At 43.0% G+C, this 1117993-nt stretch overlaps 16 protein-coding genes, 2 long non-coding RNA genes, 1 other non-coding gene and 2 pseudogenes across 51 annotated transcripts; 9 read left to right on the top strand and 12 right to left on the bottom strand.

The window, feature by feature from the left end:
- Window positions 1-10338: 10338 nt before the first annotated feature.
- On the bottom strand, window positions 10339-10445 carry LOC116581324. The gene has a single exon (XR_004282009.1). It is a non-coding gene; the product is annotated as a U6 spliceosomal RNA (small nuclear RNA).
- Window positions 10446-15008: 4563 nt separating this feature from the next.
- On the top strand, window positions 15009-16805 carry LOC116600590 (IQ domain-containing protein F1-like). The gene is made up of 4 exons (XM_032360680.1): window positions 15009-15103; window positions 15294-15404; window positions 15541-15612; window positions 16350-16805. The coding sequence occupies exons 1-4, from the start codon at window positions 15101-15103 to the stop codon at window positions 16794-16796; spliced, it is 633 nt and encodes a 210-aa protein (XP_032216571.1). The 5' UTR covers window positions 15009-15100; the 3' UTR covers window positions 16797-16805.
- Window positions 16806-29789: 12984 nt separating this feature from the next.
- On the top strand, window positions 29790-31736 carry LOC116600583 (IQ domain-containing protein F5-like). The gene is made up of 2 exons (XM_032360668.1): window positions 29790-29866; window positions 31291-31736. The coding sequence occupies exons 1-2, from the start codon at window positions 29863-29865 to the stop codon at window positions 31728-31730; spliced, it is 444 nt and encodes a 147-aa protein (XP_032216559.1). The 5' UTR covers window positions 29790-29862; the 3' UTR covers window positions 31731-31736.
- Window positions 31737-45482: 13746 nt separating this feature from the next.
- IQCF2 (IQ motif containing F2) lies at window positions 45483-47020 on the bottom strand. Of its 2 annotated transcripts, none has more exons than XM_032360649.1 (3): window positions 46936-47020; window positions 46674-46757; window positions 45483-45913 (listed from the first exon to the last, which is right to left on the bottom strand). In XM_032360649.1, the coding sequence occupies exons 1-3, from the start codon at window positions 46951-46953 to the stop codon at window positions 45530-45532; spliced, it is 486 nt and encodes a 161-aa protein (XP_032216540.1). In that variant the 5' UTR covers window positions 46954-47020; the 3' UTR covers window positions 45483-45529. The 2 variants fall into 2 exon arrangements, with proteins under 2 accessions (XP_032216540.1, XP_032216547.1); XM_032360656.1 differs by having other exon boundaries at window positions 46674-46729; window positions 46936-46983.
- A 16449-nt stretch (window positions 47021-63469) lies between these two features.
- On the bottom strand, window positions 63470-64950 carry IQCF3 (IQ motif containing F3). The gene is made up of 3 exons (XM_032360637.1): window positions 64845-64950; window positions 64633-64677; window positions 63470-63914 (listed from the first exon to the last, which is right to left on the bottom strand). The coding sequence occupies exons 1-3, from the start codon at window positions 64860-64862 to the stop codon at window positions 63519-63521; spliced, it is 459 nt and encodes a 152-aa protein (XP_032216528.1). The 5' UTR covers window positions 64863-64950; the 3' UTR covers window positions 63470-63518.
- Window positions 64951-75531: 10581 nt separating this feature from the next.
- Window positions 75532-76179, bottom strand: LOC116600563. The gene is made up of 2 exons (XR_004289711.1): window positions 76015-76179; window positions 75532-75627 (listed from the first exon to the last, which is right to left on the bottom strand). It is a non-coding gene; the product is annotated as an uncharacterized LOC116600563 (long non-coding RNA).
- A 21995-nt stretch (window positions 76180-98174) lies between these two features.
- IQCF6 (IQ motif containing F6) lies at window positions 98175-98922 on the top strand. Its single transcript, XM_032360615.1, has 2 exons — window positions 98175-98263; window positions 98475-98922. The coding sequence occupies exons 1-2, from the start codon at window positions 98249-98251 to the stop codon at window positions 98841-98843; spliced, it is 384 nt and encodes a 127-aa protein (XP_032216506.1). The 5' UTR covers window positions 98175-98248; the 3' UTR covers window positions 98844-98922.
- A 23387-nt stretch (window positions 98923-122309) lies between these two features.
- GRM2 (glutamate metabotropic receptor 2) lies at window positions 122310-136539 on the bottom strand. 3 transcript variants are annotated; one of them, XM_032321111.1, is made up of 6 exons: window positions 133781-136539; window positions 131489-132074; window positions 128245-129082; window positions 125299-126374; window positions 123291-123471; window positions 122310-123038 (listed from the first exon to the last, which is right to left on the bottom strand). In XM_032321111.1, the coding sequence occupies exons 2-6, from the start codon at window positions 131936-131938 to the stop codon at window positions 122965-122967; spliced, it is 2619 nt and encodes an 872-aa protein (XP_032177002.1). In that variant the 5' UTR covers window positions 131939-132074; window positions 133781-136539; the 3' UTR covers window positions 122310-122964. The 3 variants fall into 3 exon arrangements, 2 of the variants coding, with proteins under 2 accessions (XP_032177002.1, XP_032176994.1); XM_032321103.1 differs by having other exon boundaries at window positions 131489-136539; XR_004280552.1 differs by lacking the exon at window positions 122310-123038 and adding an exon at window positions 124028-124182 and having other exon boundaries at window positions 123312-123471; window positions 131489-136539.
- Window positions 136540-136652: 113 nt separating this feature from the next.
- TEX264 (testis expressed 264, ER-phagy receptor) lies at window positions 136653-167245 on the bottom strand. 6 transcript variants are annotated; one of them, XM_032321171.1, is made up of 6 exons: window positions 167114-167231; window positions 166077-166152; window positions 163331-163622; window positions 153781-154002; window positions 140583-140751; window positions 136653-137240 (listed from the first exon to the last, which is right to left on the bottom strand). In XM_032321171.1, exons 3-6 carry the CDS (start codon window positions 163586-163588, stop codon window positions 136948-136950), a joined length of 942 nt encoding a protein of 313 aa, XP_032177062.1. In that variant the 5' UTR covers window positions 163589-163622; window positions 166077-166152; window positions 167114-167231; the 3' UTR covers window positions 136653-136947. The 6 variants fall into 6 exon arrangements, with proteins under 6 accessions (XP_032177062.1, XP_032177047.1, XP_032177054.1 ...); XM_032321156.1 differs by lacking the exon at window positions 136653-137240 and adding an exon at window positions 137247-140523 and having other exon boundaries at window positions 140562-140751; window positions 166077-166147; window positions 167063-167245; XM_032321163.1 differs by lacking the exon at window positions 136653-137240 and adding an exon at window positions 137247-140523 and having other exon boundaries at window positions 140562-140751; window positions 166077-166147; window positions 167114-167245.
- A 2281-nt stretch (window positions 167246-169526) lies between these two features.
- On the bottom strand, window positions 169527-286824 carry RAD54L2 (RAD54 like 2). 7 transcript variants are annotated; one of them, XM_032321056.1, is made up of 24 exons: window positions 284207-284432; window positions 281523-281667; window positions 244815-245567; window positions 243893-244085; window positions 200034-200235; window positions 198720-198859; window positions 198016-198132; window positions 197473-197699; window positions 196068-196250; window positions 195794-195927; window positions 193763-193959; window positions 192319-192661; window positions 191453-191630; window positions 189939-190190; window positions 189600-189718; window positions 187921-188039; window positions 186032-186131; window positions 185057-185262; window positions 184264-184436; window positions 183349-183545; window positions 180554-180753; window positions 179378-179467; window positions 176858-176950; window positions 169527-175430 (listed from the first exon to the last, which is right to left on the bottom strand). In XM_032321056.1, exons 4-24 carry the CDS (start codon window positions 244029-244031, stop codon window positions 174436-174438), a joined length of 4404 nt encoding a protein of 1467 aa, XP_032176947.1. In that variant the 5' UTR covers window positions 244032-244085; window positions 244815-245567; window positions 281523-281667; window positions 284207-284432; the 3' UTR covers window positions 169527-174435. The 7 variants fall into 7 exon arrangements, with proteins under 7 accessions (XP_032176947.1, XP_032176939.1, XP_032176929.1 ...); XM_032321048.1 differs by lacking the exons at window positions 244815-245567; window positions 284207-284432 and adding an exon at window positions 286757-286824; XM_032321038.1 differs by lacking the exon at window positions 244815-245567.
- On the top strand, window positions 207177-207470 carry LOC116566900 (annotated as a pseudogene).
- Window positions 286825-305466: 18642 nt separating the features above from the next.
- Window positions 305467-388038, top strand: DCAF1 (DDB1 and CUL4 associated factor 1). 3 transcript variants are annotated; one of them, XM_032321012.1, is made up of 24 exons: window positions 305467-305555; window positions 321553-321670; window positions 326872-326948; window positions 329334-329407; window positions 331687-331800; window positions 340448-340585; window positions 342072-342584; window positions 342900-343001; window positions 347499-347657; window positions 348307-348486; window positions 349566-349775; window positions 350466-350635; window positions 354842-354966; window positions 355907-357167; window positions 357753-357951; window positions 359096-359178; window positions 359758-359842; window positions 362351-362584; window positions 363037-363130; window positions 363689-363793; window positions 364004-364077; window positions 364565-364666; window positions 382692-382944; window positions 387076-388038. In XM_032321012.1, the coding sequence occupies exons 2-24, from the start codon at window positions 321561-321563 to the stop codon at window positions 387132-387134; spliced, it is 4521 nt and encodes a 1506-aa protein (XP_032176903.1). In that variant the 5' UTR covers window positions 305467-305555; window positions 321553-321560; the 3' UTR covers window positions 387135-388038. The 3 variants fall into 3 exon arrangements, with proteins under 3 accessions (XP_032176903.1, XP_032176894.1, XP_032176913.1); XM_032321003.1 differs by lacking the exon at window positions 305467-305555 and adding an exon at window positions 310793-310992; XM_032321022.1 differs by lacking the exons at window positions 305467-305555; window positions 326872-326948 and having other exon boundaries at window positions 321595-321670.
- A 3358-nt stretch (window positions 388039-391396) lies between these two features.
- On the bottom strand, window positions 391397-394605 carry RBM15B (RNA binding motif protein 15B). Its single transcript, XM_032320990.1, has one exon. The coding sequence runs from the start codon at window positions 394433-394435 to the stop codon at window positions 391757-391759; it is 2679 nt and encodes an 892-aa protein (XP_032176881.1). The 5' UTR covers window positions 394436-394605; the 3' UTR covers window positions 391397-391756.
- Window positions 394606-396728: 2123 nt separating this feature from the next.
- On the bottom strand, window positions 396729-401069 carry MANF (mesencephalic astrocyte derived neurotrophic factor). The gene is made up of 5 exons (XM_032340480.1): window positions 400800-401069; window positions 400501-400726; window positions 399643-399770; window positions 398779-398920; window positions 396729-397168 (listed from the first exon to the last, which is right to left on the bottom strand). Exons 1-5 carry the CDS (start codon window positions 401067-401069, stop codon window positions 396984-396986), a joined length of 951 nt encoding a protein of 316 aa, XP_032196371.1. The 3' UTR covers window positions 396729-396983.
- A 1766-nt stretch (window positions 401070-402835) lies between these two features.
- On the bottom strand, window positions 402836-965700 carry DOCK3 (dedicator of cytokinesis 3). Of its 6 annotated transcripts, none has more exons than XM_032320930.1 (54): window positions 965299-965700; window positions 859473-859556; window positions 795469-795509; window positions 742705-742760; window positions 717897-717993; window positions 607999-608147; window positions 588622-588706; window positions 567539-567580; window positions 566744-566898; window positions 529540-529621; window positions 524496-524556; window positions 523088-523235; window positions 512178-512266; window positions 505457-505582; window positions 495344-495468; window positions 493534-493696; window positions 492889-492995; window positions 492144-492315; window positions 491681-491778; window positions 490100-490183; window positions 488892-488992; window positions 485501-485582; window positions 480864-481034; window positions 477549-477741; window positions 474546-474673; window positions 472006-472152; window positions 469945-470043; window positions 458698-458792; window positions 456435-456510; window positions 455798-455898; window positions 455475-455533; window positions 453125-453273; window positions 443543-443628; window positions 441192-441218; window positions 440961-441056; window positions 436660-436720; window positions 436058-436151; window positions 433241-433389; window positions 427959-428045; window positions 426526-426630; window positions 422593-422734; window positions 421415-421581; window positions 421176-421262; window positions 420537-420716; window positions 419862-419945; window positions 419623-419739; window positions 417299-417420; window positions 415942-416080; window positions 415288-415435; window positions 411236-411354; window positions 409993-410080; window positions 406143-406265; window positions 405525-405607; window positions 402836-404772 (listed from the first exon to the last, which is right to left on the bottom strand). In XM_032320930.1, exons 1-54 carry the CDS (start codon window positions 965684-965686, stop codon window positions 404263-404265), a joined length of 6567 nt encoding a protein of 2188 aa, XP_032176821.1. In that variant the 5' UTR covers window positions 965687-965700; the 3' UTR covers window positions 402836-404262. The 6 variants fall into 6 exon arrangements, with proteins under 6 accessions (XP_032176821.1, XP_032176832.1, XP_032176847.1 ...); XM_032320941.1 differs by having other exon boundaries at window positions 411236-411336; XM_032320956.1 differs by having other exon boundaries at window positions 415288-415369.
- On the top strand, window positions 716945-717041 carry LOC116581863 (annotated as a pseudogene).
- A 22823-nt stretch (window positions 965701-988523) lies between the features above and the next one.
- On the bottom strand, window positions 988524-1015774 carry MAPKAPK3 (MAPK activated protein kinase 3). Of its 2 annotated transcripts, none has more exons than XM_032320899.1 (11): window positions 1015553-1015774; window positions 1015006-1015282; window positions 996851-996990; window positions 995783-995847; window positions 995239-995318; window positions 993272-993395; window positions 991993-992068; window positions 991541-991665; window positions 990948-991033; window positions 990597-990677; window positions 988524-989962 (listed from the first exon to the last, which is right to left on the bottom strand). In XM_032320899.1, the coding sequence occupies exons 2-11, from the start codon at window positions 1015228-1015230 to the stop codon at window positions 989810-989812; spliced, it is 1155 nt and encodes a 384-aa protein (XP_032176790.1). In that variant the 5' UTR covers window positions 1015231-1015282; window positions 1015553-1015774; the 3' UTR covers window positions 988524-989809. The 2 variants fall into 2 exon arrangements, with proteins under 2 accessions (XP_032176790.1, XP_032176798.1); XM_032320907.1 differs by having other exon boundaries at window positions 1015583-1015774.
- Window positions 1008736-1014098, top strand: LOC116577552. Its single transcript, XR_004280534.1, has 3 exons — window positions 1008736-1008886; window positions 1012826-1013024; window positions 1013959-1014098. It is a non-coding gene; the product is annotated as an uncharacterized LOC116577552 (long non-coding RNA).
- Window positions 1015775-1020789: 5015 nt separating the features above from the next.
- Window positions 1020790-1026369, top strand: CISH (cytokine inducible SH2 containing protein). The gene is made up of 3 exons (XM_032320885.1): window positions 1020790-1021002; window positions 1024359-1024579; window positions 1024794-1026369. The coding sequence occupies exons 1-3, from the start codon at window positions 1020983-1020985 to the stop codon at window positions 1025324-1025326; spliced, it is 774 nt and encodes a 257-aa protein (XP_032176776.1). The 5' UTR covers window positions 1020790-1020982; the 3' UTR covers window positions 1025327-1026369.
- A 10807-nt stretch (window positions 1026370-1037176) lies between these two features.
- HEMK1 (HemK methyltransferase family member 1) lies at window positions 1037177-1059791 on the bottom strand. 7 transcript variants are annotated; one of them, XM_032320771.1, is made up of 13 exons: window positions 1059614-1059791; window positions 1058722-1058866; window positions 1058214-1058591; window positions 1057833-1057924; window positions 1057434-1057527; window positions 1053034-1053168; window positions 1052640-1052704; window positions 1052319-1052368; window positions 1051281-1051389; window positions 1050362-1050457; window positions 1050101-1050214; window positions 1037615-1037717; window positions 1037178-1037517 (listed from the first exon to the last, which is right to left on the bottom strand). In XM_032320771.1, exons 3-12 carry the CDS (start codon window positions 1058439-1058441, stop codon window positions 1037618-1037620), a joined length of 1083 nt encoding a protein of 360 aa, XP_032176662.1. In that variant the 5' UTR covers window positions 1058442-1058591; window positions 1058722-1058866; window positions 1059614-1059791; the 3' UTR covers window positions 1037178-1037517; window positions 1037615-1037617. The 7 variants fall into 7 exon arrangements, with proteins under 7 accessions (XP_032176714.1, XP_032176662.1, XP_032176669.1 ...); XM_032320778.1 differs by having other exon boundaries at window positions 1059647-1059791; XM_032320788.1 differs by lacking the exon at window positions 1058722-1058866.
- Window positions 1059792-1059932: 141 nt separating this feature from the next.
- On the top strand, window positions 1059933-1069868 carry C1H3orf18 (chromosome 1 C3orf18 homolog). 5 transcript variants are annotated; one of them, XM_032320854.1, is made up of 6 exons: window positions 1059933-1060020; window positions 1062569-1062690; window positions 1063013-1063400; window positions 1066283-1066308; window positions 1066875-1067022; window positions 1068268-1069868. In XM_032320854.1, exons 3-6 carry the CDS (start codon window positions 1063167-1063169, stop codon window positions 1068346-1068348), a joined length of 489 nt encoding a protein of 162 aa, XP_032176745.1. In that variant the 5' UTR covers window positions 1059933-1060020; window positions 1062569-1062690; window positions 1063013-1063166; the 3' UTR covers window positions 1068349-1069868. The 5 variants fall into 5 exon arrangements, with proteins under 5 accessions (XP_032176745.1, XP_032176728.1, XP_032176761.1 ...); XM_032320837.1 differs by lacking the exon at window positions 1059933-1060020 and adding an exon at window positions 1060057-1061442; XM_032320844.1 differs by lacking the exon at window positions 1059933-1060020 and adding an exon at window positions 1061449-1062047.
- The last annotated feature ends 48125 nt before the right edge of the window (window positions 1069869-1117993 follow it).

Genomic DNA, 1117993 nt, shown 5'->3' with positions numbered 1-1117993 from the left:
AACTTGGGGATGGAAACCTCAGCCAGCTCCCAGGCCTTGAGTATCCTCTGTGACCTTATTAGTCCAGCTCCCTGCCCCCGGCTCCGGGCTGCTAGGTGTCAGAAGCTGCTGACCCTCAGCTGGGAAGCCATGGCTGTCCAGTTATGTGTCAGGGCTGGCTGTGGAGTCTGAGAACTGAAATGACAGCTAGGCCTGCAAGTCAGGCTGACCCCAGCCAGGTCAGGAAGCTGGGGTGGGTGGGGTGGGGCACTGTACTGCCTACTGCCTGGGGACAGGTGTCAGAGTTGGGAATAGCTCTGCCCTTGGTCTGAATGTCATTCAGACAGCCAGGCTTGTCAGAAGAATCTTCTTCCTGCTGATTTTACCCACTGGATGATTCACTCCTGCCACTGGCGAAGCCAGAGGAGGCTGACTAGTAGTGTCCAAGTGCAATAAAGTCTCCTTTTAATGGGAAATGAGAATGTTAAGGATTCTGCTCTAAGCTTTTCTTAACCCATTGGGCTCAACCACTGAGTCTGTGGTTCCCAAGGGGGCAGCATGGTCCCCTCAGGGGAGGAAGTCACAGGACTTCTCTCCTGCTCCCCTGCTCAGGAGGTCCACCAACAGACCTGCTCCTGCCTGCCTGCATCCCTCTGGGGCCAGATGGCGTCAGGTTCAGATTGAACCCCCCAAAATCCTGTTCTGGATCAGAAGATGGTAATGGAACTCACTTCCTGTGTTCTGCCTCAAATTGAGCTCAATGATAGCATAAGCACACTTCCTGAGAGACTTGGCAAAGGAACACCGAAACGCACCCCCATACACGAACCCCTTTGCTATGGACACGTTCCTACTGAGAGAAATCCACAGTGTTGAATCATTGCTTCTCTGTAAGTAACGCATCATTTTTCTTCTGGCTGCTTTTATGATGTTTTTATCTTTGATTTTCAGCAGTTTGATTTTGATCTGTCTGGGCAAGGTTTTCTTGAATACATCTTTTTATAATTTTTTTTTCTGATTAAAAGACATAACATAATTTACCACTGTCACCATTTTTCAATGCTGATGTCATAATTTTCTTATCAATTAGCAGAGGCTTTTTTTTTTTTTTTTTCTAAGAGAGCTTGTTTGCGAGCCAGGAGGAGGGGTGTGTTTAAAGTGCTTAAAGAGGGAGAGAACCTGAAGCAGGCTCCATGCTGGGCATGGACACAGGATTTGATCCCTTGACCCTGAAATCATGACCGGAGCCACCCACTGATGTCACCATATTGAAGCGTACCATTCCGGCATTGGGTACATTCACGTTGTGGTGCAGCGGTCACCACCATCCATTCCCCTAATGCTTGCAAATCTGGAACTCTGTACCTGTGAAACTGTAGCTCCCCTGGCCCCCTCCCCCCAACCCCTGGCAACCACCATTTTACTTTCCATGACTTTGACTACTCCAAGTATCTCATAGAAGTGGAATCATACAATATTGCCTTTTGGTGACTGATTTATTTCACTTAGCGTAATGTTAGGGTGTGTTCATGTTCTAGCAGGTGTCAGGATCTCCTTTCTCTTTTTTAAGGCTGAATAATATTCCATGGTGTGCATATACCACATTTTGTCACCCATCCCTAAACTTGGACACTTGGGCTGCTTCTGTGTTTAGCTACCATGAATAATGCTGCTAGGAATGTGGCCACATGAATATCTCTTCAAGACTCTGCTTTCGTTTCTTTGGGGTGTATGCCTAGAAGTGGAATTGCTGGGACATATAGTAATCCCATTGCTCATTTTTTGAGGAACCTTCATATGGTTTTCCAGAATGGCTGCACCATTTTACGTTCCCACCAGCAGTGCACAAGGGTTTCAATTTCTCCACATGCTCGCCAGCACTTGTTTTCTGTTTTATTTTTTGATACGACCATTCTACTGAGTTGGAGATGGTATCACATTGTAGTTTTGATTTGCATTTTCCTAACTGTGATGTAGAGTATCTTCATGCACTTATTAGCCATTCAGATATCTTCTTTGGATAAATGTCTATTCAAGTCCTTTGCCCATTTTTGAATCAGGTCGTTTGCATTTATTTATTTATTTATTTTTCTTTTTGTCATTGATTGAGTATATCCTTTTTGGTGTTTGCTGAGATTCTTGAATTTGTAAATGTATGCCTTTCACAAATTGGGAAAGTTCTTAGCCTTTCTTCAAGTTCTTTCTACATAATTTCTTCCTTCTGGGACTCAATAACGTCAGTGTTAGACCTTCTACTATTGTCCCACAGGTTTCTGAGGCTCTTTTCATTTTTTTTCTCAATATTTTTTTTCTCTCTGGTTGGATTCTCTCATTTTTATTACTTTGTATTCAAGCTTACTGACTGATTTCTCTGTCATCTGCATTCTGCCGATGAGGCTATCAGTGAGTTCTTTATTTCAGATATTGTATTTTACAGTTAGGTTTCCATGTGATTCCTCTTTCTTAAGTTTATTTTTAAGTAATCTCTATACCCAACATGGGGCTTGAATTCACGACCCCAAGATCAAGAGTCGTACAGTCTACCAACTGAGCCAGCCAGGTAGCCCACTTTTGTTTAGTGTTTTTTTTTTTTTAAGATTTTATTTATTTGTCAGAGAGAGAGCACAAGCAAGGAGATTGGCAGGCAGAGGGAGAGGCAGTCTCCCTGCTGAGTAAGGAGCCTGATGCGGGATTCAATCCCAGGACCCTGGGATCATGACCTGAGCTGGAGGCAGACAATTAACTGACTGAGTCCACAGTTTTGTTTTAGTTTTGATGTCTCTTCTAAGAACTATGTTTCCATTCATTTAGAAAGGATTCACCTTTACCATCATGGAAGATGGTTATAACTGTTTCAACATTGTTGTCTGACACTTCTAACATTAAATGATGGTTTTCCTTAAGAATTAGTCAGAGGGGCCTCTCTCTCAGGTTATTTCCCAACCACACTAATGCATTTCTGCATCTTGGGCTGCCTTCAGTTATGACATGGAAACCAGAACTGATTGTTCTTCAAGACTTTCTTCCTCAGTCCATCTGCTACTGTCCACTTTCCAGAGTCCAGTTGCTTTCTGTATTCTATCCAGAATTTTTAGTGGTCATCATTGGGAAAGATTAGCTGTAGTACCCTTGTTCCATCTTGCTGGCACTGGCCTTGATGGCATTTAATTTTAATTTTTATTTTTAAAAAAAGATTTTATTTATTTATTTGACACACAGAGGGAGATCACAAGTAGGCAGAGAGGCAGGCAGAGAGAGAGAGGGAAGCAGGCTCCATGCTGAGCAGAGAGCCTGGTGTAGGCTTAATCCCAGGGCCCTGAGACCATGACCTGAGCCAAAGGCAGAGGCTTTAACCCACTGAGCCACCCAGGCACCCCTGGACTCAATGGTATTTTAAAGAAATTTCAAAAGATGGTCTTTTCTAGACATTCAGATGGCCAACAGACACATGAAAACATGTTCAACGGGGTGAAACTCTCAAAACTATAGAACACTTATGAAGGAAATTGAGGAAGACACAAAGAAATGGAAAAACATTCCATACTCATGGACTGAAAGAAAACATACTGTTAAAATGTCGATTCTACCCAAAACAATCTACATATTCAAAGCAATCCCTATCAAAATATCATCAACATTTTTCACAGAGCTGGAACAAACAATCCTAAAATTTGTATGGAACCAGAAAAGACTCCAATTAGCCAAAGTAATGCTGAAAAAGAAAACCAAAGCTGGAGGCATCACAATTTTGGATTTCAAGCTGTATTACAAAGCTGTAATAATCAAGACAGTATGGCCCTGGCACAAAAACAGACGCATAGATCAAAGAAACAAAATAGAGAACCCTCTATTTTGGATCCTCAACAAAGCAGGAAAGAATATCTGATGGAAAAAAGACAGTCTTTTCAACAAATGGTGTTGGGAAAATTGGACAGCTCCATGCAGAAGAATGAAACTGGACCATTTCCTTACACCACACACAAAAATAAACTCAAAATGGATGGAAGACCTTAATGTGAGACACAGATCCATCAAAATCCTAGAGGAGAACACAGGCAGCAACCTCTTCGACCTTGGCTGCAGTAACTTCTTGCTAGATGTGTTCCAGAGGCAAGGGAAACAAAAGCAAAAATGAACTATTGGAACTTCATCAGACTAAAAAGCTATTGCACAGCAAAGGAAACAATCAACAAAACTAAAAGGCAGGGGCACCTGGGTGGCTCAGTCAGTTAAGTCAGTGAAGTGTCTGTCTTCAGCTCAGGTGGTGATCTTGGGGTCCTGGGATCGAGCCCATATTGGACTCCCTACTCAGTGAGGAATCTGCTTCTCCCTCTCCCTCTGCCCTTCCCCCTTGATGCTTGTGCTCTCTCTCCCTCAAATAAATAAATAAAATCTTAAAAAAAAAAACCCTAAAAGACAACCTATGGAATGGGAGAAGATATTTGCAAATGACATATCAGATAAAGGGCTTGTATCCAAAATCTATAAAGAACTTAACAGACTCAACACTCAAAAGCAAATATCCAGTCAAGAAATGGGCAGAAAACATGAACAGACATTGCTCCAATGAAGACATACAAATGGCTACCAGACACATGAAAAAAGTGCTCAACATCCCTCAGCATACAGGAAAATACAAATCAAAAGCACAATGAGGTATCACCTCATACCAGTCAGAAAGCCCCTCCCCCTGCTTGTGTTTTCTGTCAAATAAATGGGTGAAATCTTTAAAAAAATTAAATTTAAAAAGATGTCTCACACGCACACACACACAATATTACTTAGCCATCAAAAAGAACTAAATCTTGCATTTGTAACAACATGGATGAAACTAAAGAGTATTATGCTAAGCTAAATAAGTCAGTCAGAGAAAAACAAATACCATTGATTTCACTCATATGTGGAATTTAAGAAACAAAAGAGCTGAACATAGGGGAAGGGAAAGAAAAATAAAATAAGATGAAGACAGAGAAGGAGACAAACCATAAGAGGTGCTGAACTCTAGGAAACAAACTGAAGGTTGTTGGAGGGGCGGTGGGTGGGGAGATAAGGTAATTGGGTGGTGGGCAATAAGAAAGGCATTTGATATAATGAGCACTGGGTGTTACATGCAACTAACGAATCACTAAATCCAACCCCTAAAACTGATAATATAGTATATGTTAACTAAATTGAATTTAAGTAAATAATTTTTAATACAAAATTTTTAAATTTTTAAATAAAAAAACATTTTGAAGGATATATGTATGCCTATGTTTATTGCAGCATTATTTGCAATAGCCAAATTATGGAAGCAGCCTAAGTGTCCACCAATAGAGGAATAAATAAGGAAGATGTGGGGTTCTGGGTGGCACAGTTGGTTAAGCACCTGACTCTTGGTTTCAGCATAAGTTGTGATTTCAGTGTCCTGAGATCAAGCCCTGCATGGGGCTCCATGCTCAGCATGCAGTCTGCTTGAGATTTTCTCTCCATCTCCCTCTGACCCTCCCACTCATGCTCTCTCTCATATAAATAAATAAATCTTTAAAAAGAAAAAGATGTCACACACACACACAGGAATATTATTCAGCCTTAAAAGCATGAAATCTTGCCATTCACAACAGCATGGATGGATCTAGAGAGTATAATGCTAAGTGAAATGTCAGAGAAAGAGAATACCACATGATTTCACTCACATGTGAAATATAAGAAACAAAACGAACAAAGGGGGGAAAAAAGAGAAGGAGACAAACCAAGAAATAAACTCTTAACTATGGAGAACAAACTGGTGGTTACCAGAGGGGAGGTGGGTGGAATGATGGGAACATGACGGGGATTAAGGAATGTACTTCTTCTTCTTTTTTTTTTTTAAAATTAATTAATTAATTAATTTATTTTTTATAAACATGTATTTTTATCCCCAGGGGTACAGGTCTGTGAATCGCCAGGTTTACACACTTCACAGCACTCACCAAAGCACATACCCTCCCCAATGTCCATAACCCCACCCCCCCTCTCCCAACCCCCCTCCCCCCAGCAACCCTCAGTTTGTTTTGTAAGATTAAGAGTCACTTATGGTTTGTCTCCCTCCCAATCCCATCTTGTTTCATTGATTCTTCTCCTACCCACTTAAGCCCCCATGTTGCATCACCACTTCCTCATATCAGGGAGATCATATGATAGTTGTCTTTCTCCGCTTGACTTATTTCGCTAAGCATGATACGCTCTAGTTCCATCCATGTTGTCTCAAATGGCAAGATTTCATTTCTTTTGATGGCTGCATGGTATTCCATTGTGTATATATACCATATCTTCTTTATCCATTCATCTGTTGATGGACATCTAGGTTCTTTCCATAGTTTGGCTATTGTGGACATTGCTGCTATAAACATTCGGGTGCACGTGCCCCTTTGGATCACTACGTTTGTATCTTTAGGGTAAATACCCAGTAGTGCAATTGCTGGGTCATAGGGCAGTTCTATTTTCAACATTTTGAGGAACCTCCATGCTGTTTTCCAGAGTGGCTGCACCAGCTTGCATTCCCACCAACAGTGTAGGAGGGTTCCCCTTTCTCCGCATCCTCGCCAGCATCTGTCATTTCCTGACTTGTTGATTTTAGCCATTCTGACTGGTGTGAGGTGATATCTCATTGTGGTTTTGATTTGTATTTCCCTGATGCCGAGTGATATGGAGCACTTTTTCATGTGTCTGTTGGCCATCTGGATGTCTTCTTTGCAGAAATGTCTGTTCATGTCCTCTGCCCATTTCTTGATTGGATTATTTGTTCTTTGGGTGTTGAGTTTGCTAAGTTCTTTATAGATTTTGGACACTAGTCTTTTATCTGATATGTCATTTGCAAATATCTTCTCCCATTCTGTCAGTTGTCTTTTGATTTTGTTAACTGTTTCCTTTGCTGTGCAAAAGCTTTTGATCTTGATGAAATCCCAATAGTTCATTTTTGCCCTTGCTTCCCTTGCCTTTGGCAATGTTCCTAGGAAGATGTTGCTGCGGCTGAGGTCGAAGAGGTTGCTGCCTGTGTTCTCCTCAAGGATTTTGATGGATTCCTTTCGCACGTTGAGGTCCTTCATCCATTTTGAGTCTATTTTTGTGTGTGGTGTAAGGAAATGGTCCAATTTCATTTTTCTGCATGTGGCTGTCCAATTTTCCCAACACCATTTATTGAAGAGGCTGTCTTTTTTCCATTGGACATTCTTTCCTGCTTTGTCGAAGATTAGTTGACCATAGAGTTGAGGGTCTATTTCTGGGCTCTCTATTCTGTTCCATTGATCTATGTGTCTGTTTTTGTGCCAGTACCATGCTGTCTTGATGATGACAGCTTTGTAATAGAGCTTGAAGTCCGGAATTGTGATGCCACCAACTTTGGCTTTCTTAAGGAATGTACTTCTTGTGATGAGCGCTGACCAATGTATAAAATTGTTGAATGACTATATTGTATACCTGAAACTAATATAACACTGTATGTTAACTATACTGGAATTAAAATAAAAAGTGTTTTTTAAAAAAGATGGTCTTTTCTGTTTATCCAACATTACTACTTCTTTTTTTTTTAAGATTTTATTTATTTATTTGACAGAGAGATCACAAGTAGGCAGAGAGACAGGCAGAGAGAGGGGGGGAAGCAGGCTCCCTGCTGAGCAAGACCCTTATTTGGGACCCAATCCCAGGACCCTGAGATCATGACCTGAGCTCAAGGCAGAGTCTCCAACCCACTGAACCACCCAGGCACCCCAACATTACTACTTCTAGACTGTTGTTTCTACCTGCTGATGCAGGCTTCCATTTGGGATCTTTCTTTAGCATTTCTTATAGTGTGAATCTGCTAGCAATTTTGTTCTCTGAACTCTTGTTTTTCTGAAAATGGTTTTATTTTAACTTCATCTAAAAAAATCAAGGTATAATTTATGTATAATGAAATGAAGAAATTTTAAATGTTCAGTTAAATGAGTCTTGAGGGGCACCTGGGTGGCTCAGTGGGTTAAGCCTCTGCCTTCGGCTCAGGTCATGATCTCAGGGTCCTGGGATCGAGCCCCGCACTGGGCTCTCTGCTCAGCAGGGAGCCTGCTTCCCTTCCTCTCTCTCTGCCTGCCTCTCTGCCTACTTGTGATCTCTGTCTGTCAAATAAATAAATAAAATCTTAAAAAAAATGAACCTTGACAAATCCATATATCCCATAAATCCATACCTCAACAAGATAGAAGACACTTCTATCATCCCAGAAAATTTCTTTGTGCTTCCCAGGGGCAACCACAATTCAATTTCTATCACTATGTATTATTAGTTTTGCATGTTAAAAAACTTCATATATGGAATTAAACAATGTATACAAAGGGGGGCCTTCCCCCCCCAACATGATGTCTGTAAGATTTGTCAGTGTCATTGTTTGTATCTATCATTAGTCCTTTGCTTTTTATGGCTTAATAGTATTTTATGAGTAAACTCATAATATTTATTTATCCATGCTTCTGTGTATAGACATTTGACTTGTCTCCAGTATTTAATTGTTATGAATTTAATGCTATGAGCATTCCTGTACAAGTCTTTTTGTGAACATACATCTTTATTTCTCTTAAGTAAATATCTAGGAATGGAATTGCTGAGTCACAGAGTAGGTGTAGGTGTATGCTTAATTTTATCAGGAGCAGCCAAATTAATTTCCAAATTGGTTGTTCCACTTTACCAATGTTTGGTTCTCAATTTCTAAAAAAATTTTTTATTAACATATAATGTATTATTTGCCCCAGGGGTATAGGTCTGTGAATCATCAGGCTTACATACTTCACAGCACTCACCATAGCACATACCCTCCCCAATGTCCATAACCCAACCACACTCTCCCTACCCCCCACCCACCAGCAACCCTCAGTTTTTTTCATGAGATTAAGGGTCTTTTATGTTTTGTCTCCCCCCGATCTCATCTTGTTTCATTTTTTCCCTCTCTACCCTCTCTACACCCCATAACCCCCCACCTTGTCTCTAAAATTCCTCATATCAGGGAGATACACCACCCAGGTGCCTCATGTAGCTCTATTTTAAACTCTTTGAGGAACCTCCATATTGTTTTCCAGAGTGACTGCACCAGCTTGCATTCCCACCAACAGTCTAAAAATTTTTTTTTAATTTAACCGTTTTAATAAGTAGTGATATCCCATTGTGATTTAAGTTTTGCTTTTCCTTAATCAATAATGATGTTGAGAAACTGTTCATGTGTGTGTGTGTGGGTAGGAGTGGGGCAGAGAGAGAGGAGAGAGAATCTTAAGTAGGCTCCATGCCCAGTGTGGAGCCTGATGTGGGGGTTGATCTCACAACCCTGAGATTATAACCCGAGCTGAAATCAAGAGTTGGATGTTCAACTGACTGAGCCACCCAGGTGCCCTGAAAGATTTTTATTTTTAATCTACACCCAATGTGAAGATCAAACTCACAACTCCAAGATCAAGAGTTACATCCTCGGGGCACCTGGGTGGCTCAGTGGGTTAAAGCCTCTGCCTCCAGCTCCGGTCATGATCCCAGCGTCCTGGGATCAAGCCCAGCATCACTCTCTGCTCAGCAGTGAGCCTGCTTCCCCCCCTCTCTCTGCCTGCCTCTCTGCCTACTTGTGATCTCTGTCTGTCAAATAAATAAATAAAATGTTAAAAAAAAAAAAGAGTCACATGCTTTACTGACTGAATCAGCCAGAAGTATATCTTCTTCTATGAAGTTTTGATTTAAGTCTTTTGCCAATTGGGTTGCTTATATCTATTCTCAAGTTGCAGAAGATCTTCTATCCTGGATATGAGATCTTTGTCAAATATATATATATATATATATACACATGTTGTATATACGCATTTGTTTATATATATATATGCACATGCCATTTATATATGCACACAATATATACATTCTCTCTCTCTCCGTGTGTGTGTGTGTGTTCTTTTCCCCAATTTGTGACTTTTTTTTTAGTCTTTGACTTTTTTAAAAATTGAGGTATAATTGACATACAAGATTATATTAGTTACAGGTGTACAACATAATGATTCGATATTTGTATATACTCCAAAATGTTTATCACAATATCTATCATTGCATAGTTATAGCTTTTTTTCTTATTAACATAATTTTTTTTCAAGATTTTATTTATTCTTTTGAGGGAGAACAAATGGGGGAGGGCAGAGGGAGAGGAACAAGCAGACTCCCCACTGAATATGGATCCTGACACCGGGCTCAATTCCAGGGCCCAGAGATCATGACCTGAGCCAGTCAGATGCTTAACCGACTGGGCCACCCAGGGGCCTCTTCTTAAGAGAACTTTTAAGATTTACTCTCTTAGCAACTTTCAAACACGCTGTACAGTATTGTTGACTATGATCACCATGCTGGAAAAATATGGAACATTTCACATATTTGTGTGTCATGCTTGTAAAGGGGCCATGCTAATCTTTTCTGTAATATTCCAATTTTAGTGTATGTGCTGCTAAAGTGAGCACCCCAGCTGACTTTCAAAAATGTTGTCTTTTCATGAACAGTTTTAATTTGGATGAAGTCCATCCTATCAAATTTTTATACTTAGTGTTTTTCTCTGCCCTAAGAAATTTCTGTCAACTTCAAGGTCACAAAATAATTCCCATGGGTTTTCTTCTATAAGCTTTACCGTTTTAGCTTTAGTTTTTGTTTAGGTCTGTGATCCATCCTGTGTGGGTGTGTGTTGTCTATAATTTTAGATAAGTGTCAAGATTCCTACCACCCCCAAACTGAAGATCCATTTCCTTTCTGCACTGAATTATCTTGACATTAAAAAAATCAATACCTGTGTAAATGTTTATCTATTTCTGCCTTCTTTATTCTGTTTCATTGATCTATTGTCTCTTCTTACACTAAAACCACATTGTCTTGATTACTGTAACTTTATAGTCTTTCAAGAGAGAAAGTCTTTTTTTTTCTTCTTTTTAAAGATTTAACCTATTTATTTGACAGAGAGAGAGATTACAAGCAGGCAGAGAGGCAGTCAGAGAGAGAGGCGGGGGAGCAGGCGCCCCACTGAGCAGAAAGCCTGATGCGGGGCTCGATCCGAGGACCCCGAGATCATGACCTGAGTCAAAGATAGAGGCTTTAACCCACTGAGCCACCCAGGTGCCCCAAGACAGTAAGTCTTGAAATCAGATAATGTAAGTCTATTTTGTCTAAGTGTGTACCCCTGCTGTCTTTTGGTTCCATTTGCATGGAATATCTTTTTCCACTCCATCACTTTTAGCTTATGTGTATCCTTAAAGTTGAAGTGAGTCTCTATTAAAGCATATACTTGGGTCATTCTTTTTGTTCATTTAGTCACTCTATGTATTTTGATTGGAGAATTTAATCCATTTACATTTAGAGTACTTACTCATAGGTAAGAATTTACTAATGCCATCTTATTAATTGTATTCTGGCTCTTTTGTAGTTCTTTTATTCCTTTCTTCTCTTGCTGTCTTTCTTTGATATTTTGGATGTTTTTCCATAGTTGGTATGCTTTTTTTTTTTTTTTAAGATTTTTTTTGGGGATGCCTGTGTGGCTCAGTCAGTTAAGCATCTGCCTTTGGCTTGGGTCATGATCCCAGGAATCAAATCCTGTGTTGGGCTCCTTGCTCAGTGGGAACCTGCTTCTCCCTCTGCCTGCTCTTCCTGCCACTCTCCCGGCTTGTACTCTCTTTCTCTGATGAATAAATAAATAAAATCTTTTAAAAATATATATATTTTAAAGTAATCTCTATACTCGGTGTGGTACTCAAACTTACAACCCAAAGAGTCCCACATTCTCCGACTTAGCCAGACAAGCGCCCCTACAGTTGTATGCTTTGATTTCTTTTTTTTTTTTAAGATTTTTATTTAACTTTTTAAATTTATTTGACAGACAGAGATCACAAATAGGCGGAGAGGCAGGCAGAGAGAGAGGAGGAAGCAGGCTCCCTGCCGAGCAGAGAGCCCAATGCAGTGCTTGATCTGAGGACCCTGAGATCATGACCTGAGCTGAAGGCAGAGGCTTTAATCCACTGAGCCACCCAGGCGCCCCTGATTTCTTTTTTTATCCCTTTGTGTATTTACTATAGGTTTCTGCCTTGTGGCTACCATGAGGCTTACATAAAACCTCTTATAGTCTATTTTAAGTTGATAACTTCAATTGCATACACAAACTACCCTTTTACACTTCCTCTCCAATTTTTTTGATGTCATAATTTACATCTCTTTATATTGTGTATCCACTGACAAGTTATTGTGGATATAGTGATTTTTAAAAAATTATCTACTATTTTAGAAAGAGAAAAAGGATGTGCACAAGTGGGGAGAGGGGCAGAAGGAATCTCCAAGAAGGCTCCCTGCTGAGCACAGAGCCCAGTGTGGGGCTCTATCTCACCACAAACGAGATCATGACCTAAGCTGAAACCAAGAGTCTGACGCTCAACAGAGTGAGCAACCCAGGTGCCTCACTATAGTGATTTTTAATACTTTTGTCCTTTAATCTTTGTACTAGAGTTAAGTGATTAACACACCACCAGATTACAATATTAGAGTATTCTGAATTTGATTATATACTTACCTTTACCAGTATGCTTTATATTCTCATATATTTCTATTATTAATTAGCCTCCTTTAACTTCAGCTTGAAGAACTTCTTTTGGAATTTCTTATAAGGCATTTCTAGTGGTGAGAGAGATGAACTCTCAGCTTTTTATCTGGGACAGTCTTTTTCTCATCTTCATTTCTAAAGGACTTCTTTAATCTTGGTTGGCTGTTTTTTCTTTCAGCACTCTGAATATATCATCCCTTTGAATACATCATTTTCTCACAGCCTGTTCTGCTGAGAAATCCACTGATAACCTTATGGGGATTCCCTTGTTTGTAACAAAATTTTGTTCTTGTTTCTTCCAAAAGTCTTTTTTTTTTTTTAAGATTTTATTTATTTATTTGAGAGACAGACAGAAATAGTGACAGAGAGCATGAGTGGGGAGAAGGAGAAACAAGCTCCCTGAGGAGCAGGGAGCCAGTGTGGGGCTTGATCCCAGGGATCATGACCCAAGCTGGAGGCAGGTGCCAACCGACTGAGCCACCCAGGCACCCCTAAAAGTCTTTATCTTTGATTTTAGACAGTTTTACTACAATATGTCTTTGACAAAATTTCTTTGGATTGAATTTGGATTGAATGAACTGGATGGCCATGAACTGGATGGCCAAATGTCTTCCCATGTTTGTCTATATTCTCAGCTATTCTTTCTTCCTTTTTAAAATTATTGAAGTATAGTTGGCATACAATTTACATTCGTTTCAGGTGTTCAGCTACTATTTCTTTAAATAAGCTTTCTACCATTTTCCCTGTCAGCCCTGCTAGGATTTTGAAGCTTTCTTGGAGTTTTTCTATATATACACCTGCTCCACGCTTCTTGTTCCTTCTTGAGGGGATCCTTAAGATCGTATGTCTTCTCTCAATCTTGCAAAGCCAGGCTGGATTCTGATAGCCTCCTGTTTGCTTCCCCCGGGGCAATGCTGAATGCTCAATTTGTGTTCTTTCTCAGTTCCACAGAGTCATCTGGCTTTCTATGCATACTCACTAGCCATCTGCAAAGGTTCCTACTTGCTACCCTCAGGGGCCTACACAGGGAGCTAGCCATAGATAAAGGAGTATATGAGTGATTGACATGGAGTACTAAGGGTGTCCATATGCCAGTTGGGGAATCTACCCGTGAGGTATCCTCAGTGGCTTGTGGGCTAGCTTCCTGATGGAGTCTGGTTAGATGACCCATGTTCCTTTGATACATTTTGAACCCTACCTGCTATTCTCTTAGCCCTTTCCCACTCTTCAGTCATGAGACTTATCTCAGTGTTCTGGAAGGTGTGGCAAATGCACTCTCAGTGACACCTGGGGCTGTGACTCTCAAAGTTGCTACTCACATTACCCAGGTGGGTTTTCAGAAAACAGGAGCATCCTGGAGTAGAGAGGGTCCCACCTAGTGTCTAGGGTCATGTCAAGTGTCTTTTCCATTCAGAAACAAGAATAAAGCTAAGAACTTCTGTAGTGGCTCTTCCTCACCCATAAGATATGGCCTTCAGTCCTTCAGGGACAGAAGATAGGAGAACACTTGAGCCCACTGTAGTCTGAAATGGGGGCCCCAGCTGGTCCTGGGAGCCTCATAGAGTTCCCTGAGCATTGTATGGATGGATCAGCAATTCAACTCTTCCAAGATAATCATTGGTAGCAATTTGGTGTATATACCCTTCTTCCCCTTTATATGCATTTACAATATAGATGTATAATTAAGTATCTTGATGGTTTTATTTACATAAATGGGATCATAATGATCTTCAACTTTTTAACTTATAAATATATCTTAGGTACACTTCATCATCAGTACCTATAGATCAAATTCATTATTCTTTTTTAAATTTACTCGTAAGTAAGTTCTATGCCCAAAATGGAGCTTAAACTCATGATCCTGAGATCAAGAGTTACATGCTCTACTGACAGAGCCAGCCAGGTGCCCCTAAATTAATTATTTTTTTTACAGTTATAATTTGTTAGTATTCTCTGCATATTATTAACCATTAAATCAATCCTCAATTTTAATAATTGGGGATATTATTATGTTTAAATATTTTTTATTTTATTTATTTGACAGAGATCACAAGTAGGCAGAGAGGCAGGCAGAGAGAGAGAGAGGAGGAAGTAGGCTCCCTGCTGAGCAGAGAGCCTGACGCAGGGCTCGATCCCAGGACCCCAGGATCATGACCCAAGCTGAAGGCAGAGGCTTTAACCCACTGAGCCATACAGGTGCCCCAACAATCAGGGATATTATATAAATTAATTCTCAATTTTAACAGTTGGGGATATTACCAATGATTGGTTATGTTTATACACCTTTACATAGATGGGCCTGTATTTCTGGTTCTTGCTTTAATATTAGGGGCTTTGGCCATTTACAGCAGAAAAGAATGCATAGCACTTTTGTCTTTTCCTTGGAGGGAACTCAACTATTGGGAGCCATTCTTGTGCCTGAGTCATAACTGCTCTTATGACATCATAGGTCTCTCTCTCCACTATATCTACCCATCCATGGCTAGAGGAACACAGACCTGAGGGGATTTGAACCATCTAAACCCAATCCAAGTGGAACCAATGGTGAGTAAGTGAGAGACACAGGAACCAGTCTTTTTAGAGATGTTCCCATAGATCTCTTAATTAAGATGAGGGGATCCCCTGGCATATGAACACTCCAGAAAGCCCCAGAAGCTGGGGATGTGTGGGATACTGAACAGACAGGGAGGGAAGGCAACTTCACTCTTGCCTTTTCCCTAACTGCTGATTTCAGGAGGAGGAGAAGCCTGAACAAATTAATGAACAAACTCAAGATGAGCCTCAGAAGAAAGAGGAACCGACCGGTTTATCCCCAGAATCACTGACCTCAGAGAAGAAGGTGGAGGTAGGAGGAAACCTGATTGGATGCCTCTGGTCCTTGTGTCCTAGTGCTTGAGGCTAGTGTTCTTTGCATGATCCAGAGCTAAGAACAGGAATAAACTCATCTTGTTTGTTCTCTTTCCTCATTTTTTTTTTTTCAGGCTGAAGATGTAGATACAAATAAAGACACCAAGACAGAGGAAGAGGATGGTGCTAATAATGGAGATAAACAAGTAAGAGCCCCTCCCCCAAGGCCACACAGGGCTGGGGCTGGGAATATAAGGGCTGTGTTTGTGGAACAGAATGGTCAACATACGGGAAGCTGGGCTTAATCAACAGTGCATGGGTGTATGTGTGTGTTTATTTGAGCTTATGCACATATGTTTGCTTGTTAATGAAGACTTAAAACGTGAAAGTCAAGAGAAATAAGGATGGGAAAGAGATACGAGGTAGAACTTTATGGGGGTGGATTTAATACTATAACATGGTAGAGGAAGAGAGCCGGATGTGATTTGGAGCTGGAATCAAGGATGAAAAGACAGGATTAGCAAAGGATACTACTTCTCTAGCAGGTGGGTGGGGTCGGAAGGGAAGGATCATGGGTCCGGATTAGTTGGTCACATTCAAGTGGAATATGTAACTCTTTGACCCATAGGTCTTGTCCTAGTCTGACCTTAGGCTGGCCAACTTGATCCATATAAAACCGGGTAGACAGGGCAGACATACCCCCATTTTATAGAGCAGGACTTTGAGATTCAGAGATCAACATGTGTCCCATGTCCATTAACCAGAGAGCGGTAGAGATAGGACACCTACCTGGTCTTCTGGTTCCAGCTAGTGCCTGTCCAGTGCTACTGAGCTCCAGAAGAAGGACTTATTGTTGATAGGGAATCAGGGTCCCCTTCTGACATGCCCAAGACTCAAGTGGGTGGGGGACATTCTCTGAATGTCCCTTCTTTTTTCTCACAAGCTCCCAGAACAACAAGATAAGCCCTCTACCAGTAATCTAGAAGTCATAAAGATCCAGGCCTGGTGGCGGGGCACCCTGGTACGCCGGACACTGCTGCATGCAGTACTGAGAGCATTGATCATTCAGCGCTGGTGGAAGCAAATCCTGACAAGTATGATGGAGAAGAGGCGGCGAGCAGCACTAGAGAACTTTACACGGAAGGAGTGGGCAGCGGTCAAGCTGCAGTCCTGGGTTCGCATGTGGCGTATCCGTAGGCGCTATTGCCGGTTGCTCAATGCTGCCCGCATCATCCAGGCCTACTGGAGGTGCCACTCCTGTGCTTCCCGGGGTTTCATCAAGGGCCATTACAGAGTCACGGCCAACCATCTGCATCTCGAGCTAGAGATCTTGCTGGGCTCAGGGCCTTGCATTGTGTCAGAGTGTATTCCCCTCCCAATAAAACAGTGAAGTGGTCTTCCCCCAGCCTTTCTCTTTGACAAGTTCCAGGAGGTCAGGGAAAATGATAGCAGATACTTAGCATCTCATATGCTAGCGTGGAGGAATGGGCAGGAGTTGTCCGAGGATTCTAGGGAAGGATTCTGAAACTCTTTCCAGACTGAGTAGACTGTGATTAATTTGCAAGGTCTGCCATAAGTAGAAGAGTTGGCGGAATAGATCTGCCACGTTGGCCAACTCGAACATCCTTCAGGTAAATGGTGCCCCTCCCCAAAGTTGCATGTAAGGGAGGTCTGGAGGGTAGTGGTTAGTGATGGCAATGGCAGCACATTTGTCAAGAATTCACCCACCTAGGTCTAGTTGTTCGGGGCTTGCTCTCTTACCCCCATGACTGAAAAGAGCCCACCCATCCCAGACTTTGTGATCCTGGCTCCCATCGGTTCATAAACTGGCCCCCATACACAGAGGGCAAGGAGAGACAGATGGAGGAAGCAGGCCATTCTAGATTGGCAGGTAGCAGGTTTAATAAGCAAGTGAACTTGCATATGAAGCTTGTCTTGGGTGGCTGCAAGGTGAGTAGGTCTCACTTGCTAAAATCTTTTTTTTTTTTAAAAGATGTATTCATTTATTTTAGAGAAAGGGAGTGGGGGAGGGGCAGAGGGAGAAACTCTTTAAGCAGACTCCCTGCTGAGCACGGAGCCTAACTTGGGTCTCGATCCCACAACCCACGAAATCATGATCTGAGCTAAAGCCGAGAGTCAGATTCTCAACCGATGGAGTCACCCAGGAACCCACTGCCTGTCCGGATCTTCAAAATTTACATAGAGGCCTTAACAGGTTTCAGTCACATATATTGTCCAGATGTTCTCAAAACCACATGGTTCTCTCAAGATTGTGTCCTTGAAAATGGCTCTCACTGTGGGATGGTGGGAGGCATGCACATTCCAAGGACAGGGAAGGAGGCAGGCACCATCAGTCGCCTGGGTCCAGCTTGCAAGTCAGTGGGCAGCCATGTCGCCTCAATGGCCGCCTTCAACAGCTCCCTGTCTGCCTTAAACAGCTCCCTACCCAACTGGTGACTGTATCCTCATACATAGCCTCCAAGTCAGAATCTGAGACCCAAACTGGACTGTGCATAGCCCCAGTCCCTGTTCCCACTTTAACCTCTGTCCTTTACCCTGAATGGAGGCTAGGATGCATTCCCCTTCAGATCTGGTGAGTGTGGGAGGTTCCATAGGGGTGGAGATAGGAAAGAAGGCACTCCACTGCTAGCCCAACCCTCTAGTGAGTGTCAGGTCACAGATCCAGAGTTGAGAAGGACTGACCATGTCTCCCTCACCCTCTCTCCAGGTCAGTCTAAGCAGAGGTTGCTGGAGCTGGGGCCTCCGACAGTCACTTCCTACAAAATGTTGCCACCTGGGGTGGAATTGGGGCCTAGGTGATGATAAAGGGCCCACTAAAAGAAGCTTAGGCTGTCACTCTGCCCATCTGGGCACTGCTATCCTGTGGTTTCCTATAGACACACAGGGTCCTGGACTCTCAGGTTATTCTCCAACAAGATTACAAGCTCAGAGGCCCTGTGTTTGGTTCTGCTCCATCTACTCTGCCCTGACTAGTCCTTCAGCTCACAGAGGTTCTGAGACACTGCCTGGAGGTCTCAGGTTCCAGCGCGCTCTGTCTTTCACTGGAGCATGAGCTCTGATTTCCTGCTCTGTCCCTCCATGTCCTACTCCTGTGTTTCACACAGGTCCTGGTCCCTCACTCTTTGAAGGATTTCTGTGTTCAGTATCTCAGAGTAAAGAGCAAGGACTTGGGAGTCAAACTAGCATAGGTCTGATAGGTCTGATCCCTTGCTCCATCACTCACTGCTGTGTGGCTGGGGACATGTCATTTTACCTCTCTGTGCCCCACTGTAAAGTGGGGTTGATTCTCATCTTTCAGTTCAAATGTCAAGGGCCATAAAAATCTAGCATCAGCAACAAAAGAAGGAAAGGGGTCACACTCACCTTAAAAACTGGCAGCCAGAGAAAAACACCAAATTTGGAGATACAGTGGAGTGGCCCAGGAGAGCACAGCAAAGTATGCTCATCATTATTGGGGTGCTGCCAACCCCAGGCCTCTCAGTGAACAGAGATAGGGAGTATGTTTGTGCACACACACAACATGCATTGCCATCATCTGTACCATTTATCTATATTGAAACATATGAGCTCACACTGACATCTCTAATCCCAATCTAAAATCAAAGAGTTTGGGGTACCTGGGTGGTTCAGTGGGTTAAGCCTCTGCCTTCAGCGCAGGTCATGATCTCAGGTCCTGGGATTGAGCCCCGCATCAGGTTCTCTGCTCAGCAGGGGGCCTGCTTCCCCCTCTCTCTTTGCATGCAGCTCTGCCTACTTGTGATCTCTCTCTCCCTGTCAAGTAAATAAAATCTTTAAAAAAATCAAATCAAATCAAAGAGTTCATTCTAGTTTCTCCTTTCTATATTTCTACCTCCTGTTTCCAAGATTAATATACCGGGTTCCCATTTTACTTAATACATTTTCTTTTATTTTTACTTTATTTTATGTTTTTAAATTTTTTATTTTAACTCAGTTGACATATAGTAGTACATTATTAGTTTTAGGGGTGGAATTTAGTGATTCATCAGTTGCATATAAAATCCAGTGCTCATTACACCAAGTGTCATCCTTAATGCCCAACACCCAGTTACCCCATCCCCCACCTATCTCCCCTCCAACAACTTTCAAGTTTGTTTCTTAAAGTTCAATATCTCTTATGGTTTGTCTCCTCTGTCTTCACCTTATTGTATTTTTCCTTGCTCTTCCCCTATGTTCATCTGTTTTGTTTCTTAAATTCCATATGTGAATGAAATCATATGGTATTTGTCTTTCTCTGACTTATTTCACTTAGCATAATACCCTTTAGTTCCATTTGCATCATTGCAAATGGCAAGATTTCATTCTTTTTGATGGCTGAGTATTATTGCACTGTGTGTGTGTGTGTGTGTATACCATATCTTCTTTATCCATTCATCTGTCAATGGACATCTGGCTCTTTCCATACTTTGGCTATTGTGGACATTGCTGTTGTAAACATTGGGGTCCATGGGTCTCTTCAAATCACTAGGTTTGTATCCTTTGGGTAAATATCTACTAGTGCAATTCCTGGGTTTTAGAGTAGCTCTATTTTCAACTTTTTGAAGAAACTCCATACTGTTTTCCAGAGTGGCTGTACCAGTTTGCATTCCCACCAATAGTGTAAGAGGGTTCCCTTCTCTCCACATCCTCACCAACATCTGTTTTTTCCTGACTTGTTAATTTTAGCCATAACTGGTGTGAGGTGGTATCTCATTGTGGCTTTCATTTGTATTTCTCTGATGCTGAGGGATGTTGAGCACTTTTTCATGCATCTGGTAGCCATTTGTATGTCTTCCTTGGAGAAATGTCTATTCATGTCTTCTGCCATTTCTTGACTGGATTTTTTGCTTTTGAGTGTTGGGTTTGATAAATTCTCTATATATTTTTGGATACTAGTCCTTTATCTGATATGTCATTTGCAAATATCTTCTCCCATTCCATAGGTTGTTTTTTAGGGATTTTTAAAAAATATTTTATTTATTTATTTGAGGGAGAGAGAGCACAAGCATCAGTGGGGAAGGGCAGAGGGAGAGGGAGAAGCAGACTCCCCACTGAGTAGGGAGTCCAATATGGGCTCGATCCCAGGACCCCAAGATCACCACCTGAGCTGAAGACAGACACTTCACTGACTTAACTGACTGAGCCACCCAGGTGCCCCTGCCTTTTAGTTTTGTTGATTGTTTCCTTTGCTGTGCAATAGCTTTTTAGCCTGATGAAGTTCCAATAGTTCATTTTTGCTTTTGTTTCCCTTGCCTCTGGAACACATCTAGCAAGAAGTTACTGCAGCCAAGGTCGAAGAGGTTGTTGCCTGTGTTCTCCTCTAGGATTTTGATAGATCCCTGTCTCACATTGAAGTCTTCCATCCATTTTGAGTTTATTTTTGTGTGTGGTGTAAGGAAATGGTCCAGTTTCATTCTTCTGCATGGAGCTGTCCAATTTTCCCAACACCATTTGTTAAAGAGGCTGTCTTTTTTCCATCGGATATTCTTTCCTGCTTTGTTGAGAATCCATTTCTGGGTTCTCTATTCTGTTTCTTTGATCTATGTGTCTGTTTTTATGCCAGCACCATACTTAAGAAATTTTTTTCAAAGATTCCATCTATTTATTTGACAGAGGGAGAGCACAAGCAGGGGAAGTGGCAGGCAGAGGGAGGGGGAGAAGCAGGCTTCCCACTGAGCAAGGAGCCTGATGCAGGCTTGAGTCCAGAACCCTGGGATCATGACCTGTGTCAAAGGCAGACACTCAACTGACTGAGCCACCCAGTTGCTCCCTTAATACATTTTCTTATCTGATCTCCCCTGTATATAACCAATCATCTGTGACTGCTGCTGGCTCTGCAGACATTGTCCTCACCCTGCTTGAGCTCTGACACCCTGAGAGGCCATTACCCTCTTCATGTATCCTACATTAGTTGCTGTCCTGTGTGAATGCCCTTCTCACACAACATGGGCTGACATAAAATGTAAGGACACCCTCTGCTGTCATTGCTGTGCTCAAGTTTTGTTGCACTGGTCAGTGCAACATAGGTATAACAGGGCAAGAGATACTGTGACAAAGGACAGGGCATGGATCCCAAGAAGGAGAAGAAGATGTTGGAATCAGAGGGCTTCCCAGTTTGGAACTCGGGCAAGGTGGCGAAGAGTCTGAACATGCGGGTTCAAGGTCATGGCAGTAGTGAGTATTATACCATGGGCAGGATGAGCATTCTTAGTGGTGTAGGAGGATAAAACTTGAGCACAGCAATGAGGAAAACTGTCAGTCAATTACTAAAACCTGCTTGAACATTTTTACCTCAAACCTTAAGGAAACATGACCATAAAGAAAACTGAAAAAAAAAAATGCCCGTGAGAAAATGGATCAAAATGTTTGAACACAGGCTCAGATCTTCTTGGTATAAATTCAAAGGAATAATACAAAAAATATATTTATTTTAAATATATTTTTTAAAAGATTTTATTTATTTATTTGACAGAGAGAAATCACAAGTAGACGGAGAGGCAGGCAGAGAGAGAGGGAAGCAGGCTCCCTGCTGAGCAGAGAGCCCGATGCGGGACTCGATCCCAGGACCCTGAGATCATGACCTGAGCCGAAGGCAGCGGCTTAACCCACTGAGCCACCCAGGCGCCCCTAAATATGTTTTTTTTTAAAAAAAGATTTTATTTATTTTTTTGACAGAGAAAGACACAGTGAGAGAAGAAACATAAGCAGGGAGAGCAGCAGAGGGAGAAGCAGGCTCCCCGCTGAGCAGGGAGCCTAATGCAAGGCTCACTCCCAGGACCCTGGGATCGTGACCTGAGCTGAAGGCAGATGCTTAATGATTGAGCCACCCAGGCGCCCCCAAAATATTTCTAATAGTACCTAAGAATTTAGGAAGGGAACTTCAATGGATAGAAACCATGTGGACTACTTAAAGGACACAAGGTAGATGTGAAAACACTGAAAGAAAATATATCAAAGCTCTAAAAAAAGATCTTCTACGAAAGAAGAGAGTGGCCATGCAGTCCCTCCAAGCTTGGAAGCAGCTGATTCAGGAGGCAGCAGGGACTGTTGGCTACCATGGGGGCTAGTAGAGATATAACCTTAGGAGGAATAGCCAACTCTAGCTGAGCCTGTTTGGCAAGAGAGGGCTATTCTCCATGGAGGAGCTGTGTTGGTCTGAGGAGGTGTGGCGGGGCCTGATGCCATGTGACACCCTTGCACAGCAATACTCCTGCCCAGGAGATCATTCACTATGAGATCCTACCCCATATCTCCCTGTAATCCATGGACATGTCAATCATCAACAGGCAATGAGAAAATTGCAAAAAAAAAGGTGAACATCTGACCAAGAATCACCAAACTTTGGAGTAAACCAACTGCACAAAAAAGCATCCGTACACTCAACAACGAGAAACACAGTGGTCAAGGGAAAAGACTAAGAAGGCAACTTAAATAAGTAAAATTAATATACTCAGTGGATGGAAGGAGACATCTCAGCCATAAAAGAACAAACCATTATTAAAAGGAGCTATTTATGGATCTTAGAAAGGAACAGTGTTAAAATTCTAACTTGATGGGATGAATAGCAGAATGGACAAAACCAAAGTTAATGAGTAGAAACTTTGACAAAAGAGCTCCTCTTGAAGAGTAGCAGAAAAGGGAAAGATGCAGAGAAATGAAAACGTTAAAAAAAGGTAAATTTAAAAATGGAACACCCATCCGGAAGTTCTAGTCATCGTTGAGTTAATGTTTCTGAAAAAAGGAAGCACAGGGATGAAGAGTAGAAATCTTTGGGGCGCCTGGGTGGCTCAGTTGGTTAAGTGTCTGCCTTCGGCTCAGGTCATGATCCCAGGGTCCTGGGCTCGAGTCCTGCATTGGGTTCCCTGCTCAACAGGGAGCCTGCTTCTCCCTCTGCCTGTGACTTCCTCTGCTTGTGCTTGCTCTCTTTCTCTCATTCACCATTTCTCTCTCTCTCTCTGATAAATAAATAAATAATAAATAAAATCTTTAAAAAAAAAAAAAAAGAGTAGGAACCTTCAAGGTATTTGTCAGTTTCCTAGAACTCATTCAAGAGATTCAATTGCCCTAAAAAATGTGAAGGAAAAGAGATGGAGCTCAAAACAAGCCACAGCACAATCTCGTAACTGATGAAGATAATATATGTAAACACTTGAAGAGGAAAACAAAATCCACAAACTACCCACTAAGGAATAAACTTCAGAATGACATCAGCCCAGGGGCGCCTGGGTGGCTCAGTGGGTTAAAGTTTCTGCCTTCCGCTCAGGTCATGATCCCAGGGTCATGGGATCGAGCCCCACATCAGGCTCTCTGCTCAGCGGGGAGCCTGCTCCCCTCTCTCTCTCGCCTGCCTTTCTGCTACTTGTGATTTCTGTCAAATAAATAAATAAAATCTTAAAAAAAATAAAAAGAATGACATCAGCCTTCTCAGCAGCAAGCCTGGGTATGAAAAGAAAGTGGAGTGACATCCTCAAAGCTCTGAAAGAAAAGAAATATAATAAGCATTGAATGATATACCACCAGAACAGCATTCAAGTGTAAGGGCAAAACGGAAGACATTTTTATTAATTCAAAGTTTACATCGGGAGCTCCTGGGTGGCTAAGTTGGTTAAGCGTCTGACTATTTTTTTTTTTTTTTTTTAAATGTTTGCTGCAGTCCTTTTTTTTTTTTTTTTTTTTTTTTTAATTTTATTTATTTATTTGACAGAGAGAGATCACAAGTAGGCAGAGAGGCAGGCAGGCAGAGAGAGAGGAGGAAGCAGGCTCCCCGCCGAGCAGAGAGCCTGACGTGGGACTCGATCCCAGGACCCTGAGATCATGACCCGAGCCGAAGGCAGCGGCTCAACCCACTGAGCCACCCAGGCGCCCCAAGCGTCTGACTATTGACCTTAGGGTCATGAGTTCAAGCCCTGTTTTGGGCTCCATGCTGGACATGGAGCCTACTTTAAAAAAAAAAAAAAGTCTACATTGAAAGTCTCTGAAAGTACTTCTGGGAAATGAGCTCCATGATAAAGAAAAACGAGTCTAGGAGAATGACGTAAGAGGTAGTGATGAGCACAGATATCAGTAAAATTTATTGTTTTTTTTCTTTTCTTTTTAATTTTTTTATTTTAAAGATTTTATTTATTGTTTTATTATTTATTTGATAGAGAGAGATCACAAGCAGGCAGAGAGAGAGGAAGGGAAGCAGGCTCCCCACCGAGGAAAGAGCCTGATGCGGGGCTCGATCCCAGGACCCTGGGATCATGACCTGAGCCGAAGGCAGAGGCTTTAACCCACTGAGGCACCCAGCCACCCCTATTGTTTTTTTCCTAAGATTTTATTTAGTTATTTGTCAGAAAGAGCACAAGCAGGGGGAGTGGCAGAGAGAGGGAGAAGAAGCAGGCTCCCCCCTAAGTAGGGAACCCAATGCTGGGCTCAATCCCAGGACCCTGGTATCATGACCTGAGCTGAAGGCAGATGCTTAACTGACTGAGCCACCTAGGCAACCTTGTTTTTTTGTTTTTGTTTTTGTTTTTGTTTTTCCTTAAGGATTTTATTTATTTATTTGAGAACGACAGAGCACAAGAGCTGGCAGAGAGGAGCAGAGGAAGAGGGAGAAACAGACCCCCACGGAGTAGAGAGCCTGATGCGGGGCTCAATTCCAGGACCCTGAGATCATGACCTGAGCTGAAGGCAACCACTTAAATGACTGAGCCACCCAGGTGTCTCAGTAAAATTTATTGTTACAAACAAGATTTTTCTGTGAGAAATACCCAGATATCAGTGGGAACTGCCGCAGAGATTGCCCCGGGCACTGTGTGTTAGTTTAAATGGTAACCCTTTCAAACGTGAATGGGATCATATATAGGAGGCAGGATATGCACTAGCTGGTGTGACACAGCAGGCGTTTGGAAAGTACGGAGGAACTGGGGCTGCTGGCTGACTCAGGTGATGGAGGGTGTGACTCTTGATCTTGTTGTTGTGAGTCTGAGCTCCACAATGAGTGTACAGATTACTTAAAAAAATAAAATCTTCTAAAATGAATTTAAAAAGAAAAACAAGTATGGAGGAATTAGCTATACAAGATTGATTGGCTATTTCTAGGCTCTGTGAAGCTCCAGAAAAGATAACAGAAGGCTGAAAACAAGTAACAGGCAATTAAAAGGTAAGTGTACAAACCAGGGGGCCTTCTTGATGGCATATAAAGAACCTCTCATCTGTAATGAAAGGACTGAAAAAGCTGAGGGCCAGGCCCAGGATTTAAATATTAGAGTGGTCAACCTCTTAGGAAGATTAAATTCTCCATCAAGATAGGGTGCCAATGGGGCGCCTGGGTGGCTCAGTGGGTTAAGCCGCTGCCTTGGGCTCAGGTCATGATCTCAGGGTCCTGGAATCGAGTCCCACATCGGGCTTTCTGCTCAGCAGGGAGCCTGCTTCCTCCTCTCTCTCTCTCTGCTTGCCTCTCTGCCTACTTGTGATTTCTGTCTGTCAAATAAATAAATAAAATCTTAAAAAATATATATTTAAAAAAAAATAAAATAAAAAAAGATAGGGTGCCAAGATCAGGGCAGGAGAAAGAATAGAACCCCGACACAAGGGATGAGATCATTTGGGTTGATGGCCCCCCAAATCTTGAATTCTCAAATTTCCCTGAACCCTGGAGTCTGAAGACATGGGACATTTCTCCTTAACCTCATAGATAGCAATGATGACAGAAAATGGGAAACTGAAGGAGCAAACTACATGGGCAGCTAGCCCAACCAACCCCTCTCAGCTCATACTCATGTGAGGTTATAAGGAGCCCCTTGGGACCAGCTGAAATAAGGAAAACACCTGAGCCTGATTTATAGCTTGTTAAGCTTAGTATGTATATGTCATCCCAAAATAACAGTTGAGCTACAACCTTATTCGAGGGCAGCCTTGAAAGACAGTAGGTGGTGAGGGAAAGTCCTCTCAGTAGGCAGAGTTTCAGGTTGTACATCCATCTTGTGTGGCAAGAGAAGTGGCCTGAGATAGACTATATATGGACTTTTCAGCACTGGTCAATTTCCTGACAATAGAAAGACTGGAACATTGGAGACAAGGAAGTCTGGGCAGGAAGCAGATAGCTGGACGTATGGGAATGTGCACATAGTGAAAATTTTTGTATGGCTACCAGGGAACATCTGTCATAGAAAAGGCATTAAACAGTGAAGGAGACAAAATGACTGGGCTGGTTGATGTCAGCCAGCTCCAGTCACTCACTCTAGTACTGGAACGATGGGTTCTGGTCATGGAGGCAGAGACGTGGCAATATATGGACCCAACAGACCAAGCTCCAAGTTAGCAAGTGTTATGTAGCTGCTGCTACTGCTGTGTTAATCCATGGGTCTGTTGTGTGCTTGGTAAGTCAGATTACTCCACTCTCGTTTCTGAAGAAAATTTACAGAACTGATGATCGTTAATTCAAGGGCAAGTGAAGCTTAATCATTGACATTACTGCTTCAGCAACACAATAGACTAAAATATTTTCCATAAAGTACCTATTGGTGAATAAAATAATGAGTAACAAAATGCTGTTAAGCCCTTTATATTTTCATAAACTTTGTAAATTTGTCCAACTAAACCTTTTTTTGCTTTCTTCACTCATATTTTCACCACGTTATAGTTTTATCACATCCTAGCAGATTCCACTTCACGTGGTATTGAATTAGTGTTTTTTTTCAACTCCTTCAACAAATATTCTCAACTGTATTTGTTTCATGCAAATACATCATTCATAAAGATGAATTCTTCAGGCCCTTTCCAACCTGGTAGTCACCCCTTCAATGAACAACAGCTGAGCTGTGTTGGTACCATTTGCCAACTCATTAAGGAGCCATGAGCCACTTGATATCATTTACCTTGTCTTAAACTGACTATTGGTTTTGTTCTTAGTGTCTTGAACTCTAGGAGCAGTTAGTCTCATCGAAAGGTTAATAGTGTTAAGTTTATTTTTGTCACATTTTTTTCCAGCTGCTGCAATTAAGTATGATCTACTTAGCTCACCACTAATAAACACCTTTTCTTGTTTGGCTAACAAACAAGCAATCTGCAAACTAATGTTGTTTGCAGCCTTGTTTTCATTTTTTATTTTTGTAAAGAAATTCTGCTGTGATTAGATACTCCATTTAAAATTTCTTAATTTTATGATCATTGTTTTCTTGTGAGTTAGGAGAATTGTGGATTGCTCAGTCTTCCTTTAGCACGGCTGTAATGCTTTGCTATTGTATTAAAGATGTGACATTTACAGTCTACTTTCCCCCTCCTCTCTTGTTTGACATGATGGATATGTATGTATGGTGATTTAAAAAAAGTAAATCAAAGCACAGTGATACGGGTGGCACTAAACTCTGGTTATAACAGCACTACTGCAATTTGTTGTGTGTTGAGGTGCAGTGGGAAGTGATGGAAAGGCCACATACTGTCCCTGTCACAACTACTCAAATCTGTCATTGCAGTGTAAATGTAAAAAGGTATAGACAACATTTAAACAAATAAGCATGGCTGTGTTCCAATATAATTTTATTTATGGACACTGAAATTTGAATTCATGTAATTTCCATGTGTCAGGAGCTTTTTTATTCCTTAATTTTTTCAAACACTGAAAAATGTAAAAACCATTCTTTGCAGGATGTATAAAAACAGGCAGTGGGAGGGGGGCACCTGGGTGGCTCAGTCGGTTAAGCATCTGCCTTCGGCTCAGGTCACAGTCCTGGAATCTCAGGATCAAGTCCCATACTGGGCTCCCTGGTCAGTGGAGTCTGCTTCCGCCTCTGCCCCTCAGTCCACTCATGCTCTCGCTCTCTCACTCTCTCTCAAATACATAAACAAACAAAAACAGGCAGTGGGCTGGATTTAACCTACATGCATGTTTTGCTAACCAAAGCCCTTGATCAGTGCACATTACATAGTGTTGGGTCCCTAATGGGTAGAATGTATATATCTCAGAATCAATGTGGCATTGGTAGTACATCTGTGAGCACCCCTTCCAGTCATACTTGTGGGAATCTGGGCTTTGAGTCTTTGCAGGCTCCATTCGATTGGAGGTTCTAGTTTCTAGGGAGGAAAGCAGTCATCGAGGGTCATAGTAGGAGTCCCATTAAACTTAAAGCTATGGCTGAGACTCAGTCCCTTCAGAATCCTTTGCCAAGAGACAATCAGGTAATGAAAGGAGTCACCATACTGGCAGGGATAATTAACGCTACTCATCAGGAGAAGGCGAGGGGGCTGCTGCCACGCTGTGTAGGCAGGGAAGACTATGGATACTGCTTGGGTGATTCAACTGGAAGATCTGTTGGTGCTTTGCTGCCCTGGTGTGATGGTAGATGAACACAATCATGGCCTGAGAAGTATCGCAAATAGAGAATCAAACACCTCAGGGATGAGGGGCTGGATATTTTCTCCCTCTAGTCAAATTGCCTAGACCAGGAGAAATGCTGTCAAAGGTGAGGGAAATCTAGAAAGGGTGGTAGAGGATGGGGGAAAAGAGTGTGTGTCTTCTCTACATCCCTATAGATCCCACACTGTCTCCCCATATGTACTCTACACATTGCAAGTGTACTTTTCAGTGAACTCTGGGGCTATGACCCTGAGAGGAACGAGGTCCTCACAATGACTACATGGGTCTTCAGAGTCCGGGCGCAGGCAGAAGTGGGGCACTTCTTGTAGAGTGGTTGTCCCTCATGCATCTCCTGGCTGTGACCTTGGGGCTCTCAGGGGAAGAGGAAGACAGAAGAGTACTTGATGCTCCTTGACACTGAGATGAAGACGCTGGTTGGTCCTGGGGACTTCATGAATTTTCTGGTCTGTATGGGTCCTGCTCTCCCAGAGGCCTGATAACTAGATGACCGAGATTTAGGCCAGACATAAGAGGGTTAGCCACAATGAGGGAGTCTATTCTGTTCTCCCAATTCTGGGTTCTCCATCAGAGATGATTATTTCTCATTTTTATCTCTATCTTCCTATCTTCACCCCCTTTTAAAAATAATGCTTTTATGACACATGTGTATAAATATGTATTTATATTGAGTTCATCTTGATTTGATGATTGCTAATCTTTCTATATCTATATAACCTTTCTGTATCAGTACATAGCACACTCATTCTGTTATTTGGACTATCATTGTTTAAATAATCTGAAATCCATGTAATAAATGTCAGCCAGGCTTTAATGAGTATCACTATACACTTTTGTGTCAGTGAGTTAATATTTGGGGTGTTGTTTTTTGTATCCAGAACTCTGACCATTCTGGTAAGAAAGAAAGGGCAGGTCTTCAGGTTATTCTTAGAAAGAGGTTCAACTGCTGGAAACCATCCTGGTGCCTGAGTCATAGTGGCCCTTATGACATCATATCTCTCACTCTTCCTCCACTTCTGCTGCCAGTGTGCGGCTGGAGGAGACCAGACCTGAGAGTGATGGGACCATCTTGCCCCTAACCATGGGTAAATTAATAAAATGAAGACCTGAGTGGGATTTGACCATCCAGCACAAGTCATAGGGATTTAATGTTTTATAAGAGATAGTCAGATGCACCCAAGCTCTGTGGGAGGGCAGTAAATCTCCCATAGATACGTCTGGATGGGACTCCCCCACCTCCTTTTCATGCCTTTTCAGGTCCTCGGAAAGGCCAGGAAGCTGTGTGGTTGACTTGGCACCTAGTGATGGGGAGAGCACCCTTACTTTCTCCAGTGTTTTTCTCTCTAAACTCTGACTACAGGACAGCAAATTTTCCAAGTTATTGTCAAAGATGATGAAGTCACATTGGTAGAACAGAGCTTGAAGGAGCAAAAGGAAGATGGGGGAAGTAACTCTGCCCCCTGACAATCCTGCCTACACCACTGCTACTACCCTCCCCACTCCTCCATGGGTAGATGGTTCCAGGTTCTACTATATTGGGAAGAGCCTTGACTTGTGACATCTCTGACCCTTGGGGTCTGGTGGAATACCCAAAAACTCTGTGACCATGTAAATTAAAGAGAGATGCTTCCGTGAGTGAGAGGGGGCACTTATCAACATTACTCCAGGACAAGCAGACATAAACCCAGTGTGCCAGGCAAACTGAGATGAATAGTCACCATACACAGAGTTAGAATGAACGTGGATTGGCTCCTCCTCGGCTATCCTTTTCCCCCATTACCTCCTTAGGTTGAGATGTGGGTCTGGCCAAGATATATGGATTGTGCCAAGGAGGTGGGCAAAGAGTATGAACTCAGATTACATAAGGTTGGGAGCTACAAGGTGGGGACTTGTTTTGGTGGTTGGGGAATGCAAAGGTAGAGCTACAGGAAGATTGGGTCTACAAGTGTGTGTGTGCATGTGTATCTTTGTACTGATGAATGTGTTAACTGGTGTTTAAGCTCTTAACAAACTGTATAAGTCAGAAGACCCGTTTAACACTTTGGTGAGGTATATGGGAGACAGTAGGTTGTGGGTGTAACCTGAAGTCAGAAGTGAGAGGGCAGGGGGAGAAAAGATGCTGCTTCTCCCGCAGATGGGAGGGGTCTGAGGCAAGAGACATGGATCTTTGGTAAATGGTCAGGTCCAGGTAAAACTTGAATCTCTTTCACCTCCAGATCATGGTGTTCTTGCTCTAGACTGGCCAACCAGGTCCATGCAAAACTGGGTGACATTGCAAGTGCAGATGGAGACCCTTAGATTCAGAGGGTGAAGATGGTGTGTCCATGTCCATCAAGACAGTGGCAGATGCAGGACACCTACTTGGTCTCCTGGGTCCAGCTGTTTCCCAAAATGGCTCTGCTGGATATCAGAGAAAGGGATGGCTGTCCTTAGAAACCAGGGATTCTTCCTGGCACACCCTAGGGCTCAAATGCATGAGTTTCTGAAGTGTCGCATTTTATCTTTCAAGGCCCCCAAAAAAAGATCACCAGGGAAGAGGAAGCAGCCATGTTCATCCAGGCGTGGTGGCGGGGCACCCTGGTACGCCGTACGCTGCTGCACGCGGCACTCAGAGCATGTATCATTCAGCGCTGGTGGAAGCAGATGCTGGTGAAGCTGCTGGAGAAGAAGAGGAAACTGGCCCTAGATTTCTATGTACGCCAAGAATGGGCAGTGGTCAAGCTGCAATCCTGGGTCCGCATGTGGCGCATACGCCTTCGTTACTGCCGTTTGCTCCACGCTGCCCGCATCATCCAACTCTATTGGCGCTGGCATAATTGCCGTTCCCGTGGCTTTATTCAGGGCCATTACATCTTCAAAGAAAGCCAACTGAATCTTCAACTTGAAATCTCTTTAGGCGCACAGGCTTGTAGAGTGCAACAGTGCATACCCCTTCCAATAAAGGAATGATCAGGTCTGCTATACCTGTGTCCCCAGCTTGCTTTGTCAGATTTCAGAGAGGTCATTGATTTCATGATGGCATCTCATAAATCAGTTCTCAGGAAGTGGCAAGGGTTGTTTGGTGCCTAGTGTGTAGAAAGATTCTGAGAGCCTAGTGCTGGATGAATAGGACCTTTGAACAGATTGATTAGCAATGTCTGCCATGGGTAAGAGAGTTAGGGCTTTCCTCTGCCAGGTTGACCAACTCCAGGGAGACTCCTTTATGGTGTGGTCCATATAAATGGCGCCCTCTGTAGTTGTGCAACATGGAGGACTGCGTCATCTTTTAAAAATTGTGGTTAAATATACATAGCATAAAGTTAATCATTTTAACAATGTTTAAATAAAGAGCTCAGTGGCATTAAGTATATTCATAAGTATATCCAGTGGCCATAAGTATATATGCAACTATCACCACCATCCATCTCCAGAACTTTCTTCGAAAATTAAAACTCTGTACCCATTAAACAATTATTCTCCATCCCCCCTTCCCCCAGTCCCAGGCAACCACCATTCTACTTTCTGTCTCCATGAATTTGATCATTGTAAAAACCTAATCTGAGTGGAACAATACAGTATTATGATTATGACTATTATTAATATTAGTGATGGGCTTTTTTCATTTAGTGTGTCTACAAGGTTCACCTATGTTGTAGCATGTGTTAGAATTTTCTTCTTTCCTAAGGCTGAATAACATTCCACTGTATGTATAGACCACATTTTATTTATCTATTCATTCATGGGTGGATACTTTTGTTGCTTCTGCCTTTTGGCTATGGTGAATGATACTGCTGTGAAAAAATGGGTGTACAAAGATCTCTTTGAGGTTCTGCTTTTGATTCTTTTTGATATATACTCAAAAGTGAAATGGCTGGATCATGTAGTAATTTGATTTTAAATTTTTGAGTAATTGCTATGCTATTTTCCTTAGCATCTGTACCATTTTACATTCCCATCAGCAGTGCGCAAGGGTTCTAATTTCCCCACATCCTTGCCAACACTTGTAAATCTCTCTCTTTCCCCCCCGACAATTTTTTTTTTTATAGTAGTCCTCCCATGGATGTGGGGTGATAGCTGATTATAGTTTTAACTTGCATTTCCTTAATTAGTAATGTTGAATATCTTTTCGTATGCTTATTGGTCATTTGTAGATCTTTTTTGAAGAAATATTTATTAAATCCTTTGTCCATTTTTGAATCAGTTTTTTTGCTTGTGGTTGTTGTTTATAGGTGTTCTTTATATATTCTGGATTTTAATACCTGATCAGATATATGATTTACAAAGATTTGATCCTATTTTTATTTATTTTTTTAAAAAAGATTTTATTTATTTATTTATTTATTTATTTGACAGAGAGAGAGAAAGACCACAAGTAGGCAGAGGCAGGCAGGGAGAGAGGGGGATGCAGGCTCCCTGCTGAGCAGAGAGCCTGATGCAGGGCTCGATCCCAGGACCCTGAGATCACGACCTGAGCCAAAGGGAGAGGCTTAACCCACTGAGCCACCCAGGCGTCCCTGATCCTATTTTTTTAAAGGATTTTATTTATTTGAGAGAGAGCACAAGTGGGAGGAGGGGCAGAGGGAGAAGCACACTCCCCACTGAGCAGGGAAGCCTGATGTGGGGCTCCATCCCAGGACCCTGGGATCATGACCTTAGCCAAAGGCAACCATTTAATGGACTGAGCCACTGAGACACCCCAGACTAATAATTTTTTTTTAATGCATTAGTCTCTTAAATTGTGTAGAAAGCAAAAAACTAGAGTTACAAACCAAAGTTACAGTAAGTTTTAAAAATTAAAATATTATTTATTTATTTTTAGAATTCCAGTAGAGTTAACATACAGTTTTATACTAGTTTCAAGCATACAATATAGTGATTCAACAAATCTATACATTACTCAACGCTTATATGGTAAATACACTCTTAATCCTCTTCATCTATTTTACCCATCTCTCTTCCCCTTGACTCCCTCTCTAGTAACCATCAGTTTATTCTCTATATTTAATAGTCTATTTCTTTTAAAAGATTTTATTTATTTATTTGACGGACAGAGATCACAAGTAGGCAGAGAGGCAGGCAGAGCTAGAGGAGGAAGCAGGCTCCTTGCTGAGCAGAGAGCCCGATGTGGGGCTCAATCCCAGGACCCAGAGATCATGACCTGAGCCAAAGGCAGAAGCTTAACCCACTGAGCCACCCAGGCACCCTATTTTTTGGTTTGTCTCTTTTTTTTCTTTGTTCATTTGTTTTATTCCTTAAATTCCACATGAGTGAAATCTTACAGTATTTGATTTGTCGTTTTCTGACTCATTTCACTTTGTATTACATTCTCTAGACCCATCCATGTTGTTGCAAACGCTTACTTGCCATCTATATACTCTCCAGGGAAATATCTGTCAATGTATTTTGCTCATTTTCTAACTGGGTTATTTCTTTTTTTACTGTTTTGTTTTGGGAGTTAAAACAAATATATGTATTCTAGCACAGTGACATCAACAAGATGGTGGAAAAGGAGTTTCCTTGTTCATCTTGCCCTTCAGCAGCAACAACTTGGCAGCCACTCATAGATAAAAATACTTTGTGGGAATCTGGAATCCAGGTAAGAGACTGTGAAACCTCAGTGGAGTCAAGACCAAGGAGGTCCATTTTGAGAATGTTGGTCCATGCCCAGTGGCTGACTCACCAAACATGGTCCTGTCTACACACCTGGAAACAGTTCTGCACCCCCGTTTGGCCTTGATTTTACAATCACACCATACATCAAGGAACCTGAGAGGAGTCATTTGTGCTTATGTCTCAGGCAACAGTCCCACAGACCTTGGCCCTAGTTGTGACCCTGAAGTGGCCTGTGACCCAGCTCTGGCCCCTCTCAGCCACAGCCTGGGAGCCCCTGGAGCAAAGCCTTTAAACTTGTTCTGACACAGATCCTGAAATGGCCCTTAGCTCAAGCTCCTCCCCACAGCAGTCTGTAAGCAATCCCGGCAGCCCAGGGGTCCAGTGGGAAACAAGCCCCTCTGAACCCCAGGACATCCTGAAATGGCCCTGTAGTTTGGTTCTAGTTCCTCCCAACTTCAGTCCCTAGGATATCTTGCCAGCCTAGGGGCCCACTGGGAGAAATGTCTGTAAGTGCCTGGAAACAGGGTAGTCAACTTTCGTATGACAGCAGATCCATGAAATGGCTCTGTGACTTGGTTATAGCCCATCCCAGTCAGAATTCAAGAGCAGTCCTGCCCACCCAGAGACCAACTAGAAGACACAGCCATCTTCCTTCAGAGCCAGGCTTGAAGACCTCAATCTTGGCTATGAACAACTGAAGCAGCCTTGGGAATCAGTTCCAGCCCTCTCAGCCATGGTCTGGGCCTAGTTCTGCCTGTCCAGGGCATACCCAGTATTCTGGCACAAGCCTTCTTAGAGGGACCTGGAGGGAGCCACACTCATCCATATACCTGGTAATCAGGCCTGTGGTCTGCAGACCCAGCTGTGGACCTGAAGTGGACACTTGTCTCAGCAGCATCCCTACTGAACTAGGTCCCAAAGGCAAGCATGTCCATGCAGGGATCAGATAGAATCTATGCCTGTCCAGGTCTCTGACAACAGATCCAACAGTGAACCCTGCTGTGGACCTGGCAAAGGCCACATGACTCAGCTCCAACCCAGCTTGACTGTGATTCTGAAGGTAATCCCACCAGCCTGAGGAACCAACAAAGTCTTTACCTGCCAAAAACAGTCTGTAAAGAGTAGAAGAGGTGTTTGGTCCTTTAAATGCACAGACACCAACACAAGGCTATACACATCAAGAAGAATCAGGCAAACATGATACCAACAAAGGAAACTAATAATGTTCCAATAAGTGAACCCAAAGAAATGGAGGTCTGCAATTGTCTGACAATTCAAAGAAATTACCTTAAAGACACTGAATGAGGGGCGCCTGGGTGACTCAGTCATTAAGCATCTGCCTTCTCCTCAGGTCATGATTTTGGGGTCCTGGGATCTAGCCCTGCATCGGGCTCCCTGCTGGGTGGGAAGCCTGCTTCTCCCTCTCCCGCTCCCTGGCTTGTGTTCCCTCTCTTGCTGTCTCTCTCTCTGTCAAATAAATAAATAAAATCTTAAAAAAAAAAAAAAAAAGGAAGTTGAATGAAACGCAAGAGAACACAAACAACTAACCAAAATCAGGAAAACAATGAACAAAATCAGAAATTTAGGAAATAGAAACCATAAAAAAGAAACAAACAGAAATCCTAGAGCTATGGAATACAATGGAAGACTGAAAATCTATAGAAAACTTCAATGGTAGACTTGATCACATAAAGAAAGAATCGGGGAACTCAAAGACAGTGGAGTTAGCCATTTAGAGAAACAAAGAAAAAAAAGGAATGAAAAAGACTGAAGAACGCCTATATGAAAAATAAAATTCCATTAACTAAACAAATATACACATCATAAAATTCCCAGAAAAAGAGAAGGGGAAGGGGCAAGAAGCTTATTTAAAGAAATAATAGCTGAAAACTCCCTTTATTTTGGGAGAGATATGGACATCAAGGTATCTGAAGCTCAAAAAACCCCAAGCAAGATCAATGCAAAAAATACTACTCTGAGATACATTATAATCAAATTGTTAAAAGTCAAAGACAGTAGCATCTGGGTGGCTCAGTTGGTTAAGCATCTGCCTTTGGCTCAGGTCATGATCTTAGGGTCCTGGGATTGAGCCCCACATCAGGCTTCTGGCTCAGCAGGGAGCCTGCTCCTTTCTTCTTCTTCTCCTCCTCCTCCTTCTTCTTCTTCTTTTTAAAGATTTTATTTATTGATTTGAGAGAGAGAGAGAGATCACAAGTAGGCAGAGAGGCAGGCAGGGGGTGGGTGGAAGCAGGCTCCCTGCTGAGCAGAAAGCCCAATGCTGGGCTTGATCCCAGGACCCCGGGATCATGACCTGAGCCAAAGGAAGAGGCTTTAACCCACTGAGCCACCCAGGCGCCCCCCTCCCTCTCCTTCTGCCTGCCTTCTTGTACTCTCTCTCTCTCCGTGTCAAAAAAATAATAAGAATCTTTTTTTTTAAGTCTAAGACAGAGAAAAATTTGAAAGCAACAGACTAAAAGCAACTTGTCACATAGAAGGGGACACCCCCTCCCCCCAAAAAAAACCACAGACAAAGGTTATCAGTGGATATCTCAGCAAAAATCTTTCAGGTCAGGAAGGAATGGGATGATATAGTCAAAATGCTGCAAGAAAAAACTGCCAACCAAGAATACTACAACAATGATGTCCTTCAGATTAAAGGAGAGATCAAGGTGAGATAAAGAAAAGCTGAAGGACTTCATCACCACTAGATCAGCCTTACAAGAAATGCTAAAGGGAGTCTTCAAGTTGAAATGAAAGAACGCTAAGAAACAACGTGAAAACGTGGGGTGGGAAAACATTGAGACTGGGTGGCTCAATTGTTTGAGCATCTGACTCTTGATTTCAGCTCAGGTCATGATCTCAGGGTTATGAGATCTAACCCTGTGTCAATCTCCATTTTGCTTAAGATTCTCTCTCTTCCTCTCCCCCTGCCCACCGCACCCCCCGCCCCCCGCCTCCAAAACAACATGAGAACATATAAAAGTATACAACTCACTGGTAAAATTAAATACACAGTCAAAGTCAGAATATCCTAATCTTGTAATAGCGGTGTATAAATCAGTTTTAATTAAAAGATGGTTGCCAGAGGGGAGGGTGTGGGGATTAGAGGGATGGGCAAAATGGATGGAGGGGAATGGGAGATACAGGCTTCCAGTTATGGAATGATGAAGTCATGGGAATAAAAGGTACAAAATAGGGAATATAGTCAGGTGGTATTGTAATAGTGTTATACGGTGACAGATGGTAACTACACTTGTGGTGAACATAGCACAATGTAACTGTTGTTGAATAACTGTTGTGTACCTGAAACTAATGTAACATCATGTTTCAACTATATTCAATCTTATAAAAAACAAACAAGGGACTGTGGAAAAAAGACAATAGTGATAAAATATAGCTATAATAATTTGTTAATGGATGCACAATATAAAAAGATGTAAAATGTGATATAAAATGTGGGGGAAAGAAAAGTAGAAGCGTAGAGTTTTTGTATGCAATTGAAGGTAAGTTGTCAATATCCTAAAATAGATTGCTGTAAGTATAAGATGTTTTATGTAAGTCTCATTGTAACCACACAGACACACAAAAACCCTCTAATGGATACACAAAAAATAGAGAAATGAGTTAAAATATGCCATTACAGGGGTGCCTGGGTGGATCAGTGGGTTAAAGCCTCTGCCTTCGGCTCGGGTCATGATCCCAGGGTCCTGGGATTGAGCCCCGCATTGGGCTCTTTGCTCGACAGGGAGCCTGCTTCCCTTCCTCTCTCTGCCTGCCTCTCTGCCTACTTGTGATCTCTGTCTGTCAAATAAATAAAATCTTAAAAAAAAAGATTTAAAATATGTCATTACAAAAAATAAATCATAAAGACAGCAATAAAGAATTAAAGGAACCAAGGACTACAACGCAACAGTCAGAAAACAATTAACATAATGGCAGTAGTAAGTCCTTCTCTATGGACAATTATTTTAAATGTAAATGGACTCAATTCTCACTTCAAAAGGCACTCAGAAAGGATTTTTAAAAAGCAAGATCAAAATAAGCTGCCTACAAGAGATACGCTTAAGCTTTAAGAACACATATAGGCTGAAAGTGAAGAGATGTAAAAAGATAGTCCATGCAAATGATAACCCAAAAAATCTAATGGGGCTATTTATTTTTTAATCAGAGAAAATATACTTTTATTCAAAATCAATCACAAGTGAGATGCCTAGGTGGCTCAGTCAGTTAGGTGTCTGACTCTTTTTCTTTTTTTTAAGATTTTATTTATTTATTTATTTATTTGACAGAGATCACAAGTAGGCAGAGAGGCAGGCAGAGAGAGAAGGAAGCAGGTTCCCTGCTGAGCAGAGAGCCTGATGCGGTACTTGATCCCAGGACCCTGAGATCATGACCTGAGCCGAAGGCAGCAGCTTAACCCACTGAGCCACCCAGGCACCCCAGGTGTCTGACTCTTGATCTCAGCTCAGGTCTTGATCTCAGGATCATGAGTTCAAACCCTACATTGAGGCTCCATGTCTCGTGTTGGGTTCCATGTCTAGTTGTGGACTACTTTATAAAATCAGTCACATGTTAAAGGTCACTATATAGAGGTAAAGGAGTCAATTCATCAAGAGGTTATAACATTTGTAAATTGATATGTGCCAGAGCACCTAAATATTCAGAGCAAAATTTTTTTTTAAGATTTTATTTACTTGAGAGAGACAGACAGTGACAGAGATAGTGAGAGAAAGCACAAGTGGAGAGGAGAAAGAGAAGCAGGCTCCCACTGAGCAAGGAGCCCAATATGGGTCTTGACCCCAGGACCACAGGATCATGACCTGAGCTAAAGGTAGACATCTAACCAACTGAGCCATCCAGGTGCCTCTAGAGCAAATCTTAACAGAGGTGAAAGGAGAATCAGATAGCAACACAATAAAAATAGAGGACTTCAAACCCCATTCTGGACAACATATAGATCATCTAGACAAAAAACCAATAAGGAAATAATGGACTTGAATAACACTGTAGATTAAATGGACTTAATAGATATATCCACAACATTCCATCCAATGACACCAGAAAAACATTCTTCTCAAGCACACATGAGACATTCTCCAAGATAGATCACATGTTAGGTCTCAAAAAAAAGTCTTGGAAATTTTAAGAAGATTGAGGCCATACAAAGTATCTTTTCTGACCACAATGGCATGATGCTAGAAATCAATAAAAAGAAGAAATTAAAAATTTCACAAGTATTGGAAATTAAACAACATGCTACTGAATAATCAATGGGCCAAAGAAATAAAAATGGAAATCAAAGTATCTTGAGACAAATAAAAATGAAAATACAACATACCAAAATTTGTGGGATGCAGCAAAAGCTGTTCTAAGAGGGAAGCTTATAGTGGAATGTCTACATTAAGAAAAAAAGAGAGCTCTCAAATAAACAACCTAACTTTATACCTTAAAAAACAAGAAAAAGAAGAACAAAGGCCAAAGAGAGAAAAAATATTAGAGCAGAAATAAATGAAATAGAGAATAGTATGATAATAGAAAAAAAATCAATTAACCCAGAGTTTTTTTTTTTTTAAGATTTTTATTTATTTGACAGACAGACCACAAGTCGGCAGAGAGGCAGGCAGAAAGAGAGAGAGGAGGAGAGCTGAGCAGAGAGCCCGATGTGAGACTCGATCCCAGGACCCTGGGATCATGACCCGAGACGAAGGCAGAGGCTTTAACCACTGAGCCACCCAGGCGTCCCCAGAGTTATTTTTTTTTTTAAAGATAAACAATTTTGACACACCTTTAGCTAGACTAAACAAGAAAAAGAGAGGCTTCAAATAAATAAAATTATAAAAGTGTATATTACAACTGATACTACAGAAAACCAGAGGATTGTAAGAGATTACTATAAACAGCTGTACATAAACTGATTGGATAGCTTTGAACATGGGTAAGCTCCTAGAAACATACAACCTATTATGACTGAATCATGATGAAATAGAAAATCTCAGCAGATCAATAATGAGTGAGATTGAAGCAGTAATTCAAAAAAATCTCTCCAAATAGAAAAGCCAAAACCATATACTTGATGAAACCATACACTTGAAGGGTGAATTCTTTTTTCTTTTTTTAAAGATTTATTTATTTATTTATTTGACAGACAGAAACCACAAGTAGGCAGAGAGGCAGGCAGAGAGAGGAAGGGGAGCAGGGAGCTGATGCGGATGCCGGGCTCAATCCCAGGACCCTGGGATCATGACCCAAGCTGAAGGCAGAGGCTTTAACCCACTGAGCTACCCAGGCACCCCTTGATGGGTGAATTCCACCAACCATTTAAAGCCAATTCTTTTCAATTGTTTCCAATCATTGCCAATACCAATGTCAAGCAGTTTTTCCCTCCTATGCTTCCTTCTTGAAGTTTACAGTTTCAGGTCTTATGTTTAGGTCTTTAATCCATTTTGAGTTTATTTTTGTATATGGTATAAGATGAAAGTCCAATTTCATTCTTTTGCATGTGGATATCCAGTTTTCCAATTATTTATTGAAGACACCATTCTTTACCTATTGTGTATTCCTGGCTCCCTTGTCAAACATTGACCATACATGTTTGGGTTTATTACTGGGCTCTTTATTCTGTCCCATCAGTCTATGTGTCTGTTTTTATCTCAGTATCATATTTTTCTGAGAACTACTGTTTTGTAATATCAGTTGAAATCAGGAATATGATACCTCCAGTTTTGTTTTGTTTTTTTTCTCAAGATTACATTGGCTATTCAGGATTGTTCGTGGCTAGATACAAATTTTAGATTGTATTTTCTATTTCTGTGAAAAATCCCATTGGAATTATGATAGGGATTGCATTGACTCTATAGATCACTTTGTGTAGTGTGAACATTTTAACAATATTAACTCTTCTTTACCATGAGCAGGACATAGGTTTCCATTTATTTGTCTCTTCTTCAGTTTCTTTCATCAGGAAGGTAAATAAGGCCTGCTTCCAACAGCAGATGATAAATTGGTGGGTTCTGCTGCTACTGCTTCTGAGGACAACTTGGGCACTGCTGCTGGCTAATTTGGGTTGTGGAGAGGGTAGATAAGCCTGGGTTACACTGCTATGGACAGATCATGGGTTACACTGCTATGGACAGATCATGCCTGCTGCTACCAGTGGGTATAGAGCATGGGATTGACCCATCTGGGTACTAGTGTCATTACTGCAGTCAGTTGAGCCTGTCATTGCTATGACATATAGGTCTCCCTGCATAGTTTCTTCTGGGCTACCCTTCCTTTGGCCATAGAGAGCAGGATTTTCTTGTTTTTGTTTTGTTTTCCCTATACCTGTTAGTGGTTCTTGATTGCAGATATTTCTGGTGTCCTGTCTGAGATATATGGTAGACAAAAAGATAACTGAGGGAATTCATCATGGTGTACATTTTAAAATCATGAGGTTTCTAGCTTATCCCCACTTTCTTCTTTCCATATTTGGAGTCCTTTTATGATTGTCTCTTGAATTATTTTCAGACTATTTAGTTTGTATTTAGAGGGGAGGAGAAGGGAAAAGGGAGTTGACACCATCTTGTGCCAGAATGAGAAGCTCTTATATCTAGGTTTTTAACCAAAGAAAGTGCAAAACTTAGATTCACACAAGTATACATAGCAGATTCATTTGTAATCACCAAAAACTGCAAATAACTCCAAGATCCTTCAACTGTCAACCAAGAATACTATACTTAGGCAATGATGTCCTTTTAACATCCATACAGTGGATTGTTACCCAGCAATAAAAAAAAAATGAATACTTACAACACCATATAGAGTTCTCAAACCAGTTTCAAAAGGCAACAAACTATTATTCATTCTATATGAAATTCTGGAAAAGGTAAAATAATAGAGGCAGAGTAGAGATCTGTGGTTGCTAGGGTCTGGTGGTGGAGTAGTGTTTGATTACAATGGGGCACAGGGGAGTTATGCTTTATGTATTTTGAAGCTCAGTTATAGGGTGCATATACATAGTCTACAGTATTAAGGTATTAGTGTGAATGTTGAAAGAAGTAATAGTGAGGTTATTTTTTTTTTACAAAGTTCTTATTTATTAAATATATATTAAAGTATTTATGGAGTAAATTGTAAGATTTTTGTTGTTTGCCTTTTTACAAAAGTATGTATTCTAATAAGGAAGTAGTAGTTAACTTTGTAGCCTGATGTAGAGAGGATGCATAAGGTAAAAACAGAGAAAAAAATCATTGGATTTGGCCAGCTGGAATATTGATAATGTTGATCAGTGCAGTCCCTGTGGAGTGAGAATGATAGAGAAGACTGGCTGGAAATGGTTGAAGAGAAAATGGTAGGAAGAGAAGTGGAAATGGCAACAACATAAAATATTAGGAAGAGAAGTGGAAATAGCAACACGTTTTGCTATGTATGAAGAGAAGCAAAAATCTGAATAGAAATTGACCAAGAGCATATTTATTAAGGATGGAAGAGGTAGACACAGATAATTTAGATTGTGGGGTTTGGATGCAGGGTAAAATACCTTGAGATGGTAACAGGGTAGTGGAGGGGTTGAGCTTTGATGGGATCAAAGACCATTTATTTCAGCTGAAGGGAAGGCAACAATTATGGTCCAGATGGCGCTGGGATGGATAATGTGGTGGTGTGAAGATGGAGGTCCAGTCTGTTCCCGTTTCTTCAGTTAAGTGTGTGGTGACATAATCAAGTTTAAGGGTAGAATAAGTAGAACTGGACATTTGGAAAGGAGGTGATATGGATATTCAACTCAGAAAATGGAAATGCAAGCAGGTCAGAGAAATGTATCAGGAAATTTGTCCAGTAGATATCTGCAGTCATGCATATAAAATGATACCATGCCTCAGGGTTGTTTGTTTTGCTCCAGTCATGCTCACTTTTCTGTAGGCACAGAGCAAGTAGATGGTTGAGTTCACCCCACATGCTGTTTGCACGGAGAGCACTAAGAGGACTCAAGTTGTGCAGGGCAGAGGTTACAATGATTACCCATAGAGTCTGAACTGGGTAAAGAAAGATGCAAGGACATGATGGGGATGATGGCTGTAAAAACTAAAAAAGTAGGGTTAATAGATTAGAAGACATTCTCACCTGAAGAAACATTCTATTGGGTGTATTTAAAAGTTTAACTGGAAGGATAGAATAAAGTAATCAGAAAATGGGACACTAGAAAAAGCAATTTGGGCCAGAGAAGAATTACTCGTACTGGTGAGATCTACAAACACACTGTCCAATGGAATAGCCATTACCCACATGTGCCCATTTAAACTTAGATTAAATTAAAGACTGAATTCTGGGGCACCTGGGTGGCTCAGTGGGTTAAGCCTCTGCCTTCGGCTCAGGTCATGGTCTCAGGGTCCTGGGATCGAGCCCCACATCGGGCTCTCTGCTCAGTGGGGAGCCTGCTTCCCCCCTCTCTCTCTGCCTGCCTTTGCCTACTTGTGATCTCTCTCACTCTGTCAAATAAACAAATAAAATCTTAAAAAAAAATTAAAGATTGAATTCTTTAAAGGTGCACGAGGCACATTTCAAGGGCTTCACAACCATATGTGGCTAGTGACTACCACATTGGGCTGCACGGATACGGCACTTCTATCATCACAGAAAGTTCTATTGAATCGTGTTGCTTTATATGACTTTGGGAGTGAGTGGCTGAGGATGGGAGCAAAAATAATTAGAGGCAAGGAGATTGATAGGACCATCTGGCCACTGGTTAAATCACCAAAAATGGAGATCAGAGTAGGGATGGGATAATATTAGAGGGAGCTCTGTTTGTATCTCAGCCCTTAGAGAAAAGGATTCAGGTAAGGATATTGTGGAGATAGAGTTGTAGTACCATGAACTCCTGTTTTCCATTAACCCCCAGGGTCATACTGTTAGGTTCCGTGATCAAAGGAACAAGACTGATACAAAGCGAAGGTCAAGCAAAGCTTTATTTCGCGCCAAGCATCAAGAATCAAACTGACCGGTCAGGGCTGTCTCTTACGAAAAGGTGACGATGACGACCCCTGCAAGACCACTACCAACGTGGCTACTCTGGACAAGGCCGTTCCCTGACGGGGCTGCTCCAGACGAGGCCTCTCCCCAGATGATGCTGCTCCTGACTGGGCGGCTCACCGAGGCGGCCTCACGTTGAGGAAGCCACTCCTGAAATGAAGCTTCTCCCCGCAATGACACTGCTCCAGCAAGGCTGCTCAGCAAGGCTGCGGCTTGGGTTGGTGGGGCCGCTGGCTGCTCTCAGGGCTCTGACAGAGCTGTCAGCTCTGTGGGCTCTGACAGAGCTCCCGACTCTCCTAGTCCTCCAACGGCTCTCCTACTCCTCCTCCTCAGCCCGGCAAACGAAAATTTATAGGGGTGGTTGAGCCCCGCCCACACACAGGTGGCCAATGGGATTTAAACTCACCTCAGTAAATATATGCACGCCCCACTGATTGGATGTCTTCACCTGGCCTGACCCACCCTTGTATCTAGGCTTTGCAAGTAAGTTCCTCTGGGAGGGGCAGGGCCAATCTAAGTTCACTGCGTAGGGTCAATCTAAGTTCACTGCAACAAAATGGCTCCCTCTGGCCAACCAGGCCCTTACATTACCAGCTCATCAGCCTGCCCAGCCATACCTATCACTAAGACCAGCTTCTTGTCCATCACCTGGAGCTGCTCTGCAGTGTTCCAAAAGAGTCAGGCAAATGTTGGCATTTTCTCTAAGGGCTTGTCAAAAATACCTTGTCTGAGGTATTCCCACCAACCTCAACCCCAGGCAGACAGAGAACACTCTAGGGTCTCTACCACATGCAGAGGTACTCAGAATCTTCAAGAAGAAGCAGCCCAGCTACTTTCAGATTCCCAGGTGAGAAGAAAGGAATGGGGCTGGGAATAGGAACTGAGACTCCTGGCTCTGTCATATATCAGGACAGTCTAGGACCCAGTTTCTGTTTTGACAATTGAATAAATAGCATCTGGTCATCGTGAGTCCAGAATGGGGTCCATGGGCACACAGGGAAAACCTCACTGAAGTTCTTTCCCAGGAAGAAGAGGTGGTAGCATGGCCCAAGACCCAACATTTCCATTATCTGGGGGAGAACATGAGACATAACAGACCCGATTAGATTTTTACTGGGGACAGGAGACCCAGTGCCCCTTCTTGCCAGCCCTTAGGGGTTGATGATCTCAATGTGGAACTGTAGGTGAGTGGCTGTGACTACACAGTGGCCCCGGAGGAGAGCGCAGGTATAACAGTTTTGGCATTCCCAGTGGCATTGGATGACACGGATGGCATTGAGCACCTGACAGTATCGCCAGTGGATACGCCACATACGGACCAAAGACTGGATCTTGACCACCGCTCTCACTGTATTTGCGTAGGTAACCAGGGCTTCCCTTCGTTTCTTCTGCAGCAGGTTCACCAAGGTCTGCCTCCACCAGCGCTGAATGATCCAGGCCCTGAGGGCTGCATGCAGCAATGTCCGGCGTACCAGGGTGCCACGCCACCAGGCCTGAATCTCTGTGGCTGCTTTTGTTTTTTTTTTTAAACTTTTCTAGGTGGAGATAAGACAGACCACTCAGGGAACTTCCTGCCATCAACTTCCAAGATCTTCCTGGAAGGGGCCCAGATTCTCTTAACCATCATCGCTTCTTTGAAGTGTTTAGGGGAGTTAGGACACTGCCTGGGAGCCAGAAGACCTGGGTGGTGATCCCTCCTCTGTCACTATGGGCAGATCACTCTGCTCTCAGAGTCACACCATCCTCCTGATGGTCTCACGGGTGTATGGATAAAGGGAAAACCATTAGTAGCTAGAAGGGTGCATTATGGATATGAGGGACCTTGTTAGTCATGCTCTACCTCTTCAGTGCTTTTTGGGTTTGGGAGGTTTGACCTCATAATGCCTTTGCCTGGTAGTCTTTGCTAATTCTAGTCCCAACCATCATTGATTGATTTCTCACTGCCACAACAATGTACTTCAATACGGTGGTGGGTTTTCAGCACCCTCATCCCATTTTTGACTCCAGCCCATATTTTGAACATTATACTCTTTAATTCAGAGTCCTCACATTCTCATTTCCCAGATCCATTTGTTCCTTGATGGCTTTCATTCTCTCCATTCACTTTTCATGCCATAGTCTAACCAAGATCCAGAGAGTCCATGCAGAGAAGGGAGTGGAGGAAAAAATGAGCCAATATTGAGTTGACACCTGATTGTTTTAGACTCTGGATCCATAAAAAGCACATTTCCACACCCTCATGACACAGACATAAATGTGCTGGATATCTCCTAACTAAATGGCGATTTTACCCACCTCGAGGTTCTGCTTCTTCTTCCTCTTCAATTCAATTACTTCATCAGCATCTTCAACTACAATTAGAACTAAATTGCCATGAGTCTGTCATCAGAATTAAATGGGAAATGAATGGATGAGTTAAGACCGTTGTTGACTCTTTATGGCTCTGTATTCAGATACCCCGTGCTTCAACATCCCTTCTTTTCCCAAGACCGGTGAAGTCCCTGGTGATTTCCACCCCCTTCTAGCTTGCCTAGTAAATCTGGCAACCGTCTCTTACACAAAATTGGATCCCCATGGCTTGTCTTTAGATGGTTCATTAGCCTTGATTTCTCTACTTCCCAAAGTCTGGCATGAGTAAAATGAGGGGGACAGCTGAGTTCACAACTGCATTATGACATAAGGATTAGGATATCTACCACAGAGTTGAGTCTTCTTCAGAATAAGCTCCGTGGGAATTTTTACTCCCTATCTACTTTCCTCTTGTCAGAGATGTACCAGGGCTCAGAGTGGAAAGATATGGCACTGGAGAAACCAGGGCTCTCCTCCAGTGAGGCCCATCCACATCCCTCCTCATTATCAGCCACACAGGAGAGTAGGAGGGACCACTCTCCTGTATCTCCATATAGCTCTCTAGTGTGTTCTCAGACTTAGCATTTCCTGTCTTCCCCTGACTGAAATTTCAGTGCCTCAATATACCATAGGAAACTAGAAAGAAAGAGAACAGATGAATCTAGAAAGTGGTAAAGTAAAAACAAAAATGTAAATTAAATAGAAAACAAAAATAGGTGGTGGAAAGTAAATTTAAAAGGTGGTATTTTTGAAAAGACCAGTATTAAAGATAAATGCTCCATGAACTTAGGTAATGGATAAAGAGAACAAAAATGAAACAAGAAAGGCAAGACAATCACAAGGAGATTTAAATAAATATAAGAATATCATGGTAACAACGGGGCGCCTGGACAGCTCAGTGGGTTAAAGCCTCTGCCTTCAGCTCAGGTCATGATCTCATGATCTCAGGGTCCTGGGATTGAGCCCCACATCAGGCTCTCTGCTCATTAGGGGAGTCTGCTTCCTGATCCCCCTCTCCACCTGCCTCTCTGTCTACTTGTGATCTCTCTCTGTCAAATAAATAAATAAATAAATATAATAATAACAACTTTGACAACTAAGAGGAAATGTTTTCCTAACAAAATGTAAATTAAATTAATTGAAGAAATATGTAAAATTGATAAATTGAGAAGGATATTAAAGATCCACCATAAACAAGTCCCCAAGACCAGGTAGATTCATATCCAAACTCTAAAAAAAAACTTTACATATTCAGGTATTTCCAATGTGACAAATATTCAAGCCTATTGGACTGAGATTTCCAACAAGCATTTCATAGTGTCAGTGTTAGTTCCCTGAAAAGTCCCGCTAGGATTTTTGGTTTGGGGGAGAAAGGCTACCATGTGATACTGAGTTCCTTCTAAGACCACGGATTATTCCTCTCTTTGCTTAAGAATTCTTTTATGTCTTAAAAAAAAGAATTATTTTATGTCTTTCTAGAAGGTTTCACAATTTTTCTCTTTAAAAGTCTTTTTTTAGAAGATTTTATTTTTGACCAATGTGGGGCTCAAACTCACAACCTTGAGATTAAGAGTCACATGCTCCACTGACTGAGCCAGCCAAGCACCCCTGTAAAAGTCTTTTTTTTTAAAGATATAATTTATATTCTATAAAGCTCACTATTTAAAACTATACAATCCAGTAGTTTTTAATATATTCACAGAGTTGTGCAACTATCACTACTATAGGAATTGAGAACACTTTCGTAAGCCCCCAATAAGCCTCATACCCATTAGCAGTCAATCTCCATTCTTCCCTAACCCAATCTCTGAATACCACTGTTCCAATATATGTCCTTATAAATTTGCCTATTTTGTATGTTTCATATGGTTTGAATCACACAATAAGTGGCTTTCTGTGTCTGGTTTCTTTTGCTTAGTATAGTGTTTTCAAGGTCCACTTACATTGTAGCATGGCAGTATTTCTTTCCTTTCTATGGTCATATAATATTCCATTGCATGCATATACTACATTTTTTAATCCATTCATCAGTTAATGGACATTTGAGTCATTTCTACTTTTTGACTATTTTGAAAAATATAGTTATAAATATTGATATATAAGTTTTTGTATGGGCATATGTTTTCAGTTCTCTAGGGTATATACTTAGGAGTGGAATTGTTAGGTCATATGGTAAGTTATTTTTTCCCTAAAAACAAAACAAAACAAAACACATGCATTTCTCCACCTCCCCCCACTGCCTCTTGCAACCATCAATCTGTTCTCTGTGTCTATGAGCTTCTGTTTTGTTTTGGTTTTGGTTTTAGATTCCATATAAGAGAAAGTATGTGGCATTTTTCTTTCTTTGTCTGACTTATTTCACTTAGTATAATGCCCTTGAGGTTCATCCATAGTGTTGCAAATAGCAAGATTTCATTATTTTTTTATGGTTGAGTAACATTCCGTTGAATACACCACAATTTCTTTATCCATTCATCCATCGATGGACATTTAGGTTGTTTATATATCTTGGCTATTGCTGCAATGAATCTGGGGATGCGTGTATCTTTTCAAATTAGTGTGTTTCCTTCAGATAAATATCCAGCAGTGGAATTGCTAGGTAGTATGATAGTTCTATTTTTAATTTTTTTTAGGAAACTCCATTCTGTTTTCCACAGTGACCAGCACCAATTTACATGCCACCAACAGTAAATAAGTGTTCCCTTTTCTCTGCATCCTCATCAACTTATTTCTTGTCTTTTTTTTTTTTTAAATCATAGCCATTCTAACAGGTGTGAAGTTATATCTCACTGTGTGTGTGTGTTTTTAAAACATTTTATTTATTTATTTATTTATTTGAGAGAGGGACAGTGAGAGAGAGCCTGAGAAGGGAGAAGGTCTGAGGAGAGGCAGACCCCCCGCTGAGCAGGGAGCCCAATGCAGGGCTTGGTCCCAGGACTCCAGGATCATGACTTGAGCCAAAGGCAGTTGCTTAACCAACTGAGCCACCCAGGCGCCCTCACTGTGTATTTTTTAAGTGATTTTATTTATTTATTCCAGAAAGAGAGTGAGCAAGCAAGCTGGGAGAGGAGCAGAGGGAGAAGGACAAGCAGACTCTGCATTGTGGAGGACCCTGAGATCAGGACTTGAGCCCAAACCAGAGTCTAGCGTTTAACCAACTGAGCCACCTAGGCCCCACTCTTCTTGTCGTTTTGACTTACATTTTCCTGATGACTAATAATATTGAACATCTTTTCACGTACCTGTTGGCCATCTATATGTGTTCTTTGGAAAAATGTCTGTTAGGTCTTCCACACATTTTTAAGGATTGTTATTTTTGTTTTTGTTTTGCTATTGAGCTGTATGTGTTCTTTATATATTTTGGATATTAACCCCTTATCAGATATATGATTTGCAATTATTTTTTCCCATTCGGTAGGTTGCCTTTTCATTTTATTGATGGTTTCCTTTGCTGTGCAGGCTTTAATTTTTAAGTAATCTCACTTATATATTTTTACTTTTGTTGCTTTTACTTTTGGTGTCATATTTTAAAAATCATCACTAAGGCCTATGTCAATGAGGTTATCCCCTATGTTTTCTTCTAGGAGCTTTATGATTTCCGGTTTTACATTCAGTCTTTACATCTAACTCTTTGAGTTAGTTTTTGTGCATGATATATAGATGGTGGGCCAGTATCATTCTTTTGTATGTGGCTAATTTTCCCAACACCATTTATTGAAGAGATTGTCCTTTCCACATCGTATAACCTTGACTCCTTTGTTGTAAATTGATTGACCATATGTATATGAGTTTATTTCTGAGATTTTTATTCTGGTACTTTGACCTTCGTGTCTCTTTTTATGATGACACCATACTGTTTTAATTACTATAGATTTGTAATATCATTTGAAATCGGCGAGTGTGATGCCTCTAGTTTTGTTCTTCTTTCTCATGACTACTTTGGCTTTTCAGAGTCTTTTGTGATTCTACACAAATTTTATGATGATTATTTTCTACTTCTGTGAAAAATACCATTGGAGTTTTGATAAGGATTGTATTGAAATCTTATATTGTTTTGGGTAGTATGGATGTTTTTAAAATATTAATTCTTCTAATCCATGAACATGAAATATATTTCCATTTATATAAATTTCTTTATATAAAGAAAATTTCCTTCATTAATGTTGTGTAGTTTTCAATTTATAGGTCTTTTACCTCCTTGGTTAAATTTATTCCCAGGTATTTTATTTTTTTTGATACAATTGTAAATGGGATTATTTTCTTAATTTCCCTGATAGCTCATTATAAGTGTAAAGAAATACAACATATTTTTGTATATTTATTTTGTATTCTTTAACTTTACTGAATTTGTTTATTCTAACAGTTTTTGATGGAATCCTTAGGGTTTCCTAATATAATATCATGCTATCTGTAAATAGTGATAGTTTTAGTTCTTCCTTTCCAATTTTTGCCCTTTTTTTCTTTTTCTTACCTAATTTATCTGGCTAGGACTTCAGTATTCACTTTTATGGTGAATAAAAGTGGCAAGATTGGACATCCTTCTCTTGTTCCTGACCTTAGAGGAAATCTTTTAGGTTCTCACTATTAAGTATGATGCTACCTGTATTCTTGGCATATATGGCGTTTATTATGGTTGAGGTGCATTCCCTCTATAACCAATTTGTTGAGAGTTTTTATAATAAATGAACATTTAATTTTGTCATTTTTTTTCTGCATCTGTTGAGATGATGTGATTTTTATCCTACATTTTGTTAATGTGGTGTATCACATTGGCTGATTTTTGGATATTCAATCATCCTTGTATCCCTGGAATAAATCCCACTTGATCATGGTATACTATCCTTTTAATGTATTGTTGAATTCAGTTTGCTAATATTTTGTTGATGACTTCTGCAGTTACGTTAATCAGGAATACTGACTTGTAATTTTCTTTTCTTACAGCATCCTTGTCTAGCTTTGGCATCAAGGTAATGTTGGCTTTATAAAATGAGTTTGAAAGAGTTCCTTCCTCTTCTATTTTTTGAAGTTTGAGAGGGATTTGTATTAATCCTTCTTTGAATGTTTGGTAGAATTCACCAGTGAAGATGTCTGGTCCTAAACTTTTGTTTGTTGAGAGGTGGTTTTTTGTTTTTGTTTTTTTTTTTTAAGATTTATTTATTTATTTGAGAGATAGAGAGTGGGAAAGCAGGGAGAGAGGCAGAGGGAGAGTGAGAGGGGAAGCAGACTCCCTGCTGAGCATGGAGCTGGACACAGAACTTGATCTCCTGATCAGGAGATCATGACCTGAGCCAAAACCAAGAGTCAGTTGTTCAACTGATAGAGCCACCCAGACACCCAAATAGGTTTTTTTTTTAAAAGATTTTATTTATTTATTTGACAGATAGAGATCACAAGTAGGCAGAGAGGCAGGTAGAGAGAGGAGGGGAGGAAGCAGGCTCCCTGCTGAGCAGAGAGCCCGATGCGGGACCCGATCCCAGGACCCTGAGGTCATGACCTGAGCCGAAGGCAGAGGCTTTAACCCACTGAGCCACCCAGGCGCCCCCCAAATAGGTTTTTGACTACTAATTCAATCTCTGCTAACAATCAGTCTGTTCAGATTTTCTATTTCATCATGATCAGTCTCAGTAGGTTATATGTTTCCAGGAATTTATCAATTTCTTTCATTTTTAAGATTATTTATTTATTTATTTGACAGAGAGGGAGATACAGCGAGAGAGGGAACACAAACAGGAGGAGTGGGAGAGGGAGAAGAAGGCTTCCCACAGAGCAGGGAGCCTGATGTGGCACTCGATCCCAGGACCCTGGGATCATGACTTGAGCCAAAGGCAGACACTTAACGACTGAGTTGCCCAAGCACCCTGAATTTACCAATTTCTTCAAGGTTGTATAACTGTTCAAAGTAGTTTCTTATAATCCTTTTTATTTCTGTGGTATCAGTTGTAACATCCCTTTTATTTCTGACTTTGAGTCCTTCTCACTTTTTTCTTCAGTGAATCTGGTTACGCTTATGAATTCTGTTTATTTTTTTCAAAGAACCATCTCTCATTGATATTTTTGTTGTCTTTTTAGTCTCTATTTCATTATTTCTGCTCTTGTCTTTGTTATTTTTTTTTTTTCTTCTACCAGCTCTGGCCTCCGTTGTCCTTCTTTTTCTAGTTCACTGAGGTGCAAAGTTAAGTTCTTTATTTCATACTTTTCTTGTTTCCTGAAGTAGGCATTTATCACTATGAACTTTTTTCTTAGACCTACTGATACTGCATCTCATAAATTCTGGTATGTTATATTATATTTTTTTTCAAGGCATTTTTAAATTTCTTTTTTTATTTCTTTGGCACATTTGTGAATTTTCCAGTTTTCTTCATGTAATTAATTTCTATTAGAGTCAGAAAAGCTGCTTGATATGATATCAGTTCTCTTAAATTTATTAAGACTGGTTTTGTAGCCTAACATATGATCTATCTTGGAAAGTAGTCCATGTGCATTTGAAAAGAACATGTATTCTGTTGCTTTTGGATGGCATGTTTTGTATATTTGTTAATTCCATCTGGTCTAACATGTCATTTAAGGCCAATGTTTTCTCATTGATTTTCTGGCTGAATTATCTGTCCATTGATGTAAGTGGGAGTGTTAAAGTCCCCTAATAGTATTATAAGGCTGTCTATTTTTCCTTTATGTCAGTTAATATTTGCTTTATTTATTTAGGTGCTCCTGTGTTGGGTGCATAAATATTTATAAATTTATATTTTCTTGTTGAATTGAATTTTTATCATTGTGTAACACCTTTCTTTGTATCTTTCTTTTTTAAAAAATATTTTATTTTTTACTTGAGAGAGTGAGAGAGAGAGCATGAGAGCAGAGAGGGTCAGAGGGAGAAGCAGACTCACCACTGAGCAGGGCTTCTGATGAGGGACTCGATCCCAGGACTCCAGGATCATGACCTGAGCCAAAGGCAGTAGCTCAACCAACTGAGTCACCCAAATGTCCCTTTCTTTGTCTCTTATTACAGTTTTTATTTTAAAGTCTATTTTGTCTGATGTAAGTATTTCTACTCAGGCTTTCTTTTGGTTTCCATTTGCACAGAATATCCCTTCACTTCTAGTCTTTGTGTGTCTTTACATCTAAGCATATAGCTGGGTCTCCTTTTTTATTTTTAACCATTCACCCATTCTGTGTCCTTTAATTGGAGAATTTAGTCCAATTACATTTAAAGTAATTATTCAAAGTTACATGTTCATTGCTATTCTGTTTATTGTTTTCTGGCTATTTTTGTAGCTCCTCTCTGTTTTTCTTTTCTTGCTCTCTTCCTTTGTGGTTTGAGGACTTTCTTTAGTGGTATGCTTGTATTATTTTTTATCTTTTGAGTATTTACTGGTTTTTGCTTTGTGGTTACCATGAAGCATACATGTCACAACTTATATCCATAAATCTACTTTAAGTTGATTTAAAAAAAAACCCTTAAGTTTGATCCCATTCTAAAGCTTAGATGCCTGGTACCTGGCTTGGGATGATTAAGACAGAGGAATATGGCCTCCTGTGGGTGTACAGGACAAAGAAAGAGGAGGTATGGCCCTGAATTCATTCCTTTGCAGATGAAAATCTATCTCTAAGGACTGGCTGGCCCTGGGAAGGCCAGTCTCTCCCAACCCCAAAAGGGATTTTTTTAAGGATGACAAAAATGGCTTAATATGTAGAATATGTAGAATAGCTAATATATATGTATATATATGAAATAATATATATATATTATATATGTATATATACATAATATATACATATATATACATATATGTGTGTATATATATATATATATATATATATATATGAGAAATATATATGGGAGAGAGAGGGATAAGAAGAGAGAACTACTGACCTAGGTGCTGGGAACAGCTCTGAACCCAGAGTCTTGCTCTCCTGGAGCTCACCCTCTACTGGGGGCAATAGAAAACAGAAAATGATGTGAGATAAGCTTGGGTAGCAATGGGGACTTTGAAAACAGGAAAGCAGGGTCAGGTACTAGAACATACAGTACAGGGTGGGGAAGTCATTTCAATAAGATGGTTGAAGAAGGTCTCCCTGAGGAGGGAGCATGGGGCAGAAACACACACAAGTGGAGGGATGCTCCACCTGGAAAGTCCACCAAAGGAGAGGAGGCAGCAAGTGCAAAGTGCTGAGATGGGAATGTGGAGGCACGGGGGGTGATCTGAAGAGCAGGTGGCCAGGAGGGACATGGAGAGGGTGACATGGTCAGGCCGGGACCATGCAGGCTTATGGAGACCCCAGGAGGGCTTCTGGACTTGTTCTAAATGTAATGGGAAGACAGTGAAGAATGAAGAACCCTCCGTGGGGCACAGCCACAGGGGGCACCATGTGCATGGACCACACTGTGAAGGAGTCTCCCTGGAGTTGGCTGAGTGGGTGGCCCTGTGACCCCAACTCTCCTCCCCGTGGCAGATGGGGAGGCTCATGGGTTCCAGGCCCCACCCTCTAGCACCAGAGGCTCAGAATCCTTCTCCACCAGGGACCCCAAAGGAACTCGGCCACATCCTTGGAGCAGACTGTGCCAGGCCTAGTCTCTGCTGCCATTTTCAGGGGCCGGCCTGAAAGAGACCCGTTGACGCAGAGTTGGAGCAGACCTGATCAGTTCTTTATGGGAAAAGGATGCAGTCGGTAATCTGACACATCTGTGACCCCAGAGAGATCTCGAGTTCAAGTCCCAGATGGGATGCTGTGAGGTCGTAGGTGCACTGGAAAAAGCCACGGGAATGGCAGTTATGCCAGCATGAGTAGACCTGGTTGATGGAGACAGTATGGAGCAAATTGCAGTAACGAAGGTGTATGCACCACATGTGGACGAAGGACTGCAGCTTGACCACTGCCCTTTCTTGCTGTGTTGAAGACTCTAGGGCTGTTCGTCATTTGTCCTCCAGCAGCTTTGCCAGCATCAGCTTCCACCAGTGCTGAATGACACATGCTCTGAGGGCCGCGTGCAGCAAGGTCCTGCATGCCAGGGTGCCCTGCCACATGCCTGGATCTTTATGGCTTTCTGCTCTCGGTTAGGCTGCTTCCTTTTCTTTGGGGAGAAAGTGGCAAAGATAAACAAAGGATCCTCAGGGAACGTTCCCCACCCACCTCAGCTCCAGGGCAGGCCAAGCAGGGCTTGCTCAGAAGTTCAGGAGCACTGGGCAGGGAGCCAGTAGACCAGATAGGTGTCTGGTCTCTGCGCCTCTCTCTCAATGGACCTCAGATTGCCCCCCGGGGCTCAGGCTCCTGGACTGTAGAATGGAACATTCTGGCACTAGCTATCCTGGCTGGCCTGTCTGGAAGAAGCACGCCATGCACCACCTTCCACCTGGGCCTGGGCCTGGCCACCTACCTGGGCTGCGTATTCCTTCCCCTCCACCCCACCGAGGTGGCTGGAGAAGTGGCAGCCTTTGTTTGCATTCATGCCTGACTCCATCCAGCTCAACCCACAACCTGCTGTGTCTCTCCATCAAGTCACAGTATTACAAGTTTCCCTGCTCCATGCAGTGTGGAGTCCTTCTCATTTATGTCTCACTTTCACTTCGTGGGGTTCTCACATCTTAAACGTCAGTTAGCACACATACGTGCACACGTGTACACGCACACTCCCACACAGTTCTATACTCGGCTTTCCCTGCACATGGCAATGCCTTCTCCAAACACAGCCTCACTGCCCCACTCCCCAGCTTGGCAGGGTCTGAGTCCCACTTGTCAGGGGTTCCCATTCTTACGACCAAGTCTCTGTGCCTCTGTCACCCACCTTTCTCCGACCGAGAGGGAACTCGGAGGAGAGGATAACCAAGGATAAAGTAGAATGTCCCAAGCCAATCAGGATGAATGGTTGCCCTACTCATTCCAGCTCTGGGTAGGGCAACCGTTCATCCCGATTGGCCTGGGACATTCTGGCTTATGCTTATTGTTCTCGAGGAATCCTCAAAGCCCAACCTTGTACTCACACATGGAACCTGGTCCCGGTGACAGATTCCAGGATCATACCATGCTATGGGGCACAGAGAAGACAACCCAACACTCCTTGCAAATAAGAGTCACCCTCAACTTTGAGGGCCTCCATTGACCTGCCTTTGGTGGAGGGGATGGAGTTGGAAGTAGAGACTCTTCTTTCTCTATCTCTTTCTCTTTCTTTTTCTCTTTCCCTTTCCCTTTTTATTTTTCTTTCTCTTTCCCTTTCTCCTTTTCTTTTTCTTTCATCACTGTGGTTTCATCTGGGTCCTTCTTAATGATTTAATTCTTCTGTAATTAGAGTTTACAAGGGAAAAATATCAGTAAATCTTCTCCATACAATTGTGTGGCAAGTCCACCACACACTACTGACTTGCCCAGAGATCCTAGATGTAGGACTTGCATCCTCAGTTAACTGTGGAAGTCCACCTTCCCCTGCTTGCAACTTTGGGTGGCTCTCTCTTATATGACATCCAATTCCCATGCCTTTGATATAGATGATTCATATACCCTCAGGTCAGCAATCCCCTAAATTCCCCATAGTTAGGAGCTCAATTGTCCCATCACTTTTAGGTCTGCACTCTACTTTGAGACCCATACAATTTGTTGCATGTATCAGTAGTCGGTTCCTTTTTACTGCTGAATAGTAGATGTACCACAGTTTGATTAACAATTCACCCATTTGGATTAGGTCCACTTTTTTTGGCTATTACTCTACTATGAAATTTTCATAGTTGTTTTTATTTATGTTTTCAGTTTTCTTGGATATATACTTCAGAGTGGATTTGCTGGGTCTTATGGTAACTCTATATTTAGCTCTTGAGAAACCAAAAAACTCTTTCCACATCAACCACTCCACTTTACATTCCCAAGATCAGTGTGTGTAAGGTCCAGTTTCTCCTACTATCTGCTATATTTCATATATTACCATATTGCTGAGACACAGCCAACTGCATTTGCTGATGTAAATGGGAATGAATAGAGATAAGTAAAAGGGAGGGTTCAGAAAGGAATTTAAATCAAATAGATTTGATGGATGGTCAAGACACAAGGAGAACCAATTTTTGTATAGAATCAAGAAAGTGGGGAATGAGAATCCTGTTTCTGCCACATTATCTTTGAAAGCACTGTATGCTATTTATACACAACTAATGAGTCATTGAACACTACATCAAAAACTGATGATGTGTTTTATATTGGCTAAATGAATTTAAATTAAAAAAACAAAAAGAAAGAAAAAAAAACCCATTAGACATAAAAACAATATGTCAAGTATGAAGCCATACCTTTGGTATAGAATTCAAAGGCCGTATCAGGGATAGCGATACAGATTTGAGTGTCATCAGGATATAACAGATATTTAAGACCATGTGACTGGATGATATTATCCAGGAGTACACATTAAGTGGAACTAAAAGAAGTTTTAAGACTGAACCTCTCATAGTTTAGTGGTTCATCAGCAAAGAAGCCATTGATAAAATTAAGAAGAAGCAGCCAGTGAAGAGCACCAGAAGAGTAAAGTGGAGGGGTGACTTGGGATGGCGCAAGGACAACTCATTTCTTTCTTTCTTTTTCTATTTCTTTAAGATTTTATTTATTTATTTTATTTTAGAGAGCGAGCCTAAGCGAGAGAGGGAGGGGCAGAGAGGGAGGGAGAGAATCTCAAACGGAGTCCATGCTGAGTGTGGAGCCTGACACAGGGCTCAATCTCAAGACCCTGAAATCATGCCCTGAGCTGAAACCAAGAGCCAGACACTTAACCAATTAACCTAGTTGATTAACTAGGTAGGTTAACCAACCAACCTAGGAGTCCCTATTATTCAGCTTTTAAAAGGAGGAAATTCTGACATACACTACAACGTGGATGAACCTTGGCAATATTATGCTCTGTGAAAGAAGCCAGTTACAAAATACTGTATTATGTCTACTTTTATGAGAAACCTAGAGTATCCACTTTCGGAGAGACAGAAAGGAGAAATGTGATTGCCGAGGGTGGTGCGGGGGAGGTTTGGGAAGGTATGGAGAGACTGTTTAATGGGTGCAGTGTGTCAGTTTGGGGAGATGAGAAAGTGCTTGAGACAGATAGTGATGATGGTCGTACAACAATTTGAATAGACTTAGTTACGCCACAGAACCATACACTTAAACTTTAAAACTTAAAATTAAAAACAAATCATTACAATGTAAGTTTCATGTTATGTGTATCTTACTGCAATTTTTCTTGTCCTTTACTTGTTTGTTTTTTAAAGATTTTATTTATTTGTCAGAGAGAGAGTAAGCACAAGCAGGGGGAGAGGCAGGCAGAGGAGGCAGAGGGAGAAGCAGGCTCCCCGCCGAGCAAGGGGCCCCATGCAGGACTTGATCCCAGGACCCTCGGATCATGACCTGAGCTGAAGGCAGTGGCTTAACCGATTGAGCCACCCAGGTGTCCCATCCTTTATTATTATTATTACTAACATATAATGTATTATTTGTTTGAGGGATACAGGTCTGTGATTCATTAGCCTTAGACAATTCACAGCACTCACCACAGCACATACACTCCCCAGGGTCCATCACCCAGCCACCCCATCCCTCCCATGCCCTCAGTTTGTTTCCCGAGATTAAGAGACTCTTATGGTTTATCTCCCTCTCTGGTTTCTTCTTGTTTCATTTTTTCTTCTTTTCCCCTATGATCCTCTGTCTTGTTTCTCAAATTCCACATATCAGTGAGATCATATGATAATTGTCCTTCTCTGATTGACTTACTTTACTTAGCATAATACCCTCTAGTTCCATCTACATTATTGCAAATGGCAAGATTTCATTTTTTGATGGCTGCATAATATTCCATCGTGTATATACATCACATCTTTTTTTTTAAAAAAAGATTTTATTTATTTATTTGAGAGAGAGAGAGAGAGAACATGAGAGGGGAGAAGGTCAGAGGTAGAAGCACACTCCCCATGGAGCTGGGAATCTGATGCGGGACTCGATCCTGAGACTCTGGGCTCATGACCTGAGCTGAAAGCAGTGGCTTAACCAACTGAGACACCCAGGTGCCCCACACATCACATCATTTTTGTGCCCCACACATTACATTTTTATCCATTCAACAAAGACAACTCATTTTAATTCAAGGAGAGTGCGATGTTCTGAAGCCAAAGAGAGAGTGTTTCAAGTAAGATAGAGTGGTCAACTTGTAGTCTGATGCAGAGAGAGGGAAGAGGAAAGAAAACTCACCATTGTCATGCAAGCAAGTTAGCTGGTGATTTTAGATGGTGTAGTTTTTGTTGTTTAACCAACCACCCAAAACATAAAGGCTTAAAACAATAACCATTTACACAGCTCATAGTTCTGTGGAGTGACAATGGGTTAGGCTCATCTGGGTGATTCTTTTTTTTTTTTTTTAAGATTTTATTTATTTATTTGACACAGAGAGAGAGATCACAAGTAGGCAGAGAAGTAGGCGAGAGGGAGGGAGGGAAGCAGCTCCCAGCTGAGCAGAGAGCCCAATGTGGGACCCAATCCCAGGACCCTGAGATCATGACCTGAGCTGAAGGCAGAGGCTTAACCCTCTGAGCCACCAAGGCACCCCTCATCTGGGTGTTTCTTTTCTCAGCTGGGCCCACTCAAAAGTATGTGGTCAGTTGGCAGGTGTGATAGAAGCTAGTGGTGTAAGATTGGCCTTATCAGAGATGGCTCGTTTCTGTCCCATGTGGTGTCTCATGCTACAGCAGTAGTCTCCTTGTTTACATGGTAGATGGTTTTTCAAGACCTCTTGAAGTCTAGGCTTGCAACTGGCACAATATTGCTTTCACTGCATACTAGTGACCAAAGAAAGTCACAGGGAAGCCTAGATACAAAAGGAGGTTTCTTAATTGCTAAACTCTGTTTCTTAATTGATAAAGCTACAAAATCATGCTGCAAAGGGGTATGGATACAAGAAGGGCAGTAACGTTGGTCATTTTTGCAGTCTCTCTCGGTCAACAATTTTGACTGGTGTAGAGTCTGTGGGGGTGGGGGGAAGGGAAGTACAACTGAAGTGAGTTCAGGAGAGAATGGAGGAGTGAAAGGGGAGACAGTGAAAACATGTTTTGCTATGAGGAGATGCAAAGAACCAGAATAGGAGGTAGTCAAGAATGGTGTTTTGTTTTGTTGTTGTTGTTGTTTCTTAAGATTTTATTTATTTATATAGAGAGAGATCACAAGTGGGCAGAGAGGCAGGCAGGAAGAGGGGAAAGCAGGCTCCTCGCTGAGCAGAGAGCCCAATGTGGGGCTTGATCCCAAGACCCTGAGATCATGACCTGAGCCGAAAGCAGAGGCTCAACCCACTGAGCTACCCAGGCGCTCCAAGAATGGTGTTTTTAATGGTGGGGGACACTGTATGCTGATGGAAATGATTTGGTGAAAAGGTAGAAACTGATTTAGAGTAACAAATGAAATTACACAAAGACATCATTGCAAAGGCAAGAGTTGATAGTGGGCAAAAGGAAAAGAAGAGAACCAGAAGAACAGTGTGTTGGGGTGGCTTTGGGTGGTGCAAAGACAACTCATTTCAACTCAAGGAAGGTAACAAGTGTGATAGGAATGGCACGGAGATGGGGGATGAGATGGTAAGGAGATGGGGAGGCCAGTCCACGGTCATTTTCTCAGTTAAGTGTGTAATAACATCATCATTTGAGGTCAGAAGGAAAAGAGGAAGAACTGCCCATTTGGGGAGAAAAGAAAGAGCGTGAAGTCTTCAGGTCAAAAAGCAAATTTACAGAGAATTCTGTCCATCTGTGGTCGTGACTATGAACCCCAACCATGCAATATGGTGATTTGTTCTTCATCAATGAAATTCAGCTCTTCTGGGGCAGGATGAAGTAGGTGAAGAAGGATCGGGTTCATACAGAGCTAGAGAGAGGGCCAACGGCGGTAAAAATTGTAAGAGAATCCTCAACAAAGAACGGCATCCAAGCTGGGCACAAGGGCAGCAAAACGCTGGTAAGGTCAATCTTTGCAAAGTCCTGATTAGAACTGAAGAAACATTTGCAACGATGCAAAAGAATCAATGATTGTAGCACAGAGGTTGACAAATACTCTCTGTAAAGGGCCAGATAGTATTGTAGGATTGATGCCAATACAGTCCCTGTCATGACCACTCAACTTTAGGCCATAGTTTTCTGACTTCTGCCCTAAAGCATCGAAAGCAAAAGTTAGGGACCAAGATGATAAAAATCAGCACTATTGTCACTGTGGTCCGTTATGACAAGAACCATGGCAATGCCACCGGAACTATGGTGAGCATTTATTACCACCAAGATTAGGTACAAAAATTGAGATGAAGCACTTAGAAATTTGTATATCAAGTTGAAATAGCAGTTTGATGTATGTTCAGTCTAACCATTAAAAACAAGCTGTATACTCATATGTACACCTTTTCCATTTATTTTTCTTAGAATTCACTTTTCTTGTTTTACAGAAGAATTGGTCTATGATGGATTGAACATTTTAATAATAATGCTACTTCCTTACAGGCAGTTTGAGAAGCAGTAATCCCTGGTGCAGTTAGGAGAGAGTGATTCAGGTAGGATGGAAGTGAAAATCACTGGAGGTGAGAGGCAGAGGGCTTGGGATGTCATAGACAACGTTCACGTCACTAAGAATGGTAGCCCACAGAAGGTGGCACAGAAGGAAAGCCGTGGGAGCCCTATTTGTGTTTCAGCACCCTGCAGAGGCTGGTCCTGAGGATGGAGGCAGGGCTGAGGTTCCTCATCATCATGATATATGCTATTTTCCAAAGAAAACAGCATCCAGATTAGCACAAAACTTGCAAAACCTTGCACCCAGCCATCAGTAAGGCCAACCAGCTTCCTGTGCATTCTCCGGGCTGTCTGGCTCCCAAGAGAGCCAACCAAAGGTCTGACTTCAGTCTGGGGGCTTGCCAAATAGAGAGCCAATGTCTGGGGTGTCTGGGTGGCTTAGTCGGTTAAGAGGCTGCCTTCGGCTCAGGTCATGATCCTGGGGTCCTCGGATGGAGTCCCACATCAGATCATGTTCCTTGCTGGGTGGAGAGCCTGCTTCTCCCTCTCCCTCTGCCTGCCTACAGCTCTCCCTGCTTGTGTGCGCGCGCTCTCTCTCTCTGTGTCAAATAAATAAAATATTTTTTTAAAAATAGAGGGAGGGGACACCTGGGTGTCTCAGTGGGTTAAGCCTCTGCCTTCCGCTCAGGTCATGATCTCAGGGTCCTGGGATCGAGCCCCGCTTTGTGCTCTCTGCTCAGCAGGGAGTCTGCTTTCCTCTCTCTCTGCCTGCTTCTCTATTTGTGATCTCTCTCTCTCTCTCTCTGTGTCAAATAAATAAATAAATAAAGTCTTTTTAAAAAATGGAGGGAGAGAGAGAGAGAGCCAATGGCTGTGAGCCTCAGCTGGCCCACAATGCCAGGCTGAGAGAGCACAGATCCAGAGGCCAGTCTCATAAGAGGAGGTGTCCAGAGTCTTTGGGATTATAAAGCCGCCCCCCCCCCCCCCAAAGCCAGCTGCAAGTTCAGGAGACAAGGATGGTTCCAGGGTGATGGAACTGGAGACTTGGCTCTGGATGTGTGACAACAGCCTCAGGTGCCAGCTTCAGATGTGGACAGAGTCCTTGGCATTCGGGCACGGTCAGCCCAAAGCAGGGGCCACAGGCACTAAAGGGTGGAGTCGGGGGACAGACAGCTGTCTCCCTCTGCAGAAGAGGGACAGCAGGACCCTTGGGGGCTTCGTGGTGTGCGAGTCACTGAGACACACAAAACCTGGTCAGACATTTATTGGGGTGGTGGAGCCGGTTCTCCACCCTGCAGTACTTTTAGACTGATAGGATTTCGATGTGGAACTCGGGCTGCCCAGGAGGGACGTCGTACTGGTCCTGTAGATGGTCATCGGTCTGTAAGGCGAAGCAGCTTTTTGGGACCTGGAGGATGCAGAGGGCGTGCCATATGTGGCAGTAACGTCGGTGGCACTGCCACATGCGAACCCAGGACTGGAGCCTGACGGCTGCCTCCTCCTGGATGACGTAGATCTTCAGCAGGTCCTGCCGCCGCTGAAGAACCCGCCTGCACAGGACCGCCCTCCACCAGTTCTGGATCACCCAGGCCCAGAGGGCGGCCGCCAGCAGGGTGCGGCGCACCAGGGTGCCACGCCACCAGGCCTGGATTTTCCTGGCCGCCTTGATCCGGGCTCTGCGGCGTTTCTCGCGAAGCCGCTGACCAAGCAAAGCAGAGGACTCTGCGTGAATGCGTTGTGAAAGCCCACTAGGCTGGCGTCTGCCACGGAGGAGCTCTCATCTTCTCTCTTAGCAACCAGGCTTCCCCCAGGTGGTTCTGGGGACCCAGGAGTCCCGGGTGCGGTTTTGCCTCTACTGTCTTGTCTGTGGCCACAGACACATGGGCTCATCCTCTGAGTCTCAGGGTCCTCATCTACACAAGGGGGAGACGCTTCCTCTCTGGTCTTCCCAGGTTCATGGAATCAGTGGAAACAATTTCTGATCCAGAAGCCCTGGCATGGGTGTGAGGGACTGAAAGTTCCTCTGATGATGACCCTTTCTGTGTTTATGGCCTGCAGCTCAGCCCCAATCCCCGCCTGGGATATCGCCTCCTGAGGCTTCCACGCCATGCCATGACCTTTTGAGATCTTGCTCTTACCTCACTTCTCTTAATTTCCATTACTACCTCTCGGTCACCCCCATATCCTTCCAGCTTTCCAGTGCCCTCTGCCGTGCCCCAGCTTCCCCACCTTGCTGCTGTCTCTTCAAGCTTCACACAGCTCACGTACAACAGGGAGGGAATTTATGGGGACAAGAGAGACACACTGAAGTGACTCCTTAGCTGTGGGACCAGAGATGGATCCTCCCCTTTTCCGGGGGCTCTGTGGCCAGATGATCAGTGATCTGTGGTTCTCTCGTACTCCTGGGCGCCACCTACCTTCAGTCTTTCTTCCTCTAGTGCATCCTCATCTGGACCAGACTTCTGCAATCAGAATATAGGGAGAAAGCATGAGTGGGGACCAGCTTCTGGGCGGAGTCCTCAAAGCCCTACCTCCCCATTTTTTCTGAGTCCTTTGAAGTCATCTGGTGTGTCCTTCTGCCATGGGCCGGCTCCCCATCCCCAGGGAGGGGGGTGCCTGACTGTCTTACGCAGCATTTATTGCCCATGTTTTGGGGCAGTCTTCCTGGTGTTCACACCCCCTCTGGTTGCCACTCCATGGGTCCTGTCAGAGGCAGAAAGGGTGGAAGAGGGGGAGATGACCATGATGTCACAAGGGCAACTATGACCCAAGGACCAGGTGGCCTTCTTCAGGCTCAAAGTTGTTGGATAAAGAGGAAACATCTGCCCATTTCCCTCCTGCCAGGGATGGGCTAATGTTCTTTGTGAAACCACAGCCCCCGTGAGTCTGTCCTTTCCCAAGGGTGACTTCTATTCAGCCCACCCACAGGACCTTCCTGTCATCAACCACTGAGGACAGCAGCTCACCCAACGCCGAGAAAGGCATATGGGCTCAGGCTGCTCTCTGCGTCCTGCCTTCTCTGCCACTGTGCCCTTCCTCAATGTGTGGGAATGAGGATCACTGTGAATATGGAGGCTGAACTGAAGGGGCCAAGGAAGGGTTAGGATGGAGGTACCTCAGCCAATTTCTACACCCTCCCAACTGCTGTAACCCTCTGTTCTTTCGCTGTTTGGTGCCTAACAAGCCAATATATGATTCTTTTTCTTTTTTAAAAAAAATATTTTATTTATTTATTTGATAGTGTGAGACACAGGGAGAGATGGAACACCAGCAGGGAGAATGGGAGAGGGAGAAGCAGGCTTCCCACCTAGTAAGGAGCCCAATGCAGGGCTTGATCCCAGGACCCTGGAATCATGACTGAGCCAAAGGCAGATGCCCAGGCAACCCATGTTAGAAGAATCTTTAAACAGTGATGCCACTAATGTGTTCTACTCTGAGAATCCTGTTATATAATTAATCTCTGAGCTAACCATCCCATATCCCTCGTACCCAATAGGTATGTTGTTCTCAGCCTCTCTGAGATCATTGTATGAGGCATGTTAGTTTATAAAATTTGTATGACCCAACTCTGGGAAGCCTTACTGTATTGGTGTCTAAAAAATAATTTCTACCAGGATGCCCAGTTGGCTCAGTCAGTTAAGTGTCTGCCTCCAGTTCAGATCATGATCCCAAGGTTCTGGGTTGGAGCTCCACATGGGCTCCCTGCTCAATGGGGAGCCTGCTTCTCCCTCTCCCTCTGTTGCTTCCCCTGTTTATGCTATCTTGCTCTTCTTCTCTGTCAAATAAATCAATAAAAGTCTTTAAAAAAATAATAAAAGAAATAATTTCTACCTTTTAATTTTCTCAATTTAATACTTATAGAAATCCTACTAGTTCATCATTGATCGATTCTCTTATTTTCCAATATATTCTACACAATTTTATTTATTTATTTATTTATTTATTTATTTATTTATTTTTGAGAGAGAGCATGAGCAGGGGAGGAGCAGAGGGAGAGGGACAAGCAGACTCCATGCTTAGCAGGGATCCTGATGTGGGGCTTGACCCCATGACCCTGAGATCATGACCTGAGCTGAAATCAAGAGTAGCACATTTAACCAACTGTGCCTCCCAGGCACCCCTATGCTATTTTCTAACTCTGTTTTTTTTGTTCTACTTTTTGGAAGATTTTTTCCATTTTTAAAAGAGTCTTAACTTTCAAGAGCTCGTTCTTGTCCTCAGACTATTCTCCTTTTGTAGCATACTATTCTTGTTTCATTGGTTTATCTTTTACTAGGAATATTAGTTTTAATTGTTTGTTTGGTTTTTTAAAACTTTTTCTTCTGTTTCCCATATTGTCCCTATTTAATTTAATTCCCCTTTTTTCTGTTTTTGTTTTTATCTCCGTCTCTCATGTTTATAATCCTTGGTTGTCTCTTCATGTGTATAAGCATGGCACTAGAATGCCAGAGGGAAGCTCAGTGTGCATCGGTGGGGCTTACTAATTGGCACCACTCAGTGTAGGTTAATAAGGCAGAGTTGGGTTTTGTTTCAGTGGGGTGGTGGGCCAAATACCACTATTCACTTGTTTTATTCTTTGGAACTTGTGATAGATTGCTTTAATCATCCTAGGTGCATATATTTTCCTATAGAACTTTGTGCTTTCTTCCCATAAGGGGAAAGAGCTATCGTCCTGTGCCTTGGGTTTAACAGTGCAACATGCTCTGGCCCGAGAGTAAAGTGGAATGATGAAAGGCAAATTTGACTTTGGCTTCAGAAGTCTTTGCCAATTTATGTTTGCCCTCTTGCACTTCTACTATTGCCAACAAGGAAGTGACGGGTAGCCTACTGGTACGAAGAGGAGGATGAGAGACATGTGGAGCAGAGCTTCCCCCACTGAAACACTGCCCAGGGCAACATGCTTACTGTGGTATGCCACTGAGGCTGTGGCAGTTTGCTATGCAGCATTTGTGTGGCAATAATTAACTGATGCCCCAGAGGGGAATCCCGGAACACTGAGAGAGTAGAATGAAGCCTGAGCGCAAGCCTACAGGCAGGTGATCCAGCAGAGAGGGCTGGAGGCCTTGCTGTTTGGCCTGTGAAGTTTCAGTTAATCCCACCATTTTGGTACGGAGCTTCACCTCTGCCTTCAGCCAAGACTGAAATCCCAGAGTCTAGATGCTCTCTGGTTCAGCTTATGCAGAAAATAAAACTTCTCTTCTGCTAGGGTGGAAGAGGGTTATTATCCAGCTATACACATGAAGGAGGAGAATGGGGTGAAGGGGAAATACAACAAATTCTTTTTATTTGTTTATTTAAAAAAAAATTAATTCTAGCGAAATAAGTCAAGCAGAGAAAGACAACTATCATATGATCTCCCTGATATGAGGAAGTGGAGATACAACATGGGGGGTTAAGGGGGTAGGAGAAGAATAAATGAAACAAGATGGGATTGGGAGGGAGACAAACCATAAGTGACTCTTAATCTCACAAAACAAACAGGGTTGCTGGGGGGAGGGGGGTTGGGAGAAGGGGGGGTGGGGTTATGGACATTGGGGAGAGTATGTGCTATGGTGAGTGCTATGAAGTGTGTAAACCTGGCGATTTACATACCTGTACCCCGGGGGTTAAAATATATTATATGTTTATAAAAAAATAAAAAATTTAAAAAAATGTAATTCTATATTTTTCAGTGTTCCAAGATTCATTGTTTATGCACCACAGCCAGAGCTCCATGCAATACGTGCCCTCCTTAATCCCCACCACCAGGCTCTCCCAACTTTGGAAAACAAATTCTTATTTAAATGTTTATTCCTCGGGGTGCCTGGGTGGCTCAGTGGGTTAAGGCTCTGCCTTTGGCTCAGGTCATGGTCTCAGGGTCCTGGGATCGAGCCTCGCATTGGGCTCTCTGTTCAACAGAGAGCCTGCTCCCCCCGCCCCCAACCCCTGCCTGCCTCTCTGCCTACTTGTGATCTCTCTGTCAAATAAATAAATAAAATCTTTAAAAAAAATAAATGTTTATTCCTCATCTCAGATTCTTAGTGGTTGGTGCCTCAATTACATACTGTTGTTATTATATTCTTGTGGTACATTTTAATGTGACTTATGGTATTCCCACATCCTAGTCTCTTTTTTTTTAAATTGTCTTGACTAATTATGGACACTTATTCAATGTGATTTTTTTTTTTTTGTATAGGTTTGTCAAGTTCCCAAAAACTCTTCATGAGATATTTATAGGAATTGAATTTAACTTATAAATTTGGAGATAACTGACAACTTTACAATGGTAACTCATTCTATCAATAACTATATGGTATATTTCTCCTTTTATTTAGTCTTCTTTTGTAGCCTTTGAGTTATGGACAGAAGTGGCATGTGTAAGGGTGATGGGTATTAAGGAGGGTACGTGTTGCAATGGGCACTGCAAACAATGAAACATGGAAGACTGTATCAAAAGGTAACGAAGTACTGTATGGTGACTAACATAAAAAAAAGTATTTGTAAAAAAAAAAAAAAAGAGAGAGAGAGAAGAAGTGGTATGTGTAACTTCAAGGATATGCCCTAAAAGAGAAGGAGTATGACTTTCTCTTCCTCTTATCTCCTTGCTGGCTAGACTGGATGGGAATCTTGAAATTGAAGTAGCTGCGGTGTCTGGGTGGCTCAGTCAGTTAAGCTCTGACTCTTGATCTCAGCGCAGGTCTTGATCTCAAGGTCGTGAGTTTGGGCCCCAGGTTGGGCTCCAATAGTGTGGCATCTCCTTAAAAAACAAAACAACAATAACAAAAAGAGGGGCGCCTGGGTGGCTCAGTGGAGTAAAGCCTCTGCCTTCAGCTCAGGTCATGATCTCATGGTCTCATGATCTCAGGGCCCCCCTCCCTGCCTGCCTCTCTGCCTACCTGTGATCTCTGCCTGTCAAATGAATAAATAGGGGCGCCTGGGTGGCTCAGTGGGTTAAAGCCTCTGCCTTCGGCTCAGGTCATGATCCCAGAGTCCTGGGATCGAGCCCCGCATCGGGCTCTTTGCTCTCAGCAGGGAACCTGCTTCCTCCCCTCTCTCTCTGCCTGCCTCTCTGCCTACTTGTAATCTCTGTCTGTCAAATAAAATAAATAAAATCTTTAAAAAAAAAAAAAAAAAGAATAAATAAAATCTTAAAAAAAAAAAAAAAAACAGTAACCAAAAGAAACCTCAGGAGCCATTCAGGATCATGAAGTGACCTTGGGATAGAGATTATATATAGCCAAGTAGCAAGTTAGAAGGGGCCAGGATTCCTCCCCCTGTGAAGTTCCAACTGGGCCTGGGCACCTATTTCTGAACTTCTTTGGGAAAGAGAAATAAACTTCCAATTTATTTGAAGTTTGTTACTTTGGTTGTGTTGGCATTCACAGTGACCACGTAGTTACGCTCCACCCCAGTGGTGCTCAAAGTGGTCTCTAGAACAGAAGTCATAGCATCACCTGGAAACTTATTAGGGATACCCATTCTTGGGACCCTCTACTGAATCAGAAGTGCTGGGTGGATCCCAGGGATCTTTTTTAATGAGCCCTCTACGTGGTTGTAACATATGCTACTGTTTGAAAAGCATTGGTCTATTTCTCTCCTAGGTCCAACACATATAATAGGATTTCCATGGGACGACGGCCTACTCTTTTTAGGAGGTAGAGCTCAGAGGTTATCCTGGAAGTGAAGGCTGCCACACATATGCTTTGTGTAAGCTGAGTAGAGGGCAAGGGAAGGATGGGACAATTTTATTTATTCCTAATACAGTTGTTTCATAAATGGCTGATGGTTGCCCATGGCTCCCTCCTGCTGACTTGTTGAACTAGGCTAATTAAAGACTCCACATTTGGCTCATAGGTGACCAATCCATGATTAGATTAATATTCTGGCCATTCTGATTCTAGATAATTGGAAGAATTACCCATTAATCCACAACACTTTTCCATTTCACCACGCTACACAGCATTACAAAAATGCTTTGGTCCTTTGGGCACATTAAATGAGAGATAATTCCACACTTACTGTCAAGAATTCCCTAAGCACACCTTCTGCCAAGTTTCTAATTAAAAAACTAATTTTTGAAAACCACTTTCTGAAAACCAGCTCACATAAAATTCAATCTAAGTGTTTATTAATCTATTGAGATCTCCTATTCTTTTGCTATCTATCTCAGCAAACTGACTTAAGTGAAAATGAAGGTTGATTGTCTCACAAAATGAATTCCCATAGTATAGGTAGTGGTAGCTTCAGGCATGGCTGGATCCAGAGGCCCAAAACAATCCTCAGAGCTTCCTTTCTCTCCTGGCACCTGTTGGATCTACTTTCCTCTGTGTCAACTCCATTCTCAGCTATTTCCATGTGGTGTCTGTAGCAGCTCTGGTTTCATAATCTTTATAGTTGGCAATCCTAAGAGTTCCAAAACCATACCAGAATGGAGACTCACTGGCCTGACTGGTGCCACGCGCTCATCCCTGAACCATAGGCATAAAATATTCTGACATTCCTCTAATTACTTGCACATACCCTAGGCTGATCCATGATGAATGATGGATGATGCCTCCATCATCCAGGAGCAACCATGCTGGTGCCCTCCATGAGACCTGTCCCTCTCATCTTTGTGGAGTTCTTAGGGATAAGGAGTAAGCAGGGTCTAGAAGAGCAGAACTGTGTCTGAGGATTGGCACGTTAACTATTAACGATCTCTACCAGAAACATACAGATCCAGAAAATCCAGCGAATTGAAAAGACAGAGACAAGGAGACATGACATTATGAAATGTGTAGAGAGGAAGGCCTGGACCGAAGGAGAAAGATACTGAGGAACATAAACAGATAATTATATAGTGAAAGATGAAATTATGAGGGATAGACAGAGACACACAGGCAGATGAAAAGCAACGGGGAAGGATCTGTAGCTGAAATGAAGAGACAACAGTAGATCCTCCCTCCACCACCTGGTACACACACACACACACACACACACACACATGGTAACGTTATCAGGGAGGGATAAAAACTCAAGAAGCCCTAGAATAATGTGTCTATTGGGCATGACGGTTCGAAGATGATTGTCGAAGCGATTCATTCAGGGATGGTAGGACATGTGTTTCTAGAAAGTAGGGTGTGAACCATAGTGAAACCACAAATTCATGGTCTGGTAGGATCATGTACTCATTCATTACATAAGTATTTACTGAAACCACCAAAGAAAGCCACAACCTAATGAAAAGTCTCTTTTCAAAACTTGAACAGATGTTCCTCCAAAGGTGTGCAAATTGCCAAAAAGCATGAGAAGATACCTAACATCATTCATCACAAGAGAAGTGCAAATAATACTGCAGTGAGGTACCACTTCCCAAGAAGTTGGCAAGAATTTGAAAAAAAGACAATAACAATTGTCAACAAGAGTGTAGGGAAATTGGAGCCTGTACATCGTTGGTGGGAATGTGAAATGGTGTAAATGCTAAGTATTCGTAGTGGCATGATTCACAGCAGCCAAAAGGTGCACCCAATCCAAATGTCTATCAAAAGATGAGTGGATAAACAAAAGATGGGATAGCCAGACAAAACATATCAATCACCCATAAAGAGTAACAAAGAGGGGCACCTGGGTGGCTCAGTGGGTTAAGCCTCTGCCTTCGGCTCAGGTCATGATCCCAGGGTCCTGGGATCAAGCCATGTTGGGCTCCTTGCTCAGCAGGAGCCTGCTTCTCCTTCTCCTTCTGCCTGCCACTTCCTTGTGCTCTTGCTCTGTCAAATAAATAAAATCTTCCAAATAAAAAAGCAACCAAGAACAAGAGGCACCTGGGTTGCTCAGTAAGGTTAAGCATCTGACTCTTGATTTTGGCTCAGATCATGATCTTGTGGTTATGAGATCCAGACCCACACTGGGCTCCATGCTCAGTGGGCCATCTACTTGAGATTCTCTCTCTCCGTCCCTCTAAAATAATAAATCTTTTTTAAAAAGTAATGAAGTACTGATGCATGCTACAGGGTGATGAGCCTCCGAAACATGTTAAGTAAAACCAGACACAAAATATTTTATGATTTCATTTATCCCGAAAGTGTCCCGTAGGGAAATCTCCGGAGACAGGCTGCAGACTGGTGGTTGTCATTGGCTGGAGGAAGGGGTGCTGAAAAGTGATTGTTTCAGGGGCACAAGGTTTTCATTTAGGATGGTGAAAATGTTTTAGAACTTGGTACAGATGATAGTCATTGCTTAACACCATGAAGGTACTAAATGCCACTGAATTGTTAGTCTTACGTTAATGGTTAAGGTTATGTGGTGAATCTAGAAATGGTTATGTGAATTGTACTTAAATTAGATTCATGTTCTGGGTCCTTTTATGTGATGGTCTGTCAGGTGCAACCATAACAGAATAAAAGCACAAAAACACAAAATCCGTTATACTCCAACGTCTGAAAGAGGAGGTCACCCCATGTCATGCAGGGTCACGGGGGAGGCATCAGGTGTGGTCGGGCGGCAGAAGACAGGACTGAGAAAACAGCTTTTCCCATGGCTTTTGTTGGAGTGGGAAAGGCAAGGCAGGATAGGGTGAACAGTGTAGGACTGACTGGTTTGAGTATTTTCTGTGGCCACGAAGTTATACAGATGCTTGGTACACCTGGTTTAGGACGATTAAAGCAGAGGACTATGGCCCCCTGGGGTGTACAGGACAAAGAAAGAGGAGGTATGGCCCTGCACTGGTTCCTTTGCGGATGAAAATCATGCTCTGGGATGAGTCCTTTGCTATCTCTAAGGACTGGCTGGCCCTAGGAAGGGCAGTGTCTCCCAAACCCAAAAGGGATTTTTTTTTAAGGATGAAAAAATGGCTTATTATGTAGAATATGTAGAATAGCATATATGTGTGTGTGTGTGTGTGTATACATATATATATGTTATTTGTCCCATATATATATGTGTGTGTGTGTGTGTGTGTGTGTGTGTGTGTGTGTGTGTGTTTATTTATTTATTTATTTATGGAAGAGAGAGGGAGAAGAAGAGAGAACTACTGACCTAGGTTCCGGGAACAGCACTGAACCGAGAGTCTTGCTCTCCTGGAGCTCAACCTCTACTGGGGGCAATAAAAAACAGAAAATGATGTAAGATAATCTTGGGTAGCAACGAGGACTTTGAAAGCAGGAAAGCAGGGTCAGGTACTAGAACGTACAGTACAGGGTGGGGAAGTCATTTCAATAAGATGGTCGAAGAAGGTCTCCCTGAGGAGGGAGCATGGGGCAGAGCCACACGTGAGTGGAGGGGATGCCCAACCTGGAAAGGCTATCTAAGGAGAGGAAGCAGCAAGTGCAGAGTGCTGAGATGAAAATGTGGAGGTTCAGGGGCGATCTGAAAGGCAGGGGGCCAGGAAGACATGGCCAGGCCGGGACCATGCAGGCTTATGGAGACCCCAGGAGGGTTTTTGGACTTGTTCTAAATGTGATGGGAAGACAGTGAAGAATGAAGAACCCTCCATGGGGCACAGCCACAGGGGGCGCCATGTGCATGGACCACACTGTGAAGGAGTCTCCCTGGAGTTGGCTGAGTGGGTGGCCCTGTGACCCCAAGTCTCCTCCCCCAGTGTCAGACGGGGAGGCTCCTGGGTTTCAGGCCCCACCCTCCAGCACCAGATGCTCAGACTCCGGGGCCCCTCCTTGAGCAGACTGTGCCAGGCCTAGTCTCTGCAGCCATTTTCCCTGACCCTCTGCTGACACATGGACCTCCAGGGGCTGGCCTGAAAGAGACCCGTTGACGCAGAGGTGGAGCAGACCTGATCAGTTCTTTATTGGGAAGGGGATGCAGTCTGTAATCCGACAAATCTGTGAGCCCAAAAAAATCTCAAGTTCAAGACCCAGATGGGATGCCGTGAGGTCGTAGGTGCCCTGGAAAAAGCCACGGGAATGGCAGTTATGCCAGCGCCAGTAGACCTGGATGATGCGGACAGCGTGGAGCAAACGGCAGTAACGCTGGCGGACGCGCCACATGCGGACCAAGGATTGCAGCTGGACCACTGCCCATTCTCGTCGCGAGAAGGACTCGAGGGCTGCTCTCTTTCTCCTCTCCAGCAGCTTTGTCAGCATCAGCTTCCACCAGTGCTGAATGATACATGCTCTGAGGGCTGCGTGCAGCAAGGTCCTGCGCACCAGGGTGCCCCGCCACCACGCCTGGATCTTTATGGCTTTCTGCTCTTGGTCAGGATGCTTCTTTTTTGGGGGGCAAAGAGGTGGCAAAGATAAACAAGGGATCCTCAGGGAACGTTCCCCACCCACCTCAGCTCCAGGGCAGGCCAAGCAGGGCTTGCTCAGAAGTTCAGGAGCACTGGGCAGGGAGCCAGTAGACCAGATAGGTGTCTGGTCTCTGCGCCTCTCTCTCAATGGACCTCGGATTGCCCCCCGGGGCTCAGGCTCCTGGACTGTAGAATGGAACATTCTGGCACTAGCTATCCTGGCTGGCCTGTCTGGAAGAAGCACGCCATGCACCACCTTCCACCTGGGCCTGGGCCTGGCCACCTACCTGGGCTGCGTATTCCTTCCCCTCCACCCCACCGAGGTGGCTGGAGAAGTGGCAGCCTTTGTTTGCATTCATGCCTGACTCCATCCAGCTCAACCCACAACCTGCTGTGTCTCTCCATCAAGTCACAGTATTACAAGTTTCCCTGCTCCATGCAGTGTGGAGTCCTTCTCATTTATGTCTCACTTTCACTTCGTGGGGTTCTCACATCTTAAACGTCAGTTAGCACACATACGTGCACACGTGTACATGCACACTCCCACACAGTTCTATACTCGGCTTTCCCTGCACGTGGCAATGCCTTCTCCAAACACAGCCTCACTGCCCCACTCCCCAGCTTGGCAGGGTCTGAGTCCCACTTGTCAGGGGTTCCCGTCCTTACGACCAAGTCTCTGTGCCTCTGTCACCCACCTTTCTCCGACCGAGAAGGAACTCAGAGGAGAGGATAACCAAGGATAAAGCAGAATGTCCCAAGCCAATCAGGATGAATGGTTGCCCTACTCATTCCAGCTCTGGGTAGGGCAACCGTTCATCCCGATTGGCCTGGGACATTCTGGCTTATGCTTATTGTTCTCGAGGAATCATCAAAGCCCAACCTTGTACTCACACATGGAACCTGGTCCCGGTGACAGATTCCAGGATCATGCCATGCTATGGGGCACAGAGAAGACAACCCAACACTCCTTGCAAATAAGAGTCACTCTCAACTTTGAGGGCCTCCATTGACCTACCTTTGCTGGTGGGGGTGGGGGAGGTGGAGGTGGAGGTGGAGGGGGTGGGGGTGGAGTCTCTTTCTTTTTCTTCTTTTTCTCTTTTTTTTCTTCCTCTTTCTCTTCCACTTTTTCTTCCACTTTCTCTTCCTCTTCCTCTTTCCTCAAAGTGGTTTCCTCAATATCTTCTATCACGATTTCACAAACATTGCCATCCTTCTGTAATCAGAGTTCAGAGGAGAACGCTATCATTAGAACTGTGTACAACTTCATGCTAAGTCCACCACATACTCAACCTCCTGCCTGGCCCAGAGTCCCTCGATGTAGAACTCGCATCCTGAGTTAGTTTTTTTTTTTTTTTAAAGATTTTATTTATTTGACAGACAGAGATCACAAGCAGGCAGAGAGGCAGGCATAGAGAGGGACGCAGGCTCCCTGCTGAGCAGAGAGCCCGATGTGGGGCTCGATCCCAGGACCCCAGGACCACGACCCGAGCCGAAAGCAGAGGCTTTAACCCACTGAGCCACCCAGGTGCCCCCTCGCATCCTGAGTTAACTGTGGAAATCCACCTTCCCCTGCCTGCAACTTTGGGTGGCTCTCTCTTACACAAAACCGAATGCCCATGACTTGGATATGGATGGTTCAAAGTCCCTCAGGTCTATAATCCCCTAAATTCCCCATGATAGGAGCATGATGGTTCCATTGCTCCCAGGTCTGTACTCTCCCCGCCGCAGCCTGGCAGGAAGAGGGGAGGAAGAGACAGAGATGTGATGTCATAAGGGCACCTGTGACTCGGGCTCCAGGATGGTTCCAGACAGTTGAGTTCTTTTTTGGTGAAAATATGGAAGTCCTTGCCCACTCTTTCTTACCATTAAATGCCCAAAAGTTGGCAAAAAAGGCAGCACGCAGAAAATACCGCCCATGGACACAAAAGTTTATAGACACAGTCATTTCAGGCTGGTGGAGAAAACCACAAATTTGAGACAATTTAAATATTAAGAGAGAATTCAACTAGATGCGTTTCATTTCAATCAGACAATGGAACCAAATAATGATTAGAAAGAATGAGTTGGCAACAAAATCTTAAATAAGCAGTTCCCTAAAGATTTATGAATGGCTAGGAAGCACATGAAAAGTTCCCCAACATCATCAGTCATGAGGAAAAGGAAAATCAAAACCACAATAAGATCCCCCCACCGAACACATTAGAGAAAGGCTAGCACAAAAAATACCGACAACACCAAATATTGGCAAAGACATACAACAGCTGAATCCTCATGACACTCCCGGCAGGAAGGTAAGGGACAGTTTCTACTGAAGTTCAGCATCTATCCACCCTAGAACTCAGTGGGTCTGTGCCTAGATATTTACACACAAGGGGCGCCTGGGTGGCTCAGTGGGTTAAGGCCTCTGCCTTCGGCTCAGGACATGGTCCCAGGGTCCTGGGATCGAGCCCCGTGTTGGACAGAGAGCCTCAGTAGGGAGCCTGCTTTCTCCTCTCTCTCTGCCTGCCTGTCTGTCTACTTGTGATCTCTGTCTGTCAAATAAATAAAAAGAAATTTTAAAAAAGAATGAAAACACATGTCTGCAAAAGAGTTGTTCATGCCTGTTCACAGCAAATTTATTCAAAGAGGTCAATGCTGGAAACAATTCAAATGTGCATCAACCGGTGACTAGGCAAAGAAATTGTGGTATATTCATTTAAGGAAATAATAAAAAGTAATAAAAATGGACAAACGTCTGACACCCACAATAACACAGGTGAACCTCGAAAACATGCTAAATGAAAGAAGCCAGACATCCAGGAGCATTTACACAATGATTCCACTTATAAAAAGTTAGAAAACAGGCAAAATGAAACTATTGGTAAGATAATTCCAAATGGACTTTACACCTGGGGTAAGGTATAAGAGGTTTTGCCAGCAAACAGCATAAAAAAAAAAAAAGAGAGAAATTTGCTACATCTTGTTTTGGGTGGTGGCTACCTGGGAAAACAGAATCATGAAAACTCATCAAACACCATAAAGAAGCACTTGATAAAGTCATAGTGAGGGGGAGCAGAGAGGGGGAGGCCATTTAAGGTTGGAGGGTGTTCGTGTAAAGGTAGTGAAGTGAGGGGAAGGGAAGACAACGGTTGGCTAGAAGAGGCAGGAAGAGGTTGGCACACACGGAAGAGGGCAGGCAGGGAAGCATCTGTTCGGAGACGTAGGTGTTGGACCATCCCATATGCAAGGCTTGAGTCTCCCGATCTCTTTCTTAGCTTAGATCTCAGCCCAGAAGTGTTTTTTGTTTGTTTCTTTTTACTATATTGTTACTTTTCAATTCATTCAAGCAGAAATTTATTTTTTTTTTAAAGATTTAATTTACTTATTTATTTGAGAGCGAGACAGAGAGCATGAGTCAGGGGGGCGCAGAGAGAGAGAGGGAGAAGCAGGCTCCCCGATGAGCAGGGAGCCCAATTCGGGGCTTGATCTCAGGACCCTGGGATCATGACCTGAGCCGAAGGCAGATGCTTAACCAACTGAACCACCCAGGAGCCCCATTCAAGCAAAAATTAAAAAAAAATGTTTTGATCAGTTTTTCAGTTATTCTCAGCAAAAGGATTAATTCTAATGATTCGGCACACCATCATCTGAAGTGGAAATGTCTCCAGATTATATGCGCTTCTTTCAAATTGAATCACAGTTAACACACGGGTTACGTTCATTTCGGGTGTACAACACAGCGACTGGACACGTTTAACTCCTGCTCTATATTCATCTACCACCTTATTCTCAACTTCTCATCACGTTTTGTTAACAAAATACAGGTGTCTTCCCCCTCCCCCAGCATTCTTATATTTATTCAAATTAAAAATCAGAATTTGATTCTTATACCGCTAGGGTAAACAGAGCACATACAATCATAGTGTAGAGCAAACTCCCCCCCCCCCCCCCCCCCGCCCACCCTCCCCACCCCCCGCCCTGGGAACCTTCTAGAATAACAATCACCCTGAAAGAACTCTGAAGACCAAGAGCCTCTAATGAAGGAAACTGTTAAAGCCACCCTTCCTCCAGGATGGGGGGCCGGGCTTCAGGTCACTCTCGTCCAGCTCAGCCCGCCAGCCATCTGCGAACTGTCCTGACCGCAACAGCTTCTCGTGCTTTCATACCCTCCTCCCTCTGGACAGTTCTGGGGATCTTGGTTTCTGTGTGTGTGCGCGCGGGAAAAATGACAGCACCACGAGGCACGTGGTACCATCAGCGCAGGAGCACGCCTTCCCCAGGAAAGTGACAAACCCGCGTGGGTTGGGGAGGAGGGGTACAAGCTTGCCAAAAATACCCTTTGGGTAACACCATGTCTCTCTCTCTCTTTTTTTTTTTTTAAACAGTATTAAATTCAATATGCTGGCTAACTGAACATAATAAAAAAAACTATTAAATTCAGATGCACACAGAACTACAAAAATATTAATCCATTATGTTTTATTATGAGCACATCTTGGATCCTTACCTCCTTACCCTGCCCTTTTGCCAAGGGTATTACCATTTTGGAAACATCTAAACAACAGACCTGTCAATCAAAATAATTCTGCAGAACCTTTCCGAAATGACCCAGAGAAGAATATGAAATGATGTTCCCGGGTTCCAGGGTACAGAGTCTCTACATCCTCCTGGAATTCTAGAAATCTCCAGTGTAGCCATATGCTAAGGGGATCAATGCAGAATGTTCAGCAGGTTTCCCCCTGTATCTCAGACAGCTTTCGGCATTTGTGTGAAAGAACTGCTTTCACGTCCCAGAAAAGACCCAATGCAGAGTCAGATCTTGAGGGGGAAAGTTCAGGGCAGCAGACAAAAGCACCGAGCCATCAGTGAGTCCCAGGGAGCAGCATCTGGAAAGAGAAGAACCAGAGCAGGGATGCTGCCGCCTGCTGATGACCCTTCTTCGGATGCCCAGGGTCAGTGCGATCCTGGCCCCTGTGAAAGAATCGCACTGTGATGATTCATCTGGGCCCTCACCGCCTCAGCTGGGGGTCCACCCATCTGCTCCTTGGTCAGCTCAAAGCACCCGCAGGCCACCTGCTGCTGCCTGGCCTCCTCGCTCACCGCTCCCTGGCAGCTCCCAGAGAGGTATATGCCCGTGGCCTGATCGTCCTGGAGGACTCTCTCCACATCTTTGTATGCTTTTGTGCACTTGAACTTAACAATGAGTTCCCACCCGGTGGTGAACCTCTGCCTCCTGCTGGGGGAGGTGGTATGTTGGTCAAATTGAGGCTTTGCAGAGTTGGAGGGGGGCATTTCAGTCTTCTGCTTCAAGAGATGCTCCCTCCAGAAGCAAGACAAGCTGGTCTGGGAGGAGCTTTTCAAACTCTTCAGTCTCCCTTTGTTTCTGTTCTCAGGGTCTCTAGCCACTCGTATTCAGTTCTCCCCCATGTGAGCCTGGTGCTCCCTCTGCAGTAGCTCAGCCCCAGAAGGGGAGGGTGGGAACGGGCGGGCTGGCTCGTGGGAGAGCAGAAGGAGTGCTCCCCGCCCCCCCCCCAACACCTAAGGCACAGCTTGGGAGGTGGGCGGGAGGAGTGACAAAATGCAGGTGTCTATATTTTTGCTAGATGAATGTGACAGATTCACATTTATCATGATTTCTAATATGACTGATGTTACGGTGCTACTGTTTCAAGGCTTCCGTGCCTGGTTTTCCCAGGAAGCAGGCAGCAGAAGAGAGGAACGCTTCGTGTCGTGGACCCTGGGGAGGGAGGCGGCAGGCGGCTGCTCCTCAGCTCCTGGCCTGGCCTTCCCAGCTGGCTTCTCTGTTCTCCTACCCTGAGTGGAGGGGATGCCTGGACAGGAGATGCAGAAGAGTAAAGCCCAAGACCCATACTCCTTGGGGACAGGTGTTAGACCAGGTTCCCTGTCCCTACTGGCATCCCAGTGAGCCTGAACCCTAGGGTCTAGTTTAGAGAGGAGATTTTCCAGCTCTGTCATCAAGAGCAGGGGCAGCAGGTGGCCTTGACCCAGAATCCCCTTTCTATGTCAAGGATTTCCATTAAGTGGCCATCAGGTTGAGTAGGCTGTGGCACCCTATGTCATGGCCTCCTCTATTTCAAGCTCCATCTGGCTTTGCAGACCATACCGAATTAACAGGAATCAAGAAAGGACCTGGTAACACTGTCTGGGGGCCAGCCAGTGGCTCTTGAAAAAAAGAAAAATTGGACTCCAAAAGATAACCATGTCAAATCCCTAGAACCTAGGAAGGTTATCTCCTGCTATGAAAAATGGGATTAAGTGAAGGGTCAGGAGCTTATCCCGGATTATCTAGGTAAGACCTCCACCATCACACACATGCCTCATCAGAGAGAGGCTGAGAGGGTTTTGAGAGAGATACAGAAGGAAAGGCGACGTAAAGATGGAAGCAGAGATCACAGCAGAAGCTGGAAGTGGCAGGGAAGGAATTTTCTAGAACTTCGTGGTGGTGGTGTTTGGTGGGGGGATCTGGCTCTCCTGATGCCTCGATTTCAGGCTCCAGCCTACAGAATTGCAAGAGAACACATTTCTATTGTTTTAAGCTCCCACGTTTGTGGTAATTTGTTCCAGCAGCCACATAAACTAATACACCCCCTACATTTTAAGTAGGGCAATGAAGTCTCTTTTTCACTTAAGCCAAGTCAGTTTTCTATCATTTGCAACTGAAAGAGTCCTAATTCAGAAAGGAGTTTGAGGGAGAGAGGCAAAGGAATAGAGTGTTACCTGAGCATAACAGAGGAGGGGAAGCTGAAGACTGGGGAAAGGGCTGGGGGAAGGAACTCTACCGGTGCGGCTGGATAAGCCAAATTCCAGTACCTAATAAAGCAACACTGGGACGTGTCTGTTTTATGCAAAGACATAAAAATCTTGGCCACATACTAAGAAAGAGTCAAGACAATACGAGGTTGGGTACAGGGGCTAGAAAAACCAGAACTTGCCTGAGGAAGAAGAAAAAAGGAGGGGAGGGGTCCCTTCTCAAATCCGTGATATTGCTAAATGTGCAGACACCCTTTATTGGTACAAGCAAGGGCAGACCGAGCCATGGGAGATGCTCAGCCACGAGGGGGAATGTCTACACCTCCTACTGGTAGCAGGTGCAGCCATAGGGAGATGTCTACACATTGGGAGAATGTCTAGCTATGGTGGGGATGTCTCTAGCCTTAATGTAGATGTTCAGTCATGGTTCGGATGTGTAAGGACCTATTTAGCCAGAGCGCTTCCATCCGGTTAAACAATAACGTTGTTGTTTAAAACTTCAACTGTCCCTGTCCCCGCTTCCCCCTGGTGACTTACTTAAAAACAAGTCCCGGAAACCAGTCCTAGATAACAAAGCCCAAATACAAGGGTGGGTCAGGACTGGTGGAGACATTCGATCAGGACGGGGATGCAGACTGTCTCCCTAGTTACCAAGCAGTATGGGCCCCGCCCTTTGGCCACCTTTAGGGCAACAATTCTAACCAAGGTGATAAGCTGGTTCAAATATCTACTAGGGTAAACTGTAATTCAATTGGTCACTTATGTGTGACCCAACATGACTGTGCAGCTTTCTCTGTGTGTTACAATCTCATTGGCCACCTGTGCGTGGCCAGGCCCAACCACATGGCCTTTACCCTTAAAAGCTAGTCTGTGAAGCAGAACCAAACAGAACGTTCAGTTTGATTCTTGATGCTTGGCACAAAATAAAGCTTTGCTTGACCTTTGCTTTGTATCAGTTTCGCTCCTTTAATCATGGACCCATTATTGGGGGACCTTACAGGATGTCCAGTCATGGTTGGGGTGTCCAGTCATGGTTGGGGTGTCCAGTCATGGAAAGAGGTCCTGCCATGGGTCCACGCTCAGTTGATTAGGAATGTTCAACCAATAAAGATATCTCTCAGAAGCTCAGCTGAACTAGAAAGAGTTCAGAGCTGGCGGTTATTACAGTAGATGTCCTGACCGTGACCTTGAGGCCCTCAGGGGAAAAGAAGGACAGGAGAGTACTTGAGCCTGAGATGGGTGCCCTGGTTGGTCTTTGAGGCTTCATTGTTTTTTTGACCTGTGTCGGACCTGTTTTCAATCCTTTGAGGTATATACCCAGAAGTAGGATTGCTGGATGTTATTTTTAATTTATTTAATTTGTTTGTTCTAGTTTTAATTTTTTGAGGGTCCACCATACTGTTCGCTAGCATGGCTGCACCATTCTACATTCCCAGCAATGACGCATGAAAACTCTGATTTCTCCACATTCTCACCCACATTTGTTATTTGCTGTTTTTTCCCCTTAATTAGTATCCACTTTCATGAGTGTGAAGTGTGTCTCACTGTCGTTTTGATTTGTACTTCCCCCATGACCAGTCATGTTGAGTCCATCTTTACATGGATTGTCTTCTCCAGGTCCTTCGCTCATTTTTTTTTTTTTTAAGATTTTATTTATTTATTTTACAGAGAGAGAGAGATCACAAGTAGGCAGAGAGGCAGGCAGAGAGAGAAGGGGAAGCAGGCTCCCTGCTGAGCAGAGAGTCCAATGCGGGGCTCGATCCCAGGACCCTGAGATCATGACTCGAGCGGAAGGCAGTGGCTTAACCCACTGAGCCACCCAGGCGCCCCCTTCACTCATTTTTAAATTGGATTGTTTCTTGTTGTTGCTGAATTTTAGGAGTTCTCCATATATTCTAGATATTAATCTCTTACTAGATACATGATTTCAAATATTTTCTCACATTCTGGGGGGTGCCTTTTTACCTGATGATAGTATCTTTTGATGCACAAAACCGTAATCGAATTGGTCTATTTTTTTCTTTTGTTTCCTGTGCCTTTGGTGCCATTTCTTGGATATGGCCAAGCCCATGGTACAGCTTTTGCCCTATGTTTTCTCCTGAGAGTTTAAGAGAGTTTTAGGTCTTACATTTAGGTGTTTGATCCACTTTGAATTAATTTTTTATATGGTGCTCAGTAAGGGTTCCAATTCCTTCTTTTCTGCATCTAGAAAAGCAGTTTTCCTGGCCCCATTTTTTTTTTTTTTGAAAGCACCGTCCTTTCCCTATTGTGTGGTCTTGGCATCCTTGTCAAAAACAGTTGACCATACACATGAGGACTGTATATGTGGGCTATCTGTTTTAGTCTGTTGGTCTGTCTTTATGCCAGTACCACAATGCTTTGATTACTTTAAAGAAAAACTTTGGTAGTAATTTTTGAAATCAGGAATCAAGCATGTGTGAGTCCTTCAGCTTTGTTCATTCTCTTCAGAGTTCTTTGAGATCCCATATGAATTTTATGTTTTTATTTATTTATTTATTTATTATTTTTATTTTATTTTTTTTTTAATTTATTTTTCAAACAACAAGTCTCACATATTTGTTACTGAACCAACCCACCAGTGCATAAGCATAGCAACAGAGAAAAATCATTTCCCCAATAAAGCACATCTGTTGTTCAGGCAGTAGTGATGTTTACTCGTGACCTTCATTCAGCATGAATATACGTGTGCCCTCTCAAGTGTGATCCCTTACGGACCTAACTTCATTCTTCTCTAGTACCTCCTCAGTTGTCGCTGAGGAGCCTAATGTAGGCTGTTGTGGACTGGTTTATATTCCACAGCTCTATCTGGGGGTGCAGAGTTGGGCAGAGAGCCCTGCTCCTCATCAGAACCCAGAACCCAAATGTCTCGTAATAGCCTTCCAGGGAAGACAGCAGCTCCTCACAAGCCCCCCATCCTCTCCTGTTCCAGAAGGATCCCAAGGCATCTGGCCAAGACTAGATTCGCTGGGGTTCAAGACTTTGCCTTCGTAACCTATGTGGGTATGTGCAAGCCTGCCATGGCGAGATCATCCCTCTACAGCTCCATCCCTGGAAATTCCTGGGCCCACTAAGATGTCTCAGGGGCCCGGGCCACTCCACTGGATACAGTGGAGTGCAGATTGGGGCCGGAGCCCTATTCATCTTAAGGCAGCATTGGCTGAGCGACCATACTGTGACCCCCAGGCGGGTGATCAGGCCCTCTGAGGGCACTGGACCATAGCCAGGCTCCCCACCTGGAGCCAAGCCAGCTGAAAATGTCATTCATCCAGGGGCAGCAGAGGCCCGAACTCTCCTAGCCAGCAGAGTCCGGAGCAATGGCAATGTCTATCACCAATCTCACTAGGAAGTTTAGCACGATGAGCAGTCTGTGAAAAGGTATTAAAAAAGTCCAACAAAACCAGGATGAAGTTGCAGGGAATCATACCAGGGTCCAGAAAGTCCATTACCTCAAAGGGAGGCCATTCGTTTCTGGAATCAGCAGATGCTGACGGGTTCTGAGCGTTTTCATTTCCAAGTTCTCATTGGTCAGTGAAGGTGGTGGAGGCCACCTGGGTGATGTTGACCAGATGCCCAGCGGACGAGAGCTGAGAGAGAGGGTAATGGTCCCTCCAGCCATGACCTTCGGGGGCTAAGATGTTCTCTTTTTTAAGGGGGGAGGGTCAAAGGTAGAGGGAGAATCTTAAGCAGACCCCACAGGCAGTGAAGAGCCAATGTGGGGCTCGATCTCACTACTGTGAGATCATGATCTGAGCTAAAATCAAGAGTTGGATGTTTAACTGACTGAGCCACCCAGGCGCCCCTAAGGTGCTCTCTTCTTAATTCAGCTTGGTTCAGCAAGAATCTGGTTCTGCGGTCTTCCTTAAGTGCATTGTGCCATCCCAGCATGCCTCCCATCTCCTGACATCTGGGCCACATCACCACCTTAAGAGTGGTCACCTCATGGTCATGATCAGAATTTTTGCAAGGAAAGCATCTGACAAGGCAGCCTGGAAGCCATCTTTGGAAGTAGAGATTCTGTGGGAAAAGCCCAGCCCCACTTCCGCCCTTGACTCACAGGGTCCTTCCTCATTGCTGGAAAATTCTCAACCATCTTCCCTAGGCATTTCACATCTCTGTGGCACGTCTCCTGAATTTATCTTTCTGACTTTGTCCTCCTCCCCATCCCCATCTCTTGCTCCGCTTCTGCCACACCAGCCTCATTGATGTCTCTCAAACATGCCAAGAGAGTGTCTTGACATCTCTCCATCCCCGAGGTATCTACAAAGCTCCTCCTCCCCGCCTCGTTAACCCGGAAGTGACTTCCCCCACTCTCTGACCATCATATAAAAGAGAGACCTCCTTTCCACCCAGCATGTTCTGTCTTCCCCTGCTTGACTTTTCCCCATAATGAACACTACTCTCCAAATACTCTCTCCATAACTGTCCCAGAAGTACAAGAGTCTTGCCTGCTTTTTTTCACTGTTGGAGCCCTGGCCTCAACAACACTCTGTGGCAGAGAGTGGATGCTCAGTAACTAAGAGTTGAGTGAATACATTGGTCTAAACCAGTTAAATAAATCCCACCGCAGGGCAGCTGGGTGGTTCAGTGGGTTAAGCCTCTGCTTTCGGCTCAGGTCATGATCTCAGGGTCCTGGGATAGAGCCCTGCATGGGGCTCTCTGCTCAGTGGGGAACCTGCTTCCCCCTCTCTCTCTGCCTGCCTCTCTGCCTACTTGTGATCTCTGTCTGTCAAATAAACAAATAAAATCTTTAATCAATCAATCAATCAATCCACCCCACCAAACACAGGCCACTCAGCCATGGGTCACCGACAAGTGCCTTCCCTGGGCCTCAGGGCCTAGTCAAGGATTCCCAGCAACACTAAGCAAAGAACTTTTGTTCAAAGATTCACTCATTCATCCACGTAACAATTATTGAGCCCCTACTATGTGCCACGTAATATTATAGGTATTTGTTAAAGCAAAGAGTCAGACAGAGAGGAAGTCCCCACTTGCCTAGAGGTCCATTCCAGGGAGGGAAAGAAAACAACAAATAAATGTGCTTTCAGTGAATTGGGACAAATGGCTATTTGTGACTGGTGTGCCCTAAGGGGTTTAGGGATCATACTGCCTAGTTTTGACAACGCTAACTCTCACCAACAAGGGCAAGTCCGTTAGAAAGTTTTCTGCAAAAACCCCTCACAGAAATGCTAACTCACAAGCACAAGCCACCAAATGAAACTCTGGTGCTGAAATTTTTCTGGCCTCTGGAGGGAGCTCCTCCATTGGCCAAAATAAGATGCCCTGGAAAATGTTTTTGGAAAACGGATGTTTTGAAACATTTCCTTTTATGTGATTTTGTTGCCAAAAAGTTCACTCGCAAAAACTCTTAGAGCTGAACACTTAAGACTTTGAAAATACAATTTCCTCATCTATGTATCACTGACAATCTCCCATCTCCATCCCCCTCAAATTGTCTTAGTTGTCAGTGTTCTGGACAGAAAAATTAACTAACTGTTAGAAGTATGAAAGGCAGGAGAATACGATCATTATTGTAAGTGGTTTCGACATCAGTAGCCAAAACTAAGGGCATGGGGGGAACTGAGTAATAATAACAAACAAAATTCATGAGACTCATGTAGAACTTTAGATTTTTTCAAATGGAGTAACCATTTATTTCATACATCCATAGAATATTTACAAAGGAGTGGCACACACTTGGCCCACTAGAAAAGCTTCATTTACAAGTATAATCAGGGATCATGTCTAGTTATCTCAGAAACAAATCAGTTAAAAATTTTTTGAAGTCTCATCTCATTGAAAATTAAGGAAAATCTTCGATGGAAGGCAAAACCAAAATAGAATTGCAAACTACCAAAAGAGCAAAAAGAAAAAGAAGACGACTTCTTCTTTTTTGCTGAAAAGAGATTACTTCCTAACAAAGCCTGAGTTGGAGGGACTGCCATAGTCTTGAATCCCTCCAATTATCAAGGAAGAAAGACCAAAAACACGGAAACCCAGCACTCATCCCTCAAAAGAAAACAGAAACAAAAAACAGAATTCAAAAGAAATGAGAGGACAAAGAAGATAATAATATGTTTTTTTTTAATTCACATATAACATATTATTTGTTTCAGGGGTGCAGGTCTGTGATTCATCAGTCTTACACAATTCACAGCACTCACCATAGCACATACCCTCCCCAGTGTCCATCACCCAGCCACCCCATCACTCCCACCACCCTCTCCTCCAGCTACCCTCAGTTTGTTTCCTGAGATTAAGAGTCTCTTATGGTTTGTCTCCCTCTCTGGTTTTGTCTTGTTTCATTTTTCCCTCCCTTCCCCTATGATCCTCTCTCTTGTTTCTCAAATTCCTCATATCAGTAAGGTCATATGATAATTATATTTCTTTGATTGACTTATTTTGCTTAACATAATAGCCTCTAGTTCTAACCATGTCATTGCAAATGGCAAGATTTTGGTTTTTTGATGGCTGCATAGTATTCCAGTGTGTGTGTGTGTGTGTGTGTGTGTGTGTGTGTGTGTGTGTGTAGATATAGATATATGTCACATCTTTAAAAAGATAAAAATAAAAAGAAAAGTTCAAATTACTGAAACAGGAACCCTCCCCTTAAAAAAAAAAAAACCGCAGGAAAGATAAATGAGCTTAAAAGCTGTTACTTGAAAAAGACTAATAAAATAGATGAATTTTATGAGCCAGATTTTTTTTAAGAGAGAGGGTATAAATATAGAAGATAGGAAATGAGAGCTGAGGACATGACTACAGGTGTAGGGAAAATTAAAATTATTTGGAGAGAATATTCTGTGCAATTTTATGGCTAACCAAATTTTAAACTATTGAGGAAATGGATGATTTCCTAGCAAAATATAAATTATCAAAATCAACCCAGGAAAAGTTGGAAACTTGAACAGCTCAATTACCACAGAAGATTATATTTATTATGTATTAAATATTGCCTGGGAACCAGATGGTTTCATGGCTGAGTCTTATTTAACATTTACAAAGGCGACAATTTCAGATCTATTTAAATGACTCTACATAACAGAAAAAAAGAGGGAAAAGTCTCCAATTCATTTCATGAAGCCAACTTAGCATTAACACCAAATCTGATAAAGATAGGCCCCATAAAGAAAGCTAGATAGACCAGGGTTGGCAAACTTTCCCTGTAAAGAGCCAAATCGTCTATATTTAAGGTTTGCAGTCCATACGGTGTCTGTGGCAACTACTCAGCTCTGTGTTGGAGCTCAAAGGCAGTCACAGACATTATGTAAATAGATGAGTGCGGTAGTGTTCCAATAAACCTTTATTATGGACACTAAAATTTGAATTTGATATAGTTTTCAAGTGTCACAAAATATTCTTCTTCCGGTTGGGTTTTTTTTTTTCCCCCTCAACCATTTAAAAAACGTGAAAACCATTATTGGGTTGTGGGTTGTACCAAAATGGGCACTGGGCCAGACTTAGCCTGGTCATGGGGCATGGGGTGGGGGAAGCAGTAGTTTTCAGACCCAGGGCCAATGTAATAGCCCAATCTCACTCATCATTATAGATGTAAAAATGTAAAATAAAACATTACTGGGGCACCTGGGTGGCTCAGTCGTTAAGCGTCTGCCTTCGGCTCAGGTCATGATCCCAGAGTCCTGGGATAAAGCCCCACATCTGGCTCTCTGCTTGATGGAGAGCCTGCTTCTCCCTCTCCCTCTGCTGCTTCCCCTGCTTGTGCTTGCTCTCTCTCTCTCTCTCTCTGTCAAATGAATAAATAAAATCTTTTAAAAATTACCAATAGAATCCAGCAATATGTCAAAAGAATACTACAATAAGATGAAACAAAGTTTATTCTAGGAATGTCTCAATCATCAGGAAGAATTAGCATATGTCCTTAGTGAACAATTTAAAGGAAGAAGGAACAGCCTTTTGATCAAATCAGCATATGCTAAAAGGATGCTTATTAAGTTCCGCAGCTGATCTTAATAACACTCTGGGTAAAACTGGAATAGGAAGAAACTACTTAAAATTGATGAAAACTTATTTTGTTTTGTTTGAGGCAAAGAGCATTCCAAATGGTGGGGGGAAAGAAAACCATGACCAATAAAGTCAGGAATCTAACAGGGATGCCTTCTATCATTCCTATTATACATGGTGTTTTGGCATTAGCAAACACATAGATTGGGAAGATCAGTATAAAGTTTGAAAGGGAAATAAAAATTATTTCTTTCTGGTGCCAATACGATCATATACCTAGAAATTCCAAGAAAATCCAATGAGAAAAAGCAATAGATGAGAAGTAATAGAAAATTTGGGGGTGCCTGGGTGGCTCGCTGAGTTGAGCCTCTGCCTTTGGCTTGGGTCATGATCGAGTCCCGATTGGGCTTTCTGCTCAGCGGAGAGTCTGCTTCCTCCTCTCTCTCTCTGCCTGCCTCTCTACCTACTTGTGATTTCTCTCTGTGTGTGTCAAATAAATAAATAAAATCTTTAAAAAAAAAAAAAGAAAATTTGGTATGTGGCCTGATATAAAATAAATATATAGAAATCAGTGATGTTTCTTCATTTTAAGAGTAATCAAATGGAAATTGGGTTGGATAAAACTTTCCATCCACAACAATAACAACAAACTATTAAATATTTAAGAATAAATTAAAGTGTAAATAATGTAAAATTATTTTTACATTACACAAAAAAGTGTAAAATAAAGTTTTTGTCATTAAAGTGACAAAAACAACATAAGATAGGGTGGGGCGATATAGGACCAAAGTTTTTATATACTATTGAAACTAAACTGTATTAATTTGACTAGGTTGCTGTAATTTAAGATGCTCATTGTAATCCTCAGAGTGACACTAATAAAAAATTTAAAAATATATAGTAAAGGAAATAAGAAAGAAATCAAAATGGTAAACTAGAAAATCTAACACAAAAGAGAGCAATAAGGGAGGAATTTAAAAAAAAAAAACAAGGATATGACATATAGAAAACAAACAGCAAAATGGCAGAAGGAAGTTTTCTTATCCATGATTACATTAAAGAGATTAAACTCCCCAATCAGAAAGCAGAGGACAACAGAATAGATTCAAAAGTGAAACAAAAGAGGGTGCCTGGGGGCTCAGTTGGTTAAGTGTCCAAGGTTCAATTTTGGCTCAAATCATGATCTCAGGGTTGTGAGTTCAAGTCCCACATCAGGCTCTGCACTGGGCATGGAGCCTGCTTAAGATTCTCTCCCTCTCCTTCTGTCCCTCCCCCATTCTCCCTCTCTAAAATTAAAAACAAAAAAACACACAGTCTAACTATATTGTGTCTACAAGACATTCTCTTTGCATCCAAGAACACAAGTTGAAAGTGGAAGGATGGAAAAAGATATCCCAGGCAAACCATATCCCAAAAGAGATTTGGGTAGGTATACTAACATCGGACACAGTAGACTTTAAGACAAAAATTGCACAAGAGACAAAAAAGACACTATATAGTGATACAAGGATCAATCTATCAAGAATATGTAATAATTATAAATATATATGCACGTAACAAGAGTCCCAAAATACAGGAAGCAAAAACTGACAGAAACCATGGGAGAAATGGAAAGTTCAACAGTCATAGTTGGAGACTAATCAATAAGTCAATCAGACGAAATGGACAAGGAAATGGAAGATGTAGACATCACTAAATAGCCATCAGACCTGGCAGACCTCTACAGAACACTCCACCGAGCAACAGCAGAACCCACATTCTCCTCGAGGGCACATTAAACATTCTTCAGGAGAGACCATATGTAAGGCCATGAAACAAGTCTCCATAAATTGAGAAAGACTGAAATCACATAGGGTATCTTCTCTGGCCAGAGCAGAATGATAATAGAAATATACAGGAAAGCAGAATATTAATAAAAATTAATCATTCATAATAGAAGGAAATCTGGAAAATTTACCACTTTGTGGAAATCAAAAACACTTTAAGGGTGTCTGGGTGTCTCAGTCAGTTAAGCATCAGACTCTTGATTTTGGCTCAGGTCATGATCTCAGGGTCATGAGATCAAGCCCTGTAAAGGGCTTGGTACTCAGCTCAGAGTCTGCTTGAGTTTCTCTCTCCCTCTGCCCCTCCCTCAGCTCACACACATGCACGCTCTCTCTAAATAAACAAATAAAATCTTTAAAAAAAAATAAACACTCTTCGGGGCGCCTGGGTGGCTCAGCGGGTTAAAGCCTGTGCCTTCAGCTCAGGTCACGATACCAGGGTCCTGGGATGGAGCCCTGCATCAGGCTCTCTGCTCAGCGGGGAGCCTGCTTCCCTTCCTGAGATGAACAAAATAGAAAATAGAAAAACAACAGGGGTGCCAGGGTGGCTCAGCAGGTTAAGCATCTGACTCTTGCTTTTGGCTTGAGTTATAATCTCAGGGTCGTGAGATCAAGCCCGGAGTTGGGCTCCATGTTCGGCATGGAGTCTGCTTGGGATTCTCTCTCCCTCTCAAGAGCCTCTGCCCCTCCCGCTCATGCTCTCTCTTTCTCTTAAATAAGTAAATAAATCTTAAAAAAAAAAAACAGATCAATAAAAAAAGTTGATTCTCTAAAAAGACCAACAGAATTGAAAAACCCTTTGCTAGACTGAACGAGTGAAAAGAGAAAAGACTTGGTTTACTAAGATCAGGAATGAAAATAGGGACCTTATAAAATAAAAAAGATCATAAGAGAATCTTATAAACAACTGTATGCCAGCAAATTAGATAGCCATGGTGAAATAGGCAGATTCCTACACACACACAAAGAACCAAAACTGAAGGAAGAAGAAACAGAAAATCTGAAAAGGCCTATCACAAGGAAAGAGATTAAAGCAGTAATTTAAATATTTCCAATAAAGAGAAGTCCAGGACTAGTCAACTTCATGGGTGAATTTTATCAAACATTAAAGAACTGATACCATTCATTCTTACATGTTTCCCAAAAAGTGAAGAGAAGGGAATGCTTCCTAACTCATTCTTTGAGGCCAGTATTGCCATAAGACACTGCCAGACAAAGAAACCATAAGACCATACCAAAAAACCCCAAAAAACTAAAGACCAATAATAATTACAAGTGCAATGCAAAAAGTTTAGCAAAATACTAGGAATCAAATCCAAGAGCATATTTAAAGGATTATATGCTGTGACCTAAGGGGATTTATCCCAGGAATGCAAGCAAGGTAGATGCAACATGTGAAAATTTATGTAAATAGAATAAAGGGAGAAAATAACATGATCATCTCAACTGATACAGAAAAAGAATTTGACAAAACTGGGCACCTGGGTGGCTCAGTGGGTTAAAGCCTCTGCCTTCGGCTCAGGTCATGATCTCAGGGTCCTGGGATCGAGTCCCGCATCGGGCTCTCTGCTCAGCAGGGAGCCTGCTTCCTCCTCTCTCTCTCTCTGCCTGCCTCTCTGCCTACTTGTGAAGTCTCTCTGTCAAATAAATAAATAAATAATCTTTAAAAAATATATATATATAATAGCCTTTCATGGTTAAAAAAAAAAAAGGGAAGAAAGAAAATTCAATAAGCTAGGAGTAGAAGGAAGTTTCTCAACCTGATAAAGGGCAGCTATGAAAAACCCACAACTGACATCATACTTAATGGTGAAAGACGTTTTTTTCTCTAAGAGGAGGAAGGGACAAAGATATCTGCTTTCATCACTGCTATTCAACACTGTATCAGAAGTTTTAGCCAAGGCAATTGAGAACCAAAATGCATCCCAAATGGAAAAGTAGAAGCAAAATTATCCCTACTTGCAGTTCACATGATCTTACATATAGAAAATGCGAAAGAATCCACAAAAAAATTATTACAGTTAATAAACTAATTCAGCAAAGTTGTGACATACAAAATAAACACACACAAATCATTTGTATTTCTATGCACCAGCAATGGAAAATTCAGAAATGAAATTAAGGAAACAATTGTAGTTATAGTAACATCAAAAGGAATAAAAATCCCTAGGAATAAATTTAACCAAGCAGGTGCAAGACTTGTACACTTAAAACCATAAAATATCGTTTAAAGAAATCAAAGGAGACCTAAATACATGGCAAAATATTCTGTGTTCGTGGGTCAAAAGACTTAATATTCCCTACATTGATTTACGGAGTCAACGCTATGCCTCTCATTCCCACTGCCTTTTTTTTTTTTTTTTTTTTTTTTTTTTTTAATGGAAGTGGAAAGCTAATCTTCAAGTTCATATGGAATTGCAAAGGTCTCGGAATAACCAAAAAAAAACCTTGAAAAAGATAAAGTTGGAGGACACAAACTTCTTAATTTGAAAACTTATTGCTAAGCCACAATAATCAAGATGGTGTGGTACTGGTATAAAGACAGACATGTAGATCAATGGATTATAATTGAAAGACCAGAAATAAACCAACAGCTCTATGTTCAACTGATTTTCAACAAGGCTACCAAGAGTCAGGGGAAATAATAATCTTTTCAAAGAATGGTCCTTGGACAACAGGGTAACCCCCTGCAAAGGAATGACACTGGATTCTTATCTCACAGCATATACGCATATTAACTCACAGCCGAAGTCCTAAAGGTGAGAAATAAAACTATAAAACTCTTAGAAGAAAACATGGAAGTAATCCTCACGACCTTTGGATTTGGCAGTGGATTCTTAGCTGTGACACCAAAGCACAAACAACAGAAGAAAAATAGATAAATTGGACATCATCAAAATTAGAAACTGTCGTGCATCAAAAGACATTAATGAGGGAAGTGAAAAGACAACCTGCAAAATGGGTGAAAATATTTTCAAATCATATATCTGATAAGGTCCCAGTGTCCAGAATATATAAAGAACTCTTACAACGCAACAATGACAAGACAAAGAAGCCAATTAAATAAGTGGTCAACGGACTTGAACAGACATTTCTCCAAAAATATACAAATGCCCATGAAAAGGTGTTCAACTCAGAACACTCAGTTCAGGTCGTGATCTCAGGGCCCTGGGATCGAGCCCCACGTCAGGCTCTCTGCTCAGCAGGAAGTCTGCTTCCCTTCCTCTCTCTGCCTGCCTCTCTGCCTACTTGTGATTTCTGTCTGTCAAATAAATAAATAAAACCTGAAAAAAAGAGAAAAGAAAAGGTGTTCAATGTTATTTATCGTGGGGAAATGCAAACCATAACCCCAAATGAGATGCTATAATTTTTAAAAATGGGCAATAACGAGTCTCCACATATTGGCAAGCATGTGGAGACAGGTGGGAATGCAAAATGGCACGGCTGCTGTCGAAAACAGTCGGGTGGTTCCTCAAAGTGTTAAACACAGAATTCCCACATGGCCCCGCAATTCCGCTCTTGGGAGTATAACTAAAAGCACTGAAAACAGGTGTTCAAACTCATACTCATACACAAGAGGTCACAGCAATGGTATTCACAATCACCAAAGAGGTTAAACCACTCAGTTACCTGCCAGTTGATGAATGGACACACAATGCATGGTCTGTCCACACAGTGGAACAGTATTCAGCCGTAGAAAGGAATGGAGGCCTGACACATGCCATGTATGCCATGATGAACCTGGAACACACGCGAAGTGAAAGAAGCCAGGTGTGTGGTCTAGGATTCGATTTATACGCAACATCTGAAATAGAGTCTAAAAGCAGATTCGCAGTCACCAGGGCTTGGGGTGACAGAAGGGTAATGGGGACTGACTCTGTAATGGCTACATGGTTTCTGTCTGGGGGACAAAATTAGAATTAAAACATGTGGAAGACAGAAACTGGAAGTAGATAGTTGTACGGCACCGTGTGGGTACTAAAAGCCACTCGATTATACACTTTAAAATGGGTAAAATGGTCAATGTTATGTTCTATGATTTTTGTTATCTCAACCAACTTAAAAAGATACTTAAAAACACCCAAAACCAGTCTTACATTTCTTTTAGGTACATGGATGTAATGCATCTATAAATCATCATTCAGGATGCCCTTCAAGCGGGGAGCGGTAATAATGTAAAAAAAGGATTGCTGAGGGAAATTTCAGCTTCAAATGTATGAGTTAAAAATAAATTATTTTGGGGGTGCCTGGGCGGCTCAGTTGGTTAAACCTCTGCCTTTGGCTCAGGTCATGATCCCAGGGTCCTGGGATCGAGCCCCGCATCTGCTTCTCCCTCTCCCTCTGCCTCTCCACCTCCCATGTGCGTTCTCTCTCACGCTCTCTCAAATAAATAAGTAAAATCTTAAGAATAAATAAATAAATATTTTTAAATAGAAAATTTCAGCTCATCTGTGCATGGTATAAATTCCAGAGGACGAGCTTTGGGGACAGATTTCATGGAACATTCGCTTTCCCCCTTATATGTTTCTGCATTATTTGAAATTCAAGCAACAGGTAAACCATACTTATAATCAGAGCAAGAATTCAAGCAGAAGAGAGCCGGCAGCTGGGAAGGAGAGAACTGATGAAACAGAGGCCAAGTCTCGTGCTCTGTGATCTGACCCCTCAGCCCCACCAGCTGCCACTTTGTGAATATCTATCTGCAGAAGCGTGAACATAAAAGCGATGAGCAGGTTCTTCCAGGGACTTCTAAGCAGGAGACAAAGCCAGAATATTCTTGTAACAACCCAACCAGGCCAGAGTTGGAGTAAGGGAGAGATCCACAAGGAATAGTGGGATCTGGCAACCTGGAACAGATGGACTGAGCCTCAGAACACCGGCCTCAGCCCCAACCTGGCGGACTGGGCTGGGAGTGAATGGATGTCTGATGCCATCAGTGCAGCGATGGGGGCCTTTGAGAGACTGATACCAGCGCTCTGCTCACCCAGACTGACGGTCATTAAAGGAAGCAATAGGGTCTTCTGCCTATTTGACTTTTTTTTTTTAATATATACATTTATTTATTTATTTATTTGACAGACAGATCACAAGTGGGCAGAGAGGCAGGCAGAAGAGGGAAGGGGAAGCCGGCTCCCCACTGAGCAGAGAGCCCAAGGCAGGGCTCGATTCAGGGCTCAATGCAGGGCTCGATCCCAGGACCCTGGGATCATGACCTGAGCTAAAGGCAGAGGCTTTAACCCACTGAGCCACCCAGGTGCCCCCTGCCTATTGGACTTTTTTTTTTTTTAAGATTTTATTTATTTATTTGACAGAGAGAGAGAGAGATCAGAAGTAGGCAGAGAGGCAGGCAGAGAGAGAAGGGGAAGCAGGCTCCCGGCTGAGCAGAGAGCCCGATGGGGGGCTCGATTCCAGGACCCTGAGATCATGACCGAGCTGAGGCAGAGCTTAACCTACTGAAACACCCAGGCACCCCTTGCTTATTGGACTTTTAACATGAGGCAAAAGTGGCTGGGTGGTTGACAATAGGGTCAGAACCTGTGAGACACCCCAATAGCCAGTGCCATGGCCATGAGGACAAGTGAGCAGGTGAGGCTTCAAATACACAAAAACAGGAGCTGCAGACAGTGCACAGGCCAACAGCAAACCGTGGGCCCCCAGCAAACCCACATGCAGAAAAATGAATGCTGGGATGCATGCTGAAGCCAGAGCCAGAATGGCCTTCCAAACCCCGAAGGACTCCCAGCATCTCTGCATCACCTGCGTCTGCACTTCCGGTCCTAACTCTGAATCCTAGAAACACAGCTTTCCCTGAGTTCCCAGGAGACCGGGCTGCACAAGGCAGGGCAGAGCCAGGTTTTGTGGGACCTGAAGCTTATATAATTTGGAAGGCCTACTTTAAGAAAAAGAATGCAAAATTACAGGCTTAAAATTAGGCAAGTGAATATGTAGGACAAATAAAGAAATCGCAACCAATCGTAAATTTTCGAAAGTCGGCAAATACCAAAGCACTACACAGCATTTATTATCAAACCACTGTTCCACATCTATCATGGTTTTCCAACATTTTTTTGCAGCATAACCTGTGAGTACTTCTTCATACGACGATTTTGCAATGTCATTTTTGATAAAAGTGTGTTTATTTTGGATGGACCGGATGCGTAAAATGCGATTTCTCATGCTGCCTTCCACACTGTTCATAGCAGCTCCCCTAGCTGATGCCCTGAAATCACAGGAATTATGATCAATTCTCTTTCACCGAATTCACACCAAAATAAGAAAGAAGTATGGTATGCTTTATAATTGTCTCACTGTGTTATCAAGTATATTCCCAACAAGACAGAACTTCAGTTTTAATCAGGCGTCAGTGAGAACAGCATCTTCCATTTATGGTTTTACATATCTGATAACAAGAACTTTCTACAGACTGGCTCTTGTCTCCACACTTTTCAAACCTCCCTTTTCCTCCCCCGCCCAGCTACTTCTGGTGCCAAGCACTGGGGGACACGTTCATATCTGTCCTATCACTGTAGCACCCTGTGTCCCCCCAAATTCATTCCATGGCACGGTAACAGGTAGGAAACCTCTAGGAAGCCATCTCTAATGAAATGGCTAGCAAGGACATGTCTATTCCCAGGGGTGACTGTGAAACCCATAAATCTGCCTCATTAAACCCAAAGTAAGCAGGCATATTCTTGGTCATGTCCCAAAAGAGGCTACAGCCCATTCCACACCACCCAATAGAAGGGTGACAGGAGGCACCAGAGAGGTGGAGACAGAGGCCCTCTCTAGTTGCAGCTAAGGGACCTTGCTTCCCCAAATTTTGCATGAAATCATACTTGCCTGCAAACACAGTGCTTGGAGGCCATCACGGGCTCTGCCACTTGAGCTTCTGGAAATCCAAACCCGCTATGGATTAGAGTTGTGTGCCTCTCTCTTTGCTCCCACCAGTAGGAGCAGAAAGACGTGACCGGAAGGCATAGGAAGATCAGGACTCAGGATGCCACTGGGGTCTGAGAAATATACCACAAGCAAGAGATAAGAGCAGGCGCCCCCAGATGACAGGAACCACCAAATGAGGGGATTGGCCAATCCGCAAGAAGACACGAGCAAGAGGCGAGAGGAGAGAGATGTGGCAAAAATGTGCAGGGTCAGGACCTGATGAGGGGGAACCTTGTGTGTAGGTGGGCGGGGTCTCATGAGGGGCGTGACTAACAGTTGAGGGTGGGGCTAAAGACTCAGGTGTCCTAACTGACAGATGAGTGGACTCTTTAGACCCGGGCCATGGACACACAAAATGTGAGTAAGGCCCACCTGGCAGGGGCCTGCCCCGCGGATGATGAGCCTTGACTTCCAATGAGTGGGAGACTGGAAATCAGACAGATGGGCCTGGAAATGAAGGGGCAGGGCCACTTAGGCCGGGACCCTTTTCTTCCCAGCCCCACAGACAGGGACAGCAAGGGGAGGGCGTCCCACTGAGCATGTCCGTGTTCTTCCCTCCCCCGATCAGTCGGAGAAGGCAGCCATAAAGATTCAGTCATGGTGGCGTGGCAACATGGTGCGCCGGTCGCTACTGCATGCAGCCCTCAGGGCCTGGGTCATCCAGTGCTGGTGGAGGTCGGTGCAGGCCAAGATGCTGGAGCAGAGACGGCGCCTGGCACTAAGACTCTACACCTGCCAGGAGTGGGCCGTGGTGAAGGTGCAGGCGCAGGTCCGAATGTGGCAGGCCCGCAGACGGTTTCTCCAGGCGCGCCAGGCCGCCTGCGTCATCCAGTCTCACTGGCGCTGGCACACCAGCCAAACCCGGGGCCTGATCCGGGGCCGCTATGAGGTCAAAGCCAGCCGGCTGGAGCTTGACATCGAAATCCTCTTGACCTAGGGACATAGCAGAGCCAAGGAGACTGGATCTCTCTTCCAATAAAGAGACTTACTGACCGCAGTCGTGCCCTTTGGAAATCAGACCCATAAAAGAGGGATCCACTCCAAAGTCATGGTCTAGAGCCCGTCCCAGGGCATGCCACCCTAGACCCTGGCACCTACTGCAAACCTGAGTCTTCTTGCACCCCAAAGAGACCCCCACGGCCCAGGATGGGCTCTGACACCTCAGTCAGACTGGCTTAGCCAGGCTCTGCGCTGGGTCTAATTTTTTGGCAGCCCCTCCCCTGGCTTCTCCATTCAGGGTAGAACACCAGAGAGGCTGCAGCCAGAGCCAGCTGGGAAAGCCAGGATTCCACAGTCCTGTGACGAGCAGGGCCCTCGGGGCCAGTGCAGGCTTGGCGGGGAGCCGGGAGGACAGGGCACCCAGCTGAGCAACAGCCCGCCAGGCTCTGTGCCTTCCTGGGGGCTAGTCCGCCAGAGCCATCCCTGGGGGAAGGCCAGGCCAGGACTGAGGAGCAGCAGCTGTGCGGGCTGCTTCGCCCCCAGGGGCTGAGACGAGGCTTCCCTCCCCTCCGCTGGCCATTTCTGGGGAGAACCAGAAGCGGAGGGGGAGGGGAGAGAAAGCCCCAGAAGGTGCGGCTGAGGAAACAGGCAGAGGGAGTCCGGGGTGGGCAGGGGGAAGGACTGTCCCTAGACCACTGGAAGTCATTGGTTTGGGGATCATCCTCTAAGTCTTACCACATCCTCAAAAGCAGCTGTCCTGGAGTCCCCCCAAGATCCCCTGTATTGGCCCCAGTCCTTCCACAGCCTCCGCAAGGTCGGCCTCAAGGGGGTGTCAAGGGGCCTCTGAGGGCGGAGTCTGCTGCGAACAGGCGGCCTCTAGGTTCAGCTCTCCGTGTACCAGTCTCTCACAGCCTCTGCTCTGACACTCAAGGTCCCTCAGATGTTTGTCTTGGAAGCTGCCTCCCAGAAGCCTGAGGCTCGTGACCCTCCCTAGGGGTCCGTGATGGGTGGCCTTGCCCAAGGGGTGGGAGGACCAGCTGGGGAGGTCCTCATGGGCCTGGCCTCGTCTTCAGGGACTGTGTGTGTGTTTGGGGCTCAGGGCAGTGTCTCCGGCACAGCTGTGGCAGGTATGGGGATTCAGAATCAGTCGGACACCGGCCTTCAGTAGCTGTAGGTGGCCATGGCGCAGCCGGGTATCTGCTCTTCCAGAGGAGCCCCTTCAGGAGTTTTGGGCACGGCTCTCACCTGCCCGCCTTGCAGGAGCGAGTGGTAGGAGGCTAGTTAGGTCTGCATCCTAGCAGGACAGAATTCTGCCTGACTGTGCCTGCAGCCACCACCGCTGCGGTGAGAGGTGGTTAAACCCAAGGTTGGCAAGGCTCGAAGTGTCTGATTCTTAACCTGCATTGGATGCTGGAATCCTCTGGGACACAAAACACACCAACGCCTGGGCCCGCCCACAGATTCTGTTTAAGTGGTCTGGGGAGAGGCCTGGGCATGATTTGGAAACTGCTGAGTTTTTGTTGTTTTGTTTTGTTTAAGATTATATTTGTCTATTTGACTGCGAGAGAGAGAGAGAGAGAGAGAGAGAGAGAGAGAGAAAGAACAAGCAGGCAGAGCAGCAGGCAGAGGCAGAGGGAGAAGCAGGCTCCCTGCCGAGCAGGGAGCCTGATGTGGGGCTCGATACCAGGACCCTGGGATCACGACCTGAGCCAAAGGCAGCCTCGTAACCGACTGAGGTCTTCCCAGCCGCAGGCAGAGGAAGTGAACAGGATGTTGGATGGGAGTCCACAGACAGGACCCCCGTTAGCACCCAGGTCCACCAGAGGTGAGGCGGCAGGCAGGGCCTTCAGAGGCAGACACCCTCCCGGAACATCACAGAGCCTCCCTTCTCTTCCCTGCTGCCATTGAGAATTGGGCTGCCAAGAAACTCTCCCTGAGAATATACTGCAACCCCAGAAGTGAGGATGGGGGGGGCAGTGATGCTGGCAGCCTTGGGGCGGCCTGAGGGGACTCTGAGGAATTCTGTACCCCCATTCTTGCTCCTCCCCCAGACGACACTGTGTCCCCAAGAGATAGGTGCCCTAGGCCTGATCAACAAAGAAATTTATTGACCCTCAGACTGGTCTGCATACTGGGCTCCTAAGAAGACAGTTCAGGCAGTGAGGGTTCATCCCCTTCTGGTCCCTTCCAGTCCTGAAATAGGATTCCCAGGTGGCATTTCATCTCCTTACTCCCAGGATGCCTACCTACCCTGTGCTCTCAGGCCCCTCACACGACTGACCTGTCTCCAGCCTCAGCTCTGATCCCACTGTTCAGGTCTCCATCCTGATTTGTGTTTTGCTTCTCTCTGTCCCACATTGCAAACCCAAAATGAGATGGCACTGAGCCATTTCAAGATTTACAGTAGAGCTACAGTAATCAAGACAATACGGTACTGTTGAAAGAACAGACAAGTAGATCAATGGAACCGAAGAGAGAGCCCAGAAATAGGCCCACACAGATACAGTCAACTGAGCTTGGAAAAATGACCAAAGGCAATTCAATGGAGAAAGTTTTTACAACGAATGATGTAAAAAAAAAAAAGTGACTCTAGACATAGACCTTACACCCGTCACAAAAATTAACTCAAAATGGACCACAAAAGTACAATACTCCCAGAGCCACGAAAGAAATAACCAGCAAGCTAGACTTCATTAAAATAAAAACTTCTGTTCTGCAGAAGACACTGGTGAGGGCGCCTGGGTGGCTCAGTTGGTTAAGCGACTGCCTTCGGCTCAGGTCGTAATCCCGGAGTCCTGGGATCAAGTCCCACATCAGGCTCCCAGCTCCATGGGGAGTCTGCCTCTCCCTCTGTCCTCCCCCTCATGCTCTTACTATCTCTCTCTCAAATAAATAAAGTTAAAAAAAAAAAAAAAGAAGATGACACTGGTGAGAGAATGAGATGATAAGCCTCAGACTAGAAGAAAATTCTTGCAAAAGACACATCTGATAAAGACTGGTTATCTTAAAAAGACAAAGGACCCTGAAAACTCAACCCTAAGCAAATGAACAACTCATTAAAAATTAAGAAAATTCTGAGCAGACAATGTAGAGACGGCAAATAGGCCTATGAAAAGATGGGTCACAACATATGTTATTAAAAAATCGAACATTAAAAATTAAATTTAAAAATTTAAAATTAAATTTAAATTAAATTTTAAATTTTAAAAATGAAATCACCCTATACATCTATAAATTAGGAAGTCTAAAGTCCAAAACACTGATAATACCAAAACACTAATAGCACCAAATATGGAGAAACAGGAGCTCTCATTCAGTGCTGGTGGGAAGGCAAAATGCAAAAAAAGAAAAAAAAATACACTCTGGGAGACACTGTAGTTTAATACAAAACTAAAGTAGGCTTCCCCATAGGATCCAGCAACTGAGCTTCTTTGAATTTACTCAAGTGAGTTGAATGTCTACACAAAATCTGCGTATGAATGTTTACAACAGTTGTATTCATGATTGTCAAGTTGAAAGCAACCAAGAAGTCCTTCCCTTGGGTGAACTGAGAGACCTCCTGCTGTGCATCCACACCACAGTGGAATATTTAGTGAGAAAAAGAAATGAGCTCTCAGGGACGCCTGGGTGGCTCAGTTGGTTAAGCAGCTGCCTTCGGCTAGGGTCATGATCCCAGTGTCCTGGGATTGATTCCCACATCGGGCTCCTTGCTCAGCAGGGAGCCTGCTTCTCCCTCTGCCTCTGCCTGCCATTCTGTCTGCTTGTGCTCGCTCTCTCCCCCTCTCTCCCTCTGATAAATAAATAAAATCTTTATGGTGAAGGAAAGTGGTCTGGAAAGGCTACGCATTACATGGTTCCAGCTATATGACATCCCGGAAAAGGCAAACTACAGAGAGAGTAAATAGTTGGGTGGTGTTTGGTGGAGGAAATGAGGGATGAATAGTTGAAGAACAGAAAATTTTATGGTATTAGAACTATTCTGTATGATAGTATAAATGCAGATACATGAAATTATATATTTGACAAAAACCATAGAGCTACATATACAAAGTGAACCCTAAATTATGGATTTCAGTTAATAATAAGGGATAAATATCAGTTTATCAATTATAATAAATGTAGCACACCAATGCATGACGTTAATAAGTTAAACTGTGTGCAGCAGGGAGCCCATAGGAACTCTATTTTTCTGCTCAATTTTTCCATAAACCTAAAACTGCTCTAAAAGGAAAGTCTGTTAATAAAAAATAAAAGGCATAATGATTAGAACTAAAGTACTAAGGCTGTCTGCATTTTTAAGCAGCCTGATTATGTACATAGAAAATCATAAAGAATCTACCTAAAAACCTACTCTAATACATGAGTTTAGAATAGTCATGTCCAAAGTCAATTGTCCAAAGATATACAAATGGCCAACAAGCACATGAAAAGACGTGTAATGCCACTAGTCATTAGGGAAATGCAAATCAAGACCACAATGAGATACCATACCATACCCATTAGGATGAGTTTTATTAAGAAACAAAAACCGGGGCACCTGGGTGGCTCAGTCTTCAGGTGTCTGCCTTCAGCTCGGGTCATGGTCCTGGGGTCCTGGGATCAAACATTACATTGGGCTCTGTGCTCAGTAGGGAGCCTGCTTCCCCCTCTCTCTCTGCCTGCTGCTCTCCTTACTTGTGATCTCTCTCTCCCTGTCAAATAAATAAATAAAATCTCTTTTTTAATCTTAAAAAAAAAAAAGAAACAAAAAGCCAAAATAACAAGTGTTGGCAAGGATGTGGAGAAATCGGAACATTTGTGCATTGCTTGGAGGGGGAATGCAAATGGTAGAGCTGTTGTAGAAAATGGTGTGGAAATTCTCAAAATATTAAAAATAGAATTACCATATGACCCAGCAAGTCCAGTTCTGGGTATATACCCAAAAGAACTGAAAGCAGAAATACAACAGATACTTGTACACACATGGTCATAGCAACATATTTGCAATAGCCAAAAGGTGGAAGCTACCCAAGTGCCCATTGATAGAGGAATGCATAAATAAAATATAGCATATATGGAATGTTACCCCACCTTCAAGACGAATGAAATAATTTTGTCATAATTTTTGACATAATTTACAATATGAATGAGCCCTGAGGACATAATTCTAAAGGAAATAAACCAGTCACAAAAGAATAAGCACTGTATGATTCCACTTATATGAAACTTCTAGTGTAGTCAAATTCATAGAGACAGAAATTAGAATGGTGTTTCCAGGGGGAGGGGCAGGAGGGAATGGGATGTTAGTGTTTATTGTGTACAGAGTCAGGTGGAGAAGATGAAACAGATTTGGAGATGGAGGGTGGAGATGGTTACTTAATGTGAATGTTTAACCCCATAGAAATGTACTCTTAAAAATGGTTAAGATGGAAAATTTTATATCACATATATTTTACGACAGTAAAAAAAAAAAGTTGTATCTAACAAAAAATTCAAACTGAAATTAAACTTAAATAAGCATTTCCAATAACATCACAAAAATCAAATGCAGGTGGCTCAGTCAGTTAAGCATCTGACTTTGACTCAGATCATGATCTCAGAGTTCTGGGATCAGGCCAGCTTCAGGCTCCACACTCATCATGGAGTCTGCTCATCTTTCTTCCTCTCTATCTGCCCTTTCCCCCACTCATGTGCTCTCTCTCTAATAAATACATAAAACCGTTAAAAAAAATAAAATGCCCAAGATACAACATAAATAGAAGACTCCTACACTGAAAATTATACAACATAGCTGAGAGAAATTAAAGACTGAAACAAAGGAAAAGATACACCATATTCATGCACTGAATAACAAAACTGCTTAGTTTCCCATAAACTGATCTATATATTCCATGAAATCCCAAACAAAATTCCAGAAGATTGCTTTTTTAAAACTCAAAAAGGCTGATTCTAAAACCCATGTTGAAATGCAAAGGACCTAGAACAGCCAAGACAATCTCGAAAAAAATAAAATAAAATTGAAGGGCTTATCTGATCTGACCTCATTTACTATAAGCTAAAGTAATTAAGACAGTGTGGTGTTCGTTAGGGTAAAAAACACATCCAATGAGACAAAACAGAATCCAGAAATAGTCCCACTCATTTATGGTCAACTGATTTTTTTTTTCATATGGTCAAGTAATTTTTAAGAAGAGTGTCAATATAATTCAGTGAGGGAAGTAGGGTCTTTTTAACAAATGATGCTGAAGCAACTACTTGGGGGGAAAGATTATAGTTGAAGCATACAATAGAGTGCTAAAGGCCTCAGAGGAAAATCTGGGGATAGTTTCACTCAGAAATTAGGGCATTCAAAGTGCCTGGGTATACTAGGAAATTTAAAAAGCTGTGCTCATGACCAGGGCAAGACTCATGCCCTGAAAACACCTGCAAAGACCTGAAGCTTTCACCTCTCTCTGATCTCCAAGCTAAGAGCAAATAGGAAGGGAAGGCTAAGGGAGAGTTCTACATGGCCCGGCTAAGTGTTGAAGGAGTGTCCCAGTGCAGAAACACTTTGCAAAAACCAGGAGAGTCCCTTTTCTTTCTTTGTTTCTTCTCTCTCCTGGCATTTAAGAAATTTTCCAATAAATCGCTAACTGAACACAGCTAAAGGAAGCTAGACTTCAGAGACCACATACTAAGAACACTGACTTAAAAAAATAATTTAGAAAAGTCAATAACCAAACAACTAGCCCACAGCAAGCCATAAAAAGATAACTTAGGGAGAGAGAAAATTCTAATTTCCAGAGTTACCACATTATAAACAAAATGTTCAGTTTTCAGCAAAAAAGTTACAGAACATGCAAAGAAACAGGAAAGTATGACCCATTCACAGAAAAAAAATGAACATAAATTGTCCCTGAGGAAGCAGAGACACTGAACCAATCAGACAAAGGCTCTAAATCAACTGTCTTAAATATTCTCAAAGAGCAATTGGACACCATGGACAAAGAGCTAACAGAAACTGGGACAATGTATGAACAAATAAAGAATATTAACAAAGAGAAAGAAATTATAGAAAGGAACCAAATAATAATTCTGGAGTTGAAATGTACAGTAACAAAAACAAAAATTACAAGAGGGCTTCAATAGCAGATTTGAGCAGGCAGAAGAAATAATCAGTGAACTTGAATATAGGCCATCTGAAATCATTCAGTCTGAGGAGAAGAGATAAAAAGAGAACAGAAGGAAAATGAATAAAGCTTAAGAGAATGAGATACCATCAAAAGTACTAAAATATGCATAACAGGAATCCCAGATTAAGAGGAGAGAGAAAAATGGGCAAACAGAATATCTGAAGACATGGTAGCCGAAAACTTCCCAAATTTAATAAAATAAAATAATCTAAATCTCCTAGAAGCTTAATAAACTCCAAAAAAGACAAACATGAAGAAATCCACTCTGAGACACTTTAAAATTAAATTGTCTAAGGCCAATGACAAAAAGAGAATCTTGAAATTAGCAAAAGAAAAATTCATCATGCATAAAAGACCCTTAGTAAAATGAACAGATTTCTCATCAGAAACCAGAGAGACCAGAAGGGAGTGGGATGATAGTTTTGTTTTGTTTTTTAAAGGGAAAGCCTTCTCTTTTTCTTTCTTTTTTTATTTTTTTAAGATTTTTATTTATTTATTGAGAGAGAGGCAGTGAGAGAGAGCATGAGTGAGGAGAAAGTCAGAGGGAGAAGCAGACTCCCTGTGGAGCTGGGACCCTGATGCGGCACTCGATCCCTGGACTCTGGGATCATGACCTGAGCCAAAGGCAGTCATCCAACCAACTGAGCCACCCAGGGGTCCCGTGGGATGATAGTTTTAAAGGGCCGAAAGAAAAATCTGTCAACCAAAAATTCCAAATTCAGCAAAACTGTCTTTCAAAAGTGAAGGAGAAATTAAGACATTCCCAGAAAGCTGGACGTGTACACCATAAATAGACTGCCCTTAAAAAATACTAACAGGTCAGGGCACCTGGGTGGCTTAGTTGGTTAAGCATCTGCCTTTGGCTCAGGTCATGACTCTATAGAGTCCTGGGATTGAGCCCAGCATCGGGCTCCCTGCTTAGCGGGAAGCCTGCTTCTCCCTCTCCCTCCACCTCTGCTTGGGTCCCCTCTCTTTCAGCCCCTCTCTCTGTCAAATAAATAACATCTTAAAAAAAAAAAAAAGAATCTGTGGCAATAACAACTTTGGGGGAATTTGCAGAATTTTGTATGTTACTGAAGCTACATTGGTATCAATTCAAATCAGATTGTTATAAATTTAGGATGTTAACAGTAATTCCCTCATAACCACTAAGAAAATGTCTTCTTAAAAATACATAAAAACACTGGGGTACCTGTGTGGCTCAGTCAGCTAAGTATTTGCCTTCAACTTAGGTCATGATCCCAAAGTCCTGGGATATAGTCCCACATTGGGCTCCCTACTTGGCGGGAAATCTGCTTCTCCCTCTCCTGCTCCCCCTGCTTGTGCTCTCTCTTTCTCTCTGTCAAATAAATAAATAAAATATTTAATCAATAATAAAAAAAAGAGCTGCAATGGCCTCACCATTACTACTATAAAATGTCTATATTAAAAAGAAATGTCTCGGGGCGCCTGGGTGGCTCAGTGGGTTAAGCCGCTGCCTTCAGCTCAGGTCATGATCTCAGGGTCCTGGGATCGAGTCCCACATTGGGCTTTCTGCTCAGCAGGGGGCCTGCTTCCCTTCCTCTCTCTCTGTGATCTCTTCCCTTCCTCTCTCCTACTGTGATCTCTCTCTGTCAAATAAATAAATAAAATCTTTAAAAAAAAATAAAAAAAAGAAATGTCTCAAATTAAATAACCTAACTTTACATCTCCTAGGACTAGAAACAGAAGAGCAACTAAACCCAAAGACAGCAGAAGGAAGAAAATAATGAAGATTCAAGTGGGGATAAAAGAAATAGAGAATACAAAAATGATAGAATAAAACAAAAAATTGGTTCTTTGAGATCAAAATTGACAGACTTTTAGTCAGACTTACCAAGAGAAAAAAAGAGATATAAATAACTAAAATTTAAAAAAAGAAAATCATTCCATTACTACTGACTCTAAAATTAAAAGAACTGTACCCCAGTGGTGGGCTTACTGCCACAGACCCAAAGCCATCTAGCCCACCTGTGGTTCTGGCAGGAGCACTGCTCCTCATGCCCCTGTAGTGGACCCACCACAGGCCAATATAATACAGAGGTAGGAGATGTTAATACCCCACTCTTGGTGATGGATAAATCATCCAGACAGAAAACCAATAAGGAAACAGCAGAACTGAACAACCCCATAGACCCAATGGATCTCATAGATGTATGCAAAATATTCCCCCCAATAACAGCAGCATATTCATTCTTGTCAAGTGCACCCAGAATATTCTCCAGGAGAGATAGTACACTAGGTCACAAAACCAATCTTACTGAACTGAAGAAGCATGAACTCATTCCAAGTATCTTTTTCCAATCACAAAGCAATAAAAATAGAAGTCAATAATAGAAAGAAAAGGGGAACATTCACTAATACATAGAAATTAAACAACAAACTCTTAACCATTGGGCCAAAAAAGAAATAAAAAAGGAAATAAAAAAAGAAATAAAAAAGGAAATTAGAAAATATACTGAGAGACAAACAAAAGTGAAAATACCACATACTTTATGAGATGTAGCAAAAGCAGTTATACAAGGAAAATTTATAGGAATAAATGTCTACCTAAAATATTACAATAATTTACAACTGATGCTACAAAAATAAAAAGAATCATAAGGGACTATTATGAATAATTATATGCCAACAAACCGGACAATGAAGAAGAAATGAAAAAATTCCTAGAGACATACACACTATCATGACTGAACCAAGAAATAGAAAGTCCAGACAGACCAATAATCAATAAGGAGACAAAGCAGCAATCAAAATATTCTCACAAATAAAAGTCCAGAACCAGATAGCTTCATGGGTGAGTTCTACCAAATATTTAAAGAAAAAATTAATAACAATCCTTAAACACTCACAAATTTGTTTTAGGAAGTCAACATTTGTTTTAGGAAGTCAACAATGACCAACATTGGTGGTCAAAAACACCACAAGAAAAAGAAACTTCAGGCCAATATTCTGGATTAATATAAATGCAAAACTCCACAACAAACAAACAAATATTAGCAAACAAGTGTGCTTGGGTGGCTCAGTCGGTAAAGTGTCTGACTTTGGCTCCAGTCGTGACCTCAGGATCCTGAAACTGGGCCTTGCACCAGGCACCACGCTCAGTGGGGAGTCTGCTTCTCCCTTGTCCTCTGCTCCTACCCCCCATTTGTGCTCTCTCTTTCCCAAATAAGTAAAATCTTTAAAAAAAATAACAAGCCTTGGGGTGCCTGGGTGGCTCAGTGGGTTAAAGCCTCTGCCTTCAGCTCAGGTCATGATCTCAGGGTCCTGGGATTGAGCCCCGCATCAGGCTCTCTGCTCAGCAGGGAGCGTGCTTCCCCCTCTTTCTCTGCCTGCCTCTCTGCCTACTTGTGATCGCGCTCTCTCTCTGTCAAATAAATAATTTTTTTAAAAAAGCTTTAAAAGAAAAGTAACAAACCTTAAACCAAATTTAGTAGCACATTAAAAGGATCATACACCATGACGGAGGAGGATTTATCTTTGCATCCCTGAAAGGCAAAGACCCTACAATACACAAATCAGTCGTCTGAGATACCACACTAACAGAACGGAGGGTAAAAATCACATGATCACATTTCAAGATGCAGAAAAATATTCGCCAAAATTCAACAGACTTTCATCATTTAAAAAAAAAAAACCACTCAACAAATTAGGTATAAAAGGAACTTACCTCAACACAATAAGGGACGTTTATGAAAAGCCGACAGTTAACATCATAGTCAGTGGTGAAAAGCGGACAGTCTTTCCTCTAAGATTTAGAACAAGGCATGGAAATCTACTCTTCTCTCTTCTATTCAACATAGTACCGGAAGTCCTAGACACATCAATTAGGCAAGAAAAAAATATATAAAAGGACTCTAAATCCAAAAGGAGAAGTAAAATTATCTGTTTTACAGATGACATGATCTCATAAGTTAAAAACCCTAAAGACTACACACACACACACACACACAGAGGCATATATACACGTACAACCTGCTAGACTAATAAACACTTTTAGTAAAGTTGCAGAATATAAAATCAAATAAAAATCAGTTGCATTTCTAAATAAATCTTTTCAAAAGTGGGGACAGTGCCTGGGTGGCTCAGTCATGATCTTGATTTGCTCTGGATTTGAGCTCAGGTCATGGTCTCAGGGTTGTGGAATCCAGCCCTGCCTCCTCCCCCCACACCCTACTCCCCCCAACATGCTCAGCAGGGACTCTGCTTGAGATTCTCTCTCTCCTTCTGCCCCTCCCCCTACTCATGTGCTCTCTCTCTCTCTCAAATAAATAAATGAAAAAATAAATCTTTTTTAAAAATCAGGCCAGTATTTTTACACAAACAATTTTATACACTAAGAATGACCTATCTGAAAAGGAAATTAGGAAAACAGTCCCATTTACAATAGCATCAAAAAGAATAAAATACCTGGGAATAAACTTAGCCAAAGAGGTAAAAGACATGTACATTTAAAAGTACAAAACACTGATGAGAGAAATTAAAGACAGAAATTAATGCAAGAATATCCCATGTTAATGGATTAAAAGAATTAATATTGTCAAAATGTCCATATGACCCAAAGTGATCTACAGATTCAATTTCACCCCTGTCAACATCCTAATGGCATTTTCTACAGAAATAACAAATACGATCCTAAAATTCATTTGGAACCTCAAAAGAACCCAAATAGCCAAAGTACTTTGAGCAAGAAGGACAAAGCTGGAGGTATCATACTCCCTGATTATAGGCCACATGACAAAGCTACAGTCATCAAAACAAAATGGCATTGTCGTAATAACAGACATGTAAGTCAATGGAACTGAATAGGGAGACCAGAAATAAACCCTCACATACATGATCAACTGGTTTTCAACACGGGAGCCAAGAATATGGAATGGGGAGAAAAGACAGTCTCTTCAATAAGTGCTGAGAGGAAAACCGATATCCACATGCAAAAAAATGGTATTAGATATATAGATATATATAAATCAACTGGGGCGCCTGGGTGGCTCAGTGGGTTAAGTCTCTGCCTTCAGCTCAAGTCATGATCTCGGGGTCCTGGGATCAAGCCCCACATCAGGCTCTCTGCTCAGCAGGGAGCCTGCTTCCCCCTCTCTCTGCCTGCCTCTCTGCCTACTTGTGATCTCTGTCAAATAAATAAATAAAATATTTTTTAAAATCAACTTCTATTCTACTCAAAATAGAATAAAGACTAAAAATAGAATAAAGACTAAATAGAATAAATAGAATAAATACTAAATAGATAGAATAATAATACTAAATAAATAATAAATACTAAATAATACTAATTAGTATTAGTATTTAGTAAATAATAATACTAAATAATAAATACTAAATAAATAGAATAGAGACTAAAATGTAAAAGCTGAAACAATAAAACTTTTAGAAGAAAACATAGGGAAAAGTTTCTGGACACTGAATTTGGCAATGATTTCTTTGATACGACACCAAAACCACAGGCATCAAAAGAAAAAAAACCGATAAAACTAAAAGTGTCTTCACAATAAAGGAAACAAGCAACAAACTGAAAAAGCAAACCATGTCAGGGGAGGAGATATTTGTCTTCACCAAAGAAGACATATAAATGGCCAAGAGGTAGATGAAAAGTGCTCAACATCACTCATTGCCAGGGAAATGCAAATCAAAACCACAAGGAGATACCACCTCACCCCTGTCAGAATGGTTAGAATCAAAATGACGAGAATTAACAAGTGCCACCGAGGATGCAAAGAAAAAGGAACCCTCATGCACTGTTGGTAGGAATGCACATTTGTATAGCCACTGTGGAAAACAGTATGGAGGTTCCTAAATAAATTAAAAATAGAATTACCATATGATCTAGTAATACCACTACTGGGTATTTATCCGAAGAATAGGAAAACACTAATTCAAAAAGATATATGCACTTGTATGTTTGTTCCAATATTATTTGCAATAGCCAGGATATGGAAGCAACCCAAGAATTCATCAATGGATGAACGGAAAAAGAAGATGCAGTATGGGGGCACCTGGGTGGCTCAGTGGTTTGGGCTGCTGCCTTCGGCTCGGGTCGTGATCTCAGGGTCCTGTGATCGAGCCCCGCATCGGGCTCTCTGCTCCGCAGGAAGCCTGCTTCCCTCTCTCTCTCTCTCTCTCTCTCTCTGCCTGTCTCTCTGCCTACTTGTGATCTCTGTCTGTGAAATAAATAAATAAAATCTTAAAAAAAAAAAAAAAAAGATGCAGTATGTATGCGCAATGGACATTGCTCAGCCACAGAAAATAACAAGATTCTGCCATTTGCAACATTATGATTGGACCTAGGGGGTATTATGCTAAGTGAGACAAGTCAGTCAGAGAAAGACAATACCATGGGATTTCATTCATATGTGGAATTTAAGAAATAAAACCAACCAAAAAAAAACAAAAAACAAAAAAACAAAGAAAAGGAGACAAACTAAAAACCTGATTCTTTTTTTTTTTTTAAGATCTTATTTATTTATTTGACAGAGAGAGATCACAAGTAGGCAGAGACACAGGCAGAGAGGAGGCAGAGAGGAGGAAGCAGGCCCCCTGCCGAGCAGAGAGCCTGATGTGGGGCTCGATGTGGGGCTCGATCCCAGGTCCCTGGGATCCTGACCTGAGCCGAAGGCAGAGGATTAACCCACTGAGCCACCCAGGTGCCCCTAAAAACCTGATTCTTAAATACAGAGAACAATCTCCTTATTGTGGGGGTGGCGGTGGGTGAGTTAGATAAAGGAGATTAAGAGTAAACTTATGGGGGCACCTGGGTGGCTCAGTCATTAAGGGTCTGCCTCCAGTTCAGGTCATGATCCCAACGTCCTGGAACTAAACGCGGCACTGGGCTCCCTAATCTGCAGGAAAGCCTGCTTCTCCCTCTCCCACTCCCCCTGCTTCTGTTCCCTCTCTCGCTGTGTCTCTCTCTGCAAATAAATATATAAAGTCTTAAAAAAAAAAAAAAAAAAAAGAGGACACTCAATACTGAGCATTGACTAATGTACAGAATTGCTGAGTCATTGTGGGGAAGTGAGAAAAAACAGAATTGCTGCATCATTATATGGCACACCTGAAAGTAATATAACACTGTATGTTAACTATACTTCAGTTAAGAAGAAAAAAGAAAACACGATATATATCATATCACACACTCACACTGGAAGATTATTAGCCATAAAAAGGAAGGAAATCCTGTCATTTGCAACAACATGAGTAAACCTGAAGGGCGTTATGCTAAGTGAAATAAGCCAGATCCAGCAGGACAAACACTGCATGATCCCACTTTTATGAGAAGTCTAAAATAGTCAGACTGAGAGCGAATAGAACAAGGTCACCAGGGCTGGGAGGAGGGGGGAAAGGAAGAGGTCTCAGCCAAAGGGTACAAAGTTTCAGTTATGCAAGATGAGTAAATTCCGGAGATGGACCATAGAACATAGAGCCTGTAATTAACAATACTGTATTGTATACTTGAAAATTAGCTAATAAGATAGATGTTTTTGTCAAGTGCTTTTACCACAAAAGAAAAAAATGTAATTTAATAAATAACTAAAGAGACTGGAAGGGATCTTTTGAAACTGATGGGCAAGTTTATGACCTTGATTTTGGTGACAGTCTTATGGATGTATACTTATCTACAAACTCATCAGATCGTATACATTAAATATGTACAACTTTCTGTATGTCAATAAAGCCTCAATAAAGTGGCTTTAAAAAGACTTATAAAAGAATACTATGAACTATACTCCAACAAATTGGATAACATAGATGAAATGGACCAATTCATAGAAACACGCAAATTATCAAAATTGATCCCAGGAAAAAAATAGAAAATCTGAATAGACTGATAAATCTGAATAGACTGAAAATCTGAATAGACTGAATCAGTAATCAAAAACCTTTGGGACCAGGTGGCTTTACTGGTGAATTCTACCAGAGATTTAAAGATTTAACACCAATTTTTTTCAAACTCTTCCAGAAAATAAGAGAGAACACTTCCTAACTCGTTCTATGAGGCCAATATTACCCTCATACCAAAGCCAGGCAAGTACTGCAAGAACAGAAAACTGTGGATCAATATCCCTTATGAGTACAGATGCAAAAATCCTCAACAAGGGGCGCCTGGGTGGCTCAGTCAGTTGAGTGTCTGCCTTTGGCTCAGGTCATGATCCCAGGGTGCTGGGATGGAGCCCTGCGGCTGGCTCTCCGCTTCTCCCTCTCCCTCTGCTGCCCATGCTCTCTCGCTTCTTCATTCTCTCTCTCAAATGAATTAAAAAAAAAAAAAATCCTCAACAAGATACTAATAAAGTAGATCCAAAAGCTCATTAAAAAGATTGCACATAATGACCAAGTGAGCCCCAGAATTTAAGGGTGGTTCATCATATAAAAACCATTCAAAAAAAAATTCAGTGTAATACAACACATTAACAGAACAAAGGGGAAAAAAATCACACGATCACCTGCACTGATGCAGTGAAAGCTTTTGACTAAATCCAACAACCTTTCATGATAAAAATAATTCAGAAACAGGAATGGAAGATCTTCAGCATGTTACAGTTGATAACACAATGTTACAAAGTTTCAAATAAAAAATCAACCAATGGCATTTTGACAAAATTTCTTTGCTCATTAATAGGGTAAGATAATTAAAAACAAAGCTACAGAGTAAAAGATTCTCATTACATTTACCTGATAAAGAACTCATCCTGAATCCATAAAGCATTCCTACAAAACAACATTAAAAAATAAATCACCCAATAAACTCGGACAAAAGATTTGAAGAAGTACTTCAAAAAAGAAAATACAGGACAGCCTAAAAGAACATGAGAAAATGCTCAGTATAATTACCAGAGAAACACAAATTAAAACCACAATAAGATGCCACTACATATCCACTACAGTTTAAAAGGACTGACAAGAGGCAAAGAGTATCTGGAATTCTCATACATTGCTGTTAAATGGCACAATCACTTAAGAAAACCATTTGGAGGGGCACCTGGGTGGCTCAGTGGGTTAAGCCTCTGCCTTCAGCTTGGGTCATGATCTCAGGGTCCTGGGATAGAACCCTGCATTGGGCTCTCTGCTTGGCGGGGAGCCTGCTTCCCCCTCTCTCTCTGCCTGCCTGCCTGCCTGCCTGTCTGCCTACTTGTGATCTCTCTCTCTCTGTCAAATAAAAAAATAAAATCTTAAAAAAAAAAAGAAAACCATTTGGAAATTTCCAATAGAGATTTTAAAGAACACTGACTCTATGACTCAGCCATTCCACTCTTTGGCATTTACTAGAAAAAAAATGGAAAACCTATGTCCACAGAAATGGTTGCTCAGAAGTGTTCAAAGTAGATGTATTTATAACAGCCTTAAAAATTGGAAAATTCCAATGTTTATCAACAGCAAAGCAGATAAGGGAATTACAGTGCATTGGTACAATGGAATACTATTGAGCGATTAAAAAAAAAAAAAGTACGAAGGTCTGACTCTCACAACAACATAGATGAATCATGTAAACAGACCAAGGAAAAATGTCAGACAGAAGAGTACATACAGTGTGATTCCACTGATCTGCTCTAGGAAGAGGCAAGACTGGACAATGCTGATCAGAATCAAACAACGGTTGTCTCCAGGAGGTGGGGGTGGAGGGGTGCAGGTACCTTCAGGAGTAAGGAGAAGGTTCTACTTCTAGATTTGCGTGAGGCTTACCTGATCAACAGACTGGTACCCCTTAAATCTGTGCCTTTTATACCACGTAAATACCACTTAATATTCATTTTTAAAATCAGACAAGCATCAAACTTCCCTACAGCAACACTCAAGGCTAGAAGACAACGGAGAAAGGGTCCACCGAGTTCTGAGGGAAAGAGTGTGGGTCAGGAGGAAGGTGGTGGAGGGCACAGGCTTCCAGCTGGAAGGTAAGTGCGTGCTAGGATATCACGCACCGCATCTGCTATGGGGCATAGAGGGAAGCTGTTAGGAGAACAGATCCCAGGAGATCTTGTCCCAAGGAAAAAAGGTTTTTACAAGGGGGCGGGAGTTGTTTTTTGTTTAAATAGGCTCAATGCCCAGCGCAGAACCCAATGCAGGGCTTGAGCTCAGAACCCCGAAATCAAGATCTGAACTAAGATCAAGAATCCCACGCTTAACCCACTGTGCCACCCAGGCCCCCGCCTCTTCTTTTCACTGTTCTGTCCACCAGGTAATGGATGCTAACTAAATTCACTGCCCTAATCACTGCGCGGTATTCCTAGCACCACTCCACTCTACCCCTTAGGCTTACACAGTGATCTGGGTCCATTTTATCAGTAAAACTGGGGGAGGGAGGGTATACATATATATTTAAAAAATCACAAATTTTTTAAAAAGATTTTATTTATTTATTTGACAGTGATCACAAGTAGAGAGGCAGGCAGAGAGAGGGGGAAGCAGGCTCCCTGCCAAGCTGAGAGCCCGATGCGGGGCTCGATCCCAGGATGCTGGGATCCTGACCTGAGCCGAAGGCAGAGGCTCAAACCACTGAGCCACCCATGTGCCCCGCCAAAATCACAAATTTAAAAAAATAAAATAAAATAAGAGCCTGTCGGGTGGAAAATTGGTGGCGGACAGGGAGGGCAAGGAGAGAGGGACGGAAGAGCCAGGCCGCTCCAAAGTGGTAGGTGACAAGTTTAAGAAACAAGCACACTTATAGGCTCGTCCAGGCGTGTCCGGGATCTGAAGTCCTAGCCCTCGGTCTCAAACACCCCACCGCCCGACCCCCACTCCCTGGTTCTGGAGATCTTAGGACCACGCGGCTGCTTGTTCCAGGGTTCCTCCTTGAAAATGGCTGGGAAGATGGGACAGTGGGCGGGGCCTGAACCTCTGAGGTCCCCCGCCACCCCCGAAACCCCCCTCCAGCTGCAGCCTCCGCGGTATCCTGGGTGGGATCCTGGAACAGAGGAAGGGTGTTAGCGGAAGACCAGGAAATCTGAATCAACTATGGATTTTTAGTTCATAAGACGGTATCAACATTTGTCCAGTAATTGTAACAGATGTTACTATTTGTTACTAATTTACTCACGTCAGATCTGGGTGTTGGGCATGGAGGAACTATCTGTATTATCGTCACAATCTTCTTATAAATAAAAAACTTTAAAAATAAAAATAAATAATACATACATTAATAAATAAAATAAAAATAAAAGGATATCAAAATGAAATAATATAACATCAACATTTTTTTTAAAAGATTTTATTTATTTATTTGACAGAGAGATCACAAGTAGGCAGAGAGGCAGGCAGAGAGAGAGAGGAGGAAGCAGGCTCTCTGCTCAGCAGGGAGCCCCATGCGAGACTCGATCCCAGGACCCTGAGATCATGACCTGAGCTGAAGGTAGCAGCTTAACCCACTGAGCCACCCAGGTGCCCAACATCAACATTTTTTAAAAAGCACATGTATCCCATGCGCTGAATCCCGTTTTTATTCAAGTAAAAAAGTTAAGAAGAAAATACCCCCATCACTAATCTGGGTTAAAAGATGTGTCCACTTTGTGAAAAAAAAGTCATTGGGATTTACCTCTGTGAAATGGGTGCATTTGTCAAAAAAAAACCCTTTTGTTTCACGACTGTGTAATAGATGTATTAAGAGAGTGCACCTAACATTGGATTAAATGAAACAACATAAGTACAATATGTGCAATAACATATTTCTGCACAGTGTCCAGAACACAGTATATGCTCAATAAATGTTGTGTATTATTTTAATTAAAAGAATAAGATTACACCCAGAATTTTACATTTAACAATCCGGGAGGTGGTGGGAGGAAAAGAATGGACATCTATGTGAAAAATTATTGGCCAGAGATTAATAATTCTAAAAGGTAGCTACAGGGTTCATGGAAGCATTCTATGTTTTTTTTTTTTTAATGTAAATAAAATTTTCATAGCAAAGAGGGGAAGTAATCATTAGAGACGAGGGTATCTTGAATTACATTAAAATTTGGTAAAATAAAAAAATCGGTAAAATAAGCTAACAAGACAAAATCTTTGTAATAACATTCACGGAAAGTTGGGGGAAGGGCCTTGTCAAATATAAAAGAACTCGGAATATGGGGGCCACAAACCTTCCATGAAAAAGAAAAACTGCTTAATAAAATTCCAACAATTAAAAGTAAGTCAGAGGGCGCCTGGGTGGCTCAGTGGGTTAAGCCTCTGCCTTCAGCTCAGGTCATGATCTCAGGGTCCTGGGATCGAGTTCCGCATCCGGCTCTCTGCTCAGCAGGGAGCTTGCTTCCTCCTCTCTCTCTGCCTGCCTCTCTGCCTACTTATGATCTCTCTGTCAAATAAATAAATAAAGCCTTTAAAAAAAAAAAAAGTAAGTCAGAGTTGGATCTCAGGAATGTGGAGGCTGAAATAAGAGGACAGGAAGCGACCTGTGGTACATGCATGGGACAAGGAGTGAGTGCAGTCTAAGTAACCTCCTTTTACCAAACAGAATTTGGACGTGGTCAAACTGGACAGTGTCAAACTACTCGCTAATGTTAATGTTCTCAGTTTCTCAACAAGGAGCCAGTCCATAGGGTCTACAATGAAAATGTGGTTAATAAAAACATCATAATGCTGGAAGGCTGCCAGACTGGGTTTCAGATGTTGTGACCAGGAGGCTGGCCCAGCACCCGATTTATTTTGCCTGGAGAAAGGCTGCACCCCAGGGCCCTTAGACGCCCAGACACGGCCTCTCACGCCACCACACCCAAGGGATGGGAACCGAGGTGAGTGCAGGCAGGTGAAGGCCAGGCCCTCATGGCTGAACTGTGTTAGCCACAGGGCCCCTGTGGGTGTCTGCCTCCGTGCGACTATGCATCATGGCTGTGTAGATGACAGTCCCCCTGGAGAGACGCCTTGTGCTTGGGGAAGGGCCCACCCTCCTTTCCTTCATGGGGCAAGGTCAACGACGAGGTCAAACTCTCCTCAGATTCTCTGAGACTACTGGCATGTTTATCTTTAAATGTCACTCTGTCTCTTCAACTCATGGGGATCCTTCAGGGGAAACATCTCTTACGTGATGAAGAAATGTCTGTGAAGTTCAAGAATTCCTTCAATTTTACTTCAGATTCATTTTCTTCAATTAGAATCAAGTAAAATTAAATTTTCACTAAAAAAAATAGACATATGGCATGATCCCATTTTTATGAAAGTATTTCTATCCCTCCTCCTAGCTGTAAAAATGCATGGAAATATGTCTGGGCTGCTATACCAGAAATGTTAATGATGGTTATATTTGAATGATGGAACTGGAGCTAATACTTTTTTTTTTTTTTTTTACTTTTCTGCAATGCTTAAACTGTTTATAGGGAGTGTATATTGTTTCAACAAAAAAATAAAGTGATTTTTCTTAAACAAACAAACAAACAAACCTGACTTCTTGGCGTGAGCCCTCGGGGTTCAAAGCTTCTGTTTTCCTTTCTTCTCCAGCTGCCACTGGCTCCCCCCACACCTCTTCCATTTCTTGCCCCTCCCTTTGCACCCACCCAGCTTTTCACCCCCCTTTGACAACCACCTTTCTCTCTCTCCCCCCACTGAGGACACCCCATCTTTAGTACTTAATGGCCTCCTGGCCCCTGGGGGGAGGGAGGCCAGACTCCTTTCCTTTTCTGCAAGAGGTTGGGGTGGGGACATTTTCAGAAGCTTTTTTTGAGACCCTCAGTGACCCCTTCTTTTCCCTCTACCTCTCATGAACCCCAACACCAGGGGAGGAGGCGAGAGCAGCCCAGGGGGTTTGGGAGGAATGGAGAGAGAACTCTGGCAGGAATGTAGCTCTGGGGTGAGTTTCCCCACAGGACCCTGGGGATGTGGAAGAGTTTGAACTTTTCATCCTCTTAGCTCTGTTCTTTTGTTTCCAACACCTTTGCTCAATACATCACTAACTTCTTAGATTTCAATATCCTATCTCAAGGGTCTCCTCTGGAGAGGGCTCACTCTCCCTCTGTGCCATGACGGGGGGAGCAGTAAAAGAGTGGCCTCACCCAGGCCTCACCCAGGCCACAGGGCCTCCCAGTTGAGAGACAGAGCCAGCCCCCCTTCCCCAGACAGGACCAGCACAAGGGACATGTGAAGGGGCGGCAGAGGGGCAGAGAGGGGCTGTGAGCCAAGCCATGGGAGAGGCCACAATGCCCCACAGTAAACTCGACTGCCCAAGCGAAGCAGACTCCTGGTTACCTCAAGGACAATCAGTTCATCATGATGGGCGGCTCTGTCTGGGCGGAGAGAACCCCACGTGTTTGACATCCCTGCTGTTAGGCCCCAGAAAGGGCCAGGCTCTCCTTGGAGGACTCCCGAGCCTCACATTACCAGGGCCAAACCAGAAGGGATCCCTGATCCCCCACCAGGTTCCCAGACTGGGAGTCAGGGCTTCGTGGGACATGGACGTGGTACTGAGGAGGAGAATAGACAGAAGCCCAGGCCAGTCAGGACAGGGAGGAGGATGGGGTGGGGGGAGGGGGAGCTGGAAGGGCCTGGTCTGAGCAGCATGTGCTAAGGACTGAGAGTTGAGGAGTGAAGGTCTGGAGATTCTGGGCCGACAGGGCTGTGGGCATGAGCAGGGCAAGGCACAGGGCGGCCGTGGAAGGAAAGAGGTGTGGCAGACAGACGTCAGGACCAGCCTTCAGGAGCTCTGGATCTATCTCCTGCCCGCAAGGGATGGGTGATTCTTCACTGAATATCCCATGTACCTCTTTAGCCGTGAACCATGTTAATCACTACCTTTTGAAAACTACTACTACTATTATTACCATTATTATTATTATTATTATTATTATTATCCCATTTTAAGGTAAATAGCTGAAGTCACAGAAAGGAGAGTTGCTTTCCAGGTGCAAAAGCGTCAGAGCCCACCTTGGCCTGTCCAGGGGCTGGGAAGATGAGGAAATGTTTCCTGGTCCTGTTTGGCAGAAAGACTCAGAAAAGGCCACACTGGAAGCGACACCAGCACCACAGGTCCCATGGGACACTGCCCGGGTGCTCAGCTACTGAGGGCTACCCCCACGCCTGGGCCATGTAAGACAAGAAGTCTGGAAAAGATGCACTCTGAGAGGCTTGCCAAAATTAGCAAAGGGAAATACAGGATGCCCAGTTAAATGTGAATGTCAGATAAATCACAAAAATGTTTGGTATAAGTGTGTCCCAAATATAGCACAAGGCATACTTACACTAAAAAATCATTCGTTGTTTATATGCCACTCAAATTTAACTAGACATTCTGTATGTTCTGTGGCACCCTACACTTCAGGAATCTGTTGGAGAGGAAATGCTGTTCCTACAATTTTCTTTTTCAGTTTTGTTTACATTTTTTAAACTGTTAACCCAAATTTCCACAGCCTTGCTGGCCTGTAAATGCAAATGAGTTAACTTCAAAATAGCCTATGTCCCTGGCCTGCCCATCTCCCAACACAGGCCCTTGTCCCCGACACCGCGGTGTGGGGTTCCCCAGAGGCTGCCAGGATCTGCTCCGGTTGGCATCTGTGCCCACTGCCTCCTACGCCACAGGAGGGCAGTGGTTGCCTGGCTGAGCTTGGGGGGCCGAGGCTGTGCCACTGTGCCCTCTGCTGGTGAGCCCCAGACTGCAACGCGGCGAGGGGGTTGGGTGCTGCTGGAAGGCTCTGGGCTCCACAGCCCTGCCGTTGGGTGAGAGCTCCTCCAAGACCGGAGAAAGCCTCCTTCTCCCACCTCTCATGGAGTCCGACAGTGGATGGCCTCTCCAGCTGCCCAGCCTCTGTTCTTCCTGCTTCATCTCCTCCCTCCTCGTGAGCTCTTTCCGGCTTTGTATGGGCTACCTGAGCAGGCCAGGTTCAGCTCTGTGTCTCCCCTTGGTTCCCTCCATACCAACACTCAGCCTGGTTCTGTGCTTACCGGTGGCTCCTCCAAGTCCAGGTAGGCCAGTGTGGAAAAGCCCACAGTTACCGGTCACCGTCTGCTGCCCTCCTGCCCCACTGCCCTCACCATCCAGGTCTTCCCTTGGACGGTCGGATGAGCCTACGTCCACCAAAGGCCCCTGCCCTCAGTCCACTGGTTCCTGGGCCACTCTGCCGCGATTCCTTTCAGAGGGTGACTTTTTCTTTTTTTTTTCTTTTTTAAAGATTTTATTTATTTATTTGACAGAGAAGGATCACAAGTAGGCAGAGAGGCAGGCAGAGAGAGAGAGGAAGGGAAGCAGTCTCCCCACTGAGCAGAGAGCCCAATGTGGGACTCGATCCCAGGACCCTGAGATCATGACCTGAACCGAAGGCAGCGGCTTAACCCACTGAGCCACCCAGGTGCCCCAGAGGGTGGCTTTTTCATTTTCTATCTCCCCATCAAGTAAGGCTGCATCTGTCTTGCTCGCCCCCGGATCCGAGCATCTGGTACAGAGCAGAGTTAACAAATACTGTCAAAAGGAAGGTCGGGAGGCTCTGGAGGGCACTGAGGGGTCTCCCTGGGCCAAAGGCAATGAATGAATTTTTTTTTTTTTTAAATAAAGACACTTTATTTACAGATAGTACAAAATAAACCACAGGACAAACTATTATGCAGGGGGAGGGATGTTCCCCACAAGAACCCTCCTCCCCATCCCGGAATAACTTATGTAAAAAATTAAAAAGGCCCTAGGAGGAGGGAGGGGCAGGGCTGGAAGCACCTTTGCTGACTGGGAATTGGGGCCAGCAGTCCTCAGCCTTCTTGTTCCAGGGCCTAGTAGACCCTGGCTTGCTCCCTTCCGAGTCTGGGCCTACCAAGGAGGGGACACGCTGCAAGGACAGTTGGTGGCTGTTGCAGAGGCTCCTGGGCCAAGGACCCTGACTTCTGACTCTGAAGGGCTGGAGTCAGTGGGAGAGTGGCTTGGGGGCGGGCACGGGACTGGCCTTATTGCAGTGCTCTAGCTGACTTCCTCCTGGGCCTGGATGCAGATCTGCACCGGGGCCCAGGGAGCAGCTGTGTCGGGACAGGAATGCGGGGTCCTCAAAGCGACGATGTTGTTGAATCTACCACCTCCCGGCCGTTGCAAACGGTGGGGACAAACTGGGAGCCAGACCCTAGGAAAGGAAGCCAGAGATTGGGGCCAATCCAAGGCCCTTTGTCCTTCCCGGAGAACGGGCAGCAGAGGAGGCAGGAGTGTGGAAGGAGGCTTCCTCCCCTGGGACCCCTCCCTCTCCTGGCCAGCCTCATCCTCGGGAGCCCTCCACCTCCAGCCAAAGAATCCCAGCAACCCAAGCAGGTCCCCCCCCCCCCCCCCCCCCCGCGGAAGAGCTGAGGCAGACCAAGGACTGCTCGGGGTGAACGCTGACCTTGGGCAAGGCTGGAGCTGGCCCTGGTGGCGGCGCTGCTGAACCGGCTGGTGGGTGCGCGGTGGCTAACCACGTTCTTCTGCGGCTGGAAAAGGATGATGTGAAGCTTGGGTGCAAAGAGACAGCCGAGCACCACCGAGCCGCTGAGGCTGACTGACACGCACATGGTGGTGGTCTGTACCTGGGATGAGGGAAGTCAAGGATGAGTCTGGCCCCAGGACCCATGCCCAAGCTGGGGGTGGGGGCGGGTGCCAGGAGGCGGGGGTGGGGGGAGGGTAAGCATCCAATGCTGGGCCTTGGTCCATTCACCAAGCCCCAAAGGATTTCTAGGAAGGTGGGCACAGTCCCAGCGTCAGCCTGTGGACCACCTTCCTGGGGAGACAAAAATTCCAGCTGAGGGGGTGAACATGCAGGGGAGCAGGGGCATGTATGTGCATTGGAGTGTGTGTGCTGGTGTGTGTGTAAGTGTGTCTCTCCATGCATATGTGTGCAGGTGTGTGTGTGTGTGTAGGAGTGTGCGTGTAGGAGCCTGTGTGCACGCGTGGGTACTGTGTGCGTGTCCAGGTTGGTCCTTAACCACCTAGGATTGGCATGCAAATGCAAATCATATGCAAATGCAGGCTGAGTCAGAGCAGATTCCCTCCCCAGCGCTGGCCTCCACCAACCAGGCAGGTGGCCCAGCAGGTGCAACAGCAGCCAAGCCCAGCAGCCCTGGCCCCCAGCACTGCCCACCATACCTCTGTCCTGGGGGAAAGGGCCTTTGCAGGGGCTCTTGTCTTGATTTTCCTGCTCCTTTAATTGTTAAGATTGTCAGTTCAGACCCTGCTCTACACTCCCAAGCTGAGTGACCTTAGGCAAGGGATTGAACCTCCCTGAGTCTCCGTTTCTTCGTCTGTAAAATGGGGAGAGCCACGGAGTTTACTCCAGCATCATGAGGACTCACCAAGATGATCCTCCTATTGTTCAGAGCTCAGCTCACCTGTCACCTCCTCCAAGAGGCCCTCCTTGACTACCCCATCTGAAGCAGCCATTGCCCCCTTGAAGCTGGGAGACCTACTGAGACACTCAGTGCCAGCTGGAACTGTGCCTGCAAGCCACCAATTGGGGTAAAGTTTCCGCCTGCTTTCACCTTCCTCAGCCCTCCATCCCAGATCTGCTGCTGCTCTGGGCTTCACCCTCTCTGCCTTCCCCGCTCCAGGGGGCGCCAGGCCACACTGCACAGCTCTGAGGGGGTTCAGAGCCTTGTGCCCTCTGGGGCTGCATGGTCTGATAGCCCCGTTATTCCCATTCCCTCTTTGCTTACCCTCACCTCCGCCCACTTTCCACCATTTGTGCCTCACCTCCTCAACGAGGGGGTCAATGTGCACCCTCTGCTCCAGTCAGCCTCTGTACTGGCTGCCCCCCACTATCTTCCCCATCCAACCTATTCAAACCTCCCTGTCTTGCAGAGACCAGTTCAAGGACTCCTCTTCCAAGAAGCCCTCCAGGATTCTCTCTGCATGCGCATGCGTGTGTGTGTGTGCATGCGTGCGTACACACACACACATGCACACCATATACACACCTTCCTCTTGCCTGCTCTTACTAGGACATTTGTCAACCTAAACAAGTCAGCAACATTTCCTGGCTTAGTTCTTTAGTTGATGCCCTGATTGCCCACCCACTGGACTGGTTCTCCCCTTCTGCAGCCAGCCCCTCAGGGGAGTAGGGAGGCTCATTTAGGCATATATGAGCACACACATCTCCTCGAGCTTAGAGGGTGACATCCAAGTCCCAAAATCTGAGCTCTAACTCCTCCACCTCCTTGGCCATTGCCTAAGGCCCCACTCAACCTTCCCACCTCCCCCTGGGGTCCAGTCCCAACTGGGTCACCATAAGCTGTGTGCCCCTGGGTGAGCATTCAGCCTCTTTGGAGCCTCAGAATGATCAGAAGAGTAAACAAGAGACTGGGAAACAGAAGGTCCAGTGCTGCCCCACCCCCCGCTGCCACTCGTTGCCAATAGCTTACCCGGTAATCACTGGAAGTGACATAGAAGATGGGCAGGAAGGCCAGCCAGATGATGCAAGTGGTGTACATGGTAAAGCCTATGAACTTGGCCTCGTTGAAGTTCTCGGGGCACTTGCGGGTCTTGAAGGCATAGAGCGTGCAGAGTGCGATGAGGAGCACGTTGTAGGCGAGTGAGCCCAGCATGCTGGCGTCCCGATGGTTGCAGCGCAATGTCACCACCTCCCGCCGCTCTGGGGCTGTCTCCTTGCCCGTGCCCGGTGCCTCCACCACCAGCCAGGCGGCCACAATGAGCAGCTGGCCCGAGATAAGCGCCAGGCAGATGGCCACCTGCGAGGCCGGGCTGATGAAGCGTGGCCGCTGGGCTCCCTCCCGGGCCCCGCCGAAGATGCGCGCAATGCGGTTGGTCTTGGTGAGCAGGGCTGAGTAGCAGACAGAGAAGGCGGTGCCCAAACCGAGGCGCCGTAAGGTGCACACCACTGTGGACGGCTTGGCAATGAAGACGAAGGTCATGCAGTAGCAGAGGAAGACACCGCCCAGCAGGATGTAGCAGAGCTCCCGGCCTGAGGCCTTGACCACCGGCGTGGCATTGTGCCGCACAAAGACCCCCAGCACAAAGAGGGTGGCCAGGGCTCCCAGGCAGGCGATGGTGACGGGTCCCACGGCCCAGGCATCGCCCCAGCGGATGTACTCCTGGGGCAGCTCGAAGCAGCCAGTTAGGCTGGCGTTGGGCCAGTAGCCCAGGCCACAGTCAGCGCACGTGAACTCATCCAGCCGGTACTCGTATGGCTGGCACGGGATGCACAGCCAGCAGCAGACCTCTCCCGGCTGCACGCTCTTCACCTCATTCTGGAGACAGGGCTCACTGCAGCGAGAGGCCGGCAGGGGGCCGGCTGAGGGTGAGGCCCACGGGATAAGGCTGGTGTCCAGGGTCAGGCCTTCTGCCCAGTAGCCCACTTTCTGGTAGCGGTAGCGCCCACTGCCTGCCCGCAGATAAGTGAAGATGTTGTAGCGTCCAATGCCATCACCAAAGCGGTCAAAGCGAACCTCACTCTGCGTGTCAGCCGGGCGGAAGGGGGCTGGAGTTGGGGAGGGAAGAGAAGGTGAAATTGGCGGGTAATCTTGATGTGACCTCAACCGTCACCCTACATGGAACCCAAACCCCAGACCTGAGGCCACTCCTCGTTCTTCCAAGCCTCACCCCAACACTAAAGCTGGCTTTCCCCCCAACAGCCATTTTTCTAAATGAGAAACTACCACAAATCTCAACTCTAAACCCCAAATAGAATCCCAACCTCAAAGCCCAGGCATCTCCTCAAAACTAATACCCATACCAATCCCCAACCATGACTCCCCAAAACCTAGCCTTATACATAGTCTCCAATACCTTCTAATCCAGACCCCAACCTTATCACAATACACACCACAGCCCTCTCCCCAGACTTAATATGGACCCTCTCACAGCTGAACTCAGCCTCAGGTCTAGTCCTGGCCCCACTTAATCTTCCCAATAATAAGCCAGCCCCTCTAGTCCTAATACTGACCCCACTGCTAGCTGAACCCCAACATCAGTGATCACCTCTAACCACTGATGTTCACCAGGATGTGCTCAGCGGGCAGCTCAGGAGACTCTTCCATTCCCCATCTCCCCTAGCCCAGGAACCTCACATCTCCCAGCCAAGCTCAGGAGGAAGCAGGATCCATGTCATCCATGTCCCAGTGAGAAGTTGGGGTTCACACTAGCAGATGATGTGCTTAAGGGCCCGTGGTGAATGGTACAGCCTGGAGGCTGGCCTGCTCCTTCCAGCCAGCCTCAAAGTCCTCAGCATCCAACTTGAGCCCTCCCATATATCCCACCCAGCCCAGCAGGCTGAATGGAGCCTTGCTCTAACAGCAACCTGAGGCACCTGACCCAATCCCAACCTCTCCTCCAGTTTCCCACAACTCCGAATGTCAATCTCTTTGGAATTATTGTCTTAACCCTGGGCCACTAGGTTTTGGGAGCCCCGGCCCTCCCCCACTGCACCCACAGTGATGCTTCCCACAGCATAGTGACAATTCTGAGGCATTTATTGTTCATAAAGCTGGAAGGCTGATTAAAATAAGTTTTGGTATGTGGGGCTTCAGGGTGGCTCATCAGCTAAGTGTCTGACTGTTGATTTTGGCTCAGGTCATGATCTCAGGTTGTGAGAGCCAGCCCTGCTGCATCAGGCTCCGTGCTCAGTAGGGAGGCTGCTTTTCTCCCTCTCTCTCTGCCCCCACTCATGTGCACTTTCTCTCTCTAAAATAATAAATATATTTTTAAAAGTCTATAGGGGCACCTGGATGGCTAAGTCGGTTGAGCATCTGTCTTTGGCTCAGGTCGTGGTCCTGGGGTCCTGGGATCATGGCTCCCTGCTCAGTGGGGACCCTGCTTTGCCCTCTTCCCCTCCCCCGACTTGTGTACTCATTCGGTCTCAAATAAATAAATAAAATATTAATAAACAAATGTCTATAAAAACAAACTTTGGTATGAAGAGACTGTGGCCACCTTAAAAATATCAGGTCAAAGAATAGAATTTTCCCAGAAAATGGAGTGTCCCCTGTTGCTCACTCTCAACCCACCCTTATTCGGACTCTCGCTGTTTTCTTGCCCGAGAATCAGCTTGATGGCCCCCAGTCCCTGCTCCCTGCATGATAAAGAGGCAGGAAGAGAAAGAGAACAAGACCCAAGCAGGAACTAGAGACCCTCAAAGTGTAGGACCAGGCCAGAAAGAGGAACCCCAGTCCCGGCTCCGGTGGGAGTGCCCCCTGTCTAGCCATCCTTGTCCTGGCTATGCTGAGCCCCCCCGGGGGGCTCCCTGACTTGCTGTAGGTTACATTCTCTTAGCCAGGTAATGGAACCTGAGGGCCCGTCCCTCTCACCCTCCAAAGGGCAAGAGCCTGGTGGCCATCGGCCAGCCCCATTACCATCAAACTTGACGTTCAGCACAAAGTCCTTGTAGAGGCGGCGCCCGTTGACAGGCCGCATCGCATCGCAGAGCTGGGTGGTGTTGGGGCAGAGGGCTTGGTGCATGTTGTGCAGCGCGTGGGCCATGGCATAAACCGCATTGACCACGAACATGATCTTGGACTCTTGCTCAAAAGGCACCGCCCGCAGCGAGTGGGCGGCGCAATCTCGCTGCCGGAAGCTGCAGTGGAACCTCTGCTCCCAGAACTCCCGGAACCAGGGGTTCCGGCTGTTGTTCCAGGGGTCCAGGCTCTGGAAGTAGGAGGCAAAGTCGCTGATGGGATAAGAGGCCAGCTCGATAGTGATGGCGCCCTCAGCAGCCCCCTCGCTGCCGGCCACCACGCTCTCCAGCGCCCCCCAACCATCGCTGGCCACCCAGGTGAAGCTGGCATTGAGGCGCTGGGTGGCTGCGAGGAGCTCGCGAGCGTCCTCGGAACGGGTGAACAGAACAGCCACGCGGGCGCTGGGCTTCTGCAGCAGGGCTCGCACCACACCCTCAAAGGCTGCGCGGCTCATGGCACGGCCCACCTTCTCCGAGGTGGCCACGCAGATGTTGCGGGCGCGAGCCTCTAGCTCAAAGGCTTCAATGCCTGTCTCGCCATAGTCGCCCTCAGATGCCACAGTGGACACATAGGTCCAGTTGAAGAAGCGGAGGATCTCAGCCATGGCCTTGGCTTGGAAGAAGTCGGGGGGCACTGTGCGGGCAAAGTAGTCATAGCGGGACTTGTCGCTCAGCTTGGCACTGGTGGAGGCATAGCTGATCTGTGGAATCTGAAACAGCCGCAGGAGGTTGGCCACCTGGGGGAGGGGCAGAGCCAGCCAGGATCAGAGATCAGATCAAACTCAGACAGATGTGCTTTTCACAGCTACTCAACCTTGGGATCAAGTGTCTATGTAGTCAGCCTTGCCATCTCCCTCACCCCAAAAACCTCTATCCTGTCTTGATATGTCTTTCCTTGGAGTGGGGGACAGGGAGTTTTCCACCCCTTCCCAAGGGCTGGGAGAGAGAGGACCTAGGGCTGAGACACACCAGGCTACTGAGCCACATGAGGACCGCTCTACTGCGCCCTTCAGATGCCTAGCAGTAGCAAAAGTAGGGAGGCAAGAGAATCCTGAAACTGGGAAGAGGCAGGCACTTGACTGCACAGGGCAGGGGCGGGGGACCCTAGCTGGCATGTGGGATGATCAAGGCTCTTAGGTTCTCTACCTATTTGGAAACGCTATCCCTTCTCCAGAGTCCATCCTCATGGAATGATGGAGAAAGAAGGAAAAGGCTTCCCCAAGAAAGAAGGCCCGGATCTGAGGGCCCTATGGGCCTGAAAGGCCAGGAGTTGGTCTCCTTTGGACGGGTGAGCTCAAAATAAATAAGGCTTCCTGCTTACCACTGTCTGCCTGGGTCCTGCCCCCGAGAGTGGGGTCCAGACAAGGACCTGGTGTGTTGGGTAGGTGAGAGCAGGACAAAGCCCAGTTTCCACGGCAGGGAGTTAGGTCCTGTCTTTGCATCTGGGCACAGTGCCCTCTCCTCTTGTACTTTCTGCCCCTGTGGCCCTGGGAACTTTAGCAAACCTCCCTGAGCCTCAGTTTCTCATTCATGCCTGACAAGGTTGCTGAGCAGATAAAAATGAGAATGCCTCTGAGGCCACAGTGCCTGACATATGGAAGATGAGAAGGATCTGGGCAGGAGGCAGGAATGAGGAGGAATGATGAACAGGCAGGTGCAGCCTAAGGATGAAGGGCTGGGCCTTGTTTTGACTCAGACAAGGAAAAAGCAAGCCGATGTTGAAGTGTGGGCCCTGCTACGGGAGGCAGACAGCTTGGGGTGGGAGGAAGGTAACTGAGCTCCTGGAGATGATGCATGGAGCTCTGTAGAGAACTATGGAGAGGATGGGTGCTAGGAAAGCACCCCCAAGGCCCCTGAAGACATCAGGTGGGAGGTGGCAGATGTAGGAGCTGGCACAGCCACACCTGTCTAAGCTGCTACCGGCCACCTCCGGTTAGCTGGGACTAGCAGAACTGGTAATTGGCTGCCTGCAGTAGGGGGATGAGCAGGCATCCCTGATCCCAAGCCAGAAACTACCTCCATGGTTCAGACTCCTGCCTCATTTCTCCTGAATAAGCATTCCAGGTCAGGGGTCCTGGCCCTGCCTCTGATTGCAGTGCCCTCAGCCAGCCTCCTAAAAGAAGCTAAAGCTCCGGCCAAGGCCCTCCTTGAAAATCCTGACTCTGATCCCAGTTTTGGCCTCATCTGGCAGCCCACTCTGGGCACCAGGCAGGCAAGGGTCCACCTACGAAGTGGGACCTGGTCCAGGACGGGGAGGATCCCACCTGGACTAAAGCAGCCAGGTATGCTCCGGGGTGTCAGCTGGGCCAGTACCCTCCGCTTACCTCTCATGAGAAAGCAGGAAGAGGGAGGGTTCCTCACCTTGCCATCCCTTCAAATCCTGGACACCCTGAAGACCCTAGGGGACCCTCCCCCTGCCACACACATTCGGCTTCTCTTCCTCTGGGGTCCCCACCCCGGTTTCTCTTCCCTGGGCTGCTCCTGGCTTCTATCTTCCACCCCTTTCTAGCCCATGGAGAGATGATATGACAGAGCTGGAGGTCCTTGGGCAAGAGTCCGAGGGGAATGTCTCCACTTTGCCAGCACCTGCCTCTCTTCAAGCCTCAGTTTCCCCATTTATAAAGCAGGGTACTAATAACAGCAGCTAATATTGAGCATGCCTCTGATACATGCTTTGCATGTAAATTTCTACCACAACCCTAAGAGTGGCAAACATTTGGAGTCCTGTTAGTCTCTAAGGAGGAAATGGAGGTACAGAAAGGAGAAATAATGTCCAGTCACATAGTATATAGGAAAGCCAGGGTTCAGACCTGGAGTTCTGACTCAAGAGGCCTGGCTACTAAGCTTCCCAGGGCTGTTTAACCTCAGATGTGTGTGTGTGTGTGTGTGTGTGTGTGTGTGTGTGTGTGTGTGTGTGAGAGAGAGAGAGAGAGAGAGATAGAACCGGGGTGTTTTCCTTACACAATCTCTAAAAATCAAGCCCCATTATGCGACAGTGGCACTTTCTTAGTATTCCACAAAAAGCTACTCAAAGGAAAAGCTCCTAGCCCCTTTTCCAATGCATGGTGCCCCTGCTCAAAGGGAACTCTGGGCCCCGCCTCCAGATTCCCTCCCTAGCCCCTAGGTGGGCAGCCCCCACATACCTGGATGGAGACATCACTATAGGAGCCGCCAATGACACCAGTGATGGCAGTGGGAGCATCACCGTGGGTGGCATAAGAGCCGTCGGGGCAGATGTGGCGTGAGCCGTCGGCACCACGGCTAAGCGACGCACGCACGAAGTCGAGTGCCTGCTCCAGGGCATGTGTGTCCTTGGAGCAGCTGTCGAGTATGTGCGCACCTAGATGCACACCCGGCAGCAGGCGTGGGTCACGGTTGATGCGGTCCAGTGCAAAAAGCATGGCCTCCAGACGCTGGATCCCTCGATGCTCATTGACAGGCCCACACTCCTCTGCTGGGCCACCCTTCTGGTGTACCGGAAACAGCCCACCCAGGACCAGATCCCCCTCCAGGGTCAGCACCTTCTTGGTGGGGCCCTCAGCCACAGCGCCCCAAAGCAGCAGCAGTGCCAGAAGCCCAAGGAGTGATCCCATAGTCCCAAAGGGGATGGATGTGTCCAACAGACCTGGGCCTCCAGGGGATGAGGGTGGAAGCAGCAAAGGCAAAGAAAGGAGGAAACAGGGACCAGGAAAGGACAGGCAGGAAGAGAATTAAGAAGGGGCCCAGCTCCTGCAGAGAAAGAGACAGACAGACAAACAGGGAGAAGTGGAACCCGAAGAGTAGCTACCCTTCTAACTCTGCCTTCCCCAATTCCCTTCCCTTGGAACTTTTTTCTAGGGATCCAGGGATACGTAGTATCACAAACTAGGCTGAGAAGCTCCCAGAAGCCCCTTGGCCTGTTTCTCAGCTTTGCCCTGATCTGGGTCTATAGATAGGCTCTGTGTCCATTGCATACTCAGCATAGAGGGAGGGAGGCAGAGAATAGAGGACTAGACAGAAGTCAGGAGACCCCAACCAACACCAATCCTGTTACGAATGAAAGAGTTCCCAAGACGTTGCACAAACTTCCCAGGACCCCTAAGTCGAGGCCTTTGCAGCAGGGGCCAGGGTAGAGTATAAACTTAGGGGTCTAGTCCCTATCCTGAGCCTTGCATTTCCAGAGATGGGCCACTGTGGCTGAAACCCACCAGGGAAGAGGAAAGGAAAAGTCTCCGAAGGGTAGTTTCCAACTCCTAGAGGGACCCGAGTCCAGGTAAGCACCCAAGGGTCCTAGCCCCTAGTTCTTAAAAATCCATGGAGCCCCCTGTGGAAGTAATAGAGACTCTAGGCCGTGGGAATTTGACAGCGAGGTGGAGAGGTTGGCCCCAGGGAGGGACACTGAAGTGGCCATAGATCTTAGATCATAGATCAATAGGGAAAGCAGATCAGATGTGAGCATACGTGTGTCCAGGGTCAGGGGCAGTTCATACGGTCAGAATTTGAAAAACAGTGCTCAAGGTGAGACTTTTAGACAGCTTAGCTCTGCACAGAATGCTGTTTGAGACGTTATGCCCCTGTGTTTTCTTCAGCTCAGATCCAAGCAGAGAAAGTCACCATCTCTAATCTCCCTATCCTCATCCTCTCCCCATCTTGTCCACCCTGGCCCTAGCCCTCAGGGACTTCTCCTTTCCTCTTCCACTCTCTGCTTCGTTTGTATCTCAGCTACGCTCCCAGATGCCAACCCACATAGGCTCTCACAATCATGTAGGCTTGGGAAGGCTAGGAGAAGGAAACTGAGGCTGAAGAAGGCCTCTTCTGAAGATGGCCATTAGTTCAAGGACCCCGTGTCCTGGCCACAGAGACTGGGATTCCTCACTTTGCCCCTCAGCAACTCAGGGTTAATCTTCCCCCTCATGCCATGGCAGGGAGACTGGGATCCTGCGGGTACCCAGAAAGAAGCAGCTCAACCAGGCAACCAGGAGAGAGAGGCAAGCGTGAAGACCAGGACAGATGGGGAAGGGACCCATGGGGGCTGAGGCCCAAACTGGTCAAGACCACAAGCCTCCCACAGGGGCAGCCAGGACCAAAATCTGGACAGGGACAATACCCTGAAAAGAAACGGAACCCCAGAGGGGCGCAGCCCGGGGGCCTGGGCAATGAAATCTGGGTAGGGAGTGATTGAACCCCGGAGGCTGACACAAAGACAGAGGCACAGAAAGACAGACCAAAGGATGAAAGGAGAGGAGGAACGAAAGAACGTGATGCAGGGTGTGCGTTCTCTGGGGAAGAAAGGCGGGATGCCTGGGGCAGTCTTCCCGCTTCCAGGAGCTCCCGGCAGCACTGTCTGGACGCCCCGGCCCGGGAGTCCCAGAACTCGAGGGCCCCGCGGGTCTCCGGGACATGGGGTCAGGATCGATAAGGTTGGCTACGGCCGCGGCACCACGGGCTTACCCTACCTGGCGTGCCCGACTCCGGCGCGGAGAGAAACGGAGAGGAGCCGGGGGCGCAGGGTTCCAGCTCTCGCTCGCTGGCTTGCTCCCTCGCTCGGCAGCTCTGCGCTCTCCGCCCGCCCGCTCGCCCGGCCGCTTTCAATCGCGGCCCGCCCCGCCCCTGGCCCCGGCCCGCCCCCAGCCCCTCCCCCGTTCCTCCCCACTCCGGATCTCCCGCTCCCAACCGGGCCTCCGCCTCCCTCCAGACTCCTGCACCGCTCCTTGCCCTGTGCCTCCGGCTCCTGGGTCTTCGCGGGGCTTCCGTCCCGGAGCTGTCCACCGCGTGGTGCTGAATCCTCCGGCACTCCCGCTCTGCGCAGGAGCAGGTGCCCATCAGCCCCCTCCACCCCTCGGTCAGAACGCATGCAGCCCACAGAGCAGCGGGCACGGGACATGGGGCTACAAAGGTCACTGAGCCCCAGGAGGTGCACACAGTGTTATGGGCTCCCATCTTTGAGAGCAGAGGGGCTAGCCTTAGGGTTGCAAGGTGCCACTGGGAGATAGGGAAGGGGGCATGTGGGAGATAGGTAGCTTAGCCTGCTGCGACAAGTCTGTCCCTGTCCTCACATCCATTCTCTCAATCCACAGACTGCAGCTCAGTCCACATGCCAGGCTTGGGGTGGGGGCATGTGTCTTTGGCCCCATGTGAGAGCGGGGCCTGAGTCACTAGGAGGAAGAGATGGGGGGTGGGTGGTCAGAGGAGGATGGGGCCTCCTCTTCCTGCAGATGACCTTTAAAGCTGCTACCCATCCCCCCCAACACACACACACCCAGCCCTGACCTCCTCTCCCACCAACCTCACTAATCCCCACCCTCACATACAAAGGGCATTTATGGCAAAGATATATCAACCTGGGGAATATGGGGGATGCTGCAGGGCCAGGGGCTAGGGTCAACCCTAAGGGAACATGCTGGGGCTGGCAGGGGGATCTGGAAGGGCAGGGGAGTGGAGAAGAGGCTCCTGAAACTGGCTGATGCGTAGGAGGGAATGGGAGCTGGAGCCCAAGCAGAGGGAGGACAGCTCTGAGAAGATGCTCTTGACTCTTCTTCCCTCCTGCAGCAGAATGGAGGACACCCCTGGGTAGAAGGTGGTGGATACGCCAGCATCCGCTTGTGCTGAAGGGTCTGGAGAGGGGCCTGTACCTGGGTTTAGCTCCAGAGCCTGCACACACACTAGGTACCAAGGCGCACAACATCCCTGCCTATGCTCCCAGGCACTGCCCTTTCTTCCACAGGTGTCACTAGAGGCAAAGCTAGCGCAGACACATGCTAATGAGCACATCCAAGCCCAGGTCCCTCTGGCACATGCATCTACATATGCGTGTCACAGTTAGGGGGGAAAGGTATCACCAAGGAAGGACAGGCTTTGTCCTTGGACACAGAAACCTAATGCCCCACTGTGCTGGGAAAAGCACAGCTGTGAAACAGACAAATACACCAAAACCAAACAAACCCAAACCCCACTGCTAATGCGAGGTGAGGTGACAGCGGGATGAGGGTTCAGGGTTGTCAGACAAGGCTGGTGACAGATACACTGTCTTCCAGCTCTGGCTAGTTCAAAGCAACTGCTGCCTGGTGTCGGTGAGTGAGGAGCTGGGCCCTTGGAACAGAGAGGCTGGTAGCAGCAGGGTGCTGAGGGAAGAGGAGCCGCACAGCAACCCCAGCCCTCTCACTGAGGTAGCCTCACAGAAGACCTCAGGGCTTTAGACCAGCACCAGTTCCAGAGGCGCACTCTGCAGACCACGGCAGGGGACTAAGCAGCCCTGTTGCAGCACCCCGACCTGCCCCCAGACATGTGGCCACGACTCCCAACTGTGTGCACAAAGACACCCAGCCTTATAGAGCTGTGCGTATGCACACGGCCACACACACAGAAGTACGTGCAACCTCACACATAGCTGTGCACACAGACGCAGCAGTAACACATAAATTTACATGCAGACACACAACTGTATTCATGGACACACAGTCCCGTACACAGAGCCATACATATGGACATGTCTACACACAGATAGCTAAACTCACACACACAGCTGAACTGACCTACAGCTTTACATGTGGACACACAGAAAAGCACACGGCCTTACACATGAACACAGAGTGGTACAACTGTACACAGACACATAGCTACACCCAGATAGCTGCATAGGGACAAAGCCCCCAGAGCAACGCTCTTGGCCAGCCAGTCTCGCAGCCCTGGTAGCAGGGGCCCACACAGTTAGCAGCATTCCCGGCACATCACCACGCAGCCGTCCACACGAACGCAGCCATACCCAGCCCCAACCACATCCTAATGCCTGCTGGGGCACAGCTTGCCAGGGCCACCGCAAGCAGACGCAGCCATGGTTACACACACAGAACCAAAGGCCCGTGTGCATGTATGTGCATGTATACACACAGGTACATAGACATGGGCAGGCACAGTGGGGATGGCCTCACCTGCTGAGCAGACACCAGCATGAGTGCAGACACACTCGAGCTACAGACACTAAGGCATCTCTTGGAAGCAAAGGCAGGCTCTGTGAGCTCCCTACTCCCAAGCCCTGAAGGGCAACCCCCATGCTTGGTTCTCACTTCCCCTGATCTGCTCTGCCTGTTTCCCAGCAGCCTGGGGGAGCCTCTGGGGCTGCTGCAATGAAGGAACAGCTGTTACCCAGGGCCACAAAGCCGGGAGTGGGGGGCCTTCAATACCCCTTTCCTCCTCTCAGCCCAGAGTCCCTTGCCACACTTCCTCCTCTCCTTGGGCTGGGGTGCTCCTGCCCACTCCCAGTCTATCTGCACAGGGCTCCTCAAGGTGAACATACACACACACACAAATGCACAGCCCAGGTCCAGGGGAAACGAGAAAACCATCTGCTTTATTCTGAGTCCTGGAAGCTCTAAAGTGAATCTGAAAAAACACGTCAGAGGGGCAGGAGCCCCGGGGTCTGGGTGCAGAACACAGTCCTTGGCTCCTTTAGCCCTGGGAGCCGAGAGGGCGGTAAGAAGGCTTAGCGAGAGCCTGGGGCAGTGGAAATCAGGTCCCCCCTGGGACCCCTGGCCCCAGCCTGGGCCTGAGAGGTGAAAGAGGAAGAGGGCCGGAGAGTCTGCTCAGTTCCTTAGCAAATGCACCCCAGGAGGATGCAGGCCTAGGGTTACTCCTCACCCTTCTCAGGAGTACTAGGTTCCCGTGGCCACTTGGAAGTCCCCAGGGGCTCAGCCTCAGGGCTCAGCCTTGGCTCTCCCAGGGGTCCCTCGCCTTCCAGGTCCAGCTCCTCAAAGGATGAGCCACTGGCGCCTGACTCGCTATAGCTGTGCTCACTGCGGGTGTCACCGTCGTCCCAGCCACGGCTGCTCACCCCAGGGGACAGTGTGGCAGCTGAAGTCTCCCGGCTGCCAGGACCCACCTCCAGGCTCACAGAACTTGTGTCACTCGTCGTATCAGCTCCTGAGCCAAGAAGAGGGAGCACACGTTAGCTAGGACCCCCATCCCCTCCTCCGGGGAGAGGACAGACAACCTCCACTTGCTCGGGAACCAGCATGCACAGTGTGCTCATGAGTAATAAAGTGGGCCCTACCTCAAGAGGCTCATTCCAGCTGCCCTCTGCCCTCTGCCCTGGCCAGAGCTGCACTGACAGGGCAAAGGGAGGGATGGAGGGAGAGAGGACAGCCTGCTGTGCACTCCTCTCCCTCCCCTTGAATTAGCCTCACAACTCCCTGTGCTCCCACAAAGCCTGCTGCCCCCCCAACCCCCCAAGAGTCCATTAAGGACCACTCAGCCCTGAGGTGGAGAGCTAAGGGTAGAACAAAGAGATTCAAGTAATGTCCCCTCCTCCACATCCCATTTCAGGCTTGGAGAAAGGTCTGTCCAAGGCTAGCGTGCCCATAAGGCATGAGGATGGGAGAATGGACCAGAAGGCCTACTCTCTTGCCCCCTCCCCCATGCAGGGCTCCCCAAGGAACAGCCACATCCAGGAAGGCAGCTGGCCTCAGCCTCTGGCCCCAATGAGCCCTAGTTTGAGGAGGCAACTAGGGCAGAGAGAAGTGGGATAGAGAAGTCCAGAGAAACCAATTGCAAGGAAGGGGGATACCAGGATAAAGCATTTTAAGGGCTTTCGTCCCCTATGGATGGGCCACCCGAGAGGAGCCTTAATTATCCCCAACCATTACTGGTGGTTCCTGAGCCACAAAGCAGCAGAAGGTGACCATGAGAGCACTGTGCTGGCAGCTGGAGAGCCCTGAGACAGGGCTGAGGGTCCATATCCCTCCCAGTATGTTCCTCCCACCCCTAACACATCCTCCAGGCAAGAAGACACTTCATTTGCCCTGTTCAGGAGCAACGCCTCAACTCAAGTCCACAGATCAGAGGTACTAACAACAGTTGGGGTAGGGGGGTAGGGAAAGGAAGGGACAAAGAGCTCAGGCCCCCTGTGTAGGAATCCAGATTGAGAGAAGGCTGATATGCACCCCCTTCTGTGTGAGAGGGAGAGGGGCAGCTGTCAAACATCACAGAGGTGAGGGGTGGGCCAATTTCCCCAGATCCTGTCTCCATGGTGATGCAAGCCTGAGCCAGGAGCAGCTGGGAACTGCTTGGCTTTTGGACTTGACCTGGAACTTCCACTGTGCCTCAGATGGGGACTAAAATAAGGGTGGGGGGATTTGGGGGTCTGCTCCTTCAGTTCCCTTGGCCCTAAGAAGATATCCCTTGGGCCTACTGGCAGAGGTGAGGTAGGCTCTGGAAGTGCTAGCCTACTGGCCCAGGGCCCTCTTCTTGCTGGGGCCCCAGTCATGGTTCCCAGAATAGAGGCAGCTAAGAGTGAGCTTGGGCTATATCCTGAGTTATGGGTGGTTCCTTCTAACTTTAGGGCATGACTCCAGCCCCTTATTCACTCCTTCAGTGGGGATAATCAGTGCTCCAGAGGCTGCAGGCCTGAAAGAAGCAAATGAAATGGGGCTCCCAGGCCCCATTAAACTGTCATGTTCCACCAGCCCACCTACCCAATGGCTCTCGTGGGACCTGGTATGGGAACGTGCCTGCTTGCCAGGAGGCTGACTCCTCCCTGTCCCAGCTCCTGGGCTAGGAACGGTCAGAGGATGGAGTCCAGGGGTGGCCCTTTAGGTTGGGGCCCAGGATGCTCAGATGAGGCCAGCCCCTGGGGGGACATGTGGACACTTCTGGCAAATGAGTCCAAGGCAAGGAAGTGGCATCCCTCCAGCCCCACCATGGTCTGCACCAGAAGAACTTCCAGAGTCTTAGGCCCCTCTCCCAGGACAGAAAAGGCCAGGCAAGGAAGAGCAGAACCTATGTCTCTAGGGCTGCCGGGGCAGAGAATGAAGCTGCCACCTTCACCCCTGTCCCTCCCTCCCCCACTGCCCACAGCCAGTGCAAGGAGATCAAATATTCATTGCCTCTCTGGAGCTAAATAATACATCAATGTAATAACAGGCATAAGGCAGCTAATCACCCCCTTTCACCTCCTAGCCCAAGCGGGGGCCCCAGTGGGGAGGCAGTCAGGGGCAGGCCAAGCCCTGGGCAGCCAGGCACCCCGCACACACTGCTGTGCAAATGGCATGCACCTGGCAGGCACATACTCAGAGTCCGCCCTGGGTGTCAGGGCAGATGCTGTCAGAGGTGGGCAGACTCCACGACCCCCCTGCCCAGCAGGGAGTGGGTGGGCAGGCTAGTGGGGAAGACAGGCCAAGGCACTGGGGGCGTGGGAGCTACGCTGCAGCCAGCTGTAGCGGGTGCCAAGCAGTTCTTCAATACCCCTGGCAGGCAGTGTTTGGGAGAAAGCTGGGGGGGGGTGGCTGAGGACGGGAGTGTAGACAGCAGAGGGAGGTCGAAAGAAGGTCAAGACACTCCCCCTTCCTGCCCTAGAGACTGCCTGGGCCTGCTGACCTTGTGCCATGTCTTGTGCTCACAGTAGGCGCAACTGAAGAATGTCTGCCGGGCATTACCAGGCGGGTGGGAACAGTGCCCCACGGAGGTAATTAAACAGCAGATGAAGTTAACTGTGTTGGACACGGCCTCTAGGGAGTGGTGACTGCCTCTCAGTACCCTTACCCCCCGCCACAACATATGCCTTTCTAGGATGACCTTGGTTATTGAAGATTGGCTGGACAGAGGAAGTCTCCCAAAGAAGGAGGGATAGCCGCTCTCCTCCCAGCTATCCACTGGGGGGGTGTGCCACTCCCACAGGTGATGGGCCTCCATCACCACGGACTAGGGCTGGGCCCCCTGGGATGTTACTAGCAGGCCCTCTTGCTCCTGGGGACAGCCTGGCAGGGAGGTGGGCTGAAAGCCAGCAAATTACCAGCTGGCCTGGACCTGGAGGACGAAGGCTAGCTCTGGTGGAAGGGGCAAGGGGCTGATCTCCTGGCACCCTTCGGCACACTCTCTGGTTGTTCTTCAGCAGGGAGGAAGCAGCTGCCTCTGGGTAGGGCTCTGTACTGGGAACACCCTGTTCTCTCCTCTCTACCTTCCAGATCCAGGGCCAATCTTATTTTCTGATGAGCCCCACCCAAGTGATGCCTTTCCTGAATAGCCCCATCCCCTGGGGTCCCAGGAGCACCTGTTTCCAAAGGTACTTCTCGTTGCATCTGCAGGGTCTTTGTATCGGTACTGCCAGGGCTAACATGTGTGAACCCAATCTGCATGGATCCACGTATCCAGAAATAGGCAATTCTCATGTGGGTTGTGAGGTGGGCAGGTCTCCTTCCTCCACCTCTGCCAGGCTTAGTCTGGACACCCACAGTGGACAGGCTCCACGCAGGGCCCCACCCTCCATACCTGTGCCATCCATCTGGGTGTCACTGGCCTCCGCAGGCCCCCGGCTTTTCCGCTCTGTCTCCTTCACCTCAGGCACATAGAAGTCTCCCTGCCGTGCCAGTGGGCACATGAAATAGATCTGGTCTTGCTGGTAGATCTCCAGCCGAGGGTGGGCACACAGCTTCCGCTCCTTGTCAGAAAGTGGCAGAAGGTGAAATGAACCCTACAGGTCTTCTGACCCACTCACCCCTCAAAGGCCCTAGGAACTATCTATTGTTCACTCCCTCCCAGAGGGCTGGCTCTGCCTCTTGCCTCAATCTTCCCCAAGTACCAAACCCCTGCTGAGGGAGGCACACACAGAGCACCCTAAGGGCAGGGCCCCAAACTCCAGGAGGCAATGATCTAAGAACCCAGAAGTCCTTGGGACAACACCCTGGGACAAGTGCTACTTGAATCCAGGGGCCTGGCACTGCCCATGGCACCACTAAACCAACCTATCCATACGTCTGACCAAAAGGCTGTTCCAGAAAGCACTAGTCTCAAGTAGCCATGATGCTTAGCTTCCGACTAGCCCAGGGACAAGGACTCCAGGGACTATGGCCCCAGGCACCCAAGCCCAGCCAAGCCAAGTTCTGACCTGCTAGACTTCCCATCTCAGCATCCCCTGGCTGTGACCTCCTCCCCACCCTGGACAATGTTGACTGACCCCAATATCTCAGGAAAGGTCAGGGCCCCTGACCCTCAGGCCTCCGGCCCCTGCCCTCACAGACATATTACTGACGGACCATGGACAGGGGCTCCAGGCCAGCGAAACCCTTCTTTCACTCCCATTTTCTCCTAGTTCAAGTCTAAGCCAACCTCCAAGACTATCACATGTGCTTGGTTCCCTGCCCTCTGGCACCTGCCCAGACTTTCGGCCAAGGAGGAAGAGGCAGATCCTAGGCTAGAGGGGTAGGCAGGACAAGCAGAACTAGCACTGGACATTACCCATCTGGCTGAAGTACCAGTTTATAGGGCCCTGAGTCCTGAGACAGGCACTCCCCTCTGCCTGGCCACAGAGCCTGAGGTGTCCCTCTGCCAGTGTGTATGGAATGGCACACAGACACATGCCAGAGCTGCACCAAGGCAGGCAGGAACAATCAGGACAGGGGTCAAGAGCATGCTGCTCCCCGGCCTGCCCCCCTTTCCCGCAATGGAGCTCAATTATCCACTAGGATGACTGTGAGGCCCCTGCCCTGTCGCTGCTCAGCCGCCAACCTTCACAACACAACTATTTATAGCACCCGCCCAGCGCTCACCACGAGCTCGGAAATGAGCCTTCCACTTAGCAGTAATGAAAGACTTAGCACCTGGTAGGGAGAAGCCACTCTAGGACTCCACTTGTCCACCTGCCTGCCCAACATTAGAGCTGAGGACCCCTTCCAATTAAAGCAGAGAAGGGTATAAAATGAACCCCCCAGCAAAGACAAGAAGAAAGGTGAGCCTGAAGGTTTATGAGTCAGGGTGTTCAGCAGCCACTGGGGGACAGGGTATGTCTAGGAGCCCACAAGGGAGGTGGGTGGCCTGCCCAAAGTCTGGTTGCAGCTCAGCTAGCCTGACCACATGGGTAACCCAAGCAAGGCCCTGCACCCAAAGTCTCAATGTGCTCAAACACAGAGAGGGACACCCCAACCCTGACATCCCAGGATCAGTGAAGGAAAGTCATTATTTTTAATACTTTTTAAAAAAAGATTTTATTTACTTATTTGATAGAGAGATCACAAGTAGTCAGAGAGGCGGTGGCGGGGGGGCAGGCTCTCCGCTGAGCAGAGAGCCTGATGCAGGGCTCGATCCCAGGACCCTGAGATCATGACCTGAGCCGAAGGCAGAGGCCCAACCCATTGAGCCACCCAGGTGCCCCTATTTTTAATACTTTGAGGCCAGTTGTGTTTTTTTTGTTGTTTTTGGTTTTTTTTTTTTTTTGCCAACCTGGGTGTTCTTCATCCCACCTCACAAATCCACGTGCCCAGCTCCTCCCATCTCTGCACACATTGACAGCTGTCTCTGCTTCTCCAGCTGCCCACACACTCACCCGTCCCTGGTCCTCGGGAGGCTGAACAAGAACACAATGTCAGGAAGCAGGAGCTACCAGGCTCTGGAGCTTCCCTACTGCCAGCACCTGGGAGTGAGCATCTGCGAAACCTGAGCTCCACTCAGTGAACTGAGCCATGTCACCAAGCCCAGGGTCAGGGGGTTCCCGGGAGAAGGTACATGCCCTTCCCCAGTAGCTAGAGGGTAGAAAAATACCCCCAAACCTAATCAGGGCATGGCTTTCATCAACATGCCCATGCCCTCTCTGGGCATTTAACAGTCCAGAGGAAATTTGCTAAGTGGTCATCAACCTGGTAGCCTGTCTCTCAAGGGCCGTAGACATTTGGCTTTGGGGATGCTCCCAGGAAGCAGAACCTGTGACCACCAAGAAATTCCAGGGATAGTGGAACCCTACCCCAACCCTTATCAACAGTCAAGCCACCTCCCTAAAGCTTCCCTTCTGGAAGTAACAGGGATAATAGGAGGGAGTAGTCCTCTTTTCCCTCTCTCCTCTAGGCTGGGCATCAGGGTGGGCAGGACCAGGCAACCACCCTTACCACCTGCTCTGCCAGCCCCCTCATTGGCAGGCGGGAGGCAGCTCTGTCACTGCTCTGCACAGCTGCCCCCTCCGGAGAGCCCGGCTCTGAAGTTGCCTGGCTGTGGACAGCCCCGTTACCATGGAAACTGCATCCTCCATCCTTGCCGTCGCCTTCATCTCAAAGCCATTGGGGAGAACAGAGGAACAGGGGAGACAGAGGAGAGAGAGAAAACTGGCCTGGCTACACAGCCCTTCCTTCCCTGCCTAGCTCTCCCTCCTTGCAGCATCCCACACAGGGAGTGCCAGCTGCCCAAGCCTGCCCCCAGGCCCCTGCAGAAGCAGCCTCCCACCCAAACCCAGCCTCGTCCTACCCCTACCACCTGGGGGCCCAGGCCCTCCCCAGTGGAGGGAGGCATGGAGCTAATTAAAAATCTCATTGACAGCTTAGCCTCGAATCATTTTAACACATGCCGGGTCCTGTCAAAATTCAGACTCAGGGGCAAAGGAGAGGAGCAGGAAGAAGGCAGAAGTGCAAACCTCCAACTTAGGCCCACAGGCAAGAAAGGGGTTTATAGCTGTCTGTGCAGCCTCTCCTCAAGATCGCCCCCCAACCATCCCTGTTCTGCCCCAGAGCAATAATGAGCCCAGCTGGAACTGGGGCAGGGGCAGAGGGACAAGACTAGCCATAAGCCCTGTCCCTAAGTGACAAGGCATAGGACAAGACCTTTCCCTCCCAGCCAGGTACAGACTCTAAGCGAAGAGAGGGCAACCATGGGCCAGTTCTCAGGTCCTCGGTACACAGCAGGAGCTGTGGCCTGTGCCTCATGTCGATGAGCTGATAAATATTGGAAAATCATTGGAGGAAGGCAAGACCAGCTGCTTCTCCCTCAGCTAGCCCCAGGGAGCCCTTGGAGAACAGACTGCCAAGGGCCAAGGACACCAAGTCAATGCCACGCTGGGCTGGTACTGCTGGGGAAAGGGGTGTGGATGGGCCTGGCATCCTTCCAGCCCCGGGGATATCCCCTCCCACAGGCCAGACAGCCAGACGCTCCAGGAAGCATAACCAGGATGGGGAGCCTGCTCTGGCCACTGAAGCTACTGGCCATCTAATGAAGCCACAACCCAGAGCAACTCACTCTTGCACAGAATCAAGGGGACCACAGGGTCTCTCTCCAAGGAAGGAGAGATGCAGAAATCCACAATGCTCCCCACCTAACAGGAAGAAGTCACCGTGCTACGGTGCCAGCAGTGACTGCTAGAAGTGGGATACAGGAGCTCTAATCCCTCAGACACATCTCCAAGTTTTGCTCTCCACAGCAGAAACAAGATGGGGACTTGGAACACCATCCACAATGCAGGGATTTCCAGGGGACCTCAGTCTGCAGCACCTCCCCCAATACCCCTGCTGCACTGACAGGGGCTTACCCCTCCACTGCCAGGGGTGCGGGCAGACAAGGGAATGAGCGGCACACAAAGGCCACCGTGGTGCCGCTGCCTCAGCTATCTGGGGAACACACCACACATTCTGTTCGCACCTCAGGCTGGACTCATTCCTGGGTGGGGGGCACAGATTTGGCCCACCCAGCTCAGAGCTCCTGCAGAGGCTCAGATGGCTAAGGTTTCCCCACAACACCCACAGTGCTGCCCCGGGGAGTTCATACTACATCAGGGGAAGGGAGGAGGGTGGAGAGAGAAGACCTTAACTACTCCCTTCTGGGAACGAAGCAACCCATGCCCTGGCTTTGGTGAAGGGTGGGGAGGGGCTGTGGAGCAGAAAAGTTCAGGTCCAGGTGGAAAGTATTCCCAGGCTGCCCAGAGGCTGGGTCTGCACGGAGCCAGGTGGCCTCCAATCCCCAAAAGGATGAGGCAATGGGAGCAGGCCAAGGACTGGATCTTACATCCCCCAACTCCACTTAAGCCCCGGAAAAAGAGGAGTTCTTCTCTGTCCTTTCTATGTAATCATGGCCCCTTAACCTCCTGCCTCCTGGCATGAAAGGCCCTGGGCCTCCCTGCTCACCCTGGGCTGCCCGGTCCTAGCCATCCCTCCACTGCAGGCTGGACAGCTGGGCTGCCACACAGCCCGCAAACAGCTGTTGCATCCTACCCGAGGTGGTGGCGTGTCCTCACTGGGTGAAGCGAGGCGTGCTCATTTTTAATTACACACATACCAACGTGCACCCGCCCGCACACAGCGCTCCCTGCAAGTGGGGGCTCGGACCCTGGAGGCCCCTCAGGCAACTGGTCTGCATCGCACGTGCAAAGTGATGGGGGAGGCACAGCAGGCACCACTGCAGCTAGGATGTGGCACACTGTTATTATTCTGCCCAGGAACTTCCGTCAACTTCCCTCTCCCTGGCTGCCTCTCATCCCCACTGGGCCTCCAGACAGCCTCTGGCCCAGAACCTAAACCTGTCTGTGGGGTGGGAGGTGACAGCAGGAGACGGCTCTGGGGGCCTTGCCGTGCCAGCAGGGAGAGCCTGCAGAAGGGCTGGTGAGCACCCTCCTCCTGGTAGGAGGGCCCGGAGCTACGAAAATGATGGGCAAAGAAGACAAGGAGAGAGATGGGGCTGCCGCGGAGGGAAGTGAGGGAGCAGAAGTGGCAGAGAGAGCTCGGGCAGGAGTCCAGAGCCTCGCCGCTGACAAATAGGTAGCTTCTCCTTGGGTTTCAATATTCCCAACTGTAAAATAAAGAGATTGGAACAGATGATCCCAAAAGAAGTGAGAAACTGGAAAAGGTGAATAAAAACACCATCACTGAAAGATAAGATAATTATATACTTGAAAAACCCAAAAGGATTCAATTGGAGAAATTACCACAAGTGTTAAGATCGCAAAATTAACAAACAAGTGCAGCCCAGTTTTCTGTGCACCAGTAAGCCAGTTAGAAAATGTAAGAGAAGCAACAGATGAGGGCCCTCTTGGGGTCAGGTCTATGTGGAGGGCCCCCACTCCATGGCAGGGGAGGGGACGGCAGAGGAGCCAGGCCTGGGCAGGAGGCTGGGGAAGACGGCAAAAAGGGGAAGGTGTGAGGGAGAATGGGCTGGGGAAGCAGGGCGCTGTGCCTGTTGGCACCACTGCCTCAAGACTTTTCATTTTCACCTCAGAGCTGACAGCTTGCCATGCAATTTACACCTCTGCTCGTATTCCTGTGCACCCAGGCCCTGGCTTCCTGGGCAGCTCAAAAGGGGGCCTCAGCAGCCATCAGACCAGGGTGGGCTGGGGCACTGAGGAGCAGGGCGGGGGTGATTCCCTCTAAGCAGACGCAGGGGACCCAGGCCCTTAAGCACCCTAGTATCTATCTGGACCCGGAAGCCCCCGACCTCGCACCAAGCCCAGTCTTTCCCTTCGCTAGGGCCCAACCCTAGCTCAGTCCCACTCTGGATTTCTTGGACCCTTGTGGAGCAGGACCCAGGGACAGGGAGACTGAGGGTGAGTACCCTCTGGGAGACTTGGGGGGCTCAGGCCTGGGATCCCCCACTCTCCCTTCCAGATCTGGGAGGGGAGCCACAGACTCCCAGACGCTGCTGCTACCATGGCAGGCTCCACAGCCCACCCCTCTCCAAGACCCAGCCATTCTCTGCAGCATCTGTGCAGTCAAGGACCTTGAGCCCCGTCCCGTTCACAGGCCGCCGAGAATGCTACTGATTGATTATCCAACAGCAGGAACGCTGCTCAGTGCAGATGGAACCATGAAGCCTAGCACCTGGGAGCCAGAGGCATCAGGAAGTGCCAGAGGGGAAGGACAGGTGGGCAAAGAAGGATGGAGAGGAGAGGGTGAAGGAGAGGAGGTAGATGAGGAGAAGGCGGCCCTGAATTTCTCATCTGCAGCTGGTACCTCTGATTTCTGCCCTCTGCTTTAGCACCCCCCCACCCTACCCCGGGGAAAGCTCAACTCCTGGAGCTTTAGGTGTCCTGTTGGTATAACCCGACAGCTAACCTCTCCTGATCTGACGCCTCTGCTAAAGCGCAGCGTTTTTCTGCTCTGGAGGGAAAGACCCCTCCTCAAAATCTCTCCCCCTTCCCTTGTTCCTGGAATCCCAAGCTTCCCAGAGAAAAGCAACAAAATCCTTCCTCGGAATTCCCATCTGCCTGGGGAAGAAGGCTCCCTCGGGATCCGTGACAGCCCCACCCCACAGTACCATCCAGGCAAGCCTCAGCCCCCAGGGTCCTGCAGGGCTGCCAAGCTACCACATCTGAGCTGGTATTTCAAGAGTGGTGGCTCCCACGCCCGCCCCAGCAAAGGCTGGCTTTGTGTTTTTAGTCCTGAGGTAGGGGAGTGGGGAGAGGTGAAGTCAGAGAGACTGAGGAACAGGTTGCAGGGCCTAGGCTGGCAGTGAGAGACCTGGCCTCCTGTAGGTACTCCCCCACCTCAGCATCCAGGGGCAGCCCCCTAAGGGGAGTAAGGGAAGCCAAGCCCTGATAAGATGGGGGGCTTCTCTTGGCTTGAGAGCATCTGGGAGTAGAGAGTCATTCTGAGCCTCAGCTCCATGGCCTCCAGCTCTCCCTCCCCATCTCCTTATGCTAAAGTCCTATTCCAAAGCCCAGCCTGGAAGCAGTCATTCAATTGCTCAGCCACCATCAGTGGATGTGGTACCACAAGGTACCCAAAAACCACACCCAAATCTGTGACTCTGCCTGACCTGCCTTTTCACCTGGAGAATGCTACCCTTCCTTCAAGGCCGAGCCCAAATGCCACCACCATCTTCCAAAGGTGGCTTTGCTTTCCCTGGTGAATCCATTCCCTCCAACCCCACTCTCCCTGGGCACGGCTAACTTCTGTGGCGGGGGGAAATGGGCGAGGAAAGAATTCTGGAGGCCCATCACTCAGCCCCAGGGCCTGGCACTGCTGAGAGTACTCTCCTCACTAAGCTGGGACAGGCCAATTAGCAGGGGGCAGCACTGGCAAGTGAGCTGGCCCTGGAGTTCCAGTAAGGCACCTGCAACAGCTGCTTCCTGTGCCCAGAGCAACCGCCAAGGTCTCCCTTAATGGGCGCCTGCTGGGCGAACGACAGCCAGGTCCTTCCTGCCCTTCGCTTCTGGCTCCCTAAGCTGACTCCGAGAACAGCAGCTTCAGCCCTGACTACGCCCACCAGGCCTATAGACAGAGGGTCACACTTAGATATTGGTCCACTGTACTACCATCCCAGGCCCAACCTGGGGACCATCACAAGTGTATCCCAAGTTCATGACAGGTCCTGGACCTCTTGGGCCCAGCCCCACTCATGGACCGGCCAAAGTGTCAAAAAGCAAGTAGTGGCCTCAGCCCAGGCCACCCAGTCTGGACTCAGCCACTGCTTCATCCACTGACCTTGGGTAACCTCCCCTCCCCAGACCTCCATCTCCCCATTTGTTACAATGATTGGAACGTAGGCTTTGATTATGACCCCGTGATTGCCTTCTAGCTGCTTCCCCCATCCCCTGAACAATGCTGCATAAAAAAGGGCTCAGTTGGGCGCCTGGGTGGCTCAGTGGGTTAAGCCGCTGCCTTCGGCTCAGGTCATGATCTCAGGGTCCTGGGATCAAGGCCCGCATCGGGCTCTCTGCTCAGCAGGGAGCCTGCTTCCCTCTCTCTCTCTCTGCCTGCCTCTCCATCTACTTGTGATTTCTCTCTGTCAAATAAATAAATAAAATCTTTAAAAATAAAAAAATAAATAAAATAAATTAAAAAAAAAGGGGGGCTCAGTAAGTAACTGTTGGGTCAGCAACTGAGCTGACATCCTGCCAGGGGGGTGCTTCCTTATGAAAAATAAAGTTCTGAACTCTCCCTCTTCGCTCAGCAAGGGTAATGGGCATGGAGGGAGAGATGACCCCAGATTTCACAGCCCACTGGGGCGTCCTCACCTGGATTCCCACTGCGAGGGTCATGTTGCTCCCCACTGGGGTTCTAGCCCCAGAGTGGGCTCAAATCCGCCCCCCACTGACTCCCTCAAAGTTACCCAGGCAGGTTAAGGGGAAGCACATACAGAAGATTCTGAGCCACTGGACAGGACCCCAGGCTCTGACCATGCTGCTGGGAGGAAGCAACAGACTCCCCAGCTCAAGAGGCTGACTCACTCCCGCAGCGCCTTGCTGAGGCCCCTACTCCTTAGTTCCCAGCTGGCTGCCCTGTGACAACACCATCCGGTCACCCACCACTCAAGAGTTCAGTCACCACCAGCCCAGGGAGAACTGCAGGGCTCCCCTCAGGTCCAACTCCCAGTCAGTCATGCTCCCCAGAAACAACGGCTTCTCCTGGGGGCCCTGGCCCTGCCTGCACACGGGATGAGCCCTGCTGCCCCCTGGCTCCGCTCACACTGCAGCTGCCACAGTGTCCTCAAGACCCGCAACAGAAGTGCAGCGGGCCAGGCGTGGAGGGGCGTCTGTCCAGCTGTGTATCTCTGAGGACAGAGATTTCAAACCACTTAAATTCCAGATGTCCTCCTCCAAAAAGCTCACGACCTTGTGAGCCAGAGCTACTCCAGCTGAAGCAAGCACCGGTACAAGTGCAAGCCCTATCACCTGGCAGCCAAGCCACGGAGACCCCTTAGCACAGCCCTAGGCTCCTGCCCCAGAGAGGTCTGAGAACTCTGAGCTAGGACTCTTGCCCATTTTAAACCCCCTAGTGAGACAACCTCACCATCCCAGCTGTCCCAGAACTTTACCATCAAGACTGCCCCAAACCAACCAGCTCACTATATCCACCCAGACCCTACTTCCCCAGCTTCTCTACCATTCTGCGGAGGAAGAGCCAATGTCTTACCCCAACTGCCCGCCCTTCCCAGCTAACCAGCTTCCACATGGGCAATGTCCTGTGTCTCCCTAAACTCAGGAGAAGATATCCAACCACCACAAGGACCCTCCCCTGAGAACTCCTGGAAAGCAGAGACCCTGGGGCAGGGGATTTATGAAGATTAGGGATCCTGTTGAGAGGAAGTCGGGGATGGGGTCTTGGCTGGGCAGGTTAACACTCTCAATGACCTCCCCGCCAACTGCTATAGAGAGCTGTGGGGCAGGAACTGAGCTCGGGGGCCTCTCACGCACAAGGGATCCCCGGACCTCTCTCTCTCCTGGTCTGCTCTAGGTGCCCCAAGTCTTCCCTGGACACTCATTAAGATTGGTTCTACCCTGCAGTAAATTCTGGGGCCTTTGCCTATTGCTCTGGGCTGACACCAGCCTGGGACCCATTTCCTACAATTTCAAGGAAGCTCAGTTCCCTCCTGCAGCTGCCAGCAGACCCCACTTCCTGGGGCTCAGGGGGTGATCTCCTCCTGCCCAAGGACGCCACCTCTTTGGACTCTGGTGGAGCAGCCTGACAAAGCTGGGGCATCTCCCACATAAAATGATAGTCACATGGTACCCAGGCATCCCCTCACACAGACACTGTCCCAGATGGCTCTGCCTGGAGCCCCCCAGTGGTTTATGTGAAGAAAGGCAGAGTTTTAGCCCTTCCAGCTCAGCTGGCCAGGCTGCCAAGCTGGGGAGGGCTGGCCAGAGAGTCAGAGGCTGCAATACAAATTACAAAGCTGGGATCTATATATCATTCTAGAATCCCCACAGAAACCTGACAAATGTTTCTCTTTGGGTTCCTTACAGTGACCCCCAGGACCTTTCTGTCTCATGAGGTCAATTCTGCCCCAGTCTCAGGCATGTCTGCAACTGCCAGGACAGCAGATGCTCTCCACCTCCCCCACCCAAAGCTCTGAGATCATTCACCCCTGCCCCCTGCCAAGCCTGCCAAGCCCTCTCCCATCCTTCTGGTATCGGGGCTACTGGCCTCCCCCTACCCCTCACGCCTCCTGAGACAGAAAGCAGATGGCTGCCGTCATTCCATTTGAAACACCTCCACAGCAGACCCAGTCTCAGATCCAGAGAGAAGACAGAGAGGTGGAGGAAAAAGAAAGGTACGCACACGCGCGCATGCGTACACACTTAAAGGCGGCCAGCTGTCAGAGCTAGGAGAGTCAGAAGAGCCCACGGTCTCATTAGCAGCGTCTTTCCTCTGGTCCCAGGCTAGTGGGGAAGAGGGCAGGTGTGGGAGAGAGCTTTATGTTCTCTTCTCTCTGTTTCCCAGGCTGAGAGAGGCACAGGGCCACCCCCCAGCCACTGCAGGCTCAGCCCCTTTGTTTCACGTGGTAAGCTCCCCAGAACACAAGATCAGGCTAAACACAGGGGCAGAGATGACCTCTGCCTCCAGAAACCATCAGAGCACCTTGGGCCATGCCTCTGCTATGGGCAACCTGGCATCTCTCTCACTCTCCCAGCTGGTGGCCAAGCCCACAGCAGTGTGCCTGACGGACATCTCTGGTGAAGCCCCTTGCTCTCTTGTACCCTGGCTTCCTCATCAAAGGCAGGAAAGAGAATGGTAGCCCTCTGCTCCAGTCCCCACCCCAGGAGAATCAAGCCCAGAGCACAGCTGACAGGCTCCCACGGGAGGAGGAGGAGGAAGGAGGAAGGGCTTTCATCAAAGAGGTGACGTCAAAACCAGGCAACTTGTGAAGCTGTCAGGGGCCGGGAAATTTGGACAAAGGTGTCTAAAAATAAACCCCTGAAGCCAGGAAAAGGCTTTGGTGGCTGAGTTGCTCGCCACCACACCACATGCCACATGTCCTGTTCTGAGGTCTGGAACCCAGCAAGTCTCTTCCCAGGGGGGCTCCTCCAACCCTGAGGTTGAAGACAGCAGCGACAGGACTGGAGACACTGCCCAGTAACCTGTCTTGGGTGAAACAGTTGAGGCCCTTTAGGACGCACGCTGAATGGGCCTCAGGCGCCAATGTCTGCCTTCCTGCCCTTACCACCAGCCAGCGACCCCACCTCCTGCGTCACCCTGCCCTCAGCCTCCAGCCCAACTCACCCCCAGGCAAGCACCTCCTCCCCAACACCCTTCTGGCTGCCACCGTCCAGCTCACAAAGGAACTCCACCTCTATTCTCCCAGTACCTCTGCCCTACCACAGCGACAGCTGTCCTGTTTCTTCTCTTCCTGTCCTTGACCACCAAGGCCACAGCTGGTGACCCATTTATTCATTCCCCAGCCCTGACACCAGATTTTTCGCCTCCTTAACCAAGATCTGTCTGAGCTCCCATTCCATCACCAAGGACCCTCCCCCAGGCTGCTCTGGAGAGCCCTCAGATTCCTTTGAATCCACCAAATTAAAACTCCTCCTTTCTTCTCCTGTTTGCTTCTCAGGCAGCTCCGCACTACACAGTCTCCAGAGCTGGTTACCCTCCCAGCCCCTCCACAGTCCGATCCATTCCAATCCATGCATCAGTCCACCAGTTCTACCTTCAAAATAGATGGTAAATTTCCACTTCTTCAGCATCTCTACAGCCACTGCCCCAGTTCAAGCCACCACCATTCACATGGAAATCCTGACAGCCGTATAAGCACCTCCACTGGCCCCATGGATCCGGGATCCAGGCCCACCCTGGGCAGGATGAGAGCTCCTGTCTTGTACATGTGTGGCTAAGAGGCTCAGATCACGTGTTACTTTCCAGGCTGGAACACTGCAGTGACTTCCCACCATCTTGCTCCCACTCTGCTCTGCCTGGAATCTTCTTACCCCCTTCTCCAAGGGCTCTTTCAGGGTTCCACCTGAGAGATTACGTCCTCTGAGAGGCTGTCCCTGACCACTGTATCCAAGTTGGTGCCCTGCCCTTCCTTACCATTCTTTTCTAGCATGTATCTCATTTTTGTCTGACATTTTAAAAAAAGATTTTATTTTTATATATTTTTATTTTATTTTATTTTTTTATTTTTATATATTTTTAAAAGATTTTATTTTTAAGTTATCTCTACACCCAGTGTGGGGCTCGGACTCACATCAGATCAGCAGTTGCATGTTCCACCAACTGAGGCAGCCAGGTGCCTCTTGTCTGACACTAATTACCTGTCTCTAACCACTTGCTGTAAATGTGTATTTCATACACCAACATTTCACACTGTGTCCATCACAGTACATGGCACATAGACATTCAATAAACTCAAGTTGAATGGATGAATAAACAATTGCTTTCAAGCCCAACTGGGTCATTCCCAAGTACCCAAGTTTACAAAATGTTCTAGAGGAGGAGGGATGTGCAACAGGGAAAATTTTTTAAAAATCTCTGTGGACACAGAGACCACTGACCAGATTAGGAACCAAAGGAGATAGGGGCTGCTGCTGCCCCAGCCCTGTGCTCAGGGAGCAGGTGCACAAGCCTATCCAGCGGCCAGGCCCAGGACCACACATGAAGACCTGGGGCCTGCCACCCACAGGAAGCCTCAGGGCTCTTGCTCTGTGGGCCTCAAGCAGGAAAGGGTCAGGGTGGACCTGTCCATCCATCTGAGCCTGGAGCAGGGGCTGAGACCTAATGTCTCTGGTCCAAGCCAGAGCCGAACTGACCAGGCTACGTTTGTGAACAAGCTCCCTATGCTCCTAGTAGATGCTCTGGCACCCACAAATCTCTGGCATTTGGGATAGATGCCAGCAGCATTTGCCTGTCTTCCTAGATCGACAGGCGCCTGCTCCATGGGGGCTCCGGGGTGCTGCCTTCCCGAAGGCAACTTTTCCTCCCAGACTGAGCAGTCCTCCCTATCTCCCAGCTGAAGGACTGGCTATCCCCCATCACACACATACACTGGGCCTGTCTCTCACCTTGATGTAGGCATCCAGGGCAGGATGGACACGGCGGGTAGCCAGCCAGATGGACAGGCTGGAGGTGTAGGGGAAGGTGGCTGTCACCACATGGCTAGGTGCTGGGAAGGAGAACACATTGAAGCCAAACTTCTGGTAGAGCTGGATGAGCTCAGGGGAGGGAGACTCCTCACCCTCACTCAGAATGCTGCCCACTGCACAGCGGCACTTCTCAGGGGGTACCTGGAGAGGAAGAACAGGGGTGTCAGCATTGGGCAAAGGAAGGAGGCTCTCAGAACTCTTGCTACCTGGGTTTTGTGCCAGCTCAGGCGTGGCAGAACCATGAGCTCCAACATGCCACAGCCCCAGATACCATGATGGAGAACAGTATTTTCCTTCTGGAACTTATCTGTGGCCCCAGCATCTGGCATCCTGCTGCAGAATTCATCCATCCCTTCATTTATGTCTCTACCAAATAAGCCAGACCCTGTGCTATGGAGGGTCACTGGTCCGGAAGCGGAACTACACTGAACTCTGGGTTGCTGACAAAACTGAGATCCTCTTCCCCAGTCCTTCAGGTTGGGCCAGCCACCATCACCAGAGCCCCCAGACCTCCTCTCCAACCCATGCCCCATCCCAAGCCCTGCCACACTTGCCAAGTCTCTTCCTGGCTCAGCCAGAGACTGTTGGTTCCCCTTCAAGTTTCCCTGGGCTCCCAGTACCTGTATGTCACTGCACTCTGCTCCCCTCCCTAGTTGCCCTCCCTCTCCTCTCCCTCCCATAAACCCAAAGAGGGTGGGGTTCCATGTGAGTCTCTAACACTTCCTAGGCCTGGCCCCAGACCTGCAAGGCCCAGCACTCACCTCTCCTCTGGCATCAAGGGGCCCCACTTTGTCTCATCTCCTGCCACCTGAGTCTACAACAGGCCCTGATACCCCCAGGGGTATCTAATACTGAATCTAAGACACTCATCAGAGACCGTGTGCTATCAATCCTGGATTTCCCTCAACTTGAAGGTCCCTTTCTCCCACTATCTGGGGCCCACTGATGCTTAAATTCAAACCCCCTCTACCTCCAGGTGCTTCTTTTGGCCTACCTTCCCAGCACCATGAAGTCATTTTTATGTGTTCTTGCTTCTGCCCTCTCGCCAAGCCCTGTCAACAATACCCTAGGGGTTTCTCAACCCAGCCCAGCTCTGTCCTTGGAGTCTCACTTTGCCTGGGACTTAAGCACCAACTCCAGGTTCTCACCTCCATTCAGTCCCTGGGGGTCACTGCTAGGTCTCCGCAGCTAGGGCCCCCTTGCTGCCCCCTTGAATCCTATGTCATTAAGTCTAGCCCAGGACTTTACTGGCAGGCAATACGGTGCAGTGGTCAGGACCACAACTTCTTGAGACACACAGGACTGGGAGTGAGTAGTGGATCATGTAACTCTAGGTAAGTCCCCTGGTTTCTCGGAGCTCAAGCTCCTTGCAGAATTGACAAATTGAATGAGATACTTCATCTGAGGGCCCGGCCTGGTGCGGTGCTCGGCAAGTACTGGAAGTGCTGTTGTTTATTAGCAGGTACAACAGAGGCCAAATAAGTGACCCCTGGCCCGCAGCCATGCCCTGGCCCATTCACCCAAACCTCCCAACACGTAGTTCCTCCCTGCCCATTCTCCAGGTTCAAGTGCTCTCCTGGGGAGTCTTTCAGGGTAGCTGGGTGCCCCCCACCAAAGACACATGTTTCGCTGTTAACTCTTGCCTCCATCAACTCTACCTGGTAGCAGGCACATCCCTGGCCTGACAGTCCTCCGACCCTACCCTGGCAGAGGCGCTGGAGCCAAATGCAGTACCATCTCTTGTCTATAGATGGTGCAACCGCTCCATTCACACCCAAGGCTTGAGGCAGGAGACCTGCTGCAATGCCAGTCATGGAGATCCTGACCCCGGCGACTTATCATGTACAAAAGAAACACTCAATATAACTTAGATGGAGAAATGGATGGAAAGCCACCTGACTGATCATCTCTGGCCCTCCTGGGATTGAGTCCCTGGGTCTTTTCGGGGATCACTTCAACAGCCTTTATGGATGGACCTCCCAGGCTCAACATCCTCCTTGATCCCCAAGAAGCACAACACCTGTGACCACCCTGCTTATAACTTTTCAATGGCTCCCAATTCTGCTCTAGGATGAAACTTTCGAGCCCAGCATTCAACACTGTTTTAAGTGGTCCATACAATAGTGCCTGGATTTGTCCACACACTCACCTAGCACTCTTTTTGGCATCCCCAAGCCCCAGTAGGGGCCAGAACCCAGGTGAGCAAGTGTCCACTGAGCATCTGAGTGGCAGAGGGAGGGACAAATCCAGACTCTGGCCCAGCCCGCCTTGCCGGCCTCCTCTCCTACCACAACCCCACACACACCCACACGGAACTATTTGCAGCTCCCCAAACATGCCACGTCCTCCCATGCTTCCTGCCTTTGCGCAAACTACTTCCTCTGCCTGGAATGATCTTCTTCACCCTACTCCAGAGTCCCTTCTGCCTGGGAAACTCCCGCCCATCCTTCAAGATTCAGCTCAACCCTCCTCCTCATATCCTCCTTGCCAAGCAGCCCTTCCTCTCAGATCCCAAATGCCCACCCAAAGGAGCAGGTCTTGTGCTGCACAGTAACTGATGGTTCCTCTATCTCTCCCCCATCACTTCAGGCTTCTAGGCAGAAAGGTACAGAATCCTGGGCACACAGTAAGTTTCTTGGGGTATCTCAGCAACACCACACGCACACCTGCACACACACACACACACACACACACACACACACACACACGGGCCCTGCACGTGAGCTAAGCTCTTCTTCCTCAACCTTGAAAGAGGAACTCCCATCACAGGGAAAGGAAGCTAATAAGGGACGGGACTCCTGAGATCCTGGAGGTGTGTCAGCCTCAGGTGCTCCCTTTCTGCATGAGCAACCCCTCAATTCCACAAGTGGGATACCTCCTGCCCCATTCTGCCCTGGCCAGTGGCTAAGGGGCAGCCTAGGAAGTTATTCAGGAAGCCCACCACCTGCAAAGCAGCCCTGTACCAGCTGGAGCTGCTGGAGTTCCGCACCTGAACGAGGCACTGGCAAGGAGATGGAACAGACCCTAATACCAGCTGGGGAGGGGCAAGGCTGGTCAGGACAGGGGAAGGCTTCCCTGGGCTCCCTGGAGAGCCCATGCCCACCTTCAGGAGAAATGGCCCACTGAGGTCAGGGGCCTAGAAGATAAAGGGAGTGTCCTGATAGTTAGAAACCCCACCCACCTTGGTTGATGGCAATGCCTCTATTTGGGCCTGATCCTAGGAAGTCAGCCTGGGCCTCCCAGTTCCATCCGCTTGTTCACTCTCCTCCCTATATCAGTCATTTCTCTAGGTACCTGTGCCTAGAACAAGAGCTGTGAGGCCTCTTCAGTCCTGGCATGTGAGAAGAGGGCAGTCTACTTGGAACCTAAAGCTTCTAGTGAAAAGAGAGTCCCTGCCTGGCTAAGACTTCAGTACGTCTAGAAACTGGACAAGACTAGTATCTTCCAGGATTCAGGAAGGAAAAATGGTGTCAGTCGGTCCAGACCAAACCCAGATGTTGGGTTCAGTCGAAATGGCCAGCCCTGAGGTGCTGGGTGGCTCAGTCAGCTATGCATCTGCCTTCGGCTCCGGTCATGATCCTGGGGTCCTGGGATTGAACCCTGCTCCACTGGGCTCCCTCCTCTGCTCTCCCTCTCCCTGCCGCTCCCCATGCTTGTATGTCCCCTCTGCCCCGTGTCAAATAAATAAATAAAATCTTTAAAAAAGAAATGGCCAGCCCTTGATCCATAACCTGCAACATCTGATGAAGTCCAGCTGTGATGCCTGCAGATCCAGGCTCAGCGAGCTGCTTCAATACCTCCCTGGCCAGCATACCCAGCCCAGAGCTACTTAAGGTAAGGGGACAAGTAGGGACAGTGACCTTCACTGGCCTTCAATGAGGGGGAACAGAGCAGCCACAGCTATTCGTTACTGGAGGGTGGGTTCATTTAACCTTCAGGGTGCTGCAGGTCAATACACCAAGCCCCACAGGTCCAAGTTCCCCAAGCAGGTGGTCTCCAAAGGCAAAAGCTGGTCCACATTAGTCAGGACATGGGTGATACAGACAGTAGGGCCAGAGGACAGGTCCTGTATTTCAGGCTGCAGGGGAGGGGAGTAAGCAGGATGCCAACCTCCAAAGGGGCTTTCTGGGAACTCTCACTTAGAAGTCTTTCAGGGCTTCTTTCTTTTCACCCCCAGGCATAATCCTAACAACAGCTGGCACCTGACAGTGTGCTCACTGACTGCCCCAGTTGCTACCTTCCACCTGTCAGTTCATTCAATCCAAACAGCGCTGTGCAATAGCTACCGTCATCCACTCTGTTTCTGAGACCCAGACAGCAAAGCTATTCAGAAAGAGCCACACGGCAAGGCAGTGTTGAAGTCTGGATTCAAACACAGGCAGACTGGCTCCAGAGCTGCACCACAGGACCCAAAGCCACGTGGGAGCCAGAGAAGCAGGCCCTGGCTAGGCAAAGCCTGCATAATGATGTGTCCCTATGCTGCGCTCCTCTGACGGCCCAGGCGTCCTGCAAGAGGCTAGGCTAGAGGCAGGCAAGCAGGGTTCCCCAAAGTAAAAAGTCCTAGCGCATGAGGCCCAGGGGAGGGGGTGCCAAGAGTGCTAAGCATCTACTGGGGGCCAGGTTTGGGGCCTTATCCTTATTATTTAGTCCTCAGAAAAACAAAACCCCTGAGGTAGGGATTCTCAGAAAGACCAAGTGACTCCCTCAGAATCACACTCTTAACAAGGAGCAGAGCCTTGATTCAAACCCAGAAAGATTCAAAGCCCTCTCCTCCATACCCCAGCCTCCTCCCTACCAAAGCCAGCTCTGCTGGGAAGAAAGGGCTGTGCTTTTCCAGGGCTCCCCCACACAGTTGACCTGCTAAAGAGCAAAATCCCAGACTCAATCTGGATGAAAATCATCAAGGGTGATTGGGATAGGGAATGGCCTGGGCCCCTGGAAACACCAGACAGCCCTCATTCCCACTGCCCTTGTTGAGGGGTCAACCCTGGGCAATCCCAATCCCTCATTCCTTCCCAGGCCCCATATGGTCTCAGTGCCTCTAGGGATCGCAGGGGAGACCCCATCTACACACACACACACACACACACACACACATACACAAAAGAGGAAAGGAAGTGTGGCATAGGCCTAAATCAACACTCTTACCAGCCTAAGCCCATGCAGATGTGGTGGTACCAGGCTGACTCTCAGTGGACTAGGAGAAAAAAGGAGCTTCAATACAGTCTAGTTTACTAAAGGCAGAACCCAGGAACCACCAATTCCCCCATCTGCCCCATACCTGGGGCAAACACCCCTTCCTAGGCCTCTGTCAGGTAAACTGAACTTGCTGCCACACCCCACTTGCCTCAACCAGGCTCCCCACAAGGGCAGCAGACAGGTTGCTTAAGGCCCAAACAGCAGTGGGGGCGGGAGCAGCAGGGGTGGAGAAGAAGGTGGAGGGCCAGGATGGCACAAAGGACAGCTCCATGGGCACAGTGAGGGCAGCTGACCCAGAAAGGGCTATCACAAGCCAGAGCTGGCCAGGATCAAGTTAGCCACTCGGGTCCTCCCAGCTCTTTCCCTCTCCTCCAACACCCCAGGCTCTCAGAGGGATGGGGCCACAGACCCCGCACCCCACATCAGTAGCAGGGCTGAGGGCAGAGCAATTTTGACTCTTTTCCAGTTTTATAAGAACAGAACTGGATGTGTGTGTATGTGTATGCGCACACGTGCACGCACGCGTGTATTCACATGTACACTGGGGTGCTCGCTTCGGCAGCACATATACACATGTACACGGGGGGGTTGCGGTGCAGGCAGAGATCGGTGACTGACTCGAACTCACCCTCTTCCCTTGGTATTTAGAGGAAAAGGCTGCACTCCAAGAACGCTGGGCCCAAGAGGAGAACACCTATAAGCCACTACCAGGGTCAGTCCACTTCCTGTCACATGTTCCCTCATTCCTCCTCCTCCCTCTCCAAAGGCCCTCAGGGATGGAGAATGGAATCCTTTCGCTTGCCCAACAAGAACCAGTTCCAGAAACTTCTTCCATAAGGAACTCCAGGATCTAAAGTTGACTGACACATATATGCTGACGTTCCAGGACACAGAGCTGATGAGGTATGTATGTTTGAATAGCACCTGACGTGAAAGAGCCCACAGTGATTGCCAGGGCCTTGCCTTGGTGGTGCCCACCCTTTCCTGTGTCACTCCTGGGTCCACAGCCAGACCATGTGAGGCCTGGCCTTTCTCAGAAACGAGCCTCTCCCTGTCCAGATGAGGCCGGGTGCTGAGGCCTGGACAGGGAGTGGCTAGAGAGCTGTCAGTCCACACTTCATGGGGGAGGGCAGCATTAATAGCCGGTCTCTCACCTGGTCACTCCCTGCTCCACTCACAGAGCCTGAAATAGCCTCACTGCTCCCTACACTCACACAGAAGCAGGTTCTGGCTCCCACTGTGCTCACTGGGGAGGGAGAAGGTATGGGGATGGGCCACACAACAGCTCAGCCTGCATCCTGTCTGTGAACCAAAATATGCAGGGTCCCATGCTGGACACTGCTTAGGGAAGCAGCCTAGGGAGAAGGCTTGGGTTCTTACGCTTCCCTAGGACTGGATGGGGTCTCTCAGCCAGACCCCCGATACCCCTACACTGAGAGGCCCTGAGGGCTGGGCCCTTTGGTCTTCACAGTGCCCCAGTGCCCAGCAGTGTGGCACAGATTAGGTGCTCAAACGTTCGTTAAATAACAGCAAAAAGTGTGAGTGAACTATGTGAGATCAATACCTCAGCTCTTGCTGTCTGAACCTCAGTGTCCTCTTCTATCACATCAGCAGTGTGGACCCTGGGGCCCCAGGTCCTTACAGACCAGAGAGTCTGGGATAGCCATGAGCACCTGAAGTCTGGGGTCCATGGTTCCCTGAACCCTCTGTGAGGATCCCTGCTAGGCAGAGAATATACTGCCCACCACCCACAGCAGGTGGAGACTAAGCATCCTGAGCTATCCCAGGTGTCAGGGTATGACCTAGCTCTGAATGGGGACACAGCTATCTTCTGGAGTGACCCAGGACCGAGAGGGATAGGACCAGAGGGACCACTCTGAGCTGTACACTCATCCTCTGAGCCAGCCAGATGTCCACAACCAGGCCAAGGGTCTAGCCCTGGGTCATAATGCTCAGCCTAACACCTCAGTGCACCTAATTAGCATGAACATCTTGTCCACCCTTTTTTTGTTTGTGTTGTTAAACAGCTACTGGAGGCCAGGTGGTAGGACAAATGCCTCACCTATATCACCTAATTTAATTCTTGCCAGACAACATATGAAGCAGATATCTTAACAGAGCTCTATAGATGAAGAAAGAGAGGCTCAGAGAGATTATGTGATATGCTCAAGATCACACAGCATTACAGTAATGAAACAGAATCAGAACCCAGGACTGCCAACCTTGAGGCTATATTCTCAGGCTGTGCGTCCCCCACGCCCAGACTGACACCCAAGTCAGGCTGCACCCAACCAACCCTGGACACCCAAGCCCACCCCCCCTAGCCCCCACCCTGCCAAAGACGGCTATATGGTGCGCTGCCTGGAGGCAGTGGCTGGGCCAGGAGGCCATGGGGAGAGCACACCATGCCAAGATTCTTCTGTCTGACTGTTCCTGGGTCAGCCACCAGCGCTGATCCCAAGGTACACTGCTACCTTGGCTCTTTCCTACCTTGGAATTAGCATTTCCAACCCAAGAGCCAATGTGTTGCTTTAGGAACAGGACACGCTGTTGAGGAATGAGGCAACTGCAAGGGCTATTCTCCTTACAGAGGGCTTGAACTGGGCCAGGTGTGGAAGGAGGGGCAGGGACTTACAGAATAGAGTTCTGCAGGAGGCAGTCTAACGTCTGGTGGAGGAGCTTCCCAAAGCCCAGCTCCTGCCCCGTGTCACCTAGGCTCCAGTGCTCTTGACTCCCACTTAGCGCCGTCTCTCAACCGTGTGACCTCAAATCCTCACTGTCTACTCATCCCTCAACCAGGTCAATGTCACCTCTCACCTGGACCTAACTCAATCTCCTCAATGGCCTCCCTGCCTCATCTGCTCCCCTCCTTCACCTGCCATCCAGTTAGATTCCTAAAACAGAGGGGGCAAACTGTGCTGCCTCTTGCCTCCCAGACTGCTCTTCCTCACAATGCCTGGCCCAGCAAACCTTTCTACCACTTTCTTTGCCTACCACATGTCTGCTGGCCACACTTCCCCTGTCATCCTATGTCTGCAAGCCTTTACTGTAGTACTTCCCTAAGTCAGGAGGCCCCTCCCGGCGGAGCAAAGTTCTACTCATGGGAGAAGGCCCAGCTACAGTCCACCTCCTCTGTGAACCTCTCAGGCAAACTTGGGGTATCTTCCCCAAACCCAAAGCTCAAAGCTCTGCAGGCATCAAGTACAGTGCCTATGACAGACCGATATGTATGGTGCTGACTTGCCAATCACATGAACTTCTTCAAGGGCAGGGCCAGGTGTGCTCATCTTTGGAGTGTAGTTGTCAAGCAGAACCCAGCACAGAGAGTCAACCCACCCTTGTTTCTAATGAGGCTTGGTAGCAGACAGTGGGTAGGCTGTAGGCCTTGCCTACTTGAGCTCTACAGGCAAGGAATCCAGAGCTGGGGATTCCAAGGCTCAGAGCTGAAGGCTGTACTCCTGGTAGAGCTGCCAGCCCATGCAGCTGCAGACAGTACCACCCCATGCATGGCAAGAGGCCACATTGGTGAGCCCTGACTCACTACAGTCTGTAAGTACAGCCAGACGCCCACAGGGTACCAGTGATGCTGGGCTCATCTCTGACCCCAGCATCCGAGACATTCGGGGCAGCTCACGTGGCTCCACTTGCCCTCCCACCCCACTTAGGCTCCAGTGCTCTTGACTTCCACTTAAGCCTAAGGGGGAGGGGCCATTCCTCTCCAAACCAGGCAGCTTAACATCCAAAGAAATGCCATATCACTGAGGCAGGGGCCACCAGAATGACTGAAGAGGTAAGATTCTAAGCCCCATGCCCAGGGCCTGCTGTCTCAACCCTTGAGGAGTTGTAGCCACAGCAGGAAAGCTGAAAGAGGGAAGGCACAGAAACAGTAAGGTATGGCTCCAAAGAAAGGGTAGAATCTGAGCAGCCTGGCCTTACAGCACTGGTCTCAAATGGGGATAAAAGAGGGAGGCACAGCAAGAAGAGGCAGGGGACCAAAGCCCCGGCACAAACTAGAGACACGCAGTAGTATGGCCCCATGCAGTCAGAAGTCCATGGGTAGCCATGAGCTGAGAACCAGACCTGGACAAGGAAAAAGGATGTCTGGAGCAGGAGTTCAGGTTAAATCTGGAAGGAGCTTCAAGCTCAGAGAGGAGGTGGTGTGTAGGACCAGCTCACATATTTTCCCACCCCTTCCCTGGAAGCTACAACACCCCTGCCCCATGTCCATCCATGGAGCAGAACCCCAGCCAGGGCATGGGAGGCTCCTTACCATGTAGGGGTTGTCGTAGTAGACGGCGATGGAGCGGAGCTTGGGGGAGACACTGCAGCTCTCGGTGAAAAGCCGCCCAGTCTCGCTGTAGGGCCCCATGTGGAACTTGTAGGCCACAGTGACATTGCGGATGGGAGGTGAGCCGGCACTCACCGCCACCCTGGCCAGCAGCCCTGAGTACCCAGCAAAGGCCAGCAGTGTCAGCAGCAGCAGCAGAGTCAGGCCCCCAATCAGGCCCAGGAGGAGCAGGTCAGACATGGCTCTGTGCCCCCGACACTGTGCCCCAAGAGAGCTGCAAAGGAGACAGGAGGGAGAGAAGGCTGGTAGCCTGCTCTGACCAATGTGCCCACTTGCCCGTCAGCTACTTCTGGCCCAATCTCAGCTGTGTGTTGGGTGCTCTGCCCTGGGCGGGGGAGGGGCCAGGGTGTTTACACGCAGAGTGACCTAGAAGAGAGCTACCAAGGATGACTGTAGCCACAAGCCTCTTTATTTCTTAATCACAATTGTTGAGGCTCTCAGAACAGCTCTGCCTGTCAGCTGGCAGCCTTGGTCACACCTGGGGAAACTGAGTCATAGAGAAGCACAGGAGTGAGTCAGCCAGGGACATACTCCCAGCCCTGACCAACCTCCCCCAAGATGGGTAAGACATCAGCCAGCCTGCCTTTTCCCTACATTACCTCTTCCTTCCCACACACTGCCACACTGCCTTCTTGGCCTCCCCAAGCCTCATGGACCACTGCCATGGGCAAGTGCCAGGGTACGATCACTTATTAACGAATAGGGAATACATGAGGGAAAAAAAAAAAACCCAGGGGGAAAATGTGCCACAGGAAGAGATTCTCACATGAAACTTTCCTTTGCTAAGCACATCTGGCCCTCAGAATCTTGCTATCCAGCAACCTCACCCAACTAGAACCAAGGAAAGATCAGATCAAATCAGCCTGAGCAGCCAGAACAAAGTCCAGCACTGCGCTTCTCAGACTTGAACCATTGGTGCTAACAAGCTACATCCCACTTTGCCAGCCCATAGGTTAGAAACGAGGAAGAAGAAAAGCTTGCTAGAAATGGAAACACATCAAGAAAAACAATTACTCCCTGGCCCAAGCAGTTCATCCCATGGGGAAGGGGGTGCTGGCCTGGGGGGGGGAGTCACAGCTGGGTCCACTTGCTGCACTGTTCCTTCTCTCCACCAGCATCTCCAGGTGTTCAGAATTATTCTTTGTGGTTTTGATCCTGCCACCCCCCCCTCCTCTACTAGGTAGTTCACAGAAAGGCATCCTGGGGTGGCGTGAGGGGGTCTTTTTTTTTCCTTTTTGTGTTCATGTCATTTATCTGACAATTGTCCCTCCTCCCCACTGGCCTTTCCTCATTCCTCCTTTCTGTATGGCATAAGCAATAAAGACACTCATTTCAAGGAAAAAAAAAAAAAAAGGCAGAGAAGCTATCTAAGAGAGGCCCAGGAACACAACAGAGCTGGTGTGTGAGCCACTCAAGGCAGACTGTTCAGCCCTCCATGAAGCATGGGGCCACAAGCCTAACCTTCTTATACAGAGGGCTTGACCTGAGTCACCGGGGGTTGGGGAGAGAGTGGGGGGGAATCCACACAGAGAAGACTGTTTAAAGAGGAAGGGAAACATGTGACCCATTGGAGGGACAGTCTCACCCCAAGTATTTAAAATTAACATGTAGGGGCACCTGGGTGGCTCAGTTAAAGCCTCTGCTTTCGGCTCAGGTCATGATCCCAGAATCCCGGGATCGAGCCCTGCATCTGGCTCTCTGCTCAACAGGAAGCCTGCTCCCCCTACCTCTGCCTACTTGTCATCTTTATCAAATAAATAAATAATCTTAAAATTAACATGTAAAATTTAAAAGATTTGAGAACTGAAGGTCAACATTTCAGCCCTATGGAAAACTTAGCTCTATGGAATAATTTATTCCCTATGGGTTTTGGGTATCAAAATTTTTACTGAAAAGTTGTCTTTGGAGTCAATGTACACACAGTGTTAGCCTCACAAAGAGGCAACTAAACTCCTACATCTCTGATATCATACAATTGAGATATATCACACTAGTCTTCTTACCCAACTGCCTCACAGCTGTGCTTTTTTTTTTTTTTTTTTTTTTTTTTTTGATGCATTCTCTGTCCTACTCATCTTGCCTCCAGTTAGTTTCATTCCTGTTTTCTTTGGTGACGATGATGATAAATCTTTTACCGAGTACTTACTACAGGCCAGGCACTATCTAAATGTTGAAACACAGCTACTTTATTAATTCTCAAGACAAGGTAGGTATGAATCAGGAGGTTAAGAGACTTGCTCAAGATGACACAGGTACTAAATAGAGCCCTAGACCAAAATGCAGGCAATAGGAACCCAAGTAGTCTGACTCCAGGCCCCATTTCTATCTCTTCCTTCCTGGTGACAAAGTTTCTAGAGAAGTTCAAGCATCTAATCCATGCTGGGATATCTCTGAACCCACGGCTCTCAGCTGGAAGCTGTCACTCAGCAGGTAGGTCTCCCCATTGCCTCAAGAGTGACCACCTCTCTCTGACCTACCCTCTCAGGTAGGTCACTCCCCATTCTCCTCAAGGCAACTTAGTTCCCACCTCCCTCTTCCTCTCACCTCCTACACTACCCAGAAGACAGGGAAAATGAACCCCAGAGCTTAGGTCTGCACAGGAGGGAGGCGGGGCAAAGTGAATTTCCCCATACTCAAGAGAAAGGGCAGAAGGGCTGGGGAAGCTCACCTGAAAAGACAGGCTCACTTTTAGCAACTCATGGCATCCAGCGCCGCAGGGACCAAGTGCTCCAAGCGCTCCTGTGCTGGGGGCAGAGAGAAAATCACCACTGAGCTGGGCACCCTGCCTTGACTGTTCCTTTTCAGGGAACTAGAGCCTCTACAATAACTGTCTTCACAAGGTTGCTCCTCTCCCTCGTCCTCACACCCCTTAAGGAAATCAGAAGCCAAACCAGGCCTCATAACGTGAACTCTTACTGGGGCCAGGCCCCTGTTCTTGGAGAGCCCTCTTCCTGGAGGGTTCCAGCCACCGCGCCTGGCTCTGAAACAGCCCCTGCCGCTGACATCTGGGAGGCTGTTCCCTTCTGGCCTCTGTTTCTCCTCGGGTCAGGGGAGTGGTCGCCTCTGGCCGGGTTCCGGCGAGGGGTTGGGTCCTCTGTCCCGCGCCGACTTCCTGGAGCTGCTCACTTGCGCCGCGGAAGCGGGCCGAGCCCTTAAACTTCGGTGCCAGAGGGGAGCGAAAGACCGGGGTTCCGAGGGGCCTGCGCGGGAACGAGGTGCGCCCCCTGCCACTCTGGGCTTCCAGCCCAGCTTACCCGCACCTCGGTTATTTACCCAGCCCTTTTCTTTTCAGTCACAACCTCACCGGGCCTTACACACCTCCGTAACTTATGAGACGCTAAAGTTTGTAGCCACCACTGAGAGGGCGGCCTCCAGGGGCAGGGGTGGAGTTAAAGTACGGTTCTTGCCTCAGTTCCCCACCCCCACCCCCCCGCTCGGGCTTCACTGCCTCGGGAAGTGCCCCGCACCGGAGGCCGAAGCAGGGGCGACCCGGGATGGCAGACTTGTCCAAGGTCGCGTTCGGGCCCCTGGACCGGTCGGGGCCAGCTGCGGGCGAGACAAGATGCAAAGAGCGGCCTGGGCCGCGGGGGTCATGGAGGGGACGCCGGGGCCCCTGAGGTCGCGCCCAGGCGGACGGAGGTTCCAGGCCCTCACCGAGCGTGGGGCCGCCCCGTCGGCACGCCTCTCCTCCGGCCGGGCCCTCACCTCAGCGGCCGCCCGCCGCGGACGCTGATCCGCGAAGGCGGCTCCAGGCTAGGTCGCGAAGCCTGCGCGCGCCCGCCGCGCACGCTCGCTCCGCCCCCTCTCGCGGCGGGACGTGGCCGTGGCCGTGGGCGCGTGCGCGCGGGACCCGGAGGGCGGAGGACTGCCCCGCCCGGTCTCCATGGCAACGAGCGGCGCCCAAGTGACTCCCAGCCACACGCACACCCCCAGCCGTCAGGGGCGGAGCCCACTGAGCACCTTCCTGCCTCTCACAAACTTACCCGGTCCCAGCAGTAGGAGGCGGAGGCAAGTCAACTTGGTCGCCCACAGCGAAAAGCCAGGCTGGGGTCCAAGGAAGCCCTCGCCGGAGTGGAGCGTTTGAAGAGGCTTGGGAAGTTCAGCGCAGCAGTATCAGCCCCTGGCATGTATCTGTCACCACCCTTCGTCTTGCCACTTTCTCTCACTGAAGCTTCTTCCCGAGAGACCTGGGAACTCAGCAAGGCAGGGCCACTTGTCCCCCTTTTACAACTGAGAAAACCGACGCCCAACTTGGACTCAGGGAAGAAGCGAATGGATGGATCCAACCTTTGGAACAGCGCAAATGCCGGTCACGTCTCCAACACTCCACCCCACCCCCAACCAGAGCACAGGAGTGGTCATTCATCCACCCAACATTTACTTATCCCTGCAAGGATAGTTCTAGAGGCTGGGGATACTGAGTAAACAAAACCAAAGCCTCGTCCTCTTGGAGCTCACCAAGAACCTCCCCCCTCCAGGCTCATGGATGAGACTGGACTGCCCATCTAGCTTAAGGTGTATTAGGAAACTTTCCGGTCAAGTGTAAGCCCCTTGAACATAGGTTGAATCTTCAGCTCATATTTCTGAGGACCTACAAAGTACTCTTCCAGAGCCCTAAGGATTTAACTTTGCCCTCCTGAGAGGCCCCGGGGACAGCTGTGCTCCTGAGTTTGGCTGCAAGACCAGCTAGGCCAAGAGCTACCTTGGTGCTCCTGACAGAGAGGACATGTATTTAGAAGGGGAATCGTCTTAGCGTGGACTCCACTACTGCATTAGCAAAGTGCAGATGGGGCACACAGAGGCCCTTGTAATCCTGGCTTCCTTTCCCACTACCTCATACAGTTCCTTCCACAGGCAGGAAATGACGACCCTCATCCATTGGGCCAAGCCTGTCCTCAGCTCTCTGGGCAAACACTGGCAGAAGGAGCAGCTGGCCCCTCACAGGCACTCAGGGCTGGGTTGGCAGGGTCGTGGCAGTTCTTCTGCTTATGAACATCAAATACATGATCAGACCCTTCAGGTGCTCCAGGCAAGTGGGCTATATATGTACTTGGAAACATTTCCTATGAGATAAGGGCCAGTTCGTGGTTCAGAGACCAGACAGCTTCTGCCCACAGTGTTTGGCTGGTCCTTTTTCCTGTTTCTCAGAATCTGAGGAGTTTCTCCCAGGAAACCACTTCCTTCAGGCTGGTTGGGAATTCCAGAGGCCTGCATCAGAATTCAGGGGGTGCCTTAGTAGCTTCACCACCTCTGCTGTGAATGGAGAGTCAGCCTATGACTGAGGCGGCTGGCCATAAGCCACCCTCCCCAACCCTTGGCAGGGATCTCTGCAAGACCTCTGCTAGCCACCAGGAGGCAGCAGCCAAAACAATCTGCCAAAAGAGGCGTTCCTCATCCCTCTTGAATTTAGTAAGACCTGTTCTGCCATCTGCCCAACACGCAGTGCACTCCCAGCCCCAAAGCGCATATATTCTCTTATGAGCCCAGACTTGGCCTTAGTCTCCTCCTTTTTTCTGTCCAAGAAATCCCCAGAGCCTCTTTCTCGCTCAGTAAACTTCCAGAGACTGATTCCCTAGGGCTCCTTGCCTTACAGGGACCAAACTCGGAAAGACAAAGGGTAGACTACCCCCACCTTCCCTTCCTCCTCATATTCCAAAGCCTGGATAGTTCTCTGTGAGGCTGTGGTTAGACCCACTAACTCAGATGACAAAGGGTGGAGGACTATGCATTGTAAGATGGTCTGCAGATCCTGCTACCAGCCATCTCCCACCTGCTGAAAGGCACTGATGCTGCACCCAATTCCCAGTCTGGTTAGGGGTGCCCCAGCAGAACTTGCCATGATTACGGACCATCTAGCCTCAGGCCACTCTGAGTCTGTTTCACTGTTTCCTCTAGAGCCTGGAAATGCGGTCTTCTTCAGGTGAGCAAAGGCAGAAAAAGCCTAGCGAACCCCACCGCAACAAAGCCTGTCAGCAGTTTGCCCTCTATTCCTCCCTCTCTAACCCCACCCTACCCACCCTGTGTCATCTCCATGCCCACTATACTCTAAGTTATATCCTTTTCACCACCCAGCTGAACAGTTGTTCAGACAATTCCTTGATCAAAAAACACTGCCTTCTTGAGTTTAAATTTTATTTTACAAAAAGAGAAATAAAGAAAACTGATAGGCAGTTATACTGACTTAACAATTGTTCTGTTTGCTTTTTTAAAAAAGTGACATGAAACACAAGTAAAAATAAATACGTCATAGAAACAGCCAGTTGCCCAGTCTCTGGGGCAGGAGCACCTGCCCTGCTGAGAGAGGAGGGAAGCCCATGATCACACCAGCAGCTGGAGCACCCAGCCACAGATGCTCCTCAAAGCCAGGCGCAGCAGGTCCCGGGCCTCAGGGGGCGTCCTGAGGAAAGAAGACGGAAAACCAAAGCCAGGTGCCAGGTCCCTGGGGCCATTTCATATCCCCCCACTCCTCCCGGCAGCAGTGTGGCCTTTAGTGGTTATCCACTGCAACCCCCTCAACCCACCTGGACCCTCTTCCCCTGACCCTTCTGGAGAGGGTACAGGAAAAAAAATCAGTCTTGGGCAGGCTGAGGGGGATTTTTCCCGTGAGTCCCCAGCCCACCCTGAGTAACACAACCAGATAACAGTTTACACCCGTGTGCATGAGTGCACACTCTATCTTGCATGTGCACACGCACACACACACATGCACACACACACACAAGTGCACACACACCTGGGCTGAGCTCTCTTCCAGAGGAGGGTCCTGGGTCAGGTCACAGTATGAGGTCCCCTCTTCTGAATATCATCCCAGTAGTGGTAACAGAGTACCCAAATCTCCTCCAGCCCTCTGCACTAGACTCTGCAGCCTACCTGGCTACCTCTTCCCAATGCAATAGATGACTATATCCAACCAACTTGTGAGAGGAAAGGGGCAGACTCAGGTCCCTGAAAAATGAAGAAGTTGGACACTGCCTGCTTGGGAAGTTCATCGTTAAGACTTGGGTATTCATAAAAGGCCTAGGGCCAAGCTAGTGGCACAGAAGAGACATGAAGGGGTCACATCGGAACACAAAGGGCAGAAGAGTCAATAGAAGGGGACAGAGTCTGCAGGTGACTGACAGCGCAGCATTCTCAGGTCTCGAGGTGCAGATTTCCTGGGTAGAAGTCAGAGGAGGGTCAGAAAGTCTGCTGGGGGGGGGGGGGGGTCCGTTGAGGGGCAGAGCTCTTCTTTCAGAGGAGGCTTACTGTGGGGAAAATGACTTAGCTGGGTGCACAGGCCATGGCTCAGAAGGGAGACCAGTTTTCTGAGGAATTACAGGAAACTGGGAAGTGGGAGAAAGGGGGTCATGGCCAGGAACACTAGGAATAAGGAATGTAAACCCCCCTCCCCCCACCAGACATTCCCCATGGGATGAGGACTCAGTTCCAAAGCAATGCCAGGATTGAACCGACTGAGACAGAGGGCCTTGCTCTGTTGACAGCTTTGGGAGCGACAGTCTCACCCAGACTGCTAAAGTATGGTTGAGTGTTTCAACCTATCAGCAAAACTTTACCGAGCAATTTGCTTAACACACTGGAGAAGGGAATTTCATATTTAGTTATGAATCACAAGTATACAGAGAGATACCACACACTAATTCCTAGGGAAGAGAGTTCCAAGGACCAAAAAGAGATGCTCAAGAAGCACAACTTGAAGGGGGTGAGGATTTGGTAGATATCCAATGATCTGATCCAACATGGTTCACTTACTTTCTTACTGAAATGGCTACTTTGTCTCTGGCTCAATTTTTACCCACAACAATACTAAGAAAAAGAAACCGAGTATCATTACAAATGGTAATCCTGAATCATTATGCAGTACTATATTCCCTCCCTAGCATGAGGATTTAGGCTAAACCAGATGGGTGGGGCTTGAGAGCCCCTTGAAAACATCCTATGGAAGACAATGGTGAGGGAAAATGCTGAGGGGCCTAATCTGCTGACCCCTCCTCTTACCCCCCACCCCATATACCACCTTTCCCTCACTCAGGCCTGGATGGTAGGTGGAAGCCACCATCAAGTGTTTCTGCTCAAAGAGGCTGTAAAACATGGTTCTAAGGCTCTGAGACATTTCCTGCTTCCCTCACACACATATTTAGTGTGCATGCACACTTGCCTACCACCAAACATAGAGAGATAGCAGAAAAGTAGAAGTGTTTTTCAGATTAAAAAACAAAAACCTACAGCATGAAACTGGTAGCATTTCAAGTTCCCATGATCCCACCCCATACCCCCTATACAATATAAGCTGCACATATTAAAGAAAGCCTTCTCTAGCCAGCTCAGCCTCCCAAAACTATTGTCTCTTCTGACCTGAAGCAAGACCCAGCCCCTGGAATCAGTGAGTAGAGAACATGTATATACTGCCTCTCAGAATACCCATTCACTTCCTGGTACTTTCAAAGGCCCATCCTTCCAGTAACTGATTTCAATCCCTTGCTGACAGTTTCCAGATTCTCAGAGCCTACTGCTAGGACTTCTTAGAGGTGAACACAGACATACTCCTCCATCCCTACCACACACACACACACACACACACACACACACACACACACACACAGTCTCTGGGCTCCTAGTATACCAGGGCCTTAGAGGCTATCATTTGTAGCCCAGGTTGTGAGTGTGCTCTGCAAATCAGAGATCCAGGCTAGCTCTCTCCTACTGCACCAGTCTCAAACCTGAGAGCTCACTCCAACTGAGTCCCTTCAGCATCCATTCTTGGGATGCATCGGGAAGAAAAAGCACTGGTTGGAACTGCTATTTTAAAATTATTAAAATAATTTGCATAGCTAAATTGTAGATCTAAGGCTTCTATGAGTAGGAGAGTTAAGTGTCTGATAGGGTACCTATGAAAACAGAGAGTGAAAGCTCCATAAGTTCCACTTTTGGTGCAACCAGACAGCACACAAACGTGCACGTGCGTGTGCGCATGCACACACACACACACACACACACACACACACACGCATGCAGCCCCATCAGCCATCTCTTTGTCTCTTCTCTGAGGACAATACCTCAGAATGTGCTAAAGCCCTCCAACAATGGAAACGGGCTGGTCAGAAGGGTTGCAGAAGCAGCTACTATGAGGGACCTGGCTAAGTTGCCCCCGAGGTTGGTAAGAGGCAGGTGCAGCAGCTGCTCAGTGAGGAAGGACCCATGAATAGGTGGCAAAACTCTAAAGCCAGACAGGTTTGTTCATCATAAAGAACTGCCTAGCAAAGTCTTGGTGACAGGAGGGAAAAAAGAGTCAATAGGAAGACAGCCAGTGTTTATGCTTAAAGACTAGATGCCCCCTCCCCTGCCACTGGCAACAAGAAAGAGGAGACCCAGAACGACTGATGTATTTTTTCAGACAAAAGTCAGACTTAAGGCTCCTACAGAGGAAGGGCTGCCCCGTGTTCCTTCAAAGAGGACAGAGATAACAGACACCCATCCCATAATGATCATCTGATAGGCTGGGGAGGCCAAAACATTTCCCAGCAAGAAATCAATAGTCTATTCTTCCAACCCAGCAGTCACCTACGTATGCACAGCTTCACTATTGAGTACAGAGGGCCTGCCTCTAAGGTCATCCCAGGAGGACACAGCTCCAAATCTGGGGTCACTGACTTCCCAGTAGCAAACTCCATGATCCCAAGTTTCAATCTCTGTGGAATGAGTCTCACCCCAACTAACCATCCAGTCACAAGATTCTCTGATCTTCCTGAGAGGCCGTTTCCCGAAAACATAGTCATTTAGTGTAAACTTTGGTCAAGCCTAACTCTCTTTCCTTGGTCAATTCACCATCTACCTGGGATTTATTTACCCCTATGGGGTCTGGGGGATCTTAACACTGCCCTTCCTAGCTCCTACCGTGCCCAAATCCACCCCCCCAAAAAACAAGACACATGGAAAGTCCAAATAATAAATAATTGCCCATAAAAAATAAATTAACATGGAGCTTTCTAGCAGGGAAGCTAAGGAAAGGCAAGGCCACAAGGACAGGCAGGTGGGGGCTCAGTTCTATCCTTGTGAAGGTCTATTCTGGTCACACTCCATGACTTCTTGCTCACACACCGCAGTATGCCCATCCCAGCCTCTGCACACAAATCTCACACCCTGTGAAGGGAGATCTGCTCAGAGACAACCACTGGGGAAAGACACAGAGACTGGTAATGCCCATTTTCTCTCCTAATTTCCCCCAAATTCCAAAATAGATGTGGCTATAAAGACCAGGGACTTGGATTAGCTGGGCCTTCTCCTCACCCAACTAGAAGGAAACTTAAGCGTTCCATGGCTCTTCTCCTGGGCTCAACACGATGTTCATACTAATAGTTGCCATGAACCACCACACACCAATTTCCATTTAAAAAATGATAAATTCATTTTTTAGTTTCCCCCTTCGTCTCTCCCACCCTCCCCTCCCACCGCCACCCCTGCTCTGTTACATACACATATAGACATAAACACATACACACATACGCACACAAACATACATACCTGGTTTGCTTCTTTCCTGTCCCTAAAAGGACTCCATTTCACATGAAATCTCAATCTGCTCTCCCTGCCCACCCTCCTTCACTTAATCCTTCTTCCCTCCCCTTCCCTCTCTAGGCCAAGCTAAGTCACCCAGTAAGGCAGCTCTCTTGGGAGAGAATGTTCCCAAAGACAGAAATGGGATGTGAGCTTCTACACTCAGATGGCAGGCAAGCAAGCAAGCACACAGCATAAGCAAGGCAGGTAGGAAGAGAGGCAGGCTGCCCTGCCCCTCCATTCCTGTTTTGGGTCCCTGATTTCCCGCTATTGCTGCTCTGTTGGCTTTTTTTTTTTTCTTCTCCTCTTATGTTAAATAGCAACAGAGCCCTGCCATTGTGGTCAACCACCTTTCTTTGTCCTCTTCCTTTTCCCTCCTGCCAAGTGCCCTATTCTCAGAAAGCCCAGATTGCTGCCTTTCAGCTTGGTGGGCAACCTGCCGGGGACCCCAAGTGAGGTGGAGAGGGGCTCCCCAGCTATTTCCCAGTGACCTCTATCACATCATCGTCCTTATCCTCATCATCATTGGAGCTGAACCCCACCTCAGCAACCTCGTGAGAGTCAAATGGAGGCACCTGGGACCGGAGGAGGCCGCCAGCTGGGTAGCCTGCATGTGGGGACATGTAGCCTGGGTAGACAGACATGCCCCGTGAAAGGTTGCTGGGTAAGACAGGGGAAGGAAAAGGCGCGAACATCCTCGGCTCGGACAGGAGTGGCTGTGAGAATGGGAGTGAGTAGCTGGGTAGTATCCCTGGAACAGAGGGGTTGAGCATGAAGGTGGGGTTGCTGGCAGTGACTGAGGTAGCCGTGGAAGAGGAACTGACAGGGCCTGCTGGCACCAGAGGGTCAGTAGTCACTGGAAACACCAGGCGGGCATCTGCCAGCAAGTTGGACAGCTGGTAGTAGGAGGGGGTACTGCCCATAAACAAGGAGTTCTCCCCAGCCTGGGAGGTGAAAGGAGCGGTGAGGTTATGATTTAAGGAGACGGGTGGCATGGCAAACCCGCCAGAAACTGGATACCCGTGTTCATACGGCTGCACGGGGGCTGGCAGGTGGCCCTTCCTGGACCGCCGGCGGGCTGACTCCTGGGCAGCAGGTGGTGTGGCCAACTTTCGCTTATGGCCCCTTAAGTCCAACACCGGGTTCCTGTCACCACAGGGCTGGCCGGTCACTAAGAGGGAACTATTGAGGCAATGACCCCCATGTCGAGGCTCAGTCCCGAGAGCTGTCCCAGGAACAGCACTGCTGTCCACAAGTTGGGCCGGGGGGCCAGGCAGGGCAGCATTGGAGCTTGGGGAGCTCTGTTGGGATTCCCTCGCGGCAGCCACATCTGCATACTGCTGGAGCTCACTGATGATCTCCGGGCTGTCTGGAGAGACGGGCCTGGCCAGCCCCTCAGGGTCGGGGGCTTTGGGTGATGAGGCACTGTGTCTGCCATTGCTTGTGGATTCGAGAGAAGGCCCCTGGGAACCTGGGGAGTAAAATGTAGGTAACTGAGAATCAGAATGGCCATGGAGATAAGGAGGGTATAGGAAAGATTCCATAAAAAAAAAACAAAATCAAAACAAACAAAAAATCTTGTCCTTTGATCCCCCAAATTCAAACAATCTGATGTCCAAACAACATCCTCCACTCAACTTTTCCCAGTCACAAAGAAAGAAATCCTTTGATCTAGGAAATAAGATGTGTAACTCTGCACCCCAGTTCCCCAATCTGTGAAACTCAACCAAGGTGAATCTTAGGAGATAACGAATATCAAATGCTAATAGGTCATTCTTATAACGAGCTGGACTCCTTCTGAGAAGGGACAGAGACAACCAGTGACCAGGATGGGAGACAAAAGGAAAATTAAGTTTAAACAGCAGTCCACCCTAGTTTAAAAACAAAACCAAATCCACAGCCCTGGAAGATGACTGGGACAAGCTGCGATATGGCCTGGATACTAGGTAGTACTTTTAGTGTGATAATGATATTTTGGCTAGGAAGAGAATGTCCTTACTCTTAGGAGATGTGTGCTGAAGTACTTAAAGGTAAAATGACATAACATCTTCAACTTCCAAATAGTTCCAGTAAGAGGAAGGGAGAGACAGAAGAAAGTTTATGAGAACAGTGACAGTCACTGGATCTAGATGTGGGGTACATAGGTGCTGCTCTTTCAACTTGTCTGTAGGTGTGGAAATTGCTGTAATAAAAGTCGGAAACAAGAGCAGTGTAGTGCTCATATGACAGGATAGATGAGAGCCACTCCTGTAGAAGGGAACCTGGCTGGACCTCCTTACGTTGTTAATGTGCCACACACACACTTTGACCTGCTCCCTCTCTCTTAAGTAAATAAATAAATCTAAAAAAATATATATAGAGAAAAGTTATGTATATATATTTAACACAGAGACTCAGATACACACAGGTGTGCACACACATTCCTGTATGTGTGTGATGTATCTCTGAAAAAAGCAAATGAGAGCAGCACTGCCAGAAAGGAACACTAGATGACTGGGGGTTTTGGAGGCAGAGAGAGAACATGCCTTTCACTTTACCCCTCTTATGCCTTTTGAATTGTGAACCATGTACACATTATTTAAAAAATAAAGTAATTACAGGGGCACATGGGTGGCTCAGTGGATTAAAGCCTCTGCCTTCAGCTCTGGTCATGTTCTCAGGGTCCTGGGATCGAGCCCCACATCGGGCTCTCTGCTCATAGGGGAGCCTGCTTCCCCCACTCTCTCTGCCTGACTCTCTGCCCACTTGTGATCTCAGTCCGTCAAATACATAAATAAAATCTTAAAAAACATAAAAATAAAAATAAAGTAATTACAAACAAAAATAAAGTAATTACAAACCAAACCAAACCAAACAAAAAGTGCTGTGCAGGTCAACAGAAAGTAGAAGCCACTGTACCTGAGGCAGCCATCCGACCATCTTCTGGGACCTTCGGTTTGCCTGTTGCCCGGACAGCAAAGATCCGCCCGTCACTGGTGCGGATGTACGTCCCTAGAAGAAATAGGAGGAAGACTGCTAGGAGCCAACATGCAATCAACCAACTCTGGGAAAGTCAGAGCTAGGCACCATGGGCTGGGAAACAGCTATAAAATTAGGTCTCACACCCTCTCTCAAGAACCCTGAAATGACAAGTGGAGTGGCTGAGCTGTGGACCCAATATTATTCATTCATTCCACAAACACGGCACAACTACCATGTATGAGGCATTGTCCTAGACGCTGAAGAACACAAGACAGAAAAGGGCCCTGTCTCATGGAGCTCAGCCTCTGGAGGGGACAGACAGAAAATGAAGCCAGAAAATACCACGAAAGGTTAATGACATGGAGGAAATAAAGGGGTATAGCTAGCACAGACAGCAGTTGGCTGCCTTGGTTTTGGGCGAAGTACTCTCTTGATCTGAGAGGTCTTCCTCTTGATCTGAGGGAAAAGAGCCTCATTGCCTCAACACCCTCTTCTCCCTTGGTAGGAATAACTCAAGAAAAGCCTTCTATTCCCACAGGACACTAAACTACCTTCTCCATCTTTTGATCAATCTCCTGGAAGGTCAGGGCTGCCTCCAGGTCAGAAGTCAACAAACATTTTCTTAAAGGCCAATTAGTAAATATTTTTGCCTTGTGGGCCAAAGTGTTACAACCACTCAACTCTGTTACTATAATGAAAATGGGGTGGGGGGGCAGCTGTGCTCGAAAGATCTTTATTTATGGACATTGAAATGTTAATTTCATAAAATTTTCAGGTTCTACAAAATATTATTATTATTATTATTATTTTTAACCAATTAAAAATGTATAACCCATGCTTAGCTCACAGGTAGAGAAACAGGAAGCAGGATTTGGCCCATGGGCCATAGTATGCTGACCCATGCTCTAGGCTAGGAAGAGCCTAGTAAGGGGGCTGGGTATAATCTTCTCTGTGTGTCATGTGCTTCATGGCATCTTTTCCCAGAGCCTGAATGCACCTTTGACCCAAAAGAGGCTAGGGCGAAAGCTCCTTGCTGAACAAAGAACCTCAGGGAGCCTCATACAGTAAAGGATGATATGAATGATAGGCTCAGATTACATCCTGACAATTACAGATGACAATTACATCTGGACCAGATGGTCCATAATTCTCATTCCAGCAATCTCATCTCCCTCTGTAAGGAGGCCAGAGGCAGCAGGCTTTTTAAATTACTACACTCAAGAGCCACCTGGCTGGTACAGTTGGTTAAGCATCCAACTCTTGGTTTTGGCTCAGGTCGTGATCTCCGGGTCGTGGGATTGAGCCCTGCACTGGGCTCCACAGTCAGCAGGCAGTCTGCTTAGGACTCTCCCCATATCCCTCTGCTCCTCCCCTACCCCTCTCTAAAATAAATAAATAAATCTTAAACTACCACACTCAAAATATGTCTTGTAACACACATGTACTAATTCATCTTCCCAATGTACTTCCTAGTTGGGAGATCTCAACCCCACTCTGAGCAAGTGCGTAAGATGACACACTAACATACACATTAGTTCATAATCCATTCCACAGCTCCCTCCCTCCACTTCTGGTGTCCCTGTGTGTAGTTCAAGTGCTAGAAATTAAGCTTTTGATGGTCAAGGTAATCTATCTCGAATAAACAAACCACCTGTATGACACAGCTACTAGCTGAACAACTAGATAAGAAACCAGGCTGTCCCCATCCATGAAGTTCCCCTTTCAGAAATGCCAGAATAATCCAGAAAACTGAACCTCGAGTGACCGTGCTTGTCCCTTCCCATGCCCTAATTCCCACTCTTATGTTTTAAATTCACCAATAGAGAGTAAACCCACATACCTCTAACCACCCCAACTTCTGGACTCTAACATAGACCCAGGTCTTCTCACCCACAATCTCTCTTTACCCATGACCTCACTGTGTGGCCCTGGGGTGCTGTGTACCCTCTAGGATCTGTGATGAGTAATATTAACCCTGTTTTTTCAAAGTTCACCGATAGCTGCTATTGAGGTAACATCTTGCAATCATAGTAAGAACCACATGTGCCAGTCCAGCTATGACAGTGGCTCTGGCAAATGTCTGTGGAGGCTTGCCACAATTGCTAGGTGAGTTGTGAGGGACTTCTAGCTGATAGCACCACTATCAACAGGCTGAGACTGACATAAAACATAGCATCTATCCAAACCCACCTCAAGATTCTCCATAAAAACAATGGTAAAATATGGGAACACAGGGACCCCAACTCTCTCCTTTTAAGTCACTGACAAATCTCTTTTGGGCCCACTCCAACTCTGCTAAGCACCTAGAAATGTCTTCTTCTCATGCTTCTCCCACATGTGACACTTTTATAGGATAACTCCTATCCTTCCTCCAGCTCAAGCCATATGTGTATCTTCCGCTTCCCAGCCCCACACTGAACCAAAGGTAGAGGATGGGCATCTTAGTCAGGCTCTCACCTTTTGTCCCACGGATGATATGGATGCTCTCACCAGCATTAATTCTTGCCTGTACATCTGTGGAACTGTTGAGTCCAGGAATAACAATATCTAGTGAAGACAAAGACCTCAGATTTAGATGACCTGACTGAGAGGGAAAGAAGATGCAAAGTCCACATCCACGCCTGTTCCTCAGTGACTTCCCTAAAGTCTCTCAGGGGAGCGGAGGTCTGAACCAAGGAGGACGAGGCAAGCAAGGCCTCCTCTCACAGTTGTACGGCAAAGAATACTCGGAAAACAAGAAACTCTTTAGAAATCCAATTATCTTTCTGATCAATTTCCTCTGATTTAATTAAAAACTCACATAGTTTTAGTGTGGAGAAAGTTCTAGTTCACATGGTTATTTCTACGTTTGCTTATTTTCCTCCTCCCTAAGCTATCTGCATCCCTTTGCTCCACATCACTTTAGGCTCCTGAAGTAGCCTCATTCTCATCGTTGCTGGCATTGCTTCACACCTAACTAAAGAGTAAAAAGTATGTTCAAGAATCAGCAGAGAAGTCGTCTCTCAAGAGGCTCTCTTTTTGTTTTTTTCCCATTTCACAATGATTTTACAATGGACACACATTATTTTCATATTCAAAAAACAAGATATTTTTATTAAAATTAATAAAATGATAATATGATGAAACAGCTCCACAAAATGCTTTCCTTCCCAATTACCCTGAATCACAGAACCAATCGCAGAGATAGACAGGCTGCCAGTCTCCTACCACAGGCTCACCATGCTCAACCCATATCAAGCTCACCAACAAGGGAGCAAGTGACATTCAGGTCTCCTAGTTAAGTAGGGAGGTTAACAGTCATCCTTTATACACAGCTGACCCTATAGTCAGGCAGGACTCAACACACGCACACCTCTCTCAGACTAACCTATGTCCCAGTGACATTTCCACAATCTCTGCCATGCTCAGAGTCTATCCCACACATCACATTTAAGAAAACCCAGTACTGTGTTATAATTCTTAAGATATTCCATTAGAATGCAAATTCCTCAAGATCAAGGGCTATCTTCTCTGTTTTTACCCACAGTGCTAATGTAGTAAGGCCTAGAATACAAAAGGTGTTTATTAAACACTTCCTGAAAGAAAAAAGTAAAGGGACAGACAGCCCTGGAAGAGAACCTAGGAGTTCCCAACCTGTTGTGGTGACCACCTTCTGCACAAGGACCCCCGCACGCTGCAGGTAGTTGATCGGGAAGTTCATAGCTGGATTTGTGCTGGAGGCAGAGCTTACACTGCCTCCCAGTGGGACATGCCGGGGCATCATGGGGATGGGGGTGGACTGCACAGGGCGAACACTGGCCACAGGCTTCTCATCACTCTTCAGTGTTGGCTGCCTGTGAGAAAAGAACACACATACCTAAGAGAATTTGGCAGAATGGCCCTTACTTACCTTTCTGCAAAGGCTGCAGAACTTCTCCAGATACCCCCATTCTGTAGCCTCACTTGCTCCTGAGAAGGATCAAAGAATCTGCAGAGTATGGCCAATTCAAAAGGAGACTAGGGGCAGGACCAAGACCAAATGGCAGCAAGGGATAAAACCTCTCAGAATCTAATAAGAAAAAGATGTTGGTGGAATAATACCTTTTTAGAGATGTGAGGTGACATTTGCTCCTTTAGAATTTAGACTGTTTATGTACATTAGGAATTAGTCTTTGGAGGGAAGTTAGGAAGAGGTAAAGATGCAATAAGGGAGGAAAAGTTCTTCAAAGCACAGTGTATGCCAAGTTAAGACAAATGGATGGAATTTTCCCACTTTCCCAAGGGAAAGGGCCACGTGATGCCACACATTCAGGTGATCTTGAGGGAGCATCTGCCCAACTTCAACCATCTTTACTCTCTGGAACCTCAAGTTTCAATAAATAATGCAGACAGTTCTCTCTCTCTCTCTCTCCTTTCATGGGCTCCTGTGTCCAAAGTGCCCCTCTAAGTCATGACTACCACAAAAGCAGTGGCCACCAAAAAGCTGTTCACAGATCCAGGCATCTGAATGGTACACGGCCATGTGCATGTCTTATGCCAGCGTGCCAAAATGCTACCCCATGGCCAGTGACGCACTCCTCACTCTCCACCTTCTTTTCAACTGGAAGTTGATACCTTGAGAAAGCTACTCCTGATTTAAGATTTTTTTGATATTAAGACCCTGTCTATAAGCTTTCTGAAGTTTTGTGCCTTTGGTCTTTAGTTTTGGGGGAGAACCTCCTTGAACTGGCATATTCTTCCTTACCTAACTCAAGAATGTTGCTCTGAAGTTGCTACAGGCACCTATGGGCAGCCCTCTGGCCCCTGTCTGAATTCCCACATTCCCAGACAGGCCACACAGCACAGCAAGTTTACCACATCTGGGTCCCAATTCCTCAATGTGCCCAGGGTGGCTTTGCAGGAGCTAGGGGCTCTGGTCCGATGTCAGTGGGACTCTTTCCAGGATCCAAAGTCAAATCAGGGTAAAAGTCAGGATAACAGGAACCTAGCCCAAGCCCCCTACTCTGGAGGAGCTGAAGCAAGGAAAACTGGGAAGGAAACCCTCCTCATATACACCCAGACAGGATGAGGAATCAGCAGGATCATAGTATGGCTCATCAAGCCCTGTGAGAGGCTAGTGCCTCCCACAGGGCCAGAGCTGGGCCAGAAAAGGAGCTGACATTGCCTCATAAGACCAGCCCATTTGTCACATCTTCCCGCAACGTGACGTTTCTCCCACTGGGTTCATGCTTTGTCCATTCCTGCTGTTACATGGGAAAGGCCAGAAAAGAGAATAAAAGGGGTGGAGTACAAGAAAGGAGAACATTCCCAGGCAACAGTATCCTAGAAAATGACACAGAAATAAAGTCGGAAGGTTTTCAAAGAGAGTAACGTTTTCTGGAGAGCACCTTGTACATAAGAAGCAGCAAATTTACTCATCAAATATTGGAGTCTTCCATAAAATTTACATGGTTTCAGTTCCTTTAGAATCTCATTTGTCAAGTTTTTTTTTTTTAAACATGGAATCTTCATAAGAATAAAAGTTTGAGGGCACCTGGGTGGCTCAGTCTGTTGAGCGTCTGCCTTTGGCTCAGGTCATGATTCTAGGGTCCTGGGATCGAGCCCCACCATGGGGCTCCCTGCTTAGCCAGGAGCCTGATTCTTCCTCTCTCTCTGCCCCTCGCCCCCATTCATGTTCTTAACATACTCTGCTCACTCTCTAATAAATAAATAATCTTTTAAAAAAGAAAGAAAGAAAGAAAACAGTTTTAAAACTATTCCCCTCAAATAATATAATCATCTTTAATTCAAGATAATAAAAAAGTTTTTAAACAAACCACTCAATCAAGTGGCTAATCTGGTAAGGCTTACGAGGTACTTTGTCTTGAAATGAAAAAAAAAAAATTAAACATAGATGGTGGTTTTGTAATTTCTTACAAAGAGCTTCTCTCTTCACTCAGCAACTGACTTCCAATGTGTTCATACTCTCAACAGTTCTAAAAGTTGTACTCAAGAAAAAGATTTTTTTCCTCAGGATCGAGGCACAACCACAAAATGAAATCCCATTAAGAGCAGGAGAATTTCTTGACTGCAATCCAAGACTCACAAAAGACCTGCCCTTCACCCTTGAACTTCACTGCTTAAGCAAGATCTATGACCAAAGCAGTATGGATATGAAGGCAGCTGTGTGGGAGGGTTGGGCCTCTGTGTCTTAGGAATCTGCACCTTCTCCAGGAGTCCAGAAAGACTCTTCTGAGTCACAAGGCCAGTGGCTCACTCTTCCAGCCAGAGCCACTACTTAAAACACCAAGGCTGCTGAACTGCTTTGGCACCTCATCCAAGAGCAAAACCTGTCAGTTCACAACAGCCAATGAGCGAGTTGCAGGCTCTCCCTTTGTTTAAAAACAGAACCAGCCAAAAGGTTTGGGTCTGGCCTAGTAGCAGACCTTCCTCCCCTTTCAGGGACTCACCAGTTTCTCTGACTGAAAGCAGGGATGCTGGTCAGGCTCTGGTCACTGGCGGGGTAATACTGAGCGTATGACGGGCGGGTGTAGGGGACGGATGTGCGCTTGTCTTCCTCATAGCTTTTCTTTGCTGCTTTTTTCTCAGCCTTGGTCAGCTTGTGATCCTTTCGGTTAAGGAGCAATGACTCATGCTCAAAAGGCTCCTAGGGACACAGGAGGATGTTGATTTAATTACCAGTCTTTGTGCCAACATGACTGATATATAATGAAGCTTCCTCTGACAACAACAAAGGGCTATCTCTAGCAATTGCCAACAGCCTGCTCACAGACACACAGGCAGGTTTACTGTCTCTTTGTCAAGAGTGTAATTCACAACTCTTGGGGCGCCTGGGTGGCTCAGTGGGTTAAGCCGCTGCCTTCGGCTCAGGTCATGATCTCAGGGTCCTGGGATCGAGTCCCGCATCGGGCTCTCTGCTCAGCAGGGAGCCTGCTTCCCTCTCTCTCTCTCTCTGCCTGCCTCTCCATCTACTTGTGATTTCTCTCTGTCAAATAAATAAATAAAATCTTCAAAAAAAAAAAAAAAAAAAAAAAGAGTGTAATTCACAACTCTAACCCAGCCACACCTTTACAAAACCCAAGTCTGCCTTCTGTATCAAAAGGATGGGAGAGTTCAGAGAATTAACAGAATACATTTCTAGAATTTCACCCCATCTTTCTGCTAGGAAAAACTCACACTGGCCAAATTACTCCACATGGCTGAGCTGAGCACTCCAAGGACAAGACTGGGGTGGGAATAGGTGACTGGGGGACTACATGGGGTAAGGAGAAGAATCAGCTGAGTTCAAGTCCTCTGCATGAAAAAAAAAACCCCTCAGATGAAGGAAACAGGTCTGCCAGATAAGACTCCCTCCGGGTTCTTACCTTGGTGATGAGGTGAGGGTACTTCAGACAGGCAAGTTGCAGGACTGGTTCCTTGATCCCCTTTATGTTCAAGGATGCTTGGGGAGCTGGCTCCTTCTCAACAAAGTGCAGCAGGTTCTCCACCTCCTTCCGGGTAAAGTTCAGCATTGGATTAAGATCATCTACCACTCGATCTGGAAGGGAGAAGACATGGGAAAAGTTACTACATGGCGGAGAAGACCCTAAAAGCACAGCTACAAATACTGGGAGAGAAGAGAGGTTGTGGCTGGCTTAATTGTCACTAGTATCTAAACCATCTCAGGCCATCCCATATTTGAAAAGTCAAAGCCCAGGTCTTAGACCCTGGTCAAATGGAAATATCAGTAAGAAACCTACACACCTAGCTCAGTTCTTTTCATTACACCTGTCCTCAACAAGTTGAGGTCAGTCCACTCTTAAAGCAATTATTTAAACTGCAATGGGATGGGAGGAACCACTGACTTTCTGTGATTCAAAAACTACCTGTGTTCCCACAACCTGTCCCTCTCCTCCCACCACTGATACAATAGGATAGTATCAGAACTCCTGGGCGGCTCAGTTGGTTAAGTGTCTGTCTTCAACTCAGGTCATGATCCCAGGGTCCTGGGATCAAGTTCCACATTAGGTTCCTTGCTCAGTAGGGAGACTGCTTCTCCCTCTGCCTGCCACTCTCCCTGCTTATGCTCTCTCCTTCTCTCTCTCTGATAAATAAATAAAATCTTTTAAAAAATAATTTAAAAAATAAGGATAGTATTGAGCCTAAAAGATGCCCCACCTGACATGCCCTGCTTGGAAATCTGACGGTCATAGATCTTCTTTTCAAGGGTGAAATCAGCCACAAGGCGATAAATGTGACAGGGCTTTTTCTGGCCATAACGGTATACCCGACATACTGCCTGGGCATCATGGCAAGGGTTCCAGGAAGCATCAAATACCACCACTCGGTTGGCACCGATCAGATTCACACCTAAGCAGCCGGCCCTTTAAAACACAAGCCAACAATCACAGAACTTTTAGTTTTAAAGACAGTTTTTAAATTGGTTTCACTCTGTGATTCCTGCCCCAATATTATCTCCTTTGTCCTAAGCACAACATAATGGAAGATTCTACTGTCCTGCTGATGAATAGTACATTCTTTAAGCACTGAACAATACGCCCTGAAAAATCCAACAAAGAAGTGTCTACCAGTTCAGAAAGAAAACCCACTCTCCACTACTCTGTAATGGTTGAGGCTTCTGCATCCTGGCCCCAGAATAATGTCACCTGAAGGGAGACGTCTACAAGCAGATGTTTCTGGTATGTTTAGTCTACCAGCCTTGAAAAGTGACAGTTCATACCCATCAAGGGCATTGTGATGGCAGAATACAGCACAACCTTCAAGCTGCTTGGCATGAGAAAAAGAACGCCATCAGTCTTTTACAGTTACATTACACTGCCTCCCCCCTTTTTTTCACACTTTCCACTTTTTAAAGCACTTTCACATTAATCACATCATCCAAGACTCAGAACACTCCTGAAAGAAAAGTTAATTATGACCATTGTTAGTGAAGGTCTCAAATAACTTCATGACACTATCATAATTACCCTACTAACACAACTTCCTTTTGGGTCTCCTCCCTGACCTCAAAAACAAGTCACATACCTGAGCAGATCTCTTCTGACAGAACTTGGATGAACCTTTGGGTATCTGCCTATGTGGCCAACTACCCTGAACACAATCCTCTGATCTCCCCTCTTAGGATCCACTCACCTTGTAGACAGAAGGAACAACCAGGTGGTGAGGTTGCTGGGATCATTGAACTGATTAATGAGCCGCTCCCTCTCAAAGGCAGGGGTGCTACCATCTAGCCCTAGGAGAGAAGGAAAACCACAAAAAATGGACAGATGAGGGCAGGGGTACATAGCAAAATCATTGGGCAAATGTGTTTTAAAAACAAAAGAAAGAAATAGACTCAATACTCAGATTCCACTCCCTTGGACATTCTATGGGTCTACCGTGAGACCCAGATTCTTAAAATTTAAAAATATGCCCATGTGCAACAAGGATTATAAACTATGTTGTTCCCTTTAGTATCTTAGGTCAATTCTAAGGCCAAGGTTCATAGACTTCAGGGTGCGTAAGAATCACCCTAAATAGGGAAGCTTGGTAAACACTGGCTCAGGGTGACCTCTCTGCCTCAGTCCTATAAATCCTGGTGAGTGCCGAAGGACCAAGAGTTGTGTTTTGATATGGATGCTATCCCTCCATCAGGAATTTGCATTGTTACAAGCTCTTATGATTAAGAACTTGCTCTAAGGAGACATTAAAAGGAATAGATCTGGAGCAGTGGGATGGGGTATATGGTTGAAAAGAGGGAAGCTCAAAGAAAGAAGAAAAAGTAACCTTCAGTGAAGAAGCAGCATGAATAAGAGAGGAGGAGGCTACACTTGTCAGGGAAAAGAGAGAAATGGGCGAAGCTAAGGAGATGGAACATGGAGAACCGGACTGCTACTGTTGAGGAAGTCTTAGTTTAATTGCTTGGTACTAGAAGCTCTTCAAATGGCACCCAACCTACCTTCCCAACCTGAGTTCCCAAAATTTCCGAGCACTGCTCAGCATATCAACTCACTAAGCAAGCCTACAGTCATCACAAGGTTGTGGGATAGACCCTGTGCTGGGGGGTCTTCCTACCAACCCCTGCCCCTCTGTTCTCTAAATACTACCATTAGGCCAGTGCTTCCCAACAAGGGTGATTTCCTTGCCCTCCCACCCCACAGGGGAGATCTGGCAATGTGAGGAGAGGTCTTTGGTTGGTATCACTAGGTGTTATCACTAGAAGCAACTGCCACCTAATGAGTAGAGACCAGGGACGCTGCTAAACATCCTACAGTGAGTGCACAGGACAGCCCCCTGACAAAAAGGAATTATCTGGCCCAAATGTCAATATCTGGACAGTAAATACCTGAGGTTAGTATTTCTCAACTTTTGTTTTTCATTATTGTCCCCTTAAAGAGCCTTTTTATACATTCTTTCCCCAATGAACGTGTCCCTTACGAAATTTTAAATACCACAGATACACTCTATATATTTACTGCATGCCTATTTGTGCTCTATACTTTGGAAAGTTAAAAAATTTTTTTTTGTTCCCTCAGAACTAATTTTCACCTCTTTAGGGGCACCATCTCCACTATAGAGAATGTGTGATCTGAGCTAACTTATACTCACTCTGCTCCTTCTTCCTAGAATCACCTTTGGGCCACACTAACTCAGATTCTCCCCATCTCTGCAAGTCTACTGCAAGTTCCACCTCCTCCAGGAAGCCTTCTCCAACCATCTTCTCCACAATGATTCCCTTCTCCTTAGAACCTTTTAGCTCTCAACCAGTGCTCCTTTGTATTTGTCCTGAAATTGTCAGATGAAGACAAGGTTTATGCCTTCTACTTCTCAGCTCTCCCCCTATCTTGCCCAAACTCTGCAGCCCCTAGTACAGTGCCTCACACACAGCAGCTTGCTCTCAATATCTCCCTGCTCCTTGACTACTTCGGCTACTCCTATGCATTTGATGGAGAACAGAAGAGAAAATAAAAAGGTGGAGAATTAAAGAGAAACCTTAAGCAGACCCTGCCAAGATTCCAGCAACAAAGCAGCAATGAACTCACGGAAGTAGCTGACGTTTCGTACCCACTTCTGTACTCCTTGCCCATCAGCACCAGGTAGACAGGGCACTTCTCGTTTCCCTAGGAACTCTTCAATGAGAGCCAAGGTGGAAAGGCTCTGGCTGGAAGGGACAACATTTGGTTCAGAAGGCTCCCAGACCCAACGGAGTCTTGTTCCCCAATAGGCTCAAAATCATCTGCAGCCTTCAGACAGTGGGAGTTCCCAGAATCTGCACCCCATGAGAGGCAACCCCACAAAGAACCACCAAGGGTATTCTCCCTATCTCAGAAAGGGAGCAGAGTCATCTACACACTTATTGTCACCAGCCCACTAAATCTGCTACCCTGTTACTTCCTCAGTTGAAAAATTCTGGGGTTTACCTCAGTGCATAGTAACAAATAGCATCAACATTAAAAACTAACATAGCATGAATATACATTAGATCTAATTATAAGCCACAATCAATTATTACCAGTCTTACTAAGGAGACAGAAATCACTTGGCTGCTTTCACATTATATAGAGAGGCAGTCTCCTCAGAAGTGATACTTGAAACCAGTGAAACACTAGACTCTCCCCCCACGTAGAATCACTGCTATCCTCTCAAAGTGTGTCACCCATGGAAACCCTCACTCTGCGAGGCTGCCAAGCCAGGCTGCTGCCATTCAGCTCTCATTGGAGTATAATCTAATCAGAACAACAACAAACAATCGACTTGATGTCTGTTTCCCTGAGGAGGCACGCCTTGACGGACATCGAAGTTCTGGCCAGACTGAGAATATGACTCTGGAACAGATCATTTTACTTATCTGACCTTATACACAAAGCATAAAAATACATATATACATACATAAACAAGTAAATAAGTAAATTTTTTTTTTTTTTAAAGTAAGCTACATGCCAAATGTGGAGCTTGAACTCATGATCCTGAAAGTAAGAACTACATGCTCTACTGACTGAGTCAGCCAGGTGCTTCCACAAAAATTTTTAATTAAAAAAAAATAAATCAAGGCTGGGGAAAGACCAAAGCAGATTAGACAAGAAATCAATGTTTTCTATAAAGGGCCAGAGAGTAAATATTTTTAGGCTTCGCAGACCACATAGAGTCTGTCAAATATTCTTCTTCTTCTTCTTTTTAAAAACACTTTAAAAATGTAAAAACTAGGGGTGCTCAGTTGGTTGAATGTCTGACTCTTGATTTTGGCTCAGGTCATTATCTCAGGGTCATGAGATTGAGCCCCACATTGGGCTCCATGCTCAGTGGGGAGGCTGTCTGTCCCTCTCCCTCCCCCTCTGGCTGCCCCCACTCCCACCCAGCTTGCTTACACACACTATCTATCTAAAATAAATAAATAAAATCTTAAAAAATTAAAAAAAAAAAAAAAAAAGTAAAAACTAGCTCTCAGGCAGGCCAAAGGCCAGATCTGACCTGGGACATAATTTGACCTCCAATGTCAGCCTAGTGTTTTAAATTGTTCTCTGCAGAGAAATCAAATTAGACAAAATAAACTCCAAGAAAGAGATGAAATTCAAGAAGGTCCTCATAAGCAGCACTGGGCTGTAGAAGCAGGAAGACAAAAAAGGTGAAGGGGAGCTGTGGTGACCCCAGATGGTCTCACTCTGTAGGGATTATATCACTCTACTATAGATATATGATGTCATAGAAGAATTTCTCTTCCTACCTGAACACAAGAATCTTGTCCCCAAGCTTCACACTTTCCTCAATCAGGTGGAAAAGCAGTACCATCTTGGGAGAGTTCTCTAAGACCCCAGTCTGGTAATTAGTCAAAAGGTCCTTGGCCTGCAAGAGAGAAATGAGGCAGCTTAGAGCATATCCATGCCAGAACATTAGAAATAAAATTCATTCCTCCCAAAGAAGAAGTGTGTGGACAACCTTTATAATTCCCTTCAGAGACCTTGGCAGAATAGTACATTGAGCAACCCCCACCCTTTCCCCACAGAGGATTCATACCATCCCTTCTCAGCAGTGGTTTATGAGCAGACGGATCTGCTTGACTCACCCATTCATACGTGACAATGTTGTTGCCTCGCTCCTGGAAAGGGTTGAAGCCAACCCCCTGTAGGAACTTGCTGTTCGTTGCCTCTCCCACTGAGGAGGCCAAGGTGCTATCCTCCCCCTTGCCTTTTGTTCCCTGTGATGAGCAGCGAGCACTAGTTCCCGCTGAGCCAAGCTCTTCCACATCTAGGTCCTGCTCATTGGCCAGACTCTCCTTCTGAAGGGCTTCATACAGCACATCCGGGTGATTCCAGATCTGAGGTTCAAATTAAAGGAGAAGTGGCACAGGGCAGAGAACAATCTAAGGGTATTCCAAGAGTCTGGAAACGCACACTTGCTCAAATACACACCTCCCACAGCATACACTGTCACACCAAAAATCAAAGTATCTCCAACCCCCTCATAGCCAAAGAGCCTACACATTCATTTTAACTAACCAATCGTGATTGCCATTTAACACGAGTGCAAGAGCTCCTACCAATGGACATGCCCATATATTTGGTACACAATCAGAAAGGTTGTGTCAAAAGCCTTGCTTTCCTTTTTAAATAAGAATAATAATGTTCCTGTTTTGCACAGCTACAGCCAACTACTATACGAAACAAGACTAATCTCTCCCTATGGACAAAGGTATCTGACTTACAGATGACCAACCAGAAGTCATTTCAGGGACTATTCCTGGCAGGAGTTGAGAATTCCTGGGGTGCAGGGGGCCGGAGGGGTGGGGGTGGGGGTGGGGTAATAGGAAGGGCATGTTGGCACTGTAGTATCCTCAAAGACCATGTCTGCTGTAGCTTCCTGGCCCTGGTCTAGGACTGTGGCTACAAAAAAAAAAAAAACATTTTGAAATCCCATCTGTCCCCTGACACACACCTTCAGCTGACTTATTAAAGCAGTGGTCAATCGGGAATAATACCCAACAGGTCGGCTGAGAGCTGTCAAAGAAACAGGTCCCTCATTAGGCAACAGGGAGCACATACTAAAGACAAGTCAGGGTTCATCCACCTGTTCATGGAGCTTTGTGCTAAAGATACCTGGGCCCTTCTGTCCCCAAACCATCTCAAGCATTACTAGGATGAAAGAGATCTCAATCTCATTAAACACAGAATCAAACAGAGGGTACCCCAAAAACTTGTCTAAGCTATATGTATCTTGAATCTTGATTACGTTAGCAGTCAAAATGCCCTACAATGTTCTTCCATTATCCCTTTTTTCCCAAGGGGAAAAAAATCAGTGAGAAAGGATTTCTCAAATTCAGTAAAGCAATTTGTACAAATGAATTGCCCAACTGCAAGGAGCACCATTTACATCCTAGGCTATGGGTGGCCGCCCCCCAGGAACCGAGCAGCACACACCACCAATCTCTCCTTGGGCTCCCCCATGCTCCCATGCAGACAACCAAGGGTGGCCCCTCTCACTTTATTCTTCCTTTATCAAGGACTCCCAGCAGGAATAACTCCCTTGGGACCATGTGCATCCTTCATCTGTATGTCAGCATTCTCTGAGGTCTCAACATACCTTGCAGCACACACAAAAAGCCTTAAGGGGGTTCAGTCCCAGCCAGCCACTGCTACCACAGTCTCGGAAACGGTCCATGAACTGTGTGTACAAATCTCTCTGTATCTTTGAGAGCCGCACCAGGATCACATTTTCTTCCTTGGCAGGGAGATGAATCTTCAGCACAGTGTGGCCTCTCCTACGAAGGCAGGGATCAGACCTGTCAAGCCTCTATGGCCAGGATGGGTCAGTGCAGGGAAACAAAGAGAACTCTGCATTTCTGCCCCACCTCCTCTTGGGGATCTCCACATTCACAGCAGCCTTGCAATAATGAGGATTGGTTTAATGACCATCAGAGGAAACTCATTTTAAGGATAAGAATTAGAGCAAAGAGGACTGGGTGGCAAAGACAGGGAACTTCAGGTTCCTACCCGGATTCAGGGCTATTTCTCTCAGCTTTCTGCACAAATGCCATCTTAATAAGGAAAAACAAGGAGACTGCTTTAGACTACCCTAACTATATCTACCAAGATGCTGAAACTGGTGAGGCCATGCCGCTGAGAAGCAGCACTTCTATGCTTCTGCCAAGTCAGCAGAAGGCTAGCTCTCTTTTGCTTCTCAGCAAGTGAGGCAGGTATCTCTAGAAATTTCAAAGATTAACTTCTAAGTGAAGCACTTCTAGGCCAAACTTTCAGAGGACTGAAACAGCAGATATCCATCATTTATGTGCTATTCAGGAAAAGCTATTCACTAAAAGGAAAGTTTTACTATCACCCACCAGAAAGGGACCCTCTTGCTGTAATAGTCCCCCTTTGGGACAGGTCTATGTTCCCATTACACATGATCTCTCGGAGGATTCAGAAGACAGAGCCCTAGGGATGGCTCACCTCTGCACGAACCCCTCCAGAAGGCTGTGCAAGACGTGGCTCCGGTAGCGCATCAGGCGGACATCCTGAGGCGTGCTGTCAATACACTGTCCGTTTAGGATGGGGCGCTCAAACATGTTGCTGAACTCCTGCCGGGTGCCGAGGAAGTCTGGGCGCACAAAGTCCACCATGCACCAGTACTCAATGAGGTTGTTCTGCAGGGGGTACCCAGTCAGCACCACCCGACGGCGAGATCGAATGTTCTTCAGGGCCTGTGAGGTGCTGGCCTGGCAGTTTTTGATGCGGTGTCCCTCGTCACAAATCACCACATCAGGGCCAGGGCGGCATAAGGCCTTCTCAAACTCTAGGGAGGGAAGAGGATCCGGAGTCAGAGGGTGAGAGGGCCTGCTCTTAGTCAACAATATGAGAAGTAAGGGTGCACCCTGGAGGAGACAGAAGAAATGAAGGAAGCAGGAAAGCAAGAGTCAGCCCCCATCAGTGAAAGGGAGCCAACCATCCAGGCTCCTGCACATCTGGTGTGACTTGTTAACCTGGACTGATGACTCTTGCTGTAAATACCTCTTTTCCCTCTTTCCTTTTCTTATTTTTTTCTTTTTTTCTGTTAGGCTAAAGGTAAAATACCTTGCCTTCCTAGGGCTTATGCCAACTGAGTGGCAGAGAGCGTGACTTTACAGAGTACCAGACTAGGATTACAAATGGGTCTAGGTGAAACTGATGGGAATCATCCAGACACTGCGGTCGGCCCTCACCCTTGTCAGCGTCGTGAAACCATCTGCAGGCTGGCTGGTGGGGAGTTAGCTAAAGGAAAGAATCTTCCTGGAGTTACCTGCCAGTCACTGCTAAATGGCAAATTCATACCAGCTCTACCACAGAAGGAAACCTAGAACAAACATAATCTACAGATGAAGAGACCTGTAAAATGCAACAGCCTCTGAACCTAAAAAAACCCCTTTTGGTCTCAAATGGGCAAAAACCCCTTAGAAGAGAGAATAGAACTACAACTATGAGAATGGCTTTCACTAAAAAAAATGGAGATAAATTCTTTTATAAATTCATAATATTATTAATATTCTGTATGCTAGTGATTTAAATTCTGTATAAATATTTTCTTGATGCTATCTCAGAACACCTTTAGGATGAGGCGAGGGGGACCAGCACTCTCCCAACTACTCTGTCAGAGAAACAGAGCCAAATGGGCAGGAGAGTCTCCCTGAGCCAGCCTGTGCATGGCCCACCCAGAATTCCACAGCAGGCAAGGGAAGCAGCAGCTTCTGAGAGCCAGTGGAGACCACCCCACCTATCTCAGGCACCAGGAATTCTGGCTCATGACAATACAATTCATCGATAATCTTCAAATGTGACTTGGTGCTAATACAAACACTATTTCTTCTTCCTGAAACGCTACCCACTAAGCACTAAGCGCACCCCAGGGACAGGTTCCCACCTCTCCGAAACTCCTGCTGTCGGTCTTCCTCATCCAGATCAATGATGACCGGGTGAGAACGTTTCTTGGTTTTCTTCGATCTACCTGTGGCAAAGGATTTCTTCAGGGTGAGGAGTCTGTACATTTCGTACCCCATCAGCAGCACCCCACCCTCTGACACCCAATCAGCCATCACTTTAGCACGAGCTGCCATTGTCCTGCAAGAGTGAACAGAGAAAAAAATTACTGCTTCCACTGTTCCCCAGAAGAACTGCTCATAATCAGAGCCATGTTGATGTACATGCAGTGGCAGCATCGCAATGGTCAGCCAGTTGCCCAAGGACTTTCCTAGTATCCCAGAGATGTTCATGTCACTGAGGATAGACTGGGTCACCAATGACAGTTAAACAGCAGAAAAACAGAAATGCAATGGCACAAGGCAAGCAAAAGCGACAACTCCTGGGATGCATGGGTGGCTCAGTCGATTAAGAGTCTGACTTGATTTTGGCTCAGGTCATGGTTTCAGGGTTGTGAGAGCAAACCCCGTGTTGGGCTCCGTGCTGGGCATGAAGCCTGCTTAAGATTCATTCTCTCCCTCTCCCTCCACACCCACCCACCCACCCCTTCCTGGTCTTGTTAAAAAAAAAAGAAAAGAAAAGAAGTGACAACTCCCTTGGATATACATGCATGGCTACAATTCTACATTTGAGAGAGAATTTCAAGTTATTCCCATAATAAATACAAGGTAGTAAAAGCAAGGACAATATTCTTCATTTTACCTGCCCGGGCCCTGGTGAGTAAAGAGCCAAACCATAAAGGAGTAAGAGCAGCAGAGCCAACATTCAGCATTCAGTGAGTCCCTTCACTCCTAAACAACTAAACCCGGGCTATAATTCATTAACTGCATGTGGACTAACAGTCCTGAAATCCAAGAAACAAGAGCAAGTGATCAACTACCCAGGGGGCCACTCAGTCTCCTCACTTAGATGTGTGTGAACAAAGATCACAAAAGACAGCCTCTGTAGAAAACAAAGTCTATCTTCTCAATTATCCATGCCAGCAGGGGCGGGGAGAAGACAATATGGATAGTTGGGTTGAACCAAGAAATAGCTTTAGAATCTGGGAAATCAAGTTGAATTTATGAAATGAAAAGATAAATAATTTTATTTTGATCTAAAACAAAAGTTTGTACTTTTCAAAGCTTGGAAGTTGTACCATTAAAGTTCAACTGTAGATCAGGGCTGAAAAGAGACTGCTGATTAGGCTTCTAAGAAAGAGAAATATAAAAGATGGACAGTTCCATTTCATCATGTTGAATTTTATTACTGTCCACATGGGAAAAATAGGATGATGTATGCATTTTTAAGGATATAAAGGCATCTTTAAGCAGAACGTAAGGAATTTCCCAGGCTATCTGACTTTACTAAAAAGTCAGTTAGAGAAAAAAATGAGTAACAAGGGGCAGGGGCACATAAAGAAACCAAAAAGAATCTGGGAAGACAGGGTTCATATGCAAATAGACTGCACTGATATCCAGACCCCGGAAAGAAGTCTAAAAGGCAAGGGCAGGGGCGCCTGAGTGGCTCAGTGGGTTAAGCCTCTGCCTTTGGCTCAGGTCATGATCTCAGGGTCCTGGGATCAAGCCCCACATCGGGCTGTCTCCTCAGCAGGGCACCTGCTTCCCCCTGCCCTTGCCTCTCTGCCTACTTGTGATCTCTGTGTCAAATAAATACAAAAAATCTTTTAAAAAATTGAAAAAAAATGGGCGCCTGGGTGGCTCAGTGGGTTAAGCCGCTGCCTTCGGCTCAGGTCATGATCTCAGAGTCCTGGGATCGAGTCCCACATCGGGCTCCCTGCTCAGCAGAGAGCCTGCTTCCCTCTCTCTCTCTCTGCCTGCCTCTCCATCTACTTGTGATTCTCTCTGTCAAATAAATAAATAAAATCTTTAAAAAAAAAAAAAATTTGAAAAAAAAAAAAAAAACCACCAACAATTTAAAAGGAAAAAAACCCCACAACAATTTAAAACCAAAGAACAGAAGGTAGGCCACCTACTTGTGCTCATCATTCAAGATGTGAACTTTGAAGAAGCGAGGCTGGACTTCTTCAGGCTTATTGTCAGCTGGAAGGGCTTCAGGAGCTGGAAGCCACATGTTGAACTCTGCCAGCCAATTCTGAAGAGTATTAACCTGGTAAAAAGCCAAGTCCAGGAAGAGAGTTTTAAGAAACAAGCTCAAAGCTGAGCTCACTGAGCTTTTCAGTACCTAGCAAGGCATTAACCCAGAGTTCCTCAGAGGGCTGACTACATAATGCCTTCCCCAACTCTTACCGGCACAATGGCAAGAACAGTTTTGGCTGGCGTGTGGCGGAAGAGGACATCGATGAAGGATATCACTTGCAAAGTTTTCCCCAGACCCATGCTGTGGGCCAGGATACAACCAAAGCCACTACTGGTCTTAAACCTCTCCAGGGATTCAACCAGGTTATCATACAGGAACCGGATCCCACCAATCTGACAAGGGACAAACACAGGCAATAGTTAAAGAAGCTGGCAAAGACCAGAGCTTTACGGATGCCTCAGTGGCTCAGTTGGTTAAGCGACTGCCTTTGACTCAGGTCATGATCCTGGAGTCTGGGACTGAGTACCACATCTGGCTCCCTGCTCAGCGGGGAGTGAGCTTCTCCCTCTGACCCTCTCCCCTCTCATGCTCTCTCTCTTTCATTCTCTCAAATAAATAAATAGAATCTTAAAAAAAAAAAAAAAAAGACCATGGCTTTAGTTTCATTCATCCTGGAGTTAGTGAGAATTAAATAAATGAGCAGACACCACACCAGACAGTTGTGGATGGCTACGAAGTTTCCCTGTACCCTGCCTAGTCTATTGGCTGGTGACAGTCTTCCTAGAGAAAACAGAAAATCATTCACCTTGTACAATGACCCATCTAAGGCAAAAATCTGTAGTACCAAATTCTTGACAGGGTCTCTCACGCAGTCCCTGGTTGCTTACCTAGCCCATTCCATGAGGAGCAGTTCTTATTAAGAGTTCTTGTGTTGAGTCAACCTCTGTCTTCAAGGAACTTCCACTCACTGGTCTTGGTTCAGGGCTCTGGGTCAACACAAACTACTCTTCCCTCCTATCAGAAAGTTGCTCAGACTTCTGACTCTTAAATCTCTTCTGGAACTACTTCCAGAATCAAATCAATTCCTAATTAAAGCACTGCCCTCCAGACAGCATCTCAATCAGTCTTGCAGCTCTCACAGAGGAAGCTCAAGATCATTAAACCAAGAGATGTAGCACCTTCTACACAACAGGGCAAATGTAAGGCTTGGCCTTCCCATTCATCAGAAACTGGGGTGCCTGGGTGACTCAGTCGTTAAGTGTCTGCCTTTGGCTCAGGTCATGATCCCAGGGCCCTGGGACTAAACCCCGCATAGGCCTCTCTGCTCAGTGTGAAGCCCGCTTTTCCTTCTCCCACTCCCCCTGCTTATGTTCCCTCTCTCTCTGTCAAATAAACAAGTAAAATATTTTTTTAAAAGAAAGGAAGAAAAAAGAAAAAGAGAAATTTGAAACATCAAATTCTAGGAGGAAGGATCAGGCCTTTCCAATTTTCCAATCGAGGCTCTAGGTACCGTACAAGTACTTCACAGGCTGTGATGCTAAAAACCACCAGCAGGTGATGCTCTCAGCAAGGAAGCTGAAAGGAAACAAAGAGGAGCGTCAAGATTTGTGGTACCTGATGAGGTTTCACTGCCCGTGCCAACTGCGGGGCCAGGAAGACATTCTCCTCCTCTGGAGGGTGGTTCAGGTTGACGAGGACCCGCCCCAGAGCATCACGCTGGTTTAAGATGTCATTCACATGGGTGCCACCCTTCTCCTCTTCCTCATCCTCCTCACTGACAGACTCACTGCTGTCCACAATGTGCAGAGTGTCCTCCTCTCCAGAGCTCAGTTCAATAACTTCTGAGACAGCCAACAAAACAGAACAAAAACCCAGGGAGCGGAGATAATTTACTGCTCATCACTAAAGCATTACAGCATGGCAAAAAAGTTACAACTTGTCATCACTTGTAAAGTTTTGAGTTTTATTATTTCCCTTTTCCAGCTTCGAGTTAAGACAAGGGAAAACCTTGCATTTACAAGGAGACTCAGGGACATTTGTCACAGTCAGACCCCAAACCCAATGGGGAAGGACTGATTTCTATTCAGAGGTACAGCCAATTGCTCAGGGTGGGCACTAAGTCGGGAGGAAGTGGAGGCACCTCTGGCTCAACCTTACCATCTCGACTGCTTTTTTCATCCTCACTGCCACTGCTGCTGTCCAAACAAATGACTTCCTGGGCAAGGACCCGAGGAGGCAGTTGGGGACCATCGCTTGCTCTTAAGACAATTTCCTCTAGGGAAGAAAAGATGGAAAGGAATGTCAAAACCACACTTAGCTCAGACCTAGCTTCCAAATGACTTAACAGCCTTCTTCCTTTGTTGCCCTCAAAAGAACTACCCCCTGAGGAGCAAAGTAGAGAGGTGTCTCAAATATTTCAGTCCCCTTTCAAACTTCCCTTATCTTTACTGGTTCTTATCTCCTAGCACCCACCTGACCACTAAAAAAGATCCTAATCCCTTGGTATGTTAAGATTCAAAGTTATGAGAGTAAAGATTTAAATAATATCTGAGGAGTATATTAAAAACACACACATGCACTTTTTTTTTTTTTTTTTTAAAGTACAGTCCATGCTCAAAGTGGGGCCTGAACTCACAACCTTGAGATTAAGAGTCCCATGCTCTACCCACTAAGCCAGCCAGGACCCCTGAGGGGTACATTTTTACCCATCTTAACCTTTTAGATGTTTCTAATCATGTGCTCCTAAGAAACTAAATGACTAAAAAATATTCTAGACAGGCCACAGTCTCATTTCAGATCCACACTTCTGTGTGTGCCCAAGGCCTCTTCTCCCTACACTTACCGCCACTTCCACTGCTTACCAGGAAGGAACTCCAGGGGAACTGTAGGAATGGGGGCCGCGTAATCCTTCCTCTGTTGCTCCAAGCGTTTCCTTCTTTCCAACTCCTCCTGTTGTGCTGCTTTGGTAACTGGCTCCAACTGATCCTCTCGGAGCAGCTTTCTAAACATTACAAGAGTGAGCACTTGGATTGGCTTGAGATTTGGGTAACGTAATGTCAAGCTAAAGAGTTCACTGCTGACCTCACAGATCTGAGGCATGAGGAAAAGAAGCCCCATCAGTCCCACACATCCATGCAAAAGGTAAGGTTAAAAAAAAAAGTAGGAGGGACTTCCAGGCTCAGGTGATTCTGGGCTAACATTTTTTCATATTATTTAACTTTCTACGACAAGTCCCTGAAAACTCATCTTTGCACACGACAGATCAAGAATAAAGCAGAGTAATCTGTGATTTATCAAGCTGAAAAATAATATTTAAAAATAGAGTTGTTATCTGGGAAAGTAGGATTATAGATGATTCTGCATCTTTATTTCCCAGAGTCTGAGTAAAATTTTTAAGCTATCATTACATTCAAAAACAAAAAAAGAGGGGCGCCTGGGTGGCTCAGTGGGTTAAGCCGCTGCCTTCGGCTCAGGTCATGATCTCAGGGTCCTGGGATCGAGTCCCGCATCGGGCTCTCTGCTCTGCAGGGAGCCTGCTTCCTCCTCTCCTCTCTCTGCCTGCCTCTCTGCCTACTTGTGATCTCTCTCTGTCAAATAAATAAATAAAAAATATTAAAAAAAAAAAAAAAGATGAGGGTAGGAGAAGAAAAAGATCTCATTGATCTCCTTTCAATGGGAAAAGAAGGAAGGGCTATGACAGAAGGAAGGGCTGCGGGGGATTTAGACAGTTAAGGAAGCTCACATCTTCCATTCACTTAGCTCAAGGAAAAAACCCTGCTTTGGACCAGAGAGTTTCCTGCCAACTGAAGTTGAGCTCTAAGAAAATGAGAATTCAACTTCTTTGATCTCCTCCTGTTTAGAAACATAAGGGAACGTAAGGGGAAAATAACGGAAAAAACAAGAGCACTCTCTCATACTTGGGCTGCCCCCAGGGTCTCCAAAGAGTAGGAAACTCCCCAGCATAGCCTGAGCGCCCGCCACATTTGCCCCACAATGTCTGACAGCCTGGGGTGGTCCTGAAATGCATCTCCACTATTAATTGGGGCACACAGCTTACACTTTTCTTCTTCGGAAAGGGGACTCTCCTGCTCAAACCAGTGCTGCTAGTGACAGCCTTCAAATGAAGATAATACCTCTCCTCCTTCCCTTCGCCTCTCACCCTGAGCACAACTCACCGTATGTTTCTCCTCATATGGGAGGGCTTCTGAGCTCTCTTCTTTTTGGGGTCCTCGGAGGCTAGGCTCTTGCCTTGGGGGCGCCTAAGCTGCTCTGAAGGCTCAGACTGAGATGAGGTAGTTGAAGTGCACCGCGGTGGCCGCTGCCCATCTTCCTCCAGCTGGGCACATTCAGTGCCACACATGTCTTCCAGGGATGGGTCTGAAAAGACAAGGAGACAGAGGTACAGGGACTAACCGTTATGGGGAGAAAATTGGGTTTTGACGCAGGCACACCTGGGTTCAAATCTCAATTGAACAACTTATTAACTGGTAAGCTAAAGCAAGTGACTTACGGCTCTTTGAATCTCAGTGGACTGATCTATAAAATGAGAACAGTGATGCCTACATTTCAGAGTTGCTATGAGGACTAAATCATGTCTTCATGTATGTGCATGTGTGCATGTCTAGAACCAAGCCTGCTCCAGGGCAGGCTCACAACAAATATTAGCCATCACTCTTGCTAAATTTAGCACTCTGATCAGAGTGAGGAAGCTTCATGGTCTCAGAATGCTCTGAAAGAGACAAGAGGTTCCAAGTACAGCTCACACTCACTTGTGTCTCATCTGCCAACAAAGGGAATATTCCTCCTTTTGATGTCTTAAAGTGCTCACTCCTTCAATTCACTGGCCAGTCAATGAGGGCTTACAACATGGCAAACACTGTCCAAGATGCTTCAAGGAATGTTTATATGACTTCCTCCTTGCAAAGAGTTTGTTTTCTAGACATAATAAAGCAAGGTGTGCTGAACACCACAGGAAGGGCAGGTTAACTGATCTAAAGAAGTTAAAAATATAAGACATCATTTTTTGAGCCAGAGATAATTAGCTAAATGCAGAATAATTGCCTTAGGGTCACAGGAATATGAAAGACAATACTTTGTGATGTGATCACACAAGGAATTACATGAGAAGTGAAATATGCGTGAAGCCTTGAAAAGTGAGAATGTCTAAAAGGTACTGCGCCTTGAGGGAGGGGAGAAAAGGAGGAAATTTCTGGCAGAGGAATGTCATTTGTGGCATGAAACATTGACAACGACTAGGGCTGGCGTAGGAGGGTCCATGTGCATACCTGTCTTCCTCAGTCTGCTGAGCAACATTCTGTTTACCAGATGGGCAGGCTTTGTCAGTCACATAGATCATAAGCTTGTCTCCAAATCCACCAGAGCTCCCAGATACAAGAAGTATACAACTAAAAAATCTTTCCCAAAGATAAGAGCAATTTAAAGCTAGAACATAAATGCTATAACTGAGATACGCTGATCAATGCCACTTGGATCTCAGGCAGGAAGGACTCAGGAAGTCTGGGGTTTTGGTGGGATAATTTTTTTTGTTTTTAACTAAACTTTAAAGATGTGCTTATTTATTTTAGAAAGAGAAAACATGAGGCAACAAGAAGCATACAACTAAAAAGTCTTTCCCAAAGGTAAGAGCAATTTAAAGCTAGAACATAAATGCTATAACTGAGATGCGCTGATCAATGCCACTTGGATCTCAGGCAGGAAGGACTCAGGAAGTCTGGGGTTTTGGTGGGATAATTTTTGTTTGTTTTTAACTAAACTTTAAAGATGTGCTTATTTATTTTAGAAAGAGAAAACATGAGGCAGGGCGCAGAGGGAGAGGGAGAGAGACTTTCAAGCAGATTCCACTCTGAGCACGGAGCCCGATGTGGGGCTTGATCCTATGACCCAAGATCACGACCTGAGCTGAAGTCAAGAGCTGGATGCTCCACCAAGCAAACCACCCAGGCACCCTATGCTGTTAACTTAACTTTAAACTTTATTTGGGTTTCACCAGTTTTCCACTAATGTCCTTTTTCTGCTACAGGATTCCATCCAGGATATCATAATTGTATCTAGCTCTCATGCCTCAGTCTCTCTGAACTGTGGCAGTTTCTCTTCTTGTCTTTCACGACCTTGACAGTTTTTCTGAAAAGTACTGGTCAGGTGTTTTGCAGACTATCCCCTAATTTGAGCATCAGATGTATTCTCATAATGAGAATGGAGTTATGGTTTGTGGGGGAAGAATACTGTAGAAGTAAAGGAAAGGAAAGAAGAAGATGAGAAGGATACTTATCACATCTTATCAGGATACATGCTATCATGTATCATATTACTGGTGTTATTAACCTTAATCACTTGTTTGAAGTGGTGTCTGCCAGATTTTTCCACTATAAAATCACTATTTTCCCCTTTCCATATTTTAGAAGCAAATCACTAAGCCCAGGCACATTCAAGGGAAAGAGAATTAAGCACTATTTCTTGAGAGGGGGCATCAGAGAATTTCTGGACATACATCAAAATCACATGCAAATATTTGGGGTGGTAGGGGGCTGTGAGGCTTTGAGAATGCAAATATCCAGTTTCTTAAAATTTACCCACTCGTTTTAACATCCATCAGTGGATCTTACCTTGAGAAATTATTACTGTGGTGTTCTAATAGTGGTTTTCTATTTCCCTCTACACGTCAACATTCATTATTTGGAATTCTTCTGTAAGGAAGATCTGTCCCTTCTCCCTCATTTATATATTCAACATTTATTTATAAATAAATCAATATTTATATCAATATATAAATATTTATTTATATCAGTATGGACTCAGGTGCCAATGGGGTAAGAAAAACTGAACACTGTAGGCTTTGGTAAAGGGAGACAGTGTTGCCACAGACTTCAGTGAGTGAACCAGTAAGCCAATGTCCCCAAACAAAAAGACAGACATATCATGAGTCATCATTGTATGCACCTAATCACCAAAAAATAACATATCATCAGCCAGTGGCGAAGTCACAAAATCATAAGTGTTCCCCCCCACCAAAAAAAATCGTAAGTGTTCCAGATACTCCATCACTGCTTATCTTCTGTGGCTTGGTATATAGCCCCTATTGCCATTGTGGGTTCCTTATGGTCTCTTTTACGTGGATGTCAGGTTCTAGAACAGCATGGAGTTGGGAACTAACATTTCCTGAGAGATAACTGAGCATAGGGTTCATTATGGACACTGAAATCAGTCTTCTGGGGTGTGAACACCTGCTGTCTCTTATCTGTTCCTCAATTATAAAAAGGGAGTAACAACTGTCATGCTATTCCTCAGCCTCATGCTATTCCTCAGCCTGATAGTTGAGAAGGTGGTTATGTGAGAGAGCCTAGACGACGTACTGGAACTATGCTCAGCACATAGTAAACACCATATAAAACAGCTGCTGCTTTTCCTAGGACTACTCCCATTCCAGCTACAAGGAATGGGTTTGGTTTCTTATCTGGTTTCTTATCTCCTTTCTTATGATAATGGCAAGGTGAATTTTGCTCCCCTCATTCTAAATTTGAGAAACCAAAGCCCTAAAAAGTTAAAAAAAAAAAAAAGAAAGAAAGAAAGAAAGAGCTTGCCTGTGGGTATATAGGAAACAAGCAGGAAAACAGAAGCAGAGTTAACAGAGTAAGTTTCATGGTCAGGCAATGTCAGCCTAGTGTTGAATCCTGGCTCTGTCACTTACTAGCTCTTTGCTCATGGATTCAACTTTTCTGAGCCACAGTTCCCCACATCTGTAAAATGGGGATGTCAAAAGCTCTTTTAGGGAAAATGTTCTTCTTTAAACCCAGGTCCTGCCACACTCTGTGGAACTTCATACTCCTGACTACACTGAACAGTCCAGGAACAAACAAAGCAACAGGGCTTAGTCAGCCATGCTGGGGAGCAGTATCTACTTATGTGGAAAATTCAAACCTTAACTGTATATCTTACTAAAAGATCAGAAATAAGAAAGCAAAAGGAGATGCAGAAATGATACAACCAGCATTGTTCTCACAAAATGAGTGTTTCTTACAAATACACATTTGCATGTGTGAACACATGTACACACACACACACACACACACACAATCCCAGCCACATGAGACTGTAGACCACATCTTCATTCTACATCTCCACATAAGACTACCACAAACTAGCCACTGCTGCCTCTCCTGCCACTTGCCTTTTAGTTTAGCCCAACACACATAGGAGCATTTAATTACCAGGCCCTGTACCAAGGCACAATGGAATGGTCCAGATGGGGAAACATGTGAGGTAAGCACCTAACAGCAACAACACTTGGGAAAAGGATACCCAATCCAGCCTTACCCAAGGGCTGGGTAAGGGGTGCAGGGTGCTTCCTTGCAATAGGTGAAACCTGGGTTTAATCTAGTATAATAAGTAGGTACCAGGATGCCTGGGTGGCTCAGTTGGTTAAGCAGCTGCCTTCGGCTCAGGTCATGATTCCAAGGTCCTGGGATCGAGTCCCGCATTGGGCTCCTTGCTCGGCAGGGAGCCTGCCTCTCTCGCTGCCTCTGCCTGCCTCTCTGCCTGCTTGTGTGTACTCTCTCTCTCTCTATCTCTGGCAAATAAATAAAATCTTCAAAAAAAATAAAATAAAATAAATAAGTAGGTACCAACTAGTAAAGGGAAAGAAAGAACATTCTAGGCAGATATAGGAACATAAGCAAAAGGAATGGATACTTTAGACAAGGAGGAATAGTTGGGAAAATACAGGAAGTTCAATACTGGCTAAAATTAATTAGGCAAATCAGCAGCAAGAAGGGCCTTCTGACCCAACAACCATTCCCTGTCTCTCCTCAGGAGCCCCTCAACCAAGGCAGATTGAGGTGCAGACTCAAGATCCTTCCTAGATGCTGGCACAGATGTCAACCCCTGTCCCAGGGAGGACTACTTCCAAGGCCCTTTCTTCCTAGCCTTCTACATTCTACTGACAACTGTTTGGGCAGGGAGAGGAAGCTAATGTGGCCAATGTAAAATGTGGGGCTGGAGGGGGATAGTGGGTGTGGACATGTGTGCACAAATGCACACGCACTCACATCTGAGTACCAGGGGTGATTCACTCTCCTGCAGCAGCAGTGGAAGTAGCTTCCTTGGCCCTCACACTGAGAGACCACTGGAAGTTTTTAGGTATCTACCTAAAACCTAAATCTACCTGCTTTTCGAAGAGCAAAGGGGAACTGGCTAAGAGAGGCACCAAACAAGAAATGTTCATAAGGGGACAAGGCAATACCACTAACAGAAGCAAGAGATTAAAACATCACAGCCCCTTCTCTGTCACCACAGGATCCACAGCAGGCCTTTTACAAAGGCCTCTCAAAGACACCAAGCGTTTGGGGTGACAAGAAGCACTGGGAATGCAACATGAGCCTTGGCTTGTGGACATCTTCCACCCACTGAGAACGTAAGGTGCTTACTGCCTGTGTGTCCAGCCAGACATGAGAACTGAAAGAGAAGCTCCAAAAGAGCTGCAAGTCTGACTGGCTACCTTCCCCTCAAACGGTCCTCTCCTATTTCCACCTGAAGCACCGTAAAAGGAAAGGTCAGCAATTCTGTTTTCCTTAAGAACTACCACCACTGCTTCACGGCCCCCACGCCTCCAAAGAACTAAACTTCCATGGCATTGTCACATAATATTACTGGCACCTCTCTCCTAACTCACAGCCTTCAATTCTTCCCTCCTAAAGGGGGAGGCTATTACATTCTTCCTCCCAAAGGAAGATGTGGCTGGAGAGCAGAGTCCCTAAAAGGGGTCATCTCTTGCTAAATGGCTACTTCCACCAAAACTGCAGCTTGCCCTACACAATTACACTTGAGGCTGGGTTGGCACACTTCAGCTTGGTGTTTTGCTAGGTCCTCTGACCTGGTTCTGATAATGAAATTTGATGTTCTCCTGGCCTGAAGGCCTTTTGTTTCTATTTCACAAGCAAATTTATTGAGTAACCACTTGGAGGAACTGTTGGAAGCAAGGTTAGCAAGTAGGCAGAGAGGACAGAGTCAGAGTATACAGGGGAAGATAAAGGGTCTGAACTTGATCTACTGGGTACTGGGAATTTGTTGCAAACTGCTCTACCTCCTTTTTCTGGTTTCTGCCTTGGAGAGTGTGATGTTTCTGGGAGGAGGAAGAAAAGAATCTGATAACCTTTTAGTATTACAGACAAATTCACAATCAAACATTCCAACTTATAAAGTCTAGCCTTGAATTCCTGTCTGACCCAGCGTTGAATGTGGCCACGTACAGTAGCAATTTTTAAATGATTATGGTATATACAATTCTTATGTACACTTAGTTCAGACACAGGTTTCCCCTTTACACAGAGGCTTTAGGTCTAAACCAGCTCCTTACCAACCAGTATTCTTTTAATTAATCTTCAGCTTCTGGATTCAACAACTACTGCTTACTTGTTAAAGGGCTTTAGTTTATAGATGTACTAATATTTCAAGTTTGTTGTCATGTAAGTTAATGTCTTGCAAGTGCTTCATTGCTGCTTCATGATGCTTATTATGAACTTTCTGGTTTTTACATAACATTATAATATAGACCACATCTTAAACTATTCTTAAACTATTACTTCAAAATTTCTATACTAATTCTTCCCCAATTCAAAATGTGACTTTCCACTGCATGCTCTTTTTTATCTTCTGAAAAATGAACCGTATGAATTTACAACCTATTATCAAAATCATTAATTTAACTTTCAAAGACAGTCCTCCCCAAAATTCTAGAATATAATCCACCAAACGCCGCTTAAGAAAAAGAGAAAAGGATCAAAAAGGAGGTAGAGACATGTGGCTTAAAAGTAAATGATTATTACCACCCAAATTCAGGATCATAGAATCATATCTGGTCGCAAATACCTCTGAACTTTCTCCTTCACGTGAGCCAGTTGTGCGCAGCAATCACCAGAGTTATATAAACACCAACAAACACTTACATAAGCTTCTCAGGAATGAGTTATGAACATCATCACGACAAATATGACTAGGCAAACGAGGAACAATGCAAGAAAAATCTCTATGTTTCACTCATTGGGGGTATAAGGTACACTTTCAGGGGCCTCTCTCTTCTTCCCACCCAATCCCAACTATACAAACAAAGCTCAGTGTATTCCAAGTCTTACCACATGGTGCCTGATGTGATGCAAAAGGATGTATACACCACAACTATTATGTGCGTGTGCCAAAACATTACTTGAATCTCAACACACCTTGAGATCTCACTACTGGTTTGCAAAAATACAGGGAAGAAGGACCATGTAGACAGACTGGAGTGGCCAGTCTGGAGATGACTGACACTCTGTTCTGAGGAGCGACCAGCAGTGTGATGGAGCAGGCCAGGGACTGCTTACACCTGTGATACACTACAGGACGGCATGTACCAGAGGTGGAAGTCCAAGTCAAACACAGAAGGACAGCTCCCCTGAGAAGCCAAGAGTGTCAACTGAACCCAAAGCAATTTCAGCAGCAGCCAGTACCTATGGTGGATTTCCAGGCAAACTGAGGCCTTCTTAGCCAAGACACCAAGACGTGGTAAAAGCAGTATTAGAACATCCAGATGGCTGATTTCCAAGCAAAAAACCAGAGGATAATGTATTGATGTATCTGAATCAGCTAACAATGTAATAAAGATAATATACATGATTTTTAGAAAACAAAAGAATTATGTTAAATTTGTTAAGCAAGACCACAAGGATGCAATCGGCAAAATCTAGAAATGTATGAAACCAGAGTAACAAGTGAATTCTTTTCTTCTGCAAATAAATTGCAGGGAAAAAAAACACCAAAAAGAGGAAGGAAAAACTCAGATTAAGAAGATTTGAAAGACAAATGAACTAAATGTGGGATTTATAGGGATTTTAATGAAATAACAGTAAAAATAATCTTTAAAAGATAATCAGGGATTATCCACATATTTCATGATATAAGGAATTATTGATTCAAAATACTGAGGTGTGATAATGGTATTGTGTTTATTTTTGGTTTTGCTTCTAGGACTTTAATGCTAGAAGATAGAGTGAAAACACTCTGAAGTTTACAGATAAAAGGTTACAACTTTAAGGATCTACTTCCAAATAATCCAAGGTGGGGGGGAACAAATGAAACCAGACTAGCCTTGTATTTACAACTATTGAAGAGAATACTGGGAATACAGGGTTCATTTTACTACTCTTTTTCTATTTCTTTTGAGATTTTCCAGAATAAAACTTCACGACTGTTTTAATTTTAGAAGTCTTAACAGAAGATAAAATATAATAAGCATGAATCTCTAAACTATTTAGATCCCAACTTTTCCACATTTGTTAATATATATGCACATATTTTGCACCAGTAACCAATGAATACACATCATTTTGTGTTCTGTTTTGGCCACATGTTACATACATATAAATATTTCTTTGACATAGTGACATAGTCCACATAACTCATCATTTTAATGAAAGGTATCAGTATATCACAGAATGCTTTGTCATTCAGACTATTTCTTAGTTTTTATTTGTATCTATAGTGGCATAAACATCTTTTACAAATTATTTTTCCCTTTAATTTAATTATTTGCGGTACAATCCACTACAGCTGGGGAAATGAGCAAAGAGTTTAAATATTCCAATATTGGTAAACTTTTTCTATAAAAACCCTGATAGTAAATACTTCAGGTTTTGTGGGTCATAGGTCTCTGTTAAAACTACTCAACTTTACCAGAGCAGCTCAAAAGCAGCCATACATAAACATGTAAGTGAACAAGCACAGCTGTGTTCCAGCACAATTCTGTTTGCAAAAACAATTCTGAAAAAGAACAAGGGAGGACACACACTTCCTGATTTCAAAACTTACTATGAAGCTACTATAATCAAAACAATGTGGAACAGGCATAAAGACAGCCATATAGACAACTGAAATGGGACAGAGAGCACAGAAATAAACCCCCACATATATGGTCAAAGGATTTTCAACCAGAGTACCAATACCATTCACAGGAAAAGGACAGTCTTCTCAGTAAGCAGTGCTGGGAAAGTCAAATACCCACATGCAAAGGAATGAAATTGGACCCTTACACTATACCATATACAAAAATTAACTAAAAAATAGATCAAAGAGTTCAGAGTTTCAATATAGGATGATGAAAAAGTTTTGGTGATGGATAGTGGTGACAGTTGCAGAACAATGTAAATTTATTTAAGCCACTAAATTCTACACCTTAATATGGCTAAAATAGGGTGCCTAGGTGGCTTAGTCAGTTGTTCATCCTACTCTTGATCTCAGCACTGGTCTTGATCTCCGGGTCATGAGTTCAAGCCCTGTGTTGGGCTCCACGCTGGGCATAAAGCCTACTTAAAAAATACAAAATTAAAATGGCTAAAATGGTAAATTTTTTTTAATATTTTTATTTATTTATTTGACAGATCACAAGTAGGCAGAGAAGCAAGCGGGGCGGGGTGGTGGGAAGAGCAGGATCCCCGCTGAGCAGAGAGCCCAATGCAGGGCTCGATCCCAGGACCCTGAGATCATGACCTGAGCTGAAGGAAGCAGCTTAACCCACTAAGCCACCCAGGTGCCCCTAAAATGGTAAATTTTATGTTATACATATTTTAGCACAGTTGGCTTAGTCATTATGCTAAGTTAAAGAAGTCTGACACAAAAGGCCTCATATTGTAAAATAATGTATAAATTCCATTTATAGAAATGTCCAGAACAAGTAAATCTCTACAGACAGAAGTAGGCTAGTGGATAAAGGGGTTTTGGGGTAATGAAAAATGTTCTGAAATTAAAGTGGTGATGATTCAACAACCTTGATATATTAAAAATCATTGAATTATACACTTCAAAATGATGATTTATACCTCTATACAAATATATACTTTTTTTTTTTTATTTGACAGACAGAGATCACAAGTAGGCAGAGGGCAGAGAGGCAGGCAAAGAGAGAGGGGGAAGCAGGCTCCCTGCTGAGCAGAGAGCCCGATGTGGGGCTCGATCCCAGGACCCTGGGATCATGACCTGAGCCGAAAGCAGGGCTTTAACCCACTGAGCCACCCAGGCGCCCCTATATACATATTTTTAAATGTTCGCTTGGTGCTTCTCTTTCCAGCAAAGGTGGAATAGCTTGAGGCAAACCAATACTTGCACTATGAACAGCTAGAAATATGTTATCAAATTTAAAAATCACCACCACAACAAAGTCTTTTGAAGGCTGAAGAGATGCTGAAAGGACCAGAAGTAGAAGGGACAAGATTCCAGAGAAAGGGAAATCAAGAAGAGATGAGCCAGTATTCTACTGCCATTCATTCCCCTCTTCCACCAAGTCTGGTTGCCAGAACAAGGTGAGAGTCACCTAAACAGAAGGCTGTTACTAAGAAGCAAAGAAACCAGAAGAACTTTTGACAATTTCATTGGACTAAAATGACAAAACTTGAAGACATGAGGGACCATCAGCCTGGTGAAATGGGAAAGGCAGAACTGAGCCAAAAATTCAGTTTATTTCCATTCAAGTCATTTACTTCATTCTAAAGCTGAGTGAGATGGGAAGTTGAAAAGCTAAGAATAAAACCACTGAAAAGTAGAACTGATGTTTCTGTAATCTTAAGGTGCAGAGAAGATAAGGATTAGAATTTAGGAACCATCAGAGCAGATGGGCCCAGTGAACATCCAGACTCTCAGTTGGAACTTACAGGATGGCCACACTCTAGAAACAGGGGTGTGCAAGAAGTAAACAAAATCTCTTAAACTATGATCAGCATTATTCAGCTTTATCCTGATGGATTAAGGAGAGGAAAAAGAAACCCTCTCTAAAGATACTATCTATAGCCTCTATAAGTTTTTATATATACTGTCCAGCATTCAATGAAAAATTACCAGCTATGCCAGGAGACAAAATCAAATGATCCAAAACTAAGAGGGACAGACAACAGAACCAGAATCACTGGTGATCTAGATACTACAAAATAAGAAACAACTGATAAAACATGTTAAAAAAAAAGAAAAGAAAAGAAAAGAAATGGAGAAAATAAATGAAAGGATAATGTCACCAGATAATTAGATAATGCATATTATCAGATAATCTGGATAATGTCACCAGATAATCAGAATATATATTAATCAATTCTCACTGATATGTGGAATTTAAGGGAAAAAAACAGAGGATCATAGGACAAGAGCAGAAAAAATAGAACAAGATGAAACCAGAGAGGGAGGCAAATCATAAGAGACTCTTAATCACAGGAAACAAACTGAGGGTTGCTGGAGGGGAGGTGGGTGGGAAGATGGGGTTACTGGGCGATAGGTATTAAGGAGGGCACATGATATACTGTGCACTGGGTATTATATAAAACTGATGAATCATGAATCACTGGCCTCTTCCTCTGAAACCAATAATATATGTTAATTAATTGAATTTAAATTTTAAAAAAAGGAAAAAGAATCAAAGACATAGTCTAGAAACAATATATATAGTAAGTGGAATCAAGAAGCTCTGTGGATTATAGGTACGATAAACAGAAAAAAACAAAAACAATAAAAAAGAATTCCTAGGGAGATTATATAGCAAAAGTGTTGAAAACTAATAAAGAAAAAAAATTGTATAAGCAGTCATGAGTGGGAGAGAACACAATACCTTCAAAGGAGCAACAATAACAATGGATTCTTGAGACCTGAAAAGACACTAGAAGATGATGGAAAGTTTCTAAGCTTTTTTAAAAAAAAATAACTGGCAACCTAGAATTTTGTACCAACTAATACATCACTCAAAAACAAGGGCAAAATAAAGAAACTTTCAGACAAACAACACACAGATTAAATTCGTTGCCAAGAAACATACCCCAAAACAAATACCAAAGACAGAAAGAAAATTATCTCAGACAAAAGAGGGAAGGAGGGAATGAAAAACAACAAAAAGGGAAGTGCTCCTAACCATTTCTAATTGGCACTGCTTGATTTGATGTCTGGTCAAATAAACTCCTAAAAATTAAAAAGAACAACGAAAGGTCTATGTGTGGAAAATATAAGTACTGACTAGAGAAAAACATGTTGTGGCACTTAAAATATGTAGAATTAAAATAAGGATATATAACATAAAATGCAGGAAAGAGGTAAACATTTAAAATGTTCTAAGGATGGGCATCTGCATGGCACAGTTGGTCAGTGTCTGACTCTTGGGTTTTGGCTCAGGTTGTGATCTCAGGGTGATGAGACAGAGCCCCAAAACAGGCTCCATAGAGTCTGCTTAAGATTCTGCTTAAGCACAGAGTCCGCTTAAGATTCTCTCTCCCTGGGCGCCTGGGTGGCTCAGTGGGTTAAGCCGCTGCCTTCGGCTCAGGTCATGATCTCAGGGTCCTGGGATCGAGTCCCGCATCGGGCTCTCTGCTCAGCGGGGAGCCTGCTTCCTCCTCTCTCTCTCTGCCTGCCTATGTGCCTACTTGTGATCTCTCTCTGTCAAATAAATAAATAAAATCTTTAAAAAAAAAAAAAAAAAAAAAAGTTTCTCTCTCCCTCTCCCTCTCCCTCCCGGGTGGCTCAGTGGGTTAGGGCCTCTACCTTCGGCTCAGGTCATGGTCTCTGGGTCCTGGGATCAAGCCCCACATCGGGCTCTCTGCTCAGCAGGGAGCCTGCTTCCTCCTTTCTCTTTCTCTGCCTGACTGTCTGCCTGATTGTGATCTCTGTCAAGTAAATAATAAAATCTTTTTTAAATAAATAAATAAATTGGGGCGCCTGGGTGGCTCAGTGGGTTAAAGCCTCTGCCTTCGGCTCCGGTCATGGTCTCAGGGTCCTGGGATCGAGCCCCGCATCGGGCTCTCTGCGCAGCGGGGAGCCTGCTTCCTCCTCTCTGCCTGCCTGTCTGCCTACTTGTGATCTCTATCTGTCAAATAAATAAATAAAAATTAAAAATAAATACATACATACATACATACATACCAAGATGATAAATTTTAACACAACTATATCAATAATTACATTAAATACAAATCAACTAAAGGTTCCAATTAGAAGACTAAAACTGTTAGACTGGATTAAAAAAAGCAAAACCCAACTAAGCGGTGCTATCATGAAAAAATAAATAAATAACAGGAAAAAAGTGGAAAGAGAATAGAAAAAAAAGTTGAAAAAAGATGTTAAGAAATGCTAACCAAAAGCTAACATATCTATACTAATATCAGGTGAAAGAGACATTAGGGTAAGAAGCATAATAGAAATAAAAAGGGATGTTTCATAATGACAAAAGGTCAACATACAAAAAAGACATAGCAGTATCAAATTTATATGTACACAATACCTTAGTCTCAAAATACATCAAAACTGAAAGAAATACAGAAATCTATAATCATGAGAGACTAACATGCCTCTTTCAAGAATAAAATTCAACAGACAAAAATACCAGCAAGGCCATACAAGAACTGAATGAAACAATTAACAAACCTGAATTAACAAACATATTTAGAACACTTCACTGGACAATAACAAAACACACATTCTTTTCAACAGCTTATGTAGGCATCATTTATCAAAACTGCCCTTTACTGCACCATAAAGCAAACATCAACAAATTTCAAACATGTGAAATCATTCAGAGTATGTATATGGCCACAGTGAGAGCAAAACAGAGATACTAGAAGTCTAGCAATGCTAGGGAAACAGCAATGTCAGGGAAACTGGAGAATGCTAGACTTGCCAGAGTTGAAAGTTCTCATTAACATCTTATATAACACCTCTACCATCCAGCTGAGACAAAAGAAAGGCTGTCCCTAGGAGTAAGAACCTCTCTAGAGTGAGACCTATATTACATCCTCCTTAACAAAGCCTAAAACCAAGCCCTGACATGGTCTGCAAGAATTTAGAGATTGAGTCCTACCAAATTAGATTGGTAAACACCTTGGGTTTTTCACAGACTGGTACTGAAATGGCACAAAACAAAGGCTTCACAAGTTCAAGGGAATCAATCAGTAACTGAAATGCCTGCTAAACTTAAAATGAACACTTTTTAGAGGAAGATAACAGAATGCAGAGCCTCTACAATATATTATGTGCAAAGACCATTTTATTTAATCAAAAGTCACCAGATATGCAAAGAAAAGATATGCAAAGGAAAAAATATCCATAGTCAAGAAAAATTCAATCAAAGGATCTGTTAAGATCCTTTGTTATGATCTCAGAAATATTTAAAGTAGTGCTTCATAGACCTGTTCAGACAAAAGGCCTCCTAAAGATTTTGCAGACATGCCTAGCAGATCTTCTTTGTTAAAAAACAAAACTTAGGGGCACCTGGGTGGCTCAGTGGGTTAGGCCTCTGCCTTCAGCTCAGGTCATGACACCAGGGTCCTGGGATCAAGCCCCACATCAGGCTCTCTGCTCAGCGGGGAGCCCGCATCCCTCTCTTTCTCTGCTTGCCTCTCTGCCTACTTGTGATCTCTATCTGTCAAATAAATTTAAAAAATAAAATCTTTAAAAAAAAAAAAAAAACAACTCAGAACAATTTTAGAGTATTACCTTATATCAGCCTCCCAGGAAGGCCAACCAGAAAAGAAATTATCTTGAAGAGATTTGTGAGTATAGCTTTTGTCTAATGAAGTGGGTTTTATACTGATACACAAGTTTATAAAGGAAATGTATGAGCCTGAAATGGAGGAGATATAAGGTAATACAAAATAAAAAAGGGTTTGGACCCTCAAACTTCTAGAGGCAGTCAGCAAGCTGGGGTTCAATTATAATCCATGTTACTTTTTGTAAAATGAAAGGATTATTCAGAAGACAGAACAAAGATTCTAGAGGATAACACCAAAAGCCCTGGAGAAATACTGAGTTCTAATCAAAGAACTAGCAAAATGTGCTCACCTAGGAATTTTAGAACTACTAACGATCAGTGACTGCTGTGTGCCTCATTCCCTTCCCTCTCCCCTACTTTCTCTGCCCCATCTTTTGAATAAGAGTATCTACCTTATCCCCATAACATCTTACATTGGTGGAGACAGAAAACTGGTCTCTTTAGTTCATAAAGTCTTCAGATAAGAGAAACTGTACTTAAGGAGTGAACTCAAGAAAACTACAACTGAAAGGCACATTCACACATAGATCTGAGTTAGAGGACCAGATCTTGGGCTATAAGCTAATGCTGGACTGGGATGAAATTCTGGAGGTCTTGAGGAAAGGGCGCAGTGTATTTTACATGGGGGATGATGTAAATTACTGTGGCCAGAGGGTAGAATGTGGAAGACAGTGTTTTCCAAATATGAATGTACCAGTATCTTTTATTCCAGTGCTTTCCTATAGTTTGACCTTGATCCATCTCCTATTGAGAAGTAGATTCTAATTTTTTTCTTCTGAATCTGGGTGCACTTATGACTTAGTTATAACCAAAGAATAACACAGAAGTGACACTGTAACTTCCAAGGCTAGCATAAAAGGCTAGCCTCCACCCTGTTTGTTATTTAACCCTGGCCACTATCTGCTGCAACTGAGATTGAGGAGTCTAAAAATTTTTTATGAAAATGCAAAGATCCTAGAGTAATCAAAATAACTTTTTAAGACAACAACGAGGGGCGCCTGGGTGGCTCCGTGAAGCTCAGAAAGCCTCTGCCTTCAGCTCGGGTCATGATCCCAGGGGCCTGGGATCAAGCCCCTCGTTGGGCTCTCTGCTCCGCAGGGAGCCTGCTTCCTCCTCTGTCCCTCTGCCTGCCTCTCTGCCTACTTGGGATCTCTGTCAAATAAATAAATAAAATCTTAAAAAAAAAAAAAAAAAAAAAGACAGGGGCGCCTGGGTGGCTCAGTGGGTTAAGCCGCTGCCTTTGGCTCAGGTCATGATCTCAGGGTCCTGGGATCGAGTCCCACATCGGGCTCTCTGCTCAGAAGGGAGCCTGCTTCCCTTCCTCTCTCTCTGCCTGCCTCTCTGCCTACTTGTGATCTCTCTCTGTCAAATAAATAAATAAAAATATTAAAAAAAAAAAAAGGCAACAACGAAGTTGGAATTCTTGTACTACCTGATTCATATGACAATAATGATGATTTTGAGTAAGAATACAGTTATTAATGTAATACAGTCCAGAATTAGACTGCACATTTTATAGTCAACTGATTCTTTACAAAGGTACCAAAGTAATCCAATGGAGAAAATTTTTCCAGCACACCTTCTGCAATGGATACAATTCTCACCCTATTCCATGTCATACAGAAACAAACAATTCAAAATGGATCAAGGCCTAACATAAAGCTTAAACTATAACACTTCTAGTAGAAAATAGATGCAACTTTAGGTTATATAAAGATTTCTTTTTTTTTTTTAAGAGTTTATTTATTTACTTGACAGAGATCACAAGTAGGCAGAGAGGCAGGCATAGAGAGAGGGGGAAGCAGGCTCCTGCCAAACAGAGAGCCCGAATGCGGAGCTAGATCCCAGAACCCCGGGACCATGACCTGAGCTGAAGGCAGAGGCTTTAACCCACTAAGCCACCCAGGTGCCGCAAGTAAAGATTTCTTAAGCAGGACACAAAAAGCTTGAACCACGAGGGAAAACCTGATAAAGTGTGCTTCATCCAAATTACAAACTTCAAAACGTATCCTTAAAAGAAAATGACAAGTCACAGTCTTATAGTCTCATAGAAAACATTAACTCTGTGTGTGTGTATACCTGATAAAAGACTTGTATCTAGAATATATTCTCTAAGGGTGCCTGGGCTGCTCAGTTGTTAAGCAACTGCCTTCAGCTCAGGCCATGATCCCAGGGTCCTGGGATTAAGCCTCACATCAGGGTCCCTGCTCAGCAGAAACCCTGCTTCTCCTTCTCCCACTGCCCCTGCTTGTATTCCCTCTCTTGCTGTGTCTGTCAAGTTAAAAAAAAAAAAAAAAAAAAAATCTTTAGAGAGAGTACATGTGTGTGTTGGGGCTGGAGGGGAAGGGTTTAGAGGGAGAGGGAGAGAGAGCATCTCAAGCAGACTGCACTGAGCAGAGGCCAATACAGTGCTTGATCTCACAACCCTGAGTCATGACCCAAGCTGAAATCAAGAGTCATACACTTAACTAACTGAGCCACCCAGACACCCTAGAAAATACTCCTTAAAAACTCTACAACTCAGTAAGATGACAAACAACCCAGTAAGAAATGCAAAAGAGAACAGATATTCCACAAAAGAGGTGAAATGCACATTTAAATTACAATCAGATGCCACTTGATAATCACTAGAATGGCTAAAATTAATAATACTGGCTGATATGCTTACTTTGGCAGCACATATAATAATAATGACTGAAAGGGGACTTCAACTACTTCCATTTTGACCTCAAAATTTCTAACTGATTAAGTTCTTCTTTCCAGCTTATCTCTTACCTCAGGCAAAAGACCCTGCAGGTAAATGCATTCCATGATGGGAACCAAAACCACCACACTTCAAGCAATAAAGACTATACTGAGCCAGCAAGAGCTCTGGCAGTGATTGACCCCAAGACAATGACTGACTTGACCTTCACTGCCCACCTGCACATACCCACTAACCTTTGTCCCATATTTTCCTTATATAAACCTGGAAGTATTTTCAGCACTTTGGAGACCGCTTTGGGATGCTAGTCTACTATCTACCCCATGTTGGCATGACTAAAATAAATTCCTTTCTTGTTTCACCACAGTTAGTCTCTCTGCCTTTAGATTTTGTCAGCAGCAAGTGGCCAAACCTGCTCTGTTTGGGACCCCGGAGCCAGGTGCTCTTGCACCCCTACCCTTGGTTACATGACCATACAACATGCTTGCAAGGATATGAAGCACCTGGAATTCTCACATACTACTGGCAGGAGTGTGAATTGGTGCAATCACTTTGGAAAAACATTCTGGCATTTTCTAATAAAGTTATACATGCCACAGCAATTCATATCTTAGTATTTTATCCAAGGGAAACTGAAAACTTACCTCTAATTATTAGAAACCAAGTCAGCTTCACAGAATTGTTCAGAACAGGTTTACTCATTAGATTAAACGTCTATCAACAGGTGAATGGATAAACAAGTTGTATTCAACTTTTTGCAGTTGGAATACTACTCAACAATAAAAACGAACAAACTGGGGCGCCTGGGTGGCTCAGTGGGTTAAAGCCTCTGCCTTCGGCTCAGGTCATGATCTCAGGGTCCTGGGATCAAGCCCCGCATCGGCCTCTCTGCTCAGCGGGAAGCCTGCTTCTACCTCTCTCTCTGCCTGCCTCTCTGCCTACTTGTGATCTCCATCTGTCAAATGAATAAATAAAATCTTTAAAAAAAAAAAAAAAAAACGAACAAACTAGGCACATGTGCAACAAGAGATGAATCTCACAGACACCATGCTGAGCAAGAGGCTAAGCACAAAAGAATATGTACTGAATAATTCCATGTATATGAAATTCTATAATAGGCAAAGCCAATCTATAATGATAGAAATGAGTTCAAAGTGGTTGCCCAGAAAACTGACTACAAAAGGGCATGAGAACTTTCTGGGAAAATGGGTATTTTCTATATCTTGATCAGGGCAATCATATTTGTCAACAGTCATCAATCTATACAAAGAAGATATGAATTTTACTATATATAAACTGTATAGTAAAACTGATTTTTTTTTTAAAGATTTTATTTATTTATTTGACAGAGATCACAAGCAGGCAGAGAGGCAGGCAGAGAGAGAGGAGGAAGCAGGCCCCCCCGCTGAGCAGAGAGCCCGATGCGGGGCTCGATCCCAGGACCCTGAAATCATGACCTGAGCCGAAGGCAGCAGCTTAACCCACTGAGCCACCCAGGCGCCCCGTAAAACTGATTTTTTAACAAGATTTTATCTATTTATTGGAGAGAAAGCGTGCGCACATGCGCGCGAGCTAGCATGAGTGGGGGAGGGGCAGCAGGAGACGGAGAACCAAACTCTGTGCTGAGTAGAGAGCCTTATGTGCAGCTGGATCTCAGGGTCCTGGGATCAAGCTGCGGTGAAGGCAGACACTTAACTGAGCCACCCAGGCACACTTAACACTGATTTTTAAAAAATTTGTGATAGGGACGCCTGGGTGGCTAAGTGGGTTAAGCCTCTGCCTTCCGCTCAGGTCATGATCTCAGGGTCCTGGGATCGAGTCCCACCTTAGGCTCTCTGCTTAGCAGGGAGCCTGCTTCCCTCTCTCTCTCTCTCTCTCTGCCTGCCTCTCTGCCTACTTGTGATCTCTGTCTGACAAATAAATAAATAGAAATCTTTAAAAAAAAAAATTGTGAGGGCACCTGGGTGGCTCAGTGGGTTAAGGCCTCTGTCTTTGGCTCAAGTCATGATCCCAGGGTCCTGGGATGGAGCCCCACATGGGGTTCTCTTCTCAGCAGGGAGCCTGCTTCCTCCTCTCTCTCTGCCTGTCTCTCTGCCTACTTGTATCTCTGTCAAATAAATAAATAAAATCTTTTTTAAAAATTGCAATATTGCTAATGTTATACTTAAAGGTAAATCCACAGCCTAAAATCAGTGTCAAAAAATAATAGTGAAAACCAATGTTGTAAATTTTCTTCTCAAAAATTAGAAAAAGAAGAGGAAATTAAACCTAAAGAAAGTAGTAGGAAGAAAACAATAAATATAAGATCAGATGGGGTGCCTGGGTGGCTCAGTCAATTAAGCATCCAACCCTTGATCTCAGCACAGGTCTTGATTTCAAGGTTCTGAGTTCAAGCCCGACACTGGGCTCCGCAATGGGTATGAAGCTGACTTTAAAAACAAAACAAAACAAAACAAAAACAACAACAAAAAACGGTAAGAGCAAATGGATGAAATAGAGAAAAACTACTTTAAGAGAAAAACAAAACCAAAAGTTCATTCTTTGAAAAGACAAGCATAATGCTACACCCTCAGAGAGCCCCACCCCCACTCCACCACCCAGGCTAAAGTAGACCCTTCCTCCCTACCCCTGGGGCTCTTTCCCTCCCTTGGTCTACATGGTTCTTATCAAAATCTGAAGTTATTTTAATAATTTGATTCAACACTTAATATCTGTCTCTCCTTCTGGACTGTAGATCCTTTAGGGCAAGGATTCTGTCCACCTCATTCACCACTGTATCTCTAAAGCCAAACATAAAATGCCTGCTACATAAGAGAGGCTCAAAAAATTGTCTTCAATTTTTTTTTAATGAGTTTGTTTTTTATAAAAGTTGCTATTAGAGGGGCACCTGGGTGGCTCAGGCAACCCCAGTCTGATTTGGGCTCTGGTCATTACCTCAGGGTCGAGGGATCAAGTCCCATGGCGGGCTCCACACAGTGGGGAGAGGTCGGCTTCCACCTTCTCCCTCTCCCTCTGTCCCTCCCTCCATTCACATGCATGCACACAATCTCTCTCTTTAAAATAAATTTTAAAATGAATCTTTAAAAACTTACTAGAGAAAAATATGTATGAATTTAAAAATCTACCAGCAATAAAAAAGAGTATACCAGATCTTATTAAATATGTTTATTTATCATATGTAGGCACACATTGATAGTTCTCTGGGATCAAGAGTTCTCTGTACTGTACAAATGTCATGGTAAGCCAATAGATTTGCCAACAGGCCTAAAAAAGTTTAAAACTCATGCAAGCCAAAATGCGATTCACATTCAAAATAGTCATGGAAGTCAGAATGAGTAAAAAAAATTATCATCATACTTGTTCCTTGGAAGAATAAATCTTCACAGTATTAATACTAAGGAGCATTAGCAAATCCTAAATTAAACACATTTTTAACAAGGGAACCAATACCATTCTGACTAACTCATGAAACAACCTACTACTTAGGAAGAAAAGAAATGGCCAGACTTCCCACTGGGCTCTCACAGGGGAGGAGAACGAATGCAAAACATTTTCAGATACCAGGGCTGCACAAGCTTTCTCAACCTCAGCACTGTCGACATTTTAGACTGGATAATGCTTTGTTGTAGAAGACTGCCCTGTGCATTGTGGGGACCTTCAGCAGCATCCCCAGCCAGGTTCGTTGTCACACCTTCCCAGCTGTGACCACCAAGAATATCTCCAGACATTGCCAAATGTCCCCTTGGGAACAAAACCAATCCCTGATGAGAACCACTGCTTTTAGCACAATCAAGACAAAAACTATAAAAAAACATTCACTTGTAAACACAACTACACATATTTTCAACCAATCTGAAATTCTAGCCCTGTGTTGCAGAACAATTTAATTTTGATTCTACTCAGCATCATGATGATTTCTGGCCACCTCTGCAACCAAAGGTAAGAATTACAGGGCTCTCAGCAAAACAGGAAAGCAGGAACCTCTGAGCAAAGGTGGAAAGACAGACAGACTAAGGCTGTTACCTTGAAAGAGTCTAGCCTAATTTGTAACTAATATTTAAGGAGTTATGAGAAAATGTAAAGCAAATGCCTAGCTCTACTAAAAAGTCTTATAGACAAGGTAATATCTAAAATAATTTCATGAAATAAAAATTTAAAAATCCAAATAAAACAAAAGAGGATGATGAAAACCACATTTCAATCTTTAAAATATGCCTCTCCTATGTCCTCTTTCTTTTTCACCCATGAAAGAAATGACTCTCAAACAATGGAGGGGCACCTGGGTGGCTCAGTCGTTAAGCATCTGCCTTCAGCTCAAGTCATGATCCCAGGGTCCTGGGATAGAGCCCCACATCTGGCTCCCTGCTCTGCGGGAGGCCTGCTTCTCCCTCCTCTACTCCCTCTGCTTATGTTCTCTCTCTCGCTGTGTCTCTGTCAAATAAATAAATAAAATCTTTAAAAAAAAAATGGAAAAGCTTAAACTACAATAAAATTACAGATTTTTTTTTACAACAAAGAACACTATGGGGCGCCTGGGTGGCTCAGTGCGTTAAGCCGCTGCCTTCGGCTCAGGTAATGATCTCAGGGTCCTGGGATCGAGGCCCCCATCGGGCTCTCTGCTCAGCAGGGAGCCTGCTTCCTCCTCTCTCTCTGCCTGCCTGCCTGCCTGCTTGTGATCTCTCTCTGTCAAATAAATAAAATCTTAAAAAAAAAAAAAAAAGAACACTATGAATGATGTTAAGAGATAAACCATAGACTAGATGCTATTTACAATATAAATAACAAAGGTTTAGTATATCCAGAATATAACAAAGAACAGTTATAATTCTGAAAAATTTCAGTACCTCTAGTAGTCAAAACTGAAATCATTACTTCAGAAATTTACGCTGGTTCTTGAAGTATTTCCCCACTTTCTCCAACTTTATTATTCCATCAGCCATGAGAAAACATCCACTAATTCTGTCCCTCCTTAAGTCTTCAAGCTAAACACAAATGCTCAATCACACACTCAGCCTGATTTATACCATCCTGCCATCCCCCAGAATTCTGGAACCAACCCCACACCTAGCCATCAGAACACATTAAGGAAAAGAAACCCCAGTGCCCAGGGTGTGAAGGTGTAGAAAGAGCTGAAGCCTATCTAAAACCAGCTGTAGCCCATCTAAGAGCAAAAGCTGAGCCAAGGCACCTGGTGACTGAAGCACCTAGCCACCTAAGACCAGCTGCCTGGGGTGGGAGATTGGGGGAGAGGGGTTCTTCCTTCCAGACTCTGCTAAAGGCCTCAAGTGACAATAGACTGGCTACTCTTTCCTCAAAATTTTACTTCCAAAGGTCTCTTCATCTCTCCAGTAAAAAGGAACAGGCTAGGGATCTTAACGGGAAGACAAGCAATGGAATGTTTCCTTGCTTGTTTCCCAAAGTATGAGTGATTCAAACAAGGGAGAAATAAAAATAGAATTAAATACTCAAGCTTAAATTATTCCTGGTAACTTCGGAATCACTAAAGGGTCAGTGCTTCCTCCACCAGCCATTCAGCACTACAAAGAATAAAGTGGTTCCGGAAGCTGCAGCTGCTTGATGTTATATAACCAGAAAGAGGTGTCAGAACTGGAGCTGGTTCAAGGGCCATGTCAGTCCATGCTGGGCTTCCTCCTCTTCATCGAGACTCCCAACTGGCAAGACTTTCTCAAGGAGGCTAGAAAGCAATCTCCTGGCATTCCCATTGAGCCTGAGAGCTGAGATTTAGAGGGGCAAACAGGATCTCTGCTTTCCCAAAGTAGGGATTTTAAAAGAAGAATGAAGAGAACAAGCCTAGCTCCTCCGTCTGGAACTCAGCTGGTAAAGCCCCACACCCATTCCCCCACCTGGAAATCCACTTTTAAATGGTGCCAGAAGCACAGAAGAACATATTAATCTTTCCGTAACATGCAAACTCCGCCAGAGCCCCATTAAGGGTGTCCACAACAAGCAAGAGGAAACTAGGATGGCATAAGTGCTGCCTCTTTTTTTTTTTTTAAATATTTTTATTTATTTATATGAGAGAGAGAATGAGAGAGAGAGAGCATGAGAAGGGGGAGGCTCAGAGGGGAAGCAGACTCCCTGCTGAGCAGGGAGCCTGATTTGGGACTCAATCCCGGGACTCCAGGATCATGACCTGAGCGGAAGGCAGTCGCTTAACCAACTGAGCCACCCAGTAGCCCCAAGTGCTGCCTCTTTCAAGAGGGAATGAGCAAAGAGAAATAAATACCAACAGCTCATTTCGTTTCTTTTGAGAGGGCTTGGGTACACCCACTAAGGTGATAATCCTCCAAAATCTGTTCTTGCACCTGTTAACCAAAAATGAAGAAGACAGTAAAACTGGTCCAATGGACAAACAAAAGCATGCTAGTAACCTGTATGGGGAGGCGGGGTAATCAACAGAACTCTTTTTACTATTCCATTCTACTGATGAACACGCTGAAGCACTGAAGCTACAAACCACAAAAAAAAACAAAACCACAAAACTCCCAGAAGGATTCATTAGTTGAGAAGAGGCTGTAAACAAAGACTGGAGCTTCACAAACATAGAGTCCATCAGACTTCACAACAGACATCATGGTGAGAAAGCCACAGGAGAAAAGAAGATACCTTCGTAAAATGGGAACCCAGCTACAGCACATGATTTTCTTACAAAACGCATTCACGTGTAACTGAAACATTTAAATGATCCCTTCAAACTCTTAATGATCAGAATTTCTGATCTGAGAGCTGAGAACAGGGTAGGTTGAGGAGCAGATGCTGTGGAGGGCAGGGCCAATCATCAGTCCCCGCTGCCCAGCCTCAAGAGAACATCACTGAAAGTCACACCTTGGCAAAACAGCAAACTAGTGCACACCACAGACCTTCGTAACAGTCTTGTTGGTTGCAACCTTAAATGTTAACTCCATGAATGCAAAAGGCTAGAGAGTAACTCTGGTCAGAGAAAGACAGGTAAGACCCTTTCTGACCAATCATTTTAAAAAATAAAACAAGAGGGGCGCCTGGGTGGCTGAGTGGGTTGAAGCCTCTGCCTTCGGCTCAGGTCATGATCCCAGGATCCTGGGATCGAGCCCCGCATCGGGCTCTCTGCTCAGTGGGATGCCTGCTTTTCTTCCTCTCTCTCTCTGCCTGCCTCTCTGCCTATTTGTGATCTCTGTCAAATAAATAAATTTTTTTTAAAAAGTTAAAAAAAAAAAGTTTTCTGTGGGGCTGTAGAAAATGCAAAGAAAATGTGTACTTAGCCAGAAGCACACTGCAGCCTTGCTTCCTGATGGGTGAAGGGGACAATTAAAAATAAAAAGAAAGGCTAAGAACGGACGTACAAAGTCTCTATAGTGAAAGAACATTCCACAGTGGCTCTCCCAGCACCTTGCACCCCACAGAGTAGCAACTCTTTAGAGCTCCACCATACCCGGTCACTCTCTCCTCTTCTCTCCTCAAATGTAGTCATGAGTTCTGTGCCTGAAGAAGGTACCTAACTATCCCTCTCCTCTTCTCTCCACACCACTGTACTACCTGGTTGGGTTCCTGCTCTGGCCTCCAGAGTCTCCCTGCCTCCTGACTGCTCCCCGCCAACCTCAACCCACACTGCAGAAAGGAGTGTGTTTTCTGAATCTGCTCCAGTCAGTCTCTAACCACCAGGATCTTCTAAAAACACTTTAAAATTGTTCCCTGTGCCCTTCGGATAAAATCTGAAATCCATCAGGCCTTTCCTGATTGCTGCCTTCTCTCTGACCACCAAGTACCTCCCTCCACCCACAACCCTCCGTTCCATGCTCTTTAGTCTCCAAAGCAGGATGCTGTGTCCCTCCTTTCCCCATCTCCTTATCTAACAAGTACATGTTAGATTCTAACTTACTTCTAACCGATACTCTCTTTCAGGTGTCTGTCTAAAGGTTAGCCTCTTGAAAGCGTTCCTAGATTTCTTCCTTTTTATTTTTACTTCAGTGTGTGCCCAGCACTTCTAGGCTTCAGTGCCTGTCAATACCACCTGTGGAGAAAAGGTTAATAACTGCTGCTTTCTCTCTTGGTACGCTGTTTGGGGAATTTTATGTGAAACTAGCACATCCTGCTTCTATACTCTGAACAGGACCGAAGACTACTTTAAGACTTCAGAAGACAATTCAGGAAATACTTAAAGAACTTCCCTTCAGGAAGGTTGCTGGGAAGTCTGAAGTCAGGACAGACAAAGCAGTTGGTGAATGAATGGCTGTGGGCCGAGCACCAGGTCTGTGGTGAGCCCTGTGAGATATGGACCCAACACACTGTACCCAGTCATGCCCGAGGGCATACAATAACTGCTCTAAGTCACCAGCCCTGCTCCCAGAGCACTGGGGCTCACTCGACCAGTAAGGCTTGTTATCAGTTAGATTTATTCATGTCACAAATACAAGAAACATGGCAGTGCCTGGGTGGCTCAGTCAGTTAAGTGTCAGACTCTTAGTCTCGGCTGAGATCTTGATCTCAGTTGAGTCTGAGCCTGGCATGGACTCCGTGCCAGGCATGGAGTCTCCATACATACATACACATGTACATACCACTAACTTATTCAGTCCTCAAAACAGCCCTTTTAAGTAGATAATGCTAAAATTATTCCCATTTTACAGAAAGAAAACTTGCTCAAAAAGGTCTAAGTAGTAAAGAGAGGGTTTGAACTGAAGTGGCTGATCTGTCTCCAGAGCTCTCATTCTTAGCCACCACTCTGCATAATTTCTCCTCTACTCCCATTTCCCTTCATGGAAATTATGTGGAAGGAAAACAGAGTTTAGAGACAGAGCTACATATGTACTGTGCCTCAGTTTACAATGAAAGGTACAAGAAAATGCAATGCAGCATGCCAGATCAATTAGATAATCATATTTGGGGAAGAGAGGGATGAACCTTGACCCCAACCACATACCATACAAAAATCAGTTCATGATGGATCACTGACCTAAATGTGAAGGTAAAACATTTAAAGCTTCTAGAAAATAGGAGAATATCTTTATGACCTTGGGGTAGCCCTAAAGCACTAAACATAAAGGGAAAAAATAAATTCAATTTCATTATAATTAAAATATCTACTCATCAAAAATACAATTTAAAAAGGAGCATAAAAACTGCCCGAAAAAGAAAACACAAGAGGGTAAAAAATCAAGCAATACAGAAGGGAAAGATGGGTATTTATGTGTACCCAATAAGGTTCATATCCAGATACGAAGAATTTCTATAAATCAATAAGAAATAGATGAAAGGGAAGAAAAGTGCTCCAAAAAATGAGTTCAGACACTTTACAAAAGTGAAAACGGTCATAAGCATATGGAAAAAGGCCAAGAACTTAAGTAATCAGAGAAATGCAAATAAAACCTATAATCAGAAGCTCCCACTCCCTGGATTACTGGGAAGGAGGGCTAAAGGTCCTTCAAAGTCACTCTGAACAACTGCGTCAGTATCTGACATGCTTTCCTGATGCAGATTACAAAACAATCTTCTGCCCCCAGCACACCCAAACTCTGCCCCTTTGTGTCTTTAAGCCTAGCATGCAGAAAAGGAGGACAGGAAATTGAATCAAAATTGACACTACTTCATTTCTAAGAAGAAATCACCCTATCGTTCTCTGACTGACTTATTTCACTCAGCATAATACACTCTAGCTCCATCCACATCACTATAAATGTTAAGTTTCATTCTTTTTGATGGCTAATATTCCATTGTGTGTGCATGTGCGCACATGAACACACACACACCCCTTCTTTATTATCAAATGATGGACATTTGGGCTCTCTCCATAGTTTGGCTATTGTTAACAATGCTGCTATAAACATCAAGGTGCATGTACCCCTTCAAATGTGTATTTCTGTATCCTCTGGGTAAATATATAGTAGTGCAATTGCTGGATCGTAGGGTAGTTCTATTTTTAACTTATTGAGGGATCTCCATACTCTTCTCTAGAGTGGATGTACCAGTTTGCATTCTTAAGGAGGACACATGTTGTGATGAGCACTGGGTGCTATATGTAAGTGATGATTCACTGAATTCTACTCCAAAAACCAATACAGCACTGTGTATTAGCTATGTAAAATTTAAATTAAAAAAAAAAAAGTCAACCTAAAGTCTTTGATTTAGGTTATTCTGAAAAATCAGTCTAACAATATTCAAGTTGTCTCGGGAAAAGGTGATACAACTTTCTGGGGTTGGAGAGGAGGAGGAGAGAACAAATACAGAATAAAAAGATCTGTCCTGGGGCACCTGGGTAGCTCAGCCAGTTAGGCGTATGACTTTTGATCTCAGCTCAGTTCTCGATCTCAGGGTTGTGAATTCAAGCCCTACACTGGATTCTACGCTGAGCATGAAGCCTACTCAAACAAAAAGTTTTTTTTTAATCTTATATCTGTAATTTTTTTTAAAGATTTTATTTATTTACTTGACAGAGATCAGAAGTAAGCAGAGAGGCATGGAGAGACAGTGGGGGGCGAAGCAGGCTCCCTGCTGAGCAGAGAGCCTGATGCGGGACTCAATTCCAGGACCGAGATCATGATCTGACCTAAAGGCAGAGACTTAACCCACTGAACCACCCAGGCTCCCCTTAAATCTGTAATTTTTATAAAATATTTTATCTATTTATTTGAGAGAGAGAGAGCGCGCACACAAGTGAGTGAGCAGGGGGAGGAGCAGAGGGAAAGGGACAAGCAGACTCCACACTGAGTCCTGAGGCTGATGCAGGACTAGATCTCAGCACCCTGGTATCATGACCTGAGCCAAAACCAAGAGTAGGATGCTTAACTGACTGAGCCACCCAAGCACCAATGTCTTAAATCCGTAATTTAAGGAATGGTGCTGGTCATCTAAGTTGAGAAAAAAAATGCTGAAATGCTGTCTGTATTACATTCAGTCACATGGCTAAACTGGCCTTCCATGCTGATTCACAGCCCTTTTCTCTGCTTTGGTGATTCTTCTTTGTTCCTAAAAACATGCACATCCTTCTTTGTCTTCATCCAGAATAAGAAAACAGATCTAGATTCAAATGGCAGAATTTCATCTTGTGGAAGTGAACCTAAAGGCTGAGCAAGGTCTTGCCCAAGATCACAAAAATTTAGATGCAGATGATTACCTTGCCCTGAGGGGCACTCCTCTCTATCAAACACTATGACTGAGGCAAAGGCTTTTTCTGAGGCGTGGCTTGAGCCAGTAGGTACTGCCCCCCAACTCTCCTGCATCATCCATTTCTCCCTCCCTACCTAATAAGCCCCACTGGCAAAAAGTCAACAAAGGATAAGATCTTTTAACTTTTAAAAAAGCCTTTCCTTGATTTCAGATACCCCTTCATTTACAGCTTTTTTCATTTCCTTTTATACCAAAACTCCTCAAAACATTGTTTATACTTGGGGTCTCCAATTTCTCTCCACCTGTTCTTGTTTAAGCCCCTGTCATGGGCACTAAAACTGCTCATCAAAGACACCAAGGACTCCCATGCTGCTAAATCCAACAGCTAATTATTCTTTTTAAATTTTAATTCTAGTGTAGTTAACAGTGTTACATTAATTTCAGGTGTACATTACAGTGATTCGATAGTTTCATATGTTACTCAGTGCTCATCAATAAAAGTCTAGTCTTGGAGCACCTGGGTGGCATTTTCAGTTACGCAGCTGCCTTTAGCTCAGGTCATGATCTCAGGGTCCTGGGATCAAGCCCCACATCAGGCTTCATGCTCAGTGGGGAATCCTCTTCTCCCTCTCCCTTTGCCCCTCCCCTTGCTCATGCACGCTCTCTCTCAAATAAACAAAATCTTAAAAAAAAAAAAATAGATAAGTCTATTCTTGGGGCACCTGGATGGCTCAGTGGATTAAGCGTCTACCTTCAGCTCAGGTCATGATGATACCGGGGTCCTGGGATCAAACCCTGTGTCAGGCTCCCTGCTCATGGGGAGCCTGCTTCTCCTTCTCCCTCTCCCTCTGCTGCTCCACCTTCTTGTACTCTCTCACTCTATCAAATAAATAAATAAAATCTTTTAAAAAATTAGGTAAGTCTATTCTTAATCCCCTTCACCTATTTTACCCATACCTCCACCTACCTTCCCTTTGGTAAGGATCAGTTTGTTCTCTATAGTTAAGAGTCTGGGTTTTTGGTTTGTGACTTTTTTTTTTCCTTTGTTCATTTTTTAAATTTCACATATGAGTGAAATCATATGGTATTTGTCTTTCTCTGACTGGCTTATTTCACTTAGCACTATATTCTCTAGATCCATGCATGTTGTTGCAAATGGCAAGATTTCATTCTTTTTTTGTGGCTGAATAATATTCCTGTGTGTGTGTGTGTGTGTGTGTGTGTGTGTGTGTTCACACATCTTCTTTATCCATTCATCTACTGATGAATACTTGGGCTGCTGCCATAATTTGACTATCATAAATAATGCCTCAATAAACATAGTGGTGCATGTATCTCTCTGAATTCATGTTTCTGTAATTTTGGGGTAAATACCCAGTACTGCAATTCCTGGACTCTAGGGTAGTTCTAATTTTTTGAGGAATCTCCATACTGTCTTCCACTGTGGCTACACCAGTTTACACTCCCACCAACAGTACACGGGGGTTCCTTTTTCTCCACATCCTCGCCAAAACTTGTTTGTTTTTCACTTTAGCATTTCTAACAGGTATAGGTGATATCTCATTATTATTTTGATTTGCATTTCCCTGATGTTGAATGATGTGGAACATCTTTTCATGTGTCTGTTGGCCATCTGGATATGTTCTTTGGAGAAAAGTCTGTTCATCTCTTCTGCCCATTTTTAAATTGGATTATTTGGGGTTTTTTTCAGTGTTGAGTTGTAGGAATTCTTTTTATACTTCGGATACTAACCCTTTATCAAATATGTCATTTGCAAATATCTTCTCCCCTTTAGTTGGCTATCTTTCAATTTTGTTGGTTGTTTCCTTTGTTGTGCAACTTTTTTATTTTGAGGAAGTCTCAGAAGTCTATTTTTGTTTTTGTTTCCGTTGCCTTCAAGAAGACCTATCCAGAAAGATACTGCTATAACCAATGTCAGAGAAATTACTGCCTGTGCTCTCTTCTAAGATTTTTATGGTTGCAGGCTTCATATTTAGGTCCTTAATCTAGAGTTTATTTTTGTGTATGGTGTAAGAAAGTGGTCCACTTTCATTCTTCTGCATGTAGCTGTCCAGTTTTCCTAACACCATTTGTTGAAGAGACCTTTTACCATTGCATATTCTTTCCTCCTTTGTCAAAGATTAATTGACTATATAATTGTGGGTTTATTTCTGGGCTTTCTATTCTGTTCCATTGATCTGTGTGTCTATTTTTTGTGCCAGTACCATACTGGTTTGATTATTACACCTCCGTAATATAACCTGAAGTCTGGAATTGTGATACCTTCAAAAAAATTTTTTTTTCCCAAGATTGCTTTGGTTATTTGGGGTCTTTCTTGGTTCCATACAAATTTTAGGATTATTTTTTCTGGTCCAATAAAAATGCTATTAGTAGTTTGATGGGGACTGCATTAAATCTGTAGATAACTGTGGGTAGTATAGACATTTTAATAATATCTGTTCTTTTTTTAACCCATGAGTATAAGAATGTCTTTCCATTTCTTTGTGTCGTCTTCAATTTCTTTCATCAATATCTTACAGTTTTCAGAATACACTTCTTTCATTTGTTTGATTAAGTTTATTTCCAGGTATTTTACTATTTTTGGTGCAATTGTATATGGGACTCTTTTCTTAATTTTTCCCTCGCTGCTTCTTTATTAGCGTATGGAAATGCAACAGATTTCTGTATGTTGATTTTGTATCCTGTGATCTTACTTAACTCATTTACTAGTTCTTGTAGTTTTCTGGAGGAGTCTGTAGGGTTTTCTATATATAGTATCATGTCATCTGCAGACAGTGGAAATTTTACTCTTTCCTTACTGAAGTGGATGTCTTTTACTTCTTTTTGTTGTCTGACTGCTGTGGCTAGGACTTCCATCCAGTACTATGCTGAACAAAAATGGTGAGAGTGCACATCCTTGTCTTACTCCTGACCTTAAGGGAAAAGCTCCCAGTTGTTCCCCACTGATGATGATATTAGCTGTGGGTTTTTTATATAGAGCCTTTATTATGTTGAGGTATGTTCCCTCTAAACCTACTTTATTGAGTGTTTTTATCATGAATGAATGTACTCTGTCAAATGCTTTTTCTGCATCTATTGAAATGATGACACAGTTTTTATCCTTTCTCTTATTTGATGTGATGTATCACATTGATTGATTTGCAAATATTGCAAATATCCAACAGTCAATTCTTACTCCTCACACTATCCTAGCTATTGTTTATCTTTAAGTAACATGGTTGATCACAGCTGCTGTGAAATACAATGGGGGGTGAGGGCTACCATAGCATTTTTCTCTTTCCTACTGCCTCAGTGGCCATTTCTTCTCAGTCTTCTTTCCTAGACCATCTTCATCCCCCTCCCCACCTTTGAGTGTCCAGCTCTTAGTCACTCAGGCCACTTCTCTTATTTCTGGAATGATCTCATCCTGTCCCATGACATACATTTACATACTGATATAGCCCATGTTTTATCATCAATGTAGAGTTCTCCTCTGAACTTCAACTCCATAATCTAACTGCCTTCTAGACATCTCAACTTGGAGACATAAACCATGTCAAATTTAACATGTTTCCAAAACTAAAGTTTTATCTGTCTCTAATCTATGCCTCTCCCAATCTTCCCAAGCTCAGAAAACGGCACATTCAAGTTGTTCAATCCAAAAGCTTTGGAACCCATCCTTATCTTCTCTCTTTCACACAATCTATATCCACTTCATCAACAAATCCTATTGCTCTATCTTCGAAACATATCCAGAATTCAACTACTAACCACCAAGCCACCATCACCTCTTGCCTGGATTGTGCAGTATCTTCCTAATTAGTCTTTTGACCTTATCTCCGTTAGCCTGCTCCTGACTTATCAGTCACAGTGATCTTTTAAAACCTAGACCAGATCTCATTCCTCTGCTCAAACGGTCTAGCAGCTCCCACATCACATAATAAGGCCCATGCAGTCTGATCCCATGGTCTCTCTTCGATCACCCTCATCCCAGCATACACTGCTTCAGCTACCATGGCTCCCTGTTGTTTCTTCCACACATTAAGAAAGCTCCTGCCTTTAGATCTTTGCTTCTGCTATCCTACCTGTCTTGAATGCTCTTTCCCTAGACAACCACCAGTCTAGCCCCCTAATTTCCTTCATGACTCACTCAAAAGTCCCCTGATCAAGTAAGGTCTCTCATGACCATGCTACATAAAATAGAACCACACCACATTTATAATTTACCTAGTCCCCCTTTCTTCATAGCACTTAAAACCTTCTGACACCCTGTTTATGTATTTATCATCTGTCTCTACCTAATAAATAGAAATCCCCTGTATAGAGGCAATTTTATTCCCTGCTCTATCTCCAACACCCATGACATTGCCTAGCAAAAAGTGCTCAATAAATATTACTGAATGACTAAATGAATGCATTCCTTTCCTCTGTCACTCACACACTGTACTGCTCTCCTGATGTCCTCTGTTCTCTTTTTGGGACCCACCACTCTTTTAGGCACTGAGACTCACTGGACTACACAGCTTTTTAAACAATTTGGCTCCTAAAAGACTCTATTAGGTACCTTTCTCATAAAAACTTCATTCTGGGTGCCTGGGTGGCTCAATCAATTAAGTGTCTGCCTTCAGCTCGGGTCATGATCCCAGGGTCCTAGGACTGAGCCCCATGTCTGGCTCCCTGTTCATCAAACAGCCTGGTTCTCCCTCTGCCCCTCTCCTTCTCTCTCTCTCAAATAAATAAAATCTTAAAAAAACAACAACAACAACAACAACAACAACTTCACTTCAACTAATGCATTTAACAGTCTACTCTGAGAGTCTTGTAAATAGATGTTGGTCTGTGGGCTACAAAACAGTCACCTGGAGCTACAGGCAGATAAATAATCTTATTCACTGAACATTCATGGTTAATCTAAAGGGAAGTCTCTACCAAAATGTCACTATGTTCTATTCTCACTCAGTTCTATCCAATTCCCCGTGACCTGGATAGCTAATAAAGATGACAAAATCCATTATCCAAGTAAAATGAAAGCACATATCCATACAAAGGCTTATATATGAATGTTCAATAGTGGCTTCCTTTATAGTTAACACAGAAAGAAAGAAAGAAAGGAGGAGGAAGGGAAGAAGAGAGGAAGAAAGAACCCACATAGAATGGATAAACAAATTGGGGTGTATCTATACTATCCAATACTACTCAGAAATGAAAAGAAATGAACAAATGATATACACAAAATGGATGAATCTTAATTATGCTGAGTGCAAGAAGCCAGATGCCCCCAAAGAGAATACCCTATGTGGTTTCATTTATACCAAAATATAATCAATAAAGACAGAAAGCAGATCAGTGGTTCACTAGGCACAGGGCAGGAAAAGGAGGGAAGGACTTCAAAAGGGAATAAGGAAACTTTCAGGAGTAAGGCATATGCTCATTATCTTGATTTTGATGATAGTTTTAGGGATATATACATAGCACAATTAAACTTTAATAAGCCTGGGGAAAAAAAACAAAAATCCAACTATATAATACTCTAACTAAATAGCTTAGTGGGATATATTAAAAGAAAAAAACTGCAAAAAAACTCTTGAACTGGGGTGCCTCAGTGGCTCAGTGGGTTGGAGCCTCTGCCTTCGGCTCAGGTCATGATCCCAGGGTGCTGGGATCGAGCCCCACATCAAGCTCTCTGCTCAGCAGGGAGCCTGCTTCCTCCTCTCTCTCTGCTTGCCTTCCTGCCTACTTGTGATCTCTGTCAGCAAATAAATAAAATCTTTAAAAAAAAAAAAAAACTCTTGAACTTTAGATTTATTGTTTGTAGCGAAAACATCTGAAATTATTTGAACCTACTGTAAAACTAAGCAAATTAATAAATACACTGATGCTGAAAACCAAGTTATCACTGTGGGAGGAAGATACAAATAGGAAATAGAAGTTTTAAAGTTTAGAGCGCTGTTTATGAACACAATTTTTTAAATAAATGTATTTCCTGGCTCTACAGACCAAAAGAGCCTATAATCAATAATATTCCAGTAGTAATGAGCATATGTATAGCCCAGATCTTAGCTTCTAAGTACCATTTCCCTCTAAAAGAAACCAACAATCTTTGGAGAAAAAGCCAGTTCCCAGGTTGGAACAGAGAAAATACAAGCAAGGTCTGGAACACTGCTGTGCCAGAAAGAAAAGGAAGTGCTCACAAACTATAGGGAATGCGTCCAAAGGAACAGTGAAATTAGCTGTAAGGTGCTCCCACTAGCCAACTCTGGGACAATTTGAGCATCAAAATGAACAAGAGGTGGGACGCCTGGGTGGCTCAGTTGGTTAAGCAGCTGCCTTCGGCTCGGGTCATGATCCCAGCGTCCTGGGATCGAGTCCCACATCGGGCTCCTTGCTCGGCGGGGAGCCTGCTTCTCCCTCTGCCTCTGCCTGCCATTCTGTCTGCCTGTGCTCGCTCTCCCTCTCTCTCTCTCTCTGATAAATAAATAAAATCTTTAGGGAAAAAAAAAAAATGAACAAGAGGAATGGATTCTATCACACTGAATTTTTCAAGATTTTATTTATTTGAAAGAGGAAGCACGAGCAGGGGGACAGTCGGAGGAAGAGGGAGACCCCCCACTGAGCATGGAGTCCCATGCAGGGCTCAATTCCAGGACCCCTGAGATCATGAACTGAGTGGAAGTCAGATGGTTAACCATGGGTGACTCAGCCACCCAGGTGCCTCTATCACACAGAATTTTTCAAAAAAGGATCTGAGACCATATTGATATTTTTAAAAAATAAATAATAATAATAATGAGGAGGAGGATGAAGAAAAATAAAAGTGGGGAGGGAGAGCTCATCTTTACCAAAAAATACAAATAAATGTAAAAGGAATATAGAATCACAAAAATCACCATTTTGCAGCTACCATATTAGTAAGTGATACAAGCAGGAATCATCAATGGAAACTAAAAACACTGGATAAAAGACTGGAGGCATAGGATATTCCCATAGTTTTAGGTTCACAGAAAAACTGAGAGGAAGGTACAGAGATTTATCAAATACACCCGCCCCAATACATGCATAGCCTCCCCCATTATCAATATCACCCAGCAAAGTGGTCCATCTGTAACACACAGTGGATGAGCCTACATTGCCACATTATTATTACCCAAAACCTATAGTTTACATTAGGGTTCACTCTTGGTGTTATACGCTTCCCTATTTTTTATTTTTTAAAAATAAAAACTTAGGAAAAAAAAAATAAATAAAAATAAAAACTTAGGGGGCGCCTGGGTGGCTCAGTGGGTTAAGCCTCTGCCTAAAAAATAAATAAATAAATAAAAGCTTAGAAGAGTAAAAATAAGTGAAATGCCATGGAATTACAAAGTCACTATAATTATGAAGACTTTTAAATGGCACATGCAAAAAGGGATACACAACAGGATTCTAGTTTTGTAAAAATACACATCTGCATAGCAAAAGGCTGGGAAAACTACAACGAAGTATCTTGCTATCACTGGCTGATGGAATTACATGTGATTTTTGTGTCCTTTATAATACTATGTATTTCCAATATTTATTTAATAAGCATATGTTACTCACAATCACAAAGTTATTAAACAGTAAAGTCAACAAGCCATTTGGCATTATAGATTTTGAAATATTATTCAAATTCCAAACACACTCTCCAAAGACGGATCTAGATCTAGGACATTACGCAATCAGAGGTTTCATAAAGTTTCTTTAAAACTATTCTTAGAAAATAAATCTAGGCTCAAAGTAAGGATGTCTTATGTGACAGAGATGCCATAATAAATGGTGAAAACTATAACTCCATAACTTATGCTGCCTTGTGAAGGCCCATGGGCCCTTGTGAAGGCCCTCTTCCATATGAGGAAGAGAACATTGGGTAGGATTCCCATTAGACTGCTGAACTCACTACTCCCAGGTACAATTCTTTATGAAACAAAACCACCCATTCTGACTTAGTACAAATTTCTAGAAGCTCCCCACACTTCTTTGACTTGCAGCCGCTCAGACAGCATAACTTTTCCTGCAGACTGCTACTATTTACTTATTATGTCGAGAACTCACAGTGAGAATCTGAAAGTGCAACAGTCAGAACTCAAACAAATAAACCCAGGATTCCAGGTATATTTCAAACTGCCACCACTGCCCCTATATGCTCAGGCCCCTTCCTATCTCACCCCAGACCACTCTGGCCTTTCCTCTCTATGCTCCAGCCACCATGGCCTCTACGTTCCTGATTCTTAAACAAGCAAATCTGTTCCCACACCAGGGCTTTGCCCTGGCCCTCTGCCTAGAACACTTTACCCGATTCTTTGCATTGTAAGCAAAGAAGACAAATAGAATGGGGTCAGAGAAAAAGCAAAAAGCAAACTCCCTGCAGAAGAGTCTGAGATCTAGGGGTTGAGAAGATGATCGGCTTTCCCTACCCAGTGATCCAAAGTGAAGGAGGTCAGCCTAAGGCCAAAGTTGACATCCAGGAGGCTGGCTTTCTGTCAACAAGATAGCATGAAGCAGGTTCCAGAAGGAACATATCTAGTTTCAATTCCAGTATCTCAGTATCCTGATTTGTCATGTAAAACAGACAAAAATAAAATAAACAAAAAAGCAGCCTTCACCTTCTAAAAAGATGTACCCATCAAGGCAGTCTGTGCCCAGATCTTGACTAACTTAAACCAGGACTTCTCAAACTTTTCTACTGAAGAGTCCTAAATACCCACAGAAAATGTTCTTATCCCTTTGGGACTCCCAGGGTACCATTCAAAATGCACTCAAACTGGGGTACCTGTGTGGCTCAGTTGGTTAAGCATCTGCCTTCAGCTCAGGTCATGATCCCAGGGTCCTATGATTGAGCCCCAAATTGGGTTCCCTGCTCCACAGGGGCCTATTTCTCCCTCTCCCTCTGCCGGCTGCTCCCCCTGCCTGTGCTCTTGCTCTCTCTCTGTGTCAAATAAATTAATAAAATGTTTAAAAAACAAAAACAAAAGCACTCATACTCTAAAATTTATTTGAAAAAAAAATCCCATTTTACCTTAAAAATGCATATGAATTGTGGTTTCTATGCTTAATTTTCATTACAAAAATATTTTTAATTCCTTACCAGTTAAAGTACAAAAGTCTCAACCCCCAACACCACTCCCCCGATCTCCTGATAAAATTGGCACTCTAACAAGTTTGTCATGTTCATCCTGAAGCTCCATAAACTCCCAATATGTCTACTGCAACCTGGGGAAGCAAGTTTGGAAATAAAACCCTCTGGCAAGCAATCATTCTTAGAATAACCAGTAAGTTCTTTTTTTTTTTTTTTTTAAGAATTTATTTATTTATTTGACAGAGATCACAAGTAGGCAGAGAGGCAGGCAGAGAGAAAGAGAGGAGGAAGCAGGCTCACAGCTAAGCAGAGAGCCCGATGCGGGACTCAATCCCAGGACCCCGGGATCATGACCCGAGCCAAAGGCAGTGGGCCCAACCCACTGAGCCACCCAGGCACCCCAACCAGTAAGTTCTTTAAGGGCTTGGTCTTTTCTCCAGTAAAATTCCTTTAGAAAAACCCTACTCTTGTCTTAGCTTAACAAGGCTATTCATAACATGGGCCAAACAGCTTGGGTGAGTAGAATGCTCTCAGAAGAAGAGTGGTGGTGGTGGCCCCACAACCCTGATGGAGAACCAGGCTAAGACCAAAAAAACTCGCACAAGTAATGAAGTAAAAATACCATATCGTAGGAAAGAATGGGGAATCTGGATTTTCCTTGCAAATATTTCACAAGAATAAAAGTAGCCTACAACAAATACAAGTGGTAGTGGAAGGGGAATCATACTATTAACTAAGATTCATCATACACCTGCAGAATGAGCGAAATCAGGAATTGGATCCATTAATCCAGATGTTAATAAGAAACACATGACGTTCTTGTTTAAAAAATTTTTTTTAATTTTAAGCATGTCCTCTGCCAGTGCAACCTATAAGGGCATATTTAGGCCCAGGTTTCTTGCTACTTTTCTCTTCTGTCTCCCTGCTGCAGGGGTATAAGAAGCTACCTTGGGGAAACAGATGTTAAGATTTTTGCATGTATACAGACAGGAAAACCCTTGGAAATATCTCTTGATCTAAACTTTATCACTTATGGTTGCTAAAGCCATGAAAGGAAGAATCCACTGTAGGATTAGAGCGCAGTAATAATGAGAAAAACAAAAGTGCCAACAAAACACCAAGGCAAAGGAAAATCTCTTTACAAAGCCAAGTACACACAGGACTCTGACATGAACCAGCCATGCCACACTTTCACATTCACTGAAACACATTAAATGGCAACTGAAAACAAACTTTTTTTTTGTAAAAGCTAGATTATTGTAGAAGTTCTCCACATCTAAATATTTCAAAATACCTTATCTAGGGCAAGATATTGGACCTGAAGCTGAGCTAGAAGAAAATACTGGGCCAGAAAAACTACTTTTGCATAAGGAAAGCCAATTCCAGGGGCACCAGGTTTTTTGTTTTATTTTTAAAGATTTTATTTATTTATTCGAGAGAGAGAGAGCACAAGCACAGGGGACATGGGGCAGAGGGAGAGGTATAAGCAGACTCCCCGCTGAGCAGGAACCACCCCCCCCAATGCGGGGTTCAACCCCAGGACTCCGGGATCATGACTTGATCTAAAAGGCAGATGCTTAACCGACTGAGCCACCCTGGCACCACAGGCACCAGGTTTTGAACTTCTGCCTCTGATAATGATAGGTCCCAAAGGTGCTAACACCTAACTTCTCCCACCATTCCAAGAGAATAGAGAAAATCTAATACATGCATTAGAAGAGAAGAAAAACAGGGAAATGAAAAAGCAATCCAGGGGCGCCTGGGTGGCTCAGATGGTTAAGCGTCTGCCTTCGGCTCAGGTCATGATCCCAGGGTCCGGAGATCAAGCCCCTCATAGGGCTCCCTGCTCAGCGGAGAGCCTGCTTTGCCCTCTCCCTCTGCTGCTCCCTCTGCTCGTGATCTCTCGCTTTGTTCTGTCAAATAAATAAAATCTTAAAAAAAAAAAACCCAAAATGTCTTATAACACGCCAAGAGCCCCCCAGTATGCTAGAAATTGGAAAGCACTGTCTTCTCCCCACCTTTTTAAAAACCAAATCATGGTGCTCCCCAAGAGCCAAAGCCTCCATGCTGTCAGACTACTATCCCACAAGTCAACATTCAAAGGTCAATATCAAGGGGGAGACAATGCCCCATATAATGCAGCAAAGCTAAAAATACCTCTAACTCCCCCATCTACTTCCTATCTACCCCATTCTTCCGCCTTTGTAAAGATTTCATCATCCCCCCAGACTTTACCTATTCTGTCTTCAACCTGCCCCACATATGCAACAAGTCACCAAGTCCTATAAATTTTACTGTAACAAATCTGACCATTTACTCCTCCTATACAGGTCAACTGATCCCAACAGTTCAAAAATCTCATTAATCCCTCCCATAAAGTTTTACCACAGACCTATTTGGTCTTCACTATCTACAGGCCATCTCTTCTGTATACTGCTAAATAACATTCTTAAAAATCAAAGGTTTAATGAATGCTCCTTGGTAAAAACTTCCATCAATTCCCATGCTGCCTTTAAAACAAATTCTAAACTCCCCGCTAAACTGATTCCCAGCTATCATTCCAGTCTCACTCTGGTCATTCCCCTAATGTGTCCAGTTCTATAGCAAGTAGGTTATCATTCTCTAGCATATGTCATACCTGCCTTTCTACTATGCCTTTACTCATGCTATTACTTCTCATCTCTGTCAATAGTATTAATCAATTTCTTCCTTCACAGCACAAACTAAGAGAGAAAGCAACCCATTACAGGCAAGGGAATGATATGAACCTATGGTCTCACAAACAGCATGGGTTTGAAAAAGGAGTACCACGTTGGAAACCAAAGGCCCAGCTTTGCCACTTCCTTGCAAAGTCATACTGAGTGGGTCACTTGCCTTTCTAAGCCTCAATTTCCTTATCTCTAAAGTGTATCTTCCCTACCTAACACCTAGGATTATCAAGATAAGTAAGATAAACTGTGTCAAAATGCTTGTGAGGGGATGAACTAAAGCAGTACTTAGAGGGCAATTAATAGTTTTAACTGTTTTTATTAGGGGAACAAATATAAGCACATTCTTTTTTAAAAAGATTTATTTATTTATCTGAGACAGAGAGAAAGAGAGGGAGAGCACGAGTGAGAGGAGCAGAGGGAAAGGCAGAGAAAAATCTCAATCCCTGCTGAACACAAAGCCTGATGTGGAGTTTGATATTATGACCCTAAGATCATGTCGTGAGCCAAAACCAAGAGTTAGTTGTCTGTTAGCGCCACCCAGGCGCCCTGGTAAGCACATTCTTTTTTTTTTTTTTCTTTTTAATATTTTATTTATTTATTTGACAGACAGAGATCACAAGTAGGTGGAAAGGCAGGCGGGGGGGGGGGGGGCAGGCTCCCCGCCGAGCAGAGAGCCCTACTCGGGACTCTATCCCAGAAACCCAAGACAAAGGCAGAGGTTTTAACCCACTGAGCCACCCAGGCACCCCCTGGTAAGCACATTCTTAAGACGTTTGGAAGTAATGGGCGACTGGGTGCCTCAGTGGGTTAAGCCTTTGCCTTCGGCTCAGGTCATGATCTCAGGGTCCTGCAATGAAGCCCCACATCGGGCTCTCTGCTCAGCAGGGAGCCTGCTTCCCCCTCTCTCTCTGCCTGCCTCTCTGCCTACTTGTGATCACTGTCAAATAAATAAAATAAAATCTTTTTTTTTTTAAAGATTTTATTTTATTTATTTGACAGAGAACACAAGTAGGCAGAGAGGCAGGCAGAGAGAGAGGAGGAAGCAGGCTCCCCGCAGAGCAGAGAGCCTGACGTGGGGCTCGATCCCAGGACCCTGGGATCATGACCTGAGCCGAAGGCAGAGGCTTTAATCCGCTGAGCCACCCAGGGGCCCCAATAAATAAAATCTTTTAAAAAAACTAAAGAAAAAGAAATTTGGTAGTACTGCTAAACAAACTCAAAAGAAGTAGGAGGAAGAATATTATAAAGCAGAAATTATAAAGAAAACAAACACAAATAGAGGGAATCACCAAAGAAAATTCTTTGAAAAGGTGAGTATGATAGTTCAGATGTTTGTGTAAATGATGAGGAAGCACTACAAAAGTGAGTTATTGTCATCTAGTAGAAATGAAACTTCAAGTAACAGTTTCCTTTCTGAAAGGGTTTCTCAACCTCTGCACTACTGATACTTGGGGACAATAACTGTGTGTAGGACAGAGCTGTCCTATGCAATGCAGGATGTTTAGCAGCATCCCGGGTCTCTGCCCACAAGATGCCAGCAGCATTCCTCCCTCACCTTATGGAAGTCATGACAGTGTTTTCAGACACTGTCAATTGTCCCCTGGGAGGCAAAATCATCCTACATTGAGAACCACTGCTCTAAGACAATAAAAGGCCACATCACACCATACCAGCTAAAACTATTCATAGCCATTCCTAATTTTAGAATAGCTGGCTGCTCTACCCATTAAGACTGTGGGATGACCAGCAAGCCAAGGCAGGAAGGGTAAGACTGAAGAAATGGACAGGTCTCAGATGGTTCAGCAAAATTGCAGAGTGTGCAAAATAAGAGAACCAGGAAAACTTTAAGCTCTAAAACAGCGGCAGAGTTGCCACAAGTAACAGAAGCATCACTTCCATTTGGGAGTGCTTGGGTGAGTAGAGCTCTAACACTACTGTGAAACATCAAAAGGATCCTTGATCAAAATCCAAGAACATACCCTAGCAGAGCAAGAGAAGAAGAAAGCACCTACAGAGCATTTTTTTCTAACACTCTGAACTTTGTAAGTAATAAAAATAACTCATTTCAAATTTTTAAAAATTATTTCATCTGAGAATGGTATAAATAATCTTTTTTTAAAAACTCCGTTACAGGGGCATCTGGGTGGTTAAGTGTCTGCCTTTGGCTCAGGACATGATCCCAGGGTCCTGGGATCAAGCCCCACACTGGCCTCCCTGCTCAGTGGGGAGCCTGCTTGTCCCTCTCCCCACCACCCTACTCATGCTTTCTCTTGCTATCTCTCTCTCTCAAATAAATAAACAAAATCTAAACAAACAAACAAACAAACAAAAAAACCACTCCAGTTGCATAGCTACACTATTCTGAGACAAATTACAATTCTCACCACTTTTAAATAAATAATAGTGAAGTTCAGAGAAGCATCTGCTTTTCTTTTAATAATTAAGAACCTAGCAAGGAAGGCAGAATTCCAAAAAGCTAAGAGGGAAGACAATGTGTATATATCCACCATACCTACCAGTAGCATCCTAAATCCGATCTAAACCTGATAAGAGTTCTAGAGGGTATCTTAAAATATAATTCTGAGAACCCAAATGATAAAAAGCAAAAACTGATGCAGTACCTGGGGACTCTAATGCCATCTTAAGAACCATGAGAGCCAAGCAAGGCAGTCTGGTGGTATACCCTTCCAGCACTATCTTCCATTACTTCTACTTATTCTACTTTATAGAAAGGAACTGCAGAACCAACTGGGGAGACTCCAACTGAATAAACAAGCAGTGGACAGCAAACAATATCAAGAAAAAATAAAATAAAATAAAATGGTAATTTCCTTGCCAGAGGTGGGGGAAGCAGAAATGGGGCAGAGACTCCTAGATAGTTTAAATGAGGGAAAACTGATCCCCGAACCATATAACATATAACCATGAATGAGAACTGAAGATAGTACTTCAGCAAAGAAAGAGGATCCATGTTCATCCTTCTTGAATCTGGAGAAAAGCAGTAGCACATCTTCCTAGGCTCCTTCAGATGCAAGCAAAGATAACCTAGTATAATGCTGCGTCCTACCAAGGTGGTTTGTTATAAAGAGAGAAAACTTTATTCCTCAGTCAATAGGAATCTTACAAACAACTAAATCCTATGCGATGAAAGCCTGGAATTAACTGAGAAGCCCTGTGGCTGCCCGGATGACCTGACATTAGACTGAAGATGAAAAGAAAAAGTCAATGCCACTGCAATTAAGCTGTGAGAAAAGGAAGGGGTGAGCCAAACAGGAATCCAGAGGGGTGCCTACCAGCTATAGAGGTGCAGGAATAATCTCTCATCAGGAATAATTTACAGTCACTGGAAGTGGCTAGGAGGCAGAGCAGCACTACAGGAGATGCAATAAGCATCTGGAGTTGTGAGCCTATCATCTGAAAATCTCTCCCCACACAATTCTGTCATGTCCATACAAGCAGAACTGTAAATATAATTTCAGGAAACTCACAGCTACCCTCATGCCTACCTGTGGTCACCTCATGAATTCATGACCCCAGACCACAAAGTCTCTCCACAAGGACTCTGCCATTGACTCATCCATGAAGTGAGCAAGAATTCTCTACTCTCAAATCTGCAAATCTGAATCTGCACATCTGTCAAAGACGAGTTAAATGCTAAAGGTCCATCCAGGACTAGAGTGAGGTCTACGCAGAGGGACAACAAGCCATTTCTTGAGAAATAGCATATGAGTTCACTGTTACTGTGTTCCCAGTCTCTACCTTCTCATGACAGATGACCTAAGAAATGCAACCGGAAACACCATGCTCTCCCAGCAAAAAACCCAAGAGAAGAAAAAATAAGGCAACCTATGTCACTCACTAGAGCCACTCACCATCCAGTAGGTCTTCCGCGTCATCCCTGCCGTGCTCCTCCACTGCCACTTCCTCCTCCTCCTCCTCCTCTTCCGCATCCTCCAGCTCCACGTCCGGGTCCAGGTCTGGATCGCTCCCTGAGGCGGATTCGTCTGACATGGCTCCCAGAGGTCCTCAGTGGGCATTACCAACTCATGATCCACTGCAGGGGTCCTGGAAGGAGGACAAGAGGCATCAGGATCACCAAGCACTTCAATTAGGAACACGAGTCTTTCAAAGAGAAAATGCGAAGGATGAATGCCCTGAGGGGCAAACTAACCATACCCAAATTTCAACCTTCCTCACAAGTGCACTGACCCTGATACACATTTTGGTGACTCTCTGCCCAGCTCAAGCTTCTCTTCACTGCTTGGACAAGAAAATGTCTTAAAGTGACCAAACAAACACACTCTATGCATCAGAACTCCCACTTGTTCATTCCTTCAATTTTTTTTGTATCTCTATATATGCATACATATACACATTAAGGTTATACAGTCACAGACACTACCACTAGGCTTTGGGAACAGAGCAGGAAACACAACAAATCATGCTGGGGAGTTGGCACAGCCAGAAGGAGACTGGGGGAGTTCTCACTGAGCAGAGGCCAGAGGGCAGAGGGAGCCACACAGACATTCGGAGGGGAAGTGTTCCAGGCATAATGAGCAGCATGGACAGAGCCCTGGAATGAGAGTAACTAGGAGAGCCAAGGGAAGAGGGAGTGGGTCCTGCCTGGAGCTGCCTCCGAGCACCATCTGGAAGACAGTATACTTTCCAATCACCTGAAAGCAAGGCTTCCAGCAGGCACCACACTAGCACTCCTCCCCAGTATGTGGGGAGCCTCACACTCCCCATGACTCAGAATGTTCCTGTGTCCTTCTCTGTTCTCAGGCTCTGCCTTACCTCTTAGCCCAGTTTCAGCTCCATTTCTTCCAAGAAGTCTCAGTCAACTGCCCCAGTGTTCTGGAGTCATACTTCCTCTTCTGAACTCCAGCAGCAGCCATGCTTGACCATGCTGACCTTCACTGAAGCCTTCATATGAGCTACCTGGCAAAGTGCTTTGCCTTCTGTGGTTTCTCACTTCCAGTCCAGACAGTAAATCCCCAAGGGCAGGGAATTAGGTGGGAATTATATATATCCTGGACCTGGAAGCATGTCCTATTCAGATCATTCACTCATTCACGTTCACTCCCTCATTTGTCAACTTGCTCTATTATGTCTAATATACGCCAGGTACTGCACTTGTCTGTCTGTCTGTCTCTTTCTCTCTTGACTGTTCTACTTTACTATTAGCTATAAAGGTCATTTCTTCTTGACAGGGAAAAAAGACAAAGAGAAAGCTAGACAGACTGCTTTGTGATAAAAGCACTAGCAAAATGTTAACATAAAGATTCACTGACCAATTCTTTCAATTTTTCTATATATTTCAAATTTTTCATAATAAAATGTGGGGAAGGAGCACAAAATAAATAATCTTTTCTAAGACAAACTGCTACACACAACCACATCCACAATCAGGTTATCCTAAAATTCCTCCCATCTCCCAAAATAAAAACCAAAACACAAGTCTCTAATTATTCAACACAAAAACTATTCCAGAACTGAAATCTCTTATTAAGGTCCAGACACAATTTGAAGTAGAACTTTTATGTTCTCCTAAAAAGAAACAGAAACAAAATGAAGTAACTGAATCCTTTAGTTCTGGAAAACTAGAATTTAAGACTGTCTATTTAACAACCATAGGAATTATGAGTGTGTATCCCTATGGGTCATGTACTTAGCCTCTCAAGGCAATGAAAGCAAAAAACAGCTGTAAAATGATTTAGTAATAAAATTTAAATTTTTGCATTAGTAATGCACTTCCAAAACACCTACAAAGGGTGTTAAGGCACAAGGAAGAAAGGTGTTCCACAAATAGAAATTAATATAACTAATGCTGAACTATCATTCACTGAGTAACAAAGCAGATTCCAAATTTCTAAGGGAGTAACAATCCTATGTCTTTAGGTTCATTAGGTTTTAGAAAGGAAGCAATAAATCAATTAGATGTCATCAGCTTTGGAAGTGAAATTTATTCTGAATATGAGTATGATGATAATTCAACAGCAGCTACTCTAAGTGGAAGTCAATATCTGTAATCAGCATAACCCCTCTGGTTCATCCTAGACTGCTTGAGGTAAGTGTTTTGCTTACAGTGTGTTTGGCTGATTATGGAGCAGCTTTTAGAGGACAATTTTTAATTAGCAAGTATCTCTAGGTAATCTGAATGCCTGTCATTTTAGAGAAGAAACTGTGTGGTAGTGGAAGAATGACAATCACTTAAGAGGTAAACAGTAACAAGGAGAAGCCTCCTGTAAACCCTCAGTTAATGAACATCTTCAAAACAGCCCCAAGCTCCTGATAGATAGAAGCAAACATCAATTAAACATCAACAACCACACATATTATTAGAATATGAGACATTGATCGAGGCCCCTACTCAAAAAACACTTTAAAAAGAACTTTAAAATAGTACCCAGGTATCAGATACCCCAAACAGAGAATAAACCGAAAAGTGACAGATTTAAGTCCCACCAATTTAGCTCTCCCCTTCATGAGCCACTAAATTTCATTACAGGGATGACAAAATGAATTCTTTTCTCTACTCTTCAGAATCAAACCACCTAGGTAAAGGGCAGGTTTTGCTGTTACTGATCTCCTTCAAAAAAGCAACAAAAGGAAACTGGCAGGGGAAAAGCTGATCTTAGCAGGCAGCAGTGCAGTCAATTACATTTTGTCTGTATGGGGCTCCACCCACACAAACACTTCCAAGTGGGCACAGCCTTTCAAACACAGGGAAGGTAGCCCTGACTTGAGAAATTAGCTCTCAGAACTGTAAGGCAAACAAGAGGAAAAAAGTTGTTAAGGAAAAAATGCATCTCCCTCATTTGCTCCCCAACCCATGTGAAACTGTCTCAATCTCCAGGGAAGAGGAGCTGTAGGAGAGATTATGGGTGTGCTGTGCCTTAATGAGGATGGGTATTCCTACAAAGCAAATTCCGGGAATCAAATTCTATTTTAATGAAACTGGAGAACTAGCTATTTAAAGAAGCTCTAAAAAGAACCACTTTGAAAAGTAAATACTCAATCCCTAAGTAATATGTTAATGTCTACAGTTTAATATACTGGGTTTCCTAATGGAGGCTATAATTATGAAGAAACCCACAGCCAATCCCACTCCAGTCCTTTACAGCAATCTTGAGAGTGAAGGAAAAGTTTCCTCTGTCCTGCTAAGTTCAAAAACATGGACACCTGTCTATAGAGCAGTGCCTGGCCAAGAATCAGTGAAATTAATCATGCGGGCACAGCCCTAAGACACACCCCTGGGGAGCAGAATACACAGAAGAGAAAAACACAAAGACACACAGGTACTAGCAAAGCCTTTGTTCACAAAGCAGACAATGCTTGGAGAGTCCACACGGAAATCATAAAACTGTGGCACACACTTCCTCACCACGGCATAGCAGCCCATGCAATTTCAGAGATGTCGTTCTGGTCCTGGGCAGCATCCTGATGCTATGTTTGATATTAAAAAAATAATTCCAAACTGACATGTCCTCATTAATTTTGGTGACCTTGAGTTGTATTAAATTTCCCCAAATTATCTCAAAGCAATTCCACAGTGAGTGCCATGCACACTTCCTTTTCCATTAAGAGTATAAACAAAATGGGGCGCCTGGATGGCTCAGTGGGTTATAAGCCTCTGCCTTAGGCTCAGGTCATGATCTGAGGGTCCTGGCATCAAGTCCCACATTGGGCTCTTTGCTCAGCCGGGAGCCTGCTTTCCCCGCCCTCGCCCCCCCCCATCTCTGTCTCTGCCTGCCTCTCTGCCTATTTGTGATCTCTGCCTGTCAAGTAAATAAAATCTTAAGAAAAAAGAAAGAGTTGGGAGGCCTGGGTGGCTCAGCAGCTGCCTTCGGCTCAGGTCATGATCCTAGCGTCCTGGGATCGAGTCCCACATCGGGCTCCTTGCTCAGCAGGAAGCCTGCTTCTCCCTCTGCCTCTGCCTGTCATTCTGTCTGCCTGTGCTCGCTCTCTCCCCCTCTCTCTCTCTGATAAATAAATAAAATCTTAAAAAAAAAAAAAAAGATAAAAAAAAAAAGAAAAAAGAAAGAGTATAAACAAAACCATGCACTTATGCTAATTTACAGGGGGAGGAGCTTTAAGAGCACAAAAACGTTCAGTCTAAAAACTTTAGGCAACACTTCTTCAAAGAACGGCACTAGTCAAGCAATTTATATAATTCAAAGACTAAAGAACAAAACAAGAGTTCAGTCCACTTCTAGCACTCAAAGGGTACTTTGGATTTTTCCAGCCTGCTGAGAGATCCACTATGGATCTCTGAAGTTATTTCAAAACACCTTTCCTTAAAAAACAAAACAAACAAAAAAAAAAACACCTTTCCTAGGCAAGACAAAAACCTGATGCATACACGTAGCCCAAACACCTTTTGATTATCCTTCGTTTACTTAAAAACACATTTAACATACACAAAGCAGCCATAGAGCTAGAAAATGACACAGCTCAAGATATTTTATTCAGAAATCTAAGGAGACTTTTGGCAATATGGAGCTTAATTAAGACAAAATAAGGAAGAGAAGGTGAACAAAACATTCAGGACTCCAAGGAGCAGGGCCACAAGAGACAACTCTCTAAAAGGCAATGCAGTGGAGCTCGGTTCAGGGACTCAGCACCAAGCACAACAGAGGCACTGGAGCCATGTTTACAGAATCCATCAAGAAACCTAAATTCTGGGGCACCTGAGTGGCTCAGTGGGTTAAAGCCTCTGCCTTCGGCTCGGGTCATGATCCCAGGGTCCTGGGATTGAGCCCCATATCGGGCTCTCTGCTCAGTGGGAAGCCTGCTTCCTCCTCTCTCTCTGCCTGCCTCTCTGCCTCCTTGTGATTTCTGTCTGTCAAATAAATAAATAAATATTTTAAAAAAAAATCAGAATTTTTTTTAAATTACTTTAAAAAAAAAAGAAAGAAAGAAAGAAAGAAACCTAAATTCTAGCCACAGCTCTATGGGAAACTGGCTGCATGACCTTGGTCAAATCAGTTCTCCCTCAGCTTCCTTACCCCTCTTAGATGAGGACAAGAGAGAGACAGACCAGAATACCAGAATTCATCTTGAAGATCCCTTCCAGATTCTATGACAGCAGTTCCCAAAGAGTGGTCCAGCGACCCCTGAGATCCTCAAGAAGGGTCAAAGGAGCCACAAAGTCAAAATCATGCATGGGTTAAAGAGCCATTCAAAGTGCAAGATAGACTAATGGATTTTAATATAACAGAATACAAAAAGTTCCTTGATATAGTTTCAAATTCCATATTACAATTAACCTTGAAGAAACTACCACTTGTCAGAGTTTCGGTTACAGTATCAAAGAATACCCACATAATTATCTGAAAAGGCTGCTAAAACACTCCTCCCTTTTCCAATTACATTCTTCATCTACTTTAACAGCACAGTAAGTCAACAAAACAATAAGTCACAACATGCAGAAGCAGATTTGAGACTCGGTCTCTATTCAATCAGACATTTTCAAATTTTCAAATGTGTAAAACAATTCTACTCTTCTAATTTTTTCATTTTGGTGACTATAGTCATTTTTCACTAAAAATTATGTTAATACATTATGAGTTTATTATACTTTAAAGAAATTGGTACTTTTACTTTACTAATACAGTGACTACTGATCATTATAAGCCATATAAACAAAAGCTTTTGGGGATCTTCAATAATTTTTAAAGTATAAAAGGATTTAAGACAAAAAGCTGGAGACCTATTGTCTTAGAGTACCTATTTTTAGGTATCATAAAGAAAAACTAGTATTTAGAAAGAATGTAACAAATAGGACCACATTACATAAACATAAAATTTTTTTTTTTTAAAGATTTTTATTTATTTATTTGACAGAGAGAAATCACAAGTACACTGAGAGGCAGGCAGAGAGAGAGAGAAGGAAGCAGGCTCCCTGCTGAGCAGAGAGCCCGATGCGGGACTCGATCCCAGGACCCTGAGATCATGACCTGAGCCGAAGGCAGCGGCTTAACCCACTGAGCCACCCAGGCGCCCCAAACATAAAATATTTAATTTAATGCTGTATTCAAATAAAAAGTACAAGCTTAATCTACTAATGATATACACAGGTTATTTTACAAATGTAATTAACCATCAAGGCCAAACTTTCTCAGTGACTGAAATTAATATTACATTTGCAAAGTCAAATTTTTACTTTTATTACTGAATCTCTGCTATTCACATGCCCTGTAAAATGGCCAAGGGTTGAGGTTCCCTGTGTTTGCCCCCAAAGCTCCCCGACTTGGGTCTATCACCCAAGAGGTCACTGAGCAGCATATCCCTGCAGGGTCAGTCCCAGGCATTTTGATAAGTAGGAATAAACTCCAGAGGGCCACTGCTGAGGGAAGTAAATTAAAGACTCACTTCATTCTCCATGGAGTCAGCTGGAAAAAAGGGGGGAGGGAGGGTGACAGACAACTGCGTGAGGAAGACAGGAGCTAAAGCAGGGGTGTGCTTTGGCTGTGAGAAGGCTAGGTGACAAAGCCACTACTGCCCAGAGGAACCTGGGCTCTGAAAAATTCTCTTCCTCTCTCTCAATTGACACACATGTGTGCGTGAGCCACATGAACATTTTAAACCATCAGTATAATGTGAGGGTGATTAAAAAAAAGAAGAAGAAGAAAGTAAGGTCCCAGGATCTCTGAATACTGAGGATTAAGCAAGAGCAAAAGCAATTTTGGCTAAATGTGTTACCATTTAACTTGTGAGCCCTGTATCTCTTTCTACCCAGCTCTCAATTCTTAAAGTAGAGGTAAGAGAGAGGTAAGGGTCTACAAGGCAGGAACATGTCTGGCCTACTGAGGCCCAAGCCAGCCCTAAGTCCAGATCAGCCTAAGAGCACATTGGGTTTATCTACTAGATGGTTAAGAAGAGGCTCAGAGAGAAGCCAAACCGTGGCTGGTGTCCCGTCCCTCCAATTTCCACTACAACTACCCCACACCCCTCTCATCAGTCTCTTCCCAAAGCCCAAGCCCTCTGATGCCACTCCCTTCTCCTAGGAGTTCTATCGCTGAGCCACGGAGCTCATGCTGGATGCCTACAAATCCAGACAAACAGAAGCTGAGCAGAGAGGGGATGGTTTGTTCTTCACAGCCCTGCAAACATTCACACAACCTTTAGTGAAGACTTCTCTGTATCTAGTCAACCTATCCACTAGACACAAATCCTGAAAAGTTCTGTGCCAGTAGCATTTTGACAAATCAAAGCTTTTTTTTTTTTAAAGATTTTATTTATTTTTGAGAAAGATGGAGAGTGAAAGGGAGCAGCAGACTCCCCACTGAGCAGGAGCCTGATGTGAGGCTCAATCCCAGGGCTCTGAGATCATGACCTGAGCCAAAGGCAGCTGCTTAACCAACCAAGCAACCCTGGCATCCTAGCTTTTAAAAATAAGACTATAACAGAAACTCTACATAAATCCTTCTACAATACAAATAATAACCACAATTTTCTGAGTTGATATTGATCATTTTAGATTCTCAACTGCCATTCATTTTAAAACAGCTGTAACTATACAGTATACAGATTGCATGCTATCGTTTTTCCTAGACTGGCATCAACTACAAATAAAAGTCTTAATGGGGCGCCTGGGTGGCTCAGTGGTTTAAGCCTCTGCCTTCAGCTCGGGTCATGATCTCAGGGTCCTGGGATCGAGCCCGGCATCGGGCTCTCTGCTCAGCGGGGAGCCTGCTTTCCCCTCTCTCTCTGCCTGCCTCTCTGCCCACTTGTGATCTCTCTCTGTCTATCAAATAAATAAATAAAAATCTTAAAAAAAAAAATAAAAATAAAAAAGAATAAAAGTCTTAATGGATGACTACTATTTTGTGACATATACTCATATTTTCAAAACAGTCTACAGGAAAAATTTAATATACTAACATCATTGTATTTACATGGTTATTCAAGTTTTTCTCTTCGGCTTTGCCAAGTGACTTGGGCAAGCTGTATGGTCAGCTCCTTAAAAACACAGGTTAAAAAAAAAATAGGTAAACTCTTCTTACTATCTTTTTTTTTTTAAGTAGGCTTCACACTCAACACAGACCTCAAACTCACAACCTTGAGATCAAGAGTTGCATGCTCTACCAACTAAGCCAGCCAACTAGTCCAGGTGCCTGGACACAGGTAAACTCTTCTGGCTCTAAAATAAATGGTAATGCTAGTCAGGTACACACACCCCTATGGTAACTGTGATACAAAACAAAAATGTATTTAGTCTTTTCCCCTGGTTCCTGGCAGAGCTCCCCAAATCCTTGGAATTTTCTGAGTGAAGGAATATCTTGTGTTGTTTACACTGAGCCCCCTTTTGATCACACTTAAATTTGTGGCAATGAAGCCACTTAGGGTGGGGTCCCCTGATAGCCTCAGGACATCCTGGGTGGCTCAGTCCGTTAAATCTCTTGATTCCCGCTCAGGTCATGAGCTCAGGTTCCTGAGACCAAGCCCAGTGTCAAGGCTCCCTGTGCAGAGGGGAGCCTGCTTCCCCTCTCTCCCTCTGCCCCTCACCCTACTCTGTGCATGTATGTGCTTGCTCTCTCTCTCTCTAAATAAATCTTTAAAAAATAATGTCTTTAGGAAATACACAATGAAGTATTTAGTGGTAAAAACATATAAAAAACCTCCTAAAAGACATTTTAACAAGAGAATAAAAACATCTATTCCTAGTTCTCCGAAGATTTAAACACTTAACAAGTACGAAATATTTCCAAGTACAGATTCGAAAGATTACCTAGCTGCATATTCTCTATAATTAATTAGTAACAAATTAGTATGAAACTTCCTTTAAGACACAAAAATGTAGGGTTAAAAGGGCTAATTAAGCCTCCCAGCATCCCTATGTGAAAACAGGATGTCCTCTAAGTAGGTGATAGGCCTCTCTCCCTCTTCCCCTGAGCCCAGCAGGAACTGGAACCATCTCTGAGGCAAGTCTCACCTGGGTTCCCTCTGGAAGGCTCTAGCTCTAGTCAATGTCATAAAAAAAATAGCACCCCACAGGCAGGTAGAAATTGGACTCACCATCTCACCCTCCCTTTTTGTGTAGACGTGGCCCAGTTCTGAAGTCTTCTAAGGAGACTTACATAATCTATCTAGATTACATGTTTCACTGTTACTTATGGCCAAGGTTATTCAACCAGTGTCCAGTGCTTAATCTCCTACACACACACACACACACACACACACACACACACGTGCATGTGCACACATAAGCATGTGCACATGCACTTCATCGTTACAGAAAGAAGTAGCTTAAGATTCACACCACTGAACCACTCAGTTAAGTACACTTGCACTACATCTCTCTCTGGTCTAACGTTGGACATGAATATTGACGAAAACAATGACATCTGAAAATCAGCAAAAGTAAGTGGGAAAAAGAGTGTGACTTAACCTAAAGCAATATACTGAAGTAGAAAAAAAGCTGCTTCTTTCAAACTCATACTTGTATATCTTCTTTGGGGAAAAGGATATGATGTCTGGACAAAACTCAGGCTATAGATTTTGCTAGTAAGAAGAAAACCTACAGGAAAACCTCATCTCTGTAAACAGAAAATAATGGATGTTGACCCTTAGGAAGAAGAGCTATCTCTCAAAGACTGAAACATGGCTTGTGTGGATGCACACACCAAATCAGTTATCTCTCATCACTCTTCAGATAAAGATGCTTATTCCGTGGAGGCAAGGCCATAAATCCATTACACCATACAGGCGGTACAGAGACCAAAATAATACACACAAGAATCTTAGGGCCACAATACTCTCTTGGTAGAAGGGACAAAGGGCACAGACTGAGATGAACAAAAAGTCTGAGGAAATAATTTAAAGAAAAAAGTAGCTGATAGCTATTCTGTACAAAGAATGGTCAAAGGAAAAGATAGAAAGGTTAGAAATTAATTAGTTCAAATTATTATGGGCCAATATTATGATATAATAAAGACACTATGCCAGGCACTGTGGGAGTGATACAAATACATGCCTCAAAGAATGATACAGAGCAAGAAGCCATAAGACTACCTGACTCCAAAAGAGAAAGAATCAATAATAATGTCATTTTGGGACACCAAAGAAGTCTATAGCATTTGAATAAATAACAAATACCAAGTCAAATCTAATCATAATTTAAAATGAATACAAAACAATAAAAAAATGAAAAATGACGGGACGCCTGGGTGGCTCAGTTGGTTGGGCAGCTGCCTTCGGCTCAGGTCATGATCCCAGCATCCTGGGATCGAGTCCCACATCGGGCTCCTTGCTCCGCAGGGAGCCTGCTTCTCCCTCTGACTCTGCCTTCCACTCTGTCTGCCTGTGCTCGCTCTCGCTCGCTCTCTCTCTGACAAATAAATAAATAAAATCTTAAAAAAAAAAAAAATTAAAAATGACATTTTTGTGGGCGCCTGGGTGGCTCAGTGGGTTAAGCCGCTGCCTTCGGCTCAGGTCATGATCTCAGGGTCCTGGGATCGAGTCCCGCATCGGGCTCTCTGCTCGGCAGGGAGCCTGCTTCCCTCTCTCTCTCTCTCTGCCTGCCTTTCCATCTACTTGTGATTTCTCTCTGTCAAATAAATAAATAAAATCTTAAAAAAAAAAAAAAAAAGAAATGTGCTATTAAAAAAAAAAAAATGACATTTTTGTCCCACCAAGAAATTTACAATGCATTATAGTGTTGTGGTTATCTTGATCAAGAACTATGAAATACATACCATTCAAATTTCAAGATTAGCAAAAACCAAGATTTAGTGTGTTATTTTATAGCATCCCTACTGATTACACTTTTGCCCCAAAACCTATAAAATAATCTGCAAAAGAAATTATTAACTGAGAGTGAATACTTGAATACTGGGTATACAAAAGTCATGAAGGTAGGCAGGACCAGAAGATGATGCCAGGTTAACAGTTCTAGAGCTTTCCAGTAGAAACCAAAAAGGCAGCACCACAATGACCAAGGTCCATCTAACAATTTGGACAAGGGCTCCCTGCTTGGCACCCTGGCAGACAGGAGATCCTGCAAATTCTCCCACTGCAAAACATCTAGAAATATGAATAAAATTATATATAACACTTATTTTAAATGCACAGCTGTTTTCACAAAACAATAACAACAACAACAAAAACAATAGAACAGACCAAAGGATAAGAATGAAAGGCAAACTGAAAATATAAATATTCTTGCAAGCTGACACTATGTCAATCCTAGAAGAAGAGGGTGCCAATCCTATGGGTGGGTGGAGGTCAGATTAAGAAACAATGCCTTGTGGTTCAAAGAAGCTAAAAAGTAAAGTCTACAACCTCTACATAAAGACTGGAACTTAGGGCGCCTGGGTGGCTCAGTGGGTTAAAGCCTCTGCCTTTGGCTCAGGTCATGATCTCAGGGTCCTGGGATTGAGCCCTATATCGGGCTCTCTGCTCAGCAGGGAGCCTGCATCCCCCTCTCTCTCTGCCTGCCTCTCTGCTTGTGATCTCTGTCTGTAAATAAATAAATAAAATCTTTAAAAAAAAAAAAAAAAAAAGAGGGGGCGCCTGGGTGGCTCAGTGGGTTAGGCCTCTGCCTTCGGCTCAGGTCATGATCCCGGGGACCTGGGATGGAGCCCCGCATCGGGCTCTCTGCTCAGCAGGAAGCCTGCTTCCTCCTCTCTCTCTCTGCCTGCCTCTCTGCCTACTTGTGATCTCTCTCTCTGTCAAATAAATAAAATCTTTAAAAAAAAAAAAAAAAAAGACAGGAACTTAAAGAGTTATACTCTCAGTAAAGAATGGTGTAGAAAAAAATCTAACCACCAATACATAAGACAACATAAAAGCTTATGTCAACCTGGTTTGGAGGAGGGGAAAAGTATCCAATCTACATGGTCCAAGAAATTAATCAAAACTAAAGTGGTCCAGGGGTGCCTGGGTGGCTCAGTCAGTTACGCATCCAACTCTTGCTCTCATCTCAGGCCTTGACCTCAGGGGCAGGAGTTCAAGCCCCTCACTGGGCTCCACACTGTGCACAGAGCCTACTCTAAAAGTGGGGGATGGGAGAGGCACCTGGGTGGCAGAGTCAGTTAAGCATCCAACTCTTGGTTTCAGCTCAGGTGGTGATCTCAGGATTGTAAGATCGAGCCCTGCTCTGCTGAGTGCAGACACTGCTTGGGATTCTCTCTCCTCCTTCAACCCCTCCCCCTCTCAAATAAATAAATAAATGAATCTTAAAAAAAATGAAATAAAATAAAGTGGTCCCAGGCAAGTGATATACACCAGTCACCTAGAAGTAAATGTAAAACATCTCTAGGACATACCTCTACCTGGCCCACATAAGACTCACAGGTAAAGCCTTATTGAAGATGAACTCACAATCCTAAAGGACAAACACATGAGAAACTAACCAAACAAAGGCAAGAGTCAACAGGGTAAGACTAAAACTAGTTTACTAATAAAAACTTCTGATAATAAAACTACCAGATTGAAGGAGATAAACTATATACTATCTGGAAAGAGGTAGAAAAAACTTTCATAAAATTTAAAACCAATTCATGATGACAAAAGCAAACAAACTCTTCACAAACCAGATGAAATTTCTTTCATTGGATAAAAGGAATCTACCAAAGGCCACAACACATTTAGTATGGCTAGGAGCATACACTACAAACTCAGGTGCAAGATATGGATGCATGCTATCAGTATTTTTATCAATATCAAGTTGTCAGAGATTCTTTTTTTTTTAAAAAAAAAAGATTTATTTATTTACTTTAGAGAGAGAATGAATGAGCTCAAGCAGAGGAAGGGGCAGAGGGAGAGAATATCCAAGCAGACTCACACTGAGTGCAGAGCCTGACACAGGGCTCAATCCCTTTACCCAACAGATCAGGACACTCAACCAACTAAGCCACCTAAAAGCCCCCAAGTTGTTAGTTTCTAACAAACAGACAAGACACACACATACACAAAGCATAAAGATAAGTTCAAAGAAAGAAAACTGTCAACAATAGAGGATCCTATTTATTCTACATTAAAAAATCTATAGTTAAACTACTATTAGAAATGCAGGAGAGGGGGCCTGGGTGGCTCAGTGGGTTAAGCCGCTGCCTTCGGCTCAGGTCATGATCTCAGGGTCCTGGGATCGAGTCCCGCATCGGGCTCTCTGCTCAGCAGGGAGCCTGCTTCCTCCTCTCTCTCTGCCTGCCTCTCTGCCTACTTGTGATCTCTCTCTGTCAAATAAATAAATAAAATCTTTAAAAAAAAAAAAAAAAAAAAAAAAAAAAAAAAAGAAATGCAGGAGAGCTTAGTAAGGCAGTTAGATGAAAGAACAATATAGGAAAATCTACCTTCTTTTTTAAGATTTTACTTTCATTTATTTGAGAGAGGGGGCATGCGTGAGCAGGGGAAGGGGGAAAGGGAGAGGGACAAGCAGACTCCATACTAAGGAGGGAGCCCAACAAAGGGCTCTATTCCAAGGCTCCAGGATCATGACCTGAGACAAAGGTATGCACTTAAGCGACTGGGCCACCCAGGCACCCCAAATCTATCTTATTTCTATATGCATTCAACACCCACTTAGACAGAAAGTATAATTTTAAAAATACTACTTGTAATAGCAACAATAACCATGTTATCTGGCAATAAATCTAGGGAAACATATCTAAAACTTTTGCGGTAAAAAGTGTAACAATCTCACTTAAAGAAATCTAAATAATCAGAAAGATGTGATTTGTTCCAAGATGAAGACTCATATGTCAATTTTCCCTATGAACTCAATGCATTTCTAATCAAAATCCCAAGGCACAAAATGCATAAACTATAAAGGGAAAGATCAATACATTTTACTACATCAAAAATGAAAACGTCTGCACAAGAAAATATCATAAACAAAGCAAAGATAATCCATAGTCTGGGGGATATGTGCAGGCACAGAACTAATGGAAGGATCAGTATCCACAATACATGAGGAACTCTTAAAAACCAGCAAGAAGATAAAGAATAAGACTAGGTAACTCTTAGAAAACTCAAATGATCAAAAGACATTTCACACATATTAGATAAAGTTTTTGCCACAGTCTGACAGTACAAAGTGCTGGAGAGTCTACTAAGTAAGGGCCTACAGACAACTGGTGAAAGTATAAATTGATACTTTAAATAACTGGAAATATCTAGCAAGATTAAAGATACCCAGCCCTATGATTCATAATTTTGCTCCTAGGAAAATTCTAGAACAGGTATACAAGTAAATTTTGAAACTATGTTGTATCATTTTAAGGATGGGTGGGGGAAAAAAAAGCAATCTAAATACTCATTAATAAGAAAATGCACAAATCAGGGCACCTGGGTGGCTCAGTCAGTTAGGCATCTGCCTTCAGCCCAGGTCATGATCCCCGAGTCCTGGCACTGAGCCCCGCATCAGGCTTCCTGTTCAGTGGGGAGCCTGCTTCTACCTCTCCTGCTCCCCCTGCTTGTGCTCATCCTCTCTCTGTTAAATAATAAAGTCTTTCAAAAAAAAAAAAAAAAGAAAATGCAAAAATACATTATAGCCCTCTCATCCAATTGAATATTATACAACTTGAAATAAATGAACTAGAACATAACATAAATCCCTATGGATAAACTTCAATGACGTAATATTAAGTGAAAAAGTTATAGAAAGATAAATACAAGATAATAACCACTTATATAAAGTGTTAAAATATACAAAACAACACTCAATGCTGTAAGGAAACATATTCAGTAAAAGAAAGAAAACATGCATGGGAATAACATGTAATTCACAAGAGTGTTACTGCTAGGGTAAGAAAGTAAATGGGACTGGGGCGCCTGGGTGGCTCAGTGGGTTAAGCCGCTGCCTTCAGCTCGGGTCATGATCTCGGAGTCCTGGGATGGAGTCCCACATCCGGCTCTCTGCTCAGCAGGGAGCCTGCTTCCCTCTCTCTCTGCCTGCCTCTCTGTCTACTGTGATCTCTCTCTGTCAAATAAATAAATAAAATCTTTAAAAAAAAAAAAGAAAGAAAGAAAAGAAAGTAAATGGGACTAAGAAGTTAAATATCTTCACTCTGGTTTGTTTTTTTAAGTATGAATATCTGAAGCAGGATTATGATATATTGAGATATGCTAAAGCTGGAGGGTCATAAGCATTTTTGTTATACTATTCTGAATACTCTTCTGTATGTTTGAAATAAATAAACAAAATAAAAAAACAATAACCAACAACCACCCAAAATAATAAATAAAAGTTCTGACAAGCAGCAACCACTAAAAGTCATTTTTCTGGCATTAAAAATTAGTTTAAAAATAAAAAAAATCATTTCCAGGGACGCCTGGCTGGCTCAGTCAGTTGAGCATCTGACTCTTGGTTTTGGCTCAAGTCATGATCTCAGAGCCGTGGGATCAAGCTCCATGCTCAGCATGGGAGTCTGCTTCTAACTCTTCCTCTGTTCCTCCCCCTCCCCTGTTCTCTCTAAAATAAACAATAAAAATAAAATCTTAAAAAAAAAAAAATCAGTTCCAGCTCTTATAAAGGGAGGTTCATCACATCATTCCAGCTGGTGACCCAACCCTAAATCACCTTTATCAATTACTAAGGACACACGCTTGTGGCAATGATCTGCTGAGCTTCCACAGGCATGCTATGCTGCGGAAACTGTTACTTATTAAAATTCTCACATTAAATCTAACTGGATTAATATGTAATGATTTTTTTAAGTAATAAAATCAACATTTGATGGACATAAACACACTGAAGGAAGAACATACTTGCTAATTAAACAGTACAGCAGGCCCGGGGCATCTGGGTGGCTCAGTGGGTTAAAACAGCACAGCAGGGGGCACCTGGGTGGCTCAGTGGGTCATGACTCAGGTCATGATCCCAGGGTGCTAGGATCAAGCCCCGCATCAGGCTCTCTGCTCCGCAGGGAGTCTGCTTCCTCCCCTCCCTCTCTGCCTGTCTCTCTGCCTACTTGTGATCTGTCAAATAAATAAATAAAAACTTAAAAAAAACAACAACAGCACAGCAGGCCCTGCTCTGCCTGTGCTAGTTGGTGTCAGGTTTGGCGAGGGGGGGTGGACACACACTACTCTTGGGGAAGGACAGTCACCTGCCAAGATACTACCTCAAAACCTCCTCTCCTTAAAAAGAAGACAACTGGTGCGCAGGGGGTACTGGTGTTAAGCAACTCTACAGACAAAAGGCCTTAATCTCAATTAGTAAAGAATCAGAAGGACGGAGGAATTCAGTACTTATACATGTTCCTGAAGCTCAATCCTGGCAATTTACGTTGTCTTCCCAGAGCATCTGAGACTGACAATTAGACTAAGTAGCATACAAGGAGTGAAAAGGCCGCCCTGTTCTCACCTCTAGACACTGCCTCAGGGGTTCCATACCTTACACTATCATCAACAAAATGGGAAGAAATAAAGCTTCTCTCATTTGGATTTGTACAAAGGCATCAAACACATGATCCTCAAATGAAAAATGGTTTCTTAACAGCATCTTATTATAAATATATAAATAACAGGCACTACAGGCTTCTGCAAGGCTGTAACTGCCCCATTTTAACTCTCTTTCCCCTATTATAGTATCACATCTGGACTAATTTCTCCAATAGGCTGTCTCTGGTTTAGACAAGAAGCCAATATCCATGCTGTACTAAGCATGGATATTAATTACCCACTTTAGAGGGTTAAAGGAAAGGAAGGCACTGTGTTTATTTATTTGTAAGAGTTTTTTATTTGAGAGGGAGAGAGACAGAGCCCACCCATGTGTGCACACAAGGGGGTAGTGGGGAGAATTTCTGCTGAGCAGGGGGCCAGATGCAGGACTCCATCCCAGGACACAGGGATCATAACCCTAAGCTGAACAGACGCTTAACCAACTGAGCCACCCAAGTGCCCCTTTATGTATTTTTATTTTAAGTAGGCTTCATGCCCAATGTGAGGCCTGAACTCAAGACCCTGAGATCTAAAAACAAAATGCTCATGCTCTACCCACTGAGCCATCCAGGGACCCAGGAAAGGAAAACTCCAAGAGCACCTCTTATACCGCATAGAGGCTATTTCTAACTCCTTGCTCTGTTTACATTTGGTTAGGCATCCTAGATAACAAATCTCTTATCTTCAGTAACATCTATGGAGGACTCCAAGTCTACTGTAATCTGCTAACTGTGGCCCACAGTAGGCATTTGTTTTCCTGCACAAGGCAGAGACAAATTCCTTCATTGCTTTGGAAAAGATACCCCTGGCCTGTAGATTTTCTGAGTCCTTACCAAGGCCTGGCAGCAGCTTCAAACACTTCAAAAGACCTAGCTATACAATGCATTAACACCAGGATAAAGACTCTAGAGCCAGCTGACTCGAAATCCTGAAAAACACATCAGTAGATCAATCAATTATTTAATTTTGCTTTCCAAAAGATGTCTCCTCTAGGCTGCCTCTAAACTTGAGAGGAAGTACAGTGATCCTCCCCTTATCTGTACATGGTCTTCCTTCTGACATATCATCAGGTCAGTAGTAGCCTAACAATACATCACAATGCCTACATCATTCACCACACTGCATCTCATCACATGGGCATTTTATCATCTCACATCATCACACAATACAGTAAAACATTTTGAGAGAAAGAGACCACATTCACATAATTTTTATGACAGTATACTGTTATAATTGTTCTATCATTTTTATTGTTAATCTCTTACTGTGCCTAATTTATAAATTTAAACTTCATTGTACATATGTATGTGTAAGAAAAACACAGTACATATAGGGTTTGGTACTATCTGCAGCTTCAGACATCCACTGGGGCTCTTAGAACATACACCCCACAGGTAAAGAGGGGCTACTGTAATCAATTTTTAAGGAAGATTTGAAAGTAAGCACAGCATATTTAGGGAACTGAGAGGAACAGGAGAGAAAGGAAAGGGATTATGATCTGTAGAGGACAAGCCGATACTCTACCACCTAGTAACTAAACCTTCCACACCTGAGCCTTTTCCAGTGCCAGGGAAAGTCAATACTTTCATTATCTGCAGACTTAATCAGTTAAAACTCACCAAATGTACTACCACATGCTTATACACAGAAAAGAGTTAAAAAGGAATAACCCCTTCTCAGCAAAATGATAAAGTGAATACGACGCTACTACTACATTCTAACTGATGACCCTTGTGGTTTTTAATAAACACACGAGCCAGGGCGGGGTGGTGCGGTGAAGACCGTGACTTTATAAGCCAAGAGGTTTTTGGGGGTTTTTTTGTTGTTGTTTTTTCACAAAAATGCACATGCACATTCTCTGGGGGTGCCTGGGTGGCTTAGTAGGTTAAACATCTGACCCCTGATTTTGGTTCAGGTCATGATCTTGGGGTCACGAGGTCAAGACCCCCCCCCACAGGCTCTGCACTCGTCCCTCCCTCACCCTCTGCTCCTCCCACATATGCATGTGCATGCACGCACACACGTACCCTCTCTCTCAAATAAATAAAATCTTTTTTAAAATAAGAACAGAATAAAATAGGGCCGCCTGGGTGGCTCAGTGGGTTAAGGCCTCTGCCTTCGGCTCGGTTCATGATCCCAGGGTCCTGGGATCGAGCCCCACATCGGGCTCTCCTCTCTGCGGGGAGCCTGCTTCCTCCTCTCTCTCTGCCTGCCTCTTTGCCTACTTGTGGTCTCTGTCTGTCAAATAAATAAAATCTTAAAAAAAAAAAAAAAGAATAGAGTAAAATAAAATGCACATTTTCTGGACCCTGACATAAAGAAGCTCTGAGATCTTGGATGAGGCTGTTCTATAAAGCTTCGGAGAATGAACAGAAGTCATGACTGAGAACCAGTACTTGGAAAGCTCAAACACCCTAAGAAACCAAAGCCATTACTTAAGGATACAGCCTCCTGGGGTACTAGTCAACAAAGAACACTGTGTAGCAGTAGAGGTCCACTAAGCTCAGTTCAAAACATGGCCTGCAAAGAAAATGTGCAGGAAGAAATGTGAAGATGGAGTAAGACAGGAAACAGAACCAGTTAAAAAGGAAAGGCCAGACTTGAGAACCATTCAGGAGGTAAAATGAACCGCTAACGAAGTACTGTTCTTCAAGTCTCAATGAAAGAGTAAAAGACACAGGAGGTTTCTCTTCTAGGTTTCCCTAACCAGTGCCTAGGGTGCTACTGTCACCTCCTCCTTAGACACCAGCCCAGGCTAGAGACCAGATGTCATGTATATCCCAGCTTTTATTATCAGCAATGTTGAAGAGGCAGTAGGTATATCACAGGGCAGTGTCGAGAGACCCAGGTTAAAGGTACCAGTTAACTGAAACAAATTATTTACCTTCTCCTCATCTGGGGTAATGACATCTACACATCAGGTGCAGTAAGGGTTCATACAGCATATGACCCAGCAACACAGTAAGTACCTAATAACCTAGCACAATGCAAACAAATCCTACATAGATGTGAAACTTATTTTACAGTGTCTCTCATGAAAACACAAGTCTTACTGCAGCTCCAACCCATCTGAAAACCCCAGGAGGTGAGGCTGTCCAATATACAGCAGTATGTTGGCTCTCATATAGACAACCACGTTCCACTTAGGGAGAGCCTGTTTTTCTTTCTGTTAAGTGTATAACATCTTCCACCACAGTATGTGCTATCTGGTTTCTAAACAAATAAAACTGCAGTTGGAGAGCTCATCTCTTCAGACAGCAGCTGGGATACTGTACAGTTTTACCCAAAATTTAAGTAAAAAATTGGCCCCAAACCCAGAAAATAGGCATTTCATCCAGACAAAACTGGATAAACCAAGTCTACAAACAATGACTGAATAAAACAGTAGGGGAAAGGGCGCCTGGGTGGCTCAGTGGGTTAAGCCGCTGCCTTCGGCTCAGGTCATGATCTCAGGGTCCTGGGATCGAGTCCCGCATCGGGTTCTCTGCTCCGCGGGGAGCCTGCTTCCTCCTCTCTCTCTCTCTGTCTGCCTCTCTGCCTACTTGTGATCTCTCTGTGTCAAATGAATAAATAAAATCTTTAAAAAAAAAAAAAAACAGTAGGGGAAAGAAGAACACACAGACAGTGAGAATAACCCACACCAAATGTCCCACTCATAGAAGGCAACCAAATGGGCTCTGGAATATATCAGTTCAGATCTGCAGCCATCAGGTGAGGCAAAAGTTGCCAAGTGTAAGACACTGAAGTTACTAAATGAAAAATATCCAGGACAGAGATATTCTCCTTTTAAGCTAGAAATAAGATTTATGTAAGCGGTAAGAACCAAATGTTCTACCTACATGAAGATTCAAGATTCCTCATGAGAAGATAAATAGCTTGAGAGCCATAACCTGGGAAAGGAAGAATATCAGTGGATACAAAATTGTAAAATATTAAATGTGAAAGAGTAACAGTTTCCACTTCAATAGGCTGTTTTATTGGTGCTACTACTGTTTCGCAGATTTGATTTCTCATAAGTAATGCACTGATTTTATACCTCACAAAGGCACTCTTTGCCACTTTCACTTATGGAATAACAGTATGGAAGTGAGTCTTAAAGGGAGAAAAATGAGCCCAAATGCCCTTGACGTGGAATTGTTCTTTAAGATGCTGTCTTAGCACATGATTTTGATTTAATTTTAATTTAAGAAAAAAATCAAGTCTTCCTCTAAGCATCTAAAATGTTTCAAAAAACATTTAATCTGAAATATCCACTTGTCAATAGATGAAAAACAAGCCTAGCAGGGGCCATCTGACAGATGAGACCAGGTCACAGGTCTCTCTAATGGAGGAATTTGGGCTAAGAGCACTGGTTGGGTCAATCGGGTAAATTTCAACTTGCCCTAACCAGAGCTCAAAGACAGACCTGGTAAGGTTCATGAGCAAATAAATCTGCCAATATATGAAACAGATGGTTCTGTCAAAGAGGCTTCTAACCTTTAGAGGAAGAGTCTCTCTGAGAACATACAGAGCAAATTTCAGGGATAGAATTTCAAGACCATTTTTACAATAAATTTTGTCTAAAAACAAACAAACAAACAAAACCTTATTAATATTTAAACCCCCATTTAAAAAAATAACACTCATGCGAGTATTTATATAACACGGGAAACACACAGATATACACATGAAGGAAATGCACCAAAAGGTTAACCATTTTTATCTCTGGGTGGTAGTTTTACCAAAAAAGTTTTCTTTTTTATTCTTTTGTTTTATAATAGATATGACTTTATAACTGTAAAATCAGCATTTCATCTTTATATGTGTATTCTTTCTCTGTAAAGCCAAGCAATCAGCAAACAGATCCTCCCTGGCCTCATCTCCATCCTTTGTAGCACCATATTCTTCAGGCTGTTGATTGCCCCTATTCATATCCACATCCAGTGACCGACCACGCTCTCATATTGCCTCCAAAAATTCTCTGGGTACCTACTGTAAGTGCCTTATCTTAGCTAGGGCTCCCATGAAAGCCTAAAGCGAAAGATCATCAATAAAGTCACCCTTGAAAAGGCTTTTCAACTGCCCACGTAAATACACTATAGTTTCATGTATATATTACCGTAGACATATACACTGAAACAAATTCCAAAAGGTTGTGGTATTCAGAAATTAAACCCTCATGTGTTTTGCTGCTTGGACCAGTCCAGTAATTTTATGAAGATTCCAGCTTGCAGGCCTTCCCTATTCATCCTCTTGCTTATCATTTCCAACACATCTTTTTACATCAACAATTCTCTATGGCTCCCCATTACTATTATTCTCCTTTTCTTTCCTTCTCCTTCTCTTCCTTCTCCTTCTCTTTTGGTAGAATACTTAACTCATCACCACACCACCTAAAAAATTTCTCTTCTGCCAATGGTCAAAAATTCTTGAAATGTACAGATTTTGTCATATTAACTGTAATGACACTACCTGCATACCCTGCCTGTGGGTACTCATTCCCTGAGTAAAATGGTGAGAAGAAATTACCTCACTATTTAAGTCATTATTTCTTGCTCTTTTTTTTTTCCTTTTGCAAAGAATAGTTCGATTTAAGGTAAAATGTTAGATGTAATTCCATTACATAATTAGAGTACTTTTTTACTTGGAGTGCAAAAAAGGATTCAGTGTTGGTGGGCCTACTGTCAATCTAGTTAAGGACAGTGTTGAGATTATATTTATTAAGAGCTAATGAATAATAGAGACCCCAAATGCACCAGAGTTCAGAAAAGGAAGCAACAACATCTGAGGTTTAAATGCTGTTGGAAGGCTTTCTGGAGGAGGCAGACCTTGAAACAACCCTGAAGCACAGCAGAATCAGACAAGTGAGGAGGGAAGGAAAGGACATTCTCTGCACAGGAATCACAGCTTGGATCTGAGTAATGCTGAAACGGCAGAAAGTGTCAGGTTTTCTGGAAAGGAAGATAAAACAAATCATCACTGAATACTGATTAAACATGTACTACTGACCAGTACTGGTAGGCACTGAAGACACACAGAGGGAATCCTCGTCACAGAGTGATGACTAGAAACCTCCAGGATCATCCCATCAACTGACATAGATATGTAAGCATACACTGTGAGCAATCTGGCAAGTACAACATACAACTAAGGTTCCACTGATGAACAGATTAACATATCCATAGAATGAAATATTTTTCAGCAATAAAAGAGAATAAAGTAGTGACACACGCTACGACATGGATTAACCTTGAAAACATCACGCTAAGTTAAACATGCCAGTCACATACGGCCACATACTGTCTGATTCATTTATCGGATATTCCCAGAAGAGGCAAATCCATAGGAACAAAAAGTAGATTAGTGGTTACCAGGAGATAGGGGAAAGGGAGAACAGAAAATGATAACTTAATATATATGGGTTTCTGGTGCCTGGGTGGCTCAGTCATTAAGCGGCTGCCTTCAGTTCGGGTCATAATCTCAGGGTCCTGGGATCAAGCCCTGAATCGGGCTCCCACTCAGCGAGGAGCCTGCTTCTCCCTCTCCCACACCCTCTTGTTTGTGTTCCCTATCTCACTGTGTCTCCCTGTGTCAAATAAATAAATATTTAAACAAACAAACAAATAAATAAGTAAGGGTTTCTGGGGTGCCTGGGTGGCTCAGTGGGTTAAAGCCTCTGCCTTTGGCTCAGGTCATGATCACAGGGTCCTGGGATCAAGCCTCGCATTGGGCTCTCTGCCCAGCAGGGAGCCTGCTTCCCCCCTCTCTGCCTGCCTCTCTGCCTACTTGTGATCTCTGTCTGTCAAATAAATAAATAAAATCTTTAATTAATAAATTAATAAATAAGGGTTCCTTTTCATAGCAATGAAATGCCCTGGAATTAGATAGTGCTAATGGTTGTATAACCTTGTAAATGTACTAAAAGCCTCAGAATTAAAGACTTAAAAATGGTGAAATTGCGGCGCCTGGGTGGGTTAAAGCCTCTGCCTTCGGCTCAAGTCATGATCTCATGGTCCTGGGATCGCGCCCCACATTGCACTCTCTGCTCAATGGGGAGCCTGCTTCCTCCTCTCTCTCTGCCTGCCTCTCTGCCTACTTGTGATCTCTGTCAAATAAATAAATCTTTTTAAAAAAATGGTAGGGGAGCCTGTGTGGCTCAGTGGGTTAAAGCCTCTGCCTTCAGCTCAGGTCATGATCTCAGGGTCCTGGGATCAAGACCCGAGTTGGGCTCTCTGCTCAGTGGGGAGCCTGCTTCCCTTCCTCTCTCTCTGCCAACTTGTGATCTCCATCAAATAAATAAATAAATAAAATCTTTTTTTTTTAATGGTTAAATTTATGATAGGTGAATTAAAAACGAAGTGGGGGGGTACACCTGGATGGGTCAGTCAGTTAAACATCTGCCCCTTGGTTTCTTTCAGCTCAGGTCATGACCTCAGGGTCGTGAGATCGAGCACCTCATCAGGCTTTGCACTGGATATGGAGTCTGCTTAAGATTCTCTCTCTTCCTCTTTCCCTGTGCTCTTTCCCCCCACACTGTGCACACATATTCTATCCCTCTTTCTCAAAAAAAAAAAAAAGGGGGGAAGGAGAAGGAAGGAAGGAAGGACAGACTGACAAACTAAGCCTCTATAGGACACAGAAGGAAATAATTTTACCTGGAAAGACTGGGCAAGGCTTTCCAGAGCAGGCAACAGATCTGAATGTTAAAGGACAGAGTCTGGGCAGCCCAGGCAGTTAAGTGCCTGCCTTTGGCTTGGGTCATGATCCCAGGGCCCTGGGATTAACTCCCTCGTCAGGGTCCTTGCTCAGTGGGGTCTGCTTCTCCCTCTGCCTCCACTCCCCCTGCTTGTGCACAGGTTGGGAGTAAAGAAAGAGACTGAAAGAGATGAGAAGTAGACGGGCCAGATCCTGACCCAACAGTGTCCTGAAGACCTTGCAAAGGAGTCTGAACTTTGTCCTATACAAGAACTGGCAAATATGTGGCACTTGGCAACACTTTCCTGTCTCTATTTCTGGCAGACATAACCATTATACTGTTGAGTGCTTCTCTGCTGAGCTCAGAAGTGGACTCAATAGCTAACTCCATGCAGTCCTCCCCATAGTCTATATGCCCCTATAGAGAGCCACTGAAGGATAAGTGGCATCAACTAAATTCCCAAAAAGAGCACTGTGGGGGCACCTGGACAGACGGTTCAATCAGTTAGGTGTCCAACTCTTGATTTCATATCAGGTCATGATGTCAGGGTTGTGTGATCAAGCCCCAAGTCAGGCTACCCGTAGAGCCTACTTAAGATTCATTCTCTCTCTCTCTCTCTCTTTGCCACTAGCCTCCCTCCCCATGCTTGCACACACCTGTTCTGTCTCCCTAAAAAAATAAATAAGTAAAAATACAAATAAAGGGGCGCCTGGGTGGCTCAGTGGGTTAAAGCCTCTGCCTTCGGCTCAGGTCATGATCCCAGGGTCCTGGGATTGAGCCCCATATTGGGCTCTCTGCTCAGTGGGGAGCCTGCTTCCATCCTCTCTGCCTGCCTCTCTGCCTACTTGCGATCTCTGTCTGTAAATAAATAAATAAAATCTTTATAAATAAATAAATAAATAAAAAGAACACTCTGGTGGCTGCGTGGAGGCAAGGAGATTAGGCAGAAAGCTGCTATAACGTTGGGCAAAAGGTGGGGAGACTCTGAACCACAGAAGGGACAATGAGAAAGGAGAAAAGTAGAAACATTAGAGACTGAGAAGACAAAACTGGTAAGGCTTCAGTAGCCAACAGGAGCCCCAAAAAGAGAGCCTTGGTCATCCTATCTCCCCAGCAGCCAACACCGTCCTTGATACATAGGAAGGGCTCCATAAATATTAACGAAATTGTTAAATGTTTTATTGACATTCTCTCATTATATCGAACAATAATACCATGTGTTAAGTAATGTTATCCCCATTCCACAAAGAGGAAATCTAAGGTTTAGAGACATTAAGTGACCTATCCCAATTATACCCAGCTAGAAGAGTAGTAGAATTTGATTTCAACTTAGACTTCTAACTCCAAACTCTTATCCGTGGCCCAGGTTTCCAGCTTAAACAATGGTGTAGGTAAGTGTTGTTAAATAGTAAAATGCCAGAAACAGCTGGAAAATGAATTGGGATTATAGATACAGACTTAGGTGTTCCTGCCAAACTTAGGTAGCTGAAGCCTCAAATATGCAAGAGCCTCAGGGAATATGTGTAGAGGGGAAAGGGTAGCCAAGAAAAAGCCAAACCACAAGGGAGTAAAGAATAGTGGACGGCAGGGACGCCTGGGTGGCTCAGTTGGTTGGACAACTGCCTTCGGCTCAGGTCATGATCCCGGAGTCCCGGGATCGAGTCCCGCATCAGGCTCCCAGCTCCACGAGGAGTCTGCTTCTCCCTCTGACCTTCTCCTCGCTCATGCTCTCTCTGTCTCTCTCTCAAATAAATAAATAAAATCTTTAAAAAAAAAAAAAAAGAATAGTGGACAGCAGAGAAGAACAAGCCAGGGGAGTATGTTATTCAGGAAAGACATTAGCAAGACGGGCTTAATCAAGAGTCAAATGCTACAGAAATTTCACTTATGGAGGGGTCACAGGAACCAAAAAGACATTTAGGGAAGGAATTCTAAAAGGAGTTGAAGGCTGCCTGGTGTTTCCATTTTAAACCTGGTGTTTCTCAGGGCATCAGAATCTGAAGAACTTACTAAAAATACACAGTTTCCGGGGCGCCTGGGTGGCTCAGTGGGTTAAGCCTCTGCCTTCAGTTCAGGTCATGATCCCAGGGTCCTGGGATCGAGCCCCACATCGGGCTCTCTGCTAGGTGGGGAGCCTGCTTCCTCCTCTCTCTCTGCCTGTCTCTCTGCCTACTTGTGATTTATCTGTCAAATAAATAAATAAAATATTTTTTAAAAAAAATACACAGTTTCCCAGTTCCCACCAATAGTGATCTTATCTAAGTGACTCAGTCTGGTTAAGTCTCCATTTTGTCATCTCTAAAATGCAAGTAATAGCACTGATCTCATAGTTTTACTCTGAAGACTTTACACGCTTTGAAGAAGTCCCACAGCTGATTATGACACTACTTGAAAACTGGCTTTTAGATATCCCAGCTTCAGGAACCACAGAAGGATTCTTAAGTGGAGAAAGACGGGCAAAAGGGAGTCCTTCCAGAACTGCAAAGATGAGAGAATGGAGGAAGGAAAAGCAGCAGTCACAATCCAGGACTAGACCTGAAGGGCTTGGGTTAAGGGAAAAGCAAAGAAACCAGAAGAATGGAGCAGAGGTAAGGCATCCCTTTACCAAAATCAGGAAGAACAGGAGAACTGGTTTAGAAAGGAAAAAATAAAGGAATTCATGCAAGGTATTTGATAAGGGAAGTGAAAAATAAACATCAAAGAGCTAACTGGCAATAAATGTGTTTTGGAGAGGAAAGCAGTAAATCAATTAAGAATATGGGCTCTTGAAAAAATAAAATACAAAATATAGACTCTGAGATGAGATGGCCTAGGTCACAGTCCCAGCATTGCCATTTTGTATCTAAAATGACACTGAAGAAGTTACTTAATTTCTCTAAACCTAGGTTTCATTTATAAAATGAGAATTAAAAAGTGCATATTTCATATAAGATTTTTTAAATTAAGTGAAAAAAAAATTAGTGCATTCCTTTGTATCTAATAAGTTAACTTTCAATAATTGTTGATTACCTTTAGCTACTCCATAATGACGATTACCTTTAGCTACTCCATAATGACAACAATGTTACTGGAGATGTTTTGAAGAAACTAAGTCATATTATCCAAGAGAACAATCCTCGCAACTCTGAGAGAGGACAGGCAAGCGGAGGATTCTTCGAATTGGAATCAAGGAATTAGTACCTAAATTAGTACCATTGGTACCATTTCACAGGCTGGGCCTTCTTCACTAATTACCACATCCTTTGAACAACCAGGTTTAAAAACATTTCTGGGGGCACCTGGGTGACTCAGTGGGTTAAGCCTCTGCCTTTGGCTAAGGTCATGATCTCAGGGTCCTGGGATCGAGCCCCACATCAGGCTCTCTGCTCAGCAGGGACTCTGCTTCCCCCTCTCTCTCTTCCTACTTGTGATCTCTCTGTCAAATAAATAAATAAAACCTTTTAAAAATATATTCTGTAAATGTTCTTACCTTGAAGCAAAGTCCACTTTAATTCACTTATTCAATCAGTATTTATTGCAAAACTATCAGCACAACGAATTGTGCTAGATAGCACATGATGCAAAATTACACACAATGTAAATATGGTACCTGTACTAAAGGGGATTACAAACTAGAAGGTGAAAAATAATAATAAACTAAAACTTGTGCAAATATATGAAACCAGGCATATGGTGAAATGTCACTGATATACTGCCAGTCGTAAGAGTCAAAAGAGGGAGAACTCACTTCCAATGGGGATGAATCTGTCATCTGAACTAAGCTCACAAAGATGGTCATAATTTCAATGGCCATAACACAGGTTCAGGGGAAACATGAATATAACCAAAGGACACAATGTGAATACAGATGTAAAGCTGAAAGCAGCCACCAGTGTGTTCCAGGAAAAGCCAGGAATCAAAATCACCTAAAGATCTAGCCATGAGGTAACCAGTCCTATGTTAAGGACAAATAAAAGGGAAAAGCCACAGGGTAAAGCCTGGATTTCCCCGGAGTAGGCAGGTGGGGGGAGCCAGAAACTTGTCTGGGGAGCAGAATGGTGGCTATGGTTCCACCTATGCTGAGGACATTTCTAAAATCACCTTTTCCTAGCTGATAGACCTTTAAAGGTGGCTAGAACTTCGTTTCGGACTCTTAATTCAGCCCTTCCATCCTTTTACCAAGAGAGAGAGGTGACTCTGACTGCCCAAGCCATGAAGTTAGTGGCTGAGATGGAGTTGCAGCCCTGGTTTGCAGACTCAATTCAGTGCACTTTATACTCATCCCCTTGGTCAGACAGAGATGTCCAAAAGTCAGGAGGAAATGTGGGTTTGCTGCTTTGTAAAGAAACCACAGGTATAGAACTGAGTCACTTGGACACCCAGAAGCGATAGAAGTGAAAGAGCTAGGTCCCTGAGGGACAGGGAAAGAGGAAAACAACAAACCCAGGTTACATCCATATCCAGAGGGACAAAATGAAGGGTTTTTACAAAAGCACATCTGAGAACTAGGCAGAGCATCAAGACAATGTAGAATCCTAGAAGCCAAGGTCAGTGTTTCCTCTTCAGCTAAAACATACATGCTCAAAAAATAATCTGCTGAATCAATGAATGGATAAATAAAGACAGGGTGAGACAAAAAACGTTCGTGCCCCACACAGGTAAAGCACTGTGCTAAGCACTTAATGTGGGAGTACGAGATAATCTCAATCTCACAACAATCCTATGAGATGGAATTATCATAATTATTCTCACTACCATTCAAGAGAAGAAGAAAAGCTCACAAACCACCCAACTTAAACAGCAGATATCATAGAGCCAGGATTAAAAATCAAATCCTGGGAAGAAAAAAAGGAAGGACTGAGAGGAGGAAGGAAGGGAGGGAGGAAGGAAGGAAAAAAAAATCAAGTCCTGTGGCACCTGGGTGGCTCAGTGGATTAAAGCCTCTGCCTTCGGCAAAGCTCATGATCCCAGGGTCCTGGGATTGAGCCCCGCATTGGGCTCTCTGCTCAGTGGGTAGCCTGCTTCCTCCTTTCTCTGCCTGCTTGTGATCTCTGTCTGTCAAATAATAAAATCTTTAAAGTTTTGGTTTTTTTGTTTTTTATTTTAAGATTTTATTTGACAGAGAGAGATCACAAGTCCTGGGGCAGCTGGGTGGCTCAGATGGTTAAATGTCTGAGTTAGTCTCAGGAGCCCTGGGATTGAGGCTGCTTTGGGCTCAGCAGAGAGTCTGTTTCTCCCTCTCTCTGCCCCACCCCACCCCCGGTGCTTTCTCTCTCTCTCTAATAAATAAAATCTTTTAAAAAAATAAAATAAAATAGGGGCGCCTGGGTGGCTCAGTAGGTTAAGCCTCTGCCTTCAGCTCAGGTCATCATCTCAGGGTCCTGGGATCGAGCCCCGCATCAGGTCTCTGCCTGCCTCTCTGCCTACTTGTGATCTTTTTCTCTGTCAAATAAATAAAATCAAATCTAAAAAATAAATAAATAAAATAAAATAAATCAAGTCCTCACTATTCAGGAAATGTTGTTCATTTTTATTAGGGTAGAAAATGGCAACAAAATGATGTTTAAAAAATACAGTGTTCTTGGGGCACCTGGGTGGCCCAGGTCATGATCTCAGGCTCCTGGGATGGAGCCCCACATCAGGCTCTCTGCTCAGTGGGGAGCCTGCGTCTTCCTCTCACTCTGTCCCTCCCCCCTGCTCCTATGTACATGCTCTCTTTCTGGAAAATAAATAAATAAAATCTTAAAAAAAAAATAGAATGTTCTTATCAGTAAGAGATATACACTCAGTGACAACGTCTGAGATTTAGCTTTGAAATATGCCTAGCTTTGAAATATGTCAACAACAACCAAAAAGTGGGGAGGACAACTGAAGGAAAAAATTGGGGGGAATGTTGATAATTGTCAAAATTGACAAAATGGGTACACGGGGTTCATATACTATATTCCCTGTTGTTGTCTATGTTTGAAATTTTCCATAATAGAAAGTCCATTCATGCGTGGCTTCCCTCCCCTGGGGAGTGGGGAGTTGGTCAGAACAAGGGAGAAGAGACATCAAGAAAAAAAAACTGTTGTCCTGGCAATAAGGAATTCACCTCAGAAATAGTGTCCAGGAGAAATGTAAGACCAGAAGCCAGACCACAAAGCATTAAGAGACATAGATAAAACAGGTGGTAAGGAAATGGCAGTAAAATTGCATTTTAGATAAGAAACAGGGATAGGAAGGAGAAGGCTAGGGTGGCATGAGAGACCCAGACCTAAGTTACTATGGTTCTACCTTACATGTAGATTAAAATCAAAAGGGGAGAGGAGGTTAGGAAGAGGCTAGAAAGGAGACACTGATAAATCAACTAATTAATCATTTAATACATACAAAATAAACACATGAAAAGATGTTCTTCCTCCTCGGTAAGAAAATGCTATCCAGGATTTTAAAAAAATGTGTTCAAGGGCGCCTGGGTGGCTCAATGGATTAAGCCTCTGACTTTGGCTCAGGTCACGATCTCAGGGTCCTTGGGATCGAGTCCCGCATCAGGCTCTCTACCAAGAGAGCCTGCTTCCTCCTCTCTCTCTCTCTCTCTGCCTGCCTCTCTGCCTACTTGTGATGATCTCTCTCTCTGTCAAATAAATAAATAAATAAATCTTTAAAAAAAAAAAAAAGTGTTCAAAAATAGCTTCAAACTGGTAAAGATTAAAAATATTTGAGGGGCGCCTGGGTGGCTCAGTTGGTTAAGCAACAGCCTTCGGCTCAGGTCACGGTCCCAGAGTCCCAGGATCGAGTCCCTCATCAGGCTCCCAGCTCCATGGGGAGTCTGCTTCTCCCTCTGACCTTCTCACCTCTCATGCTCTCTCTCACTGTCTCTCTCTCAAATAAATAAATAAAATCTTTTAAAAAAAAAATATATATATATATATTAGATAATTGGGGCACCTGGGTGGCTCAGTGGGTTAAAGTCTCTGCCTTTAGCTCAGGTCATGGTCCTAGGGTCCTGGGAGCCCCACATCTGGCTCTCTGCTCAGCAAGGAGCCTGCTTCCCCCCCATCTCTCTCTGCCTGCCTCTCAGCCTACTTGTGATCTCTGTCAAGTAAATAAATAAAATCTTTTAGGGGCACCTGGGTGGCTCCGTGGGTTGAGCCTCTGCCTTCGGCTTGGGTCACAGTCTCGGGGTCCTGGGATTGAGCCCCACACCGGGCTCTCTGCTTGGTGGGGAGCCTGCTTCCCCATCTTCCTCTGCCTGCCTCTCTGTCTACTTGTGATCTCTCTCTCTGTCAAATAAATAAATAAAATCTTTTTAAAAAAATAGAAAAATAAAATCTTTTAAAAAGAATTTGATAATGTTCAGTGCTAAAGGAGAACTATAAATATAATATTTTCAGTTATTTGGTATTACCTAGAAAAATTTTAAACATGCATATCCTCTGACACAGAAAATCCACTTGTAGGATTTTATCATAAGTATACAAAGTACAGAAAGATGTATACAATGTATACAAAGAAGTATACAAAGATACACACATACAAGGATGCTTGTAGCTGCAAAGACAGAAACAATGTCTATCACCAGGGGACTAGAAAAATTGATACAAATATACAATGTAACACTATGTAACTATTATAATATATGATAGATCTGAGTATTAAACATGAAAAAATGCCCAAGATAAAAGCATTAAATGAAAAAGTTATAGAAGAGTAGATATACTGCAATCCCATTTATGCAAAAAGGAATTACTTTGGGGCACCTGGGTGGCTCAGTGGGTTAAAGCCTCTGGCTTCGGCTCAGGTCATGATCCCAGGGTCCTGGGATCAAGCCCCCCATTGGGCTCTCTGTTCAGCAGGGAGCCTGCATCCCCCTCTCTCTCTGCCTGCCTCTCTGCCTACTTGTGATCTCTCTCTGTCAAATAAATAAATAAAATCTTAAAAAAAAAAATTACTTTACCTATCTCTTTCTCTCACATACACATGCATTCATACACATTAGCAAACCCAGTAGAAGAAAATGTGAATACAGACCAAATTCTTTTTTTTTTTTTAAGATTTATTTATTTGAAAGAAAGAGAGTACACTTGCACACCCACTCAGGGGACAGACAGAGGGAGAGGAAGAGGGAGTCTCAAACAGACTCTGTCCTACACAGGGGTCTATCTTACCACCCGAGATCTCAACCCCAGCAGAAATAGACTGAATTCTCAGTGGTAATTAACACTGAGACATGGATTATGGGTTTCTTTCCTTATTTAAAAATGTCTGAATTTTACTGTGCTAATATATTACTGGTATTACTGGTATAATCATGGGGAAAAAAGTTAAAAAGTCAAGGACTTTCTACAAGCAAGAGATTCTGACCTATGAAACTGTCATGAGAAAGGGGTGCCTAGGTGGCACAGTCAGTTACACCTCTGATTCTTGGTTTCATTCAGCTCCAGTCATGATCTCGGGGTTATGGGATCAAGTCCTGTGTTAGGCTCCACACAACACAGAGTCTGCCTGGGATTCCCTCTCCCTCCGCCCTTCCTCCTCATGCTCTCTCTCTCTAAAATAAATAAACAAATCTTTAAAAATAGAGAGAGAAAAAGAAAAAGGAAAAAGGAAATGTCATGACAGAAAGGTAAGGGGAAAAAACAGGGAGCAGGAGCCTTAAATTAAAGTGAACTCATGGTCAAGAATGAGGGAGATAGGGGCACCTGGGTGGCTCAGGTGCCTGCTGCTCTGCCTACTTGTGATCTCTCTGTCAAATAAACAAATAAAATCTTTAAAAAAGAAAAAAAGAATGAGGGAGATAGGGGTACCTGAGTGGCTCAGTGGGTTGAGCCTCTGCCTTCGGCTCAGGTCATGATCTCAGGGTCCTGGGATCAAGCCCCTCACTGGGTTCTCTGCTCAGCAGGAGCCTGCTTCTCCCTCTCTCTCTGCCTACCTTTCTGCCGACTTGTGTTCTCTGTCAAATAAATAAATAAAATCTTTTAAAAAAGGAATGCAGGAGACAGAAGGCAGATCTAGGGCCTATGGAAAAACTAAGCCTTGGGGTGCCTGGCCGGCTCAGCTGGTAGAACTAAGACTCTTGATCCCAGGGTTGTGGGTTCGAGCCCCACGCTGGGTACAGAGATTACTTAAAAAGAAGAAAAAAAAATTTTTTTTAATTAGCCTTGGGAAACATGCAAGCAGTTGCTGAAGGAAATGGGACCCTGAGAAGGCAGCACAGGAGGACCATGAGTAGCAGTCAGAGCTCAACTTAAGTGGGACAGCAGGAACTGCTGTCAACAAGACATCCGATTTTCCTGATTCCCAGAAACACTGAGCAGCCTAGGGTTAGCAAAAGAACCCAGAGGACAAAGTTTAGGGATGGCAAGAGTACAAGTAAAGGGTTCTCAGACCCAGGAAAGGCAGCACTGAAACTATGGGCCGTGCTAAACTGGCATCCAAGCTCAGTGCAGATGGGTGAAACAGGGAAACCTGGTGTGGAGGAGACAGTAGAAAGCACAATGAAGGCAAAGAGCCTGAGCTCAAGTTAGAATCACACCTAAAAAAATTCTTCCCAAACTTTTTTTTTTTTAAGATTTTATTTATTTATTTGACAGAGAGAGAGATCACAAGTAGGCAGAGAGGCAGAGAGAGAGAGAGAAGGATGCAGGCCCCCTGCTGAGCAGAAAGCCCAATGCAGGACTCGATCCCAGGACCCTGGGATCATGACCTGAGCCGAAGGTAGGGGCTTAACCCACTGAGCCACCCAGGCGCCCTTAACCCAATTTCTATACATCATCACATTAGGAGAAAGATGACTGCTAGTGTCAAGTATTGCAAAAACATCACCTGGTTCTGGGTTTTTGTCTTGAGCACTAAGTGATCTATTGCAGAGGGGGGCGGGCTCCCTTTAGGCTCCTCCCCCATCCAGCCCTTTAGAGTTTCTGGGCTACTGTTAAGAGAGCACTACCTTCTTCGGGTGTACCTTTTACTGGCCAGAAGCCTGGAATTAGGAGTAACCATCCGCCCAAACTGAAGACCTAATAGCATCCTATGAGGACATAAAAGGGATCCTAAACTTAGGATCAGAAAACCTGGAATCAAGTCCCAACTTATTCTTACTGGCTTTGTGCACTTGAAAGCAAGCCACTTCACCTCTTTGTGTTTTCTTCCTTGTCTGTAAAATGGAGCTACCTGCGTCACAGGGTTGTTGGGAGGGTAAAGTAAAAGAAATGTACACGAAAGTGTTTTATGAACTATAGTATGATACGTGTGCAAGGTATACTTATCATAAAGCAAACATTTTCATTTCTGCCTATATACAACTTTCATTAATGGTGTTACAAGACCGTAAGTGGGCACTAGTACTGCCAATATATCTATGTTGGCTGAAATGATCCTTGTTTTTACCGCTTCTAACCTGCATTATGATCAAAATCTCAACATTGCTCACAAACTATCTTCAATTTCATAGTTGCTTGCCATATTTAATGTCTTATACTTTGTCTCAGTTTTCCTTATCTCATATCAGGTTTTCTTGTTTTGTTTTTTTATATTTTGTCTGTTTATTTGACAGACAGATCACAAGTAGGCAGAGAGGCAGGCAGAAAGAGAGGAGGAAGCAGGCTCCCTGCTAAGCCGAGAGCCCGATGCTGGACTCGACCCCAGGACCCTGGGATCATGACCTGAGCTGAAGGCAGAGGCCTTAATCCACTGATCCACCCAGGCACCCCTCTCATATCAGTTTTTATCTTTAATCTAACTACAGTTACTTTTCATGCTTTTCTTTTCTGCAGTCTGCTATGTTTGTCAGCTGCAGGAAAGAAGAACAGCATTATGCAGGTTTTAGTAAGGTTCCTCACACCTGGTCTTCAGTGGGATTCCTATGTGATCGGATCAATCATGAGAATTAAATCAAAGTAATTTAGATAGTACACTCTCAAGTTATTTTACCATGAAGAACCAAAAGGGTGACTTAATGAATCAGCACGATTCCTAAATTACTGGTTTAGTAACTCAAAACACATAGCTTCCTAACAAAGAATTAATTCATCAGTTTCAGTGTTAGTACAGTATTAGGCTGAGCAAAGAACTAGTACAGATAATTTCGTAGTCACTGAGTTCAAATTCCTGAATAAAGTTTGGGCAAATAATCTTGGATCCTGAAAATGGTGATATTAAGCTCAACTCCCAAAAGTCCATCAGCCAGTAAGTCACACACCTGGTGTTAAATCCATTACCCACTCCCACTAGTTGTCTGGAGACCTTGTGACCCAAACTGACTAGCCATTCTTCTTCACACATGAGGACAAAGTGCTCACAGTAGTAAATGGCCAAAGGAAGAGCTAGATAATACCAATGAAAAACTTTTATTTCTTCCAAAGCAAACTTTTGCAAGACCTACAGAAAGCAAGTAATAGCCCCCCAGCCTGAAACCATGAACGTATGGAATTAAGCAACACATTTTCAAACAGAATACTGTTTTTAGCAACCTGGAAGTACAAAGGCAGAAACGCTGTTTCAGCCAGGACCAGATGCAGCCATAAAATCAGAACTCTCATCACCACCAACTCCACAAGGAATGATTTCCTGTCATTTCATATCAAAGGTCATTCATTTGTTCATTCAACAAACATTCACTGAGTAGCCACTCTGTGCTAGAGATGGTTAGGTATTAGAATATAAGGATAACCAAGACAAGGGTCTGCTCTCAAGTAGGTCACAACCTAGCATGGAAAACACACAAATATACCAAAAGTTAAGAGTACAGTGTAATTATGAAAGATACTTGGACAAATTTCAATGGCCACACAAAAGACAGGCATTCAGCTTAATCTAGAAAGAATTGAAGAGTCTCTTAAGAGATGGTAGTGCCTTGATTTCTGGTAAATGCAAGCCTAGGAGTCAGAAAAATCACTAGAATGGAGAGGAAAATTAGCAGGAGGTATATCCTGAGCATGCTGGGGACCCTCAAGGAGTTCACTATAACTAGAGCCTCAAGTGCTGAAGGAATTGTTGCAGAGGAGGGACTAGAAAGGCAGATACAGAAGAGGCTGGGTCATAAAGGTCCTTGTGAGATGTTGAAATAGAGATATACCAGAATCTAGATGTTCACTGTATTTTAAGGTAAAAGAATATTATTTACTTTTAACTGGAGTCAGAGACCTGCAGGAATGGAGAGGAGATCTGACTAGAGCTGGAAGAGATTTAGGGCCAGTTATTTCTAATCACTTCTATCTGGCTCATACTTATTTTTCTCTTGACTTTTTTTCCTCTCATAGGGAAAAAATAAAACTGAACAATTCTGTAACAAAGGCTGTGAACCTTCTGTTCATCAAAAACATTTCTGAACAGAGTGCTATATTCTATCAAAATAGCCCAAATTAGAGAAAGATGACAAATCTCTCCAGCATCTGGAGTCTTCCTAGCAAAAAGACAAAATCAGGTCTCTGATAAGACGAAAGCTAGGGAAACATCCTGACCATGGCCTACAAGAACATCATGCTGCCTGGCATACCCTAGCACTCTGTCAATGGGAATACTTACCGTTCTCAAAACAAGGACATGCCGAACAGTTACCTCCGGGCTTCTCCACAGAAACTGCCAGGAAAAAAACCTACCAGTGCCAGAAATGACCTTGGACTTTATAGTGTGGACTCCTGCCCACCATTACCAGATAAAGACTACCTCGACAATTCTCACCTGTCCAGAGTGCAAGCAGGTGGAGATAGCAGGCTACTTTCTTCACCAAAGAAACTGAGCCCCTCATCTATTCAGAGCACCCAGCTATATTCCTACTACTAATACTACTGAGAGTAGTGTCCCCATTACTACTTCTAACTACACTAACAGCTACTAACATCAATACACTACTACTAACAGCAAGCACTAACCACCCGCCCCCCACAAAGCACTGTACCTCTTCTCCAGTCCTCAATACAATCTGCAGAGGTTATATTAACCCCATTTTACAGATGAAAAAAATAAATAAAATAAAAAACAAGGCTCAGAAAGGTTAACAGCTTGCCCAGGTCAAAAAGCAAGCAAGAGGTAGAAGTGGGATGACTCTAAAGACATGCCCTTCCTATTGTACTAGGCACTTCAGAATTTTCCTAAAGAGAGCAAAAACTCTAAGCCTTCTTTCCAAGAGTTTCTGAACTCTATCCATTTGTCTAACAGGTAGTCAAAAATATTTTTCAACAATCACTTTGTTTTCAAAACAACATATGTAAACTGTTTTTATTTTCCTTGATCAAGTGCATATTTTAGATAGAAAATGAAAGGTATTTCAAAGAATTTATTATGTGAGTGCCTTGATTTTAAATTTCATTTATTTTTAGCAAAAAACATAAATACCGATAGATAATAGAGGAAAGGACAGAATTTCATTCTACTAGATCAGAATGGAGATTAACAATTTAAAAAAATTCAAATACAATTTACATGATATTTTATGCAGTGATTATCAAGAGGCAAGCAATTTCAAATAGACTGAGCCTTACCTCAATCTTATTCCTCCTGTTCTAGGGGACAGCACTCCAAGTGATCAGCAGACACTCCCAGCCTACATACAGTGAACCAGACAAAGGGGGTAAGCAACGCCTTCATGCTCCCAAACCACAGTGGAAAGGAAAGTGTGACGGCTTCCTGGGGAACCCAAGCACATATACAGTATTTATAAATCACTGTTCATCCAGACACACACAGAAACAAAATGTTACCTGTGGTTTGTCTACAGAAATACTTAAAGTTAACAGGTATATTTAAATAAAATGATGCTAAAACAATCCCACACTAATGTGACCACATTATAGCTAAACTTTTTCATGGAAATATATTAAGATAATCAATTATCACCAAAATTAATACTGTATAAAAACTTCATTCAACAGCTTTACTGATTAAAAGCTTGATATACCTGAATCACTTCTTTCTTCACAGACCTACAGCCACTTCTGAACTAAGAACTACTATCAAAATGTCAAAAATATCACCACTGTGGAAATGCCCAACATAGTATCTGGAATATTTCAACAGAAGCAAACAGATAACAAATCTGTTTGGATAAGTTTGTCTAGCATTACAAACAATAGCCACAGTGCTGAAAAGAAAGTATGAGCCACAACCAGTTTATGGAAGAATTAAGGTTTTAAAATAGAAAAATTTAAAAGAAAGAGAAAGAACTGAAGGGAAATACATGATTTTTTTTACAAGGCTAAGGGGGGGGAAACCAATCCCCATAACTACTAGCACAACTACAGACAGAATTACCTCACATTTCACCTGAAAATTTATAGTAGACTCCAGTGCCTCTTAACACTCTAAATAAACTCAAAAGGTGCAACGATTCTGATACTTTTTTCTTTCCATCTAGAATTTAATACCTCATTCAACTTTTGTCTGAACGCTACATACAGACCTCTGGTGAACAGTTGCAGGCCTCAGAGTTGGAGTTTGCACCCTGCCTTTAAATAATACAGATGAGGGGTGCCTGGGTTGCCCAGTGGGTTAAGCCTCTGCATTTGGCTCAGGTCATGATCTCAGGGTCCTGGGATTGAGCCCCACATCGGGCTCTCTGCTCAGAGGGGAGCCTGCTTTCCCCTCTTTCTCTGCCTGCCTCTCTGCCTACTTGTGATCTCTATCAAATAAATAAATAAAATCTTTAAAAAATAATAATAATACAGATGAGACACAGTGTACAGACCAAACTCACTGAAGGTAGATAACACTTCCAGTGAAGAGAATGTCCTGTGAGGGCTCAAATGGCAGTAACTAAGATTTAAAAGATTCAACATAATGACTTCATGGCAGCAGGAGAAAATGCATGTTTCTTGGATTTGGGGATATGAAGAGTATTTAACAACATCAACTGTTAGGGTCTTCACATCCCCCTCTAGAGCTGCACACATTTAACAATAACACACAAATTAGTGAAAACAGGCTCTTAAATTAATTTAGATTTGTAAGAATTGGACTGAAACCCCCTAGAATTTACATATATTAGAGTATCTAAGTTTGTCTAGCATTACAAACAATAGCCACAGTGCTGAAAAGAAAGTATGAGTCACAACTCAAAAACAGGAGGAAAAAAAAAAATGAACAGAAGAAAAGCTTTGGATCCAAATACCACCAACAAAATTCTTTGCCTAAAATATTGTCAATGACAGCTACCATTCTGACTCGGAGTGAGAAGGAATGATTTCACACTATCTTCTACTCAGGAACGAACTCCTTCAGCCCCCCAAAGCCCTTTCCAGCCCCATTTACCTTGGTGCCCAGGCACTAATATAGTCAGTCACATCCACTAGCAAGCACAGGAATTCTAACAGATCTGAGTCACCCACTCCCCCGCAGGAAGAGGTCATTCTCTAACGGGAAGCCCACTCTGCGAAGTTCTCTTGTTCATCTCCCAGGCTGCCACCACCATGGCCCACATACAGCAGCCTACCAAACTCGGCAGCCTACCAACACTCCTCTACACTCCCCAAATCACAACTCCGGCCTCACCCTAACGCCAAGGTAGCCAACACTACTCACCGTGGCACTCTTGTGACACTCAGTTCCCTGCCCAAGAACCCCTCAACGCCAGGATGCATCTGGGCCCTGGAGAATCCAGCTCTTTGCTCAACTCCTCTGTGCCCAGCTGAGCTTCTGTCTTTCCAGGAACTAATCACTGGTTTCCCCCAAGAAGCCAAACTCCTCGTGCCTCTTCTCCCCAGCCAGACCCCAGTCCGCCAAGTTCACAGACCTCGGAAGACTGGGGGTAGGGAGAAGACACATCCCGATGCGCCTGAGGGACCAGGCACACTGAGGCCCCTAGAATTCCAAACGCAACCCCCCCCCACATTCACCCCACTGTGGTCTGCCTCCAGGGCGTCCGCATCAAGCGTCAAGAGCGCACGCCAAAGGAGTTAAAACTCCGTGCCCCTATGATTCCCTTTCCTGGATACCAAGATACAAAATATAAGCCACCGAGGCCCAGGGTCGAAGCCAAGACCCTCTCCAAGGCTCCGGCCACTGGAGTTCCCCAATGGGGATCCAGCGCCCCAAGGCCCGGGCCGCTGGGACAGGCTGGCTGCCCCAGGCCGCTGAGCGCCATGGGCCCGGGCCGCGTCCCCATTCGGCCCCCATTGTTGCGGGTCCCGGCGGCCCAAGTCGGGAGCCGGGGGCCGGCACCGGCACTCACCTCCGGCGCCGCGGCTCAGGGCCGCGCGGGGCCGGGCAGGGCCAAGCGGCTGAGCGTCGCGCGGCTCCTGCCTCCGCGGCGTCTGCGGCGGCGGGGGCGGGGGTGGCGGCTGAGGCGGGAAGCGGCCGGCCAGGCCCGGGCGCCGCGGGCTGGCTCCGGGCAAGCGTCGGTCTTCTCCGGCGGCGGCGCTCGCAGGCTCCGCTCGCGGTCCGCGCCAGAATGCGTCCCCCGCCCGGCCCGCGCGCCCGGCCGCCCGGACGGGAACACGCGCCGCCGACAGTAAAGTTCCGCTGAGAGCCGCCCGGAGGCCGTCCTTCCCCAGTGCCGGGTGGACCATGATTCGTCCCTGGATAGAGCCATCTATGTATGCTACGGATGACCGTCTCAGAAGTGAAGGCGGCACCAAAATCCCAGGCCTGGATCCACCTGGGAACGGTTCCGGGGTGGGTTCGACAGAATGGGTTTGGACCCCGCCACCAGAGACGCATGCTGGCCCCTAAGTGCTTCAACTGAACCTGGGTCCCTCCTCATTCCTCACTTAGGGGAGGCTTGTTAGGATTGAATGAGATGATGCAAGTGCCTGGCACGGAGGTATCGGGTTCAATATTGGGGGCCGATCATCGATGATTGCTGCTATTACTACCGTCTCATACAGAGATGGTGTGCACAGCCCTCAAGGACCCTTGAAATTGATGCGCACCGCGTAACTCTCGGGCTTCCCCTCTCCACCCCCACCTCCTGTCCCGTTTCCTGTTGACCGAATCTTCAGAATCCCCTGAAAGAAAAGCAGGGACAAGAAAGGGCTTTCTTAATCACTGACACGGGGGGTGGGGCCTTAAGGAGGCAGATTCTTCTCCCCCGAGTTGGGAATTGCTACCACGTGGGCTCTAGTTGATGAGAAGAGTGTTTTGTGTCAGCTCTCTGTACTACAGACAGGTTTTCCTCCTCCCCCTCCCTTCTCCCCTTGCCCCCTCCCCCCCTTCTGCCCTTCCATCTCCTCCTCTTCCTCCTCCTCCTCCTCTTCCTCCTCCTCTTCCTCCACCACCTCCACCTCTCAAGCCACAGGTTCTCCTCCCCTTCTCCCCCGCCCCCCCATCTCCGCTCCTCCCCCCTCCCCTTCCTCCTCCTCCTCCTCTTTCTCCTCCTCCTGGACCACCACCTCCACCTCCCCAGCCACAGGTTCTCCTCCACCTCCTCTTCCTCCTCCAAGGAAGTGAACATTGGCAAGATGATGAAAAAAATTCTAAAAACGGATTTTTTTTTTGGAAGGTTTGTTTTCTTTTCTTCATAAAATCAAGAGGATAAAAAAATCTTTTCCCCACTTCCCTTTTCTTCTGGGCCTTCACACCTCTAGATATCAGACATAGTTATTTACAGAACAAATTAGGTTATAAAAATGCAAGTGTGTGTGTTCCAACCTACTGATGGCAATTTAGATCTGCAGAGGTGCTCCAAAAAGTATTATAGCTTTCAAATCTTCTCAAATGCCCCATCCTGTGGCTACTAAAACTGAAAAAATTTTGCCTCTATGCCCCTCTCTCTTGTCTGAAGGGACTTTTCAGGATGGCTCTGATATCAGTCTCTTGCACCTGAGTGAAATTTTGTCATTGTGTCATTGTGTCACACACATATACATATATATTTCCTTTTAGATTATCCTCTGGGAATAAGGAAAAGGGCTCTGCCTGTCTAAAAGGCATTCTGATAACCATCTGGAAACAGCGGGCCTGTGGGTGAGAAAGCAGCTCACTCAAAGCCTCTGCTCCCTCAAGTGAGAGGACTCCATCCTATATTCGTATAGAACAAAGGATCCCTCAAAAGTTCATTCACTTCTCTCAGCATCCTGAGGTCAATTCAACACTCTGCTGTTGCCTTGCTCTGGGTCTTAAGTTTTCCCAATTGGCTTCTTAGTTTGGACTCCCTCTGTGACATATAAAGCATATTTGGCCTCAAGGTGGGGCATACTAGGTGGCTCAATTGGTTAAGCATCTGCCTTGGGCTCAGGTCATGATACCAGTGTCCTGGGATGAAGCCCCATACCCAGCTTCCTGCTCAGCAGGAAGTCTGTCTTTCCCTCTATAGCTGCCTCTTTCTCTGCTCATGCTCTCTCTCTCTAGCTACCTCTCTCTCAAGTAAATAAATAAAATCTTAATAATAAAAAAAAAGATTTGGTCTCAAGGATGGAAACAGGTTTAGATAAGAACCCTAAAGATGACCAGAGAAAGAAGAAAGAGACCGGTGAAGTTGGGCAGAGGCTTGAAAAAGAAATTTCATTGTTTATCTCCCCTTAAAGGACCAAAAACACAACCATCAAAAACACCCATGCTGGGGCACCTGGGTGGCTCAGTGGGTTAAAGCCTCTGCCTTCGGTTCAGGTCATGATCCCAGGGTCCTGGGATCAAGCCCTGCATTGGGCTCTCTGCTCAGCCTGCTTCCTCCTTTCTCTCTTTGCCTGCCTCTTTGCCTACTTGTGATCTATCAAATAAATAAATAAAATCTTAAAAAAAAAAATTCTTTCAGTTAAAAAAAAAAAAAGACACCCATGCTTACCTTCCTCCTTTGTTAATGGTGTTGGAGCAACAAGGGCCAGGTCTTGCTCCCTTGGTGATGGAAGCCCCTTCTATTCCCTCCTCCCGAGATGCCATTGCCCTTCTATGACATCACTGTTTCCTTGCCTTCCAGGAGCTTCCCTGACTAGCTATGCCCTCACAACCACCTTTGTAGAATTATCCTCAATTCACCTGTAGGAAAATGGGTTCTGTTACATGGAGTCCCTAGAGTGAGTTACATGCATACCTTCCTATTGATGGCCCTACGTTCAAGTGAGGTTTAAAAATCTGGAATCTTGGGGTGCCTGAGTGGCTCAGTGGGTTAAAGCCTCTGCCTTCGGCTCAGGTCATGATCTCAGGGTCCTGGGATCGAGCCCCACATCAGGCTCTCTGCTCAGCGGGGAGCCTGCTTCCTCCTCTCTCTCTCTGCCTGCCTCTCTGCCTACTTGTGATCTCTGTCTGTCAAATAAATAAATAAATAAAATCTTTTTTAAAAAAATCTGGAATCTTCCTAGAATTAGACAAAATTCACCAGCAACTTGCTAATTAATCAGAAGATAGAACTAAACCTTCTCCATCGCTTGGACTCACACCTGGGAAAAACACCCTCTTACTTTCCACTGTTTCACCACCTCCACATTCCATAGAAGCCAACTTAATCCTTCCTCCACCAACCAAACTTCCATCCCATCCTCACTTCTGGATGCCAAAGATCCCAGAAGCCATGATCACTCTTAACCAGGTTCCAAACTGGCAGATAATTGTATTTCTTTCTTCAGTAGCCATCTTATTCTTGGGATTTTTTTAAAACTTTCTACTCACACACCACTTCCTTCATACTAGATTATAATCTCTTCCTTCATACTAGATTATAATTTTTTCTATTTTGTAAAAGATTTTATTTATTTGAGATAGAGAACCAGCAAGAGAGCAGGAGCAGAGGAGCAGAGGGAGAGGAAGAAGCAGGGGCTCATTCCTAGGCCCCCATGATCATGACCTGAGCTGGAAGCAGACACTTAACTGACTGAGCCACGCAGGTGCCCCATCTAAAGAAATCCACCCCAGTGGCTACTAAAAGCCAGGCAAAATTGCTATACTATAAAATTCCATGTTTGGCAGTTCTTTATTGAGTACAAGGCACTGTGCTGGGTGCTAAGGAATAGTAATAAGATATGCCAAGCAGAACTATAAGCATTTTACAGGTATTAACTCATTTAATCCTTATATTGACATTGTGAGATATATACAATTAGCATCCCTTCAAAGTTGGAAAAACTGAAACTGAGAAGTAAGAAGAAGGCGGGGCTTTGAGTACAGAACATCCAGGTCCAGAGTCGCCTCTTAGAACCACACACTAAAATGAATGAAGAACTATGCTTAAAATTGAACTTGGAGGGTTCTCATTAGTCAAGTGTTAACTAATAAAATACTGTTCCATGTGGATGTTCATTCAGCAGATATTTATTGTCCCCAAACTGTATTTCAGAGGCTGATCTAGGCCCTGGGGAGCACAGTACTGAACAAGAGAAATCACGTCTCTACCTTGAAGTAGCTTACCTTCTAAACAGGAGAGACAAGCAGTACAAGATGATTTCAAATTCTAACAAGTGCTGAAAAGAACATAAAAGAGACACCTGTATCGAAAAGGCGGTCAGGAATGGGGAGGAATTGGATAAGAACCTAATGAGGTAAGCTGACACCTGAATGCCAACAATGCCAGAGAGAAGCATGTGAAGGTTCAGGGAAGGAGAATTCTAGGCAGAAGGACCAGAACTCAGGGGCAGCATGGTGTGTAGTGAGAACTCCAGATTACTATCTTGGAGAGTAGAAGAGTGGCCTGTAACTCTGCTCCCAGATTGCATGGTGTTGAGGGATCACTTTAAGGGCTGGCCCTGGAAAGGGCGTGAAAGATGCTGTTGATCAACTGTCCTAGGGAAGCTGCCCAGATTACTGTACCTGACAAATGACCATGTACATTTGCTGTCATGAACAGTTGCTTTTAAAAAAGAATAATCCTGGAGCACCTGGGTGGCTCAGGGGGTTAAGCCTCTGCCTTTGGCTCTCAGGTCATGATCCCAGGGTCCTGGGATGGAGCCCCACCTCAGGCTCTCTGCTCAGCAGGAAGTCGGCCCCCCCCCAACTCTCCCTGCCTCTCTGCCTACTTGTGATCTCTGTCTGTCAAATAAATAAATAAAATCTTAAAAAAAAAGAAGAATCCCATTCAGTTCCATCGTCTTCATCAGCTTCCTCAGAGAAGCCCTCCATGACTACATACCCAGTCTAAGTAGTTGCCCTGTCACCATTACACCACCCTATTTTCTCAATCTGCAGAGAATTTACTTATTTATTTATTTATCTATTTAAAAGATTTTATTTACCCATTTGACAGAGAGAGAGAGATCACAAGTGGGCAGAGAGGCAGACAGAGAGAGAGGGGGAAGCAGGCTCCCCGCCGAGCAGAGAGCCTGATGTGGGGCTTGATCCCAGAACCCCGAGATCATGACCTGAGCCAAAGGCAGAGGCTCAACCCACCGAGCCGCCCAGGCGCCCCTCAATCTGCAGAGAATTTAGTGCAGATATTTTTCTTCATTGGTTTATCATCTCTCTCCCCTAATTAGACTGTGAGGTCCATGAAATGAGGAACTTCGTCAATCTTACCAAGATCCCCAAGACCTAGAAGAGGTACAGGAAAGCTCAATAAATATGCTTACCAAATACGAGTATGTGTTGGACCCATCCTTGAAGTAGGTCTGTGAGGCCCTGGAGATGAAAGGGGAGGAATGGAGGGTCCCTTGGAACTTCTGGGTAGAGCTTACCTGAATTATGATACTCTACAGAATAAGGTCATTTCTCCATATTATGGGCCATAGGAAAATAAAGGGGAAGGAAAGACCTCTCTTGCACCAGGTGGGGGTGTAATGCAATGGAAGACTTGCCAAAGAAGAACTTTAAGGGTAAGGCCTTGGATAGCAGAATAGCGTGGGGGAAAATCAGAGCTATAGAAAGATAAGAAAGAAGTCATCCTACCTCGTAACTATAGAGAACGAACTGATGGGTGCCAGAGGGGAGGTTGGTTGGTGGACGGGTGAAAGCAGTGGTAGAGATTAAGGAGTGTACTCATCGGGATTAGCACCAGGTGACTAAAACAGAAACTTTAGGGGTGCCTGGGTGGCTCAGTAGGTTAAGCCTCTGCCTTCGGCTCAGGTCATGATCTCAGGGTTCTGGGATCGAGCCCCGCATCGGGCTCTCTGCTCAGCGGGGAGCCTGCTTCCTCCTCTCTCTCTCTCTGCCTGCCTCTCTGCCTACTTGTGATCTCTTTCTGTCAAATAAATAAATAAAATCTTTAAAAAAATAGAAACTTTAAAAAGTAAAACTAAGAAGGGCGCCTGTGTGGGTCAGTCAGTTGAGTATCAGACTCCTGATTTGGGCTCAGGTCATGATCTCGGGGCCATGGGGTTGAACCCTGCATCAGTCTAAACGGTCATCAGAGAATCTGCTTGAGGTTTTCTCTCTCGCCCTCCCTCTGCCCCTCCCCCTTGCGCTCTCCCTCTCTCTCTAAAATAAATAAATAATGATTTTAAGAAAATAAAAATAAAAGAAGTCATTCTAGCTGGACTTCAGAGTTTGCTCTATAGGTTGCAATGGGTCGTTCCTGGCCTCTCAGTATAACTCCCAATAGTTCTGTCAGTGGTCACTCCCAGATCACTTTAGAGCCAAAGCCTTGGTGGCTGAGGTTCCATGTAAACTGTCCTGGGTTAGGACTGAGTGGACTCTGGATTTCAGTAACTTCACTATCTCTGGATACTCCCAGAGGCAGAGTTCCTTTTCACAATAAAAACACTCAGAAAACTAGGAAAGAAAGGAACTTCCTTAACATGAGAAAGGGCACTTACAACAAAACCACAGCTAGGGGCACCTGGGTGGTGCATTCATTAAGCATCTGCCTTCTGCTCAGGTCTCCTTGGCAGGCTCCTGGGATGGAGACCCAAGCTCCACCCCCCCACCACCACCATTCATTGGGAAGCCTGCTTCTCCCACTCCCACTCCCCCTGCTGTGTTCCCTCTCTAGCTGTGTCTCTCTAAGTAAAATCTTTAAAAAACAAAAAACCAAAAAGCTAATGTCATACTCAAAGATGAAGTACGGAAAACTCTGAATGCTTTCTCCTCCAGACCAGGAACAAGATCAAGATGTCTCTTTCACCACTGCTATTGTACAGGAAGTTCTAACCAGAGCAATTAGGAGAGAAAAAGATGAAAAGCATCCAAATTGGCCCTTTCATGATTTAAAAAAAAAAAAAAAAAAAACATACACACACACCCCGAAAAACCAAAACCTCAACATAGTAAAGGCTTTATTTGGAAAGCCCACAGCTAACATCATATAGTCAATGTTGGAAAAACTAAAACCTTTCCCTCTAAGATCAGGAACAAGACAAGGCTGTCCACTCTCACCACTTCTATTCAACACAGTACTGGCGGCCCTAACCAGGCCCTAAGTGGGCAAGAAAGGGAAATAAAAGGCATCCAAATTAGAAAAGAAGAAGTAAAATTCTCTGTTCACACATGGTATGATCTTATACGTAGAAAATGCTAAAGATTCTGCACCCCCAAAAAAGGACTAATAAATATTCAGCAAAGTTGCAGGATACAGAACCAGCATATGAAAATCAGTAACATTTCTGTACATGAACACTGAACAACCTGGAAAGGAAACTAAGAACACAATTCCATTTACATTAGCATCAAAAAGAATAAAATACTAAGTAATAAACTGAAGACAAAACATTTGCACTCTGAAAACTATAAAACATTAGTATAAGAAATTAAAGAAAAGGGGTGCCTGGGTGGCTCAGTTGGTTAAGTGACTGCCTTAGGCTCGGGTCATGATCCTGGAGTCCCGGGATGGAATCCCACATCGGGCTCCCTATTCTGCAGGGAGTCTGCTTCTCTCTCTGAACTTCTTCCCTCTCATGCTGTCTCTCTCTCTCTCTCTCTCAATTAAATAAATAAATAAAATCTTTAAAAAAAATTAAAGAAGATACAAATAAATGGAGAGAGGCGCCTGGGTGTCTCAGTGGGTTAAAGTCTCTGCCTTCAGTTCCCAGGGTCCTGGGATCAAGCCCTGCCTCGGGCTCCCTGCTGAGCAGGGAGCCTGCTTCCCTTCCTCTCTGCCTGCCTCTCTGCCTAATTGTGATCTCTGCCTGTCAAATAAATAAAAAATCTTAAAAAAAAAAAAAAAAGAAAGAAAAGAAAAGAAATGGAGAGACATTCCGTGTTTGTGAACTGAAGACCTAATAATGTTAAAATGTGAATGCCACCTAAAGCAATCTACACATTTCATGCAATCCCTATCAAATTGCAATGGTTTTGTTTCTGTTTTTGTTTTTCGCAGAAATAGAAAAATCCATCCTAAAATTCATGTGGAGTCTCACAGGACCCCAAAGGGCCAAAACAATCTTGAAAAAGAGCAAAGCTGAAGATCATCCTGAAGACTTACTGCAAAACTACAGGAATCAAAACAGTATGGTACTGGCATAAAGACAGGCATGTAGACCAATGGAATAGCATAGAATCCAGAAATAAACCCTTACATTACATGGTCAAATGATTTTCTAAAAGGATGCCAAAACCATTTAGTGGGGGAAAGGAGAGTCTTTTCAACAAATGGTGCTGGGAAAACTGGATATCTACATGCAAGAGGGAAATTGGACCCTTACCTTACACCGTACGAAAAAGTTAACTCAAAATGATCAAATACCTAAATGTAAAACCTAAAGCTATAAAAACTCTTTAAAAAAAAAAGATTTTATTTATTTATGTGACAGAGAGAGAGAGACAGTGAGAGCAGGAACATAACCTTGAAAAGTCATCTGTTCTTTTTCCATTTCACAGATGAGGACAATATGCTGCTGCAGAGAGCAGGGGAGCAGGCTTCCCACCAAGCAGGGCTTCCGACATGGGCTCAATCCCAGGACCCTGGGATCATGACCTGAGCCGAAGACAGACGCTTAACGACTGAGCCATCCAGATGCCCCTATAAAAACTCTTAAAAATCTATAAAATTATTTTAAAACATAGGACAATAGCTTTATGACATTAAACTTGGCAACTATTTCTTGGATATGACAACAAAGGCATAAGCAACAAAAGAAAAATAGACAAATTTGGCTTCTTGAAAGTCAAATACCAGTATGTATCAAATGACACCATCAATAGAGTGAAAAACACAAACCATGGGGTGGAAGAAACATTTCAAATCATATATCTGATAAAGGATTGATATCCAGAATATAAAAAGAACTCCTACAATTCAACAACAACAAAAGACAAGTAACCAGATTCAAAAAATGGCAAAGGATTGGAACAGACATTTCTCTAAAAAAGATATAAAATTGCTAGTAAGGATATGAAAAGATGCTTAAAATCACTAATCATTAGGGAAATGCAAATAAAAACCACAAAGAGATACCACTTCATACCCATATTATAAAATAATGTAAAAAGAAAACAGAAAATAACAAGTGTTAGTGAGGATGTAGAGAAATTGGAACACTTGTATGTTGGTGATAGCAATGTCAAATGGTGTAATCACTGTGGAAAACTCTTTGGCAGTTCCTTAGAAAGCTAAGCATAGAATTATGATATAACCCAACAATTTCATCACTTGGTACATATCCCAAAGAACTGAGAACAGGGACTTAAACATATACTTGTATGCCACTGTTCCTTGCAATATTATTCACAGTATCCAAAAGGTAGAAACAACCCAACTGTTTATCTGCAGATGAATGGGTAAACAAAAGTAGTATATCCATACAATGGAATATGATTTAGCCACAAGAGGAAAGAGGTTCTGCTACATGCTACAACATATAATATCATATTGAAAATATGCTAAGTAAACTAATCTAGATACCAAAGTTCACATATTGTAAATTTCATTTATATGAAATATCCAGAATAGGTAAATTTGTAGAGACAGAAAACACACTGATAGTTGCTAGGACTTGGGGGTGGGGTGGGGGTTGAAGTGGGGGGCAGTGAGTAGAATGGAGAGTAACTGCTTAATGGGTACAGGGTTTTATTTTGGGGTGATGAAAATATTTCGAAAGTAAATAGAAGTGGTGATTGTATAACGCTGTGAATGTTCTAAATGATATCGAACTGTTCACTTAAAGTGTTTAATTTTATGTTAGGTGAATTTTACCTCCACTTTTAAAAAAGAAAGAAACTGAAGCTCAGAGAGTTTGAATTGTATGAGATCTCACAGCCAGTAACTGGTGGAGTCAGAAATTGAACCCGGTTCCAAGAACTCAAATAAAAATAAACAAATATTTAAAAAACGAGAAAGTAAGAGAATTTATTTGCTTCGAGGTTGGGGGGTAAGTGACTTAGCACTGGTCTTTTTCTGAGAGTAGATTCTTTATTTATAAGGGAGAAGGCATGATGCTTTCAGTACCATGGGTATTCAATAGCTCTTTTTCTGAGAGGGGGAGGAAGCTTAAAGGTCTGGAGAGAACTTGACGTTCTCTGGAAGAAACTGTAACTCCCTCCAAGCTGCAGGAGGTGGAGGGTGGGGCTCTTCCTCAAGGATGGGGCAGGGAGGAACCAATTCTTCCCACAGGGCGTGTGAATTTGGGCAAATCACTTAACCTCTCTGAAATGAGTTCTTCATCTGTAAAATGGGAGTAACATGCTTGCAATGGTGAGAAAGAAACAAGAAAATGGCTAAACAGGGGCGCCTGGGTGGCTCAGTGGGTTAAGCCACTGTCTTCAGCTCAGGTCATGATCTCAGGGTCCTGGAATCGAGCCCCACATCGGGCTCTCTACTCAGCGGGGAGCCTGCTTCCTCCTCTCTCTCTGCCTGCCTCTCTGCCTCCTTGTGATCTCTGTCTGTCAAATAAATAAATAAAATCTAAAAAAAAGAGAAAAGAAAATGGCTATAAACATTCTTTCAAAGTGCTAAATGAATGTGCAGGTTTATTTACGTCAAAAAAAAATTAGGCTAACATCTTCATTATAAAGTCAATCCCACTATCTTTTTCTAGAGAAGATTAGAGGCTCTTACTTACCTCAACAAGAGATTGGCTGGGATTCCCAGACTCAGCTGTATTTTTACAATTATCCTGTAATTCCTATTTCATTCTTATTGGAAATTATATCTGACACCTCCAGATGGGACCAGGTTGGTCCATCCCAGTAGTCCCAAAGCCTAGTACAGTATCAGGTTCCATAAACATGTATTGGACAGAATATTAGGGGTCTCCATTTGCCGTAAGGGGATTCAGTTACATTGAAATAACCCTGGAGATTTGTTATACAGAGATGAAAAACACACAGTTCCTGAGGCTCCTGGGGGAAACAGGCACACAAACATAATTGTAATACAGCCAATTCCTGTGACAGCAAACTTTCAGTGGGGGTTCAGAGGAGGAAGTACTTGGTACAGACACTCTAGGAATCTAATCTCCCCTTTGGCTACTCCTTGCCCCTTTCCAGGCCTTACCCTGCTCCCATAGCAGTCACCCAAAGTGCTGTTAATCATTCAGTGCTCAGTAATGTGTGGCTGGACCAGTTCAGGCCACAGGGCCACCATGCCTCTTGCGAAACCTCTACTCCCAGTTAGTAAACTCACTCTGCTTGAATGCCTGATCCAAATCTCATCTCATCTCATCCTTTCTCTGGGCTTTCTTGTCACCCACAAATATTTATTGGTCCTGTTCTGTTTCAACCCTGAGGACAGTTCTACAACTTGGCCTCTGTCCTAAGGGCTTCTGTCCACTGGAGGAGGGAGACCAGTAGCAGGCAGTTAGACCACTCCGAGAGGGAAGCACATGTTAAATACCATTGGCGTTGCAGGAGACACGTTTGGGGACTACTTAGCCAATACTCCCCTTTCCAAAACTCCCCAGCCCCTCAGGAGTGAGGTCTAAAGATTATGTTTATGTTATGTGTCTCAGTGCTCCAGGAGTAGCTGATTGGCCCAGGGAGAAAACCTAATTACAGATGGGCCAATGGAGCTCTATACTCAGAGTCTGGAGTCAAGTTTCGGTGATACAAACAGCTATGAAGCAGCCAGTCAAAGGGAATTGGGCTGAGGGTCTCAGAAGAGGGGGAGGAAAGGAAGCACTGAGCTCCTGCCTGAGGAGTCCAAAAAATACCCCCTTCTCTTCTTACAATCAGTACCTTTTTTGGCTTGAAGGAGTTTCAGCGTTTTTAAATATCATCACAATGGCCAAATGGGGTGAGAAGGACCAGGCAGACTCCCAACCTAGACTGGGGTAAAAGAAGGGGAGGGGACACAGGGTAGGCCAGGTCAGGAGAAGGAGTGAGAGTTGAGTGAAAGTCAGGGAAGAATTCCCAGCAGAGGAAACAGAAGAGGCAAAGGCTAAGAGGTGGGAACAGCATGAGTAAGATAGAAACAAGACAGGAGTTGTGAACAAGGCTAGGGTCACAAAAGCCCTTGTAAGCCACAACTGAAAGTCCAAGACAACTTTCAATGATCCCCCTGGATCATACCAGGGGGGAGTGAGAACTCTATGGTGGCCTGAGCAGGAGATGTCTCTGGCCTAAACTGGAGGGGAGGGCACAAATGGACAAATGGAGTCAGAGCTGTTTAGGAAACAAGATGGCTAGGTCTTGCTAACTGAAAGTGGGGGTCATGGAAAGGGAGGAGTCAGGGTGATACCTGCCTACCCAGAGATGTCTTTCGTGGAGAGGGGAGCTCACCTGAGAGGCAGAGAAGCAGAGCTAGAAAAGGTATGGTTGTTTTGAGTCTTGTTGCTCAAAGCAGGAACCAGAACAAACAGCTCTGGCCTTCCTTGAGAGCTTGTTAGAAATGCAGTTGCTAAGGACCCAACCCAAACCACCATAATAAAGTTCAAGGCTCTCACTGATTCAGCACTGGAGAGTCATCAGTGTCAGCCCCAGTCCTTTGCCCTTGGCTTGCTCTCTACCCAGTTTAATCTGTCAGGAATCACAGAGAATGTCAAACTCTTTGGCATCAAAATTTGTAAGTGGTGAGCCCTGGATTTCAGGGATCTCTGAAGGCCCTGACTATGTATGTAGATTTTGAGGTATATGGCAGTTTTCTTGGGGAGAGATTCCATAGCAAGATAAGGACCTATAAGACAAGTAAAATAAAGAACAAAAAACTGGAGAAAATTCATGAAACCAAAAGTTGTTCCTTTGAAAAGATCAATGAAGTCAACAAACCTTTAGCTAGACTAGCCAAGAATAAAAGATTACAAAATCTGATTCAAATTGTTAAAATTAAAAAATGGAAGTGGGGACATTACTAATGATCCTCAGAAAAGAAAAAGATTGTGAGAGATTACTGTGAACAATTGTATGCCAACAAGTTAGATAAGCTACATGAAATGGGCAAATTCCTAGAAACACAAAACCTACAGGGACTAAGTCATGAAGAAATAGAAATTTTGAGTAGACCCATAGCTGGTAAAGAGATTGAATTAGTAATCTAAAATCTCCCAACAGGGCGCCTGGGTGGCTCAGTGGGTTAAGCCGCTGCCTTCGGCTCAGGTCATGATCTCAGAGTCCTGGGATTGAGTCCCGCATCGGGCTCTCTGCTCAGCGGGGAGCCTGCTTCCCTCTCTCTCTCTCTGCCTGCCTCTCTACTTGTAATCTCTGTCTGTCAAATAAACAAATAAAAAAAAAAAATTTTTAAAAAAAAAATAAAAAAAAAAAAATAAAATCTCCCAACAAATAAAAGCCCTGAACTTAATAGCATCACTGGTGAATTCTACCCAACATTTGAAGTACAAATACCAATCCTTCTCAAACTTTTCCAAATAAATGGAAAGGAAGGAACCCTTGCTAACTTATCTTATGAGGTGAACATTACCCTGATACCAAAGCCAGATAAAGACAATACTAGGAAATTTTGGACCAATAATCCTTATGAACACTGATGCAAAAATCCTCAACAAAATATTAGCAAACCCAATTCAGCAGCATATTAAAGGAATATACACTACATCCAATTGTGATTTATTCCTGGAATGCAAGAATAGTTCATCGTACTGCAATCAATCAAGGTAATACAGTAATATACTACATTAACAAACTGAAGGGAGGGAAATCCACATAATCTCAACTGATCCAGGAAAAAAATTGACAAAATTCAACACCTTTTCATGTTAAAGTCACTAAAAAAACTAGTAATAGAAGGAAACTACTTCAAAATGTAAGAGACATATATAAAAAGCCCACAGCAAAAAGCAAACAAATAAGCAAACAAACAAACAAAAAAAACCGCAACAGAAATCACGATGAAAATCCAAAAGCTTTTCCTCTAACATCAGGAACAAGGTAACAATGCCCCCTTTTGCTCCTTTTTTTTTTTTTAAGATTTTTATTTACTTATTTGATAGACAGATCACAAGTAGGCAGAGAGGCAGGCAGAGAGAGAGAGAGAGAGAGGAGGAGGAGGAGGCAGACTACCTGCTGAGCAGAGAGCCCGATGCGGGGCTCTATTCCAGGACCCTGAAATCATGACCTGAGCCGAAGGCAGAGGCTTTAACCACTGAGCCACCCAGGTGCCCCCCTTTTGCCACTTCTATTCAACAGAGTACTGGAATTTCTAGATGGAGCAATTAGGCAAGAAAAAGAAATTAGAAGCATCCTTATCAGAAAGGAAGAAGCAAAATAATCCCTGTTGGAAGATAATAGGATTTTACATGCAGAAACCTCTAAAAATTCCACACACAAAAACTGTTAGAATAAATGAATTCAGCAAAGTAGAAGGATACAAGGTATACAAAATCAGTTGCATTTCTATACATCAGCAATGAAATAAACAGAAATAACAAGTATTGGCAAGGACATGGAGAAATTGGAACCCTTCTGCACTTTCTGCACTGTTGGTGGGAATGTAAAATGTTACAGCCACTGTGGAAACTGTACGGTGGTTCTTCAAAAGATTAAAAATAGAATTACCATATAATCTAGCAATTCCACTCCTAAGTATGGACCACCAAAAATTGAAAGCAGAGTCTCAAAAAGATTTATTTATTTATTAAATATATTTATTTATTTATTCGACAGAGAGATACAGAGAGAGCACAAGTAGACAGAGCAGCAGGCTGAGGGAGAGGGAGAAGCAGGGTCCCCATGGGGCAGGGAGCTGATGTGGGGCTCTATCCCAGGACTCTGGGATCATGACCTGAGCTGAAGGCAGCCACTTAACCGACTGAGCCACCCAGGTGCCCTAAGTTTATTTTTAAAGATTTATTTACTGGAGAGAGAGAAAGAGTATGAGCTGGAGGGGGAAAGGGAAAGGGAAAGAGAATCTCAAGCAGACCCCACACTGAGCGCAGAATCTGTTGTAGGGCTCGACCTCACAATCCTGAGATCATGACCTGAGCAGAAACCAAGAGTCAGATGCTTAATGGACTGCGCTACCCAGGAGCCCCTCTAAGATATATTTGTATACCCATATTCCTAGCAGCATTATTTGCAACAGCTAAAATGTGGAAGGAACCTACCTGTCCAGTGATGGATAAATGGATAAATGAAATGTGATATATATACACAATGGAATATTATTTAGCCTCTAAAAGGAAGGAAATCCTGTCACATGCTACAACAGGGAGGTCATTTGGAAGAACAGTCATATGGAAGACTAATATTTTATGATTCCAGTTTTATGAAGTATCTAAAGCAGTCAAATTCATAGAACAGAAAGTAGTATGGTAGTTGCCAGGGACTCGGGAGAACAGAGAATGGGAAGTGAATGTTAATGGGTGTAGAATTTCAGTTAAAAAAAAAATAAGAAGAGTTCTGGAGACTGTGGATGGTGCTTATAGTTGCACATTATCAATACATTTAATGTCACTGAACTGTACACTAAAAAAGATTAAGAAGCGGGGTGCCTGGGTGGCTCAGTGGGTTAAGCCTCTGCCTTCAGCTCAGGTCAAGATCTCAGGGTCCTGGAATTGAGCCCCATGTTGGGCTCTCTGCTCAGCTGGGAGCCTACTGCCCCCCTCTCTCTGCCTGTCTCTCTGCCTACTTGAGATCTCTCTGTCAAATAAATAAAACCTTTAAAAAAAAGTTTAAGAAGATAAACTAAATGTTATATGTACTTTAGTACAATAAGAATAATTTTAAAAACCAGAGAAGAGTTGAGAACTGTTGAGATCCAGAGTAATGTATCCACAGTTGGATGCAGGGTTACAAACACAATGGAATACTCAATATTGTTTGAGAGCAAGGTCAACTTTTGCTTCTACAAATAGCATTTATTTTCTCCGTAAGCATATCAGAGGTTGAGGAGACGCTGATTCCATCCTTAAAGAGCTGTATGTCAACTGTCCTGAACGCTCTGACCCTCTTAAGCAGCCTTTGGGGATCCCAAAACATGCTCACTGCAACCTTTGTCACATCATATGGATGTTTGTGTGGCTCTCAACACTAGGAGCTGTGAACGTGAGGCAGGACCCTGTTTCCTGCCCGCCACATGGTACTCCAAGAATGAATGAAAGAATGAGCAAATGAATGACCATCAGGAGATGTACCTACAGTTCTAAGCAGGAGGAGGGAAATTGCAGTTTGGACTCTTCTCATGGTTCTCTCCACTTGCTTCTTTCCACTCTTTGCAGCCTGCCCCTGCCACTTGCCACTTGCCACTTGCAGGAAGCCTTCCCAGACTATGCCCAGCTACCATGTTGAAGGATAACTCATCTTTGCCATCTCCCTATACCTGGAGAGGAGGTGGGCAAGGGGTTCACACAAGGAGCCACGAACTGCTTTTTTAGGCAGTAAGGTAGGCCTCGGGAGGGAGGATGCGGAACCAGGCTCCCTGCTCCAGACCCCAAAGGAAAGGTGCTGAGATGTTTGCTCATCCTTCCCCAGGGCAGGGGTCCCAATAAACCTGGTAGAGGCCAGGGGGCTACCCAAGCCCCTCAGGGAAGAAGATGATGTCCTCCAAGGTGGCATCTTCAATAGGCTGCTGGATGAGGGGGTATGTACCACAGGCCAAGCAGTCTTGGGTGCTGGCTGAATGGTCACCTCCTGCTCCTCCTTTCCTGATAGAGGAGAGAGCAGGAGCTCTAGACTTCATCCTTATAGCTGAACAGGCTTGGACAAGTTAGTTAACTTCTCTGAGCCACAGCTTACTCATCTGTTAAAATGAAGCAATGTTGGGGCACCTGGGTATCTCAGTGGGTTAAAGCCTCTGCCTTTGACTCAGGTCATGATCCCAGGGTCCCAGGGCATTGGGCTCTTTGCTCAGCAGGGAGCCTGCTTCCCCTCTCTCTCTCTGCCTGCCTCTCTGCCTACTTGTGATCTCTATCAAATAAATAAAAATTTTTATTTTATTTATTTTTTTTGTTTTTTTGTTTTTAAAGATTTTATTTATTTATTTGACAGACAGACATCACAAGTAGGCAGAGAGGCAGGCAGAGAGAGAGGAAGGGAAGCAGGCTCCCCGTTGAGCAGAGAGCCCAATGCGGGGCTCGTTCCCAGGACCCTGGGATCATGACCTGAGCCGAAGGCAGAGGCCCAACCCAATGAGCCACCCAGACGCCCCCAAATAAATAAAATATTTTTAAAAATGAAGCAATGTTGCCTACCTTGTAGGACAGTTTTTTTGTTTTTTTCCCCCCCAAGATTTTATTTATTTGACACAGAGAGAGCGTAAGTAGGCAGAGCAGTACCCAGAGGGACCAGAAGAAGCAGGCTCCCCACTGAGCAGACAGCCTGATTCTGGTCTCCATCTCAGGACCTTGGGATCATGACCTGAGCTGAAGTCAGATGCTTTAATCCACTAAGCCACCCAAGCACCCCTACCTTATAGGACTGTTGAAAGAACACTTTGAGGGTCTGAGCCTAGAACCTTGCTCAAAGGAGGTGCTCAGTGTCTGCCTGGACTTAGCACAGAACTCAAGCTGCACAGAGGTCAGTAACTGCCACCAGAGGCCTGGCTGTAGCATCACCGGTTGAACCCTGTGACTGAGCTAGTCACAAAGCCTCTGGTGCCTCAGCATCCTGAGATAAAGGGTGGGACAGATCTGTTCCTGCCATCTCCCTCCCATGAGTGGCAGCTGAGAGGAAACCACGGGACAGAGACAGCTTTAGAAAAAAACACAAAAGCCAACTCATATTGAGCAATTACCTGGGTCAGGCTAAGTCCTTTATGTCCACTAGCTCATATAATCCTCGCAGACACTGTAGGAAGGGTACTATTCTCTACATCTATCAGTTTTATTTCTGTCCATTTTTAGAGCAGTTTTAGGTTCACAGCAAACCTGAGCAGAAAGTATACAGATCCCCCAAACCCCAATAAATATCAACATCCTCCTCCTAAGTGGCTTTTGTGTAATAACCTTCAAAACAGGCACTATTGCCCCATTTCACAGATGAGGAATTGACACCCAGAAGGGTTGTCAGGGCCACATGGCTAAAGGGGTACAGGGGCAGGATTCTTTTTTTTTTTTTTTTTTTTTAAAGATTTTATTTATTTATTTGACAGACAGAGATCACAGCAGGCAGAGAGAGAGGAGGAAGCAGACTCTCTGCCCAGCAGAGAGCCCGATGCGGGGCTCGATCCCAGGACCCTGAGACCATGACCCGAGCTGAAAGCAGAGGCTTCAACCCACTGAGCCACCCAGGCGCCCCCAGGGGCAGGATTCTAAACCAGGGTGCATGCTCTTCTTCCCCGGGGCTGGATCACTGACTCTTCTGGCTTTCACTGGAATAGGTGCTCTGGCGTGTGTGTGTGTGGCAGGTGAGTGGGTGTGCAGGTAGGTGGAAGACAGGTTCTCATGGCTTCCAATAGCAGCAGAGGCCCGCTTACTCCACCCCCAGGATTTCAGGTCTCTGGGCCCCAGCCCAGGGTGAAGAATATCACATCCACATCCTGTTTGATGCAGGCCTCTCTTCCCAGACCAGTAGTAGTTTGAAGCCTGGGCTGTAGATGAATCAACTGTGGAACTTTGGGAAACAAATGATGCCTATGGCCCATCTTTAGAGATACTGATTTAATTTAGATGCAATTGGGTCTTGGCACTGGGAGGTCATAAAAACCTCACAGGTGATTCCAATGTGCAGCCAGGCTTGACAGCCTTGGACTAGCCTGCTGGCTCCCTGAAGAGCCTTGTTTGTTGCTTCAGCATGCCTGGCCCTAGGGAAAGTCTGCTCTTCTTTGCCCTGCCTCCCTAACCAGAAGGGCACAACAGCCTTTGTTCTCAGGTACAATGTAACTAAATTTCCCTGTAACAAGGTCCACAGTACCATCCCGAGACTTTGCTGTCCTCTGTAGTATAGCCAAGGCCATGATGGTTTTTTATGGATTCTTACAAACAAAAGCCCCTGGAATCTAGTCTTAGCCTGGTCTGGGGGCGAGGAGCTCATCTTGCTTGAGTCCCCTCTGCTTTGCATCTCTGGGGGAAAGAAATGGGGAGGGCAGGGTTTGCTCTCCATCTGGGCTGTCCTGGGTATCTTCAGGCTCCCAGCTAAGGCTTGCAGCCCCTATGGAATCAAATAGGTCCTGCTGTCAAAAAAGTATGAGGACAATTCTGGAGGTTATGAGGATCTCAGAAGAGAGTCAGGCAAATTTGGATGCTACCCAGGGATTGAGAGTCTCTAACCTCCTGCCTACTGAACTCAGGTACAGAAAGGGGCCTGAGGTACTCCTGACCTAGGACGCCTAGGTGGGCTCTGTGATGCTGATTTCAAAATCCTTAAGAGAGAGTCAAAGTTGGGGGCAGATGGCCAGGGGAGAGGTGAATTGGGGATGTATCGGCGGGTTGTAACGAAGCTGAACCAGAACTAGGAACTAGAAGTAGTGGTGGGGGAAGATACTCAGGGCAGGTCTCTGAGGTGGTCCCTACAAGTGGTATCCCTCAGCTTGTTCTCTTTCTTCATAAAGCCTGGGCTTTGAAGTCACGGATTCACAGCAGGTCAAGCCTGGAAGGGTCTGGAAACCACATGAAGGATAGTTTTCAAAGTGAGTTCCTGAGAACCCTAGGGAATTCCTCAGAACTGTTAGGAGCTCTGCCACACTGTGTCCTGCAACTCCCAACATGGCTCCTTTTATCTAATTAATGAACCACTGTACAAGATTTCACAGGGAAAACAAAACAAAACAAAATGATTCTACAGTAAACTAATACTAACAAAATTTGAAAACCACAGATCCAGTAAGTTTCTGAGGGGAAACTTTCCCTGGGTCACCCTCTAGTCTTTTACTTAGGCCAGGCCTGTCCCCACAGCTCACTCACGGGCTCCACAGAGTAGACAGCAGATGGCCCTCTATGGAGGCATGGCTTCCACGCTAGGACAAAAATGGCTGACAGAGGAGCCACGTGAGGGAGGGCCACTCTCCATAGAATGAGCAACCCAAGAACTAGACCTGCAGTTCCTGAGAGGAGAATGAAGCTGCTTTGGCTCTAATGTCAAAAGCCCTCAAGATTCCAGTCTGTTCTTACCCTGAAGGAAATGTAGGGACCTGGCCTCAGAGGCAGGGCTCTGCGGTTCCTGGCTGCTCTATCACCTCCTGGGACGGGAGAATTCTCTTTAAGGGAGACAGTTCAATCCCTAGACTGTGGGCCTTTGAGGCCAGGGACATGTCATCTCTACCTTGTGCTGCATCCTCCTAGGCCCAAGAGACACAGGATATGAGGCTAGGCCTAGAGCTAGAACTCAGGAACCCTGAACTTCACTGAAAATATCTTTTTGTTGATTTGTTCAAACAAAGCTTCAGTGAACTGTCTTTCCCCATCCCCCACATACAAACTGCAACCCTTTCACAACAGTGGTGACTTTTCACCTTAGATGTAGTGAAGCTTTCTTCTCCTTCCTGTCTTCTTTTCTGGGTTGGCTTCTCTGGTGGTGAGTCTCTAGACTCTGGATACAGTAGGCTCTGGGGACTCCCATTTCTTTCTTTTTTTCTTTTTTAAAGATTTTATTTATTTATTTGAGAGAGAATGAGTGAGAGAGAGCATGAGAGAGGAGGTCAGAGGGAGAAGCAGACTCCCCAAGGAGCTGGGAGCCTGATGCGGGACTCGATCCTGGAAGTCCGGGATCATGACCTGAGCCGAAGGCAGTTGCTCAACCAACTGAGCCACCCAGGCGCCCCCGGGACTCCCATTTCTTATCCTAACCTTCTTCTTCCTCAGAGCAGTCCAATGGGTGAGGACATCCGGAGGCTATCAGGGCTGCTTATCGATGCAGCAGAATTTGAGAGCATATGCTTGCCCAGGAAACAGGTGAATATTCAGCCTCAAGTCAATGACCATGACTGTATTGCATTGAGGAGAAGATCAGGTGCCCAGCTTGGAGGTCTTAAGCTTTCTTTGCCATGGAACATCTAGAACATCAGTGATCAGGACTTTTATACATACCGAGTTTGTTTGGGATCCTCTGTTCCCCCTCTTCCCCGGCATCTCAACAGACAGGATGATGGCCAAAGACCACAGACCTAGGCTCCTATTGTTCTCACCTGTTGGCCATGACTAAGATCTGAGAAACGGTCCTCATTCTCAGGTCTTTGCCTGACCCCCTCGTGCTTTTCAGGCTGAACCGCTCCAGACCCCACACCTCCCTCTGGAGTCCAAAGGTCACTTCTGAAGCCCTCTGTACCCCAGGTCATGCCTGCTTGTCCTGGTCCCTGATCCTGTGGGGAGGCAGACAGTTTTGTGACTTCACAAAAAGCTATCCTGTGACAAGTTTGGACCGGATGAAGCAGGAGCTGGGCTGAGGGGCTCCCCCCAGAAACATCATGTGACTTTTCATGGAGAGACATCCCCACCTCTGAGGGAATGAAGAGGAGCTGGCTCATGGTGAGAGCCCGAGACATCTTCTACCTTTAGAAACTCCTTCCCTTGATGACTTCGGCTCCCAGGCCTAACTGGATATTCCCGGCTACACTGGCAATATTTTTCAGAGGTCCAGGCCCACTGCAGCAAGCTTTAGGGAGGGCCAGAAGCTGGTGACTACTTCAGGTGGTAGTGGTGGGCCTCTGGCCTCTGAATTGGAAGTCAGACCAGCCTCCTCTCATTAGACAAAGCCATTCTTCTCCAGGCTTCTCAAAGTGAAAGAACTGATGGAAGCTTTATGTGACCTGTAGCCTTCCTCAGGGTCTGCCCCAGCAGTCTCCAGTGTACCTTCAAACGAGTCAGGACTGAGAGCCCTGAATTCCACAGAAAGGTCTCGTAGCCACAAGCAGGTATTGCCAAAAATCCAAGGTCTTTTCTCTTCAGCGCTGACTCCACCATTCTTTCTCCTGGAAGAATTTATGATTCCAGGAGCCTGAGGCAAAAGAGGTTGGGGGTGTTTTCTTTTTACCTTCCTTGCACCTGTTCCCCAACCTCTACCCTGGAGCATAGCCTCTGGAAAGGGCAGGCCCCAGGAGTCAGCAGGGATGTTGACTGGCAACTGGGCTGAGGCATCCAACAAATCCTGGGGGGAAACTGGTGGGCAGAAGTTGACCCTCTTCGTGCTATAGCCCTTGTTTGTGCTAGGTGGGTTCCTTGTGAAGGTAGCCCAGGGTTTATCATCTCTGGTCACCCCTTCTGCCCTCTACCTTGATTGTGACATCACCATCCTGCAAGAGGATGCAGGGTAAAGAAGCAAGAGTGTTCTGGCCAAGGGTTCCAGATTCAGGCTTTGTCTCAACAGGGAGGCAGTGTGGACAGGCTGGTTTGGGGAGAGTGACATGTCTGGCTTCACATCCAAGGGGCTCCTTGGTCCACTATCTTCACTCACCCTTTATCAGTGGTAGCCCTTGGAGGCATGAAGAGGCCTAGGAGGAGATCTTTTTTTTTTTTTTAAGATTTTATTTATTTATTTGACAGGGAGAGATCTTAAGTAGGCAGAGAGGCAGGCAGAGGGGGAAGCAGACTTCCCGCTGAGCGGAGAGCCTGATGCGGGGCTTGATCCCAGGACCTTGAGATCATGACCTGAGCTGAAGGCAGAGGCTTAACCCACTGAGCCACCCAGGTGCCCCTAGGAGGAGATCTTCTTCTTCTTCTTCTTCTTTTTTTTTTTTTTTTTAAAGATTTTATTTATTTATTTGTCAGAGAGAGAGAGGAGCGAGAGTGAGCACAAGCAGACAGAGTGGCAGGCAGAGGCAGAGGGAGAAGCAGGCTCCCGGCTGAGCAAGGAGCCCGATGCGGGACTCGATCCCAGGACGCTGGGATCATGACCCGAGCCGAAGGCAGCTGCTTAACCAGCTGAGCCACCCAGGCGTCCCTAGGAGGAGATCTTCTTAAGCCACCCTCTGATCCATGCAATTTTCTGTTCTGGGCTGGGACAGAGAGTGGACAGGTAATCTCCCAGGTTGGTTTCTCCTCTACTTCCCAGAGCTTCCGAAAATATTCCTTAGAATTTTTCTGGTGGGGAGCTCATTTCTCATTTACATGAGGAAAACCTAAGCTCTTTCAGCAGGCAGTCCTAGGGGGCAGAGAGAAACCAGTCAAAGAATTGCCAATGGGGACAGCATTAGACCAAGAATAATCGAGATAGGAGTAGTCATCCCTTCCCTAGCATTTACTGTGTGCCGGGCCTCAAGCTAAGCATTTTACATGCATTCTCACATTTACTCCTCAATGTTAGAAAGAAGATCTTATTCCCACCTTCCAGTCAAGGAAAAACTGACATTGAAGAGGTGAAGGTTTAGGCAAGAGTCCCACAGTTGGTAAAGGGCAGCACCAGTATTAGGATTCAGGTCTGTTTTCTTCCAAAGCTGGACCCAACTGCTGACCCATCTCCTTCTGCAAACTCTTTCCAGTAAAGAGGAAAAACTATGTTCTCATTCCTGACCATAGGTGATAGGGTTAAAGAGAGAAGGGTGGAAGGGAAGAATTTGAGCCTGATATCACTCACATCATCAGCTTGTGGCTAAAGGAGCCTTGATTGCTTGGACTGTCTAATCTTTAATGAGACTTACTGGGAGACAGCTGTTCTGATGTCCTATTTTGCAGTTGATTTAAGAGAGGCTCTAGGGGCCACTGGTGGGGAGTCCTTGGGGTTCGTGGCTGAGCAGTGATTCTGCAGGGGGGTTGCCAGATAAAATATAAGATGATCAGTTCTCTTTCAGATAAATTTCAGATAAACTGTATTTAAAAAAAATTCAAGTATGTTCTAAAGATTGCACGGGGCTTTTCTGGAGGTTCCGCAGTCTTGCTGGAACTCTGGTGGAGAGGAGGTGGCGTGGGTCTCTGGGAAGGATTCCTGCTTCACTTTGCATCTGAGCCTCAGGGCCCTCTATGAAGTTGTACTTGTGAGAACAGGAGGCAGGGACTGGGTTCTAGAGATGGCTGCTGCTGTGGCCACCGGACAAGGTGGGTTTGAACTTGTCTTTGTAGAGCCCCAGTTTCTCCCTCTGCAAGGTGAGGGTGGTGGATGTGGATGCTGTCACACAGTGGCTTTTGTGCACACCGCATGGGCAGTGGGGCAGTGTTCCACTTTTCTAGGTGGCTGCCAGGGTTCCCAGGCAAGGGGAGGCCACCAAGTGAATGACTTGGAATTCCCTCTTTGTCCAGCTGGGGGAGGGTCCCCAGAGCGTCATTATAGCCCTAAGCCTCTCCATGCTGGCTCCTGGGACCCTTGGACACTTGCAGGAGCAGTCTTGTTCAGCCAACAGTGAAGCAGGGGTGGATGTGGGATTGCTGGCTTTGTTTTCTGGCTGCAAGAAGTTGTAGGAGGAGGCACAGGAACTGTGTGTCACCAAGGTGGGGGTGGGCTGGTGAGAACACCTGGGTTCAGTGGGCCTGGAAGTAGGTGACTACAGAGAAGGGGTGGTAGACCAGGGTGGAGCATCCTGAGGCCCAGAAGACTTGATGCTATTGATTTTTGTACTCCAGTGCATGGGAATGCTTAGGAGTGAGGGCAGGTGGAGCATATGCAAGTCTGTAGCCCTTAGTGTTGGGACCAGGGATGGGCAGCTCTCTCTCTTTTTCTGCCACCAGGCAGCCCTGTAAGCGTGACTTAGTGCCCTTCAGGATGGTGGCTGCTGCTTTCTGAGGCACACCACAAGGAGGGGCTGGACACAGGCAGAGCAGGGGGAGACAATCCAGAGATATCCCAAAGAGGCGAAGGAATCTCTTTTCAGTGATTCAGGAGCGATGTGTCAGAGCGAGTCAGGTGTGTGGGTTTGTGCTTGTAGGTACTAAGATGTGAAAGTGTTGTCTGTGAGGACTGGTGCCAATGCATAGGTGTGCATGTCTGTGTATCGGGCACATGTTCCTGTCCTGTGGAATGTGTCAGTGCGCATGCTTGGAATGTGTATGGTGCCTGGAAACCAGGGTGCTGTTCCTTACATTTCTCAGAGTGGTAGACTGGATGTGCTAACAGTTGTGTGGCTGTGTGTGTGTGTGTGTGTGTGTGTTGGCAGGGGTAAGGAGGCTGCAGGCATTACAGAGCAAAGATTCTGGAGAGAACAGCTCTAGAGGCCCTGTATAGCTCCTGTTTTGCTTCCCCAGCCTCCCTCTTCTCCAAAGCTCCTCTGTGTTGCTCTTCAATCCCATCACTGACCCAGGGCCGCAGCCTGGGTTTCTGAAGTGTAGCAGTGCCATCTGGTGGCAGAGTGAGGCTGCGCCAGGAGCTGGTGAGCAGGACCCTGGGTTCACACAAGAGCCGTTTCAGGATCCCAGTCAGTAGGGAAATCACTGCTGTGCTAGCTAGACCATGGAAGGAGGGAGGGTATCTGAGGCTTAAATGTTCCAACTTCATGCATTTTGGGTTCATGGCTCAGGAAGGCATTGCAGGAAAGTCAGCTGAAAGAGTGCTGGAGGATAGGTGTAGGACAGTTGTGAGTGCAGTCTCTGGGTCCACAAACCTGGGCCCTGTTCCTTGGGCTCCCTCTCTGAGCTCAGATTTCTCATGTGTAGAGGTGGCTACCCATATCTACCCTGTGGTGGTTGTGAAGGTTGTATGAAAAAGTTTGGGTTAAACTCTTGGCTTAGAGCCGAGCCTGCTGTAAATTCAAAGGAAATGGTAGTACCCATTACTAATACAGGCAAAGTTCCAGAAGCACAGAGAAGTGAGCTGTGTGTCATGGCAGGTGAAGGGGTTGCAGAGAGGTGACAGGTCTGTGGCACTGTCACCTCACATTCTAGAATTTTGTGCCTGAGCAGCTACTCCAAGTTACACACTCAAATGAGGAGAGAGTTCTCTTTTCTGGAAAGAGAGGAATGGAATCAGGAGACCCACATCCAGGCTGTAAGAGCTTCTTACCAGTTGCGGAACCTGAGCACAGCAGCAGGCTTGCTGTGTCCTGTGTTCCCATCCCTGTGAAAATGTTGTTTGTAAGGACTCCATAGCAATGCATAGAAACTTGCTCAGTACTCCCAGAGAAAGAAAGGCTGGGTAGGATCTTGTCAGGTAGAGATTCTGTCGGCTGCAGAGTCACATTTATTTTTCATGTCTGTAAAAAGGGATCCCTGAGTCAGAGTCAGGAGTCGTTCTGGTTCCACTTCTATTTGGTTGTGGGATGTTAGGCAAGTCATTGGTCTTCCTTTTCCCAGCTGCAAAATAAAGGACTTAATTTAGATGACCTCTGAGCCCTGCCTTAATCTATGGTCTTTTAGTTTTTTCCCTTTTCTCTGCCCCACATGAGACCTAGGATAAATATTTATTGATCCTTTAGGTTAGCCCTTGAACATAAAGACAAAGGAAAAGCAGTGTCTTCTTTTTAATGAATGTTGTGATTTCTAATATGCTTGTGGGAGATATTTTCCGAAATACTGGTATACTCTAGGTATAATGGGGCAAATGACAGAATAGAACAGAGGCTCACCCCTGTCACAGAGAGCTGAATAAGGTACTGAGAAGGTGTGAAGTGACTGTAGCGCTGACTTGGATGGATCGGGTCCGCCCCTATTCGCTTCCGCCTGCCGAAGGTGCCAATGAGTACACAGCAGTTCGAGTCTATACGGAAAAACTATAAAGCCCAGAAGTCAATGCGCGGAGAGCTAGTACACAAGCACCAAGACTGGTAGGCCCCTCCCCTACAAGCTGAACTTCATTTCCCAGGAGGCTCCGGGGCTCTTCGATTTCTCCTTCCGCCCACTGCCCCGAGCCTCGCGCCAAGTCGGGGTGCGCGCGCGCTCGCGCGCGGGGCACGTAGCACGCGAATGACGCATAATATGTGGGCCGCTCTGCATCTGTGGTCGCGCTGTGTGTGAGTGAGGGAGAGTGAGTGCGGGACCTGAGGCGGTGTGTGTGAACTGTGGCCGCTGGCGGGGTCAGGGGGGAGCGGCGGAGCCGCCCGGGAAGGTGAGTGGGGGAAGGAGACAGACGGCTCTCTCGGAAGGCCAAGAGAGGACAGGGCGTGTGGCCGGGCGGGAGAGAGAGTGGGCGCCGGACTGGGGGAGGGGCGGCACCTGCCTGGGCCGCCGGCGGGGAGGGGGCGGGCCGGGCCGGTGGGGAGGCTGGGTACGGGGCCTGACAGGACTTTTCCTTCTCCAGATTCTTGGTTCGGGGGCGGGGCCTCCACGGTCTCCCAGTCCGCAAAAGAAGCTTCCCGAGAGTAACTCTTCCGCCCGGATTGGGGGGCACGGGTGTGCTTGCCCCTGCCTGGAGGAGAGATGCTTCTCATTCCCCTCGTCAACCTTTCTCCTTCCACTCTTTCCATTTTCCGTTCCGTACGGGCTGGGGGGCTCCATCTTCTCTGCCGTACGGCGGCCCCCTTCCCGGGCTGTGTCTCCGCCTCCAGCTCCAGTCACCTGGGCGGGCTCTCCCCTCCCTCGGCCTCGTGCCACCTCCCTTTGCACCCGTCCGGCTTTCAGACCGGGCGAGGGGGGCGGAGCTTTCCGGGCACTCCTCCCCCCACCCCCCCGGTGGAGGGGAGGGGTGGAGAGAGAGGTGTGTGGGTCTTGCAGCGTGGAACCAAACCTCAGAGTGCCCGCCAAGCTTCCCGGGAGCCTATTTCCGGGGATTATAGTCGTTTTCATCTGGGGTGACAGGCATTTGCTTAACTCTTCTCTTCGTAGACGGTTTCCGTCTCACTTCCTCTTACACAAGTGTTAGCGCTTGGGTTTCGCATTTGTTGATGAATAATTTTGGAGTGTGTAATGGTTGTTTTTGAGTCCAAAATGAATTGTCTTTGCATACGTCATATTGTCCTCAGTTTTTCTTTACTCTGCCTTTTCTGCGAAGCCTTTTAATTACTATACACGTTTAATTATTAGCATCATCTTCCTGTTATACACGCTTTGTTAATGTACAGAGTGAGGGGTTCATTGGCAGTGTCTTCCTGTAATTTTCTTTTTCCTGTGTACTGGAGTTTACCTTTAAGGTTTATATAAGCTTGTATATGTAGACGCTTTAGGAATTGATTTGGTATATTTTCGCGTGATGCTGTCAAGATTTTGGTATCTAACAGTATTATCTATTTTCGAGTCGTAATGTATTTTGGTTGTTAATAGATACAGAAACTGGAGACTATAAAGGAAGTCCTCGAAATCTCTTGAGTAGTTGAGCACAGTGTTTTACTGTTCTACCTGTTGTACAGTTATTAAACTTAATAGGGGAGGAATCTGGTAGAATGAACCACAACATGGTTTGAAGTGAATGAAATTGGGTTTATACCAGTTTTATTATTATTATTTTGTTATTGTCACGGACACTAATAGAAAATTGTTATATGTGATTTTATATGTCATATTAATTATTGGGTAAGTTTTACTTGAAGTTCCAAAGTTGGATTTCGCACCCCCTCCCCCGCCTTTTTTTTTTTTTTTTTAAATAAAGAAGAATGCTTTCAGACATCTGTTTCATGATTTTAACCTTATGAGGTCTGTCCTTAACGTGGACTTGATTTTAGGCTTTGGCGTAGTTTATGCTGAATAGCCATTAGGTATTATGTATTTGGGGAGTACAGACTTTATGATATAAAGTTACAAAAGTTTACAAAAAATAGCAGAAAAATGATAGTGCTGGGTTAATAACCTGTCCTGGAAAATCTTTATCCTACCATTACCCCTCAGAAAGCTGTTACCTTTGCAAAAGTAATAGGTATTATGTTTCCTGTGTGTTCTTCCAGAGTTATTTTATTCTAGGGACAGGTGCATGCATGTGCCAACACACAGGTTTGGCTTTTCTCATTTGACATATATTTAAGAGCTGGTTCAAATTAGCAAGGAAATGCATCTTAATTTTTTCAGCTTCTTAATTATGGAAGTTTTCAAACAGTTGAAAGAATAGTGAAATGAACACTTGTTCATCCATCCAGATTTGATGATTATTGATACTTTATTATATTTTCTCTATAGGTGTGGTGTGTATTTCTTACTTTGTGGAATCATTGGAAATCACTTGCATACACATCACCCTAACATATTGGCAGGAAACCTTTAGGATAAAGACATTCCACATATTTTTTGTAGGGCTTTATATTATTTCATTGCATTTAACCCTCGCAACCTTCACAATAGCCATTTCCTTTTTACAGATAAGGCAGTTGAGATTTGGAGAAGTTAAATAACTTGACCCCGATCTCACAGTATTACCATTTGCAGAGTTGGCATATGAATGCTTGAAACCCTTTTCTAAAGTACCAGTTGATTGGTCTTTGGGACTTCTCTCAGCCCATTCTGTCATCTGCAAAAAAGGGCATGGTGGTTGTGAAAATTCAGAGTAGCATAAGAAATTAGCCAAAATCTGTCCCATATTAATATTCAGTAATTGGTAACTATTGTGTCATTACTGGATAGGCCATAAATTCTGTGTACCACTTAAAGAGCTCACTTTAAAACATGGTGAATTGAGTAGTGTACTTTCACTGTTCAATGTGCAGGGATGACTGAACCTTTAACATTTTATATAAATTGTCTTTCATTGATAATGAATGAATTATCATCGATATTATTTTAGTCTGAGTTTATAATTTTCCTGGGCAAGTGATCATTCCCAAAGTTATAATTATTAAGTGTAATTCATTGCAGGTTTTGATTTTTTTGTTTTAATTTTTTTTAAGATTTTATTTATTTATTTGAGAGAGAGAGAGAGAGCATGAGAGGGGAGAAGGTCAGAGGCAGAAGCACACTCCCTGTGGAGCTGGGAGCCTGATGCGGGACTCAATCCTGGGACTCCAGGATCATGACCTGAGCTGAAGGCATTTGCCTAACCAACTGAGCCACCCAGGTGCCCTCGTTGCAGGTTTTGAAAATGATGCCAAAAGAATATGTTTCTAAATTGAACTCTAAAATTCTATTATTTAAATGCTCTTGAGTTGACCTTTATTAAACCTAATATTTTCCTTTAACTTCAGTGTTATATGCCCTACTATGTTGATCACTTAAGTTGTCCAAGAGGCATTTCCTCCTGATCTTCCTTTTTTTTTTTTTTTTTAAAGATTATTTATTTACTTATGAGAGAGAGAGAGAAAGCGCGTGCATGTGCGTTCAAGCTGGCAGAGACAGAGAAGCAGGCTCCCTGACGAGCAAGGAGCCTGATGTGGGACTCGATCCCAGGGCCCTGGGATCATGACCTGAGCACAAGGCAGCGGCTTAACTGACTGAGCCACCCAGGCGTCCCATCCTCCTCTTTTTTACACTTTATATTTTTATTTTTTAAAAGATTTTATTTTTTTATTCGACAGAGAAAGAGCAAGCACAAGCAGGGGGAGCAGTAGAGGGAGAAGTAGACTCCCCACTGAGAAGGGAGCCTGATGTGGGGCTCAATCCCAGGACCCTGGGATGGTGACCTGAGCAGAAGGCAGATACCCAACTGAGCCACCCAGGCACCCCTTTATTTTATTATTTTTTTTTATTTTTAGCTTTTTAAAGTAGGCTCTGTGCTGCACATGGACCCCAGTGTGGGGCTTGAACTCACAACCCTGAGATCAAGACCTGAGCTGAGATCAAGAGTTGGATGCTTAGCTGACTGAGCCACCTCCGTGCCCTTGTTTTTCTCCACTTAAAAAAAAAAAAAAATTGTGGTGGGGTGCCTGGGTGGCTCAGTGGTTGGGCGTCTGCCTTCAGCTCAGGTCATGATCCCAGGGTCCTGGGATCGAGCCCCACATTGGGCTCCCTGCTTGGCGGCAGCCTGCTTCTCCCTCTCCTGCTCCTCCTGGTTGTGTTCCCTCTCTCACTGTCTCTCACTCTATGTCAAATAAATAAATAAAATCTTTAAAAAAATTTGTGGTAAAATTCGTATACCATAAATTGACCACTAACCATTTTAAAATGTTCAATTCAGTGGCATTTAGTAGACTAATGATATTGTGCAACTGTTACCTCTTTCAGTTTCAAGACATTTTCATCACCCCATTTCCATCACTCCATATCTTCCCCTTTCCCAAGCCCCGGGCAACCAGGAGCCAGCTTTCTGATGGATTTACTTATTCTGGATGTTTCACATAAGTAGAATCCTACAACATATAACCTTTTGTGCCTGCCTGCTTTCACTTAGCATATTTTAAGTTTTCATTAGTGTTAACATGTATCAGTACTTCATTTCTTACTATGGCTGAATAATAGGGCATTGTATGAATGTAACTGTTTTGTTTATGGCATTCATCTTTTTTTTTTTTTTTTAAAGATTTTATTTATTTATTTGACAGAGAGAGATATCACAAATAGGCAGAGAGACAGACAGAGAGAGAGATGAGGAGAAGCAGGCTCCCCGCTGAGCAGAGAGCCCCATGCGGGACTCGATCCCAGGCCCCTGGGATCATGACCCGAGCCGAAGGCAGAGGCCCAACCCACTGAGCCACCCAGGCGCCCCGGCATTCATCTTTTGATGAATATCTTTTGGTCGTTGTTTCCATCTTTTGGCTATTGCAAATATGCTACTTTGAACATTTGTGTGTAAATATTTCTTTGAATGTCTGTTTTCGTTTTTTTTTTTTTAAAGATTTTATTTATTTGACAGAGAGAGATCACAAGTAGGCAGAGAGGCAGGCAGAGAGAGAGAGAGGAGGAAGCAGGCTCCCTGCTGAGCTTAGAGCCGGATGTGGGACTCGATCCCAGGACTCTGAGATCATGACCTGAGCCGAAGGCAGCGGCTTAACCCACTGAGCCACCCAGGCGCCCTGAATGTCTGTTTTCAATTCTTTTGGATATATATATCTTGGTATGGAATTGCTGGGTTATATGGTAATTCTGTATTTAATTTTTTCTTAAAACTTTTTGAGAAGAGGCCAGACTGTTTCCATAGTTGTGCCATTTTATGTTTCCATCAGTAGTGTGCATTCCAGTTTCTCCTGCCTGTGCTTGTTATTTTCTGTTTTTTTGGTTATAGTCATTCTAGTAGGTGTCAGTGGTATCTCATTGTGGTTTTGATTTTCATTTCTCTGGTGGCTTATGATGTTGAGCATATTTTCATGTACTTGTTAGCCATTCGTGTATCTTTGGAGAAGTGCCCATTCAGGATTTCTGCCCATTTTAGTTAATTGATTGATTGATTAATTATTGCAAGAGAGAGTGCGCACACATGAGTGAGCACTAGCTATAGGGAGGGGCAGAGGGAGAAGCTGATTCTTCTCTGAGTAGGGAACCTGATCCGGGATGCGATCCCTGGGATCATGACCTGAGCCGAAGGCAGAGGCTTAACCCGCTGAGCCACCCAGGTGCCCGTCTTCCTATTCTAAAATGAGATTTGTTGTTGTCGTCGTTGTTGTTATGGAATTGTAGGAGTTCTTTATACATCCTATCCAGAATCCTTATCAGATATATGATTTGCGAATATTTTCTCCCATTTCATGGTTTGTCTTTTCATTTTCTTGATAATGTCGTTTGATACACAAAAGTTTTAAAGGTTGAAGTCCAATTTATCTTGTTTGTTGATTTGTTGCTTATTCTTTTGGTGTCACAAGTAAAAATTCTTTGCCAGTTTCAGGGTCATGAAGATTTACCCCTATGTTTACCTCTAAGAATTTTATAGTTTAAGCGTCTGCATTTAGGTCTTTGATTCATTTTGAACTAATTTCTTTTATGTGGTATGAGTCAAGGATTCAACTTTATTCTTTTGCATGTGTATATCCAGTTTTCTCAGCACAATTTGTTGAAATACCATTAGACTTTCTACTAAGAGTCTACTGGTCTTTCAGTAAATTCTTTCCCTATTGAATGTTCTGGCACACTTACTGAAAATTAGTTGGCCGTAAATGTGAGATTTTTATTTCTTCACTCAAAGAGTTCTTTTGCCGTGGTGTATGTGTCTTCTTTCCTAACACCCATACCATAGTGTTTTACTCACTGTAGCCTTGTACTAAGTTTTGAAATCAGAAGTGTGAATTCTTCAACTTTGTTCTTTTTAAAGAAGATAGTTTTGGTTTTCACTGTTTTCATTTTTGCAAAAAAATGTCATTAAGATTTTGATAGGGATTGGATTGACTATTGACAACTTTAGAGAGTATTGACATTTTAACAATATTAAGTCTTCTAATCCATGAACATAGGATGTCTTTCCATATATTTATTTAGTTTTTCTCTATTTTTTCCCAGCAGTGTATTGTAGTTTTCAGTGTATATAAGTCTTGTGCTTTTGGGGTTAAATTTATTCCTTAATATTTTATTATTTTTGGTGCTATTATAAATGATATTGTTTTCTTTTTAGAATTTATTTTATTATTATTATTATTATTATTTTTTAGTAATCTCTACGTTCAGTGTGGGGTTCAAATTCACAACCCTGAGATCAAGAGTTGCATGCTCTTCTGAGTGAGCCAGCTGCCCCAATAAAATTGTTTCCTTAATTTCACATTTGGAGTGTTCATTGCTGGTATATATTAATATACCTGATTTCTGTGTGTTGATTTGTAGTCTGTAATTTTGCTAAAATTTCTTAATTAGCAGTAATAGTTTTTTTTTTTTTTTGCAGTTTCTCTCTGTTTAGAATCATGCACGTGAGAATAAGGTTAATTTTACTTCTTCTTTTCCAACTTGGATGCCTTTTCTTCCTTTTTCTTGCCTGATTCCTATGGCTAGAACTCTAGTACAATATTTAATACAAGTGTGAAAGCAGGTATCCTTGTCTTTTTTGTGATTTTGGGGGAGAAAGCTTTCAGTCTCACCATTGAGTATAATGTTAGCTGTGGGTTTTTTTTTTTTTTTTTTTTTAATGCCCTCTACCACGTTGAGGAAGTTCTCTTCTATTCCCAGTTTGAGTGTTCCCCCCCTCTCTCTAAAGGGGTAATGGATTTTATCAAATGCTTTATCTATATCAGTCAGATGAACATGTATTTTTTTCCTTCATTCTATTATATTACATTAGTTGATTTTTAAAAAAGATTTTATTTATTTATTTATTTGACAGAGAGAGAGAGAAAGAGATCACAGGTAGGCAGAGCAGCAGGCAGAGAGAGAGGGGAAAGCAGGCTCCCGGCTGAGCAGAAAGCCTGATGGTGCCTGATCCCAGGACCCTGAGATCATGACCTGAGCTGAAGGCAGACACTTAACCCACTGAGCCACCCAGGCACACTCATTAGTTGATTCTTGTATGTCAAACCACCTTTGCATTTCTAGGATAAATCCCACTTGGTCATGATACATATTTCTGTTAATGTGCTGCTGTATTCAGCTTGCTAGCATTTTGTTGAGATTTTTGCATCTGTATTGATAAAGAATATTTGTAGTTTTCTTGTGACGGCTTTATTTGGCTTAGGCATCAGGGTAATGCTGGCTTTGTGGAATAGATTAGGAAGTGTCCTTCTATTTTGTGGAAGAATTTGAGATTGATGTTAGTTTTCTTTAAACATTAGAGTTCACCAGTAAAGCCATCTCTCTTACACTTTTAGGATGTGTCTTTGGAGCTTAATTTTGCTGTTAACTGCTTTGCACGGTTTCTAGATCTTTTTTTTTTTTTTTTCAAAGATTTTATTTATTTATTTGACAGAGAGAGATCACAAGTAGATGGAGAGGCAGGTAGAGAGAGAGAGAGAGAGGGAAGCAGGCTCCCTGCTGAGCAGAGAGCCCGATGCGGGACTCGATCCCAGGACCCTGAGATCATGACCTGAGCCGAAGGCAGCGGCTTAACCCACTGAGCCACCCAGGCGCCCCCGATTTCTAGATCTTTATCATAAAATTCCCCCCCCCATTCCTCAAGATGTGAAGGTCATGAAAAACAAGGAATAACTCAAAAACTCATAGACCAGAGTACGTGAGGGAGACATGACACCTAAATGCAGTGTAGTATCCTCGATGAGATCTTGGAACAGGAAAAGGACGTGAATGGAAAAACTGCTGAAATCTAAATCAAGTTGAGTTTAGTTAATTATTATATCAATGTTGGGATTCTTAATTTTGACATTATTCCACTTTAAAATAATATGGTGGCATTAGGGGAAACTGAACTGGGTGAGGGGTATATGTGAATTCTTTCCAATATCTTTGCAGCTTTTTTTGCAAATCTAAAATTATTCCAAATAAGGTTATTTTAAAAAATGCATAGTCAGTTACAGTAAAAAATACAGCCTGAGTTTTTAAGTTAAAGTCAGAGGTCCGTATTAGTCACGCCTGCAACATTTCCTTTCTGTGACTCTGGCTATAAAGACTGAAAATGTGGATTCTTCTCAGTAGAAAAGAAGGCTTTAGGGGCGCCTGGGTGGCTCAGTGGGTTAAAACCTCTGGGTTTGGCTCAGGTCATGATCCCAGGGTCCTGGGATCGAGCCCTGCATTGGGCTCTCTGCTCCGCAGGGAGCCTGCTTCCCCCTCTCGCTCTCTGCCTGCCTCACTGCTTACTTGTGATCTCTGTCTGTCAAATAAATAAATAAATAAATCTTTAGGGGAAAAAAAAGGCTTTAAATTAAAAAAATTTTTTTTTGAAAAATTTGTTCTCCTTTAGTGACATGGATCACTATTCACTAATTAGTATTGCCTCTACTTTATTAAAACACAAATGTTTACATTTTAGAGAGTTGATGGTATCTTTCACAAGTATTTCCTTTGGTCTTATGGTAGGTATCTTTAGAAGAATCAATAATAATCCTCGATCAGTCAGTAATCTCTTTTTAGTGTTAGACTGTTTTTATAGAATTGTTGCTATTTCTGTGAAAATGCAAATTTTGGGTGGAATGTCTGACATGTTGATCCTAAGACTACTTTGGCAAAGAAGTTGATCTGTAAACCATCTAAACATTTGGGTCTCGTTTACCCCTTTTGGAGCCCCTTATAAATACGCCTCTTTTCTTCATACAGCTTTCTCATGTAGCTCCTGCAAAGCTTGTCTCAGCTCCCTGTTCTGTATCCCTGGGCTGACCACTAAACCCAGCAACTTCTCTGTCTCCAGCCTCTCATGCTCCTAGGAAGTCAGCAATGAGAGATGTTAGGGAGCCTGAGGGACAGATGGACTTATTATAATGCTCCTTCCAAACTTTCATGTTGGTAGTGATATCCACTTTAGTTCTTGGGTTTTTGTTAACAATTGACAGGGACTGGAGCACCTGGGTGGCTCAGTCGGTTAAATGTCTGCTTTTGGCTCAGATCATGATCCCAGGATCCTGGGATGGAGCCCTGCATTAGACTCTCTGCTCAGTGGGGATCCTGCTTCTCCCTCTCCCTCTACCGCGCCCCCTGCTTATGCCCTCTTGTGCTTGCTGTCTCTCTCTCTCTCTTTTAAATAAATAATTAAAATTTTTTAAATTTACTTATTTGACAGAGAGAGACAGAGTGAGAGAGTGAACACTGAGCCGAAAGCAGACACTTAATGACTGAGCCACCCAGGTACTTCTCAAATAAATAAATAAATTCTTTTTTTTTTTTTTAAAGATTTTATTTATTTATTTGACAGACAGAGATCACAAGTAGGCAGAGAGGCAGGCAGAGAGAGGAGGAAGCAGGCTCCCCGCTGAGGAGAGAGCCCGATGCGGGGCTCGATCCCAGGACCCTGAGATCATGACCTGAGCAAAAGGCAGAGGCTTTAACCCACTGAGCCACCCAGGCACCCCCCCTCTTTTTTTTTTTTTTTTTAAGAATTTATTTATTGGGGCGCCTAGGTGGCTCAGTGGGTTAAAGCCTCTGCCTTCGGCTCAGGTCATGATCTCAGGGTCCTGGGATCGAGTCCTGCATTGGGCTCTCTGCTCAACGGGAAGCCTGCTTCCTCCCCTCTCTGCCTGCCTCTCTGCCCACTTGTGATCTCTGTCAAATAAATTAAAAAAAAAAAAAAAAAAGAATCGTCAGGGACACATTATTTATCTTTCATATAATTTTCCCCTGAAGACTTAGAAGAGAAAAATATTTTGAGAGTGATTTTTGCCACCTTTCCTGTTAAAAAACATAGCTTCAAAGTTTTAGACCTCAGAGAGCTAGAGTAGGGATTGGTGTGTGTGTGATATGTAGGTGTATACATTTCTTTAAAAGAGATTTATTTATTTTTAGAGGGAGGGGGAGGGGCAGAGGGGGAAGGAAAGGGAAAGGGAGAGAGACTCTGAAGCCAACTCCTCAGTGAGCCCAATGTGGGGCTTGATCCCATGACCTTGAGACTATGACCTGAGTTGAAACCAAGAGTCAGATGCTTAACCCACTGAGCCACCCAGGTGCCTCAGTTGTATGCGTTTTTGAGGAGATAAAGGGACCCTAGCTTTTTGACTGTTTCTAAGCGGGGTTCCTGGTCCTAGAAGTGGTGAGAATCACAATTTTGATCCAGTTGCTTGTCTCATTTGACACTTGAGCAAACCGAGGTTGGGAGGGGGTGAAAGGACTTGAAGAGTATCCTGGTCCCAATGCTAGGTTTCCCATTGTACCACAAATAAAATTATCTGAATGAAGGGTCTGGGAGTTATGTTTTTGTTGCTTGCTCATCCCTTTTCTCTCCCCTTTTCAATTTTTGTAGGAAGTATGTTAGGTTTATTTGCCTGTGTTCATGTGCTATTTCTGTATATTTTTGATTCCTTAGGCCAAGCCATGACTACAGTAGCGGTGCATGTGGACTCCAAAGCTGAGCTCACTACCCTGCTGGAGCAGTGGGAAAAGGAGCATGGCAGTGGGCAGGACATGGTACCTATTCTTACCAGGTAGGAACAATTATGTTTTTTTATAAATTCGTTTGAAAAAAGGGACAAATTGGAGGCAAGTATGGGAACATTTTCATCTTGACTACGAATTCTGAATCCATTTTTTTCTTTCAGAACTAGTCTTTATCTCACTACTTCTTGACACTCTACGTTTCTTCTCAGGCTGTTGGTCCTTATTCTCCTTTGTAGGTTCTTCTCTTGTCTGTGTTTCATCCTTAGGGTTTTGTTGATGGTTCTTTTTTCTCTTCACCCTAGATAGTCCACCTAGATAGTTTCATTTCTATCCATGATTTAAAACATTATTCTTAGGTTAACTTTCAGATCACTATTTCTATTTCAGATCCCTCTTTTTAAAAATTTCAGACCCTTTTCTTAGCTTCTTGATGTATACATCTTTACCTGGCTGTTTGCAGACACCTATACATACTCTGTCTACAGTAGAGCTTACCATCTTCATCCTGCCTCCTTTCTCATTCACAGTTTGTGCTTTTGTGCTCTCCACTTTGGTGTACAGTGTCTTCCAAAAGTTTAGTCCCCATGCCCTGAGGATTTCTGCTTTCTCTTTTTTCCCCACTCCCCCTTCCCACTTCCTTCATTAGATATTGATCATGTTTTGACTAGCCTCTTAGGCAGTGTAAATTTTCTCTCCATCTCCAGTTTACCCTCCTCTAATACATCCGCCTCTTTGCTGAAAGAGTCTTCTTCCTGACACACAAATCTGATTGTTATACCTTTGATCATACTTCTTCTCTGGCTCTATTTTCCCTACAGAATAAAATGTAAACTTTTTAGAGTGGCTTATGAAGCCATTTATGATTTGGCTTCTACCTCCTTTTTCTGCCTCATAGTATTAGTCTCCTTCAGTAAGGAAAAGTACCATATTTTCTAATGTCTATGTGTCTTTACACTTGGCTGTTCCTTTGGCCTGAAATGCCTTTCTTTGGTGTGTCTGTCTGCCTGGCAAACTCACATCCTTTCAAGAAGCAGTTTGAGGATCATGTCTATAAAACTCTCTGACTTTGACATCCGCAGGTAGGTTTGGGCACTCCTTTTATTTCTTTTTTAATACTCCAGTCATTCTCCTGTGTGTGTGTGTGTGTGTCTACACATGCATATGTATGTGGTATAATTTTAATTCCCCCCATTTTAACTCTTAACCACATTGTGCTATAATTTTTTTTTTTTTTTTTGCATATGTTACTTCACTAAATTGTAAGGCTTTTTTTTCTTTGTTTTGTTTTTTAAATTAAAAGTTTTTAAAAGACATGTACTACACCTTTTTATTATTGTCTCCTCAGACGGTGATTTGTGCATGCCTGGTACATAGTAACTGTATTCAGTAATTTTACTGAATGATGTGTGAAACCGGAGAGTGAAAAATAAAGGCTGAAGAGGGATGCCCATGGTTTTTTTAAGGAGGAGGTCACTGGAACATGAGGATCTTTAATATTTAATCTTTGATATAGCAAAGAAAAAAGCCTTTTGTTTGTGCAATGATGTATTCCACAGAAATAAAGAGAACTATGACCTTATGAAAGTTTAAGTGGGGATAAATGCTTTGTTGCTCTCAGTATATTGGGAGCATGTGAAAAGCACAGTTTTTTTTAGGAACAGTATTATTGCTGACTGGTGGAAAGTGGATTTTAATTTGTAGAGTCATTGGAGATTAAGAACTACTAATCACAAGATACTTGAATGCAGCCACAGTGAATTTAAAGAATCTAAGTATGTGCAGTTAAAATGTGGATTATAGGTATAACTGTGAGAGGAGAGAGTTATAAATGGGGATGATAACATTAATGATAGATTCACTTAATTGGAAAAAATATTTATTGAGTACATACACCAAAGAGTGTTTTATTTTCGAGATTATTTCACATCCATAATCATATTTGACCCTCAGCTTTGTCCCTGTGCTTTGGTTAGTAATGTAAAGCCTAAACTAGAGGGGTTCTGTCTTCAAGGAGATAACCATCTGGGAGGCAACTAACAGATATGAAACAATGCAGAATAGTATAAATTAGTATATAATGAGGTGCTAAATTGGGCAGTATGATTCTGAAATATTGCATGAGTTATGAGAATGAAAAGAACTTCAATGAGTCAGTTTCTTTTATTCACTCAGCAAATATATGAGGACCTTTTGTTTGTGGGAACTGTTATATACTTCCCTGAAACTAATTTCCTCATTTGTCACTACAAGTATCACTGAGAGCTACATTGTTAAATGATAGCTATCCTTGGAGCTATTTGCAAAAAACAACATAGCCAGATAGTGGAAAGCTAAGCTTAGAATATAGGATGTGGTAAAGGTTTTTGGAATAGGGACTTGAAAGATGGTAGAATGTAGCTTTGGTGAAAAACAGAGGGTCAGGGTTTTCTAGGAAAAGTGAAAAATGTGACCGAAAAAAAGCAATGACTGGAGAAGGAACTGGGACATGTTTTTGTGGCAGTGAAGAAATGGACCTCACCAGAGTGGAGGGTGAATATAAGGTAGGAATGGAAAATAAAGTTACATGGAGCAAGATCTTTAAAAGATATTCAAGGTTAGACAGGAAGTGTTAAGAGACAGTAAAATGAATTAAAAGTATAGTTTATTTTAGAAAGGGGCATTTCCTATCATCCACATTGTGGGTGTGTTAGTTCACTGAGTATTTCCTAAAATTCTCTCACATGTCTATAGTCTCTCCCTTACCCACTCCCGCGCTGGCTGCAGGTATAAGTGTTTTGGTATATCCTTTGCAAAGCAGTGAATTTCAGGCTTGCCTCTTCTTTTATTGGCTGCAACTTTCATGATTTTTTGGCAGTTTTCCTAAGAAAAATATGTGTGACTTCTTATAAATTTGACTTTTTATTTATTATTCATATTGTTATTTATTATAATCAAGACTTTGACTTAATTCTGTGAAAAGGAACTGGCTTTGGGCCATGCTATTTGAGCATTACCCAGGTTCTGTGGTTTGTTTTTTTATATTATTGAGATGTATATTGTATAATACTCTGCTTGTTGGATTCTTTACTTGCAAAACTATCAACTACATCAAGTTAAAGAACTTTTGAGTTCTGCCTCCAGAAGGCTTCTTCCTATCCTGTCCCAGTCAAATCTACCTTAAATTGTTTTTCTATTTGTTTTTGATTCTCAGTTTTCATTGTAGCAATACTTATCCAGCTCTTACATGTCAGGTTTTGTTTTAAGCAGAGAACATGTATTACCTTAAACCTCAAGGGAGCTCTATAAGATAGGGACTATTACCCTTATTTTACAGATGAGGCATAGAAAGGTTAAGTAACTTGACCAGAGTTACACATAGAGGAAGAAGTATGATTTGAACCCTGGCCAGCTGGCTCCAGAATCTATTAACTTCCACTGTGGAACATTACTTAGTTTCAACAGAAGATATTGGTAGATCTTATAATGTGTAATTCTAAACATATTTTATGTGATAGCTCTTTGTGGCAAAATGAATTTTCAGAGTTTAAAGGGAAGGATAGAAAAGTAGAAATATTTTTTTAAAAAATATTTTTTATTTATTAATAAATTATTTATTTATTTGATAGAGAAATCAGCAGGCAGAGCAGTAGGCAGAGAGAGGGGGAAGCAGGCTCCCCACTGAGCAGAGAGCCCTATGCAGGGCTCCATTCCAGGACTCTGGGATCATGACCTAAGCCGAAAACAGAGGCTTAGCCCACTGAGCCACCCAGGTGTGCCAAGCAGAAATATTTTTGAGGCTTAATGGGGAAAAATATGCCAGAGTAGGCAAGAGTTTTTGCAGGGAGCTTAGCTTTTAAAACTAGGACGTATCATTTTTTTTTGTTGTTTTAAAGATTTTATTTATTTATTTGCCAGAGAGAGAGAGCGAGCACAGGCAGGCTGAGTGGCAGCAGAGGTAGAGGGAAGAGCAGGCTCCGCGCTTAGCAAGGAGCCCAATGTGGGACTCGATCCCAGGACGCTGGGATCATGACCTGAGCCAAAGGCAGCTGCTTAACCAACTGAGCCACCCAGGCGTCCCTGTTTTTTGTTTTTTAAAGATTTTATTTATTTATTTGAGAGAGGGAGAGCCCAGGGGGAGTATGAGAGGGAGAAGAAGACTCCCTGCTGAGCAGAGAGCCCAATGCGGGGCTCAATCCCAGTACCCTGAGATCATCATTTGAGCTGAAGGCAGATGCTTAACCCACTGAGCCACCATGGGAAGTATGATTTTGTGGACAAAAAACATATAGGAGAGTTTGAGTCAGGACAGAGCATGGTAGATGTTGGAGAGTATAATAGCCTTGCATTTGATTGTCATATAATAGGTTAAGGTGTCATTCTTGCTTAGGGTATTCAAAATGTGATTTTTCTTCTTTCAAAAACGTGAATAAAAAAAGACTTGGTACATGCAACAAACAACATGGATCACTCAAAATATGCTGAACTAAAGAAGCCAGTTATGAAAAGAGCATATATGATTCCATTTGTATGACATTTTAGAATAGGCAAAACTAATCTTTAGTGAGAGAAAGCAGATAATTGGCTGCTTGGGGTAGGGGTAGGAAGTTAGGTGGGGGGAAGACTATTATAGGCTGAAATAATAGTACTTAGGCCCTGAAACAGTTATGAACTTGGACTCTTCGAAGAGCAGAGAAGGCCATATGCCTGAAGCTTTATGAAGGGAGAATGGAGAGAAGTCAGAGATGTAGACAGAAGCTGGGTTAGTGTAAGCCATGGTAGTACTTGGGTATAATTGAAGTTAGTGTGATAAATTTTTGGAAGTTGGATAATGAATTTTGTGTCAAATATTGAAGCAGGAAGTTGGAGAAAAGGCTACTCTGGGTAGTTCAGGCAGTTGATGGTGTTCTGGGCAAGGATAAGAATAGTTAAGATTGAAAGAAATGATTGAAGTCAGGAAATACTTTGTAGGTAGAGCTAACAGGAATTATTGTTGTGGGGGGTGAGGAGAATAGGTTTTAATGAGGACTCCGAGGTTCCTGAGGGGATGGTAGTGCTATCTTTTGGGACAGGAAAGTGGAGAGAAGAATGTATTTGGGAGTGGACACTCTTTAATGAGATGGTTGTTTAGATCTGTGTGTTCATTGGGAAAATAACTTTTCTAACTTTCTGCTTTTATTTTACACCTTGATTGTTGAATTGACTTTTGTAGGTGGTGGTACATATTTTTGTATGCTTGTCTAGAGTTGACCCTGTCTTCCCTTTGTGCTAGGATGTCTGAATTGATTGAAAAAGAAACTGAAGAATATCGTAAGGGAGATCCAGACCCATTTGATGACCGACATCCTGGTGAGACCTGTGTTCTCTTAAGCCTGGCTCTAATATTCTTACAAAAGAAAGTAGCTTATAGGAAAATTTACAATTTAAATAGCATCTTCCCTGCTAAGTTGTAAGATCATCTTACCGTTAAAATATTGCTCAAGGTGGAGGTAGTGAGAAAAAATCCTGGAAAAATGGAAATATTTGTAATATTTACATATCAGAGAGAAGTAACTAACTTCAAGGAGCTAAATTATATAGGTATATCTTACACCATTGGTATGTTACCTAAAAAGGGAAAATGTTCTGCCTTTCTGACTTTTTTTTTAAGATTTTATTTATTTATTTGACAGAGATCACAAGTAGGCAGAGAGGCAGGCAGAGAGAGAGAGGAGGAAGCAGGCTCCCTGCTGAGCAGAGAGCCCGATGCGAGGCTTGATCCCAGGACCCTGGAATCATGACCTGAGCTGAAGGCAGAGGCTTTACTCCCCTGAGCCACCCAGGCACCCCTGCCTTTCTGACTTTTAACCCCAAAGAGATTATCCTTTGTGCCTTCATCTTTCAAACAACAGTTTGAAACCATTACGAACTTGGATTCTTTGAAGGAGAAAAAGGGATAGTTATCCTTTTACTAATGAGGAAATGTAGTTGAAAATGCATTCAGTGCCTTGTTTTTAGTTATGAAATTGATGCTTGGAACCTTGAATAACAAACAGGTTTCTTGATGTCTACTTTAGTATTTCAGCAGCTAAAGTATGCTATCTCATAATAATTTGGCTTTGTTTTAGGCTAATTAGAGCCATGACAATGCAGTCTGCTTTGGCATGGAATTTGGTATGATACAGAGTTATATGAGACTTGAGACTTTGCCATTTTATGTTGTCTCTAAGGTGGAGTACCAGTGGGCAAAGCTTAAATCACATGTGGGCCCATTGCTGCATATAAACTTCCTCCGTGTAAGGTCAGAAGTGGTCCTTTGTGGAAAAAAGAGATACTGTATGTAGAGCGATATGAGAATGAGTGGGACTTACAAAAAAAGAACATTGTATACCCACCTGAATGGTACAGGATTAATTTCTGTCTTAGACTTTTGTTTTCAAGTGTAGATAAGCTAGGCATTTCAGACTGAGTGTGCAATTATTTATGGGATACCTGTTGCTCTTGCTCTAGACATCCCTACTTGTGACGTTAGAGTATTATTCACCTATTTAATTCTTCAGTAAAGCAATCAGAGCATGAAGAAGTACGAATGTGAATGTGAAATAAGAAATTGGGTTAATGTATGGGGTTATGAAAAGAATTAAAAGAGAGATGATCATGCTTAATGACCTTGGAAAAGCCTTGGAAGGGATGCAGTGGTAATGAGGAAAAAGGGAGAAACAGAATGATACATTTTTTTTCAGTAGGAAATTTAAAGACTGTTTTTTCCTCCCTACCTCTTATGTTAAGTGATGTTTGCCATTAGGCATAATTTCTTTAAATAAAAATGAGGGTGTCAGGTTCATCATTTATAAACAGAGAAAGTTAGGTTATCTGTGGTCCTCATCTAGTTTTTATGATAGCATTCTGCAACTTCTCTTTTTGTGATTTACTTTGGAATATTAATTACAGCTTAGTAGAAACTTCAAATCAGTAGCTCACATCTTTCCTTCATCCTAAATTGTATCCTTGACTAAATTTGCCACTCTAATGAACTTACAGGAAGATTAAAGTAGATGGTATCTGTTTTAATAACCAATAATTGTCCCAATCATTAAGTAATTCCTTTACCTGTAGGCTGTGTGTTGAGTAGATTCTAGGTTTCTGGCCTTTCTTTCCCCCAGGAACTTGGAAAGTTAAGATGTCCAAGGGTACTCTATCTTTAGAGTTGGTGATTGATTTTAGTGGAATTCCTTTCCTGAGCCCTGCCCCTACAACCTCAGGTATCATTCCAGGTTTGAGGATGCATCATTGTTGGCTTTATAGTTGAAAGGAAGGTTGGACTTGGAGTCTTACCTCCTCCAGACCACCCATCAAAAGAAGTTTTGCTTCCTACCTTATTCTGGCTTGGAAATCAGAGTTGTTCTTTCTCTTAAGTCTCCTTTATGATTCTTTTTTAGATCTTGTGTACTCTTAGTGATGCTGAGGTGGGTCTAGTGCACATTTATTTAATTTAGCATTGCTGTGTAGGCATTGTGCTGGGTGATGGGGAAGTTAGAGAGCAGTGTCTCGAGTTTTTATATTGTCACTTTTAATTTTAGAGTATGTTTCTTATGAAATCTAATTCATCAAAAGAATCTTTTCTTTGTTTCCATTTATTTTTGTAGCATTTTAATAGTACTTGTAACAACCCAGGTGCCTTTCCAGAGGTTTAACTTGCTTAACTGGGATGACTTACTTATTCCTTGTTTGTTCCTCCCCTCTTCTTTTTGGTAGGTCGAGCTGATCCAGAGTGTATGCTGGGCCACTTGCTGAGAATACTCTTCAAGAATGATGATTTCATGAATGCAGTAGGTTTGCTTCTTACTTTTCTCCAGAGATTATCATTAGCAGATGCTATACCTTTTTTGTATGTAAATAGTTTACTTTCTCCTAAGGTCTTGACAGGATTGGGAATAGATTGCGTAGATTTTTTTTGGTTTGGTATTAGTTCAGTGAGATATGCATCCTGGATTTCTTTCTTACTAAAATCCTAGTTTTGGGCGCCTGGGTGGCTCAGTGGGTTAAGCCGCTGCCTTCGGCTCAGGTCATGATCTCAGGGTCCTGGGATGGAGTCCCGCGTCGGGCTCTCTGCTCAGCAGGGAGCCTGCTTCCCTCTCTCTCTCTGCCTGCCTCTCTGACTACTTGTGATTTCTCTCTGTCAAATAAATAAATAAAAAATCTTTAAAAAAAAAAAAATCCTAGTTTTAGCCAAGGTGTTTTCTTTTTGGTGCCTATTTTGTTCAGTTGAATATTGACTAGGACTCACAAGGCATCTGTGCTCATCCCTGGGCAAGAATAATTTTAAGTTTGGGAATATAGACATTTTCTTGGGTTTCTGAATAGAAAACTAAGAGTGATAAATGAGGCATGATTCTGCATCAACACTGTGGTATGTGCATTGGGTATGTGAAGGGAGAGAAAGATACCTTCCCTAACTCTGGGCTGTTGAGAAGTAAATGAGCGGGGAAAATACACCCAGTGTACACAGTTCCTTTAACACAATAATTATTCAGTAAGTTGTAGCTGTTAGCTTTGTTTTTGGAGGCCGGAGTGCATGATGCTTAAGAGTGTAGGTTTTGGGGTCCATGTTTTGGGTTTAAATGCAGCTCCATTGATCTTGAGGCAACTTAAGCCTCTAACAACCTTCATTTTCTCCAAGCTTTATTTTCTTTATCTATAAAATAGGGATGATAGTTCTTATCTGTAAAATGTTTTTATAATCTTTGAAATTAATTGTGAAAAGTGCTTAACACAGAAAGAACCTGGTAGATGAGGGCTCAGTAAGTATTAGCTATTATTATTGTCTATATTATATTAACTCCTGGATTTATTTCTCAGTTACTGTTGTCTCTTTTGTACCTCAGATCATTTACAACTGCCTTCTAGGTATTTCCACCTGGATATCCTCTACAGTCACCTTGAACTGTCTAATTGTTTGCTCTATTATTTGTTTCTCTTATTCTCTAGCTCAGTAGTGATGTCCTTGTCTTCCTAGCTAGAAGTTATCCTTTATTTTTCCAAGCTCTCTTATTCAGTGAACTTACAGGTCTTATTCCCATTCCATTAACCTTTACAAATCCCTCCACTTCTTTCCGCCCTTTTTACCAGACCTTAGTTTAGCCACTGCCATCTCTCTCGGCTATTATAGTCGCCTCTTAACTGATTTATCATCTTGTCTTGTTCTCCTCCAACTTATTCACTCTATAGCCCAGAAAAAAATTTCTAAAATGCAAAAAGTGTTGGCACCCTTTTGGTTACAGTCCATTAGTGGTTTCCCATTGCTCTCAAGATAAATTTTAAATTCCTAGGTTTGAAGTATAAACCCAATCTCTCTCTGGCCTTTGTCCTCTCAATTTTAAGTTCTTGCCCTTTGGCTCTCCTCTTGTCCCTACTATACCTCGGCTACTTCTACTTGTCATTTACATTCTGGCTTAGAATCCCTTCCCTTCTAAAGTCTTCTCTGATTCTTCTGCAGGAGTTGTGTGGCCTCCTACAGGCTTCTATAGCATCCTTTACTCAAAGATATTTGTTTTTCCAGCTGTCACCTCTGTTGGATTATGAACCCTTTGATGGTGGGACTGCGTCTTATTCACTGATGTATACCCAACACAGAACACAGTGCCACTTAGTTGAGACTGAGTAGTATTTGAATGCTAAAATGAAAGTTTTATTAATATGTTTACTTACAATTTATGTGTAATATTAAATGTATTTATAGTTTAAGTATGAAATTCAAGTTTACATTAACCATTGCTAAGAATCCTGCCTTATCCTTCTGAAAAAGTGTATGTAAGAATAAAGGGTAAAAAAAAAAAATAGGGAGTGATTTCTTCTTGATACTCTTTAAGCTTTAATTCTGTTGTTGCTGATATGTTGTTTTGGGGGGATTTGATTTTAAAGATACAGAAGAAATCATATATGATCCCATCATGGCTCAGAAGGATTGTAACGGTTTATAATAAAGGTTTAGTTAGTAATCATTGGTTCTTAATACCCCTGAGGTGAGTGATGGGAATTTATTAAGGGTTTATTAATTTGACTGGGTTGAATTTCAGATGAATAGAAGTATTCCTCCGTTTTTTTATAGCTGGTGAACGCATATGTGATGACAAGCCGAGAGCCCCCTTTAAACACTGCAGCTTGTAGACTCCTACTTGACATCATGCCAGGGCTGGAAACTGCTGTTGTCTTTCAAGAAAAGGTATTTAATAGAAAGAAAAGTCATCATTTTATTTTTAAATTGAAGGTTGATCTGTTTGATTTGTCTTTGTTAAGGTAATTATAGATTTTTATAATAGTCATATGTTGTAGAAATGTAAGAAATAAGGATAAGCAGTAAGAAAAATTTAAGAATAACTTTTTGTGCTGCTTAGGTGCTATAGTATATCTTAAAATCTTAAGATCATATGTTTTTAGAATGGTTTTATGATCTTACTCAAACTCGTATTCTTGATGAGTTGTCTTCCTTAGTGAGGAAGGAATTTCTGCTCTGAGGAAGCCCATCGTCTTGATGGTATTTATTTTTTATTTTCTTTTCTTCTGGTTGGTATTTTATATTTAGTTAATATTTGAAGACCTGTTTTGTGCTGTGTTTTATGGTAGGTGTTGGTAATATTTTGTTAGCAAGATGGGAGCTTTTGTTAGCAAGATGGGAGCTTACATTCACATATTTGGGAAGGCAGACACAAATAAACTGATAGTTTCAAATAAGGGTAACTACTATGAAGACCAGAAAGTGATAATTTGATAGTGACTGTGTGTGTATATATACTTTAAATGTCAAAGATGAGTTGATCTATTTTTAGAAGTAATATGGGTGTTTTGTTTTCAGCATTAAGAATTTGTACGTGGCTTTCTTTTTTTTCCCAAAGATACTAAAACTTAATTTTCTGAAACAGTCTGGAAGTCTTTTTTTTTTTTTTTTAAAGATTTTATTTATTTACTTGAGAGAGAGACAGTGAGAGAGAGCATGAACGAGGAGAAGGTCAGAGAGAGAAGCAGACTCCCCATGGAGCTGGGAGCCCGATGCGGGACTCGATCCCGGGACTCCAGGATCATGACCTGAGCCGAAGGCAGTCGTCCAACCAACTGAGCCACCCAGGCATCCCTGGAAGTCTTAATATAGTTAAATATATAAGCCAAATGAAAGATCTAGAAATAGATTTTCATTTAACTTTTAAAGTTTTATTACAGAATTGTATCACAAGAAGTCTTTTAGAAAATAACATTATGTAATTAATGCTATAATTTTCAGTATTGTATACAGTATATATAATTTGCAGTATTGTATACAGACTAAATTAAAAAATCTCCAGTTAGTTTATCATTGTGGGAGACCAAAAATATCTATATGCTTGTGAGAAATATTTTAATATGAATTCTTTTGAAAACCGGGATGAAAGTGAAGCATTTGTAGCAGTGTATTTGTTTATACAAGATTTGTAGAAGATTACAGATGATTTTACTCTGCTTTGTGAAAGTTTCCTGGTTGTCATTGTAGGAAAATCAACTCTGGTTCTTTATAGTTTCATCATTATGTATTTAGAATTAAGTGAATACCCTTTGGATGTCAGAAACACTAATGGATGTTTTGAATAAAGCTTTCTGCAGTTTAAGAACAGCTTTGTTTCTTTCTTTTCTTTTTTTTTTTTTTTTCTTAGAGACGGGGAGGAAGAGGAAAGGGGAGGATGGAGAGAAAGAATCTCAGGCAGGCTCTAGGCATGCATCTAGGCATGGAGCCTGATGCAGGGCTTGATCTCACAACCCTGAGATCATTACCTGAGCTGAAATAAAGAGCCCAACCGAATGAGCCACCCAGGCACCCCAACAGTTTTATTAATAACTAATTTCTTTTGGGAGAAGTGAATTATTACGGAAAATTAGATAGGAAATAACCTTGAATCCAGTGTCCTAGAACACAGATTACAATCTTTTTTGACATTTTGAGACTTTCCTGTTGGATTACATGATGATCTTTATCCTTCATAAGTATTCTATGCAAATTTTTGGTGTGAATCAATATTTTACTTCTTTAAAAAACATCTCATTATATAGTGTTTCTCAAACTTTGTGAAACATAATGTTTTTACATGCAACCCATTACATATATGTATGAAAAAGAAGTTTCTCGAGCATTGCTTACTCTTTATGCAGTACATTCTGATATTTTCTATTTCATTTCCTTTTTATATTTTCTGTTTCATTTCCTTTTTATTTTAGAGGTGGTTGCAAGTTATTAAATTGATTTTATTACTTCTAGCCACTTATTTTATTTTATTTTATTTTATTATTTTTTAAAAGATTTTATTTATTTATTTGAGAGAGAATGAGAGGAAGAGCATGAGAAGGGGAGGATCAGAGGGAGAAGGAGACTCCCTGCTGAGCAGTGAGCCTGATGCGGAACTCGATCCCAGGACTCCAGGATCATGACCTGAGCCAAAGGCAGTCGCTTAACCAACTGAGCCACCCAGGCACCCCAGCCACTATTTAAAAAAGTTGATTTTTTAACTTTTTAAAGCAATAGAAATAATCAAATAGCTTTAAATTTTATTTTTGTTTACAATTATTTTTGTAGTTTTCTTCAGAACTGGGTACTTTAATATTGTTTGTGTACTAGGTTTTTCATATTGTTAAGTTTGTCAGTGTATGCTACTAATCCAGTCAGATCAGGACCTTTGGGGTTATTTTTTGAGTATTGCTTTAACATTTTCCTCTTTGAGGTTGTCTTAAAATATTGGTGGTGGGAGGGATAAAATCAGAACGAGGTCTCAGTATCATCTCTAAGTGAGTGTTTCCCAAATTTTAACTCTGCAACATTGATTCCTCTAAAAATTTTTTTAAAGATTTTTTACTTATGTATTTGACAAAGAGAGACACAGAGAGAGAGAGGGAACACAAGCAGGGGGAGTGGGAGAGGAAGAAATAGGCTTCCCACTGAGCAAGGAACCCCATTTGGGCTTCCATCCTAGGTCCCTGGGATTGTGACCTGAGCTGAAGGCAGACGCTTAATGACTGAGCCACCCAGGCACCCTTCTCTAAAATGTTAATAGGTGCTTTATGAAAAAAGTCATTTAGGCGAGTGCCTACCGTTTATTGAGTGTGTGCCCTGTGCTTAAGCATTTGTTTTGTATCGTATACTAATCCTCAAAGAATTCCATGAGAGGTGGGAAGAAAACCGTGAATATAGGTTTTTCAGAGGCAGAGAGAAAAAACTGGTTTCAAGAGAGATGGGAGGAGGAGACCCAGATTTATCTTACTGACCAGCCAGGACAACCTGTCAGCTTTCCTGTGGCATGCACATATGAATTCTGGGTAAATTGAATAAACTTTTAGAAATCCCTGTGTGCCAGAAATGAAGAGGTAATTGTAAAAACAAAGTGATAATTGAGGATAGGATACAAAACCTTGGCTGGAGAGTTGGAACTGGGATCCTTGATCCCTGCATAAGACTGGTATCCCAAAGGACCCTCACTGAAACAGTGCAAAAGAGAAATACCCCCCCTTACCGCCTTGGGGAGATGACAGGTTTCTCAATTTGACCCCACACTAAGGGGTAGGGGTGGATAAATCTCTGAGAAACTGTGGGCATGACTTTTTTTGGGTGCATGTTTGAGATTTCTACCATATGATTAGGAACCCCAAAGCCAAAAAATCAACAGCAAAATACTTTGTGATATTCCTTGAGTGGCAAAAGCAAATGTAAAATCACTCTGGGGGGAAGCTCTCATAATCCAGGTTACCAGGGATTCTCCTAGAAATCGCAATTTCCAGGTGAAATGAGTTCACGAAAACATTACAAAACACACCAGCAGTTAGTTCTCCATGATTAGGAGTTAACAATACAGTAAAGAAGAGAATTAAATAGAATAGCTATCCGAAAGATATTAGAAAGCAACTATTTTTTAAATGATAGGATGTATTTCCTTTTTGGCTTTTTCATCACTAGTGTGTAGGAATGAAACTGATTTTGTATGCTGTAACTTTTTGCTGAATTCATTTATTAGCTCTAACATTGTGGAATCTTAAAGAGTTTTCTATGTATAAGATCATGTTGTCTGTTAACAGATAATTTTATTTCTTCTTTTCCAACATTAATGCCTTTAATTTCTTTTTCTTGGCCTCTTCTGACTAGAACTTACAGTAGTGTGTTGAATAGAAGTGGTGAAAGCAGACATCTTTGTCTTGTTCTTGGTCTTAGGGGAAAAAGCCTGTTAGTCTTTGACTGTTGAGTATGATGATGGGTGTGCATGGGTTTTTCTTACCTTTTATGATGCTTAGAAAGTTTCCTTCTATTCCTAATTTATTAAGTACTTTTTAATGAAAGTGTATTGATTTTTAGTAGATTCTTTTTGTTGTTGTTGTTATAATTTGATATGGTCAGATGGTTTTCTATTCACAGTGATTTCACACTAATTTTATTAGTGTACTATGTTGATTTCTTTATGTTGAACCATATTTCATTCCTGGAAAAATCCATTGGTCATGGTGTATAATCCTTTGACTATGCTGCTGAATTCAGTTTGCTGGTATTTTATGAGGTTTTTTGCATCACTATTCATAGGGGATATTGATCTGTAGTTACCTTGTAGGGTTTTGGTATCAGGATAATATTTTGGCTTTATAGAATGAGTTTGAAGTGTTCCCTTACTAATTTTTTGGAAGAGTTGAGAAAAAATATTAATTCATTTGATACACAAAAATATTTTTTGTGTAGAATTCACCAGTGATTCTATCTGGTCCTGAGTTTTTCTGTCTTGGGAAGTTTTTGATGACTGATTCAATCTCCTTACTACTCATAGGTCTATTCAATTTTTCTATTTCTTTATGAATCAGTTCTGGTTGGTTGTGTTTCTAGGAATTTGTTCATTTTATTATTTTATCTATATTACTAATTTTGTTGGTGTATAGTAGTTAATAGTATTTTATAATCTTTTTTATTTATGCTAAATTGGTAATAATGTCCTCTCTTTGTCTTTTTTTTTTGGTCTAGTTAAAGGTTTGTTAGTTTTTTTGATCTTTTCAAAAAAACAACATTTGGTTTCATTTTCTTTCTTTTCTTTTTTTTTTCCTATTTGCTGTTCTACTTGTCTCCACTCTAATCTTTATTATTGCCTTACTTCTACTAGCTTTGAGTTTCATTTGCTCTTTTTCTTGTTCCTTAAAAACAACACTTTTGCTACATGACATAAATTTTGGTATGTTGTGTTTTTCTTTTCATTTATTGCAAGGAATTTTCTAATTTCTGTGTGATTTCTTCTTTGACCCCTTGGTTGTTTAAAAGTTTGTTAATTTCCACATATGAATTGTCCATTTTCCCTTGGGTTGTAGATTTCTTATTTCATTCCATTATGATTAGAGAAAAAAAATTTTTTTTTTAAGATTTTATTTATTTATTTGACAGAGAGAGAGATCACAAGTAGGCTGAGAGGCAGGCAGAGAGAGAGAGAGGAAAGCAGGTTCCCTGCTGAGCAGAGAGCCTTATGTGGGACTCGATCCCAGACCCTGAGATCATGCCATGAGCCGAAGGCAGCGGCTTAACCCACTGAGCCACCCAGGCGCCCCTGGAGAAAAAAATTTTTAAAGATTTTTTTACTTTATTTATTTGAGAGAAAGAGAGCATGAGTGGGGTGAGGGGCAGAGAGAGAAGCAGGCTCTCTGTTGGCTGGGAGCCCAGTGTGGGGTTTGATCCTGGGACTCTTGAGAGCATGACCTGAGCCAAAGGTAGACGCCCAACTGAGCTACCCAGGTGCCCTGAGAAAATTCTTTATAAGAGTTTATTCTTTTTTAATTTATTAACCATGGTATTGCCTGACATGGTCTATCCTGGAAAATGTTCCATGTTTACTTAAGAATGTGTATTTGGTCTTGTTGGATTGAGGATTCTCAATATTTCTATTTGGTCTAATTGGTTTATAGTGTTTAACTCTTCTGTTTCTGTACTGATCTTTTGTTTGGTTGTTCTGTCCATTATTGAAAGTAGGGGTACAGAGTTTCTGTTTGGGATAATAAGTTGTGGAAATATGTAGTGGTGATGGTTATGTAACATTGTGAATGTACTTAATCCCAATGAATTGTACACTTAAGAATGGTTTGATAAGGTTTAAAATTATTGGATGTAGAAGAATCAGAACTTTTTAAAAAAAGATTTTATTTATTTATTTGAGAGAGAGAGAGAGCAAGCACAAGTTGGGGGCAAGGGGAGAGGGAGAAGCAGGCTCCCTGCTGAGCAGGTTTGATCCCAGGACTTTGGTATCATGACCTTATCTGAAGGCAGATACTTAACAGACTGAGCCACCCAAATGCCCCAAGTATCAGAACTCTTAAAGTCCAAGATTATTGGGAATAATGGCCATTTGGGAAAGGAACCAGAGAAGAACTGGATATAAAAATTAGAGTTCCTGAATTTAAAAACTTAGTAGATGAGTTAGAGTTAAGTTTAGACACAGCTAAAGATAGAATTAGTGAACTGGGAGATTTGATAGGATAGCCAATAATAAAGCCCCTAGAAATAAGAGCTGAAGAATAGGAAAGAAGTTGAAATATAGAGATTAGAATTAGAAAGTTCAAAGTGTATCTAAAAGGAGTTTTAGGAGGAGAGAATAGAAAAGAAAAGGGAAAGGCAGTATTCAGGGAGTTGAGGCTAGAATTTTACAAATTAATGAAACACATGTCCACTCAACATTCAGGAAGGCCAAAAGAAATACCAAAGATGGAGGAGATCTTGAAAGCAACCAGTGTAAAAAAGATTCCTACAAATAATCAAACAGAGCAAACTCTGATACAACAGTAATAGAAGCTGGGTAATAGAAGAAAATGTCTTCAGAGTACCTTTGTAAACATAGAAGTATTGACCAAATAAACAAAAGCGAGGACAAAAATTCTGGGCAACATATAGATAGGAGCTCATTGGAGTTTGTATTTTAAGGTTCTTAGACTGTTTGGGAAGAGGGGAAATAAAAGGCTATTAAATATATTTTAATATATATAATATATAATATATATAAGAATATAGAATATAATGTATAATAATAATATACGTTAAATATATTTTCATGTCAAATATTTTATTAGATCTCAAGTAGGCAGAGAAGCAGGCAGAGAGGAGGGGAAGCAGGCTCCCTGCCGAGCAGAGAGCCTGATGTGGGGCTCGATCCCAGGACCCTGAGATCATGACCCGAGTTGAAGGCAGAGGCTTAACCCACTGAGCCACCCAGGTGCCCTTCATGTCAAATATTTCAAAACAAATTTCTCAAAATGTACTTTTCAGTGTTAATTTTTTTGAAAAGAGATTAAATGTTTAGAAATGTATGGGATAATGACTCCATGACCCTAGAGAAAAGTAAGATACAAAATGCACAAAGTTTAAAAAAAATATATTGTTAAGTCTGATTACATAAAAATTAAGAATTTGTGTTTATCATAAAGCACTGGTAAAAGATGTGTATTTCATAGCAGTGGAAGCCTGAATGGTCAGCAGGCATAAAAAATATGCCTGACCTTCTTAATTAATGAGGAAATTCAAATAAATGCAGTGCTCCCCCCCTTTTTTTAAGAGAGTACATGAGTGGGGATAGGGGTGGATAGGGGGAGGGAGTGAGGGAGAGAGAGAATCTGAAGCAGGCTCCACACCTAGTATGGAGCCCAACATGAGGCTTCATCTCATGACCCTGAGACTGTGGCTTGAGCTGAAATCAAGAGTCAGACACTTCACTGACTGAGCTACCCAAGTACCCCTGCAATGTTATTTTTATACCCATTAGATTATGGAAAATAAAAATTGTGACCGTGGCCAAGTTTTGGTAAAGATGTAGAAAAAAAGAACTATTCACTGTTGGTGGAATTGTGAATTGTTGCAGTTACTTTGGAAAATAGCCTAGCACCCTCTGGTAAAGTTGAGTATGCACATATCTGGTGATTTAGCAGTTCTGATCCTACATGTCCACCCTAGGGACATGCTTGTACAAAAATAGTTGTAGTTGCTTAAACTAACAAAATAGCAGTAAGAACATCTGGAGGTACACTGCCAACAATCAGACCCCAGCTCTGCAACTCATGTTACCTAACCTTACTGTGATTTGGTTTTCTCTTCTGCAAATAGTTACACAATCATATCAGATTGTTATGAGAAATTATAAGTTATGTGTAAAGGCTATTTTATGTTGAATGCTATTTGTGACAGTTACATGTAACTATAGGTGAGTGTAAAAAGCATAATGTTGAGTAATAAGTTGCAAAAAAATACTTATGGTACTATGTGGTTTATACAGTTCCGAGTATGTAACATGTAACAGAAGTTTAACAGGAAAATTGTTAAAATTAAGTAACTGTAGGTACCTTTTGGAGAGGGAGGATACAGGTGGTACAAGGAGGAATGCATGGAAGGTCTCTGTCAAGTTCAGTGGTAGATCGTGGGTGCTTTTCATTTTCTTTGGACTGTACATGTTTGTATGTATTATTTCTCAACTAATTAAAAATAATTTTGGGATATGTGGTGTTAAGTACTTTTTGGTGGATGACTTCTCATTAATAATGTTAATTGTGCATTATGAACTTCAAAGAAGGACATAGAATTTTTAGTGCTCCCTACTTGATTATTGAACATTTTGGGTCTTAAACATCTAAAGTGGGACTATATTATGTGATTATTGATGGCTAACTAGGAATCTTTTTCATGAGTGCACAGCTGTTTTAACTAAACCACTTGGACACTTAGCTTACTTGCATTTTTTAATCTTATGAGCAACACTGAAATATTTTATTAAATTTTTTCATAAGACTGGAATCTGCTTTATCTTTAAATATGAAAATGGTCTTTGTTGAATTGTACTATTTCATTTCCTTTACTATAGGAGGGAATTGTTGAGAATCTTTTCAAATGGGCCCGAGAGGCTGATCAGCCATTGAGGACATATTCTACTGGACTGCTAGGAGGTGCTATGGAGAATCAAGATATTGCTGCCAACTATAGGGATGAGAATTCACAGCTGGTAAGGACTATGTTAGGATTAGTTTCTGTATGAGATGGGAGAGTATTTGCAAGTTCTTTCTTTATACCTGAACTCAAATAGGTAGATCTTATTCATTACCTTGTATTGGAGTATAGCTATAATTTCGACATTTCAAGATTACTTTTTACAAGTTTTGATTTTACTTTTTTTAACTTGAAAATAACCATTTTTCATCTTGTCGAGGATCACGATAGTTTATACTCGGTAAAGAATAAGTACCATTCCCTTTCTTTTCCCAACATTTGGATTATGAAAATTTTCAAACATACAGCAAAACAGAATTTTACAGAGAACAGCTATATACGTACCACTTAAATTATTTGTGGACATTTTACTATACTTACTGTATACCCACCCATCCATCCATCCATCCACTTTTCCTCTTATTCATCCACCATTCCGGTTTTTTTTAATGTAGTTCAAAGTAAATTACAGACAACTTCTCTCTCTCTCTTTTTTTTTTTTTTTAAACTAAGCATAATACTACATATTAAGTACTACATAAGTACTTAAAAAACGAAAAAGCGGTGAATTTGAAAAATAGATTATGTAATTACATAGGTGGCAGTGTCTAACAATACAGTTTACAACAGGTACAAGTTTGAGAAACGTTCATTGTTTTTTTTATTTTTATTTTTTTAGTCACGTTTATTGGGGTATAATTTAAATAAAGTAAAATAAACTCTTTTTTTCCCCCTTCCATAATGTCCCATCACTCAGTTACCCCATTCCCCCATCTCTCTCCCCTCCAGGAACTCTCAGTTTGTTTCCTATGATTAAGGGTCACTTATGGTCTGTTCCCTCTCTGATTTCATCTTGTTTTATTTTTTCCTCTCTTCCCCTATGATTATCTGTTTTGTTTCTTAAATCCCACATACTTCATGTTTTATTTTCAAAGACACTTCAGAGTCACTTTTTTTTTTTTTTTTAATTTATTTATTTGACAGAGAGAGATCACAGTAGGAGAGAGAAAGGGAAGAGATCACAGAGAGAGAGGAAGGGAAGCAGGCCCCCTGCTGAGCAGAGAGCCCGATGCGGGACTCGATCCCAGGACCCTGAGATCATGACCTGAGCCGAAGGCAGCAGCTCAACCCACTGAGCCACCCAGGCGCCCCCAGAGTCACTTTAAAAAAATCATGGATATGTCTGGTGTCTGCCTCTTCAGGTGTTGATGGTCCAGCGTAGCTTGATCCAGATAGATCAGTTGTGAATGATGTGTAATGTGCAAATGTGGTTTGGGTTTTTGGGATATTTTATGAGGAATGAGACTTTTAGCTATTCCTTATTTTACAAAGTTATAGAAATCAGATAAAAATATTGATCAGATCTTTACCATTTCCAGATATTGGGGTAACTGCATGAGGATTTAGTTGTCCTTAAAATGGATGTAAGATTTATTTATTAAGAATCATTTAAATTAAGATGCAGAAGAAATAAAGCCTTTTATTCCAATATCTGTTGATAGGTGGCAATAGTACTTCGCAGACTGAGGGAGCTACAGCTTCAGGAAGTGGCTTTGCGGCAAGAAAGCAAGCGTCCCAGCCCACGAAAACTCTCTTCTGAACCTCTTTTGCCTCTGGATGAAGAAGCTGTGGATATGGACTATGGTGACATGGCTGTAGATGTAGTGGATGGTGAACAAGAGGAGGCCTCTGGAGACATGGAGATCTCCTTTCATCTTGATTCAGGCCACAAGACCAGTAGTAGAGTGAACTCAGCAGCCAAACCCGAAGAAGGAGGATTGAGGAAAAATAAGGCAGCAAAACAGGGTGACAGAGAGAATTTTAGGAAAGCCAAGCAGAAGTTAGGTTTCTCAACATCTGATCCAGATCGCATGTTTGTTGAGCTGTCTAATAGCAGCTGGTCAGAAATGTCACCTTGGGTGATAGGCACCAATTATACCCTTTATCCCATGACTCCTGCTATTGAGCAGCGGCTTATTCTCCAGTATCTGACCCCCCTAGGAGAATATCAGGAGGTGAGCTTATTGGAAAGAATACCGTTCACACTTTGGGACTGTTGTGCTTACTTTTGAGCTATTTTATGGTAGCATTTTATATTTTGATGTGCTTTAACTGTAACATGGAAGAGTCTTTGCCCCAAACTGGTGAAGTCTTATGCCATTGGTAAAGTCTTAGGTCACTTCTGATGCAGGTCTTTTTTGATAAAAGTGTGTATGTTTTCTAAAGGAGGGAGAGATACCTCATTTTTAAAAATATTTTCTCCTCATAATGGAATAGGAAATATGCAAAAATAAAGCCAGTGTTAAGATTTATTTTTGTCTTCATTTCAGTTACTTCCCATATTCATGCAACTTGGATCACGGGAATTGATGATGTTCTATATTGACCTGAAACAGACAAATGATGTCCTGCTTACATTTGAGGCCCTTAAGGTAAAATTCTTTTTTTTTTTAAGATTTTATTTTTACATAATTTCCGCAACTCAGTGTGAGGCTTAAACCCATAGCCCTGAGGTCAGGAGTTGCGTGCTTCACTGACTGAGTCAACCAAGTGGGGTAAAATTCTTAAAAATATTGTGTACTGACTTTTATTGACATGGACTCACCCATGTGTTTCCATATGTAACATCTCTGGGTTTTATTACTCAGGACATTTCTGTTGCCAGATTTGTCAAAATAGTAACAAATGAAAATTTCTTATTTAGGTTAAAAAAAAATGAGGCTTACCAGATTCTTTCATAGAAATTCAGGGGTCAGTCCTAGGGGATTGAATATTAATTGAATATTTAATTAATTGAATAATTGAATATTAATGTAGAACCTGGATCTAAATGTGGGAATCGCTTACTTTATATCCAACTACTTTGTAAATATTCCCCCTCTGAGCCAACATCACTTTTTCTGAATTCTTATTTATATATATATGTACATATGCATATATATATACATATGTATGTGTGTGTGTATATAGATATACACCCTGTGTGATGTTAGATCATCTAGCGTGAACAAAATACAAATCAGAAAATGAGTAAAGAGGGGTTCCTGGGTGGCTCAGTGGGTTAAGCCACTGCCTTCGGCTCAGGTCATGATCTCAGGATCCTGGGATCGAGTCCCACATCGGGCTCTCTGCTCAGCGGGGAGCCTGCTTCCCTTCCTCTCTCTGTCTCTGCCTACTTGTGATCTCTCTGTCAAATAAATAAATAAATAAATCTTAAAAAAAAAAAAAGAAAGAAAATGAGTAAAGAAATAGAGGCAGGGCGCCTGGGTGGCTCGGTGGGTTAAGCCTCTGCTTTCAGCTCAGGGCATGATCCCAAGGTCCTGGGATTGAGCCCCACATGGGTGCGGGCGGGGGGTTCTCTGCTCAGCAGGGAGCCTGCTTCCTCCTCTCTCTCTGCCTGCTTCTCTGCCTACTTGTGATCTTTGTCCATCAAATAAATAAATAAAATCTTAAAAAAGAAAAAAAAAGAAATAGAGGCAGACCCCAGTTCAGTAGAGGTAAGTGATTTCCTCGGTTGTAGAGGCACTGAATGTGGGAGGGCAGTTTAGTCTAGCCCACTATGATAATCAAAGGGAATCTGACTGGAGAGATAGAAGTTGAATGAATAACATTGTGACTGTCATACAGTTCTACCAAGCAGTAACTTCATGAACAGAGTACCTTTCTGTGCTGTTTACAATATTAAGATAAATTAATCAAGTCTCTATCGTTTGGTTAAGAGAGACCGTCTATGATTTCTTTTAGATATTATAGATGTTGTGGAAAAATGTGCAGGGTACAAAGGAAGGGGTGGTTTCTTCTTCCTGAGAAATGTTTCCAGAAAACACCTCTGAAAAAGAAGTGATGCTCCTTCTGGCTCTTTAAAAAGTTACAACTTTAAGGGGGGAAAAAAAGCTACAGCTTTATTCTTGATATTCCAGAGCTGTGCTGTCCAGTAGAAGTTTTAGTAATAGGGTCGCCTGGGTGGCTCAGTGGGTTAAGGCCTCTGCCTTTGGCTCAGGTCGTGATCCCAGGGTCCTGGGATTGAGCCCCGCATCGGGCTCTCTGTTCAGCAGGGAGCCTGCTTCCTTTCCTCTTTCTCTGCCAGCCTCTCTACCTACCTGTGATCTCTGTCAAATAAATAAATAAAATCTTAAAAAAAAAAGTTTTAGTAGTAATGGAAATTTTCTCTGTCTTTGCTGTTTAATACAGTGGCAACTGGTTGTATGAGCACTTACAATGTAGCTAGTGCTACTGAGATATTGAATTTTTATCTTAATTTTAATTTAATTAGCCACAATGTGGCCAGTGGCTGTTGCACTGGACAGACAGCACAGTTCCAGAGTATTTTGAAATGAAATAGAAATGAGAAAAATTGCCTTTCAGATCCTAGAAATTGTAAATTTGGAGGAGGTCCAGTATATAGTGGAGTAACATGTGTTTCTTTGTGTGGATGCAGTGTGTGTGTGGGTGTGTGTGTGTGTGTGTGTGTGAGAGAGAGAGAGTATAAATTCATTTTATATATATCTATTTTTAAAAGATTTTATTTATTTATTTGACAGAGATCATGAGCAGGCAGAGAGGCAGGCGGAGAGAGAGGGTGAAGCAGGCTCCTGGCTGAGCAGAGAGCCCGACTCGGGGATCAATCCCAGGACCCTGGGATCATGACCCGAGCCGAAAGCAGAGGCCTTAACCCACTGAGCCACCCAGGTGCCCCATAAATTCATTATATTTTGAACAGTGAAATGAAGCTGAAGGTCAGAATTCTCTCCAGTCCAAAGGTTTTGCTTTTCAGTGCAACATCCTGTTCTAAATAGGATATAGTGGAAGAAAGGATTTGGACAGTTGCTATATCTATAGGTTATGTGTGAGGAATTATAATGGATGTCATTCATTATTCAACTGTTTCCATGCAGAGTCTTAATAAGGGATTAAAGAAAATGAAATAAGGGTGAACAGGGAAAAATGACAAAAGAGATCTTTCTTATGGGGAAATAATAATGTAGATGGGGCATCTGGGTGGCTGATGATTCTATTTCAGCTCAGGTCGTGATCTCAGGGTTGTGAGATCCAGCCTTATGTTGGTTCTACGCTCAGTGTAGCATCTGTTGGAGATTCTCTCCCCCTGCTCCCACTCCTCTCCCTGCTTGGACTCTCTTTCTTTTTCTCAAATAAGTAAATAAATAAAATCTTAAAAAAAAAACGTAAAAAGATGTGTACTCTTTTATTCAAAAGGAAGACTCAGTTGTATACGAAGAGGGACAGGTGCTGAAGTTAGTAGAAATAAAATGGATTAAAATAGTAATTTGAAGAACCCGCTCTTTTTTTTTTTTTAATAAAGATTTTATTTATATATTTGACAGAGATCACAAGCAGAGAGGCAGGCAGAGTGAGAGAGGGGGAAGCAGGCTCTCTGCTGAGCAAGGAGCCCGATGCAGGGCTTGATCCCAGGACTGAGAACATGACCTGAGCTGAAGGCAGAGGCTTAATCCACTGAGCCACCCAGGCGCCCTGAAGAGCCCGCTCTTAAATGGAGATACAACATAAGGAAAGAAAATAGAATCTTTGCTTACACTAGTGAAGTGATCTAGGTCATAGGCTTTGTATTGGTAAAGGTTGAACCTGCTTACTCTGTTTTCCCACCTGCCTATCCTGGCAGTGGAACTGTCACTTAATGGTAGTGACGTGTGAAAAACTACACACAGTGGCCTAAGGGTTGGAGAGAAACCATATGTGGTTTAGCTACTTCTTGGGGGATTGACTTGTGTAACAGACAAGAGTAAAGAGGGAAGGGATTTGAAATTACATATAAGGATTAGTCTGAGTCTGGGTATTGAGAAAACTTCTGAAGAAGGTACATGCCTTTTGTTTTTGCCATTGACCTTGGCAAGGTTTGTATCAAATTCCATACATGTCTAGTTGTACTTTTCTACAACTTTTGTACTTTTGTACAACTAGACAACTCTGTGTTGTCTATACTTTGTGCTTTTGTCACCACCCAGAAGACACCTTGGTAAGAGAAACAGGAGGGGGAGCTCTAGTTCTTCTTAGGCTCTGTCCACATTAGACTGGTTTCAGAGTCATCAAATGTAGCCTACTGCTCACATTTGTACTTCCTGCCTTTCAAATTGCCCAGAAGATCAGGGCCATCCAGAAGATCAGGTCCACCTGGGGAGGTTAGTGGGACTTAAACAGGAAGTTAACGAAGCTTTAAAGATAACAACCTTTTTTTTTTTTAAGATTTGTTTATTTGAGAGAGAGAAACAACAAGAGTGCAGGAGAGGGCAAGCCGGGGGAGGGGCAGAGAGAGGGCTGAGCAGGGAGCAAGACATGGGGGCTCCATCACATGAGAGCCTGAGATCATGACCTGAGCCAAAATCAAGTGTCGACCCTTAACCTACTGAGCCATCCAGACATCCTTAAAGACAACAAACTTTTAAAGGTCGATTTAAGGTGTCTTCTGATAAAGTTCAAAAATTTACTAGTTTTGGTAATTTGCTGAAGATGGAGTCATACATATTTAGGGGTCAGTATAAAAGAAGGCAAAGTTTGTCATTATATTAGATGATGAGTCAGTGACTTAGCCAAAACTGGAACATAGAGCTGATTATGTTCAAAAGAATTGAAATAGAAAGGTTAAAAATTCTTTAGGGAAGCTATGTACTAATAAAGTGGTAATGGAATTATGTTATTATTTATAGCAGTATTTTTCATTTCTTATTTTTCACCTTTACAAAAACTTTTGGCATTAGAAGGGAATGTTAAGAAATCTTAAGAGTTCTCTGGGTTTTTTGCTTCCCTTAAGCAGTACTAGTTTTACTTCTGTTTTGAGGGAGTGATTGTCTACTTCAGAGGATTCCTTTTATTTAGCAGCTTGATTTAATGTTTTGTGAAGAGATTTTGTGATTATTCTAGATCGTTTCACAATGACATGTGTCCTTTTTGCTTAGCACCTTGCATCTCTCCTGCTCCACAACAAGTTTGCCACAGAATTTGTTGCACATGGTGGAGTACAGAAATTACTGGAAATTCCTCGTCCTTCTATGGCTGCAACTGGTGTATCCATGTGCTTGTATTACCTGTCGTACAACCAAGATGCCATGGAAAGAGTAAGTCCAGTGCATTTAGAGTATGGGAATGGAATTGGGTGGGGAGACACTGTAGCTCATTCACAGAATGACTTTTGGATAAGAAGGAAATGAGTAGCTGGAGTAAATTTTATTTTGTTTTTATTTTTTTAAAGAGTTATCCATTTATATTAGAGAGTATATGTGAGGGGGAGGAGGGACAGAGGTAAAGGGAGAGAGAATCCTCAAGCAGACTTCCTGGTGAGCTTGGAGCCTGCTGCAGGGCTCAGTCCCAGGACCCTGAGATCATGACCTAAGCTGAAATCAAGAGTTGGACGCTTAACTGACTGAGCCACCCAGGTGTTCCTCTTTCTCATCTTTTAAGGGGGAGAACTTAATACCTATGGAACCAAGCACTGAGAGCATTAAAGATGTAAATATTTGCAGAATTTGGCACTCAGTAAATATAGCTCAGATTTGAGTATGTATCTAAGTTTAGGTTTTCAGGTTTGGAATAAATTGTTACAGAATTTCATTTGTTAAAATTTAAGCTTTAAACTCAGAATGACCGAATCAGTAATGATCAATGAATTCTGCAAAGATACCTAGTTATACTGGTGAATATTTTATGCCCTTTGAAGGTTTCTTTGCCTGAAATTTTTAAAAATTATGATTTATTTATATTTTGCAGGTTTGTATGCATCCCCACAATGTTCTGTCTGATGTGGTGAACTATACCCTATGGTTAATGGAATGTTCTCATGCCTCAGGGTGCTGCCACGCTACCATGTTTTTCTCAATTTGCTTCTCCTTCCGGGCTGTGTTGGAGCTCTTTGACCGCTATGATGGTCTTCGTCGTCTGGTGAATTTGGTGAGGTTCTCAGTGGCTTCTGCTTGTGAGGAATAGGGGTCCTGCTTCTCTTTGCTGCCTTTCAGTAGTGTCATGGGGAGGAAGCTTTTTTTCCTTTTCTTTTTTTTTTTTAAAGATTTCATTTGTAAGTAATCTCTGTACACATTGTGGGACTTGATCTATGCTCCACCAACTGAGCCAGCCAGGTACCCTGAGAGGAAGCTTCTGATTGGAGGAATTTTGCTGTCATTGTTTGTTTGTTTTTTAAGATTTTATTTATTTGTCAGAGAGAGAGAGAGCGAGAGTGCAGAAGCAAGGGGAGCAGCAGGCAGAGGGAGAAGCAGGCTTCGTTGCTGAGCAAGGAGCCTGATATGGGACTCGATCCCAGGACCCTGAGATTATGACCTGGGCCGAAGGCAGATGCTTAACCATCTGAGCCACCCAGGCATCCCTGTCATCCTTTGTGAATGAAGTTTTTTTTCCTCCCTGTTTTCACAAGTTTCTCTTCCTCTTAAGTGGCTAGAGAACTCTGTGCCTTTATAGACTTGTTTTGAATATAATAATCTCATAGGGGAGTTGTGTTGATTATCTTGATCTTCCTAAAATCAACGGTTTTGTGACTGAATGTCTTTCAACATGTTTAAAAACTATGTAATCTTTCTTTCTCACGCTCTCTTTCTTTCTTTCAAGATTTATTTATTTATTTATTTTAGAGAGAGAGTGTGTGTGTGCAGTAGCAGGAGGGACAGAGGGAGAGAGAGAGAGAATCCCAACAGGACTCTGCTGAGCACAGAGCCCAACGTGGGGCTCAGTCTCCTGATTCAAGAGATTATGACCTGAGCTGAAACTAAGAGTTAGATGCTTAACCAGCTGAGCGGCCCATGAGTCCCAAGCTGTGTAATATTTCAGTAACTGTTTATTTCCAATAACTGGTTTGCTTTTATATGGCTACTCTTAGCATGTTATATAGACAGATTAGCTTCGATATTGGTCAGTGTTGTTGAGCATAAGCGTTTACTGTAATCCTTTTCTTCCTTTTACTTTTCTCTTTTTGTTTTTGCTTGCTTCCCTTTTGCCCCATTTTATCTCTTTCTTAATAGATCAGTACTTTGGAGATTCTAAATTTGGAAGACCAGGGTGCACTTCTGAGCGATGATGAAATATTTGCCAGCCGCCAAACTGGGAAACACACCTGCATGGCCTTGCGCAAGTACTTTGAGGCCCACTTGGCCATTAAATTGGAACAAGTGAAGCAGTCACTTCAGAGGACTGAGGGTGGCATTCTCGTCCATCCTCAACCCCCATACAAGGTGAGAGGACCTTGTCTTAAAAGGGAAAGTTGTTAGCTTTCCATAGCTAAGTTTCTTAGGCCTGAAACTTGTTCGATCAGTGGTATGTCCAGTTTCCAATGTGGATATCCGATGTTTGATTATACTTGCCCTGTGTGGAGGCAGAATACCTGAAAATGGGTGTACCAGGGACTTGTTTTGCTCCCTGTTTTAAGTTGCTACTTCTCTGGGGTATTAGAACTAAAAGATGAAGAGGAGTGTGTATAAAAGGGTTTTCTTTTATGAAAAGTACTAGATATTTTATTCTCCTTTGTGGAATTTATTTTTCTGAATGGATACTCCACTTCTCTGTTTGAACTTACTTCCTGTGTTTTGGAGTATGGATGAATATCTATACTCCATTGTGATTTTAAAAATCACAAATTGAAAAGAAACCAGTTTTATGTGGTGCTTCTTTCTTTAGCTGTGAAACATGTACACCAACAAATCAAATATTCTGTTACCTATTTTGGGCAAAGTGTATTATAAGTATGATTATAAATAAAAGGTTACATGTATGTTCATTATTTCACATGTGGGTTGTTGACTGAATTGTGGAATTTGAAAGCTATTATTACTCAGCTTTATTAAAACCTGTTGGCCATTGAGCTGTGATGGAGAAGAAGCAGGCAGGTGATAGAGTGCTTTAGTAATATTTATCTCTCCTTATAGGCGTGTTCATATACTCATGAACAGATTGTGGAAATGATGGAATTTTTGATAGAGTATGGCCCAGCGCAACTGTATTGGGAACCAGCTGAAGTCTTCCTCAAGCTTTCTTGTGTTCAACTCTTGTTGCAGCTTATTTCTATTGCCTGTAATTGGAAGACCTATTATGCAAGGTGGGATCAGAGAATGGTTTTTTTTTTTTTTTTAAGATTTTATTTATTTATTTGACAGACAGAGATTACAAGTAGGCAGAGAGGCAGGCAGAGAGAGAGGGGGAAGCAGGCTCCCTGTTGAGCAGAGATCCCAACATGGGGCTCGATCCCAGGACCCTGGGATCATGACCTGAGCCGAAAGCAGAGGCTTTAACCCACTGAGCCACCCAGGCGCCCCTAGAGAACGGTTTTAAATGAAATTAGATTTTGCTTTTTGGTAAAGTTGATGTTGGTTTGTATATAGCATATGCTTAGCAAACATTTGTTGAACTGAATTGAAAGTTTGGACATGAATCTGAGAAACTAGATTAAGAAGGATTTTTTTTTCTTTTTTAAAGATTTCATTTATTTGAGAGAGAGAGCAGCAAACACAAGTGGGGGATGGGGAGAGGGAGTAGGAGGCTCGATCTGGGAGAGCCCAGGATCCTGGGATCATGACCTGAGCAGAAGGCAGACGCTTAACTGACTAAGCCACCCAGGTGCCCCAGGAGCATAATATTTTTAATTTATAGAGTACTTGTTTATGGTTGATGATGAATACTACATAATAGGCAGGGATCAACACTTGTACTCTCAGAAGTTGTATGATTTACATAGCTGCAGAGGTGGGGTTGAAGTCCTCTCTTGAGACTGTAGTCCAGTATTTTTTGGTATTTAGACTTTAAATATCTCTCGACTGCTTAACAGCCACATGTGATGTTTATCTTCCTCTCACATAAAACTGTATTTTGTTCTGTGAATATCCTAAAGACCATCACATCGTACATTTTTTTTTTTTTTAAACAAAATTCACATTTTATTTAAGTTGAAATAAACTATACAAAATTGATCTTTTTCACCAAAAATAACAGTAATATTTTCTGTATTATTCCTAGATAAACCACAAAACACTTATTTCTGTAGGTTTTCCAGGTTTTGTTTATAAATCAAGACGAGGCAGTAGATTTTAAATAGGGGAATTGTGTAGTATGTGAATTATAGCTCAATAAAGCTGTTTTTTTTTTTAAATAGGAAAAAAACCCTATTTTATGCTTTTGTTATGATTTTCATGATTCAGTTAAGAGCTGTTAAGGCAGAGCAGGATGAGGCTCAGAAAAGGACAGTTGATAGAATCAGGAGGTTGGGTGGGTTCTATTTGAGGATGATGGATAAGAATGAAAATTGTATTTTGGGGGCACCGGGGTGGCTCAGTGCGTTAAGCCTCTGCCTTCAGCTCAGGTCATGATCTCAGGGTCCTGGGATCAAGCCCCGCATAAGGCTCTCTGCTCAGCGGGGAGCCTGCTTCCCCCTCGTTCTCTGCCTGCCTCTCTGCCTACTTGTGATCTCTCTCTCTCTCTCTCAGTCAAATAAATTAATAAAATATTAAAAAAAAAAAGAAAATTGTATTTTGGAAATGATGGAATCTGGAGACAGCATAGCAACAAAGTTTACAAAGAGTGGTTCTTTACTTTTTTTTCTCTATCTAGCCATTGCCATTAAAGCCAAGACAGACTTATTTAGGGTACATATGACTTGTTTGAGAAATGTCAGGATATTAAATCTAGGGAGATATTTTAGAGCAGCCATTTTCAAACTTTTTGGTCTCAGGACACCTTTACTGTATTAAAAATTATTGAGAACCTCAAAGAACTTTTTTGTGTTAAATCTATTGATAGTTAACAGAAAATAAGACTGAGAAAATACAAAATTATTTATGAATTTACTTAATAATTTGAACTCATTGCATATTTAGCATTTTTTTATGAATAATTTCCAGAATAAAACCAGATAATTTTGGCAGGGTTTTTAAATGTCTGCTCAATATTTCATATCTGCTTCTGTATTCATTCTTTTGTGACTTCACACATGACCCAGCCTCTAGAAAGCTCCAGTATCTACTCGTGAGAGAATGGAAGTGAGAAAGGAAAATAACATTTTAGTGTTAATATGAAAATAGTTTTTATATCACAGGACCTTCTGAAAGGGCCTCAGAGATCCCTGGGGTCCCCTAAGCACACTTTGTGAACCACTGTTTTTTTAATTTTTTTTTTTGTGAACCACTGTTTTATTAGAGTATTAAAGTAGGTTATTATATTTACTTGAACTTTGCTGAAAATGACAAAAGCTCTAAATAGAGAACTAGGAAAATTATAAATACATTTTTTTGAGTGGTAAATCAAATCTGGATTACTAAGAAAATATAAATATGTTTGGAATATATCCTTCAAAAGTTTTTTTTTTTTTTTAAGATTTTATTTATTTATATGCCAGAGAGAGAGAGGGAGAGAAAAAAACACAACTGGGGGAGCAGGAGGCAAAGGGAGAAGCAGTCTCCCTGCTAAGCAAGAAACCTGATGCAGGACTTGATCCCAGGACCCTGGGATCATGACCTGAGCCGAAGGCAGATGCTTAATTGACTGAGCCATCCAGGCATTCCTAAGTTTGTTTTTAAAAATAAATACTTGTTTCTGTTTAGAATATACAGAACCTTAGAAAAGAAAATTATTCTTAGCCACTGTTAATTTCCCCAGTCTTTTTTTCGATAATGTATGTATATACATAATTGAGATCATAGCATTTAACCAAATGCATCTTTTTTATGAAATAATTCAAAATACAAAAAGGTACAGAGACTACTCAGTACTCAGGGTTGGCACGTGGTGGCATTTCTTCTTTCTCAGTTCCTTTTCCTGCCTCCCCACAGTGACCAAAGTGCATTCTCTTCATGTTTTTATATTACACATATGTGTATATGTAAACAATAATGTACTTCTTTATGTTTTTAACTTATATAAATATTATCCTATATGCATCTTTTGCAACTTGCTTTTTTTCACCCTTATGTTTCTGAGATTTATGTGTGATATTTATTTGAACTCTTGTATTTCTGTACTAGTTTATTATCCTATTGATAGGCGTTTAGTGCTTGTTAATTCTTTTTTTTTTTTTTTTTTGCTATCAAGTGAATGGCACCACAGACCTCTTTTTCAAGTCTCTTTGAGGATATGATGTATATAATCTGGATTGTAGGGCACCTGCATTTCATATTTAGTAGATGTTGCATATCATTTTCAGGAGGGTATGGGAGTTTTCATTCTCTACCTTTTTCCCAATAATTGGTATTGTCCAACATAAAATTATAATCTTATGTTTTGTATTTCATTAATGTTGTATTCTGAGCCTTTCCCTTTGTCCTTTAGAGTTCTTTGAAAACACCTGTCTGTAGCTGCAGAGTAGTTCATCATATGAGTGTATCATAATTTTAACAAATACGTATTTCTATTGTCTTTGTAGATTTTCTAATTCTTTTGTTATTTTAAATGATGCAATAATGGACATCATAGCACATAAATGCTTATTTGTACTTTTATTTATTTATTTTTTAAAGATTTTATTTATTTATTTGACAGAGAGAGATCACAAGTAGGCAGAGAGGCAGGCAGAGAGAGAGAGAGGAAGCAGGCTCCCTGCTGAGCAGAGAGCCCGATGCGGGGCTCAATCCCAGCATTCTGACGTCATGACCTGACCTGAAGGCAGAGGCTTAACCCACTGAGCCACCCAGGCGCCCCTTGTTTGTACTTTTAATTAGGACAGATTCCTTCAGGTGGTGAAATTCCTGGGCTAAAGCTTATGCGTATTTAAAGAATCTTGTTTCCTATTTTTAAGATTATTTTCTCAAAAGAGGGTCCTATTTCTGTTCCCACCAAATGTTTGAGAGCGTTTTTTTTTCTTTTTTTAAAAAGATTTTATTTATTTATTTGACAGACAGATCACAAGTAGGCAGAGAGGCAGGCAGAGAGAGAGAGGAGGAAGCAGGCTTCCTGTTGAGCAGAGAGCCCAATGTGGGGCTCGATCCCAGGGCTCTGGGATAATGACCTGAACCGAAGGCAGGTGCTTTAACCTACTGAGCCACCCAGGTGCCCTGAGAGCGTTTGTTTTTATACGTCCTTACCAGCATTGAGGATTATCCTTTGTTTTTAATCTTAGTAGTTTGTGTGGTGAAAATCCCATTCCAATTGTTTTGGAAGTAATATCATGGTAACTTAAAAATCCTTTCTTGATGTCATGGTGAGGGACAGAGCTACACAGGTAGTTCTGATCCCTTATGTCTCTCTCTCTCTTTTAACTGTTGTTTTTTTTTTTGGCTGTATCCTAGTTTCCATTTGAGTAATTATTTCTCCTGTCCAGGAATGACACTGTGCGCTTTGCCTTGGATGTCCTGGCTATTCTCACTGTTGTGCCAAAAATCCAGCTCCAGTTGGCAGAATCAGTGGATGTGCTAGATGAGGCTGGCTCCACTGTCTCCACTGTAGGTAGGTTGTACCTTTTTGTTTTTGTGATTGCTTTGTCTGGATTTGTTTTTATTTGCTATTCTGGCCAAGTCTCTTTACTTAATTTGCAATATTAGTAGGGATCGAGGGTACCTTGTCCCATCTAAGTTGTGTGCTGCACACTTTTTTATAAGGGAATTTTGTTAGTGAACTCAGATTTTCTGAAAGGTACATGTGCTATGATGGGACATAGTCATTCTTGAAAACCTTGTACTCTGCAGGGTCTTGTGTTAAAATAAAGTTTATGGGAAAAATGGGTTGGGGCAGACAATAAAAAACTTAAAGTAGATTTGTAATCTAAGCCCTAACAAAATCAGTAATTGGCAAGCCACTCAGAATGGACAAAAGCTATCATACACAAGAACAAAAGGAAAGTATGGTTTGTTTGAAAATATACTTTATTAAGAACAGGACTGGTAATGGCTCCTGCTAAGGTGAGCATGCACAGTGGTGTGACTGGCTGTGGGTTTTGGGGTGCACCACCACTTTGGGGGAGAAAGCCCGAGGTGTGCAGCCACTTTTTTTAAACTTTCTTCATATAGCAGAAAGGGTTCCTGATGCCATTGTGGCAATCAGGCTGAGGGCTTTTCCCTTTTCTGCTAAAGGTTTTAATTTATTCCTGCTATTTTTGCTCCCCTTACCAGGAAAAATTGCACATGACCCTTGTGACTTCCACATAATTCTGACATCATTCCCCTATTTAACAACTGCATATGAGGTATTACATCATGAAGATATAGTGTAGTAGAATTGATTATATTTTATTCAAATAATTCCTTGTTCTCTAATAAATAAAAAGGTGTAGTAGTTTTAAGTAGAACAAAATGAATAGAAGTCTGCATTTTGACTCTGGAACAATCATTGAAGTTGGCTGTTAGTTTTATGAGGATAATATAAAATGTTTTGAATTTCTCCCCCATAGGTATCAGCATTATTTTGGGAGTGGCTGAGGGTGAGTTCTTTATCCATGATGCTGAAATTCAGAAGTCAGCACTTCAGATTATCATCAATTGTGTGTGTGGCCCAGATAACAGAATATCCAGTATTGGCAAATTTATCTCTGGAACTCCTCGGAGAAAGCTGCCTCAGACTCCCAAAAGCAGCGAGCACACCCTGGCCAAGATGTGGAATGTGGTCCAGTCCAACAATGGCATCAAGGTGCTCCTGTCCTTACTGTCCATCAAGATGCCCATCACCGATGCAGACCAGATAAGGGCTCTGGCCTGCAAGGCCCTAGTGGGCCTGTCACGCAGTAGCACTGTCCGGCAGATCATCAGCAAACTGCCTCTTTTCAGCAGCTGCCAGATCCAGCAGCTGATGAAGGAGCCTGTCCTGCAGGACAAGCGCAGTGACCATGTCAAGTTCTGCAAGTATGCCGCTGAGCTCATTGAACGAGTGTCAGGAAAGCCACTTCTCATTGGCACTGATGTGTCTCTGGCACGACTGCAAAAAGCAGATGTTGTTGCCCAATCAAGGATTTCCTTCCCTGAGAAAGAGCTGCTTCTGTTGATACGAAACCATCTCATTTCTAAAGGGCTTGGGGAGACAGCAACTGTGCTGACGAAAGAGGCTGACTTGCCCATGACTGCTGCCTCTCATTCATCTGCCTTCACCCCAGTCACTGCTGCTGCTTCTCCTGTCTCTCTTCCCCGAACCCCTCGCATCGCCAATGGCATTGCAACTCGACTGGGCAGCCATGCCACTGTGGGTGCCTCCGCCCCTCCTGCCCCTGCCCATCCTCAGCCACGGCCCCCCCAGGGTTCACTAGCTTTGCCTGGCCCATCTTATGCAGGCAATTCCCCCTTGATTGGTAGGATCAGTTTTATCAGAGAGAGACCATCACCCTGCAATGGCAGGAAAATCCGAGTGTTGCGGCAGAAGTCGGACCATGGCGCCTACAGCCAAAGCCCAGCCATAAAAAAGCAGTTGGACAGACATCTTCCTTCCCCACCTACGCTGGACAGTATCATCACAGAGTATCTTAGAGAGCAGCATGCTCGCTGCAAGAACCCAGTTGCCACCTGCCCACCTTTCTCTCTCTTTACTCCTCATCAGTGTCCTGAGCCAAAACAGAGGCGGCAAGCGCCAATAAACTTTACCTCAAGGCTAAACCGCAGGGCCTCATTTCCAAAGTATGGAGGGGTAGATGGCGGATGCTTTGATAGGCACCTTATCTTTAGCAGGTAAGGAGAGGCCACCTCCCTGGGAACTGCAATGATTCTTCTATTTAAATCAAAGTGTGTGGGTGATACCGGTATAGAGTGATGAATCCAGAAAGCCAGACTGTTGGCCTGAAATACCAATGATTGTCACATTGTGTGAACACGAGTAATGTGGCTGTACCCCCTTTTGCCAACCATGGATGGGGTCCTTGTGTGATTGTTGTATATTGTTAAGACACTCTGTGTTCTTGTTACAACTAGTATTTTTTTTTAGAATCCATGCACCATGCTGTGCCTAACTAGACTCCCAAACTTGTTTTTTTGCTGGTCCAAGTTGTCTCCTATTCTGATTCTTCACAAATCTCATATAAAGATGATGGAAAGCAGGTGTTAAACATGGGGATTTTTGTTACTGTTTAAATTTGGGAGTAGAGGTCCTTTTCTCTTGCTTAAAACGGAAATGAACCACTGAAGGTCACTCTGATACTTTGGAAGAACCCATTTGAAATATAAATGCTTTGGGTTTTTTTCTTTCATCCTTCTAGCAAAGTTTTCTTTTTTTCAGAGTCCTTGTGCATTCTTTGTCTCTGATTCTCTTTTGCTTAGGTTCCGTCCTATTTCAGTGTTCAGGGAAGCCAATGAGGATGAGAGTGGCTTCACTTGTTGTGCATTCTCAGCACGGGAGCGGTTCCTGATGCTTGGCACCTGCACTGGGCAGTTGAAGCTCTATAATGTGTTTAGTGGACAGGAGGAGGCCAGCTATAACTGTCACAACTCGGCTATCACACATCTTGAACCTTCCAGGGTAAGGGTCCCCAGGTTGTTTTCACTTATTCTTCTTAGATGGGTTGGTGAACTATCAGCTTGTGGGTTGGCTGTTTATTTGTATATAAACTTCTACTGGAACATAGCCATGTTCATCCGCATGGTCTGTGGCTGCTTCTGTGCTATAGTGGCAGAGCTGAGTAGTTGTGACACAGACCATATGGGTTATAAAGCCTAATGTATTTACCGTTTGGACCTTCAAGTAAAAGTTTACCAATTCTTTTCTAAGAAGGGGAGGTGTGTGTGGGTGTAATTTTTTTTTTTTTTAATTTGCCTCAGATGGAAACAGAGTCTATCAACTATGATCACAGAAGTTTTCCTTTTGTGTCAGGAATAGATTTCAAAGTACTGTGAGTTTTTAGGAAAAAAGCATTATAGGATTCTAGTGGGTCATGGTTTATTAGTATTATTCTGTGGATGGAATTGATACCTTATTGTTATTTCTAAAAGTCAGGACTATTAAGATGACAAGGATAATTTTTCCGATTTTCAAGTAAAGAAGACTCTGGGTTTTTTTTTAAAAGATTATTTATTTATTTATTTATTTGACAGGCAGAGATTACAAGTAGGCAGAGAGGCAGGCAGAGAGAGAGAGGGAAGCAGGCTCTCCGCTGAGCAGAGAGCCCGATGCGGGGCTCTATCCCAGGAGCCTGGGATCATGACCTGAGCCGAAGGCAGAGGCTTTAACCCACTGAGCCACCCAGGCGCCCCTGTTTTTTTGTTTTTTAATTTTAAGAATTTTAAGCTAAGAAAGTCTAGCAAATGTTTTCAGTTGACTAATATTTCAGGTGAGGGGAGACTGAGGAATATGGCCAAATATTAAGAAAGGAGGAACAACCTTTGATATCTTTCCAAGTTTTTTCTTCCCCTACCCTTGGAACTATTGAATTTTTTGTTACTAGGTCAGGAGAATTTAGTATTTTCTTAAATTCAGGTATTTTTAGGACATTGCCTGTGCACATACTTAAATTCTAGCAGCTTCAACCATTTCTTGGTTCTTTGGAGCTTTTCTATTTTCTATATGATATGACAATATTTTTTAAGCTTGTATTTTAAAATGCTAAGGGCAAATAGCCTTTATATAAATATATGATTACCCACTGTGGGCCTCCTCCTTCTTTTAGGATGGGTCCTTACTCCTGACATCTGCTACTTGGAGCCAGCCTCTGTCTGCACTTTGGGGAATGAAATCAGTATTTGATATGAAGTATGTAACTACTTTTATAACTTTGGTCTTTCTGTTCTGTAATTTACCTAATTTATATTCCCTTCATCCAATTCTTCAACTTGAAGCCTTTTGGAAAAAGATGAATGCTGTGAGTTATTGATAATTTCTCTCTTCCTCATGTGTGCCTTATGTTTAATAAGACTGTATCCTTTTTAGTTCCAGGATATTCTTAACAAGTATTCTTAACTACTCCCTTCACACAACTGCCCCTTCACTAATCCAAAGTGGCACATCTGTGTATTTTCTCATGTTCACATATGATAGTGGCACTTTTTGCTGGGGCATGTTTCAAAGACATGTGTGGCCCATTAGCCATTTTTTTTAAACCAAGTAACTCCTGTTAATTACTTATAATTAATTATTTTGGAGCTTCTTGGTCAAACATGGGGGAAATTTTTTTTTTTTAATCCTAAGTGTACAGTTTTTCCTCTTTGGTTGTTGGGAATACTCAGATGGGTATGGTCAGACAGCAGGGTGAGAATCATGTTTATTTTCGGTCAGTTGAGTGAGTATGTTCTAAGGGTCCATCACTTAGGTACTTCTGTTGTTTGTCCATAGGCATTCCTTCACAGAAGATCACTATGTTGAGTTCAGTAAGCATTCTCAGGATCGGGTCATAGGTACAAAAGGAGACATTGCCCACGTAAGTACTTAAGAATCCACTGCTTTCAAGCTAATTATGCCCCTTTGTTTGTACTCAAAGCTTCTGGACTGAAGGAAAGTCCTAAGGGCAACAACAAATTGCCTAATGATATTCTTTTTAAATAGAATCTAGCAGTGTAATAAAGTAGTTCTAAGCTACATGGGACCAAACATGAACTAATCTGGCAACTTGGGAGAGATGTCATTAGCATAGCAGTTATTTTCAAATACTTAGTTTTAGGTGAAATGTAAGTCCGTGCCTCTATGAAGCCTCACCGGGGAGACAGTTAATAGAGAAGCAAATATATGGTATGTTAGATGTCGGTGCTGCGAAGCAAAAGAAGCAGGGTAAGAGGTAGGAAGTGGCAGTGGTGGTGTGGAGGACTTGTGTGTTTTATCTAGGATAATCAGTATCACTGATTGGGTGATTCGAAGGAAGTGCGGGTGTCATGTAGCAGTCTGGGAGGAAAGTGTTTTAAGATACAGGGAGGTGGGAAAGAGAGGAGGGGAGAACAGGTCAGTGTCGGGAAAGGGGGTGACACATATCATAGTAGCATCTTACAGAGTGTTGTTAGGACCTCTGACTTTTCCTCTGAGATGCAGATACTGGAGGGTAAGCAGAGGACACATGATTAGATGTAAAGTTCCTGAAGTGTGATTCTGGCTTCTGTGAGAGAAGGAAGAGCAGGCCTTCCAGTTAGAATGTCGTGTCAGCATACATGTGAGGGCTGCAGCGGGGCTGGGCCCAGGTGGTCATGGTGATGAGAAGTGATAGAGCTGGGCCCTGGGATTCTGGACACATGCAGTTTGTTCTTCTATTAGACATTCAAGTAGGGAATGTATACAAAATGGGAGTTCAGGAGAGAGGTCTGGGATAGTAGATACAAATACAGGAGTTATCTACATGTCGGTAGTCTTTAGAGCCATGAACCTGGATGAGATCATTAAGGAGGCTAGGGAAGAGAACTGTGGGGACAGTCCTGGCATGTGCCAATATTTCAGATTTGCCACATGAGGAGGGACTTGGGAAGGAGACCAGGGGGAATGGCCAGTAAGGGAGAAGACCTTAGGAAAAAGATGTGCCACAGGAGGTGAGGGAAGATTCTTTTGAGGAATACTTGATCAGCTGAGTCAGAAACTATTGATGGGTATGTAAGATGAGAATTGAGAGGTACTGTTGATTGAATAATATGGAGCTTACTGTTAATTACATGAGGAGCTAGTTCTGTGCACCAGGGTGACAGTCTGATTAGAGTTCATATGAGAACAGGGAAGTGGAGACAGTGAGTAGAGACAAATTTTTTAAGTGTGTTTGTTGAAAAGCAGAATTAGGGTATAGTAGCTTGGAAAGGGGGGTGTGGGGAATATGGAAGTGTGAAGGGAGGGTTTCTCTCAAACTTTTCATTTGAAAATATTGAAATAAAGTTGAAAGAGTTGAAAAATATTGAAATAAATAAAGTTGAAAGAGTATATATTGTGCATATACCTACCACCTAGATTCAGCAGTGTAATGTTTTGCCATTTTCTGTCTAAATACGTATGTTTGTGTTTCTGAATCATTTGGAAGTTGCAGATATCATGACATTTTATCTTTGAGCCTTACAGAATGCATATTCTAGCAATAAGGACATTTTACTGCATAATCACACTCTATTACCAAATATAAGAAAATTATACTAATTCCCAAATATCATCTGATATCCATTTCATACTCAGTTTTCCCCATTGTTCCTGATATGTTCGGTTTCAAATGCTTTTTGTTTTTTTTGAACCAGGATCCAGCCAAGACTCACATATTGCATTTGGTTGTTAATGTCTCACTAATGTTTTAAAGCCAAGAACCATTTCTCCAGTTTTCATGACACTGACTTTTGAAGAGACCAGGCTAGTTGTCTTGTCCCATGATCTCGATTTGTTTGTTTTCTTGTGGTGTCTCCTTATTTGTTCCTACATTAAAGGAGGATTTTATTTTAAAAGATTGGGAATATTATAGCATATGTGTAAACTGATGGGAAAGATCTGGTCTCTGCATGGGTTGCACATTGTAGACTTTGGAACTTCTGGTTTTGCAGGGCTAAAAATATTGGGAGATTTTTAAGGAGAAAAGGTATTTCATTGATGCCTTTTTCCAAAAAGTGGCCCTTTTAATAGTATTCCATGAGTAATTATTGGTCAGTCCCTATGAATTTCTCCATTTCAATCGTAGAAACATTTTCTGTTTATTGAAAGAGGGGTAGGGGTAGAAGAGGGTTTTCGTATCTATTGCATTCTTCTCTTTTCATTTTCTTGTGGGAAAGAGACTTTTCAAACCTTGAATGGGAACCAAAGCACTTAAACTTTGCTTGGATTGGTATAGTCTTCCTGCTTTTCAGATATTTTACAATATTAGGGCTTTCATGATTTTGGTGGAATTTGGAAAGCATGGAGAGATATTTTTACACAACTTCTCGTGAATTGTCAATGGATGGATTGGTCTGATTTTTCTCTTCCCACCCCTTCTTCTCTAAAGATTTATGATATTCAGACTGGCAACAAGCTGTTGACTCTGTTTAACCCAGATCTTGCCAACAACTACAAGAGGAACTGTGCCACCTTTAATCCTACAGATGATCTTGTCTTAAATGATGGCGTCCTCTGGGATGTCCGCTCTGCACAGGCCATCCACAAGTTTGACAAGTTCAACATGAATATCAGTGGCGTTTTCCATCCGAATGGACTGGAGGTCATCATTAATACTGAGATTGTATCCTTTATACCTGTGTCTTACTTTCAATTTGTTAGCTGCTTTTTGATGCAGAAATTATCTTTCTACCAACATCCTGTCAAAGTATCCACACAGGTAATAATTTGGTGCCTCTCCTTTGACGTGTTAGTTAATCTATTAACTAAATAATCAATTGCTAGATATAAGAGCAAGATGAAGTGTTGCTATTGAGAGGATGGGAATTTGTGTTGCTTTCATGTATAAGAGGATACCATAGGAGATTTTCAGGGACATTATTCTGTAATATACATTCTACATGCTTTTGTTTTACTTCGAAAGCATTTTTATTTTAATTCTTTAAAAAAAAAAAACTTACCTTCAAAACATTCATATCTCACACAGAGGGGAAAAAAATAATATTTCAGAATTTCCCATGAGGTTCCTTAAGAAATTTTGTATAAAATAATTTTCCTTGACTGCTCTCCTCCTAGTGGGATCTTCGTACTTTCCATCTTTTACACACAGTTCCTGCTCTGGATCAGTGTCGTGTGGTGTTTAACCACACGGGGACAGTGATGTATGGAGGTAATAAACTTTTTACTTTTCTACATTCTTTTTCTTCCTTTTTTTTCCCCTCATTAATTTGATACTTTTGGTTTGGAAATGTCTCTGAAATGTGAATTGGAAAACATTTGAAGGTTGTAACATAAAAGACAAAATGAGAGCACAAATGGTGACAAAGTTTGTTAATGAAAATAATGTTGATTTAGGGTGAAAGGCCCCCTACTTTGAAGATAGCAAGTAAATCTTGTATAGAAAGAAATTTCTTGCATTAATTTCCCATCTCTGTCATCAGCCTCCCAATATCATTATGAACTTGAAGAATCTTTGCTTTTGTGGTCTTGTGATGTTATAAGCCTGTAGCTGTAACACTTATTGAGAGCTAGAGGAGAGGTTGAGGATACTGTTTGGGGTATGCAAGGAGGATGCACTGAGAGGAACGAACTAGACAGAGTGGATTTACTGCAAAGAAACTGAAGTCTTGATTGTCCATTAATATTTCTGCACTTGTGAAGAGGGGATGTTTCTGATTTCTAATAGTGTTTTGCTCCTTGGCTACCTTTCCCCTTTCCTCCCCATTAGCTATGCTGCAGGCAGATGATGAAGATGACTTAATGGAAGAGAGGATGAAAAGCCCTTTTGGATCATCCTTTCGAACATTTAATGCAACTGACTACAAACCTATAGGTATGCATGAAGGAGCAGACATTGTTCATTTTGTCCTGTTTTGGTTTCCCTTATTTAAGATCCCCCCCTTTTCTGTAATTTTTCACTGAAAGGCTGAGAAGTTATGGAAATATATGTGAACAATCACCTTGAAATTCCTTTAGAGGAAAAGCTGGTTTTAAGGTCATAGCAAGAGTCCAGTCCTGAATCTTGTCACATTCTGTTTTCCAGCAACTATTGATGTGAAACGGAACATCTTTGACCTGTGTACAGACACCAAAGACTGCTATCTTGCTGTCATTGAGGTAAAGGGAGCCGGCAGAAACCCTGCTGTTCTGATCTTTAGGATCATTTTCAAGTTATACAACAGGCATTTTGTCTGATCTAAGTTACGTTCTAAAGTTGATAGCCTACTCATTTGATGGGGAGATATGTATTGTAAGAGAAGTAATAAAATCCCAATATAAAACAATGTGGACAGTCTGTCCCATTTTCTAATTTATCTCGGGTTCACTGTTATCCCTTTCTTAGAGGAGTCTGAATCTTGCCAGAGCAAGATCATTCATTCCAAGGATGGTGGTCTCTCTTTTGCCTGTATCCCTTGCTCTGGGATCAGCCTTCTTATCTTGCTTTCTTTCCCTTTCTGTGTCCCAGGCATAACATTTTCAGAGTTAGTTCAAGAATTTTGGGTATTAGAAGAGTCAAGGTGCATGGGTGCCAGTCCTAACTGAGATGTAGATGTGGGCCTTCTGAAAACTAATTGCTCTTCATGCATTGAGTATTCTCTTTCAGAACCAAGGCAGCATGGATGCTCTGAATATGGACACAGTGTGCAGGCTGTATGAAGTGGGCAGGCAACGTTTGGCAGAGGATGAGGATGAAGAGGAGGATCAGGTCAGTAGTCTTGGAGATATCTTGTTGCTGAACAATGCTTTATAGAACAATATCTTATGCTTTTCTTTTTTTGCTATAAAGATTTTTTAATATCAGCCTTTGTTCCCTATTGGCATATTGTGCAGGTGTATCATCCATAAAATTACTAAAATAACTGAAACTCAGGAGAAGGCAGATATTTGTTGCTATAAACCTTTAACCCTAGTACCTGATGGTCCTGTGAGTTCCATTTGTGGATTAATTAGCAATCACAGAAATTGTTTTGGAGGTTTCCTTGAACTCACTTTTGGGACCAGTGCCCTGTGTGGTTTCAGGATGAGGAGCCCCCATATTCTCAGGGTCAGTACAAAACAGAAAAGTCAGCCTGCTGAGATGGGTCCTAGAAATGGCTTAAGCTTTATAAAGGTCTGGTTTGCATTTTCTCAGTTTTATGGTGTAGTCTCTTTTCATAGTAATGGATTTGTAAGTAAAGATTTTGACACTTTTGGAAATTAAACATTTATTAAATGTGGATAGATAGTATGTCTCACAGAATCTTAGTCTTTTTTTCATAGAGGATTTTAAGTTACGGTCATATTCTAGGTGCTTGCCTATGTGGTGTGTCAGTATCCGTTCTGAGGAGTTTCTTAAACTTCTGACTTTTAGCAGATCTTTCCTGTCAACTGCGGTCACACCACATTCTCTATGCATAAAGCTCCTATAAACATCCATGTATAGGCTTTTCTGTGGACATAAATTTTCACTCCTTTGGGTAAATACTAAGGAGTGCTGTTGTTAGGTTGTATGGGATGAGTTATATTTAATTTCTTAAGAAAATGACAAGCTTTCTGCCAAAGAGGCTATATAACGTTTTGCATTTTTACCATCAGTAAATAAGAATTCTTGTTGTTTCACATCCTTACCAGCATTTGGTGTTGTCAGTGTTTTGGATTTTGGACATTCTAATAGGTATGTAGTAGTATATATCACTATTTAATTAAATTAAAAAATTAATAGACATTCCTTTAGTTGAACAGTCTCTACACATAACCAAAATGTGTCATTTGATTTTTTTGGAGTAGGCAAGAATAAGGTCTTTCAGTTTTATGAGCCTGCTACAAATGTTTTCTGAAAATGATTTAACTGAACCAGTTGACACCCTTGTATCAACTGAACCAGTTGACACCCTTGGTCTTGTATCAGATGGGTGATACAAGACCAAAAGGAAGGAGACTTTCTCCACAGTCCTTCTGGGCTCCTCCCCCATTTCAGGAAGCTTCTTTCTAAGTGGAAGGCAATATTGTTATTTTAATTTGCATCTCCCCACTGGCGTATCTTGTGGAGCATCTTTCCACATGCTTATTTGCCATTTATAGGTCTTCTTTGGTGAAGTGTCAAAGCCATTGGCTTATTTTTAAATTAGGTTGCTTGTGTTTTTGTTGAGCTTTAAGAGTTCTTTGAATACTTTGGCTAATAGTATTTTATATGATAATGTTATTTTCAAATATTTTCTCTTAGTTTGTGGCTTATCTTCTCATTCTCTTGACTGTGTCTTTCACAGAGCAGTTTTTGTCTTCATGAAGTCCAGCTAATCAGTTATTTCTTCCATGATTGTACCTTTGAGGTTGCATCTATAAAGTCTTCAAACTCAGGATCATCTAGATTTTCTCTTGTTATTTAGGAGTTTTGTACTTTCGCATTTCACACTTAGGTCTGTGATTCTTATTGAGTTAATTTTTCTGAAGGGTGTAAGTTCTGTGTCTAGATTTATTTATTCTTTTTTTTTTTTTTCTTATAAATGTCCAGTTTAGGGGCGCCTGGGTGGCTCAGTGGGTTAAAGCCTCTGCCTTTGGCTCAGGTCATGATCCCAAAGTTCTGGGATCGAGCCCCGCATTGGGCTCTCTGCTCAGCGGGGAGCCTGCCTCCCCCTGTCTCTCTGCCTGCCTCTCTGCCTACTTGTGATCTCTTTCTGTCAAATAAATAAATAAAATCTTAAAAAAAAAACTGTCCAGTTTAAATAGCATTTGTTGAAGACTTTTTTTCCATTGTATTGCCCCTGCTCTTTTGTTGAGGATCATTTGACTATTTGGGGTGGTGGAGGAGGGCAAGAGGAGAGGGAGAGAATCTTAAGCAGGCTCCATGCCCCATGTAGAGCCCAACAGAGGGCTCTGTCCCACAACCCTGAGATGACTTGAGCTGAAATCAAGAGTTGGAGGCTTGACTGACTGAGCCACCCAGGTACCGTCAAATGACTATTTTTATGTGGATTTATTTCTAGGCTCTCTACTCTTCTGTTGATCTGTCTGTATTCTAAAATACCTCACTGTTTTGGTTACTGTCCCTTTATAGTAAGTTTTGAAGTTGTGTAATGCCAGTCCTCCAACTTTGTTCTCCTTCAGTATTGTGTTGACTGTTCTGAGTTGTTCTCTTCTGTTTTCTTTATATTTAAAAAAAATAATAAACTTTTTTTTTTTTAAAGATTATTTGTTTATTTATTTGGTAGAAGAGACACAGTGAGAAAGGGAACACAAGCAGGTGGAACGGGAGAGGGAGAAGCAGGCTCCCCACTGAGCAGAGAGCCCGATGCGGGGCTCAATCCCAGGACCCTGGGATCATGACCTGAGCTGAAGGCAGACATCTAAAGACTGAGCCACCCAGGCGCCCCTCCATATAAACTTTTGAATCAGTTTGTTGATATCCGCAACATAGCTGCTGGGATTTTGAATGGGAGTGCCTTATATTTATTTATAGATCAGTTTAGGAAGATCTGACATCTTGACAGTATTGAGTCTTCCTGTCCATGAACATGGACTCTCTTCATTTATTTAGTTCTCTGATTTCTTTCATCAGAGTAATACAGTTTTCCTCCTACAGATCTTTTACATATTTTGTTACATTTATGCCTAAGTATTAAATTTTGAGATGTGGGGCTAATGTAAGTGACACTGTTTTTAATTTTAGTTTCCACTTGTTCATTGCTCGGGTGCAGGAAAGCTGTTATACAGGAAAGATTGTGAATTACTTTTGTGTACTGCAGCACTGCTGTAATTGTTTAATTCAGTTTACAGTATCAGTTCTTTGGGATTTTCTGCATAGTCATATCATCTGCAAGCATTGACAGTTTTATTTCTTCTTTCCTAGTCTGTACTCTTTTCCCTCTTCTTCTTACCTATTGTATTAGCTAGGACTTCCAGTGTGATGTTGAAAAGTAGTGATCTTGATTCTGACCTTAGCAGGGAAGTTCTCAGTTTCTCACCATTAAGTATGGTGTTAGCTGTGGTTTCTTAACAGTCCTTTATCTGGTTGAAGAAAGCTCCCCTCCATTCCTGTTTTACTCAGAGTTTTCAGTTATGGGTGTTGGGTTTTGTTAGTCTTTTTCTGAATCTGTTGATGCGATCTTTTTTCTATAACCTGTTGAAGTAATGAATTAAATTAATTGATTTTAAAATGTGAACCATCCTTGCGTAGTTAAAATACATCCTATTTGGTTGTGGTATATAATTCTTTCTATACAGTGTGCAATATGATTTGCTAATATTTCATTGAGGATTTTTACATCTGTGTTCATGAAAGAGGTTGGACTGTAGTTTTCGTTTCTTATGCAGTAGTCCCCCCCCTCCCTCCCTTCCAGCCCCCCATTTGTAGTTTCACCTTCTGTGGTTTCACTTTCCATTGTTGCAGTTAACTCCAGTTTGGAAACAGGTGATCCTCTTTCTGATGTATGGTCAGAAGGTCAGTAATAGCCTGCATCACAGTGCCTCATTCACCTCACTGCGTCTTACCATGTAGGCATTTTATCATCTTACATCGTCACAAGAATACAATCAGATTTTGAAAGAGAAACCATATTCACATGTTACTGATTTCTTACTGTGCCTAATTTATAAACTAAACTTTATCACAGGCATGCATGTTTAGCAAAAAAACCCTATATGTAGGATTTGGTACTATCCTTATTTTCTGGTATCCACTGGGGGTGGGTGTCTTGGAACATATCCCTGTTGGATAAGGAGCGGGGTACTACTATAATGTCTTTGGGGTTGGTATTAGGATAATGCTGGACTCATATGATGAATCAGAAAGTATTTTATCTGCTTCTGTCTTCTAGAAGAGATTTTAGACAATTGATACACTTTTTTATGTTTAGTAGAATTCATCAGTAAACCCATGTGATCCTGGTGCTTTCTGTTTTGGAAGGTTATTAATTATTGATTAAATTTCTTTAATAGCTAAACACCTATTTAGATCATCTGTGCATTTTGGAAAATGGTGTCTATCTTTCAAGGAGTTGGTCTGTTTCATCTAGGTTATCAAATTTGTGGGCATACAGTTCATAGAATTCTTTTTTTTGTTTGTTTGTTTTAAGATTTTATTTATTTATTTGACAGAGTTCACAAGTAGGCAGAGAGGCAGGCAGAGAGAGAGGAAGGGAAGCAGACTCCCCGCTAAGCAGAGAGCCCAATGTGGGGCTCAATCCCAGGACCCTGGGACCATGACCCGAGCTGAAGGCAGAGGCTTTAACCCACTGAGCCGCCGAGGCACCCCTCATAGAATTCTTTTATCATTTTTTTATTTAAAGATTTAATTAATTAGTTTTTTTTGAGAGAGAGGGAGAGTGCTCATGTGCAAGCAGGGAGAAGAAGCATTGGAATGTGGAGCCCAATGTGGAGCTTGGTTCCATGACCCTGAGATCATGACCTGAGCTGAGCTCAACTGACTGAGCCACCAGGTGCCCCAGAATTCTTTTACCTTTTTATTGTCCATGGGGTGTATACTGATGTGTCCTCTCTTTCATTTCTGATGTTAGTAATTTGTGTCCTCGTTTTTTCTTAGCCTGGTTAGAGGCTTATCAATTTTATCGTCTTTTTTTTTTTTAAACATTTTATTTATTTATTTGAGAGAGAGCAACAGAGAGCTTGAGCAGGGGAGGAGCAGAGGGAGAGGGAGAAGCAGGATCTGCACTGAGCAGGGAGCCTGACACGGGGCTCTATCCCAGGACCTTGGGATCTTGACCTGAGCCCCCGAGTTGCCCCTAATTTTATCAATCTTTTTAAAGAACCAGCTTTGACTGCATTGATTTCTCTATTAGTTTCCTGTTTTCAATTTCATTGATATTTACTCTTGATTTCTCTTCTTCTCTTCTGCTTGCTTTGGATTTGATTTGCTCTTCTATTTCTAGTTTTCTAAGGTGGAAGCTTAGCTTAGACAAGCTATTCTTGTCTAATAATATGCATTCAGTACTGTAATTTTCCCTCTATGCACTAGTTACCCTGCACCCCACAGATTTTGTAAGTGTGTGTTCATTTTCATTTAGTTCAAAGCATTTTTTGAGATTTCTTTGACTCATACTATTCAGAAGTGTGTTTTTTAATCTCCAAGTATTTGGGGTTTGCTAACTATACTTCTGTTACTAATTTTTAGTTTAATGCCATTGTAGTCTGAGAGCAAATATTATATGATTTCTATTTTAAATTTGTTAAGGTGTGCTTCATGGCCCAGAATGTGTCTATCTTGGTGAATATTTCATGTGAGTTTGAGAAGAATGTGTATTGAGTTGTTGGACAAAGTAGTCAATATATGTCCATTATATTCAGTTGATAGGTGGTTTGATCACTTAAGCCATGTCCTTACTGATTTTATGCCTGCTGTATCTTTCCATCTCTCTCTCTCTTTTTAAGATTTTATTTATTTATTTGAGTGAGAGAAAGAGAGCTCAAGTGCCCAAGCTTGGGGGGAGGAGCAGAGGGAGAATGACAAGCAGACACCGTGCTAAGCTTGGAGCCTGATGTGGGGCTCAATCCTAGGACCCCCAAGATCATGACTTGAGCTGAAATCAAGAGTCGGATGCTTAAGCCACTGAGCCACTTAGGCAGTCCCTGTATCTTTTCTTTTCTGATAGAGGGGTATTAAAGTCTCCAGTTACAGTAAATGGATTCATCTGTTCTGTCAGTTTTTGCCTCCTGTTTGTTTTTTTTTCCCTCCTCTATTTTGATGCTCTGTATTAGGCATGTATATGTTAAGGATTGTTATGTTTCCTTGGAAAATTGACTCCTTTATCATCATATAATGCCCTTCTTTATTCCTGATAACTTTCCTTGGTCTGAAGTGTGCTTTGTCTGAAAATAATATAGTTATCTTGGCTTTTTAAATTCATGTTAGCATGGTATCTCTTTCTCCATGCATTTATTTTTGAAATGTATGTGTGTTTTTATTTAAAGTGGGTTTCTAGTGCACAACATGTAGTTGGTTGGGTCTTTCTTGTTTCTTCTTTTTTTTCTTTTTTTTAAACAATTTATTTATTTATTTGACAGAGATCACCAGTAGGCAGAGAGGCAGGCAGAGAGAGAGGAGGAAGCGGGCTCCTTGCTGAGCAGAGAGCCTGATGTGAGGCTCGATCCCAGGACCCTGAGATCATGACCTGAGCCGAAGGCAGAGGCTTTAACCCACTGAGCCACCCAAGCGCCTCTGCGTCTTGCTTCTTGATCCACATGGATAATGTCTTTTAATTGATGTGTTTGGAGTATTGACATTCCCAGTTATTATTGGTATAGTTGGCTTCATTTCCGTACTTGTTACTGATTTCTCTTTGTTGCCCTTGTTTTTTGTTCCTGTTTTTGTCTGCTACTCTTTATAAGTGTTTTGTGGTTTTAATTGAGCATTTTTCTAGGTTTCAGCTCTCTTCTTTGTTAGCATATTAGTTACACTTTTTTTAGTGGTTCTCCTAGAGATTGCTATATATATACCTTTACATGTAATCCAAGTCCACTTTCAGATGACACTACCTCTTTTGGTAGTACAAGTACCTTAAGATAGAATAATCCTAATTTTTCTCTCCTTTCCTTTGTTTTATTGCTGCCCTTCATTATATTTATGTATAAGCATACATAAGCATATGTGTGTGTGTGTGTATATACACACACACACACATATATAATCTTATATAATCACACATTATTGGTGTTATTTTGGATAAACTGTTATTATCTTGTACAAAGATCCATTAAGAAAAATAGGGGCACCTGGGGAGTCAGTTGGTTAAGCATCTGCTGTTGGCTCAGGTCCTGATCTTAGGGTCCTGGGATTGAGCCTGAGTCGTCCGGCTCCCTGCTCAGCAGAGTCTACTTCTCCCTTTCCCTTTTGCCCCTCCCTTCTGCTTACACCCACACTTGCTCTTTCCTCTCTAAATAAATAGATAAACAAATAAATTCTTAAAAAAGAAGAAAAATAAAACGTTTATTCGACCTTTACTTTTTCCTTCTCCACTGCTCTTCTTTTATGTAGATTGGAGTTTCTGACCTTGATCATTATCCTTCCCTCTGAAGAATTTCTTTTAACATTTCTTGCAAGATAGGTCCATTGGCAACAAATGCCCTCAATTTTTGTTTGTCTGAAGAAGAGTTGATTTCTCCACTTTTGAAGGATACTTTCATAGGATAAGATTATGAAATTCTAGGTTGGTGGTTTTTGTCTCTCAACATTTTAAGTATTTCACTTCCCTCTCTCCTTGCTTGCATGGTTTCTGAGGAAATGTGTGGTACCTCTGTAGGTAAGGTCTTTTCCCCCTCTGGCTGCATAAGGATTTTTTTTTTAATCTTTGATTTTCTGTAGTTTGAAAATGATGTACCTATGTGTAGGTTATTTTGGGGGGCATTTGACTTACTCAGTGTTCTTAGAGCTTCCTGGATCTGTGGTGTGGTGTCTGACTTTAATTTTGACAAAATTTTCAGTCATCATTGATTCAAATATTTCTTCTTCTTCTCCTCCTCCTTCTTTTTCTTCTTTTGGGGGAGGGGAAGAGAGAGGGAGAGAGAATCTTTTTTTTTTTTTTTTTAAAGATTTATTTATGGGGTGCCTGGGTGGCTCAGTGGGTTGAAGCCTCTGCCTTCGGCTCAGGTCATGATCCCAGGGTCCTGGGATCGAGCCCCGCATCGGGCTCTCTGCTCAGTGGGGAGCCTGCTTCCTCCTCTTTCTCTCTGCCTGCCTCTCTGCCTACTTGTGATCTCTGTCAAATAAATAAATAAAATCTTTAAAAAAAAAAAAGATTTATTTATTTATTTGACAGAGAGGTCACAAGTAGGCAGAGAGGCAGGCAGAGAGGGGTGGGGGAAGCAGGCTCCCCGCTGAGCAGAGAGCCCGATGTGGGGCTCGATCCCAGGACCCCGAGATCATGACCTGAGCCGAAGACTGAGGCTTAACCCACTGAGCCAACCAGGTGCCCCAGACAGAGAGAATCTTAACCGGGCTCCATGGCCCAGTGTGGAGCTCAACGTGAGGCTTGATCCAACAACCTTGAGATCATGACCTAGCTAGTATCAGGACTCTGAGGCTTAATTGACTGAGCCACCAAGTTGCCCCCAAATATGTCTTCCGTTCTTTTTTTCTCTTCCTTCTAGAATTCCTGTTATGAGTGTGTTACACCTTTTGTACTCATCCCACAGTTCTTGGATATTTGTTCTGTTTTTCAGTCTTTGTTCTCTCTGCTTTTCAGTTCTGGTGGTGTCTTTTGAGATATCCTCACACTCTGAGATTCTTTTCTTAGCTATGTACAATCTACTAATAAAGCCCATCAAAGCCATTCTTCATTTCTGTCACAGTGGGTTTTTTTTTTTTTTTTAAGATTTTATTTATTTATTTGACAGAGATTACAGAGAGGCAGGCAGGGGCAGCAGGTGAGGGGTGGGTGGGAAGCAGGCTCCCTGCTGAGCAGAGAGCCCGATGTGGGGCTCAATCCCAGGACCCTGGGATCATGACCTGAGCTGAAGGCAGAGGCTTTAACCCACTGAGCCACCCAGGTACCCCTGTCGCAGTGTTTTTAGTTGATTGTATTTCTTTTTGGTTCTTTCTTCAGATTTCCATGTCTCTGTTCCTGTTGCCTTTCTCTTCTTGCATGCTGTCCAGTTTTTTCATTAGAGACCTCCCTTAACGTCTTGTTCATGGTTGTCTTAAATTCCTGGTCTAACAACTCTTGCCATATCTAGGGCTGGGTCCATTGCTTACTCTCTTTAGACTGTGCGTTTTTCCCTTTTAGTAGGTCTTGTAATTTTTTTTTCCCTAAGATTTTATTTTTAAGCAATCTCTACACCTAGTGTGTGTATGATGACTGGGGTTCAAACTCACAACCCAGAGATCAAGAGTCATGTACTCCTATGACTAAGCCAGACAGGCGCCTGTAATTTTTTTCTTGAAAGCTGGATATGATTTGCTGGATAAAAAGAACTGTCAGTTGGCCTTTAGTAATATGGTGGCAAGGTGTGGGAGAAGGGAAGTGTTTTAGTGAGTCTGTACCTCTGTACTATGAACTTCACACATGGTTTTGAGTTTTTTCCATCCCCTTTTAGAGGGACAGGGTGGCTAGAGTGGACTGGAGTTGTGTATTTTCCTTCCTGATGACTGGGTCCCCGAGGAGTTTTTCTCTCTCAAGATTTAGCCTCAGAATTGTGTCTAGCAATTTGTGAGTTTATAGTTTAGGTTTCCCAACCTTGGCACTGGTACCTATGGAGGTTTATCCTTTTGGGTTTATGCTCTGACTAGTTACAGTTTTCTGCATTTTCTTGTTGGTGTCTCCAGTTTTGGGAGCACTGGTGTCCCAGTGACCCCACTCTGTCAAATCTAAAAAGAGTTGTTGACTTTTCAGTTTGTTCAGTGTTTTAAGGGTGGTGACTTTCAGCTCACATGCCACACTGGAAACCAGAAGCAGTACCATGGGTTTTTGAATGCTATATTTATTCAAAAGGACAGTTAGGCTCTAGAGTTCAAAACCACTTCACCTGGGATGCCTGGGTGGCTCAGTCAGTTAAGTGTCTGCCTTTGGCTCAGGTTATGATCGCAGTGTCCTGGGATTGAGCCCCACATTAGGCTCCCCACTCCATGGGGACTGTGCTTCTCCCTCTCCCTGCTGCGCCACCTGCTTGTATTCTCTCTGTCAAATAAATAAATAAAATCTTAACACCCCTAACTCCCCCCAAAAAACCCCCAACAAAACACTTCACCCCGTGATTCTAGGCGTTCCCTAGTGTGGAAGGGGGTTGTTGTTAATGCTTTCCAGTGCACGGCTTAGAGGGTCCTCAGTGATCTCTTTGGTTCATGGGTGAGAGGAGCTTGTATTGTTTAAAGCTCATGTGAGTTCTGAGATACGGGTAAAAGGGAGAGTTCTGCAGAAGGATACTTGAGAATTTTTTGTTTTAACTAGGCTCCACACCTAGCGTGGAGCCCAGTGTGGGGCTTGAACTCAAAACCCTGAGTTCAAGTCCTGAGCTGAGATCAAGAGTTGGACACAACCAACTGAGCCATCCAGGTTCTCTTTGAGATCTTTGATTTATTTGTGACATGGATCTTCATATTTTCTTGAGTGCTGTACTGTTCAACTTATACATGTTGGTAGTGTTTCTTGGTAGCAGAGCTTGTAAATGGTATTAGATCCTCCAAATGTCACGTGGTTGCCCTGGTTTGGTTTCTTAATAGTGTCTGTTCTTTTATTCTTGTGGCCTTTCGTTACGTTAGTCACTCCACTCCCTTAATGCACACTCTTTTCCACTATAGCTGTCATGAAACATGATGTACTTTATCCTTGAACAGATATAGGAGATGATGTTGTTGAACTGTTTGTCAGTATATTACAGTGGTACAGACCATCTTGTCCTCTGGCTTCATTCATCGCTACCCTTGTCACTTGTAGATCATTACCACCTATCAGTTGTCTCAGGCTTCTTGGATGTTACATGTTGTACTGTAAATCTGAAACAAGAATTGGGTTTAAGTTAATTATCAGCACCATTATTCCTACCCTCCTATATCCTTGCAGTTTATAAGGGAGTGGAAATAATAGTCTTGAGACTGTGACCTGTGGTCCAGTCCATGTCATACCCATTGTCTTTGAGGAGGAGATCAGAAAAAGAGAATCTGGCATTGCCCTAGACACCTTGGGATCTGGAGGGCTGCTGTTCTTGGGGTCAGCCTCATTCTTCTTGCAGACATGAAGTGATGAGAGGTGAATTTTCTCATGACTGGCTATGGAAGCAGGAGACAACCATAAAGGAACAACTTAAGAGAAAGGACTTCTTGATTCTTCTCCTGTGCTTCTGTTTACCTTGCCTTTTGGAGAGGTTAAACAGAGATTAGAAAGGGGCATGGGTACAGTATTTGTTAGGACTGCTATATTTGTGGTGCAGGAAGGAAAAATAGTGACTTTCTTGTCATGGACAGCCGAAGTCGAGAGGGGCGGGCTCAAGAGAGCCCTAACGAGTGGTCCTAGGAACCAGTCCATGGAAGAACCTAAAAGCTTCTAGCTGGGAGGGAACTAGGTGTCTTTGTAGGCAATGTAGGTAAGTTAGCATTGCTTCTGGATTTTAAGGCTTTTTTCATTACATACTGACACCACTGTACTTAGGGATTATCTGGTGCATTTCATATTTAAAGGATCTCCTTAGAGAACTGGTTTTACTCTTAAGCCCTTGGCATTTTGATTTTGATTTAGAGGTGTTTTAGTGGGATATACCATATCTGTCTAAGCACATTTCCTTTGTATTCTGATTTCTGCTGATTCACACATCCTCCTGGAACCTTGCAGTAGTGTTTGCAATATTTACTATCTCCATTAGATTTCTCTCTTCCCTGTGCCAGCTTGATTTTATTTTTAACTTACTTTCCTTTGTGTGCTTCACCTAATTTTAAAATTAGAGATTTAATTTTCTTACAAGTCATTTGCCATTCAAAGTTTTGTCCTAGTCTAGATATCTGCTCTCAGGTCTTCTCAGATGTCCCAGGTATGACTTATATGGCTCAGGGATGCTAGCACCTGTGACTGACACCTTTGAATTTGCCTTTTCACCTTAGCAAAATAAAATTAGAAGTATGAATGGTCAGCTGCCACCTGATGAAATGGTCCAGTATAAAGTGCCTATATAAATATATATTTATTTAGAAAGCTTTATTGAGATATAATTTACATACCCCAGAAATGGTTGTCTTTTACTCTTATGTTTCAGTAAGTTTGGAGATTAATAAGAAGGGATGAATGGAATCAACATATTGTTGAAATAAGACATATATGATGTATTTGACATCCATAAATATTTGGTTCCTAAGTTTGCTAGTTTTCCAGCCTTCAGGTGTTTGATGAAAGCAGAGATAAGCCAGTCACTTATCAAAGCTCATATTATCCATTGGAATTTTGGTATTTGTAGGAAAATTGTAAAACCAAAGATTAGTTAATTTGATCATTGTTCATAGATTTTGAAAAGGCAGTACATTTCAGTACATTTTTTATTTCAGTACATAATTTGATCATTGTTCATAGATTTTGAAAAGGCAGTACATTTTAGTACATTTCAGCTAATTATAGTTAACCTTAAATTAAAAAAGCAAAAACAAGAGAATAATGCTCTCTTTTCTCCACTCCATTTTGGAATTTGGGACACACTGTCTGCTGTGCTTCCTGTGTGTTCTCCACTGCCTAGAAGTGGATGGTAAGAATCTTTACTGATTACACACCTCCTGTAAGCCTGGACATTGATTCCTGAAAGGTCGTTTTCTCCCCTCTAAATTTTTTTTTTAACTTTTTAAAAAAAAGATTTTATTTATTTATTTGACAGAGGAGAGAGAGAGATCACAAGTAGGCAGAGAGGCAGGCAGAGAGAGAGGAAAAACAGGCTCCCCGCTGAGCAGAGAGCCTGACGCAGGGCTTGATCCCAGGACCCTGAGATCATAAGGCAGAGGCTTAACCCACAGAGCCATCCAGGCGCCCTCCCCCTCCCCCGCTAAATTTTTAAAGTATCTCTGAGTTAGATTCTGTCTGTGAGGAGAAAAATACAAGTGTTTATGACTCTGAAATGAGCCTTTTACTGATTGTTAACACCAGGAACAAGTGTCAGAAGGAGAAGCAGGAGATTACCTTTTATAAAATATGACATGTTGAATGAATTGTCAAGAGAGTATGCTTGGTTTTTATTATTTATTTAAAATATTTATTTACTTGAGAGAGAGAGCACAAATGGGGGGGTAGCAGGCGGAGGAAGAGGGAGAAGCAGGCCCTCCACCAAGCAGGGAACCCTGTGTGGGGCTTGAACTCAGGACCTTGGGATCATGACCTGAGCTGAGGGCAGACGCTCAACTGACTGAGCCATCCAGGTGCCCTTAGACTCAGGTTTTAATTACATTTTTATAAAGCTATCATACTGTTTAGATTAACAGTTCTTAAAGCATGACCAGAGGTTTGTTTTTCTAAGACGTTGGTTGTATTTTTGAAGGTAATATAAGCTAGAAACTATTTCTCTTGAAAATGAGACATATATTCAAGAAGAATTTTGAATGGTCTAGAAACAAATGCACTAATTAAAAATAATCAAATTATTTAAGTCCTAGAGAACAAGACAGTTGGATGTAGCAGAGAAGGTCAGTGGATTACCTGGAATCAGCTTTTTGGTTCTGTCCCTGGGAGTCTGTGGCTAGGGTATATTACAGAAAAGGAGAACTTTAGAACCAGAAGGTACTCAGAGGACATCTTCATTAGGGTTGCCTTCACAGTTCCTGGGCAAACTTTCTGAAATTCACCTGGGTGAGCTTCACTTAGAAAGGCTGGTTCTGTCAACCTGGACCCTGGGTGAGGTTTAGGAATATTTTGGAAAACTTTTTCCCAGGTGCTTCTGATGATCACATCTGAGTAGGAGCCACTGATTGAATTAAATCACCTCTTTAACAAGAAATTGAGTTTCATGGAAGTTGGCATTAGATCAGTAAATAGTGCTTCTGCTGTATTTCTGGAATATGGGCCATATTGATGGAGCTCCTGGGGTTTTGGATCTGGAAATGGATAAGACCATAGAGAGCTGGAGGGACTGGAGACGAGGAAGAGAAAGGGAGAAAGTGCGTGAGGAGGGAGCATTCCGTGAGGGTAACGGGAGTGGACAGGAGGGAGTCCTGGGGACCTTACATTTGTGGGAAACAGTAGTGAACTGGCTGTGAAGCCACTGGAGTAGGAGAAGTGAAAGATATGTGAGATTTTCACCTGGTAACTGGGAGAAGTATAGAAGTTGCTGGCTTTAATGGTGCTTTGAGTTCAGTTTTAGAATTAAGAGATTTTAAGTTTCTGTGGTACAAATGGGTGGAGCCGTCTGAGAGTTCAAAGATTCAGGAATTAGTGGAAATTATGAAGGCAGAAATTAAAGTTGTAGGAACCTCTGTGCAAAGGAGATCCGCAAGAGACCAGGTACAGATGAGCCCCTGTGGAGGCCAGGATTGTTGTCACCAGAGAGAAGCCCCCTGGTTGGCCTCCAGGCCTGCCTGTTCCTTTAGGAAGGTTGCAGTCCTTGTAACAGGAGCAGCAAACTTTTGTTGAACACTTCGTGTATGCTAGCTACTTTCCAAAGAGATTATTTACATACATGCATGCACGTTTTCCCCCCTTTAAATGCTAACAACAACCCTAGGAGGCTAAGGAAATCATCCCTAAGTCAGTTATTGTATCAGTAGAGTTCAGTGGCAGCATCCTGGCTCTGGAGCAAACACTGTTAATTGCTGCCCTGTGGAGTGCTGTGGGCAAAAGCCGGACTGTCCAGTGTTGGGAGAAGAGGGAGTGAGGGATTGAGTAAGCAAGTGGTGGCGAGTCCCTGGAGGTGGGGAATAGGGTTTGGGTGGAAGCAGTGTGGAGCCTGTGTGGATGGGAAGTGCTTAGGTTATGGCAGCCTGGCCCTCCTCAGAGAAGAGGAGAAGCCAGTGGGGAGAAGGGTGAAGGTGGGTGTGTGGGAGGTGTGGTGGGTGGCTGAGGTAATAACATCCGGAGAGGACTGTGGCTCAGAGCATGAGTGGAAGGTTGGCTTCCTACTCAGACCTGGGTTAAGTAAGGTTTAGATGTGGAGATGGGACCAGAGGGCAGCTGTGGGAGCTTGTGCCAGTTGACTTCTCTGTATAGGAGGGGAGTGGGTTGGTTAATCTGCAGGGCTTTGGGGCTTTGGACAACCATGAAATTGGCTTAGCAGTGGAATTGGGAAGAGTTTTGGTATTCTTCCTATAGGAGAATTCATTAGAAGTTCAAAACATCCTGGCCCTGCGTTCCTCTAATTCTGTTTCCAAGGCCTTAAATTCTTAGAGAATTTTTTAAAACCCCATTATATTCCTAGATCTAAAACCTTATTTAAATGTTGTTTGAGAGGATTCTGGATTTTAGCAAGATTTTTTTTTTTCATTAGGTAATCATTTCTAGTTTTTTTTTTAAACCACTGTTTGACCACTTTTTAAATCTTTAGATATGAAAGGAAGGGGTTCATGTTGCCAATCAGGTACTTAAACCAGCAAAGAATCCTCCTAAAATTACTTCCTAGACTCTCTTCTGAGTTCAGCTACAGAATTAGACCCTACAGTATTTTGTTTTCCCTCCCTCCCTCTTTCTCCTTTTTTCTTTCTTTCAAGTTTTTTTTTTTTTTTTTTCTTTAAATCTGAGAGAGAGAGCACTACAGGAGGGAGGGACAGAGAGAGAGGGAGAAGCAGAATCCCCGCTGAGCAGGGAGCCCAACGGGGAGCTTAATCCCAGGACCCTGAGATCATGACCTGAGCTGAAGGCAGATGCCCAACTGACTGAGCCACCCAGGTGCCCCAGATTGTACAGTATTTTGGACAAATCTTGTGAGTGCGTTTCATGATTCAGGTTTCAGATTTAAAATTTAGAAAGTAAGTTTATGGCCGTATCCATGTGTAACAAAATACATGTTAAACCAGTATTGATCATTAACCATAAAGTTTAAATGATGGAATGATTTATTTTACTTGAGATTCAGGTAGAGCCTCCCCTTCCTACTCATTTCCCTTACCTTGTCATGGTCACATAAATTCTCATGGTCTTCTAGGATGAATATATATAAACTATTTCTTCTACTACAAAATTAAGTAAAGGTTTTGAATTCGTAGTCTTCTGGAATAATTTGGAACGTTTTCTGTAGTTCAGAGCTCAGACCCTGATTGACCTATTTTTCTAGGATTTCTTTTGATTTAGGACCTTCTTTGCATTTCTCCTGGATCAGGTAGGCTTTGGTGTTTTTAGAAATGAAAAAGAATGGTTTTCCTAAATCTGTTGGCTAAGAGATGTCTGTTTGGACCACGTAACCTGTTACATACCTACACAACTGAGGACCTTTAAAAGTTATGGGACATTGAAAATTTATGTTAATTGCCCAGGTTCTCATGCCATGTAATTGGCAGAGCTAGGATTCTAACCCAGGTGTGTTTGATCCCAAAGCCTGGGCATTTTCTCCTGTCCCACTCATTAAATAATGCCATATGTGTAATCAGTAACTATGTATTTTAGGATCAAAACTAAAAATAAAAAAGTTATCTTAAATTCGAAATGAATAATTATATTGTCCCATAGAGGCTTAAGAAACACAGGGCTTTGGATACTTTTTTCTTTAATGTACTCGTTTTTAACTGTGGTACTTTATTAATGGATTAGAACTAATTTTGGTCAAGGCCATGAAAATATGCCTGGAAAAAAGAGGCAAAAATTGTAATCTGGTAAGCACTTTGGATTTTTCCCTGAATCTTGACCCTTCTCCCTTTTTCCAATATTTGTGTGAGCTGATAAGCTTGTAGGGGGGTTAAGGAGCTTGTCTGTGTCTCAGTTTGTCATTACTGCCTCTAAGCACTGGTAACGCCTTTCCAATAAGTGAATACTTAGTAGCCATCTGTATGGAGGAGATAATGTGGCCTAAGCTGTAGAACAGTGGTCTCAGGCGTCATATGTATTTTCATATTCAAGCATGTGCAAGCTGTGGTCCAGACACTTCTGTACAAGTCTTAGGTTTACTGAGTAAAGGGGTTAGTCTTTCCCATGTAGCTGCTGGAAATTGTTAAAAGTCTTAAGTCAAACAGCATATCAAAAAGTCTCTAAGGGGTGGTTCCAAAATTATCAAAAGTCCATAAAGGCATGGCTACTCTAATAAATATGAGTGTACTTTATATTATAGCTGATGAACACTAGTGGTCAAATAAGGACAAAATTTTAGGTTTTATTTGATTGGCATGCAGCAACACTTAAAAATGTATTTTACGCTATTTTTTTTTTCTGTATACGTTGGGCTTGTTCTTTCTTAACTTTCATTAGGCTGATGTTTTAAATGAATTTTATATTTTATTATTGCAGGAATTAGAATACTTTTGCTACTCGCAAGGTTGGCACTTGGTGTTCAAGCAGAAGGAAAAGTGAATGATGGTCACATTTACTTGGGAACACCTGTTATCCTTATCAAAACAGGGGTCTTTATTTCCTTTCAACAGGAAAGAACATAATTTGGATTCTAGTGCAAAGTTGAAATTTGTGGCAGAGGCTAGAATGTACCCTTTCAAAGCCCAGGGTACCCAGAGCCAGTAATATATTTCATTAGGTTTTTTTGGAAGTTTTCCTGATTTTGGAAAGATCTCTTAAGAATGGAGGGAAGGACGGTTTCTCTAGCATACTTTGTGTTTTCGCGTGTGTGGCTTGTAATAGAAATTGTAGATACCTGTTATGTTCTGTATTACATAGTCAGTTTTGTTGGACATTTAGATCATTGGATACTTATGATAGGGCTGTTAGAGATTTACTCACTTGCTTGGTTATAAGATGAAGAGCAAGACCTTGAAGGGCTTTGGAGCTGACTCAGCAGCTGTGTGCTTCCTCTGTCTTGTTAAAGCATTGCTTTTTTGTTCCAGTGGCCCAACTGATTTCACTTGGCTTGGTTGATGCAGGAGAAGAGAGAAGAGCTCCCTTGGTTTTATTAGTTATTTAGGAATCTAAAATATTGATGGCTGAGACATCTGTGAATGAATTTTGTGTTTTCTTGGATAAGGACTGTGTGACCAGTAATGCCTTTGTGGAGTGACCAGTAATCCTTGTCTAAGATGTGCTTTGAGTATCTTGAGGAACCTGTGTCTGTCTCGATCTTCATTAGATCACCTAGATTATCACTTTTTACTGACAGTTTCTCCCCAGTCCTTTGGGAAGAAGGGAAAGACTTCCCGTGTGGCCCACATGGGTTAGGTCTCTGTGTTTTTCCTAATGGACCTCATGCTCTCTTACCAGGAAGAGGAAGAACAGGAGGAAGAAGATGATGATGAAGATGATGACGACACTGATGACCTAGATGAGCTTGACACTGACCAGTTGCTGGAGGCGGAGTTGGAGGAGGATGACAACAACGAGAACGCAGGGGAGGATGGGGACAATGACTTTTCTCCCTCTGATGAGGAGCTAGCAAACCTTCTAGAGGAGGGAGAGGATGGGGAGGATGAAGACTCTGATGCAGACGAGGAAGTGGAACTGATCCTGGGGGACAGTAAGTCTAGGGCCGACCCTGAGGCTGAGCCTTGGCACCCAGGGGAAGGTCCCTTCCCTGTACTCTCCCAGCAGGCAAGCCCCACCAGGTTCTGTGCCCATCTGTAGGTTCACCACTCTGGCCCCTTGAGAAAAAGCAGTTTCACATCTCTGATCCTCTGCTCTCTCACCAGACTGTGTTGCTAAAAGGCTGTTATCTCATCTTTAAAATAGAGGTTTGCAAACTTTTTCTGTAAAGGTTGGACAGTTAAATATTTTATGCTTTGTGGGCCATATGTGTCTCTTGTAAGCCTTTAAGTCACAGCTCTGCTGTTATGATGTCAAAGCAGCCAGAGACCAGGTGTAAGTTAGTGATCATGGCTGTGTCTTAGAAGTAAAACTTTACTTACAAGAATGCGTGGTAGGCTTGGTTTGGCCCATGGGCCGCAGTTCGTTGACTCCTGTTTTAGAGGATTAGCCTTAGAATGGAAGGCCAAAGGTAGTTTTTCCTGAGAGGCAGGAGTTTTTCCTGGAATGGGCAGCTGCTTACAGGGTGCTGTGCCTGCTCCTTTCTAAAGTTACAAAGTAAAAGCCCTCTTGTGGAGGAGTCTTTTCCTGTGTTTTTGCCTGAGGCCTCTTAAAGGCCAGGTGACAAACGTTTCTCTTTGGCTTGTTTTGTCATCCTTGCTTCCTCTAAATTATGAAGTACAAGCTCTAATTTTTCTAGTAATTTCCCTTTAGGACAGGTTTCTGAGGTCAGGTTTTCTCCTGACTGTGCTAACGAATCCTGAATAAACCAGCTACTAGTTCTAAGAGTCTTCTATCTCTGCAGTTACATTCTGTCCACTTCAAGAGGATCTGTCTGGCAGCATCACAGATGTATGTCACTGTTGACAGACGTGTGCTTGCTGTGGTCCTGGTTCTTGTGCTGCCCTAACTGGGGAGTAATCCCTGTGATACCCAGCCTTTTTCTTATAGCTAACCAGGCCAGTGTGCTCGTACCTGTGGCAGGTATGATGCCTAACATGGTAGCCAGTAACTGCATGTGGCCATTATTATTTACATTAAAAATTCATGTCCTTATTTCTTGTCCACATATGACATATTTGGTAGCCGTGTGTGGTTACCATATTGAATAGCATATTTGATATAGAACATTGATATAGAACATTTACAGGATTTCTTTGTGCTGGCCTAGGCCCACCTTATGCCAAGCCTCTTCATTGTAGAGCTTGGTTTTTATAATCACTGGTGTTTGGTGGTAGGAGGAGGAGTGTGCGCACACGTGTGTGTGGTATCAGAGGGTGGGCGACAGTACTTCTTTAAGCCTTTGTGTAAAACATTCTGTTCCATAGTGACCCAAATGCATTTTCTTCGGGATAAATCGTGTATGTGCTTGTAGCCCTCAAATTGAAGGCAGGATGTCTTAGGGGAGACTTTTCTTAAATAAGTCCTCTTGCCAAAGTTGTGTACTGAGGAAGCTCTGTGCAGGCTCTGCCTTCTGTCTGTTCATCCGCTGCTTACCAGCTTCCACACTTGGGGGTTGAGGTGATTCAGGGGGGAGGACTTGCCTTGTCCTAGCCGTGGTCAGAGAGCCAGGGCAGAGGGATTAAGGGCAAGGCCACATATGACAGTATCAAGAGTAAAGGGGCAGTTTTTACTGACCCTTTTTGTCATCTGTGAGTAGGGCCACGTGGGGTACAAGTTCTGTTTCCTTCCAAGTAGCAAGGTAGGCCGGGAGAGCTACTGGTGCTGGTTTGCCTGGTATGAGAGTAGCACCAACTTTTTTATTCTTAATTTGAATATCAAGCCACTAAATTTGTATTTGGCCTGTAAAATTACTGCCTCCTTTAACTGTTCAGGAAATTCCTTCTTTAAGGCCTAAGAGGTACTGGAAAAACCATAATTCATTAGCAATGAGGATATGCCTTTATTGTGGTAGGAATATTTATGATGTGAAAATGCCCTAATAGTTGACAACTTGAGGACTTTTCAGCTTGGGCTCTAGAACTGAGGTGGTGATGCAGAGGTGGCACGAATAGCATGTCCTGCACTGGTGTTTGAGAGCAGCCTCCAGGGGCTTACATCAGAGTAGGCAGAGGGAAATTCTCTGTACCCTTGGTTTGCTGATATTTTGCTTCATTAATCATCTAGGCCATTAGCTTTTAACCTTTCTGAGCTTATAGAGCCTATAGGATGTGAGACTGAGACTATAGAAAACCACATCTCTGTGCCACCCCGTAACTGTGCAAGGCCCCGGATCCCAGAGAGACCCAGTGATTGGTTGCAGATGCAGAATGGCAGCTCTAGGAAGAGAAAACACCTTGACCCTGAGGTCTTTTGTGTGTTCTCTGTTCCAGTCAGTTCTACCGTTCCCAAAGCCTGGATGTTACAGAGCAGCAGGTTAAACATTGTAGGGATTGGTTGTTGCCTTTGCCTCAAAGGGCCTTTCAGGAGAGGTCCTGACCAGGGTCAGGGATCCGGTCTCTTCAACACTTGAGGATGCAGAAAGGCTGAGGAAGGTAGAGAGAGAGGAGCCCTGTGACCACCAAGTGGGAGTCTGTGCCCAGGCCCTGAAAGTTTTCTCAAACACTGCACCTGATAGTTGCTTATGTAAAGATTGTGTCCCTGTCCTCTTCCAGCGGCATTTATACTCCGTACATGTGATGCAGAGTTAAGACTCTTAGCAGCTGCACAGCTGGTGGCCAGGTCTCAGGCCAGTGGTGTGCATTGTGAATCTCAGATTGCGGGAGCACTGGGGGAGTCTCTGGAGGTCTGGCATGGCCCAGGACACCGCACCGGGCTCAGCTTTGGGGGGGCCAGACCCTACCTGTTCCTGTTGGCAGTTCCTTCTGGAGGTCTTGCAGCAAGGACGTTGACGACGCTGTTCAGCTCAGCTCGTCAGGTGTTCCTTCTCCCCACTTCTCGCCAGTAGTCAGGCTGTGCTTGCGCCCTTTTACACCCTGAAGCACTTTTTCCAGACCTCTTTTTTGTTTACATTCAAGACTTTCTTGTATCCCAGCCATGCGGTCGTTGATTTTCCTTTATCTACTTCAGTTTTCTTCGTGAAGGGGATATGGGGAGTGCTGTGGAACCACTGGTGTCCCTCTCCGATGGGAGACCCACACACAGCCTGGGGGCTCAGTCTGTCTGCCCACTTCCTTGGAGACCTTATGGTTTCGCAGCTTCCTGAGCTGTCCTCAAAAGGGGGCACCAAGACCTTTCCCTTATCTTCGCTTGGCAAATACCAGCATCCTTAGGAGCTAGGTAACCATGTTTCTCTCCAGTTTTGATCTGCCAGACATAGTGTACCTCATTTTGAAGTTTCCTTTGCCTAGTTTCACTCCTCACTGGATCCTTCCAGAGGTGTTACTTAATGTGGTCTATTCACTGCCTGAGAAGGCAGATGGTCCAGCAGAGGGCTTCTCCTGTGCAGGAGACATGGTGCCACCTTCTAGGATGTCCTGGCTGCTCCCTGCTGGCCTCCGGCCTCAAGTTTCTGGGTACTTGTCCTCTGTTATTGCCACACGCTGGCCTCTTCCTTTTTGGGAACTTGTTCCCCACTGATTATATTCAAAGGCATAAATCCTGGGTTGATAGCCTCTGCCTTTATGAGGTCTTCTGATAAGAGTGTTGTTGAGGAGTTTAAAAGAAATCTCATTCTTACTTGGGCTCAGCCTGCCTTTTTAGTGGCCCTGTGTGTGTGTCTGTGTGTGTGTGTGTGTGTGTGTGTGTGTGTGCGCGCGCGCGTGCGCGCGCGCTTGCATGCATGCAGGGGGCCAGGCAGGCCTGTGCGCCCGCCCCGGAAGAATGTGAAGGGCGTGAGGCCGAAGGGCTGCGGAGGTTCACTCGTTTCTCCCTCAGCCCTGCCCCTTCAGTGCCCCCCGATTAGGAAGAACCTCTAGAAGGAAGAGAGCATTGCATCCAGGCCCTGTGAAAGGTGCAGGAGCAACAGGTCCCAGGCATGGCCACTGTTGCCAACAAGTATATTCTCCAGAGCCAGCTTCAAGGAGTTAATTGGTGTGTTTTCTTTTTCCTGGAAACGGGTGATTAACTTCGCTCAGGTCTAAATGTATATGTATATAGGGGCTTCCTTCCTGAAAGCTTCCTCTAAGCCTGGTGCATAATCTAGTCTCTCCCTCTTACCTTTCAGCGGACAGCTCTGACAACTCTGATTTGGAAGATGACATCATCTTATCTCTGAATGAGTGAGGAGCCATTCACCATGTGGAAGACATTCTTGACAGGCGAGAAACTGAGTCAGATGAATTGAGAACACCTTCCTTTCCCTTTATCTCCCAGGGCTGGCTTTTAAGGAACTGCATGCCCTGCATTCAGAGGATTATGGCTTAGAGAGCCTCACGGGAACCTGAGGGTCCTTCTAAAACAATAACAACCACAAAAAAGACAACAGGGGTTAGGCCCTATTCTGCTTCCCCCTTCTCCTAGGACGGACAGCTCTTTCCTCAAGGGGAAAAAAAAAACATGTCTCTGGGGTTATTTCACAATATATTTTCTTTGTATAAGGTTCTTTACTTAAAGAACAAGAAATAGTTTTTTATAAAATTTGAAAAGAAAAAAAAAAAAACAAACAAAAAAAACACCAGGCATTTATAACTGAGGGTGTGAACTTATATCCACCAGGTCTCTTGTCCCTGCACTTCATTTTCTATGGAAGAAAATGATGTCTAAAGAACAATATAGAGGCATTTTTACATACGTATTTAAATGAAAAGGAAAATCGTGGTTTCTTAAATTGATAAGGATTAAGAATATTTTATTATAAATATAATATATGATTTTTTTAACCTGTTCTGTTGCCTCACATGCTGTCAGGTTAAGTGATTTTCCTTCATGCCAGAGGTGGGGAGGAAGGCAGTGCTTATTTGCTGAGTAAATGCCTAGATTCACCCACCTTCATGGTTTGGGGGCAGCAAGGTCGTTGTGGATATTGGTTTTGTGGAGTTGAGGATATAAGTTCACTCCCTCTCTTTTTCTTTGTGATTCAGTTTTTCAAAAATTTTTTTCTTCCCTTCCTCCCCAATGTGGAAATTACAAATCAAAGGCCTTTTTCTTTAATGTAAAGTGTATTTATTTAAAAAAAATACAAAATAAACTACAAGTCTGTCTTTGTTTGTTTATGGCCTTTCCCTGTTCTCTTTTACCAAGGAGTGGTGGTCCCTTTCCCTGCAGCTCTAGCCAGCTGGTGGAGAAGAGGCCTTCTGAGAGAGGAGTCCAGGATGGTGGGAACTCATTCTGCACAAATAAAGCACTCGGGGGAGAAAAGTAGCTTAGTCACAGTGTCTAACCCTGGTCTGCTGCCCTCCCCCGAGGGAGTATCGGTCAGTGCCTGAGCAGCACGCTGGGGTAGTGGAGGAGGTGTTCGGGCTTGGTCCCCTGTGGACACATCTGTCTGTCCTGGGTTCTGACTTAAGAAGGCAGCTCTGCAGTACAGATTTGGCGGAGCTGGGGAGTTGTGGAGGAACATGCTGGCAAAGCTGAGGAGTGGTCACCGCTATAGTTGGTTGGGTGACCGTCATTACTGTTTCCTCAAGGGAGAGTTAACAGCGCACGAGAGCTGTCCTTCCCGCCGGGCAGTTTGGGGCAGCGGGGGCTCAGGCAGGCTGCGTGTAGAGCCTGGGCTCTGGCCTCCCAAATCAGCCTGTGGTCGTGGAACTGGGGTACTGCCGGGGGAGTGCCACGTGCTCTGACCTTTTCACTTAACCCACCTCGCCCTGCTTTCCTCCCACAATGAAGAGGGGATGACAGTCTCCTCCTTTGAGTTGCCCAAATAACAGCTTCTTGGTTTCTGTTGTGTAGTTATCAAATAGCTAGAGACTTTTCTCCCTTTGGCGAGAGAAGAGGGGACAAATCTTGTTGTGAAGTAAACAAGCAAGACAAGGCAGCTGAAACTCACCAGGGGCTGGCAAAGCCCTGCTGGGCTCGGAGCACCATACAGTTGGTCACACACTGAGGCGGGCTCGTGTCACACAGGTAGCTCTCGGTCCTTTAGAGAGCAGAGGGCTCAGCCCTTAATGCTGCTTCGTGCCTCTGCTTAAATGGGCTGCTGACACCCAGCGTGGAGTAGCCTGGGCTGCTGGTGCTAGATGCATCAAAAGGAAGCCGGTTAAAAGTCATGAAGGGAGAACACTATTCTAGTCGTGAACTCAGCTGAGCCGCTGGCGGACTCCCTCGACTCTTCCAGCAGCTCTTGGGAGTGCGGCAGGTCTCTGGGGTGGAGATGGGGGCCTCTGTCGGGGAAGCTGAGTTCTGGTTGGCTTGACAACACGCCCTGAGAGGCTCAGGAGACATCAGCCCTCTTTCTTACTATACCGGGGCTTAATTAAGAGTGGAGTGACTTAGGAGAAACATGTACAATACCAGCAAACAATGAGGCAAAATTTGCTGTAGATTGTTTTTTTGCCTTTAAGTGACACGTCAGACAGGACCGAACCCCCAGTTGGAAGCTCTGGACGCCTGCAGTGCAACTGCTCGCTCTCTGGGGCAGGCGGAAATCAATCAGAGCCTTGACCACTCGCCCTGTTAGTCTGTCAGAGAGTTCACAGAACCTGCTGTGTCTTAAGAGCCAGAGGAAGGAAGTGGTGGAGAAGAGGGTCCAAGGAAGAGGAGCAGGAGGAAGGACACACAGCGGGCTGTGGTTCTTTACCACAACTAATTCTTCTGGGGGCCAGAGAACACCTATCCCTGAGGAGTAGACAAGGCAAGGTTTGAAGTGTCTTCTCCAACCAGATTTCCCAGCAGGTTTACATCTGGGGATGCTGCCGGGCGGTGTAGAATTCTGGGTTCTGAGCACCCACTCTGACCAGTCCAGAGAAGTCATGGACTGCACAGGCAAGGCGACTCTGGCCTGTGTGGGACCCAGGCATTTCTCGAAGAACACAGGGAGCCCTGCAACGTGCCTTCAAGACAGCCCTGCCTCGTTCCCTTTGAGCGAGGCCCGCCCCAGCCTCTGGCAGTACGGGCTTCCCTGGGATGGCGGAGCTGTGCTTGGCCGAGTCCCCCATGGACTTGCTCACACCCCTAGCAGTTGTGACCACAGCGCAAGCACAAACTCAAATAAACGCGCTTAAGGCACCCTTCGTTCATGGTTTCTCTTGTGAACGTGCCTGTTCTGTCATGAGCACCAGCTGTGGCCCAGTGAGCAGTACTTCCCCAGGCACTTTCCCCTGTTGATTTTAAATCTCCAAGGTCTCAAAAAGCGACCCCTTTCCCTGTGGAGGCAGGTATCCTCCAGGCAGTCCACACAGCTTCAACCTCTACCTCAGGACAGTTTCTCTCAAAGCATCCCAGCTGTCACCCGTGTTCCTTTGCATAGGCTGGGCTGGGCTGGCCACCAGGACCAGAGAGTGGTGTGCGCAGCAGAACCTGGAGTTCCTGGCCAGTTGCCTCATTTCTCTTACTGAGGCAGCTGTTGGCCCCCAGCTCTGACAGCGATCCTCACGAACACTCTGAACAGTGTATCTGGACTCTGTTCTATGTGACAACTGCTTCTGACTGACTGGGTTCCCTCCCTGGTCCCCAGTGGTGCTGGCTTCATTTGCCCTCTGACCTCATTAGGGACCAGGGATGACTGTATTTTACTCTTTCCAGCCATCTTTCCCTCCCAGCTGGAGGATGCCTCCATATTCCTCCCCAGCTTGGCTTGATTGGCGCTGACTAGCACTGCCCCCAACACCTTGGCACCTGTGACTTCACTTCCCCACAGAAACACCTCCCAGTGGTCCCACCTCGGCAGCAGGGCAAGAGGCTAAGGCCCACCTTATGCCTGGGAAACAGGTACGTCAGGTAAGAGCATCTTCCTAACCTACTGTGCTCCCTTACAGTGTTGCAAAAATTCTTCAGTGCAGGGGTTCAGTGTCCCCTAAAAAGCCTAGCCCCCAAACAAGAAAGGAAGAACCAGAATTCACAAACACTGGGTAAATTTAAAAAATTAGCTAAAAGCAGCTTCTTCCCACCCTCTGTTCTTCTGGCCTCCAGTGTCCCTGGGAGTCCGAGGCAGCTCTGCCTCCAGCTGGGTATTCCTGCGCTGCCACAACAGCCATGTTAAGGCTGAACAAGAGGGGGAGACTGTGTCTGATCTGTGTCCCTGTGGCATCAGTACTGTAGTGGTCTTCCCCCTGGCTACAAGACCACACGACTGCTCAACACTACCTGTTTGCAGAAGGCTTCAAGACTGGGCATGGTGGGACAGTCACAGCTCAAAACGAATGAACAGACAGCGCAGGAAACAAAAACTCTGAAACTACCAAAGGCTATAGTGCTTAGGCTCACGGGCTCTGCTCAGGCAGGCAGGGCAGGGTCCAGAGGCAAAGTGAACCTGCTCTTAGCCACCAACACAGCAGGACTCGGGGCTATACCTGGGCTGCAAAGCTGACGTAGGGCATTTGTGTGCATGCAGTGGGGAAAAGTCTTCCATTCACGGAGGAAAAACTTGATTAAACCAGGACTCTGAACAGGATTAAAAATCCATCCTCTGACAAAGGCTTTACTGACAACTTTCCATACAGTTAGTCAAAAAATAAAAAAAATACAGAACACAGCAGACAGTATCTTGTACACTAGAAATCAACGTGACAGGAGTCCCTTTCTCATTGCTGTAAAAAAACAAAACAAAAAAACAAACAAAACCCCCCCCCCGAAAACTAAGAACTTACTTTTGGTGGGGGTCAGGACTCTGGTCCCCCATCCAATGAACCAAAATAACCCAGCAGAGAATTCAAACCAAGGGGATAGGATGTGGGGAGGGAGTGGTGATCAGATTTTTAAAATAACTGCTTTTGTGACACAAATGCGGAGCTGCAAATAGGTCTGGGCTAGGCAGTGTCTCTTACTATAACTATCACCATGTGTTCTTCTTCTAGCTTGCCCAATGTCCTCAGTGCTGACTGGAGGTACTGCTGTGAAAAGTCGCAGGGTGGGAAGGCATAGAGCATGCCTGTGCTGTCTCTGCCCTTGGACCCCCCCACCGGCAGGCTGATCACCCCCGCCGCCTGCTTCTGTTTCAAGTAGGAGACCAGGTTCCTGAGAAGCCGCCTCTGTAGGCCTGGCTCCACCGCGGGCATCCCCTCCGTGCCAGGCCCGCTGGGGGTCGCCTGGGTGGCGAGGAGCACCGCATAGCCGTTGGGGCTCCCCTGCTTGATCCGACGCGTGACCTCATCGAGCTTGGGCTGGTCCAGTCGCAGACGCTGCGCGATCTTCAGCTGGGTCAGCTTGCTCCCGGAAGTGTGGTCTTTGAGGAGGCCAGTGATAACCCCCTGGTCCCCCTCTAGGATGTGCATAGATGTCGGGAAGCAGCTGTTTTTCAACACCAGGAGCCCATTCCAACCCAGCTGCAGGGTCTGGGCATACTCGGAAAGATTCTTGAGCTTTTTGGTCTCATGTTTTGGCTCTTCCAGAGGCTTGGCCTCAGCCTCAGCGGTCCGATGATTGCGCTCGCTCTCTCGTGTCTTCTTCCCATGAGAAGAGTCTGGAGCCTCGTGGTGGTGGTGGTGGCTCCGCTCCTCAGCCCCATGTCTGCTGTTGCTGAGGGAGTTGCTGCTGCACTCCTTGGTCCCGTCACTGGAGTGGTTCTCCTTACGGCTGCGCTCAGGAGTGCGGTCAGAGCCCCGGTCCACCTGCGGCCCACCACCCTTGGTCCTGCTCCGTTCTTCGTAAGGGGAGTGGGTTGTCCTCCCTCGGTCACTGGAAAGGCTCCTCCGCTTCCGCCTCTCCTCCCAGGGCTTGGGCAGGCCCCGGTCCCCATCTCCCCAGCGCTCCCCACTCCGGCTGCGCACCGACCGGCTGTAGCCCTCCAGGCTGTTCCGGCGGTCAGAGCTTTTACTAGGGCTGGTCCAGTCCCCTTCCAAAAAGGTCCGGTCTCGGTCCGAGTACAGGAGGTGTGGGGGGGTCCTATCCCGCACCCGCAGGTCTGCATCCAGATTTCGGTGCCGGGTATATCCATCTGGCAGCAGCTCGTAATGCACAGGGAGGGGTGAGGGCTGGTACTGCTGGGGATACCGAGTCTCCTCTGCTTTGGCAAAATCCACGCGCAGCCTCCGGTCTGGACCACCCAAGGGAAAGCCCCTCATTTTTGCACAGGCGGCCTGAGCTGCATCCAAGCTCTCGTACTGGATGTAAGCAAAGCTATCTCCCTTGACGTGATCAATGGTCCGAATGCTCCCAAAGCGGTCAAACTCCCGGGCCAGAGCGGCCAGTGAGGTGTTAGGTCCCAGGCCGCCCACCCAGAGGCGAGTGGTGGGGTTGGCCTTGCCATAGCCTATCTTAATGGGGTTTCGGCCAATCACCCGGCCCGACATAGCCACCTTAGCCCTGTGGGCCATGTCTAGGTTTTGGAACTTGAGGAAGGCATACGCACCACCTTGGCCACGGGCAGGTCTCTTAATGACCACTTCCTCAATGATGCCGTACTTCTCAAAGGCCCGCCGCAACTCCACCTCAGACACGCTGTGGTCCAGGTTCCCGATGAAGAGGTTGCGCGTGGCCCGCTGGTCATCTTCAGGCATCAGGTCCTCCTCGCACACAGCAGGGTAGCCGTAGGGGCGCCCACGGTCGTCATACAGCCCGTAGTAGTCCAGGGCTCGCTCCCGGGATAGTCCCACTGCGGCGGCAGCGGCAGCATCCAGGGCAAAGGCTGCTGCAGCGTGGCGGGCGCGGGGCTCTCGCAGAGGCGGGGCAGCTACTGGGGACAGCGAGCGCTGCTTGTACTGGTAGCCGCCGTGCAGGGGTAGGTATCCGAGCGGGTCGGCGGGCGTGGGCGGCCCCGGGGGCGGCGTGGAGGCGGCAGCGCTGCTGCTGCTGCTTCGCCGGCTGCTCCCGCCGCCGCCGCCGCCGCCACGCAGGTACACGGGCTCCACCTTGAGCGGCCGGTCGTAGAGCAGCAGCTGGCGGGCCAGGGCGTGCTGGCGGGCCTCGCGTGCGTCCTGCGGGTGCCGGAAGTTCACGTAGGCCACGCGGCCCAGCTCCGGTGTGTGCGACAGGCGCAAGCTGATCTCGCCAAAGCGCTTGAACTGGTGGAAGAGCCGGTCCTCGAGGTGCTCGGCGGGCAGCGCGGGGCTGAGGCTGCTGATGAGCAGCGTCTTGTACTCGGGCGCGGCTGCCGACGAGCCGGGACCCGCGGGCTCGGCCCCGGGAGGTGGCGGAGGTGGTGGCAGTGGAGACGCGCGGGGTGAAGCACCTGAAGCGCCTGGGTCCCCGGAGGCCTTGCCGCCGCGTCCCCCGCCGCCGGCGCCCGAGCCCGAGGAGCGGCCGCTGCTCGCACGGTGATTTGCGTCCCCGGCGCCGCGGCTGTCACGATGCCCACCCCCGCCGCCCCCGCTACCGCGGGGTTTGTCTCGGGCCCTCGTTGGAACGGGATGCTTGGCGCCGCCCGAGGCCTTGTGCGCCGCCCGCCGCCCGCCCGCCTCCGCCTCCCGTTCGCGCTCCCGCGGCCGCTTGGCCGACGATGACGAGCCGCGCCCGCTCGGGCTCGAGTCTCGCTCGCTCTGCCTCTTCATGGCGCCGGCGCGGCGGGCGGGCGGGCGGCCCGCAGGCCCCTCACAGCGGCGGCGGCGGCGGCCGAGGAGGTAGCGCCCCCGGCGCCGCCATCTTGGACAAAAGGACTCGGCGCGGCGGTGGCGGCGGGGCGGGGCGGGAGCGGCGCCCAGGGGCTGGGCGTCGCGTTATCAGGCTGCGCCGGACTGTCACGTGACCCCGCAGCGGGCGGAGCGGAGCTGCGCCGGGCGGGCGTCATCGGAATGCGCTGCCCCCGTGTCACGTGACCCCAGGGGCGTGCAAGCGAGAGCTGCCCGACAGCGAGCTCTGGCGCCACCGCGTGGCTAAGGGCCCGGGCTACGCGGAGATCCGGGACCTCGCGAGAACCCGGCTGGTTCGCCCTGTCTCCGACTCCAGCGGGCTGCAGGCCCTAGGCCTCCCACTTCCGGCTCGGGGGTCCACGCTGCGTGGAATGGGAGTGGCAGCGTCTTCGGGCGCCCGGCTCCCTCGTCTTGACCCAGAGAGGTCTTTTTACGTGGCATCTCCCCAACCCGGCATCTCCACAGCATCTCCCGACTGTGGTTGGGGATAGACAGGCGAGAGGACCTAAGCACGCCGCTTCCTAGGCCCCGTCCAGGACCCACATCCCACAAAGCAGACATCCTCCGCGTTTACATATCACGCAGCAGCCCCCGGAAAGGCCGCAACGACCATGGGCTAGGAGTGCAAAAGGCGAGGCCCGTCTGAGTTCAGACAGAGAAACCCGAGCCAACAAACCTGCCGTTTACCGAATGGGAATAGTCTCCTTGGTGCCACAACGGTCCACCCTCTAATGCGGCCTCCCGAGCGGATAGTGAGCTGTAATACAGGGCAGCGGCAACGGAGCTAAGGGCGAGGAGGCCAAATCCAATAGTTAACCACAGCTTGCACGCTTACCTCTCACTGGCTAGTGCCTCTATCCACCTCCAGGGCCAGGACCTCTTCAGAGGTGAGGTGTAGCGGCGGGGAGAAGCTCGCCCAGTTGCCCAAGCCCCGTTGGGAACGTGTCACCTCCAGAGAGCTGCTGGGCGCATCGCAGAACCTGACCCAACTTCTGCAAGGAAACCTTAGGGGTGGGGAAGAGAGTTTTCTCTCCTCCCACGGTCATAAATAAAGCTGCTCCTGGAGCAGCTGGGGCAGATGCAAGGGGAAAGCTCTTACAAGAAATACCTGTTAACAGTTGCCTGATCTGAACACTTCCAGAATGAGTTAACCCTTTGTAGATTGCCTTGGGGGTCAGTCCTAGAGCAGTACTGGTTGGGTGGTTTTCCCTGTGCCTGTGTTCAGTGTAACCTGTAGGCCACAGCTGTCCGCCTCCTAAGACTTTCGTGTGGATTTTCCCAGTACCTGGCGGGGCCTCAGGGCACTGCACTTGTCAGATCTTAATAGCCCACCTAATTGCCTTGGCCTGAGAAGTAGTTCAACCTTCTTTCCTCCCTCCTAGAAACCTGGTGTTGAAGATATGAAATGTGGGACTGCTGCTGGCTCTCCTTAGTGGACGCCACAGCAGGTGGTAAGAAGGCCTATGGAGGCAGACTGAATTTAGCAGCATAAATGATGTGATCTGAGATCTTCTTGGGAAGGCACTGCTTTAGTCCTTCCCTTCAGGTGGTCTTGGCAGACCCAAGAAGCCGAGGGGTCTCCACCAAGTCAGAGCTCATGCTGGTAACTGAGTTTCCCAAAGCCAGCCCTGGAGAGGAACTGAAAAACCAGACTCTGGGGACAAGACTTCATTGGTTGGACTTCTCTTGATCAACAAGGCAAAAGGCACCTTCTCACTGACTTTGTATAAACCAACCCGTTAAGTCTTGCAAAACCCCAATTAGGCATCAGAAGCTTGGGACACCAGACCACAAACCAAGTAGACAGCCGGATCTGGATAGTGGTGGGCAGAGGTAGCCAGGCCAAGAGCATGTCTAGAAACGTGAGAGTATTGAACACTGGCAGTTACTGAGGTCATTCTCTGAGAAGGCCCCACGAAAGCCCCTCCCTCATACACCAGATTCAATCCCCTGTGCTCTGCACGGAGCCCCACAGCTTCTGACTCCTCTCCTGGAACTCCCACTTGAAGTCACCTCGGGATGGCGCATCAGGCACAGCCTCCCCACCCCACCCCGCCCCCGCCCCTGACACCTCAGCCCCCGTCCTGCCCTGGCGTCTGTAGCCCTGGTTGCTGAGGGATGAATGTGACAATATTGGACAATTCTTTGTGAACTGGAAAGCATAAACTGGTGGGATCTTCGATAGGGTTGAAATCCCATTTCAGATTCACTTTAATTCTCCAAGGACAGCTAGAAATTTTCTTCCTTTAATAAAAAAATTCCCAGACACACTTTGAAGTCCTAGAGTAAACCAGCAACAGAACAAAGTGAATCTTCCCAGGGGGGCGCTGGAGAGCCAGCTTCGTCAGGAAAGCTCCAGGCTTCAGGCCTGACATTGTCAGGAGCCTGCCTAAAAAATAAATTACAAAAAGGCTGTGGGGAAGACGCAGGTGAGCTGCTTTCCCCTCAGGTGCAGCAGGGACCAGGCCAACTACAAATCAGTCCGTGAACTGGCTGCCTTGGGGGCATATTTAGGCATCAGTTCGTTAATCTTCCGGATGTAGTCAGACTTCTCTGCGCAGCCTTTGCACGTCTCCCCCCAGTCGTCCAGGATCTTCTTCAGCTCTTTGACCCGGAGCTTCTTCAGGTCCACCGTGCTCAGGTCGATCTGCTTGTCTGGAGGAGAAAGCAGGGAGAGCTGGTGGGAGTGGCCACAGATACCCCCACCCCACCCCCAGCCCCAGCCCCAGGAAGGGTCACCCCTGCACAGCCCCCAAGCCCTCAAAGCAAGCAGCCCTACTGGTTGGAGGGGGACAGACATTTCAGACACCTTCAGTTGCGTGTCCGTGCTCACCGCCCCAATCTGGGGGAACTGGCCTGAGGCCCTTTCACCAGAAGGCCGGTCTCACCCTGGCAGCGTCCACCCGGACATGCAGTGCTGCCCAGGACTAGGACAGAGGCCACGTGGTCCTTATAGGACGAACCTTACAGAAGAAATGTGTTGTTGCTCCACACCCCCCGCCGCGCCCAAGTGCCTTGACAACTAGTCACAGTAGAGATGAAGTCACTGCAGAGTGACAGCTCCAGGGTGACAGAGTAGACAGATCCCCTAGTTCCAATTTCCCCACACAGGCCCTGGTTAGGAGCTTACTCCCCATGACTTGTGAGCACAGAGAGACTGTGAGCCAACTGCTCCTGCCCCAGGTCCCTCTCAGGAGACTAGGCATCCTTGACACAAGTAGGCAAACACAGGCCCTTGGATACTCGAGTTACAATAAAATATGATGGTTTTATAGAAAAGGATAACTATTCCTGGTCCTGACTCTGAGGACCTGGCCTGCTTTTTTTCACCAGAGATCCGTTCGACAAGAGGGGTGCCGCAGCGCCCGGAATTCTTGGGCCTGCCTGTCTGCACACAGCATTTCTCTTCAAAATAATAAAAATCACTGGGCCGGGTGCCTGGGTGGCTCAGTGGGTTAAGCCGCTGCCTTCGGCTCAGGTCATGATCTCAGGGTCCTGGGATCGAATCCCGCATCCGGCTTTCTGCTCAGCAGGGAGCCTGCTTCCTCCTCTCTCTCTCTGCCTGCCTCTCTGCCTACTTGTGATCTCTCTCTGTCAAATAAATAAATAAAATCTTTAAAAAAAAAAAAAAATCACTGGGCCTTCAGCAGGATGAGCCAATTAAACCCAGGTCAGGCCACATCCCTTCTCCTCTCAAAAACCCGTGTTGCTAGGGCCTGGGTGGCTCAGCTGGTTGAGCGTCCGACTCTCGATTTCAGCTCAGGTCATGGTATCGGGGGTTGTGGGACCAAGCCCCGCACAGGGCTGTATACTCAGTGGGGAGCCAGCTTGAGATTCTCCCCCTGCTCCCCCCTTCTCTAAAATAAATCAGTCCTGGGGAGGAAAAACCTCTCTGTGCCCCTGCAAACCAAAACCAAACAAAACCACGTTCCCAACTTCACTCAGATTAAAGACCTAAAGCCGAATGTTCACCAGCCTGCGAGGCCCTGTGCCCTGCCCACCCGTCCTACACTGTGTCCTCTGCCTGCAACACTCTTCCTCTGGGCTGATCCGCCGCCTTTGAAGTCTGCTGAGTGTCATCTCCTCCATGAGGCCTCTCCTGCCAGATTCGTACCCCCGACCCCTCACTTGGCACCACCGGTCTACAACACAGCTCACTGGCCGCGCTCTTGTCTCTCACCCGCCTCTCCCAGCTAGAAAGCCAGCTCCGTGAAGCCTGAGCGTGAAGGCTCTGTGCTGATTCAGTAAGGACTGGCCACACTCACCATATTTGAGCTCACAGATCTGGCTGTCCTTCTTCTTAAGCTTCTCACAGACCTTCTCCACAGGGATGTGGTGAGCCAGGGGCTTGGACACCTCATTGATGATCTTAGTGGCAGCGTCATCTGTGGCCCCGATGTAGTAGCACTGCAGCAAGAGAGGACAGTGGCCTTCAGGCGGTTCCACCGGAGGGCCTTCTCCTCCACAACACACTGACCGCTCAAAACCTCTCTCTCTGGCAGGGCCTCATGCTCCCATGCCCTGCCTGTACTGGCAGTCAGGTTCGGTCAGTGTAAACCCTGGGCTCTTAATACATGCCCAGTTCCAGAGCTGACAGCCTCCAAATAAGTTTATGCGTCACCAGGATTCAGACCTTTAAACAGAGAGACAAACCAGCGACTGCCAGGGAAATTAAAGCTACAAAAGTCCTTGGTTCATCAGTAAGGCTCTTGTCCTCAAATCAGCACTAGCCGCCCCCCCACCCCCTGCCCAGTTTGTTATCTTCTTGTGTCCTTGCACACGGCCTCTCCTGCTCACAATGGCTCTTCCCTCTGCCAGAGATGCTCTTCCTCAGAGTCTTGACTATTCTACCTGCATCTACATCTACCCTCTCTGCCACAGCACCCTGGTCATTTTCTCCAGTACACTCATCCCATGGCATCATTTGCCGAACTGTCATTTCTCCCCACTGATCCCCCCAGTGCCCGGCACACAGTAGGTACTTAGTCAATACTAACGTGATAAAAAAAATAGCCCAACTCCAGAATGCATGAAAGCACTCAAGTCCCACACCAGCACACTGACACAACTGGCACACCTCCTGAGCACAAGGGGGCAGGGCCAGCCAGGGAGGGGAACCAGCTACTCACCAACCGATTCTCTTTGCCTCTTGCTTCCCGGCAGAATTTTATAAGTTCTTTTTCAATAGAGGACGGTGAGAATGTGACATCTCTGTCTTTGAGGTCCTGATAAAATCTTCCCAGATAGGAGATACAGACTGGAAAAGAGGGGGAAGGGAGATGCTCAGCAATCACCAAGTTGCACCCCAATCCACCAGGAGGGAACACTGTCAGCAATTTTAATAGGAGACACGGAGGTGAGTTTTTCCATCACCGGGGTTTCTCAAGTGCCCACAGGCCGATAGAACCCGGCTCCGGGTTGCTGGGGTCCCCTGGTGCACCCAGGGCACGCGGGGAACGAGCATCACCAAATGACCCACACACGGCTCCTCCCTGCTCCTTCCACAAAGTTTATGCCGAGACTGAACACGTGTCCTTGAGATGGGCTCACTGTGACCTCATAAGAGGCCAAACCGGAGAGCGAAGACAAAAACGATCCAAATGCTTCTCATTTCCAAACACAACACCGAACCCCGAGGTGCGGCTCCGCAAGCCCACCGGACCCGGCGCGGTGCTCAAGGCTGGCCCTAGGAGCTCCGGACCTGAGCCAGGGAGAGCCTCTGCCCCAGTGATGGGGAAGGACACAAACTCCGGCGTTATCGCAATGTCAAGCCAAGTTTTCTGCACGATCTGGTCCCAACTTTTTCTTGTCGGACTAGCTTCCTAGGCCCGGGAGCTGTTTCCTAGGCCGGCGTCTTCTCCTTCTCGGGCGGACCCCGCTGGGACCGGCCGCCGCCCCCTCCCGTTCCAGCCCCGGCCTCTCGGCCGTTCGGTGGTGTTCAGCGCCGCCAAGCCAGCCTTGGCGCGCGAACCCCAAACCCGCCGCACCTTCGCAGTCGCCCGGCCGCAACGTCCGGCCGCCCGGCAACACGCTCAGAGCAAGCGCCACCGCCAGCCCGTGCGTGGCCCACATCCTCCACCTCCACCTCCTCCTCCTCCGCCGCCGCCGCCCGACTGAACCGCGCCCGCCGCGAGGCGCTACCTCCAGGTCCCGGCCGCGCGCCGTAGTTCCCCATTGGCGGGCGGCCCCCGCGCCCTCCCACACGCCGCGCTCCTATTGGTCCACGCGCCTGGGAGCCCAGACCGGCGGCTCCACGCTGCCCTTTCCTATTGGCTGGTAGCGTCACCCGCCCTAGCCCTAGACAGTTGTCGGCCGCTGATTGAACCAGGGCGTCCGGCCGGAAGTGGCCGCGGGGGCGGCGGAAGCGGCCCGGGCCGCCATCTTGAGTAGGGGCAGCGGCGGTCCCTGAAGCCGGAAGGCTCGGGCTGGAGTGGGGTTCGGCGGTAGGTCCGCGCCTCCAGAATTGTCCCCGGTACCCTCTGCTCTGGGCCCTATGCTGGCCCGAGAAGCCCCTAGGACTTCCCCTTTCGGGGTCCCGACTCGTGGCGCAGGCCATCATCTCTTGCATCAATTGCTGCGCAAAGGGCAGGCTTCGGGTGACTGTCCTTGCCATTTTTTAAAACGATCCCGAGTGGGGGACCTAGGCTTCGGGGAGCGCCCGCGATTCCTGCCGACCAGGCCCGAAGGTGCGCATTAGGCTGGAGGCCGCCTTTTTCGGGCTGACCGGACACCAGCTCGGGTTGGAGGATTTCCCATAGGAAGCAACCTCCCTCCCCAAGCTGCCGTCCCAGGCCCAAGGAAAGCGCCTGGCCTGGTTAGGCGCCGTCTGTGTGCGGTCAGAGTTGGCCCGCGTCGGTGGGGAACTAAAGGGCTGGACTGCCGCCGCTGGCGGCGACGCTCCGGGGGATCCCTGGTTGCTGGGAGCGCCTCTTGAGTAGGTGGGGGCCCACCAGTCAGCGGACAGGCACTGGAGAGGGTTTCCTCTTTGACTGTACTCCTTTCAGGTTCTGTCTCAAGGCAGGACTTTGGAAAGGCTGGCTCTGTGCTCTGGGCAGAGAGATTTCTATGAGGCTAAAGGGCTTGGAGTCCGGGGGGTGAGGATTGGAGAGGGGGCACTTGGGCTGCTCCCATTCAGTGAATTCAGTGGGTCAGTATCAGGTATTCATCTTTAATTCACATCACAGCAGTCAAGGGAATGGGGAAAGGGGAAAAAATCAAGTGGCAGATATTTACATCTAAAATTCACATTACTTGTTGGATTTAGAACATGCTACCACAATATATACAGTAAAATACCTCTTGGGACACTAGTACAAATTTTTTTCTTTTAACTTTGCTTTCTGGTACAGGTAAGATCATTTTTAAATCACTTTTAAACATAAATACATAAAAGAAATGGTTAGAAGTCTTATTTTAAATAAGCACAGAATGCTGGAGGTTAAAAACACATTTATAGGGCTGAATACCAATTGGACATCACACTCTATACATTTTTTGCTCAAATTCCTGTACAAATACACAGCATTCAAATAAGTATTTACAAATAAGCTTGAAAGAATGAAAATCAGTGTTTCACAATCTTTTCGGAGGATTCTCATTTCTGGCCTCCCACTTCCCCTCAGACTGGCGTTCTCCAACAAAAGGGATTTGGATTATGTCCTTTTCATCCAGTTGGGGAAAATGGAAAGGGAAAACAAACCTCCTCACCTTGCATGAAAACGCAAGGCCAAACCAACCCAAACTCCCCGCCCTACCATCCTGGGCCACCAGGTGGAGAAGGTCGATGTTCTTATGCAATGACTGCCTTGTCCAGGGATTGATGTTCAGAAGTGCCCTAAACTCTAAAGTTGCCCTCCCACCGAAGTCTCACACCCAGAGCTAGCCCCTGATCCTCTAACACCTGTGAACACCAGATGCTCCAGGCCTGCCCTCTGAGGTTGGGGCTGCGATGACTGATCCACTCTGCCTGGAGCTATCCTTACAGTATCGGGAAGGACCCACACTGGTGAGAAGCACCCCCCAGATACCCTGAGGGTAATGCGCCCCTCCATCTTTCCCAGTAGGTTACTTGCTGGCATTCCTGTTCAGTAAGCTGGCATTTGTGTACAAGAGAAGAACACCCTGGCCGGCCTTGTCTGTTTGGAAAGAGGGACTGTAGGGAAGGGGTGGGGGTCTAGGGCCCGGGGCCTGGCCACGAGTCAGGCCTGCAGAAGAGAACTACAGGAGAACACACCTGCTCAACAAGGAGAAGGCCGCCTTGTGACCATCAAAGTTGTGAACTCAAGCAAATGAAAGAAAAATACTGTAGACTATTTTTTTTTAAAGTAACTTAGAAGCACCCTGGTAAGATACTATCCCCATCCCACCCTATCCCCCCAAATAATGAACCAAGAGGAAAATCAATGCCCTGACCTGAAAGAGTTTCCTATAAAGACACCACTGCCCTCTGCCCAACAGACTGGGGAGGCTGGAGAAAGTAGCCTCATGCCCGCCCCGAACCCTGAGTGGTGGTCCCCGTGGGCCTGGAGTATGTTGGGGGTGGGGGAGGGAGGCACGAGGGACAAGGGGCAGGGGCTGAGAAGACAACTGCACTTGGCCACCTGGAAGAGGATAATTCAACCTGCTTGGCTCTCTGCTTCCAGAAGGGGGAGCTCCCTCCCACCCTCTTTACCCAGGAGCTTGCAGAACCTGACCGCGAGTCCTCAGGGCTGGAAGCCTGGCTGGGCAGCCAGCCCCACTGCTCAGAGGTAGTGCTGAAAATCCCTGATTCAGGAGCTGGACGACAGGCATTCTGGCCACTTCTGAAAGCTCAGAGGATTTCCGGCCCCTGCCACACCCCAGCCTCACTCCCATGCCAGCTCTTCTCTCAACACTTGGCCTCCTGGACCCCGGGGGAGGAAGGTGCCTAGTCCCTCTGGCTCCATACCCCCACTCAAACCCAAGAGGGTGGGAGATAACCTTTGCAGATCCATTCGCCAGGGGGGCTCCTGCAGGGCATGAGGTGTGTTGAGAGTGGAAGTGAGCAAATGGTCAGAAATAAAAGCGATGGAGGGAAAAATCCAAGGTAGAGTGGAAGGCAGGGCTGGCCCACGGAAGCCTGGCAGTGTGCCCTGGGCGTGCCTTAGGCCAGATCACATGCCTGAGCTGGCAGGTTGGCCCAAGCAGCCCCTCAGGTGCACACTCCTGGATGGAAGAGTGGGCGGGTGGGTAGGCTTTTGTGCAAAACGGCTTGTAGCTCCCTTGTCCACCTGTGACATGTAGTCCACGTGGTCCTTGCAATCCCTGAATACAACCATGAGCTCTTCTGTCCATGCAGCAGCGGAAGAAGTCCCTAGTGCAATTTCCATTCTTCTGTGCCTCTCTGCCCTGGAGGGAGGGCCTGGGCTCCGACCCCCGGGCCCTGCAAAGCTGCAAAGCAATTCTGTCTGTGCAATATCTCCGTATAGCTCCACGTGGTCTGGAACTGCAGGAGGAAGAAAGCATCTACTGCACAAAGGAAAGAAAGGAAAACCCATAGAAATGGAAACGTAGAAAATGAACTAAAAAGAGAAGCCACAACCCTTCATGCTGCTGTGGCCTCTGTACATGGCAACACACGAGTTCACGGCAGTAGAACGTAGACTCGGGGTGGCTCTCTCCTGAGTGCCGGGCCTCTCAGCTCCCTGGGGTAGGGGGGACTTGCTTCTCAGACCTGGAGTGGCTGGGCAAGCTGCTCACCGCGGGCGGTGTCCCCGCCGCCTCCCTGCCCCTCACTGTTCCCCGCGGCTGTGCTCCCAGGCCAGGCGGGCCTGCTCTTCCTTGGCGCTCCCAGGGGGCAGAGAGGCCTTGCGGTGCAGGCCCCGGGGCCGGTCAGCGTCTTCGCGAAGCAGCACGCCCTCTTCGTGCTCCAGGGCTGGCAGGCGGCTGTGGTAGGGCTTGGGTGGCAGCGCGGGTGGGTCCATGGGGTCCTGAGGGACGACGCACCCGGGGGCTGAGTGGCTTCGGCATGGCTGGGCCTTGATGGAGTCCAGGACTGCGGACTCGGAGAGGCTGTAGTGGACAGGGAGGTAGGGTGGCTCGAGATCTTCGTCGGCGTTCCAGGCCTGGCTCGGCATGGAGTCCATGGTGTCGGTCCGAGGCGGGGCCTCCGAGGAGTGCCCAAAGTTACTCTCGCTCAGGGAGGACACGCCGCTGCTGGCGCTGCCCGACAGGGTAGAGTTGCTGCCATCCAGACCCGACTGGGGGCTTGTGGGGGAGGCCGGGATAGGGTGGAGAGGAGACTGCAAAGCAAAGGGTGGGCATGTTAGAACTTCTCCTGCAGATGGGCTGGCGGCCTGCTGTGTGGAGAAAGGGCCAGGTGCTCGCACTCACTGGCTGCCCACTGGTCTCTTCGGCAGCCTATTCCCAGCAAGCCAGGGGAGCCCCAGAATCAGCACCATCTCTGTGGGCAGAAATGGCTCTGCCCCGAGCACTAGGCACTTGCACCCCGTGGCTCTGGGGTGCTGACAGAAAGGCTGGGTCAGCAGGCCAGTGGGCAGAGCAGAAAGAACCCCCAGGACCATGGGCTCTGCTGCTAAAACCTGTGACTGAGTCCATCTTTTCCAATGTGCAGAAAAACGAGTGAGTTTTCATGAGACTTTGCTGCCTCTGCCTCTTGCTTTTGACTGGACTCCAGTTTAAAATAATCTACCATCTACCATGGGAGTATTTCTTGCCTTCTTGAATTGTGTGCCGTTACCTGGTGACACCAGCAGGAGCCCCCCAGCCCCTCACTGCCCCTTGCCCGTGCACCCTGGGCACTGTGTGTTGCTGTCCCCCTGACCTCCCTGGCCCCATCACACTGGTTCCAGGACACATCAGTAATCTGCATCGCAAGCGTGGGGCCCTGGGCACCCCTAGCTTCCATCGGCTGGGCGCTCTGGGAGGGAACAGGGAGGGCTGTGGCTCATTTCGTAGAGCTGATTCCAGAGCAGACCAGAAGGTTCCGCTCACCACCCCCATCCCCGCTGGGGCTGTTGCTTCAGTACATTACCTTGCGCAGAGTCCGGGCAGGCAGGGCCGGGGGGGTGTCACCCAGGGGGTGGTGGAAGGCGTCGAAGTGTAGGGAGTAATGACCTGCAAAGGGAATAGAACCAGAGCCTCAGCTGGGACCCCTCTGGGGCTGTGTGGGCACATCTTGCTGGGCCAACTGGGCAGCCGTGGGAAGAGGTTCCTGGGGACCTCTCAGTGTTGAAGGCCACAGGAAAACCTCTCTTTTCACTGGAGTTCTCCAAAACAGGCTGCTGGAGTAAAAGACACCTGTGCCACACAGAAAGTCAAGAAGGTCGAGTACATCAGAGCCCACAGGATGACAGGCCGCCGCCAACTGGCAGCCCTCCGGCAAGCTGGTGGGTAGCAGGCTTGGCACAGTCGGTTCCATTGTCTTCGGCCCCCCTGGCTGGGAAGGCCTGACTGAGCTCACCTGCTGTACTTGGAAACCTCACAGACCCCAAAGCCCAGCAGGATCCTTCCCGTGGTGGGGATGGTTTTTCCTTGGCTGAGTCAGCCCAGGGAATGGCCCATCTTCTTAGTTTGGAGGTCTGCTGTCCTTGCCCCTGAGTAGAGTCTGAAACCAGGGACTATCTGAGGGACCCGCTGGAGGTCTTCTTACCATGCAGCAGGCTTCGGGGAGGCACTGGGGGGGCCAGGATGTGCCCCATGTGGGCAGACAGGAAGGGCTGGGCCTCTTGGGCTCCACTATCCAGGCTCCAGCTGCTGGGGGCTGCTGGCACCGCTGAAGGGTGGAAACAGATGGCAGGAAGGGAGGTTACTTCTTGAGCCATCCTCGGGGAGAAGCCCATTCTATGGCCTCTGGCTTCTCCAGGTGTGCACTATGTACCCAGCACGTGTAGGAGTGACACGCCAGCCCGCCAAAAAGCTGGCCAAGTGAGATGCTGTGGCCCAGAGGAGAGGGACAGAAGCTGCTTACGAGGATGGCACCAGAGGGAGTGGGCATCTGAAGAATACTTAGGGGGAGGCAAGCTGAGAGGCTAGCAAGGAATGAATGTCTGCAGCCTGTGGGACTTGCCAGGAAGAGGATAGAGAACAGAAGAAATGAGCAGAGCAGAGTGGAACGGGCTGAGGAAGGAGACAGAATGTAGAAGAGGGAAGCCACAGAGCTCCTCCCAGAGCCATGTCAGGGCTCTCTGACTGCCCTGGCCCAGTGGGAAAACCAGGGAGCACCGAGGGCAGGAGGCAGACACCGCTTCCTCCTAGAGCTAGTGCCCGGCCGGGGGTGTTGGGCAGGGGCTGGGTCCCAGAGGGCCTGCGGTAGCAAGCAAGCTCTGCCCACTGACTGAGTTTGGAAAGCACAAGGGGTTTTCAGGCAGGGACCGGTGTTCCGTGTGCCTGCTGGAGGAAAGAGTATACAGCCCAAGAGTTGCAGCTCAGGTCTGGCTGGACCGGTGGCTTCCCTAAGAAGGGGAAGGACTGTGGAACCAGTGGTGCTTTGAGGCCTTAGGGAAAGGTCCCGTTCCTGGCACCGACATGCCACAGACACAAGGTAGAGTGGCCTTGGACAAAGGGAAACCAAGAGTGTCCACCTGTGCTAAGGAAGGCATTCGGTGCCAGAATACTTGCTCCCCGTCCCCCAGCCATGGCTGGGATGACTGACTTTGCAGGAAGGAGATGAAACGAGGAATGGCTAGACCTCAGGCTCCGAGGGGCCCTCTGCCAGAGCAGAGCAGCAGAGGACATGTGAATCCTGATAGCCAGCTCCTCCTGGAGACCCGATACCACCACCAAGAAAAGTGCTTTTACTCCAGTGGAGCCGGGAAGCATAATCTCCCTTTTGGGCTGTCAGGGGCAGGGCAGCAGTTCAGAACCTGCGCACCTGGCCGCTGGCTTTGTACTCAGGCAGTTGTAGCTAAACTGGGCCTCAGGAGTCTGGGGTCTGGGCTCTCCTTGCTCCAGGTACTGAGCAGGGAAAGCTAGGGCCCCAGAGGCTCTGGAAGGGAAGAAGCTGGACTCCAGCCTTCAAGAAGGATGTGGTCAGGAGGGGCCTGAGATAAAGTGATGTCCTTCCTCTTCCTCCCCACTGGTCTGGAGCTGGAGTGGGGGCCTGCAGCAGAACACAAGGCAGAACGCCACTGTCTGATCAGACTCAGTTCTCAGGACTGCACAGTCCCGTGGGACGGTGGACGGCTGGTGGCAGGAAGGGCGAGGCAGTGACGGGGTGGACGGGCACTCAGCTGTTGCCTAAAAGAAAGAATTCTGAATCTGATGAACAGCACCAGGTGGATTCTGCCAGAAGTCCTCCTCAGGGAGCCCGGGGCTCCTGAAGAACAGGACAGGCCCATTCTCCCACAGGCTCTCTGCAAGATAGGGCAGGAGCTCCTGGGTCCTCAGCACTGAAAAGAGCCACCGAATCTTAGAAATTAAGAAGCTTGGAGGTGGGTCTGGGCAGCTTCCCCAAAAGGGTGCTGACAGCCCAAGCTCTCCGTACACATCAAGGCCCTAGAAGAACTGCAGGCCTGCAGAAGTTCACCCAAGAGCCCAAAGTAACCTGTGGGCAGGGAGGCTCTGGGGGAAGAAAGCCGGCGAGGCTGCAGGGCTTTACAAAGTGCGCCTGCCTGGGCCCATCCACGCGACCGAGAAGCCATCCAGTTCACCCTGCAGCCTGATGTCGGGGAGATGCAAGGCGCATGGATCTTTGCTGCGTGGCCCAGGTGCACTGGGGCTAGTGGAAAATCGAAGCTGGAGTGACTCAGCCTAGGAGGAGGGGGCAACCCCTGCTGTGGCCTGGCCATTCCTCTCTCTCTCTGTCCTGTTAACAGAGGTCCAGGGCTGGCCTGAGGTCCCTGCTGCACAGTCGATAGCCCTGAGGGCAAGCTTGTCTGGGCTGAAAGTTGCTGGCAAAGAGAGATGACCACGAGTGAGAGAGGTGGTGTCCTTGTGGGACTCAGGATCCTGATGACAAGAGAATGGTGACAAGTGCGTGCCGCTCCTGCCCTGGAGGATCCTGGCAGCGGCTACGGGAGTCATCGCTCTGGCCTCTGTGCTCCTACTAGGTGGATGTCTCAGTTGCTGCCTGGAAGTGCTGGCGCTGTGGTGTGGGCATGCCCGAGGTGGGCTCAGCCCCTTTCCTTCCCACACCAAATGGGGGCGGGCGTGCCCAGCTTCCTGCCGCAGCCTGGTCTGATGCCTGATGCTCTTCTGTGTCCAGCTGGTGTAGGGCCCAGCTCTGCCCCCCGGCACCCACTTGAGTTCTGAGCCCGTCTGTGCTCTCAGCTAGCTCTCAGATGGCTCCACATATCAGGGGAAGAAAAGGCACAGTGGATTTTGGCCCCAGAGGCCTTTGTAACAGGGGCAGGGTCCAAGGGGCTGCATGTTTCGGGGACACGCTGCCTTGAGGCTGGGGAGTCATCTTCAGCCGGAAATCTCCATGGCCTCTGTGGTTGAGCACCTGGTGCTGATGCCCATCAGCCACTGAGGCTGTGGACCCCATGTCTGGTCTCCTTAATGAAGACACAGAGGCTTGTCCTCTGTGGTGAGTGACAGAGGAACAATGACACTGGGGACAGCAGACAGCAGTTGGTGAGGAGGTGCAATGACAACATGATGACGGCTTTGGAGGGACCAGTTCTGATGGGACAGCAGGTTGTACTCCCAGGGACTGAGTGTGCCCTGAAGCCCAACAGAGGGAGGTGAGGGAGGGGACGCTATAGGGAGGAGGGCCAGGATGGGGCCAGGGCTGGGGGGCAGGCGGGGTAGCACAGTCCTCGGATAGGTATTGCTCTGATCCCCATCTGCGGGCCTTTGGGCCAGGGCCTTGTGAGTCTGAGCCTGCTACTTGTAGTGGCTTGCTGTGGCAGAACACTGGGTCGAATCCATGAGCCAAGCAGCCTCTGTTCTAACTGCCTAGTCTCATGCCCACGCTGATGGGCTCACAATGGAGAAGATGGACTCACAGCAGCCGCCAGCCCAAGTGGCTGCAGGAGGACTGGACTCAGAGGACCTGGGGCTCCCCTGGAGAGAACTGTCTCTGGGGAAGTTCACTTTGCCACAGCTGGTTCTTCCCATTTTTCTAGGGGCTTGTTTGGCCGTATGCCTATTCTGAGCAACAAGGAGAGGTTACTGAGGGCCCAAGTTGAGAGTGACCAAAGAGGCCGTAGGGCCTGCTGAATTCTGGGGCTGGTTGGGAGGAGCCCAGGGGAGTGACTGCCCACAGTCTGAACAGCCAAAGTGTCCATAATGGTGGGCTCAGAGCAGGCAGCAGCTGGGGCCTCTCAAAGGGTGGACCCTGGGGAGGAAGAGCCACAGACTAACAGGATCCAAACGTAGCATCATGCCAGGCGTCAGTTTAACAGTGAGCACAGGAGTTGGTAAGACTTTGGACAGACAGACAGGCCTGGGTGTTGAAGTATGGTGCAGCCTCGGCCAGGTGGTACTTGGGGACAAGAGTCAGACGCTCAGGATGGGGACAGACATGGGGGGAGGCCACCTGGGAAGGGGAACAATACCTTTTTCAGCCACAGACAGATTGGGATCACTGCAGGGTTTGCAGGATCCGACCACTTGCTGGAACAGGGCCCGCTGGAAATTTGGCAGCTGAGGGAAGGAGAGAAATATCAAAGAGGGTGAAAACAACCAGTTATACCTTGGGGGGGCAGCACTGTGGGTCCAGGAGCCAGGACATTTGAAGAGAAGACAGGGAAATCAAAGCAGTGGTACCGCTCATGCTGGAGATGTGTTGGGAAGCTCCGGCTGGCCCCAGGAAGACTGGCCCTCACTACCAGGCTCTGAGGGCTGCCATGTCAGCATTGGAGGCCATTCCCTACCATGTCTGGCTGGGCTCCAGACTGTCTCGGGTGTGGCCAAGAGAAAGGACACAGGCACTTGAGGTTATCTAACTGCATCCTTTTGTCCTGCCCCGGAGGCCCACAGGCAGAAAGGATGAGGGACACTTCACCCCTAAGCACTGGCAGACCTAGCCTCCCAGAGGTGCCATCACAGGCCTAAGCCTGCACTGAGGGTAGGGGCAGCATTCAAGCCCGGAAAATCATAGACAGGGCCCACTGATCTGATAGGCAGTTGCAGAGCAGGCCTGCTCCCTCCCCTGGCACGGCCCCCGGAGGTACCACTGAGAAACTGCTCGCATTCTGGACTAGGTGACAGCTGCTTGAAGGTGACTCTCATGGACTCTGATAGAAGGGCAGGTGGACCAGGCAGGGCAAGGAGCTAATCCCTATGGCTTTTGGTTCAAGGCCCCCAGGGAGGGTGTCTGGAGAGCTGTGCAGACGGTGGGGAGCAGTCCCAGCAGGCAGCGAGGGGCTTCGGCTAGATGGAGGGATGGATGCAAGAGGCAGAGTTTGCCTGAGTGAGGGTGCCCTTCACACACACAGGGAGGAAAGCCATCCTCCAGACCTGTGTCCACCATGACCTTCCCAGGACAGGAAAGAACCAGTTCCCTCTGCTAGACTTTTTTGGGCTGAGGAGTCCAGGAGGCAGGCAAGAAGGACAGATAGCTACCGGAGCAATGGTGGCTCCAACCTGCCACCATTCTCCCCACAGCTGCACTCCATCTGGGGTGCTGGTCCTCAGAGCCACCACGGTCCCTGTCCAGGGGCCCAGCAGCCTTCTGAGGGTCTCAAGGCAGAATGAAGGAGGCTGGGATGACAGCACAGAAAGCCTAGCAGATGCAATGAGAGAAGCCCAGGCCGACACACTTGCAGCAGAGGGCAGTCAGGAGTCTGGGTCTACTACCTGTCCGTTCTCCAGGATGGCTGCCGGATACATGGCGCTGCTCGGGCGGTCCCGGTGCGTGGGCAGCAGCAACATCATTTCCCGGGCGTGGCGGTACTTATCTGGCAGAGAGGGAGAGCCTGTAACCAAGTGAGAACAATCACGCACAGATGACAAGCCACAGATGGAGGGCTCAGTGGGCAAGCATCCTGGGGGCCAGGGAACGCAGGTTGGCATCCCCTCGCAGCTGGCGGAAGGATGAGCTCAGCAAGCACAGGAGGAATGAAGCAGAGTCTGCTGGTGAGATGGTGGTGGGGGGTTGCCCCTGCTGCCCTGGCCGTGGCAGGCACACTGCAGATGGCGGGGGCAACGCAGGCCCACTGACGGAGCCCCCTCACCACGCTCAGAGGCAGATGAGGAGAACTGAGGACAGGAGCTAGGACCCAGAGGGCCCCCAGCACCTGGGAGATGGGTGTGGCCCAGGTGTGGGCTCTCTCAGGGGGCCCAGGCATGGGCACAGGCAGGCTGGCAATGGAGCCATCACACAGAGACAGAGACACTAGGGTAACACAATGGCACAGCTCTTATGATGCCCGATGTCTCCATACACTTACTGCCTCTGGACCCCACTGGCCCTACTCTCACCTGGCTCCCTAGCACTTTTGCCCAGAGGCTTCTCCTTCCCAGATTCTGGTCCTCTAGAGCCTGGCCCTGGCTTCCTGGCTATCCTACTGCAGCTCCAGAGCCAGAATGGCAGGGGCTCCAGGGCCCTGTGTTCAGGGGGCTCTCCAGGGATTCTCACTCTGACACTCCCCCTTCAGTGAACTCGGGGGTCATGGAGCTAGTCTAGGACTTGTGGGCCTTGAACCCAGGCTCCTGAGTTGACGTGGTTCATGCTCTTCTCTTGTGAGGCTTCTGTGGTGATCTCTGGCCCAAGGGGCTGTTACAGAGGCCAGATGGCACGAGACACGGTATGACTGGGTCCCCATCCATGCAGCCCATAGCTGCAGGCCCAGGAACCTGTCAACCATGGGCCATGAGAGGGTCTTCCACAGAAACAGACAGAATAACTTGCTAGCTTTCCTTGGGAATGGATAACTTGGAAGGCCCTCCACATGTGCCCCACACATCGTGCCAGATGCCAGCAAGTCCATGAGGAACTAGCCTCCTGGCAGACTATGGCTGGCTCCAGTGGTAGAAGGCCTTCTGTGGTTTGCTCTCAGTGACACCCGTGGGCCCCTGGGCTCCATCTGGGAGGTGAATCTGCAGCTCCAGAGGCTCTGTCCCTGAAGCCCAGGGTCCCTGGGGCCTTCTTTAGAGCTTGTGGTTCTCCCACCTTCAGGGACAACTGACAAAGGTCTCTGCACTCAGCCTGCCCCCAGGCTCCTTGAGCTACCCCTCTTGTGCCCATTTTCGACCCAGAAGATAAGGCTTAAATACTTTGCAGAAGTCAATATAACAAAAATTTGTAGGGGTTGTTTACAGACAAATGGAAAAGAGCTCCTAATTCCACCAATTTCTATAGTGCCTTTCTAGCAAGGAACTGGATGCTCCCTGAGTCCCGGCAGCCACAGCTCTGGACAGGGCTCCCCTCCACTTGTGTGCCCAGAGGAGAACTGCACCCTGACACCACGCAGTTAGAGTTGACTCTAACACGTGTCACACACCAGGCAGGCAGCTGGGACACGGCAGGCAGACTGCCGGCCTCGTACAGCTTGCAGCCTGGCTCACAAGGCCAAACTCAGCTCTGCACACTCGAGGTCCTGCTTTGGGTCCAGGTGCTAGGATGGGCAGACAGCAGCCTGAAGGCCCAAGGTGCTCCGCTGAGGATCTGAACCCACAGGATGGAGGCTCCTCTGGTGCTATAACAAAGGGGTGCTCGGTGTTACTGCTGAGATTTTCAACTCTGCCACCCACTGCTCTTTCAACTGCTCTCAGCCCTGGGCAGCCAATCCCACAGGAGCAGAGACTGACAGCTACTTTTCATGAAAATATTTATTTATTTATTTATTTATTTTAAAAGATTTTATTTATTTATTTGACAGAGAGAGATCAGAAGTAGGCAGAGAGGCAGGCAGAGGGAGAGAGAGGAGGAAGCAGGCTCCCTGCTGAGCAGAGAGCCTGATGTGGGACTTGATCCCAGGACCCTGAGATCATGACCTGAGCTGAAGGCAGCAGCTTAACCCACTGAGCCACCCAGGCGCCCTCATGAAAATATTTAAACACCACAAGGGCTTCTCTGTCACAGGACTTTTGTACTACTTGTGTGGTAGCCTGGCTAAACCAAAGGGAGGCTAAGTCCCAGCACCACAGAGTTACTCAAGGAGGACCAATCAGAATGCCCGTTCCCTAGGCCCAATCAGTCTTTTTACCACTAGAGGGAGCTGCGTACTCAAAAGAGTTGAGAAAGAGGGCAAGCGTTTAGAAAAAGGCCTTGTAGGCCTTTCTTCTGAAGGTTTCCAAATCAACAGGGACTATAGCAGACAGTGTCACCGGGCCTGGTGGGGAAGGCCACTGGTGTCATGACCACTCCTGGGTTGGGGGGAAAGTGCCTCCAATGCAAAGGACCCTCCAGAACCCCTTCTCCATGAAAGCCTTCCCTTCACCCATAACCCCAGAAACAGCGTGGACTGCTCTCTTCCTTCTGTGCCCCTAGGGCATCGTCTACTGCATCTCCCATATTTATCTGAAAATATTAGTCTTTGTCTGTGATGCTGGGTCCAGACCTCTCCATCTTCTCTCACAGGCCTGCTGCTGGTAGGCTCCCTAGGGGGCCCATGGTTTTCTCCAAATACGCCCGCACACAGCTTGCGTGGATGGTGTAGGCCGCCAGGGAATGAATCCATGCTCTTTCTTCATTGCCTCTGCCCTCGTCTATACTTTGGGCCCAGTTCCATTTAGCCCTTTCGTTTACTTTTGTACTTAATGTCTACTCCAGAAAGGGCAGGGGCTTCTGTCAGCCTTTCTCTTTGTGATACCCTGAAGTTTGGCTCCTGCGATAGCTGGCCTCCAGAGATGGCAACCTGCAATGCCTTCCCTCCAAAAACACACACGCCTCTCCTCACACTGTGAGGTGAAGTCTCATTCCGCACCCCGGTATCTAGGTTGGCCTTAGGGACTTGACCAGACAATGGAATGGGACAAAAGGGACATTATGGGATTTCCAAGTCTGGGTGATAAGAAGCCCAGGTTGCAGGGAAAGGCCCTACACAGGGACTCAGGTGGATAGCCCCAGCTGAGCTCCCGGGTGATAGTTGCTACCAGTTGTATGAGTGAGCCAGCCTAGTTGAACCTTTAGATGCCTCCAGCCCCAGACTATGATTATGGGCTCAGACTATGGGCTCACGACAGCAACGGCCAGCCCCAGGCCAGGCCGGCGAGCTCAGACCGCTCCCTCGGTCACTGTCCCGCACAGCCATCCCAGGAAGCACCAGGTCCAAGTTCCCACAGCCAACTGCCCTTCCACCACAACCCTTCTGTCTAAAAGGACAGAGGACCAGATTTCACTGTGAGAACTAGGATCAGATTGTGAAAAAGATGCAGGCTCTCAGAGAACGAGACTTTAGCAGACTGATAAGAAATCAGGCAATAACTGGCAAAGTACATAGCTTTTCACAGAGCCATTTCTCCTGATTAAGCCTTTCTCAACTGAACAAGGTCTTTTTGGTTATTGCTACTTTTTAGAATAACATTTTCCAGGGTTAAGTTCAGCCTTCAAATTTGCAGTCATGCTCAATTCCTCAAGACAAGAATCAGTGGTACCCTAACTTTTTTATTCTTGTAGATATTTCGACGGAAAAGAACTGAGCTTTCTCGTGGACTGTGCGTCCTCTTACTGAGGTGGAGATGCGACAGCCGGCCCCCTCTGTGGCATCCACTGCTCAGAGCAGGGTCTGAAGCCAGCCAGAGAGAGAGCCAGGGCTAAGAACCCTCGAGTCCTTAGTGCTGAAAGGGGGACATTCTCTAAGTCACAGGGCCACTTTCAAAGACAGAGCCACAGATGACATGAGGACTAGTGGGGCTCACGAGGCCTTGTCCTCTCCCTTCTACAAGCAGCGCCCTGCCCTCCTTACCTCGGGCACTGGAAGGGGCAGAGGTAATCATCTGGGATGGTGCTGAGTGAGTGGAACTCAGGCTGGAGGAAGAAGGGCTTGCCTGGGACGAGGACAGAACAGAGACGTTGGTGACTGAGCCCTGGTACCTGGGGTTGGGATACGCGAGCTGCAAAGGGAGAAAAATCAGCAGGATAGAGGTCTGAATGGCCGGGATTGTGGGACTGGCCCAGAGTTGGCTTCTTTGTGCCATGAGGTACCCAGACCCAGTGCTGGATGTGGTAGCCTGGGTCCTGATGGAGGCCAGGCTGGTGGCTGGCACTAAGGGTCACCCACGCCACCCGTGGACCGCGATTGTTGGATCGACTCTAGTGATGATGCCCATAGAGGATGTAGGACTCAACCATCAGGAATGCCAGGAAGGAGGGCAATTTGGAGGAGGGTCTGTCCCACCGAATCTCGAAGAGCAACCAGGAATAAAGCTAGATTTCCTTCTTGGGAAATAAAGCCTGGGAACTGTGACGCAGGATGGTGTGAGGGGAAGGCAGTTTTACTGGCTCGGGGTGTTCTGAGTTCAGAAACCGGAGAACTGATGCCAGCCCTCACACCAGACCAGCCAGCAGAGAGGCGAGTCCTCACGGTGCCTTGGCCATTCTCCTCGGGCAGCTCTGGTACCTGCATATGGTGGTATAGGTCCTCGGGAGCCTCGCCCACGGAGCTGTCCCCCAGCATCACCACATTTCCCGCTTCGCTAGATGCGTGTGAGGAGAGAGAGGATGATGAATGGCGGCCTGTGCCCATCAAGTTCATGGGGCTGTGAACGAGAGTGGGAAATAGGGACCAGTCAGGCTGGGAGCTGAGAAAGCTTGCTAGTTGGAAGAGGTTGGTGTAAAAGGCTGTATGCCAAGCCTCAGCCAACACTGGCTTGGAGGGCTTCGTAGCTAATGCTTATATCCATCGGAGGCCTGGGACGGCTGGGAACCCTCACCTGCTGCTCAGGCTTCCCGTGGTTTGTGAAGGCCAGAGGTAAATGGCAAAATCTCTACTGCGAGTTTGGTGCTTTATGGCCACTCAGTCTGATGACGTCAGCAATTTCTCAGTTAGGATGACTGAGAATGATATGCTAAATCTGGTCAAAGACTCCAGATCCCCTTGCCATGCGGGGTTGGTCTGAACCAGCAGCCACCCCCTGCTGGGATCGGCTCCTAGGCCAGGGGTGTCTCCCCATTAGGGGCAAGCTACCAGATAGCTGACTGGCAACCTCTGTTGGCTTCCCTCCACATCTGGGGTCACAGGTTCGCCAACACTCTCTCAGTCGTAGACAGCCCTCATTCACTCTTTCCTTCTTTGTGGAGGTGCGGTCTGTGCTGACTTACTGCTTCCATCGGAAGACAAACCCGGAGAGGCTCCTCTCCCTCCCTCCTCCTCTGACTGGGCCTTCCTGCCCCGGAGGCTTGGCGCATCTCCCTGTTGAGCTCGGTTAGACCAGCCCTGACCTGGTACGCTTCCACCTCACCATGTGCTTCTCTTCCTTAAGCCAACTGGGGACCCTCATTCCCCTTGGGATGGGGACAGAAGGCCTGAAGGAAGGAGGCCCTTCCAGAGCTGGCACTGGCCCCCTTCCGTGCCCCGAAACCCTGCACTCCAGCCACGAGGCTCTGCTGGTGGGGCTGACCAGGCCGGCCTGGCTGCCTCCTGGGGTGCCTGCACATGGCGGTCCCTTTGCCGGATCCTGCTCCATCGCCCTCCTCACCCCAGCTTGTTTCTGCCTCACAGATGTCTACTTATCATTTAAGACTTACCCCGAATGCTCCCTCCTCTGTGTTCTCACAGTACCATGCACACTCCTCTGTCACCCAGGATGACTGGCTGTGAGCGTGGATCCTGAGGCGGGAGTGTGTGCTGGCCGTGTGCATGTGTGAGAGGGCGTGGAAGCGAGTACACACTCCTACTATCTCAGACTTCCTTGCTCTGACCTTTGCAATCCGGACTGACCTCTGTGGAGGGGACCCTCCCCACCCTAAGGCCGTACCTGTGGCGGTGGGTCATCTTGATGCTCTCAGGGCTCATGGGACTATGAGATGCTAGGACGTTTCCCCGTGGGGTGCTGGTGCCTGAACATGCGGGACTGAGCTTGTCCAAACCCGGAAACTCCTGTTGAGACATGAAGGCCCCTTCATCAGAGGAAAGAAAGCATCATTAAGGGCTGAGAGGGAAGAGTGGGCTGGTGGTAAAAATATCAGAGAGAAAGAACCTGATACTGCTGGCTGAGCCTGCACTGCTGACCTTGCGGGCAACAGCCCCTTCATGACTAAACATCCCTCCAACCGCACCGGAGTCTAGGCCAGAGGCTGAGAGGCCCGTGGATGACCCCACGAAGAGAGCACATTGGAAGAGCCCGATGCTCTGAGTTCATGGGAGTGTGTTACCGCATTCTCAGGGCAGAAGAGGAATAAAAGCGAGGGGAGCCGGAGAGGAAGAGCTGACCATCAGCTGTCAGTCAGTGGGCCCCTCTTCTGTAAGCTGGGCTTCTTGGATTGCTAAACGGTCCAGCTCTTAGTGATCTGGGTTAAGTTCCCTGTGACATGGTCTGTGTGGAGAGATCGGACCCCAGATCCTGACATTAGTCATTGAAAAACACTACAGTTCTATTTTAACATGATTACATTCTTATTAAGTAGATGGATATCTTGGCAGAGATTTTTGAACCCAAACCCTCCTGGGTGATAGTACATTGGTCTGGGTCCTTGTCTGTGGACTCTGGAGAAACAAAGCACAACTGTCCAGGGTTCTTCAATCCTTCACCATCTGTGGGCCCTAAGTCCTACTGGGGATGCTTCTGAGCTTGGCCTGAAGAAACATATGGTTTTCTACCTGCTTCTTCCAAAATGCGTGGAGATGAAAAAGGGTAAACTGCAGAGGACACCTCCATGTGTGCTCTGGAGACACTGATGTATGCGGGTATTTTCTGCTTCTTGCTGCAGTGGCCCAACAGCCTTGCATGGCGGAGGACATCCCTTGCCCCACTGGCCAGGCTCTAGCCTACCTGGGTCACCTGCTGCGACAGGGAAGTTTGCACACAGCAGAGACCAGCCGAGAATGAGAGATAATGGAATACCCACCAGACTTTCACTTTCTCTGCAATGTTTCATCCTGAAATACTGTGGGAGAATCATTAAAGAAAGGGGAGATCTCAGGCTCTGTGGACTTCCCTCTGGAAAATGTGCCCACCTGTCAAACTATGGACAAGTTTCTTTTTTTCTTTTTCTTTTTTTTTTTTTTTTTTTTACATTTCGTGCTATCTATACCTGTGCAGGAATGCTGAGACCTGCACTGGGGGCCTGACATGACCAGAAGCTCCAGCATCAAGAACAAGGCAAGTGAACCCCAACCGGCCAGATCCGCTGAATCTTAGTGGTCCAGCCTCCCTCAGGCCAGTGATCAACCCTGAAGAGGAACCTCTTGTCCTTGACGGCCTTGCCCCACACCAAACAGCCCTGCTTCCCTTGCCGTAGGAACTGGGTTCACACCCCTTGAGATCTGGCAGCCAACCTGTTTAGCAGATAAGTTTCTCCAGAAAACACTTGGAGTCAGCCTCATGGTTGAAAATGGGGTGAGGGCATGTAAACGGGGGCTCAAGACCACTGAACCCTAGTCCTGGAACACAGGCTCTCCTTTTGCTTGCATGCATCAGTCCTTGGGCTGAACCCTGCCGTGGAGGCTAAGAGGCAGGCTAGAGTCCGAGGGAACTTCTGGAGCCTGGGGCAGGCTCAGAGCCTTGCTGACCCCTCTAAGAGCAGCCAGTACAGAAATACTACTCCCTCCAGGCTTTTGTCAGATGTGAGTCTGGGTCACCAGCTGGGTCTGAGGAAGAGGGAGGGAGGGATGGAAAGGAGGTAGAGGGGATGGGTCAAGAGAAGGAAGAGGGATGGGGAGGAGAGGACATAAAATGGGAAGGAAAAGAGGAGAAAGAGGGAGATGGGGAGAAGGAGCTGGCTCAGACTATTTCTTACCTCTGTAGGTTCTCGGGATGGAAAATATCTCCAAAGAGATGTCTACATGTGGGCCATATATTTTAGCTCTTTTCCTCCTCATATGAAAACCTTTCTTCACCAGCGCAGTACCTTGGAAAACATCCTTTGCCCTTGGATCTGACTCCTCCTCAGGGAGGGGAGTGAATGAGGGGATCCTGGGCAACCTTCGCCTGGATACAGCACTCACCTCTGCCTCCTGGCTCTCTGTGGCGGGAGCAGCTTTTCACCCACCCCCCCACCCCCAAAGGCCGGCTGCACTGGCTTGCTCCCTGGGCAAGAAAGGCTGGTTCTGTGCAGCATGGGCCCCTGCAGGGTCGCTTACGTGGTAAAGGCTGGCCCGCATCATCTGGAACTGGTCAATCAGCTTCTTATGCAGAGGACGCATCTCTGGGTGCACAAACTTCTCATGAACGGCCAGCCCAACTCCAAGGACATGGACCTATCAGGGAGACAGACGAGGCCACTCTGCAAGCCAGTGGGTAGCTCTTGAGAACTGCCGTGGTCCTGTGGTGCCTAGCTTTTCCCTCCTGGCCACTGGCCCCAAAGCCCCGCGTGACATACCTGCTCCTGCATGAGCTCCTTGAGCTGGGTGATCTTCTCTGCGTCTCCTGGGTGCTTGGTGATATAATCTTTATCAAAGAAGGCCTGTGAAAGGAAAGGCTAAGTCGGGAGACTCCTTCCAGGACTGCCTCTGAGGTGGAGACTACCACCTGAAAGGCAGGTTCTGCCTCCTCCGTCTCTAGCCTGGCCTGCTCCAACCTTCTGCAGTCACAGGGGTGGTTTTGGTGCCTCAGAAGAACCGAAGGTAGCCAAATAATCTAAGCCTGGATGCTGGTCCCAGCCCCTCAGGGAGCCTGGATGGCCTGGGGAGAGCAGACCAGGCTGGCGGCCAGGGTGCGGCGCCAGGCTCTTAGCCACCCGCAACTCCTTGTGAAGAGCTGGGCTCCAGGGCTCCTCCTGGAGGCCACTTAACACCTTCCATAATCAGACGGATTACCCATCTGTCCGAGCTCAAAGAATAAAAAAGAGAAGGTCCAGTGGGAGAGGCAAGCCACAGAAAGGGGAGTAGGAGGGAGCTTGAAGCCTCACCCCAGGACCATTCTGAGTCAGCTGAGGCACAGCCCGGAGAGGGCAGTTGGGAAGGCTGCCCTGGGAGGCTGGAGTCTCAAGAAGAGAGCTCCAAGAAGCACCTTCCCCGCTGGGCCGCCTGCTGCGGGTGTGGTCTGGGCCGCTCACCTCTTGGTAGCGCGCGATGCCCCCGTTGACAGCCGCATCGATGACGCCGTTCAGGCACATGCTGAGCAGATTGATGTTGCCGTGCACCTGTTTGTGCTGATACTGGCTGATCAGCGCCCGCAGCTCCTGGTTCTTATTCTCAACCACCTGGATGGCATTCTCCAGAGGGCTCACCTCCACCTGTGGGTACACAGCACACGCTGTCATCCCAGGCACAGTGACAACCCCTCCCCCAGCACAGTCCTGAGAGTGCGGGCCTAAGACCAGTGATGCTGATTCCCACTCTTGTTCCCGTGGACCTCAGACTTCCTGACTTCTTTCACATTTTCTCTTCTGATCTGTAGGCACTCAGAAGCTCAGTAAATAGTGAAGAGTACCAGTTCTGAAGTCAGAGAGCTCTGGCTTCCTGAGCTTCAGAGAACAGCTTCCACGTTTGTAAACAGGGAGATTAAAAATCTCTGCCGCCTAGGGGTGCGGTGAGGTTTCAAAGAGAGAGGGTGTACAAAGCCCCTGGCACAGGACTGGCCCGCGGCAGCCACCCCCAGGCAGGCGGCTGAGTCTGGCTTTCTGTCTTCAATCCTTAGCGAAAGATCCCCAAAGCTGGGGCTGGGGATCAGCCCCCTCTGAAACATGTCTCACCAATTCCCTCCTCTCCACTTCGAACCACCGAGAGATGCCAGGCAAGCTGTGGGTGAGGGTCAGTGTGGTGCGCTCGATCCACAGGCTCTGCAAGGAGGGCACAGGTGGTTACAGGCTGGTGAGTGGTTTCTGCCACACCTGCCTGCCTCAAGGATGACACAGTGGTGAGACCCCGAGAAAGTGGGGCCTCCCCTTGGCCTCACTAGAAGCACCGCCCCGGCTTTCCTAGGGTTGTTCACCTTGAATTCGTTCTCCTTGTCCTTGGGGCCTTTGTGAAAAGGCCTGTCATACCGGAACTTCCTCACATTGTTGACACGGTAGAAGCTCTTGACGCGATCCGGGACCCTATCCATCTGCAGGACATCCACGTAATCTGGAATGGGCGTCACCGCGTAGATCTGCAAGTCTGGGCAGGAAGTGAAGGGAAAACCCAGACTTGCCAGAAAGGTGGATCTGAGTACTGACTTCGGTTATCCCCTGAAGGAGAAAAGAGCACCCCAGCCCCTGTTCCCGACTGGCAGCAACGGTTGCATCCCAAGGGCCAGATAAGACCCAAGCACCGTTAGACTGAATTTCCCTGTCTGCCCACTCCCAGCTCTGGCTGGAGAGAGCGCATCTCCTGAGCACTCAGCCAAGGTGAGATGTCGACAGCCAAGAAAGCAGGGAGAGGGGTCAGGAGAAGGCAGATGCCCACCGTGCAGGAGCAAGAAAGTTCTAAGGGCCAGGGTTTGTCCATGTCACTAAACTGTATTTCCTGCAGAACAATCTTTTGATAAAAGTACTTTTTGGGGTTTTTGTGGAGAAATAACATGGGGGTCCACCTGCCCTTCCCTCTCTGGAACAAGCCTGTACAGACATGGTGACAGTTATGAGGCCTCCCAGGAAGCTGTGTGAGGGGGTGAGAGGCAGGCCAGTGTTTGTGCCCGTAGACTCCCAAGTGCCCCTAAAACCACAGGTGTTCCCCATTTCCTCCCCACGCCCTCCACACCCACCCCCTGGGCTGTGCCTCCATCTTTTTGACAAAGAGGAGCGCAGCAGGGCACAGCGTGGTGGTTATCCCTGGGGCGGAAATCCTATGGAACGCCAAATCACCCTGCTGAGTGACTGCTCCTGAATGCCTAGGCAGCTCCTTCGCGGGGCAAGGCAGGGACTAAGGTCACGGTAGCAGCCAGCCTAGGTGTAGAGGTCTCCCCGAAGCCCTGCTTCAGGCCCTCCATGGCTAAAAGCATGCCATGGCTGTCTCCGTGAGGTATGAAGGCCCTGCTGAGTGTGGTCTGATGTGGTGAGGACAACTCCATTCAGGACTGATGGGTAACCTAGCCTGTAAGGCCAACATTACAGCAGAGGGACAGCCGACTGGGTGGGCCTTACCTCCCGGACCCCAGCCCACCTCCCCCAACCAAGCATCAAAAGATACACTGGGCATCACACTGCAGGATGGCGTCGTCGGGGTGGTTTGGGTGCTGCATGGCAACGGCCTGCGGGAACTCGCTGAGCATCCTCTGCTGGAAGGCCTCCAGCCTCTCGTAGTCATGGCCACGGCACACGTATTCTTTGTTCTGCCGCGAACAAGAGAGCCTGCTCTCTGCCTTGCCTTTGGCCCCCACCTCCTCAGTGGTGTCAACAGCTACTCATGTCACAAGCATGTCCTAGGGGCCCTTGCGACAGGCATGGGGCGCACAGCACTCAGTCCCTGCCAAGGGGAAGTGGTGATCCAGAAGGGAGAGGGACAGGAAAAGGGAGACTTGGACTGTGTTGCAGCAGTCTGGAGGCAGGCCACGGGCTGTGGGAAGCTTGGAGGAGGGAGAGCACCTTACCCAGGAAGGGGTGCGAGGTGGGGGGCAGTGGGATTTAGAAAAAGCCATGCCCGAACAGAGGCCTGAAAGGCCGATCCGGGCCAGCTCCAAGAGAGGAGTAGGGAGGGGCGCTCTGGAGGCTGTGGTGTCAACCAGGACAGCAACAGCCTGGACGAGACCAGGTGCCGAGAGAGGAATGGATGTGGGGAGCGCTAGTAGGAGGGTGTGGAAGGTGCCTGCAGTGGTGTGCCAAGGAGTGACGCCTAGTGGTGCCACCACAGAAGGCTTAACGGGGGAGCGGTGACCAGATGGGTGCTTTTGAAGGACCACTTTTATTAGTTGGGAGAAAGAGTCCAAATGTGGCGCAGGATCCAGCAGGTGTTCAGTCATTACTTACTGATGGGCAGTACATCTTTGCCACCGCATAAGCTGGATGAAACGACATCATCTGAACCACACATTTCCTAAAACCTTGTGTTATATCATATATGCTTTGAGTTGGGGCTCAGGTTTTCTCCTAGCGGGCTGAGGGCATGACGAGGAGCCCTCCGCCCTGCTGCTCTGCCCACCTCACAGCTGGTCCTGAGGGAATGGGACACACGTCTAGACCTCTGGTGACATGTGTCTGCCTGCCTGATTGCCTCACTAGGGCCACTCTGACAAAGCAGCATCATCACCAGGGTGTGGCGCCAGGCTCTTAGCCAGCCGCAACTCCTCAGGAAGGAGTTGCACTGGCAGCCCTGCCCAATCCTTGCCCTCCCCCCGCCCCCCCCCGCCCCCCCACCCCGTGTGTCTTCAGAGGAAGAGAGACAGAGAAGTCCAGGGGGCCAGCTGGATACCCACAGGCACAGGGATGATCACAGACCAGGATTCGGAGGACCTTAGATTTTTTGGGGGTAAGAATTTTTGCCCCCCTTCCACTTCTCTTTTTACTATGGGAGAAGTCAGCTAAGGCTTGGTCACATGTCTGGATGGATCTGAATGAGAAACAGTATCAGAAGGGAAGTCAAGGTCAGGAGGAGCAGGCTGGCCTCTCCAGTGGACAGGCCAAGTCAGAGGACAAGAGACACTTCTAAGTCCCTTGCTTGAGAAGCAGAACTGACAAAAAAGATAATTATAAAGAACTGGTCTTTTCATATCAACTCACAAATGTACAGTCCTCACCAGTAGCTGTTTGTGGGTCGAATGAAGAGAAACAGAAATTCCTGCAAGAAGGGAGGGCTGGATGTTTTCCTGTCTCTGTGCAGATTAGTAGATAATCACATTTGTGAAGCGAGGGAGGCAGATGGTCCAGAGAAACCAAGCTGACAGAGCTAAAGTAATAGATGGCCTATGTGTTCAAGGAATGTGGGGGACTAGCCTAGCTTTCTGGGGGAGACCCAGCAGGAAGAAGACACACAGCATTGACCTTGAGGCTGGCTGTCAGTTTCTAGTTTGCTTGTGTGAAAGCCCCAGCATCCTCACGTGAGACAGATCTGGCTGCCACTGCTTTGTTCTTGGTTCTTGCCATGTATAAGACAAACACCTACTTCCACTGGGACTCACTCCATTTGCCAAAGCTGAACTGAGCAGCTGAGGGAAGGGAAGGCAGCATGTGGCTCAGCAAGGCAGATCTGTATGCATGAAACACAGCCCCTAGGGATGGCGCCTTGTGTGGAGATGAGGACGCACTGATGACATTTCCTAACACCCACTGTTATTTTCCCTCCGTTACTGGCACCACTGAAACCCCATTTGAACATTCAGACTGTTGTTTGAAAGCATTGTTTGGATGGGCCAGAGGCAGGTCCCACACTAAGTCCTACTCGCCAGAAGCTGTGGAGTTTCCTGAGACGCTGAGAGGCCCTGTGACATGAGCATGTGGGGTGGAAGCCAGGGCAAACCTTGATGGAGACTTCCTGTTTGGCAGGGACGGAAATCGGACATACCAGGGCCTGATTCTCTAATATCCAAAATAATGATGTTTTAGAGTAAAATCTGGTTTCTGATGTAGAAATTATGGGGCAAAACAAAGAAAATACAATGACAATAAAGCAGCATTTGCAGACAAAATGAGAAAGAAGGAAGTCACAGGCCAGAGCCATTAGTTTGTCCAAGGACTTTCTAGAGATGCTTCTGGTTTCTGATTCTTGTGTGATTCCGTCTTTCCCTTCTGCTGACCTCCACGTCCATGGCTTTTGCATGATCTATGCTGGTGGGGGCAACAAAGATGCCACTTCTGAAATGCTTGAGGGGATGGTCCCTAGGTAGTGAGCAAGTCCCCCCCTCCTGAGGAGACCCTTTTCTCTTTCACATTCTGTTTCTAGAAATGCTACTGTGGAATGGAACCGGAGCCTTCCTGAGGATCACAATTAGGCAGAGTGGGCTTGTTATCCCTGTCAGGATTACTTGTTTCTATAGAAGTCCATTTTCTTTTTAGCACAGAATGGTTACTGCCTAGGAAATGTGCAGGTTGACCTGCCTTACATCTGAAATGTGGTTAGCCTGGACTCTGTTGCTAGCAGACTGGCTTTAAAAAAAAAAATTTTTTTTTTTTAAGGAGTCATTAAGGCCAACTGACCTGTGATGTGATATCAAGCTCATCATTGCTCACTGGCTAAAGCAATTTTTCTGCTAAGACAGGATCCCAAACACATCAAAGAGAGTCTATGAATGTTTGTAGCTGCTTGTTGAGACTTACAGACACGGAACTTTAGTGATACACTGGAACTGGGGACAGTCAGAGCCAGTCTCATGTCTCAACTGCAGCCCAATGCCCTTTCATCAGCACAGCTTCACTGAGGTCCCCTGGCACAGTGAAGCCCTCTGGGCTACAGCCCACAAGCCCAGGCTGACTTCTCCTGGAGCCTCTGGCTTTTGTGAAATAAAGAAGAGAATCCACAGCTATTCAGCTGGTATGTCTGCACATCTGTGCTCAGTCATTCCTTCCGCTTTGTTGGTATCCCAACTTAGCTTTCCAGGAAGCTATGGGGAGAAATCGCTGTCACTATCCTGGGCCAGAGAGTTGGCGGCCTAGAAAAGGTTTTCCACAGCCAGATCCTATTTGGCAGCTCCCACAAATCTCTTTCAAATCCACAGGTTCTCCACCCTGGCTGCAGAGCCTCCAGGGCAGCCAGCGGGAAGAGCCAGTATCTTCCATGACAAACCTCAAGAAGTCAGCCTATGGTTGAGGTCAGGGCTGTACTGGTGTCCTATCTGGTTGAGAATAATCACAATAGAGGATTCCAGGCATTGGAACTTGAAGTTGGAAGGTTTCTAGACATACCTATGGGACATTCTCAGACCCTGGTCATTTCCTGCAGGAATTTGGGTTGGTAAGAAAATCACCCTCATGTACTGCAGACAGCTACAAAATAGTACAGCAGAGGCAAACAAAGTCTAAAGATGGCAGTCAGTCCAGTCAAATAAAGCCAAATGCCTTTTGTTGTCTAGTTAGTCCTTCAAAAAGTAGTATTCAGTAGAATAGGGAAAAAAGTAAAAAAAAACAAACAGGTTATAAATGAATTATGTGTAGAATATGATATAAGTTCTTTTGACTACCTGAATGGACTCACCCGAAGGAAGAAAGGAAACTTCCTGCCATAGAAGCCAACCCGAAAGAACTCAGGCTCCAGGCGTTGCTGCTCCATGATGTTGTCATAGTAACTGGCTTCCATTTTCTGTGAATGAGAAAGGCAGTTGCCTTCAGGTTGGCCTGACTGCTAATGGTGTCCCAAGAAAGTTCTCCCAGGCCCCAGTAGATACCATCTTTTGGAAACAGAACATGGCAACACAGACTGTGTAGAAGTGAGCCCCTGGCCATGATCAGCCTCTCCCCAGGTTGCTGCCTGATGGAAGGGGAAGCCCTCCTAGACAGTGGGTGGACCCAACCCCACACAGATCCAGGATTCTTGGTTTTGGGTCTTTCAGGGGCACATGCTGAGCATGGACTCCTCCCACCCCCACAGATTTCTGGTTTTGGTTGATACTCACTATACCAAGTGACTTTTGGCTAGTGCTAGTTATAGTTGGCTAATAGCTATTCTCAGCACCATTTTCCATCAGTCCAACTGCGCTGCTCTTGTTCATCATCTAACTAAAGAGGCTAATAATCACAGGAAGTCTCAGTTGCCAGCATCACTGGTATTGTTCCAACTTAAGAGATTTTAAACTTTAAAAGTTGAAGTAATATCCATGATATCTAGCATTACTAAGGTCAGTACCTTTCTTAGTATGGGCTGTCCTGGCTTCACATTCAGAAAAACTCACTGAATTTTGACTGGGAAGACAGCTCTAATGCACTCAATCAAGCCAGCTTGCTGGGGAGCAAGGGCCTTCAAAGACCAGTCAGTAAGCTACTTCTAGATAACCACATCTATTACATAGACCCAAATCCCCACCTGGAAGAGGAAACATGGCAGGGAACATTGCCACACTGACTGGGTGGAGGAGAGGAGACCTCTGATTTCTCTTTGCTAATGTAGTCTGCAGCTACCGTGACTCAGAACCCAGCGCCAGCAACCGAGAAAATTTGGTGGAGACCTTCGAAGTCTATGGGACATTTCACTTAATTTTTGAGTATTTTGTATCAAAGAAGGGAGTAAGAACAAGGTGCTTGAAAGTGACCACAAGCCAAAGCATGCAAACATCTTAGAAAGTTTTCAGATCTTACAAAATTTTCCTGAACAAAATCTTTCAGGAAAGGTTTCTTCATGAAGTTGAGCTGCTACCTCCTCCTTGGACCTGCCATCTTATCCTGCAGACGTGCTTCTCCCTTTCTTGAGCACCAGTGGCTCTCGGGGTCTGGATGCTATCTTTTTTTTTAGTTCCCTAGTCAGACTGCCAAGGGTCTTGAGGGCAGGAACCAGGCCTCTGCTTCTCCTGTACTGTCCGCAGCACTTAAACTTAAACAAGGGCTAGGCCCGCAGTGAATGTTCACTCTGAAACTGGTGCCTGAAAGTGGTCACACCTCTGGTCAGGGTTGGGCTGGGGAAGGGGCAAAGCTCACCCGAATCCAGCTGAGGCTCTGATAATCGTAGAGGCTCTCATACTGACACGCCAGCTCCCTGCACAACGGGATCCCGAACTCCCAGCTCTGCGTAAGAGAGAAAGACAAAGCGTCAGCACCTCAGGCCTCCTCAGAACAGCCCCAGCTCACATGGAACACATCAGAAGGCAAAACCGAAGGCCCCCTGCAGCTCATCTGTCATAAAGAACATCCACTCAGGATGAGTCTGTGGACAACACGCGGTGCTGTGCCTTTCTAGCTCAAGGCGTAGCTTTCAGGTTTCTCCTCAAATGTCTCTACCTCCAAGAGGCCTTTTTCTGACTACCTCATTAAGGATGGGAACTTCCTGACCCCTTCTCTTCTGGAGAGTTTCATTAGTCTCCAGTTATCTTAAAAAAGTATTTACTTTTTTGTTGTATTAGTTTCAATTGGATGATAAGCTACATGAAGGCAGGAACCCTGTTTATTTACTTTATCCTCAGAGCCTAGAGCACTGCCAGGCACGAGCAGGTGCTCTATAAAGATGTACTGAGTAAGTTCATGAAGGTAATAATGATTTTTGTTATTTTTTAAGCTTTTATTTAAATCCCCGTTAGTTAACATACAGTGTAATATTAGATTCTGGCATACAATATGGTGATTCAGCCCTCCCACACAACACCCAGTGCTCATCAGAACTAGTGCCCTCCTTCATCTCCAGCCCACATTTCGCCCCTTCCTCCAGCCCCCTCCCCTCTGGCACCTGTCAGTCAGACTCTGAAACTGGGGCCAGGAATGTGCACCAGCGTCTGTTTCTTGGCTTGTCTCTTTTCTTTCCTTTAATCATTTGTTTTGTTTCTTAAATGCTACATACAAGTGAAATCATAAGGTACTTGTCTTTCTCTGACTGATTCACTTCGCTTAGCATGATACCCTCTGGCTCTATCCATGTTGTTGCAAATGGCAAGATTTCATTCTTTTTGATGGCTGAGTAGTGTTTCATTATGTATCTATATACCACCTCGTCTTTATCCATTCATCTGTCAATGGAAACTTGGGTGGAAACAATGACCTTTTAAGAAAAAATGGACAGATCAAAAGTAGGCAGAGAGGCCGGCAGAGAGAGGGGCAGGGAGCTGATGTGGGGCTCAATCCCAGGACTCTGGGATCATGACCTGAGCCAATGGCAGATACTTAGTGACTGAGCCACCCAGGTGCCCCTCAAAGGGAATTTTTTTTTTTTTTAAAGATTTTATTTATTTATTTATTTGTCAGAGACAGAGGGAGAGAGAGCGAGCGAGCACAGACAGACAAAGAGGCAGGCAGAGGCAGAGGGAGAAGCAGGCTCCCTGCCGAGCAAGGAGCCCGATGTGGGACTCGATCCCAGGACCCTGGGATCATGACCTGAGCCGAAGGCAGCTGCTTAACCAACTGAGCCACTCAGGCGTCCCTCAAAGGGAATTTTGAAACTGACTCTGGATCCCTGAGTTAATATGATGCCTCTGCCTTAGTGGGCTAGGAAACCTCTTACACCCCCACAATGCATCTTTCAAGCAGGAAGTGTCAGCCCTCTTTCTGGCTCTGCGTGCCACTTGGGCAGGTCTCAGCCAAGGACCCGCTGCAGGGTCTGCAGGGCAGGCTGCTCCATGGGGGCTGGCTAAGCAGCTGAGCTGTGCACAGATCTCTGGCCAACTTGCCATGAGCCTCCTGTGGGGAACCGCTCATTTGGGTGAAGACGGCCCCATGTGGGCCTAAAGGCACTCGGTCTGCTGACAGCAGCTTCCAGTAAAACAGGTCTTCTCCCCTCCTGGGATCAATGCTCATCTGCCTTGCTGGCATTTCTGCCCTACTTGGTGTAATCTGCCCTTCTGCTCTAACCTCTCCTCCCACCTACCCCTTAGTTATCTTTAGAGCGAGCTAGGACCAAGAGTTTGAAGACTTTTTGTTAGCCTTCAGGGACTGTGCCGGTCTGCCTCTCAACACAGGTAAGGAACATGCTGCAGGTACACCACACCTCCGCTATAGCTTTTCTCTGGTCTCCTTCCTTCGGGCAGGAGGAGACATCTCCTACCCATGTCTGAAATCCAATTATTTCCACCAGCTCTGGCGGATGTGTGCTATGACACATCTTTGTGGCTCCTCTGACAGGGATGGCATGGAAGTTACACTGACTCAGCGCTCACTCTAATCAAACTGGGAAGGCAGGTGCAGGCCCGGGACTCCAGACAGTCTTTGTACTTCTGTTTACACACAGTCTATTAGAAGCAACAGATTCATCATTCCTTCAGAGGAGCACAGGCAACAGTAACCCTCCATCAGGAGAGCCCAAGCCCAGATCCACGGAGAAGGCTGTTCTAGTCCTGATGGTCTGTTTTTCAGATAAGCAAGGGTTGGAGACCTTTGTCCAGCTGCCCCTCCTGTTTGCTCCCTCTGCCCTGTGTTGGAAGACCAGTTCCCACCTTCACACCTCTCCTTCCTTCTTTTAATTCCCACTCTGCCAAGCCCTTTGAGTGTTCCTTTCCTGGTCTGGTCTGGAATGCTGACTCTCTGTGGACTGGAGCCCAGTCCAGCTTGAGGAAGATTTCCAGGCTAACCACTTCACCACTGGTGAGAATGGCCCTGGGTTAGACTACGAGCAGGAATTGAACTTCTGACTCTATCCTTCTGGGTGCTCATGAAATACACATGAGACTACAGAATGCTGGGATGTCTGTACCAGGCAGATGACAGAGGTTGGTGTGTGTGTAAGAAAAGCAGAGAGCCTGCCTTGTGAGGCAGAGCGTGCTGGCAGGGCTGAGGACCAGAATCCCTTTACCTGTCCTTCCCCAGAGTCTTCTTTTCTTCCTTCTTCCTGCTGCCAAGGTAGCTTTTCTCCTGGCACCAAGAACCCTACAGGAACACTTCTTCTGCATCAGCCAGGTTTTGCTTTTTTGAGGTCAATAATAATAAAAAAAACCCCAAACCTGAAGGCTTTCAAAAACTGGTTAGCCTTTTCCACTGGTTCTATCCACTGGTTTCTGTACCGAGGAAGAGAAACACAGAAGTTCGGTCTTCTGTATGAACCCAACAGAATGAATCTGATAAATACCTCTTTGAGGATGATCTTATGAAAGGGCTCACTCAGGGGTCTGCACTCAGCATAGAACCTATTCCCCCAGCAACTCACAGCAAAAAACAGGTTTGCCAGAAGTGGGAGAGCCTCAAGAAGGTGGCCTCCAGAGCCTCTGGTCCTTCCCCCTGTCCTGCTCATCTACAATACTTGGGCAGGTTTTGCATTTTGATTCTTTTGTCTATACTAGGCTGTAAACCTCCTTTTCCAAACACTAGTGTAGTGTGGAGTGAAGACGGGGACGATTGTCCTGCTGGTAAACTCCATCAGATTGGGTTAGCTCTCCACTCCATCCTCTGTGCCAAAGGAAAAAAAAAGAGAACAAATACACTAAAGGTACTCATGTACCGGGCACCTGGGTGGCTCAAAGGGTTAAGCCTCCGCCTTCGGCTCAGGTCATGATCCCGGAGCCCTGCATCACACTCCCAGCTCAACGGAGAGTCTGCTTGTCTCCCTGCCCCTCACCCTGTTCATGCTCGCTCTTTCTTGCTCTCTCTCAAATAAATAAAATCTTAAAAAACAAAACAAAGCCCTCACGCTGCCCTCTCCGAGCTGGCCAGGCTTGCTGTGCATGTGGGTGGATGGCAGCTCCGGGTGGGCTGGGTGCCAGAAGGGCAGGCCTGAAAGTGTGCTGGTGTGGGGCTCTGCATCCTTGCCCTGGACAGGCAAGGAGAGGAGCTTCGGGATGGCACTGGGGCTCAGTCCCAGGGGGCTGCCCAAGCACTGAGCATGGGCCTCCTTACTGGACTAGGCTGAGAGCTCCGGAGGGTTTGGAAAGCTTCCTACATGGGTGAATTCTTTTGACAAAGATTTCTCCTATGTTATATAAAACTGGCCAATGTTTTCTGATTTATGGATTAAAGCCATTAATGTTTAAACCTTTCTTTTTGATGATGAAAAAACTCCTTAAAAAAACTTAATTTCCTTGCAATTCAGGGGTTTAGCCATGACAGTTCCTCGAGTGATTCAAATTCAGCTTTTTACGAATGGATAAGGAAGATATAGTCCATATACTGTGGACTACTATGCCATATATATATATATATATATATATGCCATATAGTCTATATACTATCGAGTATTATGCCTCCATCAGAAAGGATGAATACCCAACTTTTGTAGCAACATGGATGGGACTGGAAGAGATTATGCTGAGTGAAATAAGTCAAGCAGAGAGAGTCAATTATCATATGGTTTTGCTTATTTGTGGAGCATAAGGAATAACACGGAGGACATGGGGAGATGGAGAGGAGAAGGGAGTTGGGGGAAATTGGAAGGGGAGATGAACTATGAGAGACTGTGGACTCTGAAAAACAATCTGAGGGTTTTGGAGGGGCAGGGGGTGGTAAGTTGGGTGAGCCTGGTGGTAGCTGTTATGGAGGGCATGTATTGCATGGAGCACTGGGTGGCGTGGTGCATAAACAATGAATTCTGGAACACTGAAAAGAAATTAAAAAAATAAATAAAAATTTAAAAAAATTCAGCTTCTTAAAGCATACTCAAAGCTGAATGATGAGCAAACAGCATCAACAAGCCACCCAACCAGCCTCTGCAGTACATGGGCCACAGCCTACTGTAGGCAGTCAGAGGGTCCCACGAGGAGCCCTCTGGGGGGTTGGGAGCAGGATGGCAGGGGAGTCCCCAGGAGGCTAAAACCAATGCTGACAGTGCCTGCCAATCCCACAGATCTGAGCTTGATGGGGAAGAACACCAGTGAGACAGTCCAGTCTGTGCTGTGAGGGAGGGAAATAAGATGTGCCACCACTGAGGAGGAGGACAGGCCTCCTTTGACCAAGGTTAAAATCTACTCATTGTTACAACTCATATTTTCTACAGCAGAATAGGAAAACAACATCAGTTCTTGAAGTAAATCTAATACGTGTCAGTGGGGGCCCAGAAGCCCCTGCGGTAGGAGCGTCTGCCTGTGCCAAGCTGCTCAGTGGGGTCGTCTCTCACACCTTGAACCTGGAATTGGCTTCCAAGCCACAGAATTAAACTGTTACATATATATATTTGTTTTTTTTCCCAGAGAAAATTCATGCTGCCTCCAAAGCTAACACACACACATGGGCATCCATGAGCTTAATTCCCTCCCCCTTACCCCCTGGAGCCTCTGCCTGGCCCATCAGTGTTGAGATGGTGGAAGCAACATGGTGGAAGCCTAAGAGCTGAAAGGCTTGGCTAATGATCCTACCTTGCCTTTGTTGAAGTAGTGGATGATTTTGCGGCACAGTCCTTCTTTCCGCTGCCACTCGGTCTGCGACGGGTAGTGCAGAAATTCCCGCAGCGGCCGTTCCTCCCACTGTAGCAGCTCACAGTAGAGGAGCAGAGTGAATGCAGCCTCTGTGGGGACAGACAACATGGAGGTCCAGGGACTTTTCCTCAGGGGCCTGGGAGTCGCCTGGTGCCAGTGGATGGGGCTAAGTACCATGCGAGGGCAGGTCATGTGCAGCCCAGGTCAGGGACACTGGATACCGAAGGTGACATAGAGGGGCTGCCCATAGCATTAAGGGGCCTAGGATCCTGGCAGGCACCTTCCTCCCACAGCTGCTCACTGATGCTGGGCTCCAGGTAAAGCACAGCCTGGTTACCTGAGTTTGTGTACAGGCTGCCTTGCTTTGGGAGATGCTAACATGTCAGACAGTTCTTGGGTTCCTTTCGGGCAACTGACTACAGCTTCCTCTCCAGCCTTCTCAGACTTCCTTTTGTGGGTGGGCACTGACCCAGGTTTCTCTCAGCAACCCCTCCAAGCTAGCCCCAGTGGCTCCAGAACCATTTTCTGATCTTAGCATGGCCCTCATCTCTACTGTTTCTAAAAGGACCAGAGAGGAGTGTAAGTGGTGGTAACTGTGATGGGCCTGTAGCCGAAAGCTCTATTCCTGGAGGAGCCAAAGCTTTGCTGGACCCAGGCCCAAGGACCAGTGGCGCCTTACCCTATATGTGCAACTGTTGGAGAAGCTTATATCAAACAACACCACCAGGGTGCCTGGGTGGCTCAGTGGGTTAAGCCTCTGCCTTTGGCTCAGGTCATGATCTCGGGGTCCTGGGATTGAGCCCCGTGTCAAGGTTTCTGCTCAGTGGGGAGCCTGCTCCCCCCATCCCGCCTACTTGTGATCGCTCTCTTTCTCTGTCAAATAAATAAATAAAATCTTAAAAAAACAAACGAACAATAACACTGAAATACTATGGTTCCCTCAATTCTAAGGCATGTGTCACACTGAATTACAACCACCACTCATTCCTGTTCTATTTGCTCATTTTCAGTGGGCATCTCCTATTGGCAACGTAGGTAGTTCTAGCTTCTGCCTGGCCTTCAAGGCCCTACTCAAGTCTGCTCCCCATGACTGTGAAGAATCTCATCTCCAACTAGTCCAGAACCCACTTCCAGTTTTAGCCAGATACACCTGCCTGCAGCCACTCTCCGGGCTCCTCATCATTGCCTCTGCCTGTGCTCTGGCCACTGGACCTTCCTGCCCAGGGATGCACAGGCCTCCTTATTGGATCGGGTGAGGAGTCCTTTCTTTCTGGGGATTAGACCCTGACGCACTAGAGGCCTCCCTCTGAAACTTAGGAAACTAGGAGAAATCTTCTTCTTTCTGACTATATCCTTTCAGATGCTACTCCTGAGGCCACCAGAGACACAGCTTAGCACCCGTTCTCTGTCCAGATCCCTGACCTGGCCTCTTAGTCATGGCCCAGTCCTCAAGGAGTTAGTAAAAGCCTCTACAGTACATGAAATTTATCAAAGTCTATGACTTCACCCCTTTCTCAGAGGGTTGCTGGAATCATGGGTGGAAGCAGACACTGAGAATGGCAGGTTCAGCCCAGTCATTTCAGATTTTAATTACTGCCAACCTGTGTGTTCAGGAAAGGTGGCATCTATAGCAAACGATCTCTTACATCTTGAGATGAGGAGGGAGGATTCTGAGTTTCTACAGATCCAGCTAATTCTAGTCATGTTTATGGACAAGAATAGCTTGAATTTCCTGGTTTGTCACACAGATTCAAGTCCTGCGGCTCGAGAGGTAGGGTGTGGTGGCTGGTCACCACCATGAGGAAGGTGGCTATCTGGGGGGAACTATGGCACATGATGATCAGAAAGGAGCCCCGTGCACGCATACGCTCTCCTGACCCAGCATCGTGCTCAGTAACTGGTGTGACAGGCAGGTTGACGTGCTGTTCAATTTGTTCCATTAGAAAAGGACTTTGGGTGCCCAGGTGGCTCAGTTAAGCATCTAACCCTTGATTTTGGCTCAGGTAATGATCTCAGGGTCATGAGATGGAGCCCTGTGTTGGGCTCTGTGCTCAGTGGGGAGTCTGCTTAAGATTCTCTTTCTCTCTCCTCCTCTGCCCATCTCCCACAAAAGAAAAAAAAAAAAGAAAAGAAAAGAAAAGAAAAAGAAAAGCACAGGCCTTAGTTTGGATTAAATTGTACACACAGTGAAAGCACCCCCATCTGGCCGGTCAGGAAGCCAGGTGGCCACTCTCCGCACTCGGCATGCTCTCCATCGGGAGCTCGAAGTGGGGCTGCTCTGTGCAGCTGCGGGAGGGAGAGCCTAGGGTGCGAGGCAGTTCTGTCAGTGAGCTCTGGAAGGCCCAGGGTTAGGTGGCTATTTCTGTGTTGTGGCCTCACTTAGCTCGGGCTGTGGAGGTCTTCAGGAAGGCTGTGTTCATGGAGAGTGACACTGAGCTCAGGATGCCTGAACCTAGCATGTCAGAATTTGGAGGTTACCCTTGAGGCCTCAGAGGTGGTGGACTGGAGGCACAGAGAGAGCGGAGCGGCCTCACACAGCAGAGGACAGGCTTGTTGGCACAGAGGAATTTCTGCCTGCTTTCTCTCCACCACATTTTACAAAGTTGCTGAGGGAAAGGAGCCAGGTGAGGGCGCAGCCCAGGTCTCACCATTCTGCTAAGATCTGGCAGGCCCCAGCTCAGAGCCTTCTCCTGCCTGCTGTGCATTCCTGTCCTGTCTGTCCTCAGGGGAAGGCACGGCTGGCCCCCTGCCACGCACCTGTGTAGTTTTCAGCCTGTAAGTGCATGTCACAGAGCTTGTGGATGTAGCGGATATACATCTCTTCTTTGTTGATCTCAGATTTGTAAAAATTCTGTAAAGAGAAGGAAATACACATCAAGATGAGAGAGGCCTCCCCTGTAGCAGCCATACCTGAGCTCCAGGCGGCTGGCCAAAGCCCTGGGTGTGCTGGGCGTGAGGAGGAGGGCAGGCCATGGAGGCCCCCAGCACCAGAAAGAGAAAGAATCAGCTAGAAGACACACCTGCTCCCCAGGTGTGGTACAGCCAGTGGCAGACCTGGGGGAGTCCTAAGTGGTGAGTAAGGGGACGAGGGCCAAGGCAGACTGGGATGTAGGGTATGTCAGGGTTGACTGGACCTTGCCGAGAGGCCAGTGTGGAGTTCTGTCCAAAGAGAAGCTCATGTCGTTCCTTTCCCAAGTGGGAATGTGACTGAGGAGTTGCAGACCTCCAAGATACCAGTGACAGAGCTGATATCCTGACTCAAACCCTTAGGCTTACAGCCACTGTAGAAGGGCCAAGCCCATCACACTGTAGGACAGATTCCACGGGGCAGACAGGAGGAAGGGCCCATGTCCTCTCACCATCAGGTTAACAGTACAGCCGATCTTCTTATTTTCTGTTTCCTCTCCTTTCATGCAGTCCCTGGATGGGAGAACACAAATAAATGTCCCATGACACGAAGTGCTGCCTCTGAGACAATGCCTAGGACTCCAGAGTCACGGAGGCATTAGCATGACTAGACACGAAATTAGGATGCTCTCCAACAGAAAATGCTTCCACAGATGGGGCCTGTACAGGGAACTCCCCTTGAGCTTTGGACCCACTTTCAGGGATCAGAGGTCTCTATTCAACTGAACCCCTCATTCTGGTGGCAGAGTGTAGAGACCAGATAGTACATTAGGGCATAAAGCAGCACCGACCAGTATCCTCAGCACAGAAGAGGGTATCGGTAAAGTAGAATGTTAAATCCCCAAGTCCTCAGAAGGAGAGGCACAGAGCTTTCCTGACAGGGGAAGCTCCCTTTGTAGGACAGTGTTCAACAGAAGCCAAGATACTACGCTTCAAGGGCCTAGCCTCAGGACTCTGTGGCTATAGCGGCCATGGCGTGGTCATCATGGTAGCCGCCTCACTGACTTTTCTCCCTGTGCTGTCCTTCCTGTACACTAAAAAGAAACACATGTTTGAAGTTTCTTTCTGGCGTGAGGGTAGCTTCAGCCAGGGCTGGGCTGCGTTCATGCTAGACTGAGCTGGGCAGGGTTGGATGGAGGAGGGGTCAGGGCTGGCCTGTGAGACACAACGGGAACACTGGGGATGGTGCTCCTTCCCTAGGGAGAGAGGGAAGAGGGAGAGGTCAAAACCAAGCTCCTCTGGAAGGAGCAGAGGCTTGGCACAAGGAGACAGAGGAGAAGGAGAACCAGATTGGTGAATCTGGCAAGAAGCCTCCTGTATGCACAGCCGGTCAGAGTCCCATCTGCCTGTTGCGCCCCGTTCTGTGGCACCCCATGCTGCTCTGGTGTGTAGATGTAGCTCCTCAGGCAGCTGGGCATAGGTGGGTTTGTGGAGCACTAAGATCGGGGGGAGAGAGTATCTTGGCTTTGCTCCACTGACAGGCATGCGGCCTAGGGAGAAACCTCATAGCTGGGAGTCAGGAGCCCTAGTCCAAGTCCCTGAACTTCTGGGTGATTGTTGGACAAACTCAGTTATCCCCACCTTCCCTGCTGCAATCCAGCACCCAGAGGGATGACTTCTTTGAAAGAAAAGAATACTGAACGATCTACACAGCAATCATGGTATTCCATAAAGTCAAATGTCCTTCCTTCTGTGGAGGGCTACTATCAGAGCAGGCAACGATGTGGGATTTGAAACCAAGGTCCTCCTTTCTGGGTTCCCTCTCAGGCATGGGCATTTGGTTCATTTGTAGCTGGACATGGGGTTCCTGCACAGGCCACTGCAGAGCCTGTCTTTTGGAGCTACCAGGGACAGGAAACTACTGTGACTTTTCAAGAGGAGGGCCAGATGGCCAACTTGTTACAAGCAACACTCAAAGTGGCAGGAGGCATCTGTCTCTCCAATAAGTTGGTCCCAGAGAGGGCAGTGACATCTCAACTAGCTACTTTGGCATTAAATGGTTGTTTTTTCTTTTTCTAGAAAGCATCTGAATCACTTACCAGGTATCACCTTCTGTTTGGCCATAACTAGAACCTTACTGTCAAGTCAATTAAACAAAAAAGCACTGGCCTCAACCCTTTGGTAGCAGGGGGCATTCCCCATCCACCTTTGTGCACTATGACTGCCTCTCCCATGCACTGCTAACAACTGACTCTTCTCTTCTGTGTGGTTTTGTATCACTTCCGTGTGGCTACTCCACAGAGAGGACATGTTTTAAAGCCTCTGACTTGGGTGTGTTTGTTGCTCTCCTGCATTTTCTCTGGAGGAGGAATAGGGAAGACTCTCCTAAACAGGCTTCTGAAACACGTGGGTGGGAACATGGTCCTTGTGCTGAGCAAGACCAGGGCCCAGGCAGCCCCGGGGCGGGGCGGGACTGGAAGGCTCCATAACTTCCCGTTTCTCTTCTAGATAGAGTGCTCCAATTAAATCCACAAGGCTTGGCAACTCTAGCTCTGTCCCTCCATGTTCCAGGGGCTCTGCTTCCTTGCCTGGGAAATACCAAAGCCACCAGTGAGCACCTCTGTATCTGACACAGAGTACTGTTCTCACAGAAGATGGAGACATTAGCGCAAACACGGAAGAGGTGCCCAGAGGAGGTTCATGCTAAAATGGAGTCTCACACTCTAGGGTGAGTCATTCTGGAGTATAAATTATTAATTAATTGTGTAATCAGTGTATACATATTTAACAGTCAACAACTATTTTCTTAGTAGGTCCTTGATGAACTGAACTGCACTGGGGTTGAAGAGACTTTCTTGGTTCCTTCATGGTCTTCTAGTCAATCAGTATGTACTGCACACCTGCCTGAGGACCATCAAAACTCCATGCAGGGAACCGGGGGGATAAGGACAAGGTCCCTGTCCTCAAGAAGTCGCTCTCTTCAACTGAATGAGTCAGAAAGGTGACAAATGATTATCCAAAGGGCTTTGGATGCTTTGGAAGAAGTATGTGCAAAGATCCAGGTGAGCTCCTATCTGGGAAAGCCTCCTTGATGGGACTTGGTAGGAAGGGCTCTCTTGGGAGAAGACAGCACATAGAGAAGAAAGATGGGAAAGATGTGAGTGGGGACAACATGGTTGAGGGGAGAGGGCATGGCTCTTGAGTCAGATGTGGGTTCAGATCCTACTAATGGCATTTCCTACCAATGGTGTTTCTTCACTGATGAAAACAAGGATAAATCCTTCAGGGCTGCATATGGGATTAGAGACAGTGTTTGTAAAGCACAGAGCATGTGGTATATTTTTAACAGATAAGAGCCATCATAAGATTGTGGTGTTTCCTTTTGTGTTAGCAAAGAACACCACTAGGAGGTTAGGGTATGCACATGGCTAGTGGGGACTGTCAGGGGACAGGGCTGAATAAGTGGGCAAAGTTTATGAAGGGGCTTTGATGCCACATGAAAGAATATGAACTTTGTTTTTTAGGAACCATTCTTGAGGCAAGAAATGGAAGAGAATGAAATTGGTTTTGGCCATGAGTTTGAATTGTTTGTACAAGGTAGGTACAAAAATCAAACAGACAGCTAGAACTAGGCTAGGAAATTAATTTTGGCTCTTTCTAGTAGGCCGCGGAATAGAGCTGACCTTTAGTAAATGTTTCAGTGAGGGGGAGGTTACAGAATTTTGTCCACCCTTCCCTGTCTGATGGCAGGTACAGAAAAGGCTGGGGAGGTGGCATGAGCAAGGGGGTTCATTATTCTAAAAGAGGTCCCCAAAAGGCCACTTGTGACCTCATAAGGCACAATTGTGCTACAGGAAAAAGAGATGCTTAAGACGTGAGCCCATGTCTCAGGAATTCCTTTTCCAAGCCCAGCTAGTGCACAGGATGGACACCTGAGTCTTCTGCAAAGCAGAAGTCTTGGCATAGCAGTACCCTCTATTCAGCAGCAGCTGGAGGTGGCCTAAACTCCCTAATTTCCTGATACATTGGTTGCAAGTACTCTCCCTTCGTGTTTGCACATCTTGTAGCACAGAGGAGACAACTATTGCTTGGCGATGGGTTTACTCTGTCATTCTTCCTCATTCCCTATCACCTTCCTCTAACCACCACATGAACTCTTCTGAGAGAATAAGCCTGTTTTGGAGTAATTCAAAAGCCATGATATGACAGAAGGCAAGACTTCATCTAAAAACAAATTTTACATGAACTCTCAGACTGAACACAGCATAAAGATCTCTGAGCTCACATCTGCTTCGTCTAATCTATTCATTACCAGGACCAAGGGAGAAATAAGCAGACTTTAGGCAAAGAATAGAGGTATGGAAAAATAGGGTCCCCAGTCCCTGGAAAAACCAACTGGAAGTCCTACAAGGTCCCACTTCCGCACTAGGTGACATCTCCCTGCCCATCTGCCATATGGCTCTCAGGAACATCTGCACAAAGGACCCTGTTTCCTGCATTGTTCTGCTGTGGTCATTTCTCTGAGCCTTGATTTTTGGATGGAAAGCCAGATGCCAGCATGTCCCTGGAATATCCCCTGGGAGCACATATTAGGGAATCCCAGGAAGCCCTGGCCCACCCTTGGGGGAAGGCTCTTTCCCTTTCTCTCCTTGGCCATCAGTAGATGCCTCATGACTGGTGATGGCACCCAAAACCCAGACCAGTCCTCCCCTTGAAGGCCACATGGTCTTAATTTTATAGTTGAGGATGCCCTTGCTGAGGAGAGCATCCTGATCAGAAAAGAGGTCAGGTAGGTCAGTGTCTGAGAAGATACCTGTAGTCAAGAAGGCGTTCCATGAGGCGGGTGACTGAGGTCACAAAGGAAATGCCGGTTTCACGCCATGTTTCCTGTTCGACCTTCTCCAGCAGGCTATTGGTAGGAGGTAGGGGAAACAAACACAATGTACAAATCATGAGCTTTTCCTGGGTACCAGAGTGAGGTCCCAGAGCCCGTGGGGCCTGCAATGGATCTGGAGACGGCAGACTTACCACACTGCAGTCTTACCTGGGGTAGGGCCCAAACAGCTGGGTTCTACTCCATGCAGCAGAAAGCAAAGACAAGGTGATTACTGAACTGGCAGGAACAGATGAGCATATTTTCCATTTTCCTGTCTAAGTTCCTAAGGGTGCCAATGAACTGAGGAAGGGGTTTTGAAGCCCCAGCCCTTTAGGTGTATGCTGTGAGGTTTGTTCTGAAACAGCAGCTGAGTGAGAGCCCCCTGAGGATGGTCTTGCAGTTGGCCGTCTACTTCTATCACTGCTCGAGAGGCATCCTCAGCGAACATACAAACTAACCTTTCTATGTAAACCAAGAAAAATGTTCCAGCTAGTCTGGACAGTCCAGTATGAAGGGCAGTAAGTGAGTCCAGGGGATGCTTCTGTGTGAAACGTACCAAAAGCCAAGAGCTAAATGCCCAGGTCCTTTTCTCATTTGCCAGTCCCTGCTGGTACTTCAGGGCAGCCTCTGGCTTCTCTGCCTTCTCACAGATCTCTCCTAGGGGATGGTGACCTGGACACGCTGCTTGCTCCAGTAATAAGCCCAGGTCTAGATCTCACCCCTGATTCCTTTCCACACTGTCCCTCATTCCCTGAAAGTAGTGAAAGTCAACTGGAATGGCAGGCCCAGCTAGAGGCCCAGCCTGGCTGCCATTCATGCTTCCATGATGGTGACGGTCTTCCCCACACAGTGTATGGCCTGAGCTGAGACTCCTGGGAAAGTGAGGGTTTCCCATGTGACCCATGTTACTAGAGAGTCAGGGCAGCACCACTGCTCTGGGCTCTGAGCTGTGTGGATGAAGCCACTGTGTCAGGATTTCCCACACTATTCTATAGAGCTCTGCTGTCCTGGAGGGCTGAGAAAGGTATTCTGTGAGCAAACAAGCCCGTGAAATGCCGGTCACACTCCTGTTGGAGAGATTTCACAACTTTCTTTGTATGGTAGGCTTTGAGAAGTCCTACAATACAGAAGCCCGTTCAATTTTAATTGAATCTTTTCTGAACTGATTAGCTCATGATCCACTTATTTTCTTCCCCAGCATCTTCCCCAAAACACAAATTGGGAAATGCTGTTTCATGGTCCTCTGCAGCTTTCAGCCCTCAGACATGATTTAGAAGAGTTTATGAAACCCTATTTGGTCAAGTAATTAGTAACCGCAAGTTATTTGTGTGCTTTTTCCTTTGCAGTAAAATCATCTGTTAGTGACTTTGGAAGAGATTTCTCTGTATTATTTCCATAATTAGAAACATCTTCAGCTAAAAGCACCATACTAAAGTATGGATTCATTTTCACAGATAATAGTTATTTACCTTCCAAATAAATTTGTATTTTATCATATGACTCATCAAGGAACAAAGTGGGCAGGATTTATAGTCCAAAGATCACCCCCTCTTGAAACTGAAAGATCTGGGTCTTTCCCCAACAGACCTGCTTCTCACTGATCATTCCACTGAGGGCAGGCTAACACTTTCCTGAGCTCAGTTTTATCACCTCTATTCATCAAGATAACTTCAGCCCTACCCACTTCATAGGTGTGTATACAGTATACATTTTGTATACTGTAAAGTTCTAAGTAAATGTACAGTATTATTATTGGAAAAATATGTTACAGGCTTATCTTCAAAATGGCACTGAAACAAAAAAAGTATTAAAGCTGGAAATAATGAGTAAGATGGGAAGGGACTCTCTACCTGTAAGAGTCTTAAGATTTTGTTTTTTAGGAAGGTAAAGTGTCCACCATCACTATTTATGTAGGAGGACCATGGCATCCTTGAGTCCCTCTTTGGACTTAGCCCTGTGGCAAGTCCTGTAAGGTCTCTTGGCCTCCATCAGTTCAAGACAGAAGCTATGAATGGTGGACCTGGGAGAACCCCCGACCTCATTCAGCACAACCGCCCGGTTTTACAAACAGGGAGACTGGCCTGGAGAGTGGGTACAGCTTGCTAAAGTCACAATACCCACAGTAGTGTTTTTCCCAAGGTGACTGAACCACCTTACAAACCAGGGATTAACTTTTTTCCTCTTAGAAATGCCAGCACTGAGCCCTCACTGAGTCCCCATGGGTTGTTTGCCCAGGATACAGTGCATGCTACGAAGACACATAATTTCCCTTTTCCTATCAGCAAATCTAAGAGCTCAGAGTTATCACCTGTCTCTACCTTTTTAGTCAACTATGGCAATCCCTGAGCAAACTTACTGCCATAAGGCCATCTTCTTGTTGACTAGGAATGATCCAGGTCTCTCCTGATACCTACCCTCCAGATACTGCCTGCCCACCAGCGTGGGTTGCACCCCTACCCTTCATCAGCCCACTTCACCCCCTCCCCCAGCGTGGGGTGCCAGGGGCTGAAACAGCTTACAGCAGGCCGAAGAGCTCCCTGTAGCTCTCGTCGCCTTTTCCTTCTGACACCATGCTGTCCAGCTTGTCAATCAGCTCGGCCTCCACCTAGAGGGAAGCAGAGACTTCGTAAACCTGAGCTGACCTCAGAGGAAGGATGGGAAATTCAGCTCCTGCCATATGTGAGGATGATGCGGAACTGTTTCCTGATTTTTTTCCTTGTAACAAATAAATCCTAGGGAAGGCAGGATCTCATCTATGGCACCAAGAAGCCACACTGACTCCCCTGATTAGGAAGGCCTCTCACTCCAGTGGCTTAAATAAAATTTGGAACTTATATACCTTAGATACTCTTTTCCCAGTCTAGGAACAAAAAGCAAGGATTCCCTGGAAAGAAGAGTATTTTGAATCCAGAAGGGGCCTTTGCCAATTTTTTTTCCTTTTTTTCTTAAAAAAAGCTCATTCAAAAGAAATTGTGAATGACAATTCACAATTCTAACCAAATGTAACAATTCTAACCAAATGTAATTTACATTTGGTTAGAACTTTACTCTCTAGTCAGCCAGTCACAAAGGAAGCCTGCTCCTGGGCTAGTCCTCGCTGTAATGGCTGACATGATTCTGAGTTGAGTAGGAGTCTTTCCTTCAGATTCTCCTTCAGGGTAAAATACTCCACTGTCATCCTCATAGGACCTAAAGCCCTTGGGGCTGCTGCCTCTGCCACTGCCTCATCACTGGGGCCCTTGCATTTGTTATTGGATTCCTAAGAATCCAACAAGATGGTACTTGTTCCCACCCATCTGATCTGTAAGGAACTCAGCAGGGCTCAGCCACTTTTCTAATAAGCTTCCCTGGATTTACTCTGAGGTGAGACATTAGTTGTAAGTGATGTGAGATAAATATCTTTTAAACCCCTAATTAGTCTATAAAAAATGTGGTATTTGGTATTTATACAGATACTTCACGTAAACAAAAACGGCATGGCTGCTTTTAGTGATAAGCTGTAACAGAAGCATTTTCTCATTTTGCATAGGACCAATGAGTCCGAAGGCAATGAAATAATAAAAAAAAAATTGGATTAGGAAATTCATTGAAGGCAATTATGGCTTCTGAAATCCCTTCAGCAGAAAATGAGAACAGATGCATAAATACAGTCCTGTTTATGGTGGTCTGTTATGTGACCGTGATGGACACTGTCATTCATCTATGTTTGGCCTGATGAGTCAGCTGCTTGAATACGCATTTCAGAGAAAAGAGAAAATCTGAGACCAATCTAGGGATCCATGTCATCTGTCTTTCTCTGTGTGGAGAAGAGGCTTCAGCAGGGACTTGCCTGGGGTCCTGTAAAGTCAGGAAGAGCCAAGCCCAGAGGCCAAGGTCTCTTATTCTCAGTTCAGATCTTATCTTGTCTTACTGGGGCAATCAGCTAGCCACACGCCTCCCGGTATAAGAAGAGTCTGTTTATAACAAGGGATCTCTTTTCACACATGCAGATACACATAGATTGTATTTTCCAGAATGGGGCAAAGCTGGGGAGGGGACCTGGAGCAGCAGTGAGTACAACAGTGCATACATGGGTGCAGCAGTTCCTTGGAGTTCTCAAAATGGGTCCCAGGGCCAGCAGTATCAGTCATCAGGGATGTCACTAGAAATGCACATTCTTGGAGCACCTGGGTGGCTTAGCTGGTTACACGTCCAACTCTTGATTTCGGCTCAGGTCATGATCTCAGGGTCATGAGATTGAGCCCTGCTGAGTGATGAGCCTGCTTAAGATTCTCTCCCTCCCAAAATTGGAAGGGGAGTTGAACCATGAGAGACTATGGACTCTGAAAAACAACCTGAGGGTTTTGAAGGGGCGGGGGGTGGGAGGTTGGGGGAACCAGGTGGTGGGTATTAGGGAGGGCACGTATTGCATGGAGCACTGGGTATGGTACAAAAAACAATGAATACTGTTATGCTGAAAAGAAATAATAAAAAAAAAGATTCTCTCCTTCCCTCTGTCCCTCCCCCCACTTGCGTGAGTCCATCCTCTTTCTCTCAAATAAATAAATAAATCTTAAAAAAAATAAATAGATACAAATTCTCAGGCTCTCAATGGATCAGAAACTTGGGAAGGAGAGAAGCAATCTGTTTCAGACACGCCCTCCAGGTAGCTCTGATACCTATTCAAATGTTAGAACTTCTGTGTTAGGCAAAGGAGCTGGTGATGGAAGGCTCTGGGGACATGACTTCATCACTCTCTGCAGTATTGATAAAGGAAGAAGTTATTAGGAGAAACTGAGAAATCCAAAATACGGGAATGCTGAAGATCCATGTATGCAAAACCAATGTCTTTAAGTCAAATGAAATGCTAAGTTCTGCAAATATATCGTATCACAATTGGTAATACTGACAATTTCAGGTTTGCACAGTTACTTTTATCCTATGGAACCAATATTCCTAAAGTGACAAGTGACACCTTGTTACTCATTCATTCAACAAACATCTGTCCTGTGACAACCAGCTGCCTCCTTCAGAACGAGATATTTCCCTCTCTCAGGCTACGTTTTCTTGCTTACAAAGCAGTAAGAGAGGTTAACAGTCCTCTTTGGTATCCCTGTGTGCTAGCTCTTGGGAGCACTCCATGAATGCTGGTTTTGATTTTCATCTCCACGAATCTAGCATGTCTCAGGTACCACGATGGGTTCTAAGGAGTAAAAGCACAAGAAACTGCCCTGGCCCCAAGAGCTAGCTCATCATCTCAAAGAGGAGGCAGGGACAACAGCTGACTCATCTCAGCACACTCAGTGCTTGGGACAGCGCACACAGAGAGGGTGGCCTGCAGTCTAACACATCAGTGGACAGCAGCATTTTGAGAGAAGAGGTGTTGTAAAAACTTAACGAAAGCTTTTGCTCTTTGATCCAGCAATTTTAGGTGAAAAGTTCACCTAAGCAAATAATTAGGAATGGATATATTTTTTGCAATATTAGCAACAAATATCTGGAATGAACCTAAGTTTCTAAAACTAGGAGCCTGACTAAAACCATAGCAGTCTAAGCCATGAATGAAGAGTCTGTGGCCTTCAAACCCACAGTATGGTACTGCGGAGCATGAACTGGCAGGAAGAGACAGGGATGACAAGATGCTACTAAAAATGAAAATTTAAAATCAATACACACAATGGTCCTTGAAACCGCAATATACACAATGACTCCATTTTTTTTTTTAAGTGTAACAGTATTCATTGTTTTTGCACCGCACCCAGTGCTCCATTCAATCCGTGCCCTCTCTAATACCCACCACCTGGTTCCCCCAACCTCCCACCCCCCTGCCCCTTCAAAACCCTCTTTTAACTTAAAAACTTTGATGTATGGAAAAAAAAAGTCTAAAAATGACATACGTCGCCCCCCACCCAAGTTACTAGTTAGGTAGGTTATGGATTAGATTTTTTTATTATAGCTTATTACAATTTTAATTTTTCTACATTAAATAACTACTACTTTTATAATTAGAAGAAATAATTTTAGTAGGTAGGAAGTAGGGGAGTAGTTAACAGGGCCAAAGCTGTGGAAAGCACAATTGGAATCAAGACAAAAAAGTCATTAAATTTTGGTGATTAGAGGGTGATGGATGATTTTGAAGAAAGCAGCTTCAACAGAAGTGGATACATACAGATAGGAGGGTGCGAAGTGGAAAGGGGGGGGTGCAAAGAGTAGATTACTTTTAAAAAATATATGATGGGGCATTTTTCAAAATTCTGGAACAAACAATCCTAAAATCTGTAAGGAACCAGAAAAGACCCTGAATTGCCAAGGAAATGTTGAAAAAGAAAAACAAAGCGGGGAGCATCACGTTGCCTGATTTCAAGCTATATTACAAAGCTGTGATCACCAAGACAGCATAGTACTGGCACAAAAACAGATACACAGACCAATGGAACAGGGTAGAGAGCCCAGACATGGACTCCCAACTCTAAGGTCAAATAATCTTCAAGAAAGAGGAAAAAATATCCAATGGAAAATATCCAATGGAAATGGAAATAAATGGTGCTGGGAAAATTGGACAGCTATATACAGAAGAGTGAAACTCGACCATTCTCTTACACCATACACAAAGATAAACTCAAAATGGATGAATGACCTCAACATGAAACAAAAATCCATCAAAATCCTGGAGGAGAACATAAGCCAGATCAACTTCTCTCAAAATATGCCTCCAAAGACAAAGGACACAAAAGTACAAATGAACTTGTGGGACTCCCATCAAGATAAAAAGCTTCTGCACAGCAAAGGAAACAGTCATCAAACAAAGAGGCAACCCATGGAATGGGAGAAGATATTCACAAGTGACACTACAGACAAAGGGCTGATATCCAAGATCTATAAAGAACTCCTCAAACTCAACACCCAAAAAACAGATTATCACATCAAAAAATGGGCAGAAGACATGAACAGACACTTCTCTAAAGAAGACATACAAATTGCTAACAGACATATGAAAAAGTGTTCATCAGCATTAGCCATCAGGGAAATTCAAATCAAAACCACATCGAGATACCACCTTATACCATTTAGAATGGCAAAAATTAACAAGGCAAGAAACAACAAATGTTGGAGAAGTTGTGGAGAAAGGGGAGCCCTCTTACACTGTTAATGTGAATGCAAGTTGGTGCAGCCACGTTGGAAAACAGTGTGGGGATTTCTCAAAAAATTAAGAATAGAGCTGCCCTATGAGTGGGCAATTGCACTGCTAGGAATTTACCCCAAAGATACAGATGTAGTGAAAAGAAGGGCCATGTGCATCCCAATGTTCATAGCAAGAATGACAATATCCAAACTGTGGAAGGAGCCAAGATGTCCTTCAACAGACAAATGGATAAAGAAGATGGGGTCCATATATACAATGGAATATTAACCAGCCATCAGAAAGAAAGAGAATGAATACCCAACTTTTGTATCAACATGGATGGGGCTAGAAGAGATTAAGCAGAGAAAGTCAATTACCATGTGGTTTCACTTACTTGTGGAACATAAAGAATAGGAGAAGGAAGGGAAAAGTGAAGGGGGGGAAATCAGAGGGGAAACGAATCATGAGAGATTGTGGATTCCAAGAAAGAAGCTGATGGTTTTAGAGGGGAGGGGGGTGGGAGGATGGGTTGGCCCAGTGATGGATATTAAGGAGAACATGTATTGCATGGAGCACTGGGTGTTATACATAAACAATAAATCTTGGAACTCTACATCAAAACTAATGACACACTGTATGGTGACTAATATAACATCATCGTCATCATCATCATCATTATTAATAAATAAATAAAACAAAGAATACCTGATAGGGAGGTAGCAGCAAGATTTTTCTAATCAGGGATAACAAGGTTTACATGGCTTGCTAGATAACAATTATTCACAATAGTCTTTTTGGGGGAAGGGGGATGGGAAGAGGGAGAGGAAGAGAGAAACCCCCCCCTTTTTAAAAAAGGTTTTATTTATTTTTTTGAGGTGGTGGACAGCACTAGTAGGAGAAGGGGCAAACGGAGAGGGAGAAGCAGACCCTCTGCTGAGCAGGGAGCCTCATGTGGAGCTCGATCCCAGGAACCTGAGATCATGACCTGAGCTGAAGGCAGACACTTAACTGACTGAGCCACCCAGGCACCCCTGGAGAGAGAATCTTAAACAGGTTCCATGCCTAGCACATAGCCTGACATGGGGCTCAATCTCACAATCCTGAGATCATGACCTGAGCTGAAATCAAGAGTCAGACTCTTAACCAATTGAACCACTCAGGTGCCCCATGGCAGTCTTAATGGGGGAAAGAACAGAACTTAACAGCTGAGTCTTAAAGTGTGAGACAAATGAGTTCCTAGTTAGTCTTCCACAAAGGTAACCTTCTTTATTCAATAGTAGCAATGGGGGGATGCAGCCTAGCCCCTCTTTTAACAGACTCAGATGACCCATGGTACAGTTCTGCAATGCCATCCATTTCTTGGTAAAAGGTTCTCTCATCAGGCATTGGTGAATTTGGTACAATTAAAAGGCTGTGATGACACAAAAAAGCAGCAGACCTTTTCTGTTTGAAGTTATTATTTCCCAAAGAAATAAAGGCATTAGGACTGCACACTCCAAAATGGATTATTATGTTAAAAACTCTGTTTACCCATGATAAAGAGCATCTATGAAAAACTTAGAGCTAGCTTCATACTTAACTGTGAAAACCAAATGCTCTCTCGGAAGATTAAGAGGAAAGCAAGGAGATGCACTTTCATCACTCTTATTAACACCAGACCAGAGGTCCTAGACAGTGCAATGAGGTAAGGGAAAAAAAAAAACCACAAGGAGTGCCTGGGTGGCTCATTCAATTAAGTGTCTGACTCTTGATTTTGGCTCAGGTGATGATCTCAGAATTGTGAGATCAAGCCTTGCTTTGGACTCTGCACTGGGTGTGGAGCCTGCTTAAGATTTTCTATCCCTCTTCCTCTGCCCCACACCCCAATTCACCTGCACACACACTCTCTCTCTAAAAAAAAAAAAAAAAAAAAAAAAAAAGTAAAGGAAAGGAAAAGAAGGGACATACATACAGATCAGAAAGGAATAAAACTGTCTCTGTTTGAAGGTGATAGGATTATCTAAATAGAAAATTCCAAGGAATCTCCAAAAACCTTCTGGAAGTAATAGTTTAGCAAGGGTGCAGAAAATAATATTACTATACAAAACAATTATATTTCTATGTTCTAGCAACAATTGAAAAGTAAAATTTAAAAGTCAGAGTAATTTATTACAGCACCAAAAAAATAGGAAATGCATATAACTTAACAAAATGTACAAGCTCTGCATACAGAAACTATAAAACATTAATGAAATAAGTAAAAGAATACCTAAAAAAACGGAGAGACACATTGCCTTCATGGACTAGAAGTATTAAGTATTACTAAGATATCAATTCTTTCCAATGTGAGCTACAGAATACAATGCAATCTCAACCAAAATCTCTGCAGGAATTTTTGCAGATATTGACATGCTAATTCTGAGACATAAAAGGAAAAGGGACTAGAATAGCTAAGACAATATTGGAGAGAAAAAGAACAAATTTGGAGATTCACACCAATTGATTTTTAAGACTAACTCTAAAACTACCATAATCAAGACACTCTGGTAATGGTAAAAGATAAGACTTCAATGGAAAGACTAGTGAGTCCAGAAAGAGAACTTAACACATATGGTGAACTGATTTTTGACAAAGAATAGTATTTTTTTCAATAAAAGGTGTTGGACAAAGGAAAAGAAAAAAGAAAAAGAAAAAGAAAAAAAGAAAAAAAAAGACTCTGACCCATACTTCACACCTTATACAAGTGTTACCTCAAAATAGGTAATAGATCTAAATATAGAATTATAAAACCTCTAGAAGAAACACAGAAGAAAAAATTTTGTGATCTTGGGTTAGGCAAAGAGTTCTCAGATATGACCCCAAAAGCACGGTCTATAGAAACTGGACTGCATAAGAATTAAAAATTTTTGTTCTGCAAGAGATACTGTAGTAAACGGAAGAAAGCTAAGAACTAGGAGGAAATATTTGTAAATCATATATTCAACAAAGGACTGACATCTAGAATACATATGGATGTATATATCTATATATCTATATATCTATATCAACAATAAGAAACTCAAAACTCAACAATAAGAAAACATAACACAATTAAAAATGGACACAAATTTTGCATAATCATTTCACAAAAGATGATATAAAGATGGTAAACAAACACATTAAAAGATGCTCATCATCATTAATCATTAAAGAAATGGAAATTAAAACTACCATGATACATAACTATATACCTCTTAGAATGGTTAAAATAGGGGCATCTGGGGGCTCAGTTGGTTAAATGTCTAACTCTTGGTTTCAGCTTGGGTCATGATCTCAGGGTTCTGGGATTGAGCCCTGCATCAGGCTCTGCACTCAACAGGGAATCTGCTTGAGGATTCTCTCTCTCCCCCTCTCCTTCTGCCTTTCTCTTCCCACTTGTACTCTCCCCCCTCTCTCCTTCTCTCTTTCAAAGAAATAAATCTTAAAAAAAAAAAAAAGAATGGCTAAAATAAACACGTAAATAAATGGTATTGAATTCTGGTGAGCATATGGATCAACTATAAGTCTCATACATGCTGTTGGGATTTCAAAGTGGTATTGCCATTTTGTAATAAAATTTGATAGCACGTAATAAAGTTAAACATACATTTACCACAATATCTAGCAACCCTATTCCTAGATCTCTACCTAAAAAAATGGAAGTTTATATTCAAACAAAAACCTGTAAAGAAATGTTAGCAGCTATATTCACAATCAACAAAAAGTGGAAACAATGCAAATATCTTTCAAATGGTGAATAAACTGCCATGGAATACTACTAAGCCATAGAAAAACCAACACGTGCAACTGCGTGGATGAGTCTCTTGATGGCATTACGCTGAGTGAAAGAAGCCAGTCTCCAAACGCTACAGTTTACATGATTCCATTCACATGACATTCTGGAAAAGGCCCACCTACAGTGGTACAGAATAGATCAATGGTTGCCATAGGTTAAAGATAGGGGGAGGGTTTAACTACAAAAAGGAAGCAAGATGGAATTTTTTTTTTTATTGTGTTATGTTAGTCACCAGCAAGATGGAATTTTTAGGAATTTAGAAAATCTTGATTGTGGTGGTGGTTACATGACTATGTGTTTGCCAAAATTTACAGAACTATAAATCACAAAGAATAAATTTTACTCTTAATAAATTAAAAAATAAATAAATAATAATTTAAAAAATTATTGTTTGCCTGGTCTGCTCCTCACTGTTATAGTCACTCACTTTAATTAAGATCACTGGTTCATCCCAAGCCACAGAGTTGGGAGGGAGCTTATTGGAAAGTGGTACAGTCTCCAACCCAGTACGGAAATTTCCTAGAGGCCCCCTGGGACTATCTGCTTGACAATCACCAGCAAAGAGGAACTCCCCATCCCCTAAAGCAGGTCAGCCTACACTAGGCAGTTCCTGTTGTTAGCAAGTTATTTCTTTTATTAGCTAAAATCAGCTTCCCTACCACTGATCCCTACTGATCCTAGTCCTATTCCCTGGAGCTACATATAGAAAGGCAGGGGACATCTCCTCTACCTTAGAGGTAGCAGAAGATTTGCACAAAGGCACAGCCTAAAGCTATTTAGTAAGAAGCTAAGGGCTTATTTATATCTCCTATGCAAGAGTCCATGAAATTCTGGGTTACCCTGAGCCATGAGAAGTCATCTGGTCTCGGTTCTAGTCATAGGAATGCCAGAGAGGGAGGACAACATGCTCCTGGGGCCCTCTCCTGAATGAAGCTGGGAGGTTACAGTCCTAAACCATTCTCTCCTTGAACAGAAAGTTTCTTTCTCAGATGTTCATTTCTTTCCTTTGATTATTTTCTCTAACTTCATAAAGAAAATCCACAAATCAAGTCTGGCTGGCAAGGGAAAACCCTTGAGCAGGATTCAAGATGGTCAAACTACAGTCCATTCCCAGTGGAACCACATTCTGGCCATTTGGGTCACCTGCCTGGGCAGAGGGGTCTATCCAGAGGAGAGTACCCTGAACACGGGCGGGTGTTGTCTTACCTGTTTGAAGTTGCCATTTTTTCTCTGCTCCCAGTCCATCATGTCATGAAAGATGGGAATCATGATATTCCGCACTTCTGGCTGTGGGACCAGTGTCACACCCAGAAAAGGACCAATCATTCCAGGAATAAAGTGGATCTTATGTTCACCTGAACAACAAAACCCAATATATATTAGTTTATGCTTTCTTTGGTCCCTCTATGGAAGCTTCCCATGTGGGGCCACAGTACCTACTTTCAAATGCCCTGGAAGCAACTGAGAATAAAGCAAGTTTTCCCCTATGGCTTTCTGAGATACTCCTTTTCTTGGCTTTTTAGAGTTCATAGATAAAACTGGTCTAGCCCAGCTAAAATAAATGTTCAACAGGCATTTATTAGGAAACTATCTTTCCAAAGAATTAATGGGAGGTTCAGCAAACTACCTGAAAATCATTCTGAGGTCAAGGAACAGAGTTCACTACTTTAGGCAGAAGAGGATTTGTGAGTAACCCTATGATAGTTCCAGATTGTTGTGTTCAGTCTTGATTTAGCAAGGAAAACCCGTATATTTCTTCTTAAATACAATACACTATCCCTGGGGTTTCTACCTCTTGTCCAGAGGATTTTAAGTGGTAAGATGTTCATAGCCCCTGGTCCAGCTGCTAGAGGCCTGAAGTTCATGAGCATTTTCACTGCCTGTGCTCAAGTATGCCCAAGAAGCCTCCTCCTGAGTTAGCAGGAGCCTCCTGCACAACCCTACCCAGACAGAATGGTTTAGAGGCTCTGTCTGTATCCTCCCTGTCCCTGACCCTTGTCTTCTCATGGTACTTCTGATGGCAGTACCGCATCTACTCAGGCCAGCTCAACACAGCTTCCAACGTCCTTATGAGGCCTTTCTACGGCAAGTGGGTGATGCAGGTTTCCCTGAGACTGGCCTGCAATCTGGGCCATGTTCCCAGAAGGCGGGGCAGGTCCTGAGGACTGTGGGACAGAACTTTCCTCTTCCTTGCAGTGGTAAAGCAGAGTGAGCCATCCTCTAGGGCTCTGCTTTTGGTCCTTCAGAGACTATAAAGGAGATGAAGTATGGGCCTGTGTAATGACTGCTAAAGCCAAGTTAAGTCAGTTCTTGAGGACCAGAAAATACCATCTGCACCAGGAAAACAACAACAACAACAAAAAACAAGGCAGGAATGGCTTTATCAGGCAAACCTGGCAACTTTTTTGATTTTTTTCCATTGTGAAAGCCTATCTAAAGAGCAAAGGTAAGCCCTGAGGCTGACTCTATATATTCCCATCTTGGTATTTGGTACAGTTTGTTAGCACCTTGTGTTTCTGGGAATTTCAGAGTCAAGTTTAGGGTTAAAATCTATACCTTGACCATGCTGGATGCAGGGTGTAGGAGTATGGAAGCTGGAAAGCCTGCTTGGTGCAATGTATCCTCACTAACGGAGGGAAGCCCTAGTGTTCACTGGCAGGAATACTTCACACCTTGTCTGCTGCTTCCGGGACTGTAAGATTTTATGATCATCATTCCTAAGGCCTCAGAGCCATGAGTAACAGCCAGGAAGAGTGACTGCTTCTCTAGCATCCCAAGAGGCCACTTAGAAGCCTCTAGTACCAAAGGATGGCTCTTCTCATCACCAGGGCAATCAAAGGACTCCACCAAACACTGACAATTTTCAGGATATTAGAGAAGCTGTTGAAGGAAAGGGAGCTAAAATCAATTTCCCCTAGAGGCTGCGATTCCCTTCTTGCATGCAGTCCTCATGCAGACGGTGGCAGAAACCTGATCTGCAGGGTCTGAATACCAGAGACCCAAAAAGTGTTCCAATATTTATGAAAACGAATTGCTGCCCTTACTCATGTGTGGCGTGTCTGCAAGGTCTCTGCCTCACTTACGAATGATGAACAGTGACGAACGTACAGAACTGCTGGATCCCTATAACTGTACACCTGAAACTGATATGACACTCTGTGGTAACTCGAGTGGAATTAAAATTTAAAAAAAGATCTATGCTTCTGAACTGCAACATCTGCACTGGGACATGGAGAACACAGAAGATTTTACCAGCATGAGTTCTCAAGCTGGGAAAAACTCCCAGAGCCTTTATATTCTTCTTCTTTGACTTTAGTTCTCGAAAAGGGGAGTGTGCATATGTATTCCTGGGGTCTTGCTTCTCAGCCTAACTCTCCCTGCCGAGAGCTCTGTGCACATGTGCTGTACCATCCGGCTGAGGTGTTACGTTGAAGATATGTAAAGGTCTCTTGGGCCTGAATTAACATCCATAAAACCTGGGAGAAGTTATTAGTCTTGTCACTTTTTATTTGGCTATGCAATATGTGCAAGGGAAAAATAGGGAGAAGAGACCTACCCAAATTCTGCCACATGCTGAACAGTTCATAAGCCATCATCACACGCATGTCCCCATACCTGGAAATAGTAACACAGGAGCCAGATTTCAGGGGGAGAAAGTTCAGGAAGGCAGGGCTACAAACCCCATAAGGTCAGCACTTCAGCACTGTTTCTAATGTGTCCCCCAATACTAAGTCATTTGGCTCTCAACCAAACTCTCACAATTGGCTCCTTGGGAAGCTACCCAGTGAGAACCTTGTGGACGTCTGAGGAGCCTCTCAACTGAAACACAACCCCATCTGGGCATGTGGTAGGGAGGTGAAGAAGAGACATATGTCTTACTTATCTAGAATCTTCTTCCTCTTGGCTGAAGTGATGATTTCTAGCTGAAGGCTTGGCTGATTTATGAACAGAACTGCCAGGCTAAAATAAGAATTCCACACCTAGAGAGACAGAGAAAGAGAAAACATGTGACAGCACGAGTCCTTAACCTTACAAAGAGAGATTCTAAATATATGGATGTAGCACAGAATTCATTTCACAATTTTAAGATCTTGATTTTTTTTTCCTTTTTAAGTATCTTTGCAAACGGAACTTTTTTTTTTTTCTTTCTTGACTCCTTGAAACCCATAGTTTTGATTCTGGCCTAGAAAGCCTACTCCTGGAGGTCTGGCTCCCAGCACCTCCCACAGGGGCACTCTAAGGGTATAGCCTACTCACTGTCAAACTTGGAAGTGGTTCAATGCTATGAACATACTAATAAACCAAACCCAGTAAGCTTGCCCCAGCTCCCAGCCACCCATCTGACAGCTAGGTAAGCCCTTCTCAATTTCCTGACCTGAAAAATTGAGAGCAAAATAAAGTTGTTCTTAGTAAGCAAAACCAAACCCAGAAACAAAAACAGTGAGCTTTTTTTTTTTTTTTTTTCTGGCTTTCTAGTGTTATTACAAAGACAGTGATGGATTTCAGGAGCTCCTACCTTAAAATCGAAGTCTGTCTCTGTGAAGTTCTTGTGCAGTGCGGAAGACAGGTACTGGACAGTAGTGACTATAATACTGCAGTAAGGGGACAAGGCATTGGTGGAGTTAAAAGACTAATGATGGCATCCAATAGCTGAGCATCTCTGACCTATGAGCTAAAGCCTTGAGTACAACTTGCTTTCATATAAGATGTGATTACAAAAGAAAGAGATAGATGGCACAAACCTCACAGAAAGCATTTCTTGGAGAAATGCCCCAAAGTTGGCAGCATAGCACAGAACATCGGTGGGTTCTATGCCCGGCTCTGCCATTACCTGGCCTTGGCACCACTGCTGTCTGGGCCTTAGTTTCCCTGCCTATAAGTGTGGATGGGAGGAACTAGTTGGTTCATTAGGATTTCTTCTAGTTCAAAGAGTGATTCTAGTATTTTGAGGACTTCTGGGTAATGAAGGTATATGACTATCAGAGGACTTACAGTGTAATTTTATTATTTTACTTGATAACAAGGGTTTTTAATGATTAAATCCCTACTGTTGTCACATACTATTATTTGTATCTATAAGCTATTTGTTTTCAGCCTTTGGCCTAGAAAATCACTCTCAATTTTAGCCTGGGTATACATAAGGAGCAATGGAAGGCTGCCTTGCTGAAGCCGAAGGCATAGGTTCAAGTAGAGAGGAAATGAAGTGGGACAGGCAGGTAAGGTTCTGACTACAGAGGGCTTTGGGTGCCTGGCAAAGTGCTTACACTGAGCACCTTGGCTTTGGCCCAGGAGGTGACAAATTTGAAAGGCAAAATCCTCAAAAGAAGAGGCGTTACTATAGGATCAGCTGAGGGCCCTGAAGTACTCCGAGGAGAGCTAAGAGAGAACAAGAAGGAAGGGTGCCTGGGTAGCTCAGCTGGTTAAGCATCTGCCTTTGGTTCGGTCATGATCACAGGGTCTTGGGATTGAGCCCCATGTCGGGTTCCCTGCTCAGTGGGGAGCCTGCTTCTCCCTTTCCTCCCCACTTGTGCTCTCTTGCACTATCTCTGTCATTATCTCTGTCTCTCTCTCTCAAATAAATAAATAAAATCTTAAAAAAAAAGAAGAGGGAATCAAATGGAAAATCCATTATTTGAGGAAAAACATGTGCAACTTTGTTTATAACCATTCTTCTGTTCTGTACAAAATGTTTACAGTTTTGAAAAAAAAAGTACCCTATAAAAGGTAAAGTGAAAACGATGCTGATACATTGCTAATATATCTAACATAGATAATATCACTACATTCTGCAAAATGCCAACATAAAAAGCAGATCAGTGTGCCTGGGTGCTTCAGTAAAACATTGGACTCTTGATTTCAGCTCAGGTCATGATCTCAGGGTTGTGAGATTGAGCCCCACATTGGGTTCTGTGCTGGGTGTGGAGTCTGCTTGGGATTCTCTCTCTCTCCCTCTGCCTCTCCTCCCCTACTCTCTCTCTCTCTCCCCCAAAAAGAAAAAGACGAAGACAAAAGAAAAAAGGAAAGCAGATCAGTGGGAGAAGGCAGCAGGTTAGACCGTGGAGGCCAAGTGGAAGGGGTCTTTTCCCAAGTAGAGGGAGACCACATAAGACAGCATCTTACTACCTGCAATCGTCTGGTTTGCCAAGTAGAAGCACAGGCTAGAAATATGAATGGAACAGACTATCTGGGGGCAGACTAAGAGTGAATTCTGTCACCAGAGTCAGAAGTGGTCAGAGCCTTATAGCCAGGTCTTGGGTGGATAATTAGCACTAGCTGTGGGAGGCAGGCAGTTTCTGGCAGACAACAGAAATCAAATCAAGAGGAGGACTTGGGAAAGCTGCCTGAAACTAGAGAGCCAAAGAGGCCAGTGGTGCATGGAACAGGCCTCCCTCAAGGAGGCATTTTCTCTGGGTATTATTATTTCACATCCTTTACATTCCTTTTCTATCCTTACCATGACATCTCTGCCAGTCACTTAAGGCTCCATTTTGGACTATCTTTAACACTTTCTTAATCTTGAACTTATGGTAAATGGTCAAGTCCTGCTGATTGTGCCTCCAAATATTTTTCAAATTTACCCTATCTTCTCTGTCACCATGGCCTTGGCCAGGATCTCTGTCTTGCTTTCTCCCTCTGCCACACACACACACACACACACACACACACACACACACACACTCACACACTCACTCTCTCTCTCTCTCTCTCTCTCCCTGTCTCTCTTTCCTTAGTCTGAGAATAGCTCTGATGATGCTTATGCAGGGCCCGTCCACACTCACTTGCTTGTAAGAAGTCTCATCACCATCCAGTCCCGAGGGAAGACACTCATCTTCATCAGGTTCCGGAACACACAGAAAATCTTCAGCAGGAATTCCTGATCCAGGAGGAAAGTCTGATGTGAGACACCACCACTACCACTACAGCATGCCTTTCCTTAACAGGGTTCTCCTGACCTCTAGACCATGAGAATGGATGGCATTAGTAGGTTAGATTCTGGTTCGTTTTGTGAGTTATTTTCTTTTGGGGGCCTGTATGAAAGTGAGATCTAGGCACTCTCTCAGGTCAGGTGGGAACAGATCCAAACTGGGTAGCCTACAGACAGCTCTGGACCCTGAGCCCAGTGCCCAAAGCGCAAAGCATGAGGAAGGCTGCAGTCCAGCAGAACTGGTATCCAGTTGGGCCTGTGGGTCACATTATTTGGGTCATGGCCCTTGAACACTGGACTATAAGAACCTGCTTTTTGGGGAGTGCTTGGGTGGCTTGGTTTGTTAAGTGTCCAATTCTTGATTTTGGCCTAGATCATGATCTCAGGGTCTTGAGATCAAGCTCCATGCTGTACATGGTTTCTGCTTCTCCCTCTTCCTCTGCCCTGGCTCACATGCTCTCTTTCTCTCTAAAATAAATAAATCAAATCTTAAAAAGAAGCTGCTTTCTTGAATGTAAAGAACACATTGAGAGGAGGGGCGTCTGGGTGGCTCAGTTGGTTAAGCTCTGCCTTCGGCTCAGGTCATGATCCCAGAGTCTTGGGCTCATGGATCCCATGAGCCCCACATTGAGTTCCCTGATCAGCAGGAAGCCTGCCTCTCCCTCTCCTTTGACTTGCTATTCCCCCTGCTTGTGCTCTCTCTCTTTGTCAAATAAATAAATAAGATCTTAAAAAAATGTAACACATTGACAGAAGAAGCATTTTAGGAATGGCAGAGTAAAGACCTCCAAAATGTGCTCGTCTATGAAAATAATGAGAACACTGACAAAGCAGGTTAAGCAAAGACTGGCAACAATCCAAGGAGTGTTATTCAAGAAAAATGGTTGAATCTCAATAGAACAGTGAACTTTGTTGCACTTTGGCTTGTTCCATTCCCATCCCATTCCTCTTTCTACTTTGGTGGTATATCCTCCAAAACAAACTACTGTAGAACCACAGTGGTAATGAATTCCTGGAAAGTGCCACCCACCCACCCCCAACTGCTACTTTTTATCTGTTCTTCAGCAACCTGGGAAATCCCCATTCAGAGGGCTTATCTGATCTGACCCAGAGCTCACTCAATGAGAAGAGCCTTTTACCTAGGGCATATATGGGGAAAAAATGAGCCATAATAATTTAACATCCCAGCTGCTTGAAGCAACCATATCATTAGGACATCAAAAAAATTTCCAAAAGACTGAAAAGAAAAATCTGGGGAATGAAATATCTATAGGGGACTTTGAAAAGCTCTGACATATTCCTGGGAACTTAGAAGTCTACACATGTGTTCAGGGCTGTACATATTCCCAGGAAAGACCTGAGAAGCTTAAACTCTCACTCTGGTTGACTTTGAGGCTCTATGTGAAGCAGGAAGTGAAGGCTAAGGCAGTAATGTAAACTGCTGGAGCACTGAAAATGAGTCCCAACACACACATACGGGTATTTAGCAAAGTATTAAAGACTTACTGACTTAAGGCATTTAAGGAAATTTCTGTCTGGCTATTAGCTGACCACTAAGCTAACTGAATGAAGACCTTAGTGGCTGTACATAACAAAGAACACAGACATTCAAAAATTAGTCCAAGAAAGTCACTAAATAAGTAGCAAACAAATATCAACATCAACAACAAACCAAAAAAAGCAACAACAACCACCCCTGGGATGTGGTGGGGGATCTGATTTTGAGAGTTACCATATTATTTAAATTATCCAGCTTTTAACAAAAAAATTATAATACACAAAATTAAACATGAAAGTATGCCCCATACACAGGAAAAAAAGAAGTGAACAGAAACTTTACCTGAAGTAGCTCAAATGTTGGACTTACTAGGAAAAGCCTTTAAATCAGCTGTTATAAATATATTCACAGAACTAAAGAAAACCATGCTTAAAGAATTAAAGAAAAGTACAAGAACAGTATCTCATCAAATAGAGAATATCAATAAAATAGATAGAACTTATTTTAAAAGCATCAAATAGAAATTTTAGAATTTGAAAGTACCATAACTGAAATATAAATTTTGCTAGATGGGCTCATCAGAAGATTTGAATTGACAGAGGAAGGAATCAGCAAATTTAAAAGGTAAGTCAATTGAGGTTATCCAGAGGAACAGGAAGAAAATGAAGAAAAACAGAGCATGTGGGATACCATTAATTATGAAAACATACAAGTAAGAGGAGTGTCAAGAGAGATGGGAGAAAAAGAGAAAGAGATTTTGAGTAAATATTTGAAGAAATATTTAAAAAATTTCCCAAATTTGATGAAAAATCCCTTTAATCTACACATCCAAATAGCTCAATGAACTCCAAACAGGATATAAATCAAAGAAATTTATATACAGACATATCATAGTCAAAATGTCAAATGCCAAAAACAAAGATAGAATCTTGAAAGCAAGAAGAGAAAAAAATTTTATCATGTACAAATTATTCTCAATAATAACAGGTAACTTACAAGCAGATATGGTGGAGACAAGAATGCAGTGGAATGACAAATTCAAAGTACTGAAATAATAGAGAGTCAACTAAGAGTCTTAAGTCTAGCAAAACTATCATTCAAAAATTAAATGTTCAAAAAACATTTAATTTAATTAAATTTAAAAATTTAATTTTTTAAATTTTAATTTAAAAAATTAAAATTCTCTGATTAAAAAAAAAGCTGTGAGAATTTGTTATTAGTAGAACTGTTATTAGTAGAACTGCCCTAAAAGAAATGCTAAAGGGAGTCTCTCAGACTTAACTAAAAGGACACTAGACAGTAACTTGAATCCATGTGAAGAAATAAAAACCACTAGGAAGATAAAGGTGAATATAAAAGGTAGTATATATGTTAAGTTTGTAGCTCTTTTCCTATTTGATTTACAAAGCAACTGCATAAAGCAATAATTATAAAACTACATTGATGAGATTATAATGCATAAATATGTAATTTATATTATAGTAACAGCAAAAAAAGAAGAAAGGATTGGAGCTTTATTGGAGTGAAGTTTTTGTATACTATTAAAGTGAACTGGTAGAATTGAGATGTTAATTGAAATTCCCAGAGCAACCAATAAGAAAATAGCTTTAAAAATATACCAAAATAGAGGTGCCTGGGTGGCTCAGTGGGTTAAGCCTCTGCCTTTGGCTTATGATCTCAGGGTTCTGGGATCAAGCCCCGCATCAGGCTCTCTGATCAGAGCCCTGCATCAGGCTCTCTGCTCAGCAGGGAGCCTGCTTTCCCCTCTCTTTCTGCCTGCCTCTCTGCCTACTTGTGATCTCTGTCTGTCAAATAAAAAAAATATATACTGAAACAAACAAAAAAGGAATTAAAATTACACAGTAAAAATATTTAACATAAAAGAAGCCAGAAATGGAGGAACAGAGGAACAGAGAAGATATAAGACAGATATAAAACAAATAGCAAAATGTAAATGTAAAATCCTAACTTATTGTAATTATAGTAAATGTAAATGGATTAAATATTCTAATCAAAAGGCAGAGATGGGGAAATGGATAAAAAATAAACATAATCTAATTATACATGGTCTACAAGATATGTACTTTAGATTCAAAGACATAAATACCTCAAAAGTAAAAGGATAGGAAATATATACAATAAAATGGGTATATACACAAAATAGAACTGGTGTGTCTATGTTAATATTAAACCACATAGGCTTTAACAAAAACTGTCATTAGAGACCAAAAAGGGAAATTTTATAATGACAAAAGAGCCAATATGTCTGAAAGAATTACTATAGACCACTCCATCCAACAATAAGCAGAATACACATGGAAGGATATATGCATTTCTTCTCTAGGACAGATCATATGTTAGTCCATAAAGAAAGACTCACTATATTTAAAAGAACTGAAATCATATAAAGCATGTTCTCCAACCTCTATGTGAGTTAGAAATGAATGACACAACAAAATTTGGGAAAGTAGGGGCACCTGGGTGGCTCAGTGATTTAAGCCTCTACCTTCAGCTCAGATCATGATCTCAGGATCCTGGGATCGAGCCCCACATCGGGCTCTCTGCTCAGCGGGGAGCCTGCTTCCCCCTTCTCTCTCTGCCTGCCTCTCTGCCTACTTGTGATTTCTGTCTGTCAAATAAATAAATAAAATCTTTAAAAAAATTTGGGAAAGTAAAAAATATGTGAATTAAACATTACACTCTCAAATAACCAATGGGTCAAAAAAGAAAGCACAAGTGAAACAGGAATAGTTTGAGATGAATAAAAATTAAAACACATCAAATCAAAACCTATGGGATGAAGCTAAAACTTATAGCTCTAGTGCCTATATTAAGAAGATAATGATCTCAAATAATAACTTACCTTGTGCCTTAAACTAGAGAAAGAAGGGCAAACTAAACATAAAGCAAGCAGAAGGAAGGGAATAATAAGTGAAAAAGAGAATAGAAAAATAGAGGAAAAAATGAAACCAAAATTTGGTTCTTTGAAAATATCAACAAAATTGCCACTAAGAAAATAAAAAAGAAAAAAAAAAAGAAGACTCAATTACTAAAATTAAGGATGAAAGAAGCCATTACCAATGTTAGAGAACTAGAAAGGATTATAAGGGACTACTATAAACAAATGTATGCCAGCAAATTATATAACTTAGATGAAATGGACAAACTCTAAGAAAGATACAAACAACCAAAATTCATTTAAAATCAAACAAAATCTGAACAGACTTATCATAAGCAAAGGGATCAAATTAATAATTTAAAACCTTCAAACAAAGAAAAGTGGAGCACCAGATGGCTTCACTAGTGAAGTCCACCAAATATTTTAACTAGAATTAGTACTAATATTTGTCTTTTTTTATTATATCCACTCTCAGTGTGAAGTAGTATCTTTAAAAAAAAAAAATTATTTATTTATTTATTTATTTGACAGACAGAGATCACAAGTAGGCAGAGAGGCAGGCAGGAGAGAGAGAGAGGAGGAAACAGGCTTCCTGTGGAGCAGAGAGCCCAATGTGGGGCTTGATCCCAGGACCCTGGGATCATGACCTGCGCCAGAGTCAGAGGCTTTACCCACTGAGCCGCCCAGGCACCCCAGTGTGAGGTAGTATCTTATTGTGGTTTTCATTTGCATTTTCCTACTGACTAATGACATTGAACATCTTTTCACGTGTGTTTTGGCTATTTATGTACCTTCTTTGGGGAAATGTCTATTAAAATATTTTGCCCATTTTAAAATTGAGTTACCTTTTCAGTCTTGAGTTGTAAGAGTTATTTATGTATTTTACATACAAGCCCTTTTTTTTTTTAAGATTTTATTTATTTATTTATTTGACAGAGAGAAATCACAAGTAGGTGGAGAGGCAGGCAGAGAGAGAGAGAGGGAAGCAGGCTCCCTGCTGAGCAGAGAGCCCGATGCGGGACTCGATCCCAGGAACCTGAGATCATGACCTGAGCCGAAGGCAGCGGCTTAACCCACTGAGCCACCCAGGCGCCCATATACAAGCCCTTTATTAGACATATGATTTGCCAATATTTTCTTCCATTTTGTGGGCTTTCACTTTCTTGTTGGCATCCGTTGAAATATAGAAGTTTTTAAAATTTAAATTATCCAACCTAGAGTACATGATTAGTTTCAGATGTAGTCTTCAGTAATCTATCAGTTGCATGTAACACCCAGCGCTCATCACATCATGTGCCTCCTTAATGCCCATCACCCAATTACCCCATCCCCTACACACCTCTCCTCCAGCACCCTCAGTTTCTTTCCTAAAATTAAGAGTCCCTCACATGTTTTTTCTCCCTCTCTGATGACTTCCCATTCAGTTCAAATACAAAAGTTTTTAATTTTGATGAAGTCTAACATCTATTTTTTCTTCTGTTGCTTGTGCTTTGGTGTCACAACTAAGAAATCACTGCTAAATCAAGGGACATAAAGATATACTCCTGTTTATATCCAAGAGGTTTATAGTTTAGCTCTTACATTTAGGTCTACAATTTTTTTCACTTGGGTTTTTTTATATGGTATGAGGTAGAGGTTAGATATCAAGTTGTCCAGAACCATTTGCTGGAAAGACTTCTTTACTCTCTGTATTGTCTTGACAATGTTATTGAAATTCAGTTGACTGTAAATAGAAAGGTTTATTTCTAGACTCCAAATCCAATTCCATTGGTCTTTATATCTATCTTTACACAAATAACCCATTCTGATTACTGTTATTTTGTTGTAAGTTTTGAAACTGGTGAGTATGAATCCTCCAATTTTCCTTTATTTTCCAAGATTGTTTGGCTATTCTGAGTCATTTTCTTTCCCTTGTGAATTATTGATCAGATTGTCAATATCTGCAAAAAGGCAGCTGAAATTTTGAGAGGTCTTGTATCAAACCTGTAGATCACTTTGTGAAGTACTATCCTCTTAATAATATAAGTGTTCCAATCTATGAACATGGGGTGTCTTTCCACTTATTTTGGTCTGCTTTAATGTCTTCTCCTAATTCTTTTATGTGTTTTTATACTATTATAAATGGAAACATTCTCTTCTTTTTTAAAGATTTTATTTATTTATTTGACAGACAGAGATCTACCAGTAGCCAGAGAGGCAGGCAGAGAGAGAGAGGAGGAAGCAGGCTCCCCGCTGAGCAGAGAGCCCGATGCGGGGCTCAATCCCAGGACACCGGGATCATGACCTGAGCCGAAGGCAGAGGCTTTAACCCACTGAGCCACCCAGGTGCCCTGGAAACATTCTCTTAATTTCATTTTTGAATTGTTCATTGCTAAGACATAGAATTGATTTTTGTGTATTAGTTATGTATCCTGCAACTTTGCTGAACTTATTTATTACTTCTGATAGTGTTTTTATGGATGTCTTGGGATTTTCTGGATACAAAATCATGCCATCTGAGGATTGAGAGAGTTTTACTTCTTTTCCAAACTTGTGCCCAATTGCTCCAGCTAGATCCTCCAATATAATGAATATAAGTGGTAAGAGCAGATGCCTTTCTCTTGTTTCTGACTTAAAGAGGAAAACATTCAGTCTTTTGTTACTAAGTATGATGTTAGTTGTGGGTTTTTCATATTTTGCCCTTTATCAAGTCTGAAGAAATTTCTTTCTATTTCTAGTCTGTTGAATGATTTTATCATGAAAGTTTGGTGGATTCTGTTTTAGTCCTTTATTCTATTTAATGGTGTATTATGTTGATTACCATATGTTAAGGGAACCTTGCATTTCTGGGATCAATCCCATGAGATCATGGTATATACTTCTTTTAGTATGTTCCTGGATTCAGTTTGCTAGTATGCTGTTAAAGACTTCTACACTTTTATTTATAAGGGATGTTGGTCTATGGTTGGCTTTTCTTGTGATGTCTGCCTTTGGTTTTCATGTCAGGGTAATACTGACCTCAAAAAATTAGTTGAGATGTATTCCTGGCTCTTCCATTTTTTATGAGTTTGTGAAGGATTGGTATTAATTCTTCTTTAAAAATTTGGGGTGCCTGGGTGGCTCAGTGGGTTAAGCCTCTGCCTTTGGCTCGGGTTGTGATCTCAGGGTCCTGGGACTGAGCCCTACATCAGGCTCTCTGCTCAATAGGGAGCCTGCTTCCCCCCGCCCCCCCCCCCCCGCCTCTGCCTGCCTCTCTGCCTACTTGTGATCTCTCTCTATCAAATAGATAAATAAAATCTTAAAAATAAATAAATAAAACAAAATAAGGATGGTCTGTATCATGTGTGCAGATCTTTCAGTAACATTTAAAAAAAATTGGTGCAATGCACCAATTAAGCCATCTGGTCTTCAGCTTTTCCTTGTGGGAAGTTATAAATTATTAACTTGATCTTGTTATTTTGTGATATCCTTTAAGATGGATATAATCAGAGACACTGAATTGTACATTTTAAAAGTGTAAATTTTATGGTATGCAAATTACATCTCAATAATGTTGCCATAAAAAAAAGAAAAAATGTGACGAACTCTATATTTGGTGTGGTGGACTGCATATGTTCCCTCAGGTCTGTTTCAGCTCAAATCCTCTAAAATGACAGTCAAGAAATACATATGCCCACAGAGACAAAGGAAACAGGAAATAAGAACACAGTGATCAGAAGAGGTGAATATATTTTGAAAGCTTTTGTGGTAACTGACTTAATATACTTGAAAAAGATGACAGCCAAGAGCCTTTGGAAGGAACAGCAACAGTAAGCAAGAATCTCAGAAACTATAGGCATCACCAGGTACTTCTGTAAAACTGGGATATGAAGGCTAAAAACAGGAAGATTGACTTACAGACTCCCTAAGATCTCTTCTGCCATCTCATGTCCCTAGGTGACCAGGCTTACGCCATCCTGTCAGAAGACTGAGGACTGCTCTCTCAAGCAGTTATTCGCTGAGGATCTGTTTTCAAGAGTCCATAGTCTCTCATGGTTCAACAGCTAAGGGCTGAGATGCCAAAATGAAAACAGGCATTGAGAGAAATTTCACCTGCTGAACTGGGAGGTTCCCAGTTCCTTTTTGCTATTTGGTTCCCAAAATATTGGTGGGCTACTCCATTCCTAGGAAGGGATAAGGATTCTTGTCTCAGGAAATAGACAAATCCTAGAGAGCAGACCAGTAGATACAGGAATTAGAGGATATTCTGACCAAACAGACCCCCTTCAGTCAGCTACAGGGAAGCCTGCTAAAGACAAGCCCTCATTAGCACCAGAGCACCTTACTTTTAGACACAGACTGACATCCAAAAGTCTCTACATATAGGAGAAAAGTCTCTAACATGAAAGTTAGAGACTGAAACAAATAAAAAGAAGACAAGTTCCCAGGAAAAAAAAAAAGTGACCTGACAGTATCTGACAGATTTGACCTTGAAGAAAGCTGGAAGAAGAGGTTTATTACAGAGAGGGAGTAGGTAATCCTAGCCAGATTTGAAAACCAAAAGAAAACAAAAAACAAGTGATTAACAAAAGAGGCAAATAATTCCAGGAACAAACAAAAACTTTTATAAGAAAGGAAGTGTAACAGCATAGCAGTTGGCTCACCATAGTACTTACTTAGCAGTAATAAAGAAGAGTACATTACTGATTTAAACAAAAATGTACGTCTAAGTCAAGCAGAGAGAGTCAGTTATCATATGATTTCACTTATTCACAGCATAACAAATAGCATGGAGGACATGGGGAGTTAGAGAGGAGAAGGGAGTTGGGGGAAATTGCAAGGGGAGGTGAACCATGAGAGACTATGGACTCTGAAAAACAATCTGAGAGGTCTGAAGGGGCGGGGGGTGGGAGGTCGGGGTACCAGGTGGTGGGTATTAGGGCACGGATTGCATGGAGCACTGGGTGTGGTGCAAAAATAATGAATACTGTTATGCTGAAAATAAATAAAAAATAAATTTTAAAAAATAAAAAAAAAGTATGTGAACTATATTGGAAGAATGAGAGGAAAGGTGTGTGTATGTGAGAGGAGAGTCACCACGGGAAGAAGAAAATAGATAATAACTACCAGTTAAAATTTAAAATGGCAATAGAAGCTTAAAGAACAGCAGAAGAGTTCAAAGTGACTGCTTTTGGGGAACAGAAACCAGACATGGGTCAGGTTGAACCAGGGAACCACCATTTTACATTATAAGCTTTGTAATGTGCTTTGGTTCTTAAGATTATGTATATATATACATGGTATATTAACTACACTGAAATTAAAAATTTAAAAGCCCTTAAAGTTCTGGGTATAGTGCTTGCACATAGCAGGCTTTCAATAAGTGAATAAAAATTTAAAATTAGAAAATGTGTACATATTGCTGTTATAAAAATAAAATTTTAATTAAAAAGTAAGAGAATGATGTCAGCCTGGGCTTCTGACTACGAACCAGTTAGTAGGACACACAAAGGATGAAAATTATCTAGAACAGCCAACCCTCGATTTTCAGGCTCTACACCCCAGCTCAAGTACTGCTTTGGTCTCTGGCTAACTTTTGGTTCCCTTCAAGGGCTATCAATCTACCCCCTCGTGCCCCCAAGAAGATAGGCTGACCTTACTGCAACGAGTTAATGACAACAATCTGCAGAGACCCATGCCTGTGGAAAGGCAGGCAAGATCAGATACTAGAAAGTGACACCTAGGGGAACCTGGGTGGCTCAGTTGGTTAAGCAACTGCCTTTGGCTCAGGTCATGATCCTGGAGTCTCAGGATTGAGTCCCACATTGGGCTCCCTGCTCCGTGGGGAGTCTGCTTCTCCTGCTGACCTCTCTCTGTTCTCATGCTCTCTCTATTTCTCTGTCTCTCAAATAAATAAATAAAATCTTAAAAAAAGAGAAAGTGACACCTAATACAAACTGATACAATACGATTAATAAAGGTCATTACAAATAAAAAACAGCATTACCAGGAAATGCAAATGACTTGGTTCTGAATGGAGGCAGAGCATGCAACTAAAATTTGCAATAGTTTGTTTATCCAGGGATGAACTGAGTAGCACATTCTAAGGCAAAGACACATGCCCCAGCAGTTCATCAGCAGCTAATACCACATGGAGCTTGGGAATGCTCTTCTGTCATGTGGCTCATGGGCCCATTTCTCTGCATTATCTGCCCCAGGGGGTCTGGATCCAGAATCTGGTAGCCAATGGGCAGTGCTCACTTCTGCTTTCTATAGGTCACATGCAGAAAATACACTTTAAGGAAGAAAAGTCATCACCATAATTATAATTATAGTTATTAAACAGTGAAGTCTTATTTGCAGTTATTAAACAGAAGTCTGATTGCAGTCTGATTTGCAAAATATAAGGTGGTCATTGAGTTCATCAGAAAGGGAAGAGTTCTTTTTTGTGGACAATTACTATGGCCTAGAGCAGCCTCCCATAGAGGCACATGGTCATAGGGTTGCTATCAGTCAGAGAAAACCTGCCAGTGTTACTGGGGTCTGTCTGTATAAGAACACTGCTGGCTTTCAGCTTCTGGGAGCCATACTCTCATAGCTGTAAAGTGGAGCTGGTGAACCCTTCACCCTAGGCAGAACTGGTCACTTGCACTCAGCCCCTGGTGGGGAAAAGGCCCTGGGCTGTCGCAGCTGCATGCTTCTTGTCCTGGGTGAAAAGTCAGTTTTGAGGTAGGTTTGTTGCCCACCTTGAGTTCATCTTTGCTCTGGAAGTTGTCCAGGAGGTGCTGGTAGTGGGTGTCACACATCTGGCGGAGCAGCGAGAGAAGGCAGGACACGTACTCACCCTAGGGACCAACCAAAAAACAAAACAAAACAAAACAAAACAAACCACAAAACACTCAGCATAGCTAATCACATGGGCTTTGGTTTCCCCAATCCACAGAGGGCAAGGAGAGAAGGAAGGGTCTGAGATGGCCCCAATGATCATGAAAGGGAAGATGAGAACTCTGGCCCTGAGAATGAGTTTTCTTTTCTGCTGAGGGAGGCCGGAAGGGCTTGGGAGTTTTAATGAGACCTTAGCAGCATGGGGTTAATGGAAAACCTTAACCTGTAACAAAGAAGTACTGCAAAGTAAGACAGATAGTCTAGTTTTTTTTCCTAGGAAATTTCTGGCTACACAGTCCTTTGTCACTATAAGTTACCAGGCCACGATACTGAAGTCTAAAGGGGTTCCTCAGAACAGGGTTCTTGGCATTTTCTGGGCAGAATTGGGGCTCTTCCATTGTGCTGGGTTGGAGCAGCTCTTCTGTGAGGATTTCTTGGGCCCTCCCAGAGCTTACATGTGGTTACTGGACAGGAGGATGGAGACTGGTCAACGTAATTTTCTGGAAAGCAAAGAAGTCAAAACTAATCTTTATGAGAAGGTAAGTTATGGGCTTTAAGATACATAAAAATTTAAGGATTAAAAAATGAGTCATTAAAATTTCTTCAAATTCCAGCTGTGGTAACATGGAAGAAAATCTTGTTTTAAGGACTTCAAAAGACTTTTTACCATCTTATGGCAAGTTTTGGCATGGAGCAGCCGGCCAAATGATTTTAAACTCATGGAAATCTGACAATAGTTTTTTTGTCTCTCAGAGCATTTCTAGACACATAAAATCATTATGCACATGTATGCAGAACATATACATGTATATGACCTCAGTTTTATGCAGAAAATGGGCACAATAAGCCATAATATATATATATCTGTTATGAGGATTGAAGGAATGAATCTACATGAGGCTTTTCAGTGGAAAAGTCCAGCTCATAAAGATGTGCTCGGTAAATTATGCAGTTATTACCTTCTTCATTACATCTGTGTGATTTAGCATCGCTAAGTGAGTATTAGTAAAGTGCACAGAGCAGGGTTAGGCGCATGGCAAGCACTGTGTGGTTGTTGGAGAGAGGGTCAGGTTACCAGGACCTAGGAGGGTATGCATGTCTTCACCTGCAGCGAGAGTGCCCTCAGTAGGCACCCCCAAGGGAACAAACATTCCTTCTAAGCCCAGTGCCTCAGAACACATGCCTGTTCTCTGCTCTCCCTGCTCCCCCTAGCTTGATGGAGCTTGGCTTGCTCCCACATAGGATTTACTTCAAAGAAGTCACTGCAGCCTCCCATCTGCCAACTGGAAGATTCCATGCAATCTGCTTATTGAGTTCTAGCATCCGGGTTAGCAAGTCCACTCCGGGGAGAGGAGTGGCGGCTGTCTCTCTGCCCCTCCTGAGAGGCTTCCCCGGGCTGTTTCTCTTCTAATTGTCCAGTAATGCCAGTGCAAGTCTACCTCACCACAGTTTTCCTGATGCTAGACATTTGGAGATAAACACTGTGGACAAAAACACCTAATCTGTAGACCCCATCAAATTATAAGAAAATTATTCTGTTGGGCAGCACATCATTTAGGAGAGCCTGCTCCTTGAAGGAAAAGTCCATTTTTTCACCTTCAATCTCTTACTATGTCTCTGCTTCATTCTACATAATGGAAAATGAATTGGCATAAAGGCAGTGGCCAACAGAGACAGTGTGCAGGAAAAGAGGAGACAAAGCATTCCCTGCAGCTGCCCTAGGGTAGACTTCAGGGACTAGGAACCTAGAGCTTTCTGAGTGGCCATGAGAAGCAGGTGGGAGAGGGGAAGGGAGCAGCATGCCGACAACCATGCAGGAAGGCTGGTGGAGATGAGCGTGGTGAGATGAGGAGGTGGGGGTTGGTGTGGAGGAGCCCCAGGTTAGACAACAAAGCAAGAAAACCTGAATGTTAGTTACTAACAGTGATCTCGGCTGTGCACTGCGGGCACCGCTGCCCTCTTACCGCCTCCTGAGCATGCGATTTGCTCATGATGGTGAGCAGAGTCTGCAAGAGCACATCCAAGAGGCTCTCCACCATCATTTCTACCTCCTCCATGACATCTGCCTCCTAGATCGAGCAGCAAGAGAGCACACCGTTAGCACCAGGCCAGGCTGTCACGCCCCTGGCAGCACTTACTAAGCCAGTGGCGTCAGGAGTGGTCTTCTCACTGGCTTCTTAACACTGAGCTCCGGTCTCACTGGCATGCAGTGTCAGGGAACCTGAGACAAGGGCTCTGAGGGGAGGGGGGTACAGACCTGCCTCTGTTGTCCTGGTATGTGGTGGCTGGGGCCTTCGCCTAACCCAGCACCACCTAACACCCATGGTTCTAACCTCAGGTAGATTCAATACAATGTACAGGGCAGAAGCGAGGGTCCTGAGTTACATGTTTTCTTTGGTTTCCCTAGAAAAGTCAGGAGAAAGCACAATGCTGCTGACGAACACTCTGAGAAAATGGGAAAGTATTCACGCCACAGGGTGTGGTGGTAGCATGTTTACTATCGCTGAGGCACAATGGCTAATGCTCAAACCAGTATCTCAGTCTTTAAGAGGATGGTTCTCTCCTCAGGGCTTTCTCCTTAGGTGAGGTCAAGCTTTGCTGGCCCAGCTGTTGCTCAGCATGGCTGCGTCTCACTTTCAGCTCCTCAAGCATTCTTGCCCATGGTCCCTGGTCCACCTGCAGGACTCTGGTCTCAAATGTCTATCTGGGGTAGCCTCACAAAAACAACAGGGTCTACCTCCTCACTCAGCTCTGTTTTCAGCCACCACACTGTGAATCTAGGAAGTCTGTGCTATCCTTTTACAGACCTCTCACCCTGAATCTCAAATCTTGTAGCCTGATTTATCTCACAGAGAGTCTCATTACCCCTTCTCTAGCCTCTTTATATTATTATTGGTATAAATGTCCATCTGTCCATCCATCCACCAATTCGTTACTCATTAAGCCTTTGCCATGTGCCAGTCGCTGTTTGTGAACCTGAGTATACAGAGGTGAACAAGAAAGATAGTATCTCTACTCTACTCTCATGGAGCTTAAGTTCCACCCCCAACCCATACATTCAAGGTCAACATACTGCGCCCCATTCCACATGAAAAATCTGAGCAGCTCCTGGGGCCAAAGTCCTCCTTTTCATCTGCTGAAGTGATTGTAACACTCTTACCTAGGATGTCTCTCTGACTAGTTGTAAGCAACTAATTGCACCCAACTCTCTAGCTCCACAAAAACAACCAGACCTTCAGGTTTTTAATCTGTTTCCATTCTTCTCCTTCCCTTCATTTTCCTCTTTAATTTCTCTCCTTCCTTTAGCAATAAGCCTCCCACCTCAAGTCTGACCTTGGGTTCCTAATAGACCTTATGTGTCTAGTGTTGCCTCTCTGAGGCCTGGTGGGAAGAGAGCTGCCAAGACTTGCCTGGAGCCAAGAGAAAACAACAGGGTCACTACAACCACCACAAGCACTCTGCCAACTGAGGCCCTTGTTGCCAGATGGTACTTTAAGTCTGGACACCAGAGCACCCTATTGGGTCCCTACATCCTGCTCAAACCAACCATATTTTTTTTTTCCAGGACCTCTCCTGCTCTACATAGATAGCCTAACCTCATACATACTTATCACCTGGCTACTGGCCTTCATTTTAAATGTGGCTGAAATTTTATTCTCCAGAAATTTGATCTCAATTTAATAAGATATTATAATAAAAAACTCATTCTTGATCTCTTTCTTTACACTTTCCTATAGTTTATATATTTTCCCTAATATGCATTTCTTCTATTATATAAAATAAATATCATTAAAATAAATTCCTACCCTTATCCATGCCAGTTACGTGTCTTTCCTTCCTCCCCACTCCCTGCCCCCCACCGCCAACAGATCCCTTTTTAAAAGAAAAAGTAAAGAGGAAAGAAAGTAGGCAAAAGCATTACTAGTTGAAACCTCATCTTTAAAGTATGATTCTCCCATCCCATGAGGCTCAGAGCTCTTGTGGGCAACAATTATCTCTCGTACATCCTGACCTCATCTGGCATGGTATAGGAATGCCATATGGGTGGAATCAAGCTGCCAGGGAGCTGACAGAAAAGTCTGAATGAGCAAGCTGCCTCGCAGCCTGGGCCTGCCTCCCTGTGCTCGTGCCTGAGTATCCTCAGAACACTCCCAAGAACACAGGATTAATACCTTTTGATAGAAATAGAACATGGCACCGGATTGGGCTTTCTGGTGTTAGAGATAAGTACAATTCTAGATGGATTTATGGGAGCACAACTTTTTAAAATAGCAAAACTGTGTTATGTGGAGAAGCCTGCTGGGCATACACAGGCCTCCATTCACTTGGGCACCTTCCTGTCACTGATGAAAGCTTCTGTGACTGAGAAATGTACAAAGTGATCTTTGTTGGCCTGCCTCTGGCTAAAGCAATACAAGAAGGGCAGAGCTGAGGCGGGTTGAAGCGGGCGTGGGGCCACTACCAGAGAGCTGGTCTTGACGATGGAGAAGATGCTGCCAAGAATCCCTGAGCAGATGAGCAGCTCTTTCTGCTGCCTCAGGTGGAGGTGAATATGATGGAGAACCACAGGAAGCAGGATGCGGCGGGACTCTGAGGGAGAAAACACAAAGGTGAAGAAGCCCTTCAGAGGAGTACGAGCTACTCCGGAAGCCAGTGGCACTGTGGGACTTCCCTGGTCTCAAAGCAAGAGGGGCTGAACCCGGTGCCAAACCTGGTGCCTAGCTGGAGGTCATTTCCTTCCCTTATGGGGGAAGGCCGAAAAGCCCACTTCCTAGACATTATAAGACTTCCCACAGCATTATCCTTCCATCTCTCTTTCCTTCTTTCTTATTTTAAGCCTAGTATCTATGGCATTTTGTGCAGGATGAACTTTAGGGCATTAATTCCAAATGAAATGTCTTTAATGACTAGATTCCAAATTAAAAGCATAGCTTCCAGTGAAAATCCCATTTAAATGACACACCTAGTTCTATGAACTACTCTGACTGAACCTGTAGACTTGATGTGGATTATAACTGGCCACTCTTTATGATGCTCTGGCCAGGGACCTGGCACGAGCGTTTACTTGGTGGCAGCCATCAGGCCTACCTCCTTTTCCCCTCAGGCTTAGGGGACAGGCTTGGCCTGTCCGCAGCAGTGAAGGCAACACAGCAGGACTTTGTCTTGTCACAAACCTTTGATAAGTAGCTAATCCTTCTTGCCAGTCCTAACTTTTCTCCTCAATGTTACCTGAACAACATTTTGTTGTTCAAAGTCATCAGGAGATGACTGATGTCTTTGTTTAGAACTCAGTCAGAAAGGCTGAATCCAGGTTCAAATTCCTTAATTAACTCACCCGAAGGGCCCATAGGTAAGTTGATTCCTCCTATGGGCTTGCTTTTCCCCATCTGTACCATGAGATGCTAATGGTCTTTCTGCATTTCCTTCACAGGTGTGATGAGAAGACAAAGTGAACTACAGGTGTGAACACGTTTTTGGTGCTCTGTGCTCCTATGTGGTCAGTGACTGTGTGACTCTGCAGGTACCCTCCTACCTGGCCAGCATGATGTAGTCAGATTACCAGTAGCACAAACAAGCCAGGGCACTTTGGATTTATTTGACCATAGTCAAGTGTTCCAGATGAAATTCAGAAGGGAAATAATTATTTTTTCAGCCAAAGACAAATTACATGACTTATAAGAGATTTGGGGGCTGTCTTGTCAAATATCTAGAATGTATTTAAAGAAAATGGAATGACAGCTGTTCTATGCTTGGACAAAAGAGAAGTTCATAATACAATCGGCAGACCAAAATACCAACAGAGCAGTATTTATAATGTAAATATATAAAATAACTACTGCAGAGAAAATAGTAGTTTGTTACTGGAACCTGATAAAGAAAAGACAAGACTGATGTGCTCTGAGAATGTAAGTGTTGCTTAAAAGACACCGTTGGTAAAAAATTTCACTTCAAGGGAGCTGCTACAACTCAAGCATTCAATGAAGCAGAGATACAAATGAAAATCGGGTGGAGGCTTGTCTTCTCAAAACCCAGCTACATAGCTCCACTGCCACATAAAGTTTAAGAACAGTTTTTCTGGGGCGCCTGGGTGGCTCAGTGGGTTAAGCCTTTGCCTTCAGCTCAGGTCATGATCTCAGGGTCCTGGGATCAAGTTCCCCATTGGGCTCTCTGCTTGGCGGGGATTCTGCTTCCCCCTCTCTCTCTGCTTGCCTCTCCCTACTTGTGATCTCTCTCTCTGTCAAATAAATAAATAAAATCTTTTAAAAAAAGATAAAAAAAACCCCCCAGTTTTTCTTAAGTGATTATGGGAAGCAGCAGGTACATACAAAAACATCGGAAATAAAGGGTGTCAGTGAGGGAAGTCTGCTGTCCCCCTCCCCATATATTTGAAAGCATCTTCTTTAAGCAGTGCACAAAGCCTGCACATACGCAGTAGCCTCAGTGCCAATGCATCCAAACCTGGGATAAAATTCTCCAGCCCAGGAACTGGTGAAGAGAGAAGTGTTTACTATAAAGACTTACTGGTAGAGAAAAGCTGACTTTCTTGGTGGTGGCTTTGCCATGAATCATAACCTACACTGGTAGAGTTAAGTTAAAGGGGACATTTATTCAGCATTGCAATTGTGTGTAGTACTTGGTTGAGAGATCATTCTTATACTTTAAATGTCGAACAAAAAATTTTACTACCCAAAATTCTAATTATAAAAATTCTAATAATTGTTTTGTTAGCATTTCAGATTTATTTCTGTGACCTAGAAATTTATTCTATGATTATGACATTCCATTTAAAGGATACGGCTCATACTGATCTTAACATTTGGCCATTGAGTATCTGGCACCCCTGCCAGGCTGATCATGCTGAATATGGTTTCAGGTATGAATACAGAGTTCTTCCAAAAAGGTAGTTTGGGCTGCTCATTATTTGCTAGGCTGTCCTGACCTCTTGGGGAGTAGGGGGCTCATGGTCCATCTCTTAACTGATGCTTAGAGGCTCTTTCAGAGATAGGCAAGGAGTCTATCTGACTGGTGTGACAAGGAACAAAGTAAACACAGTGGGTCTTCGGGACCCCCTTTCAGGGTCTCTCTTATTTCCTTGACTTATACTTATCATCTTGGGCTACACCCTTCTCTTGTGTTCCCTCTCCTTTCCCTCTGCTTTCCCATCCTGCTGGGGGTGTGGCAGGCCCTGCTCTTGGCCGCTGGTTAGACTTGTGGGCCTGCAAGTTGCTCTGCAGGCCACCGCACGGGCATGGCCCAGGCTGTGGGTTCCTAGGGAGGAATCATGAGTGAGGCAGTAGGCCTCCATCTTGGCTGCATTATCTAACATAGTTTCCCAAACCCTCTGCATTTTTAGGGCTACAGGCTTCTTGCCTGAGCACTGTTAAATGGATCCTTTGATTACCACTTGATAATTATCCCGGAAAAGAAGAAAGGTGAGTTTGACTCTCATCCCAATTTGATTTACCTGAGAAAGAAAACAGGCGGCTATCCACAGTCCTGGCGATCGACTGGAGCTTCACCACATCCATTGACTGCCCAATGTGCACTGTACTGGGCATGCTCCCCAGAGTCCCTCTTACAAACTCTGCCACCTCCTGCACGGTGAACATTTGCAGCAGCTCGTCAAAGATAGTTGGGAAGGAATTAAGGAGTGCAGCCTGCAGAAGCAAGTGAGCCCGTGGTTAGGGTGCAGTTAGGTGTCTATCTCACATGCTCAGACAATCATGTGGAGTCAAGACGCTGAATAGTCACTGCAGCACCCCAGCCTCATAGGGGTTCCTCCTGGGCCTTTGACTCCACTCATCATTGTTGCACTCCTGGGGCATGGAACAGAGTAGCAAAAAGGAAACTAAAACAAGAATATTTGCTGGGGCCCAGGCCACTTGAAGCTTTCATAACTTGCCAATATATTTGCTGGCAAGAGAAGGGAATAAAAAAAAAAAAAGAAATCAGCTCAATATGGCTTAATAGCCGTAGCTGTTTTGCTCATAAAATGGATTTAGATTTTTTGTCTGTCTCTATGATCAAACTCTCAACATTCTAATTTTGGTCTCAAATTCAAGCCAGGGACTGCTCGAATCAAATATAGCGGAGAGAACTAAGCACCACCAAGCAGCATGAGCTGAGCTCCGCTCATAGCTCTGTAGCCAGCAATCAAGCTCTGAGAACGGGACCATTTTCCCAAGATAGAGACATTTATTTGAAACCATGAAATCTGAAGACTTTGTAAATCGTGTCCTTCTGTGATGCTTGGCAGTGTCAAGTGTAAATCCACAAGGATGGAGAAGGTGTGGGTTTAGTCAGCTAGGGGCTCTCGAGAACCGGTGGTTACATTGGCAGAGAATTCAGCAACTGGTGGAAGTGTGTGTTTGGAGACTTCTCTTCATGGATCTCAGCTCTGGTAGACCCATGAAGTGGTTTCTTCAGGACAATCTTATAACAGTTCCAGAGCCTTTCAGAGATGGGGTAGTATAGGAGAAAGAGAATGGGCTGTGGAATTAGACAAACATGAGTACACCTCTCAGCTTTACTAATTGTCTGTCATATAACCTTCAGCGAGTTACTGCCAAATACTCTGTTTTCTCATCTATAAAATGAGGATGATGTTATCACTTGTCTCCTGGTATTGGTATGAAAAAAATTAGATGCATGAAGTTTATTTCCAGCAGAGTGGCCAGCACATCATTGGTCTTCGAGAAATACTGGTCCTCCTTTTCTTGGGTCTACCTGGTAGCAACATGAAGGCGGCTTTCCTCCCTCTCAGTCCTCTTACACAATTAACCCAGAATTCACACAGGGAAATGGAGTGTCACTGTGAGACAAGAAGGTGAGAGTGCATTCCTCCCATGTGGCATGTAGTGAAAAGGGGGTGGGGGAAGTGTGGACTATTTTCCTCGACTGCTTCATTAGGCAGTAGACACTGGCCTAGAGCGAGTAAAAATTTATGCCACGGGAAACAGATCTGTTATCATACTGCAGTCTGTGTTCAGGGCCGGGCAGTCATACTGCAGTCTGCCAGGCCCAAGGACAGAACTTGGATGAATTCTGTCTACAGATTTATAACTCCCTGGAATATCAAGGAGATTTTTTTGGTGCAGAAATTAGAACAGCAAAAGAACATATAATCATAAGCAGTTAGATATAAAAGACAAAGGGGGTGGGTGCCTGGGTGGCTCAGTGGGTTAAGCCGCTGCCTTCGGCTCAGGTCATGATCTCAGGGTCCTGGGATCGAGTCCCGCATCGGGCTCTCTGCTCAGCAGGGAGCCTGCTTCCCTTCCTCTCTCTCTGCCTGCCTCTCTACCTACTTGTGATCTCTCTCTGTCAAATAAATAAATAAAATCTTTAAAAAAAAAAAAAAAATAAAAGACAAAGGGGAAAAAGCAGGTCTTTCATAATACACATCAAAGAGTAAATATTCTCGTAAATGTTGAGATTTCCTACACTTATGCACCAGGACAGAAGGACAACTGCACCTGAACATCTCCTAGTGGTCAGAAGCAAAGACATAAAATCTGACTGAACCATGGACTTGCTGAGAGATCTGAAAATCGTAAAACATGAGCCTGACGCCAAAGAAGCAGGTCTGCTCCTGACTAGATCTGAGCTCTCCTGATGTGACAGGAACATGCCACTGAGTACAAGGCATTGCCAAGTTCTCAGAAAGCATATCTGCCTTGTTCTGCTAGCTATCTCTGAGCCCCTTCATCTCTGTATACTGAGGGGAAGAGTAGGTGTCCTGGGCCTTTGTTGGCAGGAACAGATGGGCAGGAGGAGAGATGGGAGGAGGAAGATGAGCTGTGTGGGGGTACTTCAGAATGGAGACCATGGAATGACCCTTTTTAAAAATAGAGACACTTGGAAACCTTGAGGAATTCCCTCTTTTACAAAGTCTAGCTCACAGTTGTTCACCTGTTCTCTGGACCAAGGGGCTTAAAGCCAGTTGGCATCAAGGGCATCATAGGGTCATGTGGAAAAGAAAAAAATGGAATATCCTAATTTTAAAGGAGATATTTAAACACACATTTGTACTCATGACAGTTCTGGCAGCAACTGAATGAATGGATGGGAGAGTGATCTTTTGAGTAATAACTGGCTTCAAAAAAAATCAAAGAAATACATCTATTAGAGAAAATTCTGACATTTATATGTAAGAGAGAATAACCCCCTTGTGACTGTGGTAATAAACAATATCCTTGATCCTTTCTAGGGTAAGGCTATCTGGAAAAGGTAACAGATTAACTGACTGGACATTTTTAATATAAAGAAACAAATTTCCTTCCCACATTGATATTTCTAATAGAATCTGATCTTAATTATTAACCAAAGATTTCTAGTTGTTTCTGCCCATTTTATTCTTAACTTCTGGAATGGATAAGTATTCATCTAAGGCTTATTTTTTAAGGTTTTTTAAAAATTAACACAGTAACTGGGAAACAAAATTCTCTATACATTCTGAATATCCCCTTTAAATAAGATGCTCATAAATGACAAATAATATGGTTTAGCTAAATAAATTTGGCCTAAAGAGGGCTTCTGAGAATAAAGTTGTGCTTCTTCACCATAAAGCCACTGGGCTGTTTTATATTTGGCAGTTGGGGCAGAGCTGGCTTTGAAGTAAGAGTAGCATTGTGTTCCATTAGTTATTTCCTTGCAAATCACCCCTCCCCCAGCACACAGGAGTTTGGCAGGGCTTCTTCAACTCCAGAAGCCAGAGGACAAAGAAACCACCTGCTAAGGCAGACAAGAATCCAGCAGCAAAACTTCCCTGCGGCTCACAGACCTGAGTGAAAAGGAGTGTTTCTGAGTTTCTGCTGTCCAGACTGAGCACAAACCGGATGGACTGGAAAAGTTCTTGGATGCTGGACCGGAACTGTTCCTCTTCCATCCCGCAGGTGGCTCGGGAATACAGGATCCTGGATTGCACAATAAACTTGAAAAGGTACTCCAAGGCCTGGAGGTGTGGGAGCAAAAGGGATAGAGAGGTGTTGAAGATGGTCAACAACTCACACAGCAGGGAATAAAGGGCTATGTAACCGTAAATTCTACCAAAATCAGGTGATGGGCAAATTTCAACCGTGGAGACAAGCACTTTTTTTTTTTTTTTTTAAGTTTTTCTCAAAGTCCAAATGGTCACTGAGCAGCAGCTGTCTTCTTACTGAGACAATCACCTAATTAATTCACCACTGTTTTTGTGATTCTGGAAATGAGGAACCATAGACTGTTATGGGAGTAGCTGAATTCAAGCATATACAGGATCAAAAGAAAATTTAATATCTTTGCATTTGTTTTTTCAAGTCTGGAAATAAGAGGTTTCAAAAGCAATGATGTAGCTTCTTTTACATTTGTTCCATGAAGGGAAAGTCCTTAAGGAATCTTCTGCACCTTTGAGATACAGCTAGGCCCTGACATGGTGCCAGCCTTCTTGCTGGGGTCAAGTCTGGAGAAAACTTGCCCCAAGTAGCACAGCCTGAGGGGACCTGACACATTCACTCTTCATCTTCTTCAATACATGGCACCTTCCATACATAATTTTTGATGAATGTAGGAGATCAAGCTCCCATAACATGTTTTAGGAGCAGAATCTAATTCTGAGGAGTTCCTGCTGCTTGGCCCATGCTTATGAGCACAGTAATTATCTTTTAAAAGAACAGACTGAAAATCCAAGCCTATGCTTTCCAATCAAAGAAATGCCACAGATTTCCCAGACACTGGAAAGGCAGAGACACTGGGAAGAAACTTATCCAAGGATAAAACAAATGGAGTTCAGCTACTTGAAATTTATAATAGGAAATAATTCTCAAGCTACCTTTCATGACATATGCATGTATCAGAAGATTTGTTTTGTGGCCCATATAGAATTCAGTTGGCATTGTAGAATGGCTAGGTCGGAAAAATGCATCTTTCAAGGTTTGCACCAGTAGAAAAAAATCACAGTGTGTGCCTTCATCAGCATAAATGTTACAGCCTCTGTTCTAATAGCCTTTTAATGCCTGGTCTGAAATCTGCATTACGTACTCTAATTTTAAAAAGGAAAATGTTTTCCTCATGACCAGTTTTTTTTTCAGTTTGATACAGCTAACAGGAGAGATGTACTGAATGGCTTGAAACATCTACTACTTTCACAGTGAAAGGCAGAAGCAGATAGCAAAATTGCTTGCACTTCCTGGTCATGAGTGGTGGAGCCTATGAAATTTGTTCAAAATTCAAGGGTCCTCCCAACACTGTGCAGAGACAATGGAAAACATAACTGTGGGTGAAGCATCTGCTCTGTCCAGTTCTACTTAAGTTCATAAACTTGAAAGGCAGAGATCCTACAAGTTATTACAACCTTTCTATCACTAAGAAGATCCATCGTGCCTGCTCTTTCCTCTTCATGGTTCCTTGGGGGGACCTGAGGTAGCGAAAAGTGTGCTATCTTTTTAGGATACCTTGCCAAATGCCATCCTCAAACCCACCAAAGATACCTTCTACAGGCCATTCACAAGGGAACAAATAAAATAACCAAGTAAGAAAACAAAGGACTCTTTATTTTCATCTTCCTTAGTGGTCAAACTTTCTTTGAAAGGCCATGACTTCAAAAGTGAAAGGAAGAGATGGGATATAGGATGTATAAGATGTATCGAATTAAGAGTAATAAAGAAGAAGGGGGGGTTTCCTGGTCCACACCTTATCACACCAGAATGAGAGCTGCCAGGCCAGGACCATGTGTATCCTGTGAAGGATAAAAAGAAGATTGGATAGTGGTCAAGAGGACTTATCAAATAAAATTTGATGAAGATGGGGAAATGACCTGACAAAACCTTAGTACTGAATGCATTATTATGAGATATCAAGCAAATAAGCCTGAAATGATGAGAATAAGTATAAGAGTACCTCAGAAAAGTGCTCCCTCAAAGGGACCTCTTGCTTCTCTCCACCCAAACCTGATCTTCCTGAAGTACATCTCCCAAAGTAACCAACCCAGCTGATCTAGCCACAGCCTCAGAGCCTCAGTTCTTCCTTTCTGTCATCTCCCATCCAATTCAACAGTTGAAATCCCCTGCTTTGGTCACATCAGCCACTATTTTGGTTGCTTGAAAACTCAAGCTTCCTAGAAATTTTTTTTTTTTTTTAAAGAGGGAGAGAGAGGGAGGGGAAGGGCGGATGGAGAGAGAATCTTAAGCAGGTGCGATGCCTATTGCAGAGCCTGATGTGGGACTCAATCTCATAACCCTGAGGTCATGACCCGAGCTGAAATCAAGAGTTGGAAGTTTAACTGGCTGAGCCACCCGGGCACCCTTCCCCCTGCCATGAGGCTTTTAAACATGCTGTTTCCTCTGTCTGGAGTACTTATCCCTCAGCTCTGAACATTAATTTCAGCTCAGAGGTCACCTCATCAGAGAGGTTTTCCCTAAAATCTTTATCTGAAGTAAAACTTCCTCTCCAGCCAGTCTATCCCATGATCCTGTTGATTTCCTTCATAGTATTCATCAAAGTTTTTTTTTTTTTTTCCACTGACTTTGTATATTTATTCGTGTTATATGTTTGCCTGTCTTTCCAAAGAACTTGTATGGAAGTGTTGTAAAGGCCTAGCCTTTTCTGCTTAGGCCCCTGCTGAGTCCCCAGTGGCTCCTACAGTGTTGGACCCATGGCAGCTATGAAGCAACATCAAGTGACTGACTGAATGAATGATTCTTAGGAGAAAACAACTTCTTCTGTGATGGCTTCTCCAGTATCCTGAGCAATTCATTTTGAGACTCAAAGAGAATCCTTTGAATTTAACTCAACTTTTATCTTCTCAAATATCATATGAGACACCTAACAGGTACTGGGTTAAGAGACGAACAGAATCTAGGCCCTGCCCTCACATCACACTCAGAATCCTACTCTACACCTGTGCTCCTGCGTGCTTCATTGGGGAAGTTTTCTTCAAGAGGAGAGGCCTGTCTTACTCGACTCGTCTTTGTATCCTAGCACCCACAATAGATGCTGACTGCTTTGTTGATATGTATTATATGAAGGAGCACAGAAATAACAACTGTGGGCTTTGATTTTTACAGAATGTACATAGAAGAAGCAGGGGAACACAATCTTGTGATTTGATTTTGCCTTCAGTCTGATGATACTTGGGAAAACAACTGTCTCACCTGTTACCCTGTGGACAAGAACAGCAAAAGCACAGGCCCAGTAGTACTCGCAGCAGATGATGTGAAATTAAAAGGGGACAGAGAAAAAGCAGAACAACTTTGTTGCCATTCTTCTTTTATTGCTAACTGGAAAGGGTAGGAAAGACATGCTTAAGAACAATTTTTAAAAAAAGTAACTCAAGAACACGAAAACGTAGGGGTGGAAAGGGAGAAAGCTTGGACTTGTGAGTTCCAGAGGATATGGCAGCTTTCTTTAAATAGCTATCTGGAGAACTGTCGAGCAAAAGAGGGATCAACACTCTCATAGATGATTCTCTATGGTAGAAGCAGTACCATGAAAAGAAGTTACCAGAAGTGAAGTTAACTCACAATGAGGATGGTTCCCCGAAAACTGGAGCTGCCTAGAAATGCAAAAGGCTGCCTTATTGTGGAACCTGTCCATGCAGGGGTGCTGCCATGGAGGACCCTGGGTTCCTCCAAAGGTCAAGGTTTTAAGATTATCTTCTTCTCAATATATCCATATATAGTGCATTTATACTCAGCTCTTTCCACTTAAAACAGTTCTAAAAGAACACAATGTGTAGTAACCACTGAACAAGGGAAAGTGTTGGAAGATCTTAATTCTTTTTAGAAAATTATTTATTTATTTATTTTTCAATTTCTTTTCAGCGTAACAGTATTCATTGTTTTTGCACCACACCCAGTGCTCCATGCAATGCGTGCCCTCCTTAATACCCACCACCTGGCTCCCCCAACCTCCCACCCCCCACTCCTTCAAAACCCTCAGGTTGTTTTTCAGAGTCCATAGTCTCTCATGGTTCACCTCCCCTTCCAATTTCCCTCAACTCCCTTCTCCTCTCTAACTCCCCATGTCCTCCATGTTATTTCTTATGCTCCGCAAATAAGTGAAACCATATGATAACTGACTCTCTCTGCTTGACTTATTTAATTCTAATCACTGCTGTCACCAACACTAGTTTAGAAGGAGATATGATGCTTTGGCCACTGGAAGCAGAGATGGATGCTGTTGGCAACAACCAGACAGGAAGGATGGCCAGGAGCTCCATGCTCACCATCCATCCTTCTGGCCTTAAGATAACATTATTAGGCATAAAGATCTTCTGGGGCAAAATCAAGGTGAGGAACAGGGACTCACGTGGTCCCAGGTGTTCCTAAAAGCAGGCCAGTGTCCTAGGATGTCTACACTTGTCCTGCATGCTATAAACCCTTGCCATTACTGACAAACAGCTGCAGGGTGGGCCCTTTGTGTACAGTGAGCTCAGTACATTACCCGCATGGCTTCCTGAATGTGGTCCTGTCGAATCAGTTCTGCTGAGCAGTCCATGTACCACTTCAAACAGCGGATGAGCTCCCTGGGAAAGAGAACAGTTCCAGAAACCCCCACTTTAATTCAAAAGAAATGCCACTTGAAATTTCTGCAGCCCAGAATTAGCCACACAGGAATAATATGCTGCTGATGAGTCAGAATGGAGCGATGGGTCCATTACAGCTGTGGGATCTCCAGTTCATCTGAGATCAGACAACATACCTCACTCAGACAACATACCTCATCCACAGAGTTGCTGCATTTTAATGAGCAATTATAATCATTCTTTCTCACTCTCCCTGACACACATTTCTTCTTTAATTATAAGAAAGTTTCCCCAAAGTCCTGGACTTTGCATGCATAATTGTTTTGTCTAAACTTGCTGCATCTCCAGAATAGACCACAGTAACTAGTATCTAGTAGACAGAGATAAAGGTATATAGTCTAGTGTGCCCCTCCTTGCTTCACCTTTATCTCATATATTTTATTTCCTCAGGACCAAGAAACCTGAGTGAAGGGAGATGATAAATCAGAAGGCCTGTTCCTCATGTGGCAACAGGGCACAGAAGTCAAGTACAGGCCTTGGTCAGACAGCAGGGTTTATATCTGGGGCCTACAAATTTCTAGCTCTGCGTCCTTGGGCAAGTAATTTGATGCCTCTGTGCCATTTTCATTTAAGATGCAGAGAAAACAACAGTACACTTCGAAGTTATTGTGACTACTAATGAGATGATGACATGCTTAAACCACAGCATGGTGTCTGCTCCGTGGAGTTATATCAAAGCACCAGAGTTTCAGGGACTCCACAGCCTCATCACCCTTGGGTTTTACTTGTATTTCCAAAAACTGTGCTAATTCCACAGAAGAAAGTGATGACTTTTTAAAATTGCTTTAACAGTTTCAGATAACCTTGGTTTTCCATATTAACTATTTATATCTTTTATCAACTTTTTATTTCTTTGATATTTATTTGTGGGTACTATATTTACCTATTCACATGTTTCTCATGGAAAAAGCAAGCCTAACTTTTAGTAGCTTTGCTGGTATTTCTTACAAGGAAAAGTATGACACCTGTGTAGTAAACTATGGTTTAAAATGAGAGCTCAAAGACCACAGCTAAGACCACATTCAACCATGAAAGATTAGGAAGAAGGCTTGCTTTTGCCACTTCTAGTCAACATAGTACTGGAAGAATAGTTAGGCAAGAAAAAGCAGTAAAAGGCATTCAAACTGGAAGGGGAGAAACAAAATTATTTTCGTTTATAGCTGACATGGTCTTACATGTAGAAAAAACTGAAGATTCCACAAAAAAACCTTTTAGAACCAATAAATGCAAAATTTATCCAGCAAAATTGCAGGATATAAAATTAAGACACAAAAGTCATTTGCATTTCCATACACTTACAATGAGTACTTCAAAAAGGAAATCAAGGAAAAAAAATCCATTTGTAGTAGCATCAAAAAAGAATAAAATATTTAGGACTAACTTAACCAAAGAGGTGAAAGACTTAAGACTTATACTTTGAAAACTATAAAACGTTACTGAGAGAAATTAAAGAAGATATTAGTAAGGGGAAAAACACTCATGTTCGTTGATTGAAAGACTAAAACTATTAAGATGCCAACACTACCCAAAGTGATCTACAGATTCAATGCAATCTCTTATCAAAATCCCAACAACATTTTTTGCAGAAATAGAAAAATTCATTCTGAAGTTCATATGGAATCTCAAGGGTCCCCAAATAGCCAAAGCAATCTCGAAAAAGAAAAAAGTTAGAGGACACACACTTCCTGATTTCAGAACTTACTACAAAACTACAATAACCAAAATAGCATGGTACTGGCATAAAGACAGACATACACATCAATAGAATAACAGAGCCCAGAAATAAATCCTCACAGAGATGGTCAAATGATTTTCAACAAGGGTGCCAAGACCATTCAATGGGGATAGGATAATCTTTTCAACAATTATATTAGGAAAACTAGATATCTATGTGCAAAAGAATGAAGCTGGATTCTTACATTACACAATAAACAAAAATTAACTCAAAATGCATCAAAGACGTAAGTGTAAGAGCTAAAACTATAAATTAAACTTGTAGACAAAAATGAGGGAAAAGCTCTATGACACTGGATTTAGCAATGATTTCTTGGAATGTCATGTCACTGAAAGCACAGGAAACAAAAGAAAAAATAGATATGCTGGACTACATCAAAACTGAAAACTTCTGTACATCAAAAGACACAATCAACAGAAAGAAAGATGATGGGAGAAAATATTTGTAAATTGTGTATCTGACAAGGTGTTAATATCTAGATTATATGAAGAATTCCTACAGCTCAACAATAAAAAATGAAACAACCTGTTTAAAAAATGGGCAAAGGACCTGAATACATTTTTCTCCAAAGAAGATATACAAATGGTCAATAAATACATGAAGAGATGCTCAGCATCATTAATAATTAGGGAAATGCAAATCAAAACCACAATGAGATACCACTTTACACCAATCAAGGATGATTACTATAAAACCCCCACTCCTCCCAGAAAAACACAACAGAAAATAACAAGTCTTGGCTTGAGGACATGAAGAAACTGGAGCCCTTGAACACTGTTGGTGGGAATGTAAAATGGTGCAGCTGCTGTGGAAAACAGTATGGTGGTTCCTCAAAAAATTAAAAAAAATAGAACTACCTTATGAACCAGTAATCCCACTTCTGGGTATATGTCAAGAAGAATAGAAAGCGGGGTCTTAGAGAGATATTTGTATCCCCATGTTCATAGCAGCATTATTCACAATGACTAAAAGGCGAGGGCAACCCACATATTCATCGACCAGTAAACAAAACGTGGTATATATGTATAATGGAACATTATTCAGCCTTTAAAAGGAAGGAAATTCTGACACATGCTACAATGTGGATGAACCCTGAAGACATTATGGTAAGTGAACTAAGCCAGACACAAATAGACAAGTATTACATGATTCAATTGACACAAGAACAAACACACTCAGACAGAAAGTATAACAGTGGTTGCCTAGGGGCAGCGGGAGTGGGAGGGGTGATGGGAGTTAATATTTACTGGATACAGAATTTCAGTTTTGCAAGCTGAAAAAGTTCTGGAGATGAATGGTGGCCATGGCTGTACAACAATGTGAACATACTTAATGCCACTGAGCTCTACACTTAAAAACAGTTATTTTATACTCTATGTATTTTACCACAATTAGAAAAAAAATTAAGTAAAAAAAAAAAGTCAGCTGACTGAATGGTGGTTGTCACTGACATTTTTTAAAGCTTGTCTTTCTATTCAAACCAAGTCCTAATAATGGTGCCAAATGGAACTTACTTGTATGCCAGGGCTCCAGCAAAGTGTTTCTGGATGTATGTGTCCATTACAGGCCGGAAGTGGAAATACTTGATGTCTCTGAGCAGGTTGATGATGAATACCTGGAGAAGATGGAGGGTACCAGGGTTCACTGGAGGCCCTGGACTTAAAACCTCCAGCAGAAAACAGAACTCTTGCTTCTTTAAGGAATGACAAACTGTCAGTGTTTTCTCTAGTGTTCCCCATGGGCAGAGAATGGAAGATTTCTATTCTGGGTCTATTTCTGTCCTGTCTGCTCTATTTCTATAGGCCCCAGCCTCTGAATTCAGACTTGGGGCTCATCTGTCTGTGCCAGTGTTAATCTGAGTTTTCACAGTAATGCTAGGTGGGGTAATACAGATTAGGAGAAAGAAAACAATACCCGTGCATGGTGGCATAAATACAAAGGTGTCTCAGAAAACTTGGAAAACGGAAGAAAAAAAAAAGATTATTCTCTGAGCCAGCTCAGCCTATGAAAGGCTGTGCCCTTCAGAAATGGGGCTGGCTGGCCAGGAGAGCAAGGAAGAAGAAAAGCCAAAGGGGCAAACTATGCATGTGTCATTTTTTTTTTTTTTTTTTGCACGTGTCATTTTAACTCCTGCCTCTGGTCCTCATCTGTTAGGTAGACTTACAGTATGAGGTTCCCCTTGAATGTATGGCACTCCTATGGGACAGGATCTATTAAGCTAAAAGCACTGAATGTTCAAGCCACTGTCCATTCTCACTAAGCGCTTAGCTGTTGGAGATTCCGGTTCCGAAACAACTGCACACAGGGACAGAGTGTGATGCTCAGACCAGCATGGGTGAGGACTCTCTGCTCTTCCTGGTGGTTATATCCTACTGTGCAGGTAAAAGTACAGGCCACCTAGTTTCCTGTATTCATCTCTCAGCATACTGGTGGTGCGTAGGTCTCTATTTCAGGGGCTAGGCAACTTGACTACAGTGATGAGACTGAGTACAGGAACTACAAAGGCCTGGACCTGACCAGGCTGAATTATTCAAATTTGATGTTGGGATCTCTCTGATAAGTTGGTTGGCTGGTCTTCCTTGGGTCACTCCTCAGCCCCTTTTCTTCTGGAAACATCTGTACCTTGTATTGACTCATCCTAATAAACTGCTTCCCCTGGATTTTGGAAAACATGTGACAGAAATAACTAACAAAAAAGGACGTCAGGAAGGGTGAGACTTACCAAGGACTGAAACACCAACAGGCCATATTTCTCTGTATTATCATCCAAAATCACAAAGAGTGTATCTAAGATGTCTTGCAGAAACTGTAACATAAAAATCAGAGGGCTCATGTCTTAGGACCTTGTATACATGGTCAAACTTCCATACACCAGTGATTTTAATTTCCCAATAAACAATCTCAAAAATCTAAGATCTCAAACCTTACTTAAAAATAATTGAATATTCCACCTCCACCCAACTAAGGGATAACTAGGTGGACTCAGGGTATTTGTGTATAGCCCAAAGGTCCTGAGAGAGATTTGGAAAAGCTTTTTCTCTTGGGTGAGTGCTAAACTTCTAAGGAAAGAACAGTGACCTAAAAAACACAGGACACCCATGTTGAATTGCAACTTTGAAGTAATGAAAATCTAAGTGGTTCTGATGCCAAATTTATTTTGAGAAAAAGAATTCACTTTCCCAGAACCCCCCAAAGTGCTGTAGTCCCCTTATTCTCTGCTGTGGCTTAACTATAAAGGACACTTGAATGAGGATATAGCAGGCTAGGCTCTAGCTACAGAAACCATGTTTTGGTCTAGAAATCAGTATGCTGGGAGAAGAGAGAAAGCTGCTGCTGACGGCTATTGGGGAGGGTAAAAGATCTATTAGTACCATTTTGTTTTTGTTTTTTGTTTCTAAGATGCAAAATCTAAGGGAGAAGATGATAAACACTCATGGATACCAGCAGTCTTTAAAAATCAAATCTAACATTCTGTTGGTCAAAAGGCAACTGAATGATACAAAGTTTACAGTTTATTTCCTAGCAATGTCTGAAGTTGCAGGCGTGGATGGGAGTGTTGATGGGCGGTACTGGTCAAAGGCTGAAGATTATTGGTGCTAGGTGATAGGTACTCATAGGGTTCTTTCCGCTATTTTACTTTTGTGTATGTTTGAAATATTCTAATAAAAAGTAAAAAAAAAAATTTAATTCTAGCAGATTCTTTTCACACTCTCCTCTGATGGCTTGAGATCAATTATTGACACCAAAACCAGATATGTTGATAGGATATTTTCTTGTCTGGAATACAACTCAGATTGAAAAAGATTACAGATTTTAAAAATACCTTCCTGTTTACTAATTGATATTTTTAAATACATTTAGAAGAAATAAATGCCCTGAGAATAAACTGATCTTCAGTTTCAAAAACTAGTATTAGCAGGGGTGCCTGAGTGGCTCAGTAGTTAAGTGTCTGCCTTCGGCTTAGGTCATGATCCTGGGGCCCTGGGATCCAGCCCCACATGGGGCTCCCTGCTCAGTGGGAAGCCTGCTTCTTCCTCTCCTACTCCCACTGCTTGTGTTCCCTCTCTCATTGTATGTCTCCCTCTGTCAAATAAATAAAATTCTAAGGATAAAAAAAAAAAAAGAGAGAAGCTAACAAAAAAAAAAGAAAGAGAGAGAGAGAGAAAGAACAACTTTATTTCTACTCATCTAGTTGTATTTCAAGACATGGTCTTAGTGGGGTACCAGTAGAAATCAAGGAGATGTAAGGACTTCTGCCCAGATTCTTGGTCAGGCAGCAAGTATGAATTTCCGGAAGCCATACCTTAACAATTTCTTCCCCACTGACATGCCGCAGCCGCCCTAGGATGTCCATGATCCGGTCTGGAAAAGCCTTCCATTTCAGGAGAGCCAGGAGGTCCACTAAAAAAGCAAGTGCAAAAGATGGTGAACACTGGCTATGCCAAGGACAAGCAAAGCCCAGACCCTCCCTGCCCAGTGGAAACTGGAGGAAGAGAAACAGCCACAATCATTACAACAGCCTTTTTAGTGCCCACAAGACCAAAGACACATCTGTGAAATCCGGAGGCGTACTCTGGAGCTGCTGAAACCATGGCAAACCTTCCAGGCTGCTAGTGCCAAGTGGTTGCTCCAATTTCAGGTGAAAAGAATGCCCTCATTGTGGCATGAAAAAGCAACTAATTCCTGTCTCCCTTAGCATGCATCAGCAACATGAAACCAGCCACTGAGGACAGGGAGGGCAGCCCCCTGCAGACCCTCTTGCCTACCATTCTGGGTGAGTTTGGTGGAGGAGAGCTGTGTGGAGATGAAGAAAGACTCTTTGGTGCTGCGCTGGAAGATGAGGCTGGAGGGGATGTTGGGGCAGCCATTGTAGTCCTCTTTGCAGCAGGGCAAGCCCAGGTACAGAGCATGGTTGTTAAACGTGCTATTCTCATCGCACTGTAGGCAAAGGTAGAGAATACAGAATGTTTCCTGAACCACGCCACGTGTAAAAAGCAGGCCGCAGGAGATTTTTTGATGTTGATGTTTGCTCTCATCTTCCTGAGGCTAGGTATTGGACCTCAGGTTCTCTTAGAAGACTGCTTTCTAACTGGATACTCCCCAGCATGGCTTACATGCCTTTTAAAGAGAACATGTTGGGGCAGGTGGCCTCCACCTGGTGCGCAGACAACCCTGGGGGGCAGCGGCACTGTGACAGCCGACAGAACCATGATCTCATATGGCAGGTGTCTGAATGTACTAGCCAAGCCACCAACAGCACAGAGGAGTTGGTAACAGACATCCATTACTTGTGAAGTGGGAGTTGGGAAGCAAAGGGCCTGCTGGCATCACTTGTGAGAAGAAGGCTCCTATAGGTAGAAGACAAAAGCCTACCCACAGCTATCCTGCTGTCAGCCGCCAGTGCGCTATCCTGGATCCTTCGGCCTGCCCACTGAAAACCACCTGAGAACCATGTGTGAGAGTCGTCTCAGGGGTGTGAGGGTTTAGGTGAGAGACAGACAGGTTCCATACCTTGTACACGTAGAGCTCATGGATGTCATCTGAGAGAGTGGTGCCATCATCCCGCATCAGGGGTGAGAATGCAAAGCCAAAGAGTTTCTTTTCCCCTTTGTCCTTTGCTGCAACCAGAGCTAAGTGTTAGTTGTTTTTGCCCCCCACTTTGCTTTTTAACAGAAATCCCCCTTGTGCTTATCACCTACATTCTTTACTTCTTTGTCCCTTGCTTTCATTAATTAGGTAGTTACCTGACAGCAGGAATGATGAGAAATGTACTGGACCAGGTTTCCATTTATATCCCAAGATACACCGGCTACCTAGACTCAAATAGAAACTAAACTGCTGGTCTTGATAAACCAGAGGCTCTTTAAGAAGCAGTTTAATACGCAGAAAGGAAACACCCAAAGGGGAATGGCACTGGTAATTATCCGATACCTGGGTCAGACCCTAGGAAGGGCCAGCACCAGACCTCACGGTTTGAGTCACTGTCTAAAGAACAGCCTCTAATGACATCCCATCCTTGAGTACCCACTGATTCAGAACTCCTCATTTTTCTTGCCCCAATAACAAGAACCTCCTGAGTTCTCTTTCTGAGGAAAGACTTCTGAGACAATAGGACGTTCATATCCTCCAAGGAATGTGGAGAGAATTCTCACTCACTGGAACAATGTCTGAACTCGAAGCGCAGGTGGGAGCCCCGGAACCGGTCGATGGGGATGGGCAATTTGATAATCTCTCCCCACCGAGGACTATTACTGTGGTAGAGGACAAAGGAGTGGTAGGAGCTCCTGTTTGGCTCTCCTGAACCCAAGCTTATGCAATCCTGAAAGAGAGAAGCATAATAAAGTGTCATCTTCCCGGAGGAAGCCCCCGGACTTCTCTGCGGCACTAGGATATTTTCTCCTTTGTGTGGGTCCTATTTTCCCACCAGACCAAATCTACAAGATGAGAAAATTCATTTGACTAAAATTCAAAACTTTTGGGGACAACTGTGTAGATGGCATAAGGAATCCATAGTAAACAATGCTCCTTCTTTTCCTTGGGGCAGAAGGAACCACACACACTGCTCAATAGACTAGAGGGAAGCTGAACAGTGTATCTGAACCACCAAGATAAGCTCTTCATCCTCATTCAGAAAGGAAAGAGTGAACTCCATTGGAGAAGTCAACTGTACGTGACACTTTACCTGATCAGAAAATTAATTAATTTATAAACTGAAGAGAGCTTGCTTTCTAACCTTCCTTCCAAGGTTGCCCTTGGCTGACTGTCCTAGATAAGGAAGAACCAGATTTACCTTGACCCCATTTCCAAATATTGCCATGAAGTTGTAGTCCCATCTTCCTGGAAGATAGGAAGTTGCAGGTAATACAAGCAGGAGCAGCTCCCTGTCTGCACAAGGGAGCTGTCAGTAGCTGACAGCTCTGCTGACCTTGGTGTTATCCATGCAAACAATGGACATGCCTTAGTCCTTGGGGTAGGTTTTTAAAATTATTTATTTTTTTTAAGTAAAATCTCTACACTTAATGTGAGGCTCCAACTCAAGGCCATGAGATCAACAGTCACATGTTCTTCCAACTGAGCCAGCCAGGTGCCCCCCTCCTTCTTTTTAACGTTAATTTATTTTCTTTAGGTGAGTTTTTAAAATGTAATACAAATCACTGTTTCTACCACCAAATAAACATTCTCCTCTATTTCCTTCTAGCTTTAGGAGATGGTTTTGACTAATTTTACTTTCTTCCTTCCATAAAATGTGGATGATCATTCCTGTTCTGCCTGCCTCACAAGGCTATTGTCAACATACAGGAGCAAGGTCTGTAAAAGAATTATTTGCCTTCTATCAAGTGCTATGCAAATGAGGCCTTGTTATTTGCCAGGGACTTCATCATGACATGACTGGGGAAAATGGACATACCGATGGTGGAAAAACAGCACTCCAGTTCTTCACTTTGAATGAGGAGTGACAGAAGACATACTTCCATCTTTATACTGGCATTGGCTGGAAATAATCGTTTAGAGCCTGACTCTGCTGTTCCTTGTCATATAACTTGGTACCAGCAAGTGAGTGCCTAAGTCCCACCCTTGACCAAAGAGCAAGTGCAGCTTTATTAGCTTAAGGAACAAAAAGAGTGGGACCTAATAACAGTTACCAAAAGTAGGCAGCTTGATGCTAGACAGAATGGCAGAAAAAGTAACATGTAGGACAGAACTAGAGGGAATAGGTCTAAATTGGAGCAGGAAGGATTGAGGTCAGACACTAGGAAGCATTTCTAAACAGGCTGTATGACACTGGAAGTCATCATCAAAGCATACTGCAGGGTTTCCTTGAAGAAAAGAAAAGGCAGAGAAGAATGTACATGCAGTCATTTGAGTGAGGTCTGCCTGAGGAGAATGGATCTCTGGATAAAGTCCATAGAGTCACAAAAATTATTTCAGGATTAGCCTTCATTCCAAACTGACTGGCAAATCTTACCTTCAGTATTTCTCCATCTGCATAAAGCACATACATGGTCACTTCAATATTCTTTTGTACACTCTTTCCCCCTCTCTCGAAATCCCCCTTCTCCAAGGTTAGGTACAGGTCATTGCGGATATCGCCTATGGGGAGAGAAATGCCATGTCTTCATGACCACAGAAGCCACACAGCCCCATTTGTATGGAGGACCAGGCTAGCATTTGGGTCCTCCAGGGTTCAGGTGGGTGCTCGGGGCATCGCAAGCTTGGTTAATAATGGTGGACATCTACCCATATCAGTGCAGCGGTACTAGGTTGGTTAGTCATGTGTCCTCTAAGTCTGAATTCTAAAGCTGTTCACCACACCTTGTCCAGGGTGGGAAAATGTGGGGCAGAGAATCTTCTCTCATATCATAGGTGACTACTCAGTCTCTCTACCCTCCAGGAGAATAGCTGAAATCTGAGCCTTCCAAAGGGCAAAGATTTTTGAATCAACAGGAATAACAGTTTTATCATGTCTATGCCTTAACTACTAATCCCTTCTCCTTTCCCTCCAAAAAAAAAGGTAATTTCCTTTTTCTTTTATAGGTTTTCTTTTTTCAACTCTTAACCCTTCTGAGTCTTTACAGAGGATACACTACTTTCTCCTTCTGGAGCCTTAGCTCCAAATCCCATCCCTTCCTGGAGTGCCAGATGGAGGTCACAGGACTGTCATTTTTTTCTTCTTTGTATGGCATGTGCTCTGGAACAGATGACTCTTCAGAATCACAGGGGCTAAAGCACGGGGTTGAGGGGACAATCTGTGTGCTTCCCTGGGCTCTGACTCCCGCCCACTTTGCCAATAACTGCTGCTTGAGACTGGGCTGAAGAAGCTCAAACTGCAAGCTAAAATGACCTAAGGAATGACCACATCTGCCATTTTTAAGGGAGTGGGGTTGTCTATTCATGTATAAGGGGAGCTCATGATTGGGGCTGCTCTGATTTTGTAACATGGCCAGTTTTATCCATACATTCTAAAGAAGGGATTTTGACCTTCAGAAAAAAAATAGTTAAGTCTCTGGGGAAAAAAATCTTCCAAGGAATGTGGCAAAGGAAAACACGTAAGACCGAAGTGAAGACGTGTTAGCAGCCTGAAGAATTCAATTGAGAGGTGATGGAATGATTAACTTGCAAAACAAGCCAATTCAGAATATTCTTTCTACCTCAGTTCTTAGCAAAACTGGCCCATTTGAAAGTTCCTTTCTTGGAATCACAATAACATAAGCAGGTATTGTTTCTGGTTGGCTAGTGAGCTCTCTAGTTTGGTCAGATACATGATGATTGCTCTTTTTCTGCACAGGCCACCTCTCTGATTGTGGAAGTGTCTTAGTGTCTCTTATGCATGAAACATGGTAGACCAGGACTGGCATATACCTGGGTTTTGAGGTCTTCATGAGCAGACCTTCTATTCTTCAGGTCGTCTTACTATACCAGGAACACAGCCATGGCTATTTGGTTGCACAATGAAGCTCTTAAAATACTTCCACTCAAGTGGGGGGGAAGAGCAGCCTGTAAGAAGCAATTACTTATTCTCTGACAGCCCAGAGAACTTTCTCTAATGTGTGAAAAACATCCTGTTCCCCAAATAGCCCTGAGGCTACCATGAAGGAAAAGGAAAATTCGTTCTGAAAATCACATACAAATGTAACTAACTGCTGGCAAGGAAGGACAGCCTAGGGGGTGTCTATCCCTGCAGTTCACACAGACTTCTCTCCTGGGTGAGGAGAGCCTCTACTTGGAATTTTCGTGAATCTGGCTTGAATCTGCCTCCTTTGGACATCTCTGCGTGGGCCTTCCCAGCATATCGTGAAAATAGCACTCAGAGGTGCAGGTAGGGTAGGAAAGGAGAGCAGAAGGAAAACTCAAATCCACAAGTTTGCTACTATGGGCAGGAGATGAATAAAATCAGTCCCCTGAAGTAAAATTCAAAATTAAATGGGAACTTTCCTATAGATAATTGTTATCATAATGGGATAAATGAGAGGTGGTTACACCTTGAATTTCTAACAATAGAAACAGACTTTGGAGCCTTCTTTTGATAAAAGTCTTTGAGTTACACATTAGCTTTTCTATGGAATTTAAATAGTTATTAAATTTCTAGGCTGATTTGGCATAAAGCAAATAGAGAATTTTAATGTCTAATCTAAAGAACAGCTACTTTTTAAACTACTACTCTGGTTTAAACCAGCGCTCTCTAGAAATCATTTAAGATAATCCACATGATATGTAAAAGCAGATACTGGCTACCAGCAATAATATTCTAGCTTGTACAAACATTTTAAATTTCTGTGACTCCATACAAAAGTTAGCCCTAAATAAATGTGTCCTTCAAATGAAACATTTAAATATTTCCTAGCAATATATGATATAGATACTCATACAAAAGTGGGAGATTGATAATGACAGAATTTGGTCTGTGATGATTTCATAAAGTGAGCCCATGGTTTCTGAGCTGTAACTCCAGGGCATTGTAAATCAAAATGCCAATTTCAAATGGAAGAACTGAGCTGGATATTCCTATAGCTTTCATTCTTTTTAAATTTTCTATTTAAACAGAATGCCTTTAGTGATATCTTGCTGAGAAAATTTATCAAAACAAGTAAACATGCCCTCTGAGTTACAGACTGAAGCAGCTTGATTTCATCAGATCTTTCACTGCTCTTTATTTGGAGAACAGACTTGCCTAAGACCAGGGCTATTCTCAGCAGAATGGATATTAGGCTGCTTTATGGGTTGCAATTTTGCAAATTACGGCCTCAATTTCAAGAACTGTGATAGTTAATGTTACTGGGGCCCTCTTATCAAAAGCTCTCTGGGGGATCATTTAAATAGAGCTCTCTACTAATTCTCCTGGAACTAGGAGAAAACCTAAGAAGCAGCCAATGTGAAAGGCCCCCCCAGGATCTAATGACCCAGGCCTGCCTTACAGATAGCCTCCCAGGTTCCTTGCTCTTCAGTTGTCCCTGTTACATGTTATATGTTCACAAAGCCCATCAGCAGAATCATGCGTTTGGGTTAAGGCACTGTCTCCAGGAGGCTCCTGTAAACTTCAGGACCAAATGCAAGGAAATAGCTCTTAGGAGAGGTTTGAGGATAGGCATACTACAATGAGGATGGGAAAGAGAAGCCCTGAGCAATGGTTTATGAGGTTAGTTTGCAGACCACTGTTTGGCTGGCTATATTCTAATCACCTGGGGAGCTTATTAAAACCAGATTTCTAGCATCTACCCTGTGAGATTGTGGTTGCTCTTGGGCGGGGTTTGAGTACATACATTAAACAAACACTCAACAGATGATTCTGATGCTTTCCAGGGTTTAATGCCAGGGGACCACACCATGGGGTTTGCTGGGAAGATGATGAAATCTGGCTGGGTGTGGGGCTAGGCAGCTCGTAGGCAGCACAGATGAATGCTGAGAGGGTTCTGGAAAGGAGAGGTTTCTCTGTGGGCTGTGGGAGTGGGTATTATTGAGGGTGGCCCTGCTTCCCTTTGTTACATGAACTCAGCTTCCTGAGGTTAGCAGGACACCTCACAGCATCAGCAATGCCTTATATCTCTGAGCGCTTAACGCTCAGCTGACATGCACCAGAGTTTCTGCAGTAGAAAGATGTAATGAATAAGGTTGAACTTGTAGGACGGCCTCCAAATATATTGTCTCTGTCCTTTTCACAGTCTGCCAGAGTAGCCAAGGCCAGCTGTTGGTAGAGCTGTGTGCCCTGAGACTAGGGACTTAAGAGGAAGCAGAGGTCAGCAAACTCTATCTGTGAGAAGCCAGATAGTTCGTATTTTAGGCTCTGTGTTTCACATAGGTCTCTGTTAAATGTCCTTTGTTTTTACAACCCTTTTAAAATGTGAAAAACTATTCTTTGCTGGAAGATGGTACAAAAATAAGCTGCTGGCTAGATCTGGCCCAGGAACTAGAGTTTCTGGATACCTGGCTTGGAGTGGTTAGGTGTCAAGAACAGCTTCACTACACCACGATAACACATCAAAAATCTAAATTCTTGTAAGTCCACATAAGCAACTGCTGGGAAGGAGCAAGGTAATGTACCTGAGACCATCTTATTACCTCAGGGATTGGCTTGAAACACTCTGGGGTCTTTACAGAAAGTGAGAGGTCTTAGAAGGAAACTGTTTTTCAGCTACCAGAAATCTTAGGCGGCTGGGAGCACTGTAACAGAGCTGCAGCCCACAGTGACAGAGAACTGCCTGCCACAGTGGCCAGGTGCGACCCTCTGAAGTCTTGCATCCTAGTATGACACCAGAGAAACACAACTCCTAGAGTGTTTGCACCTCTCTTCTGAGAGCATACTTGGCCGGTTTCAGAAGTTCTGCGGTCTGGCTCAGGCACCAGAGCATCTGTTAGCAAGAGAATCTCCTGCCAGACACGCCAGCCTTCCTAGGAATTTGGGGGCCACGTGGTTCCAGCCTATGTGGAGTTCCATCCCAGGAGAAATGATCCAGGGCAGCCCACACAGCTTTGGGCACTCAAACTTGTCTGGATTCTTTATTATATTCATGTTCCTTCTGTGTACATTAGTCACACCACATATTAGGCTTTGGGTTCAAGGATACTAGTATTTAATAGTGTATTATTTATACCTTGTCTACTATTAGATAGGATTAGGAAGGGTAGTGTTTTCTTTCCCTTAAGACCATGTGAAACTAGAGCTAACCTTCTCTCAGCAGATACAGCGGCCTGCTCAGGATGGCACCAATCGTCTCTCCTGGCAGAATAGGAGTGACATAGACATGACATAACATGGACAGCTCCATGGAGATTTGGAGACTTAACAACCATTCAACTTAGGCAGTTTCAGGCATACAACCTGTTTTGTTGTAGTTCTTATTTTAAGGAAGAGCCCTTCCTCCACCAAAGGAGGAGTCTTGGGAGGTCTTTAGAGTATCCAGGAGAGATATTCTTTATAGAGTATCTCCTGGATACTCTAAACAAGTTCTTTACTTTTAAACCATGTCTTCAGTGTCACACTTCTACTGGTTTCTGCTGTTACAAGCCAATGATGTTCTCTGATCTACCAGGAAGAGAGGAATGGGCATAGTATGACATCATTATATATGGCTATTCCTTTCTTGGGTCAAGCATATGCTGATCTTCCAGCCTGTTGTGGGACCAGATGTGATCATTCCTAAACCATCCCTTAGATATTGCCAAAGCCTCATTTGACATTCAGACTGACCACAGTCCTACAAATCTACTTGTGGTAAATACTTGCATCACTTCTTTTGAGGAGAGCTTTCTTTTAAAAATCGGAGGGGGAGACAAACCATGAGAAACTGTGGACTCTGGGAAACAAACGGAGGGTTTTGAAGGGGCGGGGGGCGGGGATGGGTAAGCCTGGTGGTGGGTATTAAGGAGGATAGTATCGCATGAAGTACTGGGTGCGGTGCATAAACAATGAATTCCGCAACACTAAAAAGAAATAAAACAAAATGAAAAAAAAATCATGTCTCTGTGTTTGCCTTTTGTGTGAGATGTGTCCAATAGCGCTGAAAAGGCAAGCTTTCTTACTTTCTGATTCTGTGTAGCTTGGGATAAGCACCTCTCATTTTCTTTTCAGTGGAAGTAGCTGGTGTGTCTCCTAAAAGTCTTTCCCTGTAGCTATGCACCTAGTTCTTAGGTTTAGTTTCCTCAGATCTTAATGAACACCTAATACACAGTGTTCTAGGCTGGGCTGGTGGTGGCTTCTTCTTCTTCTTTTTTTTTTTTCCAATGTCTTGTCAGTTACCCCCAAAAGGTGAGGCTGATGAAATATTAATAATGTCCATGAAGCCCCACCCCAGTATTGCAACATTCCATGAAACAAATGAAGATGGAAACAAAGCAGGCAAAAAGCAGACAGGACACACAAAAGCAAGAACTTACACCCAACTATCTTCATCTCTGCACCAGAAAGAAAGGGGCGAGAATGAGGGGACAGCACAGAGAGAGACAAGAACAATTAAGACAAACAGGAAAAGAGAGAAAAAAAAACAAAAACAAAACATCACTTGCAGGTCGGTGATGAAGCATGCACTTTTTATCAAGGGTCAAAGCAGAGGACAGAGTGTATTTCTGAGCACAAGGGCAAGAGTCAGAGGGTCCCCTAGAGGGATGTCATGCCTGCAGAGCTGCCTTCTAAGAGCAAGTCGGAGCAACCCAGAGAGGAGCACTCCTTGTGCCAGGGCTGAGTCAGGGAAGGACAAAGCCTCCCTAAGGCAGAGTCCCTCTTAGGACATGGGTCCCCAAACTAGGAGCATTACCATCACCTCAGAGCTTGTGAGGAATGCAAATTGTTGGGTCCCACTCCATTCCTACTGTATCAGAAACCCCTGGGGGTGGACCCAGCAGTCTCCAAGCCCCACAGGTGACTCAAGTCAGAGAACTACTGCTTTGGGGAAAACCTAGTCCTCAGCCAGAGCACATTAAATCAAAGGGCAGGTTTCTTCTGACAAGATGGAAGACCATATCACCCATATGAAACTTGGCCCAGGGGCGCCTGGGTGGCTCAGTTGGTTAGGCAACTGCCTTCGGCTCAGGTCACGGTCCCGGAGTCCCGGGATCGAGTCCCGCATCAGGCTCCCAACTCCATGGGGAGTCTGTTTCTCTCTCTGACGTTCTCGCCTCTCATGCTCTCTCTCACTGTCTCTCTCTCAAATAAATAAATAAATTCCAGAAATAGACCCTTAAAAAAAAAAAAAAGAAAGAAAGAAACTTGGCCCATATTCCACAGAAAATGAAAACCCTTAAAAATTCAAGACTTAGACAATAAGTTAAAACGTAATTCCCACAGAGCCATGACAGAACTCTATTCTCCAGGGCACAGGCTTTATAGGAAAGCTATGAATGACAGAGGGCTGTAGAAGGTGGTGGCAGGGCTCTGCTGGCTCGGGCATGGTCTGCAGGAGGGCACGGCCTCTTACTGAACAAAAGGTTTTAATCATTCCTCTCAGTTTACAGTCTTTGGGCTGGCAATTTTCTTTTGGCTACTTTATTGGGAACAATGTTAACTCCAACTTGTTCACCTGGAACATTTGTCCTGCCCTAGTCCTTCCTGCCCATTCTCTTGAAAAGAAAAATCTAGGAAAGGAGTTACTATCTTTTTTTTTTTTTTAAGATTTTATTTATTTATTTGACAGAGATCACAAGTAGGCAGAGAGGCAGGCAGAGGGGAAGGGAAGCAGGCTCTCAGCTGAGCAGAGAGCCCGATGTGGGGCTCGATCCCAGAACCCTGGGATCATGACCTGAGCCAAAGGCAGAGGCTTTAACCCACTGAGCCACTCAGGCACCCTGGAGTTACTATCTTTTGAACTGAACTAAAATGGGTTTGGAGAGAAGAAGGAAGTACCCATGGGAATATGGTGACCAACCAATAAAAGCACCTTGAGTGCTCAGTTTCAAAATCAGACTTCAATTCCCATATCTATTTGTTCTTCTCTAATCAAGAATGTCATGTCCTGGTTCATGTGTCTTCTCTGGGAACTCCCAGGGCAACGGGAATAGCACTCCTGCCTCTTGCTCACTACCAGGGCTCATGAGCAGAGCTGGATGGCTGTGCCATGAGGATCCAGCTGTGGCAGAGAGTAGCACATCTCTGGTTCACAGCAGTCACGTGGTGTTTGCCCATGGAAAGCAATGGAGACCATCGAAGAGACCTTTTTAAAAATGGTATGTTGGATACTGGTGTGACTAGAGCCTGGCTGAACTCTGTAGCTTAAGTGTTGAAATGATCACAGTAACTGACATAATTCATTGCCTTGTTCATTTCTCGTAAGTATGTCCATGTATCAAGAAGTGACAACTTCTTGTAACTTGGTCACACCAACACTATGTGGGCTGAGGGTGTGCTGCGGCCCAGGTCCAACATTCCCACAGGTGAAGGGCAGATCAGCTGTAGGCAGCCTCACCAAGGGACTTTGGAGCTTATGGTTTCCCAGGATAGGCTGACTGCAATGTAAAACGTTCCTGTACACTCTTCCTATTGCTCCAGAAGCTGCAGGCCAGCCCTATCAGCATGCCTGAGGATGGCAAACTCACTCCAATGATATCTTGGAGTGCATTAAGATGTCTGTCAGTTGTTAGCTCACAATGCTGGGAGTGGCCATCTGCAAAAAAGCTCTCTCCTCAAAGGGAGGAAGAGTAGAGGAGACAGATGATGCACAAAGGACCGTGTCCCGCCTGTGAACCAATCCTTACTTTCAGCTCTAGCACTTAGTACTCAAAGGCAGAAAGGAACAGCTTACTCACAGGCCTAACCTGGACCTTTCAGGATTGCAAAGCATCTGATGATCCCTTCGCTGCCCAGGGGAGGGAAAACTCACTTAACCTTAGCTTGTCTCACCAGTGCCTGATACAGCTCATTTCCTCAGACTCATCTAGCATACCCAGAAGTCCTTTCTGAACCTGAGTGCCTATGACGCAAAGAGATGCGGGGTGCTCCACAAAAAGATTTCTTTCCATAAACGAGGGTTAGAAAACATAACTCTTAAAATCAAGCTTTGCTTAAGAATTGTTTTGACTGAACTTTGTTCCTTTTTAGTCTCTGTTCATTTGGTTTTAATCCTCTGACTGTGAAGGCTAAGATGAAAGGGATGTCTAAATTGCAGGCAAACAACTTCTTAAAAGAAAGGAAGACTTAGGTATATCTCTTAGAATATATTACTTCACCTCATGAACCTGATATGTAACTTAAAAAACAAAATCACCAGATCAATTTTGATAATCACTTCTTTCTTCCATGACATTTTGCCAGGAAGCCAAGACTATGCCTGGGCTCTTCTTGTCCCGACAATCAGGGCTGAGGAATGGTGTCAGGACAGGATGGAAGAAGTGTCCTATGAAGGCTATTCCTCTACAACAGTCAGATGGGGGCCCTTCGGAAGCATGAAGTCTGACTAACATTACAAATGCTATTGATTTCCATCCCGTTACAAATGGAATTGATTGAGTGGCCCAGGTTTCCCATCCAGAAGACCTGTGTGTGTGTGTGTGTGTGTGTGTGTGTGAGCAGAAGATGAGGGCTGATCCCAGCAGCTTATTCTGCATCCACAGTGTCTATGCGGAGGGGAAGCAGGCAAGAGAAAACAAGTCTAGGCATAGTGGGGGAAGTTGGAAGGCAGCTGGAAGCCATCACATGGGCCTTCTCTCTGCTCAGGCCATACTCCCGGCTTGGGTACATGCTGACAAATATTTCCAACAAGGGGATTTAGAGCACCATGAGGAACTTCAAATAGGTGACATATAGAGTGGTTACAAGCAGTGCAGTTTGGCCTGCCCTGGCTCTTCTGAACAGAAGCAAACAAGCTTTTACTGGATCATTAAAACTCAATGAAAAGGGTAGGTAACCCATTCAGAAAACCAGCTATTTGCTTGTTCAGATTTTCCTTTGTTCACATGTCCTCTGCTTATCAGACCACCTGCCCTCCATTTGAGCCATGCCTATATCCTTCCCTCACTCCCTATAGTCCCCTTGGCTCTGTTGACCTGTTTCAATCTACTTTCCTAGCTTTGTCTGCATCGGCCTGACTAGGCAACATGAACCTGGGACTGCCCTAAAACCACATTTGATGGTTGATGCATTCCCACTTTCTGCTCTGGCTTTCCACTGGGCATTAGATGAGAACAGTGAACCTGGCTAGGTAGTACTACTCCTAGCGCCTAAAATACCATTTGCCCGACTTGTTTTCCAATACATTAAAATGGATCTGCTTTTCCTACATGAATTGGATTCATCGATACTACAAGGCATATATTTTGGTGTATTTTTCACCCCCAAAGGAAGTTCTTTTGAGCGGCATCCCCATGAAGAATTCCATGTTAGTTTCTACCATCCAGGCTCTACAGGAGACAACAAAGCCCATCTGCTGGATTGTTATGTTGCATGGGTGAGCATGATGTGGGGGATTCTGGAAAAGAACAGATGCCAAAAAAGGAGCTACTGACTACAGGCTGTAGTTAGCAAGCTGACTTGGATTCAGAGGCTTTTAATGGCTGCAGGGCTCCTCCCCAGCACAGTTCACCATCTGCTCATGAAAGGAGCACCAGACTCCATCCTTCTGACCCCTCTCCCAACCCAGCCCCAAGAAGTGCTCCCTACCTGGCATGATGACATCAGGAAATCCCAATTTTCTTGTAATTGCCAACCCCCTACCAAATATCATGGGGTTTTCTCTCCTAATCTGTTCCATGTCTCCACGAAGAAGCTGCAGAGAAATGATAAGACCTGCAAAAACAAAAGCATTTTCTTACTCAGAACCACATCTCCACCCTGTACTGTAGTACTAAAAAAGACATAAAGAGTCATATATATATATATATATATATATATATATATATGAGGAAAATATGCAAAGTTCAGCACTTTTCTTGAGAAATTTTTTTTTAAATTTATTTTTTATTTTCAGCATAACAGTATTCATTATTTTTGCACCACACCCAGTGCTCCACGGAATCCGTGCCCTCTATAATACCCACCACCTGGTACCCCGACCTCCCATCCCCACCCCTTCAGAATCCTCAGATTGTTTTTCAGAGTCCATAGTCTCTCATGATTCACCTCCCCTTCCAATTTCCCCTAAAAATTTTGATGCAGAAAGTATATGTTATTCTAAGAAAACATTTTAAGAAAGCTCAAGGTTTTTTTTTGTTGTTGTTTTGTTTTTTTGTTATTGTTTCAAATTTTCATTTAAATTGCAGTTAATGTATAGTGTAATACTTGTTTTGGGGTAGAATTTAGTGATTCATCACTTACATATATGCTCAACACAACAACAAGTGTCCTCCTTAATATCCTTAATATCCATCACCCATGTAGCCCATCCCCACCCACCTCCCCTCCAGCAACCCTCAGGTTGTCCCCTACAATTAAGAGTCTCTAGGGGGTGCCTGGGTGGCTTAGTTGGTTAAGCATCCAACTCCTGATCTCAGCTCAGGTCTTGATCTCAGGGCTGTAAGTTCAAGCCCCATACCCAGCAATGGAGCCTACTTAAAGAAAAAAAAAGTCTCTTATGATTTGCTTCCCTCCCTTTTTTCTCCCTGTGTTCATCTATTTTGTTTCCTAAATTCTACATATGAGTGAAATTATATAGTATTTGTCTTTCTCTGACTTACTTTGCTCAGCATAATACTCTCTAGCTCCAACCACATAGCTGGATATGGCAAGATTTCATTATTTTTGATGGCCGAGTAATATTCATGTGTGTGTGTGTGTGTGTGTGTGTGTGTGTGTGTGTGTGCGCGCGCATGCGCATGTGGACATTTGGGCTCTTGCCATAATTTGGCTAGTGTTGACAGTGCTGCTATAAACATCGGCGGGGGGGATGTGTATCCCTTCAAATTAGTATTTTTGTATTCTCTGGGTAAATACCTAGTAGTATAACTGCTGGGTCATTCAGTACTTCTATTTTCAACTTTTTGAGGAAGCTCCATACTGTTTTGAAGAGTGGTTGCACCACTTTGCATTTCCACCAACAGAGTAAGATGGTTCCCCTTCCTCCACGTCCTCGCCAACATTCGTCGTTTCCTGTATTGTTAATTTTAGCCATTCAGACAGGTGTGAGGTGGTATCTCATTGTGATTTTGATTTATATTTCCTTGATGATGAGTGGTATTGAGTATCTTTTCATGTGTCTGCTGACCATCTCGATGTTTTCTTTGGAAAATTTCATGTCTTCTGCTCATTTTTTAACAGGATTATTTATTTTTTAGGTGTTGATTTTGATGACTTCTTTATAGATCCTGGATACTAACCCTTTGTCGGATATGTCATTTACAAATATCTTCTCCCATTCTGTAGGTTGCCTTTCAGTTTTGTGGACTGTTTCCTTCCCTGTGCAGAAGATGTTTTTCGTCTTAATGAAGTCCTGATAGTTCATTTTTGCTTTTGTTTCCCTTGCCTCTGTAGATGTATCTAAGTTAGAAGTTGCTGCAATTGAGGTCAAAGGGGTTGCTGCCTGTGTTTTCCTCTAGGATTTTGATGGTTTCCTGTCTTACATTTAGGTCTTTCATCCGTTTTGAATTTATTTTTATGTGGCCCCTCCCCTCTGTACTCTGCCGGTGCATTTTTTACAAGGGCAAGTATGACTGAAAGCCAGAGGAGCAGTGGGTTCCTCCCCAGTAAGACCAGCACAAACCACCCCCACCTCTGCTCTGCACACACCAGGTCTATGGATCACAGAGCCCTGCAAAGCTTCAGCTCTAGTGGAAATAGGACCATCTCATCTTAGATTAAAGACTGTCCCATAAAAAAGTAATTGCACAAACAGAAATTTGTGGGGAATATTGGAGAGTCAGCAACATGGCCCCAATCTTTCTCCACTCCCATCCCTGTGGAAGAGCTGGAAGAGAATTAATAATATAAATTAACCCCAGCCCAAGATATGTAAATAGAGCTGTGCAACAGTCATTTAAAAATACAGGGGGCATCACGTTACCTGATTTCAAGCTTTACTACAAAGCTGTGATCACCAAGACAGCATGGTACTGGCATAAAAACAGACACATAGACCAGTGGAACAGAGTAGAGAGTCCAGATATGGACCCTCAACTCTATGGGCAAATAATCTTTGACAAAACAGGAAAAAATATACAGTGGAAAAAAGACAGTCTCTTCAATAAATGGTGCTGGGGAAACTGGGCAGCTATATGTAGAAGAATGAAACTCGACCATTCTCTTACACCGTACACAAAGATAAACTCAAAATGGATAAAAGACCTCAATGTGAGACAGGAATCCATCAGAATCCTACAGGAGAACATAGGCAGTAATCTCTTTGATATCAGCCACAACAACTTCTTTCAAGATATGTCTCCAAAGGCAAAGGAAACAAAAGCAAAGATGAACTTTTGGGACTTCATCAAAATCAAAAGCTTCTGCACAGCAAAGGAAACAGTCAAGAAAACAAAGAGGCAACCACGGAATGGGAGAAGATATTTGCAAATGACAGTATAGACAAAAGGTTGATATCCAGGATCTATAATGAACTCCTCAAACTCAACACACACAAAACAGACAATCATATCAATAAATGGGCAGAAGATATGGACAGACACTTCTCCAATGAAGACATACAAATGGCTATCAGACACATGAAAAATGTTCATCATCATTAGCCATCAGGGAGATTCAAATTAAAACTACATTGAGATATCACCTTACACCAGTTAGAATGGCCAAAATTAGCAAGACAGGAAACAACATGTGTTGGAGGGGATGTGGAGAAAGGGGAACCCTCTTACACTGTTGGTGGGAACGCAAGTTGGTGCAGCCTCTTTGGAAAACAGTGTGGAGATTCCTCAAGAAATTAAAAATAGAGCTTCCCTATGACCCTGCAACTGCACTACTGGGTATTTACCCCAAAGATACAGATATCATGAAAAGAAGGGCCATCTGTACCCCAATGTTTATAGCAGCATGGCCACGGTTGCCAAACTGTGGAAAGAACCAAGATGCCCTTCAACGGACGAATGGATAAGGAAGATGTGGTCCATAGACACTATGGAGTATTATGCCTCCATCAGAAAGGATGAATACCCAACTTTTGTAGCAACATGGATGGGACTGGAAGAGATTATGCTGAGTGAAATCAGTCAAGCAGAGAGAGTCAATTATCATATGGTTTCACTTATTTGTGGAGCATGACAAATAGCATGGAGGACATGGGGAGATGGAGAGGAGAAGGGAATTGGGGGAAATTGGAAGGGGAGGTGAACCATGAGAGACTATGGACTCTGAAAAACAATCTGAGGGTTTTGAAGGGGCAGGGGGTGGGAGATTGGGATACCAGGTGGTGGGTATTATAGAGGGCACAGATTGCATGGAGCACTGGGTGTGGTGCAAAAATAATGAATACTGTTATGCTGAAAATAAAAAATAAATTAAAAAAAACAAATGGAACTCACTAAACAAAAATACTTCAGGTCAATATTCTGCATTTTTCAATGTTTTTTTGGAGTGTAATAAGATTTCTAACCTTTTACATCAATATTGATCAATATTTACCCAAATGAATACATACACCTATGCATGCATTGGATATTTTTAGATTTAAAAAAAAAATTCATTCTTCAAAAAAAAAACCATGGAAAACTACTGTGTTAGCTGTTTTATTTGTCTTCATTTGTTTTTAATAACCTTCATGCTGCAAGAATTACTAAAAGTTAGTTCTGTGGCTACATATCTAAAAGGCCAACCTATAGGAGTTAGTACTGAATGATACTTTTAGTCTCAGCACTTAAAACCAGTGCAGCAATTCCTTCTACATTTTCGTATGATTTGACTTGAGGGAGATTACTAGTGATTAATGAATCACTAGAATTGGCAAGGAAATAAATGTCTATGATGTTTAGCAAAGATAGGTGACAGTTTACAGCAAAGTAAATTTTCTATAATGATGTATCTTTAATTAGGAGACTAATAAAGACCAGAGCTATTCCTTGAGTAATCTATAAACTTTTCTGACATGAAGACCCCAGAGTCCTGCACTGAAACCCCATGCTCAGAAGCTTGGCAACAGAGTGAAAAGCCAGTGGCCTAGAGTATGGAAACCTGGGCTTCCTGGTTCAGCCACAAAGTCACTTCATGGAGCTTCGGTTCCCTCATTTATTTAATGAGGGAGTTGAAACAAAAAATTTCCAAGATCTCAACCAGTTTCCAAGTCAAGTCTTGCCTAGAAGATGTCAGACATACTCTTCAAAGAGAAGCAGCCTATTTCTCCACCTGGCTTTTCCATAAGTGCCTAGAGCCCTCCTCTAACTGGACCATCCTAACTGAGGCTCTCTGATGTCTATGGGGCCTTGGCCAGTGTTTATGAGTTCTGGACAAAACCCAGAGGTACTGAAGATGGCATTGTCCCTGCTCTGGGATGTGATACACAATTCAACATCTTAACCTGGGAGGTGATGGTGGAAACTAATCTTTCAGTTGTTTTAAAGTGTATTACTACTACCATCTTTCTTTTAAAATGTTCTCCATTTTTTATCATATCATGTCCCAATAACTTGTAGCCAAGGGCAGCTCTTTACAAATCAATTAAGTAAATAAAGCAAAGAACACCATAAATATGGATGTGAATGGTAGTCTTCCAAATTACCAATAATTTCATATATTAAAAACAAGATTTTAATTGCTTCTTGCTTTAGTCTCGTAGGTGAGAAATATGGGCTCCCTTCCCCTTCAACCACACTGCATGGAGCTCCTTGGCATCCTGGCACATACACGAAAAAACAGTCACTTAAAAGTAGTGAGAGATACCCTGAGGCTCCCCATGCTAGAGTTTTAGAGAAATTAAGTACTCCTAGCCGAAGGTCTCAAACTTTGTGGCCTCTGGTCTGGAGCTGCTCTGAGGACCCTCCTAACTGAGTATCTGCTGACCATGATAAAGAAAAATTAAAATTAAAAAAAAAATTTAAGTAAGTTAACATACAGAGCAGCACTGATTTCAGGATCATAATCCAATGATTCATTACCCACATAAAACACCCAGTGCTCATTCCAAAAAGTGTCTTCTTTAATGCCCATCATGCATTTAGTCCTTTCCCCAACCCTCAGTTGTTCTCTATATCTAAGAGTCTCTTATGGTTTACCTCTTATTTTATTTTTCCTTCCTTTTATTTTATTTTTCCTTCCCTTCCCCTATGTTCATCTGTTTTGTTTCTTAAATTCCACATATGAGTGAAATCATATGGTATTTGTCTTTCTGTAACTTATTTCACTTGACACAATATGCTCCAATTCCATCCACGTCGATGTAAATGGTAAGTACTCATCCTTTCTGATGGCTGAGTAAAGTCCATCATATATACGGACCACATTTTCTTCATTCGTTCATCAGCTGATAGACATTTGGGCTCTTTGCATAATTTGGCTATTGTTGCTTGTACTGCTATGAACACTGGGGGTACATGTGCCTTTTAGAATCAGCATTTTTGTACTTTTTTGGGTATATGCCTAGTAGTGAAAACTTCATTCTTCTTAATAACTTTGGAGACTGCCACACCTTGCAGTGGCTTTACACTGTTAATTAAGGTCACTTTCTATTTACAACAAGGCTATGGAAATTAAACAACAAAGAAAGTTATGTAAAAGAGATTATGAGATAATTGAGAGGTTAAAACTGTCAGAAGAAACATGGTTCTATGTAAATTTGAAAGCCATCTTCAAGTGTACATAAAAGCTCAGATGCTTTCAAATAGTGCTTCTAATTTAATCAAGCAATTAATATTCAATTTAGAAAATACAGTCTTCCTAATGTGTGGAATTGCACCAAGATTTAGACAGAAATTAAACAGTTTTAAAAGAAAAGGAGGAGGGAAAAGGAAAAGAAGTTGAACTAAGATGAAAGCTGCTGTGAACTGAGGATTGACTATTCCAGTTCCTGAACGATTTTGGCAGATTAATCGCTGATTCTCATTAGTGTCAGGCTTCCTTGGTGATGCTAACACTGAACAGGAATAGAAGAAGTGATTATTAATATTTGTCTTTTATTTTTGGCTAGGGTGTGTATTCTTTGTTCAGGAAAACACAGACTTCATAATGTGACAAACCCTACAGCAATTTTGTGCACTCTGGTTTTAAACTGGGACTCAAGTTACCTATCAAAGCACATGGAATCCATTTTAAAAACAACAGAAAATATATTTTGGTTGGAAGTAATTAGGAAAAGTCTCAAATTATCACAAGGAGAAATAGTAGAAAGTGACTGGGGAGAACAAATGTTTGTGGGGAATTGAAATTTACTGGTAGCACAAATTCACTGAGGTCTATATGATCAGCATCGGCAAGAGCAACACAAGGTTTCCTAGCCAGAGAAGTATGTTACCGTGGCTGGCGCTGGGGGCAGAATACTTGGCGCTGGACTTGCGGATGATGTTCTCATGGATCTGGGACCACTCACTCTCGTTGTTGCACCTGCAACAGAAGGACAGGCATTATGGCTTTCAAGGCTCTTTTTTTTTTATTTTTTTTTTATTTTTATTTTTATTATTTATTTGACAGAGAGAAATCACAAGTAGATGGAGAGGCAGGCAGAGAAAGAGAGGGAAGCAGGCTCCCCGCGGAGCAGAGAGCCCGATGCGGGACTCGATCCCAGGACCCTGAGATCATGACCTGAGCCGAAGGCAGCGGCCCAACCCACTGAGCCACCCAGGCGCCCCTAGCTTTCAAGGCTCTTTAACATCTGGTCTGATGTTCCAACTGAAATGCCGACTTTGAAAGGAAACTTCAAACTCACTTTCCTATGTTTTACTAAATTAGACAAGGCTTGTTTTCTGCTAAGGTCCATAGAAGATTCACACTTGGGGGAAGTGTTGAAACTCTAAAATGAATCTCAACAAATATTTTGAGTGAAAAACAGCTTATTCTCTGAAGTAGCACTCTCCCACATGACAAGTTTTACTCTTCTAGTTCCTTACACACACACACACACACACACACACAGTTCCAGAGGCAAGTTCCTGAGAGGGAAAATAACAGTTCCTCTTGACAATGACTACTGTTTAGAAACTGTCATGCCTTGCATTGGCTTGTACCATCCATTCAATAATCATTATACCAGCCGCAGAGGAAAATCCTGCTAAGTTCAGGGCAGTGTGGATATTTGCTTGTGGCTGTTTCAGCCAGACCAAGAAAGGAAGAAAAGTTTAGGAGAGTAGTGAATTTAATCCACTGTGAAATCCTGTGTAGTCAAGGGGAAGGAGAGCTTAGCAGAAAAGTTTGAATGTCTAAACATATAAAGTCCTTCCCTAGGGGCTTCAGTATTTGGATATAAGAGAGAATATCTGTTAATATCTGACATTTCAGAATCTTCCCTCTAAAGGGCAATCCCAAGAGAGCTGCAACCACACAAGTACTTACTATAGTTTAGAAACAGAGACCAGAAATTCCTCATCCTAATGCAAAAACTTCGATGAAACAACTAAAATGAGATTAGAGTCATCTCTTGAAAATTCCACGTGACACCAAGAGTCCCCATAGCCTTGGCCTCACCCCTTCCCTTTTGCATAGGAAGGTATGGGTCCATATCTTCTGACCCTAAAATGGATGACTCAGGCACAAAGGAAAACTCACAGGATCTTCCCTTGGTTACTCACAAGTGTGCAGCGCAGTACAGGCCCTTCAAATAGGAAACTCCAGTAAGAGTTTTATCATGTGAAATCAAACGGTATTGGACTTTCTCAGTCTGACTTTTTCATTTAGTATATAATGCCCTCTAGGTCCATCCATGTTGTCAAAAATGGCAAGAGCTCATCTTTAAAAATTTTTTTTATTTAAATTCAATTTAGTTGGGGCACCTGGGCAGCTCAGTCAGTTATATGTCTGCCTTCAGCTCAGGTCATTGTCCCGAGGTCCTGGGATCGAGTCCTGCATCAGGCTCCTTGCTCAGTGGGGAGCCTGCTTCTCCCTTTCCCTCTGCCTGCCTCCCGCCCCCGCTTGTGCTCTCTGGCTCTATCTCTCTGTCAAATAAGTGAACAAAAACTTAAAAAATAAATTCAATTTTGTTAACATCGTGTTTTATTATTTTCGGGGGTAGAATTTATTGATTCATCCTTTGCATATAACACCCAGTGCTCATTACATCAAGTGCCCTCCTTAACTCCCATCACTCATTTAGCCCATTCCCCCGCTTCCTTCCAGCAACCCTCAGTTTGTTTCTTATAGTTAGGAGTCTCTTATGGTTTGTTTCTCTGTTTTCATCTTATTTTATTTTTCTCCTCCCTTCCCCTATATTCCTCTACTTTGTTTTTTAAATTCTGCATATGAGAGAAATCATACGGTATTTGTCTTTCTCTGACTGACTTATTTCACTTAGCATAATAGCCTCTAGTTCCAACCACATCCTAGCAAAAGGCAAATTTCATTCTTTTGGTAAGATTCCATGGTATGTATATATGTACATGTACGTACGTGTGTATGTATGTGTTGTGTGTATGTATGTGTGTATGTGTGTGTGTATATATATATACACACATACTACATCTTCTTTATCCACTCATCTCTCGATGGACATCTGGCTCTTTCCATATTTTGGCTATTGTGGACATTACTGCTCTAAATATTGGGGTGTATATGCCCCTTTGAGTCTTTTTTTTAAGGCTGCACAATATTTCTGTGTGTATGTATGTGTGTGTGTGTATACCATGGCTTCCTTAACTAATTGTTTATTGATGGACATTTGGATTGCTTCCATATCTTGGCTATTGTAAACAATGCCACAATAAACATAGAGGTTCATATATCTTCTTGAATTAGTGTTTTTGTTTTCTTTGGGTAGATACGCAGTAGTGGAATTATTTGATCAAACGGTGTTTCTGTTTTTGTGGTGAGCGTAGCATAATGTATAGAGAAGATGTATTGTTACGTTGCACACCTGAAACTAAGGTAATGTTGTGTGTCAACTACATTCAAATAATAATAAAAAAGAGATCAAAGAATAAGAAACTGAAAAAACAGTGTAAAGACTTAGGAACAGAAGCAAAGTTGTATCATGCGCCATCCAGCAGTGTGAAGTACAAGCAATGTAAAGAACAATTAAATAAAAGGGTTGGTATGGAAGTCATTCAGAGATAAAGGAAATTAGTCATTAACTTAATTTTGTTACTCAATCAGTGGCTCTTCGGACTCCTTAATCAGTATAAATAAGTCTCACTTACTCAGAGATGCTGCAAAGAACTATCAAAGATGAAGTTCTCATAGCCCAGAGCTATGAGGATAATTTCTACTTACAGAATTCCTTCCAAACAAAGGAAGGGGGAGAGTGTTCACTAAGATGAGCACTTGTGATTTAGCAACTCAGTTGGAAGTCAAAAGTGAGAGGTGCTGGCAACAGCATATCCAGCCCTTCCTGTCTGACATGCACACTGTCTCATTTCTTCCAACCAGTCAGTACATCAAAGAAGTGCCCAGCTGGTGAGGATTCAAAGACTTGTCTTGCTGTCAGTTTTTTTTTTTTTTTTTTGTCACTTTCTAGGTTTATAAGATCAGTAGTTACTTTCTTTAACAGAAATCTGACTACAGTTTGTCATAAATAACATACTCCCCCTTTCATTTCAAAAGAAGAGTCTTGAAAATTAACTCCCTCCCTCCAATAGATGGTATAATTTCAGCATTTCACCAATAAAACACTAATTTTTTTTTTTTTTGGCAGTATAATGGAGACGGTGCTTTGTCAACCACACCCACAGGGACAGTGTGTCTTAATTCATTCACCTCTCCTCTTCATGGCCTTGGTTCAACCATGATCATCTCTCTTCTGGACTAGTGTAATCACCTCCTAACTGATCTTCCAAATATCTCCCTTTCCTGAATGTCAAGCAGCTACTCAAATCATCTGAAAATAAATGGATGTGGTGTCATCAGCATATTTTACCCAATCACTAGGATATTTTGTAAGGACAAATTATAAATGGGAGCATTTATTAAATAATCAAATGACTTGTGATTGTAATGAAGCATGATTATGTTATATCCAATCAAATTAATATTTAGAGCATGATTACTGCTGTTGGTAGTTTGTCCTCAATCACAAGACGCATGAGGGACTGTGATCTAAAAGAGGTCTGTATGCCTCTGTAGCAGGGGAGATAAGCAGAATAGCACTTCAGCTACTACATGTCCAAGGATTTTACTCAAGGAAGAAGACAGAAAGGTGAGAGGGTTTTAGTTTTCTACATGGGATTCCCAAGCATTCAGAAGCACTGGAGCTGGAGCATGGGTTCTTCTCAACAAAATTCGGTAGGCTCTTTCATTTACTCATGTACCAGAGCACATGTTAGCATCTACCACTTTCCTGCAATCTCCTTAACTTCTTAATTTCTGTGTTTCTTCTCTTCACCCAACTTTGTTCTCTTTCTCCAAGGTGAACAACACAAAAACTGTTTAAAATGCTTAAGAAATTTTAAAGGATTGCTTGTAAGACCTTTAAGTTAGTGTTTTTATTTTTATTTATTTATTTTTCTTAAATATAATTATCCAACATATAGTACATTGCTAGTTTTGTTAGGGTCCCCCAATAATGCGTCCGTGATCAAAGGAGCAAGACTGATACAAAGCAAAGGTCAAGCAAAGCTTTATTTCACGCCAAGCATCAAGAATCAAACCCACCGGTTGGGGCCGTCTCTTACAAAGAGGCAATGACCCTTCCCAGCCTCACAGACTAACATTTATAGAGGTGCTTTAGCCTGGCTTATACACAGGTGGCCAATGAGATTGCAATACACAGGGAAAACTGCACAGTCATGCTAGGTCGGCAATATGAGTGGCCAATTGAATTTCAATTTACCATAGTAAATATATGCACGCCTACTGACTGGATGTCTCCAACAGGCCTGGCCCGCCCTTGTATCTAAATCTACCCCATTTAGTCACTTTCCTGGGAGAAAGAGTGACCTCTTTGCCCAGCGCTTCTAGAAGAAGGACCTGGGCATGAACATCTTAATTCTGCCTCTTCCTTCTTTTGGGACCAACCTGTTTGCAGAGAACACACAATCCCTCTGTACCACCAGACTCTATCTGATGATGACTCCATAGTCTTTCTGACTCAGGGTTCATGTTAATCACAAGTTGTGGTAGGTTGAATGGTGGCGCCTAAAAAGATATATCCATATCCTAATCCCTGGAACCTGTGAATGTTACCTTATTTGAAATACGGATCTTTGCAGATGTAATTAAGTTAAGGATTTTGAGATTAGGAGATAATCCTGGATAATCTTGATGAGTCCAACTTCAATGAAAAATGTCCTTAGAGAAAGGTAGAGGAAGACTTAAGACACAGAGAGAAGAAAATGAAGATAGGACAAGAGGAGGGAATGTTGCCACAGAAGCAGAGATTAGAGTGATGAAGCCCCAAGTCAAGGTATGCTGACAGCTCCCAGAAGAGATAAAGAACAGATTTTCCCCTGGAGCCTCCAGAAGGAGTGTGATCCTGCTGGCATCCTGATTTCAGACTTTTGGCCTCCAGATTGTAAGAATAAATTTCTGTGTCATAAATCACCACATTTGCAGTAATTTGTTATAGTAGCCACAGGAAACAAATACAAAAGTCCATGTGGCTCATAGATCCAAACCATGATCTCAAATGAGTTTTCTTGCTAATAAAAGTGAAATGTTTATATGTACTCTTTGCATATATACACACACATACATATATATAGGTACATTATAAATGTCTATCTATGCCACTCTGTATTGTATATCCATTTTTATCTCTACCTGCTTAACATTTTGATCTCAGAACCAATCTACTGCTATCTAGTAACCCTCTCAAACTGCAACAAACAGCGATTTTTTCTGAGTTTATTAAGCTAAAACTGTTAAATAATTGGGAATGAAGATTCACTTTTGTCATGTATCTTTTTTGATATCAGGATGATTTGTTTTTTTCCCCTTTGGATGACTAATATGATGCATTATATGCTAATTGCATCGTGATCAGAGAGTATGGCTTGTGCCTTATGGAATTTATGGAAATTTTTTCTATGAATAACTTTTATAAATGTTCCATAGGCACTGAAAAAGATGTGTTCTGTTTATTGGATAAAAGATTTGTCTAGAGCTGGGAGGACCATATGGGCCGGCGAGCTGGGATACTCCATTTACACCTGCTGTCCTGGCATCAACAGCACTCCTTTTGACTATCAGAATGTCCTAATTTAGATGACAAATTGTGCTCAACCTATCTGGAGGAAGGACAGCAAGAGGTTAAGAGCATAGTCTCTTAATCAGGCTGTTTAGGCACATGCCTCACCTCTCTGTACCTGTTTCCTTGTCTATAAAAGAGGGGTATGACAGCCCATGTCGAGCATTCAAAGATGCTGACTGTTAGTATCTGTCATGTCAACCTTCTTCAGATTCTCTAAGTCAGAGTTATTTACCTGATTTAAATATTTATTTCCATCCTTATTTTTTTCTCCCTGTATGTCAAGAGGCACATTAAAGTCTTTTGCTTTTATTGTAGTTTTATCCTCTCTTTCTATTTCCAGTAAATTGACTATAATAATTTTGAGTCATTATTATATGCATAAGGGTCATGACAATTAGATCTCCACTATAAATTCCATCATGCTCATTTTATCCCTGTGGAGGAAAAGGGGGCTTTTGGGGAAAGTTGGAGGTAGAGATGTTAGCAAGGACACCTGGGCTCTGGCACTGCTTCCTCTCACCAGTTAAGAAGGCTGAATTTGGTCAACTTCCTTTAAACTGAAGTACATGAACTATTGGGCAAATTTTGTGTGATTACCATGGGGTAACGAGGGTAGTATGCATGGAATTTTATAGGATTTGTAATTTAGATGTAAAAGTGGAGCTTACCTGTAGTCAAGAGTCCCAAACAAACAAAAAAACAAAAAACACTCCTGTTTAGATGGCAAGCAGTATGCCCATTATTTGGTTAGACCTCATTTCCTGAACCACTAGTCCTCTTGTTTATTTACCACCTTTTTCCTGTTTGATTCACTAGTTCATGTGGATTTTTTTAAATTTCTTATATTATTTTATCCCTTTTCTTCTTCAATTTTGTAGATGAGGAAACTGAAGTTCAGGGGATTACAGTGATTTTTCCAAATCTCACAGCTTCTGCTTACCAATCACCTCATCTATCTAATCTACCCATTTATCTAATAGAAGAAAGTGTTATCTTAAAAAAAACAAGATGGTATCATACATACCACTGACTATATTTAAATCAGTTAACAAAGTTGTTATATGAAGGCAGCTCTGTGTTTGTCTACTCTTAGAGCCATCATTCTTTCAATGTGACTTTCCTGGAGGAGCAGCACAACAGAAAAGGGAGGGAGAATGCAGGTGTGTTTTCCAAGTTTGAGGCAGAGAATACAAAGGACCTCAATGTGCCACCACTTATATCTGTGTTAGCGTCATAAGCCTTTTGACTGTTACATGAACAGGAGTCATCCTGAGCTGACTTTCTTTACTCTGGCTCATTATTTAGCAAGTTCTGCTTTGCAGCAGCACTAACACACTAACAAATCTAACTGGGCTCCAAGGCTAGAGATGGTGGGCACTGCAAGTCAAAACAGAGTAGTTTCGTGGGCACAGACCTACTGGATTTAGGTCTTTTTTGTAAAGGCCTGAGCAGACATTTGGTGCAGATGCTCATACACTGACAATAGACACAGCAGATGACAGTTCTGAGTGGATCATGATCCATGGAATATTGGGAAGGAAATGATCCATGGAAAACTGGGAAGGCCTTGGCTAGGAAAGAGAGAAGTAAGAGCTACTTCCTTAACTGACTCGCAAGTGAGAAGCATTATTTTCATTTGACGTCGTTGTATGTATAAATACTTGAGCCTTCTTTACTCTGTATTAAAATGAGGACAGCCCAATGGCCCTTTACTCATTTAAGAATGGGCCTCATTTAATAATGGCTCCTAAACAAGTACTCTCAACTTGAGGCAGTTTCATGGATAAGGTGCTCATGAAACAAAGACCCCAAAGTCAGTGTTCAGAGGAAATATGTGTTTACCTCAAATATAAGGAGAGGGTCCCTTCCAGATATTACATAAGAGAAGAGATTGCCACCTTATATTTCCACCCTCACAAATCCTGTCGTGTTATGGGGCATTCTCTGAATCCCTTCATTTTGAATGTCACAGCAGTATTTTGGGTAAGTTACATAAGCCTGAAATTATCTCAATCAATGAAAGCTTTAGATGCTTATAAAACTAATCTGACAGAATTGGTTAAAGACTTCTTTTTTTAAGAGCAAAACTACACCGATTTAGTAATTACCCTTGGGTATGACCTCCAAATTGAACAACTGGGTGTTGCTATAAAACTCACCTTAAAAGCAGCATAGTAAGCACCTGTATTATTAAGGTCACATATATGGGTCTTACAGGACAAATAAAGACAGAGAAACAGCAAGTGTCCAAATATTCAGCAAAAGTGTAATTGAGCCTCAAGACGAACTTCCAGTGAATGCATCACCAAGGATTCAAAGAGTGATGTGTCAAAACCAGCCTGATGGAAGTAGAAGACCATGCCCTGGAAAACTGTGTGAGATGACTTGGGAAGTGGCTCCAATGTTGACAAAGTCCTGATGACATGGTTGCGTATGATGAATTTGAGTAAAATTTTCTCGTAACACATGAGAGTGGGGAAAATGCAATACTTGTCTCAATTTTATATAACATGTGATTGAATATGTAATGGATAATATACATTTTATATAATATGATTTAAAATATAACTAACATAGTAGAGTTAATATTCTAAGTAGTTATCTATTTTGTTAAGGTTGGCCTAAAAATGTTCATTTAGGCGGTATCACACTGTGAATTTGGAAAGCGGTCACTGCATATGCAGAAGCATCTTGGGTTTGGTCACATGCATTATTTATGGCAACTTGACTTCGCCTTAGTGTTGGCTTTAGCTTCCAGCACTCCTCTCCTTTTGTGTCCTAGGCTTTAGGTTCGACCTGCCCTGTGCCTGCCTGTGACCTTAGTGCCTCTGACCAAGAGGAAACAGATAATATCTATATCAGACTGAATTGCATACGGTGATGATTTATTTGTGATTTTTCAGGCTTTCGGCTCCTTGGCAAGCAACCTGGTTTTCATGCCCCAGCTTCCTGTTGAGATTTTCTCAAAATGATGTGGGACCTTCACCACACACGCACACACATATATGATATTGAACAATATCTATTAAGCCAGAGGAATGGCTATGGCAAGAGACATACTGGAGCTTGAATCTTCTCTGGTTGAGGCTGACTGAATAATGAAAGAAATGATGAGAATGTCAACAACTAATGAGATATTTTGCCAATTCATTGATTAAAACTATACAAGGTTTTTTTTTATCCTTGCAAAATCCTGTCCTAACAAAGGCCAAAGCACTATCAATAGCAATTATTGAACCTTTAAAGCATCTAATTCAGTCTAACAAACATAGGCCATGAAACTTATTGGAAAATATTTCTTCTCCTAGGGGCTGGATTCACTGGGCTGATGTGGATTTAAAACACTAATCCTGTGCACAAAATCAATTTCGCAAACATGCAGTTGGAAGTCTCCTGGACAATCTTAGTATTTTCAAGTGGAAAAATTATCCTACACTTTGATTCTAGTAGTCTTTCAAAAAAATTCTTTTATAATGATCTGTTGTTTTAGAAGCAATTAGGCCAATTAAGCCTGACAGCGTGATTTCAAGAGGGATGCTGTGCAAGCCCCAATCCACAATGAGCATCTGCAGTGAAGCAAGGAACAGCTGATGCATGTGAAGAGATGTGATTCCCGAGTGCTACCTATAAACCCCTTGCCCTTGGGAAAGACACAGTGGAGTAAGAGGATAATGATGATGATTTTGGATTCCTGTTTGGTCCTTTTCAAAGGGAGGAAGGTACATCAAAAAGCATTCCCATCAGCCATTAAAGAAGAGATTTGGTATATGGAGAAAGTCTGTGACTGATGCATGAAAGGAAGAGAAAACCCACCAAAATTTCCCTTGGAGGTGAGTATTCCAAAAGAAGATCCTTATCCCATAGATGTACACAACTCTGAACAGAACAGTGCTTAAGGCAAAATAGGTAATATGGGGGTCTGGACTTTTATTTTGAAATTAATAAAATGTCGTTGATATATAAAGGGCCAAATTAAGTGTAATTGTGAATTGAGTTCATTTCCTGCCTGAATCAGAACAGAGAATACAGAAAAATATTCATGCAATATTACGGTGAAGATACATTAACATGGTGATGGACAATGTTAGATTTCATTTCAAAAAATAATATTGGGTTAAAACCAAAAGAGGACATATTTAAAAAAAAATTCTCATAGTTAGAAACACTTACTTTAAAATCTCACTAAACTCACCACAGATCATGTTTTCAGCACTACTATTCATCCTTAAGTCTATATTAGCAAAGACAGATGATGTGCCTGAATTCTGTTCCTTTTCTTCATTTATTTTTTTCTATTGCTTAACAAGAATCAGAAGGAGATGCACTGCTTCTATAAGGCAGATCCGGTGTTTAGTGAACATTTTTTAAAAAAGATTTTATTTATTTATTTGACAGACAGAGATCACAAGTAGGCAGAGAAGCAGGCAGAGAGAGGAAGAAGCAGGCTCCCTGCTGAGCAGAGAGCTTGATGCAGGGCTCCATCCCAGGACCCTGGTATCATGACCTGAGCCGAAAACTGAGGCTTTAACTCACTGAACCACCCAGGCACCCCTGGTTAATGAACATGAAAAACAATGCCATGGCTAGATGGGTGTGACTTATGGATCTGTGGTCACAATAGTGGAGAGTGTAACCACAGCTCCTCAGAAAAATTTACTTTTCTTCAAGTTGACTTGTGATCATTCTTTGAAGCAATTTGCGTCAGTACCTAGCTCAGTTACAATAGTTGGTGGGGGGGAAGTATTGAACAAAGAAGATTCTTTTATATCCAAAACACAGGAGAAATTACATCATTAGTTTTTCTGTAACTAATAATGTTGGCTAGTCCTAGATAGAAGAGGTAGTACAGACATCTATACTACCAGACTTCTAGTTTAGGATAGAGGTTTCTGAATTTCGCTGCTTCAGAATCACCTGGGCAACTTATTAAAACTATAGACCTTAGATCAAAATCTTTGCATTTTTTATAAACTCCCTATCCTACATATTCTGGTGGTTCTGTGTCCCACAAAGCTTGAGCACTGCTGCTCTCAAGGGTAGTACTGGAATGTCTTATGTTGTAATTATTAATATTTCTGATATCTACTACTCACGTGTAAACCTTAAGAACAAAATCCTTTTCTTCCTTTAATTCTGTGAGCGACTGCAGAACATCCAGGATGCTCAGGACAGCGCAACCATATGGTCGCCGGTAGTGTAGGTGAGCAGGGCCCTTCTTCGAGTCATTCAGGAGCATCCGGCCTGAAGCACAGCAGAAAACACCAGTCAGACCAAGAACTCCAGGCTCCTCTCCAGTACCACCTGATTGTCATCCAAGGATGCCAGAGATATAGGCACCTTAGAAATACTCTAAACTGGAAGACTAATTTAGGACTAAAGAGAGCCATGCAGGGATGCAGAATATTTATGTGGAGGAATGCCAGACAGGCCTTGGCCACATTCAATTAATCATCCTTATTATCTACCTTAATACCATTAGTCCATTTATTAATCATATGAGAATAAAACAGTGGTTTTATGAATTTCTTAGAAAAACCACTGTGTTAGATTTAAACCTCTTTGGCATATTGGGGATACAAAGTTTAGTATTTTTGTTGCCAGGTAAAAACTTTGTATGCAAAGGTAAGAACCACGAGTTATTCTTCCAACCAAATTTTGCTGTCACAGCTGCTCTTGAATCTCTGCTGGAGCGAAAGTTGTCTCAGAAAGAATGGGGGCTCGCTTCTCCCGCCTACCAAAGCTGTACCTAATGGTGGCCGCGAGAGGACTTGAAGAAGCAAAACTGGAACGTCAGTAAGTGCTTACGAAGTACAGCAAAACAAAGTACAGTAAAGAGGTGTTTTGTTGGCAAAGAAGTAAAAAATACTCTTTGACAAAAAAGGTACATGATAATGTCAGAATCCAAACTGATGGAGGAAGACTTGGTTAGACCCCAGATTACGCCTTATGCTCGAAATGAGGCTGAGTAAATCAACCACAGAGCAGCAGCAAAAATCACTTTCATCATCTTGGGTGGGGTAAAAGTGAAATACCATACATCAGCTGCAGTAAGGGTAGTAACTCTTATTTTGTGGAAAACTGCACAGATACATACTTTGGATACAAAACACAGCAAAGGCCATTCGCCACATGTTCAAGATGGCAACCTGCAACCTGTTGTAAGATCTCTGAAGTGGAAAAGCTTGTAGAAAGGCAAAGCACTGTGGTGGAGAGAATGTTAAAAGAGCAGACCACTTGAAATAAAGAGTTTGGAGTTTGGGTCTAAAAACAAATTGGGAGCAGAAGATTTCAAGTGAAAAAAAAAAATGCTTTCATTCATGTCAAATTCAGCTACCACAGCAGCTGAGCTTAAGGCAGAGTTCCAATACAAGCTGGACTCCCGTCCTGAGACCTGACATTACGGGTAAGAGCTATGGAGATGAGAAAGCTCAAACATAGTAGTAGATACTTATCCCAAGGTGGGCTGGTCTTAGTCATGTGAACGGATAAGGTCAACAGTACCTATTCGTATCACATGGGCAACTATATATAAATCTCTCTTCATATCTTTGCTGCTCAGATCCTAAGAAAAGAAAAAAAAAAGTAAATTAAGACAATGAATGTACTGAAAATAATTAAAATTTCACTTCAAAACCTCATAATCATCTGTTTTTGTTACTTTTAGCATATGTTATAGGTGGGGAGGGGGACTAAAGCACACAGTGGTTTAGTGGTTTGTAAGATTCCTGTGGCCAAAGTGTGAATATCTTATCTGCCTCTGGAAGTTATTTTATTGATAATACTTTCCCAGCTTTTATTTAGAATAGCCAACAGATATCTACAAGAGTTCTCACATTAGAATTCTTCATAATATTGCCTTATCCATGTTTATTTGAACATCATTTTATAAAAAACATTTTGTAACAAAAGAAATGTTCAATGCAGAACAAAAAATGGAAAACACCAATAAGCTTATTAATGACTGAGATTTTAAAATTTTACTCTTTACTAATTTTATGTTTATTCTGTGATCCACAATGATTATTATGCACTAGATATGTTCCCTTGAGAAGAGACTAATTTGGCCTTAGTGAAACCTCAATAATTTGATCTCCATTTCTCCATCATTTGTACTGAAGTATAAAGCTGAAAATAATCTTATCTGGAAAATTCTAAGGGCTTCCTTTAAGTAAACGATCTGATCCAATCAGTAATTTTTAAAACTAAAGTTATTAAAATAATTTTATACATTAAATTATTTATGTTTAGAACACCTTTCGAAATAAAGCGTTCATTTATGGGTACGTATTTCACTTTAACACGTTGTACTTAAAATAATAAAACGTTAATATATACGCTGTTTCAGACTTCTCACCAGGTCAGCTTGCTGCTCACTGAGACACACTGTTGTGAATTAATGATATTGATGGAATAACCTCTGTCCTTAATGGACAGTTTCTCAAGATTTCCCTTTTGCTTCTAGGAAAAGGTCCCTTACTTAGTTCCCTGTCTTTCCCATCTTTCATCTCTTGACTGGTCCCGATGTTGTCTCTTTTTAAAAAGGCAGGGAAAGGGACAATCAAGTGACAGTTATAGTTTCAAATGAGCTTTGCAATCCAGAGTCCCCATGTTTGCTTTATTTTTATACCTTGTTGCAAGGTTAGGACTTGGGTAAGGCAAGCAAGGCACCCAAGGTGCAAAGTTTAAGGGGGTCTCACTCTCAGGAAGCTGTGCTTTGCTTGCCTTACTATAGACCAGCTCTGCCCTGTAGAGTGGCCCTAGACATATGAAAGGAAAGGAGACATTAAAAAGTAATGTGCAATGGTGAAATTGAAACTTTTAGATTCTAGATGGTTATGACATTTCACCAAATTCTTGATGGAATAACAAAGCGTGCTTATAATGAAATAGGATACAAAATAATTTAAGATAAATGTGTATCTCTGGAATCACAAAGAAATATTTTTACATGAAAGTTGTCGTTTGAAACTGAAAAAGGGTGGTTCAGGCTCCATCTTACCACTTCCTTTAATTTAGAAATGGAATTTAAAATGATACCTTCAAATATCTCTGTATTTTGACACCCATTAAAATGGTTACTAAATAACAAATAAAAATTTAAAAAATCCACATTACCACTTCTTTGCGCTTTTTTAGGGATTGAAACATGTCTACTTACTGAAAAATAAAGAAATTTTTGACACATTTCAAAATGAAATGGTTCCTTCTACATAGCTTGGAATGTGTTAAGCCAAACTATCAAATAACCAGTATGATGATTAATCTCTACATCTACGAATTCAAGTCAGTTACCAAAAATGATCAAACACTAATCAGATCAGTTATACACATGAGCACAGGACCTCTCTCTTGGTTCTAAGTGAATGAAAGGAAGAAAACTGAATTATAATTTATGGTATTTTCCAAGTAGATAGAGTAGGCACCCTTTCTGACCATTTTGTATTTGGTACCCAGAACTCTCTGTGGTATTTATTTTAAGTCAATAATATAAAATGGGAATAATTGGTGCAAAAAATATTTTATGTGAAATTATTATTCATAAGTCCCACATAATTTCAGTGTGAAAGCTATCTTATTAAACATAAGTACGTGGTTAAACACAGTTACCACAGAGTTAGTAAACATTCACTGTTTAAGACTAGGTACCAAGTGTGGCTATCCATGTTAAAATACTCACAAGACCTGTAAAACCAAGATGTGAAGAGGAATTCCCACCATTCATTTGGTGAGCTGAGTTTGAATTTAGATTTACCCTCTGGGGCATACTCTCCAGTCCCACATAATTAAAAGCTGGTTCCCAACTACATGGTAGTTATAGGGGAGTGACTCAGGGCTCAGCATCTTGGACTCAGTTCCTGATGTTCCATTTGAAACATGGAGAAGTCAACTCACTTTCCTGTGCCTAAACTGCCCTTTTTCTGTAGAGAAATGGGATTTGCAAAAACAAAACAAGGCCAATTTATTCATGCTTATGCTACAGAAGAAGCAGAAGCTATAAATAAATGTAGAAAATATAATGCCAATGAATGCAGGGAAAAGAACACAAGTTAATTTTCTGAGTTGGTCACTCAAATATAACAAAAAATAAACATATTCATTTACTTTTATAACAAATCATTACTGGGGCCTTCATATTTGCCAGGGACTGTGTGTGAAGCACTGGATGTCTACTAAAAAAGTAAATTCACAGACATGTTCTCACACGTTCATATACATAGCCATTGTTTACCATGAAAGTTAGGAAATCACTGTATTAGACATTCACATAAATATGAAACACCTCCTTCTGGATAAAATTCTTTCTGGACAGGAAGCTCTGAAATCTGACAAGGTTAGAAAAAACCCCGATTTTACAGAGAACAAGGTTGAGTCATGAATAATGTGCTGGTCTATAATGTGGCTCTGAAGTCTGCTTGAGTAATCTTGCAAAACCACTCAGTTTGTAGGCCTCCCTCTTCTTGATGCTAAAAGGTAAGCTATCAAGTTGGCACTGACCATAGCTGTGGCTGCATTTTCTTGCATTACTCTCAAACTCTGTAGCACCTATGTCAATCTGGAAAACTTCTTTAGCTCACAGGAGGAACTCAAGTCTTAGATGAGAAAATAGGTTCCACCAAAATTAATATTTCTCATTGCTTAAAGTAAAACATGAAAATCCTGGATAAGAAAATCTTGTGAAAAAATTTCATGTGCTTTGTAAAAATTTCTCAAATCATTCTTTAGGATCTTAAAAAGCAATCCAGAGCTGTACTGCAAAGGGAACTACAGAAGTGGTATTTTTAGCAGCCTTGTCTTCCCATTGTGGCAGAATAAGAGCACATGAATGTTATGTGCATCTCTGATTTATAAAGTCACAGCTACAGCTTAGGCCTCTGGGCCCATATAGATAATTAAAATGCTACAAAATGAAAATTTCAATTTACTGTAATTACATTCAAATATCATCATAATTAAGTTCATTTTTCAAGAGACAAGGACCACACTCATCATATTCAAGGACAGCCATACATACAGCTCTATTCACAATGCCAGAGAACAAGGAAGCAGTGATTTCTTTTGGTGCTTTATCAGAGAATCAGGGTCTAGAAAAACCTCCTAAGGTCAGTGAGGCATTCTAGGCAGATGGGTGTCTTTTTTCTTCCTATTTCTATTTCAGAAAGGTGGCCACAGAGGACCACTTCAGTGTTTACACACTCTCACTTCAGAAGCTCTTTCCCAATATCCTAACCTAAATCCCAACTTGTACTCTTTCCCTCGTTCTTTTCCTACTGAAGGAATAGCGCTGCTTTCCCCAGACAAAATCATCTCAACTCCCTTAACTGTCTTCATGGGTCTGCTTTACCTGCTTGGTCTTCCTGCATCGTCTCCTAGAGTTTGAATGCTGAGCTCCAAGATGGGCTAAAAAAATCACTTTAGCTTAACCAGACTTACAAATGTTTCTGTACATCTGGAGAGTTTTCAACAGAAACTGTCCCTGAGAACATGGCTTCTGATTCTGCAGTAATGCTGTTTGAAGCTTTGAAAGATAAAGTTGTAGTAAATGAACAAAAAAGTCATGTACTCGCCACATATATGTGGTATCAGTAAAACAGGTAAACAAATCCAGTTCTATCTTTCAGAGAAAGCTACATATACAATGCCTAGAGAAATCCTATTTGTGTTTAAGGGGTACATTGTAAGCTCTGAGACACCTGACTGTAACCCATCAATCACACACCCCACACCAGGGCAGAGGCACTGTGAGACTATCACACCTCCTGGCGTTAATGGGTCTTAATGTATCTCACTAATACTGAAGCAGATCAAAGACTCCACAAGAGTCAAAACTGGTTTAAAATTATAACACAGTCTTGTTTTCTCCTTCAGCAAATAAACAAAGCTGCACACTAGTTTTCTTTAAATAAAAAACATTTAGTAACTCAAAATCAACTTGAGGAATACACAAGGCAATGTGGTATTATTAGGCTGAGCACTTGCCAGAAGCAGATTACTATGTCTTCTCTGAGCTGATGAGTTTGTGGTCCTGGAGACCATGAATGACTACATCGTTATTCGGAAAAAATGAAAGTATATAGATCACAGTAGGAAAAGACCCTCTATTTGGATGTAAGAGAGAAGAACTACTTAGTTTGTCTCTCTTTATATGCACTCACTAAAAAACTGCAAAGCTGTAAATTTGGTGGATGCCTTTAGAGACATTATACTTCTACATCAGAGAAATTCCAAGTGGCCTTGAATAAGAATAGTAAGAAAGACTTCTTCCAGATTTTGTCTGTTATATTAAATAGCTTCTAAAATCTACATTAGTAAAAGGTATTTGACTATATTTCTTTAATAAAAATTCGATTAAAAACTATAGCTGATTTCAGTTTTCTTTAAATATTTCATTAAAATCTGATAGAAACATAAATCAAGCCCTAATCTCCCCAGTGTGTAAGAATAAAGGGAGGTAAGAATAAATACTTGTTTCCAGGGTGACAATATCCACATAGCCGGCCCCTGGGTAGAATCAACAGCAGAGAAGGGAAAGAGAATTTGCACATACTGTAAAAAGGGCACACATTCGTTCTATCTTCTCTGGATTCCTTGGCCCACCATTCTTGTTCAGTCTCACCAGAAACCGCTCACTGAAATGTAGGAGAGAGAGACAGAAAAATGTAAGGGACCATATGCTCCAGAACAAATAAAAAGGGCATTTATAGAGAAACCCTAAACACTGTCAGAACAGCTCTTAGTGACAGGCAAGGCCAAAAGTACATGTCTAATGTCGGGACACTATTTTTCTTGCCAAGCAGCATGCAACGGACACTACCAACTGCCTAACAGCTGTTGCTGTTTCTCTGCTGGCAGCAGCTCTCCTTTCCCTAAAGGTGTGTGCTCCCTGAGAGGAGCAATGAAGACTGTATCTTCTATTATTTTCCAAATACCCGCACAGCTCCACTCATAACATAGGCCCATAACAAGCATATATATTCTCTGATGTGAACACTCAGATCATAAAAATATCCACCATACTTGAGCCAAAACTATCTATATTACCCAGTTTACATCTTCCTATAGAACTTTTAAGAATCATTTCAGGACTAAGAAAAAAAAATGTTACAGGGACTTAGAAAATTTTGAGCAAAAAGTCAAAGAGAAATAATGTGTTATAACTAGAGCTGCAATCAGAATTTCATAGGGCCATTAAAACATTCTATTTCACAAACAAGACAGGTTAACTCTAAAAGTAAATTACTGGGTTAAAAAACCAGAGATACAGTGTTTGTGACATCCGGAGCAGTGTCTCTTCATTCTCTTACTCCTGCCTGCTCCTGCCCAGGCTCAAATTTTTCTACCTCTTCATCCCAAGGCTCCCCATCAACTGCAACAGGGAAACTGAGCCATGGAAAAGATCACATTTCTAATCAAATTAAAATTCTAAAAGTAATTTACTTGTCCTGTGCTCATAGTCATGTACTCGCCACATATATGTGGTTTCAATAAAGAGGTCAATATTAAAATATTGTCCTAGAATTATAAGATAGAATATCAACTTTCTAGGTTGCTTACTTTGTTCATGTGTTCATCTGTTCATTTAGTCAACCAATAGTTATTAAGTTCTGTGTGCTAAACGTGGGAATACAAATGTGAACAAGATACACACAAGGTACTTTTCTTCATAGAGCTTGTGATCCTGGTAGACAATTAAATATGCAGAAATGAAGCTAAAAAAGATTTTTTTCTGCCAGGGGTTTGGATGGCAATAAGGAGAGAATGCTCATAGAAGGAGCAGGAAAAAGGGCTTTGGTCAGAATCCCGAGGGATGTTGATATTTAGGGGAAAAATAAAAGGTAGAACTAGCCAAGTAGACACATGGGGACAAATAGAAAAGCAGGAAAAATAAGGAGGAGGTGGGATGCTATGTTAGTCAAGGGAAGAAAATGTCTGAAAGCAGGGTGGGGAGGGGAAGAGGGGTTGGTGAGTTCTAAGGTCAGTGAGAATCACAGGAGACAAACACAAGAATGTCTCGGAACACAGACCACTGTGATTCCTGCAATAACAGTTTTAGTGCAATGGTAGAGAAAGAGCCCAGTGTGAGGAGGAAGAAGTGAGAAGGCAGGAATAGTCTAGACTACTTTTTAATAAATGGCTGTGGAAATGTAGAAGTGAACTTATAGTTGAATGGGCATATTGGGTTAAGGGAGGTCTTAATATTTTTAAAGATTTTATTTATTTGAGAGAGAGAAAGAGAGAGAGAGCAAGCACAAGCAAGGGGGAGGGGCAGAGGGGCTCCCTTCTGAGCCAGGGAATCTGATGCGGGACTTGATCCCAGGACCCTGGGATCAAGACCCGAGCTGAATGAAGGCAGACGCTTAACCAACTGAGATACCCAGGCACCCTGAGGGAGATCTTTATTAACATGTGGGATAACCCTTATGTTTATACTTAATTGTCAATAAAGCCACCAAAATTCAGTAATGGAGCACAGTAATTTCAATGGTGTTTCAGAATCCAAATGAAAAAACTAAACTTTAATCCTTGCTTACAAAGGGTTAAGTTGCCTAAATGTAAGAGCTAAAGCTATAAAACTGTAAGAAGAAAACACAGGAGAAAAATGAAGACAAGTATCTTTGTATATTTTATTTACATTTGTATTTCCACATTTAGCATAAAAGAGAAAAATCTTTGTGATTTCAGATTACTAAGTGAATATCATGAATCACAATAAAATGGTAAACTGAACTTTATAAAAATTAAAACCATCTTTTCTTTGGGAGACATTATTAAAGTGAAAAGACAAGCTATGGACTGAGAAAATATTTACAAATACTCATCTAAAAAAGGACTGTATTAAGAACATATGGAGTTCTGAGAGTTCTTTATAAGTAACAACTCAATTTAAAAATGGACAAAAGATCTGAAAAGATCTTTCACCAAAGAACATACAGGGATGGCAAATAAGCTCAAGAAAACATCATTAATCATTAGAGAAATACAAACTAAAATCACAGTGAGATACCACTACACTCCTATTCGAATGGCTAAATTAAAGACTAAATATACCAAGGGTTGGTGAGAATGTAGAGGAACTAGACCTCTTGTAAACTGCTGAGGGAAGTGCAAAATGGTATAGCCAGTTTAGAAAAGAGTCTGACAGTTTCTTATAAAGTTAAACATATACTTATTATATGATCTAATCATTCTGCTCCTAGGAGAAATGAAAAGTTATGTCCACACTGAGACCCGTATGTGAATATTTACTGCAGTTTTATTCATAATAGCCAGAAACTGTAAAGAACACAAATATTCATCATGAGATGAATGGAATATCCATACAATGGAATATCCATACAATGGAATATTACTTCACAATAAAAAGAACTACCGAGATATATAATAACTTGGATGAATCTCAAAAACACATACTAAGTGAAAGAAGCCAATCAATCACAAAAGACCGTATATTGTATGCCTCCATTTACATTATAATCTAGACTAGGCAAAACTGTAAGGAAGGAAACCACATCAGGAGTTGTCAGGGCGAGGGAGGAGGGCAGGGACTGACTGCAAAGGTGCATGAAGGAACTTGCTGGGCTGATGAAAGCTTCTACTTCTTGAATGTGGTGGTGATTCCACAACAATAAATTTGTCAAAACTCACCAAACTATGTTTTAAAAAGAGTGAATTTTTACTACATGTAAATTACAGTGCAACAACCTGACTTCAAAAAAGGACAGGGCACACTAAAGAACATTTATTTCTAATAGGACAATGTTTATAGATGATAAGATACTGAAGGGAGGAAAGAGAAAATAATTGGCAAAGGAAAAAGAAGTTCCCACCTCCTTGGGAAAACAGAGAAATCAAGGAAAGAACGAAGGAGGAAACAACAGGTGTGGATACAAATAAGTCAGCAGTTTTAGAAGTTGGGTGTATCAGAGAAACAGGAAACAAGAGCATCAAAGTAACATTTCTCTGTCTGTTACTGTAGTTATCTATCCTAACTAACATGTATATATGCATTCAACCACCCAGTTAACTCTTTATTTATTTATTTATTTATTTTCAGTATAACAGAATTCATTGTTTATGCACCACACCCAGTGCTCCATGCAATACGTGCCCTTCGTAATAATACCCACCACCTGGCTTCCCCAACCTCCCACCCCCAGTCCCTTCAAAACCCTCAGATTGTTTTTCAGAGTCCATAGTCTCTCATGGTTCAGCTCCCCTTCCAATTTCCCTCAACTCCCTTCTCCTCTTCATCTCCCCATATCCTCCATGTTATTTGTTATGCTCCACAAATAAGTGAAACCATATGATAATTGACTCTCTCTGCTTGACTTATTTCACTCAGCACCCAGTTAACTCTTAACTTGATGTAGGAATAGAAAAACAGTTTTTTTAAGGAAGTTTATGTCTTTTTCAGAGAATTTATCACTACTGATGAAGTCCCAGAACCTAAGTCAGGTTCGGTGGGGTGAGGAGGTTCGGAGCTGACGACTAAAGAAAGAATTCTTAAGACGTCATTGGTGCAAAATGGTGGTTTATTAAAGCACGGGGACAGGGCCCGTGGGCAGGAAGAGCTGCTGCCCCGGGTTGTGAGGAGTGGTTGGTTATATACACAGGAGTTGGGTAGGTGAGGACAAAGGGGTGTTCAGAAGGGCTATTAGGGCAAAGAATACTATCAGGATATTGAAGGCTTAGTTGCTATCAAGTAAAGACAATTGGAAGTCTTTGAAGACAAGTGGAATGTTACATTCCTGCTATCAAGCATCTTGTTAATGAGATTTAAGTTTAGAAGAAATTTAACTTTATTTACTTTTCCTTCTACTTCCACCTCCTTTGGTTTTTATGGAGGGGAGGGTAACATTAGGCTTGAGGAACTGAGTTCTGTGTCTTTGGAAATTGGGCTATTGATAAGGTAACTTCTTTGTTGTAATCTCAAGGAAATTTGCAAACCAAGGGAGACTCCTGTCTTGCAGGATTGTGATCTCAGCAAGTTAACTATTTATCATTTTATGGCAGTCAGGGGTGCCTGAGGAATGCTACACATATGGAGGGGAGCGGATGAAGAGGGGGGTGCAAGGCGCCAGCTTTTGCTTTGTCCTCAGCCAGCCTCCTGCTCCCTCATCAACTACTTCTGCATTCTTTTTTTTTTAATTTTTTCTTTTCAGTGTAACAGTATTCATTGTTTTTGCACCACACCCAGTGCTCCACGCAATCCGTGCCCTCTCCAATACCCACCACCTTGTTCTCCTAACCTCGGAACACCTGCAACTGTTCTCATTGTCATATTACCAATCTCTCAAAGACAGACATCTACCACGCAGGCTGCTGCTGGAGCTGCTAGACCCACAGAAAGGTGTCTGGTTTGGAGGAGCTAAATCAAGATCTGGTCCAAAGATAAAAGGTCCAAAGATAAAACAAATTCCAGAGTGGATAGGTCCAAAGATAAAAGGTCCAAAGATAAAACAAAATCCAGAGTGGATAGGGTTGCTGGCCCTATCAGAACCCAAGAACGTCTCTTTCCCCTCGACAGTGAGAGGAGGCCCCTGAGTTCTCACAGTGCCCACACGACCTTCACATGTCCTAGAGCCTTTCATGCTTCTGTTTTCATCTGACCTTTACAATTTGTGAAACCGAAAATAATTGGTTTTTTTTCCCCTTCATTTTATATGGTTTTGGATACATATCTAGTTATTTTCTGTCGTGCTAGCTTCTCCAATGGGTATGACAAGCAAATGATGTTTTCTTCTAACATTCAAACTATTTGAAAGCAAACATTGGATAGCCAATGTTTCCTGAAGTGGTCGAAAAAAGTGGGAAACACTGTAGTAAACACAGTTAAACAGGTTTTTACCCACTAGGACTTCTCAGAGGTTTAAAATGTTATGATGTGTTTTGATACCAATGGGACAGATGACATTTGACCCCGCAGGGAGCTTTTCTGGCAATAAAGGCAATGGAGTCTGTACAGAGTTTGAGAAATTGGCCAATGAGAGCTACAGCAACCACTCATATTTCCCAAAGGTATGAAAGGAACTGTGGTCAAAAGAGTAAAATTTAAAATTTATTCATGAGATTTTATGAACATCCTCTATAAGAGAGCAACAGGGAAGTTTATCTCTTAAATAATATGGGTGATAAAACTCCAATTCTTTCAAAAGAAAGAAAGAGATAATGTTAAGTTCTTACTTTTCATAAGCAACATTATAAGAGAACTGCTCCATATTTAGTGGTTTTTATGATGAGCTATGCACGAACAGTATATGAAGTTACATTAATTTCAGAATTTCATTATTATTGAGCAAATTGCTACAAATGAATTCCATAATTTGAATCTGTGGCAAGTCTAAGTGTCCCAATTTTAAGATCACTTGATTTTATGAAGGTTCTAATTCACACACTCATATACATTTCCATGGATAGTAATTCATGCATCCCTAGAGCAAATGTTCAGTGGCCATCAATAAGATCCCAGCCTATATTGAGGCAGAGACAGTCTCTGATACTTAGGGAGAGTATTTCCTGAAGACTCTGTTTTGGAAATACAAGCATCCTCCTCAAATAAGTTCAGAGGAATTCTCTCAACTCTTCCATTTTAATCTTCGTGTTTCTCATTTGTTCCTCTGTGGAGATGGACGGCAACTACTTAGCAACTACTATCTCTTCTGTGATAACCTCCCAGGTGCTGAAAAACAGACAAGGAGCCCCAAGGCCATAGTACATAGCACAGTGCGATAGATTAAAAAATCTCTAGTATTTCCTCACAGATTCATTTTCCAATTTAGCTCACGTGGCTTTATTTCTCAAGTTCTTCAAGTTTTCCCACTTTCATTCTGAAGCACAAGAGCAGAAATACATAAAGGGGTTTCATAAAGGCAAATCAGTACTGTGGTTTTCAAATTTATATTTAGTATCTGCTTTTCAACAAAATCTTACACTGTTCAATATATGAAAAATCAATAAAGAGCTACTTAGGTTGAGTAGGGGAACTGGAGGGGCAGGGGGGAAAAATCCTCCCTACTTAGGCTTCTCTCCTAACCACGACCTGTCCCTGAGACACTTCAGGGCTCCAAAGAACACATTTATAACTATTATTACAGTTCAAGGATTTTTTCCAGCCTTCTTTCCTCCTTTTCATTCATTTCAACAAGCGTTCATGAACCTTCACCGTATTCCAGAAACTGAGGTAGATATTGGGAAAAGAGAAATGAAATGGTCCCTCCCTATCCTCAAGGTTTTGAGTCTACTGGGAGAGAGGCACAAATAAACCCCAAATTGCAACATAATGTGAAAATGCTATAATTATACAGAAAGGGGCTACTAACAAGTTCTACTGGGATGAGGATAGGCTGCCCAAATGGGATACAACAAAGGACTCTTGCAGTATTGCGAGGCTTACAGCATTTGGTGAGAGGTAGTTAGAGATGAAGAGAAGAGGATTCTAGGAGAGTGCTCCAAGTGCAGACTCTCAGAGGGCTGAGGTATTTTGATGGTGGGAAGGCTCCGGGCAAGAGTTAGGAGGGCAATGGAGAGCCAGGGAGTGGTCAGAGGTACTATGCAACACAGAGTGGACAAATCCAGAGTGGACTTAGCTGTGAGGGTTCTCCAAACTTGGCTATTATCAGGAATAACTGCCAGCCTATGAAAATACAGATTCCTAGACCCCATCCCAGGTCTTCTGGATCAGAATCTCTAGAGGAATAGACTCAGAGGACTTCTGGGGAGAGTGTAAGAATCTGCCTTTTTAAGCAAGTTTGGAAAACCCCATTATGGGCCTTAGAGAAGCTTGGAAAGTTCAACTAGGAGAAGCACTGTTGACCTCCTAAGTCTTTTGAATGATCACTTGGGCTGCGGTGTTGAAAGCAAGTTGATAACATAGAAAATACTCCAAAGACAATGGGAGTAGCCCCAGCAAGCTATGATTCAGTTTGGAAACAGAAGAGAGGAAAATGGATGTGAGATGTAAGCTGGCCACATATAGCAATTGATTGGATGTGGCAGTCAACCAGAAAGTTCAGATGCAAATGCTGAATTTGAAGTCTCTGTGGGATGTGTAGGTGAACAAAAAACAGGCAGATCAAAGCCCAAGTCTGAAGTTCAGGGAAAAGACATGGGTGGGAGGTGGAGCTCCGGGTACTCATCAATTTGCTATCACAGTAGCAACAGCAGCCACTTAATGAATATCTTTTATGTACTGGGCATTGTTTAAAGTATTTCTTTTCTTGCCTAATTATATTTAATACTCATAACAGATATTTCATCTTCAAAGAAACAGAGTCAGAGGGGCAAAGTTCTTGGCTTGAGATCAGAGGGTAGAGAGAGAACAGTAAAAATGAAATTCTAATCTGAATCTGTTTGACTTGGGTAGAGAGAGAACAGTAAAAATGAAATTCTAATCTGAATCTGTTTGACTTCAAAGCCCTTACTTTATCTATATTTCATCTTATGAACTGAGCACTGGAAAAAGAGTGGTGTGGGAGAGGAGGGGGCTTCCATGGGTAATATCCAAACTACATCTTGCCCTAGAGATACACAGTGTCTGTGTCACATAGGCTCTCAGATGTGCTGCCTGAAGGAAATCCAGCCATAATCCCCATACCTATATGGGACATTTGACCCCTCTGATTAGAAAATTTATGCCAAGCCCTCATCCCGGTTCTGCTAGTGGCCCCCTAGTCTGTTTGAAGTTAACGGCCCTCCCACTCAGTCACACTGAGAAGTGATGGGAACAATGGTTTGCCTGATTTGGAACAAGCAGAGACTTGAATGATAAACAATCCAAGAAAACATATTCTTTTCATTTTCTTTAAAGTAAAAGAGACATAGGAATAAACCTGTTATCACATATCCTTGAATGTTTATAAAAGCATTTTTCTAATTATACAGCCCCTAAAGGGTCTTTGGAAATCATGCAATTCTCATGAAATTGAACTAAATGGTAACTTTATGATCAATTATGTGGGAAGTTACAGTTGTTTTAACTCTAATGATTTATGCTCTCACCCCAGGATCAGACTCCCAAATTTTAACAATAGAAAGCATGTAGATGAATAAATGGGGGTGCAATGAGGGTGAGGTTCTGTTGACAGGAAGGCACAACAGGTCATCTTTGCTGTCTCCAAAATTCAAGTCAAAGTGCTTCTAAGAAAAGTGCACATCCATGTGGGGAAGTTGGGCATGGAGGGAATGACCCTGCCTTCTATGTGTTTTGCTAATTCATCTGTGGGGTCTAAAGAAGTAGCATACTTTTATATTTCTCAGCTGTAGGTCAAGCAGTCTGACGTATGATAAGAAAGTAACCATGCTAGCCCTTGCTGCCAAATAAGCAATGTTTGAATAGTGGTTGCTTCTCTGTATTCAGGAGAAGTTCTTTTGTCTGGTGTAGACAAATGCTCCCTTCATAGGTATGTCCTTTGTAACTTCCCAAGAGTAATACAGACCTAGTAGTTATGAAAGAAATGATAAACACATTAATAAATGAATGCTGAAAAAAAACAATTTAGCTAAGAACACTTTCATTAAGTGTATAGAAAGAATGCTACTTAGTAATTTATCTGACTGCATTATCATAGAAAAATAAAGCATTTAAGAGCAAATCACTGATAACATGACTTAATTTTTTTCCTATTTATTTATTATAATGTTTCCCAATTTATTTATTATGCAAACTGGAAAGACTTAAACAAATGCTAAAGTGTGGTTACTCCCTAAGACTTCATAGAAAAACAGTATCTTGGCAGTAATACAGAAAAATGACTAACTTTTATGAAAAGTTATGCAGCAAGGGCTAGCATGGTTACTTTCTTATCATATGTCAGACTGCTTGACCTACAGCTGAGAAATATAAAAGTATGCTACTTCTTTAGACCCCACAGATGAATTAGCAAAACACATAGAAGGCAGGGTCATTCCCTCCATGCCCAACTTCCCCACATGGATGTGCACTTTTCTTAGAAGCACTTTGACTTGAATTTTGGAGACAGCAAAGATGACCTGTTGTGCTGTCCTGTCAACAGAACCTTACCCTCATAGTGCAATCATGGTATTTCCTAATGGATAGTCTACTAACTAGAAAAAGATAACCTCAAAAATCCATTCTTTCACTGGTAGGATCAAACTGTAAGCAAAACAAACTTTGAGCAAACATCACTCTCTCCTGGAATTCAGTGCATAAAACTTTTCAGTCTTCACAATTATGCTTCTGAATTTCTACACAGCCTAATGGAAATGAAACAAACACACACCAAGGTTTTGATCAGGATGAGAGCAGTTATCAACATGTGTACTATATTTTATAGAGCTTATCACCTTTTTCTCATATGGCACTTCATGTGATATGTGGCAATTTGGCAGGAATACTCCAAATTTTCATTGAAAAGAGTATCTTCTTGACCCTGCTCCCTTCCTCTATCATGACCTACATTTAAACTGATAATCTTTTGTTCTGTGCTTTCTAGCTCTTTGTTTAGAATGTGAACATTTTTGTCTTTTAAATTTCATTCTTTTACTCACTACACATATTCTTCTCTGTTTGGCATGATATAGGGTAAGAAGAATATATATTCACAGATGGAAGAAAAATCATAGCATTTGCCTGAGGTTTTTCATGGTCTGCTTTCACACACACGCCTACAGATTTGGCCTTTTATAACTCCGTAAGTTCCCTAAGGATACCAGAATACACATTATTTATACTTATTAACTTGTTCTTGTCACTATTTCTGCTGCTGTTTCTGTGCTTCAATGAGGCAAAGTTTTGTTGTTTAAAATATTATATGTCTCTTAATTAAGAGGGAACCCTGATGGGAATAGTAGAGCCTATAGAAACCAAAATAAATACACACAGGAGAAACAGAAAAATCTTGATCATTTTCTGAGTGGAAGCTAGAAGACTGAGCCAACTTGAAAGCCAAATGAATATTTAAATCTGTGATGAGCATGTGTTACATGCAAATAATGGATCATTGAACACTACATCAAAAACTAATGATGTACTATGTACATCATGTACTATATGTTGGCTAACTGAATAATAATAATAATAAATAAATCTGTCAGACATTCTATTAGACGTTTTCTAATCTTTTTTTTTTAATTTTTAATTTTTAATAAACATATGTTTTTATCCCCAGGGGTACAGGTCTGTGAATCACCAGGTTTACACACTTCACAGCACTCACCAAAGCACATACCCTCCCCAGTGTCCATAATCCCACCCCCTTCTCCCAAACCCCCTCTCCCCAGCAACCCTCAGTTTGTTTTGTGAGATTAAGAGTCACTTATGGTTTGTCTCCCTCCCAATCCCATCTTGTTTCATTTATTCTTCTCCTACCCACTTAAGCCCCCATGTTGCATCACCACTTCCTCATATCAGGGAGATCATATGATAGTTGTCTTTCTCTGCTTGACTTATTTCGCTAAGCATGATACGCTCTAGTTCCATCCATGTTGTCGCAAATGGCAAGATTTCATTTCTTTTGATGGCTGCATAGTATTCCATTGTGTATATATACCACATCTTCTTGATCCATTCATCTGTTTTCTAATCTTTTAAAGAATAAGACTGAGAAGGGACGCCTTTTCAGTGGCTCAGTCAGTTAAGCCACTGCCTTTGGTTCGGGTCATGATCCCAAGGTCCTAGGATTGAGTCCTGCATTGGGCTCCTTGCTCAGTGGGGAACCTGCTTCTCTGTTTCTGCCTACCACACTGCCTGCTAGTGCTCTCTCTCTGACAAATAAATAAATAAAATCTTTAAAAAAAAAAAAAAAAAAAAAGACCGAGAAGCCCAGGAATAATCTCAAGGAATACCAGCAAATGAAGGTTTCCTAAGTACTAAAACTTTAAAAGTATTTAAAAACTCTAATTTTTTTCAAGAAGTTTAAATTATAGGAACAATGTAACTATGTCAAAATCTTTTTTATTCTCCCTTAATATGGGACAGTTAGTGATATTAATTTTTAAAATATTTATTTATTTGAGCGAGAGAGAGAGAGTGGGCAGGGGGAGGGGGAGAGGGAGAGGGAGAGAGTAAATATCTAGCAGACTCCTCGCTGAATGTGGAGCTAGAAACAGAGTTTGATCTCATGACCCTGAGATCATGACCTGAGCCAAAACCAAGAGTCAGATGCTGAACTGAACCATGCAGGGGCGCCTAGTGATACTATTTTTAAAACAATATTATAGGGGCACAAGTGTAGCTCAGTTGGTTGAGCGTCTGCCTTTTGTTCAAGTCATGATCCCAGGGTCCTGGGATGGAGCCCAGCATTGGGCTTCCTGCTCAACAGACAGTCTGATTCTCCCTCTCCCTCTGCTGCTCCCCTTGCCTGTGCTCACTCAATCTTTCTCTCTCTGTCACAAAAATAAATAAAATCTTAAAAAATCCCAATATTATAGTAACATAGCTAATAAAGTATAAAGACAAGATTTCAACTTAGGTCTGGATTCTCCAAAGCCTATACTCATTCCAACTGTCTTTTTAAATATATACTTAAATAGTGAAAATAAGAACATTGATCAAAAAGAACTAAACCAACTTGAAGGTAGCTACATGTCTCTAAATATTACATATCCACAAATATACATTTGTGTCCACACATCCGAGACTACAAAGGACTCTATTGTTCTTAATATTCCTATTTTGTTTCATGTGTTTCCCTCCTCTCAGTACTCTGTGCACACACACACAGACTCAATCTATCCTTTCTGCCAATGATCTTGCACAACCAGTTCAACAGATCACTCAGTCCATCAGGTTCTATCTTGTGCTATAGAAAATGGTAGCCACTAGCCGCATGTAGTTTATTCATATTAAAGCTTAATTAAAATTAAGTGAAATTGGAAAATCACTTCTCAAACTAGCCGCATTTCAAGAGTTAAATAGCTACATGAAACTAGTGGCTACCAGGTACACCATAATGTTCTGCCATACACAGAGCATTTCTATCATCCTATAAAGTTCAGCATTTTCTGTGAGGGGTCGCTGGAACAGAAGATCCTGTACTACTGCATAGCAGCACTATTCCAAGTTACAAAATTACAATGCTAGAAACACTAGAGCCATCAACAAACCATAAGAGACTCTTAATCTCAGGAAACAAACTAAGGGTGGGAGGGATGGGGTGGCTGGTGATGGACTTTGGGTAGGGTATGTGCTATGGTGAGAAAAATAAATAAATTTTAAAAAAAGAGAGAGGAGAAGGGAGTTGGGGGAAATTGGAGGGGGAGACAAACCATGAGAGACTATGGACTCTGAGAAACAATCTGAGGGTTTCAGAGGGGAGAGGGATGGAAGGCTGGGTGAGCCTGGTGGAGGGTATTATGGAGGGCATGTATTACATGGAGCACTGGGTGTGGTGCATAAACAATGAATTCTGGAACACTGAAAAGAAATTTAAAAAATAATTAAAAAAACAAAAGAAATATCAGTGAGCAGGTCCCATGTGATCTGCCCTTTGGCCCTTTCTGAACTTTTTGCTGGGAGTGAGACAGTCTTGAAAGCCAGATATGTGTCTAGAGTACTTGCAGTTTCATGAAAGAAGGTGTACTAAAGTCAGAGATTTGCTCTATCTGTGCTTACGACTGGGACAAGGGATCTGGCAGTTTCTGAGTACTTTGATCAGTGTAGGCTATGTAGTATTTTTCAGTAAACATAATCTCTTCTCTGCATTTACGATATTGTAGCACAAATTCACCAGACATGTTAAGAGACTTAGCTATCTCTGTCCTGCCAGCCAAAGTACTGTAGGGCACTCTTACAGCACAAACACAGTCAGGGTTTACCTTTCCCAAGTACTGTAATGTATCTGCTATAGAGTGAGGTGGGCCAAAAATGAATGAGCAGATTCTGAAGTCAAGGTCCTCTGAGAACGTGTCCAGGTTATCTTCAGTAGCCTTCCATCTCTAGGCACTCCAACCTCCAGGTCAGCCTGAATTATCTCTCATATATACATCTTCTGCAAATACAGCTTGAACTAGATGACTTCCTTTCTTAAAAAAGAAACTTCAGTGCTGCTTCAGCTCTGTAGATGCTCATAAGCTTCCACCTGGCAGTCCAGACCCTCTAGCATCTGTCCTCTTCCTGTCTCCCTAAATTCTTCTACTTCCATCAACATACCTTGTTCCAGGCCAGATGGATCTGCTTGCCTTTCTTAAAAAGTATTCTTTTTTCACTGCATCCTATCTCCCCACTTCTCTCTTCTGCTCAAGGCCTGCCTATCCTTTGAGGCCCAGCTCATGAAGGCTTCTGTGGCCCTATCAGTCAGAAAGGATCTATTCCTCCACTAACATCTAACCATTTATGGCAGTGCCTCTTACAGCGTTAGAGCTGGTGTGTACATATGTGACAACTTCACTGTGCAGAAAAGAGTTAACACAGCAGGACTGAGACTGCTGTCTTAGAAAGGTATGCTTACAAGATCAGCCTTTGGCTGCCATCTGGGAATTCGGTTCTCAAAGAGTTTCCAACAGTTAAGGGTGGCTCACTGTGCCTAGACTGCTTGTGAGGGGCACTTATCTTACGCTGAACATTTGCTCCCTTCTGGGAACTCTGTATATGGTAAGTAAAGGGTGCCTATGTGACAGCGCCCTATAAACATTGCATGCTGAGTCTCTAAATGGCTTCCTGGGGGGGGGGGGCAGAAACATTGCACAGATATTGCTGTATTTTCACTGCTGAAAGAGTGTGTTCTGGGTGATCCCCTCATGTGAGGGAGAAAGCATAAGTAAGCCTGCACATGGATTCTTTCAAGCTCTGCCTGTGTTCATCTCCCTTATGATCCAGCTCTGTATCCTTACTATGTCACTGTAATAAATCTCAGCTATGAATATAGCTATATGCTGAATCCTCAAAGTCCTAACGAATGGCCCCTAGGGGTTGCGCTGGGGATTTCTAACACATTCTTAAAGTCCAGTGTCCTTGTCTGTAAATTAGCAGGGACAGAATCTCCTGCAGCCCTCAAAGAATCAAGCATAGAGGCTTACAGCTTATAGAGACTTACTAAATAAAAATAAACTTGGCCTAATAATGTCTTCTTGACTTCTAATGACTTTACGTTTATAAGGACAACACAATTAAAATACCAAGATAGCTGAGAGCAAAATGAGAAACAATAAATGGGTAAATTTCCCCACAGAAGTTTCCTATCTTTACATGCACAGCTTTTTCCTGCTTTAAAGGCTCTCAAGAGCTTCACAGCAATAAATGAATATTCTGAATGTGCCTGCTGCTGCATATGGCTCTGATGACATCTTAGTGTCATGGAATCTCTGCTGTCCTGTCACCAGGCAAAGCTGGCAGAAATCCCGCTCCTTAGGTCCCAGGGAAGGCTGCCTGCCAGGTGTCTAGCAAAAGTAGGGCCTCTGTGGTGGGAAGAATCTTTGCAGGGGCAACCGACTTTTATTTGCCCTTCCTGTCTTTCACAAGCCCAGCTAAAGAATATAAAGAACACCAATGTTTAGATTCAAGCACAAAGCTTAAATATGTATAATAAAGATGATAACTGTGAATATTTACTGAGATCTACTATCTTCCAGGACTTTGTTCTAGGGACTGGATTGTCAGTTTAATTAGGGAGACACTACTTCTTTTTCCCCTCAAACAAAAGGTCTCACACATTTATTACTGAACCAACCTACTGGTGCAGCAGCATACTAACAGAGAAAAATAATCTTCTCAACAAAACTTCTCTGTTGTTCAGGAGCAGTGATGTTTACAGAGTGATATGATATGAGCAAGTGACAATGCAGCATAAATATGCATGCCACCTCATGTGTGATTCCTTATAGATCCAGTTTGGTGGCTCTCCAATGTCCCCTCTTGGAGTTGTACTTGATTTTATTACCAGTTTTCATCCAAATCCACTGGGGAATGTGATGAGTCTCCTTTTCTTTCCTGGTCAGGAATCACCTGATCCTGAAAATCTAATGAGAAGATAGAGCAAGGAACGGTCAACCACACACACCAGGATGGTAGGGAAAAGACAAGATACTTCTATTTTAGAGTTGAAGAAATAAAAGCACAGTGGGGTTAAGCAATCTAGCTTATTTGGCAGCACTATCCATGGTAAGGTAGGTAGGCTTGTTCTGGCAGGTGTGTGAGTTCAGAGAGTTTAAGACAAGGGCAAGAACAAACTTTAGAGGTCAAGCCCAGGAATCCTGATAAGTCCTGACTTACAGGGTTGAGGCAGGAGAACCTCAGGCAGAACTAGGATTGGGGATGGACGAGGGTCAGTGGGAGAAAGCCATAGACTTGCCGTGGCTGACGACACCCTGGTCAAAATCAAAGAGCAGGCGGATGGAATGAGGTGGTGGAGGCCAAGGCGTAAGTGCTGAGATAGCACAGGTCTTTTCCCAGAGTGGGCTGCTTTTTTCTTAAAGGGGAGTTCTCAACTTGGGATCAGACAGTTTCAGAAGCTCTGTATACCCTCAGAAGCAGGATGGAAAGGGGTTATGTGTGTTGCCTCTGTGCTCACACACTCTTCTAAGAATACAGTACCAAAGGATTTGGTACTCCTCCTCCCTGGTTTACTTCTGTGTCTTCATTCATCCATAAATCTTCCAAGCCCATGTGAGACACCAGGATGCTCTTCTGGGCAGCAGGCAGCTCACTGCAAGGTGATTCCTCAGTATCCTCTCTAGCCATACTTTTTGACTTTTGGCCCTACACAAATGTCACTAACCAGTTAAGATAAACTGGGTTAACTGTTATTCTGCAGCTATCCATAGAGTCAGCCTTATCAGTTTAAGCCTTAATATATCCCACAAGTTTCTTTTTTTTTTTCAAGATTTATTTATTTAAGAGAGAGAGAGAGATTGCTGGGTGTGGGGGAAAGGCAGAGGAAGAGAGAGTCTTAAGCAAACTCCATGCTGACTGAGGAGGCTGATGTGGGATTTGATCCCACGACCCTGAGATCATGACCTGAGCTGAAACCAAGAGTGGATGCTTAACCAACTGCACCACCCAGGTGCCCCTATCCCACAAATTTCTTAATGGAAGTAAAAAGATGTTTCAGTGCAAAAATTCAAAGCAAACTAAGAAGTAAAACAACTTAGATTTGGGGGTTTCTGGAGTAGATAAATGTTTAATTTTGATGTCAGTGAGTTTTTCCCATTTTTCTCTTACATCTGGGCTCCTGATGTGCTTCCAGTGATATAACATTCAGACATCAAGAACCTGTATCTCAAGGAATTTCTAATGGAGAAATCTGCCCATTGTTTTTGGAAGGTATGCTAGGCAGTCACTAAGTACAGATCCCTTGGTTGCTGGAATCCATGACTATGATTAGGTCTCCTTAAAAGTTTCTGATTTCTATCTTCTGGTGATCCTGCAATTCTGCTTGGCTATTCTCTCATGAACCCCTGTGATAATATGGTATAATGGAAATAAAGTGGGGGGCAGACCAGGACTTGAATCCTGGACTGGACACTAGTAAATTTTTCATACCCACACTAGATGCAGGGACTGAATTAGGTGACATTGTAAAGCTTCTGACATGGGGCTTGACACATCACATGCACTCAAGGAATATTCACTTGTGTCCCTTTCTTTCTCTCCTTTCCTACAGAGACTGATCCAAACTGTCACATTTTTCCTTAAGCCTCACTGGAAAACAAAATTCATTGGACATGGATGTCTTCCAAATTTATCATAGTCTAATCCAACTTTTTGTGATTCTAGGCACGTCCATCCCTCTTCCCCAATCCCTGTGGGACCACGCCTCGTGGCACCATCTCTTCTTCCTATCGTCATGCTCCCTTCTAAAAGCCCCTTCAGCTCTTGTGCTCTTTCCTACCGAACATTTTGAGTATCCTCATCCCTGTCTCTACATTTCTGCACTGTGCATTCACTCCTCAATCAATTGTTTCTTCTTATCCAATGGTTAAAACACATCATTTAAAACCTCCCCTGGCAATCTCCAAATTCAATGGTTTTTGTGTCTCAATGTAATTTAAAATATCCACTGATTCCCAAATCTGCTCTTTGGCTATAAATTCTCATTTTTCCTTGTAGTACTCATAGGTGAGCCCAATCTCTCTCCTCTAAGGCTAAATTCTATTGCAATGGTCCTTACACCCATCACAATGGTCCTGAAAGTCTGCCTTACTGTCTTTAACAAGTGTCTGAGTAATTTTTTTCTTCTTCAACAAAGCCCTTACTGGCTATCAGTGGATATCCCAACCCGGGCTCTGACATCTCTGGCAGATGCTTTCTATTGGTTCTAACAGATTGTGATCTGTAGTAGCTGTACTTGAGAAGACTATAGAAGTTATTTAAATGATCTATTGGATCAGTATGGAACAGTAGATCCTTTGAGAACTGTTTTTTGTTGACTAGCAACTGGTGGGAATGAGCAGGCCAAGGTGCGTAGCCAAGTAGATGCTGGGACAGAAGTGGGAGTGACTAACCTGGCCGAATCACTCTACCTGTGACTTTGGCCTTGAAGCAAGAGTATAAGTGAGGGAAAGGAGAGAATGTCTTTTATCTAAATTCATCTAGATTCTACACAAAGTCACTTTTGCAACTGTAGACTTAATGCTGGAAGGCCATCTTGAGAGTTTATAACAAGTCATTAGTTCTTTTGATAAATGTTGCCAGTTCACTGCAGGCTCTCTAACATTTTTGGTCAGTACATATAATACTTTAAAAAAGAAGTGAGGAAGGGAATAATTTGTGTGTATCATGGCAATTTTCTAGTTTTCAATTGAAGTGGAAAAACTTGTTCAAAAGTTATTGCCACTTTATTCACAAAGGATTTTCCTTCTACCCTAAGTTATGTTTTATTTAGTGTCTTGATGATTTTGACCTCTACAATCTAGCAATTTTCTAAGAAAGACTAATTAAACTTAGCCACACAGGCAACTCTTTACCATTTTGCATGATACCTGAAATCATACTCCCTTAATGTGGAATTAGCTCTTAAGACACCAAGAACACATAATTTAGAATGTGAAAAAACTAAAGACCGAAACAGTTCTAGGAATCTCCCATTATTGGGAATATTTTAGAATTCCATTTAATTTATTTATGGCCTTTTTAGTTATACTTCTTTGCATTATTTTATATATCCTTAACTATTTATGGCAAATTTAGAGTTCATATTTTCCCATATTACATTAAAGGTAGAAAATTTTTAACTTTAGAGGTTAAATTACCACTCCCCACCATACTTTCTGCTATGTACTACATGTACACACATTATAACACCTTTAAAATGTTATTTTTGCCTTATATATTTAATTTTTTTAAAGTTAAGAGGATAAGTAGACTTTTATATTTACTCCCATATTTACCAATTCCATGGCTCTTCAATCATTCCTGAAAATGTGAGTTTCCTTCCAATTCCTTCCTTTAGCCTGAAGAACTTCAGTTAGCATATCTTGAAGTGCAATTCTGCTGGTGACATATTCTCTTAGTTTTCCTTTATCTGAAAATATTTTTATTTTGTCTTCATTCTTGAAGGACACTTTCCATTAGATATATAATTTTGTGTTTGTTCTTCAACACTTTAAAGATGCTTTCCTACTGTATTCTGGTCTCTATAGTTTCTGATAAAAAGCCCATGATCACTTGAATTGTTTCCCTGTATGTAATGTGTCAATGTGTCATTTTTTACCAGTAGCCTTTAAGATTTTCTTTTTCACTGGCGTTAAGTAGTTAGACAATGATGTGTCATTTATCCTGTTTGGTGTTTGATAGGCTTCTTAAATCTGTAAATTTATGTCTTTCACAAAATTTGGTGAAGTTATTTGCCATTATTTCTTCAAATGTTTTTTCTGACCCATTTTTTTTTTCTCTTCTCCTTCTGAAATTCCAGTGTGAGCCTTTTGAACTGATCAACTTAAGGTTTTGTTGTTTGTTTTGTGTCAATATTTTTCTTTCTTCTTTATACTGGACAATTCATATTGGTATTTAATTCACTGATTCTCTCTGCTATGATCTCTTTTCAATTAACGTCATCCAGAGATATTTTTATTCCAGATATTCTTAATATAGATATTTTATTTTTCAGTTCTAAAATTTCCATTTGGTTATTTAAAAAGAATTTTGTATTTTTCTGTTGAGATATTTACTATTTATTCACTCATTGTACATGTTATAACAGCTATTTTAAAAGGCCTGTCTGATAATTCCAACATCTGAGTTATCTGAGGATTGGCTTCTGTTGAATGCCTTTTTGCCCGAGCATGGGTTACACCTTCTTGATTCTTTGTATGTCCCAAAATTTTGGACTGTATCCTGGACATTGCAATTGTTATGCTATAGATGCTTAATTCTTTAATCTTCTTTAGAGGGTTAGTTAGTATTTTTCTTTTTAATAGAAATTAATTGATTAGACTTAATCTGTAATATTTCTCCTGTGATTTGTGGAGGTCAAATCTCAGTTTCTTTTAGCCTTAAATTGCAAGCTACCATGAGTTTGCCTTGCCTATTTGTAATTCAGGGATCATCTGCTGACATGGGCAGAGTTCATATATAGAATTTGGGATTGTCCATCTCCTATTCTCTCCTCTCCAAGACTCCTTGCAGTGGTCATGCTTGCCCCAGGCTCCATCTCTTGGTTCCTCAGGCTAAAAATACAACTCTGTTAGAGTTTTAGCTACCCCATGATGCTTTTTTTTTTTTTAAAGATTTTATTATTTATTTATTTGACAGACAGAGATCATAAGTAGGCAGAGAGGCAGGCAGACAGAGAGAGAGGAGGAAGCAGGCTCCCTGGGGAGCAAAGAGCCCGATGTGGGGCTCAATCCCAGGACCCTGGGATCATGACCTGAACCCAAGGCAGAGGCTTTAACCCACTGAGCTACCCAGGTGCCCCTACCCCATGATGTTCTAAGACTATACTCAGACCAATACCATAAAAGTAGGAAATTCACCATGTGTTGGTTCCTTTCTCTAAGTTTTTACTCCCCTCCAATATCTTCCTGCTTTTGTTCATTCTGTGGAATGTTAAGGTGATTGTTTTTTGGTTTTTAGCCAGTGTTAACAGGAGATTGTGGGAGGGCTAGTCAGTTAGGAACTCACTCCATCATTCCAGAAATGAAACCAGCACAGTTCTACCTTCAAAAGACAACAACCCAAATCCAACCCACCCTCATTTCTTATCTGTCTATCTAGTTTACTTATTTATCCTTAAATGACCAAGGGTGAGGAAGCTAGTTACTATTTCATCCCTTGGCTCCACCTTATTAATCTGGAAGTCTTTTTTTTTTTTTTAATAAGAAAATTTTTTTCCTTAAAGGTTTTATTTATTTATTTGAAAGAGAGAGAGACAACATGAGTGGGGAGGGAGGAGGGAGGCAGAGGGAGAGGTAGAAACAGACTCCCTGCTGAGTAGGGAGCCTGATGTAGGGCTCAATCCTAGAACCCTGAGTTTATGACTTATGCTGAAGGCAGACACTCAACCTACTGAGCCACCAGGTGCCCCTGGATGTCATTTTGAGATTCACTGATGTGAGGATGGTAGACAAGGGGTCTTTCTCCTGGAAGATAGCCCCATGGTATATTTACCTTCTTAGTAAGGTCTATGCTGACTACTTTATTCAAGATAGCAAGTTCTCTCTTATAGTTACTTTTTATATTTGATAACATTTATCCCTCCAAATATACTATGCAATCATACACACACACACACACACACACTCTCTCTCTCTCACTCTCACCACCAGAATGTAAGCTTCATGAGAGCAGGAATTTTTGTGTGTTCTATTTGCTGCCATCTCTCTAGAGACTATAACAATGAGAGTACATAGTCAGTGCAAAATAGATGTCTGATTCATAAATAAATGATTATACCAATCTACTATAACTTCTACCTCTGATACCCCTTAATTCTCCACAAGCAGAGGATTTTTTGTGAACTTAGGTCAGAAAAATTAGTCATTCTTTTCTACATTGCACTGTGCATTATGGTCTAGACAGAGCAGAAGGCAAATTTCTTCTAAACAAAGACCTTCTTAAAGAAATTGACTATTTCTTTTACTGTTTTCACCTAAACTCTAGAGGACCCTGGACTAAAAATTTTCTTTAGCCTGATATCTAGACTCAGAGCATAATAACCTTTGGTAACTTCTGATCTTATTCTCAGATGAAAAGAGATATAGATTATAGACCAAGGTATGTACCTAAAGTGAAAGTTTCACTTTGCCTACCCCTTAGCAGATTTTCACTTTAATGTTTCTGAACAGGACCCGATGCCTTGGGCATATATTTGAAAGCATGTTGGGATGGTTTGGCCACTGGAATGGAATATTTTTGGTTAAAACCATATTTGCATTCATTCTGTATTTTCAGCTTTGTGTTATATAAGAAAATATATTAATGAAAAAACTTACAAGATAATTGAATTATATGTAAATTCACTTAAATATTTGTGGGTAGGTTTCTCCATCCATAGGACACAGATTCCTGGCTTTCTTTGTATGATAGAGAGTGAGCTAATTTTTAATTTCCATAAATCTCTGTAATTTCCAAGGAAGATATGCATATTGACAATGACAGACTAGAGAGCAGAGTAGGAAAGGAAAGTGATGTTGTCAGTCACCTGAGCCAGGGGACTAGATTCTCTTATACCTGCTGGGACACACGGAAAATCTTTGGAGGGAATGTTGCATAGTGAGCTGGAGGCTATGTCCCAGACCAGGTTAAGGCAGACTAGACTATACCATGGGGCCCTAAGTGACAGGACTAAGACTGAACTGCATGTCTCTCACTGGCTGCCTGAGCTCTTGCCAGTAAGATCCAGTTGCATTGTAAAGACAGGACTTTTTTCGCAGAGAGAAGCAAAACTGTTTGATTTAATAAACAAAATTCTCACACATCATTTTAAAAGAAAATTCATCTCCAGAGCATCTGAGATTTTCACAGAGGCAAATTATCTCATTTGGGTAGAATGCTGGACTCTCAAGGAGAGTTCTGTACTTCAACTACAGAAGCAGCTGATTTTCAAGAAAAAGTTAATTCTACGCAAGGGTATTTTGAATGCTGAATAAACTCCACGAGAATAAGAAATGAAGCATTTTAGCTTGCTTTGCACAGCAGCCATGAGAGGATAGCTAACATAAGTGTTTTCATGTGATAATCAAGAAAGATTAAGTTTTTGAGGGCAAGTTTGTGCTCCCAAGGCCTAGCAGAAAGACCTGGCATAAAGAGGACTCTTTAGGGAAAGCCAGTTGAGTGATAAAATCAATCATTGGTACCCTGAGACTTCAGAGCACTTCGCTAAATTGGTAAAGGGCCAGCAAGAGAACCAGGCATATTAACAGGCAAGCAGAGGTACACAGAAAATAAGTTAGTTACACAATAATAACTCCTTGTGTGAAAAAGGAAGTTCATATAATAGAATAAGTGAATCCATACAGAACCAAATACAAATGATAACGCAAATTTTATTCTAAAAGAAAGTTATTTGTAATTTTTTAAAGGAGGTAATTATGTGGTAATTATTAAATAGATTAAGATAATGGTTAACGATCTTAACATGTGTATACAGAAAAAAAATGTAACTACAGCAACACATTCCTTTTATAGGGGAATCCATGATATTAGGGAAAAAAGACAAAGGACATTTTAAATTCTGGCCTCTTAAGGCTTTGTTCTTCTATTACCTCATTATCACTCAACAGCAAAGCAGATGTTTGACACTGAAATCTGAAGCTGGCCATTTGAAGAAGGGGAGAAGCATAAATGAAACATTGTGGTCTATTTATTTACTCATATAGCAAAGCCAATATTTGTTATAACTTGCTACAATTATCTTTCTCTTTTTAAAAGATTTTATTTATTTATTTGACAGAGAGAGAAATCACAAGTAGGCAGAGAGGCAGGCAGAGAGAGAGGGGGAGGCAGGCTCCCTGCTGAGCAGAGAGCCCGATGCAGGGCTCTATCCCAGGACCCTGAGATCATGACCTGAGCCAAAGGCAGAGGCTTAACCCACTGAGCCACCCAGGCGCCCCTGTAATTGTCTCTCTTAAGTTGCCAGCCAGTTTAAGAAAGTGTCACTACCAAAACTTTAAATGTCTGTCTGCTCAATAATTCTTTTTAGAAATTTTAGTCTTTTAACAAATTACTGCCGATTATAATATACACTATATGTATACAGACATATATAGTTTATCTCCACAAATGTCATACTAAACACATACTAAATAACTGTAAACTCGCTGTTTTCACTGAACAATATTTATTTAATTTTTAAAATATATAGAATATGCTTATGTAGACATAATCCCTGCTATAGGCAGATTCTAATATGATCCCCCACATTTCCTCACCAATCCTGGGGTTTCATAATCCCTGTAACTGTAAATATGGTAGCATTTACTCCCATGATTAGGTTATATGCCACAATTGAACATAAGATAGGGAGAGTGTCTGGGTGAGTATGACCCAATGCCATGAACATTTTATAACTGCAGAATTTTCTGCTAGTTACAGAAAACAAAGTCAGAGGTTCAAAGAGTGGAAAGGATTCACTACAATGCTGATAACCTAAAGATGAAGGGGTCTACATAGTAAGGAAAGCAGGTGATCTTTAGCTGCTGAGAGCAGCTCCCAGCTGAAAGCCAGCAAAGAAATGGGAACTTCAATCCTATAACTGTAAGAAACTGAATCCTGCCAACCACATCCAAAGAGCTTGGAAGCATAGTCCCCCTAGAGCTTTCAGACTAGAACGCAGCACAGTTGACACTTTGACTTCAGCTTTGTGGTAACATGAGCGGAGAGCCTAGTCATGTCTTGGCAGACTTCTAACTTACATAACTGTGAACTAAAAAATGGTATATTTTTAATCCATAGAATTTGCTGTAATATGTTGTGCAACAATTGAAAACTAATTCAGTTCCTCTCTCACTTCTTTTTACCTCTATCTTTTCAAAGTTTATACTATTATTTATTTAGTTATCTCTCTACTTTGGACATTTAGACTACTTTAAGATATCTGCTATTACAAAAATTATACTCATATATATGAACACAAGTTTATTGGTATCAAGTTCATAGTATATGTATACAATTTTTAAAATGTATTCTATGACTCCCAAGGCACAAGCAACATGAGAAAAAAAATAGATAAAGTGGACTTCATCAAAACTAAAAACTGTTGTGCATCAAAGGATGTTATCAAGAAAGTGCAGACAATCTACAGAATGGGAGAACATATTTGCAAATCATACATCTGATAAATGTCTAGTATCCAGGAAATCTAAAGAACTCTTACAACTCAACAAAAAGACAAGCAGCAATCTCGAAAAAGAAACACAAAATTAGAGACATCACAATTTCAGATGTTAAATTATATTACAAAGCTGTAGTGATCAAGACAATATGGTACTGGCACAAAAAGAGACACACAGGTCAATGGAACAGAATAGAAAATCCACGAATAAACCCAAAATTATATGGTCAATTAATCTTCAACAAAGAAGGCAAGAATATGCAATGGGGAAAAGACAGTCTCTTTAAACAAACGGTGTCGGGAAAATTAGACAGTTACATGCAAAAGAATCACACTGGACCACTTTCTTACATCATACACAAAAATAAACTCTAAATGAATTAAGGACTTAATCCACTTAAGGACTTTAAGGACTTAAATGTGATGATACCTGAAACCATAAAAATCCTACAAGAGAGCCAAGGCAGTGACTTCTCTGACATCAGCCATAACATCTTTCTAGATATGTCTCTTAAGGTAAGGGAACAAAAGCAGAAATAACTATTGGGACTTTATCAAAATAAAAAGCTTCTGCACTGCAAAATAAATGACCAACAAAACTAAAAGACAACCTATGGAATGGGAGAAGGTATTTGCAAATGACATATCTGATAAAGGATTAGTATTCAAGTTATATAAAGAACTTATACAACTCAACACCCCCAAACCAAATAATCCAATTAAACAATGGGCAGAAGAATGAACAGACATTTCTCCAAAGAAGACATACAGATGGCCAACAGACATATGAAAAGATGTTCAACATCACTCATCATCAGGGATATGCAAATCAAAATGACAATGGGCTATCTCCTCATATCTGTAATAGTGGCTAAAATAAAAAACTCAAGAAATGAGAAGTGCTGGTGAGAATGTGGAGAAAAAGGAACCCTTGTACACTGTTGGTGGGAATGTAAACTGGTGCAGCCACTTGTGGAAGACAATATGGAGGTTCCTCAAAAAGTTAAAACTAGAATTATCCCATGATCCAGTAATTACACTACTGGGTATTTACTCTAAGAATAAGAAAACACTATAAGCCCCCTATGTTTATTGCAGCATTACTTACCAAAGCAAATTATGGAAGTAGCCCTGTATCCATCAATAGGTGAATGGATAAAGAAGATGTGGTACATATACATATAATAGAATATTATTCAGGCATAAAAAAGAATGAAATCTTGCCACTTGCATCAACATAGAGCTAGAGAGTATAATGCTGAGTGAAATAAGTTAGAGAAAGACAAATGTCATGATTCCACTCATATGTGGAATATAAGAAACCAAACAGATGAGCAAAGGGAAAAGAGAGAGGCAAACCAAGAAACACACTCTTAACTATAGAGGTGGGTGGGATAGGTGAAACAGGTGATGGGATTAAAGAGTGCACGTGTCACGATGAGCATATGGAATTGCTGAGTCACTATACTGTACACCTGAAACTAATATAACTCTGTATGCTAACTACACTGGAAAGAAAATTAAAAAAAAAATTCAGTTGTTCATAGTGGCATTATCAACAATAGTCAAATTGCAGAAAGAGCCCAAATATCCATCAATTGATAAATGGATAAAGAAGTGGAAAAAAAAAAGTCGTGATAGATCTATACAATAGAATATTACTCAGCCATCAAAAAGAATGAGATCTTGCCATCTGCAATTACATAGACAGAACTAGAGTGTATTATTCTAAGTGAGTAAGTCAGAGAAAGATAAATATATGATTTCATTCATATGTGGAATTTAAGAAACAAAACAAATGAACATGGGGCGGGGAAAGAGAGGCAAAACATAAAACAGACTCTTTATCATAGAGAACAAACTGAGGGTTGCTGGAGGGGAGGTAGGTGGGGGATGAGCTAAATGGGTAATGGGCATTAAGGAGGGCACTGTTGTATGGAGGGCACGTATGGCATGGAGCACTGGGTGTAGTGCATAAACAATGAATTCTGTTATGCTAAAAAGAAATTAAAAAAAAAAGGAGGGCACTATTGTGATGAGCACTGGGTGGTGTATTTAAGTGACGAATCACTAAATTCTACTCCTCAACTATTATTATACTATGTGTTAACTAACCGGAATTTAAACACTGGAAACAAAACAAAACAACATTTTCAGTTAATGTATATATTTTTTAAATTTCTAAAAAAGGGACAAATAATCTAACTAAAAATAGGCAAAGGACTTGAATATACATTTCTCCAAAGAAGATATACAAATGGTGAATAAACACATGAAAAGATGCTCACATCATGAGTTACCATTAAAATGCAATCAAACCACAATGAGGTACTAATTCACATTCACACTCTGTAGGATAGCTAGAATTTTTTTAAAAAGGAAAATAACAAGTATTGATGTGGATGTGGAGAAATTGGAGCCCTCACACATCGCTGTTGGGAATGTAAAATTGTTAGGTCTCTGTGAGAAACAGTTTGGCAGTTATTCAAAAGCTAAACATAGAAATACTCTCTGACCCAGCAGTTCCACTTCTAGATACATACCTAAAAGAATAGAAGGCAGGCAATCAAACAAATACATATGTACATGGGCATGCAGTAGTACTATTCACTATAGCCAAAAGCTAGAAACAATGCAACTATCCAACAATGAATGAACAAATAAAAAAAAATTTGTGGCATATCCATACAATGGAATATTAATTAACCATATAAAGAAATGAAGTACTGATGATATATGCTACAAAATGAATGAACTTTAAAGACATTATTAAGTGAAGTAAATCAGGTGCAAAAGGTCGCATATTATATATATGATTCTATTTATGTGCAATATCTAGAATATATAAATCTATAAAGATAGAATGCAGATTGGTGGCTGCCAGGGGCTATTAGCAGGAGTAGGCTGGGGAGGGAAATGAAGAACAACTGCTTATTAGATCCAGGGCTTCCTTTTGGGGTATGAAAATGTTTGGAACTAGACAGAGGTGATGGTTGTACAACATTGTGAATGTAGTAAATGCCACATAACTGTTCATTTTAAAATGGTTAATTGTATGCTTTGTCAAACTTACCTAAATTTAAATAAATGAGTTCCATAAAATTTTTAGTATGCATACCTTATCTGTGTCTTTCTCTTAATTACTCTTGGTATTGGTATATCTATTAAAATTTGTTTTAATGAAGATAATTAACATAGTGTTATATTAGTTCCAGTATACCACTGGATGATTCAGTATACCATTGAGTGATTGAACAATTCAGTGCTCATCAAGATGAAGTATACTTTTCATCCCCTTTATCTCTTTATCTATTTTACCCCTCCCCCTACCCACTTCCCTTCTGGCAACCACTAGCCTGTTCTCTGCATTTAGGAGTCTAGTTTTTTTTTTTTTTTCTGTCTCTTTGTTTTGTTTCTTAAATTCCACATATGAGAAAAATTATGTGTTATCTGTCTTTCTCTGTCTGACTTATTTCACTTAGCACTATATCCTCTAGGTCTATTTATGTTTTTGCAAGGGACAAGATCTCATTCTTTTTAATGTCTGAGTAATATTCCATCGAATATACCACATCTTCTTTATCCATTCATCTACTGATGAATGCCTGGGTTGTTTCCATATCTGGACTATGCAAATAATTCTACAATAAACATGAGGATGCATATATCTTTTCAAATTAGTGTTTTCATTTTCTCTGGGTAAATATCCAGTAGTGGAATTACTGGGTTATATGGTAATTGTATTTTTAGTTTTTTGAGGAACCTCCATACTGTTTTCCACAGTGGCTATACCAAACTGCATTCTCATCAACAGCAACATACCAACAAACCATAAAACTCTTAAAAGAAAACATAAACAGTACTTTCTTTGACATCAGCCACAGAAACATTTTTCTAGATATGTCTCCTCAGGCAAGAGAAAACAAACCAAATTAAGCTGCTAGGACTACAGAAAAACAAAAAACATTTGTACAGCAAAGGAAACCATCAACAAAACAAAAAGACAACCTACAGAAGGGGAGAAGATATTTGCAAGTGATGTATCTGACAAGGGATTAGTATCCAAAATATATAAAGAACTAACAGGACTCAACACCACAAAAGGTAATTCAGTTTAAAAATGGGCAGAGGACCTGAAGATGCATTTTTTCAAAGAAGGTATGTCTATTTTTTTAAAAGTTTCTTTTTTCAGATAATCGGTTTTTATTTTATTGACACTTTAAGTTTTATTTTATTATTCTCTTCCTTCTGTTTTCTTTAGGCTTACTTTTTTTTTTTCTTCTTCTAGCACCTCAAACTGAAAATGTAAATAATTTATTTTTCATTATTTGGGGTTTAAGGGTTACTTGCCAATGGCCTGGTTTGTTAACAGTTGGTATGTGAACATGCAGGAGGTACTCAGAAAAACTGAAGGGCATAGGAAGGCAGCCTTATGCTGACAAACGTTTATGTAGTGTTTGGGCAGCTGCCCACAAAGGCCCCACATCAGGCTCTCTGCTCAGCGGGAAGCCTGCTTCCCCCCTCTCTCTCTGCCTGCCTCTCTGCCTACTTGTGATCTCTGTCTGTCAAATAAATAAATAAAATCTTAAAAAAAATACAACTATCGGGACGCCTGGGTGGCTCAGTTGGTTGGACGACTGCCTTCGGCTCAGGTCATGATCCCGGAGTCCTGGGATCGAGTCCCGCATCGGGCTCCCAGCTCCAAGGGGAGTCTGCTTGTCCCTTTGATTTCCCCTCGCTCATGCTCTCTCTCACTACCTCTCTCTCAATAAATAAATAAAAATCTTAAAAAAAAATACAACTATCATATGATCTCCCTGATATGAGGAAGTGGTGATGCAACATGGGGGCTTAAGTGGGTAGGAGAAGAATAAATGAAACAAGATGGGATTGGGAGGGAGACAAACCATAAGTGACTCAATCTCACAAAACAAACTGAGGGTTGCTGGGGGGAGGGGGGTTGGGAGAAGGGGGGTGGGGTTATGGACATTGGGGAGGGTATGTGCTTTGATGAGTGCTGTGAAGTGTGTAAACCTGGTGATTCACAGACCTGTACCCCTGGGGATAAAAATATATTATATGTTTATAAAAAATAAAAAAATAAAAAATTAAAAAAAAATACTTTATCAGATATATGGTCGAAAATACTTTTTCCAATATCATAGTCTGCCTTTTCATTTTGTTGCCTATTTCCTTTGCTGTGCAGAATGAAATTTTCAGTCTGACATAATCTCACTTGTCTATTTTTTGCAACAACGCTTGTGTTTTTGGTGTCATATCCAAAATATCATTGTCAGGGTCAATGTCAATAAGCTGTTGCTCTGTGTTTTCTTATAGAAGTTAAAGATTTAATGTCTCAAATATTAAGTCTTTAATCCATTTTGAGTTAATTTTTGGGAATTGTGTGAAAAATTTCATTCTTTTGCATGTGGATATCCAGTTTTCCCAACACCATTTATTGAGAAGATTATCCTTTCCCTATCATGCATCTTGGTAGATAGATCAGTTGACTATATATGGGTAAGTTTATTTCTGGGCTCTCTGCTCTGTTCCATTGGTCATTATGTCTGTTTTTATGCCAGTGCCATACTGTTTTGATTACTGTGGCTTTGTAATATATTTTTGAATTTAAGTACTATGATGCTACTGGCTGTGTTCAGTTATTTCTTCTGTTTTACTGGCATTTACTTTCCCAGTCTTAAATGAATTTCTAAATTACTTGGCAGTAGTACATTGTGCATGTTACATATACATAAATTGTTTTCTAATGATTGAAATATTCCCTGTCTTTTGCCCTTTGCTCTTCTCATATATTCTCACTTTTCCAGATAGCTTTGTTTCTGCATGCAGAAACTATTCCCAGTAAAATTCTCATCTCCATCTGTGACATCTCACCTGCATCCCAGATGCTCCTACCACATGACCCATCGATTGTTTGGCTATCACTTCAAACTCAACATAGCCCAAACCAAACTCATTATTTTCTTCACTCAGCTAGCTTCAATAATTATAGCACCATTTCTCCTTGTCACCAAGGTAAAAAATAAAAACAAACACAAAAATAAAACAAAACAAAAAAAAACCACTGAGTTATAGGTTTTAGAAATAGAAAGAGAAAGTGTTAAGAGAAATAAATAAGTTTATTGTTACATTTAGTAGACTACTCATCCTTTCAGTAAATAATTATTGAGTACCTTCCATATGCCAATACTCTATTAGGTTCAGGGGATTTGCTGGTGAATAAGATTAAAAAACTCTGTTCTCATAGTGCTTACAGCCCAGTGATGGAACACAGACAAAAAGGTAAATATGTAAACTATTTAGTATGCTAGATGGTGCTAAGTGCTAAGGAAAAATATAAAGCAAGGAAGAGACACTGAGAATATGGATGTGTATGTGGAAGATGGTAGTAATGATGATTTCAATTCTAAACATTTTATTTATTTATTTTGAGAGAGAGAGTGAGAGAGCAAACATGAGTGGGTGAGGGGAGGGAGAGGGAGAAATAGACTCTCCACTGGGCAGGGAGCCCAGTGTGGGAGCCCTATTCCAGGACCTTGAGATCATGACCTCTAGATAAGGTGGCTAGGAAAGGCCCGAGAGTGTGATATTTGAGTAAAAACCCAAGGAAGGTGAGGCTGCAAGCACCATGAGAATATTCAGGAAACAGTAGATGCGAAGAAAGGCCTAAAGTAAAAACATGTTATATTTTCAGGGAATAGCAAGGAGGCCATTGTGAACTAGATTGATCAATGGGGGAAGGATAGGAAATTAGGTTATAAAGGCGATGAAGATGGGTCCAAATCTTATAGGACACGATGTCCTATCTTCTCTAATCTTACTACTAGCGTCCTTATCCTAGGGCTTTACCGCTTCATGTCTGCAAAAGCTTCTAACTTCTCTATTTTCTAGTTTAACCTCTATAATACCACTGTGATAATCTCAAATAATTACCTTCAACATGTCATTCACATCATCCCCCTGCTCAAGGATTCATAAGGGTTATCTAATGCATCAAATCTAAATCAGTGTACAGGGTTTTCTGAGCTACCCTAGACCTACTGAATCTTGTCTTTAATACATTTTCTGATTGGACATTTACTGAGTTCTTTCTTTGTTCAAGGGGTTGTGAGCAAACATGCATAAGAAACAGGTTCAAGACCTGGAGTTTACTGCCAGTACAAACCTCTTCCCAGTTCTAATAACCTCATAATTTCCTGCATACATACATTGATATCTTTGTTGTGTCTGACTCATGCTTTTGCCTTTGCTACTTTTTGTGCTTGAGTATCTTCTTGAACTTCCAATAAAATCCAAAATCCTTTCATGGCTACAAGGCCCTGTAGAATCTGGTCCCTGCCTATCTCTTCAATCTCCTCTTGAGATTTCCTTTCCTTCTCTTGCAACATTCCAGCTACACTGACTGCCATTCAGTTTTCTGAATATACCAAGTTTTTCCCTGCATCTAGGCCTTCTTCTGCCTAGATCACATTATCCACTCTTTCTGTTTGCACATACTTTAAGCCTCAACATGGATGCCCTAAGAGCCTCCCCTCATTCCAATCTACATGAGCTTTCAGAGCACTCTGCATGATGTCCCTTTACAGCACTTATCAGGCTTTTTAAACTACATACTTATTCATGCAATCACGTGTTTGGTGATTTCTCTAGTAGAAAAGAGATGGTCTCTTTTCTAGATCATAAGCTCCAAGAAGACGAGCAGATATTTCTTTTGCTCACCTCAGTATCCCTAGGTTCTATCCCAATAGCTAGTAGATGCTTAATAAATATCTGTTGAACAAATGAATCAGTACCTTATCTGAATCCTGGACACTCTTTAATTCAATTACTTTCATTTTCACCTACAGTCCTTTTTCCAAGAGCCTGGCTCCTCAGTCTTTCAAAGATCCTCTTCTTCTCTGACTTCTTTTTTCTTTTTCTTTTTTTCTTTTTTTGAAAGTCAAAGATCACAAGTAGGCAGAGAGGCAGGCAGAGAGAGAGAGGAGGAAGCAGGCTCCCTGCTAAGCAGAGAACCCGATGTGGAGCTCGATCCCAGGACCCTGGGATCATGACCTGAGCCGAAGGCAGAGGCTTTAACCCACTGAGCCATCCAGGTGCCCCTCTTTTTTCTTTTTAAAAAATAGTTCTTTGAGTATTAAATTCACAACCTTGGTGACAACTGATCTAGCTCACCATAACAGGAAAAGTAATCTCTCTCAGTTTATTACATGGTAAAGCTGACTATATTTCTTTCCTGAACTATATAGTTTAATCCTAAATATAAAGCAAGATCTAAAATGTAATTGATTAGGAAAAAATATAAAACAACCAATGATGTAGACAAGACTGCTCATTTTTTTAAGCTTAAAAAAAAACTCCATAAAAGTTTCTGTCTAACCACAATAGCCAAACTATGGAAAGAACCTAGATGTCCATCAACAGATGAATGGATAAAGAAGATCTGGTATATATACCACATCTTCTTTACACACACACACACACACACACACACACACACACACACACACACAATGGAATACTATGCAGCCATCAAACCCCCAAAATCTTGCCGTTTGCAATGATGTGGATGGAACTAGAGGGTATTAGGCTAAGCAAAATAAGTCAATCAGAGAAAGACAATTATACGATCTCTCTAATATGAGGAATTTGAGAGGTAGGGCAGGGGGTCATTGGGGATAGGGAGGGAAAAAATGAGACAAGAAGTGACAGGGAGGGAGACAAACCATAAGAGACTCTTAATCTCAGGAAACAAACTGAGGGTCAGTGGGGTGTGGGGCAGAGAGGGAGAGGGTGGCTGGGTGATGGACACTGGGGAGGGTATGTGCTATAATGAGTACTGCAAAATGTGTAAGACTGATGATTCACAGACCTGTACCCCTAAAGCAAATAATACATTACATGTTAATAAAAAGTTTCTGTCTAAAGGGTTGTATTTTTTGTTTGTTTTTTCCTGACTGCTTATTGTGCTTAAAGTGTTGCTGCATGTCGGTAAGACATATACCCTAATCTTATTTTTCCATTTAACTGGGGTTCTTAAAATCAGGAAAACATGTTTCACACCTTCTAGAAATCCTGTAATGCCTGTTCAGACCTCCTCAAGGTGAGGGACAGTCCTTTTTAACTTCTAAATCTCAAGCAGTTATTACAGGGGCCCGCAAACTAGAAATTCTTAGTAAATACTTGCTAACGTGCTCAGTTAAATAAAATTTTCTTGATCACACAGGACTGGTTATTTGACCACTTCTTCATTCATTCACTCAATAAATATTTATTTAATGCTCCAATATCCAAAGTTCTGTGCTTAGCACTGGCGGTGGGAGGTGGGGAGGGATGGTACAAAGACACACAAGAAAGCTCCAATTCCAGTGGGGGAAATCTACATGCATGTGTATGATTACAATTTAATATCTAGTAATTGACTAAAGCTAGGTGCAGGGTGTTATCATGGGCACAATGAAGTCTCAGGGCCTGATTATACTCATAAATACTAAGGAAGGTTTCATACAGTTGAGTTTCAATGGACAGGAGTTTACCAAGCCAGCAAGGGTAATGGGGCATGAAAGAGCAAGGCATGTTTAGGGAAAGACAACTGCCTCATCAAGATACAGGAAATAAGGTTCGAGAAATAGAATTGTATCATCCTGGGCCTTTTATGTCACACTGAGTTACAAGGGCTTTAGGTTAAGTGGGAGCTGATGTGAAGAGTTTGCATTTTTAAAAGGTAAGTATGGTGGTGCTGTGGAGAGTAACTCAGGGTAGGAAGGTAGTAGATTCAGGGAGTCTGTATTTGGGGAGAAATGTGAAGGATCTGGGGTGATGACAGGAGTGGTGTAGGGAGAGTGAACTGACTGATATTTGGGAGACAGAAGTTAGTAAGATAGAGTGATTAATTGAGAAGGGAAGGAGATAGAGAGAGAGGAGGCTAAGAGGACATTGAAGTCTATGACATGCATCTCTGGGCAAATGATAATACCTTTCACTTGATTTAAGGAGCATAGAAGGAAGTATATTTGTGAGGAAAAAAAATGAAATGAGTTTAGATATGCTGAGGTAGAAACGTCTGAGGGACATCCAAGGGCACATGTCTGGTAGGAAAAAGGAAACGAGACTCTGAAACTCAGGGGAGAGGTCTTAATCAGAGATTTAGATTTCAAGCCTAAATATTTATGACTCTGTACAGAATGATAAAATGTCACAGAAAGTTACAGCTACCAAGGCCCTCTCAGCTGCCGCTTCTTCCTTCACGCAGATTGTTTAATACTTACTCATCAGTCATCATCTATCAGGTTGTGCTATGTGGGTTTGCAGGCTGTCATTCACTGGAGCCTCTCTAGGTTTGCCTGTGGGATCAGCAATGAGACTCAGAGTGTGGGAACATCTGGTCCTCTCTTTAGCCTGCTCCCTCTGTGCACGCATGTTCTCCGGCATAGAGGTGAGAGCGTCCTGGCAATACTGAACACCAGACTAGCACTGTTTGGTTTGATACAGTGACTGCTCTGTGTCAACAGTCTCTGTATCAACAGTCGGTTAGGGATGTAATACATCCCTAGCCTTTCATGATTTCTGGTAACTACTTCAAGGCAGTAATATATCACCAGTTTAATACCTAATCATTAGGAAAACATAGTTGGTATCATCAGTTCAATGAACTAAAATTTGGGGGGGTGGGCTTATAAAACTACACAATGCTAATGGAAAGAAGAAGGAACACTTATCAATTAAGCCTAGATCTAAAATTCTGTGTATTAGTCCACTCTTAAAACTAAAGAAAGAAATGGTATTTTCAATTAAGGACCCTACAAGTTTATTATATGAATGGGAAGCTGGTATAGTTCTCTAATATCTAGAGATTTTTAAATGACCAAAACATTTCCAGCAACTCTAAGAAAAAAAAATGTTTTTTATGTTTCTTCTTTTAAAAATGTTTTATTGTTTCTTGAGGCTCAATTATACACAAGAAGCCCAAGTGAATAAAAAACTGATGCACTGATGATCCTGCATGGATTACAAACCAAAGCAGGGGTGTTTCTGCTGGGCGTGGATCTTCTCTGTACAGTAAGCCTAACAAAGCATGTACTGGGCACAGGTACTGTGGGAGGTGCTGGGATCATGGAAAGAGAAGACACAGTCACTAGCACTCAAAGATGAGAAAGAAGGGTGCTCTGGTTTTCATATCACAACCCAGGGACTTTCAGTGGTTACACCCAGTACTGGGTGGGGGAAGGCGCATAGTGAGATTCCTATTATTTCCCTTTTCTCTCCAACAGTAAAGTACTTCTATTTTATCTGTTTCATTTACTGAACTGTCTCAAAAAATTCAGCCTTCAGAAAGGATTCTTCCACATACAAAGGTAAGTAATAAAGTTTATGAACCTCGGGCCTAGTGGAAAAATAGCAGCCAGAATCTGCATCCGCACAGCCCAGCACCTGTAGCTAGCATCCCTGCCACAGCTGTCTTTTCCCACAGTCTTTCTAGACCCACATATTGGAAGATGGCAGTGACAAGGAAAACCCACATGACCCCAACAGTGAGGGTATCATTTTAGCTCTACACCAAAGTGAAGCAAGTTGCTTTAATTTTCAGGGCTATGTGGTCAAGATTAGAGGTACTGTGGAGCATGCAAATTAACTCCTTTTCTTTTGCACTGTTATAACTTCCATTTTTAATTTTCCTATGTATACCATGCAACTGGAAAAATGGAACAGCTGTTTTCAAATTTTAAGTAAAAATAAATAAGTAAATAAAAGACCCATAAAGCACTCTGAATAAAGGAAGCTTCTAGGCAATATAAAAGTATCTCCAAATTTATTTTCTCTCTGCCCCAAGTAGAAGAGAACCAGAGAACTCTCTGGACTCCCTAAAATTGGCTATACTATCATCTCACCCCATCAAAGCTCTGCTGGCCTGTAGAGAAAGTGAAGCCCAGAGTGTCTCCTTGACTGCTCCCCACCCCGCAGTTGTTCATGTTTAAAGGCCTCATTGCTCTGCCAAGATACATGGTCTACTACCTCTGAGCCCCATTCTGTGGCCTCTCTTCCAACCCAGGACAAACAGGAATGAAGGCGTCAGACCGACCTTCCTTTCTGTCCAGAAGAAGCTCTCCCCTTTGTAGGGCTGGAAAGGCACTGAGGGCTGAGACTGCTCTCAGACAGGCGGACATCATTAGCCTATTTCCCTGTGAACCCTCTCCTTCACATACAACAAGGCAGGGCCCAGGTTGTCCTGCATTATAAAGCGGGGCCTCTCTGCTGAATTTGCTTTGTTCTGTGTTTCTCCTATGCATTTTCTCTGGCACTGAAAAGATGCATCCTTTTCTTTCCCTGAGGTGGTGACAGCCAAGACTGGAATTTGAACTTCCATGTGGAAATAGGCATAAAAAAGAGGCCACATGTGACTTTAAGGTACACTGGGATTTGAGGCAAAACTCCCAGCTAGGTAAGAAGTTACTTTATCTTGTTTTTCCTTCTCTGTGCATCTATCTTCCCTGAAGGCCAGAGACGCTTAGGACCCAGGTAATATCATCCTTCCACAATCTCCACCTCACCACAATTTCTAGTAACTTTTACCTGATCTGCTTGCCTTCTCTCATATCATATAAGGAAAAGAAGACATCAGTGTCTTCCCCAATAGTATTGTAGGTGAAACTCTTCAGGCTGAGGAAGAAGTGGTGTGGCACTGGCATCCGACAGGTTTCCCCATGACGTGGGCGCATTGTATCTACCTAAAGAGAAAGGTGAAAAAAAAAAACAGTAAATATTTTAGTTACTTACTATACTGACCAGAAATAAAATGAGAACTAAATGACTAACTCTCCTTCTACTATCAAAGGGGATCATGTAAGAGAGACAGAAGGTGTCTTCTCTGCTAGTAGGGGAGTGCTGTGTCAATATGTTTGGTTTGAGACAGGCAAATATGTAGCTGGGAGAAGTAAACTGAGTGAAGGAGCTATGGGAACGGTAATTCCAACTTACGAGTGAACTTAATATCTTCACCAGGTCACGAACTTCTAAATTCTCCATGAACTTTTAAATTCAAAGTTATCACTTGGAGATGTCGCCCTGATGCACTTGATTTACAGTGTTAGATGGTAACAGACACCATTCTAAATGACACTTTTACTTTCTCCCAGACGGATTCATTTCAGTCTCCTAGTCTATGTTATTTCAATTGTGCTTATGTAAATTTGCACAGAGGAATGAGGGAAGACTGGCCAAATCTGCTTGGAGGTCAGGGTTATTTAGATGAAAGGCATCACACAATCAAGATGTCCGTGGTGGTTATCACTGCCTGTTGGCATCCCCATGCTGTGACAACTTCAAGTGCCAAGGGAAAAGACTTGGAGGCCTAGTTAGGTTGCTTACCTGGGATGTGCTTTGCTGGACACTCTGCCGGCTAGATAAGTGCTATGGAAAGAAAGAAAGAAAAATTCACTCACCTGGGAAGGAAACTAACTTTTATGAAGCACCCTCTATATGCGAGGCATTCTGCAGTCTTTTATATATATGTTCTCACTTAAGTCTGATAACATTTTTAGAACAATGCTATTTGTATTTAATGGAAGCAACTAAAGTGGGGTGTAAGGAAGTGATGTGCTGAAGCTCATACAGCAAGAAGGTGGCCAAGCCTAGATTGTAACTCAAGCCTCACCAGCTCAAAGCCCCAGCTAAGTCACAGGTGCTCCCTCTGGATCTGTGCTTTGTCACTGTCCTCTCCACACCCTCTACCACATCCCAAGCCTTGAGATCCAGCTTCTTTAGGCTCTCTACACTGGAGGAGGTATAGTCTTTAAACCCAAACATGCTGTTCCTTTGCTGCTGGCTGATGTTAGAAGAAGCAGATTCCAATCCTAGCTACATGCAAATGAGTCGTGAAATCAGATAAACTGCTTAGTCTGTGCAAAAGACAGTTTCCTCAGCTATAAAACTCGACATAAAGCTTTTATTGTCTTCCTCACAGAGTTATTGTGAGGCTTAAATTACTTAATGGAAAGCAGCATGATACATTAGTTTGGGACCTAAATGCAGAAGTCAGGACACTTGGTTTTAAATCTTGACTCACCTTTGTGTTTGCTCATCTATAAAGTAAGGATAACGTTTTGTACTGAATTTAACCTCACAGGCTTTTGTGCAGATTAACCTGCCATGGAACCTATCATAATTTAAGTGGCTGACCATTCTTATTTTATTGTTATTGATATTCTTCTTTAGAAGTAGTTATTATAGAAAAGTCAGTCATATTTAGAAGAAAACCCTGGCCAAGAAGAATTGTGGGTTCACAACAGTGCAGTCCCTAGTCTTGGTAAACTCAACAATGAGAGTTTCTATCTGCTCCCTTTGGGCTTCAGAAGTGTGAAATAGCACTCATTTGGTGAGTTAGTCTATATCACATGGGTAGGAAGGATGGCTGCTGAGTAGAATGGTTTCATTTCTTTTTTTTCTTGTACCCAATTTTCATAACAGTTTTATTTGTAAAAGCCCCAAAGTAAAAATAACGTAAATGTCCATCAGTAGAAAAATGGGTAAAAATTTTTTTTAATTTAAATTCAATTAGCCAACACATAGTACATCATTAGTTTTCATGATAGGGTTTAATGATTACTAGTTGCATATAACACACAGTGCTCATCACATCACATTCCCTCCTTAATTTTATTTAGGGTTAAATGTGTGTATTTGGAAAACTGAATACAATTAAATATTAATTTAAATGCATCTTACTAGTTGTATTTGCTAATTATTAAATATTCATGTGTATTTTTAGCTATATTAGTTAATTATTATTGACTGTTAATGTTCATTCATAGGACTATTTGTTCCCATGATATATATTAAATATAATAAAATAGGCCTCCACCTGGGCGCCTGGGTGGCTCAGTGGGTTAAGCCGCTGCCTTTGGCTCAGGTCATGGTCTCAGGGTCCTGGGATCGAGTCCCGCATCGGGCTCTCTGCTCAGCAGGGAGCCTGCTTCCTCCTCTCTCTCTCTGCCTGCCTCTCTGCCTACTTGTAATCTCTCTCTGTCAAATAAATAAATAAAATCTTTAAAAAAAAAATAGGCCTCCACCAGCTCAGGAAATCATCACACAGAATGTATACATACAAAAATATCCATCATATACTAAAAAGCTTTTAAAAAAATCAAGCTTTCAAAAAAAATCAAGTTTTCTACAGTTTACCGACCCATATCCTACTGGCCTAAAATGCTTTCCATTGTTTTATTTTTTTAGGGGTTGCATTAAGTCATTCTTCTCAAGCAGATTTGCTGATTAACTCTTAAAAATGAACTACCAATCTTAAACATAAATGTTCAATTATAACTAGATATAGGAGTTTACAGCTAATTTCATTATAAAACATCCCTTTTGACAATAACAAATGTCATTCTAGATTTCAGAAGCATCAAATTTGAGGAGAACTTTCAAGCCAGTTTAAAAGTGCACCGCATGGGTGGCCAAAGAAAGGCACCAAAACTGGTATTCTGGAATGTCTCTTATGGCACTATAAGGAGAAACCACTTCCCTGTTACCAGGCAGCATCAGTTGGCTAGCTGATACGTTCCTCTGTATTATCTCCATGTTTGCTACCCAACTCGAGACTGCCCTCCCAGGGAGCAAAAAACCCTATCTTAATCATCTTTATATCCTAAGTACATCAGGCAATTTACAATGTACATCAAATATAAATTAGTTAAAAATTGCATGGACATTGCTAGTGGGAGTATATATAATCGTTGTGGAAAAAAATATGGCCAAATGTATTAGAGCTGAAGATGTGATTACCTAATCATTCAGTAATTTGTCTCCTGGTTATAAACTTCATAGTATTCAAAGATCTTTGTGAGTATATATAAAATATTTGACAGGCCAGATTTCTGTCTGTCTATCTGTCTGGCCAACCAAATACTAATACTTTTTTTTTCTTAAAGATTCTTTTTATTTGACAGAGAGAGAGCACAGCAGGCAGAGAAGTAGGCAGAGGGAGAGGGAGAAGGAGGCTCCCTGCTAAACAGGGAGCCCGATGTGGGACCTGATCCCAGGACCCTTGGATCATGATCTGGGCAAAAGGCAGATGCCCAACTGACTGAGCCACTCAGGCGCCCCAATATTAACACTTCTTTCTTTTAAATCTGTATTTCTGTTAATACTGGTAACTTATCTTTTTATCCAAGTTTATTTTATCCAAGTTTTCTCATTTATTACCAGATAATTAAACAAAATATTCTGTTACAACTGCTTTTGTGTCCTTTATGTTTGGAATAAATTTGGAATAAATTTTCCTTTCTCATTAAAAAAGTTTTAAAAATGTATACACTGCTTTACTGTAGTAATGCCAAATTTCCCCTACACAGAAAGCATTTTCATACCTTTTAAGTCTCTGGTTCATTTAATCTACATAAGTCTAACAATATGGAAAAAAGAAACCCTACAACTTTAGATATTCTATTCACCTGAATAACACATTTAATTGCCTGCTATATATGTTTAGAATTGTGTTAAGTGTTGTGGGTCTTACAGGGGAATATAAGATATATCTAGTCAGGATCACTAATAAAATGATGCTTCATTGTTAGTAAATAATCCAATCAATTGATTTAAGTCCAGAAATGGAAGTACAAACATTGATCTAATAAAAATATTAATCAGCACTAGAAGATAACAGACTAACACTATTCCCAACACATGCTCATGTAGAAAAATAATAGCATAACAGGAGGTTACAATGTGAGTGCTCTGTTAGATCTTTCCATAAATTAGAAGCTTTTATATAATCTTCAAGTTGTCTATATTCTCCAAAGAGGCATAGCTAATTACAATTAACATAAATGCTATGTTGTTGCCATTCAAAATGCTTTCTAGTTTGGGTAGCACTAATTCTCTGTTGCTGAAAGTGGGTTTGGACATGTTATTAAGCAGAAGCAAGAGTTGAGAAGCAGGTGAACCAGGTGGTGGGTATTAGAGAGGGCACGGATTGCATAGAGCACTGGGTATGGTGCAAAAATAATGAATACTGTTATGCTGAAAATAAATAAATAAATTAAAAAAAAAGAGTTGAGGAGCGTTACAGGCTTCCTCTGATTCTTGTCATATAGAAGAGGAAATCCATTTGTGCATTTAAAGAGTTTTTTTTTTTTTATCAATTATTACCACTCAGTACTTGCACAGGGGATTGGTTGGTGGTTTTTTTTGTTTTTGTTTTTGTTTTGTTTTGTTTTGTTTTTTTAGGAAAAACAACATGCTCTAAATGTAAGCTTGAGGTATAATTCTATTCATTAAGTTTTCATGTAAAATGAGTGACAAAGAGTATTAAAATCATAAAGTTTCACATGGAGTCTTTGTAATCTCCAGTAATAGACTTAAGTGTTAATACAAAAAGGCTCCAAAAGGTTATTCCTCTGAAACTTGTTGATAACTTTAAGAATTAACTCAGACACTTACTGTGCATTTACCATATGCAAATTAACATAAAATAAGTGGTTTTCAATAAATTTGTGGACTTTCAAAAGGTTGGTTTCAAATTGTTTTTTCTTCACCTTATTCAGTTCTTTCTATCTAAAAACAAATATATAGGATAAAAGACAGAAAAATCAGCATGAAATGAAAAAAATAAAAAGGGGCTTGAAACTTTCTTTGGCCTTTTGGATAAGTCAACTTTTTAAAATTAACATTTAAATGTATTAAAAGTAATATAAGCACATAGTATTAAAAGTTAAATAACGCTAAAAGTCTTGCAATAAAATTACTGGTCCTATATTCAACCTGTACTATTTGCTAGAGATAAGTACTTTCAACTCTTTATAATTTTTTCCTAAAATTTATCAAGTATTTCTAAATGTCACATTTATATTGTTCTCTTCTTATGCAGTTTTAGATTTATCTATTTGCTTCTTATAATGGCAGCTGAGGATCTTAACATCTGTTTATATCCATTTCCCTTTCCTAATACCTTCTATTTTCCTAATACCTCACAAGTTTTGGTTAAAACTTATGGAGATGGGTTAACATGGAGGCCATGGGGATATGGAGAGGAGAAGTGAGTTGGGGGAAATCGGAGGGGGAGACGAACCATGAGAGACTGTAGAAACAAACTGAGGATTTTGGAAGGGAGAGGGATGGTAGGTTGGGGGAGCCAGGTGGTGGGTATTATGGAGGGCACGTATTGCATGGAGAACTGGGTGTGGTGCATAAACAATGAATTCTGAACACTGGAAAGAGATAAAAAGAAAAAAAAAAAAGAACAGACCAAAAAAGAAAAAGTTGTGTTTGAATGCAAACAACAACAACAACAACACCTTATTTATAAGATTGTAACTTTTAAATATTGTTTATTGAGGGATAGCTGGCTGGCTCCATCTGTTGAGCGTCTGCCTTCAGCTCAGGTCATGATCTCAGGGTCCTGGGATCAAGCCCCACATCAGGCTCTCTGCTCAACTGGGAGCCTGCTTTTCCCTCTTCTCCCAACATGTGCTCTCTATTGTTATCTCTGTCTTTCTCTCTCAAATAAATAAAATATTTTAAAATAAATATTGTTTACTGATGGACCAAATAGTGTACTTCAATTATATTTCCTTTCTTCTACTACCTTCTGCTTTTGTTTTAGGAATCTTAATTTTATTTAAATTATACTCCTCTTATGTCCTCCAAAGCTCTACAAAATACATTTAAAAAAAAAAAACCTTTCAAAAACATTCTCCATATGGTAAAACTACCACATATTCTCTGAAGTCATTTTTCTCCTGGAGAGGCTTCCTGGCTGCCCTTGTGCTCTCATCAGAACAAGTTACTCTCTAGGCCTATTACCCTCCAACGGAGTCCTAATTCTTTGTGCCTCTCCTTGAGTCACAGTGCCTTTCCTGGATGGCACATATAGCCTCTTTTGGTTTACTCCCTCATTTTAAACAAATAATTTATCCTTCAGTAGTTTCCTGAAAAAAGGTTTAAAGAGGCTTTTTGTTTTGATAATTGGAATGACCAGAATTTTCTTTAGGCTACTTTCCCATTTGATTGAGAATGTGGTTGAATAAAAATAGAAATCTAGGTCAAATTTTATTTTCCCTCAGAATTTTAAAGGCAATATTTCATTATTTTTTAGTTTTCAATGTTGCTATTAAGAAGACAGATGCTATTCTTATGACAAATCCTTAGTAGGTGACCTATTTCTCTTGCTGGAAACGTTCAGCTTTAGTGAGCTGAAGTTTCATAATTAAGTGCTAAATACTTATTGGGCCCTTTCACTCTGGACACTCATATCTATGTTCTGGGAAAGGTTTTTTCCACCCAGCTTCACTGAGATATAATTGACATATAATATTATATAAGTGTAAGGTGCACAACATGATGATTTTTTACACTTAAAATGTTGCAAAATGAGTACCACAATAAGGTTAGTTAACACATCTTTTGTCTGACATAATTACCTTTCTGTTGTTGGCATGGTGAGAATGTTCAAGATCTACTTTTTTTTTTTTAACAACTTTCAAGTACAAAATACACTACTGTTAACTATAGTCACCATGCTTCACATTAGATCCCAGAACGTAAATCCTCTTACAACTAGTATCTCCTCACTTCCCCTACTCCCCTGCCCCTGGCAACTCCCAACTTACTCTGTTTTTAATGAGTTCAGCTTTTTTAGATTTCACATATAAGTGAGATCATAAGTATATGCCATTCTCTGACTTATTTCACTTAGTATAATGCTCTCAAGTTTTATCCATGTTGTCACAAATGGCAGTATTTCTGTCTTTACTATGGATGATTAATATTCCATTGTATATACATCATATTTTATTTATCCATTCATTCATCAATGGACACTTTGGTTGTTTCTATGTCTTGGCTATTATGAATAATACTGCAATGCACAAGGAAGTATAGCTATCTCTTTGAGATCCTGATTTCAATTCCTTTGATATATACCCAGAAGTAGAATTGCTGGATCATATGGTAGTTCTATTTTCTATTCTTTTTTTTTTGAGGAATCTCCATTCTGTTTTTTATAGTGACTGTACAAATTTGTATTTCCAACAAGAGTGCACAAGAGTTCTCTTTTCTTTTTTTAAAGATCAATTTATTTTAGAGAGAGAGTGAGTGAGTTCAAGTTGGGGGAGAGGCAGAGGGAGAGAATCTTAAACAGACTCCTCATTGAGTATGGAGCCTGATGATCTGGGGCTCAACCTCAAGACCCTAAGATCATGACCTGAGCAGAAATCGCAGGTGGGTCGCTCAACTGACTGAGCCACCCAGATACCACAGGAGTTCTCTTTTCTATACATCCTTGCCACTATTTATCTCATCTTTTAAAAACACTTTCTCTTTTATTTTTGATCAGTATAATATAATTGACATACATTGTTATATTAATTTCAGGAGTACAATAATACTATACAATACTGTATGTTATCTAATGTTCACCACAGTTAAGTGTAGACACCATCTGTCACCATTTGATATTATTACAATATTATTGACTATATTCCCTATGCTGTACTTTCCACTCCATGAATTATTTATAACTGGAAGTTTGTACCTCATGTCTTTCTGATGACAGGCACTCTAACAGGTGTGAGGTAATATTTGATTGTGGTTTTGATTTGCACTTCCTAAATGACTGGCGATACTGAATACCTTTTCATGTATTTTTGTGTCTTCTTTAGAAAAATGTCAAATACTCTGACCATTTCAAAAATCAGATTATTTGGTTTCTTACTCTTGAACTTTAGGAGTTCCTTACGTATTTTGGATATTAACTCTTTGTCACCTTTGTGGTTTGTGAATATTTTCTTCTATCCTGTAGGCTGATTTGTCATTTTGTTGATTGTTTCTTTTGCTGTACAGAATCGACTTTGTTTTAATGTTGTCTCACTTGTTGATTTTCGCTTTCACTGATGTGCTCTTGGTGTCATATTCAAAAAAATATCATCAACACCAATGTCAAGCAGCTTTGCTCTGTTTTCTTCTGAGAGATTACAGTTTCAGGTCTAATATTTAATCCATTTATAGTTAATTTTTGTGAGTGGTTGTAAGACAGAGGTACAATTTTATTCTTCTGCATGTGAATATCCAATTTTCCCAACATTTACTGAAGAGACTATCCTTTCCTCATTGAATATTAATAATGTTCCTGTCAAATATTAGTTCACCCTATATGTGTGGGTTTACTACTGGGGTCTCAGTTCTGTTCCATTGGTCTGTGCACCTATTTTAATGCCAGTACCACAATGGTTTTGTTTTGTTTTGCACACTGTTTTGATTACTATACATTTATAATATAGCTTGAAATCAGAAAGTGTGATACCTCCAGCTTTGTTCTTTCTCAAGACTGGTTGGCTATACAAGGTATATTGTAGTTCCATTGAATTTTAGGATTGTTTTTTCTATTTCTGGAAAATCCCACTGGCATTTTGATAAGGATTGTATTGAGTCTATCCATGGCTTTATGCAGTATGGACATTTTAAGAATATTAATTTTTCAGGCGCCTGGGTGGCTCAGTGGGTTAAGCCTCTGTCTTCGGCTCAGGTCATGATCTCAGGGTCCTGGGATTGAGCCCTGCATTGGGCTCTCTGCTCAGCGGGGAGCCTGCTTCGCCTCCTCTCTCTGTCTACTTTTGATCTCTCTCTCTGTCAAATAAATAAATACAATCTTTGAAAAAAAAGAATATTAATTCTTCTAATTCATAAACATGGGATATCTTTCCATTTACTTGTGTCTTCTTTAATGTCTTTCACCAACGTCACAATTTTTAGTGTATAGCTCTTTCATGTCCTTGATTAAATTATTCCTAAGTATTTTATTGTTTTTGATGCTATTGTAAATGGGACTGTTTTCTTTATTTCTTTTTCAGATAGTTCATTGTTAGTATATTCTGACTTTTGCAATTAACTTTTTAAAAAATTTTATTTCTTTTCAATGTTACAGAATTCATTGTTTAGGCACCACACCCAGTGCTCCATGTAATACATGCCCTCCATAATACCCACCATCAGTTTCACCCGACTCCCCACCCAGTTAACTTTTGCATGTTGATTCTGTATTCTGAAACTTTACTGAATTCATTAGTTAGCAGTTTGAGGGGAGAAGCTTCCAGATTTTCTCTATATAAGGTCATGTCATATGCAGATAGAAACAATTTTACTTCTCCCTTACCAATTTGGATGGCTTTTCTTTTTCTTCTTGCCTAATCACTCTGGCTAAAACTTCTAATACTATGTTGAAAAGGAATGGTGAGATTAGGTACCCTTGTCTGGTTTTGATGTTAGAGGAAAAGCTTCCAACATTTCACTGTTGAGCATGATGTCAACTGTGGACTTGTCACAGTCGTCTTTATCATGTTGAGGTATGTAGCTTCTGTGTCCATTTTGTTGAGAGCTTCTGTTTTTTAATATTTATTTTAGAGAGAGAGAGGGAGAGAGATGGGGGTGGTGAGGGGAAGAGGAAGAGGGAAAGAGAGTCCTGAGCAGACTCTGTGTTGAGCACGGAGCCCAATTTGGGGCTTGATCTCATAACACTGATATCACAACATGAACTGAAACCAACAGTTGGGCACTCAACCAACTGCACCACCCATATGCTCATTTTGTTGAGAGTTTTTATCATGAAAGGATGTTGAATTCTGTCAAGTGCTTTTTCTGCATCTATTGAAATGATCATATGGTTTCAATTTATCATTCCATTAATATGATGTATTATCACCTTTATGCTGAACAATCCTTGAAATTCAGAAATAAATCCCACTTGCTCATGGTGTATGATACCTCTAATGAGTTATTGAATTTGATTTGCTAGTATTTTGTTGAGAATTTTGCATCTCTATTCATCAGAAATATTGGTCTGTAGATTTTTTAAAAAAATTATGTTCAGTTAGTCAACGTATAGCAATCATTAGCTTTTGAGTGTTCAGTGATTCATTAATTGTTATAGGCAATTCATTAATTGCCTATAACATCCAGTGCTCATCACAACACATGCCCTCCTTAATAGCAATTATCCAGTTACCCCAACCCCCACCCCTTCCTTCAGTAATCCTCCAGTTTAGTGTCCTTATCTGACTTTTGGTATCAGGAAAATGCTAGCCTTGTAAAATAAGTCTGGGAATATTCCCTCCTCTTCAATTTTTTGGAAGACTCTGAAAAGGACTAGTATTCATTCTTCTTAAATGTTCAACAAATGTCACCCATGAAGCCATTTTATCCTCAGCTTTTCTTTGTTGGGAAGTTTTTGGTTACTGAGTCACCCTACTTACTTGTTAATAGTCTGTTCAGCCTTTCTATTTCTTCTTGATTTAGTCTTGGTAGATTGTATGTTTCATCTAGATTGCCCAATTTGTTGACATATAATTATTCACACTAGTCTCTTATTATCATTTATATTTGTTGTATCAGTTGTAATGTCCTCTTTTATCTATAATTTCATTTACTTGAGTTCTTTTTTCTTGGCAAGTCTAGCTAAAGGTTTGTCAATTCTATCTTTTTAAAAAACCCAATTCTTAGTTTCCTTCCTTAATCTTTTCTATTGCTTTTCTGTTCATTTTCTATATTTTTAGCAGAGCTTTATCTCCTTCCTTCTGCTAAATTTGGACTGAATCACCTCCTTCCTTCTGCTAAATTTGGACTTAGTTTGTTATTTTTCTAGTTCTTTGAGGTACAAAGATCAGTTACTTGAGATTTTTCTTAATGTAAGCATTAATTACTATAAACTTTCCCCTTAGAACTGCTTTATTTTTAAATTTATTTAATGTTTGATAAGTGTTAGTATGTTGTGTTTCCATTTTTTGTTTCAAGATTTTTTTTAAATTTCCCTTTTGATTTCTTCCATGCCCCACTGGTTATTCAGGAGTGTGGTGTTTAATTTTCACATATTTGTGAATTTTCCAGCTTTCTTCCTATTATTGATTTCTAGTTTTGGAAATGTTGAAAAACAAAAATAAAACTGGGGGCATCACGTTATCTGATTTCAAGCTTTATTACAAAGCTGTGATCACCAAGACAGCATGGTACTGGCATAAAAACAGACACACAGACCAGAGGAACAGGGTAGAGAGCCCAGATATGGACCTTAAATTCTAGGGGCAAATAATCTTCGACAAAACAGGAAAAAATATACAGTGGAAAAAAGACAGTCTCTTCAATAAATGGTGCTGGGAAAACTGGGCAGCTATATGCAGAAAAATGAAACTCGACCATTCTCTTACACCGTACACAAAGATAAACTCAAAATGGATAAAAGACCTCAATGTGAGACAGGAATCCATCAGAATCCTAGAGGAGAACATACGCAGTAACCTCTTCTCCTCTTTCAAGACATGTCTCCAAAGGCAAAGGAAACAAAAGCAAAGATGAACTTTAGGGACTTCATCAAGATCAAAAGCTTCTCCACAGCAAAGGAAACAGTCAACAAAACAAAGAGGCAACCCATGGAATGGGAGGATATATTTGCAAATGACAGTACAGACAAAAGGTTGATATCCAGGATCTATAAAGAACTCCTCAAACTCAACACACACAAAACAGACAATCACATAAAAAAAATGGGCAGAAGATATGATTTCTAGTTTTAAATCATTGTCATAAGAAAAAGTATTTCATATTATTTTAATCTTCTTAAATTTGTTTATACTTATCTTGTGGCCTAATGTTGCTCTATCCTGGAGATTGTCCATGTGCAATGTATGTCCTACTCTGCTTTAGGATGGGATATTCTGTATATGTGTCTTAGGTCCATTAGATCCTAAGTATAGGAACCTAAGTCAAGTCTAATGTGGCTTTATTGATTTTCTGTCTGGATTATCTATCCAGTATTGAAAGTGGGCCATTGATGACCCTACTATTATTGTATTGCTGTCTATTTCTCCCTTTAGTTTTGTTAATATTTGCTTTCTATATTTAGGTGCTCTGAAGCTAGGGGCATATACATTTATATCTGTCTTATGCTCTTAATGAGCTGACCGTTTTGTCATTATATAATCACATTATTTGTCTCATTACAGCTTTTGACTGAAAGTCTATTTTTTCTGATAAAGAATATCTACCACTTCCATATACACTATGGAGTATTATGCCTCCATCAGAAAGGATGAATACCCAACTTTTGTAGCAACATGGACAGGACTGGAAGAGATTATGTTGAGTGAAATAAGTCAAGCAGAGAGAGTCAATTATCATATGGTTTCCCTTATTTGTGGAGCATAACAAATAGCATGGAGGACAAGGGGAGTTAGAGAGGAGAAGGGAGTTGAGGGAAATTGGAAGGGGAGGTGAACCATGAGAGACTATGGACTCTGAAAAACAATCTGAGGGGTTTGAAGTGGCAGGGGGGTGGGAGGTTGGGGTACCAGGTGGTGGGTATTAGAGAGGGCACGGATTGCATGGAGCACTGGGTGTGGTGCAAAAATAATGAATACTGTTTTGCTGAAAATAAATAAAAAATAGGGACGCCTGGGTGGCTCAGTTGGTTAAGCAGCTGCCTTCGGCTCGGGTCATCATCCCAGCGTCATGGGATCGAGTCCCACATCGGGCTCCTTGCTCCGCAGGGAGCCTGCTTCTCCCTCTGACTCTGCCTGCCACTCTGTCTGCCTGTGCTCGCTCTCGCTCGCTCTCTCTCTGACAAATAAATAAATAAAAATCTTAAAAAAAAAAAAGTTAAATAAATAAAAAATAAATAAATAAATATTTTTTTAAAAGAGCCAGAAAACCAACTTTTTTCAGAAAACAGTTTTTGTAAGTGGTAATAATGAATCCTTCCCTATCAATAATTACTTTAAAGGTAAATGGATTAAATTTTCAATCAAGGACATAGAGTGGCTAAATAGATTAAGAAATGATCCAAGAATATGTTACTTACAACAGACTTACTTTAGCTTTGAGGACACACATAGGATGAGAGTAAATGGATGAGAAAAAAGATACTCCATTCAAATGGAGTGGATGGCAGTGGTTGGTATTCTTTTTTTTTTTTTTTTTCCAGCATATGACAATTGACTCTCTCTGCTTGACTTATTTCACTCAGCATAATCTCTTCCAGTCCCGTCCATGTTGCTACAAAAGTTGGGTATTCATCCTTTCTGATGGAGGTATAATACTCCATAGTGTATATGGACCACTCGTCTGTTGAAGGGCATCTTGGTTCTTTCCACAGTCTGGCGACCTTGGCCATTGCTGCTATAAACTTTGGGGTACAGATGGCCCTTCTTTTCACTACATCTGTATTTTTGGGGTAAATGCTCAGTAGTGCAATTGCAGGATCATAGAGAATTTCTATTTTTAATTTCTTGAGGAAGCCCCACACTTCTCCAAAGAGGCTTCACCAACTTGCATTCACACCAACAGTGGAAGAGGGTTCCCCTTTCTCCACATCCCCTCCCACACATGGTGTTTCCTGTCTTGCTAATTTTGGCCATTCTAACTGGTGTAAGGTGATATCTCAATGTGGTTTTAATTTGAATCTCCCTGAGGGTTAGTGATGATGAACATTTTTTCACGTGTCTGATAGCCATTTGTATGTCTTCATTGGAGAAGTGTCTGTCCAGATCTTATGCCCATTTTTTGATATGATTGTCTGTTTTGTGTGTGTTGAGTTTGAGGAGTTCATTATAGATCCTGGGTATCAACCTTTTGTCTGTACTGTCATTTGCAAATATCTTCTCCCATTCCGTGGGTTGCCTCTTTGTTTTGTTGACTGTTTCCTTTGCTGTGCAGAAGCTTTTGATTTTGATGAAGTCCCAAAAGTTATTGGCTCTTTTTATAGTTCCTTCATTCCTGTCCTCCTCTCTTGCTGTCTTTCTTTGTGAATTGATGATTTTCCACAGTGGTATGCTTTGATTCCCTTCTCTTTATTTCACATGTATCTAATGTAGGTTTTTGCTTTCTGGTTACATGAGATGTTATAAGATGTTACATAAAACATCTTATAGCTGTAACAATCTATTTTAGGATAATTAGAACTTAACTGCAACCCCATACAAAATCTCTACCCTTTTACTCAACCCTTCCTCCTTTATGTTTTAGATGTTCTAATTTATATGTTTTTATATTGTATATCCATTAGCCAATTATATTAGCAATAGTAACTTTTTTCATGTTTCAAGTTTTTATTTAAATTCTAGTTAGTTAACATAGAGTGTAATATCAGTTTCAGGAGTAAAATTTAATGACTCATTATTTACATATAACACCCAGTGCTCATCACCACAAGTGCCCTCCTTAATATCCATCACCCATTTTGCCCACAACCTACCCCTCTTCTCCAGCAATCCTTAGATTATTCTTTATAGTTAAGAGTCTTATGTTCACCTCCCTCTCTATTTTTTCCCCTTATGTTTATCTGTTTTGTTTTCTTAAATTCCACATATGAATGAAGTCAATCGGTATTTGTCTTCCTCTGATTGACTTACTTAATTTAGCACAACATAGTCTAGCTCCATCCATGTTGTTGCAAATGGCAAGACTTTATTCCTTTTTATGGCTGAATAATATTCCATTGCATATATTTATCCATTCATCAGTCAATGGACATTTAGGTTCTTTCCATAATTTGGCCATTGTTGATCATGCTGCTATAAACATCAGGGTGTATGTGCCCCTCTGAATCAGTATTTTTGTATCCTCTGGGTAAAAACCTAGTAATGCAATTGCTGGGTCATAGGGTAGTTCTATTTTTAACTTTTTGAGGAAATTCCATACTGTTGCAGAGTGGCTGCACAGGTTTGTATTCCCACCAACAGTGTTATGAGTGTTCCTCTTCCTTCACATCTTAGCCAACACCTGTTGTTTCTTGTGTTGCCGATTTTAGCCATTCTGACTGTTTTGAGGTGATATCTCATTTGTAGTTTTTAATTTATATTTCCCTGATGATGAGTGAGGATGTGCATCTTTTCATGTGTCTGTTGACCATCTAGATGTCTTCTTTGGAAAAATGTCTGTTCATGTCTTCTGCCCATTTCTTAATTGGATTATTCATTTTTTGGGTGTTGAGTTTGCTAAGTTCTTTATAGATTTTAGATCCTAACCCTTTATCAGATATGCCATTTTCAAATATCTTTTCCCATTCTGAAGGCTGCCTTTTAGTTTTGTTGATTGTTTCCTTCACTGTGCAGAAGCTTTTTAACTTGATGAAGCCTCAGTACTTCATTTTTGCTTCTGTTCCCCTTGCCTCCAGAGATGTATCTAGTAAGAAACTGCCAAGACTAATATCAAAGAGGTTTCTGCTGGTGTTGTCCTCTAGGATTTTAGTGGTTTCCTATTCAGGTCTATCATCCATTTTGAACTTATATTTGTGTGTGGTGTAAAAAAGTGGTCTAGTTTCATTATTCTGCATGTTGCTGTCCAGTTTTCCTAATACCATTTGTTTAAGAGAATGTCTCTTTTCCACTGGATATCCTGGTTTGTCAAAGATTAGTTAACCATATAGTTGTGGATCCATTCCTGGGTTATCTATTCTGTTCCACTGATCTACGTGTCTGGTTTTTGTGTTAGCTATAGTTATTTTAAAATTTTTCTGCCCTTTAACCTTTACTAGAGTTATAGACCATCATATGATAGTACTAGAATATTCTGAATTTGACTATATACTTATCTTTACCATGTGTTTTATATTTTCCTGCATTTTCATGCCATTAATTAACCTTTTTCTTTTTTCATGTCAGCTTGAAGAACTTGCAGTGCTTCTTGTAGGGCAGGTCTAGTAATTTTGAACTCCCTCAGCTTTTGTCTGGGAAAATCTTTTTATTTCCTTTATTTATTTCTGAAGGACAATTTTCCTGAGCAAAGTATTGTTGGCTGGTAGGTTTTTTTTTTTTCTTTCAGTACTTTGAATATATCATCCCCTTCTCTCCTGGCCTACAAGATTTCTGCTAAGAAATATGCTCATAGCCCTATGAGGGTTACCTTGTAAGTGACAAGCTTCTTTTTTATTGTTGCTTTCAAGATTCTTTGATTTTTTAAAAATATTTTATTTATTTGACACAGAGAGACAGCAGCAGAACACAAGCAGGGGGAATGGGAGGGGAAGAAGCAGGCTTCCTGCCTAGCAGGGAGCCCAGTGTGGGGCTGGATTGCAGGATGCTGGGATCAAGACCTGGGCTGAAGGCAGATGCTTAATGACTGAGCCACCCAGGCACCCAAGATTCTTTCATTTTTACAGTTTTATTGTAAAGCCTTGGAGAAGATCTCATTGAGGATTGAAATTGTTTGGAGAATTACAAATATCATGAATTTGGATGTCCAAACCTCTCCCTGGATTTGGAAAGTTCTCAGCCATTATCACCTTAAAAAAGCTTTCTTCCCCTTCTCCTTCTCTTCTTTGGTACTCTAATAATATGTAGATTAATTCTCTTAACGGTGCCCTAGAAGTCCCACAGAATTTTTTCATTTTTCATTTCCATCATTCAATTTTTTCATTCTCTTTTTGACTGGATAATTTCAATTTATCTGTCTTTGAGTTCACTGATTCTCCTGCTTAGTCCATTTCTGTTAGTTAAGCTCTTTATTGAATTCTTTTTTTTTTTAAAAGATTTTATTTATTTGTTTGACAGACAGAGATCACAAGTAGGCAGGAGGGAGAGAGGAGGAAGCAGGCTCACCGCCGAGCAGAGAGCCTGATGCGGGACTCAATCTCAGGACCCTGAGATCACGACCCGAGCTGAAGGCAGAGGCTTTAAACCACTGAGCCACCCAGGCGCCCCGAATTCTTTTTTTTTTTTTTAATTATGTTCGGTTAACCACTGTATAGTACATAATTAGATTTTGATGTAGTGTTCAATGATTCATTGTTATATATAACACCCAGTGCTCATCATAGCACGTGGTCTCCTCAATGCCATCACCCTCTTATCCCCTCCTCCAACCTCCTCTCCTCTGAAACCCTCAGATTGTTTTTCGGGGTCCATAGTCACTCATGGTTCATCTCCCTCTCTGATTTCTCCCCCTTTGGATTTCCCTCCCTTCCTCTATGGTCCTCCATGCTATTGCTTATGTTCCACATCTGAGTGAAACCATATGATAATTGTCTTTCTCTGCTTGATGACTTCACTTAACATAATCTCCAGTTCCATCCATGTCAATGGAAATGGTAGGTATTCATTGTCTCTGATGGCTGAATAATACTCCATTGTGTGTATGTACCACATCTTCTTTATCCATTCATCTGTTGAAGGGCATCTTGGCTCCTTCCACACTTTGGCTATTGTGGACATTGCTGCTATGAACATTGTGTGCATGTGCCCCTTCTTTTCACTACATCTATATCTTTGGGGTAAATACCTAGTAGTGCAATTGCCAGGTCTTAGGATAGTTCTATTCTTGACACCTTGAGGAAACTTCACACTGTTTTCCCAGAATGGCTGTACCAGCTTGCATTCCCACCAACAGTGTAAGAAAGTTCCCCTTTCTCCACATCCTCGCCAACATTTGTTGTTTCCTGTTTTGTTAATTTTTGTCATTCTAACTGATGTAAGGTGGTATCTCATTGTGGTTTTGATTTGTACTTCCCTGATGGCTAGTGACGTCGAGCATTGTTTCATGTGTCTGTTAGCCATCTGTAGGTCTTTTTTGGAGAAGTGTGTGTTTATACCTTCTGCCCATTTTTGACTGGGTTATTAGTAGTTTTTTGAGTGTTGAATTTGAGAAGCTCTTTGTGTATCTTGGATATCAGCCCTTTATCTGTATTGTCATTTGCAAAAAATCTTCTCCCATTCCATGGGCTACCTCTTAGTTTTTCTCTGTTGAGTTCTTCAGTGTTTGTATTCTTCAGCTCCAAAATTCATTTGGTTATTTTTTATGTTTTCTATTTTTTTGTTGAACTTTTCATTTTTTTTGTATTGTTTACCTGACTTTGTTGAACTGTTTTTCTGTGAGAGCTCTAAGCTCTCTAAGCATCTTTAGACAATTATTTTGAATTATTTATAGACAATTTGTGTATTTCCATTTCTTTAGGGGCACTTAAAGTTTATTGGGTTCCTTTGGTAGTATCATGTTTTCTTGATTTTCACAATTCCTGTACTCTTGAATAGTTGTATGTGCCATGTGAAGAGCAGTCACTTCTTCCAGACTGTATTAACTGAGTTAGATAGAGGGAAGACCTTCACCAGTGGATGGAAGCATGCCAGAGAATGCTGTGACTCTGGGTCTAGTGGTGCAGGTTGCTAAGTGCATGTGGCAGCTCTGGGCCCAGGAATGTATACCTCACTGGTTTAGGCCACATGGGTCCACAACATCACCAACCATGTGATCCTTGTGGAGACCTGCAAGGGTCCATGGTGTCTACAATGGTTGTTGGGGACTTCAGTGGCTCTTCCAGTCCAGCAGCTAGGAATGTGGGCAGATAGCAGTGGTGGCCAGAGCTGGTGGTGTGTGTAACCCCAGCTGCAGATACCTGCAAAATGTCAGGATAAAGTTGCAGACACAGAGGTAATGGTAAGGGCTGCAGAAGAGGCTGATGCCAGTTGCACATAAACTAGCAACTGCAGAGGCCCTGGTTATTGGCATGCATTTGCATAGCTGTAGAGGCAATGGAGACTGGGACAGGAGTTGGGTTGGCAATATGCAGGTGCATAGCTCCAGGGGCTTTAGATGAGCCCAGAAATACAGTAATTTTCTTTGTTCTCTCTTCTGAAACCCCATTATCTGGATATTGGACTTCTTGGATCAAACTTCTAACATTTCTCTCCTGTTGATAACTTTTTGTTGCTGTTGTACTATTTTCTAATCTTTATGTCAAGTTTATCCCTGTTATCTTGTTTGTAATTTTCTAGAGCTCCTTTGATTGCTTCTTAGATTGCTCCACTCTGTCTCCCTGTTGCTTCCTCATTTCTCTTTGCAGGCAGCAACCACCATTTTCTTCTATTGATTTGTCTGTTTCTTCCAAGTTCTTTCACATGTATTTGTTATGGTCTCTAACTTTCATGGGAGATTTCCTCCATACTGATGTTTGGCTGTCTGGAACTTCTGGGTAGAATCTGCTGAACACTGAGTTTCACTGTATGGAGGTCTGGGGAAAGGAGTGGTCATCTCATCCAACAGCTTTAAACACAACATATACTTTGATACTTTGATAACTCTAAAGTTGTTATATCTGAACTTCACTTCTGAGGTACAGACTTTCAACAACCCAGTTTGGGATGTTTAAAAGGCATCTCAAACTTGAAAGGAAAAACCAGACCAATATATTGATCCCCACTGCTGTACTCCCAAACCTGCTTCTCCCACAGTGTTTCCTATTCTACTTTTATAAGGTTAAAGTTGAGAAGATCAAAACATAGAAATCATTCTTCTCTAGTCTTTCCCTTTTTTGTACACACATCTATCTATCTATCAATTTATCAAAACTCCGAGTGAATTTATTTCCAAACACACATTCATAATCCAACAATTTCTTACTACTTTCTTTGCTCCAACTCTAGCCCAAATACTGAAATTACATCATTTGCTTGAATGACTGCTCCCTGATTCCATTATTGCCCTGCTCCAGTCCTTTTGCAACTGGAGGGATCCTTTTAAAATATAAGACAGATCATGTGATTCCCCTGCTTAAACACCTTCACAGGCTTTAGAATAAAATGCAAAATCCTCACCAAAAATAGCATCCTCTAAGCCACCATTGTGAGGGAAATTCTTAGCCTCAATCTCTCAATCACCCTTCACTTTCCACATCTAATTGATCATCAAATTGATTTTTATTTACTAACATCTATATACTCCACTGCATTTCTTCATCATTCCTATTGTTGTCTAGTCACTATTTATTGTCCAAATCACTTCTGTCATCCCCTTCCTCCCTGATTCTGGTCCTCTGTATTTTACATTTCCTATAGACAGAGACAGCATTTAAAACCCATATCTAGGGGTGCCTGAGTGGCTCTCTCAGTTATGTATCTGACTCTGATTTCAGCTCAGGTCATGATCTCAGGATTGTGGGACTGAGCCCTGTATTGGGCTCCGTGTTGGACAGGGAGCCTGCTTGAAATTCTCTCTCTTAGAAAAAAACCAACCAAACAAAACACCCATATTCTTATCCAATCATGTTACTCCTATAATTATGTCAGACTGCTGGAGAGGCCTTTTGGGCCTTTCAAAACTCTTCATGATCTGATACTTGCCTCCTTCTGCACCTTACTATCCCAAACATTAACATATACTTACATGCCAAAGTTACCAAATACCTTATAGTTTCCTGGAACTACCACTTCCCTATGCTATTGTGCCATTTTGGAACATCTCTCCTTCTTGCTTGTCCTCTGGGTGAACCTTGTCCACCCCTCAAGGCTCCCTTGAGTATTACTGCCACTGGAAGCTTCACTGATTTTTTCCAGCCTCAACTAATCCATCACTCTCTCTAACATCAGTGAATATGCAGCACATATATGGCAACGGTTTGCTTGTGGTCTATTTGATCCCACTAGAATAGTTTCTAAACTTGAGGGCCATGTATAGACTTCATGGGCAATCACCAGAAGGAACTGTCAATTCCCTAAAATTCAGTTTAAAACTTTGTATGCAAAACCACATTTGCACTGTCCTGGGAAGAAATTCTATCTGATCTTCATGACCCAGAAAGGGTTAAGAACAAATACCCCAGATGGTGATGTGATATTCTTGAGGGTAGGGATAAGTCTTGCTCATCTTTAATCTCTACATCCCATGCTTATCAAATAGTTAGGATAAATATACACGAATGTTTTTATACACTAGCAAATACACATAAGCAATTGATATGTTACTAGTATATTATTTAGGCAAATTTCAAAGATCCTCACCCAGGCAATATCCTATCTTTGAACTTCCCTATAAAAATTACATTTTTCTTAAAGAGAAACTTGTATTTCTTTCCAAAAACTGTAATTATCACCAATAAATACTTCTCAAATATATAACTCCTCAAAGTGAGGTTTTACCCAGTCTCTTAGTCTAAGCTTAATAGTCACCTGAAGTTTCTGATGTTTGCTTTATCTCAAAAATTTTTTTTACCTTTCTTTTAGTTACTTCTCATTCAGCCTGTAAAATGTAATCTTGGTCATCAATTAATTCAGTACATTTTAATAACAGCCAATAGACAACTAAGGATATATCAGGTCTCTCTTAGAAATACTGGCACATTATTTCCAGGTTTAATCATTACATTAACCAATAAATTGGCTCTTTACAGATTCAACTAGCTTCTTTTTTTTTAAGAGGTGGGAGAGACAGAATTTTGGTAACTGCTGCAGGCCAAGGAGCTTCATTCACCAGTAAAAACAACAGATTAAACGATCCCTGGATATTATGGTACAGCCTTACACAGTAGTTCCATTAGAAAGCAAAATGCGGTATGTGCTGTCAGATTCTAAGGAAGACCCCTTACATACATTGGGGCAAAGACAAAGGAACAACTTCAGCATATTGTTTCGTAATGTTTACTAGGGATAATAAGGAGAAAAAATCAGGCGTGCAGGAACAAGCTTACCCTGTTTTAGATTTCTTACCATTTTATAGAGATCTGAGACACTAATCTGGTCTGAATCCACTACTTCAAAGTCCTTTCGAGGCACCAAGTCCAGGCCCAAATGTCTAGTAAAGAGAAAGAACACACTCAGCATGCTATGTCCTCAGATTACTCATCTCTCCTTATGTGCCTAGAAGCTTGTCACGGCCATGACTTTGTGGCCAGAGACTGAGACATTACCCTGGCAGGGACAAGCTTTTGTCCAGTAACACCTAATTGTTCTCACCTTAAGGCAAATAAATGAAGCTGGAAATTTTAAAACTGACAATTTTAATCACCAAGCAGTTCCCCCTTGTGATGGTAAAAAGAATTCATTCAGCATCATGTCTTTAAGAGTCTACTTGAGTTCCTTACAGATGCATTTTCTTTAGATTATTAATAAGGCATGTTTTATTTTTCTCTTCCTCCCAATCCTACAAGTGTGTTCAAGGCTCAGTCATGCATTACTTTCATTAGGATGAAAAAAATTACTCAGGGTCCAAGTAGATTTGTAATTCAAACACATTAAAAAAATCACCCTCCAAAATATATTGAACTCAAAGAAATGTATGTTTTAAAGATTTTATTTATTTATTTGAAAGATAGAGATCTCAAGTAGGCAGAGAGGCAGGCAGAGAGAGAGAGGAGGAAGCAGGCTCCCTGCTGAGCAGAGAGCCCGATGTGGGGCTCGATCCCAGGACCCTGGGATCATGACTGGAGCTGAAAGCAGAGGCTTTAAGCCCCTGAGCCACCCAGGAGCCCCAAGAAATGTATGTTTTAATCTCATTTTAAATTTAATTAATACTGACACTGGTTATAGTGAAGACCTTACCACACATGAGTCATATCTTTTTTTTTTTTTCAGTTTACCAATGTGTGTTTCTTTGTATAATCAGCACACTCGTGGAGCTGGTTATTATTCCTGATACATTTTAAGTTCCTTGTTTTCTTCCCTCATAAGTGATGATGGAGGGTTTTACTTGTAAGATGAAATCTTAGATACTCTGTCCTTCCTTAAATTCATAGACAAAAGGAAGCTAATAACATTATTTTCTTTTTCTTTTTTTTTAAATTTTAATTTTTATTTTATTTATTTTATTTTTAATTAATTTTTTATTTTTTATAAACATATATTTTTATCCCCAGGGGTACAGGTGAAGTGTATAACATTATTTTCTAACTGGAAACGTCATTTGTGTAAAACACCAAAAGATCTACAACTGTCAACTTTTGAATCTCTGATGATTAACCATTATCTTAAGAAACTTCATATGAAAATTTAATCAAGGAGTACTACTCCTAAGAAATACTCCATTATCTGGAAGATCTGGTATAACTTGTAGAGGGGAGAATAAGAGATGGTGGTTAATGACTGATTAACTATGGCAGGCAGTATGAAGCAGTGTAAATAACGCCAGACAGCCAGAACTCTTGCATTCAAATATGACACATAATTTATGTTCAGTAAATGTTAGCTCTTTTCTCACCCTCTAAACCTGGAGTCAAATGGAGTGAGGGGGTTGTAGACCTTGAAATTGCTTACAACAGTATGTGTGTGTGTGTTCACATATGATTTTTTTTTATGAGGAGAGGGCCTATAACTCCCAACAGGTTTTCAGAGCTGCTTTGTGACCACCCTATACTCTAACACAAGGGTTATAAATTATTGTATCTGGCAAAAGTATTCCATAGGCAATGAAAGGAGAAGTATGTGGTTTTTCCCTCCTCAACTAGGCTGTGAATCACTATTAACAAAACTAATTCTACAGGCTCTTTCTGTGCATAAAACTACACCCATTTAAAATAAAACCATGTGAAAAAAATAAACTAAAAAACCATGTGTATATCCAAAATGCATTTATTTATAATTTATAACCTATTTATAGGAAGAGATATAAAGAGGTTAAAGAAGCTGCAAAAAGATCACTAAAATAAAAATAGAAAATCAAACCTATATGAAAATAGTAGAAGCAAATCGCATAGGCTATTATGATAACCACGATTCAGAATCAAAATTCAGATTGGTACCTTTTAGCAGGCAAGAAAAAAGGAAAAACCTGTTTTTCTACTAAAAGATAAAAACTCAAGTTTTTTCTATTATATAACTTACATCATCCATTAATACATAGCGTGGAGGACATTAGGAGAAGGTAAAATGAAGAGATAAAAATCCTTGTGGGAGACAAACCATGAGAGGCTACAGACTCCAGAAATGAACAGAGGGTTTTAGAGGGGAGGGGTGGGTGATCCTGGTGACTGGTATTAAGGAGGGCACAGATTGCATGAAGCACTGGGTGTTACATGCAAACAATGAAGCATGGAACACTATATCAAAAACTAATGATGTACTGTACGGTGACTAACATAACACAATAAATAAACAAACAAACAAAAAGGCCATGTATTTCTATAGGGTGCCTAGGTGGCTCATTGGTTAAGCATCAGCTTTTGATTTTGGTTCAGGTCATGGTCTCAGGGTTTTGAGATCTAGGTCCATCTTGGGCTTTGTGTTGGATATCAATGAGCCTGGTTAGGATTCTCTCTCCCTCTTCCTCTGCCTCTCCCCGCCATCCAGGTTATGTGCTCGCTCACTCTCTCTCTCTCTCAAAAGAGGACGAGAGAGAGAGAAGTATGAATTTTTAAAGAAGAAATGACTTTTGGAATTAGGTGCAAAAAAAAGTTGGCCTTAACTATGATAGTTTACAGTTTAATGGCAAAACCATGCCATTGAATCTCATTATTGAAGTTAATGTAATTAAATTGATAAGAGAGATAATTTTTCTACCACTGGGATCCTGTCTTCTTATATAAAAACATACTTTAGTGACTTCATATTAGCTATTATTAATTTCTCTGATATAATTTCAGGTCTCTGGCTTCCAACACTGACTGCAGGTAAAGGCAACAGTGTCATGGAAAGCAAGAGAAAGATGAGGCACATCCTTTCTACCTCTCTTGTCATAAAAATCAATTTACATCATAAAGATAATTTTTCAGATATGACTTCAAAGTACTTAAGATACTTTTATATGCATGTAAAAAACAGTGGAAAGATAAAAAATGACATTAGTATTTAGATTAGGGAAATGGAATAATACATTTGATCACTAAAAAATATTTTCCAATTTTCTATAGGCAGCTATTGAAACTTTCTAAAATACAACGATGAAGAATCAAAATTCTATACATATCTTTAACCATTAGTGGTCATAAAATATACGATAGTTTAAATATTACAATTAAGTAACAAAAAGGACTGAGTGAATATTCCAATCAAAATGGATATTTTTTCTTTTTTTTTTTAAATTTAAACTTTGTTTTTTCAGTGTTCCAAGATTCATTATTTATGCATCCCACCCAGTGCTCCAAGCAATATGTGGAGCTTGGAGGCTCACATAACCCCCAACCCCTCCCCTCCAAAACCCTCAGTTTGTTTCTCAGAGTCCAAAGTCTCTCATGCTTTGTCTCCCCCTCCGATTTCCCCCAACCCCCTTCTCCTCTCCATCTCCCAATGTCCTCTGTGTTATTCCTTAATGCTCCACAAGTAAGTGAGACCATATGATAATTGACTCTCTCTGCTTGACTTGTTTCAGTCAGCATAATCTCCTCCAGTGCCCTGAATGTTGATACAGATGTTGGGTATTCATCCTTTCTGATGGAGGCATATATACAGAACACATATTTTCAAGACAACAGCATTAGAAAAAATCCCAAAGGACCTAAGTCAATAGGGCTGGAATTGAGTGTACATGCTTTGTGGTTGTGTGCCACACAGAGCTATGAGCTGTCTAGCCTGCATTTTTGCAAACTCTGTCTTTGCATTATGACACCCTTAGCTTGCTTGTCCATTCATCAATCCATGCATTTACCCATCCACTCACCCCACAGGTACTCTCTGAGGACCTATCATTTCCCATCAGTGGTCCTGGACACAGGGACCACAGCAGTTTTGAGCAAGCAAATGTTCATACTCATGGAGTATGGAAGCAGTGTTTTCTATCTCCTAGAATTCATTGGAGCACAGTACCTTTTAGTTTCTTGATTTCATCATTTTAGGAAATAAGAAAATTATTAGTGGGTGATCTGATAAAATGAAGACTGAGTTCCTTCTACTGAGATAGTCTTCAAAGGAGGGAGAGTAGTTTTCAAAACGTAAATTGGAGGACTGACCTCACTGGACAAAGGCAGAGATGCTATACGGTGAGAAACTACACACATTCATTACAAATTTCATTCTGGAAAAGAGGTTTCTAGCTATTTATCCCTGTGGTTTAAGAATAGTGAACAGCAAGTGCAGAGAGTGGTTAATTTGGTCTTTTCTCTGTTTTCCAGCACAGGGAGGCAGGGCAGCAGAGTACTGAGGGGCATGGGCCCTGATGTCAAACTGCCTGGTTTGCATTCTGGCTCTTCCACCATGCTACACTGTCCTATCTATTCTAACAGGCTGTTGCAAAGATCAATCCATGGAAAGCATTTAGCACACTGTCTGGCATTGTAAACTGCTACTGCTGTTATAATTATCATAATTATATGCTACATCATTAGCCAAAATATGACCTAAGGTACAAGGACTGTGATCAAAGAGATACAATGTCTGGAAAAGAGACTCTTGAACAGATGGACACAAGCTGGAGGTATACATCTATACATATCTATATACAGATGAAGTACAGATCTTCAAAAATTATCTTACTAATTGTTTAGGTGAACAGTCTTCACAAAAACCTTTAGTGTTGTCTCACCACCAGTCACTGATCACTCACTCACTCATTCCAATAATTTAGTAAATATTTATTAACACCTACTCTGTGCTAGGTTCATGCTGAACTTAGTGACACAACATTGAATAAGAGATGCTCCTGGCCCTACATTCGTTCAGGTGCATCTCTTTAAAGGCCCTGGATCTCTATATCAAATTCTTGACTTTTATATTTCTTTAGAATGTTCTATATTCTATTCTATTTTCCTTTGAATCTTTTCCTTCTGTGGTTCCTCATCTGAACCACAGAACATAGAAAATAATATGAAGTTAATTAATTATAAACAATGGATATTTTATATTAGCAGGATTTAGTTCTCCCCCAAAATTGGTTGAATGGCTAGAGATATTAAGATTTCCTTTATGCACCCAATGAATCATTGAACACTACACCAAAAACTAATGCTGTACTATCTGTTGGCTAACTGAATTTAAAAAACAACAACAAAAAGTTTTCCTATATGCACTGGATTTTCCTAATACAGTAAAAAGAGCATATGGATAATAACTATACTAATGAAAACATGGCTTATTTATATTTATACAGTAATGTAATAAGACATAAATAATAATAGCTACACTTTACTGAACATTTAGTTGGGATAGGCATTTTATATATATCATCTTTTTTTTCCTTTTTAAAATTAATTTAATTTCTTTTAAGTGTAACAGAATTCATTGTTTATGCACCACACCCAGTGTACCATGCAATATGTGCCCTCCATAATACCTACCACCAGGCTCCCCCAACCTCCCACCCCCTGCCCATTCAAAACCCTCAGATTGTTTTTCAGAGTCCATAGTCTCTCATAGTTCATCTTCCCCTCCAATTTCCCTCAACTCCCTTCTCCTCTCCATCTCCCCATGCCCTCCATGTTATTCCTTATACTCCACAAACAAGTGAAACCAGATGATACAATGATACAATGATAATTGACTCTCTCTGCTTGACTTATTTCACTCAGCATAATCTCTTCTAGTCCCGTCCATGTTGATACAAAAGTTGGGTATTCATCCTTTCTGATGGAGGTTTAATACTCCATAGTGTATATGGACCACATCTTCCTTATCCATTTGTCCATTGAAGGGCCTCTTGGCTCTTTCCACGGTTTGGCGAATTGTGGCCATTGCTGCTATGAACAGTGGGGTACAGATGGCCCTTCTTTTCACCACATCTGTATCTTTGAGGTAAATACCCAGTAGTGCAATTGCAGGGTCATAGGGAAGTTCTATTTTTAATTTCTTGAGGAATCTCCACACTGTTCTCCAAATTGGCTGCACCAACTTGCATTCCCACCAACAGTGTAAGAGGGTTCCCCTTTCTCCACATCCTCTCCAACACACCTTGTTTCCTGTCTTGCTAATTTTTCCCATTCTAACTGGTTTAAGGTGGCATCTCAATGTGGTTTTAATTTGAATCTCCTTGATGGCTAGTGATGATGAACATTTTTTCATGCGTCTGTTAGCCATTTGTATGTCTTCATTGGAGAAGTGTCTGTTCATGTCTTCTGCCCATTTTTTGACATGATTATCTGGTGTGTGTTGAGTTTGAGAATTTCTTTACAGATCCTGGATATCAGCCTTTTGTCTATACTGTCATTTGCAAATATCTTCTCCCATTCTGTGGGTTGCCTCTTTGTTTTCTTGACTGTTTCCTTTGCTGTGCAGAATATCATCTTTTTTTTTTTAATTTTTTAATTTTTTATAAACATATGTTTTTATCCCCAGAGGTACAGGTCTGTGAATCATCAGGTTTACACACTTCACAGCACTCACCAAAGCACATACCCTCCCCAGTGTCCATAATCCCACCCCCTTCTCCCAAACCCCCTCCCCCCGCAACCCTCAGTTTGTTTTGAATCCATCAAAATCCTTGAGGAGAACACAGGCAGCAACCTCTTCGACCTCAGCCGCAGCAATATCTTCCCAGAATATCATCTTTAAGCAACATGGGAAGTGGGTAGTATTAGATCCATTTTATAATTGAGGAAACTGAGGTCCAGAGAGGTTAATGAAGTGGACTCTATTTTTAATTTCTTAAGGAATTAAAAGGGGGCAGAGGTCGGCTTGTCTTAAACTATGTCTGTCTTACTCTGAGCCTATGGTATTTCCAACGTACTTGCTATCTTTCTACTAATAACCATGAAAGTTAAATACTAATAAGTGACTATAATCAATTAAATAATAATAGTTTGAGGAATGATTTTGTGCAAATATATTAATACAGAAGGAAACATACAGATTGGTGAATGAGTGGCCCCTAGTCATAAGAACAAACCTATTTTATTACTTAGATTCACATTCACGTAGTGCCTGCCAAATGCAGACATTGTGCTAAGAGCAGGATATGATGATGAGCAAAACAGATGCACAAAGAGTGAATGAGTGAGAGAGAAAGAGAGAGAGAAATTTACTCATCTCAACATAACTTCATGGAAGGATTTTGACACATGCACACTTTCAACATTATTACCTCAGACTTCTTGGTATAGCAACGTACTAATTGATGGCCACAAAACCCTCTATCAGAATAACTCTAAGAAGAACTTGTTGGAAAGTTCTGCTAATTTCAGGTGTCCCAAAGCTGGAAAATATCACCACGTTCTTAAAGGGAAAGTACTGATCCATAAGGCCCCTTCTGAGTCCTAGCTAAAAATCTACAGAGGAAACTTGTTGGTGTGAAGGAGGGGGTGGCAGTATTTTCTGCATATTACAACCCAAACTTCTGCCTGTGCTGCTTCCCCAAAAAGCAATTCCCTTGGGGAAGGATATAAACTATGGGGGAATAAAGGGACACGGGTGGGTTAGGATATATGAAAATCTGAGGGAGAGGGTACAAAAGAGAGGGGGAATAAAGAGACTATGATAGAGGGAGAGAAAGACAATATAAGAACTATAATTATATATTAATGATTTGTCTTTAATATTGAAACTTCAGAATAAAAAGATATGAATTATTTCATTTGACCTTTGATCTATAGAAACATCATTCTATTTCAATAAAATCTTGTAAAATGTTCACACTGTATTCAAATCTGTACTTTCTTACTAAAGATGAAATACAAAAATCTTATAAATTATTCTATGAATAAGGCCTTTCTTACTTAGGTATTTTTCTAAAGCAATCTCTTAGTTTCTAAGATCAATTAAGCTGTGTTGGTCCTAGGTTAACACAAGTTTAATTTAGTAGGTATGCTACAGTAGTGATGAGATTAGAATGAGAAGAAACTTTTAGAAACATTTTTATGGAAGGTGTTGAAAATATTAACACACTAAAATTATACTGCTAGACAAATTGCTTTCTTTTTTTACTTTTTTATGTTTTATTTTTATTTTTTGGTTAATAAAATATATTTTTTTAAGAATCTCAGTCTTCCTTCCTTTTGTTACAAAGTTATTGGCATGCTTTTGGTGCCTACTGAAGAATTCGACCACTTCTACCTCCTCAATCTTCCTGAAAGTTATTGTTACCTAAAGTCGTCTGCCATCTTTTTTAAAAACAGTTGGCATCTTTTTGGAGTTTACAGTTCTTTTGGTATTGAGAATCTGTTTCTATGCTGATGACGCCTACTTTCATCCTCTTCTTTCCTTCTGAATTTGTTTCTTTTTGGGAAATTAAATTCTCTAGTGTTTTAAAAGGAGGACCTCTAAAAGCAAAATGGTTCTTCTTTGAACATCTACATTCCTTTTTCTCATTTTGTATGTACTTTAAGTGACCAGAGATTTGGGGGCTGACAGCATTTATCAGTATTTATTGATTGATTGATTAATTGATGTTTAAAGATTTTATGTATATATTTGACAGACAGAGATCCCAAGTAGGCAGAGAGGCACACAGAGAGAGAGGGGAAAACAGGCTCCCTGCTAAGCAAAGAGCCAGATGCAGGGCTGGGTCCGCAGGCTGGTGCCTCCCCACGTCCACCGTGAAGCCCTGCAGCAGCTCCAACAGTCCTGTGGAGATCTCCCTGCACATCCTGCCTGCCCGCCCACAGGCGCCTGGGTGCCGCCCTCGCCACCTCCCTGGACCTGTCTGCCACCACACGGCCCTTAAGCGAGCGTGCTCAGAGGGCGCTGGAGACGCTACTCGCTGCTAGTACCCCACTCTGGGCCTGGCAGCACGGCTGGCATGGACCGCGGGTCCCGGTGCTCGGCTGCTCCCTGAAGCGGCAGCAGAGGCTAGACAAATTGTTTTAAATCTTCGACAAAGTAGGAAAAAATATCCAGTGGAAAAAAGTCTCTTCAATAAATGGTGCTGGGAAAATTGGACAGCTATGTATAGAAGAATGAAACTTGACCAATCTCTTACACCATACACAAATATAAACTCAAAAGGGATAAAAGATCTCAATGTGAGGCAGGAATCTATCAAAATCCTAGAGGAGAACATCGACAGTAACCTCTTTGACATTGGCCACAGCAATTTCTTTCAAGACGTGTCTCTAAAGACAAAGGAAACAAAAGCCAAAATGAAATTTTTGGACTTCTCCAAGATCAAAAGCTTCTGCACAGCAAAGGAAACAGTCAACAAAACAAAGAGGCAACCCACGGGATGGAGAAGATATTTGCAAATGACACTACAGACAAAGGGCTGATATACAAGATCTATAAAGAACTCCTCCAACTCAACCCTCAGAAAACAGATAATATGCCAAAAATGGGCAGAAGACATGAACAGACACTTCTCCAATGAAGACATACAAATGGCTAACAGAGACATGAAAAAATGTTCATCATCACTAGCCATCAGAAAGATTGAAATCAAAACCACATTGAGATGCCACCTTACACCAGTTAGAATGGCAAAAATCAACAAGACAGTAAACAACGTGTGTTGGAGAGGATGTGAAAGAAAGAGGAACGCTTTTACACTGTCGGTGGGAATGCAAGTTGGTGCAACCACTTTGGAAAACAGTGTGAAGAAACCTTAAGAAATTAAAAATAGAACTTCCCTATGACTCTGCAATTGCACTACTGGGTATTTACCCCAAAGATACAGATGTAGTGAAAAGAAGGGCCATCTGTACCCACTGTTCATAGCATCAATGGTCACAACCACCAAACTGTGGAAAGAGCCACGATGCCCTTCAACAGACAAATGGATAAAGAAGATATGGTCTTGGGGCACCTGGGTGGCTCAGTGGGTTAAAGCCTCTGCCTTTGGCTCTGGTCATGATCCCAGGGGACTGTATCAAACCCTGCATCAGGCTCTCTGCTTGGCAGGGAGCCTGCTTCCTCCTCTCTCTCTCTGCCTGCCTCTCTGCCTACTTGTGATCTCTGTCAAATAAATAAATAAAATATTTTTAAAAAGAAGATATGGTCCATATATACAATGGAATATTATACCTCTATCAGAAAGGATGAATACCAAACTTTTGTATCAACATGGACGGGACTGGAAGAGATTATGCTGAGTGAAATAAGTCAAGAAGAGAGTCAATTATGATATGGTTTCACTTACTTGTGGAGCATAAGGAATAACATGGAGGACATTAGGAGAAGGAAAGAAAAAGTGAGTTGGGAGAAATCAGAGTGGGAGATGAACCATGAGAGACTATGGACTCTGAGAAACAAACTGAGGGTTTTGGAGGGGTTTTAGGTGAGCCTGGTGGTGGGTATTAAGGAGGGCACATATTGCATGGAGCACTGGGTATGGTGCATAAACAATGAATCTTGGAACACTAAAAAAATAAAATTAAACTCCATTGGTGAGGATGTAATTAACTGACATAGTCTTTGAATGGGAGACTTATACAGAGATAATGGCTAGTTCATTTGAGTACAACTTCGTTTTATGCCCTTCCCATATTTCAGCTTCTAAAAATATAAGAATACAACATTTTAGGTGCTGATTTTTACATGATATAATTTTTAAATTTTTACTTATGGAATGAATGTGCACATATGTAAACAGGCCAACAAGTATAAGCCATATAAATTTAATTCTGGGCTCTTCAGGTTTTTCTGTCAAATAAATAAGAATTCTTTTTTTAAACAGCTAATGGTAAACATTTAACAGTACAAGTTTAATTAAAGGTCTAATTGAGTACATTGACTTAAAAATGAAGCAAACCTAGTTTGTACTGAACAGATTTTGAGTTATAATTAAAATTCTGCACTAATTCTTTGTTTATAGCATTTAGAAAACTGTGGTAAAATAGGTATAATACAAAAGCTACCTTTTTTGGGGGGGGGCAGGTGATTATTTATTTATTTATTTATTTATTTATTTATTTATTTATGGAAGCCTGTCTGTGTGCTCAGATTCAAGCTCTGGGGCACATTGCTTCTTAAAAAATTTTTTTAAAAATTATTTTTAAATTGCCATTTTAACCATCTTTTCAGTGTACAATTCATTGGTGTTAATTCTATCCAGAATACTGTACAACCTTCATCACTATTTCCAGAACATTTTCATTATTGCAAACAGAAACTCTGTACCTATTGAACAATTACTCCTATTTCTGCACCCTGCCTCATAACCTCTATTCTACTTTCTGTCTCTGTGATTTTGCCTAGGGTAGGTCCCTCATATAAGTGGAACACACCTTTTGTGTCTGGCTCAGAATTATTCCATTGTAGGTATATACCATATTTTATTTATTCATTCATTTGTTCAATCAACACCAGGATTGTGTCCACCTTTTTGGCTATTGTGAATAATGCTATGAACATTGGTGCACATGATTCTGTTTGACTCCAGGCCTTCAGGATTTTATTATTAATTAATTAATTAATTATGAATTCTTAATCTCAGAAAACAAAATAAAATTGTTGTATATAGATGTGGAGAGCGCTGAATTTGATTTAAACTCTAAATAAAAGAGCATAATACCAGTTTACTTTCTATCCTTAGAAAATTAAAGTTCTAGTTCAGTGTTAAATCAGATATATACTATGGGACATACAGTGTTCACACTAGGAGAATAGAACAAAGATCAAATAACCCATAGACTAGAAATACTGGCAATAATTTGCTTGGTTTTAAGACTCACACTTAAAAATAATCAGATAGATGGTGAGGTCCTGCTGAAAGTATACAGACTTTGGAATCAGTCTGGGTATAAAAACCAGTTCTGCCACTCACTATGCAACAATGGAAAAAGTACTTTGGAGGCTCAGTGTCCCCATCAGGTAAAAGAGAACTCTTGTCTTGGAGAAGCACAATAGCATTTCATTATAACAATGCATATGTTAGGGGTACCTGGGTGGCTCAATGCATTAAGCATCTGACTTTTTGCTTCAGCTCAGGTCATGATCATATGGGTTGTGGTACACCCATATCGTGTTCCGTGGGGAATCTGCTTGAAGCTTCTCTCCTCTGGCCCCTCCCTCAACTTGCACATGTGCTCCCTCCCTCTCTTTACTAAATAAATGTTTGGAAAAAATGCATATGTTAGGTCATGCACTTGCCACAATTACACAAGTAGATGTACTCAATAATTAATAACTGTTATTAATAGCTTCTGAAATAGGTTCTGACAGGGCAGAGCTATCATGTCTGTGTAAGGGGTTATTGAAAAGGCATAAAAGTTTAAAATAATATATGATTAATATTTATTTACATCAATTAAAACATAAAAATAATTCCACAAACACTGATTGTTCATCTCCCACATGCCATATGCTAAGCTTCAGTGTTTTATGGCACTTACAGAAGTGTGGTGAGATAAGAAGAATGGAACTCTCAGGGCATAAAACAGAACAATGGATACAGTTATCAGTGCTGGGCTACCGTATGGAACAAGTCTCCTTTACATAACCTAATGTACAAAGTGGCTTTATTTCTACAGTATACCATCTTTTCCTTTAAAGTAAGAAGGAAAATTTTTTAAAGGGTTAGTTCAAGTGAGAACCAGAGGATAGTCCTATCAATTCTGGGGGCAATAGGTCTTTTTTCTTTAATAATGATAGATGTACGAAGTTCTTATACAAGTTTTTATATTTTCCACTGGTAATAGAGGGAAAAATGGAAAGAAAAGAAAGAGTAGGAGAGGAGTGAAGTGGAGTAGAGGAGAGAAAAGAGGGAAAATGATTCAGAGAAGCTACGAGAGGAGGAACAGGGGAGGGGAGATGGAGAAGGGAAAGAAGGGAAGGGAATGGAACTACATCCCTGATTTTTATACTTATTACAATGGACATATAAATACTCCTCCTCCTCAACACACATATACATTTTCCTGAGAAAAAGTTATTAATGAAGGTGTGATAACTGCAATTTACTTGATAAATATTTATTATGGTCTTTGCCTTTTGCAAATATAATTTGAACCATTTCTAAGCCATCAACTTATAAGTTTTCAGATTTGACTGCAAAATCTGATTGGTTTGTTCTCCAAGTTTTATTACAAAGAGATATTGATATTTCTTGAATATTTCTCTTCTTCATTTACAGGTATGCACAACTGCATTGCAACTGCAACATAATGACTTACATACAACTTAGTATCATCATTTCAAGTTTAAAATTTTCTTGGCACATAGTAATGTTATTCTTTCAGTTATTACTATCATTAATTTATTAAACAAATGGGATAATGCCATTTTATAACATGATACTGTGTGTGGCTGAGGAGACAGAATCAGTAGCTATGCTGTGAGCTAACATCCAGTATTTTGCCCGATTTTTATTGCCCAGAGTTAGATTTAGAGAATACTACCTGATCTATGGTACACCTGAAGTCACCTTATATTATACAAGGTGTCTGTGGTGTTTGCCAAGCAATCCTACTGAAAGTCAAGAAAGGGTGTAATTTAATGAAACAAACAAGGATAGGATGCTGTCACTTCAAAAAGGCCACAAATGGCTAATTTAGGGTTGTATTTTTTTTTCTTTTCTAAAGATGAACAGCATCCACTCTGGGTTGGATTGACTTGATAAGATTCTGTGTTTTCTCTGTCCCAATTTGCTCTTCCCCTTTTGCAAGAACACATTCTCAAGTCCCTTTAGAAACAGGCCATCATTTTCGCTTTTGTTTCCTTTGCCTTTGGAGACATGTCTTGAAAAGAAGTTTCTGTGGCTGATATCGAAGAGATTACTGCCTATGTTCTCCTCTAGGACTCTGATGGATTCCTGTCCCACATTGAGGTCTTTTATCCATTTTGAGTTTATCTTTGTGTAGGGTGTAAGAGAATGGTCAAGTTTCATTCTTCTGCATATAGCTGCCCAGTTTTCCAGCACCATTTATTGAAGAGACTGTCTTTTTTCAACTGTATATTTTTTCCTATTTTTTTGAAGATTATTTGCCCATAGAGTTTAAGGTCCATATCTGGTCTCTCTACTCTGTTCCACTGGTCTATGTGTCTGTTTTTATGCCAGTACCATGCTGTCTTGGTGATCACAGCTTTGTAGTAAAGCTTGAAATCAGGTAGCGTGATGCCCCCTGTTTTATTTTTGTTTTTCAACATTTCCTTAGCGATTCGGGGTCTCTTCTGATTCCATACAAATTTTTGGATTATTTGCTCCAGCTCTTTGAAGAATACTGGTGGAATTTTGATCGGAATGGCATTAAAAATATAGATTGCTCTAGGCAGTAGAGCAATGTTTATTCTTCCGACCCAAGAGCATGGAATGGTCTTCCATCTTTTTGTGTTTTCTTCAATTTCTTTCATGAGTGTTCTGTAATCCCTCGAGTACGGATCCTTTACCTCTTTGGTTAGGTTTATTCCCAGGTATCTGATGGTTCTTGGTGCTATAGTAAATGGAATCGATTCTCTAATTTCCTTTTCGGTATTTTCATTGTTAGTGTATAAGAAAGCCACTGATTTATGTACATTGACTTTGTATCCTGCCACGTTGCTGAATTGTTGTATGAGTTCTAGTAGTTTGGGGGTGGAGTCTTTTGGGTTTTCCATATAAAGAATCATGTCATCTGTGAAGAGAGAGAGTTTGACTTCTTCATTACCAATTTGGATACCTTTTATTTCTCTTTGTTGTCTGATTGCTGTTGCTAGGACTTCTAATACTGTGTTGAACAAGAGTGGTGAGAGTGGGCATCCTTGTCGTGTTCCTGATCTCAACGGGAGGCTGCAAGCTTTTTCCCATTGAGGATGATATTTGCTGTGGGTCTTTCATAGATAGATTTGAAGTTCAGGAATGTTCCCTCTATCCCTATACTTTGAAGCATTTTAATCAGGAATGGATGCTGGATTTTGTCAAATGCTTTTTCTGCATCAACTGAGAGGACGATGTGGTTCTTCTCTCTTCTCTTATTAATTTGTTCTATCACATTAATTGATTTGCGAATGTTGAACCATCCTTGTAGCCCAGGGATGAATCCCACCTGGTCATGGTGGATAATCTTTTTAATGTGCTGTTGGATCCTGTTTTCTAGGACCTTGTTGAGAATCTTAGAATCCATATTCATCAGTGATATTGGTCTGAAATTCTCCTTTTTGGTAGGGTCTTTGCCTGGTTTGGGGATCAAGGTAATGCTGGCTTCATAGAAAGAGTCTGGAAGCTTTTCTTCTGCTTCAATGTTCTGAAAAAGCTTCAGGAGAATAGGTGTTATTTCTTCTTTGAAAGTTGGTAGAATTCCCCAGGGAATCCATCAGGTCCTGGGCTCTTGTTTAAATCAAAAGCTTCTGCACAGCAAAGGAAACAGTCAACAAAACAAAGAGGCAACCCATGGAATGGGAGAAGATATTTGCAAATGACAGTACAGACAAAAGGTTGATATCCAGGATCTATAAAGAACCCCTCAAACTCAACACACACAAAACAGACAATCATATCAAAAAGTGGGCAGAAGATATGAACAGACACTTCTCCAATGAAGACATACAAATGGCTATCAGACACATGAAAAAATGTTCATCATGACTAGCCATCAAGGAGATTCAAATTAAAACCACATTGAGATATCACCTTACACCAGTTAGGATGGCCAAAATTAGCAAGACAGGAAACACCATGTGTTGGAGGGGATGTGGAGAAAGGGGAACCCTCTTCCACTGTTGATGGGAATGCAAGTTGGTGCAGCCTCTTTGGAGAACAGTGTGGGGATTCCTCAAGAAATTAAAAATAGAGCTTCCCTATGACCCTGCAATTGTACTACTGGGTATTTACCCCAAAGATACAGATGTTGTGAAAAGAAGGGCCATCTGTACCCCAATGTTTATAGCAGCAACGGCCATGGTCGCCAAACTGTGGAAAGAACCAAGATGCCCTTCAACGGATGAATGGATAAGGAAGATGTGGTCCATATACACTATGGAGTATTATGCCTCCATCAGAAAGGACGAATACCCAACTTTTGTAGCAACATGGATGGGACTGGAAGAGATTATGCTGAGTGAAATAAGTCAAGCAGAGAGAGTCAATTATCATATGGTTTCACTTATTTGTGGAGCATAACAAATAGCATGGAGGACATGGGGAGATAGGAGAGGGAGTTGAGGGAAATTGGAAGGGGAGGTGAACCATGAGAGACTATGGACTCTGAAAAACAATCTGAGGGTTTTCAAGGGGCGGAGGGTGGAGGTCGGGGTACCAAGTGGTGGGTATTAGAGAGGGCACGGATTGCATGGAGCACTGGGTGTGGTGCAAAAGTAATGAATACTGTTATGCTGAAAATAAATAAAAAATAAATTAAAAAAAAAGAAACGAAACAGGCCATCAAAAGTAACTTCCACATCCATGAATACTTTAAAATGGCTTTGGCTGGCCCTTCCACTTGATTAGACAGTTTGGCCTTCATAAAATCCTGGCTGGCAAACCATTTCCCAACAGAATTTTGAATATTTTACTTCACTATATTCTAGTATCCGCTGTGACCGAAAAAACTTTTAAGGTTTGTGTAACTCTTATTCTTTTTTAAGAAGACTTGTTTTCAGGGTCCCTAGGTGGCTCAGTAAGTTAAGCCTCTGCCTTCAGCTCAGGTCATAAGCACAGGTCCTGGGATCAAGCCCTGTGTCAAGCTCTCTGCTCAGCAGGGAGCCGGCTTCTCCTCTCTCTCTGCCTGCCTCTCTGCCTACTTGTGATCTCTCTCTCTGTCAAGTAAATAAATAAAATCTTTTTTTTTTTTTTTTTTTTTTTTTTTTTTTTTTTTTTTTAAGAGACTTTTTTTTTTTTTTTAACAGAAAGAGATCACAAGTAGGCAGAGAGGCAGGCAGAGAGAGAGAGAGAGAGAGAGAGAGAGGAGGAAGCAGGCTCCCTGCTGAGCAGAGAGCCCGATGTGGGACTCGATCCCAGGACCCTGAGATCATGACCTGAGCCGAAGGCAGCAGCTTAACCCACTGAGCCACCCAGGCGCCCAGTAAATAAATAAAATCTTAAAAAAAAAAAAAAAAAAGACTTGTTTTCCTACTGGAAAACCTTTTAGGATCTTTTCTTCATCCCTGAATACTGAAATATCTTAAAGGGCCTTGATGTGGGTTTTGGATTTTTCCCCCTATTCTTCATACTAGGTATTTGGTGGACTTTCAAACTGAGACAGCTGGCGTTTTGGTTCTGGAAAATTCTCTTCTATCATTTCTTTAGAATTTCCTCTTTATTGTCTTTGTTCTTTTCCCAGAAATTATAATATCTGATGTGAGACACCCCCCCCCCCACAATTAAACCTCTGTATTGTTCTTTCTTCAAACTTTCCCATCTTTTTCTTTTATTTTCTCAGAGATAACATAAAATTGTCTTACTGGTCTCATCTTGAATGTTTTATTTTGGAAATCCCATTCTCCATTACCTTTTCGGCGTATATTTTTCTACATAATGGGTCTTAATTCTCTTTGAGGATGCACAGAGGGGTTTTTTTTTTTTAAGAAGTTTTTTTTACTAATCTCTAGGTGTCTTTGGAGCCACGTTATTTCCTGGGGGCAAAGTATTTTTGCTTATCCTGGTCTCTCTTCCCTGTTGAAAGATTTTTTTTTTTTTTAAACACCTGGTGATACTGAATTGTCTATCCCAATTTAAAAGACACAAGAAACATGGGGAGTTCTTGCATATAGTGGGTGAATAGCAAGCTTCTCTTTGCAGTAAGTAGAAGGGATCTGATCATTATACTTTGGAACCCTTAAATGGCAAATATGGAGAGCTTTGCAATAAGGTTCCAGTGCACATTCTTATTGCCCACTTCTCCCCAGACAGTCTGTCTTTGTGTTTGTTTATCTGAAGGGGAAACAAATACCTGGATGCCAGTCTTTCTACTCATGGCAGTGGGTTAGTCCTTTTATATAATTTTAAGCAATACCCCCTTTTTAAGTACCGAGGCACATTCCTATCCTCCATGATTCTGCAAACTGTAGGGCAGAACAGCTCTTTCATTAGCTAAACTTTCTTTCACATATACGGAGCTTCCTCCATCACTAAATACTCTAAATACTTTCCAGCTTCTAGCAATGATTTCATATATCCTATTTATTACTGGGCCCCCTACCATTCTTTTTATTTTTATCATTTCAGTGATGTCTTGAGAGGGGGAGGAGATAAAGACTTGCACTAAAATATATTTAAGGTGTATGTATATCTTAAATAGGAAGTGACCTAGTCACATCAAAGTTCATAGAACTTGACTTTAACATAATGAAACAAAATCACTTCAGAATTATGTCAGTTTTATATCTAGGAAGAAATAAAATTTGAATACTATCTGCTCTAGTTTCCTATGCCAACGTCTTAGAATACTATGAAAACAGCAAAGAATCATACTTACTGCATAAATGCAGGACTGTTTTTTTTTTTTAATTTATTTTCAGCACAACAGTATTCATTGTTTTTTCACCACACCCAGTGCTCCATGCAATCTGTGCCCTCTATAATACCCACCACCTGGTACCCCAACCTCCCACTCCCCCGCCACTTCAAACCCCTCATTGCAGCCTTCCCGTTGAGATCAGGAACAAGACAAGGATGCCCACTTTCAACACTCTTGTTCAACATAGTATTAGAAGTCCTAGCAACAGCAATCAGACAACAAAGAGAAATAAAAGGTATCCAAATTGGCAATGAAGAAGTCAAACTCTCTCTCTTCACAGATGACATGATTCTTTATATGGAAAACCCAAAAGACTCCACCCCCAAACTACTAGAACTCATACAGCAATTCAGCAATGTGGCAGGATACAAAGTCAATGTACAGAAATCAGTGGCTTTCTTATACACTAACAATGAAACTACAGAAAGGGAAATTAGAGAATCAATTCCATTTACTATAGCAGGATTATTTTTAAATGACAAATTAGTTAAGAATATTTTGAAGTACAGATGTAGATAGGTCTCATTTGTAGTGTATGCTTATTCAGATTAATTGTATGGCTATAAAATGTAAAAGACACAGAGTTCACATGAAAAAATAAAGATACAAAAAGATGAAACAGAAGTATACTCTGATTACTGATCTGGAATCAAGGATTTTGAGCTGGAAGAGACCTCAGATGATAATGCAGTCCAATTATTTAATTTTCCAGAAGTGAAAATAAAGACTAAGAGAGTTTCAATGTATAGAGCCAGTGAATGTCCTTTGCTAAACTAAAAGAAACAACTACTAAGTAAAAATGATCAAAGCTTGATGGAGAATATAACAATGTCTTTTCATCACTAAAGAGAAGCTTTGATCAGGTACAAACTCTGTAAGAACTGAGTTAACATAAATGTAACTGAAATGCCCAAATGATATTCATACTTACTCATTACCCCAGTCCAGGCGCACGGTGATATGCCGCTTAACCTCCCGCACCTGATCCTGAGTAAGGTGACCAGACAGTAGCTGCCTTCGAAGGTCAATAAGTTCATTCATCACATGGCGTAGCTTGTAGAAAAGATCTACTTTGTGTTTCTGAAAGGGCATTTTTGGTGTTGGATGAAATGAAAAAGGGATATGGAAAGAGAATGAAAAAAGAAAGAGAAATAGTTAAACTATGAAAAGTGTTCATTTCTCTAAACCTCTAAAAAAGGCAATGTAAAGAGGAGCATATTTAAGAATCTTAAAACAAAGTCCTTAGTTTCTACTGTGTAAAAATCTCTATATAATGACATATAATGAGTAATATAATTGATCTGGATCATGCAAAGTACCATTTATCTCTACTCCATTCTGGACAATTCATTTTCCAGTAAATTGGAGTTACTAAACGTAAACAGAACAGAAAGTTAAACAGGAACCTAGAGCTGTTCCCTCTGTCAGAAGTTCCTATGTATAATATCTCTGATTTCTCTAAGAGGGATACTCAAGTTGGGGAGGGCAGAGAGAGAATCCCTTGCCCTACTTTGAAGGAACAAAGGTTTCAATAAAAAGCCACAGTCTCTGGAGTAACATTCACTCCAGGTTTCCAGGCCTCATCCAGTTTTAATTAGCTTTTGTAAACAATATGTGTCCCTAGTGTCACAGATTTCTACTCTTTTAAGTTTAACAAAAAGTGTCACCTTATAAGAGTTAAGTAGAAACATCTTAATGAATTTAATTATGGCTATCATAGGGGTTTCAAACTTTATAGGTAAAAAAATGTAAAAGCCATGACAGTTGATGCTTGAGGAAAAAGATTTACTTAAGAATATAGATTTTAAAACTAAAGTCTTATTTTCACAAGTGCAATCTTGATTTAGAAATGTTGGGTTTCTGTTTCTGTTATAGAGAAGCATGATTTTATATGATAATTAAAAGTCTTAGGATGTAATTTAATTACAAAGAATACTCTTTGAGGTCAGATCAACCTGTACCATAGGGTTAGGAAAGCCTCTACCTGGAAATTCCCCTAAAAAGACCCTTGCCAAAATAAGCTTAAGTAAAGTAACTATAAATAAAATTAATAATAAAGCAAACCACAAACTTGCAGAATCAGCTAATATACTTAGGTGGCAGTGATCTTATAATTAAAACATTCAGGACATCATGCTACTTAGAAATCATCTAATGGAGCATGAGACCTTTAAAGGCCCAACTCATAGAGAAATTATTTTTAAGTAGAAGACCTTAGGAATCATGCACTCTAATGACATCATTTCAAATAGCATGTGGTCCTTTCTTCACTTGATGATCACACAGAGAAAAGTTAAGTACCTTGATGGCACACAAGGCCTAAGAAAATTATATCATCTGGAAAATTGAGATCTTAAGGTAAGCAATAAAGGCAATGTGGTCTTTGCTTCCAAGACATGCATTTTTGATAAAACAGGGCCACCTATCTAAGTTTAAAATAGAAAGTTATTTTCCCATCAAACCATACACACATTGCATACACACATAAGCATTTATTCATTCACTTGATTTACAAATGCTTATGGAGCACCTGATGGGCGCTATCACTTTGTTGTGATCCAAAGACCCTACTTCGTGGTTTCATTCTAGAGAGCAGAGATGGACCAGAGACAAATACATAATGGTGGTGATAAGTTCCAAAAAGAAAATTAAAGCAGAGTGGAGTCAGAAGGTGGCCAGTGGTGGATTCACTGGGGCATGGGGGCAGGTACTGCTTCAGGTAGGGTGGTCAGGGAAAGACTTCTTTAGAAATAGAACTTTAAGTAGGAAGCTGAATGAAATAAGGGGACAGCATTTCGGAAAACTGGGGAGTTTATTACACTGTTAACTAATTGGAATTCAAATGAAAACTTGAAAAAAAAATGAAATTTTAGAGGCAAAAGAAACAGCAAGAACAAATGCCCTGCTGTGGAAGTGAACTTGGCATGTTCATGGAAAACAGAGAGGTCAGTGCACCTGCAGCAACTTGAACAAGAGGGGAGAGTGGTGGTGATTCAGTCAGAGAGACAACAGGGACCAGATTAGGCAGGACCTTTATGTAAGCCATGTGAAAGAGTTAGGCTTTCATTCCAAGCAAGATAGGAAGCCACTGGAGATAGGGAGCAGAAGACTGATGTGATAGGACTTAAAGCTTGAAAGCATCACTCTGAGTGAAAATAGACCATGAAAAAGCAAAGAGGAAAGCAGGGGATCCAGTCAGAAAGCTATTTATTACAACAATCAACAGGATGACAGTTGATTAGAGAAAGATAAGAATGGTAATGTAAAACTTTGAGGACTTGGAGATTAGACATGTTTTGTACGTAGAGCTATTGGGACCTGCTGATGGATTAGATGTGGGATATGAATGGAGACAAGGATTACTCTTTTTGCCTGGCCTGGGGAGCATGTCTGGAGGAGGGAAACAAGGTTCAATTTGGACATGCTAGGTTTGACATTGAGTTCCGACATTTACAGGCCAGGAAAGCGAGGAGTATCTAGCACAGGAAACTAAGAAGGAAAAAGCAGTGAGATGACAGGAAAAGCAGTAGTGTATTAAATATAATAGGATTTTAAGGGAAGACTGTCAAATGCACTGAGAGGTTAAATAAAATCTCTATTTAATTTAATTTATTTATATTTATTACTAAGAGTTAGCCACTGTATCTGGCATTGTGGTGGCCATCCTTGACTTCTATAAGGGCAGTTTTTAATTCAAGAGTAATGGGAGAGAAGGGAATGGGAATAGAGTACAGACAGCTCTTTTGCAGAATTTTCACTAACTGTAAGCACAGAAATGAGGTAGTAGAACAGTGTTGTGCGATCAGGGAAGCTTTGTTTTTGTTTTTGTTTTTGTTTTTGATTTTTTTTAAATTATTTTTCTTTTTTTTCTTTTTTTTTTTTTTATTTCCAGCATAACAGTATTCATTATTTTTGCACCACACCCGTGCTCCATGCAATTCGTGCCCTCTATGAGACAAAATTTCTGGCTATTTTTATGCTGAAGGGAATGATTTAATAAAGAGAAAAAATTTGATGATACAGGTGTTAAGTCCTTTAGTAGCCAAGAAGAGATGGGTCCCAGGTCAAAAGGAAGGCTCTGTTTAGGCTGACTAGTCTATATATTGTCATAGAGGAGACACAAACAATTCAGATAACGGCACAGGCATTTGGGATATTGGGTGACAGGAGAACTAAATTTTTCCTCTGGGTGCCTTATTCTCAAGAAAATAAGAAGTAAGTTAATCAGTTGAGAGTGAATAGGGTGGGAGGGGTTGTTGGAGATTTGAGAATAGAGAAGATGTAAAACAGTTTCAGAGGGAGTAGTAACACAATCTCAGCAGGAGATAGGTAGTTCAACTGACAGATGATTTTGGGATTTGTGAACACTAATTAAAAGTGTAGTTGTGTGTATTTTTTTAAGCCAAGTATAATGATTATATTGATAACAAAAGATAAATATGTATGTAGATATATGTATGTGTATGCATGTACATCTATGCACAAATACACACATGCACATACACAAAATATTTATGTAACATATACATGCACACATATACAATAATGATGCCAGAATATACTAATATAGTCTTTTAAAGAATTAAACAGTCATTTATTAATGAAGAGTTTTTAACAGATTATACTGTCCAAAGATGACTACAATTCCTCCCACGTACTATTCTGCAAAAATGTGACCCTCACACTCCTCCAGTATGAGATGGAATCTGTTTCTTCACACTTTTGAATCTGGGCAGTCCCTGGGAATGCTCTAACCTATCAAACACAAGCCCAGGGAGCTAAAGGTAGTTCTACAAGCAGCCCTTCACTTGTCTGGCAGCTTCAGCCTCCTAACCCTTGGAATACACACTCCTTCTGGGAGGTTCTCTCTCAGAATCCAGCTATCCTGCTGTGAAAAGCAAATGTTGCATGGAGAGGCCACAAGGAGACACTCACTGGAGGGTAAGCTGTCCCAGCTGTATGAGTGAGCCATCTTAGCTGCTGTGCCTAGCCCAGTAGAACCTTCAGGGGACTGCAGCTCCTACCTAAATCTGACTGCCACAGAATGAGAAACCCTATGTGAAATCTACCCAACTGTGCTCATTCTATCCAAAAAGTATGAAATATAATAAATAATACTAAGGTTTAGGATAGTTTGTCATGTAGATAATCGGAAAAACTGTACAGTATTTTTTCCAAATAGAAAAATCAGATATTATTTCTAATTATATGAAGCCGGGAATGCTAACCCTGCACTAAGAATGAAATGGGTCACATAATGAGAAAGTAGAACAATTATTACAACCAATGCAGTGTTAATTTCTTTCTCCAGTCCAACCTAACAACCTCTTTGACCAGAGGCTTAGCACTCGAGGTTGCTCCACCAGCGCCACTATGACACCACACTGCACTCTTGTATCTGCTACCAGCAGATACAATCTGCTACTCCAATCAAGGGGAGCTATCTGGAGCAACCAGCCGCAGAGCACACAATTTACCTAGGATCACCTGACACCACAGGATAGCTGAATGCCCCCCTCAGGCTGAACAATCCTATTCTATTGGGGATCCTGCTCCTCAGTAGATTAAAATAACAGTACAATTAGGTTGATGGTAAGGTTTAACTTTCCTGCACAATCATTCCTAGTTCCTGTCAAGCTAAAATAAAAGCAGGAAAACTTAAAAAGAAAAAGAACAAAAAGAATAAAGAAATCTATAGTCCATCTTAGCAACATGCTCAGCCTCTCCAAAAGCTCTATAGTCTAATATTTGTCAAGAACAGTCACAGAATGTTTGGGAAGTATATTGAACAGTCAGCAGAAACTATAAATTTAGAATAATTAAACTACTCTGCAACTACATGCCAAGCAGAATTTGCCTCATCACTGTGAAAGAATCTCTGGAACTCTTCAGGAAAAAAAATGTAAGTTTTAGTTTTCCTGATTTTATTTTTTTAAGATTTTATTTTATTATTTTTAAAGATTTTATTCATTCATTTGAGAGGAAGAGAGAGAACATGAGGGGAGGGGAGAAGGAGAAACAGATTTCCCACAGACCATGGAGCTTTACACAATAAGAGGCTCAATCCCAGGACGCTGAGATCATGATCTGAACTGAAGAAAAGATGCTTACCCAACTGAGCCCACCCAGGTGCCCCGTAATAGTCCTGATTTTAGAATTATTTTTACTAAACTGCTTGTAACTCAATGTGGAAAGAAAGGCTGTGCTGCAATGATGCTTCTCAGTTAGTACAGGAGCAAAGCTGTTGAGTGCCCATCACCAAGTATGCTAGGTTTATGTTAAATTTATACCTGTACAAAGACTGGTTAATACATGCTAATGAAAGATTATGAAAATCAAATTTAAAAATTATATCAAAAGTACTACTATCCTGAAAAAGAACAAATGTCCTGCCATGAGTACTAAAAAATTTAGGAAAATTTTGAAAACCAATTTTAAGTTTTTAAAATTTTTTTATTATGTTCAGTTAACCATCATTAGTTGTTTTTTTTTAATTATTTCTTTTCAGCGTAAGAGTATTCATGGTTTTGCACCACACCCAGTGCTCCATGCAATCTGTGCCCTCCCTAATACCCACCACCTGGTTCCCCCAACCTCCCACCCCCCACCCCTTCAAAACCCTCAAGTTGTTTTTCAGAGTCCACAGTCTTTCATGGTTCATCTCCCCTTCCAATCATTAGTTTTTGATGTAGTGTTCAGTGATTCATTAGTTGTGTGCGACACCCAGCGCTTATCACAACACATGCTCTCCTTAATACTCATCACCCAGTTACCCTATCCCATCACCCTCTCCCTTCTGTAACCCTCAGTTTGATTCCTAGAGTCCAGACCAATTTAATGGTAGTTAAACACTGCATCTAAAGCTCAAGTTGTTAAGAGCAGATTCCCCATCTCTTTCCATTTTGTTTTACTTCTTACACATTCTTTTATTTATATATGGGGAGATGGCTTGTTTTCTCACTTTATTGTTTGAAAACAAACAAATTATTAAGAACTTGAGTTTAGGGACACCTGGGTGGCTCAGTTGGTTAAGTGTCTGCCTTCGCCTTAGAACATGAGCCTAGCTAGGGTCCTGGGATTGGAGCTCTGCATGAGGCTCCTTGCTCAGCGGGGAGTCTGCTTCTCCCTCTCCCTCTGCCTCTCTACCCGATCCTGCTCTCTCATTCTCTCTCTCAAATAAATACATTAACAATCTTGAAAAAAAAAAAAAACCTCCAGTATTTTTTAATCCCTGCTAAATAAAGTCTCTTATCATGAAGTAACCTCTAATCCTACTCAAACTGTTTACATTATACATTGGAGCTCTAGAAGTCATCCCAGTGTAATATAAAAATATCTAAAATGTAGTACTTGCAACCCCAATGACTCCTCTGCCAAAAATATCTTTAAGCCCAGGAATTTAGACTGTCATTTTAGGTTGTTCCACAACATAGCTGGGCAAAGCTTGAAATTGAGTTCAAAAGAAATTTCTGTGAAACAAAATAGTATCTAAGTCCAAGCTATTTCACAATGATCTTGAAGTACATATTTGAAAGAAATAAAAATGCAAAGCAGCAATGTGGAACTTCTTTTTAACCTGTTCACAAATATGGGGGTGTACCTAATACAATCTATTTGCCTGGCATATGTGTTTATTCCTCCACCTCTGAGGGGCCAGGATATCTTTCTCAGCCCAATCCGTTCTCAACCCAAACATATCCTCCCTCACAGACTTAAAGATAACCAAAATGACACCCTTTGTAGTGTCAATCTTCTTTCATAACACAAGTATTTGCAGGAGAGCTAAGACTTTAGAAAATTCTTTCTACTTTAGTTTAAATAAGCTGATCATATTCTTTCCCTAGAGCAGGTAAGAATCTTGATAAGAAGGGAACAAAGTCAAGTGAAAGGTAAAGAAATTATTAGTGATACCAAAATCAGAGATGGCAGTTGCTGATGTCAAGGGCACCCATTCACAATGCTGAACAGGGTGAATTTACCTGATAGTGGGCTGGGGACAGCTCAGGCATTCTCAGGCTCATAGGTAGCCATTCTACACAAGACAGAACAAACCTCTGCTTAACAACAGCATTTAATCTTTCCCCTGGAGACACCTTTTCTTACATATAGAGACCAATAATAAACCAGCTCCAGTCTTCCCCATGTACAATTATTCCTTCCTTCAAATGCTGAAGATAAAAGCTGCAAAGTAGCAACTTGGCAGAAAATAAAAGACTGAAAACTGAGGTCTGGGGACAAGGAGGGAGGAATACAGTTGGGGAGGGTGAGAGGGTTGGAGGGAAATCAAGAAGAACCAAGTCTATTATCTATACAGAAAGACTCAGGGATTGGAGATCCCAGGAACCCCTGAAAGTGTGTGTTTGTGTGTGTGTGTGTGTGGGTCTGAAGTGTGTACCTGGGGAATGGAAACAGAACTGGTTATAAGTCTATTGAAAGTCTTTAAGACTCTTAACTATAGAGAACAAACTGATGATTACCAGAGAGGAAGTGGGTGGGGGATGGGTGAAATAAGTGATGGGGATTAAGAAGTGTACTTGCTGTGATAAGCACCTGGTGCTATTATGGAAGTGTTGAATCATTAAATTGTACAAATAAAACTAATATTACACTGTATATTAACTATCTAGAATTTCAATAAAAAATTAAAAACAAAAAGATGAAATAGAGTTTTCTAAAGTAAAAAAATTAAAGAGTCTATTTTTTTCTATTAAAAAATAAAAGTCTGTAAGACCTTCACTTCCTTATCCCTAACTCTATTCTGCCAGGCTTTCTCCTCTGAATACCTTTTTCTTTTTCTTTTTTTTTTTAATTTTTAAAAATTTTAATAAACATATAATGTATTATTAGCCCCAGGGGTACAGGTCTGTGAATCGCCAGATTTACACACTTCATAGCAGTCACCGTATCACATACCCTCCCCAATGTCTATAACCCCACCACCCTCTCCCTACCCCTTCCCCCCAGTCACCCTCAGTTTGTTTTGTGAAAGTAAGAATCTCTTATGGCTTGTCTCCCTCCCAATCCCATCTTGTTTCATTTATTCTTTTCCTACCCCACCAAATCCCCCATGTTGCATCTCCACTTCCTCATATCAGGGAGATCATATGAGACGAGATCGGGCGCGTTCAGGGTGGTATGGCCGTAGACGGGAGATCATATGATAGTTGTCTTTCTCTGATTGACTTATTTTGCTAAGCATAATACCCTCTACTTCCATCCACATCGTCGCAAATGGCAAGATTTCATTTCTTTGGATGGCTGCATAGTATTCCAAATGGCAAGATTTCATTTCTTTGGATGGCTGCATAGTATTCCAGTGTGTGTGTGTGTGTGTGTGTGTGTGTGTGTGTACACACACATACCACATCTTCTTTATCCATTCATCTGTTGATGTACATCTAGGTTCTTTCCATACTTTGGCTATTGTGGACATTGTTGCTATAAACATTCGGGTGCACGTGCCCCTTCAGATCACTATGTTTGTACCTTTAGGGTAAATACCCAGTAGTGCAATTGCTGGGTTGTAAGGTAGCTCTATTTTCAACTTTTTGAGGAAACTCCATGCTGTTTTCCAGAGTGGTTGCACCAGCTTGCATTCCCAACAATAGTGTAGGACAGTTCCCCTTTCTCCGCATCCTCGCCAGCATCTGTCATTTCCTGACTTGTTAATTTTAGCCATTCTGACTGGTGTGAGGAGGTATCTCATTGTGGTTTTGATTTGTTGAATACCTTTTTCCATGTAATAATTTACTCTCTACAGTGGTTGAAGCAATGTCTATACATTGGAGGCACCAAACAGAACTGATGATGTTCAATGTAGGGAAATTAAGTAAAGATTATGTAGTAAACAATGGGACCCCTGGTTCCCTTCCCAAATGAAGTCCCAAAATGCAGACAGCCAGGCTTATACCTTCCTAGGAAGGAATATGCAATATTTCTCACTAGGAAAAAATTTGGCCCAGAGGAAAAGACTCAGAAATACTGATAGTTGCTCTCCTTCTCCCACAAAAATTCAGCTCCTCTTTGATCACCTATAGTAATGTCCACTGGTTAGTCAATACTAGCACCATTCACAGAGCTTTCTGGTAACTCTTTAATGCCTCATTCTTAAATATAAATAGAAAAGAATAGCATATAATGAACTAAATTTACAACATGAAGAGACCAAAACAATCAGAAAAATAGAAACTGGAGAAACAGAAACAATGTGAGAAGTAAAAGAAAATCTCAAAAAAGCAATAATTAGTATTTTCAGAGAGCACAGAGATTACACTACATACATGAAATGAGAAGAGGATTTAATGGGAAAGGAGAAAAAGATCCAGAGCCCAGAAGAACTTTTGGAAGTTAAAGATAAGATTGATGTAATTTAAAGCAAAACTCAGTAAAACTGATAGATTAGAAAGTTGAGGAATTCTGCCAGAAAATAGAACAAAAAAAGCAATACAATGGATAAATTGGGGAGAAAACTAATGAACCATTTCAGGATGTCTAATTCTAATAAAGAATTATAGGAAGCAAAATCTACGGAGACAGATGGGAAGAAACTGTCAAGGAACTAATACAAAACATGTTCCAGGACTAAAGGAAATGAGTTTCTATGATGATAGAACTTACTGAGTAGTCAGCATAATCAAGGGAAAAAGATCTAAGACAAACTGTTGTTTATTTATTTTTTTTTGAGAGAGAGAGACAGTGAGAGAGAGCATGAGCGAGGAGAAGGTCAGAGGGAGAAGCAGACTCCCCATGGAGCTGGGAGCCTGATGCGGGACTCGATCCTGGGACTCCGGGATCGTGACCTGAGCCGAAGGCAGTCGTCCAACCAACTGAGCCACCCAGGCGTCCCTAAGACAAACTGTTGTAAAACTGCAGAAAAATGGGAACAAAGACATGATCCTAGAATCTTTCCTGAAAAACAACTTGGTCAATAAAGGAGTCTGGAACTAGAATGACATTGGACTTGTCAAAAAACAACACTGGAAGCTAAAACATAATGAAAGAACGTTTTTAAAACTTCTGTAGTTTATTTGTAACCAAGAATTTTATATCAAGCCAAACTATCAACCAAACTAAGGGTAAGGGCATTTCAAGTGTGCAAAATTTTAAAAAAATTCTCCATATACTTTTCTCAGGAAGCTACACAGATAATGATTCATCAAATTAGGAAGTTAATAAAGAATTAAGATGACATTGATTTAATCTGGGAGACAGAGGGACCTAGGAAAGAGGCAAAGAAAATTGTAAGGCCAATTTAACACAGGAGGTTGGAAGGTTCCAGACAAGGTATCACTGAGAAAAAAATTAAACTGGTAAATTACCTAAAGTGTTTGAACATACTCAAAGGAGATTTTCATTTCTGCCAGAAGGTTAAGACTTTGAAAACAGAGGAAACAAAACAAATGAAAAGAGAAACAATTATTAACTACAAAAAAAAAAAAAAAAAGTTATACATGAAAGGAAACATCACCGTAGTTCACTGTGTGACTCAGGTGTGAAAGTAGTTATAAAGGCATAGTGGTAATTACATTTTGATTCAGCACCCACAACAAAATGGTAAGGTAACTATTTAGTAAATCTTGGAGGAGGGAAGAGTATATACATATGGAAAAGAACATTGAGAACCTAATTTCTCATCTTATATACTAGGAGATCATGAAATGATACCTAAAATAGAAAAAAATATATATATTAAAAGAATATTGTTTAGAAATATGAACTGTCAGAAGAAATAGCTAAAAGAACTGTATAAAACATGTATGCAGTGGGAATCAGGAATGGGGAGAGATAGGGCCTAGAACTACTATTTTCCATTTAAAGCCCAGTTGTCTTTAATACATGATTTTAAAAACCATATATACATATATCTTTGATATTTTTTAAAAGATGAAATTAAATAACCCGTACCATAAAAGGTCCTCCTATACCCTCTACCCCAAGTGGATTGCTCTGAGTCACAAAATTAAGCTGAGTCTCAATCCAGCCTTCACCAATGTTTATTATTTTATTATTTTAAATATTAACAAATAAAACCAAACATGAAATAATGCAGTGATCCCCTGTCAGAATCAACAAAAAGGCAATACCATTTATATATCTCCTTCCCAGAGTAGATGAGAAAGGAAACACATTCCACAGCGGAATGCCCCAGAGAAAGCTTGTCTCTTGACTACAGCATAGTATCTGTTCATTCACAGCCTTTACACTCTAGTGACAGTACATACAAGGCAGGAATGATAGCAGCTACCCTGCCAACCAAGCCTTCAGGATATGACTCACCCTGCTGCAGCAAGGGAAGAGAAAAGGCAAAAAGTGCACATTTGCATCCAGTTATCTAGAGATGCATCACAAACAGTATTTTCACATCAGGCCATAATCCCAAAGGCATAATGGTATTGTGTTGTGCTAAGTCCTACCCCTGTTTGCTCTAGCCCTTTTAGATGACTCTGTCTTACCTACCAAATAAACAAAACAGTTGGAAACTTTAATCAAAAAACACAAACTATTTATTCCCTACCCCCACCTTTACTATTTACCCCTCAGGTTTATGACCATTAAAACCACTGTGAAATTTATCCATACAATCTTCTGCCTTCCTACTACTGAATCTTGCTCTTGAGTTTCATAATTCTTTAACATAGAGACAATATACCATAGGGGGTAAGGGTATTGGTTCTGGAGTCAGAATGTGTGGCCTTCTGCTTCAACCTTGTCAACTGTGGTGTCTCAGGCAAATTTACTAAACTCCTTGACTTTGGTTACTTCATCATTTTAACAAAAACAACAAAAAGAGAGCATTTCTCTGGGGTTGTTACAGGTATTAACTGTGCCTGGAACTTAGTAAGTGCTCTTAAGTATACAAGCGATTCTTGTCCCCCCTCCAAAAGATACTCTGCCCTGGTCTTGGCTCCCAAACATCACCAAAGCTTCCAAATATGCTTCCAAAATATGACCATGACACCTCTGCTGGGAGACTATGTCTGGCCTTTGCCCTGGAATCTTACCATGTGCATATCCCTAATAATAATCCTTTTCAACCTCCTACAGCTACCCATAGTCCTGTTTGTATCCTTTTGTTTTGTCTTATTTTAGTTACTTATGTATATAGCTTTCAAAAATTATTGTTTACTTTTGCCTGCTTTTAAAAATTTTTATATGAAGAAGTTTTATATCTTCAATGAGATGAACCTTTACTTTTGAAGAATATGCTATTCTGAATAAGGTAGACAGAAGCTATTTACAATTTTTTTCTTCAAAAATATGAGAAACAATTTAAGCATTAAATTAAATTAAATTTAATTTAATTTAATTAAGATAAGTACTAGGTTTGACCCCACTGGGCCACCATCTGACTGTTGCATCACGAAGTATAAAACCAAAAATTTAATAAAAAATAAAGCATTTTCAATTAAGTTATTCTCATTAAAATGTATGTGGTTATATATAACATTTAATACCATAATTCTCTGACTCTGATATATCAATGACATACTACTGATGGTATTTACTGAACAGAATGTTGGTTTTAAACTACATAAAATTATTATTTAATCTTTCTGATGTTTAAAATTTATTTGTACTGATTTTACATGTTTAACATAACAATATAAATGTATATAGTTTACAGGTAAGTATATGTGTGTGTGCACACACGTGCATGTTAAAAGAAAATATTTTCATGGTTTATGGTACACAATAAAAATAAAGTTTGGCTTATTCTTCTCATGAAACAAGATGGGATTGGGAGGGAGACAAACCATAAGTGACTCTTAATCTCACAAAACAAACTGAGGGTTACTGGGGGAGGGGGGGGGGGGGGGTGGGGGGGGGGGGGGGTGGGAGAGGGGGGTGGGGTTATGGACATTGGGGAAGGTATGTGCTTTGGTGAATGCTGTGAAGTGTGTAAACCTGGCGATTCACAGACCTGTACCCCTGGGGATAAAAATATATTATATGTTTATAAAAAATAAAAAATTTAAAAAAAAGTTTAGAAACCAGTACTCTAAATCACACAAACAGGTATACCCAGCCCTCTACATTATTCAAAGCAGCCACCCTGTGCGCCTCCTAATTTTTTGTAATTTCCAGGCTGGTAGAGAGAAGAGAAGAGGTAACTCCACTTCTTTCTATCAGCACAGCTCCATTTCTTTAATAAGGATCAAAAGATTAAGACTCGGAGTAGGAGATGAACTGTAAGAGACTATGGACTCTAGGAAACAAAGTGAGAGTTTTAGAGGGGATGGGGGGGGTTGGGAATGGGTTAGCCCAGTGATGGGCATTATGGAGGGCACATATTGCATGGAGCCCTGGGTGTTATATGCAAACAATGAATCTTGGAACACTACATCAAAAACAAATAACGTACTGTATGGTGACTAACATAACATAATAATAATTTTTAAAAGACTAAGACTCACAAATAGTAATGCAAAGGTGTGTTACCTAGGCAAGGTTATCTGGCTCACTAGAAAGATCCCTCCAAGGGGAGGTGAACCATAAGAGACTATGGACTCTGAAAAACAATCTGAGGGATTTGAAGTGGTGGGGGGTGGGAGGTTGGGGGAACCAGATGGTGGGTATTAGAGAGGGCACAGATTGCATGGAGCACTGCATGTGGTGCAAAAACAAGGAATACTGTTATGCTGAAAAATTAAAAAAAAAAAAAAAGAAAAAAAGAAAGATCCCTCCAAGAAGATAATTATGTGGTAAACTCACAACTATCCATGGTCTGGCTCATAGCACTGATACACTTTTTGACCATGTACTAGAGTTGAATAGACTAAGAATAATGACCAACCCTAATAAAATTTCTTTAGGGACTTATTTATAAAAGCAAAATTACAAGCAAACTGCTAAAAGCAATATATTATGAAAAGTTTGCTGATAAATTTATTTGTAAATTTTTAATTACACTGTAATTAACATACAGTGTTGTATTACTTTCAGGTGTATGATATAATGATTCAACAATCTATACATTTCTCAGTGCTCATCACGATAAAAATACTCTCAATCCTCTACATGTATTTCAACCTTCTCTCTACTCACCTTCCCTTTAGTAAGCACCAGTTTGTTCTCTATATTTAAGAATCTTTTTCTTTGTCTTCTTTTCTTTGTTTGCTTAGTTCCTTAAATTCTACATATAAGTGAAATCATATGTTATCTTTCTCTGACTGACTTATTTCACTTAGTATAATACTTTCTAGATCCATCCATGTTGTTGAAAATGGCAAGATTTCATTCTTTATTATGGCTGAGTAATATTCCATTTTGTGTGTATGTATGTATATATGAATATACATATATAAATATAAATATATACTCATATAAACACACACACACACACACACACCCCACATCTTCTTTATCCATTCATCAGTCAATAAACACTTGGGTTGCTTCCCTCTCTTAGCTATTGTAAATAATGCTGCTATATCAGTGTCATTTGCGAATATTTTCTCCCATTCTGTGGGTTGCCTCTTCGTTTTGTTGACTTTTTCCTTTGCTGTGCAGAAGCTTTTGATCTTGATGAAGTCCCAAAAGTTCATTTTCGCTTTTGTTTCCTTTACCTTTGGAGACATGTCTTGAAAAGAAGTTGCTGTGGCTGATATAGAAGAGGTTACTGCCTATGTTCTCCTCTAGGATTTTGATAGATTCCTGCCTCACACTGAGGTCTTTTATCCATTTCAAGTTTATCTTTGTGTATGGTGTAAGAGAATGGTTGAGTTTCATTCTTCTATACATAGCTCTCCAATTTTCCCAGCACCATTTATTGAAGAGATTGTCTTTTTTCCACTGTATATTCTTTCCTGCTTTGTCAAAGATTATTTGACCATAGAGTTCAGGGTATGTATCTGGGCTCTCTACTCTGTCCCACTGGTCTATGTGTCTGTTTTTGTGCTAGTACCACACTGTCTTGGTGATCACAGCTTGAAATCAGGCAACATGTAGCCCCCAGTTTTGTTTTTCTTTTTGAACATTTCTTTAGCAATTCAGGATCTCTTCTGGTTCCATACACATTTTAGTATTGTTTGTTCCAGCTTTTCGAAAAATGCCAGTAGAATTTTGATTGGGATGGCACTGAAAGTATAGATGGCTCCAGGCAGTATAGAAATTTTAACAATGTTTATTCTTCTGATCCATGAGCATGGAATGTTCTTCCATCTTTTTGTGTCTTCTTTATTTCATGAGTGTTCTGTGGCTGATATCCAAGATCTATAAAGCACTCCTCCAACTTAACCCTCAGAAAACAGATAATCACTTCAAAAAATGGGCAGAAGACATGAACAGACACTTCTCCAATGAAGACATACAAATGGCTAACAGACACATGAAAAAATGTTCATCATCATTAGCCATCAAGGAGATTCAAGTCAAAACCACATTGAGATGCCACCTTACACCAGTTAGAATGGTAAAAGCTAATAAGACAGTAAACACAAGTGTTGGAGAGGATATGGAGAAAGGGAAACCCTCTTACACTGTTGGTGGGAATGCAAGTTGGTGCAGCCAATTTGGAGAACAGTGTGGAGAGTCCTCAAGAAATTAAAAATAGAGCTACTCTATGACCCAGCAATTGCACTACTGGGTATTTACCCCAAAGACACAGATGTAGTGAAAAGAAGGGCCATATGTACACCAGTGTTCATAGCGGCAATGGCCACAGTCACCAAACTGTGGAAAGAACCAAGATGCCCTTCAACAGACAAATGGATAAGGAAGATATGGTCCATATATACAATAGAGTATTATGCCTCCATCAGAAAGGATGAATACCCAACTTTTGTATCAACATGGACGGCACTAGAGATTATGCTGAGTGAAATAAGTCAAGCAGAGAGAGTAAATTATCATATGGTTTCACTTACTTGTGGAGCATAATAACATGGAGGACATTAAGAGATGGAGAAGAGAAGTGAGTTGGGAGAAATCGGAGGGGGAGACAAACCATGAGAGACTGCGGACTCTGAGAAACAATCTGAGGGTTTTGGAGGGGAGAAGGGTGGAGGGTTGGGTGAGCCCGGTGGTGGGTATTATGGAGGGCACGTATTGCATGGAGCACTGAGTGTGGAGCATAAGGAACGAATTTTGGAACACTGAGAAAAAATAAAATAAAAAAAATAATGCTTTCCATAGTTTGGCTATTGTGGACATTGCTGCTATAAACATTCGGGTGCATGTGCCCCTTTGGATCACTACGTTTGTATCTAGATGTCCATCAACAGATGAATGGATCAAGAAGATGTGGTATATATACACAATGGAATACTATGCAGCCATCAAAAGAAATGAAATCTTGCCATTTGCGACAACATGGATGGAACTAGAGCATATCATGCTTAGCGAAATAAGTAAAGCAGAGAAAGACAACTATCATATGATCTCCCTGATATGAGGAAGTGGTGATGCAACATGGGGGCTTAAGTGGGTAGGAGAAGAATAAATGAAACAAGATGGGATTGGGAGGGAGACAAACCATAAGTGACTCTTAATCTCACAAAACAAACTGAGGGTTGCTGGGGGGAGGGGGTTTGGGAGAAGGGGGTGGGATTGTGGACATTGGGGAGGGTGTGTGCTTTGGTGAGTGCTGTGAAGTGTGTAAACCTGGTGATTCACAGACCTGTACCCCTGGGGATAAAAATATATGTTTATAAAAAAAATAAAAAAATTAATTAATAAAAAAAAATAATAATGCTGCTATAAACATAGGGTTGCACATATCTTTTTTGAATGAGTGTTGCCATATTCTTTGGGTAAATACCCAGGAGTGGAATTATTGGTTCATATGGTATTTTAATTTTTAATTTTTTGAGAAACCTCCGTACTGTTTTCCATAATGAGTGCATCAAATTACATTCTCACCAAGAGTACAGGAGGTTTCCCATCCCTCTGTATCCTTGCCAACACTTGTTACTTCTTGTCTTTTTCATTTTAGCCACTCTGACAGGTGTGAGGTGATATCTCATTGTGATTTTGATTTGCATTTCCCTGATAATCAGTGATATTGAGTATCTTTTTTAAAAATTTCTTTTCAGCATAAGAGAATTCATTGTTTTTGCACCACACCCAGTGCTCCATGCAATACTTGCCCTCCATAATACCCACCACCTGGCTCCCCCAACCTCCCACCCCCCCGCCCCTTCAAAACCCTCAGGTTGTTTTTCAGAGTCCATGGTCTCTCATGGTTCATCTCCCCTTCCAATTTCCCTCAACTCCCTTCTCCTCTCCATGGACTGGAAGAGATTATGCTGAGTGAGTCAATTATCACATGGTTTCACTTATTTGTGGAGCATAACAAATAGCATGGAGGAAATGGGGAGTTAGAGAGGAGAAGGGAGTTGGGGTAAATTGGAAGGGGAGGTGAATCATGAGAGACTATGGACTCTGAAAAACAATCTGAGGGGTTTGAAGTGGCGGGGGGGTGGGAGGTTGGGGTACCAGGTGGTGGGTATTGGAGAGGGCACGGATTGCATGGAGCACTGGGTGTGGTGAAAAAATAATGAATACTGTTATGCTGAAAATAAATAAATTTAATTTTAAAAAATAAAATAAAAGGGGAAAAAAGAAAAAAAAAAGCAGAATCAGAGTTGTAAATATGGAGAACAAGCTGATGGCTGTCAGAGGGGTAGGAAAAATGGTTTGAGAGATACAGGCTTCCAGTTATGAAATGAATAAGCTGTGGGAATAAAAAGCATAACTAAAGGAGTATAATCAATGATACTGTAATAGAACTGTTTGGTGGCAAATGGTTAGCTACGGTGGCAGGCATAGCATAAAATATGGAGAAGTTGAATTACTATGTTGTACATCTGAAACTAATGTAACATTGTGCGTCAAGTATAATAAACTTTAAAAAAAATTATCAATTTTCACTTTGTACACTTTAAATACCTTACAGTTTTGTCAATCATACCTCAATGAAGCTGTAAAACAAAACAGAACAAAAAACACTGGGTGTGGTGCATAAACAATGAATTCTGGAACGCTGAAAAGAAATACAATAAAATAAAATGGAAAAAAAGAAGTAAAATATACAACAATAATAGAAAAATTAGAAGGGAATATTAAATGTATTCTGATGTAAGTATCTTATATAGGGTTCTGATACAGTGTGCATAAATTGTATGTCATTACATGCAGCATATTCTAGTGCAAGGTTCTTAAATAAAAGTTCTTACATATTATAGATTCTGGATGCTAGTCCTTTATCAAGTGTCCTTTGCAAATACTTCTCCTATTCCATAGATGGACTTTTAGTATTATTGATTGTTTCCTTCACTGTGCAGAAGTTTTATTTTGATGAGGTCCCAATAATTCATTTTTGCTTTGTTTCCCTTGCCTCCATAGATGTATCTAAGTTGGAAGTTGCTGCAGATGAGGTCAAAGAGGTTGCTGCCTGTGTTTTCCTCTAGAATTTTTTTTTTTTAAGAAAACTATTTCAGCTGCATAAAAATCTTTTTTTATTATTTATTATTTTTTAAAATTTCTTTTCAGCCTAACAGTATTCAATAATTTTGATGGATTCCTGTCTCACATTTAGGTCTTTCATCCATTTAAAATTTATTTTTGTGCTTGGTGTAAGAAAACGGTCCACTTTTTTTTTTTTTTTTACTATTTATTTTTTATTATGTTATGTTAGTCACCATACAGTACATTTTTAGTTTTTGATGTAGTGTTCCATGATTCATTGTTTTCGTATAACAGCCAATGCTCCATGCAGTCTGCATGTGGCCTCCAGTTTTCCCAGCACCATTTGTTGAAGAGACTGTCTTCTTTCCATTGGATATTATTTTTTTTTTTAATTTTTAAAATTTTATTTATTTATTTGACAGACAGAGATTACAAGTAGGCAGAGAGGCAGTCAGAGAGAGGAGGAAGCAGGCTCCCTGCTGAGCAGAGAGCCCGATGCGGGGCTCAATCCCAGGACCCTGGGATCATGACCTGAGCCGAAGGCAAAGGCTTTAACCCACTGAGCCACCCAGGCGCCCCTCCATTGGATATTCTTTTCTGCTTTGTCAAAGATTAGTTGACCATATAGTTATGGGTCTGTTTCTGGGTTCTCTGTTCTGTTTCATCGATCTATGTGCCTGTTTTTATGCCAGTACCATAATGCCCTAATGATTATAACTTTGTAATGCCGCTTGAAGTCTAGCATTGTGATGCCTCTTGCTTTGCTTTTTTAACCTTTCTTTGGCTATTCAGGATCTTTTCTGGTTCCGTATAAATTTTAGGATTATTTGTTCTATCTCTGTGAAAAATGCTGGTGTTATTTTGATAGGGATTGCATTGAATGTGTAGACTGCTTTGGGTAGTATAGATATTTTAACAATATTTGTTCTCCCAATCCATGAGCATTTTTTTGATTTTTCCATTTCTTTGTGTCTTCCTCAATTTCCTTCATAAGTGTTTTTTATTTTTTTTATTTTTTATAAACATATATTTTTATCCCCAGGGGTACAGGTCTGTGAATTGCCAGGTTTACACACTTCACAGCACTCACCAAAGCACATACCCTCCCCAATGTCCATAACCCCACCCCTCTGCTCCCCACCCCCCTTCCCCCAGCAACCCTCAGTTTGTTTTGTGAGATTAAGAGTCACTTATGGTTTGTCTCCCTCCCAATCCCATCTTGTTTCATTTATTCTTCTCCTACCCACTTCATAAGTGTTCTATAGTTTTCAGCATATAGATCTTTCACCTCTTTGGTTAGGTTTATTCTTAGGTATCTTATAGTTTTGGTGCAATTGTAAATGAAATCAGCTTCTTTTTTAAAAAAAATTTATTTATTTTCAGCATAACAGTATCATTATTTTTTCACCACACCCAGTGCTCCATGCACCTCTATAATACCCACCACCTGGTATCCCAACCTCCCCCCGCCCGCCACTTCAAACCCCTCAGATTGTTTTTCAGAGTCCATAGTCTCTCATGATTCACCTCCCCTCCCAATTTCCCTCAACTCCCTTCTCCTCTCTAACTCCCCTTGTCCTCCATGCTATTTGTTATGCTCCACAAATAAGTGAAACCATATGATAATTGACTCTCTCTGCTTGACTTATTTCACTCAGCATAATCTCTTCCAGTCCCGTCCATGTTGCTACAAAAGTTGGGTATTCATCCTTTCTGATGGAGGCATAATACTCCATAGTGTATATGGACCACATCTTCCTTATCCATTCATCCGTTGAAGGGCATCTTGGTTCTTTCCACAGTTTGGCGACTGTGGCTATTGCTGCTGTAAACATTGGGGTACAGATGGCCCTTCTTTTCACGACATCTGTATCTTTGGGGTAAATACCCAGGATTGCAATGGCAGGGTCATAGGGAAGTTCCATTTTTAATTTCTTGAGGAATCTCCACACTGTTCTCCAAAGATGCTGCACCAACTTGCATTCTCACCAATAGTGTAAGAGGGTTCCCCTTTCTCCACATCCTCTCCAACACATGTTGTTTCCTGTCTTGCTAATTTTGGCCATTCTAACTGGTGTAAGGTGATATCTCAATGTAGTTTTAATTTGAATCTCCCTGATGGCTAGTGATGAACATTTTTTCATGTGTCTGATAGCCATTTGTATGTCTTTATTGGAGAAGTGTCTGTCCATATCTCTTTCTGCTGCTTCATTATTGGTGTATAGAAATACAACAAAATTCACTGACTTTATAACCTGTGATTTTACTGAATTCATGTATTAGTTCTAGCAATTTTTTTGATGTTTGATTTTTTAAAATTTCTTTTGTGTTCCAGAATTCATTGTTTATGCACCACACCCAGTGCTCCAAGCAGTACATGCCTTCCATAATCTAGCAATTTTTTAAATGAAGTCTTTCAGGTTTTCTACATAGAGTATCATGTTGTCTGTGAAGAGGGAAAGTTTGATTTCTTCCTTGACAATTAGGCTGCCTTTTATTTCTTTTAGTTCTCTGATTGCTGAAGCTAGGACTTCCAGTACTCTGTTGAACAAGAGTGGTGAGAGTGGACATTCCTGATGTGTTCCTGACCTTAGGGGAAAAGCTCTGTTTTTCCCCCATTGAGGATGATACTAGCTGTGGGTCTTTCGTATGTGGCCTTATAATGTTGAGGTATGTTCTTTCTATCCCTACTTTCTTAAGAGTTTTTTTTTTAATCAAGAAATGATGCTGTATTTTGTCAAATGTTTTTTTCTACATCTATTGAGAGGATCATATGGTTCTTATTCTTTCTCTTATTAATGTGATGCATCCTGTTAATTGTTTGATGGATACTGAACCACTCCTGAAGCCCAGAAATAAACCCACTTGATCATGGTGAATAATCCTTTTAATGCACTGTTGGGTTCAATTAGCTAGTATCTTATTGAGAACTTTTGTATCCATATTCATCAAAATCAACACCCCCCAAAATAAATAATCTAGCTAAGAAATGGGAAGAAGACATGAATAAACATTTCTCCAAAGAAGACATACAAATGGCTAACAGATACATGAAAAAATACTCAACATCATTTGACATCAGCAAAACACAAATTAAAACCACAATGAGATACCACCTCACACCAGTCAGAATAACTAAAATTAACAACTCAGAAAACAACAGGTGTTGACAAAGCTGTAGAGAAAGGAGAACCCTTTCACATTGTTGGTGGGAATACAAACTGGTACAGCCACTCTGGAAAACAATACAGAAGTTCCTCAAAAAGTAAAAAATAGAAGTATCTTATGACCCAACAATTGCACTACTAGTTATTTATCCAAAGGATAAAAAAGTGCTGATGTGAAGGGCCACATGCACCCCAATGTTTATAGCAGTATTATCAACAATAGCCAAATTATGGAAAGAGCTCAAATGTCCACTGACTGATAAATGGATAAAGAAGATGTTATATATACACATGCATATATATATATATATATATATATATATATATATATTTCTCAGCCATCAAAAAGAATGTATTCTTGCCATTTGCAATAATGTAAATGGAACTAGAGTGTATTATGCTAAGCAAAGTAAATAGCCAGAGAAAGACAAATATGTAATTTCTTTCAGATATGGGATTTAAGAAACAAAACAGATGAACACAGTGGAAAGGAAGGAAAAATAGGATAAAAATAGAGAGGTAGGCAAACCAGAAGAGACTCTATAGTTAAGAAAACAAACTGAGGGTTGCTTGAGGGGAGGTGGGTAGGAAGGTGGGCTAACAGGTGATGGGTATTACAGAAGGTACTTTTTGGGATGAGCACTGGGTATTATATGTAAGTGAGCACTGTGTGTTATATGTAAGTGATCAATCATTAAATTCTACTCCTGAAATCAGTAATATACTACATGTTAACTAATTTGAATTTAAATTGAAAATAAAAAAAGAAAGTTCTTATATATTATATTTTAAAAAGTCAATCTCAGAAAAAGAGTTGAATAATTATTGCTTGGTGGAGTGGGTGGGGAACATGGGGAGATGTTGATCACAGGGCCCAAATTTACTTATAAGATGAGTAAGCTCTGGAGATCTAATATACAGCATGATGCCTATAGTTGGTAATACTATATTGTATATTTAAAATTTGCTAAGCCAGCTTTTCCCCTAAGGTCAGGAACATGGCAGGGATGTCCACTATCACCACTGCTATTCTACATAGAACTAGAAGTCCTAGTCTCATCAATCAGACAACAAAAAGAAATAAAAGGCATGTGAATCAGCAAAGAAGAAGTCAAACTCTTACTCTTTGCAGATGATATGATACTTTACCTGGAAAACCCAAAAGACTCCACCCCAAAACTGTGAGAACTCAAACAGGAATTCAGTAAAGTGTCAGACATAAAATTAATGCACGGAAATCTGTTGCATTTCTATACACCAACAACAAGACAGAAGAAAGAGAAATTAAGGAGTCAATCCCATTTACAATTGCACCCCAAACCATAAGATATCTAAGAATAAATGTAACCAAAGAGGCAAAGAATCTGTACTCAGAAAACTATAGAATACTCATGAAAGTAATTGAGGAAGACACAAAGAAATGGAAAAACGTTCCATGCGCATGGATAGGAAGAACAAATATTGTGAAAATGTTCATGCTATCTAGAGAAATCTACACATTTAATGCAATCCCTACCAAAATACCACCAACTTTTTTTCAAAGAAATGGAACAAATAAAACTAAAATTTATATGGAACCAGAAAAGACCCTGAATAGTCAGAGGAATGTTGAAAAAGAAAACCAAAGTTGGTGGCATCACAATTCCGGACTTCAAGCTCTATTATAAAGCTGTAGTCACCAAGACAATATGGTACTGGCACAAAAACATAGATCAGTGAAACAAAGTAGAGAGCCCAGAAATGGACCTTCAACCCTATGGTCAACTAATCTTCGAAAAAGCAGGAAAGAAGTCTAATGGAAAAAAATCTCTTCAACAAATGGTGTTGGGAATATTGGACAGCCACATGAAGAAAACTGAAACTGCACCATTTCCTTACACCACACACAAAAATAGACTCAAAATGCATGAAGGACCTCAATGTGAGAAAGGAATCCATCAAAAGCCTTGAGGAGAACATAGGCAGCAACCTCTCCCCCCTCAGTCACAGCAATTTCTTCCTAGAAACATTGCCTAAGACAAGGGAAGCAAGGACAAAAATGAACTATTGGGACTTCATCAAGATCAAAAGCTTTTGCACAGCAAAGGAAACAGTCAATAAAACCAAAAGAAAGATGACAGAACGGGAGAAGATATTTGCAAATGACATATCAGATAAAGGGCTAGTATCCAAAATCTATAAAGAACTTATCAAACTCAATACCCAAAGAACAAATCATCCTATCAAGAATTGGGCAGAAGACATGAACAGACATTTCTGCAAAGAAGACATCCAGATGGCCAACAGACACATAAAAAATTGCCCCACATCACTCGGCATCAGGGAAATACAAATCAAAATCTCAGTGAGATACCACCTCACACCACGCAAAATGGCTAAAATTAACAAGTCAGGAAATGACAGGTGTTGGCAAGGATGTAAAGGGGAACCTCCGATACTGTTGGTGGGAATGCAAGCTGGTGAAGCCACTCTGGAAAACAGCATGGCGGTTCCTCAAAAAGTTGAAAATAGAGCTACCCTAAGACCCAGAAATTGCACTACTGAGTATTTACCCCAGAGATACAAATGTAGTGATCCAAAGGGGCATATGACTTGAATGTTTATAGCAGCAATGTCCACAATAGCCAAACTATGGAAAGAACCTTGATGTCCATCAACAGATGAATGGATAAAGAAGATGTAGTATACACACAGGAATACTATGTAGCCATGAAAAAACACCCCAAAATCTTGCCATTTGCAATGACATGGATGGGACTAGAGGCTATTATGCTAAGTGAAGTAAGACAGAGGAAGACAATTATCATATGATCTCACTGATATGAGGAATTTGAGAAACAAAATGGAGGATCATAGGGGAAGGGAAAGAAAAATGAAAAACAAGATGAAACCAGAAGGGGAGACAAACCATAAGAGACTCTTAATCTCAGGAAATAAACTGAGGGTTGCTGGAGCGGAGAGGGGTGGAAAGGATGGGGCGATTGGGTGATGGACATTGGGGAGAGTATGTGCTATGGTGAGCACTGTGAATTGTGTAAGACTAATGACTTACAGACCTGTATCCCTGAAATAAATAATACATTATATGTTAATGAAAAAATTTGCTAAACCAGATTAGGGATTCTCACCATACACACAGAAAAAAAATAACTACGTGATGGAATGGATGTGTTAATTAACTTGATCGTGGCAAAACATTTCACAGTATATATTTATATCAAATCATCTTGTATACTTTAAATATATACAATTTTATTTGCCAATTGTACCCCCCCAAATCTGGAAAAGATAGGCATATATACTACAATGCAGCAATTTTACACCCAGTGATACCCCAGAGAAACTCTGATACAGGTCCTTGAGGAAATTATTATTATTTTTTTAAAGATTTTATTTATCCATTGGACAGACAGTAGTAGTAGACACAAGTAGCAGAGAGGCATGCAGAGAGAGAGGAAGGGAAGCAGGCTCCCCGCTGAGCAGAGAGCCCGACGTGGGGCTCGATCCCAGGACCCTGGGTTCATGACCTGAGCCGAAGGCAGAAGCTTTAACCCACTGAGCCACCCAGGCGCCCCCCTGAGGAAATATTTATAAAATATTTATTACAGAACTATCTGTAGCATCAGGAAGTTGGAGGCAAACTAGGAGCAATAGCAAGAAATAATAAACTAAGAGAAGGAAATCTTGCCATTGTGACAACATGGATGAACCTGCAACACATTAATGCTAAGTGAAATAAACCAGACAGAAAGACAAATAATAATAATAATAATAATTTTTTTTTACAAGCAATAGTTACCCTGTTAGAATTAAATGGAGAAATTTAAGAAGCACCTGGGTGACTCAGTCAGTTAAGTGGCTCACTCTTGATTTTGGCTGAGGCCATGATCTCCAGGTCATGAGATCCAGCCTCCTGTCAGAAGCCTCAGGTCAAGCTTTACATGAAGTACACTGAAGATTCTCTCTCCCTCCTCCTCTCCCTGCCCCCATCTTTCTCCCTGCTCATGCACTCTTTCTTTGTCTCTAAAATAAATAAAATCTTCAAAAAACAAAAAAGAAGAAATTTAAACCCCCTAATTATTAACTTAAAATCAATAAATGCAAAAACATTTTAACATATATCACGTGTTTTTTGTAAAAAATAACTGTATTTTTCAAAATTAAAAAAAAAATCAGTGAAAAAAAGAAATAATAATATAAACATCCACAGAGCAACATTATATTGTTTGGGGAAATACAAATTTCAAAAACTTACACAAAATTAAGAACACATAAAATTTGGGGAAAATAACGTATCTGAGAACATACGGTAAATATATTAGAATAATTGCTCATAGTGGTGGTGGTGGGAAAATAGGGAGTAAAGATAGAGAATAATGGGAAAACATATAGAAATAAACAAGGGAGGAGACTTAAGTGGACAGACGACAGTAGTGTGCCATAAACCAGGAAGTCTGAATATCTCAAACCTTACTTGAGGTTCAAAAGAAAATATAATAAACAAAACAATATGTCGAGTTATCACTTGACAATGAAAAACATTAAGAGACCTTGATGTTAGTTAGCACTGGCCTTGGCAAAACGGTACATAAACAGTCAAAACATCCAAAGGTTATATACCTGGAATGTACTCTAACAATGGGAAATGTGTTATTTGGATATTGGAAGGATAGTCCGGTGGTCTCATTCATGCATCTCCACAATGTAATGAAATACGATCTCTCTGCTGTATAAATGCTTATCTGCTTCTGTAGACTAAGCCTCATGAAATTTCCACAGGTACTGATTTTTCTGAACAATTAGTTTCTCCTGCAGTACCTGGATTTTTACTTCTCTCTGGCTCAAATCTAAAATTCTACTTTATTTTATAGCTGACTCCTGAAAAATCAGTTCTCTCTTGCCTGGATTCTGGAACCTTGCCAATCCACAGCATATACACCCCAGCTTACCAGATGAAATGTGCCCCAAGATGGGAAGGGGTAGGGCACCCTAACAGAATTCCCTTTTCCTTATTAAAGTATCTGGAGAGATGCCTGGGTGGCTCAGTTGGTTGGACGACTGCCTTCGGCTCAGGTCATGATCCCGGAGTCCCGGGATCGAATCCCACATCGGGCTCCCAGCTCCATGGGGAGTCTGCTTCTCCCTCTGACCTTCTCCTCGCTCATGCTCTCTCTCACTGTCTCTCTCTCTCAAATAAATAAATAAAAAATCTTTAAAAAAAAAATAAAGTATCTGGATGAGGAGTACTAATATTTGACTCTGTGATACTCCTCCCCCTCCCCCAAGTTTCTATCATTTAAAAATCACTTTTCTGGCTAACAATTTTTCTTTAGATAAATTCATACTAGTTCCTAAAAAGTCTGGTAGGCTACATTATTTTTCTAAGGTAATTCCAAGTATGCTATGAAGAATTATATATTGCTTTTGTCATTTACTCTCAGAGGGAAAACATTTTCTTATTTCAAAAGTTCTTGGGAATGATAACCTCATCCTCATTTTTACCTTCTTTTACTGCCTTTCAGGCCAGATCCAGCATTAAAGTAAGACCTAGCCTTTAAATTGCCTCTTACTGACATTCCCTAGAGTCCTGACTTACTTGATGTAATGGATTCCGCCCCCCCAAGCATTTTCTCTTAATCCTTAGTATACATTTTTTTATGAGACCTTTGACTGTGATTAACATTTGTTAAACTTATGGCAGCTTTATGTCACAGTTCAAGGATCATGAGCAGAAAATCAGAGTTCCCCTTTAGTTGAAAGTTTAAAATAGTTTGGGACCTGAAGAAATGATATTAAAGGACATGAAGTTGTCAACTTAACAACATTGCTATTAGGTAAGGAAAACCACAACAGATAATAATAAGCTTTGAATTACTACCGGTATTGGTCCTTATTTTAACGACAGAATCAATCTACTTGCATCTTAGGAAAAAGAAACCATGTCATGTTATGACTATCTATAAAAAGTAAGTTTGATTGAACAGCAGTATCACTTTCAAATACTAAGGCAAATAAACAAAAGTTTATTTTGGAATTATACCCAGGTAAAACTATTTTCAAGGCTCAAATCCAAGGAAATGACATATGCAAAGAAACAGTACTGGAAATGCTCTTAATTTTCTTAAAAAAAAAAAAATCCTTTTCTTCCTGCATTAAGAGCTATTGTCAAACACTAGGAGAACATGACTAATACTCAAACCTGTTATTACCATACTCTATAATTAACAATGAATCAACATGTGCCCAACTTCTTAGCACCCCTCAGATATTTGTTAAGAGAAACAAAAGTTCAAGAGATTTATGCTAAACTACTCTTCTTTCTCATGTTAAAAAGAACACTATGCTACAAAGATACCACCTCACACTGGTCAGAATGGCTAAAATTATTAACTCAGAAAACAACAGATGTTGGCGAGAATGTGGAGAAGCGGGAACTCTTTTACACCGTTGGTGAGAATGCAAACTCTGGAAGACAGTATGGAGTTTCTTCAAAAAGTTAAAAATAAGGGGAGATGGAGAGGAGAAGGGAGTTGAGGGAAATTGGAAGGGGAGGTGAACCATGAGAGACTATGGACTCTGAAAAACAATCTGAGGGTTTTGAAGGGGCGGGGTGGGGGGGTGGGGGTGGGAGGTTGGGGGGAACCAGGTGGTGGGTATTATAGAGGGCACGGATTGCATGGAGCACTAGGTGTGGTGCAAAAACAATGAATACTGTTACGCTGAAAATAAATTTAAAAATTAAAAAAAATAGAACTACCCTAAAATCCAGCAATTGTACCACTAGGTATTTACCCAAAGGATACAAAAATAGTGATTCAGGGGCGCCTGGGTGGCTCAGTGGGTTAAATCCTCTGCCTTCTGCTCAGGTCATGATCCCGGAGTTCTGGAATGGAGCCCTGCATCAGGCTCTCTGCTCAGCAGGGAGCCTTGCTTCCCCCCCTCTCTCTGCCTCTCTGCCTACTTGTGATCTCTATCTGTCAAATAAAAATAAATAAAATTCATTAAAAAAATTAAAAAATAAAAAATAAATGATAGTTATTTTAGAATGAAGAAGTAAATGAAAAGCTCACAAAATCCTCACATAGAGAAAAAGAAGGAAATGACTATCACAAAAGTCAAGATAATGGTGATTTCAGCAGAAGGGGGGTCACCGGGGCTCTGTAATATTCCTGTGTTTGTGCACATGTAAGCACACATGTGCTCATTTGTGCATGTGTACATATCTTCCTTATCCATCTGTATATCCATGGACACTTGTGTTGCTTCCATATCTTGGCTATTGTAAATAATGCTATAATAAACATAGAATGTATATGTCTTCTTGAATTAGAGGGCACGGATTGCATGGAGCACGGGGTGTGGTGCAAAAATAATGAATACTGTTATGCTGGAAATAAAAATAAATAAAAAAAAATATTTAAAACTGAAAAAAAAAATTAGTGTTTTGTTTTCTAAACAGTAGTGGAATTATTGGATCATATGACATTTCTATTTTTAATTTTTTGAAGAAAGTCCATACTGTTTTCCATGGTGGCTGTGCCAAATTTACTTTCCCACCAACAGTGCACAAGGGTTCCCTTTTTTCACATCCTCCCCAACACTTGTTATTTCTTGTCATTTTGATTTCAGCCATCCTGACAGGTATAAGGTGATATCTCATTGTGATTTAGATTTGCATTTCCCTGATGATTAATGATATTGAGAATCTTTTTACTGTCTGTTCTCTATTTGTATGTCTTCTAGAAAGTATTTAAACAAAAAGTAACCCAAAAGGTGTGCATGACCATGGCAGAGTAACAGGTATGAGACTTTAGCATAAGAGAAACTACCTGAAGGTACAATGTTCATCTACTTATGTTGATTACCTCTCAGATTGCCATGCAAAGAATACTTTTGTCTCTAGACTTAGAAGTGCTTAACAAGAAAGATAATTTTGTGAAATGTTCATTGTATTATAAACATAGGATGCCAAGTTTCAGGGCTTGGCAGATAAAGCTCTAATTCATTCCAGTCTCTCTAGAAGGAATACAGTATTGAAGTTCCATTTCCAAAAGAAAAGAGTGATTATCAAACAAACCAATCCTTCCAGAAACCACAGCTCTCAGCTCTGGGCAAACAAACAAACAAACAACCTAACTATATCTGACAGTTTAGGAGACTGAATGAAGGCAAGCAGATTTTGGGAGGAAGTCAAATGTGAAGCAATTAACATGAAGTAAGCAACATTCTTCCCATACTTTAAAAAAAAAAAAAAGATTTTGCCTTAATGGAAGCTACAGTCTTCAGAGCTCCTAAAACTCTTAATAAAAAGCCAGCCATCTTTATGGCTAAAAGGAAACAGCAAAAGATCGTGGGTAACCAGGGCACTAGAAAGGGAAAAGAAAACACTAATAGGGAGACAGCCTGATAAAGGGTAACCCTGAGTTACGTGTTTAAATACCATACCTGCTTTGGGGCAAACTGAAAGCAGCTTGTACTGAATTCAACCAAATTCTGAGCCACTACTGCCACAGGCATAACAGTATGCAGTTTGCATTTAGCCAAACTGACTGCTAAAACCAAAACCTCAACAGTCTTAGGAACAAAGTAAGAGAATCTGGATTCTCCACAACATAACATTCACCATGTCCAGGACACAATCAAAAGTTGTTATTATTTTTTAAAATCCAGAGTTATGTGATCTGATTCTCATGAGGCTAGAAAATGTTACTTAGTCTCAAGGGAAAAGACAATCATCAGATGCCAAGCCTGAGATGGTCAAGATGTTGGGATTATCAAACACTTGAAAGGAGCTATTATAAACTCAGTGCAATAAAGGAAAATATACTATTAATAAATGACAAAATAAGAAATAGCAGCAGAAAAATGGAAAACATAAAAAAATTTCAGAAATTTTAGAACAGAAGATATGAGAAAACTTAAATTCACTGAATGAGCTTAATGGCAGAATAAAAATGACAGATGAAAGCATCAATGAACTTGAAGACAAAAGAACAGAGTAAATCTAATCTGAAAAGAGAAAATAAATTAGAACAAAAATGTAGAACCTCAAAGTTTAAAAGTGGAACAATTTTAAAATTTCTAACATAATCAGAATCCCAGAAAGAGAGAGAAGAGAGAGAATGAGGCAGAAAAAAATACTTGTAGAAGTGGGCGCCTGGGTGGCTCAGTGGGTTAAGCCGCTGCCTTCGGCTCAGGTCATGATCTCAGGGTCCTGGGATCGAGGCCCGCATCGGGCTCTCTGCTCAGCAGGGAGCCTGCTTCCCTCTCTCTCTCTCTGCCTGCCTCTCCATCTACTTGTGATTTCTCTCTGTCAAATAAATAAATAAAATCTTTAAAAAAAAAATACTTGTAGAAGTAATGGCAAAAAACTTCCCAATACTGGTGAAGAACATAATTTTAGAAGTTCAATAAGTTTAGCAAACTTGCAAACTAATGGAATCCATGTGTAGGTATTAAATAGACAAACTATGAAACACCAAAGATAAAGAAAACATCTTAAATGCAGTCAGAGAAAAAGAGTACATTATATACAATATAATAATGATTCACATTTATACTGATTTTTCATCAGAAACTATAGCCAGATCACAGTGGAACAGTATATTTACTGTACCAGAAAAAGGCAATTCAAAATTCTATCTACAGAAAAATATCATTCAAGGATTGAAGATTAAATATGAGATTTTAAGAAAAAGGAAAATGGGGCATCTCGGTGGCTCAGTTGGTTAAGTGTCTGCCTTCAGCTCAGATCATGATCCCAGAGTCTTGGTATCAAGCCCCACATCAGATCCCCTTTCCTTCTGTCCCTCCCCTTCTTGTGCTCTCTCTCTCTCTCAAATAAATAAATAACTTGAACATTAGATCAAAAACTAATAAAGTACTATAACTTGGCTAATTGAATTTAAATAATAAAGAAGCCCTCTTTCAAAAAAAATTTTAAAAGAAGAAGAAAAATTAAAAGAAGAAAAAGGAAAATTAAAATTTGGTGACAACATTGTCACTAAACTCACAAGACAAGAGATATTAAAGAGAGCTCTTTATACTGAAGGGAAAGGACACCAAAGGGAAACTCCTGGATCTTCATAAATGAGTAACATTGGAAATGGTAAATATATGGGTAACTATTAAAGAATATTTTTGCTCTTAATTTTTTTCATTACATGAATTTGATGTGTAGCATTCTGTACATTTAAAGTACACAGAATATTGTTAATATATTTGTATATTGTAATATGATTGCTGATATAGCAATATTTATCACATTACATAATTATAGTACAATATTATTGTCTATACTCATTATTCTATGCCATTTATTCAATCTCTATGGCCATTTATTACTAATTACAAGTTTTTAGCTTTAAACACCATCACTCTTATCCCTGCCCTTCATCCTGGTAACCACCATTTTACTGTGTTTTTTACAGGTTTAACTCTTAGATTCTCATATCACTGATATTGCACAGCAATTATCTTTCTATCTGACTTATCTTGCTTAGCATAATGTTCTTAAAGTCCATTCACATTGTCACGAATAAGAGGATATCCTCCTTTCTTGTGGCTGAATAGGACTGCATTGTGTATATGTTCCACATATTTTTTATCTACTTATATGTTGATGGGTTTTGGGGTTGTACCTTCGCTATTTGTGAATTGTGCTGCAATAAAATACAGGAGTGCATAGATCTCATTGAAATTCTGTTTTTATTTTCTATGGGTATATACCCATAAGTGCAATTACTGGATGTGATAAATTTTTATTAAATTAAATTTATTTATTTTCAGCGTAACAGTATTCATTATTTTTTCACCACACCCAGTGCTCCATGCAATCCGTGCCCTCTATAATACCCACCACCTGGTATCCCAACCTCCCACGCCCCTGCCACTTCAAACCCCTCAGATTGTTTTTCAGAGTCCATAGTCTCTCATGATTCACCTCCCCTTCCAATTTACCCCAACTCCCTTCTCCTCTCTAACACACCTTGTCCTCCATGATATTTGTTATGCTCCACAAATAAATGAAACCATATGATAATTGACTCTCTCTGCTTGACTTATTTCACTCAGCATAATCTCTTCCAGTCCTGTCCATGTTGTTACAAAAGTTGGGTATTCATCCTTTCTGATGGAGGCATAATACTCCATAGTGTATATGGACCACATCTTCCTTATTCATTCATCCGTTGAAGGGCATCTTGGTTCTTTCCACAGTTTGGCGACCGTGGCCATTGCTGCTATAAACATTGGGGTACAGATGGCCCTTCTTTTCACGACATCTGTTTCTTTGGGGTAAATACCCAGGAGTGCAATGGCAGGGTCATAGGGAAGTTCTATTTTTAATTTCTTGAGGAATCTCCACACTGTTCTCCAAAGAGGCTGCACCAACCTGCATTCCCACCAACAGTGTTAGAGGGTTCCCCTTTCTCCACATCCCCTCTAACACATGTTGTTTCCTGTCTTGTTAATTTTGGCCATTCTAACTGGTGTAAAACTTTTTGAGGAAACTTCGTATTGTTTTCCTTAACGGTTGGACCAGTTTACATTCCTACCAATAAGATATAAAGGCTCCCTTTTCACCATGTCTTCATTAACACCTGTTATTTTTTGTCTTCTTGATAACAGCCATTTTAACAGGTGTGAAGTTATATCTCATTTGGTTTTGATTTTCATTTTACTGGTGATTAGTGATGTTGAGCATCTTTTCATGTATCCATTCGCCATTTTGATATATTCTTTGTAGAAATGTCTATTAAGTTCTTCTGCCCATTTTTAAAATAGATTATTTTATTGAATTAAGTTCTTCATGTATTTTGGATAGTAACCCCTTAATGATACATGGTTTGCAAACATTTTCTCTCATTCTGTACATTGTCTTTATTATTATTATTATGTTATGTTAGTCACCATACAGTACATCATTAGTTTTTTTTAGTTAATTTTTTTATTTTCAGCATAACAGTATTCATTATTTTTTCACCACACCCAGTGCTCCATGCAATCCGTGCCCTCTATAATACCCACCACCTGGTACCCCGACCTCCCACCCCCTGCCCCTTCAAAACCCTCAGATTGTTTTTCAGAGTCCATAGTCTCTCATGGTTCACCTCCCTTTCCAATTTCCCCCTACTCCCTTCTCCTCTCTAACTCCCCATGTCCTCCATGCTATTTGTTATGCTCCACAAATAAGTGAAACCATATGATAATTGACTCTGTCTGCTTGACTTATTTCACTCAGCATAATCTCTTCGAATGTTTGATGTAGGTTCTCTTTTATCAATTGTTTCTCCCACTGAAAAGAAGTTTTTAAGTTTGATGTAGTCCCTTCTGTTGATTTTCTCTTTTGTTGCTTGTACTTTTGGTGATATGCCCCCCAAATTACTGCCAAGACCAAAACTGATGAACTTCTTCCCTAATATTTCTTCTAGAAGTTTAAAGGCATCAGGTCTTATGTTTAAATCTTTGATCCCTTCCAAGTTAGTTTTTGTGAGTGTTGTGAGAGGGATCCAATTTCATTATTTTGCAGGTGTTTTTCTAGTTTTCCCAGCACCATTTGTTGAAGAGACTATTCTTCCCCATTGAATATTCCTGGCTTTGTTGTCAAATATCAGTTAACCATATATGCCAGGAATTAATTCTGGGCTCTCTATTCTGTTCCATTAATCAATATGTCTACTTTTGTGCCAGGATCATAGTATTTTTATTACTATGGCTTTGCAGTATAATTTTAAATATAGAAGCATGAAACTTCTGACTTTGTTCTATTTTTTTTTTCAAGATTACTTAGGCTATTCTTGTGGTTCCACAAGAAATTTTACGATCATTTCTTCTATTTCTGTGAGAAATGCCTTTGTTTTTGGTAGGGGTTACATTGAATCTGTAGGTAACTTTGGGTAATACAGTCATTTTAACAATATTAACTCTTCTGATCCATAAACAGATGTCTTTCCACTTGTTTGTGTCATTTATTTCTTTCAGCAAAGTTTTGTGTTTTTCATTGTATAGAACCTTGGTTAGATTTATTCCTAAGTATTTTATTGTTTTGATGCCACTGTTTTATTTCTTTTTCAGATGCTTGATCATTAGTGTAGAGAAATGCAATTGATTTCTATATGCTGATTTTGTATTCTGCCATTTCACTGAAATCATTGATTAATTCCAATAGTTTTTAAATGGATTCTTTGGGATTTTCTATATACAGGATCATATTATCAGTGAATAATGAAAATTTTACTTTTTTTTTTTCCAATTTGGATGCTTCTATTTCTTTGTCTTGCCTAAGTGCTCCAGATAGGACTTCCAGTACTATATTGAATAAGAATAGTAAGAAGTGGGTATCTTTGCTTTGTTCCTAACCTTAGAGAAAATCCTTTCAATTTCTATTCATTGAGTATAATGTAAGTTATGGGTTTGTCATATATGGCCTTTATTATGCTGAAGTATGCTCCTTCTATACCCAAATCCTTGTAAAGGATTTTTATCATGAAAGGATATTATAGCTCTTAATTTCTTTAAAATCTGATTGAAAAATTACACTTTATAAAATTTTTTTATTTTTTCAGTATTCCAAGATGCATTGTTTATGCACCACAGCCAGTGCTCCATTCAGTACGTGCCTTCCTTAATACCCACCACCAGGCTCACCCATCCCCACACCACCCCCCTTCCAAAACCCTCAGTTTGTTTCTCAGAGTCCATAATCTCTCAGGCTTTATACTCCCCTCCGATTTTCCCCAACTCACTTTTCCTTTCCTACTCCTAATGTCCTCTATGTTATTCCTTATGCCCCACAAGTAAGTAAAACCATATGATAACTGACTCTCTCCTTGAATTATTTCACTCAGCATAATCTCTTCCAGTGCCATCCATGTTAATACAAAAGTTTGGTATTCATCCTTTCTGATGGAGGCATAGTATTCCATTGTATATATAGACCATATTTTCCTTATACATTCATCTGTTAAAGGGCATCCTGGCTCTTTCTATAGTTTGGCAATTGTGGCCATTGCTGCTATGAATATTGGGGTACAGATGGAGATGGCCCTTCTTTTCACTACATCTGTATCTTTGGGGTAAATACCCAATAGTACACTTGCTGGGTCATAGGGTAGCTCTATTTTTAATTTCTTGAGCAATCTCCACACTGTTTTCCAAAGTGGGGGCACTAACTTGCATTCCCACCAACAGTATAAGAGGGTTTCCCTTTCTTCATATCCTCTCCAATACTTGTTTACTGTCTTACTGATTTTAGCTATTCTAGCTGGTGTAAGGTGGTATCTTAATGTGGTTTTGATATGTATCTTCCTGATGGCTAATGATGATGAGCATTTTTTCCATTTGTATGTCTTCTTTGGAGAAGTGTCTGTTCATGTCTTCTGCCAATTTTTGGTGTGATTATCTGTTTTCTGAGGGTTGAGTTTGAGGAGTTCTTTATAGATCTTGGATATCAGCCCTTTGTAGTGTCATTTGCAATATCTTCTCCCATTCCGTGGGTTCCCTCTGCTTTGTTGGCTATTTCTTTTGCTGTGCAGAAACTTTTGATCTTGATGAAGTCCCCAAAGTTTATTTTTTCTTTTGTTTTCTTTGCCTTCGGAGATAAGTCCTGAAAAAAATTGCTGTGGCTGATGTCAAAGAGGTTACTGCCTATGTTCTCCTCTAGGATTTTGATAGATTCCTGCCTCAAGTTGAGGTCTTTCATCCATTTCGAGTTTATCTTTGTGAGTGGTATAAGAGAATGGTATAATACTGTCTTAAGTGAGTCATAATATATAAAGATGTAATACAGATGACAAGTATAACAAAGGATGGCAGTGGGGTGTGTGTTTGTAAATATACATATACAGTTGTAAGGTCTTCGTAAGGTATACCTATAATATATAATATGTATACATATTGTGTGTGTATATATATACATATATGTATACATATATATAATATAAATATAAAGGTATTTACATTTCCTAAGTAAAACAATGTTAACTCTACAAGACTATAAAAATCTATATATGTGTATATAGTGTATATATACACTGTGTATAATTCCTAGAGAGAGAACCAAAACATGCAAAGAAGTAGAGAAACAAGCCAATACATAAATTATAATGGATTTCCTATAACTATTCAAATAATCCCCCAAAAATATGGAAAAGGGAAAAAAACAGATGAGAAAAACAAAAAATAGCAGATGTAAATAAGTATCAATGATTACATTAAATCTACTGGAGTATCAACACTCTAATCAAAAGGCACAGAATATCATAGTGGATAAAATGCAAGACCCAACTAAATGCCACCTACAAGAAATGTATTTTAAATATAAAGACACAAAGAGATTAAAAGTAAATGGAAGAAAAATATTTCATGCAAACAATAAGAATAAAAAGGCTGGACTGACTATATTAACATAAGATAAAATAAACTTCAAGAATATCATTGTCAAAATTAATAAAAATTTACCCCTTAAATGGATGCACTACATTATATGTAAATTATTCTTCAATAAAGAAATTTAATAAATATCATTAATAAGTACTTATGGAAACAGCATCATTTAGGGGTTTGGAATATTAACATGAAACTGTGGCTGAGGGACTAAAACATATTATGGCTAAATGCAATATCCTGTTTTGTTAAAATTACAAAGTAGTTTGGGATGCCAGCTACCTCTCCCAAAATAAACTCTGGAAAAACTATTAAAGTAAGAAGTGAAGATTCCAGGAACTAACACACATAAGGGGAGGGGGAAGAGAAGAGGGAGGGTTAGGAGGATGGAAATAGAGAGACAACTTGAGAAACAATCAGAGACACTGAAGACTATCTTAAACTGATGTGTGTGGAGGGTGGGTAACTTTAGCATATAGCATCATTTTCAATAATGTTTCTATCTTTCCCAAACTTTGAGAACATTATTGTTGGTTCTTTTTTTTTTAAAAAAATTATTTATTTATTTATTTTCAGCACAACAGTATTTTTGCACCACACCCAGTGCTCCATGCAATCCGTGCCCTCTATAATACCCACCACCTGGTTCCCCCAACCTCCCACCCCTTGCTGCTTGAAACCCCTCAGATTGTTTTTCAGAGTCCATAGTCTCTCATGGTTCACCTCCCCTTCCAATTTCCCCCCAACTCTCTTCTCCTTTCTAAGTCCCCTTGTCCTCCATGCTATTTGTTATGCTCCACAAATAAGTGAAAGCACGGTCACCAAACTCTGGAAAGAACCAAGATGCCCTTCAACGGACAAATGGATAAGGAAGATGTGGTCCATATACACTATGGAGTATTATGCCTCCATCAGAAAGGATGAATACCCAACTTTTGTAGCAACATGGATGGGACTGGAAGAGATTATGCAGAGTGAAATAAGTCAAGCAGAGAGAGTAAATTATTGTTGCTTCTTTTACTATAAAAGCAGCAGTAACAATTAGGGTTGTCCTATCAGCAGGATAAAATCAAGGTAAAGAACAAACTTTGGTGGAAAAAAGTACTGCTGAAAATGAGTGATGGCACAAACACCTACTTTCTCTTGTTCCTTCATTCACAGGACCCAAGGCTTGTGAAATAAAACATAAAACAGCTTTGATCCACTGTTGCTCCTCCTTAAGAATTCAAAGATACAATGACCAGAGGTTGCCTGGAAAAGTAATGCAAACTGGAGTGATCAACATGGTTTTGTGGTTCTTGTATTTTCCTTCCTAAGGTTCGTCCCTTAAAACTGACCAGGACAAACAGGCAATAAAGCCTAGATTTCAGCTCTAATTCACAACAAGATATATCACCAACAGTGTACATGATCAAGAAAAAAAGGATGAAAATAAACAAAGCATGAAACCAGAAAAAAAAAAAAAAGATAACTAATTAAAGACATAGCACACTGAAAAGTATGAAAACTTCTGTCTTCTAGTAATGATGGAGTAGCTGGTGGCAGTCCAATGTTCCTGTGACTATAGTTGAAAATGTTAGTAATGTACAAAGTGCATCTTTTTGAAGGTGAAGAGTTTTCAAAACAGCCAGGACTTACAAGGCCAAGATCCAGGAAAGAAGGAAAACAATGAGGTGTGCTCTATATTCTGCATGCCACTTTCTCACTCCGATACTTAATTATTCTTGAGTTGGAAAGAAAATGTAATAAAAGCCAGACAGAATTGCTACTAAGAGGCAAAGAAGCCAATCGAGAGCTTTCCTCAGTCACATAGGACTGAGGAGATAAAAATTGAAGTTTGTGCTGCCAAAGATTCAAGGACTTGAGGGGCTAAGTTCTAAAAAGAAAACAGGAGCTCACTGAAGTGTGTCCACTACTCTTCAAGCTACTTTTCCAATTTATAGCTTTGCTTATTCTTTTTTTTTTTTTAAAGATTTTATTTATTTATTTGACAGAGAAATCACAAGTAGACGGAGAGGCAGGCAGAGAGAGAGAGGAAAGCAGGCTCCCTGCTGAGCAGAGAGCCCGATGCGGGACTCGATCCCAGGACCCTGAGATCATGACCTGAGCCGAAGGCAGCAGCTCAACCCACTGAGCCACCCAGGCGCCCCTAGCTTTGCTTATTCTTAAAATGCTTGTTCTTCAGTGTTAAAAAGACTAATAGAAAGCAATCTAAAAGTAAAGCACAGATTTAGCAGAGTTTTAGACACAAAAATGGGCATTAGGATTTGACAAGAAGGAGAGGCCATAGCAAGCAACCTTGTCTTTCAACAGGATTGACTAGAGGAAATATCCTAGAAGTGCACATGAATCAGAGGTAGACCACACCTTACCAAGACTTTAATACAGCCTCAGCAGATAATCTGCCCCTACTGGAACTGCTTCTAGGGAATAAGATAAATCCTCTCTGGGAGAAGAGGGGAAAGCCTCTAAGATTTTTTTATATACAGTATCTGGCATTCAATAAAAAATTACTAGACTTCCTAAGAGATATGACCATGGGACAGACAATCAAAAGAAACAGATCAGACAACAAAGAGAAATAAAAGGTATCCAATTAGCAATGAAGAAGTCAAACTCTCTCTTTTCGCAGATGACATGATACTTTATATAGAAAAGCCAAAAGTCTCCACCCCAAAACTACTAGAATTCATACAGCAATTCAGTAATGTGGCAGGATACAAAGTCAATGTACAGATCAGTTGCTTTCTTATACACTAACAATGAAAATACAGAAAGGGAAATTAGAGAACTGATTCCATTTACTATAGCACCAAGAACCATAAAATACCTGGGAATAAACCTAAACAAACAGGTAAAGGATCTGTACTTGAGGAACTACAGAACACTCATGAAAGAAATTGAAGAAGACACAAAAATATGGAAGACCATTCCATGGTCTTGGATAGGAAAAATAAACATTGTTAAAATGCCTATACTGCCTAGAGCAATCTATACTTTTAATGCCATTCTGATCAATATTCCACTGGTATTTTTCAAAGAGCTGGAGCAAAAATCCTAAAATTTGTATGGAATCAGAAGAGACCCTGAATTGCTAAGGAAATGTTGAAAAAGAAAAATAAAAACTGGGGACATCACGTTACCTGATATCAAGCTTTACTACAAAGCTGTGATCACCAAGACAGCATGGTACTGGCATAAAAACAGACACAAAGACCAGTGGAACAGAGTAGAGAGCCCAGATGTGGCCTTGACTCTATGGTCAAATAATCTTCGACAAAGCAGGAAAAAATATACAGTGCAAAAAGACAGTCTCTTCAATAAATGGTGCTGGGAAAACTGGACAGCTATATGTAGAAGAATAAAACTCGACCATTCTCTTACACCGAACACAAAGATAAACTCGAAATGGATAAAAGGCCTCAACCTGAGAAAGGGATCCATCAGAATCATAGAGGAGAACCAGTAACCTCTTCGATATCAGCCACAGCAACTTCTTTCAAGATATGTCTCCAAAAGCAAAGGAAACAAAAGTGAAAATGATTTTTTGGGACTTCATAGAGATCAAAAGCTTCTGCACAGCAAAGGAAACAGTCAACAAAACAAAAAGGCAACCCACGGAATGGGAGAAGATATTTGCAAATGACAGTACAGACAAAAGGTTGATATCCAGGATCTATAAAGAACTTCTCAAACTTAACACACACCAAACAGATAATCATGTCAACAAATGGGCAGAAGACATGAACAGACACTTCTCCAACGAAGTCATACAAATGGTTATCAGACACATGAAAAAATGTTCATCATCACTAGCCATCAGGGAGGTTCAAATTAAAACCACACTGAGATACCACCTTAACACCAGTTAGAATGCCCCAAATTAGCAAGACAGGAAACAACATGTGTTGGAGAGGATGTGGAGAAAGGGGAACCCTTTTACACTGTTGGTGGGAATGCAAGTTGGTGCAGCCACTTTGGAGAACAGTGTGGATATTCCTTAAGAAATTAAAAATAAGATACCTGGGAATAAACCTAACCAAAGAGGTAAAGGATCTGTACTCAAGGAACTACAGAACACTCATGAAAGAAATTGAAGAAGACACAAAAAGATGGAAGACCATTCCATGCTCTTGGGATCGGAAGAATAAACATTGTTAAAATGTCTATACCTAGAGCAATCTATACTTTTAATGCTATTCCGATCAAAATTCCACCGGTATTCTTCAAAGAGCTGGAGCAAATAATCCTAAAATTTGTATGGAATCAGAAGAGACCCCGAATCTCTAAGGAAATGTTGAAAAACAAAAATAAAACGGGGGGCATCATGTTACCCGATCTGAAGCTTTACTACAAAGCTGTGATCACCAAGACAGCATGGTACTGGCATAAAAACAGACTCAAAGACCAGTGGAACAGAGTGCAGAGCCCAGATATGGACCCTCAACTCTATGGTCAAATAATCTTTGACAAAACAGGAAAAAATATACAGTGGAAAAAAGACAGTCTCTTCAATAAATGGTGCTGGGAAAACTGGGCAGCTATATGTAGAAGAATGAAACTTGACCATTCTCTTACACCGTGCACAAAGATAAACTCAAAATGGATAAAAGACCTCAATGTGAGACAGGAATCCATCAGAATCCTAGAGGAGAACATAGGCCGTAATCTCTTCGATATCAGCCACAGCAACTTCTTTCAAGATATGTCTCCAAAAGCAAAGGAAACAAAAGCGAAGATGAACTTTTGGGACTTCATCAAAATCAAAAGCTTCTGCACAGCAAAGGAAACAGTCAAGAAAACAAAGAGGCAACCCACGGAATGGGAGAAGATATTTGCAAATGACAGTACAGACAAAAGGTTGATGTCCAGGATCTATAATGAACTCCTCAAACTCAACACACACAAAACAGACAATCATATCAAAAAATGGGCAGAAGATATGGACAGACACTTCTCCAATAAAGACATACAAATGGCTATCAGATCCATGAAAAAATGTTCATCATCACTAGCCATCAGGGAGATTCAAATTAAAACTACCTTGAGATATCTATCACCTTACACCAGTTAGAATGGCCAAAATTAGCAAGACAGGAAACAACACGTGTTGGATAGGATGTGGAGAAAGGGGAACCCTCTTCCGCTGTTGGTGGGAATGCAAGTTGGTGCAGCCTCTTTGGAGAACAGTGTGGAGATTCCTCAAGAAATTAAAAATAGAACTTCCCTATGACCCTGCCATTACACTCCTGGGTATTTACCCCAAACATACAGATGTCGTGAAAAGAAGGGCCATCTGTACCCCAAAGTTTATAGCAGCAATGGCCACGGTCGCCAAACTGTGGAAAGAGCCAAGATGCCCTTCAACGGATGAATGGATAAGGAAGATGTGGTCCTTATACACTATGGAGTATTATGCCTCCATCAGAAAGGATGAATACCCAACTTTTGTAACAACATGGACTGGACTGGAAGAGATTATGCTGAGTGAAATAAGTCAAGCAGAGAGAGTCAATTATCATGTGGTTTCACTTATTTGTGGAGCGTAACAAAAAGCATGGAGGACATGGGGAGTTAGAGAGAAGGGGGTTGGGGTAAATTGGAAGGGGAGGTGAATCATGAGAGACTGTGGACTCTGAAAAACAATCTGAGGGGTTTGAAGTGGCGGGGGGGGGTGGGAGGTCGGGGTACCAGGTGGTGGGTATTATAGAGGGCAAGGATTGCATGGAGCACTGGGTGTGGTGAAAAAATAATGATACTGTTATGCTTAAAATAAAGAAGTAAAAAAAATAAAGCAGAAAAAAATATATTAAAAATAATGTGTTAGTTGTGATCTCTCCCTTTTCATTCATAATTTTATTAATTTGAGCTTTCTCTCTTTTCTTTTGGATTAGTGTGGCCAATGGTTTATCGATCTTATTGATTCTTTCAAAAAACCAGCTTCTAGTTTCATTGATATGTTCTACTGTATCTCTAGTTTCTACTTCACTGATCTCTGCTCTAATCTTGATTATTTCCCTTCTTATGTGTGGAGTTGGTTTGATTTGTTGTTGATTCTCCAGTTCTTTAAGTAGTAGAGACAGCTGGTGTATTCTGGATTTTTCAATTTTTTCGAGGGAGGCTTGGATGGCTATGTATTTCCCCTTAGGACTGCCTTTGCTCTATCCCATAGGGTTTGGACCGAAATGTATTCATTCTCCTTGGTTTCCATGAATTGTTTCAGTTCTTCTTTGATCTCCTGGTTGATCCAAGCATTCTTAAGCAAGGTGGTCTTTAGCTTCCAGGTGTTTGAGTTCCTCCCAAACTTCCTTGTGATTGAGCTCCAGTTTCAAAGCACTGTGATCTGAGAATATGCAGGGAATAATCTCAGTCTTTTGGTATTGGTTGAGCCCTGATTTATGACCCAGTATGTGGTCTATTCTAGAGAAGTTTCCACGTGCACTTGAGAAGAATGAGTATTACACTGTTGGTGGGAATGCAAGTTGGTGCAGCCACTTTGGAGAACAGTGTGGCGATTCCTTAAGAAATTAAAAATAGAGCTTCCCTATGACTCTGCAATTGCACTACTGGGTATTTACCCCAAAGATACAGATGTATTAAAAAGAAGGGCCATCAGTACCCCAATGTTTATAGCAGCAATGGCCACAGTTGCCAAACTGTGGAAAGAACCAAGATGCCCTTCAACGGACAAATGGATAAGGAAGACATGGTCCATATACACTATGGAGTATTATGCCTCCATCAGAAAGGATGAATACCCAACTTTTGTAGTAACATGGACGGGACTGGAAGAGATTATGCTGAGTGAAATAAGTCAAGCAGAGAGAGTCAATTATCATATGGTTTCACTTCTTTGTGGAGCGTAACAAAAAGCATGGAGGACATGGGGAGTTAGAAGGGGGTTGGGGTATATTGGAAGGGGAGGTGAATCATGAGAGACTGTGGACTCTGAAAAACAATCTGAGGGGTTTGAAGTGGCGGGGGGTTGGGAGGTCAGGGTACCAGGTGATGGGCATTGTAGAGGGCACAGATTGCATAGAGCACTGGGTGTGGTGAAAAAATAATGATACTGTTATGCTGAAAATAAATAAATTAAAGAGGGCATGTGAAAAAAAAATGAATGAATGAATGAATAAGTAAGTATATAAATAAATAAATATTCCTTAAATCTTAAGGACTCTGGAGAATTTATACTAGCAGAAATCAAGACTTCTAAGTCCACATTAATTAAAACATGCTATTGGTGGGTTATGGACATTGGGGAGGGTATGTGCTTTGGTGAGTGCTGTGAAGTGGGGAAACCTGGCGATTCACAGACCTATACCCCTGGGGATAAAAATATATGTTTATGGAGCATAACAAATAGCATGGAGGACATGGGGACTTAGAGTGGAGAAGGGAGTTGGGGGAAATTGGAAGGGGAGGTGAATCATGAGAGACTATGGACTCTGAAAAACAATCTGAGGGTTTTGAAGGGACGGGGGGTGGGAGGTTGGGGTACCAGGTGGTGGGTATTATAGAGGGCACGGATTGCATGGAGCACGGGGTGTGGTGCAAAAATAATGAATACTGTTATGCTGGAAATAAAAAAAATAATAATAAAAAAATTTTAAAAAATATATATATATATGTTTATAAAAAATAAAAAATTAAAAAAAAAGACAAAAAAAAAGACATGCTATTGGTACAAGAATAAATAAATAAAGCAATAGGATAAAACAGAATTTATAAACAGACTCAAACGTGTATGGTCTTTTGATTTGTAACAAAAGTAACACTACAATATAGTGAGAAAGTATTTTCTTTTTGATATGCAGTGCTGGGTCAACTGATCAACTGACATCATATTTCTATGACCAAAATTCAATTCCAGATACAAAGATTTAGATGTGAAAAGTAAACAGAAAAGTTCTAGATTATAACACAGTCATGAATTTCTGTTAGACAACAATTTCTTAAACAGTACACAAAAAGTGCTAAGGAAAAGACTAATAAATTAAACGTCGCTGAAGTAAAGAACTTCTGTTCATTAAAAGACACCATTAAGAGATTAAAAATACAGGCTGTTGTGTAGGGTAATATATTTCTTTTTTAAAAATTTTTTTATTTCTTTTCAGCATAACAGTATTCATTGTTTTTGCAACACACCCAGTGCTCCATGCAATCCATGCCCTCAATAATACCCACCACCTGATCCCCCAGCCTCCCACCCCCCGCCTCATCAAACCCCTCAGATTGTTTTTCAGAGTCCATAGTCTCTCATGGTTGACCTCCCCTTCCAATTTCCATCAACTCCCTTCTCTTCTACTACCCTTGTCCTCCATGCTATTTGTATGGTATATATACAACAAAGGATTCCTACGCAGGATAAATTAAAATGTCTACAAATCAATAAAAATGTTTCTATTTTTTTTTTTTTTGAGAGGGAGAAAGAGAGAGATAGAGGAAGCATGAAGGGGAAAGGGGCAGGAGAAAGAATCCCAAGCAAGTGTAGAGCCCAAAAGAGGGCTCGATCCCACAACCCCAAAATCATGACCTGAGCTAAAATCAAGAGCCTAATGCTTAACCAACTGAACCACTCAGGCGCTCCAATAAAAATTTTTAAAATACTTTCTATTGTCTTTTTAATCTCCATTTATTTATTTTTTCTTTTTAAAAAAATTTTTATTTTTAAAATTTCTTTTCAGTGTTCCAGAATTCATTGTTTATGCACCACACCCAGTGCTCCAAGCAATAAGTGCCCTCCACAATACCCACCACCAGGCTCACCCAACCTGCCACCCCTTTCCCCTCCAAATCCCTCAGTTAATTCCACAGAGTTCACAGTCTCTCATGGTTTGTCTCGCCCTCCAATTTCTCCCAACTCCCTTCTCCAATAAAAAATTTTAATTTATCAGAAAATAAAAAAAACATTTATGAAACTGAAATGGCCAGTTATCTGATGAAGAAACATTCAAATTTAGTAGGAAAACAAACAAATAAGCAAACAAAAAATAATAAATAAGTAAAATCACAACAAAATACTGATATATGCTCAACATAATCACTAAAATTAAAAAGACTGACAAAGCTAAGAGTTTTGATGGAAATAAAGGACATGAAACAACTGAAATTGTCATACATCATTGCTAGGAAAGTAACTGCTCTATTTAGAAAGTTGTTTGGCAGTGTCTATTAAAGTTAGACATCTGCTACTTTATAGGTAATAACTCAGCAGTTCCATTCCATCTTGCAATCATTATATTGCCACATTTTTGCAAAAGCCTTTAATACGTTCATGGAAATGTATGACATAATCCTGAAAAACGGGTGTGAATCGACCTATGAACTCATAGTCCACCCAATTTAATTCCAGATCATCATTATCCGGTCTTTCTGGAAAGGCTCTATTCTATTTATATTTCTTTTACTGTCTTGGATAATAAGGGTATTTGGGAAATTAAAGTACTGTCATTTCTTGGGATATATAAGATATTCATGAGAAGGGACTACTGTTTCTCTTCTATTCATACCTCCACCTTCAAAAATTATCTGGGTTTCATAAATTATCAAATCCCTCAAAGGACTAAAGTTACTTAATAATCTCCTTTTACACGAAGAGACTGATAAACAGATGATGCAGGTTAGAGTCTCTTTTAAGTCTTCCCAAGCAGGCCACTTGGAATTCACTCCTGAGCAGCAGGAGGTTGGTGGAAAGGATTAGAAAGTGGTTGGTATGACTGCTAAGGAAACAAGTCCCGTAAAAGAATCAATTGCTGAATTATATATGCCATATGCCCTCTGTTCAAAAGGAGGACAGACTTCCAGTTTAGAGAGAACACAGCGCAGAAGACCAAGCTGACAAAACTAACAATTCTTTCTATTGTGTGTTTATTCCTAGGATACATTTCTGTGTGGCTTAGGTGAAGGTAATTTTATGACTGTAAAGAGTGAATGCAAACTTTTTAAGCATACATTTCAATGATTTTTAAAAGTAAATTTTTAGAATTGGGCAAGCATCATCACAATCCAATTTTCAAACACTTCCATTTTTAGTTTGGAGAATGTAAGCCTTAAAATGGGCCCAGCCTTTAAAAGCACACAAATACTGTAAACCCAGAGAAATGCCCAGAGAAATAACTGTGGTATAGAGTGGTATAAAAGAATCATGAGCTTTATGGGGATAAAGTAAAATATTTCCTTGCCAAAAAAAAAAAAAAAAAAAAAAAAATTTTAAAAAGGGTCTGTAAAAGCTAGAGATGAAGCAGAGATACCTTTCCTGAAAAGAATCTGTAATTTTTTCAAGTACTTACATGGACTGAAAATGAAAGATTTCAGCATTCTCAAGAGCAAATGCCAAAACAGAGAAAGAAAGTAGTAGTTAAATAACACGGAACATGAAGTAAGCAAAATATACAAAGCTACTGAAATTATATTTTGGACATCGCTAAGTTCTTGCAAAACACATCTCTTATCATCTTCACCACAAACCTGGAAGGCATATATTGTTGTACTCTCCTTCACTTGACAGATGAAGAATAAGAGGTTTGGAAGGGCTAAATGACTCACCCAGGGTCACTGCTTAGATGCAGCAGGGGTAAGACCAAGAGCTCAAATGAGTTCCCTAAAGCACAGAACCATTACAGCAGCACTGTGAGAGAATACTAACATCTCCATGTAGTGGTAAGTAAACTGTTCAGGAGAGAGCTCATGACTGACTTCATCAGTTGCTTTTTCATTATGCCTATCCATTAAGTCACACATTTACCAAATGCCTATTTGTGTGCCAAACACCATGGTAAAGTCTGTAGATAAAAAGATGAAAAAAAATCCTTGACTTTAGAAGCTCAAAGTCCAGGGGCACCTGGGTGGCTCAGTGGGTTAAAGCCTTTGCCTTCAGCTCAGGTCATGATCTCAGGGTCCTGGGATAGAGCCCTGCATCGGGCTCTCTGCTCAGCAGGGAGCCTGCCTCCCCCCCCTCTCTCTGCCTGCCTCTCTGCCTACTTGTGATTTCTGTCAAATAAATAAAATCTTTTTTAAAAAATTTATTTGACAGAGAGAGGTACACAGAGAGAGGGAACACAAGCAGGAGGAGTGAGAGAGGGGGAAGGAGGCTCCCCACTGAGCAGAGAGCCCGATTCAGGGCTCAATCCCAGAACCCTAGGATCATGACCTGAGCAAAAGGCAGAAGCTCAATGACTGAGCCACCCACGTGCCCCTAAATAAATAAAATCTTAAAAAAAAAAAAATAGAAGCTTAAAGTCCAGAAGGGTTGGTGAGAAGGCCAGACAAATGGAAAAAAACTTGGGATATACTCAAATGAGTGCTATTTCAGACAAGCAGCTCTGGGAGCTGGGCACTGAACCCTGGGAAGGTTTCTCAGAGTTGGGTATGTTAGAGATTAACTGGATGAAGAAAAAGATACTAGAGGTACGGAAGAACTAGCACCTTCTAAGAACTGGAATCTTCTGGAATGGCTTAGAGCACTGAGTGTTTATGGGGAAATAAGAAAATATTAAGCTAGAGAGGGAAGGAGAGCTAAATCACAAAAGGCCTTGAACACCATGGTACAGAGCCTGGGCTGCATTCTGTACATGACAGCAAGACACTGAAGGCATTTAATCAGAAATAATATGATCATAATTGTGATTTAGGAGGTGACTCTGGAAGTGGTATGAAGAATGTTGGATATAAGTGATGAGGGAGAAGGAAAATGCAAAGGGGAATGAGTTTTGAACAATAAAACTAGGTAGGAAGTCCAGGTAAGAAAGGATGAAGGTTGTGGAGGTACAGCTAGAGAGGAAGTGATAGATTAGGGAAGTACATAGGAAAAATTTGATGAAACGTGATCATTCAAAGCAGGTGAAGAAAAGGGAGGAGGGAATGAGGACTCCCAAGTTTCTTCATGAGGAGTCTGAGGGGAGTGTACTGGGGGGGCACTGGAGGAGCTGTTTCAAACATCTTGAGTTGCTTTAGTAGAGAAGTACAGTGAACACTTGGCTATATGAGTCAGAAATTCATGGCAGAAGTCCAGGATGGAGCAATAGAAATTTAATTTAATACATACCATAGTGGGTATGTATGAGAACACCCAAGGATATTATACAGATGGACAAGAAAACATGGCTAAAGACATTTAAGAGGGGTAGGCAGAAAAAGAGAAACCAATTAAGCAAGACTCTCACATAATTGTATTTTATATACCCAGATATAGAATATTCGGTACTCTTAACTCCTCATATTTTTACACTTTAGTCAGCAAAATGCATATACAATGAGTAGATGAACACTGAAGAATGTGAGACATAGATAAGGCTATCAAATAGCTAGATTTTCTGCAGCATTCCCAATCAGTACTATTTTTGCCAAAGGGTAACAAAATATTCATGCAATTCTACTATTTCTTCCCCTAGACTGTCATCATCTAAAGGCAGCAGAAAAATCCTCTGTCAGACCACGGTCTTCTTCTTCTTCTTCTTTTTTCCTTTTGAAAATACTGAAAGTAAGAAACTGAAATGTATAACAAGACTGCAGGTCCTGGACTGGGTTCCACAGAGATAGCTGTTTGTCTTTTGGGTGATGGCAGTGGAAGTGCAAGGAGCCATCTTTTTGAGTGCTCTGGGCCTGTCATCACAGAAGCCTCTCAAAAAGAGCACCCTGCAGGCCCCCTTCCTCAATACTGAGTGGAAAGGACAGCTTTGCCTTCTGTTAAATTCAATGTACTCTGTGACTGTAGCTGACTCTTGAAAAACATGGGCTTGAACTGCACAGGCCCACTTTTTTTTTTCCTGATAAATACAGTACAGTAAATGTATTTTCTCTTCCTTATGATTTTCTTAATAACATTATATTTTCTGTAGCTTACTTTATTGTGAGAACACAGTATATAGTACATATAACATATAAAATATGAGTTAACCAACTGTTTATGTTATTGGTAAGGCTTCCTTAAGTCAACAATAATAGCCTAATAGTAGTAAAGTTTTTAGGGAATAAAAGTTATACATGCATTTTCCACAGTGCAGGGAGTCAGGATCCCTAGCCCCTACATTGTTCAAGGGTCAAGTGTACTTCTTGAACATTCATTCTTCAACAAGTACCAACAAGGCAGTTAAGATCCAGTCTATTTATCACTCAGAAGTACTCCTGAGATTCAGTTAGCAGCAGTGTCTCTAAGCAGTGACAGTTGAAACGGTAGAATGCACCTGTCACAATTTCAATATATTCCTTATATTGTGTATGGAAGAAATGAGAAAAAATTTTAAGTGACAAAAAAAGCATAAATAGTAAAAGAATCCTATTAATAGTGCTCTTAAAATCTCAAAATCATATTCATGTCAAGAGTGCATCTATATAATACCATCATGTAATTCTGTTATTGACAATAAATAAACTCCATTAATTGTCTTAGAAAAATTCTTATTTAGTGATATTTCATGTGCGTAGCCAAATTACCAGCTATTTTATTAAGTTGAATAAGAAACTGCCATTTTATTAAGTCCAAATCGATCAAATACCAGCAATTTTACATGACTTTTAATTAATAGATTCAAAATAGATGCTTCTCTGAGAAATCTGACTACAAAGGTATTCACCAACTCATTAAATATTCATTAACTCATGACAATGTGCCAGGCACCATTTTAGCTACTGGGGTTATAGCAATGCACAAAATAGTTTAAAAAAAAAAATTCCCTTCTCTCTGTTCCACTGGTCTGTTTTTATGCCAGTACCATGCTGTCTTGGTGATCACAGCTTTGTAGTAAAGCTTGATCAGGTGATGTGATGCCACCAGTTTTATTTTTGTTTTTCAACATTTCCTTAGCAATTCAGGGTCTCTTCTGATACCATGAAAATTTTAGGATTATTTCCTCCAGCTCTTTGAAAAATGCCAGTGGAATTTTGATTGGAATGGCATTAAAAGTATAGACCAGTGGAACAGAGTAGAGAGCCCAGATATGGACCCTCAGCTCTATGGTCAAATAATCTTCGACAAAGCAGGAAAAAATATACAGTGGAAAAAAGACAGTCTCTTCAATAAATGGTGCTGGGAAAACTGGACAGCTATATGTAGAAGAATGAAACTTGACCATTTTCTTACACAACACACAAAGATAAACTCGAAATGGAAAAAAGACCTCAACGTGAGACAGGAATCCATCAGAATCCTAGAGGAGAACATACGCAGTAACCTCTTCGATATCAGCCACAGCAACTTCTTTCAAGATGTGTCTCCAAAAGCAAAGGAAACAAAAGCGAAAATGAACTTTTGGGACTTCATCAAAATCAAAAGCTCCTGCACAGCAAAGGAAATGGTCAACAGAACTAAGAGGCAACCCACGGAATGGAAGAAGATATTTGCAAATGACAGTACAGAAAAAAGGTTGATAACCAGGATCTATAAAGAACTCCTCAAACTCAACATACACAAAACAGATAATCATATCAAAAAATGGGCAGAAGACATGAACAGACACTTCTCCAATCAAGACATACAAAAGACTTTCAGACACATGAAAAAATGTTCATCATCACTAGCCATCAGGGAGATTCAAATTAAAACCACATTGAGATACACCTTACACAAGTTAGAATGGCCAAAATTAGCAAGACAGGAAACTATGTGTGTTGGAGGGGATGTGGAGAAAGGGGAACCCTCTTCCACTGTTGGTGGGAATGCAAGTTGGTGCAGCCACTTTGGAGAACAGTGTGGAGATTCCTTAGGAAATTAAACATAGAGCTTCCCTATGACTCTGCAATTGCACTACTGGGTATTTACCCCAAAGATACAGATGTAGTGAAAAGGGCCATCTGTACCCCAATGTTTATAGCAGCAATAGCCACGGTCGCCAAACTGTGGAGAGAACCAAGATGCCCTTCAACAGACGAATGGATAAGGAAGATGTGGTCCATATACACGGTAGAGTATTATGCCTCCATCAGAAAGGATGAATACCCAACTTTTGTAGCAACATGGACGGGACTGGAAGAGATTATGCTGAGTGAAGTAAGTCAAGCAGAGAGTCAATGATCATATGGTTTCACTTCTTTGTGGAGCATAACAAATAGCATGGAGGACAAGGGGAGTTAGAGAGGAGAAGGGAGTTGGGAGAAATTGGAAGGGGAGGTGAACCATGAGAGACTATGGACTCTGAAAAACAATCTGAGAGTTTTGAAGGGGCGGGGGTGGGAGGTTGGGGGAACCAGGTGTTGGGTATTGGAGAGGGCATGGATTGCATGGAGCACTGGGTGTGGTACAAAAACAATGAATATTGTTACACTGAAAATAAATTTTAAAAAGATTTAAAAAATCCAATGATATCAACCTTTTGTCTGTACTGTCATTTGCAAATATCTTCTCCCATTCTGTGGGTTGCCTCTTTGTTTTTTTGACTGTTTCCTTTGCTGTGCAGAAGCTTTTGATTTTGATGAAGTCCCCTTTTGTTTCCTTTGCTTTTGGAGACATATCTTGAAAGAAGTTGCTGTGGCTGATATCGAAGAGGTTACTGCCTATGTTCTCGTCTAGGATTCTGATGGAATCCTGTCTCACGTTGAGATCTTTTATTCATTTTGAGTTTCTCTTTGTGTACGGTATAAGAGAATGGTCGAGTTTCATTCTTCTATATAGAACTGTTGATATCCAGGATCTATAATGAACTTCTCAAACTCAACACACACAAAACAGATAGTCATATCAAAAAATGGGCAGAAGATATGAACAGACACTTCTCCAATGAAGACATACAAATGGCTATCAGACACATGAAAAAATGTTCATCATCACGAGCCATCAGGTAGATTCAAATTAAAACCACATTGAGATATCACCTTACACCAGTTAGAATGGCCAAAATTAACAAGACAGGAAACAACATGTGTTGGAGGGGATGTGGAGAAAGGGGAACCCTCTTCCACTGTTGGTGGGAATGCAAGTTGGTGCAGCCTCTTTGGAGAACAGTGTGGAGATTCCTCAGGAAATTAAAAATAGAACTTCCCTATGACCCTGCAATTGTACTCCTAGGTATTTACCCCAAAGATACAGATGTTGTGAAAAGAAGGGCCATCTGTACCCCAATGTTTATAGCAGCAATGGCCATGGTCGCCAAACTGTGGAGAGAACCAAGATGCCCTTCAACGGACTAAAGGATAAGGAAGATGTGGTCCATATACATGGTGGAGTATTATGCCTCCATCAGAAAGGATGAATACCCAACTTTTGTAGCAACATGGACGGGACTGGAAGAGATTATGCTGAGTGAAACAAGTCCAGCAGAGAGAGTGAATTATCATATGGTTTCACTTATTTGTGGAGCATAACAAATAGCATGGAGGACATGGGGAGTTAGAGAGGAGAAGGGAGTTGGGGGAAATTGGAAGGGGAGGTGAACCATGAGAGACTATGGACTCTGAAAAACAATCTGAGGGGTTTGAAGTGGTGGGGGGTGGGAGGTTGGGGTACCAGGTGGTGGGTATTATAGAGGGCATGAATTGCATGGACCACTGGTTGTGGTGAAAAAATAATGAATACTGTTTTTCTGGAAAAAAAATATATTGAAAAAATAAAAAAAAAAAGAAAAAAAAGAAAAAAAACAATGAATACTGTTACGCTGAAAAGAAATAAAAAATAAAATTAAATTAAATTTAAAAAGCTTCTGCACAAGCTTCTGCACCAACAAAACCAAAATAAACCTACTAAATAGGATAAGATATTTACAAATGACAGATTCAATAAAGGGTTAGCATCCAAATATAAAAATATGTTACACAACTCAACACCAAAACACCCCAAATAATCCAATTAAAAATGTGCAGAAGGGGCAGCTGGGTGGCTCAGTGGGTTAAAACCACTGCCTTCAGCTCAGGTCATGATCCCAGGGTCCTGGGATGGAACCCCACATGGGGCTCTCTGCTCAGCAGGGAGCCTGCTTCACCCTTTCTCTTTGCCTGACTCTCTGCCTACCTTGATCTCTGTCAAATAAATAAAAATCTTTTTTAAAAATGTGCAGAAGACATGAACAGATATTTTTTCAAAAAAGACATACAGATGGCTGACAGGTACATGGAGAGATGGTCATCTTCACTTATCATCAGGGAAGTATGAATCAAAATGACAATGAAAGATCACTGCACACCTGTCAGAATGGCTAAAATCAACAGGAGAAACGATAAGTGTTTTTGAGGATGTGGAGAAAAAGGAACCCTACTACACTATTGGTAGTAATGCAAAGTGGTGCAGCCACTATGGAAAACAGAGGGAGGTTCCTCAAAGAGATAAAGATATAATTACCACCTTATCTAGTAACTCCACTACTGGGTATTAACCAAAAAAATATGAAAACACTAATTCAAAAACACAAATGCACATCTGTGTTTACTGTAGCATTATTTACAATAGCAAAATTATGGAAGCAACTCAAGTGTCCATAGATAGGTGAATGGATAAAGGAAATATGAGGTGGATATGTATTACTCAACCATAAAAAAGATAAAAGAGTTTTGACATTTGCAATTACATGGATGGATCTAGAGGGTATAATGCTAAGTGAAATAAGAAAGAGAAAGACAAATACCATATGATCTCACACATACATGGAATTTAAGAAACAAAACAAATGAACAACAAAAAAGAGACAAACAAACAAAAAACAGAATCAAATATAGAGAACAAACTGATGGCTACAGAGGAGAGGTCGGGAAGGGGAATAAGTGAAACAGGGGAAGGGGATTAAGAGTACACTTACTTTAACAAGCACTGAGTAAAGTGTAGTTGTTGAATCACTATATTGTATATCTGAAGCTAAAATAACATTGTATGTTAAAAAATAATAATAGAATTTATAAATTAAAAATAAAATAAATAAAAGGGTGACTTGTATATGAATTATATCTCAATAATTTAATTTTTTTAAATTTCTTTTCAGTGTTCCAGAATTCATTGTTTATGCACCGCACCCAGTGCTCCATGCAATACGTGGCCTCCATAATACCCACCACCAGGCTCACCCAACCCCCTACCCCCTCCCCTCCAAAACCCTCAGTTTGTTTCTCAGAGTCTACAGTCTCTCATGGTTTGTCTCCACCTCCAATTTCCCTCAACTCACTTCTCCTCTCCATCTCCCTATGTCCTCCATGTTATTCCTTATGCTCCACAAATAAGTGAAACCATATGATAATTGACTCTCTCTGCTTGACTTATTTCACTCAGCATAATCTCTTCCAATCCTGTCCATATCAATACATTTTTAAATAATTTTTTAAAAGGATACAGGCCTTTGAACCACTCTAGAAATTTCAGATTGAGTTGAACCAAGTTAATCATTATCTGTATTTATATTTAACTGACATTGAACACAGATTTTCAGTTTGGGTTGTCATTTTCTGGAATGCCATTCTGTGGATTTTTTCAGCAGAAAAATTCTTTAGTAATATTTGCTTAATAGATAGCAATAAATGCTATAACACAATACGTTGTAATCTTAACTTCTATTTTTAAATTCTTCTTTTTAATTTCTTTTCAGCGTAACAGTATTCATTGTTTTTGCACCACACCCAGTGCTCCATGCAATACGTGCCCTCCCTAATACCCACCACCTGGTTCCCCCAACCTCCCACCCTCCTGCCCCTTCAAAACCCTCAGGTTGTTTTTCAGAGTCCATAGTCTCTCATGGTTCACCTCCCCTTCCAATTTCCCTCAACTCCCTTCTCCTCTCTATCTCCCCTTGTCCTCCATGCTATTTGTTATGCTCCACAAAGAAGTGAAACCATATGATAATTCACTCTCTCTGCTGGACTTGTTTCACTCAGCATAATCTCTTCCAGTCCCGTCCATGTTGCTGCAAAAGTTGGGTATTCATCCTTTCTGATGGAGGCATAATACTTCATAGTGTATATGGACCACATCTTCCTTATCCATTCGTCCGTTGAAGGGCAATTTGACCAGTCCTTACTATTGGTTATATGAACTTAAAATTCAGTAAAAATTAAATGAGGGGCCTCTGGGTGGCTCCGGCTGTTGAGTGTCACACTTGATTTTGGCTGGGGTCATGATCTCAGGGTCATGAGATAGGGCCCCACATGGGGCTTCATTCTGGGCATGGGCCCTGCTTGACATTCTTTCTTTTACCCTCTCCATATGCCCCTCCCCCCACTCTCTCTCTCTCTCAAAAAAAATGAGATGAACATTACTTAAGTACAAATTGATGATAACATTTCAAGCCAACATTTTGGAATGACTGTTTCAAGGTTTGTAATGAACCAAAACAATGTCCAAAAGAAAAAAAAATTATATAATCTATTTAAACGAACTCCAGGATTAGCATTTAAATCTATTTCTTATCTGAATGATAGTTTTTTGTTTATAAAATAAAGATTTTTAAACTACCTTCTGATTTATTGCTTTCTATATTATATTTGAGTAATCTGTTTACAAAGAAGTCATAATGTTCAGTTTTGTAAGTTCTTTAGATATATTGGATACTGACCCTTTAGTTTACTAATCTTTTAGTTAACCCTAACTAAATAATAATTAACTAAAAATCTAACTATATATCTAAACTGTCTAGGGGTTAGTATCCAAAATATCAGATATATCATTTGCAAATATATTCTCCCATCCAAAATGCTGCCTTTTAGTTTTGTTGATTGTTTCCCTTGCTGTGCAGAAACCTTGTATTTTGATGAGTCCCAACGGTTTATTTTTGCTTTTGTTTTCCTTTCCTCAAGAGAAATATCTAATAGAAGTTGTTACGGACCATGTCAAGGAATTACTGCCTGTGTTCTTCTCTGGGATTTTAATGGTTTCCTGTCTCACATTTAGATCTTTAGTCCATTTAGAGTTTATTTTTGTATACGGTATAAGAAAGTGGTCCAGTTTCATTCTTTTGCATGCTTCTGTTCAGTTTAACCAATACCATTTGTTGAAGGTACTGTCTTTTCCATTGGACATTCTTTCCTACTTTGTCAAAGATTAATTGCCGTTATAGTTGTGGGTTCAATTCTGGGCTTTCTATTCTGTTTGTAAGTGATAAATCACTAAATTCTATACCTGAACTAATATTGTCCTGTACATTAACTAGCTGGAATTTAAATAGAAGCTTGGGAAAAAAATTTTTAAAGTAAAAAAGAAGTCATAATGTTTGTTAAGTTCAGTAGAAATACATTCATTCACTTATTTAATAGCTACTGTGTATTTTTATGTTAGGCCAAATGAATATTTATTATGAAAATGAACAAACATATGTGTACACATAGGTGCACTGTCAGGTGAGACACAAAGATAAAACAAGTGCTTATCTTCAGGGAATTTACAGATTAGTAGGGGAAACAATGAAAGCTTAATTATGAACAGGAAAAGTCACTAAAGGTAATCCACATTGCAGTGTGATAACAAATAGCTAGGGGTTCTACTTCTGTCAACTGCTAGGGAAAGCCTCTCAGAGGAAGCAACATTTAAGTAGAAACCAAAGAATAAGGAAGAGTCAGAAAGCAAAGAGCGTGGGGATGAACATTCCAGGCAGAAGAACAGGCAAAAGCAAGATCCCAGGTGAGAAACCGTTTAGTGCTTTGGAAAATGGGACAAGGAAATAGAGATGCAGGCAGGGATCACAGCCAGGGGTTGGCATTTATTCTAAATGCAATGGGAACCACTGAAAGGCTGACCAGTGAAGGGACACAATGATCCCACATGCATTTTAAAGAGATTATGGTTCCTGTAGTGTGGAGAGAGGAACAAAGGGAAAAGAAAATAAAAATGCCACACACATCCCACTTCCTCCTTTCACTGCTTTAAAAATTTAGGCCATATAAGTAAATTTAAAAATCTTTAAAAAAAAATAAAATTTAGGCCAATGTTATATACGGTTTCCACCCCTCAGAATCAAATCAGTAAGAAAAGAAGCAAAGATGGACAGAAATTGAGAGACTCAAGATAAATTATGAAGACAGAAATAATGGGCAATTGAAAGATTATCTACATCTTAGAGAATGAAGAAGAAAAAGCAATTACAGATTTATTTATTTTTTAAATTTAAATTCAATTAGCCAAGGTATAGTACATCATCGGTTTTTGATATAACTTTCAATGATTCATCAGTTCAGTATAATATTCAGTGTTCATTATGTCATGTGCCCCCCTTAATCGAATTACAGATTGGCAGCGGGGCGGGGAAGACTGGGAGGAAAATTTCCCGAGAGGGCATATGAGATTTTTTAAAAAACTTTATCAAATGAATGAATACACAGTAATTTTTTTTAAAACTAGTTCCTCTTGAAGACTTTTTGGTTATTCCTGTTCTTTTTTTTTTTTTTTAAGATTTTATTTATTTGACAGAGAGAGAGTGAGAGAGAGAGAGAGAAAGAGCATGAGAGCACAAACAGGCAGAGTGGCCGGCAGAGGGAGAGAGAGAAGCAGGCTCTCCACCAAGCAAGGAACCCAATGTGGGAATCGATCCCAGAACCCTGGGCTCATGACCTAAGCCAAAGGCAACCGCTTAACCAACTAAGCCACCCAGGTGTCCCTCCTGTCTTCTACAATTAGCAAAGATGGTGCCACAGATTTTCTTATACTGATATCTTAGTGACCAGGGAAGGCTTATCTGTGCCATAGTCATAGAAGTGGAACTGCTTTGAGGAAGGGTGTGCACATTTTACAGACTGATAGATATTGTCAAACTACACTCTAAAATGGCTACATCTACATCAACATCAAATACTGGGTATTGTCAATGTTTTTAGTTTTGTTAATCTGAAAAGTAAAGTTCATACTTCCTCTTAATTTTTATTTACTTCTATGTATGGTTGGGTATGTTTTCACGTATTTATTCACATATTTATTGGTAGTTTGTACCTCTTTTTATTTTTTTTAAAGATTTTATTTATTTTAGAGAGAGAGCATGAGAGAGAAAGCACAAGCAGTGGGGAGGACAGAGGCAGAGGGAGAAACAGACTCCCTCCTGAGCAGGGAGCTCAATGTGTGACTCTATCCCAGGACCCTGAGATCATGACCTGAGCTGAAGGCAGACACTTAACCACTTTCCTTCCTCCCACCTGATGACTGAGACACCCAGGCACCCTGTACTTCCTTTTTATTGAAATGCCTACATAAACATCTTGCGATTGGCATTTAGAAAAATACCATCAATGGATATTATTTAGTACTGCTTTTGGTTCTGGCCAAAATTTTTCCAGGAACTTTAAAATCATTCTGTTAAACAATCCTTAAGACATGGAGCTGTGTTTGTTTTAGAAAAGATAACTGCTGTGATGCAGAAAAGATAGGCAAATAACTCACTCATTTATAGACCAGGACAATGGCAGAATGTGGAAAAGTTAAGGAAACTAACATTTGTGGGCATAAATGTTTGTGAGTCTGTATATACAAATGTGAACATGGCAAAAACTGGCTGAAGATCCCCTGGGTCTACACAGGCGCCAGCCACACTCTACCTCTTTCAGGATATGTTTGCCAGTTAGTTGCCTGAAAGTTTTAGATTGAGCTCCTGGTCTACTAGCTAACCAGCCTAGTGTCTACTAGAGTCTAGTCATTCTCAAAGAAGAAAAGACATAATGATACCATCACCAAAGGAGAGACAACACAGAGCTCTCTTGAGAATGTAGAAAAGAAGAAATTGTACCTTCAAGTGAAGAAGATATTAAAAGCTACAATAACCCTTCCCCCCAACCTTTTTAAAACCGTTTATACTTGGGGTGGCTATACATGGGTGTTGTCAGCAATGTTAAATCTAAGTTTCAGGCTGATATTATTTATATGCCCACTTCTCAAACCTGACCTATACAAAACTGCCGTCCATGAATTGTATATAAGAAATTTTGATTGCCCTTTACATTTCTGGTAACTATAGGAATGTTATTAAAATAAATTCCTTATAAAGATACCTATATCAGAATTGATATCCAAAACTAACTACCACTGTTAACAGACATTAGGTGTGGTCTCAACATCCTGCATATAATCTTGCAAACAGAAGTTTGACAATACTTAATGAGAGAACAAATAGCTAAATAAATTGGCACACCACATTGGTCTTATTCCTAAGACCAATGCCCGACATCCGGAGACTCTGCTCACTTTCTCTAGGTTGGAACACTTCTTTATGCTCCTACCATCTAGTGATCTTCCTGTCTTTTCAATTTTCTTTTTTTTTCTTGATCATCCATCCTGAACTGTCTTTGTTTATCTCCAAATTTCAAGACCTGTAGTACACACTGCCTTTATTACTCATTAGAGAGTAGGTAGAATTTTTAGTTGCCCTTTATCACCTCTCCTCTGTGAACCTTTTCTTCCTGCAAGGTCTGTAAATATCTGGAAATCTAGGACCATATTTTATACTTAAGTGTATTCCGTATACCCTACACCTTTTCCCCAAATGCAAAACACAGACCTTAGAGGAGGAAGAGCTCATGAAATATTGGCTGACCATAAATTATTTTTTTTGCTGTAGACCTAATGGTTTGTTTCCTGCTGTTGCTTCACAGTCATAGATGGCTCAATGACAGCTCTTTGGTTGTTTCTTAAGTAACCAGGCCTCCACCTTTTCAGCACATGTTAAAATGAACAAAGCTATGTGAATGATGAACAGTACTTCAGAGCACAAGTGACACTTCAGAGTCTTATTGCTAAGAACTGTGCCTCTTAATTAAATATTAATTTAAGTTTTGTAGGTGGCACTGATTAGACTGCTAAAAAAACTTCCATACCTGAATCTGCTTAAGACAAAAACTAGCAGCAGTCACTCCTCTGTCACACAGTTATAATTAGGGTCTTTATTACAGGTGTCAGAGGTTATTTAAGTCACCTGGCTCTTTCAGATTAATTTAATCACCTGAACAAGCATATTTCTTCACTGAGAATGTTTTAACCAGTGACAGTAACAGTTGTGTACATCAATATAGAATGCTATATAAAAAATAATCCTAAAAATAAAAAAATTAAAAAAAAATAATCCTAAAGATGACAATTCATGTTTCAGGAATACAGAGTCACTTATAGCCTATGGAATTCCTTATCTTTAACAATGTACCTAATATACCATCATAATTCAATTTAAGTAAATCATACTGTATGTATTTGATAAAATGTCAAAAATTTTGTTGCTTCTCATCCTTACTTTCTTTTATCTTCTACACAACAATAATAACAAGTAACATTCTTTGACCACTCAATGCTCCAGATACTATGTTAAGCACTCTTCACCTGTGTAATCTTTTTTTTTTTTTTACTTGATTAACACATTCATTTACTTCAGGAAGTAGTGTCAAAAGTATCTGTGTGACCAATATAAGGGGGGTCAGCAAACACAAAGCCCCAATATTTACTTACACTGTCTCAATCACATGTGTAATCTAACTGAATCCTCACACATTTTCCTGAGATAATTTTGGGAACTTCTTTGGTTCTAAACATCAGTAACAATTCTATATAACCTCATCCTCCAATTCCTTTCAATTCTTTTGAAAATCCACACTCACATTTCCAAGTGTTTATAGAGATTTCCTGATGTCCAGAAACAATCTTATCTATTTTCCCACTTTATTCCTCATCTTCAGACATATACACACTTGTTCCTCAAAGTCCACTCCCCTTCTTATGTTTTATATTTAGCTAATACAACTATAGCCCACTGGATTTCTCAGTACAGGTTTAAAAATCACATTGCCGAAGTTTGAAATATCTCAATCACTTGACAGCCATGCCAAATGGGAAAAGTACTTAATCTTTTCATGTCAGAGTTTCCTTTACTGAAAAACTGAAGATATTAATAATTCCTATGTCATAGGGTAGTTGTGAAAAATAAAAGGGAGTATACTAAAATGTTTATAATTGTATCTAATATATAATGATTGATAAATTTACATGTGAAATATTTTACTTTTCTTTGACTTCTCCTTTTCTCTTACCAACCACATACAGGAAGTTGCTAGATCTCACTAATTCCAGTATGAATTTTTTTCTTATATGCAACCTCTGCCATTCTTCTAGCCCAGGCTCACAGTATTTCTCACCTTTACAGATTCCTCAGCCTTGCCACTCCACTCCCCTCCATTATCAATGCTGCAAAAGCAGGTATTATTATACCCTTTCATTGCTTAAAAATCTTTACTACAAAGCTGTGATCACCAAGACAGCATGGTACTGGCATAAAAACAGACACACAGACCAGTGGAACAGAGTGCAGAGCCCAGATATGGACCCTCAACTCTATGGTCAAATAATCTTCGACAAAACAGGAAAAAATATACAGTGGAAAAAAGACAGTCTCTTCAATAAATGGTGCCGGGAAAACTGGGCAGCTATATGCAGAAGAATGAAACTCGACCATTCTCTCACACCGTACACAAAGATAAACTCAAAATGGATAAAAGACCTCAATGTGAGACAGGAATCCATCAGAATCCTAGAGGAGAACATAGGCAGTAATCTCTTCGATATCAGCCACAGCGACTTCTTTCAAGATATGTCTCCAAAGGCAAAGGAAACAAAAGCGAAAATAAACTTTTGGGACTTCATCAAAATCAAAAGCTTCTGCACAGCAAAGGAAACAGTCAAGAAAACAAAGATGCAACCCACGGAATGGGAGAAGATATTTGCAAATGACAGTACAGATAAAAGGTTGATATCCAGGATCTATAAAGAACTCCTCAAACTCAATACACACAAAACAGACAATCATATCAAAAAATGGGCAGAAGACATGAACAGACACTTCTCCAATGAAGACATACAAATGGCGATCAGACACATGAAAAAATGTTCATCATCACTAGCCCTCAGGGAGATTCAAATTAAAATCACATTGAGATATCACCTTACACAAGTTAGAATGGCCAAAATTAGCAAGACAGGAAACAACATGTGTTGAAGGGGATGTGGAGAAAGGGGAACTCTCTTACACTGTTGGTGGGAATGCAAGTTGGTGCAGCCTCTTTGGAGAACAGTGTGGAGATTCCTCAAGAAATTAAAAATAGAGCTCCCCTATGATCCTGCAATTGCACTACTGGTTATTTACCCCAAAGATACAGATGTAGTGAAAAGAAGGGCCATCTGTACCCCAATGTTTATAGCAGCAATGGCCATGGTCGCCAAACTGTGGAAAGAACCAAGATGCCCTTCAACGGACGAATGGATAAGGAAGATGTGGTCCATATACACTAGGGAGTATTATGCCTCCATCAGAAAGGACGAATACCCAACTTTTGTAGCAACATGGACGGGACTGGAAGAGATTATGCTGAGTGAAATCAGTCAAGCAGAGAGAGTCAATTATCATATGGTTTCACTTATTTGTGGAGGATAATAAATAGCACGGAAGACATGGGGAGTTAGAGAGGAGAAGGGAGTTGGGGTAAATTGGAATGGGAGGTGAACCATGAGAGACTATGGACTCTGAAAAACAATCTGAGGGTTTTGAAGGGGCGGGGGGTGGGAGGTCGGGGTACCAGGTGGGGGATATTATTGAGGGCACGGATTGCATGGAGCACTGGGTGTGGTGCAAAAATAATGAATACTGTTATGCTGAAAATAAATTTTAAAAAATGGAATTTAGGATTTGAGGATATTACATAGAACTGTAACGTTCTTGAGCTTGGTTTCCCCACTATATTTGTTCCCTAAATAAAAGCTTTTTTCAGGAGCAATCATCAAAAAAAAAAAAAAAAAAAAAAAAACCTCTCAGATAACACTAAAATTAATCCCATTTATGAAGTTGCTTTTAATCTTCATTCCCAATTAATTATCATTTTTTTCATTGACTAAAATAGGATTGCATAAACATCCAGATCAAATTATATCTACATATCAGTGATATGTATGACTTTATTGTTTAGATTCTAAATATCTGGGATTCTTGTATTTGGTGGCTACACACAGACACAATGAAAACCTTAATTTGTAAAATGTCCAAGAAAAAGAAGTTATGGATAAACTGTCAGTAATTGTCATTATTTTGATGGTCATGAGTATGGATAATGATAATATATTTCACCTAAATACAATTTTCTAGTTAACAAAAGCTTATGAAAAAATTCATTATTTTCTGGTTTCTGAATATGAGAGTTAAGTATATTAAGTGAATGAGGTTACTCCTATTACAGCAAGGTGATAAAAATCACTTTGAGAAAGCTCAATTTTGAAACATTAGAACTTACTCAGAAAAGCAACTGGACAGCACACAATAAATTAGTATATTTCTTCCATTTAACCTTAACCATCATAAAAATTAAATTTAATTGTAAGACTCTAAATATTTTCCTGGTTTTTTCTTGCACAAATAAGCCATAATATAAAGTTATTTTCCCTTTAGCTGGACACAGTGGGTAGAATGGAGGATAAATAAGAACATGGACTTAGAGAGGGCACGGATTGCATGGAGCACTGTGTGTGGTGCAAAAATAATAAATACTGTTATGCTGAAAAAAAAAAAGAACATGGGACTTAGGCAGAGTTGGAAGTGTTGGATTCATAATGTAATCACTATGTGGCCTTGAAGAAAGACTTTTCTGGCAAAGCCATATTCCTTTTACCTGTCAAAGGTTTTTACTATAATTAAGTAATGTAATTAACAGCACTCTGCAAGTCAGTACTCTTTATACTGTGGATTGCACCCTATTAATCAGTCATAAAATCTACCTCGAGGGTTGGTATAAGAAACTACTTTAAAATAAACCAGAAAAATGTAAATAAATAGAAAGAAAAATAAATAAATAACATAAACCAGAAAAAAACATAATAGAGTGCAATGTATAGAATAAGTATTGTTTTATTATTTTATACTTGTTTCAGTATATCTCTGGTTGTGTGTCTGTGTATGTTTTTTAGATATATATGTACATACACATTTTTTAATACATGTGTATTGGGTTACAATGTAAAATATGTTTCTTTTTGAAGATTTACTTATTTGAGAGAGGAGGGGTAGGGGAGAGGGAGAGAGAGAATTTGTGAGTAGACTCCCCAGTGAGCATGGAGCCCAATGTGGGGCTCTATCCCAGGACTCCAAGACCATGACCTGAACCAAAATAAAGATCACCTACTCAATTGACTGAGCCACCCTGGCACCCCATAAAATGTATTTCTAATTTTGGGTTAGATCCAAAAATTTTAAAGTCACTTGATACCACAAAAACAAATAATCTGGTTAAAAATGGGCAGAGGATGGGGCACCTGGGTGGCTCAGTCAGTTAAGCATCTGTCTTCAGCTCAGGTCATGATCCCAGGATGGAGTCCTGCATCTGGCTCCTCGCTCGGTGATGAGCCTGCTTCTCCCTCTGCCACTCCCCTGGCTTCTTCTTTCTCTCACTCTCTCTCTCTCTCAAATAAATAAAATCTTTTTAAAAAATGGGTAGAGAACCTAAATAGACATTTCTCCAAAGAGACATACAAATAGCTAACAAATACACGAAAAAATGCTCAACACTGCTGATCATCAGGGATGTACAAATCAAAACCACAATGAGATACCACATCACACCTGTCAGAATGGCTAAAATTAACAACTAAGGAAACAATAGATGTTGGTGAGGATGTGGAAAAGGGGAATCCTCTTGTTGGTGGGAATGCAAATTGGTGCAGCCACTCTGCAAAAACAGTATGGAGATTCCTCAAAAAGTTAAAAATGGAACCACCCTATGACCCACCCATTTCACTACTAGGTATTTATCCAAAGGATATAAAAACACTGATTCAAAGGGTCACCTGTACCCCAATGTTTATAGCAGCACTATCAACAAGAGCCAAATTATAGAAAGAGCCCAAATGTCCACTGACTGATGAATAAAGATATGGCGTATGTACACACACACACACACACAAACACGGAATGTTACTCAGCCATCAGAAAATGAAACCCTGCCATTTACAATGACATGGATAGAGCTAGCATGCATTGCGCTAAGTGAAATAAGTCAGAGAAAGATAAATATCATATGATTTCACTCATATATAGAATTTAAGAAACAAAACAGATGAACATAGGGCAAGGGAAAGAAAAATAAAATAAGATAAAAACAGAGGGAAGCAAACCATAAAAGACTCTTAACTAGAGAACAAACTAAGGGTTGCTGAAGGGGAGGTTGGTGGGGTATGGGCTAAATGGGTGATGGACATTAAGGAGTACACTTGTTATGATGAGCACTGGCTGTTATATGTAAGTGATGAATCACTAAATTCTACTCCTGAAACCAATACTACATTATACGTCAACTAATTTAAATTTAAACAAACTCTTGGAAGGAAATAATAATAATATGCACTTGTTATGGATTCAATATATCGATCCCACCAATGTGTGTTTAAGAGCAGAAAATCAGTATTGTGATAAAAAGAGTATAAGGAAACAAAAGCGATTAGGAATGGACACATTCTTTGACATATGACCCTTATGGGGTAATCATAAGAAGAAGAAGCAATCTTTGTTCAAACGTTAAAATGTCTATGGCTGAAAAAGATGAAACATCAAGACATTCAAAATGGACTGGTGAATAAACAAATATAGAGAGCAAATCAATTTTGCTTAAAGGAAGGAGGCTGGGGAGAGATGCAAAATGGGTGAAGGGGAGTGGGAGATAAAACAGGCTTCCAGTTATAGAATGATAGATATATAAATATATATGGAAGTATAGATAATATAGATAAACCATGGAAGTAAAAGGCAATGCATAAAGAATATGTGGTATTTTAATAGAGTTACATGGTGACAGTAGCTACACTTGTGGTGAGCATAGCATAAGGTTTATAGTTGTTCAATTACTGTGTTTTACACCTGAAACTAATGCAACATTGTGTACTAAAATTTAAAAAAAAAGATAGACTGGAAATTAGAGAATGTTGCTAGAAAATGGACAAAGTTAGTATGTAGTTGCTTAGCAATGAGTTTCCAGGTTCCAGCACTTTAGGATTGCACAGTGTGTTGTTTCTATAAATGATATTTTCCCCACAAATCAAAGCACTCTGCTTGAACAACTTTAGGATCCTTCCATTACACACTTTCTTGTAAGAAATAAGCCTGAGCATAGAATGATGACATACAGAGTTCAATAAAAAATATATACTGTTTTTATGCTATGTAATTTAATTTGCTCTCATCAAGATTTTTTTTTAAAGATTTTATTTATTTATTTGACAGAGAGAGATCACAGGTAGGCAGAGAGGCTGGCAGAGAGAGAGAAAGAGAGAGAGGGAAGCAGGCTCCCCGCTGAGCAGAGAGCCCGATGTGGGACTCAATCCCAGGACCCCGAGATCATGACCTGAGCCGAAGGCGGCGGCTTAACCCACTGAGCCACCGAGGCGCCCCTCTCATCAAGATTTTTAATGCTATTCTTTTAAAATATAAAACATGCCAGGTGTAAGGCAGAAAGAACAGATCTAGCATAATGTCAAGAGAGAAAACCCAAAAGAATATGATTGTTCAAAACACCCAGAAAGGTAATGCAAACTGTAATAGGCTCATTTTGAAATCCCAAACATATTCTAGTAAGAATGAGAACCAGCCTAAGAAAGATTATACCAAGATCATGTCATTGTGCAATTGGGTGAGGACAGAGTAGCGTGTATGTGTGTGAATTAGTCACATCTGCATACTGAACATGGCATTTATAGTAGTCAAACTCATCTTAACAGTTCAATATGGAATTTGTCGTTCTTGAAGATACATGTCACAGACAAAATCAAAGAGTATTAAAGGTGTTTATGATAAGGAGGAACAATGGACATAATATAATTGGGTTTTGTTTTAGATTGTTACTCCACGCTTGCATAGTTTTTAAAATAAAGACTTTTTAATAAGTTTTAACTTCACAGCAAAATTAAGAGGAAGGTAGAGATTTCCCACTATTTCCTTCCTCCAATTGCACAGCCTTCCCCATTATCAAAGCCCACGCCAGAGTGGTACATTCATTACAACTGATGAACCTACATTTACACATCATTATCTTTCAAAGTCCACAGTTTACATCAGGGTTCACATTTGGTCTTTTATGTTCTATGGGTTTGGGTAAATGCATAATGACATGTATCCATCATTATAGTGTCAGAGTAGTTTCACTGCCTTAAGTCCTCTGTGTTCTGCCTATTCTTCTCTCCCTCCCCCCAATCCACTAACCACCACTGATCTTTTTTCACTGTCTCCATAGTTTTTCTTTTTTTAAAATGTCATATACGTGGAATCAGTCAGTACGTTGTGTTTTCACACTGGCTTTTCTCCCTTAGTAATACAAACTTACGTTTCTTCCTTGTTTTGTCATGGCTTGATAGCTCATTTCTTCTTAGTGGTGGATAATATTCCATTACCTGTACCACACTTTGTTTGTTTAAGATTCTATGTTTTTATTTTGGTCTAGTGGAAGATTTTTCAGTATTAATACATATTATTTTCATTAAAAATTTTTTTAGTATAGTTGACATACAATGTTGATTTAACGTACAATATAGTGATTTGACAAGTCCATACATTATGTTCTGCTTACCACAAGTATACCATAGTTCATTAACCTTTTCAGCTGATGGACATCTTGGTTGCTTACAAGTTATCACAATTATGAATAAAATTTCTATAAACATCTAAGTGCAGGTTTTTGTGTGGACATAGTTTTCAATTTGCGTAGTTTTTTAAGATCAATTTATTCATCTTTTTCTTCTACCACTCTTCAGGAAAAAGATCATAGGTCATTTATCTTTGTATTCTCAGGTCCTAATACAGGGAAAGTCTAGGGTAGAGTCTCAATAAATATTACTTGACAGACTGATTCAGAATGTTATTCAAGTAAATATGCTCAAAGGTTCAGAGTCCAAATATTTGGAAAGTGAGTAGTAACAACATATACCATAGTAGATATTTAGTAAAAGTAAGCACAAGATAAGATTGCGCAGAAGACAAAAACATGCCACACTGGCTCAGGGTAAAAAACATCATCATTTAAAAAAATTAACAAAAAATATTGGAAGAGGAACATATGGGTATGTTACAGAAACAACACATTCCTGGTTTACTAAATGAATTTAAAATAGTCTGCTTCAATGCCTCTAAAAATACATTCATAGTGGGAAAAATGCTAGTTTTTAGTGAGAAAATACTATAAAAAATAAGTATTATAGAGGTTTCCAGGTTCAGTAACCTGTCTTAATCATTTTTGTATGTATGTTCTGGTGCCCAGTACAATGCCTAACACATCGTAGTAGGTACTTAATATATATTTGTTGAACTGACTATAGGCAGAGTTGTCACTTTAAATGACACAGAGTGTCACTTAAAAAGTTGTCACTTTAAATGTCAGTCACTTTAAACTGACAATGTATGTCAGTCCAATAAATAAATACATCATCTCAAAAGTCCACAAATGTGATAAGCTTTACAAACAAAACAAGTTAAAATAAAGTATTTCTATGATGCCCCTGTTCAAATCATTAGAGACCTTTATCATCTATTAAGTGAAAAACAAAAAATAATAATATTTAATATTAGTGAAGATATGGAAAGAAAATCAGATTTATCTAACATATTGTAGAATATGTTTTACAGAAGTAAAAGAAAAAATATTGTTGAAAAGCAAAATTTCCTTTTCAACAAATCTCCTTAAAGAACAACTGAAGACACAGATGAAAATTAGTATATAAAGATGTTTGCTAAGGGCTTTTAATAGTAATTAAAAATTAAGAGCATATGTCCAATATAGTAAAAGTTAATATGTATCTGTATGATGAAACAGAACTGTTCATTCAGTCTGAAACTGTTAGTAATTGAGAAAACACAGGGTCCATATTAAATATTTTTAAAATAATAAGATTAGTAAATATTCTGAAAATTTAGTACAAAAGTGAAAAAAGCAAGTCTCATAAAAAATTAAAACTACATTGAGATATCACCTTACACCAGTTAGAGTGGCCAAAATTAGCAAGACAGGAAACAATATGTGTTGGAGGGGATGTGGAGAAAGGGGAACCCTCTTACACTGTTGGTGGGAATGCAAGCTGGTGCAGCCACTTTGGAGAACAGTGTGGAGATTCCTCAAGAAATTAAAAATAGAGCTTCCCTATGACCCTGCATTGCACTACTGTGTATTTACCCCAAAGAAACAGATGTAGTGAAAAGAAAGGCCATCTGTACCCCAATGTTTATAGCAGCAATGGCCACGGTCGCCAAACTGTGGAAAGAACCAAGATGCCCTTCAATGGACGCATGGATAAGGAAGATGTGGTCCATATACACTATGGAGTATTATGCCTCCATCAGAAAGGATGAATACCCAACTTTTGTAGCAACATGGATGGCCCTGGAAGAGATTATGCTGAGTGAAATAAGTCAAGCAGAGAGAGTCAATTATCATATGGTTTCACTTATTTGTGGAGCATTACAAATAGCATGGAGGACAAGGGGAGTTAGGAGAAGGGAGTTGGGGGAAATTGGAAGGGGAGGTGAACCATGAGAGATTATGGACTCTGAAAAACAATCTGAGGGTTTTGAAGGGGCGGGGGGTGGGGGGTTGGGGGAACCAGGTGGTGGGTATTAGAGAGGGTACGAATTGCATGGAGCACTGGGTGTAGTGCAAAAATAATGAATACTGTTATGCTGAAAATAAATATATATATATACACACACACACACACGTGTGTGTGTGTGTGTGTGTATAGAATGTGATTCGATTTACATGTATATTTAAGACCTGTACATTAATATGTATATGTAGTTACATTTTTGTTTATGTATATGTATATGGATGGATGGATGGATGGATGGATGGATGGAGAGATACAGTTGCTTTGTCTGACACTCAGGGGACCCTTTCAGTCTGAAATTTATAGGACAGGAATTATGCCTCTCTATTATTTCTAGCTATATATTTTCATTTTTATTTCCTACTAAACAGATATTAGATCCCCTGAATATCCTCTGTATTTTCTAATAATTCTCTAATAATTTCTATCTGTATTTTTGTTGTATGTTGTGAGTGATTTTCCTTGATATTAGTTTGCAGATTTCTAATTTATTCTTTGGTTATATCCAATCTGCTATTCAGCTGCTGTGATAAGTTTTTACAAAACAATCATGAAAGAAATTGAAGAAGACACAAAAAGATGGAAAACATTCCAGGCTCATGGATCGGAAGAATAAACATCGTTAAAATGACTATGTTGCCCAACAGATGAATGGATAAAGAAGATGTGGTATATATACACAATGGAATAGTATGCAGCCATCCAAAGGAATGAAATCTTGCCATTTGCGACGACATGGATGGAACCAGAGGGTATTATGCTTAGCGAAATAAGTCAATCAGAGAAAGACAACTATCATATGATCTCCCTGATATGAGGAAGTGGAGATGCAACATGAGGGACTTGGGGGATAGGAAAAGAATAAATGAAACACAAATAAAATTTTAACAGATTTTATTAAGTATTGATTTTACTGTCCACAGTCTCTGATCATAATATAATAGAAAAAGGATTCAAAGTGTTGCAGGATTACAAGGTTCTTGTTTCATGGAGTCAAAGAATGAATCTTGTGGACACAAATGTGGGAAGTGAAATGAAAGTTTATTAAGTGAAGGTGAGAATGGAAAGAAAAATAAAAAAGCTCTCTAGAGTGAGAGGGGGTCCTGAATGGGTTGTCACTGAGGGCTTTTTTGGTTGGTCCTTTATAAGGAACTGGGTAAATATCTATAGTATTTAAGACAAATAAGGTGGATTTGTGACTTTTATGAAAATATCTAATTTATATTTAGAATAAACAAAGTGGATTTGTTGTACAAAAAAAAAAAGAATAAATGAAACAAGATGGGATTGGGAGGGAGACAAACCACAAGAGACTCTTAATGTCACAAAACAAACTGAGAGGGGCTGGGGGGAGGGGGGTAGGGAGAGGGTGGTGGGATTATGGACATTAGGGAGTGTATGTGCTATGGTGAGTGCTGTGAACTGTGTAAACCTAGCGACTCACAGACCTGTACCCATGGGGCTAATAATACATTATGTTTATAAAAAAATTAAAAAATTTTAAAAAATTACTATGCTGCCCAGAGCAATCTATATTTTTAACACCATCCCAATCAAAATACCAACAGCATTTTTCAAAATGCTGGAACAAACAATCCTAAAATTTGTAGGGAAACAGAAAAGACTCTGAATCGCCAAGGAAATGTTGAAAAAGAAAAACGAAGCTGGGGGTATCACGTTGCCTGATTTCAAGCTGTATTACAAAGTTGTGATCACCAAGACAGCATGGTACTGGCATAAAAACAGGCACACAGACCAATGGACAGAGTAAAGAGCCCAGAAATGGACTCCCAACTCTATGGTCAAATAATCTTCAACAAAGCAGGAGAAAATATCCAATGGAAAAAAGATAGTCTCTTCAATTAATGGTGCTGGGAAAAATTAGACAGCTATATACAGAAGAATGAAAATGGACCATTCTCTTACACCATACATAAAAAGAAACTGGAAATGGATGGATGACCTCAATGTGACACAGGAATCCATCAAAATCCTAGAGGAGAACATAGGCAATAACCTCTTCAACATCAGCCACAGCAACTTCTTTCAAGACACATCTCCAAAGGCAAGGGAACAAAAGCAAAAATGAACTTTTGGGACTTCATCAAGATCAAAAGCTTCTGCACAGCAAAGGAAACAGTCAATAAAACAAAGAGACAACCCACAGAATGGGAGAAGATATTTAGAAATGATGTTATAGACAAAGAGCTGATCTCCAAGATCTATAAAGAACTTCTCAAACTCAACAACAACAACAACAACAACAACAAAAGAGATAATCAAGTCAAAAAATGGGCAGAAGTCATGAGCAGACATTTCTCCAAAAGACATACAAATGGCTAACAGACACATGAGAAAACATTCATCATCATTAACCATCAGGGAAATTCAAATCAAAACCACTTGTGATATTACCTTATACCAGTTAGAATGGCAAAAATCAACAAGGCAAGAAACAACAAATGTTGGAGAAGTTGTGGAGAAAGGGAAACCCTCCTGCACTGTTGGTAGGAATGCAAATTGGTGCAGCCGGTTTGGAAGACAGTGTGGAGGTTCCTCAAAAAATTAAAAATAGAGCTACCCTATGACCCAGCAATTGTACTACTGGGTATTTACCCCAAAGATACAGATGTAGTGAAAAGAAAGGCCATGTTCACCCCAATGTTGATAGCAAAGTCCACAATAGACAAAATGTGGAAAGATGCTCCTAAACAGACAAATGGATAAAGAAGATGTGGTCCATGTACACAATGGAATATTACTCAGCCATCAGAAAGGATGAATACCCAATATTTGCATCAACTTGGATGGGACTGGAGGAAATTATGTTAAGTGAAATAAGTCAAACAAAAAAGGTCAATTATCATATGGTTTCACTTATTTGTGGAACATATAAGGAATAGCATAGAGAACATGAGGAGAATAGGAAGGTGAGGGGGGCGGAAATTGGTGTGGAGAAGAACCATGAGACACTATGGACTCCAGGAAACAAATGGAGAGTTTTAGAAGGGAGGGGAGTGGAAGGATGGGTGAGCCTGGTAATGGGTATTAAGGAGGGCATGTATTGCATGAAGTGCTGGGTGTTACACACAATAATCATGGAACACTACATCAAAAAAAAAAAAAGAAAAGAAAAGAAAAACTAACTAATGATGCACTATATGGTGACTAACATAACACAATTTTAAAAAAGATTTAAAAAACCATTTTAGAAATGAAAAAATGTTCCATGCTCATGGATTAGAAGAACAAATATTGTCAAAATGTCTACGCTATCTAAAGCAATCTACACATTTAATGCAATCTCTATCAAAATCCCGTCAATTATCATATGGTTTCACTTATTTGTGGAGCATAACAAATAGCATGGAGGACAAGGGGAGTTAGGAGAAGGGAGTTGAGGGAAATTCGAAGGGGAGATGAACCATGAGAGACTACGGACTCTGAAAACCAATCTGAGGGGTGTGAAGGGGCGGGAGGGTGGGAGGTTGGGGGAATGAGGTGGTGGGTATTAGAGAGGGCATGGATTGCATGGAGCACTGGGTGTGGTGCCAAAACAATGAATACTTTATGCTGAAAATAAATTTAAAAAATTTAAAAAATAAAGTGAAAAAAAAATCCCATCCATTTTTTTCAAAGAAATGGAACAAATAACCTTAAAATTTGTATGGAACCAGAAAAGACCTCAAATAGCCAGAGGAATATTGAAAAAGAAAGCCAAAGTTGGTGGCATCACAATTCTAGACTTCAAGCTCTATTACAAAGCTGTCATCATCAAGACAGTATGGTACTAGCACAAAAACAGACACATAGATCAATGGAACAAAATAGAGAGCCCAGAAATAGACCCTCAACTCTATGGTCAACTAATCTTCAACAAAGAAGGAAAGAATGTCCAATGCAATAAAGACAGTCTCTTCAACAAACTGTGTTGGGAAAATTGGACAGACACATGCAGAAAAATGAAACTGGACCATTTCCTTACACCACACACAAAAATAGACTCAAAATGCATGAAGGACCTCAACATGAGAAAGGAATCCATCAAAATCCTTGAGGAGAACACAGGAAGCAACCTCTTCGACCTCAGCCACAGCAACTTCTTCCTAGGAACATCACCAAAGGCAAGGGAAGCAAGGGAAAAAATGAACTATTGGGACTTCATCAGGATCAAAAGCTTTTGCACAGCAAAGGGAACAGTCAATAAAACCAAAAGACAACTGACAGAATGGGAGAAGATATTTGCAAATGACATATCAGATAAAGGGCTAGTATCTAAAATTTATAAAGAACTTATCAAACTCAACACCCAAAGAACAAATAATCCAATCAAGAAATGGGCAGAGGACAGGAACAGACATTTCTGTGAAGAAGACATCCAGATGGCCAACAGACACATGAAAAAGTGCTCCACATCACTCAGCATCAGGGAAATACAAATCAAAACCACAATGAGACACCACCTCACACCAGTCAGAATGGCTTAAATTAACAAGTCAGGAAATGACAGATGCTGGCGAGGATGTGGAGAAAGGGGGAACCCTCCTACACTGTTGGTGGGAATACAAGCTTGGGCAACCACTCTGGAAAACAGCATGAAGGTTCCTCAAAAAAGTTAAAAATAGAGCTACCCTATGACCAAACAATTGCACTACTGGGTATTTACCCTAAAGATACAAATGTAGTGATCCGAAGGGGCAGGTGCACCCGAATGTTTATAACAGCAATGTCCACAATAGCCAAAGTATGGAAAGAACCTAGATGTCCATCAACACATGAAAGGATAAAGAAGATGTGATATATATATGTATACAATGGAATACTACGCAGCCATCCAAAGAAATGAAATCTTGCCATTTGCGATGATGTGGATGGAACTAGAGGGTATTATGCTTAGTGAAATAAGTCAACCAGAGAAAGACAACTATCATATGATCTCCCTGATATGAGGAAGTGGAGATGCAACATGGGGGGCTTTGAGGATAGGAAAAGAATAAATGAAACAAGATGGGATCGGGAGGGAGACAAAGTAACAAAACAAGTAACAAAACAAACTGAAGGGCCTGGGGGGAGGGGGGGAGGGAGAGGGTGGTAGGGTTATGGACATTGGGGAGGGTATGTGCTATGGTGTCTGTGAACTGTGTAAACCTGGCAATTCACAAACCGGTACCCCTGGGGCTAATAATACATTATATGCTAATTTTTTAAATGGTCAAAAACAAACAAACAAAAACATTTTAATTGTAAACTAAAACACAAATACAGAAAACCACACAAACCAACTGTATGGCTTATAAATCATTATAAGGTTAACACTTCCCAGGAAGAGAAGTAGAACTTTGCCACCATCCGAGACATTCATCCAACCACAGCCCTTGCCCCTCCCACCACCACTATTCATTATTCTAATGTTTATAATAATCAGTTCCTTTAGTTTTAACACCCATGTGTACAGTCTTAAACACTATAGTTTAATCTACCGTGTCTAAAAAAAATTGATGTCTCTCAAGTCTCTCCTAATCCATAGATTCTCACCTCACCATAATCCCTTCATTTCTTTTAAATTTATCTATTTAAAAAGCTTGTTCATCTGGGGCGCCTGGGTGGCTCAGTGGGTTAAGCCTCTGCCTTCGGCTCAGGTCATGATCCCAGGGTCCTGGGATCGAGCCCCACATCAGGCACTCTGCTCAGCAGGGAGCCTGCTTCCTCCTCTCTCTCTGCCTGCCTCTCTGCCTACTTGTGATCTCTGTCTGTCAAATAAATAAATAAAATCTTTAAAAAAAAAAAAAAAAAGCTTGTTCATCTTATTTACAGTTTTCCACAATCTGGATTTTGTTGACTGCATATTATTGGTTCACTTCAACACACCAATATTTATTGCAAATTGGTAGCTGGATTTAGAGGCTGTATCAGATTCAGGTTTAATCCTTTTGGCAAGACTGTGGATACTGTTTGGCAAAATTAGAAGAAACACATTATGTCTGGCTGAATCTTTCATGTGTGTGAGATTTCAGCAGCTGTTTATGTTTAATACCTCAATCTATCAGTGCCAGTTGCAAATGTTGATGTTATAATATTCTGTTCTACTTCTATCATTTCTTAATTTATTAAATTAAAGTAATCTGATGAAGAGACACTTCCCAATTTGGCTATCTACTGATGCAGGTCATAAAAAAGAGACATTATAAATATTTGAGTCTGTCTTCAATTTTCAGAAACATCTGTATAGATTTGGTACGATCTCATCCTTTAATGTTATATAAAACTTACTAGTGAAGCCACCTGGGACTAAAGTTGTCTTTCTGGGAACATGTTCAGATACAAATTAGATTTATTCAATAGATATAGGGTTATTTAGAGTTCTTCTTCAATATTATTGCATTATGTTTGTCACCATGCTATACATAATTAGTTTTTGATAGGTGTCCCAAGATTCATTATTTACATATAACACCCAGTGTTCCATGCAATACGTGCCCTCTTTAATACACACCACCAGGCTCACCCATCTTCCCCTCCCCTCTAACATCCTCAATTTTTTAATCAGAGTCCACAGTCTCTCATGGTTCGTCTCTTCCTCCAATTTCTCCCCTTCACTTTTCCTTTCCTTCTTCTAATATCCTCCATGTTATTCCTTATATTCTACAAGTAAGTGAAACCTTGGTAATGTCTTTCAAGGAATTTGTATATTTTTTTCTAAGTTGTCAAATCACTGACAAGGTTATTCTCAACATCATTTGATTATCCTTTTAATATTGGTAAAATCTGTAATCACCTCTTTCCCCATACAAATTTTTATTTTCTCCTGATCATTCGACTTGAGAGTTCTATCAGTTTTACTGCTCTCCTCAAAGGAAAAGCTTTGATTTTGTGGATTTTCTCTAGTTTTCCATTTTAGTGATTCCTGCTCTGACCTTCATTATTTCCTTTCTTCTATTTACTTTACACCCATATGCTCTTCTTTTTCCATTTTCTTGAAAATTGATTCTGAGATTTCTGAGGTCATTCTTTTTTTCTAAAATAGACATTAATTGAATAAGTTTCCCTCTAAGTACTGGTTTAGCTGCATCCTGCAAATTCTAGTACATTGTGTGGTTTTTTTTTTAAATTCAAGTCATTTATATTCTCATTTCCTTTTTTTATATTTTTTAAAAAAATTTTAGTCAGATGTCCTGTTTATTCAGGTTCATAAATAAGTAATCACAGAACTGTGTCCTAGACAGGTCCTGCATCTCCCTCTTCTGAGACTGTTACCAGCAGCCCCATGCCTTGTTTCCTTTTTTCTTTCTTTTTTGACTCATGGATTATTTAGAAGTATGTGCATTTCTTCAAATATTTTGTGGTTTTTCAGATATGTTTTACCATTAGTTTCTAACTAACCCCACTGTAGTCTAAAGAACATGCTCTGTGTAATGTAAAATCTTTCCATTTCATTAAAACTTGTTTTGTGACCCAAAATATGGCCAACCTTGATAAGTGTTCTGCGTGTACTTGAAAAGAATGAATATCCTGGTGTTGTTGAATAGAGTATTCTATAAATATCATTAGATCAAATTTGGTTAATATAGTTATTCAAGCCTTCCATAATTCTCATTAGTTTTCTGTCTCATTGTATCACTGATTGAAAAAGAGAGAGGTATTGAATTCCGTCATTATGACTGCAGATTTATTTCTCCTTTCAGTTCTCTGATTTCCTTCATGTATTTTGAAGCTCTATTTTTAGGTACAAGAATGGTTGGGTAGGACTCTTACATCATCTTGATGAACTGATCCCTTGATATAATAAAATGACTCTCATTATCCCTGGTAATATTCTTTGCTCTCTAATCTACTTTGTTTGATACTAACATGGCCATTCCAGCTTTATTCTGATTAATGTTTGCACAGAATATCTTTTTCTATCCTTTTGCTTTTAATCTATTTAAAGTGGAACTGTTGGAGTGCCTGTGTGTCTCAGTTGGTTAAACATCTGACTCTTGATTTTTGGCTCAGGTCATGATCTCAGGGGTGTGAGATCAAGCTCCACATTGGGCTCCATGCTGTGCATGGAGCCTGCTTAAGATTCTCTCTCTCCCTCTCTCTTTGCTCCTCCCCCAGCTCATACACATGCTCTCTCTCTCAAAAAAGAAAACAAATAAATAAAAATAAAAAAATAAAGTGGATCTGTTATAGGCATCATACAGTTGGGCTTTTTTACTTTTCTTTCAAGATTTTATTTAAATTCAGGCTGGTCAACATATAGTGTAGTATTAACTTCAGGAATAAAATTCAGTGATTCTTCACTTGCATGTAACACTGAGTGCTCATTGTAACAAGTGTCCTTTTTAATGCCCATCACCACTTACCCCATTTTCCCACCCACTTCCCCTTCAGCAACCCTCAGTCTGTTCCCTATAGTTAAACATCTCTTATGGCTTTTCTCCCTCTCTGTTTTCATCTTGTTTTTTCTTTTTTTTCTTTTTTTCCTAATTCAACATCTTTTAATTGGGGTGTTTAGACCATTTAAACCTCTGCCATTTAAATTGAGTGTTTAGGCCATTTACATTTAGTAGGATTATTAATAGGGTTGTGGTGAAAATTACCATCTTGCTATTTGTTTTTTATTTTTTCCATCTAGTCTCCGATTTGCTTTTCCTCTTCTTTGGCCTAATTTGGATTAATTGGGAAATATTTATGACTTCATTTTATCTCCTTTACTGGCTTATTAGTCATAACTCTTTGTTATTTTATTTTTTTTAAGATTAATTTGTTTTAGAGAGAGAGAGAGAGCAGGGAGGGAGAGGCAGAAGGAGAGGAAAGAAGAAAATCTCAAGCAGACTCCCCAACTCCCCACTAACCCAGGAGCCTAATGCAGGGCTTGATCTCAGGGTCGATGAGTTCTCACGACCTGAACTGAACTGACCTGAACTGAAATCAAGAGTCAGACACTTAAACAACAGAGCCATCAGGTGCCCTGATTTATTATTTTAGTGGTTGCTTTAGGCTTCATAAAGTTGTGTTTGCTTGAGAGAAAGACAGCACTCGAGCACAGATGAGGGAGACAATCTTCAAGCAGACAAGGAGACTCCCTGAAGAGCATGGAGTCCCAGATGGGCCCAAACTCATGACCCATGGGATCACGGTCCATAGGATCACCATCTGAGCCAAAACCAAGTATCAGATGCAAAACTGACTGAGCCACCCAGGTGCCCCTGATTTAGATTTTATAGCACACATCATTAATTTATGACAGCCTACCTTCAAGTGATATTATACCACTTCATGTAAAGTATAAAACCTTATAAAAGTATAGTAGTACACTTCTATTTCTCCCTTCCCAGCCTTTATGCTACTTTTGTTATTCATTTTATTTACACATATATATTATAAACCTCACAATACATTAACAACATTTTTGTTCAAACTATCAGTTATCACTTAAAGACATTTAAGTAATTAAATTGCTGTTTCAAATTCACTAATTTTTTTATCCATCTTGAGTCTGTTAATCCCATCTAGTGTCAATTTTAACCAAACACTAAAGTTTCATTTCTAGAAATTCAATTTAAGTGTTTTATTATATCTTCCACATACCACTACAGTTTTTGAATATACCGAATATAATTATAACAACCAATTTAATGCCCTTGTCTTCAAATCCTAACATCTATGCAAGTTCAGGGTTGATTTAACATGATTAATTATTCTCCTATTTACAGATCATATTTGGAAGCTGAGAATTTCTACATTTCTTTTTTTTTTAATTATTTGAGAGAGAGTACATGGGTGCACCCATGCACGCATGCAGAACTGGGGAGGGGCAGAGGGAAAGAGAAAATCTCAAGCAGACTCCATGCTGAATGCAAAACCCAATACAGGGCTCAATACCACAACCCTGAGATCATAACCTGACCGGAAACCTAGAGTCAGATGCTCAACTGACTGAGCCACCCAGGTGTCCTGGGAATTTTTACATGCCTAAAAATATTCTTGAGTTTTATCATGGGACAGTTAAGCCATTTGGAAATGATCTTTTCAGGTCTTGTTTTTAAGATTTGTTTTGTGATTTCCGAGCTCAACCTACAGACAATAGTTCCCCACACCTGAGGTAAGACCTTCCTGAATGCTCCGTGAATTTTAATTTTTTTTTTTTTTAGTGTGGTTAGTGAAAATAGGCACTATTACCAGTATATTGTGTCAGGTACTGTACTATAATCCATTCTAATGATTTTTTTTTTCTCCAGTCTTGAGTAGTTTTCTTACGTGTATGAACTGATCATCACCTTACTGAATACTCTGACAGCTCTGACGGGACCCTCTGCAGCTCTCTAGGATTTCTTCTCTCCCCTTCCCTTCCCTCTTCTCCTCTCTCTCTGTAGTTCTCTCCTCTTCAGTATTACTACCTGACAGCTTTGGCTGCCTTCTTCTCATCAGAATCTAGTTCTGTCTTCTCAGTTCCTGGAGTCCATGGGCTCCACTTGAATTTCATCAGCCTGTGATGCAGTGTGGAAACTCTTTTAAGGTATGATGCTGAGACAATCTTAGGGCTCACCTTATACCCTGTCTCTCAAAAGTCACAATCCATTGTTGCTTGATGTCCAGTTTCTTTGTATTTTGTGTTGTTGTTCAAGTGAAAGGTTATATACAGTTCCAGTTACTCCATCTTGGGCAGGAGTAGAAGACTACATTGATTTTTATTTATTTATTTTTAATGTTAGTCACCATACAGTACATCATTTTTTAAATTAATTTTTAATTTTTAATTAACATATAATGTATTATTAGTCCCAGGTGTACAGGTCTGTGAATATATCATTAGTTTTTGATGTCATGCTCCATGATTCATTGCGTATAACACCCAGTGCTCCATGCAACACACACCCCTCCTTAATACCCATCACTGGGCTCACCACCTGCCAAAACCCTCAGTTTGATTCCCAGAGTCCATAGTCTCTCATGGGTCACCTCCCCCTCTGACTATCTCCCCCTTCATTTTCCCCTTCCTTCTCTCTATCTCTCTCTCTTTTAAAAGATTTTATTTATTTATTTGTCAGAGAGAGAGAGAGAGAGAGAGAGAGTGAGCACAGGCAGACAGAGTGGCAGAGGGAGAAGCAGGCTCCCTGCGGAGCAAAAAGCCGATGCGGGACTCAATCCCAGGATGCTGGGACCATGACCTGAGCTGAAGGCAGCCACTTAACAAACTGAGCCACCTAGGTGTCCATCCCCTTCCTTCTCTTAATGTCCTCCATGCTGTTCCTTATGTTCCATAAATAAGTGAAATCATATAATTGTCTTTCTCTGTTTGAATTATTTTGCTCAGCATAATCTCCTCCAGTTCCATCCATGTTGATGCAAATATTGGGTATTCATCCTTTCTAATGGCTGAGTGATATTCCATTGTGGACCTGGACCATATCTTCTTTATCCATTCATCTGCTGAAGGGCATCTCAGCTCCTTCCACAGTTTGACTATTGTGGACATTGCTGCTATGAAATTGGGATATATATATGGTCCTTATTTTCAAAAATTCATCTCCAAAGACAAGGGAAACAAAAGTGAAAGTGAACTTCTGGGACTTTATCAAGATAAAAAGCTCCTGCACAGCAAAGGAAACAGTCAACAAAACAAAGAGACAACCCACAGAATGGGAGAAGATATTTGCAAATGACACTACAGATAAAGGACTGGCATCCAAGATCTATAAAGAACTTCTCAAACTTAACACCCAAAAAACAGATAATAAGTCAGAAAATGGACAGAAGAGATGAGCAGACAGTTCTCCAAAGAAGACATATGAATGGCTAACAGACACATGAAAAAATGTTCATCATCATTAGCCATCAGGGAAATTCATATCAAAACCATGTGGTGCATAAACAATGAATCTTGGAACACTGAGAGAATAAAAAATAATAAAATAAAATCACTGAGATACCACCTTACACCAGTTAGAATGGCAAGAATCGACAAGACAAGAAACAACAAATGTTGGAGAAGTTGTGGAGAAAGGGGAACCCTCTTACACTGTTGGTGAGAATGGAAGCTGGTACAGCCACTTTGGAAAACAGTATGGAGATTCCTCAAAAAGTTAAAAATAGAGCTACCCTATGACCTGGCAATTGCACTACTGTTTTTTTTTTTTTAATTTTTTATTCCTTTTCAGCATAAAAGTATTCATTGTTTTTGCACCACACCCAGTGCTCCACGCAATCCGTGCCTCCCTAATACCCACCACCTGGCTCCCCCAACCGCCCACCCTCTGCCCCTTCAAGACCCTCAGGTTGTTTTTCAGAGTCCATAGTCTCTCATAGTTCACCTTCCCTACTGGGTTTTTGCCTATTGAGTTTTAATAAAAATCTGGCTTGGTGGTGGGTATTAATGAGGGCATGTATTGCATGGAACACTGGGTGTGGTGCATAAACAATGAATTCTGGTACACTGAAAAGAAATTTAAAAAATAAAATAAAAATTCAAAAATCTGGCTTAAGTATTGATAGCATATGTGGATTTATGAAAGAAAGGTAGTATAAGCCATTCTTGTTTTAGAGTGAACTGGATATTATCTACATCTATTGAGCTGTTTCTCATGGCTGTTTCTAAGACCCCATGGAAATCAGAAAGTGAGAACTAAAATCTCACAGAAAAGAATGCTACAAGATTCACCCTGGTGTGAAGAGTGGCAAGAGTCACTTCAATATTAAGATCAGGAAACTATATAACAGTCTTTAGATATCAGCTGAGGAACCTTTACTCAAGCACACATCATAAGATTTCACAAAATATACCTTGAAGTCTTTTTTTAACATGCTTCTTGTTATATGAATGATTTCAATGATTTCTAGTAGTTACATACTATGGAATAAGCAAAGTTATGCTTGAGATTTCTCCCCATAAGAAATGAGTCTGGGGAAACATTTCAAAGATCTAGTACCTTTCTATTAAAGTTCTGAGACCATTTCATACAGATTATGCTAAATGGATCAGAGGTGTAATAAGAACCAAGGAATGAGCCAAGATGTTAAGAGGATAAGTTGTATCATGTAATGCTTGTACTTCCTTTGGAAGAATCATATTCACCCAAAAATAAAGGTTAATGGACCCTCATTTCATTTAAGCTTCAGGTAAGTAAGATCTAGTAAAGTCTAGTTAAAGCCATAAAACTATGATTCATCTTTGGTCCCTGGAAAAAACTCAACGTGTCCCTGAGTTGGGAAACTCAGTTTTTGAACTTGTTCTTCCTCTGACAAGCCCACCTTCCAGATATTGACATGGCTCCTTTCCTCACTTCTTCACGTTTCTGTTCAAAAGTTACCTTATCCAGAAGGCCTTCTTTCACCACTGTTTATAAAACAGCAATGCAACATTACCCCCAAACTTCCTATTTCTCTCACTGCATTATTTCTTTCCTTTGCATGTAACATCATTTGATCTTTTGCCATATTTCCTTGAATCTAAGATACGATTCAGTGTAAATAATATCACTATGATAGAAAAAGACTGCACATTTTAAGAGGTCATTAATTTTAAGTTGTTTCTTAGTTTCTTTAAGTTAACCTGAAAATTTATATGGAAATGCAACAGACCCAGAATAGCCAAAACAGTTTTGAAAAAGAACAAAAGTAAAGAACACACACTTCCAAATTGTAAAACTTACTATTAAACTATTGTAACCAAGACAATGTGCTGTTGGAATACAGGCAGGAATATAAAACAATGTAACAGAATTGAGAATCCAAAAGTTTTCCTTTATACCTTTCTTATATTGATTTTTGACTATGGAAGAAATGTCAGTCTTTTCAACAAATGTAACAAATGCATATCTACATAGAAAAATATTAGACTTTTACAACATACCAAACAAAATATTAATTTAAAATGGGTGACTGGTCTAAATATAAGGTCTAAATTTATAAAACTCTTAGAAGAAAACATACAGTGGGAAAAAAACCCCAAATATATAGTAACTCTGGATTAGGTAAAGAGTTCTTAAGTATGACACCAAAGAACAAGCCCCAAACAAACAAATAAACAAACAAAAAAGAATAAATTGAATATTAAAATTAAAAATTTCTCCACTTCATGGGGCACCTGGGTGGCTCAGTCGGTTAAGCATCTGCCTTTGGCTGAGGTCATGATCGCAAGGCCCTGGAATGGAGTCCTGCAACGGGCTCCCTGCTCAGTGGGTAGCCTGCTCCTTCCTCTCCTCTGCTTGTGCTCTCACTCTCTCTCTCAAATAAATAAATAAAATCTTTAAAAAAATTTTTCTCCACTTCAAAGGACATTTTAAGAAAATCAATAGAACCACCACATACTGTGAGAAAATATCTGTAAATCATATATCTGATTTTAAAAAAAACACCTTATATGCAGAATATTTAAAGAACTTTTTTTAAATTGTATTTTTTAAATTGGAGTATCGCTGACATACAATATTACATCAGTTTCAGATGTACAGCATATGGATTTGACAACTCTATACTTTATGCTATTCTCACCACAGTTTAACTACCATCTGTCACCATACAACACTATTACAAAACCATTGACAATATTCTCCATGCTGGACCTTTCATTCCTGTGACTTATTCATCCCATAACCAGAAGCTGGTGCCTGCATTACCCTTCACGCCTTTTCCTCCAGCTCCCCACTCCCCTTGCCTCTGGCAATCGTGTTTGTTCTCTGTATTCATGGGTCTGTTTCAGCTTTGTTTATTTTTTAGATTACACGTGTTAAGTGAAATCATATGACATTTGTCTTTGACTTAGTTCACTTAGCATAATACTCTCAAGGTCCATCCATGTTGTCATAAATGGAAAGATCTCATTGTTTTTTATGGCTGAAGTAATATTCCTGTGTGTGTGCACATATGCATGAGTGTGCATGTGTATACACACACATACACTACCTCTTTACCCACTCATCTATTGATGGACATTTGTGTTGCTTTCATATCTTGGCTATTGTAAATAATGCTACAAAACATATGGGTGCAGGGGCACCTGGCTAGCTCAGTTGGTGGGGTCTCTGACTCTTGGTTTCAGCTCAGGCTGTGGTCTCAGGGTGGTGAGACTGAGCCCCAGGTTGGGCTCAGCACTCAGCATGGCATCAGCTGAGATTCTCTTTCTCCCTCTTGCTTTGTCCCTCTCCTAGCTCTCACACATGTGCACTCTCTCTCTAGTTTTCCCAGAATCTTCTATTGAAGAGACTATCTTCCTCATTGTATATTCTCGCCTCCTTTGTCATAGATTAACTGACCATATAAGCATGAGTTTATTTCTGGACTGTCTGTTCTGTTCTGCTGATCTATTTTTGTGCCAGTACCATGCTGTTTTGATTACTACAGCTTTGTAGTACATCTTAAAATCTGAATTTTTTAAAGATTTATTTATTTGAGAGCAAGAGACAGAGCAGGGGGAGGGGCAGAGGAAGAAGGAGAGAAAGAGTCTCAAGTAGACTCCCCACTGAGCATGGGGTCCCATGAAGGGCTTGATCCAACCATTCTGAGAGATCATGACCTGAACTGAAATCAAGAGTCAAACACTTAATCAGGTGAGCCACCCAGATATGCCAAAATCTGAAATTTTGATACGTTCAGCTTTGTTCTTCTTTCTCAAGACTGTTTTGGCTATTTGGGTGTGTTCTGTGGTACCATACAAATTTCACAATTATTTGCTCTTGTTCTGTGAGAAATGCTATTGGTATATTGAAAGGAACTACAATAAATCTATAGATTGTTGGGGGTAGTACAGACACTTAAAATATTAATTCTCCTAATCTATGAGCATGGAATATCTTTCCATTTGTTTATATATTTTTTAAAAAGATTTTATATTTATTTGACACACACAGAGAGAGAGAGAGAGAGAGAGAGATCACAAGTAGGCAGAGAGGCGGGTAGAGGAGGGGAAGCAGGCCCCGCGTGGAGCAGAGAGCCCGATGCAGGGCTCAATCCCAGGATCCTGAGATCATGACCTGAGCTAAAGGCAGAGGCTTAACCCACTGAGCCACCCAGGTGCCCCTCCTTTTGTTTATATTGTTCTCAATTTCTTTCGTAAGTGTTTTATAGTTTTTGGAGTACAAGTCTTTCATCTCCTTGGTTAAATTTGTCCTTAGGTATTTTACTCTTTTCAAAAGTGCGACTATAAATGAAATTGATTTCTTGATTTTTCTTTCTGCTACTTCATTATTAGTGTATAGAAATGCAACAGATTTCTGGATATTAACTTTGTGTCCTGCCACTTTACTGAATTCCTGGACTAAACTTCTATAAAGTTTTGGTGGAGTCTTTAGGGTTTTCTATGTATAGTATCATATCATCAGCAAATGGTGACAGTTTTTACTTCTTTAACCATGGGGATGCCTTATAAAGAAATTTTTGAAATCAGTAAGATGACAAATAATCCCCCAAAAACTGAGCTAAAGATCTGAATGTACATTTTACCAAAAAAGATACATGAATGGACAATAAGCATTTGAAAAGATGCCAAATAGCATTAGCCATTAGGAAAATGTAAATCAAAACTACAAAATATGCCATTTGCAACACTAGTGGACCTAGAGGGTATTACATTAAGTGAAGTAAGTCAGAGAGAGAAATACAAATAACATATAATTTCATTTATATGTAGAATCTAAAAAACAGGGCTCAGTCTGTTAAGCAGCTGCCTTCAGCTCACATCATGATCTCAGGGTCCTGGGATCAAGCCCTGGTTGGGCTCCCAGCTCAGTGGGGAGTCTACTTCTCCCTCTCCCTCATTCCACCACTCAAGCTTACTCACGCTCTCTCCCTCAAATAAATAAAATATTTTTTAAAAAAATCTAAAAAACAAAAATAAATAATAAACAGCAGAACAAATCTAAATACAGAGAACAAATTGATGGTTGTCAGAGGGGAGAGGGGTGGAGGATGGGCAAAGTAGGGAAAGGAGTGGGAGATAAAGTGTACAGTTATGGAATGAATCACTCACAGGAATAAAAGGTATGGCATAGGGAATACAGTCAATGGTAGTGTAATAGCATTGTATGGTGATAGATGGTAGCTACACTTGTGGTGAGCATAACAAAATGTATAGAGATGTTGAGTCACTACACACCTAAAACTAATGTAACATTATATGTCAACTATACTCAATTTTCTAAAAACAGTAAAAAAAAAAAAAAAAAAAACCCACTACACCAAGATACTATTTTTCAACCACCAGAATGGCTATGATTAAAAAAAAAAAAAAAAAAAAGAGCAGACAATAACAAGTGTTGCTAGAAATATGGAGAAAATGAAACTCTCACACACTGCTGGTAATAATGGAAAATTATACAGATAGTGTGGGAAAGTTTGGCAGTTTCTTAAAAAGTTAAACACAAATTTACCCTGGGACCCAGAAGTTCTACTCTTAGGTATCGACTCCCACCCCAAATGATAAACATTCCACACAGAGACTTGCAAACAAATGTTCACAGCAGTATTATTCATAATAACCAAAAAAATACAAACACTCTAAATGTCCACCAACTACTGAATGGATAACAAAACATATACACATAGAATGGGATGCATTTCAGGCTAAAAGGGAATAAACTATTGATGCATGCCACAACATGGTTAACCCCCCAAAACATTTATACTAAGTAAAAGAAGCCAGATACAAAAGACTATACATCACATCATATCATTTAAATGAAATGTCCAGAAAGGACAAATCTACAGAGAATGATATCAGATAAATGGTCCTTTGGGGCCATGTGGGAGTGTGAACTGATTGCAAATGCACACCAGGGACCTTTTTGAAGTAATGGAAATATTCTAAAGCTGGATATGGTGATGTTTGCACTACTCTGTAAATTTACTGAAAATCATCTAACCGTATATACATAAAATGGATGACCTTTAAGATATATAAATTACAAAACTATTTTAAAAGATGCTTCCCAACTTGATATAAGTCAAAATTATGAAACACCTTGCATCTCAGAACGTATTAAACGTTTGTTTGTCCATTATGTGATTCCCACTCTAGAAAGTGAGCTCTGAAAGGGCAGGGACTTTATATTTTCTATTATCTGCTGAATCCCCAGCAGCAAGGTAGGGCACACTGTAATGTACTGAACATTGAACAATACACTGAAATGTATTGAACATTCAATATTCATTGCATGACTGACTACATGAATTATTGCTTTCCTCTGATGAGAATGTTAAACATGCTGGGGCGCCTGGGTGGCTCAGTGGGTTAAAGCCTCTGCCTTCGGCTCAGGTCATGATCTCAGGGTCCTGGGATCAAGCCCTACTTCGGGCTCTCTGCTTGGCAGGGAGCCTGCTTCCTCCTCTCTCTCTGCCTGCCTCTCTGCCTACTTGTGATCTCTGTCTGTTAAATAAATAAATAACTAATCAAAAAAAAGAAGAATGTCAAACAGGTATGATGCTTAGGACTACCCACCATTAATCACATACCCTTCTACAAGTGTACCCTGAACAATAATTATCTGAGCCTTACACATGTATCATCATAGTTGGTCCTCACAAGAGCCTGAGGACACAAAAAAAGAAGAGAGAGCACAAAGGCTAGAATGGACATGTTGGTCTTGAGCTACCCATAGTACATCTTGCAGATATGACTAGCAAGTCATAGCCAGCTGGAAATAAAGGGATGTTGTTTAGTAAAGTAATCTGGCCCATTACACCTTGAGAATCATCATTTTTGTGAAATCACTAGTCTGACTGAGCAGAGTTAAGTGCATGTAGAAAAAAATAATGTGCCACTGTCTTTCCTGCAGAAAACAACCTAGTCAAGGAGACCTTACGAGTAGAGGAATAACATAGTAAAAGAAGAGTGACATGAATAGTTAGATGAAGAAACAAACTGAATCTTAACAGAGAGGATGAATTTTCAGATGACAGGAGTGGGACTGGGTAGAAAGAGGAGAAACTGAAAGTCATATCAAAGGAAGAATTGCTACAGGTGAGAAAATAAATGATGCTATAGGGTAGGAGAGAAAGAGAAGAACAATCTAAAGAAAAGAAAAAAACCTGAGAGGTCACAAAATAAAAACAAAAAAACAAAACAAAACAAACATTAAGTTGCAAATAAACTTTCAGAGAGACAAAAAGAGAATAAAGTGAGGAAACTATAGAGTGAAGATCTGGTTATGTTAGGTAACAAGTATATTAGAAAAGCTTCCTTCTAAATTGACCTAATGAAGTAAAAGAACAAATGAAAAGACCCAGAATTATTCTCACACATGGCTCAGTTACATGTTTTAATAAAAATATTTAAAATTTAATAAAGATACTTAGTGAATAATACAAACAATCTGTCATGTATCAGAAGGTTTCTGGATGTAAACTTGAAAGTAACCATCTGTTGTATTCTGATATTCTGTCTGGTGTTTAACAATGTAAGCATTCCTTAAAATATTTACCTGAGTGCCACAGATTTGGTAAACAGAAACACTGTTTTAAAAAAATAAAAAATAAAAAATAAACCCTCCCTGAAATACATTGTTCTACTTTAACAATGTGTTGCTATGGAAGTGCTCAAAATGAGGAGATAAAAAGAAGCACGCGCTCTGTTTTTAGTAACACCCAATGGAAAAGTGTCCCAGCATTTGGTTCTGACAGATTAGCAGAGTTATTTTCAGAATAAGGCAGTCCTAAAATCATCCAAGATTTGAAACGCCAACTAGGTAATTTTAGATTACAGAGGCTGAAGGAGTAATTAGAAATGAAACTTAATGCTCATATAATAAATGTCAGTTTTTAAAAGAACATTATTTTATATTAAGTTTTGCCATGAGAGATTCTGGACTCTGGGAAACAAACTGAGGATAACAGAAGGGAGGGAGGCAGGGGGATGGGGTAACTGGGTATTGGGCACATGATGTCATGTGATGATGATAAAGGCACATGATGTGATGAGAACTGGATGTTATACACAACTAATGACTCAGTGAACACTACATCAAAAACTAATGATGTACTAAATGTTGGCTAACTTAATAAAAAGTTTCAATTTGAAGCCAAATTAATTTGAGTGTCAATACCTAGCTACAAATATTTTCTTCCTTATTGGTAGAAAGGTTCTTTTTCCAGATTTAAACAATAGCTATTTATTTGCAATATTATGGATCAAAATTTTCCTAAAATTTTAAACATTTGAGAACTTCAGACAATATCCCTGAGGAGTATGGATGGTAAGATTCTCAACAAGATCCTAGCAAATAGGATCCAATAGCACATTAAAAAGATTATCCACCAGAAAGGGGAACCCTCTTAAACTGTTGGTGGGAATGCAAGTTGGTGCAGCCAACTTTGGAGACCAGTGTGGAGATTCCTCAAGAAATTAAAAATAGAACTTCCCTATAACCCTGCCATTGCACTCCTGGGTATTTACCTCAAAGATACAGATGTCATGAAAAGAAGGGCCATCTGTACCCCCATGTTTATAGCAGCAATGGCCACGGTCGCCAAACTGTGGAAAGAACCAAGATGCCCTTCAACGGATGAATGGATAAGGAAGATGTGTATATGGACCATACACACTATGGAGTATTATGCCTCCATCAGAAAGGATGAATACCCAACTTTTGTAGCAACATGAATGGGACTGGAAGAGATTATGCTGAGTGAAATAAGTCAAGCAGAGAGAGTCAATTATCATATGGTTTCACTTATTTGTGGACCATAACAAATTAACATGGAGGATATGGGGAGATGGAGAGGAGAAGGGAGTTGAGGGAAATTGGAGGGGAGATGAACCATGAGAGACTATGGACTCTGAAAAACAACCTGAGGGTTTTAAAGGGGCGGGGAGGTGGGAGGTTGGGGGAGCCAGATGGTAGGTATTATGGAGGGCATGCATTGCATGGAGCACTGGGTGTGATGCAGAAACAATGAATTAAAAGAAATTTTTAAAAAATTATTTTTATTTTTTTTAAGATTTTATTTATTTATTTGACAGAGATCACAAATAGGCAGAGAAGCAGGCAGAGAGAGAGGAGGAAGAAGGCTCCCTGCCGAGCAGAGAGCCTGATGCAGGGCTCAATCCCAGGACACTGGGATTATGACCAGAGCCGAAGGCAAAGGCTTTAACTCACTGAGCCACCCAGGCACCCCAAATACATTTTATTTCTCTTTGTTGTCTGATTGCTGTTGCTAGGACTTCTAATAATATGTTGAACAAGAGTGGTGAGGCTGCATCAATTGAGGGGACCATGTGGTTTTTCTCTCTTCTCTTATTGATTTGTTCTATCACATTGATTGATTTGCGAATGTTGAACCATCCTTGAAACCCACGGGTGAATCCATGTCAGGCTCCATGCAGAATTTGCTTGGGTTTCTATCTCCCTCTCCCCCTACTCCAAATATATTTTTAAAGATTTTATTTATTTATTTATTTATTTGACAGGGAGCGATCACAAGTAGGCAGAGAGAAAGGCAGAGAGAGAGAGGAGGAAGCAGGCTCCCCGCTGAGCAGAGAGCCCCATGTGGGGCTCGACCCCAGGACCCTGGGATCATGACCTGGGCCGAAGGCAGAGGCTTTAACCCACTGAGCCACCCAGGTGCCCCTTGGTTATGATATATTTAATTCTAATTCTGTTTCCTCATCTATAAAACAAAGGCAAGAGGGAAAAAAGGAATCTTCCTTGCCCAACTTCTTGAAGGTAGTAAAGATAAAATGGAAAGATGGATGTCAAGCACTTAAGCTGCAACATACAACAAAATACATGGCAGTGTAATCATATCAAAATTTAACCTGTATTTCACAAAATCAATGTGAGCTTAGTTGTTTTTATTCAATTTTATATCACAAATAGCCAAAATGAATTAAACCCAACTCTGACTCATAAAGGTAAAGATAAAAAAAATCTAGTTATACAAGAAGTTATACTGAAGACTCAAGGAATCTTACTTTGACAATATGTGATTCTTAAAATATCTGTATGCACCAATACAATCTTGTTACAGCTAGTGTATGGGTACTAAAATTTCTTACTTTTTATTGAAGTTGCTCTCAAGTCATGGACTTTTTCTTATTTTCACATATTTCCCTAAAATATTTTCTGTAAAAGGCAATTTGTTGTTGCTTTCAAATATTAGTGTCTTTGTTACTGGTTTTTAAGAGATCTTTACGACTAAGGATATTAACCATCTGCCATACATTGCAAATGAAATACTATATTTTCTTGACAATATTTTGCAGTCATGTTTTACATTTCCATTGTACAGAAGTTGTATATTGAAATATAATCATGTTCTGCTTTTTTAAAAAAAAATTTAAATTCGGTACAAAAATGCAAATAGAACAGTGGCTGATGAACTGATAAGCTTAAAAAAAAAGTAGTGCATAGGATATACGCAGCTGTCCTCAGTAAAAAGTCAGAATCACAGTCAAGGCAGGCTTAGCTGTGGGTTGGATTAAGTACCACAAATGAGTAAATACTGATTTGAAATGATAATTTGCAGCACAACTGTCATCATCTTCAGAGGGCATGGATAAGCTAAGAGCACACAACATCAGAGTCATCATTTAGAACTGGTAGTAAGGATAACGAGAAAATTTATGCAGCTTCTAAAAGCAGCATTGAAAAAAATGGGTCCTTCTCTAGGAGAGAATTTTGAGAAAAGCAAAAATCTGCTTTCTTAGAAATACTCTTTTCTATGAATAAATAATAACGGAATTTCTTGGTCCCCAATTTAGTCTTTTGAGAAAGAAACAAAGATTTATAACCTTTGAACCAGCTCTAAAACCGCTGTGTTCCTCCAAGTTTTTGATCCTTACTTTAGAACATTTCATATCTGAAATAATCACTTTCAGTTCCTGTTAGGTAAAAACATTTCTCAGGAATTAGGGAAATATTATAATATTTTAAGACTTTAAAATATGCTGCTGTTGCAACTCAAATTTACAAAGCAAGCCTCAGAGAGGGTTATGTCTCATTGAAAGAATGTCCCTGGGTATAACTTGCCTGCCCAATGCTCTGCAAGGAGGACATGCAACACCACTGTGGCTGCCTCTGAGAGAACTCAAGCTTCCCAGCCAATCCATCATTGTTTGCCTGAAATAGTAAATGCATTCCTATTGAAAGCATGCTTTAATGAAGCCTAGTAATTCAGCCCAAACTACACTTAAACAGGCGAATGCCCTTTCTCACAGAAACTTCATTTTTCCAGAATGTTAGGAATGAATGCTGTGATATAACTGCCACAGTTCATAATGGTATCTAAGAATAAGTATGGTGGAATCAAGTGTTAAGGCATCACAGCAGTAATGAGATCCTAGTTTTCATTTTTCTCAGTCTTAATTTTGGAACTGTGTAACCCCCTGTAGTTTTCATACATTGTTCTTTCTCAATATTGTCTTAAACCAGGGCAAAAGTTTAAAACATTATTAAAATTATGGATTATTACTATTAGAGAATTATATAACAACCCAAACAGCCTTAATGATCCTAATACGAATGAAGGAAAAGCTCTAACTGCAGATTAGACAAAATAATACATCTTTATTCTTTTACATCCATTGTTCTACTGACATAGATCAGGACCAAATGCTTACCAGTGGATCAATAGGACACTGTCATTTTTACTCGGATACTGCCCTAAATTGGTTTAAAGTTAAAGTAAAGCCATTACGTACTCCATAAAGAATTCATATTGGAAGAAGATACTAGTTTTTTATTTGTGAACTCACATGAAGTCAAATATGGAGAAGTAATGAAGATTACTTTACAATGTAAAAAATACAGTGAATCTTTCTGGGACTTGGTTAGAGACAAGGTTTGAGGCAAAAAGGACACCTCAAGTTTGTTCACCCATCAATTCCTACCTAGTAAAATCTGGGAGAGGAAGAAGAAAGGGAGGTAGTGTGTTACCAAGTCACCTTAAGTTACTTCCTAGCTGTGGGATTTACCGAAGTATAAAGTGAGAATGTTAATGCCATTTTACAAGGCTGCTATGAGTAGAAAGTGGCTATAAATGTATAATCAGCACTGAGTCCATAGAGACCATCAATAAATGATAGAGAGTTTTTGTTAAGGGAAGAGGACCTCTGGGGAGAGCTGTTTCAAAGAAGAAACAGAAGCTTTCAGAAGCACAGAACACTTACTCTAAAATGTAGGACTATCACAAATCAGATATAGATAACCCTTTTACAGAACTTAAAACCTATAAATAATAAATAACATCAAAATGAAAGTAAAAAATATTTGATATGGCTGAGTGGGTAAGAAAGTAAAGCCAGAAACTACTATAACATCGAAATATGGAGAATCTGTCATTCCATCTGCACTTACCCTGGAGGCACCAGCCAATCTCTGGGTTTTAGCCAAGTATCTTTAGGCCAGAACTAAAGGTAGGAGGTGGGATCAAATCCTGGAGGCTAGGGTTCTACAAGGCAGATACTCTCAGTGAATAAATTAGGAGGAAAAAAATCCCACTGTGTAGAGAGCGATACAGGACAAGGTATGTGTCTCAGCCTTGGCTATGGATGCAATGAGACACAAAAAGGAATAGTAACTGCAAATGAGCACTCCCATGCGTCTGAAGAGGGAAACCACTCTATTGTATAGGTTGAAAGCTCAATATAAATTTTTTTAAAGTTCTAATTTAAAATTCAGCTAGCTAACATACAGTATAATATTAGATTCTGGTATAAAATACAGCGGTTCAGCACTTCCATACAACAACCAGTGATCATCACAGCAAGTGCACTCCTTACTCATTCCCCCACCCAACTCCCTTTTGGTAAACATCAGTGTGTTCTCTATAGTTAACAGTGTTTATGGTTTGCCTCTCTTTTTTCCTCCCTATGTTCATCTGTTTCATTTCTTAAATATGAGTGAAATCATATTTATCTTTCTCTGACAATTTCACTTATCAGAATACACTTTAGCTCCATCAATGTCATTGCAAATAGTAAGATTTCATTCTTTTTAATGGCTGAGTAATATTCCTGTGTGTGTGTGTATGAGTGTGTGTGTGTACCCCACATCTTCTTTATCCATTCATCAGTCACTTGAGCTGTTTCCATAATTTGGCGGTTGTTGATAACGTTGTTATAAACATAGGGGTTCATGTATCTCTTTAAATTAGTATTTTTACATTCTTTGGGTAAACACAGTAGTGCAATTGCTAGGTGATAGGGTAGTTCTATTTTTAACTATTTGAGGAACCTCCATACTGTTTTTCAGAGTGGCCACACCAGCTTGCATTCCTACCAACACTGAAAGAGGGTTCCCCTTTCTCTGCATCCTCACCAACACTTGCTGTTTCTTGTTTTATATTAGCCATTCTGACTGGTGTGAGGTGATATCTCACTGTAGGTTTGATTTTTATTTTCATCAAATCAGCGTGGTTGAGCATCTTTCATATGTCTGTTGGCCATCATTTTTGGAAAAAATGTCTATTCATGTCTTCTGCCCATTTTTTAACTGGATTATTTGCTTTCTAAGTCTTGAGTTTTATAAATTCTTTATATATTTTGGATACTAACCCTTTATCAGGTATGTCATTTTCAAATACATTATTGCATTCCAAGGTTTGCCTTTTAGTTTTGTTGATTTTTTCCTTCTCTCTACAGCTTTTTCTTCTGATGAGTCCCAATAGTTTATTTTGTCTCCTTTAGGATTTTAATGGTTTCCTGTCTCACATTCAGGTCTTTCATTCATTTTGAATTTAGTTTGTGTATGGTGTAAGAAAGTGGTCCACTTTCACTTTGCATGTTGCTGCCCAGTTTTCCCAACACCATTTGTTGAAGAGACTATCTTTTTCCCACGGGATACTTTTCCTGCTTTGCCAAGATTAGTTGATTATATAGTCTGATTCCTTTCTGGGTTTTCTAACTCTGTTCCTTGATCCATGTGTCTATTTTTGTGCCAGTATCATACTGTCTTGATCACTACAGCCAACCAAAAACCATAAGATACCCAGGAATAAACCTAACCAAAGATGTAAAAGTTTATACTCTAAAAACTACAAAACACTGATGAAAGAAATGGAAGAGGACACAAAGAAATAGAAAACATTCCATGCTCATCAACCGTAAGAACAAGTATTGTTAAAATGGCTATACTACCTAAAGCAATCTACACATTTAATGCAATTCCTACCCAAGAAGCCTCAACTTAAATTTTGACATGTTTCCAGATAGTTAATACCCCAAGAATCTGGCAAAAACCATGAGAGACTATGGACTCTGAAAAACAATCTGAGGGTTTTGAAGGGGCAGGGGGTGGGAGATTGGGGGAGCCAGGTGGTGGGTATTATGGAGGGCACGTATTGCATGGAGCACTGGGTGTGGTACATAAACAATGAACTCTGTTTACATTGAAAAAATTAAAAAAAAAAAAACAAATGCAAATTTGCCGAGAAATGTTTTAACCTTAGCTTTAAAGAACTGACCTAGAGTTAGAGTCCCAAAGAACAAGTACTCAAAAACAAACAAACAAACAAACAAACAAAACACCAACCAAAACCAGGATTAAAATAAGCAAATATGAACAAGGGTCAGCAAATAAAAAGACAACTGAATCAGAAAAAAAAAAACCCTGAAGACTGAAATGATCAGATACAGAATATTAAATGGACATCTACAATATGCTTAAAGAAATAAATGGGTACAGTAAATAGCAAGAAGAAAAGGCTATAAAAATTATCCAAGCTTAAAAAATAACCAAAGAATTCCTGATTTGTCTCTCATTATTTTCCCTTTGCTTGTTTTGTTTCTTAAATTCCACATATGAGGGAAATCATGTGGTATTTGTCTTTCTCTGACTGACGACTTATTCTATTTACTACAATACCCTCTAGTCCATCCATGTCATAAATGGCAAGATTTCATCTTTTATGGCTGAATAATATTCCACTGTGTGTGTGTATATATAATGTGTGTATACATATACATACATACATACATACATACCACATCTTCTTTATCCATTCATCAATCAATAGACACTTGGGCTGCTTCCATAACTTGGCTATTGTAAATAATGTTTCTATAAACATCAGGGTGCATGTATCCTTTTTAAATTAGTGTTCTTGTATTCTTTGGGTAATACTTACTATTGCAATTGCTAGATCAAAAGGTAGTTCTATTTTAACTGTCTGAGGAACCTCCACACTGTTTTCGACAATGGCCATACCAATTTCCATTCTCATAAGCAGTGCACAAGTGCTCCTTTTTCTCCATATCCTCACCAACATCTGTTGTTCTGGTGTTGCTGATTTTAGACATCAGACTCTTAATAACAGAGAATGAAATGGTTACCAGAGGGGAAGTGGGTGGCAGTGGGTAGGCCAAATAGGTGATAGGGATTAAGAGTCTTATTTTAGTTATCAGACTCTTAATTATAGAGAATAAAATGGTTACCAGAGGAGAAGTGGGTGGAGTGGATAGGTTAAAATGTAAATGTAAAAATGTAGGACTAAAAAAGATAAAGACTTGCTTTAGGAATAAACTCCTACAGTAGTAAATATCATTCCTACTAAATAACAACAAAAAAGAAATAATGAGTAAACATTTAATCCATCATTTAAAAATATGCCAGGCACCATTCTAAACTTTTATACCATTAAGTGACATGACAACCCTAGGAGGTAGACCCCAGTATTATCTCCTAGAAGGAAAATAAGAGGCACAAAATCATTCAGCTATCAAGCTACCATGTTGCAGCACCAGGATTTGAACTCAGGAATATCCCTCCAGACTCCATGCACTTACATGCACTATACAAAGTCTCTCTGCTGAATTCCTCTCCTATGGACCCCAAATCTATGATGATGTAAGCACATATGTTCTTAATCCTTGGAAAATCAATATTCTTAGGATGACCATAAAAAATGGATTTTATATCTTCTGTTCTGTAAGTGGGCCTCAACATGACATCCCACCTTCAATTTACAGATTTAATCTTCCAAAGATTAGAAAGACACTATACAGCAGAATTTAGAGAGCTCTGCCTTATTTCTAATAAAATCTAGGAACTGCTATAAATATTGGGGTACAGATGGCCCTTCTTTTCACTACATCTGTATCTTTGGGGTAAATACCCCAATGTTTATAGCAGCAATGGCCACGGTTGCCAAACTGTGGAAAGAACCAAGATGCCCTTCAACGGACGAATGGATAAGGAAGATGTGGTCCATATCACTATGAAGTATTATGCCTCCATCAGAAAGGACGAATACCCAACTTTTGCAGCAACATGGACGGGACTGGAAGAGATTATGCTGAGTGAAATAAGTCAAGCAGAGAGAGTCAAGTATCATATGGTTTCACTTATTTGTGGAGTATGATAAATAACATGGAGGATATGGGGAGATGGGAGAGGAGAAGGGAGTTGGGGGAAATTGCAAGGGGAGGTGAACCATGAGGGACTATGGACTCTGAAAAACAACCTGAGGGTTTTGAAGGGGCGGGGCGGGGGGTGGGAGGTTGGGGGAACCAGGTGGTGGGTATTAGGGAGGGCACGGATTGCATGGAGCACTGGGTGTGGTGCAAACACAATGAATACTGTTATGCTGAAAATAAATAAAAAATTATAGAGGGCATGGATTGCAAGGAGCACTGGGTGTGGTGCAAAAATAATGAATACTGTTATGCTGAAAATAAAAAATAAATTAAAAAAAATTTTTAATCATAAAAAAATCTAAGAACTGTTCATTTTTTAGGGATTCCTGAAAAAAATTTCAAAACCTCTTATTCAATACAAAGTAGAATTATTAAAAAGCATATCTTTATGCTCTATGTTCTATTAGAAATGTGAGTAATATCTTCTATAACATGAAAATATTGGTGCATTAAGGTATAGAATTCTATCACAAGGAAAAGTAAACTAGAGGGTAAACTTCATTACAGATACCCACTTAAATAAACATGAGTTTTTAACATGAAATTAAAAATTCTAATATCATGTCATCCTAATATAGTACAAATAAATGGCTCAACAATTTAGCTACAATTATAAAATGCTTCAGTTATACACCTAAGGGAAAATTCATAGTCCAAAATTAATACAAGTACACATCCTTTTATATTTAATTTATAATGTCTTTTTTTTTAAGTAGGTTCTGTGTCCAACATGGGTCGTGAACTCACAACCCAGAGATCAAGAGCCACATGCTCTACTGACGGAGCCAGACAGGCACCCCTATAGCATCATCTTAATAGACAGTATAATTGGTTGTTAAACACACTCATAGAACAAGACAGGGAACAACAAATGTTGGCAAGGATATGGAGAAAGGGGAATCCTCTTACACTGCTGGTGGGAACGCAAGCTGGTAAAGTCACTCTGGAAAACCATATGGAGGCTCCGCAAGATGTTAAAAATAGAGCCACCCTATGACTCAACAATTGCACTACTGGGCATTTACCCCAAAGATGCAGATGTAGTGAAACAAAGGAACAGATATACCCCAATGTTCATAGCAGCAATGTCCACAGTAGTCAAACTGTGGAAAGATTTGAGACATCCTTCAACAGATGTATGGCTAAAGAAGATGTAGTTCGTATATAGAATGGAATATTACCGAGCCATCAGAAAGGATGAATATTTACCATTTACACTGACATGGGTGGAACTGAAGGGATTATGCTAAGTGAAATAACTCAATCAGAGAAACACAATTATCATGTGCTTTCACTCAGATGTGAAACATAAGGGATAGTACAGAGCAAAATAAGGGTGGGGGGAATACTGAATGGGAAGAAATCAGAGAGAGAGATAAACTGTATGAGGCTCTTGACTCTGGGAAACTAATTATGTACTATATGGTAACTAACAAAACATAATAAATAAATAAATTTAAATTTAAAATAATTTTTAAAAAGAAAATGAAAACAACTATATACTTTTTTGATAAAGATTTCTTGTTGTTGGAAAATTTTCCTTTTTCCATTGCTATAATAACTCTAAAAATGAAGAATAAAGATAATTCTGTCTAATAAATTTATTTTCTAGTTTTATTAATAATTGACCTCAATTGCTACGTTGGCAATTGGGGATCTGTGTGTGATTTTTTTTAAAAGATTTTTTTATTGTTTAGACAGAGGGAGAGGAAGAAGCAGACTCCCCACTGAGTGGGGACCCCCCGCTTGTGGGCCTCCATCCCAGGACCCTGGGATCATGACCTGAGCAAATGCTTAACCAACTGAGCCACCCAGGCACCCCTATGTGTGATTTCTAATGTGCTTTCGTTTAAAAAAAAAAAAAATGTACTTGCAGCATAAATATTTAAAAATTCACAATCTTATTTTAGACAGGAATGAGTATGATGTCACCGTTTTCCCATAAATGATGGTTTTTTTTTTTTTTTTTACTTAAATATTAAATTTTTTTCTTTTTTTTTTTTTATTTTTTTTTCTTTTTTTTTAATTTTTTTTTTTTTTATTTCCAGCATAACAGTATTCATTATTTTTGCACCACACCCCGTGCTCCATGCAATCCGTGCCCTCTATAATACCCACCACCTGGTACCCCAACCTCCCACCCCCCGTCCCTTCAAAACCCTCAGATTGTTTTTCAGAGTCCATAGTCTCTCATGGTTCACCTCCCCTTCCAATTTCCCCCAACTCCCTTCTCCACTCTAAGTCCCCATGTCCTCCATGCTATTTGTTATGCTCCACAAATGGACATTGGGGAGGGTATGTGCTTTGGTGAGTGCTGTGAAGTGTGTAAATGATGGTTTTCATATCAGAATAAGGCTACTAGAATGGGAGATTAAGGTTTTAACTGCCTCGGAGGAATGGAGGTTTTTCTATCCTGGCTCAAGTATACATACACTCTTATCTAAGCACTCCATTATTCTTTATACAAATGAAGTCCACTTCATTGAGTCTATTTATTTCTCTACAGAGAGAAGCTTCTTAAGTGATGAAACTGCTGTCATTCTAAATATTACCTATATCAGAAAATAGATGTCAATTCCGTATACCCGAAGAGACATATAATTAATTTCAAAAACAAGATAATACAGTCAACACTGATTTAGTGCTTGAAGCCTTATACGCAATTTTATTTAATCTCTAACAACTCTCTGAAAAAGTTTTTCGTGTATACGTGGTTATTATAAATCTAAGACTTAATTAGAAACCTAACAGAGAAGGTGACACGTTCAAATTTGAGAGCATGTCCAAAGCCCTTTCTCTAGAATTTAATATATACTTGCTGATGCTGTGACAAAAGATAAACATAGCAAATTAACTAGTATAATCTCCTACCTTAATCTCTTGCATATATATCTTATTCAATTAACACTGTTAGAATTATTTCACAGTATCATTCATTATTTATTTAAATGTAAGTTTTACGGGGCGCCTAGGTAGCTCAGTGGGTTAAAGTCTCTGCCTTGGGCTTGGGTCATGATCTCAGGGTCCTGGGATCAAGCCCCACATCCGGCTCTCTGCTCAACAGGGAGCCTGCTTCCTCCTCTCTCTCTGCCTGCTTCTCTGCCTACTTGTGATCTCTGTCTGTCAAATAAATAAATAAAATCTTAAAATTTTTTTTAAAAATGACAGTTTTATTTTTTCCTAAAAATAATATATATTAACCATTCAAAAATTTTAAAATAGATTAAAAAAAGACTAACATTTTGGTCCCTCAATTAATCTTCATTAAAATTATGATGCATTTTCTTCATGTGTTTTCCAAATATATTTTCATAATACAGGTGAGATTATAATTTATACAAAATTTCTACATAAATTCACTTTATTATATAATATACTATTTAAATTTTTCTGTGGCTCTTTAGATGTAAGCACTAACTCATTTATGTCTTAACTGGACCACAGTTAGCACATTTGGAGAAGTAAATTTGTTTTTGCTAGTGCAAATGCTGCTTCTATGTAAGTATTTATGAAATAAAGACTCACTCTTTTCTCATATTGAACATTATTATCTTAAAACAAGTTCCCAGAATTAGAATAACTTTTATTACTTTAAAATCTGAAGAATTTTAAGGCTTTTCCTAAATTATTCTTCAGATGTGCTAACTAAAATTTGGTACCCAGCAGCAAAGAATGAAGAAATTCAATAGTAGAATTCAATAGTAGAAGATGGTTTTCTTTCTTTTCTTTCTCTTTTCCTTTTTTTTTCCCTTCCTTCCTTCCTTCCTTCCTTCCTTCCTTCCTTCCTTCCTTTCTTTCTTTTATGGAACTGGAGGGGATTATGCTAACTGAAATAAGCCAAACACAGAAAGACAATTATCATATGGTTTCACTCATATGTGCTACATAAGGAATAGCACAGAGGACCAAGAAAGGGAGGGAAAACTGAATGGGAAGAAATCAGAGAGGGATACAAACCATGTGAGACTCTGGACTCTGGAAACAAACTGAGGGTTACAGAGGGGAGGTCAGGGAGGGGGAATGGGATAACTGGGTGATGGGTATTAAGGAGGGCATGTGTTGTGATGAGCACTGGGTGTTATATGCAACTAATGAATCATTGAACACCACATCAAAAAGTAACGTTGTGTCATATGTTGGCTAACTGAACATAATAAAAAAATAAAAATAAAAATAAATTTACTTTCTTGCCTGTTAATTTGAAGGAGAATATCTGGGAATGGTTAGGGTTATCTAATCATCTCACTGATTTAATTTACATCTCTTACTAGTGAGACTGAGTATTACCTTAATGTATTGTTTTGTGAATGGCTTGTACCTTTGCTGATTATCTACTGGTATTCTTCCTAGTTTTCCTATTAATTTTTATGTACTCTATACAGAAAGATGTTAATCTTTATAGTTATCTATGTTGAGAATTGTTTCTCAGTTTACTCTTCATCACTTAATTTTCTTTTGTTTTCAGAATCAGATAAACTAGACTTGATTTGTTTGATTATGTTAGTCACCATATACTACATCATTAGGGTTTAAAAATCTTTTTTATTATTTTTATTAACATACAATGTATTATTTGCCCCAAGGGTACAGGTCTGTGAATCGTCAGGCTTACACATTTCACAGCACTCAACCATATCACATATCCTCCCCAATGTCCATAACCCCACCACACTCTCCCTACCCCTTCCCCCTCCCCACCCGCAACCCTCAGTTTGTTTTGTGAGATTAAGAGTCTCTTACAGTTTTTTTGATGTAGTGTTTCAAGACTCATTGTTTTCATGTAACACCCAGTTCGCCATGCAATACGTGCCCTCCTTAATACCCATCACCAGGCTAACCCATTCCCCCACCCCTTCCCTCCAAAACCCTCAGTTTATTTCTCAGAGTCCATTAGACTTTAAAAGTTGTTAACCTAGCTTCATTCTGGTTTAAGTATACTCTTTCTCAGAGGACAGCTAGGTCTCTAGCTACTTGCCTTTTGTAAAAAGTTAGATTAAGAAGAACTATATGGCTTGAAATTAAGTAGGGAAAACAAAGGGAGAATGTTCAGCTCTCTTACTAATTTCAGTAATAAAACAAATTTTTATTCTCTTCCACTAGAAAGAGTCATTTGGAGAAGATGTGTATTCATTTGTTTTGAATTTCACTGGCTACATGACTGGCCTCCTACGTGCATTCAGAATAAGATCAATCATTTGGCAGTTGTCATATTAACAATACTTTTTAAAGAATTAAGCAGAAACACTGCAATTTGTTAAAATGGCAAAGAAAGACAACATTCCAACATTCTACTCATCAGAAGGCAAATTTAAAAATTACCATGGCAATTTCAAACTTTAGGTATAAAATATTTTTAAAAAAAATACTGTTAGCAGTTGTCCTCTTTCCAACACATACTCCCACTTTCAAGTTTTTCCATGTCTCTAGAAAATCAGTGAATATACTGGCCTCAAACCACACCTGAAAGAGTTTTCAAATTTTAAATATTCTAAGCTACTGCATCAAATAGCAACTCTAATTTATTCAGAACATTTCTGATCCTGAATCTTTGATGACTGTAGAGCTGCAATACCAAATCCAGAATGCCTGTGCTCACTTGAAAAAGAAATAAATGTGCATTTTGTTTAAAACACCATTATTTTCCCCCTTTTTTCAAGTTTTTATTTAAATTCAGGTTAGTTAACATATAGTGTAATATACTGGTTTCAGGTGTAGAATTTAGTGATTCAGCACTTTCATACAACACCTGGTGCTCACAATCACCTATTTAACCCATTCCCCCATCCACCTCCCATCCAGTAACCATCAGTTTGTTCTCTATAGTTTTGTTTCTTAAATTACACATATGAGTGACATCATATGGTATTTGTCTTTCTCCAACTTATTTTGCTTAATACTTTTTAGCTCCATCCATGTCATTGCAAATGGCAAAATTTTATTTTTCTGATGGCTGAGTAATATTCCATTGTATATAGTCCCTACATCTCCTTTATCCATCCATCACTCAATGGACATTTGGGCTCTCTCCATAGTTTGGCTATTGTTGATAATGATGCTGTAAACATCAGGGTGCATGTACCCCTCTGAATCAGTATTTTGTAGTACTGCAATTGCTGAATCAGTATTTTTGTGGTAGTGCAACTGCTGGATCATAGGGTACTTCTATTTTTAACTTATTAAGGAAACTCCATACTGTTTTGCAGAGTGGCTACACCAATTTGCATTCCCACCCAACAGTGTAAAAGTGTTCCCCTTTCTAGATATGTCTCCCAAGGCAAGAGAAACAAAAGCAAAAATAAACTATTGATATTTCATCAAAATGAAAATCTTCTGTACAGCAAAGGAAACAATCAACAAAACTGAAAGGCAACCTATGGGATGGGAGAAGATATTTGCAAACTGCATATCTGGTAAAGGATTAGTATTCAAAATGTATAGGAACTTATAAAAATCAACACCCCCAAAATTAATAGCCGAATTAAAAGATGAGCAGAAGACATGAATAGACATTTTTCTAAAGAAGACTTACAGATGGCCAACAGATAAGAAATGTTGCTCAACACCAATCATCAGGAAAATACAAATCAAAACTATAGTAAAGTATCACCTCATGCCAGTTAGAAGGACTAAAATCAATAACACAAAAAACAACAGGTGTTGGCTAGAAAGAAGTAACTATCACCAATGCCAAAGAGGTTACTGCCTGTGTTCTCCTCTAGGATTTTTATGGATTCAGGTCTCATATTTTGTCCTTTAACCAAATAGCATTGTTTTAAAATTTTGGTTTCCAATTTTTCATTGCTAATATATGGCAATAAAATTAGTTAACTGACTGAAAGAAAAAGAGACTTTCTGAGTTGCTTTGCTGGAACTGCAAACTCAATTGTTTTAGGAGTATCTTTGGTACATTCTAGTGGGTTTTGTTGTTTGAAGATTCTTTGAGATTCCCTATGTAGCCAATTCTGATCGGTGCAAGGTGCTATCTCACTGTAGTTTTGATTTGTATTTTCTGCAAATACATCTGGTCTGCAAATAGGACCAGCTTTTTTCTTCATTCTAATCTGTATGTCTCTTCTTCCTTTTCTTTGCCTTTTAATGCCTTTCCGGTATTAAGCTGACAAAATGTTAAAAAGCAGACATCCTCACCTTGCTCCCCAAAGCAGACTTTCACCATTAAGTATGACATTTGCTGTAGGTTTTCATAAATGCCCTTTCTCAGGGTGAAAAAGTCCCCTTTATTCCTAGTTTGCTGAAAGTTTTCATCATGATAGAGTGTTGGATTTTCTCAAATGCCTTCCTGACAATGATATGATCATATGGTTTCACTTACTTGTGGAGCATAAGGAATAACTAGAAGGACATTAGGAGAAGGAAAGGAAAAGTGAATTGGGGGAAAACGGGGGAGGGGGGGAGATGAACCATGAGAGACTGTGGACTCTGAGAAACAAACTGAGGGTTTTGGAGGGGAGAGGGGTAGGGGGTTAGGTGAGCCTGGTGGTAGGTATTCAGGAGGGCACTTATTGCATGAAGCACTGGCTGTGGTGCATAAACAATGAATCTTGGAACACTGAAAAAAATAAAATTAAATTAAAAATAAAAGAAAATACAAATTGAAACCATAATCAGATACCACCTCACACCTCTCAGAATGGCTAAAATTAACAACACAAGAAACAAAGGTGTTGGCAAGGATGCAGAGAAAAGGGAACCTTTTTGCATTGTTGGTGGGAATGCAAACTGGTACAACCACTCTGGAGAACAGTTTGGAGGTTCCTCAAAAAGTTAAAAATAGAAATGCCCTATGATCCAGCATCTGCACTACTAGGTATTTACCCAAAGGATACAAAAATACTGATTCAAAGGGGTACATGTTTATAGCAGCACTATCAATAATATCCAAACTATGGAGAGAGCCCAAATATCCATCAAATGATGAATGGATAAAGAACATATGGTGTACGTGTGTGTACACACACATACACACAATGGAATATTACTCAGCCATCATAAAGAATGAAATCTTGCCATTTGCAATGACATGGATAGAGCTAGAGTGTATTACGGTAAGTGAAATAAATTAGTCAGAGAAAGACAGATACCATATGACCTCACTCATATGTGGAATTTAAGGGGAAAAAAACCCAGAAGAACATATGGGAAGGGGAAAAAGAAAAAAAAGAGGGAGGGAAATAAGCCATAAGAGACCCTTAATGAGAGAGAACAAACTGAGAATTGATGGAGAGACGTGGGTAGGAGATGGGCTAGATAGGTGATGGGTATTAAAGAGGGCAGTCATGCTGATGAGCACTAGGTATTGTATATAAGAGATGAATTCTACTCCAGAAACCAATATTGCACTGTATGTTAGCTGAGTAAAATTTAAACATTTTTTTTTAAAATGTGAAAAAAAGAGTGCACTTATGATAAGCACAGAGTAATGTATAGAGTTGTTGTATCACTATCTTACACATCTGAAACCAATCTAACACTATATATTAATTAAATTGAAATTTAAAAATACGTAAAATTTTACAATACACATATATGTATATACAACATACATATGTATTTTAAATACATAAATACAGCAGTGCATATATATAAAGATTTTTTTCTTTTGTTTTAATTTTCAGAAGTTTAACAACAATGTGACTATGCATGTATTTCTTTAGGTTTATCCTGTTTGGAGTTTACTCAGCTTCTTGAGTCTGTAGACTTAAGTCTTTTGCCAAATTTGGGAAGATTTAAGCTATTCTTCAAAAATTTTTTAGGTCCACATTCTGTCCTTTCTGTCTAGTGCTCTAATGCCTCAAATATTAGATATTTTATTATTGACCCACAGGTCTCAGAGGCTAAGCTTACTTTTCCATTTAGTTTCTCTCCATTATTCAGATTGAATAATTTCTACTGATCCATCTTTTAAGTTCACTAATTCCTTCCTCTGTTTCTTCCATGCTGCTATTGAGCCTATCCAGTAATTTTTAAATTTTGGTTACTGTATTTTTCAGTTCTAAAATTTTCATTGGATTCTTTATGTTTTCTACTTCTATTGCTGCAGTTTACTATGTTTTCATTTGTTTCAAGAGTGTCTCTAGTTGCTTGGTGGAGCAATTTTACAAAAAGCTTTAAGATCCTTGCTGATGATTCCAACATCTGTGTCCTTTCAAAATTGGCAACTGTTGATTATCTTATTTTATTAGAATTGAGATTTTCCTCATTTTTCATATGTGAAATAAATTTGGTCTGTATACTGGACATTTTAAGTATTATGCTATGACATTCTGATTCCTATTTAAATCTTCTACAGGTGGTCAATCTGCTTCAGTTCAGAATGCAATCATAGGCTTACTTTTGTGGGCTGTAATTTAAATGTCAGTTTAGTATATCAAGTCCTTCCAGTGCTCTCCTGGTTTCCCCCATTAGTGTGTTACCTAGATAGCAGAACTCCACTTTACTTATACTCAGCATGGATTTGGGTGGAGAGAAGCACTGCCTCATTTCAGCAGGGCAAGGATGAAAAAGAAGGTACTCTTCACATCGTGTGCTAGAGAGGGATACTGTCTCATTAATGGGGAGGGGGTGAGAGTCAGTCCTGCCTACAGGTTCAGCTGGAGAGGGACCCACTTATTATTACAAGGGAAGTGGAAATCAAGAGTTCTAACCACAGGATCCTCTGTAGAGGGATGCTTCTTCCTTACTTCAGAGCACAGGAGGAAGCCCACAGAACTCTGCAAAATAAGGGCATCACCTTGTTAACACTGGGTAGTTGTAAACTCCAGAGTCCCACCCACAGGCTCTGCTGGGGAAGGTGCCACCTTGCAAGTGCTGGGTGAAGTTGCAGTCAGAATCCTCCTGCAGGTCCCACTGAAGAGAAAGGCACTGCCTCATTACTGAAGTGGGGAGGGATAGAAGTCAAGAGTTTGGCCTAAAGCTCCACTGGAGAGGGACATCTTGTTACTGCAGGTGTGAGGAAAAGTGGGTATGTAAGATGGGAGTTCTGGTCACCAATTCCACTATTGTAATGCCTGTTTGGGTGGGTACAAGGGAGTGCAGCTTCTATTGCAATGTTCTGTAGAGAACAGAAAGGATAACTTAAAGTGTTTCTGTCTTGATCCTTTTGTAGTTCATAAGCATGAAAATAGGGTGTTCACACAGTTGTATGACACGTGCCTCACTCAAACCCTGTTACGTCTGCACCCCGTCTGATGTGGAGGAAAAGGTTTCTGTCTTGCTGCACCAGCCTTTGCCGAAAAAGGGGTTTTTTTGGTGCTTTTTTGTTTGCACCTATTAGTATTTCCAGGTGGTGGGCTTCTCTAGAGCCCGAGCCATAGTATATGGGAGGCAAGAAAAAACAATCTGGGAACTCATTCAGTCCTTGAGTTCAAAGGTCCCTAGTCACTCCACTTTCTTTTCCTTTACTTTCAGAGTTTTCTGGTAGATGACTTATGAGTTTTGTTCAGGATTCTTGTTGTAATTAGTAAAAGGAGTATAACAGAATGTGCCTATTCCATCTTGATGAAATAACAGAACCCAAACCTTGTCACTTATTTCCAGCCCAGATGTTGTGTGTCCTATTGCTCTCTACTCTAAGTTTCCAGAGGACATGAACTACGTTTTTTATTAATTTTTCTATTAATTGCAAACCATGTCCTATATGGCATATCCTTTAAGTTTAGTGACTATAAGAATCTGTTGATAAAACTTCTTGGCCTTTAACCAACTTTATGTTCACAATGAAACTCTTAAGTTTGTTCATTCATTCAGGAAACACCTGTTTTATGAAAGCTTCTCAGGCGACAGCAGTGAGAAAGACAGCTACAATCCCTAATGTTATTCTACTGACTAGGATAGGGTAGAGGTACTGGAGGTGTATGAATAATGTGCTCTCTTCAGACTGAACAACACTCATAACTGAAAATATGTTTCAGTTAATATAAGATCATACTTTGAAAATTGCAAATATTCAGAAGTCTAAAAATTTATAATTAGCATATGTAAGATAATTTTTTTTTACTTTTCTAATGGAACTTTAACGATCTAGTAAGCCAATTATCAATACTTACCACATAGAGTTGTTTCCACAGACTGGCCCATTCTTGTAGAGTTGCTGTAACCTCAGTCACAATAGAATCTTCAAGTGGAACCACAGTTTCATACTGCCTAGAACCAGAGCCACAACAACAGCCACATTATCTTTGATAAAATACCAGAATCCTATCTACTGACCTTTTCAATGTGTGTAACTCAAAGTTAAGTTCATGCAAACATAAAGGAAAGCTATAACCAACTGACTGAAGATTATTTTGCCATAATATAGTGCAATAGTGTAAATGAACTGAATTCATGAAAAACAAGTCCTTAAAAAAATTAAGGACTTGATATATAAGTCCTTAATTTTACTTTTAGAAATACTGTCTTTAAAACAGACTTTTTAAAAGACCATTTTGAGCCTTTTTCTTTAAAGAAAGACCATATATCACCTATGTCTTGCTTAAATTAATTTTTTAAATTATTTGTGTCCTTTAACATTTACTAGTAATGCAAATTAGCTCATAATCTTGACATAAAAGATCTAATGGAAATGGGGGAGGTAGGGAACCCAGACACTGGTTTTTGAAACATTTTATAAACTCTCCCTTATACTAGTATTGTGCTTTCTTAGAAAATTGTGTCAGTAGAGGAATTCTGGATCTGGTAGAGGAATTCTGATCCTCCTAAGGATCAGAAAGTTACGGGGATTCCCTCAGTCTACTGCATAAGCAGCATCTACTATGGTGCCAGTCCCTGTGTTAAACTGCCAAGGATTTATCAGTGAACAAAAGTGGACAGTGTCCCTATCTTCAGAGAGCTCTTGCTCTGGACAGAGAATCAACAAATAATCACAACATACAGATATGAACAGTGATGAATCTAAGAAGGAAATTAATGTGTAAAATCAGTGATTTTAACTGGGGGACATGATTTAAAAAGAAAAGGGATCAGTGAAATCTTCTCTAACAAGTGTTAAGGTCCAAAAGATGCAAAAAGTTCATGACAAGAAATGTGTGTAGGGAGGAAGAGAAACAGATATGGTGCCACCTGCAGAGGAAACAGTATACAAGAAGCCACTGAAATGGGAAATAATTTACATAAACAAGAGCTTTAAAAAGGCTGGACTCTGAGAAAAAAATTGAGGGTTTGGGAGGGGAGGGGTAGGGGGTTAGGTGAGCCTGGTGGTGGGTATTATGGAGGGCACGTATTGCATGGAGCACTGGGTGTGGTACATAAACAATGAATCTTGGAACACTGAAAAAATAAAAATAAATTTAAAAAAAATAAAAAAGGTTGGTAACACTGAATCCAGCTCTCACGGGGCCTTTTCAAATGATACTAAACGTCCCAGATCTTAACTCAAGTAAAATGAATGACAAGGTATTGAAAGGTTGTTCAAAATACGGGCATGACTTGATAATATTTTTACAATGTCTATGCCAATTGTGAGGGATAATGAAATACTCTCTGGACTAAAAATTTATATACTGGTATGCTAAAGTGATTGAAACACAGTAATTCTTATTTGTTAGCCAGAGCCAACAACTTGGAAAGCAAAAGAAGTTTATTTCACAAAATTTGCATTATGTATTGTCTTTGCACAGGAAGAAGCTGACAAACCACCATTGAGAGATGACTCAGTACATTAATATTGACTGTCAATGAATAGTTACTTGATGATCTTTTATAGTGTTATTGTTTTATTTTATCTGCTTTATTCCAGCAGATGAAAACAATCTTCTCGGACTGATTTCAGAGCACTATCCATATTCATCAAATTTATAAGCTGATAAAAATAAAAGTTTTCATCAAGTGCTTGTTAAGAGTAAAGTGTGATACATTTTTTTCCTTGTGCCAAGAGCATCCAAGGTAGTAATTCCTAGATTCAACTTTACCAATTATTTCAAGTACTACTATAATAGTTTTGAAATGAATGGTTTACTTTAATTTTTTAAAAAACAATAAGTCATATTGAATTTCTCAGATGGAGAGTAAGCCAATGGCAAAAGCCAGATCTGAAAAAGAGTAAGTCTTTTTTTAAAACTTTTTTTTATTTTCAGCATAACAGTATTCATTATTTTTGCACCACACACAGTGCTCCATGCAATCCGTGCCCTCTCTAATACCCACCACCTGGTTCCCCCAACCTCCCACCCCCTGCCGCTTCAAACCCTCAGATTGTTTTTCAGAGTCTATAGTCTCTCATGGTTCACCTCCCCTTCCAATTTCCCCCAACTCCCTTCTCCTCTCTAATTCCCCTTGTCCTCCATGCTATTTGTAATGCTCCACAAAGAAGTGAAACCATATGATAATTGACTCTCTCTGCTTGACTTATTTCACTCAGCATAATCTCTTCCAGTCCCATCCATGTTGCTACAAAAGTTGGGTATTCATCCTTTCTGATGGAGGCATAGTACTCCATAGTGTATATGGACCACAACTTCCTTATCCATTCATCCGTTGAAGGGCATCTTGGTTCTTTCCACAGTTTGGCGACCGTGGCCATTGCTGCTATAAACATTGGTGCAGCCACTTTGGAGAACAGTGTGAAAAAGAGTAAGTCTTAATGACTGCCAGACAAAAATGAATGAGAAGATATCCTTTATTTCTTCAAACTACTGGATAACTAGTATAAACATTAATGTCTGAAATTATTTTTATATACTATATATTAAGAGTGCTACAAAGATAATTAGGAGATTTATAGAAACAATCAGGGAGATCATAACCCTAATAACAAAACTTAAATGTAAAGCACAAACAGGTGCTGTGTGACATCAAATGTAAGTTCTAATGCAGTTTGGAAGGAAAAGGTTCCCTTTTACCTGATGATCAGATACAGCTTCATGAAGGAAGTGATGTTCCTAAAGAAAGCTTAGTTTTGAAAGGCAAAGAGATGGATAAAGAGGCTCTAATAAGCTATGAAGAAAGGTACAGAAAAAATAATGAGCAAGAAGTATTAAAGAGGATTCATGTTGAGAACATGGGAAACTGAAAAGACAGAAAGGTGTTGTCAGGGCAGGGCTAAGAGATTTAAATTTGACCCTATGGAAAGAGTCATGGGACATTTATAAGAGTGTTGTGTTTTAGTAGAATTAACACAGAAATGACACATGGTATAAAGTGGAAAGTTTCGTCTATTATATATACAGCTATTTTAAATAGGGAGATCTATGGGAAATTTGCAATGTTCCTATTTTAAAATTGTAAGGCTTTGGACTCACCTCAATTTAACTAATCTAAGTTGAAACTAAAACTGACTTATTTTTCTTAGATCATAATACACAACCAATATCCTAAAAATTTTAAAAATTCAGATATAGTATTATCACAAACATACTGTCCAACAGGCCAAGTTTAAAAACAACAACAACAACAACAACAAACTGCTACTGTACCTCACTGGGAACTATGGCTTTTAGCAAGCTCTAGGGCTAAAGAGATTGGGCCTAAAGCGCCCCTTCCTCCCTTCAGTCTAAGTTCAGGATTTGCCAAAGCCCCAATTTAGCTATGGAGGAGATCTAAAATGCTCTTGTAGCACTTTGTTCTACATGGGGCCTTGGGAGTAGGCAGAGGTAGCTGCATAAGCACAAGACAGATGTGCTCAGAGGGAGAGAAGGAAGGGAACAACAAAATCTCTCACTTCTAAAAATCAAAATTCTAAAACATGAAAATATAATGATCAAGATTTTAAAATAATCTTTAAAAATCTTTTCAGAATTTTAGAAGTCTGACAAACATTTTTATATCTTTAAAATGTTTAAAGAAATGATTAACTTCCATTTAAAAAAGAAAAGTATGAAACACAAGCAAGCACAAATAAAACAAGAGCCAATGAATATGCAAAAGAACTAACTAGAAATTTTCCAAAAGAAAAGTATTATAAACAAAGTGTTCATTGATGACTGAATAGAATAATGAAATGGAACATGCATATATAAGGGAATATTATTCAACATTTAAAGTAAGTGAAATCTTTTTAAAAGATTTTATTTATTCATGAGACAGAGGGGCAGAGGTCAAGAAGCAGGATCTGAGCAGAGCAGGGAGCCTGATGCAGGACTTGATCCCAGGACCCCAGGATCATGACCTGAGCTGAAAGGAGACACTCAACGAACTGAGCCACTCTGGTGCTCCAAAATAAATGAAATTTTGATGCTATGTTACATGCTATAACATGGATGAGCTTTGAAAACACTAAGTAAAATAAAAGCTAAGTAAAATAAGCCAGACACAAAAGGGCAAATATTGCATGATTCCATTACATGAGGTACGTAGAATAGGAAAATTCACAGATAGATAGAAATATTTATCTACAGATAGAGAGCTAGAAAGAAGAACAATTCTCAAGGACTGAGGAAGGGGAAAATGAGGAGTTACCTGTTAAAGAGGTACAGAGTCCCTGTTTGGGATGATGAAAAATTCTGGAATTGAATACTCATGAAGGCTGCATAACATTATGAATATACTTAATTCCACTGGATTATACTCTTAAAAATGGTTAAAATGTTAACTTTTGGGGGAGTCCCTAGGTGGCTCAGTGGGTTAAAGCCTCTGCTTCAGCTCAGGTCATGATCCTGGGGTCCTGGGATCAAGCCCCACATTGCGCTCTTTGCTCAGCGGGGAGCTTGCTTCCTCCTCTATCTGCCTGCCTCTCTGCCTACTTGTGATCTCTCTCTCTCTGTCAAATAAACAAAATATTTTTTAAAAATGTTAACTTCTTTGTTATGAATATTTTACCACTATTTTTAAGATATCCAAAAAATAATAGCAGTGGAAAAAAATAACAAACCTCAACAGAAATGATACATGCTGGACAGAGTTCAAGAGAAAATAAGTAGCAAGGTAATAATGAAAAAAATCACTCTAGAATGTAGGGCAGAACAAAAAAGTAACCCAAAGTATGAAAGAGTACTTAAGAGACATGAGGGAGAAGTGAAAGAATTCCAAACAACTCTTAACAGGATTCCTAGGAGAAAAGAATTGCAGTGTTAGAGAAAATTGTGATTTTCTTTTCCTGAGCTCTCCAGCATAGTAACCCCCTTCATTTGGAAAAAACCCAAATGTAGAGACAGAGTTGCCTTCCACTACATAAGCAGAAAATAACAGATACTTGATTTCTCAGCCTCTCTATGACTATGGTATAGGCTTATAACCTGAGCGCCAATTACCCAATTAGAAAGGAAAACCAATTACCGAAAGCAGCAGAGACTGCAAAGAAACCAACTTGGTGGAAGCCACAGTCATTTCCTGAGGCAGCAGTCCTATGGAAGCATTCAGTTTTAAAATAGTGAGGGACTGGAGGAGGCAGAATTAAATATGGTAGTTAGGATAGGTCTCACTGAGATTTGAGAGAAGACCTGAAGGAAGTGACAGAGTCTTAGCCAGGCATAGTACTCCAAGCATAGGAAACAGCATGGAAAAAAACCTTAAGGCAGGAGTATACCTCATATGTTTGAATAAAAGCAAAGAAGCCAATGTAATTGAAGCCAAATGAGAAATAGGTAGAGTAGAAGGAGTGAAGCCAGGTCATATAAACTGGTAAATCTTTCTAAGAACTTTGATTTTTTACCCTGAGTGAGATAGGAGCCACTGGAAAGTTTTAAACACAGGAGTAACATAATCTAACTTCTATTTTTAATTTTTATTATTTTTATATTTTATTGTGTTATGTTAGTCACCATACAGTACATCAAGAGTTTTTTTTAAATTGCTCTGGCAGCTACGTCAAGAATAAACTGTAAGGGGACATGGGTAGAAGAGGGAGAGCAGTTAGAAGACACTGAAGTAATATAAGAAAGAAAGCATAATCATATAAAAGTCCCTACTTTTTCCATGTCATGCTGTGACAAGTTAGGACATAAACTTGCCCTTCTTCTCTCAGCTGTCTAGTGCTGACAATGCACAACTCCACCCCATAGACCTTGAGATGCTCAAGTCCTTCATATTGTTCTTTGGCAGTTGATTATCAATAATTCTTCCAATATTTCCATCATGAGCATCATTACTGATTCCCTTCCTATTCCCTCTCTCATCTATCTAACCATTTCAAGACCTCAAATCCCCAACCAGCTGTAGTGACAGTAATGACAAGGTTCCTAGAATACATGCAACAGAAATCCATACAACTATAAGCAAAGTCTGAGGTTGAGTTTGAGAGTAGTTTGCTAAACAGACCAACAATGATATCAAAGGCCAAAAAAAAGGGGGGGCATGGATAAAAGGATGTCTTGGCCTACATGATCAAAAGCAAGAAGCCTTCTGGGTACTGCTGACTTACTGATTCTCCCTTTAACTCTATTTTAAACTAAGAGCTAAATAAATCTAGCAGATGAAGAATGGATAGAACAGATGATTTTATTTATTCTGTAGCATCTAATTGGAAGGATCATCTCTAGTCAGAAAACCAGGCCTGCAGAAAGCTAAATGCTCACTTTATTGATGTTCTTCATAAGATTTTAGATAGGGTGGTTGGTAGTTCAGTTGGTTAAGCCTCTGACTCTGGATTTCAGCTCAGGTCATGATCTCAGGGTCATGGGATTGAGCCCCAAATTCGGCTCCATGCTCAGCATGGAGTCTGCTTCTTTCTCTCTTTCCCTCTGCCCATCTCTTCTCTTTCTTTCGCTTGCTCTCACTCTCTCTCAAATAAATAAATAAATTTTTTAAAAAAATAAGCGTTCAGAGTAATCTTTTTTTTTTTCAGTTTTGGCACCCAAAGCCCAAAACCAAACTCTAGTTTTGATCCTAATGATTGCTGAATTGCAATGTCAGTTGAATTTAAGGCTTTTCCATAAATATGAAAATAAAAGGCTGGCTAATGACTTGGAAAGAATAGTAGAGATAAAAGTATAACACGGGACAACTTAAAAGGACATAAATGTCACCTTTACTGAACACTTTGCAGTAGAAAAAGGCCCTCCTTCTCTACTGAAGAGGGTGTCCTTGCCTTCCTTAAAGGCTTATAGATTGGCTCACCTAAATTAGTTATCTTTCAAAGGAAGCCAATTTTCTTTATGCCATTTATTCCCAACCCCAGTGTCCCATGAATTCAATCTGTTTCCTTCCCCAGCTTTCCCACAATTAATGTAGTAAAAGGCACTGCAGCTATCACAGGCTTAACTCCATGGACTTTCCCTCATAAAGACTGACCTGGTTGGGATTCATCCCTGGGCTACAAGGATGGTTCAACATTCGCAAATCAATCAATGTGATACGACAAATTAATATGAGAAGAGAGAAGAACCACATGGTCCTCTCAATTGATGCAGAAAAAGCATTTGACAAAATCCAGCATCCGTTCCTGATTAAAACGCTTCAAAGTATAGGGATAGAGGGAACATTCCTGAACCTCATCAAATCTATCTATGAAAGACCCACAGCAAATATCATCTTCAATGGGAAAAAGCTTGCAGCCTTCCCATTGAGATCAGAAACAAGACAAGGATGCCCACTTTCACCACTCTTGTTCAACATAGTATTAGAAGTCCTAGCAACAGCAATCAGACAACAAAGAGAAATAAAAGGTATCCAAATTGGCAATGAAGAAGTCAAACTCTCTCTCTTTGCAGATGACATGATTCTTTATATGGAAAACCCAAAAGACTCTACCCCCAAACTACTAGAACTCATACAGCAATTCAGCAACGTGGCAGGATATAAAGTCAATGTGCAGAAATCAGTGGCTTTCTTATACACTAACAATGAAAATACAGAAAGGGAAATTAGAGAATCGATTCCATTTACTATAGCACCAAGAACCATAAGATACCTGGGAATAAACCTAACCAAAGAGGTAAAGGATCTGTACTTGAGGAACTACAGAACACTCAGGAAAGAAATAGAAGAAGACACAAAAAGATGGAAGATCATTCCATGCTCCTGGATCGGAAGAATAAACATTGTTAAAATGTCTATACTGCCTAGAGCAATCTATACCTTTAATGCCATTCCTATCAAAATTTCACCGGAATTCTTCAAAGAGCTGGAGCAAATACTCCAAAAATTTGTATGGAATCAGGAGAGACCCCAAATCGCTAAGGAAATGTTGAAAAACAAAAACAAAACTGGCGGCATCATGTTACCTGATTTCAAGCTTTACTACAAAGCTGTGATCACCAAGACAGCATGGTACTGGCATAAAAACAGACACATAGACCAGTGGAACAGAGTAGAGAGTCCAGATATGAACCCTCAACTCTATGGTCAATTAATCTTCGACAAAACAGGAAAAAATATACAGTGGAAAAAAGACAGTCTCTTCAATAAATGGTGCTGGGAACACTGGGCAGCTATATGTAGAAGACTGAAACTCGACCATTCTCTTACACCGTACACAAAGATAAACTCAAAATGGATAAAAGACCTCAACGTGAGACAGGAATCCATCAGAATCCTAGAGGAGAACATAGGCAGTAATCTCTTCAATATCAGCCACAGCAACTTCTTCCAAGATATGCCTCCAAAGGCAAAGGAATCAAAAGCGAAAATAAACTTTTGGGACTTCATCAAAATCAAAAGCTTCTGCACAGCAAAGGAAACAGTCAAAAAAACAAAGAGGCAACCCACTGAATGGGAGAAGATATTTGCAAATGACAGTACAGACAAAAGGTTGATATCCAGGATCTATAAAGAACTCCTCAAACTCAACACACTCAAAACAGACAATCATATCAAAAAATGGGCAGAAGATATGAACAGACACTTCTCCAATGAAGACATACAAATGGCTATCAGACACATGAAAAAATGTTCATCATCACTACCCATCAGGGAGATTCAAATTAAAACCACATTGAGATATCACCTTACACAAGTTAGAATGGCCAAAATTAGCAAGACAGGAAACAACATGTGTTGGAGGGGATGTGGAGAAAGGGGAACCCTCTTACACTGTTGGTGGGTATGCAAGTTGGTGCAGCCTCTTTGGAGAACAGTGTGGAGATTCCTCAAGAAATTAAAAATAGAGCTTCTCTATGACCTTGAGATTGCACTACTGGTTATTTACCCCAAAGATACAGATGTAGTGAAAAGAAGGGCCATCTGTACCCCAATATTTATAGCAGCAATGGCCATGGTCGCCAAACTGTGGAAAGAACCAAGATGCCCTTCAACAGACAAATGGGTAAGGAAAATGTGGTCCATATACACTATGGAGTATTATGCCTCCATCAGAAAGGATGAATACCCAACTTTTGTAGCAACATGGATGGGACTGGAAGAGATTATGCTGAGTGAAATAAGTCAAGCAGAGAGAGTCAATTATCATATGGTTTCACTTCTTTGTGGAGCATAACAGATAGCATGGAGGACATGGGGAGTTATTAGAGAGGAGAAGGGAGTTGGGGGAAATTGGAAGGGGAGGTGAACCATGAGAGACTATGGACTCTGAAAAACAATCTGAGGGTTTTGAAGGGGTGGGGGTTGGGAGGTCGGGGTACCAGGTGGTGGGTATTATAGAGGGCACGGATTGCATGGAGCACTGGGTGTGGTACAAAAACAATGAATACTGTTATGCTGAAAATAAATTTAAAAATTAAAAAAAAAAACAACAACAACAACAAAAAGCTTAGCTGCGGTACTAGCTAAAGCAAAAAGATCATAAAATTAGTAGTAAAAAAAGGAGCTAAGTAATGAAAATTAATACCTATAACCAGGTAGAGAAACATATCTGCATCATCTATTATATATTATTCCTATTATATATATATATATATCATATGTATTTATAAATTTTACTTCATTCTTGTCTTCCATCTTCCTTTCTCACCTATTATTATTTTTTTCATTTTTTTAAAGATTTTATTTATTTATTTGACAGACAGAGATCACAAGTAGGCAGAGAAGCAGGCAGAGACAGAGGAGGAAGCAGGCTCCCCACTGAGCAGAGAGCCCGATGTAGGGCTCAATCCCAGGGCCCTGGGACCATGACCTGAGTTGAAGGCAGAGGCTTTAACCCACTGAGTCATCCAGGCACCCTTCTCACCTATTTTTAAAGGGAGTGGTGTGGTGATGAGGTTTAACCTACACTACAGTCCACAAATTACAGAAAAGCAAAACAAAAACATTATAAAGCTAAAAGAGAATATTCTAGAGATTATCAATTTGGAAACATATACCAACTATAAAACCTTGTATAATATAGCTAAAGTATTACACAGAGGGAATTCCAGAATCTCCAATTCTATAATTATGACAGACCAAATATAAATTCACTGTCAAAACTGACAAAAAGTTTTTTAAATTGTTTAATTTTTTTTAAAAAGAGGTCAACAAAAAATGGAAACTAGAAAATATTATTTATGAAAATTTAAAGCACGTTAATGAAATAGGAAACAATGAGAGACAATAGGGAGACTCTCCCAACATAAATTCCTTGCTAAATCAGAAGAGACAAATTTCAGAAAGAAATAATCATATGAAAATAAATTTTATTTATTTATTTATTTGTTGTTGTTTTATTTATTTTTTTGTTTTTTTATTTTCTTATTTCTTTTCAGCCTAACAGTATTCATTGTTTTTGCACCACACTCAGTGCTCCATGCAATCCGTGCCCTGTCCAATACCCACCACCTGGTTCCCCCAACCTCCCATCCCCTGCCCCTTCAGACTCCTCAGATTGTTTTTCAGAGTCCATAGTCTCTCATGATTCACCTCCCCTTCCAATTTACCCCAACTCCCTTCTCCTCTCTAACTCCCCATGTCCTCCATGCTATTTGTTATGCTCCACAAATAAGTGAAACCATATGATAATTGACTCTCTCTGCTTGACTTATTTCACTCAGCATAATCTCTTCCAGTCCCATCCATGTTGCTACAAAAGTTGGGTATTCATCCTTTCTGATGGAGGCATAATACTCCATAGTGTATATGGACCACATTTTCCTTACCCATTTGTCTGTTGAAGGGCATCTTGGTTCTTTCCACAGTTTGGCGACCGTGGCCATTGCTGCTATAAACATTGGGGTACAGATGGCCCTTCTTTTCACTACATCTGTATCTTTGGGATAAATACCCAGTAGTGCAATCTCAAGGTCATAGAGAAGCTCTATTTTTAATTTCTTGAGGAATCTCCACACTGTTCTCCAAAGAGGCTGCACCAACTTGCATTCCCACCAACAGTGTAAGAGGGTTCCCCTTTCTCCACATCCCCTCCAACATACACAGTTTCCTGTCTTGCTAATTTTGGCCATTCTAACTGGTGTAAGGTGGTATCTCAATGTGGTTTTAATTTGAATCTCCTGGATGGGTAGTGATGATGAACATTTTTTCATGTGTCTGATAGCCATTTGTATGTCTTCATTGGAGAAGTGTCTGTTCATATCTTCTGCCCATTTTTTGATATGATTGTCTGTTTTGTGTGTGTTGAGTTTGAGGAGTTATTTATACATCCTGAATATAAACCTTTTGTCTGTACTGTCATTTGCAAATATCTTCTCCCATTCCGTGGGTTGCCTCTTTGTTTTTTTGACACATTGGACCAGATGGACCTCATACATATATACAGAACATTCCACCCTAAAACAACAGAATACTCATTCTTCTCAAGTGCACATGGAACCTTCTCAAGAATAGACCACATACTAGGTCACAAATCAGGACTCAACCGATACCAAAAGACTGAAATTATTCCCTGCATATTCTCAGATCACAATGCTTTGAAACTGGAGCTCAATCACAAGGGAAAGCGCCAAAGGAACTCAAACACCTGGAAGCTAAAGACCGCCTTGCGTAAGAATGCTTGGATCAACCAGGAGATCAAAGAAGAACTGAAACAATTCATGGAAACCAATGAGAATAAAGACACTTTGGTCCAAAACCTATGGGATACAGCAAAGGCAGTCCTAAGGGGAAATACATAGCCATCCAAGCCTCCCTCAAAAAAACTGAAAAATATGGAATACACCAGCTGTCTCTCTACCTTAAAAAACTGGAGAATCAACCACAAATCAAACCAGCTCCACACATAAGGAGGGAAAAAAATCAAGATTAGAGCTAAGATCAATGAGGTAGAAACCAGAGATACGGTAGAACGTATCAATAAAACTAGAAGCGGGTTTTTTGAAAGAATCAATAAGATCGATAAACCACTGGCCACAATAATCCAAAAGAAAAGAGAGAAAGCCCAAATTAATAAAATTATGAATGAAAAGGGAGAGATCACAACAAACACCAAGGAAGTAGAAACAATCATCAGAAGTTATTATCAACAGTTATATGCCAATAAGCTAAGCAACCTAGATGAAATGGATGCATTCCTGGAAAACTATAAACTCCCAAAATTGAACCAGGAAGAAATCAACAACCTGAATAGACCAATATCTAGTAAGGAGATTGAAGCAGTGATCAAAAACCTCCCAAAAAACAAGAGCCCAGGATCTGATGGATTCCCTGGGGAATTCTACCAAACTTTCAAAGAGGAAATAACACCTATTCTCCTGAAGCTGTTTCAAAAAGTTGAAGCAGAAGAAAAACTTCCAGACTCTCTATGAAGCCAGCATTACCCTGATCCCCAAACCAGGCAAAGACCCTACCAGAAAGGAGAATTTCAGACCAATATCACTGATGAATATGGATGCTAAGATTCTTAGCAAGATCCTAGCAAACAGGATCCAACAGCACATTTAAAAGATTATCCACCATGACCAGGCGGGATTCATTCCTGGGCTACAAGGATGGTTCAACATTTGCAAATCAATCAACGTGATAGAATAAATTAAAGAGAAGAGAGAAGAACCACATGGTCCTCTCAATTGATGCAGAAAAAGCATTTGACAAAATCCAGCATCCGTTCCTGATTAAAACGCTTCAAAGTATAGGGATAGAGGGAACATTCTTGAACCTCATCAAATCTATCTATGAAAGACCCACATCAAATATCATCTTCAATGAGAAAAAGCTTGCAGCCTTCCCATTGAGATCAGGATCACGACAAGGATGCCCACTTTCACCACTCTTGTTCAACATAGTATTAGAAGTCCTAGCAACAGCAATCAGACAACAAAGAGAAATAAAAGGTATCCAAATTGGCAATAAAAAAGTCAAACTCTCTCTCTTTGCAGATGACATGATTCTTTATATGGAAAACCCAAAAGACTCCACCCCCAAACTATCAGAACTCATACAGCAATTCAGCAACGTGGCAGGATACAAAGTCAATGTGCAGAAATCAGTGGCTTTCTTATACACTAACAATGAAAATACAGAAAGGGAAATTAGAGAATCGATTCCATTTACTATAGCACCAAGAACCATAAGATACCTGGGAATAAACCTAACCAAAGAGGTAAACTACAGAACACTCATGAAAGAAATTGAAGAAGACACAAAAAGATGGAAGACCATTCCATGCTCTTGGATTGGAAGAATAAACATTGTTAAAATGAATATACTGCCTAGAGCAATCTATACTTTTAATGCCATTCTGATCAAAATTCCACCGGTATTTTTCAAAGAGCTGGAGCAAATAATCCAAAAATTTGTATGGAATCAGAAGAGACCTGAATCGCTAAGGAAATGTTGAAAAACAAAAATACAACTGGGGGCATCACGTTACCTGATTTCAAGCTTTACTACAAAGCTGTGATCACCAAGACAGCATGGTACTGGCATAAAAACAGACACATAGACCAGTGGAACACAGTAGAGAGCCCATATATGGACCCTCAACTCTATGGTCAAATAATCATTGACAAACCAGGAAAAAATATACAGTGGAAAAAAAGACAGTCTCTTCAATAAATGGTGCTGGGAAAACTGGACAGCTATATAAAAATCACTTTTGAATTTCCTCTCCAATGAAGACAGAAGTTATTTTAGCAAATATACAAATAAAAATAAAAGTGCAGAGAGGGGACACCTGGGTGATATTAGTTAAATATCTGCTTTCGGTACTATTTTCGTCATGATCTCAGGGTCCTGGGACAGAGCCCCACATCTGGCTCCCTGCTCAGCGGGGATTCTGCTTCTCCCCTTCCTCTGCCTGCCGCCCCCCTGCTTGTACTTGTGCTCCCTCTCTCTGAAGTAAATAAATAAAATCTTTGGGAAAGAAAAAACAAACAAACAAACAAAGAAACAAAAGTGCCAGAGAAAAGAAATGTTACACATTAACTAGTACTAAAGTTGATGCTGTTCTCATGGGTTTCTTACAGCGCACATGTATGCTCCTATGTGTATCCTCCCACACACACTCACCCCACTTTGAAACCAGACTTCTTAAACCAGAGCAGAGGCAATATCCCCAAAATAATAAAATGCAAGTAATTCCTGGAACAGAACATACGAGGAGTGTATCACTGACATATCTGTAATACTTGGTGTCACCCTCTTAAAATAAATTTAGTCCATTATAATTTGAACCTAGACACATTTTTCTTTTTTCCTTTCTGTTTTATTGGTTTCAGAGGTAGAATTTAGTAATTCATGAGTTGCATATAACACCCAGTGCTCATTACATCAAGTGCCCTCCTTAATGCCCATCACCCAATTATTTTTCAATTAAACTGAAATTTAGTGACCAGTAAAACTGACAGCTCCTAAAATTACATAAGTTGGCTATTCCTAGTTTAAATCATGACACTAATTTCCCACAATTTAAAAATGAAAAATACTTATAAGTGTTTCATAATGTAATGATGTTATTACATAAATGTGCGGAAGTGACCTCCTATATATTGGGCCTTACGCTATTTACTTCTTCCGAGTAAGGGAGCACCATTAACTCAGAGCCCACCAGTGCCAAAATTTTATACATCCAACTGCTTTTAGTATAACCTAAAGAAGCTTATTTTTAGCCATTTAGAGTTGTCATTTTACATTAATGAAGCTGCACTCAGTACCTGCTATCCACAGGATAGACAAAGCCCAGTACTAAAAAAGACCATAAATTGCTGTTGTACTATAATGCTCTCTGACCCAGAGATTTCTCATCTTTTGAATGAGTGATATAATCTCACTTAGCATAATTATGCTAAGTAAAATAAGTCAAGCAGAGAAAGACAATTATCATACAGTTTTACTCATATGTGGAATAAAAGGAATAGTGCACAGGGACAGGGAAGGAAAACTGAATGGGAAGAAATCACAGAGGGAGAAAAACCATGAGAAACTCAGGACCCTGGGTAAAAAACTAAGGGTTACAGAAGAGAGGGGGGTTGGGGGGATGGGGTAACCAGGTGATGGGTACTAAGGAGGACATGCGTGGTGATGAGCACTGGGTGTTATAAGCAACTAATGAATCGTTGAACACTTCATCAAAAACTAATGATAACTGGCAAACTGAACACAAAAAAAAAAAAATGAGGTCAGATGAGTAACATAATCTAGACACACAAATTCCTTCTATCCCAGGGGTTCCTGTGCCCTCTTCCTGTTATAGGGATGACTCTGCACTGCTATCTCTGGGAGGTCTCCAGCTGTGAGGGACTTACCTTAACCTCTCAAAGCTCTACCCAAATAAATCTCATAATGTGTTCCTTACATTTCATAGTCATGTCTTTTTTCTTAACAGCCCTGAAATCTTCAAATTTATTACAATTGTGTATTTTTTCAGTGAAACTTTACAAAGAGTGATGACTATACTTGAACCATTTTAGGAGAAAACCCAGATGTAAAGAAAAATTTTAAAAGCTAACTGAAAAATATGAAAAATACAAAAGCTCCCTTAAGAAATTTTTCACTGATAGCCTCGTCAAGTAATTTCATGTCCTGTCAACCAAACAAAAAACAAAAAGTACTTCAGCACAAATGTGACAAGTTTTCCAAGAAGCAGATGATATACCTTACGAATCATCAAGAGCACAGGGTCATCTTTCTCACAGGTATGGCAGGATACAATTAAGAAGGCACATGACAGAAGCACAATGCATGTTCTCTGATTGAGAGGCCCTTGCTCCTGCCTAATATTTACTAAGATAGAACCCCAAGTCCCAGTCTTTCTAATCTTATCAAGCCCTGGGACAACATGCAGAAGAAATATGAGTGTTTTAATTCACAACACAACCCATGTAGTATTCCAATCCAAAATCTTGAATCTAACCAGGAGAAAACATTTAGACAAATACAAATTGAGGGACATTTTGCAAAACAAGTACCTGGGCACTTCAACAATGAAAATGTCATAAAAGGAAAAAAGAACAGACTTATCAAAAAGAGAAAGGACCTAAATAAATAAAAATCACATGTGAGAGAGGAGAAATCACAACCAACACCACAGAAATACAATTACAAGAAAATGTTATGAAATATTACATGCCAACAAATCGAACACCCTGGAAGTAATGGATAAATCCCCAGAAACATATAAATCACCAAAACTTGAACAGACCAATAACCAGCAAAGAAATTGAATCAACAATCAAAAATCTCCCAAAAAACAGAAGTCCAGGGCCAGATGGCTTCACAGGGGATTCAATTAAACCTGTGTGTGTGTGTGTGTGTGTGTGTGTGTAAAATGTGTGCTTTATTTATTAACAATCTTATCCTAAGTATCCTCTCCTAAATTGTTCAAGAAACAATTATGTTGGGGGAAATTGGAAGGGGTGATGAACCATGAGAGACTATGGACTCTGAAAAACAATCTGAGGGGTTTGAAGCAGCAGGGGTGTGGGGGGGAGGTTGGGGGATTAGAGGTGGGAGGTGGGTATTAGAGAGGGCATGGTTTGCATGGAGCACTGGGTGTGGTGAAAAAATAATGAATACTGTTATGCTGAAAATTAAAAAAAAAAAACTTAAAAAAAAAAAAAATATGTAACAAAAGTGAACTCTATACCCAGAAGACAATTTCTTTTTTTTTTTTTAGAAGACAATTTCTTAAAGAACCAGCACAACTGTCAATTTCCACTTGGTAACAGAACCCATTTACACTGAAACCTTATAATCACTTACTCTCTTTTTTTTTCTTTTTTTAAATTTAAATTCAATTAGCTAACAGATAATACATCATTAGTTTTTTGTCTGTTTGTTTGTTCATTTGGTGCAAAACAGTGGTTTATTAAAGACGGGGACAGGACCCATGGGCAGAAAGAGCTGCTGCAACAAGGTTGTGACGGGTGGCTGACTATATATTATGAGGAAGTGGGGAAGGTAAGAAAATGGGAGGTTTTCAAAATGATTTTCATGTTAAAGGCTCACAGGATACCAGAGGCCTTCCAATTGACAAATTAAGGTTGTTTTTCCTTCTAGCAAGACATTAACATGAAGATAGTTGGGAGCTTCCTAGAGGAAAATTATACTCTTCCCCCTTCAAGTATCTGTCAATGGGCTATAGGTTATAAGGACATTTAATTGTATCTACATTTCCTTCTGGAAGCTAAATTATTGATAGAAATGCTTTGTTCTTGTAGATTGCTAGGACATTTAGTTTTTGATGTAACATTCAAGGGTTCATTAACTGTGTATAACATTCAGTGCTCATCACATCATATGCCCTCCTTAATGCCCAGCACCCTGCTACCCCTTCCCGCCACCCACCTCCCTTTCCATAACCCTCTGTTTCCAGAAGTCAAGAGTCTCTCATGGTTTGTCCCCCTCTCTGATTTCTTCCCATTCAGTTTTCCCTCCCTGTCCCTATGACCCTCTGTGTTATTCCTTAGAAAGAATTTGTGGAGCATAACAAATAGCATGGAGGACATGGGGACTTAGAGTGGAGAAGGGAGTTGGGGGAAATTGGAAGGGGAGGTGAACCATGAGAGACTATGGACTCTGAAAAACAATCTGAGGGTTTTGAAGGGACGGGGGGTGGGAGGTTGGGGTACCAGGTGGTGGGTATTATAGAGGGCATGGATTGCATGGAGCACGGGGTGTGGTGCAAAAATAATGAATACTGTTATGCTGGAAATAAAAATAAATAAAATAAAAAAAAATAAAAAAAAAAGAATTAATACCTATTCTTCTGAAATTGTTTCAAAAAATAGAAATGGAAGGAAAACTTCCAAACTCATTCCATGAGGCCAGTATTACCCTGATTCCAAAACCAAAGAGCCCACTAAAAAAGACAACTAGAGACCAACATCCCTGATAAACATGGATGTATTCCATGTATTCTCAACAAAATACTAGCAAATAGAGTTCAACAGTACAATAAAGAATCACCATGATCAAGTGGGATTTATTCCTGGGTTGCAAGGTGGTTCAATATTTGCAAATCAATCAAGGTCATACACATTAATAAAAGAAAGGATAAGAACCATATGATCTCAATAGATGCAGAAAAAGCATTTGACAAAGTACAGTGTACATTCATGAAAAAGCCCCTCAACAAAAGAGGTTTAGAGGGGACATACCTCAATATAATGAAGGCCATACATGAAAAACCCACAGCTAATTTCATCCTCAATGGGGAAAAACTGAGAGCTTTTCCCCTAAGGTTGGTAACAGGAAAGTGATGTCCAGTCTCACTACTGTTATTGAACATAGTACCAGAAGTCCTAGCCATCAATCGGACAACAAAAAGAAAAAAAATGCATCCACACTGGCAAGGAAGAAGTCAAACTTTCATTCTTTGCAGATGACTTGACGGAGAGAACCCAAAAGACTCCACCAAAAAAACCTGCTTGAACTGATACAAGAATTCAGTCAAGTTGCAGGACACAAAATCAATGTACAGAAATCTGTTGCATTTCTGTACCAATAATGAATCTTTTCTAAAAATTTCTTTTTTTTTTTAGTATAGTTGACACAGAATGTTACATTACTTTCAGGTGCACAACACAGTGATTCAACATTTCTATACACCATGCTGTGCTCATCAGAAGTTTTGTCACCAAACAAGACTTTTACAGTATCATTGACTACATTCTTTATGCTGTATCTTTATTCCCCACAACTTATCCAATCTGTAACTGGAAGCCTAACAATACGTAATTCTTGACTGGATCCTATACCAGTCATACCCTCACCAAAAAAAAAGCAAACAGACAAAAACAGCTGTAAAGGACATTCTTAGGAAAATTAGGGATATCTAAATATGAATTAGATATTTTGTAAGTACTATTTGTATCATGTTTAATTTCTTGAGTATAATAATTATACTGTGATTATGTTAAAGAATGTCTATTTTTCTTAGAAGACACATACTCAAATATTTAACAGTCAAGTCTCAGAATGTATAAAACTTACTTTCATGTTAAAAGCAGGGCTGAGAGAAAAAAGTGAGCTCAATATGGCAAAATATTGGTAACTGGTAAATCTAGGGGAATGGATATGTGCTACTTACATTATTCTTGTAACCTGTCTATAGATTTGGAATTTTTCAAAATAAAAAACTAGATAAGAAGATGACGATTTTTTTAAAAATTTAAATTCAGGTTAGTTAACATATAGTATAGTATTGGTTTCAGGAGTAGAATTTAGTTATTTGGCACTTAGATATAACACCCAGTGCTCATCACAGAAAGTGCCCTCCTTAATGCCCATCACCCATTTAGCCCATCCCCAAACAATGGGCAACCCTGTTTGTTCTCTAAAGTTAAGTCTCTTATGGTTTTGCTTCCCTCTCTGTTTTTATCTTATTTTTCCTTCCCTTCCCTTATGTTTATCTGTTTTGTTTCATAAATTGTACATGAGTGAAATCATATGGTATTTGTCTTTCTCTAACTAACCTATTTCCAATCAGATGATTTTTTTGAAGATTTATTTAGTTGAGAAAGAGAGAGAGAGCAGTGGGAGGGGCAGAGAGAGTGAGAATCTCAACCACACTGCCCACTCAGTGAAGAGCCCAATGTGGAGCTCCATCTCAGGACCCTGAAATCACGACCTGAGCCAGCCGAAATCAAGAGTGTGACACTTTCCCCCAACTCCCTTCTCCACTCTAAGGGACGGGGGGTGGGAGGTTGGGGTACCAGGTGGTGGGTATTATAGAGGGCACGGATTGCATGGAGCACGGGGTGTGGTGCAAAAATAATGAATACTGTTATGCTGGAAATTAAAAAAAAAAAAATGTTATCAAAAAAAAAAAAAAAAAAAGAGTGTGACACTTAACCAACTGAGCCACCCAAGTGCTCCAGATAATTTTTTAAAGGGACTATACAGAAAAATTATCCCCAAACCAAGTATGTTGCCATCTGCCATTCAGTTACAGTTTAAGGGCCAGAACTTGAGTCTTTACTGTTTTCTATTTCCTCTTTTTTCATTTTCTCTCAAATCTCTTATTCAGGCTTTCACTCTTACCACTCTACACTGTTCCTAACAAGATCTTCAATCTTATTCAACTTCAACAATACCAGATATATTTGATTAGTGTATCCTGTAAATAGTTTATTCGATTGGTTTCCAAGACACTACTGTTTGATTACATACCTCCCTGGCCACAACTTTTCAGATTCTTTTCACTGATTCTCCTCCTCACCTTATCTTTAAACACTACAGTTCCCCAGTATTCTGTCTTCACTTCACTTCTTCATCTATAGTAATTTCTTTTCTGTTCTTATTCAGCCCTGTAGCTTTATATGTCATTTGAATGCTAATGACTTCCAAATCTATGCCTGAAGCTCCAAACTTTCCCCAGAACTCCACATTTATGTAGTCAACTGCTTACGTGACATCTCCACTTGATTAAGAGTCATTTCAAATTTAACATGTTGATCCTAAACATGTTTGATCCTAAAACTGAATCCTTTTATTTCCTCCCCAAAATATATCCCTTCCCAAACTTCCACTTTTCAATGAATGGCAACCATATCCTCATAGTTACTAAAACAAAAAATCCTGCAGTCATCTTAAGTTCCTCTAGTTAGGGCGCCTGGGTGGCTCAGTGGGTTAAAGCCTCTGCCTTCGCTTCAGGTCATGATCTCAGGATCCTGGGATTGAGCCCTGCATCAGGCTCTCTGCTCAGCGGGGAGCCTGCTTCCTCCTCTCTTTCTGCCTGCCTCTCTGCCTACTTGTGATCCCTGTCTGTCAGATAAATAAATAAATCTTTAAATTCCTCTTGTTTCCTCTACATGCTCAGCAAATCCTGTCAGCCCTAACTTCAAAATATATACTACCCCTTACCACTTCTTATCACTCCAGTGGATACATGAATCCAAGTTACCGTTTTGTCTTCCACGGACTACTATAATATTCTACCAAGTCCCCCTGCTTCTGACCTTTCCCCACTGTAGTTCTAGTCTCAACAAAGCAACCTAGAATAACACTTTTTAAATTAACCACATCCCTCCTCTTTCTGAAAGTGGCTTCGTGGCTCATTCAATAAAAGATAACACCCCTGATAAGGCCTACAAGGCCTTGCAATATTTATCACCTGCTGCCACTCTGGACTCCTCTCCTTTTACTGACCTCACTTCCACACACTGTAGTCAAACCATCTGCCTTACTATACCTGAAAAAGACAGGCACACTTTGCACATAAAGGATTAGAGTAGAGATAAAGCTCATGAATTAACAGTATTTAAAGGCTTGGAACAGGAAGAGGACTCTGAGAGGAGTAACAAAGGGGGGCCCAAGAGGAAGAATGGAAACAAGAATAGTCATAGAAATTGAGGAGGAAAAAAGACACTAAAAAGAGATATATCATCAAGGTAATATTTATAAAAGTGGAGGGAAAAAGATAAAGGAGAATTAACTTATAGCAGGGAACAGAGTAAAAATACCATACATAAAGAAATAGGAAATACACTAACCCATTATAGTTGCTATTTCTGGATGGCAGTATCAAGTGTTTTTATTTGTTCCTATAACATCTATTGTGTTTTCAGAAGTTTACACTTCTGCCCACATACATTTGGTTGGGTCCTTTATCCAAAGGCATGGCCCTACATATAAGGTATATTCCTTTAGGGATCTCAACAGAAGGCCCAAACTTTTTACCAAGGTCCCTATAACTTTCCAGTTCTTGAACTCTAATATTTTTCTCACCAATACTAAGTGGCTGGTAAAGTCTACTCATTTTGCTAGTTGTACACTTCCACTAAGATTCCTTGAGTCTTAGCCCAAAAGAAGCTAATTACTTAGGGGGAATTTGTAAGCAGATTAAAGTCTTAATTCTCTGAGGTTCTCTACTCTCTGGGTTTTAACCTCTTACTTCTTATTAGTCTCCCTGAGAGTTCCAAACTTCAACAACCTCTTACTTCTTATTAGTCTCCCTGAGAGTTCCAAACTTCAACATCTATTTCCTCATCCCTGAAAAACTACCACTTTCTGTTTGGGATCTGTTTGCTGCACCACATCAGAGCGAGCTGAAAAATTCTCTGTGGGGGGAAAAAAAAAAAAAGCCAAAGTAAACATGCACTCTTCTTCCCATATGAACTCCCCCCTCCTTCAAGAATCAAAGTTCTTCAAGATCCTCCCTACATTTGATGAAGAGAAAGAGAGAGAGAAAAGCACTAAGAAACAGATTCTTAACTATAGAGAACAAACTGATTACAGAGGATAAGTGGGGTGGGGAGATGGATGAAACAGATCATGGGGATTAAAGAGCGCACTTGTGATGAGCACTGGGTGTTGTATGAAATTGCTGAATCACTAAATTCTGTACCTGAAACTAATATTACACTGTATGTTAACTAACTGGAATTTAAGTAAAAACTTGGGGAAAGAAGATCCTCCTACACTGACTGCTCTTCAATGCCAGAAGGCAGTTTTTTAAAATACTTTCTTCAGACTTTAGAAATATTATTCTGGAAAATCAAAGTGCAGGAGATTTGTATACTGAATTGATCTTATGTAGCTTTCTAAGATGTACATCAAAAAGACAATTTCTCTGCTTCCTTGGAGAAAGAATGCTTCCCACAAATATGGCTCCCTTGTATAACTCTTAAAGCCATATCTCCTTTGCCTATCTGAAACAAACTGAATCTAGGTATGAATTTTTCTGCTAGCAAAGTAGTCCCCATTTCCTTTACAACTATTATAAATAGGAACGTTGCTCCTGGATTTAAGATGAGTCCCTTGTTATCAGAAATATATGATTTTTTTTTTTTTTTACCAGTCTTTTTCTTTTTATTTAGGCATCTGGTAGGATGTGGGGTGTTTTTTTTTTTTTTTCTTTTTTTCAAATTTCTTTTCAGCATAACAGTATTCATTGTTTTTGCACCACACCCGGTGCTCCATGCAATCCATGCCCTCTCTAATACCCACCACCTGGTTACCCCAACCTCCCCCCACCCCCCCACCCCTTCAAAACCCTCAGATTGTTTTTCAGATTCCATAGTCTTTCATGATGGAGAGGAGAAGGGAGTTGAGGGAAATTGGAAGGGGAGGTGAACCATGAGAAATGTATGATTTTGCTGGCATTTTCTGAGGCACTGTTTCTTGATCCCTAAACATTCCATCTCCTTTTCTCATCTCACCTCCATGTAGTTTCTGCCACATTTCAGTTTTCTTTAGTCCCATTATTAAACTAAGTGTTATTAAATTAGGGGTATTATTTTTGTGTTTCAAGGTGAGCCATTCACATTCATGAAGTTATTTTCTTAGTACTTTTAGAAATGCATGCCTTCATGATCCTTGTCTAGACACTCCCTTTTCATTTTTACACAACTTCTATCCAATCTTGATGGTTTTGGCACTCCTTACCTATAAATTTGAGGTAATAGATTATATGCTGCAAAGGTTCACTAAAAGGATTTTCAAGTTTCCTGTCTCTACATTCTCATGTCTGGTATTTTATAAAAGAAGAAGAGGAACAATAAAAAGTATTCTGGTCATGCATTCATATTAGAATCTTCTTAATTATAGTCTTATTATGCTCAATAACAAATTTTATCTTAGAAGGCATACCAGTCATTTACTAATACCTCTCATCTCTAAATCCACCCTTCTAAGCACTGACGCTGAGGCTGGGATTTGCCAACTTTGCCTCACAAGCTTCTTTGTCTGGTGGGGGGCACTAGAAAGATACTGTGGAAAAGGAAATAAAAAGTGTTACTGTGGTTTCTATAAACCATTCCACCAGAGAAAGTTGGTTCCAGCCTCCAGTTGCTTTTGGCATTCCCAGAAACAACTTCACTGCCCTTCGTCATACATATCAGCAGCAGCCATATGATTTCATCTCCTCAGAATTTGAGCTCTAGTGTCTCAAGATCCATCTTCTAAGTTCCTGAGTTCTAGTACCCCCAACCCACTACCTTTTGTTCCCCCAGCCATTAGAGTATAGACTTCTTTCTGCAGTTATTATTTTGGGTTGTATTGACATTTCCTTTTTTTCTTTCATTTTTTCAAACGTGTGTTTGAAACTCCCTACATTAAATTCTAACTTATAAAGTGACTTATAAGTTTCTCTTTCCCTGACTCAAACCTAACTAAACTCTGATGCTTTCTCAACCTCTGTTCAAAAACATTATTTCTAGTACCAAAAGCTATCATATATAATTTCTTAAATTTTATATTTTAAAATGATTAATTTTAAAAATCAAAATTTTATAGTAGCATTTATATTTATTATACACATAAATATATATATTTATTACTTTTAAAATTTGGACATGACAGTAAGGAATTTCTAAAAATCACTCATAATATGAATGTACAAAAATAACAAATGTTAACATTTTGATATATTTACATCTTGTCTCTCTTCTATTGGAGATTGCACTTGTTACCCTATCAGAAACTATTCTCATAATGCAAATAATTGTAAAAGACATGCTGCATGCATAACTGTTTTTATAAAATTCACAACAATTCAGGTTACTTTTCTAGTATACAAGAAAACAGATTAAAGTTGTCAGTATTTAAGAAATAGTGTGGCCTCAGAATTATATGATATATAACAAAGCAACAAAGCAAATTTATTTTTGGCAGGAAAACATCCTAACAACATATTTTATATTACAAACTAAAAAGAAAAAGGCCTTCCTTTGCAACTTCTAAAATTTATAAATAAATTTAGTAAGGCCAGCTACTCACCCCCTATTACTGACAATTGCCTTTTTCAAGTGAATGTAATTTGCAGGAAAGATCCCCTGTAAAAGAGAAAAGATTTCCCATTAGAAAATGAAATTCGTGATTACCATCTCAAATATATTAAAATAGCAGCCGGATTTCAGCACGGAAATACTCTATCAAAAATACAGTAGATAGGGGTGCGTGGGCTCAGTCGGTTATGTGTCTGCCTTAAGCTTAGATCATGACCCTGGGTTCTGGGATGGACCCCTGCACTGGCTCCCTGCTCAGCAGGGAGCCTGCTTCTTCCTCACCCTCTGTCTGCAGCCCCCTTGCTTGTGCTTGTGCTCTCTCTTGCTCTCAAATAGATAATAGCACTGTGTAGCAACCACTTTGCATATTAAGAATGCAAAGCTGCACAAACTATATACATTATATAGGAATTTAATTGTCATTTGCACTCAGAGTCCGTCCTCAGGGGAAAACTGTGATCTTAGGCAACTACCAAAAAGACTTTTTAAGTTACAGATTGGAAATATTCCATCTAATCACTCTCAGGATATAGACTTATATACAGAACTTGGCATGTACCTATAAAACCAACAATATTACCTAACCAGCTAATATCACCTATGTTATCCAGCTCTGAGCTGGAGAAACAATTCTCAGACTCTGGCTCACATTTATATTCACAAGAATGAATCAATTTAGACATTTTTATAAACATTTCTTCTTTTACTCTTTCATTATAGAGTTTCCATTTTCATATTTGCTATAATTTGATTTTAATTCCTAACAGATAAAAAGTGAATTGTTTTTAAAAACAATTAAGTTTTCCAATCAGTGCTTCATTCCTTTTCCTGATGTATGAAACTCCCCCTTCAAATAAAACACAATGGCCTAAATTTTTTATATTCTCTAGCCTCCACCACTGCCAATAATAAATCTATATGACACTAGGCCATCAGCAGCTGGACATTATAGTTTTCAATGTACAGATTTCTTACCTCCTTGGTTAAGTTTATTCCTAAGTTTCTGCTTGCTTTCACTGCTATTTTAAATAGACTGTTGCCTTCCTTTTTTTAGATATTTCACTGTTAGTGAACAGAAACACAGTTAAATTCTTTGTGTTAATTTTGTATCCTGTAACTTTACTGAATTTTTTTCTTTCTTTAAAGATTTTATTGATTCATTTGACAGAGAAAGAGAGATCACAAGTAGGCAGGCAGGGGGGAGGGAAGCAGGATCCCCACTGAGCAGAGAGCCTGATGCAGGGCTCAATCCCTAGACCCTGAGATCACTACCCGAGCCAATGGCAGAGGCTCAACACACTGAGCCACCCAGGTGCCCCTTTACTGAATTTTTCATTGGTTTTAACAGTTTTGGGGTAGAGTCTTTAGGATTTTCTACATATCATATGCAAGCACATACAATTTTATTTCTTCCTTTCTTATTTGAATACCTTTTGTTTCCTTTTCTTACCTGCTGTTCTGGCTAGTACTTCCAGTATTCTGTTTAATAGGAGTGGTGAGAGTGAGCACCCTTGTCTTGTTGCTCCTCTTAGAGAAAAAGACTTCAACCTTATACCATTGCATATGATATTAGCTCTGGACTTGTCATACCACGGCCTTTCTTATGCTGAGGTATGTTATTTCTAAACCCAAATTGCTAAGTTTTATCCATTAAAGGATGCTGCATTATGTCAAATGCTTTTTCTGCATCTACTGAAATGATTATACAATTTTTATCTTTCATTCTATCAGTAAGATGTATCAAATTTATTAGTTTGATAATGTTAAATCATCCTTTCGCCCTTTGATATGATCCTTTAAAAGTGCTGTTAAATTCAGGTTGTTAATATTTTGTTGAGAAGTTTTGCATCTGTATTCATCAGGGATATTGTCTTTGGTTCTCTTTTCCTTTAGTGTCCTTATCTGGCTTGGGTATCAAGGTATTACTGGCCTCATAAAAAGAGTATGGAAGTGTTCCCTCCTCTTCAGTTTTCTAGAAGAGTTTGAGAACTGGTACTGACTCCTATTTTTTTTTTTTAAGATTTTATTTATTTATTTGACAGAGAGAAAGATCACAAGTAGGCAGAGAGGCAGGGGAAAGCAGGCTCCCTGCCGAGCAGAGAGCCCAATGCGGGACTCGATCCCAGGACCCTGAGATCATGACCTGAGCCAAAGGCAGAGGATCAACCCACTGAACCACCCAGGTGCCCTAGTATTGACTTTTTAAAGTTTAGTAGAATTCACCAGTAAACTCATCAGGACCTGGACTTCTCTTTGTTAGAAGATTTTGGTTGCTCATGCAATCTCCTTACTCACTACTTAGATGATTAACAGTTTTTTTATTTCTTCCTGATTTAACCTTGGTAGGTTATATGTTTCTAGGAACTCACCCATTTCCTCTAGGTTATCCATTTTGTTGATATTAATTTGTCATAGCATTCTCTTATAATCCTTTCTATTTCTATGGTATCGTTTTAAATGTTTCCTATTTCATATCTCATTTCATTTGAGTCTTTCCTTTTTTCCCTTAGTCTATTTCAGGATTTGTCCATTCTGTTTATCTTTAGGGGGAAAAAAGCCTGTTCTTAGTTTTGTTAATCTTTTCATAATCTTCTGGTCTCTATTTCACTTTTTCCACTCTGATATTTCCTTCCTTCTGCTAAATTTGAGCATAGTTTTTTTCTTCTTTTTCTAGTTTCTTGAGATATAAATCTGGGTTGTTTATTTTACATCTTTCTTTTTTCGTATTGTAGGCATGTATTACTATAAAATTCCCTCTTAAAACTGCTTTTTTAAAAAGATTTTATTTATTTATTTGACAGACAGAGATCACAAGTAGGCGGAGAGGCAAGCAGAGAGAGAGGAGGAAGCAGGGTCTCTGCTGAGCAGAGAGTCCAACGTGGGGCTCCATCCCAGGACCCTGAGATCATGACCCGAGCCGAAGGCAGAGTCTTTAACCCACTGAGCCACCCAGGTGCCCCTTAAAACTGCTTTTGCAGCCTCCCATAGTATACTGTTTCCATTTTAATTTGTGTCAAGGTATCTTTTTATTTCCTTTGTGGTTTTTTTTGACCACTGGTTGTTCAGAACTGTATTGTTTAATTTGAACATATTTGTGAATTTTCCAGTTTTCTTCCCATTATTGATTTCTACTTTCATACCTTGTAGTCTAAAAAAGATATGTAGTATAATTTCAATCTTCTTAAATTTGCTAAGCCTTGCTATGTGACCTGTCATAGGATTTATTCTGAAGAATGTTCCATTTTCAGTTGAGAATAATGTATATCCTGCTGTTGGTGGATGAAATGTTCTATCTACTTCTGTGAGGTTCGTTTGATCTAAAGTAGAGTTCAAGTCCAATGTCTGTTGATTTTCTGTCCAGATAATCTTACTGAAGTCTCCCACTATTATAATCTAATTCTCCCTTTAAATCTGTGTTTAATACCTTTATTATATATTAATATATTAGTTTCTGATGCACCTTTATGAATGATATATCTTCTGGTTGAGTTGATCCTTTTATCATTATATAAATGATTTCTTGATCTCTAGTTACACTTTTTGACTTAATATCTACTTTACTCAGTGTAAGGATAGCTACTTATGGTCTCTTTTGGTTTCCACTTGCATGAAATATCTTTTTCTATCCCTTTACTTTCAAGCTATATGTATCCTTAAAGCCAGAGTAAGTCTCTTATAGGTGGCATGCAATAAGCTGGGCCTTGTTTTTGAATCAATCCAGCCACATTAGGTCTGTCAGTTAGAGAATTCAATCTATTTACATTTAAAGTAAGTATCGATAGGTAAAGACTTACTAGTGCTATATTATTATTTCCAATTCTTTTTTTTTTTTTTTTTTTAGTGCAAAATGGTGGTTTATTAAAGCACGGGGACAGGACCCGTGGGCAGGAAGAGCTGCTGCCCTGGGTTGGGAGGGATGGCAGGTTATGCCTTCCTTCTTTCATCTTTTGCTGCCTTCCTTTGTGAACTTCCACAGTGATATGTTTTGATTCCCTTATCTGTCATCTTCCAGGATTCTGCTGTAGGTTTTGCTTTGTGGTTACCATGGTTTTATGTAACACATCTTAAAGTCTATTTTATACTCATAACAACTTAACTTTGATCATCTATAAAAACTCTACCCTTTTACTCTCCCCTGCTCTGATTTTGATGTCACAATTTACCTGTGTTTGTATTTTGTATTTTAAAATTACTGTAGCTATGTTTTAATACTCTCATCTTTTAATACTAGAGTTAATATACCATCATATCATAGTATTAGGGTATTCTAAATCTAACTACATAATAACCTTTACCAGTGTGTTTTATATTTTCATGCTTTCATGTTCTTAATCAGTGTTCTTTCATTCAGCTTGAAGAACTCCTTTTAGCATTTTGTAAGGCAGGTCTAGTGGCAAATTCCCTCAGCTTTTGTTTAGTTGGGAAAATTTGTATCTCTCCTTCATTTCTGAACAATGGCTCTGCTAGGGAAAGTATTCTTGGTTGGTGAGGCTTTTTTAAAATTTCAACACTTGGACTATATTACCCTACTCTTTCATAGCCTGCATTATTTTTGCTGAGAAATCCACTGGTAGTCTAATGGGGGGGGGGTAGTAACCTCATAAGTTACCACCTTTGTTTCTTTTGCTGCTTTTAAAATCTTTCCTTGCTGTGACTTTGAGAATTTTATTATAATGTGTCTTGGAGGAGATTTCTTCATGTTCAGTTTGTCTGGTGACCTATGAAGACTATGAACTTAGATGTCCAAATTTATCCCTAGATTTGAAAAGTTCTTAGTCATTATTTCTTTAAATAGGTTTCCTGACCCCTTTCCCACCATCTTCTCCTTTCAGAATTCCAATGATTCACAAATTGGTCCCACTGATATGTACCACCAATCATGAAGTCTTTCTTTTTTTTTTTTTTTTTCCAAATTAGAGCCTTTTTATTCCAATAATCCTAGCAAAATTCATGGGTTTTTGTTGTTGTTTTTTTTTTTTTTTTGGATGAGAATGTCTTTGTTTGGTTTTTTTTTAATTTATTTTTTATTTATTTTCAGCATAACAGTATTCATTGTTTTTGTACCACACCCAGTGCTCCATGCAATCCATGCCCTCTCTAATAACCACCACCTGGTTCCCCCAACCTCCCACCACCCCCCACCACTTAAAACCCCTCAGATTGTTTTTCAGAGACTATGGACTCTGAAAAACAATCATGAAGTCTTCCTTTATGCTTCCTCATTTTTTTCTTCTTTTCCAGTCAGGTTTCCTCTGACTGTATAATTTCAAAGTTCCTATCTTTAATTTCACTGATTCTTTCTTCTGCTTGATCAAACCTACTGCTGATGTGCTCTGCTACATTTTTTTTCCATTTCATTCACTGAATTCTTCAACTCCAATTTGTTTGGTTCTTTTTCATTATTTATCTCTTTGATAAAACTGATAAATTTTTATATTGTTAATGTACTGTTTTCCTGATTTCACTAAACTGTCTTTCAGTGTTTCCTTTAGCTCATTAAACTTCCTTAAAAGAGCTTTTTTGAGGGGCACTGGGGTGGTTCAGTCATTAAGCGCCTACCTTCGGCTCAGGATCCTGGGATCAAGCCCCACATCAGGCTCTCTGCTCAGCGGGAAGCCTGCTTCTCCCTCTCCCACTCCCCCTGCTTGTGTTCCCTCTCTTACTATATCTCTCTTGGTCAAATAAACAAACAAAATCTTAAAAAACAAAACCGGCTTTTTTTTAATTCTTTATCAGATAAATTGTAAATTTCCATGTCTTTGGATTCAGTTACTAGAAGATTATGTGGTCCTTCAGTGGAATATGTTTTCTTGGTTTTTTTTTTTCTTTTCTTTTTTTAAATTTAAATTCAATTAGCTTCCTTGGTTTTTCATGTGTCTTGGAGTTCTGTGTTATGGTCTTCAAATTTGAAGTAGTAGTCACCCGTCCAGACTTTACTAACTGCCAGCAGGGCAGAAATACCTTTCATGTTCCTCTTAAGAGATTCTGTAATTTCTCAAACCTCCCATGAACCTGCTCCATATTTCTTGCTCACTTTTGTGGCAGAATTCTTCAACATGAATGCTTTCTATCAATTCTACAATGCACCAGGCTGAGTGCTGACAGGGTCTCTTGTGTCATCCCAAAGGTCGCACTATAACTCAAGTTTGTGGTCTCTGTACTACAGATTCTGCCTGCTTTCCATGTGTATTCAGTAATAGTCTTCCAAAGCTTGCTCTTGCCACCATCTTAAAGAGCATGTACAATGAGCCAGCCACAGCATAAGGGACATAGGGGATGGCAGGTAGTATGAGGCACAAAGCACTGGGATGCTCATGGGGCAGTGGGGAATCCAAAGGTGGGACTTTCCAAGCAGTAAATGGTGGGCTTTTGATGGAGTCTGATGTACAGGAGGTTCTGTGTCTCTTTAATGCCACCCAAAAATCCTATGAGCCTCTTTCTACCTCTCAGTCATGGAACTCCCAATTTAGTACTCTGGAGAGGGCAAGACAGAAATGAGCCTCTCTGGAAGCATCTGCAGAACTGGAGAAGCTGGATCCTCACTCACATGCACTCTTGTCTTCGCAGGAGAAATCATGGGCCTAAAAGGATTTCCTCTGGCCTTTATCTGTGCTGTCTTGTGGTAAAGTTGATATAGGTAAAGTGAAATTTTTCCTATTAACCACTCCAATGTACCCAAACTCTTACTTTCTGCTCCAAGAAAGTGCTGGGTCTTCACCTATAGAAACCTAGACATCTACAAAGTTTCTCTAATCCAAGGGAGATTGTCTTCAGAAGCTCCAAGATGACAAAAGGGTCACTTCAGGATACACATCTGGGACTGGGATCTATCTGCCTATTACCCAATGCACAGGTAGGTGAGACTTCTCCTGGGTCCCTTGTTGTATGATGAAGGATGCTACAGGTCCCCAAAACACTTTTGTTTGTGGATGGAAACATAATATTTGTTTTTGAGAGTGAGAACAAAAACTAGGGACATCTTATAGCACCACAAAGCTGACATCAAGTATACCAGTAATACATTTTATATATTGGCCCATAATAAAAGATAACTTATGAACAGGGAATCCTAATATAGGAAAATATGGACTTAGAATAAAACACACAACCTCATGCAACCAAAACTAAGCAATGACAACCTGTTATCTATAAAGGAAGAATAGTAAAAAGCTAAAAAGGCATAAAATTAGCATATGCTTCCAGGAAGATGGATGAGACATATTTTTCACTAATCCTCCTGCCAAATACAACTAAATACAACAAAAAACTGTGGACATATATGTAACATATACATAAATATATACATATTTTACACATATAACATCAATATAAAGCACATATATACATGGTATATTAAAAGCTCTAGAAAGAAATATATTTTTTAAAAATAGGAAGATTCTGAAAGGTACAGAGAAAAAGGCAGACCAGCTAAGGACCTTGAGATGCTAGAAAGAACACAGTGGTGCATTCCCTAGATTTTCCTTTACCTTATACATCTGTTATTTGAAGCTGAAAAGGCTAGAAACTGAGAAATACCAACAGGCACAGACCAAAAAAAGACTGTTCTTTCTAGCTTAAGAACCAGGAAAAGTCAGCCTGTCAACAAAGAAAACACCTTAGTAATAACCACTATATTGATTCCAAATATCACCAAAAATGAAAGAAAAAAAAAGCTGTGGCCCAACTCTCACCCACGCAAGCAAGGTTAACTGGAGAAATTGGACTTTCACCTTCATTGGACCATAATTAACACATTCAAGTCTTGAACTGGTATAGTACTAGACTGAAAAGGCCAAGTTGGGAGTCAAGAATTTCTACCCAAGTGGGCAATAACAAGCCACAACCACTTAGTGGCAGTGGAGACTACCTGAACTTCTACCCCTAACCAGCATTAATGAGACTCCTCCATCATCCCCTGTGGTGTCTGAAGATGCCTAAGAGAGAGATGGTGGGGACTTTCACCATTGCTCAGCAATAACAAGGTCAACATTCTCCTCCGGTGTTATCAGAGGCTACATGATGCTTTCCCATCAGTGAATAATCAGTGGAAGACTACTAGGAAGCTAGAATTCCCACACCTATTCAACAGCAACAAGGAGCCTGCGCCATTCAGTGTCAACAGAGGCTGAGTGGGAAACAAGGACCTCAACCCCCTCTTAGCAGTAATAAGGCAAATCCTGTCCTTCCCCTACAGCAGCACTGTTACAAAAGCCAGAAAAAGCAAAAGTTTTAAATAAAAGCGGTATCTCATAACATAATTCCTAAAGGTCTAGGTCCTGTCATACCAAGAACCAGGAAGATCTTAAATTGAATGGGGGGAAAAAAAAACAACACATGACAACACCAAGAAAACAAAGATGCTAGAATTCTCTCACAAATATTTAAAGAAGCCATCATAAAAATGTTTCAGTAAGCAATTATAAATATGAGTGAAACATGAAAAAGAAAAGAGAATCTCAGCAAAGAAATAAAATGTCTCAACAAAGAAACAGAAGATATTGGATTGGCTCAACAATAGAATGGAGGGGACAGAGCAAAGAAGCAGTGAGCCATAAGTCAGAAAAACTTAAAATGATACAACACTGACTGTGATATTGGGATGCAATAATATATATTTCTTCATCCCAAATCCCTGACACAAGAGCTTCTAAAACTCTTGGAATTTCTGGATAAGAAAAATAGGAGAAGCATCAACTTTGTTATTCATAATAAGCCACTTTCAACTCTACTGGGGTTTATGCTAATGAAGTGACCCTTGGTGGGCCTCCAGAGAGCTTCAGAATGGGAGATGTCAGGGGAACCATGTGATTACAGGGCTGGAACTTTCAGCTCCACTCTCCAAACCCAGGAAGGGGAGAAAGGCTGGAAAATGAGTTAATCACCAAAGGCCACTGATTTAATAAATCGTGCCGTCACAATGTAACTCCCATAAAAACAACAATGGGGTTTGGACAGCTTCCAAGGTAATGAACACATGAAGTTGCTGTGAGGTTGAAATACCAAAACAGGGCACAGAAGCTCCATGTCCTGGTTCATATACCTTGCGCTAAGCATCTTTTCTATTTGGCTGTTCCTAAGTTGGATCCTTTATGATATACTGAAAATAGTAATTAAGTTGTTTACCTGAGTTCTGTGAGCTGTTCTAGTAAACTATCAAACCTGAGAAGGGGACATGGGAACCCTCAATTTATAACTGAAGTCCAGGACTTGAGATTGGCATCTGAAGTGAAGGTGGTCTTGTGGGACTGAGCTCTTAACATATGAGATCAGTTAGCATAAGAACTGCACTGAATTGTTGGACACCCAAGTGGGAATCCAGACACTTGTAGAATTGGTTGTTGGTGTAGAAAACCCCACACTTTTTATGTCAGAAGTGTTGAGAGACTAAACAATAAAGAGGAAATAGACAGGAAAAAAAAATATTCACGGACCTATATGACTATGACAACAACAACAACAAAAATATCTAACATTCTTGTCATCAAGTCCTGGGATGAGAGAAGAAAAAAGGCAAAGCTTAGAATGTACATGAATAGAATAAATCCTAGTGAGAATAGAGAGCAACAGGAACTATCATATATTGCTGCTGAGAAAGCAAAACGGTACAGCCACATTGGAAGAGAGTCTGGCTGTTTCTTATAAAACTAACATACTCGGGACTCCTGGGTGGCTCAGCCATTAAGCATCTGCCTTTGGCTCAGGTCCTGATCCCAGGGTCCTAGGATCAAGCCCCGAATCAGGCTCCCTACTTGGCAGGAAGTCTGCTTCTCCCTCTCCCACTTCCCCTGCTTGTGTTCCCTCTCTCAATGTGTCTCTGTCTATCAAATGAGTAAAAAAACAAAATCTAAAAAACAAAACAAAAAAACTAACGTCTTCTTACCATACAACCTAGCAATTGCACTCCTTGGTAATTCCAAGTGAGCTGAAAACTTATGTCCACACAAAAGCCCACAAAAATGTTTTTACAGTTGTTTTATCTATAAATGCCAAAACTTGGAAGCAACCAAGATGTCCTCTTCAGTAGATGAATATAGTCCATCCAATCTATAGTCCATCCAGACAGTGTAATTCGGGGGGGGGGGGGTGGGTGTGGAGGAGGAGGAGGAGGAAGGAGGAGAAAGGAGGAAGGAGGGAGGAGGGAGGAGGGAGGAGGGAAGAGGAGGAGGAGGAAGAGAAGAAGAAGAAGAAAAGAAATGAGCTATCAAGCCACAAGAAGACATGGAAGGATTTTAACTGCATGTTGCTGAGTGAAAGAAGCCAATCTGAAAAAGCTACAGTCTATATGATCCCAACTAAACAGCATTCTTTAAGAGGCGGTAAAAAAATCAGTGTTGCCAAGAGTCCTGAAGAATGAGGAAAGGAATGAATAGGTGGAGAATAGTGTATTTCTAGGGCAACAAAACTATTCTTAAGACACTTCAATGATAGATATGCATTTGCAAAACCATACGCATTATGCATTTGTCAAAACAATAAAACTATACAACACAAAGAATGTACCCTAATGTAAACTATAAATAATAGTAATAGTAATAAATATTGGTTCATCAAATATAACAAACATACCACACTAATGTAGAATGTGAATAGGAAGAGAAACTGGGAGAGAGGATCCTTATACTTTCTGTACAATTTTTCTGTATACCTAAAAGTGTTCTAAAAAATAAACTCTAACAAAATTTAAAATTAAAAAAGTGGTGGGTATTAAGGAAGGCACATATTGCATGGAGCACTGGGTGTGGAGCATAAACAATGACTCTTGAAACACTGAAAAAATAAAAACTAAGATGTTAAAATTAAATTAAATTAAATTTTAAAATGACAGAAAACTTCCCAAATTTGGCAAAGGAAAAGTCTACATATTGAGGAAGTTGAGCAAACCCCAAACAGGATAAGCCAAAAGAAACACATATCAAGACACAACATAGTTACATCTCTAAATATCACATGCAAAAAAAAAAATCTTAAAATCAGTAAGAAAAAAAATACCTTACCTCTAGTGGAAAAAATATTCAAATGACAGTGAATTTTTCACTAAAATCAGAGAAAACTAGGATCACTACTCACATGGCCAAAAGTAGAAACAACTCAAGTCTCCATCAACTGTAAGTGGACAAATATACTGTGATATATTCATACAATGGGATGTTAGTCAGCCATAAAAGCAATTATGTACTGAGATATGCCACATCAATAATGAATCTTGACAATATTATACTGAGTGAAAGAAGAAAGTCACAAAAGGTCACATATTACATGATTTCACTTATAAGAAATATCCAGAATAGGCAAATCTATATAGATAGTAGTTATCAAGGGCTGGGGGATGAAGGAATAATAAGGTTTCATGTTTGGGGTGATGAAAAGGTTTTGGAATTAGACAGTGGTAATGATCGTAAAACACTATGAATGGACTAAATGTCAACACGGAGGGGTGCCTGGGTGGCTCAGCCGGTTAAATGTCTGTCTTTTATTTTGGCTCAGGTTATGATCTTAGTGTCAGGCTCCATGCTTACTGGGGAGTCTGCTTGAGATTCTCTCTCTCTCTCTTTCACTCTCCTACTCCCTTCTGTGTTCACACACACTCTCAAATAAATAATCTTTTAAAAGCTTCATTACAAAAATAACAACATAGGCAAACAAGAAGTAAAATCATGAAAAAACACATTATGCTAAAATTAATGAAAAGCAAGAGTTAATATTAGATAGACACCAGAACAAACAAAATTATCAATACAAAAAGGGACATTATATAATGATACAAAGTCAACCACCAAGAAAACATAGCAATCATAAATGGAGATGCACTAAACAACAAAATATGTTGAAGCAAAAGTCACATAAATAAAAATAGACAAATTCACAATTATAGTTAGAAACTTACAGAACAACTAAACAGTAAAAGAGCAATGATAAAGAACTTAACAACACCATCGACCAGCAGGATCTAATGACATTCACAGAACACTCCACTGATCAAAAGCAGATACACATTCTTTTCAAGTGCCCACAGGACATATGCCAAGATAAATCATATCCTGGGCAAAAACACAAATGTCAACAAATTTAAAACAATCAAAATCATAAACAGAACGTTTTTTAACCCCAGTAAAATCAAACTGGAAATCAATCACACAAAACACAGAAGAAAAATCTGCAAATGGTTGGATATAAAACAACATATTTCTAAATAATCCATGAATCAAAGAGGACTTTTCAGAGTAAATAGAAAACTGAACTGAATTAAAATGACAATACAATATATCAAAATTTGGAGACACAGGTAAAGAAATGCTTAAAGGGAAAGTACTGGCATTAAATGCATATATTGTATTTTGTTTCAAGTTTTTATTTAAATTCTAATTAGTTAACATATAGTGTAATGTTGGTTTCAGGAGAAGAATTTAGTGATTCCTCACTTACATATAACATCCAGTGCTCATCACTGCTCCTTAATATCCATCAACCATTTAGCCCATCCCCTGCCTACGTCCCCTCATCAACCCTGTTTGTTCTCTATAGTTACAAGTCTCTTATGGTTTGCCTCCCTCTCTTTTTTTTTCTTTCCCCTATCTCTTTTGTCTCTTAAATTCCATATATGAGTGAGAATGGCTAAAGTTAACAACACAGGAAACAACAGATGTTGGCAAGGATATGGAGAAAGGAGAATCCTTTACGCTGTTGGAAATGCAACTGGTGCTTCCACTCTGCAGAACAGTATGGAGGTTCCTCAAAAACTTAAAAATAGAACTATCCTATGATCTAGTAGTTGCACTAACTAGGTAATTACCCAAAATACAAAAATACTGATTCAAAGGGATACATGGACCCTAACGTTTATGCAGCATTATCAACAATAGCCAAATTCCAGAAAGAACCCAAATGTTCATCAACAAGGAATAGACAAAGAAGATGTGAGGGCACCTGGGTAGCTCAACTGGTTAAGCTTAAGCATCCAACTCTTGGTTTTGGTTCAGGTCATAATCTCAGGGTGGTGAGATCAAGCCTTGCCCCCAGCTCCACACTCAGTATGGAGTCTGCTTGTCCCTCCCTTTCTGCTCTGTCCCTTCCCCCCACAATTCGCATGCATGCATGCACTCTAAAAAAATCCTCAACAACAACAAAAAAGATGTGAAAAGCTAATTGGGAAAAATTAGAAGAGGAGACAAACCATGAGAGACTGTAGACTCTGAGAAACAAACAGGGTTTTGGAAGGGAGGGGAGTAGGGGGATGGGCGAGCCTGGTGGTGGGTATTAAGGAGGGCACGTATTGCATGGAGCGCTGAGTGGGTTGCATAAACAATGAATCTTGGATCACTGAAAAAATAAAATAAAAATTAAAAAATAAATAAATAAAATTGGTTTCCTATAAAAAATGAAATATAAATAAATAAAAATAAAAATTATTCCTATTTTATAAAAAGAAAAAAGATGTGGTGTATGTATATATATATAATGGCATATTACTTAGCCATAAAAAAGAATGAAATCTTGCCATTTACAACAACATGGATGGAGCTAGAATATATTATGCTAACAAAAATAAGCCAATCAGAGAAAGACAGATGCATATATTATTAAAAAGGAAAATTGCATGGTCCACTTGGCTCAGTCAGTAGAGCATGCAACTCTTGATCTTAGAGTTGCGAGTTCAAGATCCATGTGGAGCATGGAGCTTATTTAAAAAATAAATAAATCTTTTAAAACTTTAAAAATAAAATAAGGAAAATTGCAAATCAATAATCCAAGCCCTCTCTTCAAGAAATTAGAATAGAAAAGCAAAGTAAGACCAAAGCAAGCAGAAAGAACAAAAAGGAGAAATCAACAAAATTTAAAAAGGAAAAACAATAAAGAAAATATAAAGCTGGTCTTTGGGAAGATCAACAGAACTGACTAGGGGTGCCTGGGTGGCTCAGTCACTTAAGCATCTGCCTTCAGCTCAGATCATGATCCCAGCATTCTGTGCTCAAGCCTCAAGTCAGGCTCCCTGCTCAGCAGGGAGTCTGCTTCTCGCTCTCCCTCTACCACCCCCACTTGTGTTCTCTCTCTGTCAAACGAATAAATAAAATCTTTTTTTTTAAAGATTTTATTTTTTAAAGATTTTATTTACTTATTTGACAGAGATCACAGGCAGAAAGAGAGGCAGGCAGAGAGAGAGGAGAAAGCAGACTCCCCACTGAGCAGAGAGCCCAATGCGGGACTCGATCCCAGGACCCTGAGATCATGACCTGAGCCGAAGGCAGAGGCTTTAACCCACTGAGCCACCCAGGCGCCCCAATAAAATCTTTTTTTTAATAGAACTAATTTCTACCAAGACTAACAAAGTAAAAAACAGATGATACACAAGTTGTCAATATCAGGAATGAAACAGGAAATTACACATTCATTAAAAGGATATTAAAGGAATATTTCAAAAACATTATGCAAATAAATAGATGACATGCATGAAACGGACCAGTTCCTTTTAAAATACAAACTACCATAACTCAACCAATACAAAATGTATACAATTGATTCTTGAACAATACAGGGTTAGGGGCACCAATACCCCAGTGTTACCAACACCCACACAGTCAAAAAGCCATGTATACCCATGTATACCAAAAAAACCATGTATACCTCAAACACTTAACTACAAATAGCCTACTGTTGACTAGAAACCTTACTGATAACATAAACAGTCAATTAACACATATATTAAATGCTATATGTATTATATAGTCTATTCTTGCAATAAAGTAAGCTAGAGAAAAAATACTTTAAAATCATAAGGCAGAGAAAATAAATTTACACTACTGTATTGTATTTATCACAAATCCACACAGAAGTGGATCCACGCAATTCAAACCTATGTTATTCAAGGATTAACTATAATTTGAATAGCTTGAATAGCCCCATGACCATTAAGGAAATTGAATTCATATTTTAAAACTCCAAAGAAAAAAAATTTTCAGACCCAGATGTCTTCACTGCTTCATTCTACCAAAATGATTGAACACTACTACTAAAAAATCACTACCATAAAATAAGAAGAAAAAAATCTCTTAATTTTTTATGACATCAGTATTACTCTGATAACCAAAATCAAAGATAGTATAAATAAAGAAAACTATAGACCAATATCCCTCATGAATATAGATATAAAAATCCTTAGCAAAATGTTATCAAGTAGAATTCAGCAATAAGAAGACTTATGCACCATTTTAGGGATGAAAAACATTTTCAAATTCAAAAATCAATCAATGTAATCTACCATATTAAAGCTAATGAAGAAAAATCACATACTGTATTATGCGTAAGACAAACTTCAACACCAATTCATGACTGAAATGGGACTCAGAATAAAAGCAACAAAATCATAGAGGAGTAACATAAGCAAGATGGAAAAGTAGGAGTTTTCTACCATTTTCCCCACCAAAGAAAACTGATTTTAACAATCAATCACAGAAAAGAATGACCTTGTGGAAGTTCAGAAGTCCAGTGGAAAAGTTCAAGCACAGTGTTGGGGAAATAAAAAACTCTGAGACTGGATGCACTCAAAAGGGTAAGAACAATTTTACTTTATCTGCATTATTCCTCCCACAAGGCAGGCCAGCTCAGCCAAGAAATAACTTCTTGACCTGTGATTTCTCCTATGGCAGAAAGTGAGAGCATCTGAGTGAGCACCAGGCTTTCCCCAGCTTTGTGGTATGCTGCTGAAGAGACCCACTTCTTTCTCACCCCATCCAGAATACTGAGGTGTACTACATAACTGGAGGATGAGGAGGGGCTAGAAGGAGAGCAGCCAGGACTCTCAAAAGACATCAAAGGATCCTACCAATCACTTTACAGACTCCATCAGGAAGCCTGTGCATGAGCTAATGGGGACATCTTGCCTGAAATTCTTCCCAACTGGCCCACAGGCATCCCCAACACACTGCACACCTCCCCCAGCTAATCCCCAAGTCCATGGCCAGCTCCCTGTACAACAACAAATATAACCCTCTGCAGATAGTTACTGAGCACATGCAGAAAGCCACCTGTGGGACTGAAAGAAAGCACAGAAACTTGAGCATTCAGCACTGCCTTAAGTAAATCAAACAAGAGACTTGTTAGAAAGTGGACTGATTTTTCTGGGATTGAAAGAAACCATAAAGTCTTAAGGATTCCACTCCAAGAAGGAACGAGAAGTGTGGAGCAAGTGCATCCAAAGGAAAGGTCTAAGAGAAAATATCCAACAGGGCTGACATAAGTTATTCCTCTACTAAAGACATAAGTAAAAATGGATGAAGTAATTGCTTCTTCACATGCAAAAAAGAAATGCAAAATTTCAAGAACATGAAAAATAAAGGAAATGATACCACCAAAGGAATACAATTTTTTTCTAGTAACCAAGCCCAAAGAAACAGATCTGTGATTTGCCCAATAAATAATTCAAAACAGTTGTTTTTAAAAAGCTCAAGGAGTTATAAGAAAACATAGAAAGACCATTAAACAAAATCAGGAAAACAATACACAAGCAAAATGAGAAGCTTAATAATTAAATAGAAATCATAAAAAGAAAACAGAAACTCTAGAGCTGAAGATTACAATGAATTAAATGAAAAATGTAAAATAGAGTACCAAAAGCAGACTTGACCAGCAGAAGAAAGAATCAGTGAGATTAATAATAGGAACCCTGAAATTATCTAGCAAAAGAGAACAAAGAAAAAAGAATGAAAAAGAGTAAAGAAATTCTATGTGAATTATGGGATACCATCAAGAAAAACAATCTACATACTACTACCGTTCCAGAAGGAGGAAGGAGAAAAAAGGGGACAGAATCTGATTTAAAAAAAAATAATGGCTGAGAAGTGCCCAAATCTGGGAAGAGATTTGAATATCCACGTTCATGAAGCTAGGTCCCCAAAAACATTCAACTGGAAAAGATAAATTTAAAGACAAATTATAATAAAACTGAATAAAATTGAAGACAAAGAGAATTTCAAAAGCAACAAGATAAAAAAAAAAAAGGTGGTAACTTACAAGGTAACCCTCACAAGGCTATCAGCAGAATTCAGCAGAAACCTTGCAGGCCAGGAGAGAGTGGGATGATACATTCAAAGTACTGAAAGAAAAAAATTGCCAACTAAGAATACTTCACCCGGGAAAGATGTCCTTCAAAAATAAAGAGATAAAGAGTTTCCAAGACAAACAAAAGCTGAGAGAGTTCATCACAACTAACCTTGCCTTATAAGAAATGCTGAAAGAAGTTCTTCATGCTAAAAGGAAAGGACACTAATTAGTAACATAAAAAACATATAATAAAAATACAGAACACACTCATAAAGGTAAGTTTATACTTAAATTCTGATTTCTCTAATACTGTAATATGGCAGCATATTATCAATTAACTCTAGTAAACAGTGAAGGACAAAGGTATTAAAAATAACTACAGCTACAGTAATTTCTTAAAGAATATACATAAAAACAGACACATAGACCAGTGGAACAGAGTAGAGAGCCCAGATATGGACCCTCAACTCTATGGTCAAATAATCTTCGACAAAACAGGAAAAAATATACAGTGGAAAAAAGACAGTCTCTTCAATAAATGGTTTTGGGAAAACTGGACAGCTATATGTAGAAGAATGAAACTCGACCATTCTCTTACACCGTACACAAAGACAAATTCAAAATGGATAAAAGACCTCAATGTGAGACAGGAATCCATCAGAATCCCAGAGAAGAACATAGGCAGTAATCTCTTCAATATCAGCCACAGCGACTTCTTTCAAGATATGTCTCCAAAAGCAAAGGAAACAAAAGCGAAGGTGAACTTTTGGGACTTCATCAAAATCAAAAGCTTCTGCACAGCAAAGGAAATGGTCAAGAAAACAAAGAGGCAACCCACGGAATGGGAGAAGATATTTGCAAATGACAGTACAGACAAAAGGTTGATATCCAGGATCTATAATGAACTCCTCAAACTCAACACACACAAAACAGACAATCATATCAAAAAATGGGCAGAAGGTATGAACAGACACTTCTCCAATAAAGACATACAAATGGCTATCAGACACATGAATAAATGTTCATTATCACTAGCCATCAGGGAGACTCAAATTAAAACTACCTTGAGATATCACCTTACATCAGTTAGAATGGCCAAAATTAGCAAGACAGGAAACAACATGTGTTGGGGAGGATGTGGAGAAATGGGAACCATCTTACACTGTTGGTGGGAATGCAAGTTAGTGCAGCCTCTTTGGAGAACAGTGTGGAGATTCCTCAAGAAATTAAAAATAGAACTTCCCTATGACCCTGCCATTGCACTCCTGGGTATTTACCCTAAAGATACAGATGTAGTGAAAAGAAGGGCCATCTGTACCCCAATGTTTATAGCAGCAATGGCCATGGTCGCCAAACTGTGGAAAGAACCAAGATGCCCTTCAACGGATGAATGGATAAGGAAGATGTGGTCCATATACACTATGGAGTATTATGCCTCCATCAAAAAGGATGAATACCCAACTTTTGTAGCAACATGGAAGGGACTGGAAGAGATTATGCTGAGTGAAATAAGTCAAGCAGAGAGAGTCAATTATCATATGGTTTCACTCATTTGTGGAGCATAACAAAAAGCATGGAGGACATGGGGAGTTAGGTTGGGGTAAATTCAAGGGGAGGTGAATCATGAGAGACTATGGATTCTGAAAAACAATCTGAGGGGTTTGAAGTGGCAGGGGGTGTGGGAGGTCGGGGTACCAGGTGGTGGGTATTATAGAGGGCACGGATTGCATGGAGCACTGGGTGTGGTGAAAAAATAATGATACTGTTATGCTGAAAATAAATAAATTTTAAAAAAATAAAATAAAATAATATACAATATAAAAAGATGTAAACTGCAACATCAAAAATATAAAATGTGGGTAAGAGCAAAAGGGTGTAATTTTTATATGAGATTGAAGTCCAAGTATTATCAGCATTAAACAGACTGGTTTTTTTAGACTTTATTTATTTATCTGAGAGAGAGAGATCACAAGTAAGCAGAGCAGCAGGCAGAGAAAGGGGGAAGGAGGCTCCCCACTGAGCAGAAAGCCCAATGTGGGGCTCGATCCCAGGACCCTGAGATCATTACTTGAGCTGAAGGCAGAGGCTTAACCCACTGAGCCACCCAGGCGCCCCTAAATAGACTGTTAAAATGTGTTTTATGTAAGCCTTGCAGCAACCACAAACAAAAACCTGTAATAACAGATATTAAAAAGATGAAAAGAAGGAAATCAAACCATACCATTTTGGAAAATCATCAGTTCACAAATGAACACAAAAAGAGAAAAAGGAAAAGACAAAGGAACTAAAAAAGAGCCAGAAAACAATTAACAAGATAATATTAGTAATTCCTCACCTACTAATAATGAAATGTAAATAGGTTAAATTCTCCAGTCAAAAGGCATATAGTTGCTGAATGAAATAAAAAATACAACCCAGCTGCATGTTGTCTACAAGAAACTCACTTCACCTTTAATGATAAACTTCAGCTCAAAAGAAGGAAAAAAATATATATATATATATATTTCATGTAAATGTAAAGCAAAAGAGAGCAGAGTTAGCTACACTTCTATCATTCAAATTAGATTTCAAGTCACAAACAGGAGTCGAAGAAGGTGATTACATAATTACAAAGGGGTTAGTTAATCATGAGGATAAAACAACTGTAAATACATACACACCCCAAAAAACAGAGCATTTGAATATATTAAACAAATAATAATAACACATCTGAAGGGAAAAAGAGACAATACAAAAATAGGAAGAAAAAAAGCAAGAGATTTCAATACCACTTTTTAACAATGGATAGATCCAGAAAATTAATAAGAAATTATTAGGCTTAAATTATACTTTAGACCAAATGGAGCTAACAGGCATATAGAGAATATTCCATCCAATAACCACATAACACACATTCTTTTTAAACACCACAGATTATTTTCAGGGAAGATAAAGTGTTAAACCACAAAACAACTCAAGAAGACAGAAATCACACCAATTATCTTTTCTAACCACAATGATGTGAAGCTAGCAATCAGTAACAGAAGAAAAGCTATAAAATTCACAAATATGTGGAAATTAAACAACACATTCCTGAACAACCAATTAGCCAAAGCAGAAATCAAAAGAGAAGTTAAAAAAATAACTTAAAACAAATGGAAATGGAAACACAACATACCAAAACTTATAGGATGCAGAAAAAAACAGCTCTAAGATGGAAGTTTAATGGTGATAAGTGCCTGTAATAAGGAAAAAAAAGTCTTAAGAACAACCTAACATTATATCTGAAGGAACTATAAAAATAATGAAGTAAGCCCAAACTTAGCAAAAGGAAGAATATATAAAGATTAGGGAGAAATAAATGAAATGGGCACTAGAAAACAATAGAAAAGATCAACAAAATTAAGACCTAGCTATTTGAAAAGATAACCAAAATTGAAAAACATTTAGCCAGACTAATAAAGAAAATAAAAGAATCAAATAAATAAAATAAAAAATCAAAGAGGAGGCACTACAACTGATATCATAAAAATACAAAGGATAAGAGTCTACCATGAAGAATTATATACCAATAGGTTAACCTAAAAGAAATTGAAAAATTCCTAGAAACATATACCTGACAAGACAGAATCATAAGTAGAAAATTTGAACAAACTAATTATGACTAAGAAAATTTAATCAGAAATTTAAAACCTCTTAACAAACAGATGGTTTCACTGATGAATTTTACCAATGACATAAAAAAAATCATTATCAATCCTTCTTAGGGTCTTCCAAAAATTTGAAGAAGAAGGAACACTTCCAAACTCATTTTACAAAGTTAGCATTACCTTAATTCCAAACTCAGACAAGGAGACTACAAAAAAAAGGAAAGGAAAGGGAAAAGAAGAGGGGCGAAAAAGGCCAATATCCTGTTGAACACAGATGCAAAAAACACTCTCAACTAAATACGTGCAAATCAAATTAAGTAGAACATTAAAAGAATCACACATCATTATCAGGTGGGATTTATTCATCAAATGCAAGGATAGTTCAACATATGAAAATCAGTATGATACATATATTAACAGAATGAAGGATAAAATCATATGATCATCTCAATAAATGTAGAAAAACATTTGACAAAATTCAGCTGCCTATAATAGAAACTCTTAACAAATCAGGTATAGATAGACTATACTTCAACATAATCAAGACCATATATGACAAACTCACAGCAAATATCATAGTCAATGAAAGCTATACCTCTAAGAGCAGTAAGAAGACAATGATGCCAACTCTCACCCCTTCTATTCAAAAAGAAGTCCTAACCAGAGCAACTAGGCAAGAAAAGAAATAGACAACTAAACTGGAAAGAAAGAAGTTAAAATTGTCTGTTTTGCATACATGGTATTATATACAGAAAACCATAAGGGTGCCTGGGTGGTTCAGTCAGTTAAATGTCTGACTTCAGCTCAGGTCATGATCCCAGGGTCCTGGGATCGAGCCCCATATCAGGCTTTCTGCTTGGCAGGGAGTCTGCTTCTCCACTCCCTTGCTCCGGCTCTCTCTCTGTCTCCCTCTCACTCACTCTCTCTCATGTGCATGCTCTCTCTCTAATAAACAAATAGAATCTTTAAAAAAAGAAAGAGTCACTTATGGTTTGTCTCCTTCCCAAACCATAAGTGACTTTTAATCTCACAAAACTGAGGATTGCTGGGGGGGAGGGGGGTTGGGAGAAGGGGGGTGGGGTTATGGACACTGGGGAGGGTATGTGCTATGGTGAGTGCTGTGAGGTGTGTAAACCCGGCGAGTCACATACCTGTACCCCTGGGGATAAAAATATATTATATGTTTATAAAAAATAAAAAGTTTTTAAAAAGAAAGAAAGAAAGAAAACCATAAAGCTCCCACAAAATAATTTTTCAGAACTGATGAGCCTTTTAAAGTTGCAATATACAAAATCAATATACATAAAATGGGTTGCATTCCTTTTTTTTTTCAGAGATAAAGATCTTTTATTGAGAAACGGTGAGAAAGGAACATTATAGGGTTTGGATTACTTAATGGGTTCATAGTCCAGAGAGGGGTATGAGTAAGGATTCGAAGAGCTTTTTAGGGGTTGATGAAGTCATTAGGGAGGAACATTTCTTAAACTAACAATGAACTATTAGATATAGAAATTAACAAAACAATCTTTTTACAATAGCATCAAAAAGAGTAAAATATTTAGGATTAATTAACCAAGTAGATGAAAGATCTGTACACCAAAAACTATAAGACACAGCCAAAAGAAATAGAAGAAGACACAAATAAATGGAAAAATATCTCATGTTCATGGATTAGAAGAATAACTATCATTAAAATGTCCATACTATACAAACCCTTCTACAGATTTAACCCAGCACCTACCAAAATTCCCATGGCACTTTTCACAAAAATAAAGGAAACGATCCTAAAAATTCATCTGGAAGCACAAAAGATCCTGAAGAGCTAAAGCAATCTTTTTTTTATATTTTTTCTTAAGATTCTATTTCTTTATTTGACAGAGAGAGGCACAGCAAGAGAAGGAATACAAGCAGGGGGAGTGGAACAGGAAGAAGCAAGCTTCCCGCCAAGCAGGAAACCCAATGAGGGGCTCCATTCCAGGGCCTTGGGATCATGACCTGAGCCGAAGGCAGATGCTTAATGACTGAGCCACCCAGGCGCTCCGAGCTAAAGCAATCTTAAGAAAGAAGAGCAAAGCTGGACACATCACACTCCCTGACTTCAAACTTTATTACAAAACTATGGTAATCAAAATAGTAAGGCACTAGCATAAAAACAGACATACAAATCTATGGAACAGAATAGAAACCCCACAAATAAGCCCACACATATATCGTCAATTAATTTATGACAAAGGTGCAAAGCACAGACAATGGAAAAACGATAGTTTCTTCAATAAATGGTATTAAGATAACGGGATATACACATGGAAAAGAATAAATATTTACCCTTACATCATACTAAAAAAACAACTGAAAACAGATTAAAGATTTAAATGTGTGACCCAAAACCATAAAAATCCTAGAAGGAAACACAAAGAAAATGCTACCCGACATTGGTCTTTACAATGATATTTTGGATATGACACCAAAGGCATAGACAACAAAAACCTAAAATAGGTAATTAGGATAACATCAAACTAAAAAGCCTCTGTACAACAAAGGAAATTCAACAAAATGAAAAGGCAACAAATAGAGTGAAAGAAAAATATCGGCAAAGTGTACATCTATCTCCTATAACCCCTACAACTCAGAAACAAAAAAACCTGACTTAAAAATGGGCAAAGAAACTGAATAGACATTCTCCATAGACATACAAATGGCCAAAAAATAGATGAAAAGGTGTTCAACATCACTAATCATCAGGGGAATACAAACCAAAACAATGACATCACCTCACATTTGTTAGAATGGCTATTATCAAAAACAAAAGATAAGTCTTGGTGAAGATGAGGAGAAAGCAAACTCTATACACGAGGGGTGGCATATAAACTGGTAAAGCCATTATGTACGACACCATTTAGCTTGCTCAAAAAATTAAGAATAGAACTACCATGTGATCAAGGAATTCTACTCTGATCATACACACACACACACACACACACACACACACACACGTGCACGTGCAAGATATAATCTTAACTATAAACTCAATACTGTCTCAAAGAGATAGCTGCAGTCCCACATTCATTACAGCATTATTCACAATAGCCAAGACATGGAAAAATCTAAGTGTCTATCAAGGTATGAAGAGATAAAGATGATGTGATATACACATACACAATAGAATATTGGTCAGCCAATGGAAAGAAGGAAATCCTGCCATTTGCAACATAGTAAAATGGGAGAACATTATGCTAAGTAAAATTAGCCAGACATAGACAAAATAAATACATAAATAAAATTTAAAAATTATGAAAATGAAAAAGAAATATCTGTGTTCTAAAAAAAAAAAGAAAGACAATTCTGTATGAATTCACTTATATATGGAATCTATATATAAATAAGTAAACAAACATCAAACACATATGAGAGTAGAATGATCGCTATCAGGGGCTGAGGGGTGGGGGAATTATAAACACCATGGTCAAAGGGTACAACCTTTCAGTGATAAGCTAAATAAGAAACTTATATAAGCTAATGAATAAGCTCTGAGACTCTAATGTATTGCATATTCACTATTATTAACAAAACTGTGTTGTGTACTAGAAATTTGTTAAGAGAATAGATCTTATGCATTTTTACCAGAAAAAAAAACTATGTGAGGTAATAGATGTGTTAATTAACCTAGCTGTGGTAATAATTTCACAAAGTATACATATATCAAATCATCATATTAAGCACATTAGAAATATAAGACTTATTTGACAACTATACCTCAATAAAGTTGAAAAAATAAGCAAAATCAAAATTAGGAACAGAAGAGAACTTCCTAATTTGATGAAAAGCACCACAAAGAAGCATTATACTTAATGGTGAAACAATGAACATTTTCCCCTAAGATCAGGAGTAAAGCAAAGAAGTCTACTTTCACCATTTATATTCACCAAAGTGCTGAAAGTTCTAGTCAGTGCAATAAGGTATTAATTTTAAAAAGGAAACAAAAGGCATTCAGTTCACAAATGAAGAAATAAAAATGACCCTATTTACAAATGACATGATTGTCAATGTAGAAAATCCCAAAGAAAGCTTACGTAAAAACAAACAACAAATAAAGAAAAACCTCCTACAACTAATAAGATAGTTCAATAAGGTCACAGGATACAAATTAATGTACACAAATCAACTGTATTTCTACATACTGGCAATGAATCTGTGCACACTGAAAATAAAAATACACCATTTATAATCACTCAAACATAGGATACACTTGGTATGAACCTAACAAAACAGATACATAAATTGTATATGGAAAAGTCAAAAATACTGATAAATCAAAGAGATATGCTATGTACATAGAAACGTAAAGACAGCATAATATGTCCGTTATCCCAAAACTGATACATATTGTTAATATGTTGCCTATAAAATCCTAGCAAGATCTTTTACATATACTCAAGATTATCCTAAAATTTATATAGAAAAGATGGAAACTAGAATACCTGAAAGAATTTTTAAATACAATAAAGTATGAGGGACCACCTTCTGGAACAAATGGTTAGGTGTCTGACTCTCGGTTTCAGCTTAGGTTGTGATCCCAGGGTGGGATCAACCCCCATGTCAGGCTCAGAGCTCAGCATGGAGTCTGCTTGAGATTCTCTCTCCCTCTCACTGCCCCTCTGGATATATGCTCTCTCTTTCTAAAAGAAAGAGATAAATCTTTTTAAAAAAGAATAAAGTGTGAGAATAAAATTTATCTTGAGACTTGTTATAGAGCTATAGAAATCAAGAATGAGCAGTAATGACAGAAAAATAGATCAATGGAAGAGAAAAGAGAAACCAGAATTAGACCCCACAAACATACCTAAATATTTTATAATAGTAATTTAACAGAGAAAAAATAAAATTTTCACAAATGAAAACTAAACATCCAAAAACAAAACAGTAATCCTGACTGCAAAATCAAAGATAGGATAAGTGAACCTATCAAACCTGCTCTAAAAATTCACTTCAGAGAGATCACGTGAAACTGTGTAACTTTAGAAAAAATGTAAAAGGAAATCGTCTACAAAGGATACCCAGGAGTAGATAAAGAACTTAAAGCTTACAACAAATGCACAATCCATGAAAGAAAACACTGATAAATCACATTTCACCAAAATTTACAACTTTCTTTATGAAAGATTAAAGAACGTAAAAGGAAAAGCTACAGATGGAGAGAAAAATTTTCAAACAACATAGCTGATAAAAAAAAAATAGTATCTACTGTATATTTTTTCCTGTTTTGTCGAAGATTATTTGACCATAGAGTTGAGAGTCCATATCTGGGATCTCTATGTGTCTGTTTTTATGCCAGTATCATGCTGTCTTGGTTATCAGAGCTTTGTAGTAAAGCTTGAAATCAGGTAACATGATGCCCCCCGTTTTATTTTTGTTTTTCAACATTTCCTTAGCGATTCAGGGTCTTTTCTGATTCCATGCAAAATGGTGCTGGGAAAACTGGGCAGCTATATGTAGAAGAATGAAACTCAACCATTCTCTTACACCATACACAAAGATAAAATCAAAATGGATAAAAGACCTCAACGTGAGCCAGGAATCCATCAGAATCCTAAAGGAGAACATAGGCAGTAATCTCTTCGGTATCAGCCACACCAACTTCTTTCAAGATATGTCTCCAAAGGCAAAGGAAACAAAAGTGAAAATAAACTTTTGGGACTTCATCAAAATCAAAAGCTTCTGCACAGCAAAGGAAATGGTCAAGAAAACAAAGAGGCAACCCACGGAATGAGAGAAGATATTTGCAAATGACAGTACAGACAAAAGGTTGATATCCAAGATCTAAAATGAAGTCCTCAAACTCAACACACACAAGACAGGCAATCATATAAAAAAATGGGCAGAAGATATGAACAGAGACTTCTCCAATGAAGACATACAAATGGCTATCAGACACATGAAAAAATGTTCATCATCACTAGCCCTCAGGGAGATTCAAATTAAAACCACATTGAGATATCACCTTACACAAGTTAGAATGGCCAAAATTAGCAAGACAGGAAACAACATGTGTTGGAGGGGATGTGGAGAAAGGGGAACCCTCTTCCACTGTTGGTGGGAATGCAGGTTGTTGCAGCCTCTTTGGAAAACAGTGTCGAGATTCCTCAAGAAATTAAAAATAGAACTTCCCTATGACCCTGCCATTGCACTCCTGGGTATTTACCCCAAAGATACAGATGTCATGAAAAGAAGGGCCATCTGTACCCCAGTATTTATAGCAGCAATGGCCACCATCGCCAATCTGTGGAAAGAACCAAGATGCCCTTCAACAGACGAATGGATAAGGAAGATGTGGTCCATATACACTATGGAGTATTATGCCTCCATCAGAAAGGATGAATACCCAACTTTTGTAGCAACATGGACGGGACTGGAAGAGATTATGCTGAGTGAAATAAGTCAAGCAGAGGGAGTCAAGTATCATATGGTTTCACTTATTTGTGGAGCATAACAAATAGCATGGAGGACATGGGGAGTTAGGAGAAGGGAGTTGGAAGAAATTGGAAGGGGAGGTGAACCATGAGAGACTATGGACTCTGAAAAACAATCTGAGGGGTTTGAAGGGGCGGGGGGTAGGAGGTCGGGGTACCAGGTGGTGGGTATTATAGGGGGCACGGATTGCATGGAGCACTGGGTGTGGTGAAAAATAATGAATACTGTTATGCTAAAAATAAATTAATTTAATTTAAAAAAATAATGTATACTTTTATGCTGAAAAAAATAAATTCAAAAATAAATAAATAAATAAATAAATAAATAAAAGTAAATAAGCCCAGCACAAGTAAAGTGCCTACGATAATAAAAAGCAAAGAGCTTTGTTATACTGAACAGATGAATTATTGAACATTATATCAAAAACCAAGGATGTTACTTGACTCTCTCTGCTTGACTTCTTTCACTCAGCATAATCTCTTCCAATCCCATCCACGTTGATATAAAATTTGAGTATTCATCCTTTCTGATGGAGGCAAAATAACCCACTGTATACATGGTGCATATCTCCTTTATCCATTTGTCCACTGAAGGGCAACTTACGGTTTCACTGACTTGTGAAGCATAAGGAATAACAGGGAGGACATTGGGAGATGGAGAGGAGAAGTAAGATGGGGGAAATCGGAGGGTGAGACAAACCATGAGAGACTGTGGACTCTGAGAAACAAACTGAGGGTTTCAGAGGGGAGGAGGGTGGAGGGTTGGGTGAACCTGGTGGTGGGTATTATAGAGGGCACGGATTGCATGGAGCACTGGGTGTGGTGCATAAACAAGTAATTTTGGAACATGAAAAGAAATAAAATAAAATGGAAAAAAATAAGATGTACTACATCTTGGCTAATTGAATTTAAATTCAAAAAGAGAGAATTTAGAAATAATGGACAGGGGCACCTGAGTGGCTCAGTGGGTTTAAGCTTCGGCCTTCGGTTTGGCTCATGATCCCAGGGTCCTGGGACCAAGCCAAGCATCGGGTTCTCTGCTCAGCAGGGAGCCTGCTATCCTCTCTCTCTCTCTGCCTCCCTCTTTGCCTATTTGTGATCTTTGTCTCTCAAATAAATAAATAAAATCTTTTGAAAAACAGAAATAATGGATAAAATGTTTAAAATCAAAAGTTAACTTTTAAAAGACCAACAAAACAAGAAAAATTTACATAAATTTGATCAAGAAAAAGGTCACAAATTCCTAAAATCTGGAATCAAGGAGGAATTACTGCTAAATATCTAAAAGACATTTTGGGGGGCGCCTGGGTGGCTCAGTGGTTTGGGCCTCTGCCTTCGGCTCAGGTCATGATCTCAGGGTCCTGGGATCAAGCCCCACATTGGGCTCTCTGCTCAGCGGGGAGCCTGCTTTCCTCTCTCTCTGCCTGCCTCTCTGCCTACTTGTGATCTCTCTCTGTCTATCAAATAAATAAATAAAAATCTTAAAAAAAAAATAAAAGACATTTTGGGTATTATAGAGGGCACGAATTGTATGGAGCACTAGGTGTGGTGCAAAAAAAATGAATACTGTTATGCTGAAAACAAAAAATAAATTAAAAAAAAACGATAAATAGCTGGAACAATAACAAAAATAAAAAGCAAATAAAACAGACAAATTTCCTGCAAAATACAACTAAAAACTGACAGAAAATTAATCAGATACTAAAGATAGAACATTAGCATAACAAAAAAGTTTTAAATGACAAATTAGATTTCCTCAAAATTAAAATCTACTCTTCAGAACACAATATTAAGAATATAAAAAGGCAAGCCACACAAAGGAAACAAGCATTAAAATCCAGGAGGCACAGAGAATCCCCGTCAAAATCAATAAAAATAGGTCAACACCCATTCATCTAATTGTAAAACTAGCAAGTGCCAGAGACAAAGAGAAAATCCTGAAAGCAGCTCAGGACAAGAAGTCTGTAACATACAATGGTAGAAATATTAAATTGGCAACAGAGTTATCCACACAGACCTGGCCGACCCGAAAGAACTGGTGTGATAGATTGAGAGCACTAAATGAGAAAATTATGCACCCAGGAATACTATACCCAGTTAGGCTCTCATTGAAAATAGGAGGAGAGATAAAAAGCTTCCAGGACAAACAAAAATTAAAAGAATTTGCAAACACCAAATCAACCCTACAGGAAATACTGAAAGGGGTCCTCTAAGCAAAGAGAGAGCCTAAAAGTAACACAGACCAGAAAGGAACAGAGACAATATACAGCAACCGTCACCTTACAGGCAATACAGTGGCACTAAATTAATATCTTTAAATAGTTACCCTGAACACCAATGGGCTAAATACCCCAATCAAAACACACAGGGTATCAGAATGGATTAAAAAAAAAAAAAAGACCTATTGATAGGCTGTCTGCAAGAGACTCACTTTAGATCCAAAGACACCTCCAAATTTAAAGAGACAGGGTGGAAAACAATTTACCATGCTAATGGACATTGAAGGAAGGCTGGGGGTGGCAATCCTTATATCACATAAATTAGATTTTAAGCCAAAGACTATAATAAGAGATGAGGAAGGACACTATATCTTATGTAATGGGCCTTTCCAACAAGAAGATCTAACAATTTTAAATATCTATACCCCCAGCATGGGAAAAGCCAACTATATAAACCAATTAATAACAAAACCAAAGAAACACGTCGACAATAATAAAATAATAGTAGGGGACGTTAACAACCCCCCTCACTGAAATACACAGATCATCCAAGCAAAAGATCAGCAAACACTTAAAGGCCTTAAATGGCACACTGGACCAGATGGACATCACAGATATATTCAGAACATTCCATTCCAAAGCAATAGAATACACATTCTTCTCTAGTGCTAGTGCACATGGAACATTCTCCAGAATAGATCACATCCTGGGTCACAGATCCAGGTCTCAACCGGTACCAAAAGATTGGGATCATTCCCTGCATACTTTCAGACCACAATGCTCTGAAACTAGAACTCAGTCACAAGAGGAAAGTGGGAAATAACTCAGATACATGGAGGCTAGAGAGCATCCTACAAAAGAATGAATGGCTCAACCAGGAAATTAAAGAAGAGTTGAAAAAATTCACGGAAACAAATGAAAATGAAAACACAACTCTTCAGAATCTTTGGGACACAGCAAAGACGATCCTGAGAGGAAAGTATATAGCAATACAAGCCTTTCTCAAGAAACAAGAAAGGTCTCAAATACACAACCTAACCCTACACCTAAAGCAGCTGGACAAAGAACAGCAAATAAAGCCTAAACCCAGCAGGAAAAGTGCTATAATTAAGGTCAGAGCAGAAATCAATCAAATAGAAACCAAAAGAACAGTCCAATAAATCAACAAAACAAGGAGCTGCTTCTCTGAAAGAATAAGATTAATAAATCCCTGGCCAGAAGTATCAAAAAGAAAACCTTAATAAAAGAAATACATTACATCTTAATACATCTTAATACATTAATAAAAGAAAGAACAAGAACCATATGATACTCTCAAGACATGCTGAAAAAGCATTTGGCAAAGTACAGCATCATTTCTTTTTTTTTTTTTTTTTTGTTAGAATCTAGTTTTATTTTATTTTTTTTAATTTCCAGGATAACAGTATTCATTATTTTTGCACCACACCCCGTGCTCCATGCAATCCGTGCCCTATATAATACCCACCACCTGGTACCCCAACCTCCCACCCCCCGTCCCTTCAAAACCCTCAGATTGTTTTTCAGAGTCCATAGTCTCTCATGGTTCACCTCCCCTTCCAATTTCCCCCAACTCCCTTCTCCACTCTAAGTCCCCATGTCCTCCATGCTATTTGTTATGCTTCACAAATAAGTGAAACCATATGATAATTGACTCTCTCTGCTTGACTTATTTCACTCAGCATACTCTCTTTATCAAACTTCACAGTGTAGGGATAGAGGATACCTATGTCAATATAATAAAAGCCATCTCTGAAAAACCCACAGCAAATATAATTCTCAATGGGGAAAAACTGAGAGCTTTTCCCCCAAGGTCAGGAACATGGCAGGGATGTCCACTATCACCACTGCTATTCAACCTAGTACTAGAAGTCCTAGCCTCAGCAATCAGACAACAAAAAGAAAAAAAGGCATCTGAATCAGCAAAAAAGAAGTCAAAACTCTCACTCTTTGCAGATGGTATGATACTTATGTGGAAAACCTGAAAGATTCCACCCCCAAACTGTGAGAACTCATACAGGAATTCAGTAAAGTGTCAGGATATAAAACCAATGCATGGAAATCAGTTGCATTTCTAAATACCAACAACAAGACAGAAGAAAGAGAAATTAAGGAGTCGATCCCATTTACAATTTCACCCAAAACCATAAGATGTCTAGGAATAAATCTACCAAAAAGGCAAATAATCTGTACTCAGAAAACCATAGGATACTCATGAAAGAAACTGAAAAAGACACAAAGAAATGGAAAAGTGTTCCATGTTCATGGACTGGAAGAACAAATATTGTGAAAATGTCTATGCTATCCAAAGCAATAGACACATTTAATGCAATCTCTATCAAAATACCATCAATTTTTCTCAAAGAAATGGAACAAATAATCCTAAAATTTATATATCCTAAAATATATATAGCCGGAGGACTGCTGAAAAAGAAAACCAACGTTGGTGGCATCACAATTCTGGACTTCAAGCTCTATTACAAAGCTATCATCATCAAAACAGTATGGTACTGGCACAAAAACAGACACATAGATCAACAGAACAAAACAGAGAGCCCAGAAATAGACCCTCAACTCAATGGTCACTACTCTTCAAAAAAGCAGGAAAGAATGTTCAATGGAATAAAGATAGTCTCTTCAATAAATTGTGTTGGGAATATTGGACAGCCACATGCAGAAGAATGAAAGTGGAATATTTCCTTACACCACACACAATAATAGACCTAAAATGGATGAAAGACCTCAAGATGAGATAGAAATCCATCAAAATCCTTAAGGAGAACACAGGCAGCAACCTCTTTGACCTCAGCCATAGCAGCTCCTTCCTAGAAACATTGCCAAAGGCAAGGGAAGCCAGGGCATACATGAACAATTGGGACTTCAACAAGATCAAAAGCTTTTGCACAGCAAAGGAAACAGTCAACAAAACCAAAAGACAACTGACAGAATGGGAGAAGATATTTGCAAACGACATATCAGATAAAGGGCTAGTATCCAAAATCTATAAAGAGCTTAGCAAACAAAACACCCAGAGAACAAATCATCCAATCAAGAAATGGGCAGTAGACATGAACAGACATTTCTGTGAAGAAGACATCCAGATGGCCAACAGACTCATGAAAAAGTGCTCAACATCACTCGGCATCACGGAAATACAAATCAAAACCACAATGAGATACCACCTCACACCAGTCAGAATGGCTAAAATGAACAAGTCAGGAAATGACAGATGCTGGCAAGGATACAGAGAAAGGGGAACCCTCCTACATTGTTCGTGGGAATGCAAGCTGGTGAAGCCACTCTGGAAAACAGCATGGAGGTTGCTCAAAAAGTTGAAAATAGAGCTACACTACAACCCAGCAATTTCACTACTGGGTAATTACCTTAAAGATACAAATGTAGTGATCCGAAGGGGCATGTGCACTCTAATGTTCACAGCAGCAATGTCCACAAATTGCCAAAGTATGGAAAGAACCTAGATGTCCATCAACAGATGAATGGATAAAGAAGATGTGATATATGTATATCACATCTTCTTTTATCACATCTTCTTCCATCTGGTGTGTGTGTGTGTATGTATACACATATGTACACATATACACATGTGTGTGTACATATATATGGACGAAGAAGATATGTATGTATATATATGTATACATACACACACACACACACACACACACACAATGGAATATTATGCAACCATCAAAAGAAATGAAATCTTGCCATTTGCAATGATGTGGATGGAACTAGAGAGTATTATGTTGAGCAAAATAAGTCAATCAGAGAAAAACAATTATCATATGATCTCCCTGATATAAGGAATTTGAGAGGCTGAGTGGAGGGTTTGGGGGTAGGGAAGAAAAAAATGAAACAAGATGGGATCGGTAGGGAGACAAACCATAAGAGACTCTTAATCTCACAAAAAAAACAGGGTTGCTGGGGGTGGAGGGGTATGGAAAGGGTGGTTGGGTTATGGACATTGGGGAGGATATGTGCTATGGTGAGGGCTGTGACATGTGTAAGCCTGACAATTCACAGACCTGTATCCCTGGGGAAAATAATACATTATATGTTAATATAAATAATTAACAAAAAAGGCAAGACACAGAGTAAAAGAGTATATTTACGAAGACTTATATTCAGAATAACAAATTCATATAATTCTATAAAAAACAGTAAAATATGAGCCTTGAACAGACACTACACAGAAAAATGAGGTGAAAGGCCAATAAACATTTGAAAAAGTGTTCAACCTCTTTAGTCATCAGGGAAATAAAAGTTATGATAATAACAAGATACTGCTATGCCATCCATATGAATGGCTAAAATTTAAAAGACTAAAAATGAGAGGTGTTGCTGAAAACATGGGCCAAATGAAACTCTCATACTTATTTTAAACTTAAATTTGGGTAGGTTTCTCGCCATTAACTGATAAGATTTGCTCATTGTGCCTAAACTATTTGGCACAAACCATATGATAAATACCTGCTTTCCTTCTGGGAGTATGAAAATTTGTTGCACATTAGGCAGATGCTATCTATCTGACCAGTGCCCAATAAAAACACAGGGTACCGGGTTTCAATAAAAACACAGGGTACCGGGTTTCAAACAAGCTTCTCTGGTTGGCAACACTTCACACATGTTGTCAAAGTGTTGTTGGAGGAATTAGGTTTGTCCTGTGTGACTCCATTGGAAAAGTTCTCTTGGAACCTTTTGCCTGATTTCTCTAGACTTGAGCCCATGAATCTTTTCCCTTTGCTGATTTTGATTTGTATTCTTCACTGCAGTAATTCACAGCTTTGAGTGCAACTATATAATGAATCCTGTGTGTCCTCATAGCAAATCTTCAAACCTAGGAGTTGTCTGGAAGACTTCCAAACACAAGGAGTAAACCTGGCACAAAATATCACCTAGCCTTCCTTCTTTGCAACATCTACCACTTTCTCCCTACCTACAACAATACAAACACACTAATAATAAGGCCCATCCATGGAGTACACTTAATATGTGTCTGTTAGATAAATTCCAAACCACAAATACAGAATTCCAATGCTGAGTAACAATGATAAAAGTTCTCCTTTAAAAAAGTTTTCAGTTAGGGGCACCTGGGTGGCTCAGTGGCTTAAACCTCTGCCTTAGGCTCAGGTCATGATCTCAGGGTCCTGGGATCGAGCCCCGCATCGGGCTCTCTGCTCAGCGGGGAGCCTGCTTCCTCCTCTCTCTCTCTCTCTGCCTGCCTGTCTGCCTCTCTGCCTACTTGTGATCTCTGTCAAATAAATAAATAAAATCTTTAAAAAAAAAAAAAGTTTTCAGTTAGGAGAACTATTGACGGCAACTACAGTTTTCCTTCATATAAAAAAATATTAGAAAATTCTCAGTATTACTTGATATTTGACCAAGTCTGTACCAAAATTAACCATTAAAACTAGAAAGTAAATTGAGAAACTGAAATGATAATTCTCAGAATAAATATGAAATCACATCTTCAGGGTTTGATATGAAAGCCATTTACTTGCCTTTTTTTAACAAATTAATTGAGGAATACCTGATACACCCTAAACTGTACATATTTACAGTGTGGAATTTGATGCCTTTTGGCATATAGTATATTTACAGTGAAGTCATGGGCACAATTAAAATAAAGAAATTTGCATCATCACCAGAAGTTTTCTCAGATCTTTTTGCAATCCATCCATCTCTTCAATACTATTGACAGGTAACAACTGAACTAAAGGCATTATAAATTATTAGTATTTTCTAGATCTTTACATAAATCAAATTCAAAATGTTCATCAGTCTTCTACTCCCCAAAACAACAAGCTTATATTCTTTAGACCCTATATCCATTTTCTTCCTTTCACCCATAACCTACTCACTAGACCCTGGTTTTCTACCACTATCACGCTATTAAATCAGATTCCCTTAAAAATCACCAATGGCCTTCTAACTGCCAAACATAGCCCCTACTCAGTACCCATTCTACTAGACCACTCCACAATACTTGAAATCATTAATTACCCCTTGAAAAAACTTTCAGATCTCCTTAGCCAACTGTCACCTCTATTTCTCAGTCTCCTTGTGCTAGTTCCTCTTTTTTTGTCCTCTAAGGTGTTGTCAAGTCTTTAAAGTCTCACTTGCAAGTCCTATGCTATCATAGCAGTAATTGTTACAACAAAAGAAGCAAATATTTATTGTATTATTATCATGTGCTAAACACTGTGTTAAGAGCTGCATGTAAGTTCATTGATTCCTTGTAACAATTCTATGAAAATAAGTATGAAATAACTAATAATGTTATCCCCATTTCAAATACATATAGAATTAGACAGAAAAACACACTGACCTACATGAACCTCTCAATCACCTTTAATGATTATGAACATTTTACCAGTCTTGATTTATTAATCCCACATACACATTTTTACCTACTACAGTACTTCAGAGCAAATTTTAGAAAGCATCTGTAAACACTTCAATATGTATCTTTAACAGGAGCTTACTATTTCTCCAATAAACTCTATTTTTTCCTTTTTCATTAAGTTCATGTATTATATAAGTACAACATACAGTACATCATTAGTTTTTGATGTAGTGTTCACTGAGTCATTAGTTGCATATAACACCCTGTGCTCAATAGATCATGTGCCCTCCTTAAAGACCATCATCCAGTTACCCCATCCCCCAACGCTCCCTTCTGCAACCCTCAATTTATCTCCCAGAGTCCAGAGCTTCTCATGGTTTGTCTCCATCTCTGATTTCTTCCCATTCACTTTTCCCTCCTTTCCCCTATGGGCCTCTGCACTATTCCTTATATTCCACATATGAGTGAAACCATATGATAATTGTCTTCCTCTGCTTGACTAATTTCACTTAGCATAATACCCTCCAGTTTCCTCCATGTGGATGCAAATGATGGGTATTCATCATATGGCTGAGTAATATTCCCTTGTATATATGAACCACATCTTTTTTATCCATATATCTGTTGAAGGACATCTTGGTTCCTTCCACAGTTTGGCTGTTGTGGACATTGCTGCTATGAACATTAGGGTGCATGTGCCCCTTCTTATCACTACATCTGTACCTTTGGGGTAAATACCCAGTAGTGCAATGGCTGGATCATAGGTTAGCTCTATTTTTAACTTTTTGAGGAACCTCCATACTGTTTTCCAGAGTAGCTGCACCAGCTTGCATTCCCACCAACAGCGTAAAAGGGTTCTCCTTTCTCTATATCCTCCCCAACATTTTGACCATCCTAACAGGTGTAAGGTGTAAGGTGGTACTGTGGTTTTGATTTGCACTTCCCTGATGGTAAAACTTTATTTCATAATTGTGCTGTGTGTGGGCCCCTGGGTGGCTCAGCAGATTAAGTAAACATCAGGAGTCAGCTTCTTGAGACACCCAGGTGGCTTAGTTAAGCCTCTGCCTTCAGCTCAGGTCATGACCCCAGGGTCCTGGGATTGAGTCCCACATTGGGCTCCTTGCTCAGTAGGGAGCCTGCTTCTGCCTCTGCCTGCTCTTCTCCCTACTTGTGCTTGCTCTCTTGCATGCTCTCTCTCTCTGACAAATAAATAAAATCTTAAAATAAATTAAAAATAAATTTTAATAAATTAAAATAAAATTTTTTTTAAAAGTCTGACGTCTTAATTTCTGCTCAGGTCATGATATCAGGATCATAAGACTGAGGACTGTGTTGGGCTTCACACTAAGTGAGGGGTTCTGCTTGAGATTCTCTCTCTCTCTCTCTCTTCTTCTCCTTCTGCCCCTTCCTCCCTACCAGCTCACTTGTTCTCTCTCTCTCTCAAATAAATAAGTACATCTATAAAAAAAATAGTTATTATGCTGTGTGGCAATAGTAGATCCATGCCTCTGTTAAATGGTAGATTGCCCACTGCCAGAGAGACAAACTCCAAATTGTTTAGCGTTCCTTATAGTCTTTGGTATATAAGAGCCTTTTAAGAGTCTTCAAATATGGATCTACCCAGTCTTGTCATCCATCACTTTCCTGTATTATGCCCTAGCCAGTTTGGACTAACATTCCTTAAACATTTCTTGCAGTTTCATCTACTTTTGCGATGTAAAACACTATATAATGAGTGTAGCTATCTGGCAGAATTCTAGATATCAGGTTGACAGTAATTACATAAAAACTGATCCTGAAACTACAAAATGGGAAATATAAACTCTCTTGAATGTCATTCTTTTCCTCTTGAGCATATATTTTATAAAACACACAAAATTATCATCAAATATCTGTTGTCCTTTTCTTAATCTCATTTTACTCTCTTATTCTTTAATTCTTTATGTATATTCTTTTTTTCACATGCACAATGGTTTTATTACTTTTATCTTTTTAAGATTCATTCATTTTTTTTAAATTTTTTTTTATATTCTTAAGAAAACTAGTATTTCAGCAAGCCTAACAATTAGGTAACATGACATTTCACCAGAAGATAATATTATGTCTCAAAAACTTCTGACTTCTAAACTTATACAGCCAAAATAAGTTTTACCCTATAGTGTATGTTGTAAAAATAAAGTCTTCAAAAAATGCAAAATACAAAAAACCTATCATTCTTAAGATCATTGAGCATAAAACTTAGTATATTTTTCCTACATAAAATCATTCTCTTAAACTGTACAATGTTAGTGTATGCTCACAAAAATATGTAACTGAAACGGTATTTTATAATCACCTTACTTTTCCCTTAAAAATGTGACAGCTTATTACAGAGTATTCATAAAGAACAAAACAATTAAGCTTTGACATTTTAAAATCTGTTTATAGAAATAAATGTTTTATTATTTATTAAGATTTCTGAACACTATATTTGCTATCTATTTCAGATATTATTTTATTTGAGCTATTTCAAGTTTTATTTTTAGTATAAGTCACACACAACTCAAGACATCTTAGTAAGTCACCTTTTAATTTTCCTTAACCACTAACACCTATGAAAAACCTGCTGGAATTTTTACTTATTGGGACTATAATATCACAACAAATAAAAGACACATAGAAATGCATTTTTTATCACTCTAAGTGTGTGGAATCATTAAATGATTATATTTTACAAGCACTAAAGAATTTTAACTATGGTTCCACAAAGTATCATTGCAAAGTATCTTATTTCCATCTGTTAAATTGTTAAAGTTTAAGAATACAAGTACAAAAAATAATACAAATGCAAGCTATTAAAAGGTATATAGATATATTATTTTTTTTAAAGATTTTATTTATTTATTTGACAGAGAGAAATTACAAGTACACTGAGAGGCAGGCAGAGAGAGAGAGAGAGAAGGAAGCAGGCTCCCTGCTGAGCAGAGAGCCCGATGCGGGACTCGATCCCAGGACCCTGAGATCATGACCTGAGCCGAAGGCAGCGGCTTAACCCACTGAGCCACCCAGGCGCCCCAAGATATATTATTGATAAATGCTATGATAATCTAAGATTCTAAAATGAAGTTTGTATTACCAAAATACACAATCTCAGAAGTACCACATTAGTCAAAATTAAAGAAATTAAATGAGTCTGATTAGACAAAATGAGCTCTAATATTTAAGATTAGTTTAATTTGGTTTCTTCACTTTGATTAGCTTATGAAATCACTGCTTATATTAATTACAAAGTGGCTTCTCCCACAGTCTCTAAACACCTTTGTTGTAGGAAAAGGAGTTTAGAAAATAGCTATGAGATCCTGAGCACCTTTTCTTCACTCTAAAATAGAACTCTGACTGGGGTGTCTGGGTGGCTCAGCTGGTTGAGCATCTGCCATCAGCTCACGTCATGATCTCAGGGTCCTAGAATTGAGTTCCCCATCGGGCTCCTTGCTCAGTGGGAAATCTGCTTCCCCCATCTCTCTGCCTGCCTCTCCCTACCTGTGATATCCCTCTCTCTGTCTCTGTCTCTCCCTACCTGTGATCTCTCTCTCTCTCTCTCTATGTCCCCTCTGCATGGAGCTCTGGGTGTGGTGAAAAAATAATGAATACTGTTATGCTGAAAATAAATTAAAAAAAAAGAATTCTGAACAATTTTCTTTTTTAATAAAAACAGTACATGATAATTTCAATATTTTTCGCTATTAGAAAAAAGCACAATATATTAAATATTAAGCTACAGAAAAATATAAGAAAACTGTCAACATTAATTATATGAAAGAGTAGGTAGAAAATTTTGAAAATGCATTACCAGAGAAAAATGTTCCTAAATGTATTATATCTGCCACTTAAAATATATTGTTTGATCAAATTAATATTAATTAGTAGAAGAATAAATATACAAACCCTAGTTCATAAAAAGTCTTGTTTATATTCATGTTTTTTTCCCTATGGTTTTTCTTTTATTTTTAATTTATTTATTTTCAGCATAACAGTATTCATTACTTTTGCATCACACCCAGTGCTCCACGCAATCTGTGCCCTCTATAATACCCACCACCTGGTACCCCAACCTCCCACCCCACCCCCCGCCACGTCAAACCGCGTCTCAGATTGTTTTTGAGTCCATAGTCTCTCACGGTTCACCTCCCATTACAATTTCCCCCAACTCCCTTCTCCTAACTCCCCATGTTCTCTATGCTATTTGTTATGCTCCACAAGTAAGTGAAAACAATTGACAACCTGAATAGACCGATATCTAGTAAGAGATTGAAGCAGTGATAAAAAAAAAAAAAAAAAAAAAAAAGCCCAGGACCTGACGGATTCCCTGGGGAATTCTACCAAACTTTAAATGAAGAAATAACACCTATATATAAATAACACTCCTGAAGCTGTTTTAAAAAATTGAAGCAGAAGGAAAACTTCCAGACTCTTTCTATGAAGCCAGCATTACCCTGATCCCCAAACCAGGCAAAGACCCTACCAAAAAGGAGAATTTCAGACCAATATCACTGATGAATATTGATGCTAAGATTCTCAACAAGATCCTAGCAAACAGGATCCAACAGCACATTAAAAAGATTATCCACCATGACCAGGTGGGATTCATCCCTGGGCTACAAGGAGGGTTCAACATTTGCAAATCAATCAATGTGATACAACAAATTAATATGAGAAGAGAGAAGAACCATATGGTCCTCTCAATCGATGCAGAAAAAGCATTTGAAAAAATCCAGCAAAGTATAGGGATAGAGGGAACATTCCTGAACTTCATAAAATCTATCTATGAAAGAACCACAGTAAATATCATCCTCAATGGGAAAAAGCTTGCAGTCTTCCCGTTCAGATCAGGAACACGACAAGGATGCCCACTCTCACCACTCTTGTTCAACATAGTATTAAAAGTCCTAGCAACAGCAATCAGACAACAAAGAGAAATAGAAGGTATCCAAATTGGCAATGAAGAAGTCAAACTCTCTCTCTTCACAGATGACATGATTCTTGTGGAAAACCCAAAAGACTCCACTCCCAAACTACTAAAACTCATACAGCAATTCAGCAACGGGGCAGGATACAAAGTCAATGTGCAGAAATCAGTGGCTTTCTTATACACTAACAATGAAAATACAGAAAGGGAAATTAGAGAATCGGTTCCATTTACTATAGCACCAAGAACCATAAGATACCTGGGAATAAACCTAACCAAAGAGGTAAAGGATCTGTACTCGAGGAACTATAGAATACTCATGAAAGAAACTGAAGAAGACACAAAGAGATGGAAGACCATTCCATGCAGTTGTATCGGAAGAATAAACATTGTTAAAATGTCTATACTGCCTACAGCAACCTATACTTTTAATGCCATTCCGATCAAAATTCCACCAGTATTCTTCAAAGAGCTGGAGCAAATAATACATCCATGTTTTTTTTCCCTCATTTATTTATTTTTTTATTTATTTAGTCAATTGTCATTTTTTTAATTTATTTATTTTCAGCATAACAGTATCATTATTTTTAGACCACACCCAGTGCTCTATGCAATCTGTGCCCTCTATAATACCCACCACCTGGAACCCTGACCTCCCACCCCCCTGCCACTTCAAATCCCTCAGATTGTTTTTTCAGAGTCCATAGTCTCTCATGATTCACCTCCCCTTCCAATTTACCCCAACCCCCTTCTCTCTAACTCCCCATGTCCTCCATGCTTTTTGTTACGCTCCACAAATAAGTGAAACCATATGATAATTGACTCTCTCTGCTTGTCTTATTTCACTCAGCATAATCTCTTCCAGTCCCGTACATGTTGCTACAGAAGTTGGGTATTTGTACTTTCTGATGGAGGCATAATACTCCATCATGTATATGGACCACATCTTCCTTATACATTCTTCTGTTGAAGAGCATCTTGGTTCTTTCCACAGTTTGGTGACCGTGGCCATTGCTGCTATAAACTTTGGGGTACAGATGGCCCTTCTTTTCACAACATCTGTATCTTTGGGGTAAATACCCAGGAGTGCAATGGCAGGGTCATAGGGAAGTTCTATTTTTAATTTCTTGAGGAATCTCCACACTGTTCTCCAAAGAGGCTGCACCAACTTGCATTCCCACCAACAGTGGAAGAGGGTTCCCCTTCTCCACATCCTCTCCAACACATGTTGTTTCCTGTCTTGCTAATTTTGGCCATTCTAACTGGTGTAAGGTGATATTCAAGGCAGTTTTAATTTGAATCTCCGTGATGGCTAGTGATGATGAACATTTTTTCATGTGTTTGATAGCCATTTGTATGTCTTTATTGGAGAAGTGTCATGTTTTAATGAGAATTTGGTCATCAACAAGGGCATTTAATTGAAATTATTTTAAAGATTTTTTCCATTTTGTATTTTAGAAATTAATTTGTCTAAAAAACCACAGATTTTATGGAGTCAAGATGGCGGAGAAGTAGCAGGCTGAGACTACTTCAGCTAGCAGGAGATCAGCTAGATATCTTATCTAAAGATTGCAAACACCTGCAAATCCTTCAGTAGATTGAAGAGAAGAACAGAAATTCTGGAAACAGAAAACAACCACTTTCTGAAAGGTAAGACTGGCAGAGAAGTGAATCCAAAGCGACAGGAAGATAGACCCCGGGGGGAGGGGCCGGCTCCCGGCAAGCACCGGAGCAATGGTGCACAGAATCAGGACTTTTAAAAGTCTGTTCCGCCGAGGGAATCGCTCCAGAGGCTAAACCGGGGCGAAACCCACGCGGGGTCAGCGTGGCCTCAGGTCCCGCAGGGTCACAGAAGGATCGGGGGTGTCTGAGTGTCGCAGAGCTTGCGGGTATTGGAACGGGAAAGCCGGCTACAGAGACAGAGCCGACAGTAAGCTCATAGCTCGGGGTTACCTTGAACCGGCCGCAGGCTCTGTGAGCTCGGAGCGCGGCTGGAGGTCCTGCAGACGGGAGTAACTGGGCGCTGTTCTCTGAGGGCGCACTGAGGAGCGGGGCCCCGGGCTCTCGGCTCCTCCGGGCCGGAGACCAGGAGGCCGCCATTTGTATTCCCGTCCTCCGGAACTCTACGGAAAGCGCTCAGGGAACAAAAGCTCCTGAAAGCAAACCCGAGCGGATTACTCAGCCCCGCCCCTGGTAAGGGCGGTGCAATTCTGCTTGGGGCAAAGACATTTGAGAATCACTACACCAGGCCCCTCCCCCAGAAGATCAACAAGAAATCCAGCCAAGACCAAGTTCACCCACCAAGGAGTGCAGTTTCAATACCAAGGAGAGCAGCAGAATTCCAGAGGAGAAGAAAGCAAAGCACGGAACTCATGGCTTTCTACCTGTGATTTTTTTAGTCTTGCAGTTAATTTAATTTTTTTCTTTTTCATTTTTTTCCTCTTCTTCTGCTAAAATTTTTTTTAACTTTTACCCTTTTCTTTTTTAACGTTTTTTAACTAGTTTATCTAATATATATACTTTTCCTTTTTTATATTTTTCTTTATTCGTTTTCATTTTTTTTAATTCTTTTCTTTTCTTTTTTTCTTTCTTTTTGAACCTCCTTTTATCCCCTTTCTCCCCCCTCACGATTTGGGATATCTTCTGATTTGGTTAAAGCGTATTTTCCTGGGGTTGTTGCCACCCTTTTAGTATTTTACTTGCTCCTTCATATACTCTTATCTGGACAAAATGACAAGACGGAAAAATTCACCACAAAAAAAAGAACAAGAGGCAGTACCGAAGGCTAGGGACCTAATCAATACAGACATTGGTAATATGTCAGATCTAGAGTTCAGAATGACAATTCTCAAGGTTCTAGCCGGGCTCGAAAAAGGCATGGAAGATATTAGAGAAACCCTCTCGAGAGATATAAAAGCCCTTTCTGGAGAAATAAAAGAACTAAAATCTAACCAAGTTGAAATCAAAAAAGCTATTAATGAGGTGCAATCAAAAATGGAGGCTCTCACTGCTAGGATAAATGAGGCAGAAGAAAGAATTAGTGATATAGAAGACCAAATGATAGAGAATAAAGAAGCTGAGCAAAAGAGGGACAAACAGCTACTGGACCACGAGGGGAGAATTCGAGAGATAAGTGACACCATAAGACGAAACAACATTAGAATAATTGGGATTCCAGAAGAAGAAGAAAGAGAGAGGGGAGCAGAAGGTATACTGGAGAGAATTATTGGGGAGAATTTCCCCAATGTGGCAAAGGGAATGAGCATCAAAATTCAGGAGGTTCAGAGAACGCCCCTCAAAATCAATAAGAATAGGCCCACACCCCGTCACCTAATAGTAAAATTTACAAGTCTCAGTGACAAAGAGAAAATCCTGAAAGCAGCCCGGGAAAAGAAGTCTGTAACATACAATGGTAAAAATATTAGATTGGCAGCTGACTTATCCACAGAGACCTGGCAGGCCAGAAAGAGCTGGCATGATATTTTCAGAGCACTAAATGAGAAAAACATGCAGCCAAGAATACTATATCCAGCTAGGCTATCATTGAAAATAGAAGGAGAGATTAAAAGCTTCCAGGACAAACAAAAACTGAAAGAATTTGCAAACACCAAACCAGCTCTACAGGAAATATTGAAAGGGGTCCTCTAAGCAAAGAGAGAGCATAAAAGTGGTAGATCAGAAAGGAACAGAGACCATATACAGTAACAGTCACCTTACAGGCAATACAATGGCACTAAATTCATATCTCTCAATAGTTACCCTGAATGTTAATGGGCTAAATGCCCCTGCCAAAAGACACAGGGTATCAAAATGGACAAAAAAACAAAACCCATCTATATGTTGCCTCCAAGAAACTCATTTTAAGCCCGAAGACACCTCCAGATTTAAAGTGAGGGGGTGGAAAAGAATTTACCATGCTAATGGACATCAGAAGAAAGCAGGAGTGGCAATCCTTAGATCAATTAGATTTTAAGCCAAAGACTATAATAAGAGATGAGGAAGGACACTATATCATACTCAAAGGGTCTGTCCAACAAGAAGATTTAACAATTTTAAATATCTATGCCCCCAACGTGGGAGCAGCCAACTATATAAACCAATTAATAACAAAATCAAAGAAACACATCAACAATAATACAATAATAGTAGGGGACTTTAACACTCCCCTCACTGAAATGGACAGATCATCCAAGCAAAAGATCAGCAAGGAAATAAAGGCCTTAAATGACACACTGGACCAGATGGACATCACAGATATATTCAGAACATTCCATCCCAAAACACAAGAATACACATTCTTCTCTAGTGCACATGGAACATTCTCCAGAATAGATCACATCCTCGGTCCTAAATCAGGACTCAACCGGTATCAAAAGATTGGGATCATTCCCTGCATATTTTCAGACCACAATGCTCTAAAGCTAGAACTCAACCACAAAAGGAAGTTTGGAAAGAACCCAAATACATGGAGACTAAACAGCATCCTTCTAAAGAATGAATGGGTCAACCGGGAAATTAAAGAAGAATTGAAAAAAATCATGGAAACAAATGATAATGAAAATACAACGGTTCAAAATCTGTGGGACACAACAAAGGCAGTCCTGAGAGGAAAATATATAGCGGTACAAGCCTTTCTCAAAAAACAAGAAAGTTCTCAGGTACACAACCTAACCCTACACCTAAAGGAGCTGGAGAAATAACAAGAAAGAAACCCTAAGCCCAGCAGGAGAAGAGAAATCATAAAGATCAGAGCAGAAATCAATGAAATAGAAACCAAAAAAACAATAGAACAAATCAACGAAACTAGGAGCTGGTTCTTTGAAAGAATTAATAAAATTGATAAACTCCTGGCCAGACTTATCAAAAAGAAAAGAGAAAGGACCCAAATAAATAAAATCATGAACGAAAGAGGAGAGATCACAACTAACACCAAAGAAATACAAACTATTATAAGAACATACTATGAGCAACTCTACGCCAACAAATTTGACAATCTGGAAGAAATGGATGCATTCCTAGAAACATATAAACTACCACAACTGAACCAGGAAGAAACAGAAAGCCTGAACAGACCCATAACCAGTAAGGAGATTGAAACAGTCATTAAAAATCTCCAAACAAAAGCCCAGGGCCAGACGGCTTCCCGGGGGAATTCTACCAAACATTTAAAGAAGAACTAATTCCTATTCTCCTGAAACTGTTCCAAAAAATAGAAATGGAAGGAAAACTTCCAAACTCATTTTATGAGGCCAGCATCACCTTGATCCCAAAACCAGACAAGGATCCCATCAAAAAAGAGAGCTATAGACCAATATCCTTGATGAACACAGATGCGAAAATTCTCACCAAAATACTAGCCAATAGGATTCAACAGTACATTAAAAGGATTATTCACCACGACCAAGTGGGATTTATTCCAGGGCTTCAAGGTTGGTTCAACATCTGCAAATCAGTCAATGTGATACAACACATCAATAAAAGAAAGAACAAGAACCAGATGATACTCTCAATAGATGCTGAAAAAAGCATTTGACGAAGTACAGCATCCCTTCCTGATCAAAACTCTTCAAAGTGTAGGGATAGAGGGCACACACCTCAATATCATCAAAGCCATCTATGAAAACCCCACCGCAAATATCATTCTCAATGGAGAAAAACTAAAAGCTTTTCTGCTAAGGTCAGGAACACGGCAGGGATGTCCATTATTATTAACACTGCTATTCAACATAGTACTAGAAGTCCTAGCCTCAGCAATCAGACAACAAAAGGAAATTAAAGGCATCCAAATCGGCAAAGAAGAAGTCAAATTATCACTCCTCGCAGATGATATGATACTATATGTGGAAAACCCAAAAGACTCCACTCCAAAACTGCTAGAACTTGTACAGGAATTCAGTAAAGTGTCAGGATATAAAATCAATGCACAGAAATCAGTTGCATTTCTCTACACCAACAACAAAACAGAAGTAAGAGAAATTAAGGAGTCAATCCCATTTACAATTGCACCCCAAACCATAAGATACCTAGGAATAAACCTAACCAAAGAGGCACAGAATCTATACTCAGAAATCTATAAAGTACTCATGAAAGAAATTGAGGAAGACACAAAGAAATGGAAAAATGTTCCATGCTCCTGGATTGGAAGAATAAATATTGTGAAAATGTCTATGCTACCTAAAGCAATCTACACATTTAATGCAATTCCTATCAAAGTACCATCCATCTTTTTCAAAGAAATGGAACAAATAATTCTAAAATTTATATGGAACCAGAAAAGACCTCGAATAGCCAAAGGGATATTGAAAAAGAAAGCCAACGTTGGTGGCATCACAATTCCGGACTTCAAGCTCTATTACAAAGCTGTCATCAGCAAGACAGCATGGTACTGGCACAAAAACAGACACATAGATCAATGGAACAGAATAGAGAGCCCAGAAATAGACTCTCAACTCTATGTTCAACTAATCTTCGACAAAGCAGGAAAGAATGTCCAATGGAAAAAAGACAGCCTCTTCAATAAATGGTGTTGGGAAAATTGGACAGCCACATGCAGAAAAATGAAATTGGAATATTTCCTTACACCACACACAAAAATAGACTCAAAATGGATGAAGGACCTCAATGTGAGAAAGGAATCCATCAAAATCCTTGAGGAGAACACAGGCAGCAACCTCTTCGACCTCAGTCGCAGCAACATCTTCCTAGGAACATCGCCAAAGGCAAAGGAAGCAAGGGCAAAAATGAACTATTGGGATTTCATCAAGATCAAAAGCTTTTGCACAGCAAAGGAAACAGTTAACAAAATCAAAAGACAACTGACAGAATGGGAGAAGATATTTGCAAATGACATATCAGATAAAGGACTAGTGTCCAAAATCTATAAAGAACTTAGCAAACTCAACACCCAAAGAGCAAATAATCCAATCAAGAAATGGGCAGAAGACATGAACAGACATTTCTGCAAAGAAGACATGCAGATGGCCAACAGACACATGAAAAAGTGCTCCATATCACTCGGCATCAGGGAAATACAAATCAAAACCACAATGAGTATCACCTCACACCAGTCAGAATGGCTAAAATCAACAAGTCAGGAAATGACAGATGCTGGCGAGGATGCGGAGAAAGGGGAACCCTCCTACACTGTTGGTGGGAATGCAAGATGGTGCAACCACTCTGGAAAACAGCATGGAGGTTCCTCAAAATGTTGAAAATAGAACTGCCCTATGACCCAGCAATTGCACTACTGAGTATTTACCCTAAAGATACAAACGTAGTGATCCAAAGGGGCACATGCACCTGAATGTTTATAGCAGCAATGTCCACAATAGCCAAACTATGGAAAGAACCTAGATGTCCATCCACAGATGAATGGATCAAGAAGATGTGGTATATATACACAATGGAATACTATGCAGCCATCAAAAGAAATGAAATCTTGCCATTTGCGACAACAAATTATTTATTTTCAGCACAACAATATTCATTATTTTTGCACCACACCCAGTGCTCCATGCAATCTGTGCCCTCTATAATACCCACCACCTGGTACCCCAACCTCCCACCCCCCACCCCTTCAAAACCCTCAGATTGTTTTTCAGAGTCCATGGTCTCTCATGGTTCACCTCCCCTTCCAATTTCCCCGAACTCCCTTCTCCTCTCTAACTCCCCATGTCCTCCATGCTATTGGTTATGCTCCACAAATAAGTGAAACCATGTGATAATTGACTCTCTCTCCTTGACTTATTTCACTCAATTTACTTTTAAAAAATTTTTTTATTCATTTTTATTATGTTCAATTAACCGATACATAATACATCATTTTTTTAAATTATGTTACATTAGTCACCATACAATACATTAGTTTTTGATGTAGAGTTCCATGATTCACTGTTTACGTATAACACCCAGTGCCCCAAGCAACACGTACCCTCCTTAATATCCACCACTGGGCTCACCCATCCCCCCACTTCTGTCCCCTCTAAAACCCTCAATTTGTTCCTCATGGTCCACAGTCTCTCATGGTTCATTTCCCTCTCTGTTCCCCTCCATTCATTTTTCCATTCCTTCTCCTAATGCCCTGAATGCTATTCCTTATGTTCCACAAATAAATGAAACCATATCATAATTGACATAATTAGGCTTTGACATAGTGTTCAACGATTCATTAGTCGCAATATAATATCCAATACCCATCACCACACATGCCCTCCTCAAGAAGTTTTTTGTTTAAATTCAATTTAGTTAACATTTAGTGTATCATTAGCTTCAGGGGTAGAGTTTAGTGATTCATCACTTGAATATACACCCAGTGCTCATTTTCACAAGTGCCCTCCTTAATGCCCATCATCAAATTACCCCATAACCTCACCCACCTCCCTCCAACAACCCTCAGTTTTCTCCCTATAGTTAAAGAGTCTCCTATGGTTTGCCTTCTTCTCTGTTTTTATCTTTTATTTTTCCTTCCCTTCCCTTATATTCATCTGTTTTGTTTCTTAAATTCCACAAGTGAAATATGATAATTGTCTTTTTCTGAGTAACTTATTTCACTATCATAATACCCTCTAGTTCCATCCACACTGTTGCAAATGGCAACACTTCATTCTTTTTGGTGGCTGTATAATATTCATGTGGGGTGTGTGTGTGTGTGTGTGTGTGTGTGTGTGTGTGTGTACACACTCCATATTCTTTATCCATTCATCCTTCGACGAGCACCTGGGCTCTTTTTACAGTTTGGCTATTTTGGACATTGCTGCTAAATATTGGGGTGCATGTGCCCCTTCAAAACACTATTTTTGTATCCTTTGAGTAGAGTTGCTGGGTCATAGGGGAGCTCTACATTTAACTTTTTGAGTAACCTCCATACTGTTTTCTAGAATGGCTGCACCAGTTTGGATTCCCACCAGCAGTGTAAAGAGGGTTCCCATTCTCCGCATCATCACCAACTGCTATTTCCTGATTTGTTAATTTAACCATTCTGACTGGTGTGAAGTGGTATCTCATTCTGGTTTTTTTTTTTTTCATTCAATTAGCCAAGGTATAGTACATCATTGGTCTTGTGGGTTTTTTTTTTTTAAGATTTTATTTATTCACCTGACAGAGAGAGATCACAAGTAGGCAGAGAGGCAGGCAGAGAGAGAGGAAGGGAAGCAGGCTCCCTGCCAAGCAGAGAGCCCAACGCGGAACTCGATCCCAGGACCCTGAGATCATGACCGGAGCCGAAGGCAGCGCCTTAACCCACTGAGCCACCCAGGCGCCCCGGTCTTGTGGTTTTGATTTGTATTTCCCTGATGTCAAGTAATGCTGAGCACGTTTTCATGTGTCTGTTGGCCATCCGGATGTCTTCATTGGAGAAATGTCTGCTCATGTCTTCTGCCCATTTCTTGATTGGATTATTTGTTCTTTGAGTGTTGAGTCCAATAAGTTCTTTATAGGTTTTGGATACTAGCCCTTCATCTGATATGTCACTTGCAAATGTCTTCTCCCATTCTGTCAGTTGGCTTTTGGTTTAGTTGACTGTTTCCTTTGCTGTGAAGAAGCTTTTCATCCTGATGAAATCCCAATAGTTTACTTTTGCTTTTGTTTCCCCTGCCTCTGGAGACATGTCTAGCAAGAAATTGCTGAGGCTGAGGTCAAAGAGGATGCTGCCTGTGTTTTCCTCTAGGATTTTGATGGATTCCTATCTCATATTTAGGTCTTTCTTCTCCTTTGAATTTATTTTGTGTACCGTTTAAGAAAGTGGTTCAGTTTCATTCTTCTTCATGTGGCTGTCCCAACTTCTCCAACACCATTTGTTGAAGAGATTATCTTTTCTCCATTAGATATTCTTTCCTGTTTTGTTGAAGATCAGGTGAGGTCCATTTCTGGGTTTTCTATTCTGTTCCATTGATCTATGTGTCTGTTTTTGTGCTACTACCATACTGTTTTGATGACTATTGCTTTGTAATACAGCTTGAAGTCCAGAACTGTGATTCCTCTAGCTTTGCTCTTTTTTTTTCTACATTATTTTGGATTTTCAGGGTATTTTCTGATTCTGTATTAATTTTAGAATTTTTTCTTCCAGCTCTGTGAAAAATGCTCATGCTATTTTGGGAGGGATTGCACTGAATGTGTAGACAGCTTTGAGTAGTATGCATATTTTAACAATATTTTTTCTTCCAATCCATGAGCATGGAAGATTTTTCCAGTTTTTTGTCTTCCTCAATTTCTTTCATAAGTGTTCTATAGTTTTCAGAGTACCCATCTGTTACCTCTTTAGTTAGGTTTATGCCTAAGTATCTTGGAGTTTTTAGTGCAACTGTAAACAGGATCAATTCCTTGATTTCTTTTTCTGATGATCCATTATTGGTGTACAGAAATACAACAGATTTCTGTGCATTGATTTTATATCCTGTGACTTTGCTGAATTCTTGTATGAGTTCTAGCAATTTTTTGGTGGAGTCTTTGGGTTCTCTCCATAGACCATCATGTCATCTGCAGAGAGTAAAAGTTTGACTTCTTTACCAATCTGCATGCTTTTAATTTAGTTCTTTTTGTTGTCGGATTGCTGAGGCTAGGACTTCCAGTACTATACTGAACAACAGTGGCGACAGTGAACATCCCTTAATGTACCTAACCATAGGGGAAAAGCTCTCAGTTCTTCCCTACTGAGGATAGATCTTTCATATATGGCATTTATGATATTCAAGTATATTCCTTCTATCGTTCCATTGTGGATGGTTTTTATCAAGAAATGGTGTATTTTGTCAAATGCTTTTCTACATCTATTAAGGAGATCATATAGTTCTTATCCTTTCTTTTGTTATTGTGGTGTATCAAGTTGATTGGTATGTGGACACTGAACCACTTCTGCAACACAGGAATAAACCCACTTGGTTGAGGTGAATAACCCTTTCAACGTATTGTTGGATCCTATTAGCTACTATCTTAGTAAGAATTTTTTTAAGAGTTTATTCATTTGTTCAGAGAGAGAGAGAGAGAAACCGAGACACAGAGCAAGTGCACAAGCAGGGAGAGCAGCAGGAAGAGCAGGCAGAGCAGGCAGAGGGAGAAGCTGACTCCCTGCTGAGCAAGGAGCCTGATGCAGGATTCAATCCCAGGACCATGGGATCATGACCTGAGCCAAAGGAAGATGCTTAATGGACTGAGCCACCCAGGCATCCCCTTGGTAAGAATTTCTTTATCCATGTTCATCTGGGATATTGGTCTGTAATTCTCATTTTCCATGGGGTCTTTTTAAGATTAAGGTAATGCTGGACTCAAAGAATGAGTTTAGAAATTTTCCTTCCATTTCTGTTTTTTTGGAACAGCTTAGAAGAATAGATATTAATTCTTTTTTAAGTGTTTGGTATAGGGGCACCTGCATGGCTCGGTCATTAAGTATCTGTCTTTGGCTCAGGTCATGATCCTAGCATCCTGGGATCCAGGACCACATCAGCCTCCCTGCTTGACGGGAGGTCTGCTTCTCCTTCTCCCACTCCCTCTGTTTATGTTTCCTCTCTCACTGTCAAATAAACAAATAAATTCTTTTAAATAAATAAATATTTGGTAGAATTCCCCTAAGAAGCTACCAGGCCCTACATTTTTATTTGTTGGGAGATTTTTTATTACAATTTCTTTGCCTGTTGTGGGTCTGTTTAAGTTTTCTATTTCTTACTGTTTCAGTTTTGGTACTTTACATGTTTCTAGGAATTTATCCATTTCTTCCAACTTGCCCAATTTGTTGGCGTGTAATTATTTACAATATTCTCTTACAATTGTTTGTATTTCTTTGGTGTTGGCTATGAGGTCAATTTACTTTTTGTCAAATACTTGAAGGAAAAAATATTAATATCTCAAATAGGCTTTTTCAAAATGAGTTTTGCAGCTATGATCATACATCTATTTTCTGTCCTTTTAAAAAAAATTTTAATGCTGCTGACATAGAGTAGGGTAAGGTCTAATATAGCTCTGTAAAGTAAAGAAAGAGTGTGGCTATGGTAAAAGCTTAAAAGATGGACAAGTAAGAATTGTTTTTATAGCAAATAAACATACTAGGTCGCTTCTTACATTAGAAAGGATAACAATAAACTTTTCATTACCTTTACATTTGGCTTCTTTGTTGAAACTCCTCTGTACCAACCTAAAACAAAGAATACAAAAGATATTAAATTCATATTGTCATTTTTTCCTATAAAACACATAATGTATTTTATTTATTTATATAATGTGGTATTTTAGAGTAAAAAATTAATGCAAACCTTTCTAGTAAAGCCTCACTACTTATGTCTTTATTGAGTACTTTACTCTAAAAGGAATAGTCTTACATTAAATACATTTGTAATTTTCTTCAAAAGATACAACTTTCAACTGAATAAAGCCCAAAAAACTAAAAAAGACCTCAGAGGACATGTAATTCAACTCTATGAAAATTCCCAGATGAAACTGTGAGGGGCAGAAAAATGCCAAAGTCATATAGCTTTTTTGGTAGTAGATAAAGACTATATCCCAGACTTTGCTTCCTGATCTCATTCAGTGTCCCATGCACAAAACTACACTATGCTCATTTGTTGGCTTTCCAGATACTGAAGTTGATATCTGTGCTTCAGTTATTCCCTCTGAGCATTCATACACAGCAATAAGAATCAAAGTTTCAATTACATAATAAAAACAATTTTCAGAGAAAGGAAATTTCATTACCAACTTTTCTCAATTCCAATCTATTATTCTCAGAGGTTGTTACAGTTGCTCTGCTATGGTATAAGAGGAAAAAGTTCCAATGAACTGTACTGAAAGGAGGAAGATGAAGAAAAGGACATTATTGATAATAGCTAATAATGACTGAAAGCTTACTATTTTAATTTCATGTACTGGAATTGACAGATTGTTCTTTCTCTGTATTAACCTTTAAATCCTGCAACAAGCTATGAAGAAAAAAAATTTCCTGAAATCATAACAAACAATAAAAGAAAAAATATCCTTCTTTATGTTTAGTATAACAGCTGAAGTAATAAATTTTAATAACTCAATTTAAACCTTGGGAGTTTCAGTATCTTCATTTATTAAAAAGAAAAAAGTGATTTACCATAAGTGAGATTTTATAATAGCTTAAGAAACAAAATATAAAATGGTATCAGCAGGAATGGCAGAGAAGGATCTCTAAAAAGCCCTTCCTTAATAAAAGCAATTAGAATCCTGGCAAAAACATTCAAAATCAAATTTTATAGAACTCTAGAAGTAAACCAAAGACCTGAAATAATTCAAATAGTACTTATTCAAGAAATCTGAATCTCGGTAAGAACAAAGACCTTTTTAACTTGCCCTTTCCCATCTCCCTTGCTGCAAGCCTTGTGTAAAACTTGAAAAAGAAAAACCCCAGGAGCAAGATAACGGAGGAATAGGAGACCTAAATTTTGTCTCCTCCCAAGAATTCAGCTAGATAGTTATCAAAGCATTCTGAACACCTACAAAATCAACAGGAGATTGAAGGAAAAAATAGCAGCAATTCTATGAACAGAAAAGCCACAACTTTCGGAAGGTAGGACATGCAAAGATATGAACCCAGGTGATATTTGGGAAGATAGACAATAGGGGGAGGGACCCTCGGTAAGCAGACTCCTGGCAAGTGACAGAGCAACGGAACACAAAATCAGAATTTTTAGAAGTTGGTTCCACTGAGGGACATGGCTCCAGTGGCTAAGTGGGGGGTGGAAGCCTCACTGGGACAGTGTGGTCTCAGAACCATCGAAGTCACAGAAAGACCAGGGGTGTCTGAGTATGGCAGAACTCCCAGGTATCACAGTGGGGAAGCCAGCTGCAAAGAAGGAGCCAAGGAGTGGGCTCACACCTTGGGGTCGCCATAAACAATGATCCCCAGCACATTTGGGCCACGACTCCTCAATCAGGGACCCAATGAGCAGCAGACCCTGGGAGACTCTCCTTCCTCCCCTGGGAGGAGCAGTATGGGGAGCGGCAGCACAGGAGAAGACCACAGAAATCTGCAGGATTTGGAAACTACAAACGGGGTCATATGCCAGAGATAGAAACACTTGATCACAGACCAGATGAGCACAAAGTGCAGGCTGGAGACCAGGAAGACAAGAGTGATTGACTGCTTTTCTCTGAGGGCACACTGAGGAGTAGGACCCCAAGATCTCTCCTCCTCCAGAGCTGCAGATTGGGAGGGTACCATTTTCATTCCATCCCCCAAAGCTGTATGGAAAAAGCTTTCAGGGAACAAAAGCTACCAACAGCAAACCCGCGCAGATTCCTTAGTCTGGACCCTGGCAAGGGCGAGGCACTTCCACCTGGACAAGACATTTGAGAATCACTGCAATAGGCCCCTTCTCCAGAAGATCAGCAAGAACATTCAACCAAGACAAAGTTTACAGATGAAAGAGAACTGCAAATCAAAGGGGAATACAGAGCATAGAATTCATGGCTTTTTCCCCATGATTCTTTCATCTTTCAAAGTTAATTTTTAAAATTTTCTTTATTTGTTCTTTTTCTATTTTTATTTTTATTCTTTCCTTTTATTTAAATTTTAATTTATTTTTTCAGTGTTACAAGATTCATTGATTATACACCACATCCAGTGCTCCATGCAATACATGCCCTCCTTAATACCCATCACCAGGCTCACCCATCTCCTCCCCTCCCCTCCAAAACGCTCAGTTTGTTTCTCAGAGTCCACAGTCTCTCATGGTTTGTCTCCCCTTTTTCAACCAATATCTTTTTTAAATCTTTTTAAATTTTCATTTTACACTCATATTCTAACCCCTTATTGATAGAACCGCATTGTCTCTATGTGTAGATATATACTTTTTTTCCTTCAAAATTTTGTGATACAGGTTCTTCTGACAAACCAATATATACTTTAAATCTAGTGTATGGCTTTGTTCTACTCTCCTACCTCATCACATTCCATCCTTTTTTTTTTTTAACTTTTTCCCTCTTTTCTCCACCAAATTCTTATCAATTTCCTTTTAAAAATCTTTTAAAATTTTCATCTTTACAGTCCTATTCCATCACTTCACCATATTTACCCTTACCTTTGTGTATATAAAGGTTTTTCTTTCTTTAAAATTCTGAGAGGTGCCAAAATCTAGTACGTGACTCTGTTCTATTCATCAGCGTGATCAAATTCTTCTTTTAATTTATCTTTTTTCCCTTTCCTTTCCCCAGGTTTTGGGTCTCTTCTGATTTGCGTAGTGTGTATTTTTCTGGGGTCGTTGCTACCCTTTGAGCATTTTGTTCTCTCATTCATCTATTCTTCTCTGAAGAAAATGACAAAATGTAAAAACTCACCTCAAAAAAAAAACAAAACCGGTACCAACTACCAGGGACCTAATCAATATTCACATTAGTAAGATGTCAGAACTAGGATTCAGAATGATGACTATAAAGATATTAGCTGGGTTTGGAAAAAGCATGGAGGATACTAGAGAATCCCTTTCTGGAGAAACAACTAAAATCTAACCACTCAAAATCAAAAAGGTTATTAATGAGGTGCAATAAAAAATGGAGGTTCTAACTGCTAGGATAAATGGTGCAGAAGACAGAATTGGTGATATAGAAGACCAAATGATGGAGAATAAAGAAGCTTAGAAAAAGAGAGATAAGCAACTATTGGATCAGAACTCAAGAAATAAGTGATACTATAAGATGAAACAATATTAGAATAATTGGGATCCCAGAAGAAGGAGAGAGAGAGGCGCAGAAAGTATATTGGAGCAAATTATAGCAGAGAATTTCCCTTACTTGGGGAATGCAACAGGCATCAAAATCCAGGAGGCAGACAGAACCCCCCTCAAAATCAACAAAAATAGGTCAACACCCCATCATCTAATTATAAAACTAGCAAGTGCTAGAGACAAAGAGAAAATCCTGAAAGCATCTCGGGACAAGAAGTCTGTAAATACAATGGTAGAAATATTAAATTGGCAACAGAGTTATCCACATAGACCTGGCCGACCCGAAAGAACTGGTGTGATAGATTGAGAGCACTAAATGAGAAAATTATGCACCCAGGAATACTATACCCAGTTAGGCTCTCATTGAAAATAGGAGGAGAGATAAAAAGCTTCCAGGACAAACAAAAATTAAAAGAATTTGCAAACACCAAATCAACCCTACAGGAAATACTGAAAGGGGTCCTCTAAGCAAAGAGAGAGCCTAAAAGTAACACAGACCAGAAAGGAACAGAGACAATATACAGCAACCGTCACCTTACAGGCAATACAGTGGCACTAAATTAATATCTTTAAATAGTTACCCTGAACACCAATGGGCTAAATACCCCAATCAAAACACACAGGGTATCAGAATGGATTAAAAAAAAAAAAAAGACCTATTGATAGGCTGTCTGCAAGAGACTCACTTTAGATCCAAAGACACCTCCAAATTTAAAGAGACAGGGTGGAAAACAATTTACCGTGCTAATGGACATTGAAGGAAGGCTGGGGGTGGCAATCCTTATATCAAATAAATCAGATTTTAAGCCAAAGACTGTAATAAGAGATGAGGAAGGACACTATATCTTATGTAATGGGCCTTTCCAACAAGAAGATCTAACAATTTTAAGTATCTATACCCCCAGCATGGGAGCCAACTATATAAACCAATTAATAACAAAACCAAAGAAACACATCGACAATAATAAAATAATAGTAGGGGACGTTAACACCCCCCCTCACTGAAATACACAGATCATCCAAGCAAAAGATCAGCAAACACTTAAAGGCCTTAAATGGCACATTGGACCAGATGGACATCACAGATATATTCAGAACATTCCATTCCAAAGCAATAGAATACACATTCTTCTCTAGTGCTAGTGCACATGGAACATTCTCCAGAATAGATCACATCCTGGGTCACAGATCCAGGTCTCAACCGGTACCAAAAGATTGGGATCATTCCCTGCATACTTTCAGACCACAATGCTCTGAAACTAGAACTCAGTCACAAGAGGAAAGTGGGAAATAACTCAGATACATGGAGGCTAGAGAGCATCCTACGAAAGAATGAATGGCTCAACCAGGAAATTAAAGAAGAGTTGAAAAAATTCACGGAAACAAATGAAAATGAAAACACAACTCTTTAGAATCTTTGGGACACAGCAAAGACGATCCTGAGAGGAAAGTATATAGCAATACAAGCCTTTCTCAAGAAACAAGAAAGGTCTCAAATACACAACCTAACCCTACACCTAAAGCAGCTGGACAAAGAACAGCAAATAAAGCCTAAACCCAGCAGGAAAAGTGCTATAATTAAGGTCAGAGCAGAAATCAATCAAATAGAAACCAAAAGAACAGTTGAACAAATCAACGAAAAAAGGAGCTGCTTCTCTGAAAGAATAAGATTAATAAACCCCTGGCCAGAAGTATCAAAAAGAAAACCCACTCTCACCACTCTTGTTCAACATAGTATTAGAAGTCCTAGAAACAGCAATCAGACAACAAAGAGAAATAAAAGGTATCCAAACTGGCAATGAAGAAGTCAAACTCTCTCTCTCTTTGCAGATGACATGATTCTTTATATGGAAAACCCAAAAGACTCCACTCCCAAACTACTAGAACTCATACAACAATTCAGCAACGTGGTAGGATACAAAGTCAATGTACAGAAATCAGTGGCTTTCTTATACACTAACAATGAAAATACAGAAAGGGAAATTAGAGAATTGGTTCCATTTACTATAGCACCAAGAACCATAAGATACCTGGGAATAAACCTAACCAAAGAGGTAAAGGATCTGTACTCGAGGAACTACAGAACGCTCATGAAAGAAATTGAAGAAGACACAAAAAGATGGAAGACCATTCCATGCTCTTGGATCGGAAGAATAAACATTGTTAGAATAGCTATACTGCATAGAGCAACCTATACTTTTAATGCCATTCCGATCAAAATTCCACCAGTATTCTTCAAAGAGCTGGAGTAAATAATCCAAAAATTTGTATGGAATCAGAAGAGACCCCGAATTGCTAAGGAAATGTTGAAAAAGAAAAGAAAAAGGACCCAAATTAATAAAATCATGAATGAAAGAGGAGAAATCACAAACCAACACCAAAGAAATACAAACAATTATAAGCACATATTACAAGCAAGCAAATTAAACCATCTGGAAGAAATGGATGCATTCCTAGAGACATATAAACTATCAAAACTGAACCAGGAAGAAACAGAAAACATGAACAGACCCATAACCAGTAAGAAGATTGAAACGGTCATCAAAAACCTCCCAACAAACAAGATCCCAGGACCACATGGCTCCCCAGGGGATTCTACCAAGTATTCAAAGAAGAATTAACACCTATTCTCCTGAAACTCTTCCAAAAAATAGAAATGGAAGGAAAAACTTCCAAACTCACTTGATGAGACCACCATTACTTTGCTCCCAAAACCAAAGACCCCATCAAAAAAGAGAATTACAGACCACTATCCCTGATGAACATGGATGCAAAAATTCTCACCAAAATACTAGCCAGTATGATCCAACAGTACATTAAAAGGTTTATTCACCACAGCCAAGGGGGATTTATTCCTGGGCTGCAAGGTTGGTTCAACATCTGCAAATCAATCAATGTGATACAATACATTAATAAAAGAAAGAACAAGAACCATATGATACTCTCAAGACATGCTGAAAAAGCATTTGGCAAAGTACAGCATCATTTCTTTATCAAACTTCACAGTGTAGGGATAGAGGATACCTATGTCAATATAATAAAAGCCATCTCTGAAAAACCCACAGCAAATATAATTCTCAATGGGGAAAAACTGAGAGCTTTTCCCCCAAGGTCAGGAACATGGCAGGGATGTCCACTATCACCACTGCTATTCAACCTAGTACTAGAAGTCCTAGCCTCAGCAATCAGACAACAAAAAGAAAAAAAAGGCATCTGAATCAGCAAAAAAGAAGTCAAAACTCTCACTCTTTGCAGATGGTATGATACTTATGTGGAAAACCTGAAAGATTCCACCCCCAAACTGTGAGAACTCATACAGGAATTCAGTAAAGTGTCAGGATACAAAACCAATGCACGGAAATCAGTTGCATTTCTAAATACCAACAACAAGACAGAAGAAAGAGAAATTAAGGAGTCTATCGCACTTACAATTTCACCCAAAACCATAAGATGTCTAGGAATAAATCTAACCAAAAAGGCAAATAATCTGTACTCAGAAAACCATAGGATACTCATGAAAGAAACTGAGGAAGACACAAAGAAATGAAAAAATGTCCCATGCTCACAGATTGGAAGAACAAATACTGTTAGAGAGGAGAAGGGAGTTGGGGTAAATTGGCAGGAGAGGTGAATCATGAGATATTATGGACTCTGAAAAACAATCTGAGGGGTTTGAAGTGGTGGGGGGTGGGAGGTTGGGGTACCAGGTGGTGGGTATTATAGAGGGCACTGATTGCATGGAGCACTGGGTGTGGTGAAAAAATAATGAATACTGTTATGCTGAAAATAAATTAATTAATTTACAAAATTAAAATATAAAATATAATCCATTCTGATACCAAAAAAAAAGAAAGAAAAATGTCTATGCTACCTAAAGCAATCTACACATTTAATGCAATCCCATTCATTCAAAATACGAGCAACTCTTTTCAAAGAAATAGGACAAATAATCCTAAAAAAAAATTTATTTTATTTTATTTTATTCAGTGATCCAAGCAAGATTCATTGTTTATATATCACACCTTGTGATGCATGCAATACATGCCGTCCTTAATATCCTAAAATTTGTATGGAATCAGAAAAGATCCCAAATAGCCAGAGTAATGTTGAAAAAGAAAACCAAAGCTGGTGGCATCCCAATTCCACCTGAAAACCAAATAATCAAGTCAAAAAAAATGGGCAGAAAACATGAAAAGACCCTTCTCCAAAGAAGACATACAAATGGCTAACAGACACATGAGAAAATGTTCAACATCATTAGCCATCAGGGAGATTCAAATCAAAACCACATTGAGATACCACCTTACACCAGTTAGAATGGCAAAAACTGATAAGGGAAGAAACAACAAATGTTGGAGACAATGTGGAGAAAGGGGAACCGTTTTGTTGTTGGTGGGAATACAAGTTGGTACAGCCACTTTGGAAAACAATGTGGAGGTTCCTCAAAAAGTTTAAAATAGAGCTAGCCTATGACCCAGCAATTGCACTACTGGGTATTTACCCCAAAGACACAGATGTAGTGAAAAGAAGGGACACATGCACCCCAATGTTCATAGCAGCAATGTCCACAATAGCTAAACTGTGAAAGGAGCCGATATGCCCTTCAACAGATAAACGGACAGAGAAGATGCAGTCCATATATACAATGGAATATTACTCAGCAATCACAAAGGAAGAATACCCACCATTTGCATCAACATAGATGGAACTAGAGGAGATTATGCTAACTGAAATAACTCAAGCAGAGAAAGACGATTATCATATGGTTTCACTTATATGTGAAACATAAGGAACAACACGGAGGACATTAAGAGAAGGAAGGGAAAAATGAACAGGGGGAATCAGAGGGGCATATAGACCAGAAGAGACTATGGACCCCAGGAAACAAACTGAGGGCTTCAGAGGGCGGGGGGCCTGGAGGGATGGATTAGCCCAGTGATCGGTATTAAGGAAGGCACATACTGCAATGAGCACTGGGTGTTTTAAACACAAACAATGAATCATGGAACACTACATTATGCTGAGTGAAATAGGTCAAGAAGAAAAAGTCAATTATCATATGGTTCCACTTACTTGTGGAACATAAGGAATAACATAGAGGACATTGGGAGAAGGAAAGGAAAAGTGAATTGGGGGAAATCAGAGGGAGAGATGAAGCATGAGAGACTATGGACTCTGAGAAACAAATGGGGTTTTGGAAGGGAGGGGGTAGACGTTGGGTTAGCCTGGTGGTGGGTATTAAAGAGGGCACATATTGCATGGAGCACTGGGTGTGGTACATAAACAATGAATCTTGGAACAATGAAAAAATAAAATTAAATTTTTAAAAAAACTAATGAAGGGGACACCTAGGTGGCTTAGTGGGCTAAAGCCTCTGCCTTCAGCTCAGGTCATGATCTCAGGGTCCTGGGATCAAGCTCTACATCAGGTTCTCTGCTCAGTGGGAGCCTGCTTCCCCTGCTCTCTCTGCCTGTCACTCTGCCTACCTGGGATCTCTCTCTCTGTCAAATAAATAAATTTTTTTTAAAAACTAATGAAGTACTATATGGTAACTAACATAATAAAAAATTTTTTAAGAATTACAAATTAAAACAACAATAAGAAACCATTACATATCTACCATAAAGGCCAAAATAAAAATATTGACAACACCAAATTCTGATAAGGATATGGAGCAACAGGAACTTTCATTCATTGCTGATGGGAATCCAAAATGGTACAGCCATTTTGTGAAGTTGTTTGGCAGTTTTTTACAAACCTAAATATTCTCTTACCATTTGATTCATAAGTCTGACTCTCTGGTATTTACTCAAATGAAGTGAACATTTATGTCCACACAAAAACCTGCACCTGGATGTTTTTAGCAACTTTATTCATAACTGCCAAAATGTGGAAGCAACCAAGATGACCTTCAGGTAGATGGATAAATAAACAGTGGTACATCCAGTACATCCACTGGTATATTATTTAGTGATAAAAAAGATACAATCTATCAAGCCACAAAAAAATGAAGGAACTTAAAGTGTATATTACTAAATGAGAAAAGCCAATCTGAAAATGTCACATACTATGATTCCAGCTATATGACATTGATAAAAGGCAATACCATGGAGAGACAGTAAAAAGATCCGTGATTGCCAAGGGTTGGAGGGAGGGAGGGATAAATAGGTGCAGAGTATTTTTAGGGCAGTGACACTATTCTGTATGACACTATAATGGTGGATACATATCATCAAACATTTATCAAAACCAAGAGAATGTACAACACCAAGAGTGAACCCTGATATATACTCTGGATCTTGGGTGACAATGATGTGCCAACATAGGTTCACTAATTTTAACAAATGTACCCATTCTGGTGTGGATGTTGATAGTGGAAGAGGCTGTACATATGTGGAGGTAGGAGATATAAGGGAATTCACTATACTTTCTGTGCAGTTTTTCTGGCAGCCTAAAACTACGCTAAAAAATAAAGCATAGGGACGCCTGGGTGGCTCAGTTGGTTAAGCAGCTGCCTTCGGCTCAGGTCATGTTCCCGGCGTCCTGGGATCGAGTCCCACATCCGGCTCCTTGCTCTGCAGGGAGCCTGCTTCTCCCTCTGACTCTGCCTTCCACTCTGTCTGCCTGTGCTCGATCTCGCTCGCTCTCTCTCTGACAAATAAATAAATAAAATCTTAAAAAAATAAAAAATAAAAATAAAAAAATAAAAAATAAAGCATATTTTTTAATGCACTTACTGTATGACTCTCCAACCTCAACTCAAAGTATTTACCCAATAGAAAAAAAATTCATAGAAAATCTATATATAACATTTAAAACATTTATTCATAATCTCCAAAAATAAAGCAATTCATAGTCTATCAATGGTTACATGGATAAATAAAATGTGGCTTAAATCTGTATGAGGAAATACCACTTTAAAAAAATGAGCCACAGATACATCTAACATGAATGAATTTTAATGCATTATGCAAAGTGAAAAAAAAAGCCAGACACAACAAGCTATATAACGTATGATCCTATTTATATAACATCCTAGAAAACACAAAATTAGAGGGACAGAAAATAAAACAGTGGTTGCCAGGGCTGGGGGAAGGGGATTAAGAAGGAAGGTTGACTACAAGGAACCTGATGTTACATTTAGGGGAGACAAAAAAAAAAGTTCTATATCCTAACTGTGGTGATAGTTACAAAAGTATACATTTATCAAAATTCACAGAAATATACTCCAAAAAGGATGACATTCACTGCACATAGGTTATGCCCCAATAACCTGACTAAAGCAACACACACACATACATACACACAACAGGATAACATTTCACATCTACCACATTGGTTAGAATTTTTCTTTTAAATTCTAACAATAGCAAGTGTTGGCAAGGGAATGTAGAGCAATCAGATATTAGGGTGATAATAAATGGTCCCCATTTTCAAAAACAAAGCAGTATTTATTATATGCATATTGTATGACACTGAAATTCTACTTCTGTATATTATCCCCTATAAAATAGCATTGAATTGGGGATATTATTGCATTATGAAGAAATTTTTGGAAATATGTGGAAAGTCTGAGTTGCCAAAGACATTAAAAATATTTATATTTTCAAAATGTAAAAATTCTTAGAAAAAAAATAAGTGTAGATCTTCATGACCTTGGGTTAAACACTGGTTTTATGCACAAGCAACAGAAAAAAATAAATAAATTTGACTTCACCAAAATTAAAAGCTTTGTTCCTCAAAGGACATCAAAAAATTAAAATGCAACCCACATACTGGGCAAAGATATTTATAAATCATATACCTGATAAGAGACCTGTATCTAGAATACTTTAAGAACTCATAACTAAATAAAAAGATAATTTTTTAAACAGACAAAAGATTTTTTTTTAAGTTTCTTTTTTATTTATTTGACACAGAGAGAGAGAGAGAGAGATCACAAGTAGGCAGAGAGAGAGGAGGGAAGCAGGCTCTCCGCCAGGCAGAGAGCCTGATGTGGGACTTGATCCCAGGACCCTGAGATCATGACCTGAGCTGAAGGCAGAGGCTTAACCCACTGACCCACCCAGGAACCCCAGACAAAAGATTTAAATAAACACTTTTCCATAGAAGATACACAAATGGCCAATAAAAACATGAAAAGAAGTTCAACATCATTAGTCATTAAAGAAATAAAAATCAAAACCATAATGAGATACCATTTCTCCCCCCAATGAAATGGGTGCAATGACAAACACAGATAGTAACAAGTATTAGCAACGATATGGAGATATTGGAACTCTTGTACATTACTGACAGGTTTGTAAAATGATGCAGCCACTTTAGAAAACAGTTTGCTAGTTCCTCAAAATGTTAAAAATAAAACTACCATATGACCCAACAATTCCCCTTACGTATATAACAAAAAAATTTTTTTATTAACAGGTATTCAAACAACTATTAGCACACAAATTTCATGGCAGCACTATTCACAACAGCCAAAAGGTGAAAACAACCCAAATGTCTGTCAGCTGATGAATGGATAAATAAAATATGGTATATGCCTACAATGGAATACCACTTAACCATAAGAATAAGTCAAGTTCTTTTTTTTAAAGATTTTATTTATTTATTTGATGAAGAGAGACAGCACAAGAAAGGGGAGTAGCAAGCTCCCCACTGAGCAGCAAGCCTGATGTGGAGATCGCTCCTAGGACCCCAAAATCATGACCTAAGCAGAAGACAGACACTTAACTGACTGAGCCACCCAGGCGCCAAAAAGAAATCAAGTTCTGATACACGCTTCAACATGGATGAAACATGAACACTGTGCTAAAAGAAGCCAGACACAAATTAAATAATTACATTTATATGAAATGTCCAGAATAGGCAAATCCACAGAGAAAACAGATTAGTGGTTGCCAGGGGCTGGGGTAGAAAATTATTGCAAGTGTTTACTAATAGGAGTGGGGTTTCTTTCTCAAGTTATAAAAATATTCTAAAATTAATGGTGATAGTTGCACAACTCTATACCATAAAAACAGTGAACTGTATGTCTTTAAAGGGTGAATTTTATAGTATGCGAATTATATCTCAATAAATCTATTTTAAAGGGAAAGAAGGCAGGTTAGCATTGGCTCTGAAAAGGTTGAGAATTATGTCCTTAGAAAATTTCCTATATATATGCACCAGGAGACATTTACAGGAAAGCTCTGTTGCCTTTAATATACACAATATCAAAGTACTGGTCACTGTTCCATACTTTCTCATATTTCATAAATCCTTGAGGCTACCTTGTTAAATCTTATGAAAATTCATTTTTTTATCTGACTACAATGCCATTCATGTTAACATCTTAATCTCCCTTGTACTACTCAACAAAAAACTGTTGAGAAGCCACGTAATCCATATGCCTCAATATAACTAATAGGTGTTTTGGTACAAATGATTATATGTCACTTAATTTTTTATGTTTTTATAAAATGATAACGAGAGAATAATTAGGATTAAGTACTTCAGGATCTCATGTAAACACTTAAGCAGATAACATATGTTTACGAAGGTGAGTAATTTCTCATCCAATGAATTCTCACAATATTGTTTATCAAAAGCGATTTCCTTAACTAGATATATATGTATTAGAATGCAATATAAACTCTTGCTTCTCAGTGGGAGGTCAGAGGACAGAGGAGAGGAAGACTGAAATCAGTTTTGTAGAGTACAAAGCAGCTTCAAAAACACAACACTATCACCTCCATGGGATGCCACCATTGTGAGGGTCATGAGGACTGTGCTCAATAATTCTAGGCATCAACTTTTCTTAAAACAAATCTCTGCTACAAATTTTACAAATGTTCTCATTCTATGCAAGATTTAGAACTGGAAAGCGAAGAAATGTAAGAAGAAAAGAGAGAAGGAAGTAGAAAGAGAATTCATTCCTTTTAGATATAGATATAGATATATATCTCAAAGGCTTATAACTTCTCAGATAAAGAATTTTAAAAAATCAACACAAATAGTTCCAAAATCATTAAGAACCAACAGGAAAGAGATGTTTTTAGTTAGCAAGCACAATAAAGCATCTTTTAAATGTCTGGTCTTCCTGACCTCAGGGGAAAAGCACTCAGGTTTTCCCCAATGAGAATGATATTCACTGTGGGTTTTTCATAGATGGCTTTTATGATATTGAGGTAGGTACCATCTATCCCTACATTGTGAAGAGTTTTGATCAAGAAAGGATGCTGTCCACTATTGCCACTGCTATTCAACACAGTTCTAGAAGTCCTAGCCTCGGCAATCAGACAACAAAAACAAATAAAAGGCATCCAAATCAGCAAAGAAGAAGTCAAATTCTCACTCTTTGAAGATGACTTTATGTGGAAAACCCAAAAGACTCTATTCCAAAACTGCTAGAACTCACACAGGAATTCAGTAAAGTGTCAGGATATAAATTATAAAACTGATACCAGTTATATTTCTATACACCAATAGCAAGACAGAAGAAAGAGAAATTAAGGAATCAATCCCATTTACAACTGCACCCAAAACCGTAAGATACCTAGGAATAAACTTAACCAAAGAGGCAAAGAATCTGTACTCAGGAAAATATAAAGTACTCGTGAAAGAAACTGAAGACACAAAGAAATGGAAAAGTGTTCCATGTTCATGGACTGGAAGAACAAATATTGTGAAAATGTCTATGCTATCTAAAGCAATAGACACATTTAATGCAATCTCTATCAAAATGCCATCAATTTTTTCAAAGAAATGGAACAAATAATAAAAGAGCCAATAGCCAGAGGAATGTTGAAAAAGAAAACCAAAGTTGGTGGCATCAAAATTCCAGACTTCAAGGTCTATTACAAAGCTGTCATCATCAGAAAGTATGGTATTGGCAAAAAAACAGACACATAGATCAATGGAACAGAAAAGAGAGCCCAGAAATAGACCTTCAACTTTATGGTCAAACAATCTTCAACAAAGTTGGAAAGAATGTTCAATGGAAAAAAGACAGTCTCTTCAACAAATGGTGTTGGGAATATTGGACAGCCACATGCAGAAGAATGAAACTGGACCATTTCCTTACACCACACACAAAAATAGACTCAAAATGCATGAAGGACCTCAATGTGAGAAAGGAATCCATCAAAATCCTTAAAGAGAACATAGGCAGCAACCTCTTCAACCTCAGCCACAGCAGCTTCTTCCTAGAAACATCGCCAAAGGCAAGGGAAGCCAGGGCATACACGAACTATTGGGACTTCATCAAGATCAAAAGCTTCTGCACGGCAAGGGATAGAGTCAACAAAACCAAAAGACAGCTAACAGAATGAGAGAAGATATTTGCCAATGACATATCAGATAAAGGGCTAGCATCTAAAATCTATAAAGAACTTACCAAACTCAACACCCAAAGAACAAATCATCCAATCAAGAAATGGGCAGAAGACATGAACAGACATTTCTGTGAAGAAGACATCCAGATGGCCAACAGACACATGAAAAGTTCTCAGCATCACTCAGCATCAGGGAAATACAAACAAAACCACAATGAGATACCACCTCACACCAGTCAAAATGGCTAAAATTAACAAGTCAGGAAATGACAGATGTCGGTAAGGATGCGGAGAAAGGAGAATCCTCCTACACTGTTGGTGGGGATGCAAGCTGGTGTCTCTGGAAAACAGTATGGAGGTTTCTAAAAAGGTTGAAAACAGAGCTACCCTACAACCCAGCAACTGCACTACTGGGTATTCACCCTAAAGATAAAAGTGTAGTGATCCGAAGGGGCACATGCACCTGAATGCTTATAGCAGCAATGTCCACAACAGTCAAACTATGGAAAGAACCTAGATGCCCATCAACAGATAAATGGATAAAGAAGATGTGGCATATATATATAATGGAATACTATGCAGCCATTAAAAAAAATCTTGCCATTTGCAATGACGTGGATGGAACTAGAAGGTATTATGCTGAGCGATACAGGTCAATCAGAGAAAGACAATTATCATATGATCTCTCTGATATAAGGAATCTGAGAGGCAGTGCAGGGAACCATGGCGGGGCAGGGAGGGAAAAAAGGGAACAAGATGGGACCAGGGAAGGAGACAAACCATAAATGATTCTTAATCTCAGGAAAAAACTGAGGATTGTGGGAGGTGTGGCGGGAGTGATGGGGTGGCTGGGTTATGGACATTGGGGAGGGTGTGTGCTATGTTGAGTGCTGTGAATTGTGTAAGACTGATGATTCACAGACCTGTACCCCTGAAGCAAATAATACATTATATGTTAATTTTTTTAAAGTCTGATTTTCTATTACAAGAACCCTGGACAACCTACCTTTGTAGCTATAAATTTCTCCTTCCATTTTCCTCATAGAGCTTTGACTTACCAGGATTTCACAGTGCTGCGGTGAAATGCCATTGGTCATATTTCCTGAGACCTCATCTATTTCACTGTCACCATATGCATCTATTTGAAGAGTATACTGGAGTCTTCCCCATCTTAAATCAACATCTGATGGGTTTTTTTTTTAATTTATTTTTTATTTTCAGCATAACAGTATTCATTATTTTTGCACCACACCCAGTGCTCCATGCAATCCGTGCCCTCTATAATACCCACCACCTGGTACCCCGACCTCCCACCCCCCGCCCCTTCAAACCCCTCAGATTGTTTTTCAGAGTCCATAGTCTTTCCTGATGGTTTGATGACTTTTAGGAACTTAATATTCAGACACATTTTTGTCCTCTAACATTTTCAGATCTCAATTTTTATAGAAAATGGAATGGGGAAAGAAAGGCATTATTACAACATTCAAGATTATAATTTACTACAAAGACTTTTCTCTTCAGGGAATCAATTATCATGTATGTCTTTGACTTAATTCATAATACTAGGATTGAATTCTAAAAAGTGCTAAACAAGTGTTGCCTCCAGAAACAGCAGATCGTCCCTTCCTCAATAACTCATTGTAACTCTAACGTCTAAGCTAGGGACATTACTCATAGGAATATTGTGAGAAACACAGAATTCTTTATTTCACCCAAATGTCTGGTGATGAAACTTTCCCAATGCAAGAACTACTGAGAAAAGTTTGAGTGTTGTCTTCAAATTCCAAAAGCAAAGTATAACTCCTTGAGTCACAGTTATTCCTCTGCTCAAACTGTCTAATATTATCCCATCTCAAATTAAAATCCAAAGTCATTACTAGAGGCTCTACTGATCTCATCTCCCACTACTCTCTCTGTTACGCTCCAACCAACCCTTCTATTGAAGCCACACCAGTCTCCCTACAATTCCTTCAACTCACTAAGCAAGCTGCCACACTTAAGGCCTTTACACTTTTTGCACATATGCCTGGACTGCTCTTCTCCCAGAAAATGACGGGACTGCTTCCCTAGCTCCATCTTGTCTCAGCCCAAATGTTATCTTTTCAGGAAGACCTTCCATATCATCCTATATAAATACATAGAAAAAGCCACCCACCCCACCCCAATGCACACAGTCAATCTATCTGGTACTTTCTGTTTTATCCTTTAATCTTCTCAATGAGAACAAGGACTTTGCTTTATTCATTTACAGCTGAGTGCCAGGAGCTAAAATAGTGCTTCACGTCCATTAGGCACTCAAATATTTGGTCACTGAAAGAATGAATAAATCTCTAACTTATGGGGTGATAATACCTATCTGGCAAGTTCACTGATAAAATTAGCATTGATAGGGTGCCTGGATGGCTCAGTGGGTTAAAGCCTCTGCTTAGGCTTAAGTCATGATCCCAGGGTCCTGGAATCGAGTCCAGCATCGGGCTCTCTGCTCAGTAGTGAGCCTGCTTCCCTCTCTCTCTCTGCCTGCCTCTCTGCCTACTTGTGATCTCTGTCAAATAAATGAATAAAATCTTTTTTAAAAATTAGCATTGATATATGTAAAGTGCTTTACACAATGTCTGACACATTGTAATAACTCAGGGGCAAGCAGGGTGTGACAGAGGAGTAACATACACTAAAACTCTAACCCTAAACTAACTTACAAACTAAATAACACTTCAAGTGGACACATTACTGAAGTGACTAGACTGATGAAATAAAATAACTGCAGCCTTAAATTTCTTAATATAAATGGTATTCATTCTAAGAAACATTAGGGGTTCAAAATTACAAATTCCTAAACAGATCTCTTAACTCATTTTTGGCAAACTAGGGATGTAAATTTTTTAAAAAATAAAATGCTTCAAAGTATAGGGATAGAGGGAACATTCCTGAACTTCATAAAACCTATCTATGAAGGACCCACAGCAAATACCATCCTCAATGGGGAAAAGCTTGCAGCCTTCCCATTCAGATCAGGAACACGACAAGGATGCCCACTCTCTCCACTCTTATTCAACATAGTATTAGAAGTCCTAGCAACAGCAATCAGAAAACAAAGAGAAATAGAAGGTATCCAAATTGGCAATGAAGAAGTCAAACTCTCTCTCTTCACAGATGACATGATTCTTTATATGGAAAACCGAAAAGACTCCACCCCCAAACTACTAGAACTCATACAGCAATTCAGCAACGTGGCAGGATACAAAGTCAATGTACAGAATCAGTGGCTTTCTTATACACTAACAATGAAAATACAGAAAGGGAAATTAGAGAATCGATTCCATTTACTATAGCACCAAGAACCATAAGATACCTGGGAATAAACCTAACCAAAGACATAAAGGAACTGTACAAGAGGAACTACAGAACACTCATGAAAGAAATTGAAGAAGACACAAAAAGATGGAAGACCATTCTATGCTCTTGGATCGGAAAAATAAACATTGTTAAAATGTCTACACTGCCTAGAGTAATCTATACTTTTAATGCCATTCAGATCAAAATTCCACCGGTATTCTTCAAAGAGCTGGAGCAAAGAATCCAAAAATTTGTATGGAATCAGAAGAGACCCCGAATCGCTAAGGAAATGTTGAAAAACAAAAATAAAACGGGGGGCATCACGCTACCTGATTTCAAGCTTTACTACAAAGCTGTGATCACCAAGACAGCATGGTACTGGCATAAAAACAGACACAAAGACCAGTGGAACAGTGTAGAGAGCCCAGATAGGGACCCTAACTCTATAGCCAATTAATCTTCGACAAAACAGGAAAAAATATACAGTGGAAAAAAGACAGTCTCTTCAATAAATGTTGCTGGGAAAACTGGACAGCTACATGCAGAAGAATGAAACTTGACCATTCTCTTACACCATACACAAAGATAAACTCAAAATGGATAAAAGACCTCAATGTGAGACAGGAATCCATCAGAATCCTAGAGGAGAACATAGGCAGTAACCTCTTCAATATCAGCCACATCAACTTCTTTAAAGATATGTCTCCAAAGGCAAAGGAAACAAACGCGAAGATGAACTTTTGGGACTTCATCAAGATCAAAAGCTTCAGCACAGCAAAGGAACTGAACTTTTGTATCAACATGGACGGGACTGGAAGAGATTATGCTGAGTGAAATAAGTCAAGCAGAGAAAGTCAATTATCATATGGTTTCACTTATTTGTGGAGCATAACAAATAGCATGGAGGACATGGGGAGATGGAGAAGAGAATGGAGTTGAGGGAAATTGGAAGGGGAGATGAACCATGAGAGACTATGGACTCTGAAAAACAATCTGAGGGTTTTGAAGGGATGGGGGGCGGGAGGTTGGGGGATCCAGGTGGTGGGTATTGGAGAGGACACAGATTGCATGGAGCACTGAGTGTGGTACAAAAATAATGAATACTGTTATGCTGAAAAAATAAAAAATTAAAAAAAATACTCTTACCCATCTAACAAACGTTCACATTAGTACATGAACTAACATCTAAATCTTCTTTTCTTATCAGCAAAATGTTGACACACTCTTACAAAGAAGATTTACCACTTGCAACAGAAAGTACAATCCTGGAACATAAAACCGGAGTAAATGAGTATAAGATCCTCTAAACCCACAGAAAGTGAATACCTCTTCCAACAAAACAGAATTACTTTTTTCACCCTATAATTTGCCCATAAATACTGATCACTGATAGAACCTAAACTAATTGCCTGACAAATTTGATATTAGTCACAGTTTTACTAAAAAGCCATCTCTCGTGCTTCTCTCTTTCAGTTGACTTTTTTTTTAACTTTTAAAAAAATCTTTATTTTTAAAATTTCTTTTCAGTGTTCCAGAATTCATTTTTTATGCACTACTCCCATGCTCCATGCAATAAGTGCTCTCCACCAGGGTCAACCTCCCATCCCCCACCCCTCCAAACCTTCGTTTTGTTTCTCAGAGTCCACAGGCTCTCATGGTTCATCTCCTCCTCTGATTTCCCCCAACTCACTTCTTCTCTCCATATCCTCATGTCCTCTATGTTATTCCTTATGCCCCACAAATAAGCGAAACCGTATGATAACTGACTCTCTCTGCTTGACTTACTTCGCTCATCATAATCTCTTCCAGTCCCAGCCATGTTTATATGAAAGTTGGGTACTCATCCTTTCTGATGGAGGCATAATACTCCATAGTATATATGGACCACATCTTCCTTATCCATTCGTCCACTGAAGGGCATCTTGGTTCTTCCCACAGTTTGGCGACCGTGACCATTGCTGCTATAAACATTGGGGTACAGATGGCCCTTCTTTTCACTACACCTGTTCCTTTGGGGTAAATACCCAGTAGTGCAATGGCAGGGTCATAGAGAAGCTCTATTTTTAATTTCTTGAGGAATCTCCACACTGTTCTCCAAATTGGCTGCACCAACTTGCATTCCCACCAACAGTGTAAGAGGGTACCCCTTTCTCCACATCCTCTCTAACACTTGTTGTTTACTGTCTTGTTAATTTTGGCCATTCTAACTGGTGTAAGGTGGTACCTCAATGTTTTTTTTTTTTTCTTTTTTAAAGATGTACTTATTTTTATTTAAATTCAGCTAACATACAATGTGTTATTGGTTTCAGAAGTAGATGTCAGTGATTCATCAGTCTTTTATAATTGGGTGATGGACATTAAAGAAAGCATGTGATGAAATAACCACTGGGTATTATAAAAGACTGACAGATCAATGGACTTTTAATCATAATTTATAAAATACTATCTAGAGCTTTCCAACTACTGGTAGTCTTAAAGTAAGAATTCTACCAAAATCAAACAGATGTAGAAAGTAAATTAGAAATATAAGAGCCAAAATAAACCAAAATGCCTCTTTTGATTTAATATCTTAAAACATAGCCTGGTCTAAAAGAATAAGCTTATTTTCTTAGTCTATATAGTTTATTACTGGGTATATAGTTTTTCATGAAAAGCCAAACAAGTTTCTGCTAAGCTAGGTCTGCTAAACTAGGTTTACAAAAATGCTTTATAACCTCAAACTCATCAACACAAGAAATAAGAGTCACTATTGAGAAATGTCCTCTACTGAAAAGAGTCAGGAAAAGAATTAGCACCAAGTAAACAAAGTAAAATGCAAACTGTAATCCCACTTAAAAAAAATCAATGCAAATCATAATCTCACTTTTTAAAAATTCTTTATAAAAGGTTCACAAAATAAGCTAGAAAATGGCAAAAAAGTAGAAAAGTACAGTAGAAAAATAACAGTAAAACCAAAAAATCTAGGATATTAACTGAACCATAAAAAAAATACTAGACTTTAGTAACTGGGTAAAAGCATATAGTGATACTGTGATACAAATGTCTAATAAAAAAGTTTGTTATAGAATTCATATTTCTCCAGTCTTGGCCTCATTTGATATAGAAACAGTTCCATGCTATGTAAATCTTCACCCAGACATCATAATCCTAGTGGCAATCACTGAAAAAATTACACATATGCATTTTATCAGGTTAAACATCACTGATTGCATTTACTAAAAATAGTAATATCACCTAAAATAAATTTTAAAAGTATACACTAGTGAAATTAGAAAAATTAATGTATATCCAAAAATTCTACATTAAAAAAATCACAAGCCTAACCTCTAAAAATGGTCATTTTCTTTTTTTATGTAATTTTATTTTTTTGTGTGTGTGTGTTCCAAGATTCATTGTTTATGCACCACACCCAGTGCTCCATGCCATATTGTGTGTGTGTGTGTGTGTGTGTGTGTGTGTGTGTGTGTGTGTCTTCCTTATCCATTCATCAGTTGATGGACAATTGGGTTCTTTCCAGAATTTGGCTATTGTTGATAGTGCAGCATGTGCCCCTTCGAATCACTATTTTTGTATTCTTTGGGTAAATACCTAGGAGTGCAATTCCTGAGTCACAGGATAGTTCTACTTTTAACTTTCTGAGTAACTTCCATACTGTTTTCCAGAGTGGATGCACCAGTTTGCATTCCCCCCAAGAGTGTAAAACTGTTCCCCATTCTCTGCATCATGGCCAACATCACCTGTTTCCTGACTTATTAATTTTAGCCATTCTGACTGGTGCAAGGTCTTAGCTCATTGTGGTTTTGATTTGTACTTCCCTGATGCCAAGTGATACTGACTGAGCATTTTTCATGTCTGTTAGCCATGTGTATGTCTTCTTTTGAGAAATGTCTGTTCATGTCTTCTGCTCATACCTTGCCTGGATTATTTGGTTTTTTTGGGTGTTCAGTTTAATAAATTCTTTATAAATTTTGGATACTAGCCTTTTGTCTGATAAGACATTGCAAATATCTTCTTCATTCCATAGGTTGCCTTTTAGTTTTGTTGATTGTTTCCTTTGCTGTGAAAAAGCTCTTTATCTTGGGGCGCCTGGGTGGCTCAGTGGGTTAAGCCGCTGCCTTCGTCTCAGGTCATGATCTCAGGGTCCTGGGATCGAGTCCCACATCGGGCTCTCTGCTCAGCAGGGAGCCTGCTTCCTTCTCTCACTCTCCATCTGCCTGCCTCTCTGCCTACTTGTGATCTCTGTCTGTCAAATAAATAAAAAATCTTAAAAAAAAAAAAAAAAGCTCTTTATCTTGATGAAGTCCCAGGAGTTCATTTTTGCTTTTGTTTCTCTTGCCTTTAAAGACATGTCTAACAAGAAGTTGCTGCTGTCACGGTCAAAGGGGCTGCGGCCTGTGTTTGCACCTAGGGTTTTGACAGTTTCCTGTCTTACATTTAGGTCTTTCATCCATTTTGAAATTATTTCTGTGTATGGTATAAGAAAATGGACCAGTTTCATTCTTCTGCATGTAGCTGTCCAATTTTCCCAACACCATTTATTGAGAAGACTGTCATTTTTCCATTGGATGTTATTTCCGGCTTTGTCAAAAATTAGTTGAACATAGAGGTAGAGGTCCATTTCTGGGTTTTCTATTCTGTTCCACTGATCTATGTGTCTGTTTTTATACAGTACTATACTGTCTTGATGATTACTGCTTTGTAATACAGCTTGAAGTCTGACACTGTGATGACTTCTGCTTTTTTTTTTTTTTCAACATTCCTCTGGCATTATAAACCCTCTGGGGTCTTTTATGGTACCACACAATTTTAGGACTTTTTGCTCTTCTTGTTCTGTGAAAAAAATGCTGGTGGGTTTTTTTTTTTCTTGTTTCCATATGTAAATTTTTTGGTTTTTGTTTTATATCCTCTATTTTTTATTTTTTTCAGTGTTCCAAGACTCATTGTTTATGCACCACACCCAGTGCTCCATGCAATACGTGCCCTCCTTAATAACCACCACCAGGGTCACCTACCCCCCTAACACCCCTCCCTTCCAAAATCCTCAGTTTCTTCCTCAGAGTCCATAGTCTCTCATGGTTCTTCTTTCCCTTTGACATCCCCCTCTTCACTTTTCCTTTCCTTCTCATAATGTCCTCCATGTTATTCCTAAGGCTCCATAAGTAAGTGAAACCATATCATAACTGACTTTCTCTGCTTGATTTATTTCATTCAGCATAATCTCCTCCAGTCCCACCCATGTTGATACAAAAGCTGGATATTCATCCTTTCTGATGGAGGCATAATATTCCATTGTATATATGGACCATATCTTTTTTTTTTAGAAGAACTAAACCAATTTATTGAGGCATAAATAACTTGTATAAATTCTTTTTTTTAATTTTTTTATTTTCAGCATAACAGTTGATTATTTTTGCACCACACCCAGTGCTCCATGCAATCTGTGCCCTAATACCCACCACCTGATTCCCCCAACCTCCCACCCCCCGCCACTTTAAAACCATCAGATTGTTTTTCAGAGTCCATAGTCTCTCATGATTCACCTCCCCTTCCAATTTACCCCAACTCCCTTCTCCTCTTTAACTCCCCATGTCCTCCATACTATTTGTTATGCTCCACAAATAAGTGAAACCATATAACAGACTCTTTCTGCTTGACTTATTTCGCTCAGCATAATCTCTTCCAGTCCTGTCCATGTTGATACAAAAGTTGGGTATTCATCCTTTCTGATGGAGGCATAATACTGCATAGTGTATATGGACCACATCTTCCTTATCCATTTGTCCGTTGAAGGGCATCTTGGTTCTTTCCCCAGTTTGACGACCATGGCCATTGCAGCTATAAACATTGGGGGACAAAACAGGAAAAAATATACAGTGGAAAAAAGTCTCTTCAATAAATGGTGCTGGGAAAACTGGACAGCTATATATAGAAGAATGAAACTCGACCATTCTCTTTCACCGTACACAAAGATAAACTCAAAATGGATAAAAAACCTCAACGTGAGACAGGAATCCATCAGAATCCTAGAGGCAGTAATCTCTTTGATATCAGCCACAGCAATTTCTTTCAAGATAGGTCTCCAAAGGCAAAGGAAACAAAAGCAAAAATAAACTTTTGGGACTTCATCAAGATCAAAAGCTTCTGCACAGCCAAGGAAACAGTCAACAAAACAAAGAGGCAACCCATGAAATGGGAGAAGGTATTTGCAAATGACAGTACAGACAAAAGGTTGATATTCAGGATCTATAAAGAACTCCTCAAACTCAACACACACAAAACGGATAACCATATCAAAAGATGGGCAGAAGATATGAATAGACACTTCTCCAATGAAGACATACAAATGGCTATCAGACACATGAAAAAATGTTCATCATCACTAGCCATCACGGAGATCCAAATTAAAACCACATGGAGATACCACCTTACACCAGTTAGAATGGCCAAAATTAGCAAGACAGGAAACAACGTGTGTTGGAGGGGATGTGGAGAAAGGGGAACCCTCTTCCACTGTTGGTGGGAATGCAAGTTGGTGCAGCCTCTTTCGAGAACAGTGTGGACATTACTCAAGAAATTAAAAGTAGAACTTCCCTATGACCCTGCAATCGCACTCCTGGGTATTTACCCCAAAGATACAGATGTAGTGAAAAGAAGGGCCATCTGGACCATATCTTCTTTATCCATTCATCTGTTGAAGGGCATCTTGGCTCTTTCCACACTTTGGCGATTGTGGCCATTGCTGCAATGAACACTGGGATACATACGGCCCTTCTTTTCAGTACATCTGTATCTGTGGGGTAAATACCCAATAGTGCAATTTCTGGGTCATAGGGTAGCTCTATTTTTAATTTTTTAAGGAATCTCCACACTGTTTTCCAAAGTGGTTGCACCAACATGAATTCCCACCAACAGTGTAAGAGGTTTTCCCTTTCTCCACATTCTTTCCAACAGTTGTTGTTTCTTGCTAATTTTCGCCATTCTAACCTGGTGTTAAGGTGGTATCTCAATATGGTTTTGATTTGAGTCTCCCTGATGGCTAATGATGAACATTTTTTCATATGTCTGTTAACCATTTGTATGTCTTCTTTGGAGAAGTGTCTGTTTGAGTCTTCTGCCCATTTTTTGATGTGATTATCTGTCTTTTGAGTGTTGAGTTTGAGGAGTTCTTCATAGATCTTGGATATCAGCCCTTTGTAGTGTCATTTAGCTGGGGGCATCATGTTGCCTGATTTCAAGCTTTACTACAAAGCTGTGATCACCAAGACAGCATGGTATTGGCACTAAGACAGATACATAGACCAGTGGAACAGAGTAGAGAGTCCAGGTATGGACCCGCAACTATATGGTTAATCTTTGACAAAGCAGGAAAAAATATACAGTGGAAAAAAGACAGTCTCTTCAATAAATGGTGCGGGGAAAATTAGACAGCTATGTATAGAAGAATGAAACTTGACCATTACCTTACACCATACACAAAGAAAATCTCGAAATGGACAAAAGACCTCAACATGAGGCAGGAATCTATCAAAATCCTAGAGGAAAACATAGTAACCTCTTCGACATTAGCCACAGCAACTTCTTTCAAGACATGTCTCCAAAGGCAAGGTAAACGAAAGTGAAAATGAACTTTTGGGACTTCATCAAGATCAAAAGCTTCTATACAGCTAAAGAAACAGTCAACAAAACAAAGAGGCAACCCACAGAATGGGAAAAGATATTCACAAAAATGCTGGTGTTATTTTGAGATGATTTTATTGAATGTGTAGACTGTATGGAGTAGTATAGATATTTTAACAATATCTGCTCCTACAATCCATGAGCATGGGATGTTTTTCCATCTCTTTATGTCTTCAATTTCTTTCATCAATGTTCTATAGTTTTCAAAGAACAGATCCTTTACTCTTTGGTTAGGTTTATTCCCTGGAATCTTATGGTTTTTGGTGCAATTGGAAATGGGATTGATTCCTTGAATTCTCTTACTTCTGTCTACAATAGCTAGTGTATGGAAATGCAACTGACTTCTGTGCATTGATTTTATATCCTGTCACTTTGCTGAATTCCTGTATGAGTTCTAGCAATTTTAGGGTGGAGACTTTTGGGTTTTCTACATAGAGTGTCATGTCATCTGCAAAGATCTAAAGTTTGACTTCTTCTTTACCAATTTGAATGCTTTCTATTTATTTTTGTGGCCTGATTGCTGAGGGGACTTCTAGTACTCTGTTGAACAACAATGAGACTGAACATCCCTGTTGTGTGCCTGACCCTAGGGGAAAAACTCTCAGTTTTTCCCCATTGAGGGTGATATTAGCTGTGGGCCTTTCATGTATGGCCTTTTTAATGTTGAGGTGTATATTCTCTCTATCCTTACATTGTGAAGGGTTTTTATCAAGAAAGGATTCTGTACAAACAATACATTATAGGTTAATAAAAAAAAAAGAAAATAAGGGGGTAAACCTAGTCAAGGGGAAAGAGATTCCAAAAGGACTTATATATATATAAAGATCATATCTTCCCTATCAACCCACTTTCCTATTTCAACCTTGATCATATTCTTCATGGGAAATAAGCACAAACCTAGTGTAAAATAGTGTAGGAAGAGTATGTGCACATATGATAGATAAAATAAAAGCTGCACCCATTTTGGGTGTTTTTATCATTAACTGCTGTTGCATAAACTGAACATACAATGGGCTGTGACACTGGATAAATCATTTGTTTCCACTTGTTACCAATGACATTTCATAACTCCTTTGGGGCTCTGCTTTGCCCTGTCACTCATGAGTTACAAGGTCACCAGTCATGACTGGGAATAAGTGATTTATGCAAGTCACCCTACTGTATATTTTAGGTACAATATACAATAAAACATACACTATTGATTTCTTTTTTTTTTTTAAGGATGTTTTATTTTTGTCAAATGCTTTTTCTGCATTTTTGAAAGGATCATGTAGTTCGTATCCTTTCTGTTATTATGTGGTATACCATGTTGACTGATTTGGTGTATCATGTTGATTGATACTGAACCACCCCTATAGACCAGATTGATTTGTGGATGTTGAACCAACTTTGCAGCCCAGGAATGAATCCCAGTTGGTAGTGGTGAATAATCATTTTAATGTACTATTAGATCCTACTGGCTAGTATCTTGATTAGAATTTTGGCAACCATGTTCATGAAGGATATTGGTCTGTAATTCTCCTTTTTGGCGGGGTCTTTGTTTTTTTTAATTATTAAATTCAATTAGCCAATATATAATAGATCATTAGTTTGATATAATGTTCAATGATTCATTAGTTGGCATAAAACATCCAGTGCCCTTCACATCACGTGCCCTTCTTAATGTCCATCACCTTGTTACCCCATCAACCCACCCACCTCCCTTTCCGCAATCTTCTGTTTCTGGAAGTCAATGGTTTGTCTCCCTCTCTGACTTCTTCCCATTCAGTTTTCCCTCTCTCTTCCTATGATCCTCTGCACTATTCCTTATATTCTACATATAAGTGAAACCATAAAACTGTCTTTCTCTGATAGACTTATTTCACTTACCATAATACCTTCCACTTCCTTCCACATCAATGCAAATGATAGGTAGTCATCCCTTGTGATGTATATATTCCACTGTATATATGAACCGCATCTTTATCCATTTATGTGTTGAAGGACATCTTGGTTCCTACCACAGTTTCGCTACTGCGGACTCTGCTGCTATGAACATTGGGGTGCATGTGCCCCTTCTTTTCACTACATCTGTACCTTTGGGGTAATGTAATTTCTCGGTTGTAGGGCAGCATATAATTGCTTATAATATTCTCTTATATTTCTTAGGTGCTGGTTGTGATCTCCCCTCTTTCATTTGTGATTTTCTTTGGGTCCTTTCTCTATTTTTTTTTTTTTTGTAAGTCTGGCTAGGGGTTTATCACTCCTACTAATTCTTTCAAAGAACAAACTCCAAGTTTCAATGATCTGTTCTACTGGGTTTTTTTTAAATTTCTGTATTACTTGTTTTTAGATTTTATTTATTTATCTGACAGACAGAGATCACAAGCAGGCAGAGGAGCAAGCAGAGACAGGGGAAGCAGACGCCCTGCTGAGCAGAGAGCCTGACGCAGGGCTTGATCTCAGGATCCTGAGATCACGACCCAAGCCAAAGGCAGAGGCTTAACCCACTGAGCCACCCAGGCACTCCTATATTACTTATTTCTGTTCTAATCTTAATTATCTCCCTTTTTCTGCTGGTTTTAGATTTTATTTGTTCTTTTTTTAAAAAATTTATTTATTTTCAGAAAAACAGTATTCATTATTTTTTCACCACACCCAGTGCTCCATGCAATCCATGCCCTCTATAATATCCACCACCTGGTACCCCAACCTCCCACACCCCCCGCCACTTCAAAACCCTCAGATTGTTTTTCAGAGTCCATAGTCTCTCATGATTCACCTCCCCTCCCAATTTACCCCAACTCCCTTCTCCTCTCTAACACCCCTTGTCCTCCATATTTGTTATGCTCCACAAATAAGTGAAACCATATGATAATTGACTCTCTCTGCTTGACTTATTTCACTCAGCATAATCTCTTCCAGTCCCGTCCATGTTGCTACAAAAGTTGGGTATGCGTCCTTTCTGATGGAGGCATAATACTCCATAGTTTATATGGACCACATCTTCCTTATCCATTCGTCCGTTGAAGGGCATCTTGGTTCTTTCCATAGTTTGGCGACCATGGCCATTGCTGCTATAGACACTGGGGTACAAATGGCCCTTCTTTTCACTACATCTGTATCTTTGGGGTAAATACCCAGGAGTGCAATTGCAGGGTCACAGGGAAGTTGTATTTTTTTTTTTTAAAGATTTTATTTATTTGTTAGAGAGAGAGATACAGAGCGCAAGCACAGGCAGACAGAGTGGCAGGCTAGAGGCAGAGGGAGAAGTAGGCTCCCTGCCGAGCAAGGAGCCCGATGTGGGACTCAATCCCAGAACGCTGGGATCATGACCTGAGCCGAAGGCAGCCGCTTAACCAACTGAGCCACCCAGGCGTCCTGGGAAGTTGTATTTTTAATTTCTTGAGGAATCTCCACACTTTTGTCCAAAGAGGCTGCACCAACTTGTATTCCCACCAACAGTGTAAGAGGGTTCCCCTTTGTCCACATCCTCTCCAACACATGTTGTTTCCTGTTTTGTTAATTTTGGCCAATCTAACTGGTATAAGGTGATATCTCAATGTGGTTTTAATTTGAATCTCCCTGAGGACTAGTGATGATGAACATTTTTTCATATTTGCTGTTCTTTTTACAGCTTCTTTAGATGTAAGGTTAGGCTGTGTATTTGAAACTTTTTTTCTTTTTGAGGAATGCTTGTAATGCCATATACTTCCCTTTATGACCCTGTTGCTATGTCCTTAGACTGTTGTGTTTTCATTTTCATTTCCTTCCATGTATTTTTTTTTAATTTCGTGATTAACCCATTCATTCTTTTGTAGGATATTCTCTAACCTCCATGTATTTTTGGCCTTTCCAATTTTGTGTGTGTGTGTGTTTGATTTCAAGTTTCCTAGAATTGTGGTCTGGAAATATGCATAATATGATCTCCATCTTTTTTTCCTGGTTAAGTCCTGATTTGTGACCCAGTATTGATCTATTCTGGAGAATGTTCTATGGGCACTTGGAAAGAATGTGTATTCTGTAACTGTAGGATGAAATGCTCTGAATCTATCAGTGAAGTCCATCTGGTCTAGTGTGTCATTCAAAGTCACTGTTTCCTTATTGATCTTCTGTTTAGAGGATTTATCCACTGCTGTGAGTGGGGTGTTAAAGTCTCCTACTACTATTGTATTATTATCAATGAGTTTCTTTAAGTTTTTTATTAATTAATTTATTTATTTATTTGGCTGCTCCCAAGTTAGGGATATAAGTATTTACAATTGTTATATCTTCTTGTTGGACAGACCCACTTCTTATGACATAGTGCCCTTCTTCATCTATTAGAGTCTTTGGTTTAAAATCTAGTTTGTCTGATATAAGAATTGCTACCCCAACTTGCTTTTGACATCCATTAGCATGATACATGGTTTTCCACCCCCTCATTTTCAAGCTGGAGGAGTCTCTGGGTCTAAAATGAGTCTCTCTTGAAAGCAGCATATTGATGGGTCTTGTTTTTAATTCATCCTGATACCCTACATCTCCTTATTGAAGCATTTAGTCCATTTACATTCAGAGTAATTACTGAAAGATATGAATTTAGCACCATTGTATTACCTGAAAAATCACTGTTCCTGTAGATTGTCTCTGTTCCTTTCTGGTCATTGTTGCTTTTGGTCTCTTTCCCACTCAGTGGGTCCCCTTCAGTATTTCTTGCAGATCTGGTTTAGTGTTCACAAACTCCTTTAGTTTTTGCTTGACTTGGAAACTCTTTATCTCTCTATCTGAATAACAGACTTGCTGGATATTGTATATTTGGCTGCACACTTTTCTCATTCAGCATATTGAATATATCATGCCACTTTTCTCTGGCCTGCCAAGTTTCTCTAGTTAGGTCTGCTGCTAACCTTGTGTGTCCACCCTTGTAGGTTAATGACCTTCTGTTCCTAGCTGCTTTCAGAATTATCTCTTTTTCTTTGTACTTTGCAAATTTTACTATGATATGTCTTGGTGTTGACCTGTTTTTGTTGATTTTGAGGGAAATTCTCTGTGCCTCTTGGACTTGAATGCCTGTTTTCATCCCCAGATTTGGGAATTTCTTAGCTATAATTTGTTCAAATAACCTTCTGCCCCTTTTCCCTGCTCTTCATCTCCTGGCACTCCTATGATACAGATATAATTGTGCTTTGTGGAGTTGCTGAGTTCTCTAAGTCTGTATTCATGATTAATCGTTTTCTTTCCCTCTCCTTTTCAGCCTCATTATTTTCCATAATTTTATCTTCTATATCACCTATTCAAGCCTCTGCTTCTTCCATCCTCATTGTGACTACATCCAGTGGGTTTGGCATCTGTTAAGCATTTTTTTATTTTGACCTAGTTTTTAGGTCTTTTAACTCTGCAGCCAGGATTTCTCTGTCTTCTATGCTTCTTTCAAGCCCAGCTAGTATTCTTATACTGTCGTTCTAAATTCTTGTTCAAATATATTGCTTACATCTGTTTTGAGCAAATCCCTGGCTGTGATTTCTTCTTGATCTTTCTTTTAGGGAGAATTCTTCCCTTTTGTCATTATGTCTAGGTTTCTGTCTTTTGTGTATTATGAAAGCTTGTTACGTTTCCTGCTCCTGAGAGTAATACTATATTAAGAAGGGGTCATACACTGTCTAGGACCTGGAGCTTCAGGAAGAGTTTCTGGTGTATTCTATGTGCACTCTGATGTTGTGTTCTGGCTGCTTTTTCCTACAGGTCAGTCCTCCACAGAGTTCCTCCTTGTTTGCAATGGGGAGTGTTTAGATCTTTAACTAGGTGTGTTTTGATAAAAGCCGGATAAAAAAGGGAGGGGAAAGCCTGATCCAAGAAAAGGGAAAGGAAAAGGAACCCAAAAACCAACCAAACAAAACACTATAAGCCTGATTCCAAAGAAAAAGAAAAAAAAAAAAAAAAAGAAGCCTGATCAAAAACAAAAGAACAAAACAAAACAAAAAAACAAGATAAGGAAGCAAACCTACAAATGAACAAAAAACTATAAGCCTAATTCCAAAGAAAAAAAGAATAGGAAAATAAAAAATATAAGGTAAAAAGATAAAACTATCCCTATTTCCACCAGAACTAAAGCTGATGCCTTGGAGCACTCTATGATGAGCAGACTTGGTACGTGTGGGTGGGGGAGAACCCTACACACTGCTCTCTTTCCTGCTTTCTCCCTGACTTGGGGAAAAATGCTCCTCCCTTCATGGTACTGGGTCTTTTCTCTCCCTCAGTTCACATCTCCAAACCTTGCACGTGCTACGTTCTCTCTCTCCAATTGTGCAGATTGTTTTTCTAATTCTCAGATCAATCTCCTAGTTGTTCAAAATGATTTGATGTCAATCTAGCTGTGTTTGAGAGACAAGTCAAGTTCAGGGCCCCCCTACTACTCTATCATCTTAGCTCTCCACTCTGATTTTTTAAAACTTTTTAGAAAAATGTTTAATGCCATTGCTGCTATGAACACTGGGGTACATATGGCCCTTCTTTTCACTACATCTGTATCTTTGGGGTAACTATTCAGTAGTGAAATTGCAGGGTCATAAAGTAGCTCTATTTTTAATTTCTTAAGGAATCTCCACACTGTTTTCCAAAGTGGCTACACCAACTAGCATTCACACCAACAGTTTAAGAGGGCTCCTTTTGTACACATCTTCTTGTTTACTGTCTTGTTAATTTTGGTCATTCTAACTGGTATAAGGTGGTATCTTAGTGTGATTTTAATTTGAATTTCGCTGATGGCTAACGATGAACATTTTCTCATGTGTCTATTAGCCACCTGTATGTCTTCTTTGGCGAAGTGTCTGTTCATGCATGTATTGCATGGAACATTGGGTGTGGTGCATAAACAATAAATCTTGGAACACTTAAAAAATAAAATTAAAAAAATACCAAAAAATTTAATACCATTAGGTGAGAATAGCAAAAAGTAAGAAGGAAAATACAAATTAATTAATAGGGAAGTCTATTTTCTGGATCTTAAGTGTAAATATACATATAAATATCTATATACTTATTATGTATTCATCTGAAAGTCACAATTACTTAAACATACAGGCAAAAAGTAATGGTCAGGGCACCTGACTGGCTCAGTTGGTAGAGCATGTAACTCTTGATCTCAGAGCTGTGAGTTCGAATTCCATGTTGGGGATAGAGTTTACTTCTAAATAATGAAGTGCCTGGGAAAATTCTCCCTTTAAAAAAAAAAAAAAAGTAGTGGTCACCTGTCCCTGTGCCATGCTCTATGCTAGGTATTTTCACATTTGTAATCTTAAACACCGCTGAATACTGCTTTGTTAAATATGCATTATTATTTAGATTGTGAATTGTTCTTGCCAGTCACCCAATGTAAGTAAGGCTACACTATCAAAAAGAGCCAACAGTACCACTACAATGGCTACTGGCAGAGAGGCTGCAGAACAGTGTCAGCAGTGTTAATCCAAAAGAAAGAAGCCTCTATATAGATCAGACCATGTGACAGTCAACAATCAGGAGTTCTTTACAAAGATTCTGGGTACAAATCAATCAAGTTAGATCAAAAGCACCAATGTAGTTCAGCAAAAAGTACCATTCAACAAGAAGTTTCAAAGTTTTTCTTTTTCAAAGGTATAACATATTCTTCACTGACAAGAAGAAAATAAATGCAAACTTATTTACCCGCATCCCCTTATCGTGGGAGAGGAGCAGCACAGGAAGCAGAGACACGTAGATGACAACCACAACTTCTCTTCTATTCCATGTTATAATTAAAATAGATTAATAAAAAAATAATGGTTCATTATGAAGGACAGTCTTCCATGTACATCAACCTTAGAAATCATTTAAGTAACCAGCTATAAAATCAAGGGCCAAAACCAAAATCTATAATTATCTAAAAATGCTGACTTTTTTCCTTTGGTACATCAATAAAAATATGCACAGCTCAGGCAATTTTTCACAATAGGCAAGAAAGAAAGTGCCAACCACTTGTATAAACTTATATAGAGGATTCAGCCCCCAAATAGGGAAACAAAATTACTCAAAAGGTCTACATTCAAAATCATCTTGCCAATATTTTCACTGAAAACTGTTAAAGAACAATCTAGTCCACTTATTTGCATAACTTAGTGCTATTTTCAATCTTCATTCATCAGCAGTAAGCATGAAAGTTAATAACTGGCAATAAATACACAATAAAAAATGAGGTCTTTTACTTCCAAATGAGTTATTTTTCCCTTAAAATTAGTCACTTTGAAGAGCCACAAACAAGTTTTAATAACACAACCACTGATTAAGATGCTTTTAAAACTCTTTTAGAATTCAAAAATATATAAAATGAAGTTACAAACTTCTGGTTTTAGCCCTGACAAACCATTTGCATTGAACAAATATAAACCTGAATGAATACATGAAACAATTGTGTAAGAGCACTGGAGAGCAAGTATCATAGATAAGACTCAAAGATACTATAATCCTACAGAAAAGAGAACATCAAAGTGAGATCCTCATTCACCTGACTTTCCATGAAAGGGTACAGCAAAAAATGACAGTCCCACTGAGATAAGGAGAAAAAGGTTAACACTGAGAGCTACCAACAAAATCTCCACTCTTAGGGCCGCCCAATTCCTAAACAGGGATGCAGGGAAAGGCTCCAAGAAGCCCATAAAAAGCAACATCCAGGAGACTAAAGAGCTGAGCACAGCCACATTACCTTTAGGGGAACAATAAAACATGCACAGTTAACTTGTCAACAGAAACTACAAAAATCAAAAATTAATGAGTAAAATCATTAAAATGTTAAAAGAACATATTCATCAACCTTGAATTCTATATCCAGGGAAAACATCTTTCAAAAATGATGACAAATTAAAAACAGACTCACATAAACAGAAGCTGAACAAATGCACAGCAAACCAGCACTAAAAGAAATACTACTAAAAGGAGTACTTGCAATAAATAGACAATGATCCAAGGTTAAGCTATAGAAAACAAAAAAGGAGGGAAAATAATTAGAAAAGCAAAAAATGATTTTCTGGAAGAGATTATGCTGAGTGAAATAAGTCAAGCAGAGTCAATTATCATATGGTTTCATTTATTTGTGGAGCATAACAAATAACATGGAGGACAAGGGGAGATGGAGAGAAGGGAGTTGAGGGAAATTGGAAGGGGAGGTGAACCATGAGAGACTCTGGACTCTGAAAAACAATCTGAGGGTTTTGAAGAGGCGGGGGGGGGTGGGAGGTTGGGGGAACCAGGTGGTGGGTATTAGAGAGGACAAGGATTGCATGGAGCACCGGGTGTGGTGCAAAAACAATGAATACTGTTATGCTGAAAAGAAATAAAAATAAATAAATAAATTTTTTAAAAAAGGAAAGCAAAAAATGTGGACAAATGAATATAGACACAAGTAAGATCATATATGACAACAGTAGTAACAAAAGGTAAGAAAGGGGCAAATGCAGTTAAATCACTGCAAAGTTCAAGTGTTGCTAGAAGTAGAAAAAGTACACATTTAAGTTAGGCTCTAAAAAATCAAGAATGCATGTTTTAAACTGTAGGGCAGACAAAGTAAGAAAGAATATCCAATGGAAAAAAGGTTTCTTCAAGAAATGATGTTGGGAAAACTTCACAGTAATGTGCAGAAGTATGAAACTGGACCACTTTTTTATACCATACATAAAAATAAAGTCAAGATGGATGAAAGATCTAAATGTGAAACAGCAAACTATCAAAATCCTAGATGAGAACATAGGCAGCAACTTCTTTGAGTCTGCCATAGCAACTTCTTATTAGACATGTTGCTGGAGGCAAGGGAACAAAAGAAAAATGAACTATTGGGACCTCATAAAGATAAAAAGCTTCTGAACAACCTAGGAAACAACAAAACTAAAAGGCGACCTATCGAATGCGAGCAGCTGATGTAAACGATATATCAGATAAAGGTAAAGGATTAGTATCCAAAATCTATAAAGAACTTACCAAATACAAACCCATTTACAAATAATCCAATTAAGATATAGGTAGAAACTTTTCCAAAAAACACATCCAGATGGCTAACACACACACAAAAAGATGTTGGGGAGACCGCCTGGTATGGACAAGACCAAGAGCCGCCTACCACAGGAGAGCAATGCCCCTGCCCCGGGGCTCATGGCCTGGAGATGGGCAGTACAAGAAAGAAGGCAAGAGGAGAAAGAGAGATCAAGTCAAGGAGGGGCAAAGAGAGAGAGAAATGTCAGCAGACTCAATGCTCAGCATGGAGACAGGGTTCCATCTCACAATCCTGAGATCATGACTTGAACTGAAGAGAGGAGTTAAGATGGCATTAATTTCATCTGGTCTCTGGAATTCAGCTAGATAGTTATCAAATCATTCGAACACCTGTTAAATCAACCACAGATCTCAGAAAAGATTTGCTGCACTTCTACAAATAGAAAATTGAAAACTTTTTGCAAGGTAGGACATGCAGAGATGTGAATCCCAGGATGTATCTGGAAGACAAACTGTGGGGAGGGAGCCTCTATAAACTGGCTACCAGAAAATGTTATAAGCCACCTAGCATAAAACTCAAACTTTTTATTTTCATGTTTTATTTTTTTAAATTTTTTCAATTTATTTACTTTCAGAAAAACAGTATTCATTATTTTTTCACCACACCCAGTGCTCCATCAATCCATGCCCTCAATAATACCCACCACCTGGTACCCCAACCTCCCACACCCCCGCCACTTCAAACCCCTCAGATTGTTTTTCAGAGTCCATAGTCTCTCATGATTCACCTCCCCTTCCAATTTACCCCAACTCCCTTCTCCTCTCTAACTCCCCATGTCCTCCATGCTATTTGTTATGCTCCACAAATTAGTGAAACCATATGATAATTCACTCTCTCTGCTTGACTTATTTCACTCAGCATAATCTCTACCAGTCCCATCCATGCTGCTACAAAAGTTGGGTATTCATCCTTTCTGATGGAGGCATAATACTCCATAGTGTATATGGACCACATTTTCCTTATCCATTCATCCGTTGAAGGGCATCTTGCTTCTTTCCATAGTTTGGCGACCGTGGCCATTGCTGCTATAAACATTGGGGTACAGATGGCCCTTCTTTTCACAACATCTGTTTCTTTGGGGTAAATACCCAGTAGTGCAATTGCAGGGTCATAGGGAAGCTCTATTTTTAATTTCTTGAGGAATCTCCACACTGTTCTCCAAGAGGCTGCACCAACCTGCATTCCCACCAACAGTGTAAGAGGGTTCCCCTTTCTCCACATCCCCTCCAACACATGTTGTTTCCTGTCTTGCTAATTTTGGCCATTCTAACTGGTGTAAGGTGATATCTCAATGTGGTTTTAATTTGAATCTCCCTGATGGCTAGTGATGATGAACATTTTTTCATGTGTCTGATAGCCATTGGAGAAGTGTCCGTTCATATCTTCTGCCCATTTTTTTATATGATTGCCTGTTTTGTGTGTGTTGAGTTTGAGGAGTTCATTATAGATCCTGGATATCAACCTTTTGTCTGTACTGTCATTTGCAAATATCTTCTCCCATTCCGTGGGTTGCCTCTTTGTTTTGTTTCCTTTGCTGTGCAGAAGCTTTTGATTTTGATGAAGTCCCAAAAGTTCATCTTCGCTTTTGTTTCCTTTGCCTTTGGAGACATGTCTTGAAAGAAGTTGCTATGGCTGATATCGAAGAGATTACTGCCTATGTCTTCCTCTAGGATTCTGACTTTTTAAAAAAATTTTTTAAAGATTTTATTTATTTATTTGACAGACAGAGATCACAAATAGGCAGAGAGGCAGGCAAGACGGGGGGATGGGAAGCAGACTCCCCCTGAGCAGAGAGCCCAATGCAGGGCTCGATCCCAGGACCCAGAGATCATGACCTGAGCCAAAGGCAGAAGATTAACCCACTGAGCCACACAGGTGCCCCCAAACTCTAACTTGTAGAACTCTTTTCTGGTTGGGAACATCCCTGCCTGAAAGGTGCTGTGGGGGTGAAGTGGGGTGGAATCCCTGGTTCAACAACATAGTCTCAAAATCCCTTGGGTCAAAAGAAGAACGGGGGTACCTGAGTATGGAAGAGTTCCCAAGCATCAGAGCAGGGAAGCCAGCTGCAAACAGCAAGTCTAGATGCCAGCTTTCAGTTTGGTATTGCCATAAACACTGAAACTCTGCATGGTTCAGGTGACAAGTCTCTGAGCAGCAGCCCAGCAAAAAGCAGAAGTGCAGCGAGATCCCCTCCTCCTTCCCCTGGGAGTAACAGTACGGGTCTCCACTGCAGAAGTCTGTAAAGGTTGGAGGCTTGAAACAGGGTCATATGCCTGAGATTAAAAAAAAGCTTTGTCATAGGCTGGGTAAACACAAAATTTGGATTTGGAAACTAGAGAGACAAGAGTGAGTGACTGCTTTTCTGTTATGGCACACTGAAGAGTGTGGGGCATGAATATTCAGCTAGACTAGAGATAGGGGCACACCCTTTTCATCCCCCTGTGAGTGCTGAAAGCCTTCAGAAAGCAAAACAACACAATACAGTGTGATCCGAAACTGCTTAAGCTGAGCCCAGACCCTGGCAGGGGGTGGGAGGGTTTCAAAGCCACCTGAGCAAAGACCTGAGAATCAGCACAACACATCCCTCCCCCAGAAGATCAGCAGGAACTTCAGGTTAACACCAAGGTTATGAATCATACAGAACTACAAAACTTCAGCTCTTGGAGAAAACAGTATATAACATTTGTGATATTCTTTTTCTTCTTTAGTCTTTCAGGGTTGTTTTTTATTTCCTTCTCAACTATTTTCTTATTTTATCAATTCATTTTTTTAGTCTTTTTTCATTTTCTGTTTTTATATTACATGCATTTTTAAATTTTGGTTTCTGTTCATTATATTTTTGTCTATATGTAAGCTTTCTTTCTTTCCTATTTTGGGATCTAGTTTCTTCTGACAACAAACAGACCAAAATATACCCAATATCTAACTTATTTTTTTGGTCTGTTTTACCTCTTGTTTGAGTTTTTCTTTGTTCTTTTTTCTTTCTTTATTCTTCTGATTTGTTTTGTTTGTATTTTTCAAGTATTGTTCTTACTACTTTTGTGTTTTCTCTCTCTTTAATCTATTCTTTTGTGGACATAATGATGAGATGGAAAAACCCACACCAAAAGAAATAACAGGAGCAGTACTCACTGCCAGGGATTTAATCAATATGGAAAGAAGTAAGATGTTGAAAATGGAATTAAAAATGATTATAAAGATATGAGCTGGGCACCTGGGTGGCTCAGTGGGTTAAGCTGCTGCCTTCGGCTCAGGTCATGATCTCGGGGTCCTGGGATCGAGTACGGCATCGGGCTCTTTGCTCAGCAGGGAGCCTGCTTCCCTCTCTCTCTTTCTGCCTGCCTCTCCGTCTACTTGTGATTTCTTTCTGTCAAATAAATAAATAAAATCTTTAAGGAAAAAAAAAGATATGAGCTGGTCTTGAAAAAGCATAGAAGACATTACAGAATCCCTTGCTGGAGAAATAAAAAAAACTAAAATCTAACTAGTCAGGTCAAAATTAAAAAGACTATTACTGAGAGACAATAAAAATGGAGGCTCTAACTGCTAGGATAAGTGAGGTAGATGAGAGAGTCAGTGATATAGAAGACAAAATGATGGAGAATAAGAAAGCTGTGAAAAAGAGAAACAAATAATTACTGGATCACAAAAAGAAGAATTTGAGAAATTAGCAATACCATAAAGCAAAATTATAATAGAATAATAGGGGTTCCAGAGGAAGAGGAGAGAAAGAGGGGACAGAAGGTTTACTTGAACAAATTATAACTGAGAACTTCCCTAATCTGGGGAAGGAAGCAGGCATTCAAATCCAGGAGGCACACCCCTCCACAATCAATAATCAACATATAACAGTGAAGCCCGCAAAATTCAGAGATAAAGAGAAATTCCTGAAAGCAGTGTGGGGATAAGATGGCTTTAACCTACAAGGGTACAAACATAAGGCTGGCAGCAAACATGTCTACAGAGACCTGGCAGGCCAGAAAGGACTGCCATGATATATTCAAGGTGCTGAATAAGAAAAATATGCAGTAAGAATACTTTATCCAGCAAGGCTGTTATTCAGAATAGAAGGAAAAATGAAGCTTCCAGGAAACAGAAACTAAAAGAACCTCTGATTCCCAAACCAGCCCTGCAAGAAATATCAAAGGACATCCTTTGAGCAAAGAGAGAGCTCAAAAGTAACAAAAACAAGAAAGGAACAGAGACAATCTATAGGAACAGTGACTTTACAGGTAATACAATGGCACTAAATTCATATCTTTCAGTAGTTACTCTGAATGAAAATGGACTAAATGCTCCAATCAAAAGACACAAGCATCAGAATGGATCAAGAAAAAAAAAAGACCCATTCATATGCTGTCGTCTACAAGCCTACAGACTTGTTTTATACCCAAATACACGTCCAGATTGAAAGTGAGGGTGTGGAGAACAATTTATCATGCTAATGGACATCAAAAGAAAGCTAGGGTAGCAATCCTTACATCAGACAAACTAGATTTTAAACCAAAGACTGCAGTGAGAGATGAAGAAGGATGCTATATCATAATAAAAGGGTATATCCAACAAGAAGATCTAACAATTGTAAATATTTATGCCACTAACTTGGGGGCAGCTGGTTATATAAACCAAGTAATAACAAAATTGAAGAAACACATTGATAATAGTACAATAATAGGACTTTAACACCCCACTCTCAGCAATGAACAGATCATCTAAGCAGAAGATCAATAAGGAAACAAGGACTCTGAATGATACACTGGACTAGATGGACTTCACAGATACATTCAGAGCATCTCATCCTAAAGCAAAAGAACACACATTCTGCATGAGTGCACATGGAACATTCTCCAGAAGAGATCACATACTGGGTCACAAACCAAGTCTCAGCTGGTACCAAGAGAATGGGATTACTTTCCACATATTTTCAGACCACAGTGCTTTAAAATCTGAACTCAGTAACAAGAGAAAATTTGGAAGGACTGCACATACATGAAGGTTAAAGAGCATCCTACTAAAGAATGAATGGGTCAACCAGAAAATTAAAGAGGAATTTTTAAGAATGCCTCAAAACAAACGAAAATGAAAAAACAACAGCTTGAAACTGCTGGGGTGTGGTAAAGGCAGTCCTAAGAGGGATGTATATAGCAACACAGGCTTTTTCTCAAGAAACAAGAAAAGTTTCAAGCACACGACCTAACTTTACACCTAAAGGAGCTGGAGAAAGAACAGCAAATAACATCTAAAACAAGCAGAAAAGAAGAAATAATTTAAATTGAAACAGAAATCAATGAAATAGAACCCAAAAGAACAACAGAACAGATCACCATGACTAGGAGTTGGTTCTCTGAAAGAATTGATATGATCCATAAACCCCTTGCTAGACTTATCAAAGAGAAAGGACCCAATAAATAAAATTACAAATGAAAGAGGGGAGATCACAACCAATACCTAAGAAATACAATTATAAGAAAATATTATGAGAAATTACATGCCCCCAAAATCAGGCTATCTGGAAAAAATGGATGTATTCCTAGAAACATATAAATGACCAAAACTGAAACAGAAAGAATAGAAAACATGAATAGGTCCATAACCAGAAAAGAAATTGAAGCAGTCTTCAAAAATTTCCCAACATGAGTCCAGGGTCAGATGACCTCCCAGTGGAATTCTACCAAACATTTAAAGAAGAATTCATCAGGAACAGATGCTGTACCTTGTCAACTGCTTTTTCTGTATCAATTGAGAGGACCATGTGGTTTTTCTCTCTTCTCTTATTGATTTATTCTTTCACATTGATTGATTTGCAAATGTCGAATCATGCTTGCATCCCAGGAATAAATCCCACCTGGTCATGGTAGATAATCTCTTTAATGTACTGTTGCATCCTATTAGCTAGGATCTTGTTGAGAATTCTGGCATCCATATTCATCAGGGATATTGGTTTGAAACCTCTCCATTTTGATGTACTCTGTGCATGGTTTGGGGATTAGGATAATGCTGGCTTCAAAGAAAGTGTCTGGGAGTTTTCCTACGGTTTCTGTCTTTTGAAACAGTTTCAGGAAATGGTATTATTTCTTCTTTGACTGTTTGGTAGAATTCCCGAGGAAATCTGTCAGATCCTGGGCTCTTGTTTTTTGGGATGTTTTTGATCACTGCTTCAAAGTATAGTGATAGCAGGAACATTCCTCAACTTCATAAAAGTTATCTATGAAAAGCCCACAGCGAATATCATACTCAATGGGGAAAAGCTGACAGCCTTCCCTTTGAGATCAGGGATGCCCACTCTCACCACTGTTGTTCAACATAGTACTGGAAGTCCTAGCAACAGCAATCAGATAACAAAAAGAAATAAAAGGTATTCAAATTGGCAAAGAAGAAGTCAAACTCTCTCTCTTCACAGATGACATGATACTTTATATGGAAAACCCAAAAGACTCCATCCCCAAACGACTAGAACTCATGCAGCAATTCAATAATGTGGCAGGATACAAAACCAATGCACAGAAATCAGTTGCTTTCTTAATCACTAACAATGAAAATGTAGAGAGAAAAATCAGAGAATCAATTCCACTTACTACAGCACCAAGAACCATAAGATACATGGAAATAAACCTAACCAAAGAAGTAAAGGATCTCTACTCAAGGAACTACAGAACACTCATGAAAGAAATTGAAGAAGACACAAAAAGATGGAAAAGCATTCCACGCTCATGGAGCAGAAGAATAAACATCATTAAAATGTCTACACTGCCTAGAGCAATCTATACGTTCAATGCCATCCTGATCAAAATTCCACCAGCATTTTTCAAAGTCCTGGAACAAACAATCCTAAAATTTGTATGGAACCAGAAAAGACCCCAAATTGCTAAGGAAATGATGAAAAACAAAAACAAAACTGGGGGTATCACATTGCCTGATTTCAAGCTTCACTACAAAGCCATGATCACCAAGACAGCATGGTACTGGCACAAAAACATACACACAGACCAGTGGAACAAAGTAGAGAGTCCAGATAAGGACCCGCAACTCTATGGTCAAATAATCCTTGACAAAGCAGGAAAAAATATACAGTGGGAAAAAGGCAGTCTCTTCAATAAATGGTGCTGGGAAAATTGGACAGCTATGCATAGAACAATGAAACTTGGCAATTCTCTTATACAACACACAAAGATAAACTCAAAATGGATAAAAGACCTCAACGTGATGCAGGAATCCATCAAAACCCTAGAGGAGAACATAGGCAGTAACCTCTTCAACATTGGCCACAGCAACTTCTTTCAAGATATGTCTCCAAAGGCAAGGGAAACAAAAGAAAAAATGAACTATTGAGACTTCAATAATAAAAAGTCTCTATTGAGACTTCATAATAAAGAGCTTCTGCACAGCAAAGGAAACAATCCACAAAACCAAAAGACAACCTAGGGAACGGAAGTAGATATTTCCAAATGTCTTATCAGACAAAGGGCTAGTATCCAAAACTTATAAAGAACTTACCATACTCAACACCCAAAAAACAAATAATCCAGGCAAGCAGTGGAAAGAAGACATGAACAGACATTTCTCCAAAGACGTACAAATCACCAACAGACACATGAAAAAATGCTCCACATCACTTGCCGTCCGGGAAATACAAACCAAAAGCACAATGAGACACCACCCTACATCAGTCAGAATGGCTAAAATCAGTAAGTCAGGAAACAACAGCTGTTGGCAAAGATGCAGAGAATGGGAACCCTCTTACACTGTTAGTGTGAATGCAAACTGGTGCAGCCACTCTGGAAAACAGTATGGAGGTTCCTCAAAAAGTTAAAAATATTTCCCTATGACCCAGCAATTGCACTGCTAGGTATTTACCCAATGGATACAAACACAGTGATTCAAAGGGGCATCTGCACCCTAATGTTTATAAAAGCAATAACCAAACTATGGAAAGAATCCAAGATGCCCATCAACAGATGAACAGATAAAGAAGACGTGATGCAGGCGCAGGCGCGTGCATGCGCGCGTGCGCACACACACACACACACACACACACACACACTGGGATATTATTCAGCCATCAAAAAGAATGAACTCTCACCATTTGCAATGACATTGATGAAACTAGAGGGTATTATGCTAAGAGAAATAAGTCAATCAGAGAAAGACAATTATTGTATGATTTCACTCATGTGGAATTTAAGAAACAAAACAGATGGTGGTGCCTGGGTGGCTCAGTTTGGTTAAGCGTCTGTCTTTGTCTCAGGTCATGATCCCTGGGTCCTGGGATGAAGCACCAGAGATGGCTCCCTGCTCAGTGGGGAGCCTGCTTCTCCCTCTCCCTCTGCTACTCCCCCTGCTTGTGCTCTCTTTCTCGTTTTCTCAAATAAATAAATAAAATCTTAAAAAAAAAAAAAACAACAGATGAACAAAAGGCTAGACAGAAAAAAATAAAATAAATAAAGTAAGATGAAATCGTAGAGGGTTACAAACCATAAGAGGCACTTAACTACAGGAAACAATCTGAGGGCTGTGGGAGGAAAGGGGTGGAAGGGGATGGGTAGCTGGATGATGAGCGTAAGGACAACAACATGATGTAATGAGCACTGGGTGATTATAGGCAACTGATGAATCCTTAAACTGTACCTCTGAAACTAATAATATTCTGTACATTAATTAATTGATTTTAAATAAAATTAAATTAAAAAAGAAAAGATGCTCAATATCACTCATCATCAGGAAAATACAAAACACAACCATGATGAGATACCACCTCCCACCTGTCAAAATGGCTAAAATTAACAACAGAAGAAACAGGAGGTATTGGCAAGGATGAGGAGAAAGGGGAATGTTCTTGCACTGTTGGTGGGAAGCAAACTGGTGCAGATGCTCTGGAGAACATTTTGGAAGTTCCTCAAAAAGTTAAAAATAGAACCACCATACAATCCAGCCATTGCACTACTAGGCATTTACCTAAAGGACACAAAAACAGAGATTCAAGAGGTACATGACCCCTATGTTTACAAGAGCATTATAAACAATAGCCAAACTATGGGGAGAGCTCAAATATCCATCAACTGATGAATAAAGAAGATGTGGTATCTATATACAGTGGAATATTATTCAGTCATCAAAAAGAATGAATTCTTGCCATTTGCAATGACATGGATGGAGGTAGAATATATTATGCTAAGTGAAATAAATAAAAAACAAATACCAGATGATCTCACTCATACATGGAATTTAAGAACGGACTGCATGGAGCACTGGGTGTGGTGAAAAAATAATGAATACTGATTTTCTGAAAATAAATAAATTGAAAAAATTTAAAAAAATAAAATAAAATAAAATTCAAAAAAAAAAGAAAAAAAAACAGATGAGCATATGGGAATGGGGAAATGAAAAGAAGGAGAGAGGGAAACAAGCCATAAGTGATTCTTAAGAACAGAGAACAAGGGCACCTGGGTGGCTCAGTGGGTTAAAGCCTCTACTTTCGGCTCAGGTCATGATTCGGGTCCTGGGATCAAGTCCCACTTCGGGCTCTCTGCTTCAGCACAGAGCCTGCTTCCCCCTCTCTCTCTCTCTGCCTGCCTCTCTGCCTACTTGTGATCTCTGTCAAATAAATAAATAAAATCTTTAATAAAAAAAGGAATGCATGGAGCATTGGGTGTGGTGAAAAAATAATGAATACTGTTATGCTGAAAATAAATAATTTAATTAAAAAAAAAAAACAGAACAAACTGAGGGTTGCTGAAGGGATATGGGTGGGGGATGAGCTAGACAGCTGATGAGTATTAAAGATGGTACTTGTCATGAGCACTGGATGTTGCATGTAAGTGATAAACCACTGAATTCTATTCCAGAAACCAATATTGCACTGTATGTAAACTGACAAAATTTAAATAAAAAATAAACTCTAGGGTAACCACTGCAAGCAAAATACTTCAAAGCCACCAAGCTAATAGAAGAAAATGCCTAGAAAGAAAATACTAGAATAATCAAAATGTTAGCTTAATAAGGCATGTAAGAAAGGCACAACGAGGCACAAAGACCAAGGTGATAGCCTTAAACCTAACTAAATAAATAACTGAATCAACTACATATAGACTAAATAATCCAGATTGTCAGAATAAATAAAAATAAACCCCACCACAGGCCATTTATATACAACACACATACTTAAACACAAGAATACATAAAATTTAAAAGAATAGGTGATTTCCACATGGCCCTAGAATAATGGCAGGCATTGAATCTCTCCACATAGCCTCTGAAAAGACATATAAAAGAACAAAATAAGAGGGTATAAAGCCATATAGAGGGTCTAAAGCTTTATCAAGCCATATTAAATTAATGTTTTCAATATTACTGTTAGAGAACACTATGGACTTCAAACTACATTTATGCAGTGAAAAATTACAAATTACAAACAACAAAGCTCCTACCACTACTAGATAGCTCTTCACTGCCATATCTCCAAAGGAGAACTTCCTTCTACTCACCTATTTTCCCTCTAGAGGCCACTTCTTTTTCACATAGGTTCTTCAGACTACTCCTTGCACTCTACCCACAGACTTATAGTGGTAGAAGGAGTATTCTCAGCTGTACAGGCAGCAGAGTATGGAGCAGAGTAAGAACTTTTTAAAAAACAAATCAGATACACAAAACCCTTGGGGAAACTCAACTGGTCATTCTTTCCTCAGATTTAAAAAAGCAGTATTGTGGCAGTAAGGAAGACGGTAAACAGCCTTCACTAGGTCTCCGTCTCTGTCTTAAGTTACACAGCTCTAATTCATCCTGATTATTTTCTACATCTGATATTCACTTGTCATGCTATCAGCCTCTGCATTCATCCTGGGGATTACCTTAAAGAATATCTCCTTTGCTGGTTTCTCCTGATTCTTGAGTCCCATTATCTTTCCATTCTTTAACTTATTGCTTAATTCTACAGGAATACATCCCCTCATAGCTTCACGAATAAAGTTATATAGGAGGCCAACTGACACTTTGCATGTCAGAAAATACATTTAGTATACTCTCATATTCAATTCATAGTTTGGCTGAATGATAAAATTCTAGGTTATAAATCACTTTCCATTAACATTTTGAAGACACCACTCCACTATCTCCCATAGTTAAAGTCCAGTCCTTTGTGGTATATGGTATGTGGTATATGGTATATACCATATTCTTTCCTATCTTTGAATGCTGGCTGAATCTTCTTGGTCCCAATATTCTGAAATTTCACAATGATATCGTCCTGTTTTCATTCATTTGTGTTAGGTACTTGCTGAGTCCTTTCAATATGGAAAGCCATGTCCTTTCATTCTGGAAAATTTTCCTGAGTTATTTCCTAGCTGATTTCTATCCTTCAGTTTCTCTCCTCTATGTTTCTGAACCTCCATCAAATGAACCTCTTGAAGCTGACCTTCAATTGTCTTATCTTCTCTAATCTCCTATGACTTGTATTTTTGTTCAAATTTCTGGGAAATTTCCTCAACTTTTATCTTTGAGCCCTTTTATGGAGATTTTTCATTCTTGCTACCATGTTTTTAACTTCCAAGAACTCCTTTCTGTTATCTAATGTTCTTTTTTAATAGCATCCTGTTCTAGTTTCATGGATGCAACATCTTCCTTTATCTCCAAGGAAATTATTCATAAGCCTTGTTTGTTTTCTAAGTTTTCTTTACCCTATGTAGTCTCTTTCCCATGAGTTTCTTTTTCTTTTCTTTTTTCTTTTTTTAGTGGGGAAAGAGAAGAGCCATCTTTCATATTAGAGGCATCCTCAAATACCTGGTATCATTGGTTTTCTGCTCATTTTAAAAGAAAGGAAATAAAAAGTTAACTGGAAGCTCTAAATTCATGGGTGACTCTTGCTACCTTATGATTCACTATTTGGAGATCAACCTATCATTTGTTGTGAAAATCCTGGTATCAGCGTATCAACTGGGGTCTAGTCAGCAGACAGAAACAAATCTTTAAAACAGGAAAAGAAAAATGTTATTATTTTAAAAATCATTAAATAGGGGGCACCTGGGTGGCTCAGTGGGTTAAAGCCTCTGCCTTCAGCTCAGGTCATGATCTCAGGGTCCTGGGATCGAGTCCCGCATCAGGCTCTCTGCTTCAGCAGGGAGCCTGCTTCCCACCCCCCCCCTCTCCACCTGCCTCTCTGCCTACTTGTGATCTCTGTCTGTCAAATAAAAATTTTTTAAAAATCTTTTTTAAAAAATCATTAAATAGGTATAAAAGATAGTAAATGACTAGAACTCTAAGACAACCACGGTAGCAACTATAAAAATATATTGCCACCTTTAAAGCTAAGTGAAAAATAAACAAGAAAAAAGCCTAGTAACTTACAGAAGGGATCCCAAAAAGCTAAGATACTGATCTCTGATGAAATGGTGGGCTACTGCAGAAACATGCTATTCATTGCTATAGTGAGACTTGCTGGAGGCCACTCACCAAAACCAAGACTGTTGCTTGCCATGGAAAATACTGTAGGAACCAACTGCCTGCAGAGCAGTTTACTACAGGGATAAAATAAAAGCAGAAAGAACGAAGTCCCTTCTTCATCCTCCTGGCAAGTAGACTTCTTATAGTGCCTCTTTATTGGCAGAACCTAACAAAGATTCAGCTGCCAAAGAAGAAATATGATTGCAGAGTCTCCAGCTCTAGCATTGTAATAAAGGGGTAAGAAGGGCAGGTTCAGCACTCAGAGACAGTAAGTCAATAACTGGCACAATCAATATCTGGGGTCCCTCATCTTGCCTTATTGTCTGAAAGAGTCCTCTAATCTGTCCTAGAAGGTCAAGGTCTAGCTGCCAGGATTTCAAGAGCCAAGTGGAAGATGACTAGAAGTTCCTATATTTGGTATTTGGTAGGCATGTTTTCACTTAATACCTAGTTTTCGATACAAAGCCTATCTCCTATGGAACTATGCATGAAGTCTCCCAATCCACAGATGTTTTATTTATCCTTTATCAAAAATAAATCTCGAATGGATAAGGAAGGTGGTCCATATACACTATGGAATATTATGCCTCCATCAGAAAGGATGAATACCCAATTTTTGTATCAACAAGGACGGGACTAGAAGAGATTATGCTGAGTGAAATAAGTCAAGCAGAGAGAGTCAATTATCATATGATTTCACTTCTTTGTGGAGCATAACAAATAACGTGGAGGACATGGGGAGATTGAGAGGAGAAGGGTGTTGAGGGAAATTGGAAGGGGAGGTGAACCATGAGAGACTATGGACTCTGAATAACAATCTGAGGGTTTTGAAGGGGCAGGGGGTGGGAGGTTGCGGTAGCCAAGTGGTGGGTATTATGGAGTGCATGTATTGCATGAAGCACTGCGTGTGGTACATAAACAATGAATTCTGTTACACTGAAAGAAATAAAAAGAAATAAGTCTCAAAACTTCTACTAGGATAGAGCACCTGGATAGCTCACTCAGTTAAGCAACTGACTTTGGTTTCAGTTCAGGTCATGATCTCAGGGTCATAAGATCAAGCACCACATTCAGCTCTGTGTTTAATACAGAGTCTGCTTCCGACTCTCTCTCCCTCTCCTTTTCCCCTCCCATGCCCCATGCACATGCTCACTCTCTCTCTCTCTCTATCTCAATTAAATAAATAAATCTTTAAAAAAAAAAAAAAACCCTACCAGGATGGGGATGCCTGGATGGCTCAATTGGTTAATAAGCAGCTGCCTTTGGCTCAGGTCATGATCCCAGCATCCTGGGATCAAGTCCCACGTCGGGCTCCTTGCTCAGCGGGGAGCCTGCTTCTCTCACTGCCTCTGCCTACCACTCTGTCTGCCTGTGCGCGTGCTCTCTCTCTCTCTCTAACAAATAAATTTTTTATAAAATCTTAAAAAAAAAAAAAAAACCTATGGATGAGTAAGGAGCTGCCACCAAATGAGAGGAAGTAAGGGAGAAGATCTATATAATTTCAACCTCATTTCCAAAAGTACCTGGTGCTATACTTCCTATATCTTTTAAGGATCTGCAGTATAAATAAAGTTGGTTCTCAGCTCTTCCTACTGAACATACCTGGGATTCAGCTACCTTGGGTGTGTTAAGTCACAGTTTCCACTCTTCCAATACCTTGCCAACTTTGCTTGTTTTTGTGGGTGTACAGCAATTTTTAGGCCCCTATACTTTCATTCTGTAGTGTTTCAGAAAGAAACAATCAAATACAAATATTCTATACTCCATTGTAACCCAAAAGTTCTCATTCTTTTCAACATGGTAGCAAATTTTCGTCCATTTAGAGTTTGTAAGACTTCTTTGAGGGGCATTCCAAATACTTTTTGAAAAAAGCTCAATATTACTAGCATAATTATATAATCTACCAATGTGACTTCGCTTAAGCACAACATTCATCTAGATATAAATCCCTTGACATTTGTTTTTAAACTATTTGTAAATTTATGGTCACATTTAATAATAAACAAAAGAATGATTAAAAAGACTAAAGACCTGGGGTGCCTGGGTGGCTCAGTCATTAAGCATCTGCCTTCAGCTCAGGTCATGATCCCAGGGTCCTGGGATTGAGAACCCCATTAGGCTCCCTGCTCAGTGGGAAGCCTGATACTGCCTCTCCTCTGGCTTGTGTTCCCTCTCTCGCTGCCCCTGTCGAATAAATTTTAAAATCTTTAAAAAAAAAAAAAAAAAGGCTAAAGACTCAAGGTGCCTGAGCGATGCAGTTGGTTAAGCATCTGTTCAACTCTTGGTTTCAGCTCATGATCTCACAGTCCTGAGATCAAACCCTGTGGCAGGCTCCATGCTCAGCACAGAGTCTGCTTGAGACTGTCTTTCTCACTTTCCCTCCTCCCCTCCCCACTGTGCTCTAATAAATAAAAATTAATTAATTTTAAAATATAAAGACCTGACAGAGAGGCACATGGGTGGCTCAGTCAGCTAAGCATCTGCCTTCAGCTCAGATAGTGATCCCAGGGTCCTGAGATTGAACCTCTGCCTCCACCCTTCCCTCTGCTCATTCATATTCTCTCTATATCTCTCAAATAAATAAATAAAATATTTTATTTTTATTTTTTAGGAGATTTATTTGAGAGAGAGACAACACAAGTGGAATGCAGGTAGGGGCAGAGGTAAAGGGAGAAGCAGACTCTCTGTTGAGCAAGGAGCCAGATGTAGGGCTTGATCCAAGGACCCTGAGATCATGACTCAAGCAGAAGTCAGATGCTTAACTGAATGAGCCACCTAGGCGCCCCATAAATAAAATCTTAAAAAAAAAAAAAAAAAAAGACCTGACACAAAAAAGGATAAAGATGTGACACAAAGACCCACAATCTCTTCTCAGTCCTAGTAGTACCCAAACTACAGTAAAAAAAAAAAAAAAATTGTGAGGCAGCAATGGTCACAGTCGCCAAACTGTGGAAAGAACCAAGATGCCCTTCAACGGATGAATGGATAAGGAAGATGTGGTCCATATACACTATGGAGTATTATGCCTCCATCAGAAAGGACGAATACCCAACTATTGTAGCAACATGGACCGGACGGAAGAGATTATGCTGAGTGAAATAAGTCAAGCAGAGAGAGTCAATTATCATATGGTTTCACTTATTTGTGGAGCATAACAAAAAGCATGGAGGACATGGGGAGTTAGAGAGAAGGGGGTTGGGGTAAATTGGAAGGGGAGGTGAATCATGAGAGACTTAGGACTCTGAAAAACAATCTAAGGGGTATGAAGTGGCGGGGGGGTGGGAGGTCAGGGTATCAGGTGGTGGGTATTATAGAGGGCACGTATTGCATGGAGCACTGGGTATGGTGAAAAAAATAATGATACTGTTATGCTGAAAATAAATAAATGGAAAAAAAAATTGTGAGGAATACCATCCAGCACATCTGAACATAAACTGTGCTTTTCCTGCCAGAAGCTCAAACTTCAACAATCTGCCTAAAATATCCACGGGGAAAAATAGCTATCTTGCATATATTATAGAGGGGAACCTCAGGAATCACAAGGTCATGCTGTCATAAATCATCCAGAACAGCTCTAGAAACAGAACCCTGTTCTCCCAAGATCCACTCCATTTTTTCTCTCCACAAAACCAATGGTGTAATCCTAATGAAGGTACACTAGGAAATAGCAGTGAATAGGTAGAAAATGAGAGTACAAAAAGAATAGATAAAACAGTTTGAGGTGCCTGGGCCCATTCATGTTTAATACTACCCCTATTTTTCAAGTGTCAAAAAAAAAAACCCTATTAAGTGTTTATTCATTTACAAAAGTGGCCTATTTGAAGAAACAGCAAACCCCACACAACCCAACAGACTTTAGAAATGTATCTCAAGAAATAGTTGTTTTTCCAAACAGTTGTTTTCCCAAAACTAGAGTCTCTGTGAATTCCAAATAGCTTACTCAGAGCAGATAAATAGAATCTTCTTTCTGCCACATGCCAACTTTGTTCCCTTCACTCTCTTAAGCTTCAGTTTCCTCAACTAAATATGGAGGTAGTACTGTTTCAAAGGTCATTTTGAGCATTAGCTGAAATAATGAATGTATACTATCTACCACTAGTGCCTAAGAACACGGCAGACAGAGAGCAAATGATTCTTATGAAACTCTTATTTGTTTTTAAACATTAAATTAAGTTGCAAACATAATGAAAAAAAAAAACAGTATGGAACTTCCTCAAAAACTTAAAACTACATCTGTATCTTTGGGGTAAATACCCAGCAGTACAATTGCAGGGTCAAAGGGAAGCTCTATTTTTAATTTTTTGAGGAATCTCCACACTGTTTTCCAAAGTGGCTGTACCAACTTGCATTCCCACCAACAGAGTAAGAGGGTTCCCCTTTCTCCACATCCTCTCCAAAATTTGCTGTTTCCTGTCTTGTTAATATTTGCCATTCTAACTGGTATAAGGAGATATCTCAATGAGGTTTTGATCTGCATTTCCCTGATGGCTAATGATGATGAACATTTTTTCATGTGTCTGATAGCCATTTGTATGTCTTCACTGGAGAAGAATCTGTTCACGTCTTCTGCCCATTTTCTGATATCATTATCTGTTTTTTGGGTGTTGAGTTTGAGGAGTTCTTTATAGGTCTTAGATATAAGGAGGGCATGTATTGCATGGAATACTGGGTGTGGTACATAAACAATGAATCTTGGAACACTGAAAAAATAAAATAAGATAAATTTATAAAAACTTAAAACTAGATATCTCTTTTCCCACATTCACTGCAGCATTATTCACAATAGCCAAGACAAAGGAACAATCTAAGTGTCCATCAGCAAATGAATGGACAAAGGAAAGGTGATATATGTATATATATAAATTATATAAATATATTTTTAAATATATATGTCAAATATTAATTCCAGATAAATAAATGGTAATATAATAATATACTATATATATCAGCCATGAATTAATCATAGTAATTTAAAAAACAAATACTAATTTAACTAACAAGGATAAGTATACTGGAAGAATGTAAGAAGCATGTATGTGTATGTTTGGGATGGGAAAGCATAACAGAGATAAAGTTTTATCTTCTACTGTAGAATAAATACATAAGAATAAAATGGAAAAAATTCAGGGGCACCTGGGTGGCTCAGGTGGTTAAGCATCTACCTTTGGCTCAGGTCCTGATATTGAGCCCTGAGTCAGGTTCCCAGCTCAAGGGGAAATCTGCTTCTCCCTCTCCCTCTGATCCTCCCCACTGCTCATGCTCTTGCTCTTTCTCTCTCAAGTAAATAGTCCTTTTTAAAAAAATGGAAAAAATTGGGGCACCCAGGTAGCTCAGTCAGTTAACCACCTGACTTTGGCTCAGGTCATGATCTCAGGGTTCTGGGATGGAGCCCTGCATCAGGTTCCCTGCTCAGCTGGGAGCCTGCTTCTCCCTGTCCCTCTGCCTGCCACTCCCCATGCTTGTGCACTCTCACTCTCTGTCAAATAAATAAAATCTTTTTAAAAAACGGAAAAGATTAAGAAATAGAAATATAAGCATGTTATTATTCATGTTGTTTTATTATTTTATTGGGGTTTTTTTACATTTTGCCAGCTTTATTGAGCTATAATTGACATATAACAGTGTGTAAGTTTAAGGTGTACAACATTATACCTTTGATACACTTTGATTTGATACACTTACACACTACAAAATTATTACCTCCATAGGGCAGCTAGCTAACACTTCCATCAAGTCACATAATTACCATTTCCTTTTTGAAGTGACATCTGAGATCTACTCTTAGCAACTTTGAAGTATATAATACAGTATTATTAACTATTACCACCATGCTGTATGTTACATCCCATAATTTATTTCTCTAACATTCTCTTATTTGTAGACATTTACAATGTTATCAATTTTTTGCTACTACACACTATGCTGTAGGTGTCTTAACATGTACATATGCAAGTGTTTCTCCAGATCAATACACTGAAATCATGGCCCAGATTTAGAAATAGATTTTATATCACAATCCCATATACATAAAATTGAAGCAAATCTCATGAAGAAAAAAATGTAATGATGCTACATGCAATTGTGCCAGTTACCAACTGACTATCCCTCAACACCAAATCTACCCTTCTCTATCCTACTTTTTAACACCGGAATTGAGCCCTATAATGGTTAGTATTATGATTCAACCTGACTGGGCCACCCAGTGCCCAGATATTTGTTAAATATTTTTCTAGGTGTGTATGTGAGGGTTTCCCATGAGAAACCCTCACATACACACCTAGAAAAATATTTCCCATGAAAAACCCTCACATACACACATTGATCTCACATATGATCTCATATGTCATATGATCTCAGGGATCATAATGACATTTTTTATTGGTAAACGGAGTAAAGCAGATTGTCTTCCCCAATATGAGTGGGCCTTATCCAATTTATACAACAAATAGGGGGAGTAAGAGAGATTTCACTTTATCTTCCAATTTTCAAGCTAGGACACTGGCCGTCTCCTGCCTTCAGGATTGGAATCATACTGGAGCTTACCCCATCAGCTCTCCTGGTTCTCAGGACTTCTGACTCTTACTACAACATTGGCTCTCTTAGGTATCTAGTTTGCCAATTGTAGATCCTGGGACTCCTTAGAGTCCATAGCAATGTAAACCAATTTCTTGTGATAAATATATACATAGACATACGTACCCCTACTGGGGTTCTGTTTTTCTGCTAATCCCAAACTAATATAGACCATATCAACATTTTTTTCTTTGCCAACTCACTGCATTAGGCTTTGTCAATAGTGGGTACTAATGGGACACTGCACAGCCATAGCAAAAAGAAGGAGCTTCCCTTCTTGGTTCTGGTGCACTGCTATTTTATTGTCAGCACCCTAGCCAGGTGATTGGCATGTTAGAGGCCCTCCATGCCCTCTGGCAAGTTTCTTCACCACTGACAGGCTACATGTTCCTATGGCAGCCATGCCCTTTCCAAAGGGATCTGAATCTTTACCTTGAGACAGGGGAGTGTTCTTTTAAATTCTTAGTCCCTTGCTTGGGGCTCTTCCTCAGTAGTTGTTGACTTCTGCACCTGCTACTTTTGTACCCTTTGAATGTGTTTTTCATATTCAAAAAATTCCTTTTTCCTAAAAGGAATTTTACCAATTAACATTTATATTAAATATTCCCTATTCAAATTGTTACTGTAAATGGATTGTAATTGATATAGCAACATATTCTTGACATTTTTTAATGCTGATAGCACTAAATGGAATTTGTAACCTACTAATGATTGATGAGGAAAGCTTTAAAAACATTTCTTTAAGGTAAAATCTTGGGAATTAGACTGCTAAATCGCAGGATATGTACATCTAATAACACAAGATACCCCCAATGTATCAACATTCCCACTGAAACCTATCTGGTCAAACAATTGAATACATTGGACATTTCAGTGTTCTCAAACTAATATATGTAGACTTTTTCATCACTCTGATTGTAACTTGCTATTCCTTGCTGACAAGATTGAATATTTCTGTGAAGCCCCTAGTCATATTGTTGTTCATTTTTCTATTCACCTGTTATTTAATTTTATTGGTTTATAAGAGTTCTTTTATATTATCTTTGTCATATCTCAAGAACATTTTCCAGTATGTTTAAGTTGGCTTTTGTCATTTTTTTCACATTAATCCATTTCAATCATGTATAATTTACATACAGTGAAATGCACAAATTGTAAGTGTACCACTCTATAAGCTTTGCCAAGGGTAACACCCATGTAACCTGGATTTCATCAAAGACATAGAGCTCTACAATCATCTTGAAAGTTCTTTCATACCTCTATCCAGTCAGTACTCTCCCAGGCAACCACTATGCTCTCTTCTAATATCACAGAATTATAGTACTCCTTATTCTTGAATTTTATTTAAGCTGAATCATATAAAATGTAGTCTTTCATATATGGATCTTACGTTCAACAACCATGTTGTTGCATCTCTACACTTTTCATAAAATATTTTTACCAAGTCCTTTAATTTTTAAATTTTTTGTTTTTTGTTTTACCCTATTTATTTATTTTCAGTGTAACAGAATTCATTGTTTATGCACCACACCCAGAGCTCCATGCAGTATGTGCCCTCCCTATTACCCAACACCTGGCTCCCCCAACCTCCCACCTCCCACCCCTTCAAAACCCTCAGATTGTTTTTCAGAGTCCATAGTCTCTCATGATTCACCTCCCCTTCCAATTTCCCTCAACTTCCTTCTCCTCTCCATCTCCCTATGTCCTCCGTGTTATTGGTTATGCTCCACAAAGTGAAACCATATGATAATTGACTCTCTCTGCTTGACTTATTTCACTCAGCATAATCTCTTCCAGTCCCGTCCATGCTGATCCAAAAGTAGGGTATTCAACCTTTCTGATGGAGGCATAATACTCCATAGTGTATATGGACCACATCTTCCTTATCCATTTGTCCATTGAAGGGCATCTTGGTTCCTTCCACAGTTTGGCGACCATGGCCATTGCTGCTATAAACATTGGGGTATAGATGGCCCTTCTTTTCAATACATCTGTATCTTTGGGGTAAATACCCAGTAGTGCAATTGCAGGGTCATAGGAAAGTTCTATGTTTAATTTCTTAAGGAATCTCCACATTGTGGAAGGATACAAAGTCAATATACAGAAATCATTTGCTTTCTTATGCACTAACAATGAAAATACAGAAAGGGAAATTAGAGAATCGATTCCATTTACTATAGCACCAAGAACCATAAAATACCTGGGAATAAACCTAACCAAAGAGGTAAAGGATCCGTACTCGAGGAACTACAGAACACTCATGAAACAAATTAAAGAAGACACAGAAAGATGGAAGACCATTCCATGCTCTTGGATCGGAAGAATAAACATTGTTAAAATGTCTATACTGCCTAGAGCAATCTATACTTTTAATGCCATTGTGATCAAAATTCCACCAGTATTTTTCAAAGAGCTGGAGCAAATAATCCTAAAATGTGTATTTAATCAGAAGAGACCCCGAATCACTAAGGAAATGTTGAAAAACAAAAACAAAACTGGCGGCATCACCTTACCTGTTTTCAAGCTTTACTACAAAGCTGTGATCACCAAGACAGCATGGTACTGGCATAAAAACAGACACATAAACCAGTGGAACAGAGTAAAGAGCCCAGATATGGACCCTCAAGTCTATGGTTAAATAATCTTCAACAAAACAAAAAATATATAGAGAGTGGAAAAAAGACAGTCTCTTCAATAAATGGTGCTGGGAAAATTGGACAGCTGTATGTAGAAGAATGAAAGTCGACCATTCTCTTACACCGTACACAAAGATAAACTCGAAATAGATAAAAGACCTCAACAGGAGACAGGAATCCATCAGAATCCTAGAGAACAAAGGCAGTAATCTCTTCGACATCAACCACAGCAACTTCTTTCAACATGTCTCCAATGGCAAAGGAAACAAAAGCAAAAATAAACTTTTAGGACTTCATCAAGATCCAAAATCCAAAGCTTCTGCACAGCAAGGGAAACAGTCAACAGAACAAAGAGGCAACCCACAGAATGGGAGAAGATATTCACAAATGACAGTACAGACAAAAGGTTGATATCCAGGATCTATAAAGCAATTCTCAAACTTAACACACACAAAACAGATAAACATATCAAAAAATGGGCAGAAGAGATGAACGGACACTTCTCCAATGAAGACATAAAAATGGCTATCAGACACATGAAAAAATGTTCATCATCATTAGCCATCAGGGAAATTCAAATTAAAACCACATTGAGGGGACGCCTGGGTGGCTCAGTTGGTTGGGCAGCTGCCTTCGGCTCGGGTCATGATCCCAGCGTCCTGGGATTGAGTCCCACATCAGGCTCCTTGCTCAGCAGGGAGCCTGCTTCTCCCTCTGCCTCTGCCTGTCGTTCTGTCTGCCTGTGCTCGCTCTCTCCCCCTCTCTCGGATAAATAAATAAAATCTTTAAAAAAACAACAAACAAAAAACAAAAAACCCACATTGATATACCACCTTACACCAGTAGAACTGGCCAAAATTAGCAAGACAGAAAACAAGGTCTGTTGGAGAGGATGTGGAGAAAGGGGAACCTTCTCACACTGTTGGTAGGAATGCAAGTTGGTGCAGCCACTTTGGAGAACAGTGTGGAGATTCCTTAAGAAATTAAAAATAGAGCTTCCCTATGACCCTGCAATTGCACTACTTGGTATTTACCCCAAAGATACAGATGTAGTGAAAAGAAGGGCCATCAATACCCCAATGTTTATAGCAACAATGGCCACGGTCACCAAAATGTGGAAAGAACCAAGATGCCCTTCAATGGACAAATGGATAAGGAAGATGTGGTCCATATACACTATGGAGTATTATGCCTCCATCAGAAAGGATGAATACCCAACTTTTGGATCAGCATGGACGGGACTGGAAGAGATTATGTTGAGTAAAATAAGTCAAGCAGAGAGAGTCAATTATCATATAGTTTCACTTCTTTGCAGAGCATAACCAATAACACGGAGGACATAGGGACATGGAGAGGAGAAGGGAGTTTAGGGAAATTGGAAAGGGAGGTGAATCATGAGAGACTATGGACTCTGAAACACAATTTGAGGGTTTTGAAGGGGTGGGAGGTGGGAGGTTGGGGAAGCCAGGTGTTGGGTATTAGGGAGTGCACATACTGCATGGAGCACTGGGTGTGGTGCATAAACAATGAATTCTGTTACACTGAAAAGAAATAAATTTTTAAAATATATATATATATATATATAAAGTATATCTGTGATAGTCATCTGTATTATTGTATGTAATCATTCATTCATCTTCCTTTTTGTGTCACATCAATTGTATGAATCCACCATAATTTATTTATCCATTTTACTGATGAATGTGTTTTTACCCAGTTTGGTTTGCAGCAATTATGAACAAAGCTATTACTAACATACATGTATTTTGCTATTGGATTTACACCTATGAGTGTAAATTTGCTGGATCATCAGATATATGTACTTTCAACTTTAGTTAATAGCGCCAAATACTTTTCCAAACTGGTTATCCCATTTCCTCTCCCACCAGCAATTTTTTCCCAAAGATTTTATTTATTTATTTATTTATTTATTTATTTATTTATTTGTCAGAAAGAGAGATAGCAAGAGAGATCATGAGCAGTGGAGAGAGGGAGAAGCAGGCTCTCCACTGAGCAGGGAGCCCAATGCAGGGATCAATCTCAGGACCCCAGGATCATGACCTGAGCCAAAGGCAGATGCTTAACAGACTGAGCCACCCAGGCGCCCCCCACCAGCAGTTTATGAAACTAACAGTTGCCCTACATCCTTACCAGGACTTGGTATTGCCCGTGTCTTGAATTTTAGTCATTCCAGTGGCTGTGTTGTAGTATCTCACTGTGGTTTTAATTTGTATTTCCCTGCTGAATGAAATTAAACACCTTTCCAAATGTTTATGAGCCACTGGAATATATGTTTTGTGAGAAGACTAATCAAGCCTTCTGCTCATTTTTCTACTTATTTTTGATTTGTAGTAGTTTTTTATAGCATTTTTAAATTTTTTAAAATTTCTTTTCATTGTTCCAGAATCCATTGTTTATGCACCACACCCAGTTCTCCATGCAATACATGCCCTCCATAATATCCACCTCCAGGCTCACCCAACCTCCCACCCCATCCCTCAAAAACCCTCAGTTTGTTTCTCAGACTCCACAGTCTCTCATGGTTTGTCTCCCCCTCCAATTTCCCCAACTCACTTCTCCTCACCATCCCCCCATGTCTTCTGTGTTATTCCTTATGCTCCACAAACAAGAGAAACCATATGACAACTGACTCTCTCTGCTTATTTCACTCAGCATAAACTCTTCCAGTCCCATCCATGTTGATACAAAAGTTGGGTATTCATCCTATCTGATGAAGGCATAATACTCCATAGTATATATGGACCATATATTCTTTATCCATTCATCCGTTGAAGGGCATCTTCAATGTGGCCATTGCTGCTATAAACATTGGGGTACTGATGGCCCTTCGTTTCACTATGTCTCTATCTTTGGGGTAAATACCCAGTAGTGCAATTGCAGGTCATAGGGTAGCTCTATATTTAATTTCTTTAGTAAGCTCCATACTATTTTCCAAAGTGGCAGTTCTTTATATACTCTAAATACAAGTCCTTCATCAAACATCTCTCTCACTTTGTGATTTGCTTGTTTTTCTCTCTTTAATGATGTATTCTGAACAACAGATCTTCATTTCAATAAACTAAAACTTACCAATCTTTTCCTTTATGATTAGTGCTTTTGTCTACCCCAAGGTCAAGAAGAATATTTTCCTATACTTCCTTCAAGGTACGTTATGGTTTTACATTTCACATTTAGGTAGCATTCATCAGGAATTGTGTTTGCAGCAAATGTTATGAGGTAGAAATCAATATTAACTGCTTTCAGTATTGACAGAATACCATTTATTGAATAGACTATCGATTTTTATTCCAGGTGGCCCAGTATTACCTCTTGCAAAGGAGATCATTTCCCCAGTGCACTGCAATTTTCACCTTTTTCATGTATCACTGGACAATATACATGATGGTCTATTTCTGAACCCTCTATTCTGTTTCATTAATTTGTCTTTGCCTCAAAACCACAATGTCTTCATTTATAATAAATCTTCCTATCTGATAGCATAAATCTTCCACTTTATTGCCTTCTTCGTGATTGCCGTGGCTATTTGTAACCTTTTTATATAAATGTTGGAATCAGCTGTTCAATATCCATACAAAAGAAAGAAAGAAAGAAAAAGAACAGGATCTGATGAATTTTTATTGGCATTGCATTAAACTAAGAGCAATTTGGGAAGAACTGACATCTTAAGACAGTGAGTCTTTAAATCTATTAACATGGTATATCTTTCCATTTGTTGAGATTTTCCTTAATTTCTTTTTTTTTTTTAATTTTTTATTTTTTATAAACATATATTTTTATTCCCAGGGGTACAGGTCTGTGAATCACCAGGTATACACACTTCACAGCACTCACCAAAGCACATACCCTCCCCAATGTCCATAATCCCACCCCCTTCTCCCAAACCCCCTCCCCCCAGCAACCCTCAGTTTGTTTATAGCAGCAATGTCCACAATAGCCAAACTATGGAAAGAACCTAGATGTCCATCAACAGATGAATGGATCAAGGAGATTTTCCTTAATTTCTATCAACAATGTTTTTGTAGTTTTTAATATAGATGGCCTTACATTTTTTTATTAGATTTTAGGCATTTATTGTCTGTGATACTATATAAATAGCATTGTTTCTTTTTTTTTTTTTTCAGCGTAACAGTATTCATTGTTTTTGCACCACACCCAGTGCTCCATGCAATACATGCCCTCTCTAATATCCCCCACCTGGTTCCCCCAACCTCCCACCCCCCACCCCTTCAAAACCCTCAGATTGTTTTCAGAGTCCATCGTCTCTCATGGTTCACCTCCCCTTCCAATTTCCCTCAACTCCCTTCTTGCCTTGTCCTCCATGCTATTTGTTATGCTCCACAAATAAGTGAAACCATACGATAATTGACTCTCTCTGCTTGACTTATTTCACTCAGCATAATCTCTTCCATTCCTGTCCATGTTGATACAAAAGTTGGGTATTCATCCTTTCTGATGGAGGCATAATACTCCATAGTGTATATGGACCACATCTTCCTATTCTTTTACTCTGTTCCACTGGTCTATGCGTCTGTTTTTATGCCAGTACCACGCTGTCTTGGTGATCACAGCTTTCTAGTAAAGCTTGAAATCAGGTAACATGATGCCCCCAGTTTTGTTTTTGTTCTTCAACATTTCCTTAGCAATTTGGGGTCTCTTCTGGTTCCATACAAATTTTAGGATTGTTTGTTCCAGCACTTTGAAAAATACCGGTGGAATTTTGATCGGAATGGCATTAAAAGTACAGATCGCTCTAGGCAGCATAGACATTTTAACAATGTTTATTCTTCCGATCCAAGAGCATGGAATGGTCTTCCATCTTTTTGTGTTTTCTTCAATTTCTTTCATGAGTGTTCTGCAAGAAATGAAAAATAGAGCTTCCCTATGACCCTACAATTGCACTACTGGGTATTTACCCCAAAGATACAGATGTCGTGAAAAGAGGGGCCATCTGTACCCCAATGTTTATAGCAGTAATGGCCACGGTCACCAAACTGTGGAAGGAACCAAGATGCCCTTCAACGGACGAATGGATAAAGAAGATGTGGTCCATATACACTATGGAGTATTATGCCTCCATCAGAAAGCATGTGCAACTTTTGTAGCAACAAGTATGGGCATGGAAGAGATTATGCTGAGTGAAATAAGTCAAGCAGAGAGAGTCAATTATCATATGGTTTCACTTACTTGTGGAGCATAACAAATAGCATGGAGGACAAGGGGAATTAGAGAAGAGAAGGGAGTTGGAGGAAATTGGAAGGGGAGGTGAACCATGAGAGATTATGGACTCTGAAAAACAATCTGAGGGTTTTGAAGGGGTGGGGGGTGGGAGGTTGGGGGAACCAGGTGTTGGGTATTAGAGAGGGCAGAGATTGCATGGAGCACTGGGTGTGGTGCAAAAATCAATGAATACTGTTATGCTGAAAATAAATTTTAAAAAATACTAAAAAAAAAAAAAAGTTGATATCCAGATCTATAAAGAACTCCTCAAACTCAACACACACAAAACATATAATCATATTGAAAAATGGGCAGAAGATATGAACAGACACTTCTCCAATGAAGATATACAAAGGGCTATCAGACACATGAAAAAATGTTCATCATCACTAGCCATCAGGGAGATTCAAATTAAAACCACATTGCGATACTACCTTACACCAGTTAGAATGGCCCAAATTAGCAAGACAGGAAACAAGGTGTGTTGGAGAGGATGTGGAGAAAGGGGAACCCTCTTACACAGTTGGTGGGAATGCAAGTTGGTGCAGCCACTTTGGGAGAGTCTTAAGCAGATTCTGCACTGAGACTGGAGCCCAACATGGGGCTGGATCCCATAACCCTGAGATCACAATCTGAGCTGAAACCAAAAGTCAGATACTTAACCAACTATACCACCCAGGAGGCCCAAATGCATGATTTTGAAAAATGTTACTTTTGTCAATAATGCATAAATGTTACAGCAGATATACCCATATACATCACAGAAGAGGCTAGAAGGCAAGCCAAACTTCATTAAAGCATATTTACTTCCTTGTTTTAATTATAACTGATCACATCCAGCCAATCTAACAGAAACATACAAATGAACTAATTACAACTCAATTCTATTCAAATGCAGCTAAGCATAGATGGAAGATTATCTATTTGATTATAAAATCAAAAGTAATTATTTAACATAAAGTATAAAAATTACACTCTGAATGCCAACAATGAGTTCTTTAATTGTTGCTTTTAGATTAAAGCCTAAATAACCCATACATTTATGATAAATATAAATCAGGAAGGATTCTATAACAATATACAATGTGGTTAATTATACTTTCAAAATGATTGCTTATAATCTATTACTACAAAATAAATGTATATAATATTACCCAAAATTATCACTATTTGTATACTGTATAGGTCCATACTTACCTTCACATTTTTCAAGAATCTGGACTGTTTCTCCTATTTCTAAGACCAACCCTTGAGGGACAGATCCTCGAAAGCTGCATATCACTAGGAAAACAAAGGTAAACACACCAATTAGCATTTTTAAACACTGAGAAAAGATCAGTGTCATTGAAATTAAGCACTAAATTTTCTTAAATATATACTTTCCCTTCTTCACTAATTAATCTTTCAAATATGCAAGCCCCTTTCAACTTAATCTGTATTTTGAGTAGTAACATAAAGTAGCTCAGTATATTGAAGTACATTCTGGCAAAATTACTATTCCTGAGTACTAAGTGTATGAAAACACTTCTGTAAACAAGTTTCTCTCTCCCTTAGCATGACTTGTGTTCACCTGTCCTTCTTGAGAAAGTATGTTTCAATTATTTAAGAAGAAATTAACACCAGAGTCTTCTTACCTAATATAAACAGACAGTTTTATAAAGAATCACCAACTAAATATGACTATACTTTGAAAAACAAAGTCTCTATAATAAAAACATAAACAGAAATGAAATAAAAATCAAATTACAATAGGGAAAATCTATAATACCAATCAGAATTCCATGTTTACTGTAACATTTATAATAGCCAAGATATGAAAGTAACCCAAATGTCAATCTATAGATGGATAAAGAAGAGGTAGTGTATATATGTGCATACATATATATACATGCATATATGTGCATATATATGTGTGCATATATATATACACACACACACTGCATATCTGTATATATAGATACACACAATGGAATATTACTCAACCATAAAAAAAGAACAAAATCCAGCCATTTGCAACAACTTGGATGGATCTAAAGGGTATAATTCTAAGTGAAATAAGTAAGTCAGGAAAGATAAATACTATATGATTTCAATCATATGTGGAATTTTAAAAAGCAGAACAAAAAAAAAGAAAAAAGAGACCAAAAAAAGACAGGCTCTTAAAAATAGAGAACTTGCCAGAGGGGAGGAGGTAAGCAGGGGGATGGGTGAAGTAGGAGAAGGTGATTCAGAGTACACTTATGATGACGAGCATTGAGTAATGTATAGAATAGATAAATCAGGGGCGCCTGGGTGGCTAAGTGGGTTAAGCCTCTGCCTTCGGCTCAGGTCATGATCTCAGGGTCCTGGGATCGAGCCCCGCATCCGGCTCTCTGCTTGGTAGGGAGCCTGCTTCTCTCTCTCTGCCTGCCTCTCTGCCTACTTGTGATCTCTCTCTCTGTCAATAAATCAATAAAATCTTTAAAAAAAAAAAAAAAGAATAGATAAATCAGTATGTTGTACAACTGAAAATAATATTAATATTGTACGTTATTATACTGGAATTTAAAAAAATTTTAATATAACCCCAGTTTTTTAAAGAAAATGATCACTTGATTTCAAAATTTATGTAATAATACAAAGAAACAAGAATATCCTTGTCAATCTTAAAGGACTTCAACTACTATATATCAAGACTTATAATCTAAAATCAGTTCTCTGAATGGCTAGTAACAAAAAGACAAGACACAACAAGTGTTGGTGAGGATGTGGAGAAAACAGAACTCTCATGCACTGTTGATGGGAAGGTAAATTGGTACAACCACTATAAAAAATTGTATGGAAGCTCCTCAAAAGACTAAAAATAGAAATACCATATGACCCAGTAATTCTACTACTAAGTATTTACCCAAAGAAAATTAGAACACTAATTCAAAAAGATACATGCACTCCTATATTTGTTGTAGCATTATTTACAATAGCCAAGGTATTGAACCAACCTAAGTGTCCATCAACTGATGAATGGACAAAGATGAAGTATGTATGTATATAAGTGTGTGTGTGTATAATGGTATTTTACTTATAAAAAAGAACAAAATCTTGCCATTCATGACAATACAGATGAACCTAGAGGGTATTATGGTAAGTGAGATAAGTGAGAAAGAAAAAGACAAATACCATATTATTTCACTTCACTTCACTTCCATGTGGAATCTAAAAAGCAAAACAGACCAGAAAGGGCAGAAACAGACCTATTAACACAGAGAACAAATTAACTGCCAGGGTTTAGAGAAATGGGCAAAATGGATGAAGGGGAAGGGAAGGAAGAGGCTTGTAGTTATGGAATGAATAAGTCATGGGGATGAAAGGTACAGTATAGGGAATATTAGTCAATGGTACTATAATAGTATTAAATGGTGACAAATGGTAACTATACTTGTGATGAGTATAGCATACCCTACGGAGCTGTTGAATCACTATGTTGTTCACCTAAAACTAATGTAACATTGTGTGTCAACTACACTTTAGTGAAAAAAGATGTAAAAAAAGAGATAAACCCCTCATCAGAGTGACTCAAACAAACAAACAAATAACTTCTATAAGAATGTTCACATCAGCTTTATTCACAATAGCCCAGAACTGGAAACAACCCAACTATTCATCAAAATAAGTACAAATAAAATATGCAATATTCAAAAATATGTATCACTTAGACATAAAAAATAAAGATCCACTGGTACAAGTAACACATTGGACAAATATCACAATCATTATGCCAAACAAAAGAAGTCAGACACAAAAGTGTACATACTACATAGTTCTATTTACTAAAAGATCTAGAACAGGCTAAATTAATCTATGGTAAATAAAATCAAAATACCAGTTGCCCCCAGAGAAACATGGACTGATCAGGTAGCACAAAAAGAACATTCTAGAAAGACAGAAATAGCGTTTGACAATGTGTTAAGTGTAGACTTTAGGTAAAATTGTACAACTAATTCAATATATGTGGCTGCTACCTCAAAATGGATCAAAGACAATGCAAGAGCTAAATTATGAAGTTCTTAAAGAAAATATAAGAGTAAATCTTTATGACCTTAGTGCTTCCTAATACATGACACCAAAATCATAAACAACAAAGAAAGAATAAACTGAACTTCATTAAACGTAAAAGCTTCTGTGCTGCAAAGGACACCATCAAGAAAGTGAAAAAGTAAACCGAGGGAATGGGAGAAAATATTTGTAAATAATGTATCTTACAAAGGATCTGCACCCAGAGTATATAAAAGAACTTCCACTACAATAAAAAAAATTAAAAATGGAAAGAGGATTTGAATGGACATTTCTCTAAAAATGATATACTAGTGGCCAGTAAAACATGAAAATGCTCAACATCATTAGTCATTAGTGAGATGCTAATCAAAACCATGAGATGCCATTTCATACCCACTAAGATGGCTATAATCTCTCGGTCAAATAAATAAATAAAATGTTTTTAAAAAATTAAAAAAAGAAAAGATTGACAATAAAACTGTAGGGATATATTGCTGGTAGAAATGTAAAATGGTACAGTTGCTGTAAAAAATCATTTGGCAGTTCCTCAAAAAATTAAACATATAATTATCATATGATTCAACGTTTCCACTCCTACATATATATCCCAAGAGAACTAAAAACATATGCTCACACAAAAAGTTATTCACAAAGGTTCATAACACAATTTGTAACAGCCAAAAAGTAGAAACAATCCATATATCCATCAAATGGATGACTGGATAAATAAAATGTGGTATATCCATACAATGGAATATTCTCACCCATAAAGAGTTAAGTACTGATACATACTACTACATGGATGAACTCTGAAAACCTACACTAAGTTGAGGTGGGACACAAAGGCTACATATCCTATGATTCTATTCATATAAAATATCCAGAATAGCCAAATCCATGGACACAGAAAGTAGATTAGTAACTGCAATATCCTTGGAGAGGAATGTGGAGTGACTGTCATTGGGTATAGGGATTCTTTATGGAGTGATGAAAATATTCTGGAATTAGATAGTGATAATGGTTATTCAACCTAATAAATACATTAAAACCACTGAACTGTATACTTTTTTAAATTTTTTATTTATTTTTTTAATTTCTTTTCAGTGTTCCAGAATTCATTGTTTATGCACTACACCCAGTGCTCCATGCAATACATGCCCTCCATAATACTCACCACCAGGCTCATCCAACCTCCTACCCCCCCGACCTCCAAAACCCTCAGACTGTTTTTCAGAGTCCACAGTCTCTCATGGTTCTTCACCCCCTTTTTTATTTAAGTTCAATTAGCCAAGGTATAGTACTATCAGTAGTTTTTTATACCTTTTTTAAAAGGCAAAGAAATATAAGTGGTTCTCCTTGACTCAACAAATGTTACTGATACTGCTCAGTTACATTCAAGAAGTCAATTTCAAGTCTGAAGTGACTGAACAAGCTGAGACAACACTAACTCAGTACCATCTTAAGTGGAAGCTACTAAGATGTGTTATGTTTAAACATAGTGAAAATATACGTGGACAGAAAATAACAGTTGGACCAATTTAGAAGGCTTGTAAAAATGTAAGACATTTAAAATCTATGGTTTATTTCACTGAATGACTCATCAGCAAGTACTCTGCAGAAATTATATGACTCTTTCAAGTGTCAGTCTGCCAGTAGTCAAAAAAGAACTTTATTTGCTCTCATGGACGTGATCATCTTCACTTCTGTGAATTTTTATAAAAAACAGAAAGCAAGTATCCTGACTTGTTTAAGTGCACAGCAGCAAGATGGCTTAGTAGTGGTCAAGTTTTATTGCAATTTTATTACACTTCAAACTGTGACTGTAATTTTTATGAATGAAAACTTCCCTCATCATATTTTTAAATGTCTTATTTTTTAAGTAATCTCTACACCCAACATGGGGCTCAAACTCACAAACCCAAGATCAAGAGTCACATGCTCCACTGACTGAGTCAGCTGAGAGCCCCTTCCCTCATCCACTGTTATTATAAAATAATATATGGCTTTGGAAATTAGTTTTTTATTCAGTCTTGATAATGTTTCTTAATTAATTCAACTTAACAACAAACTTATTTGTGAAACTTACACATATATTAAAGATACTCTGTTGCCAACTTGAATCACAACTAATATTAAGCTGCTTTATAAATTTTTCATACTTTCAAAAGTTAAAAAAAGAAATAGTACCACCATTCTAACTCAAATTTGGATCCCACACATTTTTGTGCTCAAATTACAGTTCTTATAGAGCTTTTTAAACCTCAATGCAACTGCAAGGAAATTTCCATATTTCAAAATCCATATACTAGTGCAACTGAGTTGGAAGTACTTTAATCTGCAATGTAATGACATGTTAAATGACGGGCTAAAAGGCAAATAACAAGAGAAGATGCTAACAAATTCCATAAATGGCTTCCAAGTGATGACTACTCTCAAATTAAAATATATATAAAGACTGACATCAGTATTTGGCAGTATCTGTCTGAAAAAGTATTTATAAAGAAGAAAAACATAAAATCTCATTACAGATCGGCTTTAACAGGTAAAGATTTATGACTGATTTTAATTATAGGGAACATTAACATTAAAAGACAATTAATTAGGGCGCCTGGGTGGCTCAGTGGGTTAAGCCGCTGCCTTCGGCTCAGGTCATGATCTCAGGGTCCTGGGATCGAGTCCCACATCGGGCTCTCTGCTCAGCAGGGAGCCTGCTTCCTCCTCTCTCTCTGCCTGCCTCTCTGCCTACTTGTGATCTCTCTCTGTCGAATAAATAAATAAAATCTTTAAAAAAAAAAAAAAAGACAATTAATTAACCCCCCCCCCCAAAATAACCTTCTGATCGTCTCATTGATATATATTACCAAAAAACTGTGCTCAATTATTTTTATATTTTGAATTTCATCAAATTCAAAATACATCAATTTTATGACTTGGCCTGTAAAGTTTAAAATATTTTACTATGTGATCCTTTAGAGTAAAAATTTGCCAACTCCTAGTCTGAAGCAAAAACAGTACCAATGTATTGTGTATTTGTGATATTATGAAAAGTAAAACACATGACAAAAGTAACATCAAGTATAGGAGGGAGAAAAGTTCTATCAATTTCACTTAACATTTACTCACATAAACTGTAATACCTATGTATTATTTAAATTGTTGTGTATTCACTGATTGCTTCCACTTTATGATCACAGAGTAGTTTTCTCCCCTCTTCACTAGCATATTTTATAACTACATAACACATTCTTTTTTTTAATTAATTAATTTATTTTAGAGATAGAAAGTGCAAACGGGAAGGAGCAGAGGGAGAGGGACAGGCAGACTCCACACTAAGTCCAAAGCTCAACATGGGGCTGGATCCTAGACCCCTGAGATCATGACCTGAGCCGAAATCAAGTCAGACACTTAAACAACCATGCCACCCAGGTGTCCCTACATAATACATTCTTCTTATGAAGAATTCACAAACCTTTCTATGAATTATCATTTTTCCATTTGATTACCTTCTTATGAAGCAGAAAGGAAACGTATAAACAAAAAAACACTCTTATGAGTACTGGAGTTTATTTCAAACTATCAAAATTTAAGAATGAAGTCCACTGGTTAGCTCAGTGGGTTAAGCCTCTGACTCTTGATTTCAGCCTAAGTCATGATCTCAGGATTTTAAGATCAAGCCCCACATAAGGCTATGCATTGAACCTAGAGCCTGCTTAAGATTTTCCCTCTCCCACTCCCTCTTCCCCTCCCCACCCCCAAATTCTCATGCATATTCTCTAAAAAATAAAAATAAAAATAAGAATGAACCTGTGGGGGGCACCTGGATAGCTCAGTCAATTGAGCAGCCTACTCTTGGTTTCCGCTCGTATCATGATCCCAGGGTCCTGGCTGGAATTGAGGCCTGTGAGGGGCTCCACACTCAGGGGGTTGTACGCCTGAGGATTCTCTTCCTCCCTTCCCCTCTGCCCTGACTTGAGCTCTCTTTCTAAAATAAATAAATCATCTTTTGCAAAAAAAAAATGAACCTGTGTGTTCCTTACTGCTGCTGTGCATGTAATTAATTGCTTCTATGGTATCATAATAATCTCAAGATAGTAAACTACTATCAATTTCACTTAACATTTGTTTACATAAACTGTAATACCTATGTATTCATTACAATAAAACTGATTATAAAAAGTGAACTCGGGGGACACCTGGGTGGCTCAGTTGGTTAAGCAGCTGTCTTCGGCTCAGGTCATGATCCCAGCGTCCTGGGATCGAGTCCCACATCGGGCTCCTTGCCCCGCAGGGAGCCTGCCTCTCTCTCTGACTCTGCCTGCCACTCTGCCTGTGCTCTCTCTCTCTCTCTGACAAATAAATAAATAAAATCTTTAAAAAAGAAAACTGAACTCGGAGCACCTCGGTGGCTCAGTCACTTGGGCACCTGCCTTCAGTTCACAGGTCACAATCCCAGGGTCCTCAGACTGAACTCCACCCGGTGCTTCCCACTCAGCGGGGAGTCTGCTTCTCTCTCTGTCCCTCCCCCTGCTTGTGTTCTCTCTCTGTCTCAAATAAATAAATAAAAAATCTTAAAAAAAAAAAAAAAAGTCAACTCTTAAGCCCTGCAACAAGCACATTATACGTCCAAAAACACATGAAAAAAAATCACCAGGAGGTATTTTTTTCCTTAAAAATAGCTTTTAACAGAGACTATGTACCACATTATCACCTTAGTACTTCTTTAGAAACCCACAAAAATATTATCAGTCTCTTACATATTCTCTGCTATTTTTCTTATTTCTAGGTAAAAAAAAATAACAAAATAGTTTTCATTTGAAGCTTTACTGCATTGCTATTTAGTTAATCCTAGGATGGTTACATTAAATGAGAAGCAATCCCAGTAAGAGTCATTTCTATATTATCTATACCAATAAAAAGAAAAAGAAAAACGATAGTTCAAACTAAAATTGTAAGAGCCTATTCAGCCAGAGCAGCCCTACCCTGGTTGAACTGCCATTTTGTTGTAAAACTTAAATTGACTCCTCACCCCCCACACCCCACCACCCTCCACCCCACCACCCCGACCCCCAATGGGGGAACTTACTTAAAAGCAAGTCTGGGAAACCAGTCCCACGTAACAAAGTCCAAGTACAAGGGTGGGTCAGGCCTGGAGGAGGTACTCAATCAGTGGGGGCGCATACTGTCTCCTAGCTACCAAGGAATATGGGCCCCGCCCTTTGGGAGCCTTTTGGCGCCAATCCTGACCAAGGTGTGATAGGCTAAATCAAATGTCTACTAGGGTAAATTGTAATGCAATTGGTCACCTAGCATCACTGTGGAGTTTCCTGTGTGTGTTACAATCTCATTGGCCACCTGTGTTTGGCCAGGCCCAACCACATGGACTTTGCTCTAGAAAAGTTAGTCTGGAAAGCAGGGAGGGGTCGCCCTCTCTGTAAGAGGTGGGGCCCGGGCTGGCCAGTTTGATTCCTGAAGCTTGGCGCAAAATAAAGCTTTGCTTGACCTTCACTTTGTATCAGTCTCGCTCCTTTAATCACGGACCCATTATTGGGGTACCCAATTTTGGGGAACCCAACAAGATTATTTGTTTGGCTTGGCAACACATGATTTCTTAGAGCAGATCTGTTGTCTTAACTAAGTTTTATTTGGGCCCATATGAAGTTATTTTGCATTTCTCCAGCTGGATGAAGGAAAGGACATACCCTGGGAGGATATGAATAGCAAAGAAAATCTGGTAAAAGGCACACAACAACTGGCCAAAGTAATCCACCCTTTCCCAAATGGTAATTAACTATAACTCTAGCACTAAGTCAAGCAAAGCAAGTGAAGCAGTGCAATATAAAATAAAAAGTAGAGTGTAGGGGGCACCTGGGTGAGTGGCTCGGTTGGGTAAGCATTTGCCTTCAGAGTCCTGGGATCAACCCCCAGATTGGGCTCCCTGCTCAGCGGGGAGCCTGCTTCTCCCTCTCCCCCTGCCTACTTCTCCCCCTGCTTGTGCGCTCTCGCTCCCTCTCTCTCTCTCTCTCTCTCTGTCAAATAGACAGATGGATAGATAGATAAAATATTTTTTTAAAGTAGACTGTATATTCCTTGAAGGCTAATAGGAAACTGGGCAAAGTCCATTGTATACAATAATTTGAAAACAGAGATGGAAAATTAACTATGGAACTAGGCTCTAAAAAAAATACTATCAGTTAAATGTCACCTCAGTGCATCCATAATGATTACCTTTACAGAAAGGGCCCAAGACTTTTATCTGATCTCTTACTAGAAAGTAAATGTAACAATTTAACTGTAACTTGCTTCTAGAGAGACTTCCCTTACTTTCTTTATAGAATAGCTACTGAGTGATAAGGAGCATGTATGATAGAATTTTTCTATAAGCCATCCTTGATCTTAAAGGTAAAGATAGTCAAAGATATTTCCATTGACGGACCTGAGAAAAACAGGTATAAAAACAAGTTTGAAAAGGAATATTGACTACAGACTGATTCATGAAAACATCTATTCTTAATAAACCACTACACTCTTTTTTTAATCTCTTTTTTAATTTTTTTTATTTATTTTCAGCATAACAGTATTGTTTTTGCACCACACCCAGTGCTCCATGCAATCCGTGCCCTCTATAATACCCACCACCTGGTTCCCCCAACCTACCACCCTCCACTCCTTCAAAACCCTCAGATTGTTTTTCAGAGTCCATAGTCTCTCGTGGCTCACCTCCCCTTCCAATTTCCCCCAACTCCCTTCTCCTCTCCATCTCCCCTTGTCCTCCATGTTATTTGTTATGCTCCACAAATAAGTGAAACCATATGATAATTGACTCTCTCTGCTTGACTTATTTCACTCAACATAATCTCTTCCACTCCCATCCATGTTGCTATAAAAGTTGGGTATTCATCCTTTCTGACGGAAGCATAATATTCCATAGTGTATACGGACCACATCTTCCTTATCCATTCGTCCATTGAAGGGCATCTTGGTTCCTTCCACAGTTTGGCGACCCACGGCCATTGCTGCTATAAACATTGGGGTACAGATGGCCCTCCTTTTCACTACATCTGTAACTTTGGGGTAAATATCCAGGAGTGCAATTGCAGGGTCATAGGGAAGTTCTATATTTAATTTCTTGAGGAATCTCCACACTGTTCTCCAAAGAGGCTGCACCAACTTGCATTCCCACCAACAGTGTAAGAGGGTTCCCCTTTCTCCACATCCCCTCCAACACATGTTGTTTCCTGTCTTGCTAATTTTGGCCATTCTAACTGGTGTAAGGTCATATCTCAATGTGGTTTTAATTTGAATCTCCCTGATGGCTAGTGATGATGAACATTTTTTCATGTGTCTGATAGCCATTTGTATGTCTTCATTGGAGAACCACAACACTCTTAAGCCAAACAAACATAGTTACTAATAAACCACCTAAAACTATTTAAAAAGCCAGGGAGAGAAGAAAAGCATAGCTTTTACTTTTCTTTCAACTTCCCTTTGCCCTAAATATAATCTTCCCTTCCCTATTCCCAGGCACTCCACGTAGTAAGGGAAGACTATTTAAAGCTCTATCTATAGGGGCACCTGGGTGACTCAGTCAAGTTTAGTATCTGACTCTTGATTTCAGCTCAGGTCTTGATCTCAGAGTAGTGAGTTCAAGCCTCACGTTGGGCTCCACACTGAGCATGGAGCCTACTTTAGGGAAAAAAAAGAAGCTATACCTATAATGGCTATGGGGGGAGTTAAGTGTTGACAAACATAGTCTAAGTGATGAAGGGCTACTCCAGTCTCCAGCACTTTCCTAGGTATATCACACATATTATCTCATTAATCTTAATTTAAGAAGGAAGGAGGGAAGGGAAGTGAAGAGGGAAAGTTAGTTTTTAGCAGAAGAAAGCAAGACAAAAGTCTTCTAAGAGACCTAAATGATAGCATTATTTCTTACAACAAATGAGAAGGCATTCCAAAAGAATTTATCTGACACACAATAGTCACCCCAATCTATTCTTCAAAATTAATCCCCCAAAATAATCAATCTACTAAGTAATTAACTTATTAATGTAGAACTTTCTTTCCCATCATCCAAGACACTGAAGTCCCTTTTCAAGGATATACTACTGGTAGGAGAACATACAAGTGTATCAGAAGGCAGTTTGTTAAGCAAGAAACCATTACAAAAGGGGGTAAAGAGTGTAAAGGAGATATTTCATCAAAGTCACGCAAAGCCTAAAAGTACCAACCTTGTCCAACCATAAAGCACTATTCTCCAGAGACTGTACTTTGTTCAAAAAACTCGTCTCTCTCCTCTGAAGAGCGTAAAATGCTACCAACATCTGGCTTTTTGGAGCTCTTTTCCACTCTGTTGACTGACCATGACCTTTATTCATCCTTTCCCCAGTTGTGATACACAGCAGTTGTTGCTCCCTACAGAGAATATTCCAAACTCTTTGGCATCCTACATAATCTCTTGGCTTTCCCCCACAGTGGTTACTGACATATACTATGATACTCACTAGTTTAATTTTCAGAATTCGACTTTACAAGACTGAATCCTTTCTCTCAAAGATCAGGGGGGAAAAAGGACGCCCACTCTCACCACCTTCAAAATTGTATTTTAAGATTCTAGAAGCACAGTCAGACAAGGAAAAGAAATAAAAATCAGAGAGGGAGAAAAACCATGAGAGACTCTGGACTCTGGAAAATTAACTGAGGGTTACAGAGGGAGGGGGGATCAGATAACCAGGTGATAGGTATTAAGGAGGGCATGTGTGGTGATGAGCACTGGGTGTTATACATGCAACTAATGAATTGTTGAACACTGCTTCAAAAAAAAAAAACTAATAATGCACTATATGTTGGCTAACTAAACATCATAAAAAAGAAATAGAAATAAAAGCATCAAAATTGGAAAGAAGTAAAGCTCTATTTGCAGATAACATGATTATCTACCAGAAAATCAAATGAAATCTATCAAATAAGCAACTAGAACTAGTAAGTGGGTTAGTATGGTTACACATTATAAGATGACTATTGGGCGCCTGGGTGGCTCAGTGGGTTAAAGCCTTTGCCCTCAGCTCAGGTCATGATCCCAGGGTCCTGGGACTGAGCCCCACACTGGGCTCTCTGCTCAGCGGGGAATATCTGCTTCCCGCCCCCCACCGCCACCTGCCTCTCTGCCTACTTGTAATCTCTGTCAAATAAACAAATAAAACCTTAAAAAAAAATAAGATCACTATATAAAAATCAATCACATTTCCATACACTAACAGAAAACAGAAGAGGATATTTTGAAAAAATAATACCATTTAAAATAACATCAAAACACATAATACATAGGAGTAAATAGTGACAAAATAAGTGGAAAAAAATCTATACACTGAAAACTAAAATATATCTGAGAGAAATTAAAGAGAACCTAAATAAAAGGAGAGATACACACTATTCCTTGGTTGAAAGACTTGATATTGTTAAAATGACAGTATTTTCCAAATTGATCTAGAGAGCCAGTGCAATCTCAATCACAATCCCAGACTTTTTTGGTAGAAATTGACAAACTTATTTTTTTTTAACTTTTTATTTTTTATAAACATATATTTTTATCCCCAGGGGTACAGGTCTGTGAATCGCCAGGTTTACACACTTCACAGCACTCACCAAGACAAACATTTTTTAAATTACATCAAAATGAAAGGACATAGAATAGTCAAAACAACCATGAAAAAGAAAATAGCTAACAAGATTAACACTACCTGATATCAATAATTATTATAAAACTACAATAATCCAAACAGTATGGTATTAATGTAAAGATAGACTAACAGATTGGTGCAATACAATAAAGAGGCCAGAAATAAGCCCACACATACACAGACAGCTGATTTTTTTTTAAAAAAAGACACAAATTCATTGTAAGAACAGCCTAATTGATGTATGAGTTCTAGTAATTTGGGGGTGGAGTCTTTGGGGTTTTCCACATAAGGTAACATGTCATTGGGAAGAGAGTGAGTTTGACTTCTTCTTCACCAACTTAAATGTCTTTTATTTATTTTGTTGTCTGAGAATTCTAGTACTATGCTAAGAATTCTAGTACTATGCTGAACAGCAGTGGTGAAAGTGGGCATCCCTGTCATATTCCTGACCTTAAGGGAAAAGCTCTCGGGTTTTTTTTTAATTTATTTTTTATTTATTTTCTGCATAACAGTATTCATTATTTTTGCACCACACCCAGTGCTGCATGCAATCCATGCCCTCCATAATACCCACCACCTAGTTCACCCAACCTCCCACCCCCCCACCACTTCAAAACCTCAGATTGTTTTTCAGAGTCCATAGTCTCTCGTGGCTCACCTCCCCTTCCAATTTCCCCCAACTCCCTTCTCCTCTCCATCTCCCCATGTCCTCCATGCTATTTGTTATGCTCCACAAATAAGTGAAACCATATGATAATTGACTCTCTCTGCTTGACTTATTTCACTCAACATAATCTCTTCCACTCCTATCCATGTTGCTACAAAAGTTGGGTATTCATCCTTTCTGATGGAGGCATAATACTCCATAGTGTATATGGACCACATTTTCCTTATCCATTCGTCCACTGAAAGGCATCTTGGTTCTTTCCACAGTTTGGCGACCGTGGCCATCGCTGCTATAAACACTGGGGTACAGATGGCCCTTCTTTTCACTACATCTGTTTCTTTGGGGTAAATACCCAGTACTACAATGGAAGGGTCATAGGGAAGCTCTATTTTTAATTTCTTAAGGTATCTCCACACTGTTCTCCAAAGTGGCTGTACCAACTTGCATTCCCACCAACAGTGTAAGAGGGTTCCCCTTTCTCCACATCCCCTCCAACACATGTTGTTTCCTGTCTTGCTAATTTTGGCCATTCTAACTGGTGTAAGGTGGTATCTCAATGTGGTTTTAATTTGAATCTCCCTGATGGCTAGTGATGATGAACATTTTTTCATGTGTCTGATAGCCATTTGTATGTCTTGATTGGAGAAGTGTCTGTTCATATCTTCTGCCCATTTTTTGATATGATTGTTTGTTTTGTGTGTGTTGACTTTGAGGAGTTCTTTATAGATCCTGGATATCAACCTTTTGTCTGTACTGTCATTTGCAAATATCTTCTCCCATTCCGTGGGTTGCCTCTTTGTTTTCTTGACTGTTTCCTTTGCTGTGCAGAAGCTTTTGATTTTGATGCAGTCCCAAAAGTTTATTTTCACTTTTGTTTCCTTTGCCTTTGGAGACATATCTTGAAAGAAGTTGGTGTGGCTGATATCGAAGAGATTACTGCCTATGTTCTCCTCTAGGATTCTGATGGATTCCTGTCTCACGTTGAGGTCTTTTATCCATTTTGAGTTTATCTTTGTGTACAGTGTAAGAGAATGGTCGAGTTTCATTCTTCTACATATAGCTGTCCAGTTTTCCCAGCACCATTTATTGAAGAGACTGTCTTTTTTCCACTGTATATTTTTTCCTGTTTTGTCGAAGATTATTTGACCATAGAGTTGAGGGTCCATGTCTGGGCTCTCTATTCTGTTCCACTGGTCTATGTGTCTGTTTTTAGGCCAGTACCATGCTGTCTTGGTGATCACAGCTTTGTAGTAAAGCTTAAAATCAGGTAATGTGATGCTGCCAGTTTTATTTTTGTTTTTCAACATTTCCTTAGCGATTCGGGGTCTCTTCTGATTCCATACAAATTTTTGGATTATTTGCTCCAGCTCTTTGAAGATGACATGATTCTTTATATGGAAAACCCAAAAGACTCCACCCACAAACTACTAGAACTCATACAGCAATTCAGCAACGTGGAAGGATACAAAGTCAAGTACAGAAATCAGTAGCTTTCTTATACACTAACAATGAAAATACAGAAAGGGAAATTAGAGAATCGATTCCATATACTCTAGCACCAAGAACCATAACATACCTGGGAATAAACCCAACCAAAGAAGTAAAGGATCTGTACTCGAGGAACTACAGAACACTCATGAAAGAAACTGAAGAAGACACAAAAAGATGGAAGACCATTCTATGCTGTTGGATCAGAAGAATAAACATTGTTAAAATGTCTATACTGCCTAGAGCTATCTATACTTTTAATGCCATTCCAATCAAAATTCCACCGGTATTCTTCAAAGCTCTCAGTTTTTTCCCATTGAGAATATTTGCTGTGAGCTTTTTCATAGATGGCTTTTATGACACTGAGGTATGTTCCCTCTATCCCTATGCTTTGAAGAGTTTTAATTAAGAAAGGAGGTGATATTTTGTCAAATGGTTTTTCTGCATCAATTGAGAGAATTATATGGTTCTTATCTCTTCTTTTATTAATGTGCTCTAACATGTTGATTGATTTGCTAATGTTGAAACCCCTTGCAACCCAGGAATAAATCCCACCAGTTGTGGTGAAGAATCTTTTTAATGTACTGTTGCATCTTATTGGCTAGGATCTTGTTGAGTATTTTGGCATCCATGTTCATCAGGGATATTGGTCTGTAATTCTCCTTTTTGATGGGGTCTTTGTCTGGTTTGGGGATCAGGGTAATGCTGGCCTCACAGAACAAGTTTGGAAGTTTTCCTTCCATTTCTATATTGCACTACTACGTATTTACCCCAAAGATACAGATGTAGTGAAAAGAAGGGGCACATGCACCCCAATAGCCAAACTGTGGAAGACGACGAGATATCCTTCAACAGATGAATGCATAAAGAAGATGCAGTATATATGTATGTGTGTGTGTATATATATATACACACACACACACACACACACACAATGGAATATTACTCAGTCATCAGAAAGAACAAATATCTACTATTTACATTGACACAGGTGGAACTTGAGGGAATTTTGCTAAGTAAAATAAGTCAATCAGAGAAACACAATTATTATATGTTTCACTCAAATGTGGAACATAAGGGATAATGCAGAGCATAAGAGAGGTGGTGGGTGGAATACTGAATGAAGAAATCAAAGAGGGAGACAAACCATATGAGACTCTTGACTCCAGGAAACAAACTAAGGGTTGCAGAAAGGGAAGTGGGCGGCGAAAGAGTTAACTGGGTGATGGGCATTAAAGAGGACATGTGATATGATGAGCACTGGGTGTTATACTGAACTAATGAGCCACTGAACACTCTATCAAAACCTAATGAGATACTATACGTTGGCTAACTGAACATAATAACAACAACAAAAAAAGACAGCCTATTCAACAAATGGTGCCAGAACAACTGGATATCTATATGGAAAAAAAAAAAATGAGCTCAGTACCAAACTTTGTACCATATTTTAAAAAATTAAAAAACAGGGCACTTGGGTAGCTCAGTGGGTTAAGCCTCTGCCTTCGGCTCAGGTCATGATCTCAGGGTCCTGGAATCGAGCCCTGCATTGGGCTCTCTGCTTGGCAGGGAGCCTACTTCTCCTCTCTGCCTGCCTCTCTGCCTCCTTGTGATTTCTCTCTCTGAGTCAATAATCAGGTGGTGGGTATTATAGAGGGCACGGATTACATGGAGCATTGGGTGTGGTGTAAAAATAATACTGGGAAGCCTGGGTGGCTCAGTTGGTTGGGCAGCTGCCTTCAGCTAAGGTCATGATCCCAGAGTCCTGGGATCGAGTCCCACATCGGGCTCCTTGCTCTGCAGGGAGCCTGCTTCTCCCTCTGATTCTGCCTGCCACTCTGTCTGCCTGTGCTCACTCTCTCTCTCTCTAACAAATAAATAAATAAATAAAATCTTTAAAAAAAAAAAAAAAAAACTTTAAAAAAAATAATTAATACTGTTATGCTGAAAATAAATAAAAAATAAATTATTTTTAAAAAATTTTTAAAAACAACAACTTGAAATGGATAACAGACCTAAATATCAATCTAACACTATAAAACTTTCAGAAGACAACATCAGAGAAAAACATTGTGACTTTGGGTTAGGCAAAGATTTCTCCAATTAAACACAGAAAGCATAATTGCATAAAAGTACAAATTGGTAAACTGGACATCATCAAAATTTGAAGCTTTTGCCCCTTGAAAGACACTTATAAGAGAATGAGAAGACAGGACTCAGAGCAGAATAAAACCCTTAGAAAGCATATATCTGATAAAAGACTTACATCCCAACTACATTTTTTTAAAACTCTTAAAATCCAACGAGAATGGTATCACACACAATGGCAGAGTAGGAAGCTCTGTGTTTTGGTCCCTCCACTGAAATAACCTGTAAACTGGAAAAAAAGTTACTAGAATCACCTATCTTGGAACTCTAGAACCTAAGTGGACACTTATAACAACCAGATGAGTTCTCACTATGCCGGAATGAAGGGAAATGTTGCTGATCCTGGGTAGTAGAAAAATATATGCAAATCAGATACCACAACCCACTCCTCAGTCCCTGTCCAGCAATGAGAATAGCAGCATGCTTTCCTGGAGCACTTGCCTGGTGCCAGAGAAGGCAATGTGGATCTTGTCCTTCAAAAATTCAGTGTTACACATTGTAGATGCTCTGACAGATCTCTAAAGGATCAGTGCAGGCATATGGCTTGCTTGTGACCCAATTCCATTTACAACAGCATTAAAAGAATAAAACATTTAGAAATAAATTTAACTGAAGAGGCATGAGATTTGTATACTGAAAGCTACAAAACAATGCTGAAAGAAATTAAAAATCTAAGTGAGTGGAAACCTATCCTATGTTCATGACTCACAGAATAGTAAGCTGACAAAACCACACAAAGCAATCTACAGATCCAATGCAATCCCTACCAAAAACCCAAGAGTATTTTTTGCAAAAATAGCAAAACCCACTCTAAAATTCATATGGAATCTCAAGATCCCATATACCCAAAACAATCTTAAAAAAGAACAAAGCTGTGGGGCACCTGGGTGGCTCAGTCAGTAAAGCATCTTACTCTTGATTTAAGCTCAGGTCATGACCTTGGGGTTGTGAGGTCAAACCCCGAATCAGGCTCTGAGCTTAGTGGGAGTCTGCTTGAAATTCTCTTCCCTCTCCCTCTGCCCTTCCCCCTGCTAAATGCTTACATGTGCTCTCTTTCTCTTTCTCTAAAATAAACAAATAAATCTTAAAAAAAGAAAACAAAGTTGAACGACTCTCATGTTCTAGTTTCAAAAAAATATACAGTGGAAAAAAAGACAATCTCTTCAATAAATGGTGCTGGGAAAACTGGACAGCTATATGCAGAAGAATGAAACTCGACAATACTCTTACACCGTACACAAAGATAAACTCAAAATGGATAAAAGATCTCAACGTGAGACAGGAATCCATAAGAATCCTAGAGGAGAACATAGGCAGTAATCTCTTCAATATCAGTCACACCAACTTCTTTCAAGATATGTCTCCAAAGGCAAAGGAAACAAAAGTGAAAATAAACTTTTGGGACTGCATCAAAATCAAAAGCTTCTGCACAGCCAAGGAAACAGTCAAGAAAACAAAGAGGCAACCCATGGAATAGGAGAAGATATTTGCAAATGACAGTACAGACAAAAGGTTGATATCCAGGATCTATAAAGAACTCCTCAAACTCAACACACACAAAACAAACAATCATATCAAAAAATGGGCAGAAGATATGAACAGACACTTCTCCAATCAAGACATACAAATGGCTATCAGACACATAAAAAAATGTTCATCATCACTAGCCATCAGGGAGATTCAAATTAAAACCACATTGAGATACCACCTTACACCAGTTAGAATGGCCAAAATTAGCAAGACAGGAAACAACATGTGTTGGAGGGGATGTGGAGAAAGGGGAACCCTCTTACACTGTTGGTGGGAATGCAAGTTGGTACAGCCACTTTGGAGAACAGTGTGGAGATACCTTAAGAAATTAAAAATAAAGCCTCCCTATGACCCTGCAATTGCAGTCCTGGATATTTACCCCAAAGATACAGATGTCATGAAAAGGAGGGCCATCTGTTTATAGCAGCAATGGCCACGGTCGCCAAACTGGGGAAAGAACCAAGATGCCCTTCAATGGATGAATGGATAAGGAAGATGTGGTCCATATACACTATGGAGTATTATGCCTCCATCAGAAAGGATGAATACCCAACTTTTGTAGCAACATGGATGGGAGTGGAAGAGATTATGCTGAGTGAAATAAGTCAAGCAGAGAGAGCCTATTATCATATGGTTTCACTTATTTGTGGAGCATAACAAATAGCATGGAGGACAAGGGGAGATGGAGAGGAGAAGGGAGTTGAGGAAAATTGGGAGGGGAGGTGAATCATGAGAGACTATGGACTCTGAGAAACAATCTGAAGGTTTTGAAGGGGCCGGGGGTGGGAGGTTGGGGTACCAGGTGGGGGGTATTAGAGAGGGCATGGATTGCATGGAGCACTGGGTGTGGTGCAAAAACAATGAATACTGTTACACTGAAAAATAAATAAATAAATAAATTTTTATTCAGGAACGGATGCTGGATTTTGTCAACTGCTTTTTCTTCATCAATTGAGAGGACCATGTGGTTATTCTCTCTTCTCTTATTAATTTGTTGTATCACAATGATTGATTTGCAAATGTTGAACCATCCTTGTAGCCCAGGGATGAATCCCACCTGGTCATGGTGGATAATCTTTTTAATGTGCTGTTGGATCCTGTTAGCTAGGATCTTGTTGAGAATCTTAGCATCCATATTCAACAGTGATATTGGTCTAAAATTCTCCTTTTTGGTAGGGTCTTTGCCTGGTTTGGGGATCAGGGTAATGCTGGCTTCATAGAAAGAGTCTGGAAGTTTTCCTTCTGCTTCAGTTTTCTGAAACAGCTTCAGGAGAATAGGTGTTATTTCTTCTTTGAAAGTTTGGTAGAATTCCCCAGGGAATCCGTCAGGTCCTGGGCTCTTGTTTTTTGGGAGGTTTTTGATCACTGCTTCAATCTCGTTATTAGATATCGGTCTGTTCAGGTTGTTGATTTCTTCCTGGTTCAATTTTGGTAGTTTATAGTTTTCCAGGAATGCATCCATTTCATCTAGGTTGCTAACCTTATTGGCATATAACTGTTGATAATAACTTCTGATGATTGTTTCTACTTCCTTGGTGTTAGTTGTGATCTCTCCCTTTTCATTCATAATTTTATGAATTTGGGCTTTCTCTCTTTTCTTTTGGGTTAGTGTGGCCAATGGTTTATTGATCTTATTGATTCTTTCAAAAAACCAGCTTCTAGTTTCACTGATACATTCTACTGTATCTCTGGTTTCTACCTCATTGATCTCAGCTCTAATCTTGATGATTTCCCTTCTTACGTGTGGAGTTGGTTTGATTTGTTGTTGATTCTCCAGTTCTTTAAGGTGTAGAGACAGCTGGTGTATCCTGGATTTTTTTGAGGGAGGCTTGGATGGCTATGTACTTCCCCCTTAGGACCGCCTTTGCTGTATCCCATAGGTTTTGGACAGAAGTGTCTTCATTCTCATTGGTTTCCATGAATTGTTTCAGTTCTTCTTTGATCTCCTGGTTGATCCAAGCATTCTTAAGCAAGGTGGTCTTTAGCTTCCAGGTGTTTGAGTTCCTTCTGAACTTTTCCTTGTGATTGAGCTCCAGTTTCAAAGCATTGTGATCTAAGAATATGCAGGGAATAATCTCAGTCTTTTGGTATTGGTTGAGTCCTGATTTGTGACCCAGTATGTGGTCTATTCTTGAGAAGGTTCCATGTGCACTTGAGAAGAATGAGTATTCTGTTGTTTTAGGGTGGAATGCTCTGTATATATCTATGAGGTCCATCTGGTCCAATGTGTCATTCAAAGCTCTTGTTTCTTTATTGATTTTCTGCTTCGATGATCTATTTCTGAGAGAGGCGTGTTAAGATCTCCAATGATTAGTGTATTCATATCAATATGACTCTTTATCTTGATTAACAGTTTTCTTAAATAATTGGCTGCTCCCATATTGGGAGCATAGATATTTACAATTGTTATATGATCTTGGTGGATAGTCCCTTTAAGGATTATGTAGTGTCCTTCTGTATCTCTGACTACAGTCTTTAGTTTAAAATCTAATTTATCTGATATGAGAATCGCTACCCCAGCCTTCTTTTGAAGCCCATTGGCGTGAAAGATGCTTCTCCATCCCTTCACTTTCAGTCTGGGTGTATCTTTAGGTTCAAAATGGGTCTCTTGTAGACAACATATGGATGGGTCCTGTCATTTTATCCAATCTGCAACCCTGTGCCGTTTTATGGGCGCATTTAGGCCATTCACATTGAGAGTGACTATTGATAGATACGTTTTTATTGACATCAAGTTACCTTTGAAGTCTTTCTTTCTGTAGACTGTCTCTGTATTTCTGTTCAATGCTATTCTTAGGATTTTTCCTCTTTTATAGAACCCCCCTTAATATTTCCTGCAGTATCGGCTTGGTGGTTGCATAGTCTTTTAAGCCTTGCCGGTCTTGGAAACTCTATCTCTCCATCCATTTTGAGTGTCAGTCTTGCTGGATAAAGTATTCTTGGCTGCATGTTCTTCTCATTTAGTGCCCTGAATATATCTTGCTAGCCTCTTCTGGCTTGCCAGGTCTCTGTGGACAGGTCTGACGTTATTCTGATGGGCTTCCCTCTGTAAGTAAGGAGCCTCTTTGCCCTGGCAGCTTTCAAGAGATTATACCTACAATTATAATTCCTCAGTTTGACTATCAGTTGTCGTGATGTTTTTTTGGAATGTATAATCTTGGGTGGAGACCGTTCAGCCTCTAGTACTTGAACGCTGGTTCCATTCATGAGATTGGGAAAATTTTCATGAAGGACTTGTTCCACTATATCTTCTAGACTTCTTTCTTTCTCCTCCTCTTCAGGGATTCCAATAATTCTGACGTTGGAACGCTTCATGGCATCATTTATTTCCCTGATTCTGTTTTCGTGGCTTCTAAGCTGTTTGTTCCAGGCCTCCTCCTGCTCCTTTCTCTCTGTCTTCCAGATCACTAATTCTATCTTCTGTCTCGGTTACCCTAGCTTTGAGAGAGATTAAATTAGATTGGAACTCATTGAGAGCATTGTGAACCTCCTCCCTGGTAGCTTTAAGCTTTGCCCTAACATTGTGAACATCCTGTCTGGTCGCTTTCAGTTCGGCCCTAGTCAATTCCGTTTGGTCATCCATGGCTTTCTCCAACCTAGCTATTGCCTGGATAATTGTTAGCCTGAATTCTCTTTCCGACATATTGTCTATGTTGATAGCCGTTAGCTCTGTTGCAGAAGGTCCATCCTCTGTATTTTTCTTCTGTTGGACATTCCTCCCCCTAGTCATTTTGGTGGGAGATGACTGAACAGATGTAGCTGGATGTATCAACTGTGGTGCAGTCAAGGTACACCCTGGAACACTTCTGAGCAATCAGGATTCCCCACCCAAACGAGGGACAAAAGAAAAAAAAAAGAGAGAGAGAGAGAGACAGGAAAGAAAGGGAAGATGAAAGAGAAGGTTCAGCCCACATGGGCCCCAAGGTAAGATTTATGAAGTAGACAAACAAAAAGAGACAAAAAGACTGATACAAGTATATGACAAGAGAAAATATATATATATGCAAATAAAGGAAGAACCTCGTCAAAAAGAACCCCAAGTGTAAGATTTATATGCTATCAGGACAAACACAAAAACACAGAAACACTGGTGGAAGAAGAAGATGGGAGAGTTCTTATAAATTCTCAGTGTGTGCGAGGAAGGTTGTTTTGATTCTTCCTGGATGTATCTTGATATCTTTGTTAAAGGACTCAACTTTCCTAAGATAAAGGGGATTAAAAATTGGTTTACCTATAGGGGTAGTATTGATTGGGGAAAGGGGATTACTTTGAAGTTTAACTCTATATGAATATTAGAGGATAAAAAAAAAATAATAATAATAATTAAAAAAAAATAATAATGCAAAAAATAAAAATAAAAAAAATAAATAAAAAGGAATAAACTAAACTAAAATTTTAAAAAAAGGAATTCAAAAGAAAATGCAAAAGAAAAACATAGGTGTATATATCAAAAAGTTCAGGTTAGAAGGGTATTATGGAATTTAATGTACTGTACAGCTCGCTGTGATGGTAAATAGGTTAAAAAAAATTACCTATGTGTAAAAAAAAAAAAAAAAAAAAAAAATGAACCGGAGTAGTGGGAACGAGTGAACAATACAAGTTTTCCTATGAAGTAGTGGTTGTTCTCTTGTAGTCCTTTTTTTTTTTTTTTTTTCCTTTCTTGGTTTGTTTTCTGGGGGAGGAGCCTGCCACTTGGGTTGTCAGTCAGTGATGTTTCCTGAGTTAAGTCCTCCCGCCCCGCTCAAGGGGGTGGGCTCTGAGGAAACTGGTTTTTTTCAGGCTTTTGTTCTCTGGCCGTTTTTTATGTTTGTTCACTTTTTTTTCTCTCACCTTGACCGCCTTTGATGGTTTTTGTAGTTTTAGAGGAAAACAAACCGCACCCTGATCTCCCTCTCAGAGAGAAACCTCAGTCTGGGTGCAGAGCCTAAATAAGTTCCCCCTTGGCCGCTGGCAGAGCAGGTTCCAAGTTGCAGACCCTGGGGACGCAGGATCTCTTGCTTGTACCCAAAGCCAAGGCAGTGGCGGCTGTCTGGGAGCTCCCGACCTCCAGAGAGGTTCCAAGCAGCGATCGCACACTGAGATTTTGCCGCTGGCCCGGGCTGGGAGTAAATTTTTTAAAAACTTACTACAAAACTATAGTAATCAAAACAGTATGGGAGGCGCCTGGTTGGCTCATTTGGAAGAGCATATGACTTTTGATTCGGAGTCAAGAGTTTGAGCCCCACATTGGGTACAGAGATAACTTAAAAATCGAAAAGAAAATCTTAAAAGAAAAAAGAAATACCCAAAACAGTACTCAAATAAAGACAGACATATAGATTCAGTGGAACATAATTTAAAGTCAGAAATGAATGCTGACAAATGTCAATAGATTTTTTTATTTTTTTATTATTATGTTCACTTAGCCAAACATATAGTGTGCCTGTATACACATATACATACAATCAAAAAATTTTAACAGGAGTGTCAAGATCTTCAAACAGGGAAAAAAGACTCTTCAAGAAACGGTGCCAGATATAAAACAATATCCACATGCAAAAAAAAGAAGTAGGATCCTAACCCTATACGATACGTAAAAATTTACTCAAAATGGACCAAAGACAAAAACATAAGAGCTAAACCTACTGAATTCATAGAAGATATAGGGGCAAATATTTGTGACATTAGATTTGGCAATAATTTCTCATTTATGACACCCAAAAATCCAACAAGAGAAAATAAATAAACTGGACTTCATCAGAATTAAAAGCTTTTGTCCATCAAGGAACACTGTTAAGAAAGTGAAAAGACAGGCTACAGAATGGTAGAAAATATTTGCAAATCATGTCTTTAATATGCAGAATATATATGCTGTCCATATGTATGTATGTCCATATATATACGTCCATACGCTGTCTACAAGAGACACATTTGGAACCTAAAGATACATCCAGACTGAAAGTGAATGGACAGAGAACCATCTTTCATGCCAATGGGCCTCAAAAGAAAGCTGGGGTGGTGATTCTCCTATCATATAAATTAGATTTTAAGCTAAAGACTGTAGTCAGAGATACAGAAGGACACTACATCATTCTTAAAGGGTCTATCCACCAAGAAGACCTAACAATTGTAAATATTTATGCCCCCAATATGGGAGCAGCTAACTACATAAGCCAACTGCTAATCAAAATAAAGAGTCATATTGATATGAATACATTAGCTGTAGGGATTTTTAACACACCACTCTCAGTAATACACAGATCATCCAAGCAAACACAATAAAGAAACAAGAGCTTTGAATGACACATTGGACCAGATGTACCTCACAGATATATACAGAACTTTCCACATTAAAACAACAAAATACTCATTCTTCTAGAGCACTCATGGATCTTTCTCCAGAATAGACCACATACTGGATCACAAATCAGAGCTCAACCAATACCAAAAGACTGAGATTATTCCCTGCATATTCTCAGACCACGATGCTTTGAAACTGGAACTCAACCATGAGAAAAAGTTTAGAAGAAATTCAAACACTGGGAAGCTACCGACCATCCTGCTCAAGAATGTTTGAATCAACCAGAAAATCAAAGAACTTAAACTATTCGTGGAAACCAATGTGAATGAAGACATATTGGTCTAAAACCTATGGAATACAGCAAAGGTGGTCCTAAGCGGGAAATATATAGCCATCCAAGCCTCACTCAAAAAAATTGAAAAATCCCAAATACACCAGCTCTCTTTACACATTAAAGAACTGGAAAATCAACAACAAATTAAGCCAACCCCACACACAAGAAGGGAAATAATCAAAGATTAGAACAGAGATCAATGAGTTAGAAACCAGAGATACAGTAGAACACATCAAGGAAACTAGAAGCTGGTCCTTTGAAAGAATCAACAAGATTGATAAACCACTGGCCAAACTAATCCAAAAGAAAAGAAAGAGGACCCAAATTAATAAAATTATGAATAAGAGGCACCTGGGTGGCTCAGTGGGTAAAGCCTCTGCCTTCGACTCAGGTCACAATCTCAGGGTCCTGGGATTGAGCCCCGCATCAGGCTCTCTGCTCACCAGGGAGCCTGCTTCCCCCTTCTTTCTGCCTTCCTCTCTGCTTCCTTGTGACGGCTCTCCCTCTGTCAAATAAATAAATAAAATCTTTAAAAAAATAAAATAAAAATTTGAATGAAAGGGGAGACATCACAACTAACACCAAGGAAATAGAAACAATCATCAGAAATTATTATTGCGGCGCCTGGGTGGCTCAGCTGGTTAGGCGGCTGCCTTCAGCTCAGGTCATGATCCCAGAGTCTGGGATCAAGCCCCACATTGGGCTTCTTGCTCAGCCGGGACCTGCCACTTTTTCTCTGCCTGCCACTCCCCCTGCTTGTGATTTCTCTCTCTCTCTCTCTCTCTCTCTCTCTCTTTCTCTCTCTCTGACAAAGAAACAAAATCTTTAAAAAAAAAAAAAAAAAAGAAATTATTATCAACACCCATATGCCAATAAGTTAAGCAACCTAGAAGAAATGGATGCATTCTTGGAAACCTACAAACTTCCAAGATTAAACAAGAAGAAATTGACAACCTGAATAAACCAATATCTAGAAATGAGATTGAAGCAGTGATCAAAAGCCTCAAAAAAAAAAAAAAAAAAAAAAAAGCCCAGGACCTAATGGATTCCCTGGGGCATTCTACTAACATTCAAAGAAGAAGTAATATCTAAAGCTGTTTCAAAAGACAGAACAGAAGGAAAACTTCCAGATACTTTCTATGAAGCCAGCATTACCCTAATCCCCAAACCAGGCAAAGATCCCATCAAAAAGGAGATTTTCAGACCAATACCCCTGATGAATATGGATGCCAAGATTCTCAACAAGATCCTAGCTAATAGGATCCAACAGTACATTAAAAAGATTATCTACCATGACCAGGTGGGATTTATCCCTGGAATGCAAGTGTGGTTTAACACTTGCAAATCAATCAATGTGATAGAACAAATCAATAAGAGAAGAGAGAGGAAATACATGGTCCTCTCAATTGATGCAGAAAAGGAATTTGACAAGATACAGCATCCATTCCTGATTAAAAGGATTCAAAGTATAGGGATAGAGGGAACATTCCTCAACTTCATAAAAGTTATCTATGAAAAGCCTACAGCAAATATCATTCTCAATGGGGAAAAGCTGACAGCCTTCCCTCTGAGCTCAGGAACACGACACGGATGCCCACTCTCCCCACCGTTGTTCAACATAGTACTAGAAGTCCTAGCAACAGCAATCAGATAACAAAAAGAAATAAAAGGTATTCAAATTGGCAAAGAAGAAGTCAAACTCTCTCTCTTCACAGATGACATGATACTTTATATGGAAAACCCAAAAGACTCCATCCCCAAACGACTAGAACTCATACAGCAATTCAATAATGTGGCAGGATACAAAACCAATGCACAGAAATCAGTTGCTTTCTTAATCACTAACAATGAAAATGTAGAGAGAAAAATCAGAGAATCAATTCCACTTACTACAGCACCAAGAACCATAAGATACATGGAAATAAACCTAACCAAAGAAGTAAAGGATCTCTACTCAAGGAACTACAGAACACTCATGAAAGAAATTGAAGAAGACACAAAAAGATGGAAAAGCATTCCACGCTCATGGAGCAGAAGAATAAACATCATTAAAATGTCTACACTGCCTAGAGCAATCTATACGTTCAATGCCATCCTGATCAAAATTCCACCAGCATTTTTCAAAGTCCTGGAACAAACAATCCTAAAATTTGTATGGAACCAGAAAAGACCCCAAATTGCTAAGGAAATGATGAAAAACAAAAACAAAACTGGGGGTATCACATTGCCTGATTTCAAGCTTCACTACAAAGCCATGATCACCAAGACAGCATGGTACTGGCACAAAAACATACACACAGACCAGTGGAACAAAGTAGAGAGTCCAGATAAGGACCCGCAACTCTATGGTCAAATAATCCTTGACAAAGCAGGAAAAAATATACAGTGGGAAAAAGGCAGTCTCTTCAATAAATGGTGCTGGGAAAATTGGACAGCTATGCATAGAACAATGAAACTTGGCAATTCTCTTATACAACACACAAAGATAAACTCAAAATGGATAAAAGACCTCAACGTGATGCAGGAATCCATCAAAACCCTAGAGGAGAACATAGGCAGTAACCTCTTCAACATTGGCCACAGCATCTTCTTTCAAGATATGTCTTCAAAGGCAAAGGAAACTGAAAGACCCGCGGATCCCCTTACCCAAGAATCCAACACTGCCACTGGATGCAAACAGCAAGAGGTTTATTGGGACGCAGGTACCGGCGGGCGGACAAGTCTAGAGAGGACTTGCGCGCCTGCCCTTTGTTCAGGGCCTTTTTATGGGGTTTGGGGAGGCAAAAGCGTACGTACAGAAGCAGAAGCATAGTTATTGGTTAAGTTGAATGTAAAGCATACCTGGTGCCTATTGATTGGTTTTGGGAGAGCCCGCGCGGGAAAGGGAAGTCAGGGTGGGGTTAAGCCTGCGTAATCCTGTGCTCGTAGCTGGGGGTCGGTTCTCTGGTATGTAACTTATCTTGAGCAAACATCCTTTGAGGTGGGGAGGAAGGGTGGGCGTATTGTTCAAACGACAGGAATTTGGCCTTGTGAGGCCCATCTCTCCGGAATGTCCTTGGGTTCTGGTTATCTCCCAGCCTGCTGCCGGCTGCTTGTAAAATTTTAACAGAAGCTACAGTTATAAGCCAAAGCTAAGCGGTTACAGAAAAGCAAGAGAGCAAGGTTAATTACGGGGGGGCTTTTCTAATGGGGGTCTTACAGAAACAAAAGCAAAAATTAACTTTTGGGACTTCATCAAGATCAAAAGCTTCTGCACAGCAAAGGAAACAGTCAACAAAGCAAAGAGGCAACCCATGGAATGTGAGAAGATACTCACAAATGACACTACAGACAAAGGGCTGATATCCAAGACCTATAAAGAACTCCTCAAACTCAACGCTCAAAAAACAGATGACTACATCAAAAAATGGGCAGAAGACTTGAACAGACACTTCTCCAAAGAAGACATACAAATGGCTAACGGACTTATGAAAAAATGTTCATCATCATTAGCCATCAGGGAGATTCAAATGAAAACCACATTGAGATACCACCTTACACCAGTTAAAATGGCGAAAGTTAACAAGAAACAACAAGTGTTAGAAAGGATGTAGAGAAAGGGAAAACCTCTTACACTGCTGGTAGGAATGCAAGTTGGTGCAGCCACTTTGGAGAACAGTGTGGAGATTCCTTAAGAAATTAAAAATAGAGCTACCCTATGACCCAGCGATTGTACTACTGGGTATTTACACTAAAGATACAGATGTACTGAAAAGAAGGGCCATCTATACCCCAATGTTCATAGCAGCAATGGCCACAACACCAAACTGTGAAAAGATCCAAGATGCCCTTCAACAGATGAATAAATAAAGAAGATATAGTCCATATATACAATGGAATATTATGCCTCCATCAGAAAGGATGAACACGCACCCAACTTTTTCATCAACATGGATGGGACTGGAGGAGATTATGCTGAGTTAAATAAGTCAAGCAGAGTTAATTATGATATGGTTTCACTTACTTGTGGAGCATAAGGAATAACATGGAGGACATTGGGAGAAGGAAAGGAAAAGTAAATTGGGGGAAATCAGAGGGGGAGATGAACCATGAGAGACTGTGGACTCTGAGAAACAAACTGAGGGTTTTGGATGGGAAGGAGGTGGGGGGATGCATAAGTCTGGTGGTGGTTATTAAGGAGAGCACTTATTGCTTGGAGCACTGGGTATGGTGCATAAACAATGAATCTTGGAACACTGAAAAATGAAATCAATTAAAATAGAAAAAATATGCAGGATATATAAGAAGTCCTACAACTCCAAAAAATAAAAATAAAAAATATACCCAACTCAAAAACAAGCAAAGGACTTTAACAGACATTACACAAATGGCCGTAGGTGCATAAAAAGATGTTCAATGTGATTAGTTCTTAGGAAAATGCAAATGAAACCCACAAGATACCACTTTACACCCACTAGGATGGCTACTATTTTCTTTTAAAAACCAGAAAATAGTAAGTGTTGGCAAGGATGTAAAGAAATGGGAATCCTTGTGCATTGCTAGTAAGAATGTAAAATGATGCAGGCACTATGATAAACAGTTTGGTGGTTCCTCAAAAAGTTAAACATAAAATGACCCTATGATCCAAGAATTTCACTCATATGTATATACCAAAAAGAGCTGAAAACAGGGACTCAGATAGTCTTACATCAATGTTCACAGCAGCTTCATTCACAACAGCCAAAAGATGGAAAGAATCTAAGTGTCCTTCAACAGGAATAAACAAAATGTCTCTCTCTCTCTCTCTCTCTCTCTCTCTCACACACACACACACACACACACACACAGAAATACTATTGGCCACAAAAAGTAATTAAGTACTACCACATGGTACAAGTGGATGAACCTTGAAAACACTATGCTAAGTGAAATAAACCAAACACAAAAGAACAAGTGTTACATGATTCCCCTTACATAAAATATCTAGATAAGGAGAGTGGAATGAGGAGTTACTGTCTAATGAGTTTTTGTTTGAAATTATGAAAAGCTCTAGAAACAGATAATGATAATGGTTATGAAACATTGTGAATGTACTCAAAAAATGGAAAACAGTATGGACATCCCTAAAAAAGTTAAAAATAGAGTTACCCTATGACCCAGCAATTGCACTACTAGGTATGTACCCAAAGGATACAAACCTAGCAATCCGAAGGGGCCCCTGCACCGCAATGTTTATCCTGGCAATGTCCACAACAGTCAAACAACAGAAAGAGCCCAGATGTCCATCAACAGATAAATAGATAAAGAAGATAGGACGGACACACACACACACACACACACACACACACAAAATGGAATATTAGTCAGCCAACAACAACAAAATAAATGTTACCATTTGCAACAATATGGATGGAACTAAAGGGTATTATGCTAAGTGAAATAACTCAATCAGAGATAGACAAATACCGTATGATTTCACTCATATGTGGAATTTAAGAAAGAAAACAGTATCATAGGGGAAGGGAGGAGAAAAATAAAAAAGATGAAATCAGAAAGGGAGACAAACCATAGTTTCTTAACCATAGGAAACAAACTGAGGGTTTCTGGAAGGAGGTGGATGGGGGTCTGGGGTAACTGGGTGAGGGGGGTTAAGGAGGGCATGTGATGTAATGAGCATTGGATGTTATATGCAACTAATGAACCACTGAACTCTATTTCTGAAACTAATAGACCACATGTTAGTTAACTGAATTTAAATAAAATCTAACCAAAAAGGAAAAAATGAAGTTAAAATGGTAAATTTTATGTTATATATATTTTACCATATTTTTTAAATTAAATTAATTTATTTGTTTTCAGAAAAACAGTATTCATTATTTTTGCACCACACCCAGTGCTCCATGCAATCCATGCCCTCTATAATACCCACCACCTGGTACCCCAACCTCCCACCCCCCGCCACTTCAAACACCATACTTTTTTAAAGCTATTATGGTAAAAAGAAAAACCCAGACATGGGGCATGAAATTTTAAGATCATGAAAAGCCTGGTTTAAATAAATGATTCTAAAACTTCAAAAACAACAACTAAAAAAGCCCAATAACAAGAAAACAGTCTAATTTCTAACTGGGCAAAAAGATCTGAACTTTCACTCCAAAGAAAGTAAAGAGATGGCACACAAAAGGATATTCAACATCATCAGTCACTAGGTAAATGCAAATTAAAGTCGCAATGAGATACTTTTACACACCTACAGATGGCTAGCATTAAAAAGACGGACCAAACCAGCAAGGATGTGGAAGAACTGGAATTCTCATGTACTGTTGGCGAGAGCATAAAATGGTACTATCATTTTGGGAAAACAAAAAAAAGTGTGGCGGTTTCTAAAAAAAGTTAAACCACACTTACCACATAATCCAACCATTCCACTCCAAGGTATTTCCCCAAGAGGAAAGGAAAAAGACAACCATTCTAAGACCTATACATGGGAGTTCATTGTAGCTTACAGATAGTAGTATTAAAAAACTGGAAACAGGGGCGCCTGGGTGGCTCAGTGGGTTAAAGCCTCTGCCTTAGGCTCAGGTCATGATCCCAGGGTCCTGGGATCAAACCCCGCATCAGGCTCCCTGCTCAGCAGGGAACCTGCTTCCCCCTCCCTCTCTCTGCCTGCCTCTCTGCCTACTTGTGATCTCTGTCTGTCAAATAAATTTTTTTTAAAAAATCTTCAAAAAAAAAAAAAAAAAAAACTGGAAACAACCTACATATCCATAACAGATGAATGGATAAACAACTTTGGTATGTCCATACAATGGTATATTATTCAGCAAGGGATGAACTACTGATACATGCAACAGCATAGATAAATCTCAAAATAATTAGGCTACATGAAAAAAAGCAGGCAAAAGAAGAGTACATGTAGTATGACTGATTTCTATAAAATTTTAGAAAATACAAACTAAGATACAGTCACAAAAAGCAGATCAGGGGTTGTTTAAAGATGAGAAAAGGGGCAAAAAGTGAAAAAAGAGATGAAAGTGTGGCATTAAAGAAACTTTTAGGGGTGATTATAATGATAGATTCAAGGGTGAATATATATGCCAAAATTTAATAAACTGTACACTTTAAATAGGTGCAACTTATTGCATCAATTAAGATTTGATTAAGTAGGGGGTTTTTTAGGCAGTCAAGGTGAACTGGGATGGCTCACTTTAAATCCAACAAGTTTTAGTTGCCAAGTTTTACAGAGAAGGAAAAAGGCAACAAATTGTTCAATTAGCCAGCCTCAAGTCTCAAAACTATGAAGTCAAACCAGGATTCAAATCCAGGACTGTGTAGTAATTAAGACCTTTCTCTTCATACTTCTTTTGAAGAAGAGAAGCATATGAATGGGTAGAGAGCCTTTCAAAAAGTATTTACTATATGTGAGGCACTATTATAGGTTCTGGGTATTTAACAGTCAACAAATGATATAAACGCCATTATAGCTGTGGAGCTAAAACATTCTGGGAATAAACAGGTTAAAAAAAAATCAAAACTACTTCCCTATGAACCTGCAATTGCACTACTGGGTATTTACCCCAAAGATGCAGATGTAGTGAAAAGAAGGGCCATCTGTACCTCAATGTTTATAGCAACAATGGCCACGGTCGCCAAACTGTGGTAAGAACCAAGATGCCCTTTAACAGATGAATGGATAAGGAAGATGTGGTCCATATACACTATGGAGTATTATGCCTCCATCAGAAAGGATGAATACCCAACTTCTGTAGCAACATGGACGGGACTGGAGGAGATTATGCTGAGTGAAATAAGTCAAGCAGAGAGAGTGAATTATCATATGGTTTCACTTATTTGTGGAGCATACCAAATAGCATGGTGGACATGGGGAGTTAGGAGAAGGGAGTTGGGGGAAATTGGAAGGGGAGGTGAACCATGAGAGACTATGGACTCTGAAAAACAATCAGAGGGGTTTGAAGTGGCGGGGGTGGGGTGGGAGGTTGGGGGAACCAGGTGGTGGGTATTAGAGAGGGCACGGATTGCATGGGGCACTGGGTGTGGTGCAAAAATAATGAATACTGTTATGCTGAAAATAAATAAAAAATAAATTTAAAAAAACTACATGGTGCATCAGATGGTCAAGTACATGCTGAGATGAAAAATAAAATGAAATGCTAAGGAATGGGTTGGTTCAATTTTTTAGAAGTAGAAATGTCTGAAGGAATAATACAAAAGACACAGTCACTAATGTGAAAAGGACAGGTGGGAATGGAGGAGCAACAAAATGACAACTGGCCTAAAAGTAAAATAAAAACAAGTAAGAAGGGAAAGATACATTGGTAAACTGACTCTACCTAACAAAAAAATTTTAATTTTATTCAACTCACTGGTATATACCTGTCCTGTCTAAAGGACAATTATACCATTTCCCACCATAGGTCAATGAGAAAACAAGAGAGAAAATGATACAAAAAACTGCAAAAGATGAATATTAGAGAAAATTACTGGAGTATTTAAAAAATATACTACACCTAAATCTAAATAAAACCCCAAAACCTCAAATGGAAGAACATAACTCCAAAAGCTAACATAATAATAACAGCATACAATCTCAATGTGCTATTTATTTAGCTGGAAAATGGTCATTGTGCGATAGCATAATTATAAAGTACTGTTTCTGCCTGGAAGTACAAGAAATTTTTTTTAAAAAGCAACTCTGCAAATCATATGCTGAGATCTGAAATATGACAGTTTATGACAGATGCAAAATCACAAACCTAGAAAATTAATACAAACCAGGCTCATTAAATTGAAAACAAGTAATAAAAATAAAGTGATACTTTATTTAAGGCAGAAAAAAAAAACCACCCTACAATTTTCTATTGTGATTCGGAAACAGTCCCTCACTTTAACTGACTGCATAAAAGGCTAACACTGACAAAATGCTGGGATTCAAAGGTTGGATCTAATCTTTACTTATGACAGAAAACAGGAGAAAAACCCTAAATTATTTCACTTTAAAACCTAACTACTGAATGGTGACTAACATGATGTAATTTTTATTTTTTTTAATATAATCTTTATTTGACAGAGAGAGAGAGAGATCACAAATGGGCAGAGAGTCAGGCAGAGAGAGAAGGAAGCAGACTCCCTGCTGAGCAGAGAGCCCGAAGCAGGGCTCGATCCCAGGACCCTGAGACCATGACCTGAGACGAAGGCAGAGGCTTAACCCTCTGAGCCACCCAGGCACCCCATAATGTAATTAAAAAAAAAAAAAAAAACACCTAACTTCATGCCTCAAGCAGAGAAAAACTTGCCTGAGAGTTTGATGAAAGCTGTGCCACTCCTTGAGAAACATGCACCTAAGTTCACTGATGTCCATGGAAAACAATCACTGATTTCTAAAACCTTGCAAGAATACAGCATTCAATCTTAAATTCCTGGGTCAAGCATTCAAGAAAATAGGACTTCTGGTTCTTTATGGGAAAAACTTCTTCAGACCCTATACTCCACTGATATTAGTATCCCAATACCTAAAAACTAAATTCCTTGATGAATTACTGCATTTGTTAGGATGTGAAAGTTTAAAAGCCATCATTTTCTTATGCTCCAACAAATACTTGAGCCACAAAATTTTTAAATTTAAATTGCAAAGGAAGCTAGCCAAATACAAGCATCCAATTTCACTCCCTCCTAAAATCTAACTAAAATCATAGTTAGGAAAAAAAAGTATTTTTAGTCCTGTAACCCATAGGATGAAGAAAATGAGAAAGGAAACAAAATTTAAATAATTTTAAAAGCTGAAAAACAGATGGGCAAGTCTGTGAAAACCAAATCCATACCAATAGTAAAAAGAACCAACCCAATTTACACCTCAAAATTCTTAACAAGCTCAAGAATTGGCAGTATCGGGTAACTCTGGAAGTGGCGGGAAGCAGGAAGGAGTTCAAGGGAGATGATAAAATAAGAAAAGATTGATTTAAAATTTCTAGACAGCATTTAGATCATTAGATTCACCTCCTCCAATCCACATCTCAGTGTATTCCCTTTCCTCCACTGGAAAGTTTGTTCTCTAAAAGAGTAAATGGGTTTTTACCTGAGATTGGGTGACACCAGGCTTATCTGAAGAGTGGCAATGACCACAAACATATACAGAAAAAAAACTCCAGCCGCTTTCCAACTCTGAGTTGAGGATTATACAAACATATACAGAAGAAAAACTCCAGCCGCTTTCCAACTCTGAGTTCTCAGAATCCTGGTATCCTAGGTTTTTTACCCTTCGGGCATTCTCATGCTATTCATTTACAGTTAATAAAAAGGGCCCCCAAGGACCCAATATATTAGACAAAAATAAACTGACCCAAAAGAACATACTGGAAATTTGTGAACATACTGTGAAATCCCAGAACACTGTGAGCATAATTATGGTTCTATTAATAAGCTTCCAAATAGGAAAAATAGATCATACCCAAAAGATCAGGAGTCATAGACTTCTTAATAATGACATTGCACACCAGAAGACAATGGACAATGCCTTAAAAATGCTGAAAGAAAAGAATTTCTAACTTAGCATTCTATACCTAGCTCAACTATTAATAAAGAGTTAAGATAAAATGAAGACCTGTCCATAAATGCAAATGGTTTATAGGCTATAGAAGAAAATGTAAACCAAAAGCACTCTGGAAAACAATTCGGCATTATTTTCTCAGATTGGTCAATGCATATCCTATAGTTCAGCAATTCCTCTCCTAATCACATACCCTAAGAAAAATAAACATATATGTCAGGAGGCAACACAAGAGTTCAAGGCAGCACTGTTCTTTTTTTTTAAGCTTAAGAATTGTTTGTCTTATTGCTTAAAGATAAATATAATAGGCAGTTATTTACAGGAATTCTTCAGTAATTTTTATTTTTTTATTTTTTTTAGCACTGTTCTTAGTAACAAAAGAGAAGGAAAAAAATACATGAACTGACAGAAGGATGGATTAAGGAAGTACAATATATTAGAGTTAGGCTCAACACTGGTGAATCTTAGATTTACATTAATTTTTTATTTTCTTAAAATTATAATTTGAAACTTTTTCTTTCCCAGTATATAGTTCTAAATCTTAGCACATGCATAGATTTGTATTAACTATCACCACAATATTCAGAACAGTTCCAGCACCCCAAAAAAACTCCCTTATGCTCTTTCAAGTCACTCCTACCCCCATCTCTACCCATGGCAATTGCTGATTTGTCTTCCATCACTATAGTTTTGTCTTTTAGAAAATGACAGAGTCATATAGTATGTAACCATTTTGACTGACTTCTTTCATTCATCATAACCCCCCTGAAAACTCACTGAAGTTATTCCATATATCAACAGTTTATTCCTTTTAACTGTTAAGCAGTACTTTATTCTATGGATACACCACACTTTGTTTATTCACCGAATGCCAAAATGACAACTGGGTGATGCAGACATGGGACACGTGAGCCAATGGTTCAGTTCACTGACCACTCATATGTCTTCTTTTGTGAAGACTGTAAGTCTTTTGCCCATTCTTTTGTTGTTACTGAGGTTTTGATTTTTCCCACTACAAACCCTATTAACTGACTTTTGAGATTATAAGTCATCTGCAATATAAATGGTTAGCAAATAATTTCTCCAGGACTATGACTGCCTTTTAGCTTTCTCTACTGTGTCTTTTACAAAGCAAATTTTTTAAAATTTTGATTAAGTGTATTTCATCAAAATTTTTTCCTTTCATAGTTTTTGCCTTTTGTGTCCTATTTGGAAATCTCTGTCCAAGCTAAAGCCACAAAGATACTCTTCTTCATTTTCTTCTAGAAATTTAATAATTTTAGCTCTTAAGTCTCTGACACATGTCAATTTTACCTTAAGAAAAAGATTGAGGATCTTATTTTTCATATAAAACTCCAGCTGTTCCCACACCTTTTGTTGAAAAGACTGTCCATTCTCCCACTGACATACCTTAGCATATTTGTCAAAATCAATTGAGCATATAAGTATGGGTCTACTATTTTTTTTCTTTTTAGTTCCAGAAGTAGAATTTAGTGATTCATTAGTTGTCTACTTCTGGATTCTAACCAATTTCATTGATTTATACGCCAATAGTTATGCCAATACTACACTGTCTTAATTGGTAGCTTAATTTCAGTCAGTCTTGAAATCTGGTATTATAAATCTTATAATGTTATCCTGCTTCTTCAAGATTGTTTTACAATATTATACATTATCTTTACATATAAATTTTTGTAAATTCCTCTTAACCAGCCTGCAAAACTATCTTGTATTCTCAATTTACTGAGATTTTATCATGAGTGGGTATTTAATATTGTCAAATGCTTTTTTTACATTTATGAAAACAATTATATGATTTTTTAATTTATCCTAGTAAGACAGCAAATGAAATTGAATGACTTTCTAATGTTAATCCAACCTTAACATTCCCAGGATAAACCCTAAATATTCATGATATATTATCATTTTCATGTACCTTGGCATTCAGTTTGCTAAAACTGTATTAAATATTTTTGTGTCAATGTTTATGATGAATTCTGGTCTGTAGTTGTCTTGTAGTATGTTTGCCTGGTTTTGGTAACAGGGTAATACCAGTTCAAATAATAAACTGGGAACTGTTCTCTCTTCTATTTTCTGAAACAGTTTGTTTATCATTTTAGGTATCATTTCTACCTAAAATGTTTTACATAACTTGTCAGTGAAACCATCCAGGCCTGGAGTTTTCTTTGTGAAACAGGTTTTAAACAAACTTCATGTCTTTAGTGGATATAGTGCTATTATAGTTTCCTGCTATTCCTTGAATAACTTTTGTTAATTTGTATAGTTTCAAGAATCTTCCATTTCACCTAGGTTGCAAAGTTCATAGGCATAAAATGTATAATATTCCCTTATTATCCTTCTAATGTCTGTGGGATCTGTAGTGATACACTCTCTTTTGTTCTTCATATTGGTAATCAGTATCACTGCTCTTTTTTCTAAATCAGTCTGTCAGTTTAGTGTCCTCTTTTCAATATACAAGCTTTCATTTCCATTGATTTCTTGTATTATTTTTGTTTTCACTTTACTGATTTATGCTACCTTTATTCTTTATTTTTACTTACACAGGACTTAATTTACTTTTCCTTTTTCTAATTACTTAAGATAGAAACTCAGATCATTGATTTTTTTAAGTAGATCATTGATTTTAGATCTTTCTTTTTTGTTAATATAGGCATTTAAAGCTATCTGATGTTACCTGCTAAGTATGGCTTTGGCTGCAACCCACAAATTTTGACATGTTGCATTTAATTATCATTTGGCTCCAAATATCTCCTAATTTCACTTGTGATTTCGTCTTTGATCATGGATTATTGAGTTTTAATTTCCAAATGTTTGAGATTTTCCCAGTTGTTACTGATACCTAATTTAATTCTGTTATCAGAGAACATACTCTGTGATTTCAGTCTTTCTGAATTTATTGTATGTTGTTTTAAATCCCAACATAGGATATGTCCTGGTAAACACACTATGTGCATTTGAGTCTGCATTCTGTTGTTGAGTGTGGTGTCCTATAAATATCAATGTCAAGGTAAGCTGATAATGTTCAGATCTACGTTTTTACTGATTTCTTTTTTAATTATGCCAATTGTACCTGAAAGGAGAAACTGATGGACTGGCCCTTAGTTATTACAAAATGTTCCTCATCATCTCTGTTTATACCTTCTATCCTGAAATCATTTCTGTGATATTAATAGAGTCACTGCATACTCCTTATACTTCCTGCTATCATGGTATATCTTTTTCCATCCATTTGTTTTCACCATTTATATATTTATATTTAAAGTGAATTTCATTTATAGACAGTTCCATAGATAGATGGTTGGGTCTTGTTTTTAAAATCCATTCCTCCTTTTAACTGCAATATTTAGTACATTAACATTTAATATGATTCTTGATATAACGGTTTGGGATTGTTCTTTTGTTATTTTTCTATTTATCTCCCCATTTTTTGTTCTTCTGTTTCTCCTTTTCTGCCTTATGTCAATATTTCACAGAATTGGATGTGGTCCATATATACAATGGACTATTTATTACTCAGCCACCAAAAAGGATGAATACCCAACTTTTGCATCAACATGGATGGGACTAAAGGAGATTATGCTGAGTGAAATAAATCAAGTAGAGAAAGTCAATTATCATATGGTTTCTCTTACTTGTGGAACATATGGAGTATCACGGAGGACATCAGAAGAAGAAAAGGGAAAGTGAAGTGGGGGAGTCAGAGGGGGAGATGAACCATGAGAAACTGTGGACTCCGAAAAACAAACTAAGGGTTTTAGAGGGGAGGGAGTGGGGGATGGGTGAGCCTGGTGGTGGGTATTAAGGAGGACATGTATTGCACGGGGCACTAGGTATTACACATAAACAATGAATCCTGGAACACTACATCAAAAACTCATGATGTACTGTATGGTGACTAACATAGCACAATAAAAATTTTTTAAAAATATTTCACAGAATGGCGTTCTAGTTCCTCTAATCTTTTTTCCAATGTTTTTGAGAGATAACTATAAATTTGTACTAATATAAGGTGTACAACTTAATGGTTTTATATATATAGCATTTCATATATGTATATATTTATTTACACATACACACACACACACACACACACATATATATATATCTGGCAAAACAATTACCACAGTAAGTTCAGTTACTATCCATCAACTCACACAGTTATAATGTTTTCTCTTGTGATAAGAACTTTTAAGATTTTCTCTCAGCAATTTTCAAATATACAACACAGTACTGTTAACTATAGTCACCATACTGCCCATTATTATCCTCAGAATTTATTTTTCTTACAACACAAAGTTTGTACCTATTAACCATCTTCACCCATTTTCCTCATTCCTCATCACCTGCCTCTAGCCACCTCCAATCTGTTCTGTTTCTATGAACTTGGTTTTTTCAGAGATCATACAATATTCTTCTTTATCTGTCTGACTTACTTCACTTAGCATAATGCCCTCAAGGTCCACCCATGTTGCAAATGGCAAGATTTCCTTCTTTTTTTAATTAATTGATTTGACAGACAGAGATCACAAGTAGGCAGAGAGGCAGGCAGAGAGAGAGAGGAGGAAGCAGGTTCCCTGGTGAGAAGAGAGCCCGATGCGGGGCTCGATCCCAGGACCCTGGGATCATGACCTGAACTGAAGGCAGAGGCGTTAACCCACTGAGCCATCCAGGCGCCACTAGATTTCCTTCTTTTTTATAGCTAAATATTCCAATGTACATATAACACATTTTTATTCACTCATTTGTTGATGGAAATTTAGGTTGTGTCCATGTCTTGGCTATTATAAATAATGCTGTAATGAACTTGAGGATGAAGACATCTCTTTGTGATAGTAATTTCATTTCTTCCATGTATATACCCATAAGCAGAATTGCTGGATCATATGATAGTTCTATTTTCAATTTTTTGAAGAAACTCCATACTATTTTCCATAGTTCTTGTACCAATTTACATTCCCACTAATAGTGTACCAGAGTTCCCTTTTCTCCAAATCCTCGTCAACACTTATCTCTCATCTTTTGGATGATGACCTTTTTTGTTTTAAGATTTTAAGTAATCTCCACACCTAACATGGGACTTGAACTCACAACCCTGAGATCAAGAGACATGTTCCACTAACTGAGCCAGTGAGGCACCCCTACTGATGACCATTCTAACAAGTGTGAGGTGGCATTTCATTGTACTTCTGATTTGCATTTCCCTGATAACTGTGATGTTTCACGTACTTCTTGGTCATTTGTAGAACTTCTTTGGAAAATGTCTATTCAATTCCTCTGGCCATTTTTAAATCATATTTTTTAAGTCAGTTGTATGAGTTCTCTACATATTTTAGATATTACCCTCTTATTTATTATTTATTATTTATTTATTATTATTACCTTAGATATATAACTTGAAAATATTTTAAGATATTATTTGGGAAAGACAAGAATAGGATCCCATTACATAGAAGAGTTACAGGGCATACTGTGAAATCAAGAGTGTATGTTCAGGGCAGTAAGCAGTTTTCAAATGACAATAATGCAGAAGGATAACTAACTGAACACCACTGCAATCTGAACACTTTTATAATTATAAAAATTTGGCACACAGCAGTAGCAACTGTAATAATAATAATTACTGCTGCTTATACTGTTTTGAGGTTTATAAAACCTTCAAGACTGTCATTTAACTTCCATTTTTTAGTTCTGGGGTAGCCAAGGTAATGGCACTTACATAAATCCAAATCCTAACATATCCTCCCAAACACTGGAAGCCAAAAAGGGAAAGAAGCAAAATCACAAAAATTCCACATTGTCAACACAACTAGAAGACACAGAATATTACAAACTTCAAATAAAAAAATAATTTTTTAAAGAATATTACAAACGTAGAATTACCTGCAAATAAAACAAATAAATATCAGTTCCCAGCAGAAATGTTCTTGGAATTCTCACTCCACCCTACATAGAAATCAAACAGGTGGTGAGGGTGAGCCACAGGGGGAAAAAAGAGAAGAAAGTAGATAAACTAAGACTGAACAAAAATTAGCTCCCAAAAGAGAAAGTCCAACCCAAGGGGAAAAATACTGAAAAAGAGCTGTGGTAGATCAGTGTGTACTTAGAGAAAGTGCTTAAATGTGGACATTGAACTCAAAACAGCAGTCTCAGGAAGAGATTTATTTAAGGGATAATGGAGAGACAATTTTTTTTAAGATTTTATTCATTTATTCGACAGAGAGTGAGAGAGAGTGAGACAGGGAACACAGCAGGGGTGTGGGAGAGGGAGAAGCAGGCTTCCAGCAAAGCAGGGAGCCCAATACAACACCTGATCCCAGGACTCTGGGATCATGACCTGAGCCGAAGGCAGACACTTAACAACTGAGCCACCCAGGTGCACCAAGTAGCAATCTTTTTAAATGGTACAATGAAGGGACAAAAAAGAGGGGGAAATTTAGGGTCCTGAAGAAAAAAGAAAGAAAGTCAAAAGACATATAGCCTTCACCACCAACACCCATTCAAAAGACAACCAGTAAAGAGACAATACTTTGCTACAACATAAAACACTACTTTTGAGCCAGGAATCTTATAAACTACGCCAAAAACCGGCCATACTCATGAAATGCAAAAGCAGAAATATTCTTCATCTATAAGAAATTACTATAAGGAAAAATACAAGGCTCAAACACTTCAACTAATCGAAGTCCCAACTCTCATTCCCCCCACCCCAAGAAACCAACTATGGAGCAGAAGAAAGTTGCAACACTACTACTCACATCTAAATATACGGGGATACAAAAAAAAACTTGAATTATAAATTTGAAAAATAAAAACAAAAATGGACCAGAAGAAGGGAAAAAAATAAGAGTTGATAAAAATTCAAGGAAAATAGAAGAAAAAGCCAAAATCATATCAGAAATGAAGATCAGATTTGAATGAAAATCTCATAAGGTACACTGAAGAAAAACAAGGAAACCAGAGAATATAAGATAAAGATGTGAAAGAGAAAGTACTTGAAATGGAAAACAGGCTGTGATGAGCAGTGGGTGTTATACTTAACAAATCACTGAACACTACATCAAAAACTAATTATGTACTATACAGAGGCTAACTGAAGATAATTTAAAAAAGAAAGAAAAGAAATGGAAAACAGGGGTGGAAATGGAAAAGAAATGGAAAACTGGGTGGCTCAACTGCTAAGCATCTGCCTTCAATTCAGGTCATGACTGCAAGGTCCTGGGATCAAGCCCCACATCAAGCTCCCTGCTTGGGAGGGAGTCTGCTTCTCCTTCTCACCCTCCCTCTGTGCTCTCTCTATCAAATAAGTAAATAAAATCTTTAAATAAAAGAAATGGAAAACAAGTAAAAAATTTAAACTTGAAATTTAAATGCAATTCCTAAAAACTAAAAGCAAAACACTGGAATGAGTCTAAAAATTAAAACCATAATTTGATAAAGATTTCTTTAAAAAAAAAAATCTACATATTGACATTGTTCATCAGGCACTTGGGAAATTGACCCACAATGAAAAACTCTGAGACATGTCCTAAAAAAGCTACTAGACTTTAAAGATAAAGAAAAAAGTCCTCAAGACATCAAAAACAAACAAAGAGGCTCCCTCCCTGTTGAAGAGGTTGTGGAGAAAGAGGAATCCTCTCACACTGTTGGTGGGAATACAAGTTGGTACAGCCACTTTGGAAAAGAGTGTGGAGGTTCCTCAAAAAGTTAAAAATAGAGCTACCTTATGACCAGTAATTGCACTACTGGGTATTTACCCCAAAGATACAGAGGTAGTGAAAAGAAGGACCACATGCACCCCAATGTTCATAGCAGCAATGTCCACAATAACCCAACTGTGGAAGGAGCCAGGATGCCCTTCAACAGACAAATGGATAAAGATATCCATATATATAATGGAATACTACTCAGCCATCAGAAAGGATGAATATCCACCATTTTCATCGACATGGATAGAACTGGAAGAGATTATGCTAAGTGAAGTAAGTCAAGCAGAGAAAGATAATTATTATATGGTTTTACTTTTTGTGGAGCATAATGAATAGCATGGAAGACATTAGGAGAAGGAATGGAAAAATGAAGGGGGAGAAAACAAAGGGGGAGACAAAACATGAGACTATGGACCCCAGGAAACAAATTGAGGGTTTTAGAGGGGAGGGGTAGGGGGATGGGTTAGCCCAGTGATGGGTATTAAGGAGAGCATGTATTGCATGAAACACTGCTTGTTATATGCAAACAATGAATCATGGAACACTACATCAAAAATTAATGATATGGTATCTATTAATGATATGGTAACTATCATAATTTTTTTAAAAAAATTTAAAAAAAAAGAAAAGAAAGTAATAAATAAATAAAATAAAAAATTGCTTACATGGGAAAAAAAGGCAACAAGAAAACTACATTGACATCAGAATTCTCAAAAACAAGGTAACAAGAAAGCAGCATTAAGAAACCACAGGAAATAAAGTACAAATCAAGCTGTCCTTCAAGTACCAACACATTTTTTTTAAAGATATTATTTATTTATTTGACAGACAGAGATCACAAGTAGGCAGAGAGGCAGGCAGAGAGAGAGAGGAGGAAGCAGGCTCCCTGCTGAGCAGAGAGCCCGATGCGGGGCTTGATCCCAGGACCCTGAGATCATGACCTGAGCCAAAGGCAGCGGTTTAACCCACTGAGCCACCCAGGGGCCCCAAGTACCAACACATTTTTTAAAATTTTGATCATTCAAGAATTCAGGGAATTTTATACCCATGTCCCCTTCTTGAACAAACTACTAAAAACTAAGACTCATCTAACCAAAAGATGACTAGAAAAAGAAATGACTGTAAATCTGATATATTTAATAACACATGTAATAGTAAAAAGAGAGGTGAGGGTAAATACATAAATGTTTTATGATTTGATACAAACAAATAATGCAACTAAATATTAAAGAAAAGAAGAAAATGGCAAACCATATAGTAACATAGGACATTAAAGACATTTGAAAAAAGTATTACTTGAAAAAAAAATACATGTTGCTAAATATCTACAAGATTGAAAAAAAGGCACAAAAAGATGTAGAGAACATAACACTATAACAAAGATTACACATATAATTCACATAGCAATTATTCTTTAAAAAGTATGGCAGGGTTGGGGCGCCTGGGTGGCTCAGTGGGTTAAAGCCTCTGCCTTCGGCTCAGGTCATGGTCCCAGGGTGCTGGGATCGAGCCCCGCATTGGGCTCTCTCCTCAACGGAGAGCCTGCTTCCTCCTCTCTCTCTCCTGCCTCTCTGCCTACTTGTGATCTCTGTCTGTAAAATAAATAAATAAAATCTTTTTTTAAAAAAAGTATGGCAGGGTTATGACCAAAATTAAGTCATATCTATAAATGTGAATGGGCTTCATTCATCTTCATTAAAAGACAAACATTTTCAGTTTGATATACACAGCAAGACCCAACCACACGCTTTATATAAAAAGAAAACACATCTAAAATAAAGTGACTCAGAAATGCAAAAAAGGGGATTTTTCAGTCTATGAATCATTTCAAATTAGTTTTTGTGTATGGTGTGGAGGAGAAGTCAAGACTAATTTTTCCATATGAGTATCAAGTTCTTGTAGCACCATATGACTAAAGATTGTTCATTCATTATTCACTGAATTACATGGTCTCTTTGTCAAAAATCCCCATTACATAAATCCATATACACAGAAATAAATCCATATATACAAAAGTCAGTTATGTATATATGCACTTTGTTTTGTTCCACTGATTTAATGTCTATCTTTGCACCAATACCACAAATGCTTGCTTACTCTACCTCCAAAAAAATGTTGTGGAATCAGACTGCATACACCCTCCAACACCATTCTCTTTAAAAACTGTTTGACTGTTCTAGATCTATATAAATTTTATCTTACCAAATTCTGTAAAAAAAAGGTCTGCTAGATATTGATTGGGATAATAATATGAAGTTCTCCAACCCATGAACATATTATCTCTCAAAATCAATTATCTTATTGGCATATAGCTTTTGATAATAATTTCTGATTATTGTTTCCATTTCCTTGGTGTTAGTCATGATCTCTCCCTTTTCAGTCATAATTTTATTAATTTGGGTCCTCTCTCTTTTCTTTTGGATTAGTTTGTCCAATGGTTTATCGATCTTACTGATTCTTTCGAAAAACCAGCTTCTAGTTTCGTTGATGCATTCTACTGTATCTCTAGTTTCTATCTCATTGATCGCTGCTCTAATCTTGATTATTTCCCTTCTTGCATGTGGGGTTAGCTTAGTTTGTTGTTGATTCTCCAGTCATAGCAGCAAAGGTCACAGTTGCCAAACTGTGGAAAGAACCAAGATGCCCTTCAATGGACAAATGGATAAAGAAGATATGGTTCATATATACTATGGAGTATTATGCCTCCATCAAAAAGGATGAATACCTGACTTTTCTATCAACATGGATGGGACTGGAAGAGATTATGCTGAGTAAGTCAAGCTGAGAGAGTCAATTATCACATGGCTTCACTTATTTGTGGAGCATAAGGAATAACACGGAGGACATGGGGAGATGGAGAGGAGAAGGGCATTGGGGGAAATTGGAGTGGGAGATGAGCCATGAGAGACAGGTGGACTCTAAGGGGAAGGGGTGGGTGGTTGGGTGAGCCTGGTGGTGGGTATTAAGGAGGGCATGGAGCACTGGGTATGGTGCATAAACAATGGATTCTGGAACACTAAAAAGAAATTTTTTTAAAAAGCTTTATTGAGAGATAATTGGCAAATATATGTATTTAAAGTATACAACATGAAGAATATATGTAAATATAAAAAAATTATCTTTAACTTCTCAGCAGTTTTCTTATTTTCAAAACAGAACTCCTGCATATCCTACAAATTTTGTTGCATTTATCTTTAGGTAGTCAGTGTTTATAATGTTATTGTAAAACATGTTCTATAATTTCACAAATTGTTCATTGTGAAAACAAAAATATACAATTCCTTTTACATATTTTTGGCTTTGTTCTGAGATCTTGCCAAACTCCATAATTAATTCCAGGAATCTCTTTTTAGATTCTTCACAATTTTCTATGTACATAATCACGGTCATCTATAAGTTGGAGGGTTTTACTTCTTACTTCCAATATTCACCTCAGTTACAGGCACACCTCATTTTATTGCACTTTGCTTTATTGTGCTTCACAAATTTCTCATTTTTTATTAATAGAAGCTTTGTGACAATCTTGCCTCAAGCAAGTCTGTCAGTGCCATTTTTTTCTACAATATTAACTCAATTCAAGTCTCTACGTCACATCTTGGTAATTCTTGCAATACTGTAAACTTCATCATTATTACTATGATCAGTGATCTCTGATGTTACTATTGTAACTGTTTTGGGTGCCATGAACTGGGACCATATACTAAAGGTAAACTTCATCCATAAATGTTTTATGTGTCCTGACTGCTCTAGTCAACCAGCCATTCCCCTCTTTCCTTCTCCTCAGGCTTCCCTATTCCCTGAGACACAAAAATATTGAAATCAGAACAATTACTAGCCCTACATGGCCTTTATGTTTTCAACTGAAAAGAAAACTCACATGTCTCTCACTTTAAATAAAAATCTGGAAATGGGGGCACCTGGGTGGCTCAGAGGGTTAAGTGTCTCCTTTTGGCTCAGGTCATGATCCCAGGGTCCTGGGATCAAGCCCCTCATCGCACTCCCTGCTCAGGATGGAGCCTGCTTTTCCCACTCCCTCTGCTGCTCTCCCTGCTTGTAATGTCCTTCTGTCAAATAAATAAAATATTTAAAAGAATAAAAACAAAAGCTAGCAATGATTAAGCTTAGTGAAGAAGGAAAAATGCCTAGCCAAAATCTAGGCCTTTTGCACCACTTAGACAGATGGTGAATGCAAGGGAAATGTTCTTGAGGAAATTAGAAGTACCACTCCAGTGAATGCACAAATTATAAGAAAGCAAAAAAGTCTTACTGCTGATGTGGATAATATATGCTGGATAAAAGATCAAACCAGCCACATTCCTTTAAGCCAAAACCTAATTCAGAGCAAGGCCCTACTCTTCAATTCTATGAAGACAGGAGGAATGAGGAAGCTACAGAAGAAAGGCTTGAAGCTAACAGAGGTTATTTCATGAGGTTTAAGGAAAGAAGCCATCTCCCTAATATAGAAGTACAAAGAGAAGCAGCAAGTACTGATGTAGAAGCTACAACAAGTTATCCAGAAGATCTAGCTAAAATAATTAATGAAAGTAGCTACATTAAACAACAGATTTTCTATGTAAATCGAACAGCCTTATATATTGGAAGATGCCTCTAAAACTTTCATAGGTAGAAAGAAGTTGATGCCTGGTTTCAAAGCTTCAAAGGACAGGCTAACTCTCTTGTTAAGAGCAAATGCAGCTACTGACTTTAAAGTGAAGCCAATGCTCACTTACAATTATGAAAATTCTGGGGCCCTTAAAAATTATGCTAACTCTACTCTGCCTGTGTCTATAAATGGAATAGCAAAGCCTAAATGACAGCACATCAGTTTACAATATGGTTTACTGAATGTTTTAAGGCCACTGTTAAGATCTATCATTCAGAAAAAAAGTTCCTTTCAAAATATTACTGCTCACTGACAATGCACCCAGTTACCCAGGAGATCGGATGGAGATATACAACAAGATTAATGCTGTTTTCATGCCTGCTAACACAACATCCATTTCAGCCCATGGTTCATGGAATAATTTCAACTGTCAAGTCTTACTATTTAAGAAATACATTTTCTCTAGTTTCTAAGGATCATATATGCCAGGACAAGATTCCCAATCCAGACACAATGGCCCCAATGAGATGGAGCCCAAAGGTATCACTGAAAGTAACTGGAATGAAACTGTTGACAGCTTTGATGACATGAACCTCTCTGAGTCTCTTTTCCATAGCCTCTATACTTACGGCTTTGAGAAGCCTTCCGTGATCCAGCAGCAGCCCATTCTTCCTTATATCAGGGCTTTGATGTGACTGCTCAAGTCTAATCTGGGACTGGAAAAACAGATACTTCTTTTTCCATATCAACCCTCAAAAGACTGAGTTGGATCTAATAGCTACATAGGCTCTGGTCCTGGTACCCACTAGAGAGTTGGCTCAGTAGATAAAGAAAGTAGTCACGGCATTAGGAGATTACAGCCATCTCAACTTTCACCAACCACCACCCTAATCAGTCAGCAGGTGTTAACAAGACAAAACCCTCCACCAGCAAAAATATTACAACTTGGTGAAAGCTCAGATGATAGCATTTCTTTAAAGATTATCTGAAAGAGAGAGTGAGTGAGCAGGGGGCAGAGAAGGGGGAAGACAAAAGGGGCAGGAGAGAAGGGAAAAAAGGAGAGAGAGAATCTTAAGCAGACTCCCTGCTGAGCATGAAGCCCAACACGGGGCTCCATCTCACTACTCTGAGATCATGATCTGAGACGAAATGAAGAGTTGGATACTCAACCTACAAAGACACCCAGATGCCCTGATAGTTAGCATTTTTTAGAAATAAATATTTTTCAGGGGCGCCTGGGTGGCTCAGTGGGTTAAAGCCTCTGCCTTCGGCTCAGGTCATGATCTCAGGGTCCTGGGATCGAGCCCCGCATCAGGGTCTCTGCTCAGTGGAGAGCCTGCTTCCTCCTCTCTCTCTCTCTGCCTGCCTCTCTGCCTATTTGTGATCTCTGTCTGTCAAATAAATAAATAAAATCTTAAAAAAAAAAAAAAAGAAAGAAATATTTTTTAATGGGGGGGGCTACTCTAAACACTATTTTTAAGTTTTTATTACAACACCAGTTAGTTAACATACAGTGTAATATCAGTTTCAGGTATACAATATCGTGGTTGAACACCTCCATACAACACCAGGTGGCCATCACAACAACTGTACTCCTTAATCTCTATCACCTATTTAACCCATTCCCTCACCCACATCCCCTCTGGTAACCCTCAGTTTGTTCTCTATAGTAAAGACTTTTCTTGGTTTGCCTTTCTTTTTTTTTTCCATTTGCTCATTTGTTTCTTAAATTTCACATACAGAAAAATCATATGGTATTTGTCTTTCTCTGACTTAAGTTGTATACATTGATTTATAGACATAATGCTATTACACACTTAATAGCCTACAGTATAGTATAAACATAACTTTTACATGCATTGGGAAACCAAAAATTTCATTTGACTCACTTTACTGCAGTGGTCTTGGAACCAAACTTGCAAGATGTCCAAAACATACTTGTCCTTCTATTCTTAATTTATGGAACTAACAAAGGTCCCAAAACAATGTTAAATAGAATTATAAGGACAGATGTCCTTATTTTGTCCTAGAAGTTGAAGAGAAACATTCTATAATTTATTATTAAGCATGTTAGATGTGGGTTATTCATAATCTGACTTTTATTAGATTAATAAATCCAATATCATGTAAAATTTATAGGTTACATATATTTATATAAATTAAATATGTTTATATTAAGATTTTTCAACATCTATAATCATAGGAGATATTGGTCTACAATTTTATTTTAATTTTAACCTTGTTAGGTTTTAGATCAAACTTACACTGGCTTCCTAATAAGTTAGGAAAGGTTTTCACATGTCAAACCATTTGGGATCTGAGTCTTCTTTGAGAGAAAATTATTAGAAATTCAAGGGGTGCCTGGGTGACTCAGTCAGTTAAGCATCTGTCTTTGGCTCACGTCATGATTCCAGAGTCCTAGGATCAAGCCCAGCATTGGGCTCCCTGTTCACAGGGGAGTCTGCTTCTCCCTCTCTCTCTGCCCCTCTCCACCCTGCTCATGCTCTCTCACTCTTCTCTAATGAATAAACAAAATCCTTTTAAAAAATTCAATTTATGTAATGTATTTATCACTCTGATGTCCTATTTCCTGTGTCAATTTTGTTCAAATATGCCCTTTAAGGAATTTGTTAAGTAAGAGGATTCATAATATTCCCTATGTCCCCTCTTTCATTATGAATATATTCTATTTTTTTTAATTTATTTTTTATTTATTTTCAGCTTAACAGTATTCATTATTTTTAATTCAGTCCTACTAAGGATTTATCATTTTTATCAATCCTCTCAAAAAAATCACTTTAAGTTTAACTAGTTTTCTCTGGTCTCCATCTATATTCTACTTAATTGATTTCTGCTCTAATATTTTTTATTTCTTTCATTCTATTTTAATTTGCTATTGTTTTTTCTAGATTCTCTGGTAGGCAGCTTGATTCATCCACTGTATTTTTTTTCCATTAATTGGTGAATGGATTTTTTAAATTTTTATTTTATTTTTCTGTTTCAGAATTCATTGTTTATGCACCTCACCCAGTACTCCATATAGTACATGCTCTCTTTAATACCCACCACCAGACTCACCCAACCCTACACCCACTTCCCCTCCAAAACCTGTTTGTTTCTCAGAGTCCACAGCTTCTCATGGTTTGTCTCCCCTCCGATTTCCCCCAACTCACTCCTCCTCCCCATCTCCCAGTGTCCTCCGTGTTGTTCCTTATGCTCCACAAGTAAGTGAAACCATATGATAATTGGCTCTCTTTGCCTGACTTATTTCACTCAGCATAATCTCCTCCAGTGCCATCCATGTTGATACAAAAGCTGGGTATTCATCTTTTCTGATGGAGGCATAATTCTCCATTGCATATATGGACCGTATCACCTTTAATGAATCATCCACTTTAAATCTTTCTTTCCTTCCAGCCACTCTGGAACACAGTATGGAGGTTCCTAAAAAAGTGAAAAATAGAACTACCCTAGGACCCAGAAGTTGCACTATTAGGTATTTACCCAAAAGATACAAAAATACTAACTTGAAGGGATACATACGCCTTGATGTTTATAGCAGCATTATCAACAATAGACAAATTACAAAAAGAGCCCAAATGTCCATCAACTGATAAATTGATTAAAAAGATGTGAGATATATATATATATATATGTATATATATATATATAGACAGACATATGTATATATACACACACTCTATATATAGTACAGAGAGCAAGAGCATGTGTGCACAGGAATGAAATATTACTCAGCCATCAAAAAGAATGAAATGTTATTTGCAATGACATGGATGGAGGTAGAGGGTATTATGCTAAGCAAAATAAGTCATTCAGAGAAAGACAAATACCATATGATTTAACTCACATGTAGAAATTAAGAAACAAATCATAAAGGAGTGCCTGGGTGGTGCAATAAGTTAAGCATCCAGCTCTTGGTTTCAGCTCATGTCATGATCTCAGGGTTGTGGGATCAAGCCCTGCACTGGGCCCTCCACTCAACGGGGAGTCTGCTTGAGACTCTCTCTTCTTCTCCCTCTGCCCCCCACCCCCATACTCCCATATGCACTCTCTCTATAAAATAAATAAATCAATCTTTAAAAAAAAAAGTTGAATGAACATGCGGCTATTAAAAAAAAAAGCAAACCAAGAAATGATTTTTTTTAAGATTTATTTATTAGAGAGAGAGAGTGTGTGCACAAGCAGGGGGGAGGGGTGAGGGAGAGGGAAAAGCAGACGACCTCACAGAGCAGGGAGCCCAATGCAGGGCTCAATCCCAAGACCCTAGGATCATGACCTGAGCCAAAGGCAGACACTCAACCCCTAAGCCACACAGGTGCCCCCAAGAAACAGATTCTTAACTATAGAGAACAAACTGATAATTGCTGGAAGGGGGAATAGGTGGGATGGGCAATTAAATAGGTGATGGAGATTCAGGAGGGTACCTGTTGTGATGAGCACTGGGCATTGTATGTAAGTGAAGAATCACAGAATTCTACACCTAAAGCTAATATTATGCTGTATGTTACCCAACGGGAATTTAAATTAAAACTTGAAAAAAAAACTTCTCTTTCCTTCCAGTATATGCATTTAAAACTATAAAATTTTCCCTGCTATGATGATAAGAATGGAAGTTGCCTCTGTGATCTTCTCCCTGAAAGCCCAAAATCTGGCCTTGTATCAGACAGACCCTGAATGAAGCTCACTGAGACACTCTCACAGCCCAGAGAAGGCTCAGAAGAACTGCTACATGTAAGGTGGGGCCTGGTCAGGGTAGGCCTGACAGGGACACCCAGGGGAAAGAGCCCTGCATCAATGGGCCAACACTATTTTCATGGTTTAGACAAAAGCACCATGGAAACCTGAGAGGCTGGCATCAAGGAAAACTGAGTGAAGGGTATGGAAGCCCTCTGCACACATATGCAACTTCACTGTAAACCTAAAATCACTCCAAACTAAAAAGCTTATTAAAAATTTTTTTTAATTTTTTAAATTTATTTGCAGCATAACAGTATTCATTGTTTTTGCACCACACCCAGTGCTCCATGCAATCCGTACCCTCTCCAATACCAACCACCTGGTACCCCAACCTCCCACCCCCACCCCTTCAAAACCCTCAGATTGTTTTTCAGAGTCCATAGTCTCTCATGATTCACCTCCCCTTCCAATTTCCCTCAACTCCCTTCTCCTCTCTAACTCCCCATGTCCTCCATGCTATTTGTTATGCTCCACAAATAAGTGAAACCCTATGATAACTGACTCTCTCTGCTTGACTTATTTCACTCAGCATAATCTCTTCCAGTCCCGTGCATGTTGCTACAAAAGTTGGGTATTCATCCTTTCTGATGGAGGCATAATACTCCATAGTGTATATGGACCACATCTTCCTTATCCATTCAACTGTTGCTCTTGGATCAGAAGAATAAACATTGTTGAAATGTCTATACTGCCTAGAGCAATCTATACTTTTAATGCCATTCTGATCGAAATTCCACTGGTATTTTTCAAAGAGCTGGAGCAAATAATCCAAAAATTTGTATGGAATCAGAAGAGACCCCGAATCACTAAGGAAATGTTGAAAAACAAAAATAAAACTGGCGGCATCACGTTACCTGATTTCAGGCTTTACTACAAAGCTGTGATCACCAAGACAGCATGGTACTGCCATAAAAACAGACACATAGACGAGTGGAACAGAGTAGAGAGCCCAGATATGGACCCACAACTCTATGGTCAAATAATCTTCGACAAAACAGGAAAAAAATATACAGTGGAAAAAAGACAGTCTCTACAATAAATGGTGCTGGGAAAACTGGGCAGCTATATGCAGAATAATGAAATTCAACCATTCTCTTACACCATACACAAAGATAAACTCAAAAAGGATAAAAGACCTCAACGTGAGACAGGAATCCATCAGAATCCTAGAGGAGAATATAGGCAGTAACCTCTTCGGTATCAGCCACAGCAACTTCTTTCAAGATATGTCTCCAATGGCAAAGGAAACAAAAGCGAAGATGAACTTTTGGGACTTCATCAAAATCAAAAGCTTCTGGGGGTGCCTGGGTGGCTCAGTGGGTTAAGCCGCTGCCTTCGGCTCGGGTCATGATCTCAGGGTCCTGGGATCGAGTCCCGCGTCGGGCTCTCTGCTCGGCAGGGAGCCTGCTTCCTCCTCTCTCTCTCTGCCTGCCTCTCTGCCTACTTGTGATCTCTCTCTGTCAAATGAATAAATAAAATCTTTAAAAAAAAAATCAAAAGCTTCTGCACAACAAAGGAAACAGTCAAGAAAACAAAGAGGCAACCCACGGAATGGGAGAAGATATTTGCAAATGACAGTACAGACAAAAGGTTGATATCCAGGATCTATAAAGAACTCCTCAAACTCAACACACAAAAAACAGACAATCATATCAAAAAATGGGCAGAAGATATGAATAGACACTTCTCCAATAAAGACATACAAATGGCTATTAGACACATGAAAAAATGTTCATCATCACTAGCCTTCAGGGAGATTCAAATTAAAACCACATTGAGATACCACCTACACCAGTTAGAATGGCCAAAATTAGCAAGACAGGAAACAACATGTGTTGGAGGGGATGTGGAGAAAGGGGAACCCTCTTCCACTGTTGGTGGGAATGCAAGTTGGTGCAGCCTCTTTGGAGAACAGTGTGGAGATTCCTCAAGAAATTAAAAATAGAACTTCCCTATGACCCTGCCATTGCACTCCTGGGTATTTACCCCAAAGATACAGATGTCGTGAAAAGAAGGGCCATCTGTACCCCAATGTTTACAGCAGCAATGGCCATGGTCGCCAAACTGTGGAAAGAACCAAGATGCCCTTCAATGGACTAATGGATAAAAAAATTTTTTTTAATAAATCTGAAGAGAGATCAATAGAAAATACCTAAGGTAAAAAATAGTAAGTGTATAACAGACATGTGCAACTTACTCAAAAGACCTAAAAACCTAACAACTAGTACCTTCTAGAAGACAAAAAAAAAAGGAAAGAATATTCATAAAGATAATATCTGACAGTTTTCTAAAACTGATTAAAAATATCAGCCCACAAATTTGAAATGGAATTAAAGAGAAAATTATACCTAGAAAAATGGCAAAAGGAATCTAATATATGCCTAAATGAAATTCTTAAACTCAAAACAAAATAAGATGTAATTCACCAGTTAGAATCGCCAAAATTAGCAAGACAGGAAACAACATGTGTTGGAGGGGATGTGGAGAAAGGGGAACCCTCTTACACTGTTGGTGGGAATGTAAGTTGGTTCAGCCTCTTTGGAGAACAGTGTGGAGATTCCTCAAGAAATTAAAAATAGAACTTCCCTATGACCCTGCAATTCCACTACTGGGTATTTACCCCAAAGATACAGATGTCGTGAAAAGAAGGGCCATCTGTACCCCATGTTTATAGCAGCAATGGCCACGGTCGCCAAACTATGGAAAGAACCAAGATGCCCTTCAACAGACAAATGGATAAGGAAGATGTGGTCCATATACACTATGGAGTATTATGCCTCCATCAGAAAGGATGAATACCCAACTTTTGTAGCAACATGGATGGGACTGGAAGAGATTATGCTGAGTGAAATAAGTCAAGCAGAGAGAGTCAATTATCATATGGTTTCACTTATTTGTGGAGCATATCAAATAGCATGGAGGACATGGGGAGTTGGAGAGGAGATGGGATTTCGGGGAAATTGGAAGGGGACGTGAACTATGAGAGACTATGGACTCTGAAAAACAATCTGAGGGTTTTGAAGGGGCGGGGGTTTTGATGGGAGGTTGGGGTACCAGGTGGTGGGTATCACAGAGGACACGGATTGCATGGAGCACTGGGTGTGGTACAAAAATAATGAATACTGTTATGCTGAAAATAAATAAAAAATAAATTAAAAAAATAAGATGTAATTCATGAATGTATTTATAAAGATATAATTAGGGAAGGTTTTTCTGTGGGAGGGTGAAAAAGATTTTAAGAGAGAGATTTGAAGGATATACTTTGTGCCAAGAAACAGTGATGCAGAATGCTCAGCATTAGATGTAGCCTAGAAATTCTACTGAAGTTTAAAAACTTTAAAAAGGAAAAAAATGAGGTTAAAATCACACTGGAAGATACTAAAGAAACATTTTAAAGAAACTGGAGGAAAGAAAGTGTAAGCAAATTTATGTTCTATCCTACCAAGGTATCCTTAAAGCATGAAGTCAAAGTATAAAAGTTACAAATGTGTTCTAAACAATCCAAAATTCAAGCTATATATTGTCCATGATCCTTTCCTGAAGAAACTATTAGGGGATGAAGATTTGAGAAAACTTCACAAAAAGAACTGACAATAAATATTAAATAAATTTAACAACAGAAATAAGGAAAAAACAAATACGGAAACTAGAGTGATAGAATATCAATGTTATATGCCCAGGGAATATAAAATGACAAAGCAACAACTGGAAGGGAAAGGTGAGAGATAGATTATCTGCTGATTGCTTTTATTTGGGATCCAAAGTTTATCATTTAGAGTACACAAATCAAGTAAGAAATATAAAGTTAATCATTTAACAAAGAAAAGATATATACTGAGAGATGTTCTTATTAAATTTTTCTCAAATCCCTTACTGGAGAAATAAAAGAACTAAAATCTAATCAGGCCAAAATCAAAAAGTTTATTACTGAGATGCAGGGAAAAAAAATCAAGGCTCTAACTGCTAGGGTAAATGAGGCAGAAAAGAGAGTCAGTGATAATAGAAAACAAAATGATGGAGAATAAGAAAGCTGAGAAAAAGAGAGACAAACAACTACTGGCTCACAAAGGGAGGATGAGAGATCAGCAATACCATAAAGTGAAATAATATTAAAATAAGAATCATCACAAAAGAGGAGGAGAGAAGAGGTAGAAAGATTACCTAAACATTTTATAGCTGAGAACTTGACTAATCTGGGGAAGAAAAGACATTCAGATCTAGGAGGCACAGAGAACACCTCCCCCAAGTCAATAAAAATAGGTCAACACCTCAGCAGATAATAGTGAATCGTATAAATTTCAAAGTAAAGAGAAAATCCTTAAAGTCGTACAGGAAAAGAGGTCCTTAACCCACAAGGGTAGAAACATAAGACTGGTAGCAGACCTATCCACAGAGACCTGGCAGGCCAAAAAGGACTGCTCTGATATATTCAAGGTGATGAATGAGAAAAATATGCAGTAAAGAATACTGTATAGAGCAAGGCTGTTATTCAGAATAGGAAAGATAAAGAGCTTCCAGGAAAACAGAACTAAAAGAATCTGTTATCCCTAAACCAGCCCTGCAAGAAATATTAAAGGGCATCTTTTGAGCAAAGGGAGATCCCAAAAGTAACAAAACAGAGGCATTCTACAGAAACAGTGACTGTACAGGTAATACAATGGCACTAAATTCATCTTTTAGTAGTTAGTCTGAATGTAAATGGACTAGATGCTGCAATCAAAAGATACAGAGCAGGTATAAACATTCGGGTGCACGTGCCCCTTTGGATCACTACATCTGTATCTTTAGGGTAAATACCCAATAGTGCAATTGCTGGGTCATAGGGCAGTTCTATTTTCAACATTTTGAGGAACCTCCATGCTGTTTTCCAGAGTGGCTGCACCAGCTTGCATTCCCACCAGCGTATCATGCTTAGAGAAATAAGTCAAGCAGAGAAAGACAACTATCATATGATCTCCCTGATATGAGGAAGTGGTGATGCAACATGGGGGCTTAAGTGGGTAGGAGAAGAATAAATGAAACAAGATGGGATTGGGAGGGAGACAAACCATAAGTGACTCTTAATCTCACAAAACAAACTGAGGGTTGCTGGGGGGAGGGGGTTTGGGAGAAGGGGGTGGGATTATGGACATTGGGGAGGGTATGTGCTTTGATGAGTGCTGTGAAGTGTGTAAACCTGGTGATTCACAGACCTGTACCCCTGGGGATAAAAATATATGTTTATAAAAAATAAAAAATTAAAAAAAAAAAAAAAAGATACAGAGCAGGACACCTGAGTGGCTCAGTCATTTCAGCATCTGCCTTGGGCTCAGGTCATGATCCCAGCATCCTAGAATCAAGCCCCCCATAGGGCTCCTTAATCAGCAGGGAGCCTGCTAGTCCCTTTCCATCCTGTTTCACCCTCACCAGCTCCCCCAAGCTTGTGTTACCTCTTTCACTATCTCTGTCAAATAAATAAATAAAATCTTAAAAAAAAAAAAAGGCATCAGATTGGATTTTCTAAAAAAGACCTATTGATAGTCTGTTCACAAAAGACTTATTATAGACTCAAAGACACCTCCAGATTTAAAGTGAGGAGATGGAAAACAATTTACCATGCTAATGGACATCAAAAGAAAGCTGTGGGGGGGTGGGCAATCATTGTATCAGACAAATTAGACTTTAAACCAAAGACTATAGTAAAACATGAGGAAGAACACTATATCACACTTAAAGGGTCCATCCAACAATAAGATCTAACAATTTTATCTATGCCCCTAACACGGAAGAAGCCAATAATAAAAGCCAATCAATAACAATATCAAAGACACACATCGACAATAATAAAATAGTAGTCGGGGACCACTGAAATGGAAAGATCATCTAAACATAAGATCAACAAGGAAATAAAGGTTTTAAATGACACACTGGACCAGATGGACTTCACAGATACATTCAGAACATTCCATCCCAAAACACAAGAATACACATTCTTCTCTAGTGCTAGTGCACATGGAACATTCTCCAGAATAGATCACATCCTGGGTCACAAATCAGGTCTCAACCAGTACCAAAAGACTGGGATCATTCCCTGCCTACTTTCAGATCACAATGTTCTGAAACTAGAACTCAATCACAAGAGGAAAGTTGGAAAGAACTCAAATACATGGAGGCTAAAGAGCATCCTACGGAAGAATGAATGGGTCAACCAGGAAATTAAAGAAGAATTGAAAAAATTCATGGAAACAAACGAAAATGAAAACACAACTCTTCAAAATCTTTGGGACACAGCAAAGACGATCCTGAGAGGAAAGTATATAGCAATACAAGCCTTTCTCAAGAAACAAGAAAGTCCTCAAATACACAACCTAACCCTACACCTACAGCAGCTAGAAAAAGGACAGCAAAGAAAGCCTAAACCCAGCAGGAAAAGCGCTATAATTAAGGTCAGAGCAGAAATCAATCAAATAGAAACCAAAAGAACAGTAAAACAGGGATGCCTGGGTGGCTCAGTTGGTTAAGCAGCTGCCTTCGGCTCAGGTCATGATCCCAGCGTCCTGGGATCGAGTCCCGCATCAGGCTCCTTGCTCCGCAGGGAGCCTGCTTCTCCCTCTGACTCTGCCTTCCACTCTGTCTGCCTGTGCTCGCTCTCGCTCGCTCTCTCTCTGACAAATTAAAAAAAAAAAAAAAAAAAACTTAAAAAAAAAAAAAAAGAACAGTAAAACAAATCAACGAAACAAGGAGCTGCTTCTCTGAAAGAATTAAGAAGACTGATAAACCCCTGGCCAGCTTATCAAAAAGAAAAGAGAAAGGACCCAAATTAATAAAATCATGAATGAAAGAGGAGAGATCACAACCAACACCAAAGAAATACAAACAATTATAAGCACATATTACAAGCAACCATATGCCAGCCAATTACACCATCTGGAAGAAATGGATGCATTCCTAGAGACATACAAACTACCAAAACTGAACCAGGAAGAAATAGAAAACCTGAACAGACCCATAACCAGCAAGAAGACTGAAGCAGTCATCAAAAATATCTCAACAAACAAGAGCCCAGGACCAGTTGGCTCCCCAGAGGAATTCTACAAAACATTCAAAGAAGAATTAATGCCTGTTCTTTTCCATTCTTTTTCAAATAAATATAATAATCCTAAAATTCATATGGAACCAGAAAAGACCTCAAATAGCCAGAGGAATGTTGAAAAAGAAAACCAAAGCTGGTGGCATCCCAATTCCACACTTCAAGCTCTATTACAAAGCTGTAACCATCAAGACAGTATGGTATGAGCACAAAAACAGACAACAAGATCAATGGATCAGAATCAAGAACCCAAAAATGGACCCTCAACTAATCTTTGAAAAAGCAGGAAAGAATGCCCAGTGGAAAAAAGACAGTCTCTTCAACAAATGGTGCTGGGAAAATTGGACAGCCACATGCAGAAGAATGAAACGGGACCATTTCCTTACACCACACACAAAAACAGACTCAAAATGGATGAAAGACCTCAATGTGAGATAGGAATCCATCAAAATCCTTGAGGAGAATACAGGCAGTGACCTCAGACATAGCATCTCCTTCCTAGAAACATCGCCAAAGGCAAGGGAAGCAAGGGCATATATGAACTATTGGGACTTCTTCAAGATCAAAAGCTTTTGCACAGCAAATGAAACAGTTAACAAAACCAAAAGACAACTGACAGAATGGGAGAAGATATTCACAAATGACCTATCAAATAAAGGGCTAGTATCCAAAATCTATAAAGAACTTATCAAACACCTGAAGAACAAATAATCCAATCAAGAAATGGGTAGAAGATATGAACAGACATTTCTTCAAGGAAGACATCCAAATGTCAGCCAACAGACACATGAAAAAGTGCTCAACATCACTCAGCATCCTGAAAATACAAATCAAAACCACAGTGAGATACTACCTCACAGCAGTCAGAATGGTTTTAATTAACAAGTGTGGAAACATCAAATGTTAACAAGGATACAGAGATACCTCTCACACTGCTGGTGGCAATGCAAGCTGGTACAGCCGCTCTGAAAAACAGTATGAAGGTTCCTCAAAAAGTGGAAAAAATAGAGCTACCCTATGACCCAACTTTTGCACTACTAGATATTTACCCAACAGATACAAACATTGTGATCTGAAGGGACACCTGCATCCTGATGTTTATCACAGCAATGTCCACAATAGCCAAACTATGGAAAGAGCCCACATGTCCATCAACAGATGAATGGATAAGGAAAATGTGGAATATATATACAATGGAATATTACTGAGCCATCAAAAGAATGAAATCTTACCATTTGCAACAATGCAGTTGGAACTACAGTGTATTATGCTAGACGATATAAGTCAATCAGAGAAAGACAATTATATGATTTCACTCATGTGGAATTTAAGAAACAAAACAGAGGACCATAGGGAAAAGGAGGGAGAAATAAAATAAGACAAAATCGGAAAGGGAGACAAACCATAAGAGAGACTTATCTATAGGAAAAAAGCTGAGGGTTACTGGAAGGGAAGTGGGTGGGGGATGGGATAACCGGGTGATGGGCATTACGAAGGCATATGATAAAATGAGCACTGGTTTAAATACAACCGATGAATCACTGAACTCTACCTTTGAAACTAATAATGCACTATTCATTAATTAGTTGACTTTAAGTAAAATAAAATAAATAAAATTTTAAAAAGTAATAAAACTAAGTTTAAAAAAGAAAAAATAATCTATCCTATAAGTAATTTTACATACTCAGAAGACAAAATAAATTTAAAAAAATGAGTAAGATTGTGTGTATATTCATATATACACACAAATAAAAATCAACATATGGAATCAATAGAAATATGACAATCTAAAAGATATCATTTGCAACAGCAAACAAAGGCATAAATAAATAGGGACAAACAGAAAATATGCACTATCTATATAGAAAAAAATTTAAAGCATCACCGTTGGGCAAATGCATATACTTATATATCCAACATCTCTAACATCTATGATCTTATCCTAAGATACACATGCACAATTGTAAATGAAGGTTGACAAGTATATTCAAGGTCATTCACTGCAACACTGATCAGTGAAAAATATAAACAGTTCAAAATCCATTAAAAAGGACCAGCTAATGGACTGTGACATGACCATATACTAGAACACTTTTGCAGATGTTAAAATAAGGAAGCTCTCTATGAACTATATGGAAATACCTCTGAGAAATATTAAGTAGGAGGAGTAAGAGTATTAACAGTGAGTACAATAAGTATAATTTTTTAGTGCTAAAAATAATTAAAAATAAGAACACACTAATATTTGCTTTTTCTGTATATGCATACAGAAACTCCATCAGAATACATATGGAATAACTGTGGAAAGAGTGAAGAACTAGGTGGTCAAGGTTAGCTACAATGTTATGTAACCCTTTTTACCTTGGGCCTTTTAAGCCATCTATTAGCTATTCAAATATATAAGTTAAAAGATATCTAAACAACTAAGTTAGAATGCAAGGTTAAAAGCAACAGAATGAAGTTTAGTAGGAATAAAGACAAAAATCCCTAATTTAGGCTCTACAAAATACAAAATACAAAAAATACAAAACATCTTAAAAGTACTGCAGGGCAGCTAGCTGGCTCAGTTGGTAAAGCAAGTGACTCCTGATCTTGGGGTCTTGAGTTCAAGCCCCACGTTGGGTGTAGAGCTTACCTATTAAAAAAAAAAAAAATACTTCATGTGAAAACCTTGGTTAGATTTGGTGATATAATAGAAACAAACAACATGAAATGGCTACCCCAAAAATGTCAATGTCACTGTCAACTTCATTCACAAAGAGCTCAGGGCACAGAACACACACAGTAAAAGTTCTATTCAAGACTATACCAAAATCAGAGGAAGAGATAAAACTTTAGCAAACTCATCTAAATTACCTGTGGGATATAGAGAGGCATAACACACAACACACGACTTCAAAGAGTATGATCCTGCTTAGAATATAATTATAAACACCAAGTATTTCAGGATAAATAAGACAGCAACCTTTACTCAGCCCAGATGAAATTCAGTTGCCAAAAAGAAAAGTGTTGTAAGCACTGAGATATTTTAAAACCTATGACATAGTAAGACTTTAGTAAATGATAAAATTCCCTCAACATGAATGGTTCCCAATAACAAGAGATGAATATAGCATATCAGGCCTTCCAAGACCAGATCTCTCCATCTTTCAACAATTGCTCAAATTTGCACCCAACCTGGTTGGAACTAAGAGTGATCAGCTCCATTATGCTCCAGGCGTTTTTATATAGTGTTTTTGTAAATGGTATTCTCCAAAAGGCCCTTTCTCTCATCATTCTCACTCTAATCTCCTGAAAACTTCTATTCATTTTGCAAGCTCAACCCACATATTTCATTCTCTTTGAAACATTCCCTGACCTACACAAGCGAAGTTAATTATATCATTCACCAGTCAACTTTCAATAAGTATACACTGAGCATTTCCCATGCATCTGGCAAGTTGTCGGATGCAGAGGATATAGTAGTAAAAAACACAGACCTAGATGCTAGCCTTTCAGAGCTCACACTTCAGTGGAGAAGAAAAACAAGCAATCCCTATAAAATGTGTCCTTTGCTATGTTAAGTACATGAAAGATAAAATGGGTGCATAAAGCAGAGGAATCAAACCTGGTCTAAAAACAAGGAAGGCCTCCATGAGGAAACTTAGGCTAAAAACTCAAGGATGACTAGAATAAGAAAAAAAATCAATTCTGGAACACTGAAAAGAAATTTTTAAAAAAGAAATTAAATAAATAAATAAATAATGGTTGGGGGGGAAAAAAAGAAATGTGAAAAGATAAAGAGTTTCCAAGACCGGCAAGGCTTAAAAGACTATGCAACCACCAAGCCGACACTGCAGGAAATGTTAAGGGGGGGGTTCTATAAAAGAGGAAAAGTCCTAAGAATAACATTGAACAGAAATATAGAGACAATCTACAGAAAGAAAGACTTCAAAGGTAACACGATGTCAATAAAAAAGCTATCTATCAATAATCACTCTCAATATGAATGGCCTAAATGCGCCTTCATAAAATGGCACAGGATTGCAGATTGGATAAAATGACAGGACCCATCCATATGTTGTCTGCAAGATACCCATTTTGAACCTAAAGATACACCCAGACTGAAAGTGAAGGGATGGAGAAGCATTTTTCATGCCAATGGGCCTCAAAAGAAGGCTAGGGTAGCGATTCTCGTATCAGACAAATTAGATTTTAAACTAAAGACTGTAGTCAGAGATACAGGAGGACACTACATAATCCTTAAAGGGACTATCCACCAAGATGATCTAACAATTGTAAATATCTATGCCCCCAGTATGGGAGCAGCCAATTACATAAGAAAACTGTTAATCAAGGGCGCCTGGGTGGCTCAGTGGGTTAAGCCGCTGCCTTCAGCTCAGGTCATGATCTCAGAGTCCTGGGATCGAGTCCTGCGTCGGGCTCTCTGCTCAGCAGGGAGCCTGCTTCCCTCTCTCTCTCTCTCTCTGCCTGCCTCTCCATTTACTTGTGATTTCTCTCTGTCAAATAAATAAATAAAATCTTTAAAAAAAAAAAAAAAGAAAGAAAACTGTTAATCAAGATAAAGAGTCATACTGATATGAATACACTAATAGTAGGAGATCTTAACATGCCTCTCTCAGAAATAGACAGATCACCAAAGCAGAAAATCAATAAAGAAACAAGAGCTTTGAATGACACATTGGACCAGGTGGACCTCATAGATACATACAGAACATTCCACCCTAAAACAACAGAATATTCATTCTTCTCAAGTGCACATGGAACCTTCTCCAGAATAGACCACATACTGGGTCACAAATCAGGACTCAACCGATACCAAAAGACTGAGATTATTCCCTGCATATTCTCAGATCACAATGCTTTGAAACTGGAGCTCAATCACAAGGAAAAGTTCAGAAGGAACTCAAACACCTGGAAGCTAAAGACCACCTTGCTTAAGAATGCTTGGATCAATCAGGAGATCAAAGAAGAACTGAAACAATTCAGGGAAACCAATGACAATAAAGACACTTCGGTCCAAAACCTATGGGATACAGCAAAGGCGGTCCTAAGAGGGAAATAGCCATCCAAGCCTCCCTCAAAAAAATTGAAAAATCCAGAACACACCAGCTGTCTCTACACCTTAAAGAACTGGAGAATCAAAAAGAAATCAAACCAACCACACACATAAGAAGGGAAATCATCAAGATTAGAGCTGAGATCAACGAGGTAGAAACTAGAGATACAGTAGAACATATTGATGAAACTAGAAGCTGGTTTTTCAAAAGAATCAATAAGGTTGATAAACTTGACACCCAGAAAACAATCCACTTAAGAAATGGGTGTGGTGCAAAAATAATGAATACTGTTATGCTGGAAATAAAAAAAAAAAAGAAAAAAAGAAATGGGCAGAAGACATGAACAGACATTTTTCCAAAGAAGACATACAGGTGGCCAACAGACATGAACAGACATGTTCTGTTCAACATCAACAACAGACATGGCTCAACATCACTCATCATCAGGGAAATGCATATCAAAACCACAAGGAGATACCACCTCACACCTATCAGAATGGCTAAAATCAAAAACACAAGAAACAAGTGTTGGCAAGGATGTGGAGAAAAAGAAACCCTCATGCACTGTTGGTAGGAATGCAAACTGTTGTAGCTATTGTGGAAACAATATAAAGGTTCCTCAAAAAATTAAAAACAGAACAACCATATGATCCAGTCATTCCAATTCAAAAATATATATGCATCCCTATGCTTCTTGCAACTTTATTTACAACAGCCAAAATATGGAAGCAGCCCAAATGTACACTGATAAATGGATAAAGAAAATGTGGTCTAGCTATACAGTGGAATATTACATGGCCATCAAAAAGAATGAAATCTTACTATTTAGAACAACACGGATTGATCTAGGGAGTAAATGCTAAGCAAAGTCAGTCAATCAGAGAAAGTCAAATACCATATGATTTCACTCATATGTGGAATTTAAGAAAAAAAAAAAGAATTTAAGAAAGAAAACAAATGAACATGGTGGGGAGAGGAAAACCATGAAACAGACTCTTAACTATAGAGAACAAACTGAGGGTTATCAGAGGGAGTGGGAGGTGGGCTAAATAGGTAATGGGGATTAAGGAGAGCACAAATTGTGATGAGCATTAGGTATTGTACGTAAGTGCTGAATCACTAAACTGTACACCTGAATCTAACGTTATACTATATGTCAACTAACTGGAATAAAAACTTAATTAAAAAAAAAGAAAGAAAGATGGGTGCCTGGTGCATCAGTTGGTTAAACAATGGACTCTCAGTTTTGGCTCAAGTCATGATCTCAGGGTCCTGGAATCGAGCTCCACACTGAGCAGGGAATATGCTTGGGATTCTCTCTCTCCCTCTCTCTGTCCCTCCTCCAGCTCCCATGCACACCCATATTTGTTCTCTCTCTAATAAATAAATCTTTTTTAAAAAGTGACATATACTATGATCAAGTGTAATTTATTCCAAGGATGGTTCAACATGCATTAATCAATCGATATAATAGATCACATTGGCAAAATAAATGATGAAAATTTTATGTTCACCCCAATAGATGAGAAAAAGCATTTAACAAAATTCAACATCCATACAGGATAAAAAATCTCAATGAGGTAGGTACAGAGGGAATGTACATCAACATAATAAAACCCATATATATTAAGCCCACCGATAACATCATACTTAATGGTAAAAGCTGAAATTTTCCTCTAAAATCAGAAACAAGACAAGGATCACTTTTATTTAACATATTAGAATTCCCAGCCAGAGCAATTAAGCAAGAAAAAGAAACAAAACTCGAAAGCCAAAGTTAAAATTGTCTTAATATTTACAGATGACATAATATGTAGAAAAACCTAAAGATGCCACCAAAAAAATATCAGAATAAACAAATTCAGTAAAGCAGTAGGATACAAAAATCAGTATATAAAAACCAGTTATATTTCTACATACTAATAAACTATCATAAAGAGAAATTAGGAAAATAATCCCATTGTACATCTGAAAGTAACATAAAGTTACATGTCAATTATATCACACACACACACACAAAAACAAATAAACAGTCCCATTTACAACTGCATCAGAAAGAATACCTAAAAATAAACTTAACAAAGGAGGTGAAAGACCTGTACACTGAAAAGTATAAGACAGTGATGAAAGAAACCAAAGAAGACACAAATAAATAAAAAGATATTCCATGCTCATGGATTAGAAAAATCCTAATTGTTAAAATGTCCATACTTCCCCAAAGCAATCTGCAGATTCAATGCAATCCCTATCAAAATTCCAATGACATTTTTCACATAATTAGAACAAACAGTCCTAAAATTTGTATGGAACCACAAAAGATGCAAATAGGCAAAGCAATCTTGACAAAAAAGGACAAAATCAAAACATCACATTTTCTGATTTCAAACTATATTATAAAGCTATAGTAATCAAGGGCGCCTGGGTGGCTCAGTGGGTTAAGCTGCTGCCTTTGGCTCAGGTCATGATCCCAGGGTCCTGGGATTCAGTCCCACATCAGGCTCCTGGCTCAGTGGGAAGCCTGCTTCTCTCTCTGCCTCTCCCTGCCACTCTGCCTGCTTGTGCATGCTCGCTCGCTCTGACAAATAAATAAACAAAATCTAAAAAAAGAAAAAAGCTATAGTAATCAAAACAGTATCTGACTGGCATAAAAGAGACACATATAAATCAAAGAGCAGAAACAGACCCATGCAGAAATAGTCAATTCATTAATGATAAAGAACCAAGAATATACACTGGAGAAAGGGTAATCTCCTCAACAAATATGGTATTGGGCAAACTGGACAGCTACATGCAAAAGAATGAACCCAACTGCTTTCTTACACCATACACAAAAATCAACTCAAAATGGATTAAAGATTTGAATATAAGACCATAAACATCCTAGATGAAACCATAAAACTCCTAAATGAAAACATAGGGGTAAGCTCTTTGACATCAGTCTTGGTAATGCTTTTCTGCATTTGACACCAAAAGCAAAGGCAACAAAAGCAAAAATAAACAAATGGTACTACATATGAAAAACTAAAAATCTTCTGCATGCAAAGGAAACCATCAACAAAATGAAAAGACAACCTACAAATGGGAAAAAATATTTGCAATATCATATAACTCATATGGGGTTAATATCAAAAATATATAAAGAACACATACATCTCAAGAGGGAAAAAAAAAAAAAAAAAAAACAAGCTATCCAATTACAAATTGGGCAAAGGACCTGAACAGGCATTTTCCAAAAACATACATATGGCCAACAGGTACATAAAAAGGCATTCAACATCACTAATTATTAGATAAATATAAATTAAAACCACAATGAAATATCCCCTCATATCTCCCAGAATTGCCACAATCAAAAAAGAAAGGGGGGCACCTGGGTGGCTCAGTGGGTTAAGCCGCTGCCTTCGGCTCAGGTCATGATCTCAGGGTCCTGGGATCGAGTCCCGCATCGGGCTCTCTGCTCAGCAGGGAGCCTGCTTCCTCCTCTCTCTCTCTCTGCCTACTTGTAATCTCTCTCTGTCAAATAAATAAAATCTTTAAAAAAAGAAAGGGTGGGGGGTGCTGGGGTGGCTCAGTTGGTTGGGTGGCACCTCTTGGTTTTGTCTGAAATCATGATCTCATGGTCATAGGATCAAACCCCACATCAGGCTCTGTGCTCAGCACAGAGTCTGCTTCAGAGTCTCTCTCCCCTCCCTCATCCTCCAGTACACATGCTTGCTCACTCTCTTTCTCTCACAAATAAAATCCTTTTTTCAAAGTGGGGAGAACACCTGGGTGGCTTAGTTGGTTAAGCATCTGCCTTTGGCTCAAGCCCCACATCAGGCTCCTCTGCTCAGCAGGAACAGAGGGAGTCTGCCTCTCCCTCTGTCTCTGCCCCTGTCTCTGCTCATCCTCTCTCTCTCTTTGAAATAAAGACATAAAAGAACAAGTGTTGACCAAAACATGGAGAAACTGGAACCCTTGTGCATTGCTGGTGGACATGTAAAATGGTTCAGGTGCTATGGAGAATAGTGTGGCAGTTCCTCAAAAAAAATTAAAAATTACCATGTGACCCAGCAATTCCACTCTGGGTATATGTCCAAAAGAACTGAAAACAAACATTCATACAAAAACTTGTACATTAATTCTCAGCGTAGAATTATTCAAAAAGTAGAAACAATTAACATATCAACTGATAAATGAAGAAAATGTGGTATATCCAGATAATGGGATATTATCAGCCATAAAAAGGAATGAAGTACTGATATATGCTACAACACAGACGAATTTTGAAAATATTACACTCAGTGAAAAAGCCAGGCACAAGAGATCATATATTATATGATTCCATTTATATTAAATACTCAGCATAGGCAAATTCTTAGAGACAGAAAGTTGATTAATGGTTGCCAAAGGTAGAGGAGAGAGAATGGAGAGTAGCTGCTAATGGGAATTAGGTTTCTTTGGCGGGGTGATAAAAATGTTGTGGAATCAGATAATGGTGATGAATGTACTATTCTGTAAATACACTATGAACAAGTGAATTCCATATTTTAAGGAATGAACTATATGGTATGTGAATTGTATCACAGTAAGACTACTTTTTTTAATTAAATTTATTTATTTTCAGCATAACAGTATTCATTATGTTTTTTCTTTTTTTTTAATTTATTTTTTATATATTTTCAGCATAACAGTATTCATTATTTTTGCACCACACCCAGTGCTCCATGCAATCCGTGCCCTCTATAATACCCACCACCTGGTACCCCAACCTCCCATCCCCCGCCACTTCAAAACCCTCAGATTGTTTTTCAGAGTCCATAGTCTCTCATGGTTCACCTCCGCTTCCAATTTCCCTCAACTCCCTTCTCCTCTCTAACTCCCCATGTCCTCCATGCTATTTGTTATGCTCCATGAATAAGTGAAACCATATGATAATTGACTCTCTCTGCTTGACTTATTTCACTCAGCATAATCTCTTCCAGTCCCTTCCAAGTTGCCTCAAAAGTTGGGTATTCATCCTTTCTGATGGAGGCATAATACTCCATAGTGCATATGGACCACATCTTCCTTATCCATTCGTCCGTTGAAGGGCATCTTGGTTCTTTCCACAGTTTGGCGACCGTGGCCATTGCTGCTATAAACATGGGGTACAGATGGCCCTTCTTTTCACGACATCTGTATCTTTGGGGTAAATACCCAGGAGTGCAATGGCAGGGTCATAGGGAAGTTCTATTTTTAATTTCTTGAGGAATCTCCACACTGTTCTCCAAAGAGGCTGCACCAACTTGCATTCCCACCAACAGTGGAAGAGGGTTCCCCTTTCTCCACATCCCCTCCAACACATGTTGTTTCCTGTCTTGCTAATTTTGGCCATTCTAACTGGTGTAAGGTGGTATCTCAATGTGGTTTTAATTTGAATCTCCCTGAAGGCTAGTGATGATGAACATTTTTTCATGTGTCTAATAGCCATTTGTATGTCTTCATTGAAAAGTCTCTGTTCATATCTTCTGCCCATTTTTTTATATGATTGCCTGTTTTGTGTGTGTTGAGTTTGAGGAGTTCATTACAGATCCTGGATATCAGGATCTGTACTGATCCTGATATCTGTACTGTCTTTTGTCTGTACTGTCATTTGCAAATATCTTCTCCCATTCCATGGGTTGCCTCTTTTTTTTTTTTTTTACTGTTTCCTTTGCTGTGCAGAAGCTTTTGATTTTGATGAAGTCCCAAAAGTTCATCTTCGCTTTTGTTTCCTTTGCCTTTGGAGACAGATCTTGAAAGAAGTTGGTGTGGCTGATATCGAAGAGATTACTGCCTATGTTCTCCTCTAGGATTCTGATGGATTCCTGTCTCACACTGAGGTCTTTTATCCATTTTGAGTTTATCGTTGTGTACAGTGTAAGAGAATGGTCAAGTTTCATTCTTCTATATATAGCTGTCCAGTTTTCCCAGCACCATTTATTGAAGAGACTGTCTTTTTTCCACTGTATATTATTTCCTGTTTTGTCAAAGATTAATTGACCATAGAGTTGAGGGTCCATAACTGGGCTCTCTACTCTATTCCACTGGTCTATGTGTCTGTTTTTATGCCAGTGCCATGCTGTCTTGGTGACTACTTTTTTAAAAATACAAAACGGAAAGGAAAATAGCATGCAAGAGATGACAAACATCATGGAAAAAAACTAACTCCAGGAAACAGAAGGATTTTTTTTTACCAGAGGAAGAAGGAAATTTTATATAACTGATTTTTACCTCAAAAAGAAAAAAAAAAAAAAGGGCACAGACTTTAGAACCTAAGACCAAATACCATCAGTAATCAAAACAAAGATTAAAGTAGGTGTCTGTACAGTCAGAAGAAATCCTCACAGGAGAACTTTAAAAGCATTACAATAATTTGAGAGTAACAATCAGAATGACTGATTATATTATATGGAATAAATAAAAAACAATGAGTGAATAATGATACTTAAAAAGGAAGAAAAATAGCAAAATAAGAAGTGGAAACAAAAGAGGTAAAACAACCCTATAAAAAGTATATTAATAAGGGTGGGGCATGGGAGGTTGGGGGAACCAGGTGGTGGGTATTAGGGAAAGCACGGATTGCATGGAGCACTGGGTGTGGTGCAAAAACAATGAATACTGTTATGCTGAAAAGAAATTAAAAAATAATAAAATGGTATTTAGGATTCAAATAAAAAAGTGCCTTGTACTACACCTGGCACATTTTGGATACTTCTTCTATTATTATTTATTATTTTATTCCAATCCAACATTGACACATCTGCAATAAAAAACAATGACATTCAAAAAAGTATATTAATAACATAAAGGGCAGGCTAAAAGAAGGTATACACAATGGAGAGAAAAGACAAATTTAAATGTTTACATTAGAGATTCTTCAGCTGACTCCAAAGATGAACTTAAAGTCTATAAATATTCGGATATGCCCAGTAAAATTTTATTTTTGCATATGTGCATGTTCCTGAAAAGGGACAGTCCTTAACATTTAAGATTCTCAAAATGGAATCTGACACTTTCTCCCCTCCCCCCTCAAAAAAGCACCACTAGATGAAAGATGACAGCTTTCCAATATATACATAATACATAATAAATGTCTGCCTAAAAGGTATTAAAAGCAAAACCAAGATTTGTTTACTCAAGTTGATGTTCTGGGACAAAGGTAAGTTTGTTCTAACTTAGTGGCCACAGGGTAGTAGGCATTTTCCCACTAAAGCTAGTGGTTGAAGACACGAACTCCAAAACCAGAATGCCTAGGTCTGAATCTTAGCTCTATCACTTATTGGTTGTATAAGCTTAGGCAAGGGGCTTAGCCTTGAAGTGCCTCAGTTTCCTCATATTTATGAACATGGATAATAATAATATATACTTCATGGAATTACAGTGAAGATTAAAGAGTTAATACATGTAAAGTCTTACAATAGTACCTACTACAAAGGAAATACTATGTAAGTGTTTGAAATTATTATTCCACTATTTACTTTGAAAAATTATGTACCCACATACATTTCATCTACACATAGAGTCTGAAATACCAATCATAAACAACAGTTAACTGAGCTGGGTGAGGGGAAAAATAAGGATACATTTGGGAGGAGAAGGTGGGGGAATGAGTTAAAAGGAAATTCTCACAAGTATTACTTTCACAATTTTTTTTTTAAATCACAAGAATTTTTAAGAATTAAGTACACTGTATTTCCTTATATCATGTATACACTGCGTTTTCATAAGCATTCCATAGGGTCTCTAAAGTTATATACTTTTCAGTATAATACTAGTATTAAGAAAATACCATAGACCCGATAGTAAAGCTTACTTTCCACTATGTGAAATAAAAGAAACCACCACAGCTATATCTTTTAATACAAACACTAGTCCCCAGAACAGAATTCTGAGCCTCAACTTTAAGATAAATTGGAAGGGGAGGTGAATCATGAGAGACTACGGACTCTGAAAAACAATCTGAGGGGTTTGAAGTGGCGGGGGAGTGAGAGGTTGGTGTACCAGGTGGTGGGTATTATAGAGGGCACGGATTGCATGGAGCACTGAGTGTGGTGAAAAAATAATGAATACTGGTTTTCTGAAAATAAATAAATTAATTTAAAAAAACAGCTGCTTATAAACTAGAGATAATGGATTATCTTTTTCCATTTCTAGATAAAGCAATTCAAGTTAGAGGTTATCTTTTTAAAACATGTTTCGAACACACTACAGGCAAAGAGAAATTTAAAGGGGATAAAAATGCCTTACTATAAGAGATAAGCTAGGTATTCTGAGTCCCAAGCTAGGAGTTTCAGTCATGAGGTGGAAAGGGGAGCATGTAATGCCGGGTGAGTTAGGAGAAGAACAAAGATTTCAAAGAGATGGTCGGCAGAGTGGGAAAGCTAAGGGCAGAGGAATGGAGGATAGATGGAAAAGGACAGCAAGGAGAAGGGAGTTGGGGGAAATTGGAAGGGGAGGTGAACCATGAGAGACTATGGACTCTGAAAAACAATCTGAGGGGTTTGAAGTGACGGGGGAGGTGGGAGGTTGGGGTACCAGGTGGTGGGTATTATAGAGGGCACAGATTGCATGGAGCTCTGGGTGTGGTGCAAAAATAATGAATACTGTTATGCTGATAATTAATTTAAAAAAAAAAAAAAAGGACAGCAAGGAGTCTGTCTCCCATCCTGGCCACAGAGACAGTGAATTGCTAGGGAGAGAACCAAACAGAAGAGTTGAAGGAGTGTTGTCTCCAAGAATCTGAGACCCCAGGACACAAACAGTACACACTACACACTACAGTTCTAGTACACACTACAGTTCTAGTACTGTTTTAAAGGGTATAGGTGTTTAAAGTCCCAGTTAAGAAGGCAGTTTTGAGAATTCTTAGTAATAAGAAAATTACAAGACTACAAGAAAAAGAAGTATTAACATACAGTATTCAAGTTTAATTTCAGAACTTGTTTCTGTCATTTACTTAATCAAAATAGTTGCAAAGAATTCCATTTACTTCATGAACTAATAAAATGTTAACTGTCATTTCCTCAAACAATAATCTATTTCCAACTTACAATCTCCAAATACCATACAGAAGAACACTCTCACATGTATCAAAGTAAATAAAGTCATTTTTAAAGCAATAATGCCAAATAAATATTTTCTCAGTAAAGTTATATATAAACTCTGATCTCACGTGAGGAAAGATCAATGTATTTATCTTACCAAAGAGGCAAACAGAATATAGTTAGGTGATTTGTTCACAATTATTATAGGTTTTCCATGTTATGAACAATTTTGCCTAGTTCCTCTGGAAATAAATTCCATTATTCTTTTATCTAGTTTTTCTGATCTACAATCACTCCTGCTCCTCCATTTACCTTCCTAAAATACCTTTTTTCCTTAATCAAAATGTTCAATGGCTCCCCATTGCCCACAGAATAAGAGTCAAATTCCTTATCCTACATTCAAGGCCCTTCACACTCTCAGCCAAACATATCTTCCCAGTATTCTCTAATGTCATAGGACTTAGTCTACTCACAGTCCTCCAGAAAACACTTTGCAAAAGTATTTAGTTCATACCTCACTGTTTCTACTGCCTGGATGTCCTCTCATGTCCCCTCTTCACTCACAAAAATTCTGTTCGCTTACCAAGACTCAGTTATTTCACTCTTAGGACTACTTCTCTGTGCCCAGGCTCTGAACACCTATGGCACATTCTACTTCTAAATTTGCCATCTACTATGGTTTTGTGTGCATGGTGTGTATGTGTGTCAGGCAGTCTTCTCTCCTTACTGTTCTGCGTGCCCAGCATTCCTAATCCTCACCCTTCACAGAAATTCTCCCACTCTTTGTGATTCACTGGGGCTGTGAATGGCAAGTTCACAGAATGGCAAGTGAAGTACTCTGGGCCATAACATTCATTCCCTGAAGTCTTTCCAACAGGAAATAGCTCTTTCCTATTCCATTATGCACTGTAAAGATGTAACTCCAGAGCTGCCAGGAGCTCTGTTTCCCGATAATGAGAAGAACAAATTTTAAAAAGTTAGTTAAGTGGGTAGGAGAAGAATAAATGAAACAAGATGGGATTGGGAGGGAGACAAACCATAAGTGACTTTTAATCTCACAAAACAAACTGAGGGTTGCTGGGGGGAGGGGGTTTGGGAGAAGGGGGTGGGATTATGGACATTGGGGAGGGTATGTGCTTTGGTGAGTGCTGTGAAGTGTGTAAACCTGGTGATTCACAGACCTGTACCCCTGGGGATAGAGTATTATGCCTCCATCAGAAAGGATGAATACCCAACTTTTGTAGCAACATGGACGGGACTGGAAGAGATTATGCTGAGTGAAATAAGTCAAGCAGAGAGAGTCAATTATCATATGGTTTCACTTATTTGTGGAGCATAACAAATAGCATGGAGGACATGGGGACTTAGAGTGGAGAAGGGAGTTGGGGGAAATTGGAAGGGGAGGTGAACCATGAGAGACTATGGACTCTGAAAAACAATCTGAGGGTTTTGAAGGGACGGGGGGTGGGAGGTTGGGGTACCAGGTGGTGGGTATTATAGAGGGCACGGATTGCATGGAGCACGGGGTGTGGTGCAAAAATAATGAATACTGTTATGCTGGAAATAAAAAAAAAAAATTAATTAAAAAAAAAAAAAAAGGAATAAAAGCAAAATCAAAAAAAAAAAAAAGGTTAGTAACTGCAAAGAAAGAATTTAACACATTAGATATACGCCAAAATGGAAGAGGGAGACAGAGAGGTCCTAACGTCTTGAGGCCCCAATCCCAGTCTATGCTAAGGTCAGACTCATTTATGCCTTTTTTGATAACATGAACCAATAAACTCTCCCTTCCTCTTCAATTTGAGATGGATTTCTATTATAAATGAAAGAATTCTCTGAATAAACTCCTCAGAACAGGAATGTTTGTTTCTTCCATTAACTCTACTACATAGCAGGCATCTGATAAATATTTCTAGACTGATTCTTATCTTCCGATGTTTTTTTCGAAGATTCAATGATGTAGGAGAAAAAGCCCTGTACAGGAAATCAGGATCTGAATTCAATATTGAAATAGCCAATCTGGGGGACCATGAGCAATCTCTGACCTTGCTGATCCCATCAGAAAAATAAAGGTTGAACTACATCATTGTGGTCTCTTCCAGATCTAAAATCCCATGAATATATAATCCTTAGCTAAAAATTCTTGTCTACTGGCATTGTTTGAGCTATCATCTTCATAAAACACAACTTCCCAAATCTAATTTTCACAATCCTCTAGATTAAAGGTCTTTGGATAAACCTGTGCCTTCTCCCTTCATTGTTCCCCACAGCCTAGATACCAGATCTTTAATAAATGTCTACTGAATCAATAAAAAAAATTCAAAGAGATTATCTTAACTTGCCAATTAAACTTACACTTTTAACTTCATTACTACCTGTTTTTCATTAACTCAAAATACTTCCTCTTCTACTTTTGCTAAGAAACAAAGTTTAACTTTCCTTTCCCTCTTGTCAACAGAAGCTCAGTATAACAACTGCAGTTGATACTACTTGCCAATCTTTGTAACATGTTAATCTCTGTGCCATCTTTATCCCCTACCTCTAAATAATAACTAGAATGTTCTCAAATTCTACATTTTCAGGGCTGAGTTGTTCTTCAGCAATTTCTATCCACTTATAGATTCATATTAAATCTGTCTAAAATGTCTCCACCAATCTCCAACCACTACAACTGCATGAGTTCCCTTATCTCACCAATGGAGTTTATTTTAAACTAGATGGTCTCTATGGAGTGAAGAATTTGCTAGAATATCCCTCAGTGAAAGTACATGTGAGAACCATTTTTTTAAAGATTTCATTTATCTATCTTAGAGAGAAAGAAAGACCAGGAGGAGGCAGGGGAAGACAGAAAGACAAGGAGAGAGAGAGGGGGAGAATCTCAAGCTGACTCCATACTCAGCACAGAGCCCCAAGCAGGGCTTAGTCCCACGACCCCAAAATCATAACCTGAGTGGAAACCAAGAGTCCAATACTTAACCAATGCCCCAAGAACCACTCTTACATGTTGATTCAAGAAGATCAAATTGACTTTAAATAACTTATCTTCAAAATCAACTTGCAAATCATTCTCATTTGATTAAAGAAGTCTACGGGGAAACATAAAATAAATATCTCTGACTGGTAAGATCTGGGCTAAATAAATGTGTTTTACCCATCTCTACCTTCTCTTTTTCCAACAAAAACCACATGTTAATTTGTGTAATTTTATATTACTGTTTAAAAAATAAAATAAATTATTTAAAGATAAATTATTCTTTAAAATTATGTAAGTAAGTTTTTAGTATCTTCACCTTGAGTATTATTAACTAATATGGTAAGGAAGAATCAGGACTGAGGAAGGACACCAGCAACAACCAGCAAAATGAGACATGAATTGTGAGAGGAAGGAATAGATCAAATGCCCAGATTCAGGTGACATACTTTCACAGATTAAAAACAACATGCAAAGCAGGCCCCCCTAGCAAGTAGTAGCATGGACTAAGTGAAGTAAATTAATCTACAGCTAAAGAAAAAAATAACAAATAAGAAAATGCACAGCTAGCATCATACTCAATGATGAAATACTGAAAGCTTTTCCCCTCATATAAGGAAAAAAAACAAAGATTCCAGATTTCACCTATTCCACACAGTGCTAGAAGATCTAGCCAGAGCAATTGGGCAAAAAGAGAGAGATAAAGGAAAGAAAGGAAGCAAAAAGCATCCCAACTGGAAAAGAAGTAAAATTATCTCTTTGCAGATGATAGGATCTTACATGTAGAAAACCTTACAGAATCTATAACCCCCCTCCCACCAAAATCAGAGTTAACAGATGAACTAAGAAGCTGCAGGATATAAAATTAACATGCAAAAAGCAGTTGTATTATTATACACTTATAATGAACAATACAAAAATAAAGAAAAAACTCCATTTACAAAAGCATCATTGAAAATAAAACACTTAGGTATTAATTTAATCAAAAAGGTGAAAGACATTCACTGAAAATTACAAGACTTAAAGACAACCAAAGTAAAGACGTCCACAGTTATTGATTGGAAAACTTAATATTGTTAAGATGACAATACTACCCAAAGCAATCTACAAATTCACTGCAATCCTTATCAAAATCCCAACGACATCTTTTACAGAAATAGAAAAATTCATCCTAGAAGTTCACATGGAATCTGAAGGAATTTCAAATACAAAAAAAAGAAAAATCCTGAGAAAAAATAAAGTTGGAGAACTCGCTTCCTGATTTCAAAACCTACTACAAAGCTACAGTAATCAAGACAGTGTAGTACTGGCATAAAGACACATATACCCCAATGGAATAGAAAGCCCAGAAATAAACACTCATATACACACTCAAACAACTTTCAAATAAAGATGCTAAGACCATTCAATGGGAGAGGACTCTGACAAACACTGCCGGGCAAATTGGATATCCACATACCAAAAAATGAAGTTGGGCCCCTACAATACACCATATATAAAATTAACTCAAAATGGATCAAAGATCTACATGTTAAAGCTAAAACTATAAAATTCTTAAAAGAAACCATGGGTCTATGTGTCTCTTTTTATACCAGTACCATGCTGTCTTGGTGATCACAGCATTGTAGTAAAGCCTGAAATCAGGGAACGTGATGCCCCCAGTTTTATTTTTGTTTTTCAACATTTCCTTAGCGATTAGGGTCTCTTCTGATTCCATACAAATTTTAGGATTATTTGCTCCAGCTCTTTGAAGAATACCGGTGGAATTTTTATCGGAATGGCATTAAAAGTATAGATTGCTATAGGCAGTATAGACATTTTAACAATGTTTATTCTTCCGATCCAAGAGCATGGAATGGTCTTCCATCTTTTGTGTCTTCTTCAATTTCTTTCATGAGCGTTCTGTAGTTCCTCGATTACAGTTCCTTTACCTCTTTGGTTAGGCTTATTCCCAGGTATCTTATGGTTCTTGGTGCTATAGCAAATGGAATCAATTCTCTAATTTCCCTTTCTGTATTTTCATTGTTAGTGTATAAGAAAGCCACTGATTTCTGTACGTTGACTTTGTATCCTGCCACGTTGCTGAATTGCTGTATGAGTCTTTTGGGTTTTCCATATGAAGAATCGTGTCAGTGGAACAGAGTAGAGAGCCCAGATATGGACCCTCAACTCAATGGTCAATTAATCTTCAACAAAACAGGAAATAATATACAGTAGAAAAAAGACAGTCTCTTCAATAAATGGTGCTGGGAAAACTGGATAGCTATATGCAGAAGAATGAAACTCGACATTTCTCTTACACTGTTTCTCTTACACCACTTCTCTTACACAAAGATAAACTCAAAATGGATAAAAGATCTCAACGTGAGACAGGAATCCATAAGAATCCTAGAGGAGAACATAGGCAGTAATCTCTTCGATATCAGCCACACCAACTTCTTTCAAGATATGTCTCCAAAGGCAAAGGAAACAAAAGTGAAAATAAACTTTTGGGACTTCATCAAAATCAAAAGCTTCTGCACAGCCAAGGAAACAGTCAAGAAAACAAAGAGGCAACCCATGGAATGGGAGAAGATATCTGCAAATGACAGTACAGACAAAAGGTTGATATCCAGGATCTATAAAGAACTCCTGAAACTCAACACACACAAAACAGACAATCATATCAAAAAATGGGCAGAAGATATGAACAGACACTTCTCCAATAAAGACATACAAATGGCTATTAGACACATGAAAAAATGTTCATCATCACTAGCCATCAGGGAGATTCAAATTAAAACCACATTGAGATGCCACCTTACACCAGCTAGATGGCCAAAATTAGCAAGACAGGAAACAACATGTGTTGGAGGGGATGTGGAGAAAGGGGAACCCTCTTACACTGTTGGTGGGAATGCAGGTTGGTGCAGCCTCTTGGAGAACAGTGTGGAGATTCCTCAAGAAATTAAAAATAGAGCTTCCCTATGACCCTGCAATTGCACTACTGGGTATTTACCCCAAAGATACAGATGTCGTGAAAAGAAGGGCCATCTGTACCCCCATGTTTATAGCAACAATGGCCACGGTCGCCAAAATGTGGAAAGAAGCAAGATGCCCTTCAGTGGACGAATGGATAAGGAAAATGTGGTCCATATACACTATGGAGTATTATGCCTCCATCAGAAAGGATGAATACCCAACTTTTGTAGCAACATGGATGGGAGTGGAAGAGATTATGCTGAGTGAAATAAGTCAAGCAGAGAGAGTCAATTATCATGCAGTTTCACTTATTTGTGGAGCATAACAAATAGCATGGAGGACAAGGGAAGATGGAGAGGAGAAAGGAGTTGAGGGAAATTGGAAGGGGAGGTGAATCATGAGAGACTATGGACTCTGAAAAACAATCCGAGGGTTTTGAAGGGGCGGGGGATGGGAGGTTGGGGTACCAGGTGGTGGGTATTATAGAGGGCACGGATTGCATGGAGCACGGGGTGTGGTGCAAAAATAATGAATACTGTTATGCTGAAAATAAAAAATAAATTTAAAAAAAAGAAACTTTTGTGTATAAAAGGACACTATAAAAGAGTGAAAAAGCAAACCATGAATGGGAGAAAACATCTGCAAACCATGTATCTGATAAAGGATTAATATCCAGAATATATAAAGAACTACAACAACAACAATGAAAGATCTATTTTAAAATGGGCAAAATAATTTTAAAAAATGACATTTTCCCATTTGCAATGACATAGATGGAGCTAGGGAATACTATGCTAAGCAAAATAAGTCCAGCAAAAAAAGACAAATCCATATGATTTCACTCATATATGGAATTTAAGAAACAAAACAGATGAACATGGGGGTGGGTGGGTGGGGATCAAACCAGGAAACAGACTCTTAACTATACAGGACAAACGGGGGTTACTGAAGGGAGGGTGGACAGAGGAACAGGTTAAATAGGTAATGGGTATTAAGAAGGGCACTTGTTGTGATGAGCACTGGGTGTTGTATGTAAGTGACAAATCATTAAATTCTACACCTGATACTATTATTACACTGTATGTTACCTAACTATAATTTAAATAAATCTTGAAAAAGAAAAAAAAATGAACAAAGTACCTAAACAGACATTTCTTTGAAAAAAACATACAAATAGCCAATAATCACATAAAAAGATGTTCAACATCATTACCAGGAAAATGCAAATCAAAACCACAATAAGATCCCACTCCACACCCATCTGAATAGCTATTATAAAGACATGTTTAAAAAAAAAAACCAGAAAGTAACATCCAGGCAAGGAGGTAAAGAAGTTGGAATCCTTGCACATTGATTGTGGGAATGTAAAATAGTGGAGGCACTATGAAAAACAGTTAGTGGGGGGGCGGGGGTCTGGGTGACTCAGTGAGTTGGGTATCCAACTCTCCATTTTGGCTCAGGTCATGGTATCAGGGTCCTGGGATCAAGCCCCGCATTGAGCTCCTTGCTCACTGAGGTGTCTGCTTGAGATTCTCTCTCTCACTCTTCCTCTGTCCACCCCCTCAGCACTTACTCGCACACACTCTCTCTCTCTAGAATAAATCTTATTTTTAAAAAAAAGTATAGGGGCACCTGGGTGGTTCAGTTGGTTAAGCATCTGTCTTTATCTCAGGTCATGATCCCAGGGTCCTGGGATTGAGTCCTGCATCGGGCTCCCTGTTCAGCAGGGAGCCTGCTTCTTCCTCTGCTGTTCCCCCTGCTTGTGCTCTCTCTTTTTTTCTGTCAAGTAATAAAATCCTTTTAAAATATGTATAGTGGTTCCTCAAAAAAATTAAGCATAATTACCCTATGATAAATAATTCTACTTCCAGCTATATATCCAAAGGATGTGGAAACAGGGAGTCTGATATTCATATGCCAAAGGGTCACTGCAGCATTATTTGAAATAGCCAAAAGGCAGAAACAACCCAAGTATCCAAAAACAATGAATAAACAAAATGTGATAAATATATATAATGGAATATTTCCCCAAAGATCTACAGATGGTCAGTGAGCACGTGAAAAGATGCTTGACATCACTAATCATTACAGAAATGTATATCAAAACCACAATGAGATACTTCAAGTCCATTTAAGATTGTTATTATAAAAAAGGGGAAATAAATGTTGGTGAAGATGTGGAATCCTCACATCTAGTAATGTAAAATGGCATGGCTATTAGGGAAAACGGTTTGGCAATTTCTCAAAAAGTTAAACATGGGGGTGCCTGGATGGCTCAGTGGGTTAAAGCCTCTGCCTTTAGCTCAGATCATGATCCCATGGTCCTGGGATCGAGCCCCACATTGGGCTCTCTGCTCAGCAGGGAGCCTGCTTCCCTTCCGCTCTCTGCCTGCCTTTCTACTTGTAATCTGTCAAATAAATAAATAAAATATTTTTTTAAAAAGTTAAACACGAAATTACTGTTTGATCCAGCAATTCCAATCCTAAGTATATACCCAAGAGAACTGAAAATAAGGACTAAAACTGATACTTGGATACCAGTGTTCATAGAGAAGCTTTACTCACAAGAGCCAAAGGTGGAAACAATCCAAGTGTACACCAACAGATGAATGGATAAGCAAACATACACATACACTGTAATATTATTCAATCATAAAAAGAAATGAAAGTCTGATACATGCTATATCGTGGATGAATCTTGAAAACATTTAAGTAACATAAGCCAAAAACAAAAGGACCAATATTGCAGGATTCCAATTATCTTACGTTTCTAGACTAGTCAAATTCGTGGAGACAAAAAGTACAATAGAGGTTTCAAGGAGCTGCAGGGAGGGGTATAGTGTTTCTGTTTGGAAGGATCAAAAATTCCTGGAACTAAATAGTAGTGATGATTATGCAAAAATTTAAATGTACATTTTTAACTTAAATGTACTTAATGTCACCAAAATTTACATGTAAAATGAGTATATTACGTATTTTACCAAAATAACAATGGTTCTTAAATACTAAAGTAAGGAACTGACCAATTAAAACAGATTATTACTAACAGAAACCTGCTACAGCATCTGAGAAACCAAATCAATAAAAACAATGAGTGCTTTGTGGGACAGACAGAGTATCATTACTTAAAGTCATATACCACAGTCTCATTAGAACTTAAATATTTCAATGTTTAAATGTATCAGGGGCACTGGGTGATTCAGGTAAGTGTCCAAGCCTTGGTTTCAGCTCAGAGTTGTAATCTCAGGATCATGAAATAGAGCCCTGTATCAGGCTCCACGCTTAGTAAGGAGTTTCTCCCTCTCCCTCTGCCCCAGCCCTCTACATGTTCTCTCTCTCTCTAAAATCAATCAAGAAAATACATTAATCTTGATGTAGAGAAAGGGGAACCCTCTTACACTACTGGTGGGAATACAAGTTGGTTCAGCCACTTTGGAAAACAGTGTGGAGATTCCTCAAAAAGTTAAAAATAGAGCTACCCTATGACCTGGCAATTGTAGTACTAGGTATTTACCCCAAAGATACAGACATAGCAAAAAGAAGAGCCATGTGTACCCCCAAGTTCATAGCAGAAATATCCACAACAACCAAAAACTGTGGAAAGAGCCAAGATGGCCTTCAAAAGATGAACAGATAAAGAAGATTGGTCCACATATACAATGGAATATGGAATATTACTCAGCCATCACAAAGGATGAACACCCAATTTTTGTGTCAGCATGGATGGGACTGGAGGAGATTATGCTAAGTGAATTAAGTCAAGTAGAGAAAGTCAATTATCATATATTTTCACTTACTTGTGGAACATAAGGAATAACATGGAGGACATTATGAGAAGGAAAGGAAAACTGAAGGGGGGAAATCAGAAGGGAAGACAAATCGTGAGAGACAGTGGACTCCGAGAAACAAACTGAGGGTTTTAAAGGGCAGGGGGATGGGGGGATGGGTGGGCCTGGTGGTGGGTATTAAGGAGGGCATGTATTGCATGGAGCACTGGGTGTTATACATAAACAATGAATCCTGGAACACTACATCAAAAACTAATGATGTATTGTATGGTGACTAACATAACACAATGAAAAAATTTTTTTAAACTTTAAAAAAAAAAAGGTATCAAAAGATTTTCTTTTCAAAGTTTCCTTTCCCCCTCCCATACTGAAACATAAAACAAAAACCCCCTCCTTTCTAGCTTTCCTCATGACAACAGAAAGGTTGCAGCAGTACCAGATCATGTCCTATCTACATGTACCCATCCACAAGGCAAAGTCCCCTCTGCACAGACTAAATCTGTATCAGGTTTTATCACTCTCAGAGCACTGCCTCTGTTCCAAAGACAGGCCTTCATACAGAACCCAGCCTTGACCATGAATCGGAAATTTCTTTTAAAGGGACTGAATGGGGGCGCCTGGGTGGCCCAGTGGGTTAAAGCCTCAGCCTTCGGCTCAGGTCGTGATTCCAGGGTCATGGGATCAAGCCCCACATAGGGCTCTCTGCTCAGCAGGGAGCCGGCTTCCTCCTTTCTCTCTGCCTGCCTCTCTGCCTACTTGTGATCTCTGTCTGTCACAAAATAAATAAATAAATAAATAAATAATAAATAAAAGCACTGACTGTATCATAAATGCACTGAATCTTACTCCAAAGGAGAGGAAAGGAGCCACTTTAATTCTTGACATGGTTGATTACCCAATCTCCCTTGAATCAGTTCAATTCAGGTCTAGCTTGCAAGTGTATGGCTGAAGAGAGAAGAAAAACAGCAATGAGAGACTAGCAAATAGGAAAAAGAAAGGATGATACTCAAAGTAGCTACCAAGAAAAGAAATATACTGATATAGAAATAATATAAAAAAATTTTTCAAGCAATGGATATAGTGAGTCAGAGTCCCACATATTCCACCCCAAATTCCCTAAGAGCATCACAGCCAGATGAGGAAAGGAGCAAAAAAGAGAATCACTAAATGGAATCAGGGATTTCAGTGAGGAAGCCAACAAGTATCCATGTATTAACCTTATAATCACTTGTTTCTGTTAATAATATCAAATAGAAAGTTCAGTTAAACAACTGATACCCAAGAAATTGATGTGGCAGTAGAAAACCTTTTATTTTTGTAATGTATAAGGATTTACTCCTCTCAAGAATATTATCAATTTTGGGGCGCCTGGGTGGCTCAGTGGGTTAAGCCGCTGCCTTCGGCTCAGGTCATGATCTCAGGGTCCTGGGATCGAGGCCCGCATCGGGCTCTCTGCTCAGCAGGGAGCCTGCTTCCCTCTCTCTCTCTCTGCCTGCCTCTCCATCTACTTGTGATTTCTCTCTGTCAAATAAATAAATAAAATCTTTAAAAAAAAAAAAAAAGAATATTATCAATTTTGAATTTTTGAAAAATGCAAATCTGTAGAGAAAATAATATCCTAAGCTGACAAGGGTGCAGAGAAATAATAACCTTCACTGTCCTGGCAGTGACAACAACAGTTTAGACATAGGAGTAGGTAAACTATAGTACACCCATATTATGAAATAGCAGTCATCAAAACCATGAATAGTCCAGAATAAAAAAGACTCACAGTGTAACAGATTTAAAATAAAAGACTAAGACAATATATACAGTATGGCCTTAAATTTCATTTATTTTAAATGCCTACTTAACGTTATTTTTTTAAGTAGACTCTATGCCCAGCATGGAGCCCAAAGAAGACCTCAGACTCACAACCCTGAAGATCAAGACCTGAGCTGATATCAAGAATCACTTAACTAACGAGCCACCCAGACACCCCTATATGCCTATTTAAATGTGTACATAGAAAAAAATACAAAGATATACTAATAGGTTGGATCACAAAAGATATCACCATTATTTTCTTTTTTGTGTATTTTTCTGTATTTACTGACATTTCTCTAATGAATACATATATTGCATAATCAAAAGGAAAATGCTACACAGAAAAAGAGAAAGCTTGAATGTGTTCCACAAACTGAATTCACAATACAGGGAAGAATACATTACATTTTAGAAAAAATTCCAACAACAAAAAAAAAGACAAAATCTTTTCTTGATGCTTTCAAAGGTTTAACCTTGAGTTCTCTGGAAAAGTCATTCATCCAAAACATAGCTTCCCCAAAGATGTCAAACGAAAGAAGAATTGTTGGGGTAATTTCAAACTACATCCCAATTATCTGCTACAAGATTTCTGAATCATTGTTGTGATAACTGTGAAGTTCTAGGTGAAATGGATTCATACTGGAATTCGAAAGCTGCCACCCAAAGACAGTTATTTGAACTCAGCAGTAAACCTTCATAACAGGCTCAAGAAATAGAAAGGCTAAGAGGGAAATAAAGTACACTCATGAAGGCACAAGTTTCTAACAACTAAATATTATTATATTTACACCCTGACTTTTAAAATACTACCAGGATTAACAAAGCAAAATAAAACTCTTCACTAGATTGGACTCCTAATTAAGCATTTATCGATCCCTATGTGCTAGGTCCTGAGGTTACAAACATGAAGATACAGCGGTGCTTATTTATATCCAGCAGAGCTGGGAAACCATCGAAGAGATGACATTTGAGCTTTTTAAGTTGGCATTCCCCAGGCAGAGAAAGGTAATCACTGCATTCATCATATTTTAAGAACCTAAGCAAAGTGACAAAGATAGGAAAGTTCTAAGCCTGTCTGGAAAAGGTGAGTTGAGTTGTCCAGCATATTTAGAGTAGGAAATGTGAAGACAATGTCAAAAACAAAACTCAAGAAAAGTTTAGTGCCACCCTTCCTCCTGTACATGAAATGTATGCGAAATTTCATACAAAAGATAAAAATGGACTTAACAACTTTCTTTTTTTTTATTATGTTATGTTAGTCACCATACAATACATTATTACTTTTTGACTTAACATCTTTCTAATGGCTGAGAAGACAAGCAAGATGGTGAAGGAGTGGGAGACCTCAATTTTATCTGGCTCCAGGAATTCATCTAGATAGTTATCAAACCACTATGAACACCTACAAACTCCACAGGAGGTCAATGGAAAGAATAGCAGCAATTCTATGAACAGAAAACTGACCACTTTCTGGAAGGCAGGATGTGCAGAGAAGTGAATCCGAGGGGATATTTGGGAAGACAGACCACGGGAGAGGTAGCCTCCATCAGCCGGCTCCTGGCAAGTGATACAGCAGTGGAACACAAAATCAAGAACTTTTAAAAGTCTGCTCTGGTGAGCGATGTGGCTCTAGTGGCTAAGAGGGGGATGGAACCCTCACTGGGACAATGTGGTCTCAGGACCCCCAGGGTCACAGAAAGACCGGGGGTGCCTGAGTGTGGCAGAGCTCCAAAGTATTGGAGAAGAGAAGCCAGCTGCAAAGAAGCACCCAAGGGGTGGGCTCTCAGGTCGGGGTTGTCATAAACCATGATCCGCAGCACAGTTGGGCCTCTGCTCTTTGAGCAGGGGCCCAACAAGCAGTAGATCCAGGGAGAAGCTTCTTCCTCCACCAGGAGGAGGAGCCCAGGAGCATGCTGCAGGAATCTGCTGGGTTAGAAACACCAAAAGGATCATGTTCCAGAGATAGAAACATTAAGTCACAGGCAGGTGAGCATGGAGTGTGGCTGGAGACCAGAGAGACAGGAGTGACTGACTGCTTTGCTCTGAGGGCACACTGAGGGGGGGTGGGGGCTGAGTTCTTGGCTCCTCCGGGACCAGAGATTGGGAGGCCACCATCTTCATTCCCATCCTCCAAAGCTCTACAGAAAGCTTCCAGGGAACAAAAGCTACCAAAAGCAAGCTGAGCAGATTACTTAGACTGGTCCTTGGCAAGGGTGGTACAATTCCATCTCAGGCAAAGACATTTGAAAATCACTGCAACAGGCCCCTCTCCTAGAAGATCACCAAGAACATCCAGCCAAGACTAAGTTTACCATTCAAAGAGGAACTGCAAAACTCCAGTGCTAGGGGAATACTGCACAAAGAATTCATGGCTTTTTACCCATGATTCTTTAGTATTTCAGAGTTTTGGGGGTTTTTTATTTTTGTTTTGCTTTTTTAAATTTTTCTTTCCTTTATATTTTTTTTCTTTCAGCAGAAAAAAAAATTATTATAGGAGTATATCATTATAGCTCTTAAATGAATGTTACTATAGTAGAAGTGTGTGAACCCCAAAAGAGTAATAAATTTTTACTGATTCATAAGAATGCTTTATAAATTAAGGACACTAATCTTTTGGGTGTTATATGCATTAAATTATTTCTCTATTAATTTTTTTTTTCAACCAACATTTTATTGTATCGATTCCTTTTTTTAAATCTTTTTTAACTTTCTTTTTTTTAATTTATTTTCAGCGTAATAGTATTCACTGTTTTTGCTTTTCATTTTTACCATCGTATTCTAACCCTTCACTGAATTTAACAATGTTTTCTATATATCTATGAGCCTTTCCCTCTTTCAAATTCTGGGATACAGTTTCTTCTGATAGAACAAAATATATCCTAAATCTAGTGTATGGCATTGTTCTAGTCTCCTGCCTGATCACTTTCTCTCTTTTATTTTTTTTTATTTTTTTCTCTCATTTTTCAACCAAATTTTTAATAATTCCTTTTGTTAAGAGTTTATTTATTTATTTATTTGACAGACATAGATCACAAGTAGGCAGAAAGGCAGGTGGGGGGTATGGGGGGAAGCAGGCACCCTGCTGAGCAGAGAGCCCAATGTGGGGCTCAGTCCCAAGACCCTGGGATCAGGACCAGAACCGAAGGCAGAGGCTTTAACCGCCTGAGCCATACAGGTGCCCCAATAATTCCTTTTTTTAAAATGTTTTTTAATTTATATCTTTATAGTCATATTCCATCACTTCATCATATTTACACTTTATATATATATATATATATATATATATATATATATATATATATATATGTTTTTCTTTCTTTAAAATTTCGGGAGGCAGTTTCTTCTAACCGACCAAAATACACCCAGAATCTAGTGTGTGGCTCTGTTCTATTCACTAGCCTGATCATATTCTTTTTTCTTTTTTGTCTTTTTTTCCCCCTTTCCTTTCCCCCTGGGCTTTGGTTCTCTTCTGATCTGTTTAGTGTATAGTTTTCTGGGAACATTGTTACCCTTTTAGCATTCTCTTCTCTCATTCATCTATTCTTCTCTGGATGAAAACACAAAATGGAAAAACTCATCTCAAAAACAACAACAACAACAACAAGAGGCAGTACCTCTTGTAAACCAGAGACTTAATCAATATGAACATTAGTTACATGTCAGAAGCAGAGCTCAGAATGACAGTTATAAAGATAGTAGCTGGGCTTGAAAAAAGCATATAGGACACTAGAGAATCCCTTTCTGGAGAAATAAAAGAACTAAAATCTAACCAAGTCAAAATCAAAAATGTTATTAATGAGGTACAATAAAAAATGGAGATTCTAACTGATAGGTTAAATGAGGCACAAGAGAGAATTGGTGATATAGAAGACCAAATAATGGAGAATAAAGAAGCTGAGAAAAAGAGAAATAAACAACTACTGGATCAGGGGCTGGGGTAGAATTCAAGACATAAGTAATAGCATAAGATGAAAGAATATTAGAATAATTGGGATCCCAAAAGAAGAAAAAAGAGAGGGGCAGAAGGTATACTGAAGCAAATTACAGCAGAGAACTTCCCTTATTTGGAAAAGGAAACAGGCATCAAAATTCAGGAGGCACAGAGAACCCCCCTCAAAATCAACAAAAGTAGGTCAACACTCCACCATCTAATGGTAGAATTTACAAGTATCAGAGACAAAGAGAAAATCCTAAAAGCAGCTCTCGACAAGAGCTCTGTAACCTACAAAGATAGAAATATTAGATTGGCAGCAGACCTATCCAGAGAGATCTGGCAGGCCAGAAAGGACAGGCATGATAGATTCAGAGCACTAAACAAGAAAAATATGCACTCAGGAATACTATACCCATCTAAGCTCTCACTGAAAATGGAAAGAGAGATAAAAAGCTTCTAGGACAAACAAAAACTAAAAGAATTTGCAAACACCAAACCAGCCCTACAGGAAATATTGAAAGGGGTCCTCTAAACAAAGAGAGAGACTAAAAGTAACACAAACCAGAAAGGAAAAGACACAATATGCAGTAACAGTCACCTTACAGGCAATATATTGGCACTAAATTTGTATCTTTCAATAGTTACCCTGAACACCAATGGGCTAAATACCCTAAAAAAAAAAATACACGTTATCAGGATGGATTTTTTTTAAAAAAAGACCCATCAACAGGCTGTCATTTTAGAACCAAAGACACCTCCAGATTTAAAGTGAGGAGATGGAAAACAATTTACCATGCTAATGGACATCAAAAGAAAGCTGTGGGGGGGTGGGCAATCATTGTATCAGACAAATTAGACTTTAAACCAAAGACTATAGTAAAACATGAGGAAGAACACTATATCACACTTAAAGGGTCCATCCAACAATAAGATCTAACAATTTTATCTATGCCCCTAACACGGAAGAAGCCAATAATAAAAGCCAATCAATAACAATATCAAAGACACACATCGACAATAATAAAATAGTAGTCGGGGACCACTGAAATGGAAAGATCATCTAAACATAAGATCAACAAGGAAATAAAGGTTTTAAATGACACACTGGACCAGATGGACTTCACAGATACATTCAGAACATTCCATCCCAAAACACAAGAATACACATTCTTCTCTAGTGCTAGTGCACATGGAACATTCTCCAGAATAGATCACATCCTGGGTCACAAATCAGGTCTCAACCAGTACCAAAAGACTGGGATCATTCCCTGCCTACTTTCAGATCACAATGTTCTGAAACTAGAACTCAATCACAAGAGGAAAGTTGGAAAGAACTCAAATACATGGAGGCTAAAGAGCATCCTACGGAAGAATGAATGGGTCAACCAGGAAATTAAAGAAGAATTGAAAAAATTCATGGAAACAAACGAAAATGAAAACACAACTCTTCAAAATCTTTGGGACACAGCAAAGACGATCCTGAGAGGAAAGTATATAGCAATACAAGCCTTTCTCAAGAAACAAGAAAGTCCTCAAATACACAACCTAACCCTACACCTACAGCAGCTAGAAAAAGGACAGCAAAGAAAGCCTAAACCCAGCAGGAAAAGCGCTATAATTAAGGTCAGAGCAGAAATCAATCAAATAGAAACCAAAAGAACAGTAAAACAAATCAATGAAACAAGGAGCTGCTTCTCTGAAAGAATTAAGAAGACTGATAAACCCCTGGCCAGCTTATCAAAAAGAAAAGAGAAAGGACCCAAATTAATAAAATCATGAATGAAAGAGGAGAGATCACAACCAACACCAAAGAAATACAAACAATTATAAGCACATATTACAAGCAACCATATGCCAGCCAATTACACCATCTGGAAGAAATGGATGCATTCCTAGAGACATACAAACTACCAAAACTGAATCAGGAAGAAATAGAAAACCTGAACAGACCCATAACCAGCAAGAAGACTGAAGCAGTCATCAAAAATATCTCAACAAACAAGAGCCCAGGACCAGTTGGCTCCCCAGAGGAATTCTACAAAACATTCAAAGAAGAATTAATGCCTGTTCTTTTCCATTCTTTTTCAAATAAATATAATAATCCTAAAATTCATATGGAACCAGAAAAGACCTCAAATAGCCAGAGGAATGTTGAAAAAGAAAACCAAAGCTGGTGGCATCCCAATTCCACACTTCTCTATTACAAAGCTGTGATCACCAAGACAGCATGGTACTGCCATAAAAACAGACACATAGACCAGTGGAACAGAGTAGAGAGCCCAGATATGGACCCTCAACTCTATGGTCAATTAATCTTCAACAAAACAAGAAATAATATACAGTGGAAAAAAGACAGTCTCCAATAAATGGTGCTGGGAAAACTGGACAGCTATATGTAGAAGACTGAAACTCGACCATTCTCTTACACCGTACACAAAGATAAACTCAAAATGGATAAAAGACCTCAATGTGAGACAGGAATCCATCAGAATCCTAGAGGAGAACATAGGCAGTAATCTCTTCGATATCAGCCACACCAACTTCTTTCAAGATATGTCTCCAAAGGCAAAGGAAACAAAAGTGAAAATAAACTTTTGGGACTTCATCAAAATCAAAAGCTTCTGCACAGCCAAGGAAACAGTCAAGAAAACAAAGAGGCAACCCACGGAATGGGAGAAGATATTTGCAAATGACAGTACAGACAAAAGGTTGATATCCAGGATCTATAATGAACTCCTCAAACTCAACACACACAAAACAGACAACCATATCAAAAAATGGGCAGAAGTCATGAACAGACACTTCTCCAATGAAGACAATGGCTATCAGACACATGAAAAAATGTTCATCATCACTAGCCATCAGGGAGATTCAAATTAAAACCACATTGAGATACCACCTTACACCAGTTAGAATGGCCAAAATTAGCAAGACAGGAAACAACATGTGTTGGAGGGGATGTGGAGAAAGGGGAACCCTCTTACACTGTTGGTGGGAATGCAAGTTGGTGCAGCCTCTTTGGAGAACAGTGTGGAGATTCCTCAAGAAATTAAAAATAGAACTTCCCTATGACCCTGCCATTGCACTCCTGGGTATTTACCCCAAAGATACAGATGTCGTGAAAAGAAGGGCCATCTGTACCCCCATGTTTATAGCAGCAATGGCCACGGTCACCAAACTGTGGATAGAACCAAGATGCCCTTCAGTGGACGAATGGATAAGGAAGATGTGGTCCATATACACTATGGAGTATTATGCCTCCATCAGAAAGGACAAATACCCAACTTTTGTAGCAACATGGATGGGACTGGAAGAGATTATGCTGAGTGAAATAAGTCAAGCAGAGAGAGTCAAGTATCATATGGTTTCACTTATTTGTGGAGCATAACAAATAGCAAGGAGGACATGGGGAGATGGGAGAGGAGAAGGGAGTTGGGGGAAATGGAAGAAGACGTTAACCAGAGAGACTATGGACTCTGAAAAACAATCTGAGGGTTTTGAAGGGGCAGGGGTGGGAGGTCGGGGTACCAAGTGGTGTGTATTAAAGAGGGCACGGATTGCATGGAGCACTGGGTGTGGTGCAAAAATAATGAATACTGTTATGCTGAAAATAAATAAAAAATAAATTAAAATAAAAAGACAGTATGGTATGGGCACAAAAACAGACAACAAGATCAATGAATCAGAATCAAGAACCCAAAAATGGACCCTCAACTAATCTTTGAAAAAGCAGGAAAGAATGCCCAATGGAAAAAAGACAGTCTCTTCAACAAATGGTGCTGGGAAAATTGGACAGCCACATGCAGAAGAATGAAACGGGACCATTTCCTTACACCACACACAAAAACAGACTAAAATGGATGAAAGACCTCAATGTGAGATAGGAATCCATCAAAATCCTTGAGGAGACATGGGGAGATAGAGAGGAGAAGGGAGTTGGGGGAAATTGGAAAGGGAGGTGAACCATGAGAGACTATGGACTCTGAAAAACAATCTGAGGGTTTTAAAGGGGCGGGCGGTGGGAGGTCGGGGTACCAGGTGGTGGGTATTATAGAGGGCACGGATTGCATGGAGCACTGGGTGTGGTGCAAAAATAATGAACACTGTTATGCTTGAAATTTTTTTTAAAAAATCCTTGAGGAGAACACAGGCAGCAACCTCTTCAACATCAGACGTAGCAGCTCCTTCCTAGAAACATCGCCAAAGGCAAGGGAAGCCAGGGAATACATGAACTATTGGGACTTCATCAAGATCAAAAGCTTCTGCACAGCAAGGGAAAGAGTCATGAAAACCAAAAGACAACTAACGGAATGAGAGAAGATATTTGCAAATGACATATCAGATAAAGGGCTAGTATCCAAAATCTATAAAGAACTTATCAAACTCAACACCCACAGAACAAATAATCCAATCAAGAAATGGGCAGAAAGGGTGCCTGGGTGGCTCAGTCATTAAATATCTGCCTTTGGCTCAGGTCATGATCCCAGGGTGCTGGAATCAAGCCCCACATTGGGCTCCCTACTCAGCAGGAAGCCTGTTTCTCCCTCTCCCATTGCCCCTGCTTGCATTCCCTTTCTCGCTGTCTCTCTCTGTCAATTAAATAAATAAAATCTTAAATTTAAAAAAAAAGGAATGAGTTTTCCATATAAAGAATCATGTCATCTGCAAAGAGAGAGAGTTTGACTTCTTCATTACCAATTTGGATACCTTTTATTTCTCTTTGTTTTCTGATTGCTGTTGCTAGGACTTCTAATACTATGTTGAATAAGAGTGGTGAGAGTGGGCATCCTTGTCGTGTTCCTGATCTCAACGGGAATGACGCAAGCTTTTCCCCATTGAAGATGATATTTGCTGTGGGTCTTTCATAGATAGATTTGATGAAGTTCAGGAATGTTCCCTCTATCCCTATACTTTGAAGCGTTTTAATCAGGAACGGATGCTGGATTTTGTCAAATGCTTTTTCTGCATCAATTGAGAGGACCATGTGGTTCTTCTCTCTTCTCTTATTAATTTGTTCTATCACATTGATTGATTTGTGAATGTTGAACTATCCTTGTAGCCCAGGGATGAATCCCACCTGGTCATGGTGGATAATCTTTTTAATGTGCTGTTGGATCCTGTTGGCTAGGATCTTGTTGAGAATCTTAGCATCCATATTCATCAGTGATATTGGTCTGAAATTCTCCTTTTTGGTAGGGTCTTTGCCTGGTTTAGGGATCAGGGTAATGCTGGCTTCATAGAAAGAGTCAGGAAGTTTTCCTTCTGCTTCAATTTTTTGAAACAGCTTCAGGAGAATAGGTGTTATTTCTTCTTTGAAAGTTTGGTAGAATTCCCCAGGGAATCCGTCAGGTCCTGGGCTCTTGTCTATTGGGAGGTTTTTGATCACTGCTTCAATCTCGTTATTAGATATTGGTCTATTCAGGTTGTCAATTTCTTCCTGATTCAATTTTGGGAGTTTATAGTTTTCCAGGAATGCATCCATTTCATCTAGGTTGCTTAGCTTATTGGCATATAACTGTTGATAATAACTTCTGATGATTGTTTCTACTTCCTTGGTGTTCGTTGTGATCTCTCCCTTTTCATTCATAATTTTATGTATTTGAGCTTTCTCTCTTTTCTTTTGGGTTAGTGTGGCCAATGGTTTATCGATCTTATTGATTCTTTCCAAAAACCAGCTTCTAGTTTCATTGATAAGTTCTACTGTATCTCTAGTTTCTACCTCATCGATCTCAGCTCTAATCTTATTTCCCTTCTTATGTGTGGAGTTGGTTTGATTTGTTGTTGATTCTCCAGTTCTTTAAGGTGTAGAGACAGCGGCTGTGTTCTGGATTTTTCAGTTTTTTTGAGGGAGGCTTGGATGGCTATGTATTTCCCCCTTAGGACTGCCTTTGCTGTATCCCATAGGTTTTGGATCAAAGTGTCTCCATTGTCATTGGTTTCCATGAATTGTTTCAGTTCTTCCTTGATCTCCTGGTTGATCCAAGCATTCTTAAGCAAGGTGGTCTTTAGCTTCCAGGTGTTTGAGTTCCTTCTGAACTTTTCCTTGTGATTGAGCTCCAGTTTCAAAGCACTGTGATCTGAGAATGTGCAGGGAATAATCTCAGTCTTTTGGTATCGGCTGAGTCCTGATTTGTGACCCAGTATGTGGTCTATTCTTGAGAAGGTTCCATGTGCACTTGAGAAGAATGAGTATTCTGTTGTTTTAGGGTGGAATGCTCTGTATATATCTATGAGGTCCATCTGGTCCAATGTGTCATTCAATGCTCTTGTTTCTTTATTGATTTTCTGCTTCGATGATCTATTTCTGAGAGAGGCGTGTTAAGATCTCCAACAATTAGTGTATTCATATCAATATGACTCTTTATCTTGATTAACAGTTTTCTTAAGTAACTGGCTGCTCCCATATTGGGAGCATAGATATTTACAATTGTTATATGATCTTGGTGGATAGTCCCTTTAAGGATTATGTAGTGTCCTTCTGTATCTCTGACTACAGTCTTTAGTTTAAAATCTAATTTATCTGATATGAGAATCGCTACCCCAGCCTTCTTTTGAAGCCCATTGGCGTGAAAGATGCTTCTCCATCCCTTCACTTTCAGTCTGGGTGTATCTTTAGGTTCAAAATGGGTCTCTTGTAGACAACATATGGATGGGTCCTGTCGTTTTATCCAGTCTGCAACTCTGTACCATTTTATGGGCGCATTTAGGCCATTCACATTGAGGGTGATTATTGATAGATACGTTTTTATTGACATCGTGTTACCTTTGAAGTCTTTCTTTCTGTAGATTGTCTCTATATTTCTTTTCAATGCTATTCTTGGGTTTTTTCCTCCTTTAAAGCAGCCCCCTTAATATTTCCTGCAGTATCGGCTTGGTGGTTGCATAGTCTTTTAAGCCTTGCCAGTCCTGGAAACTCTTTATGTCTCCATCCATTTTGAGTGTCAGTCTTGCTGGATAAAGTATTCTTGGCTGCATGTTCTTCTCATTCAGTGCCCTGAATATATCTTGCCAGCCCTTTCTGGCTTGCCAGGTCTCTGTGGACAGGTCTGACGTTATTCTGATGGGCTTTCCTCTGTACGTAAGGATCTTCTTTGTCCTAGCTGCTTTCAAGAGGTTCTGCCTACAATTATAATTCTTCATTCTTACTATTAGGTGTCTCGAGGACTTTCGAGAATCTGTAATCTTGGGGGGAAACCTTTCGGCCTCTCTAGTACATGAACGCTGGTTCCATTCACGAGATTTGGAAATTTTTCATGAAGAACTTGTTCCACTATATCTTCTAGACTTTTTTCTTTCTCCTTCCCTTCAGGGATTCCAATAATTCTGACATTGGAACGTTTCATGGCATCATTTATTTCCCTGATTCTGTTTTTGTGGCTTCTAAGCTGTTTGTTCCAGGCTTCCTCCTGATCCTTTCTCTCTATCTGTCCTCCAGATCACTACTTCTATCTTCTGTCTCAGTTACTCTAGCGTTGAGAGAATTTAGATTAGATTGGAACTCATTGAGAGCATTGTGAAGCTCATCCCTGGTAGCTTTCAGCTCTTCCCTAATATTGAGAACATGATCTCTGGTCGTTTTTGGCCCTAATCAATTCCATTTGGTCACCCATGGCTTAAATTAAAATAAATATTAAAAAATAAAAACCACACATTGGGGGCAAAAAAAAAAAAAAAAAGCATCTTTCTAATGCTAAAATTTCCTTGTCCTCCACACTTAAAAGTACAGCCACACATACCTCTTAGCAACATCTTTCCTCCTTGGCTATAGAGCCTACCCTAACCCCAAACACTATCAGGTTCACAAAGGTAACAACAGCTGGCAATTTCATAACACGTTCAGGGGTCACCCAGATAATTTGTGTTCAGAACACAACATGGCAAAATCTATTTGTCTGTAAACTAGACACTTTTCGCTAGATCATAAAATTTTTTCTGATTCTGTTTAACACTTTTATCAGCCACTTGGAAAAAGAAGACAAGTTTATCAATTGTGTATATAAAGGTTCAAAGAAAAAGTAGTATGTGGAATCAAAAACTCAAGCTTCAAAAAGATCTGACAGGTTCAACTGCTGAGCCAAATACATCTAGCCCCCCACCAACTTAGAACCAACAGGGTCAAATCAAATATGCTCCCCCTGATGAAATGTAGTGGAAATAAAATACAAAATCTTTATAAAATGAAATTAGAATTTTAGATTTATGATTCTCATCAATCATAGAAGTTTGGGATTGAAGAGATCTAGCTTGACTTTAGTTCATGTAAAATAAAACCTAGAGTTTAATTACTATAACTTCAATATGAATAATTAGTGTGAAATGGTAGCCAAAAGCCTAGGAAAATTAGGCTTTGTGCCACATTAATTTAAAACATTCCATTCAATACTACAAATATATGTTTAAAACCTTCTACATGCCTGGCACTGAATTATATCTGCCAAAAATACAAATATAAATATGGCATGATCCCTACTTAAAAGAGTTTGTAGCCTAAATCAGTATTTTTTCAACCGGGGGTCACAAAATCCATTGAATTGCCACCAATATTTCTTAATGAAGTAGAAATGAATAGAAAATATCAGAGTACACTATACAAAGTACACAGTCTTGTATCATCAAACTTTAACTTTTTCATATACATGTATGTATGTATACTTATATGTAGATATACATAAAAACAAAAGAGATAGCAATTTTAAAGTATTTCTTATTGCAGAACATAGTCAAAAGTTAGAAAGACATTAGTCTAGAAGAAGAGGACAAAATAAATATACCACTGCAAGGTACAAAGTTTCATGAATTTAAAAGAATAAAATCTATCTGGTCAGAGAAAGAGAAGGTCAAGGGTCTAGAAAAAGATTTACAAAGACAGCTATATATGAAAGAAGCCTCACTAGGCAAGAAAAAATATGAGACATGGAGAAGGAAAAGGACCCTACATAAAAGGAATAACATGAGTAAGACATGATGTAGTAGACAACAAAAAGTGTTTAATAGGTGGCAAATAGTTCTGGCACATGGCAGCACTGGTATAATTAATTCAAGACAGAAAGACTTGGAGAAAGTTCAGTTTGGCTAAAGTGTAAAGTACAAGCAGGACTGCAGATGAGGTTGAAAAAAGCAAATCTGAGCCATAATATGAAAGTTCTGGGCACGTAGTAAACACTTAATGAATGTTGGCTATTCCAACTAGACTTACTCAGTTCTAAAGCCTTAAACCTTGTATCTTTCTTTTTTTAATTTATTTATTTGATAGACAGAGATCACAAGTAGGCAGAGAGGCAGGCACAGAGAAAGAGGGGGGAGGCAGGCTCCCACTCAGCAAAGAGCCTGATGTGGGGCTCTAACCCAGGGCTCTGGGATCATGACCTGAGCCGAAGGCAGAGGCTTTAACCCACTGAGCCACACGGGCTCCCCCAGTGTACCAGAATTCATTGTTTATGTACCACACCCAGTGTTCCATGCAATACATGTCCTCCATAACACCCACCACCAGGCTCACCCAGACTCCCACCTCCAGCCCCTTCAAAACCCTCAGATTGTTTTTCAGAGTCCCTAGTCTCTCGTGGTTTATCTCCCTCTCCAAGTTCCCTCAACTCCCTTCTCCTCTCCATCTCCCCATGTCCTCCATGTTATTTGTTATGCTCCACAAATAAATGAAACCATATGATAATTGACTCTCTCTGCTTGACTTATTTTACTCACCAAAATCTCTTCCAGTCCTGTCCATGTTGATAGAAAAGTTGGGTATTCATCCTTTCTGATGGAGGCATAATACTCCATAGTGTATATGGACCACATCTTCCTTATCCATTCGTCCACTGAAAGGCATCTTGGTTCTTTCCACAGTTTGGCAACTGTGGCCATTGCTGCTATGAACATGGGGGTACAGATGGCCCTTCTTTTCACGACATCTGTATCTTTGGAGTGAATACCCAGTAGTGCAATTGTAGGGCCATAGGAAAGCTCTATTTTTAATTTCTTAAGGAATCTCCACACTGTTTTCCAAAGTGGCTGTACCAACTTGCATTCCTACCAACAGAGTAAGAGGGTTCCCCTTTCTCCACATCCTCTTCAATGCACGTTATTTACTGTCTTGTTAATTTTGGCCATTCTAACTGGTGTAAGGTGGTATCTCAATGTTTAAACCAAGTATCTTTAAGATCCTTTACATAAAGTTCTAAAGTGCTATGAATTACTGAAAGGCTATAAAGCAAATTACTTAAATGTAGACACAGAACATGGACTTACGAGAAATTACAGGGAGCCTATTAAATAAGAAAGAATGTTCAAATCATACCTGTCTAAATAATAAAATGGGCTGTCCCAAAAAATGGTGAGGGCACTGTCACTAGATGATTACCTGAATAAAAGCCAAATGCACATCGGTCTGAGATATACTGTCTATAATATAAAGTTCTGCATTCATCATACACTAATTCTTCCATCCATTTTGTTTCTCACTCACCAATGAGTAAGAGCTATGAATGAGTTTTGAAGAGAGAAGGAGAAACAGATGGAAGCAGGAGGTTGGGATTTTATTTCATTGCAGAAAAGTAGGAAAACAGGAAACTTCTGAATGACATTTCCCAACACAGTAATTATCTCTACTAGAATATCCTAATGTGTGATATAGCAAATCAACCGCAAGAATCTGGACCACAGCTAAAATAATTTGGCAAAGTATTTACGAAAAATGTTTTAAGTTCCTAGAGGCTTTATGTGAAAAAATCTTGCCTTTCCATACAAAATCTGTCAAGAGGGGTTATGCAAGAGTCAAGAGCATAATCATAAACAGGTTTTTTCATTAGAATAAAAGCATAACACCGGAATTAAAATCCTAATATAGCATATCCAATAATTCTTACACATTGGGAATAATTTCAGATCATTCTCATCGTCAAGAATAAAGACACACGGGGTACCTGGGTAGCTCAGTGGGTTAAGCCTCTTCCTTTGGCTCAGCTCATGATCTCAGGGCCCTGGGATCAAGCCCCTCATCAGACTCTGCTCAGCAGAGAGCCTGCTTCCCCCTCTCTCTGCCTGCCTCTCTGCCTACTTGTGATATCTCTCTCTCTCTGTCAAGCAAATAAATAAAATCTTTTTTAAAAAAAAGAATAAAGGGGCAGCTTGGTGGCTCAGTGGGTTACGCCTCTGCCTTCAGCTCAGGTCATGATCTCAGGGTCCTGGGATGGAGCCCCACATTGGGCGCTCTGCTCAGCGGGGAGCCTGCTTCCCCCTCTCTCTCTGCCTGCCTCTCTGCCTACTTATGATCTCTCTCTGTCAAATAAATAAATAAAATCTTTTTTTTTTAAAGTATCATGTTTATAATTTAGCTTACTGTTTCTAAAGCACATTCTCTTATAATACTGCATGATAAAATGAACTGTAACATCTGAATAGACTACTTCTGTAGTTGCATAATGACTTTTCTATTAAAAATGTTAATAATTTCCTGTTGGTTATTTCCTGTTTGCTTTACAGAATGACAGGCCAAAACAAAGACCTCTTGGTTTGAGAAGGCACTCAAAAAATAGTTGCTGGGGCGCCTGGATGGCTCAGTGGGTTAAAGCCTCTGCCTTCAGCTCAGGTCATGATCCCAGGGTCCTGGGATCGAGCCCCACATTGGGCTCTCTGCTCAGCGGGGAGTCTGCTTCCTCCCCTCTCTCTCTGCCTGCCTCTCTGCCTACTAGTGATCTCTGTATGTCAAATACATAAATAAAATCTTTAAAAAAAAAGTTTGCTAAATTCAACTTTCCTCTCAACTGTTTTAAGAAAAGACAACACAATCCAACAGACTGTTTAAAAACCTGTCTTCTACATCAAAAACTAATGATGTACAATTAACATAACAAAATCAATGAATCAAAGCTCATTTAAAAAAATATGAGCTTTTTTTTGCCTATCAACTATACCTCAATAAAGCTGTTCAAATTTTAAAAATAACAAAAATAAATAAACAGAAACCTGCCTTCTGTTGTGATGAGGACTGGATATTGTATGTAACTGATGAATCATTAAAACACTACCTCAAAAACTGATGATGTACTATATGTTGGCTAACTGAACATGAAAAAAAAAAACCCTGCCTTCTGACTCATCATGCCCTGAATGTCCACTATCATTATCAATGTAAATCATTACAATCAGAAGCAGAAAAATAAATACCATGTCATCTTGTATAAATGTTTAATATAAAAAAATTCCTTAAGTATAACTATCCAATTTAAATTGAAAAGTCTGTAGAGAATGCCTTATCTTTTGAGCCAAAGACATACACTACTGACAAATTCCTTTCCGAAGCAACATGATGTAATCAAAGAAGCTGTGGCTTAGAATCCCAAAATCATCAGTTCAAATCCCAACTCAGCACTTACTGGCGTAAGTTCCTTAGATCTGTCACCTAACTTCTCTCAGCTAAAGTTTTTCTCATCAGTTTTAAAATGAGGGTATTATGGTGTAAGGCTCAAGTAGAATCATGATTTGGAAGTTCCCTGTAAACACTAAAGCCCAATCATTAAACATCAAGCACATCCTCACTTTTCAGGACAAAATAGAGCCCTGGGTATATCACATCTTCTCTGCCCTAGTGGATGCCTTTACCTCTGAGAGGTATGTGGCCCTTTTGGAGGCTTCAAAGACTGGGACTGCCTCATGGAACAAGTAACTAAAAAGCCCACAGCCTTCACACTAGTTCAGTGAGTTTTAGCCTATTTACCAGTAGATTTACTGAAATTTGTGATCACTGGTTCTTTCCAGTTGGGTTTCATCGACCTATTGCCTCCCTACCGTCAGCTGCCTCTGCACTACAGGATCCTTACAAGGTAAATTTCTTTTAAGGACTCAAGGCTTTTTTTTTTTTTTAATGCTTTTTTTTCACCTGGGGAAAATCTGGTAAAAAGCAGAAAATATGAAATACTTTTTAAATTAGATAAAAATAAATATAACATAAATAAATCATTTTTTAATTAATAAACAAGCAAATAAAACATTGCAAAACTAAAATACAAGGTATTCTGGTTGGTAATAAGGAAAAACTGTCATGGTTTACCAAGTGTGGATTAGAAAATCAGTAACCAATGCTCTGAGATTTTTTAAAAAAAATTTACCTTATGACAATAAAATAAATAAGATGATGACCTGAGGCAAGATTCCACTCCTAGAATGCCAAGCTAGTACAAATGTATTCAAACTTTTGTTGCTATACTATTTTAGAAGTTAATTATAAACATTCGTGTTTTATTTGTTATTGGTGTTTGCTGCTGCTACTGCTACTGCTTCTGCAGTTAGAGAATGAGAAAAGTATTTTCTTGGTCTTTGGTTTCTATATTTAGTAGTTTGGGTGCCACCGATATGGGAAAAGACAAGAGTTTCACAAAAATAGTTGGACGGTTCTCACCTAATGCACTTTAGTACAGGAAGCTTCTTGGAAACGTAAAATAAAGAATGGAAAGACAAAGGGCTTTCCAAGCATTCGCGGGAACAAGAGATCAGAGAACCTCAGAGAGAAAGAGACATAAGGAGTCAGAATTTGGGCTTACAGGTTCAGGAAAAAACAACAACAACAACAAAACAAAACAGCCCCTTTAATACTAAAGAAGGATAGCAAGAGAGTCAAGTATATCAGAAAATACTGCAGAGGAAGAAAATTAAGGAGAATATTCAATTGTTGAAGGGCAAAAAAGCACTAATAACTTCTAAAATCCAGTTTCTTCAACTGTACGATGAAGATAACATTAGAACTGTTCTAGGAATCTACATGGTATAACCTGAGAATCCCTAGCAGCACACTGACTGGCCATGACTAAACCTCAAAAAAGGACAGTTTTCTCCCCTTCACCTAAAGTTAACCACAGAATATTACAATGAAAATGGAAGGCCAGATATCACCTAGTTCTAAGTGGATATCATATAATTTGAAAACTTTGTACAGAATTCCTACATTTACAAAAATTAAAAACTAGTAAGATATTTCTACAGGATCTCAAACACCTTACCAATGTCAAATACAGATGAACAGCTGCAGTAAGGAAAAATAAAACTCCTTTGTACTGCTGCAATAAGGGACTCCTTCCCTCACTAACATCCAAGCAGTTTCTCCAAACTGGTAGGAAGTGGGTACAAGTTTTCCCTCCCTGCTATAAGGATTATGGATTAGCAAGCAGAGATAGAAACCTGTGCTCCCACTGGGTGTGGTGCAAAAACAGTGAATACTGTTATGCTGAAAAGAAATTAAAAAAAAAAAAAAAAAAGAAAGAAAGAAAGAAACCTGTGCTCCAAGCTGCTCATAAAAATCAAAGCTGAAATTCAAAATATTTTCTCATAGGAATAATAATCATAGATTTTCAAGATAGCAATTAAATAATGCAGCTTTAGCATACTATTTTTGATTCACTGTTTTTCTTATTATAAGTATAATATTTAAGCTACTTTATAGGCTGAAATGGATTTTATTAGATAAAAGGCCTAGAAGTGTAGCCCTAACATGTTTATGGAAAGAGATGCACCCTGAGTTTTGAACAATCTTTCAGATCATAACTGAGGAAGGGACAGTAGAATAAAGCTGTGAGGTAAATAGAAAAAAGAGATGCCTTGTTTGGCAGCAAAGGCATCTAAATTACACTAAATCACAGCTGTTAATGTCTTCAGAATAACTGTCTCTCTCATTTACCAAGCACCTGTGCCCAATACTGTGCCCCTTCCCAGGAAATAACTATTTTTCTAAAGCTAAACTCATGGTCCTAAGAATTCAAGAATTTCATTCCATCTTTCTGATTAAATCACACACCAAATCCTAGCACTCTAAGATTCATATATGCCTATCTTGATTACCTTGCACTGCCTCCTTCTAAGAACACATCAGAGGAAATACCTAGTGTTATTATTACTTTAAGTACTAAAGGGAAAAGAAGAAATTAACACTTACTAAGCACTTGGTATGCTCTCATTTGATTTTCACAACCTTGTAGGTAAATATTACCCCCCACTTACAACATTAAGAAAATGATGTTAAATAACTTGCCCACAACACCATTAAAGAGAAGCCAGGACTCAGAATTTGGCTAACTCCCTACTCAAGGGTTTTTCTCCAAAGGAAATCATCACTTAGGTGCCACTGAACAGTTGACCACTTTCACATCAATTATTTGTTATTCTAACCCAGCAGCCCTAAAAGCAAGATATGAATAAAATAAACCATCAACTCTTCATTTCATGGAATCTATATAGTATTTAGAGAATTCTCTAAAATGTCCCCAGACGTGAATCCCAGCTCTTTATATCATTTCCCAATTCCTTCTCAACAGAGACTCGAACACGAGGGCTCCTTTTATCACGTCCATGCTAGTAAGTTACCGTGTCATTATAGCACAGCTATTAAAAACTCCTGAAAGTTTCCTTTTCAAACAGGATTTTCTACCAGCACAGATCTCTCTGTAGGTCTTTAAATTTAAATAAATTCAATTTTCACATGATAACTTGCCTGATGGTATTCCTAAGTGTTTGTTACTACCGCCAGTTTAAAAAGTTGTTTTGTAGTAAATTGTGAGCTAAATCTTGATTGAACTGCAGTTAAAAAAGGAAAATAAAAGTCTATGTTTAGACAGATTCCCCATCTATAGTTTTCCATTACAAGCTTGGGAGGGAGGGGAACCTGTACATTCAACATTTTAAATCTGTTTTTAACCCAACAAGATGACAAATGACTTACAATAATGCAATGTGCCTGAACTCTTCTAGCATGTTATTGCCACAAAACACTCACATTATGTTACAACATTATTATAAAAGGAAAACTGACATTCAATCCCTTAAATTATTGAATATTATTTTTACAGAAGTTTAATGTTACAAGGATTATTTAGCTTCAGGAGTTTAACACTTATAACGGATAAAAAGAGGATTCTAAGAAAAATAATGATCTCATGAAAACAGGTTTGGGTTTTTTTAAACAAAGCTGTGACCATAATACATACTAAACTTAACACTTAAACATGTCCAAAAACACTTCCTATTGTAAGGTAATTATTTCTAATACTGAAGGCAAAACAAATTAAAACAGAGCAAACATTTGCAGTCAAATGTCTGCAAAATTTTGAAATGGAGAAAAATGATGTCAACATTTTTTGTCCTTTTATTTGAAAGGCTCCAGTCCAAAAATAAACAGTCATCGGGCTCATCAACTCAGGTGCGGAAACTCATTAAAATTGAGATTTGGGAGCGAAGAAAACAAGATTCCCAGGATTTGGCTTCTTGGGTAAAACTGCCCTGTGCCCCACACCAGAAACCTCACGCAGCCACAGGGGCCCAGCCCACCCTGCCCGCCTCTCCCCGGCCGCGCCTGCCGAGGCCGCGCCGCCAGCGCCCCCTGCCGCCCTCCCACGCCCCAAGACCCGCTCCCACCCCCAAATCCGCGCCCCTCCCGCACCGCCCCCGCCCCGCGCTCGCCCGGAGCTCGCCCCGCGCTCGCCCCACGCCGAGGCCGCGCAGCCTGCGGGCAGGGGCGGGGGCGCGCGGACGCGAATCGAGGCGGGGCCGCCACAGGGCCGAGAGCACGGGCGCGTCCCCGGGACCCCTGCTGCGGCCAGACCGGAGCCTCACCTACCTACGCCGTATTTCTCCTCCTCCGTGGGGGTCCACATGGCCGGGCCGGGCGCGGCCCCGCGGGCGCGGCAGCCGGGCAACAACGCGGCGGGGACGGCCGCGGGCCCGGCTGTGGCGCACCGCAAGCCGAAGCGGGGGCGGTCAGGCGGCGCGGGGCAGTGGGCGGCGCATCCTTCACAGGCCGTCCGGGATGCCGCCGCCGCCGCCACGTCCGGACCGCGAGGCTCCGCGGGCGGCCCAGCAGTTCCCGGCGGCGCGGCCGAGGGCTCTCCACCTGTCCGTCGCCGCTGCTCCCGCGCCGCTGTTCGGTCCCTCACAGCTCTGCTGCTGGGCTCCCAGCGCCGCCGCGGTTCGGCTCGCCTCAGCGGGCTCGCAGGACGGCCGCGCATGCGCCACTCCCCGGCGCGCGGGGGCTCGCGCTGCCCGGGCTCGCGCCGCCCGAGCCCGCGCGCGAGCCCACGCGCCGCCGCCGCCGCCGCGCGCCAGCGGAGGGAAATCCGCGAGAAGGGGTTGGACAGCCCCGCGGGGGTCAAGCCTGGCTCCTCCGCTGACCCCCGCCCTCGACGGCTGCAAGCGCAGGAAGAGGAGGGCTGGGCAGGTGGAAGGCCCTAGGCCCCTAGAGGCTTGCGTGCCTAGTGCCTCCTGCCAGACACACCGAGATTGCCGCGGGAGCCCTGTCCGAGAGCGGAGGGCCAAGAAAGAAGGATACTGTCTTCGGACCCATCCCAGTGTCACTCACAGGGTGGTCACGACCCATCCCCGGAAAGGTCCCTGGAACCACTCTGCTTCTCGCCAAATCCGAAAGTTGGAGTCCCCGCAGGAGAACAAGGTGGAGCATACTCAGGCCCCTGGCTCCTCATCTCTGGGATGCCGTCTAGGCCGAAGTCCTGCCGCCTCCTTGGCTGTAGTTTCGCAGAGTTGGCCTATGCGGTTTGGGATCTGAACAATAATAGCAGCCTTCCTAGTAAGGAAACACTTCTTCGTTGGGATCTGGTATCCTGCCCTGGGCACCGCCTCTGCTGCTCCTAGGTTTCTGCCGTGCTGACTATTCGGAGTTTCTGGCTCCATCCCGAAACTTTCCTCCTTTATCTCCTCCTCCCAAAATCTGTTCCCTCTTACTTCTGCAAATATCACCTTGTGACTCTAGATCAACCATTCGCCAAAGACCAGGATAATCCTGGCAACTGCAGGACTTCTTTCCATCTACATATGGACCACCCATCTCTGTTACCGGCACTTTGGAGCCAAAACCCTGGTGTCATCCATCAATATAACTTTTTTTTTTTTTAAGATTTGTTTTTTAAAAGATTTTATTTGTTTATCTGAGAGAGAGAGAGAGAAAGCATGAGAGGAGCAGGGAGCCCAATGCAGGACTCAATCCTGAGACTCCAGGATCATAACCTGAGCCAAAGGTGGTTGCTTAACCAACTGAGCCACCCAGGTGCCCCCACAATATCACTCTTGAACACCCCCACTCTTCAAAGCCCAGATCAGCGCCTCATTTCCAGGAAAGCTTCCCTGATCCTGCAGCTAACAGACTGGACCCTTCCTTCTTTTGCCTAGGATCCCAGTTGTGTGCTTTTGTGCCTTATTTCTCCCATAAGACTATCAACTCCCAAAAGGCAAGCTCCAGACTAAAGTCATCTTTCTGGTCCCTCAGCACCTTGAACACCTGACACACACCTGTTGAGTAGGAAGCAAGACTAATATGAGAATATCTAGATAATCAACAGATCTTGTTGATTATTTCTTCATAAAGACCTTTATAACTGGTTCTACCTCCCAGATCTAAGCTCACCTGGATTGTTGCTTCAGACTTCCAACTCCTGACCTAAAGACTCCCACCTTTGAAGGCTGCCCACTGCTGTAAAATATTCTGTAAATAATTGAGTTTCTCAGCAGTTAGATACATTGAGGGGTTGGGGGAGTCCAAGAACATAATAAAAAAGATATCCTTATTTATGTAGCTAACTGTTCCAGGAAGAACTCTGCCCAGTATCACCATGGAATGTCATAATAGAATGAAGCCACATTCCCACAAAGCTTTCTCCAGGGAGCTTTCTAGCAAGTGGGCCAAGTTATACAGACCTTCCAAACGACCTTAAAGCTTTTATCTCATATCTTAGTTTCATCCTGTTGGCTGGTGTACATGATCACAGTCTCAGAGCCTAAGGACTGGTTTTCCCTAAGTTTACTCTCTTGCTCTCAGTCTGAATTCATCTTGGGTGCCTGCTTCCCTGGACAAAGACAGTCTCAATCAACAACTGCAAACTACAGCTCAGGGATGGGAATGCATTAATCCCAACTGAAAAAGGGAACAGAAAAGGAGCCAAGGTGAGAAGAAGGACATCTGATAAGTCCCAGACTCTACAGCCTTTCTCTTTGTACTAAATTTAGATTTTCTTGAAGCAAAAGAGCAGAGAGCACGTCATGGAGAATCGGCCTTCAGCAGGGATATGCACCTGCTTTCCTATATCCACAGCATCTGCTCTGAGTCCTTCCTCATGCTCCCAGTCTACTCTCACCCCACACATACATACCCCTCCCAGCATGTGAGCCAACCTCCAGCTTTCCTCTGAAAGTCAGGCTCGTCAGTGCCCTGCCCTCCCCTCTTCTCTATCCACTTCCTTATGTTTTCACCACCACCCAGCTTCATCATCTGCTCCTTCCTTGTAACGATCTGCAAGTGGGTGTGTCTTCAGTGTGTGGGTGACAGTGGGATGACACTGACTTCAGACCCATCCCAGTGTCACCCACTGTCTTCAGACCCATCCCGGTGTCACCTACAGTGTGGTCAGGGCCCATCCCCACACTTCGTGACACCCACATGATGACACTGTGGGTGACACCAGGATGAGTCCAAAGACAGTGTGGGTGACACTGGGATGGGTCTGAAGACTTCCTTGCAGGATCTGCAAGGACTCACTGCACCATTGTTGCTACCTGCACTCCATTTTCACCCGGTTCTGCTCCACAGGTTCCTTCTGTGTTTCCAGGAACATCTGCCCTTTTGGTATTCTTATCCACCATTCCCTCTCTTCCTCTCTCTCTCTCTGACTTTGAAGAATCATCTGGTCCAGATTATTTCAATGCAATTCATTTGACTCTCAGAAAGTTCTGGTTTCTGAGCCTGTCACCTCCCAGAAACTGCTCTCCCAGAAGTCCCCAGGGTCATCCCAACTCCAGATACAAGCAGCTACCCTTCCCTGACTCTGACTGGGTCTTTGCATGCAGTATCCCAGAACCCATGTACTCTCCTCTCTTGAAACTCATGTACCCTCCTCACCCTCCAAGGGCCACTCTCCCTGGGAACTCTTCCCCAACTGCCCTTGGCTAAAGGGGATTTTGCTCTCCCATAAGGACATTTCCTGTAGTACCTGCTCATCCCAACTTCCTCCAAGAGATCAAATGTGTCTGCCTTGAACATTGACAAAGTCTGTTTCCTTCCTCAGTTGCAAAGATTGTTTTTCATTTATTTTTACCCCACACAGAGACTAACATAATGCCTACCACCTAACAGGAAGTCAACATATACTCTTGGGTGAATGAACTACCTGTATGTTTCCTGAGACCATAATGCAATAGGCTAGAAAGAATTGAGAAATTTACATCAGCAAATCACAAGTCTCTCAATTCAGAAACTTGAGTTAATAAGAGTAAACTTCCTTGATACAGGAACATTGGCTTTAATTAAAAATTCACTGAGACATCTTACTGAGTAGCTATGTAAAAGATAAACATGGTTTCTTATCTAAAAAACAAGTCTGCAAACAGTTTGACTTAACATGTCACTATTACTTTTGGGCTGAGCTCATTACTTCAGATGATAAATTACAACTTGCTGATGGAGGAAGGAATCAAGGCTTCAGCAGGATGACCTTTAAGACTGCTGGCTATTAAAAATAGCTCATAACCAGGGCACCTGAGTGGCTCAGTGGGTTAAAGCCTCTGCCTTTGGCTCAGGTCATGATCCCAGGGTCCTGGGATCAAGCCCCACGTTGGGCTCTCTTCTAGGTGGGGAGCCTGCTTCCTCCTCTCTCTGCCTGCCTCTGCCTGCTTGTGATTTCTATCTGTCAAATAAATAAATAAAATCTTTAAAAAAAAATAGCCCATAACCAAACGTATTTTGTATATAACATACAAGAATTGCAGACAGCATCATCATTTTCATTCAAATAGAACTTAATCAACAATTTTTTAACATAAGCAAACTCCATAATGATAAATCCCCCAACCCTTTTGGTCACTGAGGCCAGCCCTCTCTACAAAGCTCTATGAGCTACACTTCATATCTTCTCCTGTTTTTTCTGCTGCCTGGAGAATCAGATAGCAGCATTTAAGGAGTCAGCCAGTCTGATGACTCAGCTCATAAAACAATGTGTGGCCACAAAGATGATGTTTATCCAGGAGCATCCTGGAGGCTCTTGCTACTGAAGTCAGTGAGCAGTAGGCAAGTGGTCCACGATTCTCAGTCTCCCAAGAGTTTCTGGCCAAGGTGCTAGAACATCACTCACTTCCCTCCCCCAGTGGTTGATCTCATCTGGTACTCTATCCAAGCAGAATGAGCCGGGATGGGCGGGGCAGTTCAGAGACAAGCAGTGGCTAGAGAGGCAATTCTAAGAGGACAGGTGATAGTGGTGATATTCTGCCTTCTCTTCATCACTTGGTGCCTGCAGCTAGGGCTTCTGCCCATACACAGCCCAGGGGCAGGTGGATACGAGGCTCAGAAACACTTGTTACCCAATGCACCTCTGCCCTGCTGGGTCCTCTAGAAGTGAGTCTGCTCTGGTTAACAAAGCATCTACAAAGCTAGTTTTCTTCATGGTAGAGAGATTCAGAGGCTAGTCTCACTTCACCTGCACCCCTTATGTTCCCCCAAAGCAACACCTTTTTGGAAGCCTCCTGTCAGGAGGCAACATTGGCACAAAGGGCTAACAGAGTAGGTTAACACAGAGCTGGCTGACAAAGTTAAGGTCCTTTCAGGTAAGAGACCTAAGTGACTAAGAAGTTATTATTAGTATTTTGCTTTAAATTTTGCTGCATCTGAATATCTTCAGGGTGGGGAGGGGATAGGGAAGAGTGTGAAAAAGAGACAGATTAAGCTGTGCAATATTTTATTATTTTCCCTAAAATGACAAACTTCAACCATCTGTTTCTTTTTTATCAACCCATTCAAAATATTATTTAAATGCAGATTCCTTGCAGTTCGCCAAGGTCTTTCAAATGAGATACGAACAAAACCTCCCTGATTTCCACCACTGGAGACTGATGTGTATTTCTGCATGGGCTGTGGCTTATCAAGCCCCCCCACCCGCCCCCATGAGAAGCAGCCCTAGATATGTCACAGGTTCCTCAGATACCCTGCCCACTCAAGACTGTGAACTACCCAGAGACAGTGTCATGCTGTGTTGTTTTTGATGTTGTTAGTGCCTTGCACATGAGATCTGACACATAGTAGGTGCTCAGTAAATATTGCTTAAATGAATACATTAGCAGATGAGTGCTTTTATTTACTTTTCCTGAAATGTATATCATTGTTACACCATGGGTTTTGTTTGTTGTTTGTTTCTGGCCAGGAAAAAGGGAGGAAAAACTATGAAAAACAAATTACCTCCCCCCCTCCCCAAGAAAGGAAGGGCAAGTAGATAGAAACTTGACATTACTCAGTTCTCCTTTCCCTTTGGGGGAAATAACTGTGCCCTTGAATTTCTGCACTAAGTCACCAAGGAGGAATTGAAACTAAAAAACCTTGGAGAGCAATTAGCAATGAAACGTACTAATGTCAAGAAGTGAATTTTATGAGACCATATTTGTAATATTAATTGGGCCTCTGCGTAGCTAAATAGTGAAATTATTGCTCCAATACAAATAGCCCCGAAAGAGAAAAACAGCCCAAAATAGCACAGATATTGCAAATCAGGACAGAGGTAATTTCTCTACACATAAAAAGCAACCAATTGCAATGCTTTCACTAATTCACTTAAGTGCAAAACAAAGCATGTTTGTTTGGTGTAGTATCACCTACCTTATCTCTGAATTGCTATGGAGCTGGGGCTAGAAAGGGAACCTTCATTCCCACAAGCCCCTCACACTTTTCACCTTGCAGTGTAGGAAATTTTAATCATTCATTCACCAAATATTTGTTAAGCACCTGTTATGGACCAGGTCCAGAGTAGAAGATGTTCACCATTTTTCCCATCACAGAGTTTCCCATCTAGTTGGAAGGGAGAAGAATTGAACCAAATATCACACAAGTGAATCTATAATTAGAGACATAAGTACTAGAACAGAAGAGTACAGTATACAAAGGGAGCATCCACCAAGGGGCCTGACCTAGTTTGGTAAATCAGGGAAGACTTCCTGGAGGAAATGGTGTTTAAGCTGGAACCTGACAATGCAGACAAATCAGCCAAGTAAAGAAGGAACGTGCTCTACAGAGAGGGAGCAGCATTTGGGGAGGTAGGTCTGATGAGTAGGAAGCTTGATGTATCTGAGGAATGGAAAGGCCAGTGTGAGCAGGATCTGATAAGTGAGCAAGCAAATGGAGAGTGGGGAAAGATACGGCTGGTGTGGGAAGCGGGCCAGGTCCTTGCTGGATCCCATGATCTTCGGGCACCAACCACTGCTAGGCCTTGGGTCAGAATAAGAACTGAGAGATGTGAGTCAGACCAGGCCCTAAGACCAGGTTCCTCAAGGAGATCCTGGGCTTGTTGGGAAAACAACAGAGGTAAAAGCCCATCCCCTTTTGTGCTGGGCTCAAAGGCACCAGCGCACAATCCCTAATTCTCAGCACACACAGCAAAGGCTGCACAGAACCATTTCTCCCCCAGGACCACTCCAGACTTCCCTCTCCTGTTCAAGCCAGTTCTTCCTTGATTCTCCTGATGGCACACCTGAGCATGGGCTCAGCCTTCATCTCTCAGGGTCAGAGGGGAAGAGAAGCTTATCTCCTGTTGGAGCTAACTCTCCAAAGTCTAGAAGGGTCTCTGCCGCCTTCTTCAACAGCAATCTGTCCATGCTAAGGTTTCTAGAGAAGAACATCACCAAGCATCCCAAGAAACCATTGGCCCTGAATCCCATCAGAGCTAATCTCTTCAGGAACATTCATATAGTAGAGGATGTAAGAAAAAGAAATCCTCAAAGAACTCTCTTCTGAGAACACACCTTGGCTGTGTACTAAGAACATGCAGGACCCCAACCCAGGCACAGCAGGACCAGGACTCGCCCTGTTCACACTGAGGAAGAGCAACTCTAAGCAATGGAGACTATTTTCTTCCCCACTTAGCACTGAAGTTGATGGATCTGAGTCTATCATATGGGGTCATGAATTATGGAAAGATTGGTATAATGATCATAATCCAGAAAACTGTCCTGCCAGGATCCATGGGAATTTTCCATGAGAACTCATCACCATGTGGCCCAGCTGAAACCACAACTGACGCTCAATCTGTCCCAAACCCAACCTGTCCCTTGTGGGCTTTTTAAAGTGTAAGTGACCTAGTAGCAGCAAATAGAGCTTGAAGGGTCTGGGTTCACACCCAGCTCCAGATACTTCCCAACTGGGTGAACCCAGGCAGGTAGCTTGACCTCCCTGAGCCCAGTTTTCTCCTCTGCTAAGTGGGAATAATAGCTTTCATGTCAGGGATGCTTAGGGGGATAATGCCTGAGAAGATCTCAACACAGAGCCTCACACAGGGTAAGTGTTCGCTCAATATTGGGAACCCACTCCCTGCCCCACCAGCTCCGATCACTCCCCAGAAATGCCAGGTCTCCTTGTTTTTGTGAAATCTACTTCTCCTTGGAGCCAGCCTGTGATTCAGTCACCCCCATCCAGCTGGGCTGGCCTCCCGCGTCCGCCTCTCACCAGCCAGCACTTAGCTCAGCACCAGCCCCTTCTCTCTCTCTAACACCAAAAGGTATTGATTTCCCTGATCTATTTCCAGGATGCAACACCCTTGAAAGCCACTTATTCCCCTCACTGTTCCTCCATGACCATCACATCCCCTACTCATAGCCACTTTTCCTAGAGCCACAAGGTCCTCATCTGCTAAGGCTTAGATCTGTTTCATTTTGCACTGGTTTAAAGGTCAAACATGAATTTTTCCCCATTATTGTACTGTGTCTTGTCACACAGACTCTCTCTGTTTCATGCATTAGTCACAGTCTTGCTATCAAATTAAATATTCCTCGGTGGTTATTTTTAGAGAAATCTTTTTCTAACTCTACGTGGTACAATGATGTGTGTGCACCCACAGTTCTGGGATCCAGGCATTACCAGGTGGGCTCCAAATTGTATGAGGGCTCAGAGTCCTCTAGAAAATAGCAGCCAGTGGAGCAGTGGAGTTTGTGACCTGGTTCCGTCCATGGAATCCCCTGTCTGGCTGAAAATAATTAATCGCTCAGGCCCTGGATGATCCAATCATTCATGTGTACTAATTCATCAGTAAGTCCAGGAAAGGCCCAAAGTAGACTCAGAACAACTGTGAGTTAAGCAAAGCAAGTCTGTAGCACCCCAACTGCTTGTTTGGTTCTCTTCTCATTCCTAGTACAAGGGCACCAGGAGTAGCTGTGTCTCTACACCCTACACCCCCATGGAAGGAAAGAGCTTGACTGAAGCCTGAGTGAATGGTTGTGGTTACATGACTACCTATACCTGTGCGATCTCAACCTACAGAGAGGCCAGCATCAGTGGAGAAATGAAGCCCTCTGAACAGAACTGCAGACCTCCCTGCAGTGGGTCCACATGAAGAAGGAGAGCCTTGCTAAGTGTCAGTTCTCTTCACCCACTTGAGGGCACTGTGAGGATCAGAAACCATACATGCCTTAGACTTAAGGAGCTCACAGTGGAATAGAAGAAACGAAACCCATGGAAAGGGACTAAATAATAAGACAGGATTTAGCACTTCTCCCTGGGGCACAGACTGTGGGGAAAGGGTAGACTTCTCACTTCTGATGCTGCTTTCCACATGCTGGTCTCCACTGGTTATGATACCTCAGCTGCACTCACCGAGAACAGTAACACTGGGGGGAAAGGAGGAAGTCAGCTTAATCTTGGGTTCAGTTCACAGGTCCAGCTGGTCTCACACCAAGCTTCTTTCTCCCCCCAGCCTTCATCAATGAAGAAAGTGGTGTTTTAGCCTCCATCTGCGTTTTATTTCTCAACTTGTTCAGAAATGAGATTGGGGGGGAAAGGGACAATTTTTTAACTTTTTTTAAAGATTTTATTTATTTATTATTTATTTGACACAGAGAGAGAGAGATCACAAGTAGGCAAAGCAACAGGCAGAGAGAGGGGGAAGCAGGCTCCCAGCTGAGCAGAAAGCCCAATGCGGGGCTTGATCCCAGGACCCTGAGATCATGACCTGAGCCGAAGGCAGAGGCTTAACCCACTGAGCCACCCAGGTGCCCCGAAAAGAAAGAATTTATTGAGGGTACTCTCAGAGAGGCCCTGGAGACTATAAATGTTATGGATGTTCAGAAGCAAAGGCCAAGTGGAATGGAAAAATCCAGGAAGGCTTGGGCTGAGGAGGCAAGGTCTCTGAGGATGGTTGAACATGGCTCAGGAGTAAAGGACATACTCTTGCTGGAGGTCTCATGAACTAGGACACAGATAGAAGAAGTAGAAAAGACATGGGGAAAACAATGATGAAGCCAATGTGACCAGAGCCCGAGATTTCCTTGAAAGAGGTGGCAGGTGGGTGGAGGCAGATGACAGAATTCCTAGCAGTCAGGAGAGATTAGTTTGGCCACTTGGTCAAGGCATGTTAGCCAAAGGCTCTGCCAGCTCCATGGAAAGTAACTGGGGGCAGAGTTGAGGACAGTTTAGAGGAGAAAGTACAGGGTGGGCTGAAAGGTTACCATGACTGTGACTGTGACTGTCCCATGGGCCCCTGATGTTGAGATGTGGGCCTGACCTGGGGAAATGGCACTGAAAACTAGGCAGCGGAGACCTCATGAGGCCTTCAGGAAGAAGAATGTGACCTTGAAAACTGGCTGATGGATGAGGGGGAGACAGTCCAGGAAGACACAAAGGTTTGATCTGGGGAAAGCCCTGACAGGGCCTGTCAAGCTACTGGGAGAGCCACATTGAGGAAGGTACAAGTGTGGGTCACTTGATAGGATCAGCTCCCCCAGTGAGGAGAAATAAAATCAGTAAATGGACAAGTGGGAAAATGAGCATCTTCTTGAACCATCAAAGACAGATAAGACCCCTTTAAGGGTCACTTGATAGGATTGGCTCCCCCAGTAAGGAGAAATAGAATCAGTAAATGAACAAATGGGAAAATGAGCATCTTCTCGATCATCAAAGAAGGACAATGTGAAACTATAAGACCTCTTTATTGGTCCATAAAATAAAAAGAAAAAAAAATTAAATGATAGCGTGCAGGAAGTTAGGTGCAGGAAGACAGATGCAAGAAGTGGGGTGGGTCTCGTTGACACCCCCCACGAGCAATAAAGCAAGTGGGTATCACAAACCCCTGAAATACAGAGCCAAAATATGGAAAAAGCCCAGATGTCCATCGACAGATGAATGGATAAAGTAGATGTGGTATATATGTATATATTTACAATGGAATATTACTCAGTCATCAAAGTAATGAAATCTTACCATTTGCAACTATGTGGATGGAACTACAAGGTATTATCCAAAGCGAAATAAGTCAGTCAGAGAAAGACAATTATCATATAATTTCACTCATATGTGGAATTTGAGAAACAAAACAGGATCATGGGGGAAAGGAGGGAACAATAAAATAAGACAAAATCAGAGGAGATAAGCTGTTAAGAGACTCTTATCTATAGGAAACAAACTGAGGGCTGCGGAGGGGAGAGGAGAGGGGAGATAGGGTAACTGGGTGATGGGCATTAAGGAGGACACATGATGTGATGAACAACTGAGGAATCACTGAACTCTACCTCTGAAACTAATAATACACTATATGTTAATTAACTGAATTTAAATAAAAACAAAGAAATAGGAGCATCTGTGTGGCTCAGTCGGTTAAGCATCTGCCTTCGTTAAGCATCTGCCTTGGGCTCAGGTCATGATCCCAGGGTTCTAGGATAGAGTCCAATGCTTCTCCCTCTCCCTCTGCCTGCCACTCCCCCTGCTTGTGCTCTCTCTCTGCCAAATAAATAAATAAAATATTTTAACAAAAATAAGCAAAATACGGGGCGCCTGGGTGGCTCAGTGGGTTAAAGCCTCTGCCTTCAGCTCAGGTCGTGATCCCAGGGTCCTGGGATTGAGCCCCACATCGTGCTCTCTGCTTAGCAGGGAGCCTGCTTCCTCCTCCCTCTCTCTCTCTCTCTCTCTCTCTCTCTCTGCCTGCCTCTCTGTCTACTTGTGATCTCTGTCTGTCAAATAAATAGATAGAATCTTTAAATAAAAAAAAATAAACAAAATACAATAATTAAAACCAAACCAAAACAAACAAACCAACCAAAATGGATCGAGGGAAAGCCCCATCCACACATTCACTGCAATACTGCCTGCATATGTTGGAAGCAACCCAAATGAACGCCAGTAGGAGATGAATTCACTAAACATGGGGCATTACCCCTGCAATTTTATGCAACCAATACCGGCAATGAAAGCCATATATCCACGTGGAGAATGTCATTATATAACATTCAATGAAAAATAATCATGCCCAAAACCCTCTTCACAGCATAGTTAGAATTATGCAGGAACAATTGCATGTGGAAACAAACCAGAGTGAAATTTACCAAGACATAAACTCTCCTCTTTTCTGTAATTCCCCAAAGAATTGCTTTAATACGAAACAGTGCAGCTTTCTCAGGAAACAACACACACAGGCAGGATGTAGAATGGGGCCACACTGCACTCTGCTGCCCTGCACCCTGGGGTCCACCTCCTACCCTCCTTGGAGCTCATTCCCTCCTGGTGATGAGCATGGAGGAGTTCCTGAAGCTGGACTTCCATAGTAGAGAGCCAAGGACAGCACTGGGCATGGATTCCTATGTTTGCTTTAACCTCTCCCCCCTACCCAGGGTGTCTTGTCTACACATCCACCCTGGCTGGCCCAGCCTCTGACTTCCAGAGCACAGGACCCATTTTTCTTTTTCCCCACAGCCAGTGAGAGCTTTGGTGTCTTAGCAGATACCTAGAGCTCTGCAAAGCTCCCTACAGGGTACTTGGAGAAAGGCTGCCACTTGCCTTCATTAAGCTGATGGTCTCTACTGCCCTACCTACAGCTCCCACCTCTCCAGCTGGGCTTCAAGCTCTATCACACCACTGAAATGCCTGTGTTAAGGCCTCAAGGATGTCTGTGATGGAAAATCTGTTGGTTGTCTCTGTTCTTGTCCCACTTTTCCTGCTTAGCAGCATCCAACACAGTAACCATCCCTTTCTTGGAACACTGGCTTCAAGAGACTTCCAAAAAACTACACTCCTGGTTTTCCTCCTACCTTATGGTTCTCTCTCAGTCTACATTCCTGGCTCTTTCAAGTCTCCTGGGCCTCTGCCCCAGGATTAAGTCTCCTTTTCCATCTGTCTCCACATTCTCTCCTTTCTTGTCTGGTTTTGTGGCTTTGAATCCCATCTAACTCAGGATGTCTCCCAAAACCTCTGCCCCAAACTCCATCACTCAGGCTGCCCTCCTGACACCTTGGATGTCTTAACAGTATCTTGAAATGAAAATGGCCAAAACTGCACACCCCCAAAGTCTCCTTATCTCAAAAGACAGCACCTCCATCACCCCAACAGCTCCTGGCAACACTAGCAATCATCCTTGTCACCCCTCTCCTACCTCCCCCACCCCCATCCATTCTACAGTGAGTTCTATGACTCCAACTCCTAATATATCCCAGATCTCCCATCATCCCAGACCAAACCACTCTCTTTCTCACTCGGAATTCCACAGCCTTTTGTTGGTCTCCCTGCTTCCACTTTACCCCTACAATTCTTCCCAGGCAGCCAGAGGATTTTTTTTTTTTTAAGTGTAAATCACAGGATGTCATTTCTCCAGGCAAAAGAATGGCCTCCCAAGAAACAAAGCCTCTACACTGCCTTCACTATTGCTATTCCGCACTGTATTAGAAGCCCCAGTCAGTGTACAGGCAAGAAATATAAAGGCACAAAGATTGGAAAGGAACAAGGAAAGCTGTCTTTATTCACAGATACCATTATTGTGAATGTAGAAAATTACTAGAGCTAATACATAAATTTAGCAATGTCACCGAATACAAGATTAATACATTTAAAAAATCAATTGTATTCTCATATACTAGCACTAAACTATTCAGAAATTTAAAAATTTTTAAATTCTACTTACAATAACATCCAAAAACTAAAAAGATGAGTAGTTAATGTAATGTAAGATGTGCAAGACTATAAAATACTGCTGAGAAAATATTTTAAAAGACTTAAATAGAAAGATATGCCATGTTCATGGATTGAATATAATCAAGGCCATATTGTATTGGCAGATATGTAGACAACTAGGTGATCAACAGAAGAGAATAGAGTCCAGAACTAGACCCACACATATATAGTCAAGAGGTTTTTGAAAGCGTGCCATAACAATTCAACATGGAAAAAAAGTTCATTTTTCTTCAAGAAAAATATTAATCCTCAACCTTAAGCTCCTTTTACACTCAAAAAGTCAATGACAAGTGGATCGTGGCCCCAAAGATAAAAGCTAAAATTATACAGATAATGGGGAAAACAAAACATAAAAGGATGTTCATGACCTTGGGGTAAGTAAAGATTTCTTAGAGAGGACATAAAAAGCACTAATTATAAATTCTGAACTTCAAAAAACCTAGAACTCCTGCTCATCAAAAGTACCCATTAAGAAAACAAGTAGATAGGAAAAGAAAGTAGGTGGGGTACCTGGGTGGCTCAGTGGGTTAAGCCTCTGCCTTCAGCTCAGATTATGGTCTCAGGGTCCTGGTGTTGAGCCCCGCATCGGGCTCTCTGGTAGGTAGGGAGCCTGCTTCCTCCTCTCTCTCTGCCTGCCTCTCTGTCTACTTGTGATCTCTCTCTGTGTCAAATAAATTAACAAAATCTTAAAAAAAAAAAAAAGAAAGAAAGAAAGAAAGAAAGAAAGAAAAGAAGTAGATAAGCCAAAACTCTTCCAACACACATCTGTACCAATGGATATGTATCCAGAGTGTATAAAGAACTCCCATAACTCAATAATAAAATGGCAAACAACCCAGTGTTTGAAAATGGGCTAAAGACTTGAACAGATTTACAAATGGCCAATAGTCACATGGAAAAGTCCCCAGCATTGTTAACCATTAGAGAAATGCAAACTGAAACAGTAGTGAAATACAGTGAAAAACCACAATGAAATACTATGCACCCATCAGAATAGCTAAGATAAAAAGGCTGATAACACCAGATGTTGACAATGTGGAGCAATCAGAAGTTTCATAAATTGCTAATGGAAACGTAAAAGGATAAACCACTTTAGAAGTCTGGCATTTCTTTTCTTTTTTAAAAAATTTTTACTTTTTTATTGACATATAATGTATTACTAGCCCCAGGGGTGCAGGTCTGTGAATCGCCAGGTTTACACACTTCATAGCACTCACCAGAGCACATACCTTCCCCAATGTCCATAAAGTCTGGCATTTCTTAAAAAGTTAAATATATTCTCAATGTATGTCCAGAAATTTCACTTCCAGGTATTGACGAGCCATTTTTGGTCCGAAATACTTACCCAAGCCTATGTCCACAGAAAGACTTGTGCATGAATGTTTATAACAGCCTTTTTCATAATGGCCAAAAACTGGAACAGCCCAATAGCCATCAAATTGTGGTATATTCATAACATGTAGTATTACGTAAGAATAAAAAGGAAAGAACTACTAATACAACAACACAGATAAATCTTGAAAAGAAGCAAAAGCCACCAGACACAAAAAGCTACATACTTACCTACTTGTATAACTTATATACAACTTCTAAAATAGGCAACACTCATCTATGGTGATAGAAATCAGATCAGCACCTGTGATGGGGTGGTCAGCTGGGGTCAAGTTTTCCAAACCAAACTGAGTAGTGGTATCACTCAAGGAGCTAGTCATAAATGTAGGTGCCATCCAGGCTGAGGCAGGTTCTCTTCTCTGGAGCCTCCACCTTGAAGGAGCCTGCAGGGAGCAGTCCCACCTTCAGCCAGAAATGCAGGACTGCAGACTAAACGGCCCCAGCTTCCAGCATTGCCAGAGCTGCAGCCCTCTTCGTCCTTAAGGCATGGGCAGGAAATAGGAAATCCCTTTGGTGTCCTGCCTTCAGGCAGTCCCAGGCCTGGGAGTAGCAGAGACTGGACGTCAGCAGCCAGCCCAGGGGCCTGAGGGCTCAGGCTCAGAAGCCCCCTGGGCTCCAGCAGAATCTGCACAGAGAAGCTCCCCGACTTTAGGCCTCCAGGCTTGTAGGCCAGAGCAACCCAGTGCCCCCAGGACCAGGCTCCCCGCACACCTGCCCCTCTCTGCATGCCCCTGTCAGAGCCCCATACCCCTGCTCCCAGTGCCGAGCCCCGACACTTCTCTCACCTGAAGGCCCCTGAAAGGGAAGCCTAAGCAAGAGCCATGGAGGCCCCAAGCAACTGGCTGACAAAGTCCTTTTAGGACCAAGCCAAGGGGGAAAAGAGTTTTGCAGGTGAGAGCTGGGAGGGCTGAGAGAGAACTCTGAGGCCAGGAAAGGGCCCCTGGGCAAACCAGCCAACAGGCAGGGGTAGCAGGGTAGGGGTAGCAGTCTGGGCTGAGGGGCTGGCTTGTGACCTTCAACTTTCTCACATATAAAATGGAAATTAAATACAGTAAGGCATTTTCCCGCTCTGACCTTCTCACAGTCAACCTAGATCAGCTTTCCAAACCATGTCTGAACCACACCTGTGGTGACGCTCACTGGCCCTGGATCTGTTCCCATTCTTGCAGGCCTGGGTTTGGCCCACCCAGGAGGGCACACGGAGAGACGAGAAAGTGAAGAGGCCCAAGAGGCACCACTTACCCTCCAAGTAATCGGACTTTGAGAAGCCCTGAAGCTGGAACCCATAAGCTCTTCTAGGACCCTCCCATCTTGACACCCTCCTTCCCGACCCCAACTTTATGGCCACTTCCAGGGAGCCTTCTGTGTGGCACTGGAGGAGCCAGCTGACCTCTGACCTCCTTCCTCCCAGAGAACAGAACCTGGCTGCCTACCCTTCTCCTAAATCTCCTCCCACCCTCTCCACCTTTGTCTCCTCCAGGCAGCCCTCCCAGCTTCAGGTGCACAGGACTTTTTCCAAAGAATTGAGAAAACCCACCTGACCGCAAGAGTAACAGAAAGAAGAAAATCTTCCAGGGTCAGCCCTGAAGGGCAGGGGAGGTAGGATACCTGTCCTGGGAAGAATACCTTGGGGTTCCCTCATCCCTTGGCAGTGTTCCCGGCTCTGGCTGGTGGCCTGCATTGACTCATGGGCTGGAGAGAGGAGGGCCTTCTCTTCCCCTGGCTGAGACTGTGGTAGGTGACTGTTGCTGAGAATCTCTGCACACCTCCCACCCTAGGATCTCCCATCTGAGCAGTCACATAACTCCAGTAAGAGTGAATCCTGCTACAGGAGCTCATCAATAGGAATGGAGTCCCGGCCCCCACCCCCACCCCCCCGGCCCAGGGGCCACACCCTATCTCTGTAGCATCTGCCTCAAGAGAGAAATGATATCTTACTGCATCTCCGCTGTGTAGAAACAGACACGGCCGGGGCACCTGAGTGGCTCAGTGGGTTGGGCCTCTGACTTTGGCTCAGGTCATGATCTCAGGGTCCTGGGATAGAGCCCCGCATCGGGCTCTCCACTCAGCAGGGAACCTGCTTCCCCTTCTCTCTCTCTGCCTACTTATGATCTCTCTCTCTCTCTGTCCAGTAAATAAATAAAATCTTAAAAAAAAAAAAAAAAAGAAAGAAAGAAACAGAAACGGCCACAGACACAGCCCCAGCAAGCTTTATATCCACAGTTTAGTGCATTCAATTTATTGCCAACAATTAGATATTAAAGCTGTCTCAGGAGCTGGTGTTCTCTTTGTAGAGTCAAGGGTCCAGTGAGGGCTGATTCACATCTGTCTAAGCTGCCCTGAGCCCTAGGCCAGCCCCTATTCTGGACGGTCAATGGCAGTCCCTAGAGAAAGACAACTCCAAAATTCCTATTTCCTGGTGCCCCATAAGGCTGCCCACACACCCACTTCTGTCTAAGGGAGGCTGAACTAGACCAGCACTCTCTAGGCATGTTGTGCTCATTTTTGTTCCTCAGATACTTGAAGGTCTTTAGAGCCCCAGGGCCTTTGCACTTGCTCTTCTCTCTTTTTTGGGATGCCTTTCCTCCTGCTCTTCTTACAACAAACTCCTTGTCATTCATCCTCAGCTGAGTGTCCCCTTCTCAGAGACCTTGCCTGACCTTCCTATCCCTGTCACCCCACTTTGGCAATAAGCTCTGTCATTAGAGGAGGAGTTCCAACTCCTTAACCTGCCCCTCCCAATAGCCCAGAGAGGCTTGCCCACATTAGACACTCTTGAGTTAGCTCATCCCCTCATCTGGCTAGTGTAGTGACCAATGTTGTGTCCTACAGGGCCCTTTCATGACCCCGTGAGCAGGAGTTCTCTGGACCTGCCTGGTTGCCATAGTTCAGAGTCCCCTCTACCTCACCTGTCTCCCCCGACAGCCTGGGTCAGTGCCTCTGCACAACTCATTAGGCCCTGGTCTGACAGGAATCTTCAGAGAGAGGGGGGCCCCCAAGGGCAGGTAGGCAGCTCAATCAGACAGGAGTTCTGACTGCAGTTTCCCCCAGGAAGACAGCCTCCTTTCTAAAGGCTTTTAGCCTGAAACTCAATACTTTCCTGGACACCATCAGACCCCACAGTCTCTCATGTGAGGTGACATTTCTCAGGATCTAAAACATGCTGAGAGCTCTGCAGCACTCTGTGCCTTCCCTTTCACAGTCTCATAGAGCAGAGGACAGGTATCACTTATCCACATATTCTAATGAGGAGATGGGCTCAGAGAAATTAAGGGAGTTGTCCAAGCTCACAGAACAGAGCTGGGGAGAGAGACCCCAGGCTGCGTGACCCAGCCCAACTTCTCTCCCATCCTAAGGGAAGTGCCTGGACCCTAAACCTTCCTGAGAGGGGACTGGTGCTCCCTTTCCAGGTTCAGGGGTTAGAAGGCATGGGAGGTCACCCCCAAGAGCCCTTTCTCTGGTTGCTGGGGGCAGAGAAGACCAGGGGAAAGAAGGGGCAGGTCTGTGACACCTCCAGCCAGGCCAGGTTGGGGAAGGGGTCAGTCGGGGTAGTCGGGGTTGGGATTCTTTGGACAGGGACAGCCTTTCTCTTAGGGAGGGGATTCTAGAGCCCCATATTTCCAGGTTCAGACCTGGCCCCGCCACACACACTGAATGTAGGAAGCTGGGCACTCTCTCCTGGTTGCTGCTCAAACCTCAGTGACTGTCTGCAAGATGGGCAGAACCTCTGCCTAGGAAAGCTATTGGAAGGAAAGAAGTATAAGGAAGATCTTATATGAGACATTCCTGGCACACTCTAGGTACTCAAAACATGGGCTCAAAATGTGGCTGGAAAGCTAAGCCAGGGCTGGGAAGCCCAGCCGTCTCACCCACCTGACCTTTCCTTGGTGGCCCCTGAAAACTTCCATGCAGCCCCAGCAGACCAGATGGGGAGACACGGCCTAGGCATCAAAGTCCCATCAGCTGGAAGTGAAGGTGTACTGGGGAGCAGGGGCTGCTCCACAGGGTGGCTGAAGGGCTCATCAAGTTCCTACACAGAGAATCTTGGCCAGGTCTGAGCATTGATCGGCTTGCTGTGAACACAGATGAAGGCTGGCTGGGGGCAGGGGCGGGAGGTGTGCAGAAGGGGGCAGGTAGTTTAGTCCACACTGCCCCTGCCGCAGGAGCAAGTATTTGGAGGTAAGGCAGGCTCCCCAATGCCTCCTCATCTCCATCACTTCCTCTTTGCCCTTTCTCTGAACTCCGCGTGAGAAAGAAGAAAGTAAGCCTGCCCACAAGAGCCACAATCATCAGTCACTGCTGCTCCCCCTACCACTGCTCCCCCTCAGCATTGCGTTGCGGCCCACTGGACAATGCAGATAGTTGCTCCCTGCCTGTCCCCATGGAGTCTGGACTCCCTGAGGACAGAGACAGAGGAGAAAGGACAATCTTAAGTCCATGTGCCACGTCAGAGCCCAGTCATGGACCTCAGCCAGCCACTTAGCCACTCTGAACCTTGGTTTCCAATCTGTAGAATGAGATCATAATGCCTAGCTGCAGGATTTGAGACCAATTTTGTTTGTTACATGTCTAGTTCAACAGTCCATAAAATGTTTTAAGCACATAAACTCTTGGTCAAATTACATCTCGGGAGAAATTCCAACACACAAAATAGCTCTGTTGGAAGCAGAGGTGGAGGGGCCCTAGGACTCTTCTACCACATCCTGAAGTCCTGGGGGGGTCAGGTGTGAAAAGATCTGGCCCCGACTGGCAACACAGAAGCCACCCAGAAGCGCCACAGCAGCAAGAGGAGGTGGACAGGTTGTTCCACAAACTAGCATCAAACACGGGCTGCATCTCTAGGGGAGGTGAGCAAATGGAAGTGGGGAGGGGGGAACACATGAGAGTGCCCTGGGAGCACTAAGACCGAGACTGCTACCAGGTGCCTATTGTCTCACCCCCGGGGTCCCCAGTCTGCCTTCCTGTAAGAAAATGGGATGAGAAACTGAGAGAGCTCCTTGCCATGTCTGCCTCTCACCCATTAAACCTATTTGTTCTCCCTTCTTCACACAGGTCGAGCCCATTCCCGCCTCCTTACCTTGCCTCCCCCTCTATCTGCCAGCTGCAATGCCCTTTCCCTAAGTCTTTGCCTTTCCAAATCTGACTTGACCTTCAAAGTCCCACGTCACCACGTTCTGGTAATCCTTCCACGATTGTCCCCAGCCAAAAGTAGCTTCCTCCAACGTTCTCCAGCAGAGAGGGCAGTGGCTGAGAGCTTAGGCTGTTTCTCCATCCGTAGGATGGGAATGTGAGGACCAAGATGGTCCATGTAAAGCCCCAGCACTGTCTTGCCACACAGTAGGCACTCAAGAAACAACAGCTGTTCATCGTGATGTCATGCCCTCCCCCTTCACCCAGGCAGGCCCACAGCTCCCTCTGGCTCTGGCACACAGTAGGCATCAACTGAATGCTCACTCGGGTGACCAGCAGGTGGCCCCACACCCCCAGTTAACCTGTCCTGACCGACTGCTCTGAGCTGGGGGAAATTGGTTCCCTGAGTCTCCCGCTACTTTCTTCTGGTCATGGGAAACAGAGAAAGGGCAGGACTCACAGAGTCCTGTCACCTTGGCATGTCTCCTAGCAGACACTTAGGCAACATTGGTGACCATGGCCTTTTGACTTGGCTGCCCCTCTCCCCTTTCCCATAGGCTTGCACACCCTTGTAAGGATTACTCCCATTTAAGAGATAAGAAAACCTTCCACTGGTGGCAGCATGTCTGCCCAGGGGGCCGGAAGAATCCGGCCCTGCTTGATCAATGTCTCATTTTACTGATGAGGATGGGGAACTTCAAAAAGTGGAACAGCCTTGCCCAAGTCCTCATGTAAACCAAAGCTCAGGTCCTGGCTCTAAACTAAATAACCCAACCCCACCCCACCCCACCTGCAAGGAGGGAAGTGGACTTCCCAGACCCTTCCCCACCTGCTGGCCTTGGTTCCAAGGGGTGAACGTGTTGGGTGCCCATTGGGAAAAAGGGAAGAATTGTACCCTGCTGGGATTGAGGGCAGCTGTGAGGACCCACTAGAGCTGCAAAGGCTCAGTGAAAGTCATCGGGTCTGGAGATGGCCACCCCCGCCAGAGAGCAAGAGTTTCCAGCAGGCCTGGGAGCACTGAGCCCCCTGCAGAGGTTGCCGCAGGCTGCTTTTGAGTCTCAATCTGGCTCTGCGGTGGAGGGGCTGAATCGAGGGCGGAGAGGGGCTGGTGCGGAATAGCAATGAGCTAGGCTGCTGGAAGCCAGCCAGCACCAGGTTTGCAAGACAGAGAACTCTGCTGTCAGCTGGGTCAGGGGAGCATCCCTGGGAAGCACTGGGAAGCAATCTCTCTCTCTCTCTCTCTCTCTCTCTCTCACACACACACACACACACACACACACACACACACGGGCGCTCACTCACTCATGCACACATGTCAATACACCTCTCGTGGATTCTTTATTGAAAGCTCCCAGGAACGCCACCATGGAGGACAACTAAATGCCTGTGTTGGAAAAGGCTGGTGAGAACAAGTGGCCACGAAGATTTTTAGTTCACATAACTCCAGCTGATTGTCAGGGGTTTGCTCCTGTTTCACAGATAGCCACCCTGAGGCCCAAAGAGTGTGACCTGGCCAGGCACCCAGCCTCTTAGCCCTGGCTTGGGAGAGCTGTACCTGATGCCAGAGAACAGGGGACCACGCTTCTCTTCAGCTCTCAGAAGTGGCCAAGTGGACATGGGAGCTCTGGGGGCAATCCTTCCAACCCTCTCCTTTGCTAACTACCTCTGCTACACCACCACTAACAGAGCCACTCCCCCTTCCCCACAACAGCAATGGGCCAAGTATGACCAATTAGAATCCCTCACTGGGTCTAGACTTTAGGCCTCTGGCAGATGCCTCCCTTGCTGGAACCATGGGAGCCGTGGGCTTGGATGTGAGAAGGCTGTACAGACAGAAGATCAAGGTCACCCCCAGGGAGAAGCACAGACAGGCAGAGCTGAGGGGTGAAGAGTCCTTCTGCCCCCAAGGCCCTGGTCCCAGTCCCTGCAGTTCTGCCTTCAATCCTAGAAACCATCAGGCAGCCTCCCCAGCCACTGGGGTGCCTCAATTCCCTCTTTGGCTTCAAAGGCCCTGTGACATCGCCTTCTCAAGCCATGCCCCTCCGCCATAGACCATTTGGAGCCCATGATTTGGTAGTATTTGTGTGCTGTTTTGTCCTCCTGGAGGAGAGTAAACTCCCCAAGGCGAGAGCCCTGCCTGCAGCTTTCCCTGCTGCTTTCCTGGCACCCTGTGCGGGGGCTCAGTGCCGTGGTGCTCTGGGCCCAGTGAAGGATCTGTCTGCAGCCCTGTCACTAGACAATGAGCCCTTGCCTCTGGCCAGTATTGCCCTGGGCAGAGTACACAGCGAAGGCTGGTCTGAACCACAGGCTCCGTGAGGCCTCAGCATTCATCTACAAAAGGGTGGACCACCCTCCCTGAAGCCAAGGGCTTTGCCCACGGTTCAGGACACCCAGGTGATGATGCTCTGGGGAGTGAAATCCCATGGGTGGCGAATGCCTGATTTTGTGGGGTAGAAAGGCCCAGAGATAGCTGTGTTGCTTTTCCCTCTGGCAACCTCAGGTACTTCTCTCTTTCCTGATGGTTGAAGATGCTGGGCTGGCAAATGGCTGCTGGGCGTGAGCCATGGACCAGGCACCTCACTAGGCACTTCACATACATCATCTGCCTGGATTCCCCAGAGGAACCCCCAGGGGGGCACTACCTCCCTATCACAGATGAGGAAATTGAGGCGGGAAAGCTGGGGGACTTGACCAAGGTCACCAAGAAGGGAAGCAGCCCACACCTCAGGAGTGCTGGCTCCTCCCGGCCTTCTACCCTCTCCACCCCCTCCCCCATGCCTTGAGGGGACAGGAGGTGGAGGAGGGAGAGCTGTGGGTGCCAGTTGAGCTCTTGGAAAACTGAGAGGTTTCAAGATAGAGCAGAGGGAATATGCCACAGTCAGGGCCCCGCCTCGAGGCTGCCCGCAAGGGCTCCCAAGGGCTGAGGGCGCTCTCCTGCCGGAATAGTCAAAAGACAGTCTCCAGCGTCCCGCCTCCTCCCCTCCCCGACATTCTCGCTGCCAAATGAAATCTGGCAGCTTCTGAAAATAGCTCAGCGCTGCAGCAGGCTCTCTGCCCGCCCTTCAGCAGGCTGGCATGCAGCTGGGGGTGGCCACTGTGGGCAGAGGCTGGCGCACGCGGGGCCCAGGGGTGGGTGTCACACACACAGGGCACTGGGCGCCCCGTAGCTGGTGGAATGAGGCAGCTGCCATTCCTCTGCTCCTCTGACCTTTCCACTCCCGGTGGGGCCACAGTGGCCCTGGAGCCAGCCTGGCATGTTTACTAGGACCAAAGTGGGGGAGACCACAAGTAGGTGTGACCAGCTGCCCTTGGGCCACTTTTGTCCACTCATGTAGACAGAAAAACCCAGGAACCAGGAAGAAATGCCAAAATGGTATTTATTACTATCTAGATGTAAAACCCAGCAGTGTTTTCCTATGTGACGTGGGCTGGGGTTTCCCAGCCAGTGAGAGACAGGTCAGGAACCAGGCTGGGTGTCAGGCACTTGTCAGGCCCATTATCAGGTACCAAGAACCCTAACGCATGGGCAGCATGGGACTGGGTAAGCCCGAACCAGCAAGGAAGGGGTCCTCTCTGTTCCCACCTCAGGCTGAAGCCAGGACCCAGGACCAGATCGTCTAAGTATCACTCAGCAGCCCTCCACTGCCTTGGGTCCAACCCAGAGTACAGAAAGAGATCCCTGATTAATGGGGAGCCCCTGGGTCCTGCCCCCAGCCATCCACTCTCACAAAAGTACCCGAGGACGTAGCCCCTACAGTCAACCAGGACGAGGCAGAGGGCAAACCATCACAGATAAGCTTTCCTGCCTGGGAACCAGTGAGTGGGTAGGGGCAGGAGAACCATACTGGCTTTCGTCATAGTGACATTTTCCAAAGTAGAAGAGGGTTAAAAATGCCTCCCCCCTCCCCTGAGATGAGAGGTCACTCTTTGGGTAAGGGGTAGTAACAGGATCACTAGGCCCAGGGACTCTGCAGGGAGGGCGCTCCAGGGACCCTGGGGGATGGGGTTGCAACAAGATAGGGCTGGACCACCCAGTGAGGCAGGGAGACTGGCCCTGCAGCCTCCCTCAGGAGACCAAAAGTAGGAAGACTGAGAGGATTGAGCAGTGTGAGGGAGACTAGCCTCCCCAAGGCCACAGAGGCAGACCCTCAGTTGCCCTTTCTCCCTCCCTTGCTCTCAATCAGCATTCAGACAACAAGTCTGTCCCTGGTCACCATGGCAACCAATGGCCAGATGCCTTTCCCAAGGTCTGGCCCATCTGCCCAGCTGACAGTGGGGTGTCTCCAAGGGTGGAGGGAAGCCCACCACCACGGCCACCACTGCCATGGCCTAGAAGTCTAAAGCCATGCCCCAGCGAGCCCAACAGAGCCACATATTCCTTGGGCCACTCTGACCACAGGCGCTGCCACTGAAGCAGATGGTTCCCTAACTCCCAGGCTCTGGGCCCCCTCCAAAGAGGTTTGGAGTCACGGGCCTCTGTCCTGAAGTTCCAAGTGACAAATTAAAACACAGCAAAATGATTCTTTTGTTTAAAAAAAAAAAAAAAATGACTCTGGGCCCTCTGGGTCAGGGCGTCAGCACGCTTGGTCTGGGCCCCAGGCTGAGAGGGCAGCTCCTCCCGGGCCCTCATGGGAGACCCCGTGGGCTACTGGTTGTTGCAGCCCTGTGAGGCAGAGGAGCCCCCCGCCTGCTTCTTCCTCCGCTTGTTGAGCAGCCTGTTGTTAGAGGTCTTCAGGTCCTTGATCTGCACCTGGTCGTAGTCCACTCGCATGGTTGCCAGGGCGCTGGTCATCTCCTCCTGGTGACATATGTCCATGGAGATCAGGATGGACTGGCCTCAGGAGCCATCGCCCACCTGCCTCCAGCCCCTTACTCATGTCCACGAGGGCGACGACAGCCTCTGTTGCCTGAGCCATCCCCTTGTGTCACCTAACCCACACTATGGTCCTTTGCAGTAGACACTGAACTTACCCACCAAGGCACAGAGAGTACAGTGACTCCCTGCGACCACACCAGCATAAGGAGGACAGGGACCTGGACCAATGTCACCTGCTAAGAACCACAGGCCCGCAGGGGATACCCTCTCGTGGCACACCCAGGGCACTTAAGCCCAAAGATTGTGCCCAGGGTGCCCTGGGGCTCTGAACTGCTGGTCAGCCTGCTCAAACCAGGCTGACCACCCTCCCAAATGTAGATTGTAAGGGGGCTATGGCCAAAACCCCTTCCTTCACTGAGCACCGCACCCCAAGTCCCAGTGAGCCAGGAGCACCCTGTAGCCCTGTGCTCTGAGTGCCCCAGCTGGATCCCTGGGCAGTCAGTGACACCTCAGGTTCTAGCCCCGGGGAAGGGGCTGATGACCCAGGCTCTCAGCAGCCACCACCCTAGAGTCCCTTTTCCCAAAACCCTGGGAGACTGAGACAATATCCACCCACCTTGACCTCATCCCAGTGGTCTCTATCCTCCTGCAGCACGCGGGCGGTATGGAGGGGGGTCTGTGGCACCACCATCGATTGCTGGAAGGAGCCCCAAATCCATGGATCAGAACAGGCACCTGGGGCGGCACTGGCTCCCCACCCCCACCCCCTCTCTCCTGGTCTCAGATATGGGAAGCAAGTCTCAGGGTGGTGAAGGAGCCCCACTGGAGCAGGGGCAAAGCCAGGCTCTCAGCGGGGTCCTGCAGCACATCTGTGGCCTACCCCAGAGCCCCTGGAGCCATAACCCCCCTGCCCACAGCCCCCCTCCAGCTTGCCACGCTGCCCGCCACAGGACAAGGAGGCACTTACGTTGATCCAGGGATGGTTCATGAACTGTGTGATGGTCAACCGCTCGGTGGGGTCTGTCTTCAGCAGGAGGCGGATCAGCTGCTTCGCTGGGGAAGAGAGGGAGTGTGGGGCGGTTGCAGAGCTCCTCAGAGCCAGTCGCCCCAGTTCTGCCCAGGCTCCCGAATTCCTAACCCATAGAAAAAGTGAGCTAATAACTGTTTATTGTTTTAAGTCACCATGAATTGGGGCAACTCATTAAGCAGCCATAGAGAATGGATACAGGGCAAATTTGTCTGTGCTCCCCAAAGGGAAAATATTAATAAGGGAGAGGAGTCAGAGAAAGTTTTGAGGAGGCAAGTTTTGAGCCCATTTAGCAGATACAGAAACTGAGGCTCAGAAAGAGAGGAGTCAGAGAACGTTTTGAGGAGGCTAGTTTTTAGCTCATTTAGCAGATACAGAAACTGAGGCTCAGGGTCACACAGCTGGAATACGGGAGGTGGGATGTCAAACACCCAGGATTTGAAAACAGGCTGCTTTGACACTGACATGGTATCTCCCAGAATGAAGGCTAATGGGGTCTGGTGGAGAAAGCTGGGGAAGAGAGTTTCACTCACCATCTTCAGAAACCTCTGACCACTCAGGATTGGGGAAGCCGTACTGGCCCAGGCGGATCCTCCTCTTCATCCCTGGGGAGATGGCCTGGCCCGTGTTGGAGTAGAAAGGCGGGAAGCCACATAGGCTGGGAGAGAGTGGAGGTCATTCGGCATAGGTATGAGGGCATCAGCGGGGTGAACCCATTCTTCTCCCCAAATCCCTGACTGGGAAGACAGGCAACCACCAAGGTAGTCACCGTGGCCAGAAGACCAGCCCTCTGGACTCTGGGCTCCTCCTAGGTCTGCCATCTGCCCTTGGCAAGGAGAGACCTTGAGGCCACCTGAAGGAGGGGTGTCCCCTGACCAGAGGGGAAGGGCAGCCTGTGTGAAGAATGACCCACTCAAGCCCCTCACAAGGGTTGGGTGAGGGTCAGAAGTGGTACTGAGGGTCCCAGGGGATGGGTGGTACTCACAGGATGTACATGATGACGCCCAGGGACCACATGTCACACGACTTGTCATACTTCTCTGGACCCAAGACCTCAGGAGCTACCAGAGCAGAGGACACAAGAGGGCGCTCAGCGCCAAGGGTCTTGGAGCCCAGACAGGAGCCTGAAGCCTGAGCAAGGTGGGGAGCAGGTGCCTGGGTTTGGGGGTGGGGCAAAGCAGACTGGTGTCTGGCACCTTCTGGGAAGGCAGCATGTGTGTGAAGTTGGGGGAGGAAAAAAAGCTTACAAAAAAAAATAAAATAAACCTGCTTTTAGGCTGGGCTATAACGAATGATAGCCTCCTAGCTTCTTTGGGTCGATATTGGCCTTGGTGAGGGAGGAAACAGAGAGAAGGCCAATCTGGGATTAGGTGGGATCCTGCCACAGGCAAGAGGGCCTCTGCCCCCCAGCGGCCCTGTGTCCCTTGTCTCCCTGAAGGTACAGCCTAGGCGACATGCAAGGACAGGCCAGGGGCAAGGCTCCGGTTTTTACTTCCAACGTGGCTACCATCCCACGGGGCCTTGTTCTTCCCACCTGTGCGATGAGATGGGTAGGCCAGAAGATTTCTAAGCCAAAATACTGCAAAACACATGCTGGCCAACAGGATACCATTTCAGCTGTCTTGGGGCTCCCCACTCCTTAAGCAGCTCTCTTAGAAGGCACCCCCTGAGGGGAAAGAGCCCTCTGTAATGGGAGTCATCCCCTCTCTCGGGTAAAGAGTACCTTCAGCAGGGGCATTTCTAGATCTGGGCTGCCCACTCACAAGGGAGCAGGGAGCTTCTCCAAGGAAGTCTGAGTAGGTGACACCCCTAGTCCAATCCTTGCCCTGGCCTAAGGGACCCTCTCCCTTGAGACAAGGGGCTGGTGCCTTGTATCCTTCCAATGTAATCGGAAAGTCCTGCCTACTTTCTGAATATGAATCCCAGAAAGATAAAAACTGGAGAAAAACAACCACGGTTGGGCTCCGTCCCAAGCTGATGGCAGCCTTTTATCACATATATATTTAGAGCTACTGTGATGTCATTCAGCTCACAGGCCACAGCAAGAATTTTCCTGGATCTATTTTCAAAAGCAGAAGCTGAAGTTTGGGAGAATATTTTTGCAGCCTCCGGCCCCCCACGTCACCGCCTCCACGAAGACAGGATTCTTCCCTCCCTCCTTACTCTGCTTTAACCCTTTGGCTTCTGCAACCCCCGGGGCTGCCCCAGTCCACAGCAGGGTCCGATAACGACAGGAACGTACAAACCACATCCCAAGGACTCACCCACGTAATAGGGAGTATAGCAGGGTGTCTGCAGGGCATTTTGGGTGGTCTCTTTGGCAAAGCCAAAGTCGGTGAGCTTGAGTACTGCATCTTTCTCCTTGGACGTGTAGAGCAGGTTTTCAGGCTGGGCCAGGAAGATAAAGCATGGGTCTGGAGTTAGGCACCAGGTGTGGGTAGGGACCCTAGAGGACCTTCAGGCAGACTTCCTTCACCTCAATCAATTCAGGAGGAGCCAGCTCCATCTCATGAAAAAGACCCGGGCCTTGGTCTCCAACAGTGTGGGTCAAATATGGAAAAGACCAAAGTGACTGGGACGTGTTTACTCCTTTCACAGAAGGGGAACAGAGGCAAGTGTTCAGCCAAAGCTGTGAAGAGCCAAGGGCCACAGACAGCCCAGGGTTAGGAACTTTGGAGCCTGAGTTGGTAATGTTTCCATGACATACCAAAATGAGGGTTCCGGGGCAAGGTAGGCTCTCATGTCCCCAAGCGCTCATCTGTTACCCAATCTAGAACAAGCCAGCAGGGAGGCCTGCCTGAGGCTCTTGGGGAGAAGGCCCCCACCTCAGGCCCCAGGAGCTGCACAGGGGCAGTTCTTCCTGGCTGCAGAGCACAGAGAGGTCTGAGGTAAGAAGGTAGTGAGGAGGTCTGCATAGAGGAGGCAGCCCTAAGGCTGGTTCTTAATGAATGGGTAGGATCTAGGGCCATGGAGGAAAGGAGGGGACCCTCAAGCAGAGCTGGGGTAGAAGGACAGGGTTTTAGATGGAGTTCCAGTTTGGAGCCAATGAAAGCCCTTTCTCTGGTTCTATTTGAGATGCTCTGACCTTGGATTGGGATGAAAACAGGAAAGCACGTTTAGTCTCCACAAGGGAGTCAACTCTACAGAAGACTGTTCTCTCCTTGGGAAAAAAAGGAAGCCAGGGCCAAAATAAAGCAAAGGTTCAGAAGGTGAGTCTGTCATGGCTCCATGTGTATCTAGAATCAAAGGATAAGTGGGCTGGCAGTACTCAGCCAGAAGAGGAACCTGATGTTGCTACTGGTCCCCGAGCTCCTCTTGGCCCAGTCTCAGGATGAAACAGACCTCAGGGCAATGATCTATGCCTGGGGCAGAGGGCTCAGGACATGCAGGGCTCACGACTCTACTCTGACAGTGGCTGGCACATGTCTGCATATGCATGTGGGGCTCTCATGGTTTGCATTTTGCCCATCTGATCCTGATGACCTCGAGGACCCTGGATAGGACATTTGGAGAGCTGAGCCTCCAGAACATGTCTGAAGCCCATCCACTGAAAGGGCAGGCAGGCCCAGGAACTGGGACTACCTCCACTTGTTCCTCTTTGTCTCCCAGCTAATGGCTTCTTTCCCTTCAAATGCTGGCATTGGGGACCCCTGGGTGGCTTAGTCAGTTCAGCATCTGACTCTCAGTTTCATCTCAGGTGGTGATCTTGGGCTCCTGGGCTGGCCCTACACTCAGCAGGGAGCTGGCTTGAAGGATTTCTCCCTCGGCCCCTCCCCTCACTCTCCCTCTCAAATAAACAAATCTTTAAAATAAAAAAATCCTTGCTGAAAGAATGAATGAATGAACACCAGTGTGGCACCTGCGCCACTTAGGCTAGATAACAATCTCTTTGAGACTTGTTTTCCTCATCTGTAAAATGGGTAACCGATTCCACAGGGTTATGAGAGGATTAAACAAGATGTTTGTCAGGGTCTACTGGCTTGAGGTAGGCACTCAGTTATCCTGAAGCCTATTGGGAGTACACAGTGTTTGAAAGATACAAGGAGACCCATCTGACTAGAGCAGGATGAGTATGCTGGAACCATGGAAGAAGTGGCTAAGGAGAGCAGTCTGGGCTCGGGGGCAAAGGCCTTGAATGATGATCAAGGAAACGTGCCTCCATCTGGGTGGGTGCTGGGAGCCATTGGGGGTTGTGCTGTCCCTTCTCTGGTCCCCCGACCAAGAGCCTCACCTTGACATCTCGGTGGGCAATGTTCTGGCTGTGCAAGAACTGGATGGCGGTGCCGATATCCCGCATGATCTCTGCAGCTTCTGCAGACACAGAGGAGGGGCGGTGGTACGAGGCAAAGATTGGGCACCTGGGGTTTCCACCCATGTGGCTTCCGACCATGCCCCCAGAACAACACAAGATGGTGATAGCAGTCCAGCTACCCAGGACACCCACCCTCTACACCCCACCCCCGTCATCCTAATTCCCTCTGGAGATGCCCCAACCCACCTGGACCTCTTTCCTCAGGCCTGGGCTATCTCTTCCCAGCTCAGGTGCTGGATGGCACCTAGAGGCTTTGAAGCCTCCATCCCAAGGCCATGGACAGTTCATCTCTGACGATGTGTTACAAACTCATGGAACTCCTTGGACACTCTGTCCCACCCTCTCTTGTTTAGCAGGGGAGACTGACACATAAAGAGGAGCAGGGCCTTGCCCAGCATTGCACAGCAATTCTGTGCAGCCCGTCTCCGTCCGAATGTTCCACTGTCCTGCTGCATGCACGTACCTCTCTCAGTGAAGGCCTGGTCGCCACGCTCCTGAATCCGACTGAAGAGCTCACCACCTTCCATGCTAGAAGAGAAAGTGACTAGAAGCAGGGCCCCCTGAATCAGGTGTCAGCCTACCAATGCCCTCAATCATGGGCCCAGAGCTTGGGCCTGCCTCCACCTGGCTGAGCCTAGAGCAGCCCAACCCTCGTCCAAGTCTCAGTTCCCTCAAGGAAGGGAGGAATGTCAATCATCATCATTATCACTGCTTTCTGAACACCTACAGTGCTCTGCGACCCCAGCCTGGTCCCTTTACCTCTGTGCCCCCACTTCCTCTTCTGTAAAATGGGATTTATGGCACCAAAGTCACAGAGTTATGCAAACTGAGTAAGCAGGATGTGTGGAGCACTGAGAATGGAGTTGGGTACAGGGCGAGGACCACATTAAAATCTTCCTCCACATTTCACATGGCAGTTACAGAAACTCAGAGAGGTTAAGAGCTACCCCAAATCACACACAGCGAGTGGGTGGCAGAGACAGGATCTGAACCCCAAATCTGACTCGAGAGTTGCTAACCTGTAGGATGAGGGGGCACTTAAAGGTAGATGGGGAGGAGCTCAAGGTCCAGACACAAGACCCAGCGTCTGAGGAAGGCTAGAGCTGAGCCACAGTGCTGTTGGGAAAGCCCGAGGTAGAAGAGGCCACTGGCTCCTGGATTACCCTATGGTCTCCTGGGACCATGGGAGCCCAAACCCATGTAGGAAGGAGAAAGCAGAGGTGACTGTGTGTATCCTGCTCCTCCCACATCCCCTGTACCCACATACTCAGGCTTCCAGTTGCCTTCTCTGACTACTCTTCCTGCCCCTCCTCACAGAGTGAGATCACACCCATGGAGGCCATATTGGAGCCCCCCATAGTTCCCTTCCCACCCTGGTGGGAATAGCCTGCACCCGCCCCTCCATTACTCCTCAGGGGCTGGAGTGCCTCCAGGGGCTGCTATCTTAAGAGCAGAGAGGGGCCATAGAAGAATGGAGCCCAGGGGCCATGGGTGTACCGACGAGGCACTGAAGCGGGACGGGCCAGCGTACCACTCCATGACGATGAGGAGACAGCGCTTGCTGCGATGCAAGTTCTCGTACACGTCCAGGATCTGCACGATGTGAGGGCCGCCAGAGGCCTGCCAGTGGTGGTCCACCTCCTGCCGGGCCTTGGGACTGTCATACAGGAGCTGAGGGCAAGTAGGCACAGAAAGTGTCAGGCACACAGCCCACCTCCCCAGCAGCCACCCAGAGAGTACCACTGCTCTCACTTTGCAGACTAGAATAGGGAAGCTCAGAGAGGCCTGTGACCTGCCCACGAGTCACCCAGTTTATGAAGGGCAGAATGAGGATTCAAATCCAGATCTCCCTGAGTTGTGGTCCAATGACCACAAGAAGGCCCCGGGAGGTGGCTGACAGCTTGGAAAGGCTCAGAGGCCGCTGAGAGGAGCCCTGCCTCTCTTCATGAGGACTGCAAGCCAAGCGGCAGTTGATGGGCTTTGTAGACTCACATGTCAGATGTGAGACTCCAGGCCAGGGGTCACACATCCCCGGAACTGCCTTTTTCCAAGGGGATGGCAGAGTTGTAGACCCAAAGGTAGAGTCCAAGGGCAGGAGGGATCCTAGCTGAAGGGAAGGCCAGCCTGGTCTGGTGAGGACTGGGTTTGGGACTGAATCCCTCCAGTGACTCAGTGTGACCTACAGGCAAACATTCCCAGCTCCAAGCCTCAGCCCACAACTCTGTAAAATGGAGTCATAACGGAGTCATCCCCAGAGGATGCATCACGGCAAGGCCCATAGTGGGTGGTGGACAACAGGATCCCTGTTCAGGTTAACTCAGCCCTAGGCTATGGCTGCCAGTCAGAAGGTCAATCACCAGAAGTGGGCAAGGCCCTGGAGTGGTCCTGTTTGGAGGAGGTGTGGGGGAGGAGAAGTCAGCCTGCAGGGTGAGGTGATCCAGAAGGCGGAGAGCCCGACCAGCCATCCTCGCACACCACTGCTCACCTGAGACCCTGCCCTGTTCATTTCCGAGTTGCTCAGGACTACGGACCAGGGTCAGAACTCAAGCCTCAGGCTCAGAACAGCTTCATCTCCCTCAGCACCCAGAGGACCCTGGGCTGTCTCTGGCCTTGGTCTCCTCCTTTGTGGGATGGTTTCCCCTCTACCAGGGCCCTGGGTGGGGCAGACTCTGGGATCAAGCTCCCTAGGCAAAGGCAGACTGAGGCACAGAGGAAGGCAGAAGGTTCTCGCATCTGCTGCTCCGTGGCTATTCCTCCATCTCTAGAGCTGCTCACCTTGACCCTAGCCTGGGGTGCAAGAACGTAGGCAAGTCCCTCCACCAGGTTTGGGGTCCCTGCTCCATCAAGCATTTCAGGTGGGGGTGCGCATAGAGGCTGCTGTGGACAGACTCCCCGCCTGGAAACCATGAGTCCCTTGCTCACGCTGCCTCTGCCTCCCGGAACATCCTCAGTTCCGTGCCCACACACCTCCCGAGCTCCAGCTTCTTGCTCACAGCGCTGGGGGTGGGGGCTCAGTCACCCCCACTCACCACGTCAGCTCAGCCCCACTGTGTTGAGGTGGCTCCAGCCAGGTGTAGCCCAGTCTCTAGCCACGGGACCCAAGATGCGCCATCCTCCCTACCCCCACTCTGTCTCCTCTGCACTCTTTCCTGCGTGGCCTCCCTGCCCCCAGCCTTCTCCTCCCCAGGCTGGCCTGATTGACAGTGTCCTGTAGAGGTCTCCAGGCTGGCTCCTGGACCCCCTCCTCACTCTGCCCTGCTCCTGGTGTTTCACCCCTACTCCGAGGTCCTCTTTCTCCTCTGGTAAAATCCCAAGCACACAGCTGGAAACCTCCCAGTGGGGTCCCCAGCCCCACCTATTCCTGCCCCCACCCTTTAAATCCCCACGCCCGTTCCTCCAAATAACAGCCACCGTCTCCCCTGGCATTCAGGCCTGCCTTCCTCTCACTGCCCGCTACCCTTGGCCCCCAACCCTTCCCATTCTGGTCAGAAGGACGTACTTGCTGACCCAAACAGCCCTCACTCTGCCTATGCCACATACACCCTTGCCCTTCTCCTTCTCCATCAGGTCAACTCCCTCTTTTTGAGGAACCTTCTGGGCTCAGTTCAGATGTCTCCTCCTCTGGAAAGACCTCCCAGCACCTTGCCCTAGGGTTTTTGCCTCTCTACCTCCCCCCAGGCTGAAAGCAGCTTTAGGGTAATCCAAGGAGGGCTGGCCTGCTCCTGAACAAAGGGTAAGAGGATGGGCGCAGTGCTAGAAGGAAGGTGTGGGAGGGAGAGGAGGAGGGGAGGGGACGGCCAAAGAGGGGCCCACAGGGCTCAGGGCCTGGGCCTGCACCCTGTGCTTTGCTGGGGTGGAGGAGCAGGGGGAGGCGCCCCGAGCTGGAGCTTCGGACTGCCTCCCACCCCACTCAGTCCATATTTAGGAACCCATTTCCCACACGGATTAAAATGGGCCTTTTCTGAGTGTCAAGGGCTTGAGAACATGCCTAGGGTTGGGGAGAAGGCTGCCCCCAGAAAACACAGTAAATGCCCCCACTGGCCTCTCTGCAGGGGAGATCACGGACGCCAGAGCCCAGGATCCGGCCCACCCAGGTCCAGCTGCCAACGAACCTCCTGGGCTGTCACTCGATCCCTCAGCTTGGCCCTGAGTGTGGCCCCAAACCTCCTTGAGCCTCAGTTTCCTCCTCTGCCTTCCCCATAGCCAGCGCCTTCTCCTCTTCCAGGAGTCCCCCCAGCATCGCCTCCTCTCAGAAGCCCTCCCTGACTACGCTGCCAAAAGAGGACCTCAAGGATCCCTCAGTCTCCCTTCACCTTTTCTTCTTATAAATATGTATGTGTTGTTCATTGAGGTACTCGCCACACACAGTAAAATGCACAGGTCTCAAGAGCCCAACTCAGGAAGTTTTGACAGCTGCACCGCCCCCCATGAGCCACACCCCCACCAAGACAGAAACACTTCCAGCTTCCCAGCGAGCTCCCGCGTCATCGCCCTTTTTACCTCCCTCCTGTGCAGCTCACAACCTACAATTAGCTTGTTCCTTTGATAACTCTTTAAACAAACACATGCTTATAGATATTGCACTTTTCAACGTGCCTGGCTCTGTTCTGAGTACTTTATAAATATTAGGAGCAAGGGGCTTCATTATTCCTGTTCCTTAGCTGAGAAATGGAGGCACAACTAGGGGAAGTAACTGGTCGCAGACCACACGTCTGGTTCCCCAGCCAAGCCGGCACCAGTCTGACTCCCTTAGCGGACTGTGGGCCCACAAGGGCACAGCCAGCCTCCCTGGTCATCCCTGGGTCACGGTAATGGGGTTCAGGGCCTCACACAGAGTACTGGCTCATGTAATGGTTCATGTTCATTTACAGAACAAATCTATGAAGTGGGGTTAAGAGGAAGAAACCCTCACAACCCATCATGAGGACAGAATAAGATTAAACTGAGGAAGACCCAGGAAGTTTCAACAATGAGAGACATGACAACCTGGCCAAATTTGCTCCCCACGGTGCCTTACCCACCCTCCCTGGTAAACCAGACTTTACCTCCTCTTCCAAGGAGCCCATCCTGACTGCTCCGGCCCACAAGGCCATTGCTATAAATGGCAATTTGTTGGCTTCATTCATGCAGGGATGTGAGTCCACACAACCCTTCATAAAAGATATCCCCAAGCAAGAGCCTCATTTTCGCAGTCATGGAAATGAGCACAGGGCTAGAAGATAGGAGGCTCTGGTTCTACTCTGACTCTACGCATGAACTTTGGTGGTTCCTTTGCCTCTCTGGGCCTCTGTTTCCCTAAAGTTGAGCTACAGCGCTTGGGCTAGATTGAGAGAAAGGAAACCTCAGTCAGGGGCTCCTTGCAAAGCAACTACAGTGGACCCCTCCCCCACCACCGCCCCAGGGAGCAGCCCCTGAAGCTCCATGGACACATGTCTAAAGGCCTGAACCCAATGGGGGCCACCTGGTCCCCAGTCACAGTGGGGAAGAAAAGAAGATGGCGTAGGCTTCTGACCAGCCAGTTTGGCAGACCCCAGGCTTACCCCAGTCCATATCCCCTCGGCCCCCCAGGGGTCCACCAAAGCTGTGGGTCTGTGATGGCTCCTGGGCAGCTCCCCCAAGCACCCGGCAGGCACCCACACACTCATGAGGCAGAATCCTGACTTTCTCCTAAGGGTGGGGCTCCTGGCCATACTTGAGGTGTGGGTCCCACTGAAGTTAGATGAGCATCAGATCTGAGATGACATTTCCTTGAACAAATGACACTGCTCTAGCCTCAGGCTTTGACGAAGTGGTTTCGACCTCTCCCTTCTCCCTATTCTCCTTTGCCAAATTCTCCAAGCTGCCCCCAGAGCCAACAGCCAAACGGCCGAGACCCCTGCCAACCCCACCAGACAGATGACCCCAGCGAAGGTTGAGGTGGAGAGACCTTGTGCCCCACCCACCCACCCAGCAGCCTCAGGAATGGGAGCCTCAGGACTAGCCAGGCCCCCTCCTCACCCGCCCCCATGCTGCATCCTGTCCCAGCCAAGGATGGGCTTCCCATGTGGGTGGAGGAGCTCCCGAGTTCAGGATCTGGGAAGCGAGAGCAACATTGGACTGGAAAACAATTTGCAGTTTACAAAACACACTCTCCCCTTATCTCATGGGAATGCTGGTGCCGCCCTGTGAGGCGAGCTGGGTGCGGCTGGCAACCCCAATTTACAGACTGAGAAAAGAGAGGTTCAGGAGGATGAAGTCACTGCCCGGGGGCCACCAGGCTGGAGTGTGGCAAGGCTGAACAGGGAGGAGAAGGGACTTTTGAGAGAGTGTCCAGACAACCCCTCCCTGAGGGGAAATGAGAGGAGGGGGAGGCACCAACCAAAACTACTGCTTATAGGCCTCGGGAAGCTTGCTCTGAAATGAATATGTGCATGGGTGCCGGTGCACAGGGGTGGGGGGTTGCACAAGAACATGGATACAGGAATGTATAGGGGTGTGTCCCTGGGGGGCACATGGGTATAGGGAGCATGGGGTAGGGGACATGCATGAAAGTAGGGCCGTGGGCATGTGTGTCTCCAGGCCCTGCAATAGTGACTCCGAACGCCCGGAGAGTGGGACCCATCCATCCGTCCATTTATTCATCCAATATTTTCTCTCTCTCTCTCTGAAGTGCCCACCAGAGTACTGGGCACGGAGAGACACCCAAGAAAGACTGGGGGTCTTGCTGCCATTACTCACCCTGTGACCACCTTGGCCAAGGACAGACCCCTCGATTCAGACCTCCTCTCCCATTGGGGCCCTGTCTTCCACATCACCTCACATGGCCCAGAGATGTGAAAGTACTCTGTCTGCTCTCCTAGGGCATCAGATGGAACTGGGATGTCTGTAGCAGCTCTGTGAGGACACAACTTTGGGACAAGCCCCCAACACCCTACTTCAGTCCCAGAAAAACCCACCTACCCAGGCCCTTATACTCACCCACATATCTAGTGTCCACATCTAGCTAACCTCAGGGCCGGGCTCGTCTCAAGTAAAAAGTGTTCAGTCTCTCCACCTGTCTCACACACAGGAGCCCCCAGGCCGCCAGCCTGGAAAGGCAGCCTCCCCTCACCCAACCTCCTCCACACTCCCAGCCAATTAACCCACAGCCGGGGCTAAGCTGCTCTGTGGCCTCTGTGGGAACACCCACTCCTTCCGGGGGAAGAGAGCTGGCTTGCAATCTCTCCCGCCAGTGAGGCACTAACAAATTAAGAAATACTAACTCCGGATTTCATGACAACCCACAGCCTGAGAGACATCATCCTTACAGCAGAGAGAACCTCCTGGAGACCAGACATCCGGAAGCTCTTGCTGCCCAGTGTGCCACTCTAAGTCCCATTATTTCCACTGCTCTACTCATTGACAACAGGAGTTCAGGCATTTTATAATCCAAAAGTATGACTAAAACAAGAAACGTCCAATTCTCTTTAGAATACAGAGAAGGGTGCCTGGGTGGCTCAGTGGGTTAAGCCTCTGCCTTTGGCTCAGGTCATGTTCTCAGAGTCCTGGGATCGAGTCCCACATCAGGCTCTCTGCCTGCCTCTCTGCCTACTTGTGATCTCTGTCTGTCAAATAAACAAATAAAGTCTTTAAAAAAAATAGAATACAGAGAAAAATAAACCATACCAGAAACCCATGTAAACTTGTAACTAATAACTGAGGACATCTTTTGATTCTGAGCTTCCTGAGAGTCTTGGCAAAGAAGGAAACCAGATAGACTCTGCTGCTTTTATCATTCCACGAAGAGAAGCACAGACATTCGTTGAACTTTTTCCACAACCAAATTCTTTTTTTTTTTTAAAAGATTTTATTTATTTATTTATTTGAGAGGAAGAGTGAGTGAGAGAGAGAACACAAGCAGGGGGAACAGTGGAGGGACAGGAAGTAGCAGGCTCCCCACTGAGCAAGGAGGCAGATGCAGGAATTGATCCCAGCACCCTGAGATCAATGACCTGAGCTGAAGGCAGACACTTAATCAGCCAAGCCACCCAGATGCCCCTCAAGACCAAATGATTAAAGAGATTTAGCATCAGACCTTACATGAGGAAAAAGTATAACATTCTGACAACGTCTTCAATAACAATTTTGCAAGATACAGAAAGATTCACATGAACCCATAAATTCCTTCCTAAAGACTGAGGCCAGCGCATGGCATTGCAGCCTGGCACACCTGCCGGGAGCTGGACAGAACCTCACCAGACCCTCTACTTTCTGGGGATTCCAGCTTTGTTCTGGGCCAGAGTACAGAGACAAGAGAGGGAGAAGGACCGGTATGTGCCCCCACAATACCTCTTCTCCCACTGGGGGGGTCTTACCCCAGCTTCGAGCAAGGGCAGACCAGAACACTGAAGAATTGCATTTCTGGGCTATTCACCACATCACAGTCAATGCCAAACACTCGGGCAGCAGAACTGAATGGAATGGTATAGGGAAATACAGGTCTTAGACTCCCATTTTGTTCATTGTGGGGAAACCTCTATTCTCCACAGAGAGAGGTCCTAGGGAAGAAAAAGCACTCTGAACCTACCACACTCCCTCCTTGATGACAGCATTCAGCTCAGTCATGTCTAAGGTCCCTTCTGGCTCCCAGTGTTGATTATTTGGCATTATTTTTCCCATTAGACAAAGCCCTGATTTTATGAAAGACACAAACCACCGGAAAAGCTAAATTCATTTTATAGCTAGTTGCTGAGACCACGCCTGCCTTGTGCTGCTGGCACCAGTGACGGCTTCTAACACACTTTACCCTGGCTTCTGGCCGGCCCCCGATTCCCACGTGCCGCTCTGCCCACTCAGAGCAGAGGCCACAGCCTCAGGGATGTGGTGGGGGGGCGGGGGGCAGGTACAGGTTGACCTCAAGTTCAGGATTCTTAGAAAGCCAGAGCCAGGCCCCCCCCCACCCAAAGCGCCACCCCACCCGAGGACACCAGTGCTCCTTGGAGCGATGCTGGCAGTGTCAATTCTAACTTTTTCACCACAGTTTCAAATTAGAGCCTCAGACATGTGCCACTGTTCTCACACAGACTCATTTCCCCAGCTTTCGTAGCTCATTAAAGGAGCTAATGGAACCAATTTCGCAGCTATGGATTAGTTGGCCTTGTGCCAGATCAGACCTCACTTCGTTAAGTTCTGGCCATAGCCTGTCCTCTGGCTTGCCCTGTCCGTTTGCCTCTCCTCCTCAGAGGCTAAGTTCCAGGGAGGTCAGCTCACAGGACACTACTGACCCCAACCACCCAGGCCCCAGCTGTATGCTCAGGGACCGATAGCAGCAGATCCGTTTTAGCCTCTCCTTCATGGCAGCTGTCCCTCCCCAGTGCTCGGCCAGTGGGGTGCTGGCCCTGGCATTTGACCACAGATGCCACCTCATTTGGTGTTCACCATATCCTGAGAAGAACCAGTGTCATCCTTTTAACTGTGGAGAAACTGTGACTCTCTGAGCCTCACTGGTCCCATCTGGAAAGTGGGAGCAGGGATAGTATGCAGGTTAAGTAACTTGCCCAAAGTCACACAGCTGGGCACTGAGAGTCGGGACTTGGCAGACAGCTGCTTTTCTTGCAGAGCAAAAAGACAGGAAAGCCCAGCCAAGGGGGCCCAGGAAGAAGAAGAGTCCCCCAAAACCCCCTTCCAGGCCAAGGCCAGAGCACCTGATGGCAGGGGGTAGAGTATGGGAGGGAGGGTAGGACCACTGATAGGCTTGGAGCCTCCCTGACCACCTCCCACCACAGTCCTGGGAGAGAGGATGGCGGAGGCTCCATGCCAGCTGTCTTCACAGTGAGCTCTGTCGACAGCAGATCCAACACATGTGTGGAAATTGTCAAGTCTCAGGAACACAAGACTCCTTCAATTTGCTAAATTTTGGTAGACTCAGTTTATGTTTCTCACCAGCCACCAACGACCTGGAAACAAAGGCAGAAGTGCCGGGTCTGGGGAGGGCTAGAGATGGGTGGGAGAGGGGCAGAATACTTCCAGAAAGAGGGAGTTGAGCTGGGCTCCAAGGCAGGGAGGGAGAGGGACAGCAGAAACATAAGTGCTAGTTGGGGCAGGCCCATGGGTCCCACTGTCCCCGGCCAGAGACCATATACTATGAAGGATCAGCTTCATGTGGGCACAGGACTCTGGGTCAGACAGACCTGGACTTCCCTCTTTGGGCAGGCCATCAACCTCTCTGAGCCTCACTGGTCCGATCTGGAAAATGGGAGCAGTGACAGTAAGCATGTCCCCAGGTGGCCATGAGGATGAAATGAGAACACAGAGAGAACTCAGATTAGCACCACGCCAAGTACGTACAGAGTGGAAATGGGCCTTGAGGTTCACTTGGCTCCAGGATTCCCCTGGGTCTGCCCTGAGGTGGCCCCATACTCTTCACCTCCAGAAATGGGGCAATCCAGATGCAGCCTATGGGACCAAGGGGAGACAGACCCCTTGCAAACCAGCAGATCGCAGGAAATGGTCTCAAACCCTGAGACAGAGAGTACTGGACCTGGCTTTGTGAAAATGGACAAAGAATCAAGAGTCTACAGAGCCTGGTTTGCTGTAAAAGGCCAGTGAGGAAGGGACAGCCCCTCCAGTGTGGTGAGAGGGTGAGATGGCTGATCTCCGGGGAGGGATCCTGGGGTGGGGTGGGTTGGGTTGGGGGACCAAGGTTCCCTGGGGACCCAAGCCAGGGAACTAGCTCAGCTCTCAGCTTGGCAGACTAGAAGAGGGGCACAACTCGACTCTCTCAGGCAGCAGCCGCCTTTATTCCCCTCAGCTGCCCCAAGCATCCTTTTGAGCAATAGCCCTTTCTGCGAAGTGTGTGGTGACTCCGGGTCAATCCCTTAACCTCCCTGAGCTCCGGCTCCCCATCTGTGGAAATGGGTGTGCAGTCTCCTCACACAAGGCAATGAGGACGGGAGGACAGGCAGATCTGGGACTGTCAGTATCTACTTCACAGGAGGGGAAAGAGGCACAGAGAGAGCTGCAACATCCTCTGTCTCTCTCAGAAATTACACCCGGGGGCGCCTGGGTGGCTCAGTGGTTTAGGCCTCTGCCTTCGGCTCAGGTCATGATCTCAGGGTCCTGGGATCGAGCCCCACATCGGGCTCTCTGCTCAGCGGGGAGCCTGCTTCCCCCTCTCTCTCTGTCTGCCTCTCTGCCTACTTGTGATTTCTGTCTATCAAATAAATAAATAAAAATCTTAAAAAAAAAAAAAAAAAAAAAAAGAAATTACACCCGGAGTAAGTGGCAGGACCAGAACTCCCTTTGCCCGAGGCAGGTACCAGATCCCAGCACTCCACTCAGACCTTCTGAGAGGGCTGTTTGAGGAGAGGCCACTCAGGGGCTTGTGAGGGTCCAGGTTCTATTATCCTCCTTTAAACTTTGTAGAGGAAAAAAGCATTTTTCTGTCAAAATCAGCTACATTATCGGTGAAACATTACCCTGGTTCTATTTCTCCTATGACAGTGTAAAAATAGGACATTTTCACCCTAAGACTAGAAAATTTCAGCAAACGCAAGTGTTTTATTCTCATCTCAGAAGCAATGTCCCTTTAATGGTCCCTTCTGGCGAAGACACCCCCACCTCAGCCACAGTCTGTGCCCCCAAATGGCCAGTTGTGCCACAGGGATGCCCACATAGCCAGTGGGGCTACAGAGGGTAGTGGCCACCTTCCCTAAGCAGAGGGTGACTAGGGCAAGTGAGGCCATGCCCAGGGGACCCCTGCTGAGGCACCCAGCAGGCCATGCCCCTGGCTGGCCGTAGTAATAGGAGAGCCAACACCCTCTAGCTCTGAGAAGAGTGACGGCTAGTCCCTGTCCCCCCGGAGCAGGTGTCACGAGGATAACAAAGGAATAGATGTGTGTGTTGGGGTGGGGAGAGGGGAGACAGACCGGACTATTCCTGGAGGCATAGTGCAGAGACCCTAGGAAACCTTCTGACTCCACACCCCCGCTCCCCAGACCTGCTCTTTCTGAAGCCAACAGCCAACATCGTATCTGCTGGCATCTCTCCCATTTCCCTGGGCTCCATCCATGTCCCTGCAGCTCCCCACACAGGCTTGAGTGAGCACAAGCAGCCACGGCCTAACTCAGGCTCCTCCCAGAGGGGCTTCCAATCTCCACAGGCCCCCAGCTGATCTCCCTTTCTTGCTCCTCTTCTGCTTGAGGACTCTGAGGGTTCCAACTCCTGGGAAAACTTCTTGGTCTTGGATTATGCCATGGAGCCATAGCCATGAAGAAGGGGAAGTCCTCCTCGGAGAGACCAGGGTAGTGGCCTGGCCACACTGAGGGATGCTCCTGCCACAGGAACAGGCAATGGTGACCCATCCCCATTCTCTCAGTCCTTCCTCAGGTAAGGATGCGCCCTGGTATAGGCTCAGCCTGACGAAAGGCTTTGACTGGGCAATGGAGTAGAGGGGAAAGGGGTCTTCCAACCTAAGTCCTAACCCCAGAGCTCCTGTCCATAGCAGAACACAGACCTTGCTGGTGGAGTCTCACAGCTGACTGTCCCTCTGGCGACACCAGTTACCAGCCAGCTTCGGAGAGGCATCTTGGGGCCCCCTCTAGCCAGTCTCCACATTGCTTATCTACTTGCACCCCTACTCACCTCTCTGGCAATGCCCACAATTGGCACCCAGCAGAGTGCCCAGCCCCTAATCTTACAGATGGGGAGACTGTGGCCTGGGAGGGAGGTCTGGCATCCCAGGGATGGCTGAGAGCCACAACTTGACTGCCACACAGACCAGACAGGCTGCTCTGAGGTGTATCTGTGCCTTCTGGAATCTCAGTGTCCTCATCCGTGACTGGAGAGTGATACAACCCATTCTTAAATTTTTCTGTGTCTGGGTTCAGCGTAGAGGAAGCACTCAAGGGATAAGTGGGTGCTCTTATCCCCACCCCCACACCCAAGTTCTGCCCCAAGTGCCACTGCTGCCAGATAGCGTGGAGGCTACCAGCCTGTCCCTCTGCCACACTCTGAGAAGGGGGCTTGTTTGTGTTGGGGGAGCATCTACAGAGCAAGTTGTGTGTCCCTTGTTGGAGGCTGAACCCTCAGGAATGGAGTGATGAGTGTGGCACCCAGAGAGTCCAGGCCCTGGCCCATCACACCCCCGAAAATAGCCTTGAGTGTCCCAGGTCACGGGGTCAGGTGCAGAGTGCGGGCTAGAGAGTCAGGTGCTCTGGAGGGCTCGTCCCAGCCCGTGCAAGGAAGCTCACATGCAATATTGTCCCCTAGAGCAGAGGGAGGTTGTACCTCATGTTCAAGGCCTCAGTCCCTCCACAGGTTTCTCCCACTGGCTCTGACCCCAGCCCCTTCTCTCCTCAGCCTCAGTCTCAGCCAGAGAAACCTCGGGAGTCACAGTGCTCCTGACCTCACACTGTTGTCCTGAGCAAGAGTCTCAGACCACTGAGCCATAAAAGGAGACCCAACAGTGGAGGCCGCCACTGAAGCTGACTTCCTACACTCCACAGGGGACTCCTCGGGTTACAAGCTTGGCCCAAATGTTCCTGACTCCACCGCATTGGCTGCCAAGGCTACCGGCACCTGGTCAAGGCCAGCAGCAGGAGGGGACACTGTGAGTGGCATGGGTACAGCCAGAAGCTCCTCCTTTCTGTCCGACGCCTACCCTACCCTGTCTGGGGAGACTTTCAGGGTGACTCGCATGAATCCCCGGCACCTGACTAGCCTCCATCTGTCTGCTGTCTGCCCTTGGCCTGTGGGCTGCAGAGAAGAGGCCCATTAAGCTTGAAACTCTTAAGACAGAAAGTAACAAGGCCAGAGAGGGGAGGAACTAAGTGACAGCAAAGGAAACAGAGAGGGGAAAGAAGAAATGAGAGCGACAAGGAGCTAAGAAGAATAGAAAGCGTCACAAAGAGAAAGCAGCAAGGACAAAAGCCCTAGCCTAAAGGAAAAGGCAATTCTAACACCAAAACTGCAAGAAAACTCAAAATCAATATTCTCAGTGTCTCTGGCCTGTCCAGTGCTGAAAAGGCCTCCTGAGGCTCCTTGTTCCCCCAAACAGCAGCCTCTTCTTATTCTCCTGCTCTAAGCAAAACCCCCATGGTTCCCAGCAATAGGATTTTATTCACGATTATGCAGGGCCTAATCTACTTAGTTCCAAAAGGGTGGGAGGGTAGGGAGGAGTTCAGGACCCAAAATTCTTTTCACACTATTCTTTCTCACCCCACAAGGGGCTGGCTTCCCCAAGTGCACAAGAGCCCAAGGGAATCCTCAGAAAGGTCATTAACGTGCCACCAAAAAAAAAAAAAAAAAAGCACTCAGACAGCCTCTCATGTGAGAACACAAAAGATCTCGTGCAGACAGGTACAAGGCATAACAGAACCAAAATTCTCCTGGAAGAAACACAGGAGCCCCCGGGAGACGTGTTCTTCTGCCCCGAGAGCAACAAACCCACATATGTTGCGGGGGGGGCACACTCTTACCAAACCTAGGGATGGTCATTGTCTTCGACTCTTGCCTGGTGACCATCACCTTTGGACACCCGGCAGCCAGTCACCAGGCTGGAACCAAAGGAGGTGAGCGGACCACAAAGCTGACGCTCCACCTACTGCCCTCTCCCAGGAGTATCCCATGATGATATCCCAAGGAGGCCCTCGGAGAAGAAGATGAGGGATCCAAGTAGGGAAATAAATGGCTTCCCCGAGATGTAACAGACCTCAGCAGAGACATAACAGACCTCTGTTGTCAACAGAAACCAGGCCCTTCACACACGACCTGAACTAAAAGCACAGCGCAGGAGACCGAGAAGCCTCTCGAGGACCCTGAACAACAGTGCTCCAAGAGGGTTCTGGCGACATTAGGAAAGAAAGTTCCGGGAGAAGGAAGGAGGATTTCTGCCCGCTTAGTGAGGCAGGACACCCAAGACAGACAGAGGTCCCTGGGGGTGCAGTATGAACAGGAGTTGAGGGAGAATGAGAGGGGGAGTCGCTGACTTTTTTTTCAAGGCCCTGTATAAAGGCCTCTTCTTCCACATAGTCCCTCTATGGCTCCCAGTGTCTGCCGGGGCCTGGCCGCCTACCCCACTGAGATGCACCGCGTCTGACCAGGACCCTCGGCTGGAAGTAGGGAAGCAGAACTCCGCGGCAGGTGCCGAGCGGTCCACACCAGGCATGCCCTCACACAGACCCTATGCCCTCCTCTGTCATCCACATTCTTCTCAGACCAGAGGCCTGGATTAAAGTTGGCAGTCTCTTCCAGGAAGTCTCCCCTGGGTGGCCCAGCCCAGACACGGTTTCCTCTCGCCCACTCACCAACCTCACTTCCTGCCTGTGGCAGTCTGGACGCTGCTGGGCTGGGCTTGTCTGAGACTCACAAGGAACTCGAGAGGAACCACACAACCTCTCTGAGACAGCCCCACAGCCATCATGTCCCTTGCATGCTGGCCTTTGGGACCGTGTGTCCACTCACGGGCAGAGCCTACACAGCGAGGAGAGCTGAGCAGAGAGAGAGATATGAGCAGCGCCACTCGGGCTCCCAGCGGAGCCATGCAGGAGGACGCCAGGACCCATCCAGGGGTCCTCGTCTTAGAGACCCTCCTCTGTCCCCATAAACTAGCATAAGGCATGGGGTGACTTAAATACAAGGACTGTGGCATCAGATGCCTAGGTTCCCATCACTCTTCAGCTGTGCATGGTGGGCAAGTCGCTGACCTTACTGAATGTCAGTGACAGTAACCACAAAATGGGAAAGACAGGAATTAGGTAAGAGAACACGTATCATGCACTGGGAACGGGGCCTGCTGGACAGAACAGTCTAGAAAACTACTAGCCGTCTATGAGAATATCAGAATCCAGGGGTGCCTGGGTGGCTCAGTGGGTTGGGGCCTCTGCCTTTGGCTCGGGTCATGATCTCAGGGTCCTGTCATCGAGCCCCGCATCGGGCTCTCTGCTCAGCAGGGAGCCTGCTTCCTCCTCTCTCTCTGCCTGCTTCTCTGCCTACTTGTGATCTCTGTCTGCCAAATAAATAAATAAAATCTTTAAATATATATATATATATATATATCAGAATCCACAGCAGCAAGGCCTGAAGCCTGGAGAGATGGCATCAGCTCCTGGAGAGGTTGGGAAGATTCTGGCCCTCCCAGCAGAGGGGATCCCCAGCAGAGGTGCAGGCTCCGAGCACAGCTTCTAAACCTGCGAGCAAGGCCAGCTGGGCAGGTATGAAGCAGCTCAAAACAACCAATCTCTGCCCCCAAACTCCGCTACTGGCATTCTTTAGGGCTTGATGCCCTTCCTAGGATCTTTGTTTAAACAGCCAATGGCCCACCCCGGACAGTTCAGCAGGTTCCAGCAGCATGGAAGCCCACGAGCTCCCCCAATTCTTTCCTTCCAGAAGAGGGACGGCCCAGGGAGGAGGCTGGGTACACTGAAACCCCTCCTGGGGGGACTCCATCAGACAGGGTTGGCAGGGCTGCCCACCCTACCACGCGCTTCCCAAGTTGTTGACTCGGTAACAGATGGCCCTGCCCAGGCTGATCTGACCAGTCTGGAGATGGCAGGTGAGGGGGTGGCAGCTGCCAAATGAGAAAGTACCTGGCCTGCCTGGCAGCCCCACCCGGCCTCCACTCTGGCTCACCAGCGCCAGCTTTGGCAGGCAGGCCGCACCCATGGAGCCCTGGGGCAGCTCCCCAGCCTGGGCTCCAGCACCCCACCACTCCACTCCATCTGATGAAGAAGAGAAGGGGAAGGCATGGGGAGCCTCAGGGACCTCCGACATACTCCAGTGGTCAGAGAGGAGGGCCCCGAGCCCCAGAGTCCGGAGAGCAGGGGCGGGAAAGAAGACTCCACTTTCCCCACATGCAGAACCCTCTCTGTCCTCTCAGAACCTCTTGTTGTTTTCTAATTTATTTTATTTATTTTTTTTTTATTTATTTATTTATTTAATTTTTTTTATTGTTTATTTATCTAAGTGCCACAGTCACTCCTGCCTGCTGTGTGGGAGAGGACCCCAAGTGGGCTGGGCAGGAAGTTAGGAGGGGAGGAAACCTGGCCTCTGCTACAGTCTGTCATCCCAGTCAAGCTATATGGTTTCCGACCACTGACTCCCAGTCACAGTTTTCATACACATGATAAGGACTGAGGGATTGTGTCTCAGATGTGGTGGGGTGACTCATGGGGGACAGATATACAGGGCTGTACCCAGCTAGGAGTGAAACTGAGGGGTACCAGCTCATCAGTCAGGCCTAGGAGGGGGCACAAGATGTCAGTAGGAAGCAGCCTCCTGCCCCCCATACCTGGCAGGCAGTCCCCTCTAGGTCCTGCCAAGGAGTCAGCAGCAAGTGCTGAGGGTGGAACGGAGGGTGGAATGACCGTACCAGCAGCAGAAGCTGGCCTTGGGAGGGAGCCACTGGGTGGGAGCAAGGCCAAGATGGACCACGACAGTGGAAGGGGCTGAGGGGAAGAGGCCCAGCACCCCGGGAAGGAGCCTTCCCTCCAGGGCCCCTGGAGAACAGTAACAGCTATGGGGACACTGACCACAACTTGTCCTGTTTTAGGCGTGCCTGCTACATTCCGGACTTTGGGCTAAGCACTCTGCCGTCTTGAGCAACAGGGCCAAGAGGACAGGCACTTGTCCTGTCCTATACCACCTAGGCCTGTATCACCAAGAAGGGCAGAGATGGCAGGGGACAGAAGCTAAGCAGAAAAATGCCACACTCCTCCTCCTCGAGGCTGAAGCCATCACTCACAGGACAGGTATGATGTTTCAGAAGTGGCGTTAGTGCCATTTGGAAGATGGTAAAGACCTGCCAGATGGCAGAAACTTCCAAACTCACTCACTAGAGGGGGACTGGAGGCAAGTCAAGGAAGATGTTGGAGTGGGAGCCACATCTAATCCATGTCCTCCTAGAGGCCAGCTCCTGAAGGTCCCAAGGCAGTAGCCCCAGCCACACTCACCCATCAAGCCTAAAGGGGTATAGATTTGTTCTAGGCCTGCCCTATTCCCAGTCTAGAACAGAGAAAGTACTGAGGTCCTAGATTCAAGAGGAGGTGTTTTAGAAACCGTTGCAGTCAGAAGTGTCCCCAAGTCCCTTGTCAGACACAGCACCCATGGAGAAGGGCCTAGACCCAGCCCTGCTTAAAGCTGGTGCTGTCTGGGTCCCAGATCTCTGGCCTCTCACTCCATCTCTGCCTGGCTCACAGCTTCTGGAACACCAGAGGGGCTGGTCAGAGCTCAGGCCTGGCTCACAGGGCCAAAGCCTTGGTAGTAAGAAGAGGTTCTCTGGCTTCAGTCAGCCCGTTGTCTATCCACCCAGACTGCCCCTGACCCACAGAGGTGAGAGCGGGGAGATGATGTTGAGTGAAAGGGTAGAGACTCACCCCCCGAGAAGAGCCAGTTTTCCCCTGGAGGACTCAGAGTTAGTAGGGTTAGTAGGTAAAGAAGTCGTATCTGAGACTCAGCCTCACCAGCCCAGCCCTGAGCCTCCTCCAGACCCATCCCATCAGCCCTAGTGCCCCTGGGAAAGACACAGGGAGTTGGACCCAGGTCCCTGCTCAGATGTTTGCAGACACTATGACCTAAATAAGTCCTGTAACCTCTCCAGGCCTGCACCAGGCCCAGTACCAGTTACTCTACAGGCATCGTCTCCTCCCAAGTTCACATCATCTCCTTATCTTTTCCCCTGAACAGAGCCAGAAACCTGATTTCCAGAGTCCAGGACCTAGTGCAAGGTTATGGAGCTGGCAAACGCAGGCCAGAGATTAGAGCCACATCCACAGAACCCTGCACTCAGGCTCATAATTGCTATGTCTGTAAAAGGAGAAGATCCTTTGCTGTGTTCTAACGTCCAGGAGCCACTTTCTTTGCCATGATCTACCCGTCCAGGTGGCCACTGGCACAAATTACAGTTGAGTCAGGTTCCCAGTGACCACAGATTCAGAGCATTCTGGGTAGGGGGTAGGTCCTCGGCCCAGAACTAAATGACTTAAGCGAGAACTATGTGGCTACATCAGCCACCCCCAGAACTCCCTGGATTCCCCTTGTATCAGAGAGTTCTTGGCCTCCAGGGAGCCTATGGTGTGACACAGATAGATGGCTGGCCCGCCCTCTGCCCAGGAACCAGGGTGAGTCAGGCTTGGAGCAGGACCTACCCTTTTCAAAATAGGGCCGGTGACTCAGCCGGAGCCCATCAGCAACCTCTTGCTCACAGGTGTGATGGGCCCTATCCCTGCCCACCAGAGAGCCCTGGGAGGCTCCCACCCATCACTCCAGCGGGGGCAGTCAGGGGCCACAAGAGAAAGCAGCACCACCCCAAGCCTCGGTGGGAACTCAGCCTTAGGCAGAAGGAAACTCAGTTGCATTCCAGTCAGAAGAGCTTCTCATGAAAAAAAAGAAGAGCTTCTCATGGAAGGAACAACCAAGCTGAGTGAGGGCTTCCCGCCTTTGGCCAGAACACATAGGCCCAGCCATAACCCCAGAGTCAGGAACCACTCCTTCCCTGTTTCCGGGTCCAACAGACTCTACCCCTACTGACTCCACCCCTTGCTTTCTGAGACACCCCGAGCTTAGCTAGGCTAAGCCTTGTTTTCCCTGTCTGTAAAGCAAGGAGGACCAGGAGCCTGACTTCACAGGGGAGTGTGAGAAAGAAAGGAGAGACTGATCTATCATACGGTGCACCCACAAGCCTCTGCTGTTGGGCCTCCCAGGTCGCCCACGGAGCAGTGAGGGGTCACTGACCTTCAGGGCACACTTCTGCCCAGTGCGCCTGTGGAAGCACTCCAGCACCTTGCCGTTCACACCCAGGCCCAGCACCTGCTTGGACAACTGGTAGTCATCGGTCACCGCATACTTCTTGGGCTCCCGCCGCCCCCCGACGGCAGGAGCGCTGGCCGAGCCAGGTCCGCAGGGTGCACCTTGCGGGGGCACAGGACCCCCCTGCTCCTCTGCTGTCTCGCCATCCATGGCCCCCGGGGGGCGCTCACAGGCGACCCCAGCCTGGCGCGTCCAGGGCCACCTGGGGGAGAAGGGAAGAATGAGTTCCGCTCAGACTCCTCCAGTACACCCCAGCCGGAGTCCCCGATCCTGGCTGGGCTGCGGGCAGCAGACAGGGCCGGGAGTCGGAAGCGAACTGTCCGAGAGTATGGACTCGAGGCAGGGGGCGGTGGTCGCGCAACCAGGCACTAGCGAGTCCCGCCCGACACCTGTCAAGAGGGGAAGGGTTTGGGCGCCAAGTGGCCGCGAGGGTCTGGGAGCGGAAGGTGGAGGGAGCCCTACGAGGGTGTACCTGGCGAGGCCGTCCCTGACAGCAGAGTACCTGGCTGCGCCGGCGAGGGACAAGGACCCCAGTCCCGGGAACCCGCGGCCGCGAGCTCCTAGAGCCGAGTCCCGCCGGGGACCGCCCACGTGACCGCTCCCCTGCCCCCCCCCCCCAACCCCGCGCGTCCCGGACTTGGAGCGGGCTCGGTCAGCCTTAAAGGGCCAGGCGGGCCCTGGCAGGACCCGGCTGGGAAGGAGGCCCCAACGGGCCCCGCCCCTGAGCCCGGACAGAATAGGGGGCGTGGCTTCTCGAAGAGGGTGGAAACCTTGGTTCTCCCGACACCCGCGAGGCCTGTGTGAGCCCGGAGTTTACCAGCGACCTAGGAAGTGACAGCGCAGGAAGTCTTGTTTCTCTCGGAGCCTCAGGAAGCCACTTGAGTCCGGCGTCTTTTCTGTACTCTGCAGACGGCCCTCCAGCGAGGCTTGTAAGTCCTGCGACTTTCTTAGTGGTGGCCCACCACCAGCGTACCTAAAGTCTTAATTTTTGCCATCAGGACAAGTGAAGTAACATTTCGTTGTGATTCGCACCCTTCCAGTCCCTGGGGACTCTGGGTGTCTCTCACTTTCTGTGCATCTCCTGCTCATATCCGTTGCTTATTTTTTTCCCTTGGGATACAGTGTCCATAGACCAGACATCATCCTAAACTCCCATTTTGTCAGATCCATTAACTTTTCACGTTATTGCTTGGGCTTTTGGTGTCCTGTTTAAAAAGTGTCCTCCTCCCACTCACTATACTCTATATTAGCTATGTGGCGTTCCCTTCCACTTTTAGGTCTCTATTCTGAACCCATCTTAGACAATCTTGGGTATTTTGAGCAAGTTTTCCCATCACAGGCTGTTAAACAACTCTTATTCCACAGATGAGGAAACTGAGTTGTTTCCTAAGAGGAAACAACTTGCACAGAGTCGCAGGGGATGTTGCTGTCTTCTGTGACAAATCTGCACCATTCCAGTATATCCGCCCACTCCCCTACCCTCAGGCTGAGGGACTGGAACTTGACGGTTCACTTCGGAGTAGGAGGGAGAGGCTTGGGTTAGGGTCCCTGCGCGGGCCTCTGCTGTCATCTACTGGCCACTTGCAGGACTGCAGGCACTGAGGCTTCAGGCCCACCGGGTTCAGTCTGAGCCCTTCTTCTGACTTTGGGATTGGACCCAAATTGAGCTCCCGCGCACCTCCCTGTACAGCAACACACACACACACGCACGCACGCACGCACGCTAGCTCATGCACGCACGTGGATGCACGTGGATTCCTGGGCTGCAGATCCAAGGTTCTTCAGAGCATTAAATCCCAGAGAACTGGTACTTGCTGTGTGTAGGTCTTGAGTCAGAGGAAAGGGTCTGGGGCTCTGTTCTGTCTCCTTGAGACAACCTTCAAGCTGGCACGGTTTGGTGAAGCAGAGACCCTGATGATGGCCTTAACTGAACCCCTCTTTTGGACGAGACACTGAGTGGGGGTACTATCCGACACTCTTTGACCTCACTGGGACCAGAGGAGGCAGCGCTGTACCCACCCCACATAACCTACCAGACAGACATGCCCGGAGAGATTAAGCAACCTGTCTGAGGTCAGCAGCCCTCATGGCAGGGTCTCCATCCCTACCCCCAAAGAACAACTCCAGGGCCCAGCTCTCACCCTCAAATGATGCCCTCCTCTCCTGTGCCTCCCTGCCCCCTTCCCACATCCACTTGTACAAATACACTCTCACATGTATTCACAGATGCACACATGCACAAGCACAGATTTGCACGTGTGTAGATGTACAACTACTGTGTACAACACGGGCATGCACAAGCACACAGACATTTACGTCCGGCTGGACCCAGAACCTCAGTCACAGAACCCCATCTGAGAATCTGATCCAAGATCTCAGAGATGTGAAGGAAACCCTGTGATCTGGAAGCTTCCATAGCTTGGAGACTGGAGAAGGATCTTCCCTCTGGAGGTGACCTGGTTTGGGCCAGATGAAACCAAAGCTGAGCAAGAGTTCATTCTGGACAAGCAGGATCCCACTCACAAGCAGAGTGCCAGGAAGTTGAGGGTGGGAGCTGGCTCCTTGTCCCAGCCAAATTATCTCAGTGTATGCTGCGGTTGCTAGCTTATTTTCTAAAAATAGAATCAGATAACAATTGTTCTAAACATTTTATAATTGTATTTTTTTTAAGATTTTATTTACTTATTTGAGACAGAGAGAGATCATGAGCTGGGGGGAGGAGTAGAAGGAGATGCAGATTCACGGATGAGCTGAGAGCCCAATGCAGGGCTTGATCTCCGGACCCTGGGCTGAAGAGCCACACTTAACCAATGGAGCTGATGAGGGAGCACGAGGCTGGCTGAGGACAAAGCAAAAGCTGGTGCCTTGTACCCGCCCCATCCGCTCCCCCTCAGTCCTACGTGTAGCATCCCTCAGGCAGCCCTGACTGCCATGAACAATAAGCAAATAGTTAACTTGCAGAGCTCACAATCCTGCTAGACAGGAGTCTCCCTCGGCCTAGAAATGTCCTAAATCTCACTAACAAAGAGGATTGATAGCAGGATTGTGACAACCCATCAAAAAGTCTCCCAACTATCTTAATGTTAATGGCTGGTCTAAAGACAACATTGATCCAGCTGCAAGGGCAAGGCCTCCAGTAGGCCTGGGACATCCTGGCACCTTGTAGGCCCTCTTTAGCATATGAAAACTCCATTGAAACCTCCCTTCCCCTCACCTTCCCCCAACCGCAGGGTACATAACCTGCCATCCCTCACAACCCAGGGCAGCAGCTCTTCCTGCCCACGGGTCCTGTCCCCGTGCTTTAATAAACCACCATTTTGCACCAAAGATGTCTCAAGAATTCTTTCTTGGTCATCGGCTCTGGACCTCAGCCCACCGAACCTCACCTAGGTTCTAGAACTTCATCAGAGCCACCCAGGTGCCCCTATCGTGTTTTTAAACTGATCTCTTTTTAATTCAGATTTTAATTGCATAAGTAAAACGTGCTTGTTATAATAAATTCAAGCCATAGGGAAATGTGAAAAGTAAGTAATGGCAATGCTTGCCCCTTTGCAGTCTCCACCACCAGTGCCAATGCTTACTCAAGGACACACGGTGCCCACATAGGTCCATCATAGATGTTTTCAACTGTTCACTCAACACAAGAGACTCAGAATACGTGGTTTCCCCTAGCTGCTCATTTGCCAGCACACTGATGGGAGAATTCACTGTTTGGGATAGCTGGGCCAGAGTAGGGGTGGGTTCATGGTGTCAGACTTTGCCACACAGCCCCTTCCGTGATAGCTGTATGTCCAAGGGGCCAAAGGCTGAGGACTTTGGAGTAGTTTACAGTGATGAAAGGGTCCAGTGAGTGAGTGAGTGAGTGTGTGTGTGTCCAGGGGAGAGTGGTGTAGAGGACTGAATATATCCCTGACACATACATACACACACACACACACACACGTACGTGTAGACTATTCTTCCGGGAGTGGAATGGCTACAAATGATGAGACTAAAGAGACCAAATGAGCCAGACTTTAAGGAAGGCACTGCTGTGTATTACTGTAACTGACCCATCTTGTGACTGTTCCTAGTGGGGAGGAGCTGGGAGACCCTGCAGCAAAAGCCAGTCCCTGGAGTGCAGGCAGGCAGGGCTTACCTGGGAGAGAATAAGGAAATTTGTCGAGTGAAAGCATGAGAGGAATTGCCACTGGGTGGCATTGTGGGCCCAGCAGTCAGAGCAGGGGTGGGTAGGGAGCAGCCAGAGCGGGAGAGGTGATAATGAGAAGGCCAGAGGGACCCACAATACCTGGGGCAGAACAGGGGCACATCATAGACTACTCACACAGGTGAGGCACAATACTCTGTCACACTCACTGACGGTGGTTGGAGGCCCTTGAGGCCTTTTAGTTTAACACACAAAACTGCATCACTGCCAAAATCCCTTAAGGGAGCTTTCAATGGGACACCCATTGTGCTCTGACATTTGACTGGCCTGGGGGCAGGGAAGCTTCTCTGTGGACCATAAAACTGGATCCTGAAGGATGCCTAGGAGCTGTCAGATCAAGGAACCCAGCGGGGTGGGGGTGGGGGGGCTGTGGAATGTTACTGTGCTCCAAGCACCAACTCATCATTTGAGATCTGGGGTACATTTTCACTTCTCTGTACCTCCATCTCATCACCTGTAAAGAGGACACAATGTGTAGTGGTTAGACAAGGAGATGAGACTGGAAATCATCGATCATACATGGCACATATGAAATGTTCAGTGAAGTAGTCACAGTTAGAGGGAAGAGGTAGTCCTGGGGTAGAGAGCTTGGGATTTGGCTCCACGGGGACCCAGGTTCAAATCTTGGTTCTGTCGCTTGGCAGCTGTGAGGCCCTTTTGTCTTCACAGTAATGCGGCGGTAACAATTTCTGCTGAAGAGACTGCAACCTACAAGGTGCTCCATGCTGGGGTCTCTCAATGTCCCAGCCATCAAGACTAGGATGTTCCTTCTTCCCCAGCTCTTTCAGAGAAAACATTCTCGCCTGGATCCTTTTAGCTGTGGCAGATCCTTGAGCCCCCTGGACCTGTTCGGATCTGAGGCCCCCCTCTGCACCCCTCCCCTCCTTCTACGTCCTTCTCCAAATCCCACCCCATGCCACCGACTTCTCCACCACCCCACACAGAGTCCGGGTTTCCAAATGCGGCCCACAGGGGGCGCTTGCAACCCGAGAGCTTTGGGGGTGCCACTAGCTGGGAGGACAGGCCCGTGACCCTGCCCTTGCGCTGCCACCAGCTCTACAGAGCGATAAAGGGTCCTGTCTCCAAGGAAGCGGAATGCCCAAAAGTAGTCTGCGCTCCGGTGGGTGAAACCCCTGCCCCTCCCTGGCTTTCTCCAACCGGGTCTTCCCCTACTGTTCTCTAGGTCACGTTCAATCCGGCTCGTTCCTCAGCCTACTATCCCAAAGCTGCAATTGGCCCGCCCCGGGCACTCGGCTCCGCCTCCTGAGCTGCGATTGGTCGGCGAGCGGGACCCCGCCCCATTTTCCTGGAAAGTTCTTGGAAATCTGTCAAAGGTGTTTCCTTTAGCTGCCCTCAGCGCCGCCCTGGGGAGCCGGCGCCCCCGCCCACACCCCTCCCCCGCCCCGCTGCACAGCCGGCGGTTCTAGGAAGACGTCGCTTCCGGGAAGGGTTGGGACACAGAGGACAAAAGATTAGGCGGCTCGCCCCGCCCCGCCCTCCCGGCCCGCCCCCCGCGCCCTCCCGGCCCGCCCGCGCCGTCGCCGCTCAGTCCCAGCCTGCCGCCTGTGCGCCGAGGGAGCCTCCCCTGCGAGGGATCCCTGCGCGGGATCCCTGCGCCCACTGGCTCGCTCCAGCCGCCGCAGTCCGGCCGAGCCCCAGCTCCGGAACTGCCGCTGCCGCTGCCGCTACCGGGACATGGTCCTCTGCGTTCAGGGGTAAGTGCGGCTCGCCGCCCAGCGCCCGGCGTCTGCGCGGGGCTTTCGGGATAGTACCGCCTCGTGCTCGCTGCCGGCCAGTAAAAAGGCTGGACGGGCCGGAGATGACTGAGTGCGGAAGGAGCTCCGGGTGACGACAGGGAGCGGTGACAACACCGCCACTACCTCTCCTCGCACTGTGGGTAGTGAAACTGGGGGTCGGCTGACGACGGGAGGAACACAGGGCAGCCTAACCCTGGGTTCTGGCTGGAGCGGTTGAACGCCAGGGAAGCGTGTCCTCTAAGACGTGGCTCACCTGCCCAGACCCCCTTCTGGGCTCAGAGCTCTATACCCTAGCCTGCAGGCCGTAGGGCCTACCGGTGACCTTGGGTTAGCCCCTGCCCCGCTCTGTCCCATCATCCACCCTTCTGCCATGGGCTAGCGACTAGGCTTTTCTTGGGAAGCCAGCCTGAGATCCATGGCTCCCCCCAGGTTGGCACCTGCTGGCCAGCAGCTCTTGGAAGAGCCTGAGTTTGGCCTGATTTAACTGTGGTACCCCCACAGTTGCGTCACCCCTCCTCTCAACCCGGTCTGGGATCCCATTGTGAGCACTTGGCTCCTGCCTCCCTTCTCCAACTTTCCCCCAAACACTGGGGTGGGGTGGGGGCTGATAAGAAGAGTCTTGGCCTCAGCTGAACATTCTTCCATACATTCCTTCCGCCTTAGCATCCCCTTCAACCAATAGGTCTGATGCTCTCCGGACTGATCTGACAGGAACTCAGAAAGCTCCAGGGAGAGAGAAAGGAGAGATGACGGCGTGTCCACACCCAGGGAGCACGGGGTGGCCCAGTGGCTGTTGTTATCAGAACTGGCATAGTACCAAGTGAAGAAGGGTGGAAGGTGGGGCAGGGCTGAAGTGCCCATTGCCCTGAGCAGTCCTGTTTCCAAGGAGGGAAGCAGGAGGAGCTAGGAAGACTGTACTACTGTATACTTCTCCCTGATGGTCTCCCGCATCTCCCTCCTCTGAATTTTGAGACTCCCGAACACCCCCACACCCTTGTTCTCAGGACCCCTCCCCCAATTCTGGGGTTCCACATTCTCCACAGGGCCGGTGTTTGGTGTCAGGGAGCAAGATTTTTTTTTTTTTTTTTAAGATTTTATTTATTTGACACAGAGAGACAGCAAGAGAGGGAACACAAGCAGGGGGGCGTGGGAGAGGGAGAAGCAGGCTTCTCACTGAGCAGGGAACCCTGGGATCCTGGGATCATGACCTGAGCTGAAGGCAGACTCTTAATGACTGAGCCACCTAGGTGCCCGAGGGAGCAAGATTTTTAAGACCTCCACATATACAGCCACAGCCTATCTGGTGCCCTCCCCAGGTAGGTTTGGGCTGCTGGCTTTGTTGGAGGCGCCCACCCTCAGGGCTGAGTATGCTCCACTGGCATGTGTCCCCATTCAGGACTCACAGGCTGGGCTCCGCAACAGGCACACACACGTACAGGCCACCCACACCTAGAGCACACCCGCTGTCGCCCCCGCTGTGGCCACACCCCTCCTCAGATACAGTCATTCACCGGGATCTTGTCATTCACTAGGAGACCAATAGGGCTGTTCACACACCCAGAAACCATGTTGACCCTAGAGGTGCCCACACCCACAAGTGCGTTGTTAAAATGTCAGGACAGGGCCACCACTGGAGGTTCTGGCCTGAGTGGCTAGCCTGAGCTGAGCTGGGGGACCCAGCAGGCAGGCCTCCAGCTGGCTCTTTGGAGCTTGGCCTCTGGCTCCCCTAGTAGGATTCCAGAGCTCCCGTAAGGTACCCAGAGTGGGTGTGGGTAAGTACGCAGACTGTGATAGGCCAGGGTCTTGTGACCCCTTCTCCCGATTTGTTAAAATCTTCTAACGTGGGGCGCCTGGGTGGCTCAATGGGTTAAGCCTCTGCCTTCAGCTCAAGTCATGGTCTCAGGGTCCTGAGACCTGGGATCGAGCCCCTCATCAGTCTCTCCTGCTTCTCTCTCTCTGCCTGTCTCTCTGCCTCCTTGTGATCTCTTTCTGTCAAATAAAATATTGAAAAAAAATCTTCTAACGCTCAGCGATAACCTACACTGTGAGATCTGGCTCCTCTGTCCGCGCCCTGCCAAGGCTTCTGTCCGACACCTCTTCCGCCTCATAAGAAATCCCAGGCACTGTTTACCCATGCTGTCGTCTCTGCCCGGATGGAGCACCTTCCCTCTGCTCCTTCCTTTGGCCTGACAGACTCAGCTCAGGAACAGGCAGACCTTGACTCCCCCATGACACGCTTTGCTTTTATGACTTCGGGTTATAAGTTCTCCTTGAAGGCAAAGCCCATGGTTTTGTTATCTCGGTGTCCTGAGGCCCAGCAGGGGACCAGACCCAGGACTGAGGCCTGAGGAGTGAGGAAGGACCAGCAGTCTCTTATTGGGAGCCAAAGCCCATGCCCCTTACTCCCAGGAAGCCCCAGGATAACCATGCTGGGTGGCCTTCCCCTAGAGAAAGGTCACTGCTAAGATTGGGGCTGGCTCGGCAGCCCAACTCTTGTCACCAGAGAACACAGTATAGCCAAACCCGTCAGGATCTAGTCTGGGAGTACCCCTTATTAGAGGGTGGAGAAGCTGAATAGCAAGGTTTGCATAAGATCAGAAAGCCTAGTAGGGCTGGCTTGCCAGGGTGGGATCTGTAACATGGAATGACTACCTTGCCCTGTCTTGGAGCTTATGTTTGTGGGAGGTGGGACTTGCCAGTGTCCATCCCAGACCCTCAGCTGGGAGGAGGAGGAAATGGGATGGGAGTCTGACCTGTTTGAGGAGATTGTTCCCACCTCTCAGCCTTGGCCAGTTTGGACTGAGTTCTCCCCGACAGGTACTCCTGTCAGGCATCCTGCCATAATTTGGGGGCCTCTGGAGCACCCCACGAAGGTTCAGGCCATGGTTCAAGCAGGACCAGTGCTGTGTAATCAGCCCACCTCAGCCCACAGGGCACCAATGTGAGGCTTCTTTACACTGGATCCTACTGGTGGCGGGGACACCAGTTTCCCATTCTGAGCTAGAAATGCCTCTAAGGACTGATCTGTGTTTTGGGTTGGTGCACAATAGAGAGTTCAATTACTGTTCAATAAATGCAAGAAGGCAGAGGAGGCTCTTTCAAAAATGAATCTCCATGTCGGGGGAAGCCATCAAGGAGGCTTTTGTGCTGACAGCTGGGAGGTGGTGTGCTGACATCATTGAGCCCATGAGTGGGCAGAGGGGGGAACCGAGATGGACGGGCCAGAAGTCATGTAGCCGGCCCCGGGCGCAAAGGATCTCTGGAAGCAGGGTGAGCACAGGGCCTCTACTCACTGCCAATCCCCTCTTTTCTAGGCCTTGTTCTTTGCTGGCTGTGGAGCGGATCGGGCAGCGGCCCCTGTGGGCCCAGTCCCTGGAGCTGCCCGAACCAGCTATGCAGCCTTTGCCTGCTGGGGCCTTTCTGGAGGAAGTGGCAGAGGAGACCCCAGCCCAGCCGGAGAGTGAGCCCAAGGTGCTGGACCCAGAGGAGGACCTGCTATGCATAGCCAAGACCTTCTCTTACCTCCGGGAATCTGGTGAGTTCGAGGAAAGAAGCAGGCCTTGTTCTGGGAAGTCCAGTGGGGAAAGCTTAGCTCTATCTGTTGAGTCTCCCTGCCCTGGAGAGTCTGATGGGGAAGGTGCAGTGTTCCCCATGGAAGCATAATGGGGGAGGCGGAGTCCTCCCCTGCTTTGTACCCCCAGCTGAATGCCTCTGTGACCAGGCTCTCTGCCCCCTCTCCACTTGCCTAGGCTGGTACTGGGGTTCCATTACGGCCAGCGAGGCCCGGCAACACCTGCAGAAGATGCCAGAAGGCACATTCCTTGTCCGCGACAGCACCCACCCCAGCTACCTCTTCACCCTGTCGGTCAAAACCACCCGAGGCCCCACCAATGTGCGCATCGAGTACGCCGACTCCAGCTTCCGCCTGGACTCCAACTGCCTGTCCAGGCCACGCATCCTGGCCTTCCCCGACGTGGTCAGCCTGGTGCAGCACTATGTGGCCTCCTGTGCAGCTGACCCCCGGAGCGACAGCCCCGACCCTGCGCCCACCCCGGCCCCGCCTACCCCGAAGGAGGATGTGCCTGGCGACCCAGCGCTGCCCGTGCCCACAGTCACGGCCGTGCACCTGAAGCTGGTACAGCCATTCGTGCGCCGAAGCAGCGCCCGCAGCCTGCAGCACCTGTGCCGCCTCGTCATCAACCGCCTGGTGGCTGACGTGGACTGCCTGCCACTGCCCCGGCGCATGGCCGACTACCTCCGGCAGTACCCCTTCCAGCTCTGACCTGCCAGTGCGGCTGCCGGGCCTCATCCGGCCATACCCTGGAGGGGACGGTAGCCCCAGCTGGACTTGGGCTTCCTCCGTCATCCCTCCTCAGGTCACCCGGTGTCTGTGTGCAGCACCTGACCAACTGGACCAGGAAGAGTCAGCAGGAACAAGGCTGCAGGGGTGGGGGATGTCTGGAAAAGCGTCCCACAACCTAGAAGTCAGCCCCCACCCCAGCCCCCATGTGGCTGGGGTGAGCCATGGGTCAGAAGAGAGGGAGACAGGCAGGACCTGTCTCATCCTGTGGGCTGAGCCCAGGCCCCCACTTGCCTGCTATGGCCTCCTGAACTATGTAGACTTTGCCGGCCCTGGTTTCTCAGTCCACAGGGGTAGGGCGGGCCCCCTCCTTCCAGCCACCCTGTCTCAGGGCAGATGGTGGCTAGAGGAACTGAGGTTGGCAGTGACGGTCCCCCCAGTGGAGGAATAGGCCAGACTGGGGGACTGCCAAGTTATACAGTATTTATTTATTTATTCTCCTTGGGTTGGTCTCAAGCTGAGCCAACCCCACGTCTCTGCCCTGAGCCCCAAGTGCTCTCGAGACCCCAGCTCTGCCCCAGCTTCTCTGGTTCTTCCTTGTGGAGAGCCTCACCCTGAGACCTGTTGCTGGACCCAAGGCAGTTCTGGATATCCTGGCGCTGACCCACCCACCTGTGAATGTGCCCCCCGCCTTCTGCTGTGGAAGGGTAGATAAATGGACAAGAAAATAGGAGCCCGGGCATCACTGCCCAGCAGAGCCCACCTCTCCCCACCCCTGCAGGGCAGAGCCCTACCTGCACAGAGCTGGTCTGGCTGGGCCACGGGCCTGCGGGAGCGCGCAGGTCGCCCCAGGTCTGCTGGGCCCACTTCCTGCCTGGGAAGGCGCCTGCACGTGAGAGGGAAAGGCCTACATATCTGATAAGACTTTATCAAATAATTATTATAACAAGCAGAACCCAGTTTGGTAGTCTTTTTTCTTCTACTGATTTTTCTGTATTGACAATAAAATGGTACTTTTCATTTAAGGAGCCCTGCATGGGTCCTCTTTTGAGTTCTTATACAGTTTGTCCCCTTTGATGATATTATTATCTGCCACTTTACATCTGGATCAGCTGGGGCCCAGCAACCTGGTGTAGCTAAGCAGTCCTGCTAGGGAACCCCCTAAAGGGTAGAGGGGAACAGGGAGCAGCCTTCCTCTCTCACTACTTGTTGCTCCCCTTGGAGGATGGGAAGCAGGAGGTCAAAGGCCAGCTGGACTGCCTGCAGGGTCACTGACCAGGCTGCTGCCAGCGGGGGGGCAGTGGCAGAAGGGCACCAGACCTGAGAGGTGTAAACAGATGTCAATTAAAGACCAAATGTGGAGGATGCTGGGGGATGGGTGCTACGGGTGCACCCACTCCTAGGGGCTGCGTCTTTAGAGATGAGGCCAACAGCAAAGTCAGAGCCAGTCATTTCAGGGAGGAGGTACAGGGAGTGCAGAAGCACCAGGTCATGACTGGGAATCTCCTATTCCCGGACCACAAGGAGGCATGGGGAAGGGTCATTCGGTGCAGTGTGGCAGAACAGGGGAGTGGCCAATAAGCCAGCAGGGTCTGGCCTGAGCCGCAGTGGAAGGTCTGACCTGGAAGGGCTGTGACACAGGCTAGTTGGGGTTAGAGGCACCCCTCTCCTCTCTGGGCCCTATACCCCAGAAGTAGATGGGAGAGCAATTAAAATGAAAACACTCTCCATCAACCAATGGCCTGACTTTGTAAGGCTTCTGTACCTGAAATTCCACTGTGTCCTGAAATTTTCTGCACTTCCACTTGAACAACTCATAAGAAAGCTGCTCTGAAACTCATTTATAGCCTCCTGACCCTCATTTTAGAAATTGTTCTAACCTTCCTGTTTTCTTGGGACTTAGATGATTAGAAGAGACCAATGCTGGCAGATTGAGAGCAGAAGGGTATCAGGAGTGCTATACTCATGGCGAGGAGGAAGCAGGAAGGGCTAAAAGCCAGAACTACGGAGGCACAGAAACGTGTGGGCATGGAGATGATTCTAGCAAAGAATAGAGCTGATACTGGACACGAGTGAATAAGAGGTGAGTGAAGGCCGACTTCCCTAGGACTAGTGCCCGAGCCCCAGTGCCCAGCCTGGCACCCTCTCTGTTGTTGGCGGCAGGGCCCGACAGCACGCCTCCTCCAGGTCACCGCGACCCTGCCAGGGACATCTGCTGTTCCTCATTGCTCTAGCCTGGATCTCAGCCCCACCCCCAGGTCTGAGTTACCTACCCAACGGGTGAGTAGTGGACACAGAGGAGTCAAAGGCAGGGTGTTCCCTGCTTCACGTCATGGTCTGGACAGAAAGCTGCTATAGCAGGAGGAGGCCCACAGACTCCATATTGTCTGCAGCGGGGGAGGTGGCTCAGGGGGCCCGCCAGGTGCTGGCAATGGACGAGGCCTTTGCACCGTGGGAATAGGTCTGAATAGACCCATACTCCACGGATGAGAAAACTGAGGCCCAGAAGGGGGCAAGGCCCTGGCTGGGAGGTGAGGCACAGAGCGGAGCTTACCTCAAGGGTAATGACCCCCTGCCCCCGGGGGCTGCTACATAAGCCAGCAAGAATGGGCAGCTGGGGTTGGCAGCCTTCAGACAAGTTGATCTTAGATACTGGTGTTATCCTCCTGTGTCCTTGTGTGCTAAGGCATCTGGGCCAGTCGTTGGTCTGGTCAACAGTGTCCTGTCCATCCCCCTTCGCCTCGGTATAAGCCAGGCTCCAGCTCCTGGTGGTGGAGGGCTGCCAGCTACTTCATTCACCTGCATTTTTCTGCCTCAGTCTTTTCATGTTTCCCTATCAGGGGAGGGAGTGATGCCTGCCTAGAGTTGAGATGATAGAAGGCATGTCATTGGGCCCAAACCCAAGTCAGAGACCCAGCCTAACAGAGGCTAAAAATCGTCTCGTGGGCGCAGTCACTGCTGGGGGACTCTGGGCTAGAAAAGGGGCCATGCCCTGCCAGCACCAGCCAGGGACAAGTGAAGGAGCCATCGGTTAAGTCCTGCCGTGGCTTAAGACCTGCTAGGCCAGACTCCATCTGGGCCCTGGGAACATAGCAGGGAACAAGTCCCATCATCGTGGGACTCCTGGGCTGGTGAGTGAGAGACAATAAACAAGTGGGCACTGGGGACAAGTTTGAAGAGTGTAAAGAAGGCAAGACGGGAGCAGGGCAGAGACTGGCTTTGGGTGTGGGGACCCTGCTGCAGATTGGGGATCAGGGGAGCTCCAGGGACTCAGAGCCTTGACACTTGAGCAGGAGCTGGCTATGCAGACAACGTAGGCAAAGGACATCCAGGGAGAAGGAGCCGCCAGTGCCGGGGCCCAGGAACAAACCTGCTGTGATAAGGAGCAACAAGTCCAGAATGGCTGCCCTGGAGCGGAGGGAGCATGTGAATTGCATCCTGGGGTGGCAGAGGGCCTCCTTCCGGTTTAGCAGGGAAATGCTATGACGTCATGTCATTTCTCAGGAGTGAGCCCAACAGCCAGATGGGGACAGGAAGTTGGAGAGGAGGTTGAGGGGTATAGGGCATGGCAGGGGAGGTGGCAGTGGGGAGCAGGAGGAGGCGAGGAGGGCAACCTGGGGACCCTGGGCAGAGTCTGTGCCCCAGGAGTTCTCCCTGCAGCCTCGAATGCCAGCAGAGGTTCTCCCCATTTATAGCTGAAGGGTAAGACTCAGAGAGTGGAGGTGGGGTTTTTTCAGGGACACATATCTTGCGAGTGTCAGAGTCAGGCTTCAGATCCTTCTCGAGGAGACCTTGTTGGTATAACCACTGCTCTGCTCTGCCTCCCCAGAGCTGGCACTCTAGAGCCTTGGCACCCACAGGATGCAGAGGGGACACAGAAAAGGGGGTGGGGGTTAGGGGCACTTCCTGGAGGAGGCAGCAGGCCAAGGGGCTGGAGGCTTGGCCCTCGAAGATTCCACCAGGCCAAGGGGAGAATGATCCCATGTGGTATCCCTCCCTAGACTCACAATAGCTTTTTGGAATGACTTTGGAACAGAGATAACACCAGGCCAACCAGATTATTCTCGTCAAAGAGGTCTTGCTGGAATGTTCCTCCCATGATCACCAGGCTAACACCCCCAGGTCATCAGTACCCCTATACCTGGCCTCAGCTTTTAACCGGCCTGCTGAGCAAATCTCGCGGGGCCCAGCCAGAACACAAGTCTGGATCGGGCTGGGGCAGACCTGGGCATGCTCTCATGCTCTCAGATGGGAATGCTCCCAGCGTGCACAGCAGCCCACAGGGACAGGCAAGGGCGGGCCCTTGAAATAAGTCCTGATCAAGAAAGCAGGAGGCTTCTGGAGACTTCACAAAGGCCATCTTCCTCAGGAGACATGAAGCCTGTGCAGGCCTGGGCAGTCCCTTCACACCAACCTGCTAGACAAGTTTTAAAAATAAAGCAGGTTCAGGCTTTGCCAGCAACTCAACAACCTCTTGTGGTGAGTGAGCCCTCGCTGCCCCAACTGCACGGTGTGGGCTTTGCTCCCCACCTTCTGCAGGCCGTGTGACCCACTGCCCGAGAGCTCATGGCAGTGGTCACCCCTGGGCAGTAGGCTGAGCCTCCCACATCTGAGACTCAAGGACAAGAGGTTTAATCCTGGCCAATAGGACCCCACTCCCTGGCTTTATCCCACTACCGCCGCCCCCCAACACTGCCACCCCGTTTGGATTGTGTGCCATGAACTTGGTTCTTGGTTCTGGGGAGTCTCCCTCAACCTCACTGACCCCGAGAAAATTCCTGGCTGTGGAGTGAGGAAAGTGACAGCGTCTGCCTCAGAGAAGACACGGGGAGCACTGGAGGATTTGTGAGGTGATGCGGAGGGGAGCTGCTGTGGCTGTCATTGTAACTATTCCCTAGCCACCATTTTCATCTTTTTTTGTCTGGGCAGATGTCGATGGCTGCCAAGGTCCCTGTGGGGGCTGCAGGGGAGCTGGGCTGGAGCCGCCCTGCCCCCATTAGCTCTGCCCTCTGAGTCCAGCCCTCCACCCTTAGGTATCAGTTGCCGGTGACTTGGGTTCTGGTCCTGGCGAACAGACCCTTTGGTCTGTTCTCTGCATGGGCGGGGGTAGAGGTGCGGCCAGCCCTACCTTCTAGCAGCTTCTCTCACAGTAACAGTAAGGCCATCTTCTACCCTTTCCCCAGACCCATGGGGTGGTCTCCCACAAGGCCTGTTCCTCCCCCAGCCCTCAGTAGTCTGCGCCCTCGGAGGAAAGCCACAGGGGATGGAGATGAGCTGGGCAGGTGCCTCTTGTCTACCCCATTTCGAAGATGCAAGCCTGAAACCTAGAGAGGCAAAGTAGCTTGTCCATAGTCACTGAGAGGAAGTGGGGTTAGAGTCCAGGGCTCCAACCATGCCAGGGCTTGTCCCCCTCCCCTTAGAACTCTTGAACTGGAGTCAGCTGCCTGCTGGCCGGCAACTTGAAGATCGTAGTTCATAACTCCTCAGATTCCCGGTGTCCAGACCTGGACTCTTCTTTCCAGAGCTTTAGTGTCCCTATCTGTCTAACAGAAATAGTAGTGCCGTGCCCCCAGGTGGCTGGAGAATGGCTGGGTCTGGCTTTGGGGTAATGTGGAGTAAGTGGCACAATGCTCACCTATGAACCAGAGGAGAGGAGGTGGGCCCGGAGCAGGAGGAGCCTTTTTGGTGTGGCCAAAGCTTTATGCTTAATGGAAAGATAGTTGCTTCCATGACGCTGGCCTGGCTGAAGCAGGCAAGGCCAAGAGCACTAGAACTGGTCTCTGATGGAACTTGGGACTGCCACAACTCCTCCAGGCAGTCCTCTAGGACTATTCCACCACAGTCCCCACTAGCGAGACCCACATTGGGATGGTTTCGCTGAAGGGGGCTGGTGCCCAGCAAACGCCCTCCAGGCAGAGCCCTATTCTGAGGACTCTCCCTTCACACAGCTTCAGTGAACTAGACCAGGCTCTTCCTCAGCATCGCTGGGCTCCTCCTCCATCAGAGATGAGAATTTTTCCTCGTAGTCTAGATTGGGCCAAAACTTTGTTCTGGAAAGGCCCTCAGCCTCCTCCCAAAGAGCACTTCACAGTTCCCTACCCCCACCAGTCCCACCTCTGAACATCACTGTGAGCCTGTGTGTGTGTGTGTGTGTGTGTGTGTGTGTGTGTGTGTGTTGACCTTTCCACTTGGCCAAAATTCCTTTGTTTTTCTCAGCTCTTTCGGGTAGATGGCCATAGCAGGAGGAGCTCTTAGCAGAGCAGGTTTTCAGGAAACCTTTTCCCCAAAGCCCAGGGACATGGAGCCTAAGGAGACACTAGAAGACCAAGGTCTATTGAAAAGAAGGTGGGTGGGACGCCTGGGTGGCTCAGTTCATTAAGCGGCTGCCTTCGGCTCAGGTCATGATCCCAGTGTCCCAGGATCGAGTCCCACATCGGGCTCCATGCTCAGCGGGGAGCCTGCTTCTCCCTCTGCCTCTGCCTGCCACTCTGTCTGCCTGTGCACTCGCTCACTCTCTCTCTCTCTGACAAATAAATAAAAATAAAAAAAATTTAAAAAAAAAAAAAAAGAAAAAAGAAAAGAAGGTGGGTTCCCAGGGCAGTTAGAGAAGTGTGGGTAAGGGGCCTCCTCACAGAGAGCACTCTGGCCCTGAGGTGAGTGCCTGTGGGGGCTGCCCCTGGGTGTCATTGCCAAGGTCATCGTTGTCAGCCTGGCCAGCTTGGTGACCCTGTGCAAGTTGCATTATCTCTCTGAGCCATATGTGTCTCAAAGAAGTCAAAGTCCTGGGTTGTTGTTTTTTGTTTTTTGTTTTTTGTTTTTAAGATTTTATTTATTTATTTGACAGACAGAGATCACAAGTAGGCAAAGAGGCAGGCAGAGAGAGAGAGAGAGGAGGAAGCAGGCTCTCCGCAGAGCAGACAGCCCGATGCGGGGCTCGATCCCAGGACCCCGGGATCATGACCTGAGCCGAAGGCAGAGGCTTTAACCCACTGAGCCACCTAGGTTCCCCCTGGGTTGTTTTTTTTAAGATTTCATTTATTTCTGAGAGGGGAGCGGGAGCATGAGTGGGGAGATGGACAGAGGGAAAAGGAGACACAGGCTCCCTTTGGGGCTCGATCCCAGGACCCTGGGAGTCAAAGGCAGACACTTAACCAACTGAGCCATCCAGTCACCCCAAAGTCCTGGGTTTGTTGCCAGCATGTGTTATCTCCCTACCCCAGAGGTGCCCAGGCTGGGTCTCTCTAGCCCTTTACTGCTTCACTCAGGGCCAGCAGGTCCCTGATCGGGGGGCTGTGGGCCTTGGGGGCACGAGCACCCCTGTCAGCACCTTGACAATCACCCCCTTTCTCCTCTGGGTCTCAGTGGGCGAACCAGGGCACGCCAGGCTCCAGGAGGATCCCTGGGCCTTTCAGAGGGCAGAGAAGGCGGGGTGTGGGCAACCCCCCCCACCCCCACCCAGGGTGAGGTGTTTTCACTAGAATCAGAGCAGCTGCGGCCTCTTCCCAGGAAGAAAGAGCAGAGCGCCTCTTCCAAGAACTCAGAAGAGGCCCACAGGCAGGGGAGGGAGGAGCGGGGGAGTTAATTTTAAACCAAACAGCCTTCAACGCTTCTCAGGAACTGGTTGCTCAACGTGATCTGGCAGGTCCCAGGCGGGCGGGTAGGCTCGCAGCCAGCTCCGAGGTGGTGGGGGTGGGGGACCCGCCCCAGAGCAGAGGCCATATGACCTTGAGGGAAGTTGGGCCCTGTCCTTGCCCATGATTCTGAGCCTGTCACCTCCAGACCTCCATCTCCCTGACCTGACTTGCCGAGGTACAGGCTGAGGTGGCTTCCTCTGTCCCAACCAGGCTAGGTGAAATTATAACAGGATAAATAACAGAGATGTCACCTCCTTCCAGGAGCCCCACACCTGACTGGCCCAGTCCCCTCTCCTTGCTCAGAACCTGCCACTCCCATCCCCCAGCCTGGCCCTCTGGAAGTTACTGATGAAGGCTCTGAGGCCAGAGTAAGGCCCGTGTGTTTCGCCCAGCGAATGGGACCCGGGGGTGCTGAGCTGGTGGGGACAGAGGGAGATGGAAGGAGGGATTGAGCAGTCAGCCAAATTTCCGGGCCCAAGGAACGAGCCTCCTGGCTGTGCAGGGAGGCTCTGAGCTGAACGCCCTGGACTTGCCCCCCTCACTCCCCCATCCCCCACCATGGAACAGGGGTCAAAGCGCCTTCACACTCACTGACCTCCTGGCCTCCATCCCCTCTGGGCTGAGAGCCCGGCCCCCCTCCCAGTGTCTGGTTCCTACAGAGGCTCCTCCCAGGGTCCCCCCCTCCTGCACTACCTCCACGGGCTGCCCAATGAGACTCCAGCAGCCTGGGCGGGGCAAGGCCTGTGTTCTAGGAAAGGATCCCAAGCAAGCTGCTGCCAGGAGCTGCAGTTCTTGGAATCGGCACTGGCACTGCTGGGCGAGGGGACGCTTCCTGGAACCTGCTGGCCCCTCCAGGGAGAGAGGCTCAGAGGACAGGCGGTGACCTCGAGGAGGGGGAGGGGGTGCGGAGGCCTCAGCTTGGGTCCTTGCCTCCAGGAAGCCCTACCCAACTGCAGGTGCCTCCTGAGACTCCATGATCTCAGCATTAAGTCTGCTGGGCCCCAGGAGAGGCCCGGTTCTGGCATGGCCTCTGCGGTACCCAGCATCCAGCCCAGGAATAGGTACAGAGTGGACAACCAGAAACACTAGGGAAAGGGGGGTGCGTGTGTGTCTGGGGCACGGGTAAGCACGCGGGTGTGGGCACACAGGTGAAGGTGGGATGCGCAGCCAGGTTGGGAAGGACTAAGGAGAGCAAGGTGGGGTCAGCGATGCCAAATCTGGCTCACAGAAGTCCCCTTCCTGATGGACAGACAGCCTCTGGCCAGGACTCCTGTCACTCCGACAGGCAGTCTTTCCTTCATGGCCCTGTCCTCAGATCCCTGTCCCACAGTTGGGGTACGGGCCTCGGCTTTAGCTTCGGGTGGCATAGAGTAGTCCTAGCCCAATGCCTAGTGGTGCACCTTCAGCACACACCCAGCCGGCTGGAGCCGCCCTTTCCCTGCCTAGATAATAAAAAGGAGATGCTACAAGGCCCCCAGGAAGGCCCTGGGGGCGATGACCCAGGTCTGGGACAGGGTTGGGGTCCAGCTACACTTTGCTGGTGTGGCTCAGTGTTCCCAATACGGGGTCCCAGGGTCAGCACCGTCAGAGCAGAAGCCTGGTAGTCTGGCTAAGAGGGGACTGAGAGCAGGTCAGGATCAGCACAGTGGGTAAGTAAGGGCCACCGTCTCTGGCTGTGTGGCCTTGGAGCACCCATCTAACCATTCAGGACATGTTTGCCTTGGAGCACCCATCTAACCATTCAGGACACGTTTGCCTTCGGAAGAATGGAGAACCCTCCCTAGGCAAGGCTGGACCGGGGGCAGGGACTTGCCTCTCCCCCAGTGCCCTCAGGTCACTCTTCATCTCTCACCGAGCACAGCCCCAAGCCTGCTACCACCACCCCCAATGCATCAGACAAGGGGGCCTCCAACCTATCCTCCAGGGCCAGTCAGGGGATTGAGAAGTCCTGAGGTTCAGTGCCTGGGTGGGGCTGTGAGACAGGGCTGTGACAGAGAGGTCCTTTGACCCCTGCAGAAGGGTGGCAGGGCAGCCTAGGGACCCAGTTCCTCACTGTGCCTGTGCACTTGGGAATGCCAGTTCTCTGAGGCTACCCGAAGCCAGAAGCCAATGGCAGTGGAGTAAGGGCTGCCGTGGGGGGATGGTCACAGTGCGGGGAGAGCAGAGCACTCCACCAGCCAAAGGCCCTGGCACCTGCCCCCAGGTCAATCTGGCTGGGAAGAACCTGCCATGGGAGACCTGGACCTGGAGCCCACCCATCCGGAGTGGGAAGAGCTGCTGGCTGGGACCTACTGGGTTCGCAGGCGGATATGGGTGACTTGCTGCTCCTGGTTTCAGAGTCTGGCCACCTGCGTGACTTGAGCCAGTCACGATCGTCTCTGAGCCGCCCTCACTTACCTTTATCGTGGTAAGGAGTAAATGTGTAGATCTGGTGATTTCCTCTCTCCTTGGGGTTTCCTCCCTAGTCCTACCCTTCCACCCCATCCCCATTCCCCTTAACAGAAGCCCCAGCAGTGCACTTTCACTGGCCCTCATTACGGCAAGAAGTACCCATAGACATGTCTGCTTTTCCCACTGGAGCACAGGCCTGAGGCCCATAGTGCTCTGGGCAAAAGGACACATGGAGGCCCACATCATGGAATCTAAATATATATTTTTTAAGATTTTATTTATTCGAGGGGCACCTGGGTGGCTCAGTGGGTTAAGCCTCTGCCTTTGGCTCAGGTTCCTGGGATGGAGCCCCACAATGGGCTCTCTGTTCGGCTGGGAGCCTGCTTCCCCCAATCCCTCTGTCTCCCTCTCCGCCTACTTGTGACTTCTCTATCAAGAGAAGAGACAGAGAGACAGAGAGAAACAAAGAGAGAGAGCAGGAGCAGGAGCAGCAGCAGATGAAGAGGGAGAGCCACGAGCCCAACATGGGGCTCAACCCCAGGACCCTGATACTATGATGTGAGCCGAAGGCAACCACTTCACTGACCAAGCCACGCAGGCGCCCCCAGAATCTAAACATTTAAACATCATAAATCAAGCTATGAACTTCTAATAAAATATGTTCTATCCTATTCAACAGAGAAACTTTCATAACAATACAGAATCTGTAATTCTGTAGTTTTTCTGTGTCTGGAAGTCACATAGAAATATCAGAAATTCAGATACCAAAGATCACTGAGAGGCACCTGGGTGGCTCAGGCAGTTAAGCATCAGCCTACAGCTCGGATCATGACCTCAGAGTCTTGGGATCGTGTCCATCCGGCTCCCTGCTCAGCGGGGAGCCTGCTTCTCCCTTTCCTTCTGCTCCTCCCCATGCTGTGCTCTCTCTCTCACTCACTCACTCTCTCTCAAATAAACAAATCTTAAAAAAAAAAAAAAAAGATGATTGAGTTTCACAATTTTTGCTCATATCCAGGTGTTCAGTGGTGTTAGATGAGTAAAAAAATAAAGACATGCCGAATTCATAAAGTATTATGTATTTGTTCTGTCACATTTGCTGTTCTTGTAAAACTATTGGCTATGTTACTATAATTAAGATTTTTCATATAGTTACTATCTTATTGGCACTAATGATTTAAAAGATTAAAGCAAAATATTATATTCAAAGAGCACAAAAATATAAATTAAATATATTTAAAAATTGAAAAGTATTGGGGCGCCTGGGTGACTCAGTTGAGGAAGCATCTGACTCTTGATTTCAGCTCAGGTCATCATCTCAGGGTCATGGATCAAGCCCCGTGTCAGGCCCCACACTAAGACTCTCTCTCCCTCCCTCTCCTTCTGCCCCTCCCCACCCCACCCTACCTCTCAATAAATAAATAAATAAATGAAAATGAAAACGGAAAAGTATTTAAAATATACTCAAAAAGCTATTTTAACCATAATCGAAACTGGTAAAATTAAAAGGCAAAATATATGTTACAAGTCACAATGAACTAATGTCAACATTTATTTGTTGTTGTTGTTGTTTTTTAAGATTTTACTTATTTATTTGACAGACAGAGATCATAGGTAGGCAGAGAGGCAGGCAGAGGCAGAGAGAGAGAGAGGCAGGCTCCCCGCTGAGAAAGGAGCCCCATGCGGGACCCGATCCCAGTGACCTGGGATCGTGACCTGAGCCGAAGGCAGCTGCTTAACCAACTGAGCCACCCAGGCGTCCCTAATGTCAACATTTAAATAAAAAAGACTTAAAACTAAAATTTTATTTAACTTTTTGAAATTTTTATTTGCTGTTAACTCTTTTTATAGAAATAAGCCTTCCCAATTCACAGTCACATTCTCGGTGAACTCTGAGGCAGGGTCACAACCTCCCTGCATGTCCCTTGGGCCCAAATGGTGTCATCCCAAGTTGGTGTTTGGGTCTGCCTCACACTGTGCCTGTGCTGAGTGTCAGTTCCCCAGGGATGGTGATGCCCACATATTCTTAGTCCATTTATTGTGAATTGATCCTTTGTGTGTTGGTGATATGATGTAAATGACAGGCCCTAGGCAGATGAGAAAAGAGCAGCAAGAGACCAGGCACAATATCCAGTAAACGGTACTGGAATGTTTTGGAAAAAAAGAAAAGTCCAATGTCTATGTCAGACAGGCAACCACCATATATGTTAAATATTTACACATGAAAAAGGAAACCGTAAGAGCATACCCTTTAGAGCACCTCCCTTGGGGTCACAACAGTATCGATTCTGGGTGAGGAAACCTCTTCTTCTTTCATGCGCTCCCCTGAATCATTTGCAGGGCAGGTCTGTCTGGGAAAAGGAGAGTCCCGTCAAAAATCCATTAATGCCCTTTTAGTGTCATCTCCCTGTCTGGGCGTGGCAGAGGGGCTCCCCCAGAAGTGGGCCCTAAGACAAGGATCCAAATACAAGTACTTTATTTGGGAGGTGATGCCAAGAACCAACAGTAGGGGGGATCTGAGGGGCCAAGTCGGTTCTGCAACTGACTCCATCTCAGCTCAGGTCTTGATCTCAGAAACTAAGACTCACCAGTAGAGTGTTGTGAGATAAGTCTCCATGGTTCTCTCCCACTTCTGTATCCTTGCCTGTAGAGGCAATAACTCCCTTGTCCACACAATCCTTTCAAGGGTGATTATTATACTGAAGAGCCTTAGAAAACAGAGAGAGTATCTCCCTCTATGGAAAAAAGCAGCTTTCTTTCTTGTCCAGCACAGCGAAGACCACAGCTCCCTCTTAGGCCAAGGTTGGCGAGTTTGCTGGCAGCCTATTATAAAACATTCAGGCCCTGGACTCCGGGGCTCCTCTCTTGAAATGCAAACCCACTGCACATGCGGGCACCTGCTGGTGCTTCCTGGGTCCCCCTGTGGGAACTGGGGAAGCAGTGCAAGAAAATGCTGATCCTGCTGTTACTGTAACAAACTGACCCTTATTTCTGAACCATGAGTCTGGTGCCTTCTGCCAGCAGCGGTGGGAATATAAGGGGCTAACTTGTTAGCCTGCAAGTGGGGCAAAATCTCAAGGCCTTCCCAGTTCCTGACATACAGGAGAGAAGAAGTGAGGCAGGGAAAGAAAAGACACTTAGCCAGGTGTGTTAAGGAGTGGGATCCCCTGTGGGCCACCGAGGCACTGTCCTTAGCTGAGAGATGGAGTAGAACATACCTCACAGTTGCCCCACCCAAGGAGTGGGTAAGCGGGAGTGTGTAGCCAACCCCCACCTTCCCCGGCCTAGGGCTGTTCTAGGGGATGAACTTTCAGCCACTTACCAAACTGCCCTATGCATCAGAGAAGGCCTGAGGCTGCACATGGCAGCTGCTGCGTGGGAACTTCAGTTGGGAGAGTCTCTGGCCCCACCAGGGCTCCAGGGAAGCAGGGCCTCACCTGAATACTGCCCATCCCCAGGGCTCCCTGCCCTCAATGCCCCGCACAGTGCTGAGCAGACTGCCGTCAAGTGCATGCCGTGTGGCCCAAGGACAAGGGCCCATTTCCTTCCCTCTATCTTCCACTAGGCCGTGAGCTCTGTATGAAGAGCATCTGCACCAATCTTTCCCTCATACCCTGGCACCAAGGGTAAGCCTGACATCAGCAAACATTCACTTAATTTTTATTGCACAAATGATGCAAATAAAGAAGCTTCTAAAATAAACAAGCAGGGGCACCTGGGTGGCTCAGTCAGTGAAGCAGCTGCCTTTGTTTGGCTCAGGTCATGATCTCAGGGTTCTGGGATCGAGTCCCGCATCGGGCTCGTTGCTCAGCAGGGGAGCCTGCTTCTCCCTCTCTCCCTGCTCATTCTCCTTCTCTCTCTCTCTCTCTCCATAAATAAATAAAATCTTTTTTAAAAATTAAATAAATAACATAAAATAAATGAGCAAAAAGGAGTCAGCTAGGACTAGACAGAGCCACCCTTAACTAGAGAAAGACTGTCTCTCTCCAATACCAAAGCGAGTGCACTGGAGAGGGAGGAACCAGAGGCATCACTCCATACATGGGAAACAAAATACAATAAGGGCTCTAGCCATCACCATTTTTCAATATTATATTGAAGATGTTAGCCAAGCCAAAAGACAAGGAAAATAAGTAAGAGCTATAAATGTTAGAAAGAAAAAGACAAGTGTGTCATTTTCAGTGGTAGAATATCAATGTAGAAAATTGAAGGGAAGCTACCCTATGATCTCACTAATGTGGAATTTAAGAAAGAAAACAGATGAACATATGAGAAGAAGGGGAAAAAAAGAGAGGAGGGAAATAAGCCATAAGAGACTTTTAAGGACAGAGAACAAACTGAGGGTTGCTGAAGGGAGGTAGGTGGGGGACGGGCACGGAGGAGGGCACTTGGGATGAGCACTGACTGGGGTTGTATGTAAAGGATGGGTCACTGAATTCTACTCCAGAAGCCAAATCGCACTGCATGCTTAACTAAAATTTAAATGAAAAAAAAAAAAATCCAAGAGAAGCAACAAACAACAGATCTGTGAGGAGCCAAGAAGTGGAGTTATAAGATAAACCACATAGGGGGGCCTGGGTGGCTCAGTGGGTTAAAGCCTCTGCTTTCGGCTTAGGGCATGATCATAGGGTCCTGGGATCGAGCCCCGCATCGGGCTCTCTGTTCCGTGGAGAGCCTGCTTCCTCCTCTCTCTCTGCCTGCCTCCCTGCATACTTGTGATCTCTGTCTGTCAAACAAATAAATAAAAATAATTTAAAAAAATAAGATAAACCACACAAACTAACAGCTTTCCCACGCATCTGCAAGAACCAGTTAGGCCATCCCCCCATATAATAAATAACAACAAACACTGTATGACAGATAAGCAGCAGCGCTAACTTTTCACGAGGGGCATGGGCCTCCGAGAGCCAGGGGAGGAAATGAGGCGTGAGAAACTGAAAACCACCTTCCTCTTGACTGTTTTATCCCCTTACCCCCCATAACCCACCAAACTTTCTCTAGGGCTCCGAGCCAGGTGCGCAGGCAGGACCCTGACGTCCTCCCCGTGCTGGGCCCCTGCACGAGAGGCTGCATGCAAGTTGGCTGTCCCAGAGGCTGGGCCGGCTGGGTCCAAGCCCGAAGACAGAGCAAAGCCAGTAGCTGTAGCCTTGGACATAATTCTTAGCTCTCAGGGATGGGGAGGAATGAGGGCATGGCCAGGCAGTGATGGTGCCTACAGGCTCGTGGGGCAAAGGCAGCCCCACTGGCCCCTTCCCGAGACCAAGTGGAAGGGAAGAGCTCTGCAAAGGAGCAGAGAACTCGGTCCAGGGCCATTTAATGAAATAACAGCAGCCACCAAACCTGAGGGTTCTGTACACATGGTCAGCCCCTACCCTTCATCTGGCCAAACACGGGCACAGGCTCTGGGCATGGAGGGATAAAAACAACTTAGAATGGCTAACTTGGAGGGACCCATCTTGCCTCGAATGCACTGCTCCAAGCCTTCTCTGTCAGTGGGCAGTCTTCTCCTCCCTCAGAGGACACAGACACACGGGGCCTGGCTGGGCCATCAGAGAAGGAGCAGAGTTGGGGACAGGTGATGATACCCAGGAGAGGCAGCTTCCTGTCCTTGTCCCAGGCCCAAACCCGTGACGGGCAAAGTCTAAAGGGCTGGGCAGGCCTGGGTGTGGCTCCCACTGTCTCTGCCTCAAGGACCCTCCACTGCCAGCCTAGGCCTCTAGAGACCAATTTTATGCTTAGTAGGTGGACAAACAGGAGGTGGAAATAAGGGGGGAGACGCTCAGGGGAATCCAGAGGAAGGAGAACCTTCCATGGGGTCAGAGAAGTGGAGGAAGCATTTAATTAGAATATGGAAGTCTGGGTATCATTCAAGTACCAGAGAGGGAGAGGCCGAAAGCGAGAGCATTCCAAGAATCTAGCACGGCCCAACCAGAGACGGGGTATGTGGGAAACCCCCAGAAATGGTCCATAAACCCTAAGGTATCTAGGGTTGGTCCTCAGGTGAGTTTGCTGGGAGGATCACCAATGTCATCTCCCAGAGTTTAATGCAGTGGGGTCGTTGGGGGTGTCAAGCTCCAAGTTCCAGGTCGAAGAGGACAGGGATGTGGGCAAGGCACCCAGGTCTGGCTCCCTCCCTCCCAGATCTCCCCTAACTTGCCATGGGATCCTGGCCGAGGCATGGGCCCTCTCTGGACATTCGCTTTCTTTCCCATGAAATAGGGGCACAGTCCTCAGGCTCCCATGGGCTATCATGACTCAGAGACAGTGGTTGGGCCTCCAAGACAGGGTGACACTCCCCCACACACAAACACAAGGTCCTGGCCTGACTCCCAGAGCCTCAAACTCCCCCAACCATGGGAGGCCCTGCATGGACACCTGTGATCATGGATGTGGATCCAAATGCTCCAGTCCCACACCTGTTCATATGCATGTGCACAGGGGTCCCTGGGGAGGGCTATACAGGTCTCTGTGATGTGTGTGTGTGATGTGCTCTCTCAGAGCCTAAAGGCTCCCATGGCTCCCCATTGCTGACCAGAGCAAACACACTGGGGTCCTGTCAGGGGTCCCTGTCCAAGTCCACGAGTTCCTCAATGACAGGACCCCACATGAACCGCTCCACCCCCTGGCTTGGTTTACAGTTGGTGCTCAATGCTTACAGGTGAACAATGGGCCTGGTAATAGGAGGGGAGACAGGCCAGATAAAGATCTCAGTCACCCCTTCCCCAAGCTTCGGAAGTAGCCTCAGCCCTCAGCAACCTCACAGAGGATGTTGGCAGGAAAAGAGGACTCGTCCCAGATGCTGCATCCTCACATGACCCCGAATTCCACCCCACCCAAGCGGCCCCAAGAGGAGGCTGAGGTACTGGGCTCTTGGCTGTGACTCAGCGGAAGGCAGGCAGGAAGGAGGGGGGTGCTGGGCCCTGGGGTTTTGCTTCTCATTTCTCTCTTTCCAAAGCACAGCAAGTTCCCAGAAATGAAGGTACCCAGAACTACAGAAACCCCAGGCTTTCAGGGGCACTGGGTTCCCCAGTCCTTTCACTCCTGAAGATACCACCACAGAGCCCAGGGAAGCTCCTCGTCCCTGTCCCTGCTTGGAGCCTTCTTCCCTGCCCCAGAACCAGGGATTGAGTACCTGGAACGTCCACCCTGGAGCCAAGAGGGGCTTGTGGGATCCTGAGACTTTTCAGGAGCGGATGGGCCCGATTCGCTTGGTCAGACAGATGCTAGGTGAAAGGCGGCTCTGGGAATCTCTAGGATGGGTAGGGCTAAAGCTGCCAGGGCAGACTTCCCAGGAGAGGCAGCGGCGGAGGCTGACGTCCCAAGAACCCAAAGAAACCCCATGAGTTCCCTCCTCCTTCCTTTCCCTTCCTCCTTTCCTTTTCTTTCTCTTGCTTTCCCTGTCTTTTCATATTTTTAGTTATTATAAAGAGCCCAATTTTTAAAAAACCACACACAGGGACACTTTGGTGGCTCAGTTGGTTAAGCATCTGTCTTCAACTCAGGTCACGATCCCAGGGTCCTGTGGTCGAGCCCCACATCAGGCTCCTTCCTCAGCAGGGAGCCTGCTTCTCCCTCTGCCTGCTGCTCCCCCTGGTTGTGCTAGCTCTCTCTCTCTGACAAATAAATAAATAAAAACAAAATCTTTTAAAAAATAAAAGACCACACACAGACTCAAACGGGCACACCACCCAAATTATGACGCTTGTGTCCAGAGAACCAGGTTTGCGCTCAGCTTGAAATAAGGCTTCTCCTGCTGTCCCTGTGAATGAGAGACTGCGAGGCAGCCTTCAGAAACACTGCCAACACTTGTGACCACTTATCTGTGAGGGTTAGGGGGCATTTTGTCCTGTGTCACTAAAATCAAACACAGAAAGGAATGGATCTCCGAGGCTGACATAAGACTATCCCAGCCCCCAATTCAAACGTGTGTTCACTGCTATTTTTTTAAAAATATTTTATTTATTTATTTGATAGAAAGCAAGCACAAGCAGGGGAGCAGCAGGCAGAGGGAGAAGGAGAAGCAGACTCCCTGCTGAGCAGAGAGCCTGACTTGGGGATCCATGACCTGAGCTGAAGGCATATGCTTAACTGACTGAGCCACCCAGGCACCCTCACTGTTGTTCTTGATGGACTTAATGCTGAGAAGATGTTGAGAATGCGAACTTTAAAAATAAATTTATGTTTGGGGCGCCTGGGTGGTTCATTCGGTTAAGCAGCTGACTTCGGCTCAGGTCATGATCTCAGGGTCCTGGGATTGAGTCCGGCGTATGGCTCCCTGCTCAGCAGGGAGTCTGCTTCTCCCTCTGTCCCTCCACCGACCTGTCCTCTCTCTCTCTGTCAAATAAATCAATCTTCTTAAAAATAATAATAATGTTATATTTAAGATATGACTTTTTTCTTTGTAAAAATACATTCTTGAGTTCCACTTGAAACTTGGTTTGAAAGAACCATCCTCATGGCTCCAAGTGGCTGGGCGGAATGTGGGAGAGAAGGCAGACTTCCATGCAGGCAGAGGCAGGGACCTGTAGTCAGTTCTTGAGCTGTGCAACAGCCTCAACAAGTGTGGTAGGCATATCCAGCGGGCACCTCCTTCCAGAACCCGCCCCCCCTCCAGCCTGGGGACCTAAAATGCCTCATCGGCCACAACATGCTTCACCCCGCTCCTGCTGAGCGGGGACTCACTTTCCCCCTGTCAGCCGAGAAGCAGAGTCTGGGGTCTGTCAGCCCCACGCCACGAGCCAAGGACATCAGTCCCCTTTGGTAGCAGCCCTTCTCACTGCCCTCCCCTGCCCTGCACACAGGGCCCTTCACCTAGTTTCTCCCCCGCTTAGTATGAAAGCTGTGCACCTGGGAGGAAAGGAAGCTTGCTTTACATCTGCGGTTTCTGGACAATTCGCCACTTTCCCCTTTGCCTGGTAGCCCAGGTGAGCCTGGCCGCTCCCCTGCCCATAGGTATGGGAGCCTCTCTGGGAACTGAGGCCCTGAGCTGCGGTCAGCTTCCAGGACCTGCTCAACCCCTCCCCCCACACCGGTGGCCCCCACACCGGGACCCCAGCTGGGGGATCAGAGGACTGGGTTCAAACCCCACCATGGCCACTTCCTGGCTGTGTGACATTGGGCAACTTAAGCCTTAGTCTCTCCACCTCTCTAGGGACCAAGAAAGCCACTCCTGACATGCGGACAGTACTGATGCCAGGGTGTGCTGCGCCTGGTACCAGCTGGCACATGGAGATGCCCGGTTACAGCTGCTGGCCGTATTCAGGCATGGGAGAGTGGTCTTCTCAAGTTTGCTTCAAGGCCTGCCTCTGAACTCTGCCCCTGCTGGTTGCATCTGGATCTCCCGAAGCCCATCCATTGCCCAACACTGCCTCTGGGATGTCCTGAGGGCACTCCACACCCTTAAGTTGACTGGCCCTACTCCCCCATGCCCCAGTGTATGGTGGCTCCAGGCACCCCGGGCTCCTGTCAGTCATGGGCCCCACTGTGGCCCAGGCCGCTCCCTTCTCTATCCAACCCCTCAGCAATGGTTGCGCTACCATGAGGAGTTGCCATAGGAGCTACCTGAAGAGTTGTATGAAACAGCCACACCGTCCAAGTAAATGAACCCAGGCCCTTGGCAGCAAGGGAGGCTGAGAGCACTGCACCAGGAGTTAGGAGGCAAGTGCTATGTGACCCTGAGTAACCCCCTTCCTTCTGTTTAGAAAGAGGATCAGGGAGTGGACAATCCACCCCATCTATTACTATCAGGCCCTCCGGGCTTCATCCAAAGCGTATCAGGAGAATCCAGTCTCAGACTTGCCAGGAGCCACACCAGCCCATGTCTGGCCTCCCAGTAGCTCTCCCTGCGGCCCCTGAGTTGGGGCTGTGGCTTCAGGAGCCCCAGGCCTTGGCCAGGTGGGGTGGCGTCTCCAGAGGCCCTGAGTCCCCTTCATCAAAAGTGGAGTCTTGGTCCTAGCCCAGAGAGGACAGGGTCAAAGACCCTAGTTGGTCATTTCAGCTCTGGGAACCATAGGATGAAAATCCCAGGAATGACTTAATTCTATCTGAGCCACAGAGCCCAGTCTAGGCCTGTAGCAGAAGCTGGGCCCTGCAGGTGGCTGGAAGGAGCCAAGCCCTCCATAGCTTACATGGCAGGGTCAGGTCCATCAGCTTGAAGTCAGGGACCGCCATGCCCATTTCACAGATGTACCTGCAACCAAGAGAGGGCAGGGCCCCTGCTCATCCTCACATTCTCAAGAGGTGCTGGGCTAGCCACATGACTCCACGGGGGCCAGAACCAGGCTTAGATCCAGTCTCTGAGATCCTCTCTGAAGGCCACTGGAGATGGACAGTGCAAACCAGCCTCGCTTCCCCTCCCCTGATCGCAGTCCCATTCCCTAGCTTCTCCTGGTGCCAGGTCAGCCTCTGCAGGGCCCACCCAGAGCACTATCCTAGTCTCTTCACTGTACGGGCCAGCTGTAGGCCATGCGAGACCTGTGAGTAAGAGGCCTGGGCAGCTTAGGTCTCCAGATGGAGCAGGGTTCCCTACCCCAGCCACCCCACCTCTCAGAGATATTCAAGGCAATCTATCACACACCGCAAAATTCCTCCGGCCCCTGCCCATTGCCAAAGCCACTTCCCTTTTTAAGCATGTGTTAAAGCAGCACCTCACTTCAGGCACCGTAGTCTGAATTAGTTTCCTATCGCTGCAGTAACATATCAGCACACATGGGGTGGCTGAAAACAACACAAACTTGTCATCTGACGGTTCTGGAGGTCAGAAATCCAAAATTAGTTTTACTAGGTGAAAATCAAGGTATTGGCAGGATTCTAGTCTTTCTTGAGGCTCTAGGGGAGAATCCATTTCATCACCCTTGCCAGCGTCTAGCGGCTGTCTGCATTCCTTGGCTCCCAGCCCTTTTCTCTAGCTGTCTGGAAGCTCTGCTACCTCACATCTCCTCTGACGGACAGTCTGGCCCCGCTCTTCTATGCACACTTGTTGATTACACCAAACCCATTTGAATAACCCAGGCTAATCTTTCCATCTCAAGATCCTTAACTTAATCACACCCACAAAGTTCCTTTTGCCATGTAAGGTAACCCATTGAGAGGGTTGGGGAGGATTTAGGACACAGGCATCTCTGGGGCCATTTTTCAATCTGCCACAGGATGGGGAGGGTTGCTTTGCCAATGCCCAGACCCTTCCAGCCCCATCCAGAGGGCTGATCCAGGATCAGGACTCTAATTGTGACGGGGGATCAGGCTGCTATTCGGGCCAAGATGCTGGCTGGAGGCTGGCTGGGGCCCAGAGCTCCAGGAAACCTGGCACCTGCCCCTGGGGCCGCCAAGGACAGCCTGTACTCCTGGCGCAGAGGCTGGGCACAGATCAGGTGCACTCCAGCCCATTAGCAGCCGCGGCTCCCCCGGGACAGCTGTCTAGCTGGGGTGGGAGGCTGGGCCCTCGTGCCTTCTCCCTACTGGCCAGAAGACGCAAACGCTGCCGTCAGATCAGACGCGAGCCGCACAGGAAGTCCCAGCTTCATTCTAGAAAACACATAGAGATGAGGGAGGTTTTCAAATGGATGGGGCAGAATGTCATTGGTATTGGCAGAAATGTGGGCTAGGGGCTGGTGGGGAGAACAGAGAGGTCAAGGTGGGTGTTCTGAAGGAGGCAGCATTTCTGCTGGAGTCTGAAGGAGGGGATCATTTGGACTAGTGGGGGTGGGCAAGGCACTCCTGATGAAAGGAACAGCTGGTGAAGGGAAGGAGTTGTGTTTAGGGGATTAAGAATTCTGCAGGGGGGCTGCGGTCTGGGGCAGCAGACTAAAGAATCCAAAGGTGGACAGAGAAGGACATAGCGGTCTGAAAAAGTTAAAGCAGTTCTCCAAGCCTGTTCAGCAGTGGCACCCACTGTTCTAATGGAAACTTACTCAGAGCACTGACGGGGCCTTGAAAGGGTCTGCGGGTCCTTTCCCACAGCCATCCTCCCCCAACTCTTCAGACCTGGACTCTGCAGGACACGGCGACCACACTCAAGTCATGAGGAGACAGCCAAGGGTTTAGGGCTAGGATTGGCAGCAGTTAATGGCCCAGGGTCCAGCTCCAGGCGGGTGGCAGGAAAGGGTTTGGGGGACACATTTCAATAGAGCAGCTAGATGGGCCCCCATGGAGAAACCCATGGGCAGCTAGGGCAAGCATCCAACTGTGAGGCAGAGCCTGTTTCCTCAACTGTCAGCAGATGGGATGGAGCTGCTTTCCGAGAACATCAGTCAAGGACTCCTTTGCCCCCGCCATGCTTAGGACTTCAAGACCTAAGACCTTCATGCTTGTCCCTCAAGACCTCAGGGGCCTGAAGAGCCTGTACTCTACCATCTGCTCTGTGACACATGCTACAGGGGGCAATGCATCTCTTGCTTTGGCCCCAGGAAGGTGGGACAATATGGCAGGTAAGCCTGCCTTTCCCCAGGCAGAGCCATGGCCATTATGGCCTAGACCTCAGGGCGTTCAAGCCCTGTGAGGAAGGACAGGAGGGGCCTGACGGTTTTCTGGGAATGGTTGTCTCCAAAAGTGGCTCCCGCTTCAGTGACCCCAGCTGTCCCTACACTGTTACTCTCCTCACAATGTTACTCTCCTCACATGTCATATCCACATGTTGGCCAAGACCTTTCCTCAGTGATGGGTCTGAAGCCAGGAGGGTGAGACCATCAGGAAAGCCAGCACTGGCTGAGGAGTGGCCCAGGCTGTGGGACAAGGGGCAAAAGACAGCCGGGTCAGGGCACTTACCCTGAGATGCTGCTCAAGACAGCAAGAGCAGAAGGGCACAGGCAGGAGAAAGAGGGCAACAGCTGTAAGGCCCGACACAGGCAGAGGTCTAAGAGCACAAGGGGCTCCGAAAGCCGGGAGCCTCACTCTGGCTGTGCCCTACAGCCCCCTCCCAGGCTCCTTCCAGCCAGCCATGACCGGGAGTCTCTGCTCCTCCTCAAAAGAGGCCATGCAGCTGGGGCTGGGATACAGGGCAGGATACAGGAGCCCTGGGAGCCACCATGTGGCCCCTGCTAAGGCACATGTGAGCCTCAGCCACAGTATGTGTGGGGGGGAGGCAGCCATTCAAGCCAGGGAGGACCCCAGCAGTAGAGACCCCCAAAGACAGGGACCTAACTTCCCATCTCCACCTGGCTACCTCCCCACATGAGATATCAGGCAGGCCCTGTCTTTTCCTGGGGAGGGCCTGCCAGAAAGCGAACCTTTGGATGCCGGCGACAGATGCTACCTGGCTGACACTCACACGAGGCTGCTACCTTGTGCTGCCCCTAGAAAGAGGACAGCCAGCTTCTTGCAGGGAAGGGAGCTGCCTGAGCTCCCGATGGGGAGACAGCCCTAGAACAGGAGGCCACCCACTAGACCACACTGCCTCTCGCTGCTGCGCCGCCAGCTCAGGCCCTTGGAAGTGCTAGTGGGGTGAGCCAGTTCGGTCTGCCACATTCCTCTGGACACAACGTGATGCACGGTCACATTAGTACCTGCCAACCTGGAGGTTCACTGCTGCTATGGACAGGTGGGCTGGGCTTCTAGGCCTCCTGGCAGCTACAAGTCTGTACAGACAAGAGCTGGGGTGGAGATCACAAGCGGGTGCCCACTTTTCCAGGCTTCTCGCTCTCCCCAGCCCCAACCAGGGACAGAGGGGCTATCTGAAACTCCAAGGTCAATTTGGAAGGAATGTTTTAGCCAGAAGCTGTAAGAATAAAAAGTAAACATAAAACCTGCTCACTCCTCACTGACATAAGCCTTCCGTTAAATCAGTGTGGACATGTGATACCAGAACAGCGCAGCCCCCTCCTACTCCCCTCCAGCAAGCAGGCAACCAGCTCTGAGCTGAAGCTCAGATGACGTTCCTGTGCTCAGAGCCTAGGCCCAGTCAGGGAAGTGTGTAGGAGCACACCCACGGCAATGGAGGGCTAGTCAAACCCCAGGAGTGAGCGCTCGGTGCCAAGCCCCCTGGTATCCAAGACCAGGAAAAGCACCCCTGTGCCTTTCTCCACACCATGCTCCCACACCCCCACTAGGTGGGAGACTCATGGCCAGACCTGCAGGAGGAGGCTCTTACCCCCAGCACTGCCTGGGAATGAGTGATCAGGCGACCCACAAATCACAGGAACAAAACATTAGATCACTACTTATTTGTCTCTCAACCTTTTATTGGCCCTATCTTCCAACATCCCCAAGGCAATTCCACCCACAGACACACTGAGTAACCTGCCCTTGGCCATACTGATGTGATGGAACCAGACCGGGAACTTGGATCTGCTCAGCTCTGGGCCATACTATGGGTGCCCTGTTCTCTGCCACCCCAGGAAGGACATCCTCACCCTCACTTCTACCTCCAAGTCTTCTAGAAATACAGAACACACAGAAATGTAGAATCACAGAACCATGAGAAATGTCATAAGCGTCTGGGTTCTAGAAGGTACCATCACCTCCCTCCAAGTGGCATTCCAGGAAGAACGATCAGCTAGGCACTCTGGCAGGCAGGGGCCCTGCCCAGGCATCCGCAAGGCAGCCACGCTGTGGCCCAGACCTCCGGATATGCAGGAACCGGGGCCTAAGGAAACAGGGGCAAAAGGCCAATTATTGCCCGGGTCCCAGAGGATGAGCAGAAAGTGGAAACAGCACACTCTTCCTACAGCCAGAGCTGTGGATGGCCTGGGTAGAAAGACCAGTGTGGCAGTTGGGGTAGGGTGGGGTGGGGAGAGCTCACCTCCCACAGAAGTCCCTGCGCACAGCCACAAGATCAAGGGACAGGTCAGGCCGGCTCTGAAGCCAGCTGCCAACAAGCTCTGGGTGTCTTGGGTCCACTTCTAAGAAGATGCTCCTACATGGGAGAGAAATGGGTCAGCTTAACCAGGCAGGGCTGGGACCTGCACTTCTGCATTGCCTGGGCTGAGAAAGGTGGGGTAAGAATGTTAGGGCAGGCCCAGTACACACTGGGACAGACCCAGGAGACCCGCCCTATCCATACCCAGAGTCCTTCAGGAGCGAAGGTGCCAGGGCCAAGATCTGGGTAATGATGTCCATGCCCTTCGCCCCACCGTCCAGGGCTAGTGGGTCTTCATAGCTGAAGGGGAAACAGAGGGAGGTGAGAGCCTCTCAAGAGTGTGGAAGAGCTGAGCAGGGCCCTCCACAAAAGGGCCGTGTGGAACTTACACTCTCAGCTTCAGAAAACCTGAGGGCCCAGAAGAGGAGGCCCCCAGATGGCAGCTCTGAGTCTCCTACCTACTATAGGCAGCACCCCACCAGGTAGTGCTGGGTTGCTCAGTGAACCCCCCTGACTGATAGCAGAGCATGAGGGTCTCCCCACAAGAAGGCTACTCCTATGCTTGGTCTGGGGAGGCCTGGAGCTGACCCAGAACACACCTGAGAACCTAAAAAAGAGGAATCAGCACCCTGACCCACATTACCGCTGCCTTGTCCAAGGACTCCTGGGCTACCCCCGGTTCTCAGCCCGTTTGAGAACAGGATGGCTCAGTGCAAAGCCTGGGGTAGGGTCTTGGTCCCAGCTTTCATGCTAAGCCCCACTTGACCTTGACCAGGCACCTTTCTTCTCCAAGCCTCAATCTTCTGTACAATGATATACCCATCAGAGCACCTACTATGTACTCTAGATCACATCTGTTTTGTGAGTCTGCTAGGTCCTCCCCATGGCCCTGCAAAGGTCTACTACTCCCCTTCCAAAGCTCAGAAATGAGGCTCAGATATTATCCAGTGGTCTTCAGTAGGAAGGCAGAAGCTGAATCAAGCAGGTCTGTGGGCTCCAGAATGAGCCTCTCTTTCAACATCGCTGCCCCTTTCAGTCCCTTCTCCCTCCCTGTACCTCCCCAGGACAGTCACATCCCACTAGGCCCTCTCGGGCCCGGCCTCCCTCCCAACACACCCTGCACCTGCGGATCTCAGGGGCCAGCTGCTCCATGTCCTGGTGGAAGATGTAGGGAGGATTGCTGACGACCAGGTCCACGGGACCCCAGGACAGGAGGTGTGTCCAGCTCCCCTCTACAGTCAAAAGGAACACACAACAGGGAATGGGTGGCAGCTCTACCTGCCACCATTTCTCTTGGGTAGTTCCCCTCCCCAAGCCACACCCTGGGCCCATCTCTGGACCTAATAACCCAGGCTTGCAATATAGTGCCCATGGCCCCCAGCCAGTAGACTGCTCAGGAGCATGTGTATTCTGAGATGGCAGCTCTTCACCTAGAATATCCCTGCCCTCTCTTCTTCCTGTCAAAAAACCTCCTCAAAAACCTCTCCCTTCAGGACGCCCTCTCTGATTGCTTGCGCAAAGCAAGGGCCTCTGTCTTCTGCAGCCCCACTGGTCCTGCTGTCCACTGCCTCCTAGCCAGCATGGACTGAGCGTATGGAGGGCATAGCTGGTTTTCATCAGTCAGTTCCTCGCAACTCTGTTTCCTGGTTCCGTCCAGGTGCCATGCGCTACACCAGGTGTACCACACTCTAGGGAGGACGCATATAAGGCTCAAAGACCCTGTGGATACGTAACACAGCCAAAATCAGAGCAAGAAGCCAAGGACACTCTGCAAAGGTGTGGCTGAGCCGGACCGTTCCTGGGCTAGACAAGGGCAGGGCAGGCAAGTACAAAAGTATTGAACTATTTTGTCCTAAAGGCTTTCTCTTGAGTTTCTGCTTATCTCCTGACAACAAACAAGCCCTAGTTAAAAACTCCTTAGTTACGGGGATTTCAGAAAGTAAGAAAGACCCTCTGGCCAGTCCCTGCATGGGTCAGGTCAGCCCACGAGGCAACAGGGGCTTGCCTTGGTCTGAAAACCCATGTATGTGTGCATATGTGTGTGCACGCGGGCATGTATAAATGAATGGTGGGGAAGCCCTCCTTCCATCTCTGCAGAGCGACCAGAGAGCACATGTGCCTATAGGGCCCCCACCCCAAGGAAGATCAGTAGGGAAGATACCTAAGGTTACATCAAGGGGGACGATCCGAATTCTGTCCAGCAGCTGCAGCCTGGAGAGATGGGAAGTGGGGGTGAGTACAGGGGAGACTCTCACCTGTGGCTACCATGACTATGAGAATAAACCCTTCTTACACTGATAGATCTCTGGTGCCCACTGTCCTCCGTAACCCTGTGGGAACCACGCCAGACCACCGGGCCCCACCTTCCCTTTCTTCAGAGTGGAAAGCAGGTATCAGTGAGTATGATATCTAAACAGGGATTGAGATCATGCCCCAGAGTTGGACTTCCCCACCCTGCCCCTTCGTCCCCCTGCCCACCTACCTCTGAGCATTCTCCTGGGTCAGGCAGATGGCAGCTTCTCCCTTATCCACCGCAATGACTCGGCTCTGCCTCAAGAACAAACGAAGGGTACATAGGAGGCAATGTGCCCAAAGAAGCCAAGCTTGGAGACCAGAAGCCTCCTCCATCCCTCTACCAGAGATTAAGGGAAATACCCCAAAGCTGCTCCCTCTTTGTAGCCAGGGTGTGGCCAGAGAGAAGGGGACGGGAATCAGAGGCTGTGACTGTCATGGGCTGGGGGCAGCCCCGTCCTCCCACATCTGGACATCTCCCTCAAGTGCTTCTAGCAGAGATGAGTGGGGGAGGGTCAGTGGGGACAATGAGGGGCAGTCCCAGTCCATTCAGGGTGGTGCACTGGGATGCAAAGGGGGCTCACCTGGGGAAGCTGACTCAGCAGGCTGAGGGCGATAGCTCCCGATCCACAGCCCACCTCCAGGATGAGGGGGCCACCTTGGGCTCCCACCACACAGGGGCTCCGGGCCACCTCCTCCAGTACCCATTCAACCAGCTCCTAGAGAGACAGAGGGGTTGGAATCAGAGTTAGGGCCCCCCTGCTCCCCTGGGGGTTTTGACACAGAAGCCCAACCATGGTTAGCCTCTGTGTGAAGGTGGGGCATGGGGGTCGGGGGTGGCTGAAGCCACCTTCATGTCAGGCCATGGGCAGGTCACTCTGCCTCTCCCTGCTTCAGATTCCCCATCTGTAAAAGTGACCAGCCTCGTCGGGGTGGCACATTCATGAAACCACAGAACCACATTCCCGAAACACGGATCCCATTCTCAGTACGTGGTTAAGTGTTCAATAAACCCCAGCTTGGCCCTTCACAGACAGCCTCCCGTTCTGGGCTCATGGCAATACTAAGAACCATAACTGGTGGTCCCTGGCCACTTCCTCTGTGCTTGGCCCTGCTTCCAGAGCTTTCCCTCCATTAATCTGTTGGATCCTCACAACCAGCCATTGAGGAAGCCAAGGCCCCTCCTGGAGCCCAACTTAGAGCTCACGGTGGCTATTATCAGGAGCCGGAATGTCCCCAGCTTCTCCACAGAGCTGAACTTAGGACGGTCCCAGGGAGGTTCCCAGGCCAAAAGGACAGGGAATTCCCTTCACAGGGGTGGGGCACAGTAGGGAGAATACAGTCCTCCCTGAGCCTCATATCTGAAGGGGCCACAGTATACACAGGGCATAGGGTAAGTGGGCATGATGTGATGGAAGTGCCTGACTGCACCACACTTGGGGGCCGGGGGACACTTGTAGACAGTGTCAGTTTGGGAACAAAAGGCTTTCAAGTTTTGTCCACCATCTGCCACCTGCAGGGACTGTGCATGGAAGCCAACAGGGGGTAGAGGTAAGAATGGAGGGCTGCTGCTGCCCAGAAGCCAACTGGTTCTAATGAGCAGTGGAGTGAGGGACAAAGTAGCCAGGCACGGAGCCAGGGAAGGGCAGTGTGCTTTCTTCTCCAAGGTAGGCCTTAGGAGAGTCACCCTAATTGGGACTCCTGGGATCCCAGGCATGGGCAGAGGGGTCAGCTTCCCTCATCTATAAAGAGGTCTACGCCCTCCAGAAAGGTTTCCTGACCCCCTGCCAGGCTCTCTCTCATGGATCTCCTCACCATGAGTCTGAAGTCTAGGATGAGGTTTCCTCTCCCACGAGAATGAAGTCTCCATGATGGGAAGACCAGGGATCTAACCAATCACAGTATGTCTCAGAGGCAAGGCCTGATCCTCAGGTGGCCTCTTGGCTGCTTCCCAAGGGTTTGACAAGCTCTCAACGGCTGTGGGAAGCCACCATTAGTGGCTTCCACCACCACTAGTCTCAGACCCCTACCAGGTCCCCCCAGATCTCCAAAGTTAACAGTCTGGCGAAGTGGCTCCAGATTGCTCAGACCCATTTTCCATAGAAGTTTCTCAGTGCTGAATCCCAAAAGGGATTTCATTCTTCCAGGTCTCCCAATCCCCAGAGCAGAGAGCTCACCTGCCTCCAGGGCAGCAAGTTCAAAGCAGGTAGAACTTGGTCAGTGGGTCCAACCTTTTTTGTTTCTCCCCCCTGCTCCCTCCAGGCCTGTACCAGTCACAGCTGGAGACAGGAAGGGCACCTGTGGCAATCTGGACCCTCAGCATTGGGACTGACATAGAGCAAGCAGTCTAGGGCTAGGGCGGGGACTGTGGTCTCAGCGCTGAGGCCACGTACTGACCACGTACTGGTTGGTCAGATAGCTGGGACCTGTCAGGGCCGTGAGCCTCTCCTGGTTTCCTGGCCACAGACAGACCTACTCTGGTTGGAAATGACCTCTTGGCTAGCCTCCTCAGAAGCACCCTTGACCTGAGAGACACATACCATATATATGAACAACACCCCGGTGACGTGACGCTGATAGACGGGGCCCCCACCACCACCAGTGCCCTCTAACCCCTCTGTTACAGTCCAGACCACTTGAGAATCCTCTTGACTATGGGACCACCTGGGGTCTAAGGGTAGAGACCACCCATAAAAGTCCAGAAACTCTCCTCCTCACCAAGTGAAGAGCCTCCAGCCTCCATCAGCCTGAAATTGGTGGCTCTTTAGGCAAGGCTGAAAGCCAAGTGATGAGAGACCCAGGGCACTTCTTCCAGGTAAGTAAGGGAAGAATCCAAAAGCATGATGGGATGGGGATTGGGGGGGAATGTGGGAAACAGGCAGCTTTTGGCTCTGCCAAAGCCACTGTCTCAACAGGATTCCATATCCCCTCAAGAGGTCGGCCCAGGCCTCAGGAGGACCTGAGTGCTGCCAGCATCCTCCATTAGGATGCTCTGGGTGGGCAGCCCAAGAAGGGTGGCATTGGGCGCCTGGGTGGCTCAGTGGGTTAAGCCGCTGCCTTCGGCTCAGGTCATGATCTCAGGGTCCTGGGATCGAGTCCCGCATCGGGCTCTCTGCTCAGCAGGGAGCCTGCTTCCTCCTCTCTCTCTCTGCCTACTTGTAATCTCTCTCTGTCAAATGGATAAATAAAATCTTTAAAAAAAAAAAAAAAAAAAAAAAAAGAAGGGTGGCATTGCCTCCCTTGAGCCAATCACAGACAAGATACTGAGCCTCCTACACCCCCCAAAGCCTCACCTCGCTAGGCTGGATAGGAACGGCTCACACTCCCAGCCTTGGCTTTCCCACTATACACACTGCCAGGCTGAGAACTGAGCCACCTTGCCACCCACAGGGAAAGCCCAACTCACTGGGCCACACGCCACCTACAGCTTCACATTTCTGACTTCTGCCCCCGTCATCAGAAATTGCCCTGTAATGGATGGAAAGAACACAGGCACCAAGATCTCTCCCCTGCCCCCATTCTCCCTACTCCCTGCCACAGGCCACGTCCTCTCAAGTTCTTGGTAAAGCACCCCCATGCGGCTTCATATTGGGGCAAACCTGGCAAGTTCTCAGAAACGTCTGTACAGTGAGGTGAGGACCTAGCCTCCCAACCATAGCCTCCCCTTCTGTCTTCCCTCCCCCCCTTAGAGCAGAGCTGCTCTCCTGGCCCAGACCCACACAGGAATGGTGGGGGAAGCCCCATATGGGAGCCGGAAGTCCACACCCGACATTCAGAATTCTGGAGCACATGGCTGGTGCCGGGTCAGCTCTGAGGGGACTCAAAGGTCATCATGGTTGCCTCCTTCCCATGCCCTGACCCTTGGCAGCCTCAGGAGGCAGTAAGTGACCTCCCAGCCAAGGTTACAGGCTTGGGGAAGATACGAGGTGGCCTCCCAAGAGGCCACAGGTGGCAGGCTACATCCTGCTCCCTGTCCCAGCTTGTCCAAATTCAGATGGTGTAGCCTCATGGGAGGTGTGGGGCCCCGACCCAGAGTCAGAAAACCCAAAGGCTGCTCCCATGCTCCTCCCCTTGGCAGCCCTGTGACTTCAGGAAGTTTTCAGATTCCCTACTGTCCCTCCCAATATTGGGCTGTAAGGCAAGGACGTGGCTTCTCAACCACATGATGGGGAAGTGAATGCAGCCAGAGGGTTTCTCAGCTGGGAGAGAGAGGCTAAGAAGGTGAGGAGGGGCTCTGAGTCCCTGTTTGGGCGGATAAATGAAGTCTCATCTTTCCCAAGAATGGTCGTATGCCTGAGTACCTTTTGAGAAACACCCCTCCTCAGAATTCAGTGCCCTCCAGCTTGTCCATCAGCCCCCACACAGTTCCATCCACCTGCTCTGCTCTCTCTCACTCCCTACAAGGTACGAGGAAGCCCAAGAAGGGCCACAGAAAGCATCTCTCCCAGAATAGGTGTGCCTCACCCAGGAACAGCGTGCTGGGGCCACACAATCCCTAGTCCTAATAATTTGAGGGACCACAGGTAATTACCTGACCATACAGTAGATCTAAGAGGACCCCCAATTTACAGATCTCCTCCCTAGTCTGGAGGCCCAACCCTCTTATCATCTGGGCCCAGAAAGGATACTGACTTGAGGTCACATAGATGTACCTCGCCTCTGAGTGTTCAGCTGAAACTCTATCCACTTCACCCATGCCTCCTGATAAGGAGGAGGGCATTTTACTCCCCCATGGATTGGGTGGGCCAGGCCTGCATACTGGAGCAGTGGCCTGGGACGTGAGGACAGTCAAAGAGGCCAGCAGAAGACCCCTGCACTCTTGGCTCCACCTACCCAGACAACCCGGAGACACCGGTAAGGTAGAGCAAGGACTCTGAGAACCACAATCATGGGATCCCAGCGCCCCCTGGAGGAAGTCTGGGGCAAGACATGTGCTAAACCCGGCCCTCCTCTCCATCCTGCCCAGTCTTGGTGGCACACCTACCTCTGTTTCCCGACGAGGGATGAACACTGGGGGGGCCATCTTCAGACAGAGCCCTTGAAAGTCCCACTCCCCGAGGATGTACTGCACAGGCATCCTGCATAGGGGGCAGCTGGGTGATCAGTGACAGAGCCCGGACTAACAGAACCATGACTGGGTTGAGAAATACCATTGGGGAATACCAAAAATTTCAGGTAGGGTCATGCCTCCTGTGCCCCGGGACTCTGAGCCAAGCCAAGGCCTTCCCTCCCTCCTTTCTTCCTATCTACTCATGTGATCTCCCTCTCATCAAAACCTCATACCAACACCTTCCCAGTCCTTAGATACTTCCCTCCTTCCTGACCATGAATTAATCAGGCTATTCCCCACATAGAGCCCTCAGGTCTGGCCCACGGTGCTCACCTTTGCAATCGGAGGCTACTCAGCTCCTGGACACACTGTAGCTGCCGAGGGGTCAGGGGCTGGGTGCAAAGTACTGGTCTCAGGCTCTGAAACTGCCCCACAGAGAATGTGAGTATCTGGCTCCTGATCTAGGGGCCTGACCCAGGTTTATGTGGACACTGTGGGCCCAACACTGGCCATCTTGGTCATCCCTGATCCCCTACTGCCTGATACATACTATAATAGTTCATTAGATGAATAAATGATCTACCTCAGACATTCCTTCAGAAAATTCCCATCACTCTCAGCTCAGCACTCTCTGTGGGGCAGATAAGCCTGGCTGTTATTCCCCAGGGTCCTCCCTCCCCACCCTTCTCCCCTCTTGACAACACTGCACTTAACTGTTTTGGCTCCAAGGACATGAGCCACGATGTACTCACTGGATGCCTGGGCCTCAGGGATGCCCCTCTTCTCAAAGATAGCAGTCCAATGGCTGACCAGCTCTGTGGCATTCAACGACCCAGCTAGAGGCAGATGGGGTTGCCATGAGCTGAAGGGCCAGCCCCTGGTGCCTCCCCTCCTCCCGGGGCCAGAAAGAAAGGCCCAGAGAATTCGGCCCCCAAGCTCCATTCTCTGGGAAGGACTCTCCTCAAGAGTTCCCAGGTCCCTTAATCTTCCTCGTGATGTCAGCTGCTAAATATGAGCACTGGCTCCAACCAGGCGGAGATGGTCACGGGCTCTGGCTCCTCAAGGTGGCTCTGGTCCGGATGTGACTGCCACCTTGGGAGAGGAAGGAGAACCAGGAGAGCAGCTGAGCATTGTGTGACCCACTCCCCTCTGACCTGCTGCCTGAGAGAGGACATGCTCTTGCTCTGCTACCTCCTTAACTCCATTTTAGACCCTCGCCCACCTTTTTGATTCTTCTTGTCTTGACCAGTTATGTTTTCTTCATGTTTTTAGCTGAAGTGGGCTGAATGCAAAGCTCAGTCCCTGGCGATGTGTCTGGGCCCACGCTTGAGGGCTAAACAGATCTGTTCCATCTTAGCGTGTGTGACCTTGGGAAAAATCATCATTTCTAAGTTCCAGTGTCCTCCTCCATGAAATGGGGAAAATAACACCAACTCCACAGCAAGCAGTACATTAGACAATGAATATCAAGTGCCTGGGAGTCAGCTCAACACACAGAAGGGACTCTATGTTACATGATCTTAACTAACATTACAAGACAGAGGAGGCTGCCTTTGCTTGGGGGCTTTGCTTTTGACATGCTGTGACTGATTTGTATGCTAAAACTCTTCCTCCCCACCCCCATTTGACTTCATAATCCTAAAGGTCAGCATTAATTGCCCGGTATAAAAAAAAAAAAAACTGACAATTTTTGTTAACTTTATATTTAAGTTGTCACAAACAAGGTTTAACAGAAGGTTTAAAGGAGCGGTTCCCTTTTCCTTCGCACAGACCAAGGTCCAAACCAGCATGTACGGAGCACCGGCTAGGTGTCACATCTTCAAAGACAAGCTGGGAGGGAAAAGAGGCTCCAAGAGGGAAAGCGACTTGCCTAAAATCACCTAGCTAGACCTGTCCCAGGCAGGACACAAACCCAGGTCCTCCGGACTCCAGAGGCGGCTCTGTCCACAAGCCAGGGGCGCAGCTTCCCACTCAGCTCTGCAAAGCATCGTTAATGCCCCAAGCGAGGTCGCCTCTCCCCAAGCCTGTTTCCTCATCTACATAACGCGGGGTGGGGGAGCGGGGGTTTGGAGGGGGCCAGGAGACCCCCTCCCGGTTCCCATTTCTCCTCATACCAGCCTGAAGAGTCACCCGGCCCGCCCGCCGACCTGCAGACACCGCCCGGGCTCGGTTTCCGGATATGCGTGACCGGCGGTGCGTTCCCTCGGACGCCCTGCTTCCGGGGTGGGCGCGTCCGAGAAAGGGCTCGGGTGGACCGCTCCCACACCCAGTTCCAGGGTTCCTAGAGCTCATGGATTCCACTCGGGAAGCGCCTGCGGGCTTCCCAGCCGGCTGCTGGGTAGGCTGTGAAAGCCGAGGTGGTTACGCCCGCAGCCTCACGGGCGGGAGAGTGCATGGATGTGTATAGGAGGTTGTTCCCTGGGAGCCAGGACCCTCGATTCTTCCTGAAGGTCACGGAAGGGACATGGCTCCAGCCCGCGAGGACTACTCGGAACTAGCTTTTGGGTGCCCGGCCGCAGCGGTGTGTTGTCAGTCTGAGCGGGGGCGTGTCACCAGCCGGCTTGGGGGTTGAGAATTGGGGCGCGAGATCCAGGGGCTTGGTCTAGCGTAGCCTCTGGGCCGGCCAAGCAGCACGTGGAAGGATTCCAGTGTTGGGGCGGGTAGCAATTTGGGGGCGGCACCCGGTGTCCAGGACTTGACGGAGGGAGTGGCCCGAGCCGCGATGGGGGCCAGGTTGTCACCGGACCCCAGGGCTGCTGTTGACCCCTTTGCTTCCGGGTTTTCGGGTTTAGAGCAGGGGGCTCGAAACTGGACACAGGAAAACTGGGTTCGAATTCTAACTGTTGCCAGATCACTCTGTGGGCCTCAGTTGCTCCTCGTACAAAATTCGTAGCCGTGTCCCACAAAGTGTGGCCTGTTGATGCCCTCCCTCACCAGAATCTACTCTTAACTAATAATTAGCTATGCAGTTTCCCGGACTCAGTCCCAGACTCGGTCCCATACCGGGGGAGCCGCGGGGGATCTGCGTTTGTAATCAAAGCTTCTGGGGTGATCCCCGTAAATTCCTTTGAAAACCCTAGGATTAGAAGGTATCCCCTGAGATGATCATGCCGTAGCCGGAGGCTGTTGTGAGGGGTATATGTAGTCTTGGCCTGTGTCAGGCTGCCCAATAATAATAGCTCTCCAATAATAATACCAACAGCTCCCAACTTCTCTAGACTGAGCTACCCCATTTCAAGCCCAGGGTGGGTGTTGTTCACCAAGAGCCCTCTCAGTAGAGCCCATCTGAACAGGAAGCCAAGCCCAGGGAGAGGAACATCTCGCTCTAGGTCACAAAGCAGTAAAGGGGCGAGCTAGAGTTCAACGCAAGTCCAAAGACTCCCAGTCCAGTGCTCTCCTGGAGCTTCCGCCTGCATTTTGGGAGAATGAATCTATCTCCGCGGAGGTGGAGCTCCGCTGGAGTTCTGGTGCAGGAAGGGCTTGGCCACCCACGGTTCTCTACCCGACTCCGGCGTAGGCCACGGGTAGAAGGGTGGTCTCCAAGAACCGAGACCCTGTGTCCGGCTCCTGCTGGAGGCGGAGCCAGATCCAGCGACAGGCGAGCGGGCCAGTGCTGGGCAGGCTGTGGGCCTGACAGCCAATCGGAAGCCGGGGGCGCGGGGAGCGGGCAGGGAGGCGAGGCACTGGAGCGTGGGGGACCCGCGGGGCTACTTGCCTCCGCCCCACCCCCGCGGAGGGTCCAGGCCCTGCCTGTCCCGGCCACCGCTGCCTGAGCCGGCGCTCGCGGCTGCAGGCGGTAAGCTGTAGCGGGCCCAGCCTGCGGCTCCGGGCGCCCTCGGAGGGCGGACCTAGGGTCGGACCCGCTGCCCCACGCCCTGGCCTCCTGCCGATCGCCACCACCTCTAGCCTCTCCGGCTGAGCTCGGCGCCCCAGAGAGGATTAAGTAAGTGCTGAGGTCGCAGCTTCTGAGCGAGAATGGAGGAATCACCGAGTCGCAGAGGCGGGGATGGGGGTTGGAGCAGGGAGGACTGAGGAACCTGGCAGAGAACGGTATGCGGGTTCTCCAGAGGTCGCGGTGCCAACCCATCTCACCCGTTTCCTTCTGTTGCCCTTTGGACCCTCTGGCAGACCCAGGCCCTGATGAGCAGGGCCTTTTCTCTGCTTTGGACCGAGGAGTAAACAGGGCCCAGAGCAAGAGTTAAGGGTCTGGTCCAAGGTCATGTCTGGGGTCAGAGGCAGAGCCACGGAAGAACCTGGGACTGCTGACGCGTTCAGCCTAGCTGGGGAGAGAGAGGGCAGAGAAGGATGAGCCCCCATATCCCTCTGCCAACCTTGCCCCTTCCTAAGGAGCCATCAGTGTGTACACGCCTCACACACAGCCATGCACCTGCACGGGGAAACACCCCACATAACATCTATTGGCTAGCACAGGGATGTATGCATACAGCCATGAGTCATGTACCCCCCTCTCCCTAGGCCCGGTCTTCTGCAGTGTCGGTGGGACCCCTTCCCACCTTGCCTTACTCAGGGCCTCTGGCCTGGGAAGGGGTAAGCCACACCCTGGTCTGGGCGCATCTCTCACTCTCGGTTCCCAAGGGAGGAGGGAGGAGAGGAGAAGCAACTCAGAATGGGAGCCCCATCACTGCATCTGGGTATATGCTTCCTGCTTACCTTGTTTTTCCTTGTCCCTGCCAGCCCCAAGCTCTCCTGTGGGGGTCCAGTGACCCTAAGAGCCTGCAGAGAAGCCCTGGGCCTGACATTAGGCTCTCTCCCCTTTCTGCCTTCTGATCTCTCTACACCTGTCATCCACCCCCAGCCCCTGCACCCGTTGCAAACACAGCCTGGATCACACAGTGGGCTAGGTCGAGGGGCTCCTCTGGCTTCCCCTTTCCCAAGTGGTTTGGCTGGGGTGAAAGTCGATATACTGGGTGCTTACTGTGGGTAGGGGTTACACTGAGCTAAGTCTTTTCTAAGAACTAGTTCATTCTGACATTTCAGTGACTTTATGACCCTGTGAGGCTGTGAAGGAGGGGGGGTATTTTTTTGTTTGTTTTTAATCTTGATCTTAGACTCAGAAGAACTGAGATCCAGAGAGGTGGAGTGACGTGCCAAGGGTCATCTGACTCTTGGGCAAGTGTATCCCTCCAGGAAAGGAAAGAGCTGCAGTACTTTTTTGTTCTCCAAGCAGGAGGTGAGGGTTATGGGGGGCAGGGGATGCGGAGGTGGGAAATGCAGGGAGTAGGGGTGTAAGGGTGGGTATTATGCAGGGGAGAGACTTTTTCTTTCAAACTTCCCAACTACCTTTCATATCTTCCAAGTATGATCACTATAATTATTATACCCTCAAAGAAGGGACATTTTCTCATGGGAACTGAACTTAAGTAAAGCATATGTCCTAATGTCCCCTGAACTTGCCCTTGCCCTCAAACTTATATTTCCCCAGTACCTTCAGGTACTTGATGTCACCACTGATTTGTGTCCCAGGCCCCATGTTTTCATTCCTTCTCTTCCAGCACCCAGGGCACCAGGGAGCTCCCTTTCTCCCCGGAGGTGGCAACCAGAAAGTATAGCAGGGGCCACGGGCTGGGACACTGCTGATGTCAGGAGCAAGTTTGCAGGCCGAGTGACCACAGGCAACCTCTCAGCCAGGGCCCTCTCAGCATCGGCATGGACTCCAGGATCCCGCCTGCCGGGGGCTGGCTCAGTAGCCGCCCACCCACGTCGGAGCCTGACCTGGAGCCTGCCACAGAGGGGCCAGCCTCCGAGACCACCACTCTCAGTACAGAAGCCACCAGCTTTAATGACACCAGAATCCCGGATGTGGCTGCGGGCACAGCTGGCGTGGGCACAATGCTTCTGTCCTTTGGGATCATCACAGTGATTGGCCTGGCTGTGGCCATGGTAAGAGCTAGGAGGCTAGGGCTGACCTAGGTGGCTGTCATTTGGAGGAGGGCGGGGGATAGGAGTGTCAGTGTTTTGATTTTAGGGACTCTAATCAGAAGATTACCGTCTGTTAATGATACCACAGTCTCCCTCTTCTTCAGAGATGTGTCTGGGGGCCCAGAGACCACAGGGGCTGCCTCCAGCTGGAAAAGCCAGAGAGGGTTCTGAGGATGCCTGACATCTTGAGCTGGACTGTGAGGACCACGGAGGACTTGGGGAGGAGGGTGTTCCAGGTGGAGGGTCCTGATAGGCAAAAGTCTGGAGGCAGGCAGGAGGGTCTGTGAGCAACAAGCAGGACAGTGAGGCAAGTTGGGGGGAGGGGTGAATAGGAGTAGAGGCCTAAAGGCGATGGGAACAGATCACAACCAAGGTGTGGGTAGGCAAGGCAGGCTGCTGGTGGCCTTCATTCACTTGGCAGGTATTTCCTAGGCCCCTGCCCTGGACCGAGCCTTCAGGTCCCGAGGGACTAGGGAGACCAAGGCCTGCCGGGTGGTTCTTATGGGACTAAGAGACAGATAAAACCAGTGATGCCAAGGGAAACCCAGGGGGACTGAGTTGGGGGATCGGGCAGGAGGACTCTCTGGACTGGGTGGTCAGGGACAGACTGAAGAGGCAACATTAGAGCTGAGACCCCGAAGTGGAGGCCTGGCCCCAGTACCACAAGAAGGGACAGACTGGTGCAGACATCAGGACGGAGGTGGACTGGGCTGAAGACTGAAGGTGTTCCCTGATAGGGGATATGATGTTTCCAGATCTGGTGTCTGTCCCCGCAGATATGGGCCCTACCTCTAATCTGCCACACGGACACTCAGAATGTCACTGAGGGACTGGTGGAGATGGTGCTGGCTAAGACCAGGAAGGGGGAAGGTGCACCTGAGCTCCCCCGGGAGCCTGACAATGGTGGCATCCCAGCCACCGCTCTGATGGCTGGCCTTAGGCTCAGGACTGCATTGCTCTGGCAAATAGGGCTGCGGATGGTCCATCCGTGATCTGGCTGGAGCTGCTTTTCAACCAAGGTTGCCATATGGGCCCTGTGGGCTCCGGATCACTGCCAGGGAACAAAGGATGGCCAGCAAGCAGGCCAGGATGCAGCACACAGTGCGAGCGGCCTCCCGGGGCGGGGGCGAGGCGGAGTGCCAGTGCTTCCCTTCAACATTCATGTGGCAGTGAAGCAAACCGAAACAGCCTCACCTCAGGGAAAAAGAGGGATCTGGAATCTGCCCTTGGAACTCTAGGCCAAAGATTGTGTCCCAGGAACTTGGGGGGCCTCCCTGATGCTTCCTTTTGGAGGAACATTCAGAGGTCCAGGGTGGAGGGTCTTCTTACCCAAACCAGAGAAGTAGGAATATTATGGGGCAAAGGCAGTGGAGGGCAGGAAACAGCTCCTGGGCATTAGGGGACAGGTCCAGAGGTGCTCCCTGAGGGCTGCCCCATCTCCCTCTGTACCAGCTGCCAGCAGGGCCAGGCTGGGTACCAGGAGGAGCAAATCAGTGCCAGGCTGTGTGCCTCATATAGACTGAGTGGTATGGGTGGGCTTCCTGGTGGAGTTAGGACTGCAGCTAGATGGAGAGGCCTGGAAAGGAAGGTATGTGGGAGGGTGATGTTGGTAGCTGGGGCAGAGGAAGCAGCAGGGGCAAGGCTGGAGATTGGATAAAGGCTCTGGCCTCTTGTGAAGACCCCTCTGTAGGACAGGACCACAGGGCTGGGAGGAGGGCTTGGGGCCGGGCCAGAGCAGAGGAAGTAGAAGGAGTCCAGGTGCTGGGGCTAGAGCCACTAGTTCAAGGCAGGTAGGGCCTGGGGTCTGAGACCCAGAACTTCTCCAGCATCTTGCCCACAGGACAGCAAGGGTGTCCTCCACATGTGACCTCCTGGAGGGGATGGAGAGCAAGGGACTCTTTGGGTTCTTTTCGGGCCTTTGGGGTTTCCCAGGAAACAAGCAGCAGGAGGAACTCTGGGCCAAGCTGGAAACCAAACCAGATTCAAGCTGTGAATGAGGCATAAAGGGTGTAAGAGCCACAGAAGGTTAGGGACAGAGTCTAGGGACACAACTCTCCCCCAGGCAGAAGTGGTCATGCTGCTGTTGGTCAGAGATGACCAGTTTAAGCAACAGCCAGATGATGGCGGAGTCCCTGGTGTCCCTGCCCTGGTGGTCGGCCCCTTCTTCCTCCCTCTCAACGCTTATTACAGGGCTGTCCTGCTCCATCCTGAAGCTCTTGGATCTTGTGTTTCCTCAGGCTGCCTAGGCCTTTATCTTCAAATCTTTACAATGGGGTTAAGACCCAGAGGCCTTCCTACCTTCCTCCAGCATCGGGGTTCTGGCATTTAGTCTGGGCTTCTGTCCAGGGGACTCGAGCTCTCCTCCCCACCCCATCCACTAAAGGCTATCAGCCTCCCATAGAAACCCCAAAAGCCCAGCCCAGAGTCTTGCCTTGAGCGCTGCCCTGCAGAGTCTAGCCACTACCTGTCCCCTGTTCTCTTTCCCCATACATGGCTCTGGGCCTGGGGCGGGGGGGATTGAGAGGAAGGGGGGTTGCTAAACTCTTCCCCTCCCCCTTGAAGAGTCCAGAGCAGGTGCTGAGTGGCTGGAGCTGTGGTCTGTAGTGGCAGAGAGAGCGCGAGCCTACTCCCCACTTCATAGCCCAGGCACTGGGGGCATCTGACACGCATCAAAAGGAGGAGCAAATGCAGGATGTGTGTGTCTCTGGGAGGGAAACACTTGGAGGACTTGGAGACCCATGGTTCTCCTGTTCATCGGCCTCAGCTTGTCCCTTGTCCCAAGTAACTGCCGGTTAATCAGGGGCTCCTTGCCCGGCCACCTGACACTGCTCCTTCTCTTGCAGGTTTTGTACATCAGGAAGAAGAAGAGGTAACTCCCCAGTTGCCATGTGGGGCTGGACCCCGGGGTGGGGAGTGGGAAAAGAGAGCCCCACCACCATCAGGGCCCCTCTCCCTTGTCCAGGAGCTGGATCCTTTCCTGCCCACTGAAGGCTGAGGATGATGACTTGGCCTCTGGGAACACCAAGTCACCCACGCCCCACTGCCCCCAGCTCCAGGTCACTGACTCCCCTGCCCTGCCCAGTGCCAAGAGGCTATAGCTTACACAAGGGCCTGGCCTAGGCAGTCCCCATGGACCCCACAGGTGACGTCTCTCTGGGCCATGGCCCCATCTGGTCCCAGGAGTGAATAACCATCCATCTGAGGGGTGGAGATGGTATCCACCATCTTGGATGAACTTGGATGGTATCTAAGTTCCAAAAATGCAAAAAATGGCCTTTCGTTTAATCCCAGGGGAAATCTGAACACCACCCTCCCCCACCCCGCCCCCAATGTAGCTGTGTGCTCAGGCTTAGCCGCTCAGCAAGCAGGGCCTAGAGGGCTGGCAGGAGGGGAAGGGCCTTTCGTGCCCCCAGCAGCCTCTGCCCCCACCCACAGGCTGGAGAAGCTCCGCCACCAGCTCATGCCCATGTACAACTTCGACCCCACGGAGGAACAGGATGAACTGGAGCAGGAGCTGCTGGAACATGGGCGGGACGCTGCCTCCATGCAGGCCGCTGCCTCTGCGCAAGCCGCACAGGGCAAGGTGGGCACTCCAGGCTCCCCCGGCCAGCCTGCTGGCTGCGTGTGACTCTGCCACCCCCGCCCTCCCTCCCTCCTCATGCAGCTTTCCAGCACCTGCCATGTGGTCAGGTGGCAGCTAGCCGGTATATGGGTTTTGTCAAGTTTGTTTAGAAACTGGTAGGATTTCTCCATGGCCACCCACACCCTGACTGCACAAGGCCAGGGCAGCCCTGGGAGCCAGCCCAGTTCTGCCCCTGCCAGCCTAGTGACCTTGGTAGCCCCCTTGGCCTCTCTGAGCCCCTGCTTTCTTATCCACAAATGAAAATCCCAGTTCTTGCCCTGTGTGCCCCCATGTCTGGGCTAGGAAAGCAGAGGACTGATGAGAGAGATTGCTGTGGGCTAAGAGCCTGGTGCCTTTGCCCCCCTGAGGGGCTGTGTTTCCTGAGTGGGTTGTGGGCGTCAGATTCTGGAACAGGGGCCTCTGAGTAGACTAGGGGGTCCTAGTAACAGGCAGACCCCAGGCAGATGGCGACCCCAGCCAGACTTGCCTCTTAACATCCAAAGGGTTGGGTACTTGCATGATCACCCAGCCAGAGCCACTGGCTGATTGCTACCAGTACCCCCCAAATCCCCGAGGGCACCGTGAGGAGGCCTGGCCTCTCCTTGACCCATGAAACCCCTTTGCATTTCTCCTTGCCTTGACCCCACAGCTTTGTGGGGGCATCTGGCCCTGTCAGAGGCAGAATGAGTGGAATGGATTCAAGAAGAGACCACACTGGGGCTCCAGAGAACCCCTGGTTTTGCTGCCAGTTCTATGGCTGCTGATTGGGACACATTCCCCATTTGGGGTATTTGAGATATCAGGCTGAAAACCTTGGTCCACCCAGCCCGTGGGACAACTGACAATTTGACAGTTGTTTCCTGGGCGCCTCCCTTGGGCCAGCCAGGGTGCTAGGGCTGGGAGGGGTGCGGAGGTGAGCCCCCTTCTGCTGGGAGAGAGGAGTGCATGCATAATTCATCCAGCCTCTAGGCTCACAGAGTAAGTGCCTGCTGGCAAGCTGGTGATGGCTGGGGGTGGGGGTGGGGGAGGAGTCATCTGAGCCAGATGGTATTTCCACGCTGAACTTACAAGGAGAGCATTCCAAGCAGAAGGCATAGTTGTGCCAAGCACAAACAAGCAAACCATGAAGCAAGGGTGGAAGTAACCAGACCAGAGAGTACATGGCCTTGGTCGAGGTCCTTAATGCCCTTGACTGTCTCTCTGCAGACCACGCTCCCCTCTCAGGGCCCACTGCAGAGGCCCAGCCGGCTGGTGTTCACTGACGTAGCCAATGCCATCCATGCGTGAGCGGCCCGAGGACCGACCTGGATCTCTGATGAAGATATCTGCCATCGTGCCCCTCGAGCTGCCTGCTCCATGATTGTTAAGACCCACTCTCAGGACCTGCTCTGCTGAGGCCCAGCTGTTCCAAGGACCCAACTGCTGGCTCTCCAGGCTCTTAGAGAGGGCCCTGGCTAGGCTGGACATCTGGCTACTGAGGTCTCCTGATCTGAGGGCCCTGGCATAGGGGACAGCCCTCCTCCTGTCAGGAAGGTTGAGAGTCACTGCTGGCTTGCTTGTGTCCTGCCCAGACCCCTCACCCCATGGTCTGCTCCTCTAAGGTGGAGGATGTGGGGACATGGCATAGGAGGGGAGGTGGAGGAGAGTGGGGAGAGGCTCCCCTTTGTCAGGGAGAGACCTGTCTTTGGAATCCGCAGCGTCCTCTGGAATAGGGAGGGGCAATCAACCAGGTCTTGGGGACAGGGTGTGGTGACACCCGGGGAGAAGCCCAGGGATGAACCAGAACTGCCTGGTGGGCAAGGGCACTGGGAAGAGGACTGCTCCTACCCAACCCATCTTTATTTTGGACATTCAGGAGGCCTCCCAGCCACGCTCCCTGGCAGGCAGCTACTGGCTGGGAAAGGGGGAGAGAGGCCGAGGAGTAGGTGTAGAGGGCCCTGAGAGGGTCCAGAAATGTGTTCACACGCAGGCATATGTCTGTCCTGCACAGGGTAGGAGGGAGACCCTCTGTATTGGCTCCACCGTCCAAGTCCACCCCACCCCTTTCTTTGTGCGGGAGCACAGGATAGGCCACTCTCTGCCTTCCGCGTTCAGGGGCTTAAAGGAGAGGGAAGCCAAAGTGAAGGTCGTGCTGCCCCCCCCCCCCCCCCCCGCATCTCTTCACTGGGCTCTACAAGCCAGGTAACCTGCTTCTGAAAACGGTTCCCTGTCCTGGTGTATATTGGGGATCTAAGGTTGTGGGAGAGGCTACTGGACTGAGGGCAGTGGTTCCAGGCTGTGGGCTATCTGGGAACATTCTGACTGCCTGAAACAGGGTGGGCATAGCCCCACAGAGAACAGTTTTCTTAGTTTTTGATAGCACAGCCCACCCGCCCGACACCCCTCAGGAATTCTTCAACCAGTTTGGGGCATCTAGGCAAGGCATGGGACCAAGCCAGACCCCAGAAGCTGGGCGATCTTCTCCACTGGGCACGCATGCACACACGAGCATGCAGAAAAGCATGCCCACCCCCCTACCCTGGTGCCCAGCTTCGCCACCACCACTGTCCCCACTGATTGGAAGGGCACATGGGGGAAGCAGCACAGACCTTCTGTTGGGCAAATACCACATGTCAGGAGGGGAGGGCCAAGGAGACCCGTGCAGGGAAGATTTGGGATGTATTCCCTCCTCTTGGTGCTATAAATACATTAGCACTTGAACAAACTGGAGGGCTGTGGGTGATCTTGGGTGCACAGACGCTGTAAGGGAACTCGGCACCTCCATGTGAGAGCATTAAAGATGTCATTAAGATGTTTACACAAAGAGAGTGTGAGCCTGTGACGCTTGGGGTGTGAAACCCCAGGAGGGACAGGATTGTTTAGGGGCTGTGGGGGGCCTGGAAACAGCCTGGCTGGTTTTCCTTGATCTGTCTGATGAAATGCCTCTGGCCCCGAGTTTGGGCTGCTCTGGGGCCTCGTGTCTCAACTGTGGAATTGCTTCCTGTCTCAAATGTGGGGTCACAATGGTGCCGTCCCCTAGGGTGGAGAGGCCAAGTGGATAGGACCTTGTGGGGCCTGAGGAAGGAGGGGGCTTGAACCCCAAGGTCCAAGGGGAGGTGGAGTGCTTCACTGTCCATAGGAACTGGGTCTGGAAGACAAAAGGGAACAAAATAATGGGGACTTTCCTGGAGCACAAGGGAGCAGGGGCTGGGTAGGAGCAGAAATCGTTAAAGGTTATTTGTATGGAAACCACCAACAGGGTTCAGAAGGGTTTGGGGAGAATGACCAGGGTGACCAACTGTCCTGGTTCTCCCAGGACTGCCCAGTTTCTAGCATGGGAAATCCCACAAACCAGGACTCTAAGTGACATCCAGATTCTCCCGTAAAGAGCTGAGCCTTCAGGCTAGCATAGGAAACAAGGACAGGGTGAGCACCCCAGTTCCATGGTGGAGGGCTGGGCTGGAAACCAGGCTGTGGCACAGGGCCTTTGGTAAAGGTGAGGCCCCAAAGCCTCCATGGGCCACCCAGACTGAGTCAGACAGCTGGGCATGTCAGTGATGACCCTGGGCTTGGCAGAGGGAGTTCCTCCCCCAGCCGACTAACAGAAAGTTCCCTAAGAACCATGGGGCAAGAGGGGAAGGGGTGGGTGGGCTCTATGCTCCCATCTTGTTGAGTAACCGCTCAATCCAAGAATGTAGGACCTACAGAAGACCCAATGTCTGAGAGACCCTAAAAACATGGGGCCTGCACAGTAAGGCCAACACCTAGGGACTAGGGCCAATGTGGAGGCTCCAGAAGGACCCCGACCCCTTTCTTTCCTCATGCTCCTTTCCCATGGGTAGGCCTAGTTAGGTGGTGGGCAGGGCAACATTTTGTAGGTGACGGGGCCACTGCCTCATCCTTGTCCCCTCACAGACCCCCTCCTCTTCCCTCCTCCCCACCTTTGCCTTGCTAGCTTTCTTTCCCAGCCCCGGAGAAGAACCAAATTCCCCGTCAGTTTCCAGGTCTCCCACAGAGCATGGGATCAATAGTTATCAGGGTAAAAGGATCCGGTTGACATGTCCTTGTGACCGTGGGCCTGGCAGGCTCACCAGAACGTCCCTCACTGCCCTCAGCCAGGCAGATATGGGGAGACAGTCACCTGCCCGCCCTTACTGCTCCTGAAATCGGCTGCTAATGGAGGCCCTTGGGAAACGTCCCTGAGGGACACACACGCATCCATCAGCGAAATCCCTATTCATGACTAGCAACCAGGGCTTCAGGGCAGAAGCGACACCAGCTTGCAGTGGGGGCTGTCAGGGTAGACATGGATGGGCGCCTTCAGAGGAAGCCATCTTGTTTAATGAAGTGAAGTGTCAACTTCCAGCCAAAGCGAATACAGTAATCCCGTTGCCTGGCTGCCGGCAGATGCCAGGGACGCCTGCGGAATGTAAAGGAAAGTTCTCGTGGAGGCGAGCCCAGAAACTCCTGTAGAGCAGTCTGACCTTGTAGTGGATTCCTTCCAGAAACATTACTGAGCCCAGCTCTGTGGTCCTGTCAGTGAACCAGCTCTGTTGGTTGGTGTCTGCATCTCTGTTTGAGACGGAAGGAGGCAGGTATCAAAGAGGAAAGAAGGATGAATGTGTGAGTGTGTGATGTGGGTATATACACACACTGTATGTCTACAGTGTAGACACTGTATGTCTATTATAGCTATGTCTTTATGCAAAAAAAGACAGGGACAGGGGCACCTGGGTGGCTCAGTCATTAAGCGTCTGCCTTTGGCTCAGGTCATAATCCCAGGGTCCTGGGATCGAGCCCCAAGTCGGGCTCCCTGCTCGGTGGAAAGCCTGCTTCTCCCTGTCCCTCTGCAGCTCCCCCTGCTTGTGTTCCCTCTCTCGCTGTGTCTCTCTCTGTCAAATAAATAAATAAATAAATAAATAAATAAATAAAAATCTTTAAAAATAAAAACCAAACCAAAACAAAAGAAGATAGGGACAAGGTCCAGGTGTGCCTGGGGGGCAGTCAGAGCCTGAGGCCAGATGACCCCAGCCCGTCCTGTCCAGTATCACCCCTCAGCAGTCTTCAATGTGGAGGGTCTTGGCTGAGGGTATTTGAGGGAACCCTAGGAGCTGCTGGGCTGGCATCCCACCTGCCCCTTTACATGTGGGTCCGCCCTGAGCACCTCTGTCGCTCCCACCTCAAAGCACCTTTGGCAATGGCCTCCACCCCCACTCATCACCCTGGTCTCTTGGATTCTGCACGTGGAAGCTCAGGGCAGGTGTGCGGGAGCCAGAGGAAGGTGAGCAAGTGTGCAGGGGGAAGGGGCAAGAAGGAGGAAACCCCAGAGTCTAGAGGCTCGCTCAGCCCAGGAGGGTGTCTGTGTGAGGAACAGAAGAGGAGCTGGGGCAGACACCTGTCTGGGAAGGGGGTTCCTTTTCCCAGCCCCTGGCTGGAGAAATGCAATAAGGGTCAGAGACCACCCACCTCAGCTTTGGACGGTCCCTTTCTTTCACAGGGTTCGGCTTGAAAGGTAACTCTCTGGGTGCCTGGTCGGTTTCATGAAAGCGGTAGGCCTGGGGTTCCTGTGTGGGCCAGGGCTCAGGGGAGGGAGAGGTCAGAGTGTCTCTCGCTAGGGACCAACATGCGTCATGTCTGATGCCCACCACGGCTAGGGAAGGTGGGCTGTCTCACTCCCATTTCATCCATGAGGACCTTGTGCCTGAGCCGAGAAGGGAGGACAGCCCAGGGCTCTGTGTTCAGCTGGTGCAGGGCATATCAGGTTCTGGGTTTGAACTGGGCAGCCTGGGCACAGGGTCCACAACTCTTGTCGCCCAGGCAGCCCTCAACATGGAGTCTTTAGGAAGAGCGATACTGCCTGTGCCCACCAGGGGAACAAGCCCCCACCCCCCTGCTCCTTTAGCCTGACAGGAGGCTGGGCATGTCGCCAGACCCCTTACATACATGCCTCTCAGGGGAAAGGGCCCCAGATTCAGCCCAGCTTTCTTAGGCAAGGGCTAGGCCTGGTTCACTTCAGAGGCATTGTGGCAGCCTGGATCCTGGCCCCATGTGCTCTGGGTGTACATGTGTGGTATTGGGGGGGAGCACCCACAGCCTTACCTGCCAGCCCTCCGTTCTCCTGATACATGGTCACTGGGGGCCAGCATCTCCCCTCTGGGGCTGCCCAGGCCCTGCCGGGCACTGTCAAGGAGGCCCCAGTCTCCTAGTCTCTCACACCTTTGTGGATCAAGGGTACCCACTTACTGGGGCTTCCTCAGTGTCTCCCGGGTGAGGCCCAGCCAATCCCCTCAACTTTTATCCCCAGCTGCACCCTGGGTTCTGGCCTGGGAGAATGTAGAGAGGGGACAATGGCAGATGTCCCAGCCATTAGGGCTGACAGGCCTCCTGTCCTCTAGCCACTGGTTGAAAGGGAGAGAAATGAGATGTTCTCCCTGGCATTCCCAGTACACTTCCTTTGGAGGCCTGGAGGCCTGGGTTAGGAGGGGCAGTCCACTCTACTACCTGGGGTGCAGCAAGAGATGAAAGGGCTCAGGGTAATAACAATGCCAGTGATGATAACAGTAATATTAAATAATAATGACATGTGATCCAAGGGGCTCACACCAATGGGCATGACACAGTGGACCACTCATGGGGAGAGGGCAGAGTCAGACATCCCTGTGCCAGCAGGACTGCCATTCAGTTCACAGGTATCCACGGCCTGAATCTGGTCTTCGTAACAATTACCCTGGATGGGAATGATCCTACACGATCTCACTTTATTTCTCGTGTCCGTGGTAAGGGCCGACCATCACTCATCTTACAGGGGAAGAGATCAGCACCCAGAAACTGAGGTTATCAGGTTCAGGGCCAGGGGCTCCGCTCTTCTTCCACACCATTCCAGAAAGGAGTCTCAGACAAACCCTAAAAACGGGAGCGTGATGGAGCCTGACAAGGCACCCAGAAGGCCCTGCCCACTTGGGCCCCCATCTGCTTCCTAGGCTCCAATGCCAGCCCCTGCTGTGACCAGCTGATGGCCGCAGGCATTGCAAGGGGCCTTCCTATGTGACTGCCGGGTGACCACCCCCACCAGGTCACATGTCTGGTGCTGACCACCTCCATCCCCCCAGTTCTCCTCAGACCCCATTATTGAATCCCGTCCCTGCACCAGCCTCTCCCCTGTTTGGTGTGGTGCAAGCCCCATGTCAGGGGCTCGTCTGACAAGCCAGGACTAGGGTGATGTGAACAGGAGCCTAGGAGTCACTCACTCAGGGGCTGATGTGGCACTTGCATCAACCTGAGTGTGAGCGCCTCCAGCAATCTGTGCCCCGAGGTGCCTCACTTGCCTCATTCTAGTCCTGGCCATGCGACTGAGGCTCCTCTGGGGTCAGGGCCCAACAGGCAGACACTGATTCCCCACCCCCCAACTTCCTTCCTAGCAGCCTGGAGGCCCTGGTAAGCCATGCAGTGAGGGTGAGGGCCCATGGCCTGGCTGGAGCTCCCGGAGAGGCTCCTTACTGGGAGAAGGCTGAGGACACCAGATTGTGAGAGATTTAACTGACCCTAACGGGTCAGTAAAGTGACACTCAACAAGGTGAAGCCTTGGCCGAAGGAGGAGGGCAGGCCTCCCTCTGTAAGTCCCCATGGGTGGGTCCGACCTGGAGTTTGTGTGTGCGTGTAAACCTCCTAGGACACCCTCAGGTAGAATCAGAACCCATATAGTCCCCCAGCGCCCCAGAGCATGGGCCCCATTTGTGCCCTCATATTACAGAGGGAGAAACTGAGGCACAGAATAGTAGGGTTGCTCAGCATGAGGCAGGGCCTGGATTCATCCCGGATGGCCAACCCCCGAGCTCACACCCAGCACTCCCAAAGAAGGAAAGAATGTTCTCTGAAGACAGAGCTGCCCTCCTCCTCCTCATTCATTTCCTTCAAATGCCACCCAACTCCCCTGCCTCCCAACCCCCCTACCGGGCCTTCTGCTAGACTCTGGAGCTGAGAGCCCCTCCCCACCCAAGGGGCTGGCCGTGGGAAAGTACCACCTGGTGTGCATGCTAGAACAGTGACCCTGACAGCAACAACAACCTCCCCCCCAGGGAGTGACAAAGATGCAGGCTGGGTGATAGGTCATCCCTTCTGACTGGGGGCACAGCAAGGCCAGGCTTCGCTGGGCTGGACCTTCCCCCCGGCTTGGACCTACAGGCTAGGGGATGCTTCAGGCTGAGCCAGGTGCGGGGATCAAGGGGCTTCCTCACTGCCGGGGCGCTAGGGATGGGAGGCTCGGCAGGTGACCCCGCACGCATGGAGGGCCTACACTGTGCGTGGCTGACCCTGCGTGTCACGCCCACGCTGCCTTCCTCTCTCTGCAGAGGGAACCCCTTGTCCTCCGCACTGGTGCTGGTAGCAGAGTGGCTCCGTCGGACACTGCTCTGCACGAATCCCCGGACGGTGGTGCTGCTGACTGCCCCGCCCCAGACCCACTGCACCGCCCAGCTTCATTTCCTTCAGAGGGGCTGTTCGCTCCCCCAAGGGGGGAACTTCCCGGGTCTGAGCGGGTGGCGCCCGCTCCATTTCCCTCCCAGAGACGAGGGCGCTCAGTTCGGAGCCCAATGTGACCACCAGGTGGCGGTGCAGGCTCAGATGACGGGACGGTGGGGGCAGGGGGGAGGTCGGAGGAAGTGGGGGAGTTGGAGGGGCGGTGCTCAGAGTGAAATTTGGCCTTGAGGAGTTTTTTTCACGGCTCTGGACGGCTGGTGCCCAGAAGCTGTGTGCTTCCTCCCTGCCAAGAACAGGTCTGGGCTGGGGCCCGGTCAAGGAAAGTGTTGACGGCTGTGGCCTGAGCTTCCAGAATGGAGCCCCGTTCATAGTAGGTGCTCGGAGCTATTTAATGAGTGGAGGATTGATTAGTGGTTCCTGCCTCAGGGGGAATGAAATGAGTTAATATATAAAAAGCACATGCAGAGTCTTCAATATATGTGTGTAGTTATTTGCGCTTTTATTAGGAAAGATGTTTCTTCCCAGAGCTGGGGCTCCAGAGGACCCACCCATCTTGGGTTTAGGGGCCTAGGCTGTGGGCCCCACCCCAGGATCTAGTCAGATTTGCCCAGCAGGGGATAAAAACTGAATCCCAAGGCCTCAGGATTCCTTGCAGCCATCCTGTGGATATTTGGGGACAGCAGGGAGCTGTGCCAACCACTGAGGGTGGCGGAATGTCTGGGCTCACCTTGCCTTCACCAGGAGGGTTCCATGGGGAGGAGAGAAAGCTAGCCTTCTCCTGACCCTGACAGGGCTGGCCCACTGGCAGGCTCACTGGTTGGAGGTTGGGCGGCGGTGAAGCTGGGGGGACAGACCATGGTGGTCATGGCCCAAGCACAGAGATCAGCAGATTATTCCCTACAGGAATTTTCTCACTGCCCTCTGTGCCTCTCCTGACCTCTACTCTAAATGCCGTCCCGTCTTTACCTCAAATCCCAGCTTCTAAAGAGGATAAAGCTCTCTCTCTTCCCCCAGCGGTGGAGGCTTTTCTTCCCTGAACTCCAATGAGATCAACCAGCTGTCTGTCCCACTTGCACCTGAGTTTCAGGAAGGTTGAGTGATTTGTCTTAGGTCACACAGGGTTTAAACCCAGATCTGGGGCCAACCTCTGAATGGATCTGGTTTGTACCTGCGTCCCTCATGGCAGGGACCCCTTCTGGTCTGGGACTGGGGCTGACTACTGGGCCTACAGTGAGAGGCCCTCTCCTTTTAGCTCCGGTATTCCCATGAGTGAGCACATGAGATGGGGCGTTTGCTGCTGGCAGCAGCCAAGCTGTGTGGCTGCAGAGGGCGGGAGCTGAGCCATCTCCTCCCCATACATCATCTCCAACAAGGCAGATAGCAGGAAACAAGCAGCTCCTGCAATGTGATTACTGGCGGTCAAGTGCAGCAGGCCGACTGACTCTGCGGAGGAATTGGTGGTACCACTGGTCCCGGATCCTTCGGCAGCCGTGAAGGGGAGAAATGATTCATGGCGAGTCCACTCTGCCTTCCCCTGTGGGCATGGCTGCCAGGGGTCCCAGAGACTCCAGCCCAGGGACCCTGGGAGAAGTGGACTCACCCAAATGCCCCTCAGTGCTTGAATGAGCTGGTCTGAATTCCAGCTCAACCCCTGTGCAACTCCAGACAAGTCTCTGACCCTCTTGTTTCAGTTTCCTCAACTGTAAAGTGAGGCTGGTCCTCCCTACTTGATAAAATTCGAAGTTCATATTTGTAGAGGGCCTGGAACAGTGCCTGACACATAGGAAACACTAGGTAAATAATAACACACCAAAGATCTAAAGGATGGTCACAGTGGGACAGGGGTAGGGGTTGTGTCTGGGGGGCGGGGTTTGGCTAGAGTGGGAGAAGTCTCATATAAGCTCAGGCTTCCAGCAGCCCTGGGGTCCACAGGTCCCCTTGGTCCAGGTCACACCTCCTAAGGTCTTGCCCTCCAAACCCTCCTGAGTCACCCAGGTTCTAAAGTTGCCACTCCCACAGTGCCTATGGCCCCATCTAGCCTCCGAACCTGATCTGACTTGGGGCCTCCTGGGAACACAGCTCAGCATCTGGGACCTGGCCTGGGAGCAACAAGTGGGAGCAGCTAGGGCAGGCAAGAAGGAGAGGGCAGAGCCTGAGCTCAGGGGCCAGAGAGCTTTCTGACTGAGCTCCAACCACCTTGCCTGTTTTTCCACTGGGACAGATGTGATCCCTCCTGGTTCCTGACAGGTCCTAAAAACCAGAGGATGACAAAGGCTACTTGGCCACTCCCCATTCACTCCTAATACAAGAACCACAGCTGTGCTCAGAGCCCAGGAGGCCTGGGGGTCCACAGGCTGCCAGAGAGGTGCTGGCCCCTTGTTCCACCATGTTCTCTGCCCAGCTCTGGAATGCCAACTGCCTTCCTAGTCCCCAGGCCAGAAACTAGGGCCCTCCCTCAACCTGCAGGCCCCAAGGCCAGGTACAGCAACCCCCCCCCCACGCCCCTGCTGAGTCTTACAAGTATGCCCACACAGACCACCTGGTCATCTTCCCTGGGCCTCCCAGCCACGACAACCAGGCTCCCAGCCATGCCTATTGCCATACTGCCCCTGTGGCCCTTCCATTCTCCATTCATGGGCTAGCAAGGCTTCCAGTGAACTCTGGAGCTCTCTAGTCCAGCCCCCAAGGCTCTCAGCCTGCTGTCTCCCCCGCCTAGCCATCCGGTCAGCCCTCGGCCCTCTAGCTCCAAGCCTTGGCTGGGGTTATGCCCTGCCCTGCCCCTGGCTGGACCTTGGCCCTAGAGGGCAGTAGCCTCCCTCCCTGCCCTCCTCCCAGCTCTCTGGCAATTACCCGAGTGATTAATTTGGTAATTAATTTGGTAATTAATCATGTTCTGGCTGCTCAAGACGCTTTTCTTCCGCTGGCCTGGACTGGAATATAGATCTGCTTGGCTTTAGTTTCCTGGGAAGGGGGGCTGAGCCCTGATGACAGGAGGGATGGAATTCACTCTGAGTCCCTAGCCTGCCCCTCCACCCCGGGACCTTGCCAGGCACACGGGGGCTGCTTATAAAGGTGGCCAAGATGAGACTGAGAAAGAGAGAGAGAGAGGCCCAGGTTCTGCTTCTGGGGAGGCCCTGGGAGTGCTCTAGGAGGCTCTTTAGCCCTGCTTCTCAGACTGACTCTTTCCAGACACAGGGAGCTCACTATCCCTTGGCAACACCACCCCCAGCTCAGCCTTCACTCAGCCTCCTTCTCTGGACTTCTGGGGGTGCGGAGTAAAGGATACAGAGCTCCTGTGAGAGCCATGGTCCTGGTCCTCAAGGAGCTCCCAGCCTCTCAAAGCTTCCAGACAGAGCAGCTCCCCGCATCAGCTGGAGAAACAAGATGGCCTCCTGACAGAGTCACCATGGTAGGACTGGGTGGCCCAGGAGACACTGAGTTCCAGCGCTCAGCGGGGTTTGGGGTGAGTCCCACACAGGGGGGCCCTGCCCTTGCTGTGGGCTCCAGTGGGGCTAGCCACCAGACATGTGGCCCACCAGATGCACCACCAGGACAGGGTCCCTGTGGAGCCAGCCCTGTGGCATTGATTGAAATGGCCCCCTGCCAATTAGGATTTTTTAAAGAAATGTATAATGATTCCTAATTGGCACCCTCATTAGGTGCCAATTAAACACTTAAGCATTTCTTACAAGTTTAACACATTAATAAGGCAGCTCATTACATGTTAACGAGATTTATTTCTCATATTTATTATATTGTTTCACCACCGCTGACAGCAGAGTTATTTTTAAAAACATGACTTCTGGTTTGCACACAGCCCTCTTCCTTACCCTGTCTTGACAGACAGCCTGTCCTACCAGGGCTCTCCCCTGAGTCTTGGTCTCCAGTCCCCCTGGGTGCTCCCTGACCTCTTTTGGTCCGGCCTCCCATAGGTGAGTCAAGCAGGGCACCTTCTTTCCAGAGTCTGGAAGGACCAGAGCTGGGTCCCACAACAGAACCCAAACTTGGAAGGGTTTCAGAGGCCGAGAGCCGTGTGGAACCTCTGTCCATTTGGCCAAACCCTGCATTCTGGGAGCACTGGTGGGGCTCAGGGAAAAGTGCCCCTCGTTTCAGCCTCCTGGCAGAGCCCAGCCTAGCAGCAGGTACTACAATGGGGGCTGACACTGTGAGGGCAGGAGCACAGCAGCCAGAAGAGGACAAGGAGGTCCTTTGAGGCTGTCCCCTCAGGTAGGAGGAGTGTTGCAGGAAACAGAAACTTATGCAGAGACCAGGAGCCTGGGAGAGATTGGGAGGTACAGAGGATTGGCAGTGGGCAGGAACAGATCCTTGGGGATTGGATCCCATCCAGAGAGTGACAGGGGTGGGGAAGTTCAGGGGGAGGGGGGACTGAGTGTGAACAGCAAGGGATGAGACCAGACTTCTGTTTAGAAAAATCAAAAGGGCTGAGAGAGTCCAAGGGAATAAAAACGACCTCCCTCCTTCCTTCCACCTGCTACATTCCTGGTGTCCTCCCTTTGGTCAGACCCAAAATCAGCAGGCGAGCCAGATAGAAGACCCCAGCATGCCTCAGCTTCATGAAAACAGGCTGGGAAGACGGGCGGAGAGGTCTGGAGGGCACCGCAGTGTTCCAGAACACTCACCCTCCTTTTAAAAAAACTTGAGGCTAGCATCCAGGACATATACTACCCCTTGTCCTTGCATGCCTACATGAGACACTGCCCGACCCTCATCTGTCCTGATAATTGCATCATCTGTGCAAGGAGGATGCTTCCGATTCACTCAGCCAGGCTCCTGGGGTAGGCTGTTTCCAACCGATTACTCTTAGAAACATCACACAGTGAACATCCTGGGGTATAATTTCACATGCGTGTGAGGGCATATGTAGGATAAATTCCTGGAAGTGGGCAGTGCTAGGTCAATGGATCTGTGCATTTTTAATTTTGATAGATATTGCCAAGTTGCTTTCATGGAGGTTATATAGTTTCCATTCTAGGAAGCAGCTAGTAGAAGTTTCTGCCTCCCCCATGCTCTCCGGAAATGCGGGAATGCAAACCGCCAAAGAAATGCGCAGTGACCTTTCATGGCTTTGCCTACTTAATTTGCATTTGTCTCAGAAGAGTGAGGTTGAGCTTGGTTTCAGTGCTTGAGTCTTTTGGATTCCCTTTTGTGTGAACTGTATGTTCATCTCCTTTGCCCATTTTTCAGTGGGATTGCTGATCTTTTCCTTCTAGATTACAGGAGCCCTTCATATATTATAGAAGTTTATGACTTTTTCCTCAGTTTGTTGTTTGTCTTTAAACTTCTATTTTTTTCATGTGGAAATGTTTGATTTTTTATGTAATCAAATGTATCCAATTTTTTTTCCTCTGGTGACTTTTCTGGGGTTTGTTGTTGTTGTTGTTGCCATACTTAGATGGTCATATCAAATTAAAACTATGCAAAAAATCCCCTTGTTTTCTTCTGGAAATGTGTTCTTCATTTTTGGTTCCTCTAGCTTTGCTCCAGCTAGAATTGGTGTTTGTTTTAAGGTGTGAGGTAGGGATCCAAGTTAATTTTCCCCTTAAATCATCACCCAGTGATTTTAGCACATCTTTTTTTGGAGGTTATTCTTGATGAGTTACTGAGACTCTGTAATGTGCCACTGGGGAAATAGCATGGCCTGTGGGCTGAAGGACGGACAGGGGCAAACAGTGTCAGGAGACCAGCCCCAGTAGGACTGGGTGGCAAGGTGAGATAAATCCCTTGGAGGTTAAGAAAAGGGAAAGGGAAGCCCACATTAGGAGGCTACCTTTGATTTTTGCCTGGATTCCAGAAACTATCTTTTAGGTACCCAGTTTTAACTTTGCCTGTCACACCATAATTCCTTCAGTCAATTTTGTGACCTTGACATAACCTTGATGCAAGCAGAGTGGGGAATTAAGGGATAGCAGGAAGGGAAATCTGTCGCTTCCTGAGGACTGGTTGATGGGCCAGTTGGCCAAGACCTAAGGTTCCTGAGCAAGCCTCCCCAATTCTAGAACAGGGAGGGGGACTATTACAACACAAGTGAGGGACTGCAGGGTGCTGAGGAGAGCGTCATGGGACTTGCTATAGGTCCTGCAAATAAAGAACCAGCTGCTTTTGAGAGTAAGGCAAGGAAGAACAGGCAAGCCTGGGCTGGGCTGCACTCACTTCCCTGCTCCCCCTTCTCTCTGCTCCCTCTTCTCCCTCTAGGCTGCTATTCCTCCCTTCTTCTTTGCCACCAAGACCCATTAGCTGTGATCCTGGATGTCATTCTGGCCCCCTGTCCTCCCTTACCACAATGGAGGTCAGATAGGCCATCCCTGATGCCAGATCTGCTTTGAAGGCACTCTGGAAAGTTCTAGTGGTACGTGTCTGATGGCATCCGGGATTTCTCTGTGCCCCAAGGCAAGTAAAGGCCCAGGTTCCATGCCAGGATGCTAGTGGGGGGTGGGAGGAAGAGTGCATATCCTACCCCCCTGTGCTTCTGCCCCCACCCTTGAGGAGTGTCCCTCCCCCTACCTCCCTCTGGAAATTGGACTAGCAGGTGTTTTACCTCTTTCAGACACTTGGTGGCAGTAGTGGAAGCTGTAGTGTGCCTTATTCCTTCCTTTCTCTTTGGAGCTGTAGACTTCACCTCCAAAGAGACCCTGAGGTTATCTGGTGGCCCTGGATCTCCAAGAAGCTGAAGCAATGGGGGGGTCACATCTTCTTCAAGGCACAGAAGCTCCTTCCATCTCAGAGGAATGAGGGGCTTGTGGCTCTGACTCCTCTCTCAGCACCACTCCCGTCGGGGCTGCTGGGGCAGTAGCTGGGTATGGGGGAAGAGAAACTGGAAGCTCCTTGATGCAGGCAGTAGGTCTCAAGAGCTTGGCTACCTGTCACACCCATAGCCACGTCCTGACCACTCCCACTGATGCCCAGCCGGTAACCAGAGAGGACCCTTCCTGAAGTCAAGCCTGAGGACCCTGGAAATGTGGAAGGAGAAGGAAGAGGGTAGGGGTCGGTGTGGGGAGAGGAGCTAGGACTGCTGGACAAGGTCTCACTGCCCCCTGCTTGGTCCCCTGTCCAGAATTCAGCACCAGAGTGGCATTGCCTATCCATGGGCTGAGACTGAACTGGGCCCAGGAGCCCCTCCCCCGCCACCCCCCACTCCTGGCCCCAGCACATCTCCTTTCTTTCCACTAAGGGATGAGGGACAATGTCTTGGAGGGCTTCTGGATTCTCCCAGCATCTCATCCCCCACTGCCTTGTCCCCCTCCCCAAGCCCTGCTTCATTCAGTCTGCACCAGCCTCCTCGTCATCCACTCCAGCTCCAGATGCCTCTCGTTTATCTCCATCATGTTGGATGAGGAGGTGACCAGACTTGGTGCCAATCTCCACATGCACCCTCTCTGCGTCCTAGCCAAGGGGCCTAATCCAGGCAGGGCACCTGTGGCAGAAGCGTTCCAGATGAAGAAATGGCAAGAAGCAAAGGTCTAGAGGTCTGAGGGTCCCACATAGAGGCCTAAGGTCCATGCACGGACCAGTAGGAAAAGCAGCTGAGGCCTCAGCTCTTCAGAAGGGCTTGGTGAGGTGATGGCTCCTTTGGGCTCCCCAATGCCTAGGAAAGACAGATGATAAACAGACCAACCAATAAACAAGGTATTTTTAGGCTCTAAAAGAGACAAAACAGGACTGTATGGAAATAAAAAGTGGAGAGGGAGCTTCGGATGGGCACTCAAGGAGGGGAAGTCACCAGAAGCACTGGGTTGACATCCAAATGTCAAGAGTTGCTGGCCATGTGTGCACCTGCGGCAGGAAGGTTCCAGATGGGGAAAATGACAACAGCAAAAGCAAAGGTCTAGAGGTTTCTTCGAGAAATAGCCAAGAGGCACACGTGGCAGAAGATGCCAGGGCAAAGGAGGTTCTGGCCTCACTGGGTGAAATGTTTACAGCAGGCCAGAAAGGATACCAGGGACAGGCATGAGAAGAAATGAATAGATGAATGAATGAATGAACAAATGAAGCCTGGGGCCAGCCCAGCCCTTGGCCTGGGGTCTTTGTGAGGAGGGATTTGGTCTACTTGACAAATATGTCTAGGAAAACCTGCCACTCCCTGCCCAACAGGGCTTCGGCTTCCACACTATGACAGGGTAGGGCCAGCCTCTCCCCTCACCCAGGCTCTCAGCCCCCGCAGAGGTGGCCTAGGCAGGCTGTGGACAGCTGGGTCCCTGCTCCATGGGCAGTTCCACTACAGGAGGCCTCCCCGACTTCCTGGCCCAGCCCTTAGTCTTCTATAGGCCCAAGGCCACCTTCCCCAGCCCTGACCGCCACCTAGACAGGGACCCTTTATCTCTATCAGCTGCTTTTAGCAGCCAGGCCCTGGGCCGACAGTTCCTATCTCTACCCCTTGGGGCTGACACTCGGCAGCCCTTCTCTAACTCCCAGTCTCATCAGCTGTTCTCCCCCAAGGAGGAGGTCACACAGCTAAGTTCCTGCACAGTTCTACAGGGGCCTGGAGAAGGAATCCCTTCCCACTAAACCCTTGGGAAACCCAGCTTCTAAGAGCTCAAGATTCATCCACTACAGACATCTGTGAGTGCCCACTACATGCCCATATGGGTTGGGTACTGGGTTCAGCACAATGAACAAGGCAGGGGTCCCAGCCTCACCCACACGGAGCTGTGTTCCCCTGGCCAGGAAGGACTTGGTTGCCAGGCCCAGCCTGATGACCAATGCAAACTCAAGGAGCTTAGAACCCAGGGCCCCATAGGACTCCACAAGGGGCCTGCTTCAACCTGCCTCGGGATGAATGTCCCCAGAATCTAGCTCTGGGAATGACAGCCTGCCAGCCAGGGCTCTTACCCGCCGCCCACAGGTACTGGGCCCCAACCCAACTGGGATGGGCCTGTCTCCCCCTGCCCCAGGTGAGGGCCCACAGGCACAGGCAGAGGATGGGAATCCGAGAAACTGTGTGGCCATTAGTAAGGACACAGCTGCGTAGGACATGGGTGTGAAGGGGAGCCAAGGTCCGCCAGGAGTAGGACATCTCCTCTTGCCTACATGGCTAACACCCATGCCTGTGAGGGGGTGAGCATACCAGTTCAGCCCAGGGTGGATGGGCCATAACCATGAGTTCTTTGATTGAAGGTGATAGGGTTTGGGGCAGGCCACCCCAAAACATGGCGTTTTGGCTTACTGATTTCTTGAATTAAAGTTACTTAAGAAGCAGCTTGAGCAGGGACACTCTGACCCTCCTCTGTCCCTCGGAAAGCAGGAATAAATCTCTCACATGAAGGTCACCCTCCCTGCACCAGGAGGGAGAGAGACATCCTTACCCCCAGAAATGGGGAATTCAGCATAAACAAACCTCGTTACTTCTTCACCAACTTACTACCCCTGGCCCAAACTTCTTTGTCTTGTCAATTCTTCACAAATGTATTATTTCTTTATCCAAAAGGTATAAAAGCTGGCTGCTCTGGTCCCTTCTTTGAGTTTCCTATTTTATGAGTTGGTATACTTAGGAAATGAAATGTTTTTCTCCTGTTAGTCTGTCTTATGTCAATGTAATTATTAGGCCAATCAAAGAATCCAGAGGGGAGGAAGGGAAAGTTTTCCTCCCCTGCAGGGGAGGGCCCTGAGCTCAGGGGATCTACACCCCCCGCCCTCCACCGCCCTGTCCTGCTGGCCCAGCCCAGGTCCAGAGGTCTGCTTGGACAGCTCACTGGGTAGCAGAGATGAGTGGGGGTGGGGCTTTTCTCATTGCTCCCCAAGGGCAGAGGGGCCCTCTGAAGTAAGATCTCCCTTTTCTTTCATCCCTTCTCATAAGGCAGCCTCCCTTCTTCTAGAATTTCCACCCACAGGCCCAGGACAGGCCCTTGGAGCCCCTAATCCCTGCGTTCCCATCAGCTGAGTCTTTCTCCCCAACCTTATCTATCTGCTGCAGCCACCGTGGGCTCCCCTGCGGCCAGCCTTCCCCTCCCACCAGCCTCCCTGCAGGTCAGGTTGTGCGTCCTCCTCGGTCCTCCTCCTCCTCTCCTCCCCTCCCTCTTCCTCTCCTCTCTTCACTTTCCTCCTCCCTCCCCTCCCACTCCTTCTCCTCCCTCCCTGTCAGCCTCCTCACCCTCGTCTCTACCTCCCCTCCCTTCTCCCTCTTTCTCTGCCACTCCCCCTCCTCCTCCTCTCCCTGCCACCATGTCCTTCCTCCCTTGGAGAGAGAAAGGAGTTGGGGGACGACAGGGTGGGTGGGGGGGTTGGACAGTGGCCACTGTACTCACTCATCCAAGGTCAGCCTTCCAGGGCAGGTGCTGGACACAGACCCCTTTGGTCACTTCCTTTCAAAGGGGAGGAACACCTAACAGCACCCCCACAAAGGAGATGCGGGGGTGGGGTGCTGCTGTGGAGATAAGAGGGCAGGGATACAAAGGTGAGCTTTGCCTGGGAGGGTTGCATCCCACCCCCAAGCAGCCTAGATGTGCTCCCTGGAATCTGGAATCCAATCGGCAGGAAATCCTCAGGAGGAAGCTTTGTCCTCCAGAAAGAATACCATGCATTGAAAACCATGCACACAGCGGTGCATGGAACCACCACACATCTTTCTTTCTCTTGGCCTCAGGGCTTCAATCTTCCTGTCTAGAAGGTGTTGGATAGCAGCCAAATTGATCATATGACTTGACCCAGGGTCAGTTCCTGCCTCTGCCACTGCCTACCTGTGAGCTCCCCTATAAGTAACTTAAACTCTCAAGGACTCACTTTGCCCATGAATACAATGGGGTCATGAGGCACCTCTCTGCTTCAGGCCCTTGGGTTGCCTGGCATGTAGATATTGCCCACAGGAGGCAAGACCAGAGAGTGGAGGAACATGGAAAGATGAACCTAGGTTAGCAGTGAGCAGAAGGGATAAGGGAGTCCACACCCAACCCCCACCCTGGGGTTCCTACTTCGCCCAGAGAGCAGATGCAATTGGGATTTATCCTTGGCCTTGCAAAAACAGCCAAGGAATGCTCAAAGACGGGGTGAAGCAGGGCAGAGTGATTTGGGAAGGGCATTCCCCCAAGGAACTCTCTGCTTATTGGAAGGGGAGGGGGACATGGAAGGTGCACAGGCAGGGGCGCGATGGCTAGGATGGTGAGAACCAAAGGCAGGCAAAGCTCCCCACACAGCAGGTGCTCAGGGAGGGCTCATCTGCCAACTTCTGCCTCCTCCAGGATGTCTTCCTGGCCACCGCTCCTCCTTCCCCAGAGCTTGGGCTCAGCTCAGGGCTGGCAGAGTCCAGGTGCTGCCCAGTGCTGATCTGAGAGAAGAGGGGAGATTGTGTTGAGCGGGAAGCCTGGCCCAGCCCTGCCCACCCTGTCAGGCTCAGAGAGAAGTCCCTGCAGCATGGAGCCCCCAAAGCGACCAACAGACACAAAGAAGGACTGATGGACAGAGACGGAATGCCCCCAGTGTGTCCAGGGATACCTTGAGGGGGTATGGTTGCTGTGGTCCGTTGTGGCTTGATCATGGAGGCCTTGAATGCCAGGCCCAGGAGAGACATCGATGATAGCGATAACAGCTGTTGGTTGCAGCTAGAAGCACAGTGTGTGTGTGTGTGTGTGTGTGTGTGTTGTGTGTCCACAAATGCGTGGGTGGGTGGGTGGGTGTGCTCCTCTCCTGGCCTGGCCTCTCTGGGAGGCACATCTGTACTCTGGTGCTCCCAGGTGGGCAGGCAGGTGCCCACTCGGGCCCCGAGACGTCCCGGCTCTCTGCCTGCCCACCACCTCAGCCACCTTTGCCAATAGGCCACGTGGGCAATGAACACATCAGGCAATTAAACAGCAGATCAATTCAACTTAACTTCTTAGAGGAGAGCAGATGTACTCAGCAGAGGGAGGACAAGGCTGCAGGAGAGAGAGGCTGCACAGGGAAGGAATGGGAGCTGGTAGTGCAAGGTGGGGGGGATGGGCAGGGATTGGGGGTGAGAGGGGATGTCAGAGATAGCTATAATACACCTCCGCTGTGGAGGAGAACAGAAGCCAAGGGGAGGGGAAAGGAGCTATGACCAAGGTCACTGACCAAAGGGACCAGTACAGGACTGGGTGGCTGCAGAGAGAACAAGAAGGGTGGACAGGAGACCCAAGGCAGTCAGAGGATGAGCTTGTGCCCTCTCAGCTGCCCAGGAGTCCCCTCCTGGTGGGGTAGGAGCTGGTGGTAAGAATACACATATTATCCAGCTTGCAGGAGGCTTTAGGACCTGCTCTGTCGGCAATGCTGGTCCTGGGTTCTGCCAGTGGTCCCCTGGGAGGCCCCTTTGACTGACCACATCTTGCACATTGGCCCCATGTGTGAAAGTGCCTACCCCTGGAAAGACATGCATTCATTTGTTCATTCATTCAATGATGTGCACTGAGCACCCACTGAGCACCAGGCTTGGGGTGTGGCATAGGCAGACACCGAGAGGAGTCAAGGTAAATGCAGGTAAACGTACTACAGCAGGGGAGAAGACAGGACAGAAGGAGACTGGCTCGGGGAAGGGGGCACAGATGGCTCCCTCGGGTGGGTGATCTCTGAGCTAAGGTAGGATAGGGTCAGTTAACCAAGGAAAGGAGTGGGTATTGGGAAAAGACAGCAAGGGAAGGACTCGGGCTTTGCGGACAGCAGGGGCATGGGCAGAGGGCCAATGAGCACCTCTCCAATATGGCACTCTGTCTATCTACGGGGACCAGGGGCCAGGGTCAGGGCATGTGGGTGGCTGGAGCAGTCAGTGCAGTGGGAGTGGGAGGGAGGAGTTTGGGCTGGTCACGAAGGCAATAGGGCACTGGGAATGGTTTCAAGCCGAGGTGGGATGGGAAAGCCCATCTGGAGTTTGGATGATCCAAGCCAGAAGCCCTGTAGGAGGTGCAGGGCTGGGAGGAGGGATGGATTGGTTGTGGGTGGGAGCAGCGTGGCTGGGGATTGACCTCGAGCTCAGCAGAGGAGGTACCTCACAGAATGACTTGGGTCAGGGATCAGGATCCAGAAGGACAGCATGTAGGTTAGGACCCAAGGGTGAGAACAAGGCCAAAGGCAAGGATGGGCTCAGAAAGAAGGTATGAGACCAGCAGTGGGAGCAGAACCCTGGGACAGGCATGACCCGGGGACAGCGGGAAGAAGACATGTCTGAAGGAATGGAGGCAGTATCTCCAAGGGGCAGGAGGGGAGGTGGCTGTGTGATGTGGAAAGCAGTCGCTGACAAGCCACATGCTGGTGAGGGGCTGCTGTGAGCATGTCAGAATCAGTAGGGGGCCATCAAGGCCTCGGAGCTGCATATGGCAGCCTTGGGACCGAGGAAGTAGAGATCACAGTGTGGACACCAAGGGAGGAGTTTAGGAGAGATGAGTAGACAGATAGGCAGACAGCTGGGGGCATGTGTGGGAACGGGGGTGGTTTGGGAGGGGGGAAATGGCTGTGGGAGGTCTGGGAGGAGGGTGGGAAAAGGGGTTGGTGGAAGGGTAAAGACGATGACATGAGGAACAGAGCATTGGGAACCTTAGCATGAATGTGGCTGTGTGATCTTAGCTGAGCCCCTGCCTCAGTTTCCCCATAGGTAACATGAGGGGGCTCCCCCTCCCTCACCCCCTCCCTGTGGTGAGTAAGAAGCCTGGTTCCTGCCTCTGGGCTCACAGCCTAGAGGGGACCAGTCAAGAAGAGAAACCATCCTCCCAGGAATGGGAAAGAAAGGGAAATCAGGGCAGGGCATAGGCCCAGCAGAGGCCAGGTCCACTCAGGTGCTCACTCCCAGTAATCTCTGGGGAATCCCTGACCCCATCACACTCTCTTCATGTGTTGGAGACAAGCACATGTTCGCCCCCACCTCCTTGCCTTGGCACAGGCCTGGCCAATCACCTTCCTCCATCTTCAGGACCACAGTGACTTTCTGGGATGGGAAGGTGACCGACTTGACCCTGAAGCTTCTGCTGGAGGTACAGAAATGAGGTATTGTGAGGGGGCAGGACTGGGAAGTCCTGAAGGAACATGGAGTCCATATTCAGAGAAGTACAAGATAAAGAGGCTGAGTCCGGTACTAATATTTGAGCACTTATATCTAGCCATGCCCAAAGCTCGCAGATCTGGACTTTTCAGTTACGTGTGCCAGTAAATTCCATTTTGTTCTTGCAGTAACGTGAGTCATGGTTTCTGCCTCCCAATCATGACCTGAAGGGAGAAAGTACCCCCTATGCTTGGTCAGGCCAAGTGAGGGGGGGTGGATTTCTCAGTGGGAAGAATAACATGGGCAAAGGCCCTGGGTTGAAAAAAGCTTGACACTATTGAGGAATTGAAAGAAGCTGCCAGGGCAGGGAGCCCAAGAATGGAGACTGGAGACCAAGGAGCTGCTGGAGCTGCCATCTTGGCAAGAGCTAAGAGGGTCTATGGACGAAACCCATGGGTGGTTGAACTGAGAAAGAAGGGATGGCGGGTCCAGTGAAGAGGGCAAGGAGACTAGCCAGCAAGGCTTTCCGTTTGGGGCTCAGGAGAGAATCTGGAAGATCCTAGGAAGACTGGAGCCTTGGAGACACGAACCCCAGAGAGATAAAAGGGACTACTGGACTAGGTCCAAGATGGAACCCAAAGGAAAAACCAGACACAGGGCAGGGGGAGGGGAGGAGGGGTTCTGGAGAGACAGGCCACCTCATCCACTATGTGTGATCTGTCTAGTGGCCTTACCCTGAGCCATTTCCACCAGGCGAATGGGGAGTGAATGGGGATGGGAAGAGGGTGGACGAGGCCACTGCCACCTAGGCGGGGCAGAGGACATCAGAGAGGCTCAACAAACACCCTCTGGGTGTCAGGTCCAAAGACTGAGGGGTGCCTCCCCACTCCTCCACCAGGGGTGGGGCAGACGAGTGCCTCAACAAAGGCTGGGGACAGGGGACACAGGACCGGTCAGGAAGAGCCAGGAAATTAGAAGTGGGGCATGCAGAGACTCAGTGGAGTAAGGCTCTTCGAGAGCTGAATGGGGGTGAAGGGGGATAGTCCAACACAGTCAGGAGACCAGCAAGAGAGGTGGTGAGGTGGACAGCCTAATGGCAGGACCCAAGAGACACCAGAAGCCAAGGCAGAATCCAGAAGGAGTCTTGGTCTTCTCCTCTCTTGGGGAGAGGGTCTGGCTCTGGGGGCCCCTAGGAGGAGGGGGCAGAACCAGGCCCCGCCCCAATCAAAGCTCTTCCTGGCCCCACCCTACCCCACCGGGTGGCTAAAAATAAAAGCAACGATAATTTCCCTAAATGAAACCTCCACTTAAACACTTAAAAAGCAATAAAAACTCAATTTTCTTTCTCTCAATTATTTTACTTATTCCATTTTCCAAAAGGTTCACCCTGTTATGAAGATGTATTTTTCCCCATCAGCGGCGGCGTTCTCCGCCATTACTCAAACTGACTCAGCCTCCCTCTGCCAGGAGGGTCGCCTAGTCTCCGCGGCAACCGGTGCGCTGGGGAGGACTGTGACTTCCGCCACAAATGCGTTGTGGGGGGGGACACCGAGGGAGTGATATCTGCCACCACTGGCGCCCCCACCCACCCACCGTGCCTCGATTTCCCAGCTTCGTGGCCCTCCCCTCCCGCACTGTCTGCGGGCCTCCCTGCCTCCTAGCGTCCCCCCCAGCCGGGGCCCTCTGTCCCCTGGCTTCCCTGGTCAGGCTCCTCAGAGGCAGTGGGGAGGGAGACCAAGTGCCACCGACCTCAGACAGCACGCGGCTGGTTCAGGGGAGCCGGCCCAGTGCTTCATCACGCAGTCCTGACACCGTAAAAATTAGGTTTCCCGATGTCATTAGTGCCTTGTGATCAGCTTCATTTGTATCTTGCCTGCCCTGTTGCCTCGTCTCTGCTAATTGTTTTACTCACTCCTTCCATTTTTAAACTGCTGTCTTGTTGGCTTTTAATTTTTAATTATTGCTGTCGCCCCTTCCTTCCTAATTGGTCCAGGCCCCCACTGAGGCTCTCCCCGTGCTGTGGCGGCCGCTGGCTCCCCGGGGGTGGCTGTTGCTGGCCCACCACCTGCCCCTGTCAGCCCTGGGTGGTCCCAGCCTTGCCCTGGAGGCCAGCCACGCACCTGGATACTGGAGTGGGTGTGTCGAAGGCATCTTGATCTGGGTCTGTCCTCCAAACACACATTGGGCACTGACTGCGCGGGGTTATGGGTGCAGGGATCCTTGGGGAGTATGAATAACCCAACCCGCCCCAGAACTGCCTTGGTTCCGTTGTGGGCTTGTCTGGGGTTGACAGGGGCGTGGAGGGAAATGCAACCCTTGCCACCCCACCCCTGCTTTCCTCATGGCCCTGGGCCTCCCAGGTTTACACACCAGTCTCCTCCCCAAGTGCCCCAAAGCCCTGAAGTCATGCTTAGCCTCATCTCGAAGCCCTTGCTCGGAATATACAGGTATTCCGGCCTGGGATCCCTTCCTCTTCTTGGCTCTGCTGACTCTTTTTCAGTGCTCTCTGTCTGTTCATTGGTCTGTCCATTGTGAACGCATCTATCTGTGCATCTGTCTATCCATCCATCTCTCTGCCTGCATGCCTGTTTGTCAGCTTGTCGGTGGATCTCTTGGTCTGACTGCTTGCCTTTCAGTCTGCCCAAACCCTTCTTTGCACCTGCCCTAGCCTCATTCTTTCCCTCGGTGTTTGTCCTCTGAGACTTCTGGCTTTCCCTTCTCCACGAGGCACAGCCCCATGGGAGCCGCTCTGACATCTCTCTCACTCACAAACAAGCCAGAGCCAAACTCCCTGAAGTTTCAGAATGGAACCTGACCTTCCCCAGCCTGTGTCACACATGTTCTTGCCTCTAGATCTTTCTTTCCCAGCAGGCATCCCTGCCACGTGTGCCCGCTCTTCCTCTTGATCCATCCAGTGACTGCGGACTCCCCCAATCTAGAGTCAGTGGGCCTGGCTCTCTCCTGGGTCTGCCTCTCTTTTGCTGTGTAGCTTCAGTAAGATCCTTGCCTTCTCTGAGTTGCCACTGTTCTCATCTGTAAAATGGGAACAAACCGTAGTTTCTGCAGGTACTTTCAGGGAGCTGTTGGGAAGCTCACAGGCATTCTGGATGGACAAGTAACCACATAACTAGTGGGCAGGGAGAGGCCAAGTGTCCAGTTTTTAACCTATCCCTGGGACTCTCACTCAGGCCCACCGTTCCCCTCTCTGAGCCCCTCTACCTTCTCCACAAATGGAGTCTTTACTAGGTTTCAGGAGGTGGGCTGTCTCATGCCATTTGATCCCCAGCACAGCCCTATAAAATAGGGACCATCAGCAGACCTGGAGAGGGAAGGAATATGCCTAAGTGCCCACAGTTAATACTAGCAGAGTATAGGGACACCTGAGTGGCACAGTTGGTTAAGCATCCAACTCTTGGTTTTGGCTCAGATTGTGATCTCAGGGTCATGAGATTGAGCCCCATGTTGGGCTCCACGCTCAACACACAGTATCTGCTTGAGAGATTCTCTCTCCCTCTCACTCTGCCCCTCCTTCTTGTGCACACACTCATTCTCTCTCTAAAAAGAATAGATAAATAAATCTTTAAAAAAAAAAAAAAAAAGGACAATAACAACAGAGTAGAATTTAATCCCAGAGCTGTGGCAGCTCATCTTGCGGGGGAGGGGAGGGTTAGTGGGTGCTGGTGAGCCTGGGTCCTCCTGAGGGTTGGGGTCGGCAACACCACCTTGGCCAGCAGTGTTAGTTCAGCTGAGCACTGGACCCATGTTCCAGATAGAGACACCAAGGGCCAGAGAGGGAAGGCACTTGCCAAAGTCACATGTGAATCCTGGTCTAGCAGGGGTTGGGCAAGGGGGCCCATCTGCCAAGCTCCTCAGCTCCCTGGTGGCAAGCAGATGGGCCCCTACTATGCAAGGGGAGGGTTTGCATGGCTGGCTGGTCTGGGGAATGCTGTAGTCACAGGTGACTTCACACTCCCTTGTCCTTCCTCCCTACCCTGGTTTGTTTGCTTCTTCAGTGCGGGGAAGGGGAGGGCAGGGCCAGGATGGAAAGGAAATTTTATTGAGCAATACATTGTGCCAGGCATAGGGCTGGGCAATACTTAATTCCTGAAGCCACACTGTTCAGGAAGCTCTTACTGTCCTGCTTTGTGGACTCCCAGCCTGATGCTTACAGGGGGTGGTGACCCACCCAAGGCCTACCCCTGGGCCTCTGACGTCCTCACTCCCCTGCAAGTGCCGCCTGTGACAGAGAATTCCCTCTGCTCCAGCCCCTTCTGATGACAAAGCAGTGTGGGGTTTGTCCTTAGAGCCCCTGGAGCAGGGACCTCGCAGATCAGGCTCACCCTCCTCCATGTCAAGCCTCCAAGTCACAGGCCTGACTCAGAGCGGACGTTCAGACATGTCTGGTGGTGACCCGAATGCTTGAAGATAAGAAGGAATGAACGTCCCAGCCCCACTTGGCCACTAGTGCTCAATGGACCCCTTATCCGGCAGCACCCGGACTTCCAAGGAGGATCTGGAGGTGAGGCAATGCTAATGGGATCGCCTGCGGAAAAGTTGGTAGGTGACCGAACAGGTCGCCTTCCTGGGACAGTACCACTGCCACCCACAGCAGCCCTGGGGACTGGGGCTCTTCGTCTGCTCTGCGGCCCGACGTGCCCCCGCCCCCGTCCCGGTGTCCCCAGACACTGGATTCTTGCGGGCACTGGGCAGCGGTGCAGGGGCCGCCGGGTGGCTCGGGGGAGGGTAGTGCCCCCTGAACAGATGCACATGCGCCGTGCAGCCGCCACCGCCGCGCCCCCCCGCAGCCTCCCGCGCCCCAAACGCGCGCGAGAAAAGCAAACAAAGACGTATTGGTTTCTGCTCTATTAGAGGCGCAGGAGGGGGGAAATCAATGTTTAGTAAATGGGAAAAGAGAAAATCGTTCAGGAAAGACAGTCTATTTCCAAGCTGGAGAAGGGTTCGTAAACAGCACAGGCCATTGCGGAGGAAGCCCCGCGGGCCATCAGACTCCCCGAGCAGAGGAATGTGCACTTAGCGAGTCCCAGTGCCGGCGCTGACCCAGAGCCCAGCGCCCTGACAGCTCGTGTACGGGGCTCTGCAGCCAGGCTGACGGTGGGGAAAGGGCCTGGTGTCCTTCTCTTAAAGTCACACCCAGGCGCCTCAGGTGGTCGCGCTGTTCCCCCTTGCTCCTTTCTCTGGGTCAGCATTGCCTGGATTGCAGCTGAGCCCCCTCCCTGGCCTGCAGAGGCCTGCGGGGGTGGGGCCCTGAGAGATGCTTTGTCCCCCCTCAGGGTGTCCAGTCTCCTGCCTCTCTTCACCCTGACTGCCTGGGAGTTGTGCTTTTTTGTTTTGTTTTTATTTTGGTTTTTGTTGTTGTTGTTGTTGTTGTTTGTTTTTCCCAGAAAGGTCGGTGCTGGCTTCCTGGAAGAAGAGCATTTGAACTGGGCCTTGAATCATACGGAGGAGTTCTCCAGGTTAAGAAGGAAAAGAATGGTGATTTGGGGTGAGGAACAGCCAGTTTATGCAAAGACCAGGGGTACCTGAGAAGTGGCCATGGGCTCTCTGGGGGAGGAATGCAGGCAGGGAGAGGGGAACTTTTGTTTCAGAGGGGTTATAGCTGAGGGAAGAAGAGGCTGGGAGTAGAGCAGTAGAATTGAGTGGGGGCTGGCATCCAGGTCATTGGAGAGGCTCAACCCATCCCCTGGTCAGGCTGCATTGGCCCCAAAAGGCATAGAAAAAAAATACAGCATCAAGGAAGGATCACCTGAACCTCTGGAGACTATAAATGGGAGACGGGTGCTGAGTAGCTCCTTCCCCAACCCCACTTGGGCGGCTAGACGGTTAGAAGCCCCCCTTTGGGATGGCTGGTCTGCTGCCCCGCCTCTCCATCCCCACTTGGCCCCTCATGGCTGGTGTTTAGATGTTCCAGAGAGCAGGAAGTGTGGGTCAGAGCCTTTGTCCTCTCCATTCATCAAAACCCAGCAGGCTACATTGGGAAGTATTGAATTTTAGCTTAAGATGGATGGCATGGCTGGAGTCTCCTTTACAAATGAATTATACTCTGTTTACTGTTGGTACATGTGTGTGAGCACGTGTGAATACTGGATGGGAATGTGGATTTGAGGGGCACACTCTCACGGGTGGGCACACATGTGTAGGAGTCTGCATGGAGAGGAAATGGTGGCTGGGGTGCAGGCAACTCTTGCAAGAAATTGGATAGAGAAATTATCCTCGAGAGTGGAGCCGGGGCCTGAGATGCAGGAAGGAGACAGCCTCTTATTATTACCATTGCTCTTTTTTTTTTTTTTTTAAGAGATTTTATTTATTTATTTGACAGACAGAAATCACAAGTAGGCAGAAAGGCAGGCAGAGAGAGAGGGGGAAGCAGGCTCCCTGCCAAGCAGAGAGCTTGATGCGGGGCTGGATCTCAGGACCCTGAGATCATGACCTGAGCTGAAGGCAGAGGCTTAACCCACTGAGCCACCCAGGCGCCCCTATTAACATTGCTCTTACTAGTATATCAGTACAAGACCCTGCTCCCCACACTAAGTCCTTTCCAGATAAGTCTTTCCACTTCATAAGATCATGTGAGTTTGTGAGATCAGCTCTGTTATCATTCACATTTACTGAAGTAATGGAGACTCAGAGAGGGGAGGTGACCTGCCAGAGGTCACATTGCAGGATCCTGGAGCTGGAACCGCACAGTGTGGCTGGGGTCTGAGATGATTTTCCTGATGGGGAGGTGGCCCTGAGAGAAAGCCAGGGATAGAGAGGAGACAGTGGAGGGCAGGGGTTGAGGAATGTGGGGGGACTGGAGCACCCCAGGGCAGAGCACTGAGATCTTGATTGGACTGAGCAGGAAAAAAGACAAGAGAGAACATGCCCAGGCAAATAGCCCAGCAGAGAGGCCTATCTTGAAGGCAGAAGGGGAAACCAGGGGGACTCCTAATCCTAACCTCTCCTTGGGATTTTTTTGCCTCACCTCCCAGCCAGGATGCCTGCTTCCATGTCACCCTTCTGGGCCTCTCTCTTTCCATCTGTACAACAGAGTATCTGGACTGGGTTAAGGAAGTGAAAGACTTCTGAGCTTCTCTAGGCTCTGATCTTCTGGATCTTTGTCTTAGGCATATGCACAAGCATATGGGTACCTGTTTTGGGGGGAGCGTGTGCCTACCTAGTGGGGAGCACAAGTGCAAAATGGGGACCCAAAGGAATATGAGCATGTGCTTGTGTGCATTCCAGCCCATGGGGTGAGGGAAGCATGTTCACACAGGAGAAGGGGTAACCCCAGGGTTTATCCAGGATGCAGCCCAGGATGAAAGGAGTGAATGATTGTGGTGGGCATGAATAGCAAATTGGGGTAAGCCAGGCCAGTGCCTGGCCCAGGGGTGGGGCAGTAGGGACAGGGTTCAGGTGCAGGAAGAGGTGGGCAGAGGAGACCCTTGGATCTCAGGACTTGAATTTCCACCCACCATGGCCCAGTCTCATCCCTGCTCTCACTCTGGTCCCACTGCTCAGGGCAAGCACAAAGAAAACAATTTGCTCCAGCTAAGGCCGCAAGAGATGGAGACTGTGATAAGGGAGCTTCAAGGTGAAATCAGCTAGCGTGGTCCCTGGGCTGGGCAGGGGAGGAGTTCAGAGTGGGGAGGAGGTTGAGAGAAGGGGACTCAAAGAGGCTCTGGAGTAAGAGAGCCTGCAGAAGGAGGGATGATGGGAAAGGCTGCTCTGGGGACCAAACTATGGAAAGGGGAGGGGAAAGCAGGCTGAAGGACACCAGAGGTGGATGGACAATCAAGCAGGATGTAGACACTGAGGAGGGGGCTTTTAAGCTTGGTTCTCCAAGGGGCCCTCAAAGAGATTCCCACCCCCAGTCCCCCATGAGTTTTGCAGTTGTCACCAATATGGGCATCCAGGGCAACTGTACATGGGCTCCAGGGTCAGGGAGCCCACGTGGCAAAAGGAGGCCAAGACCAGGCTTTGGCCTTGAGTGCCAGTGGAGAATTAAACATGACTAGCCTCAAGGTTACTGAGCAGAAAGGTGAGTAGATATTCCTGGCACCAGAGGTTGCTCCCCTCCCCACTTCATGAAGGCAGACATCTTTCATCTAGAAGCCTGGTGTTATGTGGGCACCTTCACCAGAGGGGGCATTCCCAGGCAGGTGCACACTTGTTACTGGGGAGGCAGGCCATGCCAGGACCTATCCAGGTGACCTGCTCCCAGGTGCTCCATCCTACCACATTTTGAGGTCAAGCAGGACTGGACGGTAGGCTTGAGAAGTGGGGGCAGCTAGGTGGGTGGCACCAGAGGCAGTAGGTGAGGGAAAAGAGAGAGGTTCAGGCAGGTGCCTCCGCTGACAAGTTTTCTCAGAAACAGGAACTCCTCCCCAACCTCTGGCAGGAGACAGCTCAGGCCTTGTCCAGCTACACAGCCCTTGCTGTGCCCAGTTCATTGTTCCTTCATGGAAAGCACCTTACAGTTGTCCCTGCTGTGACTTCCTTCAGAATAAGAAAGGGAGCCTGGCAGGACTAGCTTAGAGCCCTTCTCCTCCCATGGTTGTGGGAGGTACGTGAAGGACACAGCAGCTTACTTTTTACTTTTTACTTTTTTGCTTATTGAAAAAACAAATGGGTCCCTCAATATGAGGTCCAGGAGCCTCTAGAAAAATAGCTGCCACCTCAGAATTCTCCTGGTCCCTTCAAGGGAGCTCCCTAGAGGTCCAGGAAATCTGTGGAGGGCTCGGGAGAAGGACACTTACTGTCATTCCTGCCTTTATCAGCTGACACTTCTAGGGTTCCTCTATATCCCTTTGGGCCTGACACCCCCCCCCCAAGTCCTCCCTGCCTCAGCCTAACTTCACATGCCCAGGGATGCAGGGATGCTAAGTACCTGGTTTTAGCTTCAAGGTGCTGTACATCTAGTATCTCTATCAGACCCCAATGGGAAATGTCACCTGCTATGGAAACATCATTTTGGATATGGTCCATCTGCCCCAGGCAGTGAGGGCCTTTGTCAATCCTTCAGTCTACTGTTTCTGCCCTTACTGAGGCAGCTTTGGGAAATCCCATCTTTCTTGGTGGGAGAGGAGAGGAAGAGGGTGAGGAGGAACCAGAAGAGGAGGGGGAACTGGATAGGTGGGACAAATTGGGCCCTCATGTGCCCCAACCCTCCCGCCATCCCCTCCACCCCACCCCAGGTCCCAGACTAGGCAGAGAGGAGGGAATGTGGGGATTCTCCCTGGGCTGGGAGAGCTGCATGGGCAGCCCTTTTACTGGGCAGATGGGGATCAGCACCATGGAGAGCTCTCATGACTCACACAGACCCCAGCCAGAGACAACCCGCTACCTGTGAGTGTCAGTGTCTGGGGTCCTCCTGGTGAGCCTAATGGGTCTGTTGTCTCCTGGGTGAGTGGTGTGACATCCTTCCTGTGTCTCCTCCACATTGGTCTGAACAGGCCAGGATTTCAGGAGCAGTGTGTTTGTTGACCAACGGAAGCACAGTCTCCCAGTCTACTTCCACCATGCCCCAGGCTGCTCTCTAATCCTGGGGACCATCTTCCCACACTCTCCTTCCTCTCAAAGTTTTAATTTAACCAAGCCATCTTTTCTTCTCCCTGAAGAATCAATATTTTCTCTGTCTTTTGACACTTATTTTATTTTATTTTTACATGCGGCCTCCCAAAGGCTGTAATTTACCGCTAATACCATGCAATCAGAGACAATGGCTGGGCGCCTGTGAGCAGGAGCAGGCAGGCTCCCTGCCAGGTGCCCCCAGCCCCCCTCCTGCCCTCACCCACTCACAGGGGTGCCCATGGCTGTGAGGCCTCTGGATGCAAGGTCTATGGAGAACCTGGGGGATACATGAGCCATGGCCTCAAGCCATTATCTGGAGGGCACAAAGGATGGATCCTCCAGCTGGGGAGGGGCCCTGGAGCAACCCAGAAGTGTGGGGGCTCCTGTGGGGGGCTAGTCTGAGTGGAAGGGCAGGTAAGGTGCTCAGGGGCTCCCTGCTGGGCCAGCCTCAGCTACAGAGAGCCCCCACAATGAAAGTGCCAGAGCTACGCCTCTCTTGGCCCGAGCCTCCTTACTCCCCTCTCACCCCTCCTCCGCCGCTGCCGTGCTGTGCCCGCGTGGCTCACGTGCTGTAATCTATGGCGCTGTTACTCTGTGTCAGTGATTTAAATCCTCTGATGGAGCTGGTGACAGCTTAAATGGCTGCCATCCCCTCCCCATACTCGCCGGGCCCTGACAAGTCCCCATGGGGGAAGGTGGGGGGGGTTGCTGAGGTAGGATTCAGACAGTATTTTCCAAGCTTGAGGGTGGCCAGGCTGCTGTTTCTTGCCCCTCTGGAGAGGAGGGAGCCAAGCATGCCCTCTCCTTCCCCTCACTGGTGATCAAAGAGAGAAGATAAAACCCTCCATAAATTCCCAGGAAATGGAGTGTCTGGAACACGCTCAATTCCACCTGCCCGCAGGTGAGAGGCGTGGGGAGGGGGACAGGGTGCCCAGCAATGGAGATCCTTCTTTGTGGCTCTGTGGGCTACAACTATAGGGAGCCAGACAGGCCTGGAACCCAGCTCTGTGCCTCAGGCCCAGCCTCACCCTCACCAGCCAGCCCCAATTATGCTGATGCTCAAACCCCAGCCCTGCTCCCAGATCCTTGCCATCCTGGACTCTTCCCTCCATTCCTATATTTAATTCTCAGTTCCATCCCTGTGCAGCTAACAGGGTGGGTGGACATACACGTGGGGAAAACTGAGACACATAGAGACAGAGCTAATCAAGGGAACCCAGATGCTGGTGATGGTGCAAGTTCTGGTCCCAACCCCTGCCTCATCCTGAATCCCACCTCAGTTTCTTGGAGGGTATGGGACATTCTGAGAGTGGTGTTGGCTTCCTTCCCTGGCAACACACCCAGAGAAGAGCCCTGGGGTATGATAGGAGATGAAACTGTAAGGTCTTGCTGCTAGGGAAGGTCTCTCAGCACTGGATAAAGAGTCTTGGAAGGCCCAGCACTGCCTGATCCTCTTGCTCCAGGGTCCTAGGCTTTCCCAACATAGCCCCAGAAAGAATGGCCAGCTGAGTCCAGAAAGGTCTCAGGCTAGGTTACGGTGAGTCTCATGTGGAGGGAGGGCACGAGGTCTTGTCCTTGCTGGTGGATGTCGGGACTTGACTCTCTTGAGGCCATAGCTCATGGGGGTAGATGAGGCCCTGGTCACGCATTGTGTGATAAAAGGGAACAGCCCAGGGGCCATGGGAATACCCAGAGACCCCATTCGGATTTAGGGAAGATCTTTAAAGCAGAGGCTTGAAGGAAGGGTAGGCAGAATTCTCTAGAAGACCCATGGGAGAGGGTAGGAATTCGAGTTAGAGGGAACAGCGCAGGTGATGTATCCCCAAGGGAGTAGGCAAGACTTTGTGTTATGGCCGAGGGGCAAGGGGGTGACCTAAGAGTACCAGACCAGGAAGGACAGGTAGACCTTGTGACCTCCCTTGTCCTGTGTGAGGAGATAGGCAGCAGCAACCCCTTTCTCCAAGAATGGAAACTGAGTGCAGCAAGGTTGACTGACTTTTCCAAGGTCAACAATTTGCAAGTGCTTGAGCTGTGACTTGATCCCAGGTCCTGTTGCTGCCCCTCAGCTCCCACCCCAGCCAGGACACAGGCTAAGCTGGGCTTGTAGTTTGTCAGCATCCTAAACCCCTGCAAATCCCTCGTGGGAGTAGGAAGTGTCAGAGGAGTAATTAAATGATTGAGTGAGCAGGGCCAGCGACTGGAACAAGGCACCCGGCCACACCAGGTGTCCTTCCAAATAGCCACATGTCCTCAGCTGGGGGCTCTGAGAACCTGAGCTGGTAAGAGGGGCTGTCTCCCTGCCAGAGGTAGGAGTCAGGCAGACTTTCGGCTCCCTGTGCAGGGCCTCTACAAGGTGGCCAGGGCTCAGTATGCCAAATCGTTCCCAGAGAGACCCTTTACTGCCACTCTGTCCTATGGAGCTCACAGTCTGGAGGGGCAGATTCTAGACAGTTGGATATGCATAGGACAGGGTTTCAGGGGTGGGGGCAGGCACTGACTTTTAAGGTCTCATTTCACCTTGAACAGGCCCCTTGGACGGAGTCGGACTTAGGAGCAAGACAGACCTGGGGTCTCCTCCTGCTTGCACAGGTCCCCTTGCTTACTGCCACCCCCAGATCCACAACCCTGACTCAGCGGCTTAAGCCAGCTCCCTGCACCTCCCACTCCAAGTGCCTTAATGACTTTTTAATAAATTGAAAAATTGTTTCAATACCAAATGCGATCCTGGGACATTGTTCGTGACTGTATTGAGCTTAAGTCAAACGCTTTGCATCCTCAAATCCGACTGATTAATAATTACAAGGAGCAAGTCTGTCTTTACTGTAATGTGTTTAGGAAAACTGATGGATTTAATTTTTTTATCGGCCAAAGTAAGAAAATGTAATCTTTCTGAAAGTATCTAATACAACAATGCACCATAATTAGTTTCTCTGGAAACAGGCATAATGGAATAGAATAATAAATCACTTCTCCTTTCGTCCCTTCCCTCTGATGGAGAGAGATTTCCCCTCTGCGGGGCTGGAATAGGACAGGGAACAGAACTGGGGGATTGAGGCTCTTCGATGCTGACATAGCAGGACATGGGCCTCTTCCACCCTCCAAAGGGCTCAGAAAACAGACCCTCCACTCCCCAGGCCAGAAGCCAGAACAGTTCTCCAGAAGTGTGACCCAGGTTCCTGAGTGATATTTGCTCCCCCGCACCCCCATTTCCCCACAGCCAGACCCATACCCACTGCCTTGGATACTCCCAGGTCAAGGGAAGCCAAGACCACACGGCTTCAGGGGCAATGGTGATGGAAGATTATTTTGTCTGAGCATGTAGGGATCCCAAGATGTGGGAGGTAGAATAGGAGGACAGAGGATAGTTCTTAATTTGTAGCTGAGATTGCTCACAGTTACTACCTTCCTTGATGTGCCCCCTTCCCCATGCTTAGACACCAGCAGAGGGGGTGTAGGTAAGACGGTGGGGCCAGCCAGCCCCCTCAGAGCCACCTCCTTCTACCAGCCAAGTGGAGACTGACCTGCCCCCACCTCCTTCACACAGAGCTTAGTTCTCCAGCTCTGTGGGTTCTGGGCCCTGCCCCCGACTCCTGGGCAACTTTGCCTGGTAGCCTCCACAGTTCTCATCCTCTGCAGGCCCCAACCTTGGCCAATACCCCAGGTGTGGGCTGTCCTCATCAGAAACTCCCCCACACCTCAAGTGCTCCCCCCTCAGCTGCTGCTTCTGCCCCAGGCTCACAATCAGTAATGACAGGATAATTGTTTGTTTTATTGATCATGACCAGCCTTCTGTGGCCCGGTGATGGATGATGTGGGAAGAGCCACATTTGCCCTGGCACAGGCACCCCAGCACCAGGAGAACCAGAAGTGGCCTCGCCTGGAAACAGACTTTTCCTGTCCTTCCGCCTTATCACCCATCTCCAGCCCCAGCCCATGGTGGTGGAGCAAAATGAACAGTAGATTGAGAAGCTGAAGCCCTGGGGCTGATTCCCAGAATCCCAGAGCCCCCAGGCAGCCCCTTTCCCCTCCAATCTCTAGTCTCAGATTTCTCTAGAGGTTGGAGGAGTGGTATGTAACTGGGGTGTCCCCAATGGTGCCTTATAAATGCCGGCACAGACTATGAGCTCACAGCCTGGAACTAGCCAGCCAGCTGGTCACCCAGAGCTGCTGGCCACCTTGCTGGCCACCTCGTTCATCATTCTCCTCTTTCATGGCCTCTGTACTGAGGATCCCACCTGCAGCTGGCCCACCCTGTCCCTTGTGGAATCCCCGTAAGACTCCACTGGCTGATGATCTCTCCCACCCCAACTGTCACCACACCTGGGGCCAGTCATGGCCTGAAGTCCAGCACAGACTCTCCCTCCCTTTCCACAAGGCTCCACCAAGACAGGATAGGCTTCCAGGATCTCTTGGCACACCCAGCCTCATCCCCTGGGGCAGGGGTGAGATGGGGGGGGCTTCTTTTCCTGAAGCAAGAAGCCCAACTTGTGATCCCAGGGGTACTGAGGAAGCTGCATCTTAAACCTCGAAGTCACGCTGGGCTAGCAGCTGGAGAATGTGGGCGTAGGGGACTGGGAGGTGAAGGGAAGGAGAGGAGGATGGGGGAATCCCACGACCCCTGTTGGCAGTTGCCAGCTTCCCAGCTAAGGTAGAGTTGCCCCTTCCTGCCCCCTGGTGGTCAAGTAGGGCTGCGTGTCTGGTTCAGGCCAATGAGTGGTGAGCAGAAGCCACACTTCAGACCAGAGCAGTGAATTGCTGGTGTGAGACCTTTCAGGGCCCTGGTCCCCTCTTCCCCAACAGTTTCCCAGACTTTGGCTGTTCAGTCAGACTGGTCTCAGTATGAGGATGATATAGGGCAGAGCCTTGGTTACCTGTGAAGGACATGAAACAGCCCAAAGAAAGAAGCCTGCATCATTTGAAGCCACGAAGATTTTAGCTTTGTTGCTGCAGCCTACCTGAGCCTATGTTGACTTGTATGGGGAGGAGGAATATGCTCTCAGAGCAGATGGTACTGGCAGTGGGGAGGAGATGGACGGTAGTGATGGTGGGCTGGGACACCAGGAGCAACCCCGCCCTAGCCCTTCCCTTCTCTATGCTTTAGTCTCCCCACCAGAGACACCTGTGTGTCTTCTGGACTGGAGAGAAGCGAATGAGGGGACAGTGTGAAAGCAGCTTGAAGTGGGAGGAGACAGCCGTGGTGTGTATGGTTGGGGATGGGGACAGCTAGTCCCTGGCTGGATGTTTCTGCCTCCATGACAGTGACAACAATGGTGACTGTGAGGGTGACAGCAGCATCGAGCTGCTGGAGGTGGTGTTGGTGACGGTGTTGGTGCTGGCCTGACTTTCACCAGGGCCCCGGCACGGCAGTGATCACAGCAGACCCAGACGGAAGGCCTTGGACGTTGATTAATTACCTCCGCTGGGGCTGGCTAATTGTCTGCTGATCTCTGCTCGTCAAGTGCCCTGCCTGCCTGACCCGCTCAAGCCTTCCAGAGCAGTATTGCATAGTGTCAGGGCAGAGGTTTCCCAGATATGCCAGCCCCAAAGACCTCTTCATTTGCCTTAGCTGAGCATTCCCCCACTGGGCCCAGCAGAGACTCCTCCCGGGAAGCTGGGTGCCGGGCTGGGCAGCTGTACAAAGCATCAGATGGTGTTTTCCTGACTCTAGATGAGCACAATATGGAGTTGCCATGTGTCAGTGATATGCGCGGGGTATAGGGCTGGGAGGGACTCTCAGGGACTTGGCTAACGGAGTCTTCTCTTGGATGCTCCTTGCAGATGTCCGGGAAGTAGCCTTGGCTCTGGCAGCCAACATCTGTGTCCCATCCATGCAGGGCCTTGTATCGGCCACTGGGGGCACCACCGACTCAGTGATCACTCCGCCCTAGCATGCCCTCTGGGAGTCCGGCTCCTGGAGTAGTCCGCTCTGGACCCAGACACGCCCAGTGTGATGGATTTGACTTGGACACCTGGGTGAGAGCCAGGGCAGTGCAGCTCTCAGGCCATAAGCCCTGCGGCTCCAGCCCATCTCCTTCCTGGTACCAACGGCCAAACTGAGGTCAGGAGGGGGTGAGGAGGGTCCCAGGTCACCCAGGGACTTAAGGGAGAGCTGGGCCAGAGCCACGTTTCTTTCTCCAGGTCAGGGCTCACACCCACCCCAGCTCCTCACTCTGAGCTTATTTTTGCTGGAAGGCACAGATGAAGATTAAAAAAAAAAAATTCCTCCATTTTGTTTTTGCTGAATCGGCACTTCTGTCATCCCAATCTAAGGGGCTTGGCTTGTCTGCTATGAGGGGGGAAAATGCCTCCATTTAAAAGCAGAACTAAAAGAAAAACATCCACAGGCCCCATTTCACTGCTGCAGACATGATGAGCAAACCATGGTCGTTAACATGATAAAAGTCACTTTGTCTGGGTGTAAAATTCATTTTTCCCCATTTAGCACATGGTGCATTTGCATCCCGCTGCAGTTCCTGGGCTGCGGGCTCCTCCCGAGGATGCCCTGAAATTGTTCCCATTCCCCAGGCCGTGTCCCCTGAGACCTGGTTCTGGTAAGGCTAGGGTCACAGTGCGGGGAGTGACTGACCATTTGGGTGGTCCCTGGGCCATGTAGCTGTTCTGCCCAGGTAGCCTCAAGGGGGACCCTGAGGCCCCCACACTCTCTGGCCAGACCTGGAGGGGCCTGATCCCAAGGGGCTCCCTCTGACCCAGTCCTTGGCCTGGCTCTGACACAGAATATCCACAAAAGCATGCTGCCCCAGTGTCTCAGCACCCACCTGCGCCCCAGGAGTCCTGCCCTCAGCCTCATGGGGCTCCTGACTCTGAGAGGGGAGGGAGTTGCCTATGGTCACCTGGGCAACTGAGGCAGAGCCCAATGCGTCCCACCACAGCAGGGCTGAGGCTTCAAATCCCACTGATGCCAGCACCTGCAAGGGTTAAATGTCAGAGCAGATGCAGACAGCCTGGGTCCTGCCTCCCATTCTGTCTTAGAAATAGAGCCTTGGAACTTCCTCTCACTTGGACTCAGTGTCCCCAACCATAGTGGCAGGTTCTATGAGCCAGACTCCGAGGTCCATTCCAAGTCTATCCTTCCCTGAAGGGTGTCCAAATATTTTCTGCTGTTCAGCCTGAGTCTTGGGGGGACCCAACAGCATAGGGTATCACTGCTGTGGGCTGAGAAGGCAGATCTCTCTGCCCCTCTGCCCAGAAGGCCAAACAGGACATATAGCCTTCCCAATGCCCCTACCTCCAGCTCCTCCCCCCCATAGAGGATGGGCTGGCTCCAGAGAGGAGGTGGCATGGGGCTACCTGGGCCGAGTGGCCCAGGGGAAGCTGGCTGCTTCCCAGAGTGTTGGGACGTGGGAGCTGAGAACCCCTTTCTGCGGAGCTCTGCCAGCAGACATGGGAAGAGGGAGAAAGGATAGGACCCCCTCCACCTTGACTTTGGCTCTGGGGGCTTAGATACAGTTAAAATGAAGCTGCTAACTACGGTGGGCAGGGAACCGGGAGAAGATTCCTTCCAGGGAACAGGAATGCACAGGCTTGTGGGTGGAAGTAGAGGCAGCTCCAAAGAGGGGTGGGCAACTAGTCCCAAGAAAGAGGAGTAGGAAGCCCTGAGGCGCCCTGCTCCCCTGGCCCTGGGACAGGTCTAGACAGAGCGGACTCAGAATATGCACAGTAACCATGAGGAAGTTGCTGGGTGACTCCGCCCCGCCCCTTTGGATGGAGAGATGGAAAGGCCAGGAAGGCCTGAGCAGTGGATGGCAGTCATGTCATAAAGGAGAATATCTCCAGGTCATGGGTCGACAGGGTGGGCTGGAGGCCCTTTTAGAGGTGACGTTGGGGTCCCCACATAGGCTTTCCTGGAGAAGGCAGGGCTCCGGTAAGGCCATGGTCTCACCATGGAGGGGAGGTTCAAGCTGCCCCTCTCCTCCAGCCCAGGACAAGGGGGCGTCACGCCCCACACCCCATGGCTCACATTCTGCTGCCAGAACAGGGGTCCCTGACCGCCAGCCAGAGTAGAGCTCTTGGGGACCCTCAGGCGCCTGCAGAGGGGAGAGAGGCCCCCACCCGGTGAGGAGAGGGTGCGGGAGGAGCTTTGTGCGTGGCAGGCGGGGCCCAGCAACAGCTGTTCACTTACTGAAGCTATTTTATAATATTGCTGGAGCTTTTAAAATAATCCCATTTCTGCAGAATATTCCCAGCTAATTGGAGCTGTCTCTTTCTTATTAAACAGAAAGGTTATAAAAATGTGTGTTGAGGGTTTAAGAGCAATACCTCTCGGCTGTTCTGATTGTTATGACAAGGATAACGTACCGGAAGCCCGTGCTTGGCGGGCTTGGCAGTGCAGGCTCCGGCGGCTGGGCAGGGCCCGGGGTTGGGGCCTGGGCAGGGCCAGGCTGGCTCTCCCCACTGAGCCTTGCACAGCACCGGCTTGAGGGATGGCAGCCTTCCCCAGAACAATTGCTCTCTAAACACTTAGGCTGCTGTGACAGGGCTGTCCATCACCCAGGCCTCTGACTGGGGGAATTCGCATAATTTACTGAGAGGCAGGGGAGAGGGGGAAGCAATTCCAATTAGCTGAGCCAGGAGGCAGATGAGTTCCCCAAGACTTCAGTGCTTCAGGAAGATGAGTAAATACCACCTCTCCCTGATGGAGGGAGAAGTCTCTGTCCCTGTTCCAGCAACTGAGGGCAAAGGGACTGAGAGGTGCCCATTCTGCAGATGGGAGCATGAGGCCCATGGCTGTAGAAGGCCTTACCCAAGGTCATCCAAAGAGGGCTGAAACAAGTCCGGACCTGTTTGGAGCCATGACCTTGTGCCCAGCACCCATCCCTCCCTGTACCCACCTTTGGAGAGTAGTGTACACCCAGCTCTGTTCTGGAAGCCTCTGGACCCCCTGCCCTCTGCTGTCCTTCATCAAAGCAGCCCCATTTTAATCTGTCATATATGGGGGATCTGTGTCAAATTTAGTTTAAAATGAATTCCACATTGCTTAAAAAGACAGTTGGAAATCCAGTGTTCTGGAAGAGGCTGACAAGATTTCCATGGACCCCTTCCCGCTTGCCAGCTGCCCTTATCTGACCCATTTAATGGACAAATCTGTTTACTCCCTGGGATCCTTCCCTGGCCCTCTCTCACAGAAGATAAGCTTCCAGACTGACCTGGGCCACCCACCTCCCATTCTTACTTGTCACCTTTCTCCACAGGCCACCCTACTCTCCCTGTATACCTCAGGGGCTGCAGAAGGCATCTATACGTTGTTCCAACCTCACTGACATGTCACTCTCGAATGTGCTCCACTGCCAGTCCTGCCCCTGGCTTGGGGCTCAGTTCCAAGCTGTGTAGGGCAGTCTCTGTGTGTGTTGGGCCCTGCTCACTGCCTCTACTGGGTGGTGTGTGTAGGGGCAGGACAGCACTCTCACCCCTCCTCCCTCCATGGGTCTGGCACCCCCTTCCCTCCATTTCCCCCCCTCCCCAGGGGCAGCCTTTCCATGATTGCTTATGATTCAGCAATAGAGCAAGCCTCCAGTGGCTTCCTAGCAGCTCTGAGGGGAAGATGAGGGGGTTTATTGGACCCATATTACCTTCAAGGGGACTGAGGCACAGTGACATTAGGTAATGAGCTCAAGGTCACCTGGGCCCATTGAATGTCCACTGTCTCCCCAGCCATGAATCAGGCCAAGCGTGGGGATGACTGTCCTTTCCACCCTGTGCTCATGGGACATTTCTCCTATGATTTGCAGCCACAGTTGATATCCAGCTCCACCACCCGCTTCCCGGCCTCCTGGCTTGCCTGCTCCAGTGCAATGGGCTCCTTCATCATGGAGAACTCACCTCTCGAAACGGAGCAGATCTTAAATGCTTCACTGGCTTTCCCTGGAGCAGATCCTACCTTCACACCTTTTCCTAGTTCTCGCATGCTCCCTTCATGCCCTCCCATGTACCCTCCAACAGAAAGCAGTTGCTGTCCTCATGCACCCCAAAGTACTGGACGTCCAATTCCACTGGGCTGGGGGGCTCCATGGATGGGAAGGGGAGGAGGTGGGGGAGGGGCCCTTGCTGAAGAACCTGAGGCCTGCTCACTGGCCACCTGGGAAGAGATTCTCCAACTGCTGCCTGCAAAGCCCTGTTTGGAGGTGGTGGGGGTGGGGGGGGGCAGGTGGCAAAGGGAGCAAAGAGGTTCAGTCCAAGCAAGAGAGACAAGGCGAGTTAGATGTTGGTCAAACCAGGAGGCTGCACTGCCACTCCAGGAGCGGGCAGGAAGTGCTAATTTGCATGCCAAGTGCATAGTTTTGCATATTGAGATAAGATGGGCTTATTAGAATTTTTTTTTTCTAAAGATCACAATGGGCTCCTCATGACTCAACCCAGGAAGAGCTGGATTGGGAGTCAAATCCTATCTCCGCTGTTTGCAGGCCAGATGGAACCATTCACTCTGAACCACTGGGGCCTCAGTTTCCTCCTCCACTCAATGGGGCTAATGTTGTGCGCTTGGAAGGTTATGGTGGGAATTAGGCATCCTTCCAGCTGTGCCTGGTATGTGTGGAGAAGGAGGGGAGGGGAGGGGGAATGGTGATGTGGCTTATGATTCCCATTCCCTTTCAAGAGAAAAGGTCGGGAATTCTCCCTTGAAATTCACAGGAAAGACATATGGACCCTGGGCAAGCCCTTTCCCTCTGTACAGGGTCATAAGGTTCTCAGTTCCCAGAGAAGTGTGGGAGTAGGTGAGCTCCAGTTATGGGGTAAGTTCCCTCAATGCCTCTTTACCAGGAAGATGCAGCAAGACTCTTCGTGAGGTCAAAGTATGGTCCTCAGGCTCTGCCAAGAGCAGGTCTGGAAGGCTGGGGGGGTTCTCGAGCCCGGGGTGAGGAAATTCCAGACTTGCCCAGTTTTCTTCTATAAGAGCAGCTAGGCCAGTGTTCTGAGTGGGCAACAGCTGTTCCTGGAATGTCCAGCCGAATTGCTACAACATGAGGATGGGGGGCACCAAGTGGCCAGGGCTCCCAGGGAGCCCTCAGTCCAGTCAGAGCCATGGAGCTGGCAGAGAGCTGGCAGAGATCCAGGAGGAGGCTCTACGGACTTCTGAGGGCAGGGTCCATCTCACTCCCAGGGATCTGACCTGCAGGGCTGGCAGGGGTCCCAAGGCGAGCCTGCCTCCAGAACCCAGCACAACAGAGGCAATTTATTATTACATAGCCATTTAGTCATTCATTAGCACTTGATAATTCCCTGCCCTTTGAGGGGCCTGAGCATGCCCGGCCCACCTCCTGCCCCTGGGTTCGAGGACCACCCCCCACTCCTGCCCATGCCTGACTCATCAGCAACCTCTTCTGTCCATGGCCTGCTCCCAGCTACCCGAAGGCAGCTGGCTTGGCTTTTCAGACAAGACCTGAGCGGCTTGTTGCAAACTGCTGAGTCGACATCCGACCCTCCCTGAGGTCTCTCCTGTCTCTCTCAACGTGTCTCTCCATCCGCCTCTGCCTATCCAAAACTCCTCCTCGCTCATTTAGAAATTAAGACCTCAGCACGATGGTGCTCTGGAGCTCCAGACGGGGCTCAGGGAGGGCATGGCTGTAGGTGTGGGGTGGGGAGAGCCCTTCCAGCAGTGGAGGGGAATATAAGCAGACTTCTAGAATTTTCCTTGTCTTCTCCCTGACTCTCACTGGCCTACCTGGTGTGACTGCCCAAGCACCCCCTTCTGCCTGCCGGGAGCCCAGAAAAGCTCTCTGACGTCCCGACTCTGCAGAGAAAAGGCTTGTCTCTGTCTTGGGTGTTCCGTACTGTCCTTTGAAATAGATTCTGAGGCTCAGTCATCTCCAGAACAGCCAGGTTGTTTCCCACCTGCCAAGCCCCTGGGCCCAGCTGGGAAGGGATCCAGAATCCTTGCAAGCCACGGTCAGCTGTGGCACCTGTGGCCTGAACCGCGTTCCCTTCCTCAACCCACACCTTCTGGACTATGAGGCCCCCTCTCCCAGCCTCTGCCCTGCCTGCCCATCAACACCCATCCCTGCTTTGTTGTGCCTTCCAGGATCAAGACCAGGTGCCCTCTTCATTTGCCTGAGCTGGCACTACTTCATTCCGGCCGAGGAAAGAGAAGAACATGCTTCCACTCCAGGCTAGGGGGACGGACAGCCCTGCCTGCTCGGCCCTCTGTGTGGCCTGAGGAGCCAGAGTTTCCAGCCCTGCTGCCTGCCCAGCCTGGACTCATCTATCTTGAGTACCCCTGGCCTCCCCTGCACCCCCAGACAGCAGAGCATCTTCCAATCCACACAGCCTTCCTCAGCAGATCCCCACGGCTCACCCACTCCCCCTTGAGTCAGCGCCACTGACAATTTCGTAGGGGACTGGGTTGGACAAATCTCCAGGTCCTCTGAGGGCCTAGATAGTCGCTGAATCTTAAGTGCACCTGCATGGCGCTTGAGGCCAGCGTCCTGGTTTCTGTGACGACAGGTCCAGGCTGCGAGGGGCTTCTCTGCAATCGACATCCCCAGGCCACTCCAACCAGAGGGGGAGGAGTCCATGCCTCCTTCCTCCCTGCTCCCTGTTCCACTTCACCTCAGACCCTGGTAGAGGCAGAGGTCTTAAAGGATCTCACGCAGGGAGATGGTGAGGCTGCCAACAGAGCGTGCTTCTGAGAGAGGAGACACCCATACCCAGTGCTAATGGGAAAGCTAGACTGATTCTTGGCAGGAAGCTTCCCTTCTCCTCCCTGCTAGTGTCCAAGGAACTCAGGGGGAGGGTCTTGAGTGCCAGGACAAGGGCCAAGAGGCAGCAGCCTCATGAAATGATACCAGGCAGCCTCTCTGGGGCCTTCCAGCTTCTCACAACACACTGCTCTTCCTGGCCCTGCTGCCCCCTCCCCCAGCATCAGCATTTTGCAGTAATTGAAGAACGTCTAGCCTCATCTGTCTTCCAGGCTCAACAAATGAAGTGCTAACTGTCCCTCACAGGAACAGCAGCCATCAGTTAAATTAAGTGATGGCAGAGGGGTGTCCTGCCCTCCCCTCGACTATCTAGCAGAGAATAATCCACCAAAAGGTGGAAGGGCAAAAGCCAAGGGCTGTTTTCAGCAGAAGAAGAAAAGGAAACTCCTGAGGGAGTTTCCCTAGCCCATTGCTCAAAGAGTTACTCCCTGGAGTCTAGCCTTGGTCTCTCCTGCCATCTTATGTACCATCAGTACTTACTGCCCTCCTTCAAGTGCCTTCTGCTGTTGGGGAGGGGAAGGGGGACGGCGTGAGGTGCGGACCTGGCCTCAGACAGCCCCACTTAGGAAATGGACTTCTCACTCTGTGCTCACGTTGAGCAGAGCTAACTCATTCAGGAGACGCATCTCTGACCTGCTGGTTTCATTCGTCAAGTCTCCAAAACCCTCCGTGCCTCAGTTCCCTCATCTGCAAAATGAACAAGTTAGGGACAGGCTGTTTCTCTTTCCCAGTCTTGGTGAGGGAGGCCAGCACCCGCTCAGCTCCGCTCTCCGAGGGCCTGGAGGGGCAGCTATCAGAGGAGGCAATTTGCCGTGGCCATTCTGCTGATGGGGCGTTAGGCGGTGATGGAAGGCAGCCTCCGTCAGAGCCTGACTTAGCCCACCGCGGACACTCTTCGCTTCTACCTGAAGGCAGAAAAACACGTCTCGTGGAGAGTTAGAGCCACTGTCAGTGCTGGCCAGGGGCTCCGAGGAGACTTTTATTTATTTGGAAGCCATTTAGACACCTAATGCTCTTCCGAGGGGAGAATTTCTCTCTTTTATTTGTCCTCATTTTCTCTTGCCACAGTGGGATGGAGGCCCCAGGATGAGGCGACAGAGCCAGGATCTAGGCTTATGTGCCACATATACACCACTGTAGGTGAGACCCAGGGACCTTGCCAGGGGTCTCTCGTGCCTCCGGGGCCGATGTGCAAGTCAGGGTTCTCCCAAGAGGAGCTCTGAGAATGCTCCGAGGGGCACAGAGGACAGAACCCAGACCGGAGCCTGCAGCCTGAGTCTCTTTGCCCACCGCAACCCCAAGACAAGCTCCCCGGCACGCAGTTTCCTCATCTATAAAAGGAGAGGTAGGACCAGACCTCTCGGAGGAAAACTGCAGACCGTCCAGAGCAGCTAGAGGTGGGAATGGACCTCCATCCAGGACCACCAAGACAGGGGCCCTGGTGGGAGCAGGCCCTCTGACTGGACGGTCATGTCCATCGCCATCCTGCCTAAGTTGGGTAAGTGAAGGACAATGAAGGTGACACTGGGCTTCCCTGGACTCACACAACCAAAGATCCTTCTCAAAGGATGCGGCCACCTGGGCTGCTGGAATCTCAGTGCAGGAGGCACGGGCTGTCCTGACACCCTGGCTCATCGTCACCCCACGCTGCCCATGAAGCCATGCCATCCTGCCGTCCACCGGCCCGCCTCTGCCAGGAACAACCCCAGGGGCTGTGTTCCCACCTCCCCTCCTGAAGAGGTCCAGCGAGAAAGAAGCTGGGGCCTGGGCAAACAGTCTCCTCGTGGCAACCCACATACGTCTGGCTCCATCCTGTCTCAGCCCTTTGCTCAGATGCTCTTCTCCCCACCTCCAACCATGCATCCATCCGAGCCCTCCCAGTTCTTCTGTGTCTGTTCCAAGGCCCCTTCCTCCAGAAAGCCTTCCCTGACTATCCAAGCCTCACATTGCTGAGTGACCACATGCTCTGTTTCACCCACAGGAGGTAACTCATGGTCGGAAGTATCCATCATGTTTTTCCTATGTCATATTTCCCCACTGAGTGGAGAGTTTGCAGGGACCAAGGATCTACACCTGCCAGAATCTACCCAATTAGCCAGTGTCCTCTCTTGGTCAAATAATCTGACTTTAGTGTCCCTCACGATGATGGAGATCTTTCCGGGGAGCTTCCGCTATAGTACCAGGAGGCCTGGGCTCCCCCAGGAGCGCTGTGCTGAGTTCTTGATATTGGAAGCCATGATGGAGACACAAAGGCCCAGGTGAGTAGCATCACTCTTGGTCATGGGAAACAGATCTGGGATGACAACCTAGGACTCCAGATTTGAAGATCCATGCCTGATCTACACTAACCCCTGGGTGGCCTCAGGCAAGTCTCCTCCTCTCTCTGGGCCTCAGTTTCCCCCTCTGTCTAACAAAGGGGTCCTATGGGCTCTGACAGTATGTAGCCTAGGACTTGGCCATGATTTTGGTGTGCCGGCGGTGAGGCCTTACATTGAATGAAAGGGTTAAACTCGGTCTCTTCCATTTATTACAATAAGTGGCACTACAAGGACTGAGGGTCATTTACTGTGCAGAGGATTCTTTTTTTTTTTTAAGATTTTATTTATTTATTTGACAGATACAGATCACAAGCAGGCAGAGAGAGAGGAGGAAGCAGGCTCCCCGCTGAGCAGAGAGCCTGTTGCGGGGCTCGATCCCAGAACCCTGGGATCATGACCTGAACCGAAGGCAGAGGCTTTAACCCACTGAGCCACCCAGGCCCCACTGTGCAGAGGATTCTTAATGCCTTTGGAAGTAGGGTGCCTATCTCATTGCACCTAGAGGCCACCTTGCATCTGTACCGTGCTCAGGCAGAGGCATTGTGGGAAACTCACATTGCTAAAGGTCCCCATGGAGCTGGTGGGTGAGCCAAAGTAGCCACCGGCAGCTGTGGGCACTGGTGGTCATCCCATACATGGAGTGGCTCTTTCTGGGGGCCCTTAGGGACCACTGACTCTGGCCCAAAGGGGGCACAGGACAGGCACATCAGAGGAGGCTAAATGAGGTGGGGACAGCCTCCTGTCATAGAAGGACACTTCCCAGGACAGAGGCAATCCTGGGTTAATGGGGTTCTGGAGGGTGGGTCCTAGCTCAGATCATGTTTGGCTCTGGGGAATCTCCCTTCTTTCCTTCTCTAATATGCCCACCCCACCTTGCTCATCTTACAAGGCCAAGCTGGAATCCCTCTTCCTAGTCTAGGAAAATTACGCTGCCTGCCAGCAGGTACGCCCTCCACTTCTTGGGGAGGCCTAAGTCTCTGGGTGGTTTCCTTTCGTTAAGCCTTTGCTGAGTGCCAAGTCTTGCCCTAGAGGTGTTACCTGCTTTGGGTCTCCAGACTCCCCTTGCCAGCTGGGTACCACATCTCCCATTATACAGACAAAGAAACAGAAGCTCAGAGAGGCAAACTGAATTACCTACACCATCTGTGGTATCTGATGCCAAAGCTTTCACTTCTTGTGCCCAGACTAGACCACTCTTCCTGGGCACACCCCCAAGCCCATGGAGATGCCACTCAAAAGTCCTTATGTCAACAATTCCTGCCTTCTCCCAATGGCCAGGTTCTTTGTGGGGCCCTGAGGAAGTGACAGGGACAAAGGAGAATCAGGCCCCAGCTTAACAAGAGTCCAGTGTGCAAGCATTTTCCTGAATCGGAGATGGAGGCTATGGGCCCTGTGTGTGTGTGTGTGTGTGTGTGTCTCAGGAAGTAGGGACAGTAGAGTGAGGACTGGCCTGGGGAGGCCTGTCTAGTTGAGGTGGGGCTTGGGAGGCTTCCTGGCATAAGCAGTATTTATGAATGTCCTGGGTTCAAGTGGTAGGGTGAGAGAGTGTGTTCTTGGAGGAGGGAACCATAGCAGGAAAGCGCTAAGAACACTGGGAGCGGTCTAGCCTACTGGCTAATGGAGTGGCAAAGGGTTGTGAGAGGGAGGCTGGAGGTGAGCACGCTGGAGTGGGAATATTGCTTCCCCAGGTGTCCTGGATGGACATTCCTGATGGGCTTCTACCTCCCTTGTGTGGCATAACCAAGGCTACGACTTGCTTTGCCCATAAGAGGGTTTATATAAAGACCTCTCAGTTTCTTCTGTTCTGCTGAGCTGACCTCCCCTCAGCCCACATGCAGAACTGACTGAGGCCAGGTTCCCTGGCAGGGCTGCCCCCACCCCACAGGCTGCAGCTTCCCCTGCCCCTGCCACCCCGTGTCTTCCAGCACAGGCACCTCTGGCTAGGTAAGTAGTCTTTGCTGCCAAGCATATCAATGTGCCTGCCGTGGAAGTCCCGCCATTTCTGGGAAGACTTGATTTTTCTCCTCCCATGACTTTAAACTGGGGCTGGAGCCAGCTGCCAAAAGACGGAGGGTGTTGTGAGCCTCAAAGTTGGAATGTGTAAACTCTTACTACCCATGTACTCTTAATTACCTCCCCTCCTTATTTGTCTTCCTTTAACGGCCTGTCAACCAAAATCTCCCGCCTTTCCCTCTGCGCCAGCAGCCTCAATTAGGTGCACATCTGTGGCGGCTGGAACCAAAATGCCCAGCTACCAATGCCCACTCACTGCACCCAGCCTGGATACAGGTGCCTGGCACTCCTCAGATCTGTGCCACTCTGGTGCCGAAGGGTAGAGAGACATTCCCTGACATTTCTTACCCTGCTACTCAGTGTCTGCCTTGGGAAGTTTCCCACCTAACCCCAGAGGGCACCTAATCCAGAGGGTAACACCCTTTGTGCTGGGTCCCTGGAGCCATGCCCTATGGGCATTTATCCAGCAAATAGTTGGGGGAGGACACTGTGGGGCCATCCTGCCCTGGGTATGGGAGAAACAGAAATGCTGGAGACAGGTATCAGCAGGGGGGCGCTGGGAGGGGTCTGATTAGCTCAGAGCCTGTTGACTCTTCTCTGTTGAACCCCCCTACCTCCCACCCCCTTCTGTTCTAGCCTGGAGGAACTGCTCAATCCAGGTGTGGGAGTGGGGCCGTCTGGCACAGTTAGGCATCTGGTTTAGTGAGAGCCCTGCTTTTCCCCATACAGTGGCCTAGCTTGTCCTCCAGTGCCCACTAGCCCCCTCCTGGTCACAGGCCCCAAGCCTCTCAGGAGTTTGGGACCCAGGACACTGCCTTCCTCTGATAATGTTTTGGGGGCCTCAGAGTTTGGGACCTATTGGCAAACCTCACTCAGCTCTGGGGAGGAGGAAACTTTTAAAATTGTCTCTTTATCAAGCCCTGGTTTGTGACGGTGGGGTGGGTGTGGGACAGCCCAGGCAGGACTGGAGAGCGAGTAATTGTTGTCCTGCGCCTTATTTCCAGCTTCTGACCTCTGCCCTCCTTAGTCCAGGGACCACCATTCTCCCTTCAACATTAAGTTGTCCTTGGGCTGACCTGTGAATAAATGGTGGAAGGATCACCTAGATATCATGAAGTGGGGCCTCTTGCCCAGGTGGCTACTGTTCTCATTCCTCCTGTTAAGTACAGAGTCTGTGGTTAGCTACTGCTGAAGGGATCTTGCCCCAAGCCAGGCTGGTGGGAAACATTCTCCCATTCTATCTGCACAAGGGCAAGAGCAGAGTTCCAGGGGCAACTTCCGGGGAATCTCTTGGATGCTCTCTCCCAACCCAGAGCATTTCAATTTACCAAGCAATTTCATCCTAGAAATGGGGTTAAGCACCCACACAAGCACCCACAAGGAGAGGAAACTGAGACTCTGAGAGGCTCACCAGCTGCAGCATCAGAAGCCACACCAGCCCCAGGCTTCCTGCCGCAGGCAGGAGCCAGGGGCCCAGGACAGAAAGGATTGGATCGCGCGGGGATGAGCTTCCTGGCACTGGAGGAGTCTAAATAGAGGCTCTGGAAGCCTTGGGGGCTGGGGCTAGGGGCCAGTCTGCACACAGTGCATGCTAAGACCAGTGAAGTTAGTGAGTGGCTATGGATGGCTGCATCCCGGCATTCTCAGCCCCTCAGAACTGTGCAGCTGGACCCAGGTTCTGGCTCAGGGATCCAGGAGCCCCAAGCCCTTTCTTTCTGTCAGGGCATGGGGACCCGAGTCCCCTAAGAGAGGACTCTTGCAAGTAGCAAGAGCCACTAGGGGTTTGAGTTCAGCACCCATGCCCTCTTCTCTGGTCTCCTAAAGTCTGCCATTCCAGCATTAAACCTGTGACTCCAGGCCTTAAGCCTGTTGAAGGTCGAGCCCCCGAAAGGGTCACACAGAAGCCTGCCACGGGCCGCGAGGTCAGAAACTCCTATCGC

Source organism: Mustela erminea, chromosome 1, assembly GCF_009829155.1.
Source record: "Mustela erminea isolate mMusErm1 chromosome 1, mMusErm1.Pri, whole genome shotgun sequence".
NCBI classification, from domain to species: Eukaryota; Metazoa; Chordata; class Mammalia; order Carnivora; family Mustelidae; genus Mustela; species Mustela erminea.
Note: the sequence above shows the minus strand (reverse complement) of the source record. Positions and strands in the feature narration are given on the sequence as shown.

What these genes read in the sequence shown, in the direction of transcription:
- LOC116600590 (XM_032360680.1), top strand. An exon ending in CCTCAGAGAAGAAGGTGGAG is followed by an intron (nt 15,405 to 15,540) that starts GTAGGAGGAAAC and finishes TTTTTTTTTCAG; the next exon opens with GCTGAAGATGTAGATACAAA. An exon ending in CTAATAATGGAGATAAACAA is followed by an intron (nt 15,613 to 16,349) that starts GTAAGAGCCCCT and finishes TTTTCTCACAAG; the next exon opens with CTCCCAGAACAACAAGATAA.
- IQCF2 (XM_032360649.1), bottom strand. An exon ending in AGAAGAAGCAGAACCTCGAG is followed by an intron (nt 45,914 to 46,673) that starts GTGGGTAAAATC and finishes ATCTCCACCTAG; the next exon opens with AAAAGTTTAAAAAAAAAAAC.
- IQCF3 (XM_032360637.1), bottom strand. An exon ending in TAGAGGAAGAAAGACTGAAG is followed by an intron (nt 63,915 to 64,632) that starts GTAGGTGGCGCC and finishes TTGCTTGGTCAG; the next exon opens with CGGCTTCGCGAGAAACGCCG.
- GRM2 (XM_032321103.1), bottom strand. Translation starts at nt 131,938, where the DNA reads ATGGGATCACTCCTTGGGCTTCTGGCACTGCTGCTGCTTTGGGGCGCT. An exon ending in ATAGTGATGTCTCCATCCAG is followed by an intron (nt 129,083 to 131,488) that starts GTATGTGGGGGC and finishes CCCCTCCCCCAG; the next exon opens with GTGGCCAACCTCCTGCGGCT. An exon ending in TCACTTCCAGTGATTACCGG is followed by an intron (nt 123,472 to 125,298) that starts GTAAGCTATTGG and finishes CCCTCATCCCAG; the next exon opens with GTACAGACCACCACCATGTG.
- TEX264 (XM_032321156.1), bottom strand. Translation starts at nt 163,588, where the DNA reads ATGTCTGACCTGCTCCTCCTGGGCCTGATTGGGGGCCTGACTCTGCTG. An exon ending in CCCTGGATGCCTACATCAAG is followed by an intron (nt 140,752 to 153,780) that starts GTGAGAGACAGG and finishes CTTTCTGACAAG; the next exon opens with GAGCGGAAGCTGTGTGCCCA. An exon ending in TATGGAGGGTGGGGCCCTGC is followed by an intron (nt 140,524 to 140,561) that starts GTGGAGCCTGTC and finishes AGACTAAGCCTG; the next exon opens with GCAGAGGTGGAGGAAGGAGA.
- RAD54L2 (XM_032321048.1), bottom strand. Translation starts at nt 244,031, where the DNA reads ATGTCAGACGAATCCGCCTCAGGGAGCGATCCAGACCTGGACCCGGAC. An exon ending in TTGTTCCTTCTGTCTACAAG is followed by an intron (nt 185,263 to 186,031) that starts GTGAGTGGATCC and finishes TGTGTTTTAAAG; the next exon opens with GGCCGGCTGCTTAGGTGTGA. An exon ending in TTCCAAGCAGGGCATGTCAG is followed by an intron (nt 184,437 to 185,056) that starts GTGGGGCATCTT and finishes TCTCCCTTCCAG; the next exon opens with ATCGAGTGGTAGATGATCTT.
- DCAF1 (XM_032321012.1), top strand. Translation starts at nt 321,561, where the DNA reads ATGACTACAGTAGCGGTGCATGTGGACTCCAAAGCTGAGCTCACTACC. An exon ending in ATCCTCAACCCCCATACAAG is followed by an intron (nt 349,776 to 350,465) that starts GTGAGAGGACCT and finishes CTCTCCTTATAG; the next exon opens with GCGTGTTCATATACTCATGA. An exon ending in CACATCTTGAACCTTCCAGG is followed by an intron (nt 357,952 to 359,095) that starts GTAAGGGTCCCC and finishes TCCTTCTTTTAG; the next exon opens with GATGGGTCCTTACTCCTGAC.
- RBM15B (XM_032320990.1), bottom strand. Translation starts at nt 394,435, where the DNA reads ATGAAGAGGCAGAGCGAGCGAGACTCGAGCCCGAGCGGGCGCGGCTCG.
- MANF (XM_032340480.1), bottom strand. Translation starts at nt 401,069, where the DNA reads ATGGCCTGCGCCACGAGTCGGGACCCCGAAAGGGGAAGTCCTAGGGGC. An exon ending in ACTGTCTAGGGCTAGGGCGG is followed by an intron (nt 400,727 to 400,799) that starts GTGACGCTACCA and finishes GTGGACCAATAG; the next exon opens with GAGCGCGGCGTGTGGGAGGG. An exon ending in GCGGCCGGGCGACTGCGAAG is followed by an intron (nt 399,771 to 400,500) that starts GTGCGGCGGGTT and finishes CCTCTTTTCCAG; the next exon opens with TCTGTATCTCCTATCTGGGA.
- DOCK3 (XM_032320930.1), bottom strand. Translation starts at nt 965,686, where the DNA reads ATGCGCGGCCGTCCTGCGAGCCCGCTGAGGCGAGCCGAACCGCGGCGG. An exon ending in AAACACTCCTTTTCACTCAG is followed by an intron (nt 477,742 to 480,863) that starts GTCTGTGAGCCG and finishes TTGCTTCTGCAG; the next exon opens with GCTGCACTCCTTAATTCCTT. An exon ending in GCATCGCGCGCTACCAAGAG is followed by an intron (nt 419,946 to 420,536) that starts GTGAGCGGCCCA and finishes TTCCTTTCACAG; the next exon opens with GCCTTCTTTGATAAAGATTA.
- MAPKAPK3 (XM_032320899.1), bottom strand. Translation starts at nt 1,015,230, where the DNA reads ATGGATGGCGAGACAGCAGAGGAGCAGGGGGGTCCTGTGCCCCCGCAA. An exon ending in TTGCCCACCGAGATGTCAAG is followed by an intron (nt 993,396 to 995,238) that starts GTGAGGCTCTTG and finishes TTCCTGGCCCAG; the next exon opens with CCTGAAAACCTGCTCTACAC. An exon ending in GGCGTCATCATGTACATCCT is followed by an intron (nt 991,666 to 991,992) that starts GTGAGTACCACC and finishes ACTCTCTCCCAG; the next exon opens with CCTATGTGGCTTCCCGCCTT.
- CISH (XM_032320885.1), top strand. Translation starts at nt 1,020,983, where the DNA reads ATGGTCCTCTGCGTTCAGGG. An exon ending in ATGGTCCTCTGCGTTCAGGG is followed by an intron (nt 1,021,003 to 1,024,358) that starts GTAAGTGCGGCT and finishes CCTCTTTTCTAG; the next exon opens with GCCTTGTTCTTTGCTGGCTG. An exon ending in CTCTTACCTCCGGGAATCTG is followed by an intron (nt 1,024,580 to 1,024,793) that starts GTGAGTTCGAGG and finishes CCACTTGCCTAG; the next exon opens with GCTGGTACTGGGGTTCCATT.
- HEMK1 (XM_032320771.1), bottom strand. Translation starts at nt 1,058,441, where the DNA reads ATGGAGCTTGGGGGCCGAATTCTCTGGGCCTTTCTTTCTGGCCCCGGG. An exon ending in ATGTCCTTGGAGCCAAAACA is followed by an intron (nt 1,057,925 to 1,058,213) that starts GTTAAGTGCAGT and finishes TCTGTGGGGCAG; the next exon opens with TTTCAGAGCCTGAGACCAGT. An exon ending in TCGCTCCTGAAGGACTCTGG is followed by an intron (nt 1,050,215 to 1,050,361) that starts GTATGGATAGGG and finishes TCTCCCATGTAG; the next exon opens with GAGCATCTTCTTAGAAGTGG.
- C1H3orf18 (XM_032320854.1), top strand. Translation starts at nt 1,063,167, where the DNA reads ATGGACTCCAGGATCCCGCCTGCCGGGGGCTGGCTCAGTAGCCGCCCA. An exon ending in TTGGCCTGGCTGTGGCCATG is followed by an intron (nt 1,063,401 to 1,066,282) that starts GTAAGAGCTAGG and finishes CTTCTCTTGCAG; the next exon opens with GTTTTGTACATCAGGAAGAA. An exon ending in TACATCAGGAAGAAGAAGAG is followed by an intron (nt 1,066,309 to 1,066,874) that starts GTAACTCCCCAG and finishes CCCCACCCACAG; the next exon opens with GCTGGAGAAGCTCCGCCACC.